The sequence below is a fragment of the Prionailurus bengalensis genome, chromosome D2 (genome assembly GCF_016509475.1).
Source record: "Prionailurus bengalensis isolate Pbe53 chromosome D2, Fcat_Pben_1.1_paternal_pri, whole genome shotgun sequence".
NCBI lineage: Eukaryota > Metazoa > Chordata > Mammalia > Carnivora > Felidae > Prionailurus > Prionailurus bengalensis.
In genome coordinates this window covers 8,766,453-9,919,885 of record NC_057351.1, presented here as the reverse complement: position 1 = coordinate 9,919,885, position 1,153,433 = coordinate 8,766,453, and the positions used below count along the sequence as shown (strand labels likewise).

Sequence of the window (1,153,433 nt, the reverse complement as noted above, 5' to 3'; positions counted from 1 at the left end):
TTTAAAGTATGCAACTACTCTATAAGATGATTTCTTTATGGCAGATTCTAAACCTGAAGCATGATGTCAATGTAACAAGCCAGGGGATGTGACGATTTCTGCCATTATGGTAAAATGTTCTATGTAGATGAATGAATTGTGCTAGATATAATTATGGCAACTCATTATTTTCTGTGAACTAAATATAGATTCTGAAGTTTAACTGACATTTTGATAGATGTGTAGGAAAAAAGGGTGATATGTTTAAAAATCTTTGATTCATTTATATCTCTATATTTAATTGAGTACTATTGCATTATCAGTACACATGATAATGAAAGATCATCATCTTCTGTTCTTTTAGAATATACTGTTGATTTCACGGTTATAGCACATGAATTTATCTGGCTAATTTTTCCCCTGAAGAACTAAGAAAGCATTTATGAAAATATTTAAAGCATAGTTATAAGGGGAAATGCAAGTCAATATTTTCTGTGATATGTGAAAAAATTATGTGGAGGTGGTCTGAATCCTAGTACATAATGTTTTAAAACAGAACATAGTGAAATATGAGATTAATTTAAAACTAGAAAAATTTAATGGAAGAAAATAACATATAAGAAGTGACAAGGGGACACCTGAGTGGCTTAGTTAAGTGTCTGACTCTTGATTTTGGCTCAGGTCATGGTCTCACGGTTCATGAGATCAAGCCCCACATCGCGGTTAGCACGAGTCTGCCTCGGATTCTCTCTCTCCCTTTCTCTTTCCCCAGCTCATGCACTCTCTCTTTCTCTCTCTCAAAATAAATAAATAAACTTTTAAAAATATATTTAAAAAAAGAAGTAAAGAGTAAAATCAGTAGTGTCAAAATCTGGACCAATGATGAGGAGAATGGCATTGAGAAAATCACATGCATACAGAGGAAAGTAAGAAAGATGTGGGATCCATTATAGAGAAGACATTAATGAAAGATTACAAACAATGAAAGGCTAATATGTAGATACAAGTTTTCTTGAAGAAGAGGGAAGACCAAATGTAAAATTAACAATATAAAGAGCAATATTAGAAACGTAAATCTTCCTAAACTATAACCTCAAAGGAGTTCATTGTATAAAATTATTCATCAACAGGTAGCACCTAGATTATAATTTAATAATTAATAAAATATTTGGCTTCAAGAACCAATAGAATGATTGAGGTAAAGAGAAAATCAGTTAAATATGGAGACTAAAAAGAGTAAAAGTATTTTCAGATTTCTTTACAAGGGTAGATGCCAGTAGACCTATCCTAAATCAAAAATATGACCAGGATAGACATACAGTCTATGATATTATGAATGATATTTATGAAAAAATGTCTCCCAATAGAAAGTGGGGTGTTTCTCAGAAAGAAGGGAGTACCGAAGACAGAGACTCTTCAAAATAAATCTAAAAATTTAAGATAATTCCAGTTATAATATCATTCTAATTTTGATGGACCTTAAAAAATACAGATTAAATTTATGTGAAAGAATAAACATGAAAGAAAAGTCAAGAAATTTATGAATTTTAGCTTACATAACAGAGAATGAGCCCTATCACTTTTTTAAAGTAGAAAGCTAATTAAGCAAAAGAGTATGTTCTAGGCTCATAACAGGAAAATAGATCGATAAACAAACTCAGGAAGCAGATTCAAGAGTATATAAATTTTAGTCTACAGTAAGTCATCATTTTGGAATCAAAGGAGTTGATAAATTTATCAGTATATTTAATTAATAGTGTTTAGTTACACTATTTCAGAAAATACATCTCCAACACCAAAGTATTACCCAGACAGACTGAATATTTATATGCAAAATATGAAGACATAAAAGCAGAAATAAATATATGTGGATTTTTAAATATTATGATATAAACGTCTTTTTGAGTATGTTTTAAAAGCTAGAAATGAATAAATAAGATTATGAAATTTATTCAGTTTAAAACCCCATAAATAAAACCAAAAGACAAATAGGCTCCTGGTAAAAAGCATTTGTTTCATATGTCATAGATAAAATCTAAAGACCCCAAAAAATCAAGAGATCATACAAATTTAAGGAAAAAACAAGGGCCCAATAGAAACATAGGCAATTGAATAAATCTGTCACGAAAGAAACGCAAGTGGTCAAAAACCATAAAAAGGTATTTCCATAAACATATGTTGCAAAGAATGTAATTTAAAGAATAAAATCATATTTTAGCTTTCATGTTAGTATAAAATAATCTTAATGCCTAAAGCTGGCACAGGAATACATACATATATAAGCAAAGTATAATTTATTAATAAAGTTATCTTAGGGGTCTGCATGTTGGGTTTTTTCCTTTGGCTTACTTTACTATCCCTTTGTTCCTAAGGCCTTACTTCAAATTTTCTGTGTAATGAAAATTATAAAATATTGAATATTAACCAGTCAGCTTTCCAAGAAGACCTCAAAAGAATATTTGACATTTGTGATGGTATCTCCTGCCCTTTCCTACTTTTTTTTTTTTTAATTTTTTTTTCAACGTTTATTTATTTTTGGGACAGAGAGAGACAACGTTTATTTATTTTTGGGACAGAACGGGGGAGGGGCAGAGAGAGAGGGAGACACAGAATCGGAAACAGGCTCCAGGCTCTGAGCCATCAGCCCAGAGCCTGACGCGGGGCTCGAACTCAGACTGCGAGATCGTGACCTGGCTGAAGTCGGATGCTTAACCGACTGCGCCACCCAGGCGCCCCCCCTTTCCTACTTTTGACTAAGTTGGTGTTTCCTGTCCTTTCCCACTGTTGACTAAGAGTACTTGATTACACTCTTTATTGCCTTCAATGACAATTTTTTTAATCTAATTTGCTTGGCCCCTCTTAAGAAAATGTTACATTCACACTTAGCAATACTTTGCAAGCTTTGGAAATCAAAGAACAGTAGATATTATCCCATTTCATCATACGTCCATGTTAGCACAGTGTAAAATATCTGATACACATTTCAGAAAAAAAGTCTCAAATTCAAGTTTATATTTAATAACCCAAATCACCTCCAACAAGCTGTTTTCAGTGATTTATGTAGTTTGGATGATTCTAAAAGGCTCCCAATGATGTGGTAGGGGTAGAGTTGCCATCCAAGGTTAAAACATGAAAGTGGGGAGACCATGTGTATAGCACATCAGAAGCAAGCTTACTACACCCGCTAATTTATGGCCAAGTTTTCTTTAGAAAGATCGACAAATGATAAGAAAAGGATATTAGTAGTTCCTGCTGGGCTATTTGCACACATTATATGATTTCCACCAAATTATAACCTAAATTTATCACATATCTTCAATTCCCTTAAGACTGAACATTGTAAAAATCTGTAGATTGTTTATCATTTTTCTATATTCAAATATTTCTAAGTACTTTAAGTTACAACTTATGAAAATCATGTATCAAGAAAAACTTAGGTTAATTGCTTCCTTCAGGGATCTTCTTCGAGCTATTGTTTCTTTAGTAAAATTTATCGTGAAAATAATTTGCGATACAATCCCATCTCTTCTCCAGAAACCCACAGACTTCTCGGAAGAGCTCCAACTAGCTCTCAATGATTTGGATACCACCTGTTGAATCATAGGATGTTAGCATGTTTTGGTGCTAACTTTTTTTTTGTGGCCATTTCAGTATTCCCCTGCATTTCTTAAAAGTGGAGCCAGTCAACACGAAGTGAGTCTCAGTGAAATATAGTTTAGACTGTTTCAATTCATCTTATTAAATTTATGATATTAAAATTTTAATATTTTTGATTAAAATAATTATATATGAAAATAACTTATTGAAATTCTTAGTCTCAATGTTAAAAATCTATAAACTAAGTACTTAAATGGAGATGCTAATAAAAATGATGGATCAAAATTAAATATGTACTCCTCAAAAAAACATCAATTGAGATAATTCACTGGCTCTATCACCAAATCTCCCAAGCCCTAAGAGTTTGGGTTGTGGTGAAGATTTCTATTCCTATTCTTTTTTTTTTTTTAAACGTTTATTTATTTATTTATTTATTTATTTATTTATTTATTTCAACTTTTATTTATTTTTGGGACAGAGAGAGAGAGAGAGAGAGAGAGAGAGAGAGCATGAACGGGGGAGGGGCAGAGAGAGAGGGAGACACAGAATCGGAAACAGGCTCCAGGCTCTGAGCCATCAGCCCAGAGCCCGACGCGGGGCTCGAACTCACGGACCACGAGATCGTGACCTGGCTGAAGTCGGACGCTTAACCGACTGTGCCACCCAGGCGCCCCTCGTTTATTTATTTTTGAGACAGAGAGAGACAGAGCATGAATGGGGGAGGGTCAGAGAGAGAGGGAGACACAGAATCCGAAACAGGCTCCAGGCTCTGAGCGGTCAGCACAGAGCCCAACACAGGGCTCGAACTCACGGACTGCAAGATCATGACCTGAGCCGAAGTCAGACGCTTAACCCACTGAGCCCCCCAGGCGCCCCTCTATTCCTATTCTTATATCCTAGATTACTTGGTTAAAAAAAAATGGCTGCTTGAAGATGTCCACACCTTAATCTCTGGAATCTTTAAACTGTTTCACTACAATACAAAAGGGAGGTTTGTAAATGTCATTAGGTATATGGATCTTAAAATTGAGAGATCATCCTGGATTATCCAGGAATGCTGAATCTAATTGAATGACCTCTTCAAGGCAGAGAACTTTCTCAAGCTGGATTCAAGGCACAAGTAACAGAAGGGAAGTCAAAGAGTTTCAAAGTGTGAGAGGAACTTGACCGTCCATTGCAGGACATATGCAAAGCATGAGAAGGAGTCAAAGCCTGGCTGACAGCCAGCAAGGAAATGGGATGATGGCCCAACAACTGCCTGGACCTGAATTCTGCCATCAACCTGAATGAACTTGCACACAATTACTTCCCCAGAGTCTTGATTGCAGCCTTGATTTCAGCCCCTAAGCAGAAGACCCAGTCCAACCCACCCAGACTCTTGACTTACATAAACTGTGAGATGATAAATCTGTTGTTTTAAGCCACAAAATTTGTGGTGATAAACCACCAACAGAAAATACGGAAATTATCAAAGGGCACTCCGTCCTGGCAAGCAGGCTTTTGTGTATTTGATCTAAAGCCCCTTGTTTTGTCCTATTTTATTTTTACTGCAAGATCCAAAACAGCTATTTACAATTTAATCTTGCTTTCTAAGAGTTTCATTTTTAGGTGAGTCCATTAGAATTCACTGATGAAATGCATCTGAATTTCGTAAGCAGGCTTTCATTTTAGTTTCCACCTCACACAAATATCTCATAATCTCTGGCCTTTCATCAAAATATAAAGCTTGGCTTAAAGGAATATTGACCTAGGGGATTTTATTATCGATAAAAATCATTCATGCATTTCACAATTGTTCTTCCCTTTTGAATGAAGAGATTAAGTGCAAAAAAGGTATGATTTAAATGGATGTAGAACACTTGAAATTCAGGGCCCTTGATTATTTTTTTTTTAATTTTTTTTTCAACGCTTTTTATTTATTTTGGGACAGAGAGAGACAGAGCATGAACGGGGGAGGGGCAGAGAGAGAGGGAGACACAGAATCAGAAACAGGCTGCAGGCTCTGAGCCATCAGCCCAGAGCCCGACGCGGGGCTCGAACTCCCGGACCGCGAGATCGTGACCTGGCTGAAGTCGGACGCTTAACCGACTGCACCACCCAGGCGCCCCAGGGCCCTTGATTATTAAAAACAGCACATTAATTAAGAACAATCTTTCAGGCTTGTAATCACTTTGGATATGTTTATATTTTTATTACTAGTCTTGGACACAGTATAAATTAAATACATATAGACAACTACAAAATAATGTTAACTAGGAAAACTACAGAATGTGATCTATCTATTGGAAATGATTTTTAAGCACTTACTGCTTGCTCACCACTATGCTAGGCATTGTCAAAGATATAAAAGGGATACAAGACATGTTTTTTTAAGTTTTTATTTATTTATTTTGAAAGAGAGAGAGAGCGTGCAACCCTGGCAGGGGCAGAGAGAGAGAGAAGGAGAGAGAGAATCCCAAGCAGGATCCCCACTCTGTGCTGAGCCTGATGCAGGGCTCCATCCCACAGACAGCGAGATCACCACCTGAGCTGAAATTGAAAGACGCTTAACGAACTGAGCCACCACCCAGGAACCTCAGACATATTTTTGGAGGCAGACTCATAGTCAGGGAAAACAAATTCCTACTTAGAAGGGTAAAGATATGAGTGGTTTCTTTTTATTTATGTGTTGAATGATTAACCGGATACATGGGGCTCAAAATCACGAACCGTGAGATCATGACCTGAGCGGAAGTTGGACGCTAAACCAACTGAGCCACCCAGGCACCCTGAACTATCCTTCTTAAGAGATCAGGGCGTTCAAACCAAAAAGAGTTATTGCATTGAAAGGACCAGAGGTAAAGATAAAATGAAACATTTGTGGCAGCATGTACATGTCTTAGTGAGGAAAAACACATCCGTGAGTGTGGATGGGAGAGAAGACAGAGGGCTGATCCCAAAGGGCCCCTGGGGCATTCTAAGCTGGGCAGACTTTATCACTAGGTAATAGGAAACAATTAAAGAGGTTTCTGGAGGATATCACACAGACAGATTTGCATTTTAGAAAGTTCATGCTGGTGGCAGAAGAAAAAAATTATTGGAGAGTGGCAAGGTTTTTCAGAGGGAGATCTGATAGGACGTTGTATAGAAATCAGATAGCAGCAATGTTATAAAATTACTGTGAAACGGGAGGGCGTTGCATGCTGTCTGAAAAATCCTTTTAATGAGAAAAAAATATAGGGCACCTGGGTGGCTCAGTCAGTTAAGTGTCCAACTTCATTCAGCTCAGGTCACATTCTCCCAGTTTGTGAGTTCGAGCCCCCTGTCAGGCTCTGTGCTGATAGCTCAGAGCCTGGACGTTGCTTTGGATTCTGTGTCTCCCTCTCTCTGTGTCTGTTCCTCCCCCATTTGCACTCTGTCTGTTTCTCTCTCTCTCAAAAATAAATAAGGATTTTTAATGTTTTTAAAATGAGGAAAAATAGATTTCTCGTTGATATTTAAATTATGAAAGTAACACACAGTGGAAGAATTTGGTCAGTTCAAAACCCACTGGCCTAAATAATAACTTGTGTGACAAAATAATCACTCCTGAGTCTGTCAATAGGATGTAGCATTATGCAGCCTGCCCTTACTAGCATGTTAGGCTTTGTTATGATATGAATACATTATAAAAATAAAGCATGTTATGAATACCCCGAAAGGGAAAAAAAAAATAAATAACAAAAGAAATTATCCAAAGAGCACAAGAGGGAAAAAAAGGCATAAGTATTTTCTCATTGTGGATTTATTAATAGTCAATTTCACTGGTTAGTTCCCCTTTCTGTCTACGTTTCTCATGGTTTTGCTGACTGACTACTGAGAAGATAATGTCTCTGAGACCTCAACATGGAAAACTAGGGTCTTCAATGTCGTGACGAACTCGAGATACTTCCAGTAAATCTTTGCCTTCATGCAACTTCATGTCCATCTTCACACGGATAAACTCAAGAAGTGTCGAGATAGTAGAATCAAAAGGACTTCGTGCTTAGTGGCAAGGGTAGGAATGAAGGAGGAAAGTTATGAATGATTTTCAGCATTCTAGCTTGAGCTACAGGTGGGTAATATTGCTATTCACTAAGGCGGAATAGAATCAGGTCCTGACTTGGCTACAGAGGGAAAGGAAGACTGTGGATCATAAATTCAAAATATAAACATGTGGGGTGCCCCCTCTGTTTTGCAGCTGAGGATTTCTGGTATAAATTGGGAAGCTAGGTATAAAACTTAAAAGCTGATGACTGAAACATGAATTCTAGAGAGATCCTTATATAGCTGAAACCACAAGAGTGGACGAAGTCACCCAGAGAGGCAAAGGGATCCATTAAGGTAAAGAAAGAATTTGAAGGCAGAGGGAGAACAGGGGGGTATAAGTATTAAGTATTAAGACCGCTGTAAAGAGGAGAATAGACATAGGAAGCACAGGTTAGGTGGAGATGATCAGAAATTAACCAAAGAACCAGGTTTGGTTTGAGGCATGTATTCCTGGTAGAGTAGACAGGGTTCATTTCAGGGTAAACATTAGAATGTAAGCATCATTAATATTTGTTCTGTAAGCATACTGGGCAGAGGAGTGACATAATTAAAGCAGTGTTACAGACTTGAGAAAGAATGACTAGATTGTTCTTTCTGTAATATGTCAATGGTCATAAGGCCTCAGACATGAGTTAACAGTGGCAATTTTTTTTTTCTAAAGAAAGGAATAACAAAATTCCTGAACTAATTTCACCTCCTCATATTCACCTTGCTCATATTGTGCTTCTTTGTTTCACTGGTGACAGAAGGAAACCAACATTGTGAGTGTCCCCACATGCTAACTTTTGCTCCAACGGAACACTGAGATCTAATTTAAACCACACCACAGTCTAGGAGGAGAGTGGAAGTGCCGATGTCACAGAACAAAAACTCAGTCTCAGTGAATTAAACCACTTAAGAGACAAAACTTGCATCCAATCCAGGTGAACCCAATTTCCAAGTCCAAGCTCTTACTGATGTACCTGCTCCCTCTTGCTAAGATGTTCCATCCCCCACAGAATTTTTCTGGAATTGTCGTAACCTCTCTTCTGACCTCTCTACCTTCTTAGAGTTTACTTGAAGTTCCACTTCTTTTGGGAATTCCCGTTGATGACCTCAGCTCAGAAGTATTTTTCTATTCTCAGAATTCATATATAATATTTTTCAAAGTGTTTTCTGAGAACACTGCTTTCCCAAAACTCTACAAAAATTGGGTTCTGTAATCAAATTAATTAGAAATCCTGCATATACAAAGAGACAGATGAGCCACTGGCAATGGGAAGGGGATTAGAGTCTGAAAGACTCCTAAATGCCACTTTCTTAGGATAGCGTTACAATTATTTTCCCCTACAACCACGTCTGACTTTTGCTGAGGAAAAGAGCAAGCAACTGAGATTGTAAAATAAAATGAACTCACGTAGCTCAATATTTTTAAAGCTGCAGCCAGTCCTCAATAAAATAAAAGTTTGGCAAAATCTGAAAGATCATCATCTCCCTTTATCTTCCACATATTAAGAAAAAAAATTACACTGTTTGGAAAAAATAAAAAGCAAAGTTGTAGTCTACTTCAACCTCTACTATTTTTTTTAAATTTTTTAATATTTTTTAAAATTTATTTTTGAGACAGAGAGAGACAGAGCATGAACGGGGGAGGGGCAGAGAAAGAGGGAGACACAGAATCAGAAGCAGGCTCCAGGCTCTGAGCCATCAGCCCAGAGCCTGATGCGGGGCTCGAACTCATGGACCGCAAGATCGTGACCTGAGCTGAAGTCAGACGCTTAACCGACTGAGCCACCCAGGCGGCCCCTCTACTATTTTTTAAACACAGTACTCTATAGTATCAAATATGATGAACTATGTAAAGAATACAAATATGCTAAGAAAAGAAAGAATGTACAACAAAAAATCACAAAAACTAAACTACAATAACCCAGACACAGGAATATCTTTCATCATTTTATCTTTTTTTATAACTTTTTTTATTATTTCATTTATTTATTTTTGAGAGAGTGTGCATGTATGTAAGTGGGGGAGGAGCAGAGAGAGAGAGAGAGAGAGAGAGACAGAGACAGAGAGAGAATCCCAAGCAGGTTCCACACTGTCAGCATAGTCATATAGGCCTTGAACTCACAAACTGCGAGATCATGACCTGAGCCAAAATCAAGAGTCGGACACTTAACCGACTGAGGCACCCTGGAGCCCCTCTTCCATTATTTTCTATAATGTGACCTTGACACTCTTCCCATCCAAAGGTAAAATCTCTTCCTTTTGACTTGAATCTTGGAAAGCTGCTCTTCACTCTCAATAGAATGTGATAGCAGTGATGCTGCATAACTTGTAAAGGTGGGACAGAAAAGGCGGGAGCTTCTGCCGTGTTGGCTGGGCCACTCATCTGTGGAACTCTAAGCTGCCAAAAACAGTCTCGCCACCCTAAGACTTCTGTGGTGTCAGAAACCCAAGCCTTCTGGAAAATCCGCATCTAGACATCTCATCAGCAACTCTAGTGTCTCAGTTATCCCAGGCCCAATGCAATAAATGCTCCTTGACTAAATCCAGCTTTTAGCCAACAAGTCATAGAAATATTTGAGTCTTCACAGATAAAGAACCAGTGGACTGAACCACTGCAAAGTGGAGCAGTCCCAGTGGAGCAGATACAAGCCATCCTGACTTGATTTTCTCAAATTACTAACCCACAACATCCATAATCATAATAAAATGATAGTTTTGAGCCATTAACTTTTAAGATAATTTGTTACACAGTGACAGCAAGCAAAAGCGTTGCGATACATTGCATGGGACTCAATTCACAGCTTGAGTCCAAAATAACTGCCTCCTAGAACTGAAAACAATAATTGTCAAATAAGACAGATTCCAGAGATTTCTATTATTTATAACGTCTGCTTTTTACCCCCAAATCACAAGATATGGAAAAAAGGAGGAAAATGTAAACCATTCTAAGAAAAACAGCTGATAAGAAAAGACACTGAATAGTTTCAAATGATGGACTTAGTTGCCAAAGCCTTCAAAGCAGCCATTATTAGCATAAATTAAAAGAAAATATGTTTGTTATTCAAACAATGCCAAAAGAACAAGAAAAATATTTTTTAAAACATTGAAATGGATATTCAAGAACTCAAAAGCATAACATCTGAAATATAAAATTCATTAGGTAGGCTCAGGAGCAGATTTGAGATAAGAGAAAAAAGAATCAATGAACTTGAAGACAGATAAATAGAAATGATGTATTTCCCCTGCCCCCCTCCACACACACACACCCCAAAAACCAGACGGAGAAAAGACTGAATGAAGAGGAATATAGCCTCAAAGATCTGTGATACAATATCAAGTGGTCCAACTCATATATCATTGGTTAGGACATATAATGCTACTTTGATTAACTATTCGGAAGCTTCTTTTTAAATTTTTTTTTCCAACCTTTTATATTTATTTTTGGGACAGAGAGAGACAGAGCATGAACGGGGGAGGGGCAGAGAGAGAGGGAGACACAGAATCGGAAACAGGCTCCAGGCTCTGAGCCATCAGCCCAGAGCCTGACGCAGGGCTTGAACTCACGGACCGCGAGATCGTGACCTGGCTGAAGTCGGACGCTTAACAGACTGCGCCACCCAGGCGCCCCTGGAAGCTTCTTATAAAGTACACCTACTTATCTACCAGCAAGGCAACTCCTAGGCATTTTTTTAATGTTTTTGAAAATTTATTTTTGAGAGAGAGACAGAGCATGAGCAGGGGCGGAGCAGAGAGAGGGAGACAAGAATCTGAAGCAGGCTCCAGGCTCTGAGCTGTCAGTACAGAGCCCAGTGTGGGGCTTGAACTAATGAACCACGAGATCATGATCTGAGCCAAAATCAACCGCTTAACTGACTGAACCACCCAGGCTCCCCAAGTCAACTCCTAGGTATTAACCCAGAAGAAATTAAAAAATATGCCCACAAAAGTCTTGCACAAAAATGTGTTATCTATGTTCATAATAACAAAATAACTGAAACAATACAAATCTCCATCAATGGAATTGATAAATTGTGGTATATTTATAAAATGAACTACTTAGATTTTTAAAAGATGAATTAATGATACACGTAAGAGCATAGCCAAATCTCACAATCACTGTATTAAATAAAAGAATCCCCATATAAAAATGAATGTATTATGTAATTCCATCTATGAAGGTCTAGAGGGCAGACCTCATCTATGTGGGTAAAAATTAGGATAACTGTTGGATCTCAAGGTGAAGGGGATAGTTTAGAAGGAATCACAGAGGATTTCTGTGGTGACAACAATGTTCTGTGTCTTGGAAAGAGTCAAGAGTGAGACAAGTGTAATTATTTGCCAAACTGATCAAAGTCTACACTCAGGATCTCTGCACTTTGCTCTGTAACTCTGCATGATTTTTAATTCCAGAAATTAGTGTATATTTCTTTTTGTTGGTTTCTTCTCAGGAAAATTAAATTCAATGGACTATTTTTTCATTCCATAATCACTTACTTTAATTATTAAAACATTGAGATCAGAAACAGTATAGTAAATCAGAGTAGTTTTGAATAATCTCGTTATTAGTGAATCCTTTTTTTTTTATTTGGCAAAATCTAAATTGGACACATTTTTATAGCTAATGTGTTTCACAAATCTTCAGTTGAAATAATGAAGTAAAGGGTCTCTGTTTGATAATGCTGGAACAGTCTCTAATAAGCCACTAATGTATTTGACGTTAATGAAAGTAAATTTTTAAAAATAAAACCTGTATTTCTGTATTCTATTAATTCAGATTATTGCATTAGTTCTGGAGTTCAAGTTAACAAGGTAGTGCTTTTTTAATTGGTATAACAAAGATTTATTATATTTTAATTCTTACCACATTTCACTACCTCAAACCTTTTTTAGACATGTTACGTAGATCTCAGTAAGTAGGCAGTTGCCTTAAACTTAATGCAGTTTCATTTGTCAGTTCTTACATAACACAAAGTATGGGACTGAATAAAAAGTGGAGGTAATACCAAATGTAAAATGACCAAAGATGTTGGTAATTTGAAGTGGATGAATAGGGATCTGGAAGCTATAGAAGACCAGCCCTCAACAATATTTTCTTTTCCATTCTCTTTCACTTTTATTTATTTATTTATTTTCTAATGTTTATTTATTTTTGAAGGAGAGAGAGACACAGCATGAGCAGGGGAGGGGCAGAAAGAGAAGGTGACACAGAATCTAAAGCGGGCTCCAGGCTCTGAGCTGTCAGCACAGAGCCCGACGTGGGGCTCGAACTCATGAACTGTGAAATCATGACCTGAGCCAAAGATGTATGCTTAACCAGCTGAGCCACCTAGGTGACCCTCTCTTCACTTTTAACGTGGAAATAAGTTTTTTAGTAAAGAAAGAAACTCAACTTTCTAACTCATGAGATTTGGGTAATTATTATATCATATGTCATTTTCTTTTAGTCATGAAAAAAGATGATAAATAGCTTTATCATTTCCAGACAGGTTTAAAACATAGTCCTGCCTGTCGCTTAATAACTATGCAGTTAAGGGGAAGAAGGTTCAACTTTCTGAAGCTTGAAAAGGTTTTAACATTATAATTTTATAGAATGCATGAGAAATATGACATATAATACTACTGAAAAAGAAGATGCATATATATATATAATACATATATGATACATATATAATACCATATATATAATACATATATATAATACCATATATATAATACATATATACATATATATAATACCATATATATAATACATATATACATATATATGTATGTATTATATATAACATTGTTACTACTTCCACTGTTATGGCCAATTGAGAGAAAGTCATAGTACAGAGGGTCTCATACATTCTTATTTTATGGCTCCCTTAGCATCTCAGTAATTGTTTCACAGAAGCCCTACAGCAAAGCAAACATCTGTTTCTTTATTAAGTAGATAACACTAAACAGCTTAATAATATTTATGTCCTAACAATTTAGTAAGTATTTAAAAATATATACAGATGAATTAAACACAAGATAATATTTGTTTTCACTCTGAAAAAAATCCCAATTACTGAGTTGTGAGATGTGGGCATCTGTGGGGGCATTCGCAACTTCTCAAACCTCAGAATCAGACTGGAATGTAGCACATTCTAATGTTCAAATTTTTAACTAGCTCAAGCTAGTAGTTCATACAGTTCTCAACATGGCTAGTATCACTGTGATTCTTTTTTTTTAAAGTTTATTTATTTATTGGGGAGGGGGGGGGCAGGGGAGAGAGAATCCCAAGCAAGCTCTGCACCTGCCAGCACTGAGCCCAATGTGGGGTTCCATCTCACAAACCATGAGATCATGACCTGAGCAGAATCCAAAAGTCAGAGGCTTAACTGAGTGAACCACTCAGGTGCCCCTGATACTTTAAAATTTAAATATATTCCATAGTGCCACGTGAGTTTGTCATGATGCCCCAGGGCACTTTGTCACACAGTCTGGGGATGCACATTTCAAGAAAATAAAATAATAAAAAACTTCTGATTATAAAATACAAATTGAGGGAACATCCTCTTGAATTAATATGAGAAAATCTGTAACATATGAAAAGATTTTAGACTGAGAAATTGAGTCAGTAATTGCCCTAAAGGGAGAATGAATAAAATATATATTTTTTGCCTTTCATGAGACTTAGAGCAATCAGAAGAGCTGCAATCCAGAAAAAGGCGGTCACCCTGAAAAAGTGTTTTAGAAACAGAATGTTCCTTTAAGATTTTGTCACATAGTACACGTGTTTGACAAGCAATGATCCTGAAAATTCCATGGCTTACTCTCACATTTTCTTTTCATTTTTCTAGACTAATCTTTTTAGCAGCTTCGATGGTTTGCAAACGTCCGCCCCACGCATGCACAAATGCTAGGGTCCTGTGTCTCTCCTTACGCACCTGTCTCTCCAGACTGCTTGCTCTGTAATCCCTGTTCTCTGAAGGGTTCGAGAAAAGGCATTAATGTGTGATTTATCCAGCATTTTCCTTGTCATAAGACTGGGAGTTATGTTCTTTCCAGTTTTAACACCCCTGAGCTTAAACATGAAGTCCACCAGGCTTACTAAAACTAAAACCAACAAAGAAACTCACTCTGTCTCCTCTCTCTCTCTCTTTCTGATTATTTAATCCTGTCTGACTTAGGCAAAATGAATCTGACTAGTTTTGCTTCCATTCAATACTTTTCACACACAGTTCACCTGGACCACCTCACAGTTCAAAATTATACCCAAGGATCTAACCAGAGTTGTATCTTTTTTTTTGAAGCCTTTTCATCAATGGGTTATTATTTTTTTAAACAGTCTTTCATTGGTTTGCTTACTTATATATTAAAAATTACAAAATATCATCGTCATTTATTTAAATTTCTTGAAACATCAATGCCATTTTTGAGAAATATACTCCTGTGGTTATATATGCTAGTTAAATCCTCTCAGATTTCTGCAAGAGTCCATTCAGAATCGAAAGATGGTCAACTCTCTCAGGAGATCTTCTTTACTGGTTAGTATATGCTGACTGGTTTCTGGCTATTGATAACAAAGCAATGTTCCCAATGGTGAGATCATGGAATTGAAATTCCAAGATAGGTGTTCTACCACATTCAGTATGGAGGTCAGTAAGTGATTCTTTTTGGCCCACGGATCTTCCCCAGCAGTAATTTACCATGTACTATGTGCAAGGCACCATCACGGAGTTGAGGGTAAAATGGTGAAAAGAACACAAGGGGTCTCCTTTTCATAGAACTTACAAGCTATGCCAAGAAAAAAAATAGAACAAATAAGTAAATAATCAAATGCAGTAAGTGGGAAAGAAGAATATGGCGCATAATCATAGCTTATAAAAGATGAGTCTGGGGTCTAAGAAGGGTCCTCTGAGGAGATGACAGTCAAACTGAACATAGATGAATCATAGCTTAAAAAAAAAAAAAAAGGAGAGAAAATGAAAATCAATGGAATCTGGCATAACAAAATTAAATAAAAGTTGTAAGTGTGTTTTTAGAGTTTTTAATTGAGTTGAAATACCATTGTTGGCTTTATTTTAATTACTGTATAAGTACTTGTGAATAGGATTGTCAATCTCAGAGTAAAAACAATGAGAAGACAAGGTTTAATCATCACAAAGATATGTGTATTCACTTGGTTACAAGAGATCAATGAAAAAATTACTAAACTTTTAAGGTTTAGAAAATGTTCTTAATTGTCTCTTCAAACTCCAATTAATAATTCACTGGGAAAAGGCAGTTTCTAATGTCTTTTGAAGAAAGTATAGCAAAAGACTACATTATTTTACTGTATTATATTGAATGTTATTCAGAAATCAGTTTTCAAGAAACTTTAAGAAAAATAGTAATTAATAAAATGAGAACATTTTAAAATCTGACATATCAGACAAAATAAATGGCTCTTAAAATGTTTCTTAATTCATATAATCTACAGTTTATCATCAGAATGGATTTAAATTTCTAAGAATGCAGACATAAAATTGGCATCAAAATAACAAGGGAAATTATATTTTCTATCTAGCAATAATGTCAGTATGTGTATATAAAATGCAAACATATGTGTGTGTATGTATATATATATAACATATATCATATATATCATATATAATATCTATTATATAACATATATAATATATAAAACATATATACATAATATACATAACACATACACATAATATATATAACATATATATATTAAATATATGTATAATATATATATTCATTTTATGTTTTTATGTGTGTGTATATTAACTTTAAGTATACTTGTTTTCTGTGTACTAACCAATTGATATTACTTTATACTCTGAGTAAGCCTGCATCAAAACCAATACAACAACCTCCTTCTTATTTGTTTCTTGAGCACAGTTATGAAACCAATTTTTAATGGTAAAAGTATAAAATAAAACAAAAGCAAATGGCCTTTCACTGAGGAAAAATTAAATACCTTAGAGTATGACCAGATTCATGTCCTACCTAAACATTAACAGGATCTGTAAAGTGGCACTTGGTCTGGAAGAATCTTCAGCAGTAAACAGCAAATGAATTTGTCTAAATACTAAGGTACAAAGAAGAAATTACCTTAAGGACAAATGCATCTGAAAAGTACTTCCTGAAGTATAGTCCTAAACTCAAAATTTCCTAAGACCAATTTGATCACAATACAACATTTTCTATTGGAAATAAATTTACCACCATTCAGAATGCTCTTACAAGGAAAGATAGAAAAACAATTCATAACACACTTGACGTTTGGAAATGGAATACCATATGCCACACCTACTGCCAAACAGTCACAAAATTTTAACGGAGCCAGAAGACATGCAAAGAAGGAGCCTATAATCATAGAGTATTGGGGTTTTTGTAGCACTAAGAACAGTAACAGTGACAAAAAGACTATGATAGAGAAACCTTTCTATCCACAGAGACAAAGCTTATAAGGGAATAGTGATGGGGCACCTGGGAGGCTCAGTAGGTCGAGCTTCTGACTCTTGATTTCCGTTCAGGTCATGATCTCATCTTTTGTGAGTTCGAGCCCGGCATCAGGCTCTGTGCCGACAGTGAGGAGCCTGTTTGATATTCTCTCTCTCTCTCCCTCTCTCTCTGTCCCTACCCTGCTCAAGCACTCTCTCTCTCTCTCTCAAAATAAATAAACTTAAAAAATTTTTCACAGAATAAAAGGAAATAGTGATGTATAAAAATTATGAATACTGTTAACAGAGAATCATATAAGAAATTTTTTAAATATTTGAAAAACGGGCATTTTTCAACACTGAGTCTAAAAAAAAGATTCCATAACTTAAAGGAAAGTGTAGGTCATTAATAGGTAGTGAAATTATTGCAGTTCAGTTTCTGAAGGAGGCAAGATAAGATTCTTGACATTTATAAAGTCAAAGTTCATAGGAAAAAAAGATTCACATGCCCCACCACACAAATAGACAATTTTTTAAATGTAGGATGATTAGAAACAATTCCAAGTGTGAATCATGCTAAAACCCTTCAAATAATTCTATAGTGTGGGGTTCAATCCCACAGACAGAGACATAGTACTGAGTTCCTGGGCCCAATTCGCCAACTTTGCATTTCTTCGGTGTTAAAAATACTGCTTATACTTCCATTCCTTTGGTAGGGTTTCTCCTATATGACACAACTGTTTCTATAAAATGCTAATGTTTTTCTGTTGAAATGAAAAATTGTGTTATGGATTAAACTCTGTGCACTGAGTTTAAATGAGAGAGGAAAAGAGTGTTGTCCTGTAATGGATGGTGACTGTACAAGAATTTGAACCATGCTCTGCACTGAAGGATAGTCTGCCCGGGGAGATAGAATAATATATCAGGTTGACAGAAGCTAAGAGATAAGTAATACATTCCCTTATGAAGACAATATACCTTTTCCTGTGAACACTCCTAAACTAGGTTAGTGAATGCGGCATTAGTGGGAAAAAAAATATTTTGCTGTTAGATTCAGCTAGGGTTATTGTCAAATCCAGACAGGTAGAAGTCAGAGTCAGGGATTCATTAGAGCACTTTTTCAAAAGCACATTACTGAAACACTTCTGTAAAATAAATAACTATATTTTAAAAATACCTTATAAATTCAGTAAAAGTAAGTTCTCCTCCTATGTGTACAGTTTGCTCAGAGAAAGGAAGTTAATTAGCACATACTGAACATCTACTAAGAACCAGGAAGTGTTAACATATTCTGTCACTTAACTCTCAGAACAATCTTGTAGTTAAGCATTATATTCTCTCCAATTCAAAGATAAGGAAATAGGCATCATTTATTCCAACTCTCACTAAGTCAGTTACCCAAAAAGTCTCATGTACGGGGCATGGTGCTAACTTCCAAGGGTCTTTTGGTGAAGAGCATTGGTACAGTCTCCTGGCTAGAAGATATGACAAAAGCAGGTATAAAGATGACCTGATCTGCCTTAGGGAGTACGGAAAATTTTCCCCAAGAAAATAATCTTAAGACTCAAACAATTTATTTGCCATAGTTATATAGCAGTGTGTGGAAGAAACGTCATTTGAACTTGTTGGCCTGACACCACAGTCTATAACGATAGTTAACTGTAATGTGTTGTAATATTCAGTGAGAAAGATAGCCGATTAGTTGATTACTCAAAAAGAGTTTGTATGCATTTCTACACAACTGTCCATGCAGAATCCATGTCCAGGAGTATATGATGTGTGCCTTAACCACAAAGGAAATAACATGCAGTAAGGTGTCAGGGAATAGGTTCTACTTACACAAATGGTTTAACAAAAAGCTTAGGGTGGAAATCCGCCATCATGGGGCGGAAGCACCCGAGGTTAGCTAGCGAGATATTGTAATGGGATCATGAGTAAGTTGTTATATCACCTGCAGGAAATTACTTTCCATCTGGTGCCAATATACCATTTTACTTTGATCACAAACTCCACTTGCCCCCCAGACCCTTTGCTTCTTACACATACAAGTTATCGATTACTATCTGACTGCTTTCTCCACATTCACCACGTGTGTAAGATCTTGTTTTCTTCACATTCACCACGTAGGATCTTGAGCGCTCAATAAATATAAAGACGAGATCTTTGTTGGGGCTCTAGTTTCCTCCTGGATATTAGCCTCTCTCATATTCAATTCTGCATCTGCTCTCTTGCTGGACAAGAGAGAACTGCAGACTCATAGTCTGTGACACTAAGGGAACCCTGCTCCATCACTCACTGAGGGAGAATCTAGGGAGCACCTCATGAGAAATCTAGAAAATTGGAATATGGTAAGAAATAGCAACACCAAACAGTCCTCTTTTCAAACCAGGTCTGTTGGCACTGATGTGGGGCAACCTTCAGCTACACAGTTGAAAGCAGCAACTGACAGCTATCTTAAGTTCCATGCCTTCCTTCTTTGGGACCAAATGGGACCCTGCCTTTCATTCACCCACAGCCTCAGCCGACTACCCTGATTTGTCAGATCCGAACCCAGTGAAATAACAGTTGTGGCTTTTTCTACCAACACTGAGATTTTGCTCCTATATGACTTCTGCAGGCTGCCGGCCTCACTGAGAAACTGTGGCTTACATCCTGCTCTTTACTTACCAGGTCCAGCCCAAATATCTGAGTAACCCAGGACAAGCATATAGATAGCACCCCATATATGACAGTCTTAATATTAATATATATAGAGATACATTATTAATATATATGTATACATATATATCCACACATATGTGTGTGTGTGTGTGTGTGTGTGTGTGTGTGTGTGTATATATATATATATATATATATATATATATATATCTCAAGCAAATAAACCAAATCAGCGAAATCCAACTGCAATCTGTAATACTTCCTTTCAGACCCACTATGTGTTAAGTGATATTTGTCTAAGTTTGAAGATTGTTTTTATTTTGCAATTAAATAAATTCCATTTAATGCAAGTATTATCTGACATTTAAATGAAATTACTAATATATTAGAAGACTAGTTTAACCCTACCTCAAACACAATAACTGAATTCTATAGAATTCCAGACAAGAGTGAAACCAAATGGCTATAGCCAGAAGGGTATCTAAATTGCCACAGAATCAGTGCTCTCAGTGGGGGATCCTTTTCAGCTTTAAATCAGCTTTCAGTTTACTTTTCCTACTAGTTTACTTTTCCTACTTTTCCTACTAATTTAAATTTCACCCACTGCCAGGATCAGACCATAGACCACAGCAGCAGCAGGAGGCGTGTTGTGGAGGAAGAGAAAGACCAGAGTGGGGAGGCCCACAAGAGAAACACCTTCAGGCAGTGGATAGATAGCACCCAGGATTTGACAAATGTCATGACTGTGAAATAACGTAATTCAAGAGGAAGCAACATTGAAAAACTGTAAGTTTGAGTAATGACGTGTGCAACATAAGACATCTCTATAGACAGTAAATAATGCTATTTTTACTAAGAAAAGACAGTACTGGTCAGTCTGATGAGAACACAAACAACATGCAACACTCCGAAGAGAAGCAACTGTATTTGGATGTCAGAATAAAACAGAAGCAACCCACTCCCTACATAATATTGCTTTAGCCAATTTCTTAATAGGAAACATTATGTTAAGACAGGACTATCTTTATATTATTTTAAATGTTTGTGCAAAATTACAAGTAGCCATAAAATATAAAGCATATCAAGTTCTCACTCCAACATCAGCATTTGTGTGGATAGGTGTTTTCAATTCCTTCTTTTATTTATGATGAGTTTTTATGACTATGATTGAGAACTGGATTTAAATTAGCACAAATAACCATTTCAATAAAAATGTCCATGCATGGATTATGCAGACCAAAGAAACACTTCTCTGGAAAGAATGTGAAATTAGCCAGGCTCCTTCCTGGCTAATTTGTGACCCCTGACAATAGCTTATCATACCCCATATCAACTAATTTATTCTGGAAGATGCCATATTAATAGGATTTGTGTGTTGACACATTAATAATAATAGTAATAATCAATCTGAAACATAAGAATGCATTTTCAAATGGACACTGAGAAGGTCCCACATGAGGAAATCATCACAAAAATGACAAATCCAGATGCTCAACAAAGGTTAAAGTCAGTTAGCATACACAATTTTTTAAGGAAAGCAACATGAGGGGAAAAAAAGAGCAAAAGATATCAAACAAAAGCACTTTCTTCCCTGTTTCTTCTAAAAAAGCACTTCCTTCGACTTCTTCTAATTCATGGGTTTGCACAACAAAATAAGATAAAGAGCATCAACAGGTTGTTTCCTTCATGAGAACGTAAAGACAACCACCTGACTACCTACAAGAGACTACTGTTGATAAAGACTTTTATCTTACACAAATATTGATGACAATAGCATTTTGTATTTTAATTTAACAAGTTTTATGTTCACAGTTGTATCCTTAATGATTTTGCCAGTGACAAGGCACTACTTCAAGGTAATCATTCCACATAGTATCTGAATTAACCTGCTTCTCTGAATGTTATTTTTACACAACTATGCTACAGAGGCAGACAAAGTCACTAGATGATTGTACTTCAGACCTTTTGTTTCATAATAGGATAATTTTTGAAAAGGGGAGAGATAGAGCATCAACATCGCAGCATAATGAAATTCTCTGAAGGAAAATTCTTCAGGGAGACAGACCATTGATATTTAATTTAGTGAATCCCGATCATTTCTTACATTTAAAGTTTGAGCTATAATGACAATACACAAGATACAAATTAAAATCTTAAGCAACTACCTAAGGGACGGTCACTATCACCTTTGTTTCAATGAAATAGAAATTTATAGAATTTAATCTCTAAGTGTTCAAATAATATTATTATATTTAGTAAGTATCTAACTAGACATGGTGCTAATACTGTTTACCACCCAAGTTACCATAATGTAGAAGTCAAGAATGCTAGTCATTTTTACTTTTTTTTTTTTTAATGCAGTCTCTCCTTTCCACTGGAAAAGAAAAAAAAATGGTAGCAATTTAAACTAAGATTGCAGTTGGGGAAAAGCTGTAGAGTACAATTTGCATCATAAGTAGAAAACATGTAATTAGAACACCCAGAGTGAAATGCTGACAGGTCATCTGTGTTGAGATGACAGTCATATAGACTCGTGAAACATGCATGATATAGGTTATTGGTAAGATGCTTTACGTAATTTGTATTGAAGTGAAATAAAAAATGGAATGGACAACATAAACCCAGAGAAAGAAGAACCTCTGTATTGCATCACATCTGTCTTTTATCACATTAAGAAACAGTCAGGGTATGATTTCCAAACTGTTACCATCATGACAATATATATATATGCTGTGTGTGACAGATAACCATCTTTTCAGGCCCAGTAGTGGGCTCTTCTCCCAATGCCATCTCTTCTATCCTAGCGCTGGGTTGCCACTCTTCTAGGATATCATATATATATATATATATATATATATATATATATATATACACACATATATATAGTGATTTCAACCATGGTCAGCTTGCTGTTGGCTCTCAGATCAAGATTCTCATCTCTGCTCAGTGCCCGGATATGCTGGACAATATATCCAACAGCTTGGTGCACATTTCCATGTGGATGTGACACCAGAAACCTAAGGCTTTCTGCCCTCAAGTCAGTTCCCTCTTCGCTCGGTTTCCACACCAGCTCTGTCTTCACTACTCCCATCCTACACCACCTACTCATTTATTCTTGAATCAACTTTGACACACACCCCCTCTTTTCACATCCAATCTACTGCTAGATTGGACCCTGCTCTAGCATGTGCCTCATTGACATGTTCCTCATGCCACCTACACAGTCACATTCCTTGTCTTAGCTCTTAATCTGTTTTACTTGTACAGTTGTGCTGTAGAATGGCTGCTCTCTTCCAAGCCATTCTCCACAATGAAGCCAGAGTAATACCTATGAAACAACGCCTTCATGAGTGCTTAAACACCTGAATTGCTTCTAATTAATCCTCAGTGAAAGTTGGAGAATACAAGTCATTGCTCTTAGGAAATCACAGTGGGTCAGGAGTCATCTGGGTGGCTCAGTCAATTAAGCATCTGACTCTTGACCTCTGCCCAGGTCATGATCTCACGGGTTTGTTAGATTAAGCCCCATGTCGGGCTCTGCACTGACAATGTGGAGTCTGCTTGGCATTCTCTGTCTCTCTCTCTCTCTGCCCTCCCCTGCTCACGTTTGCTCTCTTTCCCTCAAAAATAAAATAAATAAGCATTAAAAAAAAAAAAGAAATCATAATGGGTCAGATAGGGTGACAAACAAAAGCAAAGTTGTCCAGCAGGCCTCAGTTCATTTCCTCTTCTCTGTTCCATATACATTTTGACCTTCCACTTTCTATACCTATTGACCAAGAACAGTCCCAGGTTCTCCACCAGACCCTTGGACTTGTGCCTACAGGGGAAGCAGCTATACAAAGACAATGGTTTTTGTTAGTCCTCTTTGCAATCTTTTCCACTGTGTCCCATCTAAAGTGGCTGGACCTGGTTGGTTTCTCAGATTTTCTCATTATTCAACGACTGAAAGCCAAAATAAAGGGCAAATCTTGAAAGCAGCAAGGGAAAAACGTAACATCACAAACAGGAACCATGAGCAAATTAGTGGCTTATTCTTCATAAGAAGCCATGGATATTAGGTTACAGTAGAACAACTATAAAATACTAAAAGGGGGGGCGGTGCCGGAGTGGCTCTGTTAGTAGAGCATTCAACTTCAACTCAGGTTATGATCTCACGGTTCATGAGTTCGAGCCCCACGTCGGGCTCTGGGCTGAGAGCTCAGAGCCTGAAGCCTACTTCAGATTCTGTGTCTCATTCTCTCTCCGCCCCTCCCCCTCTTGCACTTTGTCTCTCTTTCTCTCAAAAATAAATAAACATTAGTTTATTTTTAATGGTTTAAGAAAAAACAATAAAAGAGGGGCACCTGGCTGGCTCAGTCAGTAGAGTGTACAACTGTCAGGGTCATGAGTTCAAGCCCCACATTGGGCATGGACCCTCCTTAAAATTAATTAATTAATTAACTTTTAATGCTAAAAGAAATCTACCCAGAATTCTATATTTTAATGAAAATATTCTTCAAAAATTAAGGCAAAATAAACAATTTTTTCAGATAAAAGAAACCTGACAAAATTCTTTGCCAGCAGATCTGTTTCATATGAGATGATAAAAGAAGTTCTTCAAGATGGGGGTGCCTGGGTGGTTCAGTCAGTTGAGCATTGACTTCAGCTCCTGTTATGATCTCTAGGTTTGTGGGTTCGAGCCCCACATCAAGCCCCAAATCAAGCCCCACATCAATCCTTAATCAGGCTTTGCAATAGCAGCACAAAGCTTGCTTTGGATTCCGTGTCTGCCTCTTTCTCTGCCCCTCCCTCTCTCATGCTGTCTTCCTCTCTCTCTGTCTCTCTTTCTCTCTCTCTCTGTCAAAAATAAATAAACATTAAAAAGAGAAGTTCTTTAGAATGAATGGAAATTATAGAAGACAAAAACTCAGATGCATAGAATAAGCCAAAGCATACTAAAAATGGGAAATGTCAAAGTAAACAAAAAAGTGAAAAAAAATTTATTCTTCTTCAGTTCTGTATAAATCATATAACTGATCAAGAAAAAAATATAACATTTTCTTCTATTGTTTATAATCAATGTGGATATAATACATATAACAATTAAAACACGAAAAATAGGGGATAGTCATGGCAATATACAATTACAAGGTTTCCTATGTTTTGTATGAACTGGTATAGTATTATTCAGAGTATTATTAAAATATAACCCAATAAATTTGACAATATAGATACAATGGACGCATTCCTCAAAAGGAAAAACTTATCAAAATTGAATTTAAAAGAGAGAAAACCTAGCTGCCATCAAGCCACAAAGAAGACAAATTTGGGGGAAAACCAAAGAGACTCAAAACTCATTTGGGAGGGGGAGGGGCCAAGATGGTGGAGCAGCATGGAAATTTTTTTGGTGTCTCACGTCCATGAAATACAGCCAGATCTACACTAAAACCTCCTGCACACCTAAAAAACTGATCAGAGGATTTAACACAACAATCTTCACAACCTGAACCACAGAACTCAGCAGGTACATGGCATGGAGAGGTGAACTAGGGAAAAGAGAAGCCACAGAAAGCAGGGAGCTCTTTTTGCTGGTGGAGAGAGGACAGAGATGGGGGATAGTACGGGAAAAGCACTGGAGAGAAAGTGGAAAAGTGGAAACAGCCGTAGGGACTGAACAAAAAAAGGAGAAAGGAGAGGGTTTAAATTCCATTAAGACTTTATAAATGGGGGGAGTGCAGAGTCTGAAATGCTGCAGCCTGATACCTGGAGGTGCTCTGATGGGAAGGGCAAATTCCCAGGAGCAGAGAGTGAGGTCTGGGGGTCCTTGGGCCATGAGAGGAGAGGCAGTTCCCCTGCTGGGAGGACATTAGGTAAAGGCTGGGCAGCCACCCCACAGGCCAAGGTCCCAACGGACCCCAAAGAACAACCACATTCCCTGGTACTGGAAAAAGGATATTAAGGGTGAAGCCTGGTGCCAGATGTGTGTTATGATTTTCCCTAATCCCTGAAATGCTGCTGCTACATGATCATGTGAACTTTTTCTGGAGTGGTCTAGCACCCAGCCATAGTCTCTGCACATCAGCAGCAGCATGGTCCCGCAAACATTCCTAGGTGCAGCTGGCACCCAGCCATTGCTTGGTGAAACCCTCCCCCAGAAGGTCTGAGTGGGTCAAAGCCACAGTCCCTTAGAAGTGAGTCCCTTTCCCTTTTTTCTCTAATCTATCAAGCTCCTTTCAACAACCAAACCAAAACACCTAGGATTTCACATAGTTTATTTGATTTTGTGTGTGTGTTGTTTTTAACTTTTTAAATTTTTTTTTTACCTCATTAATTCCTTTTCTCCCTTCAAAATGATGAAATGAAGGAATTCACCCCAAAACAAAGAGCAGGAAGAAACGACAGCCAGGGACTTAATCAACACAGATACAAGCAAGATGTCTGAACCAGAATTTAGAATCACGATAATAACAATACTACCAGGGGTTGAAAATAAATTAGAATCGGAGTGCCTGGATGGCTCAGACAATTGAGCGTCCAACTTCGTCTCAGGTCATGATCTCATGGTTTGAGCCCCACATCAGGCTCTGTGCTGACAGCTCAGAGCCTGGAGCATGCTTCAGATTCTGTGTCTCCCTCTCTATCTTCCCCTCCCCTACTCATGTTCTGTCTCTCTTCAAAAATAGATAAACATTAAAAAAAATTAAAGAAAATAGAATAGAATCCCTTCCTGCAGAAATAAAAGAAGTAAAAGCTAGTCAGGATGAAATAAAAAATACTATAACCAAGCTGCAATCTCTAATGGTGGCCATGGCTGCAAGGATGGATGAGGCAGAGCAGCAAATCAGCAATACAGAGGACAAGCTTATGAAGAGTAATGAAGCAGAAAAAAAGAGGGAGACTAAGGCAAAAGAGTAAGATTTAAGAATTACAGAAATCAGTGACTCATTAAAAAGGAACAATATCAGAATCATAAGGGTCCCAGAAGATGAAGGTAGAGAAAAAGGAGTAGAAAGGTTATGTGAGCAAGTCATAGCGGAAAACTTTCCTAATGTGGGGAAAGACACAGACATCAAAATCCAGGAAGCACAGAGGACTCCCATTAGATTCAACAAAAACCGACGTTCAACAAGGCATCTCACAGTCAAATTCACAAAATACTCAGGTAAGGAAAGAATCATGAAGGCAGCAAGGGAAAAAAAAGTCCTTAACCTACAAGGGAAGACAGATCAGGTTTGCATCAGACCTATCCACAGAAACTGAGCAAGCCAGAAGGAGTGGCAGGATATATTCAATCTGCTGAATTGGAAAAAATATGCATCCAAGAATTTATCCTGCAAGGCTATCATTCAAAACAGGAGATATAAAAAGTTTCCCAGACAAACAAATATTAAAGGAGTTTGTGACCACTAAACCAGCCCTGCAAGAAATTTTAAGGGGGACTCTATGAGGGGAGAAAAGACAAAAGGAAAAATAACAAGACCAAAAGCAACAATGAATAGAAAGGACCAGAGAACACCACCAGAAGCTCCAAATCTACAAGCAACAAAATGGAAATAAATTCATATTTCAGTACTCACTCTAAAAGACAATGGACTCAATGCTCCAATCAAAAGACACAGGGTAACAGAATGGATAAGAAAACAAGATCCATCTATATGCTGTTTACAAGAGACCCACTTGAGACCTAAAGACACCTTCAGATTGAAAGTAAGGGGATGGAGAATCATCTATCATCCTAATGGTCAACAAAAGAAAGCCAAAGTAGCCATACTTAGATAACCTAGACTTTAAAATAAAGGTTGTAACAAAAGGTGAAGAAGGGCATTATATCATAATTAAAGGGGCCAACCACCAAGAAGACCTAACAATTGTAAACATTTATGCTCCAAATGTGAGAGCACCCAAATATATAAATCAATTAATCATAAACATAAAGAAACTCATTGATAATAATACCATAATAGTAGGGGACTTCAATACCTCACTTACAACAATGGACAGACCATCTAATCAGAAAATCAACAAGGAAACAATGGTTTTGAATGACACACTGGACCAGATGGATTTAACAGATATATTCAGAACACTGCATCCTAAAGCAGTGGAATATACATTCTTCTCCAGTGTACATGTAACATTCTCCAAAATGGACCACATACTGGGACACAAATCAGCCCTCAACAAGTACAAAAAGATCAAGATCATACTGTGCATATTTTCACACCACAACGTTATGAAACTTGATATCAACCACAATACAAAATTTGGAAGGCTAACAAACACTTGGAGACTAAAGACCATCCTACTAAAGAATAAATGGACTAACCAAGAAGTTAAAGAGGAAATGTAAAAAGTACTTGGAAGCTGATGAAAATGATAACACCACAACCCCAAACCTCTGAGATGCAGCAAAGGCGGTCATAAGAGGAGAGTATATAGCAATCCAGACCTCCTAAAGGAGGAAGAAAGGTCTCAGATATATAACCTAACCTTATGCCTTAATGAGCTGGAAAAAGAACATCAAATAAAACCCAAAACCAGAAGAAGACAGGAAATAACAAAGATTAGAGAAGAAATCAATGCTACTGAAATGAAAAAAAAATTAGAACAGATCAATGAAACCAGAAGCTGGTTCTTTGAAAAAATTAACAAAATTGATAAATCTCTAGCCAGTTGGATGAAAAAGAAAAACTTAAGGACCCAAATAAATTAACTCAAGAATGAAAGAGGAGAGATCACAACCAACAGAGCAGAAATAAGAACAATAATAAGAGAATATTATGAGCAATTATACACCAATAAAATGGTCAATCTGGAAGAAATGGACAAATTCGTAGAAATACGTAAACTACCAAAACTGAAAAGGGAAGAAACAGAAAATGTGAACAGACCCATAACCAGTAAGGAAATTGAATTGGCAATCAAAAATCTCCCAAAAAACAATAGTCCAAGGCCAGATGGCTTTCCCCCTAAGGCCATGAACAAGACAGGGATGTCCGCTCTCACCACTGTTATTCAACATAGTATTGGAAGTCTTAGCCTCAGCAATCAGACAACCCAAAGAAATAAAAGGCATCCAAATCGGCCATGAGTAGGGTCAAACTTTCACTTTTTGCAGATGACATGATACTCTATGTGGAAAACCCAAAAGATTCCTCGAAAAAAACAGCTAGTACTGATCCATGAGTTCGGCAAAGTTGCAGAATATAAAATCAATGAACAGAAATCAGTTGCGTTCCTATACACCAATAATGAGGCAACAGAAAGAGAAATCAAGGAATCTATCCCATTTATAATTGCACCAAAACCCATAAAATACCTAGGAATAAATACAACTAAAGAGGTAAAAAATATATACACTGAAAATTATAGAAAGCTTATGAAAGAAATTGAAGGAGACACAGAAAAATGGAAAAATATTCCATGCTCCTGGATAGGAAGAACAAATATTGTTAAAATGTTGATACTACCCAAAGAAATCTACATATTCAATGCAATTCCTATGAAAATGACAACAGGATTCTTCACAGAGCTAGAACAAACAATCCTAAAATTTATATGGGACCAGAAAAGACACCAAATAGCCAAAGCGATCTTGAAAAAGAAAAAGAAATCAGGAGGCATCACAATCCCAGACTCCAATATGTATGACAAAGCTGTAATCATCAAGACAGTATGGTACTGGCACAAGAACAGTCAGATAAATGGAACAGAACAGAGAATCCAGAAATGGACCCACAAACATATGGCCAACTAATCTTTGACAAAGCAGGAAAGAATATCTAATGGAATAAAGACAGTCTCTTCAGCAAGTGGTGCTGGTGACAGGCAAAAAATGAACCTGGACCACTTTCTTATACCCTACACAAAAATAAACTCAAAATCGATGAAAGACCTAAACATAAGACAGGAAGCCATCAAAATCCTTGAGGAAAAAGCAGGCAAAAACCTTTTTGATCTTGGCCGCAGCAACTTCTTACTCAACACGTCTCCAGAGGCAAGGGAAACAAAAGCAAAAATGAACTAATGGGGCCTCATCAAAATAAAAAGTTTCTGTATAGCGAAGGAAACAATCAGCAAAACTAAAAGGCAACTGACAGAATGGGGGAAGATATTTGCAAATGACATATCAGATAAAGGGTTAGTATCCAAAATCTATCAAGAACTTATCAAACTCAACACCCAAATAATAATAATAATAATAATAATAATAATCCAGTGAAGAAATGGACAAAAGACATAAATAGACACAAAAGATACAAACTTCTCCAAAGAAGACATCCAGATGGCCAATTGACACATGAAAAAATGCTCAACATCACTCATCATCAGGGAAATACAAATTAAAACCACAGTGAGATACCACCTGACACCTATCAGAATGGCTAACACTAACTACTCAGGCAACAACAGATGTTGGTGAGGATGCGGAGAAAGAGGATCTCTTTTGCATTGTTGGTGGAAATACAAACTGGTCCAGACACTCTGGAAAACAGTATGGAGGTTCCTCAAAAACCTAAAAATAGAACTACCCTATGAATCAGCAATTGCACTACTTAGATATTTATCCAAGGGATACAGGTGTGCTGTTTCGAAGCGACACATGCACCCCAATGTTTATAGCAGCACTATCAACAATAGCCAAAGTATGGAAAGAGCCCAAAAGTCCATCAATGGATGAATGGATAAAAAAGATGTGGTATATATACACAATGGAATCAAAAGGAATGAAATCTTGTCATTTTCAACTACGTGGATGGAACTAGAAGGGTATCATGCTAATTGAAATTAGTCAGTGAGAGAAAGACAAATACATGACTTCACTCATATCAGGACTTTAGATACAAAACAGATGAACACACGGGAAGAGAAGAAAAACTAATATAAAAACAGGGAGGGTGACAAAACATAAGAGACTTTTAAATATGGAGAACAAACAGAGGGTTACTGGAGAGGTTGTGGGAGGGGCGATGGGCTAAATGGGTAAAGGGCATTAAGGAATCTACTCCTGAAATCATTGTTGCACTATATGCTAACTAACTTGGATGTAAATTTAAAAAAATTTTTAAAAGACAGAGAAAACCTATAAAGGTTTCTATCAATACAAAAATATGCAATCTAAAATATTATACCTTCCTCAAAGAAAATTTGATTATGGCTATATTGTTGTGTTCTCCCAAATATTTTAGGCAGAATTATTACTATTTTAGCAGAAACTTTCAGGAAATAGAAGAAGGAATGGTTCACATCTCATTTTAGGAGGCCATTATTACCATGATACCAAACCAATCAAAGATACAAAGAAGAGGGGCTCCTGGGTGGCTCAGTCGGTTAAGCATATGACTTCAGCTCAGGTCATGATCTCACGGTCCATGAGTTCCAGCCCAGAGTCAGACTCTGTGCTGACAGTTCAGTGTCTGGAGCCTGCTTTCGATTCTATGTCTCCCTCTCTCTCTCTCTGCCCCTCCACCTCTCAAAAATCAACATTAAAAAAAATTGGGGGGGGTCAATGGGTGGCTCAGTCAGTTAAGTGGCCGACTTTGGCTCAAGTCATGATCTCACAGCTAGTGAGTTCAAGCCCCACACTGGGCTCTGTGTTGACAGCTCAAAGCCTGGAGCCCATTTCGGATTCTGTGTCTCTCTCTATTGCTGCTCCCCCCCCCCCCATGCTCTCTCTCTTTCTCCTTCAAAGTAAATAAACATTAAAAACATTTTTTTTAAATTTTAATATAGTAGAAGGAAAGCTACAGACAATTATTCCTCATGAAGATAGGTAAAAAATATTTAACAAAGTTTTAGTAAAATGAATTCCACAATATAAAAATAACAATAGATTATGACCACATAAGGCTTGTTTCAGAAACTAAAGTCTTTATAACCGTTAAAATAATCAAATGTAATGGAATAAATGTTAATGGAATAAAGAGAAAAAATACATAATCACTGCAATAGATATTCCAGGATCAAATCAAGAATATCTGCTTTCAACACTTCTATTCAATATTGTTCTGAAGTCCCTAAACAATGCAGTAAGAAAATAAAGAGAAAAAAAAGAAAGAGAAAGAAATTCCATAAACATTTGGAAGGAAAAGTAAAACTCTTGAAGTGACATGCTCAAACGGGTAGAAGTTCTTAATTACCAAAAAAATAATAATAATTACTAGAATTAAAATGTAAGCTGGGCAACTTCACAGAATACAAGATAAATATACAAATATAATTAGTATTCATATACAGTAGCAATGAACAATTAGAAAATAAAAACAATTCCATTTATAATAACATCAAAATATTTGAGAAGTTATTGAAAAATGCAAGATCAATATACTAAAAAATATTGCATGTTTAGGGAAATTCAAGATAGTAAAAGTGGAAATTCTCCCCAAACCAATCCATAGAGTCCATGTATAGTTACACCTTGGATTGTGAGTAACTTGTTCTGCAACATTTTCACCTCAATAAAATTGGAGAAAATATTTATGGTATCTGACAAAGGGCTTAAACCCACAATATAAAGAATTTTTACAAGGTGATATGAAGCCAAGATAAAATTTAAATACTGCCCCCAAAAATTTTTCAGGAAATTCATTCAAGTGTCTTCAAATGGCCAAGAAACATAATGTGTGCTCAGCCTCTTAGACATTGGGAAAATGCAAATATTATGCCATACAATTATATTCCTCTAAGAATAGAGACAGTCTGAAAAAAGATGAAGGAAAAGGAGACGAAAATACATACCATTTTAGGTGACAATGTAGTAAAAGTATGACTCTTTGTATATTACTGGTGGTATATTGATGTATTCACTTTGGAAAGCTATCTGAGAGTGACTAAATAAAGCTAAATACATACAACGCCTAAGACCCAGCAATTCCACCCCTCGGGATACATCTGAAAGGTAGGCACTTGCATTTACCAGAAGACAAACACAAAAATGTTCAGGTAAAGACTCACTGTAAAAATAAAAGAACTAGACACAAACAAAAATGCTCATCAACAGTTGAGTGAGAAAGTAGCCTGTAGTGTAATCAGACACTGGATTTCTATAAAACATAGACAATGAATACTCTTCAACTATATGCAATGAATTGGAGTGAAAGAGTTGAGTGAAAGAATCCAGACCAAAAAAAAAAAAAAAAAAAAGGAGTACATGGTGCATAATTCTATTCCTAAAAATATCGGAAAAACAGGCAAAACTATTCAATGCTGTTAGAAATCAGGACAGTAGCTGCTGTTGGCAGAAAAAGTCACTGGACGAAAGGAGAGTTTGTGCTTTGTTTCTTTATCTCTATGCTATTTATAAAGATGTGAGCAGTTTGTGAAAATTTTGTTAACCTGTACACTACTGGAATGTTTACTATGTTTTAAGAAAAGTTGCTTTTAAAGAAAGGATGCCTGGACGTCTGGGTGGCTCAGGCAGTTAAGCGTCTGACTTTGGCTCAGGTCATGATCTCGAGGTTTGTGGGTTCGAGCCCCACGTCAGGCTTGGTGCTGACAGCTCAGAGCCTGGAGCCTGCTTCCGATTCTGTGTGTGTATGTGTGTGTGTGTGTGTGTGTGTGTGTGTGTGTGTGTGTCTGCTCCTCCCCCGCTTGTGCTCTGTCTCTCTCTCAAAAATAAATAAACATTAAAAAAATTAAAGAAAGCAACCCAAGAAAAAGAAAGAAGTATTTGATTATTAAAAGCATGACATCAAAGTCCTGAAGGACTGGGGCACCTGGGTGGCTCAGTCGGTTAAGCGACACTAAGCGTCTTGCTTCAGCTCAGGTCATGATCTCACTGCTCATGGGTTCAAGCCCTGCATGGGGTTCTGTGCTGACAGATCAGAACCTGGAGCCTGCTTTGGATTCTGTGTCTTCCTCTCTCTCTGCCCCTCCCCTGCTCATGCTCTCTCACTCTCTCAGAAATAAATAAACATTGAAAAACAATTTAAAAAAAAAAGTCTGAAGGACTGATGATGGGACAGAGAACAGGAACCTAGCCAGAGAAACATTATTTATGGAGGCATGAAAATCAGTTTTCTATATACTCACCCCAACTTCCTCAGAGATGCATTATCTAGTTGAATAGCTTTTGGTTTGGTTTTATTAAGTTGGTCCTAAAAACAAAAAGATTTCTGGATCTTTTCACTGCAAATACTCAAGATGGCCACAGTACTATCACAGGGCTGACATTGTAAGTTACTACAGGGAGGACTTTCCCTGGATATCCCAGTATCATCATGTGAAATGCAAACAAATACTGTTTATCTGTTTCTTGTGTGCAAGGTGTTTTCAACTGCTTATGATATTTTTTCAAATTGGAGTTTACTTTCTGTAACAGGCTGGCAAATCCTGGAGAAAAGGTCTCAAACAGTATGGCTTTCAACAACTCAGAAAGAGATATAAGACACCCTAATATAGTAAAAAAAAAAAAAACAAAGAAAAAATTCTCCTTTAGATTGAGTCATCTGCTTGATGGTATGGAGAAAACTCAGGATCTTATTCATGAAAAGTTAAGGATCATTGCAAATGAATGAAAGGGACAGGGAAAATATATAAGCATGAAAAACATACTGAAAACATATTAATCGAATACAATGGTTCCTATAAATAGTACAAAGCCAAATGGTTTCTCCCCTGTGTAATTGATAGAGCATACCTTCCACACAAATGGGAATTCCATAAATTTTTGTCTACTTTAAAGTTGATGAATAGGATAAGATATTAAAAAACAGGCAATCAGGTGCGCCTGGGTGGCGCAGTCGGTTAAGCGTCCGACTTCAGCCAGGTCACGATCTTGCGGTCCGTGAGTTCGAGCCCCACGTCAGGCTCTGGGCTGATGGCTCAGAGCCTGGAGCCTGTTTCCGATTCTGTGTCTCCCTCTCTATCTGCCCCTCGCCCGTTCATGCTCTGTCTCTCTCTGTCCCAAAAAATAAATAAACGTTGAAAAAAAATTAAAAAAAAAACAGGCAATCAAAGTAAAAATAAAATGGTGATGCTATTTCTGTCAAAGTAAAATGTCTTCCCATTTGCATGTGAATTGCAGGTGATAAAAAAATGGAAATTCACCAAAAAGAAAAACAAAACAAAAAACCAAAAAGCAAAAAAGACTTGGCTTGATGTCCATTATCTGCACAAGCATGGTTCCCATATTATTTGCAACTATCCTTCCTGTTAAACTATTCAAACACTTGCCAGCTGATATAAAATTTAATTTGAACACATACCAAGTACCTACAATTCCTGTACTAATGTCTTTGGCAAACTTGCTCATATTATTCCCTCCACCTCCCCCCCTCACTCACTATCCAGTATCTTGAAGTGTCTTTCAGAAACAAAAATGGTCTGTGAAATATTTTCAGAAATATTTTCCCCATCAAAAGCTTTTCCCCATCAGAAATTTAGCAATTAAGTCTTTGGAAATTAAAAAAAAATACTCTAAAATAAAGGAACACACACAAGAGTTCACTATTTTTTTCCCATGACAGTGATAGAATTTTTGAGAACTTAAAATTCAAGATAAGCCCCCTCAGTTCAACTTTATCAATTTAAACAAGTGACCAGCAGAGATAAATCAACTTTTCAAATCACATAATAAGCCGGTTTCAGAGGCGGCCCTGGAACCCCAGTCTCCTGATTGTGTCATTCATGATTCATTTACTCTTCCACACCTCGTCTCTTTAGGAGTGCTCCTTCCAATCGTGAGTGATAACGGCTTGCTAGGACCACGCTGACTATGCATTGCTACAAGAAAATGAATGTAATTTTTCCAAAACTCCCAGTGCCCTGGATCCAACCTTGCCAGCTATGAAAAACAAATTACTCTCCCCAGGCTTTGCCTTCATGACATTAACTAGAATCACTGTGTGTTTCTTTTCATCGTGATTCTTGGAAGGTCAGTCTCCTTTCTTGTAAATAATTCTTTAAATACGAGAGTTCTATATCTCCAGTTTGTCAACCCACTCCATCATGCCTTCAGTAGTATATTTGTGAGTGTCTATGAAACCCTGTTTTTATTCCCTAAGAAGTAGCCCTACTCTAAGCTGAGTACAAAAGCTGACAGGAGGGTAGAGGTTAAGTGTTGGTGTTTGAGTTTAGGCTAATTGAACAAGAAAGCCGTCTACTGGATGAAACATTGCATTTGAGATCCATTCCCTTCTTGCCAGTGAGTGACGGTCCCCTGCAGTGGCTCTCTTTGCCTCCTTTCTTCCCCCGATAAATGAGATCCGGTAATAACGTTTGAGAGCAGAATAGCAAAGAGTAAAGAAGCGAGCAGTTCCTTTCATGTATTTTGCATTTATCAAAGATACAGGGTAGCTGGCATACATAGCAAAATTTCTGGACTCCTTCCACCTGAGATGAGCAGAAAGAAATAACAAGTAAGTGCTGTGTTCAGCCTCAACTTTTTAATCTCTTCTCCAGACACCTGGAGCACCCCTTGTCTACGTCTCCAACTCTCAGACTACCTTTCTGTTGATGTTGGCTCTTCCTCTACTCGTCTCCTAAATATATATACGGCTCACTGTGCTCTCCTAAACAGTCCCGTGATGTAAAGACCAATAGAATCATGTCACCACCATGCTCAAGGATTACTGAACGTCTCCTCGCTATGAAATACAGAACAAAGTCCTTGGCAAGGCATTCAAAGCCATCTACCAACTGGCCCCAACCTCCTTCTCTCTGCCAACATACCCTCGACCCCCCATGGAAATTCACATTACTTTACAACTATTTCAAACACCTCCGTGACACTATCCCTTTTCTTTTTAGATTATTTTTCAGCTTATTTATGTATTTAGAGAGCAACAGAGAGAGAGAGAGAGAGAGAGAGAGAGAGCGCAAAAGAGCCAAGAGGAGGAGGGGCAGAGAGAGGGGGAGAAAGAGAGAATCCCAAGCAGGCTCCACATTGTCAGTTCAGAGTCCAACATGGGGCTCGAACTCACGAATCCTGAGTTCATGACCTGAGCCAAATTCAAGAGTCGGACGCTTAACTGACTGAGCCACCCAGGCGCTCCTCCTTTTACTAAATTCTAACTGTAACCTTTGCCAGCTTTGTAACATCTAAATTCCATGTCCTTTAAGAAACTTTCCGAAACCTCCCTAGTTCAAGTATTTTTAATTTCTGTTTGCATTGCTTCCATTATGCCTCTCAGATCATTTCACAGAAGCTGTGTGCTTTTTCTCTTCCAGCATGTGTTTTTCAAGCTTCTGAATCTTATTCAACTTTATGCTTCATGAGTACCACAGGCAATGCTCTTCACAAATAGTACACACACACTGTGGCAGCTAGAGAAGTATGTATGTCACACGAAATTGAGAAGTGAATAAAACAAGGCCTTGTCTGGAGTGCCTGGGTGGCTCAGTCGGTTGAGTGTCTGACTGTTGGTTTGGGCTTAGGTCATGATCTCACAGCTCGTGAGTTTGAGCCCCATGTCCCTCATCAGATTCTGCACCGACCGTGCGGAGTCTGCTTGGGATTCTCTCTCCCTCTTTCTCTGCCCCTCCCCTGCTCGCTCGCTCTCTCTCTCTCTCTCTCTCTCTCTCAGAAAGAAAGAAAGAAAGAAAGAAAGAAAGAAAGAAAGAAACAAACAAACAAACAAACAAACAAACAAACACACACAAGGTCTCATCTGACTTAGCAATAAATTTTATTCTAGCATGAAATTTGAGATCAGTTGTCTTCAGAAATGAAGAAAATTAGTGTTTCAGTGTTTCATTAGGAAAATGGACATTACAGAAGATATTTCAAGAAGGAAGGCATCCAATACAGAAAACTAACAGCTCTCAAAACAGCTTTGAATGGGGTGCCCAGGTGGCTGAGTTGGGTAAACATCCAACTCTTGGTTTGGGATCAGGTCATGATTTCGAGGTTCATGAGTTCAAACCCCATGTAGGTTTCTGCACTGATAGCAGGGAGCCTGCTTGGGATTCTCTCGCTCTTCCTCTTTCCTCCTCCCCTGCTCATGCTCTCTCTTTCTCTCAAAATAAATAAAATTAAAAAAAAAAATTTGGAGACCTAGCAACCAAGGTCAGGAAAACTCTACTGATGTTTAGGAAATCAGAAACTGCAGGAGACAACCGTCAGTGAGTTCAGCTGCCCACCACCCTGCACGTGTGGCTCACCGGGGGATGCCTTGGATCACTGGAAATGCCTCTTGGCTTCGAAAGCCAAGGCCCACACTCCTGCCCCAACCTGCCAGGAGGCATCATGCCTTCTGTTTGTTTTCCACCTCCCAAATCTCATACAAGTGACTCTAATTGATGCCTCCGAGTGCTGGCAGAGGTTCTGAGAAATGGAGTTACCAGGATTCTAGGCCCTATTATGTAAGCGGCAATATTGAAAAGGAAAAGGATTGTTAAATATTTAATGGCTAATTGGGCACACAAAGACCCAGAGGTCACCATGAGTCAGGACTGTTTTTCTGAGCTGTGGAATTTGATACAAACATACATGACTAAGTGAGAGAATTATGTGCAACTGCCCAGAACTTTAACCCAGTTGAGCTAAATGAGTTGACCCAGGATGTCACAGTCTAGTTACTTAGCTGACAGAGACCCAATTAAAGACTCAAAAAGCAATAAATTATGTATTTCTTGAAATGTGTCTTATTGCAAATCATAGGTGATACCATTTAAAAAGAGAGGAAATAGGATTAATTGATAAGAAGGAAAAATGTACTTTCATTATTTTCATGTGGAAGAAAGATTGTTTTGACCACAACAGTGATCTCAGTATTTGAAGGGTCTGAAAAAGTTGCCAAATCAGTAGTGAAAACTACTAATCCCGTGTGGAAAAAAAATAGCGCCTTGACATGAACTCTACCAGAAAGCTACCAATGTTCTGTAAATGGCTAGAAAGAAACCAACACACTTTCCATGCTTCTTCCTTTCATGCAACCACAGGACATTTACGTTTTTTTTTTTTTTAATGCAGCAACTTCTGCAACATTAAAATTCTGTCCATTTTCACTCATTTCTTTAGTTTGTCTTTTTATTTCTCTGTTCTTCAATAGTTGCGTATGAGTGTGTTTTAGGAACAAAGAAAACCCAGATCCTAAGAAGAGCTTCATGAAATCCACAGCTGTGAAGTTAGGCACAAGTAACATCTGAAGCATATATTGTCAACATAAAGGATGGCGCATTTTTAGGAAACCTCCCTCTTGCCAAATAGAACGGGGACAATAGGGGTGTAGAAGAGAGAAAAAGTGAGAGCATATACATGGTATATATAATTCTGCAAAATCTTGTGAGACGTTTTGGATGTATTGCTAAGAGCTGTGCGACATTTGACAAATTGTATAATCTCTCTGTTCCTCCATTTTGTTTGTTCTTTATGTTTCTTTTTTTTTAATGTTTATTTATTTTTGAGAGAGAGAGAGAGACAGAGCGCAAGTGGGGGAGGGCAGATAGAGAGAGAGACACGGAATCCGAAGCAGGCTCCAGGCTCTGAGCTGTCAGCACAGAGCCCGATATGGGGCTTGAACTCACAAACCGTGAGACCATGACCTGACCCGAGGTCAGACACTTAACGGACTGAGCCACCCAGGCTCCCCTGTTCTTTATGGTTCTTTAACCATATCCTGCATTGCCTAGAGTCCGCTCAGGCATTTCTCTGAATGGGAGCACCCCAAACTGTGAAGCCTGTCGCCTTCACTCTGCTTCAACCTGAGCAACCATTCTCTCCGGGAAGTCTGCATCAAATTGCTCTTGAGCTGAGGATTGCTAAACTGAAGAACAATTTGAGATCCACTGGTTTAGTGAACTACAAAAGGCGATGCCCTAGGAATGTGATGTTTCTTTTTGTCAGGTGGCGTTAGATGAAACCTTTCAAGGGATATAAACATCGCTCTATTTTAAAAGGTGTCCAGGAGGGGCACTTGAGTGGGTCACTCAGCTGAGTATCCATCCAACTCTTGATTTGGGCCCAGGTCATGATCTCAGGGTCATGGGATCAAGCCCCACTCAGGCTCCACACTGAGCATGGAGCCTGCTTGGAATTTCTTTCTATCCCTCTGCCCCTCTCCCGCTAATTTATTTTCTTAAATAAATAAACAAACAAATAAATAAATAGCTGTCCAGAAAGGAAGAATTCATCATGGCTTTCATGCTATATTCCTCAGCCTCACTTTCATCCTAAAATGTCTCCTCTTTGGGGTATTTAGTTCAGCTTCACCAGTAATCAAAGAAATAAACTAATGCCCATATAAAAGACCAATTTTCATCTGTCAGATGAGAAAAGAACTTAAAAGGAGTAATTTTTTTTAAGAATGTGTATAAACAACAATTTCTTATATTTCCAAAGAGGTTGTAAATTGGGACAGACTCGTGGGAAAGAAAGTAAATTGGTAATGTATGTCAAAAGCATAATGTGTTTCTGTGCCTTGAATCCATAATGTCGCATCCACAAATGAAGCCTAAAAAATAATCCAGTGAAAACATTATTTGTCTATCCAGCTATTCTTTCTGCACTATTCTACAGTAAGTATATCAGAACCAATACAGACTAGGGGTGTTATATTAACTGTGCTACATACATGCATATATTGATATAACATGTAGGCATTAAATACAGGTTTTTGAGAATTGTTAACGACATAAGGGACTTTTTTGTGATATAATGTTAATTGTAAGAAAACAGAAAATGCTTAGCAGAAATACTACAACATGTTAACAGTGGCTAACTAAAGGTGGTGAATATTTTCCACTTATAAGATTCCACTTGTAAGATTTTCCACTTACTGATAAGGTCTGTATTTTCCAAAGAATAAACATTAAGTTTGTCATAAACAAAGACTATTTACATAGAAAGTTGAGCATTTTTATATGCAGTGGAATTGCAGAACAAAAATGTTTGCCCTCTTAGAGGTAACATTTCACACAAAAAATGTATTTTAGGTTGTGTCCATTCTCGCTAGTCAAAGTGCAGATCACTGCTGGTATTCTTCACATTATCTTAATTTCAGTATGGTGCAAATAATTTTTTTTCTTTTAGCAATCTATTATTTTACATGGATGTTGATATCTCATCGCATAATGTTGACTAATGTCGATTCAGTTTCCCAAGATCTAAGTTTAATGACTTCAAGTGTTCGCTGAGTTACTGTCAAAGATAAACCAAGCTGGACACCAGTTAAAGTGATAAGGACAGATTCTAGTCAGTAATAACTATTGCAATGGGGAAAAGAGTGCATCCTGCACTGAATTTCACTTTGATTTGTAGAGATGACTGGAGCAGAGAGGAGGGCAAGTGGGTGCTCAGTAGAATCTGGGAAGTGACAAATCACCAAGGATTGGTTAGTGTAGACGCAGTTCTGCCAGCTGTGTCTGCTAGCTGGTTACGGTTTCATCAACCCACAGTGATTGGGAGACAGAAGACATATCCTTCCTGATTATTATATGTGAAAGGATGGCTTTCAGATCCTTGAGAAAGACACTCCTAAATGGTAGTAGATACATATATATCTCAAAGAGTCAAATGAAGGATTCCCACTTGCCAGCCCTTTTGACTAAATGCTTCAAGAATGTATGACCAGGGATGTATTCTCAGGTGTTGGCCAGAATGGCCCATTCTTCTACTGGTCCTGAGCTTTGTCAGGCCAACTTCAAGGTGGCTGGGGTCACTCTAGGGATGTGACCTTGAGCTACTGGAAACTATGTTGGGCACAGTTTAGACTTTGTAGAGGAAAGAGCTCAGAGAAGCCTGGCTAGAATTTGGTCAAAGACAGAATCATTGTCAGTACCAACATCTTTCAAGCAGAAGCCTCAAGTACATCACATAAGAAAGAAAGAAGAAAGTTCTGGGGCACCTGGGTGGCTCAGTTGGTTAAGCGTCCGACTCTTGGTTTTGGCTCAGGTGATGATCTCACAGTTCGTGAGTTCGAGCCCCGCGTTGGGCTCTGTGCTGACAGCTCAGAGCCTAGAGCCTGCTTCAGATTCTGTGTCTCCCTCTCTCTCTGCCCCTCCCCCACTCGTGCTCTGTCTCTCTCAAATAAACATTAAAAAAAGAAAGAAGAAAGTTCTTGCAATTTATTTATGTTTTAAGTTTATTTATTTTGAGAGAGAAAGAGAGAGAGCAAGCAGGGCAGGGGCAGAGAGAGAGGAGAGAGAGAATCAAAAACAGTCTGCAATATCAGCAGACCATGAGACCATGACCTGAGCTGAAATCCAGAGACTGATGCTTAAATGACTGAGCCACCCAGGCAGCCCAAGTTCTTGCAATTTAGAAAGTCCTCCGGTGTACTTATCTACTTACCCTTATACCCAGAGGCAGTTTTTGTTTTAGCTTCCAATGATCAGAAGTATCTGCTAGTTGAGTACTTTTGAGAGTTTGAGTATGATCTATTTAAGTGATTATTACCCTTTGTCTTTACCAGAGAAGCCCAGATAAAATACTTGAAGCAATCAATACTACGTATTAATTAAATGCACACTACAGATTCAGCTATGCAATATTTATATATAAGAAGTGTTTTTGGGAAAAAGGAAAAAAGTTTTAACTCACATCCCAATGCATAATTCATCCATTATACTGAATTCAACAATAATTTATTGAGAGTCGGTTTATAGCAAGCAATGTGTTTCATAATTCATTCACTACTCATCTCAATAAGCTCTTCTCAGTGGCTAAGACAGTGATTGAAAATGAATGTTTCCACGTAGGATTTTTCAGGAGTCTCAGTAGTGGAGCAGGCTTCATCCTGAACTTCAGTATGAATGTTCCATACTAAGCTTGGGAACCATAGCTGTAGTTTCAAAAAGGTACATTAGAAACTGACCAAAGACATGTATAATTTAATAACTCTCCAGAAGTAAGATCACCTCAAAGGAAACATCTACTACTGTGTTAAGAAGAAAAGTCTTTGGAGTCAGGTAAACCAGGGTTTGATTCCTTAATTGTTCTCTAGCTGTGTGATCTTGGACAAGTTACTAGGCTTCTCTGGGACCTCCATTTCATCTGTAAATTAAGGATAATTCTTACCACATAGAATGTTGCTCTAAGGTTAGATGAGATAATGTGAATACAACTTCTGATACATAATAAACTGTCAATAATAATTGTTATGTAGAGTCTTTTATTTTTCATGCTTCGGAGATATTCTGGGTTCATGTCTAGACCACCACAATAAAGCAAATACTGCAATTAAGTGAGTCAAATGAATTTTTTAGTTTCTCAGCGCATATAAAAGTTATATTTAAACATACTATAGCCTTTTAAGTGTGCAAAAGAATTATTGCAATAATTCACAAAGCAATGAACATATCTTAATTTAAAGAAATAATTTACTGCTAAAAAATAAAAATGATTATTGCAATAATTCATAAAGTAATGAATGTGTCTTAAATTTTAAAAAGTAATTTATTGCTAAGAATACTAATTATTATCTGAGATTTCAGGGAGCTGTAATCTTTTTGCTGGTAGAGGGTCCTGCCTCCATGTCGATGGCCGCTACTGACCAGGGCGGTGGTTGCTGAAGGTTGGGGTGGCTGTGCCAATTTCATAAAATAAGGCACCAATAAAGTTTGCCACATCTATTGACTCAATGATTTCTCTGTACCATGGGATGCTGTTTGGTAGCATTTTACCCACAGTAGAACTTCTTTCAAAGTTGGAATCCATCTTCTCAAACCCTGCCGCTGCTTTATCAACTAAGTTTATGTCACGTTCTAAATCCTTCACTGTCATTTCAATAATGTCCACACCACCTTCACCAGAACTAGGTTCCAGCTCAAGAAATCACTTTCTTTGCTCATCCGTAAGAAGCAACTCCTCATCTGTCACAGTTTTATCCTGACATCGCTGTAATTCAAATATAGTAATAATGAAAACTTTGAAATATTGTGATAATTACCAAGCTGTGATGCAGACACAAAGGGAGCAAATGCTGTTGGAAAAATGGCACCAGTAGAATTGCTCGGCTACAGGGTCACCACAAACCTTCAATTTGTAACAAACACAAGATCTGCAAACAGTCATAAGGTGAAGGTAATAAAATAAGACATGCATGCAATTGGACTTCTGTGGGATCCATGAATTGGAAGCATATAATGAAGCAGAACAGACAGAACAACTGAACAATTAACATAAATATACAAAAACACACTAATGTGCTAAGTGTTCAAATGGAAAACAAAATAGGACAGGATAATAGTTAATTTAAATCTAATGTCACCTAGAGAAATGCCAGTAAGATAAGAGAAAACATAACATTTGAATTTAGTCTCAAAGAATAAATACATGTTTTCTAGGTAAATTAGAAGATAAATTTATATGTAAGAAGCATCATGTACAAAAACAGAAGGATAAAGAGCATGATCTGGGGAAAGATGGCATCAGTGTCACTGAGGTACAGTCTTGGTGAGAGGTGGAGGGGGTTGGGGAGATTAAAGCTTCATTTGGGACATATTATGCGGGTGTTGAGGTGGAGTTGTCAATGTTTCTTTCAGATAGCCCTACCCAGATGAAGAATTATTGTATGCCCATCTGTGTTTTAGGATAATGGCTTGGAGGCTCCGACTTTCCTCCATAAAGCGTACAAATCCTACTTTTTCTCCCAATAGACACACATTTTTAACAAGTTCATGAGTTACAAAAAGACAGGGAGAGCTTTCGTTTTGCAAATTAGTAATGATGAAGAAGAGTGTTTTAAGTTGTTTGCCTTGAGGTTTAAAATACCCAGCCTTCCTTTTGGGCCTAGAAAAAGGACAAGTCCCCTCTCTTAAATGTCCCACCATAGAATCCACAACAAATCTGCTGGGTGTCTGTCACGTATTCAGTTGCACCCGTAGAGAAAGAATCAATACACACAAAAGCAGTGGCCAGTGCTAAGAGAATTTATTCCACATTAGGAAGGCAAGAAACTGTGCCATCGGTACACTGGAGAGCTTAAATTGGAGAAGAGCTTTTCATGTCTGTCTGAGCCATACTGGTGTTCTGTTAGGCATTTGTGATAATATCTGAGGAACATTTCTCCATTGGAGTTGTCTATTTATTATTGCACCAAAATAAGCTGTCAATTCCCCAGCAGGACTGCACGTGCTTCTGTGTTACGCAGCTGATTTCCTAACATACGCACAGGGACTTTTCGACCTTTCCGAGTGTAAAAATTCATTATGATAAATGGCTTTGTAAACTTATTATACAGTGGAGATTGCCTCAATGGTCATCAAAAGGCTACTGAAAAATTGATTTTTAAATTACAAACTGGGAGAAGATAATGCTACGCACCCTTCAGGCCTATTAGTCATTTTGCAAATGTAGCTTCATCAAAAGGACTGATTTAATATCTAATAATATGATACCACTGAGAACGAGTGACCAAGGTGACAAGTCTCATGATGTCCCAAATCAAATCCTTGGTATATCTGCCATCCACACCAAACCTGATTGTACTTCTGTTGCTTTTATTTCTGTTAATAGGACCATTATCCTTCTAGATATTTAACCTTTAAACCTCAAAACTGTGTTTCAATTAAATTCCTCTCTCCCTTATCCCTTCAAAATCTGGTTGGTCACAAAGCCGTTATAGGTTAAAAAATACTATTTCTAAGATATCTCTGATTATATATATAATATAATATATATAAATTATATTTTATATATATATATGTATATATATATACATATATATATATATATATATATATATATGCTTGCCACCTGGTTTAAATCCTATTACCTATCTGGACTATTCCAGTAACTTATAACTTGTACTCTTGCCTTTAGGCTCTCTCGGTTGGAGCCAAGACACACCATTGCCATAGGAACTTTACTCCCTTCTCTCCAGATCAAACACTCGGAAGGGACTCCCCTTTGCCTACAAGATAACTCATTAGCATAACATAGCAGACTGTCCAAAAACTGTTTTCCAACTGCCTTTCAGTAAACCTTCCTGTTCACTGTCTATTCCTCCCTAAATAGGACCCTGCCATTGGTCTATTACCAGCATCATTTTGAGATTTTTTGTGTTTACATTATGCCTATTAATAGGTAGTGATACTGCTTCCATCCTGAAAAGCTGTAAAATTTGCTCCAAAATATTGCTGCATTTCGTGTGTTCTAGCTTGCATTACACACACGCATATACACACATACGTAAATTTATGCTGTGTTCTCCATAATACCAGTTTAAAGCTTTGTTCATAGGATCCAGTAGGAGGACACGGGGATTACTTTAAAGGAAGGTGGAGGCCTGGAGAGGACTAACGATAGCATAGCTTTTAGCACACCCACCCATTACTTCAATTCAATAGCTAGGATTTTGTTTGTTTTATTTAATAAAGTATCATATAGTATTCAATTTTATTTTTTAGTTTCCACTCTTTCTTGTTTCAAAGTATAAGGGATTTCCTACACTGACCTCCTAAATATCCACATGGACAGAATCTCTCAGGATTCTCCAGAGTCAAACTTCATCAGAAAGGAGGTAGCTCTCCCCAAAACTCCGAATCCACTGTCCAAGTAGACAACAGATGGCTTTGACCCAACACCTCTAGACTGAGACCCTCACACTTCAGGCCTCTGACCACCAGCCTATTTATTTAGTCTTTTCACCATTGTCTTTCTGTCACCTTTTCCCCCTCTCTCTTGCATTAAAGTTTTTTTTTTAATTTTTTTTTCAACGTTTATTTATTTTTGGGACAGAGAGAGACAGAGCATGAACGGGGGAGGGGCAGAGAGAGAGGGAGACACAGAATCGGAAACAGGCTCCAGGCTCTGAGCCATCAGCCCAGAGCCTGACACGGGGCTGGAACTCACGGACCGCGAGATCGTGACCTGGCTGAAGTCGGACGCTTAACCGACTGCGCCACCCAGGCGCCCCTGCATTAAAGTTTTTGATTGCTAGAATGAAGTTCTGCAAGTTTCTTCTCCTAACCCCGGTTGCGTAGGCAAATCTAGAGAAGGCACACAAATGCATGGGTATCAAACCTGACTCATCTATAGACTCCAGAAGGGCTGGGATACATTCTCCTGGCTGACTACAGCTGGGACAGAATCTGGTCTGAGAGGCATGATCCCAAGCCTTCTAATAATTATCATGCCCATGCTTGTTTTTATCACAGTTCACTGTTTTCTCCTGATTCCTAAATGCTTTTGCACGGCTACTCACTCAACCAGTGATTGGAATTCCACTTACAATGACAAAAGTGGCAAGGAGTCCTGACAGCAGTCGCACCCAGTTAGTCTGAGATCACAGTGGACCCAAGAGAGGTAGCTTTTCAGAGGTCAGATTAGAGCAACAGTCTCCCTGTTATCCAGAGGACAGCCCGAAGAGAGCCTGAAAGACTAAGAATTTCTACGGTGGCACTAGCATTATTTTGACCCCTGGAGCTTTTTCTTCCCATCATTTATAGAAATGAATTTAGCCCCTGTTACATTTCCTATTCCATCTTACACCTAAACTGTCCAACCAGCAACTGCCAACTGCAAGAGTGATTCTTCCCTCTTCCAAAAACCATTTTGATCTACTATTCCTAAAACGAGTTGAATTTCAGGCTATGCCTCTGGCTAACGCTCTGTAAAAACTCCACCTTTCTTTCCCAAGGTAAAACACTACCTCAGAGCTCTCATGCCAAATTATTACAAATAAAGGCTCATGTTTAAAATGGCCTGGTTAATCTTCTCCTATATTATTTTGCTCAAATCAAATAAGAAAGAACTGGTAGAGCCCCAACTCACACTCAAGCTTTCTGCGGACCAGCAGATTCCTCTTACTGATACAAAACACTGAGTCAAGATCACGACTGTTATATGAACACAAAAAAGATAGAGAGATTTTTTTCCTGGTGATATGCTACGGGGGGATGCTTAGAAAAAGACAGAAATTGGGTCTGACACTCTGGACACAAACATGTAAATGAGATATCCTTCTTAAAGGTGCGTATGAAACAAATGGGAAGAAGGGCAACTTTTAGCAAGCAAGCTATGAAAATTTCACATCAGCCAATTCCTATTTACACTCACAGAGGATGAACACTATCCCCTCACTGAAACCCTTCATTTAAGAATTCTGCTTCTTTGTTTTTCCATGTGTAGAGAGAAGGAAGAACTCTGCCTTAGCATCCAGAATCGGTCAAAACAATGCTGACATTTCATTTCTTCAGGGATCGACAATTTATGCTCAAAGCAATGGAAATAAAGGTTAGAACACTCTTGCAGCTTGCTGGGAGGGTCGCTTGCTACTCAGAGCAGGAGCTCAGGGGAAGCTGCTGTCTAGAATCTTCTATCATCTGACCCCTTCCCTATGACCCCACCACAACCAAGTAAGAAAAAATACCAACTGTACAGCTCAGGGCACTGTGGACAACTAAAGTTTCCTACCCTCAGGAAAACTGCTAGCAGCCAGGTAGGATAAATATGAGTGTGGTGGAATAGGTGTTCCTTATATTAATAGATGCATTGCTTTTCATGGGATAAAAACTTTGATTTTCTGGCTTTGGGTCGCCTCGTATTATAAATAAAGAAGCAAAGCACAGCACAGTTCAGAGAAGTAGGAAGTACTACATTGAGGAGACTATACAAGATGCAGTTGGAAAGAAAGCACCTTCGGAAGAGATGAGAATGATGCCTAAGCCTTGACAGACTGTAAGGAACCGTTAAGCACAGCAGTTTTTCACAGTCGGAGAGGAGTAACATCTCTGGAATGGTGAGACGCACAAAAGGATAAATACTATTTATCACCTCTGCTTGAAACTATGGGGCACCTGGGTGGCTCAGTCGGTTAAGCGTCTGATTCTTGATTTCACCTCAGGTCATGATCTCACCCTTTGTGAGTTTGAGCCCCGCCGTGGGCTCTGTGTTGACTGCGTGGATCCTGCTTGGGCTTCTGTCTCTCCCTCTCTCTCTCTCTGCCCCTCCCCCACTTGTGCACATGCTCTCTCTCTCTCTCTCAAAATAATAATGAACTTAAAAAAAAAAAAAGAAACTACAGATTGGTAAGCAGCCATATTGGCTGTTGCACTGGCCAATCCCCTCCTCAGCATCAAGACACTCATTCTTCAGCTGGTGAGTCCCTCTCTGGGTAAGGGCCTCGGGCCAAAGGGAGCTGCCTTGCTCAAGGTAATAACTCCGTCCAGGGACACCTGGGCACAGGGCATCCGTTGATTGGTGCCTTTATTTTAGGAGCGCCGAGTTTTAGGTGAAGGTATTTGGACATGTTGATCTCTTTTGCTCCGCCTGCATTATTAAAGAGTATTTTACCTGGGTATACATTTCTAGATTAAAAATATAATTCTGTTTTCCTTGAATGTCAAGTCTGCTAATACTATAATTGCTGTGAATCTGAAGATAATCCTTTTTTCCGGTAGCTTTTAAGAATTTTCTATTTTTATCCTTGATATTGTAATATTTCACCGCATTATGTCCATGTGTGGGTCTATTGTATCTATCCTACACGGCACTTGCATTAGCCAGTTACTGTACAAAAAAGACCCGGTGGTTTTCAAACATCACTCACGGACACTCATGCAGCTACAGCTCGTCTTGGGGTTAACTGACCTAATGGGACTTGGCAAGATGTAGCGCCCACTACAGTCTGGACCAAGATATAATACTCTCACAATATATAACAGCCCACATATGGCAGGCTGAAGCCAGTCGTGAGATCAAATACAGAGTCAAGAAGTACAGAGGTAGACTTTTCTCCTAAGCGGAGGGACTATACAGCACAACAAAGGGAAGGTTTCAATAAGGGGACTAGAATTCATTCCACCATAATCCTGTAGGTTATTCCCAAGCTGAAAACCCTCCTGCCCACTTTAGTATAAATATTCTCAGACTTCATCCTTTAGAGTATCATTTCCATTCCCTCTCTTTTCATCCTCTGTAGCTTTCTTTAGAAACCTGTTGCAGACTGTCGAATTATACTCCAAGCCCCAATTTTATTTTTCATAATTTTTCTATTGACTCCATATCCCTTTTCTATACCTGAAAAGAAAATGAAATTCTACAAAGTATTTTTTCCTACTTTTTGGATATATAAAATTAACAGATTTATTTCAATTGCATTACTCATACAATAATATATTCTCAATCTACAGAAGTCTTGTGATGTACATAAAGTGAAATCATCTTCCAGCTTCTCCTGCCTCTACCCGGACTCTGAATGCTAATTCCCAATTAGAGTATATTTAGAGTATATTCATCTTTATGTATTTAGAGTTTGCTAGAATAATGTATATATACATGAACATATAGAAATACATTTTTGTTTTATGAAAACTTTTTTTTACACATGTAAATTATAAAGTACATATCTTGGGGGCCAGATCCAAGAATTGGACAGCCCCCCCCCATGCAAGTGAAGTGCTCTGCTTCTTTTTTTTTTTTAACATTTATTTTGTTTTTGAGAGAGAGAGAGAACAAGCAGGGGAGGGGCAAGAGAGAGAGGGAGACACAGAATCTGAAGCAGGCTCCAGGCTCTGAGCTGTCACCACACAGCCCAACATGGGGCTTGAACCCCCCCACACACAAACCACGAGATCATGACCTGAGCCAAAGTTGGTGCTCAGCCGACTGAGCCATCCACATGTCTCTGAAGTGCTTGCTTCTTACGCTTCCTTTGCTCTGTGGTAAACCTACCTGTCTATAAATACAGCGACTTCCTCTTTTTCACTGAAACATTTACATGGGATATATTTTCACTGCAAAATAATATACAGCTCACATAATTTATTTAAAATATTGCATATAACTTTTGTGTTAAGTCATCATATTGTAGCTTTAGTAAAATTTTTGCCAGCGTTGTTGTTAACAGGTAAATATTTCTCTGGGATGCACAGGAAGAACCCTAGTCTTTGTATGAAAGATATACATATTTTCAATCTGAACATATATTGTGAAAATATCTTCCAAAGAGACTGTTATAATTTACACACTTTTTTGACAAGGGGTAATATTGATAATTTTGCCCACTTTTAAACATTGCATTCGCCAGCATATCTTTTTTTTGCTTTTAATGTTTTATTTATTTTTGAGAGAGAGAAAGACAGAGTATGAGTGGGAGAGGGGGACAGAATCTGAAGCAAGTTCCAGCCTCTGAGCTGTCAGAACAGAGCCCGATGCAGGGCTCGAACTTGTGAACTGTGAGGTCATGAGCTGAGCTTAAGTGGGACACTTAACCCACTGAGCCACCCAGGCATCCCCATTCCTTGGCATATCTTAATGCTGTGTATTCTGTATTGATGAATTTGAATTTTTAAAATGTGTGTTTTTCTTTGTTAAAGAAGATGAAACTCCTGGGGGAATGAGATGAAGAATAAAAATAAAATATATGTCATTTAATGAACTTGAAAAACAAAACATTGAATGAGACAAGCCCCATTCTACTACATCAAAGACAATATGAAACAATGGAACCATTTATACATACACTTGGAATAATCTGGCATTATCTACTGACCTGATGATGAACGTGATCATAATTTTTCCAAAACAGTCCTAATTTACCTATTGTTCTAGCATCCTGTTCCATTTAGTACTAATGGTCTAGAGTACTGACCAGAGGATTATTCACCATCATTGCCCTTGCCAGCCACTTGGCTTACCAGCCAGCTGTTCCTATACCAGCATGCAGTCTGCAACATGTAAAGGCGATCAGGCCACCAATTAGTGGGTCAGTGGAAATGAAAGAAGTTATAGTTAAAACAGATATGAAATATACATAAAAAAGAGGCTGAGCCATCCTGCCAGAGAATTTCTAAGTAATCATCTGAATGCTTTTGCTACGGTACGTTTGGCATTTATCATAAACTGTACATCTATAAACTACTTTATTCGGTTGTTTGATGATATTCTTTTTATTTTGAAATAACCCCTTTCAGAATAAATGGCTCAAGAGTCAAAAGTTACATATAAAATGCAAGTAATGTAAACTAAAAAGTGAACTATGGGATTTTCATTTCTTAGAAAGCTGAAATGTACAAACATTTTATAAACTGTTTACAGTATTTATGATTACCTTACATGTTAAAGTGATACTGTTATCAGTATTTTTTTAAAAAACGATATAAGATAATCCTGTGGAAGGATAATCAATATCCACTTTAAAAGTTAGTAAATTCAGGGGCACCTGGGTGGCTCAGTCAGTTGAGCATCCAACTTCGGCTCCGGTGACGATCTCATGGTTCCTGAGTTCAAACCCTGTGTTGGGCTCTATGCTGACAGCTCAGAGCCTGTAGCCTGCTTCAGATTCTGTGTCTCAGTCCCTCTCTGCCCCTCCCTGACTCATGTTCTCTCTCTCTGTCTCTCTCTCTCTCAAAAATAAATACACATTAGAAAAGATTTTTTAATAAATAAATGAATGAATGAATAAATAAATAAAATATGTAAGTTAGTACATTTAACACAACTACCCCAAAAATGGTGATTTATCATACAAAACTGAGGAAGATGCATTTACAGGTAAAACACATACGCCTGTGAAGCATAACTCTTCATTCAGATCAAATGGCTAAACACTTAAATAAACTTTTTCTATATCAAGGAGTTATGGTGAGTAATTACAAAATTAATTGGCACCTGTTAATGTGATGATCCCAGAAGTTTCATCAGATACTTCAAATAGAAACCAGTTAATTCCCATAGTATATTTATCATTGAATTTAAGGAGTCAAAGAGTTTAGAAATTCATTCTGACAATGATAAAACATTCAACTTTATAATAAATCCTTTTGGGAGTTTATTAAAAGTTTAACACTAGGGGTGCCTGGGTGGCAAAATCAGTTGAGCATCCAACTCCTGCTTTTGGCTCAGGTCATGATCTCACAGTTCGAGGATTTGAGCCCCAAGCTGGGTTCTGTGTGGTGAGCATGGAGCCTGCTTGAGATTCTCTCTCTCCCTCTCTCTCTCTGCCCCTTCCCCACTTGCTTTCTCTCTCTCAAAATAAATAAGTAAATATTAAAAAAAAAAAAGTTTAACACTAAAGATAAAACTGACTGCTTTATGGTGATAACAGAAATACAAATTTTGATGGAACAAACATTTGCATCATGGTAAACACAAAATTCTTACGAAATTAACAAGCCTGGATAGCATAAATGTTCTCGGGTCTGTGATGCATACAAAATTCATAACTGCATCTAAACAAATTATAATATCCCAATGCCCTAGACAGAAGCTGTGGTTGTCAAATTTTACAACATGCGTGATTTGAGTAAATTAACTATAAAGTCTTTATAATATTCTTGACATTGAAAACCAAAAAAATCTTTTGGCACCACAGTATGCACCACACAGTTATTTTAGAAATGTCTTGGGGCGCCTGGGTGGCGCAGTCAGTGAAGCGGCCGACTTCAGCCAGGTCACGATCTCGCAGTCCGCGAGTTCCAGCCCCACGTCGGGCTCTGGACTGATGGCTCGGAGCCTGGAGCCTGTTTCTGATTCTGTGTCTCCCTCTCTCTCTGCCCCTCCCCCGTTCATGCTCTGTCTCTCTCTGTCCCAAAAATAAATAAACGTTGAAAAAAAAAATTTAAAAATAAAAAAAAAAAAAAAAGAAATGTCTAGACTTTGAAGCGTTAGTTGGTAAATCAACCTAAGTATACTACCATGAACTTTTTTTGTAAACGGGTCCTCTGAAGTTAGGGAGCCTTGTTTTTCTAATGCCAGTAAAAGTATTCAAGTAAATCATTTAATAAATTTAGTATCAAGAATCTTGGAAACTTTTGCTGAATTAGTTATTGAAAACAAAGTGTACAAACAATCCCTAATTTATCATAGTTTGGCTTATAGTTTTTTGACTTTGTGATGGTGTGAAAGTGATATGCATTCAATAAAAACCATACTTCAAATTTTGAATTTTGATCCTTTCCCCGGTGAGTGACATGTGGCATGAAACCCTCTCGTGATGCCGAGTGACGACATCTGGCAGGCAGCCACACCATCACGAGGGTGATCGACTGTTACACTTGACCATTGTGCACCCATACAGCCGTTCTGTTTTTCACTTTCAGTACAATATTTAATATGTCACGTGAGATACGCATCACTTGATTATAATACCAGCTTTGTGTTAGATATTTAGGCCAACTGTAGACTAATGTAAGTGTTCTGAGTGTGTTTAAGGTAGGCTGGGCTAAGCTATGATGTTTGGTTAGTTAGTGTATTAAATGCATTTTTGACTCATGATATTTTCAACTTGTGGGTTTATCAGAACATAATCCCATCATAAGTCAAGGAAGATCTACACAAACAAAAACACATAATAAGGTCAAGAGAGAAAATGAATAAATGAAACAAAGAGCATCTACCTATTCATAAAATCTCATTTTTAAATTATATAATTCCTTTCTATAAAATATTGCCTTGTAGGAGGAAATGTTTCATGGAGTTTCTACTTTTAATAGGATACATATGTATCTTTTTTACTAGAAAGGAATGAAATTAAGAAGGCCTATAATTTTGCAACATAAACAATGTGAGGGTTTTTTTCCTAATCAAACTATTTGGAAAAAGGAAAAGATTCTTAGTAGAGCACCAAAAACAATATCTGTGAAATATTTAGTGTATAATATTGAAATTTTCCAATACAAAATATCCTCCAGTCACCAAAAGTTGTTCTGAGTTTAGATTTATGTTAGTCCTTTCAGATAGAATATCTTGTATCACTTATACAGAAGAGTGTAAAATTTAGATACATTAACTAAATTAACTAATTATTAATCATATCAATTATACAGAAGAGTGGAAAATTTAGATTTATAAATAAAATTTCAAGGAACACATAGCAATTGTGGAAGAAATCTGAAAATACTAAGACTACATTAAAAATACATTCAACATGCAAATAGTGACTGATTAATGACATTTTTAATATTATTTTACCTAAATATAAGATTATTTTGCAAAATCCATTTAAGTGCTTAAATATAAATATAAAGGCATTTTTCAATTTTATTCATTCTACATAGATATTATCCTTATTCTTCAGAACTAATTTGTTTCTAAAAACCATTTAAGACAGGACTATTTAATTAGTCAACTAATGTACTATAACCAATCTGTCAGTCAATAAATGTCACAAAACTTAAAATTATACAATGTTATTTGTTTTAGAACACCTTTAACTTTCCAAGTGTCCCAGTGTCTATAATAACTTACATAGTAATACTGCCTATGACTAATGTCATTCTTATTATTTACCCAGAAGAATTCATGCACAGAAACACCAAGTGATAGATTCAAAGACGTTCACAGCTACATTATGAGGTTAAAATAAAAAACAATCCAATTGCTTGAATTGTATGATATACAGGAAAGTTGTTTGGAGAGTAAATCCTAAGAGTTCTCAACACAGGTGAAACTTTTTTTTTCCTTTTTTCTTTTATTCTTTCTGTCTTTTAAATTGTATCCATACGAGATGTTGAATGTTGACTGAAGCATCTCACAATATGTGTAAATTTAGTCATCATGCTACAAACTTATACAGTGATGTGTGTCAGTCATTTCTCAGTGAAACTCGGGGTGGGGGGAATCCAATTGCTCAAAACTAGAAGGATGAATATAGTTTGTTATAGATTGCTACACTACTAATGAAAATAAAACAATGCAACAACAGTGAATCATACCGACATAAAACTGAGGAGAGGGAGACATACATAAGGGGATACATACTCTATGAACACACTCGCAAAACATCGCAAACATATTAAACTGTCATTATTAGCCAGATATTCACAGGAGGCAAAACTCTAAAGAAATTCCAAAGGTGTTGTTACTTATAAGGAGAAGAAAGAATCAAGAAAAGAATCAAGGCTTCAGGGATTCTACAAATATTCTCTTTCTTGATCCTGATGGAGTTTAGACAAATGTTTCCCTTATAATAACTCATGAAGCCTACATTTGGATTTCATTTGTTTTACTGTGTGTCAATTTTTCATTTAAAAAAGGTATACAGACAAACATTCTGAAAAACATTTAAAACATTTTTATTTGGTAGCCTCCTTTTATCATTTGCTGGAGTAGTTGTACTTTTGAAATACAAAGCTGAATTATAAAACATAGCTACATCAAGGTGATTTTCCTAGTCTGAGTGAGCATGTGTGTGTATGTATGAGTTGTGTTTATTTGTATGTGTTTGTAGGTATGTGAGTGTGTGTGTGTGTGTGTGTGTGTGTGTGTGTGTCTACATGTGCATTTGCATGAGAGACTGGTTTGTATGCTTTGGGGTGAGGTAAGGATACATTTTTTGGCATGGGATAATATGATTATCACAGAAAGATTAAGATGAACTAAGAATTTGAAATTGGAAACCCCAAACAGAAAATTTCAAGTAAATGGAATAAAAGAAATAAATATATTGCTTTCATCAAGTTTGGTGTTGTAAAATACATACTTTAATATTAGCTTATTCCCAGATTTTTGTTTTCCCAGTGTGTGGTTCATGCAACTATAATGACTTTTTGAAAATAGAGCCCTCAGCTACTAGAGAAAGAGCTCCACCTGTTATTCTCTGATTATTCTCATTCCGTACTGCTTTTCACTGCCTCCTTATGAGTATTATCCCCAAACAAAAACAAGAAACACCTGCTGTATTATACACAATTTTCAATCAATTCATCAGTAGTGTTAGCATCAAATAAAGAAATCAAGCAAATTATTAGCCTGTTTGGGAACTGGGAGAACAGATTTAAAGGATGTGAGTATTTTCCTTTTGAAATAATTTGCTTTCTTCACCTTTTGTAATTATGGAGCACCAAATTCTTTTTGCCTTGCCAGTTACAATTTTCATCATTGTCTTTTATAATATTTATTGAAAAAGTCCCTGAATATTGGGCACCACCAAATATAAAGACACACACACACACACACACACACACACACACACACACACCATCCCATATACACAGATAACATGGCCAGCATTTTCTACAAGATTCAGGTTTCATTATAATCATTCTGCCATTCCCTCAAATTCTGAATGCACTTGCTTAACCCATTCAACCTTTAATTTGGCACTTCGATTCTCAGGTAGCAAAACTCACTTAAATTAAACAAAGACTTATTGATTGTTACATAATCTATTGGATAAATGTGCAAACTCTGAAGCTTACAGATCTGGCTTTATATAGTAGCTCAAATTATAATTAACTGTGTATGATTGAGGCACATTAGTTACCTCTATACAATTCCATCTCCTTACCTATAAAGTGGTCATATTATCCTGAGATAAAACTTTAGTAATGTAGAAACTAGCTATCAAAATCAAGGAAAATGAAGTCATTATTAGAAAGGTAGTCAATTAATGTTATTGAGCAACTGTCATACCCCAGCTTTGTCTAGTATGCATATATTTAGTGAAACGTTTTTTTGTTGCTTGGTGTTACCCTAAATGAATGGGATGCAAACCAAAATATTTCTAGGATTACATCAAATTTTGTGTATCTATTGCAATAAGTTGAAAAAATAATAAATAATTGGACTTTATCGCCAAAACAAGTTGCTTGGATTACATTTTTGTATAATCAAATGCACAGGCAAGTGCAAACCATTTGTCAAAATTTTTTTTTTAATTTTTTTTCAACATTTATTTATTTTTGGGACAGAGAGAGACAGAGCATGAACGGGGGAGGGGCAGAGAGAGAGGGAGACACAGAATCGGAAACAAGCTCCAGGCTCTGAGCCATCAGCCCAGAGCCTGACGCGGGGCTCGAACTCACGGACCGCGAGATCGTGACCTGGCTGAAGTCGGATGCTTAACCGACTGTGCCACCCAGGCGCCCCTCAAAATTTTAAAGACAGTACAGCAAATGACTTCACTACCCCTCATCTCTCTCCAGGATGGAAAGCCTAGGGAAGACATACAACCCATTTTTATTCTATAGAATTGGCTGAGCAAAGAAGGGAGGGAGCGAGGGAGGGAGGAAGGAACAAAGGAAAGAACGAAGGAAGGAAGGAAAGAATGAAGGCAGGAAGGAAGGAAGGAAGAAGGAAGGGAGGAAGGAAAGAAAAAGATAGTATTTTTTTTAATTTTCAAAATCTTTGGAGGTTCATTTTATAAATATCTATAATGATCTCTCCATGGGACAGTAAAGTTAAAATAGTTGTTTGTGAATTCTATTACCATGTTCAAGGCACATTTTGAGTTTGAAAATTTCTGATGTGATCTTTCTAGTCATATGGGATATTTACCATAATAGTCTAAGTTAGTAGTACCTCTATTCCCTTATACAACACAACAGATCCATAAAAGGGCACAAGTTTGGGGCGCCTGGGTGGCTCAGTCCATTGAGCGACCGACTTCGGCTCAGGTCATGATCTCATGGTTTCTGAGCTCAAGCCCCACATCAGGCTCTGTGCTGATAGCTAGGAGCCTGGAGCCTGCTTCAGATTCTGTGTCTCCCTCTCTCTCTGCCCCTTCCCCACTCATGTTCTGTCTCTCTCTGTCTCAGAAATAAATAAACATTAAAAAAAATTTTTTTTTAAAAAGGACACAAGTTTGGGTAGCAGGTAAAGGGAGTTCACTGGAGGAATGTAAGCAATCTGATGAATGAAGACCACGATGACCTGACCGATGGCTGAGAGCAAAGAGATAACTTTTCACTTCCCCATATGTGTGAGAACAAGTCCCGATGAATTCCTTAAGGTTGGTGTTTTTCCTCTCTGAAACAGATGGGAGAAATACAGTGATAGGAGTATGATTTTCTTTTTTATTTGAAAAGTGAATTTGCTACACTTAGGGAAATTATGGGTTTGATGCTCAGGACTGTGGCCACTGAGGCCCCAGTGCAGATACAAATTAATGTCTTGTGACAGTCTGAGGCATGGCTAATGGACTGACCTGGCCTGAGGGCCCAGAGAAGTAAGAATGCACATGTATTAATGGAAAAAGAGAGCAAATGTGAAGCAATATGGAATCCAGTGTTCTGACCTTATACTTGAAAAGAAGAAGGTATTGAAGTGTTAGCAATTCTGGTGAAGTCATGACAAAAGAATACTTTGAGTGACCCTATTGTTTATGCATGATCCCAAAGAATGAACCTCTAACCTCAGTCCACAAGAGGTACAGCAATCAGGGAGCAGTCAGATGTGGCTGGTGTCTAATCCTTGAACCAACAGGTCCTGGATCACCCATCATACAAAGGCTCATCTATCTCACTGAGAAAAAATATCAGCCTTCAGGAAATTAGCCAGGCCTTGCTCTCTCTGTCACATAGAGGTGAGAAGTTGTCTGTTTTCTCTCCAGTTTTGGTTGGTTCACAGTCCTCATTCACTTATTTAACAAGTGTATATTTAGAAATGACCATACATAGGCTTTGATTTAGGTATTCAATTGCAGATGAAACAGACATATTCTTTGTTAGAGTTTACTGTCTAGAGGAAGAAAGAAATAACATACAAGAGGGTGCCTCAGTGGCTCAGTCGATTAAGCTCAGGTCATGGTCTCACAGTTCATAAGTCTGAGCCCCGCATCGGGCTCTGTGCTGACAGCTCAGAGTCTGGAGCTTCCTTCAGATTCTGTGTCTCCCTCTCTCTTGGCCCTCCCCCACTCACTGCGCATGCTTTCTCTCTCTCAAAAATAAATAAACATTAATTTTTTTTAAAAAAAGAAATAACATACAAGTAAACAATCAAACAAAAATATGAAATGGTAATCTGAGAATGATAGTACAGTAAAGTCGAATTAGACATTTTAACAATATAAATTATTCCAATTCATAAGTATGGTATATCTTTCCATTTTCTGTGTTATCTTCAATTTCTTTCATCAATGTCTTATAGTTACAGGGTACAGGTCCTTCACCTCCTTGCTAAAATTTATTCCTAGGCATCTTATTCTTTTCGATATAATTGTAAGAGGGGTTGTTTATTTAATTTCTTTTTCTGCTAGTTCACACAACAGATTTCTGTACATAATTAATAATTAATTAAAGTCTTCAACTTTACTGAACTCACTGGTTAGTTCTAATAGTTTTTTTGGTTGAATGAAAAGAAGTTTTAGTTTGAATGTTATTAATTTTTCAAAGATTCTCTTAATTTGTTATGCTTCTTTATATAGTCTAGAGAATCCCACACTCCCCCAAGATTAATTTTCTGATAAAATTTTTAAATTCTGTTCTTTACATTTGTCTTTAACCTATCTGGAATTTACATTTGTGAATTGTATGAAATAAAGATCCCACTAAATAATTCTCTTTAATTTTTGTAATGTTTATTTATTTTATGAGAGAGACAGAGACAAAATGCGAGGGGGTTAGGGGCAGAGAAAGAGGGAGACACAGGATCCGAAGCAGGCTCCAGGCTCTGAGCCATCAGCATAGAGCCCAATGCAGGGCTCAAACTCACGAGCTGTGAGATCATGACCTGAGCCAAAGTTGATCGCTCAACCAACTGAGCCACCCAAGCGCCCCATAAATAATTCTTTTTTTTATAGGAATTTTTATGTTTATTTATTTTTGAGAGACAGAGCATGAATCGGGGAGGGACAGAGAGAGAGGGAAACCCAAAATCTGAAGCAGTCTCCAGGCTCTTAGCTGTCAGCACAGAGCCTGACATGGGTATCAAACTATAAACTGTGAGATCATGACCTGAGCCAAAGTCAGATGCTTAACCGACTGAGCCATCCAGGTGGCTCCCCATTAAATAATTCTTTTAGAATGTTATTCTGTTCTCCCCTTGAGTATTATTCTTGAACAGTCTGCCCAGTAACTATTGATCTGCAATATCATCTCATTCATATGTGTCCATGAATCTGATTTTGGGTTTTTTTCCGTTCCATTTTCACTTTTCTTATCATTTAACCGAAAGCATACTGCCTTAATTGCTACAAATGCACACACACACCAAGTACAAATGCTCCCCCTACTCACTGTTAAATATACATTTTAGAATCACCTTTTCAAATTGAAAAAAAATGTATATATAATTCTCATTGTTGTTGGAATTACACAGAACTGATGTAATGTTTTCAGAAACATTGACAAAGTTATGACACCTAATGAGCATTTTATGTCTCTTCAGTCCATTTCAATCTTATTTATCATCTTTCTTTTTTTTAATATTTTTATTTATTTTTGAGAGAGAGAGTGCAAGCAGAGGAGTGGCAGAGAGGAGGCAGACAAAGGATCTGAAGCAGGCTTTGCGCTGACAGCACTGGGCCCAATGTGGGGCTTGAACTCATGAACTGCAAGATCGTGACCTGAGCCAAAGTCGGACGCTCAACCGACTGAACCACCCAGGTGCGCCTTATTTACCATCTTTCATCGAAGCTTCCCAATTTTCTCCATAAAGCTCTACATAACTTTGTCATATATATTCATAGGTACTTATAGTTTTTACTATGCAAAATAGACTTTTTGTTGAGTACTGTTTACAAGCTTCTAATAGCATTCAGGTATAATCTTTGGTACTTTTGGATTCTTCTGTCCTTGCTCTGCTAGGTAAAATTTTTCTTTGGAGAAACGAAGTTCATTATTTAATATTGCCATTCCTTTCAGTATATTTGCTATTTTACTAATGGTATGTAAGTCCTGCAGAGTTTCTCTTGGAAGTCTTCTCACATCTGTTCCTTCTTCATGCCCATCCAGCCTGCACACAGTAGTACTTTCTTACCCCAGCCCCCCATTACATCAAGACTGAATTTCCAGAATATCTTCTCAAATCTATCTATGGTCTACTGCTCAACAAACCCTAATCTAGCCCATACAGAACTTCTTAATGAATAAAATGGGCCTTATTCCCTAATTAAAAAAATGTTCAATGGGTAAAATTCACATCCTATTAGATTTTCCCTCTCATTTAACCTCCTCGAGAAGAGCTTCTACAATTTATACTTATAATCTGTTTCTGTCTCTGTATCCTTCTCTCCCATCAAGCCAGCGGGCATCTTCACCATCTCTGGCTCCTACTCCAACATGCCACATTCATTCATATCTCTGAATGCTTCTGTCTTAAGCATGTGTCCCTGCCCATACTTCCCATATAAAAAAAAAAATACTCTTACCTTCGAAATCCAAGTTAAGCCCCATTTTGATTTGAGGTTTTCTCCTGTTATACAACCCACATTCATAGCTCACTATTCTGAATTCATTAGTAATGATTCTACACATGCTTATGTTGTCAGAAGAGTATATAATGTGCTGTTTTCATGTTTTTATGTCTCATCTATCAACAGTAATGGATTGAATTTGTAACATGGTCAGATACTGTTTCTGCAATGAAACCTCTTTGGTATGTTTCAAATGGGACTTTTGCATCCCAAAAGTAAATGCATCAACCTAAAAAGTAGTAGCTGCTCAGTGAATACTTGTTTATTAATTTCCCTTATTCACTGTTCAATTCCTGCAATAGAGTAACTGTGCACATATTAAACATATAATGTACATATTTCTGTGCATTATGTACCTCCCCTGAAGGCAAAGTGAGTAAGCATTTTCTCTCTCTCTAATTTAGGACGTTTTATAAAAATTATAGGGTTTCTATGGAAAAATATGTATATGGTACAATGAAAATTCCAGAAACTTAATACAGATTTTGTCTGATTTGCCTATCTTTATTAATATGGCTTGCCTTATTCCAAATCAACTTAACAGAATAAGAATTCAGACTAAATCCAGAATAAAGCATCAGCACTTTGGTGTTAACATTAAGTGAGCTAGCTATGTTAACACTTCCTTACAAATATACATTACTTATTTCTTTCTCATAAGCCTATTAATAAAGGGGATATATGCCTATGATTGTCAAACACCTTATTTATAAAAGAGAATATTTTAGGTTAGCATCTTACAGGTAACTAACCATTTATAAGGTACCATTTCTACAGCTCACCAATTTACTTAGGAATCAATTAATTTGCTTCCACCCACCTCCTTTCAAGACTGCAGTATTTCTAACTTCATCTACAGCTTGATCTCTTTGAACTTGAAGTGTGAAAGGTTGACATGACTAGAGCCATTTTAAAATAGAATCAGAGCAGCCACTGCAGAGAAACCGCCTTACTCACCTTTGTTTGAACTGGGTCAAAACCTTTGGACTGAGCAAAATGGCAATTGTTTTAAGCGATTGCTTGAGAAGTCAATATGAGACAAGGGACATTCTGGTCACAAGACTGATGGTTGTGGAGTTTCAAAAGATAAAATCAGTAGTCAATGCCTAACACAGAGTTAACTTGTTACCATCCAGAGAAATGTTTTTTTTCTTTTTTTCTTTTCTTCAACTTATGTGATTGCCCCCCCCCCCCTTTCTTTAACTCATAAAACACCCTTGCCTCCACCCTAGAAGCAGGAGCACTATTTGGGTAACCACCTGAATCTGAGCTCCCTAAATTTCCATACTTTAACTGCAAATAAACACTCATTTGTCTCTCATTGTGGCTTTTTATTTTCAGGTTTACCAAGTAAAGATTGGAAGCAGCCATTAATGATACAACACTCAGAATAAACTCCCTAAATGAATGATTTTGTAATTCCAAATACAGAAGTCTGTAGTTTTTTTTTAATGTTTATTTATTTTTGAGACAGAGAAAGAGAGAGAGTGGTGGAGGGGCAGAGAGAGAGGGAGACACAGAATCCGAAGCAGGCTCCAGGCTCTGAGCTGTCGGCACAGAGCCCTACTCTGGGATCGAACCCACGAACGGTGAGATCATGACATGAGCCGAAGTCAGACACTTAATCCACTGAGCCACCCAAGCGCCCATAGAAGTTTTTAATTAAATAAATGACAAATATTTGAACAAATGAAGGTAAAATAATCCATTTCTTCCATACATTTTATTTCAGGGAAGTAGAATATGCTAAAAATGGATGCTTCCAATTACAGGTCCTATTATTCCAGGAAATATGGACATAGATAGCTGATTAAGCTCAGAAAAATACCCTTACAAGTACCGAGAATTTAAAAACTATCAGTTCTCTCAATAGCTTCCTGTAATCTAAGCTTATTTTCTTCCAGAATGTCAATACTATGATATTTCATCTTTTTTTTTTCTTGCCAGTAAATAATTTCTTTTACTATTATGGATAGTAAACATCTCCTGCCATTTTCTTCCTGCCTTTCAAAACAATAAGCCATCTAAAAAAGACACAAAAACTATAATAAATCACCTTTGAGAAATTCTGACAGAAACAAAGTTTGAGCAATTGCTTAACTAAAAGCGTCATCAGAGTTTTCTGCCTGTGGATGATGCTGTGTAAGCATCCTTGAAGTCTCCCCTCCCACTGCCATCATATCTAAGTTAGAGTCTCCCAAAGAGCCCAAACAGCTGTAGAAGCTCTTCATTGGAGGTTTGAGCTTTGAAGAAACTGATGAGAGTCTGAGGAGCCATTTTGATCAAGGAGGAACGCTCACAGACTATGTGGTAATGAGAGATCCAAGTGCCCCAGAGGCTTTGGATTTGTCAACTACGCCATTGTGGAGGAGGTGGATACAGCCATGAATGCAAGGCCACCCAAGGTAGATGGAAGAGCTGTGGAACCAAAGAAGGCTCTCTCAAGAGAAGACTCTCAAAGACCCAGTGTCCACGTAACCGTGGAAAAGATTTTTGTTGGTGGCATTAGAGAAGACACTGAAGAACATCATCTAAAAGGTTATTTTCACATATGGGAAAACTGACGCCGTTGAAATCGTAAGTGACCAAGGCAGCAGCAAGAAGAAAGGCTTTTCTTTTGTACTATTTGATGTCCATGACTCCATAGACAAGACTGCCATTCAAAAATACCATACTGTGGATGACCACAACTGTGAAGTAAGGAGAGCTCCACCTAAGCAGGAGATGACCGCTGCTTCATCCCGGCAAAGAAGCTGAAGTGGTTCTGGAAACTTGGATGGTGGTCATGGAGGTGGTTTTGGTGAGTATGACAACTGTGGTCAAAGAGGAAACTTGAGAGGGCAGGGTGGCTTTGGTGGCAGTTGAGGTGGTGGTGGATATGGTGGCAATGGGGATGGCTATACCAGATTTGGTAATGCTGGAAGCAACTCTGGAGGTGGCAGAGGCTATAATGATTTTGGCAATGACAGCAATCACTCTTCAAATTTTGGACCCATGAAAAGAGGAGATTTTGGAGGCAGAGGTTCCGGCCCCTTGGGTGGTGGAGGCCAATACTTTGCCAAACCACAAAACCAAGGTGGCTGTGGCGGTTCCAGCAGCAGTAGCAGCTATGTCAGAAGCCGAAGGTTTTAATTACTGCCAGGAAAAAAAACTTAGCCGGAGAGGAGAGCCAGAGAAGTGACAGGGAAGCTACAGGTTACAACAGGTCTGTGGGCCCAGCCGAACATAGTGGTGGCGAGGCCCAGCTGCTACAAAGAAGACATGTCTTAGACAGTACTCCTGTATACGGGCACAAAACTCGAGGACTGTATTTGTGACTAACTGTATAATAGGACATTTTAGTTTCTATTCTGTGGAAAGTGTAAAGCTTTCCAACAAAGGGTTTTAATATAGATTTATTTTTGCACCCATGGTATTAATTGCCAAATGTAATAGTCTAATCAGGATATGAATAGATTGTGTCTTTTTACATAAATAAATAATAAAGTTTTATCAGAGATTTTAATATTTTTTAATTTTTTTTAACGTTTATTTTATTTTTGAGACAGAGAGAGGCAGAGCATGAACAGGGGAGGGGCAGAGAGAGAGGGAGACACAAAATCTGAAACAGGTTCCAGGCTCCAAGCTGTCAGCACAGATCCCAATGCAGGGCTCGAACTCACGGACTGTGAGATCATGACCTGAGCCGAAGTCGGACGCTTAACTGACCGAGCCACCCAGGCGCCCCAGAGATTTTAATATTTTAATATGCCTTATGAAATTTCAGAAGGGACAACACTCTGTAGAGGATTTCCTGAAAATTTATAAACATGGAACTGAAGGACAGAAAATTTTCCACCCCAAGATATGGCTCTTTGGCATACTGATTATTTTAAGCTGGTTATTGTTCTCTAAGTGAGCTCTGCATCCAACCTGGGGCTTGAACTCATGATCCTGAGATAAAGAGCTGCATGTTCTACCTACTGACCAGCTAAGGCGCCCCTTAAGCCGGTTATTTTTAAGAAACTGCAGACACAAGAGAGGCTCTGAAAACTGAGTAGAAGTCACACTTTTGTTAAAAGAAAAATACATTTATAAGAGAAATCTCCAGTTGTAAGGATGTCTCCCCCACTATACCTGGAAAAGGGAATGACTCAATGTATAGAAATTTATCTGTGGAGAAGGCAATGACTTCAATCTATGCAACAACCTTACCATTGTTGACTATGCTTTTCCTGGTAGCCTCCCATAACTAACACCCCACCTCTAATGTCTTCTTTTGTCTTTAGCTGACAAATTTAAGTATGTTGGTATTTAAGGTGATGGCTTTGGTCAGTTTGAGCTGTTACTCATTTCCTGGGTCTCTTTCATGTATACAGGAAATATACATATCATTGAAGTTTTGTTTTCCACCTGTTGATCTGTCTCATGCCAATGTAATTATTAGATCAACGAATCTAGAAAGGTAGAGGAAAAAAATTTCCCCAACAGAACTGCTCCTTTTTCAACTTTACCATAGGACTGAAGACATGTTTTGAAAATCTTGTTATAGTGGAAATATTATGAGTTTTCAGATTTCTGGAGACTATGTTTAAATTCCAATCCTTCCCAGTCCTGCCTCTGTTAATTAAATCTTTGAGCCTTGATATCATCATTTGTAAATAGGAGATATTATTGAACAAATAAGGCCATTGTATAAATGCAATAAGCTAACTTGGTTGACTCATTTCAACATTTACTTAGGTCCCAGACAAAGGCCAGTACTTGGTTAAGAACTAGAGGAAAAGAGATAATTAAGATGTAACCCCTGACCTCAAGGAGTTCACTATTTTCAAAATCACTGACCATTTACTACTATGGGAATTCTATGTGGCCACATTCCTCTTGGTTTCTTATTTTCTACATTCTTCTCTGTACCTTTCCATCACTTTTTTGTGGATGCCAGCTCCAAACTATTAGCAGTTTAGCTCTCCATTTCCCCAAAGCAAGTATCCTTGAACATCCAAAGACCATAGATGGAAAACAAAAGGCAATATAGTCTAGGTACCTATACTGAAAAATACAAAAGTTAGAAAAATGTTTGACATAAGAGATTTTTCTTTTCCTTGAACAGATTCCAGATCATATTCTTTAGTCATCCAGTCTTGACATAAGTAAAGTGAAGCAATTGCAATGTATTTTCTTAAATGTCCGAGATCATCTGGAGGTGTTTATTACTATTATTTCTTCCATTTTCACTTAGTTATTCCTATTTTAAATAAAAGCTTTCTCAGTCAATAATATACATACAAAGTTCCCTTCCCTTTAAAAATCAGCAGCTGTTCTTTTTTTTTTAATGTTTACTTATTTGTTTTGAAAGAAAGAGAGAGAGAGAGAGTGAGGAAGGGGCAGAGAGAGTGGGAGAGAGATAGTTCCAAGCAGGCTCCACTCTCAGTGCAGAGCCCTCATGCAGGCCTCAATCTCATGACCATGAGATTATCACCAGAACTGAAATCAAGAGTCAACGCTCAACTGACTGAGCCATCCAGGCACCCCTCAGCAGTTGTCCTGATGAATATAGCAGTACATTCAAATGAAGAAAGAAAAATACATATAAAACTGCAAATTCACAAAAAGGACATATTCATATGAATATTAAATGTTTCTTAAGTAATAGATTAGGATGTGCTTAGCTGAAGAAATCGTAATTTATTCCAATTCAAAATACATGTTTGAGTAACTAGTATATCAAAGCAATAAAGGCAGTTGCAAAAAATAAAAATGAAGGTACAACATCAGCATTAAAATAATTTAAATTTTATACTAAAGTAAACAATTGGGTATTTATTGAACCACTGCTGTGCGTTTAGCATTGTTATGGGTCTTTTTGGTTTTGCTTTGTTTTGGATGGAGGAAAAAGATTAGAAACTGAAGGTTCAGATCAGAATTTGCAGAAAGATAAAAAAACATTTTTTTTTGTTTTTTGGCAAGACGATGTTTACTTCTACCTGTTAGATAGCAATAATCATAGAACACTTCAAATATATATCCCAAGGGGAAAAATTCACTCAGCTATTATGCGAGTTTGGGTTGATTTTTGTTTTCAAAGTTGATTGGTTATTGTAACTGACTGTAATAGAGGCAAATATGTTTTAAATTATGCTTTCCCAGAAAAACAGTAAAATAAGGTAAAATGAGACACACTAAATAGTGAGTATCAAAGTTAAATTTTCAAATCTTGTCTGAGCTGGCGCAAAAATATTTCCAATAGTGTTTCCCTTCTGCCACTCCTTCATAGTCTGCTTTGAATTAGGGCACCCATGCCTTTATCCCATTTCATAAAAATCCAGAAATGAGAATATATGGAGGAATAAGGATTATATGGGCAAGACTGGATTCTTGAATCAACTAAGGATTTAGAAAATAAGGGTTTTTTTTAACATTTCATGAATAATTTTATTCCCAACTCTTTAAAAATCTTGTAATGTCATTTTGTCTCATCTTATAATTTTTCATCTTGCAAAGAGAAAACTATTACTACTCATTTCTTTCTATGGGGTAATAAATGGAAGGAAAACCTCCCCTCTAATCCTATTAATGTTAATGACCAGAGCCTATGAAATAAATTGACAAAAGACAGATTAACAGAATAAAGGGCACTCAAATCTCGTTGATGTTAATGTTTTTTTTATGCAAGGGGATTTCACAGAAAAGAAGTGAAAATCCAAAGAGGTGGTGAGACCTGAGAGCTTACATACCATTTTAACAAAGGGCGATAAATTCCGGAGAAGTAACTAGTAAAGGAGAAGGGAGTTGGGGGCTCCTATGGACAATACATTGTGGGAGGGCGAGTATATGGTGAAACTAATGTAAAATAAGGGTGACTTTATGAAGCTTTGTTTGTGCAGAATCATTTCACTGTTTTGTGTCTTCTCTATGGCCATAAAAGTCCTCTGGAGAGGGGATTTATGACAGTCTTCATTCCTCAGAAATTTCTGCTTCTCATCAGATAAGGGAAGCTCTGAGAAGACTCCTTTCTGAGCCTGCTAATTCTCAATTGCCATCAGCTCAAAATAATTCACATTCCAAAGTGGCAAATTTAAGGCATATTCAGATCCCCTTCAGTAACACATTTCAAGTGGCAGCTCAAACAAAAGAATTGTCACTATACCTTCACTGTTTCTGGTACCAGAGACTAAAGTCAATTAACTATTGATCATGAACAGGAGTCGGGGGTCATCCCCAGTCAGGATTCCAGCTGTAGTTCTGTTTCCTGGGAGAGCTTCAGCTCTAGGTAGAGAGCCAGATTCTCTCAGGCATTTGGAAGATTCTGACTACCTTTGGCAATTCTAAACTTCACTAGTTTCACTTATATTTTCAAGGATCTTACAATGAACAAATGTACCCACCTATGCATAACATAAGCTCACAATTTCTGACAATGCATTATTTTTTTAAAGTTTATTTATTTTTGAGAGAGAGAGAGAGAGAGAGAGAGAGCAAGTGGAGGAGGGGCAGAGAGAAAGGAAGACTCAGAATCCCAAGCAGGCTCCAAGGCTCGAACCCACCAACTGTGAGATCATGACCTGAGCTGAAGTCGGATGCTTAACCGACTGTGCCACCCAGGAGCCCCTGAAAATTCATTATTTTTGATGTAAATATCCAGGGAAAGGAACCTACTCTCTCTCATTTCATACACCTATGTGATGCTGTGGATTGCAGAATATGATCCGTTAATCAAATCAGTTACAGTGTAAAAATCAGAGCTTAATAGCTTCCCTTTGTGTTTCATCTTTACATCTTGCTTAAATGCCAAATGCCTCTTACTAACAAAATCCAAGTGGAATACTGCTGGAAAGTAATTCAAAGAAAAACAGTTCCCAGAGCTTACCTTCCTTTAGCAAAGGGGAGACTTCAAAAAGGTAAGAGTAATAAATACATTCTGGCATGTTATACATAGGAATGATTTAAAGTTTTCTGAACATTTCACAAATACTATCAAGTAGCTTCCTTGACATGTTTTGGTGCTACTCAGCAAAACATCAGAGTTGTTTGCCTTCAGATTATTTTCCCTTCTTCTATGGAACCTTTTATTTTCTTAATTGTACGATCACCAAAATAAGTTTTCCAGAGTTAAGTTCTTACTAAGAAGATGAGTAAAATGGCTAAAGCATTCTGTACATTTACCCCAAAAGAGTATTATATCTTTTGACCCAGGAAATAAGGCTTATGTGCCAAAACAATTATAGGAAGTTTTCAGAGTAGGCCAAATATAGCAAGTAACTGAGTACTAAATCCAATGTACCCTACCTTAGGCAGCAGGTAAACCAGAGGAACCATCTTCTAGGTCATCCTGCTCAAAACTTTCCCTAATGTTGGGGCTCTTGGGTGACTCAGTCAGTTAAGTGTCAGATTCTTGATTTTAGACTCTTGGTTTCTGTTCAGGTCATAATTTCACTGTTTGTGAGTTTGAGCCCCATCTTGGGCTCCATGCTGACAGCACAGAGCCTTCTTGGGATTCTCTCTTTCCCTCTCTTTCCGCCCCTCTGCTGCTTGAGCACGCACGCTCTCTCTCTCTCTGTCTCTTTCTCTTTCTCTCAAAATAAATAAATAAACATTAAAAAAAAAAACCCTTTCCTAATCTTGGCATCAAGATTGGTGTTAAGTGTCACCTATACCTCCAAAATATTTATGTCAAAATTTGCTAAAACACTGCCTGCTATGAGACTATGAATTTAAAAATAAGAATAATTCCATAAATGACTCTATTCTGTCACTGTGGGCTATCGCGTATGTGTCCTATGAACAAATGTGAAAACCGAAACACAGTCTGGGAGCCTAGTTCCTGATTACCTTCAGGCTGAAAGTGTCTTACTCATCACACTCAAACTAAAAATGATAAAAGAGCAAACTGCACTCACATCTTTTTTGTGTGTATGAATGAAAAGTAAACTACAGGTCCCAGGCCAGGCCATGGTGTATATTTTACTCATCCGTGTAGATAAGTGCACTGTACATGTTCTGTAATATGGCATAGAATACAAAGCAGTATACACACTTAAGAAATACCATTTGTGTTATCTTAAAGCCAAAGCTATGGGAGCAGATGGACAATTGCCTTGGATGAGAGAGAAGATCAAGTATAGGGTGAATTGTCAGAGTCTGACTGCAGGAACAACACTGCAAAACAGATGAAAATCTTACTTTTGGTAATGACTTTTCTACTCACCCTGCATTTTTTTAATGTTTCTTTTTTAAATCTTTTAATGTTTATTTATTTTTGAGAGAGAGAGAGAGAGAAACAGAGTGCAAGAAGGGGAGGGGCAGAGAGAGAGGGAGACACAGAATCCTAAGCAGGCTCCAGGCTCTGAGCTGTCAGCACAGAGCTCGACGTGGGGCTCGAACTCACGGGCTGCGAGATCATGACCTGAGCCAAAGTCAGACGCTTAATTCACTGAGCCATCCAGGCGCTCCTCACCCCACATTTCTGAGTTTGACATTAGGTTACTGCTTACAATTTAAGAATAGAACGTTCAATCAAATCTCCAATGAATTCAGATGGGTAATGAAAGTGTTGCTAAGTGAATGGGGTATAAATAGAAATAAGAACATGGGTATTTATTCAGCACAGAGAGTGTATTATGTATTTGTTGGAAGTTACAACTTATTTCGTCAAAAGCTGTCCTTAGCCACTTTTATCTATGGTGTATTTGGCAGACAAGGTTACCAGCTGTTCTTCACGACAGGCCAGGTTAATGATTTTTTCTCCGTTGTGTAACAACAGAAACGGAGATGGGTCATATACACCCTGGAACAAGCACAGAATAGTGTGTTATTTTAAATATTTCGGAGGCTACATATGTATGCCTGTAGTATAAACTATCAAATGAGGCTAAGTAATAATTACCCCTAATTTGGAAGATCCAAGAATCAAGCTAGGTATGTTGAGTGGTATCAGAATGTCAGTATTTGAGATTTGGGGATCAACTTAATTGAATTAGTTGTGAGAGCTCTACAAATTCACTTTACTGTATCGATGTGATTGCATGACAATATATAACTTTAAAGTAAAACTGTAATCATGAATCAGGTAAGTATTGTCTATGCTGTTCTTCCAACCCAAATGTGATGGCTATTTAGTAAATCTCTTATCCATATTTCTGGTTTCAGATCAGTCACATGAAGAGCTTGAGAGGCATGAGTCCCATTTTTACAAAAAGAAAATAAACTAAACAAAGTTAATGGCTTTTCTTAAACCCATCAGAGAATTGAGGTCATATGGAAAATATTCTCCCAGAATTCTGAGGGAGCAGGAAGATTCCTTATGTGCCCCAGATCAGAGAATCACAGACCTGATCAGCTTAACTGGAGCAGAAATCCAGACACAGGTAGGAACACTAAAATGGTAATATTCGCAAACAACCAAAGCCTGAATGTGGACCAGCTTAAGAGCAAAAAAATCCCGAAGGCTTTAGTTTTATGTGGGTTATGCCTCCAGGAGCCCCACAGAATTCTCATGGTGAAGAGGCAAGAAAGCCCCTCATGGCTCTGGTAGGGAGAAGCAGCCATTCAAAAATATGCCCAGAATGTTTTCCATGAGGACAGCTTGCTCTCCAATAAATAAATAAATACCTTAGTTCACCTAGAAGTAAGGGCAATTTACCCACCTGGTGGCCCCTCTAGGCTTCCTGTCTCACCCAGAGTGGGAAAGGAAAACAAAAGCCAAGATACACTTAGGAAAGTCATATCCCAGGCACACAAGCTACTAAGAGACTGAGATTTAATCAAAAGAGGACAGGATACTTCCCATCCCCTACTTCTTACCACCACATCAAAGACTCTGGGATAAAAACAGCGGATGCAGCTGAATGAATGGCAAGGCACGACGTTAGGAAGTTCTTGGGGGAAATCAAAGACAACATAAAACACAAAGATACTAGAGGCATCTGAAGACCCTGGAAACTGCATCAATAGCAAATATTACACACCATCCAACTTCTGGCTCAATTAATGTAAGACTTCACATTCACTGACCTCATTCTTTTTTTTAAGTTTACTTATTCACTTTTGAGAGAGACAGAAAAAGCACAAGTTGGGGGGCAGCAGCAAAGAGAGAGGGAGAGAGAGAAAATCCCAAGCAGGGTCCACACTGTCAGTGTGGAACCAGACATGGGGCTCAAACCCACGAACTAGGAGATCATGACCTGAGCCGAAGTTGATGCTTAACTGACTAAGCCACCCAGACACCCCTCATTGACCTCCTTCTTATTACTCAATATGTTATGTCCATTTTCAATAAAATTACAAGACATTTTAATAAGCAACAAAAATGCAATCTAATGAGACAAAGCATTAGATCCAGACTCATATATGACATGAAAGTTGGAATTATCATTTTAAAATAACTATAATTACTATAAGAATTCTAATGGAAAAAGTAGGTAACATACAATAATAGATGGGTGATATAAGCAAAAAGATAGAAACTCTAAGAAAGGATAAACAGAAAGGCTAAAGTAAAAATACTAACAGAAATGAAGGATGCCTTTGATGTGTTCATCAAGAGTATTAGTGAACTTGGGGCATCTGGGTGGCTCAGTTGGTTGGGCTTCTCATGTCGGCTCAGATCATGATACCACATTTCTTGGGTTTGAGCCCCTCATAAGGCTCTGTGCTGACAGCTCAGAGCCTGGAGCCTGTTTCAGATTCTGTGCCCCCTTCTCTCTCTACCCCTCTCCTGCTCTCATTCTCTCTCTCTCTCAAGAATAAATAAACATTAATTTTTTTAAAAAAAGAGTATTAGTGAACTTAAAGATATAGAAACTTCACACACTGAAATACAAAGAGAAAACAAATGGAAAAAAAGAAAAAAAAACCCCTGGAACTATGAGAAAATTTCAAAAGGTATAATACCCATGTAATTGGGGTACCAAAGGAACAGAAAATAGAGCAGAAGAAATATATGAAGTAATAACAGCTTAAAATTTTCCAAAATTAATGACATACACCTATCTACAGATCTAGGAAGCTCAGAATGCAAACTAAGATACAAACAAAAACAAAAACAAACAAAAAAACATCTACACCTAGTCATGCACTATTCAAAGTATAGAAAACCAAAAGCAAAGAGAAAGTTTTGAAATAAGCTAGAGGCAAAACATACCTCATCTACAAGAAAAAAATAAGACATACTGCCCACTCTTCATCAAAAACCGTGCAAACAAGAGAAGAATGGAGTGACATATTGAGTGTTCAAAGCAACATCCACCAATCTAGAATTCTACATATCCAAAAAGTTACACTTCAAATGGGAAAGAAAAATAAATGTCATCCAGGTCAGAAACCGGGATTTGCATAAAAAAGAAAAATAGTCAGAAAAAGGATAAAGTAGTCAAATAAAATATCTGTGCATTCTTAATTGATATAGTAGGTAACTTTCTGCTCAAGATAATGATAATGGTGATGTACTGTGTGGATAAGTGAAATGAACTGTAGCAATATTACAAGGAATGGGAGGAAAGCATTGGAAATACTGCGTTATAAGTAATCTGCACTATCTATGAAGCGGTATAATAGAATTTGAAAGTGGATTTAGATTAGTTGTTAGTGTATACTGTAAGCTACAAGGCAATCTATAATTTAAAAAATCAAAAAGAGATATAATATGCAAAGGGGGAGAGAAAATTACTCGACTAAATGGGGTACCTGGGTGGTTCAGTTGGTTAAGCCTCCAACTCTAGATTTTGGCTCAGGTCATGATCTCATAGCTCCCGAGTTTGAGCCCCACATTGGGCTCTGCACAGATAATGTGGAGCCTGCTTAGGATCCTATCTCCTCTCTCTGTCCCTCCCCCACTTGTTCTCTGTATCTTTCTCAAAAAAAATAAATAAAAATAAACTTAAAAAATGAATGAATGAATAAATGAATGAATGAATGAATGAATGAATACATATTCAAAGCTAGAGAAGGCATAAAAAGAAAAGGTTTTTTTCATATTAAATATAACTTATTCTCAAATTGGTTTCCATACAATACACACTGCTCATCCCAACAGGTATCCTCCTCAATGCCCATCACCCACTTTCCCCTCTCTCCCACCCCCCATCAACCCTCAGTTTGTTCTCAGTATTTAAGTGTCTCTTATGGTTTGCCTCTCTCCCTCTCTGTAATTTTTCCCCTTCCCCTCCCCCATGGTCTTCTGTTAAGTTTCTCAAGATCCACATATGAGTGAAAACATATGGTATCTGTCTTTCTCTGCCTGACTTATTTCACTTAGCATAATACTCTCCAGTTCCATCCGCATTGCTGCAAATGGCCAGATTTCATTCTTTGTCATTGCCAACTAGTATTCCATTGTATATATAAACCATTTCTTCTTTATCCATTCGTCACTTGATGGACATTTAGGCTCTTTCCATAATTTGGCTGTTTTTTGTTGAAAGTGTTGCTATAAACATTGGGGTACAAGTGCCCCTATGCATCAGAACTCCTGTATCCCTTGGGTAAATTCCTAACAGTGCTATTGCTGAGTCATAGGGTAGATCTATTTTTAATTTTTTGAGGAACCTCCACACTGTTTTCCAGAGCGGCTGCACCAGTTTGCATTCCCACCAACAGTGCAAGAGGGTTCCCGTTTCTCCACATCCTCACCAGCATCTATAGTCTCTTGATTTGTTCATTTTAGCCACTCCGACCAGCGTGAGGTGGTATCTCAGTGTGTTTTTGATTTGTATTTCCCTGATAAGGAGTGAGGTTGAGCCTCTTTTCGTGTGTCTGTTGACCATCTGGATGATTTTTTTTAAAAAGAAACAAAGAGGGGTGCCTGGCTGGCTCAGTCAGTAGAGCATGCGACTCTTGATTTCGGGAGTTATAAATTCGAGTGCCATGTTGGGTGGAGAGGTTACTTAAAAATAAAATCTTAAAAAAATAAAGAAGTACAACAAATATAAAACAGTTACAAATGTGATATAAATAATTGTGACAAACACATGATATAAATAAGTGATTGGATACATAAATAAAAGGAAGAAAAGAGACAAATTTCCATTGTAGAATTCTGCATAATTTATATAGATACTCTTTCTTCAGAGGGAGAGCACAACCACTCCCCCACCTCGTTAAGTATTACCAAAAAACAAAATTCAGCTGAATATATTTTAAAGATCTTATTGGCTTTATTCAATAATTCATGAATTGGGCAGCATCCCATATTGCAGATAGAAAAAAGCTCCAAAGAACTGTACAAAATAAGAGATGTTTACAGGCAGAAGGAGGCTAGATAAAGAAGTTACCAGTAAAGCAAAAATAAACTATTGGGCCTACATCAAAATAAAAGGCTTCTGCACAGCAAAGGAAACAATCCACAAAACTAAAAGGCAACGTACAAAATTGGAGAAGATATTTGCAAATGATATATCTGATAAAGGGTTAGTATCCAAAATATATAAAGAACTTACAAAACTCAATACCCTCAAAGCAAATCATCCAATTAATTGGCAGAAGACATGAACAGACATTTCTCCAAAGAAGACATCCAGATGGCCAACAGACACATGAAAAGATGCTCATCATCACTTATCATCAGGAAAATGCAAATCAAAGCTAAAATGAAATATCATCTCATTCTGATGCCTCTCAGAATGGCTAAAATCAAAAACACAAGAAACAATAAGTGTTGCCAAGAAACACACCTGTGTTCTTCACACCTGTGAAGAAAAAGAAACCCTCATGCACTGTTGGCGGGAATGCAAACTGGTACAGTCACTCTGGAAAATGGTATAGTTTCCTGAAAAAGGTAAAGATAGAACTACCTTATGATCCAGCAATTGTACTACTAGGTGTTTACCCAAAGATAGAAAAATACTAATTCAAAGAGATACATGCACCTCAATGTTTATAGCAGAATTATTTTACAATAGCCAAGATATGGAAGCAGCCCAAGTGTCCACCGATCAATGAATGGATAAAGAAGATGTGGTGTATATGTATATGTATATATGCATTTATGTATGTGTGTGTATATATATATATATATATATATATATATATGTACAATGAAATGTTAAAAAAGAGTGAGATATTGCCATTTGCAATGACATAGGTGGAGCTAGAAAGTGTAATGCTAAGTGAAATGAGACAGTCAGAAAAGCACAAATACTATATGACTTCACTCATAATGTGGAGTTTAAGAAGAAAAACAAATTGGCAAAGGGGAAAAGAGAGGGAAAAAAAAAACAAGAACAAACTCTTAACTATAGAGCACACACTAGTGGTTGGTTACCAGAGGAGGGGGGAGATGGGGGGGATGGGTGAAAAAAGTGATGGGGATTAAGGAGTGTATTTGTTGTGATGAGCACTAGGTGATTAAAACAAAAAATTAAAAAAATAAAAATTAATAACTAATTAATTTTTTTAAAAAAGGTATTTCTACTCAGAGTTGATTGCTTCAGGCAAGGTTACCTTTCTTTGAGGGACAACAGGAATCTATCAGGCATATAACCCTATTAGTTTTGACCAGGTAATTCCAGATTGATTATTTAGGATTACATTCCTTGAAGAGGCTAATAGTGCAATTATGTTAGATATATTAAGTCCTGATTTGGAACATGGGCTTAGCGTAAACCACTCCATTTGAGGTCTGTTATCTCTTTTTTTAACAGTATGAACCACACACAGTGACTTCCTTCTTACATACAAAAGTGTATATGAAAAAGGGAGGAAAATACAAACTTTACAGTGGAGAAAACTAACAAAAACTACGTCAGCCAGATGGTCAAGGTCAATACCAAGAGTGATAGCACATACCCTTGATATGATATTAACATGGTACCTGGCCTCTGTGGTCTTTCTCCTAAAAACCCATAATCCCAGTCTAATCATGAAGCAAATATCAGGTAAATCCAAATATAGGGAAATCCTATAAAATACATAACTAGTACTCCTCAAAACTATCATGGCTGAAAAAAAGAAAAGAAAAAAAAAAAGAAATTTTGAGACACTATCCCAACCAAGAAGAGACCAAGGAGACAAGAAAACTGAATACAGTGCAGTATCTTGAAATGGGACCCTGGAACAGAAAACGACATTAGCTAAAAATGAGGAATCTGAATAAGCTATGATTAATAAGAATGTACCAATATCTATCCATTAACAGTAACAAATGTATCATACAAACATAAGGTGTTAATTATAGGGGAAAGTGGATGCCAGGCTTATGGGTATATGGGAATTCTAATACTACCGTATCAATTTTTCCATAAATTAAAAACAAAATTAAAAATAAAGCACTCTGAAGGGCACCTGCATGGCTCAGTCAGTTAAGCGTCAGACTCTGTATTTCAGCTCAGGTCAGGATCTCTCAGTTCGTGAGGTCAAGCCCCACATCAGCAGGGGCTGTCAGCGCTGAGCCTGCTTGGGATTCTCTCTTTTTTTTCTCTGTCTCTCTCTCTCTCTCCTTCTGTCTCCTACTCACACGTGTGCTCTCTCTCTCTCTCTCCATCAAAATAAATAAAGATTTTTTTTTAAAAATAATAATGTTCTAAAAATTAAATATATTATTTAAAAACTCCTCATTATAGAGGCGCCTGGATGGCTCAGTCGGTTAAGCATCTAACTCTTGATTTTGGCTCAGGTCGTGATCTCACAGTTTGTGAGTTCAAGCCCCACAATGGGCTCAGAGCCTGGAGCCTACTTCAAATTCTGTATTTCCCTCTCTCTCTCTCTGCCCCTCCCCTGCTCATGCTTGCTTGCTCTCTCTCTCCCTCTCTCTCAAAAATAAATACATAAACAAACAAAAAAGAGTAGAGGAAATCTCTGATCCTTTCTATGTCTGTTGCAATTGCCTAGCTAAGCATGCAAATGCCTTTATTTAACCAAACCTATGTAACTGAATAAAACTATTTATACCACGGTGTAGATTTGATACTCAAAGCATACAAAAATAACATGATGTCACAAAGTATGTGTATATCTCCCAATGGCATAGAGAGGATATATATCAATATGCAGTTTGTTACTCCACCTAAGGACTCACACATAGTGTAACTATGCATTCCAGAACTCATCTGCTCCATTTGCTAGCACACAGCAATCCAGGAAGAGTGGTCAACCAAGTTATTCACATTAAAATGTTGTCAATTCCCAGCTATCACTCTGAGGATATGTTAGTCAACATTTCTAGAAATAGAACCGGCAGTTTCTATGCCTTCCTCAAGAGATAAATTGAGCATCTAATAAAAGTTCATTAGGCATTAATTTTCTGCCCATGTTGAAGAAACACTCTTGTAAATTCACTAATTCCTACACACCAAGGAGGGACAACAACAACTACCTACTTAATACACTATCATCTTTCTAGGATGATTATAGCAATAAAAATAATCCACTTCCACTTTTAAAGTTTGTTCTGTTATAAATTATGTAAAGAATAGTAGCAAATTTTATATTATCTGCAGGCAGGCAATTTTAAAAATATTTATTATTGTGCTCGCATTGTAAGAAAAATCAGAGCTTTAAACAAAATCTAGCAGGCCTCTTCTTGTGCCCTCTCACTCACTCATTTTGAATGGCTTGTGGCATCTTTTGAATGTTTTTTACCGATTTTGAAAAATAAATCAATCTAAGGAGTATCTAGTCCTTTTAGGACATGGCTGGCCTTCTCTCACATTCACACAAAAGAGAAATAAATAAACAAACAAACCTCCTTGCCTATGAGGCCTCCTGGTAACAAAGGAAGCGGCTACCGTTCCTCAGACCTTGCCTGAAAACATCCTTTCTGCTCCTTCTGCCGCTCGCTATCAAGATACAACAGCAGCTACGGGTTTCTGAGTCTTTTGTTAATGCTAAGGGCACGTGCAGGTAGACGCCTGCCCTTTAAGAAGCAGGAAAAAAAATCAAGTAAACCAAAAGAAAATATTAATAGTAATATTAACAGGCTAACTTCAGTTTTTATCTCTAGATAGAGCAATTGCATGGGATTTATTTCTGTATTTGTCTGTAGGATCATGAGAGCAATAACACATCATTGTGTGTGTGTGTGTGTGTGTGTGTGTGTGTGTGTGTGTGTGTGGCTTATTCCCATGGTAAATACAATTCTTCTTTCTGATCCCATGTACAAAATCTCACTAAATACTTGAACTCTACTGACAGAGTTTGTTCAGCGAGGGTTAAGACACTTTGCTATGTATGACTTTACTTTAAAAAGATGACAACTGACAGTGTGGAGCCTGCTTGGGATTCTCTCTCTCCCTCACTCTCTGCCCCTCCCTGGCTCTCTCTCTCTCTCTCTCTCTCTCTCGCTCTCTCTCTCTCTCTCTCTCTCTCTCCAAGTAAGTCAGGTTTGAATATAAAGTTCCCTGGACACCCACAAGAGTTCTTTATATGAATGTCTTCCACAAAGGTGTCAGTCTTATGACTAAAAGAAGTCAGACATAAGTGCACAGCTGGTCTTTTGTTTTTCACTTGACTTATTGATCTTTTTTTAAAAAAATTTAATGTTTGTTTATTTTTGAAGGAGAGAGACAGAACATGAGTGGGGGAGGGGCAGAGAGAGAGGGAGACACAGAATCGTAAGCAGGCTCCAGGTTCTGAGCTGTCAGCACAGAGCCCCATGCGGGGCTCGAACTCACGATCTGTGAGATCATGACCTGAGTGAAGTCGGTCACCCAACAGACTGAGCCACACAGGCACCTGACTTATTAATCTTTATATAACTGGACTCATTCCTATTCTTTTAAGTTTATTTATTTTTTTTGGGGGGGGGGAGAGAATGAGCAGGGGAGGGACAGAGAGAGGGGGACAGAGGATCCCAAGCAGGCTCTGTGCTGACAGCAGTGACCCCAACATGGGGTTTGAACTCACAAACCATGAGATCATGACCTGAGCCGAAGTCAGATGCATAACCAACTGAGCCACCCAGGGGCCCCTCATTCATATTCTTCTTAAATAATAGCTTTATTGAGACTATAGGATAGGGTAAGTGAATTATAACTTACATATTATAAAATTCATCCTCTTAAAGGTCACAATTCAACAGTTTTTAGTATATTTCCAGTTGTTCCATCACTACTACCTCGTTTTAGAACAATTTCCATCCCAAAAAACTCCATTCTCATTAACAGTCACTCTCTTTGCAGCCCCTGGAAACCACTAATCTACTTTCTGACTCCATGAATTTATCTCTTCCAGACATGACATTTCACATCGCTCCTTGTCTGTTACCCACTTACATAGATTTTTCTCAACACTAGTCACATGGCATGTTTCACTTGGGCTTTTAAAAAAAATTTTTTTTAATGTTTATTTATTTTTGAGACAGAGAGAGACAGAGCATGAACAGGGGAGGGGCAGAGAGAGAGGGAGACATAGAATCTGAAACAGGCTCCAGGCTCTGAGCTGTCAGCACAGAGCCCGACGCGGGGCTTGAACTCACGGACCGTGAGTTTGTGACCTGATTCAAAGTCAGCCGCTTAACTGCCTGAGCCACCCAGGCGCCCCTCACTTGGGCTTTTAAATCAGAGTTATATCTCTGTAGAGAAATTATATGTTAAAAATCTCTTCTTTTCCTTTTTTTTATTATTTGAGGTATAACTGACATATAACATTGTATTAATTTTAGGTGTGCAACATAATGATTTCATATTTTATATATTGCTAAATGGTCATCACAATAAATCTAGTTAACATCTGTCAAAACACATAATCACACAATTATTTTTCCTCTTGTGATGAGGATTTTTTAGATGAGCTCTCTTAGCAAACTTGAAAGATGCAATTCAGTATTATTAACTACAGTCACCATGCTGTACATTATAGCCCCCGGGCTCATTTATTTTATAACTGGACGTTTATAAATTTTGACCCCCTTCACCCATTTTCCTATACCCCACCCTCTGCTTCTGGCAACCACCAATCTGTTCTCTGAATCTTTTTTTTTTTTAATTTTTAGGAGAATTCTTTACTCATTTTTCAAAGAATAATATATTATGAAATGATTAAGCTCTTTAATTCATTTCAAGAAATATTTATTGAGACATTTAACCAGTATGTCTCCAACTGTGGAGTTCGCATGACCTAAACAGAATCACCTGGGCACTTTATAAAGATGGAGAAATTGGGGATCCACCTCACCCCTACTGAATTAGTTCGAGGGGACAAAGGAGGCTTCACCCCACTAGGGCCTCTGGGTTATTCTTATGCACACTAACATTTGTCAATCGGAGGTCTGCCCTGACTAAGGTCTGGAGATAAGATGGTGATTTAGATACAGTATTTGAGGGGCACCTGGGTGGCTTGATTGGTTAAGCACCCTACTTTTGATTTTAGCTAAGGTCATGATCTCACAGTTTGTGAGATTGAGCCCCACGTCGGGATCTGTGCTGACAGCACAGAGCCTGCTTGGTATTCTCTCTCTCCTTCACTCTCTCTTTCAAAATAAATAAATAAACTTATGGAAAAAGACCTAGTATTTGATCTGAGGTGATTCCAACCCATTTAGTGTATACATTTTGCCAATGATATTTTAGTAAAATTATACAAATGTACTGATATGAGAGAGCACTAAAAGATTCCCAGTGACCAGCGACTTCCTGCTTCTTACAGAATACTCCACAAATACTATTTTTTTAACTATTAAGTGTAGCATATGCTGTGACATATATACGTTTTCCATATTTGATCTTGTATTAAAAATACTCATGTTAGCATGAATTCATCCACTTATTTATTCATTAAATGTATATGTATTGAGTTACTCCTATGTGTCATACAATATCAGAGCCAGTAAACAAAATACATAAAGTCTTCAAACTTTATGTCAAAAGGAAGAGGGTGTGAACACAAGACACAGTCAGAAGAAAGAACACTGGGTAGGAAAGGCTCCATGGAAGGAGAAAAATGAACTGGTTCTGAGGATGTCTAGGATCCTCTGGGAACCACAAGACAGAGGCTATTTATACAGTGGAAGATACATAAATAAAAGTGTATATAGCACCAAACCATGTTATTTTATTCAAGTTAAATCAAGTTTGATTCAAGTTATATCCAAGGTATAAATACCTCTTTGGAGTCAAGTATCTGCTGGTACCTGGACTATATAAAAGAGACGTGACCAAAATAACTGATATGTGACTATCTTATATTTGGGCCATAGAAGAACCTGGAGACTGGTGGTGGAGATACCCAAGGAGAGACTCTTAACATAGTTTACCCTAGTGAAAACAGCTTTGTGCACTCCAAGGGAAAATGTGTCCATCTGCTGGTATGAGTTGGTCTTCTCAATCTTAAATTGCTGAGAAGCCACAAGGCTGTCTCAATCCCTTTTCCAGATAAAAGAGGGAGAAGAGATAGAAGAACAAAGTGTCAACTCTGCATGTTGTAACGGGGGATTGAGAACTTGCTGCTGCTCACCTACTAGACCGTAAATAAAAAATCCCGTTAATTCTGCCACTAATGTGACTATTTCCTCTGGAGGTGCCCTGGAAGGTAAATCAGAACATCAGTAAGCATGGAAAGAACAATACTAACACATCTAATACAGCCAAGCAAGCAGAGAGAGAGAGAGAGAGAGAGAGAGAGAGAGAGAGAGAAAACAAGCCTAGATTAAGCACCCCAAAAATATGAAAATAAAACTACTAAATGAGACAGGTCAGATCATGAATAGTGAGCATTTAAGGAGTTTCAATCATGGTACAGAATACTTTATAGAAATATAAAACTAAAAATGTTTAATAGATGTTGGAAAATAGGACAGCTACTGGTGAGATCAGAATTGGTGACCTAGATTATACAGTGTAAGAAGTATCTTAAAGCACAGAGTCAAAAATATAAAGAGACAGAAAACCATACTGGGAACATGAGAATTTGGAGGAGAGAGCTGACAGAATTACACATGAATTTTCTAGAGTTCTGGAGGGAGGGACAGAAACAGAAGACAGGAAATGAAATAAAATAAACATGTATTTTTTTCACTTTAGCTGAATAAAGAGCCAAGCCTTCAGATTAAAATTATTCATTAGACAACCCAGGCAAAGTTAATGATTAAAAAGAAATGTTTGGAAGAATTCCAGAACTTCAAAGAAAAGGAGAAAACACTTACAAGCTTCCAGAGAGAAGAAACAAATTGCCTAAAAATGAAAGTGGATCTGACCAGCCATAGGCAAGTTTTCTGCCACACTGGCAACAACAAAGCAGCAGAAGACCACCCACAGAATATTGAGAAGTGAGAATTATAGCCTGATCATTCCATTCCTAGTCAAGACACTAATCCCTGACAGGGAAAAAAGAAAGATATATGTGGATATGCTACCCTACAGGAAATATACTATTTTTCTTCCTCAACTAACCAGCAAAACTGTATCAAGGAAAAACCTCAAGAGATGGGAAGGTAAAGGGGGGACCAGGAGAGGACAGGAGGGATGGACCTCATATTTCATATACATATAACTGAAGTGAATGCAATCAAATGATCACAAGGATGCTCACGATTGAAGAGAAATCCTTGAAATCCAATGAATGTAAATTATCGAAATTCAAGAGAGCTGACATCGAAAGGAAACGTTTAAAAGGAATCTGGGATTGGGGTGCCCAGGTGGCTCAGTTGGTTAAGCATCCTCCTCCATCTCAGCTCAGGTCATGATCTCACAGTTCATGATGCCCCGATTAAGCTTGAGACTCTCTGTCTCTCTGTCTCTCTCTCTCTCTCTCTCTCTCTCTCTCTCTCTCATTCTCTGCCCCTCCCCCGCTGTCTCTAAATATAAATAAATAAATGAATAAATAAATAAATAGATAAATAAATACTTAAAAAAATAAAAGAAGAGGTGTTAATAACATTGTTGGCCAAACTTGGCTGGACAGCAGGTGCAGACGTCAGGACTCCCTGTGGCTACAATTCTGGGACCCAGGGAGCTATTCCAGCTGCCATTTCCCTGAGCTAGCTCAACGGATGGGAAAGGTCAAGGCCATGATACATTTTGAAAATGGTATCTGTGGTATTTCAAAAGCTGTCACAGAGAAGTAAATAGATATCCTTTCCCTTAATGCTCCCACCCAACTAGGGTCAAGGCCAAGCCTCTGAAGGAAGGAATTCTGTGAGTTTAGTCGCAGCCAGACATGCCTCCCAGTAGCTTTTGACCTTTGGCCAATTACATGACAGTAAAAACAACAGCAGCAACAACAAATGTATTGATTTTACTTGAAAGGAACCTGAGGCTCCAGGAGATTAAGTGACATCTGACAGATATGCTTGGAGCCAGTCTCCAGAGACTGCATTTACTTCTTAACTTCTCTGAGCCTCAGTTTCCTTGGAGCAAAGTGGGACTACAAACCCTCCCCCACAGGAGTGTTCCATGGAGTATGTGTTGTAATGCATAAAGTCAGTGTTCAATAAAGTCACCTTCTGGAAAGCCTGCGTGGCTCAGTCTTGTTGAGCACCCAACTCTTGGTTTTGGCTCAGGTCATGATCTCCCAATTTCATTTATTGAAGAGACTGTCCTTTCCCCAATGTATAATCTTGCCTCCTGTGTCATAAATTAATTGATCATATATGTGTGGGTTTATGTGTTGGGTCTCTATTCTGTTCCATTGATCTATGTGTCTGTTTTTATGCTAATATTACACTGTTTGGATTACTACAGCTTTGTAATATAGTTTGAAATCAGGAAATGTGATGCCTCCAGCTTACTTCTTCTTTCTCAAGATTGCTTTGCTGGTTAGGGTCTTTTGTGGTTTCATACAACTTTTAAGATTTTTTTGTTCTATTTCTGTGTGAAAAATGCTACTTGAATTGTGATAAGGTTTGCTTTCGGTGGTATGGACACTTTAACAATATCAATTCTTCCAATCCATGAGCATGAAATACCTTTTCATTTACTTGCATCTTCTTCAATTTCCTTTTTCAGTGACTTAGTTTTCAAGGTACAGGTCTTTCACCTCCTTGGTTAAATTTGTTCCTAGGTGTTTTATTCTTTTGGGTGCAACTGTAAATGGGACTGATTTCTTAACTCCTCTTTCTGATGCTTCATTATTAGTGTAAGAAACACAACTTACTTTAGTATATTGATTTTGTATCCTGCAACTTTACTGAATTTATTACTTCTAACAGGTGTTAGGGTTTTTTTTTGATGGAATCTTTAGGGTTTTTAAAAAATATATAATATGATTTCATCTGCAAATAAAAACAGTTTCACTTCTTCCTCTCTGTTTTGGAAGCCTTTTTGTTAGTTTGTTTTTCTTGCTTAATTGCTCTGGCTAGGACTGCCAATACTAAGTTGAATTAAATTGTCAAGAATGGTCATCCTTGTCCTATTCCTGATCTTAGAGTAAAAGCTTTCAGATAAATTATATATTTTTTAATTCTTTTAATGTTTATTTATTTTGAGAGAGAGAGAAATACAGCATAAGCAGGGGTGGGACAGAAAGAGGGAGACACAATCCGAAGCAGGATCCAGGCTCTCAGCCATCAGCACAGAGCCTGATGAGGGGCTTGAACCCATGAAAGGTGAGATCATGAACTGAGCCAAAGTCAGATGCTTAACCGACTGAGCCACCCAGGTGCCCCCAGATAAATTATATTATTAATGCAATATTTTCAAAGAAACAAAATGATAAACTATGGTCGATGGGCAGGCACCTGTTTTTTTTGTTTGTTTGTTTTTTGTACATAAAGTTTTAACTTCTCATTTTAAGTGGAATTCTTGGTTTCACTCTTATACCAGCAAGCACATAAAAGAGTTCTAGAATATTTTCATAACTTCACTGATACATCAATAAGATGTTCATGCTCCTAGGATTGTATATTTTTCTTTGAATGTCCTATTCAGGTCATCATTATCCAGCCTCAGAAAGAAATTCAGAAAATATGACATTACACAAAATTTACAGAAAAAGTTTTCGCTAAGATCTTGGATCTATTGTCTAAAGTTACATAAGGAAGCTATATAAAATAAAGCTATATAATAACATTCTTTTCCAAGAGAAGTGTTTTATAATATATTAGTCAACCTTAGGAATTGCAAAGGGAAGTGAGTAAGACCCTCACGGCTTTCCTTGTCCCATAGATGCTGGATTCAATCATGGAGTGTTTACAACACATGTGGGAGTGCCACTGTTATTCGCAGGATTTGCACTCTCCTCCCTACTATGCTTAATCTAAAACAAGAGATATTTATAGAAATTGTGTGCACATCAAAATGGTGGCATCCTGCCGTACTCAGCAACATTTATTCGATTTTGAATGCTATTTAACGTATTTACCAAAAAAACAAATTTTCTTTATAAAGTTAACTGGAGGGGTGCCTGGGTGGTTCAGTTGGCTGAGTGTCTGGCTTCATTTCAGGTCATGATCTTGTAGTCCATGGGTTCAAACCCTGCCTTGGGCTCTGTGCTGACATCTCAGAGCCTGGAGCCTGCTTTGGATTCTGTGTTTCCCTCTCTCTCTGCCCTCCCCCCGATGGAGCTCTGTCTCTCTCTCTCACACACACACATTAAAAAAACAAATAAAAATAAATAAAAAGTAAAAAGGATCTGGGATTGAAAATATAGAATGCCAATTAAAAAACTCTGCATTAGGGGCGCCTGGGTGGCGCAGTCGGTTAAGCGTCCGACTTCAGCCAGGTCATGATCTCGTGGTCCGTGAGTTCGAGCCCCGCGTCAGGCTCTGGGCTGATGGCTCAGAGCCTGGAGCCTGTTTCTGATTCTGTGTCTCCCTCTCTCTCTCTGCCCCTCCCCCGTTCATGCTCTGTCTCTCTCTGTCCCAAAAATAAATAAACGTTGAAAACAAAAAAAAATTAAAAAAAAAAATAAATGTAAAAAACTCTGCATTAGAGTGTGGTAAAGGAGAGAGAGAGAAAAGAAAACAAAACAAGAAAGTCCTTTTCAGATTGTGGTGAGAAAGGAGAGTAAGGAAATAAGTATGTTCTAAAAACCTCAGCTTGTGGAGAAGGGTTCTAGAGAGCAGGGGGTAAAGTCCTCATGAGGGCAGGACTGGTGACTTGTCCCCAAGCATAGTAGTGAAACATGAGCATGGTGGTGACAGCCCAGCCAGAGATGAAACTACTGATGAAATAAAGGCTCCAAGAAAAAGAAATACAACTTGTTTGATTCTTTTAAAAAAAGTATTTAAGGATAAAGAGAAAATAAACTGCAAAGAAACAGACCTCTTATAGTACAAATAAATAAAAAGGAGGAAAACAATTGAATAAGTAATCAACAACGTTGAACACCCATGCAAGATATTCATTAGACAGAAAGAAATATAGATCCCATTCCTATCAGAAACCAATGAAATTGGAAATAAATTACAAAAACCATACTAACATAATATTACCTAGTTAGAAATTAAGCATAATAGTCCACGATAACTCTTGGATCAAAATAGAAAATGTACACTCCTTGGAAAGGTGTGGAAAGATTACATCATGCCAAAGCCCATACAGTCTAGCAAAACTAAGTGGAAAAATGGTATTGCCTTAAATGCTTTAATTATTAAAGAAAACAATTATAAAGAAAGTAATTGATAGCTGAAATTTCTCATGATGAAAACACAACTTTAATACTTTATTTTGAATCTAATTCAACCTATCTTTTAAGATTCATGGTTTTCACTCATTTTGATATCTACATTTAATCTGTCCCATCAATTGAATAATTTCAATAGAAGTCTTCTCTTAAAGCAAAAGAAAAAACTACTAGAAAATACTCAACACTGTAGGTTATTGGGTGAAAACTGAAACATTCATTAAAACGTTAAAATAAGAGCATGTGAAATTACTGGATAATTTGGTGAATTTTTAAAACCTGTAATAATCAGCTTGGGCTGTTATACCAAAACACCACAGACTAGATGGCTAAAACAATGAGAATCTGGGGTGCCTGGGTGGCTCACTCAGTTAAGTAACCAACTCTTGATTTCGGCTCAGGTCATGATCTCATGGTTCATGAGTTCAGTCCCCAAGTCAGGCTCTGTGCTGACAGAACAGCCTGCTTGGTATTTTCTTCTCTCTTTCTCTCTCTCTCTCTCTCTCTCTCTCTCTCTCTCTCTGTCTCTCTCTCTCTCTCTCTCTCTGTCTCTCTCTCTCTCTCTCTGTCTGTCTCTCTCTCAATAAATAAATACAAAATAAACTTTAATTTTTTCTTAAATAAAAATAAACAGGAATCTATTTCTCACAGTTCTGGTAAGATGGGAAGTTCAAGGTCAGTATGCCACTCAATCTATCCCCAGTGAGGGCTCTCTTCCTGACTTGAAGACAGCTGCCTTCTCCCTGTATCCTTCCATACATGGCAGAAAGAAATAGAGAGCTTTGGTCTCTTTACCTTCTTATGAAAACCTTAATCCCATCACGATTGCTCCATCCTCATAGCCTCATCTAAACTTAATTATCTCCTAAAGGTCCTACTTCAGATTACATCACATTGGGGGTTAGGGCCTCAACATGTGAATGGGACACAGTTCAATCCATAGCAATACCCATCACAGATTTTGTATTTTCCTTGTCCTAGACCTTCTTCTATTCAGTTTGAAATTAATCCGGTGTCATAGCCAAGCACAACAAGTTTGCAATATACTTCACTGTTATTAAAAATGTTTATGTGCACAGCAAGTTAGCAATCATTTTATTAGTTAAGGAGTAATTTTGAACTTGTTTGCTGCACATAGCCTAGGAAGGACTTTGACACCTAGGCGGTCATAGAGTACACTCTGTAAGTACACTCTTTCTTCAAAAGCTTTCTAAAAACAGTGCGCAAACTAAACACAGCCAGCTGCTGCAAGTATCCATTAAACATTAACTGTTCCAGGAAAAATTATCACAATCCATGCTTTACACATAAGAAGCTATCTCTGAGATTATCACGGTAATACTTAACTATACTGCTAACAATGGGAGAGAGCTTAACAGCTAGTAATCTTGCCACTCTAGGTATTACAAAGGGAAGTTAATGTAGTTGAAAGGAGAGCAGTAAAACAACCAGGGCATCATAAAAGCAAGGTAAACAAAATCACATGGTAGTAACTAATTAACATGATGCATGTAAATCTTTAGAATTATTCATTGCTTGAAATCCTTTTTATAAGGATGATATGAATCCTTTATATGAAATGATTTCATAGAATCCTTTACATGAAATTGCCTTTTTCTGTTCTGTGGAAATATACAAAGCCCATCCAAATGAGAACAAAAGGCTTTGTCCAGAGCTTGCTGTAACAAGAGTCAGTCACCACCACTTGTGCCTGGCAGAGACTCACAGGCAGACAGAAGAGTGAGATAGCTTTACAGCTGGGGAAAAAATGGAAGGTTTCAGGTCTGCTCTGATTGGGGGCTGTTGGCATGTGGAAACTGGGGACAGGCTAGTTAGAAGTAAGGCATTCTAAGTGAATGGTTAGGGAAGCATATCTGGCTTTCTTTGGTTGGGCATAAGTTAGAGGTGGGAGCAAAAATTAGGGAAGCTGGCAGTTATTGATCACTTCCATTTTGGACTGATTGCTACAGAGGTTGTGGTTTGGCTCCCTGCTCTGGTTGCTGTGGATTGCGGATGAGAGCTCTATTTTTACATGTGGTCTGGCTGTTGTCCATTTGTATTCAGTCTCTCCGTTTCCATCCTGATAAATGTCTGACAAATATTGCCCCAATAGAATTTGAATTCATAATGGTTTTGGGCAGTGAAAGAAGAAATAGACAAGTCTTATTTCTAAGAAAATGCAAATCAATCTGCTAATCTCTCATTTTATTTTTTTAATTTTTTTAAATTCTTTTTTTAATGTTTATTTTTGAGAGAGAGAGAGAGAGAGATTGAAAGAATGAGCAGGGGAGGGGCAGAGACAGAGGGAGTCACAGAATCTGAAATAGGCTCCAGGCTCTGAGCTGTCAGCACAAGAGCCAGATGAGGGGCTCGAACTCATGAACCATGAGATCATGACCTGGGCTGAAGTCGGACACTTAACCGACTGAGCCACCCAGGGCCCCCTGATCATCTCTCATTTTAGATTCATTGTTTTACAATTGGTTTCTTCTATTTACTATTACTTTTTATGCTCTCTCCTATGTTAACTAAATTCTTTTTCAAGCATATAATTTTAAGCCCATGAAAATATATATGTATGGCTAAAATAGCCCTGTTACGTTTTAAATCATGTATGTAAGTTGTGAAAATGTCTCAGAATATGTATCAACTTGTCATTTTACCATTATTACAAAAAAATTTCTTAAGTGCTAAAATACATGCTATCTATTGATAGGGAATGTACTGTAGGTGCAGCTTTTAGGTTCACTTGAATAAGGCTTTCAGTCTCCTCAGGCATTCATATCAATGCAGATATTTGTGTCTATTACCTGTGGTCAAAAGGCCAATGTCAGCTTCAGGGTAATAAAAGCCACCACTACCATAACAACAATTATTATTACCATTTATCAAACTATTACTGCCTGCCAGGATTTCTGTATATATTCACATTTAAGTTTACTTAATCTTTACAACAGTTTAAATGTAAAATAGAATGCTAAATTCTACTGACTCATTTTTTGCTCAAGAAACATTGATTGAGCCTCTCTGAGGCCCAAGGACACTGGCCAAAGTGGACAAGTCAGGGGTCAAATCCAACCCCGTCGGCATCCACTTTCCATGTTCTTATTCAAATATGTCCAGTCTTCTTTGTGAGCTAAGACTTATTCCAAGGAAATAAATCTCTTGAATTTTAAGCTCTACATTATGGACAAGAATGTCCTTGATAAGTTTTTCTATCACTAAAATTAAGTGCATAGAGCACATAAAACATAAAAAGATTCCAAAGAGTAAAATTTTACACACGGTATTTAATATATTCTTCTAAAGAGATGTTTTGTAATTATTTTTTTCCATTTGGCAAATAGTAATCATGACATACTGATTAAAGATGTTAAGTGGCTGTCCATATGAGATATGATGATGAATAGAAGATAGGAGTCCATAGAACAATAACAAATATATTCATCCGATGGTTAATTTTAGGTGTTAACTTGATGGGGCCATTAAGATGCCTAGACATTTGGTCAAACATCATTCTGGGGCTTTCTGTGAGGGTGTTTCTGGATGAGATTCACATGTATCAGGAGACAGAGTAAAGCAGATTGCCCTCTGTAATGTGAACGGGTGTCATTCAATCAAGTGAAGACCTGAACAGAACAAAAATGCTGAGTGAGCAGGAACCTCTCTTGCCTGAATGCTTGAGCAAGAACACTGATCTCTTTCCTCCTTTGAACTTGAATTGAATACTGACTTTTCTTGAGTCTCCAGTATATTGGTTTTCAAACAGGAACTTACACCATCAAAACTCAGGTATGTTGTCAGGCCTTTGGACTCAGGCCTTCTTGGGTCCCCAGTTTGCCATTTCTTTATAATAAATTAATGTCTTTCTACAGATGAAAGGAAAGACAGAAGACAGACAAATAAATAGATATGTAGATAGAAGATAGATAGATAGATAGATAGACAGATAGACAAATATGTTTATACACATATGCATATATTCTATGCATCCTATTGGTTTTATTTCTCTGAAGGACCCTGACTGAAGTAAACCATCTTAATTATCTGCCAGTGGCAGAGAAAAAAAAAACCCACAATTTTTATAGACGGCAAATAAAAGTTACTTATTAGGAAAAAATATTTTTAAATAAACCATGCATTTTGGAGGTATTTTCAATCCGCAGATCTATCATAAAGAAATAATTAGAAATAAACACAAGAATTTATTTACACAAAGACCTCTTGGGAAAAAAATCAAAATACATAATTTAGATATACAATGGTAGAAAAATGGGATGCCTGGGTAGCTCATTCGGTTGAGCGTCTGACTTCGGCTCAGGTCATGATCTCACAGTTTGTGAGTTTGAGCCCCACGTCAGGCTCTGTGCTGACAGCTCAGAGCCTGGAGCCTGCCTTGGATTCTGTGTCTCCCTCTCTCTCTGCCCCTCCCCTGCTCATGCTCTGAAAAATATCTCTCTCTCTAAAAAATAAATAAACGTTAAAAAAAATTTTTTTAAGAAAAATGGTAGAGCCCCACGTCAGGCTCTGGGCTGATGGCTCGGAGCCTGGAGCCTGTTTCCGATTATGTGTCTCCCTCTCTCTCTGCCCCTCCCCGGTTCATGCTCTGTCTCTCTCTGTCCCAAAAATAAATAAATGTTGAAAAAAAAATAAAAAAAAAGAAAAATGGTAGAAAAAAATTTAGAATAGCCAAGAAGCAAAATATTATACAATTATAATTATCATGTTTTAAAAATCAAATTATATCTTAATATTTGGATAACTGTTATGTTGTTTCTAATTCTTTGTATTGTAGTAGGTTTTTTGGTTGATTGGTTGTTGGTTTGCTTTTTAATGGCCACAGTCTTTTGTAGCAACTTTTTCAAGAATTGTGCTCTATTTCACTTCCCTTTGAATATAGGGTTGGTCATGTGAAAAAATTTTGGAAATATATAGAAGCATATATGCAATATATTATAATTTATGCACATTTTAAACCATTTAAAATAATACTGTGCCTTGTTCACAGATAAATTTATAGGTAGTAAAATTATTAAATCACAGATAGGAAGGATAATCAACCAATTCATGATCATGCTTTCTTCTCATAATGAAGGGAGGAAACAAGATTGAGAAGAGGCATTGTAAAAGGATTTTCAACCATTTTATTTAATTACACCTATATAACTTTTAAATGTAAAAAATAAATATAGCTAAATATTATTTTTAAGAGATGGATACAAATGTTTGTTATATCATTTATGTGTTTGAAATGTCTCCTTTATTTTTTTATTTTTTATTTTTAAAAAATTTTTTTTTCAACGTTTATTTATTTTTGGGACAGCGAGAGACAGAGCATGAACGGGGGAGGGGCAGAGAGAGAGGGAGACACAGAATCGGAAACAGGCTCCAGGCTCTAAGCCATCAGCCCAGAGCCTGACGCGGGGCTCGAACTCCCGGACCGTGAGATCGTGACCTGGCTGAAGTCAGACGCTTAACCGACTGCGCCACCCAGGCGCCCCTCTCCTTTATTTTTTTAATTATTTATGTATTTTTTGACAGAGAGAGAGAGAGAGAGAGAGAGAGAGAGAGAGAGAGCACAAGCGGGGAAGGGGCAGAGAGAGAGGGAGACACAGAATCCAAAGCAGCTCCAGGCTCTGAGCTGTCAGCACAGAGCCCGACAAGGGGCTCAAACCCACAAACTGCGAGATCATGACCTAAGCTGAAGTCAGACGCTTAACCAACTGAGCCACCCAGGCGCCCCTGAAATATGTCTTCTTTAAATAAAAAAATACAATAAAGTTACCTGAAAGCCTAATAGAAATAGGCAAAAAAAAAAAAAATGTGTAAGATGAACACTTGCAAATGATAATATGAAACATCAACTGTTTCTTAGGCACCATTTTAACCAGTGAGGATGTGTAATGGAAAAATTACATTCAAAATAAATATAAAATACAAAGTTCGTAGGAATTTTTTTAATAGGAAATATGCATCACATATAACAATATAGAAATATGTGCCTGAACAGGTGGAAGGAAATTTTTCAGATGCTAATTCTTCAAAGAAATAATTTTGTATAATTTCAACTAAACCTCAAGAGGTTTAATTTGGACTCCCAGGGAGAGTGCAAATTCTGTGAAATCATAAATGGCCAAATAGCTAAGATATTTAATAAGAAGAGGTAAGAAGGACCTTAAAACAACAGGTTACTTATGCAAAAATATTAGTAAAACTTCAATGGATCATGTTTCTGGAGAGATAGAACTCAGGGTTCTTATTTATAAGAATTTCTATTTATATTCTTATTTATTCTTATTTATCTGAATTGAGTACATAATTGCCTTTCCATTGCAAAGAGCTGAGAATGAAGCCAATCAAAAATAGTGTAGAATCAATTGACTATACTTTTAGGGGGAAAAATCAGTTCTCTAGGATCTCCAGCAAACATCTGAACACAGAAGAGTTGGATTCTGAATCCTCTCCCTGTGTTGCTGCCACCATGGTGCCCGATACAAATACAAAAGATGCGAGAAGGAAGTGGAGACAGACCTGCGGCCACAGAGCCTGCTGAACGATTATCACTGGGCCACAGGATCCCTGGAGGAACCAGCACCAGCTCTCCAAACAAGGAGCTACCTTTTCATTTTTGCTTAAACATGAGCAATCAGTACACAACACTGGGCATGTGAGGAAAAGAGCAGCCAGAAACGAGAACTTCGCACTCGAAAACGAGAACAAAAACTATGAAAGAAAACAGAATTCGTGAAAGGAATTAGAGAGGTCTTTGCAAATATCTAATTAGTATTCTCAGCCAGATTCACGAGAATGGCAGCGATAAGAACAAGAACAAGTTGCAAAGAGAGGCAATCAGATTGCAGGAAGAGCTCTTAGAAATGGAAAGCGTGAATGAAAAAATCCATGACCCCATAATAATTCCAGAACAAAATGCAAGCTCTAGAAACTCAATTTGTGAAGATCAACTGTATTAAAACGATGGAAAAGTGAAAAGATCCAACACATACAAGGTAAAATACGTGCTTGGTAAATCTAGGCACGCCAACACACTTTAAACAAAAGGAAAAAATATGGAAATTAATAATCAAATTATGTATGACAAATTTCCATAGCTGATGAAAACACTTTGGGAAAACACACCCAAACACACACACATATCCTACTAGAACTTTTGACTTCCTACGAGTGTCCAGATACACACATTGAACACATGCACAAAACATAGCACCAAGATAAACAAAAACAGCAAACAAACAAACAAAAAACCCAGGTTTACAAAGGAAAGAGAACCACAACGGCTTTGTGGTTCTTATCGGCAATACCACAGTCACTGTTAACTGAATTAGGAAAAACCATTGCAAACCTCTCAAACTAGAGTTCAACTGGGAAAACAAAAGCAGGAGAAGCAGGTTAAGTTAGAGAATATTAAGCACATTCCCATTTTTTTTTAACGTATACGTATGCAGTGTCAAACAAAAATGTGGAAAATTTGACGTGTTAGCTGTTGTAACGTGACGCTATCATGACACATATTAACCTTCATGGAGTCTAAAAGGGTGTTCTGGAACCAATGCGAATGGGGGGGGATTGCATTTCCCCACCAACACCAAGCGGTGTTCTGACACCAACTGGGTGTCCTACAATTTCACTCAATTCTGACACTGTCTACCTGGAGGTACCATTAGATCCCACAGCTTAAGGGCTCATTCCCACAAGACTGCATCCGACCCCCCTTCTCCAGATGTCAGGGGCAAGTTCCGACTGTCACCTATGCTCCTGACCAATCAGCTATAAACCTGAGATTCCCACCGTCTCCTCTTCAGTCTTGATTAATTCGCTAGAGCAGTGCACAGAATTCCGGAAAGCTGTTTACTTAGCGTCTACCAGTCTATTATAAAAGAATAGGATAAAGGATACAGATGAACATCCAGGTGGAAAGGATGCTTAGGGCACAGTATTGGGAAGGGGCGGGAAGCCTCCACATCCTCTCCGGGTGTGCCACTGTCTCCACACCTCCTTGTGGTTCATGACGCGGAAGCTCTTCACACTCTGTACCTTTGGAATTTTTACGCAGGCTTCATCACGTAGACATGATCAATCATCACCTCCATTTTTAGCGCTTCTCCTTTCTTAAAAGAATGGAGTGAATCAAAGCCACCCTCAGATATCGCCTCACGCCAGTCAGAGTGGCCAAAATGAACAAATCAGGAGACTATAGATGCTGGAGAGGATGTGGAGACACGGGAACCCTCTTGCACTGTTGGTGGGAATGCAAACTGGTGCAGCCGCTCTGGAAAACAGTGTGGAGGTTCCTCAGAAAATTAAAAATAGACCTACCCTATGACCCAGCAGTAGCACTGCTAGGAATTCACCCAAGGGATACAGGAGTGCTGATGCACAGGGGCACTTGTACCCCAATGTTTATAGCAGCACTCTCAACAATAGCCAAATTGTGGAAAGAGCCTAAATGTCCATCAACTGATGAATGGATACAGAAATTGTGGTTTATATACACAATGGAGTACTACGTGGCAATGAGAAAGAATGAAATATGGCCCTTTGTAGCAACATGGATGGAACTGGAGAGTGTGATGCTAAGTGAAATAAGCCATTCAGAGAAAGACAGACACCATATGTTTTCACTCTTATGTGGATCCTGAGAAACTTAACAGAAACCCATGGGGGAGGGGAAGGAAAAAAAAAAAAAGAGGTTAGAGTGGGAGAGAGCCAAAGCATAAGAGACTCTTAAAAACTGAGAACAAACTGAGGGTTGATGGGGGGTGGGAGGGAGGGGAGGGTGGGTGATGGGTATTGAGGAGGGCACCTTTTGGGATGAGAACTGGGTGTTGTATGGAAACCAATTTGACAATAAATTTTATATATTGAAAAAAAATAAAAAATAAAATTGTTTATTAAAAAAAAAGAATGGGGGGGGGGGCAAGCACTGAAAATTCCAAGCTTCTAACTCATGGCATGGTCTTTCTGGTAACCAGCCTTCATCCAAGAATCCACCCAGAGTCACCTCATTGGAACGAAAGACACTGCTGTCACCCAGGAAGTTTCAAGGGTGTCAAGAGTCCTATGTCAGGAACTCAGATGAAGTCCAAATACTAGAACAAAAAAGGTTACTAGTGCTCTTATCACTTAGGAATTTACAGGGGTTTTAGTTGCTCTGTGCCAGAAATAGGGATGGAGATATATAAGAAATAAGAAATATATATTTCTTATGATCTCTTTCCTTGTGGTACAAGGGAGCCACCTTAAAGGGATCCTACACCGGCCACACAGATATGAGCAGGAAGGACACCGCTGCTAATGATTGAGTCCTAAGGGGTAGCAGCACTTAACCAACTCACAGGAGAGGAGAGAGCATTGCAGGCAGAAGGCAAAACATGAGGCAAAAACAACACATTGTGTGGGAGGGAAGAAGCGGGACTACAAGCTGAGCAGTTGTCAGAACGTTTTCAGAATGAGTCATTATGTAGACAGAAATGAGGCTGAAGAGTGTAGTTGGGCCCAAATCATAGAGGGCTTTCTAACCCTTTGCTAAATACTTTGAAGCATATTCTGCAGGGCATCGCTTTTCAGTCTTTTGAGGCGGATTAACCCCTTATTCCAACAATAGCTACCCAGAGATCCAGTTTATAAAACGTGAAAAAAACTTAGCCCCTTATTAGTATAATTACACAAGCTATAGTTGGTGACATCAACTTAAATAGTCAAGCATCAAGTGCAATGAGGCCACTTCAGTGAACCCCACCAATCACACCCTCAGCATATTTATTTCTAAATTGAATTTTGGTTGCATATTAGCCAAATAACTCTTAAGTCATAGAGAGAAATTTTTGCAAATAGTCATTCAACAACTTTTATTAAGCAGAAGTGGCAAAAGAAGCCTTATTCTGGGACCTTGATGGACAAAGGGAGAGCCTGTGTGCCAGCAAACCTGAAGAAGGGGTTAATAAACTGACCAGGGATGGGTCCTTCAGGGGAGCCCCCAGGACTGGCTAAGGATTTACAGTCCTTTCACCAAAAGCCTTAATACTTGCTTAACATTTACTAAAGACAGAGATAGGGTTGGAGTTCTTTTAGGAAACAGTTTTCTTCTTTGTATCCAAAATTTGTCATTACCAAGTGCTGAGTGACTCAGTTGGTTGAGCATCTGAGTCTTGATTTCAGCTCAGGTCATGATCTCATGGTCGTGGGATCAAGCCCTGCACTGGGCTCCGAGCTGAGCACTAAGCATGGAGCCTGCTTTGGATTCTCTCTCTCCCTCTCTCTCTGCCCCTCCTCTGGTTGGATGCTCTCTCTCTCTCTCTCTCTCAAAATAAATAAATATTCAAAAACTTTCATTACCAAGTAAGAAATTCCCAAGTCTGGATATTGAAACAAGCAGGACAGATTACTGGAAGGTATGGGGGCTCAGAGCATTGGCAATGGGAGACACAGCTTAGAAAGTGCACGGGAACTGAGACAACCTTGAACTTCCCAAATCAAGGATGATGGCAACTCAACCTTCAGCAGGGACAATCCAGTTAGGACGCATCTGTGTGCAGCAGGACACCATCTCCACTGCGGGGACACTGCAGTGGCTTCATGAGTGATTCCTACCCTACCTTGGTCATCAATGTCCTTTCAGCTGAGCTCAGATCCTGAGCCCATCCCTGACTCTCTGGGGACAGGGAGAAGAAGGAACTTTTCTCTGCAGCTTCTGGAGTCGCAGGTTGAGCAATGGTGGCTGCCAATGAGAACACGAGCTTATGCATCAAGTTTAGACTGTAGAAGTCAGTCCGTCACTGAGGAAAGAGATCACCAGGGTTCTCCCTTGCAACTCTGAAGGGAATGAGAGTATTACGCATTCTGTGAATAGCAGGGGCTCATTACCTGTTCTTTCCCCAACACCGCAGGGAATTCACAAACAACAGATTGGTAACCTAAGGTGGTTGGTCTTTGGTGACCTTTCCTGTGATTACAACAGGAAAATGCCTGAAATTGGCATAGAGTCAGAGAAACATCCACTTTTATAGGACATCATTATTCTGACAACAGACATTACTACCAACATGGACTGAACTTCAGGAACAGTCATTCCTTGAAATTTCTTTATTATAAGACTCTCAAATATTTTTAGGGAGGGCAAGTCAGTGGGTAAGTCAGAGTATATCAGATAGTTTAGATGTTCAGGAAAAAAAAAAAAAAAAGCTTAATTTAAAACACTTCCTATGAGCCAGGCAATAGTCATAGCATTTTACATATTCAACTCATTTTATCCTCACATCACCCTATGTAGTAGGTACTAACATTATCCCATTTTACTCACAAGGGAGTAGGAAACAGTGAAATTAAAAAGGGTTGCCTGGGTGGCCCAGTTGGTTGAACATCCGATTCTTGATTCGAGCTCAGGTCATGATCCCAGGGTCATGGGACCCTGTCATGGGTCCGGCTCCACGCTAAGAGTGGAGCCTGCTTGGGATCCTCTCTCTCCCCTTCTGCCCCTCCCCTGCTCACTCTCGAGCACATGTGCATGCACTCCCTCTCTCTCTCCCTCAAATAAAATTAAAAAAAAAAATAAAGCTTGAAATTAAACAACAGAATTGTACAGTAAATAAAGAGAAGAGCCAGGTTCCAAATCCAAGCCATCTATCTCCAGAGCCCATTTTGCAGCTTATATGCTACATTTATCACAAGGGCCTGCAAACTAAAATTGATAACAACTATTTCTGCATGAAAAATGAAGACATTCTATACACTAAATATAATTTTTGGAATTATTTTTCAAGTTGTTCATCACTCCTAACTAGTTAACATTGGCTACACAAACCCCTGAAGTACACTGGCTAATAGTTCTCAAATTTTCTTTAAAATATATTTGATCTTTGCAGTGTTTTATGTGGGAAAACATTTCCTAATATTCTATTATTTTTACTTTCTCTTTGATGTTCTTTTTTAAAGTTTATTTACTTATTTTGAGAGAGAGAGAGAGAGAGAAAGTGAGAGCGTGAGAGTGGGGAGGGGCAGAGAGAGAGGGAGAGAGAGAGAATCCCAAGCAGGCTCCGCACAGTCAGCACAGAGCCCAATGTGGGGCTCGATCACACAAACTGAGATCATGACCTGAGCAGAAATCGAGAGTCAGACACTCAGCTGACTGAGCCACCGAGGTGCCCCTTCAATGCTCTTTTGTAACTTTCCAAATTAAACATTTTCCTGAAACACATCTTAAAGATTTTTAAAATACATAGGTACAAAATAAAACACGTTACTAATAAAGACTAGTGGGTGACCGTTTACTTAGGTTAGAGCTCATGGTTACTGGGACAGTCAACTTCAAGGGACTCTTGGTAGGCATTTCACTTGATTGCTAGTGAGGTCTTCTATGGTTTGCAGTTTATCTTGAAATACTTCAACAGAGACAGTTTGATATATGCCAAAAAATATCCCATGAAACCTCACATTTAATCATGAATTGGTTGGGACTGTCTCCCATTACCTGACCAGTCCTTATTCTCCAATGTTCTGCCAATGTCCAGTAGTTCTTACCCTTTGGAGGATCAGGCAGCCTCCCCCATGTTCTCTAGGCCCCATATCCCAAGATCACCTGTGTGTTACATGAGTGAATTTTTGGAGTCCATTTACTTCATTCTAGTGAGGCTGGGGTTCAAGTTGTTTTACTCCGTATCTTACAGGTGGTTAGTAAACAACTCCAGTCTTAGTTATCCTTTAGAAGTCTATTATTTACAAACTCGTAGTTCAAACAAATATAGCTACTCTAAGTGCTAATGCTTTCTCCATCAGCTACAGAGGACACTGTGTTACGTAGCATAATGGATCTTAACATTTTTCAAGGTATGCCCATTGACTAGAAATTTGTAAGAAATCCACCCAAGAATCCAATGAGCTCAACGTCCTACACCTTACAAAGCAAAGCTCTAAGCTTGCGATTCTGCAGCGCATCATCAGAAAAATATTTCCTTCCCTTGACCAGAAAACTGGCTGCTAAAACGCTGTCACATTTGGCTTGAGTGAATGTTCTATGTAAAGTGCAAGGACAGAGAGCTGGGACTTCAAATTTTCAGAAGTGATACTACAACTTTTTGTAATTTCTTGCTAATAGATGGTTTGTATGTGTGGTAGGAGTCGGTCTGAGATTGAACCATCATTTTAAGGGCTCCTCTCACGGCACAGCTGTAGGCTTGGAAACCTACAGACCTCAGCTATCTCTAAAAATTAGCCAGTGCCCATATCCATCAAAAAGAACTGATAATTCAGAATAACCACATCGGCTACATCAGTTTGCAACAGGACTGGGATTGGGGTATGCATTTAGTCTGTGCCAGCTGTAAAATATTTAGCAAATGTAGGTCAGCCCCAGTAAAAATTACGGGGTTTTTTTGTTATGGATTTATTTTGTTTATTTTTGTTTGAGAGCACTAAATACTTCGAGGGAAGAACAAATTTACATTCTGCTGATGATGTTAAAGGTGCCTCATAGAAATCTGAGTTTATTGGCATTAAAAATACCTATTTTTGGGGGGGTGGTCTGGGTGGTTCAGTCAGTTGAGTGTCCGACTCTTGATTTCAGCTCAGGTCATGATCCCAGGGTCGTGGGATCGAACCCTACGTCAGGCTCCACACTGAGCATGGAGCCTGCTTAAGATGCTCTCTCTCTCTCTCTCTCTCTCTTTCCAAAATTAAAAATATATATATATATATGTAAACACCTATTCTTATTAGGGAGGTTTCCATGCCTCTTCTCCTCAGGCATTGTGAGCAATCAGCTGGTAGACTGCCCCTTAATCCCACACCAGTTTCAAAAGGTTAAAAATAAATTTCATTTAAACACACTTGATCTCTTGAAACAGTATAGAAGATTACAACTATTTCAAACTAAAATCATAATCGAGCGTTTGCTGAATCACTAGAGCACCTGCGTGCAATAACAGTTGGAAAACTGCTAGTGTAGGTGAAGGGAAACACCAAAGAAGCTTAAGGAAGAAAATAATACTATCAGATTTACATTTGAAAGACATGTCTAGCATCTGTGGGAAGAGCAAATTTGACAGAAAAAAGATGGAAAACACAAAGCCCTTTAAGAAGGAATTAGAAAGAGCAAATGGTGCTGGAAATGGAGAGAAAGTTGGACTGAAAGCTGATTTAGAATTTAAGTCATTCTACACTCTTTTAGTCTCATTTGTAGTCTTTCCTTGAAACCAGTAGATTTGCTCATGTATCCTGGCTGCATAGTAATGGTAAGAAACACAGACCTTGGATTAAATCCCATACCTGAAATTTTTGAGTCTAGGATGTTGGGCAAATTACTTAACCTCTTGAACCTCCATTTCCTCATCCATAAAATGGGAATAATAATTTCTGCCTCACAGGTTTAATAGCAGAGAGAAAGTGAAAAAAATCCATGCTTACGTTAAAGTATTAGGACAATGTCTACCTACACAAATGGCAAATGGTTATCGTCTTCTCTAGAAAAGAGCAGTTTAAGAGTAGACAATCAAAGCGAAAACGGTATGTTAGTTAGAAATACAAAATAAGGGTGTAGGAATTAAGCAGTATCTCCACATGGAAACCAGGCTATTTAAGACAGAGGAAATGAAATGAAAATAAAAGTGTTACTTCTGTTTTGGATTGCTTCATTCAATCTGACTTTTTTTCCCCGAGTAGAACTGTATGGATAGCAGAGACCTCACCTGCAAAAATAAAATGCAGTGATGGAAGGAGAGAAGATGACGATGCATTCATTCGATGTGCCGATATACAACCCCTTACACATCTGAGAAAAGATGATTCCCTTGCTAGCAAGTCAGCTTGGGCTTGTTACACAGAAGAGCAAAGGTGAGGAGATTGGATGAGACAAACAAAAACTTGCCCTTTGACCAAAGGACAGAGATGAGCAGTCAAGTATAAGTTGCCTCAGTCACGAGCTCTGCACCTCCCTGGGTGCCCAGGTAAATCCCTTCCCCGAGAAGCCAGGCAAAGCTTTTCGCTGCTCTTTCCGGTGAGGGCTGAAGCATGAATTATCAGCACGTCAAAGCAGACTCCCCTGCATCTTATTCAGGTGGCCTGTGGACATTTAATTCCCATTTGCTCTTAGGACGCTGGATTTTAAGCACAGATATGTAAATTAAATAAATAAGTCTGTGCATTAAATCGAATGTTTCCACTATTCTAGAAGTATCCACTTGGTGCCACAGACTGGTTCTCCCAAAATAGATGGAACCACCACGGATGTCCTACAAACCCTTCTTGTGTTTGCAATTTCAAGCAGCCGGTTACCACTAGGGAACGTGTGCTAATTTTTTGAGACCATTTTATTACCTTAATTTTTGTCATCAAATAACCTTTTGCCACAGAAGATAATGATGAATTGTGCTGACCTTTGAATATCACTAAAAAACAGACAATCTGGGTTTTTGGGTTTTTTTTTTTCATGACACAGGTCATGAATTTTCACCACGTTTTAAAGTCGTCTGAGTCCTGAACTCCTGTAAAAATGGTTTACTGATAAATTCAACATAATTCACTGTGAAAGAATGGGACTGGGCTTTAGCATTACCTCTAAAACTTATTCTCAACTGTTTTTATATCGAATACAATTTTTAGAGCAATTATAATTTAATATAAAAACCAACACAACCAACTGCCTCTGTTTCTAATCGCACACACAGATGCAATCATAGCATGCCTTCCCTGTGCCAGGAACTCCACTGGACGCACTTTTTTCCCTTTATGTAAAAAATGAAGTGATTAACCAAACGTTTGAGGAGATAAAATCCAGCTCCATTGCTGCTCAACCCCCAAATACAGTTCAACCATGGGTATTCTGCCTTGGGCAAAATAAAAGCAAATGCTAAATATATGTCATTCGGCATGAGGTATCATCAATTTTTATGTAGGTTAATTACGTGAAAATCCAGAGTGACCATAAATTCATCCACCATTATTCTGAAGTTGGGGATCTATAAAATGACACACCTGTATTTTCACAACTGATTCGAAGCCAATGTTGGGTGTGGGTTGGAAGAGAGAAATGTGATTTACTTTCCAGTGCTTTTGTAAATTAGAAAGAAATCCATAGTTAATAGTCATGCTTTGTTTCCTATCACCAGTATTTTTTATCTTAAAAAAATTAAAACTAAATAGTTTTTCTTGGCTACATTTTTAAAAAGATATTTAATAAACAGTGATCTTTACTTCTTCTTTGTGATGAACACCATTTTTAAGAAAAATAAAATGTGAAGTTGAACACAGAATTGATTCGTAAAATTTTATTTGAAAATGGAAACTTCTGGAGATTCTCCTAATCCTAACTGATGTCAAGTCCTAATTGTATGCCTTTATATACGTACTTCGATTGATGAATCAATCCAAGTTGCCATATAACATCAAACATATTGGCTACCTCAATCCGACGTTGAAACCTTTGTGCCGGGTCCCGAGCTTGGGTATTTCTTTAGTTGGACCACAACAGCTGTAAATGTCTAATAAAGGACTTTTCTTCACTCCAATACAAAGAAGTCCACCCATAAATGGCCAGTTTCTCACTAAGATTACAGATTTTAAACTCCCAAGGTAAATGGCTATTCTAAATATAATGCTAGTTTTATTCTTTCATAACTTCATTCAACAAACACTTACTGAGAGCCTAAAAACTGTGACAAGCACTATTCCAGGTGCAGTGGATACAGCAGTGACCATCAGAGACAAAATCCCTGCCCTTATGGAGGTTACCTTTTAGTTGGATTTGGGGGACACAGTCCACAAAGAAATACGTAGGTAAACTATATGTTATGACTCAAGGACATAAGTGCTACAGGGAGGAATAAAGCAGAGAAGGGGACCAGGGACATAGGCAAAGGGGTGGTAACTTTAAACAGTGTGTTCTGAGAAATCTGCATTTAGAAGACACATTTGAGCAAAGACCTGAAGGGTGTAGGTTGAGCAAAGACCACAAACTATCTGAGGGATCATTCAGAGCAACAGCAAATGTCTCCAGTGCTTTGTGTTGGAAGAATAGCAAGGAGGCAGGGTGGCCAGAGGGGAGTGAGCCAAGAGAAAAGGGGTAGGAAGTAGGTGAGAGAGTGAGTGAGAGGCAGAGAGAGAGAGAGAGAGAGAGAGAGGAGAAGGCAGTGGGGAAAGACTGGAGGAAGAACTGTTTAGGGAAAGAAGATTATGAGGTCAGTTTGGAGCATCTTAAGACCAAGGCACCAGTCACCCATCCAAGAGCAATGGTGAGTGGACTGCTGGAGTCTGGGGGAGACTCTGGAGGGAAGGTTGTGATTAGCATCAGGGGAGATCTGAGCCATTCTGGGGAGAGAAACTCTTCCTTCTTCAGAGAAGAATGAACGTTCACTGGAAGCAGAGAGAGCATGGTATTGGAAAGCTTAAAGTCACCTCTGGAAAAAGAAAGTAATGTTTAAATATCCAGATAGAAGGGTATTTTAATCCTAACACGGAAAAGGTCCCTAATCCTAATGTGGGAAAAGGAACTAAATTTGTTAAAGTTAGAGCCTCTATCCTTCTCATTGTTTGATCTTAAAAAACAACCACAAAACATCTGATTCTTCAGTGAGACGTGGGTGACATCTGATCGATAGCTGACTTAATCTGGGGACACTGGAAAGGACAGTAAGCACTTCATACCTAACCTGCTCCCATAGGGACATGCAGACTGGTAGCTGGAATGACCACGTACAGAGCACTCATCAGTGACCATGTACAGGCCACCATGAGGGGAGAGCTACGGAAGTAACCAACTCTCTAGATTTAAGGGCAGAAAGTCTGGATTTCCTGATACCCTCATAAGTTAGCAGTAACATGCTTAAGAGATGAAAAAGGAGGACAACTTTAATTGTTATTATAATAAATAAGATAATTAAACTTCCACTTGATGGTTTCCCTTTGTTTTAAAAAGCACCAAGCAGAAAGCAGACTTCCACAAGTCAAAATAAAATTCTAAAGTCCATTAGTGTAGTAAATTCCACTATGTACCATCAGCAAAATAATTTTCCTTCTCTGTGACTGATCCCAAATTTAGCCTTGTTCAGAGTAAGTGAAAATATAATCTTTTGCAATGAAGTCTGGATTTGTGCATTTTTTAATGAAAATAAAGCCTCCTCCTTTTGGTCATGATCTGTTATTCTGATCATCGTTAGATGAGATTGGGAGAGAATGAAAAGATCCATGAAATGAAACCCCATGATGAGACTCACTATATATTAAGAGTAGTTCTTAACCTGCTGGGAATCAGACTCTGTTGAAAATCTGATAAAATCCCTGGACATCTGAGAAAAAAAAAAAACAGAAAAAAGTGCTCAGCATATAGAAAGAAATACATTTCCATGAGGCTCACAGTTAACCTGGAAAACATCTGAATCAAAGGCCCTAAAGACATCCAGCTAGTGGTGAGCAAATCAAACTAAAAATGGGGCCACGCCTCTTAACTGCTTTGCTCCACACTGCCTTTCCCTTCCCCGAGGGGGCAAAGGGAGCCAGTGTCAGAGTTTATGATCCTGCCAGGAAATACGGAGACCTTGCTCAATCTGGTCTTCTCAACCCTGTTTTAAGACAAAGAAATTATTCTCTGCACATCTTCTATAAGGAGAAGCTGTTTCATAATGATGCTTAATGTAAAGCAGCTGTCGCTCTCACAAAGGCAGCTTGACGGTGATGCTTTGAGTTGTGAGTCATACGTGCATATGGAATTAGCCAAATGATCGTTTGTGGACTTGTCACGTCCTGCCCCTATAGCATGAACGTCTGTTGCGACAGTGCAAAGTTTTCGTGAAAATGCCAGTGGGAGGGGAGTTTCCTTAATTATGGGCTGGGAACTGCGGACTCACCCTCACGAAGGTAAGGTAGTGGACAGAGTGCCTCATAAAGCAATGGGGGAGCTCTAGAGATTCTTTTCAATGTTCACCGAATGCAACCAACTCTTCTCTGTCTAGGAAGCGTGATTTCACACCACAGGCACCCATTTCAGTCTGGATGGACCTCCCTAGGATCTTGCAGACCAGCTCGGCCTTGGGAGTTGGGCTGGTTGTGGCTAAGGACAGAGAGATACAGAGCTAGATCGGAGAGTTACCTCCTTGGATGGTACACGGATGAGTATTCAATGTGCTTTGCGAATCTGAATGACTCCTACCACTTTGGGCCTAAATGAGACATCTTAGAAAGCTCAGGCAACCCTTCCTTCAAAGAAGTGATGGATGGGAAGTGGTCCGCACCCTCAGGAAGAGGGCGGGGCATCCCAAGTCTTTAAATATTTACATGTCTGTGTCTTCAGATATCACATTCTTCAAGGCTTACAGAAGAAAATGTTCATAATGGAAGCCCAAAAGTTGTCTGAGAGAGTGCATTATGCTCATTCTGAAGACTGTTTTAAAATAGCAGAAAAGTGATCTTTCTCACATTTTTAAAATGTGATTCTTGATAAACATCTTTCTTCTCAGGGAGACATGGCCATTAAAGCGTAAATATTGAGACGCTGAGGAGTAAGTTATTCTCAAACTGTACAAGTTATGTTCAAAGCCTGGAGATGGGCAGATTTTTGTTTTTGACATCAGTGTTGAAGGCATTTTTAAAGCCACACTTTAAATTTAACGTACGGCTTACACTGTTGCGATGAAAACCACACGCTAATGAGAACGTAGCAAATGCTGTGTAATGCAAACAATGGCACCATTGAACTTGTGTGGCTTTAATCAGCTCTGGAAAGCTAACACATACAGCCTGTGTATAACGGTTAAGACTCTGAACTTCAAATGCTTGCATTATGCTCTCCAGTTTGTGCTATTCTAAGCTGTTCAGTTTATCATTTCTATGATATTCTAAGTCAAGTGAGGACAGCTTGATTTTGCTGATAGCTGATGAAGCTGTACGATGCTGCAAAATTAGATAGAAAGGAAGTATCTATTTAAGAAGGAAAATAAACATCCAGGAAGTTCTTCTATGAGGGGGGTTGGGGGGGAAGGGATGTGAAAATTATTTCTTGCCCTGTTACCAGACTTTTCCAAGAACTCAGATTTAGCTTTTGTTTGCAGCATTGAGTTTGACATTCTGGAAGCTCTTTACTTAAATAATTGAAATTTGAATAGTGCTTTCTGGTTATGAAACCACTTCGTGGGTACTATCTGCCTGAGCACTCCAAAGTAACTCATGAGAGAGATACTGTCATTACCGACTTTAATGATCAGGGCACTTAGGCTGCCCGAAGTGAAATTTTTCCCCAAACTTTCACAAAGGGAAGTGACAAAACTGTGAAGGAACCCCCCCCCCCCGCAAATATTCTGTCCCGTCACCAATGTGATGCTTCCTTTCACGTAGGAATTTCCAGGACTGCAAGCAAGAAGGAGGCAGTCATCTTGATTTGCCTGAACTATGGTAACATCTCCTGACTTGTATCTGCCCTAAGTCTCTTCACACTCAGCCTTATCCCTCCTGCACCCTGGTGAGGGTAATTGGTGCCCCCAAGTACCTCAAGTACCTGCTGGGGAAGCTCCATACATTTCAGCCCAAAGAATGAAGGTGCTTAAAAACCAGCCATACTGGGGCGCCTGGGTGGCGCAGTCGGTTAAGCGTCCGACTTCAGCCAGGTCACGATCTCGCCGTCCGTGGGTTCGAGCCCCGCGTCAGGCTCTGGGCTGATGGCTCAGAGCCTGGAGCCTGTTTCCGATTCTGTGTGTCCCTCTCTCTCTGCCCCTCCCCCGTTCATGCTCTGTCTCTCTCTGTCCCAAAAATAAATAAAAGTTGAAAAAAACAACAAAAAAAAAAAAAAACAAAAAAAAACCCAGCCATACTGATTGACTGATAAACTAATAGTGATTACAGTAAGTATATACATACGATTTTATTTGCTCTGTGGCAAGCACTATGCCAGGAATTTTACAATGTATTATCTCAGTTAATTCTAACCCAAAACTCAGGAGGCAGGCACTAATATTGATCTGCCGGTAGAGGAAATAGGAAAATACGAGAGATGAAGCCACTTCTTCAAGATGCCTTACTTTCTCTCTCACTGGGCTCCTAGTTTCCTGCCTTTGCTTTTTGTTAAAAAGGTGAGAAATAGGATTCAGGGGTGGATCTCATCTGGATGAGAAGTCAGTGTCATTTCGGGAGTGACGCATCAAGGAATCTGAAGTGTTTCCTACAATTCGCTTACAATCTAAGAGAAAGCTTAGAGCGTCAGATTAGGCAGAAAAATGCTATCCTCAGAATCCAAGAATGAGGCACAATGGTTACAAGATGATCACATCCTGATAAACTGAGACAGCCCTCAAATTAGTTTACATAATGATATCCAACTAACTGCCAATTATACTAAACGCTTTTGAAATATACATGTAAAAGTAAAAAAAATGTAAAAACTGACATGTAAAAATTTTTTAAAAATGAGGGTGGGAATGGAGTAGACACAAAAGAAAGAAAAGAAAACAATGAAAATATAAATTATTTTACATAACTGAATCCACCTATCTGCCAGTTATAAGAAACACTTCTGAAATATACGGAATGTTTAAAAATAAATAAGGGAAAGGAAAACAATTACCACATAAATGGAGGGGGAAGAGAAACAGAAATACAAGTATCAGACTGCACTGATGTAGGCAAAAGAAGAGATTTGCAATGTCAGCCATAGTGCCCTTTTGGCCTGGGTGACGGAACCTGTTTGTGAGGAGAGGTCTACTATCTTTCCACTGCCTCCAAAGCCTTGGTGCAAAGGAGGAGGGGAGGGAGGGGCCTTGAAAGGATGGCTCTCTGTACAGCGAAGCAATTTAACTAGCTTTTGCCCGATGTAGGACTAGGGAGTCTCAGAGCTGGTTTTGGAGGTCTGAGATAGAACAACATTTCTCTGAATTAGAAAATGAGGGGAATTTGTTTTCCCATTAATTGTTATTTCTGTCTCCTAAAACAGGAGGGAAAGAGAAGAGGAATATTTAAAACTGAACTTTGACTTGTTTCTGTCTGGGCTATGGAAATACCCTTGCCCATCTCCGAGCTCTCAGTAAAACCCAACATAGACCCTTGGGGACATGCTTCTGGGTGTGGGGAGCTCCACGTGTGTGGCTGTGCGTGTGTTTGCACTGGGTATTTCAGGTGACCACTGGGCCAATCCTGAAGTATCCAAACACCTTCCAAACTTCTCATGATTTTCTCCTTTTCCTCTTGGGAAAATCATAATCATAATAAATTGTGACTGTTAACTATCGATCTCAGCTATGCCATATGAACATCTCTGTGCACCTTTCTCAGAAATAAAACTTTTGGGGTGCCTAGATGGCTCAGTTGGTTAAGTGTTGGACTCCTGACTTCGACTCAGGTCACGATTTCACGGTTCGTGAGTTTGAGACCCGCATCGGGCTCTGTGCTGATAGCTCAGAGCCTGCTTGGGATTCTCTCTCTCTCTCCCTCTCTCTCTCTACTCTCCCCCCACTTGCACATGCACTCATAGCACTCTCTCTCCCTCCTTCTCTCTCTCTCTCTCTTTCTCTCTCTCCCAAAATAAATAAATAAACTTAAAAGAAAAAGAAATACAACTTTCATATGACTTAGAATGGGATATGGAATGCATACAAAATTCATCTGAGAAATATCTACCCAAATTTGTAACACTGGTGCTACAAAACAGCAGAGAGAACTGCAATCATTACCCTGCCTAAAAAAAAGAAAAATGTTTTAGGGACACTTGGGTGGCTCATTCAGGTTAAGCCTCCTACTTCAGCTCAGGTCATGATCTCGTAGTTCAGGGGTTCAAGCCCCGCATCGGGCTCTGTGCTAACAGCTCAGAGCCTGGAGCCTGCTTCGGATTCTGTGTCTCCCTCTTTCTCTGTCCCTACCCTGCTCATGCTCGGTCTCTCCCTGTCTCTCAAAAATGAATAAACGTTTAAAAAAATGTTTTAAGATGCGGTTAGCTTCACCATGGCCAGTAATTTCTACCTGGAGAAATTACACAGGGACTTAATGCTCTCCCACTTTGGGTTGGATACCCAGTTTTATGGGTAAACATAGCCCCTTTGCTTACATCCATACCTCTCAAAACTGGATCTTTTAAATATAAATCATTAGTACTCTTTAAAAAAAATTCTTTTTTAGTGTTTATTTATCTTAGAGAAAGAGAGAGTGAGAGTGCACACAAGCGGGAGAGGGGCAAAGAGAGAGGAAGACACAGAATCCAAAGCAGGCTCAAAGTTCTGAGCTGTCAGTACAGAGCCCAACATGGGGCTCGAACCCACGAGCTGTGAGATCATGACCTGAGCCAAAATCAGAGGCTTAACCGACTGAGCCAGATAGGTGTCCCTGCATCATTAATACTCTTGAGAAACAGGAAAACACTACACAACCATAAGAGGTAAAGGCGGTTCTAAATTACGATGCGTAGACACATAAATATAGAGGATGTTTCTACAATATTGGCAAGAATAAATATGGAAACACAAAAATCCACAAGTCTAGATATTAAAGGATTTTTCTCCTTCCCATTGGTCATAAAATTTATAATTGATTTGCAATCAAATTGATAAATAGGCAATCAAATAAATTGGAGTAACAAAGCAGATTCTCCATCATCTTGTGCTCAAGAGATAAAATATCTCAATAAACCATTAATCCATTTATGGAGATCAGCAAGCCATCAGACCATAAAGCAAATTACCAATCGTGCTGACACCAGGGGATCTTAATTTATCTCCCTTAAACAAACCAAAAGCACAACACAGCAAAACAAAAAATTACTGAAGAGGAGAAATTAATTTTTCTACTGCCACTTTGGATTCATCATACTGAGACTTACCCTGGGCATGAGGTTCCCCACGTCTCCAGAGAGGAAGTTTATCCAGTTCTGTCAGGTGAATCCACTGAATGTCTCAGGGGAAGACATCTAAAATTATATAAAGTTACAATATTGAAGTATTGAAATAGTAATATGGAAAATAGGCAAACAATTCAATACAACATGAAGTAGCCTTAAGTCCATAGAGGACATAGAATCATTTATCTTAACAGAGGAATCACAGATGGAAAAAAATAAGGATTATTCCATAAAAGACTGAGAGATTTAGTTATTTGGAGAGAAAATAAAATTAAATCATACTTTTATGCTATCTAGTATAAGCAAGTTCAAGTATATCAAAAGACGAAATGAGAAAAATCAATCATTTTAATAGCTCCCAGAGAAAAAAAATAAGATGACTATTTTTATGCTGTTCGTGGCAAGACTTTAATAACCTATTTGTTTTGTTTTGTTTTGTTTTGTTTTGTTTTGTTTTGTTTTTTAACTCAGATGGCAGATTTGATTCTGTGATGCTCCCGGTCCATGGTATACTCTCATCCTGGATCCCTCCTAGGCTCTCCCCTTGCCACATTTTTTAATGTGCTAACGTTCATCTCATGTCGCACTCCCTTCCTGCTTCCCTTCTAGAGAATTATTGTGATGTTTTTAAATGTTGCTATTTTCCATGTGTTCATGTGTGCACACGATAGATATCCTAGTCTAGCTCCTTGTCCCCCACCCCACGCACACACATTGGATATTATGCTTTTAAAACTCTACAGGTTGCCATGTGTACAAATACAACGTCGCTTCAAACTGCTGCATGATTCTCCATGGTACATAGGCATGGAGTGATTTTGTTCTTGGTTTGTTACAGGAGGATAATTATTATTCCTCATTGGTGACAGCCACTGAGGATTTGGTTTTATGGTCTGATTACTTGATGATCACTGTAAATGGATGGATGGTTTATAGATATCTGTTATCTCTTGAATGAGAGACGACAGAGAATCTGTTTTGTTATTGATTAGTTTGATTGCCTATTCATCTATTTAAACCCAATAAACCCTTTACCTGCTACTGACTGCACTCCAGTTCTAACAAACTCCCTGCAGCACATCACTCTTAAATGAACAATTTCATGGATGCTCCTCTGTGGGCCTGGGTGAGCGTTTCTTTTGAATGTATACCCAGGAGTGCATGGTTGTAGGAGAGGCTTAGTTTTAATTTGAATCGATGATGTCAGCTTACACTCCAGAACAGTCATACTTCTCCAAATGGATTCAATCGCTTTAAAGTGACATAGGTAAAATAGCAATTTTTAGCTAGGTGAAGATAGAGGGGTACATGTTGTTGGGTTTCAGTTCATCCGAGTGGGTAAAAGGAATAGGTTGAGGTCATTCATCACCATAACAATGCTCCATTACAAGCCATCCTAAAAGTCAGTGGCTGACAAGTGCAAACATTCATTTTTCTTACGCACAGGTTTGTCCGGGGCTGTTCTGCTTCAGCCTACAGATCACCTGGATTTGCTTCTAGACTTTGAGTTGGGTTCGATCTGTTCTAGGAATCTCTTCCCTTTCCCTGGAGCCATGGCTACTTGAGGCAAGCGGTCACTGGATGACAGAGGACAAGTGCCTGAGCAGGAAAACAGCAAGGGACACTGAGGCCTCAGCATGGAACAGACAAGTCACTACTCTGCCCATATTCTGTTGGACAAAGCAAATGCCACGGCCAGTACAAGATCAATGGGTGAGGGATAGTTTGCTCACTTAAGGGAAAACCTTAAAGTGACAGATTGAGATCCAAACAATCCAATGTTTAATGCCACAGCAGACATTTAAGGCAAAGTGAAGGATGTCAGAAAACTTCTTGGTGTTTCGGTAACATTTCCAGCAAACACTACTGAAATAACCAGTAGAGGAAGGTATGGAAATTAGTAGGGGCTGAAAAGGTCAGAAGAACAGGTTGGCAAGGAAATTAAAGCAAAAGATGGATGGCCACAAGTGTTTCCCCCAAGATGAAGATTCTAGTTCCTTAGAAAGAGAAAGACATGCATTTTGAGCAGTGTACAGAGACAATTAACTCATCGAATGGATATCAATTTCTCCAATTAAAAAATATAATGGGTTGGAGACTTGAGAAAAATTAAAGCTGGCAGAAGTAAATACCCTTTATTTCAAATTCTCTCCCTTAGAGCAGAACGACTTAATAGACTCCTTTCTGGCTAAGCATCCCACATTCCTTTGGAAGAACTGGCCTAGCGAATGGCCAATCGTGATACAGTTTGAACAGCACTACGCAAATTATTCCAGCTTTTCTCCTTTACCGCTGGATCACGTTCCTATTAATTGAATTATGCCAAACTAAATATAAAATAGTTGAAATGAATGACTATGCCTTAATAAAAAAGAAAGAAAAAAGGGCTCACCTCCACACTGTTCTTCATTTGGAAAAGGCAATTAGTCCCATTTTAGAACATTTCTAATTTAACCAGAATTTCAATGATACTAACTTTTCAATTGTAAGAGCATGGGCCTAGTAAGATTCATTTATTTTTAAACCTCAGATTCATTCATCTACATACGTAAATGAAAGTTACTCATTTATAATGCTAGTTCCCATTCCTGTCTGTTCACATTTTCTACATGCAAATAGATCTGCTCTTCAAGGTAAGCATATTTAATTAGTGCATAAGCCACCTCTACTGTGCTATCCAAAACTAAACAAATTGCATTCCAATGTTATCTTCAAAAATAAATTCTTGATTCAAAAAGTTTATCTTATTTTTTTTCATTTTATTTATTTATTTGAGAGAGAGAGAGCACACACTAGTGGGGGAGCAGGGCAGAGGGAGAGACATATCTTAATGAAGCGGGCTCCACACTCTGTGCAGAGCCCAACACAGGGCTCCATCTAACAACCGTGAGATCGTGAACCTGAGCCAAAATCAGACGTTCAACCACTGAGCCACCCAGACGCACTTCTCCCCTTCAATCCTAAATAAAAACCATTCTCAGTATGGTTGACCTCAGTTATCAACTCCTTATCAGGGCTCAGGAATTAAAAATATTTTCTGGATACACATGCATCCCTAATTGTAGAGGTGTGCTTATCAGAACACTCCCCTGCTTTGTTTACACTGCAATCCCTTCTCTTTAGCAACCCAAAAAAGGTATCTGCTCTTTAGATTTCATTTCTGAAGTGGGGCTAATGTCTCTTCTGAAGTCTTAGTAATTCATGCTAGAAACTCAGGAAAGACTGAATGCAGCTTTCCTTGTGTGGGTTTTCTCTGCCTTCAACAGTATCAGCTACAACTGTTGTGGATTGCTGAGGAAATTCTCCCAAGGAGTAACTAATATTCCCAAAGGAATGCTTTGAAGCCTAATTGTATTGCTAGGATTTTATGATCACAACAATGTTCCCTCCAAAATTAGCAACTGCAATAATTATTTGCATTTTTTCTCGTTACTTCCTTCTAAATAGCTCAGTCACATCCACCTGGCAGAACTTGGTTCCTAAGCTCCTGAGCCCCACAGAGACGGGTGTGCACAGGGAGAACAAGAAAGTCAGACTTTTCATCTGCCACAAGGCAGATGAAATTAATCTTACCTCTGAAGCCCAGGAAATCAAGCAGCTAGTCACCACAGTGGCAGTCAAATTAATAATGTAGTCTTTAATGGATTTTATCTCTTTCCCTGCTTCACACCCCTGTCCTTAATGCTTTCTCTAGGAACAGTGTTCCAGAACCAACCACAGGCACATACATTTTTTTCTCTCAAGTTCTGCTTTTGGGAGAAAAACCAAAAAGAAGGAGAAGGAGAAGGAGGAGGAGGAGGAGGAGGAGGAGGAGGAGGAGGAGGAGGAGTCGTCTATACCTTCATGTCTCATTATGTCAGTTGATTTGTCTGGTTAACTTTCTTTTTTTTTTTTTTGGTAATGTTTATTCATTTTTGAGAGAGACAGAGAGATAGAGCATGAGCAGGAAACGGGCAGGGAGAGAGGAGACACAGAATCCCAAGCAGGTTCCAGGTTCTGAGCTGTCAGCACAGAACACGATGCAGAGCTTAAACTCAGGAATTGTGAGATCATGGCCTGAGCCAAAGTCGGACGCTTAATGGACTGAACCACCCAGATGCCCTGTCTGGTTAAATTTCTATCCGGACACCCATCCTTCTTAGGGACCTTATAACTTATCCCAAAACAGCTAGACTGAGGGAAAGCATAGATCAATGGATAATTAGTGTAATATGCTAATAAATACCAAGACATAGCATACTTTTAATATGTTAGGCATACTTTTCAGAATTTTTCTTAAGATATTTCAAAATTTATGCATTTATAATGCATTTTTACAAAAATGGGGTTTTACTATCATATATATACACACACATACATGCAGATAAATACACGTGTGTCTTATTTAAAAAAAATTTTTTCATGTTTATTTATTTTTGAGAGAGAAAGAGTGCAAGTGAGGGAGGGACAGAGAGAGAGGGAGACCCAGAATCTGAAGCAGGCTCCAGACTCTGAGCTGGCAGCACAGAGTCTGACTCAGAGCTCGAACTCATGGATTGCGAGATCATGACCTGAGCCAAAGTCAGATGCTTAACCAATGGAGCCAGCAGGCACCCCGATGTGTCTTACTGACAAATAAACATTAGTTTATTTTCAGTTTTGAACTCTTACAAAACACTGTCATCAGAAGTTTAACTTTCTATATGCATCCTTGTTCCATTAAACAAATTCTTTTCTCTTTTTTTTTTTTATTTTGAGAGAGAGACAGAGACAGAGACAGAGAGCACGCACAAGCAGGCTCCATACTCAGCACAAAGCCTGAGCACAGGGCTCCGTCCCACAATCCTGGGATCATGACCTGAGCCAAAATCAAGAGTTTGTCCAGCTCAGTCAACCAACTGAGCCACCCAGGTGCCCCAACAAATTATTTTCATAAGATAAAATTCTGTGTGAACAGCATTCAGTTTTACAGAGAATCTGTACCAGTTGAAATGTTTGCCACAAATGGTGTATGAGATACCTGTTTTATCACACCCTCACAGGCCATTAATGACGTTATTCATTTTCTTAGGTATTCTGACAAAGATTACACACACACACACACACACACACACACAATTATAGACAACTGAGATGTACATTAAATATGATTTAACTTCTATTTGATTATTATTGAAATGTCACAAGTGTCTCTGGGCACTTGTGTGTGTGTGTGTGTGTGTGTGTGTGTGTGTGTAATTACTGGTTCATATCCTTCATCTACTCTTTCATAATGAGCTCTTGAAACACTCATTCATTTCAATGGCAAGGAATATTTATTGAGAACCTACTATATGCTAGATTTTTTGTTGTTGTACCTAGATACTCCATTGTTACCATACAGTCGTATTATCATTCACTTATATTTCCTTCAGCAGTTCTTTTATTTTTGTTTTCCTCTTCAAAACATTTTTTAAAGTTTATTTATTTATTTTGAGAGAGAGAGAGCAAGCGAGCACCAGCGGAGGAGGGGCAGAGAAAGAAGAGAGAGAATCGTAAGCAGGCTCCATGGTGACAGCACAGAGCCTGACACAGGGCTCGAACTCATGAACCCTGAGTTCATGACCTGAGGTGAAGTCAAGAGGTGGAGGCTTAACCGACTGAGCCACCCAGGTGCCGCCTCTTTCAAAATTTTTTTAAAAATCTCGAATGTATTTGGCTTACAGTATGAGAAGAATATCTTTTTATTGGTTTCAGGTGAATTTACAAACAATTTTGCCTCAAAAGGTTAAGTAGATTCCCCTACTTAAACAGAGAAGTTTCTTGAAGCAAATATTGATCTCTTGTCACGTTGGTTTAAATCTCCACAGTAACCAAATACCCCTCACACATTACCAAATCTTTCCTTCTCTGGCCCAACAAATCTGTCCCTTCTAGGGTCCTCACTGCCCCCTCTCCTAATTTACATCACAAGCGTTTTTTAAAATTCTCATCGATTGCTCTGTCCATGACAGTTGTCCCCAAATTAAGTCAATTTGTTATTCTTTGTTAGTCAATCATACAAGACACCAGTTAGAGAACCAAAGTTAATATCCATTAGTAGGAAAATAAAATAGCAATAAGAAATGCATTTTACCTTCTTTGGAAGTGTGCAATTCAATGAAAGTTTCCCGTATTTTTTTTATTGTAACATTTCAAAAATAACTAAGAGCAAAGGAATTCACTCTAAAACTAATTGGTACTTAGACTGCATAAAATTGGCACAGTGCAATAAACAAAATAATTTAGAAAGGGTACCTCACCAAAATAAGAGAATTTGTATGGCCAAATTCTCTCAAGGGGGATTAAAATGTCCCTGAAGCAAAGGTACTTTGTTGGTCTTGAGAAACACAAAATACCTCTGCTTGTAACAGCATGAAGTCTGGCGGACAGTCACAAAATATTACCAAAAATATGAAATAAACAGCATCAAATACATTCCATATGTATTTTTAGAGGCAACTCAACTAAAGCAGCTTACAAGACCCTGAATTAGAGTCATTACAATACATAACTAAAAACATTATTATTTTTAATGACAGCAATAAGAATGCAGTCCCTCTTTTCTCCCTGAGTATTGTTTTCAAGTTTTAAATACATCCCCCACGAGCTGTAAAATCACCAGAGCAAAAGCACTGGCTCTTGTATGAAAATATTGGAGAAGATACGACTACTCTTTCCCTAAAGAAATTTTGTCTGTGATCAAGGACTGCGTGTTGGCACATTAACAGTTTGCCCAACTTGGCAAATGGTATCCCTTCTAAGATAAGGTTTCGATCCTGATTAATTTGGTGGTATTGCTGGGGTGGACAGAGGGGAATTCATGTTAGCAAAGGAACAGGTGATTAATCTGTCACAGCAATTTGAGTGTCTGTTCCTCATACTGTCCAGGGGTATCCTCAGCCATGCAGCAATGGTCAGCAAGAGGCTGCAGCAGTGAAAGTCTAGAGCAGAGCCTAGGGGCGGGTCAAGAAAGGCAAAGGCGGTCTCAGTCCTGGGAAGCTGCTCAAGGCAGAAGGAGGGGCAGACAGCACAGCTGAGAGGGTCAGTATAAGAAAGGAGCCACAATTTAGTCAGAGAACAGAGCTCTAGCCAGGTATCACCTTGGTCCTTTGGTGAAGTGTATTCCTGTACGTTCTCTTGTCTGGTCTGAAGAATGCCACCTTTCTCCCTGGTCTGGGCTTTTCTCCCTGCTGTGGATGTTTGGGAAGGGAAGGGCCAGGAGCCATGAAGAAACTGTTCTCATGAGAAGCAGGTAGACTGCTACAGAGAGTAACATTCTGCTTCCTGAGCACAGGGGTGCTTGGTAGGATGTCTTAGAGCAATGCCTCCCTAAAATACCATCTTTCTTTTATCGCTTATCCTCCTGAAGAGTAAAAACTATCCCTTTGAAGTTACGACACAGGAACTGCTAAGAAGGTTAACAATACCGTGAAGTCAATATGCCCACTCAATCTAGAACCTAGTTGTCCAAGCTTTGTCTTGTATTGCCTAGCATCTGTGTTAAGACTGGAATGAAAAAAAATGAAAAGAAAGCAAAACTCTGTGGAGAGGGGGAATGAGGTGTCATATGCCATTATTGAGACTTTTAAAGTGCAGATAGGGGGATCATCTGGGAAGACATTAAATATCCCAAATTATTAAAATTTGGTCCTTGTGCCCTAAAATGTGCATCACTCATATTCCCAGCTCTAAATTGCTGTCTGCTATAAACCACTCTGCAGCCTTTTCATCAGTCCATGACTGCAGTGTGTTACCAAACCTGTCCTACGCAGTCCCTGATGTCTGTCTGGCCAAGAAAACAGGGCACTGACCTGACAGTGAACAGATGCGAGCCCCAGTTAAGAGATGCCTTCAACTTGCAAGATACTCAAGAACGCACTCAGCACTGGCTGTCTCTACACAGAGTAGAGATACCCATTTTCTACTCAGAATCATTCTAAAGCCACCACTGATATTGTTCATATCTCCATTTATACCGTATAAAAGTAAACGAACAGGAAAGATCTGGAAGCATCTAAGAAGACACTGCATTTCAAGGAGGAGCCCCCGGTTCTGTGACTTAGAGTAATAAAGATGCTTCACCAAAGATGTCCATCCATGCTCTTAAAAAGGCAGTGGAAGCATTTTCGTGGAAACAGAACCAATATTCACAACTTTTATATGAAAATATAATATTTAAGATGATGGCGATTATCAAAAGAGGGCGAAAAATCAGAGTGACTGCTAGCATTTTCTCAAAACAAGTGGCAAATAGCCCATGGATATCATGATAACAAGCAGAGAGGAGGCGGCTAGGAGCTACACGTTGGATAAGGAATTTCAAGATGGCAACACTTTTATTGCTCATGGTCAGCACTGACAACCTTCCAGGGAGGTATTTTGAGTGGCTGCATCGTAGGGCTCATTAATTTGAAATCAAAGATCATTCCAAGTAAGAATGCAACTCAGACAGAGAAAGCCAAGCCCCAACAACTTGCTGACTTTCAGCGGAAAACCCAAAGTCAGACGACGGTTCAGGCAGACTGAGAACTGCTCGGCTCAGCCCCTTAATCTTGATCAGTGCTGGCAAGGATTAAGGCACATAGCAGTTCAAGGCTAGTGCTGACAAAGACTCCAGGATTACTGCCTCCAATCTGGGAAAACCACAGCAGAACTGCAAGCTAACCATGAAACCGACTCTGCTGATACATAATAGGACCCTGTAAGGAATATCCTGGGGTAACACCTTTATATCAAACCCCCACCTTTGAAATCTTCTGGTTACTGAGAGACCTTCTGGATGACAGCTGAAACACTGTTCCCACCAGAGGCTGCTCCCCAAGTCCTGTCTGCTCCTCACCCCCGCTTTCAGATATTAGCTCAACCAATGTTGGGCTTCTCCTCTTGAAAATAGATTGGGGATTTGATTTGGCCATTATCGCTGTATACACATCGAGGCCAACCCACATATCTCTTATAATTCTGACCTGAGCTATGTTGACCTGTGGTCACTGGGGAAGATCAACCTCTGGTTTCTGCTCTCAGGAGAATCATGTTTGAATTATAACGAATAGACACATGCAGGAAACAGACAGAATTGAGGGGTTCCATTTAATCTGGCCTAATCCTCTGTGCCATGCACCACAACCCAATTTATACCCAGGTTTTAAAAAAAGAGACTTTGAGCCTCTATATCAGCAGTCCCAAAGTCCATGCATCTTTCTACCTGGACCGTCCACAATGATATGGATACTTCCTTTACCTGGTTAGTAAAAACTACATGTTTAGTTTGCTGCTTTTCAGCTTACAATATCTGAAAAGGGAAATTAGAAGCAGAGATCTGAAGGATGACTGGCACACGCCACAGGAAGAGTCAACTATTTGTTGCCAGATCACTCATAGCAGGAGAAATGAAGACAGAACAATGAGCAGAACAAAAGGAACTAAGAAATGTAGAATTCTATTGCCACACTATACTATGATGGCTCTGTAAATAGTCGTGTCCAAAAAAAATAATATGTTTCTGTACATTCTAAGAAAGTCCACGGTATTAAATTTTCAGTCCCTTTCAAGGTAAATAGAGATGAAGAGGGCAGAAAGAAAGTAATAAATGTCAGGGAATAAGCATTAGGGATTAACATCCTGATGTTAAACAAGCCTGATTTCATTTGGCAACTCCATTTCATTCTTAGGGACTTCCCAGAGCACTGCGTGGCTAAGAGGTGTGGAGCTACATCTAGACTAAGTCAAAAAGAGGGCCAAGGCTGATTAGTGATGTTTTCTATGGCTTTGAGCGAGAAGGTACAGAATGGGAAGTTAGGAGGGAAACTTATTCCTTGGTAAAGAAAAGGTTGTTGAATGCCAAGGAATGGGGAGGACTTACTGGCACTTATAATATACCATAAACAGTTCACTCACAAAATATTTTGAATCTTAGCGAAGAAGGACACGCCTACTGCTTTTATAGACGGAGTTACACAGCTACTTAGGACTTTAGTTGAATTTGCAAAAATAAAGACCTCATCATATGGCAGGAGAATCACTGAACAGGTTTCCAGCTAGAATATTTTGTTGATAGTGTGGTGCACATTGTTTAAACAAGGAAATCTTTTTCATCTATATTTCATTTTTCACGCTAACAGTGAATTCTTAAAGAATGAACTTTCTATTATTTGATACAGGTTGGCCTTCAGAGGAGCACTTGATAAAGAGTCAAGAGTTCTGGAAACCTCTCTTGCTATAGGCCATTAATTAATTAGCTTTGTGACCCAGCACAAGCCACACTGCTATACTTCAGTTTCCTCGGGTGGCAAATTAGGGGAGTAGGCAAATACGTGGTAAGTTCTCTTCCAGGTAAAAATCTATAAATCACTATAAGCTCAGGGAAATATATATTCTATAAGAAATGCAAAGTTCTTACAGAAATAATGGCATCAATACATTGATATATATAAAATGTTTCATAACACTTGAATTCACTAGTCATCTGTTCTCATAACAATCTTTCTTAGGGAAAAAAATAAAGGCTTATTAGTTTGTGAAAAAGATGTAATGACCTTTCTTGGTTAACAAAACAAGAAGTGCAAATTAACAAATTTCTTAACCATTTATTTTAATAGGCATGCCTCTCAAGACTACATTTAACATTCCTGATTTAATTTTTTAATCTGGTTTTTGACAAAAAAAAAAAAACCACATCAAATTAGACCATTTTAACGGCAATTGTTTTGGGTTCATGTCAGTATCAAATGTCTGTATCATGTCACAGAGTAGGTATACTTCCATTCTGGTCATGCGGAAAGCGTCATGAGGAACATTCTGATGAGATTTGTTGTTTTCAAGGCTTAGTTTTATCACATGTTCAAAACCAAAACAAAAAGAAGAGGTACAATTAAGTGAAGTTGCTTAGTATATTTGTCACCAGATCCACATTGCAGTTTATACAAATTAGAGAATCCTGATGTAAATATCAAGGCCTTGTCCATTTGTCCATTCATTCACCTGGCATTAACACACTGATTGTAGTAGTCAGTGAAATTTATTTTAGTAAGTGAAAAAAATTATAAAGAAGTGATTATAGACCATTAAGAGTAAAAGCATCATTAAATTTAATTTATTTCTTTCTTCACAGCCCATTATCTATGTGATTCTTAACCATATTGCTTTAGTATGCAGAAATGTCCTAGCTCACGGTAAAAACTGTTATGCTTTTCCACAGCATAACATGACTAGCTAAAAGCATATAATCAAAGTTTCCAAACAAATTCTCCTTCAAATTAATTATAGGGGTAAAAATAAGAAATAATTTTAAAAATCAGTAATAAGAATTTTACTGAACTTTGTGATTGTGATAATGGGGAGGAATGAATAACAGTGTTATTCAATTCTCATCAGTGTCTTTTATATTATCAATTCTTAATTACATGGGTTTAGAATATCTGAGTATTCTCCATTTAAATAACATCTATGGTCATTCTTAGTCCATTGGAATCATCATAAATACTGCCAGTTGCTTTGTTTTGTTTTTCAGAGAAGATTTACTTCTAGGTTTTCATTTTAAGTTGTAATTGAGAGCATTAAAACATATGCATACATGCACACCCAGAGACATATTGTAAAAGATATTTTAGTCTCAGTGAAGGTAGCACATCCTCTGAAGATCCTATGTTGACTTGTTAAGACTAAGTTAGACCCTCCTCTATATTGCCACTGAACATGGCACTGAGATGATCATAGTACTGACCAAGACGACCACTGACTTCCTGTGTGCCTGTCAACCCAATTATGATCCTTAGCTTTCTTATGTTTATAGCTACAGTGCCTGGCAAGGTACATACCCCATTGGATCTGTTTAGTAAATTATATTTTAAATGAGTGAATAGAGGACATCGTGAAAAAATAGTACTGTGTGACCACAAATTTTTGGGTGGATTTAAAGCAGTTCATTCTGGGGGCACCTAGATGGCTCAGTCGGTTAAGTGACTGACTTGATTCAGGCTCAGGTTATGATTTCATGATTTGTGAGATGGAGCCCCAAGTTGGGCTCTGCGCTGACAGAGTATAACCTACTTGAGATTCTTTCTCTCACTTTCTCTCTGCCCCTTCCCTGCTCTCTCCCTCTCAAAATAAATAAATAAACTTTTAAAAAAAGCAGCTTATTCTGTGATCACATAAATATTTACTACTAGCAATTGTCAAAAGAAAGATCCTTGTCTTTATATCATAGTATAAGATTAATTTGTTCATTAACACTATGGTATAAGATGTGCATAGTTCTTACCTCTAAAGTTTAGTGTAATTTTAGGACATACGTTAGGAAGCAAATGTTTTAATATTGGCCTTAACTTTTTTTTTTAAGCTTATTTATTTTGAGGGGAGAAGAGGCAGAGAGAGGGAGAGATAGAATCCAAAGCAGGCTCCGTGCTGTCACCTCACAGCCTGACTCCCACGAACTGCAAGATCATGACCTGAGCCAAGACGCTTAACCAACTGAGCCGCCCAGTAGCCCCAGCTTTAACTTCTTAATAAATTACATTTTTATAACTGGATCAACCTTAGAATTCACTGTTTTAACAGGTGAGAGGCAAAGTTAATTAAACTAAAAAATAAAAGGCAGATATGAGAACTTGAAAGTAAGGGCAATTTGGTGATTACAATATTCTCATGGAAAGGGCACCTGAGTGGCTCAGTATGTTAAGCATCCAACTCTTGATTTCATCTCAGGTCACAATCTCATGGTTGTGAGATCTAGCTTGGCAGTGATTCCTGCACTGATCATGGAGCCTGCTTAAGATTCTCTTTCTTCCTTTGCCCCTCCCCTGTTCATGCTCTCTCTTTCTCTCTCAAATAAATAATAAATAAATAATAAAATACATTCATGGAAGAAATAGAGAATTTTTAATATTGTACATGTGATAAAGCAAATTTTATAACCCTTACGCAATTTCTAAAATGTAATCTGTACGAAATTTAAATTATCTGTATAATCTAATTAATGATTGGATATTTTTTGAAAAAAATCATTGATAAAGTCTTTCCACTGAATAAATACCCCTATAAATATATATCCATCCATTCCGAGGCTTAAAAAGGGAATCTAGCCATGCTTTGAGTGAGATTTATTTTAATTTGAATTGTTATGGTTTACTTCTTTAAATAAAGTAGAATTTTGAATAGTTTGGAATTATTTCATACCATTTTTAATTCTCTAGAAAAATATGTGAAAAATACGTAACTTTTCTTATATAGTTAAGTATGCTTCTTTGAATCTGTAGTGAACTCTTTACCTTAAAATAACTTCAAAGAGCTGAAAGGTGTAATTTCAAGCTGCTTTCTTCAAAAATACAGTTAAGATCATAATGGCCGGCTTGAGCAGTTTTGTTTTTTAGCGTTAAATTTCAGAGTTGAGTGATATGGAATGAGATTAGATGCCATATGTCCCTTTTCTTACATTCAGAGCTTAAATAAACACATCATTTTCATGATGGATGATTCCCTGTAGAGTATATTCATCTACTGTGAGAAGATTGGGGGACTCGATTTGGGAAGTAGAATGATGGTCAGTCAAGGGAGAGCAATTTCAGTTGGTGGAAGTACTTGGATAATTTTTGCTCGTATCATCCTTGTTCTTTTTGTTTGTTTTATTTTCCCTATGACACATTAGGGATACTGTACTTGAAGATATTTATTGCTTTCATGGATCTTTTATATACTGCTTACTTTAGCTACTCTACTTTTTACTTTAGTTTTACCTTGTCTAAGCCCTGAGAGGAAATAATCTTTCATACACACCTTGTGCTATTCTTTCCCCAAATTGCTCTTTGGGGTTATCGCAATAAAATTATATCTTTATGTATTCAGTGTTTGGGATATGATCTATTCTTCCCATGTCCTTAAAGTACATTGTTTATTTTTTGACCTTAGAATATCATTTCCATTCCCCTGCACAATACTTATGTAGAAGGTAGTAAATTTAAAAGAAAAAATAATTTAGAAAATTTGGCAAATCCTCTTTTAAAAGAAAGTAGTGTGCTAGGAGATACATAAAATTATGAAGATAATCCATTTGACACGTCTGACCTCATTTGTATTCATATGAGAAAGTGATCCAATGAAATGCTAAGCTGATGTGCAAATGTGTCTCTATTACCAGTAAATCTTTGCTAAGATTGTTACTTTCTTCCAAAAAAAAAAAATTTTATACATAGCAATTATAGAGTACTTATATAAAAACATGTAGGGTCTAGGACAAACTCCTTATAGTGACTTCTCAATCAGATGGAAGTGTGCCAAACTTTGGATGAAATCTCAGTGAAGTAAAAAATTATTTAGAATTCATATAAATTAGGATGGAAAGAATTTAATATGCATGTGCAAATATATGTGTAAATATGTATACAAACGTAAGTACTGAAACTTCAAATGCTAAATCCTAATATAGGTTAGATTTCTTGCTGTAAATAGGATTCAAATCATCAAAGAGCTAATTAAAAAATCATTTCCATAATTTCCCTTGTCATTGACATGGAAGCATCTAAGTGTTTGTTTGGTGCTTTTGTTCCCTAATTATTTTTCATTCTTTTCACATATCTTAATCCATGAAGTCCCTGTTGCAATTAATATTGTTTTACCAAAGGGTATCTACTTGTTATTCATAAATCTCATGTTTAATAGAACAGAAAATAGAATTCTACACAAAATATAGCAGACTATGGTGAAAAATCAAGTATTTTTCCCCCACTACAAACACAATTAAATATTGGATAAAATATTTAAAAACTAAAAATTATTTGGGTGAATCCCAGAAAAAAAAAAGGAAAATAATGAAGGCTTCCTCAAGGAAGGGGGCACACAAATGTTGGTGATCAGATCAAGCCAAAAGTTTCATGTAGATATCAGGACTGTATTTAAGCCTTTGGAGCAATCTGAATGGTCTCACAAACACAGGTGATGCCACTTTAGAGTCAGATCCATTATCAAAATAACCTGGAAATGCATTTTCTATATAAATCTTGGAGACAAGAATATCAGAATTGTCTGTAAAGAAGAGAATAGAAGAAAACTCCACTTAATGATCAATGAATGCAAGTTGACTCTGGCCTAGGATGTGAGTTGGTATCATGATTGTATATGAATTTTAAATTCCCACTATCTTCAGTATAAGACATTAATGTGAAAAATGAAAAAAAAATTTTTTTATGTTGAAAAAGACAATGGAAGAATCTTGATTTGCTCCTGATTTGAGGGGCAGGGGAAAATATTTGAGAGAATGAAAAACTATAGACTAGATATTGTATAATGTTATAGAATTATTGTTAGTTCTCTAAGGCATGATGATACCATTGAAGCTGTAGGATAATATCCTCATACTTCAGAGATGTGAGCTGAGTCTTTGGTAGTGCTGTCTGGTAGTGAGCACCTGGGTGGCTCAGTCCAACTCTTGATTTAGGCTCAGGTCCTGATCTCACGGTTCAGGGGCTGGAGCCCCACATCACACTCTACGCTAACAGGGCACAACCTGCTTGGAATTCTCTCTCTCCTCTCCCCCTTCCCTGCTCACACATGCACTCTCTCTCTCTCAAAACAGATAAACACTTAAAAAATTAAATGAAACAAAATCTTTTACAAAAGACAAAAAGAAAACAAAACAAAAACCCACCAAATGTATCCCACCAAGTTTCACATTTAGTGGGGAAGGTATCATGAATTCCCTAAAATCAAGAATAAGGCAAAGTTAAAATCTAATTGATTAATGGGAAAAAAAGGAAGAGGCTATGAGATACAGGGCCCATTATTAACAGCGTATCAGTTAAGGGGAGAAAAACACCTTTCACTGTTCATACTAATTGTAACCAAGGCGATCTTAAGTACAATGGAAGGAGGGCACTGAAAACCAGACATGGTGTGCAACTTTGGATAACTCATCTAACCTTTAAGAGCTTCCGAAGCCTAAAATAGGTGATGGGCATTAAAGACGGCACTTGTTGGAATGAGCAATGGGTGTTGTGTGTAAGTGAGGAATCACTAAATTCTGCTCCTGAAACCAAAAAAAAAGGAAGAAAAAAAAAAGCTTCAGAAGCCTAATTATATACAAATAATAAAATTTAAACCCTCAGCGTTAACTTACACAAGGATACATGCGCTATAAAGGGAGGGAATTTGCATATTTTTTCACCTCCAAATACCAATGAGGTATTTAGGCACTCAGTGAATGTTTGTTACATAAATTAATAATAATGTTACTCCCCCAAAATATTGTAGGAATTCAAATAAAGGCAATAATTCACAAAAAAGCATTCAACACAAAGCCTGGTCTACATAAGCATTCAAATTAAAAAATCATCAACATTGTCATACACATTAATACCTTTTATTACTATTATAATTTTTATAAGTCAGTAATTGCATGAATAGCATCACATCCAAGGAGATACAACTACTCTTCCAGACTTTGACAGGACTTTTCAACATAAAACTTTCAGTGGACTGAAAAAATGTTTGTTTCTGAGGCCAAACCTCTGAACAAATTATGAGTGAATTGTCTCAAGTGTACTGACAATACAGCGGGCAGCTGAGGAGACTGGTCTGGAAGTTTTTGTTGACCTCTGAAAACTAAATAGCACTGTTAACAAGAATGCATTTATATATAGAAGTATATTATTAACTGCTTATTTACATTTGGCAATATGCTGGTAGTTTTGTCCAACTCAGGGGACATGGATAAATTACATGCGTATGGGAATATTGTTCAGATATAAATGTCAAAATTTAGAAATTCTCTTACAGGTGAAAGATCATACAAAAGATTTGGCTAAACCCCAGGTTCCGGTGGCCGTTGACTCTAGTCCACACAAAAAGATTTATTTTTCAATGTATTTCCTTGTCACAGACCTGTCACTCTTCAGGAACAATAACGCTATGCTTTCTAACTAGTTTTCTGTATTAAATTGACTTGGCTGCAGTCAGTATTTCTAAGAGATAACATCCAAGAAAAATGTGGATGTTTTCTTCTAAATTAAATTCTGAGCATGACAGCCTAGCAAACTTAGCTACTTAATGAAATATTCAGATTGGCATTTTATTTTACTGTATTTATTAGGGATACAAACAATATGACCTTTAAACGTTATACTTTTTCTTCTTTAATTGAAAATAATGCCACATTCAATGTAGATGTCCTGTTTTAACACTGAATATGAGCATCTATTAAAAACAAACATAAAATGTTGGACTCTTCTGTAATCTATGTAGGTTGTGTATTATAAGCAACTCAAAGAAATAACCACAATTTTGATTGAAGTGTAGATTTGCTATGAATAATTAATAGCAATCTTATCCTCACTCTGTGGAACAGAAAATACAATAGGGACATCTCATCTCTATTGTAACTGGTCTAACTTTTAAAGCCTAAGAATTGAAAAAAAAATGGATGATGGTGACATTAATAGACATTTTCATTTTGTTATATAAATTATCTCATGTAATCCTCTCAATAACACTATGACATAAGCATTATTATCCACATTTTAGAGATGAGACAATAGAGGCATAGGACTTAGATCTTGTGCTTCACCTATGACAAAGATGTTCTGCCAGAATGCCCTGTACTGTGACTAATTCTTATATTTTTGAGAAGCTTCTATATGCAAGGTCTTAGACATGTCAAGCAACAGACATGTTACTGAGGCAAGCTGCTACTCTCTGTAGGTTCAAAACAGAGGTAAATGAAGATCAAGCATCACAACCCTACCCCTACAGAATCTGCCACTCAGAAAGTGTTACGGCCTGAGGGTCTGCTGCCTAGATGCCTCCAGCATCTACATCAGTGGGTTCAGTATTTTTCTGTTCTTGAGCTAATCTTGATAGAGGCAGTGTGTACATTAAAGCTTCAGATCCAGTTCCTCCTTCTGTTTCCCCCTTTATTCTGGGGTGTCTTGAGTTAACATCTCATATCTGAGCTCAGGCAACAGTGCTAGGTTTTGCTAAGAACCGAAGCCAGATACACCCCCAGGAACTATCCTTGAGTGCTTACAGTAGTCAAGGCTCACCTGGTCCTCCTTCTCTGACGTCATACTTGCCCAAACACAGAAATTATATGGAGTGTACTTTGATTTCCACCCAGACATTTGGCCTGGTTCTTCTATGACCCCTCTATGGGAGGAGTTGTGTCCTGAGTTTTTTCTGATGATAATTCACTTCTTCAACATTGTCTTATCTTGGATCCTCAATGTCACACCCTACATGCCCTACTCCACTCCCATTTAAAAATTCTGGCACCAACTATGGTCTGAATTTCATCTGCACATTCCACCTGCTCTGAGCCCTGTGTCCAGCCCTCCAGCTGTCCGCAAGGTCTGCAGTCAATTTCATTCCTTTCCTTAACAGTTCTCTAGTCTTAAAGGGAATTGTGCTGGCTCCCTCATCTTGTCTCATATCTCTCTGTCCCAATGTAATCATTCTCCCAATAATTATAATACAAAATCAAATGTAACAATCGCCAAATGTTTATAAAATGCTAAGTGTATTCAGAGATTAAGTAGAATTGCTCACTATAAAAAATGACGAGAAGTACTTTGGACCATGAAACGTGTAGTACAAGCTTTAAAATTCTGTGACAAGCAGAGATTGTAGAGAAGAGTATGCTAGTAAAAGAAACAGCCTTAACAAACTGCATGGGGCACAAAAGTCTGTTAACAACATGGCGAGAGACCCAAATGGGAGTCGCTTGCGCTAAGCTCCATATCACTAAACAGAGATTTCACTTAATTACAGTTTTGGGATCTCCCAAAAATGGAATCTTAAGCCAGGAAGTCAGGAACTACCTCACTGGCACTAGTTAGGTCATCTGCCGTCCTCTAAAGGAAAAGTAATCTTGCAACAGCCAAAGACTTTTATGAAAGTCTTTCATTTTATACGGCTCCTCAGAACTCTTTTCTGTCTGCCAGAATGGATGCTGCCTAACTCATGAACTGCTGAATAAAGCCAATGAGATCCTTAAATTTGACTCAGTTGAATTTTATTTTTTTAACAAATCCAAATCATGTACCGAAAAAAAATAACCTGGTTTGGTTTATCTGCATGGTATAGGAGAGACTAATGGGAGACAAGGATGAAAAGGTTAAAACCACATTGGTAAAAATCTTGAATATCAGACAAGTGAGTTTGTACAAAATATTTTAGACAATGCAAATTAATGAGAAGTTTCTTTCTATCTTTCCTTCTTTCTTTTAAATTTTTTTTTATGTTTTTTTTTTTTTGATAGAGAGAGACAGAGCACAAGTGGGGGAGGAGCAGAGACAGAGGGAGACACAGAATCTGAAGCAGGCTCCAAGGTCTGAGCTGTCAGCACAGAGCCCACAGTGGGGCTCAAATCCATGAACCGTGAGATCATGACCTGAGCCGAAGTCGGACGCTCAACCGACTGAGCCACTCAGGCGCCCCACCTTCTTTCTTTTAGAAGATGGCACAGGAAGAATTAAAACCGAAAAATATTAGAAGGCTGAAAATATACTTAAGAAAGAGATTGTAAAACACAAACAATATTAAAAATTAACAGCCTGAATTAAAGTGTTGTTAGTATAAGAAAAAAAATACTTAGTAAAAACTAAAGCATAAAACAGAAGTTGGTATTTGAAAGAGAATCTTCTTGTTCAAAGAGACACAAGGATGACTAAGCCAACACTACCTCCCCAATATTCACCTTCCCTTTGGGAATTTTGTGCTCACCACACCCATAGCTATGGTGCCACTGCACTCTCTCTCTTTTCTGACCCAAGAATGGACACCTGAGTTTTCTTCTCCACAGCCCCCAGCAGAGCAGAGACAGAACTGGAACAACAAAAAATAATTTACTGAACACCACTCTGCAAGTTGATCCAAAGTGTAAAATCTGGATGACGTGGCATATAAAATATGGTACCATGTTTGGCTGATGACCCACAGAAGAAGACCAAGCTCAAGGCTACTGCAGCTTAGTAGATTCCTGATAATCACCAGAGTGGCACACATCTGAATCCACTCCAAGTCCAAGGAAGTATACAACCACCTAGATACTGAGATAATGTCCGAGTGTTATCTTTCGGTTCTAGCTTACTGCTTGAGGACCTACTTCATATCCTGGCCAACTTAAACAGGATGAACTCATTCTGTTCACTCACTTGTTCATTGTTTTATCTCTGACCTTTTTAGGATAACTATATCAAAGCACAACATTGACAACCCAACATCAGTGATATGCTAAGTGTTGAGCAGTAGGCTCTCTGGAAAAATGAAAACAAAAACAAAACTGGTTTGTATTGTTTGCCAATTTCTATGGTGTAAATACCCTTTCCCCTTCCAATTTTGAGCTGCCAATAAGAAGTCACTGAATTAAGAGTTGGAAGAGCCTGTGTGAGCAGGCTCCAGGTCAAACCTGCTATTTGTGTATAATAACAATAGCTAGTATTTTTAAGTTCTTTCTTTCTTAAAAAAATTAAAAAAAGAAAAAGTTAGAGTAGGAGAGAGCCAAAGCATAAGAGACTCTTAAAACACTGAGAACAAACTGAGGGTTGATGAGGTGTGGGAGGGAGGGAAAGGGAGGTGATGGGCATTGAAGAGGGCATCTTTTGGGATGAGCACTGGGTGTTGTATGGAAACAAATTTGACAATAAATTTCATATATTAAAAAATATTTTTTAATTAAAAAAAATTTAATGTTGATTTACTTTTGAGAGACAGAGACAGTGTGTGAGCGAGGGAGGGGCAAAGCGAGAGAGGGAAGCACAGAATCTGAAGCAGGCTCCAGGCTCTGAGCTGTCAGCACAGAGCCCGATGCAGGGCTGGAATTCACAAGCTGTAAGATCATGATCTGAGCCGAAATTGGACGCTCAACCAGCTGAACCACCCAGGTGCCTCCTTAAGTTCTTTCTAAATGTCAACATGAATGCTAAGCAACCAACATACCTTCTCTCCTTTACTCTTCCAACAGCTCTCTGAAATAGGCATTCTTTTCATCATTGTCAAGTATAGGGATGAAGATATTAAGGATCAAAGAGGTTAAATCGTTCAAAGTCACAAAACCAGTAAATGGAAGAGCCAACATTTGAGCCTCATTCTGTCACTTGACTTCTGATGTGCATGTCTACCTCTTAATCACCAAGTTCTAGTTTTGGCATCTATGTTTCTCACCCAAAAATCTTCCTGTAATGCTTGTGTTCTTATGTACTTTTTCTATACTTTCCTTGTTATATATTAGGAAGTACTAATATAGAGATTATAGCTATAAGAAGTAATAAACAGGTATTAAAATAATGGGTATAATTATATAAATATTGCAGGTATGAGCTTTTCATGAGTAGGTAATAGATTAAATATGGTGATCAGAGGGGAAATAGTAACTCCATTTTTATTCTGGGGTGATTGGAAGAATGTAATGATCATTAAATTTTTTGGATTCTGGAAAAGGCCTTGGTTTATGAGAAACATATTTCAGGAACGCTGGTTTAGGAAAAGGAAGAGCCTAAAGATTTATAAGGAAAATGTATACTGTAGTATCTTTTCTGGCAAGATAAATAAGTCTACCAGAATCGGGCTGGGCAATGTAGGAACAAGGTAATTAATTTCCATGACTTTAAGTTTCTCTACTTTAAAAACCCAAAGTTAGGAACTCTGCTCAAATTCACTCCTCAGAGAATGGTAGGAAGATTAATGTATTTTAATCAAGAAAGCTCAAATGCCCATCTCCAGTAGCTACTGGGGGGAAGTTGGTACCAACTGAAATGATAGTTTATCCCTCTCCAAGAGAGAAACCATCAGTTTCATGGTTTCATCAATGTAACATCATTGTAGTTATCAGATCAATTTGTTTCCCCCATATTTCTTCACACTCCATTTTTTCTTTTTCACCATAATATTTGTAAAGGACATCTGAGTATGAAGGAAGGCCTTAAAAAAAAAACAGCTGTAAAGTTAGTGTTATGGCTTTTCAGCAACTTTCAGGGAGACCTCATTATCACACAGAAAATGGCAATTCAGAATACAAAGAATGTGATACTTCCTGCTCTATTCATTTATATAAAATCTTTTTCATGTGGCCTTAATACCCAAGAATTTGAAAACTAAATTAATATTTGCTTCCCTCTATGAGATTGAAACTCACCTCTTAGAAATCTTAGCATACAAATTGTCTAATTTTGTAGATCCCATATTTACTATTACTTATTTTGTCTTTTTCCATCCCCCGTTCATCGGGTCACAGACTTTGTCTTCCTCACTGTGTCTGAGCACATACCTGAGTGTAAATGTGATGGCCTGAATAAAAGAACTATTGGATGAATGAATGAATGAATGAATGAATGAACATGGCAGGTCAGGGAACTTGGTTAGCTCTGAAAGTAGGGCATTTGACCAGCTCCAGAATCTGGGCTCTGTCTTGCCTTAAAATTGGAGTCATGGATGATTTCTTGTTTTATACATTCCATGCATACTATTGTATATCTCCTCTGACACCGGATATTTTTCTGATTCCTGGTATCATGTCCCCAGTCCTCAGTGCTGATCTTCTATTTAGTAAGGACAGCCCAGAAGCAAAACTGTGTCCATGTTGGTATGTTTACTTTCCCAGCTGGGCTGTAAGTCTCTTGGAGGTAAAAACGGTGTCCTTACCTAGCTCCATGGTTGGACATGCAGTGGAGGTTCTGAGACATTAGTTAAGGTCTTTCTTTAAAGGCTTCACGTGTGAAATGTTGGAGACATTTTTGTATTCTGCCCAGCATTTCTCTTTTCATTTTCCCATATTTGCTTTGATTTATAAGGTAGTTCCATTTGATATTTGACCTTTGCTTAACACTTTTAGGAAAGCATCGGCAGCGGGAGGCAGATAAATATTATTTTTTAACAGATTCTATTATTTATATTTAATATTAGTATCTTACCTACCTAATCATTTGCAGTAATAAATTTGAAAATTGTAGAAGTCAACTCACTGAACATTGAAATAATTGTTCTATCCCTATTGTGTCTTCTAACAACAAATGGCTACTTTTCTCATGTTTCTACGTGGTAAAGAAAAGCATTTATTTTGTGTGTATAAAGAGTGATAATTTGCAAAATGAGGACCAAAAAGCAGTGTTAAAGGAAGAATCTCATAGCAGATTTTAACGGAGGCACTTTCTTCTTTTTGCGGCAAGGAGCCTTGCATCAAAATCACTAAGAAAAGATAATAATTTAGTTCCTAATTATAGCACTAAATATAGCATAGTTTATTTTCTGTTAGAAAGCATGTAATTCAAATTAAAAATAAAATATAATTTTACCTTCTATTAGTGTTTTATCCTGTGCACTTAGAATAATAAAAAGGCCACTCTCACTACACTGATTTCCCTCAAAGTCACTTTTGACGGTGAACAAAAACAAAAAAAGAAGGTTTTATCTTAATCTTCCTTTTTATGGCAATGATTTGAACATATTTTAGGAGAAATCATGCCACCCACGAAATGCTTAAATGAGTAAACCCTTAGTACAATTAAATTAGCCTGCAGTTTGGGTTGTAATTGAGAATGAAATTGATCCCATTCTATCCTCTGGAAGTTTGTAAAATAAATGTGATTGGGGGCCAGCACTCTTAAAGACATCTTTATTTTGTAACACGAGAGGACAAAGCCAGATCTCTCTAGTGAGGATCACAGCTTCTACTAAGTTTTCTAGACAATGCCTCAAATAACTGCTGCTGTAGTTTCTCCTGGTCAATAAGTTGCTTGTGATTACTTACCAATTTTCATGCTAATATTCACATAAAAGTGTTCTATCATTAATTTAATAATTTTTTTCAAGGAAAGCAATGTATTTTTGCATGTTTTGGGCTGTTGTTACATTTATTAATTGTTTAAAATCCCCACTGCTTACGTTGAGCAGTCTCAAGGGAAACCAATGGGATATTTAGCTTAGTAGGTGCTAACCATATCACATTCCCAACTGCACCCATCCTCATTTGATCTATTACAATATTCATTTTTTATGTTTATTTATTTTTGACAGAGAGAGAGAGAGAGAGAGAGAGAGAGAGAGAGAGAATGGGCAGGAGAGGGGCAGAGAGAGAGGGAAAGAGAGAACCCCAAGCAGATTCCATGGTGTCAGCACAGAGCCCAATGTGGGGCTCAGACTCATGAACTGTGAGATCACGACCTGAGTTGAAAGCAAGAGTGGGACACTTAACCGACTGAGCCACGCAGCCACCCTGATCCATTACAACACTATTAACCTAAGGTCCAATAATCAGATGTCAGTAGGCTCATGAATATGGATGGGTTATTTTCACTGACGTGTAACCAAAATTCATCATTTCTGTCACTTGTAAATCGGTCAACAAAGCAGAGTAGTAATAGCAGTGAATGTGGATTTGTCACAGATAGAAGCACACGCATATTCTTGTGACATTACAGCTGCTGGAAATATCCTAAAATCAATATGTATACTCATCACCTTGAATTTATGTTGAGTAGGTCCACAATTACATTTTGATGTACAAGACAGTTCCATTAATGGGTTTATAAACACATGTATTATTATATCCCAAATGTATTTACACATGTATATGTACACATGAATTAACATAAAGAGATGGCTGTAAAGTCAGATTTAAATACAGATGTATAACTGATAGTTTCCTTTGTGTCCTATGCATTTAATAAATTTATCTTGGAAAGGCATCCATACCCTTCTCCAGAGTGCCCTTGGAGCCCATGTGACATTGAATGTTACAACTTCTGCATTGTTGAGCTTGTAAGACAGACAAAGGAGAAGTTTGTGCTGAAATAACACAAAAAGCCTCAAAACATCCTCAGAAACTTGCAAATACTTTTCAGGGAAAAGAACAAAAAAAGTCCCCTGCCAAAATATGGCGACCTGAACCTGGGCAATCAAAAAATTTAGCTAAACTTGTAAGTTTTTTCTTAATGTACTTTAAATGTATTATTTTAATCTAAAACAAGTATATGTGCTTTGTACATTTTTTGATAAGGATAAATATTTTTTTTCTTTTCTTTGAAGTTCTCTGGTTTGAGATTTATTTTAGCATTATTGTTTAAAAATAAACATATTTGAAAGGGATTGTCCATGATTTTCAGGTTCAGTGAAATTACAACAGCCTCACAAGCTTTGCAGATTAAGTGCCAAAGACTTCTGGATTTGTATTTGCAGAACATTTTCCCAAACTCTTAGAATTGTCTCACTCACTCTTAACCTGACTGTGATTTTTTAGTAAGTCACCATTATTGATTCTTCTCACAGAAGTCAACCTCATTTTCATACAAACAAAAATTATCACCATATTAAATAAGATTATTTAAAAATAAGTTTTGTGAAAACACAATTAACTGACCGTTGGCAAATCAATTAGAAGCATAAAAATACAGAGACACTAATCAACTTCCTACTAATTCTGAGCCTTCCATACAGCCCTAAGTGTGACATCTTTAACAAAAGCGTTTTTTAAAAGGAGGTGCTATGTGCAGTCATAATTTTATTTTACTGAGAGAAGAGAGTGTAGCAATCTAGCATGTCAGTTAAGTGAAAGTGGGTAACAGAGTTCAGGAATTTCTACACTACATGTGTATTATCTATACAGCTTTCCACTGTATCTACAAAAATGCTGCTGCCAGAATTAATGTATAATTCATAAAAATAAGATAGTCTTCAACAAAAATATTTCAGGTACTAGATGATTTTAAGCTGTCATATTTCATAAGACCCATGAACCAGCATTAAGTGCAAATCAAGTTGCTGTTAGAAAACTTTAAATAAAACGAATTTTTTGTTTATGTTTGATTTTATATTTGAGAAGAGAAAGCGAGAGACAGAGTATGAGGCAGAAGAGGGGAAGAGAGACAGACAGAGTCCGAAGTAGGCTCCAGGGTCTGAGCTGTCAGCACAGAGCCTGACATGGGGCTCGAACTCGTGAAACGCGAGATCATGACCTGAGCCAAAGTCAAACTCAACCAACTGAGCCACCCGGGCGCCCCGGAAAACTTTGAGTAGACAAATTTAAGCATCATCTCTCAGGATGTATGCAAGTGCCTTTCAAGGTAACATATTTACCCACGAAGATGGTATCATAATACTTCCCTATGAACAGAGTGCCTTTACTACTATAGTCATCAACAATACTAAGCACACACAATTATTCTCAAATCAGTCTGCTTAAAATCCACTTGAAACTTCTAACAACAACAAAAAATTATATTTAGAGGGAAGATGAGCACAATGGGGAAAAATAATTAGCCTGCATATTTGAAAAGCTCATCTAAAAACACTTGGCTGAGAGCTGCAGCCTTCATTTCCAGGAGTGAGGCACTCTGGATCAGGACCTAGTAATAGTTTGGGATGGAGTCCAGGTGTATCTGACTCATTATGAAAACAAATACAAGTCATTTTAAAATTATTTTCACCTCTGTTCACCTCCTTATATTGGAGATGATATTGAGCTTTTGCTTAGGATTATTGTGTGCCCTGAAAGTGAAAGGAAAAACAAAAGCATTTTGAAAATAAAGTGCTATGAAAATTTTAATAATAATTTGCGGAAGTGAAATTGCAAGGTCTGAAAAAGAATTTAAAAATCAATGTAAGTTTTTAAATATAATAAAAGTAATTTATCCCTCAAAATTGGAAGAATGTTGAAGAGAAAAATGAAATTTAAATATAAAACTTTAGCATGTGGGTCGCCTGGGTGGCTCAGTTGATTAAGCATCTGACTCTTGATTTTGTCTCAGGTTGTGATCTCACGGTTTATGAGCTGGAACCCCACGTGGGGCTCTGTGCGGATGCAGAGCCTGCGTGGGATTCTCCGTCTCTCCCTCCCTCCCTCTCTCTCTCTCTCTCTCTCTCTCTCTGCCCCTCCCCCCTCAAAAATAAATAAACTTTAAAAAAAACCTTGGCATAATATAATCCCTTAATTGTGACGTTTATTTAAAATGCTTGCTTCTTTAATATCTTTCAAAACTGAAATATATTAACATAGAGTACAGGCTTCTCTAAAATTTTAATGTCACAGTTCAACAAAGGCTTACTATCAACGATATGAAATACATTATTCCATTGCTAGGGAAATACATTGACATAGTTGCTGTTCTCAGTTAACTTGCAATGGATATTGCACAGGAAAATTATGTTTTTATTTATTTATTTTGAGAGAGACAGAGACAGAGACAGAGAATCCTGAGTAGGCTCCATGCTGCCAGTGCCGAGCCTGACATGGGACTCCATCCCACCAACCATGACATCATGACCTGAGCCGAAATCAAGAGTCAGACACTTAACTGACTGAGCCACCCAGGGGCCCCTAAAATTAATTTTTATTATTATTTGGATCTCAACTTTCTACTTGGAGCAAACCGAATGCAAAGCTGAGACAAAAGTTTTAACGCCAAATGCTAGTCTTGATGTGATAGGGAGCAGACCAATGTTTAAATTAACATCGGGGGCGCCTGGGTGGCTTGGTTAAACGTCCGATTTTGGCTCAGGTCATGATCTCACGGTCCGTGAGTTCGAGCCCCGCATCGGGCTCTGTGCTGACAGCTCAGAGCCTGGAGCCTGTTTCAGGTTCTGTGTCTCCCTCTCTCTCTGCTCCTCCCCTGCTCATGCTCTGTCTCTGTCTCAAAAATAAATAAAAGTTAAAAAAAATTTTTTAAATAAAAAATAAAAAAAAATAAATTAACATCATTTACTAAATATCCTCTTCTCATCAAGCCCTGTATTATACCCTCGGAAAAGAATCAAACTAAAGCAGCACTCCTGCCCCATGGGTCTCAAAAGATGTTGAATTAAATATGCAAATGATGAAACAGAAAGGGGAGAAAGTAAAATATTTCTGATCTTTTCTGGAATTCTTAGGGGAGGACTGTGGGGTCACCAGCAGAGTGTGTTTGGTTCCGTGGGATGGGGACTGGCCCGTGTCCCTACCCATACAGGGTCATCACTATAAACCACGGGATTTCCTCCACTGGTGGCCTGCTGGAGCACACGCTGACGTCTCACAGGTATGTGGGCAGCAAATTTATTCGATGGCTCTAATGAGCCTCCTGTAATAGGTTATATTCAGCTCCGACACTTGTTCAAATTCCATAGAATCTGAGATAGAGATCAATTACAATTTCTTTTCGTAAAAGGGAACATTTCTATAGTTACACTTCTTTCCAAACTTATCATTCAGGAATAGAGCGATAAATATCAAATGCAGTGGACGGTGCTGCTTGATTTTAGAGCAAATATTCACTAAAGCATTTATTTGCTGCATCGCACAGACGTGCTGCCAGGCACTGATCGCACCAAAAGCCAACACAAGAGAGAAAGGCCCTCTTTGGTCAGAGCCACAGATTTTTTTTTTTAATGACACAGAAGTATAAGACATTTGGATAATGTATTTCATAGCTTTAATTTTTTTAATTTCTTATATTTGACAAATAATGGTGGAATAAGAGGAAGTGTCTCCTTATGAGTCAGGCACGCATCATTTCATTTGATTCGAACGATGACATCTTTGTAATTTAGGGGAAATACCGAAGTTCTAAAAGTTCACTGTGACATTCGTCCAAGAACTACTATGTGCTGAATAGGGGATGTTAAAGTAACTCTGCGTCCCTCTCAAGTTTTCCACAGAGATGGGTAGTATTTCTCAAATAGCATTCTGCAAAGCAAAGATTCCATAGAACCTGGACACCATTCATCATCCATAACAAAGAAAAATGGGAAGTCGAAGAAAAAGAGTTTTCATAGCTGCAGATATGCTAACTTGCATTCTGAACAACCAAGAAGGAATGACAGCATAGATTTCTCAAAATATTTAGCCTAAGTCTGTTTTCATGAATCCTTATGGATATATCGAGTTGGAGTATGTGCTATGGGAAGCATTCCAACGAACCTATAAATAGGAATGTGGGGAGGATGTACAAAGAGGGACAGGAAGGACATATGCCAAGAAGTATCTTAGGGCTTCCTGTAGGTGGACAGTCTTTAAGGAAAGTTAATGCTGTGGGCCAGAAGAAGAGGCAATGGATTCTAAAACGGGAAGGAGTGGCCCAAGTCCTCCGGCTTCAGTGGATATTGTCCAACCCCAAAGCAGAAGCAGATACTTTACTAAAAGACATCTACCTACAGCTACGATTAAATCACTGGGACTGGGCATGTCCTTTAGCCACACACACACATGAAGCTAGAAACCCGGACAAAGTATATGAAAAATGTCATGTCATTAGCAGACTTTGGACAGGAGACAGGAATGACAGGATCCCCGAAGAGAGGAGAAACAAATGAGGCAAATCCTGTGTCTTAGTCTGCTCAAGCCTCCATAACAAAATACCAAAGACTGGGTGGCCTAGGCCCCAGTAATTCACTTTCTCACAGTCGGGAGTAGAAGTCCCGGATCAAGGTGCCCACTGATGTGGCTCCTGGTGAGGACCCTCTTGTTGGTTTGCGGATGGCTGCCTTCTCGCTGTGACCTCACATGTCAGAAAGAGAGAGGTCTCTAGCGTCTTTTCTCGTACTGAATCAAGGCTCCACCCTTATAACCTAGTTTAACCTTAGTTACCTCAATCTAGGCCTTATTTGCAAGTGCAGTCACATCAGGGGGTGGGGCTTCAACATGTGAATTTGAGGGGAACATAAGCGTTCATTCTGTAAAACCATCCCTTTCTCCCTCTAGCTATTTCTTAGACTGTGATACAGAGGTGAGGTTGGAGGTCTGTAAGACAAGTGAATACACCTCTCAGAGGGTCGGAGCGAAGGCCCTAGCCCTGCCCCCAGAAATCTACTGATATGTTCGCACGGAGGACACATTTCACAAGGGCTGCGCTCAGTGAATAACTGCACATTCTGGGAATATTCACGCAGATCTGTTCTGGGAAGTGCAGGGCAAGAAATAAGAAAATAATTTAAAATATAGTAGATACGTTATACAGTACACTACTGTAAAAAAATCAACAGAGAAGTTAAATAGGATTCTAAATATACATATACATATATACATATATATGTATCTTAACAAGAAAATGTATGTGTGTATACATAATTTAAAACACACACGAGACACAAAGGAACAGAATAAATGTGAAATATATATATAAAACAAATAGCAAAATTATGTAGACATAATTCCAACCATATAAATATTACACTGGCCACCTGGGTGGCTCAGCGGGTTAAATGTCTGACTCTTGATTTCGGCTCAGGTCATGATCTCGCAGTTTGTGAGACTGAGCCTTGAGTTTGGTTCCATGCTGACAGCTTGGCACCTGCTTGGGATTCTCTCTCTCTCTCTCTCTCTCTCTCTCTCTCTCTCTGTCCCTCCAGACTTGTGCTTTCTCTCTCTCTCAAAATAAATAAATAAACTTAAAAAAACATATTACATTAAATGGGAATGGACTAAGCACTCCAATCAAAACACAGAGATTATCAGACGGGAATAAAAAATAATATCCAAGTAACATACAGGACACACTAAAGTTTCAGGTATACTAATGGGTTGAAATTTAAAAGGTGAAAGATATACATATATATACACATATATACATACATATATATATATATATATATATATATATATATATACTGACATATATATATGTATGTATCTACTTTTTAAGTGACACAAAAAGACCTCCAAAATTCACTCCTCCATAAAAGCAATAGGAAAACTAGCAAAAAAACGTGAGAATCAACTTTTTCTGAACCTTAGAAATTAAGCAAAGGCTTGAAACTACCCAGGGAGTCTTTGTTGAGGGAAAGTGGCTGAATCTCAGTGAGAATGCAAGCTTTGTGGCATTTTATCTGCCTTTGTCATATCCCCGGCCCTCCAGCTCTGTGGTGGCCTTGTAAAATAACAGCCCACACTTAAGGAGTGCCTCCAAAGCTCCGTGCCTAGGGGGTGGTCACTATCTGGCCGTTTCTGGCGGCTTCCGGCTTCCTGAAAGGCCGCATTCGCAAGGCTGTCTGTGTTTGCCTGACATGGAGACTGCTCCATGTGAAAAGCTTTTTCCTCGGAGTGATTTTTCAAAAATATTTCAAGCAATTGAGTAACTTAGTATCTTTCTTAGGTGGTGAAAAGCTGCTGGGGCTGAGGCAAACAAATCAGGGGAGCTTAAGAGGAACATCTGGGTCACAAGATGTTCACAGGAGATTTTAAAAGCTCGGACTTGACGCTGGGAATCTGGAAGGCTGTGGGTATACATGCCCGGGGTTGTGCACACACTCAGGAAAGATCTGAAAGGGCCCCGAACTCTCCCCTCTGGCTGACCTCGAGGCTCTGTGCAAAAGAAAGAAGAAGCTGAGGCAGAGCAGTCAGGTGGCTAGCTAAACACTGAAAACACACAACCAACGTGCACTCAGAGCCCCTCAGCAAAGATGGAGATGCACTGGGTGTTCACTGAAGAAACTGTCTATGCCATTATTGACACACCTCTACGCTAACCATCAAAGACTCCCATGGCCACACATGACAATGTGGACTTTGCAGAATTATATCAGAAAAGCCACTAACCAAACAACAACTATGACAACAAACAACAAAAGCAGTAAACTCTGAGAGGAGGCAGTGGGAGTCTGTTGTCCAGGGTTGCCACACAGTGTTAATGAATATGTCTGATTTTAACAAAAATTAACGAAGAAACAAGAAAGTACCACCTATACACAAGAAAATAAGTAGAAACTGTCCCTGAAGAAACCCAGACATTGGAATTCCTAGACAAAGACTTCAGTTATTTTATATGTCCCCCAAATTAAAAGGAGCCATGTCTAAAAAGATAAGGAAAAATGTGTGAATAATGTTTCACTGTATATAGAATAGAAATGAAGAGGTAGCAATTATTTAGATAATGAATTAAAATTCTGGAATGAAAAGTTGAAATTAAAAATTCACTGGGAGGCCTCAATAGAAGATTTGAACAGGAACAATGAAGAACCAACAAACTTGCCCATAGACAAGTTGAGCTTATCTAATCTGAGGAACAGAAAAAAAAAAAACATAAATAAAGAAAAAAAGCCTTTGGGTGCCTGGGATAAGTGTCCAACTTCGGCTCAGATCATGACCTCACGGTTCGTGGATTCGAGCCCCATGTCAGGCTCTGTGCTGACAGCTCAGAGCCTGAAGCCTGCTTTGGATTCTGTCTCCCTCTCTCTGCCCCTCCCCCGCTCACACTCTGTCTCTCTCTCTTTCAAAAATAAACCTTTAAAAAAAATTTTAAAAAGGAAAAAAAGCTTAAAAGTCCTTTGGGCACCATCACACATACCAACATCAGCATAACAGAAATCCTAGAAAAAGAGGGGAGAAAAAGGCAGAAAGAACGTTTGAATAAATAATGACTGGAAACTTCTAAACATAATGAAAAACACTAACCTGTACATCCAAGAAGTCAATGAATTCTAAGTAGGATAAATTCAAAGACATATACACCTAGATGCAGCAAATTCAATAGTTGAAAACCAAAGAAAAAGACAAATATAAAAGCAGCAAGAAAAAGTGACTCTTCACATACTAGGAATTCTCAGTCATAGTAAATGCTGATTTTTCATGATTAATCATGGAGGCCAGAAGGTAGATGAAACACATAATAAAAGTAGTGAAAGAAAAATATTATATTATTATGTATATATATAGTATATTTATATAAATAAATAAATAAATATATATATGTAATATATATATATAAATATATATATATGTATCAGAAACTTTATGTCCAGCAAAATTGTGCTTCAAGTTTGAAGGAAATATTAAGTCATTCACAGGTACACAAAAACTGAGAAAGTAAGTCTCTAGAAGAAATTTATTCTAAGAAAAGAGTCCCTCAGTCTGAAATGAAAGGAGGCTAGATATTAACTTGAATCTACATGAAACACTAAAGAACCCCACCAAAGACACCTGCATAGGTAAATATAAAAAAGAAAGCATAAATATGTTTTTGAACTCCTATCTGATTTAAAACACAACCGTATAAAGCAATCATTACAAATCTGTGTTAGTGGGCACAAAATGTACATTATGTAGCAATACTAGTACAAAGTAAGCAGAGGGAATGAATTTACAAAAGAACAAAGTTTTGTATGCAATCGAGCCAATCTGAAGAGCTCACACGATCTTGATTTCAACACTTACTACTCAGTTACAGTGAGCAAGGCATATAATAAATACTGCCATAAGAATAGACATATACATCAGCAAAATGGAATCACAAGTCCAGAAACAAATGATTTTCTACAAGAATGCCAAGATAATTCAATGGGGGTGGGGGTGGGGTGGGATTAGTCCTTTTAACAAATGCTGCTTGAACAACTGTACATCTTTATGCAAAAAGAAAAAGAAAAGAATTTTGACCCATATCTCATATCATATAAAAAAATTAAAATGTATTGGAGAACAAAATGTAAGGGCTAAAATGTTAAAGTTCTTAGATGAAAACATTGCTCTAAGTCATGATGGTCACGAACCAGCAGTAAGTTCTTAGGCGTGACACCAAAAGCAAATCAGTCAATTAACAAACTTCTGGAAACCAATAGGGCAGAGTAGATTTCACAAGAAACATCGTAAAATATGTGAATTGAATAAAATATGTTTGTAAACTGATATCAAAATTTATGCAACACAGCCAAAGGAGCAGTTAAATTTTAACAGCCTACACTAGAGAAGTAAAAGGGTATTAAACAGGGGCGTCTGGGTGGCTCAGTTGGTTAAGTGTCTGACTTCAGCTCAGGACATGGTCTTACTGCTTGTAGGTTCAAATCCCGCACTGGGCTCTGTGCTGACAACTCAGAGCCTAGAGCCTGCCTCAGATTCTGTGTCTTCCTCTCTTTCTCTAGCCCTTCCCTGCTCATGCTTGCTCGCTCTCTCTCTCTCCCCAAAATAAAGAAACATCTAAAAATTTTTTAAAAGGTATTAAATAATAAACTTAAAATCTTGCACCTAATGAACTATAAAAAGGAGAGCAAAATAAATACAAAGCAAGCAGATAAAAGAAACAATAAAGGTGTGTGCAGAAATCATGGAAATAGAAAACAGAAAAACAACAGAAAAAAAAAATAAGGATACCAAAGTTTGGTTTCCAGAAAAGATGAACTAGATTGACATTTTTTTTTTTACCAGACTGACCAAGGAAAAATACTGAAGAAAATGACCCAAATCAGGAATGAAAGAGGGAACCTTACCACCAACTTTACAGATTATAAGGAAATATTATGATCAATCTTACACAATGAAATTTAGACAACATTCATGAAGGGGACAAATTCTTAGGGACAAAAACAAATTACCAAAAGTAATTCACGAAGAACTAGAAAATCCTGACAAAACCATAATAAGTAAATAAATTCAATTAGTAATTAAAAATCTCCCCACAAAGCAAAACTAGGGATCATATGATTTCACTGGTGATATCTAAGAAACATTAAAGGAGAAAAAAAATATTCACAAGCTCTTTCAGGAAATGAGGAGGGGGAAAAGCCTTTCAACCACATCCAAAGTAGCCGAGTAATACCAAAACCAGAGAAAGACAGTACAAGCACACCATGAACACATTTCCCTCATTAATGTAAATACAAAAGTCTTTGAAAAAAAGTTAGCCAACCAAATTCATCAGCATGTAAAAAGGATTACAACACATGATTAAGTGGGGGTTATTGTAGGGATAAAAAGTTGTTTTAACATCTGAAAATCAATTAATGTAATAGATGTACAACAGATATAGAAAATGATTTAACCAATCCCACACCTGGTTACGACAAAACTTTCAAAGAAGGAAGAGAAATTCCTCATTGTGACAAAGGGCATCTATGGAAAATGTACAATTAACATGATATTTAATGGTAACAGATGATATACTTTTCCCCCAATAACAAAAAAAGAGGCAAGGATGCCTGCTTTTACCACTTCTCTTCAGTATTTTAAAGGAGGTTCTAGCCAGTGTGTAATTAGGCACCAAAAAAATATTTTTTTTAATGTTTTTTTTTAACATTTATTCATTTTTGAGACAGAGAGAGACAGAGCATGAACGGGGGAAGGTCAGAGAGAGAGGGAGACACAGAATCCGAAACAGGCTCCAGGCTCTGAGCAGTCAGCACAGAGCCCGACGTGGGGCTCGAACTCACAGACCGCGAGATCATGACCTGAGCCGAAGTCAGACGTCCAACCGACTGAGACACCCAGGTGCCCCAAAAAAATATTTTTTAAAAAGGTGTTCAGAGAGTAAATATAAGTAAATTGTCTTTATTCATAGAAGACACACTTTTTTGTGTGGGAAACCCTGTGGAATCTATTTAAAAACTAACAGAAATGATTCAACAAGGTCTCAGGATAAAAGATCAATATGAAAATGGATTTTATTTCTGTACATTAGCAATGCACAATAAGAAACTGAAATTAAAAAGCAGTAACTTTTAAAATGGCATCAAAAACATGAGGGGTGCCCAGGTGGCTCAGTCGGTTAAACATCTGACTTGGGCTCAGGTCACGATGTCTCAGTTTGTGAGTTCAAGCCCTGTGCTGGGCTCTGTGCTGACAGCTCAGAGCCTGGAACCTGCTTCGGATTCTGTGTCTCCCTCTCTCTCTGCCCCTTCCCGGCTTATGCTCTGTTTCAAAAATAAATAAATATTTAAAAAATATTTTAAGAAAATATGAAATAGTTTGGGTTACATGTGAGAAAGATCTCTTGACGGAAAACTATACATCATTCCTGAGAGAAATTAAGGAATATGTAAATAAGTGAAGAGATATACTTTTCTGTCATGGATCAGACAAATTGATACTGTTAAAATAACAAACCTCAAATTGATCGATAGATATGGTACAATCATAATCATGATGAAAGCAAGCATTTTTAAACAGTTGACAAGTTGTTTCTAAAATTCTTATGGAAATACAAAGGATCAAGAAAAGCCAGATCAACTTAGAAATTATTTTAAAGTTAGTCACCAAGACAGTGTGGTATTGGTCTCAAGCTAGACAAATGTATCAATGGGTTAGAAAAAGAGTACAGAAACAGACCAGAAAATACACAGTCAATTCATTGTTGACAAAGGTTGACACAATTCAACAGAGAAAGGCTAGCCTTTTCAACAAAAGACACTAGAAGTTAGAAATCCATTAAAACTGTAACTTCATGGGGCACCTGGGTAGCTCAGTCAGTTGAGCATCCGACTTCAGCTCAGGTAATGATCTCTTGATTCGTGGGTTCGAGCCCCACCTTGGGCTCTGTGCTGACAGCTCAGAACCTGGAGCCTGCTTCAAATTTTGTGTCTCCCTCTCTCTCTGCCTCTCACCTGCTCTCTCTCTTTCTCTCTTTCTCTCTCTCAAAAATAAAATAAACACTAAAAACATTTTAAAAAATAACTTCATACTTCAAACTGTATATAAAAATTAACTTAAATTGGATCACAGGCCTAAATGCAAAACGAGAACTAAAAGGAGAAAGTCTTTACAACCTTGGTTTTGCCAAAGATTTCTTAGATCAACATCAAAAGTACAACCAATAAAAGGAAAATTTGGTAAACTGGACTTTTCCAAGTTAAGAAATTCTTCTTTTCAAAGAATAATGAAAAGACAAGCCAGAGATTAAGAGTAAATGTTTGCACATCATTTACTTGATAAAGGACTTGAACCCAGTACATATAAAGAGCCTTTGAAATTCAATAAGGAGAAAACACACCACTAAAAAAAGAGGGCAGAAGATTTGAAAAGCCATTTCGCCAAAAATGGCGACAAATTAGCACATTAAAAAGGTCAACGTCATTCCTTCACTAAGGAAATGAAAATTAAAATCACAATGAGATATCAAAATGCACCTGGTAGAATAAAACACACTCCTTAATGTAATAGATAAATAAATAAATATCTGACCATTCTAAGTGTTGACAAGTTTATGTTGCACAACAAACAGGTCGTGGTACACTGATACAACTGAACATAATTCAGCAATGAAAAGAATAAACTATTGATGAATCTCAAAATAATGAGTTGGAGTAAAAGAAGTCACATAAAAGAGAGTACATACTGCATGATTCCATTTCTATAAGATTCCATTTTCATTCCAGAGTGAAAATGGGAACTAATTTATGGTAACACAGAGCAGATCAATGGTTGCTTCAGAACAGGACAGAGATGAAAGGGAATGGAAAATTCATATTATTGTATGTCAGCTCTACCTTATGAAAACTGGCAAAAATAAATAAATAGTATTTCTTCCACCATTTTATTTTTTTAATTTTTTTTTAACATTTATTTATTTTTGAGACAGGGAGAGACAGAGCATGAACGGGGGAGGGTCAGAGAGAGAGGGAGACACAGAATCTGAAACAGGCTCCAGGCTCTGAGCTGTCAGCACAGAGCCTGACGCAGGACTCGAACTCACGGACTGCGAGATCATGACCTGAGCCGAAGTCGGACGCTTAACCGACTGAGGCACCCAGGTGCCCCTCTTCCACCATTTTAAAAGAATAAGCAGTTGAGTATTGGTTAGAGATAAGTAAATCAGTGAAATTCTAGAAATAGGTAAGAGTATATGAGTTTACTAAAGAATAGAGTGACATTTGTAACAATGTAGGAAAAATGAATTATTCATCATAAATCAATAATCCAATGAAAAAAGGTAGGGTCACAGTGGCCTAGAGCACAGAGTATAAGCAAAGACTTTCTACAATGAATGCTGACTCCACCACTTAATAGCACTATGGTTTTTGAAAAGTTATCTAACCTTCCAAAGCCTCTAACACATGACCTTCTATGTGAAAACCTACCTCCAAAACAATTTGTCAAGGGATGAAACAAGTAAGAAATTATTTTAACCTTGACCTCTACCGAACAATATCCCTAAAACTTAGCTCATAAAGGATCATAGATTTATACACAAAAGCAAAGACCATAAAATTTCTAGAAGAAAATAAAGGGAAAAGTCTAGTCATTTCTGACGGTTGAAATCGCTTTGGTCAGAGACAAGGAGCTCATATTCTTCAGGAGTTATCAGAAAAAAGTAATCTCCCTGCCAGGCAGAGAGCCTGAAAATGACTGGTTACGCACCAGATAAAAGATGCCTTCCGTTTTCATCAATGAAGAACAGAATATTTGTTTTAACCAGTCTCAGAAAAGAATATCATGAAAAAATAATATTTAATCCTCCTATTCAAAGCTCAAACAAAACAAAAGATTAGACACCTCACTCATTCTTGTGTTTTCAGGTCTTGCTTTCTCAAGCCAAGCTTGAGGCTTTCCTTCGTTTCTTTTGCCTTCTTAAATTGACTTGGCGCTCTAGGAAGAACATGGTCTTGGAAGGCATACAGCGCTGTGTTCAAATATCAGCTCTGCCATTTATTAGCTGGGCTACCTGAAGCAAGTCTTTTAAATATTCCGTGTCCTGGTCTCATCAAAAAGGAAAAACGAGGTGGGGTGGAGAATACTTTCTAATGTAAACACCGAGCAAGATAACATAGGGACAATGTGTCTGACAGCAGTCATTTTAAGACCTTAGCCTCCTTTCTTTCTTGAATATCAAACTGATATTTTGTTTGTGTCCCTAGCCAGTCTAGCTTTTCTTCAGTCCTCCAAGAACCATTCAGGGTAACAATCATTTTACCACCGCTCTAAGTAAAATGTGTGTTACAGATAATGCTAGCATTTTCACCGTCCCTTCGGATTGTCCTTCACCTTTTTTTTTTTTTTTTGGTTTTTCTTTTTCAAAATCCATAACATCAGTACAGAGGGAAAATGGTCCATTTTATGTTAATGGGAACCTATTTATGTTAATGGGTCCTATTTATGTTAATGGGAACAACCAGTGACATAAAAACAATAGAAACTTTAAGTAGCAACCCATTACATTCCTTGTTACAACCTCCCTCCAAAACAGACCATTTATCGAGAAGGAACAAGTAAAAATATGACAAATTTCTCTCCTTTCCATTCCTCTCCTCTTTTCCCCAGATCCCTTCTGACCCTACGTTAAAGCTGTAAAGTATTACAAAAGAATTCAGACACTTTTAGGAAAAGAGGTAAAAAAAAGTGTTTGAATTACCAACAACAGGAAATGAATTTTTAATAATTAAGAGCAACCTGTTTTTCAGGAACCAGTACAAAAACATCTTGCGGTATGTTTGCGACCACGCTTCATTAGCCAAAACACCTTCACGACTATTATCTCCAACAGCAGCATCAAAAATCGTTTCAGCCAAAAGAAAGGCTAATTTAGGTACTTCTCCTCTCATAAGCAGTAGCTATTATCATTGTTCAAGGTCAACATACAGAAAAGAAAGTAGAAACTCAGAGGACAGAATGTGAAGAGTTTTTAAGAGAAGAGAAAAAAATGTTCAAGGGCCTTGTGCAAAAGTAGTAAATTTGTATAATCTTTCACGGAAATGATTGAAAATATCAAAAGAAGTTTATAATAATAATTACTTTTTAAACTAATGAATGTTCTGATGGCTGACATTCCAAGAGGGGAAAGAAAACTCAACATAATAGTTAATTTCCTGTTGATGTGAAATACTCATATCATTTTGATAATGCAGAAGTATAAAATGTCATTCATCATAATTTCTTGACAGAAGACATTTTTAAATACTTTTACCTTTAAAATGGACTGTGACTATTTACAATAATTCTATTAATTTCCCGTATCTCTGAGCACAGATATCTAGTATCTGATATATTTAATGCTTATCGCATAACAGGCATTCTGCTAATTTAGAGATTATTTTATTTACTTCTTACAACAATCTGAAGTGATTTTTATTATCATCTTTATTTTGCACTTGTGAAAATGGATACGTAAGAAGATGGCCCTCCAGGGTCACTCAGTGTAACTAGTGAAGTTACGTTTAGAACAATGCACATCTGGTAACCAAGTTCAGAACAGTGACCTAATGTGTCCACGACAAAGCTGCTTCCATATGTTCTCTTAAACCTTCATCAGTTTCATTTATGTGAGTCCTTCCATAATTCCCTGTTTCTTAAATAATGTTCCCTCTTTGCAAATTGAAATTATAAACTGTAATTTCACTCTTATGAAACCATTTTTATGAAATAAAAACTACTTTTCCAGGACTTCACATTGATAAACTTAATATTTAAAAGAATCATATTTAAAAGGTAAAATAATGTCTCTTATCAATTTGAAATGGACACATGTCAAACATTAACTCATTAATGTGGGGACCAGTAAGATGTTACAAGAGTTTCGAAGGAGAATCCGAAGAGCACGTACATATGTAAGAAGAAAGAAAGACTGACATAAATCCCCTTAATAGATGCAGAACTGGCCAATATTAACAAGGCAATAATTGTCCCTATCTCCAAGGAAATTTACATTCCTATGGTCAAGTCATTTGTATTAATATCAGTATTTGACAATTTACAGAAGAGCTCAAAGACAATGAAAGGCACAGAGATTCCACAGGATCACAAACTCAACGCCTACCTTTATTTTTTTTTAATGTTTATTTATTTTTGAGAGAGAGACAGAGAGACAGAGTGTGAGTGGGAGAGGGGCAGAGAGAGAGAGACAGAATCTGAAGCAGGCTCCAGGCTCTGAGCTGTCAGCACGGAGCCCAACGCAGGGCTCAAACTCACAAACCGTGAGATCATGACCTAAGCTTAACCACCTGAGCCACCCAGGCACCCCATCTAGTTTTACTTTAAAGACTCCCAGTGATCTTTTCATGCATTTTCAAGTCTTTCACTCTTTTTCCCTAAATTATCTAATTTTACTTAATTAATAACACTGAATTTTAAAGAACGATAAAAGGAGGAGGAGTTGACTAACTTGACTGAGATAACCACAGACAATAAACTTAAAGGAATCCTAACAAATATGTACCTCCTATCCCTCTGAAACCTCACTAAATGACAATGCAGAAATGAAAGGGGAGGGACTTCCTCCCTCAAACATAAAGAGAATGTCCGTGCAGAAAATCGGACCACCAGAAAGCTAGTGGCATCCTACAAAGAGCAGTGTGTAATCCCAGTAACCTTTGCCTCCCTAAGGAGATTCATCCGCCCTTTAAATTTTATAGAAATTTAACCAGAAAGGCTCCGGGCTCAGCACTTGATGGAAGAGGGTTAGCCCAGAAATGAAAACGGGAGGATTAAGGGAAAGACGCACTAGTGAACGGTGAGAGGTTTTGCACCTTCTCCCTCTCTAGGACATGACTTAAGACCTGAGATTTGAGGATTCTTTTCTCAAGACACTGAAAGTTCCCAAAGAAATGACCTTTACGTACTGAGATCACAGATTTGCCAAGTTATTGTGTGATAAGCAAGAAACCCACAGGGTAGCAAGTGTTGTGAACAAACTTTTCCTCCACTCTGTTATGTTCTTTTCTGGGAACCTGCAAATTAAACTGACAAAAGCTAAATCAACAAAGAAAAACGCGACTCAAAGAGGACATTAGAATTTGGGACTTAGATACCATCTTAACAGGGGACAAGGAGGTACAGAGAGGTACTTCCAGGAAATCAAATGACTTATTTGAAGAGGTGGGGGGGAGAAAGGACACTTATAGAAAAACAAGTGGATTTTGGAAAGAAAATGGGCCCTTAGGGGAATAGAAGGGAGATATGATAGTTTTGTGACAATGTCTGTTTGTGTGTGTAGCCTGCTGCTCCTCTCTGAGAAGAGATTAGAGTTGCTCTGGGGAAGGAATTTAAGACAATGGAGTTCTTTCTGGAGGCTCTACCTGTAGGCAGCTAGGGATTTCAGGAACTCAAATGCCTTCAGTTCAAAATAATTTTTATGCCACAATGATTTATTGGGGACCCCTTTACAAGCCTTCCCCACGCCCCTCCCTAGAGCAGTGGAAATTAGGTACTACTTACAACAGCAACATCAGCAAAAACCTACAAAGTATGTAAGAATTCGCCCAGAATCCAAACAATCTCTGTGGAGAAAATTAAAATTAAAACTCCTTTGTGCTTTATGGACAGTTTCACACATCAATAATTTAATGCCTGTGTTTTAAGATGATATAAACCGTTTAACAGCCTGACAAAGGAGAAACAAGAGAAAGACCTATTCAATGTATTTATATTTTGGAAAGGGCTATTTCTTTTCTAGTTCAGTATGATGTAAGGGCATAAAATTGCCTAAGTGAGAAAATGCCTTTGGCTACAAACTTGAGGGAAGGATAAGGGAAGGAAAGACATTAAGAAATGATAATGTTTTAAGATGATATATTAGTTATGCCTTCATAGCTTTTTGATCCCGGAATGTCAAAAAACTACTTGAGTGATTATATCATAAATCACCTGTCAGTTAGAAGCAGCAGAATAGAGACGTGGAGTATAAAAGATGGAAAAAATCTTAAACATCATTTATTCCAACTGCTTCATTTCACAGGAAAGCAAACCAAACTCCAATGAGGCTAAAAAAGTACCATAAGGGTTCAAAGTATGCTCAAATGTTGACGGGTCACCTGTCTTTGCCCAGCCCATATCAGTATTGAAGAGGTAGAAAAACACAAATCCGTCTGCATTAATCACAGATTAGGAAACCAAAATACAGATATTAAAGGGCTTATTTAGAACCATATACACTTCGATGTCTTGATTTCTGACCTAGGACACTTAATAACTACACCATACTGGCGTGTCTTAACTGATTAAAAATAAGATTGACAAAGTTTCTTTTTTATTGAAATAACCCGGGTAATTTCTAGTTGTTGTGGTCACAAGGGAACTGGAAGGTCTAAATTACCTAAAATGTTAGATTTTTCTGAGAATTCACTTTAGGCAATCTATGACATGATTGGTTTTGAATCTCCTCAATATCACCATGTAATGCATACTATTTTTTTAAATCTTTTTCTGGACTACAATACAATTTTCTTTATGAAGATCGACGCAATATATTAATTTGTCCATTTTCAAATTTTCTGGGCAACACTGAACAGCGATAAATTCATGCCCATCTTACACCTGTGAAAACTAAAATTCTACATAGTATAATTCCCTTTCAACTCTTACAATGAAAACAATTGGTGTTTTCATTATATTTTCACACATCAAAGTCCTTGGAACCCCTTATCCCTGTTTGTTTTCAGATCTCCTTACATAGTACCTATCAAATTGATTCTTTTATCCAGAAATTTATATCTTTACATTTATTCAACAATTTTTTTTAATTTTTTAATGTTTATTTATTTCCGAGACAGAGAGAGACAGAGTATGAGCAGGGGAGGGTCAGAGAGAGAGGGAGACACAGAATCCGAAGCAGGCTCCGGGCTCTGAGCTGTCAGCACAGAGCCTGACGCGGGGCTAGAACCCATGGACCATGAGATCATGACCTGAGCCGAAGTCGGACGTTCAACCGACTGAGCCACCCAGGTGCCCCTATTCAACAATTTTTACACACTGCAATATCTTACTGTGTCTCAGAAACACTCAGTGTTATATGTTGTTCTTGGTTATATTGTGACATGTGTTCATGTGCTTTTATCATCACCTTCGCCTTTCACATCTCAATAGTCACATCGTCTAAACTTTGCGTTCTGTCAAATTAATAATTCTTTAAAAGTATTGTGCCAGTTTTGATCAGGACTGTAATAAATATGTAAGGGAACTTGAGAAGAGTTGAAGCATTTCAAATGTCTCTCCTTTCCATTGAGTAAAATACATCTCCCAACGTACTTGTCTCCTATATTCCTCACAAACTGTTACTTTACACACTTACACACATCTCCAAGCAACATGAATTATTCAGTATTTTTTTTTATTATGAAGGAGGAATCACTTTTTAATGTTTATTTACTTTTGAGAGAGAGACAGAGCGCGAGCAGAGGAGGAAAAGAGACAGGGAGACACAGAATCCGAAGCAGGCGCCAGGCTCTGAGCTGTCAGCACAGAGACCGACGCGGGGCTCGAACTCATGAACCGCGAGATCATGACTTGAGCTGAGGCCAGACGCTTAACAGAATGAGCCACCCAGATGCCCCAAGAGGAATCACCTTTTGGATGTAACTTATACATGGTGATCAGAGAAGTAAGGAAATGTCAGGGATATGTAGCTTTTCTATTTTATACTTATATGTATATTTAATTATTTCACAATCACTTTCTTTGGGGAGGAAGTCTAGTGATCAATATCTTAGGTTAGGGAGCAAAAGCCAAACACACACGTCCAGCCACTTATTGCTACTGAATCCCCACGGTACAACACGATGCCTATTATTAGAAATTATAAATATCAATGTGGATCACCATTCTTCAGCTCAGTATCTGCAGTAAAATCAGGGTAGTGCTACACAGTACACGGTCTTTAGTGACTGGGCTATTTCCTCTAACTTCATGTATTCGAGAGTCATTCACGTTGTTTTGTGCACACGTTGGTTTATTCTTACTGCGATATAACGTTTTGTTATTTTGTGGATATCCTACAACTCGCTTACCCACTCTAATGTTGATGGATTACTTGGTCGTTTTCAGCATGGAACTCTCTTGATAATGTTGCTGTGAACATATTCCTACGTGCCCCCCGTAGACACATGTCTGCGGACGTTTTCTCAGGCAACAGTACCCCAGCTCAAACATAGGTGAGGCAGATGTTCAGCTTTACTAAATGCTGCCAATTTTCTAAAGGGATTTAACAACTTTTTCCACAAATGATGATATTCCATATCCCCACCAAAACTACAACCCACCTGAAATAGATTCTACTGTATGATGTGATGAAATGGTCAAAATCAGTTGTGTGTTTATTTTTTTCATATAGATATCCAAGTTACATGGCACTGTTTTATAGATGCTGTTATTTCCTCATCCTATAGATCATCTTTATTGTACATCAAATACCTAAAGTATGTGTGGAAATATTGTTGAACCATCTATTGTATTCATTGTGGTCTATTTTCCTATCCGCCTTGTATTAGTTAGTATAGCTTTGGAATAAGTTAAGTTTTCTGCTGGTGTAAGTTCTCCAGCTTTGTTTTTTAAGGTTAATTTTTGGCTATTCTTTATTAAAATTTTTTTTAATGTTTATATATTTTTGAGAGAGAGAGTATGAGCAGGGGAGGGGCAGAGAGAGAGGCAGACACAGAATCCGAAGCAGGCTCCAGGCTGTGAACTGTCAGCAAGGAACCCGACGTGGGGCCCAAACTCGCTCGAACTCACAGACCATGAGATCATGACCAGAGCCAAAGTTGGACGTTTAACTGACTGAGCCACCTAGGTGCCCCGTAATTTTTGGCTCTTCTTATGTATTCATATTTATAGGTACGTTTTCAAGTGAATCTTTTATTTTCTATTCTTTGATGTGACTTTGTGATTGAACTGCAGATCAGTTTGAAAGAACAGACAGATCTGTGATACAGATTCTTTTCCACTTGTGGATATAAGCTATTCCTTTGATTTTCTTTGTGTCTTCTTAATTTCTCACAGTAATATTTTCTAGTCGTTCCCATGCAGGCCTGTGGGAGACAATAGTCAATGGCCCTCACCCTTGTATAATCCCCTCCCCATGAATGTGGGAAGAATCTGTATATATGATGAAAAGTAACTTCTGTGGTTATGTTACATTGTATAACAAAAGAGATTTTAGAGATGAAATTAATGTCACATTTCAGTTTACTTTAAGATAGGGAAATTATGGGGCGCCTGGGTGGCTCAGTAGATTAAGTGTCTGACTTCAGCTCAGATCATGATCTCATAGCTTGTGGGTTTGGGCCCCATGTCAGGCTCTGTGCTGACAGCTCAGAACCTGGAGCCTGTTTTGGATTCTGTATCTGCCTCTCTCTCTGCCCCTCCCCTGCTTGTGCTCTGTCTCTCTCTCTATCTGAAAATGAATAAACATTTAAAAAAATTTTAAATAGGGACATTATGCAGGTGAGATTGACCTAATCACAACCAGACCTTTAAATCTGGATCAGTCTAGGAGAGGAGAAAGTCACAGACTCAACGCAGGAGAAGGGTAAGCATGTTATTGCCGGCTTAAGTGTGGGTGGGACCATGTGGCAAGGTATGTATGTGTCCCCTTGAAACTGACAAGGGCCCCTGACTGACATCCAGTAATGAAATGGGAAACTCAGTCCTACGACCACAATGAACTGAATTCTGCCAGTGAGAGTCAGCTCACAGGTGTTTTTTCTCCCCGAGATTCCCGACCAACATGTCACCTGGCCGACAGTTTTCAAAAGAGAACATTCATGTGGCTAATAAACACGAAAAGAGGCTCAACCCTCACTAGCTGTCAGTTTTTAGACAAATTAAAACTGAGATGCAATTTCACCGGTAACAAATTGGCATAAATACTGGACATCTTATAATACCAAGTGCTGATGCTTATATGGGAAAAAGGGAATGCTCTGATAATTCTCACATGAGTGTGCATTAGTTCAACCACTTTGGAAAGCAATTCTCCAATGTCAAGCCAATTTTACAAAGATGTGAATAGGGGCACGTGAATGGCCTAGTCAGTCCAACTTCGTCTCAGCTCATGATCTCACATTTTGCTTGTGCGTTCGAACCCTGCATCAGGCTCACTGCTGTCAGCACAGTGCCCACTTTGGATCCTCTGTCCCCCCCCCTCCTCTGCCCCCCCCCTTTCAAAAGTAACAATTTTTAAAAAGATGTGAATATCTTAGGTCAAGAATTTCCACTTCTGGGTATATACACTGTAGAAATACCCATACATGTATAAAAGAATGTCTACTAGAATGCTGTTTGGAAGGGAGGAGAAAAGGAAGGAAGGAAGGAAAGAAGGAAGGGAGGGAGGAAGGGAGGAAGGAAGGAAGGAAGGAAGGAAGGAAGGAAGGAAGGAAGGAAGGAAAGAAGGAAGGAAGGGAGGGAGGGAGGGAGGGAGGGAAGGACGGAGGAAAGGAGTGAAGATACAACTTAAAATCCCATCCACCACAGATTGAGTAATTAAATTGTGATATACTGACAAGTGGACCACTAAACAGCAGTGTAAAGGAAATTACAACATATGATGCCTTTTGTAAAACTTTAAAACAGTAGAAATACTATATATTAGTTACAGATGCATACATATGTAGAAAAAGTATAAAAACACAAATGGAAAGGATAAACAGCAAATTTGATTTATTGATTATGTATCTAGGAGGACATAAAAGTGAATGAAATTTGGCAGGTGGCTTCAATTTCATCTGTAATATAATAGGCCTTTAAAAAACGGTAATCATTTCTGGGCGCCTGGGTGACTCAGTCAGTTGAGCGTCTGACTTCGGCTCAGGTCATGATCTCACCGTTCGTGAGTTCGAGCCTATGTAGGGCTTTGTACTGACAGCACAGAGCCCAGAGCCTGCTTTCAGTTCTGTATCTCCCTCTCTCTCTCTGCCCCTCCCCTCTCATGCTCTGTCTCTCTCTCTCTCTCTTTCTCTCAAAAACAAACTTTAAAAAAAATTTTAAAAATAAAAAATAAAAAATGGTAAGCATTTCTGAGGCGCACTGGCTATGTCTTACTTTCTGTTATTTTGTGCGTGTTTGTGTCACTTAATAACGAATCTGTGTAGTTTAAAGGTTTGTGACAGGTCCCATTTCCTAACATGTCTCTGTTCTTCAACGTTATCCCTGCCTACACTACTTGCCTCTTCTTCCCAGGTGATACCAAAAGCAGAGACAGTCCCCATTCAGAAACCATGCGGATTAGTCAGCATCTGTAAACTCGGTCAGCTCTTCAAGGTCAAGAACTGCATCTTCCTTATGGCTGTGTAGGTGGTACCTAGCTTAACGGAACAGCTCAGCAAAGAGTTTGTACAAGTGAGCTCCCTGGTAGCTGGCCGACTCATCCAGGTGAACACTGTGATGGACAGCTGCTCAGACACGTCCTAGTTCAGGTTCTGGATTTGTTTGTTTGTTTAATAATTCCACAAGACTCGTCGTTATTCTTCACTTCTGGCAATAACAAGCAACACACGGTGAGGAACTTCAATGCACCTCTATCTGAGTTATAGGTCTGCTTCCTGAACTGTTAAACTTGATAGACACAGATATAACTAATGACAAAGTATACGTCACCTAGTTGTTTCCTTGCTTCTCGCCAAGCTCTCTGAACTGAGGATTCATTAAGTCTTCTGTGACTCGCCAGAAGACAGCTCTCAGACCGGGCCAGGGCCTGGCTGACTTTGCTTTGTTTTGCCCTCTGGTTGGGTTCCACGCTTGTCTTGGCAGGTCATTGCCTATTCATGTAGAAAGCTCTATAAAGATGAGCTGGCGGCAGGGATGCTGCAGGCTGTTGAGGCTTCAAATTACAAGGCTTTCTGCCTAAAATGGTGTTACTTCTCTCCTGTTCCCACCTACCTCTTCAACTCAACCTCACCTACACCACCTGACAACTGTGCTCCAGCACTATAGCCACTCAGAATGCAGACACACTTATTGTTTCTTGACTCTGCACCTTGTCACGGGCTGTTTCCTATGCCAGGAATGCCATTCTCTCTTTCTGGTCTGTTTGGCAAGCATCTTGTCTACCTGGCAAAGCCCTACTTAGATATCACTCCTTCTCACGTAACTTCCCTGAATTCGGCAATCCAGAACTGTCATGACCTAACACAAAACAAAACAAGAAGGACAAAATCCATTCACCTTGTCCTGACATCCAATATCTTCGATGATATGCCCAACATATTCATTCACCCATTTATTGATTTCACAATGATTGAGTGCTTACTAAATTTGAAGCAATATACAAGGTATTAAAGATAAAAAGATGTCTAACATACAAACCTCTGGCTATAAAGAGCTTCCTGGACTGTTGAAACCAAAACCAACATCTACACTATAGTAACTTTATATGCATACATATTTAGTCCATGAGACAATATGAGAACACCAAAAACTAGTAAGAGGGAACACGGCAAGAAAGGAAATGTAAAAAAGGAAAGGAAAGGAACAAGAGGAAGATATTGATGAAAAGAAATATGTCTCTTCAGTTCCTCTGCCCATTTTCAAAACAGATTCTTTGGTGGGTTTTGCTATTGAGTTTTACGAATTCTTTATAAATTTTGAATGTTAACCCTTTTCAGATATATCAGTTGCAAATATCTTCCCCCACTCAGTAGGTTGACTTTACAATGTATTGATGGTCTTTTGCAAAACATTTAATTTCCTTATTATTATTTTCTTCCATTACACTCAGGAGTCAAAATGCTAAAGTTGAATGAATCCTACTGCCCACCTTCCCCGTAGCTTTACCTTCACAGATCCACCACTCAGGGGGGAGAAAATATTAAAAATACTGAATCAGATCAGCTGATGGTATTTTAAACCAATGGTGCCTAAATTCAGTGGGGCCCTCCTCACCCTACAGCTGTCCTTCCAGGCCAACTTTCCCATCATTGAAACCATCATAACAGCATCATTCCTTTATTTTCTCCTATGTCTTTAAAACATTTAGACTCCTTCCATATCTCCATATTCAGGCAACAAACTGACCTCATAGAAGAACCTCATAGATGAGAACTTTTACCAATAAACCTACAAACATACTCTTTCTTTTGCCCATTTTCTCCCTCTTCTTTCCTAATTTAATGCAGAACGTACTCATCCTTCTGTCAATGCTACCCCTAGAAAATCTACTCGGAGCTCTACACATTACCTTCTTCTCAAGGCCATATGTGATCTTCTCTTCCTCCTGCCTTGCCCATCACTCCCCCAGCATATAGATATGCACCTGTATCTACCTGCTAGAGTAGAGGCCCCTCTTGTTCTAAATCACAGTACTTCATTTGCTTCTTCAGAGCGTTTAGCAAAACTTGCAATAATTACATTTTATTTGTTTGGAACTTTAATGCCGGCAACATTCTGGCTCTTGACCTGAAAGTGTTGACACAGTTCATATCTTGTTTTTTTTTCTTGTTAAAATTTTTAAGTTTATTTATTTTGAGAGAGACAGAGCGAGTAGGGGAGGGGAAGAGAGAGAGGGAGACAATCCCAAGCAGGCTCCATGCTGTCAGCACAGAGCCCAATGTGGGGCTAGAATACACAAAACCATGAGATCATGACCAGAACGGAAACCAAGAGTCAAATGCTTAACCGACTGAGCCACCCAGGCGCCCTTGCATAGTTCACATCTTATTGAGAGCCATCCACAGTTATGCTTTGGGTAGTTTATTTTGTATCTGTTAGACTTCAGAATATTATATTTTTTAATTGATATATAGATTTCTATCACATTTAATATATAATTTTATTTGTTAGGAAGAACTCATCTTTGTAGTACCCAATGTGAATATTCAATTATTAGTTCAGTGTGGAAGTAAAAATCATTAAAACTTCATCTTTGCTGTGACACTGTCATCTTAATTGTTTTAAATGGGAATTCAAGGTTCTTACCAATAATAGTTTTATAGAAAACAAGGGAGATGAAGAGGCAACTGTCATAATTATAAAGAAGAGAATAGGGATAATGTAAGAGAGACAATATTTATAAAAATAATGCCTACCATGGACTAAATGTTTGTTTCCCCCCATCCCAAATTGATATGTTGAAGACTTACTCCCCAGTGTGATGGTATTGGAAGGTGAAGCCTTTGGGAGGTAATCAGAGTTAAATGAGGTCATGAAAGTGAGGTTCCATGATGAGATCAGTGTCATTATAAGAAGAGGAAGAGACCAGAGTGTTCCCTCTCCCCCCACCTCTGGCAATTAATCTGTCTCCCAAACTCACTCTCTCTCTCTCTCTTTCTCTCTCTCTCTGTCACATGAGGACACAACAAAAAGGCAGCCTTCTGCAAGCCACGATGACAGTCTTCACCAAAAACCCAATCGTGTCGGCATCCTGATCTCAGACCTGTCTCCAGAACCGAGAAATGAATGTTTGTGTAAGCGACTCCGTTGATGGCATTTTGTTACAGCAGCCCAAACTGACTAAGACAATGCCTCAAGATTGCTTATATTTAATGAAGGACATAAACCCTTTAATGACAGATATAGACGAATGAACACAAGAAGCTCAATGTACACAAAGAAGGAAAAATAGAGTCTACGCCTCACACATCATAGTGGAACTTCAGAACACCAGACAAAAGGCCTAATTTAGGAAGCAGAATCAAGGAAGCCTATCTAAGGAGATGAAATTTGAACAGACAACCGAATGATGAGAGTGAAGCACACAGGCTTGCTCGAGGATGAGCGAGGAACCAGTGAGCCAGAGCACATTTATAAAAGGAGATATGGAGGGAAATGTGTACAGAAATTTAGGCCAGTCATGTAGGCCTCGGAAGCCCAGGAGGAAGACCGTTGATTTTTCTTTTCTTCTATGTGAGGAGAAGCCATTGGAATGTTCTGAGCATATGAATGGCATGAATGAATTTATTATTTAAATGACCACTTGGGGGCGCCTGGGTGGCTCAGTCAGTTAAGCAGCCAACTTGATTTCTGCTCAGGTCACGATCTCACGGTGAGTTTGAGCCCCACGTAGTGCTTTGCACTGACAGCACATGGAGGCTGCTTGGGAGTCTCTCTCTCCCTCTTCCTCTGACTCTGCCCCATTCTCACTCTCTCTCTCTCTCTCTCAAAATAAATAAATAAATAAATACGTACATAAAATGATCATTTGGATTAACACTGCACGTTAACTGTGTTGGAATTAAAATTTTCAAAAATAAAATGATCACCTGCACTGTCTGCTCAGGACTGTACTGTTGGATCACTAGTGGGGCAGAAGGACTGCTGGGACCAGTGGGACTGCCATAATGCGAGAGACAGGTAAGACTGTGTGGGAATAATGAGAAAGCAAAGGCAGGCATCAAGGAGATGGGTTGGGAGCATATTTTAAAAGTATAGCATATAGGGGCATGTTGATGGATTTGAATGGATTTTTAAATGTTTATTTATTTTGACAGAGAGAGTGAGTGGGGGAGGGGCAAAGGAGGAGAGAGGGAGAGGGAGAGGGAGAGGGAGAGGGAGAGGGAGAGGGAGAGGGAGAGGGAGAGAGAGAATATGAGAGTCCCAATCAGGCTCCACGCTGTCAGCCGAGAGCCCGGCGTGGGGCTCCATCTCAGGAACTGTGAGATCATGACCTGAGCTGAAATCAAGAGTCAGACTCTTAACCAACTAAGCCACCCAGGTGCCTCTGGATGTGAGTATTTAGGAAAACAGAGGAATAAGGAATGATTCCTATGAAAAAGGAAAGGAATGCAAAACAACTTCTTTTCCAATTAATAAATATGAAATTAAGTGGAAAGGTTATATAAGCAATTGCATAAATGTGTCTTAAGTTCAGATCAAACTCGGGGCTGAAAACTTAAATTGTGGAAGTTCAGCTTACTAATACTATAAATAACACAAATAATATATGCTGACTGTAACAGATGATGACTAACTTTTCCATGGGCCCCCTGACCTAGGGAAGCAGTCAAACTTCTTCCTAGAAAAAATTATACTGATATAACTGCTATGTTCTGAATGTTGGCATCCCCCTAAAATTCTGACACTGAAATGCTAACCCCAAAGTGATGGTTTTAGGAAGGGAGCCATTGAGAGGAGATTAGGTCATGAGGGTGGAGCCCCCATGGTGGGGGGGGGGGGTTCAGTGCCCTTGGAAAAGAGACCTGACCGTGCTCCCTCCCCCTTCCACTATATGACACACGGTGAAAAAACTGCCACCTATGAGCCAGGAAGTCCTCACCAGTCTCTGAATCTGCCTGTGCCGTGATCTTGGACTTCCCGGCCTCCAGAACTGCGAGAAATAAACTTCCATTGTTGATAAGCCACTCAGTCTGTAGTATTGTGCTATAGCAGCCTGAACAGGCTAAGGCAACACCTGGAGAGATTTTTGTGAGTGCCACCTTATCTGTTTCAACAGACATTCTGGTCATGCCTTGCAAGTATAGTGAGGGCTGCAAGGAGATGCATTCAAATAGCGCAATACAGAATTTCATTTCCACTTCATGCTTTTTGAATATGTTTTATTGAATAATAAATTGATGAGATTCTACTCTAATATTAAATATTTATTGAAGTCTGCCTACCCAAAACATCTCCTTCCCAGTGGGATTGGAATGGTCTGTAGACTTACTTATAAAGAGAGAATAATAACAATAATAATAATAATAACAGTAACAATAATAACACTTCAATCGCCATTTCCTTATCCCTCAGGAAGATCTTCTGCTTTTCTTTGCTTTTCAGCCAAAGTTTTAAAAAATGGGGCAAGAAGATTGAATATAATCAATGTCATCTCACGCTGGCTAAGGGAGTACCTTTCCATGGCATTGCTGCAAATGACACTGGGAAGCTGTTCAGTCTCATTAACTTTACAAACCAATCTGCTATAAGCATCTGGTTGTGAATTTGCCAATAATGAAAAAGGCTGGAATATACCTCCTGGAATCATTGCTTTACACATTTTGTGTATTCAGTATGATCTTTCTGATCATTTGCCAGCATTATGAATTTTTTAGGAATAGCCAGGGTGTTGGAAGGTAAATTGAAAGGAAATAGAAGCCTGATTCTCCTATAGATTCAGTTTAGCATGTTGGAACCAGACCCTCAATTTCCTTACAAGAAGAGGTACCAAGAAACTAATGGGCCTGGCTGTGCCAAATTTTGTACTGGAAACCTTGGATTCCCTACACACCCAGACCACTCATCTCCATTGGCATCTTCACTACAAGATACATCATGAGTACTTCTCCAAATCAACTTCACACTCACCCCCCCCCCCTTTTGCAGGCTTATTTCATAACACTAAACTTTTTCACTTACAATGAAAGTTAAATTATGTTGAAATTTCAAAGTCACCTAAATCCTATAATTTGACCACAGAAACTTATAATTAAAATGTAAGTTTAGATATCCACCCCCATGTTCACTGCAGCATGATTTACAATAAATAATAGCCAAGATATGAAAACAACCTAAATGTCTACGGATGCTGAATAAAGAGAAGGTATGTGTATATACTCATACATGTTATAATAGAATACTATTAAGCCATAAAAAGAAAGAAAATACCCTTCTATGTTGTTGCAAATGGCAAGAAATTGCTCTTTTCCATTGTGTGTATGCGTGTGTGTATATGCATCTCACATCTTCTTTATCCATTCATGTATTGATGGGCACTTGGGCTGCTTCCATACTTTGGCTATTGTAACAATGCTTCAATAAACACAGGGGCGCATACATCCCTTGAAATTGGTGGTTTCACATTTTTTGTTTAAATACCCAGTAGCGCAACTGGGGGATCACACGGTAGTTCTATTTTTAATTTTTTTGAGAATCCTCCCTACTGTTTTCCCCAGTGGCTGTGCCAGGGAACTGTTAGATGACTATATTGTACACCTGAGACTAATACAGCACTGTACTTTAACTTGCACTGGAATTAAAATTTTTAATTAATAAAATTTAATTATTAAAATTTAATTATTTAATTAATAAAATTTTTAATTAAATCAATTAATTTTAAAAAAGAAAAAAAGATGGGGCGCCTGGGTGGCTCAGTCGGTTAAGCGTCCGACTTCAGCCAGGTCACGATCTCGCGGTCCGGGAGTTCGAGCCCCGCGTCGGGCTCTGGGCTGATGGCTCAGAGCCTGGAGCCTGTTTCCGAGTCTGTGTCTCCCTCTCTCTCTGCCCCTCCCCCGTTCATGCTCTGTCTCTCTCTGTCCCAAAGATGAATGAACGTTGAAAAAAAAAATTTAAAAAAAAAAAAAAAAAGAAAAAAAGAAATCTTGCTATTTGCGACCATGTGGATGGATCTAGGGGATAATATGCTATGTGAAATAAGTCAGAGAAAGACAAAACCATATGACCTTACTTATATGTGTAATTTAAAAAACTCATCAGATACACAGCATACATTGGTATTGCCACAGGTGGAGGGTGGGAGGGTGGCCGAAATAGATGAAAGGGGTCAAAAGGTACAAACTTCCAGCTACCCGATAAATAAGTCATGGAGGTGTGAGGTACAGCATGGTGACTATAGTTAATAACACTGTAGTGCTTATGTCAAAGCTGCTAAGAGAATGTAAAAGTTCTCATCACACGCGCGCGCGCGCACACACACACACACACACACACACACACAATTATGTAATTATGTATGAGGATGGATGTAACTGGAATGACTGTGGCGATAATTTTGCAATATATACAAATATCCAATCGTTATGTTGTACACCTAAAACTAATACCCTGCTGTGTGTCAATTACATCTCCATTAAAACGTAACACAAAATAAAATAAAATTTCCTGATTTTTAACAATATTAGAGTGAGCCAGGGCCAAAAACATGACCACAGAGGAAACGGAGATGAATCTTCCGGAGGCGTGAGACAGAAGTCCTGGATAGGGACGTGTGTAACTAGTATCAGAGTGTAACAAGAGTCTTTTAGCCACACACGTTGAGCTTCCTTACCCAAGTTATTCTTGGCAAACCTCATAATTCCTAAATTAAACACAATACTGAAGTCAACACACATAAATCAGAAATGATATTTTTAGATAGGAAAATTACTCAAATAGCCATACTGCTCTTGTTAGACTTCGACTTTGTACTTTCAGTGCCTCCAACCACAGTTTAGGAACTGTTTTCTATTATTCAAAAGATTACCGCATATCACGAAAATACAAGCCACACACAAAATCAAGAAACCACACCCAGTGATATTATTCATCCAGGTTTTCCTTGAGTGAATACAGAATAATAGATAGTATTCTCAAAACCAGAACCAAATATCCACCTACTAAAAGGCGTGGATATGTTAATACTTCCTAACATTTAAAAATGCTTTCAAATATATCACATCATCCATTTCTTTCAGTGTACCTGTGAGAAAGACATTGTTTTATTCCCTTCAGAGATGAGATTCAATGAGATTCAAACACATGGTAAATGGCAAGAAAAATAGTCGCGAATCTGGATCATGTAATACTGTTCTTTCCCCACTAGGAAGTTTCCATCCCTGGAAGATAGATGCAACTTTCATAAACCATGATTATGCTATTGGCTCAGCATTCTTGAAACACAAATTCTGAGTTGTACTGTTCTTTCCAGACACCCTGCTCCCTTCCACCCAACAAAGCAAGTAAGAAAAAAGAGGTTAATGCAATTGGCGTGAGCTGTGGCAATATAATTTTTAAAAACCAACTGATACTCATGAAAACCGAAAAATTTATAAAGAAAGCATCTCAGTCTACACAACTGAGAAAAAATGTTTGTAAATATTTGAAATATCCTACTAATATTTCACAACTCTTTCCCCAAGGATGAATTCCTGAATATAAAGCAAGCTTCCACTCAGCAAATGTGTATGTCAGATTGAAATGGAAGATAAAATGGATCCATATATAATTGCAAATCTATAGCTCTTTCACAGCAGCTTGTCTCATGAATTCATTCAAATACTGAACATTAGTTCTGAGCTAAGGGCTTTGCAAAATCTATGAACTATATAAAAATGTATGCAGCGCCAACATTTTTTAATGTTTATTTATTTATCTTGAGAGAGAGAGAGAGAGAGAGAGAGAGAGAGAGAGAGAGAGAAAGAGAAAGAATTCCGAACAGGCTCTGTGATGTCAGCACAGAGCCCTACCCGGGACTCCATCCCATGAACCAGGAGATCATGAGCTGATCAGAAATCAAGAGTCAAATACTTAACCAACTGAGCCACCCAGGCACCCCAGAGCACCAATATTTTAATATTTAAAACTTGGTAATCCTGGGGCACCTGGGTGGCTCAGTCCGTTGACCATCTGACTTCAGCTCGGGTCATGATCTCTCGATTTGTGAGTTTGAGCCCCAAATCGGGCCCCCTGCTGTCAGTGCAAAACCTGCTTCAGATCCTCTGTCCCTTTCCGCCCCTCCCCTGCTTGCACTCTTTCTCTCAAAAATAAATTAACATTAAAAAAAAAACTTGATAATCCTCATTCAATTTTAACAGGACTAAACACGTTTTTAAAGCTCACCATTTTAACTCCATCATTCTGTTGTTTTCACTGATGACCTAACACAAAACAGTAGGAAGGAGCATATATCATCAGTATTTCACCCCAGTGTTCAATGAAAATATTGTTCCTAGATACACTTGTAAGTATAGACTTCTAGTAGTTCTATTTACTAGGTATTATGAAATAAGTGGAATTAACCACCAAGTTAAGAGCAAAAGGCATTAGTTGGTATATTGGGTAAATCTCAAAGTACTTAACATCTGCCAATTTGAGTATGTTTAGCATACTCATGTTAGCATGAAAGATAATAGTGCTTGGAAAATACAGAAAAAAAGACAATATATTTTTCCATATAAAAAAACTGACATTGGACCCCATCTGGGAATAATGAGAAAGTGAGTCTCCTCTGATCCCATGATAAGCACAAATGCAAAAGGAAATTAGACGCAACTTTTTAAAAGCTCTAAACTTTTCTCTTTCTAGATTGCCAAATTTATTAAATCTTGGGATCATGCATTTGCCCTACAACCTTGTCCTCTTTATATCTGTACCAGTTAACCCAGTATCAGAAATACAGTGCTAAGAATGCTGTCTCAATTCTACCAAGTTTTGTAATACCTGGATAATATCACTTGCCACAACTAAACTTATAAGGTATTGGAAGGAGTGTTACGGTCCAAAATAAAATGTTCCAAATGAGCACTCTGCCATCCTCAGAAAATTTTCCCAAGAAGGGGAAAATATCCATATGCTTTGTGATCAATTGGCTGAAAATATTGCTGTGTGCTTTGTCATAACAGGCTGTTCTGTTGTTGAGACTTATGAATACTGGCACAAGTCCAGTTTGTATAAGAGATTAACTTTATCAAAGTCTCTGAAGATAAAGGCTCAGACCAGTTCATGTGACTGTGGTCACAACAGCATAGCCAACGAGAAAAAGCTCACAAAGGAACAAAGACTCCCTCATTCATGGTGAAAGACATATATGCATGACTCCTGTAAGCTTCAGCAATGCAAGAAAAATTGGCAGAAATACTTGAATGTGGCCACCAAAACCAATTTCATTTTTTATGGAACTGCTACTGTGAACACTGATTAGATAAGGAAAAACCGTTGCCAGCACGTAGAGAAAAACATTTTCCATCAATTGACGATGAAACACTGCTAGAGCATAAAATATCCTTCTTTCTAAGCAGATGACTTGGAGTGAAATAGAACCTCTTCTGTCTTCCCAGGAGTCATTCCTCTGACATTTACCTTTTCCCTGGGGATTCTTCCGTAGTAGGATTTTGGCCACTGGGTACCAAGACCACTGAGGAGGCAATGGAGCCAGATCTGGCAGAAGATGTTAGGATGCTGACACTTATCTTAGCCTTGTGTTGGGAAAAAGGCAGCTTGGACACCTGCCAGACATATTCTTTTGGTCGCTAGGAGAGGTCACTCAGCCACCAGAAGTAGAATTTTATACAACCACGGAGAACAGAGGAGTTGGAAAGAAGGATGACCATTTGTCCTTTTTGGGAGAATAAGAGGAAAGAAGCCATTGGTGGTCTTCTGTTCTGTTGATAAATGGTTAAGGCTCACCTTTTACACTTGTCGTAAATGATTCCTGGTTTACATCCTCAAAAATTAAAACTGAATGTTTAAAGTCAGAGATTCTGGCGGGGGTGGTGGGGTGGGGGAGGTTACTTCCAAATGCTAATAGATTGAAATGCAGTAAACAAGATTTTAATTTTTTCCTAAATTCCCCACACTAATGATTAAGAATCATGTCCTATTATTACGATTTCTCCTTACACATTTATTCTAATATTGCATGATTATACAGCTCACCTATTACAACAGCTATTTATAAATGTTTCATTTTACTTTCTGAAGAGAACCCCCCAAAATGTATTTCTCACGACTGTCTAGAGAAGAGTTATATGTAAACTCTTAAGGAAAGGCCAAATGAGTAAAATACCAAGAGATTTTTAAAAATTTTTTTAACTTTTACATTGCTTTCCTTCATTAAGTAACCCCCAAACATGCAAAAACACTGTGAGTCTTAATCAGAGAGCCCCATTTGACACACAGGAATGCAGTTTGACTGTCTTGTCTAATGAAAAGAATCTGAGTGCTGACAAGCCTACAATTATGAATATTTGGTTCTTGGTCTCGTGTATTTTAAGTAGATTTCTCTTTATTCTATCATGTATTGATCTTTTGCAAATGAAATCCCTTAACAATATCAACTCAGTGCCCTCTTTAAGTAATAAATATCTGAGGTACTGCTAAAGTATGATCAGTATCAAACAGCCTATGATATTCTAAATTCTGAAAGCAATCAAAATAGGAAACCTTGCCCAGTATCATTTAGGTGTAGGATACAAATGGCTCTGTAAAAGTAATCTTACCCTAACCCTTCAAATGAATAAAACCTTGAGAATTTCTGTGAAAATAATTTCAAAGAAAGCAGAAAAAGCAATCTTATTTTCTTTGGCTAATGCATAAGGTAAAACCGTCTGAAAAATCAACCATTAATGGGTATTCACAAGTGCCTTTCTTGGAATATGTGATTTTTAAAATTTTTTCAATATTTATTCATTTCTCAGAGCAAGAGATAGAGCACGAGCGGGGAAGGGGCAGGGAGAGAGACGACACAGAATCCAAAGCAGGCTCCAGGCTCTGAGCTGTCAGCACACAGCCCGACATAGGGCTTGAACTCATGAACCACAAGATCATGACCTGAGCTGAAGTCAGACGCTTAACCGACTTAGCCACCCAGGTGCCCCTGAGTATATGATTTTTATGAATGATTTCAGTTCACTCTCAGGCAAACAAAGTTAGCGTTAGTATCCTTACTTTACAAATTAAAACAACTGATACTTAAAGATATTAAGTAACACACAAGTAATTAAAGATATTAAATAACACAACTTAAAGTCACACAAGTGAATGTGGGATCCAGGATTCTAAGTCCTTTCTATATCGTATTTTGCATGACATTAAGCTGATGGCATAATTTCTTCTGTTCAGTGACAGTGACATAGAGGGACTTCTCGCCCCCTTTTGGAATCAATCTCTTTGTAATTGAACTCCCAGAGCATTTATTACATTTATGAGCCTTACCACAGTCTACGTTTATTATAGATATCACATACTTGCCTGGGTACTCTTGGAGATATTAAACTTCCGTGAAGACCCATGCCTTATTTACATGTTCCTAACATGGCATTTTATACATAGTAATAATCAGTAGTGAAAATAATCAGTGCTAGAAAGTTATCTTTTGTAAAACATTGTTAAAACTGACTAACACCTTGATCTTCATATTAGAGGTGACTGTTTAGATTAGGTGAGCAAATGTTGGATCCACAACTCACCATATGGTAAACGTAATTTAAAAATTCATCACTACCTTCTCCTTGCTCTTGCGACCACATTAAACCTTCTAAATCTGATCTCATGGTTGTCCTTTTCTGTAGATTCTCATTATTTCACAAATGTATTCATTTCCTAATTGTGATTTAACTGCGCTTGTGCTCAACAACCATGACCACCTCCACAGGGAAGGGCTTCCTTCCATCTTTTGCAATCTATCCTAGAGTTTATACTTGCTTGTCACTGAAAAGTGGGGCTTCCCCTCAAAGAAGAGCATACATCTTCTTTTTCGCCCATATGTCCCATATTAATATGCTCAGTTTCTGTGTGTCTAGCTCTTGTCTAAACATGGTAATAAAATTTCTGAGAGAAGTGCTCTAGCTTATATATGACCTTAAAAATGACCTACACCTATAGCACTCAGTAGAAGGCTTTTGGTTAACAAGCCCTTAGCAAATATTAATAAAAGTACAGAAGTAGAAAATACTACAATGGTTAATTTCCATTGTTAGACAAATGAGTGCCAGTTGCCCAGAGTTTTAGGGTTTTGTCCCTTTTTTGCCAATGTTCTGAGTGAGTCAGTCATTCTACATGGGTTTTATTAACATACTACATGATCAGCAGATGTTCACTTACACTGAGTTGACAACAGACTCATTCATGTCAAGGTTTATTTGTATAACCATCTTGTCCAACCATATGCATCACCATTTGATCTGTGGGAGTTATTAGTTCACTTACATTATTCTCAGGATGGTAGAAAGCTGAAAGAAAACTGGGCTTTTGTGAAAGTACTCCAGATGTTCAGCTCTAAAAGTTTAGAACTTGAAATTCAAACAGCACACTGGATAATTATTAGATCTGTTAATACTTGCTTTCAGGGACACTTAAATACCTGTCCGTTTCCTCTTGTGTCCCTAGTGCATAGTATTTATTGTATTTCAAATGAAAATACTTTACTGACACTTTTTTGCAAGATATCGCTGCCAAAAAATTACTATCCTAAAATAGGTAGTGATTATTATGCATTTACACAGAGTGAAATAGATCACAAGATTCTACCATTATTTACCCGCATTAGCTTGTAAAATAAAAGTAGTTTAAAATAAGTGGTTTCACATACATATACACACTCCTCTATCAAAATACTGCCAAGAAAGCTACCAAATTATTAGGTTTCTTAAAACTGTACATAAAAATAAAATTATTATACTGTAAGCAGAATTTAAGGCTCACTTAGATAAGAAAACCAGATTATGTCTATACCTGGACACCACTGGACATAACTGAGCAGACTGTGAGTCGAGATCCAAAGGGAGGACCTGCCCCATGCCGCTTCACATATTTAGAGGGACATTGGGAGAAGACAAGGGACACCAGACTCATTGATAACTTTCTTCTGTAGTTTAAAAGCCTTGTTGAAGAGAGGAACATCATATATAACGCAAAACGGTTATTAGTTTAAAAAAAAAAAAAAAGGCAGAGAGGGCTCAGCCCTGCTGATACAGGTCATGGCTAGGGGCCTCATAAGTTACGGGTGGGGGAGGGATGAGGAGAACACTGAAACCATCTAGCACCTTATCTCTCTTCATCCAGTAAAGAATGCTAAGAAGGTGCAGAAGGAACAGTGTGGAAAAATGAAGTGAAAGGGCAAAGCTCTCTTTTGATATTCTGTAAGCACAGAGTTTGATCACTTAGTCAAGACCTTTCAGACGGAGATTGCTTATGGTTGACCGTCACATGCTCACTCCGTCAGGAGACACTAGTTAGCTTCTCCCACATGTGAGGATCAGGCCAGCCACATGTGTGTTATTTCACACATTCTGAAAAGCAACCTAACAAAGAAAGGTACCTCTCAGGAGCTGCCTCATGTACTAAGGTCTTCCCTGGAACACTGTGAAGCTGTTTTCCTTGCTTGGTCTTCTTAAATCCCTGTGGATATTCTCTTATAAATAACTACGGCCCAGATATTAAAAAGGTAATGGAGGACACTTATAATATTACACAAGTAATAAATGCTCATTCTAAAAGAAAACTTTTACGGGAGCCTGGGCAGCTCAGTCGGTTAAGCGTCCGACTGCGGCTCAGGTCATTATCTCGTGGTTTGTGAGTTTGAGCCCTGCATCAGACTCTGTGCTGACAGCTTCAGATTCTGTGTCTCCCTCTGTCTCTGCCCCTTCCCTGCCCGTGCTCTGTCTCTCTCTTTCAAAAATAAATAAACATTAAAAAAATGAAAACGAAACCTTTCATATAGTTGAGATCTTAAGAGTAGACTCCCTAAGGAAGACTGCTGTGGGGGTTCCTCATGGTTCACTGTGTTGGAGAGCTGTCTGGCAGGTCACACGCAGGGCAGACATGCACACAGCAGGTTTTCAGTAAGTTAGTTGATAAGCAACTTAGTCAACTTAGAGTAAGGTGTGCTGTTTGGGAGAAGCCAATTTCAAACATCTTCCTACATGCGTGTGACACCGATTTAGACAACAGGCTCAAATCAGAGCCTCAAATGTATACACAATGGCTGCTATAGGTGATCTTACTGAGAATGAGAATGGATATTCATACTTTCTTTTTTTAATGTTTATTTATTTTTGAGGCAGAGAGAGACAGAGCATGAGCAGGGAAGGGGCAGAGAGAGAGGGAGACACAGAATGTGAAGCAGGCTCCAAGCTCTGAGCTGTCAGCACAGAGCCCGATGCGGGGCTCGAACTCATGAACTGTGAGATCATGACCTGAGCTGAAGTTGGACGCTTAACCGACTGAGCCACCCAGGCGCCCCTGGATGTTCATACTTTCTGATAATGGTCAGATAAGGATTTTCTCAGGGAACAGAATAGATCTGGGTTAATAAAATGTTCCAGAAGTGCCATTGTTATGACATGGATTACATTCTCTACAACTCACATGGTGAAGTCCTGATCCTCATACCTCCAAATGTGACTGCATTTGGAGACAGGGTCCCTACAGACATAACTACGTTAAAAATGAGGTCTTTGGAGTGGGCCTTCATCCACTCTGACTGGCATCCTTATAGAAAGATACAGGAGGAAGATAATGTGAAGACAACAGGGAGAAAGTGGCCATCTACAAGCCAAGGAGAAAAGCCTCAGAAGAAACCAACCCTACCAACACGTGGACCTCGAACTTTTAGCCTTGAGAGTTGTGAGAAAATGAACTTCTGTTCTTCAGCCACCCAGTCTGTGGTATAGGTTATGGGAGCCGTAGGAGACTGATACAGGTACTATTACCCTAGTTTCTGGGTTATATGAGGCCATATGCACTCTGTTCAGATGATGCAGAGGCTTTCTTGGGTCAAGCCAGTTCCCCCTGAACTGGTGTCTGAATCATCCATACCACTAAAGCCAAGAAACAAGGAGCTGGCCTTTACATAATGACTTTGAGCCAGTAGGTTGCTGGTGTCAGGGAGTCATGCCACCCACATCTGGGATTATGGCCAGGTTTCTGCCTGTACGCAGATGTGTTCTGTTACAGAGCTGCATGGTTATGGTTCAGTCCTTGTTAACACGTTTGTTACCTTTGCCTCACTACTGGCAACAGGAAAACAATAAAAGGAGAGTATCATTACAAGCTTGTAAAGGGTTCCTAGGGACCCGAATACTCCTGACTCCCATAATGACAGAGGATGAAGCAGGCTTCCTAGAACATCCCCACCACTGATTCAAACCAAAGTCCCAGTCCTGGCAGGGAGCTTCTGATCAGGACTGTGATGTTCAATTTGGCACAGCACATGTGTTTATATAATCTCCCTCCAACTGTGAAAGCTGCAGGAGCAGATATGACAACCCATCGTAGGAAGAACCCACTGAATACCTTGGGCAGGTAGCAAGGAATATCACTGGTCTTGCTAAGGGAGTCTTTCATAGGCAGCCCAAAGCAGTGTCAGAGCAACTAACAATGTCAAGCACATGCCATCCAGTAAAGGACCCCTTCTCAATGAGGGAAAGAAGATACAGGAAAGTGACAGGAATTCAGAAAGCAAACCTTAGGAATCTTCTTGTCTCCTGTACCACAGGCTTCTTGACTTGTTTCTGGGATATCAAGAACTTAAAAAAAAATAGCATATGAGAAAGAGAGAAAGACCACAGAGGGGTCTCAGGGAGTTGATCAGTTGTAAGCCACTGGTAGTGGTACTAGTCAAGCCGGGATACATACCTGCAAATTTTAGGCTTAGCTGGTCACAGGACTCTTACACAGACAGGGAGAACAACAGAACAGCATGGGCAGCTCATGAAGACCTGGGCACGAAAGTGGTAAGTTGATCTAAGCCTTTTCTATGACTGAGGGAAGTGGTTACTTCTCAACAGGGCTAGAGGTAATACCGGAAGCACAGTCACAAAAGCAAATAGAGAAGTGTCCATTAAGTGCCATCAACATAAATTACCTGAGCGTGTTTTGGGTAAACTCCCTCTTGTGGAAACTTTAGGGAATGACATAGACAGCCATCTTCCATTCACAGGTTGGGTAAGAAGTCTTATGGAGGGCAAAATAATCACCCCTGCCTCCTGAGCTGAACAAGTATGGTTAGCAATCCAGAGACCAGAGAATCTAGAACATCCCAACTAATGTTGGTCCTGGAGGAACCAGCCTGGAGGAATCCATAATAGATGACCCCACTTAAAGTAATCATGGTGGTACCACATTAATCGTTTTCCTCTCGTAGCTTGTTGGGCAGCTGAAGGTTAAGCATAAGGTTAATATGCTTAAAGAAAAAAATGTGCTTACTCTTTAGTATCAAAGATAAAACTAACAGCTGGTTCCTTTCCTCTAACAAAAGTGACCCTTAAACAGAGACTTTTTAAATTGAAACATTTTCATTACTATTTCTCTGCACCCTAGACCAATGGAGGAGGAAGTTGAGTTTCCTGGCCCTGGACAGCATAAGGGTTATATTTCTCAAAACTCCAGGCAGTATGGTTACATGTTAATCATGTCTGGATATGAATGAAATTCATTGTTCCACATTCCCTAGTCAAGGGAGGAAAAACAATCATGTCCACGGATTAGAGCAGATGCAATGACAAAAACTGTAGACTGGAATACATGCGCTCTTAGACCAGACCACATCAAATGAAAAAGTTGGCTAGTTGTGGGCCTTATCAGGCAGCTGACCCTTCATAGACTAGACGATTTCATCATAAATAACTCTCCAAAAGTCTCAAGTTCGGTCACCAAAATACCAATGACAGAGTGACATCAGCAAAAATGGCAAAGCACGGACCTCTGAGAATGAGCTCCTCCATAACAGGAATTTTTTTTAACTGACAGAATTTTCATTATCAGAACTCTGAAAATCCACTAAAGGTTTACAGTAATCCAGGCGGAATTTATTCAAGACAATCAGTGGGACCTCAGTGAAGGCAGCAACTTTTGTGGCATTTTCACTTGCCTTCGTCCCACCGTCTGCTCTCCAGCTCGGTGGCAGCCTTGAAAAACAGCAGCCCACCACCGTGACGCAGCTGGACCAGCCACTGGAGGTGGCGAATAGGACTGGGTCACGCCCAGAGCCTCGTTCCCAATGAACCTGTTGGTATTATTTGACCTGCTGGTCATTCCCTGAAGACCCCACTTATAAGGCTGTCTGCATTCAACCTAATTAGAAGCTCACCCAAAGCAAAAATTCTGCACCTAGGAGGCATCTGTCAAAAGCAATTAAAGGCAAGTGTTTTAACCTTCCATTGCTTTTTGTAATGGAGGGTAATATTTGGTACAAACAGAATACTGACCAAAAATATTAAAAGGAAAAGCTGAGAAATGAGATGCCCATATGATTTTTGAAAAGTTATCACACACACACATACACACAAACACGCAAAGAAAAGTTGTGACCCGTTCTGAGTTTCTAGAAGGTCATACACACGTACACTTGAACAGAACAAATTTGAGAGAGCCATAAGCTCTCAGTTCTAGCTGACTTCGAAGCTCTACCTAAGGATGAAGTGAAGGAAAGGACAGAACTGTTAACTGCTCCACTGAGTGCTGGAAATGTGCCTGGATATAAACACAAGGTCCCTCAACAAAACCAGGGATTGACTGGTTTCTGGTGTATAAGTAAACATCCATCCAACCATTAGTTAAGCCAAAACTAAGCAAACAGAGTAGAGATTTCCGTGACCACCTAGAAGAAAGGCTACTGACTTCACAGAATTACTTCAAAAGGCACTGAATGATGGGGCACCTGGGTGGCTCAGTCGGTTAAGCGTCCGACTTCAGCTCAGGTCATGATCTCACACTCCATGAGTTGCAGCCCCGCGTCAGGCTCTGTGCTGATGGCTCAGAGCCTGGAGCCCACTTCAGATTCTGTGTCTCCCACTCTCTCTGCCCCTCCCCTGCTCATGCTCTGTCTCCCTCTGTCTCAAAAATAAATAAAAAAACATTTTTAAAAAAGGCACTGAATGATGAAACAAATAAGACAAACAGCAACAACAGCAGATGTTGGAAAGGGAGAGAATCTTATTTCTAGAGTTACCACACCATGCTATTGAACATTTCCAGTTATCAACACCAATGACAAAAATACATAAGGCATGGAAAGAAACAAGTATGGCCCATATCAACAAAGAGAAACAATTTGTAAGGATGCCCAGGTGTTAGACTTACTGCACTAAGACTTTAAATCAGCTATTTTAAAAATGCTTAAAAGAGTTCAAAGAAACCAAGTGTAAATAACTAAAGATGTGTATAAGAAAAATGTCCTGCCAAATAGAGATTACCAACAAAGACATAGAAACATATAAAGATATAATTTATATATAAACATTTATATACTTTAGTTATATATTTATATTATATAATTTGTTTATATATAAATATATTAATATTCTCTCTCTGTATATATATATGCATATATATACACATACACACACACACACACACATATATATATATACATATATATAATCATGCAGAAATTCTAAATTTAAAGAGTATCATGGGAGAAATTAAAAAAAAATCAATAGAGGGAATCAAGACCTGACAGCACTCAGCTTACTCAGGACTCTCCCTCTCCCTCTCTCTCTACCCCCTCTCTTTCTCTCTCAAAATAAATAAATAAATAAACAAACACACACACACACACACACACACACACACACACACACTTTTAAAAAGCATAAACACCTGAAAATAAAGAGAACAGAAAAGATATTGATGGATGAACTTGGGCAACAAATTTTTGGAAGTTGAGTGTCTGACAAAAGACTGGCAACTAAGTTAGCAGAATAAAAAGAGTTGAAATCTAAGGACTTGCTAAAGGAGTGATAAAAGAGGCATACTAATTCATACCCTAAGACCTAAATGATGATGGAGAATAGGAGCACCAAGTTACCCCAGCAAGCATAGGTGAACCAGGCATTGAACACAGGATCATTTGTCGGATGTCTGTATAAAGCACCAGTTAGAGTTCCAAGTTCCTTCTCATACCCCAGCAGACACTGGCATTTAGTTTTTGGAGAACTTGAACCAAGAGGTTCTAGACATAAGTCAGTGCAGAGAGCATGACTAAAGCAGGAAGATAAAGAGGCATGCTATACATGCTGGTGATAACCTCTTCCCCAGCCCTAATTCCATCATTTGTTCCCAGATTGCTGGAATGCTTGCTAATTATCTTAGGGCAAAGGATTAGAGATCCTCTTGAAATCCTCTGGGATAAAAAAGAATACTTACCCTTACTTATATTTAGGTATCCCACTGTGATGTTTAATTTTATGTGTCAAATTGGCTGGGCCAGAGTGCTCAGATATTTGGTCAAATATTACTCTGGATGTTTCTGTGAAGGTAGCCTGCATTAAACTAACATTTACATTGGTGGACTTTGAATAAAGCACATTTTCTTCCATAATGTGGGTGGGCCTCATACAATCATGAAGGTTTAAACAGAACAAAATATTGGCCTCCGCTGAACAAAAGGGAATTGTGCCAGGTCTTTTTTTTTAATGTTTATTTATTTATTTTGAGAGAGAGAGAGAGCTAGCAGGGTAAGGGGAGAGAGAGGGAGACAGAAATTCCCAAGCAAGCTCCACACTGTCAGCACAGAACACGATTAAGGGTTCAAACTCACAGACCGTGAGATCTTGACCTAAGCCAAAACCAAGAGTCAGAGGCTTAACTGACTGAGTCACCCAAGCATCCCAGGAGAAGGCCTTTAGATCTGAACTGCAGCAGTGGCCTTTCCTTGGGTCTCCAACCTGTTAGCCCACCCTGCATATTTGGGGCTTGTCAGCCTCCATAATCTCATGAGCCAATTCCTTAAAATATCTCTCTCTCTCTCTCTCTCTCTCTCTCTCTCTCTCTCTCTCTCACACACACACACACACACACACACACACACACACAAACGTGCATACACACCCTACTGAATCTGTTTCTCTGGAGTACTCTGATTAAAATACACCTTCAAAGAAAGAAAAGCCCAGATCACCATCCTATTCGTTATAAAGAAGTCCATCAGTTGACATGTCCCATATATGAACACACAGTTTCAATCCTGATAATGATTGAAACCAAGAAAACAAACATTTGAGGAAAATCTGTGAGATCAAATAACATAGATCAAAGAAGATTTCCGAAGAGACAATGGCAGTGCAAGAAGAAAAGTTTTAAAAGTTAGAATTAGTATCTTCATAGCCATTAGAGAAGATAATTTTCACATTACAGAGAAAGAAAAATAATAAAGGGGAATAGATAACAAGAGAATTTTATTAAATTAAAAATATGATAATTAGAATTTAAAAATTAAGTATGAAATATGAAGCTATTGTTGAGAAAATCTTCCAAAAAATACATCAAAAAGAAAGATGGGAAATAAAAGATCATATGAGATGATATAATAAACAGATGTTCAGATCTAACAGTTCTCAAAAATTATTCTCATGGGCACCACACTTATTCTCATGACAGCGATAAAAAATTAACTCCACTAAAATAAACAATGTGTCAAGAAGATTACATAGAAACCAAGAAAGAGAGGACCCAACATGGAATTCAAGCAAAGGGACTTCCCAGGATGTGAATGACAGGCAGAGTTAGGGAACAGATGTGTCCTTAGACTAGAAAGCAATCAGTCCAGATATGAATAGGAGAACAGAGTCCTCCCAGAGGGGGTTGTAAATTCAATTTCTTGATGAAATCAATAGATTATTTTATCAGAAATGTATTAGAATTCCATAGGATAATTTTGAAGAATTCATGACAAGTTTATAGAAAACATGGGGCGCCTGGGTGGCGCAGTCGGTTAAGCGTCCGACTTCAGCCAGGTCACGATCTCGCGGTCCGTGAGTTCGAGCCCCGCGTCGGGCTCTGGGCTGATGGCTCAGAGCCTGGAGCCTGTTTCCGATTCTGTGTCTCCCTCTCTCTCTGCCCCTCCCCCGTTCATGCTCTGTCTCTCTCTGTCCCAAAAATAAATAAACATTGAAAAAAAAATAAAAAAAAATAAAAAAAGAAAACTTACTACATATAAAAATGAACAGGGTAAGGGTGCCCGACTGGCTCAGCTGGTAGAGCATGGGACTCTTGATCTCAGGGTCATGAGTTCAAGTCCAATGTTGAGCATGGAGCCTATTTTATAAATACATACGTACATACCTACCTACCTACATACGTAAAGGCACTGTAGAAGGATAAGGATACATAATAATAACATATTAGCATGCAGACAAATGAAACAACATGTTACCTAATGCAACTCAAAAGACAAATGACAGGAAGAGATTATTTACAGAATTATAAACTGCAAATGGCTAAGCACATAAAAGACCTCAGTATGGATTAAAGAAATTGACCTTAGAAAAATTAAAAATAAAGCAAAAGTATGACATTATTTCACACCCATCAAGTGGGTAAAAATGTAAAAGTCTGATAATACCTAGTGTTACAAAGGATACTGACCAATGGGAATAAATATATGTTGACTGTAAGAATAGAAATCTGTCCAGCCACTTTGAAGAGCATTTAGGCAATATGTATTAAGGTTGCAACAATACAGGAATTCTGATTCATAGGGGGCACATGTACCCCAATGTCTATAGCAACGCTTTCAAAAATAGCCAAATTATGGAAAGAGCTTAAATGTCCATCAACTGATGAATGGATAAAGAAGATGTGGTTTATATATAGAATGGAATACTACTTGGCAATGAGAAAGAATGAAATCATGCCATTTGTAGCAACATGGATGAAACTTGAGGGTATTATGCTGACTGAAATAAGTCTGTCAGAGAAAGACAGATATCATATGTTTTTCACTCATATGTGAAGACCATGGGGGAAGGGAAAGGGGGAAAAATAGTTACAAACAGAGAGGGAGGGAGGCAAACCATAAAAGATTCTTAAATACAGAGAATAATCTGAGAGTTGATGGGTGGGGGTGGGAGAGGGGAAAATGGGTGATGGGCATTGAGGAGGGCACCTGTTGGGATGAACACTGGGAGTTGTATGTAAGCGATGAACCACAGGAATCTATCCCAAAACCCAGGAGCACACTTGACACACTGTATGTTAGCCAATCTGGCAATAAATCATATTGAAAAAATTAAAAATAAAAAAACAATAAAGTTGCAACTGTGCATAGTCGTTAAATCAGGATTTAAGTACTAAAGAGATTCACACAATTGCACATCAACACATGAGCATAAGTATTTACTACCGTCATAAAAATATGATGCGCACAAATGCATCTGGATACACACAAATTTTTCAAAGTATAAAAACCCATGTGGCATGGGGCCATGGGTGGCTCAGTCTGTTGAGCATCTGACTCCTGATTTCAGCTTGGGTCATGATCAAGCCCCATGACGGACTCTGTTGAGCATGGAACCTGCTTGAGATTCTCCCTCTCCTTCTGGCCCTCCCACTGCTCACACACATTCTCTCTCTCTCAAAATAAATAAATAACAATTTAAAAAAATGTGGTGTGATAAATACTAAATTCAAGATCCAGGTTATTTGGGAAGAGAGGGGAGGGAATGAAATGGTGCTAAGGACAAGTATTGTCAAATGAATCTATGAATGCTTTGAAACACAAGTAGCCATATAGTAAGTTTTATTTTTAAGCTGGGTAGTAGCTACATGGATGCTTATGATATTCTTCTCTATAGTTTCAGGTATGGTAGAATTAGTTCTTAATTTTAAAAAATGGGTAAGTAGGTGATGAAGAAATTGAGTATCTATTTCAATCCAATCTGAAAAACATGGAGATGGAAGGAAAGAGTGGGGTGAGACTGAAGGGCAAGAATGAACCCATGAAACGTTACCCAGATCAGTTAGGATACAGATGGATGGTGCAGACCACCAGGAAGAACACAATGCAGGAAGCAACAGGAAATGGCTTCCAGGTCACAAATGTTGGAATGAGCCTTGTAAGGATGAACCTTGGTTTCCTCCCAACAATGCGTGGGGTGAGTGGAGAAACTGGGGCTGGGTTCTTCCCTGGCTTTGTCTATCAGTAAGAAATTTAGTAAGAAAGTCAACCTACCTTCCCCCATCATGGTTTCCAGGTGAGCTCTTAGCTACATTACTCCTGCCACATTTGCACAGACATCTGTAGCTCCACCTTTAGAACGCATAGGATTACTCTTGATTTCTAATTATAATATTTTATTCTTAGAATTAAAATAATAAAAGTGCCTGGGTGGCTGAGTCGGTTAAGCGTCTGACTTCAACTCAGGTCATGATCTCGCGGTTTGTGGGTTTGAGCCCCGCACCGGGCTCTGTGCTGACAGCTCAGAGCCTGGAGCCTGCTTCAGATTCTGTGTCTCCCCCTCTCTCTGCCCCTCCCCTGCTCACACTCTGTGTCTCTCTGTCTCTAAATAATAAATAAACGTTTAAAAAATTTTTTAGAAAAAAATATCCCCCCCCCCACCAAATCTATCATGGCATTTTTTTTTTTCTTTCCTGTAACTCCAGACCAACATTTTTAACCTTGTTCTCTTAAAAGATCGTGGTCTCCATTCATTTTCAAACACTTCCTTTAATTCTTAGGGTATTTTTCACACCTAACAAAATCTATTTTTCCTCCTCTTTTGTTAAATATTTGTTCCAGCGTGTCTCATTCATTAACAAGAGTACAGTTTCCAGGGATGTCTAGGAAACAAATGTAAGAAATGGAGTCAGAATATGACACAACTAATAATCACACCTGAGATTGATTTCTATTCTCTAATCCACATGAAAAAGACAATCCATATGCATTTATGTTGTATTTCTATCTATCAGGTATTTCCCATTGCAAAGGTAAAATAAGAATTAGGAAAATAAGTGTCCTAACAGTTTATTTGATTCAAAAGAAAGATAAAGTCACTGGAACACCAAGTAACTTCAACAGCAACAGAAGAAATATATTTTTCAACTGAAGTATTGCTTAAGAACCAACCATTTGACTTGGGTAATGTGACAGAAAATCTTGACAGAATTTGTCCTCATCAAAGATTCATTTCAATAACTGCTCTGAGTTAAATATTTACCAGATCGATGGCATTATTTCAGTAGTTCTCCTTTAATATATTGAGGTAGCTGTGTCAAACACTAGTATGTGTATATGTCAAGCTTTTCTTAGCATTTATTCAGTATTTTCACATCCTCAAGGTTGTACACGTTGGAAATCAAGAGCAAAGAAGCAAGTCAAAGTGAGGAACCGTAAACTAATAGGGCACATTATTTAAGAGAATGAATGAGGTTTTGAACAGAGGCTAAACTCCAGTGAAATAAATAAAAATAAGCAAAACCCACAAAATGCTACATAAATACGTGATTTTTACATTCCTTTGCTTTGTTGATCATGAGGAAAGATATGAGTTTAAGATGTGATTACAATCCTTCAGACCGTATAATTCCAGTGAGATCACTTCCCTCTTCCGTCTCTATCTCTTTAAACATCTGTCCATTAGCAACATTAAGCACCTCTCTATAAAAACCGTGATTCATTAGGTAGACGAAGCACAAGTATAATTTGGATACAAAATGAGCAAAGCAATGAATCACCAAGTTAAAAAAAAAAAAAAAAGAAAGCAGAAATACTCCTTACTGCCGAATTTCATATCAACTCAACCTCCAGAGGTACTGATCCTCAAACAACTCTTAGCAGGAAGTCAGAAAGGTAGACAGATAGAGTGTTCATCCAGAACACTCAGATGACTTCTGGACTCAGCAGCAGCCAGTCAGGTGGCCTAATACCAGCCCTGGTTAGATTCTAGGAGGTCTTATCCATTACATGAAATAGAGGATCAGAGATCTCTGGGCAGTGACAATCCTTAATAAGGGTTGTGTGTACCAGTTGTCATTTGTGTCAGAACAGAACCCACCCAGAGCCTGGTAATACAAAAAGAATGTTGAAAAAGAGGAGCAGGATCAGCAAATTATCTATCGCTATATTGTCCAATACAGCAGCTGCTAGCTACAGGTGAATGCAAATGTTTTAAAATAGGTAAATTTAGGGGCGCCTGGGTGGCTCAGTCGGTTGAGCGTCCGACTTCAGCTCAGGTCACGATCTCACGGTCCGTGAGTTCGAGCCCCGCGTCGGGCTCTGGGCTGACAGCTCAGAGCCTGGAGCCTGCTTTCGATTTTGTGTCTCCCTCTCTCTCTGCCCCTCCCCCGTTCATGCTCCGTCTCTCTCTGTCTCAAAAATAAATAAATGTTAAAAAAAAAAATTAAAAAAAAATAGGTAAATTTAAAGTTGGGGTCCCACCGTAGCACTCACCACATTGGCACACCTACTGGACGGCACAGATACGGAAACTTCCCATCATCTGGGCAGTGCTAAGCCAGAGTCCTGCTACTCCAAGTGTGGTCCATGAATCAGCAGCATTGACACCACCTGGAAGTTTCTAGAAATGGAGAAACTTGGGTCCTACTACATCTTCAGGGGATCTGTGCACATTAAAGCATAAGGAGTACTGGTCTAAAGCTCATTCCAGGAACCTCATCATTGAAAGATAAAGGAATACAAGCCAGAAAGCTGAGGCAGAATGGCTCAGTCAACTGCACAAAAATGACCTGAACCCAATTTTGTCCTGGCTTCATCGAAATAACCTCGGATGCATAACCTCTATTTATGGAGCTGAGATGCTTCTCAATTCCAAATAGGATTCTGCCTATTTTGTCAGGACTGGCGAGGTAACATACAATACACAAACAAATAACAATAACAAATAACAATAGCATTTAGCTTTTGCTGGGCAATTAGGCATTTTCTAAATTATTCACATAAGTGCCCTTTTAAACAGTTTTATCGATGATATAACTTAGTCTCAACAAGTATAAAAACCATGCCCAAGATCACATACCTAATAAATGGTAGAGCCAAGTTTGAAGAAAAGGAAAAAAAAAAGTTGTTTTTTGTTCTTAATCAACAGAACATTCGGAAACTTGTACAGTTATTTTAGCTTTCAAGTACTACAATCTCTAACCATCATGAATGCTGCCACAGAGATCAAATAAACCTTGAGATTCAACTAAAAGAATATGACGAAGAAAGATTTTGTGCCTGGACTCAAGACTGGAAAAGAGAAATATTTATAATTTCCTTAAAAGCTTTTAGTCTTTTGAAGAGGCTCTAATCTACATTAGCAGAGGTTCTGCCCTTGAAGTGACATTCGGTTTTTCTTCTGTGCATTTAGAAATCTGAATTTCAGTTTCTCTCCACCTTACGTAAGGAAGGCCACTTCTCTGCTTGCATTTTTAACTTTAACTCATACTGTCGTTGCCCCAGAATCAGACACCACCGTGATCTCTCATTAGCTATGAGAGCCAAATGCAAAATTCTTAGTAATACAGGGAATATTGAAGGTTCTTCTGGTGAGCGTGGAATTTGCAAGCAATCATATCAAGACAGCAGTTAAGAAAACATGGTTTTGGGGCGCCTGGGTGGCGCAGTCGGTTAAGCGTCCGACTTCAGCCAGGTCACGATCTCGCGGTCCGTGAGTTCGAGCCCCGTGTCAGGCTCTGGGCTGATGGCTCAGAGCCTGGAGCCTGTTTCCGATTCTGTGTCTCCCTCTCTCTCTGCCCCTCCCCCGTTCATGCTCTGTCTCTCTCTGTCCCAAAAATAAATAAAAAAAAAACGTTGAAAAAAAAATTAAAAAAAAAAAAAAAGAAAAGAAAACATGGTTTTACAATTTTTACACTGGCCACCAGAGTTCAGAAGCCTGTCCACTCAGTTTATCCCTAAAGGCTACCCTTACACAGGTTGGAGCATATGCATTCTTTAAATCATCACCAGAACCACGAAAGAAGCGAACAAAGCTGGTCTTTTGCAAGTGATATTTTCATTTTCAATAAATAATGCAAGCAACTATTCTCTTAGAGGAAATGTTAAAGAAAATACAAGCCTATGGAGTAAAAAGAAAATTTAATGAAGATTAGCCATGATATTCTCATTAAGTATAAAACAATCCCATTTATATAGTTTTTTACCCTCAACTATTTATTCATGAATCTGACGTATCAAAAATTTGAACCCATGTTTCATATATTCTAAGTTGGTTTATTATGTTTTTAACATATTACAAATATGTTTAATATTTTAAATGTAAATGTATGTTTTTTTTAACTTTATTTTTATTTATTTTGAGAGAGAGATGGAGAGTGAGAAACTCAAGCAGGTTCCACGTGGTCAGCGCAGAGCCCAGTGTGGGGCTCAAACTCACAAACCATGAGATCGTGACCTGAGCCAAAATCAAGAGTCTGACACTTAACTGACTGAGCCACCCAGACACTCCGTAAAGGTATGATTTTTTAATGACAAAATGGTTTGAGAAGGGATGGTAGCACACAACATTTTCACAAGTGCGGTGGAAATTAAATTGCAGAAACCATGATTTGTCCATATAAGGCAACCATATTTGTTAGTAAGCTCGGAGAGGTCTCTGGGGAAATTAAGGATCTTTCGTCTAAAGAAGAGAACTTTAAATAATTAGCGGACTTTAATGTGGAAAAATCTGCATATTATCCCAATGCAGATTAAATAATCCTGGAGACAAAAACCAAAAGCAATTCTAATAATACGCTTTAAAAACAAAAATTCATCTCAATAAAAGCAAGATGTTGGATTGTAGGTCACCTTCTAACCTCTTGGGGGAGCTCATTTCATTTCATCCTCAGGGAGAAAGGGCTCAAGGCAAAGTTGGAAATGCTGAAAGAAGCTTAATCAGTGTGCCAGTGGGTGGGGCTTTAGGGGTGATACCAAAAAAGGTCTGAACGTTCTTCCTTCTTGTGTTTTTTGTTCCTTTCTTCTCCTGCTCTAGTTATGATAAGGTGGCCTGCAGATTACTTTTGCCTGCAGGTGTCCTTACACTTGGAAGGTAAACCAATGGTCACAATACAAAAGCCCAATGTACTAGAAATTAGTTTAGGCAACCTTTGCTCCTGGCCTAAAGAAAATGATGTTTATAGCCACTGTGGTTTACAAGGAAGCTGGCATGGAGGGAGTTTCCCTGGCCAACATCTTATTTGGGCCTTAAGATGAAGGCAAAAAGAATACCCATGCAAGCTTTTACTAAGTTGCCTGGCAATATATAATACTGACAAGCAATCTTGTCAATATTCAAAAATAATAAAGAATTAGAATTTTTTTTCTTTATAAAGTCCGCTAACTTCTTCTGAAGATACAACATAGAGATTCACCAAATATCAAAATAAATTTCATAACTTACCTTGAGCAACATGTGTAGCAGCTCAGAACAATGTATTATGAGTGTTAAGCATATTACATCAATATGGCAGTTACAAATATAAAGTCATCATCATATGGTATGTTCTTCCCATTTACAAATGTTATCATTTCAATAATTTGCCTTGGCAACATGTAGAAATTTAAATACATTTGTCTCTAAAATAATCACCTGAAATCACTGATTGTTGGTTACATTATCTGAAGAGTTGATTAATTAATTTATTAAATCATCGTATGTATGATTCATTAAACCACAGTTTTGACAGAGATATAAATAAAGTAACTATGTGTAAAAAATTTCTTAAGCATTGCAACCATTTTCTCAGTTGTCTTTCTTCTGCATGTCTGTCAAAGTTGAGTTCCCTGTACTCTGATATGCAAAGAAGTTCCCAGACCACCCACCAGAACACATCTAAATTCTAATTAGATTAACTTGAAAGTGAAACAGGGAGGGTGATGAGAAAACAAAAGACATTTATGATAACATAGAACAATAACAGATTTTATTACTGAGTGTTTACTATGCGCCAGACATGTACATTTCATGTGCAATAACATTTAATTCTTGTAACAACTAAAGGAAGAAACTGCTATTGTGTATCACCGTCTTCAGATGAGGCAAACTCAGATCACTGACGAATGCCAGTGTTGGATTCAAATCCAAGTCTCTCAACACCAAAACAGGTACTCTCAAAAGAAGTCCCACACTGCTCTCCTGCAATCAGTAATGTGGCTGATGGTATCATTAACAAATATGGACACTTTTGAGATGGACAAACAAATGAGGCAAAATCTATGTAAATACAACCAGACGACTGCAGAAGATATTACAGTCTACACACGGAAGGTGTTAATACAAGTTAGAGTTTTATGTGTTTTGGAAAAGGTTAATTGGATTTCTACTTCCAATTAGGATGTAGGAATACATGAAAGAATTTCACTCCCATGGTAGCAGCAAGACGAAAATAGATATGCTAACATGCATAATTTTTATAAAGCTATTGAAGGGCACTGAACACAAAGATGTCTTAATGAACTGAGTTCTGGATAGAGATGAGCCCTTCATAGGTTATCAAAGTGCCATTTCCACACCTGGGATCAAGGGCCTAGTGTGGGAATAGGTAAGTAGAAAAGTGGGCCTGTCAAAGACAAAGAGCTTGCAGAGACACTGTAAAATCAGCCAATGACAGAACACAGAAAATCAGTAACAGAAAAATTAAATATCTTCACTTGTCAATCTTCACTTCCCTTTGTAGAGTATTGCTGAGTAAAGACAACAGAGGGGAGAACGAAAAGCAGTCTTTGCGCAGATTTGCCCAGCTCCGTAATGCTTCACATTCCAGGGATCAGCAAGAGTAGAATCGAAAAGTGAATCAAGACTACCTAAAATCGCCATCTGAACCACTTCCAACCAGACCCCTGACAAGATCAAAGAGATTAGCGGGAGAGGAAAGAGAGGGTCTGAACCCAATTTGAAACACCAAGTGAATGAATGCAATCTATTAATGGTAACAGGCCAAACAACTCAACCAAACTCTTCGTGGAATCTGAAAACTCCTTCCTTTATACTACTCACCCCTCCAGAGAGAAATACTACTTGAAATCCCTAGGGGAAAAAAAAAAGATACAACATGATAACAACAAAAAAAATATTACAGATCTAATCTCCACTCTATTTAATGTAAAGATATGCAGAGAACAGGGAATGTTACATAATTATGAAAAAAGATAGTCAACACAGGCTGAGCAGCAGGAGATCCAGATATTGCAATCAGCAGGAAGAGGTTTAAAAGGACTATGATAAAAATGTTAAAGAATTACAAAAAAACAAAACAAAACAAAAACACAAAACAAACCCAGAAAAAGGACAGATTGGGAGAAGAAAGGGAGAATTACGGAATAAAAAAGGAAACTATATAAATGAAACAAAAACTCAAACTCAAATACACCATATCTTAAATATTTATTTAAAATAAATTAAACTTAAATAAAATAAACTTTGGGGCTCCTGGGTGGCTCAGCAGGTTGAGCATCTGACTCTTGATTTTGGCTTAGGTCATGATCTCAAAGTTCGTGGGATCAAGCCCCATGTGGGGCTCTGTTCCCCGTCTCTCTCTATCCCTCCCCTTGAAAAATAAATAAGCAAACATTAAAAAATATATCTGAAAAATAAGAAACTTAAAGTAGTGCAAATCAATTTCCCTCCCCCATCCTAGGTGATAATTTTGGACATAGCTCAGACACAACAGAAGAAAGGGTTAGTGATCCTTATACAGATTGATAGAAATTATGCAAATTAAAGTAGAGGCAAAAATAAATTAAAAAAATAAAACAACAAAAAGGGACCTGTAGGAAAACATCAGATTTCTAACCTATTATGAGTCAAAAAAGAGAAGAGAAAGAATATAACAGAAAAAAGAATTCATGAAATGAAGGCTAAAATGTCCATATTTATTTACAGCACCAATATACATGTCCAAGAGGCATAGCAAGTCTAAACTCAACCAGGGCATAAATAACCACCCTTAGACATAACAAAACCAAACTACTGACAATCCAATCCAAAATCATTTTATCACTGTTTTTTAATTTTTATTTTAAGTAGGCTCCACACCCAATGTGAGGTTTAAACTTACAATCCTTAGAATAAGTGTCACATGCTATATTGACTGAGTCAGTCAGATATCCCTAAAATAATTTTAAAATCCTGAAAGAATGATAAGAATGATAACGATAATTGACTTCTCATTAGATACAACGAAAGCTGGTAGACAACAAAACGATAATTTTAATGCACAAAAGAAGAAAAAAACAACCCTTCATTCAATTTTCAGCAAAATATCTTTTAAGTTTATTTATTTATTTTGAGAGATAGAGAGCATGAGCAGGGGAGAGGCAGAGAGAGAGGGAGAGAGAGAGAATCCCATGCAGGCTCCATGCTATCAACACAGAGCCCAACCTGTGACTCGATATCATTAACCTTGAGATCATGACCTGGGCTGAAGCCAAGAGTCAGACACTTAACCAAATGAGCCACCCAGGCACTCCAAGAAAATGAAATTTTTAAGAATAACAGAGTACCAAAATCAAAACACTTAAAAATAAATTTATTGAAAGATATGCAAGAACTCTACCACTAAACATAAAAAAATTTTTTGAGAGATATTAATGATGAGTTTTAAGAATTACTAGGTATGAATTATTGATAAAGTGAAATCAGTAGTGTTAAGATATTCACTTTCTGATTTAACTAGGGATTCAATGCTATCGAGATCAAAATCCTAGTTTGTTTGGGTTTTTTGGTAGAAATATAAGGTGCTTCTAAAAGTTATGTGAAATTGAGGGGTGCCTGTGTGGGCTCAGTCAGCTAAGCATCTGACTCTTGGTTTCAGCTCAGGTCATGATCTCAGGGTTCATGAGGTCAAGCCCCATATTGGGCTCCGTGCTGACGGTGTGCAGCCTGCTTGGGATTCTCTCTCTCTCTCCTCCAAAATAAATAAATTAGACTAGACAAAAATGAAATAATAAAACAAAACAAAATAAAATAAAATAAAAGTAAAGTAAAGTAAAATAAAATAATAAAAAATAAAATAAAATAAAATAAAATAAAATAAAATAAAATAAAATAAAATAAAATAAAATAAATTTATGTGAAATTGAAAGGGATCTGGTATAGCCACAGACAATCTAGAAAAAGAAAAACAATTTTAGAGGGCTTTCAGTACTTGGTTTCAGGGTAACATACTCCATCATAAGATACACTTACTCCCTAATTATAAAGCTTACAATAGACCTATATTAATTTTGACGGCATGGTATTGACAGAAAGAGGCAAACAGATCAATGCAACAGAAAAGAGAGTCATAGGAGCCAATGCAATTCAGTGGGGACACAGAAGTCTTTGCAATAAATGGGGTTGAGCAAGTGGATCAGTGAACCCTGGCTCTACTTCATACTAGTCAAAAATTAATTCCAAAGATATCATAGACCTGAACAAAAATTCAACCATAAAGCTTCTACAAGCACACACAGGAAATCATTTCCTCAACTTGGGGTACACATATTTCTCAGACACATCATAGAAAGTCCCAATGACAACAGAAAGAAACAACAAACTGAAACACTGCCCATAAATAGATGCCAATCAATAAAAGAAAAAGCCATCGATTGGGAGAAACTATTCATAATCCATATGTCTAACAAAAGACTAACAAAAATTACACAAAGAACTCCAACAACTTAGTAACATAGAGCCAAAACCCTAATGGAAACTGGAAGGAGACATGAGCAGACCCTTCCCAAGAGAAGATACCTCGATGGGTAATAAGTCAGAAGAAGGTGTCCAATACCATTAGGCGTCAGAGAAACTCAAATTAACTCTACAAGGACATGCTACTTCACACGAACAAGAATGGAAACAATAAAAACCAGCCAGTACCAGCTGGAATTTAGGGTATGAAGCATTGGGAACTCTCACATATTTTTGGAGGGAGTGTAAAATAGTGTAACTACTCTGGAAAACTGACAGGCAATTCTGTTTCAAGTTTAATATATACCAAGTCCTTCCTAGTAGCTCCTCTTCTAGGTATAAGTCAACTGTTGCCTGATGAACACCTCCTTTAGATCCTTGCCTTTAAGTGACAATATGCTGTTTCAAGCATACTTTCAAAATATGATTGTATCATAATGATGGGTAAACTTACCAACTCATTCATCTCAATTATTCCAGTAACTGTGAACATTTTAGGGTAAGCATATCTAATAAATTTATCACAGAAGAGTCAATTAATGGAGCAGCAGTTTATAGGAATGCTTTTGAAATTATTTCTCATTTCTTAAAGTGCTCTTTAACTTCAGTGAGGGGGAAAGAAAACTGACTCATAAGGCTGGCCCTCATTCAACCTTAGTAGTATTCCATTAGCAGTGAGAATATGTGTGTGTGTCTTTCCAACAGCTTAATCACTTCATGGATCCTCTTAGAAGCCTACTTATGATCTGTTTTGTGATATTAGATATTAATACTGATTGGTGCATGTATCCCTTGTCTAACCACAGATGCAAATGAAAACTCATAGCATATAGATTATAGGTGGCTGCAAATTCTTAGTTCCATCAAGAGGTGGAGTCTAGTTTCCTTCCCTTTAAATCTGGATGGACCCTATGATTCACTTGACTGATAAAAAGCAAAACTAAATAACATTGCATGATTTCCAAGGCTGCATCATATGAATCATAACATCTCCTGCTTGGTTCTTTTGGAATGACTGTTCTTGGAACTCTTCTGAGAATCCACCTGTCATGTTGTAGAATCCCATGCCACAAGGTGAGCCCTTGTGTAGACATGCCAATGAATAACTACAGCTGAGCTCCCAGCCTAGAGACAGCATCAAATTTCAGTCATATAAGGGAGCCATTCAAAATGTAGCCAGTAAGCAAGGGTTTGGCTAATTGCAACTTCATCCACCACATGAGAGATCCCAAGGGAGAACCATATGGCTAAGCTCAGCAGTGCACAAAACCAAAAGGGATAATAACTGAGGCCACTAAGTTTGGCGGTCATTTATTACATAATAGTAGATACCCACAAACCAGTGAACTCAGAAACCAATCTTTCAGTCTAATTCAGCTCTCTTTTCTGACCTCTGGATAACTGTGATAAAAACAAAATCACTTATGCAGTCCTCTTGGTGTAATTTTATATGACTGGAGATGGAGATATTCAAATGATCTTCAATTTGCTTCATTTAAATTTGGATTCTGCTTTATAAAGTAGGTCTGCATACAGGATACTTACAAATGTGTAACTATCTTATTTTTAAGAATGAAAATCCAGGGGCACCTGGGTGGCTTAGCCAGTTTCTGACTCTTGATTTCAGCCCAGGTCATTATCTCATGGTTTGTGAGATTGACCCCACATTGGGCTCTGTGCTGACAGCACAGAGCCTTCTTGGGATCTTCTCTCTCCCTCTCTCTGCCCCTCCCCTGCTCGCACTCTCTTTCTCTCTCTCAAAATAAATAAATAAAACTTAAAAAAAAAACTAAAAATATTTCTAATTAATAATTATATTTAATACATAAAATTGGGAGTTCATTATAAGTTTTCTCTAACTGTGCCCTAGATATAAACAGGTACACTCTTTTCCCTAAGATCTGGACAAGATTCATTCAGACCCACATTTATTGATTAGAGAAAAGCCCAATGCCTTCCCCCAAATTTCTGTGAAGTAACTGGGCTGAAGGAGGGTAGCCCTTATATTCTCAGGGATACCTCTGATTTTAAGCTCCCATCTCTGCTGAATTTGCTCAATGTCAACACATTTTTCATCTAGTCCTTATTGTAAATTCTATAGATGGAAACCCAGTCCAATTCCTTAATCTCCTTCCAGAATTTACATAGGTGTTTCCCTGAGAATGTAAGTAAGATAGAGGCACTTATAAAAATAAGCTCAACTGTAGGTATGCATAGTCCTTAACAAAAATAAACACACACACACACACACACACACACACACACACACAACAAAACAAAACAAAACCACAGCTCTCAGTGATTCTATAAAAGTGGCATTCATTGTTTCTGCTCTCATTCCACTAGAAAGACCAAATCACAGGGTTAATCTTACTGTCACTGGGGCAGGAATGGGTTCTCCTCCCTGAGACAAGTACTGCAAATCATATAGCAATGGGGAAGGGGAAGGGTACATTCTCTCACATGTAGTGAGTCAGTCATGGCACCCTCTAGGGAAGAGCATTCAGGGAGAGGGAATAGAAGAAGCAGCATATCTTTGATGAAAAATATGCTTGATATATTTATTCAAGAGACATCAACAAGACAGGTATCTCTGTATCAAGGTGAACACGAGCAATAATGAAAGAAAATGAGATCAGAGAAGTAAGAAGTCGGGATTATGTAAGCCATAGTAAAGACTGAAAATATTATTCTACATGTTATGGAGAGCCACGGAGGGATTTGGAAAAAAAATGGCATCATCTGATTTGCATATTCAAACACTCATACAGCCTTCCATGTAGAAAATTAACTCTGTCGCTCTCCAGGGGTGACCAGAAAACCAATCAGGACGCTTTTGCAGAAAAAGGTTCAGGTGAGAAAGGAGAGAAGCATGGCCATTTGGGACTGTGATGCAAGAGAGAAGGTAGAGAGAAGTATTTGTGTTATGGATCTATTTTAATGGAAATGCCAGGAAGTTTTTGGTGGACTAGATGTTGCATGTAAAGGAGGAATTAAGGAACCACTTACTGGAAAAATCTCAAGAACAGCAAATTTGGAGAAAGGCAGAGATTAAATGCATTAAGTTTGAAATGCCTGTTTCAAATCCAACAGGAAAGTTTCAGTCTGTGGCAAGGTATATGTGTTTGGACTCAAGAGAGATACAAAATTTGGTCATATTAGAAAATGGATTGTAAGTAACATCATGGGATTGGGTGAAAATATAGGGTCAGTATAGATAAGATGAGATGTCTAATGCCTGATCACTAGGGCACTAGAAAGTAGTCAGAGGATGAGGAAGAATAAACAAAGGAGGGTGAAAAGGACCAACACTGCATTAAAAACAAGACAAAACAAAACAGGGAAGCGGTTGTCCTGGAGTAAAAACGTCTCAAGAAAGACAAAGACAATTTGCAGGCTTCTGAGACATCAAGTAAGATGGCAATTTAGAATTATGTATTCTATTTATAAATCTGTAACCAAGACAAAAGTGATAGGGATCTCAATGAAGATAATGAAGGAAGTAATCTAAGACTGGGAGGTGATGATTCATAAGCATAGCCAAGTCATTGTTTTTTTCTTTTTTCCAAGTTTTATTGAAATATAAGTGGCATACAACACTGTGTAAGTTTAAGGTGTCCTGCATAATTATTTGACTTCCATATATTCTGAAACGTGGGTGCAGGTATCTTTTCAATACAGTGTTTTGGTTTTCTTTGTATCAATTTCATTTATCTTTCAAACAATCAATTCTCAGTTTTGTTAATAACCAAGTCATTTTTAAAGGACATTTGTTTTATTTTTATTTTTGTTATTTTTTTATGTTTATTTACTTTTGAGAGAGAGAGAGACAGACAAGACAGACAGAATCTGAAACTGGCTCCAGGCTCCGAGCTGTCAGCACAGAGCTCGATGCAGGGCTTGGACTCACCAACCCAGAGACCATGAGCTGAGTGGAAGTCAGACGCTTAACCGACTGAACCACCCATGTGCCCCAGGACGTTTGTTTTAAAGGGAAGAAGACACGGGATGGGTGTAGAAAGCACCAAAAGTGTTGCTTTGCTCTCCTTTTATTCTAGAGATACCACAGCAGTTCTGAATCTACTCATCCGGGGCTCATTCAGGTTATTAGCATCATAGTAACCACACATACACCCACACACAGGATCAATACAACATGGTAAATCTTTATGAGCTGTGGGGCATCCACTGCCCATCTTGTCCCAACTATTTAGTCTTCCTTTTTCAGCTCTTTCATTCTGTGATTAAGCGACAAATGAGTAGTTCCCTTCCTCACACCTGTCTCATCTTGCCAATGACTCAACAAATCATACACAATTTGACAGGCTCCCTTGGCTAGACGGTAACCAAGAAACCGCAGCCATAATTATTTTCAGCCACTGAAGGCATAAAGCTTTCGGAGCTGAAACTTCCAAAGTCCTTGCTGACAGTTTCACTTACACCAGATCAAGAGCCGCTCGGTCAGCAGGCAACATGTGTCAGAAGACGGGAGGATTTACAAGACAGAAGGGCTCTCAGAAGAGAAGGCAGCACCGGAAGAAGTAGTCCATGCATGCTCGCCCTTTGGTCATTACTATTAATATTTTCTGGTCTGGCCTCTTCTGGTTCACCCATTCACCAGGTTATCAACTTTATTAATATTTCCAAAAAATCCATTTTGAACTTTGTTAATTGTGTCTATTACTTATCTGTTTTTAATTCTATTGTTTCTTCTTTTATTATTTTCTGCTGTCCACTTACTATAACTCTTACTATTATGTTTTCAAATTTCTAATAGTGGAAATTCAGATCATTGAGTAAAACAATACATACATTAAGCTATAAATTTCTTACAAAACACAGATTTTGCTGTATTCCACAAATTCCGATAAATTTTATTTTCATTACCATTCAGATTATAATCATCTGAATCATCTTCTTGTTTGTCTTTTGGGTTTCTAAGATGTTTGTTGTCTATTTTCCAATATTTGAGATTTTCCAAATATGCTATTGTTACTGATTTCTGCTTTAATTTTGTTGTGATGAGGGACCATACTTTAGCATTTGATGTACTTGTGTTTTCTCTAAAAATGTTTATAGTTTTAGCACTCACGTTTAGGGGTATTTTTAATCTATTTTGAGTTTGTTTTTGTGTATGTTGTGAGAAAGGAGTAAAACTTCACTTATTTGCATATGGATATCCAGTTTTCCCAGCATCATTTCTTAAAAACCCTGCTTTCCCAACATTGAATAGTTGGAACCCTTATCAAAAAGTAATTGACCTCAAATATGTGTTAATCTCAGTGCTACTTCATCAATATATATTTGAATATTCATAACTCACTGTCTTGATTACTAATTACTGTAGTATTTTAGTAAGTTTGTTGTCAGGAAGGTTGAGTCCTCCAACATTTTCTTCTTTTTCCAAATTACTATGGCTATTCTGAGTTACTTGTATTTTTTGATGAGAGAAGTATTGAATCTGTAGACCAATTAGGGGAGTAATATCATGATAACAATATTAGGTCACCCCATCCATGAATACGGATGGTCTTCCCACTTACTTTCACCATCTTTAATTTCTTTTAATGGTTTTTTTGTAACTTTCAACACATAAGGCTTCACATATTTTGTTAAATTCATCTCTAAGTATTTTAGTTTATTTCTTGTTATTATTAATGGAATTTCTTAAGTTTATTTATTGTTTAGTAAATCTCTACAACATGAGCCTCAAACTCACAACCCCCAGGTGAAGAGTCACATGCTCTTCCGACTGAGCCAGACAGGTGCCCCTATAACTTTTTCCTTTTTAATTACATTTTCTGATTGTTCATTGTTGATATGTAGAAACACAATTGATCTTTGGGATGTATAGATCTTGTTATCCTGCAGGCTTGCTTACCACATTTGTTAGTTCTAATACTTTGTGTGTGTGGTCCTCAGGGCTTTCCGTATAAGATGATGGCATCTACAAACAAAGCTGTGCTTTTTCCTTTCCAATATGAATGCCATTTGTTTCATTTTCTTGCCTAATCACCATGGCTAAAATTTTCAGTACAATGGTGAATGGAGGGGCAAGAGAAGACATCCTTGTCTTGTTCCTTACGTTAGGGAAATAGCATTCAGTCTCTTATCATAGATTCAATGCTATCTTTGGCATGTAGATACCATCTATCAAGTTGAATAAGTTACCACTAATTTTGTTGAGGTTGATTCTTTTTTTAATTACAAAGTGCTGTTGAATTTGTCAACACTGATTGATTTTCAGATATTTAAACCAGGCTTCTTATTTATGGATTAAATCCCACTTCATTTGCATATATAATCGTTTTTACACATTCTTGGATTTGGTTTGGTAATAGTTTTGAGGATTTTTGCCTATGTTTTAATAAGAGGTACTGGCCTATTGTTTTCTTGAGATATCTTTGTCTAGTTTTGGTATCAGAGTAATGCTGGCTTCATAGAATGAGTCGGGCATTGTTCCTTCTACTTTCATTCTTTTGACATGGTTGTAAAGGGTTGATACTAACTCTTTCTTAAACTTATGGGAGAAATCACCATTGAAGCCATTTTATCTTGTATTTTTCTGTGTGGGATGTGTTTAATTACCATTTCAATTTCTTTTTATTATTACAAGTCTACTCTGACCTTCTATCTCTTCTTCATGCAGAGTCAGTACTTTGTTTCATCCTCAGAATTTGTCCATTTAATCCAGTTTTCTAGTTAGTTAACATATAGTTGACTATAGCATTCTCTTATAATCTTTTTTTATTTCTGTAAGGTCAATAGTATTGTCCCTTCATGCATGACTGATTTTACCAAAATGAATCTTCTCTTTTTTTTCTTGGGCAACCTAAATTTTGCTGATCTTTTCAAAGAATCAACTTTCTTTTTTGTTGATACTCCCTATTGTTTTGTTATTCTTTATATTCTTCATTTTCTCTAATAATAATTTTTCTCTTAAGGTGTTATTTTCATGGGATGATTATAGCTATGCTAGCTCTCTTTTGGTTATAATTTACATGGCATATTTTTATATCATTTTGCTTTTAATCTCTTTGTGTCTTTGAGTCTAAAATATGTCTCCTACAGGCAGAATATAGGTGAATCACATATCTTTATCCATTCTTCCAATCTCCACATTTTAACTGGAATGCTTGATCCATTCATTTTTGTAAGATTATTTTTTTAATTTTTTTAATGTTTATTTTTGAGAGAGAGAAAGAGAGAGAGCATGAGCAGGGGAGGGGCAGAGAGAGGGGGGCAGAGGATCCTGAATGGGCTCTGTACCGACAGCAGCTAGTCCAATGTGGGGCTCAAACTCACAAACCGTGAGATCATAACCTGAGCCAAAGTCTAATGCTCAACCAACTGAGCTTCCAGGTGCTCTGATGAGCCATTCATTTTTAATGTAATTACTGATAAGGTAGAATGCATTATCTGCCATCTTTCTGTTTGTTTACTACTTTCATTACTGACTTATTTTGTGTTAGCTAAATATCTTTTGTTGTTATTGTTTATGTATTTTTTTGGTAATCTGTACACCCAGTGTGGGTTTTGAACTCACAACACAGTGATCAAGAGTCACAGGCTCTTTAGAGTGAGCCAGCCAGGTGTCCCTCTAGTATACCGTTGTAAATCTCTGTTGTCTCTTTTACTGACTATTTTTGAGTTATGTTTTTAGTAGTTTACTTGGGAATTATAATTAAAACCTTAACAAAATCCATTTCATTTTAGCACCAAGTTAATTTTAATAACATAAAAAGACTTGCTCCAATATAGCTCTGTTCCCTCCTCATCCTTGGAGCTATTATTTTCATATACATTACCTGTTTATGCATTATAAGCCCTTTGTCTTTTAAATCAGGTAGAAGATAAGTGTTACAATAAAAAATACATTGGTATTGTATTTTATATTTATCCACATAGTTATCTTTATTTGTGTTCTTTATTTCTCTTTGGAGATTTGAGTTACCGTTGAGTGTTCTCTCATTTCAGACCAAAAAATTCCCTTTAGTAATTTTTGTTAAGCTGATCTCCTAGCAACAGATTCTCTCAGTTTTTGTTTATTTGGGAATGTCTTAAGTTTCCCTCATTTTTGAAGGAGAGATTTTTTAGATGCAGGATTCTTGTTGGGAGCCTTTTTTTTCCTAGTCCTTTAAAATTTTTTTTTATTACGTTTCTTTATTTTTGAGAGGCAGAGAGAGAGCACAAGTGGGGAGGGGCAGAGAGAGAAGGAGACAGAATCCAAAGCAGGCTCCAGGCTCTAAGCTGTCAGCCCAGAGCCCGATGCAGGGCTCGAACCCATGAACTGTGAGATCATGACCTGAGCTGAAGTTGGACATTTAACTGACTGAGCCACGCAGCTGTCCCTCCAATTCTTTAAATGTATCATTCCACTGCCTTCTGACCTCCATGTTTCTGATTAGAAGTCATCAGTTAATCATGTCAAGGACACCTACCTACAACATGAGTTGTCTTACCATTGCTAAAGTCAAGATTCTCTGTTTTTTTGTTTTCTTTTGTTTTTTGGTCTTTCAATAATTTCATAATGATGTATCAAACTGCGGACTTCTTTAAGTTTATCCTATTAGGAGTTTGCTGAATTTCTTGGATGCTGGTTTACGTTATCATGAATCTGGCAAGTTTTCAGCCATTATTCTTTAAATATTCTTCCCTCTTTTTTCTTTCTCCTTTCCTTCTGGGACTCACATGATGTATATATTGGGATGCTTGATGGTGATGGCAATTCCTTTATCTTTGTTGACATTTTCTATTTAATAGGGGTATCATTCACATGTTTTCCTTTAATTTTTGAGATACGGTTTCCTTTGTTTTTAAGATTTTTTAATAGCTTACTTGAAGTCTGTTTGGTAAGTCCAGCCTCACTGTACCTCAGGAGCAGTTTCTATTAGCTGTTTTTTTTACCTGTATGTAGCCACAGTTTTCTTTATCTTTGTATTTCACATAAATTTGTGTGTGTGAAATTGGATTTTTAAAATAATATACAACTCTTGAAATAATATTCTTCCCCACCCCCCATTGTTGTTGCTACAGTTTGTTATGGTTTTTGTTGTCACTGTTTGCTTGTCTTTTTTAAGTCTCTTACTGCCTATGTGTTGGGTCAGTCGATCACATTTGTATAATGTTTTATTTTACTTATGTTCTCTGAAATTGTATTATTTATCTAAAGTAGGGCTTGTGTTCTTTCATGGAGATATCCTAAGTCTGGTGTTTGAAAGATCTCTCAGCCTAGTTTTGTGTTTCTTTCTATCACGGGCACCAAAGTTGTCACAGATATTAAAGAACTTACACTCACTTTTGATTTTAGAGAATCCTGATACATGGTTTGCTGAAATTTACTCTAAATCTACAAAAAACACATGATTCTATTGTTCACAAGATCCTTTTTTTTTTCTTTTTATGCTCAATACCTAAGCAACTTGTTAATTCCCTGGACTATTAAATGGTTTCGTTTTACTGAGGGTGCAGCATCCAGAGGGTCTCACATAAAAACAAGGGTCACAGGTAAATTCAGAACTAATGAGTATACAAGGCTTCATCTTTCTTCCTGGCTCCTGGTCAGATTATCTCTACCTGTCCCTCAGGCCCCCATAACTGCATCAGTTCATCTACTATTGTTCTAGCTTTCTATCTGTCTTCCCATCTCTGTCACCTGGAAACTTCCTGCCCTTATTTTCTGTGTGGTTATAATTTACCCAGTGCTCCTAGGTATTTTTAAGTAGGAGTTTTAGCTGAGTCTACAAATTTGAAAATACCGTACATTTTCTCAATCATTTTTAAGTTAATTATTGCTGCTATGTGGGGAATAGATCAGAACAGGGTAAAAATGAATTTGGAGAGATAAATATTATTCCTCAATATGAATGAATGGTAAAGTAATTTCTCAGAGTTGTATCTTTTTATGCTATGTTACATTCAAGGCAATAAACTTATTATTTTCCAAGTCCACTGGCACTTAATAAAAAAAAAGGTAAAGGCATATATTCCAGGCTTTAGCCAAATTTCATAACAGCCAATTTAATCACATCTTACCTGTTCTTTTTATTTCCTGGACTTGAAATAATGCACGGCTTTGCTGGCAACACGACAGATGACTGGGTTGACAGGAGAGGTTGCATCCATTATTAAACTAACTTCCTTCAGTAATCAACTTCTTAAAACACTCCTGAGAGGATAAAAATGGTAAAAGTTGACATGTATTCCAATAAAAAAAAATACAAACATAAGAGGCACTTTTTAAAAAATTGCCACCTTGGACAAAACAATTTAATAGATTTGTTAGAGAGGGTGCTGTCCTCGTGTTTCTGGGCTGCTGGTAAACATCAAAGATATTATTTCTGAAAGCCTTTTTATCTTCTCTCCATGTCTTCCATTTCAAAGAACCATGTGCTTCATTCTCACATTGCTGCACTATCTTTTCCTAGCAGGGAAAATCCCTCAGAGACAATATGGGCTCCACCTCCTTGAGATAGTTAGATAATGTATATTTTTTATTTTTGTAGCATGGAGGGAAAGTTTGGATAAATTCAAATGCATAGAGGTGACAAGCTCTTCATATATTATCCAAAGCAGAGAGTCACAAGTAAGTGATAATGAGGTTGCATGGGCATTCAGCATAGTAATTCCAGGTCAAAGGAAAACATCCATTAAAGCAACGACACATGTACCATTGAGATTTTTGACATAGCAGTGATTTTTTTTTTTTTTTTTTTGAGAGAGAGAGGACAGGAGCAAAGGAGAGAGGCAGAAGGATAGAGAGAATTTTAAGCAGGCTTCACACTCAGCACGGAGCCCCACGTGGGGCTTGATCCTACACCCCTGGGATCATGACTTGAGCCAAAATCGAGAGTCAAATGTTAAACCAACTGAGCCACTCAGGCACCCAACAATGATTTTCTCTCAGTCCTTGGCAATATGGCTGACAACTCAAAATAATCATGCATAACAAAGAGGTAATGTATCTCCTGCAGATAACAGAACAAAACTCACCAGGTAAATATGAAATTGAGCCCTGGTTATCTTATCTTAGGTATGAGGGTTATGGATTTATATTTAAATTCAGTAAAAAAGGGGACACCTGGCTGACTTAGTTGGTGGAATATGCAGCTCTTGATCTCAGCGTCATGAGTGGAGCCCCATGTTGGATGTGGAGATCACTTTTTTAAAAAAATTCTTAAAATAAATAGATAGATAGATAAATTCAGTAATAAACAATTAATTTCGCAGTAATTACTATTAGTTCCTCAAAGAATAATGAAGGTGAGAGTGTTCCGTAACCACAATATTTAATAGCTAGTAGTAGTAGTAAAAATACATTAATATGCTATATCTGGGCAATATTCTGCCCAAATTTATGGAGCCAATAATACTCTGGATAGACAGAGGAAAAGAGCATTCCTTGATTATTAAGTCAGTGGCTGAGCCTCAGGTTGGTTTCATTTGAAGTCCTGCTATAGACTGAATGTTTACATCTTCTCAAAATCCATAAACCCTAACCCCAATGCGATGGTATTCGGAGGTGATGAAGTCATGAATGTGAGACCCTCATGGCTGGTATTAGTGCCCTATCAGAGATGTCCCACCAAGCTTTCCTACACCCTTCCACCACGTGAGGACATATTCAGTGACTTTGAATACCCTAATGAAAATATCCGAATATTAAAATAGGAGAAAAGTTCTGAAATTTTGTCAAGATGGTACTGCGAAATCTAGTACTGAACAAGAAATAGGGTTCCATATGGGACAGGTGGGGAGCAATGATTAGAACAAACAAAGCCTTGGGGCGCCTGGGTGGCGCAGTCGGTTAAGCGGCCGACTTCAGCCAGGTCACGATCTCGCGGTCCGTGAGTTCGAGCCCCGCGTCGGGCTCTGGGCTGATGGCTCAGAGCCTGGAGCCTGTTTCTGATTCTGTGTCTCCCTCTCTCTCTGCCCCTCCCCCGTTCATGCTCTGTCTCTCTCTGTCCCAAAAATAAATAAACTTTGAAAAAAAAAAATTAAAAAAAAAAAAAAAAGAACAAACAAAGCCTTTTCTTGTTCATATTCATTGTATGGAGATGCCTGAATAAATGATTAAAAATTAAACAGGTTCTCATGCTACAGTGTGACAGAGGGGGATTTAGGAATTTTCTAGGTCAATGTGCAACCCTAAGAAGGGAGAGAGTTCATGTTTTGGTTTTAGTTGTTATCAAGAAACAAGGAGTTTTATTTCATTTTATTACCTTACTGGATATTACTACAAGCAAAATAAGCTTCAGTTTGTTGTAAAGGTGTCATTTAATTTACTGATGTTCTCCTATTTCATCAACCAAGGATATATTTCATAATCATTTCTCCATTTCCTTTCCAAAATATTTGGTATGACTATAATACAATGAAGGAAAAAAAAAGAAAGAAAAGGAATTCTCAGATGATTTATGGAATGAATCTCAGTATTTTACTTTTATTCTTTATTCTTTTTTTCACCTTGGCTGTAAGTACTGATTTTAATGGAATTTTTTGGCTTATGAATCATAGGAAAGACTTAGCTAAAAGGATTCTATATTTTATTATAAAATATTCAAAAGCCAGTTAAAAGCCAGAGTTGGTCACTTATTTATTTATTGCCTGAAGAAACATTTATTCACAAATTTCTACATATACTCGATTAGACCCTGTGACCTTCAGTGAATGAGAAGATGCTGTGTAACAAATTATCACAAATTTAGCAGCTTAAACAGCACAAACTTATCACTTCACCGTTTCTGTGGGCCCCGACGGTGGGTGCCAGTCAGCCGGTGCCCCTGCTCAGGGGCCCACCGGTCTGAAATCAACATGTCGGTGGGGGCTGGGTTCCCCTCAGGGGCCCCTGGTTGTCAGAATTCAGGTCCTTGGGATTGCAGGACCATGTTTTCCATTTTCTTGCTGGCTGCTAGCTGGGGCCACTCTTTTTCCTAGAAGCCACCCTGAGGTCCTAATTCCTACGGCCCCTCCTCTCCCATGAGAATTCTTTTTTTCAAGACATCACATGTGAATGCTTATACTGGTTAACCTATTACCCCCAAAACAACACTAGGAATTGCTACTATCCCCATTTTGCAGATAAGGAAACTGAAGCACAGCAAGGTTACGTGTCTAGTCTAAGGTCACATGACCAGCCAGGTTTCAGAATTGACATTCGTATACAGATTGTCTGATAGTCTGACTCCCAAGTTTTTGTTTTTAAAAAGAGCACTCTAACTTATTTAGGTTCCTTAAATTTTAGGGTAATATTTAATATTTTATAGGTTTTATAAGGTTCAATAAAGATGAATTTATTCATCACATTCTGTATTTATTTCCTTCTTTAAAATTCTAGGTCATGTCTTTGCCCAGATTTCTATTTTTTTTTTTTATGTTTATTTATTTATTTTGAGAGGTGGGAGGACAGGGCAAAGAGAGAGGGTGAGAGTCCCATGCAAGCTCAGCACTGAGCCTGATGCAGGGCTTGATCTCACAAACCATGAGATCATGACCTGAGTCAAAATCAAGAGTTGGGCATTCAACCCATTGAACTACCTAGGCACCCCTGCCCAGATTTCTATTGTTATTTAGAACAGAGGAAATTAGAAAATATGTTCCTATTGGGTTATATCTCTTTTCAGTTTGTTTAAGCTATTTTTTTTTTTTTTTTTGCAATACAGCCATTGTAATCTTATTTATCAGTCTTTCTATTTGAGTATCTGGGTGTGGTTTATGGTATATAGTTATAGTTGCATTTTTAGAATAATTTCTAATTTGGGGCGCCTGGGTGTCTCGGTCTGTTAAGCATCTGACTTCACCTCAGGTTATGATCTCACAGCTCGTGAGTTCAAGCCCCGTGTCGGGCTCTGTGCTGACAGCTCAGAGCCTGGAGCCTGTTTCGAATTCTGTTTCTCCCTCTCTCTCTGCTCCTCCCCTGCTCATTCTCTGTCTCTGTCTCTCCTTCAAAAATAAATTTAAAAACATTAAAAAAATTTAGAATAATTTCTAATTTGGTTATAAGTAGGCATTAAAATACATATTTGTGCATTTTAATTTCTATTAATGTTATTATAAAGAAGTATTTTAAAATATGCTATAAAATGATATTATGGCCAAAATTGATACCACTAAAACGAAAAAGATAATTTTGTACAAAATTAGTAATATTTCAATACCAAATTCAATATTAATCTAATCTAATTTCATTTAACCATGTAAGGTATATTATTTAGGAAAAAAGTTTGGAAGAAAATCCACAAATATCATCACAGTTTCTCAGAGTGATGAAGTTATGGACTTTTTATTCTCTCCTCTTCTTTCCCCACAAACTCTCTAACATTTTAAAATTCTTTTCACTTTTCAATGAATTTTGCATTATAATGTGGGTACAGAGAAAAGAGGTTACGATTTTCCTTCGCTTGTAGTAAATGTCAAGACATAGATGTACCTACTCTCTACTACAGGAGTCTGGGATACCTAGCTAGCTCTTTCTTGAAATGTCTGCAAATAGAAATAGTGTTGTAAGATGTCCCTGTTATTTTTCTCTATGCCCTGAACTAAGTAGTCTGGTTATAGCTATTTTCAAAAATAAAATGTTATTTCCCAAGAAGGAAAACGTAACGAATTGAGAAACTGTAAATAAGGTGAAGTCATAGCTCCTGGCCGATTAAAGGATACAGCGGATCCAGAGTTCAAGGTGAGACCCATGTAGATGTGGTGGGTAGGGATAGCACCTAACCTTGATTTGTGCTGGCCTATTGACAAGCACAAGCACACAGGCAACTTAAAGCAATGATAGTTAAACAGTGCGACCGCACAGCATCACCGAGTGCCATATCTTGTTAAGCAAGACCCTATTTAAACATGTGATAGCTACACAGGTAGTGAGCATATCACAACACACAGAGTTGTGGAGTCACTGTGTTGTACACCTGAAACTAAAGTAATGTTGTGTGTCAACTATACTTCAAAAAAAAAAAAGATGGTATCTGTTGTAATCTCAAAAGCTGTGACTCTATTGAAAGTGAGGATTCTTATTCCCTTTTTTTCCTTGGGGGCTCTTGTCCCTAAAGAATGTTCTTAAAAATACAAAGCATTAGGTAACTATTAGGTAAGGCCATTTTAAATATTTTGCAAATATTAAATATATATGCAAATATGTACATGGATATAATTTTATGAAGAACGCACACAAGTATAGTCCCTGTCTTTTTCGTTAGCTTCCTTTATTTTATTACTCCATTTTCATATGTCCAAGTGACTCTCTCCCCATCTGTGAAACTCTTGTGTGTGGTGTGTGTGTGTATTCTAAATATTTGGGTGTTTTTTTTCTTATGTAGCCTTATTAATTTCCCTGTGGAGCACTGGCTTTTAATATTAAATAGATTACCTATATCTGTGCTAAGATAAGAATAATCAGAAAATGTAATGAAATAACACAAAGCAAATGGTAGTGAAATCACTATGGTTTTATTTTTCCATTTATTTTTTTTTTACATCCAACCAGATAGTTAAGAGTAAAACTTCTTTCACAACCAATATAAATTTCCTCTATCATTGGAAAGAACAAAAAGACTTTGGATTTACCTGTTTTACAAGAAAAATTCTTGGAATATAGTAACCAAATCTCCTGGCTTTAAACTAATACCATGTCAACATGGTAACAAGTGTTCTAAGAGAGCAAAGTAGCAATTGCCTATTTGGCCAACATAGTGAAAAACGTTACAGATTTCAAATTCCCCACATACGTTTTCCTTCATTAGAATTTAGCTACTTTGGGTCTTAAGTCCCCTGGTATTGTGTGCCTGACTCATTTAAGTCACCCTGACATCTGCTCAGAATTAGTCACCATGCCCAGTAGGTCTAACAGGATTCACTCAGGTGGAAAGCAGGCAGCCCTCTTAGACAGAATAATAGAGTGAAAGTCTACTTTCTTCTCCTGTCCAACCTACAGGGCAGTAGCAGGATATGCTATTTCCAAAGGCTATGGAAATGTACAAGCCTTCCAGTTAGAGAAGTAAACCTACAGTTTCTCATGGGGAAACGAGATCTTGAAACCATACTCCACGACAAACATTTTTAACAATTTTTTTCTCTCAACCCAATTCACTGAAAATAATGAGATATGAAAAAAACATCAGATATAAGCAGAAACCAATTAACAGGCAGTCTCCACCACAGCATCTAGGCCACCCTAATTAAAACAACCTTGCAGAGTGGTTAAATGAATCACAAATCATTCACCAGTTTGAAAACGTTACTGTGATAAAGGTACTCTATTCCAATAGGTACTATTAGATGCTTTGGCTTAAGAGTTTCCCTTGCCTACAATGATTATCTCTTTTGGTAGTCAGTCAACATTACTGACTCTTTTAAAAGTTTATTTATTTATTTTGAGAGAAAGAGAGAGAGCACAAGCAGGGGGGGAGAGGCAGAGAGAGAGAGGGAGAGAGAGAATCCCAACATCGACATGGGGCTCGACCCCACGAATCATGAGGTCACGACCCGAGCCAAAATCAAGAGTCAGACACTTAACCAACTGAGCCACCCAGACGCCCTTCCACATTATTGACCTTTAGTCTGAGTGACCACCGTCAGCCTCCGCTCCTCCATTCTCGCCCTTTTATTTCATATCGGTGTTAACCAGCACCTGTGCTGGATGCCCACCTATGTTGCCCTGTGCACGTGGTGCTTTATTAATCCTCTCCCAAGCTCCCTTGGCTATTCTTGCAGATTGTTATGGCTACTGAGGCCTCCTAACTTCCCTTGCTCACATTTGACCTCAACAGGCATCGGTCTTTGAACAAATATTGACCAGGCTGAATGACAGGGGATGCTCTTGGCACTGAGGGTCGTCAGCAGGAAGACAGACATAAACCATCACTACAGAGCTGACTTTCAGAAACTAGTTATCCACGCCTGGATGTATCAATGCTTCTTAAAGCGGCTTCCTCGGACCATGACTGTCAGAATCAGTCGGTCTGCTTACTAAAAGTTTTGATCCCTGGGTCCCAACCAAGACATATTGTATATCAGAATCCAGACAAAGAAGAAAGTATGCATTTAAAACTAAGCACTCTTCTTCACTCTATAATTATTATGCACAATAAAGCAAAGAAATTATTGGTATGTATAAGTGTAGTGGGGAGAGAAAAGGGTACATTTGGTGAATGAGGGGTACATTTGATGAAGCTCGAGTCTCCAGATATGCCTCACAGTATTACCAGCAACTTCGTTCAGGTTTGGATGGGATTCAACCAGTTTCCCGACTTTGAGAATAGGGGCTAGCAAGAATCAGTATGTTCTAAGGGCCTTTGTCAGGTAGGCTGAGGTTTGGAGAAGTTCCCAAAGAAGTTGAGTGAAAACCAAGGCGGAAACAAATTTGTCCCAGAGTTAAAATAAGTTAGAAAACTCAGTGGATATTTTTGTTCTGTAAATATCAGCCCTGATCATTGAACACTATACATAAGCCTAATTTCAAGTTCCATTTATTGCTAAGGTAAAGCTCTTTGTGTACTTCCTACCTTTTTACGATTGTTTCAAGAAGTGGGCTGGAGTGAGACAAAAGGTTCTGGGCCTTCGCTGATCTGAGGAAGACAAGTGTTGAGAAATTTGTCAGAGTTAATGGGGAAGGATTCATGGCAGCATCCAGGTTTAGCTAGAGAGAGAAAAACAGAGACAGAGAGGAAGAGAGAGAAAGAGAGAGGGAGTTTTCTCCTAAAAACATGTCCTTATTAAACACTCCAAGAATGGCAGTAGTTCAGCACTGATCAGAGGAAGTATTAATACTGGGAAACATGCAGTGTTGGAAAAATTATTTTGTCCTTGAGACAATTTCCACTGGCTTTGAGAATTTGCAGCTAAGGTGATTTACCAACTTCAGGCAAGAAGCAGGCAAGACTCAACAAACAACAGATATACATAAGAGAATAGTCATTAAGGAGTGCCTACTATAAGGCAGGCACTTAACATAAGAGAATTTCGCACACTTAAACACCCCTGCAAGGGAAATAGTATTGTTCTCTTTTTACAGTAGAGGAAATCGAGGTTCAAAGAATTTAAATGGCTTTCGCAAGATACCACAAGTGATCCTACTAGAGTTGGGATAAAAGTAGATTTGTCTATGGGGCACCTGGGTGGCTCAGTTGGTTAAGCGTCCAACTTTGGCTCAGGTCATGATCTTGCAGTCCGTGAATTCTAGCCCCACGTCGGGCTCTGTGCTGACAGCTCAGAGCCTGGAGCCTGCTTCGGATTCTGTGTCTCCCTCTCTCTCTGCCCCTCCCCCACTCTCAAAAATAAATAAATATTTTTAAAAAATGTTTTAAGTAGATTTGTCTACTTGAGAAGATATTCCTTCCTACTATAATACACTTGGCTAACTTAAAAACAATTTATTAAAAAAGAAACCTTGGCTCTTGACAAGACGGTAAAGTGACATTGGCTCCTATTACTGGACAAACCCAGAAGAAGCCACATAAATAAAAGGAATATATATAGTTCTGACAAGCCAAAGAAAAATCAACCAACTAACCAATGAACAACCCATCAGAACCCTTGATAATGATATCAGTTATGGTCTAGTGTGGAGACAAAAATGGTGGCTCTGAGCAGAGGAAGGCCTGATGCCAAACTTAGGATACAGGCTAGGTGACAAGGTTTGATCTGTGTTCTTCATTCTCTGCTGCATTATCCGGGGGGGGGGGGGGGGGGGGCGGGGGGGGAGATCATGGATGCACATCACTAGATGTGGGTGCTCCAGAAAGAAAAGAGTTCAGGAGAAATCCAAGTGTTTGGTCTGAGCAGCTGGAAATATGGGGTTCTGATTTACTGAGCTGAGGAAACACAGAGTAGAAGAAAGGGTAGGAAGGAAAATATAATGTTCCAGTTTTGGGTTTTTTTTTAATTAACTTTAAGGTATTACATCACCTGGATACCTATAGTACTATTTTATCCAGAAAATAATTTTAATATCAGGCAATAGTAGTATTTAAAAAAATGACACACTATAAGGAAGAACATATCTATGGTGGCAAAAGGCATAATGGAAACATGATTATACATATTTATATATTTATATATATGTATATTCAGATATTTACATACTTTATGTTCAATATATTAATCCTATATTTTTAATTCTATAATTATATATATTTATATACCTTTATATTCTACATTTTAATGCTATATTTTTAATTCTATACTTTTATATATATGTGTATATATATATGTACTTTTATATTCTATATTTTTAATGCTTTGACATCTGGGACCTTGCTGACATTGGACAGACTGCCCCTCCCAGTGTCAGCCAATTCCTAGACATATTAAATGAATGGACTCACACACCAGCACTGCCCCTCCTCCCCAGTGCATCTTTCATATGCAAATAAAACAATACCCCAACCAGCTCCTTTATCAGGCTTTCACATTCCCAGCCAAGAGTCCCCTGCAGTAATCACCACGGGGCCAGGTACCAGACCACCAGGGAAGACCCTTATGCCCCAGAGCCTACTGAAGTTCTTCAATTTAGCCAATCCCAAACCGGTTTACTCTGCATGAACTCACTCTTTCCATAGAAAGCACATAAAAGGTCCGGCCCACATTTTCGTCTCCCTCTTTCTGCCTGCTGACTGACTCTCATGCCTCCCTGTGTGCCTGCCCCCACAGAATGGCCTGCCCCCTTCTTGTACAATCTGTGAGCACAACAATCATTTCAATGGTGGTCATTTCCTGATCTGTTGACCTTTCCATACCTCAATAACAATAAAACCTGTATTTTATAACATATGTGTGCAAAATATAATAATTTCAGGTAAATACAGCACCAACTGGCAGACTATGGAGGCACACTCTCAGAAACTGACAGAACAGAAAAATAGGCAGAGAACTTCACAACAGTTGTGTGTTTTTCTACTCACCTGGAACACTCACCAATTTTACTATGAACCAGTTCTCAAAAAACAGTCTCAAGTCTCAATAAAATGCAAAGAATCAACATAATGTAGTCTTTTTTCCCTAGCCACAATACAATAAAATTAAAAATCAATTACCAGGGGCACTTGGGTGCCTCAGTTGGTTAACTGTTTGACTCTTGATTTCGGCTCAGGTCATAATTTTACAGTTCCTGAGATTGAACCCCAGGTAGAATTCTACACTGAGAGTGTGGAGCCTGGCTGGGATTCTCTCTCTCTCTCTCTCTCTCTCTCTCTCTCTCTGCCCCTCCTTTGCTCTTTTTCTCTCTCAAAATAAATAAATAAATAAAAATGTTTAGAAAATAAATCAATTATCAAAGAATACCTCAAAATGAAATTGCTTTATGAATTCATAACATATTGCTAATTAATTTTGTTAAAGACAGTCACATAAAGGGAAGTGTACATAAAAGTAATTGTCAATGAAAACACTATACACTGATATTTGTGAGATGGTTCTAAAGTAATATTTACGTCTTGATATATAGCTCTAAATGTACTTATCAGAAAACAAGAAATATTTAAAATATAGAACTGAGCACTCAAATTAAGAACCTGGATAAAAGAAATGAAGCAACTCCTTTAATAATAAGATGAAAGAAAAATAATCATAAGATCAAAACATACATATCAGATAACCAAAAAGTGGATACAATAACAACATATTGGAATTCTGATTCACTGAAAAGATCAACATGATGGTGAAACCTCTAGCAATATAGAAAACAAACAAAAAAAAATAAATTGCATACAAACAAAATACATACAAGAAGAAAAGGATAATTTTAGATTCAGGGAGGTTAATGGAACAAGAGAATAGTATTGATCAGATATATACTCAATAGCCTAAACCAAGTTGATGGATTTCTGAAAAATCTACAAAACAACAAAGTTGGTGAGAAAAGAAATAAAAATCCTAAAGGAACAAATATCCTTGAAAGTTGAGCAATAAGAGTAATAAACAATAATTTCCATTCTTTCCTGAAATACCCCTGACCAGATGAATTATGCCAAAATTTCAAGGAATGGAGACAGACAAATCTGCTTAATCTATTTTCTAAGACTTATGTAAACTTGATGTCAAAACCACAATAAGAAGACTGCAGGAAGTAAACTATCAGTTCATTGCACTTAGAATTATAGTTTAAAAATATTAAATATGTTTAAAAAGTTATCCATGACACTCAAGAGCTTTTAACCAAAATATGTATTGAATTTTATCTGTATTTTATATGCATTGAACAAAATACATGGTGTTCTCTTTTGTCTGCTCATGTGACAAATTACATTTGCAAATTGCTGTAACTGCTGGGCTCTGTATTTACCAGAAAATGTCTGCAAAGATCCAAAAGGAGACATGTACTTAAACTTCATCACTCTATTTTTTGCATGTAGATTAGTGATGGTTTGGTAGCAACACAAGTGTCCATAAATGGAAACACTGAAAAATAAAATATGGTGGATGCAGTCAAGGGGAAACTGTCCAGTAGAATGAACGATTGAATGTGATGAATGCACAGCATCATGGGTAGAACTCCATGCATAGCAATGAGTAATAGAAGTAGAAAACAGAATGAAATACTAGCGTAATTTAATATATGTTAAAATATATACATATAGAAATGATACATCATTATTAAAGGATGTATGTATATCTAACATAATATGTGTATTAAGGACATTAGCATGCTATTACATAGCACAACACTATACATTATAGTAGTGTAGTGTAACATAGCATAATGGGAGGAAGGGTGAAAGGTGGTCCTAGTGAAAACAGACAAAACAAAGTAAGCCAGGGAAAAATAAAATGGCAAACCAACATCTTTGCACAAACTAATGAAACTGTGTGCTTTGAATTGAGGAGTACACAAATTCAAATCTATGCACTTGAGGAACACCAAACTTGTAAACTAAACAGTGAAACAGGAAGAATTCTCATGTCAAACTGTATTCTATTTCCCTTCTTCCTATACATGAGACTTTCCAAAGACCTCTAAAGATATATTGTATCCTTAAATGTCTCTTTGTTCAATTTCTACATTATGCTTTTATGGAAACTTGAAGTCAAATTCTAAATGTAAATTTGGGTCAACCACTGTGATGGCGAGTTTCGTGTGCCAATTTGGCTACAGCTTAGTACCCAGTAATTCAAACACTAATCTAGATATTGCCGTGAGGGTGTTTTGTCGATGTGGTTAACACCTATAGTCAGTTGACTTTAACTAGATTACCCTCAATAATGTGGGTGAGCCTCACCCAATCATCTGAAAGTCCTTAAGAGCATAACTGAAGGTTTTCCTGAGAAAGAAGAAATCCCACCTCTCAAAAGCATCCCCTGATGCTGCTGGAGGGTTTCCAGCCTGTTGTTCTGACCTCCTGATATCAGATTTACCCAGCCAGACTCCACAAGTACATTCACCAATTCCTTGAAAAAAATGTGTACATGTGTGTGTGTGTGTGTGTGTGTGTGTGTGTGTGTGTGCAGGCATGTGCATATATAATTCCATTTCTCTAACGGAACCCTAACTGATACAACCCCCAATTCTTGAACGTCAAAAACAAAAATCAAAATTATGAACAAAATGATCAGTACTTTTAAAACCAATAGTGAATTTGGTTTAAAGTAGGACAAGGGTACCCACCCGGCTGGCTCAGTTGGTGGAGCATGTGACTCTTGATCTCAGGGTCATGAGGTCAAGCCCCACATGGGCATGGAGCCTACTTTAAAAAAATAATAATAAAGTAGGACAGATCGCAAGAAAATAAAGAGTATCTTGGTCTGTTTTACTCTATTATGAATCCACTGTTTTGAATTTCTGACATTACTATAGAAAGGTGGCTTTATGTATGAGTCTATATTAAGAGAGCTACCTCATTTTATAAATATTCTCTCAATTCACATCTGTGCGGGTTAGGTTATGGGCACATATCTTCATAGATGCAAGTATACAGAGAGGGGAAGATAATTTTAGGTAGATAGTTGATAAACTCATGTGGGAACAATAACGTCATTAACAAAACTTCTCAATCATTTTTACTCAGTTATGAACTGCTAACCCTCACATGAAGCACTTAGTAGACTTTTAGTAACCATAAATGATTCACGTGTTCAGATGTACTGAAAACCTTAGTTTTTCTCTGTGATTTCAAAACACTCAGTCAACTACCTCAACCAAACAACCCCCTCTCTACTGTCCCTTGGGGAGATTAAAACAACCTGTCAATGGTTTATTCTCTTGAAATGTCAGTTTTGCTGTTTGAATATTCAAGCCACAGTGGAGGATGTCAGAAGAAAGAAAAGCAGCCGCTAACCTTGTTTAAAAAAAAAAAGGCAGGTAATTGATCTTAGACTAATGTCAAACCTGGCTGTGCACATTTCAAAAAGGAATTTCTCGTCATGGTTCTTTTCTGCATCTTTCCCCTCTCCCGCCTATGGCTTAACTTGTGTGTCTCAATTCAGCAAGTGTGGCTGGGCAGGACTCCATCTCCTGGGCCTTCGGTGTCTTTTGCATCACCTTGACCCTGGCCTTGGAGGACAGATCACCTGCTTCCCTCAGCACATTCATCTCTCCACAAGCTCTGCCTCTGTTCTGTCAAGTGAAAAGGCACCAAGTCTAGCCCGCTTTCCTCAGAGGCCATGCATTCTGCTTCAGCTGCCTAAACCTTCAATTATTCTCTTTGACAGAGAACCAAATGTGTTTGCCCTAAATATTACACCTTCCAAAACAAAATGTTTTGAAGGTAACATTTATTTTTCAATACACATGTTTATCATCTCTTCCTTTAAACGGGTCTTGAAATTTGGGTAAAGGGAAAGCTAAGCATTGACAACAATTACAAGACTTTTTCTTCCCCAGATGGTGTTGTCTCTGAGAAGGAAACATTAAAGGCTCTTATTAGCTTTGTAGCCTTGAACAATTTAACGCTGAGCATCATCAATGAAATGCAAATGATATCTATTTTGCTCAATAATTTAACAATTATGTGCATAACGTGCCTGGTACATGGTATTCCATAAATGGTAGCTATTACTATCATTAGCTTTCCCTCCAGCAGGGAATAAAGGACACCACCACACTTGATCTTCTCTTCCCTGTGATCTATGACTAGGGTCTCAGGATGGTCAGAGGAGCCTCAGCTCTATGCAACCTCAGATTCTCTCCCTGTCCATGATATAATACAGGCCTTTAACAGTACGGCAACTTTGTTCCCTGCTACCTGTTCAAGGGTCTTGACTCTACAGTATCAGAGCAAACACATCATTGCCCTCTTCCCCATGAACCTCATTCAATCTGGACTTTGATATCATGAAATTGTTCATGTATGCATGCAAATTAGGTAATCTACTTCCCTCTAAAATACAGGGTTTATTCCAGCCAAAGGTTTTAAGCTGATAGAGCTGGAGAGGTCAATTTGTAACTAACTGTGTTCCTCACGATCAGCACCCTATATTTAGAAGCATTGGTTTTGAAGTTTTGCCTTTAAAATGTTTTCATAGAGCTTCAACTGATTTTTCATAACCCAACTAAGAACGCTACCCACATGGCAAGGAGATCCAGCCAGCAGCAGAATTCAGGCATCGGAGATGAAACAAGGTGGAAGGAAACAGAGACAGAGCCAGATCCCGTACTGGAGCTGCCATTCCAGAATCTGCTACACAGAGCGTGTCAATATCGACTGGAGGAGCAGAGACAACCACCAGGCAGAGGACTGGACTTCACTCATTCTACAGAGACATCTGCTCCTTCCAAACCCTCTTCCGTGACCCCCAGGACTGGAAGGACTTTAGCACAAAAAAGAAAGGGACTTCTCAAGATGATGCCAAGTTCCCACCCCATTCCGCGCATTGCGAACTAGCCCTCACAAGGGAGGGAGCAGGGCTTTGAATTGGATATGAAATTAGAATTTTAAATGAGAGAACTAATTTCAATGATAAAAAATGACAGAAGAGTTACAATCAGATCTAGATGTCATCAGGTGCTTGAAATGCAGCCAGGAAAAGAGATTTGACATAGTAATTTGGAAGCAATGACTGAAACAAAAATAAAAAAAATTTATGTTCACATCCCCAAAGCAGTTGAGACACCCCATAAGCCAACTGGTTATATAATCATTATTACTATTCTTTTTTTTTTTTAATGTTTACTTATATTTGAAAGAGAGAGAGACCAAAACAGAGCATGAGAAGGAAAGGGGAAGAGAGAGGGAGACACAGAATCTAAAGCAGGCTTCAGGCTCTGAGCTGTCAGCACAGAGCCCGACGTGGGGCTCGAACTCACGGACTGCGAGATCGTGACCTGAGCCGAAGTCGGCCCTTAACTGACTGAACCACCCAGATGTCCCAATCATTATTACTGTTCTAATAAATACTATGTACTAATATAGTAATTGCTTAAACACAGATCCAAAAACATTAGCAAACTATGATTACATGTATATAAAATAAATAGGCTTACAATAGAAGCTTAGATTGAAATACATTAATATTCTGAAAGAAGTTATGTTTGGATGCTAAGATTCATATGTCATTTTTGTTCTTTTTCTCCATTGATCCCATATTCCATAAACTGGTTATACTTGTTTATAAATTAAAATATAATTTTATAAATAACAGGGATCATTTGAAATTATTTAATGCGATCTCTCACCTGAGTTTTCATCTAACTGCAGTGTGAACATATGGGTGATACCATAGTGTGAGTCCCCTCAACAAAGGATGGCCCTCAGGTCACTTATTTGGGGAAGTAATTTCAAGGGACAAAGGTGCAGGACAGGGAAGCATGAAGCAGGGAAAGACAGAAGAAGAATTCAAGGCTAAATGATTACTGCTATGGACAGCATGGGACCAGTTCCACTGGGGACTCTGGGGAACCATGAAAAATGGTGTACTTATCCATCAATACCCCCTCCTCATTGGTCAAGGGTTTCCTCAATCTTCCTGGTTTATCTTACATCAGAACGGCAAGCGGATCCCTTAAGGTGCCCATGGGGGCCAGGGGTGAGGGCAATAGAGAATTATCAGGGCCAAAAGTAAGAAATATGTGATTGAGTTAAGGCCCAGTATTTCGGGTCACAACTAAACAGTGGTAGCCACACAAACCTACCGTAAAGAGGTAGGTGAGGGAAGGTGAGGTGGGACACATACAAACACGTCCCACGTAGGCTATAGCAGCACCATCTCTGGTTTCCAGTGAGTAAACAAATGAGGACATGGTCGGTCTCCTTAGGGCAAGAGGAAGGACACAAAAGCATTGTCATGGGGCCATCACTGAGTCGCACAAAATACTGGCTTCAGCCTCAGTGAATTACTATAGTCCAGAATGAAATGCTTTGGCAAAGTCAATGAATATGAAAGAGAGATTTTTCTATTTCCCTTCTTCGGCATCTTACTTACAGGAATAATTTCATTCTGGCTCTGCTTAATGAGTTTTATGACCCTGGGCAAGTGAATACCTTGGCTGGGCTCCAATTTCTTCATTTATAAAATGAGATGATCACTGAGCTCCACTCCGGTTCTAACATTATGATTCTATGAATCTATAGCCACACAGTATACTAGAGCCTGAAATCCTTCTCTATTTCCAGAATTTTTCACATCTGTATTACTGTGTAGTGCTTTCCTGCTAGATGCTCTGCTAGAATTTTTCCAGTCCCCCACTAGCTACGTTTGGGTTTCTTAGATTCTGTATCCTGAATACAATGATATGTGAATCACTCTGGAATTTTCTGAATATTTATAGGAAGAGAAGTCTATAAAGAATACTGCCAGAAAAAAAAAAAAAGAGTTTACACTGATTACATGAAACTCAGCATGTATGCTTTTGGAAATGGTGGCTTATACTTGCACACTAAATGGTAAATTTCCAGTGTCCCCACTCACATTTTAAAACCCCTGAACTCCTTCCAATGGTCTCCATGCTACACATAATCCGGAAGAATAACTCTGTTCCCCCATTTCTTTCCACTCTCCCCATTCCCCCTTTGCTACCTCTAACAGCACGGGCTTGCTTTCTACCCTTTGACCACACTTAGCTCATCTCTGTCTCAGGGCCTCCTCACTCGTGTTCTCCCTGCCTGCACTGCTCAGCTTATCTGTGTTTTCTCCTCTTCCATCTCTCCGAGCAAGCATCGCGTCCTGAGAGAAGCCTGCCCTGACCATCCAGTCTAAATTTGCCCAGTCACCCTGTAGTACTCTGTTTTATTTTCCTCCCAGAATTATCACCATCATATATTTTTGTTTACGTGGTTTATATTTCGTTATATATTTATTTATTGTCCTTAAAAAAAGGAAAGCTTCATTCTTCAGTGAATTCCCAGTTCCTAGGAGAATATCTGGAACATAATAAATTCAAGATAAATATTTGTTGGCCAAATAAATGATTGCTGAGCGGCACGTGGTCAACATTCAAATAAAAGAGAATGAACACTGATCTTGAAACTAGAATTCTTGTTTCAGTTCTGCTTCTGATATGAGATTATATAATCTGAGAATAACATCTACCCTGTCTATCTCACAGACTGTTGCTTTATGTTTAGATTTAATGCCTCATTATCTGAAACTTTTCCTCCAGGAATATTTTAGAAGAATTTTATTCATCCTTTCATGTTTTATGTTTACATCATATACTAGCTGTGAAAACGTGTACAAGTTACTTAACTTCCCTAAGCCTCAGTTTCTTCAACTAAAACAGTAACAACAGTGCCTACGTTAGGTATATCTAGCATCTTTGGGAAGAACCTGACACATACTAACCATTACACAGGTGTTTGCTACTATTTCTTTTTCATTCTGTATCAGCATCTTTCTCTGTCAATAGCTGGTGAATCCTAACTGTGCTCCAAGGCTTCAGGCAAATGCTAGGTCTTGTACCAAGCCCTTCCTTATATCTCCACTTACCTTGTCCTTCCCCAACATAATTCACAAACGTGAGTAATTTCTTTCATTCTGTTCACTTAGTAAACACTTCAATACTTGCTTTGTTTGTTTATGATTTCATTTTATAACACACACTAAAGAATCATCATGATTTTTTTTCTTCATTTTAGACAGAGAGAGAGACAGAGAGCATGAGCAGGGGAGAGGGAGAGAGGGAGAGACGAAGAGAGAGAGAGAGAGAGAGAGAGAGAGAGAGAGAGAGAGAAAATCTCAAGCAGGCTCCTCACTTAGTGTGGAACTCAGCGTGGGGCTCATTCCCACGACCTCGGATCATGATCTGAGCCAAAATCAGGGGTCAGATGCTCAACCAACTGAGCCACCCATGTGCCCCCATCATGAATTTTTCTAATACCTTCTTAGAGCCACTTCATTTATGGTTAAATTTATTTGTCTCCAAATAAGTGGAATTAATTCTCACTCTTTCAATTTATTTAAAATATTTATTTAAAACATTTGATTAAAACAATCTTCTTTGGGGCGCCTGGGTGGCTCAGTCAGTTAAGCATCCAGCTTCAGCCCAAGTCATGATCTCACGGTTCAGGAATTTGAGCTCTGCATCAGGCTCTGTGCTGACAGCTCAGAGCCTGGAGCCTGCTTCGGATTCTGTGTCTTCCCCTCTCGGCCCCTCCCCCACTCATGCTCTGTCTCTCTCTGTCTCTCAATAATAAATAAACATTAATTTTTTTTTTTAAAAAAGCAATCTTCTTGGTCATGATCATTGGTCTTCATGAAGAGAGGAGAAAATATCACATGTATTTTTTCAAGTCATTTGTCTTTTCAAGAGACTTCAAAATGTTCATTTTTTTACTGTACCATAATTTATTTCTTTATAATCCAAAAGAAAGTTCTAAGGAAAGAAGTTATTGAACTCGATGAAAAAAAATCTGTATACCTGATCCAAATGGATGGGTTATCTGCTGTTTTTTCAGAAGATTTATAAATTTAAAAGTGCAATAAATTCAATGACTTCCAGGATAGTTCTAATAAATTTAAAATAGTTTATACCCAAAAATAGAGTGTTAATCCAAAATTATAACAAATTATGGTTTACATCTACTTTTCCAATGATAGTCAGAAGTGTTAATTTCTTACTAAGAACTTCATATGCTTCATTTTCTAATAATAGAAATACCGATGAAACTTCAAAGAAATTCTCCTAAATACATTTAGAAGTTGAACAAACATAATTTCTTGATTTATTTCTTGTCTGTCATCTTTTCTATTTCCCATAATAAATGATCTAAAAATTTTTAAAGATTTTATTTTTAAGTAATCTCTACTCCCAACGTGGGGCTTGAGCTCACAGCCCTGAGAACAAGTGTTGTAGGCTGTACTGATTGAGCCAGCCAAGTGCCCCAGACAATCTAAATCTTTATTGCTCACCCCAGGTCCCCAGGTATACACCTGCAAGGACAGACATCTATAGACAAAAAAGGACATCAGACATCAACATTTGCATTTCCCTCTGCCTCCAGTCACAAAGATCTGTCTATTCACTTATGTTTACTTCTTTTCCTCCTGTGAAAGACCAAAGAAAGTATCCCATTTTCAAACTCGAAGACTTCTTTTAGGGGCACCTGGGTGGCTCAGTCGGTTGAGCCAAATGTCTGACTTCAGCTCAGGTCATGATCTCAGAGTTTGTGGGTTCAAGCCCCGTGTCGGGCTCTGGGCTGACAGCACAGAGCCTGGAGCCTGCTGGCTTTAGATTCTGTGTCTCCCTCTCTCTCTTCCCCTCCCCCTTACCTGCTCGCTCTCTGTCTCAAAAATAAAATAAAACGTTAAAAAAACGTTTTTAAAGCCGTCTCCAACTTGGGCTCGGTGGAGTAAAAAGAATATTAGATAAACCTGATTTTAAAACTTCAATATGAATCCCAGCTCTATCACGTATTAACCACAGCACAGTGGGTTATTACATTTGCCTGAGTCTTTTCTTTTTCAACTGTCAGAGGGAAATAATAAGTACTACCTTAGAGACTGATGGTTACAAACATTATAGATTATATAATATGTGTCAAGGAACTAGCAACATACAGGCCCTAAAAAAATGTTGGCGTTCTTCGTCTGCATCTTTTTCTGTCTTAAATTTAATTGTCTTTGTCTCTTAGTAGCTCCTCAATGAGACACAATTCTTTTCCTTCTCATTTCTAACATCTTCAGCCTCTCATTTTCCTATTTTTATTCTGTTTTTACCCCAATCACACCCTTATTTCCTTTATCCTAAACCTAAAGGTGCTTTCCTTACTACTTCTCTTTGACGTCTAGCCACGTGGCCCAATATGTTTCTCCTGTCCCTATCTCCTCAGCTTTCCGTGCGTCCTTCTAGCTGCAAGAAGCTGACTCAACCCCCAGCTCTGTTACTGAAACTTCTGTTTGCAACATTAACAGTGACCAGTTTGTGCAGGACCCATCCCACTTCTCCAACCTCCTGGCAAATCTTACCTTCAGGGCCTGGACGACACAATACTATTTTCTCCTTCTAACATGGTGAGTCTCTGTCTCCTTCATTGGCTGCCCTACTTTTAGCTCCTACTTCTATAAGAGTATGTTCCCGCACCCGTTTCTTTGTCTCATTTGCACTCTATCTACCTTAAGAGAGCAATGTTGTAAGTTGTCACAACATGAATAATTTCCTCTCTGCTGCTGTCTCCCCATCAAACACGCCTGCCAAGCATATCAGCTGACAAATGTGCATTTCAACCCGAATACCCTGCATGACACTCGGATGGACATCTAGAATCATCATCTCTCTTACACCCTCAAATCTATTGCTAATGCTTTTCTGTGTGTTGCTTAGTGAACTAAATAGCCCTCAAATGTCCGAACTAGAGGCAAATGACTCTTTCTAGATTTTTCTGTGTGCCTCATTAACCCTGCCCAATGTCCCGAACAGTAAATTCTACTTTGTACATATCATTCCATTGGTTGTACTTCTTTTCCACTGCTTACATTTAGGGCCTCAGTATTTTTCACTAACACTTTTAAATTTTGTTTTAATGTTTATTTATGTTTGAGAAAGAAAGAGTACGAGTGGGGGAGGGGCAGAGAGAGAGAGAGACACACACAGAATCCAAAGCAGGCTCTAGGCTCTGAGCTGTCAGCACAGAGCCCAATGTGAGACTCAAACTCATGAACTGCGAGATCATGACCTGAGCCCAAATTGGAAGCCCAACCGACTGAGCCACCCAGGTGCCCCTAAAACCTAACATTTTAAAAAATACTTTATAAATTGTAAAAATCCTGGGGTGTCTGGGCGGCTCAGTTGGTTAAGCTTCCAACTTCTCCTCAGGGCATGATCTCATGGTTTGTGAGTTCGAGCCCCACATCGGGCTCTGTGCTTGACAGCTCAGAGCCTGGAGCCTGCTTCAGATTCTGCGCCTCCCTCTTTCTCTGTCCCTCCCCCGCTTCCACTCTGTCTCTCTCTCTCTCTCTCTCTCTTAACAATAAATAAACATTAAAAAAATTGTAAAAATCCTGAAGTCTTCAATGGCCTAGTATATATTTAATTATAGTCCCAAGAGGATGGGGGAGGGCAGGGAAAAAAAACTGATAAAGAGATGAAGAGTAAATCATAATATCACTTGAGAAGAAGTCGAATTACACACAATGGAACGAAAGTATGGATGATGGCAGATTTCTCACTGGAAACAAGTTAAGCCAAAAGACAGTAAAGCAAAATCTTAAAACATGGAAAGGAAAAAAAAATCCACCAATCAGTATTGTAAATTTGACGAAAATTAACATTCTAAAGAAAAGGCAAAACAAAGACTGTTTTAGGCCAAGAAGAGCTGAAAGAACTCGCCGTCAGTAGACCAGCACTGTAATCTACACTGAAGAAAGTTCTCCAGAAGAAAAGAAGACGTCAGAGGCTATGAATTTGAACCTACACCAAGAAATGTAAAGCACCAGCAATAGTGATAGCATGGGTAAATACAAAAGGCTTTTTTCTTACTAATTAAATCTCTTTATATGGTAATTGATTGTTGAAGGCAGAAGTAACAACAGTGTACTGTAGGGCTGGTAACAGTTGTCAGAAGTAGAATGTATAACCAAAAACAAAACAAAACAAAACAAACAAAGACAGGATGAGATAACTAGAAACATATTCTTGTTACCTTATATATATATCTTTATATAGCAACAAAGAATTATTGTTCAAAAGCCAAGACAGTACATAAAATAGAACCATTAAAAAATAGTCAGTGAATTCAAAGGATATTTAAAAAAAAGAAAAATTGAACACAGAACACATAAGACTAAATAGGACACAGATATGAATATTCACATGATGTGTAAAGGGTCTACATATTGCAATTAAAGAACAGACTTTCAGATTGCATTAAAAAAAATAAGACCAAACTTTCTGCCAACAAATAACCCATATGCTACCAATAAGTAACCCAGTTTTAAGTATAAAGCTACAGAGAGTTAAAAGTAAAAGATGGAAAAATACATAGCATACTAACACTAATCCAAAGAAAGCTATAGTTGCTATAGCCAAAGTATTTTTCAGAGCGAAGAATATTACTAGGGCTAAAAAAGGTCATTTATCAAAGTGTATACTCTAAATATGTATAGTTCATTGTACATTAATTAAACCTCTGTGAAAAAAAAACTGTAATTCAATGTGCAAGTTCTTCCGCATATTATGAAAAGTGCTCTTACATGCATTGCCTTAATTCCTACCTGCCATATGCACGGATCCTATCCTGCAATCAACGTTGTACCACTACTGTGCTCTAAGAACCCTTGTCACGTCACCATGCTTTAATATCAAGAATTTCTTTCTAGAGCAGACTTTATCCTTGAAAAATACCTAAATATACTTCAAAATACAATTCAAATGCCATTGATAACACAGTGCAACCGAAACAACAAAAATAAGGAAATAATATTTGTTGGGTATGTCTTATTCAGTTTACTTAGAGAGTGACAAAATCTTATTGTCAAAAACCAATGGAAGTCTAACCAATTAATAACCAAATCTCAAGCGTTCTTTACTCTGGAACCTATAAAGGCAAGAAAATATTAGTCGAGAATGACTAATCAAACATTGGAGGGAATGGTAGGAGTTTACTAGAGAATTACATTAGGCATACACACCCTGTTAATAATAGATACATTGTATTGAGTGATTATCTTGCCCTGGACACTATAATGTATTATCTCATTTAATGCAGAAAAATCGTATTAGTCACACATTTTTTGTTATTTTCACTATAACGAGTTAAGTTAGCTTTCCAAAAGTCTCAAAGTTGGTGAATTAGAATGCTGAAATTTCAAGCAAAGTAGTGCAAATTCAGAAAGCGCTCTTGTTCTCGACACCCTGTCATTCATCTTTCCAATGAATTACGACTGGCACACGCTGCGGTTCTGGTCGGAATTTCTAAAACCGCTTTGCTGAGCAAGTGGTGAAACATCTAGCCAAGTTTCTCTGTCTTGGTTTTTTTACAGATCTTACCAACTTCCCATTTATTATTATTTTTTTAGTTTTATTTTTAAATGATTACTTATTTTGAGAGAGAGAGAGCACAGACACATGAGCGGGACTGGGGGAGGGGCAGAGAGAGAGAGAGACAGACAGAGAGGGGAAGAAAGAGAGAATCCCAAGCAGGTTCCACACCGTCAGCACAGAGCTCAACATAAGGATCGATCCCACAAACCGTGAGCCGAAGGTCAGCTGAGCCTCCTAGGTGCCCCTCCATTTATATTCTACGTTACGTCCTGAGTTGTTTTCTCTTCTCTTACAAGTAAGTGATAGAATGAACTCTTTCTAGTGGCTGCCCTGCTAAACCGATTTCACAGAGTTTTACATCTCTGCTAAAGTCCAGATCCTAAAATACATCTTGCCTCAAGTGCATTTACACCATTACAGACGTCCCTGTCTCTGGCTGCCCCTGCACAAGAGGCTGTGATACAAAACTTTCCAAGGCTTCTTCTGCCGCATGCTTAGCGTCAGGTGTGTTTGTCTTTGTTTACCTGAAATGCCTTCAGGAGCACCCAAAACAGGATTACTAAGGGCGGGAGGTCAGCCCTAGTTACAACAGGAAAGGAACATCTTCCAGACCAGCTTTCACTAAGATAAGTCCACTGAACAGAAATGATTTATTCTTGGTCACTTACTGCATAGTATCTTCAAATACTTGCCTTAGCTCTTAACAGTTTCTCCTGTCAACACTTGCGTGGTTAGGTCACATTTTCCCCTCCACTCTTTCCCACCGCCTTCTGTCAGAGCGGCTACCTACCTACCCCTCTGTACTTCCTGGCACTTTGCATAGAGCTGTGCTGTAAAACTTGGCCTGTTGGAGCCTGCGAGACTCTGAATCATCCCCAGGGAACGGCCGTGTCCTACTTCTTTTGTATCACAAAGCCATCGGTGATTTCTGCTGAGTCCTCGGCTTATTAGAACACTTAGCGTTTGGCACAGTGGGCTCTTCTTCCTTGAAGCCACGGTCGCGTTCGGCCGTCAGGTCACCGCACTCTCAGCTCTCCTGTGCCTGCACTGGCTCTGCTTCTCTGCCTCTTTCTGCTCATGAGTCCCTCCCTAAAGGAGTCCTGCAGCCCATGGTTGTGCCCTTGGCTGTGGTAGGCCTGTTCCCAGGACCAATCCTTTGAACATTTACGTCCCTTTTTCTTTAAATCTTTTCCCTATCTTGCCCAGTTCTGTGGCTTTCAAAACCATCTGTATGTTGACAACCCCTGCATTTTTATCTCTAGCCACAGACTCCGCCATGAACTCCAACCTCTTGTATCGATCTGCCCATCTGACATTTCCACTTGCATATCCGATAGACATCCAAGTCCTAGCCTGTCCTAAAATGAGCCTCGACTTTTCCCTGCTCCCAAATCCTTTCTTAACACAGGCTTTCACGTTCAGTGGGGACAATCCCTTGCCTCCCACTGCTCAGGCTAAAACCTTTGGAGTCATCTCTGGCTCTGCTCATTTGTCTCCTACCCTAGAGCCGGTCCACCAACAAATTCTTTTACCTCAATCTTCAGCATATTATTTACAACCCACACACTTCTCACCTCCTCTTCGGCTACCACCCTGGCTCACACCACAATCACCCCCTGCCTGGATTGTTGTAGCAGCTTCCGAGCTTGTCTCCCAACTGATACCCTCGCTCTCTTCAGCCTCTTCTCAATATGGCAGCTCAAAGAATCCATGGCTTCACTTCTCACTGTAGAAGACAAACTTATTGCCACGGGCCAAGGGTTTCTTGGGATTTGTCACCCCACAGCCCACTACACCTACTCGCTCCTCCCCTGCTCACTTGGATTCACGATGGCATCTTGGCTGTTGTTGGAATTCCCCCAGGCAAAGCCTTTTGTATTTGTACGGGCTGTTCCCTTGGCCTGGAACACTCTTCTCCCAAACATCCACATGGCTCATTCTCTCACCTCTCTTGGGTTTTGACTCCTAGAGCAGCCCCCCTTGATCCTCTCTAAGGTGAAATCTCCATGACCACCTCTATCCCCCCTTCCTGCTTTATCTTTTTCCTAAAACTTACCACCCATGCAGTCTATTATATATTTTAGTTATTAAATTAATTGATTGCCTCTCGCCCCTCACTAGAATGTAAACCCAGAGGGCAGGGATCTTGTCTGTTTTGCTCACCACTGCTTTCTCAGCACTTGGTGCCTAATACACAGAAGGTACTCAAAAAACATGGCAGGGGTGCCTGCATGGCTAAGTCGGTTAAGCGTCCAGCTTTGGCTCAGGTCATGATCTTGTGGCTCATGGTTTCAAGCCTCACATCAGGCTCTGTGCTGACAGCTCAGAGCCTCCAGCCTGCTTTGGATTCTGTGTCTCCCTCTCTCTCTCTGCCCCTCCCCCTGCTCACGCTCTGTCTCTTTCTCTCTCTCTCTAAAAATAAATAAACATTAAAAAAAAGTATGTGCAGAAAATGTATGTGCAAAAGTATGAAACAAGGGAATGAGTGAATGAAAGAACGAATGAATATTTTGCATGACCTAACCTCATTTCTATGATGGATCACTAACACAGCGAACGTTTATGGAAGTGAAAAGGAAAGCTTGGGCAGATAGGACAGAGTTAAAATGAGAAAGGACAATGAAGACAAAGAGAAAGGCAGCAGGACTGTACAATATCATTTTCTTTTCTGGTCCTCACATTTGATTTAGAAAAAGGAGAATTGTTTTGGACAGCTTGGGCTGCTCTTTATTTTAGCACAAGCATTGAATTTTCCTTTTCAAGTTTCCTGCCACCTACTTTCTTTATGTTTGTAAATAATGATGGTCCACCTACACGGTTGGCTTCTGTCAGATATCCTGACCTTTGTTCCAATCTTATTTTGCTGTTTGACCTACCCTCCCATGCTGAGAAGACATTCTGATTTAAAACCACTAAATAAGTCAAAAAGAATATGTCAGTTCCTTTCAGGCAGAGACTGTACTTTGGTTCTCGGGGAATAAAAGTAAAAAAAAAAAAAAAAAGTTTAGATGTTAGTGGAAACGTAACTATGGTCTATGTACATATTTCTTCTTTTTACTCTTATATATAATACCACTTTGGCCAAGGTATGTCAGGAACATTTCCTGATGTTTTCTCTCACTTCACGGAAGTCGGTTTATGAGGGTTCGAACTGGATAAAACTGAAGATGAATTCATCTGTGCCTATTCACTGTGGTCAGTGGAGACTCATGCTATCAGTACAACGGTCACTCTCCATTTTGAGAGGCATGGTGTATGCAAAACTCTTGCTTTTTTCCAGAACTAGGTGGACATTGTAATTTCTGTAATTAGCTGTTCCCCATTCGGCTACAGTTTGAAGACACTGTCACAGCACTAAAGAAAATTACTAGTTAATCAGCAATTATTTATTGAGCAGACCCCGTGCCTCCAAGAAGGGAATGATCCAGCAGAATTCTCAGACCCACACGTGGGGTTATAGTATTCAGATTCACAGAGAACATGGAGCCTGCTTAAGATACACTCTCTCCCTCTGCCCCTCCTCCCCTCTAAAGTAATAGTAATAGTAATAATAATAATAATAATAATAATAATAATAATACAGTCATACTACTGTAACCCACATGAAACAGAGGTTGCCTTTCAACTCCCACTGAGAGAGCACAGAGCTTCTTTCTCCCCTGAGTCTGGAGTCCTAGACCAAATCAATCTCGTTAGGAAAGAACGGGAAGGGAAACAACTAATTTAGTATGTTTTCTGCTAACACAGGGATCAGAGGACAATTGATGCTCATGTGAAGCCAGAGGGCAGTGTATAAACCACCCTTCCTTCCCACCTATGGACAAAGTCGTTCACAGGCAATGCAGTCTAAAACGCACATTTTAAACAAGCTTTAGTAGAGTCAAAGGAAGCTTACAAGAGGCTGCATTTAAGTTCTCACAATGGGAACTGATGAGGACAGTCCGTCCTGCAAAAACAACCAGGCTGCACAGAGGAGCCTGCTGTTAAGACTGAAGAAGGGGTTTCCCTTGAGGGATCCAGCTGAGGAATTCTGCCTCCCGACAGGCCCTTGTCACCCCGTCTGCGTCTGCGGCGTGGAAGACTGAGGGTCAGGGGTTCTGCGGGGCATGGAACTCTGCCCGTATTCTCCTTCTGGCTCCACTTTCTCATAACAGATGTGAGGAGAGCAGCTGGGCGACCTGGACATAGCTGCCTCAGAAATAAGCACCCGGGAGGCTTCCTGTCGTTCTAGTCGCTCTGAGCCTGGTCTCTGCATTGCAGGATATGCCCTGCTTGCTCTCGGATCCTTTCCCGACAGTCTCCTGCCTGCCCCTCACCTCAGGACAGTATTTTCCACGCTCCCTTGTCCTCTGGCTTCTGGGCATTTCTGAGTCCACGGGAAGCAGGGCTGAACTGTCTGTCTCTGCCCCCTCGGCCTCCAGACATCTGCTCAGTAGCTTCAGCTCCCACTCCATAGGACCTTCCTTTATCTCACAGCTTCCAGCAGGGAGGGAGCTAAATGCCTGGTTTCCGCTCCTGCCCTCATCCCTTGGCGTCTGAGCTCTGTTAACCCTACCTATTGCTCCTGCAGTCCTAGGCAGATCGTGGCTTCACACGGTAGCGGTAGCGAAGTTCAGGACGCCTTGCTGTCTCTATCTTGTCAGCCACTCCTCACCTGTGTGGCCGGTTGTTTGAATTACACTATTACAGTCAGAAGGAACCAGGGTCGCTTCTGTTTTGCTGGCGGACACTGATTCACAGGTTGTGGATCGAGTTGAATCTTTCCACCTCCTTCTTGGTTGGTGTTGTTAGGGCACGGAAGAGGACAATATTGAAACAGACCACCAATTGTTTTCTCCACCCAGCAAATATAGCTCTGATGGCTCTGTTCATTTTATATTTATATGTAAAATATTTTTTTTTATTTTTTTAAATTTTTTTGACGTTTATTTTTGAGACAGAGAGAGACAGAGCATGAATGGGGGAGGGGCAGAGAGAGGGAGACACAGAATCCAAAACAGGCTCCAGGCTCTGAGCGGGTCAGCACAGAGCCCGACATGGGGCTTGAACTCATGAATTGTGAGATCATGACCTGAGCCGAAGTTGGCCACCCAACCGACTGAGCCACCCAGGTGCCCCTATATAAAATATTTTTAAAAAGGGAAATATAGAAAAAAAATTGTGTATATTTTATGTAATTTTATGTATTATAACTATATATATAATTTTTCTATATGTCTCTTTTTCGTTCAAAGTGTATTTGTTTATTTTGAGACAGAGAGAGAGACAGTACGAGTTGGGAAAGGCAGAGAGAGGGAGACAGAGAATCCCAAGCAGACTTCGCACTGTCAGTGCAGAGCCCAACACAGGTTTTGAACCCACAAAACTGTGAGATCATGAGCTGAGCCCAAACCAAGTGTTGCTTAACTGACTGAACCACCTAGGTGCCCCTCATTTTTTTTCTACATTTCTGATACTCTGGCATCTGAAGCCTCACCGACTAATGAGGCTACCCTTCCTGGACTAGCCAGTTCTTAGAGATAGCAAACAATTCCTCTGTGGAGCATGCCTTTCACATGCAAACTAAACCATCCAAAGCCTACATAGGCCAACCACCTCCTTTCTAGAACTTTCACACTCGTAGCTACCATCCAGCTGCCCTGATCACCCCACGGCCAGCTATCAGACAAGCTGGGGTGGTCCCTACACTTCAGAGCCCACGGACACTATTCCAACTAGCCAATGCTATGTCTGTTTTCACCGCCTCACACATTCCTTCTCACAGAAACCATGATAAAGGCTTTTGTCCAAATTTTCCTCTTACTCCTGCCTCCTGACTGCCCCTACTGCTTCCTCATGTGGCCCTGCATGACCTCCCATGACTCCTGCTTCGAGGGATCTTCGAGCATAAAAATGTCTTTCTTCATGACAGTCATTTCATTGTCTGTGTGTCTTACCATATCTGATTAAAACAAATCTTGGGGGCGCCTGGGTGGCGCAGTCGGTTAAGCATCCGACTTCAGCCAGGTCACGATCTCGCGGTCCGTGAGTTCGAGCCCCGCGTCAGGCTCTGGGCTGATGGCTCGGAGCCTGGAACCTGTTTCCTATTCTGTGTCTCCCTCTCTCTCTGCCCCTCCCCCGTTCATGCTCTGTCTCTCTCTGTCCCAAAAATAAAATAAAAACGTTGAAAAAAAAATTAAAAAAAAAACAAAAAAACAAATCTTGGTGCATTTTGGGGGGGGTTGGGGGGTGCCTGGGTGGCTCAGTTGGTTTAGCGTCCAACTCTTTACATCAGCTCAGGTCATGATCTCACAGTTCATGGGTTTGAGCCCCACGTTGGGTTCTGTGCTCACAGCTCAGAACCTGGAGTCTGCTTTAGATTCTGTGTCTCCCTCTTTCTCTGCCCCTCTCCTGCTCTCTCTCTCGCTCGCTCTCTCTCTCTCTCTCTCTCTCTCTCTCTCTGGAAAATAAATAAAAAATAAAAAAACAATTAAACAAAAACAAAAAACAAATCCTGGTACATTTTTAACAATGAATGCAATATAATCGGTGTTTTCTGTAGCTCCTCATTTTTTTCTTCTTAAATATCTTCTTAGAAATTCTATAAGGCAGTCGGCTGGGAGAGGAGGTGGAAGGGAATGTTAACCTGGAGTTACACTTAGCTGGATGCAAAATAAAGTCTTTACACATCACTGGTTAGTCTCATATTGTCTTCCTCAATGATCACTCTTACTTTTAAAGTTTTAAGTCTTCTGTCCTAAAAGAACCACTTTCATGGTTAGCATAGTTTTGTGGGGTTTTGTTGTTGTTGTTGTTCCCTCTCTTACTACACACACACACACACACACACACACACACACACACACACACGAATTGATCGCAGGTCAATGTCTTCAGTTCCCTACTGCCCACACACAACGGGTCCTGAAACAGCTCACCTGCCCCACCTCACCTGTGCTCAGAACCCACCTGCCCCAATTGAACACGCTCAGCCTGGCTCTCTCTAGGATTCTCCCATTTTTATTCATCCCCTCAGCTTAAGAAAAGCCCAAGTCTTTTCCACCCTTGCACAAAACGTTTACCTCCACACCCAAACTTCATGGAAGGTTACTTAAAGTCACACTTTCTCATCTGTCTCCTCTTGCTCCGCATCATCTGGTTTGTGCCCTCTCTTCCCACAAGAGCTGACGGCACGTGTCAATTAACTTCCTTATAAATCTTACCAGCCTATGCACTACGTCACCACCTTAGACTTCTCTCTCGTCCCTTGGTTTTGTGTGACACCAACCTCTCTCTGCTCCTTCTCCACTCCTCTCTCTCCTTCTCTGTTTGTCTTGTGAACACTGAAGTTCTTTGGTTTCTTCCTCCGTCCTTCTCAAAGGTCCATGTGTCTACTTTCCCGGCTATAGTGGTGCCACTTTAAATTGTCCCTTTTAGAATTATACCATAGGGTTAAGCCAGCATTTCCCTAGTGGGAATTACAAGGAAACTATATGTAGGTGTATACAAATACCTACACACTTGTACAAATGCTACAAAAGAATGTTTTCTCCATTCCAATCAGATTGGATTAAAATTAACTGAAGAAAATGGAGCACAGAGAGCACACTTGCAATGCACCATTTCTGAAATGTTTTTATATTTTGAATGGGGCACGTATCAACATCTGTCGGCGGGATTGTTACTCACACGCCAGCTGATAAAATACCAGACGATAACACTCTCTCAGAAAGACCTTGTATAAATTTGCACTAAGATACATTAATGTGTTGGGAATCTCTAATAAACTGCCTGGGGTGGGTGTGAATAACAGCATGTCTGTCATGTTAGAACATGAGATAAGCAAGTTTGGGTAAAAAGGAAGAGACAAGGCTGAGGCAAAGTAGCACTGTGAGAAAGCACAGCGCGGGACTCATTTAGACGACACTCTCAGAACTTGAGGAGAACTCCAGGTGTCTACAGGTAGGGCACTACTGGAAGAAGAGAAAGTTAACAATGGTTTTTTTTTCTTAAGTTTTGTAGAAAGTTGAATATACACACAATTTCATCAAAATATAAGAATACCAAGAGACAACCTTTGAAAAACTAAAAATTAAAAAAAAACTATTTTCCTTATAAACAATTTTATTTCCTTTCACAAATGATGAGGTTATAACTAATCCAATTTGCAAAGAGAGAAACCTAGTTTCAAAAGATAATTGAATTTGTGCTATTATATGCACAGAACTAGTCTTTGTTTTTCTTGTAGGTATGATTAGAAATAGGAAAATGAGGAACTAAAATTGAATTTTGGCTAAGGCACATATGAAAACTTTAGTTATAAACATTTTGCATTTTGTCCAGCTTCACGCTGCACTGAATGCTTTTTAAAGTCATAGGAAGTTTTTTTTAGCCTGGGATCTACAGTATCCTGGCAAAAATCAAAGCAGAGGTACAATTTCTTAGAAAATGTATCTTTTAGGGACACCTGGCCAGCTCAGTGCATGGAGCATGTGACTCTTGATCTTGGGGTTGTGAATTCGAGCCCCATGTTGAGTATACAGGTTACTTAAAAATAAAACCTTTAAAAAAATACTTTCAATAAATTTCATTAATACTGTCTTAAAAATAGCACATTTTTAAAAAAATTTTTAAAGACTATTTATTTGAGAGAGAGTGCAAGTGGGGGAGAGGTAGAAAGAGAGAATCCCAAGCAACCTCAATGCTGTCCACACAGAGCCCAACATGGGGCTTGATCTCATAAACCATGAGATCATGACCTGAGCTGAAACCAAGAGTTCGATGCTTAACCAACTGAGCCATCCAGGTGCTCTCAAATACCACACTTTTAAATAGTGAGCTTTAGGGGGCGCCTGGATGGCTCAGTCGGTTAAGCATCTGACTGGGGCTCAGGTCATGATCTCACCATCCGTGAGTTCGAGCCCTGCGTCGAGCTCAGTGTCAGGTTCTGTGCTGACAGCTTAGAGCCTTGAGCCTGTTTCAGATTCTGTGTGTGTGTGTGTGTGTGTGTGTGTGTGTGTGTGTGTGTCTGCCCCTCCCCCACTCATGCTCTGTCTCTCTCTGCCTCAATAAATAAATTAATTAATTAATTAACTTTAAAAAATTAAAAAAATATAGTGACCTTTAGGATCTCCACTCCAAATGGACACAAAGTTAGAATACATCTGTAAATAGGAAATTACTCACTTGAAGTCATGCTATGAAAAAAAGAGACTATGCTATTATATAACACATTTCTTCTCATAAAAATATATCACAGGTATTTCAAGACTATCATATTATGTGAAACTTCTTTCTTTCTTATGGATTTCACATGTGATTTTTTTTAATGTTTATCACCGACTATGGAGTTAAAACATTACACATTTGGCGACATAAAAAAGTTTACAACATTTTAAGTGCACATATTGAAAGTGTAGATTACATTGTAACATCTAAGGAACCAGTTAAGCCTAGGCTGCAAGACTCAAAGGATGAAGCGTGAAAATATAGGCATTTTAATTTTAAAATTTTGTATGATGGAGGATTGGCTATTTTCTCAAAATTTGATAATACTATCACCAAACTGCAAATTATTTCTCCCAGATTCCTTGGGGAGTAACTGTCTACCCAACATCTGCCCCTATTCCCAGCTTCACTCCTTGGTGTCACAGCGGTGTTAAAGTATAACACACTTTCTGTCATTTAGCAGACTATTCCTGCTCAGAAGCACAGAACTTGGGATTTCCGAGGCTCCGCTTCAAACCTGAGAACATGCCAGAATGTAGCACCTCCCTGCTAACCCTTCCTCACTTTCCATCTCAACACACATGGAGGCAGAGGGGAAACAAACCTCACACTGCAGTTTTTCGGAGACCTCTATGATGCAGAAGCACACGGATCTTAGTGCCTTGTGCAAGATGCTGATTGATGTCAGTCTATGCAGTATTTAGTCTTCCTTTCCTTGGAACCAAAAGGCTCCCACTTGTTCAGGACTACAACACATTCAGATAAAAAGTTTCAACACACAGGGGCGCCTGGGTGGCTCAGTTGGCTAAGCACCTGACTTCAGCTCAGGTCATGATCTCAAGGTTTGTGAGTTCAAGCCCCACGACAGCTCTGTGCTCAGCCTGGAGACTGCTTCCAATTCTGTGTGTGTGTGTGTGTGTGTGTGTGTGTGTGTGTGTGTGTGTGTGTGAGAGTGTGTGTGTCCCTCCCCTGCTTGCGTTCTCTCCCTCTCTGCCTCTCTCAAAAATAAATAAACATTAAAAAAATTTTTTTTTAAGTTTCAACGTATAGGCTCCGTTGCAATTAGAGATAACTGAATGTGGCTAATGACAGGTACCTAATGACATTGAGCAGAGCTTCAGGGAAACTTCTTTTCAATCGGGGAGATTCAGCAGACATGTGTCCTTTGGATTTTTTATTTCTTCTTCCTGCCTGAAACTCAGTGCGACCCTGGAGGCCAATCAGAGGTGACAAGTATAACATGTGAAGGGCGGCTGAATCCCAAGCCGGGTCGTGCGGCCACACCACCAGTCTTGGGCAGCCTACTCTGGAATACTTGATATGTTGAAAAAAACAAATAAACCTATAAAACCCCTGCCTGGTTGAAGCGATTTTTCATTTGATTTTCTATTGCCTGTAGCTGAACACAGTCCTAACTATTACAATACACACAGCCTAACCTAGTGAATTTTATAATGCCAGCAAGTGCCCATAATATTTGAGCCAGATACACATGAGCTTTTCTGAATTCTAACAGGATGAAAATGGTAGACTTTAACCCCATTTTAAATCCTTGTCTTTATGGACAAACTTACGAGCAGCACAATCATCAGGACCATAGCCATTAGGAGTCAGGACACACGAAATAGATAAATTTTGAAAACGTACTGATTGATGTTTAGAGCTTTAAATTTAGTGGCTAGTAAATTGTATACACATTAACTAAAATGGATAACTCTAAAATAACAAAACGTGACATTTGAACTATTAAAAATAATCAAAATTTAAGTTTTAAAAGCTCTGTTCAAATTAAATTTGTTTTTTTAATTTATTTTTATTTATTTTGAGAGAGAGATGGAGAGCAAGTGGGGGAGGGACAGAGAGAGAGAGAGAGACAGACGGACAGACAGAGACAGAATCCCAAGCAGGCGCCACACTGTCAGCACAGACCCTGATGCGGGGCTCAAACTCATGAACTGTGAGATCATGACCTGAGTCAAAATCAAAAGTTGTCACTTAATTGACTGAGTCACACAGGCATTCAAATTTAAATTTAAAATATTGAATTAGATATCACTTGAATGTGAAATTTAAGGAGGAAATGAGCAAATATGTTATGGAAGAACAGTATGGTTTTGTACAAACAAAGCATCCATGAAACCAAAATCTCAACTCTATCCACTCTGACCACACTAGATAGATAGATGATAGATGGACAGATGCATGGATGGATGGATGGATGGATGGATGAATGGATAGATAGATAGATGATAAATACACAGATGTATGGATGGATGATAGATGGATAGATGATAGATGCATGGGTGTATGGATGGATAGATGAATAGATAGATGATAGATGCATGGATAGATGGATGGATAGATGATAAATGCATGAGTGGATGGATGAGTGGATGGATTGATAGATGATAGATGCATGGATGGATGGATGGATGGATGGATGGATGGAGGAAAGAAAGAAAGAAAGAAAGAAAGAAAGAAAGAAAGAAAGAAAGAAAGAAAGAAAGAAAGAAAGAAAGAATATGGCAGGTCCTTGTGATGTAATCTTCTTATGTGGGCTTCATGACTCTCAGAGAAACATCCCCAGCATCTTTCCCCAGCTCATAACTTTCCACCTAGCGATCCCCCCCCAACACAGAGTTAGAAAAAATAGGCCACAGACAGTAAGGAGAGTCTCCACGGCAGAAAGGGGTCGACGCACCGTGCTTCCACTCTGTGCACTGAGCACAAAAATACTGTGAAAGACAGCAAGAGGAATTTAGTGTCTGTGCCCATGCAATAATCAGGACAGCCTTCCTAATCATGCAGATTGTGTAAAACATTAGGCTATGGCTTTGCTTTGATAAACGTGTATGAAGATGGCTTGAGATCATTCATACTGCAGAAGAGTTTTAACTTACATGCTGTTGCTTCAGAATTACCAGGGGTTCTCCATTCTCCCTGTAAAAATACCAATATGGGCCTAGTCACCTGATGCAGGGGGCTTTCTGATTTCTTCTGTTTACACCTTCACTCCTTATGTTCACCATGCCTTTTTATTAGACAGCAGAAAACAGGAACAGTAACAGACAGCAGTTACACACAGTTGTACAAAGTAAAGTAAGCCAAATAGCTGGAAACTCAGTTAAGGCAAGTGGATGCCCCTTGACCCTAGCCCCCAAACCATCTGTGGAATTAGGTGCAGGATAAATAACCATAAAATACGAGTTAAGAATGTAAACATACTGACTTTCCTGAATGTGCTTCATCAGTGCTTGTTTATACGCTACCGTCTGAAATTAAACATTAAGAACTGCAACTTTAGTCAAAGTCTTATGTTTATGGTTTACTCAAGAAGGACTCAGAGGTATCTGTCTGCGGGCATCGATAGAAACAAAAGACTTTGGTCCTACATGCAAAAATGGGGGCGGGGAGGTGACTATGTGCTGGTAAGTTTTAAGTTACAAAAAGGTATTAAGCTATTGGGTCTGACATTACTTAATCACCTCTGAACTATGAATCTGGTATATTATGCTCATCTTGGAGAAGGGGAGAGACTCACAAAGGAAAGCAACTTAGCCAAGATCACACACCGAGTTCAGATTTGGACAAAATCTGCTTGAATCCTAAACTACTGTAGGCAACTATTGAATTCCTTCCTTAGAGGACAACCACGATATATTAATATCGTTGAGAGTGGTTAAATTGAAAACACATATACATATGTAGAAAACATATATTCCTCAAGCAAACGACATTGATTTTTGGTTTTACTCGCTATGAATGAAACAGGAAAAAACACCATTTTATGCTTAATATTTGTTACCAACAAACTTATAATGATTCCTATTGACTCAGAATAATACATTTACTTGGAGCCTGGATGATAAGATATTTACTAAATTTATAGAGTTGCTAAGTAACAGATTAAATGCAACCCACCTCAAAGATTCTAAAAAATGGATAAATGTCACCAGGTTTTAAATAGAAAATGTTTAATACCATAGAGTTCCCAGTTCTTGGTTCCTGAGTTACATCACAGTTAGAAACATTAACTTTTTAGCTAGGCAACTGTCCTCCTTCCTTTAGCCCTCTTATGATATGACATTTTCTTTACCTTTTCTGCATGTGAGAAAACTTAGGTATATACTCAGAAACAAAAGTATGAATTGCTGTATTAAGCTCAGAAAAATCATAGCTTAACCTTAGAAAGATGTGAAGACCTGGGGCGCCTGGGTGGTTCAGTCGGTTAAGTGTCCGACTTCAGCTCAGGTCATGATCTCACGGTTTGCGAGTTCGAGCCCCATGTCGGGCTCTGTGCTGACAGCTCAGAGCCTGGATCCTGCTTTGGATTCTGTTTCTCCCTCTCTTTCCGCCTCTCCCCCGCTTGTGTTCTGTCTTTCTCTCTCTCAAAAATAAATAAAATGTAAAAAAAAAAAAAAAAAGATGTGAAGACCAAATGGCAAAAGGCCACTTAATCATCTTGTTGGTGATATAAGTGATTTTATTTGCAGCATTCAAAATATAGAAGAACCTATTATTATATTAGATTAAAAAAATAATGCTTTCTTCAAGCTAGACACTTCTGCTTATTTTTATTACATGCATAATCTCAGGGTTGAAAAGATCCACCACTAAATTCATACTTCTTTTAACCTTAGAAATATTCCAACACTGGGGCACCTGAGTGGCTCAGCTGGTTGGATGGCCAACTTTGGCTCAGGTCACGATCTCACAGTCTGTGGGTTCGAGCCCCGTGTCGGGTTCTGTGCTGACAGTTCAGAGCCTGGAGCTTCCTTCGAATTCTGTGTCTCCCTCTCTCTCTGCTCCTCCCCTGCTCATGCTCTGTCTCTCTCAAAAATGAATAAACATTAAAAACAAAAAAATAAAAGAAATACTCCAACGCTGAGATCAGAACAGTGTGCTTTAATAATGCAGTCTCTACCCAATTCTAGGGCTATTTAGGGAAGCATATTCATACTACTTCCTTGAAAAGTTGTAAATCTCACAAAGGTATGCCTCATTTTGGAAAACGTCATTTTGAAAAACCACCACATAAGGAAAAAAGATAATATGTGCATATATTCTGGTCCAAGTCCAAGCAGTCCCTTACTTGTGTACAGATCTGTGGCTCATGACAAATCAAGGGCGGCAAATACCTTTAATGTTCTCTCAGCCCTGCGGACCTTAGTTAAACAGATGAACAATCAGTATATTTACAGTAAAGAACAAAGAACCAAAAGGAGTAGAGAAGCCAGCTGCTTTTAACTTGTACGTTTGGCTTTTAAAGAATGCTTATCCCAGATAAGACTCCATCTCCAAGAATATGCACCTTTGTTTGCATTACATTTCTTAACTTTTTAAAAGAAAACTACTGTTTTCCTCCTATTTAAATCTTTGACTTTATCCTTGGTTAAGTTTTTGTTTTTCATCTGGAGTCCGTTGCATTTGTTTCCTGGGAACACATGTTCATTTTTGTAATGAAACTTAAGAAAGAAGTTAAAAGTTCATCTGTTTGAGGTTTATTTAACATCTAGCTTTGCAGAACTTGTCTCTCTCTGCATAGTTATACATACCTCAGCCTAGTAATTTCGATTTCGATTTCTTTATAAAACCTGAAGGGCATGAGTTTACCATCACTTCCATTGTCTTGACCGCCTGTGCAGGATTTTTGGGGGTGGTTAATGCCAGACATGAAGAGGGGATTTTTCAGGGTCCAGGTTATGCTGCAATGTACATTGTGTCCTTTAAAAAAACCGCAGCAACTCTTTCATGCCACAGAGGAATCATTTCAGAAATAACTGTTGCATTTTAAATGGATACATATTAAGTGTTTCTGCCAGAACTATCAGCTGAAGTCTTAGCTCAAAAATCACCTCATCTCCAAACCCTATCACCTTTTCAGGCTACGCCTTCATCAGGTTTTCACAACATTTGCCCCTGTTGATTATTCTTTGCTTGACTTTCCCCCACGGGTGCTTTCTCTCTCCTTACAGTCCTTCTTGTTTCTCCAAACATCCCCTGAGGAGTAGGGTCCTGGGATCTTTCCACCACCTTTTGCCTTTTTTTTCATATTTACTTTATTTTTTATTATTTTATCATTTTTTCTTCACTTTTTAAAATTATATCCACGTTAGTTGACATATAGGATAATCATGATTTCAAGAACAGAACTCGGTGATTCATCACATAGATAACAGTGCTCATCCCAACAAGTGCCCTCCTTCGTGCCCATCCCCCATTTAGCCCATCCCCTCACCCAACACCCCATCAACAACCCTAAGTTTGTTCCCTGTCTTCTTGATTTCCAGTCCTCTGAAGTCATGCCCTCGGGTAGCCTCGCCTCTCTCCTCTGTGCAGAGGACTTCAGGATCTGAATGCCCAGCTACTCTTCTCCCATATTCCCAGGTCTCCCTTCCAGCTGCCTGCAGTTGTGTCTTCCTACATGTCTCCTCCAAAGACTCAGACTCCGATTTCTTCACCATCAGCTGCAAACTCCTCATACCATTTGGTCCCTATGTTATTCCATGCTTCAGACAAAATGAGTTATCGGCCATTTCCTAAACACAACTTGCCCATTTTGTTCTCTCTGGCTAAAATGTCTTTATTCCTGGTCTCAAAAAAAAAGGCAAAAAAAAAAAAAAAAAAGATTTTATACAAAATGTTTTTATTCCATGCTTTATAATTCTGTAGGGTTTCATTTCAGACTCTCTTAGGCTTTATTCTTTGTTTTCGTTATGAATCTTCGTGTCAAGATGTATTTTCTGACCAAGATCCCAGGTTTCTTGTGGGCAGCAAACTTCCTGCTGTCCCCTGTGCCTGCCTAAGGTGCTCAGCAGATAACTGCTCAAAGAATGCAAAACAGCCCATTGTCACAGGGCAATGAACTCATTTCTCTTGAAGTACAAGGATGCCGTTTTTGGTTTGGAAAAACTAAGTTCTACAACAAACTGTCCTAAAGAAACAGTGCTAATGGGAACACTGAGATACAAACTTGCTTTGAAAAATCTGTGATAAATTCCCAAGAAGGGATATATGCTCATTGAAATAAACTCTTTCCGTATTTAAAATTGAAAGCTGGGCATGGGGTGGCTCAGTCAGTGATCTCAGGGCCATGTTAGGCTCTGTGCTAACAGCTCAGAGCATGGAGTGTCTCCCTCTCTCTCTGCCCCTTCCCCACTGGCGCTCTGTCTCTCCCTCTCTCTCTCAAAAATAAATAAACATTAAAAATTTTTGAAAAATAATAATAAAAATAAATAAATAAAATTGAAAGCCATCTTTTTTGCATTTAAAATAGTTTAAATTATTGTGAAACTACATATATAAATGGCTAAGGAAAAGCATATCTGAAAACACATATAAACATGCTTCTCTTATAATATTAGTTTCAAGCAACATAACTTTATCTAGACAAAGTAATGCTATTGTCCAAATGCCCGAGCAACTGGTTTAATTTTTTATATTGTAGAAACGTAGCCGAGCTCTAATTTCCCTTATCACTTTCAACAGATATCTAGAAGTATCTTTTTCAATCAAATTATTAAATATTCAGAGAATTGGAAAACATATATATCACTTGAATATAGCAAGTTCTAATACCTTGGCAATATCTTAATTCATCGCTTTTTGTACCAAGGAACAACTTCAGTCAAAAAAATAAATTTTGCCTGAAAAATTAAAATAGTGGTACAGATTTTTAAGAGGGAGGGACTGGTTGATTATATTTATTCCCATTAATGTTGTTTCATATAATGTACTCTGTTATTGGCCAGGTCTTAATAACACATTACATAATACCCTGTTAATCAGAGTTCTGGTTTGTGAGTCACAGTTTTATTTTGATATTTCAGGTGCCCTAAATTTTTTTTTCCTATAAACTAATCTTTTCCAAAAAGTCTCCATGATTTATTTTCACACTTTGTTTTCTCCACGAACAGCAGCAGGCTTGAAGAGCTTTTGAGAGAAAAATTCAGGGGAACTTGTGACTTTTTTTTTTCCTTTTCTATCTCTTGATTTGTAGCCAAAACAAACAAAAAATACAAAAAACCTTCATGTTGTGAGAAGATAAAATAAAGAGTAAGTGCCATATATTCACGGTGGCCTAGGAATGAAGGCTCATGAGGCAGTGTGCCTGCCCCCACCTTTTCCAGGTGGAAAGCACGCTCCCTGCTCTGGACCAGGGTGCAGATTCCCCGCCTTCCTTCCCCTCTTCACCTTTCTTAACAGGACACGGGCTGCCGGCTTGGAGCCATAGCAAACACACCACTGGTGCTGGAGTGCACGGTTTGGGGGTAGGTAGGGGTAGGCTGAAGCTTCTAAAAGCAATTATGCCCAGTTGGAAATCTTTTTCAGGATGTTCTTCTTAGGATCACCCCTTTGGGGATCGACCTCTTTCAGTCCTCTCTTCTGTAATTCTTTTTTCCTTCTTTGGGCTGGGTTTTGGGGATTGCTTCGGTTTCTTCTCCTGTCTGGTCTGGTACAGTTGTCCTTCCTGTTTGACATGCTGTCTAGTGCTCATCTCTTTAGAGCCACCAGGTGGGAAGGGGAGTGAGAGACAGGAAGAGAAACAATGGGGCAGGAAGCATAGGTGTGTCTCTGGTCCAGTCAGAGGAATTCCTCAGAGTCACATGTACTGTGTTCCAATCCCATAAAGTAGATTTTATAAAAATTGGAAGCCAGAGCCCCAGATATGGTTAATTTTATCCTACAGTTTCTCTTCTGCCCAACTCACTCAAAAACTTGAGGGAAGTCAGCCAGCTGACTGGGACTAGTCAGGATCCTAGCCATCTGTGTCTGGAGACTCCACTCAGAAAAAAGATAAAGGCCAACGATTTGGATCATGTGTACATGGGTGACTAGAGCAAAGAAAGAAAGGGCCTCTGAGGATCAGTAACACACAGAGATCTCAGACTTAGTCTAGACACATCCAGGAGAAGGGAAGGTAAAACCTTAACATCAAATTCACCTACGATCTGGTACAAGAGGGCTTCAGAGAACATAGTGTTGACAGACCATCTCATCCCATCTGAGATGAAACAGGCGGAAATCGCTAACAGTCATTCTTATCAGAGTTAAAATAGATCATCTGAGTCCTAAAGGACAATTTTTCCAGATAGTAACAATGTGATATTCACTCATGAGATGGCACACGCTGGCCAACCCTTATCCATGCCAGGCATAGGCAGTACCACTGCTAGACCTGGCCAAGTAGGGTCCTTACGTCCACTCTGGAATGTCTTCCTGAAAATGTCTTTAGATCCTTCCTGTGTTGTGGGCCAACACCATCACCGTGTCAGGGGGCCCCAGGCCTGGACTGCTTGGCCCTAGGCCCCATTTCTCCCTTTTGGGGAACTCTCCAACCCTATCCCATTAACTCGTCTCTCCCATACCTGCTCTACAGATGCCTCAAGGAGGAGATGTAGGATTCATGCCCTTGGGGTTATCCCAGGACCTTGCGTTAAGTCCCTACTTCTAGAAGAAGAGTCTGGTAAACAGATTACTCCCACTGGATTGTATGGTATTTCTTTTACAGGATAATGCAAGACCGTGCTGCCAGAATCATGCCTACATGCCGATTTGGGGTGATTCTGACCCATGGAGGAAATAGAAGGCTACCATGGATATGGGCTGCCAGAGGACCACTGACCCTTGGGCCTGAGCCATGTGCAAGATGGTTAATTGCTTCTCACCCATCCATCACTGCTTCTGGTTGGTATCTGAGAGTAGTGGAGGAATGGCAGAATTCCCTTACCCTGTGCTCTCCATGCCACCAGCCCCAGATGCAGTCGACCACCTCCTCCACTGTGTGTATTATTTTTCAGGGATTTTGAAATTACTGCTCTACAACAGACATGGGCCATACTAATCATTGTCTTCTCTTGCCTCCAACAGATACGGCGATGTTGTGCTCTTGTTGGTGATTAGGAAGCCATGCCAGATGAGGGACTGACATTCCTTGTGCAAATAGGGCCGCTTTTCTTCCTTTGCCCCTCAACTACCCTCCCCACTTGTGTTGGTATGTGGAGGGCAGGGACAACATTGCAAGAGGAATACAGTGAGCATGGCCTAAAGAGTTCAAGAGAAGACGTGGTTTGAAGATGTGTTGAACTGTGTTTCCACCACAAACTCCTCACAATAAACTTAACACGACAAGAGTGAATTCTTTTTCACATTATTCTGAATATTCTGGATAAGATTTGCACCTGAGCTCATTCTCAGCAAAGCACAGTAACAAGCTATGATTAGACAGTATCTAATATTCACAGAAGACTCAGTGGAAAAGATAGTGTCATGAGTATCGATGTAATTAGCATTAGATAAAGGATATAAGGCAAGAATATCTATATTGTTTCAATAGAAACAGATTCCAAGGAGCCGTGCCATTTTAAGCAGTAACAGAATTGCTGCCTTTTCACTGTGGTGGACATATAAAATTTGCCAGGAAAGTGCATTTGGTAATAAAGTCCATGAAGAGATAGTTCCTAGATCAGAACAGAAGATGACAGTGCTTAAATATCAGAAAGGATCCTCTGATCCTCTGGATCATAAACCGGTTGGATGATAAACAAATGCTTGGGTATGTCTTCTCTACCCATTCTTCTGAGCCTAAAACTAAAACTATAAATCGATATACCTTACATGGACCCATGAATTTCATTTATAAAGTCATTACAAAGACTTCTCAAAAAATTGCCCATGTTCCCATAGACACTGGGAGGAGCCCTGCCCACATCCTGGAGCTTGGCCTTCGCAGGGTCAGTATAGCACTATCTTAGCGTCCCTCCCAAAGTGGAGCTGAGCTCATCATGAAAGAAGCAACAGGCTTGTGGTCATTCCAGACAGTCATTTCTTCATCAGTGCCAACCACAATACCAGGAGCTGAAGTATGGCTCGGACTGGGGAGGGAGGTGTTTAGAGCAAGATATTGAGGAAACTGGGAGGATGCTCTCACTACTTGTTTAATTTCTATTACAACCCCCACCATCAACAGCTTCCAAAATAAATCAAGAAACCAGAGTGCTGAGGGTTGAGAGAAACCTCAAGACAAACCACAAGCATTTCTCACTTTAAACTAGATTGTAACTGTTAAGCTTTCTTTCTTTGGAACCCATAGTCCCCACTATTAGCAGGATGGATATCAACAGCCTATGCAGCAAGATGCTAAATGAACACTTTTCGGATTTTCAGGAAGTTTTAATGGGTCCCAAATGGAGTTTAAAGAAGTGTTAGGTATTCCCACATTTTAAACAGACTGCCTCAAATTGGAATTTGACATATGAAGAGCTTACTTAGAATTGAAAGAATGAGCCAAGTTAAATTCCACATCACCCCGACCCAGAAATTTAAACAAAGCTGGGACTTTTAGAGAAGGTGAGAGTCATGTCTGAGGAAGAAGAAGAAAGTGTTCTCCATACCTCTGAAGCCAAGTGAGAAGAGCTGCAAGAGAATTTTAAAAATTATAAGAACCTGGGGCTTCTGGGCTGTTCAGTTGGTTGAACATCCGACTCTTGATTTCCGCTCAGGTCATGATCTCACAGTTCATGAGTTCGAATCCCACATCAGTATCTGAGCTGACAGCATGGAGCCTGCTTGGGATTCTCTCTCCTTCCCTCTCTGCCCCTCCCCTGCTTGCACACTGCATTCTCTCTCTCAAAATAAATAAACTTTAATGAATAAAAAATAAAAATTATAAGAACTCAGCATATTTCCTACATAAGATTTACCACTTAGGCATATATTTGGGAGAGGAGAAAAGAAATTATGATACAATTATTTGGCTGGACAGCTACAGTATATTTTACTTGGTTTCCTGTTGTTAATTCTTTCCTCTGGCCAAATTAATCTTTAATGCTAACCTCGTTTGGGGAATTTGTTGGATTAAGACTGAAAAAGCTCAATTTACTTAAATGTCTCATTTTTGTTTATTAACAAGCATAGACATCTTATTTGCTTTTCTTAAACTTTCTCCTTATACAAATCTCATTTTTTTGGAAAAGATTAAAGAATCAGGGAAACTAATGGAATGACAAAATCTCCTCTCAGAGTTATACCAAAACTGTAGCCATAGAATGCAGATGGAGAATATCTACTATAAATAATGTTTGAAGATATAACACTGTTTTCTTAGACCACTGTTATTATCTTCACAAGGAATAAGATATTCTTCCGACACTTAAATTTATGCATTTAACTTTATCTCATGAAAGATAATTTGTCTAATGCCCAGAATAAAGATAGTGAGGAATTAGTTGCACCGCAGGTAACTGTCCCACATGGCACTGACCTGATAACTTGGTTACTGAAAGCCACAGGTCGGAGCTATTAACAATTAACTAAGGTAAGCTGCAATTGTGCCTTGTGATAAGAATGACCTTGTTTAAGAATACAGTTCACAGGTGAGCAGTGAGGTTTAGGTAGCGCTAGGCTTAGAATAAGCTCTGCATATGCCCTAATATATGTGTGCACACAAAAATTACAGTGTTCACCAACTTTATTCCAATATTTACAAGAAATTTTATTTTTCAGTGACAGAATCAGTCATTGTGAAGTTTATTTTACATGGTTGGATTTCATAAAATAATATCATCTGACTTACTTCCTTATATGAGCTAAAAAAAAGTCTTTGTGATATGATTTCAGGAACACTATCTTTTAAATTTCATGTCATATCTGAAATATTTGGCTTTCAAAAGCTTGTACATCCGAACAATCCATTGCTTTTTGCATTCTACAGTAAGAATTCATTTAAGGATTTCCAACCATGCTAAACATCTGTTCTTTCTGCCATTGAAGTAGAAGGAAAATCATAAATACTGCAGCATTTGTTTGATGAGCAAATGGAAATGCACAATCTGATGCATCCTTTTCCTTTCTTTCCTTTTTTTTATTTGTCTGACTTGAGCAATCATCCAGATTTTGATCAATTAGATATTTTGTACTATACTGATTTTTTCACTGCAGAAAATATGAATGCAAAAAAAAACATATTTGAATTCTGAGAAATAAAAACGTGAGATCTTAGTCTTTCAATGACTCACATAAGCAAACATGAAAGGAGTCTAACCTCAAATGACTTATTCAAAGCACCAGGACCTGTATGTTCTGTGCTTACCGAGGATTTGCGGGGCTCCAGAGAAGAAAAGTAAACAAAGGCATCTGCTGGTACCCCAAACAGGTCTTGAGACATTGTCCTAAGCAACTTTCCACACCGAAACAGTTTTCAAAGTACAAGTAAAACCTCGGATTGCAAGTAACTTGTTCTGCGAGTTCTGCAAGACGAGCACACCTTTCTAATAAATTTTAACTTGATAAACGAGCGATGTCTTGCAATATGAGTCGTACTTGATGCGGAATGTCACATGATCACAACTGAGCCAATAGTTCTTGAAATTCACTTTGATATACAAGTGCTTTGGATTACAAGCATGTTTCTAGAAGGCACTGTATTCGCCAAGTTTTACTGAACATCAAGTTTTTACTGAGCTTGATGCTCTATGTGCTTTGTTTATCTCCCAGTTGGGAATAGAGTAAGCAGAATACTAAAAATTACATCCACTGGAACTGTTTTTGAATAAATTACTATTACTATCTTGAGGAACACTAATGTCCCACAAACATGACTTGGGGAAGCTGGGCTATAGATCTGTGTTTGGAAGTAATCAATATTCTTGTGGTATTAAATCCTTGAGACTATATGCAATGGTTCCCAGACAACAGACAGACCAGAATGGAACTTTGCAGAAGGACACCACAAGCTCCAGGACAGGCGGGGTGTTATACTGAGTTTCTTATGCATGTTGTAGACCCACAAAAATTTTAAAGTAAGAAGAACAGACATCACATAGTTCAATTCCCTCACTTCATAGGTAGGGCAATTAAGGACTAAAGAATTAGGTGATTTACTTAAAGTTACACAGCTTGGTTCCTGGTTGCTCATCAAAATCAATGTATTAGCCTAAGGAAACTCACATGGAACAAAAGCAGCACGTTCTGGTCGCAAGACATTAAAGTACGTTAAAATAATTCCTTAATATAGAAGACGAAGGAATCTACAGGGCCCCTTCCTTCCTTCATGCAGTTTCTCATAATGAGGAGGGAACGTTTTGAGCGGACAAAGCACATTAAACCCTTGTTGGAAGCCACCACACAAGGAGAGTGCTCATGACAATGATAAAAAGAGAAAGAGAAAGAGGAAGAGGAAGAGAAAATCCCCATGGTTTGTACTTTTATGTAGCCTTTTGTTGCCTCATTTGAGAATGTCAAATACAGAAAAAAATAGAGTATTTTTGTTTCTCTTGACTCCTCAACCATCCAGTCAACTAATAAAAGAGTAATGTTTTGGTTTGTTTTGTTTTCTCTGCAGCCAAGGACTCTGTGTATGTTGACTTAAATAATTCAAAATGGTATAATCCAACTTCCAGCAGCATTTCACACTCATTTTTATATTCAAAAATGACAATGAGGGGCGCCTGGGTGGCTCAGTCGGTTAAGCGGCCGACTTCGGCTCAGGTCATGATCTCGCGGTCCGTGAGTTCGAGCCCCGCATCGGGCTCTGTGCTGATAGCTCGGAGCCTGGAGCCTGTTTCCGATTCTGTGGCTCCCTCTCTCTGACCCTCCCCCATTCATGCTCTGTCTCTCTCTGTCTCAATAATAAATAAACATTAAAAAAAAATTTTTTTAAATGACAATGAGAAGAAACTGACTGGCAATGTATTTAGCAGGCTCCTAAGACAACTACGGCTTTGGAGCTGCTGGACATCCAGTCTCTTCTCCTCACAGTAAATGGTGTTTGCTCATATGACACAGGCCACTGCACCTCTAATTGCTGCACAACTGTACCTTTGATCTGTTTTCATTTTCTATCTAATTAAATGTAAATATTATTTCACATTATAAGCCAATGGAATGAGGTGTCATCTTCCCACCCTTCTCTACATCTTCTTTATTTCCTGGAGCAGGTGCCATAATAGATATTCAATATAAATACCTATAAAACAGAGATAACAGTAATGTCACCCTCATAGTCTTATCAAGAAGTTTAAGTGAGGTATGATACATGACAACTCTTTGTAAACAGTAAAGCACTACTACCCTGCTCACCAGCTATTGCCCTACTAGGTATTTACCCAAAGGATACAAAAATACAGATTCAAAGGGGCACATGCACCCCAATGTTTACAGTAGCATTATTAACAAGAGCCCAGCTATGGAGAATGCACAAATGTTCATCAACTGATGAACGGATAAAGAAGATGTGATACACACACACACACACACACACACGCACAGGAATATTACTCACTCATCAAGAAGAATGAAATCTTGCCATTTGCAATGATGTGGATGGAGCTACAATGTATTACACTAAGCAAAATAAGTCAGAGAAAACAAAACCATATGATTCCACTCATATGTGGAATTTAAGAAACAAAACAGATGAACATACGGGAAGGGGGCAACAAAAAAAGAGAAGAGAGGGAAACAAACCACAGGAGATTTTTTTAAATGTTTATTTACTTATTTTTGAGAGAGAGAAAGAGCACAAGCAGGGTAGGGGCAGAGAGAGAGGGAGGCACAGAATCCAAAGCAGGCTCCAGGCTCTGAACTGTCAGCACAGAGCCCGACATGGGGTTCGAACCCACGAACCATGAGACAATGACGAAGAGGAAATCAAGTCAGCCACATAACTGGCTGAGCCACCCAGGTGCCCCAAACCACAAGAAATTCTTAATGAAGCAGAACAAACTGAGGGTTGACAGAGGGACGTGGGTGTGTGATGGGCTAGATGGGTGATGGGTATTAGGAGGGAGCTTGTTGGGATGAGCACTGGGTGTGTTGTATGTAAGTGATGAATCACTGAATTCTACTCCTGAAATCAATGTTGCACTATAATTGCCTATGTTAAGTACTAGAACTTAAATAAATTAATTTTTTTAAAAAGTAAAGCACTGTTTATACATTATAGATTATTATGATTACAAATGTCAACATTATTATTTATAAGATGCTGCTCTAAACATTATAATGGATATTAAAAAGAATCAGAACATTTATAAAGCATAAGATCACAATTCTTAGCATATAATTCTTCAACAGCATTTATTGAATCAAATATAAAATCAATATGCTACAAATGGAACACAGTGGAATGTGGGTACAGAATAAAGGGTGAGCCAGAGCCTCATAAAACTAATGTAGAAAGTGAGTATTAAAGTAATTTCTTCAAAAGGTGAGAAGTATAACTTCATAATTTGGTGGGGAAGACAACATAAGGCAAAGAGCATTGGCAAAATTAAAAATGGCAGGAACTTATTAAAAATAAGCAAGGAACTGTAATGATAAAGTGCAAAGAATTAGACAGTAACTAAAGGATCACAACTAGGGTCAGTATTTGTGATGATGATGAAGTTGGAAATTTTTCTGTATATAGACCTAAGAAAAAGAGGTAAGGCAATCTAGGAACTGAATAAGAGGTAGCTCTTTTCCACACAACCATCTCAAAGAGGTGATCTTTGCTTCACTTTAAAGATACCTTTTCATCTATTCTCCAGTCTAATCTTTCAACTCTAGAATTAGACAACGAATTCTTCAGCATCCACATTTGCAGGGCTAATATAAGTCAAGGATCTAAGTTAATGTGTCCAAGAATGAACTTCTGCCCCCCTGCACCCAAGTCCTTGCTGCCTCAAGTCTTCTTCATCTCAGGAAACGTCACCACCTTTTACTCTTCGGTTAGGTGAACGTGCTTGGAATCATTTTCAACTCCTTTGCTTCACTTACAACCCAAATCAAACCATCAGCAAATTCTATCAGCTTACCTATCAAAATATTTCCTAAAACTGAATGTACCTTTTCTCACCATTCCTACGCTACAGTGCTAGTCACACTGACAAATTCCAACAGCCTCTTACATGGCCGCCAGGCTTTCTCTCACTCTCCACCGTCTATAATCCAAACAGTAGAGAAAATTACTCTCTTAAAACATAAAAAAGTTAGTGCTACTCTCTTGCTCAAAGGCCTGCAGTTTCACTTAGAATAAATTCCAAACTCCATCCCATGACCTAAAGAATGACATGATCTCAGCCCTTACCTTCCTCCCTTACCTCACCTCTTCTATGACTATTTGCCCCTTAGCTCCCTACTCTCCAGCCGCAGTGGCCTCCCTCATATATTCCTGGAAAACACCAGACAACACATTCCCACTGTGGGGTGGGGGGAGCTTTTGCACTTCCTCTTCCTCCTATTTGGCACACCCATCCCCTAAACAGTCACGTGTTTCCTTCCTGTTTCCGTTCAAATGTCACCCCTTCAGAAAAGTCTTCTCTGCCATCTCATCTAGATATTAACTTTAAGCATTCTCTGTTCCGTTACCAAGCTTTATTTTCCTTCATTGCAATTATCATTGCAGACCCTGCCTTTTGTAGAACTTGTGTATTTGCCTGTAGTATATCTCCCCCTGTTACAAATTAAGTGGCATGGGACATGTCATCTGTCTTACTACTGTGTTCCAAGCACCAGGGCCTGGAGTATAATGGACACTAGATAGATGTTTGCATGTAACGCTTATTAGTCTCCAGAGCCCTACTTTTTTAATCAAGACAGTATGCGTTTGATAGTTGTGATTTTTATATATTACCATCATTTGAAGAAGACTAACTGAATCCTGCAGTTTTTCAACCATACTGCTCAGGCGTACGTTTAGCATTATAGAAGTGAGTCGCTACCTGACCCACTGCACACATTCCCGGGGGGAATCCGTGTCTACATCCCTGCAGGTGAGCCTCCAGAGCAAAGTTCTGTTCTGCATGAACCCAATGGCCTGCCCCAGCCTACTGGCTTACCTGTGGTCAATAGATTCACGGTCAGCCCACAGACACCACCTCCTTGGAACACTGGACAGAACCAATCATATTCATCTCTTGAGAGTTTAGAGATAGGAAAGTTTGAGATGGAAATAATGAACAGAGCTGGATGATTTTAAGAAACTGAAAGCAAGACAGCCATTCTAGGTGTTTTGCAAGCAAAAGACAAAGAGTAGGATGACAAGCAAATGTGCTGAGCGATGCCGAGATTCCCTGGCGATCTTCCAGGAGAGTCCTAGGAGGGACATAGAGAAGAGACCACCTTCCCAATTCAGCTCCAGCCTTGTGTGTCTTAAAAATAAATCCCAAGTTTCTTTAGGCACTGAGGTAGACCACATTTCCTTGATCCCAAGAAAACCATGACATAATCTGCCTAAATATGGACTAAGAACTACAGAACATGGAACATCATCCATAGTCTTCTTTCGCTTTTGACAGGAAGGGGACTATAGGTTAAGTGGCAGAGTTCTGTTAATCGTCTATGAGGCTCATGCAGTTTCATGTTTATCCATAAGTCACACAAGGCACTTTAACTACCTGTTCCTTATCTATGAACTTAGATGTTGTATTCACCTTATAAAAATATAATGAAATCAGCTACCAATAGAAGTCCCAGGGATGAAAGTTTGAACTGGAATCTCTGAGGCTACTTGCTGCTAAGCCATGCTTCCCAAGGTTAGCTCTCAATTAGCAAAGCAAAATATAGATTTGAAGCAATTATCTGGATAATTCAAGCAAAAACATTACTTTGACTTGAATTGCCTGAATAATTGCAAGTTAATAATCTCTTCACTACTGACCTCCTAGCAAGTCAATTGTCCAGGTAATAGAGACAAAGCATGGTGGTAGCTTCAATTACCCAAATAATTGCATGCTTGCTTCACTCAACCTTATCAATGAGTCCTGGCCATGATATAACGAACATGAGTAGAGAAATGACCTGAGTTGACAGCTAAGGCCAGACCTATCAACGGGAGGTGAAAAGTCACAGGACAAAAGTCAAGAAGGCTTTGTTAGGAGACACAAGTGTGTGAAGTAGGAACTGCTGGAGTGGGAAGAGCCACCTACTACAATGCCACTTGATGAGGACGGGAATGGAAGTGGGGAACGATGTATTCTGATGATGAGAAATTCTCATATATGTGAGAAATGTGGGGGAATAAAATGGCCTTCTAAAATCCCAAAGAGTCACTATGCAATAGGCTTAGCTGTGGATTAAATCACAAAAGTTAAAAAATTTTTAAACGTAAGTCCAAAACAGTGTCATCCCTGTGCTTAGACATTGAATGTATTTTAAGTTTACTTATTTGAGAGAGAGAGAGAGAGAGAGAGAGAGAGCAGAAAGGGGCAGAGAGAGAGAGGGAGAGAGAGAATCCCAAGCAGGCTCTACACTGTCAGCACAGAGCCCGACATGGGGCCCGACCCCACAAACCGTGAGATCATGATTTGAGCCAAAACCAAGAGTCGGATGCTTAACTGACTGAGCCACCCAGGTACCCCCACATTGAATAATTTTAAGTATACTATTAGTAAAATTACATTCAACAAACTAAAAACACAAACACTCTCCACTCATAATTTATTTTTATAGTTTTTTACTAAAGTGTGATTTCCTCAATTTGCCTCTCTAATACTATGTACAGAGAAAAAAATAGGTGTAATTTTAAATATAAATAATCTGAGCTGCACTAAATCAACAATGACCATATTTCTAGAACTGCAGGCATTCATGAAATACTGACTCTATAGCTATAGTGCTTTAAATCCATCTTCCAATAAAATAATTTCCACTGAAAGGCTGACTTCCCTGTGAGGAATTGGTCATTTGTGTTCTGAAAGTTATAACTGAATTATAGTTTGAGATATACTGATTTATCATATTCATTCAACAAACTTTTATTACACACCTACAGTGTGAGAACTAGCATGCTTTCACATATACACATTTATTTGCACTACAAAGCAAGTCAAACATCATCAATGCATTTCACCACGAGCTACTTTATTTCTGTTACCAAGCTGCAGCTTTTATATTAAAGTAAAACAGAAATCTAAACAGGACAGTGATATAAAGGGAACTAGTATCCGGATATTAATCCAGACTCTGTCCAATGACTGTGTTTTCTATACAATGTGCTTGTTGATATAGAATGTCAAGGTTTCCCTCCTACTAAAATTTCTGACTCTATTATAACCGAATCTATAGTAATACATTTTGTGTGCTATCAGTGATGGTAATTATTATTTATAATGTTGCCAAAGGCTTTTTTCATACATTCTGTGACCCAAATGAATCTCTCTATTGGCAACCGATCTGTTTTCGTGAAAGAAAATCTGAAATGTGCAGTTAAGAGAGTGGTTTAGTATTACCTGAGTGGTTTTTTTTTTTGTTTTGATTTGTAAGAATTATCCCTGCTTTAATTTTTAGATACATTATAAGTTACAGTATACATGGAAATGTACCAAATTACTTATGTCTCCATTTGTTATCTATCAGGTTTTTTTAATCTTTCATTGATTGATTGCTCTAAATTACCAGTGGTCCTTCACTTGTATTTTGGAACACATAAAACCATATTTGAGGACTCAGTGTTGTAATTTACTGTGTCTGATGTACAGTCGGTCAGATATGGACCCTAGGCGAATGAATTACCCAAGGTTGTGCAAACTGCTGCTAAAGGCAGGCCGTGAGACCTTATCAGAGGAAATCAGCAAGGCAAGGCACAGCTTTGAGTTTACGTAAGAGGCAGTAGGGTACAAATAACTGATATGCCAAATCAGGTAAGGATCGGTTCTAGAAGCCACCCTGCGCTATATAAACAGCGTGTGTTTGTTCAGATGTCTGCCTTGATCGTTTTCCTCCCTTTTTGTTCAAGGAATGCAAAAGCTTCAGGCTGATTGATCCCAGGAAAGAAGTCAAATGGGCTGCATGACCTACTTTGTGGCTCCGTTACCAATACCATAAGAGCAGTTACATTCAATTAGATGCCACTGAGCTGGCAGTTTTTATCGGCTCTCCTCTCAAGTCTGCCGGTGTGCATGTGTGTGTGTCGGCACATGCCCACCTCTCCCTCCTTCTCCCTCTCTCTCTCGCTCGCTCTCTCCTCTTTCTCTCTCTCATTCTCTCATTTCTTACATAGTGACATTTCACAGTTGGCACCTATATTGGCCCTAGTAACGAAATACGAGGCCCTGGTAACAAAATGGTATGTCAACAAGTTCACCGGGAGGCCATTCTGGAGGGATTATCAGGAAGGGTATTATTAGGAAAGCATTCCCATTTGCATTTGGTTCAATTTGGCTCTGGCTCCATCCACATTTGTTCTTCGATTTTTTTTTTTAACTGCTATGCATGTTTGAGGGGAAGCTGGATGACATTTTATTTATTTTAAGTTGTCTTTTTTTTTTCCCTAAGAGCAGCAAAAGGAAGGATGTTTTTGAGAATAATCTTTTTTTAGTTACTGATTTCTACAAGCAAAAGCTTTTTCTTATATTTAAATAATTCCTTTTGTAAAACAGACTATGTAACTTTGAAAAACAGCTGCTATACAAAAGTACTGACTACTCGCCCTAACGATTTTCTACTCCACGAGGCGTTTCAGTGCTGTGTACTATCTTATTAAAAGTACTCTCCAGAGCGCATTGGTAATCTAATTGTAACTATTTGACAATTACCCTTTCCTTTACACTGAAAAGCATCATGTGACAATGTGACAAAAGTGAACATGAAGCTGCATGGTGCATCTTGGATGTATGATGAACGGTACATTTGTGTTGGTGTTGTTTTTTTAAGCACAGTTGGTCTTTTTCCCTGTTGTTCATTTTCAAATATTTACTGGGTAGCTACTGTATATACAGGACCGACCAGGGACGCTGAAGTGCACAAAGTAGATAACCTCAGTGAACATGTCACCTATCATGGAAAATAAACTAGAGACACAAACACTTTGCTTCTGACCCGAAACATAACATACCCTCTTCCAAGAGGAGGAAAAGGTATCTCCTAGATAGCAGATCTGAAGAAGATTCCCCAAGGATATGGTATTTGAGGGAGAGGATGTTTAGGCCTTCCACATGGGAGATAAAAGGCTAAGAATCCAAAGCAAAGAGAGGGACCAGAGTAAGGAAAACACAGGCTGTCATAAGTCACTGGGAAGTTACCTATTTTGATGAAACCAAAAAAAAAAAAAAAAAAATGACGTAAGAGAAGGGCTCAAAGGAGGACCAAGATGCAATCATAGTAAGTCTTGCGTGCCCATCATCCACAAAATAGAAAGAATATAACTGATGTCCAAAGAGAAGGAACAGTAAAGAGACCGCGTGCCTCCAAAAAGAAAGAACCTAAGAAAGTCAGCCCCTTGCCATGTTCAGTTCCTACTTCCAACCTGTTCTGAAGCCCAGATGCATGGCCGACTGTGCATAGGTCTGAGAATCCCTGTGTGTGTGTGTGTGTGTGTGTGTGTGTGTGTGAGTGTGTGTGTTTAATTCATGTACACACAGGCTCTCATATCATAAGCCTCCCCGTTCTTTTATTGTCTCAAGATATTTGCAGTGTTTTTTAACTTGCAAATGAAGAAACATTCATAAAACCAAAAGTGAAACAGGACAGGACTCCAGGGAACCACTTATCACACATGTGAATAAATAGCAGGGGTTACTAGAAGCTGTACATGAAGAAAGTACAAAGTTATTTCCTGCCAGATACCGAACGGCTTAAACGTCTGATGCTAGGGACGAACAGAAGCTGAGAAAAACCAACAGGAAAACTAATGACCCAACAAGTAGAGGAAAAGTCATCTGCACGTTCTGCTTCACAGCGACTTCTGCGTGCACAGATCAAAGTTGTCACCTACAGCATTTCAGAGCATGAACGATTTAATCACAATTTCCTATCTCTGAGGTCTTGGACTTTAATTTTATTTTAACATGCATGTTTTAGAGGTAAAAGGAAAGGGTTTTTAAATGCATCCTTAATTACAAAGGTCAAAAACAGAATATGATGTATTTTCGGCCCTATTCAAAACCAAACCCTAATGTCATTTCAAGATGACACATCAGTTAGAGAAGCAATGTGGTCTTCAGTAGTGCTCAAATTTTAGCAAGCATCAAATAATCTGGGCAATAGTTAAGATGCTGTTTTCCTAGGCTTCACTCCTATATATTCTGATTCCTTAGATCAGATGTGTGGCCAAGAGTCTCCACTTTTAACAAATATCCCAATTGGTTCTGATGCAGAGAGTTCCTGGATGAAGCCTTGAGAATTCTTTTTTTTTTTAAGTTTATTATTTATTTTTGAGAGACAAAGAGAAAGCACACACATAAATGGGGGAGGGGCAGTTGGGGGGGAGAGAAAGAGAAAGAGAGAGAAAGAGAGAGAGAGAGAGAGAGAGAGAGAGAGAGAGAGAGAGAGAGAATCCCAATCAGTAAGCAGGCTGCTAGCTGTCAGCAGAGCCCAGTGTGGGACTCAAACTCCCAAACTGTGAGATCATGACCTGAGCCAAAAGTCAGATGCTCAACCGACTGAGCCACCCAGGCGCCCTAGCCTGGAGAATTCTTATCACTGATCTTTAGTAAGCAGCTTGGGCCAGCAGAATAATCATCGACCTGTATGTCAGAAGTCACAACTTGTCTAGGGCTGTTTATTCAAACTAACAAATATTAATTCTATCCTTCCCATTTCAGTTATTGTCAAGTTAAAATAATATAATAGACCATGACTACAGTATTCATTGATTGCTATTCATGTTACAAGTCACAAGAGGGAAAGCTTGTTGATTCCCTGGGAAAGTTCCTTGAGTATCAAAGGAGTGCATGACTGAGATTCTTTACAGGTATGAATTCGACAGCAAAATCAAATGTTTGCAGGGGGAAAAAATCTCTTTGTTTTGATATAAAACGGGTTTCCTTTCTCAAGGCCTCGTTCTTTCTCAGTGGCCAAGGGTTAACAAAATCATGACATTTCCAGGTATTCTTTTTTCTTTTAGTTTAAAACTTCACTTCCTTTGGGTAAATATTCAGTCAAATTCAAGTATTATTATTTCCATCACTATCCACAGCACCTTACTTCCCCCTGTCTTGTGGCCTTCACCTCCCGCTCTTACTTCCTTTTCTCCAGATGCTGGTGCCTCTCTGTTAGAGCTGCAGGCGGGAAAAGGGGAGTGGGCTGATGGGATTGTCCCTCAGGAGAGACACCACATGTCTGGTCTGGGTGGTCCTTTGCCTTCTACTGCTGCTGTCAAACCTCAATCCATCCCTGGAACTGTCTGTTTCAGCCTGGACAGCATCTGAAGCTGGGCTCAGCATATGAAGCATTCCATGTGTGTGGGTCCCCCGCGGGACTCCAGTGCAGGAAAGCATGGCTGCCCCCCTCAAAATCCACTGTAGAGGGGGTTCCAGGCAGACCCTCTGGTGACAGAGCTCTCTTACTGCCATGGGTGGCCCCGTGTGATGCTGGGGAAAGGGCTCGCCCTTCCAGATTTTTTCACAGGCGACTCTAGGCCTATTGGCAACTGGTGAATCAAACTCAGCTTTGAGGGAATTTGGGGCTCATCCTTGCCTTCTCCTACCAAGTTCTGTCGCTCCCCAAACTCTACTACCCACACTGCCAAATCACTGCACTTGTCTCTAGGCAGGTTTTACTGCCAAGCAGACATCCCTAAACTCTAGTCCCCTGTGCCCAGAATGGCCTCCCCAAGGTCCAGCAATGACCCTAGTGGCCCCCATTTTCAAGCAGAGACAGGTTGAGTACACAGCCTCCACCAAAGGGACCAAGAAAAGTCCAGTCTTCAACTTTCCTCTCTACTGCTTCTCTCTTTCCCCAGCTAAATTGTCTTTTTATCTCTTGTTGTAATAAACTAAAAAAACAAAAATAAAAATAAATAAAAAATTAATTTTGCCTCATTCATATTTGGTTTGAACCATAGGCTTCCAGATGCCAGTGTGGAGTATTCCTTCGGAATTCTGTCTTTTATTCCCTGCTGCATGCTGTCTCCCAAGAAACCATGCACTTTTAGTGTGGTTACCAGGCATGATAGGGAGTGTACTTACTTCTTAAACACAACAACAACAAATGATTAAGAAAAGGAATTAAACACACTGCTTACGCTTTAAGGCATTTACAACTGAATGGATGACTGAAGCAGACAATTATAACACAATGTGCTGATTACAATCACAGAGATGGGGGCCAGATCATCCTGGGAGTTCACAGTGGGGAGCCACTTGGACCAGACCTTGAGCACTGGGAATATTTCTTGTGAGAAAGCGCTATTGGGTCCAAGGTAAGGTGGTGGATGGAGAAAGGCTAGCAGAATGGCCGGCTGGAGCAAGTTACAACACAACCTGCTAATTACTCCCCAGGAGTCACCAGTTCAATTGTAAATGGCTTAAGTATATAAGCAGTGTACTTTAGTTTGTCTCTGATCAACATTTCTGTATCAGTGGCACTTAACACTAAAACTTGGTAGAGGCTCTTAAATTTTTTAACTACTTTGCTAATATATTAATTACATTAAAACTAATGCAATTACTACTACTGCTACTAGATAATGAAATACTGCATCAAAGGTTTGTCATGTAGCATATAAGAACTACTTAAATGTAATGGAGGCCTGCGGGGCTCAGTCGGTAAAACATCCAACTTCAGCTTAAGTCACGATCTCGAGGCTCATGGGTTCAAGTCCCACATCAGGCTCTGTGCTGACAGCTTAGAGCCTGGAGCGTGTTTCAAGTTCTGTGTCTCCCTCTCTCTCTGCCCCTTCCCTATCATGCTCTGTCTCTTTCTCAAAAATAAACATTAAAAAAAAATTTTTTTTAAGTACCACCAAGGGCTCCTGGCCTGCTCAATCAGTACAGTATGGGACTCTTGATCTCGAGGTTGTGAGTTCGAGCCTCACGTTGGGTGTAGAGATTCCTTAGAAACCAAAATAAATGAAACATAAATAAATAAATAAATAAATAAATAAATAAATAAATAAATAAATAAATAGTCACCAAGCAGGTGCCAAGCACCACTATTAGATTCTAGCTCCTGGGGAACACATATGGTTGGTGAATGGCCTTTTTGTCTAGTGGCAAAGACACAGACAATTATAGTCAATGTAATGAGGGTTCTATGGGACATAGAAAAGTCTGTGGGGAAAGAGAAGGGCAAACCTTACTTAAGAAAGTCGGAGAAACAGGTACACAGAGTAGATTTAAAGATGAAAAGAGTTTGCAAGGCAATGGAAGTTCCAGCCTGTGCCAACACAAGGAGATGGTGAAAAGCCCAATCTAAGCATCAGGGGGTGGCTGGTCTGGCTGAAACATGTGTTCTGTTGGCTCAGGTAGGAGATAAGGCAGGAAAAAGGTGTCACATGACACAGAAAGCTAATAATAAGACCAATACTGATAGTGCACTATGAGCCCCTACTATGTTTAAGGATTAGGCTGAAAACAAGCAGTGTGTGGGGTCTATGCTTAATCTTCACAACATGAATATTGTTAACCATTTATACCATGTAAAGCTTTGCCCAGAGCTTCATCCGTTGCTGTCCATTACGCAACAAACAGAAGTTGGTTAATACTGGTTATATTTGTTGATTATTAAATTCTCACTGTCCCAGGACTGCACATTTGTGATTACTGAAAACCTGAAGCCATGAAACACAGCCCATGCTAATCCTCAAGCAGTTAAGAAGCAATTCTGTGACTTCATTGAATTCATACTAAGTCTCACCTTCAAATGAGATCCACAGAGTCATCCTGCCCCAAACCTGGTATGAATCCATATGCTTCTCCTCTGGATTCAATGTCAAAACTTCCAAATTGTACTGCTGTTCTGACTCCCTATCTGCATAATGAATCCCCAATGGGACTGGTCCCGTGAGATGACACATTGCCATTTCTTGCCATGGGTCTCTATCTGTTGCACCTGATGGTGAATTAAAACCAAGTACCTCAACTCTTTTCCCTCATCAGATAACTAGATGGGCTGTCTTGGAACCCAAATCATCCGCTTAAAAGTTTTGCAATTGGTACTGATGCTTACCCTCTTTAAAGGTCAACTTTAAGGTATACTCTCCCTGAACACCAGCCCAGATAACTTTCCTTATATATTCTTCTTTCCAGACCAGGTCATCCCATAGCCTCTTCATGCCTTCTGCACAAACCCATGAAGGCTACAAAATTGAATAAGCTTTAAGAATAAACAACCAGGGGCGCCTGGGTGGCGCAGTCGGTTAAGCGTCCGACTTCAGCCAGGTCACGATCTCGCGGTCCGTGAGTTCGAGCCCCGCGTCGGGCTCTGGGCTGATGGCTCAGAGCCTGGAGCCTGTTTCCGATTCTGTGTCTCCCTCTCTCTCTGTCCCTCCCCCATTCATGCTCTGTCTCTCTCTGTTCCAAAAATAAATAAACGTTGAAAAAAAAAAAAGAAACAAAAAAATTAAAAAAAAAAAAAAGAATAAACAACCAAATAAACAAATAAGTAAATAAATTAATATATATTAATATATAAATAAATTAATATATAATAAATAATAATAAATATAATATATTAATAAAATACAATAAATAATAAAACAATATATTAATATATATATAATGTTTATATTCAATATAGTTAACAGAATAATGGCCTCCCCAAAAAGTCCACATTGTAATCCCTGGAATCCATAAAAACATTGCTGTAAATGGAAAAGAACTTTGCAGATGTGATTAAATTAAGGGTTGGTAGATTCTTGAGATAGAAACATTACCCTAGATTATCACATGGACCAAAGTTATCATAGGGAACCTTCTAGGAGGGAGGCAAGAGGGCCAGAGTCAGAACAAGAGATGCAAAAATGGAGTCCAGGTCTGGAGTGAGACACTTGCAAGTTAGAGGAAGCATTCTGGCACCCACGAGTGCAGATGGCCCTGAGAAACTGGAAAAGGCACAGACACAGGCTCTCCCCTGGACCCCTTAGTAGAATATAGTCCTGCTGACACTCCTTTCTAAACTCTTGACTTCCAGAACCATAAGGAAAATAAGTAATAAATAAGTAATAAATACATAATATATAATAAATAAGTAATAGTTATATAAGTAATAAAAAAGTAAATAAATATATAATAAGTAATAAATTGTATAATATTACTATATTATAATAATATATATTATATATGTAATACACAAACACATAATAGAATATTATTCTATATAAAAAGAATGAAATCTTGCCATTTGTAACAACATGGATGGAGCTAGAGAATATAATGCTAAGTGAAGTAAGTCTGTCAGAAAAAGACCATAATAAACAAGCAAAGGAAAAAAGAGACAGACAAAAAACAGAGAACAAACTGATGGTTACCAGAGGGGAGGGGGGGATGGATGGGGGGATGGGTGAAGTAGGTGAAGGGGATTAAGAGGACGCTCATCTCGATGAGCACTGAGTAATGTATGAAATTGTTGAATCACTATATTGCACACCTGAAACTAATATAACACTCTATGTTAACTACACTGGAATTAAAATTTAAAACCTTAATAAAAAAAAGAATTTAGAAAATAAAGAGCGAATTGAATCTAAAGTAAGTAGAAAGAAAAAAAAGACTGAGGATGAGAACAAATTCCAATGAATAAAAACCAGAAAAACACTAGAAAAGTAAACAATATCAAAATTAATTTCTCTGAAAAGACTAATAAACTTCTCACAAGAGTCTTCCGCCTGCAAAAGAAAGCAAGACAGAAATTGCCAGTATTTGAACTGAAGAGTGGATATAATTTCATATTCGTGGCCTAAGACTGCAATAACAAAGGACCTCATACTTTGTGGCTTAAATAACAGAAATTTATTCTCTGGAGCACAGAATTACAAAACCAGAAGCCTCTAGGGAGGCTCCTTCTTTGCATGTCTCTGGCTTCTGAGGGCCCCAGCTATTCCCCGGGTACAAGCACGGGTGACGTCTGTGCCTCCCACTTCACACGGCCATCTTTTCCTTGCGTGTCTCTATGTCCTCACAGAGTGCTCTCCTCTCCGTGTCTCTCTCTTCTTTTTACAAAGTCATACTGGATTAAGGGCCACCTTACTGCAATATCAACTCACCTTAACCTGACTAATTATATCTGCAGTGACCCTATTTCTAGATAAGGTCACATTCACAGGACTTCAACGTTATCTCCTGGGAGGGCACAATTCAACTCCTAATACACTATAGCTGGCCTCTGAATAATGCAGGGGTTGAGGCGCTGACCCCTGCACAGGTAAAACTCCACATATAACTGACTCCCCCAGACCTTAACTATTGCTTGCTGTTGACCAGAAGGCTTACCGATAACATAAACAATTAACACACATTTTGTATGTTGTATATATTACACATTGTATTTTACAATAAAGTAAGCTAGAGGAAAAAATGTTAAGGAAATCATAAGGAAGAGAAAATACATTCACAGTAATGTACTGTACAAAATATCCATGTATAAGTGGATTATATTGTTCAAGGCTCAACTGTATAAGCATTAAAAAGATAAAGTCAACACTAAAACAACTTTATGTCAATAAATTTCACACTATAATGGACACATTCTTTGAAAAACATAAATTGTAAAGCCAGAAAAGGAAGAACTAAGAAATTTAAATAGCCTTAAAGTAGGTTAAGAAATGTAAATGAATAGCTAATATCTTATCGCAAAGAACACCTGAGGCACAGTTTTCCTACTGGTTCCGTCAAACATACAGACTTACACAAACTCTTCCAGGAAATAAAGGAAGAGAGAATACCTCTCAAGTCATTTTATGATGCTGGAATTACCCTGATACCAAATGAAGACAAGTATTTGGTAGCATTAAAAAAGAACAGTACGTAAGTATCTCTCAGAAACACACATGCAAAACCCCTTTAAAATGTTAGCTAAAAAACCCCAAACAAGCAATATATAAAAAGGAAGCACTTCATGACCAAGTGAGGTTAATTCCAGAAATATAAATTTAGTTTAACATTAGAAAAATCAATCATTTACTTCACCACCATGACTGAATAAAGGATTAAACACTGATTATCAGATAAAGCAGGGGACTGAGTTTGATACTCATTAAAGATAAAAAAAAAAAAAGAACTCCGTAACAAACTAAAAATGGTAAGGTATTTATCAGCATCCAGGAAAGGGCATCCAGGAAAAAAATATAGCTAAGTTCATACCCAATGGAAAACTGCTACAGGACGCAACTCCAATTTCCAAAATAATCAATTGTATCTCAATAGAGAAGCAATAAAAGTTGAAAAGTGGATTTTATTCTATTTTTTTATTTGTTTTTAACGTTTATTCATTTTTGAGAGATGGGGAGAAACAGAACACAAGCAGGAGGGGCAGAGAGAGAGGGAGATACAGAATCCGAAGCAGGCTCTAGGCTCTGAATTGTCAGCACAGAGCCAGACTCCAGCTGAACCGCAAGATCATGACCTGAGCTTAAGTCGGATGCTTAACTGACTGAGCCACCCAGGCGCCCTGAAAAGTGGATTTTAAAACAAATCCACCTAGAATAGCATAAAATATATAAAACATTTAGGATTCAATTTAAAAAAGATGTTCAAGGGGCACCTGGGTGGCTCAGTCGGTTAAGCGTCCGACTTCAGCTCAGGTCACGATCTCGCGGTCCGTGAGTTCAAGCCCCGTGTCAGACTCTGGGCTGATGGCTCAGAGCCTGGAGCCTGCTTCTGATTCTATGTCTCCCTTTCTCTCTGCCCCTCCCCTGTTCATGCTCTGTCTCTCTCTGTCTCAAAAATAAATAAACATTAAAAAATTTTTAAAAATAAATAAATAAAAAAGATGTTCAAGAACACAACACTGAAAACTACCAAATGGTACAGAAAAAAAATTTTTAAGACCTAAATAAATTAATGGATATATTATACCTGTTGACTGAAAAACTCAAGATTATTAAAAAGTCAATTCCCTTCAAATTAATGTATAAATTTAGTATATCTGATTCAAAATCCAAATAGGTTTTTGATAGAAATTTAAAAGTTGATTCTAAAATTTATATAAAAATGAAAGTAACCAAATAACCTTGAACAGCCAAAGATTAGCTAAAATTGCCAAATATAGCCAAAATAATCTCTTAAAAATTTCATATGTTTTATATAATCCAAATTAAAGTTCTTTTATTTATCTACACTAATTATGGCAACTGATAATGTGTAAGAATAAACAAATATATTAACAAAATAGACTTATATGGGAACAGAACCGTTCATTTGTAATTAATAAGCTTTCAACGCCTGAGATAATTAAATGAGAAAAGAAAGTCTTCCCAACAGTGGGGCAAAAACAATTGAATTAACATTTGGGGGAACTTTATCATTTTTAAAATTTTATTTTACAGAGAGAGAGAGCTCACAAGTGGGGGGAAGGGGGGGCAGAGAGAGAGAGAGAGAGAATCTTAAGCAGGCTCTATGCTCAGCACAAAGCCAGATGCAGGGCTCAATCCCATGACCCTGGGATCATAACCTGAGCAGAAATCAAGAGTAGGATGCTCAACCGACTGAGCTACCCAGGCACCCCCAGCATATGGGAAAATTTTAAATTGAACTCTGCATCATACCATATGCAAAAATCACTCTGTCATGGATCATAATAATGAGTGTAGATGCCAAAACTATAAAGCTTTTAAAAGACATGCAAAAACATCTTCATGAATTTGAGTTACACAAAAAACATCTTAGGGTGAGAAAACTATTAGTTAAAAATATCTTTCATGGGGCGCCTGGGTGGCTCAATCGGTTAAATGTCCGACTTCAGCTCAGGTCACGATCTTGCAGTCTGTGAGTTCGAGCCCTGCGTCGGGCTCTGGGCTGATGGCTCAGAGCCTGGAGCCTGCTTCCGATTCTGTGTCTCCCTCTCTCTCTGCCCCTCCCCCGTTCATGCTCTGTCTCTCTCTCTGTCTCAAAAATAAATAAACATTAAAAAAAATCTTTCATGAAAATTTGATTTCAATAAAATCAAAACTTCTCCTAATCAAAAGACCCCATTTAAAAAATGAAATGGCAAGCAACAGGCTGGAAGAAAATATAGACAATCGATGACAAAGAATATGCAAAGAACTTGTAAAAAATAATAAAAGAAAAATTTGTATCCAGAATACATAAAGATTTCCTACAAAACAATAATCAACAGAAAAATAACCCTTATGTAAAGTGGGCAAAACATTTCAAAAGACATTTCACAAAAGAAGATATATAAGTGGCCAGTAAGCACATTAAAATGTCCAATATTATTAGTCATAAGGGAAATTAAAATTAAAATCAAAATGAGATGCCTTGTCAACCACTCAAATGGCTAAAATTTAAAACAAGGTCAATGCCAAATATTGTGAAGATGTGAAGCAACAGGAACATGTTTAGACTGCTGAGGGAAATGTTAACTGGTTCAGCCAGTTTGGAAACCTTTCTGTCCATTCGTGTGTGTATGCATATGTGTGTGTGTGTGTGTGTGTGTGTGTGTGTGTGTGTGTGTGTATGTTAATGAAATACACATCTACCAGGGGCATCTGGCTGGTTCTGTCAGTACAGCGGGCAACTCAGTCTCAGGGGCATGAGTTCAAGCCCCACATTGGGCATAGGGCTTACTTAAAAAATGAAGAAAGAGAAAAGAAAAGAAAAGAAAAGAAAAGAAAAGAAAAGAAAAGAAAAGAAAAAAGAAAAGAAGAGAAGAGAAGAGAAGAGAAAAGAAAAAAGGAAAGGAAAGGAAAGGAAAGGAAAGGAAAGGAAAGGAAAGGAAAGGAAAGGAAAGGAAAGGAAAGGAAAGGAAAGGAAAAGGAAAGAAAAGAATAGGAAAGAAAAGAAAGGAAAAGGAAAGAGAGAAAGCAAGAAAGCAAGCAAGCAAGCAAGAAAGAAAGGAGGGAGGGAGGGAGGACATTTTTCTTTCTTCAAAAGAATGTACACTTTTTACCACATGATCCCACAATTTGATTCTTAGTATCCACACAGAGAAATGGAAATGTATGTCCACAGAAACAATTGCACAAGGATGCTCGTAGCAGATTCATAATAACTCAAAACTGGAAGCAATTCAATTCCCATTAACAGACACATGGATTAATAAATTGGACATTTGTGGGATGGGAATATTTAGTTTTAAAAAATAAATTGGGGGCGCCTGGGTGGCGCAGTCGGTTAAGCGTCCAACTTCAGCCAGGTCACGATCTCGCGGTCCGTGAGTTCGAGCCCCGCGTCAGGCTCTGGGCTGACGGCTCGGAGCCTGGAGCCTGTTTCCGATTCTGTGTCTCCCTCTCTCTCTGCCCCTCCCCCGTTCATGCTCTGTCTCTCTCTGTCCCAAAAATAAATAAACGTTGAAAAAAAATTTAAAAAAAAATAATAAATTGGGGTGCCTGCCTGGCTCAGTCAGTAGAGGATGTAACTCGATCTCAGGTTGTGAGTTCCAGCCTGATGCTGGGTATAGGGATTACTTAAAAAAAATTAAAAACTCAAATACGATAAATTAACTCTCTTCGAAGTGTTTCTTTTTTAAAAAAATTTTAAAAAATGTTTATTTTTGAGACAGAGAGAGACAGAGCATGAACGGGGGAGGGTCAGAAAGAGGGAGACACAGAATCGGAAGCAGGCTCCAGGCTCCGAGCTGTCAGCACAGAGCCCGACACGGGGCTCGAACTCATGGACTGCGAGATCATGACCTGAGTCGAAGTTGGATACTCAACCGACTGAGCCACCCAGGCGCCCCTCAAAGCGTTTCTTAATAACAAAGGTAAAAACAATAACTTTTCAGAAGAAAAAAAACTGGCAGACATCATCTTAACCAGGTATCCAAAGTAAACATCACAACTAATAGGTCAAAACAACATGATGAGCCTCCTGATAGGATGCACTGAGAAAGATACATCATCACTCCTATGCTATTCCTGTCAAAAAATGCATAGCCCAAATCTAATAATAAGGAAATATCAGACAAACCCAAATTCAAGGACATTATACAATGCCTCCGACTCTTCAAAAATGTCAAGGTTATGAAAGAAAATGTCAGACTGAGGAACTGTTCCTAATTAAAAGATCCCAAAGAGACCTCAAAAGTAAATGTAATACTTGATCCTGGATTGGATCCTGAACCAAAAACAAACAAGCAAACGACAAACAAAAAGAGCCAAAAACCACTTTTTTTTCCCATCTATATAGGAAAATATTGGGACATTTGGTAGAGTTTTAATAAGGTGTCTGGATTGGATGTTAGTATTATATCAATGTTGATATTCTGACTTTAATAATTACACTAATGTTCTGCAAGAGAATGCTGTTTTGAGGAAACACACAGGAAATATTTGGGGTTAATGAGGCATAAAGTCTACAACTTACACCAAATGACTCAGAAAGGGAAAGAGAAAGCCAGTGTGGTAAAATATTAACAGTTAGCACCTTGGATGAATGGTATGCAGAAATCCCTTCATTCTTGCAACTTTCACGTATCTTTAAAAAAGCTTTCAAAAAAGCTACACTGAGGCACACAGCATGGATGAAATTCGTTATTATTATGTTGAGTGAAAGAAGCCAGACCCTAAAGGTACAGACCATATAAAGCTCAGAACAGGCAAAACCAATCTATGAGGACAGAAATCACAGCATAGTTTTTTATGGGCGGTGGAGATGGACTGGAGAGGGGCACCAGGAAACTAAGAAGAAGAAAAAAAACAGGAAATAAGGACGTTTCAGATTATATTTTGCAGTGAAGCAGGAAGTACTGAAGCAGGCCCCTCTCTGGCCCTACCTTAACAGGTCAATTGTTCTGTAATAGTTGATTACGTAGAACATCTTTCTTCCAGAGGCATCATATCAGTTAAATGAGATGGAAGAATTTTTGTATTGTTCTTTTTTTACTGACTTCTTGCATTAATTTGCTATATAGGTGAAATGTGGACTCTTACGGAAGCTGCTTTTGATTCTTCTAAAGCAATTCTTTTAAAAGAAATACATGCGTTAAAAATGTGTAAAACTAATAATAAATTAATAGTATTAACAGTTCACAATTACCGATTACTTAGAACATGCAAATACCACGTAAAGTATTTTGTATGTATCGTGTCACTGAATTACTGTGATTATTCCCATTTTACAGATAAAGAAACTAAGGTTCAGAAAGTGTAAGCAACTACGAATTTGCACAGAGGCAAAGCTGGGTCTGGAACCCAGGTATTTGTTAACCCAGCTGTCCTTATTCAACAAATATTCAGTCCTTCTGTTGTTCAGGGTATATAATATGAGTATTACTTCCTTTCTGTGACAGAGTCTGCATAAACAAGAAGAACCACATATCCAATTCTGATCTTTGTAGAAAATTGATAACCCCGCATCTCTCACATGGATTACAGAGACAGGATAGCATGTTGAATCTTGCCACGTAGCATTTCAGAGTAACGTAAAAACACTTTAGTAAAGACTTGATCAAATATATTTGTATTTATTTATTCCATTAGGAGTTCAAATAAAGTATGCATTCTGTTGAGGCTCTTTTGTGGTTTTATAATCGCTGATGAAATTCACTAATACCAGTACCCCCAATACCAATGCCAGGAAATTTTTTCTGTTTACTAGGGGATCTAAGTAATGATAATAAAGAAAACCAGAATGACCATTTATCATTGCAGACCACTTTTTTTTTTTTTTTTGAGAAAGAGAGTGGAGGGAGGGAGAGAGAGACAGAGACAGAGAGACAGAGAGAATCTTAAGCAGGCTCCATGCCCGTGGGCCAGGGCTCAGCCTCACAACCATGAGATCATGACCTGAGCTGAAAGCAAGAGTTGGATGCTTAACCAACTGAGCCACCCAGGCACCACCCCTGCCCCCTGCAAAACACTTCTAAATCAATGCAACATGTCTACTGTTTAGAACCCTCATGTGAATACCATTCTGCAGATAGAATTTCAATTGCAAACATTTCTTCATTTTCAGTATTAGGAGAAATCTGGCTGATTTGCAGTGTTTGTCATACTATTTGAATACTATGTCAAAAAAATATATATATATACAGAGAGAGAGAGAGAAAGAGAGAGAGAGAGAGAGAGAGAGAGAGAGAGAGAGAGAGAGTCTGAGTAACTAGCCCAAGTTTATTGAGCCATATATACACCAACAGATGTAGACTACCTCCTCGAATTACCTATTTTTTCCTGTTTCTGTTTTTTGTTTTGTTTTGTTTTGTTTGAGACTCAATTGACATATTTTGACATGTATTCATTTTAGGTGTACAAATAATGATTTGATTTATGTAAACATTGTGAAGTGATTCCCAAATAAGTTTACTTAACCTCCATTATCTCACATAATTACCGTTTTTTCCCTTGTGATGAGAATTATTTAGATTTATTCTTTTAGCAACTTTCGAACATACAATAGAGGACTGCTACAGTCACCATGCTGTACGTTCCATCCCCACAGTCACACTGACTTTACAACTGGAAGTTTGTCTGTTCTGGTAACTTTCATACAATTCCCTCCCCAGCACCCCCACCCCACCCTCCGCACCTGGCAACCACCCAACTTTAACTCATTCTTTCACCTCAGTTATTTCACAGGACGTAGATAAAACACGTTTCATTAGAACAAGATCAACATTTTATTTCTAACAATAGAGAAAAAGGTGCACGAGGAGACATTCTATTTTCATACCACCTTTTTTTGTCCTATGAATGTACAGCCTTTGGGACGGCAGAAAAGCCAAGAAAAATCTACAGCAGCTGACACAACACCCTGATATTATTGAGTGTTGAGCCAATTCGAGAACTACCTCTCTCTACATTTCTTATAATCACAGATATCTAACTATCTAAAGTCGCAGTTACTTAGCTATGTTGTTATTTTCATCCCAACACATTGCTAATACAATATCTTTATTAATCCCTTTAATTCTACTTGCCACATACCAACTTTTGAATGAATTCTACCTTTTTTTTTAAGAGTCTATTTTTAAGTAATCTCTACACCCATCACGGGGCTCAAACTCATAACCCTGAGATTAAGAGTCACGTGCTCTATAGACTGAGCCAGTCAGGTGCCCCTCAATTCTACTCTTTCTCAAAGTACAACTCACCACCCTCATGGCCTTCTTATGTATGTAAGTGAGTTTGACTTTTAGTCTACCCCCAACAAACCAATAAATGAATACATTTGATATGTGTTTACTTATTTCTAGTTTAATAGTTATGTTTTGTATTATATGTATTCTTTTATTCCTCCCGTGAGTCTTGAAATAAACATCCCCCTTTAGTTGGCTAAAGCTAACTGGTGTTGATGTCCTTTGTTCCCATCCTTAAGGGTATCTGTCTCCACAGCTACTGTGAGTTCTCCCTCTCACTTAGACCCTAGGCCTCTGCCCTCATATGTTTTCCATGCTTGTTTTCTATTTGTTGTGCTTCTTGGAATCAGGAATCAGGTGAACATCATCCTCCCCACAGAATGTTTTCCTCCCTTCCATTCCTTCCCACGAGCTATAATATGCTGACCCTGCCTCCATCTCTGACCACCTGTGATGTTCCTCAAAGACTTGGTCTCGCTCACTTAGCACTCATGGAGTACTCACATATGTTGCTCTAAACATCTGCATTCCGCACTTGTAAGCCTCCTCTCTTTGCCTTTTGGGGAGCATATTCATTCTCACATTTTGGTGGAAACGGTGCTGGACTGGGAGCCAGGTCATGTCCCCATCCACAGGCCAATTTCTCAACTTCTCCAGATCTCAATTTTTTGTCTGTCAATGAATAGTTTTCTTTAAGGCAACTGTTCCAAAATATTCACTAGCTACTGAAATCTGCATCTCAGATCCTTCCTTGTGACCATTTTCACTCCTTGTTCCACGGTTCTGTTTTTTTCAAGTCAGTATGATTAAAACCAACCATTTCCTCTTTCTTTTCCTAACTTTGTCCTCTTCAGTTGGTCATTCCTTCTTCCACTCCTGTGTCTCCTCCATGACTATACAGTCTCCCATCTGTCTCGTTTTCATTAAATACAGTTTTTATCACAGTATTTGGCTCTTCTGAAAATTTGATTAACTTTGTTTTATTTAAGATATTGAGATTAACTTCTGTTTTCTTGCATTCGGTACTCTTTATAATCTGGGCTTAGCGTACCTGTCAAAAACATTCTCTACCACTCTCTTTTACTCTCTGCACTTCTAAACCCAATTCCCTAAATGCTTGAGAAAAAAAATCACGTTTGCCCTTTTTGCTCATAGCTTTGCTTATACAGTCTCTTCTTAGAAATTTTCATCCAATATCCTATGAACAACTAAATTGCCTATTTGAAAACCCCTTTCTCCATGAAGTCTTCTAGGAATGATCCATATTATTAGTCATTTCACTCTTTTCTGAAATCCTATTCAACTAATGATCTGCATATCACAGATAGTTATTATTGTTAAGACCTTAGACTTCACATCTTAGATTTCATGTATATATTTGTGACCCTGTATGGTTTGCTAACTGCTTCATGTGGGTGAGTGAACACTTCCCAGTTTCCTACAGGCATCCCAGGGCCAGGCCATATCTCTTGTGTCTATCATTTGTCACTCATCTACTGAGTGGATCACACATATTAGCGACAGTCCCTTCCAAAACTAGGAAAACTGTTAATATTTTTCCAAATTTATGGTTGAAAACAATAAGGTTCTGTGGGATTCAGTCATTAACTCAAATTTACACAGTGATTAAGTGTGGAAGCCAAGACCTGGCTCCAAATCAGCCTTACTCTAAAGCCCAGGCTTTAACTTGTTAATTGAGGTAGTAAAGAGCCTCAGAAAGTACTCACCCTTTAGAAATTGTCACCAGCTCTATGACTCTGTAGGGAGCAGGGGAGATATAGAGTGCAATTCAAGTACTTGAAACTTTTTTCTCAGAGACCACACTTAAACATAGTGGTACAATGCAATCAGTAGTAGGAAGTTCTCACATCTGAGATGATGCAACATTTCCAATATTTCACTAGTGAAGTCTGTGTCAGCTCATGACTTATTGGACAATATAGTAGTACTTTGGTCTTGTCACACACGTTGGGTAAACTCATCCATTTACAGTAAACCACTGTTCTAAACCATGAAGAAAGGAGTGGGAAAAATAAAAACTGTTGCCTTAGAATTCGTAAGTGCAGAATTAAGATATGGTTTAATCTGGGAAAGATTTATTTATCTCACTTGATAAAATTTAAGTTGAAAACATTTGGGATTCGGGGCACCTGGGTGGCTCAATGGGTTGAGAGCTGCACTTCGGCTCAGGTCACGATCTCATGGTTTGTGAATTGGAGCCCTGCATCAGGCTCACTGCTGTCATCGCAGAGCTTGCTTGGGATCCTGTGTCTCCCTCTCTCTCTGCCGCTCCCCTGCTTTCTCTCTCTCTCTCTCAAAAGTAAATAAACATTTAAAAAACATTTGGAATTAAATATAATAATGATTCAAAAATGTGTGTCTGTGTATGTGCACGTGTACTTATATGCACATGCATATAAACATACATGTAAATAAAGTCCTTACGAAATTTTTTGTTGTTGAGAGACTTTTTTATCTTCTCTCCACATTCCATTCTTATCCTTAACTTGGTATAAAACTAGCACACATCGGGGTGCCTGAGTGGCTCAGTCTGTTAACGGTCTGACTTAAATTCGGCTCAGGTCATGATCTTACGGTCATGAGATCAAGCCCCGTGTGAGGATTCTCTCTCTCTCCCTTGACCCCTCTCCACAGTTCAGCTCTCTCTCTAAAGAAAACTTAGCACAGATCTCTTTTCTTAAACATGTTTATTTATTTATTTTCGAGAGGAGGGGGAGCACAAGTGGGGGAAGGGCAGAGAGAGAAGAAGACACAGAATCTGAAGCAGGCTTCAGACTCCAAGCTGTCAACACAGAGCCCAACTCTGGCCTCGAACCCACAAACTGTAAGATCATGGCCTGAGCTGAAGTTGGATGTTTAACCCGCTGAGCCACATAGGTGCCCCCATATCTATTTTTATATTAGGATCCATTAAGCTTGCATTTGAGATACATTTGAATTTGAAAAAAAATTAGTGTGACAACAGAAATAGAGTTGTCTTGAGTATTTACCAGTTGTGAGAAGGAGGTAAATGTGAAAACTCAAAATGGGTATAGGATTGGTCAGTACATCCAGACCCCTGGAAGAAGACTGAGATGAGGTTCACAAAGCAAAGCACACGACACCTGGGACATGGGTGTCACTGATTATCGTTAAGTTATGGAGTACAGTTTAGATAACTAATGGGACTCTGTCAGAGTAAAGAGAACCTAAGTGAATTTTAGATCAATGACCTTAGAAATTTAACTTTCCTGAGAAACAATTTATATTATAAAAGTCTGTTTATTCATTTGAATAAACACCCATCGAACACCTATTCTGTGCCTAATGCTCTAATAAATGCTGTTGATGAGGAAAGATAGCAAGACTGGACCTTGGCCCCAAGAATTTCACAGTCTAAATGAGACATTAAAGCATAAATTACAATGTGACATATACTATAGGGAAAAATATTAAAAGCAGCTTGCAAAAGGAGATGAGAAAACTAAAGATGAGACATTTCTAAATGCAGTTAGGATTTGAACTGAGTACTGACTCATGAAAAAAGTTGCTACACAGAGCTTCCCAGCATGTTTGCTTCCTAGCATATACTGCAAAATAGTTTATAGTACAGTTTCCATTAACACTGTGCCAAGTTTAAGTTCAAGTTCTTGCCCAATAAGTGATTAAAATAGGTTTCCTTTCCTTCCTTCCTTCCTTTCTTTCTTTCTTTCTTTCTTTCTTTCTTTCTTTCTTTCTTTTGAAAGAAAGCATGAGCTAGAGAGGGGCAGAGAGAGAGGAGGAGAGAGAGAGAATCCCAAGCAGGCTCTGCCCTCCGTGCTGAGCAGAACAAGGTGTTAGATGGAGAACCACGAGATCATGACCTGAGCTGAAATCAAGAGTCTGACACTTAAATGACTGAGCACCCAGGCGCCCCTAAAATAGGTTTTCTAGTGAAGTTATTATCCCCCCTTTGGAAATATAGGAAGGCACAAAATCCCTTAACCTCTTAGACTTACATTACACATGTCCTACAGAATGGGAAAAACAAACATTTTCAGTAACATGTTTGTAGAGCACGTAATGGCATTCAAACTAGTTTAACACAATTTTTATCAAAAATGGTGTATGAGTAATGAGCAAGAGAATGGCAAAACAGTTTAAATACCCTTATTAATTATGATGCAATATGGGAATTGAATTTATTATCAGAGGATTGAATTGAAATATCAAGTTTGTCAGTAATAAGCTCCAAGACCCTGAGCATATCACTCCACCTCTGTAAGGTTCAACATTCTCATCTTTGACATGGTATAATACCTACCCTGCAGGGTTATTATAAGAATTGAGAGCAAGAGGAAAGCAAGAATAGACAGAGAGATCTTCCATATATCTCTTTCTATGTATTTTGGCAAAAAGTTCTATTTCTTTTTTGGGGGCACCTGAGTGGCTCAGTTGGTTAAGCGTCCAACTTCGGCTCAGGTCATGATCCTACCACTCATGAGTTCCAGTCGTGCATCAGGCTCTGTGCTGACACCTCAGAGCCTGGAGCCTGCTTCAGATTCTGTCTCCCTCTCTCTCTGCCCCTCCTCTGCTCGCTCACTCTCTCTCTCAAAAATTAAATAAAAAAAAAATTCTATTGCTTTTCACACCCTAAAACCTGATGTTATTTTTGAAAGCAGATTAATTCTTTTGCAAGATATAAACATCACAAGTTTTTTTCATTTAGTAAAGTATCACACTCTAGGTAAGTGTTTTTGCTAAATATTTGAAGCAAAACTTGTTCAAAAGTGAAGATGTAAGATTAGGCTGTAATTGAGTGGACTGTCTCATTCTAAGTAACAGAGGAAGGAAGTAAAACATTCTTCAAACATTTCTCCAGCACTTTATAAACACTAGTACTTTCAGCATTCAAGCTGAAAAGGGAACTTATGCCATGCATCGCACCTTCAAAGCTTGTGTGCAATGTGGGGAAATGGACGTGAAAAGGATCAATGTGTCCTAGGAACTAAGTTGTATGCTGAAGACTAGACTTAAGACATTATAATCATAGATGTCCCAATATTGGCCAATTCCTAAACTAAGAAGTTCAAAAGAAAGAAAGAAAAACGCCTACTCAATTCTACTCTGAGATTTAGGAATAGAACATGATGCACATTCCTGGCATTCAACAATCTGAAACCCACATGCTTTCAATATTGGCTCAGACCTGTTTGCATTCAAGACTCAAACACTTTTACATAGAATTAATAATTCTCACATTCTCTTGTGAGGGGGCAGGAGGCACAACAGTGCTTACGTACATCTTACAGGATTGGCAAGAGACTGGTGTAATGTTATCCAAAGTCATAGAGATTGTTGCCAAGACTATAGTTGATATCGGAACTGCAGTTAAAATGTAGTCATTATGGCTCTAAGAATTCTTTGCAACTGTAATCATCTTAAAATAAAAATGATGTAATTAAAATTTTTCCTGCCATCAAAATCCTAGATGAGAAATGGGCAACAACCTTTTTGACCTCAGCCTCAACAACTTCTTACTTGACATGTCTCTGAAGGCAAGGGAAACAAAAGCAAAAATGAACCACTGAGACCTCATCCAGATAAAAAGCTTCTGCAGAGTGAAGAAAACAGTCAGCAAAACTAAAAGGCAACCTATGGAATGGGAGATATTTGCAAATGACATATCAGATAAAGGGTTAGTATCCAAAATCTATGAAGAACATATCAAACTCAACACCCAAAAAACAAATAAACCAATGAAGAAATGGGCAGATAACATGAATAGACACTTTTTCAAGCAAGACATCCAGACGGCTAACAGACACATGAAAAGATGCTCAACATCACTCATCATCAGAGAAATACAAGTCAAAACCACACTCAGATAATACCTCACACCCATCAGAATGGCTAACATTAACAACTCAGTTAACAACAGAAGTTGGTGAGGATGCAGAGAAAGGGGAACCCTTTTGCACTGCTGGTGGGAATGCAAACTGCTGCAGCCACTCTGGAAAACTGTATGGAGGTTCCTCAAAAAATTAAAAATAGAACTACCCTACAACCCAGCAACTGCACTACTAGGAATTTATCCAAAGGATACAAAAATGCTGATTTGAAGGAGCACATGCACCCTAATGTTTATAGCAGCCCTATCTACAATAGCCAAATTATGGAAACAGCCCTCAAGTCCATTGACTGATGAATGGAAAAAGAAGATGTGGTATATATACAATGGAATATTACTCAGCGATCAAAAATCTTGCCATTTGCAACAACATGGATAGAAATAAGAGTGTATTAGGCTAAGCAAAGTAAGTCAGAGAAAGATAAACATCATATGATTTCACTTATATGTGGAATTTAAGAAACAAAACAGATGAACATAGGGGAAGGGAAGCAGAATAAGATAAAAACAGAAAGAAAACAAATGATAAGAGACTCATAAATACAGAGAACACAATGAGGGTTACTGGAGGGGAGGTGGGTGGTGGGATGGGCTAAATGGGTGATGGGCATTAAGGAGGGCACTTGTTAGGATGAGCACTGGGTGTTATTACATGTAAGTGATAAATCACTAAATTCTATTCCTAAATTCATTATTACACTATATGTTAACTGACTTGGATTTAAATTAAAAAATTTTTTTCCTGAAAATATGTTCATAAAATAATTTTCTTAGCTGGGCAACCAAATCATACTTGAGGTAAACCAGCTCAAAGTAAAACTGAATTTTTTCAAATTTTTTAATTGTTTGAATTTTATTTATTTTGAGAGAGAGAGACAACTTGAGTAGGGAAGGGGCAGAGAGACGGAGAGAGAGAATCCCAAGCAGACTCCTCACTGCCAGCACAGAGCCCAATATGGGGCTTGAACTCACAAAACTATGAGATCATGACCTGAGCCAAAACCCAAAGTCAGACGCTTAACCGAATGAGCCACTCAGATGACCCAAAAGTGAAAATTTTAAATCAGAACTACTAAAATTAGAAATTTAGTATTTTATTCTATCCCCCAAATTCATGGTTTTGTTTGCTTTGTTTTGTTTTCATTTTGTTTTGTTCTTATCCAACCCCCAGCTTCAAATAGTGAAAATACAGAAACTTATATAAATCCTCTGAATTTTAGACTCAAGTTTGGAGAAAATGCATCCATATAAAGAAAAATATAATGAGGGGCGCCTGGGTGGGGCAGTCGGTTAAGCGTCCGACTTCGGCCGGGTCACGATTTCGCGGTCCGTGAGTTCGAGCCCCGCGTCAGGCTCTGGGCTGATGGCTCGGAGCCTGGAGCCTGTTTCCGATTCTGTGTCTCCCTCTCTCTCTGCCCCTCCCCCGTTCATGCTCTGTCTCTCTCTGTCCCAAAAATAAATTAAAAAAAACGTTGAGAGAAAAAAAAATTTTTTTAAAGAAAAATATAATGATACAAAGAAGTAATAATGTAAAAGATAACTTTAATTTTGGTGTGCCTTCTATGAAATAGGTGGTTCGAGTTGTTTTTAAGATACTAAATTGTTCTAGGCACCTGGTGGCTCAGATGGTTCAGCATGTGACTCTTGGTTTCGGCTCAGGTCGTGATCTCACTGTTGTGAGATTGAGCTCCATGTCTGGCTCTGCGCTGACAGCTTGGAGCCTGATTCTCTCTCTCCCTCTCTCTATGTTACTCTCCCACTCCTGCTTGCTCTCTTTCCCTCTCTCTCAAAATAAGTAAACTTTAAAAAAATTACATTGTCCAATCCTCACCTCTACCTTTAAAAAATATATGCCTTTTATTCCCATGACCCAGATGAAGACACAACCTCAAAGAGGTTATATAGTTTGCCTAAGGCTACAGAGTTAGAAATAATAGAGCTGACATCTGAGACCAGTCTGTTGGAGGCAGTCCTGCCTTTTTTCTCATTAACCATGAGACATATTTACAGTGAATGCTATCACATCAAACGAATGACAGAGATGGGTTGGTCACCCAGGACTAAACTGAGCCCTTAACAGACAGACAGAAGACATAGAAAACATTCTAAGTGGAGCTGAACATAAGCAAAACTATGACGCTCCCACTCCACCCCCTGGGTTGACTGAAGCTCTTCAGGGTGCCTCAGCACACGGTTGAGAAGCCTTGGAATCAGTACCGGAAATCAGACAAAGACCCCCAATAGTAAGCATTGGAATAAACCGAACTCAAGTTATAAACATAAGGGTATGTTTGATGGTAATAACGAGATCAAGGCCAGGCTGACCTGAAGGGGAACATAATGAAGGAAATGCTTTGCAAGTCTCTCAGTGGTCGAGTCAACAGAAAGGTTAGAAAGAAAAATGTGTCAAATGCTTCAGTTCTCCATCCCTTCCTGCATTTATTGCTGATTTTGTCCTAACTGGAGAGGTATTTGTGTGGCTCTGGAAAGGTCACTTCCCTGGACTGGCCTTAAGAATATTCACTGAAACAATGAAGGACTCTGATTAAAAGATCTCTAACAAGCTACAATATCACTAAGCAGTCATTTAGGAAGCTAACAGATCTCCTTCTAGATATGCATCTCTATTATGTTTTGCTTAGTTGTTTAATAAATACTCCTTGAATAAAGGGTCCCTACCTCCCACATAGGGATTCATTATAATCTAATAAATGCGGAATGCTGAAACAAGTATAGAGAGATGTCAAACAGTGAGTGTTGTTCAGAGCACAGGAGTTGTTTCCCCTTCTGATGAGGAAAATAAATGGGAAGATGAGAAAGTAAATTATAAGACATGCTAAATTTCATATTTGATTGGGGCAAAGGAACAACCAAAATAGCACCTGTTTCAGGATAAGTATTTTTCTTTTTGTAGATTCAGTGGTTTTCTTGGACAAATCTGCTCCTATCAGTGGTGAATGCCATTCAGAAAAAGACATATGACTGACAGCATAGGGGAAAAAGCTGATGAATTAGTCACCAAAGCACTGAGACTCACCGTCTATAGTAAAACAATTTACAAAAAAAGAATTTGTAAGAGTCAAAGACTTCTTCCCAAAGTATAAACCCATTTCTGCAGCTAATTAAAATTCAAAGGAAAGCTGAAGTAAAATGAGGGGAAAATCATAATAATTCCATAAATTTTACCCTCGGAGAACAGAACTGACATCTTGAGGATTTAGGGATAATTTTCTCTTAAGATAATGCTATAGATGTTTCTAAAATTGTTTCAAGGAGAGACGTCAGTGCTCCCTGAGCATGATTTAAGGAGTTTAAGGAAAATTAATAGGGAAAATAGTTAATGAAAAGTTAATGAAAATAAAATTTTGATTGTATGATAATTATAACAAAATTTAGTGAACAAAGGTAGCAATTGAAATGGAAAAAAACTGAATCAATGAACATTATCTTTTAATATTAGTATTAGAGGTGGTATTATTTAGTTTATTATTTTATTTTTTATCTGTTATCTTTTATTTTTCAAAAATTAAAATAATTAAACATAGGGGCACCTGGGTGGCTCACTCTCTCAAAAATAATAATTAGACATTAAAAACATAAAATAATGAAACATACCTTAAAATTACAGAAGTAGATACACAAATGTTTATTATAAAAGGTTCTACTTTTCTTTGCTGTTGTTTTTTAAATGATTTTTTAAAAATTTTTTTTTCAACGTTTATTTATTTTTGGGACAGAGAGAGACAGAGCATGAACAGGGGAGGGGCAGAGAGAGAGGGAGGCACAGAATTGGAAACAGGCTCCAGGCTCCGAGCCATCAGCCCAGAGCCCGACGCGGGGGCACGAACTCACGGACCGCGAGATCGTGACCTGGCTGAAGTCGGACGCTTAACCGACTGCACCACCCAGGCGCCCCTTAAATGATTTTTTAAAACATTTATTTATTTTTGAGAGACAGAGAGACAGAGTGTGAGGAGGGGAGGGACAGAGAGAGACGGAGAGACAGAATCCAAGGCAAGCTCCAGGACCTGAGCCGTCATCACAGAGGACAAAGAGGGGCTCGAACCCATGGATCAAGAGATCATGACCAGAGTCAAAGTCAGTCGCTCAACCTACTGAACCACCCCAGAGCCACAAAGGTTCTACTTTTCTTGTGTTTCAAAACTGTTCCCATACAACTATTTTCATTTATTTTATTTTAAGTTTATTTATTTATTTTGAGAAAGAGAGAGAAAGGAAATGAGCTGGGAGGGGCAGAGAGAGAGAATGAATCTCAAGCAGGGCCCACACTGCCAATGTGGAACCCAACATGGGGCTTGAACTCCGGAACCATGAGATCACGACCTGAGCTGAAATCCAGAGTCAGATGCTTAACCAACTGAGCCACCCAGGCACCCCTATTTTATTTTTTATATGATTTTTTTAAAGTTTTTATTTAAATTCTATTTAGTTCACATAGAGTGTAATATTGGTTTCAAGAGTAGAATTTAGTGATTCATCACTTACATATAACACCCAGTGCTCTACTTACTATTTTACATTTGATTAGTATTATCTTTTTGATAATATTGAATACATTTGGGACTCAATCACTAAATGTTGATTCATTGGAGCCTTTATGAGCACCCTTTGCAACCAGGATCTCTCAGCTCAACCAGAATAACTTTAATATTTCACCATTGGTTAAGAGGAACATTGGACAACAGAATCCATTTGCACAAAATCAAATATATTTCCATTACTAGAGTATTAATCTAGGGACTATTTCTTACTGTAGTGGTTCAGACCATCCTTAAATATGGAGGCTGGCATGTTTCTAACTTAACCACTGATGACAAGAAGCTTAATTCTTGACGGCTAACCAGACTAACAGGATTCACCTCATATATTAGACTGGATATATAACTGTAGGTATTAGTGAATATCCCAGGAATAAGGTAAATGGTGATTAGAATTTTCTATAATTCGTGGTGGTTTAAATGATATGGGTTTCAGTGAGAACTCTGACTTGATATTTTTCTTTTTTATAAACTTCCATAATATCTTTTTAATTACATAAGAGAATTGAATTAGAAGTTTCCCTTCCCTAAATTCATCTAAAGCCTTCCTTCTTTCATTACTTTATCTGCTGATTAAGTAATCATTCTTTGTTACAGAATGCAATATAATATATAATTGAAACCATACTTCTTTCTCATCCAAAACAGCAAGAAAAAAGCAAGCAGCACATACTTTGTAGTGAATAGTTTAGTTTATGGATGTTGACTTCCCTTCTGTACTTTGTATCACTGTTACTGAAGCCTTCAACCATTATGTGATCATGCAAGGAAATAACATGTTTTCAATTTAATAGAGTTATAACTCTATTTTGGACCTTTCTGATACAGTGGAGACCTACGCAGCTCATATTAGTGATTCAGTCTTTCATTTCTATGTTCTTTCCTTAGAAATAAGAATATTCCCTCAAAGTCATTGATAAACTTGTTTTTTAGTTTACTATTTATAAGAGCTCATCTTAAATCATTAGACAAAATAGAAATAATAGCAAAACAATGAGCTCCATACTCCTTACCATGTTTGGACCAATGGTCCATTTGTGGTGGTGTTGACATATTTGGTACTCATAGCTCACTTAACAGTCAAAAAACAGAGGAGCAAATAACTCCAAATGTCACACAACTACATGAGAATGTCAGGATACAAACCCAGGCACTCAGGATCAAATTCTAGAATGACCACTGATTAGGCTATAGTGGGCAGCTTCAGCAAATATCAGCATTTCAAGGCCTGAATACTACTTTTCACCTTCACAGCAGGGTAACTCTGAAGTTGGCATTCTAAGTTAAGAGTAAAATAAACTTAAAAAAAAGAAATGAGTATGTTGACATTTATTTATGTATTTATAATGTATATTTATTTTGAGAGAGATAGAGCGTGAGAGAGGGCATGGAGGGAGGGCAGAGACAGAGGGAGAGAGAGAGAATCACCCAGTGGCAAGGGGGTGGGGGGGTGGGGATTGAAACCACGAACCAAATCATGAGATGATGACCTGAGCTGAAACCAAAAGTTGGATGCTTAACCGACTAAGCACCCAAGTGCCCCAACTTTTATTATTTTTGAGGGGAAAGAAGTGATAAGAAGTGTTTTGTGACAATATGGTTTTTAACTTTTTTTCATTTTATTTATTTGAGAGAAGAGAGAGCATGAGTGGGACTGGGGGAAAGGCAGAGAGAGAAAAAAAGAGAGAGAATCTCAAGCAGGCTCCACACTCAGCCTGGAACCTGACACAGGTCTTGATCCCATGACCCTAGGATTATGACCTGAGGCCAAATCAAGAGTCTGACACTCAACCAACTGAGCCACCAAGGCACCCCCATTATGGCTTTTAAAATACAGTTTGACTTCTTTTCATAAATATATCACAACTAGAAAATTAATTTTAAAATAATTCCAAAATGTATGGTTGTACAAACTTTTATAAACACCTAATTATTCAGGTTTTGTTTCTTTGGACTTTCTAATATAATCAATAGAATATCTCCTTTATAAATCTGAAAAAGAACACAATTCAAACTATCTCAAACTTGCTTACATTTATAAAGAATATTTGACATTATGCTTTTAATTCAAGAATCCATATTGGTCAATCACTAATTCAAGGGCTCAGGTTAGAATTCTACTTATGTTTCCATGTCTTTTCTGGAAACTAACTATTTCAAATCTAAAGAGGGAAAAAATTATACCAAAAAAAATAAGCTTTATTTCTAGTTTTATTTCCAACTGCTTCTATTGAAACTGGACAAAGAAAAACAAGTTGATACAGTAAAAATAGCTGCAAAAAATGATTCTGAAGAAATCACATTATTCAGGCCAGGCCTGTAATGAAGATAAAAAGACATCCTTAAAGACTAAAAAATTCAATGAAAATAAGAATCATATGTTCAGGAATAGTCATAGATGACAGGGAAAGACTATATGACTAGTCCAAGCCTTGAGGTTTTTACTGCTTAACTTTGTATGTATCTATGTATGTATGTATTTATTTTTGCTTTTATTGGAGGAAAAAAGGGAACCAAAAACACTTAAATGTTGAAGTCCAAAGGACTAAGAAAAAAAAGTATCATGAATGTATTTTTGATTTGGTGAAATAAAATATATTTCATGCTAAAAGCATTTGTGTTATCCTTGGCTTACGATGAATACCATCCAGGTAGTTCTCCCTGAATGACTGGATATGCAGAGCTTTAAAGGTTCAGGACATACAACTGAATTCCCCTAAATACCTTCTACCCAATGTATCACAATAACTCATAGGAAATTAAACACATTTCCTATTCAATGACTTTTTTTTAATTGGGTTTACTATTCCTTATGCATACAAGCTAAAACATGTTCTTTTGTCCTGCATGCAGGCATATATTAGAGAAAAACTAAATGAGCGATGATTTTTTAATAGAACCAAGCTATTATTCTGTAATTTATAAATATTGTATTTTGTTTACTGGAAGAATAACTCAGAAGCTTTGTCAGTACTTAATAAACTAAGGGGAATACGAAGGAAGTGGGCATACCCTGATGCAGTTAGTAGTTTTATAATGATCATAAAGTATTTTCAGGTGGCCAGCCAAAGAGTAATCCTTCCATACCTTCAATTCAGCATAAGATGATGTCAGGAATAAATGCTAACTGGGGTAACCAACAGGAAGGCCTTAGTGTAGGTCTACTTCATACCTGAAAAGATATATAGGCAGATCTACTTACAAGAATATTATTTCATTTTGTCATCCGATTTTACTGAACTCAGAAATGTGACACAGCACTCGGAGTGGAATGAAACATTCTTCCTGTTTAATTAAATATCCAGTTCATCAAGTATATGTCCACACTAAACCATTATTTAACATACAAAGCTCTGGCTTTTACTATTGCACATAAATAACCATAAAGAAGATTGCATAAGTAATTAAATATGCTATATAGTGATTCACTGTGGGTATATAAATAACCTTTGATTATGCACAGAATATATGTACATTTGCCATTTTAATAGCAACAAATGATGAAAAATACATGTGGGAAATCAAAAACCAAATGATTCACTTTTTCTTGATATAGCATAGCATCGATAATTCACACAGATCATACATTAAAACCTTTGTGATTTCATTCAAAGGAATATTAGGAAGGTCTAATGTTCGTAAGCAGCATACAGGTAATGATAACCACCATTGGCAAGCTTTGGACGCAAAGAAGAGTGGTTTTCTTACTATCCAAAAGCCACCACTCATTTGCATTTTTCCATAGGGATGGGTATTGATACAAATTGCCTGCATATTCGTGATCTTTATTTCTACTTTGTGACCTAGTTTCACTAAAGTTGGTACATCCCACTTCTTACTACATTTGGAGAAGAAAAAAAAAAAGAAGAGAAGACAGAAGAATAAGAAGGGGAGGAGGAGGAGAGAGGTTGAGCACTGACACAGTAATATAAAGAACCAGGAGCATAGGATACCATGACATTAAGCTAAAGAAATTATGTTTCAAGAGGAAGCATGTTCTCTAGTCTGGGAAGAAAGTCTTTTCAAGAATCCATTGGCTCTATTGGCCAAGCACTGACAGAACGTGGGAAAGGACCACATGTGCTTGAGAAAGGAGGCAGACATGAGTCATTCGGCTCCATTATTGCAACAATCTACCCCAGAGGACATAGACCACATTGCCATTGGCTGGGGAAAAAAAAAAGTTTAGAAAGGATGAAGACTGAGAAAAAGGTCACTGGATTGGTACTTAGAGACAAGTTTTAGGAATAAGAGTGGGGCAAACCCAGATTGAAAAAAATTTTTTAATTAAAAACTATAAGGAGAGCAAATGGAGGGGGGTTATGTTCTCCTCTTGAAGTCCTGTACTGGCAAAAGAAAGAGGAGAAACGGGCCAATGTGAGAAGAGGCAGCAACATTAGAGAAGATTTGTCAACTTGTTAGTTTTTTATTGTTTATTTTAGGCAGAAGTGTCTTCAGAAGTTTTGTTGGTAGAGAAGAAAATAGAAAAGTTTTGAGAGACACGGGCACAGATTATTTCCCAAGCAAAGGCTGGTAGATAAAAAAAGAGAAGGTGAATCCCAGTCTCCTTGAGTCGTGAACTGAATGAGGTGTGAACAACTGGAAAGTTTATGCCTACACGTTAATGATTAGACATAGTAATAATGTAGGAAGGTGTTTATTTGCACAGCAATATAACTGGCACTCATATAAACTTCCTTGTAAACCCCTCCTGCCTTACATCTCTTTGTAGCTGTGGAGCCCTCAGAAGCTCTGGGAGATTTACCTGATTCACCACCTGCCATAATTGGATTATCAAGAGCAATGACGCTACAGGGTCCCTGGCCCTCAGAGCAGGTTCCCTAAATTCTTTTCGATTTACTGTCATCCTGATTGAGAGGAAAGAGAACAAACATGTTCCATAACCCCAGAGTTTAATCCTTGGGAACTTAAACAAACATTTCTCTGTCTTAAAAAAAAAAGGATATATGTGTAGTATTTATGGAGTTGTAGTTGAATGATCTAAAAAGTCAAGTACCATGATATAAATAAATGCCTGGACTTTCCCAGTAATACATTCACATGTCTCATCAAAGACTATTGATGATACTGCTAATAAAATACATGGCAATCACTGTGCAGGGGACAAAGCAAAAAAACAAAATAAAATCTAGTTCTTGTCTTTTGACAATTTAGTTAAAAACAGGCTGTTGGTTGATCACTCTCAGGATACAGTATTTACGTAAACTATTCCCCACATTCCCCTTGTAGTTGATGCTATGAATAGCATTAAGGAAAAAAATAAATCTAACCCTAGCCAAAGAATTTTGTAAAACCAGTAAAATAATATAATCACTTGTTTTGAAATGGTAGGGGGTAAGAATAAAGAAAGTCCTATTTTCACTAAGACTTCAGGAACACACAAGAGTTTTTGATAAATATGATGTATATTTAGGTACCTAGGTTTTTGGCTTCACTATAAACTTATGTTTAAACAGCAATTTTAGGGGCGCCTGGGTGGCTCAGTCGGTTGAACGTCCGACTTCGGCTCAGGTCATGATCTCACAGTCTGTGGGTTCAAGCCCCGCATCAGGCTCTGTGCTGACAGCTCAGAGCCTGGAGCCTGTTTCAGATTCTGTGTCTCCCTCTTTCTCTGACCCTCCCCTGTTCATGCTCTCTCTCTGTCTCAAAAATAAATAAAGGTTAACAAAAATTTAAAAAAATAAATAAATAAATAAACAGCAATTTTAAATTAGGCAAAAAATATTATTAGGCAATTCACAAAATAGTAAATATAAAAGTTTAGTAAACCTGTGAATGGATCTTCTACTTTATTACTATTAAAAATGTGATAATTAAAAACACAAAATAAAAATATCAAAAGATTGATACTATCTAATTAATGTTGCCATGGATGTAGGGAAATGAATCTGCTCACATGACACTGAATGGTAAATTGCCTTGAACTTTCCAAAAAGTAATTTGACAATAATTATTTGATCCAGCAACATAACTTTTAAAAAACCCACTGTATATTCATAAAAATATTTAATCTGCAAGCATATTTCCAATAAATACTTACAGCAAATTATATTTCTCACAGTAGTGTGTCAAAGAAAAAGTGGAAATATTTTGAATGTTTGTATCAATGAATGTCTGAACAAATGACACTATATTTATATATGAACTAAACTGCTTTATGGTAGTTATTAGAATGGTTCAAGGGGCACCTGGGTGGTTCAGTCTATTAAATGTCCAACTTCCGCTCAGGTCATGATCTCACGGTTCATGAGTTGGAGCCCCACATCGGGCTCTGTGCTGACAACTGACAGCCTGGAGCCTGCTTTGGATTCTGTGTCTCCCGCTCTCTCTGCCCCTCCCCTGCTCATTCCTCCCTCTCTCTCTCTCTCCCCCCCTCTCTCTCTCTCAAAAATAAATAAACGTTAAAAATTTTTTTTTAAAGAATGGCTCAAAAATATGTCATTTATCCTCTTCAGGGCATGTAATATACTTTGAGATTTGGGATCCTTCTTAAAGTTTGGTGTGGCCATGTGTCTTGCCTTGGCCAATGAAATGACATTGCTGTGTTAGGCTGAAGCTTGTGTATAATTTGTTTTCTTTCCCTCTGGCATAAATATAACTTGTTCCAAGACACTGAATAAGAATATTACATAGAGTTCAGATCCTAGCAACTTTAATAAATATGCAGTTGAACAAAAAATAAGCCTTTATTGTCTTAAAACATTGAAATTTAAAAATGGTTTATTACTGTTATTATTATATTTACTATTACTGAAGCATAACCCAGCCTACCATAACTGATATAAAGTACTTTTGTTCTTAAAATATGTCCGTGATATACTGAACAGTGGGGAAAGCAAGTTGTAAAAAATATGTATATTAGAATCTTACTTTTTAAAAAACTTTGAAAAATATATACATATATGAGATGTATATGAGACAGGGAAAAATATTACAAGGTAGACTTATAAATGTTAACAACTGATGACTTCTAGAAATTAAGAAATTATGAGTAATAATTTTTCCTATACACATTGTACTTTTATTTTTTTTTAAACAAAAAGCAGTTATTTCTCAACTAAACTTAAAAATAATAAAGGGTGAGGGGTGCCTAGGTGGCTCTCAGTCAGTTAAGCGTTTGAGTCTTGATTTCGGCACAGTTAGTGAGCTAGAGCCCCACGTCAAGCTCCATGCTGGCAGTGCGGAACCTGCCTGGGATTCTCTCTCTCCATTCTCTCTGCCTCTCTCTCTCTCTAAATATAAATAAAATAAACTTGAAAAAAAAATGATAAAGAGTGCCTGGCTGGCTCAGTCAGTTAAGCATCCGACTCTTGATCTCAGCTCGGGTCTTGGTCTCATGAGGTTGTGAGTTCAAGCCCCATGTTGAGCCTGTGCTGGACTCCACACAGGGCATGAAGCCTACTTAAGATAATAATACATACTATAATTCTATATTTATTGAAAAATATTATATATGCATGAGAACAAAATGATCAAAGAAAGTGAACAGCAAGTCCAGAAACAGATTCAAATAGAATTGAGTACAGATGAGTTTACCATTGGCAAAAAGAAATATCTATTCAATGAATTAGGCTGATATATTGGTTAAACATTTGAAAAAGATTAAGCGAAATTTATACCTCTTCTTTTTAGCAAAATTAATTCCAGATTCATTACAGTTATGACTATAATAAAATAAATCACATAGACAAATGGTATATGTCTAGTGGATTAGGATGGCCTTCTAAATGTGACGCCAAGACCGGAAAGAGTTATGAGTAAATTGACAGATTTGACTACACAGTGAATCAACCAAATCAATCAATCAGTCAATTTCAAAATAGGGGAAATATTTGTGACACATGTAACAGAGCTCAATCAAAATGTGTAAGCCTATCCAATAGCATAGCAATCACACTCCTAGGTAAAATTAAGCAAAGATTATTTGTAAAAGTATTTTATTTCACTACTGGGATATTACGGGCAATCTGTGTGACTTTTCCTGGGAGACAAGACTCACAAAATGAGATTAATGAACACAGAATTATTGTGTAAAAGTCACAAGTAATAAACTAGACATACACCCAATAATCTGGGTTGAGCTTCTTTTTTAATATGGTAAAAATGAGAATATAAAATTTATGTAAATTCGTATGTGCATAAAGAACATATGTACAAACGAAAACATATACAAAAAATGTACATTAAGTACTTTAGAATGAATATCTGTGTGGGAGGAGATTAGAAATGCAATAGAAGAAATGGAATATATAAATAAGTAACAAAACAAAAACAAAGAACACAACAGAATTGCACTTACTGTACTTTGCAAAGAACAATCATAATATCATGCCAGACCATTGATGAGTACAATTAACTCAATACATGTGAAGTCAAAATATATCACTGGTATTTTAAAAAAAGGCTAAGACATGGCCTGGTAAATTAATAGCGAAGGAACATAAATAGGTAGTAAGAATATTAAAAAGAATTTCATTTTTACTAACAGTTACAATTACAGATTAATACAGACATTGATTTGTGTTTATTTATTGACTAGTCCATTGAGAACTGTGGTATCGAGTAAAAAGTATCATTCATAGCCATTGTTAATGGCACTAGACAGTGGGAGAGCATTTCTGGACCACTCAGCTGCCAAATAATATTTGAAAAAAAGTATTTATTGTAACGTTCGTTATAGAAGTTAACAGCTGGGGATAAATAATTAACACTTATGGGTTTGATCACACAAGTGCTATATCAGAAATGGAGCATTATAGGGGCACCTGGGTGGCTCAGTTGGTTGAGCGTCTAACTTCGGATCAGGTCATGATCTTGAGGTTCGTGGGTTCGAGCCCCACACAGACTCTGTGCTGACAGGTCAGAGCCTAGGGCCCGGTTTGGATTCTGTGTCTCCCTCGCTCTCTGCCCTTCCCCTGCACTCTCTCTTTCTCTCTCTCTCTCAAAAATAAATGAACATTAAAAAAAAAATTAGAAATGGAATATCATATAGCCACTGAGAGTTGATGAAACAGAAATTTTCTCTTTGCCCCTACTCTTAAAATCTTTCTACAATTAACATGTATTATTTTCTGCAAAATATAATAATAATAAATATTAGGATAAAATTAATTGGGAGGAGCTTCAAAAATTGAATTCTTCTAGAAGAAAAGCTCTACTGTTTATTATCTGTTCTATGACAAAATTAGACTCCTAACGTATTTTCTTTTGCTTCTTTTCACACAGATAACTAAAGTTGACTTTTTAAAAATTTTTTTATTAAACGTTTTTATGTTTATTTATTTCTGAGACAGAGAGAGACAGAGCATGAGTGGGGGAGGGGCAGAGAGAGAGGGAGACACAGAATCAGAAGCAGGCTCCAGGCTCTGAGCTGTCAGCACAGAGCCCGACGTGGGGTCAAACTCACGACCGTGAGATCATGACCTGAGCTGAAGTCGGATGCTCAACCGGGCCATCCAGGTGCCCCAAGTTGACTTTTGATTTGGGAGTTCATACATTCCCTTCCCATCATTAAGAAATATTTGTGCTTAATACCAAAATTCTACATGGATTACTACTATAGTTAAGTAGGGGGAAACAACTCAGGTTTTCTACAATAAAAAGATTTCAAAACTAAGTGCCAAGCCAGGTTAAAAATCTGTTTAACAGGAAATGGCATTTAAAAAGTATGTATTTTTTTGCCATTAAATTAATTCAGTATTACATTTTGTTACAATGTAAAATGAAATAACTGAATTTGATATGTTTGATGTGACTTCTTGGTTTGTGGGTAAATAGTAAAATTTATGGCCAGCCATATTTTTATGAAGATTTTACTTTTTTAGAGCAGTTTTAAGTTCACAGCCAAACTGAGCTGAAGCTGCAGAGATTTCCCTTGCCGCACACATACCTTGTCTCCCACCCCGCAATGATCAACATCCTCCACCAGAGGGGTACATTTGCTAGAACGGAGGAACCCGCATGGACATATCATCTTCACTCAAAGTCCATAGTTTACAATACGGTTCACTCCTGGTCTTGTACACTCTGTGGGTTTGGAAAAATATATGATAACATATATCCATCTTTCTAGTATCAACAGAGGGTTTTGACTGCCCTAAAAATCCTCTGCGCTTCATGTATTCGGCCCTCCCCACCCACTGATCTTTTCACTGTCTTTTCCAGAATGTCATATAGCTGGAATCATACTGTATAAAGCCCTTTCACATTGACTTCTTTCACTTAGTAACATTCTTTCAAGGTTTCTCCCTGTCTTTTAATGACTTGATAGTTCTTCGGTCTTCAGTGCGAAACAGAATTTTATTGTCTGGATGTACCAGTTTATTTATTCATTCACCCTACTAAAGGACATGTTGGTGACTTTCAAGTTTTGACAATTATGAGTAAAGCTGCTATTACACATTTGTGTGCAGGGTTTTGTATGGACATTCGTTTTGAATTGCTTAGGGTAAATACCAAGGAGTGCAATTATAAATACAGATTTTTTTTTCTGCAAGCTAATAAGACAGTTCAGGTATCCAGGATTAAACACCCCACACCCCAATAACTTTTATTCCTTATGATACAGAAAAATAATTTTATGCTGAGATGAATCTGTCTTTGCCAACAAAGTTATCACTTACAAGAAAAATTTGCCCTTCACATCATCTGGCCCCACAAACCTGTCTTTTGCCCTATGTAATTCCCTTATCCTGGTGTGAGACTTATTTACTTTTTAACAAGATGTTTGTTCTATTTCTACCGGTTCTCTCCTTCACGAAGAAGCAGATAATTAAAGTAACAGTACCAAAGAGTCCCGGACGCAGTCTGCATCAACCGTGTGCAGTGAGGACAAAGGGCTAAGGCTTTACAGTCTTATTTTGTCACGTGAGTTTATCCCTTATTTTTTTCTTCCTCTGCAGTTATAGGAAATGAAGAATTCACTCTTTTATGTATAGTCTGATGACAGTTGAAAGTTTTACTGAGGATGTGGTCAGGCAATGGTAATCTACAACCCACACACAAAACATAGCACTAAAATCTTTATAATTAACTGCGTATGATTTAGCAGGGTCATTTAGAAAGATGATTCATCAGCAGTAGGTGTAAACTGGTTCACTAAACCTAAAGCTTAAAGGGAAAGAAGAGACAGAATGGGTTCTTTATTCCACTTTAGGCAAATAGCCAGGTGATTCAGAGTCCTTAAGAGCCCTGATTCAGTCTTCATTTCTCATCACCGATAGGATGTGGAAGTGTCATGCCAAACAATTTATCTTTCCACACCTCAGTTATGTAAATCTCTAACACAAGCCTCTAACAGGGGTCTGGGCAGGTGCTACTTATAGCCTATATTCCGAAGTCCTAACATTTTTTCTTCTTTCTTCTTTGTAATTGAGTGTGTGTCTGTGTATAGAAGATTTTTCCCCAAAATGACTGCATATCTTGGAAAAATTGTATGATGGGCACTGCTTCTCTTTGGTGCCTTTCCATCTTTTTGCAGACTAGCTATGCCCAGGATTCTTATGCTATCTGAGCCCTGGCAGCTCAGAAAATTCTATCATAATTGACTGTCTCCCTAGGCAGTCCTCAGCTTCTACAGAAATCTTTACCCCTTTCTCCTTAAACTCTGCTTTCAGCAAGTTGCCAATGTAGAAAGATCTGAAAATCTCATCCTCTAAATTGTGACTAGCTCACTGTTGTTCACGGTTGTTCCCCTCAGAAGAACTTGTGCCATAAAAGGGAAGAGATCTTTGACTTCAGGCTGTGTTTCTCAAGTAAGATCAACAGAATCTCTTGGAATGAATGTTTAGGAATACAGGTCTGCAGGGCACCAGATTAAACACATATGCTTTAGAGAATCTCCTGAGACTGAGACTGGGAAATGACAACCATGTACCTGGAGCAAACACATGTGACATCACCACACTCAACTACATAGTTAGGATTAAAGCAAGGGGTTTTAGGGGCGCCTGGGTGGCGCAGTCGGTTAAGCGTCCGACTTCAGCCAGGTCATGATATCGCGGTCCGTGAGTTCGAGCCCCGCATCGGGCTCTGGGCTGATGGCTCAGAGCCTGGAGCCTGTTTCCGATTCTGTGTCTCCCTCTCTCTCTGCCCCTCCCCCGTTCATGCTCTGTCTCTCTCTGTCCCAAAAATAAATAAACGTTGAAAAAAAAAAAAGCAAGGGGTTTTAGTACCTCTCAAATATTTTCCACCACGCTCTCTACAGTGACCTTGTATATAGTGTGTGAGTGCTATAATTTGGCCCGATGCCAAATGCCAAGAAGAACAGAATCAGATAATGAGCATTATCCATCCATTACAACATCTGAGATAAACTGTACTTTTGGTCAGCTCACGTTCAAGTGTCAGAACATTCACTGAACGTATACTGCAAAGCAGCTACATCTCTCATTTAGAGGAAACTGCATCCACTTCACCAGGAAGGGAACACACTTTTGGTACTTCTGATTGCCCACCTAGTCTAGCACCCAGTGGCTTTGTAACATTTTTTGCTAGTTTACTACAAAGGCTTTTATTGTTATTTTTTATTCCAAAAGGAACATGTGTTTGTTAAAGCAAACTTAGAAAAAGCAATGGAATAAATAATATTCGATCACTACTGTTCACGTTTTAATGGTCCCTTTATTCTTTCACATATACATTCATCCATCCTTTCTGTAAACTTTCCAGGAGCTGTTCTAAGCCCTACGGATACATCTGTGAACAAGCTACCTAAAACTTGTATGGCCAAGACAACAGTATTGCAGTGCAGGAGCCAGGTAATAATGAAACACGGAAGTTTTATGAAGAAGACAAACGTGAATAATGGAACTAAGAGGGTCTGAAGAGGGAGCATGACTTTACATTGGATGATAAGGCAAGACCTTACCAAGGGGGTAGCATTTGAGCTGACAACTGAATAAGAGGTAGTTCATCCTGAGACAAGCTGGGGAATCAAAATCCAGACAGAGGGACTGTCAGTGCAAAAGGCCTAAGATGGGAATAAGCTTAGCATATTTAAAGAATGAAAGGAGGTCAGTTCGATGAGTCTGAAGATGTGGAGACTGATAATAACAGAAGCAGCAGAATTAATTAGGGGTAAGCCTTGTACAGCTGCACTGTCCAATATGGGAGCCACTAGTCAGATGTATCTACTGAGCACTTGAAATCAAGTTAGTCTGAATCAAGCTAGTCTGAACTGAAATACACACGGGATGTGATGGTCTAGTGTAGAAACAGAATATATCCCATTAATAATTTTTATACTTGGGACACCTAGGCGGTTCAGTTGGTGAAGCGTCCAACTCTTGGTTTCAGCTCAGGTCATGATCTCACAGTTTCTGAGTTTGAGCCCCACGTTGGGCTCTGTGCTAACAGCGTGGAGCCTGCTTACTGTTCTCTCCCTCTCTCTCTCTCTCTCTCTCTGCCCCTTCCCTTCTTGCTCTCTCTCTCAAAATAAATAATAAACTTAAAAAAAAATTTAAATAATTTTACATTGATTATATACTGAAATGATGATTTTGGACATATTGGATTAAATGAAATATATTTTTACTATTAAATGACTTATTAGGTTTTACTATTAAATTACTTTTTCTAAGCAAAAAAATATGGTATTTGCCTTTCTCAGTCTGACTTACTTCACTTAGCATAACACCTTCTAGGTCCATCCATGGTCACAAATAGCAAGATCTCATCCTTTTCTATGGCTGTGCAATATTTAGTTATAATATATATCTTACATATAATACATATATTTACTTATATAATTTTGTATTTTATTTACATTTACATATAAATTACTTATACATTATATAACATAAATAAAGTTATATAAGTTCTATATATACAATTGTCACATCATCTTTATCCATTCATCTATTGATAGACACTGAGGTTGTTTCCATATCTTGGCTACTGCAAAGAATTCTGCAATAAAAATAGGAGTGCATGTATTTCTTTTTAAAGTTTATTTTTTTTTTAATTTTTTAACATTTATGTATTTTTGAGAGGCAGAGAGAGACAGAGCATGAACATGGGAGGGGCAGAGAGAGGGGGGAGACACAGAATCCAAAGTAGGCTCTAGGCTCTGAGCTGTCAGCACAGAGCCCAATGCGGGGCTTGAACTCACAAACTGGGAGGATCAAGTCCTGAGCTGAAGTCGGATGCTTAACCAACTGAGCCACCCAGGCTCCCCAAAGTTTATTTATTTTTTAGCAATCTCTACACCTAATGTGGGGCTCAAACTCACGATCCCAAGATGAAGAGTCACATATTCCTCTGACTGAGCTGGCCAGGCACCCCTGAATATATCTTTTTTAATTATTGTTTTCATTTTCTTTAGGTAAGTACCCAACAGTGGAATTACTGGATCATATGGTATTTCTATTTTTAACTTCTTGAACGATGTCCATACTGTTTTCCACAGTGGCTGTGCCAATTTAGATTCCCACCAAAAACGCACAAGGGTTCATTTTTCTTCACATTCTCCCCAACACTTGTCATTTCTTGTCTTTTTAATTTCAGCCATTTTGTTTTTTTAAATTTTTTTTTTCAACGTTTATTTATTTTTGGGACAGAGAGAGACAGAGTATGAACGGGGGAGGGGCAGAGAGAGAAGAGACACAGAATCGGAAACAGGCTCCAGGCTCCGAGCCATCAGCCCAGAGCCCGACGCGGGGCTCGAACTCACGGACCGCGAGATCGTGACCTGGCTGAAGTCGGACGCTTAACCGACTGCGCCACCCAGGCGCCCCTAATTTCAGCCATTTTGAAAGGTTATGGTTTTCATTTGCACTTCCCTGACAATGAGTGATGTTGAGCATCTTTTCATGTATCTGTTGGCCACCTGTTCTTTGGGAAAATGTCCATTCAGATCATTTGTCCATTTCTTTTTATTGAATTTGACTGGGTTTTCTGGTGTTGAATTGTAAAAGTTCTTTACATATTTTGGTTATTAACCCCTTATTGCATATATCATTTGCAAATATCTTCTCCCATTCCATAGTTGCTTTTTTGTTCCGCTGATGGTTACCTTAAGTTAAGGGGTTACTTTACTTATGTGTGGAATCTAAAACACTACAGAAATTAATAAACTAACAAGCAAAAAGCAGAATAATACCTACAAATACAGAGAACAAACTGATGGCTGCCAGGGGAAAGGGGTTGGGAGAATGGGCAAAGTGGATGAAGGTGCGGAGGGGCGCAGTCTTCAAGTTACAGAATGAATCAGTCATGGGGATGAAAGGAACAGCATAGGAAATATAGTCAGTGTATTATAATAGTGATAAATGGTGACACACGGTAGCTACACTTGTGATGAACGTAGCGTAATGTGTAGAGACGTTGAATCACTGTGGTGTACAACTGAAACTAACATAGCATTTGTGTCAACTACACAAATTAAAAATAAAAATAAGAAAGTAAATAAATACTTGCATGTACACTATTAAAACAAGTAAAAATGCAGATATAAGGAACTAGAACCAACTAAAAAAATTAATTACTTTTTCTAAAGATGTTACCAGAAAATTTTAGATTGCATCTGCAGCCCACATTATACCTTTATAGATAGCACCAACATGGAGACTTGCATGTCATAGTCAGGAATTGCAGCTTTTTAAGTACAATGAGAAGTATTTAGAAGATTCTAAGGAGGTGGTAAGAGTTAGCTTGTAATATTATTTACCCTTTAATGAGATTGCATTGTTGTTGTGTTGAGAAAGGACAAGAATGGTAACAGGGAAACGAGGCATCAGATTACTGGTGGTTATTTAGACCAGGGTACTATAAATAAAGATGGAACGAGGAAGCTAGTTTCAGAATTTATTTTGAAAGTTGAGCTCTAGGAAAAAGAGATGATTCCCACTTACTGTGCAACTGAGTAAATGAATTATTGTGGTGCCATTGCATGGGGTGCTGAAGACTGGGGTAGGGAGATGCTTGAGAGCAGGGGAAACATGTTGGAGACATTTTGAGATGCCTATTAGACATCCAAGTAAACTTCACAAGAGAAATCAAGCAGAAGAAGAGTACACCAAGGAAGATGAGCCAGCAAGCTGCTGGAAAATAGTACATGACAATGTTCCAGAAGTCAAGTAAATAACTTGGTTCAAAGAGCAAATACTGGTTCACTATTTTACATTCTGTTCAGTAGGCAAGGAAAATGTGAACAGAGAATTAGACAGTACATCTGGCAATGTGATGAACCTTGGTAAGAGCCATTTCTTATGGTGGTAACAGTGAAGGTTCAACTGAAGCGGATAGAACAGTAAATGAGAGATGATAAAATTAGAAAATAAAATTTCAAAAAAATGTTTTGTGAAGATAAGCAGACTAAAGGAATAGTAGCTGGGGAAAGACATGATATCTGCCCTTCTTTTAAAAGTTACGACCTATCAGGGCTTCCCTTGTGTGCTAAAGGGAATTATTCAGCAAAGCAGGAGAAAATGATGTAGTACAGAGGATAATTGTTCAAGGTTCTTGAGTGAACTAGTTGGAACAGGATCCAGATCTTAAAGACAGGATTGATTTTTGATGAAACTAGGATCTCATTGTATCATAGATCTGTTGTATCTGAAAAAAAGATAGTGTAGATGAATGAAACAGATAAAGGTGAGTCTCTCTCTCTCTCTCATTGTTTTCTCTCTTCATGTGTTTACAACGCTTGTACCATATCAAATTTATCAATTTATAACATTTGTAGACACAATTTTGAATTCACAGATCTATGTGTTCTAGCGTCAAATGTTATTACAGAAAACTCACTGTGTGTGTGCATGTGTGTGTTTAACGTATAGAGATGTTGAATCACTATGAGGTATACCTGAAGCTTCTTGAACTTTTTGAACTTTTATGATATGATATTTTTTAAAAGTCTCCTAAAAATTTGACTTGGTTAAGTCTTAATTCATTATTCTGAATACTCAATGATTCACTGCAATCTGAAGATTGATTTCCTGCATTTGGGGGAAATTTCTGTATTATTTATTTATTTTTATTATTTCCTCCCTTCCAATGTTCCTTTTCTCTCTTTCTGGAATCTGTATTAGTTGGATGTTCCATGGATTGTTCCTGGAATGATCACAACTTTATTTCTCAGTATCTACTTTGTTGTCTATTGCCTGTGTGTTCTATACCTTCTAGTAGTATTCCTTGATTTTAACACTGAAACCATTTTGGCTAAAAAAAAATTTAGGGGACCCTGGGTGCTCAGTTGATTAAGTGTCGGATTGTTGGTTTCAGCTCAGGTCATTATCTCACAATTCATAGGTTCAAGCCCTGCACTGGGCTCCGTACTGGCAATGTGGAGCCTGTTTGGAATCCTCTCTCTCTCTCTCTCTCTCTCTCTCTCTCTCTCTCAAAAATGAATAAACTTAAAAAAGGCTTTTTTTGGTATGGAATTTTTAATTTCCTGGAGCTCTTACTTTGATCTCTATTCCTTCTTCACAGCATTTGGCTCTTCCTTAATGGGTTCAATGTCTTATCTAATGACTCGGTACATTAATTACTGTTTCTTTGAAGTTTTCTTGCTTTCAGTTGTTCCTGCCCCTTCTGAGCTTCTCAGGTATTATCTGTTTGTTGGTTTTCCCCTTTCATGTTACAGATTTCTCTCAAAAGTTTTGAGATAAATAGCCATCTGTTCATAGTAAAAATTGCCTTTAAGCTCTGTGTGCATGGCAGAGAACACTGACCAGAGAGATGCATTATTAAATGAGCAGGTGGCCTTTGGAGAACACTACATGGCAAGATCTAGGTTTCTCTCTGGCATGGTTCAATTTATCTAGAGATGGAGGCTTCACATTATTGATCTTGTACAAAAACCTGATGGCGGGTGGTCTATACAGCCAGGTAGCAGAAAGAAGTTGGAAGGAGGGTGGCAGTGCATCATGTAATTAGTATGTGGACTCCCCTCGAACAGCTCTCTTCTAATCTTGCACCTCGTCCTACATTCTTGTGTAGCTGGTTATCTTAATCTAAGCCTCTCTGGTTCAGTTCCTCCATAGAGCATGCTTCACATTCCTAGGAAACCTAGCGGCTACAGTTTTCTAACAATGCTGAGGTGGAGGTGAGAGCAGGAAATCCAGCTGCTTCTTATGTAAACTTACTTCCAAACTGCCCCAGGCTTAGAGCCTTCTCCAACTGCCCTTTTGTAGTTATGGGGCCGCAGCTTTGTCTTTCTAGTATCCAAAGAACAAATCAGCTTCTTCCTCATGGATAACCCACTTTGTAGACTTCCATGTATACCATCTCTCTCTACTTTTTTTTCAAGATTTTATTTTTAAGCAATCTCTACACCCAACATGGAACTCGAACTTAACAACCCTGAGATCAAGGGTCATGTGCTCCATTGACCAAGCCAGCCAGGCGCCCACCCCTCATCTCTTTGTACTTTGATAAATAATTAAATTTCTACTTTTTCTTTCCATCTTCACACACTGTAATTCTGAATTATAGATCTCTCATAATTTAATAAGAGATGAAATCAGTGTTTCTACTTATGGGTAGAGGCAGCAACATTGCTAAGTTTCCACCTTATATGAGAAACTGTTTAAATCCAATGGTAATAATACAGTTCCTTTTGACAGTCAAGATTCCTGAAGATACTGTCTTTCAGGAACTCTAAAGTAATAGCAATGTTTACAGCGTTCTATACTCCCATATCCATGCTGTGTACTAGCTTCTATTCTAAATATTGATGAAAGTAGTATGGGGGAAAAGTAGCATCTTATTTGAATCTGCACACTTAAACCCAGACTTGTTACTGTTTTCTGAAAAAAAGAAGAAAGGAAGCAAGGAAGGAAGGGAGAAAGGAGGAAAGGTCTTTAGAACCAAAGAGGAAAGCAACTAATTCAGCTTTCCTGGTGAATTAGGGAAGGCTTCATAAGAGAACTGATATGTCATCTGTATCTTGAGAGATTTGCCTACCTTTATAAAAGAGGGTATTATATATCACAAGAGAATGGAAGCAGAAAGGAGACCAACATGTTCAAAGAAAAATGAGATATTTGAGAGGACAAAACCAAGATAATGTATTAGATTTGGGGAAAAAGTTAAAAGTTTACATAAATTCAAAGAAGCATTTTTTATTGATACTGATTCTACCTTCTTCCTGGAGTTTTGCACCCTCTCTGTGAATAATATGCGTATCTAATGATCTAGTTTACAAGGAACCCACAAATCTACTTCACAAGAGCCCCAGAAGATTCAATTCCAATTTCACAGGAATAATTACTTAGTAGGAAACTCATAAGAGCATCTTTTTTCATCGTTAGGAATTAGGCTATCGTTGATGGTTGTGATGCACTGTGCAAACTCTCCTGAACATAGCTGACTTCAGCCCATGAGAGGTGGACAGTTCCAACCACACTGCCAGGGCCCCAGGTCTTCAAGGCCTTCTCCTAAGCCACAGGAGGCCACTCAACTGAACCTGGTTCAACCTGCAGAGGTAGGGGAATTAACCCCTTGAGAACAATCTTCTACAAGTGGGAGACAGGAGTCTTGATAAATGCCCAGCCTTCCTATCCTCTACAGAGACCGTGGAAGGGAGGTCGGATACAGCTCCTCACCAGGGTCCATGGTAGGACCGAGCTTCGCTCATTCACAGGGGTAACTGGACTCTCAAAACTCAGAGCTTGCTCCTCTACCCTCTTTTTTTCCTCTCATATTTCCCACTCTGTTACTTCTGCTCCTTGAAATTTCCCCTTGAATAATTTACCTATGCCCCATTTCTGTTCTCAGGTTGTGCCTTTGAAAAAATCAATATAAAACATGTACTTAACTAGTTACGTGCCTCCACTATCTACTCATTTTTCTTAACTCCACAGAATTTGCGGCATCCCACCTTTTCCATCTCTTTATCTTAAAATATGAAGAATAATTAAAAATTAAGTATTTTCTTATTTATTAGCATTGATTACTTATATTTAGAATATTCACCACTGATACATAAAAGAACACTGAACGAAGAAGCAGAAAACCCATATTCTAGTCTTAGGTTTTGTAGTAACTAGTGGTGAGACTAAATGAAAGCGACTGTATCTCTCTAAAAATCTTACCTCCCAATTTATTAAAATGTAGGAATTGGTGTAGAAGATAATTCATAGGCACTGGTTTTATGATTCCATGAAATAAATTACAGAGGTAGGCCTGCTGTGGATGAAGCTGTCAATCTGATATGCTGCCAGGTGGGCAGTTGGTCATGTTCACATCATAGTAACCTGCACCTGTGGCCATGCCTAGAGCAACTTCCGACTAGCATCCAATTCAAATCTGTCCCTTGTATGAATAGTTCCCAATGCCCCAGTAGCCCGCAGCTTTAAATATGCATACATTTGATTTGTGTAATCACAGTTAACCCCAGGTTCTTCTCTTTTCTTATATTTTCTTATATTCTTGAGCAACACACAAAGTAACCATTTGTTACTCAACAGTGACTCCAAAGGTGAAGTTTCTAGACAAAAGGGAGAGGGGCACCCAGGGGTGGGCGGAGCTTAGAGGCAGAAAAGGCTTTACTGAACTTTGCAAGTCATCCCATGGAGCTGGGTTGCCAATTCAACCACACCGAAGGCTGGCTCTGGCAGGAGGCATTAAAAGGAGAAAGTAAAATAGTTCCTTTGTTCAGACTCTACAAACGCTGAAGGGAAATTCCTGCTCACAGCAGGTGATTAAACAAGCTTTATTAGAGGCCATTACATGGAGTCACTAACACTGCTTTGTTGCAATAAAATGGTTCATTTTCCCATTTTCTCATTCTTTACCTTTCAAATTGTATTAATTAGATTTATCAACAATTTGGTAACTCCAAACTGACTGCCAGAGTCTTACAAGAACTCTTTTACAACCTGTTCTTTTAAAGCAATAAAGCTCAGGGGCGCCTGGGTGGCGCAGTCGGTTAAGCGTCCAACTTCAGCCAGGTCACGATCTCGCAGTCTGCGAGTTCGAGCCCCGCGTCAGGCTCTGGGCTGATGGCTCAGAGCCTGGAGCCTGTTTCCGATTCTGTGTCTCCCTCTCTCTCTGCCCCTCCCTCGTTCATGCTCTGTCTCTCTCTGTCCCAAAAATAAATAAAAGTTGGGGAAAAAAATAAATAAAAAAAATAAAGCAATAAAGCTCAAACTTATCCAGCAAATTCCTCCTAAGATAGAGGAAAGTGGATTTGTATCTTGGAGGAAAGGGGTCACCATGTAGCTCAAAATGTTTGGCCACAAGCATGAAATGTCTCCAAAGCCTTATCCTTTATCTTAAAAGTTCATGTGAATTTGCCTACTACTCAGCAGTAAACCTCAACTTATATTAATTTCAACATAATGTGTGCATCATTTACTAATTACCCCATCAAGACGTCTAAGGAAGAATAATGTAATTTGGATTGTATGTTTTATTCTTGTACTCTTCATCTTTTTATAAGGGTAAAATAGAAATGTTTCTCTTTCTTCCAATGATACCTTTAAACTGTTCCTGCATCATATATTAACCTAGGAGAAAGACTTCCCCATTCATTATGAAGCCTGTTTTTGTGCATCTGAAATCCCATACCATATATAAATATGAAATTCAAATGTCAACTCCATTATCCTTTCAAGAGAAACACAAGGATTAAAATTCAATGTTTATCAAGTAAAAGTAAAAAAAAAAATGGGGGGGGGTGATATTACGGTCTTTGAATCTTCAGACTTCAGAACTCATATGTTTAGCATCATACATAGCCTGCACCAGCTGAATAAGCCCAGGAAATTATTATTTTGCTGCCAGCATCTGACCTGCCACAACAGGGAGGGCAGGGTCAAAGTGAGCACACAATGTGGAACAGAAACATTCATTTCTCTCCCTATATTCCTTTGACTTCCTTGTACCTCACCAACTCATTCTTTTCCTTCCTTTTATTTTGCAAACTCATCACTGCCCGCTTTATAGCATATTTTCGTAATTTTGTTTCCACCCCACATTTTCCTGTACGATAAATACCATTGTTTTGGTGCATTGAAGAAAGGCAGAGATATTCTTTTCCCTTCCCCTTTAGCCAGTCTCTTTGAATTCTGTATTCATGAAATCATTACATTTCCTTGCCTAATCAATTATTACTCTGCTACACATAAATTCGGTGAGTTTGATGGCAAAAATCTGCCAAGCACTTTGGATCTCATAGAATGGAAACCTCTATATAGATGTCTGCTATGATTTCTATTAGATGAAGACACTTTAAGGTATGTTTTATTGGCCCATTAATAAATGCCTGGAGTGGTAAAGATATCTGGCTAGAAGCCCTAATTTTTGCAAGCACAAAAGATTGGGTTAATGGAGCAATTAAATACACTTTTATGTCCCAGGGCTGTAATAATATCGGGGAAAGGTAAGTGAACTACTACAAAGGAAAGACAACTGTAAATACAGAGTAAGAACTAAAGGTGTAACTTCTACAGAAGTGATAGAGAAATACATGACAGAATTTCAAACAGTGGGCAATTTATAGGGCACCAATATTGTTATGTTTATACATTTTCTTGTCAAAAGAGGTATTGTTTCATTGAGGCAGAAGAAATATAAAGTGGAGAAACAGGCCTACAACAGAAGCGGTGAATAGTGCAGGGGGAACAGCAGTCAAAAAGCGTTTTAAGAAACGTTAGCAGCTACCTGATTATCGGCTGTTGATATAATAAGACTGTTTTGAAGCTACAGGAGATGTGAGAGTTCGTAAAAAGAAGTGCAAGAGCTGAGAACACCGTCAGTACGAGGCCAAGCACTGGGCATCTCTGCATTCCTAGCATACTGCACATGTGTGCCATGTAGGGCTCGTTCAGGAATTGGTAATATGCCAGGATTAGTGTGCCAATGCTTGGTTACAATGGCTCTGAAGGTGACAGAGTGATTGAGTCTGTTGGGCGGTCTCTTGTCAAAGCTCAGTTGAAGGATAGGGATCAGGGGAAGATTTACTCACCCCAGTATCAGCATCATGTACTCCCAGAACTGCCACCTTCTTCTTTGCTCTTCTCTTTCCTACGCAGCCTGTTGCGGAGACATCTGGTCTCCCCTCTTATCTGCCACCCTGGTTCCTTTGCAGTCTTATCTTTCCACCATCCATCCAGGCTCAGTGCATTTATTATGATGATCTAACTTCTTAGCTCCTACACCCTGGAAGCTGAGGGTTGCTACAAATAGCTGCCTAACCATAAAAATCTTGTGGCATTAAAAGTTAGCTGAGACCTCAGGGGAACCTGTAAAAATTTCACTTCATTTTTTTTCAGCTTCTTCTGTCAGCTTCTTCAATGACTTTTCCAAAGATTTCTATTCTTTACTCCCTTCCTTTTACTCTCTATTCAAACTCCATCTTCCACACTATCAGAGAAAATGTATCCTCTATTTCATGAGTTCTACTTGGCTTACCCAGTATGCATGATCTCTGACCATATTCATCACCACTGATTACAAACTGTGTATGTGTGTGTGTGAGTGTGTAAGTCTTGGCCTTAAGTTACTTGTACAAGAGTTTTGTATCCAAAAGAAACACAACTTTTATTTCAAAAGCATTGAAGAGTGATGGAAATCTTTATGGAATTCCCAGAGGAAGTACTAACAGGATTATACAGATGCCAAGATGTTCTAAAACTTTCCCAAACTTCCACCAATCATTACAGCTACTGGACCATCTCTTTTGTGTGGGTCTCTAAAAAAACTTGCCTGTGGCTTCCTCACTCAGATATGCTAGGATTTCCTCTCTGAGAGGATTACCATGTCTTTCCTTGGTATCTCAGTTTCTCTGTGGAGCCCTCTTCCAATGGGTCACCACAAAAGTTCTCTGTGGCGAGTCACACAGAGTAAGCAAATACTCCATCCTGGGATGGAATAAAAATTGTGAGATGCGACAAGTATTCATGCTTCTATATCCATCGTTGTCTTTGCCTTTTCTCCTCCAGGTAGAAGACAACTATGCCAGCTCTTTTCAACTAACCCTGCTACCTATTCCTTTGACCGAAGTCTTTCTGTCTCTAAGACATTATCCATCAGGATTTCTGTCTTCAGCCTTTGTAAAAAGAATACGTTTTTAAAATTGTCTCAACTCAGTAATGAAAAAAAAAATTTTCTTAATGGGCAAAAGAACTGAACTGACACTTTGCCAAAGATGTACCAGTGAAAAGTAAGCACATAAGAACATCCTCAATATTAATAGTCATTGGGGAAATGCAAATTAAAACCACTATAAAATACTACTACGCACCTCTATGGCTAAAACGAAAAGGACTGACCCTATCATGTGTTGGTGAGATTATGCAAGAACTGGAATTCTCATACATGGCTGCCATGGCAATGTAAAATGGTACAGTTAGGTAGTTTTTTTAGAAAAATAAACATGTAGTTTTTGCATGATCAAACCATTCAGCACCTGGGTATTTATCCTAGAGGAGTCAAAGTATATATCCAAAGAAGATCTGTACAGAAATGTTCACAGAATCTGTACGTGTAATAGTCTAAGCCCACACGTGAGTGGATAAACTTTGATACTCAGCACCAAACAAAAAGAAATTGATGACTTAAAATAACTACATCATGATCAATACTGCAACACTATGCTGGATGAAAGAAGCCAGACCAGGGGTGCCTAGGTGGCTCAGTCAGTTGAGTGTCTGACTTCAGCTCAGGTCACGATCTTGTGGTTCTTGAGTTCGAGCCCTGCATTGGGCTTGCTGCTGTCAGCACAGAGCCTACTTTGGATCCTCTGTCCCTCCCCCCATCTCTGCCCCTACCCTACTCATGCTCTCCCTCTCAAAAATAATTAAGACATTAAAAAAAAGAAAGAAAGAAAGAAGCCAGACCAAAAAGAGAGTATATAATGTAGGAGTCCGTTCATATACAATTCTAGAAAAGAAAACTAATCTATAGTGACAAAAATCAAATCAGAGGTTGCTTGGGGGTTACAGGGGGTGAAGAACAAGTAGTGTGTGTGTGTGTGTGTATGTGTGTGTGTGTGTGTGTGTGTGTGTGTGTATCACTCCTGTGCTTCTCCTTTACTTTCATACTACTAGCACACTCACACCACTTGTAGTGGTAAGCTTTCCACATAGTAAGCATTTCTGCCACACTAGCTATCTGGAGTTAGCATCAGATCCCACAGATTAAGGCTTCAATTTCACATGACTGCCCCCCACTTGGAATGTCAATGTCAAGTCCCAGAATGTCACCTGTGGTTCTGAGCAATGGGCTATAAATTGGGGGTTCTTATAGGCCCCTCTGTGGACTCAATAGTCTAGAATGGTCCACAGAAGTCAAGGAAATGCTGAGCTAAATTTACTAGTTTATGATGAAGGATATACTAAAGAGGGGCGCCTGGGTGGCGCAGTCGGTTAAGCATCCGACTTCAGCCAGGTCACGATCTCGCGGTCCATGAGTTCGAGCCCCGCGTGGGGCTCTGGGCTGATGGCTCAGAGCCTGGAGCCTGTTTCCGATTCTGTGTCTCCCTCTCTCTCTGCCCCTCCCCTGTTCATGCTCTGTCTCTCTCTGTCCCAAAAATAAATAAATGTTGAAAAAAAATAAATAAATAAAAATAAAAAAGGATATACTAAAGAATACAGATAGGTAGGACACAGCCAGATAAAGAGATGCATAGGGTATGGCACACAGAACAGGACATGGAGCTTCCATGCTCTCTCTGGGTACCACTCTCCCAGCACCTCCGTGTGTTCACCAACCCAGAAGCTGTCCAAACTCTGTACTATAAGGTTTTTTATGGAGGCGTCATCATGTAGACATGGTTGATTATTAACTCCATTTTCTGCCCCTCCCTCTTCTCTAGAGAATGAGGATGGAAGGATCGTGAAAGACCCAAGCTTCTAATCATGCCTTGGTCTTTCCAGTGATGAGTCCCCATCCAGGAGCCTACCAAGAGTTGCCTCATTAGAACAAAAGACACTCCTATTACCCAGGACATTCCAAAGGAGTTAGGAGTTCTGGGTCAGGAACCCAGATCAAAGACCAAATATTAGAACAAAAGATGCTGTTAATACTCTTATTACTTAGGAAATTGCAAGGTTTAGGAGCTCTGCTCCAGGAACCAGGGAAAAGATAGATATATACATTTTTTCCCCATAATCTGATTATACACACACACGACAAAACTTATCAAACTGTCCACTTTAATAGGTACATTTTATTTAATGTCAGTTATACCTCAGTAAATCTATTAAAATTTTCATACACTTGCTTTCCCATTTATCTTTTAACCCATTAAAATTTGGTTTCTATCCTTATCACTTTAGAGAAACAGCTTCAATAAGATCTTAATATTTGAGTTGCCATCGATCTATATCTATATATTTTAAATCCTTAATTTTACCAGATCTCTCCAGTGCATTTGATTGCTGTGATAATTCTACCTTCTTGAATTCCTTTACTCTGCTGACTTCTGTGACACTGTGGTATTCTAATTGTCATCACAATCTCTGAGTTTCTGGTCTTTCTTCTGTATGTACTACACTTTCTCTTCAGATTTCTGAACTGTAGTTGTTTCTCAGGATTTCACTGACACCCCGCCTCAAGCTAAACATTATTCCTGGGAGCACCTGGGTAGCTCAGTGGGTTGAGGCTCTGATTTCAGCTCAGGTCATGATCTCACGATTCATGAGTATGAGCCCCATATCAGGCTCTCTGCTGTCAGCAAAGAGCCTGCTTCAGATCCTCTGTCTCCCTCTCTCTGCCCCTCCCCTTCTCTCTCTCTCTCTCTCTCTCTCTCTCTCTCTCTCAAATAAACATTTTAAAAAGTAAACATTATTCCTGAATATTGTTCTCAATTCCCATTGACCCAATGTCTCAAAGACAGAGGTGACCCACATCTACATCCCTAGCATGAGACCCACACTAATCTTCAGAGTATTCTTTCCAAATGCTTGATGGACATTTCCACTTTCATTTCCCAAAGGAAAGTGAATACAACAAAGGAAACACTGAAATTGTCTTCACTCAACCAAAGCCGTTCTCCAGGACTAACAGTTTTAAACATCAGAGCCTACTTATCCCCCAGGGGAATCACCCTTGAGTTATCTTCTTAAGTCACTTCGTCACTCATTATTTCTGGCTTATAATTAACGGAAATGGCCCCCTAAGTAATCCCTCTGCTTCTAGTCAATTCTCCATCAAGCCCATGCTTGACACAATGCTTGTCACTTCACTCTTCAGTTGAATACGCTTGTGTGGTACTTTATTAACCACAACATGAAATGCAAACACCTTATCATAGTAATCAAGACACAAGTCTTCAAATATCTGGCTGTATCTATTTAGTTAGCAAACATCTACATCTACTAACATCAAACAGCTTTTAGTTCTACACACACATCATGCTACCATGTCTCTGTTACCATTAACCTCCGTGCCTCAAATGCTCTTTCTTATTCTATTATTCTACTTTTCTGGATAACTACTGTGTGTCTGCTAAGATTTACAACACATTATTCTAAGTTATTCATATTATTTATTTATTTATTTATTCACTTACTTATTTCCTTGCTTGCTGACTTCTATATCAGAAGACCAAGCTGGCTACAGAATTTTGGAATTGGTAGAGAAAAAAAAAAAAAAAAAAAAAGACCAAGAAATGAAAAAGTGGTTGAAATGTTGGTAAAGGCTTGATATTTAAATGTCCTTAAAAACAACTTGAAGATATATACCAAACTTAAAAGAAGTTAAAGAAAAAACTTGAGTCAATGTGAAGCAATGATGTGGGGTGAGTTCTAACGCCAATAGTCATGTGAATCCTGAAACAGTATGCCTTCGTTGAGCTCGAAGAGTTTGGAGCTAAGGAATTGATTTCATACCTCTGTGTACTTTGCATTTTCTTTGGTTTGAAGGAAGTTTAATGTGGGCATGCAGGAAAAGTAGAAGAACTGTATGTAACCATATAAACTTACTAAAAGATACACTTGTTAAAAAGCATGCCTAGTCCTGTGCAGAAGGTACAAAAAAAGGAGGTAAAAAATAATCAGCTAGTAAGGTTTTAAAGGTCAAGTTGCTAGTACACCTGAAACTAATATAACACTATGTTTTAATTAATTGGAATTAAAATAAACACTTAAGGGGTGCCTGGCTGGCTCAGTCACTGGAGCATCTGACTCTTGATCTAGGGGTTGTGAGTTCAAGCCCCACACTGGGTGTGGAGCATACTTCAAAAAAAATTTTTAATTAAAAAATAAAAACTTAAAAATAAAGAAATAAAAATAAAATAAAAGTCAGGTTGCCATTATCAGTAAAGCTCCATAACTTCTGAGAGTCCTAAAAGAGAAGTTTTGCTCTTTCTCAATTAATTTGTGTTCTCATTTAATTCATTTTGACTAATTTCATGGTTTTCATATTTAATAAGTCTTGACCAAGTTGTGAGAGTACATAAAAACACTTTTCTGCTTATAAGGAACCTATAGTTTAGAGGAAGCAAATGCCTTTAGTACCAGCTATTTTTCTATGTTCTTTACTTAAGTTTAATTCAGTCTTAGATCAGGCTTGTTTAGGATAGTATAGATATGCATATACAGCAATGCAATGTAGTTATACAGATTAATCTATTTTATAAAGACACTGATATAGGCAGTGATGATTACAGTAGAATTACAAAAGTAGGATTATAAAATTATCTTATCTGAGTCGGAGACTATTTTATGGCTAGAAGGTAGTAATGCTTCAAAATATGTTATATATTAATCTTAAGAACAAAGGGGAAATGTAATAAAGATTTTTAGTGTTTTTATCTGATATCCATTTTCCTCATTTTTCTTATTTATAAAACTCCAATCATATTCTGAGCAAAGGACCCCATTCCATAGCCTCCTTTGCAAATGGAGTTGCCAATCAGGTATAAAGGGGCAGATGGGTCCTTACAGTGGGCAATCCCAGACTAGAGATTATCCCTTTATCCTGTCTTAGTACCATGTCCTCCTTTTTCCTGCTTCCAGCACAGACATTACTATAGGAACTCCAGCAGCCATTGTAGACCATGAGGAGCTCTTGATAATTGCCACAAATTTCTCATGGAACAGAAAGCTAGAAGGAACATGCCTCCCTGATGACTGTGGTGTGGTGTTACCATACTTCTGGATTATTTTTACAGATGAGATAAATAAGCTTCCATCTGGTCTAATACTGAGGTTAATCTGAGGTTTTATTTTATATATATCAAATTTAATCCTAAAAGCATCCATATAAGAACAGGATACCAAGTCCAAGTAAGAGTCAAGAAATTGACCACAATATTGACCACTATATTGACCACAATATTGACCACAATACAGAGTCAGACACCACTGTCACTGACAAGTGTTGATGTAACTTCATCTCTAGCCTCCCCTTTGCAATTATAACTCTTCATTTAAAATGGCCTTACACTTGTTGAATACATAACCTTCCAATGTAACTCTCCATTAGCGACATCTATAAAAATCAAGCCAACTTTTCCAAGGAGAACTACTAAAAACTGTAGATTTAAAAAAAAAAATCAAGGACATTAAACAAAGTAGCCTGGATTCAGGGACCAAGACCTCGAGAAGCAAAAAGCACATTTGAGTTAGCCTGATAGAAGTCATTACTTTTCTTTTAGAAAAGCTTTCCTGAGCCAAGGGGCTGATGTTGACAGACAACCTTGGGATTACCCCAGGTGAAATTCAAAACTGGCCCCGATACACAGAGGGCAAGGAGAGTCCAAAGAAAGAGGCAGACCACTCCAGATTGGTAGATGGCAGGTTTAATAAGCAAGGGGATTTACATATGAAACTTGTCTTGGGCGACCACAAACCCAGTAAATCTCTGCACCCACTTTCCAGAATCTTAAAAGTGTGTATAGAGGCCTTCGCAGGGTTCACTCACATATGCTGTCCAGCTGGTTTCAATGATACTTTATTTCTCAAGACTGCATCCTTAAATTGGCTCCAGCTATGGGAGCGTAGTCTTGTTTCATTTTGCTTTACTTAAGTACAACAGTCCCATCACCAGAGCAATATTATTTGTAGGCAGATATCACCACTGTGTGACTTGGTGGGGGGGCGGGGTGTGGAAAACTAAATATGAACCCAACTGATGAGGGAGCATAAGGCAAGCTGAGAGCAAAGTATAGGCTAACAGCACCCCTCCCCCACCTCCCCACCCCAGGTGGGACATGTGTGATATTCCTCGGACACATCTGGCCGCCCAAGAACAGGGAAAGGAAAGAAAGCAGGTGGTTGACTGATACAGATCACAGTCATGCAGGACAGGAGTCTCCCTCAGTTTACAGATAATTTAGTAAACTGCAAGAAAAAGGTAATCTTATCCAGAGCCTAATCTCCAGAAACCTATAGACTCTGTTTCCTAGAGCCCTAATATCACCCTCCTCAAGATGTAAAGGAGTTAAAGTGCTTGCATGGTGATACAGGAAACTAAGGCAAATGAAAAATTAAATGCCCGTCCTGCCCACAGCCCATTGACAAGTCCTTGAAACTGGCAGAGTGACCTCCCTCTAGGACCTGAGCTGCCCTGATGATGACACTTTGCTGGGGCAAAAGGGAATCTTGGCCTAACATTATCCTGACCGCCAAGGATCCTACTTCAACGTACAAAAATTCCTTTGGAAACTTCCTTTAACTGAACTCCCCCAAATGCAGGCTGGCCATCATACTCCAAGCTTATGGCCCCTGGTGTCCATCTGAAGGGTCTCATGACTGAGGTTTTACTAAAAGGTACTAAATGGTGTTTCCCTAGCAACAGCTAGCCCCTCTAGGTACTGGAAACCTAGCTTCCAAAATTCCTCAGAGACTTACTCTATCCCTGACCCCCTACCAACCTGAGGGTATACAATCAGTTACCTGTCACAACCCCCGTGCAGCTCTTTCTGCCCAGGGTCCTGTCCCCGTGCTTTAATAAAATCACCCATTTGCACCAAAGCCATCTTCAAGAATTCTTTCTTGGCCCTGGGCTCTGAACATCCCCCCCATCCCCCCAAACCCCATCACAGCTTCTGCCATCCATTTGCTTCTGTCACATTTAACAAGACATTCATGACTATGTGAGTCTGTTTTCAGCGCTCCTAAAGGAGTTTCATCGAGAGATTACAATAATAGACATAATAGTGTATTAAGACGCCACAGAAAGCATCAGGCACAATATCTTCATACTGTTCCCAGAAATGTGCAAAACCCAGGGCCCCAGGCATGAACACGGGGGTCCCCCGACCCTTCCTCGGGAGAGAGGCCAGTGCCCTGAAATGCGCCAGAGCCAAGAGCCCCACGGGGGCCCACTGGCTGCAGCCCGGTGGAGAGCGAGTGCGACGATGGCGCCCGCTAAAGAAAAAGGAAAAGAGAAGAAAATAAGGAAAAGAAGAGAAGAAAATGAAACAAAGAAAAGAAAAGAGAAAAGAGGAAAAAGGCAGGGCGCCCGCTGGCTCGGGCGAGGCGGGGGAGATGGCGCCACCAGCGCCGCCAGGGGGAGTTTCCCAGCTCCTCCCCAGCTCGCGGAGGCCCCAGGCCAAGGAGGGTTCAAAACTCCCACACAAGGGGCGCCTGGGGGGTGGCGGGCTCCGTGGGTTCAGAGCCGCACTTTGGCTCAGGTTGCGATCTAGGGGTTTGTGAGTTCGAGCCCCCGCCTCCGGCTCCCTGCTGGCAGCGCGGGATCCTCTGACCCGGCTCTCGCTGCCCCTCCCCCACTCGTGCTGGCTCTCCCTCCCTCAAAAGTAAGTAAACATTAAAAAAAAAAAAAAAAAAAAAAAAAAGATAAAATGAAATGACCAAACGAGTCCCTTTCACCTCAAGTCTGGGCACTCTGGGCGGGCAGGCCTGGACGCAGACCCGTTGTGAACGAGCGCCCTGCGTCTCCTGCTTGCCGGTGGCCTTGGGCTGCAAGGCCACAGGTTTTGGGGTCTCATCCTTCAGGTGCCGGTCTTAAACTTGGGGTGTCCCTCAGGGAGGAGCCTCAAGTTTTGAGTTCCCTCCCATGTATTGGGGTTGGGGAACAAGGGGTGGTCCTCATGGTGAGACGTGTCTCAGTCTTTCCTACCTGCTGCCGCGTGCTTTCCCTCCTGCCTGCTGATGGGAGGGCGTTTCCTCTGTCGGGTTGAAGGTTTTTCTGGGAGGAAATGATTCCATAAAGAACTGAATTCAGCGGTTCTGAGGGAGGAGAGCAGCTTAGGGTCTTCCCGTGTCGCCATCTTGAACCCCGGCGCCTAGCACTCCTGCTGGAGAAACAAAATGGCCCACAGGGAAAATCCGTGGAAATGGTTCCACCTGTGCCTCCCCTGCTCAAACATTGCAGCCCTACGTTGGTTGCAGGTTAATAACCGAAAAATGTAGTTTTACATATGTTGTCCACGTTGTGTAGTTATTTTATGGAAGAAGGGTAAGTGTGCTATTAGCTTTCTGTCTTGTCCAAAACCAAAGTCTTATTTAATAATTGACTCATTGAATAAATGAATAAATCTTATACACACCCCCTGTGTTTTATTTTTGAAAAACGAACCTAAAAGGCAGGATTTCAGAATGTATTTTATCTAGTTTATCCCTTTTGCTATAAATCAACATCTAAAGTAAAGAACTGTTGATGAGGTCCCAATAGTTCATTCTGCAAATGCCGTATGGGATAAAGGGTTAGTATCCAAAAATCTATAAAGAACTTATCAAACTCAACACCCCACCGGCCCAAAAAAAGTAATCCAATGAAAATATGGGCAGAATACATGAATAGATACTTTTCCAAATAAGACATCCAGATGGCTAACAGACACAGGAAAAGATGTTCAACATCACTATCAGAGAAATAAAAATCACAACCACAATGAAATACCACCTCACACCTGTCAGAATAGCTAAAATTAACAACTCAGGCAACAACAGATGTTGGAGAGGATGTAGAGAAAGAGGAACCCTTTTGCACTGCTGGTGGGAATGCAAACTGGTACAGCCACCCTGGAAAAGAGCAGGGCAGTTCCTCAAAAAATTAAAAGTAGAACTACCCTACAACAAAATGCTGATTTGAAGGGGCACATGCACCCCAATCTATATAGCACTGCTATCAACAATAGCCAAATTATGGAAAGAGCCCAAATGTCCATTCGCTGATGAATGGATTCAGAAGATGTGGAATATACATATGTATGTATGTGCATACACACACACACACACACACACACACAAACACACACAGTGGAGTACTACTTGGTGATCAAAAAGTAAAATCTTACCATTTGCAACAATGTGGATGGAACTAGAGTGTATTATGCTAAGTGAAGTAAGTCAGAAAAAGACAAATACATTTCACTCATATGTGGAATTTAAGAAATACAACAGATGAACATAGAGGGAGGGAAGGAAAAATAAGATAAAAACGGACAGGGAGACAAACCATAAGAGACTCTTAAATACAGATAACAAACTGAGGGTTGCTGGAGGGGAGGTGGGTTGGAAGATGAGCAGGATGGGTGATGGGCATTAAGGAGGGCACTTGTTGGGATGAGCAGTGGGTGTTTCATGTAAGTGATGAATCACTGGGTTCTACTCCTGAAATCAATACTACACTGTATATTAATTAACTTGAATTTAAATGAATAAATTAAAAAATAAAACAAAAACAAAACAAAAAAAATAAAGAACTCTTTAGATTTGACTTTTAGTGTCTTATAAATTATCACTGCCCCTAATTTGGTTCATTCTCAAATCTAAGAAGTAGCCATATAATTTGATAAATTTGCTGAACAATAGGACACCACGCTCAAAAACAGACACTACTCTGATCTAGCATGAATATAATTACCAAGACACTTCAGGAAACCCTCCAAACTGTTGGTTTCACTTTGTTCAATATGACCATACAATTTACACTTGCCTTGTCCATAAAGATAATGAGAAATTTAACTGGAATTGGGAAATGCCACATGTATGAGTTTCATGAAGAAAGAAATAAATGAAGCAAGGTCTGGGAAGATATTTTTACTAAATTATAGTTGTTTTCTGACTACTGGCAAATGATTTATTTCATGATCTTCTCTAGAGTATTGCCAGGAATCCATCTGACACTTAATCACTATATAGATAAGAAAATCTACCTAAAAAAAAAAAAAACTGGTATATTTCTATATGTCCATTCTTCTGGCCTCCTGTATGTTATTTATGGATTTACCAAACGTTACCAAAATATATATTTTATATCAAATTATAAAAAGTAAGTGCATTTTGTGTAATGGAAAGATATTTTAAATTTGAATTTACTAGCTCTTACTAGCTGTGTAATGGGTATTTATCTAGTCCTTTAAATTTCCATCCATTATTAAATGGGGGTAACATACTTTTTTTTATGTTTGCTTTGACGATTAGGGATATATATTTGAAGGCTAATATATTTGAAAACTATTATATTTCAGTCTCAGAGGTATCCAAACAAGATGCCTACCTTACTAATAGTTATCATCATTCTAGTATTTTGCATGTAATTCATTTGAGTTTGGGTATTTAAATTTAAGTAGGCATATGCTTTCTCACTAGATTTTTCCTATTTTGACCTTAATTCTCTCTAAGCAATGTTTAGTGTCTTCTGTCCTGAAGATTGCTCTACCTAGAAGAGAATATATAGATAGACTCAGAATGTAATATGTACACTTTTATTTCTCTCTTAGCATGACTTAGTTTCTCAAAGAAGAGCTCTTTTCCTGTTTATTTTCTTGCTCCAAATAGATTTAACAAAATCATTTTTCTCTTCCCATATTATTAAAACTTTAATTTCATGCTGTGCTCTAAATTCTTTCCCCCCTTCTCTCTAGAGTCCTTTCTCCTTCCTTAAGGGATTCTCCTCCAATTGTTCCTTACATGATCTTTTATAAACCTTCAGTGCGCTGTGGGGCAGCCTCATTGGTATCTCTGCAACTTTGGCCTCTTTCCACTTTGTCCTTATTTAGTTAGCTGAAAGTAGTATAGTAAGACATTTTCCCCCTCTCCCCACCTCCTTCTTCTCTCCTTTTCTTTCCTCCTTTCTCTCTTTTGAACTTCTCATTCCTCTTGAGCTACCTATGCAATATAAAAGCCTGGCTAGCAAGATCATATCTTTTATCTTCTGATTACAAAAAAAAAAGGGGGGGGGGGTCTGGGTGCGTGTGCACGCGCGCGTCTTTTTAATGCATGTTTACCTTTTTTACAACTAAGGCGTCAACTTCTGGAAGAGGAAAAGCCAGGTCGTCCTCTATTACATTGTTCTGTAATGAAGAGACTATCATCAGGGAGGGGGCGGGGAAGACTCAGGCTGCTCTCTAAGGAAAGGTTCTCAACGGAGTCGTTTATTATAACCGCGCTGGGGTTCTCTCGGCAGTAAGTTGTGCCCAAGAATCCACTTCCTCTCAATCCTTCCAAGCAGCCCAAGCAAATGGACTCAGGAGAGAACACAGCAACACTGACCCACAAGATCTGTCCTTGAAGCACCGGGGGCCCGAGTTGGGGACACGCGTGGACAGAGCGAGCCCAGCCGGGAGGCCGCGGGGCTCTCCCGCCGCCGCCGGGCTCCCCCGCCCCCAGGCGCAGAAAGCCCGTGGAGCCCGCACGCGGGAGCTGAGCGCGCGCCAGCAAAGCCACTGGGCATGCTCAGAAGCCGGGCAGGTTTGGGTCTGTGGCAGGCAGCTTGTGCATTACACCCGTGCTCGCCGTCCTGGGGGAAGGAGGAGGAGGAGGAGGAGGAGCGCGGGAGGAAGAGAAGGAGGAGCGGCGAGCAGTAGCCACGACCGCCACCACCAGGCAGAGAAAGAGTTCGTGAGGAGGGAGAGACCCTCCTTCCACTTGGAGCGCCTTGTGTCTGCTTTTGGAAAGACAGAATACAAGATAAAGGAGGAGACGGAAAGAAGGAGGGGGAAAAGTGAGGAGGGAGAGAGAGAGAGAGGGGAGAAAAAAAAAGACGCGAACAGAGAGGGCCGGAGCGTGCCGGGCGCCCGAGGCGCGGGGGCGGCGGTGCCGAGCCAAGAGCGCTGCCGCTTGGGCAGGTGCCGGGCCGCTGTCTGGAGGCGGCATGTGACGCGGCCGCAGCTGCCCGCGGGCGGAGCGCTCTCGGACCCGGGAGCGCACACCGCGGGGCAAGTCGGTGCCTCCGGATCCCCGCGCTGCTGGTGAGATCGCCGGCGGTAGCCTCGCTTCTGCAAAGACGCGCGATGAACCGAAGGGCGGCTCCGGGCATGGGCGTGCGGTCCTAGGACACTCGCTCCCGGAGCGCCGAGCAGGAGGCGACTAAAGGACAGGGGACCCGGCGACCCCCGTGAGTCGAGGAGGCGCGGGCGGCCGGCGTGGGACGGTCACCTGGAGCGCAGCGGCCAGGTAAAAGACGGTGCTCGCCACCGGGGCGCTGGGCGAAGCGGGTGGAGGTAGCGGCTGACCTGGTTTCTTGCCTGATCGCGTTGCCAAGGGAGGAAAAAGTTTTCGGCCCGGGTAGGAAATGTCTTTGCTTTGGGGAATGCAAACAGGGTATTGGGGACGCTGGAGAGAGCTGGTCTGTCGATTTGGGGAGTAGGTGAGTGGGTGATGGAAACTTGAACCTAGAGAGAGCGCGATATTGTGCGGAGTTGGAGCCTGGGAACCAGGGTGGGAATGCTGGGGTCACCGCAAGTGCCGGGAAAATGACGGGAGTAACAGGAGCGGTGGCCGGGAGAGAGCGGGGGCGCACCACTGGGCTCTCCTCGCCTTGCATCCTCTCTCCCCCGAATGCCGGATTTGAGGCACCAAGAGTCCGGACAAGAGGAGCTACTCGGCTTGGTGTGTGCTCGTGCGCGCGCGCCTGTGTGATGTGCGTGTGTGGCTTCCCTCAGATGATTTCCTACCGCTTTTAGGAAAGCTAAAGCAGACACCCGCCAACCTCGAAATAGGGCGGCTTGTTCGGATTGCATTTCAGGGGGCGAAGAGGCAAATTTGGCACTTAGTGTAACACCTGGGCGAAGGTGGGTAGCCCCGGTGCGCATCTTCACTGACCCAGAGAGAGTCTACACTCGCGGAGCCGTGGCCGTTAGACCGCACCGGATCTCTTCTCTGGAACCCTCCCCCAGAACAGCCTCCTTACAGCTGGGTTAATTTCTGCGTGTTTTTAAACCGTGGTGGTGTGGGGGGCGGGGTGGGGGCACAGTTGACTCGTGCAGCAAAATGCACTTGTCTTTTTCGCGCTGTGCGTGTTGGAATTGTGATCCTGTTCGGCGTGCGTGTGCATGTGTGCGACTCTCCTAGCACGCAGGTTGGAAGTGGGAGAGGAAGCAGGGGTTTGGGAATTGCACCCATATGGACAGATTACAAGAATGCAAACATTCATGTGTCTGCAAGTGTTATTTGAACCTGTCCGATGGCTGTAAGGATATGCTGTCCTCAGGCTGGCTGTGTTGCGGTGTTGAACGGGATGGCTCTTCTTAGGAGGTAAATGTATGTATACAAGCGTTTGTGTTGTTAAAGACACTGGTTATTTCGCTGTATGTTTTGCACAGACCTTTTCATGCCTCTCTTGGCCTCTGAGTCCCAACAAAACAGATAGCCTGATCCCCCATTTTGGGTCTTTCTGTGTTACTATTTGAAAAATAATTTTTCCCCCCCAAAAAAATGTATTTGTTGATTTTGCGGTCCCAAATAATTTTATATTGTGAGATCATTAAATTGCATGAAACATTCAGCACTATTTCCTGTGTTTAAAACAATGCCCCTGTATTTACTTAAGAAAGAGACCCTGCCTAAGAATATACACTTAAGAAAGGGGAGAGGTGAACCTAGGACAAATACCAGCATATAGACAAGATTGTGGTAGTCACGTATTAATTTAAAAAAAAAAAACTGAGGTCTTTCTGTTCCAAACGTGGTGGGATAGATATGGCGTTGGGTGCACCCTCTTGTTATGGGAGCTGGTATTGCGAACAGTATATAGAACATGCCTGCCTTTTCTGTGTGCATTCAACATGCCACAGAATTGTGGTTTAGATCATACGCTCCTATCCCTGAATAGCCTATTTGAGATTTTGTTTACATAGCTTGTCTCAATTAGCTTAATGTATAATTAGCTATTGTTGCATTAGAAAGCATGTTATTTTTAAATGGGTTTCCATATGGAAATATACCTTTAGCTTAAATTGCTGACTTAAAATTAATTACATTGCAGGTCTGATTTAGACTGTTTCTATAGGCTGGGGGGGGGGGGCTGCTAATAACATTGACTTCCAAAATGAAAATAGTACTACTGAAATGCCATTTTTTAAAAATAATAGCAAATATTTATGCAAATAGACTTAATATTTTAAAAAGGAAAGAGAAAAAGATTTTGAAAAGAATCTTTGACAATGTATATATCTACTGCATGGGAAATTATTGTAAGACGAAAGTGTAATTCGGGAAAAGGGAAAACGTGTGTGGAATTGGTCAACATATAGAGAAAGATTGATTGTGTTATAAGAGTAGTTTTGCATTAAACCTACATTTAAACTTATTTAGGAAACTTCCTATTAAAGTTTAGTGAAATGTATGAATTGTACATTTTTCTTTTTGGGAAAAAAGGGAAATATCACATCAAAAGTATTACCAATTTCTGAAGATTATTTAGGCATATTGGGTTTTTTTAGGATGCACCCGTTTTCTTCTCCTTATAAAGACAAATGATTTACTTCCTTGCAGAAAGAGTGTGTTGTTTAAGCTACAGTGTGTAAAAGCGTGAACTTCTTTTAATGGTGTTTTAGCTTTAATTGAGAGCAACCTGTTGAAAATGAGCCTGGCGGTGGGGGTGGGGGGGATATATGAAATTCACAATAATATAAAATTTCTTGCATCCCCACCAGTCCACTGAATAGAAGGAAATTTCCGTGATATAATTAAAAGCAACATTCCCTTGTGTATTTGCAAATTCTAAAGTAATAATTTTGTTCATATTTGTACCTAAAATTTCCTCTAGCATTTCCTGAGCCCACGTACTGTTCTTGCCTAATAGAGTTGTTAGCATTGGAAGAATTACTTGCCTACTCCTAAATGGCCTGGACATTGTCAGTGTAACTATTAAGGAACTGGGTCTTTGCAATGCAGGGAAGTTTATATTGAGAACAGCTGTGGTCTAGTGGCACTTCAGACATGAGATGAATGAATGGTGAATCATATGAAGACGGAGTCTCTGGTGGGTATGCTGAGAGATGCACCTGTCATTCACTTAGGGAACCTGCTTTTATGTCATAATATATTATGACCCATAGCATTATCCTCACATTGTGGTTCTGAAGCATCAGTGAGTAACTGGAAATGTTTTACTTTATGCAATATGTTTGTGAATTGAAAAATACATTTTTCATACAGGAGAATATCAAAAAGACCTATATGGCTCCAATAAAAAAAAATTAAGCAAATGCCTCCACCACGGTTATTTAAAAAAAAATCAGCATAATAAAATGTGCCTTATGCTTAATTTTTGATGGCAGTGCTTCCCTAGATGGCCATGAAATGGTCCACTGGATTTTTTTTTTTTAACCTATCAATCTCATTTAGTCCAGTGGAATCCCTGTCCTAGTTGCCAGTATGAACAGAACTGGGGGATAGAATTGTAGCCTCGGTGGAAAGTTTTGATTTTAGGGGAGAAAGGTGAACAGATCACCTAATGAATTTGACAAGAGGCAAAACCTGTCAAATTGGAAGTTAATTTCTCATGTCTGACAAGACTCCATCTTCAACATTAAGGAAGGGGTTCTTGTTCAGATCAAATTAAAGACTCTGAATCCTAAATCAGTAGTTATGGCCCTTGTCTCTCCACCAGCATGCCACAGAAGGGCTGTGCAGGTGCAAAAGGCATCCCCTTTTGGTTGTAATCCCACATCCCATGTGCTCCATTAGATTTCTCCGTTCCCTAAAAAGTGCATATCCTGGGCGACTTAGACCTGCATTAGCACTGTCATCAAATAAGGAAATGAAGACAGTTTTGTTGCAGTGAAGCTATTGGAAATATTGAATCACAATGGGCCGTACAGTGGAAATGGGGTGCCCTCCCCCAGCATTTCTTTCCCCATGTGCAAGTGGAGGGGATAGCAGTCTTCCTGTCTACGTTGCAGAATGCTTTTGGCCATCCATAGCCATGACTTTTGTGGAAGTGCTTTTCGAACAATCTCTAAAGCACTATTAAATGTGGCGCACGATTTGGACCCTTAATATTATTTGATGTGGAGCCCGGAGAGCCAGAGTACAGGTTCCCCTCCGGCTAAGTAGCTGGCTGCACTCACGTTCCCTTCTGTCCGGAAGTTTTGGCGGCTTGTAGACTCCCTGGCCTCTGGCAGGCTCTCCCCTTCCGGCTGGCACTTCTGCTCTCCCACCTGTTGAAACGTCCGGCTCATGCACTCCTGACGGCTAAGTCCTCTGGCTGGCGTGCACCTTCTTTGACTTCTCTCTGCCGAGGCTGTAGCTCCCCACATTGACAGAGCCCCGGGATCCACCGGTGGTGATGGCAGGCCAACAGAAGGAATATTTGAGCTCCTGCCATCTTCTTCTCACCAACTGTGCCAGTTCATCCTGAAGCCAGCTAGAATGTGAACACTTTGAGGAGAAACAACGATGGGGGGGAAGTGGGGGGATACGATTAGACAAACAGTAGCTGGCTGATGCATGTGGGCTTTGAGCTCTTGCCTTCCCCGGCCCTGCATTGTGTGACACTGGGAGACTGGGCTTCTGGACTCTTCAACCAGTGCACTGCAGAGAAGGGAGTGTGAGGCTCACTGGTCCTAACCCTAGTGAGCTCTAGTGTTTCCCATGCCAAGCTAGCCTCAGTTTCTCTTACTCTTGTCATATTTTCCAAGGCTAGGCTTTTCCCATGTTTGCAGTTTCGGTCCTACAGGCTTGCCTGGAAGGGCTTTAGCTGTGACCTTGGCAGTTAGCCTCACCCTTGCCAAGAACTTTTCTCCAGGAGCAAGACTGCATTCTTTCTCTTCTTAGTCTCTGATGCAACCCTAAAGTGGACAAACCCCTAGGCCTAAGGCACAGTCACCCTCCTGACAGTGTATCCTTTCTGCCTGAAGAGTCGTGCTGCCAAGTTCCAACCTGACAAATAAATTCTCCTTGTGTGTCATTGTTGGCAGGATCAAATCTCAGTTCTCCACACTCCTCCTGGCCACTGTAATTTGAGTTGCTGACTATCCACTACAGAATTAATTCTTCATTAGGTCATTTGTTCTGGCCTAGCCCTAGCTTATTTCCTGTCCCCAGTGTTCCCTTGAAATCTGGCACACCAGCTGAGCCCTGACATATTCTACCTTCAGTCACCTCTACTGCAGGAAGTAGAGCTAGTATAGACATCCTGGGTCAGGCAGGATATCCTCCCACTACTGCTGTGCAGATAAAATTCAGGTAAGATCAAGCCAAAGTAAAATGCCGCCAGCAGGCTGTAAAGGACCATGCGTTTATGGTTGTGAGGTGTTCTTCTGCTAAGGCCTTTTAATTTATCACAGGTAGCTATGGCCATGGAATTAGATTCACACCGAAATATCCTGCCAGTAAGCTTTAGGGAAAGGGACCTATGGACAGCCTTTGTCCATTTTTTTTTCAACTTCTCACTTTAGAGTAGTGATATTTGCTCTGGACTTGCCCACGGAACCAAGTCTGGAGAGAGACCCCGTTACTACTCAACTAAGAACCACTTCTTGCCGATGGCCATTTGGAGTTTCATCTTGCCGGCTCTTAACCTCCCGTGGGGCCCACTCCAGTTGTATTTTGCAGAATCCAAGAAGCCACATAAATTTCAAATATTACTGGGTTCTATGTGTCTGTGTATCTATCTATTTATATACGTGTGTATTCATTGAGAAGTGTTGAACACAGTGATTTTTTTTTGTTATTTTCAATTTTTTCAGTTCAACATAGTCTAAAAGCACAACTTCTCTCATGTGCAAATCCCTCAAATTATCTGCATTGAAAAGAAGTTCTCATACATGAAATGGATGCAGAGATCCTCCTGTCTAGTTTGCCGGTGACTCCTCACGTGATAATGACATGTGCCATGTGCATTACCTTGTCAGAAGGGAGACATTTGGGAAAACTGGAATTGCCACAGTGTCCCTTCATATGAAGTCCTCCTTTCTTCCCTCCTCACCCCCAAATCCTCAGCCAACCTCTCTCAACTTTCCTTGAATGCAGCTATCATTCTGTTTTCCTTGTGATAAATTATTTTAAACCCTTTAGTTCATGTAATAGTAAGAAAACTTGTCTAAGCAACTATAAGCCTCATGTCCTTCCTCCAAATTCTGGTTGTACCCTCTATCTTGAACAGTAAATGTGGCATTCGAGGATAACCCAGGTAGTATTTATGAAGTTAACTTCATGAGACTATGAATAAATTTTAATTTACTTGCTTGAGTAGAATGAGTCTATCCATCTGCCTTTCTCCTTCCCTGTTGCTTTGTCTGTCTGTCTGTCTATCTATCTATCTATCTATCTATCTATCTATCTATCTATCTATCATCAGTCATCTGTCTATTATCTCTCTGTGTGTCTGTGTATCCATCTCTGTGTTCCGCTTACACATGTGGGTGTACATCTCTGTGGTAATTCTCCCTGACAGTGTTCAGTGTTATCTAATGTGCCGGGTACCACAGACATCCTTCTTTGGATTCACAAGAGGGTGAGTCCAGGGCTGTGCCTTCCAAGAGTTTATGATCTGCATGTGTTGAGAGCAGCTCCAGAAATCTAAGAGCTGGAAGGTGATGTCAGGTGTTGTATTGATTTACTGTGGCTTAAAACAAAATAAATGTTTCCTCTCATAATTCTGGAGAGCAGAAGTCTGAAATCAAAGTGTGGGCAGGTGCACAGTCCTTCCAAAGCCTCCAGGGGAGAATCCTTCCTTGTCACCCACAGCCTCTGATGGCTGTCTACATTCCTTGACTTGTGACTGCCTCTAGTCTCTGCCTCTGTGGTCACATCGCCACCTCTTTTTCTGTGTGCCTCCTCCTCTGTGTTCCTGTGTATCCCACATCTGGATACATGTGATTGCATTTAGGACCCACCCAGAAAATCCAGGATAAGCTCCTCCTTCTGAAAGCCTTAATGTTATCATACCTTTTACCACATAAAGTAGTATTTACAGGTTTCGGAAATTAGGATGTGGACGTATATTTTGAGAGGACACCATTCAACCAGCTACAGATGTCAGTGATGAACCACACTCTACTTTGTGATTCCCTGTTGAATTGTGCGATCTGTGAGCTCTGAGAAATGAATGTATACAAGGTGGCCTTTTCCATTTTCAGAGAGCCCTGAGGAGATTCTCCTTACGTTGAGCCAAAAATCTAATTCGTACTGTTTGCCCTCCTAATAATTCTGAGAATTATGATGAGAATACTTCTCATCTTTTTTCCATAAGCAAATCTTTAAAGTTCAACAGTTTAAAGTTCATTCAACCTGGTCTCTTATGCCCCTTTAGAATTTTCATTTTCGTTCTTAATCTTTTCATTCGTGCTCAGTGCCACCTCCCTCCACCCCCAATTTCACTACCCTCCGACCCTAACCTTTTGCTCTCTAGCTTCCCTCCTCACCAGGAGTAAAACCACTACCAAAAGTCACCCCTGACCTCTTAGTCATAAAACAAGTAGCCCTTCCCCAGGTGTCCCCTTTAGTCTCTTAGCAACACCTGTACCTCTCTTTATTTTCAAAGCATCGTATTTCCCTGGCTCTCTCTCTCTTGTGGTTCCTCCGCCTTCTCCCAGCTTCCCTACCCCATCTCCTGAGCGGAGTGAGACTCTCCAAGAATTTCTCTTCTGTTGACCCCCATGCCTTCCTCGCCCCCTCCTCCCTTGGTAACTGCACTTGTTTTCATGGCTTCCAATGCCTCCAGTGTAGAGCACACCCATTCATGGCCTCCACGCCCAGCTTGGCTTCTGGAAGGAGTGTTTCCATGAGTTTGCCGGACAGCACAGCCTTCATCTGTTTCCTCCTCATCCTGCTCCTCTTCGGTTTCCTATTTCTATAAATAGCATGGCCATCGTACAACTCAAAATGTCTGAGTAATCTTGATTTATTATTCCCTTCCATTGCCTCCCACATTTAGTCAGATGCCAAATTGTAATAATTCAACCAAGTAATAGCTCAAACCTCTTGGCTTCTTTTCTTCCCTATCACCAGCACCTTGATTTATTGCTTTTCCAACTTTATTGTGCATTCAGATCACATAGAGATCTTGGTAGAAGGCAGACTCTGATTCGGGAGGTCTGGGCTGGGGCCTGAGAATCTGCAGTTCTAACTAGCCCAGGTGATGCGAATGCTGATCCGACTCACCTCGTTCATCCAGTCTCTGGGCCTCCCAGAGGACTGTGCCCTCTTCTTCTCATCCATTTTATACAGATCACTTTTATTGAAGACCCAATCTGATCGTTGTTTTCTCCTATCCTCACAAAACTTCTTTGACATCCCCTTCTATTATTATTGAATGACAATGAAATGTATTCTATCAGCATTCAACTAGCACTCCACTTGTTCCATAGCTTGGATTTACATTTTAAATTCAATCCCAAGTCTCAAGGTCGCCTCTCACGGTACCCTTGGCACTTGCTGTTGTGTATACGCTCTGCCATTTCCCTGACTTTCATGTGTTCTCAGTGCTGCACAAAATGCCCTTTCTTCCACATCCTCATGGGCTCGGATTTTAGCAGTTTGTCAAGGATTGCTTGAACTGACATTTCTTACCATGAATTCATCTTCTAGTACTTTATCAGACATTCAGTGTCATCACCGGTCACATTTACTCGTGCGTGCGTGCGTGTGTGTGTGTGTGTGTAAATTATTTCAAATACTGGAGTGTGAAGTCCTTTGAGGACACCGTGTCTCATTTGTCCTTTATTGCCCTAAAGTACCCTACGTGGAGTCTTCCTCCAAATGCTCAGTATACTCATCAACCTATAAACTGTGTAAATATACTGTATTTGTTGCTTTCTCATTATGTAAGTAATAGGGATTACACTAAAAATCAAGCATTACAACAATGTATATGACGTCAAAAGTAAAACCAAAAAGTTCACCATGACCTAATATCCCCTAAAAAACCATGGTTAACAATTTGATGCAAAATCCTTTAATGCTTTTTTTAAAGCAAGCTCTGCACCCAACGTGGGGCTTGAACTCATGACCCCCGAGATCAAGAGTCATGTGCTCTACTGATTGAGCCAGCCAGGCGCCCCAATCCCTTGGTATTTTTCTATATACATCGTCACGTTTATTTTATACAAAACTGAGATAATAATAGATTTTTGTGACCTGACTTTAAATGTAAATCTACCTCTCCCTGTTTTTTTAAAATCTGCAATGTATTCCAAAAGATCTACTGATTTTGCTGCATAAAAATCAGTCCACTTAAGGGGCGCCTGGGTGGCGCAGTCGGTTAAGCGTCCGACTTCAGCCAGGTCACGATCTCGCGGTCTGTGGGTTCGAGCCCCGCGTCGGGCTCTGGGCTGACGGCTCAGAGCCTGGAGCCTGTTTCCGATTCTGTGTCTCCCTCTCTCTCTGACCCTCCCCCATTCATGCTCTGTCTCTCTCTGTCCCAAAAATAAGTAAACGTTGAAAAAAAAAAATCAATCCACTTAAGATGGCCCAGTGGTATAGAAATATGTTTGCTTTGAAATCCTGATCAGTTAAGCATGTCTTTATTCAGCACTTTCTCTGCCCCCAGGATTAGACACTTAGGATTTACGAGAGTAAGACATAATACTGCCCCAGAGGGCAACAAGCTGTTCACGTCCCTTCAGGCTGATGTTGGACCGTAGACTGGTGTAGTGACCACTCATGTTTGATGCCCTGTACTTTCAGATAGTTGAATTTCATATTGAAATTTAAACTGTCACATGCTTTGTATTTTAATAGTTTTTTTTAAGTTTATTTTTTAGTTTTTGAGAGACAGAGGGAACATGCGTGTAGGTAGGGGAGGGGTAGAGAGAGACAGAGACAGAGGATCTGAAGTGGGCTCCTGGCTGACAGCAGAGAGCGTGATGTGACGCTGGGCTAGATCTCACCAACCATGAGATCATGACCTGAACTGAAGTCAAACGCTTAGCTGACTGAGCCACCCAGGCGCCCCTAATCTTTCACATACTTTAGATCTGTGGAAAGCGGATGATTCATGTTGAAATCTGAATGTGGATATATTTATTGAAGACACACATATAATGTATATTAGTTTTTGTTTCATGAATGAATGTAATCTTGGAGTAAAAAAGCCCAGGAAATCTTTTTTCCCCCAGAAATTCTTTAACAAAGATTTAATAAAATCATGTTGTATAGGGGCGCCTGGGTGGCGCAGTCGGTTAAGCGTCCGACTTCAGCCAGGTCACGATCTTGCGGTCCGTGAGTTCAAGCCCCGCGTCAGGCTCTGGGCTGATGGCTCGGAGCCTGGAGCCTGTTTCCGATTCTGTGTCTCCCTCTCTCTCTGCCCCTCCCCCTTTCATGCTCTGTCTCTCTCTGTCCCCCAAAAAAAAAAAAAAAAAGTTGAAAAAAAATTAAAAAAAAAATCATGTTGTATATTTAACAAAAGTGCGATTTAGAGAGAGGAAGGGCAAAAAAAAAAAAAAACCCCACAAAGTCATACGAGCTATGTTTTAGAATGCCAATAAATGAATGCACAATGTAAGACATTGATTGAAAAGAAAATTCCTGTGGAAGTCTAAATCAAAATTCCTCTACGGATTTTGGAGAGACAGATCTTAATAACAACGAATGTTTGTTACTGTGACCGTCATTTGTCGATTTTTGAAAAATCAGTTTTGCGGTAGAATTCTGGAAGTTCGTTTTGCCTGGGTAGTGGGTCAGGTGGAGTATGTAGGGGGAAGCTACAGTTGCCATTGAAGCTGGCTATGTCGCGTGAAGAAAAAACCTAAAGGCAGAATGCCAGACAATAAGGGGCTGATGCTTAGACATGTACGAGGCTGCTGTGGTCTGAGTTTGTGAAATTATATGAAGAACCCTTCTAGAGCGTATCTCTTCTATTTGAGGAAAATGAGGTCCCAAGACTTTGAGTGATTCACCCAAGGACACAAACTTAACAAGCCTGGGTCTTTGGGCTGCACATCAGGGTTTCTCGGTTCTCCCAGGGAGGAGGCATCCCACCTGCTGTCTGTGTGTGTTCTCGCCCCTGGAGATCTCAGCTGCACTTAGGGCTTCGGTGACAGCAGACCCAGGTCCGTTCCCTTGAGTGCGGGACATCCATTTCTGGCACTCTGCTGGACATTTCCACAAAGGATATCCACCGGGCACCTCTCACGTCCTGTTTGGACGTTGGAACCCATCACCTTTCTCCGAAATACACCATTCTGCCTGGTTTTCCTATATTAGCTGATTGCATCAGTCCCCCTAGGATCTCGGACCTTTTGCCACTGTATTTCCTTTATACCCTCACTCTGCACATGCAGTCTCCACATCCTAACAGATTTTCTTGAGCTGTCTCATTCATTCCTTCCCTCCCCTTCCCACTGCCTTTCCCATCTCCCCCTCACACAGTGCCCATGGCCTCGAACGTGGCTCCCTGCTTTCATTCTGCTTTGGCTTTTCCCTGTTCTGTAATGAGGTCAAAGTCATTCACATTTGGCTCTACACAACTGTCCATACGGTCTTCCTTGCCTCCCTCTGCTGCGGCTCTTAGATCCATGTCAACCTGCTGGGGAACCCTCTCACTGGCCCCCATTCTCCTCCCTCCGGGTTTCTGTAGAGACCCACCCCCCCCCATGCTTCCTGACATTCTACTCCTGCTCTGACTGTTAGCAGACCCACAGATGCTAGAGGCCTGCCTCCCCAGACAAAAGTCACCTTTTCAGTCCCCATGCCCCTTTAGTGTATTAGTCCCATGCCCGCTATCCCATTTGCCACATGTTTGCGCTAGAATAAGTTATGTGAATAACTGTCTTTTCCTTTAGATTTTCCGTGTCTCATCAGGAGCCACCATTATTTATTTTTCGATGCCTAGGACTTCACGCTGTAAAGTCCAAATGAGAAGCTCTCGAAATCTGTCCCTGTATGGGCAGAGATTTTTATGTTATGTTTTCCTCGCCAGCATCTCCCATGGGCCAAAAACAGTGCTTGGCACATAATAGACTCTCGTTATGTACTGGTTGTTGAGTGAATACCCTCTTACTTTTCCCCTTGCGGGGCGGGGAGGGGGGGCTTGAATTAAATCTCAGGTTTATCAGTTTTCAGTGCATCTTAATAATGACAAAATAGCTGACATGTTTATAAACAGTAACCAGTTCTTGATGAGTGTCATACAGAACATAATAGAATTATCCCAGGCCAGACCCAGAGTGTCACTTGCTTGGAGGGTTGTCTGTGTAGATATAATGGTTACGCGGGTGACCCTAACATTTTGAGAGGTATAATCCTTTCAGAGAACCACCTCCAGATGAGGCTCCTCTCACCGGCCAAGGCTGATTGTACTTTTGAAGTAGTCATTATTGGTTGAGCGTCCTAAGTAGCGGCTTCTCATGGGGATTCTTGTAACCACCGGACAGGTTTAGAAATGGTGATGTTTCTAAAGCCATACATAGCCCAGGATTGAGTGCCCCAGAATTCTCTGGGGGTGGTTGTTAAAAATGCATTCTTGGGGATTGAAACCAGACCAGCCGAATCAGGTTCTGTCAGTCTGCATTTCAAATAAATGCCTTGAAGGATACTTACGCTTGCTCAATTTTAAGACCCACTAGTGAGGATTAACAGCGAACAGGAGGGAGACAGACATAGAAAGAAATTGAGAAAGAAACATTTTCTTTCTTTCTTTCTTTCTTTTTTCTGTGTAGATTCTGAGTAGCCTGGTTGGCAAGGGGTGCATTATCTTAGGCTGTTCTCTCTGGTAAGATGAGTCATATTCAATTTAGGGTGTTTCTCAGGCTGTGAGGAAGGGTGGAGTGCTCTTTTCCACTGGAATTTAAACACAATCGAGCAAGGACTGAGATCTCAGGTGTAGAAATAAGATGAAACTGTTTCCATCAAATGTCCTCCACTGTATCTAAATATATTGTTGTATTTTAAAAATACGGATATGTGTTCATAGTTGGTATTAAAACAGAAATTCTGATCTCGAATACAGGAAGTCCTCGATGATTTTTTTTCTTTGTTTCTTGATTTATATTATGGAGCTATTATACGCAGACCATATATTTGCATGTATTTAATGCTATATTTAAGGATTACCTTCCTGAGAAAGTATATCATATGCATTATTGATATGAAGAAGATAATGTCAGGAAAGTGAGACGGTATAGTCTAGAACTGCTACCTATGTGCCTAATAATTCAATTATTGTAAATATTCATAGAATAAGCATAGATTCATTTTGCTCATTGATTAAAGGTCATTCCATGTAGATCATCTAGAAATAAATACGTTTTAAAAAGCGCATGTAATACATTTCATAGTACTTCACAAATTTAAAGTATTATATTAATTTCTTTTTTTTTTTAATTTTTTTTTTCAACGTTTATTTATTTTTGGGACAGAGAGAGACAGAGCATGAACGGGGGAGGGGCAGAGAGAGAGGGAGACACAGAATCGGAAACAGGCTCCAGGCTCCGAGCCATCAGCCCAGAGCCCGACGCGGGGCTCGAACTCCCGGACTGTGAGATCGTGACCTGGCTGAAGTCGGACGCTTAACCGACTGCGCCACCCAGGCGCCCCAATTAATTTCTAAGACAATTAAACAAAATTATCAATCACTCTGTTCTGATCTGTTTCCAGTTCCTCTACTGCCATTCACTAGCTCATTAAATTTGTCATGTTCCTAAATTGTTTCAGGCACTGTTCTAGATGCCAGAGATAAAGAGAGAAATAAACAGGACAAGATGCTGCTTTCATGAAACTTCTGTTTTTGTGAAAATCCATAGGATCTAGACATAAGATCTAGAAGTTTCATGAAATTTCTGTTTTTGTGAAAATCCATGGGATCCATAGCAATCCATAGACTCCATAGGATCCCAAGGGGTTTTACACAGGCCTTCCTTAACTTGATGTCAAAGTCAGAGAGATATGGGTATTACAGTAGCATGGTCACTTAGATGTGTGACCTTCCTAGGTTTGACTTTTCCTCTATCTTTTAAGCTTACAGCTTAGATTGAATTTTTCTCAAAAAAAATATATGTGTATATATATGCATGTATATATGCATATATATAGACTGTTTTCTAGAAAAATTAGGCTGCCGATTCTGATTTTTGCCACTAGATGGCAGACATCAGCATTTGTGTCCAATGAATGGGTCAAGTCTTGAAAAATTAAAATGCGGTTCAAAACGAGTCACTTGATATGGGGAAATGTTGTTAGTTCCATGTGAGGGAGAGGGAGGAGTTGCTGTTATATTCCATAGATTTCATGCTTTAAATATGGTCATTCTTTACTCTCTGGCATTTAGTTTGTTGTTTTGTTTTGTTGGGATTTAGTTTTTAATGTGGCTATCTGCTCTTTCTTTCCAAACACAGGACAGCCCATTTTTGAAACCTATGTTGAAAGTCACGTGTATTGCTGGAATTATGATATAAGGCATTATCTCTAATATCTTATAATAACCTTATAATATCTAAGTTATGATATAATAAATATATGAAATATAAGGTATTAGCTAGAATAGAAATTCCCTAACATACCTTGACCAGTGTTTCTTACATATGAAAAAAATTAAAATAGACTTTGCAAGTTGAAACCTAGATGAACACATTTAGTAGCTCTAGGGAGTAGACTACTATTCCAAATGTGTGAGAAACAAAGGTTTCATTTGTGTGTGTGTTGGGGTGGGGGGTGACAGAAGAAACAAAGATACTAGAAACCTTAAGCCTGACTGATTAATTTTATCTGCCATTGGTTATAGGAATCCAAAAAAAAAGAAATATAAACAGAAGTTATATCAGGCAACTGATATGTGTAAACCAAGATTAACATTACCATTACAGAGTAGAAAGCTGGCCCAGGTCCTGCTAATGAAGATCCCACCAATGTATCTTCTTTTTAGCACAGAAATAACTAACCAGGGGTTCCTGGGTGGCTCAGTCGGTTAAGTGTCTGACTTTTGATTTTGGCTCATGTCATGAGCTCTCTGTGCACAGAGCCTGCTTGGGATTCTCTCTCTGCCCATCCCTCTCTCTCCTTCTCTCTCTCTCTCTGTCTCTCTCTGTCTCTCTCTCCCTCTCTTTCAAAAATAAATAAATATTAAAAAAAAAAAAGAAATAACTAACCAAAGCACGACATTCAGTGTGTCTTTTAGAAGACTGAAGGCGCCATCTTGTGTGTTTTCCAAATCCAAACCAGACCAAGCTATAAAGTGGTGCCCACTGACTCTTTAAAATTTTAGAAAGCCCATACCAACTGTAGATGCTGTTTTTGACCTCCAGAGCAGCTTGGAAATAATTGTTTTAAGGCAATGAGGTTCAGAAGGGAAAAATGTGTAGCAAAGTCTTGCCCTTAGATATGTGTTTATAACCTATAAAAGTGTTAATTTGTAAAATAGAATTATCTGAGCCAAGTTGTTCTTGGGATTTAAAGGGTGGGGAAGCCAAATCTTTTTGGAGGGATTCCAGGAACTTCTTAGTTAAAGGAATTTCACTTGAGAAATACTTTAAAGGACTGGTAAGGTTTAAATAGACACATGCAAGGTACACTAATTAGGCAAAACTTACCTTACATGTGGAAACTCTTTGCTATTTTTTTGTCTGTATCAGGAACATTCCATCTCAGAGTCTTTGCACCTGCTATTCCGTTTGGAACACTCTTTCTGGAAATCTGTACAGCATGCTTCTGCACCTACTTTAGGTTTTTCTCAAATGTCACTTGATCAGGCCAGCATTTTGTGACCACCTCATCTGAAATAGTATGAATTCTCTTCCACTATTCACTGTCTCCTCAATCTCTCGTCCTTTTCTTCATAGTATTTATCACCACCTGACATCATGTGTATTTATTTTTTCATTTATTGCCTGTTTATAATCCACATAATGTGAGCTCTCTGAGACCAAGAATTTAATTTTTTTTGAACTGCTAAATCTCCAGTTCCTAGAACACTGCCTGGCCCACCATAGGCTCTCAACAAACACTAACTGAATAAGTGAATACTCAGTGCCACTTTTGCATTTCTTGTCACATAAACACCGATAAACTTACCCCGTATTGTCCATTCAGCCATGGCCCTTTTGTTTTGTACATTCATATTAAAATCATCACTCATAGCATCATTTACAGTGAAGTATAGGATTATAGATGTGCAGAACAATGAAATAAACTAGCACATTCACTCAGATTTACCTGATTATGCCTAGCGTTGTTTCTAAATTTTTTTTTCTTTTTTTTTTTAATTTTTTTTTCAACTTTTATTTATTTTTGGGACAGAGAGAGACAGAGCATGAACGGGGGAGGGGCAGAGAGAGAGGGAGACACAGAATCAGAAGCAGGCTCCAGGCTCTGAGCCATCAGCCCAGAGCCTGACGCGGGGCTCGAACTCACAGACCGCAAGATCGTGACCTGGCTGAAGTCAGACGCTTAACCGACTGCGCCACCCAGGCCCCCCTAAAATTTTTTTTTTCAACGTTTATTTATTTTTGGGACAGAGAGAGACAGAGCATGAATGGGGGAGGGGCAGAGAGAGAGGGAGACACAGAATCGGAAGCAGGCTCCAGGCTCTGAGCCATCAGCCCAGAGCCTGACGCGGGGCTCGAACTCACAGACCGCGAGATCGTGACCTGGCTGAAGTCAGACGCTTAACCGACTGCGCCACCCAGGCGCCCCTGCCTAGTGTTGTTTCTAATAATGTTATTTCCCCTATTTTCCCATTAGAATTACATAAGAGAGAAGCAACTTGCTACCTTCTAATTTTTTTAATTTTATCGTGCTCACAATAAATAAATAAATAAATAAATAAATAAATAAATAAAATGTATTAAATAAGTGCTCACTTAATTATAAGCATATGCACTAACAAGGAAGTCAAGAAATTCTTTGGGTTATAAAATGGAAGGGGAAGTCAAAGGACTTTTCTGAGTTTGATTCTGTAGCGTAATTAGGAAGTCACCAGTGAGTACCTACTATGTGTCACTGTGCAAAAAGTGACATAATCACGAGTGTGTTGGCCCAAAGTACCACAAGATACTTAATTTTCTACATTACTTGGCTAATATGCTTTCTAGCAGTTTGGTGATTCTGAGGCTCTTAAAAATAACCAAGTATCATACTCTGTTAGGTTTTTCACAGCAAAATCTAGGTCTTGACATATTGCCAAACATACTTGAAAATAATGTATTCTATTTTTTCATTCATCAGATTTTTTTTTTTGAGCAACTGCCCAAGCCAGAATGCTGTTCCACGTCAGGGATACAGTGATGCCGAAAAAAGACAGGGTCTTGCCCTCAAGAGGAGCTTCAAGCTTCAGTGAATCCACTAATTGTTCTTGCTATTGAAAAGTAGCTTTAAAAAATGTAATAAGAATATAATAAATATAATATAAATATTATAATAAGTAATCTGGCTTGAAGGGTGCTGATCCGTGGGCATCACCGTGAGATTGACATTCCTAATATGGTAAATTTCGCTCTGATGATGGTGGGATAGGAGGCATTCCCTGGAGATGCTGTTTCTCTGGAACCTGCAGATCAAAACGCACACACACTCGACTGTGTGAACCATCTTAGCAGCACCCAGAACTCGGTTGGGGCTGAATCTCTCCCATCTCTCAGGTCTTGAAACCATATGTGTAGGTGAGAACTTTTGTCTGGGCTCTGAGTCAAAGTGGGAAAGGATGCTTGTACAGGCACGGTTTCAAAACAGGTATTTGGAAGTTAGGAAAATATTTTACTGGGATCACACAGAAGCTATTGTCCAATAGAATGTGAGGTTGTCACAAGCTTGACCACTTGATCTCTAAAAGGACAGTGAGATGCTTGGAATTGGTAGCAAGAGATTCACTGAGGGGCAGCTGGGTGGCTCAGTCGGTTGGGCATCCGACTTCGGCTCAGGTCATGATCTCACGGTCCGTGGGTTCAAGCCCCGTGTCAGGCTCTGTGCTTACAGCTCAGAGTCTGGAGCCCGCTTCGGATTCTGTGTCTCCCTCTCTCTCTGACCCTCCCCTGTTCATGCTCTGTCTCTCTCTGTCTAAAAAATAAATAAACATTAAAAAAATTTAAAAAAAGAGATTCACTGAATAGAGAATATCTTTTGTTAAAACAAAATCAGTGATCTAGATACTAAAGCAATTTTCATTTGAGGGCATCTGCTGCTCTAACATTTTAAAGAACATTTTGCTGTATGGTATCAGATGGCTGATATTAACCTTAAAATGTTTTGTTGTTGCTGTTTTTTAATAGTTTTTTTTAAAGTTTTTATTTTATTCTTATTTTTGAGACAGAGAGTGCCAGTGTGAGAGAGGGCAGAGCGAGAAAGAGAGAGAATCTCAAGTGGGCTCCACACTGTCAGTTCGGAGCCTGATGTGGGGCTCAAACTCACAAACCGTGAGATTATGACCAGAGCTCAAATCCAGAGTCAGGCACTTAACCAACTGAGCCACCCAGGCATCCCAACCTTAAAAATGTTTTTAACCACAAAATGCTGTCATGCTCCCAGAATTATAAGGTCCTTCTCATTTGTTACCAATTTCCATTCTGAAGCTCTCCCACCATTATTTTCCCTCTTAACCTTCTTTTAATTAAGTGTTTCTCATCTGGACTTTTTTTTGGTCCTAATCTCTGTAACCCATGAAAATTTAATACCATGCATTCACTGTGTAGCTGTTTGTAAAATGTGGCCATTCAGAGATTTGGAAACCATTGCAATCTCTAAAACTTTTTTTTTTCCCCTCTAAGAACCCATTTTAAAGGCTGGGTATGCCTTTACATACTTTGATCATTTACCAGGACAGTGTCAAGGCAGAAGTGGTTCCATGGCCCCTCACACTTCATGGTGCTCTTAGTCTCCTTTGCCATTCCCCAGAAAAGTTCTGTACCGTTGACATGATTCTCTCATGGAAGCACGCAGGATCCCTTCCCCACCATCTCTCTGCTGGAATCCTCTGATCCCTCAGGACTCGTGCTAGAGTGGATGCATCTGCTGCCCCTAAAAAAGGATTTCCAGTAAACCTCTACTACACTCTGGCCCCTTAATACTGGGTTTTTGAGCAGTGGAGAAGGTCAGTGTGTTCTTCTGAGGCACCATAAGAAAATCCAAGCACAATTTTATTTATTTTCCAGCTTCTTACTGCTTTTCTCCAGCTCCACTGCTGTGGGTGTCCTTAAATTTGCTTTGTTCTGCCTGGCAAATCTGCCTGTTCTCACCACCCAAGTACACTTGAGATAAAGGGAAGCCTAGATAGGGCCACTCTGTTTTGTTTTCTTACACGATTTACACAGTTGTTGCATTCCTGTGTCATCAAAGAGTTTTGAAGCTTTTGTAATACCTCAGTCCTTCACAAAGTCCCATGGTTCCCAAGGCTGTGAGAAAATTATAGCAGCCCTCAGCGCCCCAGGCCTCCCAGCTTCTCAGTCTTGAGAGGTGAGCATTTTTAACTCTTTAGGCTGATTTTTCCCCCCTCTTATTTACTTTCATATTTCTAAATACCATGCTTTGACTGATGTGTCTTACTTTTTGGCTTTTAGTTTTTTCAATAACTTTGAATGTTTATTTTTGAGAGACAGAGAGAGTGAGCATGAATTGGGGGAGGGGCAGAGAGGGAGACACAGAATCCAAAGCAGGCTCCAGGCTCTGAGCTGTCAGCACAGAGCCTGATGCAGGGATTGAACTCACAGACCACGAGATTATGACCTGAGCCAAAGTTGGCCACTCAACCTAGCCAGCCACCCAGGCACCCCTTACTTTCTGGCTTTTAGAATTTACTTCTTACTATAGAAAACCTCTGTCCTTATACTGAGAAAATCACATTCAAATTTTGGTTATATGAACATTCAATATTAACATGTTTTGACTGTATAAATGTTACTCACTACTGAACCATTTAGTGAACTTCTTATGATATTTTCTTTTTGTATTTTTTTTATTTTCTAGGAGGTGATACTTGTCTCATGTTCTCCCTTTCTCTCTCCCTCCCTCCCTTCCTTCCTTTCTTTCTTCCTCCCTTCCTTCCTTCCTTCCTTCCTTCCTTCCTTCCTTCCTTCCCCCTCCCTTCCTCCCTCTCTCCCTTCCTTCCTCTCTTTCTCCCTTCCTTTCTCCCTTCCTTCCTTCCTTCCTTCCTTCCTTCCTTCCTTCCTGTCCTCTTTCATTTATTAGGAGCCTTCCAGAACTGTTTGCTCTCTAGACCTGCCATATATCTGCACTCTTAAGGTATTCCTTCACTCTACTCTTCCCTGAATTACCCCTTTTCTTCAGAGTTCCTCAATTTTACCATCTGTAGTGGGAGAAGGATAATTACTATTCCTTGCCTCTTCTGGTTATCAGGAAGATTAAACTGAGTATATGTATAAGCCCTTAAGTAGAACTTGCACGTGGTATGCACCCCAAAAAACAGTGTTATTATCACTGCTGTATCTACTGTTTTGTTGTTATTTTTCTATTATTATCTTACCAGTCTCATCACCGTCTCTATGACATGATGTGAGTAGAGTAAGAGATTATTGTAGAATAAGTTAAGAGTCTTGCAGAATGATTATGTAGCCATAATTATTACAATTACTATTAATGGTACTGCAGACTTCTTTCATGGATAAATCAGAGCAGATACCTCATGGAGGAGAGTCCGGCTGAGGGTTGCTGGCTGACCGCTGCTGTCCAGACCTCGCTTGTACTTTGACCCTCAAAAGAAAGGCCCATTTCCTGGGAGGGTTAGAACTGAACCGTAATCCGAATTGAAATTAAACCGTCATGACTTTTAATAGTCTTGTATATTTTTTGTGAACGTCAGTCAACTACTTCAATATTAATTTGAATGAAACTGTAGAACATAAAAGCATGAATGGCTGTGTTGAAACACAGAACTCACTTGTACAGGTTATTTAGTTAATTAATTAAAGGGAAGGACTCAGGGTGCCTAAGTGGCTGAGTCGGTTAAGCATCTGACTTCAGTTCAGGTCATGATCTCGTGGCTTCGTGGGTTCAAGTCCCCATGTCGGGCTCTGTGCAGACAGCTCAGAGCTTGGAGCCTCGAGCTTGCTTCGGATTCTGTGTCTCCCTCTCTCTCTGCCCCTCCCCAAGTTGCACTCTGTCTCTCTCTCAAAAAATAAATAAACATCAAAAACAATTTTTTTAATAAAGGGAAGGACTCAAAAATAAATGGATTTAGATGTTACTGTGCAGTTAGAGTGGTTTGGGGGTATAGAGAATACACAAGACACATAGGCACACACTTTTTTCAACTAAAGAAGTAGGCATCAGCTTGTTTTCTGTTGTTCTTATTTCCATTGCAAATGTTTACTTGGGTGGTTTTAAATCATATGAATGATACCAGAATAATGCAGACCCAAGGTGGGGAGTGTTTGGTGACAAGAAACGAGGGTTCTTGTCTTGTCTCAGGTTCTCCCTGAGAATGTTCTCCCTGAAGTTCAAAAAGAATTTGAACTTTAGACATTCCTAGGACCTCGTCATTTGTGGTAATTTTGTGAGCAATCCCGGAGTTTGCTGTGTCTCTGTAGCTGAAAATCCAAATGTGTTTGAGTGGGTGGTGGGGCACTGGCTCACCTCATCACTGCTATGTTTTGTTTTGTTTTGTTTTGTCTCACTACTATGCTCTTTGTTTCATCTAATCCCTGGTTTCTTTTCTATTCACAATTAATTTTATACTGAACACACATGCTTTGTGACAGCTGAATACTTGTCTTTGACGTCAATCAAAAGAATAATTCTATGATGAATCACACAAGTGGCTTACCTTCTTTTTTTTTTTTTTAACCTTTATTTATTTTTGAGACAGAGAGAGACAGAGCATGAACAGGGGAGGGTCAGAGAGAGAGGGAGACACAGAATCCAAAGCGGGCTCCAGGCTCTGAGCTGTCAGCCCAGAGCCTGACGCGGGGCTCAAACTCACGGACCGCGAGATCATGACCTGAGCTGAAGTCGGACGCTTAACTGACTGAGCCACCCAGGCACCCCTGTGGCTTACCTTTTTTTAAAAGGGGTTCATCCCTTCCTTACTTCGATTTTAACAAACCTAGGTAATTTTTAATACTCACTTAGGTTGCATCTACCTCAGGCAAGTGTTTCCAACAGTTTGATGTTATTTGGAACACACTTTCCAAGTTGCCTGTGCTATGTGACATTCAACAAACATCAGCCTCTACCTTATGTTTGCTCCAAAGCAGGTATTAAACAGCTGGAACAGAACAAAATAGTTCAGATCAGATAACATCCATTTCAGAAAAATGGACTAGCATAGATAGGACACTTAATTTCATATATTTTCCTAAATTCAATTCAGCTGAGATCAAGGAGGATTGATTCAATATATAGAGTAGAAACTGAACATGCATTTTATTTTATGGTCAGTTTCTTGGGAGCTCCGGCCTTTATGGAACATATGGCTAGTAGTGGAAATACTGGTGGTAGGTTGTAGGAAACCAGCTTGACCCTTTGTTTCTTTTTTTTTTAATGTTTATTTATTTTTGAGAGAAAGAGACAGAGAGCGAGTGGGGAGGGGCAGAGAGAGAGAGGAAGACACAGAATCTGAAGCAGGCTCCAGGCTCTGAGCTGTCAGCACAGAGCCTGACACAGGGCTCGAACTCACGGACAGAGAGATCATGACCTGAGCCAAAGTCGGACGCTTAACTGACTGAGCCACCCAGGCGCCCCAAGCTTGACCCTGTCATACAGAATGATTCACCGGCAATAATATGAACACTAATATGTACCCAAAAAATGCTGGGTTCTTGCTCTGTGTTAGAACAGTGCTAAGTATTTCCTTTGTAATATTTCATTTGCCCTTAAAACGATACTGCAAGGTAGGTATCCTCTCTGATTAATAGGTGAGCATAATAAACCACACATACGTTAAATAACTTGTCCAGTCCAGGTATGACTGTGGTTATGGTTAAAGGTATTTGCAATCTCTGGACTAAAAAATGAAACTTATTGAAGCGCCTAGGTGGCTTAGGCAGTTAAGTGTCCGACTTTGGTGCAGGTGATGATCTTACAGTTTGTGAGTCTGAGTCCCATGTCAGGCTCTGTGCTGACAGCTCAGAGCCTGAAGCCTGCTTCAGATTCTGTGTCTCACTTTTTCTCTTCCCCTTCCCCACTCACACTCTGTATCTGTCTCTCAAAAATAAAAATAAAAACATAAAAATTTTTTTAAGTTACTCATAATAATGTTACAATAAGAGGTTATTTTATTCATCTAAGTAGGATCATCTACTGCTCTCAATATGATCTCTTTGCAACTTGGACACTAATTTAGTGATCTTATGTAAATAATGCACGGTGGCTATAAAAGATGACAGATAGAATTACTCAGTTTCTGTGTTTGGTGTGGATTTTCCAAACAGTAAACATTTAAGGGGAGAAGAGCAGACTTTTCAAATAGGAACGTGTATCAGTGATTCTGCCACTGTGCTCAGCTTCTTTGATAATTCAAGTTGTTGAGAGTTCTAGAAGGCTCTTCAGGAACAGAATTAAATATTGTGGGGAAACCACAGTTGATCTGAATCTCAAAATCTACCTAAAGGAAATAAAATCATAAAGACCATTCTTCATTTGAACATCGGTCTTCAATGATCATGGGTTGGTTTTTGTTAAATGATAATTTAGTTTTGTGAACTCATTTTTATCTGACTCTGTCATTCATTTTCCCCTAAAGTTTAGATTATATAAAAAAATGACAAGATGTTGTCAGTGCAGAAACTAACTATTGGCCTATGTAGTAAAATAAAAGAATTTCCCCTTCCACGAAAGAGAGGTGTTCTCTGTAGAACAGTATTGTTGTTCTCTGAGGTGACCAGTGGAGCCTCATAGGGGCATTTGCTTCACATTCTATGGGATCTGACTGTTTTGAGTGATAAAGCCTCGAGAATAGGAACCAGAATGAAATATATTTATATCTTCTTTCTGGTGAAAATATATCCATCAATACTAATGACTATGAGGTATCAGAAGCAGCTGTGAACTTTGTGTTCTTCTTTTGCTGCCAATTAATATTTTCCTTCTTTTCAGAAAATGATTTCGTGGACTTCTGGTTTATAAGTCAAGACAATGGGGGGGGAAGTGTAAATGAAAGAAGTGTGTAAAACTGAGCAAGGAATATGCCCTTACATTTCACACTCATTCCAGGGTTGGAAGGTGAGGAGACTTTCTCGAAGGGTTTGTATGTAACCTTCCTCCTCTCCCATGGATATGGTTTGGGAGCCCAGATTGCTGCTGGATAGTAAGCTGCTTTAAACTCACTCTTTTTTCATTTCTTTCTTTCTTTTTTTCCTTCCTTCCTTCCTTCATTCCTTCCTCCTTCCTTCCTTCCTTCCTTTCTCTTTAATGTTTACTTATTTTGAGAGACAGAGAGCAGCAGAGAGAGAGGGAGAGAGAGAATCCCAAACAGCCTCCATGCTGTCAGCACAGAGCCCAACACGGGGCTCAGTCCCATAAACTGTGAGATCATGACCTGAGTCAAAATCAAGAGTTGGACGCTTAACCGACTGAGCCACCCAGGCGCCCCAACTCTCTCTTTAGATACGAAGTTGTGTAGTTGGGGAAGACAAGGTGCTGGGTCATGCCACTGTCGATAAGGCTGAAGGAAGGAGAGCCAGTAAGAAGGAAATTGCTGGAATTGCTTTGGCATTCATGGATCAAAAGTATGGAACAAAAGGGTAAACTATTGTGAGGATCCAGGGGTTCGTTTGTACAATGAAAAGAAAGGTCTGCGAAAACAGAATTGTGCAGTATCAGCGGCTACCTAATAACAGACTGACTAGGTGGTTTTACAATCACCCTACCATCTGTTTCTGAATTTGGGGAAAAGAGGTACATGTGAACTTTTCATCATTTTTCTAAGATGCAAAGAAAACAATTTAAGCTGGGAGTATGTGTTGCTCACACATGCTGTTTTCAAAAGAAAAAAAAATGTGTGAATGGAGAAAATTTTAAGATGTGAAATTCATAGACTTCATGATAGAATAAAGAATATAGTCTGGTATATTTTAGAACAAGTAGTCTGGGCTCCTGGGTAAACTTTAAGTTTGTTCCATTTAGTTCTTCAAAGCAAAGAAAAAGAGATTCCTCCATACTCCTTTTTTCAGAATATTGCCACAGACGCTGACGGAAGGTTAACCTCCTAATGAACAATAAATTATAAGTTAAAACAAATTATAGGCTAATTGGTTATTATCCCAGTCACTCTTCATAAATTCTAGGTTTTAAGCCAGTGTACAGATTAAAAAATTCCATTTTAATTTTTGCTTTTTTTTCATAATTTTACATGTATATGTATATCTCTTTAGAATATAATTTGGGGTCAGAAGTTACTTTGAACTATCTGAAGACATCTGTTTAAAATATTCCTAATTTTATATTTTGAAGTCGACAGGACTTACTAATTTTGAATTCCATAGGTTTCCTTCTTGACTAAAGACAGTTTGGAAAAATAGTGCAAATTTTCAACCCTAGACAAGTGGATGCAATGATGAAAATAAGCAATCGGGTCATGAAATTTGTTAGAACTATTTGAGAGCAGATAACCAATTGTAACGCATTTGTTTTTCCTTTTCAAAATAAAAAAAAATTTAATGTTTATTTATTTTTGAGAGACAGACACACAGAGCAGAAGAGGGGGAGGGGCAGAGAGAGAGGGACACACAGAATCCGAAGCAGGCTCCAGGCTCTGAGCTGTCAGCACAGAAACTGATGCGGGGCTTGAACCCACAAGCTTTGAGATCATGACCTTAGCCAATGTCGGATGCTTAACCGACTGAGCCACCCAGGCACCCCAAAAAGCTTGGAAGGTTTTTAATGACTAAAAATTTCATTCTTTGGGGTGCCTACGTGGCTCAGTCAGTTAAGCGTCCAACTCATGATTTCAGCTCGTGTCATGATTTCACAGTTCGTGAGTTCAAGCCCTGCATTGGGCTCTGTGCTTACGGCACAGAGCCTGCTTGGGATTCTGTCTCTGCCCCTCTCCTGCTCCTGTTCTCTCTGTCTCTCTCTCAAAATAAATAACATTTTGAAAAAAAAATTATATTCTTCAAAACCTGGTTTCTTTAAATAAAGGAGCTGAAAACTCGAACGCATCTGTCCTCCTGGCCTGGGTGTTTCTTAGAGAGAAATTATGTTGACATTGGTACTGCAGTAGGACACGTGTATTGCTTGAGAAGGAGTGTATTGGCCGCGATAATCAGTCACTTCATGAGTGGTTTCCTCACTGCTGCCTCATGGGACATTGGTGCACACCATTCTTGGTGACTTTGTTCTTTAATGAGATGGGAAATCATTGGAGGGAAAGAACAAATCCAGTGTGTGCTAAACATGAACATGTCTTTTAAATAGACCTTGAAGGATCTGTAGGATTTCTGCAGCAGAAATGGTATTTATAGAGAGGGGCATGCTGGTATGTGTTGTAGGCACATTTGGGGTGGAGGATGGGTACCTGGCCCAGGTTGTCTGCGGCATAGGATAAAAGCAGGAAGGAAAGAAGTGAAAGACAAGACTCACAGCCACATTCTAGTGTAAGGGTCCTTGAATTGCTCATCTCTATCTGGTATGTGCTCTGACTTGTCGTATTTGTTTTAATTTTTCTTAATGTTTATTTATTTTTGAGACAGAGAGAGACAGAGCATGAGCAGGGGAGGGGCAGAGAGAGAAGGAGACACAGAATCAGAAGCAGGCTCCAGGCTCTGAGCTGTCAGCACAGAGCCTGACGTGGGGCTCGAACCCACAAACTGTGAGATCATGACCTGAGCCAAAGTCAGATGCTTAACCGACTGAGCCACCCAGGCGCCCCTGACTTGTCATATTTTTGAAGGCAGAGACATCAATCCCGTCTTTCCCTAATCCATAGTATTGCCTCAATGAATCTGTGAGTTTGACTTGATCCGACTTTAGATATCCAGCTTTCAAAAGGGTTTTTGTAAGTACCTACTTATTAGAGTCAAACAAATTTTAGTACCGTAAGCTCCCACCCAACCTTTCCATATGGATTAACTCTTTTGGAAGAGTTAGGATGAAAGTGTTAGGCTTTCCATATCTTTAACCACGTGGAGATATAACTCATCTTGACGTTTGGATTTTAAGTGATAACATGTACAATTGGATTTAAGATCTGATGTTAGGAAATCACAAAGGAAGGATTTTATAAGACTTTTAAGTTTTATCTGCCTGTTGTTTTGAAGGATGATAGCTAAAAAGAAGGATCAGATCGTGTGTGTTTAAAGCTTTTGGACTTGAGGCGTCTGTGGTCCATATTGTTCATATGTTACGGAATTTAATAAAATTAGATGTAACAGTGTTCACATGTAACCATCAGGATGCAAATGGGGAACAATTTATTGTCTAAAAAGATCAAATGTAAGATAACTTCAGTCTTTCATTTCAAATTCTATCATTCTTCGTGATCTTATTGCACAACACTTGATTCGGAAAACTTTTATTTTATTTGTTTGTTTAAAGATTTCTTTATTTATTCTTGAAAGAGAAAGCATGGGTGGAGGAGGGGCAGAGACAGAGGGAGAGAGAGAGAAACCCAAGCAGGCTCTGCATTGTCAGCACAGAGCCTGATGCGGGGCTTGAACACACAAACCATGAAATTATGACCCGAGCTGAGGTCGGACACTTAACCGACTGAGCCACCGAAGTGCCCCTGATTGAGAGAATGAAAGCACAGACTGCAATTCTCAAAGCTCTTGTGAAGCTTTAAGGAAATTGAGGCATTCTGAATCTACCTGAGAGATTTTGAGTCAATAGGTTTTTAAAAGTTTCACAGGGGATCCTGATTTATAGCAGAGTTGAAAGCCACCGAGCTGGATATTTATTAAGTTTTTGTAAATTTAATAATGTTGATACACTTTAATTAAGGAACATTTCAATTTTAGTCTAAAAATGAGTTTCATAATAAGAAATCTTAGTGAGGTTTTTCCTCACTCTGAGTAAGGTTATTGAAAATACTCTGTATCTTTTAAGACTGATAACTAGTATTGATTTCAGTATGAATCCTCTAGGACAATTATGCTGGCTTCCCCAGTTTTTCTGTTTAGTATGTTTTCTGTGAATGGTTGAAGTTTAGATGTATTTATTAACTTTGTTTTTTTTTTCAACATTTATTTATTTTTGGGACAGAGAGAGACAGAGCATGAACGGGGGAGGGGCAGAGAGAGAGGGAGACACAGAATCGGAAACAGGCTCCAGGCTCTGAGCCATCAGCCCAGAGCCTGACGCGGGGCTTGAACTCACGGACCGCGAGATCGTGACCTGGCTGAAGTCGGACGCTTAACCGACTGCGCCACCCAGGCGCCCCTATTAACTTTGTTTTTGAAGAAAGAAAGAACATAAAACTTTGATAAGCCTACTGTGATATTAGGACATTGGAACATGATGCAGATAGTTTTTTCTTCTCATATTTGACCCATAGGTCTGGTGCTCTGTCATTTGATAACTTTATCTAATTTCCTACAAGTTAGTCTACTTTTTAAAAAGAATTCATGTGTTAAATTTTTTAATGTTTATTTATTTTTGAGAGAGAGAGACAGAGCGTGAGCAGGGGAGGGGCAGAGAGAGAGGGAGACACAGAATCCGAAGCAGGCTCCAGGCTCTGAGCTGTCAGCACAGAGCCTGACACAGGGCTCAAACCCACAAACCATGAGATCATGACCTGAGCTGAAGTCGGACGCTCAACAGACTGAGCCACCCAGGCACCCTTAGAATGGTTGTTAGAAAGAATTCTTCCTGGAGCACCTGGGCTGGCTCAGTTGGTAGAGGATGTGACTCTTGAGCCCCATGTTGGGTATGGAGCCTACTCAATTAAAAAAAAAAAAGAATTCTTGGAAACATTGTGTGATTAGTCACAATTAGTAGCCCCATTTGTCCATTTTATTTTCTAACTTCCTTGTATGAAATACCACAATGTTATTAGTCTTTTATTTGGAGGGTACTGACCTTTTATTGCAGTAAAATGACGGAGGGAGGTATCAATTTGCATTTGATTGTATAAGCTTAGCTTTTGGCTAATAAATATTTATCATTTAATTACGTTTTAAATCTTAAACTCCCTTTTCAGATTCCCTGTAAATAATGTTAACTTAAAAATTTGCATTTGTATATTGCTTTTATATATGTTTACGTGTGTGACTTGGTATTATAAAAAGAATTTCTTTGCTCTCCAGATATATTAACCAGTCATTCTTGATCTGACCTCCAAAACATAGGTCAGGAAATATTAAGTGCTCTTATGCTTTTATTGAGAAATTCCAATCATCCGTGTGAAACTCACCCTGTGGAATGCTTCACCTCTAATGTGCTCTTTATCTCTCCATTTGTCTATATTAGGCTAGTTTTACAGTCTCTGGTCTTCATTGCCAAACCACACCATACGGATGCCAGATAGTTTTTTTTTTATTGGACTAACAAATGTGCTTAAATTTCTTTTTATCTTGTGAAGAATGAAAGTTATAATTCATATTACACCATGGAGCGCACATAATGCAGTAATTGTAAGGCACGTAGATGTGTTCTGCTCTGTACGTGACTTGTCTCCATTGTTAAGTTATAACACAGATAACATCCCAGGAGAATGAAGGCTGTGTGATCCTTTAGCCAAGAGATCATAAATGAGGCCAGAAGCCACTTATCTATAATGGCCCGAAAAGGGGAGTTTATCTTACTCTTATATTTCATAAAACGTTTTTATTTAATGCCTGTGACGATTTCAATGATGCTACCGTAAGAAAGTGTTGGGATCACAGGATTTGGACATAGACTGTGTTTTTCCCATTGCTGACTTCTGTTGAAGTTTGAAGCTTGACTGTGTTCAATAACTTCGTGTTCTAGGCCGTGCAAATCCTGAGAAAGTGACCTGGCCCGGTGCATGTAAGTAGGGAGGTTCTGGGAAGTCAGTAAATCATCGTTTGCTTTCTTTCTCTGTGGCCGTTACTGCTGTTTTTTAGTTTACTTTGTTTCTTTAGAACAAACGTTGGAAGAGTGCGTAATGAAGTTGTATTATGGCAAGCTTCACATTTTTATTTTTAAAAGACCATCTTTGAAAAATTAAAAATAAGTAAAAGACTGCCTTAACAATTGAGAAGACAAAGGTTTTGTAATGACAATAAGTTGTCTATGAAATACTTTGCCAAGAATAAAACCCATTTAATGCAGGAAAGCAAGGGATCATGTAGGACAGGTCATTATGGGACAGCTTTGCATCTAAGGAAATGTAAGTATGATAGGAGAGGATAGGCCTCAAGATCAGAAGGGTTGGGGTGCCTGGCTGGCTCAGTCAGTAGAGCATGCAACTCTTGATCTCAGAGTCATGAGTTCAAGCCCCACGTTGGGTGTAGAGCTTACTTTTAACATTAAAAAGAAGGCGTGGGTGCCAGTTCTGTTTGATCTCCACTGAGTTGCGTAAGTTTCATTTGATCCTTGGTTTTCTTATCTGTGACACAGAGATAGCACTATCGCTCTCAAAGGGCTGTAGGAGGACAAAGCGAAGTAAAGCATGCTAGTCACCTGCAGGGCACCTGTACCTAGGGAATTCTTGGGAAATGGATTGAAATTCCAATTTATTTCTTCCTCAGTGTTTCTTGATCTTTTTAGGACACGTGTCAAAAAAAAAAAAAAAAAAACAGGTATGGCAGGTGTGTACTGTTAATCCTCATATTTTTGCATTTAAAAGAAAATCATATGCAATCAAGAAGTTAAAACTCTCATGATTACGATAACTTGTTTATGGAACACTTTGACTGGAATAGCAGCTCTTTACCACATATGCTCAAAGACCACCTGGATTCCACTCATCTGAAGGGATCCATTAACCACTTAGCCTGTGTCTAGGGTAGCACCCTGGTGGAGGAGGGTAGAGTCAGAATGAGGAAGAAATACAGTATCAGATCCCAGCTTTTGAGCCATATTTGGGGAAGCCAGGACATTCAGTAAAACTATTTAACAATTATTCAATGTATACTTGAGTGGACTTTTATTGTAAACCAGTGTTACTAAAAGGTAGAGTCCAAAAAGATTATAAAGTAGGATTAAATTGGTAAATTTATAAAAAGCCTCAATCAGAGTGACTGGCACAGGGCAGAAACCCAGTAAGTAGTAGGTTTACATTTTTTTTTATTGTTTATTATTTTTGAGAGAGAGACAGAGAGACAGAGAGCAAGCAGGGAAGGGACAGAGAGAGAGAGGGAGACATAGAATTGGAAGCAGGCTCCAGGCTCTGAGCACTCAGGACAGAGCCCGACGCGGGGCTCGAACTCATAGACCGTGAGATCATGACCTGAGCTGTAGTCGGCCACCCAACCGACTGAGCCACCCAGGCACCCCTATAAGTAGTAGGTTTAAAAATTACATATATTATTGTGATTTTTTTCCCCTAAGAAATAGAAAAACATTCAAGAAGAAAGCTTTGTAACTTCAGACCCAATGCCTCTTTCTTTGTGAAACCATATTGAATATCCGGAGACTGTCGACCTATTTGTCCACCATGTATCCACAGATTTCAACCACACCTATATTAGTGCACTTACACATAGTCTGACAATTGGTGGGGGATCCTGCTGGGTAGAATAGGCATTCCTCAGGGGAGCTGATAAGATCTCGTGTAACCGCATAGTCCGTGTCCTTGTAACACAGGACCCAGAACATGAGAATTCATTAATGAATATTTGTTGAATTAAATAACAGGTTTGAGCTGGGCATGAAGGAAATACTCGATTTTTGTTCATGGGATTTTGTTCATGGTGGTGGGGATGGGTGAAGTCTCTTCAGGAAGGGGAACAATCTTGGGGCGCCTGGGTGCCTCAGTTGGTTAAACATACGACTTTGTTCAGGTCACAATCTCGCGGTTCAAGCCCCAAGTCAGGCTCTGTGCTGACAGCCTGGGGGAGCTTGGAGCCTGCTTTGGATTCTGTGTCTCCTCTCTCTACCCCTTTCCCACTCATGCTCGGAAAATAAATAAACATTAAATAAATAAATAAAAGAAACATAAAAATAAACATCAAAAAAATAAAAAAGAAAAGAATGGGAACAATCTTTAAAGATGCGGATATTGAAATGAGCATGCCATTTCATTCACTCATTCAACAAACATCTATTAAGCAGCTTTTTGGTGCCAAGCCTCTGAGTAAAAGCAGATACAGCTTCTCCCTGTGGAACATACAGACTAGTGGGAGAGATGGGCACTAATCAAACGGTCATGACAGTAAGTAGACATTTGTAGCTGGGATGAATTCTGCAAAGGAAAAGTACATGGAGCTCTAAGCGTCTGACCTAGTCGCAGAGAACAGAGTGTTAGGTGCAATGTGGTGACAGGAGGAAGGGAGAGGACTCCTACGAAGAGGAGTGTTGCATACGCAACATGATGGTCTGAAAGAAGGCTGTGGGCCGGTACAAGGGGGTCGGTGGTGGGGGGAAGGTGTTGGCCTGAAGAAGGCAGTGGGGACCAGATCAGATAGACCTTGTGAGCCACATTAAGGGGCTTTGACTTTGTTGTAAGAACAGCCCAAACCGCTGAGAAGTCTTAAATCTTGCGTGAGCAGTGAAGGAATGGGAGAAATCATCAGGCTTTCACTTTGGCATTTCGAAGAGCTGACTCTGCCTGTGGCCTGGGTGATACTGTGGGGAAGGGCCAGAGTGGATTCTGGTTGAGGGCCTGGAGGGCTGTTGCACTCCCTTGGAGGCTTGGCCACGAGTGCTTCTGATGGAGACCGCACTTAGGATAGATGTACCTTGGGATAAGGAGGGATTAGTAACGTCACTACAAGTGATTTAGGAGTAACAGGAATTAAGGTTGAATAGGTAATACTGAGACAGGTGCTGCAAGCTGAAACCTTAGGTCCAATGGGTCAAACCCAAACCAAATGACCTGTCACATCTCTGCCTTTACCTTTCCTTCATTCTCTCAATCTTTTATTAGGTGAGTCGTTTACATATTCATCCATTCACTCAATAAATACTTATTGTGTGCCTACTGTGTGTGCCACAAACAAAACCATGTACCCTTGCTAACCTCAGTCTCCCTTTGCTCTGTCTCTCAGTTTATTGTAATTTTTCTTACCCAAGTGCAACTCAAGCCTGTTCTCCCGAGACCACTTTGTGGGTCTTCCCAGTTAGAAATAGCAGCTTTTACTCATCTTTCCACCGGGTAGAAACATCGCAGCTCTCAAGCAGTAAGGCATTCTGCTTGATCAGTAGTGTGGACAGAGTGCTGCTTTTTCAGATTTGGTTCCTCCCACTGGAACAGAGACCCACAAAATACAGGCACGTGGTAAATGCTTATTCGATCAAGTTAAAATAAACTGAAGAAAACAAAGGAGGGGAGTTTTCCATGAAACGAAATTAAATTTTGTTTAATTTGAACGATGATCATTTAAATCTGGTCAAATGATGATCAGATTCTGATGATATCCCTAACTGGATGTGCTATTTTTATCATTTCCCTGGCAAGTGACTGTTAATCCACGTGATTTTTCACGTAGAATCTTCAAACACTCCATTCCATGCAATTGTGTTCTTTCGGAAATCTCTGATGAGTTGGGGAATCTAACCTTCCCTATGTCAGACGTGCCTCTCAGTGTATGCTGGACCAGCTCGTTCCAGCTCAGGAGAGCCCTGTCTGCTGGCTCCTGTTTACTGATGTTGCCTTGGTAGCTTGAAATTGGCAGTGATGGCCGTATTTTCAGCACGGAAACTGCAAGTGCTACAGATCAGAGCTTTGGCCTTTTCCCTCAGAAAGCTGATTGTGAATTACTTTCTAGCACACCACTGCTTTGCATCCAAAACGCACACACACACAAAAAACAAAGAAAAAAATTATGATTCATGGATTACATTAATTCTGAAACACATGTGTGCTGTGTGTGCGTGTGTGTGTGTGCACGCACGGGCACATACAGATTGAAATGGTTCGGGACTATTTCTAAGGCCTATGGGAAAAGTGAAATTTTGTTATTCTCATGTTCAGTTTGCACCTCACTCATTCACTCACTCAAGCAATGCATTTATTTACTGGAGACTGTAGCAAACGAGGGTCTTGTTCCTCAAATTGATCCCAACCTAGTTGGTGAGAGACGACAGGGATTCCTGTACAATATATTGAGGATGGAATCTGAACTGAAGTAGAAGCCATGCAGTTGAAGAGAAGTAAGAGACTTAAGAACTACGTAGGAGATACAACCAAAAATACTTGATAAAAGGCCAGAGAGAATGAGATGATTGCCGGTTTTCCAGATTATGCAGGTAGATGGATGGTTGTCTGTCCCCAAAATGAGAATTACAGGGAGAGCAATGGCTTGAAGGGAGATGTGGGTAGGGCAGGCAGAGGTCCTTGAAGGAGATGGATTTAATTTAGGGTGTGTTAATCTGAAGTTATTTTAGAATACCTGGAAGGTGCTTTGAACTATATACTTGGAAATTGGAAAGAGATGGGTGATAGTGATTTAAAGTCATTGCCCTGTGGTGGCAGTCAAAGCTGAATGAGAATAAGATGGGTATTAGTCAAGATCCCAACAGGAAACAGAGGTCATGTGCAAATGGGGTAATTAAGGGGAATTCAATGATAAGATGGTTCATGGAGGTTATGGGAAGGCTTAAGGAAGCCAACTGGATTGATAAAACACACTGGGACCAGCAACGGAATAGAGCCATTGTCCACATTAGGTCTGGAGAGCCAGAGGGAAGGAGCACTTACCAGAACATGGACAAGTAGAAACGAAATCTGCAGATATGGCTGTAGGAGGGAAGTGCCTAATAGTATTTATAGCCTTCAGTAGAGGAATTTGGCCCTTGCCAGACTTGGCCCAGCAGGACAACAGTCTGGGGAATGCATATTATGACCTCTCTCCCTTTCCACTCTCTGACCTCTGGTCTTCCATTGGCCAAGTCCACGGTGAAACCAAAGGGCAAGGAAACGCTTTGAGGCTCTTTAGAGGTCATCTTCCTTGGGCACAGAGCAGGATAGGAAAAGGTATAATGAGATTGTGAACTTGGAATGGTGAGTGGAAGACAACAGGTGAGGTCATCTGAAGAGGCTGGGGCAAGACAGAGCCTGGAGAAGCACCAACATGAAAAGACAGGTAAGAAGGAGGAGCCTGAGTAAGGGCATCAAGGGCTAGATGGAAACCGAAGGGGACGGGTGGGGTGGTTTTGCTGGAAGGAAGGAGAACGTTGCAAGAAGGAGGAAACCATCAACACTGTCATATACAGGAGAAAAATCTAATAACAAAACTCCAGAGAGTGTCCACCAAATTAGTCATTGAGGGTCCTTGGTGACTCTTGTGACTTCACATTGATGTGCACAAACGAGGTTATGAAATTGGTGGCGGCCACAGGAACGTATTTGTAAAATTCGGCACCGTGGTTCTTGCATCAAACATGAAGAGGATGGAGAGTCCCTTAAGAGTGGGACTGTGCCTGTGCCACCTGTGCCCCTGTCTCTGCAAGCATACGCTCTGAAAGATGTGTGAGGGAAGATGGGTAATGATTAACTTTGGTGCACCAGGATGCTGTGCAAGAAGGGAAGGCAGTGGTAAGTGCCAGCAGCAAGAGAGGAGGGGCCTGCCGCTTTCTGAAACCCCCTGGAGTCTGACACGCGTCCTGGAGTGGCAGACACGGTGTTTTCCATTTCAGAAATGGCAGTAGACTATTTCGCACAAGTGATTAGTAGTTCTTGTCTTTGGCACAGTCTGAAGTGGTATTTCAGAATACAAAATGTGACCTGGTTGTGAATTGACAGGGAGTCAGAAATCGTTACATAGAACACGTTAAAGAAGAAAGGCGAAAGTCCTTGTATTTAGTATGAAATGTCAGGAGACTGGCCCTTGGAGGTGTGAGTGAAATGCATATAGGGAACAGCACAGTACAGAGCGAACGTTCCATAAATGTGTGTTGAATGGAGCAAAGGAAAACTTGGAGAGATGCTACCAGATTTAGTCATAAGAATACTTGGTAGAGGAAAAGTTCTCATTTTGTATTGTTCGACATCTCACCAAAGGATTAGCCAAAGTAACATCTTCACTATTTGTTTTAAGTTTATTTTTCCTGTTACAAAATATAAATCTGTTAACAGCACAACTACAACAGCAGTTTTTAACATGCCAACATAACCATATTTATCACTTTGAGAAATTTCTTTCTAGATCGTTGTGTTATGTCCTTTTTCTACTTACTGTATACACAGTTACGGATTAACGGCTTCCTGGGTCAGCTTTATATGATGGGGATTCTCCACCTCACTTCTAGTTGTCATTTTTAGTGGCAGAAAAATAGACTATTTGAAAGATACAAGATGGTACTCTTAATTGTTGTCCTGTTACTGGTTTTTTTTTTCTTCACATTTTTCACTCTTAAAAATATATATTATAATGAGGTTTTTGAACCCAGAATTTTACCCACTGAGTTTTGGGTTGTTAGGAATTTTTTTTTTTTTGGATTTTCTGAAATCAAATTACTAGGTCCAAGAGCAGAAACATTGTTATGGATCTTGATGCAATTTAAGGCACGTTGATATTACTGTTTCTTAAGTTTGCCTTTGAATGAATACATTTTCAGTATCTTTAATATCTAACAACTCCCTAAACTAAGTAAAACCTAGTGGTTTGTGTGTGTAGGCCTGCAGAATGCTTAACGGTGGTAGCTCTGTGTAAGAGGGAAGTTGACAAAAGGACTTAAAACCCTTCATCCCTGAACGCAAGGACAGATACTTATTAAACTGGATTAAATCTAGTGAGTAAATTTTAATACATGATTCTTTTTTTTAGTGTTTATTTTTGAGAGAGAGAATGAGAGAGAGAGAGAGAGAGAGAGAGAGAGAGAGAATGAGCATGGAAGAGTCATGGAGAGGGAGACACAGAATCTGAAGCAAGCTTCAGGCTATGAGCTGCCCAATGCGGGGCTTGAACTCAGGAGCTGTGAGATCATGACCTGAGCCGAAGTCGGATGCTTAATCAACTGAGCCAGCCGGGTGCCCCAGGTTTTAATCCGTGACTCTTAAGTCATCATCTGTGATTTATTTCAGTCCAATTACCATCTGCTGCAGTGCTTCAAACTAGATCAAAAGGCTAGCTGTGACCTACTCATACCCGGTGAAACATATGCTATAAAACTAGGATGTGATTGTTATATACCAATGCTTACTTAATGTGTTTAACTCTTGCCCCGTGATTTTACACTGCAGAACTCAAGTGGATGGCACATATTTTCTGTGCTTTGCTCTTTTACGCTTCTGACAATGTGTTGATTTTTTCATATCTGGTGTTTTTATCTGGTTAGTCTGATTGCATTTTTCTTCTCTTTGCATTTAATTATTTTTCCCCTTCTGTCACTATTTTCTGTTCATCTTCATTATCATGAGTTTTTCTCCTGTAACATCTCAATGGTAATTCCTTTATGTTTTCCCAAACTACCTACACATGGATTCTGCCTTCTTCATACTTCTTAACTTATTAAACCTTTCATGGCAGTTAAATAAAATATGTGCTCAAATGGTATAAAACCACTTGATCAAGTAAATAAACACCCAGACAGTCCTGTAAATATTTCGCACTCTATAAAAATAAGTAAAACCCATAACTTAACACATCTTTTAACTTTTCACTTTTGATTCTAAATTAAGTAAATAAATGCCTAAAATACATATAAGTTTCACAGACTCTCACAAACTACCCCTAAATGCATCTGTTTAAGATGAGTTCAACGTTTATAAATCAGCAGGTATGATTTTCATGTGACTGCTGGATATTTTTCCACTCATTGGCCAAAATAATCAGAAGAAAACCATGTTTAGCTGAATTTTTGGAAAATACTACTATTGATAACTGGCTAAGCATGAAACATGGTAGACTCAATGTTTTAAAATTAAGACTTTTTTTTAGAGCAGTTGCAGGTTAACAGCAAAAGTGGGGAGAAAGATACAGAGATTTCCCATATATCCCCTTGCCCCCAAATATGCATAATCTCCCCCACGATCAACATGTACCCACCAGAGGGGGGTACATTTGTTACAGCTGATGTGACATTGACACATCACTAGCACCCAGTCCATAGTTTATATTATGGTTCGCTCTTGGTGTTTACTGTGTATTGTATGTATTTGGACAAATAAAGATTATATGTATCCATCGTTATAGTATCATACCCTATGTGCTCTATCCATTCACCCCTTGTCATGCCCCCAACTCCTGGAAACCACTGGTCTTTTTGCTCTCTCCATGTTTTTGCCTTTTCTAGAATGTCCTAGAGATGGAATCGTATAGTACTTATCCACTTCAGGTTGACTTCTTTCACTTAATAATATGCATTTAAGTTTCTCCCATGTCGTTTCGTGCTCTAATAGCTCATTTATTTTTACCGTTGAATAATATTCCATGTCTGGATGGACCACAGCTCACTGATTCATTCAGCTACTGAAGGACAACTTGGTTGCTTCCAGATTTTGACAATTATGACCAAAGCTGTTATAAACATCCATGTCTTCGTGAGGAAATAAATTTTTAGCTCTTTTGGGAAAATTCCATGGAGGTGGATAAGAGAGAAGAGTATCCTTCATTTTGTAAGAAACCACCAAGCTGTCTTTCCAAGCGGCTGCACCATATTGTGTTCGCACCGGCCGTGAACAAGACTCCCTATTGCTCCACACCTTTGTCAGCATTTGGCGTTGTCATTGTACTGGGTTTTGCCCATTATAATCAGTATGTGATGGTAGATATCTCATTATTGTTTGAATTTACATTTCCCTGATGACATGATGTAGAGAGCAGATTCAAGTAAAAAAATAATAATTTTTAGGGGCGTCTGGGTGGTTCTGTTGGTTAAGTGTCAGACTCTTGATCTCAGCTCAGGTCTTGATCTCAGGGTCATGAGTTCAAGCCCTGTGTTGGGCTCTGTGCTGGGCATGGAGTCTACTTAAAAAAAGAAAAAAAAAAAACAGGACACAATTTTCATACCTAAAATCATACTGTCTTTTAATCCCCCATATATAAACATACACACAGGTAAACATGTACACACACACACACACACACACACACACACACATTTCCCCAAAACATATATCAAATGGCTGATAGGAGTTTAACTTTTTGCTGTTTTGGTTTTCTTTTAACATTTTTTTTTTTTGCTTGACACGTTACCTGGTATATTGATTTCTCTATAAGTAGATTTTTTGTAATATAAGAGTTTTCAGAGCCTGAGAGAAAGATAACAGCTAAGAATATCTTTGTTACTTCTTTTTTTTTTTTAATTTTTTTTCAACGTTTATTTATTTTTGGGACAGAGAGAGACAGAGCATGAGCAGGGGAGGGGCAGAGAGAGAGGGAGACACAGAATCGGAAGCAGGCTCCAGGCTCCGAGCCATCAGCCCAGAGCCTGACTCGGGGCTCGAACTCACGGACGGCGAGATAGTGACCTGGCTGAAGTTGGACGCTTAACCGACTGAGCCACCCAGGAGCCCCGTTTTTTTTTTTTGTTTTTTGTTTTTTAATTTTTTTTAACGTTTATTTATTTTTGAGACAGAGAGAGAGACAGAGCATGAACGGGGGAGGGGCAGAGAGAGCGGGAGACACAGAATCGGAAGCAGGCTCCAGGCTCCAAGCCATCAGCCCAGAGCCCGACGCGGGGCTCGAACTCCCGGAACGCGAGATGGTGACCTGAGTCGAAGTCGGACGCTCAACCGACTGAGCCACCCAGGTGCCCCTGTTACTTCTAATATTAAGTGAATAATAGAAAAGTATTTTCAACATATTGAAAATCATAACATCTGTTAACTTTAGTTGACCTTAGAGCTTCTTGTTTCTTTGTTTTATTTATTTATTTATTTATTTATTTATTTATTTATTTATTGTAATCTCCATTTATTTATTTGTAATCTCTACACCCAACATGGGACTTGTTGAACCCATGACCCCAAGATCAAGAGTCATATGTTCTACTGATTGAGCCAGCCAGCTGCCCCCCGAAACTGCTTTTAAACCAATCCCTCTGAACCACACATTGTACTACTGTGCCAGACTTTCACTATGAATGATAGAATGTGACCTTCATAATCCTTCCATATTGAAAAATCTAATGAAATTAACTCATTTATTCACTGGCGCATGACATATTGATAGGTACCTACTATGCCTATAAAATGCTCTGGGATACAGAAGGAGAAAGATTAATTTACATAATAAATCTATGCAACCTAGTTAATTTTCCCTCTGAAATAAATTTATAAGGAACATAAGGATCACACAACAGTTTTTTGTTCTATCAACCCTCCACAGATTATCAAATCTGCTTCACTGATTTTCATTTTCAGGAAAAGGATTTTTAAGGGCTATAAAATAGCAATTAAAATGCCTGAGGATATAACCGGGCATGCCAAATAATGAAATTAACAAGGTTCAGTGGATCTGCATGACACAATAGTCTCTTTACCAACAGGGAAATAAATATTATCCCTCAAAGTTACTACATGTGGACTTAGGTTGGAGCAAAATAAACCCAGACAGAGTTCAAGGTCAGGCCCTGGCTTTTGAAGAGAAGACTGACTGTCAGTGTAAATTGCCTGAAGTTCCCTGCCTTTGCCACGCTCTGTAATTTACAGTCAAGGATAGTGTTGGTTACCACTTGAGCGATTCATTTCTTTTATTTAGTGCTTAGTAAGTGCTGTGAGAGATGCAGAGAGGTAGAGAACAGTTTTTGGCATCCTTTGAAGAAACTTTGCCAACAAGAGACCCCCCCACCTCCATTTTAGGGATTTTTGAGGTGGGACTCTAGTCCTGAACGACTTCCATTTTGATTTTACTGGGTCTATAGACTTTCCCCCAAGAGTCAGGAAGTCGCTGCTTTGGGTCAGTCTGCTAGAGTGCTAAAAACTGTACTGTGAGCAGTTACAAAAATCCAGCAAGCCCCTGCTGTAGGGGAGAGCACACATTTCTCTGTAACCCTCGACACTCCTTCTCTGTAACCATCTCCCTCATCCTTGAAGAATGTGGCTATCACAGTAGTTGTGCATGGGGAATATGCCACCCCAAGATGGCTTATAGAGGTTGACTGTCAAGGGGGGGCGGGGAGACAGATAAACGACATGTTCCAATTCAAAATCCCATCTGGAAGTGTCTGTTTGGCGATTACCTACTCAGTTTTCATAAGCAGTTTTGTTACCTCCTGGGAAATTCCTGGGAGCATCTTTTATTGGGTGGTAACGTCTCAGGGGCATTCCATTAGCTGGTCTGTGCACATATAATTTGACATGACATTCAGACTCTGTATTTATATCGAAATATATTAATCCTCCTCCTTAGTCACCTGGGTTTCACTTTTGTTTAATCTTACCTAATGAGCTTGCTGCTGTGTGGCTGCTGTTTGCTATATGAAGAGTGAGTGGGGAAGATGCTCTGTAGGTAGCTTGTGAGGACAGCTGTCTTTGCACAAGTGGACTAATTGGGGATTACTTATGCTGACCCCACGGTACGTCACCTGTAAGTACTGTGCTGGGATGTCTGTGCTGTTTCCTTTGAAAAGTTGATTTTGATGTTCATCCTGTGAAAACTGCAATGTGATAAACGACAAGATATGTTTGAAAATAGAATGTATGAAAACCAAGCGTGGTATTATTTAATAATCTAGAGAGAAGATTCAGTCTTCTCTGGTACTTCAGAACTGAAGAGAAACCGTCAAATTCAGTCAAATGCATTTTTCTACCCAAAGATAGTAAGTCTGTTAATATTCGATTATCACTTTCTCAGCCAAGTTTATAGGCTCTTTTATTTTCCAATACCGGGGCTTCTTAGGATAGGATTCTTGGTCTTTCTATTAATTCAACAATTATTTATCCGTCTCTGTCCCCTCCTTCATCTCCTCTACCCACCACACTCTGGCCTAAACAAATGTAATTCATCCTCACTTAGACGTTAGCCCTTCAGTCTTTACACATTTCCTCCTCCCCACCCTCAAAACTGGCTTTTGAAGATCACAATCTGATCAAATTGCTTCTTTGTTTGAAATTCTTCAGTGGTTTCCATGAGTTACACTTGAGCCTTGACGCCGGATAACTTTACTTCTCTTACCTGTACACAAGCCTCTCCTTAGTTGGGCAGGCAGCGCCCTGTGATCTCGTAATTCATTCCTTTATGTGCCCTATTTCTTCTACCTGGAAGGCCCTTTCCTGCCTTGTTTGTGTAGCTAATCCCTGCTTCTGTCTCCTAACTTAAGATAAACATCATCTTCACTTGGATATTTCATAGGACTACTCCATCTATATAGAAATAGAATTACTATATAGAAATAGAATGCCCTTCTGCATTCCAAGAACATTTTGCGCAGTGCCTGCTATAATTTACCATGTAACACATGGTTTATATGATCTTCTTGTCTGTTTCCTCAGCTATAGAGTGACTTCCTTGAGAGCAGGAACTGTGTCTGATTTACTGCTCTTGTCCCAGCATATCCAGTTCAATGCAACAGATACTTACTGAACACCTACTATATGCTAGGCGCTAAGTGCTTGTAACACATCAGTGAACAAAACAGACATCGCTGCACATACGAATTTCGATTCTAGCGTATAATATTTGCTTGGTATTGAAAGAGAAGGAAAGAGAACAGAGAAAGAAGGAAGGGAGGATGGAAGGATACACAGATTAAATTATGGGATTGGAGTCGCTTTGAAAGGAAACAATAATGGGTATTTTGGTTGGGAATTTGAGATTGCCGTCTGTCAGTCTGTGGTGTTTCTTAGTGTTTGTTTGTTTGCTTTGTTTTGTTTTGTTTTGTTTTGTTTTGTTTTCTTTCATGCTCTTTGTTGCTTTAGGACTTCATTATAGGACTCTACTGCCTGTGGAAGACAGTATTGTTCCCATTTCTTTCCTGTTAATAAATGTTAAATGTTTCATAAAACTGGGAGTAGCAAAAATTATATGAACAGTTGCCCAATTAATTTTTTTAGAAATAAAAATACTAGTTAATAATGCTCAGTGCTTTTAAGGGTGCAATAAAGGTTTTTCTCACTATTATTGGTGTGATCACCACTTGGTATTATCCCAAAGAAATAGTGAGTAAGTGAATGAATGTATCTGCAACTTTCCTACCAATTAATACCTAAGGCAGGCTAGGCATTTAGAAGTTTCTTATTTATTTTTAGTAAGTGTCCATACTGTAAAAAATGTGTTCAGTGCTTTCCATGTTTGACAGATAATGTTTAGAAGTAATGAATTCCACCATGTTTATAGACTACGGAGATTTAATTTTGAGCTCACATGGACCTTTGATTCTCCTAAAAAGCATTTTATGCCTTTATTTTTCAACATTTCCATTGTGTGATAGTTTGCACTGCAGAGGGCTTTATGCAAGGCATGGTTCAGAAGATCACACTTCTCTGTTGAGAATTAACGAGATGTGGTATATTTTTAACGATTTTATTTATTTTTTTTTTTTAATTTTTTTTTTCAACGTTTATTTATTTATTTGGGACAGAGAGAGACAGAGCATGAACGGGGGAGGGGCAGAGAGAGAGGGAGACACAGAATTGGAAACAGGCTCCAGGCTCTGAGCTATCAGCCCAGAGCCTGACGCGGGGCTCGAACTCACGGACCGTGAGATCGGGACCTGGCTGAAGTCGGACGCTTAACCGACTGCGCCACCCAGGCGCCCCAACGATTTTATTTTTAAGTAATCTCTTTACTCGAGAGCATGGGGCTCGAACTCACAACCCCAAGATCGAGTCACATGCTCTACCGAGTGAGCCAGCCAGGCGCCCTAAGTTATGTGGTATTTTTAAAAAATAATTTCGAAAGATACTGTAAATAATAATATTTGACAAATTGTTAAAAAATGAATCTGTGTATGCACGTGTTATGTGTATGCTCATGGGCATATAAGAAAGAAAGAGAATTCTTGGCTATTTTAGTTTAGTATTCTGAAAGGCAGGGAGGTTGGTTAGGAGGAGTTTTGTTGTTGTTTTTTGTTTTTTGTTTTTTTGACATTGCCCAGCAGTTTGGAAACACATTAATTTCAAATAGCTTGGCGGGTCAGGGCATTTCTAACCTGGAGAGATTGAGGACGCAAGCCACGTGGAAGTCGGAGGTCTCGATGTACCGTCGGTCCCCAGCATTCTAGGGCAAGGACTGCACGACGCGAGCCTGTTCTCCTCCCAGTAAACCGAGCTGTGCTTCCAGTGCTGTTCTCACTAGACCATTACGAGATGAATCGGCAGGATGCCTCTGCCCGTTGGCATTGACCGTGGGCAGCCTCTGCCCGTGGCATTGACCGTGGTGTGTGTGCAATCCCGAGATAACACAGATTTGTTTGTTCCTTTGCATCCACTGCTGCTTTTGTTCATCCATCTCCCCAACCTGTCGGAACCAGCCAGGGGTTAGTCACTTGCCCTTATTTTGATCAAAAGTGGGAGAGCTTTATGAATGGCTCTCACATTCATTAATTGCGCTCAGATACCTTTTCTGGATGCTGTTACTTTGTAACTTTCTGCCTTGAAAGGCTTCCTACTGAGAAACCTCAGAGTAATACACAGTTACTTTTTCTAGGGCAAACATATTAATTTTAGTAGCAATGCAGGGTTTTATCTGTATGACTCGTTTGTTTCCCCCGCCCCAGTACCTCTCCCAGATTCAACTTTGCCTTGAGTGTTCCTATTATTCCATCTTTATTGGGAGTTAGGCCTTTGCCTGCCCTTTTCTTGTTTGACCTTATCATGAAGGATGCCCCAATGAAGTGACCTCTCATGGGATTTCCAGTTCCAGAACCACACATGAATGCCTCGCTAGACACCACATATCTCACATATAAACTCTTTTGTTTTTTAAATGAGTGGCCTCACACAGTTTACAACCTAGTGGGTAAGGAAAATTTTTATCTCTCTTCCAGTTAAGTAATTGCTAATGCTTGGTCACGCCCCTTTTAGAGTGTTGAAGTCACATCACAGTCTCTGCTGTGGGATTCTGCTCTGTCTGCTCCCCTTAATGGCCTTGGGGAGCCCCAGGCAGGTAGAGCTTTTCTTACTGGACCTGTGCACCCCGTAGCAATGGCAGAAGATGAAAATTGACAAAATAATCCCAAAGGTTCACCAAACAACTCAGGGAATCTGGAAAGGAAATCTGAAACCAGAGACCATCGAGAGTCTGGCTGGTACTAAAAGAATCAGGGGAGGGGCAGAGAGAGAGGGAGAGAGAGAGAATCCCAAGCAGGCTCCCCACTGTCAGTGTGCAGAGCCCAGTGTGGGGCTTGAACTCATGAACTGTGAGATCATGACTTGAGCTGAAATCAAGAGTTGAACATTTAACCGACTGAGCCACCCACGTACCCCAATATTAGCAAAATTTTAAGGTCTTCCTAACGTTCTTAATGTTTTGCCTAGTGTGGAGCTGAGATCTTCCTTGGGCTAATTGAAATGGGGATTGGAAGAATCACAGGGTGAAGGTCACATGGAGAGAAATGGAAGTTCTAACTCTAATAGACCTTAAAGTTCATTAATGACTTCTCGCTCATTGCATTTCTTCTTCGGCAAACGCACGTTACATTTTAAAATAGAACAAAACATGTTTCACGATATGGTATCTTAAGTACATTTACACTTATTTCCACCCCAAGGTATTTTTTTCTTTTTTTTTAAAGAGTTTAATACTAGTTTACTGAATGAATGAAATGGCAAACAATTGCTCAGAGACAAGTCACGAGGGCAGATACCAACAATTACGTTTCTTCTCCCAAATCTTGATTTAGCATCAACAAAGACCTCAGCCTGAAAGCATTGATAGGATGTAGGTGAGTGGAGCCTATTTTTTTAAAGAGGGGAGGCACAGAAATGTACAAAATGGAGCAAAGGTTTTGCATATAAATAATGTTTTAACATAGCAGAGTACCTGCAAGCAATAGGGACAATAAAAAAAGAATTTCTTGTTTGTATTTAATGTCAATTTTATTTAAAAAAAATTTTTTTAATGTTTATTTATCTTTGAGACAGAGACAGACAGACCATGAATGGGGGAGGGTCAGATAGAGAGGGAGACACAGAATCGGAAGCAGGCCCCAGGCTCTGAGCTGTCAGCACAGAGCCCGACGCGGGGCTCGAACTCAAGAACCATGAGATCATGACCTGAGCCGAAGTCGGAGGCTCAACCGACTGAGCCACCCAGGTGCCCCAATGTCAATTTTAAATATTATGGGGACTCACTCATGCCTCACAACCCAAGGCAAACTAACTCCATTAAAGGATAGAAACTGAGACTCAGAGGGGTCAAGTGCTTATCCAGCATTACCCAACACTGATGTTAGGTCTACCAGACATCAGGACCTTGGACTCTATGTCAGTGCTCTGGATCTCAGGGGCACACTAGGGTGACCTCAAGTTTAGGGTGCCACACAGCAGCAGCAAACTATCCTGACTTTCCCCAGCTCAGCCCAGCTAAAGACTCCGATTCTTGGCAGCAGAAAGGCTCAAATGCCCTCAGCCTTAGGCTACCAAGAATGGAGTCGGGTAGCAATGGAGAGGCCCCAGCCCCATGGGCAGAGGCAGTGTGGGATTTATCTACCACAGTCCTAAGCCCAGACAATCCTAGGTATGTGGTAGTTGCGTGGCCACAGAGTATACCCCTGGTCATCCCACCCCTGATATTCATTGCCTTGGCTTCTGTTCCAGCTCCCAGAAACTTGGTCCTGACCAGTCCCATCTCCCCAAGAGATCAGATGAGCTATTCTCAGAGCACACAGAGCACCGGGGATGTCATGTTTCTCTGTGGCCCCCACACCAGGTCCCCGGGGTATTTTCTTAATAGGTAAGGAAGGTATGTTTTCAGCAACTGTAGCCAAAGTCTTGAGATGTGAAACTTTTACAGAAGTTATCTATAAATGGTGCCAATTTTCGACACACACGTAAACACACAGAGACACATTCAAGTAAGGCTAATTCTGTATGTGACTTCAAACCCATACGCAACTTAAAAATGGAATCGCACTTTATAAGCTAACTAATAAAGGACAAGATTCTGCTTCGATTTGGCCAAGCTAAACACGGCATTCTGCTGCCACATGTTGGCATGTTGACTTTGGTACAGTCTGTTTCTGTGTTTTACTTTTATACACCAAAGCTTGTTACATAATCTCCTTCTTGTATATTGTCTATATGACATGGATTACAGTAAATCTGTCATTACAATAAATTTGGTAGAACTATTGTGTCAGTCACAATAGTGACTCAATATTTGAGATTCGAGAAGCTTTCCTAAGCCACAAAAGCTTCAAGAGACCTCTGCATTAGGAGAGATGATGTTTACTTTTGTAAGTTACAAATCTCTTCTAAAGAACCTTGAGGCTTTCTGATTAAGTATGCAATCTAAGAAAAAAATAGTTGTTATATACAGTATTTTTCAGTAGTGATATGCTTCTGAAACCTGTTTCAGAATTTTGATATTATCTAAGCAAAAGGTTGCACAAATGTGCCCCAGTCATCAAAGAATAGAAAACCAAATTGATGTAACTTAGAGACTTGGAAGCAAAGAATGTTCCATACAAAATCCAAGTGTAACCCTGACTCTGATGAACATAGTGACCCGCCCCCTCCCCCAACAGATAGTTGTATAAATTGAGCCTAGTTGAATACCCAGGTTCTTAAACAGCAGTACCTTCTCCTGGCAAACGTAGTGTGAAAATTGACAGGTTCACATAGGTTAATGGCACTTACTGAAAAGGCACATTTCCCTGGTTGAATTAGCAATTCCACTGAAGGCCACTAGTTAGTACAAGTACAAGTTCAAAACATGCTCCTTGGGTTTACATTGCACTGGAAGTCCTGGGATTTCCTAGGTGGCCAGGTCAAAGTTGTGGCTGTCTTCTGTGACATGAACATGAATGGCTCTGCTGATGTTAATAATAATAGTAATAATAGCACTTCGTAGCTTTTCTATTTAGTCATTCATGGGAAAGGGTAAAGGGTATTGGGGAAAGAGAACTAATATTAGCATCTTTGGTACTTGTGAGGAGGGTAGCTGATGGGAGGCTACAGTCAGCTTCAGACTGCACTGGGAGCAGCGAGAGGACACTAAACACCTGGAAGTCTGTAAGGGCAGTGAAACGGAGAATTCCAAATAGGGTCCAAAGAAGGGTAAGAAAGGGCTTGTTGGACAAATTCTAATTATTGTTAGTTTTTCTTAGAATAATGGAGAAGGCAGTCAACATACTACAAAAGGTTGATCTTGGAAAGAACACAAGTTGTTAAAACTCCTGAAAATTTGGGCTTCGTGAGTTTATTATGATCTATTGTGGTCATTTCAGTGTCACTGTGCCTGGGTCTTTGTACTGAATGGTATAGACTGCTTGTGTCTAGGACACAGAGTGGGGCCGTCTGTGTGGAGAACATTCTGTAGGGAGCAGAAGTCAGTCCTTGTACCTTTCACTAGGGCGTGGCATCAGCCTGTTCGATTTTAGGAAATAATGAGCAAGAAGGTGATATCAGGAAGTTTAAAAGACCTCACTTCAGGGCTAGGAACCCGGTGGGTTTAGACATTGAGTGTAAAGTGTAGAAGGTAGTTCTTTAAAAAATTACTTTAATGCTGAGCTGTCAACACAGAGCCCGCCATAGAGCCTGAACTCACAAACTACAGATCATGACCTGAGCCGAAGTCAGATGCTTAACTGATTGAACCACCCAGGTGCCCCTAGAAGGTAGTTCTTGAAAGTGAGTCACAAAGAAAAGAAAAAGGTCAGAAGATCAGAAAATCCAACTAGGAAGCTGAACTGCTGACCTTGTACGATGTATGTATCCTGTTTACGATACAGGATACATACATTATATGCGATGCGCAATACTAACGTTAAGCGCATGGCTAACTCTATACTCGGGGGTTCAGTTCCAATTTGGATGGTGGAGAAATATAAGGCGTATTCATCATCAAAGCAATGTTTAGCTCCATCGCTCAGAATATTCCTATCTCCTCATCAATAGCAGTATTTCTTGACTGTATTATTTTTTGTCAGAGAACAGGTCTCAACGCCCTGTTGCTCTTCAACCAATTAACAAATGTATCCTTTACAGGAGTACTAACATGGCACACTAATTAACGGCCCCAGAATTGTACCTAATTAAATAATCCCTTAATCCTTGCCTGGAAACCTGTGATACTAGCTCAGATCTTTGTGGTTCAACTCCATAAACAGCTCAGCCTCCCCTGGGCGGTCGAATTTGCATTTACTGTTCACTTGCGAGGCAGACGTTACTCTGGATGGTGTTTTTCTTTGATAGTCTTTTGGCTGCTTAGTACTCCTGGTGTCAACAGTTAAATTCGTAAACCAGCAGATCGAGGCCAGAAACAGAAAAATAAGCAAAGTAAACTCTCCTGATAATGGTTCTTAACTGGTGGAAGGCTTCACACAGTTTTCCAGAAGTATGGATTATTATTTTAAGCATGTGTCATCAATTGCTGATGAATAGATCCGAAATGGGAACAAAAAGGGGAAAGGACATTTATAACTGGAAAAGTTCACATTAGAGCTGTTGGCTCTTGGGCAAGTTAAGCAAAAGTAAGACAAAACAGGGGTGCCTGGGTGGCTCAGTGGGTTGAGCGTCCGACTTCGGCTCAGGTCATGATCTCACAGTCTGTGAGTTTGAGCCCCGCGTCGGGCTCTGTGCTGACAGCTCAGAGCCTGGAGCCCACTTCAGATTCTGTGTCTCCCCCTCTCTCTGCCCTTCCCCTGCTCATGCTCTGTCTCTCTCTGTCTCAAAAATAAATAAAAACATTAAAAATTTTTTTTAAAAACGTAAGTCAAAACAGAAAAGCAAACAAAAACACAACTGTTACCTAAATTGGAGCAAGTTGCATGACTTTCTGTGTATTTTTTTTTAAGTTTCTTTATATAGTTTGAGAGACAGCGCGAGAGAGCGTGGGGGAGGGGCAGAGAGAGGGAGAGAGAGAATCCCAAGTGAGCTCTGCACTGTCAGCACACAGCCCGACGTGGGGCTTGAACTCATGAACCGGGAAATCATGACCTGAGCCAAAGTCGGACACTCAACCGAGCCACCCTGCTGCCCCAATGAGGGTCCTTTCAAATAAGTCCTTCCGAGAAACTAGGGGAAGGCTTTCCCAGGTGGTTAAAGCTTTTGTTTATTTTTCACAGTTGCAGCTAATAATTTTCAGTCAAACAGAATTCTTCTTCAGATTGTGCCATGACCAATTTGTTTCGAAAGCTGCTTGTATGTTTAAGAATTCATACACTTGTCATTAGTTGAACTCTTGCTGCCTGTTGCCATGTACAGATGAAGAATCTTAAGATCCTTGATAACAAATAAATCTTTTTAACAGAAATTAAGAAGTTAAGAAAATTACAGATAGATCATTTTTCTTAGCATAAAAATTCTATTTGAATTTTACTGTATACCTAGAAGGAGACAGCCCGTATATTAATCGCCAAAGGGCGTATAAGTATGTTGTCTCCGGTCCTTCCTTTCAGCTAGCAGGGGTTGAATATCACGTTGTCTCAGATTATATTTAGCATTAAAAACAAGTAATGCTAGTTCTCGATGAATGCATGGATAGAGACATTTGTTTTTTCTTTTTGTGTTCTCGAGGTTAACAAATTTTTCAGGTTGAGAGATTATGAACTGTCTTGGAAACAAATGTGTGGGGCACACACCGGTTGTATTTCCTTACCCGTCAGGGGTAACCTGAGCAGAAATGGGGAATGTGGCTCGGACCCTGTAAGATGGCCCTAACAGCCTGCTCTCACTGTTGGCTTTTGCTCTGATTACAGAAGAAGAAAAAGAAAAAATAGAAGCAGGGAACTTTTTAAAGTTAATTAAACCTACAACAGGTTTTATTTTTTTAGTTTAGAAAGGGACCAGAAGTGGCAGAGACTTAAACTTTCTCCCACGGCCAGCAGGCATGGGAAGAGAAAATCAGAATACTTTTTTTTATACTTAGAACTTGTGTCATTTCTTTCCTGGTGAGTTCTGTGTGCTAGTTGCCTTTTTTCCCTGGCAATAGGTATATGTGTTGTTATTATGCACAAATCCTTGGGCTATGGTTTTGTCGAGTCTGAGGTTCTCAAAAGTGTATTTACAAATAAGGATAAATATCAATTTTAATTGACCCACCGATCTTTAACATTTTCATTTGATTGTACAGAGTATTACTTCTTGATGGTTTTATGTGGTTAATTGACTGTGATATAACACAGCTTATTTTATTTCATTTACTAGTGAATTACAAAAGCCTGAGGTCATTGCTGTCACTTATAAAGATATTTTACAATGAATTTACAGTATTCTTCCACCCCCATGTGTGACTTGCAGTTTTTGGTGTTCAGAGAGGATGAAAGTCATTTATGGAATAGTCCTGTATTTGAGGAATAATCTGATGATTGTATAATTTGTCACGAGTCATGTATCCTAATGTGGTGTTAAAGTGAATATCTCGTACTGAAGTCTTCTGCAGTTTACTAAAGAAAGCTGATTTTGTAGTGCTACGAACATAAAATTGATATCGGTTTTTCTAAACAAATAATTATGAGAACATCAAATCTGGGGAAAAAATTGCCGATGGACTGCAGTTATGTAAGCACAAATGGAATTGGAATTGCAAAGATCATATCAACGTGTCTGAGAAGAAAACCTGCTGTTAGGATAAGATTTTTCCGGCTGTTTAAGGTGACTGTCACGTTGAAAGCTGCCTATAATAAATCCAGAGTATTTTTTTTAGAAAGTACTTACTTTAGTGAAGAATCTGAAGAAATGCTTAGAAAGTGAAAAATGTGAAGAAAAATATTTTTCTTTGTTTGAGCATTAGTCATTGTAATATTTTGACTCATCAGAGGCTAGATACATGCAAAATTGCTTGAGTGAAAGAAGCTGCAGTCATCACAGAGAATTTGGGAGAGACTAAAAGAAGGTTCAGTTAAACCTTTGTGGAGGTCCTCCTGTCCTCCTGTTACTTGAGCTCTCTTGTGGGACATATGTGTTCTATATTTTATAGTTGTCAAAACCCTCCTCCACTTATTGTGTTATGTAATGCCTACCAAAAAATAGCTTGTGTGGAATTTGCTTTTAATAATTGCAATTGTGACCTTGAATACTAAGAGCCAGGCATCACACGAGGCATGTCTTATGTTTTCTCCAGTTCTTAGGAGCATCCTTCAAGCTATTTATCAGTATTCTTGCTTTACTGATGAGTAAAGTTTCCTCAGGCTGGTTATGGGTCTTCCTCAAGAGTCACACACTTTGTATGTACCGATGAAAATGCGAAAGCCCGTTATTCTCTTACTCCACTTGGTTGCTCTCTATGTGTATCAAATTGTTGTCTCTTTTTAAAAAAAGAAGAATATAAGATCTAAAAGACTTAAATGACACTCTGTCAATTTCCTCTCTCTCTCTCTCTCTCTCTCTCTCTCTCTCTCTCTCTCTCTCTCTCCTGGGTACAATGGGTCCCACAAAGATAAACAAGGAATTTTACAATATGATAGGAGAGACAGGCATTTTATATACAATTGAAATAAAAATAATGTTTTAGATTAATTGAGGAGTATAAAAATTACTAAGGATTTATAAAAGATAAAGCACTTAATTGGTGCTGGGAAGAATACGAAAGAAAGACTTCATTAGAGGACCTGCTGTAGGAGCCGGGATTTGAAAGGTGGGTAGAAAAAGAACTTTGTCAAGGAGAGAGGTCAGGGGTGAGGAACAGACGGGAAAGGAAAAATGGAAGACTGGATAAAGGAGATTGAAACTAGATCATAGAAGACCTGGAGTGTTTTCAATTTAGTTGATTTCAGAGAATTTGAGGGAAAAAGTCAATTGGAAGATGCAATTAGAATTATAACTCTGAATATATATATATATTTTTTTTTTCTTGGAGAAAAACACAGATCAAAGAGAGCAGAGAATATTGCATATTTCCCAGTGGCCTCTAGGAGTGGTGGGAGCTAAGAGAGAGAAAGGAAGGAAGGGAAGCTCGCCAAGATGGAAGGATTGGATTTGATGGATATTTGTTTAATGATTAATTACCTGTAGGGAGGGAGGACAGAAGGTTTGGAAGGTTAAGGGCGATCAGTGATTCGTTTTGTGCAGCAGACCAGCAGATTTAGCAATAAGGAGATGATGGACACTGGAGGCAGTGTCTTCCCAAATGGAAATCGGATTGCAGTGTTGAAGAGCATGTGAAAGTTGGGGAAGTTGAACTGTATAGTCATGAAATAATTATTTTTCAGAAATTTGTCTAGCTTGGCAGAGGAGAAGGAGTGACAACCTGGGTAATGCTAGCTGATCTGACAATGATGTTGATGATAATGGCTAAATGTTATGGAGTTCTTCCAGGTGCCTGGCATTGCCTTAAGTACTGTCCCATTTACTCTCCATAGCAACCTCACGAAGGAGACGGCATTATTTTCTTTCTACTGATGAAGGAAAGAAGATGCCGGAAACTCAGTGGAGTGCGATCATCCATATGACAGACATGTTTCTAAGACTAAAGCATCTGAGCTTTAAGTGTGAGAAAATGCATTCACAACAGAAGCTGTGGCACTTTGTACACCTTTATTTTATAGTTGCTAGTGGACAGTGCAGCCATCATCCAAGACACAGGGTGGACGTAGAAGTTTGACAAGTGTTCTCTAATGGCCCTTCATTAGAAGAGCAGGCTCTTAGAGGTGGACTTCAGTTTCTTTCTAAAATTGTTATATAAGTGTGGTTAAGACTAGAAACTTCAATGCATCGTGGAGTTAGTATTTATAAACATGATTGGAACAGTGCTTAAGAAGTCAAATTACATTAGCCGGTGTTATTACCATCCTCGTCCATCCGTCCATCCATCCATCCATCCATCCATTCATCCATCTACAAAATCAGGAAATATGGAGTTTTATCTACTGGATGCTGGGGAACTCAGAGATGAAAGAAAGAGCCTGCCAGAAACAGTCCAGTGGGGGGAGGAATGTAGAACAGCCAACTACAGGGTACTGATCCATTAAAAAAAATTGAGTTAATTATCAAACATCTTGGGGCGCCTGGGTGGCGCAGTCGGTTAAGCGTCCGACTTCAGCCAGGTCACGATCTCGCGGTCCGGGAGTTTGAGCCCCGCGTCGGGCTCTGGGCTGATGGCTCAGAGCCTGGAGCCTGTTTCCGATTCTGTGTCTCCCTCTCTCTCTGACCCTCCCCCGTTCATGCTCTGTCTCTCTCTGTCCCAAAAATAAATAAACGTTGAAAAAAAAAATTTTTTTTTAAATTACCAAACATCTTAAGTGGCAAACACTCTCTAAGCCTTGAAGACAGAAAAAAATAACAAAGGCAAATAGAATTGAATGCTTTCATATTTATAACCTTTATGCAAAATAAGAAATCTCATTTGGAGCTGATTAAGCTGTGAATGTAACTTGTAGCAAAATAAAAGGAAACTGTATTTAGTATATAATGTCAGTTAAACTGTTAGGAAATTAGTGGACAGCTCACAGATTAGTGATCAATGTGGATAGCCAGCCATTTGCTAAAGAGTCGTCAACACATCTAAACAAGAACAAAAATACTACATCTTAAACAGCAATCAGAGAAATGTAAGTTAAGGTCATTATGACCTAACTTTTCCTTTGCAGACTAGACACAAAATTTTAAGACATTTTCAGTGACTGTCAATGTGCAGCAAAATGACCTCACTCATGCATTACCAATGAGAGTATAAATGGTACAATCCCTTGAAAAAACAGCCTGGCAATGTGTAAGTCTGAATGGACCATTCTAGTGAAATATAATAAAGTATGGTGAGAGCAGTGTGCATCTAAATTTCAGCGTATTTAAAGTAGGAGAAGACTGGAATCATCTAAATGTTCATTTAGACAGGGGGAGTGACTAGGTACCAGTGGTTCTAAGGGGCCTTTTAGAAGGATGTTAGTAATGTTGTTTAACACCATGGAAATCGCCCACATAACAATAGTGAATAAGTAAAGAAAAAGCAGGTCACAAAAATTATGTATGTAAAAATATGGTCATTAAAAATGGAGAGAGGATCTATTTTTGTGGTTGTATTGGGTCTTGGGGCACAGGTCTGTAAGTGACTTTTTTCGGGTTTTCCACATTTTACAAATTATGTTTAATTAGAATCTAGTTTATGAGTATGTATGCATGCAATCATTTTCATCACCAGATTAACATTAATTAGTATTTTAAAATATTCACTAAATGATTTCCATTTGATTTTTTAGGATGACTTGTAAGTTAGATAAGGCTGGCAATATATTTTAGAGATTAAACAAGATTTCATGACTGCCCAATATTGAAAATATTATTTTGGAAAAAGTCTTAAGAATCTTTATACAAAAAAAAAAAAGATGTGGAAGGAAAAGATTAAGTAAAAGTAGTTTTCTAAGTTAGTTTCTAGATATATTTCCTTACAATATTCTAAGAATTTGGGGACAGAGAGAAGGAAGGTCAGAGAGGAAGTTCTGGAGGGAAAAAATTGCATGCATTTTTTTCTTTGAAAGCAGCTAAGTGCCAGGAAAACAAAACAAAACAAAATTTACAAATGCTTCGTATTAGACCAGGAGCTTTGTGTCCAAGTAGAAGGGCCTTAAAATTGGAATCTGTTTATTGAGACGACATTATTGGAGTTGACAGTGTGAATTAGAGTGTTTTTCTTGGCATCCTGCACTCCTTTTAATATACTCTTCTTTTTTCACTGGGTTTGGTGCGCCATCATTCAATGCTGGTTCCATCCCCACCACACCATTGGAGGGGGACCCAACCCACCACTTTGTTCTTGAAAAAAAGTGGCAGTTCCGGTCATATCTGGATTCCAGTCTGGATTTTGCTATTCTACCATTACAAGGTCCTGGGCAAATGAAGCTCTCTAAGGCCCTGTGTCCTTGTGTTTAAACTGAAGAAGGTGCCTTGAAAAGTGATTTGGGGGGGGGCAAAATGAAACGACATGGAGTAAGATTTAGCAGAGCATTCACCACATGATACATGTTCAAGAAATGTATCTTTCCTAAAGCAGCCACTGGCTACTCTGCTCTTGGTTCTGAAAGATGGATATGATGGTCCTATGTAATTCACTTGCTAGATCAAAGTCGTAGGCATTTTAGTCAAAGCATTCACTTTAATTTAAAAGTTAAATTACACATAGAGTAATATGTTTAGTAAATTATTAATAGGTTGGAGCCTAGCAGGTATTTCATTAAAGGATATCTCAAATTTAGTGAATCAAAGGCAATTGATTTTTAGAACTTGAACACTTTATCAAGTTTGTAACAAATACTGAGCCCAATTTTACCTCATACAAGAAAAGGTTACCTAAGTTGTCTACAAAGGAAATAAATGTTCCTTTATAAACATTCAAAATGATATACTCACAGATTTCTTTGTCATGATTAATATATCACTTTTGTTACAAGATAATTTTAAAAGAAGACAGAGACATTAGTAGTACTTAATACTATAAAACACCCAAATAATGTTATTACAGGCAAATCTTTATTTTTTTTCAACCTGCTTACCACTCAGCTAAACCATAAAAGAGATACTAAAGGATAGACTAGTTTTAAAAAAAATCTAGACCAACATTCTCTATGGATCAATATCAGGAATTTAGGGTCTTCCTAGTCTTAAAATACTCTGGTCTGTGAGTCTTTAATATCACAAATTATAAAGTTGAGGAATATCCAATCCTTTTCAAGTACAGGATGAACGCTGACCCTTCTATTTGATTTTTTAACACAACGGCTCTGTTTATTATAACCGTTTGTTACCATAAAAGTATAAACTGAAAGGTAGCAATGATGGGTGAGTGTAATATATTACATTAAATAAACTTGTCCTGTGCGCAGTACATGGAAAGTTCTGTTTACATTACAGGAAGCTGTTTTCTGCTGCATTTACAATTCTGCTGGGCAAATAAATTAAGAGCGCTTATGACAGCTCAATTTAGTTTATCTGGTCAACCCCCAAAGACATTATTAGTATAATTTTAGCATATTTAACTTTATATAGGTATTTTATAATGCGGTCTCAACCATCTTTTTTTTTTTAAGGAAAGGATGTTTTCGCTGATGATGTAGAAAAAGAGAGCAAAAAAATAAAATTGCTGCACAAAAACCTGAACAATACAATTCAACATACAGAATCCTTGCAGAGGAGGTGAATATAAAGGTCATTATATGAGCTTGAAGGAGATTTTAAAAAGAGGAAGACGTGTAATGTATTAAAATGATATTTTTTCATTCTCCTTCCTACAGGTTGATCTAGGGTTCAATGTTTAGACCCAAGATAGAAGTGAAGGAGTTGGAGGGCGTATGGTGTGGAATTTTGCGGATAGCTCCAGGTGCTCTTCTGTAGTCATTTAAAAAAAATTTTTTTTAATGTTTATTTATTTTTGAGACAGAGAGAGACAGAGCATGAACAGGGGAGGGTCAGAGAGAGAGGGAGACACAGAATACAAAGCAGGCTCCAGGCTCTGGGCTGTCAGCACAGAACCCGACACGGGGCTTGAATCCACAGACTGTGAGATCATGACCTGAGCCGAAGTCGGGCACTCAACTGACTGAGCCACCCAGGCCCCCCCTTTTGTAGTAATTTAAAAAAATTTTTTAAATGTTTATTTATTTTTTTGGGGGGGGGAGGGGCAGAGATAGAGGGCGCCACAGAATCCAAAGCAGGTTTCAGGCTCTGAGCTGTCAGGACAGAGCCCAAAATGGGGCTCCAACCCACAAACCGTGAATGGGATCTTGACCTGAGCTGAGGTCAGTTGCTTAACCGACTGAGCCACCCAGGTTCCCCTCTTTTGTAGTAATTAGAATAGATGACCCCAAGACAAGAAATTTAGTTCATTACACTATTCACTTAACTAGACTTAATTTTCTCAGCTTTCTGTTACTTAGGATGAATTTTCATTTTCTGGGTGTGTAGCTCTGTCCGTGTGTGTGTGTGCATGTGTGTGTGTGTGTGTGTGTGCGTGTGTGTGTGTAAAATTGTAACATAAAGAGGGAGGGTAGGAACACGGAATGGAAAGATTCATGGGTTTGGAGTAAGAAGACCTAAATTCAAGTCCCTGCTTAGCCATGTGTTAGGTAGGTGACCACTTTCTTTAATTACATTTTTGCTTTAATTCAACTGTAGTTAATATATAGTGTTAGTGTCATGTTACTTTCAGGTGTACAATTGAGTGATTCAGCACTTGCATACAACACCCAATGCTCATCACAAGTGCCCTCCTTAATTCCTGTTTCACCCATTCCCCTCACCCACTTCCCCTCTGGTGACCACCATTATGTTCTCTATAGTTAAGAGTCTGTTTCTTGGTTTGCCTCTCTCTTTATTTCCCTTTGCTTCTTTGTTTTGTTTCTTAAATTCCACAGATGAGTGAACTCATGTGGTATTTGTCTTTCTCTGACTTATTTTGGTTAGCATAATACTCTCTATTTCCGACCACATTGTTGAAAATGGTAAGACTTCATTCTTTTACATGGCTGAGTAATATTCCATTGTAAATGTATACCACATCTTCTGTAGATGACCACTTAAGCAAACTAAATTACTGGGGGGCTTAGTTGAGGCTCTCATCTCTGTTAACTCAGAGTTACATGGTAAATATGGGTGCCCTGGACCTATTAATAATACAGGAACCTTGGCAAATTATGCATTTTATGCCTTTTCACGCCACTATTCTTTACATTTCCCTCCAACCAAGTAGGTCCCACTTGTCTAAAGCATCTCATGGCTCTGCATTTGCACAAGTCCTTGACTTTGTCAAGGATGCCTTCCTGCTCCCTCCTAGGTAAGCACTTGTCGTCCTTCTGGGCCCATCTTAGACGCCCCCTCCATTCTAAAGCTTTTCTTATTACTTTTTACTTATCTCTTCTTTTGTTTTAAATACACCTTTGGCTTCTAAAATTAATTTAAAGGGCATCTGGGTGTCTCAGTCAGTTGAGCGTCTGACTTCAGCTCAGGTCACGATCTCACAGCTCGTGAGTTCAAGCCCTGCATTGGACTCTGTGCTAACAACTTGGAACCTGGAGCCTGCTTCAGATTCTGTGTCTCCCTCTTTCTCTGCCCACCCCCCCCCCAACTGCTGGTGCTTTGTCTCTCTCTTTCAAAAGTAAATAAACATTACAAAATTTTTTAATTGAAAAAATTAATTTGAGTACATTGCATAAAAATACAGAAATAAAAAAGTGAAAATAAATATGATCCAATACTCCATGAAAAGAGATAAATACCCCTAGTATTTTAGTATAATTTTACCAACTTAACCTTATACAAACCCACTTAAATAAATGAATTAGTGGGGCGCCTGGGTGACTCAGTCCATTCAGCATCTGATTTCAGCTCCGGTTATGATCTCGCGGTTCATGGGTTTGAGCCCTGCTTCGGGCTCTGTGCTGACAGCTCAGAGCCTGGAGCCTGCTTTGGATTCTGTTTGTGTGTGTCTCTCTCTCAAAAATAAACGTTTTAAAAAAATAATAATAAATGAATAAATAAATAAGTTAGGAGAGTTTATGACAGCTCAGTTTAGTTTATCTTGTCAAATCCCCACAACATTATTATTTTAGTATACTCACCTTGTATTTGACTCTAACCGCTCCAGAATACACAACCGCAAGAAAAACAACTTGGGAACCGATGTGCGTGTATGTTTACATTCTCTTTTCCACTTCTCCTTAGATCGTGTCTTTCAGTGTTCTGAGAAAACATGGTTGTAATCCCTTTCCGATATTCCATCACACAGGTTAGAGTGTGATTAGTGTAATGCTTCCTCTCTTTGTTGTGCATTGAGGCCGTTTAGAATATTTTGCTTTGACAAGCAAAGCACTCTTGTGCGCATCTAATATTCTTTCCGCAGGACAAATTCCTAGAAAAGGAATTCCGGGATGTGTACACGTTTCATACTCTGGAAACATACTGCCAAACGGGCCCCTCGGGAGACGGCAGCATTTTGCTCGTCTGCCAGCGAGCTCCGCTCTGGGGCCTGTTTTCACGGCTCCTCCTGTGACAGCGGCCCTCATAACGCCGTCTTTTCACAATTTATTTACTCGTCTCGCTCACTCTGAGACTGCAGACTTCTAGGTGACGGGAGCCCTGTCTTGCTCATTATGAATCCCAGGGTCTAGCTCAGAGCCTAACCTAGCACAGGAAAGTGAGTGGGGAGCTAAAATTTGGAGAATGAATTATGCATTTCCGGTTTTTGTTTGCACTCTGTCACAGTTTTCTGTACTTGATTCTAATCGTCAGTGATCTTAAAAAATAGGCAGAGGCTGCCTTTTCTGCCACTTCATTGAACAACCCTGTGATTTCAACGTGTTACATTTCGGATGGGCTTTGTTACATCCCGCAACAGGAGATTTCCTCCCCTAGACAGTGTTAGCTGTGTCGAGAATAAATATGGTCATGAAAAGTGAGTTTGCATCTATTTCACTTCCTTTTTTGTTATTAAAAAAATTGTGTAATGTTTAGTTTGGAGAGAGAGACGGAGACAGAGACAGAGCGTGAGTGGGGGGAGGGGCAGAGAGAGGGTGACACAGAATCCGAAGCAGGCTCCAGGCTCCGAGTCGTCAGCACAGACCCCACGTGGGGCTTGAACTCACAAACTGCGAGATCATGACCTAGAGCCGAAGTCAGACGCTTAACTGACGGAGCCACCCAGGCGCCCCTGTTTCACTTTCGATGATGAGTGTTTAGCAGAAAGATTCTGTGAAGCTAGATATAAACATATCTTTGGAGAAAAAGTATAGACTTTCTCGACAATGCAAGGGAATCCCATACAGCTGGTGTGACCGTCCCAGGTAACTCAGGCTTATAAATGTCCACGTTGGTTACACGTTTGGTTTGTATCAAGTGGAATTATAAGATGTAATAATTTATCTGTGGTTAAGTGTCTCTTCTTAAGTCTTTTAAGGACACTTCTCAAGGCAGTATTGAAGTATTACTTATAAAATTAGAGTGTCTGTGGATGTGATCCTAAAAATCACATTACAGTAGTGAATTGATAGATGAAATCAGTGTTCAGCCATCAATATCAATATATTAAATGTGGGCATTGTAAGTATAGGGCCAGCAACTGCTCAGCGAGTCTAAGAAGCACACCACAGCAGTCTGAATTTGACTTTTATAATTCTGCAGAATTGAATTTGTAAGTTATATGTTACAATACCAACATTGTTGCCAAGAATGAGTATGTGGGCAAGAAAAGATCGATTAAGTCAGGAATGTGGAGGGCTGGCCTCTCAGAGTATCTAAAGACCGGGCTCAGGAGGACACGTCTCGGATTGAGATCCAGCTTCGTGTGGCCTCAGGCCACTTTCTTCAACCTGTGTACCCTTCTTTCCTCACTGGGGTACAGGGACAAGAAGAGTACCACTTCACAGATCTCCTACAGATTAAACGAATTCACAGATATGGAGCGCTTTAAACAGTGCCTGGAACATTTTCAAAAATCAGAGAATCTACTGAAGCAAGATCGTTAACCTAGGGAAGATATTTTTTTAAGATTTTATTTTTAGGGGCGCCTGGGTGGCACAGTCGGTTAAGCGTCCGACTTCAGCCAGGTCACGATCTCGCGGTCCGTGAGTTCGAGCCCCGCGTCGGGCTCTGGGCTGATGTCTTGGAGCCTGGAGCCTGTTTCCGATTCTGTGTCTCCCTCTCTCTCTGCCCCTCCCCCGTTCATGCTCTGTCTCTCTCTGTCCCAAAAATAAATAAACGTTGGAAAAAAAAATTAAAAAAAAAAAGATTTTATTTTTAAGTAATCTCTACACCCAACACGGGGCTCAAACTCACAACCCTGAGATCAAGAGTCGCAGGCTCCGCTGACTTAGCCAGCCAGGCGCCCCAAGAAGATATTTTTAATAAACTTGGTAACCAGTAGGAAAACACTGAGCAAAGGGATGGAAAAATGAAATACGTTTCACACCTCAGAATATATGACTAAGAGTGTTCAGAACGAACTCTAAATACATAAAATATTTTATCTTGTTTTCCTAAATTCTATTGCCTATTAAAATTGAATGTTATGTTTTAGGATACTTATTCTATTAGATTTTAGAAATAAAATTATTCATTGATTAACAGGCAGTACATTTTGAAATAAGAGAATGTGAAATCTGAACACACTTTCCTGTACCTTTTTCGTTGTCACACGACATTCTTGCTTAAATATACTTTCCATACAATATTACGCCCATCCTTTAAAAAATGGTGTTTATCCATTTCCCATAACTATGCAACACAAACTGATGCCCACGTATTATAATTCAAATACATCACATTCTACCCTGATTTAGGCCAGATGAAGGAAAGAAAATTCACGTGTCAAAATAATTGTGAATACGTGCGTTTGAGTTAGTTTAGCGTGGGTTTGGATTCCATAAATGTAGCAGAAGTCACTGGCCTTTTATAGAAGCTGGTTACAATTTGTTTCTTTACAAAGTTTATACAGTTTACTGTTAAATAATTAACAGTACTCTCATAACCCATCCATGAATATCTGCAACAATAAGTGACTGATGCCATTTCCAGGGGGTTGACACCATAGTGAGAAAAAGACCTCAGGAATTCTGGAAATTAATTGCTTCATTAAGCCCAGATTCGAAAGGTGGGCTTATTTTAAGAATCTCTGCCAGGAGAACCACCGAGCTACTAAATATATTCCAATATTTCTAATACTAATTTCCACTGTAGCCAAGATATTTCACTGAGGTAAGATCCCCGTAATAATATAGAATCAATCAGAGTCCAGTGCCTGATGTCAGCCAACAAAGAATAAATGCATGTATCAAATTCGTTACCCAAAGGGAGTATAAATTGTAGCAGAACTCTAGATTAATACCTGACAGTTATATTTACAAAGAAAGTCATTCCGATTCCAGAAAGCAGTGAAAGTGAAAAGGCTGACACAGACTTCTTCTGTATTTAGGCTTGCTTCTAATTAACTGATGCGGGGTAGTGTTGATAAAAGAGACTAAGAGAACGAGGAAACAGCTCCAGAAGCCTGAAAAACTTCAGGCCCGCTATGGTGTCATCAAGATAATTTAACTTCTCCGTTTTATTTCGGCATTGCTTCTGAGAAACGAGAGAGAGAAAATGGAATTTTAACTAGTGATCTTTTATTCCTACCTCACGATGTTTGTCAGTATGAAATTATAGCGGATTCAGAATAATAAATGGAGACGGGTTTGTTGCTATCCCAAGTGTTGTTGTAGCAAGAGCTAAGCTAAAATGCCTACCTTGGGGAATAGGTCGACTTCTTTAATGTGGTTTCATCCAAATGTATGCAAATGTCTGCCACACCATCCGGGTTCTCATTTTAAATGACAAAGGTGCGGGGCGCCTGGGTGGCGTAGACAGTTAAGCATCTGGCTTCAGCCAGGTCAAGATCTCACGGTCCGTGAGTTCGAGCCCCGTGTCAGGCTCTGGGCTGATGGCTCAGAGCCTGGAGCCTGTTTCCGGTTCTGTGTCTCCCTCTCTCTCTGCCCCTCCCCCGTTCATGCTCTGTCTCTCTCTGTCCCAAAAATAAATAAACGTTGAAAAAAAAATTTATAAAAAAAAAAATGACAAAGGGGCATCTTTGTACAATTTTGCACAAAATTGTCACGCAGACACATTATGTCATGTTATAAACAAGATGTTGCTCACTTCTATTTCCACACAAGGAACACAGATATCTTCCAAAAGGAATGAACAAATTTAGCCATTAAAAACAGAAGGGTGCACATAGGTATAAATTATGCCTGATACAAACTAACACATTGATTGTGCATTCTATTAAATAATCTTAGATACTGTGAAGATTCTAGAAGAGTTAAAGTATTATTACTCTCATGAGAAAATATATGTCCATTTGGAGGCAGGCACCAAAACGGATTTAGACGTAGGAGAGATTCCCTGGGGGAGAAGCCAGTGAAGGTGAGGACAGAGGAGGGACGAGTGGGGAGAGCTTCAGACCATGTGCAGGTCTGGCATCTGTGAAGGGAGCAGGGAGGGAGTCTCAGGATGGGGGAGCCTCAGAGGGCAGTGCGGTTCGGAGAAAGGCTCCGAGCCTAAGTGTCGGGCCGGAATAGCTGATTCTTAATTTTTTTTTTAATGTGTATTTATTTTTGAGAGAGAGAGAGAGAGAGAAACAGAGCACAAGCAGGGGAGGGGCAGAGAGAGGGAGACACAGAATCCGAAGCAGGCTCCAGGCTCCGAGCTGTCCGCACAGAGCCCAACGCGGGGCTCGGACCCACGAACCGTGAGATCATGACCTGAGTCGAAGTTGGACGTTTAACCGACTGAGCCCCCCAGGTGCCCCCAGAATAGCTGATTCTGTCTGGTAGTCTGCCATTGCTCGATTACTGGCTTGGAGCAGCTGGAGTGGGGGTAGGGGTTGGACCTGGGGGAAGGCCACGTAGCCTGCTAGAAACGCCACAGTGGATCAAAAAGTACAAGGGCTAGAGGCTGCCAGGTGACGACCCTCCACAAAGCGAGGTCTGCTGCGGGGAGCCCAGAGCAGAATTCTGTGACCGTCTTGCTGACCACCATGGAGAAAGTACAAATTTGCCTTTACACACGCACAGCCCCTGCAAGTGTATCTACCTCTACCTTGTTTTATACCCAGTTACTGATGCACGTCTTCACTTTGTGGTCTGGTCTCTAAGTTTCAGCCCTCCCTTTGCTGAGGACTGGGAGTATGTTCAACATGTTGTCTCGTTGTGTCTTTGGTTTGTGTCATACATTCGGAGTTCAAACCAAGGTGTCCTTCGGGTCTGGATTTGGCTCTTTACCTGGTTTTCTTTGTATGATCATAAGCAGCGTACTTAACTTCTTTTTTTTTTTAAGTTTATTTATTTTGAGAGAGAGAGAGAGAGAGAGCAGGGAAGGGGCAGAGAAAGAGGGAGAGAGTGGATCCCAAGTAGGCTCTGCACTAACAGCTTGAACCCAACGCAGGGCTTGAACCCATGAACAATGAGGTCATGACCTGAGCTGGATGCTTAACCAACCGAGCCACCCAGGCCCCTTTCTGTGCCACTCTAAGTAAGGTTGTAGGTACTTGTATCTTCTATCACTATCTATGAAGACATTCAAAAATCTCTTGGCCCTGGAAAGAGTCGGAGGGATGAGATGACATTTCCGTTGCTTCATTTTTCATTCAGAGCTCCCAATATTTCTCTACTTATGAGCCACAATCAAGAGTCGGACACTTAACCAACTGAGCCACCCAGATGCCCCATTTACTTAACTTTTTTTACCCTTAGTTTTCTCAACTGTCAACTGGGAAGGAAAATATAAAGTATTGAAAGAGAGGATTTAAAGACAGAACACATAGAAACCTCTCAATACGATGCTTGGCTTACCTCAAGCATCTGAAAACATTAACAATTTTCATTGTAACTGTAATTTTTGAGTATCCTTCTGTTATCTATACGTTTCATACTCTTATCTGGAAATATCTGAGTTTCTGTATGCTTCCATTTGGGCTGACGAGCTTTGTTTTGAAAGCTCCAATTGTATCCTTCAGTTTAATGGAAAATATAGAACAAATGATGTCAGAGATCTACAAAATGCCAAATGAGGACCTTGTCTAATGCTGTGGATTTTCAATGTGGTGTTTTGTCCATTGGCAAGCCAAATCAAAGTTCCGTGATGAGTACTATGATTTCATATTTCTGAGGAACAAAAATAAATATTGAGGGCTGTGAGGCTTACAGATAAAAGGAACCCCAGTACTTGTCAGGACAGAGGGCAAGACATCTGCAGCACAGAGGTGCTTGGTTTACTAATGAAAAAATGATACATGTCTTCTTACCTTTATAGCTTTGTGAAAAATGTTCACCATAAAATTAACTACTTGGGAATGCCCTTGATAAATATAAGAAAAGTACAGTTGTTTGAGAAAGAGATTATAAAGAGTGGGTTTGAATACAACAGCTTCTCATGTGGACCCAACCCAAGTGACTGGTGAAGCTGTTTTCTCACTTGCCCCTGCCGTTGACAGAAATTGCTTCTCATTCAACATATTTGTGGGGGACAACTAAGGTCCGTTATGCTCTCCTTGTGTTTTGTCCAGGAAATTACATATTACAATGGTAGTTGAATATTAGGGTCTCAGAAATAAACCTGTTCTCAGGAAGCTTGCATTGTATTTGGGAAAAGAAAAAAAAAGAGAAAAGAAAAGTGAGAAACTATATAAGGAAAGAGTAGCATATATAGTATGTTGGGTGGTGATAAATCTATGGAGAAAAATAAAGCTGAGAAGCCATTGGGTTTAAGAAGACAAGACCTACCATAGACTGTGACTGTTTTTCCAGGCACATTCAAGCCATTGGATCCAAAGGTCCATATTTTTAAGATGTCTGGCTGGGTATAGGGATGTTCTCTGTGGCTGGAAAGCAAAGCTAAATGCATGATCCAGACTCTATTGTTATGGTTCTAACACAATAAGCTGCAGATAAAAAGAAATAGAGTAAAACCTTGGATTGTCAGTAACTTGTTCTGTGAGTATTCTGTAAGATGAGCAAACATTTTTAATAAATTTTAACTTGAGAGGCGCCTGGGTGGCTCACTCAGTTGAGCGTCCGACTTCAGCTCAGGTCATGATCTCACCACTTGTGAGTTCGAGCGCCGCGTCGGGCTCTGTGCTGACAGCTCAGAGCCTGGAGCCTGCTTCCGATTCTGTGTCCTGCTCTCTGCCCCTCCCTCACTTATGCTCTGTCTCTCTTTCTCTCAAGAATAAATAAAACATTAAAAAATTTAAAAAAATAAAAAATAAATTTTAACTTGACAAATGGGCAGTGTCTTGCAATACGAGTCATACATGACTCTGAACCTCACATGATCACAGCTGAGTCAATGGTTTTTGAGATTCACTTTGATAGACAAGGCTCTGGATGACAAACATGTTTCCAGAATGAAGTATGCTAGAAAACCAAGGTTGTACCGTATGTTGCTTTCCAAACAGAAGTCCCTACTATGTCGGTACTAAACCAATATATTTAAAAGCATAGTATTTAAAATTAAACTGGAAGGAAAATAAATAAGGTATAGCAGAATAATTAAAATAATAAGGCATACATATTATGTCTAAATTACATAAGGTATCATAAATATACAAGCCTTAAAATTCAAAGGGTTTTATTCTTGAATGTATTTAAAGGAATTTCCAAATTTTTCAAACCCTTGATTTAGACAATGACTGCTTTTAGTCTGCATTGTTATTATTTTATTTTACTTTATTTTATTATTTTATTTTATTATTTTTTTTGTAAGGTCCTCATCACATAGAGTCAGAAATTACTTGGTACTGTTCTGGAAATAAAGACCACAGACTCAAAAATTTTTAACATAATTAAACAAATTAACATAATATTGTATATTAACTAAACTTCAAAAACATATGTAAAATAAAATAAAATAAGATAAAACAATAAAAATGAAGTGAGGTGAAGTGAAGTGAAGTGAAATGAAGTGAAATAAAGAGACCCTACAGATAATCTTCATGCAAGAGGAAGAAATGGGAGAAGTGCCATCAAAGTCTTCTGGCTACTTGGTACTTTGGGTATATGGGCCTTATTTATACCCTATATACAGAAATGGCACATTATGTTCAACAGAGCTGTCAAGAATTCCTTTAAAAGAATTGTTTTCCCGGGGCGCCTGGTGGCTCAGTCAGTTAAACGTCCGACATCGGCTCAGGTCATGATCTCACAGTTTGTGAGTTCGAGCCACGCATCAGGCTCTGTGCTGACAGCTCAGAGCCTGGAGCCTGCTTCAGCTTTTGTGTCTCGTTCTCTCTCTGCCCCTCCCCTGCTCACGCTGTCTCTGTCTCTGTCTCTCAAAAATAAATAAATGTGAAAAGAATGGTTTTCCCTGCAGTTAGATGTCTTTCCCCTGTGATTAGATGTTCTTCCTCTTGCTAAGTGTCAGGATTTCAGGATTTCTTGTAGCACAGGAGAGCTTTAGAGACAGGGGATTTGGTGATGTTGGCCATTGACTAGAGGTGTGGTGGCGGTATTTCCAAAGAACCAGGATGACGTTTATCACCTGGAGTCTGGGGTCTCCCCCGACCAAATGTAAAAGAAAAATCAACTACTTTTTTTTTAATGTTTATTTTTGAGAGACACACACGCGCGCGCGCACACACACACACACACACACACACACACACACAGAGTGTGAGTGGGGGAGGGACAGAGAGAGAGAGAGAGCAGGGGAGGGGCAGAGAGAGAGGGAGACACAGAATCTGAAGCGGGCTCCAGGCTCTGAGCTGTCAGCACAAAGCCTGATGCAGGGCTTGAATTTATTAACCGACAGATAGTGACCTGAGCCACAGTGGGTACTTAATCGACTTAGCCACCCAGGTGCCCCTCAAGTACTTTTTAAACAATAACCTTTACACCTCCGGTTATTTCAGACCCACCGTGTATTTGGACTTACACAAGGAGAGTCTTCCTGACCAGGCAGCTGACATCCCAGGACAGGGAGGGGCTTGCCAGGGGGATGGGGCAGCTTTCTAGCAGGAGGAAAGACTTTCATGTAATATCCCGTTTTACTTGGCCAAATTCTGATGGTCTGTAACATAGTCAGTAAGTTACACGCGGAACAGAAGTTTCTTGGAAGTGGGTAGAGCCTTAAAAAAGAATAAGTCTTTTGAATGGACTGAGGTTACTAGAAGAGAATGTAATGGGCTACGAGAACAGAAAATATTAATTTTCTTCTCTCTGTTTCTGCAAGTACCTTAAATGTTTTTTATTACATGAGTTGAATCTTTTCTATTTCCCATTAATTCCATAAGATAGTCATAATTAAAACTAAGAAAGAAATAAAGCTTACCAAGGGAAAAAAAATCATTGTATTAGTTTCCCTTCATTTTTCTACTTACTCAGATTATGATATAATATGGATGAAAATAAACTGTCTTTGAAAGTGTCTGTAAGAATCTTATTTAATCTTCTTAAACTTCTCTATACCCTGTGGACAGGAACCTTTCCCTAGAATATAGATTTTTTTAAATATTTTGTTTAGTTTTTTAAATTTTCTTTAAACATTTATTTATTTTTGAGACAGAGAGACAGAGCACGAGTTGGAGAAGGGCAGAGAGAGGGAGACGCAGAATCGGAAGCAGGCTCCAGGCTCTGAGCTGTCAGCACAGAGCCCAACGTGGGGCTCGAGCCCATGAGCCTTGAGATCATGACATGAGTCGAAGTTGGACTCCTGTCACGTCATGAAGCTTAACCGACTGAGCCACCCAGGTGCCCCTATATATTTCATTTATTTTCCATGTTCTTTTCCCCCTCTGTTCTCTCTTGGGAATGGGCTTCTAACACCCATTTTTCAGTCATAACTGAACCATTGATGCTTACTGGGGAGAAGCTTTGCAGTGTTAAGGAGAGATCTCTGCCTGAACTTGCCATCCTTGATCAAAGCCAGTGAAATCTTTTCATGTTAGGGGATGGATTTCCTACCAAACTCCATTAAAAAGTCATTTGTAACCAATGAAACTAGTGGTTGGTTTCAACTCAAGATTAGATCTTGTATGGTCTTTTCTCTTCTTCATTTCTGCTTTGGGCAATTCTTCTCTGTGTTTATATATTATTGATCCTTTCTTATTCTATATTCCTTCACAGAAAAAAATTCTGTACACGTCCCCCTAAAAGATCTAAGGTGATTTCCAAAAATACTTGAACTACAACACAATAAAATTAAATGAAGTTGTTAAGGGAAGTAAAGATAGAAAAATAAATTAGCAAAACGGACAATATGTTAACATCAATTTGGCTGTGCTTAAAAGTGATGGGATAGAAATAGGATTATAGTCTCTCATCAGTCGACACACAAAGGAAAATATAAAGTAGAATGCAGTGGTCTTTGGGTCAAAGAAGACTCATAGAAAGAGTGTAGTCATCCCCATGTGGCAGAGAGGACTTTCATGGTTCCTTATGCAGAGACATCGTGTCATGTGATGAGTAGTATCTGTGATACTGATAGTAAGGACAAAAATGAAATTCATTGCTCTGTTTCTTTTTTTTTTAAGTTAATTTGTTTATTTTGAGCGAGAGAGAGAGAGAAAGAGAGAGCAAGCAAGCCGGGGAGGGACAGAGAGAGAGGGAGACACAGAATCCGAAGCAGGTTCTGGGCTCTGAGCTGTCAGCACAGAGCCCGACACAGGGCATGAACCCATGAACCACGAGATCGTGACCTGAGCCAAAGTTGGATGCTTAACCAACTGAGCCACCCTGGCGCCCCTGTCGCTTTTTAAAACAAAGTACACTGTGGGAGGATTGGCTTCCTTCACCCTGTCATATCCTTTACTTCTATGCTCCTCTTGTTTTGTGTATGTTAAATGCAGATTCTCTGCAAGCAAACCTTAGCGAATGTGCTTGTCTCCATAAACACATAGTAAATAATACAATTCCCTTGACAAAGTGAGCTCTTCAGGTGGTATTTCTGGTTGATTTGCAGTGTGGTTCCATCCAGCACTTGCAAACATACACCCTTTGCCCAGGAAGGTAACTGATACTATTTTCTGCCCCTCTTCCGTCCCCCACTCCTGACTGCTGCCAAGACCCCACCCACGTATGACACCTCCTCCTGTCTCCTCTGGGGACATCTTCGTGGATGACACCTTGACTTCATTTTTTTTTTGTCATCTTGCTTCCTGCAAGTTCTTTCTCCTCCACATTCTCGATTCTCTCCCATTTTCAAAAGTTGAATAAGTCAGGAAAAAAAGAACCTTATGTTGAACCTGCCTTTTGGCCTCTCTACCCTCAGGTAATACCACTTCTTTTCACAGATGAGTAGAAATTTTAATTTTCAAAATTGTGTTTGATGTAGCTATGAGTCGAACTTCTGTTTCTTGCATGCATTTAAACAAGTAAATAATTGTGATTGGGGGTGGGGTGGGGAGAGGTTGTCCTCAAATGTGAAATGTATGAATGCTAAATTTGCTTCAAAGGGAAAACAAAAGGATTCAGGGGCATTTACTATATTTGAGAACTGAGGGGCATTTATTTTATTTTGCTTCAAGCAGGTTTATGTGAGCAGAAGTGTTTATTGTGTGTTATGCCACTGGGTAGGTAAATAATGTACATCTGGTAATACAAGAACCCATTTTTGTTACCCAAAGTTGATCTGTTTCAAAAGTTGTGATTCTGGAGCACCTGGGTGTCTCGGTCTGTTGAGCATCCAACTTCGGCTCAGGTCATTATATCACAGTTCATGGGTTCGAGCTCCCCATCGGGCTTTGTGCTGACAGCTCAGAGCCTGGAGCCTGCTTCAGATTCTGTGTCTCCCTGTCTCCCTGCCCCTCCCCCACTCACAGTCCATCTGTCGGTCTCCTTCTCTCTCTCAAAACTAAAGATTAAATTAAAAAAACATACAAACAAAAGTTGTAATTCTGAAATCCCATAGTTGTCAAAAGAAAACCGAAAAACTTTTCTCAATTTATGCTCTTGTGCCAAATCATAAATGCTTTTGTTTGGTTTTGTTTTTATAATACAATGCATCCCAGACTTTCATTTTGTACATTCACACTTTTACAGCTGCTTACAGGCTATGTGTAAAAATAACTTGACTACGAGTTCACTTTTCTGGCAGATTAAGGTAGCAAAATAGATGATTGATTTTCAGCCACTCAGACATGCTCTAATTAGAGATAATTTTTAAATGTGTACAATACTTTTAGATTAACTTTACATATAGTGTGTTTGACACCAAAAATGATTTTGCTAGCTTTTGAATTTATATTTCAAGTTTAGTTGACAGCTATTTCTCCAGCTTCCTTCCTTGATAGTTATATTTTACTAGCATAGTGTTTTGAAATTCCAGACGACGAACGAAACTTACTCTTTTCAGACATTTTATGGAATCGGTCGTAGACAGTGTTACGTCTCTTCGACTTCAGGTTGACAAAATTAATTTTCTGATCGCCAGTCAGTAAATACATAATGAGAGGAATAGAGAAAATGTATGAGTCATGATTCCTAGAAAAAGCAGTTCAATTTTATGCAGCCAAAATACCTAACTCCCATTTTATATTATTCTGGACTATGTATAATGACTTCATTAACTGAACAGTGTAGTTCCCAGAGTGGAGACTATTCACACTGTAGTGATTGCAGTGATGAGATGAAATGATACCAGCCTTGGGATGGTGTGTAACAGGATAGTATGCAATTAGGAAGCAAATAAACAAATAGATAAGTAACGGCCCATTGTATTCGTGTGGCAATTTTGGGAGACTTTATTTTCCAACCAAAGTCAGAACTTGTTTCCACGTATAATCCAGTTTTCATAAATTTTGGGGTGTGCCCTGAGAGGCTTTCGTGACCACATCCATTCGGATTCTCCTTGTTCCTCCTTGCCCGTTCCTTTGTTCTTTTCCTGGACCTGTGCTTCTCTGCTCTGTGATTCTGTGCGAGCACCCGAGCAGAGCTTTCTGAATCTGTCACTGTCACATTCATCTTTCTTAAATACTGCTCCCACGATGACTCTTCTCTGCAAATGTAAGTTTAGCTCTTACCTGTCTGCTCTTAGAGCTAGAATCTAAAAACCCGTGTGTCTTCTTCCCCACTTGTCACTGGCATGCATTCTCTCTTTCCGTCTGACTTGTCTTCCTCTCGTGCTGGACTTCACTTCCCAATCCTGTGAACTCATTCCTTCCCTGCTTTCCACGGGGGGGTCTTTCTCCCTCTGCCCGGAACGTGCTCTTTTTCATCCCCAAAGCTGTGCAATGCTTTTAGCGGCATGCTTGCGGTTGGGGGTTGTTTCTGGGTGTGATGGATTAAAGATGACCACAAGTTATTGCGCATTCTTCCTGCCGAGATGTGATGACCGTGTCCCCTACCCCTGAACGTGGGCAGGTCCTGGACTGTTCTGACTAACACAGAATGTCAGGAGGGACACTGTTGATTTCCATTCCTGAGGCTCAAGAGATTGGCAGCTTATGCTTCCTTTCTCCTGGAGCACTCACTGTCCACTCCCCCAGCCTCTATTTAAAAAGTCTGACTACCCTAGGTGGTCCTGTTTCCTTTTACTAAAGAAGTGACTGTAAGGGTGCCTGGGTGGCTCAGTTGGTTAAGCATCCGACTCTTGATTTGTGGCTCAGGTCACGATCTTGAAGTTTCTGAGTTTGAGCTCCATGTCGGGCTCTGTGCTGACAGTGCGGAGTCAGCTTGGGAATCTCTCTCTCTCTCTCTCTCTCTCTCTCTCTCTCCCTCTCCCTCTCTCTCTGCCCCTCCCCTGTGTGCGTGCTCTCTCTTTTTCTAAAGTAAATAAACATAAAAAAAAAATAAGTGACTGTAATGGGTTCCTGACTCTCACTTATGTTTATATTTGAGACTTTCCCCGAAACAGTGGTCTCCAAAGTACAAAAGACAATCTACTTAGGTGTAGGAAGTAAATATTATCATTTGCATTACTATATTTTTTTTGTAGCATATTTTTAAATTTCCCTTAGGTGCATCATTTCTATTTTAGTGACATTATAATGTGTAATACATGGTTGTGATTTATGTATAAATATACACCTATTTTAGGCATGTGCATAAATATTTTTTAATGAAAAAGTTGAATTGTTAACAAGATCAAAGTCTATGAATCTGTAAACATCAAAATCATCTTTGGGGCGCCTGGGTGGCTCAGTTGGGTAAGCGTCTGACTTCAGCCCAGGTCATGATTTCACGGTTTGTGGGTTCAAGCCCCATGTCGGGCTCTGTGCGGACAGCTCAGAGCCTGAAGCTGCTTTGGATTCTGTGTCTCCCTCTCTGCCTGCCCCTCCCCAGCTTGTGCTCTGTCTCTCCATCTCTCAAAAATAAATAAATGTTAAAAAAAATTTAATCATCTTTAACCTATGTGTGCATACGCATACTAGTGTTTCCTAAAAGAAGAGCAATAATTAACTGCTGATGTAGCGTTGCAAGTCCCTGAAAGGGAGAACACACAAATAAAAGGCAGTGAGCCAAGGCCTCTCCTTGCAGAATTCCAAAGTTATGCCTCTAATTTGATTTATTCCCCCAGAATCGAGTTCAGTTTCTTTTTAGGTGCCTACAAAATGTCTCTCCACGAATGTTTCGTAATAATATCAAAGCCTATAAACGGAGAGGTGGTGTTTTCCAAGTTTTCTTTATTTATACAGTGACTGCTCAATCCTTAACACCCGCGATAAGCCAGTGCAGCTCTGTGCTGCTGTGTGCCGACCTTCCAGAATTGGGGAAGGGGTGGCCCCGTCTCTCAGTTCACAGTGCGTTAGTGAAAGCTGTGCCCTGGGCTTTCTGGAGAGAAGTGACGTAACAAAAAGAACCTTGCAGGCTTACGGGATGCCATCAAGAAAAGCAAAACTCTGGACATGACCTAAGACATCTGTAGGCCAGGGAGTTGTTCATTCTGGCTACACGGCGCAGGGCATGTGTAAGAGGAAATGGGCCGTTGGATGGGCGAGGTGTAGTATCAGGTCTCGAATGATAGGCGAGGAGTTTAAATATTCCTCCGCAGCTGAGGAAAGTAGTTTTTGACGCAGGCAATCAGGAGGTTGAGCAGGATGGCTCGTCAGGTTCCTTCCGTGGACTTCTTGCCTGTGTTTGCCGTTCGTATGCAGCACTGCGCTTGCGTTTGCTTCCACAGCTAAGCCAGGAGGTGTGTAAGGTCAAGGGTCACTTTTGATTCTTCTGGGTCCCCGCTGCCTCGGGGAGGGGCAGCGAACTTAGATTCCGGTAACGCCCCGTCGTCCTGCGTAATTGCAAACTTCCCATCTGGGTGCTGAGATACGTTTCTGAGAAAAAGGGGTCTTAATTTCCAGTATCAGTTTTGTATTATGTAGTAGTTATTACTGTAAATTGCAAGTTGCAATTCTACTCCAGTCGTTTGGGTTCACGTACATCTAAGATGGACAGGAGGATGCTATCATCTGTGCTAATAACCGGGTGGAGAAACCGGACGCAGGCGGTTTCTATCAGCTTCTCATGGTCACTAACTGGAGCAGGTGCAGGCCTGAGACTAATGTTCAGATGTTTGGGTCTTTTTCTGTGCCTCTCCTAGTCTCTCTAGAAGGTATTTACAATCCTTGGAGAAAGAGTAATGCAGTTTTTAAGGTACTAAACAAGTGTTTTATTGTTGTCCTCTTTAAATAGGTGATTAAGTATACCGAATCTTTTCCTCTGGTTATTTCATTTTTTTTTTCTTCAACACAGTACACTTAGCAATTAAGAAAGTGACCGTGTCACGTTGAACACTACATCCCTCGGGACTTGAAACATAGATTTCATGCTTAGATGTGCGTGCTTGTTTTCCTTTTGTTTTTTAAAAAGTTCTCTGTGATGAACAGTTTCCAATGATGGGTGAATGAGTTTAAATGCCTTTATATCTTAAGAGAGCACAGACAGTAAGAAAAAAAATATCTGGAGGCATTGAATATATTCTACAAGTTTTACCTGTTGGCTTCATTTTTAAGTATGCAGCTATTGTGCTAATATTGAATAGCACGTGACACCTTTGCTGAGATAGGTTATTGCTTGGGTTGAAGAGAATTATGATTAATGACATACTCTTGCTTAGTGGGTTGGCTCACTTTTATTTTCTGTATTTCCCAGAATGCCATCCTTAAAATAGAACTCATCATTTTCTCCACCAATGTTTCCTACCCCCTCCCAACTTTATTCCAAGATGAAAAGATGACAAAATGTGATCATTTGTCTCCTCGAAGTCTGAGGGTGTTAAAGAGTTCTGAGTGGTAAAACAGATGGAATTGTGCTAAAAAGCACATGGCCCCTTATAATTTTTTCTTTAAAAAGATCCAAAACTTAGGCTTAGTAATAGAATATACTTTGCTATTCTTGAGTAACACATAAAGAAATCTTTGCTTCTCTCAATTCTGACTCACTGCTCTTTTCCCAGAGTGCAAAATGTCCATTTTGGATCAGTCATTGAGAAATGCTGATTTAATAGACTTCCAGAAAAGGCTGACCATGGTGGGTAACTCTATGGATACGGGAAATAAAGTATATCAAATTATAAGATTATTACCAAATTTTCTTCTGACTTTGGTGACCAAGAGAAGTCTTCAGATGCTTTTACCCCTGCAATGTCTTTTTACCGTTACATAAACGTTAAATATATTTTTTCTATAAATAGTGACTCAGTATGAACTTATTTTAAAGTATGGGTTTTCTTTTTTGTAAATTAAATTCGTTGAAGTTCATGTCTGGTATGATGGTTTTGGCAAACGTGGAAGTGATAGGTACCAATTCTATACGATTGAAATTTCCTGTTTTCGGAGGAATTTTTGTCAACTCCTAGAAACCGCACTACGGTCTTTACATGAGGATCTTTAAATTCCTTGCTTTAGGTGGTGTACTCAACTATTTGAAACAAAGCCATCTTAGTATTTAGCATTTGACGTACTGAAATTAGAAACAGGAGAATTGGACATCATTCCTATGACTTTATCTTAGAATTTAGTGCCAGATATGTTTTAAGCGATTAATGTGTAATGACAATATATTCTCATGTACAAAATACATTGAAACAGGACTTCAGACACAGATCTCAAATAAGGAAACTCAAGTATCTACTGTGTGGCTCCTAGAGTTCAGTCTCTTAGCCACTTTTTTTTTTAAGATGAAATTTATTGTCAAATTGGTTTCCATACAACACCCAGTGCTCATCCCAACAGGTGCCTCCTCAATATCCGTCACCCACCCTTACCTCCCTCCCACCCCCCGTCAACTTTCAGTTTATTCTCAGTTTTTAAGAGACTCTTATGGTTTGCCCCCCTCTCTCTCTAACTTTTTTCCCCCTTTCCCTCCCCCATGGTCTTCTGTTAAGTTTCTCAGGATCCACATAAGAGTGAAAACATATGGTATCTGTCTTTCTCTGTATGACTTATTTCACTTAGCATAACACTCTCCAGTTCCATCCACGTTGCTACAAAAGGCCAGATTTCATTCTTTCTCATTGCCACATAGTATTCCATTGTATATATAACCCACAACTTCTTTATCCATTCATCGGTTGATGGACATTTAGGCTCTTTCCATAATTTGGCTACTGTTGAAAGTGCTGCTATCAACATTGGGGTACATGTGCCCCTATGCATCAGCACTCCCGTATTCCTTGGGTAAATTCCTAGCAGTGCTATTGCTGGGTTATAGGGTAGATCTATTTTTAATTTTTTGAGGGACCTCCACACTGTTTTCCAGAGCGGCTACACCAGTTTGTATTCCCACCAACGGTACAAGAGGGTTCCTGTTTCTTCACATCCTAGCCAGCATCTATTGTCTCCTTATTTGTTCATTTTAGCCACTCTGACTGGCGTGAGGTGATATCTCAGTGTGGTTTTGATTTGTATTTCCCTGATGAGAAGTGATGTTGAACATCTTTTCATGTGCCTGTTGGCCATCTAGATGTCTTCTTTAGAGAAGTGTCTATTCATTTTTTCTGCCCATTTCTTCACTGGATTATTTGTTTTTCGGGTGTGGAGTTTGATGAGCTCTTTATAGATTTTGGATACTAGCCCTTTGTCCGATATGTCATTTGCAAATATCTTTTCCCATTCCGTCGGTTGCCTTTTAGTTTTGTTGATTGTTTCCTTTGCAGTGCAGAAGCTTATCTTCATGAGGTCCCAATAGTTCATTTTTGCTTTTAAGTCCCTTGCCTTTGGGGATGTGTCTTAGCCACTTTAAGAAAGAAATGGCCAGAAGACAAAATGAAGCAGGAGATAACTGTATACAAGTCCAGGAAATTCATTAACAGACCATTATTAGTAAATGATGTCATCTAACTACCATATTCCTACAGAAGGAAAAGTTATTCTGGGATTATAAAAGCCAAGATGAGTAAGGGAAGACCAGAGGTTGTTAATTCCTATGAAAGTCAGGCGTAATAAGAAATAGAAATTAGACTCAGAGTCAAAAGACCTGAGTACTAGACAGTACTTCTCATTTATCTTACAGAGAAATCTGGGTAATTTATTCAGCCTGGGTCTCATGGTCTCCTTCCTTCAAACTAGCCTGTTTTGTAGCATTTCTGTGGAGGGTCAGACAGATACAGTATATGTTAAAGTGCTTTGCACTTTCCTGACTGTTTCTAGCTAAAACAGACGGTACCTTGGGTTCCGACCCGCTCCCTCCTATACCTTGTGCATGCAGTTAATTCCACCCATTTATTTGACATGTCTCTCTCTTTGTTAGACTGTACGCTCTTCAAGGTCTGTATCTGAATCATTTTGGTATCTGTAGCTCCTGACACAGTGAACATTCTTAATAAACGTATGAGTGAAGGAATGAGCATTATTTGCACAATCATGACTGCATAAGCAAATCTTCAGCCTGGATGCTAAGTAAATTTAGTGGATGTTCTGGATACAAACTCTGAGCACTTTCTTGGATTCCTTCGATGGCCTCCTTCTTTCCAAAAGCCCACCTGTTCCTGGGACTGTGTCCACCCTCCCTTGTCAAGCTCCCTCTGTAGGCTGGAGTCTGAGGTGATACCCTGGGGCTGTGTGGCTCTTACACCACACCCACTGAGACTTACCTGTGCCAGTCACCCTGTGGAGGATTGAATAGTGGTGTCCACATTCTAACCCATGGTACCTGTGATTGTGACCTTATTTGGAAATAGCATCTTTGTGGATGTGATTTAGTTAAGGATCTTGAGATGAGATCATCTCTCTGAATTCATGACTGCTGTTCTTACATGAAAAGAGGAGGGACATTTGAGACACATAGACACAGAGAAGATGGTGATGTGCAGGTGCAGGCCCAGAATGGAGAAATACAGCTACAAGCCAAGGAATGCCAGGAGGTGCCAGCAGCCACCAAAAATTCAGAACAAAGTCTCCCTCAGGAACCAACCTGCCAGCATACCTTGATTTCTGACTTTTGGCCTCCAGAGCTGTGAGAGAATAAATTTCTGTTGTTTCAAGCCACACAGTTTACGGTAGTCGTTCATGGAAGCCCCAGAAACTAATAAACATCTCACCATTCTGGTAGAGGAAATATTACCCTATGGGCTTGGATCTGCATCCCAGAGTGGTCCTCAGGAAGCATCTCAGAAGTGTGGATGCATGACACCCGTATAGCTTGAGCCAGCTGGAAATAGGAGCAGCCAGTCAGAAAGTGCTCCCCTCTGTTCATCCTTTCTTGGAACATGCCACTATGTGGTTTCTTATTTCATGCTGTCCAGGGAAGCGCCTCCCTATCACACTCCCCAAGCTACCTACAGCGTTTCCCCCCAGTTCATCGTGGAGGCCAGCACTGTAATAACATCACATGGCATTGTTTTGTGTTTTCACTTTGCCTCGCTTCCTTCCTTCCTCCCCATCACCTCCACAGAATTGCACCTCACAGAACAAAAGTATCAGTATTTTAATACTTGCTTCAGGCTCTGCTTTGTAAAAGACTTAGCTAAGACAGTGTGTGTATTAAGTTGAAGAATTACAACAAGGCTTTCATTTTTACTGAATTCACTTCCTGAAAACTTCTTGGTGAAATAGAATAGTTTTTAGCAGAAACAATCTTAGGGGCTGAATTCCTCGCCTAGAATCAAATGTATCATTTATATAAACAATAAGATTTCCTATAATTATATGTAAAGGCTATATGTTTTTAATTGTTTAAATAGTCCTGTTTAGTTAGGATATAAACAGTCCTAAGAGGGGGCACCTGGGTGGCTCAGTTGGTTAAGCATCCACCTTCGACTCAGGTCATGATCTCACGGTTTGGGGGTTCGAGCCCCATGTCGGGCTCTGTGCTGACAGCTCAGAGCCTGGAACCTGCTTCGGATTCTGTGTCTCCCTCTCTCTCTTCCCCACCCCTGCTTGTGCTCTGTCTCTCTTTGTCTCTCAAAACTGAATAAATGTTAAAAAAATTTTTTTAAATAGCCCTAAGAAATGGGCATCAATTCATGACCATGAACTATATGAGAGAACTCAATGACTCATTAATTGCTCTTTGAAGAATTTCAAAATAACTTCTGCATTTACAAAACTAAATTTTTGTTAATGTTTCATTGTTGCTAGACTTCCTTTCTCTAGCAAATGGGTCAGGAGCTCAGCCGAGGGAGAGAGAAAGCTGGTCTGCCAAGTGTTGGAGGAGCTGGAATATTTGATGAAGGCAAAAAGCCAAGCATGAAAGAGTTAAACCTTTCATCACTGAGGTGTCACTATAAACAACTGTCTAATATTGGAGGAGGTGCTGAACTCGCCCATTGCAACCTTCCCCGTGAAATGGTGCACCAGTTGATGGTCAGGTGGTTCAGCACAGAAGTCTCACTGTAGACAGAGCTTTGATTGAAAGCCTCTGGCGGATTTATGGACCCTGGCAGGGGCGGGGACACAAAACAACAAGGCAGGCAAAATCTAGCAGTGGAAGAGCACTGGATACTGAGTCAGGGTGGGGGCAAGTTGTCTTCATGCGTTTCCCTCCCCCCCTCCCCATAAGGAGGTCCTGGCGGAGCCACCTGAGGAAAACTCTGCCTGGGGTCTTAGACAGAGAGACCTAGGAATGAAGGCACCAGGGCTGGATATGCAAACGTGGGTAAGAGCATGACCAGCAAGGGGCTGGGGGGCCCTGAGTTTTGACCGTAACTCCCCTCTTTTAGACATTGAGCGCACCGTCTGTGCACGAAGTCTGGCGTGGAGAGGACAGCTTTCCCCCATGACATCTGCCAGAAAAAGCCTGCGTAACCGCCTGTGGTCAGTTCTGAAGAAATCACACATAGGTTTTACCTAAGAGCCCAATTCCCCAAGTGGTGGTGTTTTGTTTTGTTGTTTCCAGGTAGGAAGGACACCCGCCGAGTGGGGGCAGGTAACCAAATATTCTGCAAACAGCTCCTTGGAGTCACATGCATTTATCATGCCGGGTCCAACATCACTTCAGGGAGGAGCACGAGTGACTGGAAGCTTATGAGCCTCATATACAAAGCTAGCTTATTATACATCTCTGCTCTTCTCCTAATGACACCATTCCTGGCCCATCCTCTTCCAGACAGCGCTGAATGGCCTTTCCTTGTCCTCAGGTGTGGGCACTGAGAACTTTTCTTAGCACTCATCTTAAATGGCTCTATACTGATTCTGTTTTTCTTATGGACTCGGTGCTTGTGGTCACCTAATATTGTACATTCTGTGATTTTCTCCCTGCTTGCCATAGCCTGCCTCTATAGGAAACCCTCGTTGCTAGAAACTCCTGAAAAGAATGAACAGACTGATAGGCCATATTCCTTGACAGCAGGCAAAATGCAGTATCAGAAATAGGTCAGTTCTCTTCAAATGGGGGAGGCCCAAGTGCCAAGACCAGACAGATTTATTTTAAAAATATAAAGCAGGTAACATTTTGCTTTTACACATATCAACTTAAGAATCTAGACTAGTGAAAATATCACGGCATTGGTGCAGTTATAAACAGTAAACCAAGGAAATAACAAAGATCAGAAATAGTCTCACATACGAAAACGTTCTTGATGTATGATAAATTGGCATTTAAGAAGAACACATAACTTTTTGAGGCACTGGGGTGGCTTCAGTTCAGGTCATGATCTCACCGCTTGTGAGTTCGAACCCCACGTCGTGCTCTGTGCGGACTTGCTCAGAGCCTGGAGCTTGCTTCTGATTCTGTGTCTCCCTCTCTCGCTACCCTTCTCCCACTCAACGCTCTGTCTCTTTCTCTTGAAAATAAGTAAATGTTAAAAAAAAAATTTAATAAAAATAAAAAGAATACATTTTTTCAAAATGGTGGTGGAATAAATGGGTGTATGTAAAGACAAAAATAAACCAATTTAAAAGTAAATCTTTGGTCCATTAAATACTAATTGTACAATATGAAAACAACATACAAGAATCTTTTTGTGAATGAAGGGAAATACGTAAATTCTTAAGTCGAATGCAAAAACCATCTCATAAGCAAAAAGGCTGAAAATTTTAAATAGAATGTAAGCGTATCCAAGCAAAACTTTTAAAAAGATGCATGAAAAAATTAAAAACAAGTCACAGATTGGGGAAATACATCTGCAGCACACATTATCAAGCACGGATGGATATTTAGACTCCAGTATATAGAAAATTCTTTTTATAAAAAAAATTCTTACATACAGCAAGAAAAAGATAACTCAGTAAAAGAAATAAAGAAAAGAGAAGAATAGGCAGTTCACGTAGGAGATGGTCCAAATGGCTGCAAAAATGTGAAGCAAGCAGAGCTCTCATGAAATGTTGGGTGAATCATTTGTGTAATTAATTTGGACTGTAATTTTACAATACATAGTAATGCAATTTTATTCCCAGATGTTGATCTATTGACCACATTGTTTGTAATAATGAAAAAAATGTTAACAATCTACATGATAATAACAAAACAGGTAAATAAATTATGGTATACTGATGTTGTGGAATAACATAAATGAATGGACCTGTGTTCTGAAGTCAATGTGGATAAACGTACCTCCTAAATACATTTAGCAAAAGCAAGTTAAATAAGTAAAGGAATTTTCAGAGGTGTACCTACGGTATTATACCATTTCAGTATTGTTAAAACACTGGTATTATTTATGTGTACCTATGTTTGTAGTAATACCAAATTCGAGGTCATGGTTCCTCTGAGAGAGTAACAGAGAAGAAATGGTATCAGAAAGGGCTTCAGTAGAATCATTATCTTATTAGAAAAGAACCCAAACCAGCAAATAGTAAGATTTGGAAAGGCTGTGTGTAAGAGAATGATTTGCCAAAGTATTTCACAATGCAAAACAAGAAATAAAAAGTCTTTATCCGTATAAAGGCGTTCCATTTTATTTTAAAAGATAACATCTAAAGCATCTAAAGATGTCATTTTTACTTAATGAAATGACAAAAGCCTTTAAAAAAAAAAAGAAAAAAGAAAAAAGAACCAGCAAAAATATATTGAAACATAGCCCTCCAAAGCTTCATTGTGACTGAATTGGTAAAAGTCCTGGAAGTTAACATGGCGGTACTTAATGCCTCATGCCTTTTGCCCTGTTATTGTTTCCAATTCCCTAATTCTGTTATAAATAAATAATTAGAGATGTAGTCCAAGATATATGAGCAATATATAAAATCACAACAATAAAAAGTGAAAAAGTGGCTATTGCATATATATTGTATGTATAAGTATAAATTTATATATACATGTAATTTTGTTTGTTGGTGTATCTGTGAGTAGACTATTACATGTATATGTTTTTGCTGATTTATTTTGTTTACTCTTATGTTACCATGTCACCAGCACTGGGAATACTGACTGATGTCTAATTGTGCTCACTGAATTATTGTAGAATGATATATTGAGGAAATATAATGATACAGTTTTTTCTTTTTTTTTTTTCAGAGAAAGAGAGAGAGAGAGAGAGAGAGAGAGAGAGAGAGAGAGAGAGCACGCATGCATGTGAATAGTGAAAGGGCAGAAAGACAGAGAGACTCTCAGGATCCCACAACCATGAGATCGTGACCTGAGTGGAAATCGAGAGTTGGGCACTTAACCTACTGAGCCACTCAGGTGTCCTGTAGCAAATAATTTTTAAAAGATAAAGACAGTGTTGAGAACTAACGTAATCAATGGCAATTTGCTTGCAGGGATGGGCTATGCCTACACAGAACCTAATCATTACAGATAAAAGATGTCTTCCAAAAAGGATCTAAAATCACTTTTAGTTAGAGTCTAAGAGGTAGTAAGCATCAACTTTTTTGAATATCATAAGCTGATAAAATTTTACAGTATCAGACCACATTTACAGCAAACAAGATAAACTAGGCATTTAAATAAGTTGGTAATACTTACTACTGGGGTTATACTCAGAGACAGTGATATCACCCACTCACAAAAATGAGATTAAACCATATTTTTACTTACATATTTGTTTGGGGGCGCCAAAATACCGGATAGAAATATGCAGTTAAGAGGAAGTTATGTGAAAAACAACAAAACAGTTAGGAAAATGGGATGATGTAACTGGTAAGTAAATTAAGTTGACAAAATAGGGTACAGTGTGGTTAAGAAACAATTAAGTTAAAACAAACCATCCATGTTGTGTCTGTGAGGAATATATACAAGTGAAACAGAGCTGGCAGGAAAGTTAATAAAGCAGAGAAAGATCTTCCACAGTGTGGAAACCAGGTGGCTGCTCTATAAGCGAAAGTAAATCTCTAGCCTATTTCTGGTGTTAAGTTCTCAAGTCCTGGTGAAAGGAAAGTCTGATTCTTCCCTCAGTGGTTAACTGAATAAAGATATAAAAAGGCCAAACAAAGGTCAAATTGAGACAAGACCGACTTATCTCCACACCAGCAGCCTGACAGAAGAAGGGGGCACTCTTTTCGGAAGAATACGCTGCTACCTTCAGTCCTGATTGTTCTTTGCACAGAATATTCAGCATAAAATAATGACAAAGTGTTGAGGAAGCAAGAAAAGGTCACTGGTAGTCAAAACAAGAACAGTCAAATCGATGCAGACCTAGAAACGCTAGTCTTAGTAGGCAAAGAATTTAAAAATACCTGTAATGTATATTCCAAAAGATGTATCGTTCTAGAAAAGGTAGACAATGTGAATCACTATGTGGAATTTCAGCAGAACAAATAGAGACTATATATTAAAAAAAAAAAACAGTGGAAATGATGAACTTGAAAACTATAAGATAAGGGGTGCCTGGGTGGCTCAGCAGGTTAAGCAACCAACTCTTGGTTTGGCTTAGGTCATGATCTCTCGGTCTGTGGGTTCGAGCCCCGTATCAGGCTCTGTGCTGACAGTGTGGAGCCTGCTTGGGATGCTGTCTCTCCCTCTCTCTGGCCCTCCCCTGCTTGCACCTTATGTCTCTCTCTCTCTCTCTCTCTCTCTCTCTCTCTCTCTCTCCCTCCCTCCCTCTCAAAATAAATGAATTAACATTTAAAAATAAGAAAAAAATAAGATTTGAAGAATTAATTCCATGGACCTTTCAACAGAATGGATACAGCAGAAGAAAGAATCAGTGAATTTTAAGATAGATAAGTAGAAATTATGTAAACTTAAACATAAAGAGAAAATAAGAAGTGAAAACATGTAATAGATACCTAAGAACTGTAGGACAATAACAATCTTATGTTAGTGTAACTGGAATCCCTCTAGGAAAGGAGAAACAGATTGAGGCAGAGGAAATATTTGAATAAGTAATGGCCTTTTTTTTTTCAAAATTAAAGATTGCCATTTACACATCCAGTAAGCTCAGTAAATCTAAATGGGGTGAATACAAGGAAAACCATACTTAACATGCATTGTAGTCCAACTGCCGTAACCAACGAAATGAAAGAAATCTTAAAAGCTGCCAGACCAGAAGACCTACAGGAGAGCACAGGTAAGAAAACAGATAACTATTCAGAAGATACAGTGGAGGCTGGAAAGATGATGGAATGTTTCAAAGCACTGAAAAAATACCAGCCAACCTAGGATTCTACAGCAAGAAAAAAAAATATCCTTCAAACATAAGGACTACATAAAACATTTCAGGCAGACAAATGCTAAGATAATTTGATGAAGGCAACTTACACTAAATGAAATACTAAAGGAAATGATTTAGTCTGAAAGGTTTATGATTAGGTTATGATAACAGATGAGAGCCCAGATTCATAGAAAAGAATGAAGAACAACAAGAAGGATAAGTATGTAGATAAAACAGAGGACTGCTTTTGGTTTACATATACTTGTCTTTGTGTGTGTGTGCGTGTGTATGTATGTGTATCTTTAAAACATATTAACTACTCAGAGCTTACATATAGCATTACACCATGAGATTTATAACACGTGAACAGCATCTCATAATGCTTAATACAATCTTATAAAAATAAGAGATATAATGTATTGAGTGCATCCTATGTGCGAAGTATTGTACTTTACACATTTAAAGTCAGGTGTATAGCCCTTACTTTATAGACTAGGAAATTCAGGCTCAGACGACTGAAGTAATTTGCCTAACATCCTGCAGCCACGTAGTTGCAAAGCTCTTCTACACTCCAAATGCATGAACAAAGTTATAAAATTGTTTGTATAAACGTAATACAGAAAATAATTCCATTCTACCAGGAAGCAACTAATAAAAAAACCATGATGTTTCCATTCTTTTTTTATGGTGTTTCCATTCTATGGAATATTATACAGCTGTTAAAAAGGGTCCTATATCTAAATGTGCTGACCTGGAACAATATCCATGACATAATTTTAAGTGGGAAAAGTCAGATTAATACAGTGAGAATAGCATATTTTCCTATGCACATATACGTGTGCATATTTCTATGCTTTTGTGCACAAACGCCCATCTATACATATACATGTAGAGAAAATAGCCCTTAACAAAACAAAAGAACTGCTAAGAGATTTTGAATCTAAGAAGGACTTTAGAACTTGAGGGTGAGAACTGAAAGAGAGACTTACTTTTTCAACACTCTCTTTTGGTGTTGTTAAAGTCTTTGCTACATACTTGCACTTTCCCCCCAATTTTGAAAAGCCTAGTTTTTTAAACAAATCCTAGTTTTGCTCGTTTCGCTGTAGTAAACTAGCAGAGGACTCACAACATGAACTTATTAGGGGCAGAGGCCATTCTTTTAATCTAGATTTTTCCTTTGTACCCAGTATAACGAATGCCCTGGCATAAAGCCAGTACTGTTTGTTGAACTTTCCATTTAAAGGATGTTGGTAATGATAGAGTAAAATTCTTTGAAATATTGGGATGAGACAAGCCCAGAAATACATAGGACTGCGTAGAAGAATAAGGTAGGAGGTAATAGTTGAACAGATACTGGATGGGCACTATTTTGGGGGTTGAGGTCTGAGATATATCACATATATCACTGAGCTCCACCATATATGCTACCTTAGGCAAGAATGATACAGACATAGGTGGGGGAGGCTGAGAATTGCAGATACGTGTTGGTGAAGCGCAGTCTTTTTTGGGAAATAATGAACAGGCGAAGGTAGGTTAGTGCTGTATTGTGGGCTGAGGGGTGGGGGTGAGGGGTCATTGATGGGTTCTGAGCCTCAGACATAACACTGCTTTAGGACAATTAATATGGCAAGAAGTTCTTTCAAGTAACTTTTGAAGCCAGCCCTCTTGGCCATTATAAAGACTCTCTTCTTTCACATTCTCTTCTCCTTTCTGTCCCAGCCCCCTCTCGCCCTGTCCTTGCGACGCTTCCCTTTCCTTTCCTCTCTCTTTTTCTGGCCCGTCTGTGCCGGCCCGGCCATGGCAGTAACAACAGCCCAAGGACAGCCTCGTGCTTTTCACAGCTGCTCTGCTTACTCATAGAGCAAGTATTTTCGCACATTGCTGATGATTGTAGCCTTTCTCTTCTTTTGCATGTCTGGTTTTTTTCTTAACCTCTGTCCGCGTGGACATGTAGCTGTGGTGGGGAACACTGGCCCCCTCAGGGAGATAGACACCCACAGGGCTTAAGCCAAACAAGACCGTTCTCATGTTTCTTTTCCACAAACGTGAACTTGTCTGAGCTTGGAAAGCTACGTACCCTACTTGAACTACGGGTTCTTTGCTCTGCAACGCAAGAGAACCTTTTTGCCTGAAGTACCCTTGTGGTCCCCCCTCTCCTCCTCACCCTCGATTCCCCTGGCTAAACCTTGATCCTTCATATATCAGATCAGAGATCCCTTTCTCCAGGGAGGCTTCCTCTGACACCCCAGACCCAGGCTGCTCCTACCCTGGGTAGGAGCTCCTGCTCCTAGCCCTGCACTGTACCACTTTGTTGTGACACTGAGGTGCAGTTCCCTGTTTCTCTTCTCCACTGAGCCATAAATTTCGTTCTGCTCTGTATCATTTTTGTCATATTCATCTTTTATGGCCAGTACCTAGCTTAACGTAGTAGACTCTCTTGTCAAAATGAATGAATGAATGAATGGCGTGATAGAAAAAACAGAGAAGTGCTTCATGGTTGTTTTCATGAAACTGAGACCCCCCGCCCAGAACTTTTTTGGTGTCCTCAATATTCTTTGTATTCATGCGATTCTAAAACATTGCTTCCCCCCCACCACCTTGAAAGAAGGTGATTTCCTAATCTGTGCTGACTTCATAATCATGTTTGTAAAGGCTTTTTTTTGAATCAAATGGATCTTTAAGGGTTCCTCTTTGGGTTTATGGCCCTCGCAAAGTAAATTTGAAGGACGTAAGAGGAGTACTTTGAGGATGCTAGTGTTAACACAGCAGTAATTAACAGCCTAAAGTGTTTGAAAAACCTACTTCAACAGCAAGTCAGTACCACATGTCTTACAACTATTACATGTCTGTTCTACATTTTCTAACTTCTAATTATCCTAACCTTCATTATACAAGAAGGTATTAAAGATTTATTTACTGACCAAGGGGCGCCTGGGTGGCTCAGTCGGTTAAGCAGCCGACTTCAGCTCAGGTCACGATCTCGCGGTCCGTGAGTTTGAGCCCCGCATCGGGCTCTGTGCTGATGGCTCAGAGCCTGGAGCCTGCTTCCGATTCTGTGTCTCCCTCTCTCTCTGCCCCTCCCCCGTTCATGCTCTGTCTCTCTCTGTCTCAAAAATAAATAAAATGTTAAAAAAAAAATTAAAAAAAAAAAAAGATTTACTGACCAAGTTGAGACTTAAGAATGTTGCCCCAGTAGAAAAATGCACCTCTCCAGAAGCTGTTGAGAACTCTCATTGTCATAAGCTCTCATTGTAATGCTACACTGTACTTCCATGGGCTTCTGTAGAAATTAACTAATCATATGCTGCTGGACTTCCCTAATAAGACCGAGCCCAGTAATCTGAGATGGTCAGCCTCTCAAAAGAGTAAATGGTGGTGGCAGCACAAACTTGGCTTTGCACAGGAGCAAATGGGAGTGGTTTGCCCTGCTTTTGCAAAGCTTCTTTAACTGTGAAATTGTTTTTGACAAGATGCTTTGTCACATGCTTGACATCTTTTTTCTTTTTTTAATTGAGGGAGTGACTGGAAGATAATTTAATCTGAAATGCTGCCACCTACGTAGCGAGAGATTAATTGGATACTGTCTGAAAAATTATGTGAGCACCTCAGAGACAGAGTCTATGTAAACAGAAGGGGGTATGAACAAAGTGGAGGCAAATCATGCCCCTTCCTTGGCTGAATAAGAAGGCTCTGGGTAAACAATTGTTCTTACTTTTTGTCCACCCTTACATTAGCTGAAAAGATGGTTTGGTATCTCAGCAAGTGTAGGTTTTAACACAACCAGGATATGGTCTACTTCTAATGCAGCTATTAATTTAACTTCTTTTTTTCTCGGATGCTTATTTTGTACAAGAAGGAAACCAATTCACTGCAGTGGACGTTTTGTTAATAACATAACATTACCAACAAAATAAATGTGTAGGCATTTCAGCTCTGAAACATCCTTTCAAGATCTCCAAAAGATCTTCATTGGAATATGTTTCTAGGATATTATTCCCACTTGAAGAACACAGCTACTAGAATGGAAGAAAGCCAGACATGGGAGTAGGGGACAGGTGTGGACACCGTGTAGGGCTGGGATTTTGCATTAAGGAAGCAGAGATATGGTGTGAAACTCACAGTGTGAAGATGATATATCCTCAGGTTGCTGTGCTCTGAGAAAGCAAGGATAAAATCTAAAAGGAATCTTATGACAAAGACTTCTAGAACATAAAACCTTATATAAAAGAAAATATCCATAAACTCCCAATGTATACATTTCTAGAAACCTGTACGTTCACCTGCCCCCTTTGCTGGACCTCCATTATGGCAATCTTGAAATTAAGTTGCTTTTGCTAAACAGGATCCCTTTCATGATGACCTTCAGGTTCCTCAGTGGACCTTAGCATTTTCTTAATATTCTGAAACAAAGCATTATTAGTTTTTAGCTATTGCCTTGATCTGTATTATCAAGCTATGAAAACTCTATAGATTAGTTTAGCCATCTTGGAATGCCCGAGGACCCAGCTATTGCCCAATTTTTTGCTCTGTCTTGCATGAATAGGATTAGTGTACAAAGTCTCAACTGTCTCCAGGAGTCACAGAGTGGGCCAGGAGTTTGCTATTAAATCGGCAAGGCTTGTCTTTTCAGTGTCAGACAATATGCTACCTCCCAATTCTTTTCTTGAAAGGTGTAACAGTCTTGGTCTATCTTTTATTTTGTTAAGCTTGTTTATTTTTGAGAGATAAAGAGAGCAAGCATGGGCAGAGGAAGGACAGAGAGAGAATCTCAAGCAGGCTCCATATAGTCAGCACGGAGCCTGATGCAGGGCTTGAACTCACGAACCATGAGATCATGACCTGAGTGGAAAACAAGAGTTGGGTGTTCAATCGACTGAGCCACCCAGGTGCTGCAGTCTTGGCCTTTTTCATTCTTTCTTTTGATGTAAGAATGGAAAAATGTGTCTCCATGAAGGGAAAATATAAATTCCAGTTCAACGATTAATTGAAATGACACCTCAATGTTGGGAAGCATCAGGAACAGTGGATTATAACATACCAGGGCCCATGCTTATACTGAGAGGGACCTCCTACACATCTCCTACTTGTCACTGCCATGCATGAACAGGGCCTCGTGTGGACCATTCTTCCAATTACTGCAATAGATTTTCTGTTTTTATTCTCTCAAGGAGAGAAGTTTAATTTACACTCTGTGTGTTGGACCCTGTGTGAGGTGCCCAGGACACAAAACCGTGTTCTCTGACTACGACGCTGGTTCTCGTTCAGCATCCCTTTTTGCAAGTACTCCCGCGCAGACATCAGGTTTATCTTTCTCAGTTTCTATATGGATCATGCCCCACCTTCCAGCAACATCTATAAATCCCTCTTGCTACCAAATAACATTCTGAACTGCTTAGCCTGGAGTTCAAGGCTCTACCCAGTCTGGCTGTGGTCTGTCCTTTACTTCAGCCTTCGTTCATCACGGTGCCTACTGCAGACATGATGGCTCCCAACTTGCTTCTCTGTAAACCCAGTCTGCTCTCAGTCCTGTTTAGTTCCAGCTGTCCCCCACCCCCTCCCACACACACACACCACGGAAAAGATCTAGTTCTGTTCTGTCTGTGGGAACTCGGTCAGGACATGGTTTGGGATAGGGGTTGGCAAACTTCATCTGTAAAGGACCAGAAAGTAAATATTTTCGGGTCTTTCTTGGAACCGTTCACCTCGGTAGCTGTGGGGTGGAACCAGCCAGATAACATGTAAAGGAGAGCGCGTGTTCCAGTAAAACTTTAGTTACAAAACAGAAGGCTGAAAGGCTGTAGTTTACTAACCCTTGACTTAGAATCTCCTCCCCTACCTCTGTGTGCCTGAACTTCCTGCTCTCTGATGCTTTCTCATCATCACCCCTAGAAAAGAATCCTGGCTTCTGATCTGTGGACACCACCGCTACCACATTTACTAATTAAAAGTCTGGTAATAGAAACTTTGGGCAAAGATGTGAAGAATCAGGAATTCTTTCTTATTCACCATAAATGGGGGAGTAATTAGCATGACCATTCAGGACAACAACTTGGAAACACCTGGAAGGCTGTAGTCAACACCTCTTGTTGAGGTGTCCTCCTCAACAAGATGGCAGCTTCCTGGGGGAGAGGGCCACGTGTCGTTCTTCTTTGGATCTCCTGTACTGAATAGCGTTTACGTGAAAATATGAAGAACCGTTTGCTCTATGTCATTGAAGTTTCTGGGTTTGGATATGTATTACAAATACCAACTTGTAGATAGAACTTACTGAGAAAAGCAATAAAGAACGATGCAGGGGAGACCTAATTCATGTCATATTTATGCTAATCTTTTCTCCTTTCAAATATAAAAGTCAGTAAGGAAAATTGAAAACATCTATATATTGAACTCCATGAAGTCAATAAACTCCAAGTAAATGTGAGAAAACGGCCCTAGTTTAAGACACTGAAGTATCAAAGAAAGACAAAGCTATTTCCTTTCATTTTTGTGCATGATAATTGAAGTCACATTCAGAATCCCTGCCATAATCTTGTTAGTCTTTCAAATGACTATAATGTTACCATTATTTTCAGATAACATGGTCTCTTGTAAGCCTGAAAATCTCACGGAAAAATCAAAAAAAGAAGAGAATTTAATAAAGGTTCTGCTTTAAAGAAATTGTACATAACTCAATCTAAGTAACTTTCCGTATACACAACAAATACTTAAATTTTGCAAGAAGAGGGGCTTCTGGGTGGCTCAGTCGGTTAAGAGTCTGACTTGTGGTTTCGGCTCAGGTCATGATCTCATGGTTCATGAGTTTAAGCCCCATGTCGGGCTCTGCACTGACAGTGCAGAGCCTTGGGATTCTCTCTCTCCCTCCCTCTCTGCCCCTCCCCCGCTTGCTCTCTGTCTCTCTCTCTCAAAATAAACAAATAAAATAAGTAAAAAAAAATTGGAAGAAGAGCCTCCATGTAGAATGTCAACAACAAAAAAAGCACGTCCAGGAAGAAATTCAGTCAGAAACATGTCAGACCAACACGAAGAACTTCAGACCCCACTCTTGGCATACAGGAATGGCTGAATACGTGGAAACACGTGGCATGGTTTTAGATAGGAAGTTTGGTTATTGTGAAAATGCCAGTTCTCCATGAATTAATCTGTAACTACATTGAATTCCTTGTCAAAATAACAAAAGAGACTATCTCGGGAACACTTAAAGGATACAAGAAACGTAAACCTAAGATGATAGCACATTTATCAATCCTATCAAACCTATAAATCTTAATCTAGAAAAGAGAAATATTATTCCTTTAAAAAAAACTGTACTACTAAATATACAAAACCAAATGACCAAAACATGATTATTTAATATTTGCAAAAAAAAAAAAAAAAAAGAGCAAAGAGAAAATATCCTTAAAATACAGAGATAAATCAAACCATGCAGTAGAAAAGTTACCAAGATAAGCATAAATAGACAGTGATCATCTGAGAAAAAGGAAGCTCACCTCATCACTAAGCGGAGAAATGCACACTGAGACAAGGCATGTTTTAGGGGTGCCTGGGTGGCTCAGTCGGTTAAGCATCCGACTTCGGCTCAGATCATGGTTCCCAGTGCGTTAGGCTCTGTGCTGACAGCTCAGAGCCTAGATGGAGCCTGCTTCAGATTCTGTGTCTCCTTCTCTCTGCCCCTCTCCCACTTGCACTCTGTCTCTCTCAAAAATAAATAAATATTAAGAAAAAAAAAAATGAGGCATGTTTTAGCCTATGAGGTTGGCAAAGATTAAAGTTACATAATCTCAGGCACTCCCCCTGCCCTCTTGGCAAGAGTTTAAACTGGTGTGGAGCCATCAGTCTCCATGAGGCTGACTTTCAAAAGGTGAAGTGCATAGACTCTTTGACCCCTCTTAACAGCCAGATTCCCCTTGTACGAAGATTTTTTACTTACAAACTGGTAAAGGTGTGAAAGGTATTATTGACATTACAGTGGTCGCACCTAAACATTCATTAATAGGAGACCATTATTGAATTATGGCAAATCCCTATTTTGGGCTCCTGAGTAGCTGTTCAGACTAATTAGTTAGTTTTGTAGAGGCTGATAGAGGACAATTTTCAATACCTAGTGAGAAGAAAGCAAGCTGTAAGTTGTGTATAGGTTTATAATTAGGTTTATAATTTCTCCTACATAAATTGTTTTGCAGTTGATGCTCGTAAAGGTTTCAGAAGAATTGGTAAGGAATTAGGCCTTTAGTTTCTTCTAGATATTAAATTAGGAGGTCACATGGGAATTCATAGTATATATATCTAAACTTATACCTTCCTGTTTCCAACCTAATGATATTTTTTGTGACAAAAATCTGGTTGCAAATAAAGATCATCACGTGTTGCCTAGATACTTTGCTGCTGGAGAAAAGGCAGGCTCCAATTTTTGACTACTCTTTTTTGAGCAAGAAAAATACTTTGATAAGTTAGAAACAACCCAGCTTCTCACACTGTCATGACTGTAATCGAAACCTTTATGTGTTTACAGGACCTCCTGCTTTATATTTATAGCTGGATATGTCTGGAATCACAGCTTAGTTTTTTCAAGGAAAACGTTCCTATTCCTGATTTCCTGGAAGGCACTTTTGCCCAAATACACCTGACCTCTGTGTCATCCCTCACTCTTTCCTCCTTCCCATGGTAAAAGTGTCGTAGCAGAAATTGTGATAGAACAACTTGGAATTTTCTGACTGGCAGTGCTGTCTTTTCTCTGCCAGCCTGCAGAGAGCAGGGCTGTTGTGGCCGTGGCCAGGCTGGGAAAATGGGGGTGAGGTCCCTGCTCTGGGACGGGGGTGGGGGCTGCCGGGTCCAGGGCTACCAGCAACGAGGTGAGTGAAGCTGATCTCAGTCTGCCCCTTGGTCCAGGCCAACTTTGATCAGACTCGGGGGAATTTGCTGACTCTTTGGTCTTAACTCTTCATTTGTCCGAAACCTGTTGGAGAAGCCCACTGGTTTATATGGAGTCTGCTCAGAACACAGTATCAACACTATTTAGGCACCACACCAGCCTACCACTGCAGGCTCGCAGGTTATGGGTAAAGAAGCTGAAGTTCCAGGAAATGAAACTTGGACAGTTTGAGACAATAGCCTGACTGAAGCTAGAGCACAGAGTTGCAATCAAAAGATTTTGCAAGGAAAAGCTGATATTAAAAACAAAGGATTCTTAGGGATTATGTTTACCTTAATGTAATTAAATATTAGAGATACACAAGTGATGAAGTTATACACTGCAGATGCATCAGTATTTTCATGTAGATTCATGCCAGCTGACCAATGCAGTTTCTCAGTAAGAACCGTGGGGTCCCCCTGGGAGACCCCAGTTACTAGCTGAGGAGCTGTGTTCTCACTGCTGGGCTTGCCCGTTGTCGCCTTTAATCCCAACCCCGTCAGATGTGTTTCAAAAAAATTCAGTCCATCCTGTACTGAAAACATCTCAGCTAAATTAATCTCTGTGGGAAGTTGCTGTTATCACATACTTATAAGATGGAAGTTTATTTATGGTTGAAGTTTCTTGAAAACTCTGCTCAAAAATAGCTTTAAAAATTATTTGAATACCATGCCAAACACACAGTAGGGATTTCAAAAGCAGTAAAGCTAATGATACACGTTAGAAGCTTTGTACTTTTAGTTAATAGGTTCCCACTGAGTAGAAAATTAAAATTTCCGACCTGCAGTGTGGTTCAACTCTGTAACTGCATAAGGAGGAAGAGGCATTCAGACGCTGGACATTATTCATGCTCAGCCAAAGTCCACTAGTCCAGGTACTGCTGTTCAGTACTGTCCAAGAGCATCATTTGTTTTTTTTTAATGTTTATTTATATATATGAGAGAGAGCGTGAGCCAGGGAGGGGCAGAGAAAGAGGGAGACACAGAATCTGAAGCAGGCTCCAGGCTCTGAGCTGTCAGCACAGAGCCGGACGCGGGGCTCCAACTCACAAACTGCGAGATCATGACCTGAGCCGAAGTCAGATGCCCGACCGACTGAGCCACCCAGGCACGCCTGTCCAAGAGCATTCTTAAATACAAACTGCATACTCATGTTCACTTCGATAGACAGTTAACTTGATAGTGAAAATGTGTGTGGATATTTGTATATATGCCACCTCAACAAGTTGCCGAAAATATTTGTATAGTTTATATCTTTAGTCCTGTTTCCTTCTCCCAAGTAGATAAAACAATGCCTTTGTCCTGGTTCTCCTGGGTCTTCTTTGTATCTAAGCATTGGGCATTTTTCAGTATTTCATTTTTCGTGTCTGTCCGGATTGGGACACTCACTTCTTATGTGACAGCTGTTACTCTAATGGAGACAAAATTCTTAGTGCATCTGCTGGCAGTTTTTCGAAATTCAGTTACTAGGACCCGGACTCGACATGTGTTTATGTTGTTTCAGGTATAGTTACTGGTTTGTCTACCAACCAGGATACTCATAGGAACTCCTACCTCAATATCTTTAGAATGAAACTCATTGGGAATTCATGTAGATGATTGGGTTTTCTCCACATTAAACCATATAACCAGGGCGCCTGGGTGGCTAAGTCGGTTAAGTGTCCAACTTCGGCTCAGGTCATAATCCCACAGTCTGTGGGTTTGAGCCCCACATTGGGCTCTGTGCTGACAGCTGAGAGCTTAGAACCTGCTTCTGATTCTGGGTCTCCCTCTCTCTCTCTGCCCCTCCCCTACTCATGGTGTGTCCCTCTCTGTCTCAAAAATGAATAAAAACGTTAAAAAAATGCAAACCATCAACTGCTACACAAAAGGGAAGAGCAAGAAAGCAGCCCAAGAAACAGGCAGACAGTGGACCTGTAGCCCTGTCTCTCTTCTAATTAACTTTCTTTTTAGCTTCCTACCCTCTGTACCACTCCCTCCCAGGTACAAATTTGGCTGGTTTTTCTGTGAACCAGTCTCTCCATCCACCTGTGAAACACTTCTGCATCTGAGGTTGGATTTATGTACTCTGTGCTCACAGCGGAATGGGGGGGAGGATGTTGCAGGAACAGCAGGCAGGTTGCACTGAGATCAGTCCACCTCCCTTTGACCACTGCTCTGCTCTCCACCAACCGTGAGCCCTCAGTAGGCTCAGCTTCAGATCTTCACATATAAAATGCGGATGATAATTACAGTTGGGATACTGAAGAATGAATGAACCTATCTATCAAGTTTCCTACACATAGTAACAACTTAATAAATATTAGCTATTGTTATTATTTTTTAATGTTTATTTATTTTTGAGAGAGACAGAGCACGAGCCGGGGAGAGGCAGAGAGGGAGACACAGAATCCGAAGCAGGCTCCAGGCTCATATCTGTCAGCACACAGCCGGATGCGGGGCTTGAGCTCATGAACCATGAGACCATGACCTGAGCCAAAGTTGGACGTTTAACCGACTGAGCCACCCAGGCACCCCAATATTAGCTGTTATTATTATCACTGCCACTGTTCTTATTAATTCCTGCACACCCCATCTTGGAGTTTCCTTCTCTGCTCAAAAGCAAGCATAATTTCTTCTGATTTCTTGTCCTTTTGTCCCTATTTTTGACAACCTATACCAAAACTAGGAATAAGAGGGCAAAGGGGTACGACGTGTATATACTGTCACTGGGAGCTGAGAGGGAGCGGGGATTCTGTTCCAGTGTTTCCTGTCTACTGCTAACTAACGTCCAGGTCTGTGCTGTGTTGGAACCTGAGGACATTCATCATCTTTCATGCAGTCTGCAAAATAATACCTCAAGCGCTCTATTCTCAGATGTCTGTCTACATCACAATCTCTCTCTTGGGTATATACATGCAGAAATCACCAAAGGGACAAGCTAGATGAAAACCCCATGCCTAATTGCATCATCTGGAGGTCAGCTAGCAGGAACTGGCTTCTGCAGGACAGGTATTACTACTCCTGCTTTACATGTGGGAATCACACTTAGCCAAGTACCAGTCCTACATTTGCTAGTTTGACGAGCTTATTTTCACTTTCCAAGCCTCAACAAATAAGGGTACAATGAGGAATTTTCTGCAGTGACCACACTTGTCTCCTTTTATCTCCAGATCTTACCACCAATGAAGTTTTGAAGCAGCTCCTTGTGTTGATATTCAGAATTCTCCAACTTGGGTGACGTGTTTCGAATATAACGTCACACAACTTCTCATGTGTATCATAATTATACAGTCCAGAGGTTTTTAAAAAATTTTTTGTTTTGTTTGTTTTTAATAAACAGGGCAGTCGGAACCCTGTTTGCATGAATCACCAATGTTCTCTGCTGAAGAGAGGCTGCTATGAAATCCATTTTCTGTGCCTCACTGTCGCTTTAGAATAATTCCTCTTTCCCCAGCCAGTCTCCTCATCTGTGTGTGTAAATGCTTCTGTTTCTAGCGAGGGGTATTTGGGGTTGGGCATACGCTACAATAACCAGGCAGACCAAGAAAGTATCACTGCACTAACTTTCCCAAATCTGGGAACTGGATCATGGCTTCGGAGAATAAATTTAGACAAATGTTATCCCAAGGAGTGTGAGGTGATGATAACACTTTTGGGAGGATGTTGGTGATCACCATGGTCGTTCTTTTTATGCTTTGGGGTAGGGGCTCAACACCCCAGTTTTTCAGACTTTCCATTTTATTCAGCTGTCCCAGGATTGTAAAAAGACTGGTTAATGTCATCCCCACTGCGTCCCGCCCAAACTGCAGACCTGTGAACAAAACGTGAGTTGTTAGTGCTTAATAACTCCACATTAAAAGGGAGTTTAAGGGCACCTGGGTGGCTCAGTTGACTCAGGTCCGACTTTGGCTCAGGTCATAATCTCACGGTTCATGAGTTCGAGCCCACATCAGGTTTGCTGCTATCAGCATAGAATCTGCTTCAGACCCTCTGTTGCCCTCCGCCACCTCTCTCTGACCCTTCCCCACTCACACGCTCTCAAAAATAATTTTTTAAAAATGGAGTTTAATAATGACTAGTTTTAGCTCTATTGATGAATTATATTATCAATATACAAATAATCATGTATAGTCTATATTCTATACTTACATATAATTCTGTACATAATTTATATTGTATAATGGTTTCTTATGTAACATTACATTAATACACAGTTGATGCTAATACTGTATCATAATTGATAGTATTAATAAATTATAGCTTAATAATAACTAAAGACTTCACTGTTTACCAGTTCTGTTTTTTGGGGAAAATTCTTCACATCTGTTGGCCTTGGTTTCTTCAGCCTAAAGACTAAGGATCGCATTAGTACTTACCTCTTAGTGTTGTGAGAAATAAGTGGAATTAACACCTAGAAAAGTGCCTGAGACATATAAAGACTCAGTAGCTATTTGTTGTGATAATAACAATGAAGCTGGTGATGGTGGTTCTTGATAATGTTGATGAGCAGGACAAAAACATAAAGAGATCACCTTTACTTGGGCTAAGTGCTTATTGTATTATATTTTCCATGATGTATTTATGGACCTGTTTATGTGAATAGACTGAAACTCACTGAATTCAGGGAATTGGTCTCATTTATTTTTGTATGTCAAGCACAGCTGTGCTTGTTGGACTGTTGAAGAACAGACATCCGAGTGAAAACGAGAAATTCTATTTTGGACCTTCTGGGGTTTAGGATATGAGGGGGATATCCCTAAAACTTATATAGAAGTCCCTGAAAATAGGAGCTTTGTGCTTATGAGAAAAGCAGAGATTTGGGTGACTATTGAAGACACAATTGGCGAGAATCTCTATGGTATGTGGCTGATAAGAATACAAGGCAGGATGTAGTAATTATTTCAAGCACAATGCTACAGAGCCCGAGGCTGAAAATATTCCCTCAGACGGAGGCGGGGTGGGGAGGGGGACAGGAAGAGTTCACAGACACACTTCTCCTGTAAATCTTGAAGTCATTGGAAATGACTATTAATCATATGTAAATTTATTTTCCAGAGAAAAGAATTAGATCGGCTCTCCCCAGGTTAGTAGTCAGAGAAAAATGAGAAGTGAAGCGATACATCTTCAGTTTAAGAGTAGTTGACAGTTTAATGTGGAAGGGCAATTATGAAGCTGGGCAGTTCTGTACAGTGAACTCAAACTGTATATATACCTCAGTGTTTTCTGGAATCTGGATGGATGGAAGGATCATCCTGAATACCAGAAGTCTTCACTAAAACATAAGTGTTTAAGCAGCAAATATGAATGTAAGTGAATTCTTTGCATTTTGAAAACCTACAGCACCAGCTCTATTTTGGCCATGCTCTAATTATTTTTGTTTTTGTCGTTTACAATGTAATACGTGTGATATTCTTTCCTCTTCTAAGGTTTAGGGTAAAAGTGACTCTACATCTTTGCTCTCTATTCTCTTCCTCAACTCACTGCAGTCTGGCTTCTGCCCTTACTTTTCTGCCTTAAGTATAATCACTAATAACTTCCTATTTATAATTCCAATGGGTACATTCTTATGGAAAGGACTAGAAGCTTACAGAGAAGACTAGAATGTTTCCCATATTGGTACTTATTTCTAGAGCATGAAAGTTAAACTGTATGGAATCTCTTATGAACACAGGCAACAAGAATTATGTCAGTCATCTTCTACAATCATCTGTCTCCTGTGCCCACCGTCCTCCAACAAATATTTATGGAATACTTCAGTGGATGCCAGCAGAGTTGAGCGATGTAACACTTGACAAGGTCGACAAGTTAAACATTTTGGTGCTGTTAAATTGGATGTTTATTAATGTCACCTGGGCTCCTTGTTTAAAATTCAAATTTCTCAGCATCGCTCCAGATCTCCTTAATCACAGCCTCATGTTGAGGCCAATAAGCATAATGGGCAATTCTGACATGGGACATCCAGAAACAGTGCACACACGAAGGCTTTGAGGACGCCCTTCCCCGATCAGTATAACCAGCTCAGACACTCCTCTTACCTATGTGTATGTTACCCTTCTAGGCATGGCTCACTGAACTTTTCCTTCCTGTGAACTCAGTTCTCTACTCCATAGATACCTGTAAATTTTTCGTACCTAAGGACTTCCAAACTCACGTAGCAAATTAATCCTGCGTGAACTTCAGCTGGCTCCTTTATTTATTTTAAAATACTTTTTCTTGTTTGTATTCTTTCCATATTTACATTGTAAACTCCTTAAATACACGGACAAATGTGTGATGCTTCTAGAATCAGCCCTAAACCTTAGCAAAGAGCTTCCAGCATAGTTGGTGTTCAATATATAATTATTAATTAACCGAACCATGAATCAAGTATCAAGCTAGCTCTGTTCTAAAAAAAAATTTTTTTTATTTTTTTAAATGTTTATTTATTATTGGGAGACAGAGAGAGACAGAGAGTGAGCAGGGGAGGGTCTCAGAGAGAGAGGGAGACACAGTATCTGAAGTAGACTCCGGGCTCTGAGCTATCAGCACAGAGCCCGACGCGGGGCTCCAATTCACCAACCACAAGATCATGACCTGAGTCAGACGCTTAACCAACTGAGCCACCCAGGCGCCCTGCAAGCTGCGTTCTAGTTCCAGCTCTCTGTGTGACTACTTGTGTTGTGATGTGGGACCAAGTCATTGAGTCTCCTTCAAATTAGGCTTTTGTATCTACTGGACTATCTTGAGGGCCCTTTCAGCTGTGTATTGTGAGCTGATGGTCTAGAAAATGTGAAAAAACATCAGCCTTTGCATGAATGGTAAGCAGTAGAGAAGACTAGGAGAAGCAGGACTTTATTTCAAATGAAATGTTTCAAATAAATATACTGGATAAACATTTGAAGGGCTAGGTCCACCTCACATAGTGTGAAGTGTCTCCAGGCCTGCAAACATTTGCTACATTATCTAAACCAGGTATTATAAAGAGAGAGAAATTTTCACTATAGTCCCAGGACAAATTCTTCAGACTCTATCCAGTATTATATTTTTCTTAATTTAACTCATCCATTCAGCAAAAATGTGCAGGGGTGTGGATAAATACATTTGATGGATATTTTTTCTGGAGAAATATTCTTTCTTGTTACCTGCTCTTCCTGGATATGTTAACAAGAATTTTTCATTTTTACTGTTGAGTAATTACACATCCTGTTCAGGTCTTGAAGTGATTTTAAATAAATTCCATCAAATTCCATCAATGGGAATACCCAGTTATATGCTATTTTCCTTTATACAAAGAAGAAATTAACCTGGAATTTCTATCCAGCAGCATTCATGCTTTTTACTCTGGTAAAATCTGTGCATAAAATACTTGCAAATGTTTTTCCCCAAGGCGTAGGTGGAGTTCATTTCCATGTAATCTGGTTGGTTGGTTCCCAGTCGGCAACTCAAAAGCTTCTGGGATCCTGTGAAACCATCCATGCCTGTTTACATAGCAATGTTGATACTATAGGTTCTGGATAGAAACAGGTGTTTGTTTGTTTGTTTGTTTGTTTGTTTGTTTTACATGTTTTAGACTAAATTCGGTGTGTAAAGATGTTTATCTGTGCCTTTTGAACATCGCTTAGGAATTGGTGTGTGTTTATGAGTTTGGTTTTTTTGTTTGTTTGTTTGCTTAGTCAACAACTGAGAAGTTTTAAGAAGTATAAGCTATTTACCTTATGTAAGCAATCTGAGATACCATAGAAGAAGCTGTATGTAGTTCTCAGGGAGGCTGATGCCTCAAAATATATCTTACTCCAGGATTATTAGTTTAAACCAAACAAAGTAACTCTGGGTTTTTTGTTTTTGTTTTTCATAGATGTAATATCTCAATTTTTTCCTAGCAAATATTGGTCTAGAAAGAGCATGTGCAGTAATCTAGGTCTGAGTCATGAGCAGAATCAGCTTGGGACTTCTGCAGAGTTTTCTTGTTCATTAGAAAGAGAAATGAGCAAAAATTGTTGCCTCTTCTTCCCCTGGATGTTGAGGCATGAAAATGTGGCTGCCATGTGGTGATTATCACTGAGAAACTAATGGCACAGCTGAGAGATAGGAGAACTGGGATCTTTCGTAGCATCATTGGATTAGAATGTGCCAGAAGCCCAAACTAACCCTCTAGACTTTTGTATTATGAGGTAATAAGTTTTAGCTAGTTTGAGGTTTTTTCCTATCTACATTTGAAATCTCTTAAGAGACACAGAATAGACAATGAAACTCTAGGGGTGAGATGGAATTGTCCAGAAGAAAACAATGCAACTACAGCAATAAAGAGAAATAAGATATTAGAGAAAGACAGAAACACCTTTACATGAAAAGAGAATGAAATGTCCAAGGGCTTTAAAGAAAAGTACCAGATGCAAAGAACTAAGCAGCATTCATCAATCACATCTATGTGGCTATAGGTTATGCACTCTGATACAAGAAATCAGAGAGAGAGATTAATCAGATTGATTGCATACAGTTTTATTAACTGCGAAGACTGGGTAGAACCATGGATGTTACTTTCCAATACTGCTGATAATATCTTTTCAAAATTAATTAAACACAGAGTAAATAATCTGTAGATGTGTTATGGGTTACTATTTCCAGTTTTCTCTAAGTCGTTGTCTTGTAGATACATTTAATATCAAGTTATTATAAAGGTGAGGTCTATTATTTGTTGTAATTTTGTTACACTGCAACTTAAAGTAAATGTTCACTTTCTTCTGCTAGAATTAAGTGTTTTAAAAGATTCAAAAAATGAAAGTGTCAAATCTGATTTCTATGGTTATTTTTCTCCTTAAAAATAACTTTCCAAAAATATTAGATATGTCTATTCCATTTTTGTCATGAATTTGTTAAATGATTTCAACTCTATGGGATTTAAAAAATAAATCAGGCTCAATTAGTTGGAAGTTGCACCACATTATTTTAGGAGAAGAGTTTGGAGACTTTTTGCCTGACATGTAACAAATTAAAACTTTATTTTTTGATTAAGTTTAATTCCATGAAGCACAGGCTGATACTTATTTTCAGATTTACTTCTTGATCAGAATGAAACGTGTTTCATGGGAAATTAAGGGGAAGAGAACAAACGTGAAAATCCTACCGTTGCCAAACCAATAGATCAAGGAAGCAAAATAAGCTTTTTGTAAGGTAATTGAAATTGTAATGAATGAGCACTTTACATTATTATTGCAAGTGCATGTTGAACTCATTTATGCAGAGAGAGGAATATTATTGGGCTATTAACTGGTTATGATATGTACACAGATTGGAGGGTTAAGACTGAAAGAAGAAAGATGGAAGGAGCCATTTACTCTCGTTGAGGGCTTGGGCTAGTACGTTAGCATGGCAACTGGATGGAAGGAACCAGAGTGAGAGGTGAAAGATTGAGTTTGCAGAAGGAGGAGTTAACAGAGAAATACGAATCCAGAAAAAGGGCAGTCCAGTAGGGGTACGCTTTGGGTGGAGACCCCAATTCACTCTTAGACAGCCATTGATGTAAAAGTGGGATAGTCAAGTCTAGGTTCTCAGGCTAAGCGTAGAATTCAGGGCTTCAGTCAGGTGAGTGCTCAGAGAAATGGGGGAGCTATCTGAGCTCTGGGTGATCCCTGAAGGATTTTAACTCCATTCAACTAATTTTACCTGAATGAAAGCCTCATCTATGTAGATCTCATGGGAAAGTGGCTAAAGGTGAAGGCACAGGAAGCAGCAGAGCCTGAGCATCATGACTGTATCCCTGAGTCCCTGTCCCAGTCTCTTTTGTTGACTTCACCACAGTTTGATATTAACTTCAGGGTATTATTGTCTTTTAGGAGCACTTGGCCTGTTTATTGTATCTGGAAGCTTGTGATTGCTTCCTCCATTCCTCCCTCCTATCCCTCTCTCCCTCCCTTCCTTCCTCCCTTCCTTCCTCCCATCCTCCCTTCCTCCCTCCCTTCCTCCCTTCCTCCCTTCCTTCCTCCCATCCTCTCACTCTTCCTCCCTCCCTTCCTTCCTCCCACCCTTCCTCCCTCCTTCCCTTCCTTCCATCCTCCCACCCTTCTTCCCTCCCTCCCTTCCTCCCTCCTTCCCTTCCTTCCTCCCTTCCTTCCTTCCTTCCTTCCTTCCTTCTTCCCTTCCTTCCATCCTCCCACCCTTCTTCCCTCCCTCCCTTCCTCCCTTCCTTCCTCCCTCCCTTCTTCCCTTCCTTCCTCCCTTCCTTCCTCCATTCCTTCCTTCTTCCCTTCCTTCCATCCTTCCACCCTCCCTCCCTCCCTCCCTCCCTCCCTTCCTCCCTTCCTTCCTTCCTTCCTTCTTGTCATAACCCTTTGCTGATGGATATTCTCTTTTGTTGCTCTGGTTTCTTGATGGGTAACCATCCTCTAAGGACCTGGCTGTATGCGAAACTTTCAGCTCCATATTTTGTGTGAGTCCAAGTCCTTATCTCTTTCCCTTAGAAAAACCGTAAGAATCAAGACCTTTGGTTGAGCATCTGGCAGATGGCCCAGAGTATCTATGGGTTCTGTGCCAACTCCCCAGTCCACCTGGTCAGCTTCGCCTTCACTCGTAGCTCACTCTGGTGATTTCTCTCTTGTTGTTTTGGGGTATGCCACGCCTACAGGAATGCCTGTTCTCATGCCCCTCACCTCGATATTGATAAACATTTTATAGTGAAACGTTTTATACTGAAATGTTTTTCATAACAGCTTTTACATTTTAGGTCTTATTTCTAATATCAGAAACCTAGATTTTGGCAGTTAGCCCAATGCCAACTGGCTTTCCAATAATATATCTTAAATGTTTTTATAGGTATTGTAAAGACATAATAATAGAAGAGAGAAAAAGGACATACTATTAGTCTTTTGGCATCTTAACCTGATCCCTTTTGGGGGGGGGTGTTGATTTAGTTAGTTTAAATCTGTATATTTTAATTTTGTCATTTTTCAAAATAACATTTTGATTTATTTATATATGCATTGGTTTGATTTTTTTCTCCTACAAACTTGATAAACATTCTAACAATTGGAAATAAAACATTTTCTCTAAATTAGATATATCAAATTCTAAACTTTTTAATTACCTTTTTATAAGCCATGCTCCTAATATTTGAAAGGTTAATTAGCTAATTCAGCCAGATAATTAGTCATTTAACAAGTGACCAGTTCATGGCAGGGAGCAGACACTGTTCCAGGCACTGGAAAGTCAGTTATCAGTAAACTTCCTGATATCATAGGGCTTACTTTCTTTTGGAAAAAAAACACATTCTTTACTTGTTTCAACTAGAGTCTGTTTTGTGAATGAAAATAATACTGTTTTTAGTGTTAGAAAACTGTTGGATACTGTTAGAAACTGTGCCTTAAAGTACAGCTTATGTACAGAGTGCCTGTTTTTATAGTTGGGCATTAGTTTTTTTGAGAAGTTTCAAGTTTACAGTAAAATTGAAGGGAAAGTCCCTATATGCCCCACCCCCTCCACATTCCCCACCAGGGAGGTATATTCGTTACAATCCATGAAACTACATTGAACTTCGTTGTCTCCCCAAGTCCTTAGTTTACATTAGGGTTTACTCTTAGGGTTATACATTCTATGGTTTTTGACAAATACATAATTTATCCACCATTATGGTATCATAGAGAGTAGTTTTTACTGTCCTAAAAATCTTCTGTGCTCTGCCTATCCATCCTTCACTGCCTTCTAACCACTGACATCCTTCTAACCACTGACATCTGAACCACTGACAACCAATAATCTTTTCACTTTGTCCGTTGTTCTCCTGTTTCAAGACCGTCTTAACAGTTGGAATCATGTAGGATATAGCTTTTTCAGGTTGCTGCCTGCACTTAGGCATATATAGCTTAGGTTCCTCCATGCATTTTCATAGCTTAATAGCTCTTGTCTTTCTATCACTGAATTCCATTGACAGGATGGACCACAGTTTATTGATGCATTTTCCTACCGAAGGACCTCTTGACTGCTTCCAAGTTTTAGAAATTATGAATAAAGCTGCTATAAACATCTGCGTGCAGATTTTTGTATGGACTTAAGTTTTCCACCGATTTGGATCAGATACCAAGGAGGGTGATTACTGGATCATATGGTATGAGTATGTTCAGTTCTGTAAGAAACTACTTAACTGTCTTCCAAAGTGGCTGTATCATTGCACACTCTCATCAATAATGAATGAGAGTTCCTGTTCCTCCATATCCTTACCATCAGTCAGCGTTGCCAGTGTTTTTGGATTTTGACTATTCATATAGGTGTGTATCTTGTTTTGATTTTCAGTTCCCTAATCATATGAGATGTTGAATATCTTTGCATATGCTTATTTGCCATCTGTATATCATCTTTGGTGAGGAGTCACTTAAGTCTTTTATCCATTTTTATTTATTATTTATTTATTATTTATATATTATTAGGAAGCTAGGGTTTTTTTTGCCTTTTTAAAAATATATTTATTGTCAAACTGGCTTACATGCAACACCCAGTGCTCATCCCAACAAGTGCCCTCCTCGATGCCCATGACCCATTTTCCCTCTCCCCAACCCCACCCCCCATATACCCTCAGTTTGTTCTCTGTATTTAAGAGTCTCTTGTGGCTTCCATTTTTAAATTTGTTGTTCATTGTCCTGGTCTTGAGCTTTAAGACTTCTTTATATATTTCAGATAACAATCCAGACATGGCTTTTGTAAATATTTTCCCCCAGTCTGTAGCTTGTCTTTTCATACTGTTGATAGTCTTTCACAGAGCAGAAGTCTTTAATTTTAATGAAGTGTCCAGCATATCAATCATTTCTTTTATGGATCATGCCACTGGTGTTTTATCTAAAAAATTATTACCCTATTCAAGGTCATTTAGATTTTCTCTCTTGTGTTAACTTTTCAGAATTTTATAGTTGTGGATTTTGCATTTAGGTCTGTGATCCATTTTGAGTTCATGAAGGATTTAGGTCTATGTCTAGACTTTTTTTTTTTTTTTTCAATAGTTCAAGAGTTAAGTTAATCTTTCAGGTTTCTATATTGACATTCATGTTCTCTGTAAACAAAGACAATTTTATTTCTTCCTTCCCTTTTCTTCTCTTCTTTTCTTTCTTTTCTTTCTTTCTTTCTTTCTTTCTTTCTTTCTTTCTTTCTTTCTTCTCCTCTCTTTTCTTCCTTCTCTTCTCTTCTCTTCTCTTCTCTTCTCTTCTCTTCTCTTCTCTTCTCTTGTCTTTACTAATTGCATTAGCTACAACTTCCAGCAGAATGTTGAAAAGGCATGGTCAGAGGGGACTTCCTTGGCTTGTTCTTGATCTAATTAGGGAAGCTTCTAGTTTCTCCTCTGGGTGCCCTTTTTAAGCTTACTGGTTTTGAATGTTTTTTTTCTGTGTAGAATTTAAGTGTTTTACATGCATCACTTATTTCAGTCCCCCACCTTGACTACTGTCCACTGAACTTGAGCAAAAGGAAAATTTACAGGTGGAAGCATTTCATTGTTAGGTGTTTGACCATAGCAGAAAGAAATTTTTAAAAATTTGGGATTCAATCCATCATAAAATCCTCTCTAAATCAAAGCATCACTACAGAAGTGAAAATTAAAATTACTTAGTTGAATATTTAAGAACTTAAAAATATTTTCCCTGGCTAATAACTTTCCCTACATTTGTAGAAAGAAGAGAAATGTAACTAAATGTGATGCTGAACTATACAAGAAAAAATACACTGATTTTCTCTATCAATTCGTGTATTTATTGGTCATGTTTTTAAAGCTTAACATGTTGCCACTGCTTGATAACTATATATATTTACCTATAAATAAACTAGATATTCAAACTCAAAGTCTTTTAAAATGCTTATTAAAACAATACATATGATTTTTTTTCTAAAAACCCATAAAGATTCCCTGTCATATATATATATATATATATATATATATATATATATATATTAACATTTATTTATTATTGAGAGACAGAGAAACACAGAGCGTGAGCAGGGGAGGGGCAGAGAGAGGGAGAGACACAGAATCCGAAGCAGGCTCCAGGCTCTGAGCTGTCAGCACAGAGCCCGACGCGGGGCTCGAACCGACAAACTGTGAGATCATGACCTGAGCTTAAGTTGGGCACTTGACTGACTGAGCCAGGCAGGCACCCCACCCTGTGAGTTTAAAAATCTTACATTGACTTTACAAGTAAGCATTGAGTAAGTTAAAAATAGATATACAAATGAAAAGCAGAAAATATGCCATATAATTGCAACTATTAATGGGACATCTAGAATAATTTATAATTATTTGTAGGTCTTTTTAAAATTCTAGAAAAAGGATGGGGTAGGGGAAATACTTTATCTTAAGTTAAAATTTTTCGCAATATTTATACTTGAACAAGAGCAATGTCTGTTGCAAACCTGTTTTCTGCCAGAAACAAAGAGGGAATTATTTCTCTGGACTTTAAATTATTGACTTTTCTAAAACCATGTTGCATGGCTTCAAAAACACGGCAGATGAACAACGATTGTGAGAAATGAAAAGTGACAATGTATTTAACTCCTTGCATCATATTTTTGGGCAGGCAGCAATCTGCATCCGAAATGAGTAAAATGTGATGGAATACACTGAACTGTCATCTTTTTGCCAAGGAAGTGCAAAATGACTTTTAGGGACTTTTGGGAGTATGAATTATGAAATTAAGAGTGCTGCTCTTTGATTTGGTTGTTGAATGGGACCATGGTAATCTGACCCCTAGTAATCTTCCTTTTAATAGCCATTAAGAGCTGGATAACTCATTGCTTTCCCCCCTTTTCTGTCTAGATTGCCAGAAAACTGAGAGCTTATTTTTTGCTTGTTAGCAAGAACCATTTGTAGGTTAGTCCTTCTGGTATAATACTTTCTTCTCTTTTTTTGAGGGACTTTTCACCATATGAAAGAGTGGCCTTCCTAACAGGGGAAGCATTGTAAGCAATTATGCAAACATATCAAATAAAGGGAAGAAGCTGAAAGAATTATGCTATTTGCAAGTAGTTCTTACAACCTTGAAAATATATCACTTAAAACCTCAGACCCTGGCTTTTGGGTTAGGATTTGTTCTTTATCTCCATTCCTAGGTGTGAGAGCTGAGGTAAAAAGAGACAAATAACTTGTCCAAGTTTGCTCAGCTGATGAGCAAAGAGTGTGTCTCCCCACTTCGAAAATCTTCACTTTCCCATTGATTTGACATCTGTTGCCTCTGTTGTGTTTTGCATTTAGACCATAAATAAACAACATGAGTTTATCATTGACATAATATACCTTATAAAATAGTTCCCGAATTCAGTGAAGTATAATACATTAGGTGGCCAATTATCAGCAACATTAATGACAGCTAGGCACAGAGCGTCATTCAGATCTTCTAGGAGAGTCATGGGTTTAAGAAAATGTAATGTTTACATTATTTTTTATTTTTCTCCAGGGACTACTTGTATCTTTAGGAACGAGCATTTTCAAAGGGCACATTTTAGGAAGCACTATTTTGATTGTCTTTGTTTTATATATTCTACTTTAAAATTAACTATGGCAGACTGGGGATAAATAATCGATATATCTGATGAGATAAAGACACTTTCCCCACATTTTAATTTTATTGCTTTTAAAAAAAAATCTTTATACTTCTTTTTTTGAAAGTAATCTCTACACCTACTCTATACCCAGTGTGGGGCTCTAACTCATGACCCTGAGATCAAGAGTCACATGCTCTACTCACTGATCCGGCCAGGTGCCCCTGATGTAATTGCATTTTAAGGAGCACAAGGGAAGACTAAACAGTCATATAAATTTCCCAGGCTACCTCTAATAAGCAGAAGTAATCAGTTCCTTAAATATATGCAGGGGAATAGTAAATATAGGTGAAAACATTCTCCCATGTATCAGAGACAATCAAGTGAATGTGCATTGGAACCTGTCTCAATTCAGTCATCAATGAACCCCACTACCCCCTTCTGTTATCCCAAGTCATTCTCAACTTTACACCTGGACTGGATGCATAATATAAATAGAAGGGCAGGTGATTGGTGTCAGTGACATTACGCTGTATAGTCTAACAAACTGAGGTCCACAAAAGGTGCTTCCCATGAGGTTCTCATGGTGGGTGATGGAGAAAGCGCGTGTCGCCAAATGTAAATTGCCACCCTGAGTGAAGGCCCTTTCAATTTGCTATAGGTTTGAAGGTTTCCAAAATCAGAAGTGTGGATGTGGTGGAGGGAACACAGAAAGCAGAAGCTGTTTCCAGGAAGGTAACTGGTGTTAGAGATTAACTTAAATACAGTGAAGGCAATAGCATGATTTAGGGTCATGATGGGAAAACCTATATACTGGTGCTTATGAGGAGAAACTTTATGTGCATTTATGCCACATTTATCTCCCTTTAAAAAAATTTTTAAGGTTTGTTTATTTTTTATAATATAATTTATTGTCAAATAGCTAACATGCAGTGTGTACAGTGTGCTCTTGGTTTGGGGGTAGATTCCTATGATTCGTCACTTATATACAACACCCAGTGCTCATCGCAACTGGTGCCCTCCTCAGTGCCCATCACCTGTTTCCCCCCCTCTCACCCCCCACATCAACCCTCAGTTTGTTCTCTGTATTTAAGAGTCTCTTTTGACTTGCTCCCCCCGCCCCGTTTGTAAATATTTTTCCCCTCTTCCATCCCCCATGGTCTTCTGTTAAGCTTCTGAAGATCCACATATGAGTGAAAACATAAGATTTCTGTCTCTCTTTGACTGACTTATTTCGTTCCGCATAATACCCTGCAGTTCCATCCACATTGCTGCAAATGGCATGATTTCATTCTTTCTCATCGCCAAGTAGTATTCCATCGTATATATAAAACGGGAACCCTCTTGCACTGTTGGTGGGAATGCAAACTGGTGCAGTCGCTCTGGAAAAGTGTGGAGGTTCCTCAAAAAATTAAAAATAGATCTACCCTATGACCCAGCAATAGCACTAGTAGGAATTTATCCAGGAGTGCTGATTCACAGGGGCACAGGCACGCCAATGTTTATAGCAGTGCTTTCAGCAATAGCCAAATTATGGAAAGAGCCTAAATGTCCGTCAACTGATGAACAGATAAAGAAGGTGTGGTTTATATATACAATGGAATACTACTTGGCAATGAGAAATAATGTTTGTTTATTTTTGAGAGTGTGAGAGAGAGTGAGAGAGAGCTAAAGAGAGAGAGTCTGAGCAAGGAAGAGGCAGGGGGGCGGGGGTATAGAGGATTTGAAGCAGGCTCCGAGCTAACAGCAGAGGGCCTGATATGGGGCTTAAACTCAAGAACCGTGAGATCATGACCTGAGCCAAACTGATTGAGCCACCTAGGTGCCCCCACACGAATCTCCTTATCTAAAAGACAGAGGACTGGTGGTTGAGCTGCTAAGGCACAGCCTTCCTGTCTATGGTGATCTGCTGTATTCATTCCTTCTCCTCCTGAATTTAGCCCGGTGCATATTTGATACAAATGTTTCTACGGCCACAGAATAATGGACTGATGATTTTTGCATCATAACAACTTGACTTTGGGAGGTCATCAACATACGTTTTTCTTTGAGTATAATCTAGAGATACTTTGAATGCAATTTTTTCAATGTGAATAGTATAAAAATTTAGCATGTGGTACACACGTTTATCTAGATAAGTAAAAATTTATACAGATTTTCCTTTGTAGTAATTTAAACTCAGGTTTTAAGATTGTAGATCACAGTTCAAATAAAGCCATCCCTTATAAGACAATATTAACAAATATAGTGTCTTCTGTATGTTTTTTCTTAATTTTTTTTAACGTTTATTTATTTTCGAGACAGAGAGAGACAGAGCATGAATGGGGGAGGGGCAGAGAGAGAGGGAGACACAGAATCCGAAGCAGGCCCCAGGCTCTGAGCCATCAGCCCAGAGCCCAACGCAGGGCTCGAACTCACGAACCGCGAGATCATGACCTGAGCCGAAGTCAGACGCTTAACTGACTGAACCACCCAGGCGCCCCATGTATGTTTTAAGACCTACCAAAATTAAGCAGATATTTTTGTGATTTTTTCATTGATATTAGGAATATCAATTTTCTGTGTTTCACATGTGAATTGTTAGTGATTCGTAAATTAAGCAGTTCATTCATTGGGTTCAGGTAAGCACAAATACTCTTTTTATTATCAAAACAACACCTATTTTGAAATGTCTAAATAGTTGTTAGCAGAGAGATTTTTAACAGAGAGAATATTTGGTGTTTATCAACTTTATTTTGATTTCTTGAATATCCTTCCATAAGAGAATTGTTCTCCCATGTTCCTTGCCATTTGAACTCACTTGCCATATTCACATGGTTAAAAACTAGCTCCTCGGTTCTTATTCTTTTGCTTTCCCTGCCTCTTAAAGTTCAAAACATATTGTCTCCCATCCGAATACCAAATGTTTAACTCTAAGTGTGCTCACTTATTGCTGAGAAAAAAAATTATTTTGCTTAATCCCCATGGTGTATTTAATATTCTAGCATCTAAGAAATGCATACAGGAAATTAAATTGAAATCAGGACTGTTTGGGGCATGGGAATGTTTTACGGTCATCTAGAACTCCGGTTCATAACAGCAAGGCAGGTATGTCGTAACGCAAGTCAAATCAGTAACTGAAACAATTTCCCAGCCAGGTTCTTCTGGTTCTTCTAAGCTTTGCAGGATTCAGCTCCTTTGAACAGATGTAATATTGACCTCGTTTTAGGGACACTTTCATGTATTTGCTGAGGCATTTGTTGACTTTCAAAAGGCAACTTCAATCCAAAGCATTCGTACATACATGGCACACTGTTAGTACAGTCTTAAAAAGGGTTTCAAATGTATCCTAATAAAACTCCTGTCTCTTTGGAGTTACATAATTATAAAGCACAGAAAAGACAGAGATTTGACCCGATAAGAACTTAAAGGAATCAAGGTTGGCAGTGAGAGTGCAAAAATAGACTTGCAGGAAATCCTTTAGAATTTTTTTTCATTATTCAGATTAGTATTAAAAATAATTGGATTAGATGTTCCTCCCACATTGCTGTAGCACCATCCAGAAGTCTGTTATCTTTAATTCCAATCACAGTAACTAACCTAGACCTCATCTGTCAGCCAAAGACTAAAGAGCCTCCTTTGTAGTTGTCAGTACATAGTGCAGTTTGAAGCTCTCTGGTGGTCAGCAGATGGTCATTGCTAAGGTCAGCATTGCTCTGTTCCTACTTCCCTTAGGACATGCACACAAACTATTTTCCTGGTCATTAGGCTTTTAGAAGAGTTACAGCTCCAATGAAGGCATGGGTGTCTTTGTGAAAACATTGGGTCCCTGAGCAATACAAGACAATGGGTCTTTCTCATCCTCATGGAAGGCAGCTTAGGAATTATTCACTGAAGATTTGTGCTCTCCATAATTCTCTGAAATTCTCCAGTATTGACATAGTTACAATGGTTTCCCATAAGTAGAATGTATATGCACTATGCCCTTTTTGGTTATTCACTAAATGAAGTCATTTCTGAAATTGAAATAATATGCCATGTGAATTATACTGAATTGCCAAATGATTATTTTCACTGCATCAGTTCTAAAGAAAGATAGTGAAATTCCCTTGCACAGCTGGACGTACAGGTTTAGTCTGTGCTTTGTTTGAGGAAGGGATGTGTATTGTTTTGGTCATAGTACTAGCATTACAGTGTGACACAGAAAATTTCCAATCCAAAGATAAGAAAATGCACTCATTCCTTGAACACGGGCAGATGGTCGTTGCTACCTCAGGTCTTAGAATAAGATCGTTGACTTGAAGCCACGTCCTGAAAGGCTTTACAGCATCCATCTTGGTCTCTTGGATTGTTTCAGTTGGGGAGGCGGGCACCCTGTCATGAGGACCTTGAAACCACCCTGTGGAGGTGGGGGGGGCCATATGGATGGAGGCCCTCAGCCCCCAGCCTGCACTGGCTTGCCAGCCTTTTGAATGAGCCTCCTGGGAAGCTAATGCCTAAGCCTCACTCAAACCCTTACTGGATCCTTCAGGCTTACCCAACGCATAACTACAGCTACATGAAAAACCCGAAAGTGGACCTACCCAGCCAAACCTTTCCCAAGTTCTCATCCAGCAGAAACCACATGAAGAATAATAACCATTAATATTGTTTGGAGCCATCTGGTTTCGAGGTGATTACTTTATAGCAGTAGATCGCAGATACTGATTTGGGTTGGGCATATGGGTTCATTATATGTTCTGCTTTTGTGCATGAGGGGTAGTGAGCTTTCTGGTTGCTGAAAATCAGGTGGTAGGGACATTCTGGATAGAGACCTTTAGGCTTTGAAACCACTTTTTCCTTGCAAGAAATACGTGGCCTTGCAGACGCTGAGCTTGATTTAAGCAGTAGGAACTCTCAGTGTTTCTAAATACTCCCATACAAAAGTTCATACATTATTAGATTAAGTCCTTCTGAAAAGGTCATATAAGCCCATAGAAGAAGAAGTAGTGGGCTAGCAAAAAATTTGAGTTTCTCACACCTGGCAAAATCCTTTCTTGGGTGTAAAATGTTATTCCCCCTGTAGGTCTGTACGGACTCCTGGGTCCAGGGAGTCCCTGCTTTAAGGGACTGAGTCAGCTCCAGCCTTGCCTTGTAAGATCAGACGTCATAATTAATCTACCCCCCGTGGTTGGTGTTGTGTGGGCTCTTCCCACCTATCTAACTCACGTGGAGAGCAGCAGTGAAAGAAAAAAAAAAATGACAAAAATCAAGTTGATTGCATCTGTAGATGTATTAATCAGGGTTCTCCAGAGAAACAGGAAGTAATTTATAATAAGAAATTTGCTCATGCAGTTCTAGAAGCTGAGAAGTCCCAAGATCTGCAGCTGGCAAGCTGGAGACCCAGGAGAGCCCATGGTGTAAGTTCTAGTCTGGATCCAAAGGCGGGAAGACACTGATGTCCCAGCTCAAGACCTTCAAGCAGGGAGAGGAAATTCTCACTCTTCATTTTCCTCTTCTAGTCTGGTCCCAATGGATTGGATGAGGCTTCCTATACTGGGGAGAGCAATTGACTTCACTAAGCCTGCTGATTCAAATGTTAATCTCGAGAAACATCCTCACAGACACACGTAGAATAATGTTTAGTCAAATATCTGGGCACCTTGTAATCAGTCAAGTTGATAAAACATTAACCATCACAGTACATAATATATATGTTGTATGTACAGGCATATAATGGTTTTCTTTTTTTTAATTTTTTTAATGTTTCATTTATTTTTGAGACAGAGGGAGACAGAGTATGAGCTGGGGAGGGGCAGAGAGAGAGACACACACAGAATCCAAAGCAGGCTACAAGCTCTGAGCTGTCATCACAGAGCCCGTCATGGGGCTCGAACTCATGAACCAAGAGATCATGACCTGAGCCAAAGTCGGATGCTCAACCGACTGCACCCAGGCACCCCTCTTTTTGACAATATATACACAACATATAGGTACACAGCATATACAATACATATATACTTGCATGTATCTAAACCATTTATTGACCCCTTACAATATTCAATAAATAACCATTTTCAAGTCAGAGAATAATAGCATGCTACCTACTTAAATTCTTTCAAAAATCTTGATGACGACTATTTACATATGTTATAGATGAAGAAACTTAAGATAAAGAAGTTATTTGCAGTAGGCTCATCCCTCAACTAATTTCAGAGCTACAATTTGAAACCAGTCTGATTTAAAAATCTTCCCATTATGCCTCAGAAATGTGTACCGTGTGACCTCAAGAAATAATTGTATTTGTTAGTTTCTTCTAAGACTTAAAAAACTCCATAGTATAAGTGTGCCTAGCACCTAACGGTCTTGAGTCAGAGTATACCAGTGGAGGGACTGACCACATTTCAAAATTACGTAATGAAAAGTTCTGTGGCAAAGTAATTCCAAAACCTAGGCTTAACTTTTAGAGAGCGAATCACAGGCAACATCTTATTCCACAGTTGTGCCTGTTATCTGAGCAGAAATTGGTAATGACATTCTAAATGGTGACCTGAAGTTCATGCAGAATTATCAAAGGATTTATGCCATGGAGTTATTGGAAAATAGGGTATCTCTCTATAAATGCCCGTTTGGCTATTAGTGCGTTATTTGATCAAAAACAGTTCATTCTGTAGTGATTCCAAATAAGAGTAAGTACTGTCAACTTTTTTAATATCAAAAACAGGGATAGTCTACACGGTGCAATGCAAACACTGCCCAGACATTTGTCACAGCGATCTTACGTGCATTCTGTGGTGGAAGAACCGGGATGTTGTTGAGTGATGTGTCCTGCTGTTTGATGGGCAGACCATCGTGACTGCTTTCTGTGGTCTCATAATTTGCCTTCCCAGGTGTATTAGAAGATAATGTTTAGAAGAGTTAGGAGTTGTACATTATGCTTACATTTGGAGTTTCTCACTCTCTTTACACATTCAGCGTAATCAAATGCAATCAGCTAATTCTACTCTGAGAAATCGTGAACAATTCTTCTGACCCAGTTGTGTTTCCTTATTGCTCACATGTATGAGACTTTCAACCTGGGGCCTTCCGTGAGGTCTTGTAGTAAAAGGACAGTGGCGTGAATGTAGAACCAGAGACACAGATACATGGGTGTGTGTACTTGTCCAAGTTCCCATTGCTGGAAAGCTTAACCTCCACCTCTGCACTTTACTAAATGGCATCCTCAGGATCCCACGCAGATGCCCTGCCCCCTCGAAAGGCTGTCCTAACTATCCACCTGAAGCCACCCCATCCCCCATTGCTTAATTGCATCTTCCTGTTTATTTTCTTTGTAGCGGTTGTCATTGTGTGATTCCCCGTTGATGTATTTGTTCACTTGGGTGTTGTCTGTCTTCCCTGCGAGCATGTCAACTCCATGTGCTTTGTATTCAGTGACCCATCCAGGGCTCTTAGCAGAGGGCTTGGTGCACAGTAGGCATTCATTAGCTATTTGGTGAATTAATGAATGATTGGGTTTTATTTGAGCCTAGTGTTTCATCAGCTATAGAATTATTAATATTCCATAATAAACCTAGTACTTTCATTTATCTATTTTTTTGGTATATCCTGTTCCTTGTCACCAAGGAAGGTGCGGCACAGTGAGACTTCTTGAATCCTAGAATCCTGAAGACCAAAGTAGCCTTATCATCTTGTGAGTCCTGCTCTGTCATTTAATAGCTGAAGTTACAGATCTTAAAGGCAAAGCTAAGTCCAGGTTAACCAACATTAGTAGCACTTGTCCAAACTAGGCATCTGGCTCATAAGCCACTACTCTAGATACTTGCAAGTGCAATAAAAAATTAATTTCTCAGCAGTGATGCTTTGCAAATGAAAATATCATTTAAAAATTACAGATAAGCTGATGAATGCAGATAGTCGGAGTGACAGATGTGGTTGAAGACAAAAATAAAATCTGAATCCTTTGTCCCCCATATGTGGAAATGTTTTGTTAGCTTAGCTTTTTTTTTTTTTTACATTCCCATTTGGTGTCTCTCTGTTATTATCATATTATAATTCAGAAATTCTGATTCCAGCTTATTTTCTTGATCAAAATAGAGCCAGGACCAGAAATTAAGGTGCCATAGAGGCCCCCAGTGACAATTAGCAAGTGACTACTGTGTGTTAGGTAGAACAGTATGTTTCAGAAGGACTGAATGCAAAAACGAGATGACAGAAAGTAAGATGGAATTAATGGGAAGAAGCAGTGTGGTGTCAAAACGTTGTTTGGCTTTTTTTGTGTGATTTTGTGCAGAAGTTACAGTCAGAAAAGGCATGCTCAACTCAGGAAATAGAAGGAATAAAAGAATAAATTAATAAGTGCAATATTTGTGAGGTGAAACCAGACAGAGGATATCGAGTCAATGAAATCTGTTAGAAAGGAAGACCTATAGGGCAGAACTGATAACCAAGTGCCTGAGTCCTGGCTCTCCTGTAAAAGGTAAAGTCACATTTCTCAGCTTTTAAGTATTCAACCCACCAAAAACATTAAATCCACATCCCACCTTTTTTAATAGACCTGCCCAACTTATAATTCTAGACCCTACTGACTTAAAAGAATATATATATATATCATATATATATATATATATATATATATATATATATGAGTTTCTCATAAAATTATTTGCCTTCCCCCCCCAAACAGGCCTTCTGTGATTTTCTAAATAAATGCAAATTTTACTGACAGCATATATTTTTATCTCTTCAAGAAGACGGTTCCTTGTCATTGTTCTTTTCAACAATCTGTCATTTGATTTAAGCAACTTATTCTCCACTTTGTAGTACTTGAGGTATCACCCCAATGAAATTGCTCTGTATCTCTGCAGTAGGTGTTTTCTTGAAAACATGGACAGAGCATTATATTATTTATTACCAAGTCCTTCAGCATGGTTGGCAAACCACATGCCAGGCTAAAATGGGATAAATGTAGCTAAGAACGTTGTTATCGTAGGGGATTTTCTGTTAAATCCAATCAGTGAATTCCACAGATTGAATTTATAACCTGAGCATGAAAATCAGGTTTCCTTTCCATTTTTTTTTTTAAGATTTTATTTTTAAGTAATCTCTACACCCAACGCGGGGCTTGAACTCACAACCCCGAGATCAAAGAGTTGCACGCTCCACCGACTGAGCCAGCCAGGTGTCCCCTCTTCCGTTTTTAAATTCATATCAAAGTGTACCATGTCTTACCTCAATAATAAATATACATAATATTAAATGACTAAACAAACAAAAAAATGTGAAAAAAGACAGTGGTAAAATCAAAGTGGATTCTTTTTTTTTTTCAATATATGAAGTTTATTGTCAAATTGGTTTCCATACAACACCCAGTGCTCATCCCAAAAGGTGCCCTCCTCAATACCCATCACCCACCCTCCCCTCCCTCCCACCCCCCATCAACCCTCAGTTTGTTCTCAGTTTTTAACAGTCTCTTATGCTTTGGCTCTCTCCCACTCTAACCTCTTTTTTTTTTTCCTTCCCCTCCCCCATGGGTTTCTGTTAAGTTTCTCAAGATCCACATAAGAGTGAAACCATATGGTATCTGTCTCTCTCTGTATGGCTTATTTCACTTAGCATCACACTCTCCAGTTCCATCCACGTTGCTACAAAGGGCCATATTTCATTCTTTCTCATTGCCATGTAGTACTCCATTGTGTATATAAACCACAATTTCTTTATCCATTCATCAGTTGATGGACATTTAGGCTCTTTCCATCATTTGGCTATTGTTGAGAGTGCTGCTATAAACATTGGGGTACAAGTGCCCCTGTGCATCAGCACTCCTGTATCCCTTGGGTAAATTCCTGGCAGTGCTATTGCTGGGTCATAGGGTAGGTCTATTTTTAATTTTCTGAGGAACCTCCACACTGTTTTCCAGAGTGGCTGCACCAGTTTGCATTCCCACCAACAGTGCAAGAGCAATTTCTTACTTGACACATCCCCAAAGGCAAGGGAATTAAAAGCAAAGTGGATTCTTTGAGCTATCGTCTCTTCACCCTTCTGTGTAAGCCTGGCACAGGTCAGAGGCCTGATCAACAAAGATTACTTCCAGTACTACCCTTTGTTCTGAAACCTGTTATTGTTTAGGGAAAAAAATTAATTATTCCCTCTCTAGTTGGAGAAATTAAGAATTTTTCATATTGGGTTTTGCAAAGTGAAAAACTGAGCACATTCAAGCATTCCAGTCTGTTCACATGCACATCCTTATATAACACTATCCAGAATATATTATTGTGCATTTTGCTTCATTTTTCTTACACAAGTTTTTGTGTTTTGAGATAGTCCACCTAATTTTTACTTTCTTAGCCACGTAACACCGTGTTGCTGTGTCCTAACTTGATTATCAGCTATTGTCTTGCTAAGCATTTTGATTTCCTTTTCTCTCTCTTTTTAAAAACCTTTAAATCACATATAGTATAAGCACTTATATACAGATTAGACTATTTATTTGGGGTTGAATAGAAAAGTTCAGCTGAAGTTGAATAATACAAATTACAACACATTCCCAGATTTTTTTTTCTTTTTACAGAGAGGGGAGAGGGCAGAAGGAGGGAGAGAGAGAGAGAAAGAATCCCAAGCAGACTCCACACCCAGTGCACAGCCCAACACGGGGATTTGTTCCCGTCACTCCAGGATCATAACCTGAGCCGAAATCAAGAGTAGACACTCAACCAGTGGGGCCACCCAGGATCCCCTCCCAGATTTTTCTTAGAGAAAATGAACAGATTAACTGACAACATACGTGTCTATACCACCCCACCTTCCCTCATCCACTATCTCACAACAGCTTACATTTTTTGTTTTAATGCCTAAAAGATTAAATTTACGGCTTTTTAATTATGGCAGGAAATGAGATACTGTTCATAACATACTGTCAGGCCCAGTGGTTCTCCACCTTGGTTGCATATTACAATTAACTTGGGGGACTTTTAGAAACCCTGATGCTCAGGACACCCCAATTCCAATTGCACTTAAGTCAGAGTCCTTACGAGTGGAACTCAGGCATCAGTACATTTTTTTTAAGTTCATCTATTTATTTCAAGTAGGCTCCACACTGTCAGCACACGGAGCCCGAGGTGGGGCTCGATCTCATGAATGGTGACATCATGACCTGAGCTGGAAATCAAGAGTCAGACGCTTAACCAACTGAGCCCAGTCATCCCTACATTTTAAATCTGCTTAAGTGATTCTGTTGGAATCAGGTTTGGCTGGGTTTGGGGAGCACTGGACTAAGCTGGTTGTGAAGTTGTCTCTGGGTTTGACAGGGGACTGGAAAAAGAGAAATCACCTTAGTTCCATCTTCTGGGGCAACCAGAATGAAGCAGAGTTGCTTGTCTTACTTGGTTCCATTCTGCTGAAGCAAACCCTACCTTGACCCTGAATCTCCTCGTATTGCTTACATCCTTGCCTGGCTGGTCTCTCCATATTGAGTATCCTTCCCTATAATAGTCCCTCCTTACTGTTGTCAGCCCCACTGGTACCGCATCTGACTGCTTGCACACTTTTCTCTGATTCTTTGCCTGCAGAGCTACATCTTGCTTCCTGAACCTCCAAACCCTGGCTGATATTGTATTCTCAGAGGATACTTGATGTTTTTATATTAATCAGGAGCCACAACAATCCTACTTCATCCCAGTAGTTTTAGGGCATATCTTCTACAGAATTTGACCTTTGCAATGAATATGAATGCTACTGGCCTGGGCACCACTACTTGCTAGAGGCCCGCGGCTGGGTTGGCCTCCCCATAGCTTTAATGAGTAAGACGTTTTCTGGCCTCAGCAAACACACTCCTACTCTGATTCCTTTACCACAATTAAGTGCAAGTGAAATCCAGCAGCTTTTGCCGTATTTAATAGGACCAGCTCGCAGAGCAGGGAAGAAAAGCCCATTTCCATTTATTAGGCTTTCCTTTTTTTACTTTTATTTTCCACCAGCTGCAAAGTAAGTCTGTCTCATCCGTAATGACAAGAACCACAATGATGAAAATAACTCACTTTCATCAGATTCTTTCTACATCTACACACCCTGATAAGTCCTCTGCACCTTTTATATCTCATTTGCTGCTGTAACAGCTTACCAAATAAATTACTTTACTCAGTCCCATTTTGCAGATGAGGAAACAAAGTTTCTTGACCAAGGTAACATATTTGATAAATGACAGAGCTAAGAGGATCCAACCTAGGAGTGATGAGTTCCCAGAGCCTGAGAATTACCCGTGGTCTTGTGAAACCTGGGCTGCTTAAAAAATATGCAAGATCCTCAAAAAATCGACTCTCCAACTTCTGTGTTCTCACGGTCATCTTCACTTATCGTTTCCTCAAGTCCTACCGACCTACTGGTTGACCCCAACTGTGACAACGGCGTGTCTTTCCACATGTTGTTTCTTAAGCCAGAAACTTTTGCTCCCTCCTTCAAGGTGGACGCCCACTCACAATTTCAAGCCTCGGTTCAAGTGTCAAACGACTCTATGTGAAGCTTCAACTGAGCTCCCACATTGGTTATTTGCTCTTTTCTCTGTGTTCTTACAGCATATGGTAAATGTCTCAATCACAGCATTCATCACTGACTAGCTAATTACTTTTTTTCATATTTATTTATTTGAGAGAAAGAGAGAGAGAACGCACGAGCAGGGGGGAGGCGGAGAGAGAGATGGAGAGAGCAATTTCAGGCAGGCTCCACACTGTCAGTGCACAGCCCAACGTGGGCCTCGATCCCACGAACCATGAGGCCGTGACCTGAGCCGAAATCAAGTGTCAGATGCTTAACAGACTGACCCACCCAGGCACCTCTAGCTAATGACTTTTGATGATTCGTTTGTCAGACTCAGTTTCCTCAGTTAATCAGAGGGTTCACCTCAGAGTCTTATGTGGATAAAAGGAGATAATGAATTTAAGATATTTAACAACATGTTGTATAGTAAGCATTTTAAAAAATATCAACTATTATTTTATTTTAGAAAGAGAGAGAGCATGAGAAGGGGAGGGTCAGAGAGAGAGGGAGAGAGACAACCTTTTTTTTTTAAGTTTATTTATTTTGAGAGAGAGAGAGAGAGAGAGAGCGAGAGCGAGCACGTGAGCAGGGGGTTGGGGCAGAGAGAGAAGGAAAGAAAAAAATCCCAAGCAGGCTCTATGCAGCGCATGGAGCCCACTGTGGGACTCAATCTCATGAACCATGAGATCATGACCTGAGCTGAAATCACGAGTTGGTCACTGAACTGACTGAGCCACCCAGGTGCCCCTCACTATATTTTTTATTATTAACCATCTCTTCATAGCACAATTTCTTTCTGTTTTTAATATGAAATTTATTGTCAAATTGGTTTCCATACAACACCCAGTGCTCATCCCAACAGGTGCCCTCCTCAATGCCCATCACCCACTTTCCCCTCTCCCCACCCCCCATCAACCGTCAGTTTGTTCTCAGTTTTTAAGAGTCTCTTATGGTTTGCCCCCCTCCCTCTCTAACTTTTTTTCCCTTCCCCTCCCCCCATGGCCTTCTGTTAAGTTTCTCAGGATCCACATAAGAGTGAAAACATATGGTATCAGCCTTTCTCTGTATGACTTATTCCACTTAGCATAACACTCTCCAGTTCCATCCACATTGCTACAAAGGACCATATTTCATTCTTTCTCCTTGCCAAGTAGTATTCCACTATGTATATAAACCACAGTTTCTTTATCCATTCATCAGTTGATGAATCAGGCTCTTTCCATAATTTGGCTATTGTTGAAAGTGTTCATAGCACAATTTCTTAAAAAACTATTTTCTCTTTCTACGTGATTACTTTCTGTGAGGATGGGCACAGTGATTTGTATTTTGTATTTCCATATTATGTAAAGTGCTGAGCACACAGTAAAAAGTTATGAGCTCTTGCAAGTTACCTAATTCCTCCAGCTGTCAATAATGAGGACCCCATGAGGTTATATGTGGATTAAGAGAGAATGTTAAACTGATTAGCATGGAAATATTTTAATAAGTGTCAGCAACTATCGCTATGTAATAAGCTTGAATGAATGGATGGATGAATTCAGGAGCGAGTAAAACTTTCTTATGCTGCTGGTTTCTATTTATTATACTGAGATGATGGCAAATCACAGCTGTCTGTGTCAGCTGTCTCCTAGATAGACCTCATTGTGTGATGGGATATGACCAGTCTTTAGACTTTGTCTTACCAATATACAGCAGGACTGAGTTCTGCAGTCGTCCAGGGAGTAAGTATTGTATTGATCAGCGAGAAACCTGGCAAGTCTTGCCGAATGTCTCTTTTGACAATAAGATAAACCCTTTCCATAGATTCTTTCTGTTCTGTCCTGGAATTTTGGTAGACCATTTGTTTGAAGGTGCAGGGCATAATGGTGACCAAGGAAATAAGGTACTTTCCTGTAAATTCTAGTAATTCATCTACAGTAAATTCCAAAACATGACTTGAAGAGAGTACCTGGTAATCTCTGTTATAAGTAAGCCTACACATTCTGGAGCAGCAGAGGTTGGAGATGGAACTAAAAGGACATTCATTTAATTTGGGATGCAGGCAACCATAACAAAATCTTTTCTTCTGGAATAACTCCCCAAAACAGTATGAATATTCCTCTTCCTATTCAAGCTTAAAAGAGTAGTCTTGGGGCTCCCAGGTGGTTCGGTCGGTTAAGCGTCTGACTTCGGCTCAGGTCATGATCTCGCTGTCTGTGGGTTCGAGCCACGCGTCAGGCTCTGTGCTGACAGCTCAGAGCCTGGAGCCCGCTTCGGATTCTGTGTCTTCCTCTCTCTCTGCCCCTCCCCTGCTCATGCTCTGTCTCTCTCTCTCTCTCTATCTCAAAAATAAATAAACATTAACACACATTTTTTTAAAAAGAGCAGTCTTTATTTGTTGGATCCTCTTCCCCACCTTCCGTTCACTTCTCATACACTCATGCCTTTTTGAGCAATTTGCTTGGCCGTAGTTGCCTGTAGAGAAAGAAAATATGACTGGAAAATTGTTACTGAAGAAACACTTGCAGGTCTTGGCTTTGTTTGTGGAGAATATTCCGTGTCATAGAATATAACAGATCATCAGTTTAGTGATTATCAGCTGCTTTGATGTGGTAGTTTGAAAAGTAAATATATGAAGTTCTAATTCCAAATGTCTTTCATTTTTTAAATTTAAATAGCTAGTATATTAGGAGATGTCTTGTTAATTATTTGTCACTTTTCTTGATTAATTGCACATTTTCTCATTTTTGTCCATTTATCATTCATCTTTACATCAACCCAGTCGTCATTTGGGTCAGAGATTACCCCATGCAGGTTCAGTGGTAGCTGCTTCGGGTGCTGGTCTCACCCCTATTCTTCTAATAAAAACACTTTTAAATTATGAACAAGTTCCTTTCTTAGCCCTACCCTCCAACCCTACCGAGCTATCATATCTTTCATTACTTTTGATAATAAACTTCTCCATCAAGTTAAATAATTGCACACTTGAATTAGCTACTAAGTTCCTAATTCCTCAAATTCAAATTTCTATCCCAACATATGAGCAAAAACTAACTTGATGTATTTTTTATCTATATTGGTTGTTCCAGTACAATTTATATTGACCTTAAGACAGGGAACAGCTCTAAGTAGTGTGCCTATAAAAATTAATAATTACAAATTTTAAGGAAAGTGGGACTTTAAGAGTGTGGTCCATACTGAAAGAAAGAAAGAAAGAAAGAAAGAAAGAAAGAAAGAAAGAGTCATTTAATAGATGCTGTCAATGTGAGGGCCAGGTGTGGAATTTAGCATATAGCGACTTCAGTGGAGCTATGATAAATATGTTCAAAGAATGAAAGGACTCTATGCTTTAAAGAAGTAAAGGGAAATATGTGAATAACATATCACAAAATAAAGAATATCAGAAAAAAAGGAAGAAATTATATAATAAAGCCCAATGAAAATTTACTAGACAAACTAAAAAATAGACTTGGATGGTAGAAGAAAGAATCAGTGAACATGAAGATTTATGAATAGGAAGGAATAAGTCATGAAAAACAGGAAGAGTAAAGGAATGAACAGATCCACAGGAACTGTGGTACAACATCAGATGTACCAACATTAGGCGTTCCAGAAAAAGGCAGAAAACATAGAAAAAAATATTTGCAAAAGTAATGGCCATACTTTCCAAGTTTTATGAAGAATATCAATCTACATATCCAGGAATCACCACAAACTCCAAGTCAGATCAGTACAAAGAGATCCGATCCATGCCTGAACACATCATCATCAGACTGTTGAAGGCCAAAAACAAAGATAAAAACTTGAAAACAGACTAATAGAAAGACCATAGACATTTACTAGAGACAAAGATATTTATAATGCCAAAAGTGTCTATTAAGGAAGATAAGAAATTTGAAAACATATAGACACCTAACAATAGAACCCTAAAATATAGGAAGTGAAAGCTGACAAAATTGAAATGAGATACAAGCAGTTCACCAAAAATAGTTTGAGAATTCTGCCCTTAATAATTGATAGAATAATGAGACCAAATCAACAAGTATATAAATACTTGAACAATGCTATCAACTAACTTAAAATAAAAGAACAAGTGGAGTGTAGAACACTCCACCCCAGAACATGAAAATATATATTACTGTCAAGTGCAGATGGGGAATTTTCAGAACAAACCATATGCTAGGCCCATAAAACAAGATTCAATAAACTTAAAAGGGTTCAAGTCACATAACCTGTGTTCCCTCATCCTAACAAAATTAAATTAGAAATCAACAATACAAAAATTGGGGAAATCTCCAAAAATTAAAAATTGAACAAAATACTTTTCAAATAACCCAGGAGTCACAGAAGAATTCACAAAGGAAATTTAAAAATATTTTGAAATGACTGAAAAAGAAAATATAGCTTATCCAAATTTGTGAGATGCAGCTAATACAGTGCTATAGGAAATTTGTGTTTTTAAGTGCCCACAACATAGTAAAATGCAATTGAAAATTAATAATCTAAACTTCATCATAACATACTAGAAAAAGAGGAACAAACTAAAATAAAATATGAAAGAAAATAATAAAGATTGCAGTGGATATCAATGAAATGAAAGGCAGTAAAGAAAACCAATAAAAACATAGAGAAAATAAAATCAAAGTTTGGTTCTTTGAAAAAATCAAAACAAGGGACAAACTTTTAGCTAGAATGACCAAGAAAAAAGAGAAAAGATACAAATTGTCAAAATCAGGAACATAAGAGACACCACTACCAATCCTATAGAAATTAAAGGGATTATAAGAAAAAACTTTGAACTATTTTCTGCCATCAATGGACAATTTTGATGAAATAGACAAATACCTACAAAGATAGAAATCCATAACTGACTCAAAAGAAACAGAAAATCTGGATGGGTGATAAGTAAAAAAAAAAAAAAATTGAATTAACAATTTAAAATCTTCACATAAAGGAAAATCCAGGCCTACGTGGCTTCCTTGTTGAATTGTCAGATATTTTAGGAAGAAATAATACTATTCTTTTACAAACACTTCAAGATTTAAAGAGAATATTTTCCATATAATTCCTTGAGTCCAGTATCACTGTCATACCAAAGCCAGATAAGACATCACAAGAAAACTAGACCAATATCCCTCATAGATACAGATGCAAAAATCATCAACAAAATAACAAACCAAATCAATGTGTCAGTTGACCAACATGTATAAATTAATTGCGATTTGTCATTTTAAAACAAAATCAGTTTAATATTCAAAATCAATGAATGTAGTGCACCAAAATAATAGAATAAAAGGGAAAAACACATGATCATCTTAAAAGATACAAAAAAGCACTTGACAAAATCCTATATCCTTTCCTGATTTAAATTTTTAAAAAATTTAATGTTTATTTCAGAGAGAGAGAGAGCATGAACAGGGCAAGGGCAGAGAGATAGAGGGAGTTACAGAATCTGAAACAGGCTCCAGGCTCCAGGCTGTCAGCACAGAGCCTGACACAGGGCTCAACTCACAAACCATGAGATCATGATGTGAGCCAAAGTCAGACACTTAACTGAGCCACCCAGGCACCCCCACATTCCTAATTTAAAAATGAAAATGAAGGGGCACCCGTGTGCCTCAGTCAGTTAAGCTTCGGACTCTTGATTTTGACTTAGATCATAATCTCATGGTCATGAGATTGAGCCCCAGGTCACGCTTTGTGCTAGGCATGGAGCCTGCTTGGGATTCTCTCTCTCTCTCTCTCTCTCTCTCTCTCTCTCTCTCTCTCTCCTTCTCTGTCTCTCTCTACCCTCTCCTCACTTGTGCGCTCTCTCTCTCTCAAAAATAAAATAAAAACAAAAATGAAAACAAAAAAATTTCAACAAACTAGAAATAAAAGGGAACTTTCTTAGTCTATTAAAGGGCATCTACAAAAAACATACAACTAACATTATACAAAAGGATGAGAAATTGATACTTGCTCCTTATGACAGGGAACAAGTCGAGACATCCAATCTCAGTGTTCTCCTCATCATTGTATAGAACATGCTGATCACTTGCAGTAAGGTCAAAAATTAAATTTAAGTAAAATAAATAAATGCATCCAGATTAGAAGAGAAGTAAACTGCCTTTATTGGCAGACGATTGAGCCTGTGTGTAGAAAATCCTAAGAAATCGACAAAAATACTGTTAGAACTAATAAAAGTGTTCAGCAATACCAGAGAATATATTATCAACAAGCACAATCAATTGCATAGCTATTTACTGTCAATGAATTTTCTGAAAATGAAATTAAAATAATTTCATCCCCCCCATAAATATGTAGGAATAAATTTAACAATGAAGTGCAATACTTAAACAACAAAAATTACAAAGCACTGCTAAGAAAAAGAAACTTTCTGAGAGAAAGAACAGGTTAGCTGAGAGAAATTAATGAAGATTAGATAAATGGAGAGACATTTTATGGTCACAGATAGAAAGACTCACTATTGCTAATATGGCAGTTCTTGCCAATTTTATCAATAAATTCAAAAAGTCCTATCAATTTCCCTCTAGAATCTTTGCAAAAGGGATAAACTGATCCAAAAATTTATGTGGGAATTCTGAGCATTGAAAGTAATCCAGTGATTTTGGAAGAGAAGAACAAAGTTAGAGGACTTAATATTTCCTGATTTTAGAATTTAATGTAAACTACATTAATCATAGCAGTGTGATAGCATTAAAGACAGATGCATAGAGCATTGATTTTACTTAATATATGCTAAGTACAAGAAGCTGGATACAAAACGCTTTTTTATCTCTATGATTTCATTTGTATAGCCTTCTGGAAAAACTTAAAGAATAGAAATCAGAGCAGGGGTGCCTGGGCGGCTCAGTCAGGTAAACGTCTGACTCTTGGTTTTGGTGTAGGTCATGGTCCCATGGTTTGTGGAATCAAGCCCTGCATCAGGCTCCATGCTGAGAGCCCAGAACCTGTTTGGGATTCTCTCTCGCGCGCGCGCGCTCTCTCTCTCTCTCTCTCTCTCTCAAAATAAATAAACTTAAGAACAAAAAAAAAAAGAATATAAATCAGAGCAGAAGTTGTCAGGACTGGAGTGGGAGAAGGGCACTGACTACGAAGAGGCACAGGTAACTGGCTAGCGTAATGGAAATGTATTTTGTGATATTAGGCATGGCTACTGTACCATGAACATTTATAAAAACTCAACATGCCATATGATAAAAAGGGGTGAATTTTACTCTTTGAAAATTATTTCTAAACAAATCCAACTTTAAAACTGAAGAGAAAACATCCTGAATTTATTTATAATTACATTTTAGTAAATATTGACAATTTCGTGAAAAGGGCATGAGCCTTTGAATCAAAGCACAGTGATGCATGTGCACTTAGGCTTTGCCACCTACTGAGAAACTTATTTTCTCTTCATTAAAATGCAGTAGCAATATTTGCCATGAAATAAATTTGGTACTTTTTCTCAGTTATTGGAAATGACACATCTAGAAAAGTTATGTGACTGCCTCATAATTTTGTTAATTTTCTTTATCCTTCATCTTAAAATATTGAAAGTATCAACTGAAAGTGGAGGGCTTTTTCATTTTTTTCTTTTCTGTTTTTGCCATTTCCAAGATACAAAACTTGAATGAAGTACATTTCTCTTCCCTTCGCCTATCCTGTTCAACAAACTTTATTTTCTAGTGCAGGGAATTTGGTTCCCGACACCAGACTAGCTGACAAAGACCTTTCTCCCATGCTCAGAACAGGCCATCATTTCTTGTGTTTCTCTGTGGTCCAGTCCAAGCTCAGACAGATGTATTGTGGGAAGTTTTTATCAATCAAACCAGTTTGGCATGCATGTCATGTCGGTATCTTCAATAACCTCTCTCATTAAAATGTACACAAATTTGGAAACATGTTATTTCTTTTATATATTGAATTATTTGTCTTACTTGTTCACATCATGAAGTTAAATCAAGACTTATCTCTTTGCATTGCTAAATATGCTCTTGAAGGAGTAAGGTTTTCTGCAGCCAAAGCCTGTGAGCCTCATGGTGCCTAGAATCATGGTTTGTACCAAGCTCAACATGTTAATGTGTTTGATAGTGATAATAAAAGAATAGGACTCATTTAAGAACTTGTTTTATGCCATTGCTGTTGACCACTATTTTTTAAGAGTTTTGAGGTCCAAAACAAGTTTGAAAAAACTATGTATATGTGATAGAGATGATGAATTACATGAGGAAAATGGCATTTAAAAATGTTGGAGGATCATGAGAACATCTGATCAGAAATTTTTAAAAGTAGTTTAATGGCAACCAATAATTGTATTTAGGGACTGAACATAAATCATATAGTTAAATGATGTCAGTACTCCTAAAATGTTAGAGAGCAGCATTCTTTGTCATTCTACTTAAAATGGATTTATTATGAATTAAGTATTTCAAGATATCATGAACTTGGTTAATTCTAAGAAAAAAATATTATTCACTTTGTGTTGTAGAAAAGAACATTTCTAGAATTGGTTTCTAAGATGAAGAAGTCGTCTTACAAGATATGTAGGAGTTCCACTCTATTTGATAAAGTTTAACATTAAGACCTTGAAACAAAAGCAGCGTAATGAAAAGTGAGAGGTTAATAAGCATGGAAGTAGTAGAGATTATACTAAGCCAGAAGGGAGTGGCATGATATATTCTAAGTGCTCAATGGGAAATATTTGCAGCTAAGAATACTCTATCCAGCAAGTCTATCATTCAAAATAGAAAGAGAGATAAAGAGTTTCCCAGATAAACAAAAACTAAAAGAGTCTGTGACCACTAAGCTAACTCTGCAATATTAAATATTAAAGGGGATTCGTTGAGTGGAAAGGAAAACCAAAAGTGACAGTATAAAGGTAGAAAACACAAAAGTAGGAAAAACGAATATTTCTATAAAAATCAAATAACTCACAAAATAAAAGGATATAAAATATAATAACATATACCTAAAATGTGGGGAGGAGAGGAGTAAAGAATGGGTTCAAGCCTAAATGACCATCAACTTAATACACACACACTGCTATATGCAGAAGAGGTTAGATGCTAACTTAATGGTAACTACAAATCAGAAACTATTAATAAATATTCAAAGAATAAAGGGAAAGAAGTAGCAAATACATCACTAAATAAAACCAGCAAACTGTGAAAGAGAAAGACAAGGATGAGAGAAAAGCTTCAGAAATGACCACAAAACAAGTAATGAAGTGACAATAAATACATATTCCTCAATAATTACTTCAAATGTAAATGGACTAAATGCTCCAGTGAAAAGAAATAAGGTGGCAGAATGGATAGAAAAGTCAAGAGACTCATTCAGACCTAAAGACACCTGCAGACTGAAAGTGTAGGGATGGAAAAACATCTATAATGGATTGCAAAAGAAAGCCAGAGGAGCAATTCTTATATAAGACAAAATAGACTTTAAGACAAAGAGTGTAACAAGAAACAATGAAGGACACAATATAATCACAAAGGAGACAATTCAACAAGAAGCTATAACAGTTGTAAGTATTTATGCACCCAACATAGGATGCTCAAATACATTAAACAATTAATAACAAACATAAAAGAACTAATAGTAATACAATAATAGTAGAGGACTTTAACACATCACTTACAACAATGGACAGATCATCTAAACAGAAAATCAACAAGGAAACAATGGCTTGTAATGACACACTGGAACAGGCGGATTTAAAGAGATACATTTAGAACCTTGCATCCTAAAACAGCAGAATACACATTCTTTTGCACATACAACATTCTCCAGAATAGATCACACATTAGCCCACAAAACAAATCTTTACAAATTCAAGGAGATCAAAGTTATGTTATGCATCTTTTCTGACCATGAAGCTATAATAATAGAAGTAAACCACACACACATTATCACACACACACACACACACACACACACACACACACGAAACAAAATTTGGAAAACTCACAAATAAATGGGGATTAAATAACATGCTACTAGACAATAAATGGATCAACCAGGAAATAAAAGATGAAATACAAAAGTACATGGAAACAAATGAAAATGAAAACACAATGGGACAAAACTTCTGGTATGCAGCAAAAGCAGTTGTAATAGGGAAGTGTATAGCAATATAGGCTTACTTCAAGAAGCAAGAAAAGTCTCAAATGTATAACCCATCCTTACACCTAAAGGAGCTAGAAAAAAAAAAAACCAAAAAACACAAAAACAAGCAAACCCTAAGACCAGCACAAAGAGGGAAATAATAAAGATTAGAGATGAAATAAATGATTTAGAAACTAAAAATCAATAGAACAGCTCAGTGAAACCAAGAGCTGGTTCTTATGAAAAAAAGAGAAAGGACTCAAATAAATAACATCACAAATGAGAGAGGAGGAATAACAATCAACACCACAGAAATACAAACAACTATAAGAGAATATTATGAAAATCCATATGCCAACAAATTGGACAATCTAGAAGAAATGGATAAATTCCTAGGAACATATGACCTACCAAAACTAAATCAGGAAGAAATAGAAAATTTGAACAGAATGATAACCAGCAAAGAAATTGAATCAGTAATCAAAAAACTACCAACAAACCAAAGTCCAAGACTAGATGGCTTCACATGTGAATCTTATTTTGAAGAAGAGTTAATACTTATTTTTCTCAAACTATTCCAAAAAAATAGAAAAGGAAGGAAAACTTCCATATTTATTCTATGAGGCCAGCATTACCCTGATACAAAAACCAAGTAAATACACCACTAAGAAAGACAACTATAGGCCAATATCTCTGATGAACATGGTTGCAAAAATCCTCAACAAAATGCTGGCAAACCAAGTTCAACAATACATTTTAAAAAATATCACCACTATCAAGTGGGATTTGTCCCTGGTTTACAAAAGTGGTTCAATATTTGCAAATCAATCAACGTGATACACCACATCAATAAGAAGAAGGAAAAGAACCATATGATCATTTCAGTAGATTCAGATAAAGCATTTGACAAAATACAACATTCATTCATGATACAAACCCTGAAGAAAGTAGGTTTAGAGGGAACATTCCTCAACATAAAACCCATTGCTAACATCATCCTCAATGGTGAAAGACTGAGAGCTTTTCCCCTAAGTTCAGGAACAAGATAAGGCTGTCCACTCGCACCATTTTCATTCAACATAGCACTGGAGGTCCTAGCCACAACAATCAAACAACAAAAAGGATTGAAAGGCATCCAAGTATGTAAGGAAGGAGTAAAGATTTCACTATTTGCAGAAGACATGATACTATATGTAAAAAATGCAAAGACTCCACCAAAAAACTACTAGAACTGGTAAATGAAGTCTGTAAAGTTGCAGGATACAAAATCAACACACAGAATCTGTTGCATTTCTACACAACAGTAACGAAGCATCAGAAAGAAAAATTAAGGAATCAATCCCATTTACAATTGCACCAAAAACATTAAGATAGCTGGAAATAAACTTAACCAAAGAGGTGAAAGACTTGTACTCTGAAAACTATAAAACAACAATAAAAGAAATTGAATACAGCACGAAGAAATGGAAAACATTCCATGCTTATTGATTGGAAGGACAAATATTGTTAAAATGTCTATAGTACCTAAAGCAATCTACACATTCAATGCAATCCCATCAAAATACCTCCAGCATTTTTCACAGAACTAGAACAAACAATTCTAAAATTGAAACCACAAAAGACCCTGAATAGCCAAAGCAATTTTGAAAAAGAAGAGCAAAACTGGAGGCTTCACAATTCTGGACTTCCAGTTATATTACAAAGCTTTAGTAATCAAAACCATACAGTACTGGCACAAAAATAGACACATAGATCAATAGAACAGAGTAGAAGACCCAGAAGCAAACCCACAATTATATGGTCAATTAATCTTCAACCAAGCAAGAAAGAATATCCAATAGGAAAAGGACAGTCTTGGGGCACGTTGGTGGCTTGGTTGGTTGAGCGTCTGACTTCAGCTCAGGTCATATCTGACAGTTTGTGAGTTCAAGCCCTAGATTGGGCTCACTGCTGTCAGTGCAGAGCCCACTTTGTATTCTGTGTCCCGTCCCTTGCCCACTTATGCTGTTCTCTCTCAAAAATAAATAAACCTTTAAAAAAAAGCACAGTCTCTTCAACAAATGGTGTTGGGAAAACTGGACAGCAACAAAAGAAATAAACCGGACCACTTTCTTATACCATGCATGAAAATAAATTCAAAATGGATTTAAGACCTAAACGGGAGACCCGAAGCCATAAAAATACTAGAAGAGAACACAAGCAGTAACTTGTTTGACATCAGCCATAGCAACTTCTTTCTAGATATGTCTCCTGAGGCAAGGGAAACAAAAGCAAAAACAAACTATTGGAACTTCATCAAAATTAAAAACTTCTGCACAGCTAAGGAAACAATCAACAAAACTAAAGGCAACCTACAGAATAGGAGAAGATATTTGCAAATGACATATCTGATAAAGAGTTAGTATCCAACATGTATAACGAACTTACAAAACTCAACACTCAAAAAAACAATCCAATTAAAAATGGGCAAAAGACATGAATAGACATTTCTCCAAAGAAGAAAGGCAGATGGCCAACAGACACATGAAAAGATGTTCAACATCACTCATCATCAGGGAAATACAAATCAAAACTACAATGAGATACCATGGTACACCTGTCAGAATGGCTAAAACCAAAAACAGAAGAAACAGCAAGTGTTGGCGAGGATGTGGAGAAAAAGGAACCCTTGTGCACTGTTGGTGGGAAGGCAAACTGGTGCAGCCACTGTGGAAGACCATATAGAAGTTCCTCAACAAGTTAAAAACAGGTCTACCCTACAATCCAGCAGTTGCACTTCTGTTTACCCAAATAGTACAAAAGTACCAGTTCAAAGGGTTACATGCACCTATGTGTTTATAGCAGCATTATTTACAATAGCCAAGATATGGAAGCAGCCCAAGTGTCCATCAATTAATGAATAGATAAAGAAGACGTGGTGTATATCTATGTACCTATGGATATAGATCTATATAGAGAGATAGATATATAGAATATTACTCAGCCATGAAAAAGAATGAAATCTTGCCATTTACAATGACATGGATGAAGCTAGAGATTGTAATGCTAAGTGAAATGAGTCAGACAAAGACAAATGCCATATGATTTCACTCATATTGAATTTACAAAACAAAAAAAGCAAAGGTAAAAGATAGATGATGATGATGATAGATAGATAGATAGATAGATAAATAATAGATAGATGATAGATAGATAGATAGATAGATAGATAGATAGATAGATAAAGAAACAGACTCTTAATTGTAGAGAACAAAATTGATAGTTACCAGAGGAGGGTGGGGAGATGGATGCCATAGGTGATGGAGATTAAGGAGTGCACTTGTTGTGATGAGCACTGGGTGATTTATGGAATTGTTGAATCTCTATATTGTACACATGAAAGTAGTATAACACTGTATGTTAACTAACTGGAATTAAAATAGAAACTTTAAAAAAAACACAATATGCTAAAAGAAGGTAATTAAGAAAGAAGACTGGTGAAGTTTAATATAATCTTTGCTACAAACTTAGACATAATCACCTGTAAGAAAATGAGAACAAAAATGACCAAAGCAGATTACTTTAAAATATTATTTATGGTTTTAAGCTGATTTTCACTTGAATTCATTTGTTTCATGATTTTTTTTTTTAGTTTTGCAAAAGGCCCCATAATCAAAACCTTAAATAATTCTGGAATATCCTTTAACTATTTGTGGAACTCTGATGGAAATAACATATTTTGATGTATTATCATTCTCCTTTAGGGGAGGGAACAAAAGGTCAAATTATTCCAAGTTTTTAGAAAAGAAAAGCATTGTATTCCTTCCATTCCTCAATTTTTGTGGGAACATGATAAGAAAATATACTAAGGTCCCCATGACTAGGCCAAACTTTCCATGTTGGTAAATGGGTACATCAACGATGAGGCTAATCTGGTTGTCACCTGTGCTGCCCCACTGAACGTGGGGCTGACTCAATAACCTTGACTAGACAGCCGGAGATCCCTTCCTCCTTCCGCGCCATTACACACACGTCAAAATGGCGATGCGCATTTCGGGTGAGCGCACACACTAATTTGCATTTCTAGGTCTTTAACTTTCAAAACTTTTTCATATGCATGTTACTTTATTGGATCCCACGTAATGGATTGGGAAAGGGGTCCCACGCTAGATCACTATCATATGTCTAGGTGCTGAGGGCAGAATTAGCTACCACCTCTCAAATCTAGAAGTCTACCAATCATTTCCAACTTCAGGGACCTTCTCTGAAACAGAAAAACAAAAACTTAAGTTCTCATAAGGTGGAGGGTCAATGGGATTTGGCATAATCCAACCTAAGTTTGAATCACCAGTTTTCCCATCTGTAGAAGGGGGCCAATATACATTTTCAAGGTAGTAAGGAAGACTAAATGGCACAGTCCGTATTTGGAACAATTAGCATTTGGTCTAGTTCCTGGGAGAACCTCAGTAACTAATAGTGTATAATAAAAGCAATCAACTCTGATTGCAGTAAGGTTCTCATTAACTGAAGGGTCCTACCACTGCTGGTGGCTGCTGAACTTGAGTAATGGCTTATTTTGAAGATAGCATCTTTCTGTAAGGATGCTCCTCCATCGAGAACTGTCCCACTACGTGTCAGACTCTGTGCCAGGCACTGGAGATGCAGCAGTGAGAAAGAGCCTCTGCTCTCCTGCAGCTTACCATGTCTCTTAGCATGTGCACATTGCTCTGCCTCTACAACTTTCTTGCACCAAGTGATTGTACTTTTAACAGAACCTCAGTCCTGGAATTCATTCAGCACCAAGTATTCGTTGAGGGAAGGAAGACGGACAGATTAAAACTTGGCATTGATGAGGATGCCCACCAGTCGGTGCCAGTGGTCCAGAGTCTGCATGCTGTGGGCTTAAACTCAGTTGGGAACAATCTTCTAATAGTTAATATTGGCACTATGCACTCATCGCATCTGGGGCAAAAAGCTCTTTGTAATGCATTTTGTCTCCTCTCTCCAAAGGGGAGAGTTCACCATATTGCTGCCATGTTACCAGGTTGAGAACTTTGAGTGGAACCCATTTAGGATATATTTATTTCCCATTTAGGATATATTTTAAGCCCTTTACATTTCTTTTTTCCCATTTGGGCCCCATATTTCCAGCACCCCAGACCATATGGAATGTGGGATCTGCCTTGTGAAAATGCTTTCACATTCTGGTCAGGCAATTCTTCAGGTGCCTGTCTTGCCCTTGGCTTTGGCTTAGGTTAAAGTAGCCTGTCTAATTGGGAAGATTATTTCTCCCTGTCCTGCCTGCGTTTGTTTTTCTGTTTGGGGATCTCTCCCATCAGATTCGTGGCCTGGAGCTGCTGTCGATACTTGTGAAGCATGTTCCCCAGCATCAAGGAGTCAATGTCATGGAGGTCAGTCGGCTGTTGAGAGCAGGGCTATTGTTAGGCCTGAGCACAGGTGAGGACTATGAAACTGGCTGTCACCTGGGCCTTTGGGCACAGGCTGCTGCAGCTTGACCTTGACCCAGAGAGATCCCACCTACCCTGGAATTGCTAATGAAGGAGACTGAGTATTTTAAGCAGGATAGGTGAATAGTGTTCAGTGCTTTCAAGCTGCAAGCCTGCTGCGCACATGAAGAAACACTGTTGAGACTCCATCTTCACATTACTGGGTCTGAGAATGGTGTGAGCATCTGGAGGTCTGTTGCTTCCAATTCCACTCTACGCTTGGGGTCCAGGAGGCGGGACTAACACTGGACTTATACGGTGTATTCTCATGGTTTCAAGTTTGCTTTGGTTGGATTAATTACCAAAATTCTCACCGTGGCTTTGGTTTTCCAATTCCCACAATGCAGAGTATTTGAGGAGCTGGTGGTTTGTGTGCCCTCCATTCAATCTCAATCATTTATTTCCACGTTCTAACTGGAGGACGTGGTCACTAGTTTTCTCTTGGCCAAAGCCATCGTCCTCCTATGGCAAGCAGTCTCTATTGAGATGGAGACCATAGTTTTGAGATTGATACTTAGGAGCTATGGACTGGGGAAAAGGCGATGTGTAAAAGGTGCATTCGACCCACTGGCCCTGGCGGTTAGTGGTGAGGCTTCCAACTAGCGTGTTTCTGCATTCATCAACCAGCTGTATGCTTGTGGAATTCAGCGGATCCCTGCCCAGAGGTGGATAATCTTAATGAGTGTATTCATTGTATAAATGCATAGCTTAAGAGCAGCTTAATAATATGCACATATGGTGCATTTTTATATGGGGGGAGGTTCCTTTCCAAAGCTTGTATGCCCCATACCACAGGACTGTTGCTTGTCCTTAGTTTCTTAATCCTGTCCTCGATATCAATTTGTAGGTGGACTGGAAACCTACTTTCTCTAATGTAGTGGAAGTCCCTCCTTTTATCCACATTTTGAGTGATACTTTCCTTGCTTAAATGTGTAGGGTAGAGAGGGGCTTTGCCCAGAGACATCTGCGTGAAGCCACACACTGAAATCCTGAATACATTTTGCCATAAACAAACCTTGCTGCCACTTTAAGCCATGAGGACGTCCTCTTTCTGCCCCAAGAGCGCAGTATCCTATTGCCCTCAACGTTTGCTGTAGTCTTCCTTACTTAGTCAAGAGAATGCTGAGTATCAGCACTAAGGAATGCTTATGCATTTGTCTTTCCGTGACATTAAGGGAAGTGTTATCACTTCCAAAGACTTCAAGAGCATTTGTGAAATGTGTAAATGTTCTGACTGCAAAATGTACCTGAGACGTCTCTTCACCCAAAATACTAGGAAACCGTCATCATTTTGAAAACTGTAATATCCATGTGAGGTAACTGTGTGATTTCAGAGTCCTAAATCACTTCCTTTCAAGCGCAAAACTAGGAAAGTGTCCAAAGGCATTCATGATGATAGCCATCTAACTATGCAGGCTGGTAAGGCGAAAAGAGAAAACCCCAACTTTAATCATTTCTGTGTTCTCTTGGCTGCCTTCCTCATTACCGTGCCTCCAGGAAACCAAGGCCTTTCCAGGTTTCAGGAAAATTTGTGCACTGGCTTCTCAGTCCTGGAAAGTTACCATGCACTCCAGCAGACGGCATTAGAAGTCCTAAGGAAGCCTTTCTTATTTAGATAGAAATGCAGATTTTGTCTCTGTTGATCTATTCCAGTCGAAAGCTTCCGCATTCCAGTTTTAAGAGGACAATGAAGCTTGTTTTGTTTTTTTTTTCTTTTCTTTTGTTTCTTGGGCTTCAAAGATGACTTTGAAGTTTGCTTTCCTTGGGCTTTATGTCTGGAATCCTTAGCAGATATCAAATGACTGAGATATTCATAGATTGCTAATTTTGTTGTAGTTTGGTAAAAAAAAAAAAAAAATACCCTAAATTTTAGCCACTCCTTCCAGTCTAGACACCTCTTGGTCTGGTAACCAATATTTTATTTTTGTTTCCTTTTATCATCCGTAAATTAACTGGAACGTTGGTAGTGGTCATGATCCTTTTTAACATGAAGATTCAGACATTAATTCCATTTGCTCTGGAAGTACCTATTCTGTTGCTGTGATTTAAGAATGTTTAATTGAGTAGCTCTCTGATATGGAAGTAGGTTCTGAAGGATAACAATCCAGCTGCCAGTTTCCATCATGATTCCTTGCATGCTCAGGGGCTGCAGTGTCGCAGTGAGTTCTGCATTTACACAGAGCTCTTAACTTTTCTCACTAAAAGAATCCGTTCAATTGGGGTTTGGTTTCTACCTTTGCCACTCAGTGGCTCTTTGGCTGTGAAATTCAGTCTGGAAGAAGCTCAGCTTCTGTGAAATACCAGTAGCAACAGTTTTGGAAAACTGAAAAAGAAAACAAAGATGCATGTAACGTACCCATCAATGTACTTGGCACAGAAGTAGGCTCGTGAGTAATGACTGTGATATCGCTCCTGCTAAAAAGGACCGGGAGAAAGACGAGAAAAGAGAGGAGAAGGAGAGGAAGGATGGAAGAGAGAGGAGAGGAGGAGCTTGGAATGGCCCAAATAAGGAGATTCTCCATTGTAAGATAGCCTTTGGGGAGGGTTTTCCCAAGTATCTTTTTCTTCAATTTACCTTAGCTCTCATCTTCAGTGTGATTACAAAGGGCGATGAGAGTCTCTGAAAGGCTTTTTCTTTTCAGGAAGATGCCGATAGAAAATGCCTCCCACCTCCCCTCTATTGGTACTTTGCCCCAACTTTAGATCGCCTTTCTGCATTAGCTAACCTCCACAGCACCCCTCCTTCAAAAGGCTTGGTCACTTCTCTACCATCATGACAGCTTTGATTCATAAGAGAGCCCTTTATCCACAGCTTGCCAAACTGGATGTCTCCACCCAATCAGATAATATTGGAGTCAGATTTAAAATTTAAATAGAGATTAGAAGCTGCTGTCTGTTTTGTAAATGGCATATGAGAAAATCTACTGATTTTTGTCTAGCTAATTTAACAGTCCTTACTTAAAATTAATATAAAGACTAACTGGCACATCAGGAAAGCAAATGTCGAATAAGCATGGAAGTTAATTTTCAGTGCAACTAGTCTTTAAAGTTTAATAGCCAATAAATATAAACATGAAGTGACAGTTACCTCATTACAAATGTAAACACATATAAACCTACCCAGTAGCAAGTTAAAACAAACTTAGAAATAAAAATATAACTCCTACTTTGGCTATGCCTGAGCCTTTCTTGCCAAGGCTATCATTCTTTTTGATTTATTATTTCCTACCTTAACACTGTAGCTGTCCACAGCAGTTACTAAAATAGTTAATTCGTGCACCTGGGTGGTTAAGTCGGTTAAGCATCCGACTCAGTGTTCCGGCTCAGGTCATGATCTCATGGTTGATGGGTTTGAGCCCTGCATCGGGCTCTGCACTGAGTGTGGAACCTGCTTGGGATTCTCCCTCTCCCTCTCTCTCTCTGCCCATTCTCTGCTTGCTCTCTCTCTCTCTCTCTCTCTCTCTCTCTCTCTCCCTCTCTCAAAATAAATAAATGAACATTGAAAAATAAAATAGTTCCCATGAAAATTAATTTTAGAGTCTTAACAGAGAAGGAAAAATACCCATCAGATTATCCTTTATATAGTGGGAAACCTAGCTAAAATGTGTATTTTCATCCGGAATATCACCATGTACGCTGGGTATAACCATTAGTGCGCTTAAACCATGTATATATCTGATGTTGGTCTCTGGGCATAATCATTTGTATGGGAGAAAAGCCACCCACTCACACAGAAGAAGCTGCTCCTGATTCCTGGATGATTAGGTTTCATGGTTGTATAATCAAGATCACTTTTCTGTACTTTCTTTGGTAGAAGATGCCTTTTTTAAAAAAATGTTTAATGTTTATTTATTTTTGAGACAGAGAGAGACCGAGCGCCAACAGAGGAAGGGCAGAGAGAAAGGGAGACACAGAATCTGAAACAGGCTCCAGGCTCCGAGCTGTCAGCACAGAACTTGACTCGGGGCTTGACCTCACGAACAGTGAGATCATGACCTGAGCTGAAGTTGGGCGCTTAACCAACTGAGACACCCAGGAGCCTCCTAGAAGATGCTTTTGATTAAACAGACTTCTTTACAGCCACCTGGGTGGCTCAGTCAGTTAAGCGTCCAACTTCAGCTCAGGTCATAATCTCGCAGTTTGTGAGTTCAAGCCCCGCATTGGCTCTGTGCTGACAACTCGGAGCCTGGGGCCTGCTTCAGATTCTGTCTCTCCTGCTCCCTCTGCCCCCTCCCCTCTTTCTATCAAAAATAAGTAAACAAACAGATTTCTTTAAGTTTTTGTGACTTTCTTCTGTTGTAATGCAATGACCATAAGAGAATACTAATTGTTTCATGAGTAAGTGACACAGGTTAGAACTGCCTTCAGATGAAAGTTAGAGATGCAGATGGTCTGTGACCTGGGCATCTGCTGGCGTGGATATCAGGTCCTGTCTGAGCACGCGTCAACATGTTTTTGAGCCTCAGCTGTTGCTCTTGTCCAATACTGTCTCCCTTTTTGGGTAAGAACTTTCATCATTATCTTTGCTGTGGTTCTGTTAAAATAGCACGCTCCCTATATGCGGTATGCATACACACACACACACACACACACACACACACACACAAATGTGTGTGTGTGTGTGTGTGTATTTTTTTTTTTTGCAGGAGTACCATAGTCAGTATCATCTTGTGTTGATTGCTTATCCTAATTGGCAAATGTGAAGGTAAACTCTATTTTAAGTCGAGTAGATAGTTTAAATGACTCCATTTCAGAGAGAACTTAGCTCCAGTAATCCTTGTTTTTTAAATCCGCCTCTAAATGTTTCCATTTCCAATAGCAAAATAAATAGACAAACTAATAGCTCTTACCAAAACGGCAGTAAGTATTTTCCTGCTCAGGGAAAAAGTGAGATTTCAAATGTGGAGAAGTCTGGCATGTTACCACCACTCCTAGAAATGTATACATGTCAGCTTTTTTAAAATATAAATTTGAACTCATGCATGTTTGCACTTTTCTCAAATAAATGGATGAATTTCAAGTAAGTTACCTATAATCACACGGTCTTGCTTTGACCGTACTATCTTCCAATATTTATTATTTCTTCTACATGAAATTGCTCATAATTTTGATGAGCCTTCTTAGCTTTTCGTATTCTGCATTTATGGACACAGATCCTTATGTTAGCATAACTTCGATACAGCAAACAAAGCATAATACAAGTTTCACATTGTAACATTCCATAGTGATAAACTGTTTCCCTTTTGTTGGGTTATAATAATTGTAGTAACAACAACTATCACTTATTGACTGTTTATACAAGAAGTCTTCCGTTAAGAGCATCTTTTAACAAAGTAGAGACCAAAAAGGAGTTTTAATGTGGAAATGCCTAGACTTTGATATGCTTAAGTTTCCACTCACTGTGTGACTTTAGTCAAGAAAAAGCTTCCCACTCTTTGCTCCCCTTCAACTTCCTCCCCTGAAAAAGAATAAAAACGGAAATAGCTGACTTAGAGGCTGTACCCACTGGAGTCTGGTACATAGTAGATGTTTGGGAAATTGGGAAGATTGTCATTGAAGTCTACTTCGAAAGCTCTTTTGCCCAAATCTATAAGATGAAGAGATGTATACTACTTTGTGTCTATTTCCAGATGGATTTCCAGGGTAATTAAGCAGTCAGTGTCACTGAGAACCTGCGAAGTGTCCATTTCTTACATATCAGATCCTTACTAGGTTTGCTGTTGCATTCTTCCTGCACTCATTCTTCACTTACTCTTTCAACAAATAACCAGTGTTTGGGCACCAGACGTTTCTGAAGTCGCCATTACACTCAGGTTGCAGCTGGCATGAGGAAGGTGATGTCTATTCAGTAAGTGTCAGATGACTCGGATGTGGTCTCCAACACTAGGCCAGTAATAGGCAGGCAGGAATGTATGTGGTGTGTGTGTGTGTGTGTGTGTGTGTGTGTGTGTGTGTTTACATGTCTGTGTTCCCCAGGAGGCTAGAGTTGGTCATTTTGCTTATCACATCATATCTTACCAATGAAAATGACCAAGATACAGCGTCCTGGGCAAGACAGATGTTAACAGATAATACACTATGACTTAATAATAACAGACTTTTGCACAAAAAGGTTGTGCCTGTATATTTCTGCCCAAGGGATTAAGAATGGTTGCAAAATTCACTTCTGCATTAAACATTTTTTTCAAGTGAATAGCAGTTTACCAGTGCGATGAGAAAAGATTCAGTGTTAGAAAGCATAGTCCATGCAAAGAAAGCAGAAAATGCAAAGGCAGGTGAGACTTACATGTCCAGCAACGTTTTCCTATGGTCGTAATTGTCATGGTGGATGGATGAGTTTTAGAACAGGAGGGTGGGAAGGTGAACAGGGCTAGACCAGAAGGAAGGTAGCAAGCTAGTAAATACCGTACTTCCCATGTAGCAGGCAATATCCTGGACATCTTAGGCGTATTTTGTCTCACAACTTTCAAAATAACCCTGTTTCAGAGGTAATGGAAAGGAGACTTTGATTATGAGGTTGTTCAAGGTCATACAGCAAGAATATGGTGGATTTGGTGTTCAGAGCCACGTCTTTGAGATCAGAACCTCTCTTTTCTTCACCAAGATGCAATTAGTAGTTAAATGGGAAGCCACTTAAATGTCTTCTCATTTATTTGGGTTTAATTAATTTCTGCGAAGATAAAACTGTGGGATTTTGTTCTGTGTTGTCTCAAACTTCACTGAGAGTCCAAAGAATGTTCTACAACACTTTAACTTTCTTTGGTGTCTTTCAGATGTAAATGTTTCCTCTTCATAAAGACGGCATGGTTTCCTTGTGCTTTGTAGCAGATTTTTTTTTTTGGTTTTTTAAATAGGATTTTTAAATTATGTTTTACTTTTTTTAAAGTTTTTATTTAAATTCCAGTTCGTTAACATACAGTGTAATATTAGTTTCTGGTATACAGGTTAGTGATTCAACACTTCTGTACAACACCTGGTGCTCATCACAGCAGATTCTTGTTGACAGGCTTTATGCTTTTTTGTCTGTTTATTTCCGTCGCCCCTTAATCCATCCTTAGACAAGGCCAGTTGAGAACACCGTGGCCCGTTTATCCTGGTGGCCGGATTTCTTCATCCTTCCTCATTGGCACGACCTGTATGCCAGATTGAGTGTGGCTGGGTCTAACCTTTCCAGTGCCTCCTCCGAGGAAAAGCCCCACTGTCCCCAGAGGAGCCTGGCCATACTCAGTGCAGCCGTTGCATTGCTCCTGGGGTTCTGCATCCTCTGTGAGGATTGGATTCCCACCCCCTACCTCTAGTCTGCCTGAAAACACCCATCTTTCTCTAATATCATCCCCGCCCAAAGGAGAGCGATTCTTTAGATCAGAAGCCAACCGACCATTTCAATAAAAGCTCAGATAGTCTGTATTTTAGACGTTGGGAGTCATGCTGTTTGTCACAACCTCTTGACTCTGCCCTTGTGGCACCCAAGCCGCCAGAGACGATATGTAAATGAATGGCTGTGGCTGTGTTCCAATAAAACTTTATTTATAGACTCTGAAATTTGAATTTCAAATAATCTGCATGCTTCTTTTGATTCCTTTCAGCGATTTAAAAATGTAAGACCCATTCTTAGCTCAAAACCAGGCGGCAGGCTGCACTTCGCCAGGCCCTGCTCTAGACAGACGGTCAGCCACAGCACTCACTGCTTCTTCAGTGGGGTAAACTGGGTCTGACCATCGGGGTCTTTGACGTAGCTCTTTCTCTATAGCTTCTCCAGCTTTTCCTAGTTCCTTGTGGTCATGCGGTTTCTTCCTAGGGTCTTTAGCCATTTCTGTTTGCCCCCGTCTTTGTGCAAGGGAAGGATTGCACAAAGAGATCTGGCCGCAGGGGAAGGTGGTTAAGTTCTGTTAGCACGCTGATATCTGATCTAGGAGTGAAAGCCGAATTCTTTTTCCGTCTCTGGAAAATTTCTTTGTTGTTGACCTTTTGCTGTTCTTCAGGAACCTCTCCAATTGAAGCAAACTGAACTGACTCCTAATGAATTTGTAATTCTTTGAATGAGGGCTATTTGACCTTAGCTCACTTGATGTTTCAGATTATGTATTCTGCTTTTTTTTTCTCCCGAGACTGTGTTGCAGACAGGAAGGTAATGTCGGCAAGTAAATGAAAGGGTTGATCAAACAAAAGTGTGAACTCAGACAAAAAATATATGCCAGTTCCTACTTTTGTTGCCATTTATTCATTCGTTTACTCAGCAAATATTTACATGTGCCAGACTCTGCATCCCCACACGAGATCTCTCGCTTTGCAGGTCTACACACCTGCAGATGAGCAGAGGACCACGTTTGTCTCCCGAGAACCCCAGGGGAGGCAGAGATCAAGGAGACCCATCTTTCCTTGAATCTCTTGGTATCTGTCGCTCATATTGTAGGACGTAGGGGGCACAGGAGGCATAGGACGACACGTGTTCCTACACGTTGCCCATGGTAAGTGAAAGGACATGGCTCTAGAGGTCAGAGTCTGGGGCCCGCTGCTGTACTATTCTGAACCCTAAATGCTGTAAACGAGGAGACTACCTGTGTTGGAGCTTTGTTAGGAGGACTAAAAGAAATGTCATACACGGGCAAGATATAAATGTTTAGCACATAGGCCCTAAAAAAACCACCCACATCCAAGGATGTCAGATTTGCCTTTTGTTTGTCTTGTTCTTTATTGATAAATTTATCGCCTTCCAGTAAAGTCCTACCGATTTACTGCTAAATGTACTACTAAATCAGACTTATTTATTGAGCGCACAGTGCGGTCCCACTATGCATTGTGGGAGAAATCAGAAAAGTGTGATGTATCACCAAACATTTTTTCAAGCTGGAGGTTGGAAACATACTCTTATATGAATGATACGAAATACTCTTTACTGACGTTGCTACCTCTTTGTGTGTCTTGTTTAGATCTGAACAGTGATGGCACACATTGCAGTTATGAGTCAGTGAGCTGTGGATCGACGGAACGATAAGCATGCCTGTCGTGATGTATGCCGCGAAGCCTCTTCACTAGTAGGTATTTTCTATTCAGTATTGCTTACGTGGCTATATATGGAGATTGTCAACAGAGTCTACATTTATAATGAAAGAGAAGCAGAATACTTGTGTTCGTGTTGTGGTTATGAACATGGCTAGATTTATTCTGGTTATGTGGCAGCCAGTTGCAAAATGAAAGAGCAGGTTAAAATGTACCTGTTGCGTATGTGTGTGTATATTAGTATGGAAGCGTATATGTATCCCTATGGCAGAGTTTAGAAGTATAGAACTTCACCTCTCTTTTAACTGAGTAAAAATAATGTCACCGGAAATGTTCACTGTCCTTTGGCTCTTTAATATCATCATAAATAAATTTTTATTTAATAAATCTGGCAGTGAAAGCCTAAAAAATTTTACCTACTGTGATGTTTTGAAACGGTTCATTTTTTTTTTCAACGTTTATTTATTTTTGGGACAGAGAGAGACAGAGCATGAACGGGGGAGGGGCAGAGAGAGAGGGAGACACAGAGTCGGAAACAGGCTCCAGGCTCCCAGCCATCAGCCCAGAGCCTGATGCGGGGCTCGAACTCACGGACCGCGAGATCGTGACCTGGCTGAAGTCGGACGCTTAACCGACTGCGCCACCCAGGCGCCCCGAAACGGTTCAATTTTATTGCCGTTTTAACTAGCAAGATATCTGATCATGTGTCCACTTACACAAGTATCATGTGGCAATTGACTTGTCATATTTATGGTGTCATGGAAAAGGAATTATACTGTGTCAGAAAACCCTAATTGGATCATCCGACCAGACCCTCGGGTCTCCAGGCATCAGTTTCCTCATCTGCAGAATGAGAGAGAATTTCCATTTTACCTAATTCATAAGATTACTTTATAGGTCCAGTGAGATAATAACGTGAAGTTATTATTTAACTACAAACCCCATAAAAATGATGTTATCTGTGGCTGATTAATATTTCAAGGAGGGAGTTGGACAAGAGTTGTGATCATACTTTGCTTTTTCTTTAGTTTTTTGTTTTAATTTCAATTCTAATTAGTTAACATACAGTGTAATATTAAATTCAGGTCTACAATTTATGATTCAGAACTTCCATACATTTGGTGCTCAGCTTTTTAAATTTTTGATGTTTTGTGTGTTATTCACCCAAAATATAAATGATAAAATCATACTTAACTTTAATTCATGAACCAAATAAATTTCTCATATTTGAGAAAATTATGTGTAAATTAAACATGAAACAAAAAAACCAACCATGTTTCTCACACATACTGTGCACATCAGTCCCCACCAACTATGGGTGTTAGATGTCTGCTTCTGTTCTCCTGGATACACTTTATTAGACTACGTTTGGGTATTTACACTCGGAGGAGAAAAGATACATTGGATACTTTTTGTATACAGTTTAATTTCAGGACATTAAGAGATAATGGAGAAATTCAACCAGATATTGTTCATTTAGCTTACTATATTAAATTCCTTTTTACCGAAACCTCTTCAGTGCCTCATATAGCCATTCTTTTTTTGCTAATGGAATACAGTTAGTGTGTTTAAAAGATTGAAAATGAGAATCTTAACGAATATATTTAGTAAGACGGAAAAAGACTTTTTCACTAAAATTTTAAAAGTTGTTATATAACCAGGGCCATGCAATGACACTGGTTTGCAGATTATTCTCCAGGAATTGGATATGATTATTTTTGAAGGGGCAATGGCTTATTACATGAATAAAGTGTTTGCATTTAGGTGAAACAAAATCTTTAATAACAGGTAATATATATTCACTTGCTAATATTGTAGCATAGTCCCTAAGTGGGGGTGGGGGTGGGGGGGAGGAGCTGTCTAAAGTCAGATTTATGGGGTTGCAACCAACCCAGTTGTTTCATTTTCCAGCTTTGTACTGTTGGACAGGTCCTTTAACCTCTCTGTGCCTTAGTTTGCTCATCTGTAAAATGGGTCTAATAATAAGAATGATTTCTTTTTCTAAAAAAAGAGAGAGAGAGAAAGTAAGAAAAGAGGGGGAAAGGCAGAATGTATGTCACAAAACGATGTGGAGGACGGTTTGCTTTTCACTTCCCCCGATCATTTTGTCTAAACCATATTGTATACTTATTCCTGTTATAAATAAACTTAAGGTATTGTCCATTGGGCTCACATTGGACAAAGTTCAGTGGTTGCACTGGGTGGTATATTTCAAATGAGTCATCATTTGTTCCCAAGATGGGAAATACTGATAATCTGGGCGGTGATCTGAGCCAAGAGCCAATTGCCTGGCTGCCGTGTATGACTCAGAACAGAAAACCAAGTCTCTTTCTGTCACGTGTTAATTATAACCCATTTGGAACAGTGACAGTGCTTGGTCACCGCATCTCTGTGTCCATCTGTATGTCGGCACCCAGGATTATCTCATAGGGTTTTTGCGTGGATTACATGAGTTAATAGGGTCAAGTACTTAGGAGCGCTGTGTGATGCTTCGTAACTAATCAACATTTATGGTTATTATTCACTGGACAGAGTGAGGGGTTATGGTAACCACCACAGATTTTGGAATCAGAAAGCCCTAAGTCCAAAACCATGCATTATGTTACGGTGGAAGCTAAAGTAGTTACTGAACCTTTCGAAGTCTCAGTTTCTGAAAAACAAAAACAAAAAAAAAAAAAAAAGGAAAGAATTTAAAAATACTCCATACTGCTTTTGTTAGGATGATTTAACACAACATCTGGCAAGCAGTGGTAGCCAACACCTGAATCGAGAGTTGTGAAAATATAGTCACAAATTATTATAGAATGCATTTTTAAAGTAATGTAAATCAGAGACACTCCGATTCTGAAAATGTCCTTCTTGCCATATGTTATATTTAGGGGACTTTTAGAAATGTGCCCAATTATATGATTTACTTTGTGAGATCCAGAATTTCAAAAAAGACAAACGAATAACTTAACTCAAATTAAAAAATGCAAACATAACTTAAATATGGTATCCTGATTAAAAAAAAAATCTGTTGCCTTTTTTAAGCCTATCAGGGAATATCAACTCAGTGTTTATTTTGTTATAAAGATTGGGCTGTTACCACATTTAAAATGATTTGTTTTCTAAAAAAAAAAAAAAAGTGGGGGGGGGAGGAAAGGGGTGGAAATGCAGAATGTATGTCACAAAACGATGTGGAGGACGGTTTGCTTTTCACTTCCATGAACATTTCGTCTAAACCATATTGCATACTTATTCTTGTTATAAATAAACTTAATGTATTGTCCTCTGGGAGCATATTGGACAAAATTCAGTGCTTGTACTGGGTGGTATATTTCAAATGAGTCATTATTTGTTCCCAAGGTGGGAAATGCTGATAATCTGGGGCGGTGATCTGAGCCAAGAGCCAATTGCCTGGCTGCTGTGTACGACTCAGAACAGAAAACCAAGTCTCTTTCCATCACGTGTTAATTATAAACCGTCTGGAACAGTGACAGTGCTTGGCCCCTTCATCTCTGTCCCTCAGTATCACCACCCAGAGACTCTTTCACATGCAAATTTAACCTGACTTGTTGAGAATTCAGATAGTGATATTATCAACAGTTGCTTTCTACACGCCTGTTATTCTTGTTGTTTATTTTTGCAGTAGCGTTAGCCTTTAAGAGTTTGCCCACGATGAGGACAGTCATGGTTGTAGAGGAGGTTTTTGGGTGTAAACGTTTGGGAAGTGCATTTTTTTTAATGTTTATTCATTTCTGAGAGACAGAGAGAGACAGAGTGTGAGCGGGGGAAGGGCAGAGAGAGAGGGAGACACAGAATCCGCAGCGGGCTCCAGGCTCTGAGCTGTCAGCACAGAGCCCCATGTGGGGCTCGAACTCACAGACTGCAAGATCATGACCTGAACCAATGTCAGACGCTTAACTGACTGAGCCCCCCCCAGGCGCCCCGGGGAAGTGCATTCTTATGTCCATGTATGCAGACATAGGCTTTGCTGTCCCTGCTTGGGGCCCTTGGTGAGAGATGACCTTGGTCATTCTGACCTCCTTCCGGAGGGCCCTGCATTGCTGCATGCTTCAGGCCTTCGGTATGGTCACCATTCACGTTTTGAAGTCTCGTATTAGGTGTTAGAGTGTAATAAAAAGAAGCAGAGTCGTCGTGCTCATCCAAACAAGTGGATTCTCACATCGCCCTCCTTCCGCCCTCCTTCTTGCCGCGGCCATTGCGCACTTGCGATGTTTGCCTCAAAAGTGATTTGCGGCTTTAGAAGTGTCCTTTTAAAGGGGTCTGATCTAGTCGGTTATCACTCTAATACTTCATCAAATCGTGTCTCTGAAAACGAAGAGACATTTCATTCCCTGTCACCGGGCCAGAGTTTGGAAGAGGTGGGGCGTCCAGAACTAAAGTCGGCTGTCGTTCGGAGACAGACGTGAAATGAAACCTGTCTTGGCGGGACTTTCAAGAAGAGGTTGTGACTGTAAGCGTAACACACTCATGGCAGGGAGCGGGAGAAGCTCGGAGCGGTTGCGGGTGAGCCGGATGGGCGGCAGGACAGGCGGGAGAGGAGCTCGTGAACAGCGAGCGTCTGCTGCCCAGTGACCAGAAGTAGCCTCAGATGAGCCGCAGACGCCCCCAGACGTGGACGAGGCCCCCTCTCTTTTGTTGGCTTCAGATCTCAGCTTCTGCGCTGACCGCCCGCCCGGAGGCACCCCCGTCTCACCTGCCCGTCGCCATCTCCTCATGCTCGCCGTCCATCAGACTCCAGTTCTTCCTTCCAGACTCGTTTGGCATTCGCTGCCGTCTGTGAAAGCTACCCCCATCCTCCTCTTAAAGTTGACCGTCCCCTGCTGTCCTTCCACCTCTGTACTGCGGGCGCGCCCTAGTGAGAGACCACATTCTTCACTTCTTCTGCAAGACTTGGCTTCCATTTCATCATCAACCGAGTGGCTTATGAACAACAGAAATTTATTCCTCAGTGTTCTGGAGCCTGGGCACTCTGAGATCAAGGCACCAGCAGACTTCATGTAGGGTAAGGGTCTGCTCTTTAGAAAGCCATGTTTTCCGTGTCCTCACATGGTGGAAGAGGCAAAGGAGTTTTCTGGGGCACCTTTTATATGTTTCCCATGTATTCTTGTGTAACTATAATCCCATTCATGAGGGCTTCACCCTCATGACTTAATCACCTCCCCAAAGACTCCGCCCCCCTCCACAGGCCACCACACTGGACATTTGCATGTGACGTCTGAGTTTTGGGTTAGAGGTCCACAGTCAGGGCTCCTGGGTGGCGCAGTCGGTTAAGCGTCCGACTTCAGCCAGGTCACGATCTCCCGGTCCGTGAGTTCGAGCCCCGCGTCGGGCTCTGGGCTGATGGCTCAGAGCCTGGAGCCTGTTTCCGATTCTGTGTCTCCCCCTCTCTCTGCCCCTCCCCCGTTCATGCTGTCTCTCTCTGTCCCAAAAATAAAATAAATAAACGTTGGAAAAAAAAAGAGGTCCACAGTCAGTCTCTAACAAGTGTCCATCTGTCCCGTTGCAGTCTTGTTGAGGGCATTCCTCGTCTTACTCAGTCTCTTATGTCCAGGGTCTAGTGCTCAACAACTAATTCCTGATTAAATTAATGGTAGAAACAATACCATTCTCTGTCCTCAGACTGAAGAGGCAGTAATTGCATTTGCCACATCAAAAGATTTCTACGAAATGTTATTCAATATGGATATTACTTCAAACTGTTATTAATATAAATCTGCAGGGGCACCTAATGGCTCAGTCGGTTCAGCGTCCGACTTGAGCTCAGGTCATGATCTTACAATTCATGAGATCGAGCCCCACATCGGGCTCTATGCTGACAGCTCTGAGCCTCGAGCCTGCTTGGGATTCTGTGTCTCCCTTTCTCACTGCCCCTCCCCTGCTCGTGCTCTGTCTCTCTCTGTCTCTCAAAAAATAAAATAAAACATTAAAAAGTATATATATACATATATATAATTTTATATTATAATATATTATACATTATATAATTTTATATTATATATTACAATATTATATGTTATATATAGATCTGCAAAAAGTATAACCAGAAAAATGAAAACTGGCAACTTTTAACATATTATGAGATTTGTATCATTTTTAACACTTTTAGAAAAACAGAACACAGTTTTGAAAATGTAAAACTGATTCTACTAACTTCCTTATGGGTTTACCATTAAATGTATTATTTTTAGAACAGCATTTCAACAATGAGAATTATTTGACCTTTTCTTGACTGAGATGGAAATGATTTTTTCCATGTAAGTTAATATGTAAGAAATTATTTATATATTAATTAAGGAATTAATAGATTAATTAATAGTTTACTAATATATAAAAAAACATTAAAGAGTTCTTAAGGCTTTGTTTTCTTATAGTAATTATTACATATATTTAAAATTGATTTTGTTCAATTCATTATAAAATATATTAAAATGTGTAAGATATTTTAACATAGTTTACCCATGGAAACCGTGGAAGATACCTACTATTAATCTGAGTGGGGAAAGGTGGAATGTATATATTGTGTAAGTCAACATTCCTATAGGTTTGAGCTGTTTTTGAAGAAATACAGAGAAAAACAACCAAACCAAAAAATTCCCTCCAAGTCAATAAACGAAACCCTCATGATGTAGCCGCATGAAGTTCTATCTGAAACTTAACTTTGGTGGCCGTATACGACACAGTAGTGGACTTACAATTGTTTAGTTTAATATTTATACTTGAATAGTACCATGTTAACAGGGAAGATCGTCAAATCCGCTAAACTAGTATTTTCACACTCGACATTTATCTTTGTTACTTCGTGTACATCACTCTTACACAGAGGAGTCACTACAGGCTAACGTAGAATTGTGACACACTGTATCTTAAGCCATTCAGCTTTCACAGCTGGCTGTAGATAGGTAAGCGGAAGGCATTGAGCCAGTAAAGACGTATTTCAGAGAGGAAAATGGGCTGACAGTTTTCAGTGCATGAGCTATTTTAGATTGACATGCTTCTGGCAAAAAGGGATAATGTTTGAATGAATCATGTATCAAGAATATTCATCCAGTTGTGTAAGCAGAAATACAGGACTAATGTAGGAGTGATGAATATTCATCCAGTTGCGTAAGCAGAAATATACGACTAATGTAGAAATATAGGGCTCGGGTAATCACAATATTAAAGCTTTGGTGTGCTCCAATAAGTAGAGCATGGTATGCCAAGAATAACATATTATCGGAAGAAGTAGGGGTTTTTATTTTGTTGTTGTTGTTGTTGTTGTTATTCCCAGAGGCAACACTTGAAAATTTTCGAGATTGTTTCCTGGTAACTTTTTAAGTCTTTATTTTATGTATTTGAAGATTCGACTATCTTAGTGACTATTTCCTGACATTCTTTTTAGCTAATGAACTTACAGGCGTGTGGTGAAACTTGGCAATGACAGTGAAGACTGCCATGTACTGAGCTAGTAACTGTGCAGTAGGCTTTGGTCTCATGTTGTGTCACATCATTGTGTCATCCTCACAAAACTCTGCAACAATGGCCTCATCATCTCCCTTTCACAAAGGAGATGAGTACTGTACCCTGTACCCCACTGATCCACACCCATACTTACATAACCTAAATTTGTAACAGCCTCATCCCTACAGGGGGGCACATATGTATGGAGGCATATCATATCTTATGAAATTAGAAAACTAATTTGATTTTTAAAATAAAATTAGTGTTGAAAATATAATGTGCTTCGGGTTTTGAGCCATGCTTCTCTCATATCCTGGAGAATCAATAGCTTATAAAATTATAATTAAAGATTTCCCCTTCTACCCTTCTGCAGCAACCGATATGAATAAAAATGAGAATCTGCAGTTATTTCAGTCATGTCTTCAGTAACAGATACAAGCAGGTGTCTTCCACGAAAATGCATCAGAAATGCATTTTTAAGACTGGACAGTTAATCCGCAAAGTTCAACGACATCCTTATTCAACATGTTTTCTTATATCTTTTTTTTTTCCTGTTAACAGTCAGTGTAAGTGCCATGAAATCAGCATGTGTTTCATACTATAATTAATTGCTCCCACAAAATTCAGACTAAAATTCTTATTCTCAACAACTGTCTTCTGTACACCAGTCACCTCACCAAATGCTTTCACATTAATTCCCTCTTTTCAGCTCAGTTATGCTTGAAAAGAATTTTGTGGATTCGTGTCATATGCTGCCTCTCTCTCTCTGATGGAGAGATATTAACAGTGTTTTACTGTCCCTTAGATGTGCACTCAGCGGATCTGTTAACCCCAGCAAGCAACACCTAAATGGAATAAAAAAAATACAATAAAATAAGCCTGGGAAGCAGAGACAGTTTTGAAGAAACACTTGCTTTTAAATAAAGGAGATAATTATAATATTTTGAAGTCATTTAAAATTCGAGGGGATTAAACTATCTGGAAAGAAAATCATGCCCTACATGACATTAGTTAAATATTTGAAGCTGGAGAACTGAGGTATTCTGTTTATTCATTCAGCAAATATTTCTAGACCTCCTTCTATGCAGCCCTGCCTGCCACTGTGAACAACAGACAAAATCCTTGTCCTCATAGTTTTTCCAGGTAGCCACTGGTGAGCAGGAGGCATGGAGGACGAGAATAGAGTGTGTGTGTGTGTGTGTGTGTGTGTGTGTGTGTGTGTGTGTGTGTGTGTGTGTATACATATATATAAAGTCCTTTTCTATAGTGACATAGATCATTAAATATATGTATATACAGATAGTAATGAATTTAAGCTTACATAAAAGCAGTTGCTTTTTGTACCAGCAAAAACTTTCTTCAAAGCATAATTTTATTTATTTGTTTATAATGTTTATTTATTTTTTTTTTAAAAAATTTAATGTTTATTTCTTTTTGAGAGAGAGAGAGAGAGAGTCAGAGCATGAGTGGGGGAGGAGCAGAGAGAAAGGGAGACACAGAATCTGAAGCAGGCTCCAGGCTCTGAGCTGTTAGCACACAGCCCAACACAGGGCTCGAACCCACAAACTGTGGGATCATGACCTGAGCTGAAGTTGGACGCTTAACCAACTGAGCCACCCAGGTGCCCTGTTTATTTATTTTTGAGAGAGAGAGAGAGAGAGAGAGAGAGAAAGAGCGTAAGTGGGGGAGGAGCAGAGAGAGAGGGAGACACAGAATCCAAAGTAGGTTCCAGGCTCTGAGCTGTCAGCGCAGAGCCCGATGTGGGACCTGAAACCATGAACCGTGAGATCATGACCTGAGCCGAGGTCGGACGCTCAGCCGACTGAGCCACCCAGACGCCCCTCCAAAGCATAATTTTAGATTACAAACTTGGAAATTCTTACTCACCAAAACTTCCTATTTCGATTGCTTCCAGAAACGAAAATTTTGATAATCTATCTCAGTCTTCGTTGGAAAATGACTCATGTGTCTTCTGCCTTGTTTTCTTTACTCACTGTAAGATAATTTTGTAGGTGCTCCAGAACCTAAAGGAGAAAACTTCAAGACTATCGTGTACATCATCAGATTACACCGAGAGTGGCTAAAAGCGACTGAGGGGGACAGATAGCTTGCACCCCATGAGGCCCAAAAGGGAAAAAGTAACAGAGAGAAGAGAAGCAATTCCAGTGTTTTGGAACTTCGGTCGAAGTTCAAGTTCTTTCTCTGCTGAAGCACGGAGTGGCATGGATGTGTTGCCCTTGTATCACCTGATCCCATGGAAGTTGGGTATAGAACCAGAACCATTCATTGATTGGTATCCATCATCGAATTAGAAATGTAGTATCTGATGTAGAGCTGGTGACAAAAGGAAAAATAAAAAAAAAATTGGGTAAAGTGGCAGCCATGCACTGTGCTGAACCAGCTTTCCAACAGGAAAGTGAGTCAGAGATTTTTAGTGATTTTTGGATGCCATATAATGACCTCTTAAGCTCAGCAAGTAAGTAGATATTAAACTCTGTTTACTTAGATTGCAGTGATAAATAAAATAGCCCATTCCTCTTGGGGGAGATGATAAACATCATAACTGCATTCATTTAAAAAAAAATATTTCTTTTCTTTGCATGAAGCCCAGTTGCATGTTTGACAACTTAGTCTACTTTCTAGGTTTTCTGAATTACGTGGTTTTGGTGGCTCTCCCAACTCCAGATCACTTAACTCTCATGCCACTGATGTGAAAATCAATGCTTGATGCAAAAAAGTGCTACTCAAGACTTTGCAGCCATTCTTGAGAGTGCATTTTTAAATTTAGCTCTTTAACATAACCTAGATTAAAAAATAGTGTAGTCAAATGGTAATGTCTAATGGCTTTTAGACGACGGGGCAAAAACAGTGCCGAGGTGGAGGGCCATGAGTAGCTCATCAGTGCTATTTTGCCTTTTCCCTACTACTCCGTATAGAGAGCAAAAACTAAAGAATTTCCGCCAAAGTGAAATTGTTGACAGAGTGATTGTCACCAAGTTCCCATCCTGTGTGCTAACAGCCTGCAAAGTGTAGCAGTCTAATAAGGAGAGTAATTAAAGCTGCATTTCAGTGTCTCATACTCCTAGCATCTGTCTATTAAAATACATTAGACATGTTATAGAAACGTCAGTCTTCCTTTAGCTGGAGATGTGTCTCCAGCTTCCTCAGGGAGGAGGTATGTAAGATAAGTTGCAAGATACAACTAGTAAGCCCAAGACAAGGAAAAACTCATTGTGTAGAAGGAGTTCCAGGCTGTTTTTTTTCAGTTTTGTTGTAACTCTCAGGGGGAAATTCACACCAAGTGGGGCTCATAGGAGGAAGCAAATACATGTTAGTTGAATCGAATGATGCCCCTGCTTTTCAGTTTTCTTTAAGAGATCGGCTACAAGCTCAGACTATATTACTAAAGGTGTTTATTTATTTTTTTTTTAACTTTAAAAAGTCATTGGATCATGGACTTTAATCTCATTCTTTCATTTATGCCTTGGGCTAGGAGATCCTCAGGGGCTGTGCAGATTAAGGAAAAGCCACTTAATTAGTGGAGAGAGCCCTCTCCCTTTGTTCAGATTCTCTGTTGCCTGCTAATGAGAAAGGCAACTCAATCACACCTCTTCTGACACTAAAACTTCTTTGTTCAGCTAGCTGCTGAACAAAACTGGTCTTTCCATCTGAGTTCTCTGTCAGCCTTGCTCATACTTCAAGGCTGACCTGCGAATCAATCATAAAATCAGGTTGGTAGATTGCCACCAGCATTTTAAAATGCAACACAGCAAAGGAAAAAGTGTCAGAGTGTGTCCCATAATGACTTTCCATAAAGTCTTTGTTTCATTTATATCTGTATGTATATGTGCCAGGTCAAAGGTACAATGTGTTTATTATTGGGGGTCACAGTGGGAAAAAAAAGTTAGAAAACCCCTGTTATTTATCTAATCCCCTCCCCTCTCTTCTTAGTTCTGTCTTCTTAATTTGTCTTTTCTAACTCATACATTTTCAAAATTTCCATTTTATTAACTCTTTTTTGTCAGTGTAGACAGCTCCTTAGTTCCTCAGTATCTCTGTCATGATCGCCAACACTTAGTGTAGAGATCACTGGAGTGATCTCGTAATGTTGTTTGAAATAATGAGTTTCTGGCATTCTTAAAAGCAGTTACGATTTTGTAAGTCCCAACTGTGAATTTAGTTTTTAATCCCACCCTCCTTTTCCTCCTTTAATCCCTATTATGACCAGTGGTAATCACCACCAACCATGCAGTTACCCGGTGGAATTTCTGAGTCATTTTCTAAGTTTCCCGGCCTCTTTAATCAAAATGAGTGGTCAATCCAGATGATTCTGTCACCTAACATCCTTTAAAACAATCCTATTCTTTACCTTGTCAGGACTACTATTTGGCCCTGGGATTTTATACCTAAGCTATTACAGTAAACATTGCAATAGTCTATTTGACTCCCTTCTGGTATGTCATTGCTCTTGCCGTTGGAATCTTTTCTAACACACAAACCTGAATATTTCACTCTTTGCATAAACATTTCCCATAGCCGCATTCCCTTTGCCTTGAGATTAAAATCCAGACACATTTCAGTGAGAATAAGAGGCCCTCCAATATGTGACTTCAGGAAATTCTCCAAACATATCCAGCCCTGCCCACTTCTACACCTAACATTTGAACTCAGGTCGGTATTCTCAGCTATTAAGCACGTTAAAATCTTTTGTGTGACTGGACCATCGGGCTCGCCCATGCTCTCCTTGCCTACAATGCCTTCACCTTCTGATATGCCTGGAAAATGCCTACACATCCATTAACATATTGGTTCAGGTTTTTTGCCTTATGTAAGAATTCCGAGTCACCTGAGTCAGCTTCTCTGCCATCACTTACTAACTATTTATGAAACTGAAATCCCTCAATGTCTATATGTTCGTCTTCCTATCCCTGATTAGACTCAGAGCTTCTCTTGCATACGTATTGCCAGTTTCCCTTTGTAACCAGAGATAGAAGCTGTCACAGTGCGGAACACTAGAGGATCCTCAGGGAATATGGGCTGAGTGAACTCTTGTGCCAGAATCATTGAAGATATTTGCCAGTCCTCTTTTACTGGTACGGCCTTCCTTATCCTCTCACTCCCACTATACCACTGACACAGATTCTTGCTAGACTCGTAAGTATGGCACAAAATAATATTCACCATAGCCATTCTCCATCACTTTCCCTATATCTGTGAGGTTTTTTTTAAATTTATTTATTTATTTTGAAAGAGTCAGAGGCAATGCAAGTAGGGGAGGAGGAGAGAGAGGGAGAGAGAGAGAGAGAGAGAGAGAGAGAGAGAGAGAGAGAATCCTAAGCAGGCTCTGCACCGACAGCATGGAGCCCGATGGGGGGCTCAAATCTGTGGACAGTGAGATCATGACCTGAGCTGAAATCAAGAGTTGGATGCTTAACCAACTGAGCCACCCAAGCACCCCATCTATGACTTTTATAATCTTTGAAAAGGTCATATAAGCAAAGCAATATGTCTCCATTATTCACGTTATTCCATTGATACTCTGGACTTGGGTTAAGATCATCTTACATGGATTCACCAGTTTATGCTTTTACAGTGTGTATCCTAAAGTAATGTTCCAATGTGGGCACAAATACTTATTTCAACACTAGAATTTAAAATCAAATCTTGGGTTTCAGCTTACCCTTGACCTTACCCTTCATCTTGAACAGTGTTATACAACACATTTTCCCTGATTGTTTTATTATAGTCAAAATTTTTTTTTCATTGAATGTCGACAACTGACCGTTTAACCACCGCATCAGATTTAAACATCGAATTCTGAGGGGCCGATTGCTTTAAGTTTAATATTTTCTTCATAAGACTTCAGGGAAAGTGAGGAAGAATTTCAAGAGAGAACACTGATTGGTTTAATTTAGTAAAGAAGACATTCCTGTTAGTTCAGGAAGCTAATCAGCATTTCTCATGCATGAATTGATTACCTTGTTACATTTCACTGGCCATGATAGGATATGTTTAATAAGGGAAAATATTGCATTGATTCTATAATTATAAATATATATAACATTGTCCCAATGACTATGAAATGTCTTATGCACACTGTCCCCTTTTTTGTCATTGCAGAGCTCACACAATTGATCACACTTCCCATGCTTCATCCAAATCAACCCGTTAAGGGGAAACAAAACGTTTCATGGCCTTTTTGTTTTGGAATGAATAGCAATGGATGTCACAATTTGTTTTTCCAGGTAGATTTAAGAGTGATGGATAGACTAACTATATACCATTTATTTGTAAGAAAAGATACAAATGGTGAAGTGTATTAACTGGTGTGCAACAATTCTCTGGGACCAAAAATTTATGTATACAAAGAATAGGGAAAAGATACAGAGAAATGTTTTGTGTTGTGAAAACAAAATTTTAAACAATACCATTATATAAGCACATTAATTAGAAAATATATCAATATGCTACTTCTCAATTAATAAATTTATAGTAATGTTAAGAAATGAAATACCGTTAAACTGGTTTTGCTAAATCTTTCTTTAATATGTTCTGCTGTTTTCTTGTAACTCATAGGCTAACTGAAGTTTTTATGGTCCTTATTTTTTCCAGATTTTATAAAATATAAAAATATAAAATATAAAAAATATAAAAAGATGGGGCGCCTGGGTGGCGCAGTCGGTTAATCGTCCGACTTCAGCCAGGTCACGATCTCGCGGTCCGTGAGTTCGAGCCCCGCGTCAGGCTCTGGGCTGATGGCTCAGAGCCTGGAGCCTGTTTCCGATTCTGTGTCTCCCTCTCTCTCTGCCCCTCCCCCGTTCATGCTCTGTCTCTCTCTGTCCCAAAAATAAATTAAAAAAAAGTTTAAAAAAAATTTTTTTTAAAAATATATATAAAAAGAGATACAAAAAGTAATATAAAACACCTCAAACCGTACCACTGAAAAACTACAAAGTAACTCTTCAAATATTTTTTATATTCTAGACTTCTAAAGTTTACATACTTTTACAGAACCGGTGGGATTACAAAACTCCTCCCTTTTTCCTCTTAGTAGTATAACAATACATTCCTATGTAACAAACATGCCATCATCACGTGAGGGCCTAATAGATAGTTAGTGATAAATTAACATGTGCAGAATTGGACTATGGATTTTCCCCCATTCCACCTCAAACATGCTTCTCCACAATGTCTTGTTTCCCTTTTCAAACTTTACTGCCTTTTTTTTTTAAGTTTATTTATGTATTTTGAGAGAGAGAAAGAGAATGCCCACAAGCATAGGAGGGGCTGAGAGAGACAGAATCCCAAGCAGGCTCCACACTGTCAGCATGGATCCAGATGGGAGGCCCAATCTCCTGACCTGTGAGACTGTGACCCGAGTCGAAATCAAGAGTTGGACACTTAACTGACTGAGCCACCCAGGGGCCCCCAAACTTTACTTCTTTCCCAGGAGAACCAGGCAAAGCCTAGGTGTTATTTTTCTTCTTTCTTCATTTCCCACATGTAATTCACCAGTACATTTTATTAAATCAGCCTTCATAACACATCCCGGATGTGCTCTCCTCCAGCACGGCCGAGTCCATCTGGTCTCACCTGAGCTGGTACCTGGCACTTCGCATCAGCTCTCCCTGAGCCCACTCTTGGCCCCTGTCACATCTCTCCTTCGCTCGCAATCGTGCAGGGGCTTTCGGTATACCCAGATAAAATCCAGACTCTCTTCCACAGCTGCCAGGACCCCATGTGACCATCACCAGGCGTGCTTTCCCTCATCTTCCACCACCTTCTTCCTCTTTCCCGCTTTGTCTACTGGCTTCTTTCTGCCTCATAGAAAATCCCCTCCCCTGACACTCCCGCTGCCTCTTCCTTTTTGTTCAAGATTCAGCAGACATGCCATTGCCCTCCGTGGCTTCCTGCCCAACGAGTAGGAAAGAAGGCCTCCAACAGACCTGCACATTTTGTTTCCTGTGTATGTACATTATTTCTTAAATACTCCTGTGTTTGTTTATCATACATCCACTCATTAGAATGTAAGCTCTGTGGAAGCAGAGAGAAAACTCGGTCTTACTCCCAACTCTATCCCCAGAACCAAGAATAGTGCTATGTGGAGGAGACTAAATATTTACCAAGTGAACAAATAAATCCATGAAGATTTACTACTAGAATTTGTATTAAATAGAATTTCTCAGTCAAAAAATTTTTTCTTAACCTTTTGCTTCTCAGTCTTTAGTCCCCGCCCATTATGTGGCAGGGCTAAATTTACCACACCGCCTTCCCCATCCAACACTGCATGAATAATATTGTTTTGCCAGCTCAGTGCACAACATTTAACCAATGGTTTTCATTTTCACATTAGTGTCTGCTAATGGGGCCCAAAGAAGTTTGGAAATCTTTCTCATTTGAAGCTCACTCACTTCTGACCCAATCCAAGCTTCTGATCCAATCTGAAGACTTCCAGCAGGAAAGGATAAAGCAAATGGGGACACATTTATTGAGAGTCTGTTAGGGACCCTATACTTGCTGTTTGTCATTGAAGTATTTACATTTAAGTCATTTTACCCTCATAGTAACCCTAGAAAATAGATATTATCCCTTTTTAAAATTTTCGTATGAAGAGATGTTCTCTGAGCGATTATGGTTCGTGGAAACTAACAGGTTGTATAGTTTAAATCTGTACCCAAGTCTGGCTGACGCCAAAGTCTGAAGTGTTAATGTGACATCATAAACATAAAGGTTTATATCCATCACCACACAAGCTTTCTGAGCCATAACCGTTAAGTTTTAGTGTGGATTCTGGATATTAGTGCTTTATTCAGAACATTTTTTAAAGAAACAGGTGTCATTCCTTTAGGAGATTTCCACAGACTCACATATCTGTTTTACTACATAAAGGGAAATTTCACAGGTAGAGACCTGGAAGTGACTGGAATCCATCATTTATATAAGCAAAGAAATGGTAAGCTGGTGTTGGAGAGTTCAGCAAACCTTTTATTTACGCATTAATAAAATCATGTCATCAGAATTGGTGCCAATGAGATTTCTATCATATTCTAGACATGCTTACAGGCGCAGAGATTTGGCTTCCTTCCTATGAAGGTTAAGATGTCCTTTACTCCAAGGTTGGCGTGGAGCGACATATAAGAAACCAGGAAGGGATCCATCCAGGTGCAAACTCTTTCTCTCAGATGATATAATCAAAATTATGAATATTTATTTGTTTCTAAGAATAAGCAGATCATCACAGAGGTGGCTTAGTTCAAATCAGGAAGATGAGGTCAGTGTGGCGTGTGCATGCAATTGTTCAAGTTCCCCAGATAGCTAACTTCTTTTTTTTTTTTTTTAATTTTTTTTTTCAACGTTTATTTATTTTTTGGGACAGAGAGAGACAGAGCATGAACGGGGGAGGGGCAGAGAGAGAGGGAGACACAGAATCAGAAACAGGCTCCAGGCTCTGAGCCATCAGCCCAGAGCCTGACACGGGGCTCTAACTCCCGGACCGCGAGATCGTGACCTGGCTGAAGTCAGACGCTTAACCGACTGCGGCACCCAGGCGCCCCCCCCAGATAGCTAACTTCTAAGGAGCCCTCAGAATGTCACTAACATAACGAATGTTTGGGTAAATAAAATGAGAACAGTTAAGAATGGCTTAAGCTAAAAATAAAAATTAAAAAAAAAAAAAAAGGAAGAGGCCGAATTACTTTTAGACTAGTTCTTCAGATATATGAATGACCTTTTCATTTTTGTTCTTTTTAAATCCCAAACATTTCATAGTATAATTCAATAATCATGAAGAATTCCAGATGGGTTCGCAGAATTTGAAGTTTTTATACTATAGAAGTGATCTATCTCAAGGCAGGGAGGAGGCAACACTTTAATGAAAGGGAGGTGGGCATTGTGGACTAGAGTGTCTTTATTTATGGTAACTCTGTGCAGATTGCTCAGTACACATTTGACAAGAGGCTATTTGTAGGAAGCTAATTTAAAGTAGAAACAAATAGTTGTGAAAAATGAGGAAATCCTGCTGGAAAAAAAAAAGTGTGACAGGATCACATCAAATAGGAGTGTTAGAGTAATTTACTATTCTAGGCAATCCAGCAGCTGGTTTATCTAAAGCGTTCCTCTTTTTCATGAGCACTGGAACAAGGACAGGAAATCTTTCAAAAAGCATGCTGCCTTTTCCTCTAACAGATTTCTGTAAAACTTTAATAGCAAAAAAATGAGTTTTAGAAGCTCAGTTCTTAGCCATTTGGGGGACTCTTTAATGAGACAATGCATGTATTTTCTAATTTTAGTTACTCAGAAATTATACTAGAATGGAGATTTTTTGAGTAGCATAAAGATGAGAGGAAAGAACTCTCTGCTTATGTCATTCATAGAAAGTGTTCTGTATTGAACTCGACACTTAGAATCAGTTTTACAGAATAATGACTGTTTTAGCTAACCATTGAGAAAACGATCCAGAGACCTAACATTTTATAGAACTGCACTTAATTGTTCCAAATAAAGAAATATTAGGACTGGTATAATGAGGAGTTGGAATCCCAAAGACACAAGGACTGAAGGAAAAACATATAAATCATACAATGTAAAAATGTATTTGGAAAAATATTTTAATGCAACTAATAACCTATAGGTAGGATTGTATTTTTAAAAATGATTCCAGGGGCGCCTGGGTGGCGCAGTCGGTTAAGCCTCCGACTTCAGCCAGGTCACGAGCTCGCGGTCCGGGAGTTCGAGCCCCGCGTCAGGCTCTGGGCTGATGGCTCGGAGCCTGGAGCCTGTTTCCGATTCCGTGTCTCCCTCTCTCTCTGCCCCTCCCCCGTTCGTGCTCTGTCTCTCTCTGTCCCAAAAATAAATAAACATTGAAAAAAAATTAAAAAAAAATGATTCCAAAAGATTTGAGTGGAATCTCTTTATGAATTCCCTGCCCTTCTCTCCCACAACAACAACAACAACAAAAGAATAAAAAATATTTCCTTACTAGGGGCTGGGGGAGGGGGATACTAGGAAAGGGTTGGTTAAAAGGTACAAACTTTCAGTTATAAGATGAATATATGAAATATATATATTTCATATATGGAATACATATATTCATATATGAATATATGAAATATATATGATATATATGATATATATATAGATATAGATATATATATCTCTTAGGATATACGGTTCTATTGCAGTAGTTAGCCACCGCAACTATATTTTTAAGTAACAAAATGCATTTTTCACTGGAGTTGTTGTCTTCTCGACTCTAGATTTTATTTGGGTTGTGGGCGACAAAAATCAAATTCTGTGTATTAGTTTCGTAATGCCAGCGTAAAAAAATTACCACCAACTTGTTTATTCTCTCACAGTTGTGAAGGACATAAGTCCAAAATCAAGATGGTGGTAAGGTTTCATCCCCCATGGGAGGCTCTGGGGGAGAATTCTTGTCTCTTCCAGTTTCTGGTGGCTGCAGGCATTCCTTGGCTTGTGGCCACATCACTCTTATCTCTGTCTGGATCTTCACGTCACCTCTTCTTCCAAATGGGTCAGATCTCGTGTGGCCTTCCTGTTAATACATGTAACACATTCAGGACTCACCTAGATAATTCAGGAAAATCTCCCCATCTCAAGATCCTTGACTTAATCACATCTGCAGAGACTCTTTTTCCAAATAAGGTCACATCTGCAGGGTCCAGGGATTAGGGCCTGACATCTCTGTAATAAAGGGAGGCATGATTTATCTACTACAGGCTGAGACATGGAGTTTCCGATTCTCAAGTAGCTTTAAATCTAATGTAGTCTGTGGAATATATTAAAATGTAGTTGTTAACTAGAACTTTCAGTTAAATAAAACTAATCAAAGCTATCATAGCTGTAATAGGGTGAAAAAAAAAACTAGCTTTGTACCCAAAGTATTTTTTACCCCCCGTACTTCATCTGTTCTCAATTACTGAGGTCATGCCATAAAGCTCTATTGTTCTGTGCCAATTAAATATGATAGAAATCAAGTTTTAAATGTTCGAGTCACATTTATTTCATCTATTAGAAATTTATTTCCCAAAGTTCCTCGACCCATTTTGCCTTACTGGTCCTTGGTGATGTATATTAGAAGCAGATTAGAATACCTGCCGTTAGGCCTTTTTTAAATTCCACAGTTAGGTGGTTAACTCTCCCTTTTTCTTGTTCTGTTTTCCAGTGACAATCTCCTCACATTCAGGCAATTTGTGATCACGGTAAAGGAATTAAGAAGACAACATAACAGCTCTGATCTGGTCTTGTTTTTATAGCACGTCCCACTGAGAAAATGATATATGTTAAAACACCACCTTCGCCAAACACTGTTTTCATTCCAAGCATCTTTGATTTTGATTCAGCATTGTGTCTGCCAGAGCAGACCGAGCTATAGATAATAACGCGAATCCGGAGGTTAGGTCATCGTATCTGTTATTATGTTAATTAGCTTAAGTGAATTACCCATGTCCAGCAAGACATTACTCACTTTGGAATGCATTTCACTAGCAATTTATCATAGTAATAAGAGCTCGAAGAGACATATGAGTTCCCTAAGTGGCAACAATTATACCTGCTAATGGAAAGGGAAGCTGTTTATTAAAACACACTCTATCTTTTGCATCAGAGTTGTTCATCTTTACTTGGATGCCTGTTTCAGTCCCTTTTAATTCGAGTTCTTCTGTGGATGTTTATTACCTTGAAGGATTCGTTGGTCCCAGATTATTTACTTTTAATTCTAAATTGCTGTCAAATACAATGGGACATGAATTCCTTGTGGGACATGAACATTTCTCCTAGGAGTGTGGATTTGCAGGGTGCTTGGAGGAGTCTAGTTTGCTCCCACTTGACCCAAATTTCACAGAGAAATGTTGGTGATTCAGTTAGGACGTTTCAGGCTCTTCAGAGCAAGCCGGGCTCCTCGCTTACGGAACAGTAAGGGTCTGGTGTCAGAGAGGCAGGTGGTCAGAGAAGGAAGATACGATCCCTTTCACTAAACACAAATACGAATTGTGTCCGATGAGAGTGCATTCACAATGATAGATTAAAAAGTCTCTGCAGAAATGTACCAAATTTGTGCAAGGTGAAATTACCTAGATCGAGATCTTTGTTCCAGGGTGACTGGAAGAGCTTATTCTAAGGAAAGCATCATTGTATTAGGATGATTATGTGCTATAGTTACACATTTCATAGGTGTCTCAGGAACTTAAAATTAATTCTTTGCTGGGGCGCCTGGGTGGCTCAGTCGGTTAAGCATCCGACTTCGGCTCAGGTCACGATCTGACAGTTCGTGAGTTTGAGTCTGGGCTCTGTGCTGACAGCTCAGAGCCTGGAGCCTGCTTCGGATTCTGTGTCTCCCTCTCTCTGCCTCTCCCCCACTCGTGCTCTGTCTCTCTCTGTCTCAGAAATAAATAAACATTAAAAAAAATTTTTAAGAACTACTGTTAGGGGCTTCCAGCTTGCCTATGACCTCATTAAAACTGATTGCTCTCTAATTTAAATAAAGAACTTGGTGACATCCTCTTAGTGCTATAGTTAAAATTTTCATTCTCACTGCAACGCAGATATGCAGAAAAAAATACATTTTATTTATTTTAATCCTAAACTACTGGTTAAAACATTTTCAGGATTTATTTTGGGGCCATAATTTAAGCAGTGTCTTAGATACTGCCCATTGTCTAGGGGACATGATCTTTAAGTTGTCTGCTGGTGAGGATTACTTCTGTGAGCAAAAGTGAATGTGGGGCTTCCGTTATATCACGGAGTGTGTGATGCCCATCTCTGGGCACGGGGCGGTCTGCTTTGGGCTTCAGGATGCTGACCCCCCATCCCCACTTGTCCTGTGGCATCTATGAAACCTGGATAAGTAGTAACATAGAGGCTGGTCTGTTTTGGCACAGGGTCTGTTTTTCCCTGGCTCACTCCCCATCTCCCTGGCACCTGCTGGTGGGTTCTCCCTAGGCCCTCATGGGGTCTTCACTTTATCCCCTTCGGCTCCAGCTGGGCTGGCACTTAGCTCTGATTGGCCTGCCCGGGCTCTTCTTCAGGCAGCCCCTCAGCCACCTCTGAGCCTGTCTCCATCTCTAGGAACAGAGCCAGGCCATGAAATGGAATTTGCCTGGTCTCCCCCACCCAGCCATGCTGGACAGCCAAATTCCCATTCATGGGACTTACCCCAGGCTGGTGTGGGCAGCCTCTTTCCAGGTAAGGAAGTGAGTCAAAAGCCCTACTTTGCTTTGCTTTAGCTCTCTTCTTTAACCTGCCCTCCCAACCCATGGACAACATAGAGAGAAGAGCAGAATGGGAGAGTAAATACCCCTCACTCTTAGCCTCCTGCCTTCTGTCTTCTTGGCTCGGCCTCCTTTCTTACTCCACTCTTCCCTAGGAACCACAAAAGGCAGATTTTCTGGGATGACATACTTCTTCTGGATACAAGCCTAATCATTAATCCCTGAGGAGGAATAGGGGTGTTCTCTCTACTCCCCGGGGTACCTGGGATCCAAGTACCCCTCTGCTTAGCTCTTGATAAACTAAATGAGAGCAGCTGGAATTCAGCAATTCAGACCAATACGTCTGGTCTCCATGTATCAGGCCTGGCTCCCATTGCCTCTTGCTAAAAAGAATTGGGTTCTTTGCCTTTTGCACCCTTGACAGAAAGGAGAAAGCGAGGAAGACGTTGGTTTAATATTTACAGTCATTATCTCCAATATTTATATATGTGATGTGTATATACATACATATGTAAATGTAACAGTCTTGTCACCTGTCAGCTATATGATTGTAAGAAATTTGCTTTACTCTGTAAGCTTCGGTTTGCACTAAGATGTAGCTATAAAACCCCATAACTCTGTAGGGCTTTTTTTTTTAATGTTTATTTTTGAGAGACAGAAAGAGAGAGAGAGAGAGAGAGAGAGAGCAGAAGAGGGGCAGACAGAGAGGGAGACGCAGAATCCAAAGCAGGCTCCAGGCTCTGAGCTGTCAGCACAGAGCCCGATGTGGGGCTGAAACTCACAAACAGTGAAATCATGACCTGAGCCGAAGTCAGACACCTAACCAACTGAGCCACCCACGTGCCCCTGTAAGGTTTTTTTTTTTTTAAAGTGGTAAATAGGGTTTAGTAGGTGAAATGACAGGTAAGGTCTTTAAGAACCTTAAATCCAGATCTAATGATCTTTGACTCTATACTCAGAGACACTTCAAACAGGCACAGTTAACTCATTGTGTAATAACTCAGATGGCTGCTGTGGAAATCTATCAAAAGGGCCCTTGTACTTATTTTAAACTAAGAAAATGTAAATATGATAGTAATGCAGATTATTAGGCAGTACATGGATGTATTGGCGGTGGGTTAGTGATTTCAATCAGTTTGTCAAAGCTGTGCCTTTGGAAAGTGATTGTATCCATTGTTGTTTAAGAAATCCACTTTCCAAAGCACCTGCATGGCTCAGTCAGTTAAGTGTCTGATTCTTGATTTCTGCTTAGTTCATGATCTCATGGTTCATGGGTTCGAGCCCCACATCGGGGTCTCCATGGACAGCTCAGAGCCTGCTTGGGATTCTCTCTCTCCCTCCCTCCCTCCCTCTCTCTCTCTCCCTCTTTCTCTGCCCCTCCCCTGCTTACACTGTCTCTCTGTCAAAATAAATAATAAAAATAAACATTAAAAGAAAAGAAATGTACTTTCCTTCATACTACGAGTCCTGATTTTAATGAGAAATAAAGAATAATTGAGAGGAGGCAGAACAAGACATCATCTTGACCTGTCTTTTCCCATCTTTGCGATCAGAGAGAATCCCAAATCCCAAAGCCAAAGCAGAGGAACGTTGGTTGATGTGGGTACTGAAGAGGGTTTCCCGATACTGACAGTCAGAAATAGATGGCAGGGCTGGATGAGTCCCGTGCCCCTCCCCACCCCCCGCGGTGGTGGAATCGTTCATATGAACATTAAGAGAGGAAGGACGGACAGGTGGCTCACTTGAGCCCTAAGAGGTTTGTATTTTAAGATGACTTCTGTAGGTTTACGATTTCCCCCACTGTGTGTTATTTCAGTAGTTTAACTGAATTCTGAAGATCCGTCTAAAATTGGCTACCTTCCTAGGAAATCAAAGACAACATTTATGTTTTACGTTTAAAAAAAAACAAGAACAAAAGAAAGAGAGGTCAGGGGGACGCTTCTCGAATGGACTCGTCAGAAACTCCCACTGTCCCCGGGAGAGGGGAGAGGGGCTGACACAGACATGGAAAATCTCCTTTCACTTCCTTTGGGTTTCTACCAATGTCAAACGGCGCAGCGATTTGTGAAGGGCCAGCTTGTCAGGCATACGTGAATCTCTAGTAACACTTGCAGGTCAGTTGTATTTTCTTGAGGCCAAACATTGATAGGCTCATTCTTTCCAATAATTGATAGTTGAGGGCACTTTTTAAATACCAATGGTGAACCAGATAAAGGATGTTCCCTTCAATCATATAGTTTGCTTAAAAATGTGAGGTAGGTTAATATGAAATACATTCTGGAGGGAAGTAAGTGACTCGGCTGGAGGTCACTGTAACGAACAGGGCATATTCAGATTATGGCAACCTCTAGCTTTGAGATGGAGTGAAGATGTTTTCAATCCTTCTCATCTTAAATAAAGAAAATAACAAGATAAATTCAAAATAACAAGAAATAAACCCAAACTCCATCTTCTCTGACAGTAGGAGGTATGACTACCAATAATACTCGGAAAATGGCAAGAGGGGCAGGGGCTGGATAAAATTCAGGGATATACACCAAAGTCTGCAGTGAATGGAGACCCTGGGGCCAAACCTCTTGTCTGCCCAGTTCTAGTTGACAAGCAGCTGCCTGAACAGGGCAGGACCTTTCTCTGGATATACTGATTCTACCCAGAGAAATCACCTAAAGATCGTAACAATTAAAGGGCCACCAGTTAAAAATCTCTGTACCATGAAGTGGACAAGCCGTCCCCTATGTACCAGACCTTCCGATGAGCTTGTTAGGGTTTTGCATGTTAATAAGGACAGACAGCCACGGAGCACAAGCTATTTGAGGAAAGCTTCGAACAGAAGTGTTCCAGAAACATAGTGTAGAGAAAATTGCAGGGAAAAATTTTAACAAGGAAACAATGCAAAAACATTTCTCAAAACTAAAGGACAAGAGTCTCCAGTTTTTTTTTTCTTTCTTTCTTTCTTTCTTTCTTTCTTTCTTTCTTTCTTTCTTTTTAATTTTGAGAGAGAAAAAAAAAAACACGTTAGTGGGGGAGGATGGGAGAGAATCCCAAGCAGACTTCATACTGTTAGCATGGAGCCCAATGTGGGGTCGAACTCATAAACCATGAGATCATGACCTGAGCCAAAGTTGGACACTTAACAGATTGAGCCACCCAGGCACTCGGAGAGTCTCCAGTTTGAAGAGGCATGCCCTTGCCCTGCACCAGAACGAATTAAGATCGACACTGAGGCACATGACCGTGAAATTTCAGAGCATCTGGGAACCCTGCTCTTTGGTACAGAGAAACCTCAGAGACATGTCCTCCATTACATCCCTAGGAACCACCATGGACACATGCCCGTTTGGGGGTGGCTGGGTGAAGACCAGGTCACCATCAGTTGTCCCTTCCCATGGTAACATTCCCTGTGGCCCCTTCTGCTTCAGACTTCTTTTATTCTCCATGATTTCTGTCTACCACAATCCCTTACTCTCTCCTGCTCTGTCAGGGCAATCTCAGGCCATCAGAGAGGTCTCAAAAATGCTCAACTCCAAATGGAAGTGGCCAAAGCTCCAGTTATCTTTCTCTTGAAAGTAATCAGTGCACTAATACATAAATTCATAAATACATGTAGATATGTGGGCATTGGGCAATAGCACCTTTCTTCCCACTAGAATTCAACCTCTCTATATTGAGCAATGCATTGCAACAGGGCTGACTTCTTGAACTTCTTTTCCCAAGCCCTGGCTCAGCCAGTATGTCCCGCCAGCCACCATTTAATTATAAAAGTATTATGTGCCAGGCATGCAAAGTAACTTACATATAATGTCAAATTATTTTTACAAGCACCCTATATGGAGGTTACAGCGTTTTGCATTTTAACTGGGATTTGACCTAAGGCTGTATGATTAGCCATTTCGTGACCAAATCTCCTGCAAGTTGCCACCTGGGACTTAGACTTGTGCATGCAGGAGTACAGGTACAGGGGCTGGGGGTAATGTTCCCTTACCCAGAATGATTCTGAGCCCTTGGGGATTCCCACAGTGACTGCTGAAGATCCTGGACCATCTTGATGAAGTGGAGAAGAGATCCCAATGAATAAGCTTTTCATAAATTCAGTCCTGTCTTCCAGACTCTTAGGTGGATCAGAGATACTGCTAATTTTCTGTCTGAAATGTAGAAGCTTATCATTTCTAGACAGTATATCAGTAAATTATTGTTAGAAATGTGATGTTGACGAAGGTCATGTTGAATGAGATTTCCTAATTCAGTATAAAGTTGTATCAGGAGAATATATGTGTTTTTCAGCCAGCATGCATCATACTTAATCATCATCAGCAATGGGCAAATTCATCCATTTTTATTTGTCTACACTGTTCTTGTAAACCAGTTTATTTAAATGAAGCCTTCTATTTCCATTAGGTACTTAATACATCAAATCTTTCTTCTCAAGAATTGTTTGATTTTTATGCATCGTTTTGATGTCCTGCTGTGCCCCTGGTCACTAAGTAGTGACAATGAATGTCATTCCTTTAATGGATGTGATCTGGGATGTTTGTGACATACCCATATCCATTGTTTCATATTTCCTTTACAGTAACTATTTTTATTTAAGAGAAATGAAATCATGTTGTTAAGGACTACACAAAACATGCGAAATACAGAGAGAGTAACAAGCTGGCATACTTTATACCGAGCCCTTCCTTGTCTGTGATTCTTCATATCCCCTTTGAGTTTACCTTTCACTTCCAATACTCTTTCTTCTCCAGAACATTCTTACCTTCTGCTTCACTTAACAGGTGGTGCTTACCCCTCCCGTTCCTGCCAGGTTTCCGGGGGTTCTCTGGCATTCTGAGGGCTTTGACGCAATCCTCACTACTCCACGGGCATATAGAGCACAGACTCCCCCTCCCCATACTTTTTCTTCTTCTCTGTATCTCTTTTCATTACCAGATTTGTCTTGTCTGGCATCCCTTCTCTGACTACCCTTCACTGCCAGTTTCTCCCAACATTGGACTTCACTTTGCCTTTTCCCTTCCAATCTCTGCTTTCCCCCTTCCAGCGTTGTGCTGATCAGCTAGTCAGGCAGTTTTGCTAAGTGCCTTCTGTGAGATGAAACTCAAAAAGATGAGGCTTCTGGGTAATATTATATTGAAATATCATCAAGAAAACATTCTCTATAGAAAATTACTCTGATTAACTTAACACCGATACATCCCAGGGCCAAAACTTGGCCGTGGCTTTCTGGCATGTCCCGGAAATTCTCTTCTCTAAGCCATATTCTTCCCCCAAGTGATTGCTAAAGTCCTTTAATGATTTTACTATGTAGGGAAGAGTTATTGGGTAAGAACAAAATTATATTAAATGCACATAACCTATATTGAAAACAGTAGCTTGTCAAAGCCCGTAATCTCATAGAGCAATGCAGTAGAGGTCCCCATAAACCATGCTTTTTATCTGCTTTAATTCTCCTGTGGGTAAGAGCTCTTCTGGCCGAGGATCTCCTTTTCCTGGCCCGTGGTCCCCCGTTAAATCTCCTCCTTCTGTAATTGTCCTGTTCTCTTCTAAACAGTGTCTCTGAGTTTTGCTCAAAGCATATCTCTGAGCTGAAATCCCCATTTTATAGATATATTAATCTTGTCCTTCTTTTAACTTTCTCCTTTCTGAACACAGTTTTCATATAACCCTTCACCAGAGCATTAACATTCTTCACCTCGTCTTCCACTCCAGGTCACCACCACCCCCTAGAATGACTCCCACCTAGTTAGAGGTTCGGTGAGTGGTGGAGGCTGGGTCTCGTCTCTTGTCTCCTGATCTAACACTCGTTGCAAAATGCCAGGACTTCCCTGCTGTCATCATGTCTGAGAGCAGTCCACACCAGCCCACCCTGACAGTCCATCAAGAGTTAGTCTTGGGGGGCACCTGGGTGGCTCAGTCGGTTAAGCATCCAACTTCGGCTCAGGTCATGATCCCGTGGTTTGTGAGTTCGAGCCCCACGTCAGGCCATATGCTGACAGCTCAGAACCTGGAGCCTGCTTCTGATTCTGTGTATGTCTCTCTCTGCCCCTCCCCTACTCACACTCTGTCTCCCTCTGTCTCTCAAAAATGAATAAACGTTAAAAATTAAAAAAAAAAAAGTCTTGCATTCCTACACAACTAGTTTTGGGTATGGGGGAGAGATTATTTGATCTTCCTATTCCTTGCCCCATTTTAGCTGATGCTCAGCAGAGCAGTTGAAGTGTTTCTGTAGAACAAGCCAGAGCACACTACTTCTCTGCTCATCAGCTTGCTGTGGCTCCCCATGTCACTCAGAGTCAAAGCCACAGTCTTTGCAGAGTCTGAAAGGCCCAGCGTGGCTGGATGTCAGTTTCCCATCTACTTCCCCTCCTGCTTCGGCCTCTCATGACTTTCTAGCTCATGAGCCCCGCCGGTCCTCGAACATGCAACACATACTTCCCCCTTGGGACCCTGGAACACTCTTACCCAGATACTCACGGAGACAACCCCTTCACTCCCTTCAAGTCGTTGATGAAATGTCACTTCCTCTACCAGCCCTGCCCAGACTGTCCTGTGGAATAGAACAGGCTAACCCCCTCCCCCACCCCAAAGCCGCAACGGACACTTCCTGTCACTCTCAGCTCACTCTACTTATGCCTTTTTTTTTTTTTTTTTGGTGCCATGTTCCTATCACTTTCTGGCACTCTAAATAATTTACTTTTTTTTTTTTAAATGTTTTAAACTTTTTTTGACGTTTATTTATTTTTGAGAGAGAGAGAGTGCGAGTTGAGGAGAAAGAGAGGGAAACACAGAATCTGAAGCAGGCTCCAGGCTCTGAGCTGTCAGCACAGAGCCCGACACAGGGCTCGAACTCACAAACTGTGAGATCATGACCTGAGCTGAAGTCAGATGCTTAACCAACTGAGCCACCCAGGTGCCCCAATAATTTACTTTTTTTAATAAAATGTTTTTGTTTATTTTTGAGAGAAAAAGAGAGCGCATGCACGTGGTGGAGGGACAGAAAGAGAGGGAGACAGGATCTGAAGCAGGCTCTGTGCTGACAGCAGAGAGCCTGACAAGGGCTCGAACTCGAACTTGTCAGAGAGCCTGACAAGGGCGAACTGCAAGATCATGACCTGAGCAAAAGTCAGACGCCTAACCAATTGAGCCACCCAAGCACCCTGATAATTAACTTTTTTTATTTGATTTCTCATTTATTTTCTTATTCCCTCTGCCATAATTTATGTCCAGTAAGTGTAGTGATTTTCATCTTGTGATTATGATTATGACAGTTGCCATCAGCAGCAGCAGCATCCCCTCGACCAATGCCTGGCACATAATGTGTATTCAAAAATATTTGTTGAATGGAAGTACCCATCTCACCAACTGACAACTTGGCCCTAATGTTATCCTTAGACTACAGGACACTATTTCAGAGTTTACAATGCTAATTTTATAGTGTCAGAAACTATGCCTTGATTCTGATGTCAAATAAATGTCAGTGTAGTGAAACTCTTTACTTTCTTAATGTTTATTTATTTATTTTTGAGACAGAGAGAGAGAGAGAGAGAGAGGGAGAGAACATTAAGTGGAGGAGGAGCAAAGAGAGAGAGACATACACACACACAGAATCTGAAACAGGCTCCAAGCTCTGAGCTGTCAGCACAGAGCCCGATAGAGGACTCAAACTCACGGACCATGACATCATGACTTGAGCTGAAGTCAGATGCTCAACCGAACTGAGCCACGCAGGAGCCCCGAAACTCTTTAATGCCCTCATTATGTCCAAAGATAAGAATTAAGGGATTTAAATTAAGTAGAGCTAAGTTTTTGGGTTTTTTTTTTTCCAACTGGGATATTATTAAATCTCTCCTTTTATAAAAACAGATTAAAACATATAGATTCCCTATGCTTATTAGCATTCATTCTTTTAAAAAGGTAGAGGGGTGCCTGGGTGGCTCATTTGGTTAAGCTTCTGGCTCTTGATTTCGGCTCAGGTCACAATCTCACAGTAGGATTGACCTTCGTATCGGGCTCTGCGCTGACGACATGGAGACTGCATGGGATTCTTTCTCTCTCTCTCTCTGTCCCTCCCCTGCTCATGCTCCCAACTCTCTCTCTCTCTCTCTCTCCCTCGAAGAAAGAAAGAAAGAAAGAAAGAAAGAAAGAAAGAAAGAAAGAAAGAAAGAAAAAGAAATAAAGAAAGAAACTAAACAAACTTAAAAAATTTGTTTAAAAAAGGTGGGATACTTTGAATAAAGAACAGAAAGCGGGAATGGTACTTACACCTCTGGTTCACCAAAGTCATCATCAGTCTGTTGTGAATGAAGAGAGAGAAATTACAAGTCTTAATAATGCCCAGGGGCAACTGAAATAATTCATATTATTGTAATCCTAGTCTTTTATAAGAATGTCAGAGGAGGAAACCAGAGTATTTTTGACTTACTGGGTTTCTGAATTTGTTGGATCTCACCACATCTCATTTTCTAGAGAAAGTAGAACACCTTTGAGAGTAATGATCAGCTTTGCATCACACCCAGGACACAGAGTTAATTCTGACTTCTGATTTAGGTCACTGTAGACATAGGCGTGCGTTACAAGTCCTGGATGCTTTGTGGTGTCTTGTAAAGGGATTTGTGTTTTCTCTTAGGGTGAGCCAGTCGTTTGGGTTCTAAGCTAAAATCATCCTTTCTAGAGACTGGAAAAACTATAGGCTGTCAGAGCCAGAAAGGTGGCTGGTCTGACTCAGACAGCTGTGCTCAGTGACACCCATGTACAATCACTAGTCACCAGCCGCATGATAACATCCTGAATCAGGAGAGGGTGTGCAGTCCCACAGGCTGTGTACAATTTACAGTTTTTAAACACACACACACACACACACACACACACACACATTTTAATGATTTTTGTTGTGACAAAAAACCCACATAATAATAAATTTACCACCTTAACTATTTTCATGTGATGGTTCAGTTTTTTTTAAATGTTTATTTATTTATTTATTTTGAGAGAGAGTGTGTGAGCAGGGGAAGGGCAGAGACCGAGAGAGAGAGAGAGAGAGAGAGAGAGAGAGAGAGAGAGAGAATCCCAAGCAGGCTCCATGCTGTCTGTGCAGAGCCCCACACGGGGCTTGATCCCCAAACCGTGAGATCATGATCTGAGCTGTAACCGAGAGTCAGAATTTTAGCTGACCAAGCCCCCGTGGAGCCCCCAGTTGAGTTTTATTCAGTACAGTCACATTGTTTTTCCACCCACCTCTAGAACTTTTCATCCTGCAAAACTGTAGCTCCATACCCCTTGAACAGTGACTCCCCATCCCCTCCTCCTCCTAGCCCCTGGCAACCACCATTCCACTCTCTGCATCTCTGAATTTGGCTTGTCTAAGTACCTCATAAAAATGGAAACATACAGGTTTTGTCCTTTTTGTGATGGGATTATTCTACTCAGCTTAATTTCCTTTCCATTCATCCATGTAGCCTGTTTCAGAAGTTCCTTCCTTTTTTAGAGCTGAGTAGTATTCCGTTGTATGGATATACCACATTTTCTTTATCCATTCATTCTGGGAGACTAGACTTCTCCCCTCATCCTACGCCCCTCCTCCCAGGGTCTGTAGTTAGTGGCAATTATAAGTGAAATTGTGATGGTTAGAAGAGGTACTTGAGATTATTTTGGGAAGTGTTACCAGAAAGAACATTGGAATGACCCTTATTTTAAAGCAAGTTGAGAGAAGGTTGAGAGAAGTAGCTGGTGAGAGGTTTGGTCCATGATGAGGGAATAATGAAAGTACACAGTGTCTGCACAGTTACTGTGGGCCACACGTGCTTTGACTCATCAAAGAGACCAACAGGGCACCTGGGCGGCTCAGGCAGTTAAGCGTCCAACTCTTGATTTTGGCTCAGGCCATGATCTCACAATTCGTGAGTTCGAGCCCCAAGTCGAGAATCCTTGGGATTCTCTCTCTCCCTTTCTGCCCCTCCTGTGAATATTCCCTCTCTAAATAAATAAATAAACTTAATAAAAAAAAAAAAGACCAACACCTCCTCTTTGTGACCCTCTGAACAACACGCCTTGTGCTCGCAAACACGCACCAGCAAAGAGTAAAAAGTAAACACATAGAGATTTTACCTTTAAAGATAAGTTACTTATTTCTCGATATAAAAACATTTCCGGGGGAAAAATTATCACAAACAGTTCAGAATTTTCAAGACCATTTGAGATCTTTAAATTGAAACTGACATATTAGAAACTTCATTGGTTTGTGATTCCTCCTCTAAATTATTCTTTAATGTTTATTTTTGAATCAAAGAGAGCATTCAGGTGGGGGAGGGGCAGAGAGAGAGAAGGTCAGAGGATCCAAAGAGGGCTCTGCACTGACAGCAAGGAGCCTGATGTAGGGCTCCAATTTGTGAACTGCGAAATCATGACCTGAGCCAAAGACGGACACTTAAGCCACCGAGGTGCCCCCTTTTAATTTAATCTTATTTAAAAAAATTTTTTTAACCTTTTTTTTATTTTTGAGAGAGAGAGAGAGAGAATGAGAGGCAGAGGGGCAGAGAGAGGAGACACAGAATCGAAACAGGCTCCAGGCTCTGAGCTGTCAGCACAGAGCCCAACGTGGGGCTCGAACTCACAAACCATAAGATCATGACCTGAGCTGAAGTCAGAGGCTTAATTGACTGAGCCACCCAGGCGCCCCAATTTTATTTTAAAATGAGAACCCATTCTCTGTTCATCTACATCTTGAAAAACATAGTGGAAAACAAGCTGTTTAGAGAACATTCATAATGAATGCAGTTCTCACATCTGAGATAAGGATGGGCCAAACCTGCAGGCCAGCTCCGTTGGGATTGATGCACGATCTTCCCATGCAAGGGGGTCACGTTCCGGTGTTGTCACCACCACATGCACCACCCTCTCCCCTGCCTCACAGTTAAAGAGCGACGGGTTATGCAAATTCTTAAAACTGTTAACAACGTGCACTTGGGTTTTGGAATAATGATTCCTTCTGAGTACAAACTGTTTACTAACTTTGGCATTGGTACCTATTCTGTTATAAAATTCTGCATAAAATTCACCACGTTTGAATGTTATATTCTAAATTTTTTTTGCCCAAAGCGTGCTTCCTGTCGGATTTATGTATTGGTTGCCATTTCCAACGTGCCTCAGCCGTGCATCATCCTGAAGGAGGCAGGTCTCGTTTACAGCATCCTCACTTTCCTGTCAACGGCACTCACCTAAAGTGCCCATCACGGGTATTCTGACCCCTCAGGAGAATCATTACAGTTCTAGCAAAACCCTGTTCATGAAGGAAATGACAGACTTATTAATGTGAAGACATTAATATGTGAGAAGGCTTATTATGTCATTCTTCCCAAGGGTATGTGCATTTTTATAACGATCAATGCTTTCGGCCTGAGGAATAGAACGCTTATGGTTGGATTTTGGGTATCTGCAAGGGACCAAAGAAATGAGATTTTTCTTTTAAGATGTAAACTCTGGAATACCCCTGAAATCAGATCACAAAGATGGTTGTCCTTATGGAAGATCAGCTAATTCTTTTGACAAGTTACAGTATCTTACGGTCGCATCCATGGGTGCAGTTATAGTAAATACATTTCTGACTCTGTGTCTTGTGGCTTTGCAGTTCCTGGTACAAGAAATGTTTGTGCACATTTTGTATGTTTTCAATTAAATTTCATATTTTTATATTTACCAGAAACATTCCCTGAGTTTCACTGATATATATATATATCAATATATATCAATATCAATATATATATCAATATATATCAATATCGATATATATATCAATATATATCAATATCGATATATATATCAATATATATCAATATCAATATATATCAATATCAATATATATCAATATATATCAATATCAATATATATCAATATATCAATATCAATATATATCAATATATATCAATATCAATATACATATATCAATATATATCAATATCAATATACATATATCAATATATATCAATATCAATATCTATCTATCTATCTATATATATATATATATATCAGTGAAACTCAGGAAATGTTTCTGGTAATATATATATGTATATATATAGTGCATCTACCTCAGTGATACCACTTTGTTCCAAAAAATAAAGTCAATGATGCACCTTACTGGTATTATTTAACTCTGAATAACTGGACTTTTTCCAAAAGTCAAATCTATCAATAAAGGTCAGAATCTACTAGCATGGTCAACATTCAAATGATGATGCTGCGGAATCAGAAGGACATTCAGCAGAAGCAGTCTTTCGTATTTTAATTCAATGATACTGTTTTTGTCATTAGTATATGACTTCTTATGTGACTATCTTGAAAATGACCTGAATTACCAGAACGGATAGGGAGGGTGTGTGGGGTTTTATAAAATGAATCTCATTATCCTGGGTTAAGCTCTTTACTAAATACCATCTTTTCAGCAGTTCCAAAGCCCAGATAAATTTCAAAACCACCTCAAGAGCATTTTACACGAAGAGGACAACCGGGACTCAGCCTGGAGACCTGACCCAGAATTTCCTGGTCTCTCATCCAGAATGCATGGTTGAAATTGGTTCCCTAAGTGATTCCCATGCTTCCAGATCAACACCAGTGGGGGCTACTGAGAACCATTGATGTACAGCTACCCCCATTCAGGAAACTTGAAGAGACTTGGATGTTTTCATCCCCGTTTTCTTGAGTAATGAGATCCTATTGACTTTGCATTTTAAATATCTCACTGTCTCGTTATTATATTTATGAGCATGAGTGTCTCACCACTTGTCTCCAATAAGAGACTTGAATTCTATTCTGGCATAATTTGAGCATTTATGAAATAGCTGTTGAATGAATGATGAAGTGGCTGAATGAAGGCATCAAGACAGACCTTACTAAATGCTTTTCTGGCCCCAGGTTTTATTTTATCCCACATTTCCCTAAATTACCAATCTTCCAAGCCTAACAAAGAAAGTGTTGAAATTAGTTTGACATGTACTATCTTATTAAACCCATAGTGGTCCTTAGGGATTCCCCAGTCTCTTTTCATGATGTCCTTTACTATGCTAATCTGTTATAGAATCATTTCTGGAATATCAAACAGATTAGTCTCAATATTTGGAAATGACACTGCTTTGGGGGAATTGGAACTGCATGTATAATTTTCCAGAGCCATTGGAACTCTTGATGTTCCGTATATGGTTTTAAAGGTCACCAGTCACAGCTAAATATTCTTGTGGATTCTTCAGTGCCTATAAAGGTATTTCACCGGAGGCAAGGATAGTAGATTTTTCCCTTGGAGCAGCCTGTGTAATCCCTGCTTTCGTGTAGCTGACTTTGAATTTCATCTTAGCAATTTTCACATACACTTAGGAGCTCATTTTTCTTGACAGAGAAGACAAAAAAAAAAAATACGTTAAAAGCTGGAGATGTTTTAGTCTCTTCCACTTTCACTTTCTCATCCAGTAACACAACCCGATTGTCCAGAAGCAGTCCGTGCGAGCTTTCTTACTCCCGAGATAATTCTTCTTGCCTTTAATGAGAGTTGTGCCCTATAACTTATTTTGAATTTTAGATCTTCTAAATTGTTTTTATCAGTCTTTCCTAATAGTTAATACTTGGTCCTCAGTCTACGGCAGGCATTGCTGTATTTTATTTTATACTTCTGTATGAACTTATATATCTTCCCCAAAACACTAGGAGGTAGGCAACTGTGGTTATCACCATATTGTAGAGGAGGAAACCAAGGCACAGAGATGTTAAGTGATTTGTCCAGGGTCCTACAACCCAAAGATATTTGAGTTGAGATTTGAATTCAAGCAGCCTACCTCCAGTATTCCTTAAAAAAAATTTTGTTAATGTTTATTTATTTTTGAGAGAGAGAGAGACAAAGTGCGAGCAGGGGGAGGGACAGAGAGAGAGGGAGACACAGAATCCGAACCAGGCTCCAGGCTGAGAGCTGTCAGCACAGACCTCGATGGGGGGGTCGACCCCACGAGCTGTGAGATCAGGACCTGAGCCGAAGTCAGACGCACAACCAACTGAGCCACTCAGGCACCCCACAAGCCCCAGTATTCTTAACCAGTATGCTGAGGACACTATGCTGTCCTCAGTTATGTGCCCTTTGTCCATATATTTTGTCCATAGTTTGGTGCTGTATGGATTCAGTGAAGATTATTGGATGCATCCACATCGCTTCTGTTAATTACCTACCCCTCCTCTGTCACTAAGGGGATTTATGAATACACAGATGACATTCTTTCTCCCCATATTTTAAACCCAAGTCTCTTTGAACCAGGAACTAGACTGTGCTCTTCAGGAAACAACGTGCACTCATGCACACCAACACATTGTTAGTTGAAACGAAATTGACTAAATAAGTATATTCAACTGAGTATTATGATCAGTTTCCATGTTTTCTTTTTTAATCAAATTATTAAGATGCTATTATCTAACAAGGAAGGAAACTAAAATTCCTCCTTGCTGTTCTCACTTGGTGACTATTTATATAATATTCTATTTTGGCAAAGAGTTTAGTGACTGTTTATGCCTTGTTGGAAAGTCACTCTTAGATTCTCACTCAACGAAAGAAAAAACTGTTAAATGATTGGTTTGTAGTCATTGAGAGGTTATCAAACCTGACAGCACAGTTGAATGTTTCTGCTCTGATTTTCAGACCCAGTGTCAGAATATCCACCTGTGCTCTCTCCCTGTTGTTACCTGTATGTGAGATTAGATGCACCGCTTCGCCAAATATATTTACTATTTATATACTACATACTATATACATACTATGTATATATATACACTATATGTTTATATGTATATACTATCTATATATGTTCACATTTGTTATACACAAGTTAAGAACTTTGATATGATTTTAACATGTGGACGTTTTCAGTGAATGTGCTTCTTCGGATTGGCTTTTTTAGATGAACATATCTCTCTGTTGGAACAGAGTTCCTTACCTCTAGGGCATTTCACTACCAAACATAGGCCGTTGGGGTCATACTCTGAGCACTTGGCAGTGACCCAGGGACATGGCCCTTTACACAGACCTCACAGTACTCCAAAGTTGTGGTTTATCACCTTTTTTTTAACCCTCTCAAGATGGCCCTTGCTGTTCATTTTAATTAAGGATTGTTTGGTAAGAAATTATTATAGGAACCACGTAGTAACTCCACAGAGCTTGTAGTTCTGTATGTGTGATTTTGTTTCTCGAACAAGAATATTAGTAATGAGGAGGAAGAGGAATATGGTGAGGACTTACAATGAAAAAGGTACCTTTACCAAATAAACTGTACTGCTCAAAAAAAAGTTCTTATTTAAATTTTAAAGCATTGTTATGAAGGAGATATGGTTATCCTTCTGTTTCAGAGGGAGAAATCAAAGCTTAGAGGGTTAGACATTGCTTAACATCACACAACTAGTCAGTGGCAAAGATGGGATTTGAATCCAGGCCTGTCTGATACCAACACTCTCTTCTTAAGGAGAGTTACTGCTGAGACTTGCCTGTTTGTGCGTGCGTGTGCATGTGTATATGCGTGTGCATGTGTGAGTGTGTGTATCAAATGCTTACTGAGTTTCCATTGGGTAAATATTTACTGAGCACCTGCAAAGCCAGACTCCCTGTACTGGTCACCCTGTACTGGTGGATACGGACATGATGAAGGCACAATCATTAACTGAACACAATTCACCATAGTTAACCATGTGTTGAGTGATCTGTGGGTGACCAGCTCTATGCTAATGCTTTAATTACATGATCTCATTTAAAGCTCACAGTAACCCTAAAAGTTAGGTAATATCCCATGCTATAGATGATGGAACTGAGGTTTAGGAGATTGTTAGGGCGTTATTCAAGTTCAAGGCTTGGACTTAGGTTGCCTGATTCCAAAGCCTGTGCATCTATTCTGTGCGTCTATTCACTTTGCTATTCTGTAATTAGGAGAAATTAGGAGAAACATTTTCATACTTTTCACTATATACAGTGCAGAGAAAATAAATTCTACAAATGGTTTATAATATCTTTCTTTTTATCCTTTTTCATCTCTGCCATAATGTTGTCACAATAGTATAAAAGCATACATAGAAATGAATACATATAACTATCCAATATTTGTAGGACTTTTTAACCTAACCGCTTTGCAAGTAGATGTCACTTAAATAACTAAAATTTTGAATTTCTTGAGCGAGAGCACAGTAAAGGTAGATTGTGTGCTGAGTGAAAGCATTTGTGTGCTACAAACATAGGATACTCTTGGGTAGTATAAATTATGCCAGCCTGCCAACCCTTATGACTTTTTCCTCTGTGCTCTAACTACCCTGAAAATGTCATCCTAAAGAGGATTTAGACTGCACCATCAGCTTAGAGAATTAGCAGGCTTCCTTTGCTAAAAACACTTATTTTTAATCAATATATTGTCTCATTCAAAAAAATGAGCCATCTCTGTATAAAATAAGGAGGCCCATAGTACTTCCTTTTTAGTGTTTGAGTTTTTTTTTAATTTATTTATTTACTCTGAGAGACCGAGAGCGGGAGATGGGGCAGAGAGAGAGGGAGAAAGAGAGTATCAAGCAGGCTCCACGCTGTCAGTGCAGAGCCCGACACAGGTCTCGAACTCCGGCCCCGCAAGATCAAGACCTGAGCCAAAATCAAGAGTCGTCGGTCACTCAACCGACTGAGCCACCCAGGCGCCCGAGTCTTTGAGTTATTTTATCACAAACCCGGTTTTCTACCTGTAGAATCATTGTTCACTCAAGTGGAAAATCTCCCAGTTGAGAGCCCATGCACAGTGCGGCTTCGGTTACCAGCCATGTGCCCCTGGCTCTCAAACAATTTCTCTGGATAGCAAAGATGTTCTGGGCTCCAGGATAGTACATCCTACATTTTATTGCACATCACCCCTTGCATTCTGCAGGCATCTCAAACATACCACCTCTCAGACTAAACATGCTTTCCCCCTCCAGCCTCTGAAATTCATCTTCCCAATGCCATCCAAGTCCGTGCCATCATGGTCTGTCACCTGAGTTACTGAAACAGCACTGTAGCCTGCCCCCTAACTAAGTCATTCCCCTCTGGAATCTGTTCTTTACACAGCAACTAATGGGAACCTTTAAAATCACATGGATCTTCCTGACGGGTTCAAGCTGTGAATTCTCTCAGAAGTCTTGAGTGTCTTCCATTGGGATCAAGTCCTATGGCTTTTATTTGATTTGCAAGACGCCTTCTGATACCTTACCTGGCAAGCTCTCCAGAGTCCCCATAAGCCACTCTTTCTTTTCCTGCTACCTCTCGAGAGGCTGCATGTCTCTGGGCTTCTCTGGCATGAGAGCTCACTCACACCCACGCCTACACTCAAGCTGGCTCACTGGGCTGGCTAGCTTCTCCCCTGTCACCCTTTCAATGAGCCTCTGCTCACTATGGACCATGTGACTTGCCCACACCACCACTCACCACACTTTAGTTCATAGTTCAGTGCCTATTTTTCCTGGGAGAGTGAAATTCTATGAGGGCAGGTCTCATGTATGAATGAACCATATGGAAACCAGTATGTTAATTCTATTTGTAGTATTTTATATTAAATATGCATATGTATTTGTTTATAGCTTAATCATGAATGATTCATTGAGTTTATAAAACATGGAAGCAGTGAAATATATCATCAGTCTCAAAAATGCTTATATTTACTAAGTCTTACTGAATGCTAGGCATAAGAAAGAATGCATTTGTTCAAAAAGTATTTAGTAAATGCTCTGCTATGCCTCAGACTGTGCTAAATATAGCAGGTATAAGGCACAGTGTGTGTCTTCAAAGTTTTGGACAATGTAGTTGAGAAGATAGGACACAGACACAAAGAAATGGTAATGTAGGTCAATTTAGTATAGGGGTACTAAGTCTCAGTATCTATTTTTACTGGTTAATTACTTAGCCAAGAATTACTTTGAAAGTAATTTCACAATTTTTGAATTGTTCTTCTCTCCCTTTCTCCTCCCGTTCACCCCCTTTTCTGAGCAGTAACGTAAGATTTATTTAATTCCTCTCATTTGGCATCATGACAGTATAAAGTCATCAGTGTAATCACCATAAGAGGACTTTGTTTTAATTTTTATCACCCAGCACATTTTTATTGTCAGAATGGTTACTAATCGTTCATTTTTATTTACTCTAGCTGGGGAAGTTTTGCAAAAATCTTGTGACTATTTAGAAAATAAAATGTTTGGGGCGCCTGGGTGACTCAGTCAGTTAAGCGTCCGACTTCGGCTCAAGTCACGATCTCGTGGTTCGTGAGTTCGAGCCCCGCGTCGGGCTCTGTGCTGATGGCTCAGAGCCTGGAGCCTGTTTCAGATTCTGTGTCTCCCTCTCTCTCTGCCCCTCCCCCGTTCATGCTCTGTCTCTCTCTGCCTCAAAAATAAATAAACATTAAAAAAATTTTTTTAAAAGAAAAAAAAATGTTTTAAATTATGGGTTCCCTCCTAGCCTGCTGCCCAATGGACACACCATAGACTCAAACCTTATGACTCCATGAAGATGAAGAAGCCTTGGGTAGTAGACAAGATCTGCTTCTGCCCTTGCCAACTCGCCCCAGAGCCCTCCATCCCCCTCGCAGACCATGCTCAGCACCAGAATGTCAAAGCCAAGCTGTGTTTCTCTCAAGTTTGATTGGAATAGCCATCTGCGTAGCTGATATGGAAGACACAAAAATACTGATGATTAGTGTCTATTTCAAATTCTTGGGCTCTTGAGATTTTAAAAAATAACCATTATTTTATAGTTTTGTTAAGCTTAATTGAAATATTTTAATAGTATGCTTCAGAGCCTCTAGAAGAAGAGAGAAGGTAAGGGTGAACATGAAATTCTCTAAAAAAATGCTATGATATACATCAAATCGGAAGCTGCTGAGAGGGGTAAAGCCTTGTGTTGAGAAGAGAGTCAGGAAGATCTAGGTTTAGAGGATTCTTGTTCCTGTTCAGATTGAGCCCCACAAAGTGTCACCTGTAGTGACACCTTCTGTCCTCAGTTCAGGGTGCATTCCTCATAATTTGTTCAAAATGCCAGTTGGAAAAGCGTCTGTCAGTTGTGTGGGCATTGTGTTGACCAGCAATATGTAAGTTGTCTTCTCTGATAGTCTAGAAGCTCATTAAGACCTAGAATTCATATATCAGATACCAGTGTTATAATTCTAAGCTCAGATTATTTTGTGAACGTTTGCACTTGGTTCTGGTTAGAATAATTCAAATAGGCCCATGACTTACAGCCATATGAGGCGATAGTTCTTCATGAAATCAACCCAATAAAAGTTGAAAAATGACCTACATGATTGGAGACACAGTGTACATATATAGATCTATGCATACTTTCAGTCATAAATTAACAGGAAAATGCCGAAAAACTTTGATACTAAAAGGATGATAAACTGGACATGTCATTTGAGTAAGAGTCACTGTGGCTCCTGTCTCGTGATTATCCAAATGTGTTGTCTGGGAGAAAAAAATAGGTGTTCAGGACCTTTGTGAGGGTCAACCGGCTGGTCAGGACTATAGGGTATTTTGTTTGGCGATAGGAGAAAGAGATTGGAAGCTGAGGTCAATAGGCAAAGATTTTGAGCAGCATATCTAACATTAGTAAAACAAAGACCAAGACAATTACAGGAAGATAAGATGTGATGTATTCATGGACTGGGACCCGGGCAGCCCTTAGTAGTTCGGAGGTATGTAGGAGAAACACCTTGCCTTTGGTCATGTTGTCATCAAAAGCACCCATGTCCGCCTTTCCCTAAGCAGCAATATTCAAGAGTAAACACTCAGCTCAATGGGTCCAGTGTAGCCTGCATCTAACGATCACAGTTGAAGGTGGCTATAAATGCTTGGCAGGCCGATCTTTCCTGATTTGCAGGCTGAATGTTATGAAAGCCAGTGGAGAGTTGTAGTTCAAGAAGTCCTTGTACTTTGAGAGACAGAATATGAATTCTAAACGGCCACATCAAGATTAACTCGGTCTGTAAACTGGTCACCACTTCCTTTTAAATCTTGCACAGGATGCATGGAGAAAGGAAAAGGACTCAGTGTTCATGTGCCCTTGCTTCCACTCTAAAAAAAAAAAAGGTTTTCCTCCATGATGTCGGTTTTATTTATTATTCCCAGTTTCGAGATGGGAATAGTTAAGCCCAGGGGCACAGTCTTGCTAGGGGAACTCAGCTAATCAATCGTGATGCAAATCTTGATCTGATGAAGCAGCGTTCCATCCACTTTCCACCCTCCATGCTCCATAGGAATCATTTCTATCTAAACTGCTGTGCCTCAGGAAGTAGACAGGCCCAGAGACCCTGGTGTCTGTGAATTGATGTGATAAGATGTTTAGATTGTTCATAAAACAGTACATGAGGCCAAGCCGAGTCGGAACTGATGGAAAGTTATATAGTTTTTTTTGTTGTTGTTGCCATTTCTTAGTGGATTTCAGCCCTGGAATTACACCAAAGCCTATTAATATATAACTGTGGTCCACACAGCCACAAGGTCTTTATGCAAAAACTGCCGAGGTGAACTCGGACTGCAGTCTATTTTTTGCAGCATGGAAGTTTCTCAAAGCAAATGTCAGGGCTTTGGATACTCATACGAATCAAAACACAGGCAGAAATAAAATTATAGTTACCTCTTAGAACCAAAATTCAAGGCCAGAAAATAATCCCCTTCCCATTCTTCAATGTCTCAGGGAGATTATTCTTAAATTTGCCATTAATTTATTTAGAAATTATTCAGGTGTTCTTTGAGAAACACTTCAACGCTTTTCATTATATATTTTGGGATGTTATAAAGCAGATATGCTTCATGCTTCCTTCTTATTTCTGTGTGAAGATTATAACTTTGGCACTCAAGGAAAAAAAATGTGCTAGGAGGCTTCTTAAATTTTTGGAGTAAGTTAAAATCATTTTCTTGCACTTTCTGAGATACATAATGAGCTACAGCCAGTTCTACGATTGGTCCTGGAGGTTTGTGGTGCTGGTATATTGCCTCTTCTTTCTAGATTCTGTCTGGTAGACAGGAAGAGAAAAAGGAAGGTGAAAGCTTAAGTTTTATTTAGGGTGGATATTGGCATCTCCCAACACAGGTCTTTTTGGTGAAGTTGGATTTGAAAATATGACTAATGGAGAAATCTGGGGCTCCTACTAACTTCTGAGGGCTGTACCTTTCTGGGCTTGTAGAGAAAGCTTGGAGCATGTCCTCTCACCTGAACCAGGGGAGGATTGACCTCAGCTCTACCCACCACAGTCTGTCAGAGGAAGACCAGAGTCAAGCCCCCGAGCCCGGTGTGACCCTCCAGGCCCTCCCTCTGGCAGGTGCGCCCTCAGCCTTACCCACAGGTGTCCAACGGAGCAGCCAGTTAGGTCCCGGTTGCTTCCTGCAAGGCTGTGACACTCGCCACAGACAGACATGGATCGGAGGTCAGTTCCCACTTGAGCGGAGAGCTCAGCCCTCCGTCCTGTAAATACCATGCACCAGAGAGATTAGCCTCTTACCAGTCGGTTTACTGCTGCTCTTTTCCTTTTGATGGAAAATATGGTGGAAAGCGAGATAGAAGGATCTCCTCCTCCTACTTCACCCCACCCCCAAACACACACACACACACACACACACACACACACACACACACACCAGAAAGAACTTTGCTTCTCATCAAGAAATTCTATCATTTACAGGCCAGGTTGGGACATGAGGAAGCAGAGGGTGGCCTTAGAGTCAGTACCCTGGGGAATTTTAAGCCAGCTATGCAATTAAAATAGTGAGGTTGGCAGAACTGTTTAAATTACCTACAGACACTAGTCTTTATTTTATTTTTCTGTTTATCTGCCTGTCTCTCTGCCCTACACTCCTCCCTTCCTCTCTCCATTTCTCTAACCCCTAAGCAGCAACAAAGTCATTTTTCCAGGGCTTAATTCAGGAATTATAGCCACAGTTACAAAAGCGTGTTCTGGCAAAGAGAAACATTTTCTGAGATTCATTTATAAAGAAACTTTCTCTGGGGCTAAGCAACAAAAGAAGCTTCATATTGGCTTAAATTTGACATATCTGATCCACCAGTATAGCTTTCTCACAGGTGCTAAGTAAGTATACTTTTAATAGACCGGTAAAACAAACTTCTACATTCTGGTTTTATTTTTTCCATTTTTACTTAAGTACAAAGGTCTCTTGAAGGTTGGTTTTTGAACATTCTATTAGACCCGTAGACGAGCCACACATCTCTGCTCTCTTAATGCAAACCATGTGGCATATTTTTAATTCTATGTGAATACTGCATAAAAACTTTTGAATACATTATGCCATTTTCTAATTTTAAACAAACTTGATTTAAGCATGTATGCAGATTGGTTCATTTGCTAGTTAGAATACCATTCCTGCAGCTCCCAAGGAGTGGATGAGCCTGGGGACAATATTTATGAAACTATAATCTAGAATATTGATCAGCCCTCACACTGTCTGGTTGAAACTGGTCTTTGGAGATGAAGGTCCTACGTCTGGAAGTGCTTATATACCAGATGGAGGTATTTTTATTATCCTTAACAGAGTGTTGTCTCTAGAATTCATAGACCTCCAATAGGTAGCATAGTGCATAGTATGAGAGAAGCTCAGTAAGCAATTATTGACTGAGTAAAGGATCATCTGTTCGATGTGTGGCTATAATCAGACCCCCACTAGGAGTGTTCAGTCGTGTCTTTTCATTTTCCATTTTCAGATGTTCTATTGCAGGGCGTGAGTAGACAATCATCTTACTTTTGCGAACAAAGGATGATTTTGAAAATCAAAAGGAAAATAAAAGGAAAAAATCAAAAGGAAAATAAAAGGAAAGGCACTGGGATACTTAAAAAAATACATATATATATTTTTAGCTCTCTTGTGCTCGTCATGCTCTGCGACAGAGGAACCAGAAGGCCAGCAGTGTACAAGCTGGGGGAAATGCTTCTTATAACAGCATTTTACAAAAAAGAAAACACAAACAAACAAACATACAGGCTTTAGCTGTGTAGAGAAGTGGATTGCATATACCCACATGTATACGATAGTTCACAAGTGCCCGTACAACTTTGTAGAAAAGGAAGTGGGTTTATAAAGCCATCATAGACCTTCAGGTGTTACAAAAAAGCAAAACACTTACTTTATTGAGTTTTTGAAGCACCATTATAAGAGAACCAAACAGTGTATTAACTTACGAATAGTTAATGTACTGATTTCAATGAGGAACCAAATTTAGTATCTACTAACTCACTCAACTGAGTGAAAATAGCCTCCTACATTTGTAGACCTCTCTCTGCCAAAGATGATTCAAGGTACCAAATGCAAGCACCGTTCATGAAAAAAAAAATCATATATTAGTACATGAAAATTACATAAAACTATATATTTCTGACTTTGTGTCTGAAGTTCTACAGAAGTCCCTGTGAAGTCCATGACTTCAGAAGTGAGACCATTCATTTACAAGTGCCATAAAATACCTTAGTGATAAATATAAAATAATAGGGTCTTTGATTTTTATATGAAAACCCACATTTTAGGCATCACTATTTTTTTTAAATCTTCTATTATTTTATATTTCTCTCCGAGGCATGTTATAATATTTGTATGTAAATGGCCTTAGACCTAAATTCGTGGGTGTGATGGATCCACAAGACTCAAGGTCACCTTCATAGATTATCTGGTCTGTCTGACTCGCTTCCTCGGGTCAAGCAGTGGCCTTGTCCCTAAGGATCTCAAGCTCAGTCAGAGATGCTGAATGTTTGTAGATGAAATGACTGATTCCTTTTACCTCATACTTTGCCTTCAGTTCATTCAGTGATTTATTAAGTCGATCATTAAAAATCTAGGGGAGCCTGGGTGGCTCAGTTGGTTAAGCATCCGACCTCAGCTCAGGTCATAATTCCATGGTTCGTGAGTTTGAGCCCCTCATCAGGCTCTGTGCCGACAGCTCAGAGCCTGGAGCCTGCTTCGGATTCTGTGTCTCCCTCTCTCTCTGCCTCTCCCCTACTTGTGCTCTCTCTTTCTCTCTCTCTCTCTCGCTCTCAAAAATAAATAAACATTAAAAAAAATCTTTCAAATGCCCATTATACCTCTAGGGATTTCAAGACCAATACAATATCCCCAAGACCTCACAGTTGAGCATTAAAAAGTAGACCAATGGGCAAAATGGGCAATACATCTTACCAGTATTATGACCTACATATAAAACAAGATACATTTGGGACACAAAGAAAGGGTGGCCAATTCTCCTTGAGGCAGGGATACAAGTTTACTTAAAGAACTATGTTTTAACCATTTTGCATAAGATGAAACTTTATAATAAAAACAATGTCTTTAGGGGTGCCTAGGTGTCTCAGTGGGTTGAGTGTCCAACTCTTGGTCTCATCTCAGGTCATGACCTTACGGTTCTTGAGTTCAAGCCCCGTGTCAAGTTCTGTGCTAACAACATGGAGTCTGCTTGGGATTCTCTCTCCCCGCCTCTCTTTCTTTCTGCTCCTCCCTGCTCTGTCTTAAACAAACTTTAAAAAAATGTCTTGATAATTTCATTTTTTACAAAGCAGAGACCAAAAACTTTCCCTGTATCTATTCTGCCTCTCTGACCCTTCTTTTAAGAAATTCTTTATATCTTACTAAAATTTTTCAGGATGCATTTTTAACTTGAAGTTCCTTAGTTTCTCCAGGGAAGATGGAAAACTGCTGATTGGTATCCCTTATTTAGCAATCTGAATTTTTGGCAGGCTGAATTTGAATTGCTGGATCAAAACCAAAAAGATTAAATATAACAGGAATAAACATAAAATCCTATATTTAAATTAAAAATGTTATCACAGATAAAAGACAGGAGAAGCACTGACTTAAATGAAAAGGTCTGAAGATTTTAGCGGACCGCAAACTTCAGTATAAGCCCATTGTAAGATGTAGCTGCTGAAATCCCAACTCAACCTCTTGTCCACAGTTACTGTTAATGGAAACAGGCTTCATATCACAGTAAGTATTAAGCTCATTATCCCAGGCACTGGTCAGAGCACAGCTGGAAAATAATCCGTTCGGTTCTGTGTGTCACATTTAAAATAACAGAACACCTGAAAGCTCTGTATGGAGAAGACCTCCCCACCTGTATCTCTGGAGTAACCTTGGCCTCCATCTTGAATTTCAGTTTCAACCAACTGCCAAGCTTCTGAGCGTGTAGCATCTCGTACTACCCAGTGATACATGGCCTGGTTTGTAGCAACTCTCCATCGTTCGGTCAGTTCTTCACTCCCAGAAATTTTCAGTCACTTCTCTAAAACTGAATCACTCTTTCTTCCCTGTGACACACTCCTCTCCTTCTAAGGCATGCATCCATTTTAGACACCACTGCTCGAACATCCATCCAGATGGAAAATGTGCTGGTTGTTGTTTTAAAAACACTTTCCCCTGGGCCTCTGCTTTTCTGATGTCCCCCGGTCCCCGAGACAGGCGGCTTACACACTTCACTGTCTTGCCCATAGTGTTAATCATCCTGTCCTTTTGTCTCCAATAGATAGTTCACGGCAGAGGTGAAAGAATATGGTTATACCATCTTAGTGGGAGAAAACAGAGACTTATATTTACTACTTAAGATGTGTTCTTTCTTTTCATTTTAAAGTGCCGTAGCAACATTTACCATGCTAGTCTTTATTGAAACAAATGAACAGAAAGATTACTCTGAATGAATATTCTGGAGTTTTCATAACCTCTTAAGTAAATGTATGGACCATCAGCTCTGAGTTCAGAATAAATAAACATTAAATTTTTTTTAATTAAACAAAAAGAAAAAGAAAATTTATTCTCAGAAAGCATCATTGCGGTGAAGAGGTTTTGGCCTTTTTCTCGCAAAAATATAGCTAATCTAGAAACGTGCTCTTTATTATTATCTGAGCACAAAGTGATCTACCATGATTGATTGACCTTAAAACTAACATTTTATTCTTCATCCATAATATACCTGCCATTTTTTTTTCCTTACCAGAAACTGTCAAGTTTTTTGTTTTTGTTTGTGTTTGGATCTTCATTCTAATGCCTGAAGGCCTTGATTTCTCCTTTGGTCTCCAAAATCGGTTTGGGTGTCAAACAAAAGTAATAATTGGATTTGCTTGAGTTATTTCTTACTTTAGTCCATTCCTTTAAAAACATAACAAAGCTCATATATTTTATTTCATTTGCCTGAGATCAATTCTATGATCTGTTTAGTAGGTTGTTATAATTCAATATTGAATTCATACTACCTAGGAAAACTGTGTTAACTTATATTAGAAAGTATAATAACTATGTTAATATCAGTAGCTGCCCCAGCCTTTTCCCCTGTCCATTTTCAAAGACAAATGGCCAGGTTTTTATCTGTTCTCTTATTTCTATTGATTTCTCTCAAAGAGTGTACTTATGGGCCAACTTCTATGCAGAAGGTAACAATTTCAAACTTGTTGCCTCTTTGTAAACTCATCCTAGAGAATATATACCCTTCTTTATCAGGCTCAGAATTTTACCAGAAGCACAACCTGCAGTGATTTGAGGTTAAAGACGAAGAACACTATGACTAGGCCAGCAAGGTAGCATTTCTCCACCAGAAGATACAGTGTCAAACACTCAGGGAACCGCCAGGTTAAGCAAGCATCACCGAAAGGGAGACCTTCATCCAGGCCCAAGGAAAGCAGAAGTCATTAATGCATCTGATATATCACCGCAGTTGATTATAATCTCGTTCAAAAGCAATCCTTAGCACCTATAATTCTTACTTACCGGCACTTGCCATTAAGTTGTAAATAAATCTTCAGAATTGTAATTAAACCCTGATGTTCAAATCCACTGATAAGCAAGTTCCTCGTTTACTGCTCTATATAACCACTTTAATTGTGCTCTTAGGTATTTTCCATATTGTTAATATGTTTCCCCCTTTTAAGCCGTATTAACAGTCATCCAGGCACAGGATGTGTCAGAAAGTATTGTAAAACACGTAAGTGGGTCAGCTTTTTCTCCCTTTTCATGTCTAAATTATTTTTGCCAGGCACAAATTATTTCTGCATTCTGTGTTATGATATAACTTGATATTATTAGCTTTAACATTTGGAAATCAGAGGTCACCTGGGTGGCTCAGTCAGTTGAGCGTCTGACTTCGGCTCAGGTCATGATCTCACAGTTGGTGAGTTCGAGCCCCCCATCGGGCTCACTGCTGTCAGCACAGACCCCGCTTCAGATCCTCTGCCCCCCTCTCTCTGCCCCTCCCCCCACTTGCACTCTCCCCCAAAATAAACAAATATTTAAAAAAGAAAAGAAAATATTTGGAAATCAGAAGCGAAGGACTTTTCAATATGACTCATTTGATTTACAAGCACGGGAATAAAAAGTACATTTCTAAAACCAGACAAATTTGATAAGCACAGTTGTACTACTTGGGGAGTTTGTTGACTTTTGTTTAAGGAGACTAAAAGTGGTAGCAACAAAGCTTTTCCCCAAATGGTTGGATTTTCTATATTTGGTATGGATCGTGAGATGCATTGGCAAAGAATACATTTTGCAAGATGTTTGTGTTTATAAGAAGCAGTGTTTGTATCTATACGGGCACATCTCTGTTGTGAATATTAGCAGTGGTACTGTTGTACCTGTGAATTTACTGTTGCAAAATCAACTTGTCATTGGTGTCAAGGTTCACTTAAGTTCAACTCAGTGGTTCAGACTTTTAAGGTGTTTTGAGAATGTATAACTTCAGATACATTTGTGGCCGTTTCTCAGTTTGAGCAAATCCTCACTGTTTCAATTTCAGTAGATAGAATTCCAGTAGCTTTTAAGAAAGACTTTTAAGAAAGGAAATAGTATTATTTTTTAAATTTTTTTTAACGTTTATTTATTTTTGAGACAGAGAGAGACAGAGCATGAATGGGGGAGGGTCAGAGAGAGGGAGACACAGAATCTGAAACCGGCTCCAGGCTCTGAGCTGTCAGCACAGAGCCCGACGCGGGGCTCGAACTCACGGACCATGAGATCATGACCTGAGCCGAAGTCGGCCGCCCAATCGACTGAGCCACCCAGGCGCCCCAGGAAATAGTATTATTTTGATAACTGAGAGAAGAGTATGTCTTCAGAAATATCTCCCATAACTTAAGGTATTCAACTGGACCTCTACTATCTTAATCATTTATTTATATTTTTATAAGGCACAAAACCATTGGATTTATTTAAGTATTTGAAAACCATTATTTCCAAGATGTTTTGTTCAATCAGAGTATCTCTTTCTTTTTCTCTCTTTCTTTCTCTCTCTCTTTCTTTCTTTCTTTCTTTCTTTCTTTCTTTCTTTCAGAGAGAGCCAGCATGAGTGGGCAGGGGTAGAGGGAGGGAGAGAAAATCTTAAGGAGCCTCCATGCCCAACGTGGAGCCTGATGCGGGGCTCAATTTCACCACCGTGAGACCACAACCTGAGCCAAAATCAAGAGTCAGACACTTAATTGTCTGAGCCACCCAGTCGCCCCTGTTGTAGCATTTTCTAAACTTCCCTTTTCAATTCTCCAATGCTCTGAACATTGTAGGCTTTTGAAACAATGTTTAATGTTTATCCATTTGGGTGGCAGAGATTAGAATTTTCTTTAGACAAACAAATCTAAATCTATTTTAACCATTTTACTCTAAAATGGCCAAGTTAGTGCCAGGGTGTTTGAAAATTGAATTGTGTACCAGGGGAAATATGTTCTGATATAAACATCAATGCCAAAATTTACTACTATATTCTTCTACTTTCTATTTTCTTAATTTTAGAGTTGGTTTTTAGAATACCGAAAGTCTTTACAAGTAGTCCCATGATTTTGAATACTAAGTTATACCAGTCTGTTGTACTATATGTGACTCATGTTATGTTTAGGAAACAGAACGTTGCCCAAAACATTCAGTGCCTTTATACTAAGAATCAGTGTTAGTTCATGCTTCTTAGTTTTAATTAGAAAAAAAAAAAATCCTCCTTAAAGTATATTTCACCTGGCTGGATTTACAAAAGTGAAAGTTTGAAATTTTTTATGTGGGCTGTTTTTTCCATCTCTCGTTTCGCTAGACTGTGAGAAGTCGCAGAGAAATAAAACAATGTTGAGATAATTCCTACCTTCTTCTTCATTCTTTAAATCCAGTAATTTTCCATCTCTGATTCTACATGAAAACTGTTCGCAGTTCCTGGGACATTTCAGCTGTTGACACTTTAGGAACTTCCAACTCTGTGTAGGTGTTTTCAAGTAAATTTGAAACCTGGAGGTGGAAAAAAAGCCATATGTCCCTAAAAGTTTTATTTTATTTTTTTGAGTGAAAGAATTGTTGCCAATATGAGAGAGTCAGTCAGCAGCTCGTACGTCAGGAAGGTCGCTAAGAGAACTGAAGTAGAATGTCTATTGTTTAAAAAATTCTGAGCAAAGCTAACAAACTTGGAGAATACGACACATTAAAAAAAAAAAAAAAGCTACATACCAAACTATGCCGTTTCTTCTTCATGGATAAAAATTGTACTATCAAAGACAAGTGTATCCCCTGATAAATTTTAATTTCAATTAAGAAGTTGATTGATCGTAAATCGGAAGATGGACCCAGCCCGAATCATCCCATTCTGAGAAGAATCCTTTTCTTGCAACAGTGCCCACGCCGCTGTTCCAGAATGTGAAGCAGCCTCTGAGGAAACGGATGTCATCTCTGTTGCTGATTTTTTAAAGAGATTAAAATTTAATGGATAAGAGGCCCCTAAATGGTTTTTCTTTGAGTGTCTGCACATATATACAGATACTTTGTGTGAGTGTAAGTGCTGCACAAGTGACCGGAATTTTTTTTTAAAACAGGATTCAGGACAGAGAGAGCCAAAGAGGCTTCATTTCACTCTGTGCTTCTCTAGGAGGGATTGAGGGGGAATCCAAGAACACGAACCTTTTCACAAAGAAATGAGCTAGGTTCTGATTTTCCAGAGAGCTCTAGGTTTAAACGGAGGAGTCAAAACAAAACAATAAAATAAAATAAACACAACTGAGTAAATAAAATCAAACCAAGAGACTTTATGGATGAAAATTCAACTATAATTCGCTTCGGTTTATTTGGGGGGAGGGGGTGGAGTATTCCTGTCTTTCATCATCCTGCCATCTTGTTATCATCATCAAAATGCATCCTGGGACATTTCTTATGAGTGGACACCCTGCCCTTCCGTGATTCCGACGTTTTGATTTTTTGTGTGTGTTAAGAAAAATAATGGCACGTTCAGTTTCGTTTCACTGGCTTTATCAAGAGGGCAATGTATTTCAGAAAGCTAAAATGACATACGATAAAACTACCATCAGTACCTGACCTGTAGCAGATTCTGATCTAGTGGGGTGTTTTGTTGTTGTTTTTTTTTTTTCATGACATGACTGAAGTTCCATTTCTCATCATAATTTGTTTCTAGCTGATACCTTTTGATTTGTTCTTTTTCATGTCCTGTGAAAATCAAGGCAAGGGACTATAGTGTTGACTTGTGTTTATTCACCCAACTGTCCCTCACCTCACTTCGAGCAGAGAGCCATTTATACTTTAGCATTTCCTTACGTCTCCTTCTGTTTGTGTATTTTTTTTTTTTTTTTGTCAGTAGCATCTCGGGGCTTCTGTAAAAGCCTAAACTTGTTGATGGGGTTTTTGCTACTGTAGGTCTCTGAGGGCAATGGGAAGAGAGCACAAATGATTTGCCAGAGCCTCCCCTGCCCCTGAAATACAACGTTGAGAGTTGGGATCTCTGAGCAGAGGGGTCCCTTGAGTAATTCAGTGGCATTGCCTGGGGACACGGCAAGACTTCCGAGGATGCTCTAGCAGGAGGCTGGACTCACACCTGGGTTCTTAATTGTAAAATCAATTCCTGTACCTCATCATGGCACAGAGCCAGGGGCTCTGAAGGCAAAAGCCAGTGTGGACAGCAGGCAGGACTCAGAGGCGGGGGGTGAGGGGCTCCCTCATGCTTTGGTTCCATGGGAGACACCAGGACCTTGGAAAGGCCCCAGTCATCATTGAGATTGGTATGGTTGTGTTATTGTTATTGCTTGAATTTCCCTGCTGGGCTGGCAGGATCACCTGGATCTTTGTTGAGCCAAAGAAAATAAGAAGTGTGTTTTCCTTGGCTTCTTTGCATCTTGAATGTGCCGAGATACATCCGTACCCAGTACCTTTCTGTTCTTCCGAAACTGGTATCATGAAAAGGTTGCTGACCGAGCACTCGGGAGACGGATTCTCAGCCTCTCGTCTCGGCTCTGTCTTTCGATCGCACCTTTGTCTCAGGAGAACACGACACATACGTGCCTCCGAAACTCTGTTTTGGTTGAAGTGGCATTAAACCAAGATGCTTCATCCATGCCCCCCAATTTAAAATTTTTTTATGTTTATTTATTTCTGAGACAGAGAGAGACAGAGCATGAGTGCGGGAGGGACAGAGAGAGAGGGAGACACAGAATCCGAAGCAGGCTCCAGGCTCTGAGCTGTCAGCCCAGAGCCCGACGCGGGGCTCGAACTCACAAACCGTGAGATCATGATCTGAGCCGAAGTCGGTCGCTCAACCGACTGAGCCACCCAGGCGCCCCATGCCCCCCAATTTAAAGGTGGGGCTGTTGAATTAAAGGTTCCCGATTTAAGGATAAGGCACAACTGTGGTTCAAAGAGCGAGCGGAGTCACTGGTCAATCAGCGGGGTTCGCACCTGACTCGTTTGGGGAAGCAGTGACAAAGGTTTCAGTGTTTCAAACTTTCTTTGAGTTTCCTGATTTTGAAAGTCTATAAACTGTTCTGAACCAAATTTTCTCCTTTGCACACCAACGTGCTTCTTGCCTTTCTCCCTCTCCTCTCTCTCTTTTTCCAAAGTGGAGAGTGTGGGCTCTGGGGCGGGAATAGGTGAGACTACGGACTAATCGTGCTCCCCCCACCCCCGCCGGCCCCCAGCCCCAGCCCCATGCACCATCAGGGTCTTCACAGAGGCCTCCAAGCATGAGCTACTTCGACCCCCCATGATGGATGTCACCTGAAATTGCATGGACCGCCTGCTCATGTTTTGGCTCTTCCCTCATCTGTTCCCAGCTGCTCCCTCCTCTTGTGACATCTCTTTGGGGATCTAATTTCTTCTCTGTGTTTTCAACCCCTCTCTTAGCCCCCTTCCGCAGACTGTCCTCAACTGTTATTTTGAGAAGACATTCCCCCGCCCTTGGTCCTGCCGCCTCCCACTGCAGGCACCTGCATTCCACAGCTGCCCAGCAGCAGCAACCTTCTCAAAAGGTTAGAGGACTTTCACTGTCACTTCTGGGTCTCCCGTGCTCCACCCTACCGATGGCGATGGATTGTCCCTTGGTTGCCCCGGATAGCTGCTCTTCCCAACGTCCGCATGACCAACTCCTCAGCAAACCCACTGGACGCCCCCACACCCTCTTATTTCAGTTATCTTCCACGGTGATGTCCTGCACAGACCTGTCCTTCCTTCTACAGTTTCCACTACTTTTCATCCTCTCTCGGTCTCTTTGGCAGGCTCCTGGTGGCCTTTTTCCTTTCTTGGAGTCTTAAACATTAATAATGTTCCACAGGGGTCCTCCCTGACCCCCTGCTTTTCTTTTCTGATGTCATATCCACGGGCTTTGCCTCCATTCCCTTGGCTTTAACTTCTGTCCATTTGATGATTATGCCCAAAGCTTATTTCCTACCCGTGCCTACACTGGGGTACTGCAAAGGCCAAGAATGTACACTTTACGCCCACTGGGCTGCTCCTCAGACCTAACATGCACCCGGAAGAACTGATTTTTTCCTCTAAACTTACACTGTAATGTATGTGCCTTCTTCTGATTAAAAGCAGTGCCCCCACCCCCAAAACCAGAAACCCCAGAGTCATCTGTGAATGTTCCCTTTCCTCCCTCCTCACATCCAATTCAGAACTGAGTCACACGGACTTTAACTCTCACATAATCTCTGCTGCCTTCCCCTTCCTGTCTGTCATCACTGCCGCTCCCCTTGTTCAGACCCCGGGCATCTGTCCTGTGACTCTATCAAGAGTTGTTTGGATGGTTAGTTCCCACCGGCCACCCCCACCCCAGTACATTCTCTGCCCTTCATCTGGGATTGTGTCCTGGGACAGTGACCTCCATGTGGGCTCTTGTGCTTGAGCTAAATCCATAGGAGGCCCTAGAAGATGGCAGAGGGCCTGAGGGGAGAGATCGGTCCCCGTGGTTCTGGCTTTGGTTGTCTTCCTCTGAGGATACGGCTCATCCGGGGAGCTGTTCCTCCACCCCTGGTTCTCTCCAGCCTCCAGTTACAGTGTCCCTCCTTCCCCTTCTTCTTTGGGCTGGCAACTTCCCTGGGCACTTCACCCTTAGTGGTTTTTTACCTCTGTTTGGGTGTGCCAGTGGGTTTCCTGCCGGGACTCGGGCTGATGCACCTTTTAACTGGTCTCAGTCTTCAGCTCTGCCCTTCCCCCGTTCATCCTCCATGCTTTTATGCAGAATGAACTTTTAACTGTAAGTCTATCATCCACATACTTAAAATTCTGCCATGACTTCCTTCAGTTGAAGAATGAGGATGGCAGGGTGGTTTCTGTGGCCGTGTCCTCCATGATCTCCTGCCTCTCTAGGCTTCTTCTACCCTGCTTGGCCCTTTGCAGGGTGGAACTGGCTAAGTCTAAGTGCTTATAAACCTGAGTCGGTAGGGAGAGCCCTGCTCCATAGCTCTGAGGACTCTACACTCTGGCCAGGCTCTGTTTGACCTGCTCGTTCACCTCTCCCAGTGTTGCTACCACCATGTGAACCCATAGGGAGTTTTTCAGATTGTGTCACTTAGGTGAATGTTCCGAAGAACAGTTGAAAACAAGAAGTTTGACTGTTTTTCCCGATGGATGGCTTGTTTCCTCACAATTTGTTAAGTTGGAAATAAGGCACTTTCTGTTTAAAAAAATTTTTTTTAATGTTTATTTATTTTTGAGAGAGAGAGAGAAAGAGACAGAGTACCAGTACGGGATGAACAGAGATAGATGGAGCCACAGAATCTGAAGCAGGCTCCAGGCTCTGAGCTGTCAGCATAGAGCCCGACACGGGGCTCGAACTCGTGAACCGTGAGATCATGACCTGAGCCGAAGTTGGATGCTTAACCGACTGAGCCACCCAGGCACCCCGAGGCATATTTTATTTTAAACAGAGACAGGAAGTTTGAAATGATGGGTTACTCATGGAAGCTCAAGACAGGTATTTTCCCATATGTGCAGCGACCTCTGAACATATTAAAGGAACATTTCCCCACGTTGTACGAAGTATATTTGAGATTTTTGAACCCATTGATTTTGAAGTATGTGGGCTCAGGGAGTGGGGGGGGGGGGGAAGAGTGATTTTAAATCCCAGTGATAGGAGGCTGAACTCATCTTTCTCATCTGAAATATTGCCTTTAAGAACCCAGTGGAGAGGATTATGTCATTCCTTAAGTGAAACTTAATATTTCAGGAAACCTAATTATTAATTATCCCAAGGGACTGAGTCCCATGCTGGAACAGCTTTCCCTCATCCTCCGCTCTCAAATCTTATGTTTTCCTCGGTTAATTCGCTGAGGTCTGTGCTGTTTGGTGATTGATGGGAGACCGTAGAGAGGCCCGGGATATGAGTCGTGGTAACATGACCGATGGCATTGTGGGGTTGTTTCCTGATCCATAAAACAAGCAAATAATCTTTGTGACCTGATTGATCCTCTGTGATGGAAGTGGTTTTTAAACTGTGTTTTCTTCAGGGAAATGTCAATATGCATGAGCTTACTGAGTAATAAAGTGGGAAAGAGTAAGAGTGAGGTTAGAGCCAGATCAAGTTACACGCGTTTCAGATCACAGTTTGATAGACCCCGAGACCAATTAGAAAAAGGGTGGTAGGCTCATGGATACCAACTGTGTGACATTGGGCAAATTACTTACATTCTCTGTTGTCAGTTATGCTTCTAGAACATGGGGGCAACAGTCCCCCACATGTGCTTATTGTGAGGACTAAATCAACGGATAACCTATCAAGTATTGAATACAGTGCAAAGCATAAGGGCTCAATATATGGATAGATGATGACTTCTGTTGTGTTCCCGTGGCTGCTTTCATTGCTGTTGCTTAGACATTTCTATGCTTTTTCATGTGCTCCATTGTTGTACTTTTTATGAAATCCACTCACTATCCTTTGGTCTTCATTGTGCAATAACTGTTTTCCACTATGTTGATCAGCAGGTTATGACTTCCATGGTAGCCTCCTTCCTTCTTTTGTTGCTCACAAAACTTTCAATATATAAATGCCCACAATGCTACTAAATTGGCCCTATTTTTTTAAAAAAATGTTTTTTAAGTGGGAGGAGTCACTTTGGACTTTAAGAATATGATTTAAAAAAAATTTTTTTTTCAACGTTTATTTATTTTTGGGACAGAGAGAGACAGAGCATGAACGGGGGAGGGGCAGAGAGAGAGGGAGACACAGAATCGGAAACAGGCTCCAGGCTCTGAGCCATCAGCCCAGAGCCTGACGCGGGGCTCGAACCCACGGACCGCGAGATTGTGACCTGGCTGAAGTCGGACGCTTAACTGACTGCGCCACCCAGGCGCCCCAAGAATATGATTTTATAATTAGAAAAAAAAACCCATCCTGGTAACAAACCCAGACAATTTGAGGTATTGTTGGAGATGAAGTACCCATTTAAGATCATGGATTTTGGTGTGAAAAGAAAGTGAGTAACTGAGAATGTGAAATGCTGAACTAACGAAGAGTTTAGATGAGAGAAAATAGACAGTCTCTCTGTGCTGAAAAGCCCATCCTAAGCTCTAGAAAAATTAATGGAAGTGTCTATTGATAGCTCTTTATGCAATAAAAGTAACATTTTCAACAACAGGCAAATACTAGGAGCTGAATATGTATTTTTTTCATTAATGCTTAGTGTGCAAATAATTATTTTTGAAACCTGCTGGAAGTGTGTCCATATAAAACTAGAAGCATTTCCCTAAACATCTGTAGGACAATTCATTTTTAGAGCTATTTGCAGTGGCAACCTGAGAAACATTTACCCTTTGTAAGTACACAGTTCAGTTATGTTGAGTACATTCACATTGCTGTGCAACCAATCTCCGGAACTTTTCCACTTTGCAAAATTGACCCCTATACCCACTAAACAAAAATTCCCTATCACCCCCAACCCCTAGAAACCACAGGTTTCTAGAAACCTCAACCCCTAGAAACCACCCTTCTACTTTCTGTCTCTGATAAAGACTACTCTAGATACACCACCCATATAAGTGGGATCACACAGCATTTGTGTTTTGGTGACTAGTTTATGTCACGAGCATAGTGTCCTCAAGGTTCATCCACATTGTAGATGTCAGAAGGCTGAACAGTACTCCATCGCGTGTATATACCACATCTGCTTTTTCATTCATCTATCGATGAGCACTTTGGTTGCTTCCAGAACTTCTGACTATTGTGCACAGTGCCACCGTGCACATGGTATGCAAATATCTTTCTGACATTCTGCTTTCAATTCTTTTTCATATATATGCCCAGGAGAGGGGTTGCTGGATCATATGGCAATTCCATTTTTTTAATTTTTTGAAGAGCCTTCATACTCTTTTCCATGGTGGATACACCATTTTATATTCCCGCCAACAGCGCACTCCTATTTCTCTACATCCTCAGCGACTTTTGTTATTTTCTTTTTTGATAGTAGTCACCTTAATGGGTGTCAAGTGATATTTCATTGTGGTTTTGATTTGCATTTACTTAATGATTAGTGATATTGAGCATCTTCTCATATGCTCGTTGGCCATTTGTATGTCCTCTTTGGAGAAATACATATTCACGTCTTTTGCCCATTTTAAAATTTGTTTTGTTGTTGTTGTTGACTTGTAATAGTTATTTATATATTCTGGACATTAATCTCCTATTAGGTTATGAATTACAAAATATTTTCTCCATTCTTTTTCACTCTGTCGTTTATGCTCTGTAATGCACAGAAATTTTAAATTTTAGTACAGTCTGATTTTCTGTTTTTTATAATTATTTAATTTTTGTTTTCATTTGTTGTGAAGAAATATGGAGTCATTATAACACTTTCATTTGTTATTATTGTTTGTTGTTAAAAGCAGTAAGAATATTTAATAATCCCTTATCATAAAAAGAAAATGTTTTTTTTTTTTTAATTATTTTTTAAATTTATTTATTTTTGAGAGAGACAGAGCACGAGTGGGAGAGGAGCAGAGAGAGACAGGGAGACACAGAATGCAAAGCAGGTTCCAGGCTCTGAGCTGTCAGCACAGCGCCCAACATGGGGCTCGAACTCACCAACCATGAGATCATGACCTGAGCCGAAATTGGACGCTTAGCCGACTGAGCCACCCAGGCGCCCCAGAAAATGTTTTTTAAAAATATAATGCTTCTTATTTTCATCTCAAGTTTTTGTAGGAAATTCCTACAATCAAAGGCAAGAACTTAGACAAGTTAACTTTTTGGAATGGATAGGTAAAGGAAGAATAAATAACATGGCAATATTTCAGGAACAACTGAGTTTTTCTGAACAGATGTGAATGTTATTACCATTCAGTGATAGGGCCATTTATCCTGTATCCTGGTAGGCATTCTGTCTGCTTGGACAAAGAAGGCACATGCTATTGCCGTGTGCTACCAGAGTTGATTGTTCAGACTTTCTCAGCCTTTGTTGGTAAGTTTACACTAAAGGAAGCATGGATCTTGAGAAACTTAAGAGAAGACCGTGGGGGAGGGGAAGGGGAAACAAAGTTACAAGCAGAGAGGAAGGGAGGAAAACCACAAGAGACTCTTGAATACAGAGAACAATCTGAGGGGGGTTGGGGGAGACGTGAAAATGGGTGATGGGCATTGAGGAGGGCACTCGTTGGGATGAGCCCTGGGTGTTGTATGTAACCAATTTGACAAAGAATTATATCAATAAATAAATAAATAATTTAAGTAAGTAAGTAAGTATGGATAGTAAGCCAATGAGCTCTGAGTTTGACCTTCTTATAACCAATGGTTTTTTTTTTGTTCTTTTTGAATCTGCATCTAGAAACTGACTTTCTTCTTTACCAGAGAAAATATATTAATTCCCCATGAAAGATAGCCTTATATGATTAATGTAGACAGACTGATAGGGAACCTCAAAGGTAAGCTGAGTTATGGGTGCCATGGGTGTTATTCTTTTACCTTTACACACATACACACATACACACACACACGCACACACACATTATATAAACACATTACGGACAGTCTATAGATACAATAAATTTCATAATAAAAAATGAATAGCTTTACATTAAGTTCTGTTGGGAGTGAAAATTAGAACTGTAAGTAATTTTCTATAACTTAGACATTTGCTACTGGAGATGGTAGTGTATGGCCCAAATTCTGTTTGATTTTCCTCAATGGTATTATGAGGCTTCAACAATGTAGTAAAAGATGAACTCGAATAAGAACCACAGGTTACCTAGTTATATGTTAGTAAAAATGAAGAAGATCCATAATACGTAAATTTTTAAATTGAAATACAGTGTTAAAAATTTCTCTCCTTGGGAAAATCCTTTTCCTTTGAATTAAACATTGTGAGGGGTGCCTGGCTGGTTCAGTCAGTTGAGCATCCAACTCTTGGTTTCGGCTCAGGTCATGGTCTCATGGTTCAAGGCCCATCTCGCACTGGTGGTGTTGAGCCTGCTTGGGATTCTGTCTCCCTCTTTCTCTGTCCCACCCCTGCTTGCTCTCTATATCTCTTAAAGTAAATAAAAATAAACTTTAAAAACAAACAAACAAACAAACAAACAAACAAACATCTTTGTGGTTCAAGTTAGAGATTCAGATGATGGATTAAACATTTCCTGCCCATGCTTTTGTGCTCTGTGCATGAAAGATGGTGATTATTTGCACCTTAAGAAGTAGCATTTATTTAATTGGAAACTTAATGAAATTCAAGTGGAATAGCAAACTCTTAGCCCATCTGGGAAAACTGAGGCTAGTTGTTTTTTTCAATCAAGGAAAAGCAACCAGAACAAAGTCAGTTTCACTAATTACAACTTCAGAATACTGTCATGGTGTTTGTCCATGACATTCACTTTGTCTAGCCCCTTCCTGTATTTCCCGGGCTTGATGAATTCTTGAACATATTTCCACCTCTCTTCAGATAGGACTGAAATGATTAAAAAATGGAAAGATCCTCTCCAGTCTCTGACAATATGTCTAACATTATGCTTACTTGTCTAAGACTCCTGTCTAGAGCCACGTGCATATTGGCTGGCTCTCTGCATGTCAGACAGCAACTGCCCTCTCATGAAGTGACAGACTGTGGATCTCCAGACAGAGGCTCGGTTTCTGTGGCTTACGAATAGTCCCAGAGAAGTCGGTCCCAATGTAGATGTCCTCTACAACATTCTAGCTTCAGAGTATTTGGATACGTTTATTGTTCCTTTAATCCAGGGATTTGCAGCTCATTTTCCTCTGAAATGGTACAGTTGGGGAAAATGGAATGCCAAATGATATTTTTAAATTTTTGTGCTGTTTAAAAATTGTTAGACTGTTTAATTGCAGAGTGAATTCCTTCCGCTTTACCTTGTTAGTCTATGATTATATGCGTTAATTTCATTAAGGTCTCTTTATTTTCAATCAAAGTGCTCCCTTTAATGACTAAGATTTTTAATAGAAAAATTTGATTTAATACTATTTTTATAAAGTTAGGATGAATTCTGTATCTCAAGAGATCATATATAGGTTGAGTAACACTGGTTTTTATGCCAGGAAGAGCTACATGAGTAATCCAAAATTTTATCAGGTATGAGTTTAAATACTTGTACGTTTGTATAGTCCAGATAATGTGGATGAATGAATTATTTTCAAATTCAAAGGTCCTTAGGTAAGAAGACATTTACATAGCTTAAGATCCAGTCGTATTCAAAATCCAATCACGCCACCAGCCTGTGTGAGAGTATTAGACTTTTCAATAGAAGGATAAAATAGGTCATGCCCATGTAGGGTTATGGGCTACATTCTTTCTCCTTCTTGATGGTACAGAGCCATTGATATATTGGCCATGTGGAGTCTAGTACCTCTCATAAGATCGGCTAACAAAATCCCATGAAAACATTGGCCAAAGGAACATGTCAAAGGGAATCCCAATGAGACTGAGAAGATGGTTGTCTTCCCTAGAAAGCAAGCACTTTTCACCTCTGAGAAGATAGGGAATTAAAATATAAATGTTTAAGAGAATCAAAACCATAATGCTAATATTTTTGTTTAAAGGAGAATCTGTGAACAACTGGTAACTTACAGACATGTAATTTTAAGGTCACCCTAGTATAATTACAGACTGATAATTCCAGTTTAAAATATATAATCATTTAAACTTGGGATTTGGGGCAGAAATCTCAACCAAGTTTATGTTCTTCATTAGAATGTTTAAGATAACTTAAGGTTTGTGACATTTATAAGGTTAACTTATTAAATGCATGAGAACTACTTATGTGCTTAGGGAAGTTTCTCATCTGGGCATTTGTGACACTTAAAAAGGATTAGACATATCAGTTGGTAACAAACAGCATTCAAGGTCATCACTGCTGTGAGTTTCCAAGGCGTGCCTTGGGATTCTGTGGGGTCCCCAGGTCCATTAGGGATTTCACATGGTCAAAACTATTTTCATAACACTGCTAAAATTTTAGACCTTGCCTTTTCACTCTTGCTGCCTCAGCACGTCCAGTGGACTCGCCCAGAGGCTTCCCCAAGTGCGATATTGCAACAGACAGAATTCGGAAGCAAATAGGAGAATCCAGCTGTCTTCTGTTAAGCCAGTCATTAAAGAGATTTGCAAAAATGTAAAACAATGCCACTTTTTTACTGAATTTTTTTTTTTGCTTTGGAAAGTCTAGTTGTTTTTCACTGAAAGATAAATCATTCATGCTAATTTGGGGGGTCGATTTAGTTTTTAAGTGAATTAATTTTTTTAATTTCTAGTTTTTATTTCTAATACAGTAAATATTTATAGGTATAATTAACATAAAGAACAGCTGATTGGTGTTATTTTTGAGCATGTAAATGCATCCTGAAACCTACAACCTTGAGACTACTCTAAATTAATTGCTAAAGTTACCACCTTCATGGGGTGTAGAGGTGGTGGCTAAGTAGAATACCTAAGAAAGCCATGATTTTGATTTGTAACTCTAATGAGTCAAAAATTAAATCTTGGGGTGCCTGAGTGTCTCAGTTTGTTAAGTGTCCAGCTTCAGCTCAGGTCATGATCTCACAGTCCATGAGTTTGAGCCCACAAGCCCAAGTCGGGCTCTGTGCTGACAGCTGAGAGGCTGGAGCCTGTGTCAGATTCTGTGTATCCCTCTCTCTCTGCCCCTCCCCCGCTCATGCTCTGTCTCTCTCTGTCAGAAATGAATAACGTTAAAAAAAAAAAAAGAAAATTCTTAAATCCAAAGTCAACCTCAAAGTAGTCTCTTCTATGCACCCTAGGTGTCCTTAAGACCATCAAACAGTGTACCATTACATAAACAGGATTGCACCCAAAAATGCGAGCCTCCTGACTACAGTCCTATTCCACACGCCCTCTGAGAAGGAACACTGGCTTCTTACTCTCATCCACTTGGCCTCTCTTCCCTCTTGCCACTCAGTTTCCATTTAGGTGGAAATGTATTATTTTCTAAACTTAAACAGCAAAAAAAGGTTTCCAGATCAGCAGAATGATAAAAAAAAAAAAAAATAGTTCATGTGCTATGGGCCAGCCCAACAGGCTAAAATCATTCTTTCCCTAGAGCCAGGGATCACTCTGGGCCCCTGGCCTCACCTGTGCAAGGAGAAGAGTAAGGCAGTAATCCTGCATCAGGTGGTGGTGAGAGATGAATTCATATGTTTAAGGAGCTTAGAATAATGCCTAGCATAAGATAGCTGTACAGCAAGTGCTAGATCTATTTTGATTGTTAAAAAAGAGTTGTCTAGTTCCCTTTAACAAATACATAGGCATCTGGCTGGAACAACGGCTTCTTGGGGTGGAGGCTGCCTATATCCCTTGCTTTTATGTCCCCAAGGAAAAGAGAAGTACCTGTAGGACCTGTATTAATGGTGGGATCAGTTTCTTCAATAACTTAGAATGTTGGCAGAAAAAAATAAAATTCTGACTCAGCTTCTTTTTGTTACAAGAAAGTGATTTTATTTTTCCATTTAAATTATTTATCTCCGTGGAATGCCACCAATATGAAAAACTAAAATGAAAAAGACTCCGTTTAAATCAACCTTTCTGTTATATGTGTGTGTATCACAAATTAATTTTGGAATTTATTACTTGACCTGAAAAATACACAAAAGTTAGCATGCGTTCCTTAGATTTATTTGAAATACTTTTTTTCACTGCAAGTCATGGTTGTAAAATTTAAAAGTATAAGATCAAGTGGAATTTATTCCAGGCATGCAAGGATGGTTCAACCTCATCAACCCTCAATGCGATACACTACATTAACAAACTGAAATATAAAAATCATATGATCATATCAATAAATGCAGAGCAAAAGCATTTGACAAAACTCAACATCCATTCTGATAAAAACTCTCAACAAACTCAGTGTACAAGGAAGATATCATAACATGATAAAGCCCATATATGACAAGTCCACAGTTAGCATCATTCTCAACATTGAAAAAAAACTGAAAGTTTTTCCTCGAAGATCAGGAAGAAGAGGAAGACACCCACTCTCACCACTTCTACTCAACATAGTACTGGAAGTCCTAGCCAAAACAGTTAGGCAATAAAAATAAATCAGAGGCATCCAAATAAGAAAGGGAAATATAAAATTGCCTCTATTTGCAGATGACATGATGTGATATACAGAAAACCCTAAAGATTCCACCAAAAAAAAGTCAGAACTAATAACTCTATCAGTAAAGCTGCAGGATACAAAACCAGTGTACAAAACCCAGTGGCTTTTCTGTACACCAACAACAAACTAAGAGCGAAATTAAGAAAAAAAAATCCCATTTATAGTTGCATTAAAAAAATAAAATACCTGGGAATAAATTTAACCAAGGAGGTGAAAGATCTATACACTGTAAACTATAAGACATTGAATGAAAGAAATTGTAGAAGACACAAGCAAAAGATATTCTGTGCTCATGGGATGAAACAATTAAAATTATTAAAATGTTCATACTACCCAAAGCAATTTGCAGATTCAGTGCAATCCCTATTCGAATTCCAATGGCATTTACCAAAAATGAAACACACCATGCTAAAATTTGTGTGGAATCACAAAAGACTCTGAGTAGCCAAAGCAATCTGGAGACAGAAGACAAAGTTGGAGAGATCACACTTTCAAATTTCAGACTATATTGCAAAGCTAAGTTATCAAAGCAATATGATATTGACATAAAAACATAGATATAGATCTGGGGCACCTGGATGGCTCAGCTGATTAAGCGTCCTACTCTTGATTTTGACTCAGGTCATGATCCAATAGTTCATGAGATCAAGCACCATGTCAGGCTTTGTGCAGCCAGTACACAGCCCACTTGGGATTCTCTCTCTCCCTCTTTCTGTGCCCCTTCCCTGCTTTCTTTCTCTCTTGCTCTCAAAATAAATAAATAAACATTATAAACATTAAAAAAAAAACACAGGCATAGATCAATGGAATAGAATATAGAACCGGGAAATAAACCCAAGCATATGTGGTGAATTAATTTACAAAAAAGTAGCTGAGAATGTACTGGAGAAAGGACAGTCTCAATAAATGGTGTTGGTAAACTGGACAGCCATGTGCAAAAGAATGAAACAGCCCTATCATATAAACAAAAATCAACTCAAAATGGATTAAAGATTGCATGTACGACTTGAAACCATAAGACTTCTGGAAGAAAAACATAGCTGGTGAGCTCCTTGACATTGGTCTTGGCAAAGACTTTTTGGATTTGATGCCAAAAGCAAAGGCAACAAAAGGAAAAATAAACAAGTGGACCTGCATCGAACTACATATACAGCTTCTACACAGTAAAGGAAACTATCTATTCTGTTAACTTGATAATGAAAACATGCTTCACATTATTCCTTGCATTCTGTTGTAAGATTGTAACATAATTATGCCTTCTTTTATTTGTGTTTAGAATTGGGGAAACCTTTCATTAGGTGGCTTCCCATGGGCTCCTAAGAGTTTATGTATCTACTTTTAAAGGAAGATGCTTTTTCACTGGAAGAAATGACCAAGTATGTATTAATAAACAAAGTAGTTTTCAGACTTTCTGAGGTCCTGAGTTCCTTTATTTAATAAGCCCCACTCTGTATGATAATAAACAGAATAAACTGCACCTTAACTTAAATATAATTTTTGTTGTGGATAAACTTTGAAGTTTATATATAATTATATTTTGAAATCATTTATTTATAAATGAAGCAAACTCATTTATCACTCACTGGCTGAAGTTTCTTGGTAAATATCATGGTAAATGCAGGATTAAATAATTCTGCCAGCTTTATGTGCCTATCACATGTACCTACTTTGTTCAAAGGTTGTTTTGGAAAATGTTCCCCACATACTTATTGTTTAAATAAACTTTTGTGGACTTTAATAATTTTGAGCTTCAGAAAAGAGCAGATCTGACAAAATCCTTGCTGGCAAGAATATGTCCTTCTAAATACTTCCATCTGTTTTAATTGTTCTGTACGCTCTAAGAGAGCTAACATAGATACTTTCACCTGCAAGAAAGTGCCAGAACTGACTTGCCAAACCATAAAATAATAAACCTTGATAGTTCTGTGGTTTAGAATATGGACAGGTTTGTTTGGTACTTTATTTATTTTTTTAATGTTTCCTTATTTTTGAGAGAAAGACAGAGTGTGAGCAGGGGAGGGGCAGAGAGAGAGGGAGACACAGAATCGGAAGCAGGCTCCAGGATCTGGGCTGTCAGCACAGAGCCCCATGCAGGGCTAGAACTCCAATGGCGAGATCATGACCTGAGACGAAGTCAGGACCGTTAACGGACTGAGCCACCCAGCCCCCCCGTTTGGTACTTTATAATATCACCTTGCAAATGCAGATAGTGACCATGGTACCAGTAAGCAGTAACACATGGGCAGAAACATTAATGAAAGTCAAAGTTGATTAGTCCCATTACTCAGTTCTGGGGAAAATGTGGCGATTTTCACAAGGACAAAGGTTTTTAATACAAAACTGTTAGGCATAAGGTTTGCTTAAAGAAAAATTTTAACCTCACAAACAAATTTGACATACTACATAGACAGCAGTTCAGCCAAAATCATTTTTCTTATAGAGCCTCACTTTTTCTTTATTTTCTATTGCATACATTGCAGGACATTGGAAAATACAATAAATTGAAACATACAGTGGACTTATTATTTTTTTCCAGCTATATTGAAACATAATTGAATCCCCGAACTGCACATATTTAAAGCAACCAGGTTGAAGTTTTGACATAATATATACATTTGTGAAGCCATCAACAAAAACAAGACACTGAGAATGTTTTGTCATTTTGTAATGTTTTGTAATGTAATTTTTTGCAATCTTTCCATTCTCCATTCACCCTTAATTCCCTGTCATCAACCAACCACTGATGTGCTATCTGGCAGTATAGCTCAGTTTGTATTTTCTAGAATTTTATACACATGGAATCATATAATGGGTACTCTGTTTTGATCTAGCTTCTTTCACTCAGAATAATTATTTTGAGATTTCATCATACTTTTATGTGCATCAGTAGTTTCTTCTTTTCTGTTGCTTATTAGTATTCAAGTATGCTGATATTCTACTATTTATCCATTCACCTCTTAGTAGACATTTGGGTTGTTTCCAGCATTGAGCTATTAAAAAAAAAAAAACTATGAATAGGTGTGTACATATCTTTGCATAGAAAATGCTTCCTTTTCTCTTAGGTTAATACCCAGGAGCAAAATGTCTGGATCATATGGTAGGTATATGTTGAACTTCTTAGGAAATTGACACACTGTTTTTCAAGGTGGTTATAGATTTTACATTCCCAGTAGCAAATGAAAGTCCCAGGTGCTCGACATTTTTGCTAACGCTCACTGTGGTCAGTGTTTTTCATTTTAGTCCTCCTAGCAGATGGATACTGGTATTTATTTTTATTTGCATTTCCCTAATGGCTAATGACCTTGGGCATCTGTTCATGTTGCTTATGTGCCATTCATATATATTTTTTTAGTGAAGTGTCTGATAAAATCTTTTTTATCGTATTGTTCATATTTTCTCTCGGGCTGTTCATTCTATTATTGAGTGTTAATAGTTCTTCATATATTTCATGTAAAGTTCTATAAGCTAAAATTTACAGCTAATTTGATGCTGTTTAAACTTTCATCCATAAATTCATCAAACTAAAGTTCTATAACTTTTTTTAACGTGTATTTATTTTTGAGAGACAGAGAGAGACAGAGCATGAGCAGGGGAGGGGCAGAGAGAGGGAGACACAGAATCCGAAGCAGGCTTCAGGCTCTGAGGTGTCAGCACAGAGCCCGACATGGGGCTCAAACTCACAGACCGCGAGTTCATGACCTGAGCCAAAGTTGGACACTTAACCAACTGAGCCACCCAGCTGCCCCAAAGTTCTATAACTTTTAAAATTAATGCTTTTTAAATTGATTCAACGTATGAATCATCTCTTGTTTTACTGTGTATGCTCCAAGCACTATGGTATCAGGAGGCACCTGGTGGCTCAGTCGGTTAAGCATCTGACTCTTGATTTCAGCTCAGGTCATGTTCTCAGGATTGTTAGATCAAGCCCTGAGTCAAGCTTTGTGCTGGGCATGGAGCCTGCTTAAGATCCTCTCTCTCCCTCTCTCTCTCTCTCTCTCTCTCTCTCTCTCTCTGTTTTTCTTTTTCTTCCTCTACCCTTTTCCTCTACACTTGCATACTTGTGCTCTCCCTCTCTCTAAAACAGAAAAAAAAAAATGTGCTATCATTATTTATGCCTCTTATTTTTTTTAATGCCTATGTCTTCTATATATTAGATTACAATTTCTCATGAAACGGTGTTTTTCTGTCCCCTTTTTTATGCCATAGTTATCAAGTTCTCCTTGATGCTGTTCCTGATCTATTATGTATTTATAAAACCTTGTAGCTGTATATAGATATGGTAAAAGCTAAAAGTGAATAGCACTTTTCCTTGCCAGGCATTATTCTAAATCATTCTAAGGTCTTTACATACATTAAATACTTTGGTCCTCACAACACCATGAGTGTACTAACGTGACCCCATTTAGAAATGAGAAAACCTAGTAAAAGAAAGACATTTGCCCAAAGTCACGAATGAGTAGGGGGAAGAGTTAGGACATACTTCACATCTGGGCTGCCTGGTCTGAGTGTACAAACTCTAGATCTCTGTTAAAGGCTTGGAAATTTTCTTTTAAAAAAAGCTATGGATGTTAATGATTTTTCTGTCACCAAATTAACCTTTGTATAAATAAACAAATTTGAGTGCTAGCTTTGTTGCCCTTTCTAAGTAGTGGAAATATCAAAATGTATAGGAGAAAAGAAAACGAAGTTAAGCTTACTGGAAAAATCTATAAATTCTAAACCAAGCTCTTATCCATTAAATTCATTGAGTATCATGCACTCATGTACTAATTTTTCTAACATGTAAATAGAATAAATAGACAATGGAAGTAGTATACTATCATATAAATAGACAATTCTTTAAATATTGGATAAATCCAGACTTTATTTTTTCAAAGTAACCATTATGCCTAAGGTGGGGCTCCAACTCACGACCCGGGTATCAAAAGTTGCGTGCTCTGGAGACTGAACCAACCAGACGCCTGTAAATCCAAATTTTGTAAGTGACATGTTTTGCTTCCAAGAGAAAATTTAAGATTGACCATTTCTGTAGACAAAATTTCATAACATGGCAAATTCAGACAAGTCTACTAAAACTTATTGTCAATGGGTTATAATTAAGAAGTGTGTGATATTGGGGTGCCTGGGTGGCTCAGTTGGTTAACCATCCACCTCTTGATTTTGGCTCATGTAGTGATCTCACAGTCATGGGATAGAGCCCCTGATGGGGCTCTGCACTGAGTGTGGAGTCTGCTTGAGATTGTCTCTCTCCCTCTCTTTGCCCCTACCCTACTCATGCATTCTCTCTCTCTCTCTCTCTCTCTCTCTCAATATTAAATGTGTGATATTGATGTTGATGAAAAATGAAGAGAAAATTCTCACAGATTTAAAGAATTCTAAGTACAATTTATAAAATTCTAATTTACAGGATTGAGTTTATACACATGGAGTCATTCGTAAAATAACTTAATCGTTGGGTCATGGAGGTGGGATTGCTCTCATGGGTTTCTAAATTGGTTCTTTCCCTTTACCATGTCTTCATGAATCTGACAATAAACTCTCTCTGCTTAAAGATATTCAGAGATAGAAACACCATGTCTTTATTTTAAATCATAAATCTGAGTGTTTTGTCGTATCAGAGGGATAATCATAATTCCTACTGCTCTGACTTTCTTTGAAAGGAGACTCGTAGAAGACATGGACCAGATTTTTAATTTTTATTTTAATTAGTATGTCACGAGACATAAGACCACATCTAATTTAGCAGTTCTTGCCTAATTATTAGGTGATTTTATTAATTGGCATATAGCTGTAGAGAGCATTTTTGTGTCTTGAACGGCCACTTCTGATGAATCAAGGGTATCAACATTTTCTGAGTTTTGCATTTAGAACTCTTCCTTAAAGCAGAAAATATGTTTTTCCCTCTTCTATAAATTGCATGCCGTCTTCCTCAGACAGATAAGGAAAAAGCAATCAAACCCACCGATAACAGAAACCGGCCTATTCCTCACTGCCTGCCAACCCCACTCTTCATTACACACTGAGAAATGTCGGTCTGACAGGGTATCATTCACAAGCAGTTTGATTTCTAGTTGTTTTATTTTTTCCTTCTCCATCATTTTTTTTTTCCATTTCCTGCAGGATGCACTTAAGGAAATGCTGCCCGTTGTCTCACATTAAATGTCCGGATCCACTATGGAACTTTGTCCCCACTGAATGTTTCCCTGTGTTGTGAACTGGCAGTGGTGTGGAATAGCACAACGGTTAAGTGCCCCAGCCATGGAACCGCATGGTCCGGCTTCAAACTCGGCCACTGGCACTTACTACCTGGGTCATCTTGAGTAAGCTTCCCTTCCAGACCTTGATTTTCCCTTCTCAGGGGCAGGGAGGATAAGAGCACCTTGGCATAGAGTTTTTATGAGAATTAGAGGTAGTTCCTGAGGACTGTCTGGAGTACGTCAGATGCTATACGGCTAAACTAATCCACTTCCCTGACCATGAACTCGAGACTAGGAGAATGAGCCCTAAAAGCATAGCACAAAATAGGCCAATGTGACTTGGGGCATCCTCACCTGTGGCTGTCCCCATGGTGCTGGGAGGACGTGACAGGCAACAAAGAGCTGATGTGATAGCTCATCAAACACAAGTTTTTGCCAAGCTAGGTACAGATTACACCTCTGTGCACACAGGAAGCAAAGGCTGAACGCGCTGTCACTCTTAAGGCCAGTTCTGCCACTTTACTGATCATCGCTAAGGAGCCACGAGTGAGCTGGAGGAGAACGAGCCATTTCAGAGCAACAAAGTGCTGTGATTTTTTTTTAAGTAGAATTGAGACAACATATATCTTTATGCATATTTAGACATAGGGTTTGTAGTTATAGAAAAATGAGTATCACACAGATTATATATTCTAAAAATCTCCCAATCTCAGGTACCACATAATACAGCACTATTCACGGTCAGCCTCGTGCACATGCACAAAAAGTTGAAGCCTAAGGAGTTACAGGTCTCAAAACAAGTAATGTTAGTTGATGAAAGATCTGTAGATAAAGAGAAATGAAACTAAAGGGGCCGTAAGAGAATAAAAACAAATGTCAGTCATTGGGTATGTGTGCATCTGTCTGTGTATCAGTCTGTCTCTCTCCCTCTGTCAGTCTTTCTGCTTGGGTGTTTCTTACTCTCTATTGCTGTCTCTTTCTTTACACATACATGCACACAGGCAATGAGACCCACTCTCTCCACATTAATGACTCTAATCACTAATCAGAAATGTAAAGTCATGACAGCAGTAATCAAGAAGTATGCAGTACCTCATTTAAGAGAAAAAGAAGAGTAAGGTGGCTGCAATACCTCTGTGTCTGGCCTGTACTTTCTTAAAGACCAAGTTTCTAATTATTTCAAAAGTATGTGCAATCTTACTGATTTCTTACAACTAAGCAAATAAAAATATCAATTGGATAACATTATTAGAATGAGTAACCAAAAGATACAAGACAACAGTATTCTCTATGATGTGAAATTTCAAATAAAAACCCAAGGTGGGGCCTGGGGGGCTCAGTCGGTTGAGCATCCAACTGTCGATTTTGGCTCAGGTTATGATCTCATGGCTCATGAGACGAAGCCTCTGCCCCTCTCCGTTGCCCATGCTCGCTCTCTCTCTCTCTCTCTCTCTCTCTTTCTCTCTCTCTCAAATAAAAATACAAACAAATAAAAATCCAAGTTAAGGATTCATCACGTTGTATATGTGGGAGATTGGTTGTCGAGTCCCGGTAGGAAGACACAGAAATAATGGTTATAATGTTAATGCTTATGCACAGAATAGGCTCACACTGGGCTTGAGAAAAATAAATCCTGAACCTAAGTTTAAATGTCTTGTCTTTTGCTGTACCCCAGATTCCCAGTGACTCCTCTTGTCTACCACAGGCAGTCAAAATGTCCAGTTTTTCCCTCATCCAGCAAAACCTGTGCTCTCCCAGAATGGCTGGCACTCCATGTGGTTGAAGGAAAACTGTGCTTTAATTCATGCAAAGGTGGAGATGATTTCATGGATTACGGAAGCATTTACATATAGAGTATTTTTAAATCCCTAGTTGAGTACTTAATTGCCAAAAATTCATGTCATTTTTTTTCAACGTAATGAATATCTCAGATATAATAGGATCAACAGAATTTTCAAAAGCAAAATGGAATACAAATATATTAGATTCAAATAAAAATACCCTTCTGTTAGCTTGAAAAGTATTCACTTCTGTCTAGTCTTCGTAATATGGGAAAAGTTGATATATTTTTTCAAGAGTTATTATTTGGTTGACTATTTCTTTTTTTTGTCTTTTTAAAAATTATTATTTTAATTCCTGTGTAGTTAACACACAGGGTTGGTTGACTATTTCTTAATTAATAATTCTCATGGGGTTTTTTTTGAATGACTCGTTAGTTTTATTTCAGTCTAATTGTTTTCTTCTCCCCCCCATCTTGCTCACGTTTTTGGGGGGCGATCTCAATAAAATGGGTGTTACTAGAAGGAAGCCATCTCTGTGAACTCCAGATGGCCCTCTCTAGGGAAAAATACAAATGCCTTCATGCCATCAGCCATCAGCCAGGAATAAGCTCCTCCCATTGCCCAGCTCCCTGGGGAGAAATGACACTTCTTTCTAATGAAAGAACTCCCTTAGTCTTGAAGCATCACCGTGGTGACTCTGGGGATCCTTCAGGCTGCTTCTGATCTGGAAAGACAAGAGTATAGCCTTGGTTATGAGAAGGCGGTATGTGTTAACCTTTTACCTACCAAAGATACTGTTCAATCCAGTAGGGAAAAGCCATACTAACTCAGAACACTTGAGCATTTTCTGAAAGATATTTAACAAGAAAAGCTCCAGGGGAGCTGATTAAATATGTTGCTTGCACCCCCAACAGTATTCTATTTCCCAAGAACAGCTGTACAATAGGAATTGCCAAAATTGTAATTCATCACATCAAAATTGACCTTTCCAAATATTTAAGAGGTTGAGATTTTAGCAAACTACAGTTTCAGGAGCTCATTAGATTTTCAAGAGTGTATCCTAGAATATCATGGTTACATTTCAAAATGTGGCATTTAAAAATATGTATTTTGAATATTGTTATTGAATTTTTTTCCTATCCCAAATCAATTAGTTTTTGTTGTGTAACACAGCAGGCAGTATTCTCTTTTCAGAAAGACAAATTTATTTTTCTTGATGTTATATAGAGTCTATGAATTTGGAGAAAATACCAGTCCAGACTCAAGGGCAAATTCATTTTCAAGCTAGGCTAGAAAAGAAATAGATGTCTTTTTCTGTAGTGAAGAGTCCTGAGCTGTGCAATGCAGCATTTGCCCTTGTCCTCCTAGGAAAACTTCACATGGCCAAACAAAATTGGACCAGCAAGTATCAGAATGCATCTGTCTTTAGGAAATTCATGATGTGTACCTCAGTTTTAATTTCTGAATGATTCTGTTGTAAAGATAATGGTAATGTGGTATTTAACCCAGTAATTTCCAAATTTATTTGAGCAGCAGATCTCTTTTTTAAATACTGTGCAGCTCCTAGAGGTCAGGTGCAGTCTAGAAAAGGTTGTAAACACCAGTGAAGAGTCTTCTGATTGCCTGATTTTGTCTACTCCAAACACTATCCTCTTGGTCACGTATCAGAATCTAGACAGTTAAGGTGGCTCACTACAGCAATGCCAGCACAAGTTATTTTTTATAAAAATTAGTTTTGTGCCAGAAAAATTGAATGTACAGTGTGGTGTTAAAATGTCTATATTTTTAGGGGTGCCCTGGTGGCTTGGTCGGTTGAGCATCTGTCTCTTGATTTTGGCTCAGGTCATGATCCCAGGGTCGTGGGATTGAGCCTTGCATCAGCCTCCACACTCAGTGTGGAGTCTGCTTAAGATTCTTTCTCTCTCTCCCTCTGCCTACCTCCCCTGCTTATATGGTCTCTCTCAAAAAAAAAAAGGTCTATATTTTTATATGTATATTATATACAGTACGCTGTATATACTAATACTAATTTCCTTTGCTTGACACACACACACACACACACACACACACACACACAAAATGGATAACAATCTGTAGCTAAGAAGACCACTGTAGCGGTCCACTGGAGGGTCCTTTTGTCCTTTTGTGTCTGGATTTGAATAGTCTGTGATAGTCCCTTTTACATCCCCACGCTATTACTGTTTCAGGTACCGTGTCCCTAAGTATTGTGCTTCTCCTGTGTCTTATAGAAGCATTTAGAAATCTCAGACTCTGCCTGCAGTTGTTAAGCGTCTGCTTTTGTTTGCTCGTTTAATCAACCATATCCCTGAGGAATCTGGCTTAGCTGTAGTATACTCTGAGAAGTGTCGCCATTAGGAACTTACCAGGCATGACTTCACTGTTTCCTCTGGTCTTAGCTGTATGTCTACCTGAGAAGCAGTGTCGACTTAAGGGAACATTTGGTGCATGCAGTCCTTATCTACAATCCTGTGGAAGAGCTAGACACAAGAATAGGAAGTAGGGCTGATTTTTAATTACAGGCAGCATGGTAGCCACAGATGAAGCGAGCGGCAAAAGCAGGAATGTTGGGAAGAGAGGAAGCGCAGAGAGGGCGTCAGGCATGGAAGATCCTGTCAGACTTGAAGGTGAACTCAGGCTTCATATTGCAGAGGATTTGTTTCAGATTACTTTTGCATCAAATGCACCTGCTTATAAAAAAAGAAGTTGAAAACAAGAGTGATACAGAATACAGAACGCACATTCCCTTTATTCAAAAGACAGCCATGTTATCATTAGGATGTAGTATTTCCTTCTCTGTCTTACAAGTTCTTTTATCACTTCTCTGAGCTGAGTTCATGCTTTTAACTTCAGGCTGTGGGTGAGAAAACCAAAACACTGAATCAAGTGCCTGCCCAAAGTCCAGACTCCGCGAGGGCTCAAGAGCAAAGTCTATTTTCATTATTACGTTTTAAGGAGTCTATCTACCTGAGGTGTGGTAAACTAAGCTGGCATTATGACTAATTGTTCATCACAAATCTGTTCCAAAGTGTAGTCAGTGAGTGTGGGCACCCCACTACTAAGAAATCTTGGGCTCCACATTCACCAGTGGTCTTTTTGGGTGTCTCTCAGATGCCTAATGGAAGTCCCCAAAAGAATATCCTTTATAAGAATCTAGGCTTTAGGTACATTTTCCCCCCTTAAAATTCATCCCAGTAAACACAATTATTTGCTCAGGCTTTGTAAGACTGGTTTGACCAAAAATAAGAAATACTCCTTTCTGGCTTTTACAGTTGTATTATGACCTAACTTCAAAGAGAGAAAGACTGAGATTTAAGGGCTATAATTATAAGCCACCTGAGTAAGGACTCCTGAAAGGTTACCTGAAGAAAAGGGTGATTAACATTTCCAGGCATGTGAACTGAGTCATTTCTGGCTGAAGGGTAGCATTTTAAAGATACAATATTGTTTATAAAATTAAGGAACTTCAAGACTGGACCTTTTCCTTTGTTATATATTTTTTTGAACTTTTAGAGAATACAGGAAGCCATTGGGTGGGTTAGGCATTTTTAAAATTATAGTTTTATGGAGAAAATAATAGCAGTGGCTTTTAAATCAGAATGTTTTTTTTCCATTCAGAGCAACTCACTGAATGGAGCACTTACTTGTTTTCACTCAGTACAAAAATTCTATCTCTGAATGGTAGTTCCTGTTGTTTTTCCTAAGATACATTTTCCAAGGATTATCTCCCTCTCATGCCACCACATTGGAACATTGGTCAAAGGTGTCCCTAGAACAAAACTATCTCTGAATCCCAACAGATAATAAAGAGGTAACACTGAGAACACTGATTTTCTTGCCAAAAATAAGATAGATTTACTGATTGATCAAAAGATAGAGAGAGATAAATACACAATTATGGGAAGAGGGAAACAAAACTGCTACAACCTTTTTGATAAGGAACTGGCATGATTGACTTAAACATAAAACGTGAAGACCGTATGATCCACAAATTATAGCTTTAAGAATATATTACTACCAAAATGAACATACATATACACAAGGATGGTTATTGCTAAATTGTTTTTAATAGAAAAAAAGGAAACAATCCTAATCCCATGAACAGTAAAAGGATTGAATAAATTATGGCACTTTGTGCCGAGGTGGGTTCACCAGCTCTTACAAAGCATGAGTTAGACCTAGACCCACTGATGAGAAATATTACTGAGAACAGCATATGCTTTGTAACATGAATGTTAGAGTAATAGTACAGAATGACAAGACAAGACACAGGGAACAATAAACATCAAACTAGTAAATTCAAGGGATTGAATTTGGAAGTGAAAATGAGGGAAAGACAAATTTATTGATTTTTTTTTCTCTTTATGTAACTAGTATATTTTGGTTTATTAAATGAACTTTATGACTTCATAAATACAAAATAGACAACATTTTGTTATGTATTACTGTGCAGGAGTGGCCATTGAATTCTGTTTCTAAGAGGTTAGGTTGCCTGGAATTTGGGCTGACCGAGATGAAGGCTCCAGAACAAAAAGTTAATGGTGGAACCCAGGTGAACAAAACTACCTCCTGCCCCCACCTTATTCTTCCCACTCAATTTCCATAGACTCCTTGGAATTATAGATAGGTTATTGTCCTAGGCTTATCCATAAATACATGTCTCGACTCATAAATACCTCTATATCCAATGGGGATACAAAGGCAGAAAACTGGGACGCCTGTGTGTCTCAATAAGTTGAGCATCTGACTCTTGATTTTAGCTCAGGTCATGATCCCAGGGTCATGGGATCGAGCTTTGCCTCGGACTCTACACTGAGCATGGAACCTACCTGGGATTCTCTTTCCCGCTCCCTCTGCCCCCTTTTCTTGCTTGTCACTCTTCCTCTCTCTGAAATTAAAAAAAAAGGTGGAAAATAATAGTTTTTCTGTATAAAAGGAAAAGTGGAAATGTTCCTTCCCACCTCATTTCTTTTTTTTTTTTAATGTTTTATTTATTTTTGAGGCAGAGAGAGACAGAGCATGAACAGGGGAGGGGCAGAGAGAGAGGGAGACACAGAATCCGAAGCAGGCTCCAGGCTCTGAGCTGTCAGCACAGAGCCTGATGCGGGGCTCAAACTCATGAACCGTGAGATCATGACCGGAGCCGAAGTCAGACGCTTAACTGACTGAAACACCCAGGAGCCCCCTTCTCACCTCATTTCTACCAGCAATACAGATTAACTACTTTTCGACCAACCTACCTCACAAGTTTTAGAACTATGTTGAGAGGCACCTGGTGGCTCACTTGGTTGAGCATCTGACTTTGACTCAGGTCATGATCTCATGGTTCGTGAGTTCAAGCCCCACATCCATCTCACTGCTGTCAGCTTGTCAGCCCAGAGTCCCCTTCTGATCCTCTGTCCCCCTCTCTCTGCGTCTCCCCAGCTTGCACTCTCCCAAAAATAAATAAATATTTTAAAAAACAGATGAAAATAATCACGAATCACATGTGATAAATGACTCTTTCACTCTTTAATTCAGATGTAGGCCACACATAATATTCAATGTGGTGCACTGGCTTCAAATTAATTATGTTACAAAAGGAACTGATGTTTAAACTTTCTTTTTTTATCCTTCTCCTGAAAGATGCTAGCAGAAGAAGATATTTTGTTTTGTCATCATACATACTCCACATAAAGTTCAAATTTCATTTTAAATCCACCACTTGTGACCAAAGGACAAAATTCAAAAATGGGAAGTTTCGCTCTAAATTGTCCTTTAATTCTTGTCAGCTTCAGAGTTCTTGAATTCTATGATTGTAAAGAAAAATTAAAGCCAAAACTACCGGTGAAGCTAGACATAATCTCCAGTAGGTTTTTGCTCACTGGAGACCTGAATGGAAGTGTATCAGTCTATTCAAGCTGCTGTAATGACATATCCCAGATGGGATGTTTTATTTTTTATTCTTTTTTAAAAATCTTTTAATGTTTATTTTTGAGAGAGAGAGAGAGAGCGAGCATGAGTGGAAGAGGGGCATAGAGAGAGAAGGAGACACAGAATCTGAAGCAGGATCCAGGCTCTGAGCTGTCAGCACAGGGCCTGATGTAGGGCTTGAACTCACGAACTGTGAGATCATGGCCTGAGTCGAAGCCAGATGCTCAACTGACTGAGCCACCCAGGAGCCCCTGCTCTCACAGTTCTGGAGGCTGAGGGTCTGTGGTCAAGAGGCCAGAAGAACTTGTTTCTGGTGAGGCCTTTCTCCTTGGCTTGTTGACAGGGCTTTCTCACTGTGTCCTTACATGCTGTGTTCTCTGTACCTAAGCAGAAAGAGAGAGTGAGCAAGAGAAGAACAGTCAGGCTGAGGTATCTCTTTCTCTTCTTATCTCAACACCAATCCTATTGGATTAGGGCCCCCCCTTATTATTTAACCTCATTACTTAACCTTAATTACCTCTTTAAAGACTTCATCCCCAAATGCAGTCACACCTGGGGCTTAGGGCTTCAACATATGAATTTCAAGGGGACAAAATTCATCCATAACAGGGAGAAAAACAAACATAGGGTACCACGGGATACAAAATGTTGTGTATATTTTACATTATGCTAAGTTTCTCCCTTCTAAGTTTTTTGTGTCTTTTAGTAAAAGAAACAAATTGAACTGACATTTAACAGCTTGCCACAGCCAGCAGGTATAATCTACAGGGTCCAATTTTAGAAGGTCATGAATTACTTCATTACATTGTTAAAATGTCTTTATATTGAACATAATATGTGAGATACGTACGTACATCTTTTTTGAAAGTGATATTTGAAATGATGCCTCTTTAGAATTATTTCTTTTGCTTTTAAAATAGCTTCTGGGAAAAGCACTGGTTAGCCTATTACATTCTAGCCATTTCGTGGGCCCTGTAGAAACACTAGTTAGTTCATATGAAAGACATTTTCTTCTAATTTATAGAAACAAAGAAGTACACAAGAATCACATCTAATTACAGAAAGAGCCAGCCGACAGGCGTTAATATTATTGGTGAAGCTCCTTTTTGTTACTTTTCTGTGTACAGACGGAGAAAGGTGAAATTGTAAAGTCTGAGTAATACCCTTCACACTGTTTTGTATGTCTAGTCGAATCTAGCCTCCAACCTTTATCTCAACGGTATGAGATTAGGTCTGCGAAAATTGGACTGGCAGGCGGTCCTTTTCCACGAACGTAGGAGAGTTTTCTTCTTCCATTACCGCTTTCTACCAAAACTGAAATTCTCTTCATTCAATTGTCTGCTGATGCTGCCTCAAATTTCCAGAACTCTGGGTGTAATGAGACTTTATAAGAATCTCAGTAGCCACTCCTACTGACTTCAGGCTCCCGGAGCCGTGAGAATTGACCACTGCCAGCCACCAAGACTCAGCCGTGCCCAGGTCCCGAGTAGTAAAGAAGCAGACTCGTCCTCTCCAGTTGGCAGCTTCTGAGAATCCTGTGACCTCCAAGAGGTCCAGGGTGGGCCTTGGTAGAGCCAGTGTTTACAGTTCATCATCCTCAAATCCTGGTTTGCTCTTCTCATTCTTATTTAAAATAGATGCCCCCACCCCCCAATTCAACACACCTCTGAAGGCTAGGGACCCAGGGATCTGCTTCACTATGACCAGGGCACTCACTCTAGACTACCAAACCTTGCCCGTGTTCCTAGCCACTGGCTGAGGTCTTGTCAGCTCAGATGAGCCACCGAGTCTGCTCCCATCCTGATGATGAGTACGGAACCTGTCTTGAAGGCTTCTAAGACTGTGTCCCCCATCAAGCGGGCCCACTGCCCACCATCTTGGCTTTGCAATGGCTCTTTAGACACTGCAGTGTGGCAACACTCCTGGACAGCAAACCCCCAAAGTGGGAGCTTTTCTTCAGCTCCCAATGCCATTCCCACTTACTGCCTCTCCCCTTCCAGAGTGTTCTGTTCTCAGGAATATGAAAGTAGAGCCTATCTATCTTAGAGGGCTCAGGATCCACTAAAAATTCTCGCGGTGCTGCCCGGATCAAGATCCATTGACCGTCAGCACAGGCAAAGCAACATCTCAAAAATGTTTTGGATATTGCTGGACCTGCTGCACCTCTACCCATTCAAACCGAGAGTGGTGTTAATTGTATGTCTCGGATGAAGTAAAATAAGAAGGAAAGGACAGAGAAGGGGAATGGTAAATGGAAAAAGATGAAGCAACGCCAAATTTGGTCTCAATGATCCCTGTGGAGCTGTGGTGCCCCAACACAGAGCAAACAGGCAGCTGTTTCTTTATCTATGAAATGTAGACAACAATAGTTAGGGCTGTGGTGATTAAATGACCGGGTGTATACAAAGGGTTCGGGGGGTGCCTGGGTGGCTCAGTCGGTTAAGCGTCCAACTTCAGCTCAGGTCACGATCTCACGGTCCGTGAGTTCGAGCCCCGTGTAGGGCTCTGGGCTGATGGCTCAGAGCCTGGAGCCTGCTTCCAATTCTGTGTCTCCCTCTCTCTCTGCCCCTCCCCCGTTCATGCAGTGTCTGTCTCTGTCTCAAAAATAAACAAACGTTAAAAAAAAAAAACAAAGGGCTCGGAATGGCACCTGCAACATGGTGAGCGTTCGTAGATACTTGTCGCTGTTGTGGTTACCGCTACAACTATGTGCGACTGGAAATGCAAAGGAGCCAAGCTCGGACAGCAGCTCTACCCACCACTCACAGGACAACTCTGAGACAGTGATTTGATCCCCAAGCCTCATCTGCAAATTGGGAAGAGTAACAAAAGAATGAATCATTTCATTCATAAGAACAATTTCATGTCTTAATTATCTGTCTTTCCTTTTTCTGGATAGGCTGGCTTAAAAATGAGAAGACAGACTTTGAAAGGAACTAGTGAGGGTCCAACACAACATCTGAATGAATGCAGATACTTAGTGAATCCTGTGTTTAGATAAGAACTTAATGCAAACCAGACTTAGCATAATATATACATTTTTAGAACCATATTTATCCTATTCCCATAAAGCAGGCTGTCAGACACAACTTTGTCAAAACACGTGTTATTTTGGTCTTTGATAAGCAAGTTAAAAACTAAAGCTATATCATGAAATTAAAAAGGAGAATATTCTAGATCTTTCCGAAGAGGCTGGGATCTAATTTCAGCTGAATACCAGAAGTTAAATTAGTTAATTAAGCTTATTTATTTCGGAGCTGTGAGCAGGTATGATGCTGTCTAAATCAGATGGCTGTGGGGCACCTGGGTGGCTCCGTCGGTTAAACATATGACTTTTCATTTTGGTTCAGGTCATGATCTCACAGTTCATGAGTTCGAGCCCCACGTCGGGCTGTGTGCTGACAGCACGGAGCCTGCTTGGGGTCCTCTCTGTCTCCCTCTCTCTGTCCCTCCCCTGCTTGCTCTTGTGCTCTCTCTCTCTCAAAATAAATAAATAAACTAAAAAAAATTTTAAACATCAGATGGCTGTGGGTTCAGTTATCACTCACTTAGATTGCAAAACATCTGCTCAAGTGTTCTGTGTCTCCCAGGAGATCAGAGCACTGTGCATGCTCACAATAATTAGGAAGTAGGCAAATAATGTGAGTTTTTGGAAAAGATTGAAGGAAATGGGACCGTTCAGATGGTTATACTAAAAGTCCAGACCTGCCACCTTGTTGCTATCTCATGACCTCTGTAAATACCCACTGATACGACACAAAGAAACAATTAAAGACACTGACAAAAGAGCCTACACATCCTAAAAGTAATGTTTTGTTGGCCTATTGAAAGAATCTTCTCATCTGTGGTTCCTTAATTATTATTCTGTGTCTGGCTTTGTGTTCCTCTTTATTTGGCCTACTGCAAGATTATGACAACAATCTCTGGAATCGCCAATCATATTTTCATCATATAACCCTTTGAGCCGTGTCTACTGGGATTTGGTAGAGCCTGTCATCTACACTCGGAGAGCTGACGCTCACCCTCAATGAATGTCATGCGCAGTTAATTTGCGATAGAGGTAATTTGAAGTTATGATGGAAGCCAGTTCCCTCACTGGTCCTCACGATGAGTGCTTTGCCGAGTCTAACACTAGAGAAACTTAGAGATTCTTCGAGGTATTCAGTCTCAGTTATTATTCAGTTATTCAGTTATTATTCAGTCTCTGATTCATGTAGTGAATGAGATATTTTTATTAGCAGACACTTGCATGACTGGATAGAGTTTATTTTGTCATTAAATGTGTGACTTAATTTTATTTTATTGAGATATGTATTTACATATTCAAGTGATCATAATCCTAATACATAGGCATGTTAGGACTTCTACTTCTGCTTCAACTGTGTTCTGGAAAACCGTTCATTTTAATGATAAAATCCATATGACAAATACGTATTGAGCAATTACTGTGCGTGGGGGACTTTGCAGGTTACAGTGACGGACTGACACGGGCCTCAGTGAGATCCACTTGCCCTTGGGTTCCCTAGATTCTATAAGGAATCAACGGTGAAAGATGAAGTCTAGGCTCCCTGGCATGCCCCACCTGGCAGAAAACATCCGGTTTGTTAGAGACCAGAGACAGAAATGTCTGTATCCTCCCACTGACGTGCTATTTGATGCTTTTCCTAGCACTTCCTCTAGTTACAACAGGAGTGTTAATGCTGCCGCACATTCCCTTGAAGTGCCATGATACATGTATTATTTCCTGAGGAGATGCTGGGATCTACCAGAAGCAAGGCCATAGGTGGAAAAGGCCAGAGAGCCTGGATTCAAGTGACCTCTGTTCACTCACAGCCACAGCCTCAGTTTACCCATGCTCTCAGGAGATGATCAGCTTCAGCTGCTCCTTCCCGAGGTTGCCCTCCTCTGCTGGGGCTGCAGGGAGAGGAACCGTGTGAGGCTTCACTTGGGTCCGGGACCCTTTTCCCAGAGTGGGAGAGGTCCCTTGATCGAGAGCTCCGCCAGTGCAGGCAATAGCAGAGTGAGAGGCCCTCAGGGAGAATGAGACAGCAAAGGAGGAATGTTCCCTAGGATAAGGCTTCTCAGACTGAGGCAGCACCAGTGACTTTTCTTTCTTTTCCTTTTTCCCAATCTTCTGCAGATCGATACTTTCAACAAAAGATACACACAAGACATGCATCTATTTTTCATTGTGAATGAAGTATTTCTTTCTGTCTCCAGGCTTATCTTGCAGACCACATTCTCAGAGGCTGCCCTGAGCTCCTCTCGTCCTAGGCACCCTGGGAACCTCACCCTCTCACCTCACGGCCTCTTCCCCTCCTATGGTCTGACCTCACTGTCACCTCTCAGGAAACTGCAAGGTTCTCCTTTTAAAAATCCAGCCACATCTTGTCAGTCCCCACCCCCAATTCTGCCATAGCACTTATGGTTCCCTCCCGACCCTGTGTTGTCCGTGAAGTCCTTCACAGGAGCACGCTTCCTTCACTCTCTCCCCGTGGAACGTGGTGTCTCTTTTTCTTTCTCTAGTCGACCTTCTAAAAGCTTTCCTAAGGTTCTAGCCTAAATGTCAGGCTCTATGCACTTTAAATATATGAATGTCAAGGGTGCCTGAGTGACTCGGTTAGTTGGGTGTCTGACTCTTGATTTCGGCCCAGGTCGTGATCTCACGGTTTGTGAGTTTGAGCCCCGCATCGGGCTCTGCACTGAAAGTTTGAAGCCTGCTTGGAATTCTCTCTCTCCCTTTCTCTCTGCCCCTCCCCCACTTGCACTCTCTCTGTGTCTCACAATAAATAAATATACTTTAAAAAAAAATGTGAATGTCCGTGTCTGAAACGGGGTTGGGGGATGTTAAGATTTGACCCTCTCCTAATGTGAAAAGGGCCCTAAGCAGGAGTTAACTGCGTGTATACGTGTCCATCGTGTCTGGAGAAGGTAGCGGACCAAGGTAGCTTCTGAGGAAGGTAGATGGTATTAACCCACTTGCCAACAAAGGAGGGTACCATCACTAACTTCTAAAAGGAAGGGATGTGCAGTATCTTTTGTTTTCTGTTCTTCTCCCTTTGTGACCCTTCACTATGACGGGGGCTTTGATGGGTATGAGGAGTGGAACTATACAAAGATCCTTTTGTAGAAAGTCAATAGATGTGTTTCTTCTGCCAATGACAGGGATCTTAACTCTCTGACCACCTGTATCCTCATCAGTGATATGCGGTGGTTCAGTACCAGGATCACATTCCCTAGAAAGTTCCATAATTTTCGTACATTGCCTCAAATCTTTTGTTTAACCTATTGATTTTTTTCATCCCGGGGCTCTATGTTAACCTTATTTTCTTAATTCTCTTCTAGCATCTGTGTTCTGGTCAGAGGCCAAATAAATGACATTCAGAACTTCTACTGAGGTACTATAAGGTAAGATCTTTTTCTGGGTTGAGTTCTTTGGTTTAACAAAAAAAAGGATGTATGGCTTGATCAGTGAAACAGATTAATGAGGAATAGGAATTTCTAAGTTGGCGTTTTCAAGTATGATTTATAATTGCTCTCTGTGCATCTCAACATAGATAACACAGTCGTGCTTGATTTTTGTCTTAATACAGACACTTTTTTTTGGCTTTTTGCTCATAATATTCAAAATTACAATGAAAGCATGTCGGTTAAAATATGAAATGTTGTTTTCTTTCAAATACTCATTTGTCTCTTAAGTGTAGCAAGACGGGGTTATTGGAAATTAGTGCCAAATGTTTGAATTTTTAGCGTATATAAAATTTTATAGCTTGTCTAATTTACAGAAGCTTAAATATTACCCCTTGATTGATACCACCTTATATAAAACACCATACAAAATCTGATAGTGAATATAAAGACAGAGCAACATTGTGAAAAAGCTCCATTTCCTCTCAATGTTATTGTTAATACCTTCTCTATTCAGCAGACAGTGTTATTGTCCTAGTCAATATCCCTTCTCCCTTCTTCCTTCTAAAAATCGTCATCATCATCATCATCCTGGTATTTTGAAAGGCAGTGAAATGCCTTGTTTAAATACCGTCACGTTCCCAGACTCCTTTACTGAGGCCACGTAACTTGGTTCTCACTAATGACCCTGGATGCTGGGCCCCAGGGAGGACTTCTCTTCCTGAATTTATTCCCTTCCTGCACTCATTCCCTTCTTGACTTAAAAGATCAGAGCTTCAAGAGCAGAATATTTTGGGAATATTGTTATTACTTCATCTTCTTACCTGGAAAGCTGTTCTAACATTTGTAGCCGCGGATTTTAATTTGTGGAGGTGACTGAGTGTTGACATGGAGAGGTAAATGCCATTGAAAGGAGAATTTCTTCCTTACGTATGCTGAGAGAAGGGCCACTCTGTGCCACCAGGCCACCTGAGGAGGCACCGGGTTTGGTCGAGAGGCAGAAGACGGGAAGAGGAGAGAGTCTGAGTCAACAGTCTCTCCTGGGAGTGTCTGTGGGAACAGCTGTGCAGGGTGGGGCATACGGTTGAGGATTGTCCAGTTAAAACCGTGTGAGGGGCTCTGGGCTGTAAGGGTGGTCCCTGGCCGCTGGGTGACTTAGGGCTGAGGAAACACTGGCTTGGTGTGTGAGTTAGAGGAGAACTGGGACTGTGGATCCAGGGTTGCTTGGTTTACACATGAAAGATGTGCTCTGGGCTACGCCCTTCGCTGTCTCTAAGAACTGGGTAGCCCTCTTGTTGGCGTGAGCGCTGGGAGTTGTATGCAAGCGCTGAAACCTAGGAATCTACTCCTGAAGCCAAGAGCACACTGTATACACTGTACCTTAGCTAACTTGACAATAAATTATTTCCAAAAAATTAGGAAATAAAAATAAATGAAAAGAACTGGCTAGCCTTGACAGAGGCAGGCTCTCCCTCAGCAGCAAGGTTTTAAGATCTCAGAACATCATAAAATACAGAAAGGAAAGAACATGCCTGATACACAGCACACACCCCCCCCCCCCATCTTGAGATCCCAAGGACGAAAGCCACAGCCAGAGATGTTAGAGCAGGAAAGTAAAATGAACTTGACTCCTTGATGACATTCTTGCCCTCCGGTGAGCCTCCCATCAGCTCTCCTGTGGGATGACTCCGATAAATCCCTGATTCTCTAGATCTCTTGACACTCAGAGCCCAGTCCAGACAGCACTGATTCACGGGCGTTCGTATCCGGGGGTTGTGCTAGACATGCCTGTCTTTAATCTTGGCAGTAGTGTGCAGTCAGGGTAAGTGTTATTATCCCCATCTACAGATGGGGAAACTCACACACTGAGTGTTAAGGTTGAGGTTTGAGCTGGACCTTCCGGTGCCCTTCCCTGTCCTCTGTTACCCTGATGCCTATCCTAACAGCATATGCCAGGAGCCTGTGCTTTCGGTATTTACATCTGCTGGCTAGTCAGCAACATCGCCAATTCATTACCCCTTTGAATGCTTGCTCTTCGATAAGCCAGAATTTCCACTGGATTATCCACTTATAAAACCGAGTGAACTTAGGCTATTCCACATTAAAAAAAAAAAAAAGAAGAGAGAAAATTCTAATTTGGGGAGATCAGATTTGATTGGAATTGCCTGTGAAAGCAAGTGAAGGAAATATTAATTCCAAGGTGGGTTTTTTTTTTGTTTTTTTTGGGGGGGGGGTTTGGCAGTAAAAGTTTAGAACTCATGGTCTCAATAAGGCCACCACAATTCAGCTTTTAACCTATGGTCCAAATATTAAATATTCTCCTTCCAACAATCTCTGTTCCTTTACTCGCACTTGTTGGGATCGGGGGAAAATGCAGGTAAAAGATAAATTATATAAAGAACTCCTTTCCAAAGAAAGTCATGCACGATATTGAATAAGGTACTGAGCTGAGTCAGGGAAGGAGGTGCTTGTAATGGAAAAGTCTCTGGGCTGGAAAATACGAGGGGGGCAGTGCAGGTGGCAGCCAACTCTTCCAAGGCTTGAAAAACGCCAGCTCACCTCTCTGGACCTTTGTTCTTTATTTGTAAATGGAGGGTGTCAGATATTCTGATATTCTCTTCGTGTAAAATAATAGCTTTCTTTGTCAGATCTCCTTTGCTAAGGCAGGGAAAAGCTGCATCTGCTAAAGTCAAACTTTCCTTTTGGCCACTGAAGCCACGATTTCTCAGTACTTTCCCTTTTCCTTTCCTTTCTTTCAAATAGATCCTGAATCTCTTCATTTCTTCGTGTCTCTTCTGGCACGATCCCGCCCTAGGTCATCATTCTGTCTTTCCTGGACAACTGTGTGAGCTTCCCGATGGTCTCCTGGCCTCCAGGAGACTGGGGAGCCCGGAGCACATCTCGTTACTCTCCTGCTGGAGACCTGTTGCAAACCTTTCAACTCCTTCCTCTACATTAAGAGCAAAACCCCCAGTGCACAACAATGACCTATACACCCCATACGATCCCGTTTCTACCTGTACTTGACTCCTTGCTTCCCAACTCCAGCAAGTGTCCTCTTCACTGTTCCTTGAATGTTTCTTTGTGTTCTTTCCCCCGACACCCCCGGGGCCCTGGCAGTGTAGTCCCCTGGCTGGCATTGTGTGTCCCTGGTCCTTCCAATTCGGATCTCAGCTGCTTCAGCCTTCCCTGACCACTCTCTGGATATGAGCGCCAGCCCAGGTACCCAAATTGAATTCCTTTTAAAAACGAGAAATTTTATTTTGTAGAGCATACAAAAATACCCATGTATGGCAAAAACTACGTACGCATAGAACTTAGGGGATCTAGGAGAGACGTGAAAAATGAGGGATTTAGGCCAGACGTGAAGAATTCAGCCATGTTTGTTTATGGTTTATTATCTCTTGCCATAGTGTGATCTAAGCTCGGTGAGGGCAGGGCCTTATCTGTTCCTTCCTTGCCAAAGCCCACAGTGCCTACAAGGATGCCTGGTCCCTGCAAGAAGCTTAGTAAATATTTAGTGAATGAATGAATGTAGAGGCAGAAAATGTCGTAGATCCAATATCCCCCCCAAAATTAAGCAGTGCTTACAGATGTCCCCGAAGAGTCTATTGCTTAGGAAGGAAGGGGAAAAAAAAATAAAAGTAAAGATGAAAAAAAAATTCTGGGGAGAGGGACAGACAGCAGGGCACAAGGAAAGAATAGTAAATCTTTGGGAGGGATCGCTTCAGGTATTTTTACGAGCAGTATTTCTGATCTCTGGTGATGGGTGGTGGAGGCCGGTTCTTTGGATCTTACAAAGATTTATTAGCTAAGCCTGACATGTGGACGAGCAGAACTGTTTGTTGAATGAAGGCCCAAAAGAATGAAATAATAAATTATTGAACTGCTAAGAGCATTTTGCCTTTTTTTTAAAAATGGGCAGGATAACATTCCCTTGATGCCAATATTTAGTCCGTGTTAGTAACAGCCATTCCAAATACACTGAGTGTGAAGAATGTTCCATGAAGCAGAATTCGGTTACTGCGCTAGGCATCTCCCTGAGAGCATTTCAGAATTTATTCCATCTTCAAGTAAATTGTCACAGTGACTCTCCAGGATGGCATACCGTGGTAACGTATTAAAATGCTGATGGGAAAATGGAAACTAGAAAAATGTCTTATCTGTCAATTAAATGATGTAGCCTCGTGGGTCGATTACAGCAATTCGGGGGCTTTTTGTTTTCTGCCAATTGAGATTTGACAGCTGTTTATAAAATATTTACATTCTGATTTCAGTCACATTGACAACACTTTTGGGTCTTTGGAAGATGATAATTATACGTTAGGAAAACGTTAAAAAAATTCTGAAGCTGATCTGTTGAGGGGAAAAAATATCTGGCTTTTTTCAAATTGTACGAAGGAAGGAAATCTACTTTATTAAAGGATGTATTTCTAATAAAAGTCAGGAATAATAGACATTTGTGATCCAAAGACCTATTGCGTGTAATATGAGGGAGTATCTTTCTTCACCTCGCCTGTTCTGGGAACCTTATCTTTTCTCAGTCAGCTCTGGCTAGCTAGATACATGTTTCTCACCTTTCTTTACTTTATTAGGCATACATAATGTTTGTATGGTACTTGGGTGAATTAGACAGGATTTGAGAGCATCTCTATGGAATTTTACAGAAAAGGCATTCAATATATATTCTTAGTACTCGAAAGAAGAGAAAATAAAAAGTATTGGGGATAATACTAACTATTGAATTTATATCGAATTTTCAAATAAAATACTTTTAAATGTTTTTCATGAGAAGTGTAAATTTACATGCAGCTTTTCTTTATCAGGTATCATGTTGGAAACAGTGACCTCTAATTCTTGATCAGTATCTGTCTAAAATCTTGACAGCCACTGTCTGTGTGATGCTTTGTAAGAACAAGTAGGTGATAGAAAATTTGAAACCTATTTTATAGCCATTCAAAGGTTTCCTGTAACTGACATTATGTTTGAAGTATCTAACAGCTATTACTTTCTTTCACTGATGAATGTTCTGTTGAAGTTTCTTAAGGTAAGGCAAATGATTTTGGAATCCAACCTGACTTTTTAGTATCAAGTATATTAAGTTTGTATAAAACATATATTCTTTTATAGCCATCACCCTGCACATAGTTTGGACCCCACTAAAAGGGCATGTCAGTCATAAATGGGCCAAAGTGGGCTTGAGTTTATCTGTGGAACCAGGAGAAAAAGTGCAGTTGGAGGTCCAGGGCCCACCCCCTTCCCGTCCCTGGCTCTTCCCTGTCTTTCCAGGGGCCTCGCTCTGGGACCATTCATGTAGACACTCCCTGTGAAAGTCTAACACGCCCCCTCCCCACTGTGTCACAGCTGTCCCTTGGCCAGCCATGGGGTCCCAGGGACACCTAAGGATGCATCTGGTGAAGCCACCACGTAAGCCCTAGAAGTGAGCAGACCTTTGGTGAGAGATTCTAGGGACCTGCAGAGATGAAGCCTGGTCTAGAAGAAACCCAACTCCCTGTGGGCAATTCCCATGCAGAGGGTCATGGCCAGAGGAAGTCCAGAGTGGACACAGATACAGCACTTCTCCAACACTAACATGGATGCACCTGTTAAAATACAGATTCTGATTCAGAAGGGCTGAGGTGGGCCTGAGCTTTGGCGTTTCTGATATGCTCCCAGGTGAGGCTGATGCTGATGCTGACTAAATTCTGAGGAGCAAGACAGTGGTGCACAAGGTCAAGGCCAGGGTCCTACGGTCTGGGTTGCAGGGCAGTACTGGACAGAAGTATCTGCTTTGGGTGAACACAGAGACATGGGCCTGCCACAGACAGCTGTCCTCGCCCCCAGGACCTCCCAGCCCAATTCTGTATCATGTCCCTTGGCAACCTGTGTCACCAGTTGTCCCTCCATCAGCTCCCAGCCCTTTGTCCATGTGGGCAGCTGCCCACTCAGGGGCTGGGCACTGAACTTGATGTCCAGGTGTCAGAGCCCACCTTGGCTGTGCTCAGAGTGTCGCAAAGCCAGCTGTCCCCAGCATGCTTGCAGCCAGGGAGAGCTCAGCACCAGACCGGCCTCAGGCACACCTGCCCCTGGGGATTGCCCCCTCCCCCGCCCCCCCCACCACCACACAGGTCCCTGAGGGCATATGCGCCTATCTTACACCCTGGGGCACTTCACCCAGCTTGTGGGAAGTCCTACAATCAGGCTCAAAAAGGCACATTAGGGGGAAGTGGTAAATCTAATAGTTCTCTAGCAAGATTATACCTCATTCTATGAAATTGGATTAGAAAGTTTTCAGAAGTGACCCAAATAAAAGCAGTGCATAAAAAAATGATTAAGTTCTCAGAGGAACCTTTGAACCAAAGAGAAAAGAAAATCCAAATTAGGAACAAAAGAAAACAAAAGAAAAGAAACACTGAGGGGCACTTGGGTGGCTCAGTCGGTTAAGCGTCCAATTTCGGCTCAGGTCATGATCTCACAGTTTGTGAGTTCGAACCCTGCGTCGGGTTCTGTGCTAACAGCTCAGAGCCTGGAGCCTACTTCAGATCCTGTGTGTCCCTCTGTCTCTGCCCCTCCCTGCTCACACTCTGTCACTCTCTGTCTCAAAAATAAATAAACATTAGAAAAGAAACATTTGGGAAGTAAATATAGGTGTTACGCCATATACAAAAGAAATAAAATGCTATCCAACAATTGATCAAATCATCAAAATATATCACAGAATCCCACTTTAAAAAAATTTTTTAATGTTTATTTATTTTTAAGAGAGAGAGAGAGAATGAGTATGAGCAAGGGAAGGGCAGGAGGAGAGAGAGAGAGAGAGAGAGAGAGAGGGAGAGAGAGAGAGGGAGATTCCAAAGCAGGCAAGAATCCCAAGCAGGCTCCACACTGTCAGCAGTGAGCCTGATGCCAGGCGCAAACTCAAGAACCATGAGATCATGACCTGAGCCAAATTCAGACACTTAACCGACTGAGCCACCAAGGCGCCCATCACAGAATCCTGTTTAAGACAAACACACAAACAGTATCGGGAGATGGGAATCAAAAATTAAAAAATATTATGGGATGACTATAAAAACTTGTAACAAAAGAGCAGCTCTAGAAAACTGGAGTAATCAGATAAAGTAATAAAGGTGATTAACTTCATAAAAATCCAAGTTTGGAGTTAGTAGGTGATACTTTTTAAATAAAAGAGGGTTTTAGACATAATTCCATAACATGGAGAAATTCAGTTACATTCCAAGAGAAATGAAAGAGCTCATTAGAATAAAAACATCGTAGGGGCTCCTGGGTGGCTCAGTCAGTTACACGTCCGGCTCTTGATTTTGGCCCAGGTCATGATCTCAGTTCCTGGGATCAAGCCTCACATCAGGCTCTGTGCTGACAGCACAGAGCCTACTTGGGATTCTCTCTCCCTCTCTGCCCCTCCCTGGTACACACTCTCTCTCTTCCTCTCTCTCTATCTCTCTCTCAAAATAAATAAATAAACTTAAAAAAAATTGTACAGGGGCACCTGGGTGGCTCAGTCGGTTAAGCCTCTGACTTCGGCTCCGGTCATGATCTCACGGTTCATGAATTTGAGCCCCGCGTCGGGCTCTGCGCTGACAGCTCAGAGCCTGGATGGAGCCTGCTTCGGATTCTGTGTCTCCCTCTCTCTCTGCCCCTCCCCTGCTCATGCTCTGTCTCTCTCTGTCTCTCAAAAATAAATAAATTTGTTTAAAACCCATAGAAAGGAACATTAAACACAAGCCACAGTCTTCACACCAGACAACATGCAGCGTACATGGAAGTATAAGAAGAAATAAATTCGAAGTGCGTATGAGGATGACTTGGAAAGAAAAGATCTCATAATGTGATCAAAGGCAAAAGCTGTCGAAGTGCTGTATTTACATTCTAGTGTGTCAGAGGGGAGAAAAAAAGAAAATCCATCTACACAGTTTCTTATTATTCCAAGACTGCAAACTTTATCCAGTTTTCTTTACAGCAAAGGAGTTATTCAATTCCTGCTGGATGTTCCTAAGAGAAATTTTAGATGATCTATACCAATGCTTTAATACACAGGGTCTATCCTCAAAGAATGTGCAGTTCCATTTAGACGGGAAGCCATACACATTTTTTTTTAATGTTGTAAAGTGTTAAATACAAGACCAGGTAGTAGCAATGTAACTAAGTAGTTTAAGTACCAAACAGATCATTGACCTGTTGTGGTCATGGGCTATAGCCTTAATGTGTTTACATCCTTGATGCTTTTCGCAGTGATAGACCTATGTGAGCTTGTAGAACATGTTTATGAAAAGGATGTGTTAATGGCATGCCAAAGCAGAATAAAAGGTAACATTTTTCATGGCTTCAGGGGCACAGAGACACCCCTCAATAAAAAGGGATGACATATATAGAGGCTGGAGAGAGAGTAGGACTTACATAGGCAGAAAGAAACCAGAGAACATTGCAAAGGATCACAGGGCAGAATGCAGGTATCATCCGTGTGTGTGTGTGTGTGTGTGTGCGCGCGCGCGCAGGGGGTGGTTTTCAAGGATGGCGAGAGAAGGGGACGAGCAGAATGAAGAGGACTTTGTAATTCTAAAGCAGCTTGGATTTTATCTGAAAAATCACGGAATACCACTGAAAGAATATGAACTAGGGGATAACGTGAGAAAAATTAATTAGGCAACACTACGTGGAGCTAGATGGAAAGTGGGGAAAATATGTGGGTGACTTTAATCAGGAACCAAAACGTCAAAGGCTGAAGAGAAAGCTACCCCCAGGAGGGAGGAAAGCCTGGATTCAGAAAACAGCACAGCGAAGTCTCTGTCTTCTTCTTTCCTAGTCGGTGTGGTGTTTGCTCTCTCCTGTCTTCACACCTTTCTGTTCTTTTGATGATTTGCCTTTCATATGTACATGTCAAATGGGTTCAAATCATAAAGAAAAAGCAACAACACCGCCTAGGTTCTCTTTTGATTTCTATCTCTCCCTCCTTCTCTTCCTCCAACCCGCCAGTGACCCTAGTTCCTTCCTTAGGTTTCCTCCTCCTCAGTCCTCAACCCTCCGTAGCCTGGTGGCTGGTCCCCCTGCCTCACTGGAACTGTCGCTAAAATGAGTGAAGATCTCCTGGTCGATGAACCCTAAGAATTTTTGATCCACAACTTTTTTGACATCTCTGCAAGTTTTGCTGCCGTTGGTCTTTTTGAAATTTTCTCTTTGCTTGGAATGCAAGGAACTTCCTCTCCTTGAATCTCATTGTACCTTTTTTTCCCTCATTGCCATTCTCCCTCCCTCCCTCCCTCCTTCCCTCTCTTCCTTCCTTCCTTCCTTCCTTCCTTCCTTCCTTCCTTCCTTCCTTCTCTCTCTCTCCTTCTATCAGCTGCCTAAGTGCAAATTCTCTCCTCTGCCCCCGCAAAGTTCTGTTCAGAATTCTCCTTATTTCATTTAACTTCCAGGCTTAGACTATGACCTCAAATCTGTGCCTCTAGCTTAGACACCTTTCCCTAGTTCACATCTATCTGTATCTGTAGAGACAACTCTCTCTACAGGGTTTCACCACATGCTCCAAAGTCAGAACGGCAGAACTGAACTCCCCTGTTCCTCTTTCCACTCTCTGCTTCTCCATGTCTCTGTCTTAGTGCTGTGTGTGTTATACAGGTGCAACCCAGAAGCTAGATAAACCCTTTCTGTTTCTCAAGTGAAAATCTAATCTTAATTCCACTGAGCCACTTCTTGGCTGTGTGACCTTCTACGTTACTTACCTTCTATGGCTCTCAGTTTGCTTATTTATAAAATGGACAGAATAGTAACACTTTTCTCACAGAAGAGCTGTGAAGATAAGAAATGGCACATTGTAAGCCCTCAATACGTATAGCAATTGCATTGTTTGAAATAATCTGACTCCCCATAGACTTGAAAATAAAAAAGCCCTAGTTTTCTTAGCATGTGATTTGATTTTTGCCTAATTCTCAAACTTCTTTCTCACCATTTCCCAACTTGCACCCTGCTCTCCACCCTTATAGAAGAAGACACTCTAAGGTGCCATTCTCTGCCCACCATCCCCCAAGCTCATGAATGCCTCTTCCTGGTATTAGATCATGACTTAACCATGATAATTTCCCCTGATCACCAAAGTGTATGTGGGTAGGGGTGCCTGGGTGGCTCAGTTGGCTAAGCGTCTGACTCTTGATTTCGGCTCCAGTCACGATCTCATGGTTCGTGAGTTCCAGCCCCCCACGTTGGGCTCTGTGTTGACAGACCGGAACCTGCTTGGGATTCTCTGTTTCCCTCTCTCTCTGCCCCTCCCCTGCTTGCTCTCTCTATCTCTATCTCTCTTTCAAAAATAAATAAACTTTTTTTAAGTGTAGGTGCTTAGCTCTTCTTGCATTTTTCTCTTCGATCTCAACTAGTTTTCCTCCATGTGCTTCTGGAAAGCCATTGCCTCAGAGATTGTTCCTTCTATGTTGCCATCGAGCACAGATCTTCATCTCTACCTCTGTACTCTCAGCTTCTTGGTGGTAGAGGATGTCCTATTTATCTGTAGGTGGGAGTGGTTTTGAGAACTATAACCAATAGGGTGTGGACAAAACAGAATAACCGTTGGCCGTGCCAATTGTGCACCTAGAAATGGCCCTAAATATGGGTGAGTCAGCCTTCACCTCAGCTGAGTCTGAGATAGATGCAAAAGGGAAAGTTTGAAGAGGACAAGGCAAAAGGGATATGAAGATCCTGAGGAAAAGCTAAGTCAAAGATGTGAGGGGAAAAATGGAAGCCAGCTGGTAGATGGTTCACAGTGGAGGAGAGGTCCATGGGGCCCAGTGGAAGGGGTGGCTGGCAAGAAAGGAGAGCTCATGCTGACCTGTGATGGATTTATATCTGCATAAAATCTTCCGGAAGAAGATTCCAAAAAAGAGAGGCTGTCAGTGTCAAGAATGAGGAAAGGACAAAACATACATAAATTTGTGATACATAGGAAGTTGAGATATAACAATATACACACAGTTTTAATGAGTTACAGGGTTTTTTTTTTTGTTATGGTATTTGTGGATGTAATGCCATGTATAATAGTATATTATAAATATACATTTTTATGTGCAGCTGACCCTTGAAAACACAGGGGTTAAGCGTGCTGATGCCCCATGCAGTCAAAAATTCATGTATAACTTTTGGCTCTGCAAAAACTTAACTACTAATAGCCTACTGTTGACTGGGAACCTTACCGGTAACACAACAGTCGATTACCACATATTTCATATGTTATATGTATCCTATACTGTATTCTAACAATAAAGTAAGCTAGAGAAAAGAGAATGTTCTTAAGGAAATCATAAGGAAGAGCAAATACATTTCTCACTTACTGTCTCCCCAACCCTAAGAGACTGGGCAACAGGGCTCTGTGTCCCTGAGTTCAAGTGGGGTACAGATTTAAACCTTCTGGATTTAGAAGAACGGGTCTGGAGAAAGCACGCCGCGTGCCCAGCAACTGACCTCAGGGGCCTTGTTTTCGGGAAGACCTCTGTGTCCTGACTCTGCCCCTTCCTTCAGCTTCAGGGCTCTCGTCACGGCTGGTGGTGGTGAGGACTGGACTGGGTTGGTCTGGACTCTGGAATGGACTCCTGTGCCAGCCCCATCATGACTGTCCCTGTCAACTTGGGCCAGGCACTTAGCCCTTTCCACCTCAGCGCTTATCATGTAACATGGTGATTAAAGCTGGTCGTGAAAATGAGCAACAAATAAGAACATCGCTATAGGAGCGCCTGGGTGGCTCAGTCGGTTGAGCGTCTGACTTCAGCTCAGGTCATGATCTGAGTTCAAGCCCCACTGCTTCAGATTCTGTGTCTCCCTCTCTCTCTGCCCCTCCCCCACTCATGCTCTGTCTCTCTCTCTCTCTCTCTCTGTCAAAAATAAATAAACATTAAAAAATATTTTTTTTAAAGAAAAAGAAATTGCACATAAATTTCCCAGCACACAACAAGAGAGCGTACAGAGAAAGGACAGCCAGACACTGGTGACATCCTAACAGAAATGGGGGAGAGAGAAAGTGATTAATGGTTTGAAGGCAAAGTTTTTAAAAACTTAATGTTTAACCAAATGGCAGCCAATTAAAGCCTGGTGAGGTGGGCAAGGCCCCGCTTTTGTTTTGAAGCTGATAAATTTAATAAAAAGTTCTTCATTTTCACTTCAGTAAAGGCCAGGGGAGATTTCGTGTGTGCACAGGCGCATTTCCAAACACGTATCTGTAATTGAATGAGATTTTGTATTGGGAAAGGACATTAATTACCATGTTATATCAGAGCATCACGCAAAACACTTAAAACTAAGTAAACTAACTATTTAATTAAAATACTCTGTTTTTTTTTTTTAATGTTTATTTATTTTGAGAGAAAAAGAGCATGAGCCAGGGAGGGACAGAGAGACAGAGAAAGAGAATCCCAAGCCGGCTCTGAGCTGTCAGTGCAGAGCCCGACTTGGGGCTCAAACCCATGAATCGTGACATCATGACCTGAGCTAAGATCAAGAGTCGGATGCCCAACAGACCCAGGCGCCCCTAAAATATACTGTTCTGTAGCATCATGGATATAATATAAAAACAGGGTGTTAAAAATGTGTATACTCTGTGTCTTGATTTCCAGATGGAACCACCAGTGTCCAAGGGCAAATCTAGAACAGTGCCTGGGACATAGTAGCTACCAGATGGTGGTGGGTGAATAAATGAACAGATAAAACCCCTGTTTGCAACCTACGTAGCTTACATTGGAGGGTCTCCATCTTAGGAAAAAATAGCCAACGCATTCTATTTAGATTCTTACAAACGAATGCAACACAAAATTGTGCCTAATGCTAGAAAGCACTATGATGAAGGAATTTTGTATGAGTTGATGTATCAAATCCAAGAAAAAGGGCAAGGCATTCTGAAGTACATATCATGTAAGCGTAGGTAGGATTGTGTTCCAGACAGTTGGAAAAAGGTTTATGGTACAAAATCATACCATTAAAGTATTACCTGAAATAATGTTGTATTTATTGCAAAATCAAAACATTCCTATGACAGAAGAAGGAAGGCGAGATTCAAAATTTTTTTAACTTATTTTTTGAGAGAGAGAGAGTGCTAACGGGAGAGGCAGAGAGGTGGGGGACAGAGGATCATGGACAAACATCAGCATCACCCAGGAATTTACTGCAGATGCTGAATCTCAGACCCCATAGCAACTCTTTACTGAATTGGAATCTGCCGTTAACAAGTTCTCAAGGTGTGTGGGCTTCAATCTTAAATTAAAATGTGAGACGTATTGTTCTAGGGATTAGAAACGTGGGCTTTAATGCAAGGAGATCTGAGTTCAAATCCTGATTCCTCCTCGGTCAGGCCAGTTATATAATACTGTTTTATCATCTGCCCTCTGCACTTATAGGTACGTCATAAATACCCTTATCTTGCTGTAAATGAGATAGGTACACGTAAAGAATTTGTGTAGTACCTGCCTTTCGGTAAGAAATCAATAAACCTTAGCTATGCTTATTATTTCTCTAATGCAGAGCAGGAAGAAAACGAAATAGTGAGGAAGGGTTCTCGCTATGACCTTACTCTCTCCTTTCCCAATCCCAGACTCAGCAGGAACTTGCAAGCAGATCTGATAGTTTCTCAGAGTTTCCTTCTGCCACCACAAGGGTTGTTTTTTCTATTTACATTCCTATGGACAAGTCACTTAACCTCTTTGAGCCTCAGTGTCCTCCCCTGTAGCATGGGATGGCCACATTAGCCTGTATCACAGTTGTGGGGGAAAAAAAAAGTGAAGGGGTCCATAAGACAGTAGATTCTTTTCATTGTTCAAAGAGCCAGTCTGGAGAAGGTAGCATAATGGATTCCACAATTAGAAAGAATCCTCTCAGGTGCCCGGGTGGCTCAGTCAGTTAAGCGTGTGACTCTTGATCTCAGCTCAGCTCTTGATCTCCGTGTCATAAGTTCAAGCCCTGCGTTGGGCTCCATGCTGGGCATGGAGCCTACTGAAAAGAAAGAAAGAAAGATAGAAAGAAAGAAAGAAAGAAAGAAAGAAAGAAAGAAAGAAAGAAAGAAAGAAAGAAAGAAAGAAAGGAGGGAGGAAGGAAGGAAGGAAGGAAGGAAGGAAGGAAGGAAGGAAGGAAGGAAGAATCATCTTACCACGAGAGGCTAAATAACTGAAGGTGCTGAATTGCATCACTTTAGAGTAATGCAGGGTGGAATAAATGATAGGGCGTTCCCTTTTGATAAGAGGAGAGCAGGTGGATTCTACTGGCAGATGGGGAGGAGAGGGAGTTAGTTCCGTCTTCAGAGACAGAGGCCTCTGAAGTTTGTTCTTGAAAAAATAACGTAGACTTTCAAGGGATACTTAAGTATTTTGCTCTTTACCTATGTAGCAGCAGCAAAAGAGCGAGACAAAATTAAGGAAGTAGGCATAGAGGAAAAGTTTCTAAAGAGGATCAGAGGAAGGAATGATTGCATCTGGTTGGGTCTCAGCAGAGCTTCTGAGAGAGAAGATTTTTATGGTTGGCCTTGGGGGATGGAGAGAATCTTGAGAGGGAGTTGCAGTCTTATTGGAGGAAATAGCATGAGAAGAACAAGCCAGAAAAGCTTGATGCTCATGAAGGAAGAGTGAAGATTCTAATTTGGAGGCTCCAGATTGCACAGGGTTGGAGAGGAAGAATCAGTCGTGAAGGTAGGTGGGGATCAGATTGTGAAGGACCCTGACTGTTCGATTCCTAATTTCTGCGCGACGGCTGGTCATACATAGATTGTTCTTGATTTGGGAGCTGACATGATCAGGGATGTGTGTCAGAACATTTATTTGGCATCCATGTGTGATGTGGCTTAAACCGGGAATAAGTAGAGAGACTAAATCCGTATTGGAGTGGCTCAGGAAAAGTAATCAGGCCCTGAGCTGGATTTGTAATGCTGGGAATGAAAAGGAAAGGACAGTTTCAAACAAATGCCTTTGTGACATGACTCTTCCTTGTCAGCAAGAATCATCAGTATTAGAGGAAACTAGAAATCACTCACTTCATAGTGAGCAATGCTCTTGGCAACTTCCATGTTTCAATATATATTAAAGTTAGTGTGAGTAGAAGTGCAAATATACTAGTTTCTTGTTCTATTTTTATGTCCCTGTGTAAGGAAAGAGAAAAAGGAAGAGTTCTTTTGATGTGTCATACTCTGAGACTTATGGTAGTTTGCTAATTATAAGTTCTATTATAGTAAGGTCTCCCAGACCCCAGTGATTACACAGCTGCAAAATTTGTAGCCGAAATGTCAGCCTGACTTAGTATTTTTGCAGGCCAAAAGGCCAAGCAAAGTAAAGTCAAACCGTTTCTCGTTTCTCACCAAAATTTGCAAGATCTAACAATAGATCTCAAGACTGCATCAAAAAACTTGCATCCATTCTTTGCCCTCCTGGACTGTTGGCTGAGCCGGGTTTTTTCCATCTGTTGAATGGGGGATAATCATGCTCTTCATCTATATCCCTGTCTTTGTAACAAAGGCTTTTTGAGTGCCTTGGTTTCCAGATATTTCCAGATACCCAAAATTAAACATAATTCGGATGTCCTCATACACATGGTGGCAGACCAGCTTTCTTTCTTGGTGTAAATTCTTGAAACTGATTAGCCACCTTCGTCCACTTACTCTCAGAGCTGGGAGCCCACCTGACTTGTCATTTCCTTGACATTTGTTAACCTGCCCCGTCAGGCTCGATCTTAGATCTTAGTGTCATCTCGATGTCTTCTCTATAGGGGCAGTCTTTCTAACGGCTTACCAAATAGTTTGAAATGAAACATTTAACTTAATGCGATCTCTTTTTGTTTGTTTGTTTGTTTGTTTGTTTGGTAAAAGTCAATATTAAGAAAATGCAAAGAAAAAGTACTGCCACGTAAAAATATTGATTCGGGATTGTAAGTGATTTGTAAAATGTTTTCATTTTTTCTTTTCAAATCTTTGTAATGAGAAAACCATTTCTTAGAGATACGAGAGGTAACTGACATATGAGTTATGTCAGTTCCTGGCGTGTAACATAAAGATGCAGCATTTGGGGGCGCCTGGGTGGCGCAGTCAGTTAAGCGTCTGACTTCAGCCAGGTCACGATCTCACGGTCCATGAGTTCGAGCCCCGCGTCGGGCTCTGGGCTGATGGCTCAGAGCCTGGAGCCCGTTTCCGATTCTGTGTCTCCCTCTCTCTCTGCCCCTCCCCCGTTCATGCTCTGTCTCTCTCTGTCCCAAAAATAAATAAAAACGTTGAAAAAAAAATTTTTAAAAAAAGATGCATCATTTGTATATACTGTGAAATGATCACCGTATTAAGTCTAGTTAGTGTCCATCACCATACCTACTTACAGAATTTTTGTTTTCTTGCCATAAGAACTTTTAAGATTTACTCTCAGCTACGTTCATATATGCAGTATGGTATTATTAACTATAGTCACCATTCTGTACATTACATCCCAGTACTTACTTACTTTACAACTGGAAATTGGTGCCTTTTGACCACCATCACCCATTTCACCCACCCTGTACCCCCACCTCTGGCAACTACCAGTCGGTTCTCTGTACTTATGAGCTTGGTTTTGTTTGTGGGGTTTTTTTTTTTGTAACATCTTTCTGTTTTTTAGATTCCACATATAATCAAGATCATATGGTATTTGTCTTTCCCCATCTTATTTCACTTAGCACAGTACCCTCAAGGTCCATCTGTATTATCACAAATAGAAAGATTTTGTTCTTTTTTATGGCTGAGTAATATTTCATCATATATATGTATACATATACCTACCATCTTTTCTTTATCATTCATCCAATGATGGGGAAAAAATCTATTATTTAAAAAGCTTTTTCCTAAGCATAACCATCATACTTCATTTTTATAATTTTGATGGGTTTTTTTTTTTGAGAGACAGAGAGTGTGCTTCGGTGAGGGAGGGGAAGGGTAGAGGAAGAGGGAGACAGACAATCTTAAGCAGGCTCCATGCTCAGTGTGGAGACCGATGTGGAGCTCGATCCCATGACCTTGGGATCATGACCTGAGCCGAAATCAAGAGTTGGACGCTTAACTGACTGAGCCACCCAGGCGCCCCTTGATGTTTTATTTCTAAAAGACACATCCTTTGATACGTTTTGGTGATTGTGCACATTATTTTATTCTATAGTCACGGTTCTTATGAATTTTTGGTTTTGAAAATGGAATAATGTTTTAAAAGCAACTAATCTTGTGCTGTTAAGTTTTAAGAAAAAGAAAGGATATTTTAATACTATACTAATATAAAGGACTTGGTCTAAGAACAAAAAGGACCCTTCAGGAGAAGGGCCAATAGGTATATTTTTACAAACGTTTATGAGGGCTATATTAACACGTATATACACCATTTCAAATCCATTAAAATTCTATTTAATGACATTAGTGTGAAATAAAGTTATTTTGGAGACAATCATTTTATGGTGAAACATGGAGATGGAGTGCCTACAATGTCTCATTTTCTCTCTGTGTCATTGTGACTATAAAATTGCCCAGCTCTGCACAAGAATATTGAAGAAAATGGAACAATACTCCGTAATATTTACTGCGCTCAATTTGGAACGTTTCAGGTAAATTGAGAGATACCAAGGTACAACCAAACATCCTGCCAAAATTTTCCCCTTGAAGAACCTAGAATTTCAGGAGTCAGGTGACTGGCTGACAAGGTGGCCTCAGCAGTTAAGGACTCTGCTGATTCAGCACAGAAAAGTCAGCAGCTTATATGAACGATTCATCAAGGTCGGTACCAGACAGGCATTTGAGAATCCTCCTCTTTCACTGCCTTTTTATCCTCATTTTCCCCCCGCTGTCCGAAATATATTTTAGGTACTAAATCTCATGATAAAGCCATTTTAACTCTAGCTAGATTCTGTGATTTGAAGTATGGACAGGCAAGTCACTGGCCCTCAGAAGAACATTCACATCGGTAGGTTGCTTTTTAAAATAAGGCAAAAGCGGGGCGCCTGGGAGGCTCAGTCGGTTGGGCGTCTGACTTCGGCTCAGGTCATGATCTCACACTCCGTGAGTTCGAGCCCTGCATCGAGCTCTGTGCTGACAGTTCAGAGCCTGGAGCCTGCTTCCAATTCTGTGTCTCCCTCTCTCTCTGCCCCTCCCCTGCTCATGCTCTGTCTCTCTCTGTCTCAAAAATAAATAAAAACATTAAAAAAATTTTTTCAAATAAGGCAAAATCCCATTAAGAATAACATCTGTTGGGGCGCCTGGGTGGCGCAGTCGGTTAAGCGTCCGACTTCAGCCAGGTCACGATCTCGCGGTCCGGGAGTTCGAGCCCCGCGTCAGGCTCTGGGCTGATGGCTCGGAGCCTGGAGCCTGTTTCCGATTCTGTGTCTCCCTCTCTCTCTGCCCCTCCCCCGTTCATGCTCTGTCTCTGTCCCAAAAATAAATAAATGTTGAAAAACAAAATTAAAAAAAAAAAAAAAAAAAGAATAACATCTGTCTCCACTGCCCTTGGTGCCTTTGTCCTTTATAGAGCTAATATGTCTATGTTCTTCCCTCTACGGTCCTTGGAGAGAAATTACAAGATTTATCTTATTACTCTGACAGCTGTGTTATTGCATAACTACCGAAAAACTGAGAACAATGCAGTGTACTTTATTGGGGTTATTCTTAAGGGGTCTAGTATGTGCCCCTTTGTTAATATTAATTTGCAGTTCTTAGTATGCTCTGTGTGTGGTTCTCTCAAATGAGGAAAAGTCCCTGATTAGGGATTAAATGTCTAATAGAGTGAGACTAACTGTTGAGATCGACTTTTTTATTGCAAGTGAGTGATTAACTCTTTGGATTTTTAATAATGAGATGAGTTTATTATTGGAAAAAGAAGCTGTTGCTTCACCAAGGGCTTCCTTTGTGTGACTCACTACACAATTTTAATATTATTTTTGCTAGATTTACAAATAATCTTTAGTTCTCATACTAAATGGCAGGCTCCATAATGGGTATTATGGGGCGCCTGGTGGGAGCTCAGTTGGTTAAGCATCCGACTCTTGGTTTCAGCTCAGGTCATGATCTCACAGGTTCATGAGATTGAGCCCTGCATCAGGCTCTGCACTGACAGTGCTTGTGATCCTCTGTCTCCCTCTGTCTCTGCCCCTCCGCCACTTATTCTCTCTCTCTCTCTCTCTCTCTCTCTCTCTCTCTCTCAATAAATACATAAACATTCAAAAAATGTTTTTTTAAGAAATAATGGGTATTGTGTTGAAAGGCATCCCAAGGCTTCCTTGGGCTCAACCAGAAAGAATATCAAGACGGATTCATACTGTCTACAAAAGATAGGAACCACGAGGTGCACCCGAGTGCCAGGGTGTTGTTGTGCCCAATTTGAGATAAGATTTTCAAACTGTACTCTAAAATTTAGTATCTTTATGTTGTTCTCTAAGCTTCTTCTGTAAGTCCAGACTTTTCAATTTTGTTGTACGTTTTCCCAAAACATCTGGTATGTTAGGAACCAGTAAGCAATGATAATTGATTGGTTAATTAACGGATTGACAAATTAGCAAATATTTAGCACCTAAAAGTTGCCAAATTGTACAGCATATCTGTGTGTCCTCGTAGCTTCTTCAAAATAATACTACAATTTTGCTTTTCAGCAAGTACATTTATTCCATGCTCTCTTTGTGTAAACACTAGCAAAGTCTAAATCGTTCATCTTCCATGGTGGTTTGTTCAAGGTTAACAGGTGTGAGTTCTGGGGTGGCTGGGTGGTTCAGTTGGTTAAGCATTCGATCTCGGCTCAGGTCATGATCTCACAGTTTGTGGGTTCAGAGTCCCACATAGGGCTCTGTGCTGACAGCTCAGAGCCTGGAGCATGCTTTGGGTTCTGTGTCTCCCTCTCCCACTCTTCCCCTCCCCTGCTTGCACTCTGCTTCTCCCTCTCTCAAAAAAATAAATAAACATTAAAAAAAATTTTTTAAACAGATGTGAGTTCTGTGTCTTTTATTTCAAACTCACTGTTTTTGTACCTGCTATCTGCTCCTTATGTCTCTGGGGCGAAGGCGCTTCTCTCCTTCACCTCTAAGTATATACCTGCTCTGCTCTTACCTTCTCCTGCTCCTCCTGGGATCTTGTGCCTCAGTTGTTCCCAAGATCTGTAGTAACTGCCCTGTCTTTCTCTTGTCTGGAGCCTTTCCCTCTCCTTAAAGATCTACTAGTCTCTCTGTTTCAGTATAAACTTTACTTCACTTAGCTCTGTCCCTCACTTCCAGCTACCATATCATTTCTGTCCTCTCACAGGTGCCTCTCTGGCCTCCTGACCTTCTTTCACTCGAGGTACTTCCTGAAGTAACGGAAATGTTCTGTACCTGTTCTGTCCAGGCCACTCAGCACTTGTGGTTCTTGAACAGTTGAGATGTGACTGCTGTAACTTGAAGAAATGAACTGTGATTTCTTGGCATTTATTTATTTATTTGTTTGTTTGTTTATTTATTTATTTATTTTTAATTACACATTTTATTTTATTTTATTTTTCACTTTTTTTATTGAAATGTCTTTTCCAAATTGCAGTTAAAATGGTATAGTCAAACTTTAAAAATGTAGCATTTCCATTAAAAAAAGGTATAGTGCATTTATATCGAATATATTTTTTTTATTTTTTCATTTTCTTTCCTCTTTATTTTTTTTATTTTTTGTGTTTTTTTTAATTTAATTTTTTTTAATTTAGTTAGCATCTAGTGCAACAATGATTTCAGGAGTAGATTCCTTAGTGCCCCTTACCCATTTAACCCATCCCCCCTCCCACACCCCCTCCAGTAACTCTCTGTTTGTTCTCCATATCTGTGAGTCTCTTATGTTTTGTCCCCCTCACGGTTTTTTTTTTTTTTATCTTTTTTTAATTTTTTTTTTCAACATTTATTTATTTTTGGGACGGAGAGAGACAGAGTATGAACCGGGGAGGGGCAGAGAGAGAGGGAGACACAGAATCGGAAACAGGCTCCAGGCTCTGAGCCATCAGCCCAGAGCCTGACGCGGGGCTCGAACTCCCGGACCGCGAGATCGTGACCTGGCTGAAGTCGGACGCTTAACCGACTGCGCCACCCAGGCGCCCCCAAAAGCATTTTTTAAATTCTTGCATGTATGGCCCTGTTCTTTGGGCTCTACAGTGAAAGTCACAAGCACCCTGGTTCTTGCTTCCTTAGAACAAATTGGGCGTCCTACATATATCCAGATACTTTCCACACATGCTTACGTTTTATTCCGTGAAATGGAGAAGACCTTGCCCTTGCCCCTTGGGCAGAGGGACCAGTACAGTTTAAACGTTTATTTTGTTCTCCTGCACCCCTTATCTTCAGAATCTCTCCTCACAAGAAGATTGCAGGTCCTTTCCTTCCTCAGAGTCCGTGGAGACTGCTCTGAGAGTCCCTTTCGGACTACACAGGTGCCTCGTCCAGCCCCTTCACTGCCTTTCTCTCACACTCCAGCCTCCAGCCTCTTTCCCTCCTCTGCCCAGCCCCCCTCCCCACCCACCGCTCAGGGGCTTCCCCTTTTACCCTCCTTGAAGCTTTTCTCGAGTTTCAGTGGCTTGAGAACACTGGAAACTCCCACAAGCCTTATAGACAAGTCCCGTTATAAATGTGGGTCTGCCCACTGTCCATAATGGCCGAGTCTACTCTTCACAGTGGCTTTTCCAGTTCTCCTTCACTCTTTGCCCCCAGTCCTGTACCTTGCCCTTCCAACCTGAGTTCTCTTGGAATGGGATACCTCATCACCTGCCTGACTGAGAAACCCAGAGCTCCCACATCTGCCCTCCAGGCATCTTCAACACGTCGGTCCCTTATTCCGCTCCTGTCTCATGTCTCCCTCTGTCTCTGGAGAAGCGTCCCTTCAAACTAACCGATTTCCAACCTAGACTCTCCGTCCTGTCTCTCTGGTCCTCAACATCTGACCTTTTAGCCAATTACTGAGTTCTAATCCTCCTATCTTAAGCATTAAAAATTTGTTCTTAAAAGATTTAAAATGCGTGTTGACCTCACCTCCCTGTCTTTTCTCGCTTGTTCAAAAAGGCATGAGTGCCCTAGTGCGTGCCCCGTGCTGTCTCCAGCGAGCACGCGTTTCCTCCAGACTCCACGGTGTCACCTGCCCTTGCCGGTCCCCTCTCTTCTTTAGCTCACTGCCATTTGACTTCTCCTCCTTCATTATCTAGAAACATTGGTCTTAATGGTTTTCATTGAACCCTTCTCTTTTTAAGCCTATTTTTCTCCAGCTTTTCTACCTGAAAACTTTTCAGAAGTTGAGGCCATAGTTACCTATTTTTTGACATTGCCATCAGTCAGATCTGTGAATCCTTGTATTTTTCCACTTTCTCCGGTTGGTTCCTGGATTTTGGCTGGAGTCTTCTTTTCCACCTCCTGCCCTCCTAAAATAGTTATCCCCTAAGACTGAGTCTGCCTCTCCTGTCTTACATGCTTTTCTTCCTATTCTACGTGCTCTGTTCACATAACTCTCATGGCTGTTGGGCAGGTAGGTCATCTTTATATTTTAATCTTTAAACTATCTCTCCAAGGCTTAATTCCTGTGCTATTAATTGTTTAAATGGCTGAATGAGTAAAAATCAGCACTTCTGAAACACAGAACTATTTACCATTTTTCTTGAAATTTACACACACACACACACACGCACACATTTTCTTCTCCTTTTTATCTCAGAGAAATTGTTATTCTCCTAGTAACTTGGCCTTATCAAAATATGTGAATAATCTCCTTTTTCTTTTATATCCAGTTGGTCGAGAAGTTGCTGTGTTGATCTCTGCCTGAGGGACTCACCTGGGCCCCTCCTACCTGTAGCCATTGAGCCAGGGGCTTATCGAGCCCCCTTGACATTTCCCCAGTCAGAGCCTATGTTGGGGTTGCACTGGCCTCGTGGTTCTTCTAATTTCTAAACACATCTCAGCAACAAGGTGAGGGAAGTTTGAGGAAGAAGACTTATTCCTCACAGGTTCTGGAAGGTGGAAGGCACACCTAAGGGCCACACATTGAGGTCACAGGTAGAGAGAGAGGGAGGGAGCATGGCCTGAGGCTTGGCCTTTTTTGGAGTCCAAGGGTGGGGTGCCCATGGTCTAGGGGGTTCAGTATTGATAAATTGAAAACATAAGAGTGGGAATTAGAATGTAGGAAGGGAAGAGTGGGGTCACCCAAGTGGTCAGTTACCTAGGTTCCCCGGGGCTTTCTGGAAGAGGAACTTCATGCGTGGGAGAGGCCTGGCTCCTCATCTGGTGGTTTTATTAGCATCTCAGTCACGCAACAGCCCGTATGCTGAGTTGAGATGGGGGTCATTGAAAAGGAAGCCTCAGTGATCAAAAGCGTCTGGTCAGGTGCTTGCACTCCCAAAGCCTAGTCAGCTGTGTCCTTCACGAGGCCTTTTGGCATATTCAGTCCTTCATTTTCCACCCCGGCCTCAGCACCTGCATCAGTCACTGTGTGCCTAGACCCTTGGCATCATTATCCAGATTCTACCAAGGCCTCATTCTTTCTCATGATCCCCAGTGTGACTGACTCCCATCATGACTCTGTTTCACCTCTCTGTAACAGATTGAATACCGTTCAACTTTTTGACATGTCTTCAGTGTGAATCCAAGCCATAAAAACGTAGAGCTCCATGAGAAGACTGAGGCCCAAAAGGGAAAAATAATTTTCTCAAAGAAGCATCGCGTCATTCTTTCCTTGTGCATGTGCCACTTTCCAGAAGTATAGATGCACCAGGAAGGCTACCTGTCATGTTCCGTGCTGCAGCCTGTGGACATTTTCCTGTGTTCCTCTGTACCTGAATCCCATGTCTCCCATGTCTTCCTGCCAAAACTCGACCCCACCTTGCAGGATCCAACACAGATCTGCCATTGCCTTCTCATGCCTGATGAGAACAGAACTCATCCTTCTCTGTGTTCATGTAGCTTTGTTATTCTGTCACAAACCCTGTTGTCTTCCTCCCACAATATGCAGTTAGTGTTTTGTGTTGAATTGCTGTGAAATTCAACAATATGTGCAGACTTGAAGCACCTAATTTTATTGGAAGTTTACTGCTACTTAGAAATGTTATTCATTCATCACTTAAGGATACACTTTCCAAATTTAATTTGGCCTCTGCTTCCTTAGTCCCTTGTTCTTTGTATCTACTAAGCATTGCTTACAGATCTTTTTTCCCAGAAAGACCGTCTCTATCACATGAACCTTCTACTCAAAACATTCAGTGACTCTGCTTTGCTCTCAGGATAAAGCACAAATTCCTAATGACCAGCATTCAAGACTTTCCTCAGTCTGGCTCCAGCCTAGATTCCTGTAAATCAGCTCAGTGTTATCCTCCCCTTGGTCTCACAGTATATCATCTTGATTCTTGATTCTGAGCCTTTTTTCTTATTGTCCACCCCCCCCCCATCCCTGAACCACTTCCCTCCTCTGTTATTTTATGAATTACATTGAGAATTTAAGATCTAGCATTTTCTTCCTTTTCAGTTTATTCTTTATGAATCTACGCCTTTCCCATGGCGCCGTAAGACTCACTGCCAATAACGCTGAGCACCACATTAGAAGATGGATGGATGGATGGATGGATGGATAGGTAGATAGATAGATAAATAGATACACACCATATACACATTGTATGCATGTATGTAACTTTCTGTTATTTTCCCAACACGATTATCTTTTTGCTGAAAACATCGTGTAACCTTCCCAAAGGCAAGGATGATGACTTACACTCCTTTATATCCCACAGAGACACTAGATCCCTAGTGTATCATACTCTGTACTTGAGTTTTTTTGGAATAATTAAATCTAGAACATCTTGAGAAAGAAACACATGTAATGTCTCTATTCTAAAACTTTTCTGACCTTTGTTCTATATAGTCACACTCTTTCTATTGGACTCCTTTAAGCTCCTATTACTAAGACAAAACATTTTTCAAGCAGATAAAGTCAATTTTTTAAAAAAATTGTGTCCACAGGAAAATTAAAGCTCCAAAATAGTGGGATTATGCATTACTTCTATGCAACTAGCACTCTTAAATATCCTGGTGCTTGATTGTTCTAGTTCAACAATAAGAACAATTCCCAGTTCATCCATAATGTGTTGGCTTCTGGAAAACAGAATTCTAATTTATCACATCAGAGTGTGATTGCAGAAGCTTATGTTCTTTGCTGGTAATTAGTACATGTTTTTTGTGTCCATTCTTGCTCATTAGTAAAACAGTTTGGGGTCTTATTCACAGAAAGAACGGGTAGTTCTAGAGATAATCAGATCAAGCAGGAAGTGCCATATTCCATTTTATACAACACGGAGAAACTGAAAGGGACATTAATTTCTGTAAAGGGCATCCCTGCCTACATAGCTGAACACCACCTTCTACATCGTTCATCAATTTCTATTCTGACTGACCTCATCCTGAGCTTCAATCTCCCTGGAAAATTCAGGAGGCTCTGTCAGCATGGAGCCTGTTCACGCTCCTGTTAGTCAGGAAGGGGCTCAGCACTTCCGGACCCAAACCCCACTCATGTGACTGCGAGCCTGCAGCCAGCTTTCCCCGAAGTTAGCAAGCATTCTAACGCCTTAAAAGGGAAAAGTAAGATGAAAACAGTGAAGGCCAATTTCCATTCCCTCTAACAAAAATTCTTTGCACCGGCTCTTTCTTGATGTTCGTTGTGTTAAATTGGTGTCTTGGTTCTGTTTGTTTCGATCAACTGGTGAAAGCAGACTCATTATTCCCCTTCATTTAACAAAGTGGGCGTTTCTCTGCACCTTGCTTAGTTTATTCCTAAAAAGACCTCTCTTCTGCAGGCCAGGCTTTACTGAAATTCATTACTGTTTAATACAGATGAACCAGACTCTGACTTAACCAATTTCTCCTCAAATTATTCAGAACCTCACGTGTACATGTGACACACATTGATTCTCATCTGAGAGCTGTGGTCGACTAAGCTAGGAAAGAAGATAAGGAAAGGACAGTAAAGAGGATGTGAGAAAGACCCAGAAGGACTTCACCACATAATCCAAGAAGAAGAATGTGGAGAGGAGGGCATTAAAACATACATCTCATGGGGCGCCTGGGTGGCACAGTCGGTTGAGCGGCCGGCTTCAGCCAGGTCACGATCTCGCGGTCCGGGAGTCCGAGCCCCGTGTCGGGCTCTGGGCTGATGGCTCGGAGCCTGGAGCCTGTTTCCGATTCTGTGTCTCCCTCTCTCTCTGCCCCTCCCCCGTCCATGCTCTGTCTCTCTCTGTCCCAAAAATAAAATAAAATGTTAAAAAAAAAAAAACATACATCTAAGGCCACCTGCTATATCGATGATACTCTTTTAAAGAAATGCAGTCCGGGCGCCTGGGTGGCGCAGTCGGTTAAGCGGCCGACTTCAGCCAGGTCACGATCTCGCGGTCCGTGAGTTCGAGCCCCACGTCGGGCTCTGGGCTGATGGCGCGGAGCCTGGAGCCTGTTTCCGATTCTGTGTCTCCCTCTCTCTCTGCCCCTCCCCGGTTCATGCTCTGTCTCTCTCTGTCCCAAAAATAAAATAAAATGTTAAAAAAAAAAAAAAACATACATCTAAGGCCACCTGCTATATCGATGATACTCTTTTAAAGAAATGCAGTCCTCTAGATGTTTAAAACATTTTAACTTAAAAAAAAAAACTACAGGCTTACTCAAAAGCAGGCAGAACATAACCAACCCCCTGTACTCACCGCCTAATTCAGTAATTAGCAGCACATGGCCAGCTTGTTTCTTGTAGATGGCCCTCTTTTCCCACAAACACTGGATTTATTTATTTACTTATTTATTTAGAGAGTGAGGGGGGGGCCGAGGGGCAAAGGGAGAGAGAGAGAGAGAATCTTAAGCAAGCTCCATGCTCAGCACAGAATCTGACACAGGGCTCGATCCCATGATCCTGGGATCATGACCTGAGCCAAAATCAAGAGTGAGGCACGCAACTGACTAAGCCACCGTAGCTCCCAGCACTGGATTACGTTAAAAGAAATGCGAGATGTGCATATTTCCAAGTGTCTCTAAATTGATATTTTAATATTAAAAATTAATTTTAAAAATAAAATATTTAATCTTTAAGAGATAACCTCTGATATTATATAAGAATTAAGAAGCCAGTTAAGGTTCTGTTTAATGAACTATAGTCAGGTATAATGTATATACAATACTAAGCACCCATTTAAATGTATATTTGGATGAGGTGAAACACATTCATCTAACCATATTATTACCAGTAAATCAAATCTTAACAGTGCACTTCCATCACCACACCTTGTTCCTTTTATGCCCCTTATTTGTCTCTTGACACACGCCCTCAGCCCACCTTAAGCCCCAGGTGATCACTGCTGTGCTTTCGGCTTTCTAGATTTCCTTTTTCTAGAGTTTTCTAACAATGGAATCCTATGAGGGGGTGCCTGGATGGCTCAGTTGGTTGAGCGTCTGACTGTAGCTCAGGTCACGATCTCACGGTTCGTGAGTTCGAGCCCCACATTGGGCTCTGTGCTGACAGCTCAGAGCCTGGAGCCTGCTTCGGATTCTGGGTCTCCCTCTCTCTGCCCCTTCCCCACTCATGCTCTGTCTCTCTCCGTCTCTCAAAGATTAATAAGCATTAAAAAAATTTTTTTAAATGGAGTCCTACAAAATATATTTTTGTGCCTGGCTTCTATTGCTCAGTGTAATATTTTTGAAGTTTCTGCATAGTATTGTGAATATGAGCAGTTCATTCCCTTTCATTACATTTTTTATTCCATTGTATGAAAGTATCTAGATTTGCCTCTGTGTCCTCTAATGGACATCTGCTTTCTCAGTTTGGTGTAATTGTGAATGAAGTTACTCTGAACATGGGTGTAAAAGTCTCTGTATTGATACATGTTTTATCTCTCTTGGGAAACTAACTAGGAGTTTAATTGCACAGCCTTGTACTAAACATGTTTAACCATACAGTAAACTGCAAACCTGTTTTCCAAAGTAGTCACATCACCTTACATTCCCATCAGCAGTGTATGGAGACAGGAGTGGCTTCCTGTCCTGTCTGGCCAGCACGAATATAGTCAGTCGTTTTAATGTGAGCCATTCTTGTGGGGGCTTGGTGGCTTCTCACGGAGGTTTTATTTTGTGTGTCCTGATTACTAATGGTGTTGAGCATCTCACCCGTCGCCTTACCGGACTCCTCAAACTCGGGTCGTCACTTTCTCAATTCAGTGAGGCAGCTGTGCTCTGCCCACTTCCTCTGCCCACTTTCCAGAAATCTTTTCCAAACAGGGAGCCCAGATGTTGTCTTCCCTCATTGGTTTCCCTTCCCTCAGTCATCACAGTCCTGTATACCTGTTGTCTGGTTCCTGAAAACAGTTATTTCGTTTGTTTTGCACAGTCTTCTAAGGTTCTTTTTGGGGGGGCAAGGGGGAAGGCCGGTGCCGTGTGCAAACGATTTAGGTTACTCTCCATCCTCGTTACTCTGTCATGGTTATAAATAGAAGTTCAGGTTATTTTTGGCAATTTTCTATATTCTTTGTTTTAGTTTATCAAGGGCCAAGCCCAGAAAACTCAAGTCATATTGTATGGAAAAAAAAAAAAAAAAACAACCCTTCAACTTAACACTTCTGGGCTCACTGTCTGATGGTAAAAGAATATGACACCAAGAAAGAGAAAGGAAAGCGTGCCCCTTTGCTGAGCCAGAGGAACTCTGCCAAGCAGGAATGACAGTGGCAGGGAGGAAAGTAAAGCTGTAGAATGTGTGCCTGCCAACTTTCTCTCTTGGGGTTTTAGCCCAGAAAAAGAGAGGTGTGTCAGTGAGAACGAGGTGTGCACAAGACAGGGAGCTTTTTCACGTGCGACCCCGTGCAGCAGCATAGTGAACTCGGCAGTTCAGCCTGCTAGGTCACAGGGAGGCCTTGGAACATAGGCTCCCGTGTGGCACAGAAAGGACCCCGAGATAGCCGGAGAACCTGTCACTGGGGCTGGGGTTCCATCACGTGGGTGAGGGTGCTTCTGACCTGAGGGCTGCAGCACTCGAGGGCTGAGTTTGCATCACAGCCACACCCTGGAAAAGGCTTCATTGTCAGCAGGAGGCAGGATGAGTTAAATAGAGATGTCTACCCACCGTAGCAGGGCAAGAAAAAGCAGATGGCATACCTACCAGTGGTGAATTGAACTATAAAGTCCGCAAAGCCGGGAGCACTCAGATGGATAAGGAGCCCCGTCCCGTAGGTCAGAACAGATAAAAGAAGTCATGTCTGGAGACAGAGACCCTTTTTTCTGTTCCTAGATTTATTCTTTTGCTGTTGTTCTTTTTAAAGTAATCTCTACGCCCAATATGGGGCTTAAGAACCCTGAGATCTTGAGTTGAGTTTTGGGAACTCAAAACCCTGAGATCAAGAGTTGCCTGCTGTACCAACGAAGCCTGTCAGGTGCCCCTGTTCCTAAATTTATTGAAGGCACACCTCTTTCCACTCTGCATAACACACACACACACACACACACACACACACCCATTTTAGAAAAGAAATAGAGGAAGTTGACGGAGATGCTAACTTGTCCAAAAAAGATTAATGGTACCTGAATTACACTTAATTTTGTGTTTCTTTTTATACACAAATGCATAAATACAATGCGGGCAGAGGGGCAGGGATGCGGTTTGTGAATTTCTAATGATCTGTAAGATTTATACACTTAGGAAGTGCCTTTGCTTTCCAAGAACTGTTGACATGAGATGGGTAATAGTTTCTCTGCATTCATCTCTAGAAGACAAGGAGTGTGTTGGAGCAGCAAATGCCAGGACTTTACTGCCTAGAACCGAGAATGAGACCAAGAGTGGACAGGGCTGAATATGACACCATCTAAGCACTTGCTTGCTCATCCTTAGTCTTACCAAGGCAGAAGCAAGCACCAAGACTCGCTCTTGTTTCTTCAAATGCTCCTTCTTCTTGCCCAGCCAAAGACAAAATGTCTTCCCAAAGATGGAGGAGACCTTGCTGGGGCCAAGGGTGATGTCTTAGAGCAGAAGATGAAGCAGTGGGAGAATTCTCCAGCCCACCTACTTTCCCTAGAACATGGGATGGAGGGAATGTGAGAAGATGAAAGCATAATACATAGTGGGAAAGACTACTGGTCGTAGATCCATTTCAGATCACATACATTAGCAATTATGTCAACAAATCTTGTAATCTCATCTTAATTTCCAATGGCTGCCATAATACTAAAAACATTTGTTTACACCATTATGTTAAAATATGTGCATTTTGTCCCAGCATCATACAAACCGTGCCTCCTTCCCTCTTCCTCCACTATCAAATAGTTAATTATGTAACAAAATAATATTGTGTATGTGGAAATCATTTAACCATATAAACACGTACTCCAACTGTATTGTGTTTGTGGGTCTATATTTTAATTCAATGGATACTTTAAATGAGTACAGTTTTAAATTATATGGTACGAAGGGGGTTAGGATCTCTTAAATGTATTCATCCCTACTCTACCCCTAGCACAACTATTTTCTTTTTCTGGTCACCAGCTAGTATTTACTCACATATGTAGTTTGTTCCTACTTATAATCAGAACATGCAATTTTATATATAGCTTTCTTTATCATTCTCCATATTGCAACTTAATGGAGTTAATCTAGCAACATTTTCTTAGAATCTCCCCTGTTGGATACACAGATTGTTTCCATTATTCACTATAATGAATAAGGCTGCAATAAACATTTTCCTAAGTATGCCATTTTCTAATTTTGAATTATTCCCTTGGGGTAATTTGTAAGATTAATAGTCCAAAGATATGAATGTATTTAGGGACTCTTAATATAGATATGGATCAGATGGGGGGGTCCATGGGCTATATATATGTATAGTACCACCAGAACTATATGAATTTATCAATTGTTTTCCCAGTAACCTCATCTGCATTTATATGTTCTTGCTTATAATTTTAACTAACATAATATGTGTCACTTTTCAAATTTATTTGTATTTCTTTAATTGCCATTCAGATTTTGAAAGTTTACATATTGCTTTACACATGCCTTACTATTAGTGAGCTTAATCAGGGAAATCACTGAAGTATCATTCAAGCATAGGTTCAAGTTCCAACTCTGAATTAGCCTCTCAAAAAATAATAATAATAATTTCTTCAGTTACGACTTAGTGACAATGAGGCCTGCATTACAAAGTTGTTGAAACGATTGGATGAATTAATCAATGCCTCATGAGTTAGCAGCACATGGGGAATTGTTACTTCTCTCTCTGTCTCTGCCTCCCTCATCTCATCTACCAACCCTCGTGCCCCTGACTTCCTCTCAAATGGATTATGCACTCACGCTCTCTTGGCACACAGTTTTATAGGACCCGCCTTGTCCTTCCAGAGTTTACATCCATGGGAGCTCTTTGTCAGCGTTCTCTAGAGAACCGATCTCTGACTTGCCAGCAAGTGCTGACTTATATTGCACATCACTGAAGCCAGATCTGTTGGACCACGTGTGAACTTACTTGAGTGTTCACACAAACATGTGGGTAATACACTCAGTATGAATGTCTTTCTATAAATTACTCACTTTAGGATTCTGTGTATAGTCCAGTTTCTCTTTTAAATGTCTCTTCTCCGAGTTTCCTTCCACTAGTCTTTTCAGAGATATTTTTATTTGTTTATTTGCCTCTTTGTGCTGGTTTCGGGTAATACTTTATCTTAATCTTCCACTTATTGTGTCCCACCTGAGAACAAGCGTCCTTCTCCTGGTAACAAGTGCAGTTGGTCAGACAGTCGTAAGACAAGCCGATCGCTAGACGTTGCATTCTAGATGATACTGTCATCTGGATTTTGTCCATCTTACGTCTAGTGTGTTTTCCAGGCATTATCGCCCAGCGGTTGCCTGAATTGGTTTCCATCTTGAGGACCTTTGTGGCAAGAGCTGTCTTTTCAAGCAGTCATTTTCCCTTAAACCCAAAATAATTCCAAATACATTATAAAGTATGAGAAAGCCTGTGAGCAAGCATATGGTTTCTCAATTGGAAAAGCATCAAAATTGTAAATTCCTGTCCTCTTCCATGAGGGCAAGGCGGTTTGGGGTCTACCAGAAGATCTTCCAATCTCTCACCTTCATGACGGGAAATCGAACTGAGCAAGAGGTGTTCTAAGCAGTTCCACTTCGGAATTTTAAAAAGAGCAAAAGGGGAGGAGGGAGAAGAAGGGAGAAGAGTTCTCTACAGTCTTTTCCAGCCTCGGCAACTGTATTTCTCATCCTCTAGAGAATGCCACGGGCTCCTTTCGATTTTTTATTTCTTACATAAGCCTTCTCTTTATGTGTCACAGGCAAGGCTTCATTTTTGCATTGCTAAACCTGCTTTCCTGCATCTCTGTGCCCACTCTCCCCATTTTTAGATGTTACACATGAGTGCTGGCCTCTTTTCCTATCTGAGCAGATGCAACAATTCTACCTTCTTACCCACATCCAAGCCCTTCATCCGCACACTGCACCAGCAAATATTCAAGTCCTGATGATTTCCACCAAGCCTGAGAGAGGCTCCTGTGTAATAGTTAAATCAACAAAGGGAATTCAAGGATCACAGCTGGGTTTAGACACAAAGACCGGTTTTTCCATTGCTGGTGAGTGGTACACAGCAGCCACCATGCCCGCAATATGCCTGCACAGAGACATCTAGCACTGAAATATCCAAACTCACAAGGTGAACGAAACGTGCACTTACAATCACGGTCTTGTTTCTCTGCCCCACACTTGCACTCATGAAGCTGGGACCAGAAAGGGCGATATTAGAAACGGTGTACTTGTGCCCAGAGCCCAACTTGCACACAGCAAGAAAGCTGTTGACATGAAACAGGACAGTGACTGTAATGGCCACACCACGTTCATCACTGTATCGCACGCACTTCTTCATGAACCCTGGCATCCTGAGCCTCTCCCTGCGGCTGACGGAGGACTGGCCCCAGCTTGAACCTCAGTCTGCATGACTTACTTAGTGGTTTGATCAAGTCCCCTTAGCCACAGTTTCCCCTACACAGTGCAGGTAAGGTCACACTGTCCTGCAAAGGGTTCATTAAGCTAGAAGGAGATAATGTGCATACAGGATTTTGGAACAGGGTTCAAATTCTCTACAATTACCAGGGTAGTTGTTTTTGTTAGCGCCGTTAGGCTGATTTACAGTAATTTAAATCTGCAAAAAGATGTTCTGCCATTTGTTTGTGTATGTTCCACTTTCCTCACCCTGTTGTGCACCAATTAAGGCGGCTTTCAGAACATGCCGTTCTCCCTCACAGCTTCCTGCATTTGAATATGCCGCTTGAATATCCTTCTGCTCCCCTCCACCCCCATGTCCCTTTGTCTGTCTGCCACTTTCCTACTCAGCATTCAAGACTCAGCTTAAAGACCTCCTGACTGGTGATGCCCACCTCTGTACCCTCTCTGTACCACAGTCGGGCAATTACTTGCCTGTATTGGGATGATCTGTGTCCAGTGTGGTCTCTTCCGTTTGACTGGACCAGGCTTGTCGAAGGCAGAACCAAGTCTTACTCAGTTTTCACCCCAATACCTGGTTCATGTTATTCACTCAATAAATGTTGATCAAAATGGTGAGTGAATGTCAAATACTTGGTGCCATGAAATCAATTGTATTAATCAGGTGAGCGATTCTTTGCTTCTTTGCTATAAATTTATGAAGGAAACTCATCACTCAGCTTTCTATAAGTGGTATACATATATATTCATTTTGTGTACATATTAAAGGGGAAAGCTAATAAAATACTCCCGGGGCTCCTGGGTGTCTCAGTCGACTCTTGATTCCACCTCCAGTTGTGATCTCACAGTTTGAGAGTTTGAGCCCCACATTGGGCTCCACAAGGTGGAGCCTGCTTGGGATTCTCTCTCCTCTCTCTCTCTCTCTCTCTCTCTCTCTCTGCCCCTCCTCCTCTGCTCATGCGTTCTGTCTCTCTCTCAAAAAAAAAAAAAACTTTAAAAAATACTCCCGGGGCGCCTGGGTGGCGCAGTCGGTTAAGCGTCCAACTTCAGCCAGGTCACGATCTCGCGGTCCTTGAGTTCGAGCCCCGCGTCGGGCTCTGGGCTGATGGCTCAGAGCCTGGAGCCTGTTTCCGGTTCTGTGTCTCCCTCTCTCTCTGCCCCTCCCCCGTTCATGCTCTGTCTCTCTCTGTCCCAAAAATAAATAAACGTTGAAAAAAAAATTAAAAAAAAAAATACTCCCAATTATTTGAAGTTTCAAACCGAGGACATGTGACCATGTGACAGAGACCATAAGATGTGATGTTTATGTGGAGAGGTAAGTTATACAAATTCATTGTTTCCCCAGTAGCTGCCATGAATCACTCATTCAGTAGGACACCAACACATATTATAGAAGAATAGGGTTTCTTGATGAACATTTGGAAAATTCTGGGAAAATCTCTATTTATAAAATTTATCATTTAATTACAATGTCATCTCTGGAGGAGTAGGAGAAGGCTGGTCAAAAAGTAACAACCTTCCAGTTATAAGATAAAAAAAATACTAGGGATATAATATACAGCATGATGACTATGGATAATATTGCCATATGACATATATGAAAACAGTTAAGAGAATAAATTCTGAGAACTCTCATCACAAGGAGAGAGAAATTATTTTTCTTTTCTTTTTTGCTTTGTTTTTATTGTATCTATATGGGATGATGGATGCTAATAACTACACTTACAGCAATAATGATTTCACAATATCTGTAAATTAAATTTATTAGGCTGTACATCTGAAACTTACACAGTGATGTATGTGAGTTATATCTCAACAGGACTGGAAGAAAGTGAAATGCCATCTCACGACTTAGCTTTCCGAGTATCATTTTGTCTTTTGTTTTGGTTTAGATTAACTTCCTCTTTCATTATTTTGTTCGATTTTCAGCTTTCGTGGTAACATGGCCCCTGTTTTCCTTCTACAAGAGAAATTCAGCACGCAGCAGAGTCCTTGATAAATTGGATTAGTTTGATGATCCCACTTGGAATAGGTATGTAGAACTTCAATATCTTCTTACTTAGTGTTTTGAACCCTTTTTATGATTCAACAGGAACCATTCCTGCTGTTCTTCCCGCTCACTGAGAATGGAATTTGCTATGAGGAGTAAAACTGATGGGTCAGAGATGACCTTTGTCTTTTCTGCTTCGAAGTACGTGTTCACGACTTGCAAGGCTCCGGAAGATGCCTTTCTTTTCTTCCTCGTGTGATAAATACACATTGAGAATACAGTCATTCCAGGAGAGGGAGGAAATTCTATGCTCGTAGGATTCTGAAAATAATATTAATCTGCAGCTCTTTGAACATCAAGTATATGAAATATGACTGATGCTCTGGTATGTTTATGAGTATAATGTCTGTAGTTCAGTGCTGTAATGGAAAGATACAAACTTCTTTTTTCCCAAAATTAGGCCAGGCTTAGGCAAAACTGAATACTAAATTACAGACTGAATAATTGCACATGTGAATTAATTAATCATCCCCGGATCACTGAGGTTTTGTGACAATTACTCCCTTGGTGTATCATCATATAAATATGATATAAAACCCACAAAATACAGTATCTGACAGTTTTTCTATATACAGAATTCTTTTGAAGGAAATGTTCTATAATTAGATTCTTATAAGGTATAAGCCTTGTAACTCTTGATTTGATCCAGTTAAGACTACTTGGATAACTACTGTGTGTGTGTGTGTGTGTGTGTGTGTGTGTGTGTGTGATATTATCACTAAGGTATATTTCATTATAAGATTCATTGCTTTCTTGTATTTGACTTTTAAAATATTATTAGGAATATGGTAGGCTTGTTGAGATGCTGGCAAAAATTTAGAAAAGTGTCCCATCTATATAAATTGTATTTTCAAAAGTAAAACTCTATAACAACTCTCCCATGCCCTGCCCCTCAAAAAAAAGTGTTGAAAACCACATTTCAGAAGTAGCACAGACTTGAGAGTTAATGAGACATGAGGACCTAGCTTTACTACTTAACCCATTACCTTAGGAGAATCTTTTATGTTTCCTTAGGAAGAGTGTTATTACTTAATTTGAATGGGAGGAAGAAAATAAATTAATTCACAGGTACAATGTATGAAGCCCACGAGGTCACTTTTATTCTTAATGAAGTATCAGGTAATTAAGGATTGTGTTTCCAAGAGTCTCCAAAGAATTTCATTTCTACCTTCTGTGAGAGTCTGAAATCCATAATTAGAGTTTAACTGCCTGATTTAAACAGAATTTGCAGCTGGTCACCTACATGTTAGATCTGTCTTCGTTTGTTTATTTTTACAAGGTTTTGTTTTGGTTTTTGGCCCACACAAAGTTGATACGTATGTATTTTAAACAATTACCAAATCAAAAAACCCAGGAGAGTTCACATAAAAATCTAAGTTCCCAGTCTTCTCTTTCTTGGTCAGTGACACTACAATTAAACCAGTTACTTATTTAAGAAACCTAGTTGCCATACAAGAGACTTCCCTCTTCTTAACCTCTCCACATCTACCCCATCAAGTTCTCCAAGTTCAGCCCTGACTCCGTGGTTCTCAACCCTTATGGTGAAAAGATGCTGGTTCCCAGGTTGCACCCAGAAAAGGAAAGCAGAATTTTTTTTAAAAAGCTCCTCAAAAGATTCATATGTGCAGTTGGGGTTTAGAGCCACTGCTCCAAAATCTTCATTCGTGTCTGTGTCAAATGCCACCACCCCTCCCCCCACGCAAGTGAGACCTTCCCGTCTCACCAGTGCCCTGCAGTGGTCCTGAATTCACCTTCTCACTTCTATTCTGATCCCCAGTCAACCCATTCTCTGCCCAACAGCCAGAACGATTGTTTGTAAATAGAAAAACATCTGGTCAGTGCCTGCTTACACCTCTTTAGTAATAACAGCAATAATGAAGATCACGGATAATGATCATTTATGCTTTGGTGGGATGAAGTTCAGGTTTGTTGAAAGACCGAGTCACCGAAGTGGTGAATTTCAGGACAAATGGGGGAAGGACATAAAAGGTATAACTGAAAATACCAAGGCAGTTTTGTTCCACACCCCCCCCCAAAATCAGGCTTCTGGCCGAATCTTCTGCTGGCCTGTTCCTCTAGGCAGTGACCCAGAGGCCAAAAATAGTGCTGACCTTTCCCACAAATTGCCACCCAATCCACATCCTGGTCTCCCATGACCATCAGGAGGAGCAAAGGGATTTCATAATTTGTCAGTGACACTATTATAAGTTTAATTTCATGGCACAGCCACCAAAGTTTATTAAATGTCACTCCCTCAGAGTTGCACGATTCACCCAGCAAAATACAATGATATTGGTAAATTTTTAGGCAAAATAACAGAATCAAGGGTGTGTATTTGTTGGGGGGCGGGGATGATGGTTACAGCTAGGATCTTTTTTCCTATAGCTCATAGATGTAGGTCCTTCTTTTCGCCAATAAATAATGTAAATCCAGTAATTTATTTGAGCTGCAGTGGAGACATTTTGTCCTCATGTGACTGTATCGTGATTTTATAGACCACTGTATCAGCCACTGAAATCTTTTCTTTAGATTCTAAGCACCCCATCACTGTAGATGTTGCGCTTTCCACTGGGAGGGCAGAAGATAAGGTTTTCATCAAAAAGTACACTCTTTGAGGTATAGTGGTGTTGTTTCATCAGAGTTTTAAAAGATACCAGTAAATGCAAACTGCTTTGGTGCTGAGTGGAAACTTGGATCCCTGTCGGCACCCCATGCACGTGGCATAATCAACTTTTATTTCGTGCTTTTATTTCATGCTGTCTTATATACAGAACCTTCTGCAGTTCACCATCATTTCCATTATTAAAAAGTTCAAGGAGCTGCTTTAAGAACCTGACAAAAATGTGCATTTGACATTCGGGTAATGGAGACCAGTAAAGAGGTTATAAATGCAGCTACCTAGGTGTTGAATTAAGGCCAGGGGCATGGCTACCTTCTTTACCCTACATTATTTTCATCAGTGAAGCTAAAGTGTGTTTGGGGACCTAATTTACCCAAATAATATGCCTGTGCAGAGTTATCCTTCATTTAAGAAAACAGTTGATATTTTAAGCTTCCCCTAAACGTTTAGTTTGGGGGAAAATGGAAAACAAAATATACGGAGAGAAGCACACATGCGCGCATGCACACACACACACACACACACACACACACACACACACACACTCACACACACACACAGACCATCCCAAGAGACACTGGACAGGACCCTGCTTGCTAATGAGATGCCCACGCATTTCTTTTTGGGATCAAGGTGGATTGGTCTTGTATGGAATTCTCTGTGGTGAATAGAGCTTTAATAAGGCCACATATTCCTTTCATGCTGTTTTAGGAATTTCTTTGAAAGGATTCAGGCAGTGACACCCCTTGTGTTTTAGAGTTTTACATTTGTACAGACAAAGCTTTTCAAATAATATAAAGCCATTTTTCTAAATTCCTTATATCCCCGAGTCCCTGGGTTCTGGACAGAGGAAGATTAAAATCTCTATAAAATCTTCCATATTGCGACCACATGAACCAGCTATTGAGGGAGAAATTAATAGCATCTGAAATGAACCTTGTGTTAAGCGTCCTTCACTTTGTATTTTCTACTACTTTGCTCATTTTCTATTAAGTCTTTTTAATCAGAGAGCTCCCTAAAACTCACATACAGTTGATTCAGATTAATCTTTAAAATCTAATATAAAAGATAAATACATACTATGTTTGTTAAAGAGCAGACACACTATGAATGCTTGTGAATACTGAATTCATTCTGAAAATTCATATTATCTTGTATTGTTATATCAAATGGCTCCAAAAATATATGTTTGTCACAGATATTTACTACTGCATCAGACTTTTTCTTATTACTGTCATTCCTCTAGCACCTCGTGTTGACTCTTTTTTTGTTGTTGTTCTTTTTTTTTACCTTTTTTTAAACTTCAATTCTTTTTAGTAAACATACAGTGCAATATTGATTTCGGGAGTAGAATCAGTGATTCATCACTTACATACACCCAGTGTTCATCCCAACAAGTGCCCTCATTTGTACCCATCCCCCATCTAGCCCATCCCCCACCCACCTCCCTTAGTCAACCCATAGTTTGTTCTCTATCATTAAGGGTCTCTTGTGGTTTGATCCCACTCTTCTCATTTCCACCACATATGTTTATCTGTTTTGTTTCTTAAATTCCATAAACGAGTGAAATCATGTGGTATCATACAGTATTTGTCTTTCTCTGATTGACTAACTTAGCTTCACGTAATACATTCTAGCTCCAACCACATCTTTGCAAATGGCAAGATTTCGTTCTTTTTGATGACTGAGTAATATTTCATTGTGTGTATATATATACCACATCTTCTTTATCCATTCATCAGTTGATGGACATTCGGGCTCTCTCCACAGTTTGGCTGTTGTTGATAATGTTGCAGTAAACATTGGGGTGCATGTACCCTTTCAAATATGTATTTTTGTATCCTTTGGGTAAATACCTAACATTGCAATTCCTAGGTCATAGGATAGTTCTATTTTTAGTTTCTTGAGAAACCTCCATACTGTTCTGCATAGTGGCTGCACCAGTTTACATTCCCACCAACAGTGCAAGAGGGTTCCCCTTTCTCCACATCCTCACAAATTGCCTATTGTTTCTTGTGTTGTTAATTTTTCCCATTCTGACAGGTATAAAGTGGTATCTCATCATGGTTTTGATTTGTATTTCCCAGATGATGAGTGATATTGAGCAACTTTTCTGGTGTCTGTTAACATCTGGATGTCTTCTTTGGAAAAGTGTCTATTCAGGTCTTCTGCCCGTTCCTTAACTGAGTTATTTGTTTTTTGGGTACTGAGTTTGATAAGTTCTTAATAGATTTTGAACATTAACCTTTTATTGGAAATGTCTTTGCAATTATGTCTTCTTCCATTTTGTCGGTTGCCCTTTAGTTTTGTTGATTGTTTCCTTCATTGTGCAGAAGTTTTTTATCTTGATGAAGTCCTAGTAGTTCCTTTTTGTTTTTGTTTCCCTTGCCTTTGGTGACATGTCTAGGAAGAAGTTGCTGTGGAAAGGTCAAAGAGGTTGCTGCCTGTGTTTTCCTCTAGGGTTTTGATGGTTTCCTGTCTCACATTTAGCTCTTTCATCCATTTTGAACTTGTTTTTGTGTATGGAGTAAAAAAGTGGTCCAGGTTCATTCTTCTGCATCTAGCCATCCATTTTTCCCAGAACTATCTGTTGAAGAGACTGTCTTTTTTCCAGTGGGTATTCTCTCCTGCTTTGTGAAGATGAGTTGACCATATAGTTGTGGATCCATTTCTGGGTTTTCTATTCTATTCCATTGGTCTATGTGTCTGTTTTTGTGCCAGTACCATACTGCCTTGATGACTACAGCTTTGTAATAGAGCTTAAAATCCAGAATTGTGATGCCTCCAGTTTCGTTTTTCTTTTTCAGGATTGTTTTGGCTATTTGGGGTCTTTTGTGGTTCCATACAAACTTTGGGATTGTTTGTTCTAGCTCTGTGAAAAATCCTGGTGGTGTTTTGATAAGGGTTGCATTAAATGTATAAATCGCTTTGGATAGTATAGACATTTTAACAGTATTTGTTCTTCAAATCCATAAGCATGGAATGCCTTTCCATTTCTTTGTGTCCTCTTCAAGTTCTTTCATAAGTGTTCTATAGTTTTCAGACTATAGATCTTTTAACCTCTTTAGTTAGGTTTATTTCTAGATACCTTATTGTTTTAGGTTGCAAATGGGATTGATTCCTTGATTTCTTTTTCTGCTCCTTCATTATTGGTGTATAGAAATGCAACAAATTTCTGCACATTGGTTTCATATTCTGTAATTTGCAGATTTCATGTATCCGTTCTAGCAATTTTTTGATGAAGTCTTTTGGATTTTCTACATACAGTATAATGTCATCTGAAAATAGTGAAAGTTTGACTTCTTCTTTGCTGATTTGCATGCTTTTCATTTCTTTTTGTTGTCTGATTGCTGAGGCTAAGACTTCCAGTACTATGTTAAATAGCAACAGAGAGAGTAGACACACTTATTTTTTTTTTCCCATTGAGGATGATATTAGCTGTGGGTCTTTTTTATATGGCCTTTATTATGTTGAGGTATGTTCCATCTATCACTACTTTGTTGAGGGCTTTTATCAAGAATGAATGCTGAGGGGCGCCTGGGTGGCGCAGTCGGTTAAGCGTCCGACTTCAGCCAGGTCACGATCTCGCGGTCCGTGAGTTCGAGCCCCGCATCAGGCTCTGGGCTGATGGCTCAGAGCCTGGAGCCTGTTTCTGATTCTGTGTCTCCCTCTCTCTCTGCCCCTCCCCCGTTCATGCTCTCTCTCTCTCTCTCTCTCTCTGTCCCAAAAATAAATAAACGTTGAAAAAAAAATTAAAAAAAAAAAGAATGAATGCTGTATTTTGTCAGATGCTTTTTCTGCATCTATTGAGAAGATCATATGATTCTTACCCTTTCTTTTATTAATGTGGTGTATCATGTTGATTGATTTGTGAATATTGAACCAGCCCCAAAGCCCAGGAATAAATCCCACTGGTCATAATAATCATGACCTCTTGAGAATAATCATGTTGCCTCTTGAGAGTGAATATTTTAGAATGAAACATATAGTCTTCCAGTATCCTCCATGCTTGGACTCCACATTAGATTTTAGTAAATATTTTTAGGATTTGTAGAATGAATGATTCAAATGCATTTTGATATTAGACACCAGCAGAGGAAATACCAAAGCTAGGAACGGACTTGGTACATAGAATAATGAGCAATGGAAATGGTAATTCATCAGATCAGAGACTATATTTGATACGCTCTGCTGAAGCAGAGAGATGGACATCATTTTTAAAGGATTTGGGTAAAGTAAAAAAGCCAAGAAGGCTAATATTTTGGTTAAGAACTCATCCTGATTTTATTAAGGCCATGGCTGTTGACTTCCTTCTTCACCACTATTTTCATCTTTAATTTTTTTCTGCCATGTTGAGGAGATGTTCTAGCCTGAAGATTCCTAACTGAGATGCTTTATCTTTTGAAACTTTTCTAGGGTCATGTGGACAACCATTAAAATGTAGAGTACTACAGAGTGGCTATAAATACTAGTCTGGTATAGAAATAGCTGCACTAGTGAAGAGTTTGGTGGCTTCTAATGCTGTCCAAGTAAACTCTAGGAAGTACTTGAATGTCTTCCACATTTCCATCTACCTATCCATTAAATCTCTGACTTCTCTTGGCAAAGTTCAAACCCAATTAAAGATGATAGACTTTATATTACTTCTCTTTTGCATTTTAGAAAAAGAGTAGATGGTCCAAATGGATATGATGGTCTTCACGATACTATTAAGTCCTTCATACGGAAAGTTATTTTTCTCAATAGTAGTGAAATTTCATTTCAAAATTAGACTGCATTCATAGTGTAACAACACACAGTGCCTTGGGAAAGAAACAGTTTCATATATTTAAGGTTCCTAAATCATATCCTCATATTTGGGAGAATTTAAAAACAAAGCAAAACATTTTCTTTATCAGAATAATAATATGATCAATGATAACTTTGATATTAAGTATTTTGAAATAAAGAACTTCCATATTTAACTTTGCCTTTTCAATGTTCAATCATATTTTTCTTTACATTATTAATATTATTAGACATTTTCATCTACTCTTGTTTTTACTTGTGTATCTTTTCTAACCTATAAAATAAAAATATTTTAGATGGCTTAGCACAATAATAAAATAGAATAATTATAAATGAAATAGAAAATTAAGGGAGGGGTGCCTGGGTGGCTCAGTCAGTTAAGCGTCAGACTCTTGATTTGGATCAGGCCATGATCTGGTGGTTGGTTGGATTGAGCCCCACATCGGGCTCTTTGCTGACAGCTTGTTTGCAATTCTTGCTCTCTGCCCCTCCCCAACTCAGTGTGCTCACTTGCTCTCTCTCTCTCTCTCTCTCTCTCTCTCAAAAATAAGTAAATAAACATTTTTTTAAAAAGAAAATTAGAGGAGGAAAAAAGTGTAATTAAAACCAGAGAACCAAGAAAGAAAGAAATATCAGTCACAATTAGGCAGACCCTAGGGACCAGAAGTTACTACTGTTGGTCTTTAAGCTTGACTCTGAGTTTCCTGGCAGCAAAATTTAGTTAGGCAATTTTGTTATCTGAAAAAAAAATCTCACAAAAAGCAAGTACTGTACTGCCTAACATTATCATATTCATTCTGTAAAAAGAGAAATTGCACACTTGAAGGAATGGAAACTGTTTATGATGCTGTGGGACTATTAAACTCATATTAAAGCATCACAACAGGAGGGATGAGCTACAGCTATCCTGAACTGTGTGTATCTATCATCAGCATCTATTTATATTTGAAGTCATGTTTCAGCTAATGGTTGAATGAAATCCATTGAAGTCAGGAATTTGTATATTGAATTCCATTAGCCTTTTAACCTCAATGGGCACAGAGGTCTTGATCATATCTTCTGTTCTCTACCACCGTCAACATTAAAATTTTTTTAAAGATTTTATTTTTAAGCAACCTCTACACCCAATTTGAGGCTCAAACCCACAACCCAGAGATCAAGAGTCTCATGCTCCGCTGACTGAGCCGGCCAGGAGTCCCTGTCAGCATTAAATTTTGAATGATGGTTTATGGAATCAGGTTGAAGCTATAGTTTCAAAATTGCTGTCTAGATTCTCACAAAAGTGGAGGTAGTTTTATTGTTTCAAATTCTTTAGTTTATTTCCTTTGGCATAAAATCACATGGCCGCCTAACACTGTTTTTATTAGGTTGGCTAATACCAGACATACATATTTTTAATTTTGTTACTCTGTAAGCTTTTGGGGAAAAAAATGAATGAGTCTTTATATTTTTTTGATTAGGATCATTGAACAAAGAGTAGTAAACTGCTACATATTTCCCTAAACAACAACTTCCTGCATTAATCTATTGCAATATGAATATTGTGATTAATTCTCGTAAAAGCATGGGACATAACTGGATCATTTTAAAAAGGAAAAAAAAGGAAATCACATATTATGTAAGCCACATGGTATAAGATAGAGTTAGGAATCTCTATGCATGAATTCTGGTCTTAAAAGATTGAAAGGACGACTTTCAATAAGGAAAAAACAATGGAAATGAATCCATAAGAAAGAATGAATTGTCAGTAAAACACGCCTCTTCTATGTTAACATATAGCTTATTTCCAACTATTGCATTGTAACCAACACAAAGTAGAATTAAGTAATGAGGGGCCAAAATTTGAAATTTATATTCTTCTTCCACTAATTTCTTATGACTTTGGGCATATTCTTTTTTTTTTCCTAACAACCTTTTTATGTTTTTTTTTTTGAGCATATTTTTAACTTGTGGCTGCCATATAAGTTCTCCCTACTTAGAATAAAAGATAAGTTTGAGAGCCTGTCTCCAGGTATTAAACAAAAGGTTAACATGGTGGTACTGAATGCTGTTTTTCTGGGACATTTTTTCAACTTACAAAGACCATTTTAAATTAAATTGATTAGGGGCACCTGGGTGGCGCAGTCGGTTAAGCGTCGGACTTCAGCCAGGTCACGATCTTGCGGTCCGTGAGTTCAAGCCCCGCGTCGGGCTCTGGGCTGATGGCTCGGAGCCTGGAGCCTGTTTCCGATTCTGTGTCTCTCTCTCTCTCTGCCCCTCCCCCATTCGTGCTCGGTCTCTCTCTGTCCCAAAAATAAATAAAAAACGTTGAAAAAAATTTTTAAAAAAAAATTAATTAATTAAATTGATTATTTTGCAAACTGGTGCAGCTGCTCTGGAAAACAGGGTGGAGGTTCCTCAAAAAAATTAGAAATAGAATTACCCTATGACCCAGCAATTGCACTACTAGGAATTTATCCAAAGGATACAGGAGTGCTGATGCATAGGGGCACATATACCCCAATGTTTATAGCAGTACTTTCAACAATAGCCAAAGTATGGGAAGAGCCTAAATGTCCACCAACTGATGAATGGATCAAGAAGGTGTGGTTTATATATACAATGGAATACTACTTGGCAATGAGAAAGAATGAAGTCATGCCATTTGCAGCAATGTGGGTGGAACTGGAGGGTATTACGCTGAGTGAAATAAGTCAGTCAGAGAAAGACAGAGATCATGTTTTCACTCATATGTGGAACTTGAGAAACTTAACAGAAGACCATGGGGGAAGGAGGGGGGAAAACATAGTTAAAAACAGAGAGTGAGGGAGGCAAACCATAAGAGACTCTTAAATACAGAGAAAAAACTGAGGGTTGACTGGGGGGATGGGGGAGAGGGGAAAATGGGTGATGGGCATTGAGGAGGGCACTTGTTGGGATGAGCACTGGGTCTTGTATGTAAGCAATGAACCAAGGGAATCTACCCCCAAAACCAAGAGCACACTGTACCCACTGTATGTTAGCCAACTTTAAAATAAATTACATTTAAAAATATAATAATTAATTAATTAACTAATTACATTGATTATTCTGAGGGTGCCTATGTGGCTCAGTCAGTTAAGCGTCCAACTTCAACTCAGGCCATGATCTCGTGGTTTGTGAGTTCAAGCCCCATGTCGGGCTCTGTGCTGACAGCTTGGAGCCTGAGGCCTGTTTCAGATTCTGTGTCTTCCTCTGTCTCTGCCCCCCCCCCCATCAAAAGTAGATAAACATTTTTTAAAAATTTTATTAAATTGATTATTTTTACTGCTACACAGTTAAAACTTGAGTATCACCATTAATCTGCTCGACTCTTTCCCATTTTCCAAGCACTGCTATGGTCCAGTCCCCACGTGGGAACCCTAACACATATCATTACTTCACATTACCTGATTTCAGAGCAGCGCTGGGAGATAGGTAATATCATCTTCACTCTGCATGTAATAAACAAAAATGTATTACAGGAAAGTTATGTCATGAGTAATTCCCATCTCCTTACTAAGAAGGCTAACCCAAGAAAACCAGAATTTTTGCTTTCTCAGCACAAAACTCTTATCCATCAGCGTTTCGCCATCAGGCTTGTGTTGTCCCCTGTGGGACATTGGGCAGTTTATGGAGCCGTGTTTGGTTGTCAGGGGGAAGCGTCCCTGGCATCTAGTGGGCAGAGGCTAGCGATGATGCAAACTTCCTGCGATGCACAGGGAACCCATATCCCCAACAAGGAATTATCCAGATCAAAATGTCCGCAGTGCTGAGGTGGAGACGCCCTGCTCTAAAAAAGTGCCTTGTGAGGGGCTCCTGGGTGGCTCAGTCGGTTAAGTGTCCAACTTCAGCTTAGGTCATGATCGCACAGTTCGTGGGATCGAGCCCCGCGTCGGGCTCTGTGCTGACGGCTCGGAGCCTGGAACCTGCTTCAGATTGTGTCTCCCTCTCTCTCTGCCCTTCCCCTCCTCACGCTCTGTGTCTCTCAAAAATGAATAAACATTGAAAAAAATTTCTTTTAATAAATAAATTTTTAAAAAGTGCCTTGTGGAGAGTATTGAGTAGTTAGTGAAAGGCTATAGATGTTCATAAAAAAGGAAAGTGTATAGGAAGTGAGTATTCTGACAGGGACACTGGGCAGAGTGAGTCTGGGGGCTGAGGGGGAGTGTCAGGCAGGAAGGCTTTGCGGATGGAGCCAGGAGACATGTGGAAACATGTATGAAAGGGAGCTTTTCTCCTCCTTTTTATTTTTTATTATTTTTTAAGGTTTATTTTGAGAGAGACAGCACAAGTAAGGGAGGAACAGAGAGAGAGAAAAAGAGAGAGAATCCCAAGCAGGCTCTACACTTTCAGCTCAGAGCCTGCCACAGGGCTCGAACTCACAAAACCATAAGATCATGACCTGAGCTGAAACCCAGAGTTGGAGGCTTCACCGACTGAACCACGCAGGCGCCCCCTCTCTTTCCTTTCAAATACAGGACAACCTGTCTGCCCTCTTCATGCTCCAGCCTCACTCAGCATCTCGCTAGACTTTCTTGGCCGTTTCCCCTCTGCTGCTCATTCTGATTCCACACGGCATGTAAGCTCTAAGAAGTGTCATGACCCACTACCTACTGGGGGACCCTGTCTTACTCCAAATCTGCATTTCAGTTGTACCTTGCATACAACCCCAGCCGGGAACTGGATGGCTGTATCTACTCTGAGGGAAGATATTTAACTTCCCTGAGCTTTGGTATCTTTATCTGTAAAAATGGAAATAATGGTATTTTCTTCCTGGGATTGTCATAAGGAATAAAAGAGTCTCTACTACAAAGCAGGTTCTTCCTAAATATCCTATTAGCTCCTCAGTTAAGTGGCATTTCATTGGCTTTCTCAAAAAAAACAAAAACAAGAGTTCTAACCACTGGTGCTCTGTGGTCTGCCATTCTCATCCCCAAACAGTACAAAGAAAAGCAATAATAAAAACTTTCTGCTCTGCTTCCTCCCTAGTCTGGGTCTCGCCAGCTCTCAGAATCGGGTTCTGTCGTTGACATACCCCTCCCCCGTTGTTGTGCGAGTCGTCATCGCTGCAACTGAATGAGTCTGAAGTCTTCTTTAACGATTTCTTCAGTTATGTCTCTCCCACCAGTTTTACTTCACTCCAGTCCTTCCTCGGTACTGGTTCCAGAATAATCTATATGTTTTTAAATGAGCCACATAACGTTACGCTTCTATCTTAAAAACTGTTGACTCCAGGGGCTCCTGGGTGGCTCAGTCCGTTAAGCATCCGACTTCGGCTCAGGTCATGATCTTGCGGTTTGTGGGTTCAAGCCCCACGTCAAGCTCTGTGCTGACGGCTCAGAGCCTGGAGCCAGCTTCCGATTCTGTGTCTCCCTCTCTTTCTGCCCCTCCCCTGCTCATGCTCTGTCTCTCTCTCTCAAAAAATAAATAAATGTTAAAAAATAAAAACTGTTGACTCCACGGTGCCCACAGGCGCCTATCCTACAAACTGAAATTGGAGAATTTCATGCAAGCTCCTAAGAGCCACTCCCTTCCATTAATCCTACGTAAGTTCTACCACACTGGTGTCTTACTGTTCACTGGGAATTATCCAAACGCTGTGCTTGCACACAGTCCCCATCCTGCCTGCAGTATGCTGAACCTCCTTTCCTGCCACGTGTGTATTCTTCTCAAGACCCTGATTAAATCTCACTTTTTCACTGATGCCTCTTCACATGCCTGGCTCATCTTCCCCAAGCAGAGTTAGGTTTACCATGCTGTGTTCCCAGAACTCTTCCTTCATAGTTACCCAGCACTTAGCACCTTGTATTGTAACTTATTGATTTCCTCGGTCATTTCCCTGGGACCGCCCTCATATTCATCATAGTATTCTTAGGGCAGTACATAACGGCCACTAAATACATGCTTTATTGTTGAATAAATGCTAAGCGACCCATGAATCCCTGTTAATTTATCATTCCCTTGCAGCTAGGGAAATGGTGCAATAAATTAATTTGCCCAACGTTCTGGAGCATCCAAAAAGATTAGCAGTGAGTTTCATTAACTTCAGCTTTTACCCTCCCACCATTTCTCAGCTGGGAAGAAATGCAGAGAGAGAAAAATGTAATGTACCTACCTCCTAAGACTTTGACACCTTTTGTAAGATGTGGTGTCATCCAGTTTCTTTCAAAATTATCAACATAAGTGCTTAGGAAGCGTTTAAGGTATTATAATGTTCTCTCAAGAAAAAAAGCTATCACTTAAGGACAGATGTCATCCATTCATTCAACAGATTTGTGTTGATTGCTGAATATGTTCCAGATTGCCTGGAGCATTATTATTCTATTAATACTATATTTTAATAATAATCGTACTATTTTTTGAAAATTAATGGGATGTAGGGCGCCTGGGTGGCTCAGTAGGTTAAGCGCCAACTTCAGCTCAAGTCATGATCTTGCACTTTGTGAGTTTAAGTCCCACATTGGGTTCTGTGTGCTGACAGCTCAGAGCCTGGAACCTCCTTTGGATTCTGTGTCTCCCTTTCTCTCTGTCCCTCCCCCACTCATGCTCTGTCTCTCTCACTCTCTCAAAAATAAATAAACATTTTTAAAAAAAGAAAACGAGGGGCGCGTGGGTGGCTCGGTCGGTTGAGCGGCCGACTTCGGCTCAGGTCATGATCTCATGGTCCGTGAGTTCAAGCCCCGCGTCGGGCTCTGTGCTGACAGCTCAGAGCCTGGAGCCTGTTTCGGATTCTGTGTCTCCCTCTCTCTGACCCTCCCCTGTTCATGCTCTGTCTCTCTCTGTCTCAAAAATAAACGTTAAAAAAAAAAAAAAAGAAAATGAATGAGATGTAAAATGTGTCCTCTAACGCCCAAGATTAATTAATTGACTCACTTGTGCTAAGAAGATATCTACAAGTTTTATATTTGATCTAGGACTTTAAATTTATTTGTTAATAAACCCTTCTAAAGGAAGCTGATGTTACCTATATATCTTGGTGCTGGGTTCACAGATTATTCCTCACTCTACTTTATGAGCAGGAATATTCCAGAACAACATCATGTGGTATTGTTACATCATGTCTTTCTGAGTTAGATCATATTTATACTTAGATATACTTTTTAAAAATTAGTTCACTTCAGGGGCACCTGGGTGGCCCAGTTGAGCATCGGACTTCAGCTCAGGTCATGATCTAATGGTTTGTGAGTTCAAGCGCCATATGGGGCTGGGTTCCAGCTTGGAGCCTGGAACCTGCTTCAGATTCTTTGTCTCCTTCTCTCTCTGCCCCTCCCCTCCTCGTGTTCTGTCTCTCTCTTCTCTCAAAAATAAATAAACATTAAAAAAAAAATTTTAATTAGTTTACTGCATAAAACCATTCCTTTTACATTCCATTGAACAAATTTAACAAGTTTATGGTCTTCATGTCACAAAATCGTAAAAACCTGCCTTTACTAATATAAATGTGACATGTTTATACACTCAAGAAGTTTATGCGTTTGAGTATATAACTATATTCTGATCACTACCAAATACCACTGTTATTAATGCATCACGCCATGCTGGATGTTTACACTGATGTACAAAAGTCTCTGCTCTTGCGGCCTCTGGGTGATTTAGTGAGTTCAGCGTCTGACTCTTGATTTCAGCTCGGGTCGTGATCTCGCACTGAGTGTGGAGCCTGCTTGGGATCCTCTCTCCCTCTTTCTCTGCCCCTCCCCCTCTCGCACGTGCATGCTCTGGCTCTCTTTCTCTCTTTCTCAAAATAAATAAACTTAATAAAAATTCTCTTCTCTTAAGATAGTTGTGAGAATGAAAAAAAAATTGGGGAGTTTGGTACCTTCTTTTACTTTTTCTTGTAATATATTGCAGTGTTTTTCACTGATCTATTTGCAGAAAGCACCAATATAAATATGTTAGTGTATAACTGCTAGTGTATATAATTGTATGTTATTATTATATAGTATATTATATATTTTTATATATGTATTTCTCGCTGACTTCGAAGCATTGTCCTGGATTTTTTTCCTAAAAAATATGTTACCATACCGGTTTTCAACACAGATTTAATGACTATTTTTTAACTTTATTCAAACTGCATTATCAGTGCAAAATTTCATTTTTTATATGCTCTGTATTTTGCTAAGATTATTCAAGTCCACTAAGTGCATATTTGTGCATATTTATTTGTACACATGCCCATCTAAGACTAACAATGTTGTAAGTCGATGTATCAGTGATTTAAAAAGTACTTCCATAAGCATAGTGTAGCGGTTATGGGCATAAACTTTGCACCCAGAAGCTCTGGGTTCGAGTTCCCCATCAAAACCTATCCATGGAGTCTCCTTGTTTCCTGACTTATCTTAGCCCCCGTTTTCCCATTTTGCCAAGGAGGGTCATCAGGCCCATTTTATGGACAGACCATGGAAAGGATTCCATGAGATGGGGTGTATAAAGTTAAACAACTTTCTGCGTGCCTGTGCAGGTTAGAGTACAGAGAATAGCGATTTGAGTTTAGACCTCACAAAGGCCTTTAATAGTTCAATTTTGTGTCAAAGGGAGAGATAGAGGGGAAAAGCCATGTCCACAGCGATTGGGCAGTATCTGACTCCAGGTCACGGAGCTTTGGAGTGCCCCTGAATGCGGGTTTCCCTCATGCCTGCCCTGCCTCCAGCCCCGAGCTCCTGGTGGACCAGATGGATTTTTACATCCTCAATGTTCTGAAAGATAGTAAGCACTCCAGAAATGCTGGGTAATAATGCAGTTAAAGAAAATTTTGACAATTGCGTGATTGTAAGAATTCCTATGGGAAATTAAAGTTAGGGAGTCAAAGACTGAGAGTCTTTGAGCCACACTAGTATAGCAGAAGGTAGTCTTTTTGCTAAGCTTCTGTTACATCACATCCCAAGGGCAAGAATCTTGTCTTAATTGATGTAAGAGAGTGCCTGGTATAGACAGACACTCAATATCTATTCATTTCATAACTGATAGAGCAAATGGATAAACTTGAATAACTAGAAGGAAGTGTTAATAAAAACCTTTTGAAGTTTTGAAATAAAAATGTTATTATTCTTACTATTGTTTTGCCACTAACGTTTTGGAAAGAATATATGCCTTTGGGTGGGTTTTTATCCTCAGGTCTCCTTGTATTCCTCTTTTCCATGTGCAATATAAAATTCTTCCTTTGCTTTTTTCCTCCATTTGTTTTGCTTATGAACAACTGGACTTTGTTTTCTCAATACTTTAAAAATATTTATCTTTTTCTTAAGACTCTTATTGAAATAAAATAAAACTTTGTTAATGTGTACTAAATGAAGAAAAGTTGAGACATAGTCGTCTGTTTTGTTTTTTTATTTTTTTTTAATGTCTTTATTTTATTTTGAGAGAGGGACAAAGTGTGAGCAGGAGGAGGGGCAGAGAGAGAGGGAGACACAGAATCTGAAGCAGGTTCCAGGCTCCAAGCTGTCAGCACAGAGCCTGACATGGGGCTCGAACCCACGAACTGTGAGATCACAACCTGAGCTGAAGTCGGACACTCAACCGACTGAGCCACCCAGGCAGGCGCCCCTGTTTGTTTTGTTTGATGCATAAAATGTAACTGAAATTCAGGGACTGTGGACAGTGGTATTTTTGAGGTGTCTATGTTAGGAGGTGAGAGAAGAATGATCCTTAAGGAACACCATGACTTTCAATAGCACAGATATCTCTGAAGTCCTTTAAATTACTGTGTATCCTTAGGATAGTTAAGGTGGAAGTGCAGTCTTACTTCTTCTCTTGTTTTTGATATTGAAATAAGAAAATGTATCACTTTGACCCGAGTACTGTGATAAATTCACCATTGAACATCACAATTGAAGATTTAATTCAAAAACCACAAGGCACCCGCGGGCTCAGCCAGTGGAGCACGTGATTCTTGATCTCAGGGTTGTGAGTTCAAGCCCCACATGAGGTGTAAAGATTACTTAGAAAATAACATCTTTTAGAAAATATTTAACTCGAAAACCAAAGTTTGTGTACATATATATATGTGTACATATGTATGTGTGTGTATATATATATACACGTATATATATATGTATATATATATATATATATATATATGTATATGTATATATGCTGATTTGTTTTAAAATAAAGTAAACCTCCTCAGTTCTCTCCACTGGAGTTTTTAATAACAATTACAGTGAAAATGTGATCTGTCTGAATGTTACTAATTTGTTTTGTTGGAAAACACAGAATGAGATTTTTTGCAGTTAGTTTTTTTTTCCCCCCAGGGGAGGATTCTAATTGAAGCGTCACAAATTAAAGATACAGAAGGTTGATGGGGGGGTGGGGGAGAGGGGAACGTGGGTGATGGGCATTGAGGAGGGCACCTGTTGGGATGAGCACTGGGTGTTGTATGGAAACCAATTTGACAATAAATTATATTTAATAATAAAAAAAGACAAAAAAAGATGCAGGAGGAATGACAAGTAATAAAATATTAATGGGACCGACTGTTGCCTTAACTTGAAGCACTTCCTTTGTGCACAGACAGGTTTACATTCAGGCATAGGTAAGTAAATGTTTGCATAAGAAGGTGATAAGAATATGAATAAAAATGTAAATTTTTCTAGTTAGAATTAAAAAAAATTTTTTTTAAGTTTATTTATTCTTGGGAGAAAGAGAGAGACAGAGCATGAGCAGGGGAGGGGCAGAGAGAGAGGAGGAGACACAGAATCCGAAACAGGCTCCAGGTTCTGAGCTGTCAGCACAGAGCCCAACGCGGGGCTTGAACTCACGAACCGCGAGATCATGACCTGAGCCGAAGTCGGACGCCCAACCGACTGAGCCACCCAGGCGCCCCTAGAAGTTTTTTAATAGTGAAAAGAATTATAGCAGAGCTCATGAATTAGACTTTTGATAACGCTGTGTGTTAAAACACATAAAATCGTTCCCCAAATGTAAAATTATTTTGTATTTGGAATTTCCTGTGCTTCATTAGCCTTGCACCATGTCTTCAGACATGTTTCCTCTTTCTGAGAGATCCTAAAACTGGGATTTTTACTGGCCACATACTTTGGGTCAGACATCCTTACACACTGAGGCTATGACAGCAAATGAAACAAAAAGGTTGTGCCTTTATGGAGGTCATGTTATAGTAGGGGCAGATAGAAAGTACAGAGATACACATACAAATGTTGAGTGTGCGGGGACATCGATCTTAATAAGCATATTAGGGCAAGAGAGAATCTTGGCACTAAAGGGATGTGGTGCAGTGTTCTTTTAAGGAGAGTGTTCAGAGTCCTTTTTCAGTTAAGGTCACATTGGAAGAGAAACCCCAGAAGAAGCCAGGGCAGGGGACCAGCATCAGCAAAGGCCCTGAGGTAGGAGCATACTTGAGACGTTGAAGAGAGGCAGGGAAGAACCACAAGCTCAGGATGGAGAGGAAGAAAACGCTGAGAAAATGGAATCAAGTCAGAAATTGGTGGAAGGCCAAGTAGACCATCGTAAGACTTTGAATTTTAGACGAAGTGACCTGGGAAGCGTTTGGAAGATTTTGAGCGAAGGAGTGACATAATCTAAGGGTTTTATGGAAGGATCATTCTGGCTTTTCTGTGAAGAAGACTAGATGGGGAAAGGGTTGCAGACCGTCAGTAATAGATGGGAGCGTGAGGAGCAGACGTGAACATTTCTCCTTGCACAGCCACGCCCAGCTGCGAGGAAGGTCACCGTGTGACCAGCTGAGAGTCAGGGGCTTATTATTACAAGAACAGGAAGAACGGATGTAAGCGTGAAAAGAGCAGTTTCGGTGTCATTCAGAGGTAGGACATGGGGTAGAAGGACCAAGTTTGTGGAGGGGCAGTCCTGAGGGTTTGTGCAGGAAAAATACGAGATGCTCAGGTGAACCCCAATGAAATATTTGGGAGGGGCACAAAGGAGTTGTTTGGTTGGGGAAGATTTGGGGTTCTTTTGTATTGTTATATGTCAATTCGAAGCTTGGAAACAAGAGCATGTAAAGTGAAAGAGATAAGAACCCTAGGGGTGTCCCTGCTTCTGAGCGTGGTTTGAGAACATATTTGAAGAGTCACCTCACCCTCAGAGGGAGAGAAGGTGCTGGTGGGTGGCCTTCTCGTTTTCCTCAGGGTCTGCACATTTCCTTTTTGCCCTAACACTCAGAGTGCTATGGATTCCCATTCCAATATCTCCCAACTCGGTGTGAGTGCAAGCTTTTGCATATATAATACTTGAAATCCCTAAGATGATCCCAGCAAGGCAGAATAATCATCAAAACAAGGGGGCTGTGTTAACCTAAATTGAACATACTTCATGCAAAAGTACTTTCTCATCTTAAAGGGTGAAATCACTTAAAAATAGGACTGTTTTTCTCAAAAATTACCCCTTATACGCAAATTCACAGTAAATTATTTTGTCTGCTCTGGGAGAGGATCATCATTTTAAGAAGTTGCATAGGGTTGTTTGTGTTAGTATTCCTAAAAATTCATAATGTTTCTGTGACATGTAGTAGCTTGTAATTTTGAAGTATATATATATTTAGGTGTTTTGTTATAAGCAGATGAAATATGCATGTATATACTTAGGTAGATAATTACTTAGGTATTATAAGTATGTATAAGATATATATATGTATGTATTTACCTTGGATTACTACATATATAGTTATATAACCATATTTACTGAAGTATTTTACAGGCATTTTGTTATAAGCAGAGGAAATATATATCATATATATTTACATAGATATATACTTAAGTATTTATAAGATAAGTGTATATATAAGAAACATATATATCTCTTAGATTAGTATATATATAGTTATATACCTATATATATGCATACTTAAGTATTTTATATCTAAGTGTATATGTAGTTATATAACTATAGAGACAGAGAATCCAAGAGAAACGAATCCAGCTAATGAAAAGCTTTAAAGTGTCCAAAGTTGAAGTAATGATGACATTTGGATACCAGCTAAGAGCAGCAGAAAGCAGAAACCTTTGGTCCAGCATCGCTCAGGAACATTTGCCAGGCTCGGATGGGAGTTGTTAAGGGCTGAGCCCTTGAGGGTCAGCTAGAGGAAGCCACTCTGGGGTTGGAGAAGCCACGAGATTGTGCAGATCGGGTGAGGAATAAACCAAGAGGCAGAGTGAGAGCTGGGCAGTGAGGGGCTTTTAGGGCTGACTCAGGAATTTCAGGAAGAGTTGGATTTCATTTTAAGCCTGTAGGAAGAGCTCATTAGTCTTATAAACAGAGGCATGGGTAAATGTGATTAAGAACTTTCTTAGAAGGCTTGCTTCTAAGAGTAACTTTTTAAAATGTTTTGGCTTTGCCTTGTGTTTGCTCAAAGAATTTTACCTTACTCAACATGTTAGAAAATTTTCTTTACTCTTACCAAAAAAAGGAAAAAAAGAAAAGAAAAAGAAAATATTTTAAAGGTCAGAGGCTACAAGCTTTTCATCATTTAGCCAAGAGACATAGATAATATAGTCCATGTATTCGGTTTAATTTAAATAAAATGTCAGCTTGAGAGAGTAACAATGAAGCAATTATCTGAAGATAGATTAGAGTGACATTAAGCCGTGTCCCTCATGTCCACCTGGGGATCTCATCATATAGTAATTCATCCATTTTATGTTTTAAATATTGTTCCTAGGGAGAAAATAGTCAATCATAATTTTAAATGAACTCTAAACGTTTTACGTTGTATTAGCCTTTTCTGTTCAGTCATGCTGATGTCTCCCAATTTGGATGTGCATATGAATAGTGAATTAAATGGCTCTCTCCATATTTTGTTGTGAAATAGAATGTCCACTTTTAGGCTCCGGGCTTACAGCTCCCCAAGGCACATCATTTGAGGACTTTCCCCCAAGACCAAGTGTCTGGAAAGATCAGTCGTGAAGTAATGAAATCAAAGGGTACTTATTTCAGTGTTTTGACAAGGTTCCTAAGGCAAGAGACCTTAGGGGACAAAAGTATCTCAAAATGAATTAGCAACTTTAGATGTCACCAGTGTCTTGTCCGTTCCCTCCAGGCTAGTTGCCTGGAATCTGTTCCAGTTTCTTTCTCTTGAGTCTGAAAGGTGGTCTCTCTCTTAGGCATCCTAAGCAAAACACATATATCTTTGAGATAAATATTCAGAGGCTAGAATCAGTCAGGCAAGGAAAAAAGAATGTCTTTTGAAGAAATCTGCTTGATGATGGTGCCGAATCATTCTGCATGTGCTCAGGCCAAATGACTCTGTAGGGGGCAGTGTGTCTATGGAGTTGAAGAGAAATTAAGGTTCCAGAATCAACACTCTGAAATGTAAACTCTAGTTAGAGGTGATTTGCATGTCAAAATAGTGGAAGGCCTAGGGTTAGTTGCAATTTTGAAAGACAAAATAAGACCAAAAAAAGACAACATAAGAAACAGCAGTTGAGGTACGATAAGGAACCCATTGCGCCTGTTTGGAGATGTTGTCAGCCATTTGCAAAAACAGTGAGATAATCCTGCTGTCGTGCCCAATACTGAAAAGACCCTAATGAGTGTATTGGTTCCATAACTCCAGAGGAGCGTGGAGATTTTGAAAAAGCTTTAAAGGGTAATCACAAAGATGAGTAACAAAACAAAAAGCAGGAAAAGTTATGAAAAGCAAAGAACTTCTCTAGAAGAACTTGAGTGATCTTTGAAGTCACCAACAGCCCCTTGAGAGATGGTTACGTCTGCATTCTTTCTGCAGGACCAAACAGACCGCAACTAGGAGTAAGGGCTTTTACACTCCAGGACCAAACTGGTTTCTTGACCGTGAAACTTGGAAACAGCAGGAGTGGGAACCAAAAGATTGTAAAGTTTAGTTGTTCAAAGAATTAGGGTGTAGAGAAGATGTGTTTTCATCTACTTGCTTTTGCTTTGGTAACTCCTGTCCTCAGATTGACTCCTTAGTCTTTTCTAAGCATTGCTATGACTTTCTTCATTGCTCCAGAGAAGGACGTCTCAAGTGCATTTGCAAGTAAGAAATCAGATCGTCAGAGGGTGCACAGCTTGGGCATCACTGCTCTGAATTCGTGTACGCCTCTGTTTGCCCCCATTTTCTTCACACAGGTGTTTAAGAAAAGTACTGTGATTGCTACCCTCAGCTCTCTACACAATCATAACCCAATAGTTCAAAACAGATGCCACTTACTTTTTTTTCACAGGATTATGATAGCTTTTTGACTTTTCAGAGCACTGTGGATTGAATTGTGTGCCCCCAAACCCATATGTTGGAGCCTTAACCCCCAGTGCAATTTTATTTGGAGATAGGGCTTTTAGGAGGTAATTAAGGTTACATGAGATCATAAAGATGGGCCCTAATCCCATAGGATTGGTAGCCTTATAAAAAGAACCCTCCCACCAGGAACCAAATTTGCCTTCATCTTTGACTTCCTTAACCTCCAAAAACATGAGCTGTCTGTATTTGTGAGCCACCCAGTCTATAGCATTTGGTTGTGGTAACCTGAGTAGACTAATAAGAGGAAAGTTTGCTGCTCGACTATCATCATCTCATTTGTCTGAAGCTGGCTTTAATTAGCAGAAACCTTAGAAATTAGACAAGGCTTTTCTCATAAGTATCTCCGTAGAGGTGAGGGGCAGGGCGGAGTTCTGGTTGTGGGGGCAAGAGGAGGGCCATAGGAGAAGAAAGGCTCAGGGCATGTCCACCTTGGAAGGTTTCTCATTAGAACGAAAACAGACTTGGGTTACTTATGCCATACTTGGGACGTGCCAGAACACTCTTTAAATCAGACTTGTTTAATACTTTGGTGAACAGATCAGGAGATAAACTTACAGGGTTTCCTTTGATTTCATACACAGTGGGAATTATTCTTCCATTAGGAATAAAAGACAGGCTAGCCTCTGGCCAATATATAAATGACAGACAGCCACATTCAGGAAGATGATTTTCGATTCCTTTTCACATAGCGATAATTTATATATTAGACACCGTGTAGTGGGGTGCATTGAGCTTTACACGATTTGTATGGTATGCAAGTTTCAGGCCTTTACATATTTATGAAGTTTAAGAGAATTAAGAACAGAAGTCAACACTCAGAAATTCAAAATACAATGAGACAAGAATTACGTATCAAAACCAATTAAGACAGTAGTTGGCAGTTGAAGACTTTGATCCAATACCTACTCCCAGTACAATGGGAATTCAGCCAAGAAAGGCATTGCTGAAGATAACTCAAAGAGATGGAACTTAGGCATGTTTTCTTCTAGGACATCATCACTGTTTAAGACTTTTTGTTCTTACATTTGTATATGCATATAGATGACAACAGTTGCACGTTAATATCTTGAGTGAAGGGGTGAATGCTCAGAATGAAAGACTGCCGTGAGGTGTAGATGTTAATCTAGGCACTGACTCACACATTTGCTATAGAAGCTTGTAATTAAATGTAGTCTTTATGACACTCTTTGGATTCCGTATAGAGAAGCATCAGGCCCAGCCTACACCGAGCCACAGAAGTTCCAAAGGGTTTTGCAATTATTAATTTCTCTTTTCCTCTTAGCGCTCTTCTTTGAGGTGGGTGTTATGATCATCACGCCCATTTTTCAGATAAGGGAGTCAAAGCTGAAAATATCGGCTTGCCCAAGTCTCAGGATAGGGGCTGAACCTCAGCAGTCTGGGTCCATCGTGCTTCTAGCCTGTGTACTGTGTCAGCAGTTCTGGTCTACAGGCACTCGGTACTGCTTACCCACACACTTCTCCACCTCTTAAATTTGTGCTGATCGTAAAGAATGAGATCAGTATGGAACCAAACCCTATGGTTACAGTGAAGATAACTTACCATCATCTTAAGATGTGAAGAAACAATGAAGGCACGGTCTGCTTCATTTTCCACCAGGGCACATAGGAGCTCCCCTGAGTCAGAAAGAACAAGGCGCAAGTCATGTGTCACAGGTTGTAGGAAGGGAGCTCAGACAAATCGGGCATACGACCGTGTCTCTGCTTCCACAAGCCTCATGCAAATGGGCTGTCCAAGTTCTGAGACTTTCAAAGGAGCTTAGATGTTCCAAGAAATAAGAAAAGGTCTTTGGCATTCCTGGGTAAAGTGCTTATGGAATGTGAATTTGTTCTTGCGTGATGGTAAGTTAAATATTGTATTTTCTGAGTGGTGTTAGAATAGTAGAGACTGCTGTCTCTCTGTTTTAAAAATATTTTATTTTATTTCATTTTTACCTTGAGACTCTGGGCTTAAAAATCAAAAGAATTAAAATGTCCCATTCTCTTACACATCAATAAGCATATAAAAATGATACTGAAGAAAAAGTTCTGAGTCATCATCTGCATTTTAATACAAATTTAACATCCTAAAATAATTACACTAATCTTGATCCGCATAATCAATGTATTAAAAAGGGTATCCTTTATTAATATGTGTAGCTACTTATACTAAAAACTTTCACTTTCAGATATTTTTACCTTTTGGAGTTACATATTGATTTTTCTTTTTAAAAAAATTTTTTAATGTTTATTTATTTTTGAGAGAGAGAGAGAGAGAACACAAGCAGGAGAGGGGCAGAGAGAGAGGGAGACAGAATCTGAAGCAGGCTCCAGGCTCAGAGCTGTCAGCACAGAGCCTGACACGGGGCTCAAACTCACAGGCTGTGAGACCATGTCCTGAGCTGAAGAAGTCAGACACTTAACTGACTGAGACACCCAGGTGCCCCTATACATTGGTTTTTCATTGACATCTATGTTGCAGAGCAAAAAACTACCCTACAAAAAAAAATTGCAATAGAAATGACATGGGTAAAATTGGAGTTGATTATTAAAGATGCTCCTATTTTACTTTGGGAAAATATTCGTATTTTGTGTATTTTACCTTATATACACCACTAGCAAAGTAAATTACTATTTTTTTTAGATTGTTTTTAATTGGGAAATTTTAGTTTACTGCTTTGACATGTCGGCACATTGTTATTACTCACATATTTAATTTTTCTTACTTTCACAAGAAATCTGGAAGATCTTGAGGGACCAGAGACTAAAATCATCACACTATGCTCTCTGTGGTCAACTACAGTCATTACATGCAAAATTACATCGTAAACAAGAAAGGCTTTAGTGTACATTATAAGCTTTAGTGATCGAAATTCAAACTTAGGCTCTAAGAATTTTTAAGCTATTATGATAGTTACACGAAATGACTTTTTCCCTCAGAGTAGTCCTAGTTAGAGGAAATGAAAAGGAAAGAAAACTCATTTAGAAAATTATTTTTAAGAAGCAGAGAAAGAATTTTCATTACCTTTGAATTATTTCAGATTTGCTGTTCTTTAATTAGATGTTGAACTAGACTCACACAGTTATTTAAATTCAGTGGTTGGGGAACATGCTAGAGAATATGCCCAACTCAAATGCCCTTATTACCTCAAAATTATTTATCTTGATTTCTGTTTCCTTTTCTAATGAATGGATTACCTCTGTAGTCATCATAATATATGTGTTACCTCCAAACCCGATATCTTCTCCATGCTTTCCATATATGCACTAGCATTTTCTCTTAAGACTTTGATTTACAATACAGTGAGGGTGTAGACCATCTTTATCATGTTAGGTATAGAAAGTACAAGGGGCGCCTGGGTGGAGCAGTCGGTTAAGCGTCCGACTTCAGCCAGGTCACGATCTCACGGTCCGTGAGTTCGAGCCCCGCGTTGGGCTCTGGGCTGATGGCTCGAAGCCTGGAGCCTGTTTCCGATTCTGTGTCTCCCTCTCTCTCTGCCCCTCCCCCGTTCATGCTCTGTCTCTTTCTGTCCCAAAAATAAATAAACGTTGAAAAAAAAATTTTAAAGAAAGTACATATCTGGATTTGAAGCCAAAAGACATGGTTTCTGGCCCTGACTTTGCTATCTGTTAAAATGTCTGGCCTTGAGTAAGACACTTAACTTCCTTAAATTCCAGGTTCTGCCCTATTAAAATAGAGACAATAATACCTGCCTTGCAGCTTGAATGAAAATCTTATGTCAAAATAAGTGCTATATCTAATAAACCATAAAATACTATAAAAATGCAAGGTCTTAGAAAAAGAAGAATGAACAAAACCCAAAACCAGTAGAAGGAGGGACATAATAAAGATTAGGGCAGAAATAAACAAAATAGAAACCAAAAAAATAGAACAGATCAATGAAACCAGGAGCTGGTTCTTTGAAAAGATTAATAGAATTGATAAACTTTTCTCTAGACTCATCACCAAAAATAAAAAATAAAAGAGAGAGAGAGAGACAGAGAGAGAGAGAGAAAGGCTCCAATTAACAAAATCAGAAATGAAGAGGAGAAATAACAACTAACTCCACATAAATACAAAAGATTATAAGATGTAAAATATATAACCTCCCAAAACCAAGATTCAAAATCAGAAAGAAATAGAAAATTTGAACAGACTGGTTATCAGCAATGAAATTCAATCAGTAATCAAAAAACTCCTAACAAACAAAAGTTCAGGGCCAGACAGCTTCACAGGTGATTTCTACCAAACAATTAAAGAAGAGTTAATACCTATTCTTCTCAAACTATTCCAAAAAAATAGAAGAAGAAGGAAAGCTTCCAAATTCATTCTATGAGACCAGCATTACCCCATTACTAAAACCAGATAAAGACACTACAAAAAAAAGAGAACTACAGGTCAATACCTCTGATGAACGTAGATGCAAAAAGCTTAACAAAATATTAGTAAACCAAATCCAACAATACATTTAAAAAATCAGTCACCACAATCAAGTGTGGTTCACTATTCTCAAATCAATCGGTGTGATACATCACCATCAACAAAAGAAAGGATGAAAACTATATGATCATCTCAATAGATGCAGAAAAAGCATTTGACAAAGTATAGCACCGATTCATGATAAAAACCCTCAACAAAATAAGTTTAGAGGGAATATACCTCAACATAATAAAGGCCATATATAGAGAACCCACATTTAGGGGCACCTGTGTGGCTCAGTCAGTTGAGCATCTGACTTCAGCTCAGGTCACAATCTCACAATTCTTGAATTTGAGCCCTGCATCAGGCTCGCTGCTGTCAGTGCAGAGCCTGCTTCGAATGCTCTGTCCCCCTCTCTGTCTGCTCCTTCCCCACCCATGCTGTCTCTCAAAAAATGAATAAACATTAGAAAGAATGAAAAGAAAAGAAAAGAAAAGAAAAGAGAAAAGGAAAGAAAGAAAGAAAGAAAAGAAAGAAAGACATCCCACATGTGACATCATACTCAGTGATGAAAAACTAAGAGCTTTTCCCCTCAGATCAAGACAAGGATGTCCACTCACACCACTTTTATTCAACATAGTACTGGAAGTCCTAGCCACAGCAATCAGACAACAAAAAGAAGTAAAAGGAATCCAGAATGGTACAGAAGAAGTAAAACTTTCACTATTTGCAGACGACATGATACTATATGGAGAAAATCCAGAAGATTCCATCACAAACTACTAGAACTGATAAATTAATTAACATTGCAGGATACAAAATTAATATATAGAAATCCATTGCATTTATATATACTAATAATGGAGCAGCAAAAAGAGAAATTAAGAAAATAATCCCATTTAGAGTTGAATCAAAAATGATAAAATATCCAGGAATAAATTTAACCAAGGAGGTGAAAAAACCTGTACTCTGAGAATAATAAAACACTGAAGAAGGAAGCTGAAGACAATATAAACAAATGGAAACATATTCCATGCTCATAGATTGGAAGAACCAGTATTGTTAAAAGGTCCATACTACCCAAAGCAATCTACAGATTTAATGCAATCCCTGTCAAAATATCAGTAGCATTTTTCACAGAACTAGAACAAATAATCCTGAAATTTGTACGGAACCATAAAAGTCTCCAAATAGCCAAAGCAATCTCGAAAAAGAAGAATAAAACTAGAGGTATCATAATCTCAGATTTCAAGACATACCACAAAACTCTAGTCCTCAAAAGAGTATGGTACTGGCACAAAAATAGACACACAGATCAATGGAACAGAATAGAGAGCTCAGAAATAAACTCACAGTTATGTGGTCAATTAATCTTCTTCGTAAAGAAGGCAAGAATTCATAACGGGAAAAAGACAGTCTCTTCAACAAATGGTGTTGGGAAAACTGGAGCTACATACAAAAGAGTGAAACTGGACCACTTACTTACACCATACACAAAAATAAACTAAAAGTGGATTAAGGACCTAAATGTGAGACCTAAAACCATAAAAACCCTTAAAGAGAGCACAGACAGTAATTTCTCTGACATCAGCCATAGCAACTTTTTTCTAGATATGTCTCCTGAGGCAACAGGAGGAAACAAAAAGCAAAATTAAATTGTTGGGACTACATCAAAATAAAAAGCTTCTGCATAACGAAGGAAACAACAAACGAAAAGGCTACTCAATGGGAGAAGATATTTGCAAAGGACATACCTGATAACGGGTTGGTATTCAAAATATATAAAGAATTTGCACAACTCAACACCCAAAAAACAAATTATTTAAATTGGGCAGAAGTCCAGACCAGATGTTTCTACAAAGACAGACAGATGGCGAACAGAAACATGAAAAAAGTGTTCATTATCACTCATCATCAGGAAAATGCAAATCAAAACCACAATGAGATATCACCTCACACCTGTCAGAATGACAAAAATCAAAAACAGGAGAAAAGACAAGTGTTGGTGAGGATGTGGAGAAAAGGGAACCCTTGTGCACCATTGGTAGGAATGTCAACCAGTGCAGACATTGTTGAAAACTGTATGGAGGTTCCTCCAAAAATAAAAATAGGGGCACCTACCTGGCTCAGTCAGTTAAGCCTTTGACTTCGGCTCAGGTGATCATCTCATGTTTCATGGGTTCGAGCCCTGTCTCAGGCTCTGTGCTGACAGCTCAGAACCTGGAGCCTGCTTCAGATTCTGTGTCTCCCCCTCTCTCTCTCCCCGTCCCCTACTCACGCTCTGTGTCTCTCTGTCTCAATAATAAATAAACGTTAAAAATTTTTAAAAAAAAGAGTACACTTATCATGAGCACTGAGTAACGTATAGAATTTTTGAATCACTGTATTGTATGCCTGAAAATAATATAACACTGTATGTTAGCTATACTGGCATTTTTAAAAAATGCAAGTTCTTGTATGTTGTCACTTTTATCGGAAGTCGAGAGGTGTTAAGAGAGTAGATCGTAAATGTTCTCTCCACCACAAAAAATATGTAATTATGTATGGGGATGGAGGTGTTCATTCACCTTAGTATGGTCATATGTTGCCGTATATGCATGTATCATAATCATCCTGCACACCTTTAACTTACATCTATGTCAATAATAATATCTCAGTAAACTTGGAAATATTTTTTAAAAAAATAAAAAAGAGTAAGTAACAAAAACAGGCATTATAAGAAATAATATAAAATTGTGTGTCAAGGGGCGCCTGGGTGGTTCAGTTGGTGAAGCATCTGACTTTGGCTCAGGTCATGGTCTCATGTCGTGGGTTCGAGCCCCGCATCGGGCTCTGTGCTGACAGCTCGGAGCCTGGAGCCTCCTTCAGATTCTGTGTCTTCCTCTCTCTCTGCCCCTCCCCTGCTTATGCTCTGTCTCTCAAAAATAAATAAATGTTAAAAAATTTTTGTTTAATTATGTGTCAAAAATTATCTGTATGTAGAACTGTAGTATCCAGTATGGCAGCCACCAACCACCTGTGACCATTCAGTGCTTGAAATGCACTACACATGTGAAATAAACCATATTTTATTTTTTTTAAATTCTTTTAACGTTTATTTATTTTTGAGACAGAGAGAGACAGAGCATGAACGGGGGAGGGGCAGAGAGAGAGAGGGAGACACAGAATCGGAAGCAGGCTCCAGGCTCTGAGCTGTCAGCCCAGAGCCCGACGTGGGGCTTGAACTCACGGACCTCGAGATCATGACCTGAGCCGAAGTCGGCCGCTTAACTGACTGAGCCACCCAGGTGCCCCTGAAATAAACCATATTTTAAAGACCATGAAAACAATGTAAACTACCTCATTAGTAAATTTTACTCGATTAAATGTTGAAATTACAAGATTTTGGATATATAAGGTTAAATAAAACACATGATTAAATATTTTTTAAAAATACAAGTTCTCACGGGGGCAGTAGTGTAGGTATCTTGCTTGACAGATGAACACTGGTGTCCTCCTTGTGTAGGTGGTCTCTCTCCAGTCATTTCTGACAATTTTGTGACTTGGGTTAAGATCCTGAACCTTTGTGAGTTTCAGTTTCTTCATCTTTAAACTAGGAATTTTGAGGATATTCCCCTCTAAAGGCAAAGTGAAGTTTAAGCTAGAAAGTGCATGCAAAGTACTTACAGACAAATCTGGCAGGTAATGAGCATAAAATAAATAATAATTCATATTGTTTTGTTTTAAAACACACATATTCAGCATCATACTAGCACAGTTTTGTAGCTGGCGTTGGTATTACCTGCTCAGAGTGGGATATGTGTTAAAAAGAAAACATGAATTTTTATTTTAGTTTTGTAAGACTTGTTTTTCTGTTAACTGAATAATACATCTTTGCTGTAAACTCTCAGAACGTACAGAAAAGCAAGAAGAAAAGAAAAACAGCCATCAGTCTAATTGCCAGGTAGAATCATTATTTAACATGCTTCAGATGGAAAAGTACTTGAACAAAAATAATTTCAGAGAAAACCAAAGTAACAGTAGGGATAGAAATGGGATGGATTTGGGTTGCAGAGAAACCAGTCCCTAAGAATGGAAACCAGTGGAGGGGGAGGAATTCAGGAAGTACAATATATGAGAGAAAGAAACAACTGACTTACAAAACTATGGTTGTGTTAATAAGGACTGAAAACTACTTTAAATAACTAAAACATATGCCCTTGCTTAGGGTAGAATCACCCTGATTTCACCATTTCCCCTGTAGTATTTGACCACTCTACTGGCAGGGATGCGACCATAGCCACATGGAGGGGGTCAAGAGATACACACATAAACCATTTTCCATGGAGCTCCTGGCTCAGTCGGTTAAATGCCTGACTCTTGATTTCGGCTCAGGTCATGATCTCACAACTGTGAGATTGAGTCTCTCATCAGGCTCCATGCTGAGAATCCCTACTTGGGATTCTCCCTGCCCCTCTCCTCTCCTCCCCTACTCTCCCTCCCTCTCTCTCTCTCTCTCAATAAATAAACATTTAAAAAATTAAAAAAAAAAAGTTAAACCACTTACCAGTGTTTTCCCTAAAAAATAAAATAAAATAGGAAAAGAAAAGAAAACCAAGTCCTCTGAATCATTCCCTTCACACCTGTGACATCAGAAACCATTGTCCTTGGTGGATGGGGAGGGAAAAGTGGCCGCAGAGAAAAGCCAGAAGAGAAGAGAAGTGACTAAATTTGACATCTCTGGCTTTGTGCAGACAGAACTGGAGAATTATTCATACACAGGGGCAATTAAGAAAAAAAGATTCTAAGAAAGGAATTACACACCGAGTTTGCCACATTCGTTTTGTGAAAACAGGCATTAAGAGGTAATTATTATTTTGTGAAACTGCACCATGACAGGCATTAAGAATGCTACGACGTCTACATTTGACATTACTGCATAATTAAGAAGAGATTATTGCAGATCTCGAGAAATCACTCTCCCATTTCCTCCTCAAAGGTCATTATTTCTAAGTCATTAATCTGAAATGAAATTTAAGGTACTTCAGTAGCATATAGGAAAACAGCATAAAAGTTTAAAGCAGATTTATTCTTTCCATGCTGCATTAATTTAATTTATGGCGTGGACCCCTCAAAGAGCAGGATCACACCTACCTGATACGCCTCATATTCAGGAATTATACTCACTATTTCATTAACAAAGAAGGATGTGAATCAATTGCATTTTTTTGTTTTGTTTTGGAAATAAAATACATATTGTTATGAGGCTACTAAATTGTTCATTAGAACGTAGGATTTAAAACACAATAAATAGGGGCCCTTGGATGGCTCAGCCAGTTAAGCATCTGACGCTTGATTTCAGCTCAGGTCTCGATCTGAGGGAAGTGAGATCCAGCCCCGTGTCAGGCTCTGCACTCTGCACTGGGCATGGAGCCTGCTCGAGGTTCTGTCTCTCCTGTTCCCTCTGCCCCTGCCCCACTTGCACTCTCTGTCTCTAAAAAACAGAAAATAAGAATAAAAGCTAAAAAACACAGTAGGGACACCTGGGTGGCTCAGTCCAGAGAGCGTCCGACTTCGGCTCAGGTCATGATCTCACGGTCTGTGGGTTCGAACTCCATATCAGGCTCTGTGCTGACAGCTCAGAGCCTGGAACCTGCTTCGGATTCTGTGTCTCCCTCTCTCTCTGTGCCCCTCCCCAGCTTGTGCTCTATCTCTCTGTCTCTTAAAAAATAAATAAACGTTAAAAAAATATTTTAATATAAAATAAAAAACCCACAATAAATATACTGTACTTCCCGTTAAGTATACAGTTAACTGGCAGAACTTAATTCTTCCAAACAGAAAAGCTAATTAACTACAACACAGACCCTTGCTTGTCAGAGCCACACTTACTTCCCGAGGCCCTTATAATGAATGGTCAGCCGCTATCTTATTGCAGAAACAGTGAGTTCAATGAACAGTTACTGAGGGTCAACTCTGTGTCCTATGGGCTGATTCCGGTGTGGGGGCCCTTTACCTCCAGGTGGCCAGGGTCCTGGCCCTCTGGTCTCTCTTGCTCCTCAGGGCCATTTACCTAACAAAGGTAATAGACTCTCAATCCAGTTGTTGATGAACTGATTAGCAGGAGTGTTCCCACAAACTTAACTCTTCTAGCACCGTGTTCAAGTTGTACATTTCTCTCTTGAAGCCTGGAAAATAAAAAGGTTTTAAAAAAAGAAAGGAAAAATAAAAAAATAAAAGCCATTCATTAGTCCTACCACACTAACACAACCACAGCTAGCACATTGATACTTTGAAGACTTTTTTTCCTATGTCTGAGGTTTTCTCAGTGTGCTTTTAGTAATATTATATAATTTCTGGATCCTGTTTTTTATTTAATCTATCAAAAGTTATGTTCCGCGTTATTACATAGTTTGGGAAAACTCATTGTTGAGTGAGTGGTGTTATGGAGTAAATGTTTGTGTCTTTCCCCAAATGCGTATGTTGGAGCGCAAGCCCCCAGTGTGATGGTATTTGGAGGTGGGGTCCCTGAGAGATACTTGGGTTAAAGGGCGTCACGAGTGGGGTGCTGGTCTGAAAAGTTTAGTGCTCTTAGGAGAAGAAACACCAGAGAGCTCATTTTTCATGCCAATACAAAGAGGAGGTCATGTAAAGACACAGTGAGAAGATGCCCATCTAAAAGCCAAGAGAAGAGAGCCCTCACCAGCCTGAATTGGTGTGCACCTTGATCTTGGACTTCCCGGCCTCCAGAGCCATGAGAGAGAAGTTCCCATTGCCTGAGCCACCTAGTCTGTGCTATTTCCTTACAGCAGCCTGAGCTGACTAGGACAAGTGACTCCATCCTGTATCGTTTGATTATTTCTAATTGTCCACAGGCAACCTCTGTCACTGTGGTGTACATCTTTGTGCATAAAATATTTTTCTGTAGTTCACATTGCTTCCTTTGTGCAAATTCTCAGAAGTGGAATTATCTGATCAAAGACAAGAATACTTGCTAAGTGTTTATAAATTGGTTGTACCAAATTACATAGCCAAAAGGAATATGGAGAAAGCATGTCTTCGGCCTAAGAGCACTAAAAAGAAATGCGTGACAGAAACCCTCAAAATATTAGTTAGAATATCAGAACCGTGTTTGGAACCAGCCTTAAGAAAATAGGGAAGAAATTTAAGTTTCTTTTCTTCCGTCGTTCCTTTTTCCTACGCCTGCCATTCAGCAGGGTTGTTTTCTCCTTCATTCTGGAAGGAAAAAGAATCGTGGATCCTATGCCTTCAGATTTTTAATTCACTCTTGCACGGAGGAATATGGTGTCTGATAAATAGAGGCCCATGACAGAAATGCTGGACAAAAACTCTGGGCTTGTCCCTCACCGACTCCTCTACCTTTCTGTCAAGGGACCAGTGTTCCTCTCCGCTCTCTCCCGCCTGAGACGTTGATGTCATACAGTGTTAGAATTTTAGATTTGCAAAGGATCTCGCAGGCTGTCATCCCAACATCCCATCTACTGTGTGTTATTCCCTCTATCACATCCTCGCCAAGTGTTCATTTAAGCTCCGTATGAGCCTCTTCAGTGACCGGAAGCTCGTCATCTCGCTGGTCAGTCCCGTTTGCTGATACCCGTCCTCTGGAGGGATCACAAACAAATCTAATTCCACTTTGACTCAAAAGCCTTCAGAAATTTGAAAAGAGCTGTCAAATAAACCTTCTCCTGGATAAATCTTATCAGCCCATCCCCTTTCCCTTGGGCGATATGGCTTTGAGTCCTATTAGCATCCTGTCACCCTCAGAATGCTCTCCATTGTGGGCATGTTCCTATTAAAGCAGATGTCATAAACCCATAGCCTGCAGGCTGGCTTTTGATCCTTGAGTATTTGGGAGGAAAAAAAAAACAAAAGTAAGATCTGAGGGGCTTTATTTCTTTAGTTTGGCATGTTCCTCCCAATTTTCTTAACTTCTTGAAGTTATTACTCATCTAAGTTACCTGAAGACTTTTGGACGCCTGTCTGTTTGTGACCTCTGTCTTAAAGGGCAGGTCCCTCAAATGAACACAGCACTGTAGATCTGATTTGAACTGCTTGGAGGAAAAGAGAGCTGTGATCTCCCTCATTTTAATGACATTCCCCAAATGGGTATCAGCCATTTATACACTTGGTTTTTGTTTACTCTTCATTTTAAGTTCCTAAGACATTTTTCCACTGTTCGGTGTCCTGTTAAGTCCTTTCTCTGCCTTTACTTGTGCAGTCGATTTTCTGAACCGAAGCATAGGAGTTCGGACTCATGACCAGTGAGCATGTCTTCCTAGAGCTGGTCCACCAAGGCAGAATACTGACAACCTTTGTGTCCTGCATCTGTCAGTCCCTTGCAGGAAACGACAGATACTTATTAATACGATCTTTGTTGTTTGGGGTAGAAGTGTGAGAAATGACTACAGTACAAATCAAGAAATTCATAAAGGCACCCAAATAGTGACTGTTACTTGGCAATCTGTCCTTTTCTTTTTACCCCCAAATATATGTCCTCTTATTCAGGTTAAAACAAGCAAAATCTTATGGCTTTTGTGAGATGATGACATAATAAGCATTACATTGAACCTGTCCCAAGTTTGATATACTTGTCCTCAAAGCTGTAGGTCAGAAATGGTTTAATCAAATTAAGTGAAAATTGACAGATCTAGGAATCCCTTTAATAAGTGATGATGTCATCTTGTAAGCATGAGTTGGTGAATCTACCTAATATTTGTATTTGTTCCCTCCTATTCAGAATGTATTGGTTTATTAACTAATGTGAGAGCAACTCATTTTCGCATCGATTTTGACATTTCAGCTGGAAAGAAGTGGAATAACTTTGGGTTATTCCACTTCTTTGGCTAATAAGCATTTAGCCTCTAGGCTTTTCATGGAGGTCACAGAGGCTTTATCCAGCTTTGTTCATTTAAAAAAAAATTAATGTTTATTTATTTTTGAGAGAGAGACAGAGACAGAGTGCAAGTAGGGGAGGGGCAGAGAGAGAGGGAGACACAGAATCCGAAGCAGGCTCTGGGCTGCGAGCTGTCTGCACAGAGCCTGACGCGGGGCTCGAACCCATGACCTGAGCTGAAGTTGGACGCTTACCCAACTGAGCCACCTAGTCACCCCCTGCTTTGTTCCTTTTAAAGAAGAAATGCTGGTGTAAAATTTTTAGAAATGCCCTTCCCCAACTATTCTATAATTATGCTTTCTGCATAAATAACTTTGAAGATAAATAATTCCTCAAGAAGGGCAGAGGAAGATGTATGTGCAAACCAGAAGCATCTGCAACTGTTAAGGCGGGTCTGCACCTGACCCCGTTGAGAGGTGTGGGATGTAACAAGAGATGAAATGCTGGCCGTGGAAATTATGAAGAACCTGCAGTTCTTTCTTCCACTGAACTGATGAATCGGTTGAAGAAGACCTTCCGGCAGAACTTTGACTTGGATTTTTGAATTGATTACAAAAAAGGAAAATCTGGGACACCAGACCCAGGGAGAAGCTATACCATGAAAGGACACTGAGAAGAGAATAAACAGTCAGAAGTGTATTTTAGCTTCTTATCACAGAAGCAGAAACGCAATTCACCACAACCTTTTCCCCAGTAGCTGGGCTTCTCTTGTGCAATTCAGGGAACAAAATAAACACGAAGTACCTTCTCTGTGCAGAGTGCTGTGAGCAGAATCATGAACGGTACCAGAAGGAGGAAGAAGTAGTCCTTGCCACAAAGAACTTGGTTTATTTATTAGAGGAAGATACGTATACAAGTAACAACAAAGCAAGGTAGAATTTATTAATATTTATACTAAGATACAAATAAAGCGCTCCCGGGAGCTTGGAGGAAATACATTTATGCCAGCTAGCGATTTTGCAGAATTTGCGGTAGAAGTCATCTTCGGGCTAATCATAAATGATAATGAGGAATTGTCTAGGCGTATATGAAATAAATGAATTTTGGAAAAGGAGAAGTATGGAACATGGCTGGGGAAAAGCAAATCGCCCTTTTTGAATGCAGCCCGAGTTGCTACTTTGCTAGGACCGCTTTAACGAAGCACCACAGCCTGAGGGGCTCAAACAATAGAAATTTACGGTCTTGGAGCTCTGGAGGCTGAGCTTGACATGGCCTTCTTTCATGCGTTTGTGTCCAAATTCCCACTTTCTATAGGGACACCAGTCACATTGGATTAGGACCCACCCTGATGACCCTGTTTTTACTCAGCTGCCTCTGTGAAGATCCTACCTCCAAATAAGATCACATTCAGAGGTCCTGAGGTCAGGACTTAAACACATCTTTTGGGAAGGACATAAATCAACCCACAAGAGTACCTAAAGGAGGGAAAATGACAGACTGAGAGATTCACCGTCTATATCCAGTGGCCCTGATTTTCAAAATAAGAAATATAAACATTATTCTAAGCATTGGAGTTCTGTGGGCAATCTGTACAAGGTGTTTAAGTGACCTTGGGATACTAAGTAAGCTTTCATACACAATTAGGATGCAAAGTTGTGACATGAATGGTGGCAGTAGATGATATTGGAGATAAAAGAGAAATTATAATGAAATATTTGACATATGAGAGGAGGGGGTTGAATGTCAAGGACGGTGGCTAATTTATTGAGATGGAAGGAATATTAAACTGAGGAAAAGAATACCTTCATTCAACTTCCAAGAACTGTTAAAGGCACTGAACACAGCTAGGACATCCCATGACCCAATGTGCAGACCATCTGCCCACTCCAAATTTTATATAAAATACCTGAAACACTGTTACGAGGTACCACCTCCCGTGTCCTGGGTTAGATCATCTGTCTCCTTGTGGATTTCAAAGAGGTAGAATTTGTTAGTCATGAAGCATGATTTGGAGAGGTTTCCACTGCTTCCTGATACTTAAATCTAGAAAAAAATTTCACTCCCATTCTGCCTCACACATCCCCTCCATACGTGTGCGTGCACACACACAGAGGCGTGTATAGGTAAGCACACATGTATAAGGGTGATTTGGGGAAGTACTAAGGAGGTACTACAAAAACTCGATTTATTATCATGGGTAATTTCCAGGGAAATGTGAAAAAGAGAGTGCTATTTTTCAACTTGTATGAGAAACGTGAGGGCAGGGTATGGTAGAAGAAAGAGCAAAGTCTTGGAGTCTTGGGGCACGTTGGTGGCTCAGTCGGTTAAGTGTCTGACTGTCGGTTTTGGCTCAGGTCGTGATCTTACAGTTCGTGAGTTTGAGCCCTGCATCGGGCTCCGCACTGACATTGCGGAGCCTGCTTGGGATTCTGTCTCTCCCTCTCTCTTTCCCCCTCCAGTGCTCGCACTCATCCTCTCTCTCTCTCTCTCTCTCTCTCTCTCTCTCTCTCTCTGTGTGTGTGTGTGTGTGTCTTTCTCTCTCTCAACACAAATAGATTTAAAAACAAAAGCCTTGGAGTCTGGCAGGCAGCCTTGTACATGAGCTCCATCAACATTTTCTAGGTGGCTGTGGACATATAAGCCTATCTTACAAACTTTGGTTAATGTGCCATGTAAGAAGAGGACAAATATGTCATATAGTCATTTGGACAATTAGATTAAATGAGCTGTATGAAGGATACAATAAGTGTTATAGCTCTCTTTCATTATCATGAATTATAATTTTCATAACCAAAAGATTCCAGACATTTCTGCCTATAGATTTAAACACATGCATATGCACAGACTGATTTGCTGTCATATTCATAAGGTGAAAATAAACCAGCTGGACAATAAAAAAATAAATCTGAGTCTCCGGTGGAAAACCCCATAGCTATCGTAGGACTGGGATGATTCTCAGCAAAACTGGCAACTATTGCTCGTGTCAAGTTTCCTTCTGTTTGTTTCGTTTTGCAAACTTAGATGTTCTGAATAGTGAGATACTTGTTTCAGAAGGAAATAAAATCTACATTTTCAAATGAATATACCAACGTTTGTTGGAGGAAAACTTAAGGAACGATTTTAAACTTTTCATGCAGATGTGTGATCTTGGTCCCACAAAGACATTAATCACACAGAGGCACTGGTTTTGAAAAAAGATGTAAATAACACATCCTCCTTTTTTCATTGCTTTTGTATTTTTTTGTACTCAATAATTCCAACCGACATTTTCTGGGCAACAGAGTTTGTCAGCAATTACTCTGTTGAGAATGCAGAAGAGAAAACAGTAATTAAATACCTTCACTTATCCTACTTTATCCCTGACTCTGTAGCTAAACTTAAGCATGGACTGAAAATAAACATACCTTGGGATAACTTAATATAGAAAAGTACTGGGCATCTTTGCTCTTGGAGTAATTTTTTATACACTTATAGACATTAAATGCCTTTATGTACACTAGTTTAGCTATTTCCCTCGACCTGTCTTCAACCTGCTAAATAAATACTATGGAATATTTCATTACATGAAATACCTACTCATCTCCTTAAAAAGGACTGTGTCGGTATCTGAATGTAGTAATTCTGCAGCATGGGAGAAGATGTGACCTTCAGGGTGTTTGAGTCTATGTGATAGAGATGGGTTGGAAATGGGTGAAGCAGGTGATGGGGATTAAGGAGTGCACTTGTCGGGATGAGCACTGGGTGATAAGTGTGGAGTCACTGTATTATACACCTGAAACTAACATTACCCTGTATTTTAACTAATTGGAATGTAAATAAAAACTAAAAAAAGAAACATAACCAGAAGATGAAATAAAACAAAATCCAACACTAGCAATGTAACACTATATAATTTTTTAGAAAATAGAAACAAATACGCATCGTTTCACTCAGCTCTTCGCGTGCTTCTCCTTGTCCCTATTTACAACAGATTATGTACAAAAGTTTACATACATGCTGCGAACCTTAATTAAACTTCTCATAATAGTGGAGTTTTCTGGCGCTTCATTGGATTCATGATTCTCGTTTTGTCGGATCTGTAATATTTCAGAAAATAGTTCTCCACCTAGTTGAGTAAGGTTCTATTGTTGGGCATTTATAACAGTCTTAGTGTTTCAAGATTTTCAACATAATGAGTGCCCATGCAGGGAGTTCCCTTTTAAATAGCTAAGAATTCATTGTCTCTGAATTGCCTTAGAATGCCGTTCCTGAGGTTGGAATTTTTAGGTTGTCACTTCTCAGAACCACGAAAGAAAATATATTTCAAATTACATGAATGTCATGGTAGAGTCACTATGAATGTGTGTGGATGTTTGAAGGACCGAGACCCCTACAATGTAAGCATTAAACGTTCCATGAAGAAATAACGAAATTAATTTTCTGAAAAATGGGAATATCCAAATGGATATTACTTTGTAGGCCTAAGCCAAAAGAGGCTGAGAAAGCTTTTCTTCCGTCCTGGAAATGGTGTTCATGAATGCGTAAGATACATTTTTAAATTTCTTTTGTGGAATATGTAAGGATAGCTATTCCTCAGAGGCAGAGGGCTAGAATGGTTAATGAATGAAGGAACTTTTATGAGTGTCCATCTTGTTCCTCAATTGGGGTGTAAAAATGGTTTCCAAACCTGAAGGCTAAAGGTAGACTTAAGTTATTTATCTGTGTCTCTCATGGGGCTATTAAACTGTTTCATTCATAGTAGTTTGTTCTTTGGGTCCCATGACAAGTTCAACAACGTTAACCATCTTTCAAGGTCCACGTTGGCAAAAAGACATTGCCATTAAAAACAAAAGAGCTTACCAAAACATAAGTCTTTTCCATCTAGTCCTGCCTGGCTATTTACATATCCTGAGAAATATAATGCTTTCTTTTGCTTCCTATTTTCTTCATCTAAGCTTGGTATTTATCAAAGATTTTATCAAACACATTCACATTGATCTTGCAGCTTCTCAAACAAGCCAAGTTTGTTCCCACCCCAGGCCTTTGTTCTCTGTGTTCCAGCTTCTAAACTTTTTTAACATTTATTTATTTTTGAGAGAGAGAGAGAGAGAATAAGCAAGGAAGGGGCAGAGAGAGAGGGAGACACAGAATCTGAAGCAGGCTCCAGGCTCCGAGCTGTCAGTGCAGAGATGGACATGAGGCTCAAACCCAACAACCATGAGATCATGACCCGAGGTGAACTCGACTTAGCCACTTAACTGACTGAGCCACTTGGGCACCCCTGTGTTCCACCTTCTGGAATGCTTTCATAGACTGCCCTCTGGTGAGCAGTGGTCTGCTCAATGTGACTCCACCTCAGGCAGCTTTCACTGGCCACTGGATCCAAAATGGCCATGCCCTTGCCAGCCCATCCTCTTCTTTTCCACTGCTCTTTTTACCCACACACCCTGCTTTATTTCTTCAGCAAAGAAGCTAATGTATCATATAAATTCAGGTGCAATTTTTTTCTCCTCTATTAGAATAAAATTCCTTTTAATGACTTACTTTATCTCCTTTACCTCTATGTCCAAAGCTAAAACAGTCCTTCCAGTGTTGTAGAGACTCTGTATTTGTTGAAATGAATGAATGAATGAAATCCTTCTTATAGACATGGAATTGCTTAAAGGAGTATACAAGTCCTTTTATCCTGTTCACTAGTTGCTTTTGGAAATAATGTTGTCAGAGACAGGCTTTTAAGAGTTCTCTATGAGGCTATTTCTGCAATTCATTATTTTTTGTAAAATTGTATTCAGTAGCTAAATTCCAAATAAGCTTAAAGAGATAACCATTGGTACACCTAAATTCTTCACTACTAACAAATACTCCTTGATGGCTAGGTGACCTTGCTTTATCTTTAAAGCCTAAGTGTTTTTAAAAAGTTGCTATAATATATCGAAACAGTATTCACATGGGGATAAGTTAAAAATGATTTTAATGGGCATTTGGCATGAAATGTCATTGTATCATGAGATACTAATAAAAGAAACTGCAGTCCTCTTATACCCTGATCAGATAAGAAAGGCACTGATCGAAAAGCTCATACTGGCAATTTCTTTTTGCCAACATTGACCTTGAAGGCTGGTTAATGTTGTTGAGATTGTCATGGGACCCCAGGAATACACCATTGTGAATTAGACAATGTAATAGCCCGACTAAAGACCAAGAGATAAATAGTCTTTCCATCTGTTGATATCTATACATCATCTTTACAACTCTATTCTTTTTTTTTAATTTTTTAAATTTATTTTGAGAGAGAGATAGCACACAGGCAGAGAGAGAGGGAGACAGAAAACCAAGCAGGCTCCACGCTATCAGCACAGAGTCCTATGTGGGGTTCAAGCTCAAGAACCATGAGATCATGACCTGAGCCAAAATCAAGAGTTGGATACTTAACCGACTGAGCCACCCAGGCACCCCCTATACAACTATATATTCATATCAAGATCAATCGTTGAAAAATTCCCTGATCTAAGTTAGACAGACGTTTCATAAAGTTATAATAATTTCATATCAATAGGTAAGGCCATTAATGCAAGAAAATACATTGTGACAGTCCAAAGAATGACATAGCATTCTACATGATTAAGATTGTTAAAACTGCAGAGATAGATGTGTTCTGGGTCTGTGTATGTGACATGAGGGGAGGGAGACGTGAAGAGGGGGCTGGGGTTCACTTCAGAACAAGCTTCAAGTAAGCATGCAAATTAAAATAATTTGCTGAATATTATTTAACCAGATATAGTACAGAGAATCTGATGACTATAATTGAATACCAAGTTTGGGTTAAGTCATTTAATAGATTTTTCCTATGTCTCATTCTGGAGAAATCACTTCTTCCTAAGCATGGGGACAATAGATAAAGCCTTTAAGTGCTGCCTCTGAGCACTGCTCAACCACGTGCCCAGCACCTTTCACTGTCCCCCAAATGACCTGTGGGTGTCCCTGGCCCACTTCATTTGTGCTATATCCTTTGCTTGGAAAGCTCTTCCTCTTCTTTTCCAGTTTTGTTTGGCTTCATTTGAGGGAAGTGAAGGGATACGGTCCTGAGTTTTCTAAATTACTTGGCCACTCATGCTCATCCTGCAATACCTACCAAAAATGTCACCTCCCTGGTGACACCTCCCTGAATCCTAAGATAGGATAAAGGAGCCCTTCTCTGGGGCCACATGGTGTTATGTGGACACAGCCACTGTGGCACAGGTGACAGTATTGAGGCTTTGTTCATTGCTTGCCCACCTGCCTTTCCCTCCACACCATGAGGCATTGGGGTCCTGTATGGATTGTCTCTATTACCCTGATGGTTAAGTTGGGGTTTTCCTGCTCCTCTGAGATTTGGTAAGCAGTATTCACTGCATCCAACTTTGCATCCTCTTATGGTCCAGAGTTCTCCCTACAAGTCCTGGAATTTAGTGAAGAGTTTATTTCTTTGTTTTGAAGAGAGAGAGAGAGAGAGAGAGAACACGAGCGGGGAAAGGACAGAGAGCAAGGGAGACAGAGAACCCCAAGCAGGCTCCATGCTGTCAGCACAGAGCCCGACTGGGGGCTCAGTCTCACGAACCATGAGATTATGACCTGAGCTGAAATCAAGAGTTAGGCGCTTCACTGACTGAACCATCCAGGTGCCCCAAGAGTTTATTTCTTTGTATCACTGATGTGTTCGTTCCTACCTCCATGTGTCTAGCAATGATCCAGTGCCCAGACCCACCACTCAGTCCCTTCGCAATTTTCCAGGAAAGTAGTATCAACTTTCTCTGGAATTTGATGAACTAGTTAATGATTTGTCAAAGAGTTGAGGGTTTCCAGGAGAAAATCCTCAAATAAAACACAGCAAACTTCCTTCCACCCAATCCTGAGTTACCTGCCAGTCTCCCTCTGCCTCTGTCTTCTTTTCCCTCTTTCCCCGCTGCAGCCAGGTGCCTCCCCAGACCTCACTCAGGGAAGCCCTCTTAGGCAGACTCCTCATTATCTCAGCTTCTATCCCCAGCAAGCTTGTTCAGAAATGTCCCTTCCCCCACCCCCAAAAAAGTTCTTCTTTTAAGAGAAACTGTCAGACATTCCATAAAGAGAATAATTCCTTTTATCTCACTTATATGTCTTATTCATCTCTGTCATGAGCATAGGGTCAAGATTTTTGCAGATGTTAAAAAAAAAACAACTTTCATTGATTGTTATTGTCTCAGTTAACTCGGTCCCTGATCAATTTCAGGTAATTTTGAAAGCCTTCTATTTTAGTTATCCTTGCTTGTGATTTGAATCACTTCATTGATTGGTGAGCTATTTTAATTTACTTTTGTCCTTTACAGAATTCTTCTCAGATCAGAAGAGAAAAAAGATGGTGTGAAAACCATCTCTTACCTAAGAAATATTTTCCTAAAATAAGTGAAATATATTATTCTGAAAAACAGAAAATAACAAAATTCACCTTGGAGTTTATTACTGGGATCTTATACTAACAGAACTCTGTCATTGGAATGAATGAAAACCCAGAGGTCTTTGTATCTGGGGGGTGGGGGTGGGGCAGGGGGGATTTGACTACCAAAAACTCTCAACACTGTAATGAGTTCCTCTTGCCAGCATTTAGGCGAATGTAGCATGGTGACACGTTGCCTTTAACACCCTAATTGCAATCTCAAAAACGATTTCCCTTGAGAACCTGAGAACAGAGATAGATGTATTTTGTAAAGACTGAAGAGGAACCCCAAAGCACCAATAAATTAGAATTCATCTGGGGGCTCCTGGGTGGCTCAGTCGGTTAAGCATCCAACTTTGGCTCAGGTCATGATCTGGAGGTTCATGAGTTCAAGCCCCACATCAGGCTCTGTGCTGACAGCTCAGAGCCTGGAGCCTGCTTCGGATTCTGTGTCTCCCTCTCTCTCTGCCCCTCCCCTGCCCATTCTCTCTCTCTCTCTCTCTCTCTCAAAAATAAACAGACATTTTTTAAAAAGAATTCATCTGTTAACTGCAAGGTTGAAATATTTCATGGACAAATCCTGGTGAAATACCTACGTTTCGTGTGGTAGAGATGGTGTCTTGTCAAGAAGACTAGAGTGACCATAGCTGGGCTGTTTCATTGTCCTGTATGAAATTTGACCGCACAGTAAAGGACATATTTTTGCCCTTTTAATTTACCCAGGATTTAAGCACAGGTATGATACAATGACAAGCCAATCAGAGATTGTGCGTTTGACATTTTAAAGCCCCTTTAAATCCTCATCGCAGGGCCAGTTCTCAGTGCCTAAAAAGGAAGTCTGCACAGACACCACAAATACTGCCCGCTGTGCGTGGGCACTGTCTGCCTCTGCAAAGATTGTGTGAATGTTCTTTACGGGCATTTCTGTGCGGTAGCAGACAAGGTCATAAAATACTTTGAGGTATGCCATCTCCATTTTTGGAGGCAGCTTAGCAAAATGAACCGATCTCTGAACTGGAAGTCAGAGATCTGATGGCACCATTCCAGCTGTGCAATTTATTATCTGCGTTTCGGAGTTCTGGGCGCCAGTTTCTTCATCTGTAAATATGGGCAACGCTGCTTGCTTTGTTTTTAATGTTTGTTTTGAGAGAGACAGCACGCGAGCAGCTGAGGGACAGAGAGAGAAGATCCCAAGCAGGCTCTGCACTGTCAGCGCAGAACCCGACCCAGGGCTCGATCTCATGAACCGTGAGATCATGACCTGAGCCAGAACCAGGAGTGGGTTGCTTACCCGACTGAGCCACCCAGGCACCCCGATACTACTTGCTTTATAATGAAACAGTAGCTTCTCTAAGGATGGTCTCTATCTTGTTCTTCCTTCACACGGTCCCCGTGCTCAGTAAATGTTTTGAGAGGAATCTGGGTTTATTTCAGGGGGTTACCAAATAATGTGCCAAACGGCATAAGCTCCGGATAAAACACAAAAGATTAATGCAATTGTGTGATGGCTGCTGCGGATACACTACTGACTCCACAGTTTGCACAGAACGAGCACCACATTGCAAGAAGCTCTCTTCTGTGATGGGTTTGGTCCTTCTGTGACCCCAATGATGGTTCACCATGGACAGAGAATTTTGCATTTACCCATTTTGTTCTGCTCTGTCAACTGGCGCTAGGGTGACCATGAATCCCAGTTGTCTGGAGCGCTCCACGGTTTACCTCTGTTGTCCTGGCATAATTATTAATATCACCTCTTGTCACTGACCGACACACCAGGTGTGAATAATACACTGTATTGTTACCGTATGTGAGCATATATCATGATATTCCATCGTATTTTATATGGAGGACAGACTGAGCATAAAACTAGAAAAGTGTATATAGCTCTTTATGGTTTTAAACCTTGATCTTGGGGGGAGACATGGTGTGAAGATGACACATTCTTCTGCTGTCATTTCAGTAACTCATCTTGTCTGTGCCTCACCAGCAATGTTTACTAAATCAGGTTATAGCTCTGTCGAGGCCTTAATTTCCTGGCTTAGAACTGCTCTCTGCTTGTCTGCAGGAAATCTAGTGTTTGCTACCAGTTTCCCCACCTGAAGAAATTTTGGAAATTCCCAGGACCTGCACTCAAGCATTCAGTACATATTCACAGGACTAACACTGTGAGCGTGACATGAACTGCTGGGTGTGTATTTATGAGCAAGAAGGGACAGCCTCGGCCTTCAGAGAGGTCACCATCTAAGGAGAGAAACAAATATTATTGTATTGAAAAAATGTGGAGGGGGCAGGCTGAGGAAAGAACATAAATGAAGGGTCCCTGAAAAGGACCCCTGAGAAAAAAATGACAAGAGCTGTAAGGAGACATTCAAGAAACGGTGATATCCTAGAAGCCGAGGCAAGTGATTATAAGGAGGAGGTTGCCAATAGGGTCAGATTAGGTTAGTAACAACTGCAAAGCAGCCATTAGATTTATCAACTGGGAGGTTACTTATTACTTTCAATTTCAGTGAGGAAATGGTAAGAATTAAAGGCATATTTGAATTGGTGAGGAAGAAATTACAGGCTGAGTACACACTACAGTTTTTTCTTATTTATTTTGAGAGAGAGAGAGAGAAAGCAAGAGCACACTAGTGGGGGAGGGGCAGAGAGAGGGAAAGAGAGGCTGCAGCACAGAGCCCGATGGGGGGCTTGATCCCACGAACCGTGAGATCATGACCTGATCATGATCTTACCATGAAATGGTAAGAATTAAAGGCATATTTGAATTGGTGAGGAAGAAATTACAGGCTGAGTACACACTACAGTTTTTTCTTATTTATTTTGAGAGAGAGAGAGAGAAAGCAAGAGCACACTAGTGGGGGAGGGGCAGAGAGAGGGAAAGAGAGGCTGCAGCACAGAGCCCGATGGGGGGCTTGATCCCACGAACCGTGAGATCATGACCTGAGCCAAAATCAAGAGTCATACACTTAAGCGACTGAGCCACTCAGGCGCCCCCACACTACATTTTTAAGTCGAATATAAAAGGAAAAAGAGAGGACATAGGCTAGACACAATGATTTTTTTTTTTTTTGTCGTCAGTATTTTTGTTTGTTTTGAGCAGGGTTTATGTGCAGTGGCATCCTGATAAACCAGCTCTCTCCAGGGTGGGGTTGATAACCCAACCTCTGATTTATAGCTTTGGCTCACTGCCATGGTTTCAGTTCTCCACCATGGCTGACCTCAGGCTGTCGATGTGATCTTAGTGGTGCAGATACAAGCAGAGACACAGAATCAGCCACAGCTCCGGCGCAGTGGGAGTGGCTGGAGCTTTGTGTGCGGAATGAAATACGCAATAGAGCAGGTAGAGAGGAAAGGGGTAGCATCAAGAATAAAAGTGGAAAGATCAATGCTGGGCAAGAGAAAAGACCTCACTTCTAAGGAGTTGGGGGACACAGAATGGGGTTGGAACAAATTCAGAGAGAGGAGAGGGAGCTGAAAGAGGTCTCGCTTCTTGGGCTATTTTATCTATAAAATAAAGTGAGGAAATGAGGGCTTTGCTGAGAGCAGGGAAGTTGTGGTCGGTATATAATACTGGTTTGGAAGGAATAGTCCAAGTTGGAAGGAAACGTCCACGTGGTAGGTTAGTTGGGGTTCTACCGATATCATGGACAGGGCTGTCTCTAGCAGGGGCATGTGGGTTTTTCCAGAACATAGCAGCACGGGTACCGGAACACAGAAACCAAACAATTGCATTGGCCTTGGATTGAAATTTTGCTGGAGAATGTGGAGGGAGGGCAAGAATTCAGGGAAACAGTGGCTATTCACAAGAGAATGTTTGAAGTGATAGGCTAGGGTGTCTAGGATGAAGAGCAAGAACAAAAATGAGAGCCAAGGGGAGTTTTCAGACTGAAAAGAAATGCTACTTCTAAGAGATTGAAAGTCTTAACGAGGTTGTAGAACAGATCTAATAGAAATACGAAGTTGAGAGCTGAAACATTGAGAGGTGCGGGTTGGACAATATCACAGAGTAAACAGGTACAGAGATAACCAAGTCCTGCGTGGTCATGACTGTGATGGGCCAAAGCCCAAGGGAGGGTGGGGACCGTAACAACAAATAAGCAAGGGTGTTAGTCATTCAAAAGGACACTGAAGTCACCCAGGATCTTGTACTGGATATTAAGACTTTAAACCCTGTGTGAAAGTCTTTGTTAGATGTAGGAGGAGCTCACTGAGATTGTGGCCACTTGCAGGGAGAAATGGGGTATAGCTGAACAGTGTGCTCCTTAGAAGGGAGCGTGAGTTACAAGAGAGTGAAGAAATATTATTTGTTAAGGTGGTAATGAAGAAAGCTAGCCAAGGGGTCCTGAGAGAGTAGGAATTTTTTCCTAAATATTTCCTTTATTTTTTAATTTTATTTAAATCCATGTTAGTTAACATACAGTGTAAAAATGATTTCAGGAATAGAATTTAGTGATTCATCTCTTACATGCAACAACCAGTGCTCATCCCAGCAAGTGCCCTCCTTAATGCCCATCACCCATTTAGCCCAACCCCCCCACCAACCTCCCTTCCAGCAACCCTTAGTTTGTTCTCTGAATTTAAGAGTCTCTTATGAGGCAAAACATAGGGATTTTTTTAATGAAGAGCCTGAACTTTAGAAAATGTGAGTAGACACAGAGAAGAGCCCAGGTATAGCTAAGGGGGAAAGCAGGAGAAGGCAGCTCTCTCTGAATACAAGAACACATAGGAGGGTTGTGGTTGGTTTGTGTGTATGTTTGTTTGACTTGGTTTAGGCTTGTTAGTTTCCTTTGATTTTCACCATCCACACAAGCATATTTGAAGACTGTTCAGAAGATAGTTAGGGAGTGACACTTTCGGGAACGATAATTGAAATGTCTTCAGTTTCAGAAAGACATAGGTGTTCTTAATCACCTTCATTTTTCTTGCATGAAAAAGTTGCCATGAGTACATCTTCCAATAAAAAAGACAAAGTTTAAGGGGTAAGATCCGAGATGAATGATGAGGTTCTCAAAAAGTATTTTTGGATTCATTTTTTTAATGTTTATTTATTTACTTTTGAGAAACAGAGAGAGAGAGAGAGAGAGAGAGAGAGAGAGAGTGCACAGTGGGGGATGGGCAGAGAGAGAGGGAGACACAATCTGAAGCAGGCTCCAAGCTCTGAGCTGTCAGCACAGAGCCTGACGCAGAGCTCTAACACATGGACCCTGAGATCATGACCTGAGCTGAAGTCAGACACTCAACTGACTGAGCCACCCAGGCGCCCCTGGGTAAATTTCTTAACTGCGAATTTTGGGACCCTGAATAAGGTTTATACACATGTTGGACCTATAGCTTGATAAGGAAATAGCCACTGACTTCAAAAGCAGTCAGTTGTATTGATTTTGTAATGCTGGCACTGGGAAGGCATTGAACAGATTGTTTTTGAAAACCCAGAGCCTTGGGGCACCTGGGTGGCTCAGATGGTTGAGTGTCCAACTTTGGCTCAGGTCATGATCTCGCAGTTCACGGATTTGAGCCCTATATCAGGCTCTGTGCTGACAGCTCAGAGCCTGGAGCCTGCTTCGGATTCTGTATCCCCCCTCTCTGCCTCTCCCCTGCTCTCTCTCTCTCTCTCTTTCAAAAATAAATAAACATTAAAAAAATTGTTTTAAATTAGAAGAAGAAAAGAAAACCCAGAGTCTTGCTGGACATTTCAGTGTCACAGAGGGGAGCCAGGACCATTTCTTGGGCAGATTGAAATATTTTATTAACAGACCATTCCATCACCACTGGAAAATCCTAAAACAAAACTTAAGAGACATATACACAGGGCGCCTGGGTGGCTCAGTCAGTTAAGCGTCTGACTCTTGGTTTCCACTCAGGTCATGATTTCACAGTTTCAAGCCCCACGTCGGGCTCTGTGCTGATGGTACAGAGCCTGCTCAGGATTCTCTCCCTCCCTTGCTCTCTGCCCCTCCCTCACTCACTCTGTCTCTGTCTCTCTCAAAATAAATAAATAAACTTTAAAAAAGAGAGACATATATGCACGCACGTTTCTCACTGTTGTTAGTAAACAGTAACTAAACATGGTTGATGGTTATTCTCCATTGGTTAGAGATTAGAATTATGTTTCTTCAGATCTGAGAAATGATCTATGTAGTAAGGACCTTGTGTGAACCTTATTGGGGGTCAAGTGCTTATATCATTCCCTTTCTCGTGGTGTAGTTTACTCTTTTATGCTACCTGTCATTTGTGGCTTAAACTTTGTCCGGGAAATTCACCTCCACTGAACAAAGAACCGGCTCCCTTGCTTGAGTTTTATCCTTCCTCCTCTAAACTTGACATTCCCTGAGGCCATGTCCTGAAATGACTCATCCTGCTATAGCTAAATGGTAGTAATCTGTGTTTAACTAAAGCACTTTATCAAGCAATCTCGTTTTATATCATGTCAGCATATATAGTGACATAGATTTCACAGGACAGGGAGGTTGATTTTGTACACGTGTTTCTACTTCATTTGAAACATGATTTTGTGGGCTGACAAGTAAATGGTATAGTGTAGGGGAAAGAGTAGCAACTACCATATTATTTTGCCAGAACTCTCATGTGACAGTATCAAAAACTGTCGAGAAAGATAACAGTGGATGTTATGATGTTCCGTTCAAGTAATAACAAAGCTTTAATCAACTGATAGACCCACTCAGGATTGAAATGCACCTTTCAAGGGTGAAACATGACAAGCGGTTCATTGAACGCTGCGCAGAAGGTAAATGAAATATATATTTTCCAATCACAATAGGAATTTTAAGTGAGTGGGATGGAATACACTTGGTTGGGAATTCGAAATAAATGCAGCCTGGAATGTGTCTCCGAGAGCAAGGTTTACACAAGAGCTGTACAAGACTCTCAGCATGAAACATGACACTAGGTGAAATTTTCCTGGCATCTGAGAGCCAGATAGGGTTTTTGGAAAGTCCAGGGCTCAGACATTTGGTCAAGAGCAATTTGTTTCTATTTGGGAAAGGAAACGTAGATGCTTATTTAAAACCCTGGGGCAGGAGTAATATTCCACCTGACAGATGGAGTTGTGCACACTTTCTCAGAAGGTGGGGTTTTTAGTTTGGTGTTCCCCATAAAATATTTTCCTCATATTTCCATTTTTTCTTTCTCTTCTGCTTCTGTAGTTCTAAGTAATTTCATGTATCGCACATAGTAAAACTGATTAGGAAAAAAAAGGGGGGGGATGAGAAAACCCAAGAGAAAACACAAGAGTCCACTTCCAGCAATTCAGAAGTAACCATGAGTAGCAGTTTACCTACTTTCTTGCCAAAGCTATTTTCTCAAAGTCTAGATTCCCATGAGCTGGTAACTTTGCAGGGGAATCGTAAAGGGAGAATAGCCTTTGTGTGCAAGGATGAAGAAGCAACTGGTAACTAACAATACATCCTTTGTAAGGTAAATTCAGGTCACAAAAGACTTAATCTGCAGTGTTGAACGACTTCTATATTTCTTAGGAGCACAGAAATACTGGGTCAGGTGGGACTACAGGCAGGTGCAAGGTGCTGGGCTTCAACAAAAGAAATCGTCTGTGGAACACATAAGAAAGGGGTAAGGACGAGAATCACGGAGAAGATAAAGGGTGCAGGGCCGTGGATTAAATGTTCATGCGTAGACCTCCAGCCTTTCGCAAGTGAAATGATGAAGTCGGTGAGCTCCGGGAATGCAAGATGTTGAATTAATAATCAGGGTTAGTGGATTGCATGTTCTGAGTTCGTCGTTGATTGGAGGGATGGAATTAGTCCCTTGTACCGCTTGTAACACTTTTCCACTGTAAACAGCAGCTTGTGATTATTTAGCCCTCGTTTGCATTCAGGTAAAAACCAAGATAATGCCCTATAATTCAGCAAATATTTATTTCTCTGGCAGTGACGGATCTGCCTGCATCACAGTTTCACGGGCAGTTCTACAATGTTTACAGTTTCCACTGCTTGGAGCTTTCTGTATATTTATCCCTGGATTAGACTCAAAGTAAGCTGATTTTATCAAACCGCTGGGTAATTCTGACCATTTCGTCTGGCGATTTTAGTACTGTATTGTTGCAGCTGACCTGTATATGTAGAGAATTACTGGGTCACCAGCTCACAGAAATGCCTTTGGATTATGGACATACTTTGAGCACGCATCCATTGAACACAAGGGGTGGGGGGGGGGGGAGAGTGTTGCACGATCTGCCTTAATGCCGATTTCAGTTAAATAAAAGTGGGATTTCAGGCATGGCCCGGTTGTATCTTCTCAAATTCAAATAGAAGTTCAGCGACTCAGTGCAGAAACAAGAGGTCTTTGAAGAACTGAACATTCAGATGAAGCAAGCGTGTCCCTTCAAACCACATCCTTCCTGCTGCCTGTGGGAAAGGGGTGATATTTGTGTTGCACTCTGAGCACATGCAGAATAGATCTGTGTGTATTTCCATAAATAAAAGGACATTGTGTGTGTGTTTGGCACCTGTGATGGCAAGGGCAGTTGATTGCTTCCGAAAGCTTTGTTCCAACTCCAGGATCAGCAGGATTTTTAAACACTGAACTAGGAAGTGGGCACTAAAAATACATACACAGGAGACTTATGATAGCATCAAGTTTTGAAGAGCAGGGCGAGGGCTTGCAAACTTTGTTATAGCTGTGTTATTACTCTAATTATTATGGTTGAGGGGAAGGGATTTGACATGTCGTGTATCCAACCTGCAGACTAATGAGCCATGTTGTAGGAACATTTTGAGTTACTGCTTGTTGTTCCAGTGAGGACGTCCAGAACAGATAGAACGTGAGCGTATGTTTTGCTGGAACCGAAAACTATTCCCTATTTCTTCTCTTTGCTTGTTTTGTTCCTAGCATGTTCATGAAGCCACTAGCAATTAATGATTTGGTTATTTATTTGGAAGCAGAGTAGCGCCCAATCCCAAAACAAGTGTAAAGTAGAAATGAAAGTTGTATTAAAAATGAAGCTTGCTCAGCGCCTGGGTGGCTCCGTGGGTTGAGCGTCCTTCAGCGGACTTCGGCTCAGGTCATGATCTCACAGTTCATGGGTTCGAGCCCCGTGTCGGGCTCTGTGCTGACAGCTCAGAGCCTGGAGCCTGCTTCCAGTTCTGTGTCTCCTTCTCTCTCTGCCCCTCCTCCGCTCACGCTTTGTCTCACTCTGTTTCTCAAAAATAAATAAATGTAAAAAAAAATTTTTTTTAATGAAGCTTGCATTATTGAAGTAAACTAGTAATGCTCCCATGCCCATCTGCCTCCATCTTCCTCAAGGTGCAAATCAAGAACTTTCCACATTGAAAGTAAACGTGAGCATGTTTTAAATGCTCCTGATAGTTCCAAATGTTTAATCCCAAACTTTAATGGGCTTTGTCTGTAGAGATATGGGAAATTTGAGTGGGGTTTTGGGGGGGCTGTGTTTTGTTTTGTTTGATTTTCTATTATGCAATTCTCCAGAACCTTTACTATAAAATGCATGGAACAGGCATGATTTGAAGAGAAAACAGGGCACCTGGGTGGCTCAGTCGGTTGAGTGTCCAACTTTGGCTCAGTTCATGATCTCGCAGTTCATGGGTTTGAGCCCCACATCAGGCTCTGTGCTGACAGCTCAGAGCCTGGAGTCTGCTTCAGATTCTGTGTCTCCCTCTCTCTCTGTCCCTCCTCCACTCACGTTCTGTCTCTGTCTCTCAAAAATAAATACAAGTTAAAAAAATTTAAAGAGAAAACAAAGCCTTATGTAATTCATGTTGGAAATCATGACTATTAGGTCTCTTTACATATGATCAGAGGGGTCATCTCCTTGAATATAATGAAAATAAAAACAAGTGATAGCCCCTTAGGTTTATTTGAATGCAGTTTTTTCTGTGTGAATCAAATTTCCTTCTTTAAACATGCCTGCCAAAGAGTGATTTTGTTGAGAGGCAGTGTGTGCACTTTTTAATTTTATTTTTGTTTCACTTACATTTGACCAAAATAGATCTGTGAGAAGAACATTTATTTATTTAAATGAGGGTCTCCAAAAATTATGTGGAAATTATGTATTGTGAAATTGAAAATAATTATAATTGTATTCAGATTATCCAATTAAAGGAGTACTCGCGTGAAGGATGAGAAATGTGTCAAAAGCCCAAACTCTGTGCAGTGAAATGATGCCTGTTTCTCAGAGAACTGAGTGTGTTTTAGATCTTAAAACAGACAGAGTAAAGGAGTTCCTGTCTAACGCTGTGAGTGAAATTCTCTTTAGAGGGAACATTGAATACAGAAGATGAGATTAGTGATCGATGGGAAAGAACTGTCTTCTCCGGTTCATCTTGTAGGTGGACTCACCTTTCCCACTGGCTCAGATGGCTCTGGTTAGATCGCAACCCCGGGTATTTAAGACCAAGTGGGAAGAAGCACCTTTCAATGACAGGCATGGCATCGAACCTTAGCAATGGCGTTTATACCGAATAATCATTCATGTTTTCAGGGCTTCTGAGACATTAGAAACCCACGGGTGATATAAACACATTTCATTAACAAGCAGTACAAAGTTTCAAACTGAAAGTCAAAATAAGAGTTTCTATTTTAATGGAGTACAGAAAAACTACCCCCTGATAGATCAGAAGAATGGGAAAAGATCTCTTACATACCGTCAGCTCAAATGAAGAACATTTCACTGAAATGGTTCCTACATTGAAAATTCATCCTGGGAGGGGCGCCTGGGTGGCGCAGTCAGTTAAGCGTCCGACTTCAGCCAGGTCACGATCTCGCGGTCCGTGAGTTCGAGCCCTGCGTCAAGCTCTGGGCTGATGGCTCAGAGCCTGGAGCTTGTTTCCGATTCTGTGTCTCCCTCTCTCTCTGCCCCTCCCCCGTTCATGCTCTGTTTCTCTCTGTCCCAAAATTAAAAAATAAAAAAAAACGTTGAAAAAAGAAAATTCATCGTGGGATATTCAATGTATATTATCTCCGTACAGTATGGGAAACACAAAACAAGAAGTGCCTATAACCTGCATGAGAATTGTATGCACCCGTGTGTATTACATGCACTCATGGAACAGCTGGAGAAAGATACAAACAGGACCCCAAAAAATGTAACAGTGGAGCATGAAAAAAGTAAGTATAGCAGAAGATGAGGGAGGGGACCAGCGGTGATATGGGGAGTTTCCAGGACAATGATTTTTACAATGGACCTTGAAAATGAGCAAAATTTGTCCCCTCAACAGAAGGTAGGGAAAGACATTCCAGGCCACGAAATCCTAGGAAAAAAAGGTGAAAAATAATTACTTTTCCAATTCACATTCAGCTTTTGGTTCAAGAGACAAGCATTTAGATACGGTGCAACTTATTTGATCTTTTTCTGCATAAATCATCCCATTTCTTTCATGTTCCAGCCAAAGTCTGTGAAGCAATATAACCACTTGGTTTTTGCCAGGAGATTTATAAAGATGTACTCGTCTAGAAAATGCTAACAGGATTGGCTGAAACCGATTTTCTTCCACTCTTGTGACATGTGCCTTTGTTTCAGTCAGGTTGACTTGACAGTTTTCAGCAAAACAAAAAGAACCGGTAGACATGTTTCTTAGTGCCTATTGGCCATATGTGCTCAACCGCTCACATACCCCCAGTTAGTTGCATGAACAGACAGACATTATAGTTACCTGCTCTCTCCCCCGTTTAAGTATTCTTTTTATCGGCCTACATAATCTTTCCTCTTGCAGTTTCACTGGTGACTTTGGTAGAGTCATTTAATGTGTCTTCAACTTAGTTTTTCCTCACTGAGCACTTACTCACTAAGCACACTGAGAAACGTACATGCATTGTCTGCAATGCAAGTACGTTGGCGTTAAGGAATCTTCATTGTTTAAAGTAGTAAATACTTCGTAGAGATAATACATTTAATTTAGAGCCAACCATGCAACCAAGCGTGGCATTTAAGATGATCATTCAAATGAATGCGTTCTTGCCTGGAAAAGCTACGCACTGATTGTGAGAACATCTGTAAACATGATTGTGCTTTATTGAATTTCATATTTCTTGTACCTTGGGTTCTTAAATGTGACTACAAGAGGGAAATAAAAGTTGAACTAAGTTCTGGCTGGTTAATTCGTTTCGAGTAAAGACTGACAGTTCCTTACTGATGTGTATATGGTACTTAGATTAGCTTTTGGAGTTATGGAGACAAGAATTTACTCAACATCCTCTGTTTTCTCTCTCTTACTTCCTCATGAGAGATTTTGCTGGGTTGCCTTGTTGGTGGTCTCTAAATCTGCTTTCATGAGGAAGAGGTCATCACTTCAATTTATTAAGCTATATGTAAGGCATCATGACTCAGCTATTTGCCAAAAATAATAAATACGTATTAAGTGTTTAGTACTAAATACTAAATACAACAGTGCCTCAGTGATTTCTATAGGTACTTAATTATGAGAATAAAATTAAGTGTCCCCTAAAGTATAATCGAATTATGGCTTTTACTTTTAAGAATTTTAATATATCAGCATTTTTTGGAAGGTCAATAGTTTATGTTATCTTTAATAAGGATGATTTTTTTAATTCATTTTGGACGTGTTATTTTCAACTTTATCTTTAAAGTACATAACAGGTCGTGGGGGCTGGCAAATTCAACCATTAGGCAAATGCGTATTAAGCTCCCGGCTGCTATTACTAAACCATACTTTAGCTAACAACTTGTAGTAATAATAGCTAACAACTTGTAGTGATAATAGCTAACATGTATTGAACAATTTGTGTACGCAGGCAGAGTTTGGTACATCATATGCTGTATCTCACTAGACCAGTCCCGTAAGATGTAAAGTGGCTAAATATGATCCCTGCCCATTGGGGCAAATTTCATGAGATGTTTCTAGAACTAGATTGGGAATTGCCGTGTTCAGCGTGACTGACCTAGGGCTAATACACCACTTATTCTACTGATTCTAGAACATGAGGCCCCAGGGTACAGACCAGTAGCATTTTGCTTCCTTACAACAACAATTCAATGGAGTGTCAAATTGTGGAGCTTGCCAAAAATCCAGGGGCTGTCACCACTAAATATATTAGTCAGGAAGCAAACTCCATTTTATGAATGGGTGTATTTTGGCCCTTGGTTGATATTCACTGAAACCAAGCTGCACAGTCTCTGGGTATTTCAAATATGGTTGAAAGCTTGCAAATCTGGCTTTTGGTCTCTCTGTGCATCAGTACTGGCCAAAGTCAGAAGGCTTGCCATTGTTGGCCATGCTGTAGACGTCGGAACACTGGAACAGTGTCACTTTGGCAAGAATGTTGACCTAGGAGGATGGGAATACGTTCTCGTCCTTTTATAAACCTCCCCAGTTTACAGAATCGTGTCTTGAGCTCTCGGTGGAGTGCAGGAAGTGTAATTCTCTTTATCAGGTCATTTGCTGATAAGACATATGGCAAAGCCCAAACAGCACACCTGTGCAGCTGGCCTGGGCGAAGGAAATCATTTCTCGCAGTTTTCTTCGGACGGAGTTGCTTTATTATCACAGTGTGGTAATGGTTAAGACTCAATTTAGGATTGCAAATGAATGAGTTAAAGTCCAGGGTATGCCATTTATTTGACTGTTTATGCTTTGAAGTTACTAACCCTCGCTAGACGTTTGTTCCTCGGCCTGTAAGATGTGCACACCAGTAGAGCTTTTGCGAGGAGTCATGAGGTTATACACGCAAAGGGCTTAGCACGGTCCCTGGTACAAAGAACACATTCAGTAAACGCCAGTGTTAGGATAGTTCGTGATGATGAGTTGCCAATCTGGCCTTTTCTCCATGCAGATGCTGCAAACATATCTCAAATAGAGTTCCTTCCTCATCCTCCCCTGACCCAGTCATTTCTTTGTGTCACATTTCAACTTTGCACCAAATCCTCTCGGCTGGGAATTCTTGTTGCTAACTCTTTCTTATCTCCCACATATCATCAATTACCAAAGCCTGATGATTTTGCCATCGAAATATTTCTCATTAGGGGGCTCCTGGGTGGCTTGGTCGGTTAAGCAGCCAAGTCTTGACTTTCGCTCAAGTCATGATCTCACGGTTTGCGAGTTCAATCCCCCAATGTGTCAGTGCAGAGCCTGCTTGGGATTATCTCTCTTTCCCTCTCTTTGCCCCTCCCCTGCTCACTCTCTCTCTCAAAATAAATAGAACTTTCTCTCTCAAAATAAATAGAACTTTAAAAATTTTTTAAAAATATTCCTCACTCTGCTCTCTTTCCTGCATTCTTATTCCAGGGCCTTCTTTCAGTCCCTTGTCATCTCTGGACCTAATTACTAAAGCAGTCAATCATTTATTCTCAGGTGCAGTCCTGCCTGACGTCCCTCATCACCTCCTCCCCCAGCACGTCCCCCACGGACACAGTGATCCCTGTGCCGCCCTCCTGGAAATGGAGGGCATCTTCTTGGATCTAGCTACTGTCTGGCTCTTTTACATATTTTCCTTCTTCAACATGCTTTGCACTTTGGAAGTTACTTAGGAAAGGAGTTTTTACAGTCTTTCGCTATTAGAAAAATTCAAGCTTTACCATTGCCTGGGGAATAATGACACTATATTTTCTTTGCTTTTGTGGTGTAACATAAGGTACTTTACCAAATAATTATGCCGTTTGTCTACTACTACCATTGCAGTGAAATTGAGGCATGGAAAATGAATATTAAGAGCCTAAAATTGGGGCGCCTGGGTGGCGCAGTCGGTTAAGCGTCCGACTTCAGCCAGGTCACGATCTCGCGGTCTGTGAGTTCGAGCCCCGCATCGGGCTCTGGGCTGACGGCTCGGAGCCTGGAGCCTGTTTCCGATTCTGTGTCTCCCTCTCTCTCTGCCCCTCCCCCGTTCATGCTCTGTCTCGCTCTGTCCCAAAAATAAAATTAAAAAAAAAAAAAGTTGAAAAAAAAATAAAAAAAAAGAGCCTAAAATTAATAAATTACTGACCATTTGTCTTCAAAATATTGTAAGTTTGAATATATTAGGTAGAAATGTTCATACATAAAGTAAACTTGACTATGCTTCTATGGATGCAGATATAGTACAGTAATTTTTAAACTATACTACAGTATAAATTCTTTGTATACTGGAGTGATTCCACCCTACGCAGTTTGATGTACTTGTTTCTTGTTGTTGGATGTACAAGTTGTTTCTCTAGATGTTTTTCCTTTTATGTCAGATGTCTCACCACATAAATAATGCAGTTGCCTCATCTATTACATTCTAAGCTTTTTGACAGCAAAGGAACTCTTACAAGTGTGTGTTCCCACTGTGCTTAGAAAAGGCAAAACACTTTGTAACTAATCTGTAAACGCCTGTTGCCTCACTCATTGACAGTCAGATAATTAATTTTCACTTACGTAACAAAAAATTATGAGAGTTTTGCTGCCTGGCTAAACATTTTAAAAAGACTCCTTTCTGGGGCACCTGGGTGGCTCTGTCAGTTACGTGTCCCATTCTTGATTTCTGTTCAGGTCATGATCTCACGATTCATAAGATTGAGCCCTAGCTTGGGCTCTGCACCGAAACCATGGAGCTTGCTTGGGATTCTTTCTCTCTGTCTCTCTCTGCCCCTCCCTTCCTCAAAATAAATAAATAAACTTTAAGAAAAAAGAAAAGAAAAAAGAAGACTCCTTTCCCTAAAATCTAGGCTAGAATTTGCAAACTATTTCAAGGGGATAAATGTGGACTGGATTTTTTTTTTAATGCTGCTAGTTAGAATTCAAATGAGCAAATGCAGGGGCGCCTGGGTGGCGCAGTCAGTTAAGCGTCCGACTTCAGCCAGGTCACGATCTCGCGGTCCGTGAGTTCGAGCCCCGCGTCGGTCTCTGGGCTGACGGCTCGGAGCCTGGAGCCTGTTTCCGATTCTGTGTCTCCCTCTCTCTCTGCCCCTCCCCCGTTCATGCTCTGTCTCTCTTTGTCCCAAAAATAAATAAACATTGAAGGAAAAAAAAAAAAAACAAATGAGCAAATGCATACCTTGATTATTGAGATGAGCACATCTTCCCCTTTTTGAAATGTATTAAGCAATATCAGAAAATATTAGTACAAACACTAGTGTAAATGTCTTTAAACTCTTTTGGTACTCCCATAGTGTAGCCCATACAACCCTCAGCTAAAACCCGCTCTACTTGCCTGTTTTGTAAATAAAGTTTTATTGGAACACAGCCACACTCATTCATTTGCACATTGTTCATGGCTGCTTTTGCACTTAAATGGCAGGCTTGACTACTAATTCCAACAGAGGCTGCAAACTAGAAGCTCTCAGGCCCTTTAATGAGAAGTTTGCTGACCACTGATTTAGTATATTAGCTGTTGTACGGTTTTTTTATCTAGATGTGGTTATATTAATAGGTCATTTTGGTGCATCATAAGTAGTTATGTTTTACGTATGTGGTCACATAATGTTCACATTAGTACTGAACTTTTGGATTAGAAGTTACGTAAATCCGTAATACCCATGGAATTAATGTGCATATTACTAAACAAGGCTTCATTTATTAACCATTTAGGTTTTTTTCTATTTTCTTGTACTTTGAATGATTCTGATTTACCTTTTTAAAAATATGACTACCATATAATTTAAAGTATTAAAATAGCTTCTTTATCTAGAGAGTTCCGACCAAGAGATTGTACCAGGTTTGGGAAGACAGAACTCATTTTTATGGCCTCAAAAATTATTTTCCTGATTCTCTACCAGACACAGTGATGTTTAGTGGACAAAACACTTGGCCGAAATCAATGGGCAGGAATTCTATTACCAACCCAGTGTAAAATCCTGGACAATCTCTGTTTGGGTTTTCCCTCTGCGAAAACAGACATGACAATAAATGTCTTACCGAGCCAACTCCAAGAAGTCATGTGCTCATGAAACTGTGTGTTTGTGAAGAAATAAGATCAATTTCTTATTTATTATCACAATGCCTGATAGATAGCAGTGCTTATCAGGTATTTGGTATCTAGATTGAATTGTCTAAATTAATACTGTTGCAGTAGGGAACCTTCCAGAACAGTAGTTACAAGTGTAGCCTCTAAAATTAGCAGCCCTGGGTTTGGATACTGGCTCCATCACTCACTACCTTTGTCACTTCACACATGTTAATGAAACTCTGTGTCACAGTTTTCACAGAGTTTAACTGCAGTTAAACTCACAGCCACAGCCATGTGTATGAGAAGGGTAATGACAGTGTCCCCTTCATAGACCTTTGGTGAGGATCAAATGGTAAATTTCAAATAAAGCTCTAACAACGCACTTGGTACATAGGCAACTCTCAGTAAATGTAAGTTATTATCATGTCTTAATATATAGATCTTAAGTGAAGAAGGATAGCCTGTTCTGAATGTAATTCTGCCTGGAAGGTCTTCATCTTCTGTTTGGATATAATTGTTATTCTGAGTATCTTACCCCTGACCCCCCCCCCCCCCAGAAATGAGTATGAAAATGTTCTCTCATTTCAAAATGTCAGCTTCACAATTTCTTTGCCAATTGAACCCTTGAGAGTGAGGCACTCTCTCTGACCTTTTTTTGGCATCCCCAATTGTTTAAAAGTCTCTATTTAATTTTAAAAAGCTTTTGTGCTCCTTTTCCTTGATGCTTATTATAGGTTTGGAATCATGTGCTATAAAAAGTATTTGGCTGTATGTGCTTTTATAATGAAAGTAATTTAATTGGGCACTCTGCCTCCACAGATCAGCAAGGGTCAAAATGACTTTTTTAAAAACATGAGAGAAGTAATACAGAGGGGGAGGTTAACAAAAAAAAGAAAAGAAAAAACCAACCTTACCATTTGCTTTCAGCACTGAATTATGCATATGCTTCATTAAGGCCAATGGTGAGTCTCCCATGTTGGCTATTTGCAAACCTGTTCCACTGACAGACAAGTTCACCACATGCATTCTCCTAGAGTGGACAGCCCATCGCCCCGCGTCCGTTAAGTTTGCGCCTGCCCAAATTTGACAATGCTGGGACCAGGGCACGTCAAACACACGATACCAAATACACTTACTCATTATTTTGTCGGGAATTCTTGCTGCCTCCCAAGATTCTTTGTTGAACTTTTCTAAGATGACCCTTGTCACTTCAAGAGTACAAGGAAGAAATCCCTCTCTTACAGAGGGGACACCCCCAGCCAAATAATTTACATAACCTACTTCCTTTTCACACAGTGTCAGCAGGATTATAGAGTTCACCACCTCTGCCTCTTACTGATAAGGGTTTCCCCTAAGTGGAGCAAACGCTGTGCCTCTCTCGGGATGGACACACACTCCATGTCACCCCCACTGACAGAAGCTAAACTTAACATTAGTGGTCACAGTTACACGCCATTTGAATGAGATTAGGACATAAGAGAATGAGATCTCAGGGGTTCTGGTGAAAATCCTAAGTTTGTGATTCATGTAACATTAAGATACACATATTTGGGGCGCCTGGGTGGCGCAGTCGGTTAAGCATCCGACTTCAGCCAGGTCACGATCTCGCGGTCCATGAGTTCGAGCCCCGCGTCGGGCTCTGGGCTGATGGCTCGGAGCCTGGAGCCTGTTTCCGATTCTGTGTCTCCCTCTCTCTCTGCCCCTCCCCCGTTCATGCTCTGTCTCTCTCTGTCCCCAAAATAAATAAATGTTGAAAAAAAAAAAGATACACATATTTGGGGCCAACTCTCTAGGAAAGGAAGTAATGTAGATACAATGGTAGGAGAGGAAGCTAAATCGCCTGGAACATGCTGTGTCCATCTGTCAATATTCTTGGCTCAATTTGGTTGAGCAAGTCTTTCAAATCTTTCCATCTTTGTCCCATATTTTATAAGTTCACAAGAGTAGTTCAGTTAAAGATTATGTAGATTAAATTGATTTTCAAAATAATTAAAATAGCACTAATTTACAAGTCTATATAAAATGAAGCAACAATGTTGTATTTCCTTGTAGTTGAAGGCAGCACGTTTAATGGAATAACCTAGACCTTTCTCATTAGCACGTCCCCAAATCAGAATGAAAATTTTTGGCACAAAGTCTGTCTTTTATTCTAATCTTGACTCAAGGGTCTACTAAACTGTACCTCAAACAGACAAGGTCTTCTCTGTACACACACACACTTAGATGCAACACACTCACATATGTCCTTCAAGCCATCAGAAGGACTATCGTTCATAGATGAAACCAACGTGGATCCATTCATTCGGAATATTCTGAGTGCTCACTGAGTTCAGACCAGCACTTCTCCAAGCTGTGGTCTGTTGAACTGTGTATGTTTTCAAGACTCTCTCGGGGAGTACACCAGGTCAGAAATCATTAGGTTATAATACGAAGAGAATGTGCACTCCGTTGACATTCGCACTGATGGTGTTAAGTCAATAGTACGTAAAACTGCTAGTTCCTTAGCAGGAATCCAGGCAGGGATGCAGAACTGTACTAGTTGCTGCCATCCTCCACCACTGCCCCTTCCCACACATTTTCACTTAAAAACATTTGCAGTGAAGCAACTTTTTTTCTTTTTTTAAAGCCAACTAATGTCGCTAAATCTCCATCTTTCAGCCACAAAACTTTAAAATGTGTAATATTTTTAATATGCATGAGGTATGCACAAATTTCTGTTTCATACTGAAGTGTGATGTTTGTCTTAAAAGAACATGTGTGGGGCCCCTGAGTGGCTCAGTCAGTTAGGTTAAGCGTGTGACCCTTGATTTTTGGCTCAGGTCATGATCTCATGGTTTGTGAGTTCGAGCCCCACGTTGGGCTCTGCGCTGACAGCATGGAGCTTTCTTGGGATTCTCTGCCTCTCTCTCTCTCTGTCTCTCTCTCTGTCTCTCTCTCTCTCTCTCTCTCTCTCTCTGCCCCCCCAAATAAATAAATGAACTTAAAAAAAGAAGAACATGTGTGCTTGAGATGCAAGCTGAACTAACCATTTTTTTCATGGGATCCCATTTGTATTTCCCATTAAAAGAATGAGAATCCCATTAAAAGAATGACTAACAGATAAACTCGGGTTATTAAGACTTGGGTATTTTACAGCTATTTTCTCGATAATGAATGAAATGAGCTGTTACTTTGAGGAAAATACTTGACTGCTTGTTGCCAATGACAAAATTTAGGTTTTCAGAAAAGCAAAAATTAAAGTTTTGAAAAAATTATATTCACCACTGTGAGTTTGATGGCTTCATGGTATTTAAAAAGTTTTCTGATGAGATGGTGTGATATTGATTAATGTGATTTTTTTTGTATTATATAATGAAACATGTTGAAATTTGGAAGATCTGCATAATTCAGTGGACCAGTGTTTTTATTTTTGTTTTTGTTTTTTTAATGCAAGAGTCATGGGTAAAAATTCAGTCAAAATACAAGGGATTCAAATATAACATCGTGAAAACTCTATAGATACGGTTTTGGATTCTGCATTGCATCTCATATTTAAGAAACTACTACTGTTGAGTTTGAGTGTATTTTCAAAGTAAAATATCCACAAGTATCTGAAGAAGCTATTAAAATACTACTCTCCTTCTAACTATATATTTGTGTGAAGCTGGATTTTCTTCGTGTATGTCAGCCAAAGCTACATCTCTCATAATACATTCAATTCAGGAGCAGAAACAAGAATCTGGCTGTCTCCTATAAAGCCAGACATTAATGCAACTTGTAAAAATGTGAAAGAATACTATTCTCACCAATACATTTTTTGCTTTAGGAAATACAGCCACTTTTCAATAAAAATACATGATTTGTGTTGACATAATCGGCTTATTTCTAGATTCTTTTATAAACTGTCAGTTTTAACTTTTAATATAGTAAATATTGATACACACATACCCCACACACAAAAGGTCTTTGGTGTGCTCAATAATTCTAATGGTTTAGAGAGGACTAAGGCCCAAAATTTTGAGATGCAGTGGTTTAGATACGGGCAATGCAGACTCGAAACCATAACCTTCATCTTCACAATTTAGTAGAAATAGAACGAGCAATTCAGCTACTCCCTTGCGTGTGACACTGAAATAGAAGTTCTGTAAGGAGGTTATGGGAAGAGAGGCAGGACTCATAAGTCACAGAAGTTATGGGGAAGGCTTGCTTCTTTGTTTATTTATTTATTATTTATTTTTAATTTTATTTAAATCCAAATTCGTTAATATATTGGTGTAAGAATGTCTTCAGGAATAGAATTTAGTGATTCATCACTTACATATGACACCCAGTGCTCATCCCAACAAGTGCCCTCCTTAGTGCCCATCCCCCATTTAACCCATCCCCTCACCCACCTCCCCTCCAGCAGCCCTCAGTTTGTTCTCCATTATTTCAGAGTCTCTTACGGTTTGCAGAGAAAGAAAAAGAGGGAGGGGTGCAGTGAATGTGAACGTATATGGAAACTGAATATTTTCTAGTACAAATCTACTCTTTTTAAATATCTGGCAGCATTTAGATAATTTAAGACATCTTAATTTTGGTTTATATTCAAATGTATCTTTTGCCAACCATTTATGATCTGTAAGTAGCCATTAAGATTTTCAACCTCTCTATTTTTATCTTATTTTTCCTTCCCTTCTACAGGGAAGGCTTCTTAAAGGACATAACAATGTGCCTGAGTCTTTAAGTTTATCTGACTCTTGGTGTTTGTCTGAATCTTGACATTCAAGTTCACATTCAGCCAATAAGGAGAATATGTGCATTCTTGTAGAGAGAACACACTGTTCAGAGAAACTGATCATAAGAGAACATGCTATGTTCTGGAAACTGCAAATTCAGGTTGCATGAGTGAGCCACAGTGCAGACACTGGCGCAGTATAGCTTGCACATGGTTGTGACCATAGAAGAAACAACAGAAACATTCCCATCCTAAGAAGCCGACTCCAGCACTACCCTGGAGACTGTTGTGGGCAGTGAGAAAAACTGGCAGTAGCAGGTGGAAGCAGGGAGAATGAAGAGATGGATTTGATCCGTGTTAGTGAGGTCAGATTTATAGCTAACTGAATGCAGAGGATGATGAAGAAGATAAAAAATATATGGCTTTAAGTTGTTGGCTTGGGTAGTTGGATAACAATGGTGCCGTTCTTTGCGTGAAAGAAAAAATGAGGGAAAAACTGGAGAAGGATGGCGTTGATCAATATATTGTAACATTTTGAGCTGTTGATTGACTGGATCATCAAATGGAGAGAGCCAATGAGCACTTGAATGTCCACCTCTATTAGGAAAAACACAGAGGCTGAAAATAAAGATGTGGATGCTATCGATGCAGAAACGTTAACACCTACTGGCTCCACGGCTCTGGCTGAGATCACTTAGACATCAGGCATAGGACGAGAGTAGAGCAGGGTCAGTGTCAAAGAGCTACATGGGACAAAAGGAACTATACTGCAGATGATGTTGTCTATTGTAGCGACTGTTGTGTTACTTAGGAGAGTTTCATTTTCAACCTTCAGTTTCCCTGAGATTGCGATTAAAGAACATCCCAGCTGGTGATCCCAACTGAAGACTTCAGTGGTTGATTCTCTGTCACAGTTGGCTTTCACATGCTATCATATATGTTGAGATCTGTATGCATTCTTGCACATGAGTAAAAATAAAAGAGTGAGAAGAGAAAGAGAAAGAGGGAGGGGTGCAGTGAATGTGAATGTATATGGAAACTGAACACTTTCTAGTACAAATCGACTCTTGTTAAATATCTGGCAGCATTTAGATAATTTAAAACATTTAAATTTTGGTTTAGATTCAAATGTACCTTTTGCCAACCATTTATGATCTGTAAATAGCCATGAAGATTGTTCCTTCAGAAACACTTAGAAATCTTGACTGGGTGGCTCAGTCAGTTAAGCACCCGACTTCGGCTCAGGTCATGATCTCACAGCTTGTGGGTTCGAGCCCCACATTGGGCTCTGTGCTGACAGCTTAGAGCCTAGAGCCTGCCTCAGGTTCTGCATCTCTGTGCCCCTCCCCCACTCGTTCTCTCTCTCTCTCTCTCTCTCTCTCTCTCTCTCTCAAAAATAAATAAACATTAAAAAAAAATTAAAACACTTAGAAATCTTTACTGCTGTGCTGGCCTCAATGGTCTGGCAGAAACACTGGTCCAAAACTGAAAAATTAACCAGTAATTAGCTATATGTGCTTGTGTTTTATATTTTAAATTGTAATGTAAAATGTAAACTAAACTGCTTTATGAGGATTATGGTTTTACAATATAAAGAGTAAATATGAACAGTTAGATTCAAACACATTTAGCAACCTTTAAATTTAAACCTTCTAACAAAGAAAAATCTCTGAGTCTGAGTCTAGAAAATGTTCAGTGACATAACTATAGGACACAGCTGGCTTGAGCAGAAGACTTTCTTTCACTTGGTTGACCCTCTATCCACATACAGATAAATTCAGTGATTCATGTGAAGTTGTCTAAAACATCACATTTAGATAATCATAGTTAATATCTCATTTCATTTGATTAATTGGGATAACTTCATCTAAAAAGAGGAACAAATGTCATTTTAACATTGCTTACATTCTTAGAAGTGATCTTTTCCCTCCGGATGTCTCCAGTGTCTAAATGCCATTTTATTCCAAAAAGATTTTATGTCATCTGACCCTTTCATCATCCATTTTTCTGGGCATTTAATAAAGTTCCCCAAATTCTTCCATTCCCCCCTAGCTCTCTAATCTGTCTGAGTTACTTCTCCGTGGCCTGTAATCCTGAACCATACCACCAACTACCTCAGTCAGCCCTGAGCTAAAGTGGAGACTGGGTCCAGCACCAGCATCTGGACAGCTCCCTGAGTATGCAAAGGAGGAGGAGGCTCCAAGGGCAAGAGAGATGCAGAGTAGAACAGAAATAAAGACCCCCAAGGATTCTCCAGCTGTCTCAAAGACTTACAAACAAATGGAAGGAATTGAAGCAAAAATTTCTATTAACAGTAAGGCACATGGCGATTTGCAGGTATATACTTGGCATACACTATGCATCCAAGAAATATTTTAGTAGTAGTAGTAGTTAGTAATTTTCCAGGTAAAGAGTCTTAAGTTAGAGACTAGCAATAAATCCCTGATTTGTTATCACCTCTTTAGATGCACACAGAGGTACTGTAGTTTTATCACAAAGCACATTTATTGTCATTTAACAGGGGAACATTTGAAGTAAAATTAAAGGGTGAGGACCGAAGAGGAGATTGAGTTGAGCTTCGGAAGAATGTTAGGAACTCAACGCAGCATTCTGGAAATTGGTAATTGAAGGCAAGGACTCAAGTGTTTCTCCTGCCTCCTCTCTGCAAACGGGATCTCAGGCTATCCAAAGCAACTGATGCGGGAAGTGTTATCCTTTTAGAAGAATTCCATTTAATAACTAGAATATAACAAGTGGAAAAACTTCAGACATCACTATTTTTTAACCAGTAAATGAAATCATGAATCTGGGCAATAATCCTCATTCACTGTCAAGACGATTAGCAGAAAAGCTGATGAGAAACTTACACATGATAAATAAATCAGGATTTTCAACAAAGGAGGAGGGCAAGGGAGGAGGGGTCATGCATAGATTAAAAGAGAACTAAGGCCAAACAAATGTAATATGTGGACCTTATTTTGATCCAGACTTTGAGCAAACCAACCATAAAATAACACTCATATATAATGAGAGAAATACTATTTAGTGGGCATCAAGGAATATTTGTTAATTTTTTAGGTGTGGTTTTGACATAGTGGTTATATACTTGGGATTTGCTTCAATACAATCCAAGATGGAGAGAAGTAGGTAGGAATTTAGATGAAATAAGATTGTCGTATGTTGGCAGTTGTTAAAACTGAGTAATGGAGCTCAATACGATATCTCTACATTTGTGTACACTGGAAATTTTCCATTATTTAATATAAAAATAGATATTTTTTATTCCATAAGGTGTACCCATTTGAAATACATCAGGGCATTTGCGCCTGCTCCCAAAAAAAGGTGGTGATGTCAGAATAGGGAAAGAATCATCATACTTCTAATTTACCCATTGTGTAGGCAAGAAAGCAAACAGAATAAAGGTGCTCAGACACAGAAACATAAAACTTTGGTATAAAGTCAGTGTAACATGAGTTTATCATCCCTCATATCACCCTGGTTGAGATCATGTGACTGATATCAAAGTCCAGTGGTCCTTTATGGGTCTTCTCTCAAAGCAAGCCAAGTAGTTTCTATCATTGCTTTATAGATGATGCTGATTTGCTTAATGCAGAAATTGGGTATTCAGAACATACTGTCTGTGTCTGCTTCCTGTATTGCCAAATAATCTTGTTCAGCCCTGTCTATCCGCTGCAACTAACATGTTTCAACTAACATGTTTCATGTCACTGACAAGTATAAAATGAAAGACTGTTTTCCCCTGCTTTTATTATTCTTTTAAAAATGATAACTCCAGCTTAAAAAATCAGGCAGTAGTTCTGAATGTTTTTGTCAAAACAAGGCACTGTCAACCTTTTTCTTTCCCAGACACAGACTCATTACTTCTGAATAAAATTGAAGCAGTGAATAAAAACAACAAATTGTAAATGAAGCAGTAATTTGGCTTGAGGTATAAATTGCTGTCACATTTCTTTTTCTGACCACCTATGTTACAGTGGTCATTACTTCCTGAGGACCTGGTTGAGTCACTTCTTTTCTTTTCTCCTTGAAATTTGCCATCCAGAGAAAACTGCCTCCCCTAAAATGAATGCTGACAAATTAACGCCATTATGTAATTTGCACAAATAAAATGCATCGCAAAAGCAGTTACGCTGAAATAATTTAGCAGCTGAGACCATACAGGGGGGTTTCCTCAGAGACGCATGGATGTGCTGTAATGTGCATAATGTCCACCTTCAGCAGTGAGGGCTCCTTCTGTAAACACTGGGGACAAATTATTGACGTGCTGATACCCATCATCACTACTGCCCTCATGAGATTGGAGCCTAGAAGGCAAGGAGAAATAAGCCAACTCTATAATGTTATATTCTCGATTACATGGCAACAGTGGATAGAAACTGAACCCTTCCTGTGTGCCGTTCACAGAAGTTCCGTGAGGAAGGGGTTATGTTATACTGTAGACATGTATCTCGCATGAGGAGCTGGTGGTATAGGATAAGCTGCCCAAAGCCAATGGGCTGGACTGTGACAGAACCAGGATTTGAACTCTGAAGTCTGAGATCAACCTTGCACTTTTCATCTCTACTCGGTACAGCCTCCTTAAGGGTGAATAGCTTACTACGATCAGCTGGAAAAAAACAAGGTGTAGTTAAAAACATAACCAGAGGTGCCTGGGTGGCTTGGTCAGTTGAGCATCTGACTTCGGCTCAGGTCATGATCTCACAGTTTGTAAATTCAAGCCCCGCAGTTGGGCTCTGTGCTGACATCTCAGAGCCTGTGTCTCCCTCTCTTTCTCTCTGCCCCTCCCCAGCTCATTCTCTCTCTCTCTCTCTGAAAAATAAATAAATAAACTTTTAAAATAAATAAATAAAAATATAACCAATCACCAAATAACACAGGAATGTGCAGGAAAAGAAGAATTTAAAAATGTTGATCTATCATTTAACTCCATCTTGACCGTAATACTGCCCAGAACACAAATGATACCAAGCTCATTTGTGTTATACATAAAGACATTGGTGTGTCCACAGCTATTGCTCTGGAAATAAAGGATTTATTTTAGGGGTGCCTGGGGGGCTCAGTCGTTTGAGCATCCAACTTCGGCTCAGGTTCTTGCAGTTTGTGAGTTCGAGGCCATGTCCAGCTCTGTGCTGACAGCTCAGAGCCTGGAGCCTGCTTTGAAAACTGTGACTCCCTGTCTCTCTGCCCCTCCCCTGCTCATGCTCTGTCTCTCTCTGTCCCTCAAAAATAAATAAATGTTCAAAAAAAATTGAATGTATAAAAATAAAGGATTTGTTTTAGGATATACCATCAGACACTGAACCTAATGACCGTCGGATGCACACTGAATGCTGTCAGTTTTGCTTTGTCATAGATTGGAAATTCGATCTCATTTTTGTTGTTCTTGAAAATGTTGTAAGCTTAATTGCTGATCTTGCTCATACTGGTTCTGTAACAAATGATGTCAATAAAATTTACATTTCCAGCATCAAATTGGCAGCATTCAGTTTTTAATGTTTTATTTCCTTAAACATAGTAAAGTCACTTATAAAGAAATTGCCTATAAAATGGCTCCAACTTGGAATCTACTTAGAACAATCCATTGGGTTATCACAGAAGTCAATTCTCCGCTTTTAATTTAGTTTTGTGTGAAAGTTCAGTCTTACCAAAAATGTGGGAATACATTTATATAAAACATTTATATTTGTATGGAATTACCGCTACTGCAGAATATTTTTATTTATTTTTATTATTTATTTATTTTTTTTTAATATAATTTATTGTCAAATTGGCTAACATACAGTGTGTGTGAAGAGTGCTCTTGGTTTTTGGGGTAGATTCCCATGGTTCATCTCTTACATACAACACCCAGTGCTCATCCCAACAAGTGCCCTCCTCGATGCCCATTCCCCATTTTCCCTTCTCCCCACCCCTCCCACCATCTACCCTCAGTTTGTTCTCTGTATTTAAAAGTCTCTTATGGTTTGCCTCCCTCCCTCTCTTGTAACTATTTTTTCGCCTTTCCCTTCCCCCATGGTCTTTACAGAAGTATTTCTAAATAGTTTAATGTTTGGGGTTCCTTTCAGGAATTTTTTCCCCGAAACACTAACTTCTGGACAATTAGTCTGTATTTTATTTAATACTTAATTTTCGGGGTGCCTGGGTGGCTCAGTCGGTTGGGCGTCCGACTTCGGCTCAGGTCATGATCTTGTAGTTGGTGGTGGGTTTGAGCCCCGCGTCAGGCTCTGTGCTGACGGCTCAGAGCCTGGAGCCTGTTTCAAATTCTGTGTCTCCTCCTCTGTCTACCCCTCCCATGCTCATGTTCTGTCTCGCTCTGTCCCTCAATAATAAATAAACATTAAAAAAAATTAATACCTAATTTTCCACATATATATCTCTTCAACCATGTCCCTGTAAAGTACTATATACATATGAAGGATGATGTGCCTGAGTCTGCTCACCATCGTTAGTCATCCAGGACATCTTTATCTTAGTATATTATTTATGACAATTTTTAACTACATTTTGACAAAATAACTTATAATTTAATTGTTACCCTTTGTCGCTGTGGGTAATGAGTATAGCCACTTTGTAATGATCTACTTAGACAAAATGAATTTTCCACAGAAAATCTGAGCAAATAATGGAACTTGAATCTAACTACTAACTACAGCATCAGTCATAGAAAGTAATAATGTTACTGTTGCCACAAATCATTTAGAGAAAAAGGATGTCAGAAAACATGACTAGCCATAGGTATAGGTGCTCAGATGTGTCCAGCACCATTTACCAATGTCCCAAACACATAGTTCAAAGCCAGAGCTCTGCCAGGTAGTTTTGACCTCACTAGCTTCTGTCGAAATGTCCTCTGCTCCTCGCCCTTAAAAACACAACCACTTTCTTCTTGCATTTTTGTATCATTACTTTTTGCAGCCTCAACCTGGCCCTGTGGGGGGCACCCGGGGGCAGAGCAATGTTTTCTAGAACAGAGCATCACAGCTCAGCACTGCTCTCTCTGCTCTTTGGAGTTGTTTGAAGTAACAGCTAACTCCGAAAACTCTAAAACATTCCGACAAAGAGAGAATCATGATGGATTACAAAGATGCCCGTCCAAGTATCTGAGATCACACTGCCAAGAGTCAACAAATCAAGTAAACTGACCTTTCTGAACACATGTGAACATTGTATTTATTTCTCTTGGTCAGTTCATTCTTGAACTGAAATTTTTTCCTAAAGAAATTACTCATGGATATAGCTTCTTTAGTTTGCCTCTTTCTTTTGTTGCCAGCAAGAATTAAGAGGAGCAGGTTGAATACCTAATAGGGTTTGAGGTTCATGAGGTTTATTTCCATGATGGTTTCGCAGGGAAGCGTCCATGTAACTGAACTTTCCTTTAATCATACTCTATATCTGCATTTTGGGAAATAGCTTTTGATCCGTTCTCTCAGCCCCATCCTCCGCCCCGGTGACCCCGTGCCCTTCATCGCCTCATTCTGGTGCCATCTGTGGTTGCAGGATCCACCTCTGTTTGTACAGAATTAGAGAAAAGCTGGATCCTCAGCACGCGAGCACCCACGCCCCATATGGACAGCCCTGGCTGGTGGTCAGCACTGGGGCTTAGTGGTAGGGACAGCGGGTGATCGCAGCCAGCCAGATGGGGATTATCATCCCAGGGTCAGGCTCAGAGAGATTTGGGGGGCCAGGGGTTGTGTGCAAATGAGACATTGACAGGATGGCCCCAAACCTGTTTGTCCTCGGGCAAGTGTGGCTCTGATGTTTGGCGAGCGAATGACATCAGTTTGGTATTAGAAACGCATGAACTAGATGTTTGGACATAAGGGATGAAATGAGAGAGAGAGAGAGAGAGAGAGAGAGAGAGACAAAGCCTGGTCCAGACAGATCCACGACTCACTTTCTTTTGCTAGTTCTTGTGCTCTGGGAACAGACACTGAAAATTAACCACTTCGGCGCTCTTTCTGCTCTCTCTAAAGGTATGTAGTGTGGACTCTATGCGCTGGGCCGAGCACCGTGTAAATACGGAGTGGTGGATCTCTTTGGAAAGGACTGAAAAATCTACACAAGGCTCTGGAAAAGATAGGTGTCATTCAGGACACGTTTTTGATGTAGAAGTCCCCATCCACACTAGGAAGCGTCTTACACATTCTGTCTTTTTTGAGGTTGCTCCCGGGGCGGGGCCGTGGAAGGGAGGGGGGGTCTCGCTCTCCTCCTGGCTCTCCTCCCCATCCCTACCTGCCTCCGTCGATTTCAATCGTTTTGTTAGTGCTCACTACAGGAAGCACCTAAGAATAGACTTGCTGCTCGGAGCAGATTCTATCTTGAGACAGGATGGGTGGAGAACAGCCAAGAACATTGCAGCGAATAGGTGTCCAATTGGGCTTTTCAGTAGTGTGTATTTGACATTGCACGGCAGCACCAGCCCGGGTAGGCATTGGAAAAATGCACTGCCCGGTTCTGTTTGAAAGCTCCCTGTCATTTCAGAAGCACTTGAAAACGGGTGCGTACTGGGCTTTGCTGCGGCACTTGGACAGACTATTAATAGGACTTCAAATCTCATACTTGTTTTGCCCTTTTCATCTGGAAGAAAAAAATCCGAAAGCCTTTCTCTTCCAAAACAGTACAAATCAAGCCAACAGTAGTGGTCTTTGGACAGAACATCACGTAGCTGCTAAAACTTTGGTCAGGAGAGCTGAGTCACCGTCACTTTTAGGCAGGATACTTACGTTGTGCCCGAGATAGAGAATTTATAGTGAATGAGGATGGTGAGTGCAGAGATCCCCCTACTTAGTCTGGAAAACACCCAGCTCAGTTGTGACGTCAGGCATCAGGGCTTTGTACGATTGCTAAGAGCTCAGCATCATATTATGTACCCAGAGAGTGTTGGTCACACGGGAGGAGCTATATTTTAAACACTGTCCTGGGTACAATGGGGCATGTCCCAGTCATCTCAAAGAACAGTACACATGATGTCAAAAAACTTAATGTCTCTTTTCCTTAGCAGCCTAATATTTTTTTTTTCAAAGAGACTGATTTCTCTTATACTTTGCTAGCTGGTGGGTGCTTGGCATCTGGAAGCCAGCTGACTTTGCTTTTTGTCCTGGTGCTTCATGTGAGCTGCTTTTTTTTTTTTTTAAGTGTATTTATTTTGAGAGAGACAGAGAGAGTGAGCGAGGGAGGGGAAGAGACAGAAGAGGACAGAGGATCTGAAGCAGTCGCCGCACTGACAGAAGAGCGCCCCATGTGGGGCTCGAACTCATGAGCTGAGCGATCGATCATGACCTGAACCGATGTCAGATGCTCAACCAACCGAGCCACTCAGCTCCCAAGACTGCGAGCTGCTTTACATGGGACAGCTATCGAGAGAGGTGTGTGCCCGTGTGGGACATCACTTCTCTGTGGGCGTTCACGGAGTAAGTGTGCTGGTTTCCAAGTCAGAAGGGCAATAGGGAAGGGGGGAGTATTCCAGAAAGAGTGGAGCACCATGAGAAGGTTTGTTGCCAGAAAAGGGTTAGTCTGCTCTGAGGCATTTGGGTGTCTCTAGTAAGGTCACTTTCTGTCATACAACCTTCTTCCTGTCAGGGAATAGGATGTTCTCCAGGCCAGGAATTTTTGAGGCTACAACCAAAGTTGAGAAAACTATTGTTTTATTATTTAACACAACAACTGGAAATCTCCTCAAAATAATATTGTGAAGTGCTTTGTCTAGGATTTGAGGAAAAATTACGTTGTTTTTTTTTTTAAATTACCATTGCTTTCCCGTTTTCAAAACTGGAAGTCTGGAATTTTGACAAGATGTTCTAGGCTCAGCCTGAGGAGCTTCAGCAGGAAACATGCAGGCTCCTTGCTCTGAGGTCCCACTGGCTACTGAGGAAATTGACACTGAGGGTGTTTTCACAAATACTTGCTGAGGTGAGGGGGAAGGTCAAGTTTAGTAAAAATAAATCACCGTTGTTTTTAAAAGCGTTTCCCCCAGCTTAATCTTGTTATGATTCCCTGTTTTTCTTTTTTCTTGATGTATTCGTGTATTTTCTTCCCAGCCCTTTGTATGCGATCTATAAGCAATCTCGTATCCTCTTAGTAAGACATCTGGGTTTGAACAAATAAATAAAAAGAATTCTGACACTGAAGCCAGTTGAATAGTGGCTGAATTCAGTCAGTTAAAGCCTTTTTATCTATTTACAATAAAGCTCCACGCCCCCTCCTGTATACTTATAGTCACGCTACGCACACACCCCTTATATTTCTGTGTCATCGTCCAAAGCTGTATTTAACTTCACAGAGCGAGAGTTGTGGTAGACGAAAGAAGGCTTCTTTCCACAAAGTAAATCTAATTCCATCTTGCCGGTCAACCGCATCTCTGCCTATGTCCCTTCAAGGCAGAATCGGCCCCACACATCATGGCGCTTCTTGCTCCCGCCCATCTCTTGGTCCCCTCACCTCGTCACCATCTCCTCCAGCCCCCGTGGCCAGTCAACGCTTCCGCCCACGGCTCCCAACCCCAGGCGTCTCTCTCAGTCTTGCAAAGGTCGGTTGCACTTCGATTTTGACCTGTAAGCCCCAGTAGTTTGCACTGTTTATTCCTTAAATAATTGGACGTTACTGCTTTCTAATCATGTCGTGTGTGAAAGCGTATATGAATTCTGGACCTCATGAGTCACGGATCCGAGGACACCACGAGGCGCCAAAAAGGAACGTGATAGTGTGAATCAGTGGAAACCTAATATAAGTGTTGGTTTTATACTACACCTTTGGAGAAATTCCTGTACACTTTTGAATTTCTTCAGTGAAATAATGAATCCAGCTCTTTTTTTCTGGGAAAATAAAAAGGTAAGCCAAAACAATTGCCGTACGTATTTGTCCTGAACAAATGTTACCGGTCTTGTCTTATCATGGCAGTCTGCATACATTTTTTTACTCCTTCTCTGTTTATATAGTTTTGGCTGAACTTGATACAAGAGAAAGTTTATATTAAAATGACATATTTTAGGGGCGCCTGGGTGGCTCAGTCGGTTGAATGTCTGACTTCAGCTCAGGTCATCTAGGTGTCCAAAATGGGGCCCGATGGTCCAAGCTTGTCTCACTCACCTGTATGGCAGTTAGCAGGACTGTGTGCAGGTATTTGAGTTCCCCTCTGCATGGCTGATCCAACAGGATAGTCAGGCTTCTGATGATGGTCTTGCCAGTCTGAGAGGGGGGAGCAGAAACACAGGCCCAATGTCAGGACCTTCACATCTTCTTGGTCAAAGCAAGTCCCAAGTCCAGCCTGGATTCTAGGCTGAAGAAATACACTCCCAAGATGGGAAAGACAGGAAATCATTTGTGACCATGTTTAATCTGCACCATCTTGGGGAGCCTGGGTAGCTCAGTCAGTTAAGCCATGGACTCCTGCTCAGGTCATGATCTCGCAGGTCTTGAGTTCGAGCCCTGTGTCGGGCTCTGTGCTGACAGCTCAGAGCCTGGAGGCTGCTTCGGATTCTGTGTCTCCCTCTGTCTCTTCCCTTCCTTACTCTCTCTCTCTCTCAAAAATAAACATGAAAAATGTTGAAATAACATTTTTTTAAAAATCTACTACTATCTTAATTTTTGTCAAATTCATTTCATTAGTAGTAGACACGCAAATGAAAGAAGTAACATGTGGCAAGTCTGAATATTAAGGAAACAAGAGTCTGGTGTCATTTTTAAACTTCTGACAAGATTCACTTAAAACCCGTGACCCTGTGATAATTGAAAGAAAACCAAACATCTCTGTGGCTATTGCCTATGTTACTGTACCACCGTCCGCCTTCACTAACCTCACCTCGTGAGTACAGGTCTTTTTAGAAAGCTACCAGTTTCTATATTTATCGAAAGGGGAAACAGTCTGGGGATATGTTGAATGCCTAGTCATATTCAACAGATGCCATGACTTGGAGCCCAGAGTAAAATCAATTAAAAAAATAACTTCTATTTCAGTGGAAACCCTAGCAATTGTCTAAGTAATGAGGATGGCTCCATTTTACTACTCATTTTATTTATAATTTGAACTCAAAGTTGAAACTGGTTTCCAGAAAAAACAATGTTTTCTAATATTCATCACATAATATAGCGCAAGCGTTGGGTACCGTTCCTCATTATTTATTCTTGTATCCCAGGTGTTTTTTTTTTTTTTTTTTTCAGTAAACTCCAGTTAAGCATAAATACCCTTTAATCATTTTAGCATTGATGTTTTCTTGCTGGGGAGAATCAATTCCTAATAAAATTCACGCGAACCTATCCACACTGCGCTTTTATGAGACAGGGCAATGAGATTGCTGTGCGTGAGAGACCCATCAAGTAGCCCCATCACTTCAAATCTCAGTTACAACCGATAGAAAGACAGCATACATTTGCCAGTTGTGCTTCGTGAGAGCTGGGGGTGGACATCGTTTGGGAAAAAGGGACGTCTCTACAAAAGATGATATTCTTACTCAGGAACATAGCATATTCCTCCATTTGTAGGGAAAATTTACAGTAAGATTTCACAATTTCCTTCATAAAGCTAAAAAGAAAAGCAGCATACATTTCTTTCCTGAGAAGAATTTTCCCTACTCCCACCACCCAAATAAAGAGGCCAATTACAAATGTATTACCTATGACCACAGAAGCTTACAAGTCATTTTGAATCTGTGAAAAATATGAATATTTTGTCTCAAATCTGGAAAATTCCGAACAGTATTGTTAGAGAGAGGGCATTCTGTTATATCCATGCAGTAACTACGTATAGTCCCAGGAGCTCTATCAAACAATCATCGATTCATTCAGCCACTTCTGTGGAGAGTGTGCGTGGCTGGGGCGCTGAGGACCACACTTTCCTTGTATCCTACAATGTAATCCAGTCTGTGCCATCAGTCCAAAAAGTGTCGCTATCCTGGTTCAGATGAAAGAACCAAGCCTCGGTGCCGTCGAGCTAACTTGCTTCAGGTCTAGCACTTGGCAAGTGCTCAGCTGGTATTTTAACACAAATACATGTATATCTTTTTTCCTACCAAATCTCTGTGCCTTGTTGTAATTTACAGTTTTAACCTTTCACTCTTTGCAGCTTTCTCCGCATGTTCCTTTTCAGTCTTGCAGCCCACCTGCTTTTATTTGCAGATGGTATAGTAGCAGCCCCAGTGTCCTTCTAACCAAAGTCTTTATTCCGTGAATGTTTTGGAAAGAAAAGGCGTCCTTAATTAACGGCGTGTACAAAAGGACTTTAAGCTTCTAGAAATGGTGGGTCCTTAAGAAAAAACAAAGTTAGGGTGGGGACTGTTCAACCAGTGATCCTGACTCTATCTTCCTAAATTTTCTCTTCTTTCCTCTTCTTGGGGAGGGGGGGAGGGGAAGTATCTTTGCTTTTAACCATGATTTAGGCTACAGTGATTTCTTTCACAAGCCCTCCATGTTTCTTTCTTTTTTGGGGAGGGGGTGGGACAGAGAGAGAGGGAGAGAAAGAATCCCAAGCAGGCTCCACACTCTCAGCACAGAGTCCGATGTGGGAGTTGAACTCACGAACCGTGAGATCATGACCTGAGCCAAATCAAGATTCCAATTCGTAAACAACTGAGCCACCTAGGCACCCCTCTCCAAGTTTATTTCTTAGAGGGTTGTCAGTTTGAATCATCAAAGGTGAGATCATCTGACCACGTGCTAGTATACAGTTAGCTAGTGGTGAAAACGGTAATGGCCACTGCCATTGCCCTAGTATTTATTGAACACCTACTGCACTTTGGGTCAGCTCTCCCCTGTAATCCCAGGTCACAGTAGATGCGTCTTGAGGATCGTAAAGACTGTGCACAGAGCGTAGATGAGAAGCTGGGAGGTCTAACTCCTACTCCCCAGTTAGAATCAGGGCAGGCATCACGCCTCCCATCAAACTTCCTCTGTCGGCCTCCCTGAACTGAACTTCTAGCCCATCAGGCTCTGTTTGTTGCTTTACACATCGGTGTCCTCTCGGTCAAGTGTCCTCTCTCTTGAGCACAGGGGCCATTTCTCGTTTGCATTTCAGCTCCCAGACCCTGACAGAGCACCCAACTCAACGTTCCTTGATAACTGACCTATGGAAATAGTGGTGTGGTCTTAAAGGGGACGGTCTGAAACTACGAGGCCTGGGAGTTGCATGCGATCCCAGTAACAGCTGACCTTGATGGAACCGTTATGACCTGCTGGACCACTAGCAGGCACTTTACACATGTGTCCCCCACGGCCTCCAAACGAGGTGTCTCATTGCTCCCACTTCACGTCAGAGCAAACCGAGGCAGGGAGGCTTGGCCACATGTTTGGGGCCCCTGGCTACCATGTGGTAGAGCCAGGATTAGAACCCAGATCCAAACCTACGTTTCTAACCACCAACTTTTATTCCCTTTCCAGACTACTCAGAAGTGACCATTCAATTTCTTTCTGTCTCAGTGCCTTCCTTTTTTTTTTTTATATAAAGAATCAAATTATTTTTATTTATTTAAATCTTAACATACGTGTTTTCCATTTTTAATGATACAGCTGATACCTCTCTCATTCAATGTGTATTCATTGAGCCACTGTATGTCCTCAGCACTACTGTAGGCCCTAGGGATTCAGCAGTGACAAAAACTGGCCTAGTTCCTGCTATTAAACTTACATTCAGATCAGGGGTACAATAACAACAACAAAAGTAAGTCAGATAATATACAGCATATAAGTAGATCATTAGTACTATAGGGAAAGTAGAAAAAATAGGAAAAGGGAGTGTGTGTGTGGGTTGGGCTTAGTGATGGGGAGTCACTGGATTGTGGTTTTAGGTAGGGAGGTCAAGGAAAGCCTCACTGAGAACACGGCAGCTGAGCAGAGGCCTGGAGGAGTTGGGATAGGGTCCAGCGGCTAGAGAGGAAAGCTGTTCCCAGCAGAGGGAAAGGTGCAAATGTCCGGAGGCAGGAGCGTGAATGGCTAGTTCCAGAAAGATCAAGGAGGCCCGGGTGGCTGGAAGGCAGACAGTAAGAGGCGGTTTACGGAGACTGGGAAGGACAGGTGGGAGGGGAGGGTTTGTTTTAGATGTTTTCATTTTGAGATGCTTATTAAACATCCATAGGGGAGAGGTTGAGGAAGCACATAGACAGATGCAGGAATGAAGGATGTCAGAAGCACATCTGGACTGGCACACCGTGTGGGACTCCTCAGTTCATAGACCGGTTCAGTCTGTGGCAGCCCAGACAGGGGAGGGAATACTAGGAGTTGCTGGATCCTTAAGGACTCGCATTAGATCAAGGAGCAGAAATTGGGGATGAGGACATTGCAGGTGAAGGGACTGACCTTGAGCAAGGACCCCGGGCGAGGGAAGGTTTGGCGCTCAGGGAGCGGTATCAGATGTGGCTGGATTGCAGGACAAGACACTGAGGGGGCGGAAGGGGGTGGTGGGGAGGCTAGAGAAACAGATTGGAGAGCCAGATTGCGACCATCTTTATAGGACATGCCGAGGAATTTAGTATTTGTTCTGCAACCAGATGGGAGCCATGGAAGTCTTTGAAGCAGGCATGTAACATGACCAGACACATCATTAAGAAAAGTAACTGGCAGCACAGTGAAGGTTAAATTGCAGAGGAGGAGACTTAAGTCATGTACATCATAATTACCAACAAGGTTGAAAGTGACAGTCACGCGATGGACAGGTCAAGTGCTATGCAAAGATGATATGTACCTCTTCATGTTGAAAAAACACTCCTGAAAGAAACAATAATGGCCTGTGTTTACTGTTACTTATTGTTGTAATTTTTGTTAGAGCATAATATGATATGACTTCTTTTTCTTGAAGGCCTTACATAATTTCCCTTCTGAAATGATGATCTATTTTGAAATGTGAGTACCTTATAAACAATCACATTTCTCTGCACAGAGCTGGACCCTCTGGTGTCACAGTTAATTACCCTCTTTACTGAGTTCCTGAAGAAACTGATCCAACTTCCTTGCGACTAAATCCCATTTTTATTTAGTATATGAAAAAGAAAGGCGACAATTCAGAACACCCTCATATTTTCTATCCCTGAATACCATTACCCGTATCATACTGATCAAATTGCAGTATTTCATTTTGGAAAAATAGCACAGCATTTTCCCCAAACACAAGCCGGAGGAGCTGGGAATATGGATGTCTTAAAGCTTGTTGAAGGGAACTCCCCAGGATCAACAGAAGCTTATCCTTTGTGTCCATAGAGACTGAATACCAAACCGCGTTTCTTGCGTGTCTTTTCTATGCCGGGCACTTTCACATGAATTTTTATTTAATTTTTAAAACGCTGTGTTCCATGTGTGATTTTACAAGTGACAGTACTGAGGCTCAGAGATGTAAATAACTTGGCTAAGGATACACGTCTCTTTTCCAAGGCGATGTAAATAACTTGGATACACGCCTCATATCCAAAGTGATGGCTATTTCCACTTGCCTCTGCTTTGCTTGTTACGAGAAAGCGTACTCGGGTATGTAAAGCAAAATGCACATCGACAGGTAGAAGGGTCCTGCCAATACTGTTTCTCATAGAAAGTTTGGAACGCTCTCAGGAAGATTTATCCATCTCGTCGGTAAATATCAGTTCTCCTTCTAAGTAGTTCATTCCTTCCCTGGTCAACATGCGGGTAGAAGAGCAAAACGTCCATAAACAAAATTAAGTAAAGAGATTTTGTTTGCTCTCCCAGACTGAAAAGCCTTACTAAATAAATTTAAATTTAAATTTAAATTTAAAAGTGGGGGGGGGGCACCTGGGTGGCTCAGTCGGGGAAGCGTCCGACTTCGGCTCAGGTCATGATCTCGCGGTTGATGAGTTCGAGCCCCACATCGAACTTCAGCTCAGGTCATGATCTCACAGCTCGTAGGTTCGAGCCCCGCTTCAGGCTCTGTGCTGACAGCTCGGAGCCTGGAGCCTGCTTCGGATTCTGTGTCTCCCTCTCTTTCTCTGCCCCTCCCCCACTTGCACTCGGTCTCTCTCTGTCTAAAATATAAACATTAAAAGTACATATTAAAGAAAAAAAGAATTGTCCATGGAACGGTTTGAAGATGCACAGGACCCCAGGACGTTTGTGTGATTTACAAGAGTCACAGGATTCTGATTAGGACTGGGACCGGGAAACTTTTGTGGAAACAAGTGGTGATATATTGGTCCTCCATCACAAACCGTTCTTGCACTTTCTTATCAAATTCCCAGCTTTTGGTCAAACATGGAGAGCAACTTGAGAAAACACAGGGCACAGAGTTCTTCTTTGAGAATGTGTAATTTTCAGTCCATTGATTGATGAGTGGATAAAGAACATGTGGTATATATGCAATGGAATATTACTCATCCATAAAAAAGAATGAAATCTTGCCATTTAGAACGACACGGATGGAGCTAAAGTGTATTACGCTAAGCGAAATAAGTCAGTCAGAGAAAGATAAATACCATATGATTTCACTCATGTGTGGGATTTAAGAAACAGACAGATGAACATATGGGAAGGAGAAAGAGAGAGAGAGGAAGCAAACCACAAGAGACCCTAGGAGAGAGAACAAACTGAGGGTTGATGGAGGGAAGAGGGTGGGAGATGGGCTGGATGGGGGGTGGGCATTAAGGAGGGCACTTGTTGTGATGAGCACTGGGTGTTGTAAATGATGAAGCACTAAATTCTACTCCTGAGATCAATTTTACCATCTATGTTAACTAACCAGAATTTAAGTAAAAACTGTTAAAAAATGTGTAATTTGGTCAGTATTTTACACGTGTGAAATGTTTCACATCAGTTTTATAAGTAGAATGGTGTTTTTAATCCAGCAGAAATAGTGCTGTGCAAAGGACCACTATCAAAATAAGAATAAGGAAATGATGTTATTTTAACTTGAATAGACACCTGTAGATTTCACCGTTCTGTAAAACTGGACTAGATTATCAACTGTTGGGGTATCTCAAACCACCACCCAAGAAGAAAGTGTGACATGCTCACCCATTATAGGCACTGCTTCAAAATGTATTGGGTATTATTAACCACTTATCATTCATTCTCATCTTAAGAGTCACATTCCTCATTTTTGTTTTATTTTGGTTTTCCAAACATCAATTCTCTCTTGTTCTGTAGACAGAGTTTTATAGGCACTTTTTTTCTAATTCTCAGCCCGATCAACCTCCCATTTTATGGTGGACTTTTGTTCAGCTGTTATTCCCATAAAAGATAAATCACAATACCCATCTGTCCTTGACTCTCTTTAATTCCATAGAATTTTTAAGTATACTGTGTTTTTCAGTTAATGAAATGTCTGGACAGTTAAGTAATAAATTCTGTGCAGAAGTCGATTTCTAAGTCAGAAAAAGTTAAACTATGAAGTTATTAACTGGAATCAATTTGCATAGATCTTGTTTCATTGTTACTTCAGTATTAGGAAGGAAAGCAGGAACAGCCAGGGAATGTGTGATTAGTCCAAAATGGATGGATTGAATTCACTTGGTAAATATAATCAGCCCTTAAACACCAACGTCATTAAACAAGGAACAATTTGCAGAAGACAAAAGAGGTTGATGCAAATTCTAGCGTGCCTTCTGTTTTGTAAGTTAGCCTTGTCTAGATTTATGCAGGGCTGAGATATTTAACCTTCACGTGGAGTGGATAGCTTTATTGAGGGAAAATGATTTCTGTGGAATACCGAGATTGTACTGGCAGTTCTGTGAAAGAGGTCCAACCCTATGAAAACAGACATGGAAATGAGCATTGATACTGAAATGCACAGGAGAGATGACTCCTCATTACGGTACAGGTGAGGCAAACCCAGGTGATGAGCGGTGTGGGTACCAAGACCACAGGATGTGTTCCCCACCGGTTCAGAAGGCTAGGGACATACTTTTATCCCCTTCCATATTTGTTTTATATTTTAATAAAATGTGGGTTTGGATTCGGCACGCTTTGGTAAAGAAAGAGGAATCATTACCAGTAGTGAAACTTTACCTTTTGACCCTTGACAACTTTGCTGTAATGAGCTTAAATGGAATCTTCCCCCCCCCCCCGCCCCCTTTTGGGAGACTGGTTTTGATCAGGCTGCTGTGCATGCCAAATTATGCCAGATAAATCCTAAAGCAGGAAAGCAGACCTGTTCTCATTATCACTCCAAACTCTGACGTGCTCGGTGCAAAGTTTCAGGGGTGGCTTTGCATCGTGTGTGAGCCTCTGGGCTTCAGGGAACATTCGAACAAGGGCAGTTTAATCACCAAGCAGAGTGATGGAATTTGTTATGTAAGGGTTTTTATTGTAAATAAATTAAAACATAGGTAGGACATCCTGACCTCAGATTAGAGAATGTCTATTGAAGGTATCAAAGAACTTACTTGCCCAAATGGAAGGAGGCTACTTGAGTTATAAAGGCCTGTGTGAAGGATACAAAGAAACACAAGACTGTGGCACTGAGTGGGAGTTAAGGGTTAGGATAGTCCATGACTGCTGTTGAAGAAATAGTTATTTGTAGAGTGAATTTTTATTAGTGGAGATAGTACTGGTTGTATAACATCAAGCTTCATCTTCACTATCACCCGTCCTGTGACAACTTTTCTTACCCCTCCCTTCTGGAGCACTGACTTTCCTCACTGTTCTGATCTGTATATACCCCCATCTTTGTGCCTGTAACTCAGCATCAGGGTTTGCAACCTTCTTGATGGACTGGCTGCAACAGGGTTTGGTAAATATGTGCAGGATATAAATGGAAAACCGATAGACAAGTAGATACGAATGTGCTTGAAAGAAGGCACAGCAGAGGCTATGAAAAGGAAAATGGAAAAAAAACATATGCAAGACCTATAATGAATGAATAGGAAGTCACCGGTGATACGCATTTATTGTCAAATGCATTTTTGCAATTCATTTGGAGATTTCTTTCTGTAAGGACTTGTGTCGCTGCCATCATTCGGTCAACTCTTCAAATTCCATGTCTGTGTGAGGACTTATTCAAGGAATCTACTTTGCCGTCACCCGAAAGTGTTCTTCTCACCAGATGTCTCCTGGTGGATTCTTTCACCTTACCCTAAACAGAGATGATATGCCAAATGATGATGTACAAAATAATTATCCTCCGAGGGGATGTGACTGAGGAGTCATTGCCACCTCCTGTTTTCAGCTTTTGAGTTGCTTCCAAGGGAAATGAGGGTGAGGTTTGGTTTCTGGGCTAAAGGCACCAACCACCTGTCGATGTCTGCCATTTGATTTCTGCTGTGTACATCTGCAATTCACATCAGTCATCTGAAACTGACTTGTGCTGGTGAGCTAAGAGCTAGTAGACTTCAATCCTCTCAATAAAGTTCGTATTTCTGGGATTCTTAAGGACATTTGTATCAAAACGTTCTTACTCCTAACATCTTTCTTTGAGACGCTGGAACCATGGGCCGCTGCCCATTTACAACATAGCCAGCTAGTGTAATTCCATAGAAACAAGCAATTATCAGCTCAGAAGAAAGGGCATAAGGAGTCAGACAGACGAGGACCCTCATCTCAGTTCCACCAAGTTATTCAAGGACCTTCAATATCCTCATCTACAAAATGGGGCAACAATACAATCCTCCTGAGAGGATTTGTGTGAATAAATGATATGACCCGGGCCAAGCGTTTGACATTGGGTGGAGCACTTTTTAAAATAGCATTTTTGGGGCGCCTGGGTGGCGCAGTCGGTTAAGCGTCCGACTTCAGCCAGGTCACGATCTCGCAGTCCGTGAGTTCGAGCCCCGCGTCGGGCTCTGGGCTGATGGCTCAGAGCCTGGAGCCTGTTTCCGATTCTGTGTCTCCCTCTCTCTCTGCCCCTCCCCCGTTCATGCTCTGTCTCTCTCTGTCCCAAAAATAAATAAATGTTGAAAAAGAAAAATTTTTTTTAATAAATAAAAATAAAATAGCATTTTTTAGGAGCGCCTGGTTAAGCGTCGGTTAAGCGTCCAACTTCAGCCAGGTCACGATCTCGCGGTCCGTGAGTTCGAGCCCTGCGTCGGGCTCTGGGCTGATGGCTCAGAGCCTGGAGCCTGTTTCTGATTCTGTGTCTCCCTCTCTCTGCCCCTTGCCCGTTCATGCTCTGTCTCTCTCTGTCCCAAAAATAAATAAACGTTGGAAAAAAAATTTTTTTTAATAAAATAGCATTTTTTAAAATAGGAGCCATGCTAATAGCACATTATTACTTTAAAGCAAAGTGGCAAGACACAAATTTGTCTGGAAGAGTCCATCAAGACTGTGTGTTAGATAGGGAATGCTATGCCGTGGTAGCAAAAGATCCCTTATAGTTCTAGAGCTCAAGGCCTGCAGAAGTGTAGGTACTGTTTGCTTAGAGATGCTCAACGGACATTCCAAGTCAGTGAGTTTCTACTTCATGAGGTCATTTTCAAGGTCTCTCTAGTTTGTCCATTTCAGGAAAAGGACAAAGAACATGGAGCAGCAAATGTGGGAGGTCAGGGGTCGGGCGTGGCAGTGACACCTGTCAGGTCCATCAGACTGCACCGGGGGGGAACGATCACAGAGCTCCACACAACTGCTGGGCGCCCTCACTTCTGCTCCTGTGGAAGAGAAGGACAGTGAATTGTCCTTGAGCCGTCAGTCTTCTGTTGGGAGATGGGCAGAGCGCACACAGGTCCCTGGAAATTGCCTACGTGGAGAGTTTGTGAGTCAAGCCTGTCTAACGTGTATAGTTTTGTGGTTTTCTTTTTTTAAATTTGTTTAATGTTTATTTTATTTTTGAGAGACAGAGACAGAGCGTGAATGGGGGAGGGCAGATAGAGGGAAACACAGAACCAAAGCAGGCTTCAGGCTCCGAGCTGTCAGCACAGAGCCCAGCGCGGTGCTCAAACCCACAAACCGCGAGATCATGACCCGAGTGGAAGTTGAGCACTTAACCAACTGAGCCACCCAGACGCCCCTGTGGTTTTCTTCTTTTTTAAAAAATAATATTTTAATATTTATTCATTTTTGAGAGAGAAGGGTGGGGGAGTGGAGGGGCAGAGAGAGAGGGAGACACAGAATCCAAAGCAGCTCCAGGGTCTGAGCTGTCAGCACAGAGCCCGACACGGGGCTCAAACCCACAAACCGTGAGATCGTGACCTGAGCCGAAGTTGGACGCTTAACCGACTGAGCCACCCAGAAACCCCTCTTCTTTTCAAATGAGGAATGGGAATAAGTCATTTATGAGATACCTTCCAGTTCTCAGTATTAGAGAATTAGAGACTACTGACTTTTAGCAAAACACCACTTTGGTTAAATATTTTCCTAATTGAAAAATTGCCAACAAAAATACAGGGTAAGGATTATTTTGTTTTCCATTTTCAAATATGAAATAACATTAAGTGAGCTTATGACAAACAACTGCCAAATTTATCCATTCAAACATTTCTAAAAACAAATAGAATAGTTTAGCTATGCCAGTTTTCCTAAGCTGTTTTTCTAAATTGGAAAATCCTGAAATTCCTATGATTGTCTATTAGATGTGATAACTGTATTTTTTAAATATTTTTTCACTAGGCTTCAGAGAGGAGTGCCTGGGTGGTTCAATCAGTTAAATGTCTGACTTCAGCTCAGGTTATAATCTTACAGTTCTTGAGTTCAAGCCCCACTTCAGATCCTCTGTCTCCCTCTCTCCCTCTGCCCCTCCCCCACCTCAAAAATAAAAATGAAACATTAAAAAAAAGAAACAAATCAAAGCAAAAGGGGATTAAGGTCGGGGTTAGTGTTAGCTTATTCTAATCTTGGTAAAGAGAATGTGAAGCTTCAAGATAATGCATTATTTTTATTGATATTTATGCATAAGGAGATAGGTGATGTTTTGTTAAATATCTCTTTTGGACAGCCAAAGTATTTGTTGGAAGAACTACTTTGATAAGCCACCAAAGGTAGAGAGCAAGACTGCATAGTCTACTGTGTGTAAGATTAGAATGATTTATATTCTTTCTGAAATCCACGAGAGTGAGCATAGAAACCTCTTCCAAGGAATTTGGCACTTAGAATATAGAAATTGCATTATAGTGTCCTGAAGGCAGGAGTTACATCTGTCTTGTTCACCAGAGTACAGTCCCAGGATTTAGAGGGATGCTTGAGACATTATAGATATAAATATATAGATATAGCTACATATATAAATATAGATATATAGATATAGCTACCGACATAGATAGAGATGGCAAGTTCCCATATTTTGTTGAATGAGTGGATGATTGTAGAAGTCTGAGCAGCAGGGAGGCCTCGGTTTACTCCTGGGTTGTATAAGCAAACTTGCAGATGGGGAAGGTGTCATTTGGCAAATGACCATAGTCACTAAAAAGACGACAGTGGGTATTTCCCAAGGGATTTTTTTAAAAGATATTTTGGACAGAGTAAGAAAAGTAACTCAATAGAAGACAGTTTCATCTGTCAACCTTTTTGACATCATCCATCCTGTGTATCTGTTGACCTTTTTAATACAGTCAATCCTGTGTGACAGAGCCCATTGGATTGTAGGTGTCCCGGATGGTCGGTAGAGGCTTTTCTGTGTTCATTCGCTTACTCATTCATTTGTTCTCTTTTCAGTACTTACTATAGTGACACACGAGGGAGGCAAGACTGCCTTCAGTGAGCTTACAGCTCAGAAGCAAATACCAGGCTGTTAGTATATGCAGACTGTGTAACAGAGAGACTCCAGACAAATGTCTTTCAATTGCAGTGGTCGGTATCAAGGAGATGTGTCTGGTAACCACGATTATAAATATCTGAGTACTACGTGAACAAATAACTTAGAACCTGAACATCTTCTGCACATTGGCTCAAGCGGCTCTTTATTGGTACCACCAGATAGCACTTTTCCCCTGTATGGGTTTTGTTGAGATGGCGGTGGCTCTGATGGTTTCTGCAGACATTTCAGCACAGCACCGTGTCTAAGTGGTCCTCACGTGGGGCCGGAACCACCCCTCTAGGAGGCATTTGCAAATACGTTCATGCGTTTTCAGTTCTCCGAATGACTGCGCACCTCGGACAGAGGCTGAAATCCCTACATGCTGGCAGCACACGGACAGCTCAGTACCATGGGGGACTGTCCTGTCCAGACTATCACTGGCTTCCCATCCAGAAGCATGCGGGGAGATCAAGTCAGTCTTCGTCCATTTCTATGTTCTGAAGATCCAGCTTTAGCTATCTGTCTCAGGCTAAGCGTGGGCAGACCATGCACACACTGGAACACAGGACAAAAAGGATTCTACCAGAATCCGTGATAATTAATGCTGCATTCAGGAAGGGAAGTGTGATCCTGGGGTAACCCCAACCAGAGGGCAATGAGGAAGAAAAACTTAAAATCCATGAGTTATGGGCTAGTCCTCCAGAGGCTGAAAGAGGCAGAAGGGAGAAGGAAGACTTTCTTTCATAATTTGTCTGATGATGGAAAAAAATGCCCAGTCTTATTCTCAGGTTAAGACCATTAATGAATTTTAAATGTGCAGACTCAAGGCTGTCCTACCCTGTCTTAAAAGGATTATGGATTGGATTAAGGGACTTTTCTGTTCCAGCCAAGCTTACAGAACTTTCCTACTTTATTGAGGTAGAATTCTCTTTAATTTTAATGAGATTTATCCTTTCTTTGTTCTCTTAAAACTGAATCCAAAGCAGGTCCTTATCAGTGCTTTATAACCAGGTTAAATATTGCAGCTGACTCTATCCTCCTCTTTTTTAAAGGAAATCTGTTCAAAACCATCGGGGATGTTGTGATCAACATTCTGAAAAGTTTCATTTCCCTTAGGTATGTCAGGCAGCCCCCAGGCTGAATTCTGTAAACCATTGTGTTTTATTTCAGTTCACACAATAAAACCTCACTTACCAGGAAGTGCCTTATCTGTGAATCTCGAATATCTAGGATATAGTAACCCAAGCAACAAAGCGCCCGATTTTTATGCCAAAAATGAGAAACTTCAGGCTCTCTTGGGAGTCGATGTAGTCTCAATTTACACACCGTTGTAAGAAGTTTTGTTATCTGCTTCCCTGGCTCGCGACAGATTGAAAAATGGACAGCCAGGGAGTTATTTAGTTTGGGTTAAGGATCGCAGCAGGACCTCCTATAGCCTGGCACGGAAAAGGTACGGGCAAAGGGTACCCCACTTTTATTGGAAGACAAAAAAGGAACTCTAAAACCATGTGAGTTTGGAACCAGGGTGTTTTGTTCAGAGAAGCCATCCAGCTAGGCATTTCCTACAGCACACTGCTGGTTCCCTAGGTGTAGACGCTGGTGGTCACACTAACCTTATGAAAAGAAGCGAAAGGGGCACCCGAGGAGCTCAGTCCACTTGGCGTCCGACTTCGGCTCAGGTCATGATCTCACGGTTCGTGGGTTCGAGCCCCATGTCGGGCTCTGTGCTGATGGCTCGGAGCCTGGAGCCTGCTTCCGGTTCTGTGTCTGCCTCTCTCTGCTTCTCCCTTGCTCGCATTCTGTCTCTCTCACTCTCAAAAATAAATAAACATAAATTTAAAAAAAAAAATAGAAAGAAGCAAGAGAAGTTTGTAGCCCCTTTTACAAGGTTTCCCTCAAATTTCATAATTTTTTTCCAAATTTGTAATTTTTTTTACAATTGTGCCGGCTATAAGACTAACTGTAACAGTCTGGGGGGGAAACACCACTTATTTAGAATATCTTACTTCCTAATAAAGCTGGATCAATGAGACGGTTGTATGGGAAATTCAGTTTGGAAATCTACCTTTGAAAGTTGGAACTATTCGAAACTAAACACAGCAAATTCTGTAACTCTTATCCCCCATCATGGGACATGTGTCTTCCTGACCTACAGATGTCTTCATACTATATGTTATTCACTTGATTGCCTCAAGTGCACACTGGGATGCAAAGTTACTCAGTGTCATGAGAACCTGCGTCATCAGGCTGGTGCATGGGTGAAACCATAGTTTCCAATGCCCCTTACATAAGTTGAGGGAGAGAACGTCTTTTATTCATTTTGCACCATCACAGGTAAAGAGAATTGAGGAACTGGACTGAAATCAAATGCTACCAAAATGGAAAATATGTGTTACATAATAATTAAAGCTTACAGATTAGATTATTCTTCTCTCTTTGTTAGTAACCCTTAGATTAGCATAATTGCATTTATGGAGTATGCCCTGCCTATGGATTTATTCCAGAGAAGGACTAACCAAGGCAGATAGAGTACAATGCATAGCCCTAAAATGTTTGTATATATTGGACCACTATTGTTCTAATACCCAATGTCTAATAGGGAAGAAAAATATACTAGTTACTGAAATAATGATAAATCATGAGAGAATGAACTGGATCCTATGAGAGCAAAGGTGGGGAGGGGGAGGGCTGACCTGTTCTCTGCCTAAAGTTTTGAGGTGTAGAACCATCCAGTTGGGGTTAAATTGTGGTGCCCACAGTGGGCAGCAGAAGCAAATCGTTGTCCTTACTCTCTTCTCATCTTATTCTTGCCTGAGTTTTTTACATAGTATATCTGGTCTTTTACTACACAGAGGTAAATATTGTAGACTTTCATATTAGTTTATGAGGAAATTCTGAGATATAGGTAATCTGCATTTTTAAGCATTCGATAAGTGACTTGTAATCATTGGAGAGTTTTGGAATTATACACAGTCTATTAAATGGAATTTAAAATAGACCACATGCTTTTCTATGGCCTCCCACTTCTTGCCTGAGACTAAAATACCACTTTCCCTCACAGACAATGTCATGAATATTATTTGTGAGGGACTTTGAGAATTTCAAGACAAAGGTGCTGCAGGTTTTTGAGAACAAAATGAATGTTGTTACAATTTTTACTTTGTCTCCCTCATCCATGAGTGTCAAACTCATATTTATCCCAAACTTCCTTTGATTGTTAATTCAAGGAGTGAGATACTGAAAATCAACTGTTCACATTTCTTACCTTATCCCCTCTAAGTAACGAGTGTATATGTCCTCATTCAGTATATACATCCTATTTAATTTTTTAATTAATTTTTAAAATTTTTTAACATTTAGTTATTTTTGAGAGAGACACAGAGCATGTGAGCAGGGGAGGGGCAGACAGAGAGGGAGACACAGACTCCGAAGCAGGCTCCAGGCTCTGAGCTGTCATCACAGAGCCCGACACAGGGCTCCAATCCACGAACCATGAGATCTTGACCTGAGCCGAAGTCAGAGGCTCAACTGACTGAGCCACCCAGGCGCCCCTGCACACCCTATTTTAAAATAACTGTAGGGAAGATGTCCTTATTAAGAATGTCTGGATGGTAGATGTGAAAGTTGTTTTTTATGTACTTGCCAGGGGCTATCTAAAGTAGAAGTTCAATATAAGCAATCCATTTTAATCCTTTCCTCTTCTTACTTTAAAGCTCCATAAACATTTGGTAAATGAATGTTGAATGTTAATGCATTCCGTTTGCCCATCTCATGAAATAGACAAAGGGAGGCAGTCCCCTTAATACAAGCAGCAATGACTTAAGCGCTTAATCCTAGTGAAATGAAGATGTTTAAGTGCCACTCACTCTTCCTGAGTGACTCATAGGTCAGAAGCAGTCAGTCAACTGCAAACATCTTGTGTGTGGTTAAGAAATCCAAGTTAATTTGCAGAATTAAATAATTCCCAGCACTGCCCAACCCAACAGTGCTACATCTCAGCAGTTTGTTGCATAAATAGCAACTACTGATGGTGGCTTGTAACACCGCAAATCTTACCGCGTAACTCTTCTGAACTTAGCATGGGCCTGGTCTCATTGGCCATCATAATCAAGACTGACACCTTGCAGAGGAATACTTTCTCTTGCATGTCACCAATGTAACTTTAGCCTCTGACCATCCCCCCCAAAATCCATATATGAATATGAAAATTTAGCTGTTTAAATTTTTTTAATAAAGAGACTCAGAGATGCCTGGGTGGCTCAGTCAGTTAAGTGTCTGACTTTTGGTTTCGGCTCAGGTCACTATCTCACCGTTTGTGAGATCAAGCCCAGAGTCAGGCTCTGGGCTGACAGGAGCCTGCTTAAAATTCTCTCTCTCTCTCTCTCTCTCTCCCTCTCTCTCTCTCTCTCTCTCTCTCTCCTACCCCCTCCCCCTCTCTTTCTCTCAAAATAAATAAATATTTTTTTTTAAAAAAAAAGAGAATCGGGGGCGCCTGGGTGGCGCAGTCGGTTGAGCGTCTGACTTCAGCCAGGTCACGATCTCGCGGTCCGTGAGTTCGAGCCCCGCGTCGGGCTCTGGGCTGATGGCTCAGAGCCTGGAGCCTGTTTCCGATTCTGTGTCTCCCTCTCTCTCTGCCCCTCCCCCATTCATGCTCTGTCTCTCTCTGTCCCAAAAATAAATAAACATTGAAAAAAAAATTAAAAAAAAAAAAAGAGAATCAGGGGCGCCTGGGTGGCGCAGTCGGTTAAGCGTCCGACTTCAGCCAGGTCACGATCTCACGGTCCGTGAGTTCGAGCCCCGCGTCAGGCTCTGGGCTGATGGCTCGGAGCCTGGAGCCTGTTTCCGATTCTGTGTCTCCCTCTCTCTCTGCCCCTCCCCGTTCATGCTCTGTCTCTCTCTGTCCCAAAAATAAAATAAAACGTTGAAAAAAAAATAAAAAAAAAAATAAAAAGAGAATCAAATATCCAAATTTAAGACCCCAGTTGAGGGTAGGCTGGGGATAAGGAAAAGCTTGAGTTGGCCTTAAACAGTTCTTTCCAAGGATTGTAGCTCTTGAAACTTTAAATAAATAAATGTCTTAAGGGGCACCTGTCTGGCTCAGTCGGTGGAGCATGTGACTCTTGATCTCGGGGTTGTAAGTTCGAGCCCCACATTGGGTGTAAAGATTATTTAAAAGTAAAAATCTTTAAAAATAAATAAATAAATGTTTCAAAATAGTAACTAAGAAAGAACCTTTTGCATCCAGGATTTTTAATAATTGTGTCCTAAATGGTAGGCAGGAGATATATTTTGTTTTCCCCTGGTATTCTCCCACAGCTTCTAGGGCTGTGCCCCACCTAGTAGCCCTTGGGGAATGAATGCTGGATGAGTCAGAGAATGGCACCTTGCATGGTGTCTCCCCTTGCCACGCCCGCAAACAAGGTGGTATATAATAATTGTGATGGCATTGTAGGAGAATCAGCACATTTCCATGAAAATGGTTGACAATTGCTTATTGGAACAGGAATATGTAAAGACGTATATGTAAATGATTCCAATTTTATCCAAATTGTAGGAGTTGTCTTCATGCTTCATAATTTTGAGGTTACTGAAATTGTTAAATGCTTGAATTTTTTTTAATTGGCGTGTCTGTTAAAAACAGTTTGGAATATAACTGACTCAAAGGAAAGATTATATTTTGTAATTCTATTGGTTTTTTTCCCCCTTGGGAAAGCTCCTATCTTCCTGAGTATATTGTTTTTTCATATTGTAGTTATGATGAATTTCAGATGTGGATGGCTTTGTTTTGTAAACATTCACATAACAGAGCTGGGGGTTGGGGGTGGGGTGGGGGTGGGGTGTGCGCCTGAAGTTGAGCTCCTGACTTCGGCTCAGTTCATAATCTCACAGTTAGTGGGTTCGAGCCCCACTTTGGGCTCTGTACTGACAGCTCAGAGCCTGGAGCCTGCTTCAGTTTCTGTGTCTCCCTCTCTCTGCTCCTCCCCCGCTCTCTCTCTCTCTCTCTCAAAAATAAATAAACATCTAAAAAAATTAAAAACAAAACAAAACAGAGCTTGGACTTGATGTGGTCCCCAGTGCCCATACATCTGGCCGTTGAAGGAGACCTTTCGGAAAACTCAAAGCCTGTTCTAAGAAATCAGGGAATGAGGTGTGCCTGGGTGGCTCAATCAGTTAACCATCTGACTTCAGCTCAGGTCATGATCTCACGGTTCATGAGTTCAAGCCCCGTGTTGGGCTTTGTGCTGACAGCTCAGAGCCTGGAGCCTGCTTTGCATTGTGTCTCCCTCTCTCTCTCTGCCCCTCCCCCACTCGTTCTCTCTCTCTCTCTCTCTCTCTCTCTCTCTCTCTCAAAAATAAATAAGACATTTTTAAAAATTAAAAAAAAAGAGAAATCAAAGAATGAGCTGTATGGATTGTCTTATAATCAAGTGCTTGGTTGTTGAATGTGTAGGTTTCTCAGGGTATATGCAATGGAGAGTTCTGATTTATTAAATGGCTCCATACCTACATCAGAAAAGCAGGGGCGGAGGACGAATCAGCACCTCGACATCTTCCTCCTAACTCAGTGTTTCGCTTAAGAGGCTTATCCCATAGGTCTGTGGGCTTTTGCAGAGAGGAAACTCCTATTTTAAAATACTTACATACACAGTTTGGGCTGGATTTTAACTCAGTAAATAATAAGCTATTTTGGAATACGTTTTTTAAAATATATTATCTGTTCAATTTTACCTAGACTTTTGTGTTATGTTAATGTATCAAGGAGCGAGTGACGATAGATATGGATACCTGTCATCCTCTGAGGAAGGAGTTATAACCACAAGTAGTCACAGGCCTTTGGTATGCCAAGTAAATCCTGTGTAACCACAAGACCAAAGAGATTAGACAATCAAACTGCAGCCTGTCGAGCCAAGGTGAAATAATACTGACCATGTCTTTTTAGATGCCTGAATTTGTTCTTCAATCTGTGTACAAATAGCAACAATAATCATATTGCTGCTTCCAATTTGTTTTATTTTTAAAAAATTTTTTTCAAGGTTTTTTATTTATTTTTGGGACAGAGAGAGACAGAGCATGAACGGGGGAGGGGCAGAGAGAGAGGGAGACACAGAATCGGAAACAGGCTCCAGGCTCCGAGCCATCAGCCCAGAGCCTGACACGGGGCTCGAACCCATGGACCGCGAGATCGTGACCTGGCTGAAGTCGGACGCTTAACCGACTGCGCCACCCAGGCGCCCCCTTCCAATTTGTTTTAAAAGAGACTAAAATAAGGAGATTTTGGAAAGGGAAAATGGGTGTGGTTGTGCCCTCTGTGGTGCATTTTTACACAGCCGGGAAGTCACAGAGAAAATGAGCATGGGCCCCCTGCTCTTTCTCCTGTAACAAAATGTCGAGTACTGAGTTGATCAAGGAATAAGAACATTATTTTTTTATATAGGCATAGTGGTACAATTTTGTTTAAGTTTTATGTATTTATTTTGAGAGAGAGAGAGGGAGGGGCAGAGAGAGAATTCCAGGTGGGCTCCACACCATTGGTGCAGAACCTGACATGGGGCTCAAACTTCAAACCAAGAATCAGACACTTAACCGACTGAGCCACCACCTTCTAACATGTGCCTTTTAATGTCTATTGATATATTTGTATTTAATACTTATATTTAAGATAATTATATGTTTTCCATAATGTATAATATTGTTATATAGTATATAATTTCATATATTTACACACACACCAAAAATTTGGCACACCAATTAGTTCTTTAGTCTTTATTCAGGACAAGGTTTCTAAAATACTGCGCAGCATACCATCCCATTTTTAAAAAATATTTTGTAATGTTTATTTTTTAGAGAGACACAGAGACAGAGACAGAACAATAGTGGGGAAGGGGCAGAGAGAGAGGGAGACACAGAACCTGAAGCAGGCTCCAGGCTCCGAGCTGTCAGCACAGAGCCTGACGCGGGGCTTGAACTCACAAACCGCGAGATCATGACCTGAGCTGAAGTTGGATGTTCAACTGACTGAGCCACCCAGGCACCCCTTTTTCTGTAGAAGTTTGATTGGTTCTTTTTATGTCTTGTGTGATTCTGTTACCATGCTCATACTTTACTTTCTCAGACATTGTGTGTGTGTGTGTGTGTGTGTGTGTGTGTGTGTGTGTATGAGCTCCTTTAATGTCCTTGTCTACTAACGATGCCATTTATTTCATGTCCAGACCCATTTCTGTGGATTCTCTCTTCACTAGGGATTGTGGGTTTCTTCTTGTTTGCATGTCTGAGGATGTTAACATCTGATGCCAGACATTGTGAATTTTATTCTATGGGGTCCTGACGTGTTGTATCCCTCTAAATGTTTTCTCTTTGTCGTAGGATGCATTTAAGTGGGAAACATTTCAATCTTTTTGAGGCTTGCTTTTCAGGAAAGACCCAAGGTCTTTAGTTTAAAGCTACTTTGACCCCATGACTGACTGTGTCTTCAGAGTGCTTTGTAAAGGTGTGTGTATGTGAATTCTTCCTGGCCTGTGTGGTCTGAAGATTGCTTTGCTGCTCCTTCCCTGGGATGCATTCCCCAACCTCAGATAGTTTCCTTCTACACATGTACCGGCCAGTCACACCCGACGGATTTCCGGAACCCTCTCTCTTTGCAGCTCCTTAAACCCTGCTTCAGCCATCACATCCTTAATGAAAGTCTAGGCGTCTCTTTTTTTCCCCAGGAGAATTGATTGTGACTTCATCTACAATGGTTCAGTTCATCATTTCTTCCAGCATTATAGCACCTCTCTGGTCGATTTTGCGTTGCTCCTTGAGGCTTACAAATGACCTCTCAATAAACTGTACCTGTGATACACCCTTTTTTTAAGTCGCCCACTGCACATCACAGAATGTGTCCACTGTGTGTCCCACAGCCCAATAGAGCGAAGGAACAAAGGCATTTATAATATGTTCACATTAGTTAATACGTGAGAATTCGGGCCTCTGTTTAACATTGCAGATAAACGAAATACATTTTGCAATAGTTGCCTTTGCTCAGCTTTCTCCCCTCAGTCCTTCTGCATAATTTTACCAGTGACAGGAAGGAGGGAGTAAGAAGCACGTTCATTAAATTTGTAGAGGATACCAAACCCGAAGGGAATCGTAATCTCAAAATATAAGATTAGGGTTAATTATATCCTTGGCAAGTAGGATGAGTGATCACAAAGTAAGTAAAATTAAATGAAACTACAAGCTATTAAGTTTTAGAAAGGAATTAAGCCACCTGCCATGATAGAGAGGGTTGGAACCACATAAGATTGTAAGAGCCGTGGTGAATCACAAGCTGAAAACGCGTCAAAAGTGAAATTTCCTGTTGTTATGGGATGCTTTGTAAAAGTGGCAAAGATAATTATCCTTTCACAATCATAATTATACAACCCATATAAAAATCCTGTGGCATTTTTGAGATCTATTTTTATTTTAAGAGCATTAGCAAATATAGGGTTTTAAGAAGAAAGCTGTTAAACTCCTGCAAATGGAACCCACGAAGAAACCTTATTCCCATTTTCCCTTTTTGCTTTCTTGCCTCTCTGTAAGAACGAGTTGTGTGTACAGAAAAGTAGCACGCTGTATCAAAGAAAACACGCAAACAAAAAAGAACAACCACTGCCTTTAACCGAAACCAAAACAGGAGCCTTAGCATTGGGAGCCAGTAAATGAAAAACACAACAAACTGTTACGAACATCAGAAAGGTTTTCAGCAGGCCCTGCGCTCACCGTGTGCGGGTGTGCAGAAGAAAGCCCGACGTCCAAATAGCTTTTTTTGACTTTCTCAGTGTCTCAAGAATATATAACACCATCTAAACCTCACAGCCGTTTCGTGAAATATTATTTCCATTTTGCAGATGATGAAATTGAGTGGTCTCAAAGAAATGAATCCCATTTCCAGGCAGGTAGCTAATTAACAGCACTGTCTGCACAGACAGAAATTTCTACAACACTGGGTCGAACAAATGGTAATCCCAAATGCCTGGATGGATGCATGGTGGAGTACTTTGAAGGCACCAAAATGCTATAAAATGGAAGATGAGAAATGTGTCTGTAGTCTGGAGACTGGATCTTCCCAAAAAAAGTGCTGCTGTGAATTCCCATGAATTCCTTCCACTCTCAGGGAAAAAGAAAACCTATTCGTCACTTTCCATACTGTGGCGCTAAGAATTGAAAAGACAACCTAAGACGTTTGTCCTCAGTGAGTGTTTAGTTCATTAACTCCTGGAGGGTAGGATGACCGTTAATATTGTAAGCCGACGATGCCACCAGCTCCTTCCGCGTTGAGCTTGAGTTAGTGATGTAGGTTACCGTGACACCTCCAATCATTTATCTATTTTTAGGTTGTTTTGTATTCCTCTTTAAAAATGAGAAGTTAGGGGCGTCCGGGTGGCTCAGTGGGTTAAGCGTCCCACTCTTGATTTCGACTCAGGTCATGACCTCATGGTTCGTGAGTTCAAGCCCCATGTGGGGGTCTGGGCTAACAACGTGGAGCCTGCTTGGGATTCTGTCTCCTCTCTGCACCCCTCCCCTGCTTGCTCTCTGTATCTTTCTCAAAGGGTAAATAAATAAATAAATAAATAAATAATGATAAGTTAATAACAGGGTCTCTTGAAGTGTATGTTGAAAATTTGGACCAAAAAAAAAAAAGTGGGGGGGATAAAATTGATGTTGACTTGGAAGAATTATCCTTTGCATGCAGAAGACTTCTCTCCCATCTGAACAGAGGGGGACAGGAGTGAATTAGCACAGAGGGTTATGTGGTAGGTGGACCTTGAGTGATTTCCAGCTGAGGTGGACTGCTTTCTCAGTGAGCCCATGGGGCAGATCAGCTGTCCACAAATGTGTGCATTGGGCATGAAACTTGGGTACAGGACAGGTGGCAGAGTGGAGTGGGGTGTGAATGCAAGGGGCTTTATGCAGCTGCCATGGAAATTCCACTTCTCAGAATCCCTTCCTGTCCTCTCTGTATGCGCATGCAGTTTTTCACAACACACAAGGATTCTGCTAGCTTGTGAATGTCCAGTGATAGCAGAATGGGTTGATAAATTAGGCTGCAGGAACTCAATAGAATATTTTTAGCAAAGAGAGGCTATTCTAGCCACTTCTTCTCCTCATAATTATCTCCTGGCTTGACAAATTCTGAACAGGTAAAGACTTAACTCTACACACTACTACTACTATTCAAAAGAGTCTTGTCCAGCGAACCCGAAATTGCCTTTTGTTGGACACGTGTGATCGTGTGAAAGAATTTAGTCACACCGTCGACTGGCCACCACTGAGGTGAAGTTATATGACTCTAGAAAGTCTTTTTCTGCCATTTTGCCATACTGTAGAACTCAGGATATCCCAGGGAAAAGAATTCCTAGGTCTGTCTGGAAACATAAACTTATAATAATCTGGAAGTGAAAAGAAACTTGGAGATCATCGTTTTGTTCCCTCCTTTTAGAGACGAGGGAACTGTATCAGTCACAGGGTGCCTTACTCGGAATGTTCTGGAAGGTGCTAGTGGTGCCGTAATTGTGCTGGCCAGGCTTCTCCAGGGAGATGTTGATCTTTCACAGTGGAACCCAACAAACCTCTCTACAGATCTCTGTCTATTCACAGAGCCTGGGACTCCCTCTCTGCCCCCCACCCTGCCGTTCTCCATTGCCTCCTGGGAAGCGTGAATGTCCCTCTGCCACTGGCCCTTGGTCTTAGCTGGCTGCTTTTAAATCCTCATCCTTACGGCAATAAGTCCTGTTCAGGGTCAGGTGCATTTAATGCTTATTATTTTCTAGTTATGACATTTGTAATGCCAATAGTTTATAGCAACAGACAATAGAAATGTCTGGAGACTCTTATTTCGACAGCTATATTTGACAGAAATTAACTGATGGCACATTTTGAGGCTAAAAGACCAGTAGTTTAATTTCCTGGTATCGCTGATGTCAGATTGACCATAAAAATTGAAATCTCCTTCTTACCTGACACCAAAAGCGGCTTTGTAGGGGAGGAGCCCACCTTCTGACTTTTACCTCTTTTATTTGATGTAAGAATGTGTGAACCATAGTAGAAAGACTCTCAAGGAGTCAGTATATTCAGTTTGCATTTAAATGGTCAAACGAGAATCAAACTGGCAATGAAATGAACTTAATAAAATGAGTGGATATTTTCTTACCAAAAATAAATGCGGCAAATGGGAGAGATACCTAAGAACAAATGGTATGCATAAATAACTGGAATTCTGAGAGCTTATCATCAAATGTGGGATTACTGTAAATGGATATGTTGTCATATAGAGAAAACAAAATGAACAGAAAACGAGAAAAATCAGTACGTATACCACAGCATAGTGTCTCTCTGAGGCTTGTTGAAACACACGAGGAATAACAAATTCCTTTAAGCATCATAAGTAAATATGGACTGCCAGTACTCTCAGTAAAGTTTAAAATATCATCCTCTTCAACTTTAGGAGACAGTAGACTATTAATGTCATTTGTGGTTTTGCTTGACATGTGTTAGACGCACACAGGGAACTGTGGAGAGTTCATAAAATACCCTGCCCTCCCGCTCACAGACGCTCTGTCTTTGTGACATCCCGTGTAGAGAGTCCAGCGGGAAGATGCTGTCCCCGTCATGTCTCACGCTCACCCTCCTGGCCAGGTGGATGGGGCAGGGGTTTCGCATAAGGAAGGCAGCCAAGCTTCCAACAGCTAAGCCACCTTCAGAGCGTGCAGACTCCCATGCTGTGGAATCAAACTTCCGGAAGACTTAATGGTTTTTGGGAGGATGGAAGTTTGTGGGGGGGAAGTTGGGGTTTTTTTTAGTAGACACACAGTGTTACATTAGTTCCAGGTGTGAGACATAGTAATTGGACATCTCCATAGTTCAGGCTGTGCTCACAAGTAGAACTACCAACTGTACATGGACTGCCTTCCTCATACACTTCCTTTCATCCCCGTGACTGATTGGTCCCAGAACTGGAAGCCTCTGTCTCCAACTCCCCTTCACCATTTTTGCCCATCCCCTCCCCCCCACCCCCGTCCCCTCTGGCAACCACCAATTTGTTCTCTGTGTTTATGGATCTGTTTCTGTCTTTTGCTTGTTTCTTTGTTCATTTGGTTTGGTTTTTTTTTAGACTCCACACAGAAGTGAAATCATAGTCACTCTCTGACTTATTTCATGTAGTCTAATCCCATCTAGGTCCATCCATGGTGTCGCAACTGTTAAGATCTCATTCTTTTTTGTGGCTGAGTAATATTCCATTGTACATTTATACCATATCCCAGAAGATGTAGCGTTGATGCAATACTAGGTTTAGAAAAAGTCTTGAATACAAACAACAGCAACGACAGGAACCATGCAGAAAACCTGAATTCTTATCCTGGCTTTGCTTGCGAAACACTGTATTCCTTTGTAAGTCCCTTACGCTCCCCAAGGCCTCTGAAATTCCCTATTAAAAAAAAAACTGCCATGTCTCTTCTACTTCTTGGGAAATAATGCGAGATTTAAAGAGAGGCCATTGAGAAAGGACCTTCCGAGCTTTCAAAAATGTATATTATGTGTGTGTTATATGTGTTACATATTATACATAAAATATAGCATACAGAGAGAGAGAGAGTGAAACACATAATTTCTGGGACTTTGTAATCTTAAGAAAAAATTACAATGTTGGCCATTTAAAGCTTGTGTGGGTACAAAATGCAAACAGGGTTCACAAGGTGTATATTAAATAACATAGCAAACCTAGAAATGTGGACAGGAAGGATTTTTGCTTCTTAATCAAATTTTTTTCATTTAATTTCACCTCTTTCCCAACTGACTTGAATACTTTTTTTTTCTTTTTTCTTTTAGAGAGAGAGAGAGAGAGTATGAGTGGGGGAGAGGGGCAGAGGAAGAGAGAGAGAGAATCCTAAGCAGACTCCACACCCCATGTTTGGGATCCCAGGGATCACGACCCTGGGATCATGACCTGAGCCAAAATTAAGAGTCGGATGCTCAACCAGCTGAGCCACCCAGACAACCCTTGAACATTTTTCTTTCTAATTATAGTTCAGTAAATGTCTGCTACATGCTACATGAAAATCAGGCTGCTGAATTTTTTTTAATGCATATTGTTTATGTGCCTAAGATAAACTGAAGTTCAATGGCTAATTAAATATTAGATTATTAATTTAATGGCATAAAATCTGGGTCTCAGGAGTGTAAACCTTTCAGATTCAAGACTTAAGTTCCAAGACTGTGTCCTTCATTTCTCCTGCAGGAAAAAACAAACGATCACAGAGAACTTTGTAGAACTTCTATAAAGCAATGTCCTTTTCCTCTAAAAGTGTAGGTCCCTATAATAAAAACAACTCCTGGAGCCCTAGTGTCCATTGATAGATGAATGGATAAAGAAAAGGTGATACACACACACACACACACACACACACACACACACTGGAGTATTATGTAGCCATAAAAATAATGAAATCTTGCCATTTGCAACAGCATAGGTAGAGCTAGGAAGTACAGTGCTAAGCTAAATAAATAAGTCAAAGAACAACAAATACCATATGCTCTCACTCATATGTAGAATTTAAGAAACAAAACAAAGGGGACAAGACCACAGAGAGACAAACCAAGAAACAGACTCTTAACTATAGAGAACAAATGGTCACCAGAAGGGAGGTGGCAAAACAGGGTGAAATAGGTGATGGGGATTAAGGAGGGCACTTGTCGTGATGAGCCCAGGGTGATGTAGGGAATTGTTGAATCACTATATTGTACACCTGAAGCTAATACTACACTGTATGTTAACTGTGCTGGAAATGAAATTTAAAAATTAAATTAAAAATAAGTAAATAAATAAAATTCCAATGGAGAAGAATCCAAGGGGACTTTCCAGGATTATGAAATTCCCCTTTCATTACTAAATTCATTACACTGATTACTAAAATCAAAACTGTTAACAAATTAATTCTGGTGATCATTTGAAATGAAAAACTATAATTATATATTATGTAATATCTAATGAGTGAAGTATATATAGAGCATGAATAGTAACCGTAATATTAATTCCTAGAAGTTATTTAGTATTTATTATGTGCCAGGTGATTTATATATTATCTCTACAACGACCACACAAGATATATATTTTCTTGCAGGAGCTCATACAATTTGTAACTGATGGAATCAGATGGATCTACCTGGTTCCAAAGCTAATGAATGCTCTTTCCAGAACACCAGAGTTTCCTTAGATATGTTCTACAAACATTGATGTGTGTGTGAATCCCTTTGAGTATTTCTAACAAGCTGTCAGACGTCAGTGCTAATGACCATTGGCCACACTTTGAGTAGCAAAGCTGTAAAGTGCAATAATCCCAGAGTATTTCCCTAGAAATGACCAAAACAAAAAAGTAGCCTTTAATTTGTTAATGTGCATTGTGATCTAAAAGGAGAGGAGCATATATCCCATTTTTCAAATCTGTTTGGTAATAGAAATTTTTCCCTATCCAGCATACCTGAGGATTAGGGTTCTCTTTAGAAGTGCTGCTTTCCATCATGCTGACTGACCTTTTCTGGAAGACACTAAAACAAAGACTTGGCAGTGGTCAGAATAAGGTAAAGTTATATAACCATTATTATGCCTAGTAGTTACTGGATCTGGGAAGGCAATGGCGGGGGCGGATACAGAAAAGAATAAAGCAGGACCCGTGCCTTCAAGGAGAGCTCAACTTGGTGAAAATAAATGTGTAAAAAATTAACTTCAGGGAAGGATTAAATGAATTCTAAATGGAGGTTGAGAAAAATGCAGTAAGAACTCAAGGGAGCTGGGCACCTGGGTGGCTCAGTCGGTGAAGCTTCTGACTCTTGGTTTCGGCTCAGGTCATGATCTCACAGTTGATGAGATCAAGCCCCATGTCGGGCTCTGCACTGATAACAGGGGGCCTCTTGGGATTCTCTCTCTCTCTTTTCCTCTCTCTCTGCCCCTCCCTCACTTGCTCTGTCTCTGTCAGAACAAACCAACTAACAAAACTTAAAAAAAAAAAAGAAAATGAAAGAAATAGAGGGAGGAATTGCTCATTGTAAACTTTATTAGTAGTTTCAAATTCTCCTTTTATCCTGTATCTGATGCTTCCTTTACTGAAGCCCTTAGACACTGCAGGGATTGTTTGTGGAGACTGTAAGAGCTAAGAACATTTTCCAGATTGAACCTTTTCCCTTATTAGAAACTCCTTCCTTTCCTTACTTCTCCACGGGGGCCAGGCCAGGACATCAGTGATTTTTTTTTTCTTCAGAACACATCTTGCATGATATTTACACATCAGCATTTTGATTTTTTTTTAAGTTTATTTATTTTTGACAGAGACAGAGTGTGAACATGAGCTGGGGAGGGGCAGAGAGAGAGGGAGACACAGAATTGGAAGCGGGCTCCAGGCTCCGAGCTGTCAGCACAGAGCCTGACGCGGGGCTCGAACTCATGAGCTGTGAGATCATGACCTGAGCCCAAGTCAGATGCTCAACCGACGCTCCAGGCTGTGAGCTGTCAGCACAGAGCCTGACTCGGGGCTCAAACCCACGAGCTGTGAGATCATGACCTGAGCCCAAGTCAGATGCTCAACCGACTGAGCCACCCAGGTGCCCCGCACATCAGCATTTTGAATTTCTTCTTTAGTTCAGTTGCTTTATGGGGGGAGTGGTGAAGACGGGGATCTATTTGCTTTTCCCTTCCAGTGTGGGAGGAAGCAGGGCAGCGGGTAGCAAAGGACAGCTGTGCGTCACCACCTGCCTCTGACACCCTTGACTGGTCATTATAACCAGGATTTGATGAGTCCTACCCCAGTTCCCTGGATCTGACCTCAGAGGTCTCAGGCAAAGGCACCATGCTGCCATTATGTCATTCAGAGCTAAGAACTCTGGTATCGGTTTCTGGTTCTCGCAGACAGAGAGAGCCACCAGATCTTCTTTGCTTAAAAATGTGAACTTTCATCATATGGTTACTGACCTCTTCCAGGTATATGGAAAAGTTGTATAAACACCATGTTCCAAAAAGAATCATGACGTTTTGCCATCAGCTTTGTCGCTGTAACTCTTCTCCTAGATCACTCAGTAAGTCCATCACTTTTTCTTCTCAGGATCCAGAATCATTTCTTTTCTGGGAATCCATCTATTCCTTTTAGGCCAACGTTTAGCTTTCTTTTAGTCAAATTCCATTATGGTGACTCCTTTCCTCTTAAAAATTGTAACAGTAATGGTGCCTGGGTGGCTGAGATGCTTAAGCATCCAACTTTGGCTCAGGTCATGATCTCACAGTCCATGGGTTCAAGGCCCACATCGGGCTCTGTGCTGACAGCTCAGAGCCTGGAGCCTGCTTCGGATTCTGTGTCTCCCTCTCTCTCTGCCCCTCCCCTGCTTGTGCTCTTTCTCTCTCTGTCTCAAAAATAAATATTTAAAAAAACATTTAAAAATTAAAATAAAATAAAACAGCTAACATTGGCAGTATAAAGAATCACAAATCTCTGTTCACAATGTCACCTATCACGACATGAACGTGTACGTGAGTTTTACATCGATTTGTCAGAAAAGTGATGTTCAAGAAAATATATTTCCTTAAATTCACATTTCTGGTGGTGTTCATCCTTTCTTCTCAGGGGGTGAGTTACCCACTTTTTTATTTCAGTTAGGATTTTAACCCCAGAAGCTCTTCTTACCCCCTCTTGCATCTTGACTTTAGCCAGTGTTTTCTCAATATCTCCTCCTTCAGTTATTTTTTTTATTTAAAAAAAATTTTTAATGTTTATTTATTTTTGATAGAGAGAGAGAGACAGAGCATGAGTGAGGGAGGGACAGAGAGAGAGAGAGAGACAGAATCCGAAGCAGGCTCCAGGCTCCGAGCTGTCAGCACAGAGCCTGACACGGGGCCTGAACTCACAGACCACGAGATCATGACCTGAGCCGAAGTCAGATGCTCAACCGACTGAGCCACCCAGGTGCCCCGTTTTTTTTTTATTTTTTTAAGTTCATTTATTTATTTGGAGAGAGAGCACAAGTGGTGAGGGGCAGAGAGAAGGAGAGACAGAATTCCAAGCAGGCTGCACGCCATTAACGCAGAGCCAGATGTGGGGCTCAAACCCACAGACTGTCAGATCATGACATAAGCCGAGATCAGGAGTTGTTCGCTTAACTGACTGAGCCACCCAGGCACCCCCTCATCAGTTCTAACACCTCTGCCCATTCCAACCTTTGCGTTTCCCTCGTCTCTGTCCCGGCTGATAGGAATAGCCTCCTAATTGATCCCTTTGCCCCAAGACTCCTTACTCAGACTCTTCTCCATACTGCCACCAGGATCCTCTCCAAAGAAGAAAATAAAAATTTCTAAAGAAAATCTGTTCATACAGCAAATCTACTTCTAGAAGGCTCTTCAACAGAAATACTCAAAACATTTGTTACCATTTTATTTGTGACAAAACAATTGGGTGATCTAAGTGTCCGTCGATATGGATACAATGAAATTTATTCTAGTGCATAATACATAGGATGCCAGGAGTCCACAAACTTTTTCTGTAGAAGTTCAAATAGTAGTATTTTAGGCTTTGCAGGACATGTGATCTCAATCATTTTTACTAACTTCTGCTCTTATATCAAGAAAGTAGCCACAGGCAATACATAAACAAATAAGCATGGCTGTGTTCCAATAAAACTTTATTTATAAAAACAAGGACATGCTGATTTGGCCCCTAGACCTGTAGGCTCCCAAGCCCTGGTATAGATTAAGGACTGGATATTTAGAAAAATTAAGTAAGTCTGCATGTGCTGACCCGGAGGGATATCCACAATATAGTCTTAGGGAAAACAGTATACTACTGATACATCCTATGTTTGTTATGCTATCTTTCTTTGCCTTTCAATCTTTGTTAAAAAGATATATATGTGTACAGACAGAAGGAGATAGAGACAAATGCAAATAGAAATAAATCAAATACGTGATACATCATGCACAAGACAGAAAAATCCAGAAGAATATGCACCAAATATTACTGAGAGCTCTTCTGAGAGAGGATAGGTATAAAGGCAAGGAAATTTTCTCTTTTTATGTGCTTTATGTTTTTATATACTTCTATATTGTTTAAACTTGTACATGATTATGTGTTGTATTTCCATTACAGAAAAATACTGAAATAATGAATAATCTCCTGAAATCTGAGCCTCTATCTCTCCACTGGTGCCCACATCTTTCCCATCTCCTACATCCAGAAGCTGTTCCCATCATTTTAATATATAACTGTTTCCATTTTCACACCCTCCATTAGGCTGGGTTTCTTCAGGCAGGGCTTCTGTCTCGCCATTTCTGAATCTCCATACTCAGCACACAGCTTAGCGCACAGTAAACACTCATTAAATCTGTGCAGATGAAGGCTCCTAGTTAAGGAAATATTTTAAGAATCTTAGGGATGTGATAGGGAGATTTTTACACTGAAATTTTAAAACGTTCAGTGAAGTCTACAATGCAGATTCGTATGGCAAAATGTTTTAAATATCCCCATCTAGAAAAGGGTTATTCGTGAATGATCTGTAAGAGAGGGGTGCACACGTGGGTCTGCCTTATTGCTTTGTGGACTCGGATGTTTTCAGCATCACCTGAGTGGCCAAGACAACCCAAAGCTTTTTGCATTGGAAGTCAAGTAGCACCTTCTAAGATGTTGATTTTATGGCTATATTCGTAGTGAATGTATTCAGCTGCAAGTAATGGAATCCTATATTTATGGCCCAGATAATTAAGTGCTTCCTGTTCTCAGATATGCGGTCTGGAGGAAGGCAAGTGTTGATGGTGAATTACCTGCTCACTGCTGGCATCAGGGGCAAATTCCCTTTTCATCTTTACGTTCACTGTTTCTTAGCAAGCTGGCTTCTATCTCATGCTTGTTGCCTCATGGTTGCAGGATGGCTATGCGTCACCAAGAATCACGTCCACACTGGAGCAGGAAATAAAGTATAGAAGCAAAAGACCTCTCTTCTTGCTCTTTTAATTATGAAAGAGAAGTCTTTGCGTTACATTTTCTTGTCCCCTTACCCGTGGCCACTCCCTCTCAATCATTAGTCCAGGGCAGTGAAATGAAGATAACTAGTCTACATCGATTGTGAGTCAACCCCTAGACTTGGGGGGATGAGTATAGGCTCCCTTAATTAAAGGAATCTCTCCTCGTTACCTCTGGACGTAAGGATTTTGTTAGAATGGAAGAGGGAGGGAGGAAGAGTGTCTGGTGAGCGAAGATTGTCTGTGCCGGTGTTGCTTAGCACTGTCAGATTCGTAGATCACTGGATTTAGACGTACTAGAAAAAAAATCATGAAATTTGAAGTTAGACAGGAGGACTCTAGGTCTACTATTTAGCAGCTGTGGGAACCTGAGGTAATTATTTAACTTCTCCGGGCTTTTTGTCCTAACTACGAAACAGGAGACAATACCTTGTATCTCATGGGATTATTGTGAGGACCGAATTCAGGTGGCGGGCCTCAGGCCAAGCACCAGGAGCCACATGGTCTGCATGCCAGCAACACCTGGACCCTCGCTACTGCTCTGGGGCAGGGATTGCTCTTGGTAGATTCTTGGGTGCCCTTGAGCTTTCGTCTCCCTATGAGTCCACTGGTGTCATTGTTCTTAGAATAGTCATGGCTGTGTCGCCTCATTTAGGCGCTCTTAATGTTCTAAGTCAAAGTAGGAATACCGAGGCAATGTGTTTATTTAAAGAGAGGAGTGGGACAGGGGCGCCTGGGTGGCTCAGTTGGTTAAGCATCCGACTTTGGCTTAGGTCATGATCTCACAGTCTGTGGGTTCGAGCCCCGCGTGGGGCTCTATGCTGACAGTTCGGAGCCTGGAGCCTGTTTCAGATTCTGTGTCTACCCCTTTCTCTCTTTCTCTCTCAAAAATAAATAAACATTAAAAAATAATAAGGGGCGCCTGGGTGGCTCTGTCGGTTGAGCGTCCGACTTCAGCTCAGGTCACGATCTCACGGTTCGTGAGTTCAAGCCCTGCGTCAGGCTCTGGGCTGATGGCTCAGAGCCTGGAGCCTGCTTCCGATTCTGTGTCTCCCTCTCTCTCTGCCCCTCCCCCATTCATGCTCTGTCTCTCTCTGTCTCAAAAATAAAATAAAACATTAAAATTTTTTTTAAATAAAAAATAATAAAAGAGAGAAGTGAGGTATTTACAATGCATAGAGTTTCCTATGTTGCTTAATCGTGAAAACTAAATATAGTTTCAGTGTGGGGTAAAGAAAGACTTGTACAATCAAGATATAGAAAAAGAACATTTAATTTAGGGACCAATGCAAAATAAAATTTCTTTTGAATCCGAAGTTCTTGGATGACATATTTTGATGAAATGAAATGACAGACATACCAAAAAACAAACACAATGACAGACATGCCATTAAATAAAATACGAGTCTGAGGGATTGAATCCTGTTTCAGAATAGTGCTGACTCTCCGGGGTTCTCCACCCAGATTTTCTATCCAGCAGCTTTCTCCAAAATCTGGGGTTGCATTGGCTCATAGAAGGATGTGGGCGAAGTTTCTCAATTTAGAAACAAGAATTCTCTGATCCCTGCCTTGTCAGATATTTCTACTAATGAAAAGAATCAAGAAGGTATTCCCTTCACAGAAAAAAAGGACATCAAGTACCACTCAGGCATTTCCTAATAGCTAGTCTGGGATGCAGGAAAGGAAAATTTAGGGAAGGAGAGAAAGTCAAGCTTCATGGAAAAGAAGATCTGAAAATAAAAACCCAAAAACCTCACCTGTATTCTCTATATGAATTCTGCCTTTTTGGAACTCTACTGAACTGAAACTTTGCAAGAAATGCTCTTTGATACTCTTCCCTTATCTGACAGCCTCCCTTGTCTGATCCAATTTGGGATCATGGCCTAAAAGAAGTTTATTTTATTTCTTTAGGTGAGTTTAAAAAAAGATTTTAGATCAGTTTTGCAAATTACTAAAATATCAAACAATGACTTTATGTCTGACGCCCACGTTAATAATCCAGTAACACTTTTCTATTTATTATTAAAGAAGTAGTTTGAAGCTTGAAAGTTTCCCTACTTACTTCTCCAACCATATTTGAACTGCAGCCTTGCACAACTAAGTATTACTCCCGGAAAAGGACTTATTTGGGAAACTCGAGGTACTGTTTTTCTGTGTAATACAGTCGGCTTTCTAAAAGGACCGGGGCACCTGGGTGGCTCAGTTGGTTAAGTGCTTGACTCTGGATTTTGGCTCAGGTCCTGATCTCACGGTTTGTGAGATCGAGCCCCACATCAGACTCTACACTGACAGCCCAGAGCCTACTTAGGTTTCTCTCTCTCCCCCCTCTCTCTGTGTCCTTCTCCCCACCCCACTCCCCGCCCAGCGCTCTCTCTCTCTCTCTCTCTCTCTCTCTCTCTCAAAATAAGATAAATAAAGTTTTTTAAAAATCAATGAAAAAACATGAAGGGCTGTCTGCAAAAATGTTCAGAATTTCTACCAAGGTGGGAGGGATTTCCTTCAACTTTCAAACCTTTAAAAAATTCTGCTGTGAGGGGCACCTGGGTGGCTCAGTCAGTTAAGCGTCCAACTTCAGCTCAGGTCGTGATCTCACAGTTTGTGGGTTCGAGCCCCACATCGGGCTCTGTGCTGACAACTCAGAGCCTGGAGCCTGCTTCAGATTCTGTGTCTCGCTCTCTCTCTGCCACTCCCCCACTCGTGGTCTCTGTCTCTGTCTCTCTCAAAAATAAAATAAAACATTTTTTAAAAATCCTGCCGTGAAAAATGCCTTAAAAACACATATTATCTTTCATAGCATGAATAAAGAAGTGTTCCAAGCCCCCTTACACAGAAAATTCAGTACAGCTTTAGCTTGTACTCCGAACTTCCCAGAAGTCCTCACCAAGCAGTAGTTGCTGTGTCCCCGGCCGCCCGTGTACCTGGGGGGATGCCTGTAACACGTTTGCTCAAGATTTCCGTTTTCAGGTGGAAAAAAGCACAAGGTATTGTGAAAGACCAACTGTTGAACATATCATGTTACCATATGCCACAAACCTGTGGCATATGGCAACCGTCATTGTATTATCTGTGGAAAACAGAGAGAAGAAATAGATAATCCCAGAGCCGAATTTGAGGAGAAGCCTGAGGTTTAATGCAGCCGGTGCTAGTGACAGCAGACAGGGCTGGGGGGTGGGGGCGGCAGGTGGAGTTTTTAGGGCAATCCCGGTGAGTTTGTAAGAAGGGAGATTTGATGGATCTGGCCATGGTGCCCTGGTGTGGCTTCTTAGCCCTGAGAGGCTTTTACCTTGCAGAGGTATTTGTAGACCTGAAGGCTCATCATACATGTTGTATGCATGTTATACGTGTTTTATGCATGTTGCAGTTCGAGAAGTCTGACCCGTTCTGTGCATGTGGGCTCTCTTGTGTGCTTTATCCATTTCTCCATTCATTTTGTTCGCGCTGTCTTCTCTGTTGAAAAAGGCGTCACGTGACGATACAGCCTCTGTGGATATGTCTCCTCTTAGCTCCGTAGAAGCATAGTAGAGTGGCTAAAAGCCTTAGTATTCTCATCTCTAAAATGGGGGTCATACTGGTTTCTACATTATAAAGTTGTTACAAAAGATTGCATGAAGTAACGACTCTAAAGTCCTAAAAACCATATCGAAAACATAGTATCTTCAGTAAAATTTTCAAACTAGTGCCAGTTATTAAGTAGGATAATGCTTTTAAGGATTGTTCAATACATTCTCGTCTCTCTCAACATTGCCGCTCAAAACTAGACGCCATGATCCGTGTCTCCCTTTCCCCTTCACACAATTTTAAGAAAGGGAAGGACAGGAAAGAAAGACTCAGCCCTAGGACAGGATCTGCTAGATGAGGTCCACGACCGGGGACTGCCCGCCTAGTACAATGTAAAATGGTACATCCTTCATCCATGAGCTGGAGGGCTTACTCCCTCAGCCAAAGCTTTTGGCTGTCTCTGTAATGCACTGTACTGTTTGTATTCTAGAAAAGGTTATTAAACACTGTTGTGAACAATGGATAACTAGAAGTGGGACGAACAAGAGCTCACCAAAAGTCAAGCCCCAACAACATCATCACGGATTTGACAGAAGAGATCAGTATCGTTAAACATTGTGCATCTTGGTTTCAGATGACAGCGTCTTGATTTCAGAAAGACAATTGGCAGTTTTTCAAGGCACTGTGATTGGGGACAAAATATGGATTGCTTAATAATGCAGTGAGATGGATGTGGAATTAGACCAGTCATTGACATCCCAAATAACAAAGAGAACTAATGTCATGCCATAAAACTTTGTTCTGGGATTGTGCTGTTTGAGGTGGGATAGTTATAACCAACCGAATCGCAGCAAAGGTTCAGGCCGATAAAACATTAAGTATATCACGTATAAGTCAGTAAACAGTAAGCTCCAAATCTGAGAAAGGCACAAAGTTTTGTTTAAAGGGATTAGGGCACGGGTGTGCACAAAGCAAGAAGACACAGGCTTCTATTCGCTGAGCACACAGGTCATAAGGCTGCCTAATAATCTGTGCTATTCAGACACAAATGAGTGCAGAAAAGAACAAAGGAACAGTCGCTCATAGAGACCAGGCTGTATTCTAGGATGGATGAAAGACATTAGCAACACACTTGAATCCGTCAAGTCATCGAAAGGTCGCATTTTTGGACACCTAGATGAGCTACCAGCTTCTTTTCTTCAGGGGAACCCAATAGGGATATACTCTCAAAACATCAGGTTGAACTATTAGACTTGATATGACATAAGCCATCCTTTGGAGTGCTATGTATTTTCAGCCTTTACCAGTGCTTGAAGTACTGAGTGAAGGAAGTTTACTATATTCTGATTAAGTGATACTTTGATTTATCCTCAGTTTACTTCAGACATCTCCAGGGCGTCACCTCCACCAGCCTCTCCCCAGCTCTGGGTTTTCACAGCATCTGGCTATAAAAGTTCCATGTTTACCCTACCCACGCCTTCGTGATCTTCTAGACGTGCATCCCTTGTTGTGTAAGAACACACTCATCCTGGCAGATGAGAATTTATACAGACTTCACAGCCCCCTTCCCGACCTTCCTCCTTTCCACCGCCTCTGTCTGGCCCCTTTCCAGCAACACTGTAGGACTCTGGAAGGGCAGCCTCAGGACTGCGCGTCCCTTGCCGCGAGGTGGGTGATGGTGGGCCGGTCAGTTCGCACACAGTGTTTTCCTGATAGCAGCTAGGGGATTTGGATGTGATTCAGAAATGACTTGGACGTTACCCACACGCGATCCTGTCATTCCTCTCCTTCGAGCCACAATTACAGGGGATGCCAAATCCTATTCATTTTGGCCTTTTTTGTCCAACTTTTCCCTCCATGATTATAAACACTCACAATGACCATAAAAAGCCCTTTCCTTAAAGGAGACTCACTTATAGGTTCAACAAGGTGATGTCTCTGACTGTGGTTCCACTTCCACTCTTATTCCTTCCAGAAGGGTAGCTTATCATTATCTTCTCGTCACTTGTCAGAAGGACGAGTGGACACTTTTTCCTCTCTCTGTATTTACGGTGATCACTTACTAATCCTAATCAACCTTGATGTATGGGTTTGTTTGTTTCTATTTGCTCATCTTTTTAGGGACCAAACTAACTTCTCAGCAGCAAAGCCTTACACAAGTCCTGTGACATGTGTCTCCTCCCTTGATAAATATTTGCGGGGGCGAGGGGGGGTCGCGGTCCTCACTTATTTTTGATGTCTCTCCCAGGTCTGTTTTTCAGTGGTTTTGGTTTCGCCTCTTTCTCCTTCCATTGCTTACTAGATCTGCATACCAAATTATTAATTAAAACCAAACAGCGTTGTGTCCTACAGGTGTCCAGCATTCCCATTGTTCCCTCTGTCCCCTTGCTCGCTTTCCAATTTGTCATCTGTCAGTTTGCTGACTTGGCGAGATTTCTGCCGGCCACACGTGCCAGCTCTGGGACCGCTCAGCAAGGCTGTGGCTCCTTCTGTGCGATTTGAGGGTCTCAGAACAGTCAGAACCAGGGAGGTAGAGGCAAGCCTTCCAGCCTCCGCAGTGTGACCACTCCCGTATAAAGCCACACAGCCCGAGGCCAGCATCCCCAGTGGCCCATGATCATAGATGAACCCCCTATAACTTCATTTAGGAGTATTTCTTTTGTATAGGTAAGGTGAAATTAATGCTGTAGGGAAACCTTATGTGACTTGGTTATGTGACTTCTTAAAATTATATTCTGAGTTATAGAGGTTGTATAATTTTCAGTGGATTTGGGAATTTAGTTGGGATGAGAATTCGAGGATACAAACATAGAGAAATAAATCACCTAAACCCTTGGCTTTCTGTCTGGCCACATGGAGACCACATAGATGGAAGGCTCTCTTCTTTCGCAGCTGCACTGACTTCTCTGTGCCCCTCAGTCTCCTTGTCCTTGTTTGCCTTTATCCGTTCTCTTCTTTCAGTGTGAGATTTCTTTCTTGCCCATTCTTCTTTCTTTCCTCTTTCCCTCCCTCCCTCCTTCCTTCCTTCCTTCCTTCCTTCCTTCCTCCCTCCCTCCCTTCCTCCCTCCATCCCTCCCTCCCTTCCTTTCTTCCTTCCTTTGTTCCTTCCTCCTTCTTTCTTTTAGGTTCTAATTTCTTATTATCTCTTGATATCTTGTGGTTTCCTCAGCTAATTTTTGCCTTGGATAATGATTTCTCCTGACTCCACATGTATTATCTGGGATTGACAAGAGTTAGTTCCTTCATGAAAACATGGGGACTGAACTAACTATGGAAGCAGCCATCGCCAATGGGCTATGGTTTTTATTTTAATCTTCATGGAAAAGATTACTTTGTAGATCCTTCCTTCTTTGGCACTTAGGAGGCTTTCCTTCACGAGGAGGTGGAAATATTTTCTTTGAGTAAAATTACATTTTAACAAACCCTGTCAAGTGTGCATGTGTGCGTGCACATGTGGGTATAAGTAATCTTAGAAAGTGGGTCCAAGTGCTTTCATGATATCAACAAATCTGATACTTTTTTCTTTCATTTGTAGAGAGGGCATGAGCAGGGGAGGGGCAGAGAAAGAGGCAGGGAAAGTGAGAATCGTAAGTAGGCTCCACTCTCAACAGGAAGCCCAATGCAGGGCTTGATCCCATGACCCTGGGATTATGACCTGAGCCAGAATTAAAGGTCAGACGCTCAACCAGCTGAGCAGCCCAGGTGCCCCAACAGATCTGATATGTTAAACACATGATCTCAGGTGACTTGTTTGAGTACACAGTCGACCTTTGAACAACACAGGGGTTGGGGCGCCAACCCCAGCGCAGTTGAAAATCTGCACATTACAACTTGGGACTCCCCAAAACCATAACTGCTAATAGCCTGCTATTGGCTGGAATCATTACGAATCACATAAACAGTAAATTAATACATATTTTTATGTTATATGTATTTTATATTGTGTTCTTCTGATAAAGTAAGCTGGAGAAAAGAAAATGTTATAAAGACAATTACAAGGAAAGGAAAATACATTCACAGTACTGTCCTGTATTTATTAGGGAAAAAAATACATGTGTAAGTGGACCCGGACTGTTCAAACCCGTGCTGGTCAAGGGCCAACCATACTGTACGTGAAGGGACTCATCAGCTACACTTTGAACCATCTTTTGTTTGCCCTACAATAGCATCAGCCTGTCATTCTCCTGATGTCGGTTTGGTTTTAGGAAGACTGGGTGTTGCTTTTATCAAGATGCAGTCTGATTTAGTTTTATTTTATTTACTTTTTTAACGTTTCTTTATTTTTGAGAGAGGGACAGAGTGCGAGCAGGGAAGGGGCAGGGAGAGAGAGGGAGACACAGAATCCGAAGCAGGCTCCAGGCTCTGAGCTGTCAGCACAGAGCCCGACGCGGGGCTTGAACCCACAAACTTCGAGACCATGACCTGAGCCGAAGTCGGATGCTTAACCGACTGAGCCACCCAGGCGCCCCTGATTTAGTTTTATTTTTTAAATGCACTCTAAGAACACTCCCCTCCCCAGTTGTATATGGTCCATTATGTTAACATTTTCTCTCCACTGAGCTAGGCTACGGTGAGGCAAAAGCAAATCATAACTATCACCAACACTTAGAAGTACTGTGCACCAAATACCATTCCGATCACTTTACATGTGCTACCTCTTTCAACTTCACAACGTTCCTGTGGGTAGACACTGTAATTAGGCAAAACCTCAGCTCTGCGGGGTCCACCCGCTTGAGGTGTCCACACTGCACAGTGAAAGGCAGGGCGAGAACCGAGTGAGAAGAGTGCAGGAGAGGGGTTTGGTGAACAGGATGCCAGGTTGTGGAAATCCTGTGGCAGAACCAGGGAGTTCGAAGTCAGAGAGAGCCATTAAAGGACATTGTGCAAGCAAGTTCAATGAGAAGACGTGCTTTCCAGAAAGACCACTCCGGCCTGAACGCAGAGACAGCTGGCAGAGGGGCCAGGCAGAAGGCAGGAAGACTAATTACTGGGTGATTGCAGTAAACCCGGGAGAAGGTCAGGAGAAGATTCAGATCTAGGGTATTGGCTTTTGTAAATAGGTCAATGATACCAATTCAGATAGAGCATGCCGTAAGACCAGGTGGGAAAAGAAAGACTGTGAATTTAGATGCTGGATGCCCACAGTCTCAAGTGCCAGAGTCATCACATCATGGTGGACCCACCAGGCAGCTAAAGCCGTGTCTGGAACGTGAAGAGACAAGTGTTCCACCTCAAGGTGGCCGGTAGAAGCAGGGGACTCGGGCAGTTAAGTAAAGCCACCCACATGCGGGGTGAGAACTTCACGGGGCAGAAGCCGTGTGGAAGCTTCGGAGAAGCTTGTGAGGAGGAGAGAACGCCAAGAGAGAATCAAGTCTTAGAAGCCAAGACAGGAGGTTCCAGTGGCAGAAGTGGTCAATAGAGGGGCATCAGATGTGGCGAGCCAGAGGTCTTTGTGACCTAAATGTAGGTCAGTGGGGTGAAACACAGCCCAGACTGCAGTGTGAACACGCCGACCCGTGCAGGAGGATGTGGGAACCACTTTCTCTGACTCATCTTTTAATAAGAATGAGCGTGATGATCAGCACAACTGAGTTCAGATTGTAGCTCTGGCATTGAACAAGCCTGTCCGACGTTAGGTAAGTGACCACATACCATACCTACAACTTTCTAGTGTGTAAAGTTAATACCGTGTATCTCAGAGAATATTTGGGGGATTAAATGTGCCGATATGCATAAAAAAGATTTTACATATAAAATATGTTATATGTGTATAACACAAAAATATGTACATTCATGTATATAAAGTACATTGTTAATGAGAATAGTTGTCATTTTTGCTGTAATTTTAGACTGAATAATCAAGGGTTTTCTCCTGAATCCCAAGTAGGGCCAATATTTTAATACTGGGAAATCAGACAACCACTGAGCTTCAGCAACTAGACTTTCTTATGTTTTTTATTTGGATGACCCCGAATGAAAGACTCTGCAGAATATGTTAAATCACCAAAGAAAGATTAAATTTCATTTGATTATGAAGTATTTTTTATGCTACCTTAATTCTTTGAGAGGATATTGAATACGTATTAATTATGACAATTCTAGCTAATATAATTGATAAATTCCAAAAACTCAGTGGAATAAAACAGTATTGGCTTGTTGGCCATCTGTAGGTCTTCTTTAGAGAAATGTCTGTTCATGTCTTCTGCCCATTTTTAATTGGATTATTTATTTGACTTTTTGGCGTTGAGTTGTATAAGTTGCTTATATATCGGATATATCATTTGCAACTATCTTCTCCCATTCAGTAGATTCTCTTTTAGTTTTGTTTGTTATTTCCTTTGCTGTGCAGAAGCTTTTTATTTTCATGTGGTTCCAACAGTTTATTTTAGCTTCTGTTTCCCTTGCCTCAGGAGACAGATCTAGAAAGACGTTGTTGTGGCTGACACCAAAGAAATTATTGCCCGGGCTGTCTTCTAAGATTTTTATGGTTTCAGGTTTCACATTTAGGTCCTTACTCCATTTTGAGTTTATTTTTGTGTATGGTGTAAGAATGTGGTCCAGTTTCATTCTTTTGCATGTAGCTGTCCAGTTTTCCCAGCACCATTTGTTGAAGAGACTGTCTTGTTCCCATTGCATATTATTTCCTCATTTGCTGGAAATTAGTTGACTATATAATTGTGAGTTTATTTCTGGCCTTTCTATTCTGTTCCATTGATCTATGTGCCTATTTTTGTCCTGGTACATACCCTTGTGATTACTACTGCTTTGTAATATAACCTGAAGTCATGAAAAGATTCTCAACACCACTCACCGTCAGGGAAAAGCAAATCAAAACCACCATGAGACATCACCTCACACTTGTGAGAATTGCTAAAAATCAAAAACTGAAGAAACAACAAGTGTTGGCGAGGATGTGGAGAAAAAGGAACTCTCTTGCACTGTTGGTGGGAATACAAACTGGTACAATGGAAAACAGTGTAGAGGTTCCTCAAAAAATTAAAAATAGAACTACCCTGTGATCCAGGAATCACACACCTGGGTATTTACCCAAAGAATACAAAAATACTCATTTGAAGGGATATTCATCCCTATGTTTATTGCAGCATTATTTAAAATAGCCAAAGTATGGAAGCAGCCCAACTGTCAAAAAGAGGTGTGGTGTGTGTGTGTGTGTGTGTGTGTGTGTGTGTGTGTGTGTGGTGGAATACATAATGGAATATTACTCAGCCATAAAAAAGAATGGCATCTTCCCATTTGCAATAACATGGGTGGATCTAGAGAGTATAATGCTAGGTGAGATAAGCCAGTTAGAGAAAAACAAATGCCATATGATTTCACTCGTGTATGGAATTTAAGAAACAAAACAAACAAAAGGGGGCAGGGGGAAGAGAGAGAGACAAATCCAAAACAGACTCTTAACTACAAGGAACAAATTGATGGTTACCAGAGGGGAGGCGAGGGAGGAGATGGGTGAACTAGGTGATGAGGATTAAGGGACACTTACCATGATGGGCACTGAGTAATGTATGGGATTGTTGAATCACTATATTGCACACACTGTATGTTAACTGCACTGGAAGTAAAATACAAAAAAACAAATTCAAATTTTTAAATCTGAAAATTAAGATGCAATTCATGTCCATGAAGTAAATGAAAGTTACTTTTGAAGAAGCTAAAAAAGAAAGAAAGAAAAGAAAAACAGTATTAGCATATGTTTTGCTCATGCAAGAGTCCACTTTGAGTTTTCCTGGTCAGGCATCTCTTCTCTGAACGGTGATTTGATGATTGTCCCATCCTCCGGCTCCATCATGTAAGGGTGTCTCCACTGCAGCAATTTGGAAGACAAAAAGAGCATATAAAATTGCTCAGGGGAGGATGCTGTGAGCCAGGCTTGGAGTGGTGCTCAGTACTTCTGCTCGTAGCCCATTGGTATCCCCAGACCCTCCCGAATTATGAAGGAGGCTAGAGAATGTTATCTAGCTGTATGCCCAGAGGAAGAGAAAATTAATGTGAAGATTAGCCAGTCAATGCGCAGTATGTAAGTGATAGGAAATAATGCATATATTTCAGCTGTTATTAACCAGAGTATCACCTTCCCAGCCACACTGAATAAATACACAGTTAGTTCCATTTTAGTCTTTTGAGGATTACCCGAGAAAATTCTTCCTCAGTCTTTTGGGGATTACTTAACGATAAATACCCTTTCTTTAGCCTGGCAATTGTGCAAACCTAAACAGAGGCAGACACAAAGCTGTTAATAGCAGACCTAAAAGCGCAAGGTGAGTTCCCTGACCTCCTGCACAGAGTATTGGTTTCTAAGTCAATTAATCTCCTGGAGCACAGACACAGTAGAGCCAAGACTGGGCTTGTGCCTCAAAACGTACCTCTATTGACATGAAAGTCACACTGCCAGTCAAAGCCACATCGACTCTGCAGCTGTACAAAGGGTGTGACTTCGTGGAAGGAACTGTTAAAAGAAAAATGTACAATGCAATTATTCACAGTTAGATTATTATCGTTAACTGGTAAAAGTCCACAAACAAAAATACAGCAAGATATACGCAGCAGTCTCTTCTGAAGAAAAAAAAAAAGGCACGTCCCACAGTCTGTCAAGATCAGTAGACTTTCTTTAAAAGGGGCGGGCTGAACAGTTTCAGTAATATAATTAAAGACGTGCTGAAGCAAGATGAATTAAGAAGAGCAAATACGTCTAGATATCTCTGCATCTTTACCAGGCATACAAGTGCTACCATTGGTGTTTCTGGTTTTCTAGTCAATTTTATCGTTTGATGTCTGAGATCATGACACATCCTCCTGGGCATCCAAAGATTTGCCAAACAGAAGGCTCAGTACGATCTCTGCCAGCTCTGAGAGCGTGGTGGGGGGAAGCCAAATGTATTTCATTAGGCACAGACACTAAGATGATGTGGAAGGGGGGCGGGGGCCAGGTCCTCATGGAGTTGGGTGAAGACACAGGGTAGAAGTCTACAGATTCAGCTGGAAAAGTGAGAAAGAAATGGGGCAGGGGGATTCCAGAAGCACCCTGGATAGGTGGACAGGGGCAAAGAGGTCTACAGTAGTATGTGTATGTTGTCTATAAATACACGTCATTAGTCTTACAATTCTTACTCAGGATACTGATTTTTTTTTTAATTTTAATGTTTTTTTGAGAGAGTATAAGTGGGGGGATGGGAGGGGACAGAGAGAGAGAGTGGGGGACAGAGGATCCCAAGCAGGATCTGAGCTTTGAGCACAGCCCCACACAGAACTGGAACTCACAAACCGTGAGATCATGACCTCAGCCGAAGTTGAACACTCAACCAGCTGAGCCATCCAGGCGCCCCAGAATATTGATTTTTAAAAAAGAAGAAAAGGGGCACCCGGGTGGCTCAGTTGGTTGGGCGTCTGACTTCGGCTCCGGTCATGATCTCACTGTTTGTGGGTTTGAGCCCTGTATCTATCAGGCTCTGTGCCGACAGCTCAGAGCCTGGAGCCTGCTTCAGATTCTGTGTCTCCCTCTCTCACTGCCCTTCTCTCTCTCTCTCTCTTTCTCAAAAATAAAGATAAAAAAATTAAAGAAAGGAAGGAAGGGAGGGAGGGAGGGAGGGAGGGAGGGAGGAAGAAGAAAGGAAGGAAGGAAGGAAGGAAGGAAGGAAGGAAGGAAGGAAGGAAAGGAAGAAAAGGAAGAAAAGAAAGAAAGCCTAGCTGGCAGGCTCTGGGAAAGCCTTGGAAAAGACAGACAAAAAGCCACTTCCTTTTCTTGTGTGGGTCACAGCCAAACAATTCCTGAGAAACTTTCAATATTAACATGCATTTTAATGTTCACAAGTGGATGAGATCGTTTTATAAGATTGTCTTCATCTTCAACCAACTATAAAGATGACTTTCAAATTCATTGTTTTCCTGTTGTTTCTAGCTGTCTGTGAAAACCAAAATGTGTTTGTATAAAGCCACAGGATGTTAGAACTTGAATGGAATTTAAAGATGGTGAAGTTCATGGCTCAGACAGGATAACTGGTTGTTTCTAAGGACATTCAAATAGTGGACCACACAGTCCAGTTGAACACCTAAGCCTTGGACCCTGAGCTTGACGCTTTGCTAGCCAAGTTGTGGTGTTGCTATGGTCTTTGGTAACTTACGACAGGAGTAAGTGACACAGCTGTGATTTGCATTTTACAGCAAGACCTAGCCTGTAGTTGTGACTGGTCTGGCTACAGATGCCATTCATTCAATAGAAAATGATTATCTTTTATAAAACAAGTACCAATAGGAAGGCAAATCCTGAACTTGCTGGTCGTTCTTCCTGGCTAGAGACAGTTTGACTGGCCTCTGAGTTATTTTTCAGAAAACACAACAAATGGGCTTCAGTTATTTCTCATTATTTGTCACACATTTGGATACCTTCCCAGCGTTAGCATGTGAATTACTGAGCTGCTCTTAAAATCTGTATCCATTCTGAACGATGGTGTGGCACTGGTTATTTTAATTCTCTAGGGATTCCTTCGGGATTGTTTGTTTTAATGTAGTTTTATCTTTTGTTTCAAAAGGTTGAGATTTTGTCCGCTCCTGGGGCACCTGGGTGGCTCAGTGGGCTAGGTGCCCAACTTTGGCTCAGGGCGTGATCTCACAGGTTCATGGGTTCGAACTCCATGTCGGGCTCTGTGCTGACCGCTCAGAGCCTGGAGCCTGCTTCGGATTCTGTCTCCCTCTCTCTCTGCCCTTCCCCCGCTCGCACTCTGTCTCTCTCTCTCTCTCTCTCAAAAATAAATAAACATTAAAAAAAATGTAGAAAAAAACAATTTTGTCTGCTCCTGGTAGTGATACACAAAATTTTTAAATAAGTAAGTACATATATTTATAAGATTGTAATTTACAAAATTATTAAATAAATAAAATTACAATGACCCTATAGTTTTTCGCTGGGATGGAGCTGTCAGGAGGGTCCCGGCAAGATCAGTGGCCTTCCCTTTGAGGACAGTCACCTTCACCTCATGGAGTACCCACCAAGTTATCCTAACTCCAGAAAAGAATGAGAGGGAACACGCCCACATTAGGGACTTTTAAAAAACTGGTGGTTAGCGGTGAGACCGTTAATATGAAACAAAATGATTCCTAGAAACAACCAAAATTTTACTTAACTGCTCAGGCAGAGGAATTAAACATATCAGATTAGCAGCCCTGCATCTAAAGCTGTTGTGGATGCTCTTATCTTTTGAGCTTCTCGGCGTGAAAACGTCTCGTCTGCTTGGACTCCGCAGAACACTCTAAGGCGGGAAATTGGCCTACGGCCTCGGCTTTCTGAGGACGTCGGGGAATTCTCGCTGTATCACAACCTTCTGCACCGGAAGCGAGCAGATGTGTAACTTTCAGAGAATCTAACGCGTACTTCCTCCCAGACTACCCCCCGTCGGCTGTCTAGGTCAGAAAATTTTTAGTTTCTGGACGGCAAGTATTTCTGAATGGAAAATATACAGATTACAGTAACACAAATTAGATACAGGTGTCGGCTCTAACACTGCTGACCGTACGTGGGACGGAATATGCAGTAATGAGAGGTACGCTATTTGCCGCGGTGACTGTATAGACATGGGTAGGGAAAAACCTCACCAGGATAGCACACGCCTGGGAATCAACTTGAGCCTTGTCTCTCCCACTTACAAGCTTGTTCCCTTCTTTGTCTTTTTCCCTTTGACTGACCTGTAATTTGTATTAGATCGTGTGACCATTCAACAACTCAAACGGATGTTTCAGTGCCAAGCCAAGAGTTCAGACATTAGAGCAAGAAGAGTGGCGAGGGCCTGCTGTATACATCCTGTGCTTTGTCTTAACCTGATCAACCTGTGTTTTTATTTTCCTACCAGTAAAAACGTGGGAGTTGGGTGGGCTGTATGAATTCAAAGGCTTGTTTCGGCTCTCCGTGCTTTTAATTACCACTCTCTCTGAACAAGCAGCAGTGTTTCCGTTTATTAATTTACAAGTTTTATAAGCTATTAAACCACTTTTAATATTAAGCAGGTAACTGGTATTACATTGCTGTATGCCCATTCCATCATTTTTTTTTCTTTCGTTTATACATTTTCAAGAGGTTTCTGGTCATATCAATAAATTTAATGTCTTTTAAACATCAGAACAACCATTATGTGGGCCAGATAACAGTATTCAGTTGCTATCACATTTCTGTAAACATCCAATTTTGGATGATTTCCAAATTAGCTTATAGTATCCATACATGAGAACAGATTATTAATCTGTTAACTCACATTTGCACACTAGCTGTTGATATTGAAAATCTGTCAATATAGAACTGATCTTATTTTTGATGACATTGCGCATCATTTTTTCCCATCTGAGAATAGCTGACACACAATGTTACATTAGTTTCAGGTGTACAACAGAGTGATTCAACAAGATTGTACATTATGCTCAACTCACAACTGTAGCTACCGTCTGTCACCATAAAACGCCACTGCAATAGCACTGACTCTGTTCCTCATGCTGAGCCTTTTAGCCTATGACTCACTCATTCCATAACTGGAAGCCCGTACCCCCCACGCCCCTTCACCCGTTTTGTTCATACCCCTCCCCCCTTCCCTCTGGCCATCATCAGTTCTTTGTTTTGGGTTTTGTTTTGTTTTGTTCTGTTTTGTTAGAAAAAGAGAGAGTGACCCTGTGTAGACAAGCAGGGGAGGGGCAGAGGGAGAGAGAGAATCTCAAGCAGGCTCCACACTCAGTGCAGAGCCCTACACGGGGCTCGATCTCATGACCATGAGATCATGACCTGAGCCAATATCAAGAGTCGGACGCTTAACTGACCGAGCCACCCGGGCACCCTTGTTCTTTGTTTTTATATGTCTTATTCTGATTTTTGTCTGTTTATACATTTAGGGTTTTGTTTTGTGTTTTAGATTTCACATATGACTGCGATCTTATGATATTTGTCTTAGCCTGACTTATGTCACTTAGCATTATAACCTCTAGGTCCATCCATGTTGTTACAGGTGGCACAATCTCATCCTTTTTTATGGCTAATATTCCATTACACACACACACACACACACACACACACATCATCCTTATCCATTCATCTATTGATGGACACTTGGGCTGTTTTCATATCTTGGCCATTGTAACTAATGCTGCAGTAAACACAGAGGTTTCAAGTTAGTGTTTTTGTTTTCTTTGGGTAAACACCCAATAGTGGACTTACTGGATCATATGGCATTTCCATTTTTAATTTTTTGAGGAACCTCCCTACTGGTTTCCACACTGGCTGCACCAGTTTGCATTCCCACCACAGTGCACAAAGGCTCCTTTTCCTCCATACCATTGCCAACACTTGTTATTTCTTTGTAACTTGAGCCATTCTGACAGGTATGAGGTGATATCCCCCTGTGGTTTTGATTTGCATTTTTCTGATGACGAGTGATGTTGAGCATCTTTTTCATGAGTCTGTTGACCATCTGCATTTCTTTGGAAAACTATCTATTCAGAACCTCTGCCCATTTTAATCGGATTATTTCTGGGTTTGGTGTTAAGTTGTACAAGTTCTTTATATATATTGGATATTAACTCTTTATCAGGTATATCATTAGAAAATATCTTCTCCCATTCAGTAGGTTGCCTTTTTGTTTTGTTGATGGTTTCCTTTGCTGTGCAAAAGCTTTATTTTGATGGAATCCCACTCGTTTATTTTTGCTTTTGTTTCCCTTACTTTAGGAGACATAGCTGGAAAAATGTTGCTACAGCCAATGTCAGAGAGATTATTACCTGTGTTCTCTTCTATGATTTTTATGGTTTCAGGTCTCCCATTTAGGTCTTTAGTCCATTTTGAATTTATTTTTGTGTATGGTGTAAGAAAGTGGTCCAATTTCATTCCATTATATCTAGCTGTGGTACTGTTTAATCATAAGAGGGTAGAATTATCTTTAATAACTATTTTTCCCTTTTTTGTGTGAAAAACAAATTATTACATTTCCTGCACTAACCACATTTCTTTTGACCAAAAGTTAAGAAAATATTGACTTCTCTGATGTTAACTTATATAAAGTCCTTTGACTGCTTTTTTGTTAAATTGTATTTTGAAAGTGAGCTGGTATAAAAAGTAGGTGGGAGATAATGGGTATTTTCTGATGGTCTTTAAGAGTAATTTTACTAAAGTAGATGGGTTTAATGGTTACTTTTATGGATGATCATTTAAAGTAATTTTTCTCAGGGTGCCCGGTGGCTCAGTCCATTGAGCGTCTGAATCTTGATTTCGGCTCAGGTTGTGATCTCATGGTTCATGGAATCGAGCCCTTCATCAGGCGCTACACTGATGGCACGGAGCCTGCTTGGGATTCTCTCTCTCCCTCTCTCTTTGCCCCTTCCCTGCTTATGCTCACTCGCTTGCATGCACACACTCTCTCTCTCTCAAAATAAATAAATAAACTTTAAAAATGTGGGGGTTTTTTAAATATGAAATTTATTGTCAAATTGGTTTCCATACATCACCCGGTGCTCATCCCAACTGGTGCCCTCCTCAATACCCATCACCCGCCCTCTTCTCCCTTCCACCCCCCATCAACCCTCAGTTTGTTCTCAGTTTTTAAGAGTCTGTTATGTTTTGGCTCCCTCCCTCTCTAACCTCTTTTTTTTTTTTTCCTTCCCCTCCCCCATGGGTTTCTGTTAAGTTTCTCAGGATCCACATAAGAGTGAAAACATATGGAATCTGTCCTTCTCTGTATGACTTATTTCACTTAGCATAACACTCTCCAGTTCCATCCACATTACTACAAAAGGCCATATTTCATTCTTTCTCATTGCCACGTAGTATTCCGTTGTGTATATAAACCACAATTTCTTTGTCCATTCATCAGTTGATGGACATTTAGGCTGTTTCCATAATTTTGCTATTGTTGTTTAAAGTAATTTTTTTCAAGATCCTTCGAGAGACTCTATGCCTTTGAGTGAAGTGATTTTAAATTTTGTTCACCAGTGGAGTTTAATTGCATCGGGAGTGGTTTGTATAACTACTGGTCATTTCAACCCCTCATGCTGTGAGTTAGCACATCAGTGACTCCAGGGTTGTTTTGTGATTAATCCCGTGTGAAACGGGTCTTCTCCATGCTGTCCCCGTGGCTTTCAGTCCTTGTTAACTGTCCAAAACCAGTGCTCAAAACTCACAGGAGTCAGGCAGGAGAACAAAGATGAAGGCCTTCTCTTAATTATTTCATTTGTTTCTTTCATCCTATACAATGCTTTATTAATCTGTAATAATATGCTTCCTGAGTGGATTTACTGTTGCTTCAGAAATTGGGAAAATATTGACAAGCTTCACCATTTTTATTGAAGGTTGATCATCCTTGCATTTTTGTGAACAGTGTGGCTTTTTTTTCTTCTCAGATTTAGAAGGATCATAATTTTTTAAAAAAATTTAATGTTTATTTACTTTTGAGAGAGAGAGAGAGAAAGAGAGAGAGGCGTGAGTGGGCAGAGAGAGGGAGACACAGAATTCGAGGCAGACTCCAGGTTCTGAGCTATCAGCACAGAGCCTGACGTGGGGCTCGAACCCACAAACTGTGAGATCGTGACCTGAGCCGAAGTTGGATGCTCAACTGACTGAGCCACTCAGGCGTCCCTGGAGGGATCACATTTTAAATAAGTGAAATTGTTATTTGCTTGTCTGGCAGCACATTAGGTCTGACCAGTTCATCTTTGTCGGAGTTGAGTATAAAATAAACCATGGTCTCCACGTGATAAGGTATAAGGGGACTTTATGCTGTTATTTCCACATTGACTATGCTCCGTGACATTTACATTCTGGCGTGGGGAACACAAACGAGACATTTTGTGGAGTCTTCTGGCTAAGCGTATTTTTAAGTTCATCAAAGAAATGCAATATGTTGAAATTTGTGTTGTTATTATGGTTTGTTTTAAGGTTTTGTTAATACTCCTGCTTTGAACTAATATATGTCGAATTTGCACCCAGATGGAACCTCGTCTTTCTAGAGCATCCGAGGTTGAATGTATATATAAATGTTGGAATTTTAATGTTTTCCTCCTTCCTCTGTACTCCGTCTTTTCCTTTAGAGTTGAAGAAAGAAAGTATAGTGAGATGAAGTGAGAAGGAAGGGGGAATCACAGAAAAAAGAGAAATGGAAAGCAGGGATTTTGCCCATAAGTCACAGGAGAGAGAAGAATCACCACACTTTTGAAGGGATGCAGGTCTCAAAATGAACATCTCCAGAGGCTCTGTCAGAGAGGCAGAGTTTCGGTGTGATGTTTCCAGTACTTCCTAAATCGCTAGTAGAAATTGGAAATCAGTTGTGTGGACTCCATGTACATTCTGGCGCAGTTAGATACATGCTTTAGACTCGTGTGTGTGCTAGCAAACGTCCATGGTCGGAGCACTGGGCTGATCCACCTTTCAGATGCTTTCAGGTGTTGAAAGGCGTCACCCCGTGATCCCTTCTTGGGCGGGCACCATGTTGTAGTAGGAAATGTCTGACCCACTGTTGTTTGGAAACTAACGGATTCACAACTCTGTCAATATTTCACCTTCCTGATACTACACTGATAGTTTCTGCAGTAGGAGTAAGACAGAAGGATTGCATTGTCCCAAAATAATGTGTTGTTTTTTTTTAATAATGGTTTAAAAATGAAAATGGTCAGGCCTGTTTTAGGGAGTAATTCGATTATGAAATGGAAACAGCTTCATGTGGTAGATGGCTGTTTTCAGCATGTGGCATGCAAAAAAGCGGTCGCAGGTTGTATGATATGCCTCCTCCCTTCCCCTGTAGAGTCTATTTCTTTTTGCTACCCAGCATTTGAAAAGCTGTGCTTTCAATGCGCTAGTCTTCTGAGAGTGAGACAACTAGGGCATATATAACAAACCGCCTTTCTGATCCTTTACCTCCTTAACCAGCGCGTGCCTCAAACTCAGAAAGCCCAACTCCAGATTCCACATTCCAACGGCCATTAGCCGACTCCTCTGTCTTTGACACCTCCTTCTTTCCAGGTCTTCAGATCCGACATTTCGTGGTCCTCCTTGTTTCTTTCTTTCTCTCCTACTGTTGACTCTCCTTTTAAAAATATATATATTCAGTATCTATTCAGTGCTACCAGCCCCACACCACTTCCCAGCCCAATTCACCATCAGCCCCCATCTGAACTATTTTAATCATCGCCTCACTGCACCGCTTGCTTCTGTCTTTGGATACAAAAGTCCTTCCAGCCTGGTCTCAGCATGGCAGCCTGAACAGCTCTTACAAAACGCAAGCTGGCTCATCATGCCCAAACACTCTTACTCAGAACTCTGTCATGGCTTCTTCTCTCATCCAAAGTCTTTGCTGGAACCTGAGGCTCTTAGTGATGTGTTCCCTGCTGCTTCTCCAGTGTCCTCTCCTCCCACCATCCCCTTCCTTCCCTGCCTGGCCCCCACTGGCTTCACCACCGTGTCCGGTCCACCGCAAGCGTGCTCTGCGCCTGGCACCGAATGCCCGTCCTGCAGATGTCTTCGTGCATGACTTTCTCTCTCTCTCTTTAGGTCTCTGTTCAATATCAGTCCAGCAGAAAGGTCCCTTTTACAACCCTAAGTAAATAGCCCTCCTCTGTAAACACATCATTTCCTTCCCTCTTACTTTTACTCATTTTTCTTCGTGATGCTTATTACCACCTAAAATAGGTAGGTAGGTAGGTAGGCAGATAGATGATTGGTCAGATCCCCCTCCCATTCTAGAATGTAAGCTTCTTGATGGCAAAGTGTTTTTTATTATTAGTTTTTATTTATTAATTATTATTTCTCATTATTTAATAATTATTGCTATTATTATTTTTATTTATTTATTTATTTAAATCCAAGTTAGTTAACATACAGTATAGTATTGGTTTTAGGAGTAGAACCCAGTGATTCATCACTGACATATGATCCCCAGTGCTCATCCCAACAAGTGCCCTCCTTCATGCCCATCCCCCCACCCAACACCCACCCAATACGCTTCCAGCAGCCCTCAGTTTGTTCTCTGTATTTAAGAGTCTCTTATGGTTTGCCTCCCTCTGTGTTTTTATCTTATTTTTCCTTCCCTTCCCCTGTTCATCTGTTGTGGGTCTTAAATTACACACATGAGTGAAATTGTATATTTGTCTTTCTCTGACTGGCTTATTTCACTTAACATAATACATTCTAGTTCCATCCACATTGTTGCAAATGGCAAGATTTCATTCTTTTCGACGGCCGAGTGATATTCCACTGTATATATAAACCGCATCTTCTTTAACCATTCCTCAGTTGATGCACATTTGGGCTCTTTCCATAATTTGACTATTGTCGATAGTGCTGCTATAAACATTGGGGGGGGGGGGCATGTGCCCATTTGAATCAACATTTTTGTATCCTTTTAATAAATACCTAGTAATGCAATTGTTGGGTCATTGGATAGGCGAAGTATTTTTTGGTAACCTCTCTATTCCTCGTTGTGTGAACAGTGCCTGGCACACAGTAGACACTCCATAAATATTTGTTAAATAAGTGAGTGATGCAAGGCAGAAATCTTACTCTGCACATCATTCTGCTCAGTCCCGCACTGTCCTGGGGAGAACAATAGCTCTGTGAAATACCAAAGAGCAGATATTACTATGCAAATCTCAACTGGCACACTTCAGTAGGGAGAGAGAGGTTGTTCTAGGCTTCGAGGTCATTGAAGGCTTCATGGTACTAATAAGACCAACGTTCAGCCCGGGGTGGTGGTAGTGTATCGAGTTGATAAAGGTAGATGGAGAGATTATTAATCATATGCAAATGCCCAGGAGACTGTGGGAGATTTATTACTCGATCCAGGGAAATAAAGACCTCAGTTGTTGATATGTGTATTCTGGGGGCGTTCAATGAAACGTCCGTTGAAGCTGTTGGAGTGGATGCATATTTAAAAACGAGAGCGTAGCCTCAGAAAGATGGGGGCTGGGACTGAGGAAGTGGCTGTTTAACAGAGAGACTCAGGGGTCAAGCCATTAAAGGAAATTCAGAAGAGAACACCGGATACTTTGAAAAAAAGCAGATTAATGAGGTGCCAAAGGAAGACAGGATGGTAAAAGACAAACTGTGTCAAATATTGGAGTAAAATCTAGTGGGAGAAGACCTTTCGGAAAGCCATTGGACTTGAGGCCTAAGAGGTCATGGGCAGAATCTGTGGGATTCAAGTGGGAAGGTGTGAGCCAGATGGAATGGGCTTAAATGAGCCTGTGGGAAGGAGGGACACTAGTCCTGGTAATATCTTCATGATGTTAGACAGGAAAGAATCAAGACGTCATTGATACCATCGAGGAATGAGACTGCATTTGTGGATCTGCACTTCTGATGGGCGGTGTAGACGCTCTCCCTCCCCTCCCTGTACCCAGACTCCTACCCAGACTCACAGGAACCCAGCATCGCCTCACGGAAGCCCTCAAACAGCCCACCGGTTCTGTCCTTATCTTCCTCTTCTCCAAAGAGCCCGGAGCCACAGACGACACTTTGCCACCACTGCCCCTTTTAGTGACACAGTCCCACATGTGGACGTCAAGAGAAACAATCAGATTGGGCTTCCCTTGACTTTTTCTTTTTTCTGCCTTGACAGTCTTTCGTGACAGCGCAGATCCTGTGGTCTTCGGGTGAAAATGTTACTCTGCACAACATCAGACTTGAACTGCTCTACGCAGGCCTGTCTCAGGGAGAACATAAGGGCTCCATAAAATTCAGAAAAGCTCTCCTTCCCTTGCAACTTTCAATGAACCCGTGAATTATTAGCGGCAGAGTCAAATGAGAGGGTGTCAGAAGCTTAGACTGTAAACAGGTGTCTGGGATACACAGACAACTCATTACGCACCCTAACAGCTGCCTTAAGAAAACTACTTAATGCCAGTCTGGTCAAAATGGATTTTTAGTTCCTCTTCACACCAGGGAGTTAAATTTTTTCAACACTAACGGTATGTGTAGGGATGTAAGAATAATATGTTAAAACACTAATAAGTAGGGGCGCCTGGGTGGCTCAGTCGGTTAAGCATCCGACTTCAGCTCAGGTCACGATCTCGCGGTCCGTGAGTTCGAGCCCCGCGTTGGGCTCTGGGCTGATGGCTCAGAGCCTGGAGCCTGCTTCCGATTCTGTGTCTCCCCCTCTCTCTCTGCCCCTCCCCCGTTCATGCTCTGTCTCTCTCTGTCCCAAAAATAAATAAATGTTAAAAAAAAAAAACAAACCGCTAACGAGTATTTTAATAGGGCTGGAGATAGGGAGGGAGGTGGAGAGGGGAATAGGCGAGAGGCTGATGGCCATTTCTCTAAGATTTCCAGATTCAGATCACCAACCTCCTTTATTTTCACTTCCCTTTAAAGGTGGACAATCTCTAATGAATAGGTGAGCAAATTTCCAGTGGGGCAGCTGGCAGGTTCCTGTGGGGCCAGGTCGTTGCTCTTCCCGTTCCCAGCTAGAAAACCCTCAAAGGGGGGGCATGGCATTGTCGTCGCTGCGTTTCCCACGTTAATTAGCACAGTGTCAGCCTCCCACGCTCAATGACCGTGTGCTGATTTCCTCACCTGACTTAATCAGAGTAGGTTAGCACCAGTGGTTCCTTGGAAACCGAATGCAATGCTTCTCGGCATTAATAGGCATACTACCACGCAGGGATCTTGATAAAATGCAGTCCTGCCCCTGTGGGTCTGTGTCGAGACCTGATTCCGCATTTCTCACAAGCTCCAAGGGGGCGCCTACATGCTGGTTTGCAGACCACGCCTTACGCAGCAGGGTTTTTGTGGAATGCACCCCCCACAGGTTTCGCCAACCGCTGCTGTCGTAGACCCACAGGATGATCCAGATTCCTCTTCCTGCAGCGTCAAATGTGGCTGAACGTAGTTTGAACTCTGGTATCTTCTTAAATATTTAAACAAAGGTTTACTATGATGGCAAATGCAAAATTTGGTTTTTAAAATTGCAAGGAAAAATGTAAACTGTAAAAAATATATATTTGTTATTATATTATATATATAATATGGGATATATATATATATATATATGGGATATGAGAGACAGAGCAATATATATATATATGGGATTTCTTTGTGGTGGAGATCACCCCCTGCAGGCTACACTCCCAGTTGGCCTCCAGGGGATGCTTTCAATCAGAAGCTGCTGGGGTACCTTAAAGAAAAAGGTTCAGAAGCACTAATATAATCCCAATGAGGAAATGGGGACCAGGGAGGTTTGAATAGCTAGTCAGCCTTTCAACAACATTGAGGACAACAGCTCACGTTTATTGGGTTCTTCCTGTGTACGAGCCAGGCATGGTGCATGATACATACGTTATCACATTCAGTATTCGTGGCAGTGTTCTGAAGTACATATTATGATTGTTTCCACTTGGATCTGAGGACACAGAGCCTTAGAGAAGCCAGGTGGTTTGCCCCAGAGCACACATCTATCTTTCGTCAAAGTCCCTGCTGTCAGCCACAGGGTTTCTGAGCCTCCCGAGGAAGGGAGACCCGGGGCTGGGACCAGAGCATCTCACTTCCCGTCCAAGACTCAGTGGAGAAGCTGAGACAAAGCAGGTCGATGCATTTGGCAGAGTGACTTTGAAAATCATAGAGATGTGTCTTGTATGAACCTGGATATTTACTCCCTCTGGTTCTTTCATGGTAACAATCAGCAGACTGACTGGCTTTTCTGTTCAGTATCCGATCCGGGGTTCTAGGCTCATAGACAATCAATACTTTCTCACTAATGTGTGCCTCTGCCAAGCAGCCATCACAGTTAAAGGAAAAGACGGTCTGTAATGAGTTTTTATAAATTGCATTACTAGGTGACAGTTAATGGGTTTCACTCCTTACACAAATGGAATTTAAAAGGGTAGCACTGAGTGTTATAAAGAAGAAATTCTCTTCTATGCATTTCAAGTCTGCATTCTAGAAGCTGTACAAGGCAATCTTTTTTTTTCTTTTGTTTCCTACTTCCTATGTTTTTTGGGGTTTTTTTATTTAGTGATTCATCACTCACATGTAACACCCAGTGCTCATCATAACAAGTGCCCTCCTTAATGCCCATCATCTCCCACCCCAAGCTAATCATTTGTAGTATTTCTCCATGCTTGTGTTACCACTCTTTCCAGATACGCACCATGCTCATTCTGGGATGTGGATGAACATGCCTGCTGCCCACAGATTGACCTGGTGGCCAAGGGCAAGTGCGGCAGGAGCCGTAGCCCCAGGCAGTCCAGTTTCTCTTATGCGTTATGGCTCTCTGTTCCACAAAAATAGACTAAATTTTCTCCTTCTCCCTATCACGAATCCCTGACTTTTCTAAAAGTGAGACACCCTGATCCTTTTGATTAAGGGAGACTCTATAGAGGTTCAGGTTTGGAGAAAGTCAAGCTGCTTTGGAACGATGCAGTCTGATGTTGCTGAGACCATCGGTTAGACCCCAGGGTCAACAGGAACCCTGAAGTTTTGTGTGTGGGTCCTTAAGCTAATAACCCAGAGGCTTATCCTCAAGAAAAATATTGTTCTGAACCATACAGTACCATAATTTTGCAAATTATTTTATACCAGTAGCTGATAATATGTAAAAATTCAGCACAGTTGATTACGCGAGAAATCTAAGAGAACATCAGTTCAAAGCGATACCACCCCTGTGAGTTCCTTGCTAACGATCTATCTAATGGCTGAGCAGCGCCCTCTATGGTCTCCCAGAAGCAGTGAAGCAGCACGCAGCCTTTGTGAGGGAAGGAAGCTGAGAGGCATAGCACTCAGACATGCAGATGGCACATGGAGTCGTCTCCAAATCTTAATTTGAGATTTGATTGAGAGGCGCTGAAAGGTAACTATTTCCTCTAGTGGAGCCTACAGTCTACCATATGCAATCTGATCCCATTGTTTGAAAAGACAAATGTCCCTAAGAAAGGTGACATGGAGTCCTTCACATCGTAGTGCGAAAACACATTTAGACGCTTCTTTCACAGGGTAACTGAGTAGAAACTTTCACAGGGTAACTGAGTAGAAAGCTGTATTTCCCCCAGTGAACAAGGAGGCACAGAAGTATCCTCGTGTCTTACCTTCTTGCTGGTTTTGGTGAGGGCAGGTCTCCATCGTGCTGGCCCATCTTGATGGTCCATTATTTCAACACAAAGCCCAACACACGGCAGCGAATTCTGAGAACACTTTCCTTCGAGCACGTGGAGTGGAAGTAAGTGTGTTCTCAGCACTTACTCCATTGGCTGGGATGAGGAAAATGGAAGGGGGAGGTACTTAAAATACAAGGCAAGCATGTCCATCATCACACCGCCTTCAGAACCGTGAATCTGTTTACGTGAATCTGTTTACCAACTCATTTTTAAAAGACATACATTTGGGGCGCCTGGGTGGCTCAGTCAATTACACGTCTGACTTCATCTCGGGTCATGATCTCATGGTTCGTGCGTTCAAGCCCTGCGTCCGGCTCTCTGCTCTCCGCACAGAGCCAGCTTCAGATCCTCTGTCTCCCTCTGTCTCTGTCCCTCCCCCAGATCTCTCTCAAAAATAAATAAACAATTTTTTTTAAAAAGACATACATTTCCCAGAGAGGGTGTTATATCACTATGAGGCAAGAGTCCTGGGAAATGTTTTCCCTTTGTATCAGCTGAAGCTGACACAAAGAGCTTTGCATTTCAAGAGGTACCTGATCTCTCTACCCATACTTCACTGATCCTCAAAATTATCATTTCAGTGTCAGATAATCACAAATTCTTGAATATCAGCTTTTTTTTCTTAGTCTGAATATTATAGGCACTAAACTCCAATATGAAAGGCATAAGGCAGGTGATCGTGGCCAACAAGTTAAATGGTACAGGCTAAGAGTATATACCACGTTGCCAGACAGAGGGGGACTCTGATTAATTGAAGCAGAAAAGAAAGGCCTCAGCCCTCCCTGTGAGGATGGCCTGTTGGAGATCCCGGTAAGTGCCTTACATCTCCTTAGCATTTGTCTGAATTTAACTCTCAGTCCTGCCTCAGACAGGCTGGTATCTTGCCATTCTAAGATTTGCCAGACTTGCCAAGCAAGCCGATTACCTTTAAACTCTGGTGATCAGAGGATTTATGGCCACCAGAAGCAGTAGGCATCGTGGTAATGGGAGAGAGGAGCATTCCCCCTCTCGGGAAACATTTATCTCTCCTCAGTGATGACAGCTTTATGATTTTGCTGAGAAAATCCACGGAAGGTACTTTCACAAAATCAACCGTCTTTTGACATATTTCCAAGGGCAGTGGCATAGGAAAGAGGAACCACATTATGAAGTAAAAGCTGAATAAAACTCAGGGGTGATAAACGAGATGTCATTTCCATGAAGGGAAATTGACTCCCCCCCCCCCTTGATTTATCCCGTTGCAACTTCACATGTCAGCCACTGTTTTCCTTTATCCATAAAGGACCGTGTTGTGGAAAATGCTCTTCCTGTGGTAAAGACCTGTGTGTTTTCTGTTTGACATTCTCTCCTGGGGAAGTTCCTCAAAGTTACCAGCCTTTGAGCTGCATGTGTGGAGGACCCACCTACCACTTCTTAAGGGTGCAAGTCTTGCCTTCCTTTGGCCCAAAACTGCCTTTTGTTTTTGAAGGAGTTTGTTTTGTAGTTGGGTTTCTAAGGAAGCCAAGTTGATGGTGACTCTGAACTTCACAGCATCTTTCCTAGAGAGTCAATGGTCCACAGGGCCATGTGCAAGTTCACTCCCAAATCTTAGGATTTAGCTTGAGGCAAATGCAGCCCCTTCTTCTTAATTGGGGCTCAGGGGGCAGCAGAAGACAGGGTACTCATTTTTCTGAATCTTCTTTCTGCTCCTCTCACAAGGGTCCTTGTCTCTCTGCATCACTTTATACTGTGTATATCTTCCCCTTCATTTAAATCTCTCTGCCTGGCCGTATCTTGTGCAAGCTCTTTTCTTCTCTCGAAAATGTTCTCTTTTATCATGTCCTTGTGTTAGTACTTCTATTTAATCTCTCCTCATTTATCCCAAAGATTATTAACTCATTTCCACCTCTTGCTCCTTCCCTGTTCTGCAGTCACCCGTGGCTCATTTCCTTAAGTCTTCACATTATTCACCTTCTAGACCTAAAATAAGTCACAATGATGAGAGTGGTAATGATTGTACTTTAAGCTATTATGTTTCAGGACACACTGGGCTACACACTTCACATTTGACGTCTCACTTAATCCCTGCAGATGACAGGATGGCACCGTGCCCTTTAATTGATGAGATTCGACGAGGTTCGTACCATGATCAGCGTACAGAGCTTCTGGTCTGGTGCTGTTTATCTGACTCCTGGTGTGCAGAAAAAGGACACAGCTTGCTTAATTGTGAGCTATAACTCATAGGCCTGGAGTGAAGCTTGATAAATATTTACACTGTTTCACTCAGGGCCATTCATTGACCTGTACCCTTTGATGCAGATAAATTTCTTTTACTGCACACCTTTCAATAATTATATATTGGATATCTAAGCAGTTCATAATTCAGGCACTAACAGGTAGGCAGAGTGGCAAAGTGGGATGAGGAAGAGAAGAGTCGGGGTCAAGAGAAGTAGCTGGGGAAGAAAAACATGTGAAAAGGATTGAGGTTTCTGAGACTTGAAAGCCTCTGGCCCTGGAATCTGGGGCCTGATGAGGGGTGAGGTGAGGAGTCACAGCCTTACAGTGGATGGGCAAGGAATGATTGAGCTCACCCCTTCCCATAAGGCTGGAGGAATTTGTGTCTGCAGTAAAGAAAACTATAAATATATTCTTCAGCTGTCAAGTTGGTTTAACTAAGCATACAAATTCACAAGGTTGGCTTTCAGGCAAAATGTACAACATTTTTACGGAGTTCACAGTCACCCTGTGGAGTGTGGAGTGGGCACCTTCCGATGGCTCGCTTCCCTCAGCTGTAATATCACCCCGCCAAATGCCAAATCCATCATGAAATCATTAAATAAGCAGAAAGAAAGAAAGCAGCAGAAAGAGGGAAAATGGTTAACTAGCAGGGTGAGTGGTTAACTAGCAGGGTGAGTGGTTAACTAGCAGGGTGAGCATCAGTGGAACAGACACCTGGGTCTGAGCCCCAACTCCATCCCTTCTGTCACTTCATACACGTATTTATGTCTGGGTTTACATTTTTTGGATAATGGGAACGCCGTCGTCATATATCCTCTCACGTTATTGTAAGGACTATGTGAACTAGGGTACTTTAAAACGCTTTGTAAAGTATAAAACACGCTCCAAGGGAGACTGTAATTAGCATCACCATTTTTTATTATTATTAACTAACTTTAAAGCACTTGATTTCCCTTATTGGTCAATTCGAAAGAAGTTCACCTCCACTGTTTCTTTCCGGCATCTTAATAGTTGGCATTTCAGGGGCGCCTGGGTGGCTCAGTCGGTTAAGCGTCTGACTTCGGCTCGGGTCATGATCTCGCCGTCCGTGAGTTCGAGCCCGCGTCGGGCTCTGTGCTGACCGCTCAGAGCCTGGAGCCTGTTTCAGATTCTGTGTCTCCCTCTCTCTCTGACCGTCCCCCATTCATGCCCTGTCTCTCTCTGTCACAAACTAAATAAACGTTAAAAAAAATTTTTTTTTAAAGTTGGCATTTCAGTACCACATTTTAAGAGAGAGAGAGAAAGAGAGAGAGAGAGAGAGATCTCCTGGGGCTTGAATCTGTTTTTTGGAAGCTTTTGATTCCCATGGCCATCAGGGAACCCAGTCTGCTCAGAAACCTTGGCACAGCCCCACGTAAACCCCACCCCCACACCACTCTTGCCTGCAGATCCCTGAGAGAGGTTCTGAGATGCTGTAATCAGCCCTCAGCCGGCAGCCTCCAGTTCAGTGACACCTTCTGCCTTGCTTCCAGCAACCACTTAATGACGAAGAGAACTGAAAATCTCGAGTTTCTGCTTCTCCAGCATGCTGCATGCCTACAAATTGCTTTGACCTCACTCACTCAAACCAAAAACCACCTGTGCCTAGGTGTTAAGCAGGGCCCAGCGATACGGAGCAGAATGACATGCCACACACACATCTGTGGACAGCCAGAGATTATAATTGTTGCGTCCATCGGGAGCAGATGGCATGCTTAGCAAGAAAATAGGATTGACTTCGGGAATTAAGCCGAAAGCAGTAAGGGAATTAGTAAGCCAGACGTATTAGGCCTGTAGAGTAATGGTGGACAGCGTTGCAGGTCACGTGACCTCAAGTGTGGCAAAGCCAGACTGGCAGGGCCTCCTCTGGGAGATGGACCATTACCGTGTTCAGTTCCAGAAACAAATACCTTGTAGAAAACAAATACATACCTGCATGCTATTTCCCCTTCTAAAATACAGATATATTTTAGCTTTTTTTTTTTTCCTTCATCGTTTAGAACAGGCAGTTTGGGCAAAGAAAGAGAAACATGGAAAGAAGAGCTAGGAATATAAGAAATCTGGTAATATTAGATGCACTTCCATTATCTTTCAGACCTCAAGATAATAAATAGTTGGCAGAAGAACCAAAAGGAAGCATGTATTCTGTTTCGAGAGTAGCACCCACGGTCTCTGGTCAGGGAATATTCCAAAAGACTGTGGCTCCACTTGAGTTTTGATGGTGATGATAATGAAAATTCTTATTAATGAAATTTTTTTTATCTGACGTTAGCATTGGGTTGTGTCTAGCAAGATAGGGAGATTTGACAAATGCATTTTTCTGCACGTTTTCACCGCTAACACACTGAAAATATAAGGAAAGGAGCAAACGGCTCACTTAGGTAGAAGACGGTGTGACTTTTCCATCTTAAAAAATTCAGTTCCTTTTTACTTCTTTGGAAAAGGGAAGGTAGCTCAAACTCGTTACTACATCATTGTAAATAATTATACTTCTGGCCTTTTTATTAGTGGGTCTTAGTTTATAGTTTTATGGCAAGAAAAATGTTTATAGGTTGGCACAACCTAAAAACATCACCCTGTTTAAAATTGACCTGACACTTAAACATCATCATTTTGGCAATGAGCACCTTCTAAACTTACCCTTCTGAGTTGTGGGCATTAAGCCCATAAATAGGAATGCTAGAGGGAGAAAGGAGGGGGTCACTTCCAGGAGAAGAGAACCCTTGGAGAAGTGAATGGAAAATGTTGCCTCTGTTTAGCATGAATGAGCCTGGGATTTAAATAACATTCTTCAGGCCAGATAAATAGTTTTCCTTTGGCTTAGTAATCATGCATTGCATTCAAATATTTAGGTGAAATGTTTTCTGGCTTTCCTCACTTTGTCTTTGATCTTTACACGCTCTGTTGTATTTTAACTCATCAGCCTCACCAAATAAAAGACCTAATTTATACCTTTCAGTACATGTAAGAGAGGCAAATTTGCTATAATGCATTGGAAACACACGCCATCGAGTTTCTGGTTTGTTTTGTTTTGTTTTGTTTTGTTTCACACACACACACACACACACACACACACACACACACATCTCCCCAAATGCTGAAATACACTGGAATCTTAAAAGCACTTAGCGAGCGCTCAGAGGCGGCATCATGGGTGTTAAGGATGATCTCATTGATTCTTTTCTTTCGTCTGTTTCCAAGCCGTCCTGCAATGTCTATGCGTGATACTTATAAAAAATGAAGATGTTTTTTAAAGAAACCTATCCCAAAATCATTTGAATTCTTTGTGAGTCATCGCCCACCTCTTGCCATTTCGAGACACTGGCTGCTTTGACCCAAATCACAAGAGCCTCAGAATCGCCCCTTGCAACCAGGCTCCTCTGAAGTGACTTCTCCGTGGGAGCTCCATAAAGGCAGCCTTAGAGAAGGCTCTCACACACGCACCTACCCATGAAAACCCAGAGCTGAAGTCAGAGGAGCAGAAAGGAAACGCGATCCTCTCCTGTTTCCCCCACCACGTGACCTACCAGGCATGAAAAATCCATACAGTCCTGATCTCCGCCAGTAAAATGCCAGGCTCTGTTATGGGCAGGATCCATCTGCCCCCTAGAAGGTGGGAACTCACGTGGGATGTCTGAACAAAAGGAGACCAAGTGAATTTGCCCTAAAATCGTGCTATGGCTCAGGAGGCAATGTCATGCTGCCTTAATTACATGCTGTGTGAACCATCTTCACTCTGACACAGGTGATCTTTTCTAGGTATAGTGATACATCAAATCTAGAGGAATAAAGCAGACAGCCTCTTATTTATCACCTCGAAAATGCCTAGTGACAGTCTTTGCCGTGTCTATAGGGCTGATGAATCAAGTGTGATAAGACTGCCATGCTTCCTGTCTCCTACAACGCGAAATGGATCATGAAGAAAAAATCAGGGCGAACCTCTGATGTTATTCATCACCTTAGACTTTACGTAGACCCTTTAAAAGCCTCCCAGACAGTTGCCCAGAGTAGTTTCATGTCTTAGAAATACACTGATTCTAAAAAGAGTTCATCAGCACTCTTCTAGAAAGCCCATCAAAGATGGTTTGTATTGATGCAGGGGACAAGCACTTGTTGAAAGGCTTGTTTGTAATAGTAATTCCCCGTTACTAACGTCTTGACAGGTTCCCAGTTAAGCATCGTGTGTTAATCTTTACAAAAGGAGAAATAAGGGAGTTCACGGGTTGATGGGGTTTTTTTCCTCACCCCTTTTTCCAAAGCATTTGCTCACGTTGTGCCTCTGTGGCACACTTCGGTAATGGAAACAGTATTTCAAAGATTCTATGATTAATTGCTATTATATTTGTTATGGTGATCTGTGATCAGTGATGCCGACTCACTGAAAGCTCAGATGGTGGCATTTTTCAGCGATAAAGGATTTTTTTCATTAAGGTGTGCACCTTGTTTTTTTTTTTAGACATGATTTAATTGTGCGCCCAACAGGCCACAGTGTAGTGTAGACATAACTCTTATAGGCACGGTGAAGCCAAAAAGAAATTCACTTGACTCCCTTCGCTGTGATGTTAGGTTTCCTGCGGCCGTCTGGAACCAAACCCTCAGGATCTCTGAGGTCGGCCTCTCCGGGGGTCTTCACCCTGCAGTCCTCTACTCCATTCCTGTCCCCGCCGCCCTGTCCCTCCCCAGGAGTGAATCTCCTGCCCACTCATTGCTGTTTCCTGTTCGTTTCACCAAAGGCTCCTTTTTGCCCTGTGAGCCAATTTGCTGCACCTCGTGAGGAGGTCGGCACACTTGTGCACCCGGTGGTCCAGAGGCCCAGGAAAGGTGAGGTCCATCCACTCAACAAAGGAGGAGCAGGGTGTGTGGCCACTGCGTTTTTTGATCTTGAGACCAGCAAAGCTCCCTCCTTTGTCTTAATATCCGTGGTCTCGCGGGAGGTCTCGCAGAAGGTGGCCACTGCTGTTCTTGTGCTTCTCTGCCCCGGGGCCAAGCCACGGGCTGGGGGACCCACGCTGCTCTGTGCTCTGTACCTTCCACAGTGTAATGACTATTCTTCCAAACATACTTTTGCAACACTGGGGGCCAAGATGAGATGCCAGCTCCCTTACCAAAAAGGGATCTGTGATGCTTTGGATTCCTGGGCTATTAAAGGGATGAGGGAGAACTTGAGGTCATGCTTTGCCATCCTGAGGAAGCACTCGAGGCACCCCCAGACACATGGGGGGGCCAAGGCACAGCCGTAGTTTCCCTGTGGCCCCCGGGACTGCATGGTCTTTCAGGGGAAAGCAAGGCTGGTCAGGGGAATGTTGACCTCCTGCTGTGAGACTTTTTTAAAAAGGCAGTGCCTGGTGGGACACATCCCAGGATCAAGAAGAACGGGCCTGGCAGACTAGGAAGGGGGAGGACTTCCAAATCAGGTGCTTAGGATCCCAGAAGTTAAAGCCACACCAGTTATTTCCAATGTTATCTCTGTGGAATTTACTGGAAGCTTCATTTCCCGGTAGCTATCTTTGAGGGCCAAGTGACAAATGTTAAGTTTTGGCATAATCATAGTTATGGTTCCTGTATCCTTGGTCAAGTCCAAAGGCACCTTCATCATTTGTTAGTAAGAGCTAACAGATGGGGTCAGCTCTCAGTTGTGATTAAACACCGCCACCTGCTTATCAGCACTCCGAGGCTAAGGGAAGGGGCTGTCCTCAACTGACCGTTCACACCTTGTAATATGCCATGGTGGTGCTTCTGAAAACGCCCATCCGTAAGAGTGAAGTTAGCTGCCGAGTACCTGTACCAGCATGTGGTTCTGAGACACAGTTTCCAAAGAAATGCTTAGAACCACCATAAATTTTGCTTCTTTTCTTTTTTCTTTTTTATTTATTTTTGAGAGAGAGAGACAGAGCACGAGCAGGGGAGGGGCAGAAAGAGAGGGAGACACAGAATCTGAGGCGGGCTCCCGGCTCTGAGCTGTCAGCACAGAGCCCGACGCGGGGCTCGAACTCATGAACCGTGAGATCATGACCTGAGCTGAAGTCGGACGCTTAACCAACTGAGCCACCCAGGTGCCACTCGCTTCTAAGGGCACAGAGGAAACTTGATACCTTACCTCGTCCGTGGCTAAGCATACTCAATACATACGTGTGAATTAAAAGTCTCTTTCCTTTTAAAGCAAGATGCAGTGTATGATTTCGCACATGGCCATGATTTTTATTTTGTCGGTAGAAGCCATCCCGATTCAAAGTCCAGGTAACGTTTCAGGGTTTCATTGAGAATGCTGTCTGTGAACCGTGAGCAGACCCACTCTACAGGGAGGCTCTGCCTTTTGTTTCCAAGGAAGTCTGCGATTAGATTTCTTTTAGCACTTGTGATGTGGTGGCTCCGTTGGCAGCTGATAGCATGCTGACCACGAGACCTATTGTCTCCCATTCAGGCCGTCCAAGACCGCTGTGAAAATCGTCTTCCTTGCCAGCCACTTTGATCCTGTCACTCCTGCCCTGAAAGCTTCTGGCTGTTTCCTAAAGCCCTTTGTGCCAGCCTCAGCTTCCTCCCTCTGGCTGCTACAGCCCGGTGCTTCCCTAACTGTGGGTTGTCGCTTGCCTTCCCCTGACCTCCCTCCGTCTCCTCTAATTCAGCCAAGCAAGTTTATTCTCAGACTCCTTGGACACAATCTGATGTGTTTGGTACCTCGTTTTCACTAGGACAGTTGAGCAAAACAGAATGAAGACACATAACCCAAAGTCTCTCTCTCACATGGGCTAGTTCCACTGGCCTCCTAACCTTTATGAGTTAGGAAAGGAGGCACCTGAATGAGACCTGCATGTTGTTGGCTCACGCTTTGCAGGTTTTATACGGCTACCAGACCACCCGATGTCAGAGTCCCTCAAGGGAAAGGTTTCGGGGGAGAAGGAAGTTTTCTGTATTATTTTAAGCACAGTTTAAAGATGTTTTAAAGCCATTTGAAGACAGGAGAAGAAAAACAATTTGTAGAAGCAAAAAAGTGTCACCAATGAGGAGGCAACCAGAACAGGTCATGATCTCATGGTTCGTGGGATCAAGCCTCATGTCAGGCTCCTCACTAAGCATGGAGCCTGCTTGGGATTCTCTCTCTCCCTCTCTCTGCCCCTCCTTGGCTCACTCTCTCTCACTCTGAAAATAAATAAACTTTTAAAAAATAATGAAAATAGGGGTGCCTGGGTGGCTCAGTGGGTTAAACATCCAACTTCAGCTCAGGCCATAATCTCACAGTCTGTGAGTTCAAGCCCCTCATCGGGCTCTGTGCTGACAGCTCAGAGCCTGCAACCTGCTTCAGCTTCTGTGTCTCCCTCTCTCTCTCTGCCCCTCCCCTGCACGCTCTCTCTCTCTCTGTCTCTCAAAAGTAAGTAACATTAAAAAATAATAATAAAAATAAAATGGCGTCCAAGACTACAAAGCAAGTCACTGGTTCCAGGGAAGAAGGACAGTATGTGACATATTACAGTGAGGACAGAAACCATAGCGGGGCCCCCATTTAAGTCTTTTTACATAAGGATGTCTACTTCGTTTAAATACTACTTAAGATTCTTGGTTTATACCAAGAGAACTCGGGTGAGATTTATAGTAATACTAATCTCTTTCCAGTTGAGTCTGTGCTGTGTTCAACCCATCTCTTAGACTTTTGGATATCTTCTGTATATAGACCACACCTAGGCTGTGTGCTTGACCTTGAAACCATGGCTACCAACTCAGCAACACAGATCCCCAGCTCAACACCAGGAGCAAAACTTGATTTCATTTCAGTCATGCATGAACTGGCCGATCGACTCCGTCCTGGGGAAAGATTTTTGTCCCCTGGAGTCTCTTGCTATAATCACTGTAAACCATCACTTCTTGTAGAGGAAAGGCAATCCGATTCTGCTTTTGTGACAAACTCATAACAATGGGACGGGCAGGCCCCTTGGTGGTTGCTGAGCAGCGAGGTCTGGGGTCTCACCCCCAGCGCTGATGGTGAAACATGAGGAAATTCCCTTAGCCACTTTTTTCTTGGAATCTTCTCTGTTAAATGGAGAATATTCCTGTAAGCATGTCCGTGTTTACTTATAAGTAGCATGTGGTAGGGCTTCCTAGAAACTGTAGAGTATATTGTGAAACATTTCACAGAGGGGGAAAAAGATATTAATTTGATAATATTTTAGAGGAGGCAACCCAAGACCACCTGAGCAACGGCGAAATTAGGTAATAAGAAAGATACCCCACCTACTGCCTAGGATGACTCAAAAGTCTACTTGAAATGAGAACTGAGCACAGGAGGAGTCCGGGGTTTCTGCATAATGAAGTACAATTGTATTAGGAGTGCTGTCGAAGGTGCTTTAATTTCCAAGATGCCGCATCACATGGCTTTGTACAATAGGCTTATAAAAGGCTGACACTGCTGGCCACAAATCACATCTCTCTACAATTGCAAAAAATACCTAGTTGCAACCCACCGGGTTGTAATGAGCAAGCCATCAGTCCATCACGGAAATGAAGGTCGTGATGTGACCACCACCTAGTTGGGTGTCTCCCTGTGCTGGCGCTTGGCCAAGCACACTACACAGTCTCCAGCCCAGCAACCTAGACGGACAGGTATTTTATTTTGCGGAGGAGACAAGAGGCCCACAGGAGTAAAGTGCCCAAGGTCACATACGTGGGAAATGGCAAAGCCGGGGTCTGCTCTCCAGTGTACCGCCTTCCAAAATCTGCCTTCTTTCCATTACTGCACCACCTCATAAAGAGGCTTCTGCAGAGGGGCACCCGGGTGGCTCAGTCGGTTAAGTGTCTGACTTGAGCTCAGATCATGATCTCGCAGTTGGTGAGTTCGAGCCCCGTATCGGGCTCTGTGCTGACCGCTCAGAGCCTGGAGCCTGCCTCGGATTCTGTGTCTCTCTCTCTCTCTCTCTCTCTCTCTCTCTCTCTCTCTCTCTCTTCCCCTCCCCCGCTCACACTCTGTCTCTCCCTCTCTCAAAAACAAATAAATATTAAAAATTAGAAAAAAGAGCTTCTGCAGAAAGCTGACCATGTGAAATTCCCTTTTAAAAAAACTCATTTAGTCAAGGATGCCCACTGTATTCTCCTGTTCAGAGATTCACAATATGTGTCAGTAGGTTAGTGATTCTAGGCAGCAAAATTTACAGTTAAAAAATGGGGGGAGAACCTGATTTGGACTACCCAGCATTTCAATCACTTGTTTGACCAAAAAACAAAACAAAACAAAACAAAAAGAACTGTTTCCATGAACTGACTTTGGCAAATATTTATCTTCCTTGGCTGCTTCGGCAAATACCTCATCTCCCCAGTCTTGTTCCAAAGGGAGGGGAGGGCGTTGGGAAATCCCCACCACATAAAGTAACAGCAGCCGTCACACTTAGAATTGTAAACTGCCTTCCTATTGACAGAGCCCTTTCTTTTTATTCACTCCAATTCCCCAACAATCGGGTGAAAGTTATTAACTCTCTTTAAGAAAACATTGATGAAACCATCTTAAAAGGCCAATTTGGGATATTTTTTTTTTTTTGGCTATTTAAGCCCAAATTTAAATGAATTTAAATCATTTTGCTTATCCATGGACTAGAAGCCAGATGGTTAATTTCAAAGTGGAGAGGAAGGTTAGTATGTGGATTCTCTCTCCTTGCCCGCCTCCCTCTCTCCCTGTCTCAATATCATAAAATTCATTTGTGTTATCTAGGTCTTGCTCAGGGGAGACCAAGTTCGATTTTTAAGGAGGTCACCATAGGGTTTGTTTGATGTATTTCTCAGCAAACCCAGGCTTCTCTGCCTTACAGTCTTGACTGCTTCTCCTCTTAGCCTCATGCCAGAGAAACAGTCCTGAGTCACATCAAAGTTGCCTGGAGAGGAATATTTGAATATGGCCCCTTTCAGAGGCACCCAAATCCTCCTTTCCCTCCCCCCGCCACCCTTGGAGGTGGTGTTTTTCTTTCATCCGTGGGAACTGCCACATGCACCTGCTGGCACCCTCGGCATTGTGGAAGCTGGTGACATTGGCTTGAATGCTGATTCAGTCGTCTCAGGCGTGAGGCACCCCGACCTGCCACTGAACTCGTGAGGAAGATAGTTCACGGGAAGCACCACACAAAAGTCCAGTAAATGATAACATTGATAGCAAGTGGTTGCTGAGGGTGACTGACAGCCAGCCTCAGAGATAGGGGCAGGATTCAGCCCCTCCTGATTTCTTTTTTTTTTTAATTTTTTTTTCAACGTTTTTTTATTTATTTTTGGGACAGAGAGAGACAGAGCATGCACGGGGGAGGGGCAGAGAGAGAGGGAGACACAGAATCGGAAACAGGCTCCAGGCTCTGAGCCATCAGCCCAGAGCCCGACGCGGGGCTCGAACTCCCGGACCGCGAGATCGTGACCTGGCTGAAGTCGGACGCTTAACCGACTGCGCCACCCAGGCGCCCCATTTTTTTTTTTTAATTTTTTTTTTTCAACGTTTATTTATTTTTGGGACAGAGAGAGACAGAGCATGAACGGGGGAGGGGCAGAGAGAGAGGGAGACACAGAATCAGAAACAGGCTCCAGGCTCCGAGCCATCAGCCCAGAGCCCGACGCGGGGCTCGAACTCACGGACCGCGAGATCGTGACCTGGCTGAAGTCGGACGCTTAACCGACTGCGCCACCCAGGCGCCCCAACGCCTCCTTATTTCTTATGTTACCGTGCCTTTTGCTTTTCCTTCTCTCTCCTCCGGCAGCCTACCCATGGATCCCTTGTATACATTTTAGTTCTTTATCTTGTTACCAGAAGGTAGGGATAAAGTGAATTTTGCAAGTCAAAGAGTTGAAAAGGATTCATGAATAAAATTGAAAATAGTTGTGTTGACAGATCTCCCTGTATTGACTCCCTGTATTGTCATGGCCGTTCCGTGTGTACCCATTCTCGTGACTCACCCAGTAAAGGGAATGTGTGACTTTGAACTCAGCATTTAAACTGTCTGAATGTTGTTTTGTGCAACTTTTTCTCTCCCGTTTTTCAAAATATTTTATTTATTTATTTTTGAGAGAGAGAGAGACAGAGCGAGTGAGTGGGGGAGGGGCAGAAGGAGAGGGAGACACAGAATCCGAAGCGGGCTCCAGACTCCAAGCCATCAGCACAGAGCCCGACGCGGGCCTCGAACTCACGAACTGTGAGATCATGACCTGAGCCAAAGTCGGGTATTTAACCGACGGAGCCACCTAGGCGCCCCTCTTCCATTTGTAATCAAGTTACTCTATTTTAAAATGAAGAGGTTTGTCTAAAACACCCTCAGACCTCTTCTGCCGTTGCCTCTCATTCCATGAACCATGTGTTAACCCGCATCTTTATTTAATTAGTACCCATTTTGGAAGTGACCGTGACTAAAAGCAAGCCTGTAAGCTCAGAAGTACAGTCCTTCTGGAAACCTACCTCTTTCAAAAAAAAAAATAATAATCTGAAAAACGGAAGAAGGTGAGCTCTCACACACCCAAGTATAAAGAGAATACTAGAATATTTACTACAGGGCAGGTCCCACTCGGCCTACAGGCAGTCAAAGGTAGAATGAAATGATGTTAGTGGAACATTGAACAGAGATACACTGACTTCGGGAGGGGAAGACGTGTTCATCTAGACACTCGTGTGTGCCGTGGGGGCACATGGTGCATGGCCTGATGCTATGTATACATCAGGTTTTATGTAGCTTTAAATTGCACTTTTAGGGGCGCCTGGGTGGTGCAGTCGGTTAAACGTCCGACTTCAGCCGGGTCACGATCTCGCGGTCCGTGAGTTCGAGCCCCGCGTCGGGCTCTGGGCTGATGGCTCGGAGCCTGGAGCCTGCTTCCGATTCTGTGTCTCCCTCTCTCTCTGCCCCTCCCCCGTTCATACTCTGTGTCTCTCTCTGTCCCCAAAATAAATAAATGTTGAAAAAAAATTAAAAAAAATAATAAATTGCACTTTTAACTGACTCTTCTGGAGTTGAAGGTTATGTAGTGACAGCAGTTCAGCCAAATCGATGCAAGCCCTTGTACCTCAGTGACAAATTGAACAGTAGGTCCCTGCCATTTGCCAGTTATCCGTGTATGCCATTCGGGTTGGGCTTTGGATCTGGGTTTTGGCTGAGCCTTCCTCATTCGGGAACACAAAAAGCAGAGCCAGGATGCCATGTCAGTCTCCTCCTCTCAGAGTCTCCTCCCACGGTCACCTCTCGGGAGGATTCACCCACCAGTTGCTACCATCTAGATGCCCTGGTAGCTGGCTGAGCCGCAGGGCTGCAGAGAAGCATCTAGAATGCAGGGAAGGCAGAGCCTCAGCGTGACTGATGTTTGCTGCTGCCCACTCCCGTGAGGCTGATTCAGGCTGAGGGAATGTGTTTGCCTTGCTTCAAAGAGATAGTCTTTCCTAATACAGTCTTGCTTTACTAGTCCAGCTCTTGGCTGCTTTTTTACATTTTTTTATCCACGTAATCCTGTTTTCCTGACGAGCTTTCTTCATAATGTCTAAGCACTCGCTCACTAATCCGCGCAGCGCGTCTGTACGCAAAATCTATAGTGAATGGCCCTGTTGAAAGCCAGGCAGACTCAGACACAGGTGGAGTAAGAAAGGGTTCAACGTCAGCCCTTCTAAGACCCCGCTCAGAACTTTGGCCGCCATGCCTGCCTGTCCTGCTCCTGGTCCGGGGGAAAGTGGGGTTCTCCGGGGAGTCACCAGGCACTGTAATCGGGTGCTCGAGAGCAGGGGAGTGGGGCCCCCGGGCTCAATGCCTGTTCTCCTTGCTGGCTGAACGACCCGAGAAGCTACATCCAACCTCTCTGAGCCTCACTTTCTTTCCTTCCAAACTAAGGGTATTAGTACCTGCCTCACAAAATGCAAGTGGGAATGGATGTACGCCTGAAGCTTTGCACAGTACTTGGACCAGTGCCTGTCACCCTCTCCGGGGCGGTGAGACCAGGCTCTGAAGGTCTTGAGGTTGACGGAGTGCCAGGGACACCCACAGAGAACTTATGGAGCCCCCTGCACCAGCCCTCCCTCAAGGTCTCCTTCCCTGAGTCTTCCCCTTACTGTTCCCTGCCTAATAGGGGTTTCTCAGTCAGTTTGATGTGAAGTCACAATCCCTAACTGTCCCACCTCGAGAACCACCCAGATTCTTTTTTAATTTTATTTAAATCCAAGCTAGTTAACATATGGTGTGATAGTGGAGTAGAATTTAGTAGAATTTAGTGATTCATCACTTACATATGACACCCAGTGCTCATCCCAAGTGCCCTCCTTAATGCCCATCCCCCACTTAGCCCATCCCCCACCCAACACCCCTCTAGCAACCCTCAGTTTGTTTTCTGTATTTAAGAGTCGCTTATGGTTTGCCTCCCTCTGTTTTTATCTTCTTTTTCCTTCCCTTCCCCTACATTCATCTGTTGTGTCTTAAATTCCACATATGAGTGAAATCGTACGATATTTGTCTTCCTCTGACTGACTTATTTCGCTTAGCATAATACTTTCTAGTTCCATTCACGTTGTTGCAAATGGCAAGATCTCATTCTTTTTGATGGCCGAGGAATATTTCATCCTATATACATACCACATCTTCTTTATCCATTCATCAGTCAGTGGACATTTGGGCTCTTTCCGTAATTTGGCTATTGTCGATAGTGCTGCTGTAAACATCGGGGTACATGTGCTCCTTCAAATCAGCATTTTTGTATCCTTTGGATAAATACCTAGTAGTGCAATTGCTGGGTCATAGGATAGCAGAACCACCAAAATATTGAAGACAGGCCACAGCCCCACCGAGATGGCCATGGGACAGAGCTCCTGTGGGTCCCTAGGGCCTCCTACAGTCTCTCAAAGGCGGGTGGACGTTGCCACAGGCTACTGGGGGTGCTGCCTTTGTTTCCCTCTGCCTCCCTGTTCCCTCAGCTCTCCTCAGCTGATGTCTCCCCAGACACAGGAGTGCATGCATGCAAAACCCCCATCCCCTCCCCAGGAGAAAAGCACTACCCATCCACCTGCACCCACACACTCCCACAGCTCTTTAAATCTTAAAGAGATTCCCCCCTCTCCAGACTCGGGGAACTGTGATTTAGTCAATGAGCTCCTGTATTACTGCACCCCCTTCCCTGTTCAAATGTCCGCTGACGCTTAGCAGCCGTGCCACGTTAGAGAAATCACTTTCTTTTTCTGAGGCTCCTTCTGTGTGTATGAAATGGAGGTGAGAAGCTTGCCTTGCACGGAGGTTTTGAGAAACCGGTGAGCTAACAGTAGGTGTGCAGTGCGTGGTCCCAGTCTGCTCAGGTGGCCGTAACACACCACAGGCGGGAGGCTTCAACGACAGACGTTTATTTTCTCATGGTTCTGGAGGACAGAAGTTCAAGATCAAGGTGCCAGCAGAGTTGGTTTCTGGTGAGACCTGTCTTCCTGGTTCGCAGATGACAGTCTTCTCACCGTGTCCTCACGTGGCCTCTCCGTGCACGCCTAGACAGAGATCTCTGGGGTCTCTCCCTCTTCTTAGGACACCAACCCTGGGGCTCCTGGGTGGCTCAGTTGGTTAGGTGTCTGACTTCAGCTCGGGTCGTGGTCTCACGGTTCGTGGGTTCGAGCCCCGTGCCGGGATCTGTGCTGGTAGCTCAGAGCCTGGAGCCTGCTTCACATTCTGTGTCTCCCTCTCTCTCTGCCCCTCCCCTCTCACACTCTGTCTCTCTCAAAAATGAATAAAAGCGTTAAAAAAAATTTATACGGACAGCAATCCTACCAGATTAGGGCCTCACCCTTACGACCTCATTTAACCCAAATTAACCTTTTTAAAGGCTCTTTCTCCAAAAATGGTCACATCAGGAAGGGGGACTTCGACATTAGGGTTTTGACCAGGCAGGTTTGCACAGGTGCACAGTAAGTGACATTTGCTCACTCTTCCCTTGCTTCTCCCACATCCTGGCAGCACGTGGGTTTTCATCTTTAAGTCTAGTGCACGTGTCCCTCTTGCCCTGGAGTCCCGGGCTTCAGATGCAACCCGTTAATGTAGAGTCATAGCCCTGTTTCAGGCACCTGCTTCATGAACGTGTTCCATGCACCTGCTTCAAACACCTGCTTCATGCACCTGTTTCATGAACGTGTCCCATGCACCTGCTTCATGTACCTGCTTCAAGCACCTGCTTCATGCCCCTGCTTCATGCACCTGTTTCATGAATATGTTCCATGCACCTGCTTCATGCACCTGCTTCAAGCACCTGCTTCATGCACCTGCTTCATGCACCTGTTTCATGAACGTGTCCCATGCACCTGCTTCAAGCACCTGCTTCATACACCTGGCCAGCATCCCAGCAGCTCAAGCACTTTGCGCTCCTGAGAGTATGTTGTATCCTGGGATACCTGTTCCCATGCCATTCATTTCCTCACCTTTCTGCTGCTGGGCATGCCTGGCTGACTGGGTATCCCCCAAGCCGAGTAGCTGTGCCCCCATGGGAGCTCTGTCTCACCTCCTTGCACCCTGGCCCTGCCCTCCCTCCAACCAGTGGCACCCCAAATAGATGAGGCCGGTGACCCCAAAGTTGCAGGTGGGTATTTTAGGTCCCCTGTAAGCGGTCCCTGCCCAGGAATGTCATCACACACATAGGAAGGGGTAGGGTCAACACTGTCCATGGCTGCAAGTTTCTACTATTTCTAGAGATCAGGTGTCATCTTGGGACCTGTCATCCCCCCTGAGGGAGAAGAATAGCAGATGTTTGGGTCCATAGCCCCTTCCTCGTTCGGCCCACACTCGACCTCGATTTTCTGTTATTTCCTGGCAGTTCTGGGAAACTAGTGAAAGGTGTGGAGCTGCGCATACATGTAAATAATCAGGGAAAGCTGATCAGAAAGTTAAATCAATGTATAAAAGCCGCAGGGAAGATAAATGGGAAGATCAGATGGCGGCATAGTGTGGCTGTGGACGTAGTTGCTGGGGACACTGAAATGTTCATTGAAGAAACCTGTACGGTAAAAAATGGCGGTGGAGCCCCCAATACCGTGAGCAGAGACATATGCGAGGCTGCTAAATCGAAATGCCATCGTCTTGTGAATGTGCTGTTTACAGCGAGGCTTGAACTACAGAGTGGGCTAGAGGTGTCGAAGGGCTTTTCTCCCTGCCAGTCATCTTCCGGCTCCGAGACCCATCTGGCATCCTCCACCCCCCGTCCACCCTGGCCAGCTTACGGTTCACGCACCAACCTCACTTTCTAGACACAGCCTAGGGGGCGGCCCCGGACACTGCTGTCCGCCCCCGTGCCCACTTGGCAGTGAGGACGCAGGGGAGGCCACACCCTGTGGTTAGTACGTGGATAAGACCTCTCAGGTATTCAGACCATTCATTTTTAAATCCCTGAACCCGCAAGAACCAATGGTTCTAAAGTACAGTGAATGGGAAGGTGCCACTTTGGTCTTAAGACAGACATAAAACAGGGGCGCCTGGGTGGCTCAGTTGGTGGATCAGTCATGATCTTTTGGTTTGTGAGTTTGAGCCCCATCTTGGGCTCTGTGGTGACAGCTCAGAGCCTGGAGCCTGCTTTGGATTCTGTCTCTCTCTCTCTCTCTCTCTCTCTCTCTCTCTCTCTGCCCCTCTCATGCTCATGCTCTGTATCTCTCTGTCTCTCAATAATAAATGAATGGGAAAAAATAAAAATAAAAAAAGACAGACACAAAACAAGTGGCCAAACAGCATGCCCTTGCTGTTCTGCCTTCCGGAAGAAACTGTGTGTTTCTCTAAACAATTTCATTAATGCCATTCAGAAAATAGCCGTTTAGAAATGGTCATAGCTGGATTCGTATGTGACTCGTTAGAGACTCACCGTGGGGGCACCGAGTTGAGACTTCTTCCTTTCTCTCCTTAGTTGCACTTTTTCACACTGTCACGCTGGAAAAGTCACAGCCTGTTGTGATTTCTGTGGGCTTATTACCATCCTGTGATGTGTCTGCAAACCTTCCAAGGAGGAGAGCATGAAGAGCCACATGTTCTGACCTAACAGGGCCAGTGGCCGTCCCAAAATTGAGAAGACCACACCCGCGATGCAGTTGTTTTCAGTTTTTATTGTATTTATTCTTGAGAGAGAGAGAGAGAGCACAAGGAGAGATGGGTGCTGGCACACACACACACACACACACACACACACAGAATCCAAAGCAAGCTCCAGGCTCTGAACTGTCAGCACAGAGCCCAACGCGGGGCTCAAACCCATGAACCACAAGATCATGACCTAAGCCAAAGTCGGACCCTTGACTGACTGAGCCACCTGAGCACAACTAGTACAGTTCTCTTTAAAATTCAGGTGCACCTGGGTAGCTCAGCTGGTTAAGCGTGTGGCTCTTGATTTTGGCTCAGGCCATGATCTCAAGGTTCATGGGTTCGAGCCCCGCTTGGGATTCTGTCCCTCCCCTGCGCTCGCTCTCTCTCTCTCTCTCTCTCTCTCTCTCTCTCAAAAGTAAGTAAACATTAAAAAGTAAATAAAATACAGTTCAATGCACCTTATTCAGTTGGCAGTGTTTCCATCATGCAGGATAAAGCAGCAATACTATGGTTAGGGTCCCTAATCAGCCACATAAACATTGATCTCTGTCTGATCCAAAAGAACAGTGCCTGTCGGGATCCCCCTCCACTTAACCCACTTCAGCATGTGGGGAAGATCCGAGGCATCTCCTAGAAAACAGGGCAAGGGGGTCCTTCTGCTGCCATTTCCTTGATGTAATTCTTAGTCTTTAGATGACACTCCAGTCTTATCAGTCATCAGGATATTCCCAGAAATCCTCTGGTGCACGTTCTGATTGCACCTGCTTTCTAGTCTCAACAGAGGGCAGGCACTACCCAGTGCTGGGTGGGAAATAGGAACCAAGTGACAGGAGCCATGGGAGATGTGAGTGATAAGGGGACAAGGCGGTGGAGGGTGGGGACACAAGCCTTGTCTCTGCCAGTCTCCCAGGCCCCGGGCGCTGGAATGAGAAACTACCCCTCGACCTGCACACCAGTGCTCAGTTCCTTATGGAATAAAGAACAAAAAGGGTCAGATCTGGATCTACTTTACAGAAGGTTAAATTCAGCTGGAACAGAATTTTTAAATTCCAGAATCAGAATATAGTTTTCTAAAACTGCTCTGTGAGCATTCAAAACATAAGAGATAAAGGACAGGCTTTCATGTTAGGTATTTCTAGATGGAAATCTAATCCGTGAAATTATAGCATCATTCAGAAATTATGATACCACAGCCAACATGATTAAACAACAGTTGTTCTTTTATAACCAACAAACGATCCGTGTAATTTAGTTGTGATGCTGGCACTCCCGAAGAGTGTCCTGTAACTTGTGTCTGTGCTAGAGACTAGTGCAAAGATAACTAAACTGAGTAGAAGTTGCAGGAGAGAAGCTTTGCTCCTTTCTAGAGATGGTGCATTTGCTTAACCAGAATCCGCTTCAGCGTATCCAGAGGTGGGTGCACCGTGATGGGTAGTGATTGATCCAGCGACAAATGTGAGCCTGTTGAAGACCTGTCATTCTCCAGAAACCAATCAGCACTTCTTCAAATAACTTTTACAGCTAGAAAAACTCCCGACACCGACTGAAAAGTTTAGACCGAGACCCGGATCCTGCTTTTCAGGATCAATCTGGGAAGGTAATTATCCGGTTATATTTCGATAAATTATTGTAACCCTGGTATGCACAGAGATTCCTATTATCTACACCTTTACCTTAACATGTGAAGCAAAAGAATATGACTTTTTTTTACTTATTTATTTTGAGAGAGAGAGAGAGAGAGAGAGAGAACTAGCGGGGGAGGGGTAGAGAATGAGACAGAATCTCAAGTAGGCTTTGTGCTGTCAGCACAGAGCCTGATGGAAGGCTCCATCTCATGAACCGTCAGATCATGACCTGAGCCAATATCAAGAGTCGGATGCTTGGGGCGCCTGGGTGGCGCAGTCGGTTAAGCGTCCGACTTCAGCCGGGTCACGATCTCGCGGTCCATGAATTCGAGCCCCGTGTCAGGCTCTGGGCTGATGGCTCAGAGCCTGGAGCCTGTTTCTGATTCTGTGTCTCCCTCTCTCTCTGCCCCTCCCCCATTCATGCTCTGTCTCTCTCTGTCCCAAAAATAAATAAACGTTGAAAAAAAAAATGTTTTAAAAAAAGAGTCGGATGCTTAATAGACTGAGCCACGCAGGCGCCCAAGAATATAATTAATGAATAGGAGGCAAACTTGTGTTGTGGACACTAACACCTTTGCTGATAAATGAAACATGGAAAGGGGTTTTGCATTAAGTGACCCCTTTGAGGAACCCAGGAAATTGCAAGGTTGGGATCACCACACAAGTAACACGGGTCTCGGAGAAGCAATGACGCAGAAAACAGAGTGAAAGAAAAAGAGAAAAAGGACAGACCCGGTAGTTCTCATTTCCCCGCAGGTAAAGTGGCAAAGAAATAGACTAGAACCGTGGCTTCCCCTCCCCCAAAATGTGTTACTTAATGAACATCGTAAAGAATTGTTCTGTCAGGTGCTCGGAGTTTGAGGCTGAGGCATGACACACCAATGGCAGAAAGTTTATCACAGATTTATGTCAGAGTGAGATCACGGCCGATATATATCACCCAATCTCTAGTAATAATCTCTAACATTCGTTTAGCTGTTTATAAATTTCAAAGCAACATGTCCTGCATCACCTTATCTGATTATCAAGACAGTTTGATGAGGGAGACAGATGACATCTCTCTGGAAAAGGAGGCTTGGAATCAGTCACCTCATCACATGCAACTAGGAATGTAAAAACCAACAACCTTACAGAATGATAGGGCAACAAAAGCCTCGAGCCCCATATGCTCATGCCTTGTGCCTTTAAGCGGGACGGTGACAAGCCAGTGATGATAAATCCCCCAGCCTTGCTGCAGGAAGGCCACCTGTGTGATGCCCGGGTTCTGCCCACTTGCTCCGGTCCCGTTTCACAGCATGTCAACCCATACACCTGCGTTCCTGCTCCCTCCCCTCTCAGCCTCAAGTTACTGTCACCTAAAGAATATGTTACAATTGATGATCCAAAATATTCCCAATTAAATAACTTACTGAGGAGTCAGCTCATCTTTAAGAAAAATTCAGAAAATACTTATGAATTCATGACACTGAAAAATTATTTTTTCCCATAGGGACACCTGGGTGGCTCAGTTGGTTAAGGGGCCAACATCAGCTCAGCTCATGATCTCACAGTTTGTGAGTTCAAGCCCCGTGTTGGGCCCTGTGCTGAGAGCTCAGAGCCTGGAGCCTGCTTCCAATTGTCTCCCTCTGTCTCTCTCTGCCTCTTCCCCGTACGCTCGCTCTCTCTCTCTCTCTCTCTCTTAAAAATAAATACACATAAACAAATTTCAGTAAGGGACACCTGGGTGGCTCAGTTGGTTAAGCGTCCAACTTCTGCTCAGGTCATGATCTCACAGTTCATGAGTTCAAGCCCTGCATCGGGGCTCTGTGCTGACAGCTCAGAGCCTGGAGCCTGCTTCAGATTCTGTGTCTCCTTCTCTCTCAGGCCCTGCCCCACTCCTGCTCTGTCTCTCTCTCTCTCTCTCTCTCTCTCTCTCTCTCTCTCTGTCAAAAATAAATAAATGTTAAAAAACGTTTTAATTTTTAATAAAAATAAAACATTATTTTTCTCATAAACGAGAGGCTTATGTGAGATGTTTCGAAGAGGAAAGGCAAAAAAAAGTGGACAACTCAAGAACACAGCAGACTCTTGTGATTTTTTTTTTTAAGTAAAATAGTAAACTAGGGAAATAAAATCGTTTTCCAGAGGAATTGAAGAGAAAATGGGCAAGCGGATAGAATGCTAGAAGCCACTGAGAGACGTAAGTGGAGTAAAGGAGACCGTGGGGGTGTTAGATCAGAGGGCGGGAAGTCTGCAAATACCTAAAGCTCGAAGCCCAGACTGGTAACTGCTGGGGAGTAGCCGAGGGCCCCCCCCCCCGCCCAGTAGCCAAGGGCCCCCCCCCCCGCCCCGCCTACACCTGCAGAGGGCCGGGCCGGGCGATGCCTCACTTCCTCCAGTCCCTCGTGCCCTGTGTGCCAGACATCTCTGTTCTCCCCTCCAACACACATCCATTCATTTCATATCCTGACTCTCGAATTGAAAACTTTGTGACTTTGTCACCAGAGACACCATGCTGGTGAGAAGACACTACAGAGAACAGCCGTCAGCAGATCTATTTATCGTCTTCCATTTAGGGTCCCGGCAGGCACACGGCGGACTCCATGCCTTCAGCGGAAGCTGTTGCAACGTGCCATTGTGAACGAGGCTTCCTTTCCCGGCCTGACATGCCAAACTATCGAATCCCAACCTTCGGTGCTTATGCAATGCCAATAGCATTCCGTTTAGTGCTGGCTAATCACAGAGCCCAGTGCGAAAAATAAAAACCTCTGTAGTTTGTGGGTAAACAGAAGATAATGAACGAATGTATTGTTCCTTTTTCCCTGGAAGAAGTAAAGATAGGCCGGTCTGAGAAATTAGCATATCCATTAATTAGGGTCGGGTTTGTGTTTCTGCGTCCCTCAGCGTTGTATCTTCATGTGAAAATATTGACTGCGTGTGAGAATATTGAGTGAGCCTTGTAAAGAAAAATGAATGATTAAGAGCACACCCAGGGCAGAAGGAAGTATATTAACACCTGTCAAAATACCCACCAGCGGGGCGCCTGGGGGGCTCAGTCAGTTGAGCATCCAACTTCGTCTCGGGTCATGATCTTGTGGTTCGTGGGTTCGAGCCCCGCGTCGGGCTCTGTGCTGACAGCTCAGAGCCTGGAGCCTGCTTCGGGTTCTGTGTCTCCCTCTCTCGCTCTGTTCCTCCCCCACTCGCTCTCTGTTTCTGTCTCTCAAAAAGAAGTGTTAAAATTTTTTTTTAAATACCCACCGGTGATAAATGAGTTTTCTTAGGACAGACCAACGTGTTTTGGGATGGACAAGAAACATAAACAAAATCCCAACCAAAGAGTTCCAGCGTTTTGTCCCGCGGACTCCTCCTTCTTAGTGTATTTCAGATTCAGTAGCTTTGTTATTTCCCACAGCCCTGATCCCTGCAAACAAAACCCTCGACTCCAGCTTTCTCTGTTAGCCCATCTTCTCCGCCACAGTCATGCCCTGCGGTTGGCTGATTGACAGGTCCTTGCTGCACATGTCCCGGTGCAAGTTCTGTGCTGGGCCCTGGATGACAGGATAGGCTGCACCTGCCTTCACAGCAGGCACCGTCTGATGGATGCCTCCTCAGTTCCGAGACGCTCACAGCTTCTTCGTCGTCTTGATTTCTTTGGAAAACATTGCAATCACAGTCGTTTCTGTTTTATATCAGTTTCTAGCAGGCCCCTCCTTCGTCCCAGCTAGCACTGTATGTTCTAGCTTCGAGAATGCCCCATCCCCCAGTCCACCTCATCACTCAGCTCCCAGCTCCCAGGGCTATTCCAAGTGCCCTCCCGCTCTCTTCCCTTTCAGACCTTTTCTCTTGACACACTGAAAGTGCCACTTCACAACCCCCCCCCCTTCTAGAGCCCCCTTCTAGAGCCCCCAGCCGTCTCTAGTCCTCCTTGTGATGCTTTCTGTGCAATACACACCTGCCCCCGGCACTGTGTGCACCTGTAGGTGTTCATCACATGTCTGTGCTGTTCCGTGAACCCTGGGCCTTTAAAATTACACATGCTCCTGGGGTGCCTGGGGGACTCAGTTGGTTAAGCCTCCGACTCCTGATTTTGACTCAGGTCACCATCTCATGGCTCGTGAGTTCAGTTCAAGCCCCAGACGGGGCTCTGCACTGACAGCACGGAGCCTGCTTGAGATTCTCTCCCTCCCCCTCTCTCTCTCTCTGCCTCTCCCCCCACTCATGTTCTCCCCTCTCTCCCTCTCTCTCTCTCAAAATAAATAAATAAACGCTAATTTTTTAAATAAATAAACATTTAAAAAACCTACAAAAAAATAAAATTACACATGCTCTGAAGGGATCGTTGCACATCCATGTTCACAGAGCATTATTCACGAGAGCCACGGATAGAAGCAACCTAAGAGTCTGTGGACAGATGAGTGAATAAGCGAAGGGTGGCATGTGTATACAGTGGAGTACTGTGCAGCCGTGAAAAAGAAGGACATTCTGATGCCTGCTGCAAGATGCATGCACCTTGAGGACATTGTGCTGAGTGACACCAGGCAGGTGCAACAGGGCAAGCACTGTATGATTCCACCTGTAGCAGGTAGCTAAAGGGGTCAAATCCTAGAGACAGAACATAGAAGGGTGGTTGTCAGGGATGGCGGGTGCAGTGGGGGGGGGCGCGGAGAATGCAGACTTAGTGTTTAATGGGGATTTAGAGTTTAGTTCTGCAAGATGGAAAGAGTTCTCGTGATGGTTGTAAAACAGTATGAATATTGGGGCACCTGGGTGGCTCAGTCATTTCAGGGGCCAACTCTCAATTTCGGTTCAAGTCATGATCTCACGGTTCTGTGAGCTTGAGCCCCATGTCGGGCTCTGGGTTGACTGCGTGAAGCCTGCTTGATATTCTTGTCTGTCTCCCTCTCTCTTTCTCTCTGCCCTTCACCAGCTTGTGCTCTCTCTCTCTCTCTCTCAAAATAAATAAATAAACTTTAAAAAAAAAAGAAAGTCCTTAAAAAAATAAAAATAGTTGAGGTGGTATATTTTATATTATGTGTATTTTGCCACAACTTAAATATATGTTTTTAAAAATTACCGATGCTCATTTCCCCACCGCAATCAGTTGTGAAGAACTTAAGGGTCCCTGCCTTTTGCTGTTTTACAACGCTGGTGTCGTTTGTTATGTTCTCCAGGCCCTGAAAAGATAAGATAAACAAAGGTGCTCAATAGACATACTTGAGTGACTGCAAAATGCAGGATGTGGGGCAGAGAGAGAGAAGGGGGGATGGGGAGGGAGGGAAGGAGAGGCAGAGTTGGGGAAGGAGAGAGAGAGAGAGAAGGAGGGGATGGGGAGGCGAGAGGGAGGGAGATGGGGAGGGAGGGTAGGAGAGGGAAAGATGGGGAAGGAGAGAGAGAGGGAGAAGGAGGTGATGGGGAGGGAGGGAGAGAAATGGGGAAGGGGGAGAGAGGCAGGGAAGGAGAGGGAGAGAAATTTCTCCAACATCAAAGCATCCCCGACCTCTCTCTGACCTCAATGTTATGTGCAGCCATAGTCTGATTAAACCAAGGTCGATGTCACTGATATTTTGAGAAGACTGTGGCACAGGACCAAATAAGCAAAAAATTACCTTAATCCACAGCGTTGGAAAAATGAAAAGAATCAGATAAAGTAATCAAAGGAAAGCTTTGAGATAAACATAGAAGCAGGGCACGTTATTAAATGGATTTTTGATAAAAGGAGGAAGCAGGCCAATCATCAGCAAAAGCAACCTGTGAGTACTCTAAAGAAATACGGCTAAAATAAGATGAGAGAAAGTGCGTCAGTACATTGAGGGGAAAATGCAAGAAAGTATCATTTCTACAATAGAGGGAAGGATGTAAATCGGTGGAAACAACAATAATATATTCCTTTCCAGGCCAACACCACAGGCAAGTTTGCAGGGCTGGCCTGTGGTGGAACTCACACGTTTTATTGGCAGTATACATAAGGAGACAAAAAGCAGCATATGGAGAAATACAGAAATATACTCTCTAGAGACACTGCCTCTTCAGATGTCAAGAAAAACCTGGATGGAAGCGTGCGGAAGAGTGGCAGGCTGCAAAGTTACAAATTCAAGGCCACCCCCAGAACCAAACCTTAAACCTTAGGCAACTCATTGCTCAAATAGTCCCATTCTTTTCTGGGTTCAGTAGAAGACGCTAGGGAACCAAGAGGGATCCCTCTGTGATGCTCAATGACTCCACCATTAAAATGGGAACAAAGGGGGGCGCCTGGGTGGCTTAGTCGGTTAAAGCGTCCCACTCTTGATTTTGGGCTCAGGTCATGGGCTCACGATTCGTGAGATCGAGCCCCGCATCAGGCTCTACCCTAATAGCATGGAGCCTGCTTGAGATCCTCTCTCTGCCTCTCTCTATCCCCCTTCCCTCCCCCTCTCTATCTCTCAGAATAAATAAATACATTTTTAACAAGTGGGAATAAAGATGGAGAAGGGTCTGAGTCCTTGACCAGTGAACTATTCCTTCTTTGCATCTCCCCACATGGAGTCAGCCTCTTGGGCAGGCCGCCATCTTGTTCATACCTCTGTTCCAGGGAAGGGGAGGAGTCCCATCGCTATATTGTGCCCCCCCCCCTTACCTAACTCAGTGCCACCATATTGTAGCTATGAAAAGGTGGGGTTTTTTTTTCCATTAAAAATTGGTGAGTAACTAGAAGTAGGCAAATTGCCACTGTATCTCGACTCCACTGCTCTTTAGCTGTGTGACTGATTAAGATATTTTAACTCTGTGTATCTCAGTTTCCTCATTGGTAAATTTGGGATAATAATAGTTTCTACCCCAGGGGTTTTTAAAGGATTAGATGAAAGGGAACAGATAAAATGTTTAGACCAGTGCCTACAAAGAACATACCTCAATAAACATCAGCTGTTTCTCACACTATTTTTGTTACGTTATTCCTTTTGCTAAGATATACTTGGAGACCATCATAAATTTCACTGTGCATAGAGAATCTGAAATCTTTAAAAACACAGTTTTACCCCACCAGAAAAATTCAACATAGTTTTCACCCAACAGTGAGCCTCAACTGTTCATAAATGTTAGGTGATTTCAACTACAAAGATGGGGGGGGGGTTGGTACCTAAGTATTAAATGCTAGGATAATTTTAATGTGTTTTAAATTAAAAAATCATTATGAAGTACACCATATAGTTCTTTAAGTTTTTTTTCAGAAGGTGTGGAAGAAAATTTAACTTTCTCACTGTGTTTCAGATTCACTATTGTGATCATAAATTATTCAGTCCTCCGTAGACACAATGCTATTAAGCACCTGTTATGTTCCAGGCAGTGTTCTAGACACAGGGATGCACTGGTGAATGGAACAAAGCCCCTGCTCTCATGGAGCTTATACTCCTGTTTGGAAACACGCGTGCGCGCGCGCGCGTGCGCACGTGTGTGTGTGTGTTGGAGCAATAATGACCATGAAAGAAAATGATTACAGAGAGCATTGCATGGAGAGGATGGTTATCTAGTGTAGTCAGGGATGGACGCTGATACAGTGACACTTAAGTAAACGATGCACTGATGTGATGGTCTCTGGGAAAAGACCCGTTCAAGGAAGAGGGGACAGGAGGTGCAAAGGCCCTGGGGTAGAAGCCTGTTTCAAGCTTTTATCTCTCTATCCCAGCATAGAGAGAGCATATAAGGCCAGAGAGCAGTGGGGCAGGGGAAGAATGGCATGTGAGAAATTTAAGAAAGTAACTGGGAGCTGTAATATGGATTTGCTCTAAGTGAATGGGAAAAAACTGGGGAGATTTTATGCCTGGGAGTGATATGATTTATATTTTACAAGTGCCACTGGCTGCCATGGGTACAGTGTGATGGTCACAGTTTGGACTAGGATTCTGGGTCCATTTTAAGCAGAGAGTACGGGGTCTGCTGATGTGCTGGATGCGGTAAGCGTTGTAGATGCCAGTGTCGATTGACTGGGACGCCGCCAAATGTGACTTGCCTCAACAGGTGTGCAGAAACTTGCTTTCTCAAAATGTCCTTCATGTCAGCTCGGTTTGTTTTTGTTGTGGTTTGCTTTGGTTGTAACTTACTCCATCTCTTCGTGAAATAAATGAATCTGTGTGAACTGTGGATACATGTAGACCTGACAGTTCCAAGTCTGACTCCAGCAGTGGAAATCTTGACCTCTCTGAGCCTGGTTTCCCCAACTATGAGCTGTATGTAAACTGTAAACCTCTTTCCTCTACCAGAGGTATCGTTGCAGCTCGGTCAAAGAGCTTCCCAGCCACACCAAACTTTACCACGGTTGCTTGGATATGGGGACTCAATGGATTCATTCATTCTTTCTTTCTTTTCTTTCTCTCTCTCTTTCCCTTTCTTTCTTTCTTTCTCTTTCTTTCTTTCTTTCTTTCCTTCTCTCTTTCTCTCTCGCTTTCTCTTTCTTTCTTTCTTCCTCCTCCCCCTCCTCTTTTTTTAGAACTTTTAGAATTTTTAAACTTGATTAGCCTGGTTTACATTAAGATCAAGAAACGCCTGGGTAGTCAGTTGGTTAAGCGTCCAACTTCGGCTCAGGTCATGATCTCACGGCGCGTGGGTTCCAGCCCCGCATCGGGCTCTGTGCTGACAGCTCAGAACCTGGAGCCTGTTTCGGATTCTGTGTCTCCCTCTCTCTCTGACCCTCCCCCGTTCATGCTCTGTCTCTCAAAAAATGAATAAATGTCAAAAAAAAAATTTTGAAGAATTATTCCATCATTGGGGTTCTAAAACACCTGCTATCCATTACCATATTTTATGTTCCATATTTAAAAAGCATTTCTTGGGGCGCCTGGGTGGCTCAGTCAGTTAAGCGGCCAACTTCGGCTCAGGTCACGATCTCGCGGTCCGTGAGTTCGAGCCCCGCGTCGGGCTCTGTGCTGACAGCTCAGAGCCTGGAGCCTGTTTTGGGTTCTGTGTCTCCCTCTCTCTCTGACCCTCCCTCGTTCATGCTCTGTCTCTCTCTGTCTCTCAAAAAATGAATAAATGTCAAAAAAAATTTTTTTGAAGAATTATTCCATCATTGGGGTTCTAAAACACCTGCTATCCATTACCATATTTTACGTTCCATATTTAAAAAGCATTTCTTGGGGCGCCTGGGTGGCTCAGTCAGTTAAGTGGCCGACTTCAGCTCAGGTCATGATCTTGCGGTCCATGAGTTCGAGCCCCGCGTCGGGCTCTGTGCTGACAGCTCAGAGCCTGGAGCCTGTTTCGGATTCTGTGTCTCCTTCTCTCTGACCCTTCCCCATTCATGCTCTGCCTCTCTCTGTCTCAAAAATAAATAAACGTTAAAAAAATTTAAAAAAAAAAAGCATTTCTTTTCAAGTAAATTTTAGTCTATACCAGCCTTACCAAAAACCCTCTGACCCATGTAGTCTGTCTGCAGGTTGGAGAATGGCATGTAACAGGGTAGTTAAAGCAGGGTCTCAGGAGCCTGACTGCTGGCATTTCAAACCCAGCTCTGCTACTTACTAGCTGTGTGATCCCAGGCAAATTAATCAACCTCTCTGTGCTCTGTTTGCTCATCTCTAAAATGAAGATAACAACAGTACTCCCTCACAGGATTGCTCTGAGGACCACAAAAATTAATGCCTGTTACGCACTTGGAGATTGCTTGATACGTTGCTTGATAAAGGAGTTCCTTATAAATATTATCTCTTCTCTCTACTCACTCTACCCACCTCTACTTTTAAAGAACTTGAAAAATGCTTGATACTTAAAATCTCTGTATCTCTTTCAAAGAATTCTTTCTAGTGGTGAAATGATACCCGTGCCCTGGAACAGTGATTTGTGAAACGTGCCTTTGGAAACACCATAGATTTTCAACTCAGAAAGAACTCTGCTAATCCCATCCCGCTCCTTTATTGGCGCTATATGTTTGCGTCTAGCAACGTAAGGGCAGCATTGCCAAGGGGAGGGACGTGGCCAGGAGTGGGACGGGACAAAACACCAGGCTTGTCCTGTCTCTAGGATGAACGATGAATATGGCATAGATTCAAGATGGCTCCCTACAACCCAGAGCTTGATGTCCATGGAAATCAGGAGGTAGTGGGCCTGAAGGAGAGATCCAGAGGAGAGGAGAGGTTTCTCAAATTCCTCCAGGCGGTGACTTTTCAGAGCCTCTTCCTGGGTCACATCGTCCTATGATTTTCACACTATATCCCAGTGGATACAGTGGATATAGTTCTTCCTGAGTTTCTCTTCCTACATCTGTCGAATAAAGATGAAAATATGTGCTTCTCAAGGTTGTCATAAGGATTAAGAGAGAGAATGGATGGGAAGTGCTGGGAAATAGCTTCATCACTCTTTATCTCTTTCTTCGCTCAGTCACAGTGTGAGCACCCTAAAGCCGCATCCGTGAAATGTAACACGGTGCCCCGAGATTCAGAAATGAGGTGTCTCGGTGGAACGTGTCTCTCTCCGGTGAGGGTCGCTTACAAGAAAATGGGGCCGTGTGGGCGTGGGCGGTGGGGGACAGAGGGTGCCCCGCGCGGGGGCCCTGCCCACGTGCTGTGTCCACAGATCTCCCTACCTGAGACTGCTGGGCGTGTGTGGGGCGTCTCCTCAGCCCCCCGTTGGCTGAGGACAGGGAAGAGCCCTTTACTCCACAAGGAGGTTTTCACAATTGTCTTTGTGCTTGGGATTTTTGTTTTTTAATCTGGGCTCTGTGTTTTCAGGACACACGTAGGAAATGGTGCTACTGGGCACCACGGCATTCTTTGTTTTCCTCCGCGTGTCCCCCAAAGCACTAAGGGCAGCATTGCCAAGGGGAAGGACGTGGCCAGGAGGGGGACGGGTGAGGCAGTGCCGTGAATCGGTCGATCTCTGCATCCTCTAGGCTCTACGTGGGAGACATCCAACGAGATGCTCCCTAAGGCCTTTGGATTCCCTGTGATTAAATTATTGGAGAAGTGAAATGCAGAAGTGGTCACACTCCGGGCCCAGATGGGCCAGGAGAGGGAGCGGCAGGCTGAGGGTGTCCGAGGTTCCCTCCTCCAGCAGTCTTTTGTCACCAAGTGTTTTTATAAATACCTCTTGACCGACTTGGGGGAACAAACACACTACCTGGAAGGAGCTATTTTTCTCTGTATTGGACTTTTAAAAATATATCTCTATCCCTGGCGGTCTGATGGGCAGAAAAATGGGAACTTGCCTTCCACAGTTTGGTCTCCAGTTATAGAAGAAGGAGCAGCCCCTGATGGAGCTGTTGAGAAGGCACTAAGGAAAGGGGATGGGTTTTCATTTCAGCATCAGCTTGACCATCCATTCTCTGAAAATGACATTCGAATTTCAGCAGAACATGAGGTCCAGAGGTGCCCTGCCCAGAGCGCCCGCAAGTGGTGGAGGATGCTTCACCAGAATATTCTGGGGGCATAATTTACTAAGCGCCACGTGATGGAATCAGGTGTTATATAGGTTGAAGGCAATATTTTTTATATCTTACCAGGCATGAAACAGCAGGACTTTGAAAGCGAGTGGAAATATTTTTTCTTTTCCTCTTAGAAGCACTAATATTCTCTATATGCTTATGCTTTATATATTTCCGAAAAGACCACTACACTTTTGGCTCAGCCCTCATGCTCAGTGTCTGCTCACGACCCTTATGGAAACAAGGAGAAGAATTAAATCTTCCTGCGTGTGGTCTAGGACAGAGCCTGTCACTTACTGTTTTATGGTAAAATCGCTTGAGAGGGAAGTGCTATGTGTGAACACCTGTGGTCCCTCCGTCGTCATGCTGACCTCCTGACTTCCGGAGGAAGCGATGAATCTCCACCGGTGAGCTCCCAGCCGGTTACATTTCTCATGTTCTTGCCCTTCACTTATAATTTTGTCAAACTGGGACAAAAGCGGACTGCTGGAATCCATGCTGCCTATGACAACATCTAGATGTCCGTGGCTACTTGTTCGACTTTGAATGCAAAATCCGTGGCATTTTGTCTTCATTCTTGGAGATATAGGCACCCATCGCTGTATCCATTCCTTATTTGGACATGCTAAGAAGACACCCCAGCCTTCCTTAGCAATGAGAACGCAGCAGCTGGGTTCAAAGCCTTGTAGCTCCATTCTCCCAGACAGTTAGTAAAACTCTGCTTTTGTGTTGTCTGGATTTGGGGTTCGTCTGTCTTGTAGGACTAGGCTGGGGCTGAACCAGGGTTAAATGACTTGGTGTTTCCCCATGGAAACCAGGCTTTTTCCTGGCAAAGAGCTTAGTATCTTGACTCTGTCCTGCCTCAGGATAAGATCTTTCTCAGCAGACTTCTTATTGCTCATGCAAAAACACCAGGCTTGTCCTGTCTCTAGGATGAATGATGAATATGGCATAGATTCAAGATGGCGCCCTACAACCCAGAGCTTGATGTCTATGAAAATCAGGAGGTAGTGGACCTGAAGGAGAGATCCAGAGGAGAGGAGAGGTTTCTCAAATTCCTCCAGGCGGTGACTTTTCAGAGCCTCTTCCTGGGTCACATCGTCCTATGATTTTCACACTATATCCCAGTGGAGGTCGGAACAGGACCCACTGAAGGAGGCTGATACTCTCAGACCCAAGGTCTTCATGGGATTCAGCCTCCATCCCAGAACTTACTTTTACCAACAGAGAAATTCTGTACTCTCACTAAGGAGAACTTTGTTTTAAATCCCCAAGGAGATGACCTATGTGTGTTGTTCGTGCCTGAATGCAAAAGATGTTTTGGTGGAGTCCAAGAGAGGCTCTTACTTGTGATTACTTTCGGCATAAAACTGCCTCATTACCAAGTCCTTCCGGTACTTTCTGTAGCTCAGTTCCCTTGGACCGTGTCCAAATCAAAGCTACCTTTACACCAAATTCCTCTCTGTCCTGAATAGTGAGATTATCGGGCATACCCGCCTGCTCCCACACTTCCTTCCTGCTTAATTTAAATAAACAGTGAGTTGTTTTTCTTTTTGACTAAGAGCCAGTCTATACAACAGCAGCAGGAAGATTGCTTTCTATCTATATGCAAATAGGCTGAATTCCCTCCAAGCCCTGGGAAAAGACCCTTTTAACCAAATGACTTATACTTCTGTTTCTTCATGTACAAAATTAGTGGTTTGTATAAAATAACCTGAGTCCCCTTCCAGCTGTATAATTCTACATCACGAACACTGGAGAGGACAAGCTTTGCACACACTCGACAATTAGAGAATCGACAAAGTGGTACATGTTTAAATGCTCAACGCTCAACTCGCCACCATAATACTCAAGGTCCTTCTCAACTTGATATCAACCCATTCCTGCCCCACCTCGACCATAAACCTTTAGGCAACAAGAACACCCAGCCACTCAGCAGTCGCCCAGGTGTCCTGCACTTAACCTGCTGCTGGCAGACAAGTTCATATAGTCCCCACTAACCCGAATGCCCCATACCAGTAACTTCTACTTCTGATGACTCCTGCCCAGTCTTCAAAGCCCTGTTCGAATGGCTCCTCCTCTGTGAACCCTCCGCCTCCCCACACTGACTCTTACACTCAGCAGAAGGCTGGGCTCCCTCTCTGTGTATCCATGACGCTTTACTCAGACCTATGGTACTACGCTTGAAATATGATAGCAAAAGGGGCACCTGGGTGACTCAGTCGGTTAAGCCTCCAACTCTTGGTTTTGGCTCAGGTCAGGATCTCGTGATTTCATGGGTTGAAGCCCCACCTTGGGCTCTGCGCTGGCAATACAGAGCCTGCTTAGAATTCTCTGTCCCCCTCTCTCTCTGCCCCTCCTTCCCTCTCTCTCTATATATATGTCAAAAATAAATAAATAAACATTAAAGAAAAGAAATATCGTACAAAGCTTTCTGTGGATATGGCTGCCAAGATAGACCGAGAGGTGTTCAGGTATCACCTACCTTTCTCCTGCCATGATCTAGCACCAAGTTCTTTTTTTTTCCAATATATGAAATTTATTGTCAAATTGGTTTCCATACAACACCCAGTGCTCATCCCAAAAGGCAGCACCAAGTTCTTAATGACACATGCTGAGTACAGCTTGAACAAGTCCCATCAGGGGAAAGGTTCTCGAAATAAATCTTTTTAGGTTAAGGTTTAACACATACACAAGGTTATATGCTTAATGTCAATGCTGTAGGAAAGGCAAATGAAGATATGGGCAAGCTTTGATTTCTGGCTAATTAGTTCATTTTCATTACGTGGAGATGTCAGAGGACAAGTCTGCTAGATTCTGGTGGTGGGGCTTGGGATCAAGGGAGAAGTACTAGTTTATCTTAAACTGCCATTTTGATTTAAAGTGTTTGCCCTTTAGCCAAGTTTTGTCTAGTAATGACTGAATATAAATCACATGGCACTCTTTCTGGCCAACATGAGACTCAGCAAATCTTCCGTCTTTCGGGATTCTCCATGCCAGCTCATTCCTGTAACTTTTGTCTGAAGACGCATAGATCTGGTTCTGCTTTTCTTTCCTTTTTCCCCTTTCCTTATTCTTCCCTTCCATGAAGACATTCAAGTGTGAATCTTTTATAGATTTCGTGGTCTTTCAGCAAGCAACTGGCTCATGCCCACTATGTTCTCTGCACCATAGGAAGCATGGGGCGGGGAATCAAAAGATCATTTGGACAGTGCTGTTCAGGAGGTTATTCTTTTTACTGGGAAAAAAAATTAGGTAACAACATTTCTTGACTTTCTTTTATGTGTGAAGGCATTTTAAGAATCAGAGATGAATAAAGCATGGTTGTCGACCTCAGAGCCCTTAGCCTTTAAACAATGGTTTTCAAGTTACAAGACATGAAATCAATTTAGTAGATCAGGAAGCACATTCTTATTTAGAATAGTACAGAATAGAATGCATCCGAGAACCTCCCATAGAAGCGAAGATATTATCACATGGGACTTATGCTCAGTAGAGTGGCTATGTGTGCCCCAGATAACAGTCTAGGTTGTCTTTCCTTCTGTAAGACAAAAAAAGTCAGAAGCCCGCTGATTCAGAAGAACCAATGACCATGTACATAAGTCACTGCAATTCGGGTTGTAAGAGATTATTTTATTTATTTTTTTTTTAAAGAGAGAGACACAGAACATGAGCAGGGGAGGGGCAGAGGAAGAGAAAGCAGGCTCCACGCTCAGTGTGGAGCCCGACACAGGGCTCGATCCCATGATCCTGGGATCATGACCTGAGCCAAAATCAAGAGTTGGACGCTCAACGGAGAACCACCCACGTGCCCCTGGGTTGTAAGAAACTAAAGTTGTGAGAAGTATGAGAGTATCCAATGTCAAACAAGCGTCAAGGATCCACGCGACCCCAGCTGAATCATATTTGTACCACTTTGCCTCTCCCTCCCTTCCCGGGACCAGTGAGCTCTGTATAAACATCCCTTCATGCAGTAGTGAACTTCGACGAACTAACTCTTTGGCTGCCATGTTTCAGTTGTTATTCATAACATGTAGGAGGACACGGATGAAAAGATCTCACACGTGTCTTCTGCCACATGATTAATACTTACTGTCTTTATTACAGTTATAACGATAATACGTGTTCACCGTATTACAGTGAAATATGTAGAGAGATGATGTACAACTCATTTCCCAGAGGTAATCACTTTTGATATTTTCCTTGAGGCCATCTTACATACATATCACATAAGATACATTTATATACAGATCACTTTTTTGGATCTCTAAATGGGTCTGAGTAAAGCTCAGGTATTGTCTTCTACAAAGAGCCAACCATATTCCTGACCTATCTTTTGCAACAGCTGAAGGAATGCCTTAAAGATTTTCAAGCTAATAATTTTTAGTTTTATTTTCAAATTAAATGTAACAAATAAGGATTAACCATCCACGTGCTAATCAGTGGGAACACAGAGGTATAAAACATGGTCCTTGCCCTTGAAAGGTTTATAGTCCGGTAGGGGGAAAGAAAGCATTAAATCACCATCAAAACAATGCGGTGAGCACAATAAAGAAAGCTAAGTACCAGGTGCAGAGGAGAAAATGATCTGGCTTATTTGGTGTTATCAAAGGAAGTGTTCCAGAAGCTGACCTGGGTAGAGAACAGCTTTTGGAATTGCCCGGCTGTAGGGAACCTACCTAATGAAAAGCCAATTCAAGAATAATTTCTGGGTGCCTGGGTGGCCTAGTCGGTTAAGCATCTGACTTCAGCTCAGGTCATGATCTTGCAGTTCCTGGGTTCGAACCCTGCACTGGGCTCTCTGCTGTCAGTGCAGAGCCTTCTTTGGATCCTCTGTCTCTCTGCCTCTCTGCCTCTCTCTCTCTCTCAAAAATAAACATTTTTTTAAAATTTTTTTTTTTTCAACGTTTATTTATTTTTGGGACAGAGAGAGACAGAGCATGAGCGGGGGAGGGGCAGAGAGAGAGGGAGACACAGAATCGGAAACAGGCTCCAGGCTCTGAGCCATCAGCCCAGAGCCTGACGCGGGGCTCGAACTCACGGACCGCGAGATCGTGACCTGGCTGAAGTCGGACGCTTAACCGACTGCGCCACCCAGGCACCCCAACATTTTTTTAAAAAGAGTAACTTCCAATGCTAGCAACAAAGTTTGAAACTAGTTAAGAACAAAGTATGATGAGGGAGTAAATCAGACTCTTCTGTCTCATATTTGGATTTACAGACCCCACCTATGTCTCAGGAAACCCACGCATTTTCCCCGTGAAACATCTACATAAATGCCCAGTAAGTAATACCATATATAGCCCGTACAGGCCACGCAGAAGGACAGGTGCACACACACCCATAATACATTCTGCGCAAAAAGACTGTCATTACCCAGGGTAGTTTAGAGGAGGTCGTCCTGTGGGTTGATGGAGATGCATTAGTAGAGAAGAAGGTGGTCACTGCCATTTACGCACAGGCATGGATGGTATTTCATGGACGGAGCTTCCAGACGGTCACCTGCTGTGACCTCTTGTTTCAACCGAGGAGTATATTGGCTTCGAATTGGTGGAGCTCGCGTGACCAGCTCCCCATCCAGCAAATTCCTAAGTGAGAAATAGGAACACTTAACACAGCATCAGGAAACGCAAGCTGCTCTAGGCCCATCTCTCGAAGCTGTTTCAAAAACAAAGTCCTATCCTCAGACCAAGAGAGGGTGTGGCTGCGGAGGGAGTGTGCTTTCCTCATCCTGTGCCCGGCCGAGTGTCTGAGCCTGGCACGGTGCTTGCTGAATGAAGCCATGTCAAATCCTTCTCCTTTTTTTTAAAGAGAAGCGTATAAATATATTTCAATTGATAAAAATATAAGAAAGCCTGTGATTGTTATTCCTATCCCAGTATATTTCTTGGCTGGGAAGCTGCCATAGGAGCCGATTCTGTCCTTAACATCCTGCTCTGAGGGAAGCGTGGGATCCTAATTCATCCCCACTGTTGCTGAACACCAACCTCAAAGCGCCTTTTCACCCGAGGGCCGACCCTCCTAGAATTCCTGGAACCCTGTTGACGTTCACAGGAAGCAGCCACAAAGGGAAAGTTTCTTTAAAGGGTAAGATGGAGAGAAGTGGGCAAGGGATCTTTGGAGCATAGAGTCACCATCATTCCCTGCTGTCAGAAGCGCATAATAGATAGGGTTGTAAAGAGAAGAAATTGAGTACTGTGCCTCGTGCTTCATGGATCACCCACTGAAACGCTAGCTAAACCGTGAATTGAGAATCTGTCATGCCTCACGGTGTATGAGCAGAGAACACATCTTACTTTTCTCTCGTTTCCATGCTTGCCCTTTGAAGTGTCTGTTTAGAGCCAATGAAATGACACATTCAACACATCCTTAATGATAGCTCGAGAGAGCCAGAAAAATATCCGGGGGCCTAGAGCTGCAAAATTAGAACGAATCCATGGAAGGTTGTCCAGTCCAGCCTCTTGTGTCCAGATCTTCCTGAAGCTGACGTCACTGGTTAGTTTTGAGCAGGCACGGACCCTGGTGAGGGAGTCAGGTGCTGGTCCTCACCGCCTCCCCCTGTTTGCCCTGCCCTCCTTAGAAAACTACAGACCCTAGCAGACATTTGCAGCCAATTAATTCCAGAGACCTAATGGCTACATTATGTTATGTAAGCTTTCGTGAGACGCCACAGAGCTTAAGGTGAAACACTACAGGCAGAACTGTCTGATAATAGTGAATTTCAGTGCCCGCAAAATATCTTTGCACTTACACACCTAACCACACAATTACATAATGATGGCTAGACATTTCTCCTTCAGAAGTTTATAGATTGCTGACTTCACTTGTTTATCTAAAATCGCAATCCCTTAAAGAGGGTGAGAGTGGGGGTCTCTTTTTGATATTCTGTTACCTGTATCAGCTGAATGAAGCCCCTCTCATTTGTGCATTCGTTCACTCATTCATCCATTCGTTCATTCCTCATTTGCTGAGTTTCTATTAAGTGTGATGCCTCGGGCCAAGCTGTGCAGGTACTATGAGACTGAAACAGGCTGACTCGGGCTAGAAGAGTTTGCAATGCAATTGTGAGGATAAGTTGTGTGGATAGATAACAACCTTAAAAGGCAGAAATAGTAAAATGGCAAACCTCCGTGGAATTTTAAAGAAGAGCATCCTTCAAAACATATGACTCAAAGAAAGACCGTGAAGGAAGTGACATTTGGCTTGAGTCCTTAAGACCAGGATGTATAAAAACGGGAGGGGGCACCTGGGTGGCTCAGACGGTCAAGCGTCCGACTCTTGGTCTCGGCTCAGGTCATGATCTCATGATTCCAAAGTTTGAGCCCTGCATCGGGCTCTGCACTGACAGCACCAACCCTGCTTGGAATTCTCTCTCTCTCTCTTTCTACCCCTTCCTCTCTCTCTCTCTCTCTCAAAATAAATAAATAAATAAATAAATAGGAAAAAGAATTTTTAAATGGGAGAGAGCCCTCTTAGCAGTGGATACACAGTGAGGTTGGAAAATTCAGGGAATATTTGGCAGATGGGAAGACGTTTACTTTGACCAAGAGTGGGGTCTATAAATGGAAGCCTGGAACACGAGGTTGAAGGGCAGCGTGGAGTCAGACAAGCGTAGGCAACAGAGCGTCAACTTGAGTCTACGTGGTGGGGACCCACGGAAGGTGTCGGAGCAGACAGAAGCGATGTGATTGGAGACAGATGTGTGTGGTTGAAGATTCCAAGCTCCACCACAAACACCATCTGTTTTCACCCAGTTTGGGATAGCACCACAATATATAGGTATCATGTCGGCTGTAACTGGCAAGCAGAACACATTCCTTATTTCCTTGCTCCTCTCAACATTTGTAAGCTCTTTAAAATTGCCCACTTTGCAAGCACCTGATCTTGTTTGTTCCTTACTGCCAGCCTATGATGTTTTAGCCCATCGTAGGGGAGGAAAACCATGCCCCAAGAGGTTTCTTCTGGTCACATAGCTGGTTCGTGACAAAGTGGACACTGGAATCTTCTGCCTGCAGATCCAGGGAATCTCCTAATATATGACAGGGTCCCCAGAACCTAGTTCTTATTGGACTGTTAACCACGAGCCCTGTAAAATACAATGGGGTCCTTTTATGTGTAAAATATTATCATAGGTAAAGAAGAGAGCTCTCCTTGCAGAAACGTGAAATTATCTTCTGGGAGACTGACACTTATGAAAAAATGTGGCTAGATATTCTTTTATATATTCTGAAGAGAACCAAGAAAATTCAAATTAGATTAAGGAAGATGTCAAGCAAAGCATCATGTCATCTAAAAAATTCAAATTTGGTTGGGGACAGATTTTCTAAGAGGTCACGTAAAAAGAAGGGAGCATTAGATTCATCTTTGAAAATACAGAATGCAAAATAAATACCCCCTTCCATTTGATTTGCCCTCCAGGGCATTCTCAAAACACTTGATTCTCCAAATAACCCCTTACAATAGGCATGGTAAGTATTATTATGCCTTCCTTGGTAAATCAGAATATTAAGGCTCATTAATCAGGTCATGCTGGTAAATACTGGGACTGGAACTCAGGTGGTTCTTGAAGCTCTTAATTCAAAGCCACTTTCATTGCCCTTAGATCTGCCTCACAAATGAAAGTCTTATGAGATGATTTAATAATAAGGTGTTACAGACTGTATATTTGGTTTGAGATACATAATTTATTCCAGTGGTTCTGCATACTGGTCAACCGTATCTTTTAGGTTTTATTGGGATAGATTTTTCTTTGGGCTTTGGGAAGCATTACCCAAGGCAGAATAGGATGCTTAGGAACATTGCCATTTATATGCTTTAAAATATCGAAGTCAGTGAGAAGAACCTCATGAGGGTCCACTTATTCATATCCATCATTTAAACAGAGAGGCAAGGAGGACGTGGCTTACCAGGAAGCAGCTTGGGTCATAAATGCTTTGGGAACCTTGATATTGAATTTGGGGGGGGGGGTGTGGACAGTTCTTTTCCATACACTCCTGGAGCCAGAGCTGAAGCAAAGAGAGAGGAAAGAGGTAGACCCAGGCTCTTCTCCCAGCACACGAGGAAGAATGTCATCCCCCAGTGCAGAGCCCAATCTAGCTCACACCGCGGTTTTTAACTCCATTAATGCAGTCGTTACAAGTGTTATTTATTTTTAACTTCAACAATAATGCATGAATTCTTACTCTAAAAACTTCAGGGATGCCTGGGTGCCTCAGTCAGTTAAGTGTCCAACTTCAGCTCAGGTCATGATCTCACGGTCCGTGGGTCCAAACCCCGCATCGGGCTCTGTGCTGACAGCTCAGAGCCTGGAGCCTGCTCTGGATTCTGTGACTCCCTCTCTCTCTCCCCTCCCCTGCTCACTGTCTCTCAAAAAATAAACATTACAAAAATTTTTTTCAATTAAAAAAAGAAAAACTTCAAACAGGAAAGGTGGAACTGTCATCTCCCTTGACCAGCACTCAGTCTCACTCTCCTACCCAGAGAGTTTTCTCCTCCCTCAATTTTGGGCATATTCATCCAGATAATTGCCTATAAATTTATCTTTATGCTGTATGTACATTTGGAAACATATCAGTCTGTTTTGATTGTGGTCTCTCTTTTTTGCATCCCATTAAAGATATTAATGGGAAGTCAGTTACCGTAAGACAGCGTGTACCTTAATGAATTCTCCCCATTAACATGATCTCTAGGCCTCATAATTCATTTAAGAGCCAATCACTGGTCTGTAACACTCCGACATGTCACACGGCATTGGTTTCCTATTCTCAGTCATGCCCAAAGAAGCAGTCTGGTTCTTCCAGTTTAACTACTAATAAACTGATACTTGGAAGACAGTGACAGTAATACGCAAAACAATATTCCAGTTATGCAAACAAGTAAGTTACAGTTAATGTCAAAATGTGGTCCCCTGGCCCAGAGGAGAGGCTCGGGCAGAGGAAGTGGACACCACTGACGTATGGCAAGACCTCGGAATTGTTGCTGACCAAGGTACAGACTGTTTTTCTGGGATTGAAAAGAAAAAGTTTCCATGATCCGGCTTTAAAAGCCAAATCACACAAAATCTTGGGAACAATAGAAATCTCACTCTTGCATCTATATGCTCCTCCGGCAACTCGAGGAGCAGCAGTTAGAATAAGAAAAAGGGTTACTGTGGTGTTTTCTCTTCAGGACTTCGAGGATTGTTTCGATGTGTAGTATGCTATTCAGAGATGGAGCACGGTCACTGCTTGTTCCGTTTTGGGGTGATTAATATTCATTGCTGTCACCCTGGCATAGGAAGTGATTGTCTCTTGATTCATGGTGCACGTGTGGGCAGCAGCAGACACGGAGGAAACGTCATAATTTGAGGCCATTTACAAAAGCCCAGCTACCAGAACAGATTGATCAGAAGCCACCCACCTACATTGTACGTCAAGACACCCTGCCTGTCTTGTCTGCTACAAAACTGACCCGCGGTGTCTTCTTCAGTACTGAGCAAGCATTGAGAACATGAGTGTTGCCTTTTACTGATCCGTAAAGGCTGAGAAATGCCTTTAGGTATGATCAAGCTCCTTACACAACGCTGAATTTTCTCATGGAATCAGCCTCTCCTGGAATAATACCAGTGTAGTATGTGTTAGATATTGGCACATGGGAGACAATTTGCTAGAACTTTCGGTATGAACCTTGAGCTAGAGTGCTCTGGAGATGAATTTGGAAGAAATGTGGGGTTTGGTGAGGCATGTCTGAACCTTACGTTGCATTTTGACAAAAGAGAACGATGTTCGTTTTCAATGATCGATTACAATTCACGGTAGAATTCTATTGTGTGCAGATTCACAGACTGTCAGCTCTCTCTAAGGGAGGACAACAAAGAGTACAACTCCATTATTTGTTGACCTGCTGTTTTCTTCATTAGATGTGCAGGACCCCAGTTTTTTCTGCAATGAAGAGAAGTTCCACGTGGTTAGAAACCCAATTTAGGACTTGGCATCCTAAATTCATTGGCTATTAAGGTAGAAACTGAACTCAAAGAATGAGAGATGATCAAGGCCACAGAAGCTGACTAGACGCACTTCGTTTTCTACTTGGAGTCCAGAGTAATGTGTGACTCTTGAAGAGCACCATTTAAGGCATTAGCACAACTGGCTTATTTTCATCTCGATGGGAAGATGGACAGTCTCAGAAGCCCCAGAAAGTAGTGCCCATCTCTAGTGTCTGACAACAGGAAGTAAACCGGGTAGAATGAGGAAGTAGCCCAGAGAGAAGTTGTGCAAAATAGAATTCTAGAATAATAAGATTTTATATCTGGAAGGAACCTTGGAGTTCACTTATTCTAGGGATTGTCAGCTGCTGGGGGTAGGGGGGAGACACTTGTAGGGTAGGCTGTGTACTTTGAAAATCTCTAGGTGATGCTGCAATGGGCTGCCCCTTGTTTTACGAATGAGGTTCAGGAATACTGAAAGATTTATTTAAGGTTACGTAACTAAGCAAAGCTAGAATTTGAGTCTAAGTCCTATGGTTGTTGTATATCATGGAATTATAATATGTCACCTTTAAATCCCATTTTCTTCTACTTTGTTGATGATGGGTGGGGACAGCTGAGGGAGAAAAGGAAAGAAAGGGGAAGGATTGATCAACACATTACAAGAGTACAGAATTAGAGGCATCTTTTTGGCCTGGATTTTGATCACTTTGAGTTAGCAGGAATCCAAATGTCTTCATAAAATCCCAAAGTTGGATGGATCATCTAAGATCCCAACACACACATGCATGTAGACACACACACACACACACACACACTAAACATAAGGGATAGCAGCAGCTTGGGAGGGGAGAAGTGTTAAAATAATGGCCCCAATATCTCAGGAACTGTTAGATTTCCATTCTCATGGCTACCATCCAGGACTCAGACCTTCATCACCCCTCACCTAGACTGTATCAATAGACTCTTCTTAAATGGTCTTCCTTCCCCTAGACCCTCCATGTTTTAACCATTCTTTTTTTTTTTTAATTTTTTTTTCAAAGTTTATTTATTTTGGGGACAGAGAGAGACAGAGCATGAACGGGGGAGGGGCAGAGAGAGAGGGAGACACAGAATCGGAAACAGGCTCCAGGCTCTGAGCCATCAGCCCAGAGCCTGACGCGGGGCTCGAACTCGCAGACCGCGAGATCGTGACCTGGCTGAAGTCGGACGCTTAACCGACTGCGCCACCCAGGCGCCCCATGTTTTAACCATTCTTTAGACCACAGCCTACACTTTTGTGGTCACCTCCTTCCTCTCCTCTGTAAACTTCAGGGGATCTGATCCCACCACTCCCCGAATAAGGACAAAACCCCTTATGTGGCTTTCTTGTTCCTAGTTACTTTGTTGCTTTTTAGGTCTTTTTACTTCTTACTTTCCAGGCAATACAGATGTCTGCCCCAAAACAAAGACCATGCTTTGGTGACTTTGTGGCTTCGCTTGTGTTAATCCTCCTGACCATACGCTCATCACCATACTCCTTACCTCTATTTACTAAATTCTGCCCATCCTCCAAAACTTCAGCAGAATTGTAAAATGTGGTATTGTAGCACTAGGGACCCATGACAATGCATGTCATAATTATTTATAGATGTCTCTTACCTACTCCATTAAGCTATCAACTCTGTTGGATTCTCACTTTTCTTGGCATCCCTTTGAGGCCTTATTAGCCTTGATGTAGCAGATTAGCTAGAGGCATGAATGACTCAGCAGTGGTCTTATATAGACAGAGGAAGGAATCCAGCACAAGATTTTGCGAGCAGTAAAAGAAAAAGTATAGCCCACACTAAAAGATAGTAATCCAGTACCTGTAGCATTTCCACATGTTACCAGCTAAAAAACTGTAACTGTCCACATAGAAGTACTGTGCCCCTATTCCTCTCCCAATGAAAGGAAGAAACAGATAAAACATTTTTTTTAACTCCAGGATAATCGAAGTACAATGTTAAATTAGTTTCAGGTGACAATACAGTGATTCACCAGTTCCATACTTTACGCAGTGTTCATCATGATAAGTGTCCTCTTAATCCCCTTCACCTTTGTCACCCATCCCCCCACCCACCTCCCCTCTGGTGACCATCAGTTTGCTCTCTATAGTTAAGAGTCCGTTTTGTGGTTTGTCTCTTTCTTTCTTTGTCCATTTGTTTTATTTCTTAAGTTTCACATATGACTGAAATCATATAGTATTTGTCTTCTCTGACTGACTTATTTCACTTAGCATAATATTCTCTAACTCCATCTGTGCCATTGCAAATGGCAAGATTTCATTCTTTCTTATGGCTGAGTAATAGTCCATTTTACACACACACACACACACACACACACACACACACACCACATCCTACATCTTCTTTATCCATTCATCAATTGATGGACACTTGGACTCTTTCCATAATTTGGCTATTGTAGATAACGCTGCAGCAAACATGGGGGTACATGTGTCCCTTCAAATTGCGGTTTTCATTTTCTTTCGGTAAATACTCAGTAGTGTAATTACCAGTGCATGTGGTAATTCTATTTTAAATTTTCTAAGGAAACTCCATATGAAATAGGTAAATGTTTAAAAACCAGAACCTAAAAGATGCTAGCTTTAGTTTCTCTTTCAACCGATCGTAGATAGGTAATTTATATCTAGAAGAGATTAGCGGCCAGCTTTTTCTGAAATTATGTATTTTTTCACTGAGGCCTAAGAGGGATAAGATGTGAGGTTCTATGCTTGAATACAAAACTCAAGGTTTAAAGATTTGACGTATTAGTGAGTTCAGTGTGAGCCATTGGGATGGTGTACCTATTATTTCTTACGGCAGAGGTGATCCCAGACTACAGGGGAGAACGCAGTGTCTAGAATAAAGGCAGTGAGAGGAAATCCCCTCTCTGTATGCAACAAACTACACCCATTCAGTCTGAGATTACATTTAAGATGAAACTTGATTGCTCAGGCCCAAACAATGAGGCTAATGGGTGCCATTTTAACTTGAATTCACGGAGAATTCCCTGAGAATTACAGCTATGTAATCATTAAATGGGTTGCCCTTACTAATAATTACTATTAAATGGAGTGAACTGTGATTTGTTATTCGGTTCTATCCTTCCCATAAGTAGATTATGTTATTATCCAGCCTGTTTCACCAGTAAGGGTATTGAGATGCAAAGAGACTGAATAATTTACCCTGAGTTACTTGGAAAGTGGCAGAACAGAAAGTCAGCCCATGCGTTTGACTTCAAAGCTAAGGCTCTTAACCAAGACACTGATACCCGTTTTGTTAATCAGGGTGCAGGGGTGGGGAGAAGATGGTCTGAGAAAGTTGTAGATGGAATGCAATGCCAACAAAGGGAAGGTGCTTATAGACGATTCTGGATTTTTTTTTTCTAACCTCCAGATTCAGGGGAGATTTAATCTGTTTAAAATATGTTTCTTTTCAAGATAGCAGAGGTCACAGATAGGCTGAATGGCTTGATATCTACAGGTAAGAGGCTGTGGTCCGTTCACAGTGAGTTTTTCCTTATTTTCCATTTAGTCGCAGGATATAGAAGTTACATAATGCCTGTGACAGAGCCAATTAAGAAAGAAATGCTAGAACACTGTAGGAAATTCTTCCCCAGTGAGGTGTTGACTGAGGAAATAGGACGGTATAAACAAGGTGGAGCAAACTGCAGCCCCTGGGCCAAATTAGGAATTGAACCACAAATTTGTTGGCTTTCTATAGTTTTTGGTTGATTTTTTTTTTTACCTGCTCATTTTTGCGGGGGTTTTTGTTTGTTTTTGCTTTTTAAATCGTTAGTTGCCAATATCTTAAAATCGGGATGGTTACGTGCTTTTCTTGAAGAGACAAACCCAGCACCGCTGGATCTGAATCCACAGGTCAACAGTGCCGTGTTTCCAGAAGGTTCCCACCGTGCCCTGTCATCTTGTAGTGTGCCTGCTTCACTCAGTATGTCATCGACCCAGCTCTTATCATTTGGGCGCTGCCCCCACCCCTTACGTCAACCTGAAGAATACTTTTTAAGTTGCTGGAGTTCACTACACGGACAAGGCATAATTTTCTTTCGGAAGCAATTTTGCATAAAGGGACATACTTTATGCATAAAAGAAAACAAACTTTTGGTATATCTAAAGAACATCCACTAAACAATTGAAGGCTTAGGTCTTCTAGACCACATTCCAATTTCTGGCCTGTTTTACAGATACATGCCAAAACATACTTCCAGGGTGGACATTTCTATATCACTGTCAGCCATATACTTCCAGATGGATCCTTGCTGATTTTAACCTTACTTCCCTTTTGCTTTTCTAAAAAAAGAAAAAGCATCTTAAGCATTGCCTTTCTGGAAATACATCTTAAATTATATTGATTTTACAGAACAAAGGTTTGGTAGAAAGTAATTGATCAATAGACAGATAGGTGGGAACATTTTTTTCAATCCACACTAATGAAATTTTAACTGTGGAAGAGGAACATGTATCTTGATATACTTACCTCAGGCTCAGTGATTTTAAAGTTAATTTTATAGTTTTTTTTTAAAGCTATGATTTAATAGACATTTTCTAGGCCAGGGATCCTGTTGATATAATAAATGTGCACTTTGTTTCCTTGTAAATTTTCTGACATAGATGGCAGTGTTAATGTCCTTTTTAAAGTAAATTCCAGAAAATGCTTTCTCTTGAAGGGCCCAAAAGAAAAATTATATTCTTGGGACTACTGTAGTTATTGGCCTGAACATTTATCTAGACGTAAAGGAAAATTATTACTCCTAGTATATACCTAGTAGTTTGTTGTTATAAACTCAAGAAAAATCCAACAGACTTGATCTAAATTCAGTCAAACTAATCGCCTCCATGTCACTGAAAGAAAAGACTCTCAGTCTAATGCATCAACGGACAAGATGATGAAAAATATTCCAGAAGTGCCAGCTTTGCCAAGATCTGAGACAAAACTGAGGGACGGGTCCCCCCAAGCAGCAAGTGAGCACAAGACTGAGCAATATGGACAATTCATGACAAATGCTAATTCAGAAGAACAGCAACAGAAATAGATCGGCATTTCCCAGAGTGCACTGTGTGGAAGGAATACTAATAATCCAGGGTATTAGTAAGTGTTGTTCCCAACATTTAAAAACCTCTGGTCATATACATTTGGGAATCAATGCATTAATGAAGTCAAACATCTTCCTTCTATTATAGGATTCTCTGAGTTTTTAGTATGTTATTATGTTAATATGAATGGTGAATTCCCAGGGAAGATATATGGCATATAGTAATTCCTAAAATAAATCCTTTTTCGATAGAATGTCTTTGGATGAGCACCCTACATAAGATACCTGATATATTGAGGAGCGCCTGGGTGGCTCAGTCATTTAAGCGCCTGACTGTTGGTTTCGGCTCAGGTCGTGATCTCACAGTCCGTGAGACGGAGACTGAACCCTGCATAGGGCTCTGAGCTGACTGTGTGGAGCCTGCTTGGGATTCTGTTTCTCCCTCTCTCTCTGCTCCTCCCCCACTCACACACACACACACACACACACACACACACACTGTCTCTCTCAAATAAATAAACGTTTTTAAAAATACCTTGTACATTGATTAAGGCTAAGTTCAGGTGTGGGAGACAGAGTTTTAAGCTTGAGTAATGATGACTTGTTTCTCTCACATGTAAAAGAAGTCTAGAAGCAGGCCGGGACCGACATGGCTCTATTTTTATAGAATACTCCTGCTCCTTCCAGTGTTAGGCTCTGTTCACCATAGAATTTGATCCGTGGTATTATAATCCAAGGTGGCTGCTGTAGCTCCACCCATCACATCTGTGTTTCAAAAATAAGATGAAAGTAGGTATGGTATCCCACCTGTCTTTTAAAGGAACTTTCTGTAAACACATTCAATGCTTCCTTTTATTTCTCATTAGCCAAGCTTAGTCCTGACTGCCAGGATGATAGGAAATTAAGTCTTTTTAGCGAGGTGGTCATATGCATGGCTACAAGGAGAGGATCTGTGTATTTCAGACAGAAAGAGAGAAGGAGTATTTGCAGACTGTTAGAATCTATGCCCTGACTCAGAAATCACTGAACAGATAATCGAAATAATATATAGCATAAGTATTTATATTTGATTTAGATACATCTAAGTATTACTTACAAAGGTTTTGATTTTTTTTATTGGTATGAATTTCTTGAACCAATAATAACAACAACAAAAATAGATGTAGGATTGAGCTACGTGAGGGAAACAAGTAAAGGAAAAATAACTACATGAGTTCATGGTAGTGAGAAGCTGATCTCGTTCTTTGAAACAGAAATAACCACCCTCAGTCGGTTAAGCATCTGACTTCGGCTCAGGTCATGATTTTGCGACTCATGAGTTTGAGCCCCACATCGGGCTCTGTGCTGACAGCTCAGAGCCTGGAGCCTGCTTCGGATTCTGTCTCCCTCTGTCTCTGCCCATCCCCCACTCACGCTCTGTGTCTCTCTGTCTCTCAAAAATAACGTTAAAAAAATTTTTTTTTTAATTTTTAAAAAAAATTTTTTTTTCAACGTTTTTATTTATTTTTGGGACAGAGAGAGACAGAGCATGAATGGGGGAGGGGCAGAGAGAGAGGGAGACACAGAATCAGAAACAGGCTCCAGGCTCTGAGCCATCAGCCCAGAGCCCGACGCGGGGCTCGAACTCACGGACCGCGAGATCGTGACCTGGCTGAAGTCGGACGCTTAAGCGACTGCGCCACCCAGGCGCCCCAAAAAATTTTTTTAAAGAAATAGAAATAACCGCCATTTAACACAGTCTTTACCCTCATATTAAAAATACCTTTTTGTTAAGACTTTTATGCATAAATTTGCCTAATCATAGTAGATAACATCCATCTATCCATGGCTGGGGAGACACTGTCCTAATTCAGAAAATTTTCATTATCCAGTAATAGAATTGGCTCTGACTCAAATAAGGAATCAATCACTACCTTAATGCTTATGTGTGTATATGGAAATATCTATTTTTTTATTTTTTTGTATCTTAGTTAACATACAGTGCAATACTGGTTTCAGAAGTAGAACCCAGTGATTCATCACTTACATACAACACCCAGTGCTCACCACAACAAGTGCCCTCTTTAATTCCCATGACCCATCTAGCCCATCTCCTACCCACCTCCCATGCTTTTAAAAAAGAAGAGAGGGAGTTCGGATCAATCTTTTCTGACATTCAAAATTATTCTGGAAATAGATTGACCTCAAAATTATCTTGGTTCGCTCTGTCATTTTCACTGCTTGGTTCAGACTCATAGCAAATTACAATATACTTTACTCATCAGTATTTCCCAAACACCCTGGGGCACAGGTTGATTTTACAGTTGACCTTTGAACCATGCAGAGTTTAGGGGAACTGACCCCTGCACAGTTGAAAATCTCTATAGAATTTCTGACTCCTCCAAAACTTAACTGCTAATAGCCTACTGTTGACTGGAAGCTTTTCCAACAATATAAATAGTCAATTAACACATATTTTTTTATGTTCTATGTATAATACACTATATTCATACCATAAAGTAAGCTAGAGAAAAGAAAACATTAAGAAAATGGTAAGAAAGAGAAAATACATTTGCAGAACTGTATGTGTATTTACTGAAAAACAAAGTCCATGTGTAAGTGAACCCGTGAAGTTCAAACCCGTGTCGCTCAAGGGTCAACTGTATATGACTTTAATGATTCTCCAAAAAAATTATAGAAAACCACTGCAACACACTGACAGCTGGGTATTATGTCAGGTGGTCTGTCATAACATTTCTCTTCATGAGATTTTATCTCCATGTTTCAAATGGAAGCTAAGGTGTAGACAAGGTAAATAACCTGACTGATAGACCTACCTAGGAAGCAGCAAGAGCAGGCTTTGGTCTTAGTTTCTGACCTCCTATGCTGTATTTCTCCAACTTGGGAAGAGACTCTTCACTGGGTCAGATGTATTTGTACATATTTGAATTTATTTTTGCAAGGGAATCTCAGTATTCCATGTGTGGATATAACAGAGTAACACACACCTATTGTTTATTATTAAGAATAGGTAGGGGGTGCCTGGGTGGCTCAGTCGGTTAAGTGTCGGACTCTTGATTTGAACCCAGGTCCTGATCTCACACTTGCTGAGACCGAGCCAAAGCATTGAAAGTACGGAGCCTGCTTGGAATTCTCTCTCCCTCTCTCTCTGTCCCTCCCTGGCTTGCTATAAATAAGTAAATAAATAAATAAATAAATGCCCCTTGACTCAATCTAATTATGGTGCATGTCTGTCATGGTGTTCCCACAGCACATACAGGAATACAATTCCCCACATTCTTGGCCCAATAAGATTGAAAATAATTTGATCATCTATAAATAACTTCACCAAATCATCATTACAGTAGAGAGTCTTCAAAAGAAATTATTCCATTTTCACCATATAATCTTTGAGGCTTAGTCTTCATAGATAAACTCTCAACAATTTTAAGAAAAGGGATTGAATGCTGGTTTCAGCTGATTATATAAAAAAGTGATGATGGATAAGTGGTCTTTTAAAAATCAACATCTGTTCCCTGTGTACCCTCCAGTCATATTTGCTTAGTTTACAATTCAGGCAAAATCTGGGCTGTTTTTAGCAAAGCCAACACATCAATGGAGGAAAACGCTGAATACCATTCTGATTTTGCATATTTGCTTCACGGTCCTCGGAGTCTTTATTACTGGTGATGATTCAAGTATCATTGTAGCACGAAGTTAAGACCAACAGCCACATTCTTCCATCTACAGACACTTCCTATTATAGGTGCATCGCATGCTGGGGGTTGAGTCGTAAAACAGAACCAAAATCCTGACTGCATAATGGAGTTGTTGACTTCATCTCTTTGAATACTAGAAAAAGTGTCATAGGAAATGATACAATTTTCAAGAAGTAAAATACAGATATTTATCATGCAGTAAAATACTAAGAGGTCCCATTAAAATATTTTGACATTCGCCCCAATTATTCTGGGGTAGTATTTAAAAGCACAGACGTTTGAAGTTGCTTGATTTTGACTCGATCAATAAAGCTAATTGTTTCACTGGCTGTGTAACTTTGTAGATTCAACTCTTCCTTCTTCAACTTCCTCATTTGTAAATGAGATAACAACAGCATTTGTCTCATAGGGTTTGTCCAAGAAATAAGAGAATAGGGGCGCCTGGGTGTCTTGTTCAGTTAAGGGGCCGACTCTTGATTTCGGCTGAGGTCATTATCTCAGGGTTTGTGAGTTCAAGCCCTACATCGGGCTCTGCACTGCCAGCAAAGAGCCTGCTTGGGATGCTCTTCCTCCTTCTCTTTCTGCCCCTCCCCAACTTGCACATGCACTTTCTTTCTCAAAACAAATAAATACCCTTTAAAATTTTAAAAAGAAAAAGAAATAAGAGAATACCGGGAAAACAGCTAGTAAGTGCCCAATGGATGTTGGCTGTTAGTAATAGATGCAATTGCTATGTTTGACTCATGAGCCCTAGTTTTCTTATCGAAATGTATTTGATCCCTTTTCTACACTTGCCATACACTTTTTTTTTCAACATTCTTTTTTCTTAGAGAGAGAGAGACAGAGCATGAGCAGGGGAGAGGAGCAGAGGGGGAGAGAGAGAGAGAGAGAGAGAGAATGTCAAGCAGGCTTCATACTCAGCACAGAGCCTGATACGGGACTCAATCCCACAACCCCAGGGTCATGATCTGAGCCAGAATCAAGGGTTGGAAGCTCAAGTGACTGAGCCACCCAGGCACCCCACCACACACTTTTAATATAAATTTGCTGAATTACTGGGGAAATACTTAAGGAGCATATAATCTTTTCAAAACTTTCACATCATTGGTGGGAAATCTGTTGTAACAAGCCATCTATGGAGAGTAGGTTTCCAAGTATGGGATATACCAGCCTCTAACAATATGATTTGCTGTATGTTCCCATTGTTAAGATATAAATGGAATTACCCATAATGGAAAAAAATACTGATTCTACCATTCCACATATTTATATCAAGCAGAAGAAAAGCAACATCCATGTTTTCTAGGCTATGGACATCTATGACACATGTGGCATTCTTATATCTGTCATAAACGCTAAGATTCAGAGTCTATATCCCAAAAGACAGTGAAGTTCTGGAAGAAGTGAGCAAAACCAAGTCTGGCTTAGGAAAAATAACATTGATTAGGTAAACTTACTGCTATTACTTCCTAGTGAAATACATAACATGAGCTGAATGAATAAAAAAAAATTGCAATTCATGTTGAGAAGTAATGGTTATCTAGCAAATTTAATCATTGATTTCAGAAATTTAAAAAAAAATCAAGAAAGCAATCTAGTGATCTTTAATCCTTCATTAAGAAACAACTAGCTGTTTAGGTGGAATTCCCATCACCGAAATATAGAAATTCTAAGAAAAAATAATTTCCATCTTTTCCTTATTCAAGAAGGAGCATCTCTTTGCTAAATGACTGTACCTACAAGCAAAGCGTTTTTATCTTCCAATATTCTGTGGCAGGAGCAAACAAAACTGTAGAAAACAGGCTTAAGCCTCTTCTTACTCCTTTGAGAAGAAGCTTTTCCATCGAATGCAATTGTCCAAGAAATGAAATTTAGCTCCTTAGGAATCCAGATTTGATTTTAATCACATTCGATGAAAAACCCTTTCTGCAACATATTAAACTCCCACAGCCCTTTCCAAATAGGAAATAAATAGCAAAATTTGACACCTTCTCAGCAACCAGGATCATGGAAATGTAGACATGGAGAAAGCGTGTGCGGCTCTCAGCAGTGGCCTAGAACTTCGTGTATAAGGAAGTGTGGCTGCCATCTGCTTGCCTGCTGAGTCTTTGCTCTGTTCCATAAAGCTAGCATAGGAAAGGTGTCATTTCCTTCCCCCTAGAGATGAATCTCCATAAAATTAGTGACTAAATGAAAGGCTTCATCCCAAATGGCTTTCCTTCCATCTGGTAGACGTTCACTTCTCGAAGTGACTGACAACATGAGCATCACTTGGGAGCTCGTTAGAAGTGAGGATTCTCGGGGCTCCTGGGTGGCTCAGTCAGTTGAGCGTCTGACTCTTGGTTTCGGCTCAGGTCATGATTTCATGGTTCGTGAGTTCGAACCCACACCGGGCTCTGCGCTGACGGTGTGGAGTCTGCTTGGGATTTCTCTCTCTGCCTCTCTCTCTGTCCCTGCTCCCCAACTCATGCTATCTCTGTCTCTCTCAAAATAAATAAATAAACATAAAAAAAAAAAGAAAGAAGTGAGGAATCTCAAGTCCTAACCTGAGCCCCCAGGAGCAGAGCATGTATTTGAACAAAATCCTCGGGGCGCCTGGGTGGCTCAGTCGGTTGGGCGTCCGACTTCGGCTCAGGTCACGATCTCACGGTTCGTGAGTTCAAGCCCCGCGTTGGGCTCTGTGCTGACAGCTCAGAATCTGGAGCCTGTTTCAGATTCTGTGCCTCCTCTCTCTGCCCCTCCCCTGTTCATGCTCTGTCTCTCTCTGTCTCAAAAATAAATAAAAGTTAAAAGAAAAATTAAAAAAAAAATCCTCAGCTCCTTTGCAGGCACGCTCACATTTGCAAAGTGCTGATTGGGTCATCTTCACTGTCACCCTTCACATAAGAGCAGAAACACATGACACTAGCTCCCATTCAACACCCAGTAACTCACTCTATTCTTATTAACACTGAATGTGTTGAAGGGTTGTAAAGGAGATCTTTTCCTCACCAAGTCAAGGAATCATGCTCTGAGTATCTTGGGAAAGGCTTATTTTTTACATCTATGTCTGTTTCATAGAAGAGAAGTGGAGGAAAGGGGGAGGCTGTCTGACAAATTTGAAAACGTGGTGAATGTGGCACTGCCCTTAACTGTAATGGGAGCCTGGTCTAGTCGTTACAACTCAGCCTGTTTCCACCTCTTGAAACGATTCTCGGGTCCCTTCTGATATAATGATTATGTACAAGGCATATTATTCAGGTCTTCAATTACAGTGTTTTGAGCAGTTTCAGATACAAGTAATATCATGTCCTTCCAGAGAGGGACTTTTTCTTTTCTTTTATTATTTTTTTAAATTTGTCTTAATGTTTGTTTTTGGAGGGAGAGAGACAGAGTGCGAGCCGTGGAAGGGCAGAGAGAGAGAGAGGGAGACACAGAATCCGAAGCAGGCTCCAGGCTCTGAGCTGTCTTCACAGAGCACCCCAACGCAGGGCTTGAACTCATGAACTGTGAGATCGTGACCTAAGCTGAAATCAAATGCTTAACCAACTGAGCCACCCAGATGCCCCTGTTATTATTACTTTTAATATAATTTATTGTCAAGTTGGCTAACATACAGTGTATGCAGTGTGCTCTTGGTTTGGGGGGTAGATGCCCGTGGTTCATCGCTTACATACAACACCCAGTGCTCCTCCCAGCAGGTGCCCTCCTCAACCCCCATCTCCCATTTCCCCCTCTCCCCTGCTCCCCCATCAACCCTCAGTTTGTTCTCTGTATTTAAGAGTCTCTTATGGTTTGCCTCCCTCCCTCAGAGAGAGAGTTTTTCATTTGAAACAAAGACCATAAAGTCATAGCTAATGGCCAAGATGAGATTCCAGGCCTCTTGACCCAGTATTCAGACCCACGATGCCGGTAAATTCTCCAGAAAGTAATGTGTAAATGAAAAAGATGTGCGTAGAAGCTTGGATTATGGACAGCCAATCTCAATTGTTCCATTTGCTCCATTTTCTTCATTCTTCATATACTCCAGAATTATTAAGCACATACTTCCAATCATGACATAAAATGTTTTCAAGGAGTTGCCAGCACAGCTGTCTAGTATATTCAGAAGTCACTGAGAAAGTAGATCCTGAGTTCTCATCACAAGGAAGAACAGTGCTTTTCTTCTTTTTCTTCTTCTCTTTTTTTCTATCTGTAGGAGGTGATGGATGTTAACTAAACCTCTTGTGATCATTTCACAATCTATGTAAGTCAAATCATTATGCCATACACCTTAAACTTTCACAATGACATATGGTAATTCTGTATCAATAAAACTGGAAAAAATAAATGAACAGTGAATGAATGAATGAATGAATGAGCAAAAGAGAATGAATGAGTAACTTAACACGTTAAAAAATACTTTCGAGATTATAATGGATTCCTAAGGAATGGTTTATTCATACAGTGATATTGAAGAGTGGCTCAGATGAACATTCTAGATCTGTGTTCCATCATGTATGAATTGCAAAAACACAATGTTGAATAGTTAGAGCAGATTATAAAACTACATACTATTTTGATAATTTATATATATATATATATGTATTTAAAACTCATAAAACAGTTCTATACATTATTCATGAATGCATCCATGTATTGGTCAACTAAGAAGATCTGATTTAAAAGGATTAGAATTCAGGATGATGGTTATCTCTGGGACAGACTGTATGGAATCGAGGGACTGAACTTAAATTGTATCTTAATAGTTCCTTTTTAAATTATAACAATATTTAATTTGGAACACATAGGACAAAATGCAAATTTGTTATACCTGAGGGTAGGCATATGATTCTCATGGTACTGTGTGTATTGCATTAAATGTTGAAAATATTTTGAAATTTAAAATATTTTTAATGTTTATTTATTTTGAAGGAAAGAGAGGGACAGAGCATGAGCGGGGGAGGGGGAGAGAGAGAGAGAGGAAGACACAGATTCCGAAGCAGGCTCCAGGCTCTGAACTGTCAGCACAGAGCCCGACACGGAGCTCAAACCCACGAGCCTTGAGATCATGACCCGAGCTGAAGTCGGACGCTTAACCAACTGAACCACCCAGGCGTCCCTAAAATAAATTAAAATTTTAAAATAAGAAAAAAACTACTTTCAAGAAATTAAATGGAAATGAAAACAAGTTTGCACTCAGTATTACTAAAGGAAATTTATCTAGCATTGTGCACATTCTAATTCACGTATTGACAAGTGTTTATTACATGGTAATTTTTACTTGTATCTTCGCTTTCTCATAATGCCTCTTAAAAGAAATTAACATAGTTTGTTGGGGGTTTTTGGACAGTTACTATACTTATTTTTCATTTTTTCTGTGTTAAGATAAATTTATTACTTTATTTTCACATTTTTTTCTTTCTGCTCCTTGAGATGTTCATCTTTGCTCTTTTTAGAACTTCTTAAATTGAATCCCACCATGTTTATTTTCTTTGCTTTTCTTAATATAGCAAAACCATTTATGACTAAAAATTAGTCTCTTACAAAGTTTTGGTCTCATCCTGTGAGGTTTTGGTTTTTTTTAATTTAAATATCTCCTTCACAACTAAATGAATATTTGAGAAAGTGGCTTTAAAGTCCTAAAGAGTTGGAGCACCTGGGTGACTCAGCTGGTTAAGCGTCCGACTTTGGCTCAGGTCATGATCTCATGGTTTATGGGTTCGAGCCCTGCATCAGGCTCTGTGCTGACAGCTCAGAGCCTGGAGCCTGCTTCAGATTCTGTGTCTCCCTCGCTCTCTGCCCCTCCCTCACTCATGGATTTATTGAGTAGAATGATTTCAAGATGATTTTTTAATGGATAAATGTTGGGTCAAGACATAAATAAATGCAGTTAATCTATAATGTGGTGTTTTTAGGCTTTATGTAGAGGTTTTATCACATTCACATCACGTTATGGAAACCAATATACATATAGAATAAATGAGGAAAGAATGTGGGAAAGGATTTGAATTATTTGTTTTTTTAATTGGGGATTTTTACTATTTTTTTTAATTAATATATAATTGGGACACCTGGGTGGCTCAGTCGGTTGAGCGTCCGACTTCGGCTCAGGTCATGATCTCACAGCTCGTGAGTTCGAGCCCCGCATCAGGCTCTGTGCTGACAGCTCGGAGCCTGGATCCTGCTTCTGCTTCTGTGTCTCCCTCTCTCTCTGCCCCTAACCCACTCACATTCTGTCTCTATCTCTCTCAAAAATAAATAAACATTTAAAAAAATTAATTACGATATTATTGAAACATAACATATTAGTTTCAGGTGTACAATGTAATGATTCAATATCTGTATATATCAGGATGATTATCCCAGAAGTCTAATTAACACCCACCGCCACATGTAGTTACGACTTTCTTATGATAACTTTTAAGATCCACTGTCTTAAAAACTTTCAAATATGCAATACACTATTGTCAACTATAATCACCATGCTATAACTGTACTCGCCTGACATCCCCAGGACTTATTCATTTCATAACTGGAAGTTTGTACCTTTTGACTTCCTTCACCCATTTTGCCAGTCTCCCACCTCCCCCCCACCTCTGGCAATCACCAGTCTGTATCTATGAGCTTGTCTTTTTTGATATTGCTTATTTTTTTTTAAGATTCCGCATAAAAGTGAAATCGTACACCACACTTTCTTTATCCACTCATCCATCAGTGGACACTTAGGTGGCTCCCATGTCTTGGCTATTGTAAATAACGCTGCAGTGAACATGTGGTTGCATATATTGAGTTACTGTTTTCCTTTCCTTCAGATATATACCCAGTAGTGGAAATACTGGATCATATGGTATTTCTATTTTTAATTTTTTGAAGACCCCTGTAGAATTTTTCATGGTGGTCGCACCAACTTACGTTCTTACCAGTGGCATACACGTGTTGTCTTTTCGCCACATCCTTGCCAACCCTTGTGATCGCCTGTCTGTTTTATGGTAGCCATTCTAACAGGTATAAGGTGACATCTCACTGTGGGTTGGATTAGCATCTCCCCGATGATAAGTGATGTTGAGCACCTTTCCATGCACCTGCTTATGTATCTGAAAGTCTTCTTTCAGAAAATGTTTATTCAGATCCTCTGCCCACTTTGTAATTGCATTGCTTCATGTTTTCATATTTCCTTTTTACGTAAGGAACAGTGAAATAGTGAACTCTATTGTAAAATAGAGCTCAAAGTATTTTTATAATGGAAGTTACTTTGGGTCATACTATGCAACTTTAGAAGTCATTTTACAAGGTGATCAGATTTGCCAATAATTATTAGGGGGAATATAGGACAGATATGCATTGAGAGCCAGCTGTGTATTGTGAATAGTTTGAAATGTAGTTACATAAGAGTAAATTAGCAAATCTAAAATCATTCACATGCTGTTCCTTTCCAATTGACATCAAAGATACAGGACCTACAAAGATGATTTGAAAACTAAATTCCGTGATTCCTGCTTTTTCTCTCCTTTGTGTAAGACTGGAGATATTCCTCCAAAGGGAAATATGACAAGGGAAGCAATTATATTTCCTATGTAAGCTATTTAATATGCATATTGAATTGAATTGACCCAGATGAATCTCTTTCTTCCATGAGCTTTTGACCCTGCCAGTGCTGTGGAGATCTAGCTTGACAAAGGTTAGCAGTGCCCTGATAACCGTTAGGAGAGTTTATAGCAAGTACTGCATCAATTCTGTGTACTTTTTTGTCTCACCAATAATAAACTTCTATAGTCTCTGCTACTGTCATTAATACTCTTTTATATTGGATCTTTTGTCTCTCACTAATTGTTTCCAGCCAGATTACAAGCTCTTGAAAGGCCATGCTGTGTGCTTTTTAGGGCTCTTACATTTCACCCTAGCAATGGGCATAGAGCTGGCCCCTAATACCCACTTGAGTGATCACTTGAAAAATGCATGCAGCGTGTGAACAGAACAGTGATTTATGAAAGCCTAAGTGGATTGTTCCCTGGTTATCCTCGAGATACACATTTTATTCTATGTATGAATCTCTTTGTTGATCGCACCTGGAAAATTCTTGGCCATACCCTAGGAGTCCAAATGTAAAGAAGCTAGAGAAATAATAATTTCATGTGAAGAATTTTGTCTGTTCAAATCATCTGGTTTCTTATTAAACAAACTCTGACATCTCTATGGTTCAAAAGCATTAAACAACACCATCTGTCATGGTGGCCATGTCCCTGTAATGAGACCGTTTATCAAGATATATTGACTCATAGGCATTTAAGCTTACATTTGTTCTGTCCGATGTGTAAAAGCTTCTACTGGGCATGTTAAAAAAAAATGATAATAAGGCAAATGCCAAAGTGCTCAACTTTTATGGGCTCTATTTAGCCTTTAGGTGATTTACAGAAAACATGACTCATACGCCACCTGGGTTCATAATAAAAAAGGCCAAATACTTTCCAAACCACCTGTTGCCTTGTGTTTCATGTCTAAGGAATCATATCCAGCATGAAACATGGGCTCTCTGCCGTTATTATTCCCAAAGAAGAAATATAATTCCAAAGGTTTTTACCAATCTGTTCATTCTAAATCACTAAGGCTATTAGAGATATCAGAAATATTTTTACGTGGAAAATTTACTGTGAGCACTAGTATGTTTCCTTCCCTCTGTGAAAGCTTAATGCTATGCTACTCAAAAGAATTCAGATAAGTGGAAGACATTTTAAAGTTAATAGCTCCATTTTATAAATTGCATTGCTCAAATTCAAGAGTAAAAGCCACTTCCTAGTTTTTGTCAGGTCCTTCTTTCACAGTGTGTCAGATGTCACTTCATTCATAAAGTCTGCAAAGATTTAACAGGCTTATTATGCAGTTCTTTCTGGTAATGCCCTTCACTCTTGACTTTGCAGATGGAAATATATTTTATTGATCCAGAAGCACTAAGTGTTTCAGACACTCTCCAGCATATTCCAGTTACTTTAGTGACGCCTCCTTGAACATGAGTGTCCCTTGGATAAATCCTTGCCTTTCAGTAATGGCTTTGAAATGGTCAAAATGATCATGAGTCCTCATGCATTCCTGAAATATCTCTGCGCACATAAAAACTACGGAGGGGTTTTTAGATTTGAAGTTGACCTTTTTTGATTAGCAGCTTCATCGTGAAATCTATTCAGAAACTACCTAACTCAGTTTTACACAGAAATCTTTATGTAAGTCTCATACGAATTACTATTTCCAAAACACTCCCTCCTTTAGACAAGAATTTTCTTCACTGTATGAAGACAAGGAAGACTATAAATGAACTGAATGCACATTAGCTTAATATATCAATATGCCCTGTGAAACCGGTCAACATGAATGGGTTTTGCAAACAGATAGACCTTTTCTCAGATCCACAACACACACACACACACACTTGCGTGCATAGACTTTATTGACGGGTAAACATGTCTGCTCATAGATTGACCAGTGGGCAAAAGAAGAGGTCATCTCTTTTTTTTTTTTTTTTTTTTTTTTCAACGTTTTTTATTTATTTTTGGGACAGAGAGAGACAGAGCATGAATGGGGGAGGGGCAGAGACAGAGGGAGACACAGAATCGGAAACAGGCTCCAGGCTCTGAGCCATCAGCCCAGAGCCTGACGCGGGGCTCGAACTCACAGACCGCGAGATCGTGACCTGGCTGAAGTCGGACGCTTAACTGACTGCGCCACCCAGGCGCCCCAAAGAGGTCATCTCTTTTTACGTCATAACTAGCTATTTTCCAACACTGATTATAAAATTTTTTTAGTCCTCAAAAACAAAGAATTTTACAGTTGACATCCCTAAACAAACCTCTTAGAGTCAATAATTAGTGTTGTGCTGTACTTGGTATAGTACATATCTGCATCTATCCATCCAACAAGCCATCATATTTATTCAATGCATTTCCAAGTTAGTTGTGGACATCAGTTCCCCTAAATATGTCAGCAGATGTATGGAATTAAGTAATTTTTATGTAAAAGTTTCGCGGGAGGGATCGTTTCAGGTGATCTTAAATATCATAAGCTACTCAGAATTTTAGTCCAGTTGTTCCGGCTTCTGTGAAGTTCCAGTGTTCTGCTTTCTCTTTTTTGGCTTCATCGACTGCTCTCTTGAGCCTGGTGCTAATTGTCCTAACTCTGCCTGTGCTCCCATCTCTATTCCTTCCCCGGTACCACAGACTTGTGTATGCAGCCATGAATCAGTTAAGAGTTCTTGAACCAAGGTGCGTGTAGCTGTGCAGGTGGTATGAAATCACCACCAGAAAGACAGTTAATGGCCACAGACTATTATAAACCATGAAAGGCAGGGGTAGTTGACAAAGTGCTTCACACAGTGTCTGACACATAGGTGGTACTCAATAAACATTATGGATAGGAAAATGGAAGGAGAGAGAGGGGAAGAGGGGGAGGGAGAGGGTGGGAAAGGGAGGAAAGGACGCCATTACCTAGGATGATAAGTGAAGGCTTCTTGGAAAAGCTGACACTTACATGAATGAGATTTCATCAAGAGAGTAGGTAAGACTCATTTCAGTGGAAAATTTTAACCAAACCCTCAAGTGAACACAATCTCGTTAGCACATTGATTAAAAGTGGAGGTGGCCAATGAGCACTGGTATTTTTGGTGGCTGAAACTTGCCTGGGGAAAGCTCCCTGAAGACAAGTGGCATTCCAGAGTATTTTTAAAACTTGGATGATTACGTAGGAGGCTGTTTGAAGGACTTAAGATTCAGATAGAAGCTGGAAGGGTAGAGATGAGTGAGTGTGGGACAAGTGTGGGACATACAGAAAGCTGCCAAAGCGAAAACCAGATGCATAACTTTCAGTCACTGATCCCAGTGTTTACAAGGAAGGTGATAATGTCTCAGCACACATCTTATACAGAGAGAGCTAAAATAGAAATGTTTTTGACATTTCCATTTGGAACCAGGATCTCTCCTGTTTGGAGCATAAAAACAAAGGTACCGGGGCGCCTTGGTGGCTCAGTCGGTTAGGCGTCCGACTTCCCCTCAGGTCATGATCTCTCGGTTTGTGAGCTTGAGCCCCGCGTCAGGCTCTGTGCTGACAGCTCAGAGCCTGGAGCCCGTTTCAGATTCTGTGTCTCCCTCTCTCTCTGCCCCTCCCCCACTTGTGCTCTGTCTCTCTATCAAAAATAAATAAATGTAAATTTAAAAAATTAAAAAAAAAACGAAGGTACCTTCGCAAGCTGATCTATGGATGATAGCCCAACAAACAGACAAAATATTGGGGTGCTCCCTAAAAATGAGGAAAAGAGGTGTGTTGCTTTCAAGGATTGAAAATATATAGTAATCAAGAAAACTGTGTGTCCATCAACTGATGAATGGATAAAGAAGTTGTGGCTTATATATACAATGGAATACTACTTGGCAATGAGAAAGAATGAAATCTGGCCTTTTGTAGCAACGTGGATGGAACTGGAGAGTGTTACGCTAAGTGAAATAAGCCATACAGAGAAAGACCAATACCATATGTTTTCACTCATATGTGGGTCCTGAGAAACTTGACAGAAGACCATGGGGAAGGGGAAGGGGAAAAAAAAAAGTTAGAGAGGGAGGGAGGCAAACCATAAGAGACTCTTAAAGACTGAGAATAAACTGAGGGTTGATGGGGGGGTGGGAGGGAGGAAAGGGTGGGGGATGGGCATTGAGGAGGGCACCTGTTGGGATGAGCACTCGGTGCTGTATGGAAACCAATTTGACAATAAATTTCATATTTAAAAGAAAAGAAAAGAAAAGAAAATCACTATTTCAAAAAAAAAAGAAAACCTTGTGTGTGCATATATGTATATAAATAATAAAAAATGAAGATAAAAATAGAATATCATTCTAAAATTTGTCTTATCATTCCAAAATACTTTTGAAGTTATAAACTGGGTGTCTGGCTACTGAACCTAGTACGTGCCATTTGTTTTTATTTATTTATATCATTTAAAAACTTTTTTTAATGTTTATTTTTGACAGAGAGAGACAGAGCATGAGCAGGGGAGGGGCAGAGAGAGAGGGAGACACAGAATCCGAAGCAGGCTCCAGGCTCTGAGCTGCCAGCACAGAGCCTGACGCAGGGCTCGAACCCACAGACCATGCGATCATGACCTGAGCCGAAGTCGGACGCTCAACCGACTGAGCCACCCAGGCGCCCCCATTTATATCATTTTTAAGTGATTCTAATTATTTAGTGTGGCCAGAAGCTCGCTTTAAGTAATTTGGACCATCACTCGAGGCGCTTTTGTTTACTTTGTCTAGGACCTTGACCACACCTGGAAGGCAGCAGGGTAAGCCTGAGGGATGAGAGCACAGTCAGACTTTCTCAACCAGTCGGATACAAGGGGTAAAATAATTTATCAGCTGACAAAGGGTTTGTTTAGTTACCTGTGGTCTTTTTTTTTAAGTTTGTTTGTTTATGTTTATTTATTTCTTTGAGAGAGAGAGTGCGAGTGAGCTGGAGAGAGGGAGAGGGAGAGAGAGAATCCAAAGCAAGTACCACGCTGTCAGTGCAGAACAAGGCACGGGGCTCGATCTCATGAACTGTGAGATGGTGGCCTGAGCTGAAACCAAGAGTCAGGTCGCTTAACCGACTGAGCCACCCAGGCGCCCCTACCCGTGGTCTTTAATCATGCTTTGCCACTATTGCTATCTATCTGAAGTCTTAGTTATAACATGATTTGAACTTGCTTTGGATATTATCCTTGTGTTCCCTCAGGAAAATAGGCAGTTATGTGACACAGATCTTATTTGAAATTGCTTATCTTTTGGAAATAAAGCTGTAAATATAAGGCGGAGATTATATAGCTCACTCTGTGTCCATCATAACTCTCATCAGTTGCCAAAGAGCAGAATGACTTCAAAGTAACTCACTTAATTTTGCACTGGTCATTTTATTAGAAGGCTGGAAGCGACAACAGGTAAATTCCGTGACCAGTTTTCAAGAGCTCTCACGAACTGACATCCATCATGATTTCACAGTATTGCACAACCAGGTGATGTTTTTCTTTAATCGCACACATGAATGCGTTCCCTTTAAGTGTATATTGGATCATCCCTTTCCTTCTCCATACTTCCTCCTTCAGAGCTGGCTCTTAGCTTTTCTTGTCACTTGTCAAATCAAAGAATAGGAGAAAGGAATAATAAGAGGGGCATTCGCGTGTAGTTGTTCGAGTACGTGTTCTGAAATCAGACTGCCTACCTTCCTATTTTGGCTCTTCCGTTAACTCCCTGTGAAACCCTCAATGAGTCACTTAACCTTCCTGTGTCTGAGGAGTTTCATTTGAAAAAATGGAAATAGTTATCATGTGTGCTTCATACAGTCTGGGGGATTTTTTTTTTTTAACAGAGGTAAAATTTACATAACCTACAAAACATAAAATTAGCCACTAACCATTTTAATTCAGGGACATTTAGTACATTCACCATGTTGGTAACTCACCTCTGCCTAGTTGCAAGATATTTCATCACCCCAAAAGCAAAATGCATACACATTAAACAGTCACTTCCCATATCCCCCTCCTCCAGCCCTTAGCAACCACCAACCTGCTTTCCATCTATTTATTCTAGACACTTCATATAAATGGAATTATACAATGCGTGACCTTTTGTTTCCTGTTTCTTACACATGGCGTAATGATGTGGGGGGTTATCCACATTGTACCACGTGTCATTATTTAATCACCTTTAATGGCTAAATAATAATCCATTACATGGAAATACCACATTCATCACCTGATGGACATTTGGGTTGTTTCCACCCTTTGACTCTTATAAATAATGCTGCTAAGAACATTTGGGTCCAGGTTGGTGAATGGACATATGTTTTCATTTCTCTTGGGTGTGTACCTCGTATAGAATTACTGGGTCCCATGGAAACTCTATGTCTAACCACTTGAAGAAGCACCACACCGTTTTCCAAACTCACTGCACCATTTTATATTCCAACCAAGTGTGTGAAGGTTCTGATTTCTTCGTATCCTTGTCAACAGTTGTTATTTTCTTTTTTCTTTTTATTTTGTATCATGCCTAACCCCCAGTGGCCATAAAGTGGTATCTCTTCGTGGTTTTTATTCGCATTTCCCTAATAATAAATGAGGCTGAGCACCTTTTCATATTCCTGTTGACTTCATATCATTTTTTGAATGGTTTATTTATTTTTGAGAGAGAGAGAGAGGGAAAGAGACAGAGTATGAGCGGAGGAGGGGCAGAGAGAGAGGGAGACCCAGAATCCAAAGCAGGCTCCAGGCTCTGAGCTGTCAGCACAGAACCTGACGCGGGGCTTCAACTCATGAACCGCCAAATCATGACTTGAGCTGAAGTCGGATGCTTAACCGACTGAGCCACCCAGGCGCCCCCTCATATCATTTTTTTCATAAAGATTGATTGAGTGAATAATAGATAATATGTGTATGGTACATACTATGTGTCACACATTGTGTTAAGTACTTTACATATATATACACATACACGTATAATCATTTAATCTCAAAACAGGTATACTATTATTATATGCAAAGCTTTTTGCAAATGATAAATGTGAGTTACAGCGGAAAACCAGAGAGAACAAGCCTAGAAAAGAACATGACGTCTTCTTTTTTTTTATTACACCATTAATTTACATTTTCATTGAATACCCAAAAGATATCGAAGTTGTCCCCCACCCCACCGTCATTCCAGAACATGCCAGAAGTAGAATGACCACTTTGTTGCTTTCAGTTCATCAACGATGAGGATTTTGTTTAAGACCAGATGTGCTTCTAGGGTTTTGTTTGCACGTAAACCTGAAAGAAGGCTTAGTTTGTCTACATGTTCATTCGTCCATTCATTCTTTCGACAAATACGCATCGTGCCTGTCATATGCCAGATGCTGTTCTAGGCGCTTTGTAATAGCAATTTACAAAAAACAAAAAACAAAAAAAAAAGTGGGGGGTGGGGAGGACCTTCCTTTTGGAGCTCACCATCCTCAGGGCAGAAAACAAACAGTAAACAGATAATAAATACGGGTACATTGTGTAGCATGTGGTGCTGAGTCCTGTGGAGGAAAGGGAAAAGGGAGGACGGAAGGGATGTGACACAGGGAAGCATGACTAAGGGTCAGCTGAGGAAGTGAGATCCAGTCCTCTCCTGGTGGATCTCAGCTGGACTCGCCCTCCTGCCCCTCCTCACCTCCACTGCGTGGAGCAGGAGGGAGGGAGGGGGAGAGTGGGCACAGCAGCAACTACCTCGAAAGCAGCCCCCCCTTTAATCTGCTAGGGGAGAAAATCTGCACCTCTAATTCTCATACCCATAATTTTGAGGAAGACTGAGAACACGACTATTTTCCTTCCTTCAGTGTTTGCATGTGACTCAAACATTTGCTCATTCCATCTATCACGGCCCATTTAGAGTAGCTGGAAATGGAAGCTTTGGCATTGGCAGGGACACCAGCTAATTGTTTGGAAACGTCCAGTTAGGTTGCGGGCAAACGATATGGTGCTCAGTGTGTGCCTTAAGTCAGAGGTCAGTATTCAAGTATTTACCAGCAGACGTGGCTGGGCTGCTAACACTCAGGAAAGACTCTGGCCTTGAACACCGGTGTGGCCACGACTGTGTATCAGCCGGACGCACACTTTTTCTGAGATCACTCTTTTCTCTTCTGTACTTGGATCCTCTGGTATGAGTTAAAGAGGCAGGAGGATATTAGGAAGAAATTATACCTGGACAGACTTGATTTCGATCCTTATTGCTAGCACCAAGTAGCCTGACCTTGGGCAAGTCCACGGCTTTACCGTTAAAATGGATACAGTAACGCCTAGTTTGCAGGATTATTGTAAAAATGACATGTAATGGATAAAAAAGGAGCTGGGACAACATCTGGAAGAGAGTGGGCACCCACACATCGCAGTGGCCGGAATTTACCATTATTGGTGGCACCTGGCCAAAATCGCCCTGACCCCAGCTGGGCATTAGAAGCGCTTCAGGGACACTCTAAAACCCAGCCTCCAGTTATGCCAAGGCTGAAATGTGTAGCCCAAGAACCTGACGCTCAGCAGTTGGAAAGAAGAGTCCACCTTCTCTAGTGTTTGCAGCTGCAAGGAGAGGAAAGCTGCCTAGGAACCAGGCAGGTGGCGGGGGTGCTCGGGGAGTCTGAGCTGAGCCCCCCACTCAAGGCAGAAGATCTCCGCTCAAGTATCAGCTCTTTGTTTCCTAGGCCCGTGGTCTTGGGCCTAATATTATCTCAACCAGGAAATGGAACCCTAATAATGTCTGTGAAAGCTCATTGTAAACTACAAAACACTATACAAAAAGATGATTCTAATTAAAATGTGTGAATACCGGGGAGCCTGGGCGGCTGTCCGACTCCTGATTTCAGCTCAGGTCACGATCCCACAGTGGTGGGACTGAGCCCCATGAGGGGTTCTGTGCTCAGAACAGGTCCTGCTAAAGATTCTCTCCCTCTCTCCCTTTGCCCCTCTCCCCTGCTCTCACACTCTCTCTTTCTAAAATAAAAATGTTTTGGGCGCCTGGGTGGCGCAGTCGGTTAAGCGTCCGACTTCAGCCAGGTCACGATCTCGCGCTCCGTGAGTTCGAGCCCCGCGTCAGGCTCTGGGCTGATGGCTCAGAGCCTGGAGCCTGTTTCCGATTCTGTGTCTCCCTCTCTCTCTGCCCATCCCCCGTTCATGCTCTGTCTCTCTCTGTCCCAAAAATAAATAAAAGTTGAAAAAAAAATTAAAATAAAAATGTTTTTAAGTATGAATACCGACATTTCTGCATTTAGCAGCAAGCACAGTATCAAAGGTATACAAGCCTTTTAAACTATAAATTATTACAAATATGCTTGTCTGTTAATTGTTTCTAAATATACAGATAGAAACCGATAGGGTGGAAGTGAGAAATTAGTCCATGCAGCTCAAATTCCTGGCATCAGACACACCAGTAATATAGTTTATCAAAGAAATTTGAAGCATTTCAGATATCCTTTAACCTAATCCCAAGCAGGGGCACCTGGGTGGCTCAATCAGTTGAGCGTCCGACTTTGGCTCACATCATGATCTCAAGGTCTGTGAGTTCAAGCCCCATATTGGGCCCTGTGCTGACAGCTCGGAGCCTGGAGCCTGCTTCGGATTCTGTGTCTCCCTCTCTCTCTGCCCCTCCCCTGCTCATGCTCTCTCTCTCTCTCTCTCTCTCTCTCTCTCTCAAAAAATAAACTTAAAAAAAATTGTTTAATTAATCCCAAGCAGTTACCATAATACGTTATTTCGTTTTTATAATATCCTTTGAATGCTATTATTATTGTCCATATGCACAGGGTGAGAAATTAAAGAGCAAAGAAATGCAGCCACCAGTATCTCATATGTCACTTAGTGGGAGAATCACGACTAAGATTTAGGACGTTGTGTTTTCTTCCTGTCACTGGTATCTGTTATTAATAACATTCAGTTTATATTCTACCAAGCATACTTCATGGGTTGGGCCCTCGGCTAGGCCCTGGGGACACGATGAGCAAAAGAGACTCTACAGAGCTTGCAAAGGGGGAGGGAGCCCTGTGGTCCAGGAACCATAGAACCAAGTGAAGCCACAACTGGAGAAACGCCCTTGCGTGTGGGAATCATGGGGTCCACAGTGGAAGCGGAGGCAGATGGGGACCGGGCGGGAATTCCTGAGGAAGAGAAGGTGGAGTTGACAGCTGAGGGATGGCTGTGTATGGCTGAACAAGAATGGGCAGCAAGCTGGGTCCAGGCAGAGGAAACAGTACGAGCTGACCGCAGGGAAAAGAAACAGGGTAGGGATGGAAAGACCAACACGGCCGGGGCTGGAGAGCAGGGAGGGTGCAGGGAAAGGCCCAAGATGAGGCTGGGGAGGCCAGCGGGGCCACGCGGGGCCTCAGAACTGTGCCCGTGACCAAGTAGGGCGAGGCGGAGGAGCAGGTGCGAGTCTCGTGCTCAAGGTCACATGGACTCTTTAGTCCCCTGTCCAGAGGCCGCCTTGCTCCGTGAAAGCACATCTCTGAGGACTTTGGCAATGTCCCTGGGAAACTCAGATAGAGATCCCCCCAGCCCATTGTTTCAATGTGTTTTCTTGTCCCAGTATTTCTTAATTCGAGTGATTTTAGTAATTGACTAAGCTGATCAAATCTAAGAAAAATGTATAAACAGGGGCACCTGGGTGGTTCAGTCGGTTAAGCGTCCAACTCTTGATTTCAGCTCGGGTCATGATCTCATGATTCGTGGGTTTGAGCCCTGCATCCGGCTCTGCGCTGACAGCGCAGAGCCTGCTTGGGATTGTCTCTCTGCCCCTCCCCCTGCTCATGCTCTCTCTTTCTCTCGCAAAATCAATAAATAAACATTTTTTAAAAATCGAAAAATACATGAACTGTTTTAGTAGAAAGACAGGAATGGTTTTTGAAGAGAGAAACACTTTTGCAGATGCGAAACTAACTTCTCTCTGGGACTGTCTGTGGAGCCCGTGCTGGAGCTATCACGAAGACTCGCCAGGACAGTTTCGGACACAGGAGGCTTTGTCCCTGGCTTCCAGTAGCCGGCGACAGGCCTCCCTCTAGACCCAGACTCTCAGCTCATACAGGATCGCTTGTTTGAACGAAGGCTGCAAAATCAAAGAGGTTGCCCAGCCTTCTAAAATCTAGGGAATTCTTAGGGCACCTGGGTGGCTTGGTCGGTTAAGCGTCTGACTTCGGCTCAGCTCATGATCTTTCAGTCCGTGAGTTCAAGCCCCATGTTGGGCTCTGTGCTGACAGCTCAGAGCCTGGAGCCTACTTTAGATTCTGTGTCTCCCTCTCTCTCTACCCCTTGCCTGCTCGCTCAACCTCTCACTCTCTTTCAAAAATAAATACACATTTAAAAAAATAAAAACCCAGGGAATTCTCTCAGGATCTTGGGAGTATTATAATGTTATGTAAACACAAGAGGAAGTTCGTGATGAGTCTCAGTAATTATGCAGACTTCTAGAAAACACAACTCTCAGGCCAGCCTGTCTCCCTCTTACGTGAGAAATCCAGGCTATTAAAGACGAAGCTGTGTCAGAAAATTGCAACGTGTCTAGAGCATCACCTTCTTGGACGTTCATCGTCCTTTGACTTCATTTACAGATAACATCAAAGAAGAACGTTGACAAGGGCAGGTTTATCCAAGCAGCGATGACTAGGCTCCGGAAGTCGTTAAATGACAAGTCCAGTGACATCGTTATTTTTACTTCTTTTCTTCACTGAGTCCCAAGAGGGTGGTAGAACACGAGAGAAAAATAGGGTTGACATTTTAAAAATAGCACGTCGAGTAGAGATTTTCAGGTAGCGTAGGTTTAAACATGTAGGCTAGTCATTAAATGTAATGTTTTGATAGTTATTAATTTGCTTTCTATAAGTGGCCTATTAGTAACATGTTGTGAAAATAAATATGATGAAAACCTTTGCGTTGTGGCAGAAAGCAAAAGCAGGAGCTCGTGGGCTGAATCACCCAGGTGATGCTCGCGTTAATGCAGCCCTCTTCCCATTCGGCTGTGTAGGTCAAAACATACATTCCTGTGAAATTCAGTGACACTTTACAAAGACAATCAGTTTTCTCATTTATTTTCAGCCTACCAATTGTAAATCAAAAGGCTTGTGAAAAAAAAAAAAAGATTTACAGAAGAAGGCCCCTAACTGTGAATCATTAAATATGGACAGTAGGTTACAGAATCCATTTATTTTCATAAATGTCTTTGAGGCTCAGGATATCAGGAGGGGCTTTTGCCCTGAGGAGCCTTCCAGCCTAGTTAGGCATCTTGGCTTGGGCGTCGAGAGGCTGACAGAGATGGGACCAGAGCTCAAACCCAGGCCTGTTCAGCACCGAAACCTGCACTCCTTATGGCTAAGCCACATCTTCTCATATTATTTAGATTCTTTTTTTTTTAATTTATCTATTTTGTGAGAGATAGAGCATGCATGCATGTAGCAGCGGGGAGGAGGAGAGAGAGAGGGAGAGAGAATCCCCACCCTCCTTGCCGGGCTTGAACTCACAAACCTTGAGATCATGACCTGAGCTGAAATCAGGAGTCAGACGCTCAACCAACTGAGCCGCCCAGGTGCCCCTATTTAAGTTCTTCATATTATTTCTTTTTCTTTTTAATATTATTTCAAGGAAGAGACACTTGAGATCTAAGCTCGGACCTTGTTGCTCTAAAGGCACAATGACACGTTCAGCCCTCCTCTGAGAGCATGGAGATAATGACTGGTCTAAATTCAGTCTATGACTATAATGCCTGCAGCCACCCAGCCGTCATTTCATGATGGGAAGCCCTGGCCGCTTTCTGTTCCTTCTGTGTGGGCATCTCGGATGCAGAATCCCCGAGAGCACAGTGCATCAGGTCCTGAGTCACTTTACGGTGTGGGTGACCTCTGGCCAGAGCGCCTTATTCTAGCTCCTTGGTGACACCCAGAGGAAGCATAGCAGCCAGGGTGGCAGGTCAGGGTGGAACCATCAGGGGTGACTCCTTGACACGGGAACGTGAAGAGCACAGGATCTGGACAGTTTCCCAGGGGAATTCTACCAAACCTTTTAAGAACAGATTCCCCAGTGCTGTTAATACTGTTCCAGAACACAGTGTGGAGTTGACGGGGAGAGCGGGGAAACCCTACCAACACAAGCATCCGATTTATAAAACTCAGCAAAGGACAAAAACCACAAACAGATATTATTTTTGAAGAGTGATGGACCAACCCTTAATATGACAATAGCAGACAGGACACTGCAGCAATTAGTATTAGGAGGAAACGCCCCGTGACCACGTGTTGCTTATTCCAGGAAAATAAGGATGGTTTTACCATTATGAAACTGATTAGTATAGTTCAACACAAGAGATCTAAGGAGAAAAATGATAAGATCTTCTGCATAGACGCCACTTCTTAACTCTGAGACTTACACTGAGCCTAAAGGGGAAAGACCAGAAGCAGAAATCAGGAATACGTTTAATCAGGAATCCGACAAGGGCAGTCACTACCCCCACCTCACTAAAATTGTCCTGAAGTTGCTGCAGTCAAACACGAAACCAGAAGTACGAATGTGTTACGAGCTGATTCTCTGCGATTCTCAAAGTGCAGACTCAACGTGCAAAGTAAACTCTCCGGGATCTCATTTGTTACCTGTCCGATCGGACAAGACTCACATGCGTCGTGACACATGACGCGGCCAAGGGTGAGAAGGCTCTGGCGCTCTGACACGGTGTTGATGGGATACGTCTTCTCCGAATGAGGCCGTGATGACCTCTGTCACGGTCCCAAGTGTGCACGTCTTTCGACCATCGAGTCCACTGTTGGGAGTATGTAGACGTACCAGTGACACATGTTACATAAGTAGAGTGAAGAATGTAGATTTCAGCATTGCGTGTAACAGCAAAAACAGAAAAAAAACCTAAGTGGCCGTCAGCTGACTAAATTACGAATCCACCCACCACGATCCATCGGTGAAGTCTAATGCAGGCATCCGGGGAAGGAGGAATCTCCTTGGAACGGACACGGACCCATTCTCCTCCATGTCCTATCAAGTGAGAAAGGACAAGATGGAGAACAGTATCTGCAGTAAACTCATGTTGTATGTAGCATGTTCCCATTTGTGTAAAAACATGGATATGCATAAAACATCCTCTAAAAGGAGTCATGAGACCCGGAAGGCATTGGACGTCTGTGAGGCAGAAAGCTGGGTGTCTGAGGGATAGGATGTCAGCAAAACATTTTCAGTTGGAGCTTTTGACTTTTGAACCATCTGAATATATTACCTTCTCAAGAAATAAATGAATAAAGTGCAAATTAAGGAAGAAAGGAGAAAGCGGGGTGGGGGGGGGGTGGCAGGAATTGCATTGAGACTGATCTAGTCCAAGCAGCTAGAAGGGCACATCATGTGGACAAGGGTTGAGGGAGAGAGGAGCAGTGTGGGCGTTGTCTGTGGTGGTAATACAGGAGTGGAGTGGGGGCCGGAAAGCGCAGGAGGGGAGGACATTCAAAGGGTAACAGCAATTCAGGTCTCACCAGAATGAGCAGAGCAAGAATCAAAGGTACAAATACTGGGGTGGCATTGCAGAGGACATTGGCTCCAGGCTTAAAGGGGCTGCATTTTATCTGGCAGACAATGGGAAGCCATCAGCGGCTTTTCATTAGAGAAGAGACGTGATCAAAACTGTTCTATTAAGGGCTTAAAACCTGTTACCAGCAGAGAGAACGAATTTAAAGGAACAGGCACAGCAGGTGAGTTCCTTGAGCACAGAAACTCACACTGGTTCAGCTCTTTAGCCCCCCTGCATAGAACAGCGACTGGTAGGCACACATCCAGGCAGAGCTAGCTAGAGCACTTACCACGCACTAGATACCTTTCTAGCATGTTCCATGAAGGGCCTGATTTGATCCTGGCAATAACTGTATGAAGGGGCTCTACTGTTGTCCCCATCGTACAGATGGAAGAAATTGAGGCTGGGCTTGGTTAAAAGTTTGCCCAGAGTCACAGCCAGGCAGGGTGAAGCCTGGATTCACCAAGCACTCTGGCTATATAGCCTCTGCTTTTAAAGAATATTACATTCTGTTTTAGGGGCGCCTGGGTGGCTCAGTCAGTTAAGCGTCCGACTTCGGCTCAGGTCGTGATCTCACGGTTGGTGAGTTCAAGCCCTGCGTCAGGCTCTGTGCTGACGGCTCAGAGCCTGAGCCTGCTTCAGAATCTGTGTCTCCCTCTCTCTTTCCTTCCCCCATTTACCTCTGTCTCTCTCTCTCTCAAAAATAAATATTAAAAAAATTTAAATGCCTCTGTAAACCAGGATTGTGGCAGTGGACGTGAACTGGAAGGCAAAAATTCAGAGGAAACGCAAGAGCCGGGAAATATTAGGGTGACATCCTTACAGTTGAGTAGGGTAACGAACGTGAAAGTAGTTTGAGAAGGAAGAGATAATGTAGCATATGCTTTTTTCCATTGAGCAAAAATTATTAATTACTGTGTGCAGAGGAATTCACTTGACTGCATATGGGATGAATAATAACTACTAGCCTTATTTCAAAAATTATGTATTAAAAATAGTAAGGGGCACCTGGGTGGCTCAGTTGGCTAAGCTTCTGATTCAGTTTCAGCTCTGGTCATTATCTCGTGATTTGTGGGTTTGGGTCCCACGTTGGGCTCTGCACTGACAACACACAGAGCCTGCTTGGGATTCTCTCTCTCTCTCTACCTCTCTCTCTCTGCCCCTCCCCACTAGTGCTCACTCTCTCTCTCAAAATAAATGAACGTAAGAAAATAAAAATAGCAAATATCCGTTATTATGAATCACCAGGGATTAATAAACCTTTAGCTGGGATTTGTATATACCTTGCTATTGAAACTCAGCAATCGTACGGTAAAATAGATATCCCTACTTGCATTTTACATCGGAAAAATGAATAATTACTCATGAAAACTGCTTTGCCACAGGTCACACAGCTAGTGCATGGTAGGACCACGCTCAAACCTGCATCTACCTGAGTCTGGAGCCTTTGCTGGAACCCTGGGCTGCCCACTACAGCTCACCTCCCTGCCCACCTCAGGGCAGGAATGTTTGCACAGATCCGTCCTAGCCCAAAGCCTCAATCAGGCACCCACAGTACGGAGGGACATTGCTCTATTCCAATCAAAATAGGGGGCTCCTGGGTGGCTCAGTCAGTTAAGCGTCCGACTTCGGCTCAGGTCCTGATCTCCCAGTTCGAGGTCATGATCTCACGGTTCGTGAGTTCGAGCCCCACATCGGGCCATCTGCTTTCAGTGTGGAGCCTGCTTTAGATCCTCTGTCCCCCTCTCTCTCTGCCCCTCCCTAGCTCATTCCCTCTCTCTCTCTCTCTCTCTCTCTCAAAAATAAATAAACATTAAAAAATAGAGTTATAGGGGAGCCTGGGTGGCTCCGTCGGTTGAGCATCCAACTTTGGCTCAGGTCATGATCTCACAGTTCATGAGTTCGAGCCCCATGTTGGGCTTTGTGCTGACAGCTTGGATCCTGGAGTCTACTTTTGATTCTGTGTCTCCCTCTCTCTGCCCACCCCCCATACTCATGCTCTCTCTCTCTCTCTCTCTCTCAAAAATAAATAAACATTAAAAAATAGAGTTATAAAGCATAAATAGAATGGCTTTTCCCTGACACCATCCCTAGAGAGGATAGTTTTTTAGTGGAGATTGTGCTGAGGACGGCAGACCTTGTACTTACAGAATCAACGGGTGCATGTTCTGCCTATTTGAACACTAATCGGAGAGTAAAGGATTGGAATATACCCCCTGGGAGCAGGGATTTGTAAGACACAGGGAAGGTCGCATAAAGTGTGTGACTTCTGTGACGCAGGAACCAAGTGCATACCAGAGAAATAGGGTGTATTCCTGTGGCTGTGGCTGTGGCTGTGGCTGTGGCTGTGGCCTGCCCATGGGCCCAGACACCGTGCACAGCTCCCCTCCGAGTGGCCTTAGGTTGCCTGTGGAATCTGGCAGAGTCCCTAGTCCCCAGAAGGGATGGGGGCGCATTTCTCTTGGCTATGAGTGTCCCTCCACGTGGACATTAGAGGAGCCTGCTGCCATGTATGTGTTGTGAACGTGGCCAGACCAGGGCGAGCCACAGAGGAAAATGAGGCAGGGCGGACGCCCACCGATGGCACGCCCACGGCAGCCCGGCCCCAAAGGCCACCTTGCCTTCGACACACACTGGAGAGAAATCCACAAGCCAGATCTCTGCAGGAGTTTCGGGAAGGATGCTATGCTGCTCGGCGACAGCCTTGAGGGCTTCCAGGGAACAGAAGGGAACTGCCAGAGCAAGTCCCTGGGAGACACCTCCCGGGACCTGAAATGATTACCCTGCAAGGGGGGACCCCGTGCACAGTTCCCGTGGGCATGTTCATCTTACAGCCGTCACTAAATGCTGCGTGTACTCACACGGATGGCCAGAGTGCCCCCCAGCAACCACACGCTCTCTCTCGCTCTCTCTGTTTCTCTCTCTCTCTCTAAGTCATTGTTCCAGAAGTTAAATGGTAAATGAAATAGGTGCAGATATTTCAAAAGAAACACCCCAAACAAAGCCCACTTCACTAGGAACGTTCAGGGGCTGTTTTCCCTCACCCACAGCTTCAAGCCAAGTCCATGACCCCGATCGAGAAGGTTCTCACGTCCTTCTCAAGCGCCATCTGGCACTCAACAACCTCCTCCACCTCCCTGCTCCTTGCCCAGCTGAATGTAAGAAGATCTGGTGCTCTCTTCCCCCACAGAGTCATCCAGGGATCAGGGAAGGGCCCCTGAGCCTGGGGTCCCCCCTCAGCCCCGCAGGAAGGGGAGAGGAATTTGTGATGCTCAATGCCAACAGGGAGCCCTGGCTCCTAGTGAGACTGCTCCTGTCACTGTGACTTCGTGACCGTGAGCCTCAGTTTCAAGACTGCCCACTTCAAATAAGCACGCCTGTGTAATTGCGTTTGGAGCCTTAGGTCCTGTTCCCTGGAAGCAGAGCTTGAGGCAAGGGTTCCTGTGCCTACGGTGGTGGGGGCGTGCTCTCGGGAGCTGAGCAAGGATGGGTCCGGGCTGGAGACTGCTTCAGCCCGATTCCAGGACAGCTCTGGAGCCCGCCGGTCCCACTGAGGTGGCCCCACCGTGGAGCAAGGCCCAGCACAGCTAGGGGGTAGGGAGGCCCACCAGTGTCGGCTGCTCGCCATCAGGGGGCCGTGTACAAGGGGTTCTGTGCAGCACACCAGCAGCATGAACTAAAAGCAGCCACAAAATGTCATACCTTACAGACTGTCGACCAGGTATGATTTGGAGGGATACGATCAAGGCTCAGGCTTGGAAGGAGATGAAGGAGGTGAGAGTCAGTCCTACAGCATGATGGAGGGGCCAGCTGGGAGTGACCCACAGCGCTGTCCCGCTTCTGGCTCTCACCTCTCATCTGGAAACCACACGCAGTCAGACACAGCCTTGTCAGCCTGGGGCGTGATCAGGCGATTAGGTGGGACACTGGATGCACTGGATCTTGAGGCCTGTCCTTCCTTTTTGGAGGTCAGCCTCTATGGGGCCTCCCCCCGGGGACACAGCCTCAACGACAAAGTCCCCCGTGGCCCGGCTCAGCCTGGGGCCCTCGGTCCCCACTCTCTGGGCTGAGCGCTTCCCCGGCCAGCCTGCCCCCCAAGGTTTCTTTCCTCCAGCTCTCCAGCTGGATGTGTGCCTGATATAGGATTTATTGCTTCTTATTAGGTATCGTCTCTTCATGTGCCCAGTTGTGAATTCCTGTAAGGAAGGGCCGTGTCTAAACATCTTCCTGTGCCTTCTCCTCCGAGGGTGTTTGGCAAACACTTTTCAATGGGATGTTTGCTGTTTGACTGGTAGGGTGCCAGGGATTTCCAGCAGCCACAAAGACGGGGACAGTTGGCAAAGAGAAGGAGCACTCGGGAGGCACTGCCGACTCTCTGATGGCTGGTTTCGTGAACATTGCCTTCTATTCAGAACAAGCAATTTTGGGATTACTGTTTGTTTTGGGCGGTTTTTAAGGTTTTAATTTTTTTTTTCGATGTTTATTTATTTTTGAGAAGAGGGGAGGAGCAGAGAGAGAGAGAGAGAGAGAGAGAGAATATCTCCAGCAGGCTCCACGCGGTCAACATAGAGCCTGACCTGAGGCTCGATCTCACGAACCATGAGATCTTTACCTGAGCCGAAATCGAGAGTCGGACACTGAACCCAGCTACCCAGGCATCCTTAAGGTTTCGTTTTTTAAGTAATCTCTACACCCAGCACAGGGCTCAAACTTACAACCCTGAGATCAAGAATGGAATGCTCTGCTAACAAAGCCAGCCAGCCAGGCGCCCCACGGGATTACTGTTTTCACTGCCACGTGAACTCTAAGTTCAGGGGCCGCTCTGGCGTTCTTGTTCTTGAGTTATTCCTAGGTACTAGAAGATGAATAGGATAGAGGTCCCTTCTCCGAGGCGCTCCTGGGAAGGTTCCACGTGTGTAAATGGCACCATCTTTGCACACAAGGAGTTTATTATCTGAAGAGGGAAAGAATAGGCATTTGTATGCAATGCTGACAGAAGCAAATGGAGCCAGAAGTCGCATCTCTGTAGAGACAGGCACACGGAAAGAAGCGAGGGGTGAAAGATTGAGTGGCTGTCCGCCTCCCAGGTCCGTACAGTTGTCCAAATAAGCAGAATTGCCCCTTCCGGGCAGGGAGGGCAGAGGAAACCTTGTCTTCCAGTTTCCTGTGCAGGCCTTCAATTAAGTCATATGATAAGGATTAATATTGTTTGTTGAATGTCAGACATACAACACCGTCCCTTCCTGGGAGCGCTGGACAGACGCACAATTCAAACATAAAAGGGACCAGCTGACGGGGTGGCTCAAGCTCAGAGGTGAGCAGTTTCAGGGTTTACGGGCTGGTTCACTGTTCTCTGGTTATTCTCCCCCCCAAATTCCACCTGCTGTTCTGGGAAGGAAAAGCCTCCCTCCCGCGCGTTTCTGTGCTCGGCATTCACTCTGTGGTTAGGCTTCTAGAAGAGCTATTGACCTCGCTGGCCACTTTTCTTAATATTCACATCTGGTCAAAGCAAACTAACTGCTCCAAGGAGACCCTGCTTTCCAAACCTTCTCACTGGGGTGTGAAATACCTGAGCAATCATCGCAGGTGCTGGGCGTGTTTATCCTCTTTTTTGACTCCAGTGACAATCGTTAGTTTTTGCCTGAGGCATTCCTGAAAGATAGTTTCACTGGAAGGGAGCAGGCATAGAAAAACGGTAACCAGCTACGGGGGTGACTTGGGGTTTCCCTTCCCTTCCTTGGCTTGTCCAGACTCCCGGTCAGCGTGCTGCGATGCTGAGCCAACGTACCGCATACGACCACCCCGGCAGTATCCCCTCTTCAAGATGTGCCCCCAGGGGGGGTTGCAAAGTTGGGACCGCGGAATCACTCCAAATGTACTAGTGAGAGATGATCGAGGAGAGTGAAAAGTTAGAATAGTGCTGCCGTGAACACGTGATATTCTGTATAAAGAGAGCGTCTCTGGTTGAAAGTTGGAAGGCTGGCTGGGATGAACCACAGACTAGCCTGTGGGCTTGTGATCTATTCACAGGACAGATGGAAAGAAGCACCACCATAAACCTGAATCCGAATACGTGGCTAGTGGTTTCCCTCTGCTTCGTTTTGGTTTGCTCCGTAGTCATATGTCCCCGTTGTCCCATTTTGTCTGGATCCTTGCTGTCTGTGAGCTACCCAGCCGAGAAGGCATTCTGGAGCTTGAATGCTTGCTTGCTTCGGAGTTTCTGTGAGTGCCGTACAGAACCTAGTTTCTCCTTTTCTCATCAGTAAAAGGCGGCATTCCCAAATATTGCCAACTATGAGGGACGCGCTGAGAATTTTAAGTGGGTCCAAGAGTAAAAAACAACAGACGTGTGGGCCTGGCCAGGCCCAGGAAGAGGTGTAGCCACGGTGAGAATCCTGCAAAGAGAACTAACTCACCCCGACATGGCGAGAGGGGCCCAAACCTGAGATCAACTCCACAGACGAGTGATTTACCCGCGGCAACTCGGAATGACAGGCCACAGCATCCTTTTCCGAGGCTGCCCTCCCTAAGCCTGAGTGCACCACGATCTGCTTTTATAGAGAAAAACAAAACAAAACCAAAAAAAAAATGGTAAACACTATACTTGTGAAGATGTCCAAATATCAGCAGGAAGTATAAAAATCGGAATATAACATTCTGACAGCCTGCCGACAGGGGAGACTGTGGAGTATTTTTAGCATCGTGGGTATGTTTTTTTCAAGTCCTATACATGCTGGGATAGATGTCAGGAACAGACCTCAAAACTCAGTAGGCTCCGAATCTCTCCGAGCCTGTAGCCACCTGCACAAAACTGTGTTTTTAGTCCGAGTTCCTCTAGTTCAGCTTGAAAGTTTGTTGGCATTTTTCTTCCTAAACTGCATGTAGAATCTAGGACCAGAAGATGGTTGTTTCCAGAAAGCACTTTTGAAATGATGCCCGGACAGGGATTGCTAGGGAAGCACAGCCCTTCGTGAGATGCCCACCTAGTTGTAAAGTCATGACCAGGAGGCTAGTACAGTCTGGATAGACACAGGCAGACACATCTGGGGTCTCCAGAAGCTGAAACACTGCACTGGTGATAATGTGAGGGGAATTTTCTACACACTCCCTTGGGCCTACCACTCCCTGTAGAAAAACTTTTAGGGGTGCCTGGGTGGCTCAGTCGGTTGAGCGTCCGACTTCTGCTCAGGTCACTGTCTCACAGTTCATGAGTTCAAGCCCCGCGTCAGGCTCTGTGCTGACAGCTCAGAGCCTGGAGCCTGCTTCAGATTCTGTGTCTCCCTCTCTCTCACCTCTCCCCCCTTCATGCTCTGTCTCTCTGTCTCTCTCAAAAATAAATACACATTAAAAAAAGCTTCAGTAAGGGACACCTGGGTGGCTCAGTCAGTTAAGCATCCAATTTCAGCTCAGGTCATGATCTCACAGTTCATGGGTTCGAGCCCCGCGTTGGGCTTTGTGCTGACAGCTCAGAGCCTGGAGCCTGCTTCAGATTCTGTGTCTCCTTCTCTCTCGCCTCTCCCCCGTTCATGCTCTGTCTCTCTCTCTCTCTCTCTCTCTCTCTCTCTCAAAAATAAGTAAATGTTAAAAAAAAATGTTTAATTAAAAACAAAAAACCTTTTAGCAGATCTCTGTTCTTTTTAGTTAAGAGTCAAAACTTCCCAACCTGGGGACCCACACGGTGCACTGTTCCTGCAAGTCTCTGTCTTTTTCACATTTCCCTGTGCCTGGACCCTCGATTCATTTTCCTTCTCTGCCTGTGCCAGGCACCTCCCGACCGTGGCCTGCCCTCTTGGATCTGGGAACTGGCTCTTCACAGGCCAGGCAAGGTGCCCCTCGCCTTCCCGGTGGTATGCCCCACCATCAGGCGCTCTCTGTGCTGTGTTGACAGAATTCTCACCACATGGGGACTGTCATTTATCTAGTGCACACCGTGTGCCCAGCACAACTAGGTACGTTACGTATATCTTCTGTTGTTACCCTCACAGGAGCCTAGAGAGGTAGGCATTATCCCCATCTTACAGATGAGAAAAGTGAGGCCCAGGAGGGCGGGAGACAGGCCAGAGACACCAGCACCAATCTAGGAAACTAGTTTTGAATTCAGACAGTTTCGACTTCACTGAGTGTAGACTTCCTTCACACAGCTTCCTTGCAACTTCAGTTTTAAGCCATATACATAAAACAATTGACCAAAAAACAACACGGGGCACCAGCACAGTCAAAAATCCACATACACTTTTGACTCCCCAGAAACTTAACTACTGACTGGAAGGCTCACCAGTAACATAAACAGTTGATGAACACGTATCTTGTATGCCATATGCATTATATACTGTATTCTTACAATAAAGTAAGCTAGAGGAAAGAAAATGTCCACAAAATCATAAGAAAGAGAAAATATATTTACAATATTGTACCGATTGAAAAAAAAATCTGCGTATATGTAGACCCGTGCAGTTCAAACCCGTGTTGTTCAAGGGTCTCAACGTTCGTTGGGACCAAACCCACACGTTGAATCCGATGCAGGGTCAGTACATCATATACCTTTGTATGTGTCTGACTGGAAAAACACCCAGAAGTTCAATCATTTGACGAATATATCTGAATGCCAAGTATGTGCAAAGCATATGTCACGTGCTGGGTAAATAGCGGTAATAAGGCAGACAAGATTTCTGCCCTTCAGAACCCGTAATGCTGGAGAGTGAATGAGTGTTACGAAGAAGGCTCAGTATGTTTCTGTGGCAGGGTCCACACACTTTTTCTGGGAAGGGCCAGGGAGTACAGATTTTAGGTCTTGCCATCACACAGTCCTGATTACACTATTCCGCTCTGTTGTAGCAGGAAAGCGACAACAGACAACACATAAACAAACGGGCCTTGCCGTGTTCCAGTAAACTACTTTTTAGACACTGGAGGGTGAAGTCCGTATACTTTCTGTGTATCACAAAGTGTTATTCCTCTGATATTAGCCTGCATCTCTTTAAAGAAAAATGTAAAAACCATTCTTAATTCACCAGCTTTACAAAAGGAGCCTGGACAGATTTGGTCCACAGTCAACCCCTGATCTATGGGACAGTATGACAGTCGGGACCTAGCTGAATTGTGGTTTTTATTGACAATAATGATGTAAGAGGCTATATCTTAAGACGATGTTGTATGGCCGTTGATGATTTATGTTCATTCTGGCACACGTCATCGGTGTTCTTGGTGTTGGAGTTAGCCTGTTGGCAGAAATGACCAGCACTTGGTCGAAATTAACTGTATATTAATATCTTTCTATTTAACGCTTCTTATGATTTCTCCTGTTGTTTCTTCCAAGATAATATCAAATGAATTAAAGAAAAGAAACTTACACCGAAGTGCTCCCTCTGTCCCCAAATCAGAGCATTACTGCCACCCCAGCCATCTCTCCAAACTCCCCCTTGGAGGTAGTTTCATGTAGTGTTGCAGAAGTAACCAGAAGATTGGGCTAGGTACTTGATGACATCTTTTGACCACACGTCTTTTGACGGTATCTTAATCCTTAAATTGTGACATCGAGGACATCTTAATCCTTACATTGTGGCAACAGAAGGCTTCAGAAAGCTGATTTCCACAGCTTTCCCACTGGTATCCTGCTGAATAACTCCACTTTGGCTCATAAGCAAAGGGAAGAGGCAAAACCACGCATGTTCAGGTTTAGCTCTCCTGAACACAATTAGGTAGGAATTATTTGAATAACCAGCTTTGCCTTAAGGGGTCTTCTTCCATAACTTAACTTTTAGTTATGCGCAAAGATAAGGAGCCCCACATCCTTAATATTGGTCTGATTTCTGAATGTTAAAGTACTGGTCTGCATTTTCTGTGGACACAACACTGCTTACAGCCCAGGCGGTGGTCAGCTTAGAAGACAGCTGCAGGCAGTGTAAGCACAAAGCAGAACTCACGTATGATGACAAGGGATTTCAGGGGAGCCCAGAAAAGGGGCGGGCTGATGGGGGGGCCCTGACTGGGACCTGGAAAGCCACTGGGACCCCGAGCAGGACAGTGTCTTCATCTGAGCCCCAGTGGCCTCTGTGGACGAACTCACCCTACATCTCTGTGTGTGTAAATGGTACGCAGAAGGCAACACAGCCGTAGCCCGAGTGTGCGTCCCCACTGTACGGGGGACTGGTCCCCACACACTGCTGGCTGCCGTTCGGTCCCAAAAATGCATTCCTGGGAGAGAGAATGCCATGCAACCTCTCCAGTCCCTTCGCCCTGGCCAGTCACACGCCAGCACGACGAGGTTGCACAGCAGGAACTGGAAAGTCAGAGGATTTTTAGGGACGTTACTCTACACTCGGCATGCGCCGTATAATTCTCTTTTGTAACTTCGGTTGTGCCAACCGTCCGTTCCCCATAGTGTTTATTCAGCCATCGCTTCGCGGTCCTTACTTTTCTCAGCTCAGCTTTCGGGGTCACCAAGGGGTTCCACAGACCAAGTGTGCTGGCAAGAGTCACTTGCTTATTAACAGCCCTCGGGAGAAGCAGAACTGTCACTTTGTCCTCACCTTCTGTGCATCCTGGTTGACGTCTTCAACAGAGAAAGCAACTGTGTAATGTCGGGAGAAGAGCTGTATCAGAAGGGGTTTACAGAAAATGCAGCAAATTTATGTTAAGATTGCCCTGCACAGTGTGCCTGGGTGGCTCAGTCGGTTAAGCGTCCGACTTCAGCTCAGGTCATGATCTTATAGTCGGTGGGTTCGAGCCCCACATCAGGCTCTGTGCTGACAGCTCAGAGCCTGGAGCCTGCTTCGGATTCTGTGTCTCCTTCTCTCTCTGCCCCTCCCCCACTCACACTCTGTCTCTCAAAAATAAACACAAAAATTTTTTTTTAATTTTTTTTTTAAAAAGTTGCCCTTCTCCCTCCCTTTCTCTCAGAAAGACATACACACACACCACACAGACACACACACACACACATACACGCATGCACCAGTCTGCGTTTGCTTGCAAATTTAATCCATCGAAGGTACTCAGGTAATTTTGATTTCAGTTACAGTTTCTATCATCATCATTCCTTCAGAATTTAACTGCAAGATTTTTATTTTGAAACATAAAGGCATTTTTTTTCTTTAAAAGAAGTTGGAGACTTTGAGTAACTACAGTCCTATAATTTAAAAAGGGTAAAATACATTGCTTCCAATTACATAGTCTATGAAGTCTCACTGGTGAATAACACCAGTTGCCATTTCCTTTTTTTTAATTTTTTTTTAATGTGTATTCATTTTTGAGAGAGAGTGCAAGCAGGGGAGGGGCAGAGAGAGAGGGGGGGGGAGACACAGAACCTGAAGCAGGTTCGAAGCTGCACACGTTCCTGGCGTGGGGCTCGAACTCATGAGCCCCGAGATGATGACCTGAGCCAAAGTTGAATGCTTAACGGACTGAGCCACCCAGGCGCCCCTACCTCTTGCCATTTCTTTAGTATTAGGTGCCCCGTTCTTCTACACATTGTTTCTCACTTTCAGAACTATAGCAGACATGCAATCTCTCCATTTTATAGATTAAGACACTGAGTCCACAAGAGATCAATTGAACTGCCAAAAGCCACATCGTTTTGTGACAAAATTCAAACCCCGACGGTAAGTTCATTGCATTCTGCTTCTTCCCAGGAGGGGAAAATCCAGAATTTCTTTCAACAGAAAATTTTATGTGATGACTATCTTCTCAGTGTTTTTTAAGTTGTTAGATTTTAAAAATAAAATCTATCTCCCCTCTCCCCCACACCGGATGTCCGTCCATTCACTGCCTCCGTACCAGGCAGCTTGTCAGACATTCAGGAAAGGCTGCTGCCCTCAGATAAACCACAGGGACACGGGAGGCAAGAATCAGCTGAAAGACAGTTGGTTTCATCATTGCCATGAGAGCATGTGTGTTGTGTGCTCTGTGACTGCCCCACAGGGACACCTGTCCCAGCCTGAGGAAGCGAGGCTCCAGCAGCATCCTCCTGGACTTGACCAGGTGACCACGGAAGGTGAGGCAGGATTTTCCAGGTCGAGAGGGTGGCAAGTACAGGGATATGGCAGAGAGAATGATTCCAGACTTTTATTGATTTTCTACTTTTTAATTTTTTTTTTTTTTGAGAGACAGGGAGAGAGAGAATGCCAAGCAGGCCCCACACTGTCAGCACAGAGCCCGACAGGGGTCTCGATCTCACAAACCGTGAGATCATGACCTGAGCCCATTCAAGAAGAGTCAGACGCTCAACTGACTGAGCCACCCAGGGGCCCCAATTCTAAACTCTTTTAAACCAAAAGTCCTCAATCTCAAGTGTGCATCAGGATCACGGGAGGGCTGGTTAAAACACCACTGATGGGTGGGTGTCACCCCCGGACTTTCTGGTTCAGCAGGTGGGGCCCAAGAACAAGCATTTCTAGCAGGCTCCCGATGATGCCGGCGCCACTAGACCACCCTTGGGAAGAACAACTTTGATCAGCCCCGCTGGACTGTCTCTGTAGGTCATCCAAGCTGGGCTGTGCTTTCTAGGTTTTATCAATTTGATGTTCATACCCACGTGTTACCTCAGAAACCAACTTTGCATTGCTTATGTTTGCTAAGACATCCATAAATCTGCCGAGTTTCCTTTTTTCGATCTGAAAATTCCCCTGGCAAGGAAGCCACGAATCATGAATCATCAGATTGAAAATCAGGCTTCTGGATGAACCAGCTGGTCCCAGCACAGGGCCACGGGCTGGAGGAAGGCTTCTCACCCCTTCTGCCCCCACCCCCTCCCTCCTCCCGCCACCCGAGAGAACGGCCTGCTGGTCCAGACCAAAGGTGGTCAACCTCCCACCCTGCCTGGCTCACACCCAGCTTCTTGTGGGGTCTGACTGCTTCAAGAAACATCTCCCCTCTGCAGTCGTATCAGTAGCTCTAGACAGACGTCTATCTGTGTCTGAGGGCCATGAAAACAAAACGGGTAATTTCAAACATCTGCTTATTGCTGCTAATTTGTATATGCCTGAGCATTCAGAAGAGGAAACTAGCAATCCCAGTTTTCAGCTGAGGAAGCAGAGGGTAAGCTACTTAGTAGTAACAGCAGCAAGCAAGCACTAGAGAAAAAAAAACCAGGAACCAGAGGGTAGTGCCTATTGCTGAAGCTGCTGCAAATGGTCTAGCGAGGAAAGTGGGAGAGGGGTGTGAGAAATAAACCCATCAACCCAATCGATGGAGGGACACGGAGACTCAGCACAGTGAAGTGAGGCTTTAATCAACGTTCTTGCAAGAGCAGGTGTCTGATTGACAGGCATCCTGGGGCAGTTACAGCAGACGATTTGTCTCCTAGCATGCAAGCCCCTCCCCTGATTCCTCATTGGCTCCTAGCGCACAAGCCCCTCCCCTGATTCCTCATTGGCTCCTAGCGCACAAGCCCCTCCCCTGATTCCTCATTGGCTGAGTACTACAGAGGTTACAGCCTCCCCTGGAAGTTACCTATGCCCATGTAAGGCCAAAAGTAGTCTGACTGGAACAAATGTACATTCCCTGAGGTGAGGCAGGGACTTCAGGTCCTTGGCGTGTGCTCATTGCAAAGCCCGTGAAAAAATGCCCAGGAAACAGAGAGGGGAAGAAGAACCAGAAAGTGAAGTGTCTAGGGTTTGGGACTCCACTGCCAGGAGGGAGATGTGTGCACATATTTCTAATATGTTAACTAGACAGCCCAGCTTTTATTTGGTATTTCTGAAAATGAATCATCTCCCTTACTTTTCACAGGGGTAAAGAGAGTGAAAGGGGGAAAATAATGAAAGAAATGGGGGAAAAAATAAGATGCAAATCTATTTCGGGCTCCATCCATAAATGCACCGGCTTATGGTTCGGGTAACCCGCAGTTGCCTCACCCTGCCCTCCGTGACATTTTCCCCAAAGTTCGCGGTGTCCTAAATCAGACAGAAGAATCCACATCTCCAGATTTTACCTTAATTTTCCCAGGGTTCTTCCCCAAGCCACTGACTTGGAACTCACACTCAACCATCTGCTTCCTATGCCCTTTGAATAACTATTTAAAGTAAGTTTTTCGAGCTAGAGTTTCACCAATGGGAGAAAACCTTTTTATGGTTCTTCCCCTGCCAGGCAGAAGAGCTGGACCACTAGCAAAGCCCAACAGAGCCAGAAGCACTGGGGAATTTAGAAACATAGAGTTCTACAAAGCTACAGCTAGAGAACGACTCATTACCTTCATTGTCCTCGTTGTACCCAGGAGAAAACTCGAAGCCCACAGGGAAAAACTACTTGCCCAAATCGTATGCTAATTAGTACAGAGCTGCTCCTGCGTGTGTATGTGATTGTCGTTAGTTATTTTGTTTGCTTTTACTTTGTTGTGAATTACGGTGTCCTGGGGAGACTAGTAATAATAACTATCATCATTTAACACTTACTGGGTTTTCACTACATGCCAGACACTGTTCAGAATACATGTATGAATTCATTTGATCCCAACACAGTCGTGTGAAATAGGAACTATTTTTATTTCCTCTTTGCTGCCTAGGAAAAAAAGGATTCTCCACTTCAAGATTATTGGAGGATCATCTTGCCATAGTAGTTTAGGAACTACGTATCCAGATATTTCCCTCAGGTGGGATGTTTTCCTTGTGGTTCAGGAGAATTTCCTGCCTATTTCCACCCTCTGTATGTTTCTCTTGAAACATACAAATGGTAACAATGACTGAATCAGTTACTCGATAGACTGAGTGCCCCTCTTATCTGACCCATCCTTGTAAAGTATGAAACAGTTAGTCTTATCAGGAAGCACATCTCTCAGTCCACAATACTGCTTTCCCCAACTTTCTGCATGGCTCTTTTTTGTGCGACGCTTAATGGTCACCTTCTTAGACAGCCGAGCCCGCCCCACGTTTTCTGAAATGGGCCCCCCCCTACCCCGTATCCGACATAACCTTTAACCCCACGACAGACCCCTGTTTATTTCCTCAACAGCATCTCAATTGTGTCCGTCTATTTTGTGAAGGATTCTCTTTTCTACCAGGATATATACCTTGCGTTTGTCTTGTTCAGACAAGCTAGCTCAGAACCTGACACATTTGTTTTTCTCTACTGAGCAAACACTACCTGTTCCCTATATGCTCGGTATTTTAAGTGCTTTATTAATTTAATAATTAATTAAGGCACCCAGAGAGTTCAAGTAACTTGTCAAAAGGCACAAAACTAGTATGCGGGTTTGAACCCACAGAATCGAGCTCTGGGTTTGTCTTAAACCATCCCTTTTAACAAATATGGACACACTCAATTCTTATCTGCTGGACATATGAAAAACTTTTTTAAAATTCCAGGAAAGAAGCAAAGAATGAAATACCTCCTACTTAACTGTATCTGTTTTCCCCTCGGCTTTACTTCCTACATCTTGATCTATATTTACCCCCACCTCTAATCTCTTGGTCTTTTTTTTTTTCTTGAAAAAAAAATTATTATTATTGAAAGTGTTTCTCTCCTCTTAAAATCTTTCGAATGCAAATGAAAAACCTTTGGCAAAGCTGAAGTTCCAAAGGAAATATATTTATCATATGAAAAGAGAAACCCATCAACAGACACAAACATCAGCCCTGGTTTGATGCAAGTTCTATTCTCAAGAAAGCTAAACTTGCCTGATTTCTGTTTGCACACAACAGGTCCCAAAAGATAGGTCCGCACCCTCACCTCCCCGAATCTGTGACTGTTACCTTAGTTGGAAAAAGAGTCTTTGCAGGTGTAATTTGGGGCTTGAGATGGGATCATCTCATGGATTATCTGTGAGGGTCCAGTGATAAGTATCCTCATAAGACAGAGGAGAAAGCGGGAGGAGGCAGTGTGACCAGGGAGGCAGAGAAAGCCATGAGCCAAGGAGTGCCGGGAGCCCCTGAAAATGGAAGAAAGCACAGGAGGGACCCTCTCCTAGAGCCTCTGGAGGACAAGCAGCCCTAAGACACCTTGATTTTGGACGTCTAGCCACTAGAACAGCAAGAGACTAAATTTCTGCTGTTTTCAAGTCACCCAAGTTGTAATTTATTAAGGCAGCCACTGGAAACTAATACACTGACCTATGAAGATTGAGTAGGTGCTTATTAGTTCCATTAATGAAGCTTTTTGAAACCGATTTGGTTCATGTGTCTTGTATAAATGAATGATAAAGGGTAAGAAAAACAGCTTACTTCGGGCATCTTGAAATCTCTTTTTTTCTTTTAGTTACTCTATCTTTCTTATGCGTGGCTGTGGATGGTTGTAGAGTAAATCCAGCATATGTCTGGTGCTTACTAAGTTTTAAATATGACGCGTCTGGGGCACCTGGGTGGCTCAGTCGGTTAAGCGTCTGACTTCTGCTCAGGTCATGATCTCGCGGTCCCGTGAGTTCGAGCCCCGCGTCGGGCTCTGTGCTGACAGCTCAGAGCCTGGAGCCTGTTTCAGATTCTGTGTCTCCCTCTATGACCCTCCCCCGTTTACTCTGTCTCAAAAATAAATAAACGTTAAAAATAAATAAATATGACACGTCCTGGTTTGGCACTGAGCAGGTCTGTACCAAAGGTCTGCCCTGGCCCTTCACTGTATCGGGCACTGTGGAGGGAAAGTAAAACGGAAGCCTGTCTATGACTTTAATGCTTCTGATTGTTTCCTTCTCTTCAGTGGGACTCTAATTTCTTGAGTTTAAAAACATGCCTTGAAGTTTGGTAAATATCCCTCAAAGCCTTGGGAGGCTGAATTCGTAGGTGCAGAGTGAATTCTTGCTGAGTGGCTGGTAGAAAACAAGTGGACTGTACTTAGCCACCAGCAGCAGGTGTCTTACCAGATAGAAGACGGGAATCATGCTGCTGGTCTTGGTTCCTTCTTACTGCCAAAGAGCTTGCAGTCGGCCGTCTGTTTAGAATCCGATTGGTAAGAATTGGGGCGGGGAGGTGACCGGGAGGAACGCCTGAAGAGAATGCTTAGAGATCATTGGAGAAACTGTAACAGGCAGGTGCCTTAGAAGAAATGGAAAATAATTGATGTCCCCGAAATAGCCCCAGGCTCCCCGGTGGGTGTCTTGAGGACAGTGGGTTCTGAAACTTTCACCATGTATTAGAAATGCCTGGAAGGCTTGGTGAGACAGGCGTTGCTGCGGAATTTCTGAAACAGGATGTCTTCCGTGGGGTCCAAAAATGTGCACGTCTAACAAGGAACCAGTTGCTGATGCTGCTGGTGCAGGGACCACACTTTGAGAACCACTAGTCTAGGAAGCTTATATGAGGGAAGGATATATTCATCTAGTCAAATTGATTGGCTTCTCGCGGTTATCTTGGGACCATTTCTTGTACCCTGAGAGAAATACCACTGAATGCTTTTTGTGCTGAAGTCCTCAATATATTTTTCAGTGCAGATCCGTTTATCTGGTGACAACTTTGGCAACAATGACTGTGTGGTGGGCACTCCAGCAACCACATTGTGCTTTCAAGTAGAGGGCACATCTGCTTCCTGCCTCCCACACTCGCACGGTGACTAAGCCATTAATCCCGTGTCAGCGCAACACCAACAGTGGCCTTTCCCTCAAAGGCCACATAGGGAATCTTCAGCTCCTACCAGGCCCATCTCGACAGAGGGCAAGGTGATTCCGCGAAACAGCTAACCGATCCAAGTGCACTGGGTTAAGATCGTTCCTCGGCCTCTCTCCTTCTCTGATCGGTCATATGGAAGCTAACCTGGCTCTGATTCCCAGACCAGAGAGTTGAGGGGATTGCCAACTAAAAGGCTCTCACAGCTATTGCTAAGCGATCTAGTTATTTCTGATCGATCAAAAAAACTGTTACGACGGTTAGTGCTGCAGACGCTGCTCCCTGAGTTCTCCATTGCATGTGCTTTTGGTACTCCGAGCCGGTCACATGACAGACGTTTTTGAGGAAGCAAGTAAGGTAGGTCTGGTTCCTGATGTTTCTTGAGGCAGAACCTAAGCCTTGACTTCATCTTCTCTGGCGCCCAAACCTTGGAGAACGTACGGAGGTCAGTCTTGGGTTACAGTCGTAGGCAGCACACGATGGGTGTTGAGCGGTGTTGGATGGCCAGCAGAATGGCACAGGGGATGTGCTAATGACCAGTGATTTGGGGTCTTTCGCGTGAGGGCTTCCAACCCTGATGGATATGTATTCTAATTTAAAATATCACGGGGAAGAAAAAAATAGACGTTCCCATGGAAACATTTTCTCAGGGCCAGCTCTTCTCTCTCATTATCATATCTTATTTAAATATTTCCTGGAATCAGTTTCGACTTAACCCTTCCGTAGGTCCTCCACCTTCTGTGGCCATGGATAGCATGTTATCTGGTCAGAGGCTTTCTTGAAATAAACTGTAACATTGCAGGCAGTCCCGTGGACTTCCATATTGTGCTTTCAATAGTTGCTAGTTGAATATCACGTGAAAATTTCATTAGCATTCATTTCTAGATCTCTAATTAAGAATTTTAAGTTGGCTGAAACGACCATTCCTTCAGGAACCCCAGTGGACACCTGCTTACAGCCAGAGAGGGTACCATTTGTCACACATTTGCTAATTGTATTCCAGCCCGGTTCTAATCAGCATCGCTGGGCCGCCGTGTGAGCCACATTGTACCAAACACGTGGAGGAAACTTTCCCATAAACCTTTCTTTGGCATATGATTGACTCAAAGTGACTTCCTCTCTGTCAGTTTTTATCATTCTCAGAAAAACTAAATCCCTCAAATATGAGGTTTGCATGTCCCAATTTGTCCCTTTGTGTCCTTATAAGACTGCTTCGGTGACTAGCTTCCCCGGGGTTGACAGACAGGTCCCTTTACTACTGGCTCTGCCAGCCGGGGGAACCCTTCCTTTTTCCCTTCTCCCCTGCCCACCCTTTTTCGAATGTGATCATTTGGTGGCATACAGTGGGATCTCATGGGTTCTTAACTTTAGAAGCTAATTAAACGTTCTCAAACCTAATTCATTGGAATACATCATACCTGGGCCAACTCCAATTTCCTTCTGCACAGCATCAGAATTTCCAGCCATTGTATTTGCATTTGCTTGTTGAGGTGTTTTTGAAGACTTCATTACCTCTAAGTCTACAGATACACATACTGAGTGAGTTGCATATACAGTTTTAAAAACTTTAAGTTCCTCAATCATAATCGTCTGAATTTTTGTTGGAATTGGGAGAAAATTTACTGTGAAGCTAGTAAAGCTAAAACGGCAAGCTCTTTCCCTTTATGCAAGCCTCTGGGGGAGAGGAGAGTGATGGTATCTTATACTCCTAATTTCATATGCATTTTCTTAAAGGGGGACAATAAACTTGTAGAAGCTTCCGTCTCCACAAAGTCTGTATCTGCCCCTGATTGGAATATATTGAAATATCAACTCGTATAGAAAGCCTTTACTTTCACAGACTGTTTTTGGAGTGGAAAGGGTTTCTTATCGTCAAGGCGGTGGTGCTCACGGTCACTGTGGTGTTCTCCTCTGGAGACAAATGCATTCTGACACCAACATTCATGTGTCAGTAGGAACAGCAACAAGAAATAGACTGGATAAAGCGATCTGTTCTGATGCAAGTGTCACTGCCTTCACAGAGAAGCCAAGCAGGGTGTTAATCAGCTTCCCCGAATGATTAATTGTCATTAGTCCAGGTCTCCAAGTCTGCAGGCCAGGGAAGGAATCTTAGGGTGGCTTCCTCTGTCATGTAACAACTGCCCCGTGAACTCACTTCACCTCCGCGTACAGCTCTACCGAAGGCTGTGCAGACTGGTTGAACCAGGCTCCACCGGCAATGGAGAACAACGAAGTACTTTGTCGTGTTCAGGGGCAGCTGCTAACTGGGAGCCAGTCCCGTCACTGTATCAGTGGCTCATGGAGGTGGCATTTCAGCCCTCGGTCCCAGACTGGGATATGCTGAGCCTGTGTCAGAGACGTAACCAATTCTAAAATACGGTTCTGCCAGAGAAAATAACTCATAATGAGGGGGGTAAGAATGAATAAGACACGCTTGCATCAAAGAGTACAAATTTAAACTCGGGAAGGGCCTGCCCCTGTAATTCTGGGATTCTCCCACGTACCGTTTCCTGCTTCATCTATTACAGAGAAAGAGGAATCAATTCTCGAACTAGCAATGTATGAACACAACATTAATGATGTGCTTCATGCCAATTACAAGAAGACCCCGTTGGTAGAGTAGGTTAAGCAAACCATGGAGACTGTGGTTTAGTGTCTGACACACAAAGTCTATAATCCCATTGGACACGTCCGATGTCTCTTGGGCAAATTCTTAACCCCTGAGGCTCTGTTTTCTCAAACATAAAATGTTAAGAATATCCACCTTATAGAATTACTCTAAGGATTTGCCCTAATGAATATATACTTTGAATATGTACATAATATATGTGCCATATATGAGATAGGCGCTCGATAGATGACAGTATGACCAGTTATTACAGAATTGGTTATGTCATGGGTCACGTTGCACCTGCTGAAGCATAACGATCCCGCATTCTGCACAGCTCTGTGCAATGTGCAGTTCAGTCTCCAATATTAATGTGATGTGAGGTGTCGAATCGCCGACATCATAAAGGCTTTAAAATCATTTGGGTCTGGGATTTGGCCATTGATAAATTTGTCCTTCACAGAAGCATGGCCACTCCATTGTGGTATATTATTAGTTCTATGAAGCATTCGCTGCTTCGCAGATCAACCGTGAGATACAGTTAATATCTACCACACAGACGTCTGGGTGGCTCAGCTAAGTGTCCAACTCTTGATTTCAGCTCAGGTCATGATCTCACCATTCGTGAGTTTGAACCCCACGTCAGGATCTGCACTGACAGTGCAGAACCAGCTTGGGATTCTCTCTCTCTCTCTCTCTCTCTCTGTCTCTCTGCCCCTTTCATACTCCCAGTGTCTCTGTCTCTAAATAAATAAACTTTAAAAAAATATCTACCACAGACAGAGACATCACATCATGGCCACTGCATCAGAAGCTTAACCTTTCTTATCTCAGGAAAGAAAAACACAAGACTCGGAGGGTGAAGCCACCCGCCCAGGCAACTTAAGTGTGCGATCATGAGGATCCAGCTCCGAATCGTGCCCTTGCTGGGTTACAGATGCATGTTAGTGCCATTCCTTCCTTGCCCTCTGGAGGTCAGAGGCAGGTGGGGAGATGTGACACTTCTGAGCTCATCGGGGCAGGCACCCCCCGTGCCACGGCCCCTCAGTGAAGCCCCGACAGCAAGTGCCAAATCGCCCAGAGGAAGGGCAGTTTGATGGGGATTTCTAAAAATAATTCCAGGCACCAAACCTCAGTATTCTGCCCATGATTATTTTTTTGTTTGTGTTTATTCCGAATCCTCAGTATAATTTCTTCTTTTCCGTCTGATAAATCTTTTCATTTTATTAATTTCATACTTCTGGTATTTAATGTTTTCATTCATACTCCTGTGCGGTTTTAGAATAAGGATTTGCACTGTTTTGTTAGACCGGTTCAACCTTATTCCTTTGCCCTTTGTTTTTAATCCTGTGGAGCCAGAATTAATAGTGATATGAGCTTTACTTTCCATTTGGTTTCAGGAAATTCAAAACAAGAGATCATTGTTTTCTAATATTTAATTGTGAGGGCTGTGCCAAAATATACATTTTATTATTTTATTGAAATCTCACAGTTTCTGCTCTCATTGTTTCATGTTAACAGATGAGTAGTGCTTTGAACAGTCACTTTTTTATACTTTGCCATAGTTTGAGAGTTTGGCGTCCATTTTCTTTCATCAAAATCTGTGAGCGTTCTTGGAGGGTAGTGTTTTAAAAAAAGGGTTGACCCCCCACCACCACATCTTCTCCATCACAGTCCTTTCGTATCTCTTCATTTGTTTGACTTCTGCACGGCTTTGTGACGTGGGCCAGCTGCCGAGGACGTGGAGACATGGCCCTCTGCCTTCTTACTAGAATTTCAGTAGAGCAAGTGCGGAACAGGAGTCTGGAAACCGGTCATTTTCTTGTTTGGAGGTTCTCAGAGATTCGCATTGGCCACGCTCACGCTGACTCGGCATCATGTCACTTAAAAGGAGGAAGAATCGTCAGGGGACGCTGTGTCTCATACGCTCTCCTGCCGTGAAAACCTGCTGGAGTCCAGGACATAACGTGCTAATTAATGAATCCTGGTCTGTCCATCTTTATGGTACCGGGTGCCTTTTAGGCATGTGTGACGTAGATTTATTGGCGCTGAAGGAGAAAGATGTCCACGATATACCGTTAAATGAAAAAAAAGCAAGGTAGACAGCATAATACACATTGGCTGGTTGGGAGCAATGTCTTGGGTTAGACGGCCTTCGTCCTTCGTGCAAATCTTATCTCCGCAGCCTACAAGCTGTGTGACCCTGGCCCGGTGACTTAACCTCTCTGTGCCTCTTGTTTCCTCATCTGGCCATTAAATGAAAGACTCTTAACTCACAGAATTGTCGTGAGGATTAAATGGCTTAAGGGGCGCCTGGGTGGCGCAGTCGGTTAAGCGTCCGACTTCAGCCAGGTCACGATCTCGCGGTCCGGGAGTTCGAGCCCCGCGTCAGGCTCTCGGCTGATGGCTCAGAGCCTGGAGCCTGTTTCCGATTCTGTGTCTCCCTCTCTCTCTGCCCCTCCCCCGTTCATGCTCTGTCTCTCTCTGTCCCAAAATGAATAAACGTTGAAAAAAAAATTTTTTTTAATAAATAAATAAATAAAAATAAAAATAAATGGCTTAATATGTGTTTAAACATAGAGAACGGTGCCTGGCACACAGGGAGTGCTTAAATACGTACATATGTGATTTTGGAAGGACATATCCATTCCTCTACCAAGTATTCACTTAACAAGTGAACTGTTGCCAGTGGTTACCTCTAGGGCATGGGAGTGAGAGAGGCGGGGCAAGAGGCCCGCATTGGTGCTTCATACATTTGGGTGTTGCTTGGCAATGGGCCTGGTGGATGCGCCACCAGGGTAGAGGTTAGGAAAAGACGGGGAGCCGGCCGCGGCTAGCTGCGGGACCCGGGGCAGGTCTCTACGGCACTCAGGCACCGGCTTCTTCACACTGCAGGCGGGAGGCCTGACCGTCCGCACCTCATGGGATGATCATAAGGCTGCAGGGGTTAATACACGCGCACTTGCAAGAGCCCGGGTCCCTGGAGGGCAGATGTTATCGATGGCAGCACTGGAAGGGAAACTGAGATCAAAACCTGCAGCCCCTGGGGTCATCGTGGTGTTTGTCTTTAAAATCACGAGAAAAGAACCAAGAAGGCGTGTCCCCCAAAGGACAATAGAAGTCAAAATAAAATTGTGGGGTCTTGCTTACATTTCCACCATTTTTTCTCCTTCCCGCAAAGCCTTTTAATATCTCGGCCGTGTGTACATTCTTCGCCGATCGTACCAAAGCCACCTCGCCAATGTGTTCATTTTTTTTTTTTTCCTGTTACTGGAGATTAATTCTCCCCGTTCTCCATTTTTTCCTCTTCTTCAGTAGAATTCATTTGAACCTTGAGGGGTTTTTGCTTTCAAGGAGGAATCACAATTACTCTATCTTTCTCTTGCCTGATTTGCTTTTATAAGAAAAAGTGAGTATTACTTTTTTCATTTTATTTATTTTGAGAGAGAGAGAGAGAGGGAGAGGAGCAGAGGGAGAGAGAGAGAGAGAGAGAGAGAGAGAGAATCCCAAGCAGGCTCCACGCTCAGCACAGAGCCTGACGTGGAGCTCCATCCCATGACCCTGGAATCATGACCTGAGCTGAAATCAAGAGTCGGATGCTCAGCCTACTGAACCACCCACCCGGGCGCCCCAAAAGTGAACATTATTAATAAAACCATATGCCTTAAGGGTCAATCTACTGAACATGTTACCACCAAGGGGCCGCTTTCCTCCTATCAGAGTTGTGAATTCTAAGACAGACTTGGAAACTCAAAAAGTAAGGATAAAAATGCCTTTGCTCATTGCCCCAAGAGGCTTACAACCTGTCAGGAGGATGAAGATCCCTAGAAACAAAAAGCGATGTGTCAAATCTCTGACCGGGGAAGGCCCAGGTACGTCCCAGGGACTCCAGCTCTGGGCGTGATCACGTGGCAGGCAAGAGAGGACCGACACCTTCTTATAAAACGCTTCCTGAGGGGCGCCTGGGCGGCTCAGTCAGTTAAGTGTCTGACTCGGCTCAGGTCATGATCTCACGGTTCTCGGGTTTGAGCCCCGTGTCTGTGCTGACAGCTCAGAGCCTGGAGCCTGTTTCAGGTTCTGTGTCTCCCTCCCTGTCTCTGACACCCCCGCCCCCTGCTTCATGCTCTGTCTCTCTCTGTCCCAAAAATAAATAAACATTAAAAAAAATTTTTTTTAATAAATAAACGCCTATTGAGTGATGACGGTTGTGCCCCCCGCTTTCTCTGTTATCTCCTTGAATGTGCCTAACAGCCACGCGGTGTTACCCCTGCTCATTTTCTGGTGCGGATACTGAGGAAATGACAAGGCAGCACCCAAACCCGGACAATCGCCTCACAGGACTCCCAGCACAGGGTGTGGGTCCAGGGTCACCAGTGTGAGGGCCAGAGTGCATAGGGGGCAGCGGAGAACGATGACAAGATGATGGTGTTTTCCGTGTGGCTCTTTCCCCCGGGCAAGCCTGTCTTTGCCTTGCGCCCCTCACGGAGGGACATCTAGAGGGACAGGGTGGTTGAGAACCCCTCTCTCTCTCTCCCTCTCTCTGCCGTGGAAGAGGCTGAGGCAGGCCCTTGACGATGGGGACTCCTCTCTCCCAACCACACCTCCTTTCTGTCCCACGTCATGGGTGCCACCGAATTCTTATCTTCTTGGACCAGCCCAGCCCAAGGGCACTAGGCGATCTCTCCACCTCCCCCTGCAGCCGCCTCTGGAGGAGCCCGCTGTGCTCCTTCCCTTCCAGTGGCCTCTCATCAGATGCGACCTCAGTCTCTGCCTCCCCGCCGCCACCGCTTACCCTGGGCGCCCGCATCCCCTCGGGCCCTTCCGTTATCAGCGCTTCTGTCCTAAGTGCGGCGGTGTTGATGCCAGGGACGCGGGAGCTCAGGCCACAGTTCTGGGTCTGCTGTGGGAAAGAAGTCGTGCAGATCTCCGAGTAAAACGGCGAGTGGGAGAAGCAGGAACCTTCCCTGGAGGCGCCTCCCCTGCGGTGAATTGAGGGAGAAAAACCGAAACACACTGTGCTCGGAGGGACGGAGGGACGGGAGCGTGTAGGGCGGCCGGCTACGCCCTGCAATGGCTGTTCCCTCTACCTGGAATGCTGTGCTCTTTGTTTCCTGCTTGGCAGCCTGGGGTTTTATTTCTCAAGACTCTCCAGATACCCCGGCCGACTCAAGCAAAGCTGGTTATTCACCGGACTCCTCTTGCGGCAATTCACCGTAGCTAACGGTGTCCCTAAGGAGTGGTTTCTGGGGAGCAGGAACCCTGTCCCCAGTCCGAGGCCACAGTAAGCGCTCAAACGCACAGACTGTCTCAGATGATGACTGAAGGGTTGATCAAATGATGACAAGATTGATTCCCGTAGGTGGGGAGTGGGATTTCCAGAGGAATTAGATGTGAGCTGATTCTTTTTTTTTTTAACGTTTTATTTATTTGAGAGAGAGAGAGACTGAGCACGAGTGGGGGCAGAGAGAAAGAAAGACACAGAATCCAAAGCAGACTCCAGGTCCTGAGCTGTCAGCACAGAGCCCGACGAGGGGCTCGAACCCACCAACCGTGAGATCATGACCTGAGCCAAAGTCAGACACTTAACCACCTGAGCCACCCAGGCGCCCCGTGAGCTGATTCTTGAAGAGACTTTGCCAACCAGCTTGCCAGGTTCATGAGTGCCAGGACGTTTTCCAGGCACTGGATCCATTTTTCTGGATCTCTATTATCTGTCTATACACGGGAGTTTCTCAGCCTCTGGACAACAGACCTCTGGGGCCGGATAATTTCGTCGTTGGGGGCTGTGCTGTAGGATATTTATCGGCGTTTCTGCCGCCCCCCCCCCCGCCACCGCCCCTGCTACACACATTCTCCCCAAGTTGTGACAAGAAGAATGTGTCCAGACATTACCAAACGTCCCCCGAGGGCAGAGTCACCCTGGGTTTAGAACTCCACAGAGGCTGGCTCTCGTTTAGCCTTAAAAAAACCATTCTGTAAAATTGAACAATCACAGAAGCTTAATAGTCTTAACCATTCTCAAGAAACTGCTGTGGACCCGTCAGGCTATCTATGCTGAATGTTCTCTACACATTCTATCTAATCCTCAAGTAGGATAATCCTCATTTTATAGTTAAGGAAGTGCTAAGCACTCTCCAGAGTGCTCAGGAGATTGCCCACCTGGCAGAAGGTGTATGTTTGCTGACCTAATGGGATCGGGCCGGACTCAGTCTCCCCTTATGTGCACGCCCCCAAGTAACTGCTACTTCTTTGCAAACAGCCTTCCGGCACGTGGGGATGGGGAGGTGCAAATCGGCTGAAGTTTCAAAGGAAATCAGATCTATGAAATACGTCCAGCTACAAAAATAAATACTCTGATAAATACGGACCTTGAAAAAAATCATAACTAGTCTGAAAGCAATCATAAAACATAAATGTGAAGTCAAAAGAACATTCTTTGCCAGGTGTCCTATCAGTATATAAATGGACACGTTAGAGGGGCACCTGTCGGTTAAGGTGGCTCAGTCGGTTAAGCGTCCGACTTCAGCTCAGGTCACGATCTCACGGTCCGTGAGTTCAAGCCTCGCGTCGGGCTCTGGGGTGATGATGGCCCAGAGCCTGGAGCCTGCTTCCGATTCTGTGTCTCCCTCTCTCTCTGACCCTCCCCCATTCATGCTCTGTCTCTCTCTGTCTCAAAAATAAATAAACGTTAAAAAAAATTTTTTTTAAATAAATAAAAAAAAAATGGACACGTTAGAAACATGTAGTCCAGGGGCGCCTGGGTGACTCAGGTGGTTAAGCATCTGACTTCAGCTCAGGTCACGATCTCGCAGTCTGTGAGTTCAAGCCCCGCGTCGGGCTCTGTGCTGACAGCTCAGAGCCTGGAGCCTGTTTCGGATTCTGTGTCTCCCTCTCTCTCTCTCTGCCCCTCCCCTGCTCATACTCTGTCTCCCTGTCTCAAAAATAAATAATAGACATTAAAATTTTTTATTTAAAAAAATATGTAGTCGACAAGTCTGTTTTCACTAGATTTTCATCAGAATTATTTCTTTGAGTGCATTAGCTCTGTCAGTTTACAGACACGATTCCTCACCCATCACAAACGCACACACCGTATTCAAAAGAAGTAACAGTAAATTTTCAGAATATCGAGAAAATAAGAAGTAAATCCTAGATCCTGAAGGTTTGCGGTAGAACAGAATCCGGCTGGCCCCTTTCTCTCTTTTCCCTCAGAAGCGAGTAAGTAAAGGGATAGGGAGTGAGCCCCTCTGAGCTTTGTTTTCTACTTCTTGCTGTTGCTCTAAAAATTCTAATAACAAAAGGTGTGCGGCTCAAGAGTGCTGATGCAGATAATTAGTCCAATGTAGACGTTTGTTTTTGAGGCTCCACCGTGTTATTTCAGCAGCCAGCTGTTGTGCATAGACAGTAGTGAGGCCAATACTTTGCCAAGCAGCCTTCCTTTTTGTTGTCAAATTGCATAAAACCTATGAAAGGCAGCAACCAAGGGAGGCGGCATGATCCATCGACTTTTCAAAAACAAGCTTTCTCTTTTTGAAGTGGCGTTTTATTCCCATTTTGGCATTCCGGAATGTTCTGTTCACAACAGGAGCAATTGCACCATATTAGGGCACGACTTTCCTCCTGGCAGCTCGAAACAAGAGCTGGGTTCACAAAGTTTGGTTCTGACTGTGCGAGTCTGCAAAGGTTTGATTCCCTTTAAAGACACGTTTGACTGCAGCGGGTTTGTTGACCCTTTGGCTGCCCCTCCACGCACCGCATGACTGAGCCGCGCGGAGGTTCCCGCTCACCGGCCTGGGGAGAAGGGCTGCAGCCTCGCGCCCGCCCGCCGAGCCGCTTCTCCGGGTCTGCTTCGCCACCTAGTGGCCGGCTCTGGAATTGCCTGTCATCTGAACAACGTAGCGTTGGGGAAAGTCGTTTTCATTGAAGACTGGTGAATAAGGACACAGAGACCCTCTGACCAAAGAAGGGGAGGAGAGACCCACAGCAAACCCTGAGAAGTGATGCGTACTTGATGCTGAATGTGGAGGAAGGGCTGAATAGTTGATCTTAGAAAAAAGCATGGTTGTGAACTGGAAAGGTATTTTTGTTTTTTTTTCCCTTGGCCCTTTGTGATTTAATAATAGTAATAGTAATAATTATAACAACAACAGAAGTGGAATTAAAGTTCTAGAAAAAGTTAATTTACACATTTTTAATCATTTCAGGAGGTTTAAAAATTGACAGCCCCCAATCCTTTTTTTTCACGATGGCTTGGAGGAAATGAAATGGCTTTGTCTCTTGGAATTCATTTAAAAAATGCCTCACATTTACATTGGCCTTTTAGGTGTCTCTAAGCACTTTTACACGTGTTTTCATATTGGATATTTACATTTTTTTAAGTTTTTAAAACGTCATCTAGGTAGTTTACAGATTTATAATCCCAAAAACTTTTCCCATAATTTAGGAGGATTAAATTTCTCATAATGTTACTTTCAACTCTTGGCACTCTCAAATAGTTCACATTTTGTTCCAATTTTTCATTTTAAATACTAAGAAAAGAGGCCAAACTATCCACTGCAGTGACTTTCAAACATTGCTGACCAGGACCGACAGCACAAATTACATTTTATGTCATACCTGTGTACGTGAATATGTGTGTCCTAAAAAGAAGTCTTCAGAAACAGTACTTACAGTTATTATGTGTTCTGATATGCCCTGTTCAATTCTGTGTCTTTTCTTTTTTATTCTCCGGTTGGCCCACTGATTGGTTTCTGGTTTCTGTTTTGAAAAACTCAGCGAAGCGATTCTGTATGTGCTCGTAAATACAATGTGGTGAAGATGGTCTGGAAAAATATACACTCAGAGGTGAAATCGGGAACCAACCTATATATGCACAGATGTCACTAATCCACGTGGAAGGATAGGGCGTTCCTCCCAGAAGACTGGAGGAGGACTTCGTGTCCCCACCCACTAGCAGGATCGTGCTCGTTTTTGAATGCCTCGCCGGAGGTCTGCAGGCTGGAACACTTCCATAGCAATGCCCTGAATGTCCCACCAACCCCCACGGGCCCCGGCTCCCACCTGACGGGTCGGAAATCTCTGGATCCCTGTTCTGTTCCTGCCTCACCACCCCTTTGCCCTTGGGCAGCCTGCGTTCCTAGACCTTCTGCCTGGGATTACTTAGCTTGCAGGGATCTCTGTTCCCGCCACCTGTTCCTTCCCGAGCACGAAAAGGCGGGGCTTCCCTCAGGTGTCCTCACCAGTGGACGTCAGTTCAGTGACCATAGATTAGGAACTTCCTTGATTCGAAATAAGCCCTAGAGCATGTAGGCTTTTGATGGACAAGCTCCACCGTGTGTAGGCTGTTGAGTCAGGATGAGAAAGAGTGCTGAGCCTCGAAATCACAATCCCCTCCTCGGGGAAAGGCCTTAAACAGGAGCCCCACGTTTATCATCGTTTCATTTGGATCTTACCCAGGACCCCTGGTTCTTAGCAAGTTACATGTTACTTCTGAATGGCAGGGGTATGTACGGAAAGAGAGTAGGTGACTTCATGTCTAAGAAGTCTTTTTAGACAGTCCTTATGGAAGCCCTTAGGACCTTCTGATCGGTTTCTCTGATGTCATTCCAACAAGACTTCCATCGCTGAACCTCCGAGAGCACGAGGGTGCTTTTAAGAAGGTGGATCTGCCACAGGGGGCCAGGGAGAAGGTTATGGAAGATGTCTCAGGTACCTGTACCTGAGTGAAAGTTGGAGGAGGAGGAGGTCCTGTTTCCTGGCCACATACGGACACCCCCTCACTAGATCCAATGGGTACAGCTCGCTGTGGATGGACTGGGGGCGCTGGAAATGCACCCCCTGGCTGGGGATAGAAGACAGTGTGCTGTGAAGATGCATGGCCCCTGTGGATGTTCCCACGGAGGAACAAATGGGAGAAGGGCCCCCCGCAGCCGTGGGGAGACAGGGTGCACGACTGACTGGAGAACTGGGGTTTGCCACGTGTCAGATAGGACGTTAACTATTCACGTATAACGTGGGTATTACCTTTTCCACCCACGAATGCTGCCCCTGTGCCAGCAAGGAATCTCATCTGTATATACCAACTGCAATCTCCGTTTTCACGCCCCATTCGGCATGGGGAATCGCCACACAGCAGCTTACAACACCCATTTGCCATTTCAGCTGGTGGCAGGGTTCCCGGGTCGGGGTGTTAAAAGCTGAGATCCCGGGTGTCAGCCGGCCTGAGCTGAGCTCTGGAGTTGTGAGGCCGAGGGACCAGCCGCTCCAAGTGCGTGCAGGCTGTCGCAGCTACTGCCCTCGTAACCCAGAGGCAGAGATGCCCCCCTGCCTCCCACCGGGCGCCAGGCAGGAAGCGTGTGCGGCCCCCCATCACCGCATCACCAGCATCCTCAGACCTGGTTTTTCCTGACCCTCTCCTCACGGAGAACCAACACCAGGGTGGCGGGCGGAAAATTCCAGCATCTTCCCGTCTTTACTCTCTTCCCTGCCTCCCTCTGGCTTTGGAAACGCATACTTTTCCCATTAGGAACGTTACAGATTAGGCTGAAGTCCTCTTTGTCCATCACCTGCACCCTCATCGTCTTCCCCAACTGAGACATCACTGCTACTATGGGATTTGCATCTTTCTGTCTTTTTATGACAATTTTAAACATATAAGCATCTATATAAGGTACATACTATTTTTGTATACGTTTTATTGGTACCTGAATCATATCATGTTTATTCATCACCCCACACGCATTTTTTTCCTACTCAACAATATATTTTTAGAGCTTTTAGAACTATATTCATATATATCCAGCCATGAAATCATCACCATGACCAAGGTCATGAAGCTCACTTATCCTCTTCGTTTTCTTCTAGAATTAGAGCTTCAGATCTTATGTTTAAATAGATAGATGAGGGGCACCTGCGTGGCTTAGTCGGTTAAGCATCCAGCTCTTGGTTTCAGCTCAGGTCATGATCTCACAGTTTGTGAGTTCGAGCCCCACATTGGGCTCTGATGGTGTGGAACCTGCTTGGGATTCTTTCTCTCCTCTCTCTCTCTCTCTCTCTCTGCCCATCCCCAGCTTGCTCTATCTCTCTCTCAAAATAAATAAATAAATAAACATTTAAAATTTTTTAAATTGAGGGGCGCCTGGGTGGCTCAGTCGGTTAAGTGTCTGACTTCGGCTCAGGTCATGATCTCACAGTCCGTGAGTTCGAGCCCCGCATCAGGCTCTGTGCTGACCGCTCAGAGCCTGGAGCCTGTTTCAGATTCTGTGTCTCCCTCTCTCTCTGATCTTCCCCTGTTCATGCTCTGTCTCTCTCTGTCTCAAAAATAAATAAACATTAAAAAAAATTTTTTAATTTTTTAAATTGATAGATCATAGATAGATAAACTTTTATTTGCTGTATTCCCTTTTATGTATTACCAAATTTTGTTAATCCACTCTCAAACTGATGTTCTTTTTTTCCTAGTTGTCATGCCAACAAATGCTTCAGCAAACATCCTATGCACATCTCCTTGAATATATGCAAGATTTTCTAGAGGACAGATACTTAGAACTTAAATTGCTGGCTCATGGCGTACCTATTTTTTCCATGATCCTGCTGAATCACTTTTTGTGGCCGTTTTGTCCACCTACTTAGATTTAACGGGGTGAGGAGGGATCTTTCGTATTTGATTAGGCCAGTACACCATTCCTTGGTGCCCAAAGACTTAAATGTTTGTAGATAAAAAGAACTTATCCCTAAAGCCCTGTTTCGGCCAGAGTATTTCTTTGTTAAAATTTTTCTAATGTTTATTGATTTTTGAGGGAGAAACAGAGCACAAGCAGGGAAGGGGTAGACAGAGGGTGAGAGAGAGAATCTCAAGCAGGTTCCGAGCCGACAGCACAGAGCCCGACTCTGGGATCCTTCTCACAAAGTGTGAGATCATGACCTGAGCCGAAATCAAGAGTCCGATGCTTAACAGACTGAGCCACCCTGGCGCCCCTCTACCAGAGTATTTGAAGTCTGCTTTTAAAAGTACACTTTGAGCATGGTCTGATTTCTTTCTCCTTGTGTTCCTGCGGTCACAACCCAGCACTGAGGACACGAGAAGTTGGCATTAGTGGAAAGCAGGCAGCATATCAGTTAATACTTCTGAGAATTAGCCTGTCACACCATGTTTCTTACCCTCTTCATAACCCACAGAGAGCAGGCAGTGGCCAGGGTTTTTGTTTGTTTTTATTCTGATAAAAACCCTTAACATGAGATCGACCTCCTTAAAAAAAATTGTTTAAGTATATTTATTTTGAGAGAGAGAGAAACAGAGCACATGAGTGAGGGAGAGGGAGAGAGACAGAGAGAGAGAGAGAGAGAGAGAGGGAATCCCAAGCTGGCTCCACACTGTCAGCACAGAGCCCGACGTGGGGCTAGAACTCATGAACTGTGAGATCATGAAGTCAAGAGCTGGACGCTTAACCAACTGAGCCACCCAGGCGCCCCCCCTCCTTTAAGACAATGTTAAGTGCGGGCTTCAGTGTTGTTAACTGCAGACACCGTGTTGTACGGAAGGTCACCAGCACTCATTCATCTTGCATAACGTGTGCCCCATTGAATAGTAACTCCTCATTCCCTCTCTCCCCCTGCACCCGCCGTGGCTAATCTGCTGTCTGCTTCTACGAGTTCTGCTATTTCCGGCACCTCATATGAGTAACACAGTGTTTGTCCTTCTGTGACTGGCTTAGTTCACTCAGCATAATGTCCTCAAGGCTCATCGTGCTGTCACATATTGCATCATTTCCTTTTTTAAGGCTGAAAACTACGCCGCTCTACATACCCCCCATACTTTCTTCATCCCTTCATCCATCCATAGATGTTTAGTTTGTTTCTGTATCTTGGCGATTGTTAGTAGTGCTACATGAACAAGGAAGTAAGGGCCAGTGGTAAGGAAGTAAGGCTTGGAGTAAGGGCTTGAAGCGCTTCAAGATGCTAATTTCGGTTCTTTTGGATAAATGCCCAGAAATCATTGCCAAGGACAGTGTCATGAAGCCCATCCTCTGTTTTCTCCAAGGAGTTTTGTAGTTGCAGGTCTTATGTGCAGTAAGGCTTTCGTCTGTTTTGTGTTGACTTTTGTGCATGGCATAAGACTGGGGTCCAGTTTCATTCTTTTGCACGTGGCCGTCCAGTTTTCCCAGCATCGTTTGTGGAAGAGACTGTCCTTTCCTCATTGTGTGTCCTTGGCATTCTGAGCTCTTTCTGGTTACCTGGGTCAGTATGTCTGTCTTCAGGCCAGGATCATACTCCTTTAATTACTACAACTTTGTGATATATTTTTAAATCAGGGATTGTGTTGCCTCTAGCTTCGTTCTTCTCTCTCAAGATGGTTTTCGTTCTCTGGGGTCCTTTGTGGTTCCATATAGGGAAGCCCTCTTGACAGAGGAAGAAATGTGTCTCAGAGAAGCCAGGCGTTCTGCCAAGTTTGTACTCCTTCTCAGCCAGCCCAGAACTCAACCCCAAATCAAACAGGCTCTGAAGACCATGCTTCTTCAACTACCTTTGGCTGCCTTCCAGGGAAAAGTTATTACTGATAACAACAGCATCATATTTATTGATAGAAGTGCAGTTAGTGCATCTCATTATGTGGTGGCCTCAGATGAGCAACCATGATTTCCTAGACATTTCTCCCTCTCAGAGCCAGAAGTCATAACAGGTTTTCGCTCGTAATTTGCTTTGCTCACTACTTTCCATCTCCCATTTGAAAGGCTTTCTTCTCCTCAGTGACCTGTTCACCTACCAGATTCACATTCTTCTTTTTCGCTTTCACATATGAAGATACTAGAAGGAAACAAGTGTAGTTTTCGGGAGTGAATACATGATTATTAACCATTAGCTTTTTAATTACTGTCCTTTAGATGTTGTATCACAAGGGGGGAGAGCACGTAACTACAGGTTATTCTCTGTGAATGGCTCTTTCACAACAGTAACATTTTTGCTCAGTTCATAATCTATATCCATGGTATGATGGACAGAGACTAGAATATTTTTAAAATAAGAAAAAGCACATATCTGAAACTTTTAAGGGATATTAGATATTGAATTAGCATTGAATTATAAAGAGAATAATGGCCACTGGTAGATATGCCAAAGAACTTAAGTCAAAGATCGCCTGATAGTTTGTGATTCACAGGGTTTCTAGTGATTAATCAAGAAGCCCATAGACTCCAGCAGCACCAGAATGAGTATTTAATGAGCCCGGGATAGAGACATAGTCCTATGCATGGGTGTCTTCTCTCAATTCTGGTTTCTTTTATATCCTGTGTTCCAACAAAGTATAATTAGAATGGAATATTATACAACTTGTGGTGTGCCACAGATTCACAGGATGAAGTGAGCCAAACAAAAAGAATTGATCTCAGGCATATTTTTTAAATTCCTACGTGTTTCTTCATCAACATGGGTCAACTGAGCAAATTAATTTGCTCTTGAATTTTTACAAACGTAATGTGATTACCTGCGGGGAGCAATATGACATTGCCTAAAACACTTTGTGCTTTTTAAAAACTATTTTATTCGTATCCCATATGTCATCTGGGGGTGAGCCCATGGAGGGGAGAGTCCTGAGTCATTGAATTCAATGGCACCAATCATAATGGCCTAAAGCTAGTTGTGGCTTAATGAGAAGTGTCGATGTTGAGGGTGACAGTTATGTTAATTGGGACCCTTTTGGCTGCAGATGACAGCGACCTATCTCCGGTAGCCCCAGCCACAAAGATAATGGTTGGCTCACATATATATCCTGCAAGGTCAAGGAGGAGGGGTTGACCTCAGGAGTGGCTCCATCCAGGTTTGAGAAGACATCATGATCATGCCGTCTCTGTGCTCCGCACTGCCTGCCATCTCTCTCCTTCCCCCGTATCTCCACTCTACGCTTGCTTCTCAGGTTTTCCGCGTGGATATAAATAGGTCACCGGCACCTAGAAATCCCCAGGAACACAGAATTACCCTCCCTTTCCAGGACGCATATCAGTTCCCTAAATTTATTCTTGCTGCTCCTGTTTGCATGTTCTTCAGGCCCATTGCTGAGGTAGAGGAGTCAGGACCACATGATTGATGGTCATCCAGAAATTACATACTGTGGATGACAGGCCATTTCTAAGAGAATGGCCGAAGGAGAGACACATAGTAGACAGCCTCTGCATGACATTGGTAAGAAAAAACAAAGATGAACGAAGACAGATGTGCCATCAGCACAAATACAAAGCACTGGGATTATTGGCCGTTATCATGATGTATGAGAAAATCAGCATGGCAGAAGCTGTGAAAATAACTGTACAGAACATGATCAATTCCGTGGGACATCATGACAGAGACTTAGCGTTCTTAAGAATTCTGAAAGGTGCTGCAGAGGATATGTGGGATTCAGAGCACACAGCAGGGGCTGGGGTAGGGAGGGCGAGTAGGAAGAAGGGAGGAATATGACGTTCGCTGTAGTGCAGCTCAAGCATGGACCTTGCTGCTATGTCCAGGAGGCTTTGGAATGGAAGACGCTGGGGAGGTAAAAGTCACTCAGTGTGTAGAAAATTAGCAGGGGTACGTGAGGAAGAAGAGGAATGCATGACAACGGGTGATGATGTGAAGAAGAAAAAAGTAACGCTCATCCGAGCACATGCAGTGGAGGACACTGGACAGGCACCTCGACTCCCCGGGAGAAAGTGGCTGTTAACCTCAGAGACAGGACGTTGAGCTGAGGTGTCTGGTTCGAGACGGATCCGTTCTCATCCATCCGTATGGGTGCGAGTGTGATGGGGAAGCCGGGCAGACACCTTTAGGAATCCTATGGGAAGCTGGGAACCGGGTGGAGGGAGAAGAAACAGATCTTCTGCATATGGATCTGGGAAGGAACCGTAAATGCCACAGAGTACCCAAACAGCAAGTCTCACTTCCCGAATACAGACATCCCGCAGTGAGAGAAAGCTGGAGATAAGGATGACTTGACCGCACCTAATAAAACCCAAAGAGGTGGGGCGCCTGGGTGGCTCAGTCGGTTGGGCGTCCGACTTCAGCTCAGGTCACGATCTCATGGTCCGTGAGTTGGAGCCCCGCGTCGGGCTCTGGGCTGATGGCTCAGAGCCTGGAGCCTGCTTCGATTCTGTGTCTCCCTCTCTCTGCCCCTTCCCCAGCTCTCTCTCTCTCTCTCTCTTTCTCTCAAAAGTAAATAAACATTAAAAAAATTGTTTAAAAAATAAATAAATAAAATATAAAAAAATAAAACCCAAAGAGGTGAAAATAAATAAGGAAGAGGACCCCTTCCATCACCTATGATTGGCAGTTAGTGCATTGCGGTAGATTTCATCTATGCGTTATTCAGATGTTCCTTTTTTTTTTTAATTTTTTTTTAACATTTATTTATTTTTGAGACAGAGAGAGACAGAGCATGAACAGGGGAGGGGCAGAGAGAGAGGGGGACACAGAATCCGAAACAGGCTCCAGGCTCCGAGCTGTCAGCGCAGAGCCCGACGCGGGGCTCGAACCCACGGACTGCGAGATCATGACCTGAGCCGAAGTCGGACGCTCAACCAACCGAGCCACCCAGGCGCCCCAGATGTTCCTTTTTTTTAATATAATTTATTGCCAAGGTGACTAACATACAGTGTGTATAGTGTGCTCTTGGTTTTGGGGGTAGATTCCCTTGATTCATCACTTACATACAATACCCAGTGCTCCTCCCAACAAGCGCCCTCCTCAAGGCCCATCCCCCATTTACCCCTCTCCCCCACTGCCTCCATCAGCCATCAGTTTGTTCTCTGTATTTAAGAGTCTCTTACGGTTTGCCTCCTTCCCTCTCTGTAACTATTCTTCCCCTTCCCCTCCCCCATGGTCTTCTGTTAAGTTTCTCAGGTTCCACATATGAGTGAAAATACGATATCTGTCTTTCTCTGACTGACTTATTCCACTCAGCATAATACCTTCTGGTTCCATCCATATTGCTGCAAATGGCAGGATTTCATTCTTTCTCATTGCCAAGTAGTATTCCATTGTATATAAAAACCACATTTTTTTAAATGTTTATTTATTCCTGAGAGAGAGAGAGAGAGAGAGAGAGAGAGTGGGTGAGGGACAGAGGGAGACACAGAATCCGAAGCAGGCTCCAGGCTCAGAGCTGTCAGCACAGAGCCCGACGCAGGGCTTGAACCCACGAACTGTGAGATCATGACCTGAGCCGAAGTCAGGTGCCTAACCGACTGAGCCACCCAGGTGCCCCAAACCACATCTTCCTTATCCATTCATCAACTGATGGACATTAAGGCCCGTTCCATAATTTGGCTATTGTTGAAAGCACTGCTATAAACATTGGGGTACACGTGCCCCTATGCATCAGCACTCCTGTATCTTTCGGATAAATTCCTAGTAGTGTTATTGCTGGGTATTCAGGAGTTCTTAAACTCTTCTTCTCTGTAATAGAACAATACACTAGAACATTTAGACTATTAAAAGTTTTTTTTTACAATTTCAAATAGTCCTGAAGTAAATACATGTGTATATGTGTATGAATGTAAGTGCATGTAAAATTGTAGGTGTATGCTTTTGTATGCCCAACCATTTATGTATTTTATGTGTAAGTACACACACACACACACACACACACACACAATACATACATGCTACACGTACACACTGTCAGCTTCCGGAATCTTGGAATTTGTGCATTATTTGGACACATGCTGCTAAGTTACCTTTCGGATTGTTGACCAGTTTACCCTACATCCAAGACCGTGAAATTATTTCCTTCACACTGTTGTCAATACTCCATGCATCAAATCCCTTATATTTTGCCTCGTAGGTGACAAATGGTATCTCATTGATCTTTAAACGCACATTAATTCCACTTGAAAGAGGTTCATCAAGAGTTTCAGCTAGTCAGGCCAGGTGTATGCAGCATTGGGACAGGCTGGTGGGAAGCAGAGAAACATCCCAGTGAAACACAGAGGTGGTGGGCTCAAGATTGTCTGGGTATGAATGAATCTCTGCTCCCCTCCTCCGTCACTCATTAGCTTGATTCTCGGACAAATAACTCTCTGTGTCTCAGTTTCTTGTAAAATGTGATTATTTTAAAGACGAAGCGAGATGAAAACATATGGCAATTTGCACGTGTACCACATAGGAAGTATCCAATATATGTTCTGTTTTAATCACTATTATTGTACTAAATTGAGCTTTGAGCATCCTGAAAGCAAAGTGAGCTCATTGTTCGTAAGAAGAAGAGTAAAGTAACACTAGACACTACCCTTATGTAGCACGTTCTGTGTGCCACGCTCTGCACTAAGTACTTTCTTTGCACGTATTAAAATATTTTGGTGAGAAACAAAATTTCTTTGACCACTTACTATGGAATTCTGTGTTAAATTTCTCAATGGTTTATTGCATTATACGGAATGTTTCATTCCTATTTTTCAGTGAGGAAACTGGCACTCAAAAAAGTTAAGAAACAGGGGAGCCTGGGTGGCTCAGTAGGTTAAGTGTCCGACTTCGGCTCAGGTCACGTTCTCATGGTTCATGAGTTCAAGCCCCATGTCGGGCTCTGTGCTGACAGCTCAGAGCATGGAGCCTGCTTCCAGTTCTATGTTCTCCCTCTCTCTGCCCCTCCCCTGCTCATGCTCTCTCTTTCTCTCTCAAAAATAAACATTAAAAAAATTTTTTTAAGTTAAGAAATACCCAAGATCCCACCACCAGAAAGTAGTTGAACCGAGATTTGAACCTACGCCTTTGGGACTACAAGGTCTTCCTGCTACAGGCTGAGGCCACCCCAAGAGACTACGTGTCATTCTGACTGCTCTCCGTTGAAAGACTCTGACTTGCAGTGTCTAAAGGCCTGAGTCAGGACTCTTACCGTGTGACGTGTGCACATCTTTATATGTAAGAGTTTACAGTTGAACACTTCTTCTTATTTATTTTTGAGAGAGAGAGCATGCAAGAAAGTGAGGGAGGGGCAGGGAGAGAGAGACAGAGAGAGAGAGAGAGAGATTGAGATAGGGAGAGAGAGACAATCCCAAGCATGCTCTGTGCTCTCTCCACTCAGAGCCTGATGCAGGGCTCGAATCCACAAACCGTGAAATCATGACCTGAGCCAAAACCAAGAGTCAGACGCTTAACCGACCGAGCCACGCAGGTGCCCCCGGTTGAACGCTTTTTAAATCAAGAGCCTAAACACAACAGAAGTGTTCCCAGTAGTATTTTGCTGTGATCAGCAAACACTGAATTCATAGAATGACACCCACTGAGGAATGATGGACTGAGGTCCACAGTGGCTGGTGACGTGAGCATCTGTAGGCCTCACGACCCCAGAGGCTCCAAGAGGATGGGGCAGGTCTCCCCCAAGGTTTCCCGTGACAGCACGGGGGTCTTCCTGGTGATGTAATGTATTACATCAATGTGATCAATTGTAATGATTCTTAGTCATTTCTATATCTTGGTGACAAGTGTCCAAAAGAACTAATTGCAATTTTGCAACTATTTGTACACAAATGTGCATGCGTGGTGCTACAATACTTTTTCATCGCTGAATTTAAAATATCTACAAATACTGGAAATATCCAAAACCAGTTTGGGCAGTTCTGAATATTCTGGTAAAGATCCTGCCTATTATCAAGCATATGGCAGCTGCCTTCCGTACTGTTACCAACCACTACACGGATCCAGTACGCTATTTCCTATCTGTGTCTTGAAGAGGGGATACAATGTGAGGTCATTTACACTTATCTCGTCCCTTGCTCCGGGTTGACGTTGCTCAGGCTGGTGAGGCTTCAGTGCTCGGGCACCTCTTTAACGCTGCTTACATCCGCAGCCCGGGATAGGTAAGTGCCCAGGTGGAGAAAATTCAGATGAGGGACCTCAGGGTCTGGAGTAGCATGATGATAAAGCTATGCTAGATAAGTATCACAGGAGCATCTAATATTTTCCCCCTTCTCTTTAAACTAAGAGAAGGAAGATTTTGTTGGATAACAGCATTACGTGCGAGTGTAGGTGGCAGACTCTTAAATGTAAGGACAGTGTGGAGAGAAAGAACAATGTTCCGTGCATGCCTCCAGCTAACGGTGCTCAAACAAATCAACGCCTACCTGCTCTAGACTCCTCACCTTTAAAAATAAGAGGAAGGGCTTGGCGTCTCTAGCCTGCCTGAGGGTCAGCATCCTGTAAGAGGTCTCCATGTCTTTTAAAGTGTTCAGTCGATGCAAAGAACCAATCAAACGAAGGCAGACATTTTCCTAACCGGGTCTTTTCTCTCTTATCTCCCCAGACTATGTCAGAGAATCACAATGACCTTGCACAATAACAGTACAACCTCGCCTTTGTTTCCAAACATCAGCTCCCCCTGGGTACACGGCCCCTCGGATGCAGGGCTGCCCCCAGGAACGGCCACCCACTTTGGCAGCTACAACATTTCTCGAGCAGCTGGGAACTTCTCCTCTCCCAATGGCACCACCAATGACCCTCTGGGAGGTCACACCATCTGGCAAGTGGTCTTCATCGCCTTCTTGACGGGCGTGCTGGCCTTAGTGACCATCATCGGCAACATCCTGGTGATAGTGGCCTTTAAGGTCAACAAGCAGCTAAAGACCGTCAATAACTACTTCCTCTTAAGTCTGGCCTGTGCTGATCTGATTATTGGGGTCATTTCAATGAATCTGTTTACTACCTACATCATCATGAACCGATGGGCTTTAGGGAACTTGGCCTGTGACCTCTGGCTCTCCATCGACTACGTGGCCAGCAACGCCTCGGTCATGAATCTTCTGGTCATCAGCTTTGACAGGTACTTTTCCATCACGCGGCCACTCACATACCGAGCCAAACGAACCACAAAAAGAGCCGGCGTGATGATAGGTCTGGCTTGGGTCATCTCCTTCATCCTTTGGGCCCCCGCCATCTTGTTCTGGCAGTACTTTGTTGGGAAGAGAACTGTGCCCCCAGGGGAGTGCTTCATTCAGTTCCTCAGCGAGCCCACCATCACCTTCGGCACGGCCATCGCTGCCTTCTACATGCCTGTCACCATCATGACTATTTTATACTGGAGGATCTACAAGGAAACTGAAAAACGCACCAAAGAGCTCGCCGGCCTGCAAGCCTCGGGGACAGAAGCAGAGGCGGAAAACTTTGTCCACCCCACGGGCAGCTCTCGAAGCTGCAGCAGCTATGAGCTTCAACAGCAAAGTATGAAACGCTCGGCCAGGAGGAAGTACGGACGCTGTCACTTCTGGTTCGCCACCAAGAGTTGGAAGCCCAGTGCCGAGCAGATGGACGCAGACCACAGCAGCAGCGACAGCTGGAACAACAACGACGCTGCTGCCTCCCTGGAAAACTCGGCCTCCTCCGACGAGGAGGACATCGGCTCCGAGACGAGGGCCATCTACTCCATCGTGCTCAAGCTTCCCGGCCACAGCACCATCCTCAACTCCACCAAATTACCCTCATCGGACAACCTGCGGGTGCCTGACGAGGAGCTGGGGGCGCCGGACTTGGAGAGGAAGGCCGGCAAACTGCAGACCCAGAAGAGCGTGGACGATGGAGGCAGTTTCCAGAAAAGCTTCTCCAAGCTTCCCGTCCAGTTAGAGTCAGCCGTGGACACAGCCAAGACCTCTGAGGCCGACTCCTCAGTGGGTAAGGCCACGGCCACCCTCCCCCTGTCCTTCAAGGAAGCCACTCTGGCCAAGAGGTTTGCTCTGAAGACCAGAAGTCAGATCACCAAGCGGAAGCGGATGTCCCTCATCAAGGAGAAGAAGGCGGCCCAGACCCTCAGCGCCATCTTGCTTGCCTTCATCATCACCTGGACCCCCTACAATATTATGGTTCTGGTGAACACCTTTTGTGACAGCTGCATCCCCAAAACCTATTGGAATCTGGGCTACTGGCTGTGCTATATCAACAGCACCGTGAACCCCGTGTGCTATGCCCTGTGCAACAAAACATTCAGAACCACTTTCAAGATGCTGCTCTTGTGCCAGTGTGACAAACGCAAGAGGCGCAGGCAGCAGTATCAGCAGAGACAGTCAGTGATCTTCCACAAGCGCGTGCCCGAGCAGGCCTCGTAGAGCGGGGTCTTACCAATCGCGGTGACCAAACGCACGCACGTCGGCCCACAGACCTTAGCAGGGAATGAGGCGAGGGCGGGGGCGATTTCTGGGCATGATGAATATGGTTTTTATCACCCAGATATGGAAGGAGCTGCCTGTTCACTGACCCATTGAATAAATCCATTTTAATAGAGAAAGTCAAATACCAATTCAGCAAAAAAAAAAAAAAAAAAAAAAAAAAAAAAGCGTATTACCGAATATAAAGAGATTTATTCTTAAATAGACTTCAAGTGTTTTTTTCTTAAAGAAAGGAAAAAAAAAATGTTTCGTAGCAATTACATACCCAAATTGATCTGCTTGGTTCTTGTAATTCCCAATAGCGCTGGCATCTCAGATGAGCGTAACTAGCCGACACACTTGGCCACGTCCTTTCCAAGGATTCCACGTGGAACACGTCAGGCTAGTGACCCCGTGGTTCTGAAATTACGTCATGCAAAGCTGAACCTTCTTGTCCCAATAGAGCTTCCGTCTTCTCTGGTGTGTTGTTAAACTCTATTTGTGGACTTGATTCTTGCCAAGTACTGTTTTGTGCAGTTCCAGTCTCGTACAAAATAAAAATATAGACGCATATATATATATGTGTGTGTGTGTGTAAGGGAGAGAGAGAGAGAGAGAGAGAGAGAGAGAGAGAGACTTCTGCACACACACACATAGTGTATATAATAGAGTGGGAATCGCTGAGCTGGCAAATTATTCCTGCAATATGTTTTCAGTACTTTGGTAACTGAAGTTTTCTAGGATCCTAACACAACATAAAAGTGAAATAAACCCAGTGTAATGTTTTGGAAACCAGGGCTTTTTGTCCACAAACCACCCTGGGGAATATTCAGCAGAGAGGCCAGCCCCTGAGAGTCAGGTCCTACGCGGCCACGGCTTGCCCAGACTCGTGAGCATAAGCCTCCTCCTTTGCTGGTGTTCTCTACAGAGCTCAACCCAACCGGGGCCCCTCTGAGCTCAAAACACGAACCACATGCACATTGTTTGAATTCAGTCATTCAAATCTGAATGTTTCCAAACGAAATGTCTGCTATCCAAACTGCTTGAAACTCAGTACTAGTGTCACGCTTGAATGTCACACACAGCAATATAGATGGCAAAGCAAAAAGGGACACTGTGGGGGGGTGGGGGGTGGGGGGGTGGGGGGTGCGAGGAGGGGAGGAGAGCGTGGGATTGGATTTCTCGCTACCTGGCACCTTCCAAACAAAAAAGGGCTCACACCTGTGTTACTTAGCAGTGGCCAGTGCTTTCTGGTTCGTTCTGTGACCTTCACCCAGCCGTCGGTGGGGTTTAGGAACTCGCGTGTCCTCTGAAGAAAGCATTAGCACTCTGGGAAGTATCGCTTCCAATTGATCTCCTTACATTTCGCGACGACGATTTTTGTATCTCCTCTGAATTGATCCAAAAGCTTAAATGTTGTATTTGGCGGGGAGGGGAGGGGTGCTGCCGTTGCTGTTGTTTTCGTCGCTGCTGTAATTGTCGGGGCTCCTTCTCCTTCCTTTTGCCGGGGCCGTGTGGGGAGCGGGGGGGTGGGGGGGGGGGGGACTGAGGAGAAACCTCACCTTGTACAGGGCGTCCGTGTCGTGGACCCGGAGCCAGAACAGAAGCTGCTTGTGTTCAGTGTAAGCTGGTGTTTACGAGCAACATCAGCGGACGTGGACTCAGTGGTGTGCGTGTTGCTGAACTATTTAATTTCGTGTTACGTTTCTATGAAGAAATATTTATGCATATTTCACCACCCGTCTATTTAATGTTGATAAATATTACTCTTCAGTCTTCAGCCGTGGTGTCCCTTGCAAGAGACTGTTTAAGGTCCTCTAGAGCGACACGTGCAGGGAACTGGGCTTTCATGAGGCCGGGAAGAAGAAGACAGCCATCCCGTTGGCGTCAGCAAGTACCTAACTCCTGGGCAATCAAAGGCCAACTGTAACGTTAACGTCAGTGTGGAAAACCACTCTTTACTTGATACCTGATGGACCCCGAACGGAGCAAATTTGAAGTCACATGACAAGGGTTAAAAAGCAGATCAGTGTCATTGAAAGAATGATGGTTTTTGTTTTGTTTTGTTTTGTTTTGACCCACATTCAACCAAAGAACAAGAAAAACCAGAGACCATTTCCTAACGTGTAGAACAGACTACAGAATGTTCTGTGATCCACCTGTGAACTGTCTAGTGAGCAACCACATCCATATTTTACTTCTCCCATTGGCCTGGCACTAATAATAAATGCGTGAATGCAGATTCGAGTGTCCCAGGACTTCAATCATTCTGAATCTTTTTGATATCCTGCCTTTTTCCCAAAGGGCTGTTAGCCTGTTTTTCAAACAAAATTAGAGACGATTAGATTTTGAGAAATGGAGAAACCCCCAAGCTTTGGCCAAGCTGCGAAGGTCACTAACGGTTCTTCTTGAACATGATTCTCTCCTTGCCTTTCTCTAACACTGATAATGGCAGAAAAGAATCAAACCCAACACTCTAGCTCCCCTTTACCATTTTTAAATCTCTTATGGGTGAAAGCTGTTTTTCAGTGCTATCTGTGGACTGTGTTTATAGAAACGTATGGCCAACTCTTAGGTTGTTTCCAGAGAAGGAAAATTCTACTCTCTCGAATACGGGGAATCAGGATATGTAGTCAAAGCTGTAGGAGTGGGTTTTTTTTTTTATATTTATTTTTGAGAGAGAGAGAGAGAGCATGAGCATGGGAGGGGCAGAGAGAGGGAGACACAGAATCTGAAGGAGGCTCCAGGCTCTGAACTATCAGCACAGAGCCTGACGCAGGGCTTGAAGCTACGAACTGTGAGATCATGACCTCAGACACTCAACTGACTGAGCCACCCAGGTGCCCCGTAAGAGTGTTTCTAACAGGACAGGGCTACACGTGCAGCTCTCCAAGGGTATGTCATGAGAGGAGGGGTTCAGCATTTCCATAAGATCAAAGTGTCTTTATCCTCAAACCATTTTATTCCACAGAAGTGAGGTTTGCAGAGAGCTTTCACGATTATTCGCTTTAATTGAAAGAGCAAAATAATTAAGCCTAGAATAAACCACACATGAAGAACACCCCCCGACACACACACACACACACACGCATATACATACACATATATACATATGCACATATACATGCACATAGATGTACATGTACATGCATATACACATATATACACACACATACATATACACAAGCACATATACACACATACACACACACCTATTCTATTCTCTGTTCTCCAGGCCTTAGCAGATGAATAAGAGAACTGACCTATCCAGTCCCCTATTTCCCTTGGCTCTCTTATCTTCAGCCCATGACCCACCTGAAGTCTCTCTGCTGGTTCTCCTTCGAATCCGGCATCATCCTTGCCAGAAATCCAGCCTTGACTCTAAATATGTCCCACTTCTGTTCACTCTTTCACATGTAATAGTTCTCCACTCTGACAGAGAAAACAAAGAGGGAAGCATAAGCATTAGAAGATTCCGTGGGTAAAGATCCAGAAGCATATCCACTTTGTCAAGCACCCTTGTCGCACATGGGCAAGTTCACTGCTCTGGAGAGGGAGGAGAGCCCCTGGGCATCAACTGAGAGAAGTGGGAGGGCAGAGTCAGGCAGAGGGCTGCCTCAGGTGCACCTCAGGACAGAAGAAGAATGCCAGGGCTCAGGCAGGCTGGAGGAGCCTGATCGGGACTACACGAAACAGGGGGAGCGCCCGGGGGTTACCCTGGGTGTCCCACGGTGACCTGAGCAGAGATGATTCCCACCCAGATGGGGACATATCACTGAGAACAGTCTGTCACCAGCAGCTCCAGGGGGCAAAGGAAGGTAGCACAAAGAAACACTAAACCAGCATGGGGGGGGGGGGGGGGGGCCGGGGGAGCTCCTGGCTCAGTTTTGTCACCACAGACTTACATGTCCCCTGCCATGCATGTCACTTACCCTCAGACTGTCTGCGTCATCTCCATAAGCTCGTACTAATTAATTAATCGCAAACAGATCAAAACTGAGGCCTGGTGGGAGGTGAGCGAGAGCAGCGGGGAGTGTGAAATGGTGTATCTGATGAACGCTTGAAAACTTCATATCCGTCAGTTATTTCCTTACATTTCAAAACGGCGGAATCTAAGGAACTCCCACTTTGTGGGTGAACCTGAAATTGGACTGTTTGAAATACCACTCCAGTCCGGGACCCCCGCCTGCGGCCCAACAGCCTTGCAAATAGAGCTGCTGGGGAGCAGGTGTTTGGGGGTTCACCACGGTGGTTCTCCTCTTAAAGGGACCAAAACTCTGCAGCGTGCAGCACCTAAAACAGTAATCCTTTCTTCACCCCGCCTCCCACGTCCTCCTCTAAAAGCGCACTTTTCCCCAAGTGAAATGTGCAGCGAGCTTGGTTCAACAGTGAACAATCCAGCCCACACTTCAGGTTCAAGGAAAATTGCACGGCTTCCCCCTGCAGGTTTAAGCCGCGTGCTCTCTCTCCTTGTGTCTTCATGACTGTGTTTTGTAGATCTCAGCCTGGATTCACGCTATGTGAGTAAATATTCCAGACGTAACAGTCTGGTTCTGGGGATGGTAACCCAGGGCTCTCTAGAACTAGAGACTTCCATTGTATTTTTCTGGCTTTAGCATTACTGCCTGAGAAAGGAGGCTGTTGAGGGAATGAACATGGACAGGGACAAGTTAATAAAGCGACTCTACTCGGCAGAAGTTCGCACCTGCAAGCACAACGTTGTATTGACTGGCTCGGAAACAGACAGGTGCTACAAACCTTACTTGGACATGTGTTACATTCACAGCCTCACACACACAAGGACAGACAGTATGCTTGGAGACATGTACAAGTGGACACCAAATGCTTGGGTAGAACCAAGGCTTCAGAACATTAGGTCTGTGGTGGTCACAGCAGAACCACAGAGACTCAGCACTGAGTTCTGACCCTCCTACCCTGGCCTGGGCTGGGACCTGAGACCCGAGGTGGCTCCCCTCCGAGCCACAGGAGACGTCCCACATGAAAGGCAAATGGGAGACGAGGCCATAGCCTCCATGAAAGAGAACTATTCAGAACACATTCCTCACCCAAATCAGAGCCCAGGAACCCTATCTTAACCTAAAAAATATCATCCCCAGAATATATGTTTATTATTGTCCCTTCCGGAAGTCCCAAGATCCTTAACAACTCTGCAATTCACGCACCAAGCCCCAAACTTTTGCTCAATTCTGGGAGTTCCTTGATGATACAAAGTGGGTCTTATCCAGCCATCTGTCTCCTGTCACTGGTTCCGTGTTTGTCAAAGAGTAGATATTCAATAAATGTTGTTGAATGTGTAATATATACTCCTTATGAATTAATATATCAAATATTTATCAGGATTATGTGCACATCCCTGCCCCACGCTGCTACGGTAGTCAGGGGTTAGCTCAGTGGAGCTGCCAAAAGTCACTTAAAGGAAAATGTGATAATGGTCAGCTAATAAGATGTTGCTAAGCAACGAGGAGAAATATTTTAAATAGACTTGAAGTGAATGATATAAGTAAGAGTACAGAATGGGGGGGGGGGGGGGGAAGCAACTGTCTCTTTTATCCCTAGAACTCGGGGACTTTTTACCGGACTGGTCAACTCCATCTGGTTCTCCTTGGTCATCCTAGTACGAGGAGTACTGAGGGAGGCTGGAGAGTCCATGAAGGTCAGTTTTCTGTTTGTGCAAGTGAGAGCTGTCATTTGGCTTAAGACATCTTCCTGTGTAGCTTTGCTGGGTGTGGAAAGTTAGGGGAGGATCCATTCTGTTCCACAAGCAGTTAAACAAAAGCCCTCTCTCACATTCCCTCCCCCACCCACTACATGGCCATTTTCAGCCTCCTACAGACAACACTCAGAGAAACTTCTGCGGGGCTTGTACTGAAGACTATGCGAAGGCGACATTGCGAACGATGCCTTTCTTTCTTTCTTTTTTTTTTTTTTAAACACGGGAACTAAGTTGGTGCAGGTTGGAGGGATAATTAAATTAAAATGGGCCTCCAAGTTGATTTCTGTTGGCAAGAAGCTTTCTGGGAAGTATCTACGATGCGTCCAGTGATCATCATATCCTTCTCGTTTATGAAGGTATAGTGAGAAACCACTGTCGAGAAGAGATGGCTACGTATTTGCTTTGTAAGCAAGAGGCATGTATCATAGTTGCATCTATAATAGTGTCCACATCTTTACCAAAGGCACTGAATTTTACCTGTTTTTCTGACCTGGTGGTGGCCTTCACCTCCTCAGTGATCATTTTTGGTATGCCGTATGCCACGTTCATTCTTTCTCCCGAAAATACGTCAATTGTCTGTACTATAAAATGATGCCTGCAACTGTGTGGTGATATTATCCCCTAAGTTTAACAGTGAAATAAGGAAATAAAACTATTAATAAACAAAGAATGTGGTTTGCTTGCTTTTTAATCCAAAGTCTGCACAGCTGCGGCTTTTTGCTCTAAGAGCAGAGACACGGAGGGTTCCTTCTGGAAGAGGCAGTTATGCACACTGACTACTCTCTCTTTTTTATATACGCTAGAATTTTCTTCAACAGCCAATACTGTTGCCGCCATAACCCAAAAACACATATGATAATGTGTTTAGGAGTGTGTATTAAGCATGTGTAAAATGTGTCTACACACACAATCCTTATGCCAAGAGTCTGAGGAAAAATTCTGTCTAGATAAACCCATGAACAAGGAGTTTTATTTTCTTCCATTTAAAAGAAATGCTTATCTTCCCCAACCCCTTTTTTTAAATGACTTTTTATTTATTTTTGAGAGACAGAGCACGGGTGGGGGAAGGGCAGAGAGAGAGGGAGACACAGAATCCCAAGCAGGCTCTGAGCTGTCAGCACAGAGCCCAAGGGGGGCTCGAACTCCCAAACCGTGGGATCATGACCTGAGCCAAAGTTGAGCACTTAACTGCCTGAGCCACCCAGGCATCCCTCTTTCCCCCTTTTTTATTTTTTTATTTTTATTTCTTTTTTATTTTTTTAACGTTTATTTATTTTTGAGACAGAGAGAGAGCATGAACAGGGGAGGGTCAGAGAGATGGAGACACAGAATCTGAAACAGGCTCCAGGCTCTGAGCTGTCAGCACAGAGCCCGACGCGGGGCTTGAACCCATGGACTACGAGATCATGACCTGAGCCGAAGTCGGCCGCTTAACTGACTGAGCTACCCAGGCGCCCCTCTTTCCCCCTTTTTTAAAGAATTGTTTATTAATTTCTTTTGGACCCATCAAAAATGTTTTCCTCCTGAAAATAAAAACCAAGCATCATATTTCACTGCATTGATTTTAAATTTCCTGAAAGTGTAGGTATAAACTGAAGTCAGTCTAGGCAAGGGATGTGAGGGTTTTTTTTTTTAATGTCTTGCTTAATTGATTTGTGGCTATTATGCTATTTCACAGCACGTGCCATAGAAACCAAACACTGCCTCCTCATTGTGGAAACTTCCCATCTTTCACCTTGTAAGCAAGACCAAGAAAACAGTTTTCTGAATCTCTCTCTCTCTCTCTCTCTCTCTCTCTCTCTCTCTCTCTCTCTCTCCCTATCTCCTTCACCTGTCATTAAATCCTCATTCTTAGTTTATCATTTGGACATATGCTGTCTAGGGCAAGCTCTGTCTGATTTGATGAACAATTTTGTCATGATTCTCAAGGAGATCAATGCAAATTGCCAGGAAATGAACTACTTTTCTTACACTCTATGATAACAGGCAGTTTTTTAATGTTTTCATTGTATTCTTGAGAGAGTACGAGCAGGGGAGGGGCAGAGAGAGGGAGACAGGATCCAAAGTGGGCTCTGCACGGACAGCATAGAGCCTGATGCGGGGCTTGAACTCACAAACTGCAAGATCATGACCAGAGCCAAAGTCAGATGCTCAATCGTCTGAGCCACCCAGGTACCCCAATAACAGTTTTATATGAAATTAATACTGAGACTGAATAAGAAGAGTTTTCTGTTGTACTGAAGTCTTCCATAATTTGCTACCTAAATTGCCTAGATATAACGTACAGCTATAGAAAGAAAAAAATGGCTGAGACTATGGAAAATTAATGAGGCATAAGAACATGTTAATGTTGGAAAGAGCAACCAGGCACGAGTTGATTTTTAACTGAGTGGTGCACCGGAGGAAATTGATAAATAGCTTTGGGGAGGTTACATGGTTACGTGGGAGGCAATTTTGTGAAACAAAACTTTGCTCTCTCGACCTCAGTTAATGAATCCAAGGATTGGTACCCAGTTGGGCTGATCAAAAAATTAACCAAAGAATTTTTAATTTGAGGGATAGATTGGAGCCGGTCTCATCTCACGCACCCAGGATTGTGAAACACGGGAGCTAGCAGCCGTGACTTGTCACATGAACACATCGTATGTATCATATGCATCGTATGAGCACATCAGAAACTGAGGTGGGAAAAAGTGAGATGAGTCAGATTCCAGAGACAAAGAGAGAGTAGAGAAAGACGCCATCTACCCCTGATTTTCCCAAGGCCCAATGGCATCTGCACACTTCTCCCAAGCCTGGTTGTTCAGATGTATTTCGCCTGTCCCGGGTATTTGTAAAACTTAGCATTTTAGTTTAAAGGCATTGGGCTAAGTACCTATTACTTGTAACTAAACGGGACTACCCACTACAAGCTGAGGGGATTAGGTAATACAAATGTTTGCGAAATCTTAAATTATGGGATTAGTCATTCGGGTGTAATTGACCATTCCGCTGATTTAAATATTCCCACAATTAATTAAATTTTTATTTGGCTGAACTGAGGAATTTCACCCTTGAATTCAATGCTTCCTGTTCTCTAACCGCAGCCATATATTTCTAATGAAAATAATCACTGTTATTTTTTAACTATCTAGCATGCTTTTTAAGGGCAGTAAGAATTTAACATTAAACGATGAGCACATTTTTTTTTTATTGAAATTATACTTCACAAAGGTAAGTCTGCACATAGCACTTTTCTGGAAGAGATGTCCCCTCATCCAGAGCGTTTACAGAGTTGTAAAGAGAATGAAGCCAACTTCTCTTTAGAGCAGAAGTTCCTTAGTCTGACTGTGGTCTTTCTTGGGCATTTTTGCACACCGCCCTTCAACCTAATTCCCGCTTCTTGGAGATGCCACGTGTACCTGTCAGTGTATTCGCCACTAGAATTAACCAACAGCATTCACATTGTTAAAAGGCCAAAGTAGGAGAGGAGCCAAGATGGCGGAACAGCATGGAAGTTTTTCGTGCGTCTCGCGTCCATGAAATGCAGCCAGACCAACACTAAACCATCCTACACACCTAGAAAACTGCTTGGAGGGTTAACACAACAATCTGCACAAGCTGAACCACAGAATTCAGCAGAGAGAGAAAAAATTCATTTTTGTTTTCAATTTTTATTAAAAATATTTTTCTTTAATTTTTTTACTGTATTTTTTACTTTTGTGTAAATTTTTTCAAATTCTATCTTACTTCCATTATTTTATTTTAGTCTACTCCAGTGTATTCACCTTTTCAAATTTTCAAACGATTTCCTTTTTTTTCTTTTTTCTCTTTTTTGTTTCTTTTCTTTTTCTTGAATGCAGAAAGAGAAAAAATTCATTTAATTTTTTTACTATATTTTTTGCTTTTATGTAATTTTTTTTCAAATTCTATTTTACTTCCATCATTTTATTTTAGTCTACTACAGTGTATTCACTTTTTCAAATTTTCAAACGATTTCTTTTTTCTCTCTTTGTTCTCTTGTTTCTTTTCTTTTTCTTGAATACAGAAAGAGAAAAAATTCATTTTTAATTTTTATTACAAATATTTTTCTTTAATTTTTTCTACTATATTTTTTATTTTTGTGTAAATTTTTTCAAATTCTATTTTACTCCCATCATCTCATTTTAGTCTACTTCAGTGTATTCATTTTTTCAAATTCTCAAACGATTTCCTCCCCCTCCCCTTTTTTTCCTCTAATCTGTCAAACCACTTTGAACACCCAGACCAAAACACACCTAGGATCTAGCATCATTTATTAGATTTGTGTGTGTGTGTGTGTTTGATTTTTTAATTTTAATATTTCTTTAATCTTAATTTTTTAATTTTAATTTTTCTACCTCATTAATTCCTTTTCTCCCTTCAAAATGGCAAAATGAAGGAATTCACCCCAAAGGAAAAAGTATGAAGAAATGACAGCCAAGGATTTAACCAACACAGATACAAGCAACATGTCTGAACCAGAATTTAGAATCACGATAACAAGAATATGAGCTGGAGTCGAAAATAGATTAGAATCCCTTTCTGCAGAGATAAAAGAAGTAAAAAATAGCCAAAATGAAATTAAAAATGCTATAACTGAGCTGCAATCACGGATGGATGCAGCGGCGGCAAGGATGGAGGAGGCAGAGCAGAGAATCAGCGATAGAGAGGACAAACTTATAGAGAATAACCAGCAAAAAAAAAAGAGGGAGATTAAGGCAAAAGAGCATGATTTAAGAATTGGAGAAATCAGTGACTCATTAAAAAGGAGCAACATCAGAATCATAGGGGTCCTAGAAGAAGAAGAGAGAGAAATAGGGGTAAAAGGGTTATGTGAGCAAATCATAGCAGAAAACTGTCCTAACCTGGGGAAAGACACAGACATCAAAATCCAGGAAGCACAGAGGACCCCCATTAGAGTCAATAAAAGGCAAAAGTAATTACCAATAAAAAGTAACTGTCAGGGGGCACCTGGGTGGCTCAGTCAGTTAAGCATCTGACTCCGGCTCAGGTCATGATCTTGTAGTTTGTGGGTTCAAGCCCCGCATCGGGCTCTGTTCTGACAGCTCAGAGCCTGGAGTCTGCTTCGGATTCTGTATGTGTCTCTCTCTCTGCCCCTCCCCTGCTTGCGCTCTCTCTCTCTCTCTCTCTCTCTTTCTCTTTCAAAAATAAGTAAACATTCAAAAAAAATTTTTAAGGTGACTGTGAAAGATGGGTTCTCATTCGAGTTACATGGGGACACTGATGAGAATCTTGTTGCAATCAGAGCCCAGACCGTGGAGCTCTCTCGCACTCTCCACAGCGATGTGCTTTACGAATAGAGTATCTACCCTTGGCTCCTAAGAGATTTACCAACTTCACCTTGCTGCAGAGTGGAAGGAGAAATGGCACTTAGTCCTGCATTCATTCCCGTCGTCTGCACTGCCACTTGGCCTATTCTGACACCAAATCATTTGCCAGTTTGCTACTGGAATATATTTGAGATGTCACAAATCTCTGTTGGGGAAGGAAGGGATTCCATGCTTCCACAGGATAGATATTTTAGAGGATCCAAAGTTTGCCCTGAATGTGCTCCGCACCCGGGAACCCCCAAATATGATGAGCCAGCCAGCATTTAAGCCAAGAGTGACCAAAATTGTGCCTACATCCATTTCTGTCATCTTCCTGATATGCATCTTTGTCTCTGTAATTCTTAAAACTCATTACATCAGGGGTCTCTTCATTGCATTTTTCTTCATTCCAGACAGTATAATGTTTCTAGACAGCGGGGATGTTTTAAATAAAAGTCAATGTTAATGTTCTGCCTTCACTAAATGACTAAATCTCTCATAATGTCTTGTTTGTAAATGATGTTATCTATCATACTTAGTCCTTAATTCATTTTACTGGTTGTTCTTTTCCATAAAAAAATAGGGATTTTGATTTTTAAGTGATTTTACTTATTGGATTTGGAGGAAACTATTGGCAATAACAATGTAGGCTGGGTATGGGTTTGACTTAATCCCACAGTGTTTTCTCATGACTAATACTAACTTCCCCTCTTAACTAACTTACCTTTCTGAGTCCAATCATTCTCCCCCAAACAATTAATTCATAAAGATGACAAATACGGGATTTGTCTTTCTGCTATGACAGCCACTTACAAGCTAGGAAAACAGATAGAAAGCAATGCTGACTATAAATTCATATACTCAGCACAGGAAAGATTCTTTAACATTTAGTTCGATAAGGCCAATGAAATTTGAATAATAATCTGTTTCATTAAATTGTTGGCACGTGGATACAAACAGATCTCTAAGTGACACAATCCCACCCCCCGCCCCCGCCCCACTAACCCTGGCTTCCAGAACACAAAGTGCCTTTAGAAATCTGACCACTTGAATGGATTCCACCCAGCAGGGATAGCTATATTTAGAAAGAGTTGACTACATTGTCGCACTATCTAGGTTAGCTTGAAATGGAAAGAGTCAGTAGAGGCTCCAACCAAATATGGAGGAAGTTCATAACTAGCAGAGATAATTAAGGAGGCCCAATACTACCTACCAGCTGTCGGGAGGACCTTTAACTATGACATCACAGGGAAGGGCCTCCTCTGAAATTAACTTCAGAACAATATCAAAAGGCCAGTCCTTTGCCACTAAGCCAGAGGTTAAGTATTTTTGCAGTAGCTTTGCAAGAAATCATCGCCACCCGGGCTGTGGAATCAGTGATGCGCCCCTAGCTGTTCCCAGCCGTAGTGGGAGCACGTGTGGGGCAGAGATCAGATCCATGACAGCTCCCCACACCCCTCCCCTCCCACCACCGATCCACACGCCCACGAGCTTCAAGATCAGACTCACTAGAGACTTCGCGAAAACCCAGGTAGGATACCTGCTGAAACTGCATTACCTTCTTGGCTCCGTCAGAAACAAAAAGTGCACATATGATTCCTTATCAAGGTGGGAAAACGGAGTTAATACACCACCCTTTCTCTCTGCTACCCCTGCCCACCCCACCCCAATTCCCTTCCTCATGCCTTCTGTGTGTCCCCACACCCAGAAGTAACCCCTACCTTGTTGGCACCGAGTATATCAACTTCATATATGCTTTGTAACGCGGCTTAACACCTTCCCACCTCTGAAGTTACAAAAATGATTCTGTGTACTAGTAAGCAAGTTCTTTCTCATTGTGTTAGCTAGGCTTGGCAAACAGAAGTGACTTTGACTTCAGAAGATAGAACCAATGTGTGAAAACAGAGATACAGAGATAAAGAAAAGGGAAAATAAACACTCACTGTTCATTAAGAGATAATGGCTTCCTTTGTTTTCTTTCAAGATTCCAAAATGAGATTAAGATCTTAATGCACTACAAAGTTTGAGCACTCCTGGATAAAATATCATAGATCCTTTAGTTGGGGGGGGAAAAACAACAAAACTTTAAATATTCTCCAGTTAAGGGGCGCCTGGCTGACTCAGTTAAGCGTCCAGCTTCAGCTCAGGCCATGAACTCATGGTTCGTGAGTTCAGGCCCCGCGTCGGGCTCTACGCTGACAGCAAGGAGCCTGCCTGGGATTCTCTCTCTCCCTCTCTCTCTGCCCCTCCTCTGCTCTCTCTGTCTCTCAAAATAAATAAACTTAAAAAACTTTTACAAAAAATAAACATTAAAAAAATGTAAATACTCTCCAGTCAAATCAATGCAAGCAAGGGTCCCTCCTCCTATGGCATTGTTGACCACGAACCACCCAGATGCTGTGTAAGTAATTCCAATGGCAAGAAACTCATTAACAAAGTGGACCCACTTTTTGTTTAGGGTTTTAATTGTTTTGCTACACTGTATCCACGGGCTCTAGCCTTCCCCTCTAGGGCACTGATCTTCCACAGTGTATGCATATCAGTGGGGATACATGAGGACTTTCCAGGGAGCACTACCGTGGGGTCAGTTTAAGGAAGTCATTTGCGAGATCCTCAAGTGTCACAGGTACTCCTTCTCAAAGGTGACCTGACTAGAAGATCATCTCCTCCATCACACCTGCCTTTCTGCTACTTCACATGACACACCTCCCACCCGGCCTGAGTCTCACTCGTGTGCACAAACAATCTAGACAATAAACAAAAGGACGGTTTTATTTATTTATTTTTGTTAAATTTATTTATTTATTCTGAGAGAGTGAGTGTACAGGAGAGGGGCAGAGAGAGAGGGAGAGAGAGAGAATCCCAAGCAGCCTCCACGCTGTCAGCACGGAGCCACGGGGCTCAAACTCACAAACCTCGAGATCATGACCTGAGCTGAAACCAAGGGTCAGATGCTTAACCGACTGAGCCACCCAGGTGCCTCACAAAAGGACTGTTTTAAAATGCACAGTTCCGGGGCGCCTGGGTGGCTCCGTCGGTTGGGCATCCAACTTCGGCTCGGGTCACGATTTCGCGGTCCGCGAGTTCGAGCCCTGCGTCGGGCTCTGTGCTGACAGCTCAGAGCCTGGAGCCTGTTTCAGATTCTGTGTCTCCCTCTCTCTCTGCCCCTCCCCCGTTCATGCTCTGTCTCTCTCTGTCTCAAAAATTAATAAACGTTAAAAAAAAATTTTTTTAAATGCACAGTTCCCCAGAGAGTGTCTTGTAGCAGAAAAGCAAATAGAGCTTCAAAGAAATATTGAAGAGTGGAGTGTCTCATTTTATCCAGAGAACAAACCTATACTAAAGCCCCATGCCTCTATGGTATCCACTCATATATCCCTCCACTCGTTCATCCATCCATCTATCCATCCGTGCGTCTATCTGTCCATCCATATATCCATCCACTCATTCGTCCATCCATCTATCCACTAATCTATGAGTTAGAATTCAAAGGTGAGGTAGCTGTCATAAGAACATGTATAATCGCATTTATTTAAACTGGAACATTAGGTCAGGTTTTTTGTAACATAAAGTAAATGAATTTTGTTGATTGATTTCGCAGTGAGGGCTGGCTTTGCCAGTTGGATTATAAGGTATACATTTTCCATAAGGTGGATAAAGAAAAATCTACACTACAAAGTTTTGATATATTGAACAGAGATCATATGGCATATGCAGGAAACTGCACCCTTTGAACTTATATTAAATCTGTTTATAAACAAAAGTAGGCAAGAGGCACACAGCTTTTAAATTTTTATGTAAATGAGGGGGGAGAAAGCAGTGAAACAGAAAACAGAGTAATAACCTCCCCTCATCCATATGGCATATCCCTGAATATATGAAGACAATTCTCATTTCTCCTGTACACCACTTTCTCTCCACTTTAAACCTCCTGGACGGCCTGAGCCATTCTTCATAGTTCACAGTCAAGGGCATCGCTGAGGGGGGAAGGAGTGAGTGATCCCAGCAAGTCCCACTTCTGTCTTTCCTGGGATCAAGCTCACACCCCCACCCAGCCCTCCTGATAACTCAGCCTCCGAATCTGGCTTGTCCAACCTCACAGTGCACATAAAAGCAGCCACTCAGAGAACAATAGCTGCTCCGTCCTCTGAAGAACCAATGAGTGACTTGACCGTAATTTCTTGCCCTAACTCCAGCAAATCTCGTTGTGTCAGAGGCGCCCTGTCTGCCTCAAGGCACAGTCGACAAGCAGAAGGGAGCCAAAAAGTAGGAAGGGAGGAAGAAGGGAGGCTGAAGGAAAGTGAGTGTGTGTCCCACCTACACCAAGACGCGTGCATCCACAAGCAAGACCACTGGTGATGTGGTTAGAGTCAGTGGTGTTTTAGATACGGTGACATCACACGTGTCGTAGGCTCTGACTTTGCAAGGGGAACAGGTTGTTACGTTCCTCGCTTCTTCTAATCCACTATTTGCCCATTAGCACCACGTCACTCCCAACCCCACTCCTGGCCAAATCCTGCACGTGAACCTATGGTTTCTGTAAGTACTGCTCAAGGAGAAGGCTGATGCAAAGAGACAGAGTCAAAACTCTGAACTTCCGAGCTTCCAAGCAGATTTTTAACCAACCTAGAGGAGAAAAAGACGTCGTTAAGCCATAGCTTTCAAAGGTAACAGAGAGAGAGAGAAAGAGAAAAATGTTCCTGGGAATTCTAAGACCTTCCCTGGGTTTCTACCCAGGGACATGTGCCTCTGAGCCTTCATGCTTCTCTGCTCTTTAAATTTCCACTGGCTCTCGCCTTCAGCCGAGCCGGGGTCCTCGACCAGGGTCATGGCTAAGTCTTCACAGCGCCCCCGAGAGCCACATTTTCCTGAAGTCTTCATCTGGTATTGCTTCTTCAGCTGGTAGCTGACCATTGTTGTTGTTTGCTTGTTCGTTTCCGATTCAAAACTCTGGCTCCTTTTCAGCTCAAGCCCTGACGTTTCTGTTTCCTGTCTGATAAAGGCTTCCCGCTGCTTTACAGAGCAGAGGTCAGTGCAGAGAGGAAAGCCCCCAAAATAGTCTTCTCTCCCGGCTCAGGCACCCCCACCTCCCAGCACCTGACACTCACACTGATGACAGTGTTCAAATATTTCTCTGGGGAGTGCAGAGCTTTCTGAAAGCTCCATAATTTTATTTCTTATGCTGTATCTTACGTTACATAGTGGAACAAGATGTGCAGTTAAGTCCGTTCAGAATAGAGGGAAGGGAAGGTCCTCAGAATTCTCACTGTCCCAGATGCTGTCAGATGTTTACAGTGGAAGCCACACTTTGGAGGTTGGTTATAGGTGCCCTGTCTTCGGATTTTGCAGTGGGGGCTTTACGGAATAGCGCAGAGGGGATGTTCTAGAGTCCAGAGTTCCACGTCAAGCAACAGGAGAAAAGGCAAACTGGTTTTAGGATGATAAGGCCTTTGGGTGGCAAATGAACTTGGGGACTGTGCTGCCCAGAACTGTCTAGTCACCACCCACAGGAGAGAAGAGCATAGAGGAGTTTCCTTAGGTGCAGGTGAAACTGAGACCACATGACTTTGGCCAATGGCATCACGGCCATTTCTACCCAGATCATGTCCCTCCCAGCTCTCCAGGGGGTGGCTTTGTGGGAAAGCGTGTATCCTCTGCTCTTATAGAACCTGCTCAGAGAAAGACCCTACGACGACCCTACCATGTAGGGTCTTTCTAAAATAGCACCTTGCCACCCCATTCTCAACTTATTTACCCCACTGGATGTTTCTTCACAGCACTTATTACGTTACACATTTTTAAAAGCATTTGTGACCTATCTCCCCTCACTGGGATGTAAGCTCTGTGGAAACTGGGTTTTTGCTTACTTTTCCTGTCTCTTCCCGCACGCCCCCCCCCCGCCCCGCCCCTGCCATGTGTAAGAGCCTAGGAAAGTATTTTGATGCTAGACAGGTACTTACAATGTATTTAAGTGAATGAACAGAATAAAATCTAAAAGCATGTCTTCAAACTTCCACATTTCAATTGATTTGGATTCTTTTTTTCAGTATATGTAGTTTCCTATCTAATGTGTGATCAATAACTCCTCAAGGAGAAATTTGATAGGCTCTACAGCCTTCCACGTTAGCCAGTGAAATGAACAATGCTCCCCACTCTCCAGTCGAGGCCTTTCTTTGCAGGATGGGCCATTCTCATATTTTTGTTCTTACTTCTAGGGCTCTAGAAACAACAAAGAGCTCATTGCAATAAAAGCTTAGGAAATATGTAATATCACATATTCAATAATGATGTGACGTTTTGAATGGTCTGTATACATTTTCAGGCCTTTAGTATAACAGTTTACATTTGTTTCCAGATTTTACATGGAAGTGTACTCATAGTTGGAAAATGTATCCATGACTATGTAAAATGTTCCTATAGTATATTTATATATTAATGACTGTTCATATATATACATAGATTTATGTATATATATATATATATATAAGTACATATAGTTTTAGATATAAATATGCAAATGTTTATATAACATGTATATGTTACATGAAGGTAATATAAATTATATATTGAATATATACAAATATATAATTTATCTGTAATTATAATTACATACATATTATGTATATATTTGAATTCCTCAATTTTGGTACTACTGTCTTTTTCCTTTCGTCCTTCAAACTCCGCACTATTTGACAAGCCACCAAATGGTTCATCTTTCTCCTGCCTTAGAGTTATTCTAGCTTGAAGCTGGTTCAACATCAAAACCAATAGTGATCTCTGAAACACATGTCATGCTCCACATTTTCTCTTTATGCTTGTACGTTATTACTCCAAAAAAATAACTCTCTCTCTTCCACCTAGAGCCCCCAAACCCTCAATGGTGGAATCCAGAAACATGTCCCAATTAAATCCCCAAGACTTGATGTGTCCCACACTCCCCACCCTGGCTGAGACTTTTTCTTATATTTCATGGCCACTGACTCACCATTCCCCAAATCCTTTGTACTCTAGAAGAATACATGGGAATCAGCTAAGTCTCTCTTCTTCCCGAAAAAGTAAAATCCAGTTATTATTTATTTGTTTGTTTGTTTGTTTGTTTGTTTTTGAGAGAGAGAAATAGAACGTGCACTCAAGCAGGGGAGGGGCAGAGACAGAGGGAGAGAGAGAATCTTCAGCAGGCTCCACGTCTAGCGAGGAGCCTGACGCTCGATGCGGGGTCGGATCTCACGACTGTGGTGAGATCATGACCTGAGCCAAAATCAAGAGTAGGAGGCTCAACCGACTGAGCCACCCAGATGCCTCTAAAGTCCAGTTATTTAAATACACTTTGCCAAGACAAGAGAAAGATAATGCTTTGGACACCTTGAAATTGATGATGGGATGAAAAGGCCACGTGTGTACAGATGAATCCATCACACTGACTCAGTCCAAGGACAGGCAGCCCCAGCCTTACATTTGAAATAGGTCCTTATTTGTTTGCTTTCAGGATTTTTTTTTTTATTTCTTTTGTTCCGTTTAATCTGGTGGTTCTGTGTGGTCATTTCCAGGCAAGGAAAAAGAAATGCAAAATATACAAATTTATATTCAGGCATTTTTTCATTGCCCTTTGTTGGGGGGATCTTTGGTCTTTTTTCCCCCAGTTCCTTCTTGTTCCAATTGTGTATGGACCTAGAAGAAATACCTACTAAATTACTTCACAACAAGATACAAGTGGTGCTTTAGTTACTATTTCTGTTGTACCAAATTCCCACAAATTTAGTGGCTTATGACAACATACATTTATTCTTCTTGCTCTGTAGTCAAAGAACAAGATGAATCTCACTGTATTAAAATCAAGGTGTTGAAAGGCCTGCATACCTTCCAGACGGTTGAAAAGAGGATATGGCTTTACCTTCTCCAGTTCTAGATGTTGCCCACACTCCTTGGCTTGTGGCCCCTGCCCCCTTCAAAGCCAACAATCTCATCCCTGGACCCCTGCCCCTGTTGTTACATCTGTTTCTCTGAATCCGATTCTCTGCCTCCCTCTTTCCCTTATAAGGACGCGTATGATTAAATTGGGCTTCCCAGGGGCACCTGGGTGGCTTACTCAGTTAAGCGTCTGACTTCGGCTCAGGTCATGATCCCACTGTTCATGGGTTCGGGCACCACACTGGGCTCTACACTGACGGCTCAGAGCCTGGATCCTCTGACAGCTCAGAGCTTTGGATCCTCTGTCTCCCTCTCTCTCTGCCCCTACCCAGCTCACACTCTGTCTCTCAAAAATAAATTTTAAAAAAATTTAAATATATTTTAAATTGGGCTGCCCAGATAATCCACGCTTATCTCCCCATTTTAAGATCCTTAACTTAATCACATCTTTAAAATTCCTTATGCCATGTTAAAAAGCATATTCATAGGCTCTGGGAATTAGTACATGGACATCTTTGGGGGCCAATATTCTGCCAAACAGAAGTGGTAATGTGTCCTTCACCCTCCCCAGGAGGGACAGATGTTTGTGCTTCAAAAGAAAAGCCTATAAAATTGATTTCTTTTTTTTTTTTTAATTTTTTTTTTTTAACATTTTTTATTTATTTTTGGGACAGAGAGAGACAGAGCATGAACGGGGGAGGGGCAGAGAGAGGGAGACACAGAATCGGAAACAGGCTCCAGGCTCTGAGCCATCAGCCCAGAGCCTGACGCGGGGCTCGAACTCCCGGACCGCGAGATCGTGACCTGGCTGAAGTCGGACGCTTAACCGACTGCGCCACCCAGGCGCCCCAAAATTGATTTCTAAAAAACAGAACTCAAGGCATGCCGACCTCTGGGTGTGAAAGAGGGACTTAGGAGCGAGTGGGGTCTTTCCGGTGTGTTAAAAATGATACAGAAACGTCTATCTCAATGACATTGTGGACAGAGGATTACAAATTCTAGTTTCCACAGCTGCTCTGTAATGATTTGTAATACGAAATGTGTGTACATTTTCCTTCTAACTGAAAGAACGTATATTAAGTTTGAAGAGTTTGTGTGCTCTGAAAAGCCATAATGAGCTTCCCAAATCCGTATAAGTTCATTTTTACCACTAAAGGCCAGTTTTTCATAAAAGAATCCTTAAAAATTCGGGGCGCCTGGGTGGCGCAGTCGGTTAAGCGTCCGACTTCAGCCAGGTCACGATCTCACGGTCCGTGAGTTTGAGCCCCGCGTCGGGCTCTGGGCTGATGGCTCAGAGCCTGGAGCCTGCTTCCGATTCTGTGTCTCCCTCTCTCTCTGCCCCTCCCCCGTTCATGTTCTGTCTCTCTCTGTCCCAAAAATAAATAAATGTTGAAAAAAAAATTTATAAAAGAATCCTTAAAAATTCACAGATACTCTTTAATTAGTGACATGGGGTAGCCTCCATTTTGTTGAACGCTTGCTATGGGTGAGGTGTTATGCCAATATATTCATATCCTATTTATTCTGCCTACAATCCTAGGAGACGTTTAGTCCAGAAAAAGGGAACCGAGTCTCAGAAAAGTCATTTGCCCGACATCACACATTTATGAATTGGCCGACCTAGAATTCAGACATTAGTCTGTCTGATTCTAAAGGCTGTTAGCACCTCTTCCATGAAGATGCCGTGGACTCTGTCGGTGGGTCCTTTCCCACTTCCTAAGCCCATTTTGTCATAACCCCCTCTCGTTTCCTCTACTTTTCCTGTGCGGTGCTCTTTAGGTCATACTCATAACCAGTAAAATCCACTTTTGACAGCTCTCTGCTGTCAGTGCAGTTCCCCTCTCTCTCTGCCCCTCCCCTGCTCTCTCTCAAAAGTGAACATTAAAAAATAATAGAAATTAAAAATAAAACAAAATAGGGATAATAAAATTATAGGTATGTTGCGTTGTTTCATTACCCAGCCCAGTTGGGGTAAGGGGTGGGGGGAGGGTGGTTGATGAGGAGAAAAGAATTAATGTATTGAATACATTCTATGAGTCACATGCTTTTCACAGTTTCGCATGTATCTGAAATTGACCGCATCATAAAAACACAGTCGTCCAGTTGGGATTGTGACGTAGCTCTTGTTGCCTATAAACATGTGACTTCGGTGGTTACTACTTGGGACCTGTCTGGACAATGACCACCACTTGCCATCTGAGTCAACAGAATCTTAAAGGAAGGACCTTTAAGGAAAGGAATATGCGTCCTGATCATCTGAAATCATTTTGACACCTGATACAGAGAGAGGGGACCAGTAGTCAAACTTGCAGAATGAACATAGAAAAGGAAGACAATGTCAGCAATCAGATGGCAGAGTGGGGGAGGGATGCTTTCAAGAGCTGTAGCGTCACCAAGGTTCTGGAGAGCAGAGTGTAGGGGGAAAAAGTGGACATCGGGGACTTCGATTCAGAAAAGCGGAACACTGACACCAAGAAGCTTTGGGAATGCCTGAAACAATTTATTTTGTTGATAGTTCCTTTTTTCCCACATGTATGAAAAAGATACACGTCTTAAATCCATACCTAAAGTCTCCAAGAGCTGTCACCAAATGTACAATAACAATAGTAATGACGAAACAGCTCCACATTCTGTAAACCTAATACTGTTCTAAAATAAAAAGTTTCTTTTTTCTTAAAGCATTGGTTAATAGTAAAATGAAGGAAGTTTTCTGATATATAAAACGATGGGCTCACAAGTGGTTACTTAGATTCAGAGACATACAGAATTTTATGTTTGATTTTACGGCCACTAGAGTTGATAGACAATAATTTCCTAAAACAGGAGATAGTGATTTAAAGTTTATGTTAATGTTTTCGGAAGGGGAAAAAATATGACTCCTTGCCTACTTTTGCACCAAATAGAAAACCAAATATTTTTTTTTTTTGAGAGACAGAGAGAGAGACAGCACGAGCAGGGGAGGGGTAGAGAGAGAGGGAGAGAGAATACCAAGCAGGCTCTGTGCATTCAGTACAGAGACCGATACGGGGCTCTATCCCACGAACCATGAGATCATGACCTGACCCAAAACCAAGAGTCAGACAGTGAATCGACTGAGCCACCCAGATGCCCCTCAAACTATCTCAATATAAGAAAAGCTATTTGAAGTGAATAAACTGTGACGTGGTTCATTAATGTGAGCGTTTGTGTTTTATGTATCTCCATACAAACACATCACGTGTTTATGTTGACGATAAGGCAAATTTGATGGGAGGTGAATTTTGAGAATTTACCCACATCATTGAAAGGAGACATATGTTGATATGACTCATTTGCCTTTTAATGTAATTCAGGCATAAATGAAGAGTATCTTCGATAATTACCAATGTCCTAAATACAAAATTTGTTCCTCCTAAATTTCAAGAAATAAATATGTGATCATTTCCTATAAATACACTCATTTCCATCTGGATGGGAGTTGGCTCGTGATTTATAATGTTTCTAATTATGTAATATTAATGTAATGCTGCATCAAATCCAATAGAAAGTGTGTGATATTTGTCATGATTGTAAGAAAAAATTCTGACATTCAAGGTTTTTCCTCAAATATCTCTTCTGCGGTTGTAACCAGGAAATCTGTTGTTAAATGTCATACACTTCACTGTTGCTCAACATTTGGCTTATGTAACTGATGTTTATTAGGCACGCTTGCTGATCAAAATAGTCTGAGGAAACTGACGTGGCAGAGTATGCTTATATTTATCTTTGGGTCTACAACGTAACGATTTTTATTTTAAAAAACCTCTTTTTGTGTTCACCCATGTAGCAAATATTTATTGAGCATTCACCATAACCCACGCACTTTTATGCTAAGATCAATTAACTAAGGCAGTGAAATAAGCCAATATCTTATTGGGTGAAATGTATACAACCTTCAACAGAACTGCTAATGTAGAAATTATTACGACAAGCAGTGACCAATACATTTGACATCTGAACAAAGAAAGTAGTTTGTTGCCCATACCAGTGTGATCTGACAAGTAATCAAATTCCCACCTAATTCAAAGTATTTATCCAATATTTTGCTTGTTTGCCTAAAATGCCCACCTTTACCCTCATTCATTATTTTTAAGATAAGTTTTTTGAACTAGCAGTCCATGGAAAACTATGTTCCACCAAACCTACAGAATTCATCACTAGAGCTGCACTACAAGAAATACTAACAGAAACTCTTCAGGCTGGAGAAAACTTTTTCTACTTGAAGCAGAAAGAAATAAGCAGAAAAGAGAGCGTCCGTGTATAAAATACACACATATGAAGAGGAACAAATATATGTGTATAGGTAAAAAGAAAATGTTTACCATTGACTTTAACAAGTAATAATCATAGGGGTACCTGGGTGGCTCAGTCAGTTGGGCATCTGGCTCTTCATTTCTGCTTGATCTCGCAGTTCGTGGGTTCGAGCCCTGCGTCCAGCTCTGTGCTAACAGCATGGAGCCTGCTTGTGATTCTCTCTCCTTCTCTCTCTCTCTCTCTCTCTCTGACCCTCCCCACTCATGGCCTCTCTGTCTCCCTCTCTCAAAATGAATAAACTTAAAAAAAAAAAAAAGAAGGATGGGGCACCTGGGTGCCCCAGTCAGTTAAGAATCCGACTTTGGCTCAGGTCATGATCACACAGCTTGTAAGTTCGAGCCCCATGTCAGGCTCTGTGCTAACAGCTCAGAGCCTGGAGCCTGCTTCAGGTTCTGTCTCCCTCTCTCTCTGTCCCTCCCCCATTCATGTTCTGTGTCTGTCTCTCAAAAATAAATGTTAAAATAATTTTAAAAATAAATAAAATTTTAAAAAGGATGATAAAAGAATGTAATGAGTCTTCAAATGTTTTTATTATTTACAATAAAAAACAAAAGTAATAAAAGTGATATAAGTCATGTAACTATAAGTATAAATATTGACTTTCTAGAGTAACTACAAATTCAATTAAAATAACTACATATATCTATGTATACATAGATGGAAATAGATATAAATGAGGGATACATACCTAACTAAAGAGCTAGTTGAAGAGAAAAGTGGAGTTATAAAAAATAATGAACCCAAAAGAAAAGAAGGAAAGAACCAAATCTCAAGGGGGAGTCAGAAAAAAAAATTAGTAGCAATTTAAACTATTAATAGGGAGATATGACATAGATAACTTTAAAAAAAAAATTTTTTTTTAATTTTTTTTTTCAACGTTTATTTATTTTTGGGACAGAGAGAGACAGAGCATGAACGGGGGTGGGGCAGAGAGAGAGGGAGACGCAGAATCGGAAACAGGCTCCAGGCTCTGAGCCATCAGCCCAGAGCCTGACGCGGGGCTCGAACTCACGGACCGCGAGATCGTGACCTGGCTAAAGTCGGACGCTTACCGACTGCGCCACCCAGGTGCCCCTTTAAAAAATTTTTAATGTTTATTTATTTTTGAGAGAGAGAGAGACAGACAGAATGTGAGTGAGGGAGGGGCAGAGAGAGAGGAAGACACAGAATCCGAAGCAGGCTTCATCCAGGCTCTGAGTTGTCAGCACAGAGCCTGACGCGGGGCTCGAACCCACAAACTCTGAGCTCATGACCTGAGCCGAAGTCAGACACTTACCCGAGTGAGCCACCCAGGCACCCCAGATATGACATAGATATAATTTAAAAAGCTAATAGAGGAGAAAATTGAATAATTAAAATAATCCAAAAAAAAAAGCAAGAAAGGAGGAATACTGGGACAAAGGGCAGAATATTGAAATAAAGTGGCGAGACAGTGAGCATAAATTCAACTATATCAACAATTACATTAAGTGTATATAAAAGGAAATTGAGTGTAAATATTGCCAGACTGAAATAAAATACAAGACTCAACTATATGCTGTTGGCAAGCAGCACACACGGATTGACCTGAAAAACTTGAAAATAAAAGGATAGAAACATAAAGATCGTGCAAACATGAAGGGAAAGAAAACTGTGTCGCTCTATTACCACAAAACAAAGCAGACTTCAAGTGAAGAATTATTACCAGAGATGAAGATGAACATTTCATAATTAAAAGGGCCAGCTCAATAGGACAACGTAAACATCCTAAATGTGTATGCAGGTAATAATATACCTTCAAGATAAAGGAAGAAACAGATAAATCCAAAACATAGTTGGAGATTTTATGCATCTCTGGAACTAGCTGTGGGATCAAACGGGCACAACAGGGCAGGACACGGTGAGGTTAACCAACTTGACCCAATCAAGGTCAGGTTAACTAATCTTGTTTGATTCACCCAGAGCGACCTGATGAACCAACTTGACCTGATTCATGAAACACCACGCCCAACGACAAGGGCAGAATAGACATCCTTTTCCACTGGGAATGGAAAATTCACCAAAATAGGCTGTATGCTACACAGTAAATCAAGTCTCAACAAATTTCAGAAGACTGGAGTGACACTGAGCATGTTCTCTGAAAAAAACAGTGAAAAACACATGAGAATTAAGAGGACCAGGAAATCCCTACTCTTCAGAAATGCAGCAATATTCTTCTACATGACTCATGCGCCAAAGGAATCATCACAGTAAAATGTATAAAATGTTTTGGACTGAATGGTAATAAAAATATAATATACTAATACTTGTGGATTTTGCTTAGGGGGGAAACTGTAGCCTCAAATACTTATATTAAAAAAGAAGAGTTATTGAAAATTAGTTAACTAAGGTTCAACTGCAAGAAGCCCGAGAAAGAACAGCAAGTTCAACGAGAAGGCAGAAGTAGCTAAATTATACATGTAAGAGCAGAAATCAATGAAAAGAAGCCAAAATCAATACACTAGGGAAAATCAATAAACCTAAAAGAAAATCAACAAACAAAAGTTGGTACTTTGAAAAGTGAATAAAAAATGGTTTTTAAAAAAGGTACACAGAAAAGGTAAACATTGGCAGGGGTAATAATGGAGATCAAGGAAGTGCTGGAACATGGAATGGGGTCCAGGGGGTCAGCTGATGGAGACAAGGGCACACGGACGAAGCGGCGAAACTGTGTATTGTCCAGCATCCGGTGGTTCTTTCCCTCAGAACCACAAGGTGGCGCCAAACCTCCAGCCTTTCCTCCAACTGCTCCCCGCGCCGGGACCTGTGTTCCTGGCGGCCTCCATGCTTCCAAAAGCCTAACTAACACTCCTGCATCCACTTTTTCCAGCAAAATGCAGAGCTTCCTTCCTTCGGTACCTTACTTTCGAATTAAAATTCAGATCTAATTGGTGGAGTCTGCACCCTAGCTGCAATTCTTGTTATCTTTATTTTTTTTATCCCTATTAAATAGTAGTTCTACACCTTACCATTTAGCAATTCATATTAAGTTATCCCTGGTCAGATTACAGGTTCGGTTTCTGCTCCCTGCGGAGATGCTGACTGGTACACTTTTTTAACATCATGACTAGGCAGCATGTGTCTGATTTTGAACTGGGCAGTCTGCTGTTTAACCTTTCTGTCTAGTGTAGACTGTAACAGAACTATAAACGTTATTTTTAAAAGATTACATAAGATTATTATAGGTTATAATGGGACCCAAATGCACAAAATTATGCAACTGAATGTAAAATGTAAGTCAAATATTTTGCCTCTCATAATTTTTATAATTTGGGCTACACATTTTTATCAAATGATTCAATGTGTTCCTTCCCTATGACTCTAAATTTTACAAATGGACACACTTCCTCTTTATTGTGCTCCATTCTCCTTTTCCTGACAAACATATTGACTAAAATTTTAAGATCTCAAGTGACATTGCCTCCATTAAAATTCTTTCTCTGCAGCAGTTTGCATTTTGTTGAGTAAAAACACACTCCAGGACAAACTCAGGCACAAAAGACAGTTCTGTCCATGCTTCCATTTATCTGAAGTCCAAGAACAGGTTAATCCCGTCAGAAAGTACAAAGGGGCCATAGCTGGTGTTACATGTCAACTTAGAGTGCTCATCTACCAAACACTAAGTGTTGCTATAATGTGATTAACACCTACAGTCAGTTGACTTTAAATAAATGAGTATATCCTCCAAAATCTGGGTGGGCCTTAAAACAGAACTGAGGTTTTCCGAGGAAGAAGAAATTCCACCTGCGACCTGGAGCATGACCTCCTGCGGGAGAGTCCAGCCTGCCCTTTCTGACAGGGAGTTCAGATTTACAAGCACCGCCCCCCCCCCCATTTCCTTGCTACATAGAGAGCTCGAGATGCAGACAGATAGACATGGGTCTATCATCTAGCTGTCTAGATATGTGTCTATGTCCCTATGTCCCTATCTATCTATTTATGTATGCCTGTGAATGTGTCCTCTCAAAATCTGAATGTTGAAACCCTAGCCCCAATGTGATGTATCAGGAGGTGGGGCCTCTGGGAGGTAATTAGGGTTAGATGAGGTCCTAGGTCTCCATCTTCAAGAATGAGATTAGTGCCTTTAAAAGAGTCACCAGAGAGCTTGCTTCCTCTCTCTAGGGTGAGTGGAGTGCACAGTGACGGGCAGGCATCTGTGAAAGAGGAAGCTGCTGTCGCTAGATACCAAATGTTCCAGTGCCTTGACCTTGGACTCCCCAGCTTTCAGAACCGTGAAAAATAAGTGTTTGTTTTGTAAACCACCCAATCTATGGTATCTTTGTTATAGCAGCCCAAGCTAATCCTCTAGTATAAATATACATGTAAATATATATAAATATATATGTATATATATATACACATACATATATATATATATAATATCTAGAATGACAGAAATGTTCTATATCTTCATTTGGGCAGTGGTTACAAAGATTATATTACAATACTATTGTTATATTACAAAGATTGTAAAAGTTTTCAGAATTTGGTTTTACCATCTGTGTGGGGGAAAAATAAATACACCCCCTACCACTTACCATTCCCCAAAATTAATTTTATAAGGACACATTTCATCCAAGTAGGAAATCTAAAATTATGAAATTTTTAGGACATTTTGGAGAATATCTTCATATTATACATAACACACACACACGCATTCCCTCTCCAAAAATCAAACAGAGAGAAAAATGGCCCTTTTTTCTCTTAAGGCCTTACCTATTAAAGGCCTTGAATCCAAAAGGTAGATAGCCTATATATATAATGAAGATATATATAATATATATTATATAAATAATATATAACATTAATTTATATAAAAATATATATTATATAATCATGCACTCCTACACCTGTAAAGAAAACAACCTGATATTTGAACAGACCTTCACAAAAGAAAATATACAAATAGTTAATTAATAGGGACCCAATCTCAATACGATTAGTTATCAGGGAAACACAAAACCACAGTGAAAAGGAACCAATACACAACACTCTAAGGGCTAAAAATTAAAAGGACTAAAGACACCAAATATCAGAGAGGATGTGAAGCAGCTAGAACTTTCCCACCTTGTTGTTAGAGCATAAAATGGCACAGTCACCCTGCTTTCTTATAAAAGGACGTGTGCACCTGTTCTATAATCCAACAAGACTAGTCCTCAGTATTTATGATGATAAATAAAACACATGCCCAAAAAGAGATCTTCTACCACAAAGTTCCTGACTATTTTATCCATAACAGCTCCAAACTGGAAACAACTCAAATATCCATCAAGAGTAGAATGCGTCAGTATGCAAATATAATATTTTTGTGTGATAGAATATTACTTCACAGTAAAAGGAAGGAACTCCTGATAAATGCAATAACATTGGTAAGCCTTTAAAAACATCATGGTAGGGGCGCCTGGGTGGCACAGTCGGTTAAGCGTCCGACTTCAGCCAGGTCACGATCTCGCGGTCCGTGAGTTCGAGCCCCGCGTCGGGCTCTGGGCTGACGGCTCAGAGCCTGGAGCCTGTTTCCGATTCTGTGTCTCCCTCTCTCTCTGCCCCTCCCCCGTTCATGCTCTGTCTCTCTCTGTCCCAAAAATAAATAAACGTTGAAATTTATTTAAAAAAAAAAAACAAAAACAAAAACATCATGGTATGCAGGAAAAATTAGACACAAAAGTACATGAATTATAAGCCCCTTCCCATCACTGAATTGTCTCTGTATTTTTGTCAAGAAACAACTAGGGTATAAATGTGGATCTATCTCTGAGCTCCATTCTGTTCCTATGGTCTCTATGTCTATTCTTTAGACAATAATACCACACTTTCATGACTACTATATATTTCCAGTAGTCGTGGGATCAAGGAACATGATCCTCCAACCTTGTTCTTTTTAAGAGTACTTTGGTTTTCTCAGTCTTCCAGAATTGCATTTTTAACTACTCTAACTTTTCATCATCTTTCACTTAAAATTGAAATAGTAATCCCTGTTTTGTAATAAATCAGTGAATTTTAAGCCACCTAGCACAGAAGTATCAGTACCAATTAAATGTTAATTTCCCTCTTTGTCCTCTTCTTTCCTTCCATCTCTGAAAACCTAACAGACTTTATATATGAGAAAAACTGCCTTTCCTTTTGTGTCATGAGTTATAGTTAAATCCAAGAAACAAAGAGAACCAAAATAAGCCGAAGAGGGATATTTTGCTATAAATTTTTACTGTTTCCCCCTACTTGTTTAGAAGGTTTTTATTATTACAGGATTCCAAGATTCCATGATTCCGATCACCAGTTTCCTTTTTTTTTTTTTTTTTTTTTTTTTTTTTTTTTTTTTGGAGAGAGAGGGAGCACGACAGCAGGGAAGGGGCAGAGGGAGAGGGAGAGAGGGAAACCCAAGCGGGCTCCACGCCCAGCACTGAGGCTGCCTCAGGGCTGGATCTCACGACCCTGAGGTCATGACTTGAGCTGAAATCCAGAGGTGGACACTTAACCGACTAAACCACCTGGACGCCACGATCACCAGTTTCTTATCTGCCAGACTTTGCGGTCAAATTCAAAGTGGCTCGTCCCATCCCTTTGCCGTCTTGCAGTGCTAGCTAACTCCAAATGCCACGGGGGAAGTAGGGTCCCCAAAGCGCTTAAGATCCAGCCCGCCTAGCGGCTGCTTTACAGACACGTCTGGGCCTCGGGTCGGACCTCTGTATTGGTGTGGATGCACCCGCGCCCAAGGGCGTCTGCGCGCAGCCAGAGTGACAGGCCCCACGCCGGGGCTGCCTGACGTTATTAAGACAAGTCACGGAAAACGGAGGAGGAGATGATGCTCCTTCGCCCTCAATTCAGCTTTGGGAACAGCCTGCACCACACCTCATCTGCCTCCCACCCACAGGGACTCTCTGAAGCTGGCGTAAACATCAGACCGACCAAGGGCCGCATCCATGCCCTCCGTTCCCCCAGCTCCGAGGGGCCCCCTGTCGCTTCCATCTGCTGAGGCCACAACGGCCGTCGCCACCAATGGTCGCTCTCTGGTGGCGATGGCTCCTGGGCCCTGCTTCCGCATCGTGCGTGGAGCCCTGCCTCTGATGCCGTCCTGAACAGGGGACTGGTTCGCATTCACCGTGTGTCGGCCACGTGCTCACCCCCGAGAAAACACGTGGCAGGTAAATCCATCGTTAGCCTCAACCCTCGAGTAAGGGGCGCCGTCATGGATCTACATTTAGCAATGTCAGAGAAACAAAGTAGGAAGGATCTTCAGTCCATCAACTTTCCAATGTCAGGACGTGTCAGGGGTTGAATTATGTTCCCCTCCCAAATTCAGGCACTGATACACCAACCCCTGGGACCTCAGATTAAGACCTTATTTGGAAATAGGGCCAATACAGAGGTAGGTAACTAGTTAGGTGAAGATGCGATCACACTGGAACAGGAGGGGCCCCTCACCCAAAATGCCTGATGTCCTTTTATTTGTTTTTTTAAATGTTCATTTTATTTTTGAGAGAGAGAGAGAGTGTGTGTGAGTGGGGGAGGGGCAGAGACAGCGGGAGACACAGAATCCGAAACAGGCTCCAGGCTCTGAGCTCTCAGCACAGAGCCCGACGTGGGGCTCGAACTCACGAACTGTGAGATCATGACCGGAGCTGAAATTGGACGCTTAACCGACGGAGCCACTCAGGCACCCCTGAAGTCCTTCTAAAAGAGGAAATTTGGATGCAAACATGCTCACAGGGAAAATGCCACGGGAGGAAGGAGGCAGAGATCCGGACGAGACGTCCGCAGCCAAACCACCAGCAAACCACCAGAAGCTCAGAGAGAGGCCAGGGTCAGGCACCCTCAGAGACTTCAGAAGGAGCCAACCCTACTGATGCACTGACCTGGGACCTCTAGCCCCCAGCAGTGGGAGACAGTACATTTCTGCTGTTCAGGCCACTGAGCTTGCGAAACTCTGTTACAGAAGCCCTGAGACACTAACATGGCACTCAGTCAACACAGACCTTTTGCACCCTCACTTTTACAGCTGTAGACCTTTCGTACGATGGCTCTCCAATCTGTAAGAATGACTCATTTGTTCCTTAGGCTGCACTTACTAAGGAGATCAATTGGTAACTTTTTTTTTTTTCTTTTAGCAACAAGGGTTAAGCAAATATAGTTTGATCTTCCCACACAGCGTCCTTTCAAGGTTTTCGAACCTGGTAAACTCCTACTTACCGTTCAAGTCTTTCAACTAAAATTCACGGTAGCTACATGTAATAGAGACCCCCAAATAAGAGTGATTTATACAAAAGTAAGTTTTCGGGGCGCCTGGGTGGCGCAGTCGGTTAAGCGTCCGACTTCAGCCAGGTCACGATCTCGCGGTCTGTGAGTTCGAGCCCCGCGTCGGGCTCTGGGCTGACGGCTCAGAGCCTGGAGCCTGTTTCCGATTCTGTGTCTCCCTCTCTCTCTGCCCCTCCCCCGTTCATGCTCTGTCTCTCTCTGTCCCAAAAATAAATAAACGTTGAAAAAAAAAAATTAAAAAAAAAAAAAAGTAAGTTTTCTCTCATAGGTAAGTCTGAATGTAGGTAATCCATGAGATCCTCATAGCCTAGGCTCCTCCTACCCCATACGCTACCATCCCTAGGGCACCCCTCATTACTCAGGATGGCAGTCAGGGCTCCAGCCATTGGATCTGCATTCCAGGGAGCAGAATGGAAAAAAGAATCAAGAAGAAGAGGGCTCACTGCATAAAGCTTCTCTCTTCTAAGGAAGGATTCTACCAGCTATCACATGATGTTGCAGCTCACATCCAATTAACTTGAATTAGTCACTTGGCCACCTTTAGTCACATGGTCACACCCCTGGCACACAATGGGAACTGGAAAATGTCATTTCACCTCTTTTCTCAGCCCCCATGCTCCTAGCTAAAATAAGACATGTCATTACTGTGGAAGAAGAAAACAATGAATAGTGGGGGAAGCTACTGCTCTTAGCCACGTCTGGTTAAGAAGATTTATCTAGCAAAATCACTTTATTTCTTTATATCTTTATTTACTTATTTATTTATTTATAATGTTTAATTTATTTTGAGAGAGAGAAAGAGAGGGAGAGGGGGAGCAAGCATGAGTGGGGGAGAAGGGCAGAGGGAGAGAGAGAGAGAATCCAAGACACAGGGCTCGATCTCACGACCCTGATCAGGACCTAGCTAGTCTAGGGGCACCTGGGTGGCTCAGTCGGTTAAGTGCCGGACTTTTGGTTTTGGCTCAGGTCATGATCTCACGGTTTGTGAGTCTGAGCTCCGCTGTCAGTGCAGGGCCTGCTTGGGATTCTCTGTCTCTCCCTCTCTCTCTGCCCCTCCCCTGCTTATGCTCTCTCTCTCTCTCAAAAAAAAAAAAATAATAAAAATAAATAAATAAATAAATAAATAAATAGAGTCAGACACTTAACTGACTGACCACCCAGGAGCCCCTCTAGCAAAATTATTTTCATGTCATCTGACATCAGTAATACCTTATGTCCTCTCCCCTCACATGTGTATTATGCTAACACCCAGAGCCCCCACATTTCAGGGGCCTGCCATAATGGACGTTCGTGGCTCATCCACATGACAGATGTTCCTGTTTTATCGGGGAGGCAGTTTTCCCCCTCAGTGCAGTGTGCAGACAAAGACTTCTCCAATTTGGCCAGAATTCATCCCGCAGAAGAGGGAGGAGGACACGGGGCAGGCATGGCTGCACCTTCCGGTCGTGGCCCGGACGCAATCCACATCACCCCTGTCATATTCCTCAGGTTTCGCCTCAGTCATTTGGCCACGTCCAGTGCCTGCTCCTTGGGCAGAAGGGACAACTAATGTTTCCGAACAGCGGGCTGCATCTCTCTTGGAGGAAACGTTAGCACACAGGAGTCATCTCCTCTCCAGGCAACGTCGCTGGAGTCTTAACACGGAAAGCAGTAGCCTCACCTCCCCGGGGAAAACTGGAAATACGCTGGAAGGAGGGATGGCAGCGGGTGCTTGGATGGCTGAAAAAGAACGTTAGCGTTACTCTAAAATGGGCTCTTGCAATTGTGACAATAAGGTAACTTAATCTTGCTTCCGTGAGAGAGGGAGAAGAGACTGACATTTCTTGAACATTTCTTCGAGTAGGAAAAATTCACCAACCAGTCATGCAGGTTTTTTTCCTCTAAGGAATGTGTCCGTTTGGTTCAAATTTCCAAATTCGCTGACGTAAAATTACAGACAAGTACAGCAGCTGCGGTAACAGATTTTGGTCCAGAAGTGGGGGTGCCTCCTCCCCCAGGCCATACTCTGGGGAGCTGAGACCAGGTAGTTGAGTTGTGCTGGTTTCGAATCGCCCCGGTGGGGGCTGGCTGCCTAACGTGGGGGCCGAGGGGCTGGGGGGGTTCCTGTGTCTCACACCAAGCTCCGGCCCCTCCCGCAGCAGTGAGCTGCTGGGGCTGGATTCTCTGCAGCCTCAGGTCAACTGGGGCAGTAGAGAACCCACATGCAGGGTCATAGCTGCAGGCGCCTCCTGCATCCCACGAAGTCCGTGAAGGCCCACCATCGTCTCCACGACCCATCTGGGGTTCACAGAAGCCAACACGGCGAGGAAAACGAGCACGGTAAAAAGGCCCAACCCTGTAACCTCCCAGGGCCCGAGGAAGCCACTCATCTCTCCCCCACCCCCATGGATGCGGACTGGCCTGCCGTCTACTCTGAGGGAGAGGCGGTCCCGAGGACCTACTAGGCTACTTAGCCCTTTCTTCTCTACAAACCTTCACTCCTAGGTTCCAGAGACGACAGCAAGGATTCCACCAGTTGCTAATGTATCTATTCCCTGTACTCTGGGATGGAAGAAACACGCACAGAGAGAGTCCACGGTCCCGACAAACAAACTGTTAAAATTTTTTTTTTCAACGTTTTATTTATTTTTTTGGGACAGAGAGAGACAGAGCATGAACGGGGGAGGGGCAGAGAGAGAGGGAGACACAGAATCGGAAACAGGCTCCAGGCTCTGAGCCATCAGCCCAGAGCCCGACGCGGGGCTTGAACCCACGGACCGCGAGATCGTGACCTGGCTGAAGTCGGATGCTTAACCGACTGCGCCACCCAGGCGCCCCGAGAAACTGTTAAATGTGGGCTAAGACTCCTTCTATCCCCAGACCTCAAAGCCCTATGCCAACTGATGGGCCGCGTGGTATGTATGATCTTTGGGAATCAGAGTATGTTCAAAACTACTATATGTAAGTCCTGAGAAAAAGCAGTATTTCCCTTTTCCCAGAGTATGGTCACACTGGTAAATGTCTGCAGCTTTGGGGACACTTGGGGAAGGTTGGTGTAAGTTCATAACCTCAGGAGCTTTCCTGGTGTAATCTCAGACTGGCCCCCAGAGGCCAGGGAGAGACGGAAGAGAAAGGCAAGCCGTTCCAGTAGGTGGCAATTTTAATAACAGCAAAGGGAACTTGCAGACGAGGTTTGTCTCAGGTGGCAGCAAGAAAAATGTGTCCCCTCCCCCTGCGCCCACTCTCTAAATCTTAAAAGTTTATAAAAAGGCCCTGGAGCGTCTGGGTGGTTGTCAGTTGAGCATCCAACTCTTGATTTTAGCTCAGGTCATGATCCCAGGGTCATGGGATAGAGCCCTGCGTTGGGGTCCGTGCTGTGGGTGGAGCCTGCTTGCGGTTCTCTCTCTCTCTCTCTCTCTCTCTCTCTCTCTCTCTCTGTCCCTACTCCCCGCTTGCACCCACTGTCTATCTCTCCCTTTCTAAAATAATAGAATAAAATAAAATAAAATACCCAGTCACACCTTGTGCAGGTGTTTTCAACACATCACCGTCTCAACATGCTGTCCTTCGAGCAGACCCTGGAGAGGGAAAGGTAAGCGGACCCCACATTCCAAGGATGGGGACGGGGTGAGGAGCCCCCGAGTGCCCAGGTTCAGCTCACGGGTCAGTCGGTTGTCACATCGTTTTGCTCATGTCCCCCAACAGCTGGGGAGAAGACGCTGCAGGCACCTGAGATGACTGCAGGGTCGTTACCCGAGGAGCTCCAGTCTCCCCCTCAGGCTGGGGGCTCCGGGTCCAACACTGTCTTCGGGGGCTTGGGTTGGGTGAGAGACCGTGACTTCTCACTGGAGCAACCACTGGCTCTGGATCCTTTTTCCTGGCAGGCTGCCCATCGATTCATTCTAGGCACACCTTATGAATCATCCGTCACCACACACCCCTGAGGGTCCCGTTCCGTAATTTCCATCCTTGTCCCCATGGCGTGCTGTGCGAAAGCAGGTTTCCTACTCAAATATCCTGGTTAGAAGCCAAGACTTTTTCTCTCTCCCTGGAAACAAAACCAAGAAATGAGAGCCTGTGGTAGGTACGTGGACGCCCAAGGCCTCTGAGAAAGGCGCCGCTGCCCCCTTCTTCCCGGAGTTTGGTGCAGGAAAGGAGCCCTGGCCTCATCCTTCTCCTTTTCTCGACTTTTCTCAGCAGAGATTCGGTTTCATTCAGGGCAACCAGTCACCACGCTGAAGGACTCTATCTAGTTCGTCACCTCTTGCAGCTAAGAGTGACCACGTGAAGCCTCGGCCAACTTACAGTGAGCAGAAGGATTCTGTGGGCCTCTGGGGAGGCTCACACAGCCACGCTCCCCTGAGTCCTCCTCCTTTCCTCCCTCTTGCTGTCTGAAATGCCCCAGCAAAGGTGTTCTGCTCTAGGTTCTCCCGCCTGAGGCGGCAATGCCAGTGCTGGCCACCAGGGGGCAGGCGGTGCCCGCCGTGCTCGGCAGGAGCGGGGCGCCAGAGCAGATCCGCGCGGAGGTCATTCTGGCCAGTCTCCTGCCCCGGCCCAACAGGCACCTTCAATTATGGGCGTCCATCTACACAGTCCGAGCTGGTCCGAGGTGGGATGGGGCTCCTGGATCCGCTCATTTATTCATTCTGGCAACTGTGCCCAGAACATTCATCCCGGTTTAGGCCCTGCCCTCCAGGAGCTCACATGCTGGAGGGACAGATGGACAACAGCACAGAAACAAATACACGTGGGAGACAAAGGCCAAACGCTGTCTTTAAATAAAGCACGGTGCTGTGAGACAGGGCTGGGCGCCACAGGCGATGCGGGTCTGAACAGGCCACACTGAGGTGCTGTGGATGCTGGGACCAGAATGACAGGACAAAGCCAGCCCTGCATGCGCCTGGGAATAGTGTGTGTGGGGGGGGGGGGGGGGGCTCATCTGCAGCGATTCGGAGACGAAGTGACACAAGTGAGTGCGGCCAGAGATGCCACGAACAAGGCACCACCACCGCTGGCTTGTCACTGGGAGAAGAGGAGGGGCGGGGGAGGAGGGCAGGGCTGGGACCCGGGGCCTGGGAGACGGTGTCAACAATGTGTCTCTGGGTGGAAAAGCTACCCCAAACACGGCAACTTGCAGCTACGGACGTGTATTACCTCACGGTTTGCGTGGACCAGGAATCCAGCTCGTCCCGGGAGCCTCTTCCCCAAGAAATCTCAGGAGGCTGGGGCTCTGGTCAGCCGAGGCTGCAGGGGGGCAGGACTGCAGCCGCGTGCACTGGGGGTGCTGACAGGACTCGGGGTGGACCGAGGGCCTGACGCCCCTGTCAGTGTCTCTCAGTTGTGGACTGCATGAACCTCTCCTACGCACCAATGCAATTTCTGTTTCTGCCTCACAACGGGGGACGTGACACAAGAGAGAAAGAGGGAGAAGACAGAACACAAGAAAGAGTGGGCGAAACATTACTCAAAGTCACTTCCAACTCTTGGGAGTGATGGTGCATAGCTTTGCTGTCTTCTATGGAAAAGAGGCCACTAAGTCCAGTCCACGTTCACAGAAGGAAATCACACAAGGATGTGACCACTGTGGGGATCGCAGACAGCCACTGAGGAGAGGAGGGGAAGGCCCCAAAAGGTTCAGTGCCTCGCCCAGAATCCCAGTAAGAAGGTGGAGCCAAGTGTGAACCCCACTGTGTCCTCACAGTTGGGACCCTGGCTGCACCCAGGTTTTCTCGGGGACTCTGGAAAAGGCTGCCAGTGGGACTGTATGTGGACGTGGACATGGCACAGGGGGTGGGGTGAGTACTCAACAGCCTAGACGGGCATTTAACACCCTGTCCACACAGCACTCGGGGCAGAGGGAGCTGGGGCCACTGGGTTCACACTGATACAGTTTCTGAATCTAATTCCTCACGGGACAACTGGGAAACTGAGGCCTACAGAGAGGCAAAACCAAGGAGAAATAAAGACTTCCCCAAATGAACTGAAACAAAGGAGTTCACTGTCATTACACCTGCCTTCCAAGAAACGATGAAAGGTGTTCTTTGAGTGGAAAGAAAAGGATGCAAATTAACATCATAAGAACAGATGGACACATGGGTAAAATTCATTGTTAAAGGTAAATAAACAGAAGCCATATTCCTCAATACCCTCAATACTGTAATGGTACATAACACTTATAAGTGTAGTTTAAGGTTTTGAAATGTATTATAAACTTAAGTGCAATAATTTGCCATCGGATACATAATATAAAAATATGTCAATTGTAATATCAATAACCTAAAATGTGAAGAGAGGAAGTAAAAGTGGAAAGTTTAGAAATGCCATCGAAATTAAATTGCTACCAGCATGAAATAGAGCATTATATACATAAGATCTTAAGAAAGTATTATATGCATGGCATTACCAAGAAGAACAAAGGTAGAGGAATTGCACTTCCTGATTCTTACATAGCTGTAATAACTGAGACACTATGGGACTGCCATAAAAACAGATACGTAGAGACCAGTGGAACAAAAGAGAACCCAGAAATAAACCTCCTATACACAGTCAACTAATATTTGATAAGGGAGCCAAAAGCACTCCCTTGTGGAGTCTCTCCATTTAATGGTGCTGGGAAAATTGGGTGGTCAGGTGCAAAAGAATGAAAGTAGCTCTCCATCTTAAAATTAACTCAAGGGGCGCCTGGGTGGCTCAGTCAGTTAAGCGTCCGACATCAGCTCAGGTCATGATCTCATGGTTCGTGGGTTCAAGCCCCACATCAGGTTCTGTGCTGACAACTCAGAGCTTGGAGCCTGCTTCGGATTTTGTGTCTCCCTGTGTCTCTCTGCTCCTCCCCTGCTTGTACTTTCTCTCTCTCTCTCTCTCTCTCTCTCTCTCTCTCTCAAAAATAAAGATTTAGTGGCGCCTGGGTGGCGCAGTCGTTTGAGCGTCCGACTTCAGCCAGGTCACGATCTCGCGGTCCAGGAGTTCGAGCCCCGCGTCAGGCTCTGGGCTGATGGCTCAGAGCCTGGAGCCTGTTTCCGATTCTGTGTCTCCCTCTCTCTCTGCCCCTCCCCCGTTCATGCTCTGTCTCTCTCTGTCCCAAAAATAAATAAACGTTGAAAAAAAAATTAAAAAAAAAATAAAGATTTAAAAAACTAATTCAAAATGTATTAAAGACTGAAATGCAAGCTTGAAACCATAAAACTCCCAGAAAGAAAACGTAGGGAAAAAGCGTTTTGCCATGGGTTTTGGCGACAATACTTTTTATGTGACACCTGCATCACAAGCAACAAAATACAAAATAAACAAGTGGGACTACACAAACTAAAACGTTTCTGCACAGTGAAAGAAATGATCAACAAAATGGAAAGGAAGCCTACAGAACTGGTGAAATACTTTGCAAACCACATATCTGATAAGGGATTAATAGAATATGTAAAGTGGCACCTGGGTGGCTCGGTTCAGTAAGCGCCCGACTCTTGATTTCAGCTCAGGTCATGATCTCACGGTTCATGAGATCCAGCCCTACATCGGGTTCTGTGCTGACAACATGGAGCCTGCTTGGGATATTCTCTCTCTCTCTCTCTCTCTCTCTCTCTCTCTCTCTGCCTTCCACATTTCGTGCTCTCTCTCTCTCAAAATAAATAAACTTTTTAAAAAAGTAAAAAAAGCAAAAAAAATCAATTTAAAAATTGGCAAATATCCTGAATAAACATTTCTACAAAGAAGATACTGATACAGCTAACAGGTATATAAGAAGTTGCTCGTCACTAATTATTAGGGAAATGCAAATCAAAATCACAATCTGTTAGAATGGCTACCATAAAGGGGCTCAGTCGGTTAAGCATCTGACTTCGGCTCAGGTCATGATCCCACAGTTTGTGGGTTCAAGCCCCGCATCAGGTTCTGTGCTGACAACTCAGCCTGGAGCCTGATTCGGATTCTGTGTCTCCCTCTCTCTCTGCCCCTCCCCTCCTGTCTCTCTCTCTCTCTCTCATTCAAATAAACATTGAAAATTTTTTAAATAAATAAATGCACTACAGAAGAGCAACCATCCCCATCCCCAGGAATAACACTGGCTTCCACATAATACTCCCATAATACTGTCAAACTGGCTTCCACATAATACTCCCATAACCATGTCTATTGTGTGTTTTTTAATAAATTTTTTTAATGTCTATTTATTTTTGAGAGCAAGAGACACAGAATCTGAAGCAGACTCCAGGCTCTGAGCTGTCAGCACAGAGCCCGACACAGGGCTCGAACCCACGAACCGTGAAATCATGACTTGAGCCCATGTCGGACGCTTAACCGACTGAGCCGCCCAGGCACCCCTATTGTGTGTTTTGAAACGCTGATAAATGTTTTACAGAATGTCTACAGCATTCGTTCCCCGTAAGAACTCTTGTAAAGGTAGCTTGCCGGGAGCACTGTTTCATGTGCCAGGCTCAGCCTGTTGATAACCAGTGTGGCTGGACCGGCCTCTGTGGCTCTTAGTATGATTGCAAGATGCCCTCAGCAGTAACCATCAGGAAACTTTGAAACAGAAACAAAAACAAAAACCAGGCTTATTACTTACAAGTCCTGGATATGACATGCACACCTGAGGCCACACTTGAAGGTTGCAGGTGGGGAGAAGGGGAGCTAGAGTTCTACTTTTCTTGGAGTTGAGAGTGGGGGCCTTTTTACTGGTAGGCTTTTTATTGGTAATTTTGAACATAACACTGTCGAATTTAAAGCATTTGAAGACAGGGGGCGCCTGGGTGGCTCAGTTGGTTAAGTGTCCAACTCCCGGTTTGGCTCTCAGGTCATGACGTCGCCATTTCGTGGGATTGAGCCCTGTGTTGGGCTCTGTGCTGGCAGCACTGAGCCTGCTTGGGATTCTCTCTCTTTCCCTCTCTCTCTCTGCCCCTACCCCACTCGTGCTGTCTCTGTCTCTCAAAATAAACAAACGTTAAAAAAAAATAAAAATAAATAAAAATGTAAAAAGTAAAGAAAAATCAAGACTGGGAAGAGAAAGAACAAGTAGCCCAAAGGGTCAGTTACCAAACCTACCAAGATCTCCAAAACAAAGGAGCCTCAGGGGTGGGGTGCAGGCCAGCTCTTTACGTATTTACTTAAAGGGCAGCTGTGAAGTGGGCCCTCAGCAATCAGACTTAAGTCACGTGCTTGCATTATGAAAAAGAGAAAACCCAACTGTCAGGGCTCATGCCATAAGCACTCCAATACCCACCTTTATTGCATGTGATTTTAAACGCTTCTCTATGTTCAATACAAAAGATATCACATCCATGTCCTGAAATAACTCTTCTCAAAGTAGAATGCAAGTAGCACTCTTCGAGCCATTGCTATTACATTTGGTTTTAAATTCTCCTCCAAATGCCTTGCAAAATGGACATCACACCCCTGCTCTGAAATAACAACCCTCTCAACGATGGACTCATGTATCACTGTGATGACCATCTTACTACATGTCTGGGTTTTTTTTAATTTTTTTTAACGTTTTATTTATTTTTGAGACAGAGAGAGACAGAGCATGAACGGGGGAGGGGCAGAGAGAGAGGGAGACACAGAATCGGAAGCAGGCTCCAGGCTCTGAGCCATCAGCCCAGAGCCCGACGCGGGGCTCGAACTCACGGGCCACAAGATAGTGACCTGAGCTGAAGTCGAACGCTTAACCGACTGAGCCACCTAGGCGCCCCCTACTGCATGTCTGTTTAAACACTTCTGCATATAATTTACAGAATGGCTAACATATCAATTTCCTAATACAACACCATACTCCAAGTCACATTATACATACACTCTTATACCCATTTTTATCACATGTGTTTCAAACACTTCTCTAAATGCATACTGAAAAACTATCACTTCCATTCCTTGAAACAACATCCTTCTCAAACTAATATACACCCAGCAGTATAAACATTTTTATTACTTTTTAAAAATTCTCTTAACCTGTTAACAGATACAGCTATCACACCTGTTCCCTAACACTCTTGTTAGTGCAGGTTACCTGTGCCCTAATAGAACCATAATAATTATATAAGTTTTAGGTCCTTCTCTAAATGCATTGCAGAATGTCTACCACAATCTTTCCATTAAATGACACTCCTCTGTGGTAGAATACAGATTCTACTTTTATAGACATCTTTACTTCAAGTGTTTTTGCCTGGATTTTATTGATATAATTGATGCACGGTATGGTGTAAGTTCAAGGTGTGCAGCACAACTTGACATATGTATTATGGAATGATTATCATCTGAAGTTTACTTAACGTCCATCATCTCAAGTAGATACAAAAAATTTTTTTCCATGTGATGGGAAATCTTAGGATCTACTCTCTTAACAATTTTCATATCTACCATAGAGCAGAGCTAATTACAGTCGTAATGTTGTACATTACATACCCAGTATTTATTTATCTTATAACTTAAAGGTTATACATTTTGATCACCTCCATCCAATTCTCGCATCCCCCACCTACCACCTCAGGTAACCACATACCTGAATTCTTTTGCTAGGAGTCTGTTTTTTGTTTTTGTTTCTTTGCTGGTTTTTAAATTCCACATTTAAGTGAGATCACACAGCGTTTGTCTTTCTCTGTCTCACTTATTTCACTTAGCATAATGCCTTCAAAGTCCATCTATGTTGTCACAAATGGCAGGGTTTCCTTCTTTTTGTGGATGAGTATTCCACTGTGTGTGTACCACACCTCTTTCCCTTCATCTGTTGGTAAACACTTCAGTTTTTTCCATGTCTTAGCTATTGTAGATAATGCTGGAATGGACAAGGGGATGGAGATGTCTCTTTGACATTTTGTTTCCTTCAGATGTATTCCCAGAAGAGGAATAACCTGATCATACGGTAGTTGCATTTTTAATCTTTTGAGAAGACTTCATACTATTTTCCACAGTGGCTGCACCAGGTTACAATCCCACAAGGAATACAAGTTTCCCTTTTCTCAACACCCTTGTTCATGTCCATCACTCTAATAGACCATCACTCTAACGAGCAAAAGATTCCTCATTGTGGTTCTCATTTGCATCTCTTTAGTGATTGGTGATGTTGAGCACCTTTTCACATACCTGTTAGCCATTTGAATATCTTCTTTGGAAAATGTTTGTTCAGATCTTTTTCCATTTTTAAATAAAATTGTTTTTTTTTTCTGTTGAGTTGCATGAGTTCTTTATATCTTCCAGATATTAACCCTTCATCAAGTATATGGTTTACAGATTTTTCCCCCATTCCATAGATTGTTTTTTCCTTTTGTTGATCAATTCTTTCCCTGTGTGGAGCTTTTTATTTCAAGACAGTCCTACTCGTTGGGACCCCTGGGTGGCTCAGTCGGTTAGCTGTCCAACTTTGGCTCAGATCATCTCATGGTTGGTGGGTTTGAGCCCCACATTGGGCTCTGTGCTGACAGCTCAGAGCCTGGAGCTTGCTTCAGATTGTCTCCCTCTCTCTCTGCCCCTCCCCTACTCATGCTTTGTTTCTGTCTCTCAAAAATAAACATTAAAAAAAAGACACCTAAATCTTTAATCCATTTTGAGTTCATTTTTATGGGGGAGTAATATAGGGGTCAAGTTTCATTCTTTCACTTGTGAATGTCCAATTTTCCCAGCACCATTTATTGAAGAGATGGTCTTTTCTCCATTGAGCATTCTTGGTTGTTTTGTCAAATATTAGTTGACTGTATATGCATGGGTTTATTTCTGGGCTCTCAACTTATTTCTATTGATCTATTTGTCTGTTTTCTGCCAGTACCATACTGTTTTGACCACCTTAGCTTTATAACATAGTTTAAAATCAGGAAGTGTGAACCTCTCACAGGATTGCTTTTGCTGTTCAGGGTCTTTAAGTTGTTCCATATAAATTTAGGATAATTTTTTTTTTTTGCTACTTCTGTAAAAAATTCCATGGGGCGCCTGGGTGGCGCAGTCGGTTAAGCGTCCGACTTCAGCCAGGTCACGATCTCACGGTCCGGGAGTTCGAGCTCCGCGTCGGGCTCTGGGCTGATGGCTCGGAGCCTGGAGCCTGTTTCCGATTCTGTGTCTCCCTCTCTCTCTGCCCCTCCCCCGTTCATGCTCTGTCTCTCTCTGTCCCAAAAATAAATAAACGTTGAAAAAAAAAAATTCCACTGGAATCTTTTAAAAAATTACTTAATGTTTTATTATTTATTGGGGGGGGGGAGAGAGAACATGAGTGGGGAGAGGGGCAGCAAGAGAGGGAGGCACAGAATCTAAAGCAGGATCCAGGCTCCGAGCTGTTAGCAAAGAGTCCAACACAGGAGACTTAACTCACGAATGGTGAGATCATGACCTGAGCCAAAGTCTGACGCTTAACCAACTGAACCACCCAGGTGCCCCATCCACTGGAATCTTGATAGGAATTGCACTGAATTTATAGATGGCTTTGGTTGGTATAGAGATTTCAAAAATATTAATTCTGATATCCATGAATATGGAATGTCGTTCCATGTATTTGTGTTTTCTTCAATTTCCTTCATCAATATCCTGTAGTTTTCAGTGAAGAGATCTCTCATCTCTTTGGTTAAATTTATTCCTAAGTATTTTCCTGTTCTTGATGCTACCATGAACAGAATTTTATTTTTGAAAATTTATTGTTAGTGTATGAAAATGCTGCTAATTTTGTGTCCTGCAACTTTCCTGAAATCATAGCTCTAACAATATTTTGGTGGAGTCTCTATGATTTTCTCTATATAAAAATCATGTCATCTGCAAATATAGACAATTTTACCTCTTCCAATCCTATTGTGATACCTTTTATTCTTTTCCTTGCCTAACTGCTCTTTCCAGGACTATGTTGAATATGAATGGTGACAGGGGACACCCCTGTCTGATCATAAGTGAAAGCTTTCAGACTTTCACCGAGTATATTAGCTGTGGGCTTGTCATATACAGTTTTTACTATGTTGAGATATGTTCCTTCCATAATTAATTTGTCATGAGTTTTTACCATGAACAGATGTTGAATTTTGTCAAATGCATCTACTGAGGTGCCTTATTGATTTATGACATTGCTAAACATCTCACATATGAAAATGTAGAACGATGGCTGAAAGAACGGAGAGATCATGCTGATAGTAACATTGTTATCATGCTTGTGGGCAATAAGAGTGATTTGCGTCATCTCAGGGCAGTACCTACAGAGGAAGCAAGAGCTTTTGCAGAAAAGAATGGTTTGTCATTCATTGAGACTTCTGCTCTAGACTCTACAAACCTAGAAGCTGCTCTTCAGACAATTCTGACAGATCTACTGCATTGTTTCCCAGAAAGCAAATGTCAGACAGATGTGAAAATGTCTCCAAGCAACAATGTGGTTCCTATTCATGTTCCGCCAACCACTGAAAACAAGCCAAAGATGCAGTGCTGTCAGAACATATAAGGTGTTTCTCTTGTTGCCTAGAAGGCTGTGTCCATTTCTGAGATTTAAATATTTTTGTAATTCTTGTGGTCGCTTTGCATTTTATTACTTCCTCCTACTTATGAATTTTTCATGTCTTAAGTCTTTTGATTTTAGCTTTATAAAATCATCCACTTGCCCCAAATGACCGCAGGTTTTCATGCCATGGCTTCACTAGCCTTACTTTAATAAAATGAATGTTTGGATTCATAAAAAAAAAAAACAAATTCAGCTACTGAATTTTTCTGCATCTACTGAGACAATCATATGATTTTTTTTTAATGTGTTGTACCACCTTTATTGATTTGCATATATTGAACCATCCTTGCATCCCAGGGATAAATCCCACTTGAATACGGTAAAAGATCCTTTTAATGTGCTCCTGAATTAGGCTTGTTGGTATTTTATTGAGAATTTTTGCATCTATACTCATCAGAAATATTGGCCTATAGTTTTTTTGTTGTTGTTATAGTGTCCTTTTCTGGCTTTGGTTTCAGGGTAATGTTGGCCTCATAGAATGAATCACGAAGTATTCCTTCCTCTTCTGTTTTTTGGAATAGTTTGAGAAGGGAAAGTATTGCTACATTCCAATATGTCGTGGTATGTTGTCTTTCCATTTTCATTTGTCTCAAGATACTATTTTACCCATTTATTATTTGATACACTGGTTTTTGAGGGAGTGTTGTTTAATTTCCATGTGTTTGTGAGTTTTTCAGTTATCCTCCCATTACTGATCTTTTAATTTCATACCATTGTGGTCAATGAAGATACTTGGTATGACTTCAGTCTTCTTGAATTTGCTGACTTGTTTTGTGAACATATGGTCTCCTGTATAAAGTGTTCCATGCATGCTTGAGAAGAATGTGTATGCTGATGTTCTGTGTATATGTCCATTAGGTCCTTTTGGCCTACAGTGCTGCTCAAACCCGGTATTTCCTGGTTGATTCTCTGTCTGAATGATGTATCCTTTTTGAAAGAGGGGTATTAAAGTCCCCAAATATTGCATTGCTGTTTATTTTTCCTTTTTAGCTCTGCTACTTTTACCTTATGTATTTAGTTGCTTTAATGATGGGTGCATAAATATATACAAATGTTATATCTTCTTGATGGATTGACACTTTTACTGTCATATAATGAACTTTTCTTTTACTATTTTTAAAGTCAATTTTGTCTGACATAAGGATAGCTACCCCTGCTATTTTTGGTTACCATTTGCATGAAATATTTTTTCCATTCTTTCACTCTCAGTCAGTATGCAACTTAATGCTAGAGTCTCTTGTAGGCGGCCTATCATGGGATTTTATTGTTTTATCTATTCAACCTTTCTAGGTCTTTGAAGACTATAATCTCTTTACTTTAAAGTAATTATTGACAGATAAGGACTTACAATTGGCATTTTGTTATTTTCTTTTTTGTAGCTCCATTGTTCCTTGCTTCTTATCCATTTGTGTTTTAATGCCTTTTGGTGAGCATGCTTTGACTTCTTTACCATGTTCTTTTGCATAAATGCTATAGGTTTTTCCCTTGTGGTTACCATGAAACTTACATAAAGTATATGAAAATTATGTCTATTTTAAACTGATAAATCCAACAGCATTCTTAAGCTTTACACTTTTATTTCTCCTCTCACACATTTTCATTATTGATGTTACAGTTTATATATATTGTATATTGAATAAAAGGTTATTGTATTCATAGTTATTTTTACTAAGATTTTTTGTTTTTGTTTTTAATTTTAAACTAGTGTTGTTAGAGAATTATGCACCACCACAGAACAAGCCTATGACCACACACACAAAGCCTCGCAGGGCTGGGAGCTGGTTCCCTTTTCCACCCAGTCAGGGGAGTTCATTTAAAGCCCCACGCACTATTGAGTGCAGAGATGCCCACCCCACCAGGTAAAATGCCTGACCTGAGCACCTGGGAAGCTGCCTAGGGAAACAGCACTTGAGTGGAGATCATGGCCAGCAGCACTGCTTATCTGCTGACTTGAGGACACTGGCCCATATGGCCAGGGAACTTGGGACTACAATTCTGCCAGACTAGTTCCTCAAACAAGATATGCCAGCCTTGAGGCCTGTCGCATGGTCCTGCCTGGGCAGGGAATCTACTCCATGCTCCGCCTACGCTGAATACAACCTCCATCCGTTCTCACTGTAGAACAGTTAGAATAGGCAACTCAGTAACATCCTCATGAACCCTTCACTCTCTGCCCCACCATCCTCAGACCACCACCTACCTCTGCAAGTTGCAAGACAGAACTAAGTGTCAAGTCCAGGCATAAAACACTTCAGCTGGGCAAGAAAGAAACCTTTCCCAGAAGTTTTCAGAACACTTCTGCAAACAACTCTGATGACAGCTAGAACACGGGCCAATCCCAAACAAATCTTGGAGGGGAGTGTCTTTCATGAGTAGCTTAATATAATTGTTCTTTACCTCTGAACCTTTCAAGGCCAAGATGAGAAATTACAAGTTAAGGCACTGCCATCAAGGGAAAAATGTGTTGGGTATTAAGAGTCTGTAAGAACCTATCAATTGTTTGAAAGTTAATTTAAGAAATAACAGCTTACACATACACAGCTCATATTAAATTGCCCCTATGAAGTAGCTACTACTAATGTCCCCATTTGACAGATGAGAATCTGAGTACAAAAGATGGTAATTTGTCTCAAATCTAGTGACAGGGCCAGACATCATATGAGCCCAGGCAATCTGGTAACTAATTCTACGGCCTCCCCTACACTGGGAAGAAAGGAATAAGACAAAATATGTATATACAACATCACAACACAAATGTACATGGTTCGTTACGCTTGGGCTATGCAACTCATCCCTAAGTGGATTCCTCATCTGAATGTTTCAGCTGGATATTTTCTTCATATAATGGAAAGCAATACTGTGTTGAACTCAAGTAGTACTGTTAATATCTGCTTTCTTTAATTGATATGGCTTATTTTGTGTAATCAGTATTTTCATTATACCCACTGATGGATCCTGATGCAGATAACAACTTCATAAACACAGTGTCTGAATTCTTTATTGAAGAATTAATACAAAACACTGGCCGAATCCACTTTTATATGCCAGGAAACTGAGAGAGAACATGTGTAATATATGGTAAAACTATGGAATATTACTTCACTTAACATGTTTATTGAATAGGTAAGACAGAGAAATTGGTTAGCTTTTAACATGGAATATCTTTGTTATTTAGCACATTGAGAAGGGAACAAAATACTTTCTGTAGTAAACTCACATACATAAGCACTTACTACACAGAGATCCCTCACACACACGCTTACTGCTGTTGTCCTAATTATTCATCTTGTGTTTTTAAATGAGACGGGGAAGCTGTTGGAGGAATCTAAGCAGAGAGTGAACAATGTCAGACTTTCTGCCTTTATTAAGGAACATTTACACTCAAACATGTATATATATATGTAAATATTCGCAAGTAACAACATCTGTAAATTGATTACACCTACAATCAATATTGAGACAAAAAGAACACGATGAGCACCAGAGGAGCCCCCTCACATTAGGCTCTGCAAGCTGCTACCATCCAGGCAACCACCTGGATTCTAACACCATATATTAGATTTGCCAGCTTTTTGAATGAAAAACATGTATACAGCACTTAAAAGTCTTCTGTGTTCTTTGCATGCGTGTAATTGTGGTTCGTTCATTCCTACTGCTGTATAGCACTGAATGAACAGCACAGTTTATATATTCCTTTTGGTGTTGTGGCCATGTGTGCCGTTTCTACTTCCATTGAGAATTCTAGTACTATGAATATTCTTTCAGTAAACATGTATTTCTGTTGGATATATGCCTAGAAGTAGAATTACACAGCCAAATGTACACGCATGTTTAGCTCTAGCAGAAAGAGCCTATTTTCCACAGTGTACAATTTACATTCCTACCAAACTCGTATTAGTCCCAGCTGCTTCGTATCTTCATCATCGGTTGGTCTTTTCTTTTTACCACTTTAGCCATTCTGGTGCATACTGGTAATCACACATTCATTATGACTTGCTTTTCCTTGCTGACTAATGAAATTGAGCAACTTTCAACATTTACTGGTCACTTAAATACACTCTGTGAATTATGTTCAATCTGCTGCTCACTTTTCCTTTCCTTACTGATTTGTTGGAGTTCTTTATATATGCCTTATAAGAGTCCTTGGTTTGATATATGCATTGCAATTATCTTCTCCCAGGCTGTGGCTGGCTTTTTAACTCATGTTTTGTTGTTGTTGTTGTTGTTGGGTTTTTTTTGGTTTTTGTTTTTGAACAAACAGCAATTTTTAATTCTAATGTTCTCAAATTTATCTACTTTTTTTTTTAATTTAAACCCAAGTTAGTTAACATATAGTGTATCTATGGTTTTTGTTTTTTGTTTAAGCTGTCTTAACCAAAGCTGTGATGTTCGCCTATATTTTCTTCTAAAAGTGTTACTTTCACATCTAGATATATAATCCACACCAAACAAGTCTTTGTGTATAGTGGGTGGCTACAGTCAAAATGTTTCTTTACACACACACAGAGCTAACTCACCATTTATCAAAATTACCATCTTTTTACCACAATATTAAAGTGTCACCTTTGTCATATATTAAGATATTGGGGCCTGTTTCTGGACATTGTTTATCCTCGTGCCTATATCACAGTCTTGATATCCAAAATCTAAGTCCTGCAGATTTATTTTTCTATTTTGATTGTCTTAGCTATGGTCACTGCATCTGCATATACGTGTTTTTGAGACAGAGACAGAGAGAGATAGCATGAGCAGGGGAGGGGCAGAGGGACAGGAAGAGAGAATCTTAAGCAGGCTCCACACCCAGAGCAGAGCGTGATGTGGGGCTTGATCTCATGACCATAGGAGATCATGACCAGAGCCAAAATCAAGAGTCAGATGCTTAACTGACTGAGCCACCGAGGTGCCCCTGAATATACATTTTAAATTCAGATTTGCTAATTTCCAATAACAAAACCTGCTGTTAGATGGTGATTAGGTTGCACTGAATGTACCATTCAGTTTTGGGGAAATGAGCCTTCAAAGTCATCAAGAGTTATGTATATCCTTTCATTTATTTTGACCTTTAATATCCCTTAATTTGGTGGCGGTGCAGTTTTTGGATTTCTAGAACTTACTGTTTTTGGAATACTGTAAGCTTAATAGCGATGTAACAGTATTTAAAGTGTACAACTTGACAGGGTGCCTGGGTGGCTCAGTCGGTTAAGCAGCGACTTCAGCTCAGGTCATGATCTCACAGTCTATGAGTCTGAGGCTTACCTTGGGCTCTGTGATGACAGCTCAGAGCCTGGAGCCTGCTTCCGATGTGTCTCCCTCTCTCTCTGCCCCTCCCGTGCTTGCTCTCTCTCTCTCAAAAATAATAAACATTTTAAAAAATTTTAAAGTGTACATCTTGATATAATTTGATAAATATAGCTGAAAAACCATCATAATATAGTGAACCTACCCATCACCTATAGGGATCACTGCCCCTTTACTGCCTGATGTCCACTGTCATGAAAACAGTTATTTCCTGGATTTTATCAGTTTCCTTTTTTCCGTTTTTTTTTTGTTTTTTTTTTTTGTTTTGTTTTGTTTTGTTTTGATTTGTTTTGTTTTGTTTTGTTTTGTTTTGTTTTGTTTTGTTTTAAGGCAGGTAGGTAGATCTGGTCTCTGCTACCGGATCCTGGGTGGATACAACTGTCCTGCTATCTCTTGTTTTCTATTTGTAGTTTTTTACACAGTGAGTTTGCTAATTCACCATTTTTAGTAACTTCTCCATAAGTTTTTTTCACTTTTCCATGCAATGATACCACCTACCAATAATGAGTTGGCACTTCAATCTTCCAAGTTTTAGGCCTTAAACTTACTTCCTTTTTGCCTTACTGACGAGCTAGAGCCTTCATTCATATGTGAAACAGAAGTGGTAACAAGCATTCTTGTCTCATTAATATCAGGAAGATATAGGTCAATATTTATTTATTTAGTATAATATTTGCTGTATGTTGGTTTCCTTTTGTGTTTGATGAACTTTCCTTCCGTTCCTAGTTTTATTGGTTTTTAACCATGAAAGGAAAGTTTTAATCAAATACGTTTTCTGCATCTATTGAAATAATCAAATGGCTTCACTTATTTTTTCTACTAATGTGGTAGGTTACATCAACTACCTTAAACTTGTAAATATTTATTCTGAAATGACTTCACACTTAAAAAAGTCACAAGTGCAGTACCAAAAAACTCCCATATCCCCCTCAGATTCTCCTAACCGCACTGCATCTCCTCCATCAGTCCTTTGCGCTGTGTGCGCATGCGCACACGCGCATGCGCGCTCGCTCTCTCTCGCTCTCTCTCTCTCAGCCTTTGTCTAAAGCATTTAAAAATAAGCTGCAGAGGCACCTGGGTGGCTTAGTTGGTTAAGCGTCCAACTTCGGCTCAGGTCACAATCTCCTGCTCTGTGAGTTCGAGCCCCGTGTCGGGCTCTGTGCTGACAGCTCAGAGCCTGGAGCCTGCTTCAGATTCTGTGCCTCCCTCTCTCTGTCTCTGCCCCTTCCCCACTCAGTCTCGCTCTCAAAAATAAACATTAAAAAAAATTAAACCAAGCTGCAGCCATGAGGCTCCATTACCTCTACATATTCCAGTGTGTATTTTCCCCAAAGGCACTAACCTATAGAACCACCCAGCAATCATCCACATCAGGAAACAAACATTGATAAACACGACCATCCAATCCATACACCGAATTTTGCCAACTGTTCTACCAATGTCTGGTCTTCATTTTTATTTTAAAATTATTTCCAGTCACCTCTAATCTGAAACAGCCTCTCAGTCTTTTTCGTATCTTTCACATAATAAAAAACTATAGGCTTTGCATTCACTAAAATAACCATTCATATGGATTCACCTGATGTTTCCTCCTAAATAAACACAGGTCAAGCTTTCTTTTCTTTTTTCTTTAAAGCAGACTCTACACCCAGTGTGGAGCCCAACACAGGGTTTAAACTCATGACCCTGAGCTCAAGACCTGAGCTGAGACCAAGAGTTGGACACCTAACTCACTAAGCTATCCAGGCATCCTACAGGTCGTGCTTTCTTGGCTAAAATACCACACAAATGATGCTGCCTCTTCTCAGTGCATCTCATCAGGGGACACATCATGCTGACCTGTCCTACTCCACTGGTGAGGTGAACTTTGATTGCCTGATCATGCTGGTGTCTGCCAGGTTTAATCACAAAATCACCCTTTCACCTCTGCAGCTGATGGGTATTTTGTGGGGAGATATCTGAAGATTATGCCATATCCTGTTCTTCATCAAAGCTCTACTCACAGACTCTAATCTATGCTGACAACTACCTCCTGAATCAACTGCCCCTCCAATGGTTGCCCAATGGTGTTTTTCTATGTCCATTATTCTCCCTACATTTATTAACTGGCATTCTTCTGTACAAGTCTTCCCTTCTCCTTTATGAATTTACAAATTTATCTATATCACTATACATTAATGGACTCCCATTTTATTAATGGGAATTAATAATTCTGATGCTATGTTCAAACTGTCTCAAATCTGGCCAGTGGAACCTGACCAAGGTGGTTCTTTTGACTCCATGATTATTTGAAAATTTTTTTACTGTCTGGCAGGTAAGATGATTCAGGTTTATCATGTATTTCTCCCCATCTTTTATCTGAAACTAGCCATCACTCCGGAGACAGTCCCTTTTTTGGTGGAGGGCAGCATTTAGACATTAGTAACCTGGCATTTGGTGTGCACACTGCTCCTGGGGTGTCACTGTGTGTAGACCCTCTCAGCAGACAGATCCATCTAACACACACACCACACACACACAATTTCTGTGAGTTACATTCCAATCCAACACCCCGGGATTTTCTAACTTTCCCCTCTCCATTTTCATGAAAACCTTTGATCTGGCTCTCATCATCCTCAGCACATTTTCTCATCTGCTCAATGTTAGCGATACTTTAGCCACGATGATCATCTCTTCCAGTTGCATTCAACACGTCTGATGCAAGTGTGCACATCACCACACCTTTCTCATCCTTTGTGGCAGGCCTGTTCTGACTTCCACTCTAGGAATGGAAGGCAGAAGAGAAACACAGAAAGCACAAGGGAGAAGGGAGAACGTGAGAGGAAGAAGAACTGGCCAAGTCGATTTAATTTTAAATAGTAAATCCTTTGATTCCCCTAATAAACATTACTTGGTCCATGGATATGACTGGATTTTTTTTTTTAATTTAAGATTATGCACCTTAATTCATAAAATATTGGTAACTTTACTTTCCTGAAATGTCTTTTACAGGTTTTGGTATCAAGGTTGTACCATGCTCCCAAAATGAATTAGAAAAGTTCCATCTTCCATTCTCTGGAAAAGGTCATGGGAGCTTCCTATTATTTCCTTCTTAAATATTTAGAATAACTGCAGTGAAAGCATCTGTACTCAGAGTTTTCTTTCTGGGCAGTTTTGGTTTTTTTTTAATATCAGGTATCATTTGTACAACTGACCTCTGGTATGACCTTACCTTTACTGATAGCATGCTGTGCTTGCCAAGGGCCCATCCTACTAACAGTTCCAATCATTTTTCGGAACTGAATTCCAATCATTTTTTCTGTCCTGAATAAAATTGACTTTCGGCCTAGCTTTTCAGGCTCCTTCCCGTCCTGAGTCAATCTTCTAAAAATTTGAGAAACTAGCTACGAGGCTTAAACCTCTAATGTTGAAGAAATTTTCACTCCAGCCTTGAATGCTGAAAGTTCTGCTGGCTTCTGGTCTCCGCCCTCTCGCTACGAGCTTCACCCTCTACCTGAGCCAAGCTCAGGACTCAGGTTCCTCTGTGCCTAAAGCTGGCAAATGCTCCCAGGGGAAACAGGTGCATTTTGCCCGGGGAACTTTCTGTGACTCACTCCTCTCCTGAATTTTACCTTTAGTCCTCTTTGCTCCTGCAGCAATAAGCTGCATTGAAACAGATGCTTTTTGTGATGTTTCTCTAGTTGTTCTCATTAGGGCACCAACCTGCTACAAGTTACTACCCAGCACTGGAATCTACTTGTGCTTTTTAATTTACTTATTTTTACTTGTGCTTTTTTAAAGCTTTATATTTAAGAATGCATTTTTAAATGTTTTTTAAATGTTTATTGAGAGAGGGGAGAGAGAGAGAGAGAGAGAGACAGGCTGAGAGAGATAATCCCAAGCAGGCTCTGTGCTCTCAGCATGGTGCCTAACATGGGGCTCAAATTCCCGAACCATGAGATCACAACCCGAACCAAAATCGAGAGTTGAATGCTTAACCAAATGAGCCACCCTGGCGCTCCAAAGAATACATTTTTGTATGTGACTGTTACGTTTTTTGGAAATTGTTACATCACCTATGAAAGTATTAAGTATGTGGAGAGACAGAGTGGAGTATGACAAGTCACCCCAGCAGGGTGACACTGAGACAAACGTAAACGCCTGCCAGGGAAGAGACCACCTATGCTTCACGCGCGCTCACTTCTACTGCCTCCACTAAGTTGTGCGTGCAGCAACCCACCTTTCCCCTCTGACCCCCTAGGCCAGGATGAGCCGCTCTCAACAGTCTGCCCCAGAAGCACGAACACATCCTGCTGGCAAGCTGCCCGTCCATGAGCCAACAATCCAGAACCTCTCTCTCTACCTGGGCATCCGAAAGTCCTCCTGGTTGGTCCCCTTGCTAAAAATCTTCTCTTCTTCTGCAGATGCATGAGCCTCTGACTTGCTTCTAACTGCTGGTCCCAGCGTGCTGTGTTTTCATATCTAATACCTTAAACAGTGGGGAATAACAAGCCCAGCAATGGGCCAAATTGCATCTCAACAAAAATACAAAGCTATTTCTAAATGAATACCATCCTCCACCTTAAATTGCCAGAGATCCTTCAATTCAAAATATCTGATGCATAAGCTTAGATTTTAACTTAAAGCTCCCACACATTTAAAATAATGTATTTTGTCTAGAAACTACTGATATCCACTGAGATGCTACACACAACTAATAAAATAGCACGATGCTTTCCTATAGCTTCCTATAATCTGTGCATGTTCTATAGCCTGTGATCAAGTATTTTCTACCCTATGAACATTAATAGAGGTTTCTAACTTGTGAGGTGTGGCTTTGGGCGATTTGCTGATAAGGTGTTCTCCACTCTGAGAATTCTGATATATTCTATGGTTCAAATTCCAGCACTAAAGTTTTCTATATTCAATAGCTTCATATTATTCTCTCCCCTCTATAAGTTCTCTGCTGTATTGTGAGAACTGACTTTAGACCTAAGATGTTTTCAAAATCATTACAGCAACAGATTTTTCTCCCCTTTTGTATTCTTTTTCTGTAAAATCTTGACTTCACCCAGAGTGATTTCCCCCATTTATTACATTTATAGGGTTTCTCCCCAAATGTGTTCGTTGATGTACAGTGAGTTTTGACTTCACATAAAATGATTTTCCACATACATTACATTCATAGGGTTTTTCCCCTGTGTGTGTCCTATGATGTGCAATGAGTTTTGACTTTACACAGAATGATTTCCCACATTCATTACATTCATAGGGTTTCTGTCTTATGTGAGTTCTCTGATGAACAATTAGGGCTGACTTCTGACGGAAGTTTTTCCCACATTCATTACATCCAAAAGGTTTCTCCCCTGTGTGTCTTCTCTGATGTTCTGTGAAACCCGAGTAGTAGCAGAAAAATTTCCCACATTCAATACATTCATAGGGTTTCTCACCTGTGTGAGTTCTCAGATGTTTGGTAAGGGTTGACTTCTCAGAGAAGGATTTCCCACATTCATTACATTCATAAGGTTTCTCCCCTGTGTGAGTTCTTCGATGTTTAATGAGGTCTGATTTTCTAAGAAAGGCTTTCCTACATTCATAACACTCGTAGGGCTTCTCCCCTGTGTGTGTTTTCTGATGTACAGTAAGGACTGACTTGAACGAGAAGGCTTTCCCACATTCACGACATTCATACGGTTTCTCCCCTGTGTGTGTTCTTCGATGTTGAGTGAGGGTTGACTTTTCACTGAAGGATTTCCCGCATTCCTGACATTCAAAAGGTTTCTCCCCTGTGTGAATTCTCTGGTGTTTAATGAGGTCTGAATTCTTGTAGAAAGTTTTCCCACATTCCTGACATTCACAAGATTTTTCCCCTGTGTGTGTTCTCTGATGTCTTGTGTGGGCTGACTTCTGGTTGAAGGTTTTTCCGCAATCATGACACTCATAAGGTTTTTCTCCTGTGCGTGTTCTCTGTTGTACACCAAAGACTAGCTTTTCACTGAAAAACGTTCTACATTCATTATATTCAATCACATTGTCAATTGAGTGGCTTCTCTGAACTGGAATGAAGTTTGACTTCTGGCTGAAAGGCTGAACACTCTGATGCTCAAAGAGAATGGATTCCTCAAAGAAATTTTCTCCACATTCATTAAATTCATACTGATTCTCTCTTGGATGTGTTCTCTGATGAGCCATGAGGGATGACATATCACAGAAGATCTTCCCATAATCAGTGTGTTCACAGGAGTTCTTTCCTGTGTAAGTTTTCTTATGTACAACAAAGAATGAATTCTCATGGAAAGCTTTCCTACATTCACTGTATTCAAAAGGTTGCTCCAAAATTTGAATTTTCTGACGGTGAACAAAATCTTCATTAAGATGGAGGCCATTCCCGTTTTTATTATATTTATAAAGTTTCTCTTCAGAATAAATTCCTTCATGCTTATCATTATGGAGCCAATTTCTACCTTTGTTAAACTCACTGAACTTCTTTCTTGAATAGTTTCTACTGCTATTAATTAATTCTGAAATATAAATAGAGTGACAAGGAAGATTAGTTGACAGGAAAATTAGGAGAAACAGAATTAGTTAGGTTTTGGGGAGTGGGTAAGTTTAGGTCATTATCTTCTCACATCTAGATTATGACAACAGTATACACATTTCCAGTCTCATCTCTCTCTTCCATTCTACACAACAGCAACAAATCAAATTTCTAAGAACTCTAATTCAAAAGAGAACAGTACTATAACCCAATCTCTAATATCTAATTCTGTCACTAGTTCTAAACCACTAGCAATAAAAACATACAACAAAATAGCAAAATCAATGAGTGGTCAAGCCAGCCTTGCCACAGGATCAGATTTATAGCTCTTTTCTGATTTATAGATATTTTCCTTTACTCCATCTGAGTTGTTCAATAGTGAACCATCAAACCCTCTTCCAATGCTTTCTGGCTTTCCCCCAACCAAATCTCACCTGATTTAACATTAGTCTTCAAGCCTGCATACACACACACACACACACACTTCTATATTTTTGCAAAACATGAAAACCTACAATTCTAAACCTGGTCCTAAAACTGTCATTTACCTTTACTTTAATATTTTTTTGGTTATGCATGCTCACCTTTACTCCTCTGCTATCTACAATACTATATTTGTAATGATATACCATACGATACTGTACAAAACCCATAATAATACTATTGAGTCCAACAACCTAAGAACTGACAATATTTTTTACAATGGTATCACACTGAAGAGAACATATCAGTTATATCCGGATTCAGCTTAGAATCAAGCTGTCAATTTACAAATCTAGAATGAATATATTTTACTCTGGTAAGCCCAGCTGTTTGTCCCTTATAAATTGCTCATTCTCATTCATAATCTTATATTCTTTCACTCCGTTAGCTTACAAAAGACCTAAAACATAAACAAACATTTCTCCAAAGAAAACATACAGATAGATGGTCAACAGACACATGAAAAGATGCTCAACATCACTCATCGTCAGGGAAATGCAAATCAAAACCACAATGAGATATCACCTCACACCTGTCAGAATGGCTAAAATAAAAAATACATAAAACAACAGGTATTAGTGATGATGCAGAGAGAAAGGAACCCTCATGCACTGTTGGTGGGAATGCAACCTGGTACAGCCACTGCAGAAAGCAGTATGGAGATTCCTCAAAAGAGTTAAAAATAGAACTACCCTATGATCCCGCACTCACAGTACTGGGTACCTACCCAAAGAATACAAAAATACTAATTCAAAGGGATACATGCACCCCAATGTTTATAGCAGCATTATTTACAATAGCTAAGATATGAAAGCAGCCCAAGTGTCTATCGATAGATGAATGGATAAAGAGGATGTGGTGTGTGTGTGTGTGTGTGTGTGTGTGTATACATATACATATACATATATATATACATATACATACAACGGAATATTACTCAGCCATCAAAAAGAATAAAATCATGCCATTTGCAACAACATGGATGGAGCTAGAGAATGTAAGGGTAAGTGAAATAAGCCGGTCAGAGAAAGACAAATACTGTATGATTTCACTTGTATGTGGAATTTAAGAAACACAACAAACAAGCAAAGGGGGGATAAAAGGGAAAGAAACCAAGAAACAGATTCTTAACTATAGAGAACAAACTGATGGTCACCAGAGGAGAGGTGGGTGGGGGGATGGGTAAAATAGGGGATGGGGATTAAGGAGTGCACCTGTCGTGATAAGCACTGGGTGATTAAAATAAAAAGTTAAAAAAAAATCTGTTTGTATAATTTACTTTACCACAACATGAACTACACTGTGGTAACACTGTCTTTGTTAAACACTAATTTTTTTTTTTAATGTTTATTCATTTATTTTGAGAGACAGTGTGTGTGAACAGGGGAGGGACAGACAGAAAGGGAGAGAAAGAATCCTAAGCAGGCTCTGTGACATCACCGCAGAGCCTGACAAGGGGCTCAATCCCACGAACCACTAGATGACCTAAGCCAAAATCAAGAGTTGAACACCCAATCGACTGTGCTTCCCAGGCACCCCAAATTTTAAATATTTCATGCAGCTCTGATTTTCATTCAACTATGTTTCTGGCAGCCATAACTCTACCTATGATTTTCTTTCAACACTGAACAGATATGAAGTCAATGGTATTTAACAAACGGTTTTTATCAGAATTAACTGCACAGCTTTACCAAACACAAATTTTAGGCATCATACTGAAAGGTTTAGTGGTTTAACGTCTGTACTTTTAAAAATAGTTCTGGGGCACCTGGGTGGCTCAGTCAGTTAAGCGTCTGATTTTGGCTCAGATCACGATCTCATGGTTTGTTGGGTTTGAGCCCCTGACAGTGCAGAACCTGCTTGGGATTCTCTCTCTCCCCGTTTCTCTGCCCCTCTCCCACTCATGCTATCAAAATAAATAAATAAACTTAAAAAAAAAGTCTGTAAAAAAAACAGCGAATATGGTAAAATGTCACTGAAAACTTTTTAAAAAGCATGTATAGAATAATGTATTTAATATTATGACATTAATAATTAATGTTAGTTTATAATGAAAATAAGTATTTAAATGTTATTAACACATCCATATAAACCCCATCAAAAATGTCCTGTTCATCTGAGGGAGATGACACGGGGTTGGCTTTCACACTCCATAGTAAATTTTAAAATGAGTGTGTGCTACTTCTGATAAGAAGAAACAAGGATGATAATAGACACGATTTTTTTCAGTCTCTATGTCAGTGTACACAGAATAAATCAGAATCTAACAAATCTTACATGATTGATGAGCTGGCATGTAAGTTTGTAAAGAATTTGTGGTAATGGCTTTCTGCATTATTATGAAAATCTGGCTCTATGTGGCTCCACGGTCAAGCAAAATCATTAATGTGTAATACTAGATTTTTAAGAAGTGAAACCAAGATCTTTCTCTTTGGAGGATCAAAATACTGATAGGAAGAGAAGCCTCTATAAACTATAATTACCTAACTATATGACCAGGAATTAATTTCCTGACGGGCAGACATGGAACGAGAAGTATGCTGAAGTAGTCGATGAGCTTCTCTTGGCAATATAAAACATGTGATGAACACAAGAAGCCATTACTCAATGTCAGGCACTCTTCCCACACCTTGTTTTCTGTTTAGGTTTCTCATTTACAACCTCCATGTTTCCTACTTATTTTCAGCAATATCTTTTTGTTTTTCCTAGATTTTTATGTAATGTCTACACCCAACATGGGGCTTAACTTACAACCCTGCGATCAAGCATCTTCTGTTCCACCGAGTGAGCTGGCCAGGCACCCCTGCAATATCTTTTCTACCTCTTTTTTTTTTTTAATTGTATTTTGATTACTGCAGTGATTTTATTCTTTTTTTTCAATTATTTCCTATGATATAACATAGAATTATTTCCTATGATATAATAACATAGAATTATTTCCTATGATATAACACAGTTCATAACACACCTTCCTGTGGTCTTACTATCTCCTTCAGAATGAATTACCTGCCTCTCTTGTGTTCTCGTACACCAGAAACCATGCTTCATTGTTAATTTATATTAAAAACTAGTGACAGTAGTCAGACATTACACGATAACATTTTCAAGTGAATTGTTTTTCACCTGCCACTTGCTTGTCCTGTCTTCTCCTGTTTCTCATAATAACTTTGAATCCATCTCGTGTTATGTTTCTTAACAAGGGCACTGCATGCTCTCCTCAATCTTTACTACGGTCTCCAACCAACCGAGAGAAGTCTTTGGTTTGTTTCAAGTATCAAAGTCTTCTGCACTTTCTACCACTTCACAGATGGCCTGCATCTTTCCAACAGAGCTTGTGTGCGTGAGTCCTCATCCAGCCCCCAGTGTGGAGTCCACTCCAGCCCTCTGCTTCTCACAAAGAAACTACAGAGATCTACCAGCATCCTAAAAGTCCTTCCTCCTGTTCTGTAAGATGAGGTTCGACGATCCGAGGTCACACCTTCGGACGTGGCAGCTGGGCACACACCTCCACCCCGTTTTTCCCTGCTCTTGGCAACCCTTCACTTGTTCTGTTGTTGACAGTTAAGCTTTCTGCTTGTTCTTTCAAAGTGGGGTTTGACTGGCAGGTCTTAGCTCTTCCTGTTTCTAAGAAGTCAAGGTTAAAATGCCAACTTTATGTTTCTGTCTTCAAGCCTGAGGTCCTTTACTTCTCCTTGAAATTCTTCTCTGGCCTCCAGAGTATCACCTTCTCTCAAATTTACTCCATCCTCACAGACTCCCCCACCATCCCCGCTGCTCAGTCCTCATCGTCATCACTTCTAAACCTCATGGTGCCCCAGGATTCAGCTACGAGCCCACACCTCTGGTTTATTTGCACTCATGAGCAAGAAGCTCTCATACAGCTCCCACGACTGAACATCTCCACGCAGCCGGCATCCACTCGTCTCTCCAGTTCTGCCCTAACAGAATGCATATTGTTACATACAGTGTAACCCCTAAAAGGCTAATAATTTTTTAAAAGACTATATAACTAGTCTATATAAAAGACTATATAACTATAAAAAGCTAATAGAGGCAAAAGAAAGTAATAATTAAAAAACACAAAAGGAGTTGTGAAAGGAGAAATAACAGAAGAAAGAAGAAATGGTACGTAAAGACACGAAATAGGACTGCAGGCTTAAGCCCAATTATACCAGTAAACATAAATGGACTGAACAGTCTAAACAAGAAATTTAAAATGTCAGACTAGATTTAACAACAACTAGAGTGTGGTAAGGCTGGCAGTAAAGGATGAAACAGAATATATCCTACAAACTCTAAAGAAAAGAAAGCTGGTGTGGCGATGTTAATACCAGAAATGGACTCGAAGGAAGAGCATCACTGCGTATACGGAGACAGGCACCACATAGTGGTTCAAGAGTCCATTAAAAGGTGAGACATAACAATCGTAAATTTCTGTCTGCCTAATAATACAGCTTCAAGAAATATCATACTTGGAGATTTTAAAACACCTTACTTAGTAACTGACAGAGTGGCTGACAAAAGACAATCAGGATACAGAAGACCTGAAGACCAGAAGACCATTATAAAACACTACACGAAACAATTGTAGAACATATATCCTTCTCAAGTACAAACAGACAACATCAACGACTTTCAAGCCACTGAAATCACACAAAGAATCTTCTCTGTATTAAACCAGAACTCAAGACCTGAAGGATAACTACAAAAGAATGATTTTAGAAGCAACTCCCTTCTAAACAACCCATGAACCGTGGATCAAAGAAGAACTTTTAAAAGGCGGCGGTGGGGGGGGAGGTTCCTAAAAAGATTTCCATGGCAGCCCTGCAGCCCCAGCTCTGCCCCAGACAACACCCAACGCTGAATTTAGCTTCTAGGAGTAGGTGCGAATTTTGCACTAAGCAAAAAAAGGGGGAATTTTTAAAAACAGCTCTGTATTGTCTTGTGGCTACTACGTCCAAAGATGTGGCAGAAAACAATTTGGTGTAAGTCCCAGAGACAGTTGTCCCTATCAAGGGAAGAAGTGTCTGTGGGTGAGGATTTAGTGTCCATGTGTAGAATCTTACAGTACTGGAGACAGAACAAGTCTGCAAGACTGATGATCTGCCTAAGGGAGGGCTGTGTGCAGAAGGAGAACAGAACAAGGGAGGGCCTGTCCAGACAGAGAGACACTTTGGGAGCTAGCTGCCTTTTGGAAAAATCATTTTGAACTTGCTAATGAGCTCTTGTTAAAATGTGATGCCTGATTTACTGGAGAGTGATGATGGGTCTCTAGCCTGTTGAACCCATTTTTGAGTGGATCAACTTGGAATCTACCACTGGCAAGGTGAAAAAGACTTTCTATTTTATTCATTTTTTTAATGTTTATTTATTTTTGAGAGAGAGAGAGAGAACGCACTTGCAAGTGGGGGAGGGGCACAAAGAGAGGGAGACAGAATCCGAAGCAGGCTCCAGGCTTTGAGCTGTCAGCACAGAGCCCGAAGCGGGGCTCAAACTCTTGAACCACGAGATCATGACCTGAGCCTAAGTTGGACATTCAACGGAGACACCCAGGCACCCCCAAAAAAGACTTTTTAAAATAAAACCCAGCAAGAAAGGCCTTGATGGAGTCACAGAGCTCTCTCCTAGCTGCTGCTCTGCTGTGTCCTTCAGCTCTGCCAGGCAGGTGTGAAAGCAGGTGTGGTCCCTCTGTGTAGTGGCAGGACTCTGACCATGACAATGTTGAAAGCCACCCTGAGGCACTGTGGGCTGTGGAAACACGGTGAATCCTGGCAGAATCGTGGAGAGGGCTACTTCTGGTGCCGGGGCCTGCACCACCCAGACTACAGGAGCTGACTGTGTTCTTAGCTCATGTTCCTGTGGAAGGTGCAAGGTGGGGGGTAGGGAGCATCCATTCTGGGACAGGGAATTGATCTCAATTTTAAACTCCTTTAGAGGGTATCTCACTACTGTGACTTTTCAATAATGAGCAAGAATGAGTCTATTTCCCTCACCTCTTTCTTGGCACACACACCTTAGCAAAGCAGTCTATTAAATGCAGCTGTCCTCAAAAGGGATGGTCTCCAGGCTATTTCCTGGATACGATTAGGGGAAAAGGGGTGAATGTGGGGGCGGGTAGTACACGGACCTCTTTTGCAAATTCAACATCTCACCCTGACCGTTCACGTGCGCATGATGGATCTCTTTTCCCTGACAGCGACTCCAGGCCAGAACACAGCCAAAAAACAGTTTCAAGCATCAGAATTAATTCTAAGTTGTATGAAAACGCTTCTGCTACAGGGCTGTGGTCTCCCTTGTACCTGGCCCTTCCAGATGCAAGGTCTGGCTAAGAGTGGAGGATGGCTGGAAAGACTGTGAGGCTGCAGTTTCCAATAAGACACGCGGACTTTGTAATGACGGAAGGAAAGCAAACTCTCTGGCACCTGGAAAGCGAACCTTTATAGCAGCATGGGGACAGGGCTGTCAGACCTGCTCTCGGAGTTCTCCTCCCAGAGGACCAATGCCTCTGCTGCTCCCGCTAACTGCTGCCCGAGCTCTTCAACCCAACTACAAACTGCAGCGAATCCCTGGCAGTGAAATTGGCAGCTGCTTCCCCCATCCCTGCTTGGTGTCACAAGACAGCAGCTCGGAGCACCTGTGGGTACCATGCATACCACAGAGAAGGGGATGGACGAAATGGCGTCATGGACAAGCAGGACTGTTTGGAACTGACTGCCTGAAAAGAAGACAAAACCAAATATTTAGACTGGTACTGGGGTGGGGGTCTAAAGCTTACCAGACAGTGAGAAGCCACGATGGAGGCAGCGGGGGCAGGTGGTGCTAACAACTGCAAAATTTTTATTTCCCAGTATACCCTCTGAGATTGTGTGTGTGTGTGTGTGTGGCATTAACTTGAAACTGAAGTGTGATCTGAACCCAGGGGTGGTTATCAGAAACACTCAAGTATGTGAGCAAACACCTGGTGCTGAACAGACCCCAGACATGCACTCTGTGAGCAGTGTCACCTACAGTGCAGGTGTTCTGTTAGAAAGAGGGACAGAATCTTTTCCTGCCTTGAGCTGAAATGCTTCATGACCCTGCCTCAGCCTGGAAGGCATTCAAGTCAGTTTTAACTGTCTGGCCACGGCTGTATGGACCACAGAGCGTGCCACAGACTTCTTCCACACAGACCAAGGCACAGTCTGTACAAAATATCAATAAATGCTGCCGCACCTGGTTTACCACCTCGGGCCAGGTAAAAGGTGAATGGAAAAACGTGAAGAGCATCTAGCTTTCAGCATACAAACCTGTTTCAAAACTAAAACAAAATGAAGAATGGCACGTACACAGAAAAACTGGCCAGAAGTCAGAAATAAAACGAATGGTACTGTGGGACTGTAGGGAAAATAAATTTTATGTTACTGAACAGTTAGGACTTTTTGAGCAAATCTCAATAAAACTTGGAGCTTAAGGTGCAAGAATGAAGCTTGTTAAGTAATTAATGACTAATGAGATAGGGACACACTCTAGAGACATTTACAGTTCAGTGGGCATGCTGGACCTGGGACCCTGATGCCATCCTGGGTATACAGCTGGAGACAGGGGCGCCTGGGTGGGTCAGTCAGTTAAACGTCCAACTCGCAGCTTTGGCTCAGGTCATGATCTCATGGTTCATGAGTTGGAGTCCCATGTGGGGCTCTGCGCTGACAGCGTGGAGACTGCTTGGGATCCTCCCTCTCTGCACCTCCCCTGCCTCTCAAAATAAATAAATGAACTTAAAAAGTACATACACACATACATACACACATAGCTGGAGATAATGACCGTCTTTTTCCCTGAAGAAATTTACTCATAGTTCAAAGGATTAGAGTGTGAACTTGGACTCCTTTCTAAGGGAGCAAAGGTTCCCCTCTCTGCTTTAAAAAGGGTAGGGGGACAACTACCTCTCTCCTCTATGCAAGCACCCAAATTCATTTTATCGGTGTTCTGCACCCAAAATACCAATTCTGCATGTATGTGCAAGACCCCTGGTTTTTCTTATTGCTCCGAGAGTAAGAAATCAAGGTACACCAGAACCACAAAATTGTTACTTTGCTTTACATAAATAATAATTCATCTGCTCTAATCCAGATACTCATACCAATACTTGTATATTGTATTTATGATAAAATTAACAAAGACAAATACTAAAAATTTAACAGTCTGAAATTTACAATCTCCACCAAGAGATAACTTCAGACCCAATGGCTTCATAGGTGAAACCTTTCAAACATTAAAAAAAATAACATAATCTCACATAATATCATACATAGAAAAGTATGAAACACCGCCCAACTCATCTTATGAAGGTAGTACAGTCTTCAACCCAAAACCTGAAAAGATTACGATGAGGACAATTACAGGATAACAGCTCTCATGAACACACGCACACATGAAACCCTATACAAAATAGTGAAAAGCCAAACTCAGTGATTATAACAGCAAAATACATTATAATGAAGATGAATGTATTTCAAACATATAAGGTTGGTTTAACATTTGAAAATCAATCAAGATCACTCACCATATTAACATAATAAATATGAAATAAGTATGACTATCTCAATACATGCAGAAAAAGCATTTGACAAAATTCAATACTCAGTCATGATCTAAAAAAAAAAAAAAAATCTCCTAGCAAATTAGGAATAGAACTTCTTCAAAATGATAAACGACATTTATAGAAATCCTTCAGCTAAAGTCAAAATTAATAATAATACACCCAACAGTTTCTCCCTGAAGTCAAGAACAAGACAAAAATGTTCACCTTCATCACTTCTATACATCACATCACTGGCATTCTCAACCAGTACAACAGGCTAAGAAAAATAAAATGTATAAACATTAGGAAGAAGAAGTAAACTTGTCTTTATTCCTAGAGAACACAATTGTTTACCTATGAAATTTTTAAAAATCTATATAACTACCAAAATCAGTAAATTTAGCAAAGTTGCAGGATACAAAGCCAGGGTGCAAGTATCAACTGTTTTTCTATATGTTAGCATTAAACAACTGGAGAATAAAATAGTATGAATAGCATAAGGTTAAAAATGAAAATAGTATAAGAAAACATAAAAATATTTAAGAATATATTTACTAAAGGGCACCTGACTGGCTCAGTCAGAGGAGCATGTGACTCTTGATCTTGGGGTTGTAAGCTCAAGCCCCACACTTGGTGTAAAGACTACTTAAACAAATAAAACTTAAAAAAACAAAGAATATATTTAATGAAGGATGGGAAAAACTACTAAACTGAAAACTAAAAACCCAGACAGAAATTAAAGAAGAGTTAAATAGAGTCATACCATGGACATGGATTGGAAAACTCAGTATTATGAACATGTCAATTTTCTCCAAAATGAGCAATGCAATCCCAATAGAAGCCCTAAAAAGGTAGATGTAGGGAGTGTGTGTGTACTTGTACAAATTGACAAGGTGCTTTTAACATGTATATGAAAATGCAAAAGCTCATAGTAGCAATGCATTATCCATAATATCTGGCATCACAAAAATTATTTTAATATATTTTGTAGACTAAACATGTTCTTGGGGCACCTGGGTGGCTCAGTTGGTTAAATGTCCGACTTCATCTCAAGTCATGATCCCACAGTTTGTGAGTTCGAACTGTGTCAGGCTCTGTGCTGACAGCTCAGAGCCTGGAGCCTGCTTCAGATTCTGTGTCTCTTTGTCTCTCTGTCCCTCCCCAACTAGCACGGGCACTCTCTCTCTCTCAAACAAACAAAAAAAAGCATTAAAAAAAAAAGATGTTCTTAAAAACTAAATACATAAATCTAATAGAAAACTAAAAAACAATGGGTGCGTCTGGGTGGCTGAGTCAGTTAAGTGTCTGACTCTTGGGTGTCAGCTCAGGTCATGATCTCACAGTTCTGTGAGTTCAAGCCCCAGGTCGGGCTCTGCACTGGCAGCGCAGAGTCTGCTTGGAATAAGATCTCCTCTCCCTCTGCCCCTCCCCTATTTGTGCTGTCTCTATATAACTCAAAATAAATACATAAATAAATAAAACTAAAGCCAAAAAGATGTTCCTGGCAACTTTCTGTATTCATGTTATAGCCAAGGAACCCTGAAGAAAATAGCCAACACAGGAGTGTTTGAGTGGCTCTGTCGGTTAAGCATCCGACTTCTGCTGAGGTCATGATCTCACCATTCGTGGGTTTGGGCCCTGATCGGGCTCTATGCTGACAGCTCAGAGCCTGGAGCCTGCTTCAGATTCTGTTTAGAGAGACAGTCTCTCTCTCCCTCTCTCTCTCTGCCCCACCTTGCTCGTGCTCTCTCAACAATAAATAAATTCAAAAAAAAATTTTTTTTTAATTAAAAAAAAATAGCCAACCCAGAAGGCTAATATTGCCAGATGTCATAACTTATAATTAAGTTATAAAAATAAAAAGCAGTGGTATTGTCGTAAAGAAGGACAAATCAGCCAGTAGAACAAATCAGAAGTCCAGAAAGAAAACCACAAATATATGGTCACTCAATAAATGACAAAGATAAAACCACAATTCAGCAGGGGAAAGGACAGTCTTTGTAACCGTATTCAGAAGTCATCAAGAGACTAAGACAAGACATAACTCAGAAAAGATTTCAATAACTACATACATCTGCCAAAAATTTATGTTCAAAATATATTTTAAAAATTCTAGAATTCAGTAAGACCAATAACCCAATAAAATAATATTGACAAAAGATGTCAACAGTTACTTTGCTAAAGGAAATCCCAAAAGCCAACAAACATATGAAAGGATGCACAACATCATGAGTCAGCAGAGAAATGGGAATTAAAACCGAACAAGATAGCACAACACAATAACTAGAATAGCAAATTAATTAGGCTGACAATACCAAGTGAATGATGAACTGCAATTAAAACTCTCACACATTGCTAGTAGCAATATGACGTAGTACAACCACTTTGGAAAACTGTTTAAAAAACGCTGATAAAGCTAAATATGTAGCTACCCTGTACCCAGCAAGCCTGTTTCTGGTCACACATCTAACAGACATTAAGAGCTTAGGGGCGCCTGGGTGGCTGAGTCCAGTGAGCATTCAACTCTTGCTTTCAGCTCAGGTCATGTGAGTTCATGACCTGTGAGACCATGACATGTGAAATCGAGCCTCATGTTGGGCTCTGTGCTGACAGCATGCAGCCTGCTGGGGATTCTCTCTCTCCCTCTCTCTCTGCCCCTCCCCTGCTCACATGAATGCTCTCTCTCTCTCAAAATAAATGAATGAACGTTTAATATATAAATAGATAGATATAAATATAGATATATAGGATATGATTTCAAAGATTTAAAAACAATTTTTCCTCAAAAAGACACACACAAGACTATTTATATCGATGCTTAAATACTTTGAAACTCAAACCAAATAGGTTTCAAAACGAATATGTATCCTTAATATGTAGTATAAAAATAAAGAGATAAACTCTGGGATAGTCACAATGGAATGCTACACAGCAATATACAGCAATAAACTAATCATACACACAACATGAATGTTTCTCAAAGACATAATACTGAACCAAAGAAGCCAGATATTATATATACACACACACAGAACATACATATGATCCACATACACATATATAGCATATATAGAGAGTATATCTTAAGATGTGTGCACTTAATTCAATATAATTATTCCTTTCGTACACAGAAGTGACACTAGGAGATTCTGGGTGATTCAGGGACACTGAATATTTGAGTCAAGTCAACATGCCACTTCCAAAGGCTCATCAGAGCCTCGAAAAAGTGATTCCTGAAGACCACTTCAAAGACCATTCCAATGACCTTAAGCTCTCAACGAATGCTTTATCATCTGATTTCCTCCTACACTCCAACTGACTCACACTGACGGACTCACCTGGGTCACTCTGGCCTGGGGACTCTAATATCCATGGCTCCTCTCCTTGCTCCAACTTGAGGATCACTTCTGGTTTAGGAATGGATAACCCTGTGAATAAGAATCGTATCACGTGGGACAAACTGGATGAGTTTCAGGACTTCTCAAGGTGGACGACAGTATAACTCAAAAACTACACAATAAAAAAAAATTTAATTTAATCCCTGTTATGGGACACAGGGAAACAAATTCCTTGTGACAACCAAAAGGGATAAACCATCCTTGACCTCCAAATTCCAAAGCTAAATATTATTGTAGTCTGCAAAAACTCTACAGGTTTCTGTAAATACAAAACAGGCACACATATTGGAGGCCTGCCTGAGAAACAAGCACTACCTACCCACTGCGACAAGGTGGCTGTAGTTCTCCAGCATCACGTCCCTGTATAGGGTCCTCTGAGCAGGGTCCAGGCGCTGCCACTCCTCCTCAGTGAAGCCCACAGTCACATCCCCGAATGACAATAATCCCTGCAAAAGCACATTGTGCTCAGTCTAAAGTAGTCAGAATCAGGAAATATGAAAAAAAAAAAAAAAAAGTTCAAAGACAAATTCTTACATGTTTTGCTGCTGAAAACTGACCAGATGTTACTAACCTCTACTATATATATATACCTTGTTTTGTGTTAGACTTTGCGAGTAAAAAAGAGATTAGAGTAGCAATACCACTGACGAATCAATTTACTCTTTTTTATTTTATTTTATTTTTTTTCAATATATGAAATTTATTGTCAAAATGGATTCCATACAACACCCAGTGCTCATCCCAAAAGGTGCCCTCCCCAATACCCATCACCCACCCTCTCCTCCCTCCCATCCCCCATCAACCCTCAGTTTGTTCTCAGGTTTTAAGAGTCTCTCATGCTTTGGCTCTCTCCCACTCTAACCTCTTTTTTTTTTTTTTTTCCTTCCCCTCCCCCATGGGTTTCTGTCAAGTTTCTCAGGATCCACATAAGAGTGAAAACATATGGTAACTGTCTTTCTCTGTATGGCTTATTTCACTTAGCATCACACTCTCCAGTTCCATCCACGTTGCTACAAAGGGCCATATTTCGTTCTTTCTCATTGCCCTGTAGTACTCCATTGTGTATATAAACCACAATTTCTTAATTTCTTTATCCATTCATCAGTTGATGGACATTTAGGCTCTTTCCATCATTTGGCTATTGTTGAGAGTGCTGCTATAAACATCGGGGTACAAGTGCCCCTATGCATCAGTACTCCTGTATCCCTTGGGTAAATTCCTAGCAGTGCTATTGCTGGGTCATAGGGTAGGTCTATTTTTAATTTTCTGAGGAACCTCCACACTGTTTTCCAGAGTGGCTGCACCAATTTGCATTCCCAACAACAGTTCAAGAGGGTTCCCGTTTCTCCACATCCTCTCCAGCAGCTATAGTCTCCTGATTTGTTCATTTTGGCCACTCTGACTGGTGTGAGGTGATATCTGAGTGTGGTTTTGATTTGTATTTCCCTGATGAGGAGCGACGTTGAGCATCTTTTCATGTGCCTGTTGGCCATCCGGATGTCTTCTTTAGAGAAGTGTCTATTCATGTTTTCTGCCCATTTCTCCACTGGGTTATTTGTTTTACGGGTGTGGAGTTTGGTGAGCTCTTTATAGATTTTGGATACTAGCCCTTTGTCCGATATGTCATTTGCAAACATCTTTTCCCATTCCGTTGGTTGCCTTTTAGTTTTGTTGGTTGTTTCCTTTGCTGTGCAGAAGCTTTTTATCTTCATAACGTCCCAGTAATTCATTTTTGCTTTTAATTCCCTTGCCTTTGGGGATGTGTCGAGTAAGAGATTGCTATGGCTGAGGTCAGAGAGGTCTTTTCCTGCTTTCTCTTCTAGGGTTTTGATGGTTTCCTGTCTCACATTTAGGTCCTTTATCCATTTTGAGTTTATTTTTGTGAATGGTGTGAGAAAGTGGTCTAGTTTCAACCTTCTGCATGTTGCTGTCCAGTTCTCCCAGCACCATTTGTTAAAGAGACTGTCTTTTTTCCATTGGATGTTCTTTCCTGCTTTGTCAAAGATTAATTGGCCATACGTTTGTGGGTCTAGTTCTGGGGTTTCTATTCTATTCCATTGGTCTATGTGTCTGTTTTTGTGCCAATACCATGCTGTCTTGATGACTACAGCTTTGTAGTAGAGGCTAAAGTCTGGGATTGTGATGCCTCCTGCTTTGGTCGTCTTCTTCAAAATTACTTTGGCTATTCGGGGCCTTTTGTGGTTCCATATGAATTTTAGGATGGCTTGTTCTAGTTTCGAGAAGAATGCTGGTGCAATTTTGATTGGGATTGCATTGAATGTGTAGATACATTTGGGTACTATTGACATTTTGACAATATTTATTCTTCCAATCCATGAGCAGGGAATGTCTTTCCATTTCTTTATATCTTCTTCAATTACCTTCATAAGCTTTCTATAGTTTTCAGCATACAGATCTTTTACATCTTTGGTTAGAGTTATTCCTAGGTATTTTATGCTTCTTGGTGCAATTGTGAATGGGATCAGTTTCTTTGTCTTTCTGTTGCTTCATTGTTAGTGTATAAGAATGCAACTGATTTCTGTACATTGATTTTGTATCCTGCAACTTTGCTAAATTCATGTATCAGTTCTAGCAGACTTTTGGTGGAGTCTATCGGATTTTTCATGTATAGTATCATGTCATCTGCAAAAAGTGAAAGCTTGACTTCATCTTTGCCAATTTTGATGCCTTTGATTTCCTTTTGTGGTCTGATTGCTGATGCTAGAACTTCCAGCACTATGTTAAACAACAGCGGTGAGAGTGGGCATCCCTATCGTGTTCCTGATCTCAGGGAAAAAGCTCTCTGTTTTTCCCCATTGAGGATGATGTTAGCTGTGGGCTTTTCATAAATGGCTTTTATGATGTTTAAGTATGTTCCTTCTATCCCGACTTTCTCAAGGGTTTTTATTAAGAAAGGTTGCTGAATTTTGTCAAAGGCCTTTTCTCCATCGATTGACAGGATCATATGGTTCTTATCTTTTCTTTTATTAATGTGATGTATCATGTTGATTGATTTGCGAATGTTGAACCAGCCCTGCATCCCAGGAATGAATCCCACTTGATCATGGTGAATAATTCTTTTTATATGCTGTTGAATTCGATTTGCTAGTATCTTATTGAGAATTTTTGCATCCATATTCATCAGGGATATTGGCCTGTAGTTCTCTTTTTTTACTGGCTCTCTGTCTGGTTTGGGAATCAAAGTAATACTGGCTTCATAGAATGAGTCTGGAAGTTTTCCTTCCCTGTCTATTTCTTGGAATAGCTTGAGAAGGATAGGTATTATCTCTGCTTTAAACGTCTGGTAGAACTCCCCTGGGAAGCCATCTGGTCCTGGACTCTTATTTGTTGGGAGATTTTTGATAACCGATTCAATTTCTTCGCTGATTATGGGTCTGTTCAAGCTTTCTATTTCCTCCTGATTGAGTTTTGGAAGAGTGTGCGTGTTTAGGAATTTGTTCATTTCTTCCAGGTTGTCCAATTTGTTGGCATATAATTTTTCATAGTATTCCCTGATAATTGTTTGTATCTCTGAGGGATTGGTTGTAATAATTCCATTTTAATTCATGATTTTATCTATTTGGATCATCTCCCTTTTCTTTTTGAGAAGCCTGGCTAGAGGTTTGTCAATTTTGTTTATTTTTTCAAAAAACCAACTCTTGGTTTCGTTGATCTGCTCTACAGTTTTTTTAGATTCTATATTGTTTATTTCTGCTCTGAACTTTATTATTTCTCTTCTTCTGCTGGGTTTAGGCTGCCTTTGCTGTTCTGCTTCTATTTCCTTTAGGTGTGCTGTTAGATTTTGTATTTGGGATTTTTCTTGTTTCTTGAGATAGGCCTGGATTGCAATGTATTTTCCTCTCAGGACTGCCTTCGCTGCGTCCCAAAGCGTTTGGATTGTTGTATTTTCATTTTCATTTGTTTCCATATTTTTTTTATTTCTTCTCTAATTGCCTGGTTGACCCACTCATTCTTTAGCAGGGTGTTCTTTAACCTCCATGCTTTTGGAGGTTTTCCAGACTTGTTCCTGTGGTTGATTTCAAGCTTCATAGCATTGTGGTCTGAAAGTATGCATGGTATAATTTCAATTCTTATATACTTATGAAGGGCTGTTTTGTGACCCAGTATATGATCTATCTTGGAGAATGTTCCGTGTGCACTCGAGAAGAAAGTATATATTCTGTTGCTTTGGGATGCAGAGTTCTAAATATATCTGTCAAGTCCATCTAATCCAATGTATCATTCAGGGCCCTTGTTTGACCGTGTGTCTAGATGATCTATCCATTTCTGTAAGTGGAGTGTTAAAGTCCCCTGCAATTACCACATTCTTATCAATAAGGTTGCTTACGTTTATGAGTAATTGTTTTATATATTTGGGAGCTCCCATATTCGGCGCATAGACATTTATAACTGTTAGCTCTTCCTGATGGATAGACCCTGTAATTATTATATAATGCCCTTCTTCATCTCTTGTTACAGCCTTTAATTTAAAGTCTAGTTTGTCTGATATAAGTATGCTACTCCAGCTTTCTTTTGGCTTCCAGTAGCATGATAAATAGTTCTCCATCCCCTCACTCTCAATCTAAAGGTGTCCTCAGGTCTAAAATGAGTCTCTTGTGGACAGCAAATAGATGGGTCTTGTTTTTTTTATCCATTCTGATACCCTATGTCTTTTGGTTGGCGCATTTAATCCATTTACATTCAGGGTTATTATAGAAAGATACAGGTTTAGAGTCATTTTGATGTCTGTATGATTGATGCTTGTAGTGATGTCTCTGGTACTTTGTCTCACAGGATCCCCCTTAGGATCCCTTGTAGGGCTGGTTTAGTGGTTACGAATTCCTTCAGTTTTTGTTTGTTTGGGAAGACCTTTATCTCTCCTTCTATTCTAAATGACAGACTTGCTGGATAAAGGATTCTCAGCTGCATATTTTTTCTCTTCACCACATTGAAGATCTCCTGCCATGCCTTTCTGGCCCTCTTCCGTGGGCCTCTCGTCTGCTCTTGGCTCCGGAGACTCCGTTCTGCTAATCCTCTGGCAGTTTTCTGGATTATTTAGGCAGGTGTAGGTGGAATCTAAGTGATCAGCAGGACGCGTGGTGAGCCCAGCGCCCTCCTATGCCGCCATCTTCCTAGTCAATATCTCAATTTATTCTTTAATGCAAAAGATCTGAGTGTACACATGTACTTGGAACTGCCCTGGTCCTGACAATTCCAAGTGGAATAAAATACTCTTTCTGATCTCAAAGAAGATATTCTCATATGGAAACCTGCAAAGACATACCTGCCACAGGAATTAAAGAATCCACACCTAAGAAGACATTACGTTTATACATCAGGCTGATCCTTGGCACAAAGAGAGCCTACCACCATCAAACAATAAATAAGAAGAAACAAAAACAGTAAGAAAATACAGCAAACATTGCAGACTGGGGAGAATCTGATTTCCAAGCTACCACATTATTAAATTCAAATGCCCAATGTTTAATCAAAAAATCACAAGGCATACAAAAAAACAGGAAAACATGTAACCGTATAAAACTCCTAAAAAAAAAACAACAACAGAAGTGCTAATAATAAGCTCCTTGACATAGGTCTTGGCAATGGTTTTAGGTTTGACTCCAAAAGCAAAAAAACAACACAAGAAGAAATAAATAGGAGTACATCATAACTAAAATGTTTTGCACACCAAAGAAAATCATCAACAAAAATAGAAAGGAAACCTACTGAACACAGAAAATATTCCTGAGTCCTGTATCTCATAAGGGACTAATATTCAAAATGTATAAAGAACTCACATAACTCACTTGCAAAAAAAAATACGAATACACATTGTTCAGAGAAGACATACAGGCCCATAAAAAAGATGCTCAACATCATTCATCATTAGGGAGAGGCAAATCAAAACCACAATGATATTACCTCCTACCTGTTAGAATGGCTACCAAAAACACAAGGAGGAACAAGTGTTAACAAGGATGCAGACAAAAGGGAATGCTGGGCACTATGCGTCGGAATGTAAACTGGTGCTATGGAAAACAGTATGGAGGCTCTCCAGACAATTAAAAGTAGAACTACCATATGATCCAGCCATTCCGCTTCTCAGTAGTTACCCACCCCCCCAAGATAAAAACATTAACTGAAAATGATACATACACCCCCATGACTACAGCAGCACTATTTACAATATCCAAGATACGGACACAACCTAACTGTCCACTGATGGATGAATGCATAAAGAAATTGTGGTATGTATATACAACGGAATATGATTCAGCCATAAAAAAGAATGAAACCTTGCCATTTGCAACAACATGGATGGACTTTATGGCATAATGCTAAGTGAAATAAGTCAGAAAGAGAAAGACAAGTAAGTACCATGTGATCTCTCTTACATGTGGAATCTTAAAAAAACAAAAACAAAAAACAAGCTCATACAGAGAACAACTTGGGGGGGGGCGGGAAATGGGTGAATCCTTTTCTAGTTTAAAAAACTGTCTTCAAGAGAACAAGGAAACTACAATATCTTTTATGAACATGGATGTAAAAAGTCCTCAACAAAATATTTCCAAACAGAATTCAGCAGCATAGTAAAAGGATTATTACATATCACAGAGCTATAGTAATCAAAACATATGGTACTGGCACCAAACTAGACACAAAAATCAATGGAACAGAATCGAGACCTCAGAAGTAAACCAATACCTATATGGTCAATTAATCTATGACAGAGGAAGCAAGAATAAACTTTGTGAAAAAGACAGTCTCTTCAATAAATGGTGCCGGGAAAACTGGACAGCTACATGCAAAAGAATTAAACTGGACCACTTCCTTACACTATACACAAAAAAGAAACTCAAAAGGGATTAGACCTAAATGTCAGCCCTGAAATCATAAAACTCCTGGAAGACACTTACACCCAGTAACTTCTTTGACATTGGCCACAGAAACACTTTTCTAGATATGTCTCATGAGGCAAGGGAAGCAACAGCAAAAATAAACTGTTGCAACTACACCAAAATAAAAAGATTTTGCATAAAGAAAACTATCAACAAAACAAAAAGGCAACCCAGTGAATGGGAGGAAATATCTGCAAATGATATATCCAATAAAGAGGTTAATATCCAAAACATATGAAGAACTTATAAAAGCAGACATACAGGAGCGCCTGGGTGGCTTAGTCAGTTAAGCATCCAACTTTGGCTCAGATCACAATCTCATGGTTCGTGGGTTCAAGTCCCACATTGAGCTTTGTGCTGACAGCTCCGAGCCTAGAGCCTGCTTCAGGTTCTGTGTCTCCCTCTCTCTCTGCCTCTCCCCTACTCCTGCTCTCTCTAACCCTCTCTCTCTCAGACACAGGAAAAGATGCTCAACATCACTCATCATCAGAAATGCAAATCAAAACCACAATGATATCACCTCACACCTGTCAGAATGGCTAGTATCAAAAAGAAATAACAAATGTTGGCAAGGATGTGGAGAAAAATGTGAATTTTTGGTGGGAATGGAACTGGTGCAATCACTGTGGAAAACAGTATGGATGCTCCTCAAAAACAGAAAAATAGAAATACCATATGACCCAGTAGTTCCACTACTGTGCATTTAGCCAAAAGAAAAAAAAAAACACTTAATTTGAAAAGACACATACACTCCTAGGTTTACTGCAATATTATTTACAATACCCAAGATATGGAAGAACCCTGATAGATGAAGGAATAGACAAGGAAGGAAGAATGAAGGAAGAATCATTGATAGATGAAGGACTAGAGAAGATTTAGTGTATATATATATATATATATACATATACATATATATGTATACATATATGTGTATATATGTGTATACATATATGTGTATATATATACGCATACATATATATATACATATATGTACATATATACACACACACACATACACACACACAATGGAATATTACATAAGCATTAAAAAGAATGAGATCTTGGCATCTGTGACAAAATGGATGGACCTAAAACGTATTATGCTATGTGAAAGAAGTCAGACAGAAAAAGAAAAATACCACATGATTTCACTCCATGTGGAATCTAAAAAACAAAACAAATGAACAAAGAAACAAAAAAGAGACCCATAAATACTGAGAACAACTGGTAGTTGCTAAGGGAAGGTGTAGGTAGATGGGTGAAACAGAGAAAGAGGATTAAGAGTTACAACCTTCCGGTTACTAAATAAATCATGGAGATGAAAAGTACAGAACAGCAAATAAAGTAAGTAATATTGTAATAACATATGGCAACAGCTGGTGACTACACTTATTGTGGTAAGCACTAATGTATACAATTGTTGAATCAGTATGTTGTATACCTTATGCTAATATAAAATTGTATGTTAATTATGTTTCCTTTAAAAAATAAAATAAAATAGGGGCACTTGGGTGCCTTAGACAGTTGAGCAACCCACTCTTGATTTTGGTTTAGGTCATGATCACACGGACATGAAATTGAGCCCTTTGTCATACTCCACACTGGGCATGGAGCCTGTCTAAGAGTCTGTCTTTCCCTTTTCCTCTGCCCCATCCCTGCTCACGTCCACACTCACTGTCTAAAAAACTAATAAAATTTAATTTAATTTAATTTAATTTAATTTTTAAAAAAGGATTATTATACACCATGACCAAGTAGATCCATTCCTGGAATGCAAGGATGGTTCAACATACAAAAATTGATTAATACAATACACCACATCAATACAATGAAGGAAAAAAAACCCCACAAGACAATCTCAAGTGATGCTGAAAAGGCATCTGACAAAATCCCACCATCTTTCATGGTATCAGCAGTCAACAAAATAGGAATAGAAAGGAACCACCCCCACTTAACAAAAGCCAAAAATATAACACACACACACACACACACACACACACACACACACAGGAAAAATTATTCTCAGTGGTGAAAAGGCAGAAAGCCATTCCTCTCAGATCAGGAGCAGGGTCAGGATGCTTGCTTTCGCCACTTGTCTTCAACACAGGACTGGATGTTCTAGTCAGAGCATTAGACAAGAAAAAGAAATAAAAAGCATCTAAATTAGAAAGGAAAAAGGAAAAGCATCTGTGCAAATGAAATAATATTACATGTAGAAAAACCTAAAGACTCCACAAAAAAAGCTGCTGCATCAACTAAATGAATTCAGCAAAGTAGCAAGATACATCAACACACAAAATTGAGTTGCATTTCTATATAGGTACAATGAACGATCTGAAATGGAAATTACAAAACCTATTCCACTTACCAAAGCATCAAACAAAATCTTAGGAATTACTGTGACCAAAGATGTAAAAGATCTGCACAATAAAAACCACAAAAGAGTGCTGAAGGCATTAAAGAAGGAATTAATAAATGGAAACACATCCCATGTTCATGGATTAGACAACTTCTTGTTAAAATGTCAATACTACTCAAAGTGATGTACAGTTTCAATGAAATCCTTAGCAAAATCCCAATGACGTTTTTTGCAGAAATTAAAAAAAACCCATCCTAAAATTTAAAGAAACCAGACTATCCACAACAATCCTGAAAAACAACAAAACCGGAAGACTTACACTTCCTGATTTCAAAACTTAGTACAAAGCCACAGCAATCAAAACAGGATGGTACCAGCATAAAAAGGGACAAATAAGACCAATGGAATAGAAAAAAGAGTCCAGAAATAAACACTCACACATCTTGTCAAATGATTTTTGACAAGGCTGTCAAGACCACTCAATGCGAAAATGACATCTTTTTATCAAATGGCACTAGAAACACTGGATAGCCACATGTAAAAGAATAAAGTTGGACCCTTAACCTAACACCATAGACAAAAATCAACTCACATCAAGTACCTAAATTTAAGTTCTGAAACAATAAAACTTAGAAGAAAACATAGTACAAAAGATACACAACACCGGATTTGGCAATGACTTCCTGGATATGACATCAAAGGCATGGGTAACAAAGAAGAAACGGACACACTTGTCATGAAAATTGTAATGTTCACATCAAAAGATACTATCCACAGAGTTAAAAGTTAATCGACAGAACAGGAGAAAATATTTATAATTCATATATCTGATAAGAGATTAATATCCAGAATATAAAGAGAACTCCTAAAATCCAGCAACAACAAAAAAAACCCAAACAACCTAATTCAAAAATGGGCAATGGACCTGAACAGATATTTCTCCAATGAGGATATACACATGGCCAATAAACACAGAAATACAGTAAACATCATGAATCATTAAGGAAATACAAGTCAAAGGTACAGTAAGATCCCACCTCACACCCATTAAGATTGCTACTACCAAAAAAAGAAAAAGCAACTGTTGGCAAGGATGGAGAGGAAATGGAACTCCCATGCTCTGCTGCTGACTGCTTAGAGTGTAAAGCGGTACAACCATTGTAAAAACAGGATGGAGCTTCCTCAAAATTAAAACTAGAATTACCTTACGGCCCAGCAATTTTCCTTCGAGGTATATACCCAAGAGTAGGTCTCAACCACATGTCTCAACCACTCGTGTTCACGGCAGCATCATTATTCACAATAGTGGAAACATGGAAGCAACTCAAGTGTCCATGGACAGGTGAATGGACAAGCATAATGTGCATATACGTACAATGGGATATTACTCAGCCTTAAAAATGTAAAAAAACCTGCAATACGCTACAACATGGATGAATCTTGAGGACGTAATGCTAAGCGAAATAAGCCAGTCACAAAAGGACAAAGACTACAGGATTTCACTAATACGAGGTACTCAGGGTAGTCAAAATTATAGAAACAGGAAGTTGTAACAGTGGTTTCCAGCACCTAGAGGTAGGGGAGATTGGGGAGTTATTGTTTAATAGGTATAGAATTTCAGTTTTACAAGATGAAAAGAGTATGGGGATGGATGGTAGTGACAGACACACAACAACATGAATGTATTTAATACCACTTAAGTGTACACTTAAAAGTGTTTAAGATGGTAAATTTTATGTTATTTGTATTTTGCCACAATTAAAAAAGAAAAAAAGTAATAATGTACTGACATGTACTAAACAGGGACACACCCTGGAAACATGCTAAGTGAAAGAAGCCAGACACAAATGGCCATATGCTGAATGACTCCACTAGTAATAAATATTCACAACAGATCAACCCATAGAGACACAACACAAATTGTCGGTTGCCAGGGGTTGGGTGAATAGAACAACAGGGAGAAACTTATTAACGAGTAAAGGGCTTTATTTAAATGATGGGAATATTTTGAAACTCAATAAAGATAGTGGTTTCATAACACTGTGTACTAAATGTACTGATTTGACTTGGTTGCTTTAAAATCATTTTGTTTTGGGGGCACCTGGGTGGCTCAGTCAGTTGAGCCTCCTACTTGATTTCAGCTCACGTCATGATCATACCATGGTTGAGATCGAGCCCCACATCATCAGGCTCTACACTAGGTGTGGAGTCTGCTTAAGATTCTCTCCCTCCCTCTTTCCTTACCTCTCCCGGCATGCATGCTCCTGCTCTTTTCACTCTCTCTCTCTCTCAAAAAAAATAATAATAATTTTGCGATATGAATTTCACCTCAATATATTGGAGTTTTTTTAATATGTAAGAAGAAGGTGTGGACAATAAAATTGCAATGAAAGATGAAGGAGTTAAAACCACGTATCACTAACTACAACAAAAAGGAAACATTAAATTCCCAATATAAAAGACATAGCATTTCATATTGGGCTAAAAATGTCTAGTCACATGTTCTTTACTAAAAAATATATTCACAAAGAATATGTAAAATCTCACTAAGGTGCATTACCCCCATGCCGCAAAACCTCCAGGATATCAGAGGATGGAACGACTGACTGGTGAGTGAGAATGGATAATATCTCCTTTTACAATCAAGTGTTTTCAGTTATCCGCTTTCAACTAAGTTGAAAGAGAAACTAATCAGAGTTGCATTAAGAAAACGAGTCCACTGGGGCGCCTGGGTGGCTCAGTCGGTTGAGCATCCGACTTCGGCTCAGGTCATGATCTCACAGCTCATGGGTTCGAGCCCCGCGTCGGGCTCTGTGCTGATGGCTCGGAGCCTGGAGCCTGCTTCGGATTCTGTGTCTCCCTCTCTCTCTGCCCCAACCCACTCGTGTTCTGTCTCTGTCTCTCTCAAAATAAATAAACGTTAAAAAAAAAAAATTAAAAAAAAAAGAAAACAATTCCACTTACAACAGCATCTAAAAGAATAAAATACTTAAGAATAAATTTAAGCAAGAGGTTGTAAGATTTGCACACTGAAAACTACAAAATATTGCTGAAAGAAATGAAAGAACCTAGGCAAATGGAAAAACACCTCACATTCACGGATTATAAAACATCCCCAAAGTGATACACAGATTCAATGCAATCCTTATCAAATTCTCAACAGCTTTAGGGTTTTTGTTTTGTGTGTTGTGTGTTTTGTGTGTGTGTGTGTGTGTGTGTGTGTGTGTGTGCGTGTTTTGTTTTGTTTCTTTGTTTGTTTTGTAGAAATAGAAAGGCTAACCTAAAATTCACATGGACTTGCAAGGGACCTTGCTGCAGAACACAGTTTGGCGGTTTCACAATATGTTAAACATAGAATGCGCCATCAATTTTACTCCCAGGAAAGTGAAACAGGTCTTCAACAAAAGCTTGTACGTGAATGCTCACAGCAACACTATTCTCAATAGCCAAACATGGAATCACTCCAAATGCCCATCAATTGATGGACACACAAAAGGTGGTGTATACACACAAGGGAATATCACTCAGTCACAAAAGGAGATGAAGTAATGATAACATGCTACAACATGGGTGGGTCTTGAAAACATTAAAGGAAGTGAAAGAAGTCACACATGGAAGACTACACATTGTATGATTCCATTTATATCAGACATCCAGAACAGACAAATCCACGAACAGGAAGTAGATTAGTGGTTGCTAGGGGCTGGGGAGACTGGGGAGGAATTGTTCATTAAGTCACGGCACTACTTATTAAAAGTATGAGGTTTCTTTCTGGTGTGATGAAGCTATTCCGACAGGAGATGGCAGTTATGGTTGTACAACATTGTAAATGTATTAAGTGCAACTCAATTCTACACTTTAAAAAGGTTTAAGGGTGAATTACACATCATGTGTATTTTACCACAACTGAAAGAGTGGAATCCCTCACCAGACTCTGCAAAAATTTAGATTCTGCCCAGTCCCCAGGGCAGTCACAAAGCCTACCTCCTCCTCCTGACCATCCTAGATCATCAATGGTCTGTCCAAATTCGCTCCTTCTTTGAACAACCATGAGTCCTAATGCTGGCACAATTCATGTGCAACTCAAATTTTCCTCTGAATTGGATGAGAATTATTCACTTTATTCCTACCACTTTTTTAGTAATTGCAGGATTGTCACTGGAAGGGACACAATGTCACCAAATGAAGGTTATCAAAAAACTTTTTTATGTTACAGTTTCAAAACTCAGTAAGATCTCAAGATGTGCATTTATCTACAGGGCATCTTTGCCCTACTGTATCAGAGGTCAGCAAACAGCAAACCTTTTCCGTAAATGGCCACTTAGTAAGTATTTTAGGCTTGCCGAGCTATACCATCTCTGTCACAATCACTCAACTCTACCCCTGTAATGTGAAAGCAATCACAGCCACAAATAAATGAGTGCAGCTATGTCCCAATAGAACTTCAGAGACACTTAAATCTGAATTTCATATCACAAAAAAAAAATCACTCTTGATTTGTTTCTGTTTAATTTGTGGGCCATAGAGAAAGAGGCAGCAGGCTGTATTTGGCCCATGTACTGTAACTTGTGGACTTGTGCTATCTTCCCTGATGTTAACATTTTTATTTGTACTATTTCATATGAAGGTACAGACATTTTATAATAAACCTCGCACAAATTGTATAAACCTCACATAATCACTGTTAGGCAAAACTGTGAGTAAATGAACAACTCACCTGGGATGTGATCATCTTCTGCTGGCCCTGGAAGAGTAGGGATAGCCAGGAGGGCACAGCTGAGAAGGAAAGACGGATCATGAGAGATGCCACCAGCCTACAAAATTCCACGTAGCTGCTGGCAAAGCAACTCTGAAGGGGAGATGCTTTCAGAAGGGACAGAAAGGATGAGAGGAAGGGAGGGAGCAGCCCAGGAACAATTCCAGAGGGCTGGGACTCATTCGTTTTTAAATGTAAAAACATTTGTTTTCGGGGTGCCTGGAGGCTCAGTAGGTGGGGTCAGCGACTCTTGATCTCGGGTTGTAGATTTGAGCCCCATGTTGGGTAGAGACGTACTAAGGATAAAATACTTAAATTTTGTTGGGGCACCTGGGTGGCTCAGTCGGTTAAGCATCCAGCTCTTGATTTTTGGCTCAGGTCATGGATCTCACAGTCCGTGAGTTCGAGCCCCGCTTCAGGCTCTGCGTTGACAGTGCAGAGCCTGCTTGGGATTCTCTCTCTCTTCCTCTCTGCCCCTCCTCATGTTGTGCACGCATGCTTTCTCTCAAAAAAATTTTTTTTCAAAAAAAAATAAAAAATAAATTTTTTTACTGAGTTACTAACAACGTACACTCTAACCCAGAAAAAGGTAAACAATACAATACACTAATTAAGCAAATTAAGACAAGCCAAGGAATGGAACATAGGGATTTCATGAAAACTGATGCTGAGCAAAAAATCCTCAAGTCGTAAATTTCATTACACACCAGAGAGTCCCACTAGGTTCTGAAAAAAGGGAGCGAATTTTAAGGGCTGATTTTTTTCGTAAGGGAAAAAAAAAAAAAAAGAGGTTGCTTTAACTCAGTTTTAGGTTCTTGAACATATTTTTTGATTAAAAACAACCACCACAAACTGGTTCTGACTTATCCGTTGCCAAAGCAGAAAACACCTGCCAGGGCCATCAGGAGACTCAATGTCTGCTTTTGGTTTTGCCAGCACAAAATGTGTGACTATGAGCGGTCACTGAGACCTAAAGGCCTCTCCTGCAGAACCATCTCGGATTCTATCAGATCGGGACAGAGGGAGCATTCAGCCCATGGCTAGCTGTGCTGTCCTGTGCGAAGGGCTCAGAATCTGGGGGAGGAGCAAAGAAGGAAGGGATGAAAGAGGTGGTTTCCTTCCACTTGGCTGGCAAGCCCTTCCTTCCACATGATGCCCCCACACCTCCCTCACGAGCAGTTAAGTATTCTCCGTTCCTTTTGCTTCACCCTCCTCTCCCAGCCACAGCTTCCGTCCCTCCTGAAAGCTGGCCCAGAACGAGCACCGTCACCCAGGCTGCGAGGATCTCGACACGACGGCGGTCCTGGCAAGGGTCTTTGCTCCTTCCACATTCGCTCTGCATTTCTGCTGCGGTCTGGGGCCAACTGACCGACTGTCCTAGGAGGGACTGCTGCTCTTGGGGGCCCCCTTCTTCCCTCACAATGGCTGCCCTGTTCCAGGAAAACTGAGCATAGCCAGTTAGAATCCTTACCCAAGATCGAAAGCTGTTGGCCCTTCCTGTAACCCTGAATCGCAAGCTAGACCTTCTGTAAACGCAAACCGCTGCTACCGAGGGCACAGGCAAAGCTGCAGGGTGCCGGAGGGACCTGGACGCCATCATTCGGGTTCTCCAGAAACAACAATGAATTCCCCCAATGCAAGGCCACGTTCACTTGAAAATTACTCCCCAGGAGAGGTCAGGTCTCCTGCAGCTACTGCGTCGGCCTCGCTCTCAGGTTTGATGCGAGACAGAGGATGAGGCAGAGAACGCATCTACTCGTTCGCCACCTGGGCTTCCGTCACCTCCCACAGGACTTTATGCGGTTACCATGGGAACGGGACACTGACCACTGGTGGCTGGGAGGACGAAGACGGACCCGAGTGAAGAAGAACGAGGTCCCCCCCCCCCCCCCAGGAGAGAAGCGACCACCCACGAGCGCCACCAGGCCAGTTTCCGCCGGTCTTACCGAGGCCTCGGGCGACCCTTCACCTCGGAGACGACAACACGAAACTTCGCTGGGTAATAAGCGCGGGGACGCGCTGGTTCTCATTCGATGCATACAGACGGAGCAGGACTCACCCCGCGCTCACGCACCGAGCCGTTTCCTCCGTCACCGGCCCCTCCCGCACGGGGCCTCCGTCCCACGGGTCACCAACAACCACCACAGCCACCCGGGTCTCACCCACCACGTTCTCCCCGCCTGCCCCCAGGCCCTCAGTCGCGAGAGCATCCGGGACCGTCTTCTCGCGATGCCGCGGCGGCGACGAGAACTACCGGGAGGAGCGCAGCGCACATGCGCAGAAGGCCCCGAGCGGCTCCTGCGCCCGAGCAGGAAGCGCGCGCTGAGTTTCCTAAGACCCTGGCGACACCTCCTTCGGAATCAGCCTTCAGGCTTAGGAGACTTTGGGTATAACTGCCCTATTTAGCAAATAAGGTACAAGCAGGAGGCACCGATAGTACAGTTTGACTCATTGCTTATCCGAAATGAATTCTAAGAATCTAAATACACACCTCTTTCATTAATTCCATTTCCCTGATGAATTGGCTCTCCTAGCAGTTTCTACTGCAAAATGCACCTGCAGAATTTCTTCCAGAGACAGTCTGTGTTCTATTTATATTGTAACATCGACAGTGTCATACCTCTCTTATTTCGTTCGTCCTTTCAGACATTCATTGATGAGAAAGCATACCCGATTTAGCATTAGAGTGGTCAGGAATCACCATTCTTATCGCCGAAATTGTTAGGGAAATCTAATTTAAAACAAATCTTCTCCGAACCTAGAAAACTTAGCCACTCAGGCAGAAGACAAAGAAAACAATCTTATCATTGAATGGCGGGATATATCTCAAAGACAATCCAAGGACAGAAAGAAATCTCACCTTTTTATAGCCAAGCAGATACATCCCATCACATAAATGTTGCAAAAATAAACAATAACTAATTCTCAAGTAGGAGGATTTCACAGCATCCTTTATCACACATTGTTTGCCCTAAATTTGCCTGGTAATTGGATGACCACCTGTGTTAGTTTATTGGTTTTACAAGTTAAAAAAACAAGCTTCTCCTATCTTTATGACAGGAGGTAGTTTTGCAACTTGGATCAAGACCCCGACCACCAAAGTTTAGGCTTCTACCCTCTCACAGACTCTGGGAGACAGAAGTGCCAGCTCCCTGTTACATTTCAAACAGATGGTTCTGAGGTCCTTGGGAAAGACATTCTAGGCTGTAAAACTGCCAAGAGACATTTAAGAAGATTTGTGGTTCATTCTCAAGAGCGCAAAGAATTTACAACTTTACAAAGAAAATAATCTACAAGGAGGGATGTCACTTCATTTTTAGCAGAATATTACGCCTCTTATTTTTCATTTGTATATGCCCTTACACCACTCTTACCACTTACGGTTAATGTCGAACCGAAGGTCCTAGAAAGGGAAATTACGCAATAAAATGGAATAAAAGTCATCCAGATTGGAAATAAAGTGGTAAAACTCTGTCTAAGGATGACAGGAGCATCCATGTAGAATATACTTAGGAACATGACAACAAACATCAGAACTAATCAATGATTGCAACATGGTTGCAGGATACAAGATCAATATATTAATAGCAAATGAACCTGTACACATTAGCACTGAACAATACAAAAACAAACAAAAAGTTCTTAGAAACGAAATTAACAGGGGCACCAGAGTGGCTCAGTTGGTTAAGCATCCAACCATGGCTCAGGTCATCATGTAACAAATGTGCCCACATTCAAAAGGGACACACAGGCGCCTGGATGGCTCAGTCAGTTGAAAGTATAACTCCTAATTTTGGCTTAGATCATCTCATGATTTATGAGTTTGAGCCCCACTCCAGGCTCTGCACTGTTGATGCAGAGACTACTTGGGATTCATTATCTCCCCACCGTTTGTCGCTCCCCCACCCTCTCTCTCACAAATAAATATACTTTAGAAAGGTGGGGGGGGGGGGAGACACAGAACTTCCCTCTCAATGAGATAAGGGTCAAAGATTTGCAAATATGTTTTGAAACCTTTACACTTAGGAAACCACTTAATAGTGCCTTCATTCATCTCCCCAATGGAAGATGCAGGGGAGCTGGGAGGTCGAAAACATATCAAACTTCCTGAGGTTTTATTAACTGCAAATGTATGAGCACTACTGCAAGAATTGTGAGCATTTGTCTAAGTTCAGCACTGAGCAGGCACTTTAAATAGCGACACTTGCACAGGTGTACTCACATCCCACCTGCAAGAGGTGGTCTATTAAAATGCCGGCGGCTTACAGGGGAAGCGAACGTTCTACGGAACGCCTTTTTCAAGAGCCCAGGATTGTGCATACTGAGAAGTGACAGGAGTGCCTTGGTCACTATCAGTAACATCTGGAACTAGGAAGGGAAAGGGAATGTCCTGCTTGGCTCCAGTATCATAGCCATAGGACCTGGAGAAACATCTGTTACGTGATTTACATTCAGGCTGTACTGTGAGGCAAGACATTTCCAGAATTCCTTACCCCACGGTGGGGCACCTCTTGGGTCAATGGCCCAAGAGTACGTAAAAATGAGCAGATGGGGCCACTTGTTGGCCAGAGGCTCCAGTCTTAAGAGGACTACTTGATGTATGGTCACTTATGCAGACTCTTGGGTCCTTCCCTTCATCAGGGACATCCTGGATAAGGGATGAAAGCCAGCAACATTCCCCCGAGCTCCATCACATGTCAGGATGATGATGGCATCTGTAAAGTCTAAGAACTGCTACTGCTGCTCATTCAGTTCATTCCAAGGGACAGTCCCGGTAACGGGGTCCGGGAGAAGGGGGACCTCTTCCAGCACCACAGCTGGGCTGAATGAAGCAGAAGAGCACAGCCCCCTTGCAGCTGGGATATGCCAGAGACCCCACGTTTGGCTCCATCATGCAGCAAGGAAGCGTCAGTAACCATGCTTGCAAGGTACTGCTTCCATGACTCAAGCTGCAACAGGCAGTTGGGTATGGAGGGTCCCAGGCTCAGGGAGCCTCGATGTGCTGGGGCACCAAGTACATGACCAACACCTGATGCTCCAATGGGGATTACTGCAAGGCTGAAGAAGGTAGTTTCTTGCATCAGAAGCCACTGGGCAACCTATGGCCACCCTGGGGGGGGGGGGGTCTACAAACTCCAGGAGGAATGGGGGAATACTGGCAAAGTTTCTGCAGTGAAGAAGGCACTCACAGGAGTGCCTGTTGACTTCAATGTGGATTGATTCTAGAGCCTGTTTGTGGAGGGGGCCCTATAAAGTTGGGCCAATTGGAGGTAAAGCCATCAATAAAACTGAGTAAACTGTTTAAGTGGGGAATATGTTTCTTGCAGAACCCAAGAAGACAAGACACATTTGTATTAACATTCTGTGTGCTAAGAACACACAAGACAAAGAACAGTCAGTAGCAGTTTCATGACAGTGGCAGGGATGCAACAGTCCCAGGTTTACAAGTAATTTTCAGGGAATTTACCTGAGGCGGATCTTTGCAGTATGTATGGGAAAATGAATTATCACAACTTTTGTATGTGAACGCCTAACACATGGGTGAAGGATCTCCTTGGAGGATGAGGTCATCAATATATCATACCTGGGTTCCTCAAGAAATCTGGGTGCAATTAAGGTATCGCCTGCAAAGACTATGTGCAATGGCAAAGAGTTGCTGGCATATCCCATTGGCAGCCTGCTGAAGGTGTACCGGGACCCTTTGGAGGCAAAGGCAAACTGTGGCTGAGGCTGCTGAAAACAGCACTGGGGAGAATGTACTGGCAAAACCCATAGGAACAAAATATGTACTGGTTGCTGCTTAGACGAAGGCAGTTATTTCAGGAACAGTGGTGTTGGGTCCCGGACAATTGGCCACAGCATTGAGGATGCGGTGACCCACTGTGACATGCCAACACTATTTCCAGGTTTAAGAACGCAGTAAACTGGAGTACTAAATGGAGAAGCAGCAGTGACAATCACTTCGTCTCTGAACAGGTGGTTGCCATGCTTTCAACCGGGACATACAGTACACGGGGGTCCCCTTCTGACAACCCAAATTCTAAGTGCCAAAAGTTCATATTCACTCGACTGGAACCTACCATGGGAATGTGCTATAATTAAGACAATGGGTGCTGTGACCACGGAGAACTCAGGCAATAGTTCTGTGGATTAAGAGAAAACATACCTACTCATCCGAATGTCTCAGGTTGTTCATACTGGCAAAAAAAAAAAAAAAATAACACAGCCGGGGTGGCTTACAAACAATACAAATTTATTTCTCACAGTTCTGGAGGCCCTCAAGTCCAAGACAGATGAAGGGGCCAGTGGTATCAGCACGTGGGGAGGGCCTGCCTCCTGGTTCACAGATAGCTGTCCTTTTGCTCTGTCGTCACTTGTGCAAAAGCCAAAGGTGTTCGCTCAACACTTGTGAGGGCTTTACTCCCATTCATGAGAGCTCTACCCCCATAACCTCATCACATCCCAAAGGCCCCACCTCCAGAGACCATCACACTGAGGACTCGAGTTCAACATATAAGTTCTGAGGAAACAGTCACCCGCACTCCATTTTGTAGTCAGTAACTCCTCTAATATTTTAGGGAATGACATGATCAAATTTAGCCGAAGGCCCAAATACAGCTGTAATTCAAGCCTTGTGCAAGGTCATGACAATTTGTCAACGGTGCGTTTCAGCAGATATTTAAGTCATTTCACAAATGATCTAGCGAAGGTACAAAAGCCAGTTAGTGCCCTTTGATCTTCTATTGCATAAGTTATCTTCGTATAGCCTGGACTCCCAGCTGGGGCAATCTGTGCACCTTCATTTCTGTCATTTCGTTGTTTCCTTTTCCTGTACCTAAGTTCCTCCCACCCCTCATTCTTTCTTGCCAATTCTTTCCTTTTTGTTGTCACTTGATATACGTCAGGGGCTTTTCTATTTACTCTGATCGCACGTACAAGTTGCCTTCTCCAGAGAGCCTCCAAGGAGGATCTACGGGCTCAAGGGCCCACTCTATGGCAAAGGTCACATTGCTTCACACGGATTAAGGATCCTGGGCTTACGCTGCATTCCAATGATCCCCTTTGCTGTGGCACAGGGTGAGTGCTTTCCCCTCTGAGCAGCAGGATGAGAATTTTTCTCAACAGAGGCAGCAGAGCACAGCTGCAAGGAGCAAGCGTGGCCCATAACCCGGCCGTTGACCCAATGTCTTCTGTAGGGCTGCCTTTTTGCAACAGTGCAGGTTTCTTCTCTCTCATTTCTCTCTCTACAAATTCCCTCACAGTATTTTGGGTTTCTAGCCATGTGAAGTGACAGCTTTCAGTTTTTGTCTCCATCCTGACACCTGTGGCGGGGGCCTGGGTGATTACAAGGGAAAGGACCACAGCCCGGCAGTCCGCCTCACAGACAGCTGCCGCTTCCTCCAGGGAATGCCAGCCAATCTCTCTGGGGTCACGGTTCACAAACAATAAGGTCATTCTGGCACGGCAAGGGTCAAGGCCATCAAGCCCCAGGACTCCAAGGTTAGTCCTTTGGTGTACTGAAAAACACCCCAGTGCCTCGCCAACCCCAGGTTCACTGGCTGAGGGTTCTGCATTAGCGCAGTTGAGGTCCTTCCTCTGGCAATTTGGAAGACGTCCCCTTTTGTTTCTCATCAGCCTCCGGGCCACAGGACACCACAGGTGTGCACCTCGGCACCCTCGGGCGTGAGGCGTGTGTGCAATGGCAGCAGGGGAAGGAGCAGCAAGAGATGGGGACGGCCGCTGCCCGCATGTGAACAACAGCTCATCACACACCGAGGGTGTGCACGCTTCATGCTCCCGGGGCCAGGGCAGCCCAGCTTTCCAAACTTTCACCAAGGGCCATCTGCATGCCCTCCCCGCTGGGGCACAATGACAAAAACTGGTAAGCGTGGCTACCCTGAACAGCCGGGGACGGCCAGCACACGGTACACAGTAACCGGAGAGTGCCAGCCAGACCCTCGACCCTGGGTACCTGGGGCTCAAATGCTCACCAGTTAAAGTGCGGTGTCGTCACTGCCTCTACAGGCGGAGCGTCTCACGACACCAGCCAAACTGACTGAACCCGGAGCCCAGGCACCTGGGGTACAGCCAATTAACAATTCTTAGGGCCAAGAGCTTGCTGCCAGGGGAGGAAACAGTGACACCCAAAACAGGCAGCACAGTCCACAGCAAGAGGCTGTCTGCCAGCAACCGGTAGCTCGGTCCCGGGTGGCCTTTGTCCTATCTCAGACCTCGTTAGTCAACAACAATCACTTAATGACAACTGGATGAACTGGGTCTTACGTGGTGACCCGGGTCTTAGATGGACCATCCTCTTAGTGATGCCCACTGTGTTAACTGCCTGCTGCTCGGAGGGTTCACTCCATGTTGGTTTCAGATGTCAAGAGTCTAGGACACTAGGCCTTAACTTCAGACCACAGTTGCTGTAATTAAAAATATTCTGAAGACTATAGACACAGCTCAAATGTTCATCAGTGGCCATTATATTTGTAGTGCAGGAACACAGGACCAAGGGAAACTTAGTACAGAAACAAGGTGTTATGAAGAGAGGTGAGAAATTTACGATACTTGCAGAAAAGACAAGCAGGCTTATAACAACAGGAAGCTACAGCTGAAAATAGGCTTTAGTGATGGTCAGCATATGATTTCTGAGAATGCATTCTGCCTCCCACCATGGGAAAAGTGGTACTGAATACTGTGTTTCTAACTTCGTAATTATAGAAGAAACACCCTCGGAGATTCCTCTATATTGCTATAGGCAGACAGGATGGTTCATTTCTTTCACACACTTTACATTTTAGAGTAGTCGTAGAGTTACAGACACATGGAGCAGAAAGTCGAGTTCCTACACACCCCTTCACTCCTACCCCTCTGCAGCCCCCCATCATTCATATCTTGCAGTAGTGTGGTCCATTTGTTACAACTGATGAGTCGATGCTGATACAGGAGTACTACCTGAAGACCACAGTTTACATCAGGGCTTACCCTTTGTTACATTTTTGGGCACTGGCAAAGGATCCGCACGCCATCTACCGTTACAATATCCTACAGCATACTCCCACCGTCCTAAAAGTCCTCCATAATCCACCTATTCAGCCTTCCCTCCCCTGCCTCAATCCTCTGGCGACCACCGATCCTTTTACTGTCTCCCCACGTGCCTTGCCAGAACGCACTATAACTGGTAACGTAAGGTGGAAAGCCTTTCGGATTGGCTTGTCTCATTCAGCAATATGCACGTAAAGCCTCCTGCATGTCTCCTGTTACCGAACGGCTCATTTCTTTTTACCACCCCCCCAATCACCGTATCCTAAAACCTCGTTAACTCGCGTCAGCGCGTTTTATTGTCGACTCCTGGAAATTCCCTACATGGGCAATCATGTTATGTGTGACTGTACACAGTTTTCTCTCCTCCCTCCCAGTCCAAGTCTCTCTCCTTCTCTGGTCTTGCTCTGTCGGCGAGGACTTCCAGAAGGAGGATGAAAGAGCAAGGACAGGGACCTCTTTGCTCTCCTCTTCTCACTGGGAAAGCATCTAGTTTCTCACCATCAAAGTACAACGTTAGCTGTAGGACTGTTGGAGATGTTCTGTACCAAGTTAATGTTCCCCATACTCCCAGCCTGCTGAGATTTCTTATTGTGGATGTGGGTTAACGTTTTGCGAAAGGCTCTTCTGCACCTATTGATAAGATCATATGATTATTTCTTCTTTTGCCTCTTGATGTGACAGGTGACTGCCCGACTATCAAATGTTCAAACAGCACAGCACCCCTGGAATAAATCCCACATGGTCATGGCACGTAATTATATATTGTGGGATTCAACTTGGTGACGATTTGTTGAGGATTTCAGCATCTATGTTCCGAGACATATAGGCATCTAGCTTTCCTTTTCAGAATTTTTTTAATCACACCCAACCTAGGGTTCAAACTCAGGAGCCCGAGATTAAGAGTCGCGTGTTCTACTGACTCAGCCAGCCAGGCACCCCTGTTGCTTTCCTTTCCTATAATGTCTCTGCCTGCTTTTGCTACTATAAGCATCACAGAATGAGTTAGGAAGGATTTCTTGTCCTACTTTTTGGAAGAGGTGTAGAGAACTGGTATCATTTCTTCCTTCCTTAAGTGTTTGCTAGAAGTCACCAGTGAACACATCTGGGCTTGAACTTTCTGATTTGGAAGATTAAGGATGAACTCAATTTCCTTAATAGATTATTTGCCTATACAAATTTATACTTCTGTGAGTTTCGGCAGATTGTGTGTCTCAAGGAATAGGTCTAGGTTATGAAATTTGTGGGCAGAGTTGTCTGTAACATTACTATCCTTCTAATGTCCATGTTATCAGTTGTTCTTTCTTTCACTTCTGACATTGGCAACTTGTATCTTTTCTTTTTTCTTAGTTAACCGAAGATTTATCAATTTTATTGACCTTTTCAAATAATTAACTTTTGGTGTATTGGTTTTGTTTTTTCAAAGATCTCACAGATTTCTGCTCTGATTCTTATTATTTCATTTGTTTTCCTTACTTTGGATTTAATTAGCTCTCTTCTAGTTCCCTAAGATGAAAGCTTAGAATATCTGTACAATTTAAGATCATTAGTTTGTGTAACCTGATGTATGAAATCGGATAATGAAATGTAGTATGCCACCTTTACACCCTGTCGGTCCATAAAAGCCTCACTCTGACCTTACTCTGGCTCTGCTCCAGTCTCAACCCACCTTCTCATATAATCAAAAACCCAAGGGCCCAGATCTGTTTCTGGGTACACTGGACCTGAGTTTACAGCCTAGATTACAACCCTGAGTGTCATATAGTCTGTCTGTGGCTTCTATTCTTAACTCTGCCTTAGAGGGCAGTTACCTATAGGGGTTTGTAAAAAATTGAGGCTGAGGGCTGGAGGATGCACATATAGCCACTCAAGGCAGTTTGAAAGGACCATGGGTGAGAGGGGAAAATGAGATCATAGACTAGATATCCCTCTGCACAGAGCACATTTTATTTACCATTTTGATATTTTATGTATTTTAAGTGGTTACGTATTAGCTTTGGGGGCCTCCTTTGCAGAGGTTCCTCCAGGCCCCGACATACCTGGGAGATGTTGAACTACGAGTGTCTAGCTTCGATTCACAATCATATTAAATTCCACTACACATATGGAAAAGACACAGGTAATAGAAGGTACTATTTGTAGAAACAGGAGTCCTGCAAACTTAAGGGATACTTCACATAAGCATTTAACGCTGTTGCCCTAATTATTCAATTTGTCTCTGTTTTAAAAACTTCATACTCACATGAATTGCCAGGATAGGGTTGCAGAAAGGGTATTATTAACACAAGGGACCTGCTTGTGGTGAAATCTTGGTTCCTTTTTAACCCTAATACAATACAGATTCCAGATTCCTTTTTGATTTTGTAGCCTGTGCTCATGGGTACTCAAACTATAAGCGACAACACTTTGTAAAACTTCACATAAACACAAAGTGCATGTAAAAACCGCTGAAGTGTGAATGACAGTATGTGACTTAGTATTAAGGTACCATCCGTATTTCTGCTCGAGAATATACCTTTGTTATGTAAAATATCTTAAGAGGAAACTCAGAGAAGGGCACATGAGAAATCTATGTATTACTGCAACTTCTTTTATTTCATTTTACTACTTTTTTTTGCTTGTTTGTACAACACACAATATTCATCTATAAATTACAAATTCTTAGGTTTCCTAAGACAAATATGGCATCAAAACTACAACACAATTTCCAATGTTATATTACCTCTAAAGAGAATCTTCAAGCTGTATGTCTCAAACTGAAAGATTTCTCCTTAGTAGAAATTCTGACATAACCTAGTTTGTATTTTTGCTAAAAACAAATGACAAAATCAAAAAATCTGCAAGGTTTTATACCCACATTTGCTAGGGGACATTCAAAGGAATGTTCCTTAACAAGACTGTCCTTTACGTGTTGCAGTCTACCTCAGGGTAAAATAAGGCAAGTTTGAGGACGAAAGTTATTCAACATTCAGGGTATCGACATTGCTTCCTCTACGTGAGTTCTCTGAAGCGTAGTGACTGCTGAACCACAGCTCAACATTCCTAAGACCCACTGCAATCCTAAGGTTTCTCTTGCGTGTGTGTTCTCTGATGTACAATGAGGTTTGACTTCTGAGAGAAGGGTTTTCCACATGTGTTACATTCATAGGGCTTCTCGCCTGTGTGTGACCTCTGATGGTTAACAAGGTTTGATTTACGGTAAAAAATTTTCCCACATTCATTACACTGACAAGATTTCTCCCCTGTGTGAGCCCTATAATGCACTGTGAGGGATGATTTGTGACTGAAGGATTTCCCACAGTCATTACATGCGTAAGGTTTCTCTCCTGTGTGTTTTCTCTGATGTAAAATAAGTCCTGACTTCACACAAAAAAATTTCCCACATTCATTACATTTATAGGGCTTTTCTTCTCTATGAGTTCTCTGGTGCACAACAAGAGCTGACTTATCACAGAAAGACCTTCCACATTCGTTACATTCATAGGGTTTCTCCCCTGTGTGTTTTCTCTGATGTAAAGTAAGCCCTGACTTCACACAGAAAGACTTCCCACATTCATTACATTTATAGGGCTTTTCTTCTCTATGAGTTCTCTGGTGCACAATTAGAGCTGATTTGTGACAGAAAGCCTTTCCACATTCATTACACTCATAGGGTTTCTCTCCTATGTGGATTCTCTGGTGCTGAGTGAGCTGAGACTTCTGGCAGAACGTTTTCCCACATTCATTACATCCGTAGGGTTTCTCCCCTGTGTGTATCCTAGTATGTTTATGTAGGGACGATTTACTATAGAAGATTTTTCCACATTCATGACACTCGAACGGTTTCTCCCCTGTATGTATCCTGTAATGTTGAGAGAGGGTGGATTTATGGCTGAAGAATTTCCCGCATTCAGGACACACAAAGGGTTTCTCCCCTGTGTGAATTCTCTGATGCACTGTGAGGGCAGACTTCAAACACGTTTTCCCACATTTGCAACATTCATAAGGTTTGAACCCTGTATGAATTATCTGATGCCTGGTGAGTACTGACTTGTGGTAGAAAGTTTTCCCGCATGCATTACATTTGTAGGGCTTATGCTTTACGTGGGTTTTCTGATGTTGTGTAAGATGTGCCTTCCGACAGAAAGATTTCCCACAGTCAGGACATTCAAATGGTTTCTCCCCTGTATGAGTTCTCTGATGCAGGATAAGGTGTGAATTGATCCAAAAGGATTTCCCACATTCATAGCATTCATAGGGTTTCAGCCCTATGTGTGTTCTTTGGTGTTTGGTGAGGTCTGTCTTCTGGTAAAAAGTTTTCCCACATGCGCTACATTGATAGGGTTTCTCCCCTGTATGTATTCTCTGGTGTATCGTGAGGGCTGACTTGTGGCTGAAGGCTTTACCACATTCGTTGCACACATAGGGCTTCTCCCCCGTGTGTGATCTCTGATGTTTCATGAGGTCTGACTTCTCCCAGAAAGTTTTTCCACATTCATCACACTGAAAGCGTTTCTCTCCCGTGTGTATCCTCTGATGTCGAGTGAGGTGGGACTTATGCCAAAACGCTTTCCCACATTCATTGCATTCAAAGTGTTTCTCTCCTTTATGAGTTTTCTGAAGTTGTGGAAGGCATAAATCCCCCCGGAAATGATCCCCACTCTCACTACACTCCGAGGGTTTCATACGTGCCCCATGAGGTTTCAAAAGGGTAGACGTAACACATAACGATTTCCCACAAGTACCCAGTCCACAGTGATTTTCTTCGGAGGCATTCATGTGATGTAACAGGAAAGAGGAGTTAGGAAAGAAGGTTCTCCCATATTCAACACATTCAGAGTGATTCTCTTCAGTGATCTCTCTCTTGTACGTACTCAAAGTTGCCTTTTCGGGGAAGGTTTCTTGATATATGTTATATTCAAATGTTTGATCTACACTTTGAATCTTCTCATGATCAACAGGGTCCTCATCCTGACTGAAAGTTTCCCCATGTTTAAAAAATTCACTTTTCTCGCTAGTAGGAGTTTTCTCGTGTTCAATACTGAGTAGTAATTTTCCACAGTCATTAAATTCATCAGTCTTTTTTCCTAAATAGTTTTTCATATAGATACACAATTCAGAAATACAGCTGAAACTCACTCCATATGAGTCACACTGACAGAGGCTTTCTCTGGAAGGAAACGAATTTGTGTCCAGGTTAAATGGTTTTCCTATTACATTACCTCGTTCCCTGGTCGGCGTTTTCTTACTGATGAATGCAACTTCCCACATAGGTTTGCGCCGGTTTTCTTGCCTCCTTCCTTTCTTGTGATCAGTTTCCCAGACTTCTAAAGATAGGAAAAATTAACCATACACATAAATACTAACGCATGTCTTCTAGAATGCAACATATATACAAATGCCCTATGTTTTACTGGATTTTGATTTCTTGTCTAGTCTCCAGGGAAGAAAATAACTGTAAGTACTTATGTTTTCGATTTCTTCTGTTGGACATGAAAATACGAAAATGGAAACAAGAAACAAAAGGCCTGCCATGGTGGAAGAAAGGAGAGGAAACTACTGCAAGCATACATCTGCATTCTGATGTCTGAGGAGTAACAGCAGCTACTAAATTCGGAACGTCTCCATCTATCCTCCAAATGCCTCTAAGGATCAACATAAGGAGAGCAAATAAAATGAACAATCAACAACCCATGACTTCAGCATAACTGGGAAATACAAAATACTACTGACTTCAAACCACCACTGAGAAAATGAACATTTAATACAGAAGAAACTGATATACAGTCCACATCTATATAGTCAGTTTGAGTCTGTGGCAACGACACGTAGAGGAAGAGCCAGAGAACTTAGAGATAATTAAAGTTTTCTTTAATGTTTATTTTGAGAGAGAGAGAAACAGAGCATGAGCGAGGAAGTGGCAGAGAGAGGGATACAGAGAATCCAAAGCAGGCTCCAGGCTCTGAGCTTGTAGCACAGAGCACGACATGGGGGTCAAACTCAGGAACCGTAAGATCCTGACCTGGGCTGAAGCCAGATGCTCAATGGACTGAACCACCCAGGCGCCCCTAGAACGTATAGATAATTAAATGCAAATAAAATCACTCCCTCAAAGGAGAAGTCCCACCGTGAGAGGGAAAATATGGAGCAGACATCTTCGTTCTGACAGATGACAGCTCAGACCACCGAGAACTCCAACACAAGGGACTTGGAGTATTAATGGGAACTACGGAGGCAAGGGCTGATCGGGTGAGGAATTCAATTGTAAAAAGGGCAGAGTGATCTTAGAATATGACTCAAATTGTAAGAACCTGGTTATGAGCTCAACTGTCCCCCTTCCAAACTCGTATGTTGAAGCCGTAAGGTTTAATTACGTTATCAGGGCACTAATGACAGGAAAGACATCCATATCAGAAGCCAAAGAGACACCAGCCCTTTCCTGCTCTCCCTGTTTGCAGAAAAAAAGCCATGTGAGGAGAGGGCCAGAAAGTGCTGTCTGCAAGCTGAAGACAGAGGGCTCACCAGAAGGCACCAGAGGGCACCCTGAGGATACCTTCATCTTGACCATATAGCCTCCAGATGTGTGAAAAAATAAATTTGTTACTTAGGCCACCCACTCTGTTGTGTTTTTGGTAAAATGGTCCAGGCAGATTTAACAGAAAGTACAAAAAGAAAAGAGATTTGAATGAAATTTTAATAAACAGCATGGAAAAAAGACATGACAATAGAGCAAAAAAAAAGAATGACAATAAAACCAAAGAAAGAAAACTGGATCACAGAGAAAATTCTGGATAAAGCAGGTGGTCTACAAAACAATAAAGTACATGTTTTAAATTAAAATTATATGTGTGACTGTAGTCTCTAAAGAGAAAAAAAGAAAACAATGAATAAATACAGTATTAAAAACCATTATCTAAGAAAACTGCCCAGAAATAAAAAGAGATCTTGCCCGCATATTTTAAGGACCACCATGAACTTCCCTTTTCCATCAGGAAAGCTGACCTGAAACAGTCCTTCCTAAGACATGCTTTAATGAAACTGTAAACCTTAAAAGTGAAGAAGTCTCCTCTGGACAGAAAGATCAAGTCTCAATAAGCAAGCAAACAACATGTAGATTGGGCAAGAGACTGTCACCAATAAACAAAGCGAGGTCAGTGCAGCAACCTTTTCAACAAATAACCAAGTAGAAGTCAAGGGTTGTATATCCAGCCACGTGATCCTTTAAAAGTATCCAGGCTCTGGGAAGAGGTCAGTCATATTAGATATTCAAGAAATCAGGTAATAATGTAATCACAGAACTTTCTAGAAGAGGACAAACTTCAAGCAACCGAGATTTGACAGGACACACTGGCAGAAAAGCTGAGCAGTGTAGGACTAAGACCAAAAGAAAGTCGAGAACAAGAATATAAGAGTAATATATTAATGCTATATATTCCAGTGAAGCAGAAATAATGCAACTATAAAAGCCTATAGGAAACAGGAAAAAGGAGAAGAAATAACAGTAAGCTAAGTGAGAGCCATAGAATAGTCTAAAGAAGGTCACTAAACACTCTAAAGGTCACTAAAAGCTGAAAACCAAATGGAAGGTTAAATAAGGAAATGAGCAACTAAAGCCAGTATAAAAGACATTACTGTAAAAGTAACCACTAGAACAAAAACATCTAAAGTTTCTAATGGACTCCTTCAAAATGAACAAAAAGACGAAACAGAATTGTTCAGTGAATATGATACTCATTAAATGTTAACAAATATGACATATGAGACCAGACAGGAATCCTGTTAGTAAATGTGAATGGGCTTAACGCACCACTTAATAAAATGACTTCAAATGGGTTACAAACAAATCCCAAATCTCTGCTGCAAAGGGGAAACACACTGACAGAAAATGACTCAAAAAGATAAAAACAAAGGAATGGGCAATATTATTCCAGGCAAAGGGAAACAGTAAGGAAACAGATACAATCTAGTTAGCAGGATGGACAAAAAAACCAAAAAACCAAAACCAAAACCAAAACACTTTACAAGGCTAACATCCACAACTTTGAATGTACAAATAACAGTGAGAAGTATTGAAAGACCGAACAACCTTCATAAAGAACTCAGAGAAGCAAGGAAAAAAATACAACACACTGATAAAAAGAGTATTTCAAGAGCGATCAGAAAGCACAATGTCGGGGTGTAGAAGACGCAACGACATCAGGAAGACTTGTATTATGACCCATATGTAATTTTCTAATATCAAAACTTATAATACAAAATATACTTATATCTCAAGGGTGCACAAAACATTACCAAAAAAACCTGATAAAGGTAACATGCTCAGGGAACAATGCACTAAAACTAGAACTTATTCAGGAATGGGGCGCCTGGTGGCTCAGTCGATTAAGCGTCTGACTTGGCTCAGGTCATGATCTCACAGTTCGGGGGTTGGAGCTCCGCATCAGGCTTTGTGCTGACAGCTCAGAGCCTGGAGGCTGCCTCGGATTCTATGTCTCCCTTTCTCTCTGCGCCTCCCCAGCTCATGCTCTGCCCTCTTCTCTCTCTCAAAAATAAATGAACATTAAAAACTATTTAAAAAAAAAGAAGTTGTTATTGGGGAAGAACAAGCTTCTTCCATCAGGACTTCAAAAGCAAACAATCCTCTAGCAAACTGCTCTTTGGTGAAAAAGGAAACAAACCAAAGCCTAAGTTCTAAACCAAAAAAACTAGTGAAAATATTACTTACGAGTCTATGTGGGATACATATACAGATCAGAGATTTCACAGCATTAAATGTTTTGCATCGGTGACAAAGAATGAAATACAAGTGAATCCTTAACTCAAAAAGTAAAAGACTAGAAAAAGGCAACAGTAATATAAAAGAAAGAAGTAGCACAAAGAGGGAAGAAATAAAGGCAGAAACACATGAATACAAGAATAAATTTAAAATAATACGGATAAGGGGACCTGGGTGGCTCAGTCAGCTTAGGATCTGACTATTGATTTTGGCTCAGGTCATGATCTCACAGTACATGAGTTCGAGCCTTCTGTGTTTAAGGTCCAGTAGTTTTACTAAAGCATATCTTAGAGTGAACCATTCCAGGTCAGTTTTCCCAGGTTCCTGATGGTCCCTCTGAATATGTGCATCAGGTCTTTTTTCACTTTTGGACAATTTACTTGGATCAGAAGTTAATGAAACAGGGGTGCCTGGGTGGCTCAGTTGGTTAGGCGTCCGACTTCGGCTCAGGTCACGATCTCATGGTTGGTGAGTTCGAGCCCCATGTCAGGCTCTGTGCTGACAGCTCAGAGCCTGGAGCCTGCTTCGGATTCTGTGTGTGTGTGTCTCTCTCTCTCTGCCCATCCCCTGATCATGCTCTGTCTCTCTCAAAACTCAGAAATAAATAAACATTAAAAAAAACAAGTTAATGAACAAAAAACAGAAAAACAGTAGAATAAGTGGTAAGTCAAAAAGCTGGTTCTTTGGGGGTCACCTGGCGGGCTCAGGTGGTGGAGTGTGCAGCTCTGGAGCTCGGGGTTGGGAGTCTGAGCCCCACTTGAGTGTAGAGATAAATAAAGTCTTTACAAAAAAGCTGGTTCTTTGAAAAGCAACAAAGGAGGCAAATCATAGGCTAACCTCGTCAACAAAAACAAGGGAATGAAATCTCAAGTGTGCAAACTGAGAAAAAAATTAAGGAAGAAACTACCATTGAAACATGGTATGAAAAAATCCTAAAGGCTATTTTTGTTCAACTTGATACAAATACATCTGAAAGAAATGTAGCAACGAATTTACTAACAAAATACCACTTACCAAATTTACCTTGGAAGAAACAAAATGTAAATAGAATAATTCCCACATAAGAAACAGAAAATATCGAGTTTGCCTGAACCATAAAATACGCACTTGCATCCTTTCCACCTAGAGTCACAAGTTGTTAAATTTTTGCCACATTTGCTTTATCTTTCTCTATATAAAGGCTTTCTGGCCATGAACTATTTGGTTTAAGTGCAGACATCATGACCTGTTATTTCAAACATGTCAGCATGTATTTCCTAAGAATGAAGACATGATCACACTCAAGAAAATCCTCCAATGATACATCACCCATCATATAATCCATTCAAGAGGAGCAACAGCTTGCAAATATCTATGTGCTTGTGGGCTACACAAAACTCCTCCCTTCACCACAAAATCCTCCATAATCAGAGGTATAGCTATCATGAAAATGAGTTTCATCAAAATTATCTCTTTAAAAATTTTCCACATAGGTTCTGAAATTTGTTAACGTATCTCTGCGGTATGCCTGTACTGTCTTTCTCCATTCTCAGTGTTAGGAAAATGCTGGCCTACGAATGAATTAGTATACCTTTTTTCCTGGATTTACTTGAAGAGTTTAGTAAAACTTGTGTTATTCCACATGTGGCAGAACTCACTAATGAAGCCCCTGGGTCTTCTTTGTGGAACAGCTATCTATTTCTTCTGAAATGAGCTTTAGTAGTTGTTTTTTTGAAGGAAACTGTCCATTTCATCTAAATCATTGAATTCATAAAGTTAGAGGCATAATATTTCATTATTTGACTTGTAGGATCTGTAGAATATTTGGTGATATTGCCACTCCTATTCTTGACATTAATCATTTGTCTCAGGGCACCTAGGGGGCTCAGTTGGTTAAGCGTCTGACCTCGGCTCAGATCATGATCTGGCAGTTCGTGAGTCAGAGCCCAGCGTCGGGCTCTGTGCCGACAACTCAGAGCCTGGAGCCTGCTTCAGATTCTGTGTCTCCCTCTCTCTCTGCAACTCCCCTGCTTGCACTAAATGAACATTAAAAAAAAATAATAGTAATTTGTCTCATCTAGAAGTCTGTCAATTTTACTGACCTTAAATGAACCAGCTCTGGGTTTCACTAATTTTCTCATTTATTCCTCTGATTTGAATTACATCACTTTTTATCTTTATTACTTCCTTTATTCTGCTTACTATGGATTTAATTTGTTCCTTTTTTTTCTAGATTCTTAAACAGGAAGCAGCTGAAGCCATTAATTTGTGATGGTCATCTTATCCGACACAAATTTCATAGAGGTGTGTTAGATATATGTGTGTGTACACACACATGAAATTTATACATCACATATTAGATATGTTGTATATAATACATACTCCATATAAAAGAAATTTCACATACGTATTTGTGCTAGAGATACATACATACACACAAAAATGTACTTGTGCTGGCCATTAGTTTGTGATAGTCCATCTTATCTGACACAAATTTAATACGTGTGTGTTAGATGTGTGTACACACATATATACAAAATCCAATGTATGAAATATATACATATCTTAAATATACTTTATAATACATATTACAAAAAAAGAAATTTCACATATGTATTTGTATTAGAGATACATACATACACACAAAAATATACTTGTGTTAAGTAAGAAAATTTTCAATTACTACAGCTGTGTCCACCTTTAAAAACTAGGAAAGAAAAACTAAACCCAAAAGTAAGAGAAGAGGAGCACTTGGCTGGCTCAGCCAGTTAAACAGCTGACTCTTGATCTCAATCTCAGCTCAGGTCTTGATCTCAGAACATAACGTAGTAATTCAACAATGTATTGTTGGAATTTAAACATATACAGATCTACTATGTATACAAGTAATATCACAAAAATAGAGTAGAAGAAATAGAACTATATATGAATGACATGTCTATATTTCACTGTAGATGAGGGGGTATAAATCTGAAGTGGAGTCTGTTAGGGTGAATTTCTTAGGAAAATTTTAATAACAACCATTATGAAAATAACTAAGTGAAAAGGTCACTGAAGAATTTAAATACTATGCTAAAACACATTCACTTAATGGAAAACAAGGTACTTGTTTGAACTATGGGTTCAAAAAGGCATAAGGCAGATAAACATCAAAATGCAAAATGGCAAGAGTAAATCCAGTCATACCAATAACAGAAAACTGGGAATGGATTTAGAAATCCAATCAAAAAGCAGTAATTGTCAGGTCCCAAACACAAGCTGTCTACATGAGACACACTTACATTCCTATTAATGAATATTAATGAGTATTAATGAATTAATGAATTCATATTAATGAATGAATTAATGAACTATATTAATATCTGACAAAATATACTTTAACACAAAATACGTTATTAGAGATAAAGAGGGACATTATATAATGAAAACATTCCATCAGTAAAGGAGACATAAATCCACATAATTCTACGTTGCTGACGATGAGACTAGAGCAAATACTGACAAACTTCAAAGGAAAAATGCACACAACAACAATAATTAAAGACTTTAAAATTCCAGATTAAGTAATGGATAAAACAACTGTTGGAATACAAATAGGAGGAAAAAAAAGATAAAAATAACACTATCAGGTGACCAGAAAAACAAATATACATAAGACACTCCACTCAAAAAGAGAGGATTACACATTCTTCAGAAGTACATAGGAAAGGTTCCCCAGAATACATTTTAAAAGGTTCTCCCACCAAAATGGAAGGAAATTATAAATCAATCATATAAAGGAATTTTGAAAACTCACAAATAGGACATTAAACAATGCATCTCTGGATAAAAAAGAGGGGAAAAATATCCAGGAAACTTAAGAAAACACTTTCAGTAAAAATGAAGACCAAATATACGAACACTTGAGACACACAGAAAACAGTACTTAGAAGTCAATTTATCCTGCAATAACCACATTAAAAAAGAACAAGCCCAAATCAATAATCTGCCTTATACAACTGATAACAATGGGGAAAAAAAAAGTAATATAAATCCAAAGCAAGCAAGGACGGGAAATGAGAGAAGAGTAAAAATTAATAAACCAGCAAAGAAAGGCAATAGATGACTCTTTTAAAATACCAATAAGCCTAACTAAACTGTATTTAGGCTGACATGGAAATAAGAGACATAAGAGTCAAACTACTGAAGTTATGCGGCGCCTGGGTGGGTGGCTTAATCAGTTGAGCATTCAACTCTTGATTTCGGCTCAGATCATGATCTCACGATTCGTGGGACTGAGCCCTGCGCCGGGCTCTGTGCTGGCAGCGTGGAGCCTGCTCGGGATTCTCTGTCCACCTTTCGCTCTGCCCCTCACCTGCTCACTCTCATGTGCACTGTCTCAAAAACAAACAAATAAATGTTTCTAAAAAAAATAAATTACTGAAGTTGTGGAATAAAGACGGTACACACGCTAGGGATAGAATATACTCACATTACAAACCTGGAATGTTTTCTACGCTACAAAAACAAAATATAAGTGAATGTTTTGAACTAATTTGATAACTTGGCTGAAATACAAAAATTCCTAGAATCGGAAAAAATATAACAACTCAAGAAGAAATAAGCTATCTGAAAAAAAGTGTAAGAAGTAAACACACTGCAGTCATTTTAAAACTGCCCATAAAGGAAGCCCAGGTCCAGATAGTTTCACTGGTGAACTTTTAAACTCGTTTAAATGATAATTAATATTGATTATTCAAACACTCCTGCAAACAATAGAAAAGAACACCTCCCCCCTAATTATATGAGCCTTATATTACATCGGCACTAAACTCAGACATGATGAGAGAAGACAACTACAGTTCAATGTCTAAAACAACTAAGAGCAACATCTTTGGAATACAGACCCACAGCTACTCTGCACAATACTAGCAAATGTTATCGAGTAACACATCACGAGGATTACACACAAAGACCCCGTGAGATTTATCCTACTAGCGCAAGGCTGGTTTATCATCCGACAATGGCAAGTGAGCACCAACAGTGCACTCTCCCTCTGATTCACTCGAGCTGGAGGGTATCTTCTCTCCGCGTTCTCCCTCTGCCTCACTCCAGCTCGCCAGGGTCTTCTGGAAAGCAGTGTGTATACTCCTCCACCATACTTGGGCGCCTACTGCCTAGTGAACACTTTTAGATTCCCCAGCTCTGGTGGCCAGCATCACTTCTGCTTCCGGTCTCACAGGACTGTACACATTTGCATACTTTAAGAGATACCGTCTGAAGATCTCCCTTCCAATCAGCCTGAATCTAGATGCTGAGTGAGATCCTCCCCTTGGGACAGTGACAGGTCTTGGAACACCCTCAACTACCGAAAGCCACTACAAATAAAAGAGGCTGGTTAGACAACCATGAAAATTTGACAGGCAACCAAGAGCTAAGTCACGGTCGAATGATAAGCTTCATCACCTACACCAGGCCATTCTTCCAATACTTAGGAGAGGTGGCTGTTTTATCTAATGAACACAAACCAACACAGAGAATCAAGAAAAATACACAAAGAAATGTGTGTTCAAAACAAAAGAACAAGAAAAAACCTAAGAATAAGTCCTTAATGGAATGGAGATAAGTGATTTACCTAATAAGGAGTTCAAAATAATAGTCACATAGATGCTCATCGAACTCAGGAGAAAAGGGATGAACACGGTGAGAACCTCAACATGAAGAAAGTACCAGAAAGTACCAAACAGAAAATACAGTAAGACAACTGAAAAATACTAGAGGAATTCAACAGCAGAACAATGAGGCAGAGTGAATCAGTAATCTGCAGTCAGACAGTGGAACTCACCCAGTGAGAGCAGGGGGAAAAGTGAACACAGCTTAAGAGACATATGAGACGATCAATATACAGCAGACCAACATTTGCATTATAGAAATCACAAAAGGGGATGAAAAAGAAAGGGGCAGAAAATTCACTGAGAGAAATAATAGCCGAAAACTTCCCCAAATTGGGGGGAAAAAAAGAAATCCATATCCAGGAAGCCCAGAAATTTCTATTTAAGTTGAATTCAAAAAACCCACACCAAAAACATTATGAGATGGAGTGCCAACAACTAAAGACATGGAGAGAATGTTAAAAGTAGCAAAAAATCCACAACTGGTTCCAGAAAAGGGAACTCTCGTAAGATTATCAGATCCTTCAGCAGAAACCTTTCCAGTCAGAAGGCAGTGGCATGGTATATTCAAAGAATGGGAAAAGAAAAATCTTTACTAGACAACAATACACAGCAAAGCTCTCATTTAGAATCAAAGGACAAATAAATGAGTTTCCCAAACAAAAGCTAGAATTCACCAACACCGGAAAAGCCTCACAAGAAATGTTAAAGGGACTTCTTTAAGCTGAAACAAAAGAATACAAATTAGTAACACGAAAACATATTAAAGTATAAGTCTCACTGGTAAAAACAAATATATAGTGAAATTCAGAACATCCTAATGTTGTGAAGATAGTGGGTTAATCACTTACAAAAGCAGTATGAAACATAAAAGACCAAAGTACAAAAAATAACCATAATTACTTATAATCATTAGTTAAGACATACAGAAGATTAAAAGATACAAGATTTGACATCAAAACTATAAAACAAGGAGGGTGGGGGGGAATACAAACACCTAGCTTTAGAATATGTACAATCTTCAGTTTTGTCAACTTAAAATTGACATTGTCCTGAAATGCCCCATTAGACCAGATGGACTTTACAGACATTTCATCCAAAAGAAAAATTCTCAAGTACACATGAACAATTTTCAAGGATTGACCATATATTAAGACAAAAAACAAATCCTAGCAAATTTAAGAAGACCCAAACCCAATCAAGCATCTTTCCTGCATGAAACTAGAAATCTAGACAGAACAAGAAAGCAAAAGGTAAGCATGCTTGCTGATTTCAAACTATACCACAAACCTACTGTAATCAAAACCGTATGCTATTGGCATAAATGCAGACACACAGATCCATGCAACAGAACACGGAGTCCAGCAATAAACCCACATCTAAGTCAACTAGTCTACGACAAAGGAGCCAAGAATATACAATAGGGAAAGGACAGTCACCTCTTCAATAAATGGGGTTAGGAAATACGGACAGCCACATGCAAAAGAGTGAAATTAAACCGCTATCTTGCACCATACACAAACTCTAACTCAAAATGGATTGAAGACTGGAACACAAAACCTAAAACTATGAAAGTCCTCGAAGAAAACAGGCAGTAGGCTACACATCAATCTCGGCAATAACTTTTTGTATTTGACCCTAAATAAAAAGGCAACAAAAGCAAAAATGAGCACGTGGGACTGCATCAAACTAAAAAGCAAAGGAGACCATCAATAAAATCAAAGACAATCCACTGATTTGTCCAAAGACAAATAGAAGAAACTATTTGCAACCATTTATCTGATAAGGGGTTAATGTCCAAAACAGAACTAATATTACTCAATAAGAAAAATCATATTTGATTTAAAATGGGCAGAGGATATGAATAGACATTTTTCCAAAGAAGACATACAGATGGCCAACAGGTACTTGAAGAAAGTACTCTACGACACTCATCATCAGGGAAATGCAAATCAAAACCACAATGAGATAGCACTTCACACCTACGGGAATGACTATTCTCAAAAAGACAAAACATAACAAGTGTTTATAAGGATATGAAGACAAGGAAACCCTTAGGTACTCTTCGTGGGAGGCTGAACTGTGCTGCCACCATAGAACACAACATGGCAGTTCCTCAAAACATTAAAAATAGAACTATTATGTGATCCAGTAATTCCACTTCTGGGTATATATCTGAAGAAAATGAAAACACTAGCCTGAAAAGACATACACATGTTTTTTCACTGTAGCACTATATAAACAAATGAAGAATACATAGTTATAAGTTAAACACATTATGCATACTATATTTTATGTTTTACATACGTATGTATTATGTATATATACATATTATAAATATGATATACATGTGGAATATTACGCAGTCATAAAATTTAATGAAATCTTGCATTTGGGGACACCATGGATGGATCCTGAGGGCATTATGCAAAGTCACAGAAGTCAGACAAAGGAAGACTAATACTGTTTGATCTTGCTTACATGGAATTTGAAAAATGAAAAACACAAACACAGTGATGTTACAGATCCAGGGAACATACTGTCGGTTGACAGAGGTATGGGTTTGGGGGTAGGAGAAATGGATGTGTGAGTGTGTGTGTATATCAAAACGATGTATTGTCAAGACCACACACACACACACACACACCTTTATCAACAACTGATGCTGAGGCAATTGGATATCTACATGCAAAACAATTATACTCTTTTCTCACAACATACACAAAAATGGGTAACAGACCTACATGTAACAACTATTCACTTAAAGAAAATATAGGAATGAATCTTTCTGTCCTTGGGATAGACACAGGCCTTTTAGATACAACACCAAAACCAATAGTGACAAAAGATAGAACAGATAACCTGTATTTCATGAAACAAAAAACTCTTTTGCTGCAGAGCGCACAGCCAAGACTAAAATGACAACCCAGAAACAGGAGAAAATACTTGCAAACTATATACCTAATTAGGGACTGATATACAGAATATGTAAAGAATGCTTACAACTCACCAATAAAAAGACAACTACAACTAAAATATTAATAAGGCAAATGCCTATTGAATATTAAGCTTGTATCCAGCAACCTTCCTATAAATGACTTCTATGTTGTAGGAGTGTGCCGCATTAGGATTCTTAGACAATCGAATCTCTGCAAAAAGAGGAGTTTTATTTCTTCCCTTGTCACCTTTCATATCCCTGTTTTGTTGCATTACCTAGGATTTCTACTAAGATGTCAAGTAAGAGTGGTGAAACTGGATGGCCCGGACTTGCTCCTGATCTTAGAGAGAAAGCACCCAGTTTCTCTTTATTATATGTGATGTTAACAGATTTTTTGGTAGATGTTTTTCATCAACTTGAGGAAATTCTCTATTCCTAGTTTGCTGAATTTTAATCATACATGGATTCTGTTAAATGCTTCTTCTGCATCAATTGATAGGATCATACAATTTTTCTTTCTGCAGCTTACTGATGGGATGGATTATGTTAATTGATTTTTGAAATGTTGAATGAGCTTGCAGGCTTGGAATAAATCCTAATTCGTCATGGTATATAATTCTTTTCCTACACCGTTGGACTTTATTTGGAGTTCTGCATCTATATTCCTAAGAATTATTGGTAGTTTTTCTTCCAAGAGCGACCATCTGCTCTTGGGATTAAGGAAACAATTCTTTGGCCTTAAAGAAAGAGTGGAAAAGTTCCCTCTAACTACAAATCATCCCTAGGAATTTACAAAAAGGCCACTCGAGGTAATAAATAAATTCAGAAAAGCTGTAAGCCACAATATAACCACCCCCAAATCAGGTGAGGCTTGTATGCAACTGCAATCAACAATCTGAAAGGAAATTAATAAAGCAATTTTATGTATAACAGCATCTTTGTCAGCCTATGGTACATTATACTGATTGTTTCTGGAATGCTGAACCACTTTTACATGCTCTGCATATAAACCACTCAGTCATGGTGTAGGATTCTGTTTATACACCACTGTTTTCTACTTGCTAATATTTTGCCAAGGATTATGCAGGTAACTACCTGAGAGTATTTCTAAGTGTACCACTTCATACATTTTTTTGGTGGTTGTTCGAGGTATTTGAGTCCATTTCTAGGTAAAAGGCACATATATGATTCATCACATTCTTCTCAGATCAACATTTTACCAACTCAAGGGAAATGTAAAACTTCAATTCCATCCAAATCCCTTTATTATATCTTTTAAATGTAATTATATATTTTCCCCACACATGGAGCATCAAATCATAGGATATTTCTACATTTTGCTTCAACAATCAAGTATGATTTCAGAAAATGAGAAGGAAACTCCATTATATTTATCCTTATTTTTTCCGCTTCCAATGTTCATTCTTTTCTGAAGTTCCAACATTCTTGTGTTATTTCCTTTCTATTCAGAGGAGTTCCTCTAGCCATTTTTACAAGTTAAGTTTGCTAGGGACACCTGGCTGGGTCAGTGGGTTGAGCGTCTGACTTCGGCTTGGGTCATGATCTCATGGTCTGTGAGTTCGAGCCCCACGTCGGGCTATGTGCTGACAGCTCAGAGTCTAGAGCCTGTTTTGGGTTGTGTTCTCTCTGCTCCTCCCCTGCTTGTGCTTTATCTCTGTTTCTCAAGAGTAAATACATGTTACAAATAATTTTTTTAATAAGTAAGTAAAAGTTAAGTTTCCCAACATTTTCTCTTAGTTTTCCTTTGTATGATAACTCCAGCTCTCCTTTCATGAATATATGTCCATAAGATACCAGTTTTGTCTGAAAGTTCTTTTCCTTCAGTACTCAGAAAAAAAGGCATCGTTTCCCTCTAGCTTCCATGCTTTTGGCTGAAACATCCACTATCATTTCCAAAGAAAAGGAGATGTTTCTCTCCGGCTACTTTGAAACATTCTCTTGTTTTTAGAAATGTAATCATGACATGCCATTGGCGTGGATCCCTTTGCATTTATCTTACTTGGAGTTCACGCAGATTCTTCAATGAATACTATTAGGTCTTCTGTCGAACTTGGGAAGCTTTCAACCATTATTCTTTAAAATCCTTCAAGTCCCACCCTCTCTTCCCTTTCTGTTAGTCTTCTTCCTGACACACAGAGATTCCACCCTCCTCTCGTTACCTCCATGCCTTCCAATCTGGACTGACCATAATCACCCTTAAGGAAAACGACACGCGTCCTCTAGCGACATCTGTAGTGCTTATGCTCTTCCCAATATCTTCTCCAGGAGCGAGAAAGATCTTATAAACATAAACTACACCTTGCTCGTTAACCAAAATATACTAAAAAGGATAACATTAAAAACTTTAATAAGATTTATGATATTTACCTTGTGGACCACAACTGCCTGACATCATTTCCTGTCCCACACTCATCAATCACTCACTCCCCTCTGGCCACTGTGACTTTTTTTTTTTTCCGCTATTTCCCAAAAAACACCAAACACATTCCTGCTCATTGGCTTAGTGGGTGCTATTCCCCTTGCTGAGAAGAGGCAGAAACCACCCAACTCACACAAACATTTCGCTCAAATCCTGCTCTAATGGTGGCTGATCTCCTACTTTAGGTCTCCCCTGACTACTCTTCTTAAAGCAGCACAATTTAACTCTGCTCTAATTTCCAAGGTCATTTTATACCACTACACAGCGTTAATACGCAGAAGTATCTCTTTCTAGTGCTACTTTTTAAATGTATGAGACATATAAGTGTATAAATTCAAGGTGTACATGTTAGTTTCAGACAATTATAAACTGTATTATGACTGCTACTGTACCAATAATCAGCACCTTTATTATGTTACACCATTCCCATGCCTTATTAGTGACTGGAACGATTCAGTTCTGGTGTCTTGGCAAGTGTGATGATCACAATACGATACTGTCTGCATTCTTGATATGGTATCCGCTATCTCTAGGGCTTACTTAGTACTCTTCTGATCTTGTACCATCCCTCCTTTCCCACTCCCCATCCCCTGGGAACCACCACAGTACCCTCTGTTATCATGAGTTTCCCTTTTCCAGATTCCAGATATAAGTGACACCACACGGTAACTGTCTTTCTCTTAAAGTGGCAGGATATCATTTCTCATGACTGAATAATACTACTCTCTTTTATTTCTTTAGCTATTCATGAACTGACGAGCACGCAGATTGTGCCCAGATCTGGCTATTGTGAATAAGGCCGTGATACACATGAATGTGTATATTCTCTTCGATATCCTCTTTTCATTTTCTTCGGGTATGTTCCCAAGTACAACTGCGGGATCCTAGGACAGTTCTATATTTAACTGCTTGAGGAATCTCCACACCCTTTTCCACAGTAGGTGAACCAATTTACATCACCACCACCGACAGTGCACAAGGGTTCCCTTTTCTCCTCATCCTCGCCAACACTTGTTCTCTCTTGTCTTCTTGGTGCTAGCCATTCTAAATGGTGTGATGTGGCTCGGATGCGCATCTCCCTCACGTTAGTGATGTTGACCACCTCTGCATGCATCTCTAGGCCACTAGTGCTACTTGTACAAAGTCACTGGCACATTATTCTTTCACTGCTATGGCATTTATTAATTGTTTTTAATCAAAAAAAATTTTTTTAACATTTATTAATTTTTGAGAGAGAGAGACAGAGCACGAGTGGTGGAGGGCCAAGAGAGAGGGAGTCACAGAATCTGTAGCAAGCTCCAGGCTCTGAGCTGTCAGCACAGAGCCCGATGCAGGGCTCGACTCATGGACAGCAAGATCATAACCTGAGCTGAAGTTAGACACTCAATTGACTGAGCCACCCAAGCGCCTCTCACTACTATGGTATTTAGACAACAGCAAGCACTCAAAAATTATTGGAGTCGGAAAATCAGTGTATGAAACAATGCCTGGGAACAGCAGGAATGCAGTGCAACAACGCAGGTAAGATCAGAGGCTGACACTGCTTTGAGAAACACAGACTCATGCAGGAAAACGATGGCAAAGGGGAGGAAGGCAAAGATTGGTCTGTTGACCAATGTAAGAATTGGTGAACATTCAAAACGTGAATCAAACAGGAGAACATTTTTCGTGAGAGCAGAATCTGGAGGTTTGGTTCAATAACCAGTATTCTCAGTCACTCACTGGATTATGACTTCTAAACAGATACCTTAAAAACACATTCCAAAGTTGTCCAGCCCTGGGTTAATCATGGGAAGATAATCAATGTCCTGATGTTCATCGGTGCCATTATGTATCAACTCACCTGGGAGGCTCTGGCTTGGGAATTCTTCCTCCGATATCCATGGCTCTTCTCCTTGCTCCAGCCTGAAGATCACCTCTGGTTTGGTAGCACAGGACCCTGTCAACGTGAAATCATTCAGGATTCAGACCAGGTGGCCTAGACTTCGGGGCCTCTGGAAGAGGAGGAAGCCGCTGCAGCTGCTCAGTGAAGAAGCCACGGAACACTTCACTGGAGAGGTAAACACAACGACCTTCCTGGTGCCCAATGGCGGTCAATCGGCAACGACTCCTGAATTCCAATCTTAAATATCATTCAACGCGGCACAGAGCCTATACGCCTCATAATTAACACAATCAAAACATGCTACTTGGAATTATATAAAAACAGTCCTTACCCACTGAGACAAGGTGGCTGTAGTTCTCCAGCATCACGTCCCTGTACAGGGACCTCTGACTTGAGTCCAAGCAGTGCCACTCCTCCTGGGTGAAGCCCACGGTCACATCCTTAAATGATACTGATCCCTGGGATTTCTGTTCAGTCTGAAATGTTCCGAATTGGGTGACATGGAAAAGCTGTATGGGAACCAATCCTTCTCATGATTACCAAAATAGTCTGCAGAAGGTGTGTTTGGCTTTAGGCTTTGAAGTAAGACGAGAAATGTAACAAACACTATGCCATTGCTTCAGGGTATTATTAATGTAAAAATCACCAAATCCCACAATGTATCTGGAACTGTTCCAATTCTTAGAAATGCCAAGATTAATAAAACTGTTCTTGTATTCAAGGAGCACATATTCTGATAATAAAACATGCAGTAACAGGTTACAATTGCTAAGGTGAAGTATGCACAAGACAGACTAAAACAAACGAGCAGCAAAATTAGCTCTTTGGGGGCCTCACTGAAGAACAGCTGGTGGAGAAGAGGAAACCCGTACTCTCGTGAACACAGGGTCGTGGTCCCCGGTGAAAGCAAAGATGGGGCTCCATTAACACATTCGCGAAATGAGAAGAGGGCAAATGGCGGAGGAAAAGTTGAGTATCCAGCCTGGATCTGTGATGACAAGAAGTGCCAGAAAGGAATTCATGGAATGGATCACAGAGTAAATTAGACCGAGTCTTCAGTGTGTGATCACTTTCCACTTTAAAGAATATTTTGGAGTACTGGGGCGCCCGGGTGGCTCAGTTGGTTGAGCGTCCGACTTCGACTCAGGTCATGATCTCGCAGTTCGTGAGTTCGAGCCCCGCGCTGGGCTCTGCTGACAGCTCGGAGCCTGGAGCCAGCTTCGGATTCTGTGTCTCCCTCTCTCCCGCCCCTTCCCTGCTCATGATCTGTCTCTCTCTGTCTCTCAAAAATGAATAAACATTAAAAAAAGTTAAAAAAAAAAAAAGAATACTTTTGAGTACTATCGAAGTTGATTTTATGAATTACATAAATATACTATCAATACATTTTGTTACAAATTGTTATTCTCCAGTTTAAAAGGTAAAAGCTGAGGGGTGCCTGGGTGGCTAAGTTGGTTAAATGTCCGAGTTCGGCTCAGGTCATGATCTCCCTGTTCATGGGTTTGAACCCCGCTTTGTGTTCTGTATGGACAGCATGAAGCCTGCTTGGGATTCTGTGTCTCCCTCTCTCTCTGCTCCTCCCCAACTCATGTTGTGTCTTTGTCTCTCTCTCTCTCTCTCAAAAATAAACATAAAAAAGTTAAAAAACATATGTAAATAATGTGTTTCTACCTGTTGCTGCAGCTACATATTGTGAGTATAAAGGCTGAGGTTCCATAAGTATCTGAAGTGGGAGAATACACTGAGACATGACAAGTCTATGAAGAAGTGAGGTGGAGCAAGATGATAAAATCAGCAGCACACAAAGATCTTCCTGAGTCATTTTCAAAACTAGTAGGCACCTCATGACCCAGTGAGAACACTTCCAGTATCATTTGTAATGTGAGTTTCGGTTCTCACATTTCAAGGAGCAAATTGCCAGAAGAGGCATCTTCCGGTCGACTAGGAGTCAAGAGATCTCAAATTTGTCCACTTCTCAAACTGCATTTTCTGCAAATGAACTATTCTATATAGATCCCGAATGTAAATCCTTATACGCTTCTGTAAATTCAGTACCTACAGCATAAAGGTGCTGTAGCATTGCACTAACTAATCCAGAAATCTTACTTAACGTAGTATTATCCAGGCACATAATCAGAATTCACCAATCAAGAGATATATTCGATTCCAAATCGTTCCTGACATACCAGCTCTGTCCTTTAATGAAACTGCTTCAAGAAATTTTTTTAGGTTTCTTGATTTATTTTGAGAGAGAGAAAGAGAGAGCACGAGCAGGGGAGGGGCAGAGAGAAAGGGACAGAGAGGATCCCAAGCAGGCTCCATGCTGTGAGTGTGGAGCCCCAACACGGCTCCATCCCAGGAACCGTGAGATCATGCCCTGGACTGAAATCAAGAGAAGGATGCTAAAGCCACTGAGCCACCCAGGTGCCCCGTGAAACTGTCTGAAAAACAGTATTACAAATATTCTTCATTAAGGAAAACAAAATACTTCAGAGGGCTTCCACAAAATACGGGATAGCAGAAGATGACTGAAGTAAATGTAAAGGTTGAATTGCAGTAATAATAAAGGTCCTTTCATATGTTAATAGAAAATTACAAACTATAACCACAATTTAAACTTAAATGATAATTAGTATTAGAATAAAAATTAAATACTGAACCACTCTAGAAGGAGTAACTTTAAACTGTATCATCAAAGGTCACTTGATAAATCATGTGACCACTGACAAACCACTCACAAAATATTTTTTCCCCTCTCCAGCAGGTCCAGGGCCCCAGCCTGCCCCTGTGGGTACATCACAACTCCTGCCCACTGACATCAAGCTGGGCCACGTGACTTGCTTTGGCCAATGGAAAGTGGTACAAGGGAAATGTGTCACTTCAGGGAGAAGTTTCAGAGACATCATCCTTCATCCTTGACCCCACAATGCACAGCACAGAGAGCAGAGCCACGCCTTAGCCCCTAAGATCACAGACACAAACAAAAAATAAATTTAGGAATCCTTTGTTACGACACAAGCTGACTGATGGCAGTGTTGAAAAAACAAAACAAAATAATCCAATAAAATACAAACGAACAACCTCTAGAGACCGCTTGTGTATACAACAGGCTTGAGCAGTCAAAGCTTGAGCAAGGCAAAAGGACCCACAGCGACCACGACCACGACCACCAAGCTGACGTGAACAGGCTCCTTAAGCCACAGGCCCTCACTGACCAATGGGCTGCCCACGGCAGGCACAGTGCCTAAGATTACCAAAAAAGGGGGAAAAGTTACAGCTACTCGAGAACTACAGCCCCTCACCACCGCCTAGTAGCAGACGGTCTCCCCTTTGCCATCCTGCCAGCTGCTCCCTTGCAGGGTATCCGGTAAACTTTTATTTCTTCTGTTCTGTCTTGAGTGAATTCTTCACTGGCGCCCCCTGCCGGCTCCCACTCAATCGGGGTGCCCCACACAACCAAGAAAAAGCATAGGGAAGAAATACATTGTCAGATGGAGGGACTAAAGCCTAACAAGAACAAATACAAATGGGTTACGTCACCCAATACAAAAAACAATTATGTTATTTTAGGCTTGAAAATCTTGTCTTTTCATTTTTAACCAGAAATGAAAAATCATGAGGAAAACAAAACAGGATCCCCACCGTAGGACTTACAGTAACGTCAAAATCATGTTTCTTTTAATGCCCTACACAGTTCTAAGAGTTTCTCCTTATAAAGAGCGACGTCTCATTCTTAGAATCCTCACCAGCTGGCACACATTAGGACACATACTAACTATTCATAAATGGTTAATGAACGAAGTGAACGAAGGCCTAATTAAGGTACGTTACAGGGAATACCAACTGCAGCGAAAGGGAGACTTATTTCAGTGATAAAAACAGTTACAGTCAAATGGAACAGAACAGAACCCCCCCAATAAACCCACGCTTATATGGTCGACTCATTTTTGACAGGGTTGCAAAAACACACAATGGGGAAAGGATAGTCTCTTCGGTAAATGGTGACGGGAAAACGGGATACCAACACGCAAAAGAATGAAACTATACCCCTATCTTACACCACTCATACAAATTAACTTGAAATGAATCAGACTTAAACATAAGAACTGATACCATACAATTCCTAGAAGAAAACATAGGGGAGAAGCTCAACATTGTTCTCTAGGATGATGTTTTCTTTGGATAAGATGCCAAAAGCAAGGCAACAAAAGCTCAAACAAGACTTTATCGAACTTAAGAGCTCTGCCCAGCAAACAGTCCATGAACTGGAAAGTAACCTACAGAATGGGACAATATATTCACAAATCATGTATCTGATAAGACGTTAATATCCAAAATGTATAAACAACTCATACAACTCAAAAACCAAAAAGCAAATAATCCAATTAAAATGAGCAAAGGACCTGAACCGACATTTTTCCAAAGACCTACAAATGGCCAATATGTACATGCAAAGGTGCTCAATATCATGAACCATCAAGGAAATGCAAATCAAAACCACAATGAGATATCTCTTTCACACCTCTCAGAATGGCTATTATCAAAAAGAGAAGAAATGACAAATGGCAAGACTGTGGCATGAAGGGAACCCTCATTCACTGTTGGTGAGAATGTAAACTGGTGCTGCCACCTTGGAAAACACTTGGAAAACACTATGGCGGTCCCTCAAAAAATTAAAAATGGAACTACCAGATGATCTAGCAATCCAATTCTAGGCACAAATCCAAAAGAAATGGAATCAAAACTGCAAAAGACACCTGTAATCTCCTGTTCACTGCAACATTACTGATAGTAGCTGAGGCATGAGGCTTAGTGTTCATCAACAGAGGAATGGGGTAAAGATAATGCATGTATACATACATGCATATATAATAAATATATATATAAACGCGCGCGCGCACACACACACACACACACACACACACACACACACACAATGGAATACTATTCAACCATAAAAACAAAGGAAATCCTGCCACTTGAGGCAATATGGACAGACCTTGAGGGCATTATGCTAAATGAAGGAAGTCAGAGAGAAAACAAATATCATACACTATAACTCACCATAAAGCCAATTTCATAGAAACAGAGTATAAAATGGGGACTGCCAGAGGCTGGGAGAAAGAGGAAAAAAATGGGATGTTGTAAGCCAGGGTCATGAGATCGATCCCCACACTGGGCGCAGAGCCTACTTAACAATGAAGAAAGAAAGGAAGGGAGGGAAACAAACTAATTCCAGGTAAGGATGTCCCTACCTATGAATGAATACCTAAGAAAGAAGTAGAAACAAAATAAAACACAATCTTGGGGAGAAAGCAGGAGGAAATACTCAAGAATTCTTGTTATGAATTCAACATATCTTTGACACTAAATACTAAATCCTAACAAGAACATGTCCCCCACCAGGAAAAAATACCTCACTGCTCAATGTCTCTCATGGACACAGACACATAATTCTAAAACAAAACATTGCCATGACCCAGTTAGCTTTATTTCAGACATATCTTGTTAGTTTTACATTAAACTTGTTGTAATTAATTTTACATTAAATTTATTTTTTTTTTAATTTTTTTTTCAACGTTTATTTATTTTTGGGACAGAGAGAGACAGAGCATGAACGGGGGAGGGGCAGAGAGAGAGGGAGACACAGAATCGGAAACTGGCTCCAGGCTCTGAGCCATCAGCCCAGAGCCTGACGTGGGGCTCGAACTCACAGACCGTGAGATCGTGACCTGGCTAAAGTCGGACACTTAACCGACTGCGCCACCCAGGCGCCCCAATTTTACATTAAATTTAATTGCATAAGATTTGATGTAATTTACTAAGAAAATGAAGGAGACAAATCATATGACTATTTCAATAGATGCCCAAAACCATTTTAAATAATTTAATTGGCACTCATTGGGGCGCTTGGTTGGCTCAGTCAGTTAAGCGTCCAGCTTCGGCTCAGGTCGTGTCACAGTTCGTGGGTTCGAGCCCCCGGTTGGGCTCTGTGCTAACAGCTCAGAGCCTGGAGCCTGCTTTGAATTCTCTGTCTCCCTCTCTCTCTGCTCCTTCCCTGCTGGTATTCTTTCTTTCTCTCTCAAAAATAAACATTAAAATTTTTTTTTAATTTAATTGGCACTCATTAAAAAAAAGAAAAATTTTAGGTAACTAGGAATAAAACTGGACATCCTTGATGCCATTATGAAATGTAAACAAATACAGCAAAAATCCATACTGAAAGGAAAGTTTCCCCCCTACTCTTGTTTCTATTTAATATTATATATTTGAGGACCTAAGACGGCAATGTAGAAAAAAAAGTACAAAATCTGGGAAAAGTATATGGCAGTGTAACTATTCCCAGATTATACATGTGTATACATAAAAAATCCAAATTTTTAGGATATACAGATAAACAATTAGATGTAGTGAATTAGTGTAGAAAACTTATTGGAAATAAGGTCAATACATAAAAAATAACATGCCAGCAACAAGCAGTTAAAAAAGTGCAAATAAAAATATATTTAAATATTAATACATAATACAGGGTGGCTCAGTTGACCATCAGACTCTTGATTTCTGCTGTGGTTCTGACCCCAGGGACGTGGGATCCAGGCTCATGTTGGGCTATACCCTGAGTGTGGAGTCGGCTTAAGATTCTCTCCATCCATCTCCCTCTACCCCTCTCCCCAGCTCACACTACCTCTCTTGGGTGGGGGGAGATACATATATATTTTTAAAAAACCACTAAATACAAAGAAATAATTCTAACAATAGGTGTGCAAGAATTCCACCCACTCTTGAAATTGCTGAACACTTATACACCGTAAATTTATGAAATTTGCACAAACTCAATAATCAGACACATACAAATTAAACAGTGAAGTTTGTAACCATTTGAAGTAGGAATAACTTCTATATCTGGAGAAGACACAGTTTTCTGATGAGTAACAATTTACCTAGAAAAATGAGAAATCCTAATATCCTGTAACTCAAAAATATTAATCAATGGACACTGGACCAGTGATTCTTAAACTTAATGTGTTATCAACCATCACATGGACATCCCCTAAAAACACAGATTGCTGGGCCTGGCCTCCAGAAGTTCTCTTCCAGTAGGTTTGGGATGGTGGATCACAATCTGCATGTCAAACAAGTTTCGAGGTGACGCTGCCATTTCTGGCCAAAGATCCTCACTCTGAGAAGCAATGCTCCAGGGTCTGGAGATACATCTGCATTTACCATAGAGAATGACAAGGATATTCACAGCAGCTGTTGTGTTAATGAAACATGCAAATTACCTACATGTCTATCAGTAAAATATAGTATTTAGAATACGGTGTGGCCACACAGCAGGAAAATCCAACATTAAAAGAAACAAACTACAGGGGTGTTTAGGTGGTAAAGCATGTGACTCTTGATTTTGGCTCAGGTCATGATCTCACTGTCGTGAGACTGACCTCTGCACTGAGTCCACAGCCTGATTAAGATTCTAATTAAAAAAAAAAAAAAAAGGAAATAAGCTACATATGGATAGATGTCAAATTATTAGTGAACTAAGAGAAAATGCCTGTCAATTACACATTAAGATAATTTACATATTTTTAGAAGTACTCAAACAATAAACAGTATTATTGAACCATTTTTCCAGTATCCATCAAAAGAGACAAAGAGTCTCCTGGAAAGAGTGGTCAGTAAATACAATTGAATCATTGGCAACCTTTACCTGGACAGATCCCAAACAGTGAAGAAGAAAAACCAAGGCAGAAAGCTATGGGATGAATTTGACGGAGAAGCTCAGACAGACTTACTGGAGAATTTAACTTTAAATGATCGGCTATAAAACTCGCACACACAACCTGGCTAAAGTACTCATGGAGAGTTCTTGTTAACCAGAAAACAGGCCATATTCATTCCTCTAAACGTATCAGGATTTTTATTTTCTTTTTAATGTTTCTATATTTTTGAGAGAGCAAGAGACAGAGTGTGAGCGAGAGAGAGGCAGAGAGAGAGGGAAACACAGAATCTGAGGCAGGCTCCAGGCTCTGAGCTGTCAGCACAGAGCCGGACGTGGGGCTCAAACTCACGGAGTGGGAGATCATGACCTAAGCCAAACTCAAAAGCTCAACCTACTGGAGCCACCTAGGCACCCCTAAACATATCAGGTTTAATACCAGGATCGAATAAGACTATCATTAAATTAACCACTTGAGCTATCTCTTGGACCCTTTTACTTTCAGTGAGGAATAGTTTTAGGCACTCATTTCAGGGCTGTCACAGGGGGGTTAAAAGATAAAAAAGAATCATCCAAGAAGTCTTTGTGTCTTGTAAAAATTCTGTCTGTATCCAAAAGACTGTGTCCTCCTTTCTCCATGATTATCAGAAACAACAGAGATGTTATTTGTAGGTCAGTTTAGAAACCCTAAGATATAGAATGATCAGCATGCATCTAGAAGCCACTTTAGTCTTGCTATTGATCTGTCACTACTTTCTGTAAAGATAGATTTCTGTCTATTGCTAATTTCCCATTAGTATGGGACACAAATCTCACCAGGTCCACTGCAAAATAATGTGGGGAATGAAGAACTTACCTGGGATTTGTTCATTTTCTGCTGTCTTGGAAAAGTGTAGACAACTCTGGTGCTGTGCTGAGTTACAGGAGGAATGAGGTCCTAAAAGAGCTGGCCTGCCTGGTGGCTCCTGAATGCTCCTGCCCTATAAAACTATACAACCCAATAGATAGGAAGAGCGTCAGTGCCTTTCGCCTTCAGAAAGGGCAGCAGATGCTCAAAGAACAACTATCTAACAGGACTCTGACACAATCATGTAGTAGCTGTTGGACATAAATGTTTTCACTGGGTAAACGTAAATATTTGCTTCCTGGGGGTTTTTAACAGTTTAAAGCTCTCTAGATGCTCACAAAAAAATTTTAAATAAAAAGTAGGTTTAAATAAAACATCATACTCAGTGAAGTAACATTAAGTCTTCACCAAAACTGCTACAAAAAATACTCCCAACCTGGGGCACCTGGGTGGCTCAGTCAGTTAAGCCTGGATTCTTCTTCAGGTCAAGATCTCAGGGATGGTGGGATGGAGCGAGCCCCACGTCAGGCTCTGCGTTGACAGTGTTGAACCAGCTTGGGATTCTCTCTCCCTCTTTCTCTGCTTCTTCTGGGTTCTCTCTCTTTCTCTCTCTCTCCCCAAAATAAGTAAACTTAAAAAAACACTCCTGATTAAACTGTTTATCAATTTCCCCACTGTTACTAAACCTTTGATTACTGACTACACAGAAAACGATAAAAAGCAATGCTTTAATGAAAGGTCTATGTTTTCATTTCTTGGTCCTGGTTGCCGTTTCTCAAAAGGATCTTTTTAAAAGTAATTTGCCTTTCCTCGTGTGGAAAAGCAGGCAGTCTCTCTGGAGTCGGGGGACACAACTTCCAGTCTTCGCCACTAACAAACTGTGGTTCTGAGTAAGTCAGTAACCTTCGAGAAGAAAAACAAACAAACAAACAAACAAACAAACAATGTTTCTATTCAATGAGACAAAAAGTAAGGGATTCTTGGAGATCCTTCCCTCATGCCGGACTGAGTAACACCACGCCTCAAGAAGCAGTCACCGACCCCACTGGAGAGCCGCTCAGACTCCAGGAAGGATACAAGGAGAACCAAGAGGCGGGGCGGTAACCGAGTCAGCCCAGGCAGGGGCGCCCGTCTTCCCGGACCACCCCGCCTCCACCCGACGCGCTCCTGGGCCCCCCTCCCGGCCGCAGCGCCGTCCCTCTCCCACCGCCTCCGGACACACGCCCTCCTCCCGCGGCCTCCAGACCCGGGCCCCGCGAACGGCCCCGGCCGCTCCGGCAGGGACTGAGCACCGGGGGGCCCGACCTCTCGTGCTGATGGACACGTCCCCATCCCGCCGTCACCGGTCCACGGACCTCCTCCACACGACCGGGCACCGACCGACGGGGCACAGACTCCCGGGCACACGGCGCCCCCATCGGCCCTCGTCCAATCGCCCCAAGCTCACCTATCGATCCCTGCGCATTAAGCCCCAGAAAAGGTCAGAGACACGGCGGGTGCAGAACCCCCCCCCCACACTCCCAGCGAGAACTAGTTAAACGGAAGGAAAAAAAGAAACAGGACGGAAGTGCAGAGAGGCAGAAGGCGGTACTAGGCAAGCGCAGAACCAGACAGTGGGAGGGTTCCGCGCTGAAAGCCAGAGCTACCCCTCCTTTTAGACTCCGTGAGCGGCGATGGACTTTAGCGGAGAGCTTGTAGTCTTTACCTAGCGTGAGAAGGTTGGGGCGCTTGACATAGTTACCCAAACTGTCAGATCGCGTCAGGGAATCCCCAAAAGTTGCAGATTACAGCCGAGATCTATGTGCACCCAGTGTGCAATTTAGACACAGAGCTGTCAGGAAAAGGAACCTGCTTGTCGACTTCACTTTTTTAAATACTAGGAAACAGATTCCATCAAGCAATAAAAGAATTTTTAAAATAAAAAAGCAGTATCTGACACCGTCAGCGATTCTCTCTGGAAATAAAAAGCCAGGGGACGAGGGTGGCCTCAAGCAAGGTAGTTCATCAAAATCATGAAAGCAATGAACGAAAATCGTAGATAAATCAGAAAATCGACAGTCCAAAAGAAAATGTCTTTATTCGTCTACATAATCCTATTCTTTCTTCTAGGACGCTAACATTACTTGAAGAAATGGAGATAGACCCTTTCACTGAAACTCAATATACTGTGACAAATTCCACTAACACTGTCAACCAACTTTTGTACATACTTTTTTCTCTTTGATTTTTGTGTACTTTAATAGCTACTTTACACAAGCATTCGTAACTTCATCTGTAATACATGAAAATCGAAACTGACAACATTTCGAAAAGAAGACTTCCTAGGAAATATCAACACGTATAATATTGCTCCACTACAAGTAGTGTGGCATCTGCTGCATGGAAACATGGCCATGATTAAGAGTGTTTTTTTGAATGTAGTCTAATAAATATAGCATTTCAAGGCAATGAGAAATGAATGGAATATTCCAAACAGCAAGTCATTCCCAACAGTTTGGAATAGTCTTAGGTACATAGTTCACACAGGGCATAATTCACAGGGATTCGAGATTTGAAATGTGTAAAATAAACCACTAGGAAAATAAAGGTGACAAGGTGTGACACCAAAAATAAAAACCATAAATTTAGTATCCGACGCGTTTTAGTATTAGCAATAACAAATAGTTCAGCTCTATTTTAAGTTAAAAGCAAATAAACAAGGAAATATATTTTTAATATTTGAAAGAAAAGATATGTTAATTAATAAAGAGATCTTTAAGTCAATAGAAACGTGAATCCGGCTACATAACTAAGCACTCATGATAAAAAAGAAAATGACAATGAATGACAACTGTATGTAAAAGTCTATAATGAGAATTTAAAAGAATGCAAATGTTTAAGTAAAAACAAGTAACCTATCATTTATTGAGAGAAAATTTTTTCATTTTACTTCTATACACAAAAGTTCACTCTGGTGTAGTTTCAGGAATTGTGACAAATGCGGAGATCTGTGTAACCACCACCACAGCCAAAATCCAAAACTATTTCACCAGAGCCCTCCTTAGGAATGGATAATCCTGTGAATAAGAATCATATGACGTGGGACAAACTGGGTGAGTTTCAGGACTCCTCAAGGTGGACGACAGTATAACTCAAAGACTACACAATAAAAAAAATTTAATTTAATCCCTGTTATGGGACACAGGGAAACAAATTCCTTGTGACAACCAAAAGGGATAAACCATCCTTGGCCTCCAAACTCCAAAGCTAAATATTATTGTGGTCTACAAAAACTCTACAGGTTTCTGTAAATACAAAACAGGCACACATACTGGAGGCCTGCCTGAGAAACAAGCACTACCTACCCACTGCGACAAGGTGGCTGTAGTTCTCCAGCATCACGTCCCTGTACAGGGTCCTCTGAGCAGGGTCCAGGCGCTGCCACTCCTCCTCAGTGAAGCCCACAGTCACATCCCCGAATGACAATAATCCCTGCAAAAGCACATTGTGCGCAGTCTAAAGTAGTCAGAATCAGGAAATATGAAAAAAAAAAAAAAAAAAAAAAGATTGTTCAAAGACAAATTCTTACATGTTTTGCCGTTGAAAACTGACCAGATAATGTTACTAACCTCTACTATATATATATATATATATATATATATATATATATATATATATATATAATATATATATATATATACACACCTTGTTTTGTGTTAGACTTTGCGAGTAAAAAAGAGATTAGAGTAGAAATACCACTGACGAATCAATTTATTCTTTAATGCAAAAGATCTGAGTGCACACATGTACTTGGAACTTCCCTGGTTCTGACAATTCCAAGTGGAATAAAATACTCTTTCTGATCTCAAAAAGATATTCTCATAAGGAAACCTGCAAAGACATACCTGCCACAGGAATTAAAGAATCCACACCTAAGAAGACATTACGTTTATACATCAGGCTGATCCTTGGCACAAAGAGAGCCTACCACCATCAAACAATAAATAAGTAAGAAGAAACAAAAACAGTAAGAAAATACAGCAAACATTGCAGACTGGGGAGAATCTGATTTCCAAGCTACCACATTATTAAATTCAAATGCCCAATGTTTAATCAAAAAATCACAAGGCATACAAGAAAACAGGAAAACATGTAACCATATAAAACTCCTAAAAAAAAAACAACAGAGGTGCTAATGAGCTCCTTGACATAGGTCTTGGCAATGGTTTTAGGTTTGACACCAAAAGCAAAAAAACAACACAAGAAGAAATAAATAGGAGTACATCATAACTAAAATGTTTTGCACACCAAAGAAAATCATCAACAAAAATAGAAAGGAAACCTACTGAACACAGAAAATATTCCTGAGTCCTGTATCTCATAAGGGACTAATATTCAAAATGTATAAAGAACTCACATAACTTGGGGCGCCTGGGTGGCGCAGTCGGTTAAGCGTCCGACTTCAGCCAGGTCACGATCTCGCGGTCCGGGAGTTCGAGCCCCGCGTCGGGCTCTGGGCTGATGGCTCAGAGCCTGGAGCCTGTTTCTGATTCTGTGTCTCCCTCTCTCTCTGCCCCTCCCCCGTTCATGCTCTGTCTCTCTCTGTCCCAAAAATAAATAAACGTTGAAAAAAAGAACTCACATAACTCACTTGCAAAAAAAATATGAATACACAATTGTTCAGAGAAGACATACAGGCCCATAAAAAAGATGCTCAACATCATTCATCATTAGGGAGAGGCAAATCAAAACCACAATGATATTACCTCCTACCTGTTAGAATGGCTACCAAAAACACAAGGAGGAACAAGTGTTAACAAGGATGCAGACAAAAGGGAACGCTTGGGCACTGGGTGTGGGAATGTAAACTGGTGCTATGGAAAACAGTATGGAGGCTCTCCAGACAATTAAAAGTAGAACTACCATATGATCCAGCCATTCCACTTCCCAATATTTACCCACCCCCCCAAGATAAAAACATTAACTGAAAAAGATACATACACCCCCATGATTACAGCAGCACTATTTACAATATCCAAGATACGGACACAACCTAACTGTCCACTGATGGATGAATGCATAAAGAAATTGTGGTATGTATATACAACGGAATATGATTCAGCCATAAAAAAGAATGAAACCTTGCCATTTGCAACAACATGGATGGACTTTATGGCATGATGCTAAGTGAAATAAGTCAGAAAGAGAAAGACAAGTAAGTACCATGTGATCTCTCTTACATGTGGAATCTTAAAAAAACAAAAACAAAAACCAAGCTCATACAGAGAACAACTTGGGGGGGATGGGTGAATCCTTTTCTAGTTTAAAAAACTGTCTTCAAGAGAACAAGGAAACTACAATATCTTTTATGAACATGGATGTAAAAAGTCCTCAACAAAATATTTCCAAACAGAATTCACCAGCATAGTAAAAGGATTATTACATATCACAGAGCTATAGTATTCAAAACATATGGTACTGGCACGAAAATAGACACAAAAATCAATGGAACAGAATCGAGACCTCAGAAGTAAACCAATACCTACATGGTCAATTAATCTATGACAATGGAAGCAAGAATAAACTTTGTGAAATAGACAGTCTCTTCAACAAATGGTGCTGGGAAAACTGGACAGCTACATGCAAAAGAATTAAACTGGACCACTTTCTTACACTATACACAAAAAAGAAACTCAAAAGGGATTAAAGACCTAAATGTCAGACCTCAAATCACAAAACTCCTAGAAGAAAACTACACCCAGTAACTTCTTTCACATGGGCCATAGAAACATTTTTCTAGATATGTCTCCTCAAGCAAGGGAAATAACATCAAAAATTAACTGTTGCAACTACACCAAAATAAAAAGCTTTTGCACAAAGAAAACCATCAACAAAACAAAAAGGCAACCCAGTGAATGGGAGGAAATATCTGAAAATGATATATCTAATAAAGAGGTTAATCACCAAAACATATGAAGAACTTACACACCTGATTAAAGCAGACATCCAGGGGCACCTGGGTGGCTCAGTCAGCTAAGCATCCAACTTTGGCTCAGGTCACGATCTCACGGTTCGTGGGTTCGAGCCCCACATTGAGCTTTGTGCTGACAGCTTGGAGCCTGGAGCCTGCTTCAGGTTCTGTGTCTCCCTCTCTCTCTGCCCTTCCCCTGCTCCTGCTCTCTGTAACCCTCTCTCTCAGACACAGGAAAACATGTTCAACGTCACTCATCATCAGAGAAATGCAAATCAAAACCACAATGAGGTATCACCTCACACCTCTCAGAATGGCTAGTATCAAAAAGAAATAACAAATGTTGGCGAGGATGTGGAGAAAAATGTAAATTTTTGGTGGGAATGGAACAGGTGCAATCACTGTGGAAAACAGTATGGAGGTTTCTCAAAAAAGTAAAAATGGAAATACCATATGACCCAGTAGTTCCACTACCGTGCATTTAGCCAAAGTAAATAACACACTTAATTGGAAAAGACACATACACCCCTATGTTTACTGCAGTATTATTTACAATACCCAAGATATGGAAGCAACCCAAATGTCCACTGATACATGAAGGAATAGAGAAGATTTGGTATATATACACAATGCAATATTACATAGGCATTAAAAAGAATGAGATCTTGGCATTTGGGACAAAATGGATGGACATAAAAGGTATTATGCTAAGTGAAATAAGACAGACAGAAAAAGAAACATACCACATGATTTCACTTCCATGTGGAATCTAAAAAACAAAACAAATGAACAAAGAAACAAAAAAGAGACCCATAAATACTGAGAACAACTGGTAGTTGCTAAGGGAAGGTGTTGGTAGAGGGGTGAAACAAAGAAAGAGGATTAAGAGTTACAGCCTTCCAGTTACTAAATAAATCATGGAGATGAAAAGTACAGAACAGCAAATAAAGTCAGTAATATTGTAAAAACATATGGCAACAGCTGGTGACCACACTTATCGTGGTAAGCACTAATGTATACAATTGTTGAATCAGTAGGCTGTATACCTTACACTAATAAAATTGTATGTTAATTATATTTCAATTAAAAAATAAAATAAAATAGGAGTACCTGGGTACCTCAGTCAGTTGAGCAACCCATTCTTGTATTTGGCTCAGGTCATGATCCCAGGGTCATGAGATCTAGCCCCATGTCACACTCCACACTGGGCATGGAGGCTAAGAGTCTGTCTTTCCGTTTTCCTCTTCCCTGCTCACACCCACACTCACTGTCTCTCTAAAAAATTAATAACATTTAATTTACTTTAATTTAAGTTTTCAAAAAGGATTATACACCATGACCAAGTAGATCCATTCCTGGAATGCAAGGATGGTTCAACATACAAAAATCGATTAATATAATATACCATGTCAATACAATGAAGGGATAAAAAAACCACATGACAATCTCAAGTGATGCAGAAAAAGCATGTGACAAAGTTCAACAATCTTTCATGGTAACAGCACTCAACAAAAGAAGGGAACTACTTCCACATAATAAAATCCATGTATGGAAAGAAAGAAAGAAAGAAAGAAAGAAAGAAAGAAAGAAAGAAAGAAAGAAAGAAAGAAAGAAAGAAAGAAAGAAAGAAAGAAAGAAAGAAAGAAAACACAGAAAAATTATTCTCAATGGTGAGAAGGTAGAAAGCTATTCCTCTCAGATCAGGAGTAAGGTCAGGATGCCTGCTTTCACCACTTGTCTTCAACACAGGACTGGATGTTCTAGTCAGAGCATTAGACAAGAAAAAGAAATAAAAAGCATCTAAATTAGACAGGAAAAAGTAAAAGCATCTGTGCAAATGAAGTAGTGTTACATGTAGAAAAACCTAAAGACTCCACAAAAAAAGTGGCTGCATCAACTAAATGAATTCAGCAAAAGAAGCAAGATACATCAACACACAAAAATCAGTTGCATTTCTATATAGGTACAATAAACGATCTGAAAAGGAAATTACAAAACCAATTCCAGTTACCAAAGCATCAAACAAAATCTTAGGAATTAATGTAACTACAGATGTAAAAGATCTGCACAATAAAAACCACAAAAGAGTGCTGAAGGCATTAAAGAAGGAATTAATAAATGGAAACACATCCCATGTTCATGGATTAGACAACTTCTTGTTAAAATGTCAATACTACTCAAAGTGATGTACAGTTTCAATGAAATCCTTAGCAAAATCCCAATGACGTTTTTTGCAGAAATTAAAAAAAACCCATCCTAAAATTCAAAGAAACCAGACTATCCACAACAATCCTGAAAAACAACAAAACCGGAAGACTTACACTTCCTGATTTCAAAACTTAGTACAAAGCCACAGCAATCAAAACAGGATGGTACCAGCACAAAAAGGGACAAATAAGACCAATGGAATAGAAAAAAGAGTCCAGAAATAAACACTCACACGTCTTGTCAAATGATTTTTGACAAGGCTGTCAAGACCACTCAATGCGAAAATGACATCTTTTTATCAAATGGCACTAGAAACACTGGATAGCCACATGTAAAAGAATAAAGTTGGACCCTTAACCTAACACCATACACAAAAATCAACCCACATCAAGTACCTAAATTTAAGTTCTAAAACAATAAAACTTACAAGAAAACATAGTACAAAAGATACACAACACCAGATTTGGCAATGACTTCCTGGGTATGACATCAAAGGCATGGGTAACAAAGAAACGGACACACTTGTCATGAAAATTGTAATGTTCACATCCAAAGATACTATCCACAGAGTTAAAAGTTAATCGACAGAACAGGAGAAAATATTTATAATTCATATATCTGATAAGAGATTAATATCCAGAATATAAAGAGAACTCCTAAAATCCAGCAACAACAAAAAAAACCCAAACAACATAATTCAAAAATGGGCAATGGACCTGAACAGATATTTCTCCAATGAGGATATACAAATGGCCAATAAACACAGAAAATATAGTAAACATCATGAATCATTAAGGAAATACAAGACAAAGGTACAGTAAGATCCCACCTCACACCCATTAAGATTGCTACTACCAAAAAAAGAAAAAGCAACTGTTGGCAAGGATGGAGAGGAAATGGAACTCCCATCCTCTGCTGCTGACTGCTTAGAGTGTAAAGCGGTACAACCATTGTAAAAACAGGATGGAGCTTCCTCAAAATTAAAACTAGAATTACCTTACGGCCCAGCAATTTTCCTTCGAGGTATATACCCAAGAGTAGGTCTCAACCACATGTCTCAACCACTCGTGTTCACGGCAGCATCATTATTCACAATAGTGGAAACATGGAAGCAACTCAAGTGTCCATGGACAGGTGAATGGACAAGCAGAATGTGCATATACGTACAATGGGATATTACTCAGCCTTAAAAATGGAAAAAAACCCTGCAATACGCTACAACATGGATGAATCTTGAGGACGTAATGCTAAGCGAAATGAGCCAGTCACAAAAGGACAAAGCCTACAGGATTTCACTAATACGAGGTACTCAGAGTAGCCAAAATTACAGAAACAGGAAGTATAACGGTGGTTTCCAGCGCTTGGAGGTAGGGGAGACTGGGGAGTTATTGTTTAATAGGTATAGCATTTCAGTTTTTACAAAATGAAAAGACTACGGGGATGAACGGTAGCGACATTTGCCCAACAATGTGAATGTATCTAATACCACTGAAGCGGCTCCCGTCACCTCCCAGCAGGCGTTACGCGGTTACCATGGGGACGGGACACTGACCACCGGTGGCTGGGAGGACGAAGACGGACCCGAGTGGAGAAGAACGAGGTCCCCCCGCCCCACCCCAGGAGAGAAGCGACCACCCACGAGCGCCCCCGGGCCAGTTTCCGCCGGTCTTACTGAGGCCTCGGGCGACCCTTCACCTCGGAGACGAAAACACGAACCTTCGCTGGGTGTCAAGCGCGGGGACGCGCTGGTTCGCATTCGTTGCATACAGACGGAGCAGGACTCACCCCGGGCTCAGGCACCGAGCCGTTTCCTCCGTCACCGGCCCCTCCCGCGCGGGGCCTCCGTCCCACGGGTCACCCACATTCAACCACAGCCACCTGGGGGCTCGACCATCGCGTCCTCTCCGCCTGCGCCTCGGCACTCGGCAACTGAAGCATCCGGGACCGTCTTCTCCCGAGGCCGCCGACGCGAACTACCGAGACGGGCGCAGTGCACATGCGCAGAAGGCCCAGAGCGGCTCATGTGACCGACCCGCTAGTGCAGGCCTTTTCCCAAATTCCTGGCGCAACCTTGTTGGGAATCAGGCATCAGGCTTAGGAGACGTTGGGTACGACTGCCCGATTTAGCAAATAAGGTACAAGCAGGAGACACTGATACTACAGTCTGACTCATTGTTTATCCGAAATGAGTATCTAAATACACACCTCTTTCATTAATTGTTTCCTTAATGAATTGGCTCTCCTAGCGGTTCCATCTTTTGTAGAATGCACCTGCAGAATTTCTTCCAGGGACAGTCTGTGTTCCATTTATGTTATAACATAACTTCGACAGTAATCATCCCTGTCTTATTTCGTTCTTCGTCCTTTGAGACGTTCATTGATGAGAAAGCATACTCGATTTAGCATTATGAGTGGTCAGGATTCACCAGACTCAGCCCATCCTTAAATTATTAGGTAAATATAATTGAAAACAAAATCTTGGGGCGCTTGGGTTTCTCAGTCGGTGAAGCATGGGACTTTGCCTCAGGTCATGATGTCACAGTTCATGAGTTGGAGGCCCAAGGCCCGGCTCTGTGCTGACACCTCAGAGCCTGGAGCCTGCTTGGGATTCTGTGTCTCCCTCTCTCTCTGCTTCTCCCCCACTTACGCTCTGTCTCTCAAAAATAAATAAATGTTGAAAAAATTTTTAAAAATCCTCTCTGAACCTAGAAAACTTAACCACTCAGGCAGAAGACAAAGAAAACAATCTTATCATTGAATGGCGGGATATATCTCAAAGACAATCCAAGGATAGAAAGAAATCTCACCCTTTTTTATAGCCAAGTAGATACATCCCATCACATAAATGTTGCAAAAATAAACAATAACTAATTCTCAAGTAGGAGGATTTCACAGCATCCTTTATCACACATTGTTTGCCCTAAATTTGCCTGGTAATTGGATGACCACCTGTGTTAGTTTATTGGTTTTACAAGTTAAAAAAACAAGCTTCTCCTATCTTTATGACAGGAGGTAGTTTTGCAACTTGGATCAAGACCCCGACCACCAAAGTTTAGGCTTCTACCCTCTCACAGACTCTGGGAGACAGAAGTGCCAGCTCCCTGTTACATTTCAAACAGACGGTTCTGAGGTCCTTGGGAAAGACATTCTAGGCTGTAAAACTGCCAAGAGACATTTAAGAAGATTTATGGTTCATTCTCATAAGCGCAGACAAAGAATTTACAACTTTACAAAGAAAATAATCTACAAGGAGGGATGTCTCTTCATTTTTGGCAGAATATTAAGCCTCTTATTTTTCATTTGTATATGCCCTTACACCACTCTTACCACTTACGGTTAATGTCGAACCGAAGGTCCTAGAAAGGGAAATTAGGCAATAAAATGGAATAAAAGTCATCCAGATTGGAAATAAAGTGGTAAAACTCTGTCTAAGGATGACAGGAGCATCCATGTAGAATATACTTAGGAACATGACAACAAACATCAGAACTAATCAATGATTGCAACACGTTTGCAGGATACAAGATCAACACATTAACAGCAAATGAATTTGTACACAATAGCACTGAACAATCCACAAACAATCAATCAAAAAGTTCTTAGAAAGGAATTTTTTTTTTTTTTAATTTTTTTTTCAATGTTTATTTATTTTTGGGATAGAGAGAGACAGAGCATGAACGGGGGAGGGGCAGAGAGAGAGGGAGACACAGAATCGGAAACAGGCTCCAGGCTCTGAGCCATCAGCCCAGAGCCTGACGCGGGGCTCGAACTCACAGACCGCGAGATCGTGACCTGGCTGAAGTCACCCAGGCGCCCCGAGAAAGGAATTTAACAGGGGCGCCTGAGTTGCTCAGTTGAAAGCATCCAACTTTGGCTCAGGTCATCACCTCACAGGTTTGTGAGTTCAAGCCCCACATGGGGATCTCTGCTGTCAGTGCAGAGTCCACTCTAGATCCTCTGTCTGCCCCCCCTCTCCCTCCCTTGCTCTCACTTCTCTCTCTCTCAAAAATAAATAAGCATTAAAAAAAAAATGAAATGAACAAAAAGGAGCATAAGACTTCTACAATTAAAGTTGCACGGTTTATACAAGATTTGTATAATACAAATTTCAGTGAAAGATTTTGGAGATCTAAATAAACGGGAAATCAGGAGAGAGGTCAACAAGATGTTAAAAATGAAGCTCCAGTCCTTGTTCCTTCACAGAAACACCAATTTAACAACCACCCGTAGATAAAAATACCTTCAGATGATCTCCAGAATCTAGATGAGAGGTTAAAGCACATTGGTGGAGCACACAAACAACAAAAAAGACATAATTAAAAACAGTGAGAACAACAGTCTCACTATACCTTCATCACTCCTCCCCAAAACCCACACAGTGCAGCACTCAAAGAGATCCCCTCAGTCCATAAGTTCTCCTGTAGGAAAAAAGAGAGCAAAGTGGGGATCCAAGTTCGGTGTAGAGCCAGCACTGGGTCCATTCACCCCCAGACCCAGCCAACCAGTCCACCCAGAATATCTGGTCATGCTGACTTGTATAGGGCTTTTATTGACGATGCCAAGTCTGTAATGACTAGAAAAAGTAACCACTTCTTCAAATGTACAGACACCAACACAAGGCTATAAGGACCACAAAAAATTAGGGAAACATGCCACCACCAAAGGAACAAAATAAAGCTCCAGTAACAAACTCTCAATCAATAAAAATAATTCAAAATAATCATCTTCAAGAAGCTCAGTACAAGAGAACACAGAGAGATAGCCAAATGAGATCATGGAAAACAACAAATGAACAAAATGAGAACTTCAAGAAAATGATAGAAACCACAACAAAGCACCAAACTGAAATTCTGGAGCCAAAGAATACAAAGATTGTAGTGAAAAACTTCAGTAGAAATCTTCAAAAATAGACACAATCAAGCAGAAGAAAAAAAATCAGTGAACTCAAAGACAGGTCATTTAAAAATATCCAGAGGAGCATAAAGGAAAAAAAAATTTTTTTTTACAAGTGAAGAAAGCCTATAGGACCTATGGAATACTATCAACTAAATCAACATACACATAATGGGAGTCCCAAAAGACAAGAGAAAGAAAGAAGCAAATGTATTTGTGTGTCCAAGAATGAGAAATAAATGTGACAAAAATTCATGGAAGGGGGAGCATTTTGTCCTTCCTGGAACAGACACTCTGGATATAGACTTGCCTTCCTTGCACACAATGCTTCTGCCAAAACAACCATCTGTGGGCTAACAGAATATCCCACTGTCACGGGATTCCACACTGTGTTGCTTCTGATCAAGGAACCCACTTCACAGAAGAAGTAGAGAAGCAATGGACCCAGGGTTCGTGAAATTCACTCATCTTATCACCTGTTCTACCATCCCGAAGAAGCCAGCTTGATTGAATGTCAGAATAACTTTCTGAAAATGCACAGTGCCACTGGGTGGCAATATGGTACAGAGCTGGGGCAAGTTCTCCAGAAGGCTGTATATGCTCTGAATCGGTGTCCAGTATATGGTGATATTTTTCCCATTGCCAGGATTCACAGGTCCATGAATCACAGGGAGGAAATGGGATTGGCAGCATTATTACCCCTAGTGTCCAGTAGCAAAATTTTTGTTTCCTGTCCACAAGACCTCTGGTTCTGCTGGCCTAGAAATATTAGTTCCAAATGGAGGAATGCTTCCACCAGGAGACGCAACAATGATTCCACTGAACTGGAAGTTAGGATTGTCACTTGGCGAATTTGGGCTCCCCGTGCCTTCAAATCAACAGGCAGAGAAGGGAGATACTGTGCTGAGGCGATTGATCCTACTAAGAAGAAACTGGACTACTACCACACATTGGGGATCAGGAAAAGTGTGTCTAGAATACAGGAGATTCCTTGAGGCCTCTCATAGTACTAGCATGACCTGTGATTAAAATCAATGGAAAACTACAACAACCCAATTCAGGAAAGACTACTAGTGGCCCAGACCCTTCAGGAAGGAAGGTCTGGATCACCCCACCAGGTAAAGAACCATGACCAGCTGAGGTTCTTGCTGAGGGTAAAAGAAATAAACAGAGTCATGAAAGATCATTATACTTACCACCTGTGACTGCATGAGCAGTTACAGAAATAAGGACTGTAATTGTCAGAGGAGTATTTCTTCTTTATTTCATTAATATGTGTGTGGCCATACCTTAAGTATACGTACTTAATGTACATATAAGTATATATTAAATATTTACTTAACACTTAGTATAACATATACTTAAAATATACTGGGTATATATATTAAGCAGGTATCTTTGTTTACTTCCTTCTCTTATCCCTGTATCTATAATATATGGTGTACTGATTTTATATCATAGTATTTAAGTATTGTTAACTTAAATCATACTATTTAAGTTATGGGTTATTAAGGAAAAAAGTAAATAAACATCACTGAAGGACTTTGCATCCTCTTTCAGGGATAGGTTTAATGGTTTTTAATTGTACCCTGGAGATAGTTGTATAATGTTAGATGGAGGAAATAGGACTTTGTTATTGTCTTTATTTGGAGATTAAACATGGGATATGGTATTAGAAACCAAGATCTGGGCACTATGTGTGCATGTTCCTTCCAGGACTCTGGTGCGCTTATATTGTGTCAGCTGACACAAAAAGGATATATTTTGTGTATACTAGCATGTGTATATAAACATACAGGGAAGGGACACCAGGGTGGCTCAGTCAGTTAAGCATCCAACTTCGGCTCAGGACATGCATGACTTCATGATTTGTGAGTCCGAACCCCATATCATTCTCTGTGCTGAAAGCTCAGACTCATTTTTGACAGCACAATAAATAAACATTTTCAAAAAATAAAAAGAAAACATACAGGGAGAGGGGCAGAGGGAGACAAAGAATCTCAAGCAAGCTCCATGGTCAGCATGGAGCCCAATGCAGGGCTCAATCCCTCGACCCTGAAATCATGACCCGAGCCAAAAGCAATAGTAAAACACTCAACCAAGCCATCCAGGTGCCCCTCATAAAGATCTTCTGATCCTCTCCAGGACTTTCTTACATTATCTCCCCTTGCTTCTAGATCTGTAACTGGACATAAGTCCCAGTAGATGTCAAAGAGTACAAACTGCAACCCATAAAGAAGTGTGATACACACTAAAATAAATGTATAATTTTATATTAACAGAAACCTGGGGAATATGTTTGGGATCAGAATGGAAAGAATATAAGGTCAGATCGGGCTGAATTTATTGACACGGGCTCACTAAATTGATATTCTGGACTGAATATTTAGCTTGAGGGGCTAGTAATGTCTCTTGTTTGATTTGGTTGACCTACTGCACTAAAGCAGTTGAAATGCCAAAACTTCCTTGATATACTGTAGAGAAAACTATGCAAAGGCTCAGGAAGATTAGAATGTTAAAGTGGATTTCTGTAAGGCTTGCTTACCGACCTCAGAAGGTCCAGAGGACATGTCTTTTATCAGGCTAGCCCCAGAATCCTTCAAGAGCCTTGTGGTTGCTCTTCTCTATGAATCAGAAATTACAGGGAGAATTGCTACCTTCAAATGGGGATGTGTAAGTCCAATGAGGATGCTGAGGTGTCAGGGTGGCAGGGGTGACACATGGCACTTAATCATCAAAAACATGGACATGGTTACTGTTAGGGACAGTGGAGCCAAAGCAGTAAGCAAAACAGTTTGGCTTGCAGATATTTGGTGTTTACTAGTTGATCATGGTGTAAGCAGAAATAAAATAGATGGGAAGTCCACTATAGTCTTCATCTAAGTGGAAAACCTGCAGGCGTAATGAGCAGAAGTCTGACTTGAATCACCAAAGGAGTCATACCCTCTCAATCAATGTCCAGCCTTGAGCCAGTTTACAGACTCAGAGCATCCCTTCAGAAGAGGAGTCTCCAGGTCTTCTTGAGGAAAAACCCAGTAATGCCAAAAATGTATACTGTTAATCTATCTCCCAGCATTCCCCAGAGGAACATCCAGCCATTTACCAATCTGAGTAGGCATTTGGGCGGGTGGGTAGGGGGAATCAGACTTTTCAAGATTCCCAAACACTGGCTTTCAGCTGATGTTAATGCCTAGTGACCCAAAAAGTCGCTTGTAGTGCACTACCCAGAGAAGGAGCTAATGGGGGTCAAGTGATCGAGGGATTTTAGCTCAGGTCTATCTCACAGTGGGCCCACTGGGCCCAAATCCAAAGGGTGGTTCTTTCTTCAACTGTGGAACACATAACTGGAATAGAGACACCAGAAATTTTCAGAATTCCCACACTGGTTCCTTGACCCTTCAAGTGAGAGCTATTATGGCATAAAGACCATATGGAAGTCAGTAAAACTATATCTACAAAGATACTAAATCAAAAGCAATACTGCATTTTTGGAGGCTTTGCAGATATTAGTGTCAGCCTCAAGGCCTGGAAAGATAGAGCAGTGGTGATTCTGCCTCCATTCAATTACTTATTTGGCCTGCGCAGAAGGTATATTAATCTTACATAATGACAGTGGATGATCATAAATTTAATCAGGTAGTAACTCTGTTTGTAGCTGAGCTTTTAGATGGAGTTTTGTTGCCAGAACAAAGCAACACTTCTCTTGTCACCTGGTGTGAAGCTATTTAGCAGCAAATGCTTTTTATCCCCCTCTACTATACTTATTAGTAAATACGATCATAGCAGTTTGCTTTCTCTTGGCAAGGCCAGGAATACACCTTCACTGTCCAACCTCAGGGGTCTGTCAACTCTTCAGCCCAATATCATAGTCCAGGCTACAGGCTGCTAGATTGTCTTTTTCTTCCACCTGTCTTGTTGATTCATCACTTTGATGATACAATGCTGGTTGAACCTAATGTACAGGAAAGAGAAAATATTCAAGACCTATTGGCAGGTCACTGTGAGCCTGAGGGTGTACTATAATCCCACAAAAATGCAGGGGGCTGCCACCGTGGTAAGATTTCTAAGGGTCCAGTGTTGGAGGGCATGCCAAGATAATCTTTCTAGGGTAAAGAAGGAGTTACTCCTTCTACCACAAGGGAAGATGTACAAGCGCTATTGGGCCACCTTGGATTACAGCATGTGCCACGTCTGGGCCTGCTACTCCAAGCCATCTACTAAGTGAACAGAAAAGGTACCAATTTTGAAGAGAGTCCAGAAGAAGTGACTGTTCTGCAATAGATCCAAGCTGCCAAGCAAACTGCCATGCCATTTGGATTGTGTTATCCAGAAGGCCTAATGTTGCTTGAAGTCTCAGTGGATGAGGATCCCGTTAAGAACCTTTGGCAGGCACCTATCCAAGAATCACAGCATATACCCTTAGGATGCTATTCGCTGTCAACATCTATTCCCCTTTTGACATGTCTGCTAATGGGTCATAGTGGAGACTGAACACCTAACCATGGGCTACCAAGTTACCATGCAACCTGAACCGCCCATCAAGAACTAGGTGTTGTCTCATCCATCAAGTCATACACTTGGGCGTTCACAGTGGCACTTCATCGTGAAATGAAATGGGATATGCACGATTCATCTCCAGCAGGTCCTGAAAACACAAGTATGCCCATGACCCCTACTGCTGCTATATACTTCCCTCAATTCACAGCTATAGTCTCATAAGGAGTTCCCTATGACCAGATGACTGAGAAAGAAAGAATTCAGGCTTGAGCTAGATAATTCTGCATGGTATGCATAACTACAACCTCATTCTGAGATGGTCCTGAAAGTCAGTGGTGAAAGGATATCATCCAAGTGGGCAAAAATTTGAGCAGGGCACCTGGTTATTTATTTTGTAGGGAAGGAGAGATGGCCATAGTTATAGGTCTACACTGATTCATACACATGGGCTAATGGTTTGACTGGATGATCAAGGATTTGGAAGGAGTACATTGGAAAATCCGTGACAAGTTGTTCTGTAGAAGTGTGTGCACAGACTTTTCCAATCTGGCACAGTGTGTAAAGACATTTGTTTAACCATGTGAATGTTCACCAAAGTGTAATCTTGTCAGAGTAGGATTTAATAATTAGGTGCAGGGAAGCACATATTCTGTGGACAAGACTCTCCTTCTGTTAGTCAGCCCCTTTCCCCAGCCATTTCTGTCACTGCCAAGTGGGTTCATGAATCAAAGATAAATTCCTGGTAGCAGTGAAGAGATCACGCATGGGGTCAGCAACATGGACTTCTACTCACCAAGGCCAATCTGACAAAAGTTACTATTAAGTTTCCAAACTGCTAACAGAAGAGACCACCAATTAACAACTAACTTGGCACCATTCCCTGTGTGGATCAGGGGCTACTTGATACCAGAGTGATTATATCACATCACTTCCATCACCAAAGGGACCATACTTTGTATATACTGGTGAAGACATTTACTTTGTACATGGATTTGCCTTCCCCGTCTGCAATGCATCTGTCAAAACTAACATCAGTGGATTTACAGAACGCTGAACCCATCACCATGGTATCTCATACACCTCTGTTTTATACCAGGAAACTCATTTCACATGCCCATGGAATCAGTGTTCTAACTCTGTTCCCCATCATTTTGAAGCATCCAGGGTGATACAACATGGAGTGGCCTTTTGAAGACTCAGTTGCAGCACAACCTAGGTGTCAACACCTTTTTGGGCTTGTGTAATGTCTTCCAAGATGTGATATATGCTTTAAATAAGTGCCCAACATTTGGGCCTGTTTCTCCCATAGCCACAATTTATGGAGCCGGCATCAAAGAGGTGGAAATGGGAGAACAGCCCTATCATTTTCCTAGAGATCTACTAGCAAACTCCTTGCTTCCAATTCCCTCAGCTTTAGGTTCTGTTGGTCTAGAAGTCCTATTCCAAGATGAAGAATATACCATGAAACACTTCCACTGACCTAGAATCTGAGACTGCTAGCTAGCCACTTTGGTGCTCATAAGCCACTGAATCAACAGGGAGCTGGGTTACTGGAATGGCTGAGTGACCGGTTACTATTAGCGGGAAATTGGTTAGCTTCTACCCAGTGGGAGTAATGGGGAATATGCCTGGATTGCAAGAGATCCTCTAGGCTGCCCCATATTACTTTTGTGTCCTATTATTAAGAGAAGTGAAGGTTTGGGTCAACCCAAAGAACCAAGACAAGCTAGGGTGCTTGCAGAAGACAAAGGGACAACACAGTAGGTATGTACTAGAGGGTCATTATAAATGCCAGCTACAACCATGTGATCAATAGCAGAAACAAGGACTGTATGGTTATGAATACTTTTTATTTTTGTTATTTAATTTAAATTCAAGTTAGTTAACATACAGTTGACTTGGCATCAGTGATTTACCTTATATGTGACACCCAGTGTTCATCTTGCAAAGTGCCCTCCTTAATGCCTGTCACCCAATATTTTTACTACTTTTTAATGTTTATTTATTTTAAGGAACAGAGTGCATTTGTTGGGGAGGGGCAGAGAGAAAGGGAGAGAGAGAAAATCCCAAGCAGGCTCCAGGCTCAGTGTGAGCCTGATGCACAACTCTCATGACTGCGAGATCAAAACCTGAGGCGATATCGAGTCGGATGCTGACTTGACTGAGCCACCCAGGCGCCCCCTCCTTTATTTTTAAATGGCCAATTATGTAAATATTAACCAAATATTTTTTCTTTTATTTCCCTTTCTCGCCCCTGTATCATTTAACATCGTATGTGTTAATAGTAATCAAGTTACAACTTAAGGATGCCAGTATTTAAGTTACAGGGTATCAGTGGATGACTATGAATCAGAAAAATACACATCATCCAAAGAAAGAAAGCAACAAAAACAAGAAAGACTTCGTACCTTCTCCTGAGAAAAGCATAAGCATGTTTTTGGTTGTCTGCAAGATAGTTGATCACGTTAAGTGGAAGCATGACTTTGTTTTGGTTTTATTTGGAGATTAAGTTTAGGGGTTTTTTATGGGCTCAATTTGACAAGGGTGAACTGAGGTTGCATGGTAATGTGCCAATGGCTGGGGAAAACTACACTTTCCAAAGTTCCATTTCTTGAACATTTCTACCTAAGGTTCACTACAACAGATTCTTTCACAAGAAGTGAAGCTTCCACCATGTTGAAGTTTGCACCCTATGTCGGGGATGTACTGACTTACTTATGGGTATGAGGCAGTGCCTGGGCTGCCTCCAGGGGCTCCTCCCTGGGGCTGACTCCAGGGCCAGGAAGGTAGATTTTGCTTTAAGGACCCTGACTTCTGCACAAGTCCTTTACTGAGAAGGTCAGAGGAAACAGAAACAAACATGGCTTTCAGTCCACCCGTGTAGGTTCCAGCTGTTACTTGTGAGTTCTAGTTTGTTCTTGCTTTCCCACCTCACATCTATCTTCCCTTCACACCTGCTCCCCACTCCCACCCCATTACTTTCAACTTCCAGCATCAGACACGAAAACAAGAGCGTTCCAGGGACTATTTAACAAGGACCCACAATGCATAAGGTCAAATCCCTGTAACAAATCTGTATCTACATGTCTCCTAATGGTTCTGTTTCTCTGATTGAACTCTGACATTTACATTCTGAACACGCAGTTTAAAACTCTGTGATTTCAAGAATGTAATCAAGATTAGTACTTCTGGCTCATGTATTTATAGTCATCATATATTTCCAGTTTCGAACAGTCCTTCGCATGCCTTGTGTATATGATCAACACCTAATGAACTATGTGCCCAACTTACAAGGAGAGAGTCATATACCCTACGGATCTAAACAAGCTGAGGATTCCTAGGCTACACCACTACCACCATCACTAACAATCAATTTCCAACAGCTGTCTGAAGATAGGGCCTGACCTACATAAACAAGCAGTATTAGGGCTTTTGGGTTATAGCCCTGTATAGCGGTCATTACACACCTCTGGAAATCTATATAAAATATGATTCAGGTGACAAAAAAAGATACACACAGATTAAAGATGATCATCTGATTTCAAGTGATCTGGGTGACACAGATACTATTGTTGTGAAATATTAACCATCCCATAGTGGCCTAAAACACCCACCATTTTCTTATACTGGAGAATGCAGCAAGGGTATACTAGACAAAACTTTTCCCTGCTCCTTGATGTCTGAGGAAGAGCTGGTTTCACTGAGAGGTGGGCTACAGGCATCTGAAGACTTGCTTGCTACCATGCACAATATATTATCTGGGAAGACAAAGACTGGATATAACAGAACTCCTATGCAAAACCTCCCTGTGTGGCTTGGCTTCTTCTGACACGAAGGTCTCCTGCAGGTGTACTACTCACATGGAGGCTTAGGGCTCCCATTACAAGCATTAATAGGGAACAAGGCAGTGAGTTCTGTGGCCTTCAGGAATAATGCTGGAATCTCTTCCACCAAATCTGGGTGCAATTAAGGTATCGCCTGCAAAGACTATGTGCAATGGCAAAGAGTTGCTGGCATATCCCATTGGCAGCCTGCTGAAGGTGTACCGGGACCCTTTGGAGGCAAAGGCAAACTGTGGCTGAGGCTGCTGAAAACAGCACTGGGGAGAATGCACTGGCAAAACCCATAGGAACAAAATATGTACTGGTTGCTGCTTAGATGAAGACAGTTATTTCACGAACAGTGGTGTTGAGTCCTGGACAACTGGCCACAGCATTGAGGATGCGGTGACCCACTGTGACATGCCAACACTATTTCCAGGTTTAAGAACGCAGTAAACTGGAGTACTAAATGGAGAAGCAGCAGTGACAATCACTTCGTCTCTGAACAGGTGGTTGCCATGCTTTCAACCGGGACATACAGTACAAAGGGGTCCCCTTCTGACAACCCAAATTCTAAGTACCAAAGTTCATATTCACTCGACTGGAACCTACCATGGGAATGTGCTATAATTAAGTCAATGGGTGCTGTGACCACGGAGAACTCAGGCAATAGTTCTGTGGATTAAGAGAAAACATACCTACTCATCCGAATGTCTCAGGTTGTTCATACTGGCAAAAAAAAAATAACACAGCCGGGGTGGCTTACGAACAACACAAATTTATTTCTCACAGTTCTGGAGGCGCTCAAGTCCAAGACAGATGAAGGGGCCAGCGGTATCAGCACGTGGGGAGGGCCTGCCTCCTGGTTCACAGATAGCTGTCCTTTTGCTCTGTCGTCACTTGTGCAAAAGCCAAAGGTGTTCACTCAACACTTGTGAGGGCTTTACTCCCATTCATGAGAGCTCTACCCCCATAACCTCATCACATCCCAAAGGCCCCCCACCTCCAGAGACCATCACACTGAGGACTGGAGTTCAACATATAAGTTCTGAGGAAACACAAATATACAGTCACCCGCACTCCATTTTGTAGTCAGTAACTCCTCTAGGATTTTAGGGAATGACATGATCAAATTTAGCCGAAGGCCCAAATACAGCTGTAATTCAAGCCTTGTGCAAGGTCATGACAATTTGTCAATGGTGCGTTTCAACAGATATTTAAGTCATTTCACAAATGATCTAGCGAAGGTACAAAAGCCAGTTAGTGCCCTTTGATCTTCTATTGCATAAGTTATCTTCGTATAGCCTGGACTCCCAGCTGGGGCAATCTGTGCACCTTCATTTCTGTCATTTCGTTGTTTCCTTTTCCTGTACCTAAGTTCCTCCCACCCCTCATTCTTTCTTGCCAATTCTTTCCTTTTTGTTGTCACTCAATATACGTCAGGGGCTTTTCTATTTACTCTGATCGCACGTACAAGTTGCCTTCTCCAGAGAGCCTCCAAGGAGGATCTACGGGCTCAAGGGCCCACTCTATGGCAAAGGTCACATTGCTTCACACGGATTAAGGATCCTGGGCTTACGCTGCATTCCAATGATCCCCTTTGCTGTGGCACAGGGTGAGTGCTTTCCCCTCTGAGCAGCAGGATGAGAATTTTTCTCAACAGAGGCAGCAGAGCACAGCTGCAAGGAGCAAGCGTGGCCCATAACCCGGCCGTTGACCCAATGTCTTCTGTAGGGCTGCCTTTTTGCAACAGTGCAGGTTTCTTCTCTCTCATTTCTCTCTCTACAAATTCCCTCACAGTATTTTGGGTTTCTAGCCATGTGAAGTGACAGCTTTCAGTTTTTGTCTCCATCCTGACACCTGTGGCGGGGGCCTGGGTGGTTACAAGAGAAAGGACCACAGCCCGGCAGTCTGCCTCACAGGCAGCTGCCACTTCCTCCAGGGAATGCCAGCCAATCTCTCTGGGGTCACGGTTCACAAACAATAAGGTCATTCTGGCACGGCAAGGGTCAAGGCCATCAAGCCCCAGGACTCCAAGGTTAGTCCTTTGGTGTACTGAAAAAAACCCCAGTGCCTCGCCAACCCCAGGTTCACTGGCTGAGGGTTCTGCATTAGCGCAGTTGAGGTCCTTCCTCTGGCAATTTGGAAGACGTCCCCTTTTGTTTCTCATCAGCCTCCGGGGCCACAGGACACCACAGGTGTGCACCTCGGCACCCTCGGGCGTGAGGCGTGTGTGCAATGGCAGCAGGGGAAGGAGCAGCAAGAGATGGGGACGGCCGCTGCCCGCACGTGAACAACAGCTCATCACACACCGAGGGCGTGCACGCTTCATGCTCCCGGGGCCAGGGCAGCCCAGCTTTCCAAACTTTCACCAAGGGCCATCTGCATGCCCTCCCCGCTGGGGCACAATGACAAAAACTGGTAAGCGTGGCTACCCTGAACAGCCGGGGACGGCCAGCACACGGTACACAGTAACCGGAGAGTGCCAGCCAGACCCTCGACCCTGGGTACCTGGGGCTCAAATGCTCACCAGTTAAAAGTGCGGTGTCGTCACTGCCTCTACAGGCGGAGCGTCTCACGACACCAGCCAAACTGACTGAACCCGGAGCCCAGGCACCTGGGGTACAGCCAATTAACAATTCTTAGGGCCAAGAGCTTGCTGCCAGGGGAGGAAACAGTGACACCCAAAACAGGCAGCACAGTCCACAGCAAGAGGCTGTCTGCCAGCAACCGGTAGCTCGGTCCCAGGTGGCCTTTGTCCTATCTCAGACCTCGTTAGTCAACAACAATCACTTAATGACAACTGGATGAACTGGGTCTTACGTGGTGACCCGGGTCTTAGATGGACCATCCTCTTAGTGATGCCCACTGTGTTAACTGCCTGCTGCTCGGAGGGTTCACTCCATGTTGGTTTCAGATGTCAAGAGTCTAGGACACTAGGCCTTAACTTCAGACCACAGTTGCTGTAATTAAAAATATTCTGAAGACTATAGACACAGCTCAAATGTTCATCAGTGGCCATTATATTTGTAGTGCAGGAACACAGGACCAAGGGAAACTTAGTACAGAAACAAGGTGTTATGAAGAGAGGTGAGAAATTTACGATACTTGCAGAAAAGACAAGCAGGCTTATAACAACAGGAAGCTACAGCTGAAAATAGGCTTTAGTGATGGTCAGCATATGATTTCTGAGAATGCATTCTGCCTCCCACCATGGGAAAAGTGGTACTGAATACTGTGTTTCTAACTTCGTAATTATAGAAGAAACACCCTCGGAGATTCCTCTATATTGCTATAGGCAGACAGGATGGTTCATTTCTTTCACACACTTTACATTTTAGAGTAGTCGTAGAGTTACAGACACATGGAGCAGAAAGTCGAGTTCCTACACACCCCTTCACCCCTACCCCTCTGCAGCCCCCCATCATTCATGTCTTGCAGTAGTGTGGTCCATTTGTTACAACTGATGAGTCAATGCTGATACAGGAGTACTACCTGAAGACCACAGTTTACATCAGGGCTTACCCTTTGTTACATTTTTGGGCACTGGCAAAGGATCCGCACGCCATCTACCGTTACAATATCCTACAGCATACTCCCACCGTCCTAAAAGTCCTCCATAATCCACCTATTCAGCCTTCCCTCCCCTGCCTCAATCCTCTGGCGACCACCGATCCTTTTACTGTCTCCCCACGTGCCTTGCCAGAACGCACTATAACTGGAAACGTAAGGTGGAAAGCCTTTCGGATTGGCTTGTCTCATTCAGCAATATGCACGTAAAGCCTCCTGCATGTCTCCTGTTACCGAACGGCTCATTTCTTTTTACCACCCCCCCAATCACCGTATCCTAAAACCTCGTTAACTCGCGTCAGTGCGTTTTATTGTCGACTCCTGGAAATTCCCTACATGGGCAATCATGTTATGTGTGACTGTACACAGTTTTCTCTCCTCCCTCCCAGTCCAAGTCTCTCTCCTTCTCTGGTCTTGCTCTGTCGGCGAGGACTTCCAGAAGGAGGATGAAAGAGCAGGGACAGGGACCTCTTTGCTCTCCTCTTCTCACTGGGAAAGCATCTAGTTTCTCACCATCAAAGTACAACGTTAGCTGTAGGACTGTTGGAGATGTTCTGTACCAAGTTAATGTTCCCCATACTCCCAGCCTGCTGAGATTTCTTATTGTGGATGTGGGTTAACGTTTTGTGAAAGGCTCTTCTGCACCTATTGATAAGATCATATGATTATTTCTTCTTTTGCCTCTTTTTTTTTTTTTAAAAATTTTTTTTTTCAACATTTATTTATTTTTGGGACAGAGAGAGACAGAGCATGAACGGGGGAGGGGCAGAGAGAGAGGGAGACACAGAATCGGAGACAGGCTCCAGGCTCTGAGCCATCAGCCCAGAGCCTGACGCGGGGCTCGAACTCACGGGCCGCGAGATCGTGACCTGGCTGAAGTCGGACGCTTAACCGACTGCGCCACCCAGGCGCCCCACTTCTTTTGCCTCTTGATGTGACAGGTCACTACCTGACTATCAAATGTTGAACCACCACAGCACCCCTGGAATAAACCCCACATGGTCATGACACGTAATTATATATTGTGGGATTCAACTTGGTGACGATTTGTTGAGGATCTCAGCATCTATGTTCCGAGACATACAGGCATCTAGCTTCCCTTTTCAGAATTTTTTTAAAGTAATCACACCCAACCTAGGGTTCGAACTCAGGACCCGAGATTAAGAGTCGCGTGTTCTACTGACTCAGCCAGCCAGGCACCCGTTACTTTCCTCTCCTATAATGTCTCTGCCTGCTTTTGCTACTATAACAAGCATCACAGAATGAGTTAGGAAGGATTTCTTCTACTCCTCCTTTTTGGAAGAGGTTGTAGAGAACTGGTATCATTTCTTCCTTCCTTAAGTGTTTGCTAGAAGTCACCAGTGAACACATCTGGGCCTGAACTTTCTGATTTGGAAGATTAAGGATGAACTCAGTTTCTTTAATAGATATTTGCCTATACAAATTTATACTTCTGTGAGTTTAGGCAGATTGTGTCTCTCAAGGAATAGATCTAGGTTATGAAATTTGTGGGCAGAGTTGTCTGTAACATTACTATCCTTCTAATGTCCATGTAATCAGTTGTTATGTCTCTCTTTCACTTCTCATATTGGCGACTTGTATCTACTCTTTTTCTTAGTTAACCTAGCTGAAGGTTTATCAGTTTTATTGACCTTTTCAAATAACTACCTTTTGGTTTATTGGTTCTCTTTTCAAACATCTCACTGATTTCTGCTCTAATTCTTAGTATTTTTTTTGCTCATTTTGGATTCAGTGAACTCTTCTTTTTCTAGTTTCCGAAGATGAAAGCTTAGACTACCTGTGCAATTTAAGATAATTAGTGTGTGTAACCTGATTTTTAAATCAGAGCTTGAAATGTATTCTATCATCTTTACCCTCTGTCGGTCCATAAAAGCCTCACTCTGACCTTACTCTGGCTCTGCTCCAGTCTCAACCTACCTTCTCATATAATCAAAAATCTGCAAGGGCCCAGATCTGTTTCTGGGTACACTGGACCCCTGAATTTACAGCCTAGTTTACAACCCTAAGTGTCATATAGTCTGTCTGTGGCTTCTATTTTGAACTTTGCCTTAGAGGGCAGTTACTTCCAGGGGTTTGTACAACTGAGGCTGAGGGCTGGAGGATTCACATATGTACACTCAAGGAACCCCACGGCTTGAAAGGGGAAAATGAGATTACAGACTAGATATCCCTCTGCACAGAACACACTTACCATTTTGTTATTTCGATTTATATATTTTAAATAGTTACCTATTAGCTTTCTGGGCTTCCTTTCAAGATATTCCTCCAGGTTGCTACATACATGGGAGGTGTGCCTGATATTGAAACAACTGCTGAACTAGGAGTGTCTATATTCACTTCCCAATTATATCAACTTCCACTAGGAATATGAAACACACAGGTTACAGAAGGTAGCATTTGAAGATACAGGAGTCCTGTAAACTTAAGGGACACTTTACAGAATCATTTAACAGGGTTGCCGTAATTATTAAATTTATCTCTCCTTTTTATAAGCTTCATATTCACATGAACTGCCAAGATTAAGGTCGCCGAAATGATATGGTTATTAACACATCAGAACTTCCTGTGGTGAAATCCTGATTGCTTTGTAATCCAAATGCAATTAGGACAGATTACAGATTCCCTTTTGATTTTGTAACCGGTGTTAACTGATACTTAAACTATAAGCAAGAACATTTCATAAAACTTCACATACACATAGTGCATATAAAAACTACTGACACGTGAATGTAAGTGAGTATTAGGGTATCGTCCATATTTCTGCTCTAGAATATACCACGGTCATGTAAGATATCTTTAGCTAAAGCTCAGGGAAGGGCACGTGAGCATGTTACATATTACTACTAATACATACTACTAATTACTTGTTTTCAGTTTATTGTTTCATTTTACATTTTTTTGTTGTACACTGCACACTATTCCTCTAAAACTGACAACTTCTTATGTTGCCTAAAGTAATAAGGCATCAAAACCAAAACACAACTTCCAATATTATATTACCTCTAAAGACAATCTTCAAGCTCTTTGTCTCAAATTGAAAGATTTCTCCTTAATAGAAATTAACATAACCTACTTTGTATTTTAGCTAAAAACAAATCTTATAAAATCAAAACATCTTCAAGGTTCTATGCCCGCATTTGCTAGGGACATTCAAAGGAATGTTCCTTAACAAGACTGTCCTTTATGTGTTGCAGTCTACTTCGGGGTAAAATAAGGCCAGTTTGTGGACGAAAGTTATTCAACATTCAGGACATCAACATTGCTTCCTCTACAACGTGAGTTCTCTGAAGCGGAGCGACTGCTGAACCACAGCTCAACATTCCTAAGACCCACTGCAATCCTAAGGTTTCTCTTGCGTGTGTGTTTTCTGATGTACAATGAGGTTTGACTTCTGAGAGAAGGGTTTTCCACATGTGTTACATTCATAGGGCTTCTCGCCTGTGTGTGACCTCTGATGGTTAACAAGGTTTGATTTACGGTAAAAAATTTTCCCACATTCATTACACTGACAAGATTTCTCCCCTGTGTGAACCCTATAATGCACTGTGAGAGAAGATCTATGAATGAAGGACTTCCCACATTGGTTACATTTGTAGGGTTTTTCCCCTGTGTGTTTTCTCTGATGTATAAGAAGTCCTGACTTCAAATAGAAAGATTTCCCACATTCATTACATTTATAGGGTTTTTCTTCTGTATGAGTTCTCTGGTGCACACTTAGAACTGATTTATCACAGAAAGCCCTTCGACATTCATTACATTCATAGGGTTGCTCTCCTATGTGCATTCTCTGGTGCTGAGTGAGCCTAGACTTCTGGACAAAAGATTTTCCACATTCATTACATTCGTAGGGTTTCTCCCCTGTGTGTTTTCTCTCATGTAAAGTAAGTCCTGACTTGACACAGAAAGACTTCCCACATTCATTACATTTATAGGGCTTTTCTTTTGTATGAGTTCTCTGGTGCACAATTAGAGCTGACTTATAACAGAAAGCCTTTCCACATTGGTTACACTCGTAAGGTTTGTCACCTATATGGATTCTCTGGTGATAAGTGAGCTGAGACTTCTGGCAGAAAGTTTTCCCACATTCATTACATCCGTAGGGTTTCTCCCCTGTGTGTATCCTACTATGTTTACTTAGGGACGATTTATTATAGAAGATTTTTCCACATTCATGACACTCGAACGGTTTCTCCCCTGTATGTGTCCTGTGATGTTGAGAGAGGGTAGATTTATGGCTGAAGATTTCCCACATTCAGGACACACGAAGGGTTTCTCCCCTGTGTTTCTCTGATGCACCATGTGGTCAGACTTCAAACACGTTTTCCCACATTTGCAACATTCATAAGGTTTCAACTCTGTATGAATTTTCTGATGCCTAGTGAGTACTGACTTGTGGTAGAAACTTTTCCCGCATGCATTACATTTGTAGGGCTTATCCTTTACGTGGGTTTTCTGATGTTGTGTAAGATATGCCTTCCGACAGAAAGATTTCCCACAGTCAGGACATTCAAATGGTTTCTCCCCTGTATGAGTTCTCTGATGCAGGATAAGGTGTGAATTGATCCAAAAGGATTTCCCACATTCATAGCATTCATAGGGTTTCAGCCCTATGTGTGTTCTTTGGTGTTTGGTGAGGTCTGTCTTCTGGTAAAAAGTTTTCCCACATGCGCTACACTGATAGGGTTTCTCCCCTGTATGTATTCTCTGGTGTATCGTGAGGGCTGACTTGTGGCTGAAGGCTTTACCACATTCGTTGCACACATGGGGCTTCTCCCCCGTGTGTGATCTCTGATGTTTCGTGAGGTCTGACTTCTCCCAGAAAGTTTTTCCACATTCATCACACTGAAAGCGTTTCTCTCCCGTGTGTATCCTCTGATGTCGAGTGAGGTGGGACTTATGCCAAAACGCTTTCCCACATTCATTGCATTCAAAGTGTTTCTCTCCTTTATGAGTTTTCTGAAGTTGTGGAAGGCATAAATCCCCCCGGAAATGATCCCCACTCTCACTACACTCCGAGGGTTTCATACGCACCCCATGAGGTTTCAAAAGGGTAGACTTCACACATAACGATTTCCCACAACCACGCAGTCCACAGTGATTCTCTTCGGAGGCATTCATGTGATGTAACAGGAAAGAAGAGTTAGGAAAGAAGGTTCTCCCATATTCAACACATTCAGAGTGATTCTCTTCAGTGATCTCTCTCTTGTACGTACTCAATGTTGCCTTTTCGGGGAAGGTTTCTTGATACATGTAATACTCAAAATTTTGCTCTGCACTTTGAATCTTCTCACTATCAACAGAGTCCTCAACCTGACTCAAAGTTTCTCCATGTTTAAACAATTCACTTTTCTCGCTAGTAGGAGTTTTCTCGTGTTTCAATACTGAGTAGCAATTTTCCATAGGCACTAAATTCACCAGTCTTTCTTCCCAAACGTCTTTTCTTATTGATACACAATTCAGAAATACAGCTGAAACTCACTCCATATGAGTCACACTGACAGAGGCTTTCTCTGGAAGGAAACGAATTTGTGTCCAGGTTAAATGGTTTTCCTATTACATTACCTCGTTCCCTGGTCGGTGTTTTCTTACTGATGAATGCAACTTCCCACATAGGTTTGCGCTGGTTTTCTTGCCTCCTTCCTTTCTTGTGATCAGTTTCCCAGACTTCTAAAGATAGGAAAAATTAACCGTACACATAAATACTAACTCATTTCTTCTGGAATGCAACGTATATACAAACGCCCTATGTTTTACTGGATTTTGATTTCTTGTCTAGTCTCCAAGGAAGAAAATAACTATAAGTACTTATTTTTTCGATTTCTTCTGTTGGACATGAAAATACGAAAATGGAAACAAGAAACCAAAGGCCTGGCATGGTGGAAGAAAGGAGAGGAAACTACTGCAAGCATACATCTGCATTCTGACGTCTGAGGAGTAAAGGCAGCTACTAAATTCGGAACGTCTCCATCTATCCTCCAAATGCCTCTAAGGATCAACATAAGGAGAGCAAATAAAATGACCAATCAACAACCCATGACTTCAGCATAACTGGGAAATACAAAATACTACTGACTTCAAACCACCACTGAGAAAATGAACATTTAATACAGAAGAAACTGATAAAAGAGCTCACATCTATGGAAAGAGCTTGAGCCCGTGGCAACTACACATAGAGGAAGAGACAGAGAACTTAGAGATAATTAAAGTCCTTTGTTTTAAATACTTATTTTTGAGAGAGAGACAGGGAAACAGAGTGTGAGCGAGGAAGGGACAGAGAGAGAGGGATACACAGAATCTGAAGTAGGCTCCAGGCTCCAAGCTTGTAGCACAGAGCACGACATGGGGCTCCAACTCACGAACCGCTAAGATCCTGACCTGAGCTGAAGTCAGACGCTCAACGGACTGAACCACCCAGGCGCCCCTAGAACGTGTAGATAATTAAATGCAAATAAAATCACTCCCTCAAAGGAGAAGTCCCACCGTGAGATGGAAAATATGGAGCAGACATCTTCGTTCTGACAGATGACAGCTCAGACCACCGAGAACTCCAACACAAGGGACTTGGAGTATTAATGGGAACTACGGAGGCAAGGGCTGACTGATCGGGTGAAGAATTCAATTGTAAAACGTCCAGAGTGATCTTAGAATATGACTCAAATTGTAAGAACCTGGTTATGAGCTCAACTGTCCCCCTCCCAAACTCATATGCTGAAGCCCTCATCCCCAGTGTCACCGCATCCGGAGACACAGCCTTTAAGGAGGTTAATTAACGTTTGAATTACGTCATCAGGGTGTAGCACTTATCGGATAGGAATGACCTCCCGATCAGAAGCCGAAGAGACACCAGCACTTGCCTGCTCTCCCTGTGTGCACAGAAGAAAAGCCATGTGAGGAGAGAGCCACAAGCTGTAGAGAGAGGGCTCACCAGAAGGCACCCTGAAGGCACCTTCATCCTGCCTTACAACCTCCAGATGAGTAAAAAATAAATTTCTGCTACATAGGCCACCCACTCTGTGGTGTTTTGTTAGAGCGGTTCAGGCCAACTCGTAGGAAGCATGAAGAGAAAAGAGACTTGAATGAAATTTTAATAAACAGCATGGAAAAAAGACATGACAATAGAGCAAAAAAAAAGAATGACAATAAAACCAAAGAAAGAAAACTGGATCACAGAGAAAATTCTGGATAAAGCAGATGGTCTACAAAACAATAAAGTACATGTTTTAAATTAAAATTATATGTGTGACTGTAGTCTCTAAAGAGAAAAAAAGAAAACAATGAATAAATACAGTATTAAAAACCATTATCTAAGAAAACTGCCCAGAAATAAAAAGAGATCTTGCCCGCATATTTTAAGGACCACCATGAACTTTCCTTTTCCATCAGGAAAGCTGACCTGAAACAGTCCTTCCTAAGACATGCTTTAATGAAACTGTAAACCTTAAAAGTGAAGAAGTCTCCTCTGGACAGAAAGATCAAGTCTCAATAAGCAAGCAAACAAACATGTAGATTGGGCAAGAGACTGTCACCAATAAACAAAGTGAGGTCAGTGCAGCAACCTTTTCAACAAATAACCAAGTAGAAGTCAAGGGTTGTATATCCAGCCACGTGATCCTTTAAAAGTATCCAGGCTCTGGGAAGAGGTCAGTCATATTAGATATTCAAGAAATCAGGTAATAATGTAATCACGGAACCTTCTAGAAGAGGACAAACTTCAAGCAACCAGTATTTGATAGGACACACTGGTAGAAAAGCTGAGCAGTGTAGGACTAAGACCAAAAGAAAGTTGAGAATAAGAATACCAGAGTAATGTATAAATGCTATATATACCAGTGAAGCAGAAATAATGCACATAAAAAGACTACTGGATACAGGAAAAAGGAGAAGAAATAACAGTAAGCTAAATGAGAGCCATGGAATAGTCTAAAGAAGGTCACTAAACACTCTAAGGGTCACTAAAAGCTGAAAACCAAATGGAAGGTTAAATAAGGATATGAGCAACTAAAGCCAGTATAAAAGACATTACTGTAAAAGTAACCACCAGAACAAAAACATCTAAAGTTTCTAATGGACTGCTTCAAAATGAACAAAAGCAGTGACGAAACAGAATGATTTAGTGAATATGATACTCATGAAATGTAACAAAATGACAGATATGAGACCAGACAGGAATCCTGGTAGTAAATGTGAATGGGCTTAACTCACCACTTAATAAAATGACTTCAAACGGAGTCACAAACAAATCCCAAATCTCTGCTGCAAAGGGGAAACACACTGACAGAAAATGACTCAAAAAGCTAAAAACAAAGGAATGGTCAATATTGTTCCAGGCAAAGGGAAACAATAAGGAAACAGATAAAATCTAGTTATCAGGAAGGACAAAAAACAAAGCACAAGGCTAACATCCACAACTTTGAATGTACAAGTAACAGTAAGGAGTATCAAAACACCAAACAACATTCATGAAACAAACACACTGATAAAAAGAGTATTAAGAAAGATCAGAAAGTGCGATGTCGGAATGTAGAGACGCAACGACAACAATCAGGAAAACATGTATTATGACCCATATACAATTTTCGAATATTAAAACGTTAATACAAAATACACTTACGACTCTAGGGTGCAAAAAACATTAAAAAAAAAAAAAACCCCGATAAAGGTAACATGCTCAGGAAACAATGCACTAAAACTAGAACTTACTCGGGAAGAACAAACTTCTTCCATCAGGACCTCAAAACCAAACAACTGTCTAGTAAACTGCTCTTTGTTGAAAAAGGAAACACAAAGCTGAATTTCTAAACCAAAAAAACTACTGAAAATATTACTTATGAGTCTATGTGGGATACACGTACTGATCAGAGATTTCATAGGATTAAATGTCTTGCATCAGTGAAAAAGAATGAAAAAGAAGCAAATCCATAACTCAAAAAAAAAAAACTAGAAAAAGGCAACAATAATGTAAAAAAAAGAAGTTAAAGCACAAAGAGGGAAATAATGAAGGTAAAAACAGAGAAATACAAAACTAAACTGAAAATAATACAGATAAGGGAGCTCAAGTGGTTAAGTTGTTTTGACACTTGATGTCACGGTTTGGTCTGTGAGTTCAAGCCCTCTGCGCTCTAGCCCCTTCCCTGCTCACGAGTGCGCATACACTCTTCTCTCTCTCTCTCTCTCTCTCTCTCTCTCTCTCTCTCTCTCTCTCAAAATAAATGAATTAAAAAAAATAATAATACAGGGGCGCCTGGGTGGCTCCTTCAGTTAAGTGTCTGACATCGGTTCAAGTAACGATGTCACGGTTTGTGAGTTTGAGCCCCGCACCTGGCTCTGTGCTGACAGCTCAGCTTCAGATTCTGAGTCTCCCTCTCTCTCTCTGCCCCTCCCCGACTTGTGCTCTGTCTCTCCCTCTCAAAAATAAATAAATGTAAAAAAAAAATTTTAAGGAAATAAATAATATAGATAAAAGTTTTTCTTCATCTTTAAGCTCCAGTAGATTTACTAAAGGATGCCTTAGAGTGAGTCATTCCAGGTCAGTTTTCCCAGGTCCCTCATGATCCCTTCTGTTAATAAAACAGAAACAGAAAAACAGTTGTACAAGTGTTAACTCAAAAAGCTGGTAATTTGGGGGGCAACTGGGTGGCCCAGTAGATTAAGCGTCTGACTTCAACTCAGGTCATGATGTCAGGGCTGTTTCAAGTCCTGGGTCGGGCTCTGTGCTGACAGCTCAGAGCCTGGAGCCTGCCTCAGATTCTGTGTCTCCCTCTCGTTCTGCACCTCCCTGCTCACGCGTGAACTCTATCTCAAAAAGAAACAAACAAAAAGAGAAATTAATTAAAAAAAAAAACCTGGTTCTTTGGGGGCTCCTGGCAAACTCAGCTGGTGGCGTGTGCAGCTCTGGAACACAAGAGACATTACACCAGAAGGAACAAGGCAAAGAGACAAAGAAGAGGCATCCCAGGCTATTGCATTTGTTCCGATCCACCAGAACCATTCACACAAATACACTTAGAGTAGATGAAGATATTCTAATGATTTCCTCCAACTGTGTTTTCCAGGAGATGATCTCAAAAATGGTGGCATTGGGGCGCCTGGGTGGCGCAGTCGGTTAAGCGGCCGACTTCAGCCAGGTCATGATCTCGCGGTCCGTGAGTTCGAGCCCCGCGTCGGGCTCTGGGCTGATGGCTCGGAGCCTGGAGCCTGTTTCCGATTCTGTGTCTCCCTCTCTCTCTGCCCCTCCCCCGTTCATGCTCTGTCTCTCTCTGTCCCAAAAATAAATAAACGTTGAAAAAAAAAAAATTAAAAAAAAAAAAAAAATGGTGGCATGAAGGGCAGTACCAAAGAGTCGCCTCACACACTACTCTCTGAAAGGACTCACATTTACCTGGGCCAAACTATAGAATGTGTGACTCAGGACAACGGTGGAAACAATGAGCGAAGAGCCAACAATGAGTAGAGGCTAAGGGCAGAATGTGACACCATTAGAGGCAGGGAAGTTAACACAGAGATCAGTGAAAGAGATTGTTAATCAGGGTTCTCCAGAGAAACAGAGCCAGGTACTATATGTACGTGTGAGAGCGACACAGGCAAAGGAAGAGGTTTATTAAAGGACCCGGCTTTTGCACTTACGGAGGCCAAGAAGTCCCACAGTCTGCTGTCTGAAAGCTGGAGAACCAGGAAAGCCAACTGTATTTCAAAAGGCCCGAGAACTAGGGGAGGTGATGGTGTAACTCCCAGCAAAGATGAAAGGCCTGCCAACTAGAGGGTTGGTGGTGTAAGTCCCAGAGCCTGAAGGCCCCACAACCAGGAGCACTGATTCTGTCCAGAGAGGATGGACGTCCCGGCGCAAAAAGAGAAAGAGAATTTGTCCTTCTTTGCCTTTTGTTCCATTCCATCCTCAACGAATTAGAGGATATCTGACCATAATGGTGAGGGTGGATCTCTTTACTCAGTCCACTGAGTCAAATGCTGCTTCCAGAAACACCCCCCAAGACACACTTTTACCAGTCTGGCCATCCCTGAGGCCACTCGGGTTGACACCCAGAATTAATCATCATAGACACACTCAAAGAGCACCCTCTCAACACGACTGCCATTCTACGAACCACGTGCACTGCCCAAGGCAGAGCCCTCTGACAAGAGACATCAGCCAACAGTACACTGCAAGAGGAAAAGACTTCAGTCAAATAATACAGTCAAGTCACTTAACAAATACATAAGCAAGCAAAAATAACAAGAAGCCCTATCAGACTCGGACAAAATATCTAAAATATGCTTTCGTCCAAAATTACAGGTTCACAAGACAAACGGGAAAATTTCACATACGTGGGAGAAACAATAGGCAACAAACTGTCCTTGAGAGGGTCTGGATACTGGATTTAGCCGACCTCCAAGCAGCTATTATAAACATGTTCAACAGGGAACCACACTGGGGCGCCTGGGTGGCTTAGTCGGTTGAGTGTCCGACTTTGGCTCAGGTCATGATCTCACGGCTTGTGAGTTCGAGCCCCGCATGGGGCTCTGTGCTGACTTAGAGCCAGGAACCTACTTTGCATTCTGTCTCTCCCTCTCTGCTCCTCCCCTGCTCATGTTCTGTCTCTCTCTTTCTCTCTCTCTCAAAAATAAACTAAAAACAAAGGGAACCACATTTACGGGATAAAGGAAGGTAGTGTTGATACCCTGTAACACAGAAAATATAAAAAAAAGGAAAAGAATTAAGTGAAAATTCTAAATTTGACAACTTACAGTAACTACACTGTAAATTCCTTAGATGGGCTCAACAGTTGACTGAATGTTATAGAGGAAAGAATTAGTGAACTTATAATACAATCTAAACACTAGAAAGAAATAAGAATGAAGAAAACTGATCAAAGCCTCAAATATATGAAAGATACCATTATCTGCACCAACATACTCATAATGGGAATATCAAAAGAAGAGAAGAAAGGGTAAGGGGCAGAAAAATTATTCAACAAAGATATGGTGAAATCTTGCAAATTTAGAGAAAAAGAATATTCAAACACAAAATGATAGACGAACACCACGTGGGATAAACAGATCCACGTCAAGAAGCATCACAGTAAAAATATTAAAAAGCAAAGAGGAAAAAAAATTTCTTAAGTCTCAAGAGAACTACAACTCATCACATACAAGGGGACTGCAGTAAGATGACCACCTGACTTCTCATCAGAAACACAGAATCCAGGAGGTAGGATGACAGAGTGTGTTGGGGGAATAAAACAAACAAAAACAAAACAAAACAAAAAACCCCCAAACAGTCAACCAAAATAACAGCACTGCTTTCAAAGCTGAAGGCGATATAAATTAACCCATAAATTCCCAGTCATTACTTCAAATTCACAAAGATTGTAGGTAAAAGTAACTATTTTTTTTTTTTTTTTTAATTTTTTTTTTTTCAACGTTTATTTATTTTTGGGACAGAAAGAGACAGAGCATGAACGGGGGAGGGGCAGAGAGAGAGGGAGACACAGAATCGGAAACAGGCTCCAGGCTCTGAGCCATCAGCCCAGAGCCCGACGCGGGGCTCGAACTCACGGACTGCGAGATCGTGACCTGGCTGAAGTCGGACGCTTAACCGACTGCGCCACCCAGGCGCCCCATAAAAGTAACTATTTTAAAAGACAGGATAAAGAAGTATTTCTTCTAACCATTTGGCCAAGACCATGCAACAATCTTTATGTATATAACTATACTGTTGGGTCTGTAACCGTAGAAATAAATGTATTTGACAATAAGGCAAAATGAGGCAGAAAAACAAAGGTAAACTGGGGTGAGAAAATGACCATGGATGGTAACCGGAATCCACAGTAGCAAATGAAGCAGAAATGGTGAATAAGAAAGTTAATATAATGAACTCCACAAAGATATTTGCTATCCTTTCTTCTCTCAGTTTCTTTTTAAGACATCCAATTATATAAACTAGTAATTCAACAATGTATTGCTGGAATTTAAACATATACAGATCTACTATGTACAAAAGGAAACTCACAAAAATAGAGTAGAAGAAGTAGAATTACATATGAATGACCTTTCTATAATTCACTGTAGATGAGGGAGTATAAACCTGAAGTATGGTGATAGGGTGAATTTCTTAGGTAAATTTTAATAACAATCATCATGAAAATAATTGAGTGAAATGGTCACTGTAGAATTAAAATATTATGCTAATCCATATTCACTTAATGAAAATGAAGGCACTAATATAAAAGAACTACAGGGTCATAAGGCTGTTCAGGGCAGATAAATGTCAAAACGTAATATGGCAGGAGTAAATCCAGCCGTACCAATAACACAAAACTGGGAATGGATTTAGAAATCCAATCAAAAAGCATAGGGGCACCTGGGTGGCTTGGTGGTTGGGCGTCCGACCCTGGCTCTGGTCATCATCTCACGGTTTGTGAGTTCGAGCCCCGCGTCGGGCTCTGTGCTGATAGCTCAGAGCCTGGAGCCTGCTTCAGATTCTGTGTGTGTGTGTGTGTGTGTGTGTGTGTGTCTGTCTCTGTCTCTCTTCCCCCTCCCACTTTTGCTCTGTCTCTATCAAAAATAAATAAATGTAAAAAACCATTTTTTTAAAAAAGCAGTAATTGTCAGCTTGTAGAAAATATGTAAATTCAAACACATGGTATCTACAAGACACACTGTATTCAAAGGCACAAATAGGTAGAAAATTTTAAAAGCAGAGAAAGATCAATCAAGTATATAGCATCAGTAAGTAGGTTGGACAGGCTATACTAATATCAGACAAAATCCACTTTAACACAAAATACATAATTAGAGATGAAGTGGGACATTACATAATGAAAACAGTCCATCAGTAAAGGAGACAAAAATCCAAGCAATTATACGCTACTAACGATGAGTCTCAAGAAATACTGAGAGAATTCGAAGCAAAAATACACACATCAACAATTACAGATTTTAATATCCCCCATTAAGTAATGGATAAAACAAGGGATAGAATACAAATAAGAGAAAAAAGAAAGATAAAAAAACACTATGAAGTAACCAGACTAACAAATATATATAAGACAATCCACTCAAAAAGAGCAGATTACACATTCTTCAAAAGTACACACAAAAGGTTCCCAAAAATACATTTTAAAAGGTTCTCACACCAAAATGGAAGGAAATTATAAATCAATCATATAAAGGAATTTTGAACACTCACTATTAGAAATTAAATAACATATCTCTGAATAAAATAGAGGGAAACAACATTCAGGAAACTGAAAACACTTTTGAGTAAAAACAAGACAAAATATACCAAATCTTATGAGACAAACAGAAAACAGTACTTAGAAGACAATTTATCCTACAATATCATATTAAACGAGAACAATCCAATCAATAACCTGCCTTGTACACCTGAGAGCAACGGGGGAGAAAAGCAATACAAATTGAAAGCAAGCAAGTATAGTAAATGAGAGAAAAGTAAAAATTAATAAACCAGCAAAGAAAGGCAATAGATGACTCTTTTAAAATACCAATAAGCCTGACTAAACTGTATTTAGGCTGACATGGAAATAAGAGACATAAGAGTCAAACTACTGAAGTTATGGGGCGCCTGGGTGGGTGGCTTAATCAGTTGAGCATTCAACTCTTGATTTCGGCTCAGATCATGATCTCACGATTCGTGGGACTGAGCCCTGCGCCGGGCTCTGTGCTGGCAGCGTGGAGCCTGCTCGGGATTCTCTGTCCACCTTTCGCTCTGCCCCTCACCTGCTCACTCTCATGTGCACTGTCTCAAAAACAAACAAATAAATGTTTCTAAAAAAAATAAATTACTGAAGTTGTGGAATAAAGACGGTACACACGCTAGGGATAGAATATACTCACATTACAAACCTGGAATGTTTTCTACGCTACAAAAACAAAATATAAGTGAATGTTTTGAACTAATTTGATAACTTGGCTGAAATACAAAAATTCCTAGAATCGGAAAAAATATAACAACTCAAGAAGAAATAAGCTATCTGAAAAAAGTGTAAGAAGTAAACACACTGCAGTCATTTTAAAACTGCCCATAAAGGAAGCCCAGGTCCAGATGGTTTCACTGGTGAACTTTTAAACTCGTTTAAATGATAATTAATATTGATTATTCAAACACTCCTGCAAACAATAGAAAAGAACACCTCCCCCCTAATTATATGAGCCTTATATTACATCGGCACTAAACTCAGACATGATGAGAGAAGACAACTACAGTTCAATGTCTAAAACAACTAAGAGCAACATCTTTGGAATACAGACCCACAGACACTCTGCACAATACTAGCAAATGTTATCGAGTAACACATCACGAGGATTACACACAAAGACCCCGTGAGATTTATCCTACTAGCGCAAGGCTGGTTTATCATCCGACAATGGCAAGTGAGCACCAACAGTGCACTCTCCCTCTGATTCACTCGAGCTGGAGGGTATCTTCTCTCCGCGTTCTCCCTCTGCCTCACTCCAGCTCGCCAGGGTCTTCTGGAAAGCAGTGTGTATACTCCTCCACCATACTTGGGCGCCTACTGCCTAGTGAACACTTTTAGATTCCCCAGCTCTGGTGGCCAGCATCACTTCTGCTTCCGGTCTCACAGGACTGTACACATTTGCATACTTTAAGAGATACCGTCTGAAGATCTCCCTTCCAATCAGCCTGAATCTAGATGCTGAGTGAGATCCTCCCCTTGGGACAGTGACAGGTCTTGGAACACCCTCAACTACCGAAAGCCACTACAAATAAAAGAGGCTGGTTAGACAACCATGAAAATTTGACAGGCAACCAAGAGCTAAGTCACGGTTGAATGATAAGCTTCATCACCTACACCAGGCCATTCTTCCAATACTTAGGAGAGGTGGCTGTTTTATCTAATGAACACAAACCAACACAGAGAATCAAGAAAAATACACAAAGAAATGTGTGTTCAAAACGAAAGAACAAGAAAAAACCTAAGAATAAGTCCTTAATGGAATGGAGACAAGTGATTTACCTAATAAGGAGTTCAAAATAATAGTCACATAGATGCTCATCGAACTCAGGAGAAAACGGATGAACACGGTGAGAACCTCAACATGAAGAAAGTACCAGAAAGTACCAAACAGAAAATACAGTAAGACAACTGAAAAATACTAGAGGAATTCAACAGCAGAACAATGAGGCAGAGTGAATCAGTAATCTGCAGTCAGACAGTGGAACTCACCCAGTGAGAGCAGGGGGAAAAGTGAACACAGCTTAAGAGACATATGAGACAATCAATATACAGCAGACCAACATTTGCATTATACAAATCACAAAAGGGGATGAAAAAGAAAGGGGCAGAAAATTCACTGAGAGAAATAATAGCCGAAAACTTCCCCAAATTGGGGGGAAAAAAAGAAATCCATATCCAGGAAGCCCAGAAATTTCTATTTAAGTTGAATTCAAAAAACCCACACCAAAAACATTATGAGATGGAGTGCCAACAACTAAAGACATGGAGAGAATGTTAAAAGTAGCAAAAAGGGGCGCCTGGGTGGCGTAGTCGGTTAAGCGTCCGACTTCAGCCAGGTCACGATCTCGCGGTCCGGGAGTTCGAGCCCCGCGTCAGGCTCTGGGCTGATGGCTCGGAGCCTGGAGCCTGTTTCCGATTCTGTGTCTCCCTCTCTCTCTGCCCCTCCCCCGTTCATGCTCTGTCTCTCTCTGTCCCAAAAATAAAAAAAAATGTTGAAAAAAAAAATTAAAAAAAAAAAAAAAAAAGTAGCAAAAAATCCACAACTGGTTCCAGAAAAGGGAACTCTCGTAAGATTATCAGATCCTTCAGCAGAAACCTTTCCAGTCAGAAGGCAGTGGCATGGTATATTCAAAGAATGGGAGAAGAAAAATCTTTACTGGACAACAATACACAGCAAAGCTCTCATTTAGAATCAAAGGACAAATAAATGAGTTTCCCAAACAAAAGCTAGAATTCACCAACACCGGAAAAGCCTCACAAGAAATGTTAAAGGGACTTCTTTAAGCTGAAACAAAAGAATACAAATTAGTAACACGAAAACATATTAAAGTATAAGTCTCACTGGTAAAAACAAATATATAGTGAAATTCAGAACATCCTAATGTTGTGAAGATAGTGGGTTAATCACTTACAAAAGCAGTATGAAACATAAAAGACCAAAGTACAAAAAATAACCATAATTACTTATAATCATTAGTTAAGACATACAGAAGATCAAAAGATACAAGAATTGACATCAAAACCATAAAATAGGGAGGGGAAAATACAAACACAGAGCACTAGAATATGTTCAATCCTCAGTTGTTGTCATTTTAAAATAGACATTGTCCTGAAATACCCCATTAGACCAGATAGACTTTGCAGAGATATACAAACATTTCATCCACAAAGAAAACTTCTCAAGTACACATGAACAATTTTCAAGGATTGACCATATATTAAGACAAAAAAACAAATCCTAGCAAATTTAAGAAGACCCAAACCCAATCAAGCTTCTTTCCTGCATGAAGCTAGAAATCAATTACCAGTAAGAAAACTGGAAAATTCACAGATAAGTGGAGACTAAACAACTCTCTCCTGAACAACCAATGAGTCAACAGAGAAACCAAGGGATACCTTGAGGCAAATAAAAATGGAAATACAACATATCAAAACTTAAAGGATACAGGAAAGGCAGTACTCAGACGGAAATTCATAGTGATAAAAACTTACAATGAGAATCCAGAAACTTCTCAAACAAACAAACAAAAAACCTAACCTTACATCTCAAGGAACTAGAAAAAAACAAGGACATGAAACCCAAGCTAGCAGAAGGAAGGAAAATAATCATGATCAGGGCAGAAATAAATGAAATATGATCTGAAAGGATCAATAAAATTAAGAGCTGGTTCCTTGAAAAGACAAACAAAATAAACTGAATTTTTACTAGAGTAACCAAGACAAAGAGGACTCAAATAAATTAAATCAGAAAAGATAAAATATTATAACTCGTACCACAGAAACACAAAGGATTTTAAGAGACTACTATGAACAATTATGTCATAACAAATTTGACACTCTAGATGAGATGCATGAATCTCTAGAAAAATGGTCTACCAAGAGTGAATCATGATGAAATAAAACATGAAATCTGAACAGACTAATTAATACTAAGGAAACTGAATCAGGAAAAAAAAAAGCCTCCCTAAAAATAAAGCCCCCTCCCCACACCCACCAAATAAAGCCCAGGACCAAACACCTTCACTGATGAATTCCACAAATCACCTAAAATAGAATACCATTCTCAAACTCCACCAAAAAATAGAAGAGGAGGGACATTTCCTAACTCATTTTACAAGGCCAGCATTACCATCATACCAAAACCGGACAATGATGCTACAAGAACAGAACATGACAGAATATCCCTGATGAACACAGATGCTAGAAAATATTAGCAAACTTAACGCAACAATACATTAAAAGGAAGATATACCGTAACCAAGTGTGATTTATTACAGGCACGCATGGATGGTCAAACATCCACAAATCCATCAACATGACACACATTACCAAAATAAAGGAAAAAAAATCATAAGGTTATCCTTCAACAAAGTGGGGTTAAAGGGAACGCACCTCAACAGAATAATGGCCATATATAAAAAAACAAAAGCTAACAGCATACTCAATGGTGAAAAACTAAAAGCTTTTTCTCTAACATAAAGAACAAGACAAGGATGCCTATTCTTCCTACTTTTATTCAACACAGTAATGGAATTAAGTCCTAGCTGCAGACATCAGAGAACAAAAATAAATAAATAAATGGTATCCAGGTTGCTAAAGAAGTGAAACTATCACTATGTGAAGTCATATAATATATACAAAACCGTAAAGACTCCACCAAAAAAATGTTGGCACGGATGTATGAATTAGGTTAAGATTGCAGAATAAAAAGAAAAAAACAAGATATAAAAATCTGCTGCATTTCTATACACTAATAACAAAATAATAATGATAATAAATAATTAAGAAAATATTTACCTTTCCAATTGCACCAAAAATTATAAAATACCTAGGAATAACCTTAACCAAGAAGGAAAAAGATCTGTAATCTAAAAACTAGAAAACACCAATAAAAGAAATGGAAGACAACACGAACAGCTGGAAAGATATACTATACTCTTAGATTGGAAGATTAGCATTAAAATGTCCTTACTGGGCTACCTTGGTGGCTCAGTCCGTTAAGCAACTGACTTCAATTCAGGTCATGATCCTATGGTTCATGAGTTCGAGCCCTGCAGTGGGCTCTTTGCTGACAGCTCAGATCCTGGAGCCTGCTTCGGATTCTGTGTCTCCCTGTCTCTCTGCCTCTCCCCCACTCATGCTCTCTCTCCGTCTCTCAGAAACGAACATTAAAAAAAAAGTTTTTTTTAAATGTCCTTACGATTCAAAGCAATCTACATACTCAATGCAATCCCTATGAAAATACCAATAGCAATTTTCACACTAGAAGAAATAATACTAAAACTTGTAGGTAGAACCACAAGAGGTTTTTTTTTTTGTTTTTTTTGGTTTTTTTTTTAATATTTGTTTATTTTGAGAGAAAGAAGACCCATGCATGTGAACAGGAAAGGGGCAGATAGAGAATCCCAAGCGGGCTCTGCACTGTCAGCGCAGATGCCAACACAGGCCTCGATCTCATGAACTGTGAGATCATGACGTGAGCTAAAATCAATAGTTGGACACTAAACAACAGACACAGCCAGGAGCCCACACAAAAAATCCTGAATAGCCAAAGCAGTCTTGAGAAGAAACAAGAAAGCAGAAGGTAGCATGCTTGCTGATTTCAAACTATACCACAAAGCTACTGTAATCAAAACCGTATGCTATTGGCATAAATGCAGACACACAGATCCATGCAACAGAACACGGAGTCCAGCAATAAACCCACATCTAAGTCACTACTCTACGACAAAGGAGGCAAGAATATACAGTAGGGAAAGGACAGTCACCTCTTCAATAAATGGGGTTAGGAAATACGACAGCCACATGCAAAAGAGTGAAATTAAACCGCTATCTTGCACTATACACAAACTCTAACTCAAAATGGATTGAAGACTGGAACACAAAACCTGAAACTATGAAAGTCCTCGAAGAAAACAGGCAGTAGGCTACACATCAATCTCGGCAATAAGTTTTTGGATTTGACCCTAAATACAAGGCAACAAAAGCAAAAATGAGCACGTGGGACTGCATCAAACTAAAAAGCAAAGCAGACCATCAATAAAATCAAAGACAATCCACTGAATGGGAGAAATTATTTGCAACCATTTATCTGATAAGGGGTTAATGTCCAAAACACAACTGATATTACTCAATAAGAAAAATCAAATTTGACTTAAAATGGGCAGAGGATGTGAATAGACATTTTTCCAAAGAAGACATACAGACAGCCAACAGGTACTTGAAAAGGAACACTACATCATCAGGGAAGTACAAACCAAAACCACAATGAGATATCACTTCATGCCTATTATCAAAAAGAAAAGACATAACCACTGTTTACAAGGATGTGAAGAAAAGGAAACCTTTGGGTACTGTTCGTGGGAAGGTAAATTGTGAAGCCACCATAGAACACAACATGGTAGTTAGTTCCTCAAAACATTAAAAATACAACTATCATATGATCCAGCAATTCCACTTCTGGGTATTTATCTGAAAAAAATGAAAACACTAACCTGAAAAGACATACACACATTTCTTCACTGTGTTACTATACAAATAAATGAAGAATGTATAAATAGTTATACATTAAGTTACATACGTTATGTATACTAAAGTACATACATTTTAAATATGTATATATTTTGTATACATATCTTATAAACATGATATACATGTAGAATACTATTCAGCGATAATAAACAATGAAATCTTGCCATGTGGGGACACCATGGATAGATCCTGACGGCATTATGTAAAGTCATAGAAGTCAGACAAAGGAAGAATAATACCGAATGATCTCACTTAAATGGAATTTGAAAAATAAAAACACAAATACAGTGATTTTATAGATCCAGGGAACATACTGGTGGTTGTCAGAGGTGTGGGTTTGGGGGTATGTGAAATGGGTGTGTGTGTGTGTGTGTGTGTGTGTGTGTGTGTGTGTGTGTATCAAAATGATGTATCATCAAAATGACACCCCCACACATACACACCCTCTTCAAAAACTGATGCTGAGGCAATTGGATAGCTACATACAAAAAAATTAAACTCGTTCCTCACACCATACACAAAAATGGGTAACAGACCTAAATATAACAACTATTTACTTAAGGAAAATTTAAGAATGAATGTTTTTGTTCTTGGGATAGACACAGCCCTTTTAGATACAACACCAAAACCAATAGTGACAAAAGATAGAACAGATAACCTGTATTTCATGAAACAAAAAACTCTTGCTGCAGAGCGCACAGCCAAGATAGTAAAATGACAACGCCAAAACGGGAGAAAATATTTGTAAACAATATACCTAATTAGGGACTGATATACAGAATACGTAAAGAACGCTTACAACTCACCAATAAAAAGACTACAACTAAAATATTAATAAGGCAAATGCCTGTTGAATATTAAGCTTGTATCCAGCAACCTTCCTATAAATGACTTCTATGTTGTAGGAGTGTGCCGCATTAGGATTCTTAGACAATCGAATCTCTGCAAAAAGAGGAGTTTTATTTCTTCCCTTGTCACCTTTCATATCGTTTTGTTGCATTACCTAGGATTTCTACTAAGATGTCAAATAAGAGTGGTGAAACCGGATGGCCCTGACTTGCTCCTGATCTTAGAGAGAAAGCACCCAGTTTCTCTTTATTATATGTGATGTTAACAGATTTTTTGGTAGATGTTTTTCATCAACTTGAGGAAATTCTCTATTCCTCGTTTGCTGAATTTTAATCATACATGGATTCTGTTAAATGCTTCTTCTGCATCAAAGGATCCTATCAAAGGATCATACAGTTTTTCTTTCTGCAGCTTACTGATGGGATGGATTATGTTAATTGATTTTTGAATGTTGAATGAGCTTGCAGGCTTGGAATAAATCCTAATTCGTCATGGTATATAATTCTTTTCCTACACCGTTGGACTTTATTTGGAGTTCTGCATCTATATTCCTAAGAATTATTTGTAGTTTTTCTTCCAAGAGCGACCATCTGCTTTTGGGATTAAGGAAACAATTCTTTGGCCTTAAAGAAAGAGTGGAAAAGTTCCCTCTAACTACAAATCATCCCTAGGAATTTACAAAAAGGCCACTCGAGGTAATAAATAAATTCAGAAAAGCTGTAAGCCACAATATAACCACCCCCAAATCAGGTGAGGCTTCTATGCAACTGCAATCAACAATCGGAAAGGAAATTAATAAAGCAATTTTATGTATAACAGCATCTTTGTCAGCCTATGGTAGATTACGCTGATTGGTTCTGGAATGTTGAACCTCTTTTGCATACTCGGAATATATCCCACTTGGTCACAGTGTAGGATTCTTTTTATATATGGCTAGTTTCCATTTGCTAATACTTTGTTAAGGAATTGTGCTAGTAAATTTATGGGACATATCGATCTATAGATTGTTTCCTGGGCTATCGTTATATGGTTTTGGTATCGGGATAAGAAAAAACTCCATTAGAACTGTTTCCTTCCAGGAAAAAAAAAAAAAAAAAAGGAGGTGAGAGTGGGAGAGAGCCAAAGCAGAAGAGGCTCTTAAAAACGGAGAACAAACTGTGGGTTGATGGGGGGTGGGAGGGAGGGGAGGGTGGGTGATGGGTAGTGAAGAGGGCATCTTTTGGGATGAGCACTGAGTGTTGTATGGAAGGCAATTTGACAATAAACTTCATATATTGAAAAAAAAAAAAGAACTTTTTCCTTCTATTTTTCTAGAAGAGATTGTGTAAAATCAGTGTTAATTCCTCCTTAAATGGTTACATGTTTGATAGATGGTAAAAACATCTGTAGATTTTTTTAATCTATTTTTTATATTAAATTTCTTTAATTCAAATTATCTACGTCACCTTCTATGACAATCTATGGACCATTCAAATTGTCCATGTCATCATGAGTTTGCTAGTTTAGGATTTCTAAAGAATTGATCCATCTCTTCTTGACTGTCAAATTAAAAGCATAACATTTAAAGTATCATCCTGTTAATGAATGCAGAAGTGATAGCCCCACTCATTGGTGGTTTGGAGTGTGCGTGCGTGTGTGTGAAGACGGCTAGGTTTATCAATTTTTATTTTTTTTCTAAGCACTGGCTTTGTATCATTAGGTTTCTCTGTTTTCCTATTATAAACTTCATTGATTTCTGCTTTTTTCATTTTCTTTCTCCTACTTGCTGTGGATTTACCTTTGTTCTTTTCCACTTTCTTCAGGTAGAAAGTTCATTATGGATTCGAGACCTTTCGTCTTATCCAATGTTGGCATTTATTACTATAAACTTCCATAACAGCACTTTAAGCTGCTTCACACACAAATTGGTATACTTTTTCATTTAGTTCTAAGTATTTTTAAAATTTCCTTTGAGCCTTCTTTGATTCATGCTTTACTTACATGGGTCTTGTTTAATTCGTTAGGTCTGTTGACTTCCTGTTACTGATTCAGTTTTTTCTTTTTTGTTTTTTGTTTTGTGGGGTTTTTTTGGGGGGGAGGGGGGTAATGTTTTTATTTATTTTTGAGAGAGAGACAAAACACAAGTCGGGGAGGTGCAGAGAGAGAGGGAAACACAGAATCTGAAGCAAGATCTAGGCTCTGAGCTGTAAGCACAGAGCACAGCATGGGGCTTGAACTCACAATCCGTGAGATCATGACCTGAGCCAAAGTCAGACCCCAACCAACTCAGCCACACAGGTGCCCCCACAGTTTGATTTCTTCACGTACGGACAACATAGCATGATTTCAGTTCTGCAAAATTTCCTAAGCTTTCTTATGGCCCAGTATATGTTTTACCTTACTGAATGCTCCACAAGCACTGGAGGAGAACACATATCCTGCTCTTTTTAGGTAGTATTCCTAACCAACTGAGCCACTCAGGCACCCCAATCTTTTAGGAAGTGTTTTACATTTTCGTTCAATCCTGTTCAGGGATGTGCTCTGCAGCTCTTCCACATCTGCTATTAATTCATATCTGTTGTCTACAAGTGCTACCAATTACTAAGAGTAAGGTGCTGAATTCCCCAAATATAATTGAAGATTTCTTTATTTATCCGTTCAGTTCAGTCAGTTTTGATTTGTGTCCTAGGAGGTTCTGTTGTTTGGTGCGGTCACATTTTGCATCACTGCCTGTTTTTCTCTAATAATTTTCTTTGCTGTCGAGACTACTTTATCTGATATTAATGGAGTCAATCTTGCTTTTGTTTTCATTAATATTTGCATAGTACATCTTTTTCATAAAATTTTATCGTTTATTTTTGAGAGAGAGAGAAAGCTCTCAACTGTCACCACAGAGCCTGACGTAGGGATCAATCTCACGAACCGTGAGATCATGACCTGAGCCAACTCAGATGCTTAACCCAGCCACCCAGGCGCCCCCAACTTTTTCTATTCCCTATCAACCTCACTATGTTCTCTCTGAAGTGAATTTTTTGTAGATAACATATTTCTGCATCATGTTTTCTGTTGCATGCAGTCTACCAATTTATACGCCTATTGGTGTATTTAGTGCATTTACATTGATGGTGAACACTGCTAATGTCAAGGTTTAAGTCTGCCATTTTATTTTTCGGTTGTTTTCTCAGTTTCTCATTCATCTCTTCCTAACTTATTTTCTTTTGGTTACCTGAACATTATTTTAAACATTCCATTTTCATTAATTTAGAGTATTTCGTTTTTTTCTGTTTACGCTTTTTCTGAATGTACCACTTCATATAACTTTTTAGTGGTTGTTCTAGGTATTTGAGTCCATTTCTAGGTAAAAGGCACATATATAATTTATAACAGTCTTCTAGGATCAACATCTTATCACTTCAAGAGAAATGTAACACTTTAATTCCATTTAAAGCCCTTTATTCTATCTTTTAAATGTAATTATATCATTTTCTCCACACATAGAGCATCAAATCATAAGATATCTAAATTTTGCCTAAATCAAATATTATTATAAAAACTGATGAGAAGGAAACTACATTACATTTACCCTTATTTTTGCCACTTCCATTTTCTTTCTTTTCTAAAGTTCCACCTTTCTACTGTTATTTCCTTTCGATTCAGAGAACTTCCTCTAGCCATTTTTATTTTTATTTATTTATTTTTTTAATTTTTTTTTCAACGTTTATTAATTTTTTGGGGGACAGAGAGAGACAGAGCATGAACGGGGGAGGGGCAGAGAGAGAGGGAGACACAGAATCGGAAACAGGCTCCAGGCTCTGAGCCATCAGCCCAGAGCCTGACGCGGGGCTCGAACTCACGGACCGCGAGATCGTGACCTGGCTGAAGTCGGACGCTTTACCGACTAGGCCACCCAGGCGCCCCTTTCTAGCCATTTTTAAAAGCTTTGTTTGCTTACAACACTTTCTCTTAGTTTTCCTTTTCATGGTATCTTCAGCTCTCCTTTCATGAATATATGTTCACAAGATACTGCTTTTGACTGAAAGTTCTTTTCTTTCAGTACTCAAATAAGGGCATTATTTCCCTCTAGCTTCCATGCTTTTGGCTGAAACATCCACTATCATTTCCAAAGAAAAGGAGAGGTTTCTCTCCAGCTACTTTGAAACATTCTCTTGTTTTTAGAAATGTAATCATGACATGCCATTGGCGTGGATCCCTTTGCATTTATGTTACTTACAGTTCATGCAGATTCTTCAATGAGTACTTTTAGCTCTACTGCCCAACTTGGGAAGTTTGCAACCATTATTCTTTAAAATCCTTCAAGTCCCACCCTCTCTTCCCTTTCTGTTAGTCTTCTTCCTGACACACAGAGATTCCACCCTCCTCTCGTTACCTCCATGCCTTCCAATCTGGACTGACCATAATCACCCTTAAGGAAAACGACACGCGTCCTCTAGCGACATCTGTAGTGCTTATGCTCTTCCCAATATCTTCTCCAGGAGCGAGAAAGATCTTATAAACATAAACTACACCTTGCTCGTTAACCAAAATATACTAAAAAGGATAACATTAAAAACTTTAATAAGATTTATGATATTTACCTTGTGGACCACAACTGCCTGACATCATTTCCTGTCCCACACTCATCAATCACTCACTCCCCTCTGGCCACTGTGACTTTTTTTTTTTTCCGCTATTTCCCAAAAAACACCAAACACATTCCTGCTCATTGGCTTAGTGGGTGCTATTCCCCTTGCTGAGAAGAGGCAGAAACCACCCAACTCACACAAACATTTCACTCAAATCCTGCTCTAATGGTGGCTGATCTCCTACTTTAGGTCTCCCCTGACTACTCTTCTTAAAGCAGCACAATTTAACTCTGCTCTAATTTCCAAGGTCATTTTATACCACTACACAGCGTTAATACGCAGAAGTATCTCTTTCTAGTGCTACTTTTTAAATGTATGAGACATATAAGTGTATAAATTCAAGGTGCACGTTAGTTTCAGACAATTATATACTGTATTATGACTGCTACTGTGCCAATAATCAGCACCTTTATTATGTTACACCATTCCCATGCCTTATTAGTGACTGGAACGATTCAGTTCTGGTGTCTTGGCAAGTGTGATGATCACAATACGATACTGTCTGCATTCTTGATATGGTATCCGCTATCTCTAGGGCTTACTTAGTACTCTTCTGATCTTGTACCATCCCTCCTTTCCCACTCCCCATCCCCTGGGAACCACCACAGTACCCTCTGTTATCATGAGTTTCCCTTTTCCAGATTCCAGATATAAGTGACACCACACGGTAACTGTCTTTCTCTTAAAGTGGCAGGATATCATTTCTCATGACTGAATACTACTACTCTCTTTTATTTCTTTAGCTATTCATGAACTGACGAGCACGCAGATTGTGCCCAGATCTGGCTATTGTGAATAAGGCCGTGATACACATGAATGTGTATATTCTCTTCGATATCCTCTTTTCATTTTCTTCGGGTATGTTCCCAAGTACAACTGCGGGATCCTAGGACAGTTCTATATTTAACTGCTTGAGGAATCTCCACACCCTTTTCCACAGTAGGTGAACCAATTTACATCACCACCACCGACAGTGCACAAGGGTTCCCTTTTCTCCTCATCCTCGCCAACACTTGTTCTCTCTTGTCTTCTTGGTGCTAGCCATTCTAAATGGTGTGATGTGGCTCGGATGTGCATCTCCCTCACGTTAGTGATGTTGACCACCTCTGCATGCATCTCTAGGCCACTAGTGCTACTTGTACAAAGTCACTGGCACATTATTCTTTCACTGCTATGGCATTTATTAATTGTTTTTAATCAAAAAAAATTTTTTTAACATTTATTAATTTTTGAGAGAGAGAGACAGAGCACGAGTGGTGGAGGGCCAAGAGAGAGGGAGTCACAGAATCTGTAGCAAGCTCCAGGCTCTGAGCTGTCAGCACAGAGCCCGATGCAGGGCTCGACTCATGGACAGCAAGATCATAACCTGAGCTGAAGTTAGACACTCAACTGACTGAGCCACCCAAGCGCCTCTCACTACTATGGTATTTAGACAACAGCAAGCACTCAAAAATTATTGGAGTCGGAAAATCAGTGTATGAAACAATGCCTGGGAACAGCAGGAATGCAGTGCAACAACGCAGGTAAGGTCGGCGGCTGACACTGCTTTGAGAAACACAGACTCATGCAGGAAAACGATGGCAAAGGGGAGGAAGGCAAAGATTGGTCTGTTGACCAATGTAAGAATTGGTGAACATTCAAAACGTGAATCAAACAGGAGAACATTTTTCGTGAGAGCAGAATCTGGAGGTTTGGTTCAATAACCAGTATTCTCAGTCACTCACTGGATTATGACTTCTAAACAGATACCTTAAAAACACATTCCAAAGTTGTCCAGCCCTGGGTTAATCATGGGAAGATAATCAATGTCCTGATGTTCATCGGTGCTGTATGTATCAACTCACCTGGGAGGCTCTGGCTTGGGAATTCTTCCTCCGATATCCATGGCTCCTCTCCTTGCTCCAGCCTGAAGATCACCTCTGGTTTGGTAGCACAGGACCCTGTCAACGTGAAATCATTCAGGATTCAGACCAGGTGGCCTAGACTTCGGGGCCTCTGGAAGAGGAGGAAGCCGCTGCAGCTGCTCAGTGAAGAAGCCACGGAACACTTCACTGGAGAGGTAAACACAACGACCTTCCTGGTGCCCAATGGCGGTCAATCGGCAACGACTCCTGAATTCCAATCTTAAATATCATTCAACGCGGCACAGAGCCTATACGCCTCATAATTAACACAATCAAAACATGCTACTTGGAATTATATAAAAACAGTCCTTACCCACTGAGACAAGGTGGCTGTAGTTCTCCAGCATCACGTCCCTGTACAGGGACCTCTGACTTGAGTCCAAGCACTGCCACTCCTCCTGGGTGAAGCCCACGGTCACATCCTTAAATGATACTGATCCCTGGGATTTCTGTTCAGTCTGAAATGTTCAGAATTGGGTGACATGGAAAAGCTGTATGGGAACCAATCCTTCTCATGATTACCAAAATAGTCTGCAGAAGGTGTGTTTGGCTTTAGGCTTGAGGGAAGACGAGAAATCTAACAAACACTATGCCATTGCTTCAGGGTATTATTAATGTAAAAATCACCAAATCCTACAATGTATCCGGAACTGTTCCAATTCTTAGAAATGCTAAGATTAATAAAACTGTTCTTGTATTCAAGGAGCACATATTCTGATAAGAAAACATGCAGTAACAGGTCACAATGGCTAAGGTGAAGAATGCACAATACAGACTAAAACAAACGAGCAGCAAAATTAGCTCTCTGTGGGGCCTCACTGAAGAACGGCTGTTGGAGAAGAACCCTGTACTCTCATGAACACAGGGTCATGGTCCCAGGTGCAAGCAAAGGCGGGACTCCTTTAACACATCCGCGAAATGAGAAGAGGGCAAATGGCGGAGGAAAAGATGAGAATCCACCCCGGATCTGTGATGACAAGAAGGGCCATAAAGGAATTCATGGAATGGATCACAGAGTAAATTTAGACCGAGTCTTCAAAATGTGTGATCACTTTCCACCTGAAAGAATATTTTGGAGTACTGGGGCGCCCGGGTGACTCAGTAGGTTGAGCTTCCGACCTCGACTCAGGTCATGATCTCGCAATTCGTGAGTTCAAGCCCCGCGTCGGACTCTGCTGACAGTTCGAAGCCTGGAGCCTGTTTCGGATTCTGTGTCTCCCTCTCTCCCTGCCCCTTCCCTGCTCATGATCTGTCTCTCAAAAATGAATAAACATTAAAAAAAATTAAAAAAAAAAAAAGAACACTTTTGAGTACTACCAAACTTGATATTTATGAATTACATAAGTATACTATCAATACATTTTGTTACAAACTTTTATTCTCCAGTTTAAAAGGTAAGAGCCGAAGGGTGCCTGGGTGGCTAAGTTCGGCTCAGGTCATGATCTCCCTGCTCATGGGTTTGAACCCTGCATCATGTTCTGTAAGGACACCACGAAGCCTGCTTGGGATTCCGTATCTCCCTCTCTCCCTGCTCCTCCCCAACCCATGTTCTTTGTTTCTCTCTCAAAAATAAACATAAAAAAGTTTAAAAATATATGTAAATAATGTGTTTCTACCTGTTGATGCAGCTACATATCGTGAGTATAAAGGCTGAGGTTCCATAAGTACCTGAAGTGGGAGAATACACTGAGACATGACAAGTCTATGAAGAAGTGAGGTGGAGCAAGATGATAAAATCAGCAGCACACAAAGATCTTCCTGAGTCATTTTCAAAACCAGTAGGCACCTCAGGAACCACTGAGAACACTTCCAGTATCATTTGTAATGTGAGTTTCGGTTCTCACATTTCAAGGAGCAAATTGCCAGAAGAGGCATCTTCCGGTCGACTAGGAGTCAAGAGATCTCAAATCTGTCCACTTCTCAAACTGCATTTTCTGCAAATGAACTATTCTATGTAGATCCTGAATGTAAATCCTTATACGCTTCTGTAATTTCAGTACCTACAGCATAAAGGTGCTGTAGGATTGCACTAACTAATCCAGAAAACTTACTTAACATAGTATTATCCAGGCACATAATCAGAATTCACCAATCAAGAGATATATTCGATTCCAAATCGTTCCTGACATACCAGCTCTGTCCTTTAATGAAACTGCTTCAAGAAATTTTTTTAGGTTTCTTGATTTATTTTGAGAGGGAGAAAGAGAGAGCACGAGCAGGGGAGGGGCAGACAGAAAGGGACAGAGAGGATCCCAAGCAGGCTCCATGCTGTGAGAGTGGAGCCCCAAGCACGACTCCATCCCAGGAACCGTGAGATCATGCCCTGGACTGAAATCAAGAGAAGGATGCTAAAGCGACTGAGCCACCCAGGTGCCCCGTGAAACTGTTTGAAAAACAGTATTACAAATATTCTTCATTAAGGAAAACAAAATACTTCAGAGGGCTTCCACAAAATACGGGATAGCAGAAGATGACTGAAGGTAAAGGGCGAATTGCAGTAATAATAAAAGTCCTTTTATATGTTGAAAGAATTACAAACTATAACCACAGTTTAAACTTAAATGATAATTAGTATTAGAATAAAAATTAAATACTGAACCACTCTAGAAGGACTAAACTTTAAGTCCTGGCCCCCTGCCTGCCCCTAAGGGTACATTACAAATCCTGCCCCTGACATGAACCTGGGCCACGTGACTTGCTTTGTCCAATGAAAAGTAGTACAAGGGAAATGTGTCACTTCAGGGAGAAGTTTCAGAGACATCATCCTTCATCCTTGACCCCACAATGCACAGCACAGAGAGCAGAGCCACGCCTTAGCCCCTAAGATCACAGACACAAACAAAAAATAAATTTAGGAATCCTTTGTTACGACACAAGCTGACTGATGGCAGTGTTGAAAAAACAAAACAAAATAATCCAATAAAATACAAACGAACAACCTCTAGAGACCGCTTGTGTATACAACAGGCTTGAGCAGTCAAAGCTTGAGCAAGGCAAAAGGACCCACAGCGACCACGACCACGACCACCAAGCTGACGTGAACAGGCTCCTTAAGCCACAGGCCCTCACTGACCAATGGGCTGCCCACGGCAGGCACAGTGCCTAAGATTACCAAAAAAGGGGGAAAAGTTACAGCTACTCGAGAACTACAGCCCCTCACCACCGCCTAGTAGCAGACGGTCTCCCCTTTGCCATCCTGCCAGCTGCTCCCTTGCAGGGTATCCGGTAAACTTTTATTTCTTCTGTTCTGTCTTGAGTGAATTCTTCACTGGCGCCCCCTGCCGGCTCCCACTCAATCGGGGTGCCCCACACAACCAAGAAAAAGCATAGGGAAGAAATACATTGTCAGATGGAGGGACTAAAGCCTAACAAGAACAAATACAAATGGGTTACGTCACCCAATACAAAAAACAATTATGTTATTTTAGGCTTGAAAATCTTGTCTTTTCATTTTTAACCAGAAATGAAAAATCATAAGGAAAACAAAACAGGATCCCCACCGTAGGACTTACAGTAACGTCAAAATCACGTGAGTTTCTTTTAATGCCCTACACAGTTCTAAGAGTTTCTCCTTATAAAGAGCGATGTCTCATTCTTAGAATCCTCACCAGCTGGCACACCTTAGGACACGTACTAACTACTCATAAATGGTTAATGAACGAAGTGAATGAAGGCCTAATTAAGGTACATTACAGGGAATACCAACTGCAGTGAAAGGGAGACTTATTTCAGTGATAAAAACAGTTACAGTCAAATGGAACAGAAGAGACACCCCCCAATAAACCCACGCATATATGGTCGACTGATTTTTGACAGAGTGCCAAAAACACACAATGGGGATGGGATAGTCTCTTCAGTAAAAGGTGGCGGGTAAACGGGACACCTACATGCAAAAGAATGAAACTATACCCCTATCTTCCACCACTCATACAAATTAACCTGAAATGAATCAGACTTAAACATAAGAACTGATACCATACAATTCCTGGAAGAAAACATAGGGGAGAAGCTCAATATTGTTCTTTAGGATGATGTTTTCTTTGGATAAGAGCCAAAAGCAAGGCAACAAAAGCTCAAACAAGCCTTCATCGAACTTAAGAGCTCTGCCCAGCAAACAGTCCATAAACTGAAAAGTAACCTACAGATTGGGAAAAGATATTCACAAATCATGTATCTGATAAGACGTTAATATCCAAAATGTATACACAACTCATACAATACAAAAACCAAAAAGCAAATAATCCAATTAAAATGAACAAAGGACCTGAACAGACATTTTTCCAAAGACCTACAAACGGCCAATCCAATATGTATATGCAATGGTGCTCAATACCATGAATCATCAAGGAAATGCAAATCGAAACCTCAATGAAATACCACTTTCACACCTCTCAGAATAGCTATTATCAAAAAGACAAGAGATAACAAATGGCAAGAATGTGGCGTGAAGGGAACCCTCATTCACTGTTGGTGAGAATGTAAACTGGTGCTGCCACCTTGGAAAACACTATGGCGGTCCCTCAAAAAATTAAAAATGGAACTATCAGATGATCTAGCAATCCCAATTTTAGGTACAAATCCAAAAGGGATGTAAAGAAAACTGCAAAAGACACCTGTAATCCCCTGTTCACTGCAGCACTATGGACAATAGCTGAGGCATGACACAGCCTAAGTATCCATCAACAGAGGAATGGGGTAATGAGAATGTGTGTATATATATAAATACGTATATATAGACACACCCACACAATGGAATACTATTCAACCATAAAAACAAAGGAAATCCTCCCATTTGTGACAATATGGACAGACCTTGAGGGCACCATGCTAAATGAAATAAGTCAGAGGGAAAAGAAATACCATATAGTATAACTTACCATATATAAGTAGTATCTCAAAAACAAACAAACAAAAATAAAAACAAAATCCCTATCTCATAGTAACACAGCATAAAATAGGGATTGCCAGAGGCTGGGAGGAGAAGGAAAATATGGGATGTTGTAAGCCAGGGTGATGAGTTCGAGCCCCATATTTCCTGCAGAGCCTACTTAACAACGAAGAAAGAAAAGAAGAGAGGGAAATAAACTAACTCCAGGTAAAGATGGCAATACATACAATGAATACCTAAAAAAGTAGAAACTTTCTCCCCAATTTTGGGGAGAAAGCAGGAGGAAATACTCAAGAATTCTTGTTACATATTCAAAATATCTTTGACACTAAATACTAAATCCAAACAAGAACATATCCCTTACCAGCAAAAAATACCTTTACTGGTTAATCTCTTTCATGGACAGATACATAATTCCAAAACAAAATATTATCATAACCAGGTTAGGTTTATTTCAGAAATATCTCTTTAGTTTTATATTTAAAATTAATGTATTAATTTTACATTACATTTAACGTAATTTGCTAAGATAATGGAGACAAATCATATCATGATTTCAATAGATGACCAAAACCATTTAATAAAATTAAATAGGCACTCATGAAAAAAAGAAAAATTTTACATAACGAGGAACAGAACTGCATATCCTTGAGGTCATCAAGAAATGCAAAAAAATACAGCAAAAATCCATGCTGAAAGGAAAGCTTCCCCCTTACTCTGCTTCTATTTAATATTATATATTTGAGGACGTAAGAAGGCAATAAAGAAAAAAAAAGGTATAAAAACAGGAAAAAGTAGGTAACAGTGTCACTATTCCCAGATTATACATGTGTATACATAAAAAATCCACACATTTGGGAGGTAAACTATTATAGTATACTAAATTAGTGTAGAAAACTTGTTGGAAATAAGGTCAATATATAAAAAATAACATGCCAGCAACAAGCAATTTAAAAGTGCAAATAAAAATATATTTAAATTTTAATACATAATACTGGGTGGCTTAGTTGAACACCAGACTTTTGATTTCTGCTGTGGTCATTACCCCAGGGACATGGGATCCATGCTCATGTCGGGCTACACCCTGAGTGTGGAGTTGGCTTAAGATTTTCCCTGTCCCCCTCTCCCAGCTCCCGCTCTCTCTCGCGGGGGGGGGGGGGGGGGGGGGGGGATACATGTATATTAAAAAACATGAAATGCACAGAAATAATTCTAACAACAGGTATGCAAGAATTCAACCCGAAAACTATAGTATTACTGAACACTTATATACCATAAATTTATGAAATTTGCACAAACTCAATAATCAGACACATACAAATTAAACAGTGAAGTTTGTAACCATTTGAAGTAGAAATAACTTCAGTATCTGGAGAAGAAAGACACAGTTTTCTGATGAGTAACAATTTACCTAGAAAAATGAGAAATCCTAATATCCTGTAACTCAAAAATATTAATCACTGGACACTGGACCAGTGATTCTTAAACTTAATGTGTTATCAACCATCACATGGACATCCCCTAAAAACACAGATTGCTGGGCCTGGCCTCCAGAAGTTCTCTTCCAGTAGGTTTGGGATGGTGGATCACAATCTGCATGTCAAACAAGTTTCGAGGTGACGCTGCCATTTCTGGCCAAAGATCCTCACTCTGAGAAGCAATGCTCCAGGGTCTGGAGATACATCTGCATTTACCATAGAGAATGACAAGGATATTCACAGCAGCTGTTATGTTAATGAAACATGCAAATTACCTACATGTCTATCAGTAAAATATAGTATTTAGAATACGGTGTGGCCACACAGCAGGAAAATCCAACATTAAAAGAAACAAACTACAGGGGTGTTTAGGTGGTAAAGCATGTGACTCTTGATTTTGGCTCAGGTCATGATCTCACTGTCGTGAGACTGACCTCTGCACTGAGTCCGCAGCCTGATTAAGATTCTAATTAAAAAAAAAAAAAAAAAAGGAAATAAGCTACATATGGATAGATGTCAAATTACTAGTGAACTAAGAAGAGAAAATGCCTGTCAATTACACATTAAGATAATTTACATATTTTTAGAAGTACTCAAAACAATAAACAGTATTATTCAACCATTTTTCCAGTATCCATCAAAAGAGACAGAGTCTCCTGGAAAGAGTGGTCAGTAAATACAATTGAATCATTGGCAACCTTTACCTGGACAGATCCCAAACAGTGAAGAAGAAAAACCAAGGCAGAAAGCTATGGGATGAATCTGACGGAGAAGCTCAGACAGACTTACTGGAGAATTTAACTTTAAACGATAGGCTATACAACTCGCATACACAACCTGGCTAAAGTACTCATGGAGAGTTCTTTTTTTTTTTTTTTTAATTTTTTTTTTAACATTTTATTTATTTTTGAGACAGAGAGAGACAGAGCATGAACAGGGGAGGGTGAGAGAGAGAGAGGGAGACACAGAATCTGAAGCAGGCTCCAGGCTCTGAGCTGTCAGCACAGAGCCTGACGTGGGGCTCAAACTCACGGAGTGTGAGATCCTGACCTGAGCCAAACTCAAAAGCTCAACCTACTGAGCCACCCAGGCGCCCCTAAACATATCAGGTTTTATACAAGGATCGAACAAGACCATCATTAAATGAACTACTTGAACTAGCTCTTGAACCCTTTTACTTTCAGTGAGGAATAGTTTTAGGCACTCATTTCAGGGCTGTCACACGAAGGGTTATTCACTATGTGTACCTATGTTAAGACCAAAACTTCTTTGATATCATCCAAAAAGTCTGTGTCTTGAAAAAACTGTTTGTATCCAAAAGACTGTCTTCCTTTCTCCATGGTTTTCAGAAACAGAGATGTTATTTGCAGGTCAGCTTAGAAACTCTAAAATATAGAATGATCAGCATGCATCTACAAGCCATCTTAGCCTTGCTATTGATCTGTTACTTTGTATTTTCTATAAAGGTAGATTTCTATCTATTGCTAATTTCCCATTAGTATGGGACTCACAAATCTCACCAGGTCCACTGCAAAATAATGTGGGGAATGAAGAACTTACCTGGGATTTGTTCATTTTCTGCTGTCTTGGAAAAGTGTAGACAACTCTGGTGCTGTGCTGAGTTACAGGAGGAATGAGGTCCTAAAAGAGCTGGCCTGCCTGGTGGCTCCTGAATGCTCCTGCCCTATAAAACTATACAACCCAATAGATAGGAAGAGCGTCAGTGCCTTTCGCCTTCAGAAAGGGCAGCAGATGCTCAAAGAACAACTATCTAACAGGACTCTGACACAATCATGTAGTAGCTGTTGGGCATAAATGTTTTCACTGGGTAAACGTAAATATTTGCTTCCTGGGGGGTTTTAACAGTTTAAACCTCTCTAGATGCTCACAAAAAATTTTTCAACAAAAAAGTTAGTTTAAATAAAACATCAACTCAGTGACGTAACATTAACTCTCCACCAAACTACTGTAAAAAACATTGCCGACCTGGGGCACCTGGGTGGCTCAGTCAGTTAAGCCTCTACTCTTTCAGGTCAAGATCTCAGGGTTGGTGGGATCAAGCCCCACATCAGGCTCTGTGTTGACAGTGTTGAACCGGCTTGGGATTCTCTCTCCCTCTTTCTCTGCTTCTTCTGGGTTCTCTCTCTTTCTCTCTCTCTCCCCAAAATAAGTAAACTTAAAAAAACACTCCTGATTAAACTGTTTATCAATTTCCCCACTGTTACTAAACCTTTGATTACTGACTACACAGAAAACGATAAAAAGCAATGCTTTAATGAAAGGTCTATGTTTTCATTTCTTGGTCCTGGTTGCCGTTTCTCAAAAGGATCTTTTTAAAAGTAATTTGCCTTTCCTCGTGTGGAAAAGCAGGCAAGTCTCTCTGGAGTCGGGGGACACAACTTCCAGTCTTCGCCACTAACAAACTGTGGTTCTGAATAAGTCAGTAACCTTCGAGAAGAAAAACAAACAAACAAACAAACAAACAAACAATGTTTCTATTCAATGAGACAAAAAGTAAGGGATTCTTGGAGATCCTTCCCTCATGCCGGACTGAGTAACACCACGCCTCAAGAAGCAGTCACCGACCCCACTGGAGAGCCGCTCAGACTCCAGGAAGGATACAAGGAGAACCAAGAGGCGGGGCGGTAACCGAGTCAGCCCAGACAGGGGCGCCCGTCTTCCCGGACCACCCCGCCTCCACCCGACGCGCTCCTGGGCCCCCCTCCCGGCCGCAGCGCCGTCCCTCTCCCACCGCCTCCGGACACACGCCCTCCTCCCGCGACCTCCAGACCCGGGCCCCGCGAACGGCCCCGGCCGCTCCGGCAGGGACTGAGCACCGGGGGGCCCGACCTCTCGTGCTGATGGACACGTCCCCATCCCGCCGTCACCGGTCCACGGACCTCCTCCACACGACCGGGCACCGACCGACGGGGCACAGACTCCCGGGCACACGGCGCCCCCATCGGCCCTTGCCCAACAGTCCCGGGCTCACCGCTCCCTCCCTCGATACGGAGAACTGACCCCAGCAAAGGTCAGAGACCCAGCGACTCCGGAAGCGGCTCTTAACGCGAGAAGAAACCGGAAGGAAGAAAAAACGGGGCGGAAGCGCACAGACGCAGAAGGCGGTACCAGGGATGCGTAGAACCAGGCACGCGTAGAACCAGGCACCTGCGAAGCCAGGCACTCGCAGAACCGGACAGTGGGAGCAGTCAGCGCTGACAGCTAGAGCTACCATTTCGTGCAGACTCCGCGGGCGGCGATGGGGGTTAGCTGAGAGTGTGTCTTTATCTAGCGTGAGAAGGTTGGTGTGCTTGACATAGTTACCCAAGCAGAAGAGGCCGTCAGGGACTCCCCAAAAGTTGCAGATTACATCTGAGATCAATGTGCACCCAGTGTGTAATTTAGACACACAAGTGTCAGGAACAGGAACCTGCTTGTCGACTCCACTTTTTTAAATACTAGGAAACAGATTCCATCAAGCAATAAAAGAATTTTTTAAATAAAAAAATAGTATCTGACACCGTCAGCGATTCTCTGGAAATAAAAAGCCAGGGGACGAGGGTGGCCTCAAGCAAGGTAGTTCATCAAAATCATGAAAGCAATGAACGAAAATCGTAGATAAATCAGAAAATCGACAGTCCAAAAGAAAATGTCTTTATTCGTCTACATAATCCTATTCTTTCTTCTAGGACGCTAACATTACTTGAAGAAATGGAGATAGACCCTTTCACTGAAACTCAATATACTGTGACAAATTCCACTAACACTGTCAACCAACTTTTGTACATACTTTTTTCTCTTTGATTTTTGTGTACTTTAATAGCTACTTTACACAAGCATTCGTAACTTCATCTGTAATACATGAAAATCGAAACTGACAACATTTCGAAAAGAAGACTTCCTAGGAAATACCAACACGTATAATATTGCTCCACTACAAGTAGTGTGGCATCTGCTGCATGGAAACATGGCCATGATTAAGAGTGTTTTTTTGAATGTAGTCTAATAAATATAGCATTTCAAGGCAATGAGAAATGAATGGAATATTCCAAACAGCAAGTCATTCCCAACAGTTTGGAATAGTCTTAGGTACATAGTTCACACAGGGCATAATTCACAGGGATTCGAGATTTGAAATGTGTAAAATAAACCACTAGGAAAATAAAGGTGACAAGGTGTGACACCAAAAATAAAAACCATAAATTTAGTATCCGACGTGTTTTAGTATTAGCAATAACAAATAGTTCAGCTCTATTTTAAGTTAAAAGCAAATAAACAAGGAAATATATTTTTAATATTTGAAAGAAAAGATATGTTAATTAATAAAGAGATCTTTAAGTCAATAGAAACGTGAATCCGGCTACATAACTAAGCACTCATGATAAAAAAGAAAATGACAATGAATGACAACTGTATGTAAAGGTCTATAATGAGAATTTAAAAGAATGCAAATGTTTAAGTAAAAACATGTAACCTATCATTTATTGAGAGAAATTTTTTTCATTTTACTTCTATACACAAAAGTTCACTCTGATGTAGTTTCAGGAATTGTGACAAATGCGGAGATCTGTGTAACCACCACCACAGCCAAAATCCCAAACTATTTCACCAGAGCCCTCAAACTCCTTCGTGCTACTCTTTTGAAGTCAAACTTACTTACTACTCTATCCTCTGGCATTACTCTCTATACTTCATGCCTATAGGTTTGCCTTTTCTGGAAAGTCCCATGCATATAGAATCTTACAGTATGTAATCTTGTGAGTCTGGTATCTTTGACTGAGTACAATATACTTCAGATTCATCCTTCTTATTTTATGTATCAATACACATACATTGTTGGTTTTTATTTCCCAAGTCCTTGGGGCACCTGGGTGGGTCAGTCCTTTAAGTGTTCGAATTCGGCTCAGGTCATGACCTCATGGTTCCTTTGTTTGAGCCCCACTTCGGGCTCTTTGCGGACAGCCCAGAGCCTGAAATCTGCTTTGGATTCTGTGACTCCTCTCTCTGCCCCTCCCCTGCTTGCGCCCTGTCTCTCTCTCTCTCTCAGAAATAACCAAACATTTGCTTCCCAAGTCCTACTCCATGGTATGGATATACCACACTTATCTATTCCCCAGTCAAGCGACTTTAATTTCCAGTTTGGTTAGGGGCACCTGGGTGGCTCAGTCGGTTGAGCGTCCGACTTCAGGACTTCAGTTCAGGTCACAATCTCGCGGTCCGTGAGTTCGAGCCCCGCGTCAGGCTCTGGGCTGATGGCTCGGAGCCTGGAGCCTGCTTCCGATTCTGTGTCTCCCTCTCTCTCTGTCCCTCCCCCATTCATGCTCTGTCTCTCTCTGTCTCAAAAATAAATAAACGTTAAAAAAAAATTTAAAAAAAAATTCCAGTTTGGGGAAATTATGAATAAATAAAGTACACTTTGAAATATAAGACTTAAAAATATTTTTAAAACGAGGAATATAGAGTTATGGTATGGGGTTGAGGAGATACTTATTCCCAGTCACTGTGACTCTGAGTTTAATTCATGTAAACTCCCTGGAGGCTCGTTTCTACCAAATTTTAACAGATTTTTAATCTGGCACTTCCAGCACGTACACGACTCCACATGACGCTATCATAAAATTAACTTTCAGTGATGTGCGTACAAGAATGTTTACATCAGTCAGGGTCCAGATGGGAAGAGAATCCACCCAAATGTTATAAGAGAGGGAATTTAATAGAGCAGGTTAAAACAGGCATTTTAAAGGCAAAAGTGGACACTGAGGCAACACAGGCGTAACACGGGCAGAGAGCAGCTCCCATCTCAGGGTAACATGACGGAAGAAGTCACTCAGGAGAGCGGCCCCACAGAACTGGGATTCCACAACTGAAGTGGAGGAGGTGCTGCGTCATGCTGATACTACAGATACTCAGAGAAGAGCCCTGCAGAACTGGAATTCAGACCTTCAGACCTTCAGAGCGGTGTCGTCCAGTTACTGCAGGCCGCTCAGAAGGGCACGGAGGTGGGGGGATAACGCCTCTGAGGCTCACGCCTCCCAGCTGGTGTGCCCATCGGGGAGGGATCAATATGGCTGCACCTGGGAGAGCTAAAAGAAGCTGGTGAGAAAACATGCTGGGATTTGACAGTGGTGATGGTTGCACAACTTTGTGAATATGCTTACAAACCATTGAATTTTCCACTCTTAAAGGAGTGAATTTAGTGGTAGGTGAACTATATCTCACCTATTTTTAAATTTTTAAATCTTTAAAACAATTTTTAAAAAGAAGCTGGAGTCTAGTACTAGTGATCAAAGTGCAGGGCCATCGCTGGGGTGATGTTAAGGAAAGCATCCCGTGATGACACCTCACAGCCTGGAGCCTGCTTCGAATTCTGCATCTCCCTCTCTCTTTGACCCTTGCCCCCACGCGCTCTCTCTCTCAAAAATAAACATTAAAAAAAAAAAAAAAGAAGTACTTAAAAAATAAATCAGTAACACTAAAAAAAGATAAATGGGGAACCTGGGTGGCTTAGTTGGCTCAGCATCCAACTCCTAGTTTCAACTCAGGTCATGATCTCACGTTTCTGTGAGACTGAGTCCTGACGGGCTCTGTCCTGGAGGTGCCGAGTCAGCTCAGAATCAGATCTCCTCTCTGCCCCTTCCCAACTCGTACTTTCTCTTTCTCTCCCTCAAAATAAATAAATCTAAACAAATAAGTAAATAAATAAAACTCAAAAGATGTTCTTAGCAATTTTCTGTATTCGTTATACCCACGCGACCCTGAAGAAAATAGCCAACCTAGAAGAGTGACGCTGCCAGATATCATAACTTACAATTAACTTACGATAAATAAAACGCAGTGGTATTGTCATGAAGGATAATTCAGCCAATAGAACAATCAGAAAGCCCAGAAACAAAACCACAAATACATGCTCACCCAATAAATGACAAATATAAAACCACCAATCAGCAGGAGAAAGGACAGTCTTTTCAACCGTCATCAGAAGTCATGGAGAAGATAACACATAACTCAGAAAAGATATTTTCAATACATACATATTTCTACAAACAATTCATATCCAAGATATATTTTAAGACTTCTAGAATTCATTTTTAGGGAATTTTTTTAACATAATTTACTGTCAAATTGGATTACATACCACACTCAGTGCTCATCCCAACTAATGCCCTCCTCAGTTCCCATCACCCACTTTCCCCTCTCCCCCACCCCCCATAAACCCTCAGTTTGTTCTCTGTATTTAAGAGTCTCTTATGGTTGGTCCCCCCACCCCTGTTTGTAACTATTTTTTCCCTTCCTCTCCCCCCATGGTCTTGTGTTAAGTTTCTCAAGATCCACATGAGTGAAAATATAGTATCTATCTTCCTCTGACTGACTTATTTCACTTAGCATAATACCTTCCAGTTCCATCCACGTTGCTGCAAATGGCATGATTTCATCCTTTCTCATTGCCAAGTAGTATTCCATTGTATATATAAACCACGTCTTCTTTAACCATTCATTAGTTGATGGACATTTAGGCTCTTTCCATAATTTGGCTATTGTTGAAAGCGCTGCTATAAACATTGGGGTATAGGTGCCCCTATGCATCAGCACTCCTGTATCCCATGGGTAAATTCCTAGTAGTGCTACTGCTGGGTCATAGGGTAGTTCTATTTTTAAATTTTTAAGGACTCTCCACACTGTTTTCCACAGCGGCTTGCATCAGTTTGCATTCCCATAAAACTTCTAGAATTATTCAATAAGACCAATAACCCAATAAACTAGTATCGGCAAAAGACCTGAACAGTTACTATGCTAAAGGACATTCAAAAAGCCAATGAACATATGAAAGCATACTCAACATCATTAGTCATCAGAGAAATGGGAATTAAAACCTGACGAGATAGAGCAACACAAGGACCAGAATGGTTAAATTTAATTAGACTGAGAATATCAAGTGCTCGTAATGATGAACTGCAATTAAACTCCTCACACACTGCTAGTGGCAATATGATTTAGTACAACCACGCTGGAAAACCGTTAAAACTAACACACATTGATTAGATATGTAGCTACTCTGTACCCAGCAAGTCCATTTCTGGTCACACATCTAACACACATAAGAGTTTAGGGGTGCCTGGGTGGCACAGTCAGGTGAGCATTCAACTCTTGGTTTCAGCTCGGGTGATAACCTCACGGTTCATGAGATTGGGCCTCACATTGTGCTCTGTGCTAACAGCATGCAGCCTGCCGGGGACTCTCTCTCCCTCTCTCTCTGCTCTCCCCTGTCACATTCACACACTCTCTCTCAAAATTAATGAACTTCATTTAAAGATTTCAAAAATTTAAAAACAGTTTGTGTCCTCCAAAACACACACAGAAGAATATTTACATCAAGGTTTTTCAAATACTTTAAAACTCAAAAGAAATAAGTTTCAAAACAAGTGTGTTTCCAATATGTATCCTAAAGATGTAGCATAAAAATAAAGAGATAAACTCTGGGATAGTCACAATGGAATGCTACACAGAAATATACAGCAATTAACTAATCATACACACAACATGGGTATTTTTCAAAGGTATAATACTGAACCAAAGATGCCCGGTACTATATGTATATATACACACACATATAAAATACACATGGTTGTTATACACATATACAGATAGTATGTCTTAACTCAATATAACTTATTCCAATAAAAAAAAAAAGATAACATTTGTGTATAAAAGTGACAGTAGGAGATTCTGGGTGATTCAGGGACACTGAACATTTGAGTCAAGTCAACATGCCACTTCCAAAGGTTCATCGGAGCCTCTAAAAAGTGATTCCTGAAGACAACTTCAAAGACCATTTCAATGGTCTTAAGCTCTGAACTAATGCTTTGTCATCTAATTTCCTCCTCAACTCCAATTGACCCACACTGACTGACTCACCTGGGTCACTCTGGCCTGGGGACTCTAATATCCATGGCTCCTCTCCTTGCTCCAACTGGAGAATCACTTCTGGTTTAGGAATGGATAACCCTGTGAATAAGAATCATATGACGTGGGACAAACTGGGTGAGTTTCAGGACTCCTCAAGGTGGACGACAGTATAACTCAAAGACTACACAATAAAAAAAATTTAATTTAATCCCTGTTATGGGACACAGGGAAACAAATTCCTTGTGACAACCAAAAGGGATAAACCATCCTTGGCCTCCAAACTCCAAAGCTAAATATTATTGTGGTCTACAAAAACTCTACAGGTTTCTGTAAATACAAAACAGGCACACATACTGGAGGCCTGCCTGAGAAACAAGCACTACCTACCCACTGCGACAAGGTGGCTGTAGTTCTCCAGCATCACGTCCCTGTACAGGGTCCTCTGAGCAGGGTCCAGGCGCTGCCACTCCTCCTCAGTGAAGCCCACAGTCACATCCCCGAATGACAATAATCCCTGCAAAAGCACATTGTGCTCAGTCTAAAGTAGTCAGAATCAGGAAATATGAAAAAAAAAAAAAAAAGATTGTTCAAAGACAAATTCTTACATGTTGTGCCGTTGAAAACTGACCAGATAATGTTACTAACCTCTACTATATATATATATATATATATATATATATATATATATACCTTGTTTTGTGTTAGACTTTGCGAGTAAAAAAGAGATTAGAGTAGAAATACCACTGACGAATCAATTTATTCTTTAATGCAAAAGATCTGAGTGCACACATGTACTTGGAACTGCCCTGGTTCTGACAATTCCAAGTGGAATAAAATACTCTTTCTGATCTCAAAAAGATATTCTCATGAGGAAACCCGCAAAGACATACCTGCCACAGGAATTAAAGAATCCACACCTAAGAAGACATTACGTTTATACATCAGGCTGATCCTTGGCACAAAGAAAGCCTACCACCATCAAACAATAAATAAGTAAGAAGAAACAAAAACAGTAAGAAAATACAGCAAACATTGCAGACTGGGGAGAATCTGATTTCCAAGCTACCACATTATTAAATTCAAATGCCCAATGTTTAATCAAAAAATCACAAGGCATACAAGAAAACAGGAAAACATGTAACCATATAAAACTCCTAAAAAAAAACAACAGAGGTGCTAATGAGCTCCTTGACATAGGTCTTGGCAATGGTTTTAGGTTTGACACCAAGGCAAAAAAACAACACAAGAAGAAATAAATAGGAGTACATCATAACTAAAATGTTTTGCACACCAAAGAAAATCATCAACAAAAATAGAAAGGAAACCTACTGAACACAGAAAATATTCCTGAGTCCTGTATCTCATAAGGGACTAATATTCAAAATGTATAAAGAACTCACATAATTCACTTGCAAAAAAAATATGAATACACATTGTTCAGAGAAGACATACAGGTCCATAAAAAAGATGCTCAACATCATTCATCATTAGGGAGAGGCAAATCAAAACCACAATGATATTACCTCCTACCTGTTAGAATGGCTACCAAAAACACAAGGAGGAACAAGTGTTAACAAGGATGCAGACAAAAGGGAACGCTTGGGCACTGGGTGTGGGAATGTAAACTGGTGCTATGGAAAACAGTATGGAGGCTCTCCAGACAATTAAAAGTAGAACTACCATATGATCCAGCCATTCCACTTCCCAATATTTACCCACCCCCCCAAGATAAAAACATTAACTGAAAAAGATACATACACCCCCATGATTACAGCAGCACTATTTACAATATCCAAGATACGGACACAACCTAACTGTGCACTGATGGATGAATGCATAAAGAAATTGTGGTATGTATATACAACGGAATATGATTCAGCCATAAAAAAGAATGAAACCTTGCCATTTGCAACAACATGGATGGACTTTATGGCATGATGCTAAGTGAAATAAGTCAGAAAGAGAAAGACAAGTAAGTACCATGTGATCTCTCTTACATGTGGAATCTTAAAAAAACAAAAACAAAAAACAAGCTCATACAGAGAACAACCTGGTGGGGGGGGAGATGGGTGAATCCTTTTCTAGTTTAAAAAACTGTCTTCAAGAGAACAAGGAAACTACAATATCTTTTATGAACATGGATGTAAAAAGTCCTCAACAAAATATTTCCAAACAGAATTCACCAGCATAGTAAAAGGATTATTACATATCACAAAGCTATAGTATTCAAAACATATGGTACTGGCACGAAAATAGACACAAAAATCAATGGAACAGAATCGAGACCTCAGAAGAAAACCCATACCTCTATGGTCAATTAATCTATGACAATGGAAGCAAGAATAAACTTTGTGAAATAGACAGTCTCTTCAACAAATGGTGCTGGGAAAACTGGACAGCTACATGCAAAAGAATTAAACTGGACCACTTTCTTACACTATACACAAAAAAGAAACTCAAAAGGGATTAAAGACCTAAATGTCAGACCTCAAATCACAAAACTCCTAGAAGAAAACTACACCCAGTAACTTCTTTCACATGGGCCATAGAAACATTTTTCTAGATATGTCTCCTCAGGCAAGGGAAATAACATCAAAAATTAACTGTTGCAACTACACCAAAATAAAAAGCTTTTGCACAAAGAAAACCATCAACAAAACAAAAAGGCAACCCAGTGAATGGGAGGAAATATCTGAAAATGATATATCTAATAAAGAGGTTAATCACCAAAACATATGAAGAACTTACACACCTGATTAAAGCAGACACACAGGAGCACCTGGGTGGCTGAGTCAGTTAAGTGTCTGACTTTGGCTCAGGTCACAATCTCACGGTTCGTGGGTTCGAGCCCCACATTGAGCTTTGTGCTGACAGCTTGGAGCCTGGAGCCTGCTTCAGGTTCTGTGTCTCCCTCTCTCTCTGCCCTTCCCCTGCTCCTGCTCTCTGTAACCCTCTCTCTCAGACACAGGAAAACATGTTCAACGTCACTCATCATCAGAGAAATGCAAATCAAAACCACAATGAGGTATCACCTCACACCTCTCAGAATGGCTAGTATCAAAAAGAAATAACAAATGTTGGCGAGGATGTGGAGAAAAATGTAAATTTTTGGTGGGAATGGAACCGGTGCAATCACTGTGGAAAACAGTATGGAGGTTTCTCAAAAAAGTAAAAATGGAAATACCATATGACCCAGTAGTTCCACTACCGTGCATTTAGCCAAAGTAAATAACACACTTAATTGGAAAAGACACATACACCCCTATGTTTACTGCAGTATTATTTACAATACCCAAGATATGGAAGCAACCCAAGTGTCCACTGATACATGAAGGAATAGAGAAGATTTGGTATATATACACAATGCAATATTACATAGGCATTAAAAAGAATGAGATCTTGGCATTTGGGACAAAATGGATGGACCTAAAAGGTATTATGCTAAGTGAAATAAGACAGACAGAAAAAGAAACATACCACATGATTTCACTTCCATGTGGAATCTAAAAACCGAAACAAATGAACAAAGAAACAAAAAAGAGACCCATAAATACAAAGAACAACCTGATGGTTGCTAAGGGAAAGTGTTGGAAGATGGGTGAAACCGAGAAAGAGGATTAAGAGTTACAACCTTCGAGTTATAAAATAAATAAATCTCAGAGATGAAAAGTATAGAACAGCAAATAAGGTCAGTAATATTGTAATAATGTATGGCAACAGCTGGTGATTACATTTATTGTGGTAAGTACTAATGTATACAATTGTTGAATCAGTATGTTGTACACCTTATGCTAATATAAAATTGTATGTTAATTGTGTTTCCTTTAAAAAATAAAAAAATAAAAAGGGGCGCCTGGGTGGCTCAGTCATTTAAGCGTCTGACTTCGGCTCAGGTCATGATCTCCTGCTCTGTGAGTTCCAGCCCCAAGTCGGGCTCTGTGCTGACAGCTCAGAGCCTGGAGCCTGCTTCAGATTCTGTATCTCCCTCTCTCTGGCCTCCCCCGTTCATGCTCTGTCTCTCTCTGTCTCAAAAATAAATAAACGTTAAAACAAAACAAAACAAAACAAAATAAAATAAAATAAAATAAAATAAAAGAGGGGCACTTGGGTGCCTCAGTCACTTGAGCAATCCACTCTTGGTTTGCCTCAAGTCATGATCCCAGGGACATGAGATCGAGCCCTGTGTCACACTCCACACTGGGCATGGAGCCTGTCTAAGAGTCTGTCTTTCCCTTTACCTCTGCCCCATCCATGTTCATGTCCACACTCACACTCTAAAAAATTAATAAAATTTAATTTAATTTAAATTTTTAAAAAGGATTATTATACACCATGACCAAGTAGATCCATTCCTGGAATGCAAGGATGGTTCAACATACAAAAATTGATTAATATAATATACCACATCCATATAATGAAGGAAAAAAACCCACAGATGACAATCTCAAGTGATGCAGAAAAAGCATCTGACAAAATTCAACCATCTTTCTTGTAACAGCAGTCAACAAAAGAGGAATAGAAGGGAAATACCCCCCATAATAAAAGCCAAAAATATAACACACACACACACACACACACACACACACAGGAAAAATTATTCTCAGTGGTGAAAAGGCGGAAAGCTATTCCTCTCAGATCAGGAGCAAGGTCAGGATGCCTGCTTTCACCACTTGTCTTCAACACAGGACTGGATGTTCTAGTCAGAGCATTAGACAAGAAAAAGAAATAAAAAGCATTTAAATTAGAAAGGAAAAAGTAAAGGCATCTGTGAAATGAAGTAGTGTTACATGTAGAAAAACCTAAAGACTCCACAAAAAAAGTGGCTGCATCAACTAAATGAATTCAGCAAAGTAGCAAGATACATCAACACACAAAATTCAGTTGCATTTCTATGTAGGTACAATAAACGATCTGAAAAGGAAATTACAAAACCAATTCCAGTTACCAAAGCATCAAACAAAATCTTAGGAATTAATGTAACTACAGATGTAAAAGATCTACACAATAAAAACCACAAAATAGTGCTGAAGGCATTAAAGAAGGAATTAATAAATGGAAACACATCCCATGTTCATGGATTAGACAACTTCTTGTTAAAATGTCAATACTACCCAAAGTGATGTACAGATTCAATGAAATCCTTAGCAAAATCCCAATGACGTTTTTTGCAGAAATTAAAAAAACCCATCCTAAAATTCAAAGAAACCAGACTATCCACAACAATCCTGAAAAACAACAAAACCGGAAGACTTACACTTCCTGATTTCAAAACTTAGTACAAAGCCACAGCAATCAAAACAGGATGGTACCAGCACAAAAAGGGACAAATAAGACCAATGGAATAGAAAAAAGAGTCCAGAAATAAACACTCACACGTCTTGTCAAATGATTTTTGACAAGGCTGTCAAGACCACTCAATGCGAAAATGACATCTTTTTATCAAATGGCACTAGAAACACTGGATAGCCACATGTAAAAGAATAAAGTTGGACCCTTAACCTAACACCATACACAAAAATCAACCCACATCAAGTACCTAAATTTAAGTTCTAAAGCAATAAAACTTACAAGAAAACATAGTACAAAAGATACACAACACCGGATTTGGCAATGACTTCCTGGGTATGACATCAAAGGCATGGGTAACAAAGAAGAAACGGACACACTTGTCATGAAAATTGTAATGTTCACATCCAAAGATACTATCCACAGAGTTAAAAGTTAATCGACAGAACAGGAGAAAATATTTATAATTCATATATCTGATAAGAGATTAATATCCAGAATATAAAGAGAACTCCTAAAATCCAGCAACAACAAAAAAACCCAAACAACATAATTCAAAAATGGGCAATGGACCTGAACAGATATTTCTCCAATGAGGATATACAAATGGCCAATAAACACAGAAAATATAGTAAACATCATGAATCATTAAGGAAATACAAGTCAAAGGTACAGTAAGATCCCACCTCACACCCATTAAGATTGCTACTACCAAAAAAAGAAAAAGCAACTGTTGGCAAGGATGGAGAGGAAATGGAACTCCCATGCTCTGCTGCTGACTGCTTAGAGTGTAAAGCGGTACAACCATTGTAAAAACAGGATGGAGCTTCCTCAAAATTAAAACTAGAATTACCTTACGGCCCAGCAATTTTCCTTCGAGGTATATACCCAAGAGTAGGTCTCAACCACATGTCTCAACCACTCGTGTTCACGGCAGCATCATTATTCACAATAGTGGAAACACGGAAGCAACTCAAGTGTCCATGGACAGGTGAATGGACAAGCAGAATGTGCATATACGTACAATGGGATATTACTCAGCCTTAAAAATGGAAAAAAACCTGCAATACGCTACAACATGGATGAATCTTGAGGACGTAATGCTAAGCGAAATGAACCAGTCACAAAAGGACAAAGACTACAGGATTTCACTAATACGAGGTACTCAGAGTAGCCAAAATTACAGAAACAGGAAGTATAACGGTGGTTTCCAGCGCTTGGAGGTAGGGGAGACTGGGGAGTTATTGTTTAATAGGTATAGCATTTCAGTTTTTACAAAATGAAAAGACTACGGGGATGAACGGTAGCGACATTTGCCCAACAATGTGAATGTATCTAATACCACTGAAGCGGCTCCCGTCACCTCCCAGCAGGCGTTACGCGGTTACCATGGGGACGGGACACTGACCACCGGTGGCTGGGAGGACGAAGACGGACCCGAGTGGAGAAGAACGAGGTCCCCCCCCCTCACCCCAGGAGAGAAGCGACCACCCACGAGCGCCCCCGGGCCAGTTTCCGCCGGTCTTACTGAGGCCTCGGGCGACCCTTCACCTCGGAGACGAAAACACGAACCTTCGCTGGGTGACAAGCGCGCGGAAGCGCTGGTTCGCATTCGTTGCATACAGACGGAGCAGGACTCACCCCGGGCTCAGGCACCGAGCCGTTTCCTCCGTCACCGGCCCCTCCCGCGCGGGGCCTTCGTCCCACGGGTCACCCACATTCAACCACCGCCACCCGAGTTCTTCACCATCGCGTAGTCCCCCCTGCGTCCAGGCGCTCTGTGGCGAGAACAACACGAACAGTCCTCTCGCGATTTTGCGTACGCCAACATGAACTACCGGGAAGAGAGCAGCGCACATGCGCAGAAGGCCCCGAGCGGTTCCTGAGCCTGACCAGGGAGAGCGTGGTGAGTTTCCCAAGTCCCTGGCGCCACCTCCTTGGAAACACCTTTCATTCTTAGGCGACATTGGATAGAACTGCCCGATTTAGCAAATTAGGTACAAGCAGGAGGCAATGATACTACAGTTTGACTCATTGTTTATCCGAAATTAATGCTAAGTACCTAAACATACACCTCTTTCATTAATTCTATATCGCTGATGAATTGGTTTTCCTAGAGGTTCCTTCTTTTGCAGAATACACCTGCAGAATTTCTCCAGGGACAGTTTGAATTCCATTTATATTGTAACATCGACAGTACCATCCCTCTCTTATTTCGTTCTTCGCCCTTTCAGACATCATTGATGAGAATGCATACTCAATTCAGCATTATGAGTGGTCAAGAATCGCCACTCGTATCACCAACATTGTTAGGGCAATACGATTTGAAACAAAATCTTCTCCGAACCTATAAACTTAACCACTCAGGGAGAACACAAAGAAAACAATTTTATCATTCAGTGCCAGGATACATATCACATACAATCCAAAGACAGAAAGAAATCTCACCCTTCTTTATAGCCAAGCAGATACAACCCATCACATAAATGTTGCAAAGATAAACAATAACTAGTCTCAAGCAGGAGGATTTCACACCATCATTTTGTCACACATTCTTTCCCCTAAATTTACCTGGTAATTAGAATGAGCACCTGTGTTAGTTTATTGGTGTTACAACAAGTTAAAAACCAAGATTCTCATATCCTTATGACAGTAGATAGTTTTGCAACATGGATTAAGGCCCCCACTACCAAAGTTTAAGCTTCTACAGTCTCATAATATCTGGGATACAGAACTGCCAGCTCCCTCAAAGTTTACATTCCAAACAGATGGTTCTGAGGTCCTTGGGAAAGATATTCTAAGTTGTAAAACTGCCAAGAGACATTTAACAATATTTATGGTTTATTCTCAATGGCGCAGAGAAAAAATTTACAACTTGAAAATCTACAAGGAGGGATGTCTCTTCATTTTTAGCAGAATATTAAGCCTCATTTTGAACTTGTAAATGCCTTTACACACTCTTGCCACTTAGTTAATATGGTACTGAAGGTCCTAGAAAGGACAATTAGGCAATAAAATGGAAGAAAAGGCATCCAGATTGGAAATAAAGTGCTAAAACTCTTTCTCCTTGCAGATGACATGAACTTCTATATAGAATATTCTTACGATCCAGACAACATCAGAAGTAATAAACCATTGCAACACGTTTGTAAGACATAAGATCAATATATTAATAGCAAATGAATTTGTATACACTAGCACTAACCAATCCACAAACAAACAAAATGTTCTTAGAAGTGAATGTAACAGGGGCACCAGGGTGGCTCAGTTAGTTAAGCATCCAACTACGGCTCAGGTCATGATCTACAAATGTGCCCACATTCAAAAGGAGGGAACAGGGGCACCAGGGTGGCTCAGTTGAATGTCTGACTCCTGGTTTTGGCTTAGTCATGATCTCACGGTTCTTTGGCTTAGATCATGATCTCATGGTTCAGGAGTTTGAGACCCGCTACAGGCTCTGGACTGCTGACACAGAACCTGTTTGGCATTCTCTATCACCCACATCATCTGTCCCTACCCTAGCTTCTCTCTCTCTCCTTCAAAAATAAATATACTAAAAAAAAAAAAAATGGACACAGACCTTCCCTCTCAATGAGATAAGGGTCAAAGATTTGCAAATATGTTTTGAAACCTTTACACTTAGGAGACCACTGAACAGTGCCTTCTTTCATCTCCCCAATGGAAGATGCAGGGAAGCTGGGAGCTTGAAAACATCTCAAATTTCCAGAGTAGGTTTTATTAACTGCAAATGTATGAGCACTACTGCAAGAATTGTGAGCATTTGTCTAAGTTCAGCACTGAGCAGGCACTTTAAATAGCGACACTTGCACAGGTGTACTCACATCCCACCTGCAAGAGGTGGTCTATTAAACAAAACGCCGGCGGCTTACAGGGGAAGTGAACGTTCTACGGAACGCCTTTTTCAAGAGCCCAGGATTGTGCATACCAAGAAGTGACAGGAGTGCCTTGGTCACTATCAGTAACATCTGGAACTAGGAAGGAAACAGGAATATCCTGCTAGGCTCCTGTATCATAGCCATAGGACCTGGAGAAACATCTGTTACCGTGATTTACATTCAGGCTGTACTGTGAGGCAAGACATTTCCAGAATTCCTTACCCCATGGTGGGGCACCTCTTGGATTAATGGCCCAAGAGTACGTAAAAATGAGCAGATGGGGCCACTTGTTGGCCAGAGGCTCCAGTGTTAAGAGGACTACTTGATGTTTGGCCAGTTATGCAGACTCTTGGGTCCTTCCCTTCATCAGGGACATCCTGGAAAAGGGATGAAAACCAGCAACATTTCCCCGAGCTCCATCACATGTCAGGATGATGATGGTATCTGTAAAGTCTAAGAACTGCTACTGCTGCTCATTCAGTTCATTCCAAGGGACAGTCCCGGGAACGGGGTCCGTGAGAAGGGGGACCTCTTCCAGCACCACAGCTGGGCTGAATGAAGCAGAAGAGCACAGCCCCCTTGCAGCTGGGATATGCCAGAGACCCCACGTTTGGCTCCATCATGCAGCAAGGAAGCATCAGTAACCATGCTTGCATGGTACTGCTTCCATGACTCAAGCTACAACAGGCAGTTGGGTATGGAGGGTCCCAGGCTCAGGGAGCCTCTTTGTGCTGGGGCACCAAGTACATGACCAACACCTGATGCTCCAATGGGGATTACTGCAAGGCTGAAGAAGGTAGTTTCTTGCATCAGAAGCCACTGGGCAACCTATGGCCACCCTGGGGGGGGGGGGGTCTACAAACTCCAGGAGGAATGGGGGGATACTGGCAGTTTCTGCACTGAAGAAAGGCACTCACAGGAGTGCCTGTTGACTTCAATGTGGATTGATTCTAGAGCCTGTTTTTGGAGGGAGTCCTATACAAGTTGGGCCAATTGATGGTGAAGCCATCAATAAAATTGAGCAAACTGTGTAAGTGGGGAATATGTCGCTTGCAGAACCCAAGAAGAAAAGACACATTTGTATTAACATTCTGTGTGCTAAGAACACACAAGACAAAGAACAGTCAGTAGCACTTTCATGACAGTGGCAGGGATGCAACAGTCCCAGGTTTACAAGTAATTTTCAGGGAATTTACCTGAGGCAGATCTTTGCAGTATGTATGGGAAAATGAATTATCACAACTTTTGTATGTGAACGCCTAATACATGGGTGAAGGATCTCCTTGGAGGATGAGGTCATCAATATATCATACCTGGGTTCCTCAAGAAATCTGGGTGCAATTAAGGTATCGCCTGCAAAGACTATGTGCAATGGCAAAGAGTTGCTGGCATATCCCATTGGCAGCCTGCTGAAGGTGTACCGGGACCCTTTGGAGGCAAAGGCAAACTGTGGCTGAGGCTGCTGAAAACAGCACTGGGGAGAATGTACTGGCAAAACCCATAGTAACAAAATATGTACTGGTTGCTGCTTAGACGAAGGCAGTTATTTCAGGAACAGTGGTGTTGGGTCCCGGACAATTGGCCACAGCATTGAGGATGCGGTGACCCACTGTGACATGCCAACACTATTTCCAGGTTTAAGAACGCAGTAAACTGGAGTACTAAATGGAGAAGCAGCAGTGATAATCACTTCGTCTCTGAACAGGTAGTTACCATGCTGTCAACCGGGACATACAGTACACGGGAGTCCCCTTCTGACAACCCAAATTCTAAGTGCCAAAAGTTCATATTCACTCGACTGGAACCTACCATGGGAATGTACTATAATTAAGTCAATGGGTGCTGTGACCACGGAGAACTCAGGCAATAGTTCTGTGGATTAAGAGAAAACATACGTACTCATCCGAATGTCTCAGGTTGTTCATACTGGCAAAAAAAAATAACACAGCCGGGGTGGCTTACGAACAACACAAATTTATTTCTCACAGTTCTGGAGGCCCTCAAGTCCAAGACAGATGAAGGGGCCAGCGGTATCAGCACGTGGGGAGGGCCTGCCTCCTGGTTCACAGATAGCTGTCCTTTTGCTCTGTCGTCACTTGTGCAAAAGCCAAAGGTGTTCGCTCAACACTTGTGAGGGCTTTACTCCCATTCATGAGAGCTCTACCCCCATAACCTCATCACATCCCAAAGGCCCCCCAACTCCAGAGACCATCACACTGAGGACTGGAGTTCAACGTATAAGTTGTGAGGAAACAATCACCCGCACTCCATTTTGTAGTCAGTAACTCCTCTAGGATTTTAGGGAATGACATGATCAAATTTAGCCGAAGGCCCAAATACAGCTGTAATTCAAGCCTTGTGCAAGGTCATGACAATTTGTCAACGGTGCGTTTCAACAGATATTTAAGTCATTTCACAAATGATCTAGCGAAGGTACAAAAGCCAGTTAGTGCCCTTTGATCTTCTATTGCATAAGTTATCTTCGTATAGCCTGGACTCCCAGCTGGGGCAATCTGTGCACCTTCATTTCTGTCATTTCGTTGTTTCCTTTTCCTGTACCTAAGTTCCTCCCACCCCTCATTCTTTCTTGCCAATTCTTTCCTTTTTGTTGTCACTCAATATACGTCAGGGGCTTTTCTATTTACTCTGATCGCACGTACAAGTTGCCTTCTCCAGAGAGCCTCCAAGGAGGATCTACGGGCTCAAGGGCCCACTCTATGGCAAAGGTCACATTGCTTCACACGGATTAAGGATCCTGGGCTTACGCTGCATTCCAATGATCCCCTTTGCTGTGGCACAGGGTGAGTGCTTTCCCCTCTGAGCAGCAGGATGAGAATTTTTCTCAACAGAGGCAGCAGAGCACAGCTGCAAGGAGCAAGCGTGGCCCATAACCCGGCCGTTGACCCAATGTCTTCTGTAGGGCTGCCTTTTTGCAACAGTGCAGGTTTCTTCTCTCTCATTTCTCTCTCTACAAATTCCCTCACAGTATTTTGGGTTTCTAGCCATGTGAAGTGACAGCTTTCAGTTTTTGTCTCCATCCTGACACCTGTGGCGGGGGCCTGGGTGATTACAAGGGAAAGGACCACAGCCCGGCAGTCCGCCTCACAGGCAGCTGCCGCTTCCTCCAGGGAATGCCAGCCAATCTCTCTGGGGTCACGGTTCACAAACAATAAGGTCATTCTGGCACGGCAAGGGTCAAGGCCATCAAGCCCCAGGACTCCAAGGTTAGTCCTTTGGTGTACTGAAAAACACCCCAGTGCCTCGCCAACCCCAGGTTCACTGGCTGAGGGTTCTGCATTAGCGCAGTTGAGGTCCTTCCTCTGGCAATTTGGAAGACGTCCCCTTTTGTTTCTCATCAGCCTCCGGGCCACAGGACACCACAGGTGTGCACCTCGGCACCCTCGGGCGTGAGGCGTGTGTGCAATGGCAGCAGGGGAAGGAGCAGCAAGAGATGGGGACGGCCGCTGCCCGCACGTGAACAACAGCTCATCACACACCGAGGGCGTGCACGCTTCATGCTCCCGGGGCCAGGGCAGCCCAGCTTTCCAAACTTTCACCAAGGGCCATCTGCATGCCCTCCCCGCTGGGGCACAATGACAAAAACCGGTAGGCGTGGGTGGCTACCCTGAACAGCCGGGGACGGCCAGCACACGGTACACAGTAACCGGAGAGTGCCAGCCAGACCCTCGACCCTGGGTACCTGGGGCTCAAATGCTCACCAGTTAAAGTGCGGTGTCGTCACTGCCTCTACAGGCGGAGCGTCTCACGACACCAGCCAAACTGACTGAACCTGGAGCCCAGGCACCTGGGGTACAGCCAATTAACAATTCTTAGGGCCAAGAGCTTGCTGCCAGGAGAGGAAACAGTGACACCCAAAACAGGCAGCACAGTCCACAGCAAGAGGCTGTCTGCCAGCAACCGGTAGCTCGGTCCCGGGTGGCCTTTGTCCTATCTCAGACCTCGTTAGTCAACAACAATCACTTAATGACAACTGGATGAACTGGGTCTTACGTGGTGACCCGGGTCTTAGATGGACCATCCTCTTAGTGATGCCCACTGTGTTAACTGCCTGCTGCTCGGAGGGTTCACTCCATGTTGGTTTCAGATGTCAAGAGTCTAGGACACTAGGCCTTAACTTCAGACCACAGTTGCTGTAATTAAAAATATTCTGAAGACTATAGACACAGCTCAAATGTTCATCAGTGGCCATTATATTTGTAGTGCAGGAACACAGGACCAAGGGAAACTTAGTACAGAAACAAGGTGTTATGAAGAGAGGTGAGAAATTTACGATACTTGCAGAAAAGACAAGCAGGCTTATAACAACAGGAAGCTACAGCTGAAAATAGGCTTTAGTGATGGTCAGCATATGATTTCTGAGAATGCATTCTGCCTCCCACCATGGGAAAAGTGGTACTGAATACTGTGTTTCTAACTTCGTAATTATAGAAGAAACACCCTCGGAGATTCCTCTATATTGCTATAGGCAGACAGGATGGTTCATTTCTTTCACACACTTTACATTTTAGAGTAGTCGTAGAGTTACAGACACATGGAGCAGAAAGTCGAGTTCCTACACACCCCTTCACCCCTACCCCTCTGCAGCCCCCCATCATTCATGTCTTGCAGTAGTGTGGTCCATTTGTTACAACTGATGAGTCGATGCTGATACAGGAGTACTACCTGAAGACCACAGTTTACATCAGGGCTTACCCTTTGTTACATTTTTGGGCACTGGCAAAGGATCCGCACGCCATCTACCGTTACAATATCCTACAGCATACTCCCACCGTCCTAAAAGTCCTCCATAATCCACCTATTCAGCCTTCCCTCCCCTGCCTCAATCCTCTGGCGACCACCGATCCTTTTACTGTCTCCCCACGTGCCTTGCCAGAACGCACTATAACTGGTAACGTAAGGTGGAAAGCCTTTCGGATTGGCTTGTCTCATTCAGCAATATGCACGTAAAGCCTCCTGCATGTCTCCTGTTACCGAACGGCTCATTTCTTTTTACCACCCCCCCAATCACCGTATCCTAAAACCTCGTTAACTCGCGTCAGCGCGTTTTATTGTCGACTCCTGGAAATTCCCTACATGGGCAATCATGTTATGTGTGACTGTACACAGTTTTCTCTCCTCCCTCCCAGTCCAAGTCTCTCTCCTTCTCTGGTCTTGCTCTGTCGGCGAGGACTTCCAGAAGGAGGATGAAAGAGCAGGGACAGGGACCTCTTTGCTCTCCTCTTCTCACTGGGAAAACATCTAGTTTCTCACCATCAAAGCACAACGTTAGCTGTAGGGCTGTTGGAGATGTTCTGTACCAAGTTAATGTTCCCCATACTCCCAGCCTGCTGAGATTTCTTATTGTGGATGTGGGTTAACGTTTTGTGAAAGGCTCTTCTGCACCTATTGATAAGATCACATGATTATTTCTTCTTTTGCCTCTTGATGTGACAGGAGACTAGCTATCAAATGTTGAACCAGCACAGCACCCCTGGAATAAATCCCACATGGTCATGGCCCGTAATTATATATTGTGGGATTCAACTTGGTGACGATTTGTTGAGGATCTCAGCATCTATGTTCCGAGACATACAGGCATCTAGCTTCCCTTTTCAGAATTTTTTTAAAGTAATCACACCCAACCTAGGGTTCGAACTCAGGACCCGAGATTAAGAGTCGCGTGTTCTACTGACTCAGCCAGCCAGGCACCCGTTACTTTCCTCTCCTATAATGTCTCTGCCTGCTTTTGCTACTATAATAAGCATCACAGAATGAGTTAGGAAGGATTTCTTCTACTCCTCCTTTTTGGAAGAGGTTGTAGAGAACTGGTATCATTTCTTCCTTCCTTAAGTGTTTGCTAGAAGTCACCAGTGAACACATCTGGGCCTGAACTTTCTGATTTGGAAGATTAAGGATGAACTCAGTTTCTTTAATAGATATTTGCCTATACAAATTTATACTTCTGTGAGTTTAGGCAGATTGTGTCTCTCAAGGAATAGATCTAGGTTATGAAATTTGTGGGCAGAGTTGTCTGTAACATTACTATCCTTCTAATGTCCATGTAATCAGTTGTTATGTCTCTCTTTCACTTCTGATATTGGTGAGTTGTATCTACTCTTTATTTTTCTTAGTTAACTTAGCTGAAGGTTTATCACTTTTATTGACCTTTTCAAATAATTAACTTTTCATTTTATTGTTTTTGTCTTTTCAAATATCTGATTTCTGCTCTAATTCTTATTATTTCTTTTGTTTTGCTCCTTTTCATTCAATTAACTCTTCTGTTTCTAGTTTCCTAAGGTGAACGCTTAGAATATCTGTGCAATTTAAGATCATTAGTTTGTGTAACCTGATTTATGAAATCGGATAATGAAATGTAGTATGCCACCTTTACACCCTGTCGGTCCATAAAAGCCTCACTCTGACCTTACTCTGGCTCTGCTCCAGTCTCAACCCACCTTCTCATATAATCAAAAACCCATGACCCAGATATGTTTCTGGGTACACTGGACCTGTGATTTTACAGCCTAGTTTACAACCCTGAGTGTCATATAGCCTGTCTGTGGCTTCTATTCTGAACTCTGCCTTAGAGGGCAGTTACTTCCAGTGGGTTTGTAGAACTGAGGCTGAGGGGTGGAGAATTCACATATGTACACTCAAGGCACCCTACGGCTTGAAAGGGAAAAATGAGATTACGGACTAGATATCCCTCTGCACAGAACACATTTTACTTACCATTTTCTTATTTTGATTTATGTGTTTTAAGTGGTTACATATTATCTTTGGGGGCCTCCTTTCCAGAGGTTCCTCCAGGCCCTGACATACCTGGGAGATGCTGAACTACGAGTGTCTGGTTTCGATTCACAATCATATTAACTTCCATTATGCATATGGAACACACACAGTTTATAGAAGGCAGCATGTGTAGATACAGGAGTCCTGTAAACTTAAGGGATACTTCACGTAAGTATTTAACGCTGTTGCCCTAATATTTCAATTATATCTCCTTTTTAAAAACTTCATATTCTCATCAATTGCCAGGATAGTAAGATTGCAGAAACGGTATGGTTATTAACACCAGGGAACTTCTTGTGGTGAAATCTTGATTCCTTTGTAATCCTAATGCAACACAGGTCCCAGATTCCTTTTCGATTTTGTAGCCTGTATCGACAGGTACTCAAACCATAAGCGACAATATTTTGTAGAACTACACATACACAAAAGTGCACGTAAAAACGACTGAAGTGTGAATGACGTATGTGACTTAGCATTATGGTACCATCCACATTTCTGCTAGAGAACATACCATACTTATTGTAAGATATCTTAAGAGGTAGCTCGGGAAAGGGCAAATGAGAATTCTCTGTATTACTGCAACTTCTTTTAAATTCATTGTTTCATTTTACTACTTTTTTTTGTTTGTACATTGCACAATATTCAACTATAAATTACAATTTCTCATGTTTCCTAAAGACAAATATGGCATCAAAACCAAACCACAAGTTCCAATGTTATATTACTTCTAAACACAATCTTCAAGCTAGATGTCTCAAATTGAAAGATTTCTCCTTAATAGAAATTCTGACAACCTAGTTTGTATTTTTGCCACAAAAAAAAAAGAAAAAAAAAACATTCACAAAAGCAAAATTCTGCAAGGTTTTATACCCACATTTGCTAGGGTACATTCAACGGAATATTATTTAACAAGACTGTCCTATATGTTTTACAGTCTGCTTCGGGGTAAAATAAGGCCAGTTTGTGGATGAAGGTTCTCAACATTCAGAACATCGACATTACTTCTTCTACAGCGTGCGTTCTCTGAAGCATAGCGGCTACTGAACCACAGCTCAACATTCCTAACACCCACTGCAATCATAAGATTTTTCTCCTGTATGTGTTCTCTGATGTACAATGAGGTTTGACTTCTGAGAGAAAGTTTTTCCACATGTGTTACATTCATAGGGCTTCTCACCTGTGTGTGACCTCTGATGCTTAGCAAGGTCTGATTTTCGGTAAAAAATTTTCCCACATTCATTACACTGACAAGATTTCTCCCCTGTGTGAGCCCTATAATGCACTGTGAGGGATGATTTGTGACTGAAGGATTTCCCACATTCGTTACATTCATAGGGTTTCTCCCCTGTGTGTTTTCTCTGATGTAAAGTAAGCCCTGACTTCACACAGAAAGACTTCCCACATTCATTACATTTATAGGGCTTTTCTTCTCTATGAGTTCTCTGGTGCACAATTAGAGCTGATTTGTGACAGAAAGCCTTTCCACATTCATTACACTCATAGGGTTTCTCTCCTATGTGGATTCTCTGGTGCTGAGTGAGCTGAGACTTCTGGCAGAAAGTTTTCCCACATTCATTACATTCGTAGGGTTTCTCCCCTGTGTGTGTCCTATTGTGTTTAGTCAGATACGATTTGTTATAGAATATTTTTCCACATTCGTGACATTCGAAGGGTTTCTCTCCTGTATGTGTCCTGTAATGTTGAGAGAGGGTAGACTTATGGCTGAAGAATTTCCCACATTCAGGACACACAAAGGGTTTCTCCCCTGTGTGAGTTCTCTGATGCACTGTGAGGTCAGACTTCAAGCAGAAGGTTTTTCCACATTCGTAACATTCATAAGGTTTCAACCCTGTATGAATTATCTGATGCCTAGTGAGAACTGACTTGTGGTAGAAAGTTTTCCCGCATGCATTACATTTGTAGGGCTTATCCCCTACATGGGTTCTCTGATGTTGTGTAAGATGTGACTTCTGACAGAAAGATTTCCCACAGTCAGGACATTCAAATGGTTTCTCTCCTGTATGAGTTCTCTGATGCACTGTAAGGTGTGAATTCATACAGAAAGATTTCCCACATTCATAGCATTCATAGGGTTTCAACCCTGTGTGTGTTCTCTGGTGTTTGGTGAGGTCTGACTTCTGGTAAAAAGTTTTCCCACATGCGCTACATTGATAGGGTTTCTCCCCTGTGTGTGTTCTCTGGTGTAACGTGAGGGCTGACTTGTGGCTGAAGGCTTTACCACATTCGTTGCACACATAGGGCTTCTCCCCCTGTGTGTGATCTCTGATGTTTCGTGAGGTCTGACTTCTCCCAGAAAGTTTTTCCACATTCATCACACTGAAAGCGTTTCTCTCCCGTGTGTATCCTCTGATGTCGAGTGAGGTGGGACTTCTCCCAAAAGGCTTTCCCACATTCATTGCATTCAAAGTGTTTCTCTCCTTTATGATTTGTTTGAAGTTGTGGAAGGCATAAATCCCCCCGGAAATGATCCCCACTCTCACTACACTCCGAGGGTTTCATACGTGCCCCATGAGGTTTCAAAAGGGTAGACGTAACACATAACGATTTCCCACAAGTACCCAGTCCACAGTGATTTTCTTCGGAGGCATTCATGTGATGTAACAGGAAAGAGGAGTTAGGAAAGAAGGTTCTCCCATATTCAACACATTCAGAGTGATTCTCTTCAGTGATCTCTCTCTTGTACGTACTCAAAGTTGCCTTTTCGGGGAAGGTTTCTTGATATATGTATATTCAAATGTTTGATCTACACTTTGAATCTTCTCATGATCAACAGGGTCCTCATCCTGACTGAAAGTTTCCCCATGTTTAAAAAATTCACTTTTCTCGCTAGTAGGAGTTTTCTCGTGTTCAATACTGAGTAGTAATTTTCCACAGTCATTAAATTCATCAGTCTTTTTTCCTAAATAGTTTTTCATATAGATACACAATTCAGAAATACAGCTGAAACTCACTCCATATGAGTCACACTGACAGAGGCTTTCTCTGGAAGGAAACGAATTTGTGTCCAGGTTAAATGGTTTTCCTATTACATTACCTCGTTCCCTGGTCGGCGTTTTCTTACTGATGAATGCAACTTCCCACATAGGTTTGCGCTGGTTTTCTTGCCTCCTTCCTTTCTTGTGATCAGTTTCCCAGACTTCTAAAGATAGGAAAAATTAACCGTACACATAAATACTAACACATTTCTTCTGGAATGCAACATATATACAAATGCCCTATGTTTTACTGGATTTTGATTTCTTGTCTAGTCTCCAGGGAAGAAAATAACTATAAGTACTTATTTTTTCGATTTCTTCTGTTGGACATGAAAATACGAAAATGGAAACAAGAAACCAAAGGCCTGGCATGGTGGAAGAAAGGAGAGGAAACTACTGCAAGCATACATCTGCATTCTGACGTCTGAGGAGTAAAGGCAGCTACTAAATTCGGAACGTCTCCATCTATCCTCCAAATGCCTCTAAGGATCAACATAAGGAGAGCAAATAAAATGACCCAATCAACAACCCATGACTTCAGCATAACTGGGAAATACAAAATACTACTGACTTCAAACCACCACTGAGAAAATGAACATTTAATACAGAAGAAACTGATAAAAGAGCTCACATCTATGGAAAGAGCTTGAGCCCGTGGCAACTACACATAGAGGAAGAGACAGAGAACTTAGAGATAATTAAAGTCCTTTGTTTTAAATACTTATTTTTGAGAGAGAGACAGGGAAACAGAGTGTGAGCGAGGAAGGGACAGAGAGAGAGGGATACACAGAATCTGAAGTAGGCTCCAGGCTCCAAGCTTGTAGCACAGAGCACGACATGGGGCTCCAACTCACGAACCGTTAAGATCCTGACCTGAGCTGAAGTCAGACGCTCAACGGACTGAACCACCCAGGCGCCCCTAGAACGTGTAGATAATTAAATGCAAATAAAATCACTCCCTCAAAGGAGAAGTCCCACCGTGAGAGGGAAAATATGGAGCAGACATCTTCGTTCTGACAGATGACAGCTCAGACCACCGAGAACTCCAACACAAGGGACTTGGAGTATTAATGGGAACTACGGAGGCAAGGGCTGATCGGGTGAGGAATTCAATTGTAAAACGGCCAGAGTGATCTTAGAATATGACTCAAATTGTAAGAACCTGGTTATGAGCTCAACTGTCCCCCTCCCAAACTCGTATGCTGAAGCCCTAATCCCCAGTGTCACTGCATCCGGAGACACAGCCTTTAAGGAGGTTAATTAAGGTTTGAATTACGTCATCAGGGTGTAGCACTTATCGGATAGGAATGACCTCCTGATCAGAAGCCAAAGAGACACCAGCACTTGCCTGCTCTCCCTGTGTGCATAGAAAAAAAGCCATGTGAGGAGAGAGCCAGAAGGTGCTCTCTGCAAGCTGGAGAGAGAGGGTTCACCAAAAGGCACCCTGAAGGCAGTATGTAGGAAGTATGAAGAGAAAAGAGACTTGAATGAAATTTTAATATACAGCATGGAAAAAGACATGACAATAGAGCAAAAAAAAAGAATGACAATAAAACCAAAGAAAGAAAACTGGATCACAGAGAAATTCTGGATAAAGCAAGTGATCTACAAAATAATAAAATACATGTTTTAAATTAAAATTATATGTGTGACTGTAGTCTCTAAAGAGAAAAAAAGAAAACAATGAATAAATACAGTATTAAAAACCATTATCTAAGAAAACTGCCCAGAAATAAAAAGAGATCTTGCCCGCATATTTTAAGGACCACCATGAACTTTCCTTTTCCATCAGGAAAGCTGACCTGAAACAGTCCTTCCTAAGACATGCTTTAATGAAACTGTAAACCTTAAAAGTGAAGAAGTCTCCTCTGGACAGAAAGATCAAGTCTCAATAAGCAAACAAACATGTAGATTGGGCAAGAGACTGTCACCAATAAACAAAGTGAGGTCAGTGCAGCAACCTTTTCAACAAATAACCAAGTAGAAGTCAAGGGTTGTATATCCAGCCACGTGATCCTTTAAAAGTATCCAGGCTCTGGGAAGAGGTCAGTCATATTAGATATTCAAGAAATCAGGTAATAATGTAATCATAGAACTTTCTAGAAGAGGACAAACTTCAAGCAACCAAGATTTGACAGGACACACTGGCAGAAAAGCTGAGCAGTGTAGGACTAAGACCAAAAGAAAGTTGAGAACAAGAACATAAGAGTAATATATAAATGTTATATATTCCAGTGAAGCAGAAATAATGCAACTAAAAAGCCTACAGGAAACAGGAAAAAAAGGAAGAAAGAATAAGGTCAGAGAGAGCCATAGAATAGTCTAAAGAAGGTCACTAAAAGCTGAAACATCAAATGAAAGGTTAAATAAGGAAATGAGCAACTAAAGCCAGTATAAAAGACATTACTGTAAAAGTAACTACTAGAACAAAAACATCAATATTTTCTAATTGGCTGCCTCCAAACAAACAAACAAACAAACAAAACACATGTTCAAACAAAATGATTCTGTAAAAATGATACTCATGAAATATAACAAAATGACAAATATGAGACCAAACAGGAGTCATGTTAGTAAATGTGAATGGGCTTATATCACCAATTAATAAAATGACTTTAAACTGAGTCACAAACAAATCCCAAATCTCTGCTGCAAAGGGGAAACACACTGACAGAAAATGACTCAAAAAGCTAAAAACAAAGGAATGGGCAATATTATTCCAGTAAAAGGGAAACAATAAGGAAACAGATACAATCTAGTTATCAGGAAGGACAAAAAGAAAAGAAAAACAAAACACTTTGCAAGGCTAACACCCACAACTCTGAGTGTACAAATAACAGTGAGGAGTACTGAAAGACCAAACAAAACTCAGAGAAGCAAAACTCAGAGAAGCAAGGAAAAAAATAAAACACACTGATACAAAAACGAGTATTTCAAGAAAGATCAGAAAGTACAATGTCAGGGTATAGAAGAGGCAATGACAAACAATCAGGAAGACATGTATTATCAGCCATACACAATTTTCTCATATGAAAACTTTTAATACAAAATACACTTGCACCTCAAGGATGCACAAAACATTAAAGAAAAAACCTGATAAAGGTAACACACTCAGGGAACAATGCACTAAAACTAGAACTTACGAAGAACAAACTTCTTCCATCAGGACTTCAAAACCAAACAACTGTCTAGTAAACTGCTCTGTTTCTTTAAAAAAATTTTTTTTTAATTTTTGTTTATTTTTGAGACAATAGGAGACACAGCGCAAGTGAGGTAGGGGCAGAGAGAGAGGGAGACACAGAATCTGAAGCAGGCTCCAGGGTCTGAGCTGTCAGCATAGAGCCCAATGCGGGGCTCGAACCCACGAACCGTGAGATCATCACCTGAGCTGAAGTCAGACACTTAACCGACTGAGCCACCCAGGCGCCCCTAAACTGCTCAGTTTCTTAAGGAAACACAGACAAAAGCTGAATTGCTAAACCAAAAAAACCACTGAAAATATTACTTATGAGTCTATGTGGAATACACGTACCGATCAGAGATTTCATAGCATTACATGTATCAGTGAAAAGGAATGAAAAACAACTGAATCCTTGACCCCCCCCCCCCAAAAAAAGTACAAAAAGGCAACAACAATGTAAAAGAAAGAAGTAGAAACCACAAGGAGGGAAATAATAAAGGTAAAAACAATGAAATACAAAAATAAACTTAAAAATAATACAGATGAGGGGGCCTGAGTGGCTCACTCTGTTTAGCTTCTGACACTTGATCTCACGGTTTAGTTCCTGAATTCAAGCCCTCTGGGCTCTCAGCCCCTTCCCTGCTCATGAGCATGCACTCTCTTTCTTTCTCTCTCTCTCAAAATAAATTAACTTAAAAAATAGTAACACAGATAAAACTTTTTATTCATTATTAAGGCCCAGTAGATTTACTAAAGGATGCCTTAGAGTGAGTCATTCCAGGTCAGTTTTCCCAGGTCCCTCATGATCCCTTCTGTTAATAAAACAGAAACAGAAAAACAGTTGTACAAGTGTTAACTCAAAAAGCTGGTAATTTGGGGGGCAACTGGGTGGCCCAGTAGATTAAGCGTCTGACTTCAACTCAGGTCATGATGTCAGGGCTGTTTCAAGTCCTGGGTCGGGCTCTGTGCTGACAGCTCAGAGCCTGGAGCCTGCCTCAGATTCTGTGTCTCCCTCTCGTTCTGCACCTCCCTGCTCACGCGTGAACTATCTCAAAAAGAAACAAACAAAAAGAGAAATTAATTTAAAAAAAAAACCTGGTTCTTTGGGGGCTCCTGGCAAACTCAGCTGGTGGCGTGTGCAGCTCTGGAACACAAGAGACATTACACCAGAAGGAACAAGGCAAAGAGACAAAGAAGAGGCATCCCAGGCTATTGCATTTGTTCCGATCCACCAGAACCATTCACACAAATACACTTAGAGTAGATGAAGATATTCTAATGATTTCCTCCAACTGTGTTTTCCAGGAGATGATCTCAAAAATGGTGGCATGAAGGGCAGTACCAAAGAGTCGCCTCACACACTACTCTCTGAAAGGACTCACATTTACCTGGGCCAAACTATAGAATGTGTGACTCAGGACAACGGTGGAAACAATGAGCGAAGAGCCAACAATGAGTAGAGGCTAAGGGCAGAATGTGACACCATTAGAGGCAGGGAAGTTAACACAGAGATCAGTGAAAGAGATTGTTAATCAGGGTTCTCCAGAGAAACAGAGCCAGGTACTATATGTACGTGTGAGAGCGACACAGGCAAAGGAAGAGGTTTATTAAAGGACCCGGCTTTTGCACTTACGGAGGCCAAGAAGTCCCACAGTCTGCTGTCTGAAAGCTGGAGAACCAGGAAAGCCAACTGTATTTCAAAAGGCCCGAGAACTAGGGGAGGTGATGGTGTAACTCCCAGCAAAGATGAAAGGCCTGCCAACTAGAGGGTTGGTGGTGTAAGTCCCAGAGCCTGAAGGCCCCACAACCAGGAGCACTGATTCTGTCCAGAGAGGATGGACGTCCCGGCGCAAAAAGAGAAAGAGAATTTGTCCTTCTTTGCCTTTTGTTCCATTCCATCCTCAACGAATTAGAGGATATCTGACCATAATGGTGAGGGTGGATCTCTTTACTCAGTCCACTGAGTCAAATGCTGCTTCCAGAAACACCCCCCAAGACACACTTTTACCAGTCTGGCCATCCCTGAGGCCACTCGGGTTGACACCCAGAATTAATCATCATAGACACACTCAAAGAGCACCCTCTCAACACGACTGCCATTCTACGAACCACGTGCACTGCCCAAGGCAGAGCCCTCTGACAAGAGACATCAGCCAACAGTACACTGCAAGAGGAAAAGACTTCAGTCAAATAATACAGTCAAGTCACTTAACAAATACATAAGCAAGCAAAAATAACAAGAAGCCCTATCAGACTCGGATAAAATATCTAAAATATGCTTTCGTCCAAAATTACAGGTTCACAAGACAAACGGGAAAATTTCACATACGTGGGAGAAACAATAGGCAACAAACTGTCCTTGAGAGGGTCTGGATACTGGATTTAGCCGACCTCCAAGCAGCTATTATAAACATGTTCAACAGGGAACCACACTGGGGCGCCTGGGTGGCTTAGTCGGTTGAGTGTCCGACTTTGGCTCAGGTCATGATCTCACGGCTTGTGAGTTCGAGCCCCGCATGGGGCTCTGTGCTGACTCTGAGCCAGGAACCTGCTTTGCATTCTGTCTCTCCCTCTCTGCTCCTCCCCTGCTCATGTTCTGTCTCTCTCTCTCTCTCTCAAAAATAAACTAAAAACAAAGTAACCATATTTACGGAAAAAAGGGAGGTAGTGGTGATAGGTAGTAGTGATACCTTCTCACACAGAAAATATAATAAACAGAGAAAGGAATGAAATGAAAATTCTAAATTTGAAAATTTACAATAACTACAATGAAGCTTATACAAGAAAGAATTAGTAAACTTGTAGATATAATACAGTCTAAACACTAGAAATAAGAATGAAGAAAACTGATCAAAGCCTCAAATAAATGAAAGATACCATTATTTGCACCAACATATTCATAATGGGAATATCAAAAGAAGAGAAGAAAGGGTAAGGGGCAGAAAAATTATTCAACATAGTTGTTGTAAAACTTTGCAAACTTAGAGAAAAACAATATGCAAATCCAAGATGATAGATAAACTTCACGAGGGATAAACAGAGATCCACATCAAAATGCATCACAGTAAAAATATTAAAAACTAAAGAGGAAAGAAAATTTCTTAAGTATCAAGAGAACTACAATTCATCACATACAAGGGAACTCCAGTAAGATGACCACCTGACTTCCCATCAGAGATACAGAATCCAGGAGGTAGGATGACCCAGTCAGTGTGCTGGCAGAAGAAAACAAACAAAACAAAACAAAACAAAACAGAACAAAACAAAACAAAGAAAACCCCAAACAGTCAACCAACATACCAACACTGCTTTGAAAACTGAAGGTGATGTAAATAAACCCATAGATTCCCAGTCGTGACTTCAAATCTATAAGGACTGTAGGAAAAATAACTGTATTTTAAAAGACAGGATAAAGACGTATTTCTTCTCCTAACCATTTGGCCAAGGCCATGCAACAATCATTATGTATATACCTATACTGTTCAGTCTGTAACCGTAGAAATTAAATATATTTGACAATGAGGCAAAACGAGGCAGAAAAGCAAAGGTAACCTGGGGTAAGGAAATGACCCTGGATGGTAACATGAATCCACAGTAGCAAATGAAACGAAGCAGAAATGGTGAATAAGAAAGTTAATATAACAAACTCCACAAGGAGATATTTGCCATCCTTTCTTCTCTCAGTTTCTTTAAAAGACATCCAATTATATAAAGTAGTAATTCAACAATGTATTGTTGGAATTTAATCATATACAGATCTACTATGTACAAAAGTAACAGCCCAAAGATAGAGGAGAAGAAATAGAATTACACATGAATGACCTTTCTATATTTCACTAGAGATGAGGGAGTATAAATCTGAAGTAGAGTCTGATACGGTGAATTTCTTAGGTAAATTATAACAACAACCATTACGAAAATAATGAAGTGAAAAGGTCATTGAAGAAATTGAAATATTATGCTAAACCATATTCACTTAATGAAAACGAAGGCAGTAATATAAAAGAACTACAGGTTCATAAGGCTGTTTAGGGCAGATAAATGTCAAAATGTAATATGGCAGGAGTACATCCAGCCGTATCAATAACAGAAAACTGGGAATGGATTTAGAAATCCAATCAAAAGCAGTAACTGTTAGGTTGCAGAAAATATGTAAATCCAAACGGATGCTGTATACAAGAGACACTCTTAGCTCCAAAGGAACAAACAGGTAGCAAATTTTAAAAGCAGAGAAAGATCTATCATGTACACAGCATCGACAATGCTAGAGAGGCGATACTAATATCTGACAAAATACATTTTTACACAAAATATGTTATTAGAGATAAAGCGGGACATTATATGATCAAAACAGTCCATCAGTTAAGGAGACATAAATGCGAACAATTGTCCGCTGCTAACGATAAGTCTCAAGCAAGTACTGACAGAATTCAAAGCAAAAATACACACATCAACAATAATTAAAGACTTTAAAATTCCACTTTAAGTAATAGATAAAACAACTGGTAGAATACAAATAAAAGGGGGAAAAAAGAGATAAAAATAACACTATCAGGTAACCAGACTAACAAGTATATATAAGACACTCCACTCAAGAAGAGCAGATTACACATTCTTCAGAAGTACACAAAAAAGGTTCCCAGGAATACATTCTAAAATGTTCTCCCACCAAAATGGAAGGAAATTATAAATCAATCACATGAAGGAATTTTCAAAACTCAAATAGTATATTAAATAACACATCTCTGAATAAAATAGAGGGGAACAATATCCAGGAATCTTAAAATACTTTGAGTAAAAACGAAGACCAAATATATCAAAACTTATGAGACAGAGAACAGTACTTAGTAGACAATTTATCCTGCAATAATCATATTAAAAGAGAACAATCCCAAATGAATAACCTGCCGTGTATACCTGAGAACAACGGGAGAAAAAAAGTAATACAAACCAAAGCAAGGAAGGATGTGAAATGAGAAGAATAAAAATTAATAAACCAGCAAAGAAAAGTAATAGATGACTCTTTTAAAATATCAATAAACCTGACATAAATGTATTTAGGCTGACATGGAAATAAGAGACATAAGAGTCAAACTACTGAAGTTATGGGGCGCCTGGGTGGGTGGCTTAATCAGTTGAGCATTCAACTCTTGATTTCGGCTCAGATCATGATCTCACGATTCGTGGGACTGAGCCCTGCGCCGGGCTCTGTGCTGGCAGCGTGGAGCCTGCTCGGGATTCTCTGTCCACCTTTCGCTCTGCCCCTCACCTGCTCACTCTCATGTGCACTGTCTCAAAAACAAACAAATAAATGTTTCTAAAAAAAATAAATTACTGAAGTTGTGGAATAAAGACGGTACACACGCTAGGGATAGAATATACTCACATTACAAACCTGGAATGTTTTCTACGCTACAAAAACAAAATATAAGTGAATGTTTTGAACTAATTTGATAACTTGGCTGAAATACAAAAATTCCTAGAATCGGAAAAAATATAACAACTCAAGAAGAAATAAGCTATCTGAAAAAAGTGTAAGAAGTAAACACACTGCAGTCATTTTAAAACTGCCCATAAAGGAAGCCCAGGTCCAGATGGTTTCACTGGTGAACTTTTAAACTCATTTAAATGATAATTAATATTGATTATTCAAACACTCCTGCAAACAATAGAAAAGAACACCTCCCCCCTAATTATATGAGCCTTATATTACATCGGCACTAAACTCAGACATGATGAGAGAAGACAACTACAGTTCAATGTCTAAAACAACTAAGAGCAACATCTTTGGAATACAGACCCACAGATACTCTGCACAATACTAGCAAATGTTATCGAGTAACACATCACGAGGATTACACACAAAGACCCCGTGAGATTTATCCTACTAGCGCAAGGCTGGTTTATCATCCGACAATGGCAAGTGAGCACCAACAGTGCACTCTCCCTCTGATTCACTCGAGCTGGAGGGTATCTTCTCTCCGCGTTCTCCCTCTGCCTCACTCCAGCTCGCCAGGGTCTTCTGGAAAGCAGTGTGTATACTCCTCCACCATACTTGGGCGCCTACTGCCTAGTGAACACTTTTAGATTCCCCAGCTCTGGTGGCCAGCATCACTTCTGCTTCCGGTCTCACAGGACTGTACACATTTGCATACTTTAAGAGATACCGTCTGAAGATCTCCCTTCCAATCAGCCTGAATCTAGATGCTGAGTGAGATCCTCGCCTTGGGACAGTGACAGGTCTTGGAACACCCTCAACTACAGAAAGCCACTACAAATAAAAGAGGCTGGTTAGACAACCATGAAAATTTGACAGGCGACCAAGAGCTAAGTCAGGGTTGAATGATAAGCTTCATCACCTACACCAGGCCATTCTTCCAATACTTAGGAGAGGTGGCTGTTTTATCTAATGAACACAAACCAACACAGAGAATCAAGAAAAATACACAAAGAAATGTGTGTTCAAAACGAAAGAACAAGAAAAAACCTAAGAATAAGTCCTTAATGGAATGGAGACAAGTGATTTACCTAATAAGGAGTTCAAAATAATAGTCACATAGATGCTCATCGAACTCAGGAGAAAACGGATGAACACGGTGAGAACCTCAACATGAAGAAAGTACCAGAAAGTACCAAACAGCAAATACAGTAAGACAACTGACAAATACTAGAGGAATTCAATAGCAGAACAATGAGGCAGAATGAATCAGTAATCTGCAGACAGTGGAACTCACCCAATGAGAGCAGGGGGAAAAGTGAACACAGCTTAAGAGACATATGAGACGATCAATATACAGCAGACCAACATTTGCATTATAGAAATCACAAAAGGGGATGAAAAAGAAAGGGGCAGAAAATTCACTGAGAGAAATAATAGCCGAAAACTTCCCCAAATTGGGCGGAAAAAAAAAATCCATATCCAGGAAGCCCAGAAATTTCCATGTAAGATGCATTCAAAAAACCCACACTGAAACACACTATGAGATGGAGTGCGAAAAACTAAAGACACGGAGAGAATGTTAAAAGTAGCAAAAAATCCACAACTGGTTCCAGAAAAGGGAACTCTCGTAAGATTATCAGATCCTTTAGCAGAAACCTTTCCAGTCAGAAGGCAGTGGCATGGTATATTCAAAGAATGGGAAAAGAAAAACCTTTACTGGACAACAATACACAGCAAAGCTCTCATTTAGAATCAAAGGACAAATAAAGGAGTTTCCCAAACAAAAGCTAGAATTCACCAACACCGGAAAAGCCTCACAAGAAATGTTAAAGGGACTTCTTTAAGCTGAAACAAAAGAATACAAATTAGTAACACGAAAACATATTAAAGTATAAATCTCACTGGTAAAAACAAATATATAGTGAAATTCAGAATATCCTAATGTTGTGAAGATAGTGGGTTAATCACTTACAAAAGCAGTATGAAACATAAAAAACCGAAGTACAAAACAAAAACATTACTTATAATGATTAGTTAAGAGATACAGGAGATTAAAAGTTATGGATTTGACATCAAAACCATAAAACAAGGAGGGGGGAATACAAACACAGAGCTTTAGAATATGTTCAATCATCAGGTGTTGTCAACTTTTGACATTGGCCTTAAATGCCTCGTTAGACCAGATGGGCTTTATAGACATTTACAAACATTTCATCCACAAAGAAAAATTCTCAAGTACACATGAACACTTTTCAACAACTGATCATATATTAAGACAGAAAACAAAACCTAGCAAATTTAAGAAGACCCAAACCCTATCAAGCATCTTTCCTGCATGTAACTAGAAATCAATTACCAGTACGAAAACTAGAAATTCAGATATGGGGAGACTACACAACACTCTCCTGAACAACCAATGACTCAACAGAGAAACCAAGGGATATCTTGAGGCAAATGAAAATGGAAACACAATATATCAAAACTTACAGGACACAGCAAAGGCAGTTCTCAGACGGAAATTCATAGTCATAAATACTTACAGTAAGAATCCAGAAAATTCTCGGGGCGCCTGGGTGGCGCAGTCGGTTAAGCGGCCGACTTCAGCCAGGTCACGATCTCGCGGTCCGTGAGTTCGAGCCCCGCGTCAGGCTCTGGGCTGATGGCTCAGAGCCTGGAGCCTGCTTCCGATTCTGTGTCTCCCTCTCTCTCTGCCCCTCCCCCGTTCATGATCTGTCTCTCTCTGTCCCAAAAATAAATAAACGTTGAAAAAAAAAATTAAAAAAAAAAAAAGAATCCAGAAAATTCTCAAAAACAAAACAAAACAAAACAAAACCCTAACCTTACATCTCAAGGAACGAGAAAAAGATGAGGTAATGAAACCCAAGTTAGCAGAAGGAAGGAAATAATCATGATCAGAGCAGAAATAAATGAAATATGATCTGAAAAGACAATAGAAAAGATCAATAAAATTAAGAGATGGTTCTTTGAAAAGATAAAATTATCTGAATTTTTACTAGACTCGCCAAAAAAAAGAGGACTCAAATAAATCAGAAAAGAAAACGAAAACATTATAACTCGTACCACAGAAACACAAAGGATTTTAAGAGACTATGAACAATTATGTCATAACAAATTTGACATTCTAGATGAGATGCATGAATCTCTAGAAAAATGGTCTACCAAGAGTGAATCATGATGAAATAAAACATCTGAACAGACCAATTAATACTAAGGAAACTGAATCAGGAAAAAAAAAAGCCTCCCTAAAAATAAAGCCCCCTCCCCACACCCACCAAATAAAGCCCAGGACCAAACACCTTCACTGGTGAATTCCACAAATCACCTAAAATAAAATACCATTCTCAAACTCCACCAAAAAATAGAAGAGGAGGGAACATTTCCTAACTCATTTTACAAGGCCAGCATTACCATCATACCAAAACCGGAAAATGATGCTACAAGAACAGAAAATTACAGGAAAATATCCCTGATGAACACAGATGCAAAAAACCTCAAGAAAATATTAGGAAACTGAATGCAACAATATAATAAGAGGATGATATATGGTAACAAAGTGGGATTTATTACAGGGATTCAAGGATGGTCCATAATCCACAAATCCGTTAGCATGACACACACATTAACAAAATAAAGAATAAAAATCATAAGGTTATCTTTCAACAAAGTGGGGCTAAAGGGAACATACCTCCACATAATAAAGGCCATATATTAAAAACCCACAGCTAACAGCATACTCAATGGTGAAAAACTAAAAGCTTTTTCTCACATCAAGAACAAGACAAGAATGTCCATCCATTCTCATTACTTTCATTCAACACAGTAATGGGAGTTAAGTCCTAGCTGCAGCAGTCACAGAACAAAAATAAATAACTAAAAGGCATCCAGATTGCTAAAGAAGTGAAACTATCACTATGTGTAGAAGTCATACTATATATAGAAAACCCTGAAGAGTCCACCAAAAAACTATTAGAACTGATGTATGAGTTAGGTAAAATCGGCAGAATAAAAAAAAATCAATATACAAGAATGTTGCATTTCTATACACTAATAACAAAACAACAGAGGTAAAATTAAGAAAACATTCTTAATGAAAATTAAGAATACGTTTCCAATTGCACCAAAAGAATAAATACCTAGGAATAAACTTAACCAAGAATAGAAAAGATCAGTATTCTAAAAACTATAAAACTCCAATGAAAGAAATGGAAGACAACACAAACAACTGGAAAGATCTACTATGCTCTTGGATCGGAAGATTAGCATTAAAATGTCCTTACAACCCAAAACAACCTACAGACTTAATACAATCCCTATGAAAAGGGCAAAAGCAATTGTCACACTAGAAGAAATAATGCTAAAATTTGCGTGTAGAACCACAAGAGGTTCCCCCTGCCCCCAAAATGTTTATTTATTTTGAGAGAAAGAGGACACATGCATGTGAGCAGGGAAGGGGCAGATAGAGAATCCCAGGCAGGCTCCACACTGTCTGTGCAGAGCCCTATGCAGGGCTCGATCTGATGGACCATGAGATCATGACCTGGGCTAAAATCAAAAGTCAGACACTTAATGGACAGAGCCACCCAGGCACCCCCACAAAAAAATCTTGAATAGCCAAAGCAACCTTGAGAAGGAACAACAAAGCAAAAGGTAGCATGGTCACTGATTTCAAACTATACTACAAAGGTATTGTTATCAAAACAATATAGTATTGGCATAAATCCAGACACAAGATCCATGCAACAGAATAGGGAGTTCACAATAAACCCACATCTAAGTCAACTAATCTATGACAAAGAAGCCAAAAATACACAATAGGGAAAGGACAGTCACCATTTCAATAACTCGTGTTAGGAAACATGGACAGCCACATGCAAAAGAGTGAAATTAAACTGCTATCTTGCACTATACACAAACTCTAACTCAAAATGGACTGAACACTGGAACACAAAACCTGAAACTATGGAAGTCCTCGAAGAAAACAGGCAGTAGGCTACACATCAATCTTGGCAATAAGTTTTTGGATTTGACCCTAAATGCAAGGGCAACAAAAGCAAAAATGAACACATGGAACCGCATCAAACTAAAAAGCTTCTGTACCCCAAAAGACCATCAATACAATCAAAAGACAATCCACTGAATGGGAGAAATTATTTGCAACCATTTATCTGATAAGGGGTTAATGTCCAAAACAGAACTAATATTACTCAATAAGAAAAATCAAATTTGACTTAAAATGGGCAGAGGATATGAATAGACATTTTTCCAAAGAAGACATACAGACGGCCAACAGGTACTTGAAAAGGTACTCTACATCATCAGGGAAGCGCAAACCAAAACCACAATGAGATATCACTTCATGCCTATTAGAATGATTATTATCAAAAAGAAAAGACATAACCACTGTTTACAAGGATGTGAAGAAAAGGAAACCTTTGGGTACTGTTTGTGGGAACGTAAATTGTGAAGCCACCATAGAACACAACATGGTAGTTAGTTCCTCAAAACATTAAAAATACAACTATCATATGATCCAGCAATTCCACTTCTGGGTATTTATCTGAAGAAAATGAAAACACTAACCTGAAAAGATATGCACACGTTTGTTCACTGCAGCATTATATAAATAAATGAAGAATAAACATGTAAATAGTTATATATTAAATTACATAAATTACATATACTACATTATACATGTTTTACATACGTATATATGTGTATATTTACTATACATTTTACAAACTTTATATACATGTGGAATATTATTCAACCATAAAAAATAATGAAATCTTGCCATGTGGGGACACCATGGATAGATCCTGAGGGCATTATGCAAAGTGAAACAAGTCAGAAAAAGGAAGACAAATACTGTATGATCTCACTTATATATGGAATTTGAAAAATGAAAACCGCAAACAGGGATCTCATAGATACAGGGAACATACTGCTGGTTCCAGAGGTGTGGGTTTGCGGGTAGGTAAAATGGGTACACACACGCGGACACACAGACACACGGACACACACACACACACACACAAATCGTTTCAACAACTGATGCTGAACCAATTGGATATCTACATGTAAAAATATTAAACCCCTTTCTCACACCATACACAAAAATGGGTAACAGACCTAAATATAACAACTATTTACTTAAGGAAAATATAAGAGTGAATGTTTTTGTCCTTGGGATAGACACAACCCTTTTAGATACAATACCAAAACCAATAGTGACAAAAGATAGAACAGATAACCTGTATTTCATGAAACAAAAAACTCTTGCTGCAGAGCGCACAGCCAAGATAGTAAAATGACAACGCCAAAACGGGAGAAAATATTTGTAAACAATATACCTAATTAGGGACTGATATACAGAATACGTAAAGAACGCTTACAACTCACCAATAAAAAGACTACAACTAAAATATTAATAAGGCAAATGCCTGTTGAATATTAAGCTTGTATCCAGCAACCTTCCTATAAATGACTTCTATGTTGTAGGAGTGTGCCACATTAGGATTCTTAGACAATCGAATCTCTGCAAAAAGAGGAGTTTTATTTCTTCCCTTGTCACCTTTCATATCGTTTTGTTGCATTACCTAGGATTTCTACTAAGATGTCAAGTAAGAGTGGTGAAACCGGATGGCCCGGACTTGCTCCTGATCTTAGAGAGAAAGCACCCAGTTTCTCTTTATTATATGTGATGTTAACAGATTTTTTGGTAGATGTTTTTCATCAACTTGAGGAAATTCTCTATTCCTCGTTTGCTGAATTTTAATCATACATGGATTCTGTTAAATGCTTCTTCTGCATCAAAGGATCCTATCAAAGGATCATACAGTTTTTCTTTCTGCAGCTTACTGATGGGATGGATTATGTTAATTGATTTTTGAATGTTGAATGAGCTTGCAGGCTTGGAATAAATCCTAATTCGTCATGGTATATAATTCTTTTCCTACACCGTTGGACTTTATTTGGAGTTCTGCATCTACATTCCTAAGAATTATTTGTAGTTTTTCTTCCAAGAGCGACCATCTGCTTTTGGGATTAAGGAAACAATTCTTTGGCCTTAAAGAAAGAGTGGAAAAGTTCCCTCTAACTACAAATCATCCCTAGGAATTTACAAAAAGGCCACTCGAGGTAATAAATAAATTCAGAAAAGCTGTAAGCCACAATATAACCACCCCCAAATCAGGAGAGGCTTCTATGCAACTGCAATCAACAATCGGAAAGGAAATTAATAAAGCAATTTTATGTATAACAGCATCTTTGTCAGCCTATGGTAGATTACGCTGATTGGTTCTGGAATGTTGAACCACTTTTGCATACTCGGAATATATCCCACTCGCTCATGGTGTAGGATTCTTTTTATACATGGCTAGTTTCTATTTGCTAATACTTTGTTAAGGAATTGTGCTAGTAAATTTATGGGACATATCGATCTATAGATTAATTTTGTTTCCTGGGCTATCATTATATGGTTTTGGTATTGGGATAAGAAAAAACTCCATTACAACTGTTTCCTTCTATTTTTCTAGAAGAGATTGTGTAAAATCAGTGTTAATTCCTCCTTAAATGGTTACATGTTTGATAGATGGTAAAAACATCTGTAGATTTTTTTAATCTATTTTAAATTAAATTTCTTTAATTCAAATTATCTACGTCATCTTCTATGACAATCTATGGACCATTCAAATTGTCCATGTCATCATGAGTTTGGTAGTTTAGGATTTCTAAAGAATTGATCCATCTCTTCTTGACTGTCAAATTAAAAGCATAACATTTAAAGTATCATCCTGTTAATGAATGCAGAAGTGATAGCCCCACTCATTGGTGGTTTGGGGGGTGTGTGCGTGTGTGTGAAGACTGCTAGGTTTATCAATTTTTTTTTTTTTCTAAGCACTGGCTTTGTATCATTAGGTTTCTCTACTGTTTTCCTATTATAAACTTCATTGATTTCTGCTTTTTTCATTTTCTTTCTCCTACTTGCTGTGGATTTACCTTGTTTTTTTTTCCAGGTCCTTCAGGTAGAAAGTTCATTATGGATTCGAGACCTTTCATCTTATCCAATGTTGGCATTTATTACTATAAACTTCCATAACAGCACTTTAAGCTGCTTCACACACAAATTGGTATACTTTTTCATTTAGTTCTAAGTATTTTTAAAATTTCCTTTGAGCCTTCTTTGATTCATGCTTTACTTACATGGGTCTTGTTTAATTCGTTAGGTCTGTTGACTTCCTGTTACTGATTCAGTGTGATTTCTTTTTTTTGTTTTGTGAGGGTTTTTGGGGGGGGGGGGAGGAATGTTTTTATTTATTTTTGAGAGAGAGACAAAACACAAGTCGGGGAGGTGCAGAGAGAGAGGGAAACACAGAATCTGAAGCAAGATCTAGGCTCTGAGCTGTAAGCACAGAGCACAGCATGGGGCTTGAACTCACAATCCGTGAGATCATGACCTGAGCCAAAGTCAGACTCCCAACCAACTCAGCCACACAGGTGCCCCCACAGTTTGATTTCTTCACGTACGGACAACATAGCATGATTTCAGTTCTGCAAAATTTCCTAAGCTTTCTTTATGGCCCAGTATATGTTTTACCTTACTGAATGCTCCACAAGCACTGGAGGAGAACACATATTCTGCTCTTTTAGGTAGTATTCCTAACCAACTGAGCCACTCAGGCACCCCAATCTTTTAGGTAGTATTCTACATTTTCGTTCAATCCTGTTCAGGGATGTGCTCTGCAGCTCTTCCACATCTGCTATTAATTCATATCTGTTGTCTACAAGTGCTACCAATTACTAAGAGTAAGGTGCTGAATTCCCCAAATATAATTGAAGATTTGTTTATTTATCTGTTCAGTTCAGTCAGTTTTGATTTGTGTCCCAGGAGGTTCTGTTGTTTGGTGCGGTCACATTTTAGATCACTGCCTGTTTTTCTCTAATAATTTTCTTTGCTGTCGAGACTACTTTATCTGATATTAATGGAGTCAATCTTTCTTTTGTTTTCATTAATAATTGCATAATACATCTTTTTCATAAAATTTTATTGTTTATTTTTGAGAGAGAGAGAAACAGAGCATGAGCAGGGTAGGGGAAGAGAGAGAGGGAGACACAGAATCTGAAGCAGGCTCCAGGCTCTCAACTTTCACCACAGAGCCTGACACCAGGATAAAACTCACAAACTGTGTTCATGACCTGAACCAAACTCAGATGCTTAACCCAGCCACCCAGGCGCCCCCAACTTTTTCTATTCCCTATCAACCTATGTTCTGTCTGAAGTGAAATTTTTTGTAGATAACATATTTCTGCATCATGTTTTCTGTTTCATGCAGTCTACCAATTTATACGCCTATTGGTGTATTTAGTGCATTTACACTGATGGTGAACACTGCTAATGTCAAGGTTTAAGTCTGCCATTTTATTTTTCGGTTGTTTTCTCAGTTTCTCATTCATCTGTTCCTAACTTATTTTCTTACTGGTTACCTGAACATTTTTTTAAACATTCCATCTTCATTAATTTAGAGTATTTCGTTTTTTTCTGCTTACACTATTTCTGAGTATACCACTTCATATGATTTTTTAGTGGTTGTTCTAGGTATATGAGACCATTTCTAGGTAAAAGGCACATATATAATTTATCATAGTCTTCTCGGATCAAAACATCTTATCACTTCAAGAGAAATGTAACATTTTAATTCCATTTAAAGCCCTTTATTCTATATATTAAATGTAATTATATCATTTTCTCCACACATAGAGCATCAAATCATATTTGTATATTTTGCCTGAATCAAATATGATTATAGAAACTCATGAGTAGGAAACTCCATTATATTTACCCTTATTTTTGCCATTTCCATTTTCTTTCTTTTCTGAAGTTCCACCTTTCTAGTGTTATTTCCTTTTGATTCAGAGAACTTCCTCTAGCCATTTTTAGAAGTTTTGTTTGCTAACAACACTTTCTTTTAGTTTTCCTTTTTATGGTATCTTCAGTTCTCCTTTCATGAATATATGTTCACAAGATACCAGTTTTGTCTGAAAGTTCTTTTCCTTCAGTACTCAGAAAAAAAGGCATTATTTCCCTCTAGCCTCCATGCTTTTGGCTGAAACATCCACTATCATTTCCAAAGAAAAGGAGAGGTTTCTCTCCAGCTACTTTGAAACATTCTCTTGTTTTTAGAAATGTAATCATGACATGCCATTGGCGTGGATCCCTTTGCATTTATGTTACTTACAGTTCATGCAGATTCTTCAATGAGTACTTTTAGCTCTACTGCCCAACTTGGGAAGTTTGCAACCATTATTCTTTAAAATCCTTCCAGTCCCACCCTCTCTTCCCTTTCTGTTAGTCTTCTTCCTGACACACAGAGATTCCACCCTCCTCTCGTTACCTCCATGCCTTCCAATCTGGACTGACCATAATCACCCTTAAGGAAAACGACACGCGTCCTCTAGCGACATCTGTAGTGCTTATGCTCTTCCCAATATCTTCTCCAGGAGCGAGAAAGATCTTATAAACATAAACTACACCTTGCTCGTTAACCAAAATATACTAAAAAGGATAACATTAAAAACTTTAATAAGATTTATGATATTTACCTTGTGGACCACAACTGCCTGACATCATTTCCTGTCCCACACTCATCAATCACTCACTCCCCTCTGGCCACTGTGACTTTTTTTTTTTTCCGCTATTTCCCAAAAAACACCAAACACATTCCTGCTCATTGGCTTAGTGGGTGCTATTCCCCTTGCTGAGAAGAGGCAGAAACCACCCAACTCACACAAACATTTCACTCAAATCCTGCTCTAATGGTGGCTGATCTCCTACTTTAGGTCTCCCCTGACTACTCTTCTTAAAGCAGCACAATTTAACTCTGCTCTAATTTCCAAGGTCATTTTATACCACTACACAGCGTTAATACGCAGAAGTATCTCTTTCTAGTGCTACTTTTTAAATGTATGAGACATATAAGTGTATAAATTCAAGGTGCACGTTAGTTTCAGACAATTATATACTGTATTATGACTGCTACTGTGCCAATAATCAGCACCTTTATTATGTTACACCATTCCCATGCCTTATTAGTGACTGGAACGATTCAGTTCTGGTGTCTTGGCAAGTGTGATGATCACAATACGATACTGTCTGCATTCTTGATATGGTATCCGCTATCTCTAGGGCTTACTTAGTACTCTTCTGATCTTGTACCATCCCTCCTTTCCCACTCCCCATCCCCTGGGAACCACCACAGTACCCTCTGTTATCATGAGTTTCCCTTTTCCAGATTCCAGATATAAGTGACACCACACGGTAACTGTCTTTCTCTTAAAGTGGCAGGATATCATTTCTCATGACTGAATACTACTACTCTCTTTTATTTCTTTAGCTATTCATGAACTGACGAGCACGCAGATTGTGCCCAGATCTGGCTATTGTGAATAAGGCCGTGATACACATGAATGTGTATATTCTCTTCGATATCCTCTTTTCATTTTCTTCGGGTATGTTCCCAAGTACAACTGCGGGATCCTAGGACAGTTCTATATTTAACTGCTTGAGGAATCTCCACACCCTTTTCCACAGTAGGTGAACCAATTTACATCACCACCACCGACAGTGCACAAGGGTTCCCTTTTCTCCTCATCCTCGCCAACACTTGTTCTCTCTTGTCTTCTTGGTGCTAGCCATTCTAAATGGTGTGATGTGGCTCGGATGTGCATCTCCCTCACGTTAGTGATGTTGACCACCTCTGCATGCATCTCTAGGCCACTAGTGCTACTTGTACAAAGTCACTGGCACATTATTCTTTCACTGCTATGGCATTTATTAATTGTTTTTAATCAAAAAAAATTTTTTTAACATTTATTAATTTTTGAGAGAGAGAGACAGAGCACGAGTGGTGGAGGGCCAAGAGAGAGGGAGTCACAGAATCTGTAGCAAGCTCCAGGCTCTGAGCTGTCAGCACAGAGCCCGATGCAGGGCTCGACTCATGGACAGCAAGATCATAACCTGAGCTGAAGTTAGACACTCAACTGACTGAGCCACCCAAGCGCCTCTCACTACTATGGTATTTAGACAACAGCAAGCACTCAAAAATTATTGGAGTCGGAAAATCAGTGTATGAAACAATGCCTGGGAACAGCAGGAATGCAGTGCAACAACACAGGTAAGGTCGGGGCTGACACTGCTTTGAGAAACACAGACTCATGCAGGAAAACGATGGCAAAGGGGAGGAAGGCAAAGATTGGTCTGTTGACCAATGTAAGAATTGGTGAACATTCAAAACGTGAATCAAACAGGAGAACATTTTTCGTGAGAGCAGAATCTGGAGGTTTGGTTCAATAACCAGTATTCTCAGTCACTCACTGGATTATGACTTCTAAACAGATACCTTAAAAACACATTCCAAAGTTGTCCAGCCCTGGGTTAATCATGGGAAGATAATCAATGTCCTGATGTTCATCGGTGCTGTATGTATCAACTCACCTGGGAGGCTCTGGCTTGGGAATTCTTCCTCCGATATCCATGGCTCCTCTCCTTGCTCCAGCCTGAAGATCACCTCTGGTTTGGTAGCACAGGACCCTGTCAACGTGAAATCATTCAGGATTCAGACCAGGTGGCCTAGACTTCGGGGCCTCTGGAAGAGGAGGAAGCCGCTGCAGCTGCTCAGTGAAGAAGCCACGGAACACTTCACTGGAGAGGTAAACACAACGACCTTCCTGGTGCCCAATGGCAGTCAATCGGCAACGACTCCTGAATTCCAATCTTAAATATCATTCAACGCGGCACAGAGCCTATACGCCTCATAATTAACACAATCAAAACATGCTACTTGGAATTATATAAAAACAGTCCTTACCCACTGAGACAAGGTGGCTGTAGTTCTCCAGCATCACGTCCCTGTACAGGGACCTCTGACTTGAGTCCAAGCACTGCCACTCCTCCTGGGTGAAGCCCACGGTCACATCCTTAAATGATACTGATCCCTGGGATTTCTGTTCAGTCTGAAATGTTCAGAATTGGGTGACATGGAAAAAGCTGTATGGGAACCAATCCTTCTCATGATTACCAAAATAGTCTGCAGAAGGTGTGTTTGGCTTTAGGCTTTGAGGGGAAGACGAGAAATCTAACAAACACTATGCCATTGCTTCAGGGTATTATTCATGTAAAAATCACCAAATCTCACAATGTATCCGGAACTGTTCCAATTTTTAGAAATGCTAAGATTAATAAAACTGTTCTTGTATTCAAGGAGCACATATTCTGATAAGAAAACATGCAGTAACAGGTCACAATGGCTAAGGTGAAGTACGCACAATACAGACTAAAACAAACAAGCAGCAAAATTAGCTCTGTGTGGGGCCTCACTGAACAACGGCTGTTGGAGAACAGGAACCCCGTGCTCTCATGAACACATGGGTCATGGTCCCAGGTGCAAGGAAAGGCGGGGCTCCTCTACCACATTCGCGAAATGAGAAGAGGGCAAATAGCGGAAGAAATTTGAGAATCCACCCCAGATCTGTGAGGACAGAAAGGGCCATAAAGGAATTCATGCAATGGATCACAGTAAACTAGACCAAGTCTTCAAAATGTGTGATCACTTTCCACCTTAAAGAATATTTTGGAGTACTGGGGCGCCCAGCTGGCTCAGTTGGTTGAGCGTCCGACTTCTACTCAGGTCATGATCTTTTGGTTCGTGAGTTCGAGCCCCGCAACGAGCTCTGTGCTGACAGCTCGGAGCCTGGAGCCTGCTTCTCATTCTGTGTCTCCCTCTCTCCCTGCCCCTTCCCTGCTCATGATCTATCTTTCTGTGTCTCAAAAATGAATAAACGTTAAAAAAACTTTAAAAACAAAAAGAATATTTTTGAGTACTACCAAAGTTGATATTTATGAATTACATAAATATACTATCAATACATTTTGTTACAAATTTTTATTCTCCAGTTTAAAAGGAAAAAGCCGAAGGTGCCTGGGTGGCTAGGTTGGTTAAACGTCTGAGTTCGGTCAGGTCACGATCTCCCTGTTCACGGGTTTGAACCCCACATCGTTTTCTGTATGGGCAGAATGAAGCCTGCTTGGAATTCTGTGTCTCCCTCTCTCTCTGCTCCTCCCCAACTCATGTTCTGTCTTTGTCTCTCTCTTTCTCTCTCTCTCTCTCAAAAATAAACATAAAAAAGTTAAAAATATATGTAAATAATGTGTTTCTACCTGTTGATGCAGCTACATATTGTGAGTATAAAGGCTGAGGTTCCATAAGTACCTGAAGTGGGAGAATACACTGAGACATGACAAGTCTATGAAGAAGTGAGGTGGAGCAAGATGATAAAATCAGCAGCACACAAAGATCTTCCTGAGTCATTTTCAAAACCAGTAGGCACCTCAGGAACCACTGAGAACACTTCCAGTATCATTTGTAATGTGAGTTTCGGTTCTCACATTTCAAGGAGCAAATTGCCAGAAGAGGCATCTTCCGGTCGACTAGGAGTCAAGAGATCTCAAATCTGTCCACTTCTCAAACTGCATTTTCTGCAAATGAACTATTCTATGTAGATCCTGAATGTAAATCCTTATACGCTTCTGTAATTTCAGTACCTACAGCATAAAGGTGCTGTAGGATTGCACTAACTAATCCAGAAATCTTACTTAACATAGTATTATCCAGGCACATAATCAGAATTCACCAATCAAGAGATATATTCGATTCCAAATCGTTCCTGACATACCAGCTCTGTCCTTTAATGAAACTGCTTCAAGAAATTTTTTTAGGTTTCTTGATTTATTTTGAGAGGGAGAAAGAGAGAGCACGAGCAGGGGAGGGGCAGACAGAAAGGGACAGAGAGGATCCCAAGCAGGCTCCATGCTGTGAGAGTGGAGCCCCAAGCACGACTCCATCCCAGGAACCGTGAGATCATGCCCTGGACTGAAATCAAGAGAAGGATGCTAAAGCGACTGAGCCACCCAGGTGCCCCATGAAACTGTTTGAAAAACAGTATTACAAATATTCTTCATTAAGGAAAACAAAATACTTCAGAGGGCTTCCACAAAATACGGGATAGCAGAAGATGACTGAAGTAAATGTAAAGGTCGAATTGCAGTAATAATAAAGGTCCTTTCATATGTTAATAGAAAATTACAAACTATAACCACAATTTAAACTTAAATGATAATTAGTATTAGAATAAAAATTAAATACTGAACCACTCTAGAAGGAGTAACTTTAAACTGTATCATCAAAGGTCACTTGATAAATCATGTGACCACTGACAAACCACTCACAAAATATTTTTTCCCCTCTCCAGCAGGTCCAGCACCCCAGCCTGCCCCTGTGGGTACATCACAACTCCTGCCCACTGACATCAAGCTGGGCCACGTGACTTGCTTTGGCCAATGGAAAGTGGTACAAGGGAAATGTGTCACTTCAGGGAGAAGTTTCAGAGACATCATCCTTCATCCTTGACCCCACAATGCACAGCACAGAGAGCAGAGCCACGCCTTAGCCCCTAAGATCACAGACACAAACAAAAAATAAATTTAGGAATCCTTTGTTACGACACAAGCTGACTGATGGCAGTGTTGAAAAAACAAAACAAAATAATCCAATAAAATACAAACGAACAACCTCTAGAGACCGCTTGTGTATACAACAGGCTTGAGCAGTCAAAGCTTGAGCAAGGCAAAAGGACCCACAGCGACCACGACCACGACCACCAAGCTGACGTGAACAGGCTCCTTAAGCCACAGGCCCTCACTGACCAATGGGCTGCCCACGGCAGGCACAGTGCCTAAGATTACCAAAAAAGGGGGAAAAGTTACAGCTACTCGAGAACTACAGCCCCTCACCACCGCCTAGTAGCAGACGGTCTCCCCTTTGCCATCCTGCCAGCTGCTCCCTTGCAGGGTATCCGGTAAACTTTTATTTCTTCTGTTCTGTCTTGAGTGAATTCTTCACTGGCGCCCCCTGCCGGCTCCCACTCAATCGGGGTGCCCCACACAACCAAGAAAAAGCATAGGGAAGAAATACATTGTCAGATGGAGGGACTAAAGCCTAACAAGAACAAATACAAATGGGTTACGTCACCCAATACAAAAAACAATTATGTTATTTTAGGCTTGAAAATCTTGTCTTTTCATTTTTAACCAGAAATGAAAAATCATGAGGAAAACAAAACAGGATCCCCACCGTAGGACTTACAGTAACGTCAAAATCACGTGAGTTCTTTTACTGCCCTACACAGTTCTAAGAGTTTCTCCTTATAAAGAGCGATGTCTCATTCTTAGAATCCTCACCAGCTGGCACACATTAAGACACATACTAACTATTCATAAATGGTTAATGAACGAAGTGAATGAAGGCGTAATTAAGGTACATTACAGGGAATACCAACTGCGGCGAAAGAGAGACTTATTTCAGTGATAAAAACAGTTGCAGTCAAATGGAACAGAACAGAAACCCCCCAATAAACCCACGCTTATATGGTCGACTCATTTTTGACAGGATGCCAAAAACACACAATGGGGAAAGGATAGTCTCTTCGGTAAATGGTGGCGGGATAACGGGACACCTACATGCAAGAGAATGAAACTATACCCCTATCTTCCACCACTCATACAAATTAACCTGAAATGAATCAGACTTAAACATAAGAACTGATACCATACAATTCCTGGAAGAAAACATAGGGGAGAAGCTCAGCATTGTTCTCTACGATCATGTTTTTTGGGTAAGATGCCAAAAGCAAGGCAACAAAAGCTCAAACAAGACTTCATCAAACTTAAGAGCCCTGCCCAGCAAACAGTCCATAAACTGAAAAGTAACCTACAGATTGGGGAAAGGTATTCACAAATCATGTATCTGATAAGACGTTAATATCCAAAATGTACAAACAACTCATACAACTCAAAAATCAAACCAGCAAATAATCCAATTAAAATGAGCAAAGGACCTGAACCGACATTTTTCCAAAGACCTACAAACGCCAATATGTATATGCAAAGGTGCTCAATATCATGAATCATCAAGGAATTGCAAACCAAAACCACAATGAAATATCACTTTCACACCTCTCAGCATGGCTACCATCAAAAAGACAAGAGATAATAAATGGCAAGAATGTGGCGTAAAAAGGGAACCCTTCACTGTTGGTGAGAATGTAAATTGGCGCAGCTACCTTGGAGAACACTATGGCGGTCCCTCAAAAAATTAAAAGTGGAACTACCAGATGATCCAGAAATCCCACTTTAGGCACAAATCCAAAAGAAATGGAATCAAAACTGCAAAACACACCTTAATCCCCTGTTCACTGCAGCATTGGTTACAATAGCTGAGGCATGACACAGTGTAAGTGTCCATCAACAGAGGAATGGATGGGATAAAGAAAATGTGGTGTGCAAACACACACAATGGAATACTATTCAACCATAAAAACAAAGGAAAAAGGAAATCCTACCATTTGTGACAATATGGACAGACCTTGAGGGCATTATGGTAAGTCAAGAGAGAAAACAAACACCATATGGTGTTACTTACATGTAGAATCTCCTAAAAGAAAGGCCAACATCATACAAACAGAGTATAAAATGAGACCCTGATTGGGTGTGGAAGAAAGGAAGGATGGAAGGAAGGAAGGAGAAACAAACAAACTCCATGCACAGATGGTGCCACATATGGATGTATATCTAAGAAAGAAGTAGCAATAAAACAAAATCTTGTAGAGAAAGCAAGAGGAAACATTCATTCAACATACTTTGATGCTAAATACTAAAACCTAAGAAGAACATATCTCCCCCTGGCCAAAAACTTAGTGGTCAATCTCTCTCATAGACATAGAAACAAAAACCCGAAACAAAATATTAGCATGACCCAGTTAGATTTATTTCAGAAATATCCAGGTAGTTTTACATTTAAAAATTAATGTAATTCACCAACTAAGAAAATGAAGGAGACAAATAATATGATTTCAATACATGTCCAAAACCATTTAATAAAGTTTAAAAGGCACTCATGAAGAAAATAAAAACTTTAGGTAACTAGGAATAGAATTGGACATCCTTGATGTGGTAAGAAATGCAAAAAAAAAAATGCAGCAAAAATCACGTATTGAGAGGAAAACTTCCTCCTTTGAGAACAGAATAAAGACAAGGAAACCTACTCTTTGCTTCTATTGAGTATCATATATTGGAGGACCTAAGAGGGCAATAAAGAAAAAAAGGTTTTATGAATTGGAAAAAGTAAACAGCAGTGTCACTAATACCAGATTACACATGTGTATATATTAAAAATGCAAATAAGGTTGAGATAAATTATTAGGTATAGTAAATTAATGTAGAAAAATTGTTGGATTTAAGATCAATATATAAAAAATAACATGTCAGCAACAAGCAATTAAAAAGTACAATTGAAAATATATGTATAATACACAAAAATAAACTCAGAATGGATGAAAGACCTAAATGTAAGACAGGAAACCATCAAAATCCTAGAGGAGGAAGCAGGCAAAAACCTCTTTGACCTCAGCCGCAGCAACTTCTTACTCAACACGTCACTGGAGCCAAGGGAAACAAAAGCAAAACTGAACTATTGGGACCTCATCAAAATAAAAAGCTTCTGCATAGCGAAGGAAACAATCAGCAAAACTAAAAGGCAACCAATGGAATGGGAGAAGATATTTGCACATGACATATCAGATAAAGGGTTAGTATCCAACATCTATAAAGAACTTATCAAACTCAACACCCAACAAATAATCCAGTGAAGAAATGGGCAAAAGACATGAGTAGACACTTTTCCAAATAAGATATCCAGATGGCTAACAGACACATGAGAAAATGCTCAACATCACTCATCATCAAGGAAATACAAATCAAAACCACAATGAGATACTGCCTCACACCTGTCAGAATGGCTAACATTAACAACTCAGGCAACAACAGATGTTGGCGAGGATGCGGAGAAAGAGGATCTCTTTTGCAATGCTGGTGGGAATGCAAACTGGTACAGCCACTCTGGAAAACAGTATGGAGGTTCCTCAAAAAATTTAAAATAGAACCACCCTAAGACCCAGCAATTGCACTACTAGGTATTTACCCAAGGGATACAGATATGCTGTTTCAAAGGGGCACATCCACCCCAATGTTTATAGCAGCACTACTGACAATAGCCAAAGTATGGAAAGGGTCCAAATGTCCATGGATGAATGAATGGATAAAGAAGATGCAAAATGAATGTGTGTGTGTGTGTGTGTGTGTGTGTCTGTATATATATGTGTATGTATGTGTATACACATACATATATACACATTCATACACACACACACACACACACACACACACACACACTGGAGTATTACTCAGCAATCAAAAAGAATAAAATCCTGCCATCTGCAACTACATGGATGGAACTGGAGGGTATCATGCTAAGCGAAATCTGTCAGTCAGAGAAAGACAAGTATCATATTACTTCACTCATATGAGGAATTTAAGATACTAAACAGATGAACACAAAGGAAGGGAAGCAAAAATAACATAAAAACAGGGAGGGGGACAAAAAAGAGACTCTTAAATATAGAGAACAAACAGAGGGTTGCTGGAGGATTGTGGGAGGGGGGATGGGCTAAATGGGTAAGGGGCATTAAGGAATCTACTCCTGAAATCATTGTTGCACTATATGCTAACTAGGATGTAAATTAAACAATAAATTAATTAAAAAATAATTTAAAAAATAAAAATTAAAAAAATATATACAGGTATATTAGGGGATCCTGAATGGCTCACTTGGTTGAGCATCCAACTCTTGATTTAGACTCAGGTCATGATCCCAGGGTCATGGAATCCAGGCCTGTCAGGCTCTGCCCTGAGTGTGGACTCTGCTTAAAATTCTCTCTCTCCCGGGGCGCCTTGGTGGCGCAGTCGGTTAAGCGTCCGACTTCAGCCAGGTCACGATCTCGCGGTCCGTGAGTTCGAGCCCCGCGTCGGGCTCTGGGCTGATGGCTCAGAGCCTGGAGCCTGTTTCCGATTCTGTGTCTCCCTCTCTCTCTGCCCCTCCCCCGTTCATGCTCTGTCTCTCTCTGTCCCAAAAATAAATAAACGTTGAAAAAAAAAAAATTAAAAAAAAAAAAATTCTCTCTCTCCCTCTCCCTCTGCCCCTCTCCCCTCTCTTTCTCACCCTCTCTTTCTCTCTCTCTCAAAAAAAAAAGCATATATATTAATAAAAATGCTAAATACATAGAAATAACTCTAACAATAGGTGTGTAAGAATTCCACACACAAAGAAACTTTTAAAATTACTAAAGACTTACATAAATGTAGAAAATACATCATGTTCACAGGCAGAATATTCAATATCAGAAAATTAGCAATTTTTCCCACATTGACTTATAGATTCAATTCAACTGCAAATAAAGTCCCAGCAGGTTATTTGTGAATGCTAACAATATTTGTACAGGAACACAAAGGGCCAACTGAAGCAGGATCCTGCTGAAGATGAGAAAAGTGTGGAAGGATGTACACTACTCACTTGAAATATTTTTTTATCAAATGTGGTACTGGCCTAAGAAGGGCCAAACTAAGCAGTGGAAATGAACAGAGCACGAAAGGACCCAGAGATGTATGCACTATGACATACATCACACTGCAAAACAGTGGGGAAACTCAAGTTTTCAAAAAGAGTTCTTAGACAAATCGTATGGGAAGAAAGTGACCTGATGTCTGTCTCCTACAGAACGCCAGGGTCATCATGCAGGCTGACAGCACCATGAAGATACGGACTTCAGAGCGCATTTCTAATCACCCATGGGAAACTGTTTCCACAGTCGCAGTGCAGAAATACCTGAACCCTATGACCTCAAGCTTGGTTGGAGTTAATGTACTGGACAGAACATACAGATCCCTTTGGAAAGTTTCAAAGCCAAAGACTTCTCGGAACAGAGCGAGGATTGCCTTCCACTGTGAAATCTCTTATTGGCGCAGCAAGAACTAAAACATATGTGCAAAAACATTCTGTAGTTGTTCCCGTAGACAAAACAATGGAACTTAGGTCTGCTAGTATTTCATTTACAAATATGGTTTCAGTGGATGACAGAGTTCTACACAAACCACATTCTCAGGACCCAGAAAAAACCCTTTTGACTTAAGAAGCCATAATCATTGTGAAAGGAGTCTGTCTCAGCAGTTACCTTGAAGGACTGACAGTAAGTACAACATCTGCAAATGCTAAGAGTGGCCGAGAAGCAATGGAATGGCTTATACATACATTAAATGTGGAGACGGAACAACTGGTAGCTTCGGGGAGAGGGACATCGGGGCACTGACAGTGACAGCAGCATTTGAAGAGAACTGAGGATGGAACCTGCTCCCCCAGGTCTCTGCAAGCTGGCAATCTATTTGTTATTTTAAAAATAAAACTTATTTTAAGTAGAATTTGTTTTATAAGCTGAAGAAAAGCTCTGTAATTTCTGATCAAAAGAAAGAGGTGCAGGATTTCTAAATAAAAGAGATTTCCGAAAGTAGTATTGTTTGAAATTACCATCTAATTGTGAAGACTCCAGGATGTGGGGGAAATTTAACAATTTTTGAAAAGTACCTGGAAAATCACACTGGCATGTTAAATCTCCACTGAGGTAGAATTTTAAGCTTTTAATGCATTAGAAATCTGCCTGGTGGGGCACCTGGGTGGCTCACTCAGTTGAGTGTCCAACTTCAGCTAAAGTAATATTTCACGGTTTGTGGGTTTTAGTCCTGAGTCGGGCTCTGTGCTGATAACTCGGAGCCTGGAACCTGGTTCAGATTCTATGTCTCCCTCTCTGCCCCTCCCCAACTTATGCTGTTTATGTCTCTCTCAAAATAAATAAATAAATTTTTTATATATATTAAATATAATTTATTGTCAAATTGGTTTCCATACAACACTCAGTGCTCATCCCAACACGTGCCCTCCTCAATGCCCATTAAACTTAAAAAAATAAATAAATAAAATACACAGGAATTCTTACAAAACTCAGTAGAATAAAACAACCTAAAAAGCCATAAATTTATGAAAGTTGCACAAACTAAATAATCAGACCCATGGAAATTAAACAATGAAGTTTTTCGCCCTTTAATGTAAAAATAATTTTTACATCTGGAGAGAAAGGAGGAAAAGTAGTTTTCTAATAACTAACAATTTACCTAGAAAAATTAGAAATCTTCATATCCTATAACTTAAAAATATTAATCACTGGACATTGGAGCAATGATTCTTAAACTTAACACCATCACACGGACATCCTGTTAAAAACACAGATTACTGGGCCTGGCCTCCAAAAGTTCTCTTCCAGTAGGTTTGGGATGGTGGATCACAATCTGCATGTCAAACAAGTTTCGAGGTGACGTTGCCATTTCTGGGCAAAGGTCCTCACTCTGAGAAGCAATGTTCATGAGTCTGGAGATACATTTGCATTTATCAGAGAATGTCAAGGATATTCACAGCAGTATTTATATCAATGAAAAATGGAATTACCTGAATGTCTACCAATGAAATACAGTATTTAGGATACACTGTGTCCAGATAGCAGGAAAATCCAACATTAAAAGAAACAAACTACAGGGGTGCCTAGGTGGTGAAGCATCAGGACTCTTGATTTCAGCTCAGGTCATGATCTTAGGATTGAGAGAGTCAGCTCTGGGTCAAGATCCACCCTAAGTGTGGAGCCTGATTAAGATATTCTCTCTCTCAAGATATTCTCATTCTCGGGGAGCCTGGGTGGCTCAGTTGGTTGAGCGTCCCACTTCGGCTCAGGTCATGATCTCACGGTTCGTGAGTTCGAGCCGCACGCCAGGCTCTGTGCTGACAGCTCGGATCCTGGAGCCTGCTTCGGATTCTGTGTCTCCCTCTCTCTCTGCCCCTTTCCTGCTCATGCTCTCTGTCTCTCTCTGTGTCTCAAAAATGAATAAGCGTTAAAAAAATTAAAAAAAAAAAGATATTCTCATTCTCTCTCTCTCTCTCCCTCTGTCTCCTTTCTCTCTCTCCTTCTGCCCCTCTCCCCCACTCACAAACTCTAATAAAATTTTAAAAAAACTATTTATTTAAAAAAGTAAATAAATAAACTTCCTATGGATAGATCTCAAATTACTAGTGTACTGAGGGGAGAAAATGCCTGTCATATAAACATTAAGATAATTTACATATTTTTAGAAGTGCTCAAAGTAGTAAACAGTATTATTTTTCCAGCATACACGTAGACATAAACGTTAAGACTAGTAGACAAAGGATACAAACTTGGAACTGAACGATGGGGTACAATGAGGAAGGCTACAGAAGAGACAAAGAAGACTCCCCAGGAGAGACTGTCAGAAGAGTAATGGAGCAGTTCTTGAAGGAAGGCAATGACAATTAAATCATTGGCAATTTTACCTGGACAAACCCCAAAAAAGTGGAAGAGAAAAACCAAGACAGAAATCTATAGGATGAATTTGAGAAGCTCAGACACATTTACCAGAGAATTTAACTTTGAACCATCTGCTATAAAACTCGCATACACAACCTGGCTAAAGTAGTTATGGAGAGTTTTTGTTAACAGGCATGTAGACCATTCATTCCTCTGAACATACCGGGTTTTACACCAGGATCGAACAAGACCATCATTAAATTAACCACTTGAACTAGCTCTTGAACCCTTTTACTTTCAGTGAGGAACAGTTTTAGGCACTCATTTCGGGGCTGTCACAGGAAGGATATTCACTGTGTGTCCCTATGTTAAAACCAAAAAAGATATCATCCAAGAAGTCTCTGTGTCTTGAAAAAATTCTGTCTGTATCCAAAAGACTGTGTCCTCCTTTCTCCATGGTTTTCAGAAACAGAGATGTTATTTGCAGGTCAGCTTAGAAACTCTAAAATATAGAATGATCAGCATGCATCTACAAGCCATCTTAGCCTTGCTATTGATCTGTTACTTTGTATTTTCTGTAAAGGTAGATTTCTATCTATTGCTAATTTCCCATTAGTATGGGACTCACAAATCTCACCAGGTCCCCTGCAAAATAATGTGGGGAATGAAGAACTTACCTGGGATTTGTTCATTTTCTGCTGTCTTGGAAAAGTGTAGACAACTCTGGTGCTGTGCTGAGTTACAGGAGGAATGAGGTCCTAAAAGAGCTGGCCTGCCTGGTGGCTCCTGAATGCTCCTGCCCTATAAAACTATACAACCCAATAGATACGAAGAGCGTCAGTGCCTTTCGCCTTCAGAAAGGGCAGCAGACGTTCAAAGACCACCTAAATGTAAATATTTGCTTCCTGGGGATTTTTTTCACAGTTTAAACCTCTCTTGATGCTCACACACAAAAAAATTTAAATAAAAAAGTTAGTTTAAATAAAACAATATACTCAGTGAAGCAACATTAACTCTTCACCAAACTACTGTAAAAAGAAAACAAAAACAAAAACAAAAACAAAAACAAAAAACAAAAAACTTCCCGACCTGGGGCAGCTGGGTGGCTCAGTCAGTTCAGCCTCGATTCTTGGCTCAGGTCACGATCTCAGGGTTCGTGGGACCAAGGCCTGCATCAGGCTCTGTGCTGACAGCATGGAACCTGCTTGGGATTCTCTCTCCCTCTCTGCCCTTTCCTGACTCGCTCTATTTCTCTCTCTGTCTTGATAATAAACTTACAAAAAAATACTCCTGACTACTCTGTTTATCAATTTTCCTACTGTTACTAAACCTTTGGTTAATGATTCCACAGAAAAGGATAAAAAGCAGTGCTTTAAGGACAGGTCTATGTTTTCTTTGTCCTGGTTGGGTTTCTCAAAAGGATCTTTTTACAGGGGCACCTGCGTGGCTCAGTAGGTTAGGCGACTGACTTAGCTCAGGTCATGATCTCACAGTTCGTTGAGTTCAAGCCTCCCGTCGGGCTCTGTGCTGACCGCTCAGAACCTGGATGAAGCCTGCTTCAGATTCTGTGTCTCCCTCTCTTTCTGCCCCTCCCCCACTCACAGTCATTATCTCTCTCTCTCTCTCTCAAAAATAAAAATTTTAAAAACAAGGATCTTTTTATAAAGTAATTTGCCTTTCCTCGTGTGGAAAAGCAGGCAGTCTCTCTGGAGTCGGGAGACACAACTTCCAGTCTTCGCCACTAACAAACTGTGGTTCTGAATAAGTCAGTAACCTTCGAGAAGAAAAACAAACAAACAAACAAACAATGTTTCTATTCAATGAGACAAAAAGTAAGGGATTCTTGGAGATCCTTCCCTCATGCCGGACTGAGTAACACCACGCCTCAAGAAGCAGTCACGGACCCCACTGGAGAGCCGCTCAGACTCCAGGAAGGATACAAGGAGAACCAGGAGGCGGGGCGGTAACCGAGTCAGCCCAGGCAGGGGCGCCCGTCTTCCCGGACCACCCCGCCTCCACCCGACGCGCTCCTGGGCCCCCCTCCCGGCCGCAGCGCCGTCCCTCTCCCACCGCCTCCGGACACACGCCCTCCTCCCGCGGCCTCCAGACCCGGGCCCCGCGAACGGCCCCGGCCGCTCCGGCAGGGACTGAGCACCGGGGGGCCCGACCTCTCGTGCTGATGGACACGTCCCCATCCCGCCGTCACCGGTCCACGGACCTCCTCCACACAAACCGGCACCGACCGCCTACAGCCGCCCCGCGACTTCCCAGTCAGCGCAGCGCCGCCCCCTCGGCCCTCGTCCAACCGTCCCGCGCTCACCTATCGCTCCCTCGTCACGAGGCACTGACCCCAGAAAAGCGCAGAGATTCGGCGGCCTGGGAACCGCCTCCCACGCGAGAAGTGAGGAAAACGGGAGGGGAGGAAAAGCCTGGCGGAAGTGCCCGGAGGCAGAAGGCTGTACTAAGCATGCGCAGAACTAGGCATGCGCAGAACCGGACAGTGTGAGCAGTCCGCGCCGAATGGCAGAAAACTACCTTTCCCTGCAGATTCACCGACCAGTGGTTGGAGGGTGGCTGAGAGTGCAGTCTTTACCTAGCACGTGGGAAGTTTGGGGAGCTTGACCTAGTTACCCAAGCAGTCAGAGCCCGTCAGGGACTCCCCAAAAGTTGCGGATTGCAGCTGAATTCTAGGTGACACCAGTGTGCAATTAGACTAGAACTGTCAAGGAAAGCAACCTGCTTGTCGAGTTCACTTTTTGAAATACTATGAAATAGACTCCATCAATACAATAAAAGAATATGAAAAAAATTAGCATCTGTCACCATCAGCAACTCTCTCATGAAATAAAAAGCCAGGGGTCAAGGGCGGTATCAAGAAAGCTTGTTCATCAAAATCACAACAATGAATGATAATTGAGGATACATCAGAAAATCGACAGTCCAAAACAAAATTTCTTTATTCGTCTACATATTCTTTCCTCTGTGACGTTAAAATTACTTGAAGAAATGGGAGATTGACCGGTTTTTGTTTGTTTGTTTGTTTGTTTGTTTGTTTGTTTGTTTTTAACGTTTTATTGTTGAGAGAGAGCGAGCGCAGGAGCGAGGGAGGGGCAGAGAGCGAGCGGGACACAGAATCCTGAGCAGGCTCCAGGCTCTGAGTTGTCAGCACAGAGCCTGAAGCGGGGCTCGAACTCACAAGTGGTGAGATCATGACCTGAGCCGAAGTTGGTCGCCCAAACAACTGAGCCACCCAGGCACCCCAAGAGATTGACCCTTTCAATGAAAGACTCAATATTCTTTAACAACATTCCACTAAGAATCTGAACAAATTTTTGTACATACTTTTTTCTTTGATTTTTGTGTACTTTTAATATGTACTTTATAAAAGCATATTCTCTCGAGGCTTCTGGGTAGCTCAGTCGGTTGAGGGCCCAACTTTGGCTCAAGCCATGATCTCACGGTTTGTGGGTTCAAGCCCCATGTCAGGCTTTGGGCTCACAGCTCAGAGCCTGGAGAATGCTTCGGATTCTGTCTCGCTCTCTCTGCCCCTCCCCCACTCGTGTGCATGCGCTATCAAAATAAACATTAAATTTTTTTTTAAAAAATGAAAACAGGACACTGAAGAGATACATGCACTCCCATGTTTACTGCATTATTATTCACAATACCTGAGATATGGAAACAATGTAAGTGTCTATCAACTGATGAATGGCTAAAGAAGGTGTGTGGTAAATACATAAAACACACTACTCCTCAGCCATGAGAAAGAAAATCTTGTCCACTTGCAACTCTATGAAGAGACCTTGAAGTCATTATGGGAGTGAAATAAGTCAAAAAGGGAAAGACAAATACTGCAGGATAACAGTTATATGGAATCTAAAAAAGCTTATCTCACAAAAACAGATTGTGGAATGTTGGTTACTGAGGGCTGGGCGTTCAGGGAACAGGAGAGATGTTGTTTAAGGGTACAAACTTAGCAGCTGGTAGATATATAAGTCCATATTAACCCAATGTTAATATGTCAATTTTATCTCAATAAAAACGTACCCACTTATCCTAAAGTGATAAATAAAGAAAAACAAATTCATACTCCTCATAATTCAAAATTAACCGTTTAGAGGTGTTTTAATTTCCTGTTGCTGCTGTAACAAATTACTGCATAGTGGCTTAAAACAACACAAGTTGAGTATGCTATTGGAATTCAGAAGGGCAAAACAGGTATCACATGGCTAGAATCAAGGTGTCAGGGCTGCATTCCTTGTGGATGTTCTATGGGAGGGAGAATCCACTTCTTTGCCTTTACGAGTTTCTAAAGGCTGTCCTTGCCTTGTCATCCTGCATCACTGCCACCTCTGCCCATGTTGTCACATCTCTCTGACTTTGACTTTCCTGCCTCCCTCTTTCCTTGGAAGAATTCTTGTGATTCTATTGGGCCCACTGGGATAACTCAAGATAGTCTCCCATCTCAAGATCCTTAACCTAAACACATTTGCTAAGTCTCCTTTGCCAGGTAAGGTAACATTCTCAGATTCTAGGGATTAGGATGTGCACCTCTTTGGGGGCCACTATTCCGCCACAACAAGAATAAATGCATAGAAGGATGGGTGCAGTTTTCAAAAACATTAATCTATGAGCATTATAAGGTACTTGTATTTTAATACTTTATTTTCTCCACATTTCATGTATATTATGCAAAGTATCTTCCTCTAAATTATTACTTGCAGAATGGTGGGGTATTCACATTCTATGCATCATGTTCGCATCAAAATTCTACTCCAGAGGTTTGGTTTTTTTTTAATCAGAATGGTATTAAAGGTTGAAACCACAATGATTCAATAGCTCATCTGAAAAGATTCCGAGACATAGAAAATAAGCTTGTACTTAATTTGTAAGTTCTTGACACCAGATGAAGTTACCTTCTTACAGGTAAAAGGGCACCATTACATAGCATTCATGAGAGCAGCTAAAGTTTGCAGGGCCGAGGTAAAGGACAGAGCGGCCCAGACAGGAAGATGCTGAGACGATAAGCATGTGTGTGAGGGAATTGCCCAAGACCCAGGAAAGACCCAACCAAAAGGATTAAAGGCAACAGTGCCCCATGTTCAGAAACCAAGCTCTAAATATATATATATATATATATATATATACACACACACATATCTTTATATATATATATCTTTATATATATATATAGCTTTATACATATAGCTTTATATATATAGCTATATAGATATCTTTATACATACATACATATATATATACATATATATATATATGTATATATATATAATCCCTATGCGTTATAGAATACAGGTCCATTGTGCGAGCTCTCAGCTCACTTAGCATTTCCAAGCTCCCCAGGACGTGCTGGGATGGATATGGGACCAGAGATTACTAAATGGGCATTATCTTTCTGTGATCTCTGGCTGTCTCTTCAGAGTCCTTAGAACACAGCATAACTGAAGTCCCTAGGACATACCTGCACTGTCCCACCACACTGTGTCCCCAGTGGCATTTGAGTTTATACAAAGTACAGTCTGAGTTTCTAGGGAACTGAGCATCCTTAGAGAGTCAGACTTTGGCACCCTGGATGAAGTTTCTATGCAAGTGTATCATTCTCAAGGACCCAAGGCCCAGCACAATGAACAGGAATTCGACCTGGAAGATAACACTCTCTAGCCTGAGTTCCCTCTCCAAAGCTAAAGAGCAATAAGAGAAGTTCAAAAATGAGCATATTTTATATTTCTGATCAGAATTTGTTATTCATCTCCCAAGAAGTGGGCAAAACCCGGAAGATGTTGCCATTCTCAGAAGCCATCGAGGACTATGACTGTGGAAGGTTTGGTCCTAGATTCAGAAGAGAGTATGAGCTGGAGTTCTAAGACGTGGTATCTGTAGTCTGTGCAGGAAATGTCACCTGATTGGAGGGATGCTCCTCAGTCTTTCCTGATCTTTCACAGCCTTGACACTTGGATGAATACTGGTCAGTTATTTTGTAGAATGTCCCTCAATGTGTTTGGCTGATGTTTTCTCATGATTGGGAGGATATTGTATGTTTTGGGCAAGAATACCACAGAAGAGACCTGTGCTTCTCAGAGCATCCGGTCAGGAGGTTCGTGATGCTGCTGTGTCTTATTACTGGAGATGTTAACCACTCTGGTAAAGTTCTGTCTGCCAGGGTCCTCTGCTGTAAAGTTACAACTTTTCACATTGTGAGTATCTTGGAGGAGATCATTTCAGGCCATGCAACTATGCCATTTCTCTTCAAATTTATAGCCTTCTAATATTAGTATCTGTTAATGGATAGTGTCTACAGCAATCATTGATGTGTTGTTTGCCTAATGATGGTTTTTAATTTCCTTTATTTAGATGACTTTTGAAGTTTTTTGTTTTGGGGTGTTTTTTGTTTGTTTGGTTTGCTTTGGTTTTTTTGGTTCTTTTTTTAAGTAGGCTTCACATCCAGCATGGAGCCCAATGCGGGGCTTAAACTCAAAACCCTGAGATCAAGACGTGAGCTGAGGGGTACCTGGGTAGCTCAGTCAGTTAAACATCTGACTTTGGCTCAGGTCATGATCTCACGGTCTGTGGGTTTGAGCCCTGCATCGGGCTCTGTCTGACAGTTTGGAGCCTGGAGCCTGCTTTGGATTCTGTGTCTCCCTCTTTCTCTCTCTGCTCTTACCCTGCTCACACACTCTCAAAAAATAAACATTAAGGAAAAAAAAAAAAAAGACCTGAGCTGAGATCAAGAGTCGAACGCTTAACTAACTGAGCCACTCAGGCACCTGACTTTTAAAGATTTTAAGGAACATTTTCTTTCTTCCCTTTTTTAGAGATATTTTCAATTTCAATTTGTAATTTAAAAGAAGCCTAGGGCGCCTGGGTGGCTCAGCTGGTTAAGCGTCTGACTTTAGCTCAGATCATGATCTCATAGTTCATGAGTTTGAGCCCTGCGTCAGGTGTTGTGCTGTCAGCACAGAACCGCTTTGGACCCTCTGTCTCCCTCTTTCTCTGCCCCTCCCCCACTTGCACTCTGTCTCTCAAAAATAAACATTTAAAAGAAAATAAATTAAAAATAAATAAAAGAAGCCCAAATCATCAAATAACACATAAAACTTCCTATACACTTATCTAAGAGTGGGGTTCATTCACAAGATACAAACAATTACAGAATGCATTTCAGCTTACTAGCTAAAGTATCATTACCATATGGCAACCAGAGGGACAATCTGTACTTCGTTTGAGATGTCAGTTTTAACATTTTGTTATTCCAGACAACTAATAATAATTCAGAACTTGTATTCTTTCAACATTACAATAATAAATCAGACTTCATCAATGTTTATATGAGGTCATTTAAAATTTGAGTAACTTGGGGCGCCTGGGTGGCGCAGTCGGTTAAGCGTCCGACTTCAGCCAGGTCACGATCTCGCGGTCCGTGAGTTCGAGCCCCGCATCGGGCTCTGGGCTGATGGCTCAGAGCCTGGAGCCTGTTTCCGATTCTGTGTCTCCCTCTCTCTCTGCCCCTCCCCCGTTCATGCTCTGTCTCTCTCTGTCCCCAAAATAAATAAACATTGAAAAAAAAAATTTAAAAAAAAATTGCGTAACTAAAACAATCTTAAAGACAGTACTCTTACTATATATTCTTTTTACATACATATATGTGGGTTTTAACTATACAGTAAAAGAAGATGTAAAAGGTTACACACTGAACTAGTAGCAATGGTTAAAGCAAGGCAGGCTACCAATGTAAAGGTGGTGGGTCCAAAGAAATTAATTCTTTAATGAATCATTTTGAAATAATTTCAAATTTCACGAAAGTTCCAAGAACAATGCAAAAATTCCGATATCCTCCTTACCTAGATTCCCCAACTGTTAACATTTCACTGCATTCTTTTTGCATGTAGTACCTATTTAATCAACTATCCTCGTATGATCATTCTTTTCCTATTTGAGATCAAACAACAGACACCATATATCACAGTTCCTAAGTACTCCATTATGCCTTTTCCTAAAATGAGGGCACTTTCCTACAGAACCACCATCCAAACAAGCAAGTCAGGAAATCAACCTTAACAGAACACTACTGTCAAATCCACAAACCCCCTCCAAATCTCAACAGCTGTCCCAACATCTTTTTCCTTCCTGGTCCTGGATGTCACCAGTCTGGGTCTATCCTATGTTTCATCACCAGACTTAGGTCATGCTTTCTTGGTAGTAACCACAGAGAAGATAGATCAATGCGTCGCGTCGTGGGGCACACGTTGTTGACAGTGGTGATATTAGCCTTGATTATCTTGTCATTTTGGTGTCTGGTAAGTTTCCCTGCCAAAAAAATCACCATTATCCCCTTTGAAACTGGTATTTGTGGAGATATGTTCTGAGATTATGCCAATAATCTGTCCCTCACCCACTCGCCAATCTTAGTATCTGTTAATAATCTCACCTGAATCAGTCACTATCAAATACTGGTTTTTTATTTCCATTATTCCTCATACATATATTAGTAAAGAAAAGGTTCCCCTTCTCCCATTCATTTATTTCTATATCAATACGGATTCATGGCTTTCTGTTTTGTACCAAAGATTATACTCCATTCTTACTATTTGTTTTTATGCTCAAATTGTTTCAGATTTGGCCAACAGGAGCATCTTTGAGATGGCTTTTGTGTACTTTTGCTATGCCCCCATTATTCCTTGAGCAGCTCTTTGCCTTCTCCCTCAAGAAGATATTTTAGGTTCATCTGCTTTCCCTGGCCCAAGTTTGGAATCGGCCATTTACAAAGGAGTTCTGTTTCCTTTAAGTGGAAGGTAGTATCTAGGCACCAGACTCTGGAAGGTAGTGCTCATTGCTGTGAGGATTTACTTGCTTCTAAGCAATCTCAGTATAAAGAGCTAGGAAATACATGTATGGAGGACACACACACACACACACACACACACGTACATTTGCATATACACATGCATGTGTCTACACACATATGTAGACATACACACCTATAAATATTTTTATGTCAACACCTCAGGGTTCTGCTTAGTCTTCTGCCTTTCTATATTTGTAAATACTTTCAACAGGGGGAAATTTGGCCATCAGTTTCAATATATTTCATCTTGCCCTCAATGTAATCAATCTCCACCCATGCCAACCATTTCCTCTATCTATAATCTCCTTAATCCCCACCTCCCTAGTGTCCTGTGTTTCCGTAATGGGAGCAGCCACACTATTCTGTTCCTCTTCACTTCCCCTCACTGGCCTGCATTGGGACTGCTGTCCCTGTACTGGGAAGGGGAGGAAGAAAAAAAGGAATAGTTGTAATTAAAAAATATATACATGTATTCCAATATTATTTGTAAAATAAAAATAATAAAAATGAAATAATGCTATAGATTGTTTATGCCCCATGTCACCTTCCCTCCAAAAAAAAATCATTTTGTGGGTAACTAATCCCAATGTCGTAATATTTGGAAGTGGGGCCTTCGGGGGATGATTAGGTCATCAGAGCGGAGACCACATGAATGGGATTAGTGCCCTCAGAAAAGATGCCCCAAAGGGATCCCTCACCACGTCTGCCATGTGAGGACACAGGGAGAAAACAGACCTCTATGAACCAAGAAGCAGGCCCTCACCAGACACAAAATCTGCCAGGGCTGTTATCTTAGACTTCCCATGCTCCAAAAGCGTGAGAAATAAGTATCTGCTGTTTATAAACCACCCAGTCTATGGACTTTGTTATAGCAGCCTGGATTAACTAAAATGTACAATTAGACAACACGGTCTACAGGGTCTAATTTCTAGTCACATTAAGGATGCCACAAGGTTCCTACCCATAGCTCCTACGTTCCACATGACGTTGATAGAGTGATGTCTCCTCCCTGATCCACATTCTCATCGTCACTAATATAGCCATTCATTCACACTCCCCTGGCTTACTAAAAGTTAAATTTGATAACTTATAGCACAGGGCCTGATACTTAGTAAATGTTTGACAACATACGTTTAGTAATTATATAGAGGGCACAGAGGGGGGAAGTTTACTTAAGATAACCCAGTCACTCCTTCCTCCCCGTACAATGGCTAGTGTCAGCCCAAGAATAAAATGCCTGAACCGAGAGACCATCAACTCAGGAGTAAGCATGGTTACCAGTTATAGCTGCCAATGCCCTTCAATTTCCTTTATTGTTTCAAAGAATGTGACCCAAAGATCCACGTATGAGTTATAAGCACACAGTAATCAGCTCACAGTCCTGTCTCTTCTGCTCTGAATACACAGACTTCCTCTAGGGAAGCTTCTTAGAATCAGTTTAATTTTTAACTAAGTCTGTGTTTTAACTTGTAGCTTAACATTATTAACTAAGTTAAAGAGTAGGTGATTTACTTATCAAGTACAAGCTACATTAGTCTTTGGAAATAATTTTAAACTCAGAACACATTTGCAAGAGTAGCGCAAATAACCTTTTATTCTCTGAATTATTGAGAGTAGGTTGTCAGCATGTTCCAACACCTCACATACTTTAGTAACAAGAATACATGATCACATTTCAATCCTCAAAATCAGGAAACTAACACTAATACCTACCACCTCATCCTCAGACCTCATTCAAGTTTCACCCATTTTCTAAATAATTCCCTTTACAGAAAAATGATTTAATCCATGATCCTGCATTGTAATTTGCTATTTCTTCCGTCTCCTTCAACCTGGGACACTTTCTTAGTTTTCTTGACTTGCATGATCATGACATGTTTGAAGATCACAAGTCATTTATTAAAAAAATTTTTCTTTTAACTGTTTGAGAAAGAGCATGAGCGGCTGAGGGGCAGAGAGAGGGAGACAGAACCTGAAGCAGGCTCCAGGCTTTCTGCACAGAGCCCAACATGGGGCTGAAACTCACGAACCGCGAGCTCCTGACCTGAGCTGAAGTTGGACATTTAACTGACTGAGCAACCCAGTCGTGCCACAAGTCATTTATTTTATTATTTTTTAATTTTTTTTTTAACGTTTATTTATTGAGACAGGGAGACACAGAGCATGAGCAGGGGAGGGGCCGAGAGATGGAGAGACACAGAATCCGAAGCAGGATCCAGGCTCTGAACTGTCAGCACAGAGCCCGAGGCAGGCTCAAACTCACAAACCACGTGATCATGACCTGAGCCGAAGTCAGATGCTTAACCGACTGAGCCACCCAGGTGCCCCACAAGTCATTTATTTTAAAGAGTGTGCCTCAACATGGGTTTGATGTTCCTCTCTGCTTTGACTCAGGTTATGCATTTTTGGCTGTATTCTCACTGCATCCTATTAGATGGTACACAAATTAAATACTATCGAATGACACTAATTGTCAGTATTACTTATGTTAACTTTAATCGCTTGACTAGGCTGGCTGAGCCAACTTTTTCTACTGTAACCACACTTCTGTTTTGCCAGCTGTCATACTTTGCCAATAGTATATGCTGGCGGGTTGCAAGGGTGGAGGGAAGAGGGACATGCTTCTTCCTGTTTCCTGTGGGCTTCCCCTCTATGTCCTGTGCTGTCAGCACCTTACCAATGCTTCTTCACCCGGTCAGGTGTAATGTCCTCTGAGGACAAGGCGCTGAATTCACTTTTACAGTGTTTCCCCATCACAAGTACCAATGTCAGGCAGCCAATATGGGTCCCAGACCTGTGAGGCCATTCCTCTGGGCTCAGATACCCCCAGCAGTGGAACAGGTTCCTTTGGAGTTCTGCACTTCAGCTCTGAGGGACGCCTACCCTGTTCCCTTCATTTTACCAGCCTAGAGCTTGGAGCTGCTGCCTGCAGTTGCTATCCTAGGGATACACTTGACTCTTATTTTTCCCTTTCAGATTCTTCTTCATATCTCAGGGTTCCCCGTATACCCTTTTAGATCCCTAGACAACAGTACACCAAGTTAACAATTCCTTGTATCATGTTGTTTCTGTTCAAATCGCTGCTGTGGTTTCTCTCTTCTGACAACGCTGATTATGTCTCACTGGAATTTAACCTTGGGAAGATTAGATTAGAACTTCTGTTGTATTCACTGTTGTACAACGCCTTCTACATAGTGACTAATATTTATTGAATCAACAAGTGCTCGGCTGTATTTACAGAAATGTGTTTCTTACTGTGGGTTGAGGATGCAGCTGTAGTCTGCATAAACACAAAGTGTCCAAAGTAGTATTGTTCAGAACAATGAAAAATTAGAAACAAGATGCCTTTCAACAGAATGAAGTTATTTTAATAGAACGGAGCATAAGATGCTAAAAAGAACAAAAGCTACATATATAAATATGGTCATAACTCAAAACCATTTTGCTGGTTTTAATAAGTGGTGTTCAAGGCACAGTGTGGAAGATGACAAAATGTTACCAGAACCACCGAAATTCACGATGAGTTTATACACAGTGGCAAAAAGCAGAGAGTGAACAGCAGTGAAATCTTCAGTGTAGGGAAGGAGGGTGGTGTCCTGTGGTTGGTCCATCTAGATTATGGACCAGCAGTAGACATGACAAGAATGGGGACAAGAACGCAGGGCCTAGAAATGCAATAGCCACATCAAAGGGTGTCTATACAAAAAAAGGGGTTTCAAATCAGTGAAGTAAGGGCAAATGAATGTACAGGCGAAAGATCCACTGGCTAGTCATTTGCAAAAAAAAAAAAAAAGTTGGATTTTTAGTTCACACCATATTTAATCAACAACACAAAGAGGTCAACAGATTATTCTGTTTATTCTAAACACATTTGTTTCATATATTTTAAAGACAAACCTGACAAAATACAAAGTTCTAAAAAGAATCTTCTTGTATCAACTCAAGAAGCAGAAATACACTTCATACTATGGAATGACTATTTTATTTCTAATGTTCAAGTTCTAAACATAACTGCCTTTGGCTCTAATAACAGAAAACATCAACCCAAACTGTTCACTATCTGTGAGGTAGATAATGAAATTGAAGCAGAAAGATTAAATCACTACACAGGTCACTCAAATAGTAAGTGACAGGCATAGAACAGTTTCCAGAAACCATGCATAATTCTAGGGCAGAAATGTGGCAGCCTACCACAAAAAAATACAAATGCAGAGAGTTCTGTGTTCACATTAATATCTGCACTTTGCACTTAAACTTACATAAACATACCCTCTAGAAAACACAAAAATGGGGGAAATGTCTTCAATGGGCCCTGCTTTCAATCCGAACAGTGTACGAAGTACTCATGTTCAAGGCCACCTTTGAAAATTAACTTATATGTGTATCATAAACAAATGTGTGCTGAATCGTTGCAGATTTCCAATAAATCTTGACTTTATTAAATGTTATATGGGTGATTTATTAAAAGGACAGTTTCTTCACAATGTCTATATGGAGTTATATATGCCACCAAAAAGCAGAAAACACATGACATTCACGCATTCAATGTTCCTTTTAAAATTCATATACGTTGAGGTGTAAATATGTGATGGGACAATAGTATTTAGTGTCAGAAATCCTAGTGTACGTTACAAAAGTTACTTAGATAAGGGTGCAATGCTCCTACTGTAACTACTGTGAGTACAAAACAAAAATCAAGGATACAGAAAACAGCTGTTAAAGAGCACTGTCGTGTGCAAGCCTGACCTAGCACAGATGCTACTCATATACATTTAATGCCGCCGCTCTGACTCAACTCACTCGCGCCTTTCTCAAAGCGATGTGTTCCTTGATGAGCAAGACCGTTAAATAAACATCCTGTGTCATATTATTTGTAAGTTATTTAATACTGCATCCGAAACATCGCTTCTAGAATAAGATCATTTCTAGGTAAGGATGTTTTCCTCGTTTCCTAAACTGACAATTTTCTTTTGTTACGTATTCTGATATATAACTCTTGAAACGTTTTTCAGGTTGTTAGCTTTATTCTACTCTCAATTATCTACTGGACAATCAGACTGTGAAAATTTTCCTACATTCATTTTTGGGGTTTTCCACTGTAAATTTCTGATTTATAAAATGTTTGGCTTGTTGATGAAGGTTTATTAAAATGCAGGATATTGAGAGCGGTTTCTCCCCTAATGAATTCTCTGACCTACAGTGTTTCTCATACCCTCATTAGATTCACAGGATAGACGGGATAAAGCATGGCTAGCATACACTATGACAACAGAAAGCTCTAAACATGTAATGGCTGAAAAAAAAATTATTTCTCGTCTACGACAAGACTTACGAAGTGATGTTAGTGAAGGCAAAACTCTGCCCAGGACCCTGGTTTCTCCCAACTTAAGAATCTGTAATCTCTAATGACTAGCTTCCACGTTGTCCTGAGGATATCTCCATTACCCCCTGATAAGGAAAGAAAAACGAAAGTAGGAAAAATTCCAAATGAGGTCTTTTACAGGCTTGGAATTTGTGCCCATATTGCGAGTCACAGGTCATGTGGCCTCATGTGTATGGAAGACAGGCTAGCAAATCTGGACTAGTTGTGTAACCATAAAGAAGGAGAAATGGGTATTGGGAAAAACATAGCACATTTCTGCCATAGGGTTCCTACCCTACGTGAACTCCTTGATGATTTGTAAGGGCTGATTTCCGCCCGAAAGCTTTTCCACATTCACAACATTTATAAGGTTTCTCTCCTGAGTGAGTTCTCAGATGGGTAGTGAGGGTAGATTTATGACGGAAACTCTTCCCACATTCATTACATTCATAGGGCTTTTCCCCTGTGTGAGTCCTCTGATGATTGATAAGAGTCGACTTTGTAAGAAAAGATTTCTCACATTCAATACACTGAAAGGGTTTCTCTCCTGTGTGAGTTCTCCGATGTACGTTGAAAGCTGAGAGATGACGGTAAGTTTTGCCACACACGTTACAATGAAAGGGTCTATCTCCCGTGTGAGTCCTCTGATGTTGAGTGAGGGCTGACCTCTGGCAGAAAGTTCTCCTACACTCCTGGCATTCATAGGGTTTTTCTCCCGTGTGAGTTCTCTCATGTCGAGTGAGGGATGACTTCTCGTAAAAAGATTTCCCACATTCGTTACATTTATAAGGTTTCTCTCCTGTGTGAATTCTCTGATGTGCATTGACATCGGACTGTCGATAGAAAGTTTTACCACATTCATTACACTGAAAGGGCTTCTCTCCTGTGTGAGTTCTCTGATGTACGTTAACTTCTGACTGCCGGTAGAAAGTTTTACCACATTCATCACATTGAAAGCGCTTCTCTCCCGTGTGAGTTCTCTGATGCACGTTAACGTCCGCCTGCCGATAGAAAGTTTTACCACACTGATTACATTGAAAGGGTTTCTCTCCCGTGTGAATTCTCTGATGCGCATTAACGTCTGACTGCCGGTAGAAAGTTTTTCCACATTCATTACATCGAAAGCGTTTCTCTCCCGTGTGAGTTCTCTGATGAACATTAACGTCTGCCTGCCTATGGAAAGACTTACCACATTTGTTACACTGAAAGGGTTTCTCTCCTGTGTGAGTTCTCTGATGTGCATGCACGTCTGACTGCCAATAGAAAGTTTTACCACACTGATCACACTGAAAGCGTTTCTCTCCTGTGTGAATTCGCTGATGTGCATTAACATCTGACTGCCGATAGAAAGTTTTACCACACTTGTTACAGTGAAAGGGTTTCTCTCCTGTGTGAGTTCTCTGATGTAGCTTAATGTCTGATTGCCAATGGAAAGTTTTACCACATTCATTACACTGAAAGCGTTTCTCCCCTGTGTGAATCCTCTGATGTCTCTTTATGTCTGACTGCTGACAGAAAGTTTTACTGTCTTCATTACACTGAAAGCGTTTCTCTCCTGTAGGAGTTCTCTGATGTTGAGTGAAGGTGAAAGTTTTCCCACTTTCATTACATTCATGGGGCTTCCCCCGCATGTATGTTCTCTCATGTCGAATGAGGGATGACTTCTTGTAAAAGGACTTCCCACATTCACTACATTTATAAAGTTTCTCCCCTGTATGTGTCCTCCAATGGTCTCTGAGAACTGATTTGTGACTGGTCTTCCTACGTGAATTAGGTTGATAGCGTTTCTCTCCTGTGTGTGTTCTCTGATGCGCTGTGAGATTTGACTTGTAGTTGAATGTTTGCCCACATTCATTACATTTGAATAGACACTCACCTCTCTGGCTTTTCTGAACTTGAGTGAGGTGTGACATCTTACTGAAATTATTTTCCATTTGATTGCTTTTGGATTGTTTTATTTCTGTGTAGACCGCATGACATTTCAACAGAGATGATATCTCACAGGTTTCCCCATGTTCCTTATATTCACAGAGTTTCTCTCCTATGTCATTTTGCCTGTGTGGAATTATTACGGTCTTTTCTCCTACGGGTTTTCCACCATCATTATATTTTAAAGTCTCCTCTGAAGTCTGAGTATTTAGGTGCTGAATAACACCATTCTTATGGCCAAAGGTTTTCTCATTCTGATTATTTTCACAAGAAATCTCTTGAGCATGAGGTTTTTCCTGCTTAGTATCAAGTAATTTCTCATATACATTTAAAATACCATATTTTTTTCTTGAAGAATTTCTATTACTACCAATTGATATTAAAATATTTTTCAAACTCACTCCATGTAAGTCGTATTTACAGGACATTTTTCTTGAAGGAACAAAGTTTGCACTCATATTAGATGGTTTTCTTAAAGCATGAACTTTTTCTGAGGCCAGTGTTTTGTTCTTAAATGCAAATTGTAGCAAATATTTGTCTTGGTTTTCCTGGATTCTCTCTGTTAGGTAATGAGCTTTGTTGTCTTCTAGAAATGAAAATATTGAACAGACCATAAGATTTCACAGATCTAATGGAACTGGATTAAGATACAAATGTCCTATTATAGACTTGACTTTTGGTTTTGGTAGTCTCTTAGGATCAAAGTGCCTTTTTTCCCATCTAGTTCAAGAAAACTTAAGTGGAAAAAGGGAAAAAAGCTATTAACACAAGGACATGTAATTATTTAGCCCTTTATAAATAAAACATTTAAAACAGAAATGAAGATATAAATGCAATTAGCAGTGTACAGAGGATGGAAGATTCTATACGAGTGACAGATTCAGTAGGAGAAAAGTCACAGAAAATAAGATGGGTCCAACTGAGCTAATAAAAAGTAATTGGAGTGACAAGAAAAACCAGTAGACAAAGGTGTTCAGAGGCAAAACATGAGACATTAAGGAGAGAGACTACAGAGTAGACCTCATACTCTCAAACCTATATTGTTCTAGTAACATCTAAACAAGTTTTCATTCTTCCAGCTGAAGTTTCCTCCTATGCATTAATAGCAAGGTAAATTGCTGAATGAGCCAACTGGCTGATGTTTAAGTAGAGTCACTAAATTGCACTATAACTCCCCTCCCAACTATGATTCACAGGAATACCAACAACCAACAGAAAGTATAAAACAATGACAACATTAAGTAATCTTGTGCCAATATAGATCGGATGTATCACCCTGTTTTGGCTCTGATACCTTCATAGCGCTCTACTGGAGCTATTCAATAGGTGAACCTACCATGATACATTTATGTTCACTTGCTTTTCCTTGAAACAACACTGCTTGTGCCAAAATACTAATACTTAATTTTGCTTTACAGTTCACAGCTCACATTTCCACATTTCTATTTATTATCAAAATTTAAGGATCATATTTTTTCAACCAAATCCCAGAAAATGAGTAATGTTTACGTTGATTTACCATTTTAAAAAGTATTGTCCACATTTTCTGCCCAGTGCAACAAAGTCTGCCCCGAGCTGAAAAAAGTGCCACTGGCCTGAAGCATGTACTACATGGAAAACTGTTACAAGTCACCATTCGGACAAACAAAATTTACACCAACTAAATGCGCATCAGATTTTTGTTGTTGTTGTTAATGTCTATTCCTTTTTGAGAGAGACGGTGTGAGTAGGGGCGTGGCAGAGAGAGGGGACAGAGGATCCGAAGCAGGCTCTGAGCTGACAGCAGCAGGCCCGATGCATGGCTCGAAGTCATGAACTGTGAGATCATGACCTGAGCCAAAATTGGAAGCTTAACCAATTGAGCCACCCAGGCGCCCCCTGCATATCAGATTTTCGAGCTGCCATTCTACACCTCCCCACTCAATATCCTTTGCTCCAGTTTAGTCAGTTGTCTCATTAAAGTACTCATTCGTGACTACAAGGTCAAAGTGTGTTCCCTCACTCAGAGCCAAGGCTAGGATATAGTCAATTTAGTATCTAGAAAAAAAGACAAAATAGCACTATTTTTCCAAAATTTCAAGAATTCCTTTTCAAATCTTCTTCAAGACTTTCAAAATTTACCCTAAATCTAAAAGTAGTTCCTATGTAGATCAACTGTTTTAACACAACAATACCACTGCTTTGTAACATACTGTATCTCACCTAATACGATACACATATATTTAAGTTCTAAACTCAGAATGCATGTTATAATTGATCACATATCTGTGATCAACAAGTCACAATATAATATTTTACCTTAGTGATTCATTCACATGATGGTCCAGTTACAAACTATGGCTTCTTAGATTTGAGGGAATACAACAAATTTTTCTTAAGTAAACACTGAATTTAAAATGTTTCACGTAATTTAATCCTCATTTTTCCATCCAGAGGATGCCAAACTTCCTTAGAAGGCAAAACAGTACACATTTTAGGCTTTGCAGGCCATACCTGCCTTTCACAACATCGAGTTCTGCTATTTGGTACATGAAATCCGCCAAAGATCATATGTAAACAAATGAATATGGTTGTGTTGCAAAAAAAACACTTTTATTTACAATAACATGTGGTAGGTCTGCAGACCATAGTTTATAACCACTGCTCATAACAAGTGCTGTTAACTCTCTGATTTCCTTTGAACCTGAGTAATTTTAAATTAATAGACTTCAACAAGCTGTGCGTATCAGTATTCCTGGAGAATTTTTTCAAACACAAATGTTTTCGACACTATGCCTTTTTATACCCGATGAATCAGAACTATAGGTTCATGCAAGTAATCAGAATGAGTTCCCTCACAATGTTTTCAGAATATGAAATTTTTCTTCTACTTGATTCCAATCAACAAGTGCTTATCAAATGTCTATTTCAGGTTATATACCAAAGTAAGAAAGAGTACCATGATTGCCATTTTCTGTAATATCATTCATCAGGTGTGAAAAAAGATAGATACAATAAGGAAACATCATGATTTTGCTTTTGTTTCTTGTGAAAGACCCACTGCATGCTGGACACTCTGAGAAAAAAGAGATTACATTGGCTCAAACATTCAAGGTCTGTTTCTTGGAAGCAGATACACTTAACCTATACTATTATAAGTTATTATACTATTATAGGTTATTTTTGTATTACAACCTACACTATAATATTATATTATTCAACATAACAATAAAAATGTTTTATTTATATACTAAACACTGTTCTGAGGACTTTTCATTCATTAGCTCATTTAGTATTCAGTCAGAGAAAGCACACAATGAAGAAAGGTGTGAATGATTAGAGTATGTTTAAGTGATATTTGATGAGGGGATCAAATGGTGTTTAGCATGAGTGTAAGCAAGATAAAAATAAGATTGCAGCAGCCAAATAAGGCCATAATGGAGTATGGCAAGTGTGGCCATAATGCATAATGCAAAAGGCAGGTTAATTTAAATTTCATTAAATAAATAATAGGGGTAACACAGATTTACTTTGTCTTTTTTACTACTGAAAGAAAAGACGTTCTAAGGCAAACAAAACCACCACCATCAACAACAAAAAAACCTCTCACCAACTACAATTAGGAACTAGAATAAAGCAAAGTATGAGGGAATGTAGTTCTACCTGATATTGATGTGAAGTAAGAACATGAGAAATATTAGAAGTTTACAAGGAAGAAATACAAATGCAAAAGAAAAAGAATTAGTTTGTCTTCTGAGCTTCATAATTTTGTTACTGATTTCTGGTTTTATCAGACTACAACTAGGGAACGTCCTATTTCTACTTTGTAGGATTTACTGAGGGTTTCATTTTAGCAATGTTCTTCGGGCACATAATCGGTCTTTTTCCCATTGTTTTTAGGTACAAAGATATAATCTTGTAAAATAACAATGGCTGTGCTTTTGTTACAGTAGTTAATCTAATACAAGCTTGTAATCCCATTAATTTATTGCCTATTTATTTAAATAGTATCAAGTACTACATGTAGCAGTGAAAATATTATTTCCTCCCTCCTCCTCAAGAACCAAACTTTAGATTTTATTACCTTTCTAAGTTTTAGCTTTGTGCTATTAAACACACACAAAAAACCCTTTATCACTTGACTCGTCTGCATAAACGATACGCTTGGACCCGGAGCTTTGAATAATCAGAAAACCAGCATACAGTCATTCTCAGGCATTACCCTTTTCGCTTTCAATTTTATCATATACATATCCTTTCTCTACTTGAAAAGTAGGTGCCACTCACTGAGAGATTCTTAGAAAACATTTGAAATGTCCAACTCCTAAACTGACCACTTAGATTGTAATCTCTCCTGGCTTCCTCACTAACCTTCCTGGTACTCACTAACTCACCTGGGTAGTTCTGGTATAGAAATTCTTCCTTTACTATCCATGGCTCTTCCCCTTCCTCCAATCTGAAGATCACCTCTGGCTTGTTAATGAGAAACCCTGTAAAAGGAAAAATGACACAGAATTTGGGCAAAGCTGCATGGGTACAGCAATTCTAAAGGAGGGAGGAGGTATACTTTCAGGAGGTGGACCATGATGAGGCTCATTTAAACCTTCCATGGGATGTGAAAATACAAATATTCTCCCTCGTGCTCAAAAGAGATGAACCACCTCAGACTCCTGAAGCAAAAGTCTCAACAATATTAACCACAAAAGACCAAATGTTTTGGTATCTAAGAAATAAAACGCATGCTATACAAAGTTTGGCGTGCAAATTGCTTACCCAATGAGACAAAGTTGTGGTAGTTCTCCAGCATCACGTCCCTGTACAGGGTCCTCTGAGCAGGGTTCAGGCACTGCCACTCCTCCCAGGAGAAGTCCACAGTCACATCCCCAAATGACAGTGACCCCTGAAACAGCACATTTTTGCTCAGTCTGAAGTGGTCAGAATTGGAGTGGCACAGGAAAGAAACACGGGAACTAATTCTTGTCAGGTTCGTTGTTAAGTATCTGTTACAATATGCCTACTGTGTACGTTACTTTGGGTTAGGTTTTGTACAAGAAAGAAAAATGAAACAACATCATGCTTGTTTTACTTTATTAATACCCTATGCCTCGAAATGTTCTGGGTGTCATAAATACTAAAAAAAATAAAACACTGTTCTTTTTCTCTAGAAAGTTAAATATTATACAAACATGACATAGTCCAAAACTGAAAATAAGGTTATTACTAGAATGTATTAGAATATGTAAAAAGTATACTGGAGTCAAAAATTTAACTATTTTGTGTCACAGCTTATGCTTAATTAAAAAGTTAGAGATGCAGGGCTTGAAACATGATGGATAAATGTTCTTTACGATTACAAAGCAACACAGTATACATAAAATACTGAAAGTATTAAAAAACATGGGTTGACTTCAGCTTCTACCCCAGGATATATAAACCAAATAAGAAAACCACTCATTCCTACGATGAAAATGAGCCAGACTAACTTCAAATTCACAACTTTTTTCCCCCCTAACTTACAGGAGAGCCAAGGTCACAAAGCACCCAAGTGTCCCAAATCTAGGAAGACACAAAACGTATGTTTTTGCCTGAGGTGCACCACAGGTAAGAACTCAACCAGAATAGGGGTCACATTTATTAATGAAGACTGAGTGTGAACTGACACGACAGTGTGAAACCCCTTCAGACCACAGACGTTGAGACTTGCCCCTTCTTACCAGCTTTGTCTCTGCGAACCCCACTGGGCACTTACACTACTCCTGGGGGAAGGGCAGGATTATGCACTGAGTCTCCAAGTACAGCTGGGGTTGGGGGTGGGGCAAGAGAACCAAGAAGGCCACGGCCACAAGGTCAGACCTAACACAGAGGCTGTATTGGAGAAAGAGGACACATTCTGTCAACGACTTCTCACCACCAAGCTAACAAGCGTGGCGTAACAAGTATCAATAGAATATTGCTGATAGATGGACAGGAGATAAATAAATACATGGAATGAGACTGTCTCTGAGACAGAAAGCAAAGAGAACCCTTAAAACTCAGAAATGAACAGACATAGCTGTAAAGAAACCCGTATCCTAAAACACAAGGTGTCTCTATAGAAACTTGAAGCCTGTGATGCATTGTGAGTAATAGCAGAAACAGTAGCCCTCACATGCTGCCCAACTCCTAACAGTTAAACAAACCCCTGGGCTAAAGGCCTAGCAGGAAAGTCATGCCCAGATTCCAGGAATCTAGTTACCTCAGTTTAGAGTCTGACCCAAGATATACGCATTTCAAAACATATTTACAAAGCATACGAAAAGAAACTACCAAGATACTACTAAGATACAAAGTAACCATCAGAACCAGAGTCACATATGACAGAGATGTTGAAACTACCTAAGAAGATTTTACTTATAACTAATATATTTCAGACTCTAATAGAAAAGATTATATGCAAAATCAAATGGATAATTTCAGCAGAGAGAACTAAATGGAAATCTAGAAATAAAAATATAGTAACAGATGAAAAATAAGCTTCAACAGGCTGAACGGCAGTTAACACCCATAAGGAAAGAATAAATGAATTTGAAAATGGGTCAACAGAAATTATCCAACTAAAACTGAAAGAGAAGAAAAAAATGAAAAACAGAAAGCAAAACATTAGAAAGCTGTGAAATATAATAACATGTTCTGACATATGCATAATTGGGACCTGGGGGGTGGGGTCAAGAATGGAACAGAAAAACACTTTAAGAAATAGTGTCTTAAAGTTTATTTATTTTGAAAGAGACAGAAACAGCATGAGTGGGGGAAGAGCAGAGAGAAGGGGAGAGAGAATCCCAAGGAAGCCCTGCACCATCAGCATGGAGCCCAATGGGGCTCGAACTCACGGAACTGTGAGATCATGACCTGAGCAAAATCAAGAGCTGAACACTTAATCGACGGAGACACCCAGGCAACCCCAAGAAATAGTGTCTTAAAATTTCTCCCAATTAATGACAGAAAACAAACTTAAGATCCAAGGAGCTCAACAATACCAAGTAGCATAAATGCCTCCCAAAAGCATAACAATGCACAACATATTAAAACCGCTAAAGAGAGAGAGAAGAATGAGAATCCTAAGTGCAGCCAGCGAACAAAGAAACATTACAGACAAGGAATAAAGACAATTTCACCAGGAGCCATAAAAACTAGAACACAACAAAGTGACATGCCTAATGTGTTAGAAGAAAATCACTGTTATTATAATCCCAGCATAAAAGCAGTCATTTGAAAAGCACCTGGGGGTACACATGAAAATTTATTGACTAATTTTAGGATGTGTGCAGGAAGGGTGGGGATCTGCAGAAGCTTTTTCCAAAAACGAGGAAGCTAGAAGGCACTATTTTTTTTTTATGAAATTTATTGACAAATTGGTTTCCATACAACACCCAGTGCTCATCCCAAAAGATGCCCTCCTCAATACCCATCACCCACCCCCCCCTCCCTCCCACCCCCCATCAACCCTCAGCTTGTTCTCAGTTTTCAACAGTCTCTTATACTTTGGCTCTCTCCCATTCCAACCTCTTTTTTTTTTTTTTTCCTTCCCCTCCCCCATGGGTTCCTGTTAAGTTTCTCAGGATCCACATAAGAGTGAAACCATATGGTATCTGTCTTTCTCTGTATGGCTTATTTCACTTAGCATCACACTCTCCAGTTCCATCCACGTTGCTACAAAAGGCCATATTTCATTTTTTCTCATTGCCATGTAGTACTCCATTGTGTATATAAACCACAATTTCTTTATCCATTCATCAGTTGATGGACATTTAGGCTCTTTCCATAATTTGGCTATTGTTGAGAGTGCTGCTATGAACATTGGGGTACAAGTGGCCCTATGCATCAGTGCTCCTGTATCCCTTGGATAAATTCCTAGCAGTGCTATTGCTGGGTCATAGGGTAGGTCTATTTTTAATTTTCTGAGGAACCTCCACACTGCTTTCCAGAGCGGCTGCACCAATTTGCATTCCCACCAACAGTGCAAGAGGGTTCCCGTTTCTCCACATCCTCTCCAGCATCTATAGTCTCCTGATTTGTTCATTTTGGCCACTCTGACTGGCGTGAGGTGATACCTGAGTGTGGTTTTGATTTGTATTTCCCTGATAAGGAGCGACGCTGAACATCTTTTCATGTGCCTGTTGGCCATCCGGATGTCTTCTTTAGAGAAGTGTCTATTCATGTTTTCTGCCCATTTCTTCACTGGGTTACTTGTTTTTCGGGTGTGGAGTTTGGTGAGCTCTTTATAGATTTTGGATACTAGCCTTTTGTCCGATATGTCATTTGCGAATATCTTTTCCCATTCCGTTGGTTGCCTTTTAGTTTTGTTGGTTGTTTCCTTTGCTGTGCAGAAGCTTTTTATCTTCATAAGGTCCCAGTAATTCACTTTTGCTTTTAATTCCCTTGCCTTTGGGGATGTGTCGAGTAAGAGATTGCTACGGCTGAGGTCAGAGAGGTCTTTTCCTGCTTTCTCCTCTAAGGTTTTGATGGTTTCCTGTCTCACATTTAGGTCCTTTATCCATTTTGAGTTTATTTTTGTGAATGGTGTGAGAAAGTGGTCTAGTGTCAACCTTCTGCATGTTGCTGTCCAGTTCTCCCAGCACCATTTGTTAAAGAGGCTGTCTTTTTTCCATTGGATGTTCTTTCCTGCTTTGTCAAAGATGAGTTGGCCATACGTTTGTGGGTCTAGTTCTGGGGTTTCTATTCTATTCCATTGGTCTATGTGTCTGTTTTTGTGCCAATAGAAGGCACTATTTTCTTTGCCCTCCCAGAGCCTGGCCAGACATTTATACAAGCCAGTACAAACACTCTGCATCTACGTTTCTACCACAATGTACCCCACCCAGTGCTCCTCTAAAGACCTACTCCATCAACCCACCCAGGAGGGTGCGTCTCCAAAACCGCTCCCAGCCCACCCACCTGGCAGGCAGCCCCGGTGAGGAAAGTGCCTCTCCAAAGTGACTCAAGCCCTGGGGAGGTGGGGAGCTAACCGCACATACCAACGCACCTACAGCTCAAGCAGCTGAGACTCTCAGTTGGTCGTGCAGGGAGCTGTGATCAGTGCACCCAAGCTGTCCCAGCAGCTAAATGCAGACAACCAGGCTGAGTACTGGCTCAACCTGTGAGCAAGCTGGCATGGTGCAGCTAAGCCTCTTGGCTAGACAGGGAGAAAGATTCCCACCCCAGTGTGCATGCAGCAGGCAAAGCGGGTCATTACTGGTAGCTGACAGAGTGCAAGATACACCTATCAGCATGCTCACAGCAATCACAGCTCAGCAATAATAGGACACCCTTGAAGCATCAGGTTCTAGTGACCAGAGGGACTGCACAACAGGGAAAAGAACCCTATCTACACAATGCCAGTACTTTCAAGATGAGGATGCATAGCTGACCTACCTATTACGTAGAAACAGAGAGGTAGACAAAATGAGGAGACAGAGGAATATGTTCCAAATTAAACAACAAGACAGGGGCAGCTGGGTGACTCAGTCAGTTAAGAATCTGACTTCAGCTCAGGTCATGATCTCACGGTTTGTGAGTTCAAGCTCCATGTCAGGCTCTGTGCTGACAGCTCAGAGCCTGGAGCCTGCTTCAGGTTCTGTGTCTACTTCTCTCTGCCCCTCCCCAGCTTGTGCTTTGTGTCTCTCTGCCTCTCAAAAAATGAATAAACATTAAAAATAAAATTTGAGGGGTGCCTGGGTGGCTCAGTCGGTTGAGCGACCAACTTCGGCTCAGGTCATGATCTCGCGGTCTGTGAGTTCGAGCCCCGCGTTGGGCTCTGTGCTGACGGCTCAGAGCCTAGAGCCTGTTTCAGATTCTGTGTCTCCCTCTCTCTGACCCTCCCCTGTTCATGCTCTGTCTCTCCCTGTCTCAAAAATAAATAAAACGTTAAAAAAAAATTTAAAAATAAAATAAAATTTGAAAGAACAAGACAAAACAACAGAAAAAGAGCTAACTGAAATAAACATAAGCCAATGTGCCACATATGGTTCAAGGTAATGGTCATAAAGATACCAAACTTGAGAGAAGAGTGAATGAAGTAACCTAAACTTCAACAATGAAATATAAAATATGAAAAGGAACTACTCAGCTGAATAGAATAACTGAAATTTAAAATACATTAGAATACTTCTTCAACAATAGATTAGAGGATGCAGAAGAATGGATCAGCAATCCTGAAGACAGCAACCAAGCCAAACAGCAAAAATAAAAAAGTGTAAGAAAAAATTGAGGGTAAGTTAAAAGAGCCCTGTGACATCATCAAGCCAAGTAACATTTATACTATAGAGGTACCCCAAAAAAGAGAGAGACAAGGAAACAGAAAAATTATTTGAAGAAATAATAGTTGAAAACCTCCGTAATCTGGAGAAGGAAAAAGACACCTAAGTCCAGGATGCACAGAGAGCCCCAAACAAGATGAAGTCAAGGAGGCCCACACTGAGACACATAATTGACACAAATCAGATAAAACATAGTCTTTTTTTTTTTAATTTTTTTTTTTACTGTTTATTTTTTATTTTTGAGACAGAGACAGAGCATGAACAGGGGAGAGGGAGAGAGAGACAGGAGACACAGAATCTGAAATGGGCTCCAGGCTCTGAGCTGTCAGAACAGAGCCCGACGTGGGGCTCGAACCCACGAACTGTGAGATCATGACCTGAGCCGAAGTCGGACGCTTAACCGACTGAGCCACCCAGGCGCCCCTGGATAGTCTTTTTTTTTTTTTTTAATGTTTTTTTCAACGTTTATTTATTTTTGGGACAGAGAGAGACAGAGCATGAACGGGGGAGGGGCAGAGAGAGAGGGAGACATAGAATCGGAAACAGGCTCCAGGCTCTGAGCCATCAGCCCAGAGCCCGACGCGGAGCTCGAACTCACAGACCACGAGATCGTGACCTGGCTGAAGTCGGATGCCTAACCGACTGCGCCACCCAGGCGCCCCACCCCTGGATAGTCTTAAAAGCAGCAAGAGAAAAGCAGTTACACATAACAAAAACCCCATAAGGCTATCACTGATTTTTCAGCAGAAACTTTACAGGCCAGAAGAGACTGGTATGATGTAGTCAAAGTGCTGTAAAGAAAAAAACCTACAAAAAAGAATATTCTACCCAGAAACACTATCACTTAGAATTGAAGAGATAAAGAGTTTTCAAAAGAAAACAAAGTTAAAAGAGTTTATCACCACTAAACCAGCTTCAAAAGAAATTTTAAAGGAACTCTTTGAAGTGGAGACAAAAGGTCACAAGTAGGAAAATTAAGAAAGAAAAATATTTCACTAGTAAAAGCAAACATATAGTAAAGGTAGTAGATTAGTTACTTATAAAGTCACTATGGAAGTTAAAATGCAAAAATAGTAAAATCAATTATATCTACAAAAATTACTCAAGTGATACACAAAATAAAAAGGTATGTCACATCACATAGGTAAAACACTGAAGAGGAAGTAAAAATTTAGTGCTTTTATAGTATGTTCAAATTTAAGCGACCTTCAACATAATATAGAGTACCATACACATAGGATATTGTACCTTAACCCCATGGTAAACACAAACTGAAAACATTTAACAGATGCACAAAGAAATGTAGAGAAAGGAATCCACGCAAAACACTAAAGAAAACCATCAAACCACAAAGAAAGAGAGCAGGAGAAGAAAGGAACAGAAAACAACTACAAAACAACCAGAAAACAATTAACAAAATAGCAGTAAGTACATACCTATCAACAATTACTTTAAATGTAAATGAACTAAATGTTCCAATAAAAAGACATAGGGTGACTTAATGGATAAAAAAACGAGACCCAACTATATGCTGCCTACAAAAGACTCACTTCAGAACTAAAGAAACAAAGATACTGAAGGTGAAGGAATGGAAAAAATACTTTAAGCAAATGAAATAATAATTCTAAAAGCACCAGGGATTATCAAAATCAAACAAAATACACTTTAAAACAAGGACGGTAACAAAAAACAAAAACGGTCATTAACAATAACAAAGGGATGAGGATCAAACCCAACAAAAGGATATAACAATTGAAAAAATATATTCACCCAATGTAAAGAGGATCCAAACACATAAGGGAAATATTACCACATGAAAAGAGAAACTGACACTAATACTATGGTAGGAGACTATAACAACTCACTTAAATCAATGCATAAATCGCTAGAACATAAAACCAATATGGGAACAGTGGCTTTGAATGACACATTAGACCAGATGGACATAACAGCATCTATAGAACATTCTACCCACAAATTGCAGAATACACATTCTTTTCAAGTGCACATGGAACATTCTCCAGGACAGATCACATGCTGGACCACAAAGCAAGTCTCAACAATTTAAAGATGAATGAAATCATATCAAGTATCTCTTCCAACCAAAAAAGGATAAAACTAGAAATCAGTTACAAGAAAAAAACTAGAAGAAACACAAATATGTAAAATCTAAATGTAAGTCTAAATAACATATTACCAAACAACCAATGGGTCAATGAAGAAATCAAAGACAAAATCAAGAAATATATGGACAGAAATGAAAACACAACAGTCCTAAATCTTTGAGACACAGCAAAAGCAATACTAAGAGAAATTTATAGTGATAAAGACCTATCTCAAAAATCAAGAAATAACTCAAATAAATGATCTAACGTCTAAAGGAACTAGAAAAAGAAAAACAAAACCAAAAGTTAGCACAAAAGAAGGAAATAGTAGAGATCAGAGCAGAAATAAATGAAATAAAGACTAAAAAGAAACAAAAAGAAAATATCAGTGAGGCTAAGAGCTGGTCCTCTGAAAAAATAAGCAAAATTGATAAACCTTTAGCCAGACTAACCAAGAAAAAAACGTGAAAAGAATCCAACATATAAAATCAGAAATGAAGCTAAGTTAAAAATGACACATTAGTACAAAAGATTGTATTACCATAAAAATTACACTGGACAACCTAGAAAAAATGGACAATCTAGAAAAAAATGAATAAATTCCTAAAACATAGAACACATAAATAAATAAATAAATAAATAAATAACATAAATTCCTAGAACACCAGAAAAACCTGGTAAAAAAATTACTAGAAATGAAACTGAACTGGAAGTCAAAAAACTCCCAACAGAGGCACCTGGGTGGCTCAGTCAGTTAAGCATCCAACTCTTGATTCTGGTCAGGTCATGACTTCACAGTTCATAGAATCAGGCCTCGCAATAGGGTCGGCACTGACACCGTGGAATCTGCTTGGGATGCTCTCTCTCTCTGTCCCTCCCTGGCTCATGCAAGCTCTCTGTCAAAAATAAACTTTAAAAAAAAACAAACAAACTCCCAACAAACACAAGTCCAGGACCAGGACCAGATGGCTTCACAGGTGAATTCTACCAAACATTTAAAGACTTAATACTTATCCTTCTCAAACTACTCCAAAATACAGAAGAGGAAGGAATGCTTCCTAATTTACTCTCTGAAGCCAGCATTAGTCTGATAGAAAAACAGACAAAGACACACACAAAAAGAAATCCTCAGCAAAATACTAGCAAACTTAATCCAACAATATATTCAAAAAATCATTCACCACAATCAAGTGGGATTTCTTCCAGGGACGGAAGGATGGTTCAATATACACAAATCAATCAATGTCATAGTCAATGGTGAAAATCTGAAAGCTGTTGCCCTGAGATCAGGAACAAGACAAGAATGTCCACTCTCATCAATTTATTCAACATAGTACTGGCATTCTTAACCATAGCAATCAGACAAGTAAAAGAAATAAAAGGCATTTGAATTGGTAAGGTAGAAATAAAACTGTCAGTACTTGCAAATGATATAATACTACATATAGAAAAAGCTAAAAACCCCAGCAAAAAACTATTAGGTCTAATAAATGAATTCAGTAAAGTTGCAGGATACAAAATCAATCACATAAATCTGTTGCGTTAATAAGAAAACAGAAAACGGGGCGCCTGGGTGGCTCAATCGGTTGAGCATCCGACTTCGGCTCAGGTCATGATCTCACAGCTTGTAAGTTAGAGCCCCACGTCAGGCTCTGTGCTGACAGCTCAGAGCCTGGAGCCTGCTTCAGATTCTGTGTCTCCCTTGCTCTCTCTCTTCCCCTCCCCCTCTCATGCTCTGTCTCTCTCTCAAAAATAAACATTAAAAAAAATTAAAATAAAATGTCCATACTATGCAATGCAATGTACAGATCTGCAATCCCTATCAAAATACCAATACTGTTTTTCACAAAACTAGAACAAAAATTCCTAAAATTTGTATGGAACCATGAAAGATCTCAAATAGCCAAAGAATGTCGTGAAAGAACAATGCTGGAAGTATCACAATCCTAAATTTCCAGAAATACTACAATGACAGAGTAATCAAAACAGTATGATACTGTTGCAAAAATACATATGTAGGTCAATGGAACAGAACTGTGAGTCCAGAGATAAACCTATATGTGTATGTGCGTATCTGTGTGTGTGTATGTGTACACACACACACACACACACACACACACACACTACCACTTCATCTATGACAATGGAGGCAAGAATATACAATAGGGAAGACATCTGCTTCAATAAATGCTGCTGGGAAAACTGGACAGCGACACGCAAAAGAAAGAAACTGGACCACTACAGACAAAAATAATCTCAAAATAGATTAAAGACCCAAATGTAGGGGCGCCTGGGTGGCGCAGTCGGTTAAGCGTCCGGCTTCAGCCAGGTCACGATCTTGCGGTCCGGGAGTTCGAGCCCCGCATCGGGCTCTGGGCTGATGATGGCTCAGAGCCTGGAGCCTGTTTCCGATTCTGTGTCTCCCTCTCTCTCTGCCCCTCCCCCGTTCATGCTCTGTCTCTCTCTGTCCCAAAAATAAATAAACGTTGAAAAAAAAAAATTTTTTTTTAAATAAAAAATAAAATAAAATAAAATAAAATAAAATAAAATAAAATAAAATAAAATAAAATAAAATAAAAATGTGTGTTATAAGTCCTTGGCTATTTAAAAAAAATTTTTTTTAATGTTTATTTATTTTTGAGAGAGAAAGTGAGAGAGAGTGAGGGGCGGGGAGGGGTAGAGAGAGAAGGAGACAGAATCTGAAGCAGACTCCAGGCTCTGAGCTGTCAGCACAGTGCCCGATGCGGGGCTCAAACTCAAGGTGAGATCATGACCTGAGCCAAAGTCAGACACTCAACCAAATGAGCCACCCAGGCACCCAAGTCCTTGGTTATTTTAAAACTTTAAAAAAGAGGTATAAATAATAAGTTAATAGCAAGGATAAAATGGAATAATAGAAAACACTCAACTAAAATCCAAGAAAAGAAAAAGACAAAGATAAAGAACAAATAGAAAAATAGCTAGCAAAATGGAAGATTTTAACCTACATGTCAATAATCAATTTTTAAATGTGGATATTCTGATCATACCAGATAAACAGATTGTCAGATTGGATTTTTAAAAAAGTAGGACAGGGGCGCCTGGGTGGCTCGGTCGGTTAAGCGTCTGACTTCGGCTCAGGTCATGATCTCACGGTCTGTGAGTTCGAGCCCCGCGTCGGGCTCTGTGCTGACAGTTCAGAGCCTGGAGCCTGTTTCAGATTCTGTGTCTCCCTCTCTCTGTGACCCTCCCCTGTTCATGTTCTGTCTCTCTCTGTCTCAAAAATAAATAAACGTTAAAAAAAAATTTTTTTTTAATAAAAATAAAAAAAAAATAAAAAAAGTAGGACAAATTACATACTGTCTAGAAGAAACTCAACTTTACCTATAAAAATACATACATTAAAGATAAATGGATGGGGCGCCTGGGTGGCTCAGTCGGTTGGGTGTCCGACTTCGGCTCAGGTCATGTTCTCCCGGTTCATGGTTTGAGCCCCACATTGGGCTCTGTGTTGACAGCTCAGAGCTGGGAGCCTCCTTCCAATTCTGTGTCTCCCTCTCTCTGGCCCTACCCCACTCACGTTCTGTCTCACTCTCTCTCTCAAAAATAAATAAACATTAAGAAAATGTTTAAAAAAAAAAGATAAATGGAGAAATACAACACAAACAATAATCCAAAGAAAGCTGGAGTAGCTATGTTAATATCAGACAAAATAGACTATATGAGATATTATCAAAGATAAGTAGGCACATTACTTTAATGATAAAGGGTCAATTTTCCCAGACAAAATCAAATACATATCACCTATCAAGGATCTTCAAAATACGAGGTAAACACTGATAAGACTGAAAGGAGAAACAGAGTAATACAGTCGGAGACTTCAATATTTCTCTCAGTAATTAACAGAAGTAAAGAGGTAATTGGAAAGACTACAGAAGACCTAAACAACACCATCACTTAACTAAACCTAAGTGACATTTACCAAACATGCCACCCCACAACTGTAGAATATACTTTTACTTTCAAGCGCAAGTGGGATAGTCATCAAAATAGACTGTATTCTGGGCCGTAAAACAAATCTCAATGAAATTACAAGGAAGGAAATCATACATATTATGTTTGTTGGCCAAACTAGAAATCCGTAACAGAAAAATCTCTGGATATCTCCAATTACTTGGGAATTAAATAACACAATTCTACATAACCCCGGGGTTAAACAGAAGTTTCAAAGGAAATAGAAAATATTTTACGTGGAATCAAGGTGAAAACACAACTTACAAAAACTTGTGAGATGCAATTAAAGTAGTGCTTAGATGGAAATTTAAAATATTAAATGCTTTATTGGAAAAGAAGAAATGTTGCCAAGCAGTAAGATCACATTCACTGGTGAATTTTCACCAGAACAAATTCAGGCAGGTGGTGGGAAAGAACCAAAATTGCATGCAATGGGTTAAAATGGAAACATGATGTGCAGAAATATTTTCCAGGGAATATAATTTGAACTTCCTGCTGAAAACCAGCACATGAAATTCTAAACAAAAACCAAAACCATTTTCATGAAGAGTTACAGTAAATTATTTCTATTGCCCTTCATCACTTCTCAAGATACTAGAAGGTTTTATCCCAGATTTGAGTGGACCATGAACAGCTCATTGTTTAGATCTGAGTAGTATGATCTCTTGATAATCTAAACCAGCTATGCTTTGGCAATATGTCCTCTCTTTCTACCGTGTTCTCAGACTTCAGTTTCAGGACAGTCTTTATGTCCCATTAAGAATCATTATGGTTTATTCTTATTTTCATTGCACTTCCTGTAATAATGTTTGCTACTTCCTATAGTAATGGTTGCTACTGCTATCCAAGACAAATGTAGAGCTCAGCATAGAAACTTCAAGCACTTGAAGGTTACTGCCACACTGTGCCCTTAGCTCTGCTACTAATGTGCTACTCCATATTTCCTCCTAAGTTGACATGTACCTATTTCTACATTTACATCTTAATGGTTATACCTTATTCAGAAGATCTAATGTAAACAAAGTAGGAAATAATAATAAAAAACAACTCACCTGGGATTTGTCCATTTTCTGCCGTTCTTACAAAAGCATAGAGTCCTGTGCAGATACAACTGAGAAATAACAAAACAGAGATGAGTCATAAATGACTCCCCTACATCTTGCCTCCCCTACAGCTCCTGGATTTACCTGCCTACAAATACTCTGTACACCAGTGGGTAAAATGCCTTCCTATGGGACACTGTCCTATTGGCTCCTGAAAAGAGACGGCCACACAGAGGTAGTGCCAACAGAGGAAAATATCTAATAACAGGCTCTCAAAAAAATAAATAAAATTTTTTTTTTAAAAAGCTCTGACTTTTTTGCCAATTTTGGAGGCATAAATACTCCTGCCATGGCCAATTTCAAACTACCCACATGATGTCACTGCATACAGTTGGGAAGAAATATAGTATTTTTACCATACTGATAGATAAATAGCCTAGAGAACTGAGATATGAGTAAAAGGAAGGAAATTAATTAGGAAGTGAGAGTTTTGAAACTGATCACAGCCATGAGGCTCTTAAGCAGATAAGACTACTAAATGTAGTACAGTATCCTAGAAAGGAACACAGAACAAAGAACATTACAGAAAAACTGAGAAAATATGAGAAAATACAGACTTTATTGGCTTATTAATTGGGACAAATGTACCACACTTATGTAAGATGTTAAAAATAGGGAAAATTAACATGGGGTATATAGAAATTGCTGCTGGGTGAACTGGGGAGATCCTGGGCCATGGAGCCTTGACCCCAGAGCCCTCCCAAAGATGTCACCGAAGGTTCTTGGTCTCATCACAAGAAAGAACTCAAGGACAGACACAACACAGTGGGAAAGTTTATTAAAGTGAAAGTACGTGTGCGTGCGAGAGAGTGAGAGAGTGAGAGTGTGTGTGTGTGTGTGTGTGTGTGTGTGTGTGTGTGTGTGTGTGTGTGAGCTGTGGCGGACGAGGCTTCCCTATCTAAATATTCATCCTATTCCTAAACAGAGGAACCCATTTACCCTTGCTTGGGGAGTCAGGTTTTGGAAGTCACTCCCCATGACCCTCTTTGTGCAACAACTCCACCTGATGTAGTTTCTATCTGGGACACACCAAGGAGCAAACTCTTGTTACTTGGGTTACAAATCTGGCAATGCAGATGGGACTGTTGTCCTTCTGAGGTCCTGCCGTCTGCTTACCTGGTTCCCCACCGATGGAGCAGTTGGCAGCGGTTCATCCGGGCTCACGCATCCACACTGGGGACTGGGAGAGGAATTCTTGGAGGGGACTCTCCCTTTGTGCGGTCTGTGCCTCTGGACTGATGCTGCTGACCCCTTGAAGGAACTGTGGCTGCCCTGAGCCCCTTGCTCTGAAATCTCTCCACAGAGGTAGGTAGGTGGTATGGATCCTATGGTGTGACTAGAAGAGTATCTTCTTTGAGTTGTCTCACAAAGCCTGGCAGGCCGGCAGTCAGTTAAGAACAGGGCCTCTCCAGTAAACACTCTGGGGGACTGAACACTCAATTAGAGTCAGGTGCAGACATCCCTGAGAGGCATAGGACAAGACCTGGCCACTCAGAGACTGAGTGCCTCAGCCTGGCAAACGAGAAAGTGGCCCAACTGAGACTAGTCTAGACTCAGTCATGGTAAAGGATATCTCCATCTTACCCGTTTGACCTGTTTGATCTGTCTGTTGGGGACACCTGTACTGCTCTGTTTTTCCTCTTAAAAAGGGAAGTGTGCCTTGAGTTATTGAATCTAAACCAGGTTCTCCCTGAGTCACTCTGCCAATAAATCCTTTGGGACCACCTGGACACTGAGGGGATGGAAGAGGCAGTCTGTGCCCCAGCCACTACTCTGTAAGGCACAACTACCCACACCCACTTAGACGCCTTAGCATTAACTTTCTCTCCTTGTGAGCCTGGTTTTAAGTCAACCGAGTCTCATACATATTGTGGGTGCGGTTGCGTGGCATTTGTGTCACCACTAACCATTATAAATTACTTTGTGGAGGGTAAGAGGAAACCCTAAGAAAGAATCCCAGAATATGGGAGGGATGAATTCTATTCTGAAGGAGAGGCCGTTGGGCTATAACCTCCAGAAATGGAAAGCATTTATTCAAATACCCTTCCTTAACCTGAGAACATAGGACTTTCTTCTGAGCTTATTCTGTAAAAGAGAGAAAATGGGAAGAGATTTCATGTGGTCAGTGTTTTATGGCATTGTATCAAAATGTGGGGTTGCAAAGGAATTCTAAGATTTGGAAAATGACGGTTGAACCTAAAACCCTAAAAATGCTTCCTATATTCTCTGATGGAGAAGACCTGCTCCAGAAAACCTAAAGTCAGGGAATCTTTGCCCAGATTACCATCTCCTCCAAGTCGTTAGATCGTAATCAGCCTCTGCCTTATTCCTCTGGTACTCAGGCCTTGGCTCCCCCAGTTTTATAAGCACCAGCCCTTAAACCTTTACTAACATCCTCAAACCTTCCCCTGTGTCTCCTGTATCCCTTTATCCTCCTTTGCCAGATAGCACTACCAGACTAGGGATCAATTTTAAGCCAGGGATGGGATGTTTCCATTGAGACAGACAGAGACAGATGGGAGTCTGAAAGAGACAGGAGTCTCTATAATGTCCACATTCCGGTTTTTTTTTTTTTTTTTTAATTTTTTTTTCAACGTTTATTTATTTTTGGGACAGAGAGAGACAGAGCATGAACGGGGGAGGGGCAGAGAGAGAGGGAGACACAGAATGGGAAACAGGCTCCAGGCTCTGAGCCATCAGCCCAGAGCCCGACGCGGGGCTCGAACTCCCGGACCGCGAGATCGTGACCTGGCTGAAGTCGGACGCTTAACCGACTGCGCCACCCAGGCGCCCCTCCACATTCCGTTTTTTACCTCAGACCTGTATTACTGGAAGGCACACACTAAAGGGCTATGGGCTGACCTGATTAATTTACAAAGTTAATGCAGGATGTCTTTTCTACCAACAATCCGATGTAGGCAGATATTCAAGCTTTGCTAACCACCGTCTTAACGAGAGAAATTTGCTTTGTTAGCATAAGCCAGACAAGAAGCTGATAATCAGCCAGGATCAAATCCTCGAAGACCGAATGAGGCAGCAGTGGTAAGAGCTGACCCTGAGTGGGATCCCCACTCCCATGATGGGAGACAAAGTTTAGGGCATATCAGGGCTTTTCTTAAAAGCTATGGAGGAGTGCTGGTGCACAGGGGCACAGGTACCCCAATGTTTATAGCAGCACTTTCAACAATAGCCAGATTATGGAAAGAGCGTAAATGTCCATCAACTAATGAATGGTTAAAGAAGATGTGGTTTATATATACAATGGAATACTACTTGGCAATGAGGAAGAATAAAATCATGCCATTTGCAGCAATGTGGATGGAACTGGAGGATATTATGCTAAGTGAAATAAGTCAGTCAGAGAAAGACAGATATCCTATGTTTTCACTCATATGTGGATCTTGAGACACTTAACAGAAGACCATGGGAGAAGGGAAGGGACAAAAAAAAAGAAAGAAAGAAAAAAGAAAAAGTTACAAGCAGGGAGGGAGGGAGGCAGGCAAACCATAAGAGACTCTTAAATACTGAGAACAAACAGGGTTGATGGGGGCTGGGGGAGAAGGGAAAATGGGTGATGGGCATAAGGAGGGCACTTGTTGGGATGAGCACGGGGTGTTGTATGTAAGCCAATTTGACAATAAATTATATTTATAAAAAGCTATGAAGGAGATAAGCATATCTCGTATAAATTGGTCCCTTAAATTTAAGGGAGATTCAACACGGGACAGATGAGAATCCATTAGCCTTTACGGAAAGGCTGCAAAATTGCTCAAGATGAAATACAAACTGGGACCCTGAGACTCAGCATAGTTTATATGGTCCTTAATGACCTAGTTCATACCTCAACCTGCTCCAGACATTCAAAGGAAACTCCAGAATTTGGCAGTGAGTCTCAAAACTAACCCCTCAGCTTCTAGAACTAGCTTTCGAGGTGTTCAATAGAAAGAATGTGATGGAAGACGTTAAGACCAGAAAATGAGAAAGCAAGGTCTCCTTTGATGTTAGCTCTCCGGCCTACAGGAAGAGAAGGAAAGACACCCCAAGGGTGAGTGCTCCCAGCCCCCTCCGCGGGACCAAGAGACCAGAAACAAAGTTGGGGTCCAATCAATGTGCACACTGTAAGCAGGAAGGGTACTGGAAACAGGATTGCTCAGACTGCTCTTGGAAAGAAAGGAAGAAGCACAAAGCTGAATCAGTTCACTTGTCCCTCACTGAAGGTATGAGAGGGCCATGGGGCTCCCCACTGGTCTTGGACCATTAGATCCTCATCTCCTACGAGGAGTCCCAGGTGACCTTACCAATAGGAGGAGAGCTAGTTGAATTTTTACTTGATTCCGGAGCTACTTTCTCTGTACTGAACACCCAGAAGGGTAGCCTTTCTATCAAAAACTGTAATATAAAAGGAGTCTCGGGAAAAGGAGATACCAAAGTTTTTAGAGGCTTTGACTTGTGAAATAAGACAAAACATGTTAAAATGCTGTTTTCTATCTGTGCCAGAATGTCCCATTCTTCTTTTAGGATGAGATATTTTAGCCAAAACAGGGGTCACTCTAAGTTCAGGACAGGGCAAATTACAAATTTAACTCCCTAGATACCAAGGAACCGAATTCATGGCATTATTACAACATATGCCAGTATTTAAAAGAGAGAAAATCCCCACCCCCCCCCCAAAAAAAAACCTTAAGCCAAGTCAACTGGAAAAGTCTGGGTGTAAGGGCAGGTGGGGGCATGTCATTAATGCCCCATCTGTAAAAGTAAAATTGAGACAGCTAGATTGCCGGCTCCAGGTAAGGCAATACCCTTTAAAACCAGATGCTATACAAGGGATCTTCTTAACACAGGGGTTGATTAGGCCATGTAGATCCCTAGGTAACACCCCAATTTTACCTATTAAAAAGCCAGAAGTAGGGAATACAGATTTATTCAAGACCTCAGAGCTGTCAATGAAGCTGTTTGAGACATACATCCTATAGTACCCAATCCCTATACTCTACTGACCAACTTACTGAGTAACAGCAAATATTACACTGTGTCAGGTCTAAAGGGTGCCTTTTTCTGCATCCCACTAGATCCTAAATTCCAAGAACTATTTGCTTTTGAGTGGGAAGATCCTGGCTCCCATCAAACACAACAGTACTGCTGAACTGTTCCCCCACCATCTTTGGGAAAATTCTGGGACGAGATTTAAGAGAGTTAAATTTAGAAAAACAGCACTGTATTATAATATGTAGATGATATTTCAATAACTAGTCCCACCCAGAAAGTTTCTGACAAAAACAGTTGATCCGTGTTAAATTTCCTGGCAGACATGATATATGGTCTCAAAGGAAAAGGCCCAAATTTCTAAGGAACCTGTAAAGTACTTGGGGTTTATTTCAAGATGACAGCGAAGCCTCCTCCAAGAGAGAAAAAGGGTAGTATGTCAGCTAGCCCCACCAAAAACCCGCTAACAACTGCATCAGTCTTTGGGAATGGCTGGCTTTTGCTGTGTTTGGAGTCCTGCTTTGGGGATGACTGCAAAACCTCTTAGTAATAAGCTTTGGGGATCTGAAACAGATTCATCTGCAAGCGATAAGTCCTGGGGCCAAGACTTCAATAAACTTAAAGCCCTGCTTAGGAAGGCTCCAGCCTTCACACCGCCAGATCTTAAGCCATTTGATTTGCATGTTAATGAGAGGCAACAGTAGGGATATTAAAACAAATGCTGGGGCCTGTAAAAAGAGCAGTGGCATATTTTTCTAATCAATTGGACATGATGGCCAAGGGTTGGCCCCCTTGCCTAAGAGCTGTAGCAGTGTATCTTGATAAAAGAAGAAAAACTACGTGCCAACCTATGGCTGTTCGGACCCCACACCAGGTTTCTATTTTACTGGAAAGCAAGGGATGTATCAGTGGCTGTCCCAAAACAGAATGCTATGATATCAGGCCATGCTGAGAGATGCCCCCCAGACACAACTGAGGCCATGTCACACCTTAAATCCAGCCACCCTACTCCCTGATGATGATTATCCATGATTGTCCATAAGTGTTTGATCAAGTTTACTCTAGCCACAAAGATCTCAAGAGTGAACCTGTCTATCCAGTGCAGAAGAAATCAGTTTTACACAAAATGGACTAGGAAGGCAGGATATGCAGTAGTACCCTTAAACCCTCCTAGAGAAGCTAAAGGCCTGGGCCCAGGCACCTCAGCCCAAACGGCAGCAGCAGTAACTGCACTAACCAGAGCATTCCAGTTGGGTAAAGACAAGGTGTTAACCATTTACACTGATTCTAAATATGCCTTCTCTATAATGCATGTCCATGGAGCCACATGCAGGGAAAGAGGACTACAGCAACCATTGAGAAATTCAATATGGCAAGGAAATGCACAGGCGGCTCGAAGCTGTACAGAAGCCTAAAGAAGCGGCAGTGGTTCATTGTAGAACCCATCCAAAGGGAAATTCAGAGATAACAAAGGGAAATAATTTGGCTGATGCAGCCGCAAAAAGGGTTGCCAAGTAGGGAGATTTTGCAGCTAGCTTTAATTCTGTCTCTATCACTAAATAAGTTTTCTCCACCTACCCCCAGGAGATAGAGGAGGCTTAAAATTGGGCTAACAATGGTCTCTTAATCAGAGGGTGGATGATAAATAACAATGGAAGAATCTGGGTACCCAAGCTGACTGCCTGGGGCCTCCCTAAGAATGCAAACGACTCAACCCATTATGGTAAAGGAGCTTTATACCTGTGGTTAATAAAGATCATGAGCATCGTGAAGGTGAAAGAAATTATTGAGAAAATAACAAACCAATGTGCCTATTGCTGGACAAAATGTACAAACCAGACCTTAGGTACTCCCTCTGGTTAGAGCAACTCAAATCTGGGGGACAATGCCAGGGGAGGCGTGGCAAGCAGACTTCACTGTAATGCCAATGGCCCCTGGAGGGTTTAAATGCCTTTTGGAGTTTACAGATACATTTACTGGATGGACTGATGCCTTTTCCTTTAGGAAAGAAAAAGCTAATGAAATAAGAAAGGCCGTAATAAAAGATAATTCCTCGATTTGGATTGCCAAGGTCAATCCTAAGTAATAACGGGTCAATGTTTACATCAATAATTATTTCTGAGATAGCCAAGACCTTAAATATCAAGTGGAGGTGACAATCTGCTTGGAGACTTGAGTCTTCTAGGAAGACAGAATGTGCTAACAGAACCCCGAAAAACACCCTGGCAAACTTATGCCAGGAAACACAGGAAAACTGGCTAAAGATACTACCAATAGCTCTCACCAGAATGAGAGCTGCCCCAAAGGGCAAACTAAAGCTCAGCCCATTTGAAATGACTTACAAGAGGCCCTTCCCAAAAGAGGCCCTTCCCTGATTTTTTTTTTTACCTCCAGACCCAGAGGTTTCTGTAGACATTAAGCATATACTTAATCCCCGATAGGTGATGGACATGCTCAACAAATACGGGAATTTCGGCCTCCCTCTAGCCAATGAGATCAAGCTTTACCCTGGGGACTGGGTGTACCTCAAACAAGGAAAAGTGGGGCACCTCAGAATCACCTATACCCTATATGGACAGGGCCCCACCCAGTACTATCAACCACACACCCCTCCTTAAAATTAGAGGGAGTCGTACCTTAGATCCACCATGGTAAAGAAGGCGTCTGCACCAGAGACCCAGAAGGAGACGCTATCAGTGCCAGATGACAACAGAGACTCCAGTGAACCACTCGCGGGCCTGAAACTTCTGTTCCAGAGACACAAGATAAGTGCAGCCTCAAAGAATAAGAGTTCTCCGGGCATCTGGGTGGCTGAGTCAGTTAAGCGACCAACTTCGGCTCAGGTTGTGCTCTCATAGTTTGAGAGTTTGAGCCCCGCTTCAGGTGAGCTCCAGCCCACTTCAGGCTGACAGTGCAGAGCCCGCATGGGATTCTCTCTCCCTCCCTCTCTCCTTCTCTCTACCCCTCGCTCACTCGCTCTCTAAAATAAATAAACTTAAAAAAGAAAAGAAAAAGTCTTCCCAACTCTAAATAATTTTTTTTTCTTCAGCCTGTATTGTTTGCTGTCAGGTCCCATAATAGACCATCATTATCTCCATGATTATTAATGATCTAGCCCAATCTACTTTGTTCTGATTTTTATGATGAATACCTTCTTAATATTAGTTCTTGTCACCAATATGCTAGAGATGTCAAAAGCCATAAACACAGAGAAGCATCCCTGGGAGCAAAATTCTCTAGTAGATATAAGAAGAATCATAGCAAACAGAAACAAACTAAAGAACCGTATGGCCTGTGTTCCACCCGATAAAAAATGACCATAACATTAACTTCATTATGAGCTCCCCTAAATCCTTTGAAAACCCCCCTTCCATAGCTATACAACTAAGCCATTCCCACAGGGCAATTCGAAGTGTCCACCTTACTCCAGTTATTAATGATACAGAGAGGATAACATGATACTTAAATTCCACCTCAAAGCAAAAGCCACGGTACAAGTATACTCCTGAGATAGGGAATGACAGCCAAGTCCCAACAACTATAGTTCCTTTTACCTTTGACGTTAATGATGATTGCTCTCCAAACAAAACCCATTAGTGTGCAGAAAAGAAATATCACAGTACTGCTGGGACATGGAAAAATCAAATCGAGAGCATGAACAGGACTGGCCAGACCTAGGGGGTTTGGGAACTGCTTTATTTGCCACCCAAGGCATTGAGGATGAGGGCCTGAGATCCAGTAAATCACGAAGTAATACAGGGAATGGACCCTAGTCTCCTGGAACCCAAAACTGGTTAACTGGCTTTACCTTAGTAGAGCCTGCAAAGCCTGTGCACACCCAGGACACCCATGGTATGTATACCTTAATTTGTCGATCACCTTTTCTTGTGGCCACTAATAATCCGACTGCTCTTACTGCTGTTTGGACCTTGCACAGTTAACTGGCTGGTACAATTCATATGCAAATTCATGAAGGCCAAAAATTACAGATGGTCATAACACAAATATATGAGTAGTTTGAGGTTAAACCTGGTGATCCACAGACATATCTAAAATGAGCTAAGGGAAAATTCTGTTCTACTAACAATCCTAATGACCAAGCCCATGTCCACCAGGAAACAACTACAGAAGATGGACCTGCCCTGTGCCCCTCAAGAATGAAGAGGAAAAAAAAAAAAAAAAAAAAAAACAACTAGAGGAGGGATTTGTCACCTGCTAGACCCTAACACCTAACCTTTACTGTTCACCAGCTTGTACTCACCAATCTCTGTTCCACATTTTTCCTTAAGCTCTTTCTCGCTTCTCTAAACGCAGGCAAATGGAAATTGGAATCACCTGTCAAGGGACAGCGAATGCCCCAATACCAACTGCCCCAACACCGCCAGGACCACTTTGAGCTTAACCCTGAGCAGGCGGGATCATGGAGTGACCTCTAGAAGGTGCGGCAACCACCATATTATAATACTAACATCTTGGTTCAAATAGGAGTACCATTTACATAACACAGAATGTGTGTGAGTATAGGTAGGTTGCCTTAAGGCGACTGCAGGACCTTACTCCATCTACAATACAATGACAAAGATCCCCTTTCTAAATATTCATCCTAACCCTAAATAAAAGGAACCCCTTCAACCTTACTCAGGGAGTCAAGGCTTTGAAAGTTATGCCTCATGAGCTCCTTATCTGCTGCAAATTTTCCTTTGTACAACTCGACCTGGTGTAGTTTGCATCTGTCACTCGCCAAGGAGTGAACTCAGGTTAGTTCGGTTACAGTGGCACCTTACGCAACAGGAAAACAAAGAATTCCTATGCTATGCCCTGCAGTTCCAGGATCTACCCCTTTCTGGGACTGAAACTGTGGGGAGGGATCAAATGTCCCAAGGGTCTCTTCAGGATGCGATTTGTTTCTGGAGACCCAGGTCTTTAACCTCACAAGAACCCACAGGTTCTTTAGAAATTAGGATATAAGATTAGGAGGCAAATTCATATTTGGAACCTTCACCCAGGACCCCAAATCTGCACCTCTTGGAACTTCTTGTCCCTCTAGACACTGAGGCCACTGAGAACAAAAACAAAGGTGATGACGTTCACGGCACTTGTTACAGAGCTGTCAGCCAAGTTCAAAAGTCACGGGGCTCTCCACGCAAGCAGAGCGCACCCTCACGCATGCGCACACCCCCCACCCCCGTCCCGCAGACGCACCGGCAGAACCACCCTCTTAGAGCTGGGGGGCCATTCGAACCCAAGCCAATGGTTTGGACCTAGACGCCCCTGCCCGCTGTCTGGGGTCCCGCTCCTCCCCACCGCGGGTCAACGCCGCTTCCCACCCGGCCCACGCTCTAACCTCTGCTGTTAGGAAGGTGGGCAACCAGGACCTTGAGAGTTATTGGGAAATCTGGAAACGGAATATAGGGCTTCGCTAAACCTGTAGGCGTAGGAGGGGTACCAGGAAGATGGCGGAGCTGCGCCTGCGCAGCACTCTCCACGGCTAGGGCGCAAGTACTGCTGGGTAAGCAAATAAAATTCAAGACTACGTCTACCATAATCCTTCGCGTGCACTCCTGTAAATAAAAATGTAAATAAACCTATCCCATTCAAAGGGTATGGGGATTGTTACTATGGCAGGTCTGTGGTTCTGGCCCTACATAGAACTACGAAATGTAATTTGTGGTCCTTTACTGCGTCCTAGTTTTGGAAAAAAAAATCTTTAAAAGACATTTGCGGACAATTATGGGAATTTGAGTATAGATGGCGCTATTAAAGAATGTACTTAGTTTTAGAGATACATACTGAAGTATTAAGGAGTGAAATATACCTAACTTACTTTAAAATATTTCAGCAAACATAAGATAAAGCAAATACGGCAAAAGGTGAAATTTGTCCAATATAGACAATGGTATGTGAGTGCTCCCTTTTTTCTGTGATTGAAAATAGAAACTTCAATAAAAGATTGCAAAAGTAAAAAGAACTGGGAGTATCATTTAGACACAAAACTAATAGGAAAGCATGTATCAGTTATCAGTTCTTGTGAATAGGGGATTTAATTAAAATGTTAAAAAATGGAATCCAGCAATACAGTAAAAAAATAACATCTCTACCAAGCAGAGTTTGTCTCGAAATTGAAGAAAAGGAAAATAACTTTTCTAAATTAAGGACGCAATATTTTTTTTAAATAAGCCAGAAAATATATGCATACTTTAATAAAAAAGATTTTAAATAAGCAATAATTCACTCGAGTAATTCCACTTATTGGGTTATATGCTAATATAATTCAAAGATTTATATAAAGAATGTCCTTCACAGTTTAGTTGAGTCGATACAAATATTCAGTAGATTTTATGGTAAATATGCTAATCCATGAAGTACAATAACAAGCAGCAGCCTTTAAATGTAATAAAGTGGGGGCACCTGGGTGGCTCAGTTGGTTAAGCATTTGACACCTGATTTCGGTTCAGGTCATGATCTTACAGTTTTGTGGGTTCAAGCCCCATGTCGGGCTCTGTGCATGGAACCGTGAGTACCCTGCTTAAGATTCTCTGTCTCCCTCTCTCTCCCTCTGCCCCTCCCCTGCTCAGACTCTGTCTCTCTCAAAATAATACATAAACTTAAAAAAAATAAATGTGATGAAGTATACTAAATCATACAAGGGATATTCAAAATATATTCTGAAATAAAAAATAACAAACAACACACACGCCAGTAACATGGTGCAATCTATGAAACGTATGTATGTATTCATGGAGATATGACAGTGTCTGTCACAAGGTAAAGACTCAAATAGACATCATTCCAGTCAGGCTATGTAAGTGTATTTATTGTGTCAGTGAGTCTGGGTGTATGCATTTTTGTTAAAGAGGTTATTTCTGTATGACTTGTATATTTGTGTGTGTCCATCGCTTGTGGGAGTGACCACCACAGACTCTCTTGAGAATAAGGCAGGTACTTTAATATATAAAACAGTTACAAAAAAAGAAATATATATATATATATAGTTATAAAATATAACAGTAAATAAAAATGATACATTTATTGTGTAAAAATACTTGTATATCTATGGGTGAATTATCCTTCATCGGTAAATAGTAACTACATCCATGGTTCTGCAGGCCAAAATCTGAAATCACTCGTTTAGGCAGAATTAAGATGACCCTTTATTTTTAATTATTTTTCCAACACCTCCCATCCAGAACACTGGGGTATATGAAAGAGGACTTGGGCTGCCTCCATTTTGACCTCAGATTTTCTAGTCACATCCTTCTTTCCAACTGGTCTCATGGCTCGGGTGGAGGACCCGGAGGACCAAGCATCCATCCCCCCCCCCCAAACCTGACAGTACCCTTTTAAGGAATAAGGACTACCCCGAGCCTGCAAGACCCCACCCATGTTTGACTCCAAGACAATGATCATTCGACTCTCACTGCCTCCCTGCAGTACTCACCATCCTTTGCCCCACATTTTGAAAAATAAACCTGGAAGGATTTTTAGCACTTGGGGGACAGTCTTTGAGATGCTAGTCCGCTGTCTTCCCAGTGTTAGCCTCACTAAAAGTAAATTCCTTTCTTGTTTCACCACCGCTGGTCTCTCTGCCTTTGGATTTTCTGAGCAGTTGGTGGCTGAACCTGGTCTGTTTGGGACTCCCACATCCAGTTGCTCCACCCTGCGAGCCAGCTATGTGTGTATGCATACATAATATACACATACTCAAATGTGTATGTATATTTTGTCTACATGGATTTTAGGTTTTAAAGTTAATCTTACCAAAAAAAAATTTTTTTTGTCATTACACTGAATGGAAATTCATTTCTTTTTTTTTTCTTTTTTTTGGGGGGGGGGGACAGAGAGAGACAGTGCACGAACGGGGGAGGGGCAGAGAGAGAGGGAGACACGGAATCGGAAACAGGCTCCAAGCCATCAGCCCGGAGCCTGACACGGGGCTCGAACTCACGGACCGTGAGATCGTGACCTGGCTGAAGTCGGACGCTTAACCGACTGCGCCACCCAGGCGCCCCGGAAGTTCATTTCTGTTGGCACAAAACTAAGTTAATGTCATAATGTGACTGACCAGGAAATCACTGCATATTCAGTGCATATTCCCTAGTGAAAGGAGTTATTTTATACTATTAGCATAAAATGAGTAAAAAAAAAAAATCTCAGACTGTGCACTCACATTAAACTTTTCTTTCTTTTGGGCAATGGTATGTGTGGTACTAGTTTTCTGTTTAAGCCTATACGTATTTTCTCCTTATTACAAATTTCACGTGTCATTTGCATAATTTTGAAAACTAGCATTCCTAAGATAAAAGTCAGATGTTAGTGGACATTATTTGAATGTATTGTTGTACTTGGTTCCAAGTACTTGATCAATATTCGCACCGCTTCCGGGTAGTTATCTGTTTTCAAGCCCCCTGACTGTGGTCTGCCACTTGTCACCAGCTGTCACTGTGAGTAATCACGGGGGGGGGGGGGGGGGGAGCGTCCCGAAAATCCCAGCAGCGCTCAGGCGGCTAGAGGAGGCCAGGCCGTATTATCATATGTCATCCAAAGTGGAGTTGCTATCGAGGCTTCTGGGAAGCGTAGTTCCAGAGTGAGGCGCGCGGGGCTTTTGGGCATGCGCAATTCCACCTCCTTTTGATAGTCGCCATCTTCGTCTCCTGCCCCAGGGCGGGATAGGACTCCGGGGCCTGCAGGTCTCCGCGGTGCGGCAGAGGGCGGGGCCTGGAACCTGCGCGGGCCGGGAGCGGTGGCCGAGCCCCTGCAGGTGTGTCGGAGGCCTCTCTGCGGGTGCGAGGCCGGGGGCGGGGGGAAGCCGGGTCTCCGCGGCTGCGACGAGTCGGAGAACTTGGAAGGCGCCGCCCCCCTCTGAGCGCCCGGCTGGCCTCCGAGGACTGGGGAGGGGACCGGGCAGGGGGCTTGGCGGGGAAGCCCGTTGTCCACCTGCCGCCCCTCCCCAGAAGCCTGGCTCTCGAGCTGCGGAGCCGGGCGGCCCGAGGTGGCCTGGGGCGCGGGAGCAGCGGGGAGGGACGCGGGGGGAACGGCTGTTGTGACGTGGACCCCGGGCCCGCCGCGTCCGCGCTGGCGTGGCTGCTGGCGTGGCTGTCGGCGCCGCGGCGGTGTCAGCCCGGGGGACCTGCGCGCGTCTGGCGCCCGCCACTTAACTGGGCAGGATGACCTGGGTACGACTCGGACATTCATCTGTAAAATAACCACACTAACTACTGGGGTTGTTTGCTGTATTAAATAGGGCCGTATATATAAAGTTTGATAAGGACTCAATAAAGGTGAGCTGCTTTTATTATTACCGAGGTATGCTGTTCTTTTCATTCTTGGCTCATTTAATCATAATCATCATGACCATCCTTTGAATCGGCATTAACCACCTCCATTTTAATAAACAGGAGTACGAAAGGTCGGATATTGATTGGTTTACTCAGCGTTAGCGGTGACGGGGTGGGTAAATTCGTTTTATTTACTCTTTGGTTCATGCGGTTTCCTACAGCCTTGGGCTGTATTTAGTACAATAATTGTCCCTAAGCATAACTGTGGAGTGTAATGGACCTAACCTAGTGTTCAATTAACAAAAATTCTTGAGGTTTCCTCAGAACCCTTGTGTCAAAAGGATAATTGAGGCCCTTCCCTCATTCTCCAACCTATTTGTATTCTCAGAGGACTGTTAAACATGTAAATTGAGCCCTGAATCTTATGTGTTATTGGAGAAGCTGGGAATCCTCTCCAAGCCGGAGACTACTTTCTAGAGGGGGGATGGGACACACTTTGTTAAAAAGACAAAAACTGGAATTTCATCCTTGCTCCGTGTTATTAAGGTGCTATCATAATGCCTCTGGCTGGTGTATCTGGGCTTATTATTAGGCATTTTGTAAGCATCAGGCCATCGGGAAGAGCTTTCTGCTATCTCAGCATTATGGCATCTAGTTACCTTTTGCTTACCTACATCAAGCTCCTGTTCTGGGACTTACGGTGTCAAATTGTTATTTTGGAAGTTAGATTTGTGTCCCTGTCATAATTCTTTGAGGCCTAATTAAATTTTACCCTTGGCCCAGCCCAGGCTTGGAGGGGACAGTGAATTCCAGGGTACTGTCGGGATTTGTGGCACTGAGTGAAAATTTACAGAATCAAAATGGTACGTGAAAGTTTCAAAATTAGATCTAATCCCTCCTCACGTTAAATATAATACCACTGAAACGAAGTCACTAGGTTTGTTAATGCCAGAGACTAGCACGGAACCAAAGTCTCCAGGTCCACTGCACCGTGCTTAAGTCAAAACTGGTGTCTTAGAGAAGTGATTTTTGAGAAACTGCAATTTAGGGAGAAGAGACATGTTAATTTTTGAGAGCTCTGAAGACTTTCTAACTTCGTGGGGTTTATAATGTTAATAGGAACAATTGTTATGTAACAAACACTTCTTTATCAGTGCTTTTCAACATCATTTGTAATGCCAGCATAGGGATCCACACTTTGGATATGTGTTATACATTTTGCGTAACTTGCTCTTATTGGATGTTTAAGTTTTCAATTCTTTAGTATTATTTAGTAAATGGGTACATAATTTGCAAAACAGCTAGTAGGAAAGAAATGTTTAGATTCACTCAAAAATTTCCCAGATTCACCGAGGTTGTATCAGAGTCACCAATGGACAGGTGGGTATTCCTTTATCATGCCCCTTTCTATTCCTTCTCATGGCTCAAAGGGATATTTTCCTAGGGGTTTATGTTTGACTAAAATGTATGGAAATTTCTCACAGGTGATTCCTGAGCGGCAAGATAAGGTCTCTTAAGACTTCTGTCTTCCACCTTTCCCTGTTCTGGCTTCATAGTTTCTATCCTTTCCCAAGAGCAGCAGAAAATGAACAAGTATCAGGTGAGTCATTTATTTAGCCCTGTGTGTGTGTGTGTGTGTGTGTGTGTGTGTGTGTGTGTGTATTTTCAGTGAGTTTTATGAAAAAGAGCCCATATATTAAACTAGAAAAGTGGAAATAGTTAAAAATCACCTTCAGGGAAAATACTGTTTGAATAACACAGCAGTTCCAGAATGCAGACCCCTGGCTTCCCCAAGACCTTTTCAAAGGAGTGTATCAGGTCAGAACCTAATACTAAGATGCAAATTGCCTTTTACACCGATGGTGTAAAAGCAGTGGTGAATAGATTGCTGTTGGACATGAATGAGACAATGATAGCAGGTGACTGTATTCAACAGTGTACTCAACAGTAAAAAATTCACCTTCATTTAAGGACAGCCTTGATGAAACAGTAAAAGTAACTAATTTTATTACATTTTGACCCCCCGAATACACATCTTTTTTTTTTTAATACTCATTTTGGAAAGAGAGACCGTGCAAGTGGGGGAGGGGCAGATACAGAGGAAGACACAGAATCCAAACGAAGAAGGCTCCAGGCTCTGAGCTGTCAGCACAGGGCCCAGTGTGGGGCTCGAACTCGTGAACTGTGAGATCCTGACCTGAGCCAAAGTCGGACACCCAACTGAGCCACCCAGGCGCCCTCCAAACACACCCCTTTTTACTATTCAGTATGACCAAATGGGAAGTGCACATACAGTTCTTTTTGCTGCATACTGAGGAATGATGGTTGGTCATTTAGGAAAAGCACTTGTACAACTGATTTGTGAGTTCTCCTGGCCACCTTTTTTGCTTGAAAGAGCAACTGTCAGACAAACTATAGTTATTCGGAGAAGTATTTACCATTTTCCCAAAAATGGCTGAAGTGAGCCTGTCACTTCAAGGAAAATGACTCTTGGTATTTATTGCCAATGTTAAAAGTTGAGGTTTCGGGGCACCTGGGTGGCTCAGTCGGTTAAGCGTCCGACTTCGGCTCAGGCCATGATCTCACGGTCCGTGAGTTCGAGCCCCGCGTCAGGCTGTGTGCTGACAGCTCAGAGCCTGGAGCCTGTTTCAGATTCTGTGTCTCCCTCTCTCTCTGACCCTCCCCCATTCATGCTCTGTCTCTCTCTGTCTCAAAAATAAATAAACATTAAAAAAAAAAAAAAAAGTTGAGGTTTCAAGTGAAACTTAGAATTTTGGAAAACTTGTATCCTCCGCTGTGAAGCAGACAACTTCTAATATATAAGATTTTTCTGAGGAGATTGGTGGGGATACGAATAAATGTGATATATTTTCTATATGTGTTAGCATTTGAGTGATATTCCTCGTGTATGTGCTCAGAGGTAAACAAGCAGTTACAAGGACAGCATGGCACAGAGAAGTGAGGAACAGAGGATAAGTTGATTGGGGAACGCCGCTCTAAAAAGTAATATTTGAGGGGCGCCGGGGTGGCTCAGTCGGTTAAGCATCCGACTTCGGCTCAGGTCATGATCTCACGGTCCAGGAGTTCGAGCCCCACGTCGGGCTCTGTGCTGAAAGCTCAGAGCTGGAGCCTGCTTCAGATTCTGTGTCTCCCTCTCTCTCTGCCCCTCCCCTGTTCATGCTCTGTCTCTCTCTGTCTCAAAACTAAATAAACATTAAAAAAAATTTTTTTAAAGTAATATTTGAGAAATGTCCTAAATTAAATAAGGGAACCAAGTAGAATTCTAGGGGAAGAGCATTCTAGATAGGAAGAACAATAAATACAAGCACCTTGAGGCGTGTTCCAGAAACAGTATTCAAGACATTGAAGCTAGAGGCAACCTAGGGAAGAATAACCTAGAGGTAAAATCAAAGATGTAGAAGGGGCTAGAATATGTAGGACCTTGTGGGCTGGAGAAACACTGAATTTCAATTTTATTTTATTTTATTTTATTTTATTTTATTTTATTTTATTTTATTTTATTTTATTTTATTTAAAAGTCATTCAAAACAATGTGCATAATGTATGTGTAAAACTTAGGGAATATTAATGAAACACAGTTGTATCCCCTATCTGGCTTAAGAAATGACAGTTACTAGTATCTTGGAAGCCCCTGTGTGCCCCACCTTAATCTCCTCTCACCATTCATTACCCAGAAAAAAATGAATGCTGAGTTCTGTGGTAACCATATCTTTGTTTTAAATTCCCAGCCCTTTGGTAAGCACTTGACATAGTCAGTCTTACATAACTATCACAACCCAACTTCTGACATGGTATTTCTACTGTATCATAAATTTTTTGAACAGACATTATCTTTTTTTTTTTAAGCTGAAGTTTTTTTAAGTTTGTTTATTTTGAGAGAGACAGAGACAGCATGAGCAGGGGAGGGGCAGAGAGAGAGGGAGAGAGGGAGAATCCCAAGCAGGCCCCCAGCTTCCGTGTAGAGCCTGATGCAGGGCTTGAACCCATGAACCGTGCGGTCATGACCTGAGCCAAAACCAAGAGTTGGCCACTTAACTGACTGAGCCACCCAGTGCCCCAAACATTTTACAGCCAGTTATTACACAGGGCTTGTTGGCATTGGATTCTTTTTTTTAAGTTTGTTATGTATTCTGAGACAGAGTGAGCAAGCTAGGGAGGGGCAGGGAGAGAGAGAGAGAAAGAGACAACCCCACTGTCAGCGTGGAACCTGATGCGGGGCTTGAACTCACGAACTGTGAAATCATCACCTGAGCCAAAGTCAGATGCTCAACCGACTGAGCCACCCAGGCACCCCCCCTATGTAGACATTATCTGTTATTAACTAAAAATCGTAGCTTTTGGGCATGATAGTGGGAGAAAGAGGCTTTGCAAAGAGGGAGAAATAATGTAGGAGGAAGCTCAAAAAAAAAAAACAAACAAAACCAAACTTACCTACTCTACAGTTCTGCTTCTGTCAGTTTTGAATGTATATCTATGTCCCATTCTCCTGATCCAGAATTCACTCGACGGTGCTACAGTGTTTCCCCTGTGTTAGGCTCTGTAACTAATTGCTGAGTTGAACAGTCAGTTTGGGACAGCACAAATGACTAGTGAGCCTTTTTGTTTTTTGAAGTAACTTTGAGTACAGTCATCACGACCAACTCTTAGAAAAGTTCATTGTCTGCAGATACTGTATTTTTTTATTTGTTCATAGCCATTTTGGTCAAATTAGATCTTTTTTATCCCTAAAGTTGTGTTGGCATAAATTTCTTCTTTGAAAACATCTTTTATAATTACTGTTTTTTTTAAAAAAAAAATTTAATGTTTATTTAAACATTTGAGAGAGAGAGGGACAGAGCCATGAGCAGCGAAGGGGCAGAGATTGGGAGACACAGAATCTGAAGCAGGCTCCAGGCTCTGAGCTGTTAACACAGAACCCGACGTAGAGCTTGAATTCACAAACTGAGATCATGACCTGAGCTGAAGTCGGCCGCTTAACCGACTGAGCCACCCAAGTGCCCTTATAATTATTGTTTTTATTCTGCTTGTTTCCTTGTTTTAGTGAGGATCTGCTGGTGGAAAATTCTCACTTTGGTTTTTCTGAAATATAAATGAACTTTTTCACTGTGTATACAACTCTGGGTTGGAAGTTCTTCTGTTTTAAAACATTGAAAGCATTCACTATATTATACTATTGAAAACTCACCTTTTAATTTGTCAGACATCTAAAGTAAATTTGTGTGTTTTGGACTAGCTATTTTTAAGATCTTATTCTAGTACGTTTGTGTGTGGATTTTTCATTATCCTAGTGAGATTTGTTGTACTTCGTGTAGGTTGAGCATTTTGAGTATTATTGACTTTTAAGCTCTACTTTTGTGTTATTTTGTTTATTGCTTAGCCTGGCGACTACAGTATGCACCATTAACTTATCACCTATGTCTTCAAGTAATATTTATTCATGAACAACATAGTAACTTTCTTCAGCATAATTCAATTTACATCCTCCCACCTGTGTGGTCCTTGTCTTATATCTCACTTTTACATACAGTTTTAACCCCAAATATTTGTTATTTTTACTTTAAACGGTATTGACTTTTTAAAGTAACTTGAGTATGCATGTGTGTATGCACATAAAATACTGCTTTATGTTTATACAAATATCTGTATATACAGTTACCTGTATTCCTTCCTACAGGTCTGGGATTGTCTCTGATGTCTTTTCCCTTCAGCCGAAGCAGCTTGTTTTATCATTTCATGTAGTGCAGGAGTGACGGCGACAAATTCACTTCATTTGTCTTTCTGATAATGTCTTTATTTCACCTTGGTTTTTGAAGGATATTTTTTTGCCAAATATAGACCTCTATGCTGAGCATTTTATTCATTTCTGCATTTATAGGATGCCTTTGTCTTCTGTTTCCGAGATGTCAGTCTCATTGTTATTCATCTGAACATAATGTGTCTTTTTCCTCCACTTGTGCTTAAGATTTTCAGTCTTGGGGCGCCTGGGTGGCGCAGTCGGTTAAGCGTCCGACTTCAGCCAGGTCACGATCTCGCGGTCCGTGAGTTCGAGCCCCGCGTCAGGCTCTGGGCTGACGGCTCAGAGCCTGGAGCCTGTTTCCGATTCTGTGTCTCCCTCTCTCTCTGCCCCTCCCCCGTTCATGCTCTGTCTCTCTCTGTCCCAAAAATAAATAAACGTTGAAAGAAAAAAAAAAAAAAGATTTTCAGTCTTGGGGCGCCTGGGTGGCTCATTTGGTTTAGTGTCCAACTCTTGGTTTGGGTCAGGTCATGAGCTCACAGTTCATGAGTTCGAGCCCTGCATCAGGCTCTGTGCTGACAGCAGGGACCCTGCTTGGGATTCTCGTTCTCTTCCCTCTCTCTCTGGCCCTCCCCCACTTGTACTCTTTCTCCCTCTCTCTCTCAAAATAAATAAATAACCTTAAAAAACAAAAGAGATTTTCCATTTTATCCTTAGTTTTTGACAGATTGTGATGTGCTTAGGTACAGTTTGTTTTGTTTTATCCCTCTGGGATGATAAAGACTTATGGTTTGTTCCTTTTATCATTTCAGGAAAGTCTTGAACACTTGCAGATATTTTCTTTGCCCCATTCTCTCTTTTTCTTCCTAAGATCTAAGATTGCAGTTACACAAATGTTAGACACCATGTACATATTGTCCTGAATATCTTCAAATGCTGTATTTAGTTTGGAGGCTATTTTAGTTTTTTAGTTTGAATATTTCTGTTGAACAGAGTTTTTTTTCAAGTTCATAGTTTCCTTCTGTTTTGTTAATTCTCTTCATTTCATAAGCCCACAGAATCCACTTCTGATACTGTATCTTTTAATTCTAAAAATTCCTGGGTTTTTGTTTTTTCTGCTATGACTCCCCATTCTTTCATTTCCAGTCTGTTTTTTCATGAAGTCATTTAACATTTTATTGTAATTACTTTGAAGTCCTTATCTGCTAATCCCAACATCTAGGTTGTGTCTGCTTCAATAGGCTTCTTTGTTTTTAAGTCTGTTTACTGATTTTGAGAGAGAGAGAGAATGTGTGCATGCGTGTGAGCTGGGGAGGAGCAGAGAGAGAAGGAGAAGGAAAGAATCCCAAGCAGGCCCCACACTGTCCATGCAGAGCCTGATATGGAGCTTGATCCCATTAACCTTGAGATCATGACCTGAATGGACGCCTAACCAACTGACCCATCCAGGCGCCCCTAGGCTTCTTTTTTTAGTATGTATCAAAATTTTCTACTTTTTTGCATGTCCCCTAATTCTGTATTATGTGCTAGACATTTTATAAAGGGACAGTAGAGGTCAAAGTAAATAATAGCTCCAGAAAAAGGCACATCCCTTCATCAGTCTGGTTGCTAAACTGATCTAAGATATACTTGAGCTGACCCTGGACATTAGGGCCAGTTCACCACTGGCTTCAGATGATTTAAGGGCAGAATGCAGGCTTTCTCTTCAGCACACCTTGGGATCTGAGCGCCACCAGGTCTCCAGTGATCTGCTGTGCAGCCTAGCCACCAGCTAGGCTACTGAGGAGTAACTGAGAAGTTCCTGCAGAGCCTTCCCCATCTGAGACCTCTCGTCCTGCCCATCGTCTCTGCCCCCAGCCATTGGAGGGTTGACACCACGTACTCAGTAGAGGGCTCGGGGGAAAACTGGTGGCTGTTTGTACTTCAGAGCATCCGTGTCTGTTATGGACCTTCCTAGTTGGTTCCAGAAACTGCTTCCCCAACTTATTATATGTGCTGCTGAAACATTCCCTGGTTCTCCAACTCAAAATAAATTGATCACCTTGAGACACTTGGGAAGTAAAAGTGAGGCAGACACTAGGCTTCTGTTTTGAACATGAAACCAGATAGTATCAAATGGCAGGTTGGCGATCACTTGCTTTGTGACTAAAGCTCTTAGCGATTCTAATACGTCACAGAAGCCCGCAAGCAAACATGAACATTTTGTGAAAAGTTGGCCTGGTTCTCTCTGTCCCCTACTAGCCCCCAAAAGTGAAAGAAGTTGTGGTTTCTTTTCTCTTCTGAGTTTTTTTCCTTTGTTCATCTTTGGATTCTTGGTTCTCTTCGAGGTTTTGGAAAACTTGTAATTTTCTAGGTTAGGGGCTTGTTCTCATGGTTATAGTGAGATCAGCTTCTCTTTTCCTTTTCTACATTCTATTCAGAACTAGCTTCTTATCCTTATTCCTGAGATGCCAGCTCTAAGATATTTTCTGCCCTGCATTTTTTCCCTGCTTATGAAATTTGAAAATGCCCTGAGAATACGAATTAAAGGCATAGGACTCATTCCAATCAATTTCTTTTTTCTGGGATTTTGATCCCTCTAAGTCTGGTGTGTATGCCAACGTTTGATACTTTTATAGTTTTTTTAGTGCGTTTTGTGGGTATTGGCTTTTGCTTTTATTAATTGTAGCAAAATATACATAAAGTTTACCATTTTAACCATTTTTGATTGCATAGTTCAGTAACATCAAGTACATTCACATCATGGTACAACCATCACCACCATCCATCTCTGAAACTTTTTTCATCTTGGAAAACTAAAACTCTACCTATTAAACAGTAGCTCCCCTCCCCCCTTCCCCTAGAAACCACCAATCTACTCACCTATGAACATGACTGTTCTAGGCATTTCATATAAGTAGAATCATACAGTATTTGCCCCTTTTAACTGGCATATTTCATTCAGCATAGTGTCTTCACTGTATCATGTGACAGGATTTCCTTCCTGTTAAAGACTTTAAAATGATATTCATCTGTTTGTATTTACATTTAGTTTACGCATTCATCTTTTTTTTTTGCTATTGATGTTTTATTAAAAATCAAGATTCTATAACTTTTAATGAGTTAATGAGTTCCATCTTTACTTTTGCATCCACTTCTGATAATATTCTCAGCCAACTTCTGTGATGGAGCTGCTTCTCTACTTTTAAAAATATTTTATTTTCTTAATGTGTCTTTATTTTTGAGAGAGAGCATGAGGAGAGGAGGGGCAGAGAGACACAGAATCAGAAGCAGGCTCCAGGCTCTGAGCTATCAGCACAGAGCCCAACGCACGCTCAAACTCACAGACCGTGAGATCATGACCTGAGCCAAAGTCAGATGCTTAACAGACCCAGGCACCTGCCTCTTCTCTACTTTTAGCTGTGGAGTTTGTTCTGCTTGTCTTGGTTGTTTGCTGAGTTATTCACGGTGATGTGTTACCTGCTTGTATCCATGGGATGGAGCGAGCTCAGGGTCCTCCTACTCCACCATCTTCTCAGCTTCTCTGTTATGCGTTCATCTTTGTGGACACTGGGACGTTTGCCCCTTGTGGCTATTGTGAATAATGCTGCTATGAATACTTGTGTACAAGTACCTGTTTGAGTCCCTGCTCCGAGTTCTTTTGGATATATAACCAGGAGTGGAATTACTGCATCACGTGGTAATTATAGGCTTAGGTTTTTGAGGAATCGACACATATCCTCTGTAGTAGTTGCACAATTTCACATTCCCACCAGCAATGGACGGGGGTTCCAGTTTCTCGATATCCTTGTGAATACTTGGTATCTTCTGTGGTGTAAAGTCGTTTTTGTTTTGTGCTGTGTTCTTATCTTCCTTATTTAACTTAACAGCAAAATCCATTCTTTTTGGGTATACATTTTAGTGAGTTTTGACACATGCATAAAGGCACAGTCATCACCACAGTGAAGATATAGAACAGTTTCATCATCTCAAAACTTTCTTGGTCCCTCTCACCACCACTAATTCCTGGCAATCACCAGTTTATTCTTTATCGCTATAATTTTGCCTTTTCTTGTTATGTCATATAAATTGAACCAAATGGTATGTAGTTTTTTAAGACTACCAACTGGCATTTAGCATAATGCATGAGATTTAATCATGTTCCAAGTATCAACAACTCATCCTTTTTCATTGCTAGAGACTATGGACTTGTATGTATGTACCCCATTCATTAATCTGTTCGCCAGCTGACAAACATTTGGGTTTCTGGCAGTTATGAAAGGAGCTGTTACAAATATCTGTGTTTAGATTTTTGTGCTTAGATTTTGTATGTTTAGATTTTCATGTATCTTGGGTAGGTACCTAGGCAAGTGCTTGCTTGGTCATGTTGTAAGTATTTGATCAACTTCATAAGAAACTGCCAAACCATTTCCAGAGTAGCCGTACTGTTTTGTATTCCCACCACAAAGTGCAGGGCTCTGGTCGCTTCACATTTTTGTCCGCGTTTGGTATTGTCAGTTTCTTTCTTTTTTTTTTTTTTTCAAGAAAAAAAGGGATGCTGATAGGGATGTAGTGGTAGGCCATCATGGTTTTAATTTGCATTTTTCCTAATGACTAATATACTGGAAATGTTTTAATGTGCTTATTTGCCATCTATATATCTTCTCTGCCCGAATCTTTTAAATTAGGTTATTTTCTTACTGAATTTTGAGTTCTTTATATGATCAAAGCATTTTGAGAGTGCTCTGTGATTTTCAAATATTTGCTCGCTTTCTATGCCTACTCTTTCCACTCAGCTATATCTTTCACAGAGCAAATTTTTCTGACTTCCAGATTTTCTTTCTAAATTCTTTGTGGTGTTGTATCTAAAGAGTTTTTGCTTAGCTCAGAGTCACGAAGACTTTTTCCTATCTTCTAAAAATGCTGTAGTTTTTACACTTTGCATTTAGGTTTATAATTCATTTTGAGTTGATTTTTGTATATAAAGTATAAGCTATTGGCTGAGGTTCATTTTTTGTATATGGATGCTCATTTATTCCGGCTCCCATTTATTGAAAAGCAAATGTATATACACTACCTTAATATATACTAGCTTGACATATATGTATTTAGAGAAATGATTACGGATGTGTGTATACACGAGTTCATACACATATATTTTCTAACTGGTGAAGTGCCTGTAAACAGTGACGACAGTCTAGTAGCAACAATCATACATGGTTCACAGGTGTTGATTTCTAACTACCATCCTCCAATGAAAGGGAACTAGAATAACATGGAGAAATGTTTGATTTGAGGGATGAGGTAATAGAAATTTAGAATAAGCCCATATAATTTTGTAGTGTCACAACGTATGTGCTCAGAAAGATGAGGACGTGTCAAGTGGACATGGAGCCAGCCTGAAAGACCTTCTCGTAGGCAAAGCTGGAACAATTGAGCAACAAAATAGCACACTACTGGATTCTTTTTTTTTTTAATTTTTTTAATGTTTGTTTATTTTTGACACAGAGAGAGAGACAGAGCATGAGTGGGGGAGGGGCAGAGAGAGAGGGACACAGAATCCGAAGTGGGCTCCAAGCCCTGAGCTGTCAGCACACAGAGCCCGACACAGGGCTCAGACTCACGAACCACGAGATCATGACCTGAGCCGAAGTCGGACACTCAACTTACTGAGCCGCCCAGGCACCCCACACACTATTGGATTCTAACGCAAAACATTAAATATTTGAAGCCATAGTGATATAAATAAATGACTGAACAAATAAGTAAGCAGGGAGAAGAGGATATTCTTTGTGAAAAATTACAATATATGTAGATAGTGCCAACTTCTACAGGTGGGGCCTACTCCCTCTTCGAGTATGTGCTGGACTTAGTAAATTTCTTTTAAAGAATACAGTGTGAAAAAGAAAAAGCTACTCTACGGTGGAGAAAACTGGCAAAAACTACCTTAACAAAGTAATCTAGGTTATCATCACCAGTGGTATTATGTACCCACACTGATACATACTTTTATACTTTATACACTTTTCAGTTTTATTTATTTAGAGAGGGTATGCGCACACACGTGAGCGGGAGAGACGGAGAGAGGGAGGAGAGACTCCCAAGCAGACGCCCCCATACTGATATATTATGATGAGGACTCTTTGTTATTCTCCCTCAAAACCTATAATCTTCAGTTTAACCAGCATAAACCCTAAATTAAATTACTTCTGCAATTTGACATCTATTCTGGGTGTATTCCTTCATTTCCCTTAATTTTTCTAAGACTGTCTTATTTTTTTGTGTTTAATTTTTTCTAGTGTACCATTTTGATTTATTCATTTCCTTTTATTTTTCTGTTACTTTTAAAAGTTATCTTCATACTCTGGTTTCTCTTCAGATCGTATAAATCTTTCGCCTTTTAAAAGTTATCTTCTAGTGGTTACCCTGACCATTACAATTAATATCCCTAATTCCTAACAATTTGAAGTGATACAAATCTAGCTTCACTTGCATAACAGCAACTGCTGAAACAGCTCATTCTTCCCCCTTCGTTTTGTTAGTGTCACATATATTCATATTTTGTGTGCCCACTAACCTAGATTTACAGTTAACTATTTTATTCATTTGACTTTAAACCATACAGCACATAAAGAGGAGTTATAATAAAAAATACAATAGGGGCGCCTGGGTGGCTTAGTCCGTAAGCGTGATTTGTGAGTTCTAGCCCTGTGTCGGGCTCTGGGCTGACAGCTCAGAGCCTGGAGCCTGCTTCATATTCTGTGTCTTCCTCTCTCAGATCTGTCTCACTCTCTCAAAAATAAACAAACATTAAAAATATATACAATAACCTAGGCTTTTGTATTTTTCTACTGTCACCTTTACCTGTATTCTTCATGTGGCCTTGAATTACTGTCTAATGTCTTTTCATTTCAAGGTGAAGAACTCCCTTTGACGTTTCCTGTAGGGCAAGTCTGCTAGTCCCTGAGCCTTTATCTTCAAATACCTTTTAATTTCTCCTGCACTACTGAAGGACAGTGTTGCTAGAATTCTTGTTTGGCAGTTTTTTTCTTCCAGGAATTTAATGCATCATAGTGCCTCTGGTCTCCCAAGTTTCCGTTGAGGATTTAATCATAGTGAGGATCTCGCTGCTTTTAAAAGACTTTTTGTCTCTGGTTTTGACAATTTGATTATAATGTATATTGGTATGGAGCCCTTTTGAGTTTTCCTTTTTGGAGTTCACTGTGCTTCCTGTGTGTACACATTTATGTCTAGCATCAAATATGGGAAGTTTCTGGCCATTATTTCTTCAAATATTATGTCTCTTTTCCTGCCTCTTCTCCTCTGGGACTCCCAGTTTGCTTCTGTAGGTATGATTAATGGTGCCCTTACAGGTCCTGTTAGGCTCTGTTCATCTTTCTTCATTCTTTGTTTCCTTCTCCTCAGACTGATTCATTTCAAATGTCTTCAGTCTTACAGATTTTTCTGCCTGCTCAAATCTGTTTCGATGTGTTGTATTGAATTTTATATTCCAGTTACTGTACCTTTGAATTTCATAGTTTCTTTTTGGTTTCTTTTTATAACTTGTACCTTTTTGATATTATTTGTTCATACATTGTTCTCCTAGTTTCTTTCAGTTCTTTGTCAGTGGTTTCCTGTAGCCCTTTGAGCATGCTTAAGAGAGTTGATTTAAATTGTCTAGTAAATCCAGGGGCGCCTGGGTGGCGCAGTCGGTTGAGCGTCCAACTTCAGCCAGGTCACGATCTCGCGGTCCGTGAGTTCGAGCCCCGCGTCAGGCTCTGGGCTGATGGCTCAGAGCCTGGAGCTTGTTTCCGATTCTGTGTCTCCCTCTCTCTCTGCCCCTCCCCCGTTCATGCTCTGTCTCTCTCTGTCCCAAAAAAAAAAAAAAAAAAAGTTGATAAATTGTCTAGTAAATCCAATATTTGCATTATCTGAGGGATGATTCCTGTCAATTTCCTTTTCTTTCCCCCTGTGAATGGGCCTACTTGTTTATGCCTTTACTTTTTGGTTAGAAGTTTTGTAATATGAATAAACATTATAATGTGCTTAAGTCTGGAAAGCAGGTTGTCCCCCTCCCCATGGTTTGCTTTTGCTGCTCGCTGAAGGCTGGACTTGTTCATTTGTTTACTCTCCAATTTTTCAAAGGCTATGTGTCTTGTCAAGTGTGGTCATTGCCATTTCTGTTCCATTATCTCAGAGGTCAGCCGGTGATGTGACAGAGATTTCCTTAAACTTCCGGAACCAAAAAGAAAAATCAAATACTCGATATTTACATATTGGCTCTGCACTGGGGCACTCTTTCTCCATTTAACCATGCTGTCTACCCTTTTGCCTTACCCTCCACCTCTTTTGAAGAGCCCTAAAATTAGCCAGAGATGGATGTCAGCCTAGTGTCCTCTCTAGTGTTTTCTGAGCCTGTGTCCAGCCCTGGGAATGCACATTGCTCTCTGGAGTCCCTGGTTTATGCACTGTAGTCTGTGCAGGCCCTTTTTCTCCCTACTGTCTTCCTCCTCAGCTTCCACCTTCCCGGGCATCTGGAGTTGTCTCTGCTTTTCCCAGCACCGTGCCACAGACCGTACATGTCATGACGTAGTTTTCATTGAGTCTGGCCCAGGATGCCATTCCAGACCTAGAAGGGCAAAAGGTAGGCAAGCTTCTGCACTCACCCACCAGGAAACCACTAGACAGATCAATACACTTAGCAGTTTTTGAACACAAAATCTGTGTTGTCTCACCCTGTCAATCTGCACCAGGAACACAGGCACTGTCCCTACTGCCCTTGCTACACTGGAGAGGGGGTTGGTAGGTGGGCAAGCAGAAATACCAGTGCTTTCTTCATGGTTAGCATCCTCTTTCTTAGGTACCTCACTAGTTGCTCTAAGCTTTTCATTTGTTTTTAGAATTTGATTCTAGAGTTCTGAAAAAGTTGATTTTGTCAGTTTTTGCCAGCTTAATGGTTGCCTCAGTTGGAGGGAACAATTTTTGAAGCTCTCTACCATCACTCACATCGAAAGGTTTTTAACCACAAGAGCAATTTACTGAATAAATGCATAGGACTATTCAGCTCTAGTTATTTCTAAGTGAGATTTAATATTTTCTTTCCAGGAATTGGTCCATTCCATCTAAGTTGTCAAATTTATAAACTTAGAATTGTTCACAGTATTCTTTTAACATTTGCAAGGCCTATAGGAATTGTCACCCTTTTCATTTCTGATATTGTTAACTTGTTTTGTTTTCTTCATCATTCTGGATATAATTTTATCAATTTTCTTGATCATTCAGAGAACTTTTTGTTTTCCAGTAACACTAAACAAAAGTGCTCAAATATTGTTTCCAAATAGTTGGCACTTTCCTACATAATTTTGTTATTGATTTCTAAGTTTAAATCAGCTGTGGGCAGGGAATCTATTTTAATGATTTCAGTTATTTTCAGATTTCTCTTCTGGTCAGAAAATGATCTTGTCAGTATTCCATGAAAAGATGTGAGCACGTTGTTAACATACTAATCAGTATCTAGAAAGGACAGTGTGATTGTTTAGTATGCATAATAGTCTATTCCTTTTCATGGTCTCTGAATGCAATCCATTTTAACTCCCCACAGCTTCCTATTATGGCTATCCCAGAAATAAGTTCTTAGTGATCTCATATCTGTTAGCTGTCATTTCTGGCTTACCACGTGCTTTTCCTTCTTGTTTCCTTTTCAGTGTATCCGAGTACTTTGGAGAATAGTTGCATAGTTTGTATGCTTTTAGTATCCTTATGTTTACAAAAACATCTGTTTTTAAAATGTCTGAGAGAGAGTGAGTGAGCATGAGCAGGGGGAGGGCAAAGAGAGAGAGGGAGAGGAGAATCCCAAGCAGGTTCCACACAAAGATACACACAGAGATACATACGAGCCCCAAGATACAGGGCTGACTCACAAACCAGGAGATCATGACCTGAGGCAAAATCAACAGTCAGAAGCTTAACCGACCTAGCCACCAGGTGCCCAAGAAGACATCTTTTTTAAAATTTATCCTTGATTGAAAATCTGGCAAGGCATGGGATTTTAGATTCAAAACGTTTTTCATTAGATCTTTGTGGGTGTTCCTTCTTTGTCTTGCAGCATTTGGCTCCACATATGAAAAGTCACACGTCCATTTTATTATCTTAGGTATTCTCTTAATTGCCAAAGCGATATTGCTATAAGAAAACAGTACTTGTAAGTATTTCATCACAGGTGTTGCCTTGTAAAGCAAAACAAAACAAAAACAAAAACCCTTTTGTATTATAAGGGAATACAATGTGTATAACACCATTTTGTGTTTCTCTTTCTGGCTGCCTTGTTCCCACACTTAGAGCCAGTGTCTTCCTCTGCTTTATGTGGTCAGTTCATTTCACCAGTTCTTGCCTTCAACTGAATGCTCTTTAAAGGGGAGGGTGAGGACAAGGAATCCTAGAAGCTTGACTCTGATCAGTTTCCCTGCCAAATCCGTTGTTCTGTCCTTATCAAACTTCAGGCCTTTGTTTTCCCGAGCTGTTAGGATGTGCATCCAAAAGCTGGTTTCTCTGAAGAATTTTAAGTCTTCCCAAAATTTCTCCAATCATCATGCTTAATGATTACAGCTTTCACTCCCTTGCTGTGCTCTTACCCAATTACTCTACCTTGGATGTTTGCATTTGGCTTCACAGTAGAACTGCCCATTTGTTGTGAATCTGTCTTTGGTTTCTGAGCACTCTCCGCCTGGCCTGCTCTTCTATTTAGAGAAGTTCCGTCAGGCTTCGGTCTTGGCCTAGTTTCTCCTACCATCATCTTGAAAATTCCTATTTCCACAGATTTATTTTTCTTTTTTCTTTGGACTCTTCCAGAACCCTGCTAAATATATATGACAATATTATTTGTGGAAATTCACTTACATATGTATCTGCCAAAATGGACAGTTCCAGCTGTATGTTCAACAGTCACTTCACAGTGTGAACAAAATGCAACTCATTGCCTCTTTCTGCCCAACTGATTCTTTTTCTCATTTTCTCAATTTCTTTTATAGAATAATGTTAGCTGGCAAAATACAAACATCTCCACACACCACAACCTGCTGTATAGCTAGGAGGCAGGACACTTCAGTTTATGTATAAGTTGGGAGATCACTGTCAAGAGCAGAAGCAGCTGGGAGCTCCCCCCAGAGCAGGAAGTCAGGAGGGGGTTGATGGAAGACAAAGGATGGTGAGGTCACAGTTGTAAAGGAACAGAAGATCAAGTGGACTCTGCCACAAGCAGAGGCGCTCACCCTGATCGGGGAAAGATGGGGGAAAGTCTGGAATCGTGGGGTCCAAGTACTGGCACCGGGATTAAAAAAGAAGGGACTCAGAATGTGTGCAGGAACATCAGCAACTCAGAGGGAAAGAAATAGAATTCCTAGTGTGCCCGTACTAAAAGCACGTAAGAAAACAAGCAGCTGAAATCAGGTGCCCTAAAAAAAAAAAAAAAAAACAAAAAAACCCACAGAATCTAAAGATAACTCCCCCAGTAGTGCTTTCTTCAAGAATGTGAACATATGGGGCTCCTGGGTGGCTCAGTCAGTTGGGCGGCCGACTTCGGCTCAGGTCATGATCTCGCGGTCCGTGAGTTCAAGCCCCGCATCGGGCTCTGGGCTGACAGCTCAGAGCCTGGAGCCTGTTTCAGATTCTGTGTCTCCCTCTCTCTGACCCTCGCCCGTTCATGCTCTGTCTGTCTCTGTCTCAAAAATAAATAAATGTTAAAAAAAAAACAAAAAACAAACATTAAAAAAAAATGTGAACATACTATGCCAATAGAGACATTTTTGAACTAAGTAACACTTTCCACCCCTCCCCAACATAAAATAAACTTTTATCTTCATTTTATCATGAACCAAAAATATCACTCAACATGTATGCAATGCTAATACAAGAAAAATTGGAATGTGTGAACTGACATTTTTTCAGCTGACGTCAATACTCCTCCCCCAAACACACACAAAGTAGAGGAGAATACAGCCTTCCAATATTATGTGTTTCAGACAGCAAAGAACCTGAACCCCAGAGATTAAAGCCTCAGAACAGAAATGGAAAAACAAGTAGATATAAAATGCAAGCAGATTAACTCAGGAAAGAAATGGTAGAACAGCACATCATCTCAGAATAGAAGATTAAATTTCAGGGCACCTTGGGGAGAAGATGAATGCACGCCTGATAAATGATACACAGGAGAAATGGAAAAGAGACCCCAGGGAGTGGGAGGGGGAAGAATTAACTGGAAGAGGAAGACAGGGTAACAGAAGTAGAAGCTGAAGTAGGATCCGTCAATAGCAAAATCTAAAACTAATATTTAATCAGAGGAAACTTTCCATAAAGAAAAGGAAAACTGAATTACATACTGAAAAGACTCTCTGTGCCAGAGAGAACTGACCCAGAATGGTGAACACCAAGAGAGAGTCTAGTAAAACTATTAGACCTAAAAGCAGAGGGAAAAAAAAAAGAGTCCTCTAGGCCACAAAGAACAAAGGCTACATCTCTTGGCAAGGAAAGAAAATAAAATTGACATAACTCTTTTCTTTTTGAATGGACATAATTCTTATTAGCAACTTATATGTAAAAGAATAGAATGGTGTTTTCAGGAAAGAAATGTGAAGCAAGAATTTATATCCAATGAAGAAGTTCCTCAAATTTTCACATTTCAGATTTTATGAAATACAAGCAACGATTGGAAGAAATTTCATAGCCCTAAATAGTCCTGTCAATAAAAATGAGAGAATGAAAATAATTAGCATTATAGTTCTAGCCATTATCAAACTATAGAGGTACTATGGGAAGTAACCTCCCCTTTTCTCAATAATTCATTTCCAAGGAAGTTATTTTTTACCCACTGCTGCTACTTTTTTTTTTTTCATGTTTATTTTTGAAAGAGAAAGAGTGTGAGCAGGGGAGGGGCAGAGAAGAGAGGGAGACATAGAATCTGAAGCAGGCTCAGGCTCTGAGCTGACAGCACAGAGCCGGATGCGGGGCTTGAACCCACCAGCTGTGAGATCATGACCTGAGCCGAAGTCCGATGCTTCACCGACAGCCACCCAGGTGCCCCCACTGCTGCTACTTTAAATGTTTATTGCTCACGTATGCCTCTTAATTTTGTAACACTCCATATTTGTGATGTGCTCTTGCCTCTTCTTTAGTGTTTTTTTAACTTCAAAAAAGCACGAGTGGAGGAGGGGCAGAGAGAGAGAGATGGAGAGAGAGAATCCCAAGCAGGCCTACGCAGGGCAGGGCTCGATCTCACAAACCAGATGATGACCTGAGCCGAAATCTAGAGTTGGTCACTTAACCGACTGAGGCACCTGGGTGCCCCTTTAGTGTTTTCTTCTAAGCTACCAGTCTACTCCTGTAGCTCTGCTTACTACCCACATGTATCACTTCAGTAGCTCCGTTATCTATACTCGCATCTACAAAGTGAAGGGGTGAACACCCCAAAAACATGTAAGACAGTCCACATAGTATAAAATACTAGAATTAGTTTTTTAATTATAAATAGAAATAAAACTTGCCAATTTTTAATAAATGGATTATTACAAATATAAATTAATAAGCAGGTACCAATTCAGTGGGTATGCAAAATACATTTTGATGGTCCAGAGACACATTCAGAATTATTCCATATTCTGTCACCGGACCGGACTGTATTACCTTCTAACTAATCTTTGTCCAACACGCTATTCTCGTATCAGACTGTCTTCTTTGTAATTTTCCTCAACTTGCCATTTTTCATGCATCCATCCATGTCTTTGTCAATTCTGTCTTCTTTGCTCCCAAGGTTTCCATTAGTCAGCTTAACCTAGAAAATCTAACTTGATAATACAAAATTCAAGTGACCACTCCCTCTTGTGACCATTTTATATCTCGTACATGTTTCTGTCAGAGCACCTGCCATGTGTATTGCATTTGAGTATTTACGTCTCTGCCTCCTTGTCGGACTGTGTGTTCCTTCACAGCAAGAACAGTTACTTTCATTCATCTATATATCTCCTGGCAGGATTCCAGGCATGGAGCCTTAGCTCAGCAAATAGAGTGAGCAGATATTTTATCTATGTACAGAGTAGCCATGTATCCAGCTTTCTAGAGTAAACCTAATGGCACATTAAGAGCTAGTTCACAAGTGGTTTTTTCATGGTACTCCACTCTGAATACTTCAGTTTCAACCAAAATATGTTGTTACAGGGACCTGTAACATTCAAGGATGTTATTGTGGAATTCACCCGGGAGGAGTGGCAGTTACTGGACGCTGCTCAGAGGACCCTGTACAAGGAAGTGATGCGGGAGAACTACGGTCACCTAGTCTCAGTGGGTGAGGAAAACTTCCCCGTGTGGAACTGCCAGTAGTTCGCATTTCCTTTCCCAGTGGCTGCAACACGTAAGGTCCCTGTAGGGCTGTGCCATATTGGCTTTGTTTCAGGGGTCAAATGTGATGAGGCCATTTCGGGCCTCAGAAAGAATGCGTGTCCCCACCCTCGCCGGTGAAAGAATCTAAATTTGCCGAGCCAAAGTAGGACTTCAGTGTTCTCAAACTGTACTTCCTTATCCTTCACAGGCCCTAAATCCCAAGTAAACCGTGTTTTCTTCTCCATTCATAGGTTACTGTGTGAATAAGCCAAATGCAGTCTTCAAGCTGAAGCAAGGAAAAGAACCGTGGATACTGGAGGTGGAATTTCCACGTCGGAACTACCCAGGTGAGTGAGAAATTAGAACCCTTGTCGCTAGTGAGGCGGTTGGTGCCTTTTGCCTTCTGAAATATGTTTCAGGAATCTCTTTTTTAAATGCCCTATACATCTGGGAATGACTGAGGGCACTTGGTCTGCATATGCAGGCAACATAAATCGCACCTCCAGTTTTCATTCTTTCCACATGAATTCGTCCTTTGCCAGACTTTGTAAAATAGATTTACTTTTCTTTCCTATATACAAAACTAATTCCTGCCTAACCTTGTCTTAGATGTTTGTCTTTTTTTCTGGAATTCCCATTATTCCAGTACCTGGGAATTAAGTGGGAATTCTAGAACACTATAATCTTAAAGTATTAAATCTTAACAATTCTTTTTTTTTTTTAAGTTTATTTATTATTTGAGAGAGAGACAGAGAATGCGTGTACACATGAGCAAGGGAGGGGCAGAGAGGAGGAGAGAGAAATCTAAGCAGGCCCCGCGCTGTCAGCACAGAGCCCAATGTGGGGCTCAATCTCACAAACTGTGATATCATGACCTGAGCTGAAATTAAGAGTTAGATGCTTAACCAACGGAACCACCCAGGCACCCCTAAAGTGTTAGATCTTCAATCTGACCATAAATTTTTCTTCGAATGCCATTTTCCTCCTTTTATTAACAATGAAATGTGCCTCAGTTATTTTTAGCACCAGTTTATTAACTTCCTATTCTCTCTTTAAACTCTGAAATTAGGTTACAAGTCATTATGCCTTTCATCAGTTATATTATTTCAGAGTTGATAACTTCCTTTTAGATGGTGTTTGTCTTTCACACAGGTACTGATTATCCCTCCTAAAATCTGCACCTTATTTGGAGTGTTAGAACACTAAGATAAAAAAACAAAAACAGAAAACCCACTAAGATGATCTCACTCTGCTCCTTAAATGCTTTTCCTGTACTTGTGAGCTTCTGCGTTGCCAGGACTAGGAACAATGCCTGGTATTTCTTAGTTGTTCACTAGATGTTTGTGGAAATATTCAATCTGAACTCACAAGAGACAGACCCTTTCTTCTGCTCTGTGCCTTTCACAGTCACTCCTGCAAGGGCTCATCCTTTCTTAAGACCAAAGACACACAGGCTCTTGTTTCCTGTGCATCTCACTCAGCCTTGCACATGTCCCCGTCACGTTAACTTCTTACATCTTCCCTGCAAAGGCCATGAAATTCCTACCCCAAGCCCCTGCTCTTTATCTTTCGCTTCCTTTCAGGCCTTTAAAGAGGAGTAAATCTAAAGGTCAGTAAAGGTTCCAGGATCATGTTCAATAATTCATCCTTAAAGATCATGTAGTAAATTGAAGCAGAAATGTCGAAACTAAGACAGGAAAGCAGTGGAAGACTGGCATTGGGTCGTGGTAACGCTACTTTGGAGATGCAGTATGTTTTGGTGGTCAGGCTTGAAAACATCTGTGCTACAAATGGAAACTCATCCTGTTGTACGATGGCTTGCACACTGCTGTTTAATCATCTTTCCTTTGGGATGTATGTGTTCCTGGGTCTTCTGTCCTGGTGAAAATTACGCCAGTGAGACGGAGAGAGCCCGGAGTGTGGAACTGTTCCTCCACACACGTTGTTATGTAGTCACTGTAGGGACTAGACTAGGCATCTAGACTGTCGTGTGTGGGTACAGAGGAAATAAAGTAGAAGTTTATAGTCACTAATGAACAGTAAATTACATTCTGGCTGACAAAGGCTTAGCTTTGCATCCAATTTCATCTTTCCCCAATATTTCCAGTGGACACAGTCGTCTACTAATTTTTCTTTTCACCCTACTTACAGTTCATTGTCTGTAATGGGCTTACCGCATTCTGAGTCCCAGATTCTTGTGCAGCACTCTGAATGTCTTTTGTTCTCTGCTCCCCATTCTTTTTCTTTTTCCTTAACTTTTTCTCCAGGTTTTAAAATGTTTGTAAAGTGTCAGAGTACTTGGGTTTATAATGACATTTCTTCCCTTGTCTGCTCCAGCCGTCTTTAGTGTTTATATTTTTTCTAAACCAAAGGCATAGAGGAAATTTGCATATAAGAATTCCTTTATTTGGGGAGATTGCCCTGAAGCCTAAGGATCAGCCCTACAACCATAATAATATGTTAAGATTTAAATGCTATTAAATTTTGAATTCCTTTGTAGAAGACCTTTGGAAGATTCATGACGGAGCAAGATCCCAGGGAAGCCAAGCTGAAAATTCAAGGCAAGTTCAAGATTTTGATTTTAAGATGAAAAGACTTGTAAAAAAAAAAAAAAGTGTTGATGGGAGTACTGGAAGTGGGAAGGCACTAACTAGTTCATACTAAACGTGAGAAAACTAAAACACTGGAATGAATTCCAAAGAATTCACTTTCCAAATGGGAAAGCCCTCTTCCCCAGTGGAGATCTTCTGTAGGACCAGGAGATTCAAACTTTGAAGCAGTCTTTCATTTCTTCAATTGCACAGGAAGGGAGGCTTTGTTAACCAAAGCAGATCTCAGGCAATTAAGAGACCGCATACAATGCAAAGGAAGGTTCCTGCTACTTAATGTTAAACCACAGTGTGTGTCAGAACATTCATAGTAGAGAAACCATGAATCGAATCAGTATGGGAACATCTCTAGAAATGGGTTCTCAGCTAGAGTACCTTATGTATTACTGACTTTGGGAATTTCTCTCTAGGAATGGAGGACTCACAAAACACCAGCAAACTCCTGCCAGAGAGAAAATCTATAAATGTAGTGAATGTGGAAAGTCCTTCTGCCAGAAGTCTATCCTCCTAATACATCAGCATACTCACTCAAAGGACAAACCCAGGGAATGTGGGACATCGGGCCCTAGGAATGGAGACCTCACAAGACAACAGAAAGGTCCAGCCAGAGAGAAAACCTATGAATGTAAAGAATGTACGAAAACCTTCTACCACCTGTCCTCTCTTAGTAGACACTTGAGAACTCACGCAGGGGAGAAACCCTACGAATGCAATCAGTGTGAGAAATCCTTCTACCAGAAGCCACACCTTGTGGAACATCAGAAAACACACACAGGAGAGAAACCCTACGAGTGTAACGAGTGTGGGAAGTTCTTCTATGTTAAGGCATACCTCATGGTACATCAGAAAACACACACGGGGGAGAAGCCGTACGAATGTAAGGAATGTAGGAAATCCTTTTCCCAGAAATCACACCTCACGGTACATCAGAGGACACACACAGGGGAGAAACCCTATAAATGTAAGGAATGTGGCAAGTTCTTTTCTAGAAATTCACACCTCAAAACTCATCAGAGAACTCACACAGGAGAGAAACCCTATGAATGTAAGGAGTGTGGGAAGTGTTTCTACCAGAAGTCAGCCCTCACAGTGCACCAGCGAACTCACACAGGGGAGAAGCCCTTTGAATGTAATAAATGTGGAAAAAACTTTTACTATAAATCAGACCTCACTAAACACCAGAGAAAACACACAGGGGAGAAGCCTTATGAATGTCAGGAATGCGGTAAATCCTTCTCTGTGAATTCAGTCCTCAGATTACATCAAAGGACTCACACAGGAGAGAAACCCTATGAATGTAAGGAGTGTGGGAAATCCTTCTCTCAGAAGTCACATTTTATCATACATCAGAGAAAGCACACAGGGGAGAAACCCTATGAATGTCAGGAGTGTAGGAAAACTTTTATCCAGAAATCAAAGCTCACTGCCCATCAGAAGACACACACAGAGGAAAAAAGCTTATAAACAGCATGAATTGGGAACTTTTTTCTGAGTTCATCCTTCAGAATAATCAGATAATTCACACAAGACCAAAAAACTTAGGAATATCATCTATATGGGAAAGTTTTAGTCATAAGAGTTTTTCTTGACAGCAAATACACAAAAATTCTTTGAATCTAGAAGGAAGAAATGTTTACCATATGTTAGACTTTAGTGTCAGACACTCTACAAATTGTAAAGCGTGAGAGAGACCATTCTTTTAGAAGTCACAGTATACTGTACAACAGAAATCACATGAGAGAAGAACAAATAAAAAAAAAGAAGGTCAGGAACTTTCTGGTCAGGGCAGCCATCACTAGATATCCCAAAGCTCACGTGAATGAGAGCCTCCTATCCGTGTCCATCCTGAGCTTCAGAAATACTTTACAGGTGGACTCCAAACGCTCAAAGGGGTGACTAGACGTCGAAACAGATCCAGAAGCCCTTCTTGAGAAGTGACGTCTCTGTGACCTTCAGATGAGCGATGCCAGGATAGAACCATCGCAGACATCTCAAATACGTCAGTTTCCTGACAAACACTCAGTATCTGTATTGGGTGAGAGTGACCGTTATGCCAGAAGTCATGCTGCAGCGAATGGATTGTGAGGGTTGGGTTATTTTTTTCTTTGAAGAAACCTGCAAATGTCTAGATAGATAGATAGATGAAGCTTTTTAAAAAGCACAGACCCATTGAGAAGCCGGGTGACATCCCTAAACTCACATGAAAAGCCCTTGAGTGGAGCTGACGTGTGTCCGCGTGCTGCTAGGCCGATCACAGATGTCTGTGCGTACACGGATCCCATCCGTAAGTGTACACAGGAAAAATCCGTAACCTCAGCTCCGCAGCTCTCAGGTGCGTGAAGAGATCCCACGCCAACCCTCAGCATCGACTCCTGTTGTTCCAGTGTGTATTTTAAGTGTACTGTTCTTTTAAAATTTAATGCATCTCTATTTCCTGGCATTTTTAAGTGAATTCAGATGTTCCTGAACTGATCCTTCAGAAAGAAGCTAAAAGTCTTTTTGTAAAATTCTCCAGCTGTCTCGTGGTCAGCCAAATTTTGCATTAGGGACACATTTATTCCTAAGAAAAGACTGAGTTTATTTTATTATTGTTTTTTTAATTTTTTTTTTCAACGTTTATTTATTTTTGGGACAGAGAGAGACAGAGCATGAACAGGGGAGGGGCAGAGAGAGAGGGAGACACAGAATCGGAAACAGGCTCCAGGCTCTGAGCCATCAGCCCAGAGCCTGACGCAGGGCTCGAACTCACAGACCGTGAGATCGTGACCTGGCTGAAGTTGGACGCTTAACTGACTGTGCCACCCAGGCACCCCAGACTGAGTTTATTTTTAAAAACAGCTGATGAAAACAGTCTGTATGATAAACAGTGCTGTGTGAAGAAGTAGTGTCTGTCCTACTGTTGATGTTTTAGGAGGGTGCAGAGGTATCTGCAGGACAATTTTGTGTGAGGAAGGATGTTCTTCACACAACATGGCAGCGGTTAAGAGTGTGGACTCTGGACTCCCACTGCCAAGGCTCAGATCCTATGGGGCATGCCACTTACCCTCTCTGTGCCTCGGTTTCCTTTTCTATAGAGAAGTGAGAATGTTAGAATTGCTTGGAGGTATGAATTAATATTTTTAAAGCACTTAGAATAGCATCTGAGACACGAGAAAAGCGTAAGTTGGCTACGACTATCATTATAATTGTATTTCTTGAATGATGCTGGAAAACAAAAAGGTTGGCTCCCA

The 1,153,433-nt window shown here is 40.6% G+C and overlaps 8 protein-coding genes, 1 long non-coding RNA gene and 2 pseudogenes across 27 annotated transcripts; 4 read left to right on the top strand and 7 right to left on the bottom strand.

Annotated features, from left to right (window-relative positions):
* Positions 1–53,497: 53,497 nt before the first annotated feature.
* LOC122492601 lies at positions 53,498–64,835 on the top strand (annotated as a pseudogene).
* A 253,702-nt stretch (positions 64,836–318,537) lies between these two features.
* CHRM3 (cholinergic receptor muscarinic 3) lies at positions 318,538–838,337 on the top strand. The gene is made up of 5 exons (XM_043596199.1): positions 318,538–319,169; positions 465,572–465,676; positions 550,395–550,457; positions 585,334–585,436; positions 835,932–838,337. The coding sequence occupies exon 5, from the start codon at positions 835,951–835,953 to the stop codon at positions 837,721–837,723; it is 1,773 nt and encodes a 590-aa protein (XP_043452134.1). The 5' UTR covers positions 318,538–319,169; positions 465,572–465,676; positions 550,395–550,457; positions 585,334–585,436; positions 835,932–835,950; the 3' UTR covers positions 837,724–838,337.
* A 52,804-nt stretch (positions 838,338–891,141) lies between these two features.
* On the bottom strand, positions 891,142–924,400 carry ZNF37A (zinc finger protein 37A). Of its 3 annotated transcripts, none has more exons than XM_043596201.1 (5): positions 922,977–924,383; positions 920,992–921,050; positions 907,336–907,462; positions 906,957–907,046; positions 891,142–894,558 (listed from the first exon to the last, which is right to left on the bottom strand). In XM_043596201.1, the coding sequence occupies exons 2-5, from the start codon at positions 921,004–921,006 to the stop codon at positions 893,105–893,107; spliced, it is 1,686 nt and encodes a 561-aa protein (XP_043452136.1). In that variant the 5' UTR covers positions 921,007–921,050; positions 922,977–924,383; the 3' UTR covers positions 891,142–893,104. The 3 variants fall into 3 exon arrangements, with proteins under 3 accessions (XP_043452136.1, XP_043452135.1, XP_043452137.1); XM_043596202.1 differs by lacking the exon at positions 920,992–921,050 and having other exon boundaries at positions 891,983–892,526; positions 893,488–894,558; positions 922,977–924,400; XM_043596200.1 differs by lacking the exon at positions 920,992–921,050 and having other exon boundaries at positions 922,977–924,385.
* Positions 924,401–932,644: 8,244 nt separating this feature from the next.
* On the bottom strand, positions 932,645–963,596 carry LOC122492685 (zinc finger protein 33B-like). 4 transcript variants are annotated; one of them, XM_043596196.1, is made up of 6 exons: positions 961,732–963,596; positions 961,089–961,187; positions 960,294–960,425; positions 952,052–952,196; positions 951,679–951,774; positions 932,645–935,378 (listed from the first exon to the last, which is right to left on the bottom strand). In XM_043596196.1, exons 3-6 carry the CDS (start codon positions 960,306–960,308, stop codon positions 933,133–933,135), a joined length of 2,502 nt encoding a protein of 833 aa, XP_043452131.1. In that variant the 5' UTR covers positions 960,309–960,425; positions 961,089–961,187; positions 961,732–963,596; the 3' UTR covers positions 932,645–933,132. The 4 variants fall into 4 exon arrangements, 2 of the variants coding, with proteins under 2 accessions (XP_043452131.1, XP_043452132.1); XM_043596197.1 differs by lacking the exons at positions 951,679–951,774; positions 952,052–952,196; positions 960,294–960,425; positions 961,089–961,187; positions 961,732–963,596 and adding an exon at positions 940,398–940,629; XR_006299733.1 differs by lacking the exons at positions 932,645–935,378; positions 951,679–951,774; positions 952,052–952,196; positions 961,089–961,187; positions 961,732–963,596 and adding an exon at positions 958,512–958,934 and having other exon boundaries at positions 960,294–960,820.
* Positions 963,597–975,592: 11,996 nt separating this feature from the next.
* LOC122492691 lies at positions 975,593–979,846 on the bottom strand. Its single transcript, XR_006299734.1, has 2 exons — positions 977,574–979,846; positions 975,593–977,287 (listed from the first exon to the last, which is right to left on the bottom strand). It is a non-coding gene; the product is annotated as an uncharacterized LOC122492691 (long non-coding RNA).
* An 8,258-nt stretch (positions 979,847–988,104) lies between these two features.
* LOC122492684 (zinc finger protein 33B-like) lies at positions 988,105–1,021,621 on the bottom strand. Its single transcript, XM_043596195.1, is given in 6 exon segments — positions 988,105–989,486; positions 989,489–990,620; positions 990,622–990,911; positions 1,013,304–1,013,399; positions 1,013,677–1,013,821; positions 1,021,290–1,021,621. Coding segments are annotated over 6 exon segments (2,580 nt in total). The 5' UTR covers positions 1,021,305–1,021,621; the 3' UTR covers positions 988,105–988,584.
* Positions 1,021,622–1,021,982: 361 nt separating this feature from the next.
* LOC122492690 (zinc finger protein 37A-like) lies at positions 1,021,983–1,035,560 on the bottom strand (the record flags this gene model as incomplete). Its single annotated transcript, XM_043596203.1, has 4 exons — positions 1,021,983–1,022,177; positions 1,028,643–1,028,732; positions 1,029,021–1,029,147; positions 1,035,492–1,035,560. Coding segments are annotated over 4 exons (294 nt in total), but the record flags the coding sequence as incomplete, so codon positions are not given.
* Positions 1,035,561–1,045,190: 9,630 nt separating this feature from the next.
* On the bottom strand, positions 1,045,191–1,080,667 carry LOC122492686 (zinc finger protein 33B-like). The gene is given in 7 exon segments (XM_043596198.1): positions 1,045,191–1,045,694; positions 1,045,696–1,046,877; positions 1,046,879–1,047,354; positions 1,047,357–1,047,767; positions 1,068,736–1,068,831; positions 1,069,109–1,069,253; positions 1,080,287–1,080,667. Coding segments are annotated over 7 exon segments (2,484 nt in total). The 5' UTR covers positions 1,080,302–1,080,667; the 3' UTR covers positions 1,045,191–1,045,535.
* Positions 1,076,999–1,077,554, top strand: LOC122493432 (annotated as a pseudogene).
* An 11,641-nt stretch (positions 1,080,668–1,092,308) lies between the features above and the next one.
* LOC122492682 (zinc finger protein OZF-like) lies at positions 1,092,309–1,123,735 on the bottom strand. 12 transcript variants are annotated; one of them, XM_043596188.1, is made up of 9 exons: positions 1,123,563–1,123,735; positions 1,122,480–1,122,553; positions 1,120,855–1,120,965; positions 1,114,352–1,115,320; positions 1,113,185–1,113,243; positions 1,100,513–1,100,639; positions 1,100,134–1,100,229; positions 1,096,162–1,096,346; positions 1,092,309–1,094,832 (listed from the first exon to the last, which is right to left on the bottom strand). In XM_043596188.1, the coding sequence occupies exons 5-9, from the start codon at positions 1,113,197–1,113,199 to the stop codon at positions 1,094,122–1,094,124; spliced, it is 1,134 nt and encodes a 377-aa protein (XP_043452123.1). In that variant the 5' UTR covers positions 1,113,200–1,113,243; positions 1,114,352–1,115,320; positions 1,120,855–1,120,965; positions 1,122,480–1,122,553; positions 1,123,563–1,123,735; the 3' UTR covers positions 1,092,309–1,094,121. The 12 variants fall into 12 exon arrangements, with proteins under 12 accessions (XP_043452123.1, XP_043452124.1, XP_043452122.1 ...); XM_043596189.1 differs by having other exon boundaries at positions 1,122,480–1,122,522; XM_043596187.1 differs by lacking the exon at positions 1,122,480–1,122,553.
* Positions 1,123,736–1,126,865: 3,130 nt separating this feature from the next.
* Positions 1,126,866–1,151,943, top strand: ZNF25 (zinc finger protein 25). 3 transcript variants are annotated; one of them, XM_043596179.1, is made up of 6 exons: positions 1,126,866–1,126,976; positions 1,128,978–1,129,093; positions 1,147,433–1,147,559; positions 1,147,846–1,147,941; positions 1,150,095–1,150,155; positions 1,150,614–1,151,943. In XM_043596179.1, the coding sequence occupies exons 2-6, from the start codon at positions 1,129,079–1,129,081 to the stop codon at positions 1,151,665–1,151,667; spliced, it is 1,353 nt and encodes a 450-aa protein (XP_043452114.1). In that variant the 5' UTR covers positions 1,126,866–1,126,976; positions 1,128,978–1,129,078; the 3' UTR covers positions 1,151,668–1,151,943. The 3 variants fall into 3 exon arrangements, with proteins under 3 accessions (XP_043452114.1, XP_043452116.1, XP_043452113.1); XM_043596181.1 differs by lacking the exon at positions 1,126,866–1,126,976 and adding an exon at positions 1,127,387–1,127,496; XM_043596178.1 differs by lacking the exon at positions 1,126,866–1,126,976 and adding an exon at positions 1,127,733–1,128,873.
* The last annotated feature ends 1,490 nt before the right edge of the window (positions 1,151,944–1,153,433 follow it).

What these genes read in the sequence shown, in the direction of transcription:
- LOC122492682 (XM_043596183.1), bottom strand. Translation starts at nt 1,095,765, where the DNA reads ATGGAAAATAATTTCAGTAAGATGTCACACCTCACTCAAGTTCAGAAA. An exon ending in AACGCTTTCAGTGTAATGAA is followed by an intron (nt 1,095,277 to 1,095,360) that starts GACAGTAAAACT and finishes CAGTGTAATGAA; the next exon opens with TGTGGTAAAACTTTCCATTG.
- LOC122492685 (XM_043596196.1), bottom strand. An exon ending in CAGCCACCTTGTCTCAGTGG is followed by an intron (nt 951,775 to 952,051) that starts GTAAGGACTGTT and finishes TCACGTTGACAG; the next exon opens with GGTCCTGTGCTACCAAACCA. An exon ending in CCCAAGCCAGAGCCTCCCAG is followed by an intron (nt 935,379 to 951,678) that starts GTGAGTTGATAC and finishes TCCTATCTTTAG; the next exon opens with AAGTCTGGGAAACTGATCAC.
- CHRM3 (XM_043596199.1), top strand. Translation starts at nt 835,951, where the DNA reads ATGACCTTGCACAATAACAGTACAACCTCGCCTTTGTTTCCAAACATC.
- ZNF37A (XM_043596200.1), bottom strand. Translation starts at nt 923,069, where the DNA reads ATGCATCGAATGAGAACCAGCGCGTCCCCGCGCTTATTACCCAGCGAA. An exon ending in AAGGGTCGCCCGAGGCCTCG is followed by an intron (nt 907,463 to 922,976) that starts GTAAGACCGGCG and finishes GTGCTTTTGCAG; the next exon opens with GGATTATTGTCATTCGGGGA. An exon ending in CCCAGGCCAGAGTGACCCAG is followed by an intron (nt 894,559 to 906,956) that starts GTGAGTCCGTCA and finishes TTTATATTTCAG; the next exon opens with AATTAATTAATAGCAGTAGA.
- ZNF25 (XM_043596179.1), top strand. An exon ending in CGGTCACCTAGTCTCAGTGG is followed by an intron (nt 1,147,560 to 1,147,845) that starts GTGAGGAAAACT and finishes CTCCATTCATAG; the next exon opens with GTTACTGTGTGAATAAGCCA. An exon ending in AGCCAAGCTGAAAATTCAAG is followed by an intron (nt 1,150,156 to 1,150,613) that starts GCAAGTTCAAGA and finishes ATTTCTCTCTAG; the next exon opens with GAATGGAGGACTCACAAAAC.